Source organism: Notamacropus eugenii, chromosome 2 (assembly GCF_028372415.1).
Source record: "Notamacropus eugenii isolate mMacEug1 chromosome 2, mMacEug1.pri_v2, whole genome shotgun sequence".
Taxonomy (NCBI): domain Eukaryota; kingdom Metazoa; phylum Chordata; class Mammalia; order Diprotodontia; family Macropodidae; genus Notamacropus; species Notamacropus eugenii.
In genome coordinates, this window is record NC_092873.1 from 315,121,080 (window position 1) to 316,274,512 (window position 1,153,433).

At 36.7% G+C, this 1,153,433-nt stretch overlaps 3 protein-coding genes, 2 long non-coding RNA genes and 2 pseudogenes across 6 annotated transcripts; 4 read left to right on the forward strand and 3 right to left on the reverse strand.

Moving 5' to 3' along the window:
• Positions 1–16,716: 16,716 nt before the first annotated feature.
• SHISA6 (shisa family member 6) lies at positions 16,717–543,206 on the reverse strand. Its single transcript, XM_072645069.1, has 6 exons — positions 542,971–543,206; positions 541,432–542,440; positions 473,732–473,892; positions 253,287–253,382; positions 30,531–30,683; positions 16,717–23,289 (listed from the first exon to the last, which is right to left on the reverse strand). Exons 2-6 carry the CDS (start codon positions 542,061–542,063, stop codon positions 22,736–22,738), a joined length of 1,596 nt encoding a protein of 531 aa, XP_072501170.1. The 5' UTR covers positions 542,064–542,440; positions 542,971–543,206; the 3' UTR covers positions 16,717–22,735.
• Positions 543,207–566,094: 22,888 nt separating this feature from the next.
• On the forward strand, positions 566,095–566,673 carry LOC140523966 (high mobility group protein B3 pseudogene; annotated as a pseudogene).
• A 10,791-nt stretch (positions 566,674–577,464) lies between these two features.
• Positions 577,465–578,008, reverse strand: LOC140523967 (rRNA-processing protein FCF1 homolog pseudogene; annotated as a pseudogene).
• Positions 578,009–998,475: 420,467 nt separating this feature from the next.
• Positions 998,476–998,667, forward strand: LOC140523017 (large ribosomal subunit protein eL39-like). Its single transcript, XM_072638124.1, has one exon. It carries the CDS (start codon positions 998,476–998,478, stop codon positions 998,665–998,667), a length of 192 nt encoding a protein of 63 aa, XP_072494225.1.
• Positions 998,668–1,019,753: 21,086 nt separating this feature from the next.
• On the forward strand, positions 1,019,754–1,041,079 carry PIRT (phosphoinositide interacting regulator of transient receptor potential channels). 2 transcript variants are annotated; one of them, XM_072645070.1, is made up of 2 exons: positions 1,019,754–1,019,835; positions 1,040,519–1,041,079. In XM_072645070.1, exon 2 carries the CDS (start codon positions 1,040,535–1,040,537, stop codon positions 1,040,952–1,040,954), a length of 420 nt encoding a protein of 139 aa, XP_072501171.1. In that variant the 5' UTR covers positions 1,019,754–1,019,835; positions 1,040,519–1,040,534; the 3' UTR covers positions 1,040,955–1,041,079. The 2 variants fall into 2 exon arrangements, with proteins under 2 accessions (XP_072501171.1, XP_072501172.1); XM_072645071.1 differs by lacking the exon at positions 1,019,754–1,019,835 and adding an exon at positions 1,019,993–1,020,307.
• A 25,229-nt stretch (positions 1,041,080–1,066,308) lies between these two features.
• On the forward strand, positions 1,066,309–1,093,204 carry LOC140527838 (uncharacterized). Its single transcript, XR_011974943.1, has 3 exons — positions 1,066,309–1,066,476; positions 1,070,208–1,070,440; positions 1,079,932–1,093,204. It is a non-coding gene; the product is annotated as an uncharacterized lncRNA (long non-coding RNA).
• A 26,968-nt stretch (positions 1,093,205–1,120,172) lies between these two features.
• LOC140527839 (uncharacterized) lies at positions 1,120,173–1,132,892 on the reverse strand. The gene is made up of 3 exons (XR_011974944.1): positions 1,130,133–1,132,892; positions 1,122,130–1,122,452; positions 1,120,173–1,120,980 (listed from the first exon to the last, which is right to left on the reverse strand). It is a non-coding gene; the product is annotated as an uncharacterized lncRNA (long non-coding RNA).
• Between the last annotated feature and the right edge of the window lie 20,541 nt (positions 1,132,893–1,153,433).

Below are 1,153,433 nucleotides of genomic sequence, written 5' to 3' on the forward strand. Positions count from 1 at the left end.
CCAGAGAGACCTGAAAAACTGACGGGAAAGGTCCATCACGCACCAGACCTGGAGCGGAGCCCAGCCCTGCCTTGGCAGCTCAGCATGGAGAGGAACAGATCCGAGCAGGCTTCAGGGACGGAATCTCCAGCAGCTACACAGGTCCCTCCACCCACGGGTGCTAAAGGTCAGTGAAAGAGTCTTTTTGGCTAGCCGAGAGGAGAGTGGGGTGTCCCCATAACTCAGGCCCCCTCGGGAGGCAGCAGCAGAGGTGGGAGCAGATGGGCTCCCAAAGCAGGCAGGAGCTCGGATCCATTGTTGAAGGTCTCCTCATAAACCCCCTGAGGGAACTGAGCCCTGTGTGGCAGCCCTGCCCCCACCTGAGCAGCTGAACTTAATCTCACACTGAATAGTAGCCACACCCCCACCCAAAGCCCTGAGGCTGGGAAGCAGCATTTGAATCTCAGACCCCAAGAACTGGCTGGGTGGATCTGGAGGCTAGGTGAGTGTGGAGAGGACACTGAGAAGTCAAGTCACTGGCTGGGAAAATGCCCAGAAAAGGGGAAAAAAATAAGACCATAGAAGGTTACTTTCTTGGTGAACAGATATCTCCTCCCTTCCTTTCTGATGAGGAAAAACAATGCTTACCATCAGGGAAAGACACAGAAGTCAAGGCTTCTATATCCCAAACATCCAGAATAAATATTCAATGGGCTCAGGCCATGGAAGAGCTCAAAAAGGATTTTGAAAATCAAGTTATAGAGGTGGAGGAAAAACTGGGAAGAGAAATGAGAGAGATGCAAGAAAAGCATCAAAAGCAGGCCAACACCTTGCTAAAGGAGACCCCAAAAATGCTGAAGAAAATAACACCTTGAAAAATAGGCTAACTCAATTGGCAAAAGAGGTTCAAAAAGCCAATGAGGAGAAGAATGCTTTAAAAAGCAGAATTACCCAAATGGAAAAGAAGGTTCAAAAGCTCACTGAAGAAAATAGTTCTTTCAAAATTCGAATGGAACAGATGGAGGCTAATTACTTTATGAGAAACCAAGAAATCACAGAACAAAACCAAAAGAATGAAAAAAATGGGAGATAATGTGAAATATCTCATTGGAAAAACAACTGACCTGGAAAATAGATCCAGGAGAGACAATTTAAAAATTATGGGACTACCTGAAAACCATGATCAAAAAAAGAGCCTAGACATCATCTTTCATGAAATTATCAAGGAAAACTGCCCTGAGATTCTAGAACCAGAGGGCAAAATAAGTATTCAAGGAATCCACCAATCACCACCTGAAAGAGAGCCAAAAAGAGAAACTCCTAGGAATATTGTGGCCAAATTCCAGAGTTCCCCATCAAGGAGAAAATATTGCAAGCAGCTAGAAAGAAACAATTCAAGTACTGTGGAAACACAATCAGGATAACACAAGATCTAGCAGCTTCTACATTAAGGGATTGAAGGGCATAGAATAGGATATTCCAGAAGTCAAAGGAAGTAGGATTAAAACCAAGAATCACCTACCCAGCAAAACTGAGTATAATAATTCAGGGGGAAAAATGGTCTTTCAATGAAATTGGGGACTTTCAAGCATTCTTGATGAAAAGACCAGAGCTGAAAAGAAAATTTGACTTTCAAACACAAGAATGAAGAGAAGCATGAAAAGGTAAACAGCAAAGAGAAGTCATAAGGGACTTACTAAAGTTGAACTGTTTACATTCCTACATGGAAAGAAAATATTTGTAACTCTTGAAACTTTTCAGTATCTGGGTAGTGGGTAGGATTACACACACACACACACACACACACACACACACACACACACACATGCACACACACACAGAGACAGAGAGCACAGAGTGAATTGAATAGGATGGGATCATATCTTAAAAAAATGAAATCAAGCAGTGAGAGAGAAATATATTGGGAGGAGAAAGGGAGAAATGGAATGGGGCAAATTATCTCTCATAAAAGAGGCAAGCAAAAGACTTATTAGTGGAGGGATAAAGAGGGGAGGTGAGAGAAAAACATGAAGTTTACTCTCATCACATTCCACTAAAGGAAGGAATAAAATGCACACTCATTTTGGTATGATAATCTATCTTACAATATAGGAAAGTGGGGGTGAAGGGGATAAGCAGGGTGGGGGGATGATGGAAGGGAGGGCAATGGGAGGAGGGAGCAATTTGAAGTCAACACTCTTAGGGAGGGACAGGATCAAAAGAGAGAATAGAAGCAATGGGGGGCAGGATAGGATGGAATGAAATATAGTTAGTCTTACACAACATGACTATTATGGAAGTCATTTGCAAAACTATACAGATATGGCCTATATTGAATTGCTTGCCTTCCAAAGGGAATGGGTGGGGAGGGAGGGATGAAGAGAGGTTGGAACTCAAAGTTTTAGGATCAACTGTTGAGTACTGTTCTCTCTACTAGGAAATAAGAAATACAGGTAAAGGGGTATAGAAAGTTATCTGGTCCTACAGGATAAAAGAGAAGATGGGGACAAGGGAAGGGAGGGATGATAGAAGAGAGGGCAGATTGGTGAAAGTGGCAATTAGAATGCTCAGTGTTTTGGTGTGGGGGGAGGGGACAAATGGGGAGAAAATTTGGAACCCAAAATTTTGTGAAAATGAATGTTAAAAGTTAAATAAATAAACTGAAAAAAATAGATTTTCATTTTTTGCAATAAACAAAATCCTACTCTCTTTCCCACTCTACTGTCCCATTGAGAATAAAAGAAAAACAAAGTTTCTATTATAAATTTTGATAATCAAATAAAAAGAATTCTATGCAGTCCATGTCTAAAAATATGTCTTATTCTGTATTGAATCCTTTACTTCTTTATTAGGTAGGTATAATGTCTCATCTTTAATCCTCTGGAACTGTGGTTGATGATTACAATGATCAAGGATCCTAATTCTTTCAATTTTTTTGTCTTTATCACTTGTCATCAAGTAAATTACGTGCATGTGGCTAGAAAAATTACTTACTAGGATTTTTTCTTGGATTTCTCTATCAGATTTTGGTCTGGTGAATTTTCTAAATCCGTTTGGAGGATGCTATTTTGAGGAAGTGGGAGAGCTCACTGTACTGCTCCCTGCAACTTTACCTTCTTGACTGCTGTAGGAAACTTAGAGCTCCAGAAGTCTAGCAATAATTTATTCTGGCTATGTCTCAATGCCTGCAAAAGGCTCCACCCAGACTGGTCTTTATGAACAGACCAATGCAACCAAGATTAGAAGGGAAGCAATAATTTTCATAGTGTCTCTGATAAAGACTTCATTTCTAAAATATATTGAAAACTGAGTAAAATTTAGAATAAAAGTCATTTCCCAATTGATAAGCAAAGGATACAAGCAGGCAGTTTTCAGAGGAAGAAATTAAAGTTATTTATACTCCTATGAAAAAGTGCCCTAAATCATAGTTGATTAGACAGGTACAGATCAAAACAACTCTGATGTACCACCTCACACCTATCAGATTGTCTAACATGACAAAATGGAAAATGATAAATGTTGGAGAAGATGTGGGAAAATAGGGACATTAATGTATTGTGGGTGCAGTTATGAACTAATGCACCCATTTTGGAGAGCAACATGGAACTATGCTCAAAGGGCTATAAAATTGTGCAAACTCTTTGATGTGGCAAAACCACATCTAGGCCTGCATACCAAACAAATCATCAAAAATATTGATAGCAGCTTTTTTTGTGGTAACAAAGAATAGGAAATTGATGGGATACCATCAATTGGTGAACGGCTGAAGAAGTTATGGTATATGAATGTAATGGAATACTATTGTTCCATAAGAACAGGTTTTTAAAAATATATAATTTCTTTATTTTCAGTTCTTAACATTCACCTCCACAAGAATTTGAATTCAAAATTTTCTCCCCATCTCTCCCCACCCCTCACCTCAAGACAGCATGCATTCCATCTACCCCTTCTGTCTGTCCTCCCCTCTACTACCCACCCTTCTTCCATTCCTCTTCCCCTCCACCTTCATATAGGACAGAATAGACCTCTGTACTTCATTTCCTGTATAGCTCAATTTCCGATTGCATGCCAAAATAATTTCTAACATTCATTCTCACAGCTTTGAGTTCCATACTCTCTCCCTCCCTCTCCATCCACCCTCAATGAGACAACAAGCAATACAATATAGGTTATACATGTGTAACAATGTGAAGCACTTCCTTAATAATTATGTTGTAAAAGACTAACCACATTTCCCTCTGTCCTATCCTGCCCTTCATTTATTCCATTCTCTCCCTTGACCTGTACTACTACCACAATAGTGGTTGCTTCTGATTATCCTTTTCCCCAATTTTATGTCCCTTCTACTATCTTCCCTCTCCTATCTCCTTCACCCTTGCCTTCCTGCAGGGTAAAATAGATTTCCATATCCAATTGAGTGTGTGTTATTCCCTCCTTAACCCAAATTCCATGAGAGTAAAGCTCAATTATTTCCTTTCATCTCCCTCCTACTCCCCTTCATTGTTAAAGCTCTTTCTTCCCTCCTGTACATGAGATGATTTGCTACATTCTACCTCTCCCTTTCTCTTACTCTTAGTGCACTCCATTCAACAGTAAATTTTATCTTTTTCAGGTATTCTCCCTTCGTATTCAATTCACTTTGTGGTCTCTATATATCTATCTATGTATCTGTCTATGTATCTATGTATCTATCTATCTATAGATATATATACACACACATACACCCATGAATATATACATACCTACATATATAATATACATATGAGTATATACCTATACCCACCTATATATATATTCCCTCTAACTACCTTAATACACTAAAAGATCTCATGAGTTACAAATAATATCTTTCCATGTAGGAATGTAAACAGTTGAGGTTAATGAGTTACTTAATGCTTCTCTTTACTGTTTATCTTTTCATGTTTCTCTTGATTCTTGTATTTGAAAGTCAAATTTTCTGGTCTTTTCAATAAGAATGCTTGGAAGTCCTCTATTTCATTGAAATTCCATTTTCCCCTGAAGAATTATACTCAGTTTGGTTGTGTAGGTGATTCTTGGTTTGAATATTATCTCCTTTGACCTCTGGAATACCATATTACAAGCCTTCAGAACCCTTAGTGTAGGAGCTGTTAAATCTTATGTTGTCCTGATTGTATTTCCACAATAGTTGAATTGTTTTATTCTGGCTGCTTGTAATATTTTCTCCTTGACCTGGGAACTCTGAAATTTTGCTACAATATTCCAAGGAGTTTTCCTTTCAGGATCTCTTCCAGGAGGTGATCAGCGAATTCTTTCAATTTCTATTTTACACTCTGGTTCTAGAATATCAGGTCAGTTTTCCTTGATAATTTCTTGGAAGATGATGTCTAAGCTAATTTTTATCATAGTTTTCAGGTAGACCAATAATTTTTAAATTATCTCTCTTGGATCTATTTTCCAGGTCAGTTGTTTTTCTAATGAGATATTTCACATTGTCTTCTATTTTTTCATTCTTTTGGTTTTGTTTTGTAATTTCTTGGTTTCTAATAAAGTCATTTGCTTCCATATGTTCCATTCCAATTCTTAAAGAACTAGTTTTCTTCAGTGAGCTTTTGAACCTCCTTTTCCATTTGGCCCATTCTGCTTTTTAAAGCATTCTTTTCCTCATTTGCTTTTTGGACCTCTTTTGCCATTTGGGTGGGTCTATTTTTAAAGATGTCAATATCTTTAGCATGTTTTTGGGTCTCCTTTAACAAGCTGTTGACTTGCTTTTCATGATTTTCTTGCATTGCTCTCATTTCTCTTCCCAATTTTTCCTCCATCTCTCTTACTTAATTTTCCAAATCCTTTTTGAGTTCTTCCATGGCCTGAGACAATTATATATATTTTTTGGAGGTTTTGGATATAGAAACCTTGACTTTTATGTTTTCCTCTGATGATATACTTTGTTCTTCCTCATCTGAAAGGATGGAAGAAAATACCTGTTCATCAAGAAAGTAACCTTGTATAGTTTTATTTTTCCCCCTTTGGGGGGCATTTTTCCAGCCAGTTACTTGACTGTTAAGTCCTTTGTCAAGTGGAGGCTATACTCTAGGGACCTGTAAGTTCTTAGTTCCTCCAAGGTGGCACAACCAAGAGAGAGAGGAGTTTACTCCTCCAGTGCTCTGGGAGCAACCACAAGCACTCTTTTGTGCCCTGGAACTACTAGTAGGATTTCCTCTCCAGAGCCTCCACCAGCTCCACCACATCAGTGCTCCTCCTCACCCCAGTACTGCCACTCACAACTGAGACACAAATTAGCAGTTGATTCCCCCAGGGTCTTTAGGCTGAGGGCTTAAAAAATGGACACTGCTACCATGGTGGCGAAGGTTGCCCTAGGGTTAGGGCTGGGACCAGCCTGGTCTCCCTTCTCACCCAGGTGAAAGAGCTTTCTTACTGTCCTTTGAAGCCATCTTTGGCGTTTATGGGTTGAGAAATCTGGAAACCACAGCTACTACCCATGATTCCATGCCCTGAAGCCTGCTTGAGTCCTGTCCCTTCTGTGCCACATCTCAAAGCTAGGCTGCACTCCTCTTTGAGCCTGGTGTGATCAAACTTTCCTGTCAGCCTTCCAGGCTATCTTGGGTTGAAAATCTCTTTCACTCTGTTGTTTTGTGACTTCTGTTTAGAGTCACTTTTATAGGCATTTTATGGGCTCTGGGGGTAGAGCTAGAGCAGGTCCATCATTCTACTCCACCATCTTGGCTCTGCTCCCCCAAGAATAGATTTTTATACCCTATTTCCTGTATATCTTATTTCCCAGTTTTATGTAAAAACAATTTTTTTGACATTCCTGTTTTAAAATTTTGAGTTCCATATTCTCTCCTTTGCTTCCTCCCCACTCACCCTCATTGAGAAGGCAAACAATTAGATACAAAGTATACATGTGTAGTCATGTAAAACACTTCCACAACAATCATGTTGTGAAAGATTAACTATATTTCCCTCCATCCTATCCCATCATGCATTTATTCTATTCTCTCTTGACCCTTGTCCCTCCTCAAAAGTATTTTCTTCTGCTTACTCCTTCATCCCACTTGCTGTCACTTCTATCATCCATCCCCTTATATTATCCCCTTTCCCCCTACTTTCCTATAGGGTAAGATAGATTTCCATACTCAATTGAGGGTGTATGTTATTCCCTCCTTAAACTAAATCCAATTAGAATAAGGTTCACTCGTTCTCTCTCATCACCTCACTCTTTTCCTCCATTGTAAAACCTTTTTTTTTGGGTCTTTTAGGTGAGATAGTTTATACCCATTCTACCTCTACCTTTCTCCTTCTCCCAGTACATTCGTCTCTCACCCTTTAATTTTTCTTTTTAGATCTCATGCTTTCATATTCAACCCAATCTGTGCCCTTGTCTCTCTGTCTCTCTCTGTATACACACACACACACACACACACACACACACACAATTATGCAGATATACTTGTATATATATATATGTATATATATACATATATGTATATACACAGACACTTGTATGTGTATATGTAAGTATATGTGTATTTGTGTGTACATACATATACACACATACATATCTCTGTGTGTGTGTGTGTGTATATGTGTGTGTGTGTCTGTGTATGTTCCCTCCAACTAGTCCAATACTGAGAAAGGTCTCATCAGTGCCAAATATCATCTTTCCATATAGAAAAGTAAATAGTTCAACTTCAATAAGTCCTTTATGATTTCACCTTCCTGTTTATCTTTTCATACTTCTCTTGATTCTTGTATTTGAAATTCAAAATTTCTATTCAGCTCTGGTCTTTTCATCAAAATGTTTGAAAGTCCTCTATTTCATTGAATCCATTTTTTCCCCTGAAGGATTATATCAGTTTTTCTGGGTAGACGATTCTTGGTTTTAATCCTAGTTCCTTTGACCTTCATAATATCATATTCCAAGCTCTCCAATTACTTAATATAGAAGCAGCTAAATTTTATGCTATCCCGATTGTGTTTCCTCAGTACTTAAATTGTTTCTTTCTGGCTGTTTATACTATTTTCTCCTTGACCTGGGAACTCTGGAATTTGGCTACAATATTCCTAGGAGTCTTCCTTTTGGAATCTCATTCAGGAGGCAATCAGTGGATTTTTTTCATTTCTTTTTTCCCCTCTAATACTAAAATATTAGGGCTCAGGCTTGTCCCTTCTTTGACTCTGTCATCTTGGCTCCACTCCAATAAATAAATAAATAGATAGATAAAATATAATCCAGCAATATTTTGTTTGCTTATGAAGCACAGAGTCACACAGAGTTAAAATAAGAAGGTGGAGCAAAATCTTTTATGTTGTGAATTGACTCAAAAAAACAGGAGTAACAATAATAATTTCAAATAAAGAAATAGCAAAAATAGACTTGAACCGAAGAGATATTCAGAGAAATTTCATTATATATATTTTATTTCAGTTTATTTATTTTTAGCTTTCAAGATTCATTTCCACAAAATTTTGAATTTCAAATTTTCTCCCCATCTCCTCCCTCCCCCTACCTCAGGAGAGCATGTATCCTGATTACCCATTTTCTCCAATCTGTCCTCCTTTCTATCATCCCACCCCCCTTTTATGCCCTTCTATTTTCCTGTAGGGCAAGATAGATTTCTCTACCCCATTGCCTATATATCTTATTTCCAAGTGGCATGTAAAAACAATTTTAACATTCGTTTTTAAACCTTTGAGTTCCACCAGTTTAAAGAACCAGTTTAAAGTGGTGATGAAAGTCAATTGATTTTTAAACATTTACCAGAGATGATCCATACTCTCCCTAGGGTACTTCTCTTACACGTCATGATTCTCCTGGAAATTCCAGGTTCTCCACATGAGAAAGTTGTATCAGCCATACAAGCTGATATGGGCTGTGTAATTTCCTTGCTCCTATTACAAATATTTCCTTAGCAATCACATTGGAAAAGATGTGCAACATAATTCAACATGTCTCATTTCCTCCATGCCATAGAGAGAAACACTAGTCAGAGCCAAGTGTGGTGGCCCACATGACTGTATTACATCTTCCAAATCTGGAGGCTATGTCTCCATATGGATAGGGCTTTTTAAAATATAAAAGTATGCTCAGAGGTGACAAAAAATCCATGTCAGCATAGCCTGAGGCCACAAAGAAGCCCCTTCAGTGGTGAAATTGCTTCAGTACCTTAGGCTAATTAATTCCTGAAGAAAATTTCCTTACCTTTTGAGGAAAGTGGTAGACTATATGGCAGAGGATACTATGAAAGGGAGTATTGATCTTACCATAGGTCTTAAATTTTTATCTTATCTTTTATATAAGGAACCATTTCAAATATATAAAAAGAGCTACTTCGCAATAGATAAATGTCAAAGTCTATAACAGCCATTTCTCAAAGCAAGAAATCCAAGTCATTATTAGCCATATTTTTTAATGCTCTGAATCACTATTAATTAGAAAAGCATAAATTAAAATGGTATTGAAGTTCTATCTCACACCTGTTAAATTGACAAAGATGAGAAAAAAATGAAAATGCCAGTTGTAGGGACTATGAGAAGACAGATATGCTGGGTGCACTGTTGGTAGAGATAAGAATTGGTCCAGCCATTCTGGAAAGCAATTTGAAACTATGCCCCCAAAGTGACTAAATGCTATCCCAATGATAACACTACTAGATTGATTTCCTAAAGAGATCAAAGAAAGAAGAGATTCACATATAGCTCTTTATAGAACTGGAGACAAATGGTGTACCTATTAACTAGAGAATGGTTAACTAAATTATGGAATAAGAATGTAATGCTCTATTAGAGGCAGTTAAATTTCTCAATACATAGAATGCTGGACCTGGAGTCAAGAAAACTGCCAAGCATCATGTAAGTCTATATCTTGTGCTTCTGTAATAATGTATTCCTAGCTCTTCACTTCTGCATAATGGTATCTGCTAACTTGTAATACTGACAATGGCTCCTTGATACTCTAATTTCTTCTTTCTATTTGCTTGAACGTTTTTGGTTTTTTTCCCTCTTCTTTGACTTGGAAGCTCTAAATTTTGAATTTTGACTATAGTGCTCTTGGAATTTTGTAAGAGACCTGGGTGGTTTTCATTTGTGAAATAAGACATGGAGGATCCTATTTTTTTTCCTTTTTATATATGGATTTGAAGTAGTTCAATGATTCTTAAATACTCCCTCTTTGATTTCTTTTCTGGTCAGTTTTCTTTGAGACACTTGCATTTTCTTTTATTTTTTTCAGTTTTTTTACTTTATTTTACTATTTCTTGTTATCTCATTGAGTCATTAACTTCCATTTGGTCCATTCTTATTTTCAGGGAGTCTGTTGCTTGGGTAAGATTTTAATCTTCTTGTACTAAGATGATGATACAATTTCTCATTCTTTCTTGTATATCTCTAATTTCTTTGCCATTTTTTCCCTCCAGGACTCTCATTTAATTGACAAAAACACACAAATAAACATTTTTTTCCTCTCTAAAAAGATCTTGGTTCATCTGTTCAGAGAATTCTAGTTGACTTTGGGCCAAAGCAGCATTTTTCTTTATAGTTTTGCTTGTAGGTAGTTTGGAATCGTGCTCTTCTTCTGGTTTTGTGTATTGAGTATCCCTGTCACTATAATACATCCTATATAGTGAGATCCCTTTTTTGTTTGCTCATTATTTCAGCCTACTTCTTGCCTTAGGATTTTATATGAGTATTGTCCTCTTGGGTCTACTTAATTCTTGGGATATTGAATGTTGTGTTATTCTAGGATCTTAGGGAAAGCTAAAGTTAGGGAGCTGAAAGTTTTCAGTTATCCCAAAATAGTGTGATGCAGAGCATTATCTGATCATTGCTTTTCTGGTCTGTGTCCTACAGATTTCTGACCTTTGTTTGGGTTTAAACCATATATTTGTGGACTTGTCCCTGATTGGAGTTCCAATAGAAAGTTGTGGTACTCAGTCACAATCAGCTATCTGGAAAACTGCTGGTTTAGAGGGACAAAAGTGAAGTCTTTCTTTGTCCTGGATTCCTGCCATGGTTATTCCACAGTAGTTTCAAACTGAGATAGCATTTGGAACTGAGACCATGCAGTGCCACATAACTGATGCTTGCTTTTGAACTTGTTCATTGTTTGGAACCTAGTCTAGGGCCTAGGGCCACTCTTCTTCCTGGAATGTCATCTTTAGGTTCAGGTCCTCCATATGGAAGACTTTCTGGTCATCAGGACAGAGTAAGATGATTTGTATAGGTTTCAGAAATTCACCAAATTTGAAGGGCCTATATTTCATGTAGCTGGGACCTTTTATGCCCATAAATTACTAGGAAGATCTCAAGAAAAGTTTTGTCTTAAGCCTAACCCATTTTGTCTGTGTTTTGTGACAATGTTCTCCCTGGTTATCTTCCTACCTTTCTGACACCTCCTTCTAAGTCTCCTTTGCCAGGTTTTATCCTGATCATACATGTTAAAGAGAAGTGTTCCTCCAGGGCTTTGCTCTAGGCCCTCTTCTCCTCTCTTTTGATAACATCTCACTTGGTGATTTTATAGCTCTCATGTACTCAAATATCATTTCTGTGCTGATGATTTTCATATTTATTTATCCAGGCCCACCCTCCACTCTAATCTTCAGACTTGCATCTCCAACTGCATATTAGAAATTTCAAATTGGATGCCCCATAGACATCTTAAACTTAACATATCCAAAATTAAACTCATTATCTTTTCCCAAAACTTTTCTCCAAACTCTTCCTAACTTTTCTATTGAAGGCATCACCATCTTCTCAGGCACCTCACTTACTATGCTTTATCATCCTTGACTATTTACGCTTTTTCATTCCCCCCATAATCAATCTTTTGACAAGTCCTACACATTTTAACTTTGTAACCTCTTTTATATATGCTCCCTTCTTTCCTCTGACTCTTCCACACTTTGGAGCAGGCCTTCATCTCTTCAGCTCTGAACTGTTGCTTTCACCTATTGGATAGTTTCCCTGCTTCACGTGTCTCTCCACTCCAGTGCATCCCCTACTCAGTTGTCAAAATAATCTTCTCAAAACACAGATTGAACCATGTTAGTAGCTTACCCAATAACTGCAGGACCAAAAATAAAATCTTCTCTTTTTACATTTAAAGCCCTTCAAAAATTTTCCCCCTCTTACATTTCCAGTTTCGTTATTCCCTACTCAAGTCCATGTACCATATTCTGTGATCCAATGACACTAACCTCCTTGCTTTCCCTTATACATGAATTTTCTGAATCTCATCTTTTTTACTGGCTGTTCCCTAATCCTTGAATTCTTTTGCTCCTCTTCACCACCTTCTGGGTTCCCTGTTCCTTCAAGTACCAGATATAATCATATCCTCTGTAAGATCTTTTTGAAAGTCTAGTGCCTTCCCTTTGTTGATTATTTCCAATTTATCCTGTTTATATTTTGTTTGTACATAGTTGCTTTCACATTGTGTCCCTCATTTGAATGGGAAATTTTTGAGGGCAAGAGACTGTCTTTTGCCATTGTATCTCCAGTACTTGGCAAGATGCCTGGACAATATCAGGTGTTTAAGATATACTTGTTAATTGACTGAAGCATCAAAAGTAGGGACACTAAAGAGTCTGTTATTGATTTGGACTATGTAGGAAGAAGATTATCTCCATCCAAAATCTGTCCTGGATCTTAGGTTGTAATAAATTCCATTCTGTGTTCAGAAACCAGAGTGAAGTCCTTTCTCCACTTCCATTCCTTTATGAGTCTTAGATGTATATACTTGGGGGCTTTGTCTATCCAAATGGAAGATCAGAGAGGGGAAAAAGTAATAAAAGGAAGAGCTAGAAGTTATTTTCTTGCTACAGTAAAAGAAATTTGAACATTTTCCATTTCAATTTAATTTTAGTATGCTGCAAGTTTAAATCAATCAATGTCATAGGAGAGGAAAAGAGATGGGTCTCCGAAGGGGGAGAGGTGAGAGTCACATACCTATGGTAAGTTATTGCTTTAAATATTAATATTCTAACTTTTAGGACTCAGGAAATACAAAGGATGAAGCCATCTTTAACCAAATACAGAAACAGCAAGATGCCATTATAGGGATGGAAAATAGAGTCCTTGTTCAGTCTAGGAAGATTGTTTAGGTTGTGACTGTCCTTGAGGGATAGGGCAGTATGTTGGAAGATCGTTAGTGACACGTGTGTACACTTCATAGAGGAGAAATGCAAGTAAATAACCACATGGTACATACTCAGATACTGCATTCTTAACTACTCCAAACCCCTTGACTGGGTTTTAAAAAATCTACATGATAGGAAAAATTAGACAAAAATCAAATACCCATCTCACACACAGACGACCCAGTTTATATCTGCAAAATATGTTGCTATGGATAGTTTATATCCTATGTATTTTCTATATATTATGCTTTCTTGCTGTTATAACTTTTGCTGTATATACTAATATGCTAAGACTGTACCTGAATGATTGGTATAGATAACATGGATTATGTTTCTAAGTGTGACCTATGTTTTTGATTATTACATAAAATTGTCATGTGACATTATATCTTGTATGTATCTTATGTTCTTTATTGCATGTATAAAATACATTAATATGCATTTTTAGTCATATGCTATATACCATGTTGCTTTATGTGCTCATACTTGCTATATGCAGTTCACCTGTGAATACTGTGTCTGAATATATACTCTATAGTATAATTAGGATTCCTACTTGTGACTCATATGCTAAATTATTATGAATAGGTTATGTCAATATCAGTGTTTTCCATCTAATGTTCAAGGACTAATTTTTTTCTTTTTTTTCTTCTTTTTTTGGCCAGGAATGGATATAAAATAGTTGATGTGGGAGATTTGCATGCTTACCTTTTCTGGACTAAATCTTTCAGAAGTCCTTGGGTGGTGGATAGTAAAATAACAAGATAGAGCCCTTTGCAAATCTTAAAAGTACTATATAGCTAATTTGGGGGATAATGATGACAACATCCAAAGTTATTCTTTCCAATAACCTGTATGTTACATAAAGATATCTCTGGATTTTTGAAGGTGGAGAGAAGAGAAATGGTAGTAATGGAGAGAGTCTCTCTTCTTGCCTTGACTTGCTTGAAGAAATTTCCTGTCCCCTCCAACTAACAGGGAAACCAGTGGATGCAAGCACTGAAGTGACTGAGTTTTTGTTTTCTGGCAAATGATGAAGAACACTATCCCGCTAAGCCAATGAGAAGCAGCACACAGGGAAATGGATATAGGTTACTGGGTTAGAGATACAAGTGAAGGCTCCAGGTGGCAACAGTAGAAACTGAGTGACTCAAATCCACTCCATCCTTGTACTTGTAAAACAAAGGATTTGCTCAAGCACCTGATCTATCTTTATTTTACCCTGAATCAGAAATGAGATAATGCTCTTATGGAGATGGAGGGAATTGAGATGATTTTATCTTCAGAGACACATATGGTTGTCCTTTTACTGTTTTAATCTAATCCAGTTAAACTATTAACAAAGAGAATGATACTTTGCCTAGAGCTTCAGTATGAGCTGAATGATTTAGTTAGTCAACACACAAATACCTCTAAATATGCCCTCACAATTCATGTTAACTCAATAAAGATGATGGAGTCAGTAGGCAAGTGATTACTAGCTACTGAAATAATTGTGATTTAGAGCAATACCAACACCCCTCCCTCAACTCCTACTCAATTTTATGCTAATTACAAATCATTATTGCTCATTCATTAAATCAGATTTTCCAAAAATCTCTATTAGTCAACATTTTGTTAATGATCTATTGGAGTTACTTTATATACTTAGGAACACTTCATGTGTAATAGGATGATTTCATCAAGTTGGAACAGTGCAAAACCTCCTAGATGAGATGCAGAACACCCAAAAGTTTGGCTTAACAATTTACATTGAAAAAACTAAGGACATGATAAAGACTTGCTATTTTTCAGGCTAGGCTATGATATATTCTTGGTTGGATGATGTATAGCACTGATTCATTTGTATAAATGCCTTCTTACTATTCCTCATATGTGGCACGCTATTTCCCATCTTTTTGTCTATGCATTGCGTATTCCCTATTCCTAACATATACTTCCTTCTTACTTTCAGCTTAGAATTACTAGTTTACTTGAAGACTTAGTTCAAATTCCATATTTTTCATGAAGCCTTTCTTGCTATCTCTGGATTCTAATGCCTTTCTCTCCCCTTTCCTTTTGTATTTTTTTTGTATAAATGTAGATATAGTATATGTACATATGGTCTTTCCAGATAGAAATCTAAGTCCCTTGAGGGAAAGGACTATTTCACTTTTACCCCCAGAGCCCAACACAATGCCTAGCAAATAATAGATGATTAATAAATTCTTGGTGATTGATTTATTGATTGATAGACACTGGACATCTGGTCACCAAATTGAAGAGGAGGAAGAAAACAAAATGGATCATTTTGGGGACATAAAACAGAACTTGCAGTGACCTCAAATTTTTTCTTGAAACAAAAATCTATCTTTTTTTTAATATCAATGTGTTGTTGAGGCTAGAAAGCTGCAAACAATACATTCTCAAAGGAATCAGAAAGGCAGTGTGGCATCTGGAATACCTGAGTTCAAATTCAGCCTCAGACATCTACTAATTGTGTGACTGGGTAAGTCACTTAAACAGCTGTCTGCTTCAATTTCTTTCATAATGAGGAAAGTAATGCCTACCTCACAGGGTTGTTGTGAGGATAAAATGAGATAATACTTGTAAAACTCTCTGCAGCCTTTACAATGCTGTATAAGTGCTAGCTAACATTATTTTTATTATTGTGTATTCCAGTTGCCTCATTTTAATATGAAAAAACTGAAGGTCTAAAAAATTGTGAGTTGCCTAAAGGTACATTGATAGTAAGTAGTAAATGGAGGATTTGAACCCATAGCACATGTATATCAAGGGTAAATCTCCTGACTTTCAGTCTAACATTTAAACACATTTAGAGATATACTGCAGAGGCAGTGAAATGGCTCAGTGGATAGAACTCTGGACCTGGAGTCAGGAAGACTTGAGTTGAAATTCAGTCTCAGACACTGACTAGCAGTATTGATCTGGGCAAGTCATATAACTCTCTTTGCCTTGGTTTCCTCATCTGTAAAATGAACTGGAGAAGGAAGTGGCAAACCACTCCAGTATCTCTGCTAAGAAAACCTCATATGGGGTTGCAAAGAGTTGGACATGACTGAATGACAAGAGATGTGCTATAATTCAACTTTTTGCCTGTTTTAGATGAGGCCTGCCTCCAATTCATACACAATGAATCATACAAATGAGTCAGATGTTTGTTTCTTTCAGAGTCAATCGGGCTTGCTCAGGGTTACAAATCTAGTAAGTGTCTGAGGTCAGATTTGAACTCAGGTGCTCTTGACTCTAAGGCCTGTGCACTATCTGTTGTGTCACTTAGCTGTCCCAATGAGTCAGATTTTTGATAGTAGCTAGAGAATGGACCTTGAAGCCAGGTGACTTGGATTTAAGTCCTACCTCTAATAGATACTAGCAAATAGATGCAACTGGGTGTTCCAGACAACTCTTAAGACAATAAGTTGCAGAGAAGGTGCATTAACGAAAGAAGTTATTTCCTCTGAGAGTTTCCTATATCAATGAAATCGCAGGTCCAGGTCCTCTCCTTTTCTAGAGAGGTAAATTGTGCGTCTTCCTATCAATAAGGATCTGAAGAAAATTTTTAAATAAGTGGTATTTGCTACTTGTATAGTCACAGAGACAATGCTTTTGTTGAAACTGCTTTATTTTAAATTCATAAATATTTGTTACTGACAAAAGTGGAAAAATCCTTAAGACTCTAAATCTTACTAAACTGATATTTGTTTACAGTACATACAGAATGTGCTTTTACAGGTAAGTAGAACAATGAGAATTATACAGAGGAAACAGTAAGTGTACTGCTCATCTTGAAGCTTAACGATTAATCAAGAATCTGTGCAAAGTTACAGATATAAAGGTAATTTTTCATTGGTACCACCATATAATTAACATGAAATCCATAAATTGGGCTAATGCATAAAAATGTTCATTAATCCCTCTTAGGAAATAGTGTACCCAAATTAAAATGTTAAGGTAAGAATTGCTTTTATTAGAGAATTTCTTACTACAAAATGTCTAGTTTAGTTATAGAACTAAGGGTGTATCCACCATTAACAAAGGACATGAATGGGACAGCCCCATGGGGTGGCCCTTTGCAAGAGGAAATGGGTTTGAAGAGGGGAGGAATGACACAATTGAGAAGTGACAATTTCTCCTTATAAATGTTGACATTAAGGAGACACACAATGTTATTTTTGTCACTAGTAGAGGAATGATGGTGCATGTGAAGATTTACATGATGGTCTAGGTTATCTTTACTTTCATCCTGTCTTCTTGTCTCATCTCATAATCCTTTACTGGAGGGTCACCAGGAGGGATTAGAAAGGTACAAGGGCAGTAACAATTCCATATAATACACAGAGGCTCAGCTGTAACTTCTTCTTTCTCCAACTAGATTAGATTTAGTGTCCAGAGCTGTTTTCAAGGAGATGAATCTCATTGCTGTTTAGAAAAAAAACTTTTACAACACAAAAACTTGTTCTTTTCAATAAGCTGCTCATCAAGGGATTTTGAAATGCCTTAGAGTTACTCTTAAGAACAAGATTGTGGCCTCATGGAAAAAACCACCTCCCCTATTCTCAATATTCCCTCCTACTGCCAGCTGTCTCTTAAGTAAGATTTCCTTCTTCTAACAGCCTGGGCCACATTGAAAAAGGAAACAGAAATTCCTCAGGGGCAGAAGCCCTGTGTATTTTGGGTGTTTCTGATATAAGCAAGTTTCTATGAAAATCAACCTATTAAATCAAGCCTATTGAATGGTTAGATAGTTAAACATGCAGCTTCAAGGTCTTGGCCAAGTGGGCCAGGAATATTGAGCCAACCATACACCAGGTATGCCCTTGGTAGCTGAGAAATTCACTGTGGGTCAGACATAATGAGGCATGTACAGCTTAGAAAGGAGAAATCTGAACACCAGATGGAAATCAGAAGAGTTGCAAGGGCAAAGCAGGGTCAGAATGTAGATGAAAATCCAATGAGAGCCCAGAAAGATTTCTCTTACCTACTAATTTTCTAGCAAGACAATAGTCTGCTTATGAAAGTAGCATTTGAACATTGAAAAACACCTCACTAAAACATGAGCTCCCTTGAAATACTTTCAGGACAAGTTTTCAGGTTTAGTAGAAGATAAATAAATGATTTATTAATGTAGTCATGTGTATGTCAACGGCAGACTCTTAAGTAATTTCTTGGGTTTAAGTTCTCACTTGTGCTTGATATGAATAATTGTAGAGTTGACTTGGGAAATAGAATGGGAAATTATCTCCTTTCCTCCTATTTCTAGGAAATCAACTAAACTTTCAGTGTTTGGAGATAAATGGTAGATACCACCTGCAAACAGAAGATATCAAGTGAGATAATTTATGTAAATTGCTTTTGCTAACTCTTAAGTACTACTTAAATGTAAGGTATTATTATATTGTTATTAGTAAGAGCAAAAGAGGGAGACAGCAAGTGTGATTGAGAGATCCCTGAGGAGCTAACAGATGTGGCCAGAGCTGGGTATGACAGGAAAGAACCTGGAGCCTCAGGGACAGCATCCATCAAAAACCAGATCAGAGACAGGGCTGTGCTGACACCAATGACCCCTGGGTTCTAGCAGCCCCTCCCTTCTCCAAAAGGTAGTCAGAAAGAGATTCTGGGCTCCATGTGACAAGGAGCATTCATAGGGTGTGGTATTAGAAGAATACAAAATGAATGAAAACTAATGAGCAAATGAGATTCCTTTCTAGATTCCAATTCTATCATCTTCATCTAGATTTCTGGTTTTTAGAGCTAAAGGCAAGAGAAAGGCTAGAGACAAGGGACCAGTACTAGAGAAGAAATGGCAGCAGTAGACAACAGAGAAGAGTAAATGGAAAGACAAGTTTTTGCAGGGAGTAGAGGAGAAGAGAGAGCAGGGCTGGAAAATAGGGAAAAGAAAAGAATGGAATTAGGATGAGAGTAGAAGAGAAAGATATTTGGTAAGAAGATGAGGATATTGTAAGCTGGTACTTTGGAAGTTTGTTCTATCATCTAGTTGGCTAGTGAACACAGAGGTCCATCAATGGAAATATTCATATGCTTAAGGACTTCTTGCTAAAACTTTTGGGACCTGTAAGTTTATAGAATCAGGAACCATGGCAAAATTCAAGAGAACTCATTTTTAACAAGAGTCACATTCTTTTAAGATCTAGAAGGAAAGAGGCAATGTTAGGAGAAGAATAAAAAGAGATTTCAACTGCAGGCTCATGTCCCTGCCAATATTTAACACAGTGCCTTGCCTAATAAGTGCATAAAAATATTTGTTCAATTAAATTGCATCAAACTGAATCTACATCAGACTAATTTAGAGAGGAATAGAGACCAAAACCAGTCGGAAATTTTATTTTCATATATCCTCAAGAGAGAATGCCCGGCCAAAGATTAGGGAAATTTGCCAAGAGAATGTTCTACTGACTGACTTACTTGAGGGAATGAGAAAAGTGGATTGGTGCATTAGCTGTTGGTTATGAATGATTGTGGAAGTTCATGTATAGAAGACAGAGGAGAGCTTTTGGCAGGAAAGAAGTCCTCCCTTTCTCTTTTCACCAGTAAGTGGGTAAAGTTGGTTTGATTTGCTGGTATTGTGCTATAGGACTGTAACTAGCTTGTGACAGTGGTGCCCTGACTTCTAGTGTGGCCAGATGAATATTTTATGATCCTGTACTTGATCTGTAATAGGTATATTTGGTTTCATTGAGCCCAATTCTCCCACTTGTGGCTTAGAGAACAAACTCAGATAAACCTGTGGGGACCAGCCCTCAGAAGGTTTACATGCTTGGTGGGGAAGAGGGCAGAAAGAAAATCTGTCCTTGTGTTAGCTCTTTGGAGCCATGTCACTTCCCATGTAGGGAAGCTAAAGGAGCAAGTGCCCCATACCAATTATTTGAGGAGTCTCTGTCCACATTGGAATGAGACTGGCCTGAGCAGTGAATCAGAAAGGTGTGGGGGGGAGGTCACAGGATTATAAATTTAGAACTGGAAGGGACCTCAGAGGTCATGTACTAAAATCCACTCATTTGACAGAAGAGGAAACTGAGGCCCAGAGCAGGCAGTGTGGCTCTATGGTGAAGTAGAATTGGAGTCATTAGAAGACAGGAGTTCAAACCCCAGCTCTGCCACCTATTGACTTTGGGCAAGTCACATGGTGTTTTAGTGTTCAGTTGCCTTAACTGTAAAAATGAGAAAGTCAGACTCAATAGCCTGAAAGGTCATTTCCTGCTCTGTCTGTGGTCTGTGATCCAAATGATCTGTGTGAGGTCACATTGGTAATAAATGAAAGATTCAAGATTTGTAGCCAGAATCAACATGTTTTTCCCACTATTACCTTGCTGCTATTGATGGTAATTTTCCCAAAGTTCAGACAAAAATTAGAGCTTTGGAATTCTTCAAATAAGTTGATTAGACTGATTCATTTCAGTGTCATCTCTGAACTACTTTGATGGAAAGTTTACAAAGCTCTCATGGAATTCTCTGACCTCTGAAGGCACCACATCAATGTGGGAGATATTTTACCTCCATGATGAGAAAAAGATACCCTTTTTAAAGGTCATTTCATTTGGAGCCTAATTTTTTTTGATGGAGATAATAGGGTGGTTGTCTCTATAACATTAAGTTCTTACAGTGTACTCCAATAGGCTGGTAGAAATGCTAGAGTGACTGGAGCAGTGGGAACAATTAGGGTCACTAATTGAGAGTTTTCATTCAGGATACTCTTTTCTTAATAGCCTGGATATGAAGCTACTGGAACTGCAGTGGCACCACGGCCCTAAGTATGAGGGAGATGCCCTTCCCTACTAAAATGGAAATAGCCTGGCATGCCCTCATCTTAGTGGTCAGCCTTACATTAGGTAATTGCCTGTGCTCTTCAGAGGATGACTACCCAGTAGCTCATATGTGTGAGCTCTATTTACTTTCTCTGGCTGAGTCATGGCATAGCAGTAGATGGTATAGTAGCAACTCAGGGCAAAAATCTAAGGACTTAACTTCCATAGAAGTGCCTGCCTGTGATCAATTTATTTAGCTAGATGATCTGTTGGACTGTTTGTCTTTTCCCTCAACCCCACTCCCACAATACTTCTCATCTCTCTGACCTAAGAAGTAGGAAAAGGCTGCAAAGCAGCCTAGAATAACTGGTTTGGGAGAGGGGCCTGGATTAAAACATAAAATAAAATAAAATTCATTGTTAGGTTTAAAAAAGATCCTTTAGTCTCTTTAATCCAGACCAGAGATAAGTTCTAGAAGCTGTCAGTATGGGAATTGAGTGACTAGGTTTGGAGCTGACAGAATAGAGGTTGGAAGGCAAGTAGGGAAAAGAAGTCCTGAAAAGGACAAAAAGGTGGAGGATATTGAGAGACTGGTCTCTGGCCAAAAAAGAAGAATGGGGCTTACAAGGGAAAGACAGAAGGGCAGGTTGCTTTATGGGAGGGGCAGTGTTGTCTAAAGATAATTTTCTGCTTGGGGCCTGAGTTGCCCTCTCAGAGGGCTAAAACAGACTGCATCTGAAACAGTCCAGTCTGACATGAATAGGGTTTAGAAAAGGGGACCTTGAATGATGGGAATGGTAACTCCCCCTACAGATCATGGCCATCACAGTGGGTCCCCCCAGAGCCTGACAGGCATGGATAGGTAGTCAGGCTGGGTTCTGGGGAGAGGAAATAGGCCTGTATGGAGAGCTGTAGCCTGGGTTTAGGGCTCTAATCTTAGAAGACGTTGAGGCTATCTGGTTCTCTGGCACGAATTCTCTATATACCAAGGCCAAGGTTTCCTTCTTTATGGGGATTCACATCATCACCACTTCAGGAAAACTCTTGAGCTCCTGAGTTAGAGGACCATGAGAATTCAGGTTCACAGAGAATAGATCAGAAGGAAAAGGGTACCCAGGGGGTACAGAGTATGCTGGAATAAGGGAGGCGTGGCTAGGTAAGTTTCCCTAACTCAGAGTTTCTGTTAAGGAGCACAAGAAATGATGGATACCTCTCTGCTCTCAGGCTTAGGTGAGAGTAAGGTCTGGGAGCACTCTGATGAAGGGCAAGGAAGTTATCTTTGTGCTTATGGACACAGCAGCTCCACTGCTCAGGTGAGCAGGCAGTTTTTAGGCACTAGAAGATTTCCATGATGTAGTTCTAGTTAAATGAATGAGACCACATTGCCAAACTGACCAGCTAACTGACCACATACCCTGGTCAGCCCAGCCTAGGAAAGGAGGGTATTAGTGAGGAGAGCATCTCTAGTAGCTGAACCCCTATTGAGAGAGTATGTGGGAACAAGTTGGTGCTGCTGAGGAGGCTCAGAACTATCTCCTTTCCTCACAAATTCTTGATTCCACTTGAAAAAGTGAGAGAAATACTTTTAGATGTGTAAGACAGAGTGAGTCAATGCCAGGAGTCTTGGGCTGTACTTCTAGGGGGGGTATGGCTTTCTGTTGCAGAAGCAGCCCAACTGGCCCCCATCCCTCCCTTGAATATTTTCTATAATTATCCACTTGTGGATAAGGTAGGAGAGGGTGGAATTACAAGGGCCAGAAGATTCTCTGTCCTGCCCAGTCCCCAAGGCCCTTTTAGGGAAGACAATCAGGCTTCTATCCTAGCTACCTCCACCCAGCCTATTCCTGCCTCTGACCCTGGTCACACAGTCACTTCAGTTTTGCTGGCTGTGTGGTAGTGGGTGTGTTGTCCAGGGATGTAATGTAGCTGTTCCACCGTGTTGTGTTTCCGAGTTGCAAAGGCCTGGCGCTTGGCTGCGATCTGACTCTGGCCTAGGGTGTTGTAGGAGTTACTGGAGGCACTAGGATGGGAGTGCATCTTGGTCATGTGGTAGCGGTCCAGCACAGGTGTAGACACAAAGACATCCATGTTTGACATGGCACGAGACAGAGCCTGCTCTGGGAAGGCTGTCCTCTCTGGGGACAGCAGTGGGTCTTGGGAATGCAGACGTTCAGCTGACAACAGCTGCTCATCAGACAGGATCCTGTCATAGGACATGCTGAACTCGTCTGGCATCATTCTTTCAGGAGACAGAACTCTGTCTTGGGACATGGCTCGTAGTGGCCTGCGAGGCCGCTCACGTGGAGGGAGTTTCTGCTGTGACATCTGGATGACGTTGAGAGGGAGTGTGCCTCTGGCGGCCAGATCAGGGAGGTGACGCCTCCTCATGTAGTACTCATCAGCTTCCTTGTCAGCTGTAGGGGCAAGACAATGAAATAATGGGGGTGAGGGTTGCCATATCCATTTAGGAATAAGGGCCTAGGTAGAGAATAAGGTCCACAATAGCACAATAACACTTCAACCCCAATCCCTATAATAAAATCACTGATCATCAGAGCTAGAAGGGACTTTAGAGTTTCCTTAGTCTGATCACCCTCATTTTACAAGAAGAAACTGAAGTCTAGAGAAATGAGATTAGTTTAATGTTACATTGTTAGTACCAGAATTTGAACTGAGATTGAAGTCTCTTGATTCCCAATCTGATACAGTATTGTGGGCCTGAGATGCTCCTCCTTCTACCACCACCAAATAGCAATCAAGGACTTCATAACAAGTACATGAAACTTGGCAGATAGCTCAATTGTAGAACCAATTTTATAATGCCGAAATAAAACCAGACAACAATCCAACATTTTCTCTTAACATAGCCTATGACTACCCACCCAACACACACATTACTCATGCACATGCAATTTAAATAAATTCAATAAGCACTTAATAAGTCATCGATCACCACTACGTAAATGCATACGAGAATATACTCTATCATCAAATTGAGTCCTTGTGGTTAGGGGGGTCATCTCAATTCCCTCAACACCATTTAAAAAACAAAATCTCTCTAAACTCCTTCACCCAAAGCTGGAGGATATTACTACTTTCTTAAATTTCTCATTATATTTTTCCAGGACTTCCTTGGCTAGTCCTTAGCGCAGTATCTGGTATAGAGTAGGTACTTTATATGTGTTTGTTGACTGACTTCTTGACGTCTTTTCACTTTTCCTCTCAGTGGTATTCTAGTCATTTCTATCCATGATTTTCTATACCCAAATGCAGAAATTATATTGCAAAAAATAAAGTTGCAAACTCTTTAAGAATGAGGTATATATTATATGTATTATATATTATATTATATTGTATTATTGTATTGTATTATATTATATTATATATTATATTATGTTATATATATTATATTTTTTATATTGTATTATATTATATTATTATATTGTATTATATTATTTTATATATATTATATTGTATTATATTATTTATTTATTATTTGTATTTTATAGTATATTTCCCCCAAATACATGCAAAAACAATTTTTAACATTTGTTAAATTTTAACCTCCTTTCCCACCCACCCATTACCCACTTCACATTGAGAAGGGGAGCAATTTGACATTGGTTATACATATGTAGTAATGTTGTGAAAGAAAACACACAAAAAACCTAAGAAAATGAAAGTTAGAAAAGAAGTTTACTTCCACTGCATTCAGACTCTCCCGGTTCTTTCTCTGAATGTGAATTACATTTTTACTCATAGCTCCTTCAGAATTGTCTTGGATCCCTATGTTGCTGAGAGAATAGCTAAGTCATTCAGTTGATCATTATATAATATAGCTGTTACAATGTATAATAATCTAGTTCTGCTCATTTCACTTTGCATCATTTCATGTAAGTCTTCACAGGTTTTTTCTGAGAGCACCTTGCTTCTCATTTCTTGTTGTATGATAGTATTTCATTACAATCATATGTAATTCAGTCATTTAGCATCCCCTCAGTTTCCAATTCTTTGCCATCTATAAAAGAGCTGCTATAAATACTTTTGTGTGTGTGTATGTGTGTTTGTGTGTGTATGTGTGTGTGTATTCTTTTCCTTTTTAAAAAAATCTCTTTGGGATATAGACCTGGAAGTGGTATTGCTGGGTCAAAGGATGGTATGCATGGTTTTATAGCCCTTTGGGCATAGTTCCAAATTGTTATTTGGAATGGCTAAATCAATTCACAATTCCATTGATAATGCATTAGTGTCTCAATTTTACCATATTCCCTCCAACATTTGTCATTTTCCTTTTCTGTCATACTAGACAATCTGATAGGTATATGGTAGTACCTCAGAGCTGTTTTAATGTGCATTAAGATTTAAGCATTTTTTTTTTTAATATGACTACAAATAGCTTTAATGACTTCATCTGAAAACTGCCTGTTCATATCCTTTAACCATTTATCAATTGGGAAATAGCTCTTATTTTTATAAATTTGACTTGGTTCTTTATGTATTTGAAAAATGAGGTCTTTATCAGAAAAACTTGTAATTTTTTCACAGTTATTACTATTTATTTCTCTCCATCTTATCCCTCCTTTTCCCTCCCTCCTTCCCTCCCTCCCTCTCTCTCTCTTTTTCTGTCTCTCTCTCTCTGTCTCTCTTTCTCTCTCACTATTTACCATGTCCATCCTCAAAAATGTTTTGCTTCTGACTATTGCCTCCCTCAATCCACCCTCCCTTGTATTAGTGCCCCCCCATCCCCTTTGTCTCCTACTTTCTTGTAGAGTAAAATATATTTCTATACACAACTGAGTGTGTATGTTATTCCTCCTTTGAGCCAATTCTGGAGTTCCCCTATCCATTCCTCCATCTTCACTTCCACTGTAAAAGATCTTTATATCTCTTTTATGTGAGATAATTTACCCCAATCTATCTCTCCCTCTTTCTCATACCTTAATTTTATTTTTTAAGATATCATTCCATTATATTTAACTTCTACCCATCTCCTCTAACTATGTATACTCTTTCTAATTGCCTCAATACTGAGCAAATTCTTATGAGTTATAGGTATCATTTTCCCAGGTATGAATAAAAAAAGTTTAATGTTATTGAATCCTTTCTCTTTCCTGTTTAACTTTTTATGCTTCTTTTGAGTCTTCTGTTTGAATGACAAATTTTCTATTCAGCTCTGATCTTTTCATTGGGAATGCTTAAAAGTCCTGTGTTTCATTGAATATCATTTTTTTCCCCTGACAGAGTATATTTAGTTTTGCTGGATAGGTGACTCTTGGTTATAATCTTAGCTCTTTTGTCCTTCAGAATATTAAATTCCAAATCCTCCTATCTTTTAACATGAAAGGTACTAAATATTGTGCTATCCTGACTATGGCACCATAATATTTGAATTATTTTTTTCTGACTGGTTACAATATTTTCTTTCTTAACATGGCAGCTCTGGAATTTGGCTATGATATTCTTGAGAGTTTTGACTTTGGGATCTCTTTCAGGAGCTGATCAGTGAATTCTTTTAGTTTCTATTTTACCCTCTAGTTCTAGAATATCAGAGCAGTTTTCCTTGATAATTTTTTGAAAGATGATGTATAGAATCTTTTTTGATCATGGCTTTCAGGTAGACCAATAATTCTTAAATTACCTTTCCTCAATCTGTTTTCCAGATCAGTTGTTTTTCTAATGAGATATTTCACATTTTTCTTCTATTTTTTCATTCTTTTGATTTTGGTTGGTTGCTTTTTGGTATCTCATCAACTGCCCACTTATCCAGTTTTAATTTTTAAACAATTGTTTTCCTCAATGAACTTTTGTACATCCTTTTCCATTTGGCCAATTCTGTTTTTTAAGGAGATCTTTTTTTTAATTGAATTTTTATACTTTTTATCTATTTGAGTAATTCTGATTTTTAAGGAGTTTTCTTTAGTGAATTTTTTAGCCTTTTAAAATTAATTTATTACTATTTTATCATTTGAACTATTCCTTTTATTAGTATGTTATTTTCTTTATATTTTTTGTGCTTCCTTTACTAAGATATTGACTTTTTTTCATGATTTTCTTACATCATTGTAATTTCTTCTCCCAATTTTTCTTCTATTTCATTTTTTAAATTTTTAACCTCCTTTTTGAGTTCTTCCAGGAATTTTTTTTTGGCACAAGACCAATTCATCATTGGTCTCATTTTTCTCATTTGGTTACATTTTTCTTTGAGGCTTTGGATAAAGCAGTTTTGACATTAGTATTTTTTTCCTGAGTTTGTATTTTGATCATCCCTGTCACCATGTAACTTTCCATGGTCAGGTTCTTTTGTTGTTGTTTCCTCATTTTCCTAGCCAATTTCTTGACTTTTAATTTTATGTTAAAATGGGGCTCTGATCTTGGAGTGGAGGGAGCACTGTTTTAAATTTCAAGCTTTTTTTGCTGCTACTTTCAGAGCTAGTTCTGGGGAGTCTGTAAGTTTTCATTTCTTTCAAGGTGGTATGATCTAAAAAGAGGTGTGGTCATTGATCTCCTGGTCCATGATCTGGTCTGAGGGTGACCACAAGCACTCTTTTCTACCTTGGAACTATAACCAGGGTTCCCCTGCTACCTCACAGGTGCAAACTCTGGTATGCTAGTGCTTGTCCTCACTCAGGAATATGACCTGGATCTATGTATGGGTAATGGAACGTAGTTCTGTACCCAGTGCTAGCTAAAGGACCCCTGTAATATCCTTCTTACCAGTTGTCTGCCTTCCTTACTGTTGGTGGGCTGACAACTCCTACAGTTGCTGCTGTCACTGCGGATCCAGTTGCCTCCAAGGCTTGGTACTGATCTGCTGGGGCATGGCCTGTTCTGTCTCAACCTGTGTTAGAGTGTGCTCCATTCTCACTTCTGAGCAACAGACTTTTTCTGCTAAACTTCAAAGTTGTCTTAGGCTGGAAAATTGTTACACCCTGTCCTTTTGTGGATTCTGCAACTCCAGTATTCATTTCAAGGCATTATTTAAAGTTCTTTTGAAGAGAATTTGGGAGAGCTGAGGTGAGTCCCTTGCCTTTTCTCTGCTATTTTGTTTCTACCTCATGTGTTTTACATATATTTTTGTGAATAACAAAGTACCTTGTACTTAGTGGACATGTTTATTGAACATGATTAAATACTGCATACACAAATTATACACATGTAACAATACCTACACCCATCCATCCAATCTGCACATTCATATAAACACATATGAAAATTATATACTCTACCTTATCTTCCTTATAATCCTGGACACATATGCAATCTGTAATACATCCCAAATGTACCTATAGGGCTAGATGGTGTTTGATTTCCCTTATAGCTCTTGGTCTATGAGCTCAAAGAATCAATGATATAGTATAGTATGTATTTCATAAACTCACATACCCTATATTTCTCCCCTATATGCCAAGACATACAAATCTCCCATTCTACACATAAACCCCATATGACTACACATCTTATGTTCACAAATATCATATATCCATATTCTAAATCAATACTTAAGTAGAAATTCCATTTGTCTATGTGTCTATATATAAGCATTAATTATCTTTGAATTAATAGAAACTATAATAAAGAACTTTAAAATTATTATCTTACTTGATCATCATAACAACTTGGGAGGAAGGTACTATTATTTTCCTATTCTGGAGATGAAGAAATTGAGGTCAACAGAGTTTTAAGTAAATTGTCAAACATGACACAAGTAGTAGGTTAGGAAGTGTCTGAAGACACATTTGAGCTCAGATCTTCCTGACTTCAGGTCCAGGATTCTATCCATTAAGTTACATTGCTGCCGACAATCTATACAGACTCTACGGACTTACATATTTTACACCTATAGCTATGATGTATTCCAAGCATGCATTCTACAACAGGGTTTGTATACACCCAACATGCAAACATGTGTATATGTATACACACATATACCATATACAAATATACACATACATGCATATACATGAATATATATATACATACTTATACATATATATGTTTGTATGCACACATACAAATATACACCATTGAGCATGTAGAAACTTTACACATGATGTTCACATATTCTCCAAACAAACCAAAGCAATGTATATCCCTGGGAATGCACATATGTCCTATTCACACATAATCTCCAGAAACAAAGCTTCTCACAGACTTCATCTCTTAAATTTCTACACAGTACAAGTTCCCTCATTTCTGGTTTAGGGCAAGATGAATGATCCTGCCCCTCACTGTCTAACTGAGAATAAGTCAAAATTCCTTGAGATGGTCAGGCAAAAACATCCCTGGTTATGGCAATCAAACTTCCTACCATGAAAGACAGCTAGGAGTCTTAATGGTCCCTCTTTTTGTTTAATAAGGTCATTGTCAGTTTTGAGAAGATACTCAGTCCCTGTTCTCTACTTGGGGTTAAAATATCATAATGGAGCACTTTCAAGTATTTTTAAAGTGGGTTTTCTCCATGGCATTTCTTTGTCTTTTAGGTCTAACTCCTCTCAAAGACACCTTAGATTCAAATAACAATGATGGAGTTCATAGAGCCACTGGCATAGGAAGAGATTGATAAAACTGAAAGTAGGAGCAGGAGGTCACAATTGTTACACTATTAGTCAAGTTAACCTTAGCTCAAGGTTTCTGGGGAATGAAGGAGAAAGGTGGGAATGATAGGAAACTGCTTTATTGAACATCACCTCCTCAGTAAGCAATGTAGCCAGGGTAAAGGGATATGGTTTTGGCAATACTGGCTTTTACACTGGTCACAAGTCAGAAATGGTTGATAGACTTCTAGGGAGGACACTAGAATAATCTCAGATCATTCTGCTTTGGGATTTAGAGTAAAGTGGAGGAAAGGGCAGCATAGACTAACCCTCTGCAATGTGCAGGGTCTCTTCAAGCTTGAGAATGGAAGAGTAGTTGATACTGAATTCAGCAATGAGTCTATAAAAGGATATAGAAATTGTAGGATTTTTGAGTTGGAAGAGACCCAAGAGATCATCTAGCTTAATCTGCTTACTTTACAGATGAAGTAACTGGAATCTAGAAAAATTAGTAATTTCCCCAGTCACAGAACTAGTAACAGAAAGAGTTAGACCTCAGAACCAGGTCATTTGTTTCCAAATCTAACATAACTTCCATTAAAATGGGGATTTTTAACATTTTTTGTGCCATGGATTCATTCAGTCTATTAGGTGAATCTTATAGATGTCTTCTCATAATGATGTTTTTAAATGCAAGAGATATAATACAAAGAATTACAAAGGAATCAATTGTGTTGAAATAGATAAAGTTCACAGATCTAGGTTTAGAAAAAACAACACAAAACCATGTCTGTTAAACTAGAGATGTTAAACACATAGCTTCAACATTCCCAAGTGCAGCCCCAATCAAATTAAAATGCAATTGAGAAATAATTAACAAAATAAATAAATATATAACATTACATTTTAAAACTGTCAATATGCAACCCACAGAGATCCTTGTGTATTTGAGTTTGACATCTCTGTACTAAGCCATGCTGCCTTTCTTCTCCACCCTCATTCTTTTCCTTTCTGCTTGGGAGAAAGAGATGGGACAAGTTCCCATGTCCTGGTAAAGAAAAGGAAATCTAGCTGCAACTTGAAACTGAAGTGCAACCAAAAGCACAACCAAAAACACTTACTTAGCCTCTTCAAAGATGAGTATTTGCTGGGGTTGGTCTTAACTGCAGATTCATAGGATGGGGGGAGGTGAGCCAAGTTCTGGAAGGATCGAGAGAAAGAAAGGTCATAGGGCTCTGTGGCTGATGTCAGGATGTTGTTCATTCTTGGCTTTTCTGAAAGAAAGAAAGAAAGAAAGAAAGAAAGAAAGAAAGAAAGAAAGAAAGAAAGAAAGAAAGAAAGAAAGAAAGAAAGAAAGAAAGAAAGAAAGAAAGAAAGAAAGAAAGAAAGAAAGAAAGAAAGAAAGAAAGAAAGAAAGAAAGAAAGAAAGAAAGAAAGAAAGAAAGAAAGAAAGAAAGAAAGAAAGAAAGAAAGAAAGGAAGGAAGGAAGAAAGGAAGAAAAAGAAACAGAAACAAAGAAACAAAGAAAAAGAAAGACAAAGGAACCATTAAAACATTCCTGCTACTACTTTGGCAAGGATCTTTAAAGAACAAGAATCCCAGTTATCAATAATGTCAGGGTGCATTCCTTTCACTGTTTTGGGCCAAAAGGACACTGTAGCTGTTCAGAGAGGAAGGACTTCAACTTGAGTAACACTGGAATCTTGCCTAATCTACCCACCTCCCTCTCCCCACTCCCCCCAACCTGGAGATCCAAAGTCAACTCCTTATAATCTTTTTTCTAATAAAAGTGATAGAATGTCAGTGTTGGAAAGGAGTAATAGAGACCATTTAATGCTAGTCCAACAATCTTATTTTACAGATGAAGAAATGAAGGCTCAGAGAGGTACTGACTTGCTCAGTAGTTTTCCTTTAATACTTAATTTCTATACATTGGACAAATCACTTAACCTAACTGGACTTTCATATTTTCTCTTTATGAAATGAGGGGTTTGAACCGAATGACTCCTGAGGTCCTTCCAACTCTAGATGGATGCTTTTATACCGAGTTAAGGGCAAAGACAGAAATGGAACCCAGTTCTCTTGACTCCTAGTTTAGTCAATACTCTCATCATAGTTGCCTCTCGTGATTTTCTTTTCAATTACCTAAGAAAAGCAAACTTTTTAAAGTATATGTCAATAAGCAGTCACAGTGAAATACATCCTAAAGCAATTTTTTTTTTTTGCAACTACCTCATCCAAAACCACCTTTCATTTCTCTTAAACCCTTGGGGAGGGAATAGGGAAAGGGATAGGTGGGTGGTGGTGGTGTAGTGACCAAATAACACAAATATCCAATTGTTCTCACCAACTCAGTCTCCCAGGGTACAACTCTAAGATTCCCCAGGCCAAAAAGAGACAATGTTTTTCTGTATTCAGCTCTGAACCAGAGGTGATACTTGTCCAGGGGTGTTCTGGAGTAAGCTACAAAAAATGTTAATAATGGGAATTAAACTTAAAAGTGTGTTGCGTCTACATTTTCCCCAAAATGGCGGTTTTTAAACATTTACCACCATAGACCTGTATTTGTTCTTCTGAAATAACAGTAACTGGTACTGATATAATACTTTAAAATTGCACTTAAATGACTTAGTGGAGTTGATCATATTATGTGTACAAAAGCAACATGAAATATCATTTCATGAAAGAGACATTTGGATACTTTATCTTGCAGTGGTCATAAAGGGGAAAAAAGTAAAGAGATTTCAACAGTTCATTGTTTGGTCATATCAATGTAATAATGATGAGGAATAAGATGACAATGATGATGATGATGATGATGACAATGATAAAAATACAACAAAATTAATTTACCTATTCAGTGTCATACCAATTAAACATCTAAATGGTCACTTTAAAGAACAAGAAAAGAATAACACAATTCATCTAGGGAACAGAATGTCAAGATTCTCAAAGAAAATGAAAATGAGAAAGGAAGGGAATTAGAAGTATGAGATATTGATTGAACAAAGCAATAATCATTAAAACTATTTGGTATTGGTTAAAAAGCAGAAAAATGGAACTGATGTAGATTAATACAGTAAGACAATCTTTGATAAACTTAAAGGCCCTAAGTACAGTAGTAAGGACACACTATTAGGCAAAACTTGCTAGGAACACTGGAAACTAGTCTGGCAGATATTAACTTTAGATAATGATCTGATAGTATATACCACAATAAACTCCTAAAAAATACTAGATTTATGATTTCACTTCTTGGAGCCATGATGGCAAAGTAAGCAGTACATCATTATCCCTCTCCCTTAATCACCTCTGGAAAAAAAAAAACAGAAAACAGCACCCCAGGAAAAAACCCTGGAACAGTGGAGTCAGCAGAAAGTTTAGGTGAAGCAATCTTTTAACCAGGGAAACTTGGAGGATTGGTAAGAAAGGTCCATCTCACTCAGATAAAAAGGAAGTACATTTTAGGACAGGAAACATCTCAGCAAACTAGCGGGAGAAAGGATGACAGAGGAGGCAAATACCAACAACAGGACCACCTCATGTCTTAGTATACCTAGGGGAACTCATAGATTCCAGCTCAGATGCCTGCCACTATGATGTAACCCTGAATGGGCAGTCATCCTCCAGCAGCAGACCTCCTTGGGCTTCAGTGCAGCCCCAGGCAGGCAGATGTCCTCCAGCAGCCAGAACCCCACATGCTTCAGTGTAGCCCTGGGGAAATGCAGAAAAACCCCACCTGGCCGTAGCACATACAAGGCATCACAACTAGAACCCCAGATCAGTTCCAGGTAAGATACCAGACCCCTGAAGCTTCCATTTTCCAGCACCTGAGGCCCCAGCATACAAAGTCAGTGAATAGGCCCCTGGTCCTCAGCACAAGAGGCTTTGGATAGTGCCCCTTGTGTGCCAGAAGCAGAGGTCAGCTTTAAAAGCCAGGAAACAGGCAACCAAGATAAGCAAGAAGCAAAAACAAACTGACCACAGACTGTTTCTATGAGCACAGGGAAGATCAAAACACCAAATCATAAGAGGACAACATTGTCAATACACCTATATACAAAACCTCAAAGGTGAATTGGTCTCAAGCCCAAAAAGCCTTCTTGAAAAAGATCAAGAAGGATTTTCAAATTCAAATAAAAGAGATAGAAGAAAAATTGGGGAAAGAAATGAGAGGTATACAAGAGAGAGTCAACAGCTTGGAAAAGAAAGGACAAAAATTGACTGAAGAAAACAACTCCTTAAAAAAAAGAACAGGCCAAATGGAAAAAGAGGTTCAAAAGCTAACTGAAGAAAAAATTCCTTAAAAATGAGAATTGGGCAAGTAGAAGTGAATGACTTTATGAGACATCAAGAATAAGTCAAACAAAAACCAAAAGAATGACAAAATAGGAGAAAACATAAAATACCTTCTCAGAAAAAAAGTTAATTGACCTGGCAAATAGATCCAGGAGAGACAATTTAGGAATTATTGGTCCACTTGAAAGTCATAATCAAAAAAAGAACCTGAACAGCATTTTTCAAGAAATTATCAAAGAAAACTGCCTTGAGATCTGTAATGGGAGTTAAAAATCTTCCCTGCCCATTAATAGACCTCAGGTGTGACTGTTAAAGGAAGCTTGATTAGGGAAGGCTTGTTTTGTATGAAGGCCTACACCTTTTCTTAGTTGCTAATGAGGCAATGGGTCATGAGGGTCATGCCCTCTGACTCTGAACAGTGCGTGTATATATATACTCTAAGGTGAGGTTTTGTTTTGGGGCTCAAATCATTGGAAAAATGTTTATGTGATTAGGCCAGACAAGATTCTGAGTATCTGTTAAGGAGCCCCCCAGCTTTGAAAACCCAGATATCAGTGTTTCTCTCTTGGATAATGATGTGTGAATTGTCTATAGTCAGACAGGTGGAAACCCTATCTGTTGGTCTTTTTATTTGTAATTTCTGTTTGCATTTTCTCTGAAGTTCAGGGTGTTGACTTTCCCACCTTAACCAAGTGAATGATATACGTGCTAGATTAACGTCAGATTGTTTACTGCTTTTAAGGTTGCTTTCCTTAGAAAAACAGATATAAGAACCTGTGCAGCAGGCCCGCTTGTATATGCTGGGGTGCTTGCTGTTAAAAGATTCTAGAACTAAAGGGTAAACTAATCATTGAAAGAATCCACTGATCACCTCCTTAAAGAGATACCAAAATGAAGGCTCCAAGGAGTATTGTGTCCAAATTCCAGAATAATCAAGTCAAGGAGAAAATACTGCAGGCATCCAGAAAGAAACAATTTATACATCGTGGAACCACAGTTAGGATTATGCAGGACCTAACAGCTTCTACATTAAAAGGAGTACTTGGAATATGATATTTTGCAAAGCAAAAGGATCTTGGATTACAACCAAGAATTGACCACCCAGCAAAACTGAACACTTTTTTCAGGTGGTAGACATTCAATGAAATAGGGGACTTCCAAATTTTCTTGATGACAAAACCTGAGCTGAACAGAAAATTCAGTGTTCAAAAACAAGACTCAAGAGAAGCATAAAAGATTAAAAGAAAAGGAAAAGAAAACATGATACTCAATAAAGTTAAACTGTTTACATTCCTATATGGGAAAATGATACTTGTAACTCTTGAGAACTGTATCATTATTATGACATTTAGAAGGGGTGTACATAGATAGAGGGTGTAGATATGTCGAGTTTGATATGATAATAAAAATTAATTAAGAGGTAAAAAAGGGATTTTATTGGGAGAAACGGAAAGAAAGAGGTAAGAAAGGGCAAATTATATCACAGGAAGAGGTGCAAAGACATAGCACAGTAGAAGAGAAGAAGGGAGACAAGCATTGTTTGAACCTTACTCTCATGAGATTTGGCTCAGAGGGGGAATACCATACACACTATATTAGGTATAGAAATCTAAGTTACCCTAGAGGAAGTGGAGAGGAAAGGGAGGGAAGAAATAGTAGAGGAAAAGAGAAAGAAAAGGGAGGTGATAGAAGGGAGGGCAGAATGAGGGAGGTGGTGGTCAGAAGCAAAAAACTTGTGAGGAGGGAAAGGGAAAGTGGAGAGAGAAAAGCATAAATACTAGGGGAAATAGGATGGAAAGGCACAGTTAGGAATCATAACTGTGAATGTAAATGAGATGAAATCTCCCATAAAACAGAAGTGGATAGAGTTCATTAAAAACCATAATGCTAGAATATGCTGTTTACAAAAAACACATTTGAAACAGAAGAGATATACACAGAGTAGGGTAAAAGGCTGGATCTACATATGTTATGCGTCAGTTAAAGTAAAAAAAAAAAAAAAACAACATCACGGGTAGCAATCCTGATCTCAGACAAAGCAAAGATAGATCTAATTAAAAGACATAAGGAAGGAAACTACATCCTGCTAAAAGGTATCACAGACAATGTTAATACTGGACATATAGGTACCAAGTGTTATAGCATGCAGATTCTTAGAGGAGAAGTTAGGTGAGTTATAGGAAGAAAAAGACAGTGAAAGTATATTACTGGGGGACCTCAAACTTCTCCTCTCAAAACTAGATAAATCTAATCACAAAATAAATGAGAAAGAAGTTAAGGATGTGAATAAAATTTTTTGAAAACTTAGGTATGATAGACCCCTGGAGAAAAGTGAATGGGGATAAAAAGGAATATACCTTTTTTTTTTCTCAGCAGTACATGGGACCTACACAAAAACCGACCATTTATTAGGGCAAAAAAATATCACAATCCAATGTAGAAAGGTAGAAAGGTAGAATTTCTTTCAGATCATGATGCAAAAAATGTTACATGTAATAAAGGGCCATGGAAAGAGGAACTAAAAATTAATTAAAAACTAAATAATTTCATCCTAAAGAATGAGTAGGTCCAACAACAAATCACAGAAACAATGACTTCATCCAAGAGAATGACAATAATAAGATAACATATCAAAACTTATGGGATGCAGCCAAAGCAGTTCTTAGGGAAAATCATATCTCTAAATGCTTACAAGAATAAAATAGAGAAAGAGATCAATAAACTAGACATGCAGCTAAAAAAAATAGAAAAAAGAACAAATTAAAAATACCCAATTAAATACCAAATTAGAAATTCTGAAAAGAGAAATTAATAAAATTGAAATTAAGGAAATGATTAAACTGATAAATGAAACTAAGAGCTGGTTTTATGAGAAACCCAATAAAATAGATAAACCTTTGGCTAATTTGATTAAAACAACAAGGAAAAAAAATCAAATTACCAGTATCAACAACACAAAGGGTGAATCCACCACCAATGAAGAAGAAATTAAACCAATAATTAGGAGCTTTCTGCCCAACTGTATGCCAACAAATCTGACAATCTAAGTGAAATAGATGGGTATTTACAAAAAATACACATTTCCCAGATTGACAGAAGAGGAAATAAAATACTTAAATAATCCCATTTCAGAAAAAGAAGTTGAACAAGCCATCATTTACCTAAGAAAACATTTCCAAGGTCAGATGGGCTAACAAGTAAATTCTATTTGATTGCAGAAGATAGCAGATCATTTTCTTTTGTATTATGTTTTGGTTTCTTTTAGGATTTCTTCCATTCATTTCAACTCTCCTAAGGAACATGAATAAGGTGAAAATGTATTTAATAGGAATGTATGTTCAGAATCTATATAAAATTGTATGCAGACTCAGGGAGGGAAGAAAGAAAGAAGGGGAGGAGGGGGAAAAATCTTAAGTTATATGGAAGTGATTGTAGAACACTGAAAACAAATAAAACAGTAAAAAACCAAGTGAATTCTAACAAACATTTAAAAAACAATTAATTCCAATACTATATAAACTGTTTGGAAAAATAGGTAGAATCCTATCAAATTCTTTTTATGATACAAATATGGGTGCTGATATCTAAACCAGGAAGAGCAAAAACAAAAAAAAAAAGATAGTATAAAACAATTTTTCGTAATGAATATAGATGAAAAAATTTAAATAAAATATGAGGAAAGAGAAGATAGCAACTTATCTCAAGGATAATACACTAGGAAGAGGTGGGATGTGTGCAAAGAAGGCAGGGTTGGTTCAATATTAGGAAAACTATCAGCAAAATTGACCATATCAATAACAAAATTAACAGAAATCATATGATTCTCTAAATGGAGGCAGAAAAACTTTGAACAAAATACAATACCCATTCCTATTAAAAACACCAGAGAACATAGGAATAAATGGATTTTTCCTTTAAATGACATATAACGTCTATTTAAATCCATCAGCAAGTATTGTATGTAATGGGGATAAGCTAGAAGCATCCGCAGTAAGATGAGGGGTAAAACAAGGATGTCCATCATCACCACTGTTATTCAATATTGTACTAGAAATGGTAGCTTTAGCAATAAGAGAAGAAAAACAATTGAAGGAATTAAAATAGGCAATGAGGAAACAAAGCTATCATTCTTTGCAGATAATATGATAGATAGAGAATCCTAGAGAATCTACTAAAAACTACTTAAAATAATTAACAACTCTAGCAAAGTTGCTGGATATAAAATAAACCCACATAAATCATTGACATTTCTATATATTACTAACAAAACCCAGCAGCAAGAGATAGAAAGAGAAGTTCCATTTAAAGTAACTATAGACAATATAAAATATTTGGGAATCTACCTGCCAAGACAAATGCAGGAACTATATGAAAACAATTACAAAACACTTTTCACACAAATAAAGTCAGATTTAAATAATTGGGAAAATATCAGTTTCTCATGGTTAGGCTGAGCTAATATTATAAAAATGACAATTCTACTTAACCTGATTTACTTGTTTAGAGACATACCAATCAAACTACCAAAAATTATTTTGTAGAGCTAGGAAAAAATTCATCTGGCAGAACAAAAGGTCCAGAATATCAAGCGAATTAATGAAAAGAAATGCTAGGGAAAGTAGTCTAGCCATGCCAGATGTAAAACTGTATTATAAAGCAGCAATCGTCAAACTTTTTGGTACTGATTAAGAAACAGAGTGATGGATCAGTGGAACAGTTTAGGTAAACCACACATAATAGTTAATGACTATAGCAATCTATAGTCTTTTTTTTGATAAAGTCAAAGACTCTAACCTCTGGGATAAGAAGTCACCATTTGACAACAGTTACTGGGAAAACGAGAAAAGAATAGGGCAGAAACTAGGCATAGAAAAACATCTTTAATTGTATGTCAAGATAAGGTCAAAATGGGAACATGATTTAGACATGAAGGATGACACCATAAGCAAATTAAGAGAGAAAAGAATAGTTGACCTGTCAGGTTTTTAGAGAAAGGAAGAATTTATAACCAAAGAAGAGATAGAGAACATTATGAAATATGTAGAGAACTGAGTCAAACTTAGAGGAATATGAATCATTCTCCAATAGAGGAAAAAATTAAAGCTTTCTATAAGTATATGAAGAAATTCTCTAAATCATTATTGCTTAGAGAAATGTCAGTTAAAGTAGCCTCACACCTATCAGATTGACTAATCTGACAAAACAGGAAAATGATAAATGTTGGAGAAGATGTGGGAAAATTGGAACATTAATGCATTGTGGGTAGAGTTGTAAACTGATGCAACCATTCCAGAGAGTAACTTCCAACTCAAAAGGCTATAAAACTTTACATACTCTTTGATCCCATAATACCCCTTCTAGGACTGTATCTCAAAGACATCATAAAAATGAGAAAAAGAATCACATATACATAAATATTTATGGCAACTCTTTTTGTGGTAGCTAATAATTGAGGGGATTCCCATCAATTGGGGAATGACTGAACAAATTACGGTACATGAATGTAATGGAATACTATTGTGCTATAAGAAATGAGGAGCAGGTATATTTCAGAAAAACTTGGAAAGGCTTACATAGACTGATGCTGACTAAAGTGAGCATAAACAGGGGAACATTATACAGTCACAGCAATACTGCATGATGACCAACTTTGATTGACTTAGTTCTTCTCAGCAATGCAATGATTTAAGACAGTTCCAAAAGATTCATGATGAAAAATGCAATACATATCCAGAAAAAGAATTATGGAGTCTGAGTCCAGATTGAAGCATACTATTTCTCTCTCTCTCTCTCTGTCTTTCTTGTGACTATTTTTTGTTATGATTTTTGTTATGATTTTGTTATGATTCTTCTTTTCAATATGACTAATATGGAAGTATGTTGTTATGATTGCATATGTATAGCCTATATCAAATTGCACACCATCTTTGGGAGGGAGAAAAATTTAGACCTCAAAATCTTATAAAAGTGAATGTTGAAAATGAAAACTAAATAAATAAAAGGAAAAAAGTTGCTAAAGAAAAAAAAATATTAGAACTACATATATGAGCTTATATCATAAATAAAATAGAGGAGAAAGGAAGAAACTACCTTTAAGGATTATGATTAGGAGATGAAGTCATGATAAGATAAAGGATGAAAAGAATCACAGAGGATAAAGTGGATGATTCTGAAAAGATTCTGCACAAATAGAATCAATGCTATTTAAAACTAGAAGGGAAACACTTATATGGGTAAAGTGAGGTATTCAATAGGGAGATTCATGCTCAACAAAAATACTTTCCACTATGATATAAGATGTTCAGTACAAAGCACAATTTAAAGATAGAATTCCTATTGATGGTGAAGTCCTCCAGATAGTCCCATTTGTGAGTGATTAAATCAAGCTCCAAGATATTTCAGAGCCTCCTAAATAAGTGTTGAGAAAGAAAAAATTCAATTACTGAGGAACCACAATCAAGATCACAGAAGATATAGAAGCTATCACTATTCTGGACTGGACAGTATTGAATGCTTAATTCCAAAAGGCAAAAAATATAGGACTACAACCAAGATGTAAGAATAACTTACTCAGGAAAACTGAATATAGTCCTCCAAGACAAATAGGACTTTCCATTAATAGAGAAATTCCAAGCAATTCTGATAAAATGAGTAAAGGTGAATAGAAATTTTGGAATATAAACACAGGAGTTGAGAAAAACATAAAAAAGTTGAACAATCAGAATAGATAAGGATAAATTAAATGCATTCTAATAGGGAGACATGATACAAGGCTCCCTTCAGAACCACAGTATCATTAGGAGGCATAAAGGGAATCAAGTGAGACAGAGGTACTGAGTGGTTTTGCTGTGTTTTGATAATGTTGAAAGATGAAAGGAAAGGGGTGAGGGAAATGTAGTTCCTTGGGTAACGTAGGAGAAAAAGAGAGGTGTAGGACAGGGAAACATGCATCTTACATAATTATGGGGCACAAGTAGAAGTGTATACAAACATGAAATGGTTGGGGAGAGTGGGCATCATTTAGACTCACTTGAATCTGAACTGGTTGAAAGAGGATAGAATATGCAGAATACAATCACACATGCAAAAAGTTTGATTTAGAAATAAATTTTTAAAAAATGGAAAAAAGGAAGAGGGGGAAAGGGAATAAAGAAAAGAAGGCTGGTAGATTTGGGAAATTCTTAATTATGACAGAAATAAAGCTTAAGCTTGAATGAGAGATCATAAAGATGTGGTTAAAATGAAAGAAAGGGAAGATTGTGGGGTAAAAGCAGGGACTTCCTTGAGCTCTCCCCCCAAACCCCTCCTAATGCCTGTAAAAATGACTCTAAAGAAATTCTAGAGCTGTAGAATCCAAAAAATGAAGGAGTAAAACAAATCACCAACCCAAGACAGCCTGATAGGTTGACAGGAACATCTATTGTACCAGGCTGGGAGCGGAGTGGAACATGGTCTGTCATGGGCTGCACTAGCACAGACAGAGTAGGAGCAGGCTTCAGGGGGCTGAATAAATAGCAGCTGTGGCAGTTTCCAGACTTCTCAACACAGAAACACCAAAGATAGTATAGAAAGTCAGTGGGAAAATTCTGTGGAAACTGGTGTGGCCCCAGTCATGGGGCAGAGGAGGAAGCACCAGCCAGCAGTAGTAGCACCAGCAGTAGGATGGTGACTGAGCCAACTGTTTCCAGAGCTCTGGGCCCACAGATTGTGAAGGATTGAGTGGCTGATACAAGACACCTGAAGCCTGGGACAGTACACCTACCAACCCCAACCCCACTGGAAGAAGAGTCCTATTTTGACAAAGAAGTCGATTTCTGGCTGGGAACATGAGTGAACAGCATAAAAAACCTCAGACTATAGAATCTTACTTTGGTGACAAAGAAGATCATGATATATATACAGAAGACAACAAAGTAAAAGCTCCCATATCAAAAGCCTCCAAGAAAAATATGAATTGATCTCAGGCCATGGAAGAGCTCAAAAAGAATTATGATATTCCATAAGGCAATACAACCAAGGATCAATTACCCAGAAAAACTGAGCATAAAATTTCAGACAAGGAGATAGACATTCAACGAAATAAGGGATTTCCAGACCTTTCTGATGAAAAGGCCAGAGCTCAATAAAAAATTTGATCTTCAAACACAAGTGTCAACAGAAGCATAAAAAAGTAAACAGGGAGGAAAAAAACTTGTTATTCAATATGTGCAAACTGTTTGCATCCTTATAAGGGAGGATGATACTTGTTAATCTTGAGAACTGTATACTTATTATGATATTTAAAAAGGATGTACATAGATAGAGGGAGCGGGTACAAATTAAATGATATGGTGATAAAAACGTGATTTAAGGATGAGAAGGGATTCTAAAGGAAGATGTGAAAAGGAGGAGGCAGAAAAAGGTAAGTTACATCACATGAAAAGGCACAAAAACATGTTACAGCAGAGGGAAAGAGGGGAGGGAGATGAGTAATGTTTGAGATTTGCTCTCATTTGACTTGGTTCAGGGAGGGAACAATAAATTCAGTTATAGGAGGGGGAAAGAGAAAGAAAAGAGAGGGGAGGCAAAGAGGGAGGGAAGAAGTAGTAAGGGAAAAGGGGAGTAAAAGGGAGGGGGGAATGATAGTCAATGAAGTAATATCATTCCTAAACATATATAATCCAAGTGGCAGAGCATCCAAATTCTTAGAGGAAAAGTCAAGGGAGTTCCAAGAAGAAATAGACAGCAAAACTATACCATAGAGGGACCTCAACTTCCCCCTTTCTGAACTTGATAAATCTAACCTCAAAATAAGCAAGAAAGAATTTAAGGTCAGTAAAACTCTGGATAATGTAGATATAATAGATCTCTGGAGATAACTGAATGGGGATAGAAAGGAATAAGACTTTTTCTCATACAGTTTCCAGGGCATAAAATCTTAACAATCCAGTGCAGAAAGGCAGAGATAGTCAATGAATCCTTCTCAGATAATAATGCAATAAAAGTTACATGTAATTAAAGGCCATGGAAAGATAAACCAATTGGAAACTAAATAATCTAATCCTAAGTCATGAGTGGGTTAAACAACAAATCATAGAAACAATCAACAACTTCATTCAAGAGAATTTCAATAATGAGACAACCCACCAAATCTTATGAGATACTGCAAAAGCAGTTCTTAGGGGAAATTTTATATCTTTGAATGCCTACATGAATAAAATAGAGAAAGAGGAGATCAATGAATTGGGCACAAAGCTGATAAAGCTAGAAAAAGAACAAATTGAAAATGCCCAAGTAAATACAAAATTAAAAATACTTAAAACCAAAGGAGGGATTAATAAAATTGAAATTAAGAAAATGATTGAACTAATAAATAAAACTAAGAGTTGGTTTAATGAAAAAACCAATAATATTGATAAACTTTTGGTCAATTTGATTTTAAAAAGGAAAAAAGAAGACCAAATTACTCAAATTAAATATCAAAAATGAAAAGGGTGAACTAACCTCCAATAAGGAGGAAACTAAAACAATAATTAGAAATGACTTTGCCCAACAGTATGCCCATAAATTTGACGAACTAAATGAGTTGGATGGATATTTTTAAAAATATAAATTTTCCAGATTAACAGAAGAGGCATTTGAATACTTAAATTAACCCCATCTCAGAAAACTAAATTGAGCATGCTGTCAATAAACTCTCTAGGAAAAAATCTCCACGTCCAGATGGATTTACAAGTGAATTCTATCAAATGTTTAAAGAATAATTAATATCAATACTATGTGGACTATTTGGGAAAACTGGGTGAAGGAGTCCTACCAAATTCTTTTTATGATACAAATATGACTCTGATACCCAAACCAGGAAGAGACAAAACAGAGAAAGAAAATTATAGACCAATTTCTCTAATGAATATTTATGCAAAAAATTTAAATAAGATACTAGCAAATAGAATACAGCAACTAATCATGAGAATAATACATTACAATCAGGTAAGTTTTATACCAGGAATGCAGGGCTGGTTCAATATTATGAACAATATTATCAACAACAAAACTAACAGAAAACACATGATTATCTTAATAGATGCAGAAAAACTTTTGACAAAATACAACACCCACTCTTATTGAACGCAATGGAGAGCATAGGAATAAATGGAACTTTCTATAAAATAATATGCACTATTTACCTAAAACCATGAGCAAGCATTGCATGCAATGGGGATAAGCTAGATGCATTTCCAAAAAGATCAATGGTGAAACAAAGATGTCCATTATCACCACTGTTATTCAATAGAGTACTAGAAATATTAGCTTTAGTAATAAGAGAAGATAAAGAAATTGAAGGAATTAGAATAGACAAAGAAGAAACTAAGTTATCACTCTTTCCAGATGATATGATGATATACTTAGAGGATCCCAGAGAAACAAGTAAAAGAAAAAAAAAAACTACTTGAAATAATAAACAACTTTGGGAAAGTTGCAGGTTACAAAATAAACCCAGATAAATCATCTACCTTTCTATATATTACCAGCAAAGCCCAAGAGCAAAAGATACAAAGAGAAATCCCATTTAAAAGTACAGTAGACACCAAACTACCTGGGAGTCTACCTGCCAAGTCAAACCCAGGAACTGTATGAACACAATTACAAAACTCTTTTTGTGCAAATAAAGTCAGATCTAAGTAAGTGGAAAAACATCAGTTGCTTGTGGGTAGGCTGAGTTAATAGAATAAAAAATGACAATTCTACCTAAAGTAATCTACTTATTTGTTGTCATAACAATCAAACTACCAGATAATTATTTTCCAGAGCTAGAAAAAATAATATCAAAATTTATCTGGAAGAATAAAAGGTACAGAATATCAAAAAAAAAACTAATGAAAAGAAATACTAGAGAAGGTGGCCTCGACCTACCAGATCGCAAATTATATTATAAAGCAGCAATCATCAAAACCACTTGGTATTGGCTAAGAAATAGAGGAGTGGACCAGTGGAATAGGTTAGGTGCTCAAGACACAGTGAATACAGTACTCTACTGTTTGATAAACCCAAGGATCCCAGCTTCTGGCATAAGAACTCACTGTTTGACAAAAATTGTTGGGAAAACTGGATAACAGTGTGGCAGAAACTGGGCATAGACCAATGCCTGACATGATACACAAGAATAAAGTTCAAATGGAGACATAATCTGGGTATAAAGACTGATAGTATAAACAAACTAGGGGAGCAAGGAATAGTTCATACATTAGATTTATGGAGAATGGAAAAATTTTTGACCAAACAAGAGATAGAGAACATTATGAAGTGCAAAATGGATAATTTTGATTACATTAAATTGAAAAGGTTTTGCACAAACAAACCAAGTGCAACCAATATTACAAGGGAAGAAGAAAACTGGGAAAGAATTTTTGCAACTAGGGTCTGTGATAAAGGCCTCATTTCTAAAATATATAGAGAATTGAATCAAATGTACAAGAATACAAGTTATTCCCCAACTGATAAATGGTCAAAGGATATGAACAGGCAGTTTTCAGGGGAAGAAATTAAAGCTATCTACAATCATATGAATAAATGCTCTAAATCACTACTGATTAGAGAGATGCAAATCAAAACAACCCTGAGGTACCATATCACACCTATCAGAATGGCTAACATGACAAAACAGGAAGATGATAAGTGTTGGAGAAGATGTGGGAGAGTTGGAACACTAATTCATTGTTGGTGGAGCTGTGAGCTGATCCAACCATTCTGAAGAGCAATTTGGAAGTATGTCCAAAGGGCTACAAAAATATGCATACCCTTTGACCCAGCAATATTGCTTCTAGGAGTGTTTCCCAAAGAGATCATAAAAATGAGAAAGGGTCCTACATGTACAAAAGTATTTATAGCAGCTCTCTTTGTGGTAGATAAGAACCAAAAATCAAGGGGATGCCCATCAATTAGGGAATGGCTGAACAAGTTGTGGTATATGAATGTAATGGAATACTATTTGTACTATAAGAATTTATGAATGGGAAGACTTCAGAGAGGTCTGGAAGGACTTATATGAACTGATTCTGAGTGAAAGGAGCAGAACCAGGAGAACTTTGTACACAGCAACAATCACAGTGTGAGAGGAATTTTTCGGGTAGACTTAATACTTCACAGAAATGCAAGGACCTAAAAATTTCCCAATGGACTCGAGGCAAAATGCCTTCCACATCTAGAGAAAGAATTATGGAATTGGATCACAGAATGAAGCAGAGTATTTTCTCTTGTGTTATGTTTTGTTTTGTTTTATGGTTTCTCCCATTCTTTTTAATTAATAAATTAATTAATTAATAAATATATAAGTTTGCATGCCATCTCAGGGAGGGAGGGGGAAGGAAAGGGGAAGGAGAGGGAGAGAGGGGAAAAAAGTCTAAGATATGTAGAAGTGATTGTAGGAAACTGAAAACAAATAAATAATTTTAAAAATAAAATAACTATAGAATAAATAAAATAGTTGACTGTTTACCTTTCAAGATGTATAATGAAAACCATATAAAAACCAAAAAAATAGTATTTGTGGAAATAAAAACAGACTTAAATAATTGGATGAATATTAATTGCTCATATGTTAGCCTAATCCAGGGTTGAGGAACCACATGTAGCCCTCTAGGGCCTCAAGTCAAGTCAAGCCTTTGACTGAATCCACACTTCATGGAACAAATCCTCTGGGGCAAAACTTGAGCTCATTCAAAAGACCGTACCCAAGGATCACATGTGGCCTCAAGGCTACAGGTTCCCCATCCCAGGATTGACATAATAAAAAGGACAATGCTACCTAAATTGTTATTACTTATCAAGTGCCACATCAATAATATTACCAAAGAATTACTCTATAGCACTAGAGAAAAAAATAGCAATTCAAAAAATAACAAAACAAGATCAGTAGTCTCAAGGAAAATAATGAAATAAAAACGTGAGAAAGAAGTGGCTTTAACAGTGAATCCTAAATTGTGTTACAAAGTAGTAATCATCAAAATCTTTTGACACTGGTTAAAAAATAGAGAGATCAATCAGTGGAACAGGTTAAGCATGTAACATTCTGAAGCAAAAAATAAAATAAAATCTATGAGCCTAACATTTGATAAAGCCATAGACCTTAGCTACTGGGTTAAGGACTCATTATTTGACAAAACTTCCTGGAAATAATGGATAGCGATCTGACTGAAATTAAGTTTAGACTAACACCTTATACCATATACCAAGATATGAGCCAAAAGAAAAAGTGACCTATCTATAAAAGGTCAAAATATAAACAAATTAGAAGAATGATAAAGAAATTATCTTTCAGATCTATGGATAGAGGAGGAATTCATGACTAAATGAGGTAGAAAGGTTCACAGAAGATAAAACAAACACCTGGTTACACAAAATTTTAAAAAAAGTTTTTACACAAACAATAGATAAGATTAGAATGGGAACCATCAATTCTTAAACTGTGGATCATAATCCCATATGGGTCATGAAAAATTTGGCAACAATGAAAGGTTTCTGAAAGCACAATGATCAAAAATTAATTCAAAGTCAAACTCATAAGGACTCAGGTATTTCTAGAAGCTCTTGCCTGTGTTGCACGGTGCAACTTCATTGCACTCTTGGTTCTGAACACACCAAGCATTCACTTTGTACTGCACATACCCTCAGGCTATGCAATGTTAATGAAAAGTGTCAAAATGGGAAAAAGGTCTTTGGTGGAAAAAATTTAAAAAGTCTTGGAATGGTTAACTGGGGAAAAATTGTAGCAAGTTTCTCTGATAACATTCAGAAGATTTACAAGGAAATGATTCACATTTCTAAGAAGTGGAGTCATTTCAAAACTAACAATTGGTCAAAGCATATGAATAGGTCCTTCTCTAGGAAAAAAGAGCCAAGCTATCTAGAGCCGTAGGAAAAAGTACTCTAAATCTAAAATTTAAAAAAAAGCAAATTAAAGTAGTTCTGAGGTTACTTTTGTAAGATCCGATTTGCAAAGCTAACAAAAATCCTAAATGACAAATGTTGGAGGGGTAAAGAGGCACATTGATGCACTGTTGGTAGAACTGCAGTGGGAGAGTGAGTTTGAAGGGTAAAAATTACCCAGGGTCAGACAGTTTCTCGGTGGGTGAAGTTTTATTGCCGTAAAATCAAACAGAACCAAGTAGTGTCAGGTTTGGTGGAAGGGGAATGGTGACTACCTTATATCAGAGCTGAAGGGGGACTGACTTAAGGAAATTTGCTATGATATAATCTTTGTGCTATGCTAACAAAAGGATGACTTGCATTCGTGCTTACTGGGTCTTCCACGTGGCTATTGTGAAACAGCTGAACTTTCACCCTTGGGAGTCCCTTCATTATCATATTCATAAGATGTTAATGGAGGCTTTGATATCACATAAGTTACTATCAGGCAGTGAGAAGTCTCATTGTGTTAGCCAGGCTTGGAAAAGTCCCTAGACCACAAGGTCACTGGTGATAGGATGGCTAGAGTGGTGAGGTTGTCTGCTCAACATATGCAGAAAATGATAGGGACTCATAGCTCTGGGGGAAAGGTAGGACCTTGCAGCTCCTACTCCAGCACCATGAATTGGTTCAGGCTTTTTGGAAAGCAATTTAGTATTATGGCCAAAAGGTAATTAATAACCTTTGACTCAAAAATACCATTAATAGGTCTATACCTTGAAGAGATCAAAGAAAGTAAAAAATACTACAATATTCATAGAAAATCTTATTCTTATGGTAAAGAACTAGAACATTTGGATTACTCATCAATTGAGGGATGACTATATATGACAGTATAATCAATCCTCAACTTTTGTGGAGCACCATTCCTAGAAAACTACAGGAAAGTAAAACATATGAATATTGATACATTGACCCTATGGGAAATATGGGATTAGCTTCTCACAACTGCCAAAACCTGCAATCTTTTACTACAGATTGCTGACAATACACTTTTTCTGCATATAATTCTTTATAACAAAACATTAATTCTGATAATGTGCACTTTTCCTAACAGTAACCATGAACTGACCAATAAAGTTCAGGAGACAAGAGAAGCAGGAGCAGGGGCAGAAATTGAATAGCACTGAGTGTTCTAGTTGACTAAGGAAACTTAGTCATGTCCTGTGAGTCTCATCTATAAAATAAAAGATCTATTCAGAACCCAGATGTTTTGAGCATCTGGGGGAAACTCGGATCCAGCTAAACCCCCAGCTAACAAGGAAAGAGTGTTTTAACTAAACTCTCTGAGAAAGATTTCCTTGGGGTGAGAGAGACAAGATAACACTTCAACTTTGGTTTTCCTTCTGCCTCCTCCTTGGCTAGAATGGGATTTTGTTACACTGAAATGCTCCAGAGCATTGTTTTTCAAGACAGTAGTCACTGTAGTGACTTTGCCCTGGGAATCAAAGACAGACTGGATGAAATTCTACAAAGAGCCCAGCAAAGACTATATACATAAAGGGAACCTCTTAAGTATAGAGGAGAAAAAGACTTCCAGCCATCAAGAGCTTGACTACACTTTGCCATACATTCTGTCTAAGCTTGAGACCACTTTCCCCAGACTCTGTATGTATTACTTGGATAGGAGGTCACAGACTTTTGCAGGGATGTTTTGTACCAACCATTCTTAGGGTACCACCTTAAACATGCTCTTTTGTGAAAGCTACTTAAAGATAACTGACAAGATTAATTCTCAGCTGATGATAGGGAATCATAAACATTAAAAGATATTTCCCAATTCCATAGGGATATCCATAGAGCACTGAGGCACTGTGCTCTGGGGACCTATCTTATTAGTATGAATGGGAGTTGGCATAGTAGCTCCAGAGTATATTATATTGTCTCTCTTCTAACGCATACTAAAGCCCTCTAAAACTACCAGTTGCAGAGAAGGTGTAGACCTGCATTGGAACAGGAAGTTCCTTACTGGGAATTCCCCATACTTAAGAAATCACAAGCCTGGTTGAAATAACAACAACAAATAGAAAACAGACAAAGTTCTAACTACTTTCATTACACAGGGTGAGGTCTTTCAGAAGCTTAGAGGTTGCTAGGTTGCTATGTGCATTGGGAAACCCTTCAGAAGAAATAATAGGCAAATTATAGTGTTCTTTCAATAGCTAATTACAAGTCCTGTGGCTTCTGATACAGAGAAACCTGAGAGAAAATGGTTAGTGCTTGGACATGTTGTCAAGGATGTGCCTATCAGTGCATTGACACTGCCCTTCATTTTTAAGTGTAGGCCACAAAATTTATCACCTAATGACATATCACACACACACACACACACACACACACATACACACACACCCCACAAGAAACATTAACACAGCAGGGAAACCTGCTGGGAAGCCCAGGCAACCAGGATCCCCAGAGCTACATTCCTTGGCTGCAAAGAGTTCTCACTTCTGTTTTTGTTTGTTTTTGCCTTCCTTCATTGCAAAACACGTAGCTCAGCCACCATAGTATAACAGGCCAGCTTGAGGTTCTTGGCACATCGTATGACCTTGAACAAATTACTTTGTCCATCAGTTTCATTTTCCATGGTTGTCAGTAGAGACTGACATTCTTAAGCAGCCTTAGGCTGTGGGAGATTGTTGGGGGTGGGGGAACTACTAAAATGCTAAATTTGAGAGTGAAATGGGGTAGAAGAAGGAGAGATAATATCTGAGGTTAAGGGAAGTCTTATTGACCTCAAGGAATCAGAATCCTAGAGTATGTACATGTTGAGACACTGTTCACGTGCAGAAGCTAGCACAATTTCCTGTTTCGTTGGAACCTAACACCATGAAATCTGCATAACTATCAGAGCCCAGGGTTCTTTGCTCTGCTATCCAATGGGCTAGTTCTCCATCTTAGCTTTGCATCCTTTGCATTTTTGATGGATCTGCCACATGTCATTCTCTCATTAAAAATATTAATAGCATGATGCCAAACACAGATTAATGGGTCATTAAAAAATGAACTAACTTCTACATTGATATTGAATCATTAATAACTACTATTGGGTCCAGGTATTCAATCAGGTTACAAATTCAACTACCTTTATTATTGCCTTATTATTCCATTTCTCTATCTTATCCACAAGTATTAACGATTTTGTCAAATATGCTGCTCAAATCTAGATAAATAAACCAGTTCACCAACTTTATCAAAAAAGAAATGAAATTACTCAGATTTGTCATGTTACTGATAAATATCTTTACTATTTTTTAAAAATAATTTTATCTTTTGTATTGTATATCATCAGAATTTCTCCCAGTCTCTCTCTCTCTCTCTCTCTCTTCTCTTACCAGAGAACAACACAGCAATATAAGTATATTTTTTAAAGAAAAAAACAAAGGCAAAAGAGACAAATTATCAATATTGATCAGCCAATTAAAAAAACTGAAAATGAAAATATCTCTATTTCTGTATACCCCCCACAATTGTTCCTTATTTAAGAAGCATTTCATAAGTTATTTGTATGCTTTGATTAATTCCTCCATATACTTTATGTATTTGTAATTATATTAAATGGGATTTACCTTTTTGCGGATTTTTAAAATTTTATTATTTTATTGAAATGCTGTTGATTTTACTTGTGTCTTTTCAGAAACTATTAATTTTCTCATTTAGTAACTGTATATTCCCTAAGCTTTTCTGTGTAGATCATCACATAATCAGCAAATACAGCAAATAGATAGTTTTGTCTCCACTTTTTCTGTTCTTACGCCTTTAGTTTCTTTCTTTCCTTTTACTGTTATAGCTAGCATTTCCAGAACTACATCAAATAATAGTGTGGAGAGAAGGCATTTTTGCTTTACTCCTATATTTGACGGGAAAGGTTCTGCTGTGTCCCCATTTTATAAGATGCTTGCTTTTGGTTTTAGAAAGAAAAAATTTTATTATATTCAAAAATGTCCTCCCATGTCTATACTTTGTGGAATTTTAGCATGAATGAGTATCATATTTGTCAAAAGCTTTTCCTGCATTTATTGAGATAATTGTGTGATTTTGGATTTTTGAAAAATGTTTTATTGATTGTTTTCCTAATGTTGAAACATCACTTCATCCCTGTTATAAACTGAACTTCATTATAATGAATGGGTTTCCCTTTTTTTTTGTTTGATAAGTTGCCATAGTCTGACAAGGATTTAAAGTTTTTGAATTGATATTCAATAAAAATATTGGCCCTTAGTTTTCCTTTGCTGGCTTAGGTATTAGTGCCATATTTCTTTCATAGAAAGAGTCTAGGAAAATATTTTCTTTCTCAATTTTTGAAAATAATTTTGTACTATTGTTACTCTTGGTAGTGTTATAGTATTGTTTTTTTAAAGGATAAAATTTGCCTGTGAATTAATCAGAATCCATGCAAATCCAAAAGTCTCCTCCTCCCTTTCATTTGGTAGTTCATTTAAAGTTAGTTTGATATCCTTTTATAAGATTGGATTATTCAAGATCTCTATTTCATCAAGTAAAGTCAATAAGTATTTATCAAGCACCTACCATATACCAGGCATTTTGCTAAATAAAAGCAAATTCTGGTCCATGCTCTCAAGAAGTTCACAAACTAACGAGTACAAACAAGATTGTATCTTTGTGCAAATAAGAAAGATAGGATAAATTAGAGAAAATTAGAGATAAAAGGCACTAGAATAGAGGTAGATCAGTAAAGACTTCTTATTGAAGGAATTTTAGCTGAGAATTAGAGGAAGCCAGGGAAGCCAGGGAATGGAGATGAGAAGGGACAATATTCTAGGCATGTGGGACAGTCAGTGAAAATGCTTTGAGTCAAGTGATGGAGTTTCATGTGAAAAGAACAGAAAGGTTGGAGTAAGTATAAGGGAATAAGATGGAAGAAGTCTGAAGAGATGGGAAGGGAAAATATTATGAAGGGCCTTAAAAGTCAAACACATATTTGTTCCTGGAGTGTATTCAGTGGGGAAGAAGGGTGCAACATGATCAGACTTACATTAAGAAGGTCAATCTAACGGCTAAGCAGAGAAAGAACTGGGGTGGGGAAAGTCTTGAGGGAAACTAAATAACAGGACATTGTAATAGTCCACAGATGAGGAGATGAGGGCCTGAACAAGGATGGTGGCAGAGTCAGAGAAAAGAAGAGGAAGTATATGAGGGAGGTAATGTACGTAAAATGGATAGAACTGGAAAAGAGTTTGAATGAGAGAATAAGGAGTCAAGAATGACACTGTAGCCTGGGAGACTGGATGCCTGGGAAGATCATTGTGCCCTCAACAATAATAGGGAAATTAAAAAGAGGGAAAACTTTAAGGGGAAAGATCATGAGTTAAATTTTGAACAAGATGAGTTTAAAATGTTTTTAAGACATAAACAAATTCAGGATGTTCAGTAGCCAATTGGAGAAACAGGGCTAGAAATCAGAAGACAAGTTAGAGTATTAAAAAAAATGTAACTGACAGCATCAAAGATTGCAGAAAGGTCTAGAAAGAAGATTCAGAAAAAGCTATCATATTTGGCAGATAGGAGATCATTGGTGACCTTGGAGAGAGCAGTTTTGGTTGAATGATGAAATTATGCTTCAGAGACTGAAGACTTAGGAAGAGAGTGAGAGGAAGCGAAGTGGGAGTGAAGTGTTGTGAGGTTTAGTTCATGATATTTCAAGCTTGTTCTTCCATGATTACTTCTATTTGAGTTCTGCTTTCACTATTATCTCCTCAGGTACTTTAAAAAAGAAATATCTTAATGATCCATCTCTTATTATACCCCATAGATATATTTCTCTTTCAAGTTTTTTTTGGAGGGGGTAATTTATTTTATTATGTGTCTTCATTTGTTGCCTTTTACCCTTCTTGTGTGTGTTTTCTGGAATTATTGAAAAGCAAATGTTATCCTTACTTTTTTCTATGTAGGAATGCTTCAAATATCTCATTTATTTAGTATCCATATTGTTGGCTTTTTAAATTGATAATTATGATCAGGTTTGTAGTGTATGTCTCTGAATTGCATCTTCACTTTCCTTGCTCTTTGGAACACATTTTATTCTCTCCTGGTTTCTGGTGTGCGCAGAATAATCTTTTGTTATATTAATTCATTTGATTACACATGCATACACATGTACACATGCACATGCATACACACATGAACATGCCTACATACATATACATACACATGTGTGTATGTGGTGTGGGGGGGGCATGTGTGTGTGTGAAGGTCTTTCTCCTGGTAGCTTGCTGAAATTTCTTGTTTATCTTTGAACTTGCTCACTCTAATCACTATATATCTTGGAATTTGTAGCAGAGGTTATTTTTTTTCTAAAGGTGACCTGTGGAGTCTTTTGATTGGCATAGTATTTTTTGAGTTCAGGACTTGTAGGTAGTTTTGTTGTATTGTTTCTTACATTATGTTGCTCAGTTTTTTTTTTGATTTGTCATATTCGTTTGTGAGATCTACAGTCCTTAAGTTGCCTCTGCTCATCCTGCCTTCAAGATAATGTTTTGCTTGTCAAAAGACCATCTGATCTTTAAATGTTCCTACTTTTTGCTTCTCTTCTTTCAGATTATTGTTTATATATGTGTATAATATGTCTGTATTACCAATCATCTGTTCTTTCTTTTTTTGCTTCTGTGGATAGAGTTGCCACTTTGTATTAAAATTTTTCTTTAATTTTTAAAATTTTCTGTTTTGACAATGACTTCTTTGCAAGTCATGAATTCTGCTTTCACAATTCATATTTCTTTCTCAAATCATTCATGAACATCCTATTTTGGTTCTAAGTTCTTTTCTAAATCTGCTGGGTCCTCTGCCTCATTAGGGATTAGTTCAATTTTCTTTGCCTTGTTATACATCTTTAGAGATATTTGCACTAATTTTGATGCATTTTATATTGCCTCACCAAAACACTGTTTCAGCGAGGTGTAGTCACTTGTATAAAGTGTATAAAAATTAGAAGGTGGGAGACAGGTGACTCAAATTGAAACATTATTATTCTAGATCCAATGTTTTTTTTGTACTACATAGCTCTGCTCCTTGTGCTACCTAGGAGAGCCAGGATTTTCTTTAATTATGTCCATGAAACATACATTTTAGAGAAATACTTCTCTTTTTCCTTTGTTCTTTCCCTTACTCAATCTCAAACAGCAGTTCTTAAACTGTGGATCATGACCTCATGTTACCAAAAAATTGGCAATAGGAAGAGGTTTCTAAGGATGCAATGACCAAAAATTAATTCAAAATTAAATGTGTAACGAATCTGAGGCTTTTCTGGCAGTGTTTGCCTTTGTGGCATCATGCAACTTCACTGAAACCTTTGTTTTGAACACACCATATCCTCACTTTACACTGTGTATGCTGTTATGCCCATGCAGCAACAGCAAATGCTGCTGAGACCAAAAAAGTGTTTACAAGTGCAAAAAGTTTAAGAAACCCTGGTACAGAGGACAGGACAGCATACCTGGAGTTAAAGCAGTAAATATTACTATTTAGAGAATACCTAACTAGTTTTGATGAGTTCATGTAAACAGAACTAAAGTAACCATCTTCCAATGTACTGAAAGAACTTGCAGATGTAATCTTTTATTAAAACATGGATAATGGGAGAAGTCTTGCAGAACTGGAAAAGGTCAATGTTGTCTCAGTAAAAAAAGAAAAAAAGGAAAGAGAAAAAGAGTCAGCAAAATACAGTTAGTGAGGTAACCTTGACTTCTGGTAAAATTATAGGCATTATTAAAAGAACAGACATTTTCCCCAATCTTTTTTTGCATATGAGTTATTATAATAATTTATTGGAGAGGAAAGCCTTTGTTTTAGGGGGAAATTTACCCAAAGGCAATCTATCATTTTTCTTTCCATACTCCAGAGCTCAAGTTCATAATCTATCTGAGGCATATGTACTGATGGATAAAGTCTATGAGTTGTCTATTCAACTGCATATAATAAACTGGACAACAGGTATTCTTTATTCACATTCCCCCCCCCCCAAACTCTTGACTTATTATAGGTTTCATTTAAAAGGCTTTCCACTGTTCTTAGATTTGATGCAATCAGCATAATTTCATCCACAAGTGAGAACATCTGGAGAACCTCATTATCTACATGGAATCTTCAATTTAACATCAATATTTTCATGATCTGTGATTTCAAGCCATGGAATTCTACTATTTTTCCCTGTTGTTTAAATTCAATTTTATTTTATTTTCAGCAACAATTTTTCTCCTTCCCATTTCCCCCTCCCATACCCATTGAGGAAGCAAGAAAAACAAAACCTATAACAAATATGTACAGTCAAGCAAAACACATTTCCACATTAACTATGTTGAAAATGAAAGAAAGCAAAAACGTGCTCCAATCTGTACTCTTAAGTTTATCAGCTCCCTGGAAGTGGATAGCACACTGTAAATCCAAGCAAAGTGGGACTTTTTGCTGTTTTCTTTCTGGAGTTCAGTTTTCCAGGTTCATTGAGAACATCTGAAAGATCAATCTCCTTTGAGCCCTGATAATTCATAGTTGTGCTGAGTCAAGTAGGTTTTGTGCCTACTAGCCCGGAGTCAATCAGGGGCCAAGTCTTTATTACATATGCAGGGAGTTGGTATTTTGCTTTGGGGGTTCCCTTATAAGAAGGACCTTTTGATTCCCTGAACGGGACTCAGAGTAGCCATTTGGGAAGAGCCCCCCACCTATTCAGACATTGTTGGGTTTCCTCCCTTTGGTGGTGTATGTAGGTGGTTGTATTACTTTGTACAGACAGTTGGAGCCCCATCTCTTAATTTTTGCACTAATTTCTCTTTTGGTAGAAAATTACTGACAGATGGAAGAAATGTTAAGGGAACTAGATTTAAGCTACCACTAGTAATTATGAATCCTAAGCAAAGCACTGGATTTGTTTAGTTAAAAGGGGTGAACATTTTAAGGATTATTGATGGTTGGTTTCACATAAGGGTTCCATATGCTTGCATAATTTCCTGCCTCTCCATCTACCAGAATCCTTAGTTTTAGAATGAAATTATAAAGGGGCGAGGGAGGGAAACTGCAGAAATAGGATATCTAAATTATCTAAATTATAACCTGTGTGCCATTGCTTTAGTTTCTTTTCTCTAAAAGTTGGAGACTCACTAAATGGCCCTTCTGCTCCTTTCCAATTCTAAAACTATGTTCCTATGAATTTTATGTATGACCTTCAAGGTTACTTTCCAGTTCTAAAATCTATGAACTTGTGATCTGACCCTCTGCAACATCCCAAGATGTAGTCATCCAGCCTTGGCTTGAAGACATCTAACGAAGGGGAACTTGTTACCTTATGAAGCAACCAATTCTATTTAAGACTTGCTCTAATTGTTAGGAACCTTTTACTGAAATCAAAATTAAATTTGCCTCTTTGCAGCTTCCACACATTGCTGTTATCTGAAATAAAACCAGTCTGATCTTGCTTCTGATTGACAGCCTTTCACATTCTTGAAACTGCTTATTATATCCCTGCTGAATCTCTTCTCCAGGCTAAATATTCCAGTTCCTTAATCATTTTCATGAACAGCACCTTAGTTGCTGGTTTAATGTAAAATACATCCTGTAGAAATAGGCCTAGAGGCTGTATTATGACATCAAAGGGGGCACACCAATTTTCCAAATAGCAAGGTCACCCAAAGGCCAACAGGGAGGTGCATGAGAACAGCATATTACCAAATGAGTAATTGAATAGGAAAAACGAAGTAAAGCATATCAACAGACAGGTATATGACTGAAAAAGTAGATAGGTCAGTCAGATTGTGAAAGCAAATGATATCCAAACTCTTTGTGCTCCATTGGTATCCAAACAATTCCAAGAGATATGGAGCAAGGCCCTTAGGATATTGGGCAGCTATGTGAAGCATATATGGAAGGGGAAGGATGGATAATATTTGGTATGAGAAAGCTTATGTGAATCGAGACATGCAGTTTTAGGTGGGGAGACAGATATCCATTTTGTTTTCTCTAATAGAATACAAGTACCCTGAAGGCTGAGAATTTTTCATTCTATTTTTTATATCCCCAATATCTAGTACAGGATATGACATAAAAATGAACATTTCATCAATACTTTTTATTAATTGCATGACTGATGAGATCACAGATTCATTGAAGAATTACTCAGTTGTCTTTTCAAATCGATTTTACCAAATGTAGTGACTGCCTTTGAACTTCAGGCATTGTTAAACTTTCATCTTTCTACAATTTGAGATCCAATGACTGCCCATTTTATAAAAGAAATGTATAAAAGTTTGAGAGATAAAGTTTGAAAGATAGAGTGACAAGAATACAATTAAAACTGGGAAGTAGCTAAGCTTTGTTTCTTAGCCTTGATCATCTGTCTTTAGGGAACATATATATATTTGTGGAAAGATGTAAGGAGAATTTCTCTACAGGAAAATTGTAAAGTCAATTCACTCTCACTGCAAAAATGGAGATATGCTTCTTGGGGAGCATTTTTATGACAGTCATTGGACTATAAATCAGGAGATTAGTGCCTATTATTTGGGTAAAAGAGGGGGAGGAATATATTGGTAAATGTAGGTGATATAAAAATAAAATATGTTAATAAAATGTCTAAATAGGTGAACCAACTGATCTTATATAAAGTGAAGAGATGTAGAAAAGCACTGAAGTTAAAGAAATAAATGAAAAAATGCAAGAAACCTACTTATTGAAATTCCCATGAAGCATGCTTAACATTCTTAAATCATAGGTTTTAGAGTTATAAGGAACCTTAAAGACCATCTTGTAATTTCCACAAGGTAAGCACAATCACAACTCAAATCCAGGCCCATTACTCTAAATTCAATCCTTTTTATATTTTGCTGCACAGTATGGACAATTTCTATAAAGCAGTGGGTTTCTATCCAGATATAAGCATAATGAACTTAGTACTTTTAAAGAAAATGCTGAACCATCAAGTAGGGAGTATGGTAGGGAGTACGTAAAGGTGAATTGCATCTGTTTACAACTTTAATACTCAGTTGATACATCTGGGTCTTATACATTTCTTTAGTTGTCTAATGATTGATACTGTGGGGATTATTTATTTTGATATTCTTTTATGGGGATGGAAAATTAAGGAGGGAGAATGATCTGATTATATTTTAGAAGAGAGAGAGATGAGGAAAAGAAGAAAGAAAAATGAAACCTTAACTAAATTCTTCCAGTTCAGACCTGTTCTATTTCTAATTTATGGTATCTAACATGATCCATTTAGACATCCTATAATTTCTTCCTTGCTGACTTTCCATGGAAAACAGCTATTTCTTATTTTTTTCTTCACCATGAATATGACTCCTTTCATTCTACTTCTTTATCAGATGACCTTATTAATTGCTCTACTAAGATTTAGAATTATGTTTTTGTTCTTTACCAGCTACATGACCTTATATAAGCCACTTCATATAGGTCAATTTTACAAGTTCAAGATGGGGAGGCTGGATCTAAACAGTGGTATTGTTCTGAAAAAATCTGGAGGTTTTAGTGAATCAGATGAGTTCATTAAGGGAAAAAGGTACAGAGAGAAGAGGTCCTAAGATGTGGTCCTTGAGGCCATCCATCCTAAGGAAGTGAATTGAAACCTTAGGAAAGCCACTGAGAAGGAGCTATCAGAAAAGTGGAGAAGAATGATTACAAAAGTGAAGGTAGGAAGACTACTCAGAAAAAATGGAGAGGTTAGCAGTATTAAGAACTATACAAAGAGATCAAGGGTGGTGAAGTCTGTAAAAAGGTTATTAGATGTATTATTATAACCCTTGTATTATGAGGCACAATAATCTCAGAATGACAATACTGTTTATTTTAGGGAAATAGTATTTAATCAGGAAGCCCTTCTTACTCCCTGCCTTCAGAAAATTCATTGTCTGACATATTCTCTCTGTGTTGGTCAGTTCCCTTCAATAGTGAGTATTCCTAACTTTCCTATTACTGTCAAGGATACCACCATCTTCCTGACCACTTGAGTTTGGAACCTAGACACTATCACTGACTCCTTACTCTCTTACTCCTCATATCTAATCAGTTGTCAGGGCCTGACATTTCTACCTATACATCACTGGTATGTGTCCCCTTCTTTTTTCTGACACTGCCACTGCCTTGGTGCAGGCTCCTCCTCAACTCATCTCTAGATTTTTGGTTTGCCTGCCTCTCTAGTCTATTCTCCATTCAGTGTCAAACTGATCCTCCTGGAATGTAGGATCATATCATCCTCCCCCTTTGTAACCTGGCTGATTGCTATTCCTTAAACTTGACACTCTGTCTCCTTACTCCAAGCATTTTTACTGGCTGTATCTCAGGCAGGTAACTCTCTCTGTCCTTTTTTCTACCTGCTATCTTCCCTGGTTTCCCTCAAGCTTCAATGGAAGTGTCGCCTTTCTGTCTTCCTTAATCTTACTGTCTTTCCTGTACAGTTTATCCCGTATCTAGTTTGTATGTAATTGTTTGCATTTTGTCTCTAAGTTAACTTAACAACTTAAGTTAACTGCTCTTCCATTAGATTGTGAGCTCAGTAGAAGCAGGGATTTTTTTTTGCCTTTGTGTGCAGTGTTAGTTCTTAGTATAGCACTTGAAACATAGTAGGTGCTTCATAAATCCTAGCTGACTGAATATTTGTTACTTGTTTATATTCTATTTCATGCTCCTTGAAGAATAACACCATTTTAATATGTTAATCATAAACCATGTCATTATCGAGGAATGATAGAGACAGATAAACTCAAGACTCATCCAGGGCTCAGTTTGGACATCAGCCCCTGGGGCTAAGGCAGAATGGAGAAAAATGAGCCCCCTCTGAGAACTAATCCAGGCCACACTGCCAGTACCTACCAAGTTTTAAATTGGATCATGGTAATAAAAGGTAAATTGAGACCAGAGAAAATTGATGTAATTGAACCTGAATCACCCCTAAACAACCTATGAGCCCAGTTATTGTAAGCCCCAAAGTGAGACTAGAAAGAGGAATACAGGAGAGGAATTGAACTGCTGGACTTTCCCTGAGTTCCTTTGCCCTGACAGTCATTTTATTATGAGCCATTCAAACCTCACTTATCTCCCTTGCATCAGTTAAAAGGTTGTTGGTAACCTTGAGGAGATCAGTTTCAGTTCAATGACTAGGACAAAAGCCAAACTGCAAGGAGCTGAGTAGTTTTAATAATTGAGGAAACAGTGAAGTCAAAGAGCATTGATGTATTCTCCTAGAAGCATCTTACCCTAGAAGTGAGAGGGAGGGGATATTTGGGGAGTTAGCATGAGTACTAAGCAGAATCAAGTGATGCTTGTTTTTTTTTTGTTTGTTTGTTTGTTTGTTTTTTTTTTTTTAGCAATGGATTTAACATGAGACTATTTATAAGAAATGGGGAGTCAGTAGACAGGGAGAAACTGGAAATCCCCACCCACATAATGTGTTCTCCTCTATATCAATTGCAGGTTATAACTATAATCTCCTTTATATCATTGATTGACGCATTGAATAGTGCACTGATAATATTCAACCAATCAATATAAACTGCCTTTTACAGAGAGAAATTACCAAGAAGATATATCAAGAAGAGTAATTCAAACACATACTCCTGAACCAGGAGGGACCCTGAGAACACCAGGCTCAAACTTAGAATGTTTGCTACTAAACATTTGCTTCACCAATTTCACTTATAAGTGGGGCATGTCTTCTGAATTAGTCCCTCCTAGAATTGGGCTTTTATTGTCAGTTGTTGTTCAGTCAATTCAGTCATGTCTGACTCTAACCCCATTTCAGATTTTCTTGACAAAGATGTGTACTTTCTCCATTTCCTTCTCTAGCTCATTTTACAGATAAGGAAATTGAAGGGATAGGATAAAGTGATAAAGGATTAAAATAGGATAAAGTGACTTGTCTAGAATGACAAAGCTAGTGTCAAAGTCCAGATTTCAACTCAGGAAGATGAATTTTCCTGACTTCAGTCCCAGCACCCTATCCACTATGCCGTCTAGTTGCCTTATTGTCAGTTACTTATTTAAAAACTTACCACAGTGGTGGACCTCTGGAGAAAATGGAATGGGAATAGAAAGGAATATACATTTATCTCAGTGACACATGGCACATACATAAAAATTAATCATATATGAAGGCATAAAAACCTCTCAATCCTAAGTAGAAAGGGAGAAATATTAAATGCATCCTTTTCAGATCATGATGCAATAAAAATTATATGTAATAAAGGGCCATGTAAAGATAGACTAAAAATTAATTGGAACATAAATAATCTAATCCTAAAGAATGAATGAGTCAAACACCAAATCATAAGAACAATCAATAAATTCATTCAAGTGAATGACAATAATGAGATAACATACCAAAAATATGGGATGCAGTTAAAGCAGTTCTTAAGGGAAGATTTATATCTCTAAATGTTTACATGAGTAAAATAGAGAAAGAGGAGGTCAAAGAATTGGTCATGAAACTAAAAAAGTTAGAAAAAGAACAAATTAAAAATCCCCAAATAAATACCAAATTAGAAATTCTGAAAACTAAAGGAGAGATTAATAAAATTGAAATTAAGAAAACTATTGAACTAATAAATAAAACTAAGAACTGAATTTTTAAAAAAAACAATAAAATAGATTAACTTTTGGTAAATTTGATAAAAAAAAGAAAGAACTCAAATTAGCAGTATCAAAAAAGGTGAATTCACCATAAACGAAGAGGAAATTAAGACAATAATTAGGAAACATTTTGTCCAACTGTATGCCAATAAATTTGATAATCTTAGCAAAATGGATAAATATTTAGGAAAATATAAATTGCCCAGATTAGCAGAAAAAAAATTTATTTTTTTAAAATACTTAAATAACCTCATTTGAGAAAAAAAAAAACTGAACAAGTCATCAATGAACTCCCTAGGAAAAAATCTCCAAGCAAATTCTATCAAACATTTAAAGAACAATTAGTTCCAGTACTATATAGATTATTTGGGGGGAAAAAAGGAAAGGAGGCATCCTATCAAATTCTTTTTATGATACAAATATGGTACAGATACTCAAATAGGAAGATTCAAAACAGAAAAAAAAATCATAGACCAATTTCCCTAATGAATATAGATGCAAAAATTTTAAATAAAGTATTAGCAAAAAGATTACATCAATTTATCATGAAAACAGTACAGTATGATCAGGTAGCATTTATACTAGGAATGCAGGGCAGGTTCAATACTAGGAAAACTATCAGCATAATTGATCATATCAACAACAAACTAACAGAAACTGTATGTTTATCTCAATAGATGCAGATAAAGCTTTTGACAAACTGCAACATTAATTCCTATTAGAAACACTAGAAAGCATAGAAATCATGGAAGTCTTCCTTAAAATGATAGGTAGCATCTACCTAAAGCCATCAGCAAGCATTATACATAACGGGGATAAACTAGAAGCATTTCCAGTAAGATCAGGGATGAAGCAAGGATGTTGGTTATCACCACTGTTATTCAATTTGGTACTAGAAATGCTAACATTAGAAATAAGACAAGGAAAAGAAATTGAAGGAATTAGAATAGGCACAGAAGAAAATAAATCATCTCTCTTTGCAGATGATATGATGATATAGATATACTTAGAGAATCAAGAAAAAACTAGCAAATTTGCTGGATATAAAATAAGCCCACATAAATCATTGTCATTTCTATATAAGAAAGCCCAACAGCAAGAGATAAAGAAATTCCATTTAAAGTTACTGTAGACATTATAAAATATTTGGGAGTTGACCTGCCAAAACAAACCCCATATGAACACAATTTTGCACTTTTTGCACAAATATTGGATCTAAATCAGATCTAAATCTAAAAATCAGATATAAATAGTTGGAAAATATCAATTGCTCATGAGTAGGACAAGCTAATATAATCAAAACGACAATTTTACCTAAATTAATTTACTTATTCAGTGCCCTAACAATTAAGCTACCAAAAATTACTTTTTAGAGCTAGAAAAAACAGTAACAAAATTCATTTGGAAGATCAAAAGTTCCAGAACATCAAGGGAATTAATGAAAACAAATGCAAGGGAAGAGAAGCCTAGACATACCAGATCTTAAATTGTATTATAAGGCAGCAATCATCAAAACTACTTGGTACTAACTAAGAAATAGAGTGATGAGTTAATGAAACAGATTAGGTACACAAAACACTGTAATGAAGGACTATAGTAGTCTACTCTTTGATGAACCCAAGGATTCCAGATTCTGGGATGAGATCTCACTGTTTAACAAAACTGCTGGGAAAATTGGAAAATAGTATGGCAAAAACTGGGCATAAACCAACATCTCACACTGTATATCAACATAAAGTCAAAATGGATACAAGATCTAGATATCAAGGCTGATATTATAGGCAAACTGGGAGAGCAAGGAACAGTTTAACTATCAGATATATGTAGATGGAAGTATTTATGACCAAAAAAGTAATAGAGAACATTTTAAAATGCAAAATGGATAATTTTTATTACATTAAATTAAAAATGTTTTGCATAAACAAAGCCAATTGCAACAAAGATTAGGAGGGAAGCAGAAAACTGGGAAAGAATTTTTAAAACCAGTATCTCTGAAAAAGGTCTCATTTCTAAAATATATAGAGAAATATCAAAATTATAATAATGGAAACCATTCCCCAATTAATAAATGGTCAAAGGATATGAATAGGCACTTTTCAGAGGGAGAAATAAAAACTATCTATAGTCATATGAAAAAGTGCTCTAAATCACTATTGGTTAGAGAAATGCAAATCAAAACAACTCTGACATACTACATCACACCTATCAGACTGGCTAACATGACAAAACCAGAAAAATTATATATGCTGTAGTAGATGTGGGAAAATTGGAACACTAATGCATTGTTGTGGAGTTGTGAACTGATCCAGTCATTCTGGAGAACAATTTGGAACTATGCCCAAAGGTCTATAAAACTGTGCATACCCTTTAACCCAGCAATACCACTTCTAGAGTAACATCCCAAAGAGATCATAAAATGGGAAAATGATCCACATGTACAAAAATACTTATAGCAGCTCTTTTTGTGGTGGTCAAGAAGTAGAAACTGAGGGAATGTCCATCAGTAGGTTTACATTATGCTATTACATTTACATATGACAATATACAACACTGGGGAATGACTGAGCAAGTTGTGGTGTATGAATGTAATGGAATACTATTATGCTATAACAAATGATGAACAGGCTTCAGAAAAATTTGGAAAGACTCGTGAACTAATGCTGAGTGAAATGAGCAGAAATAGGAGGACATTATGCACAGTTACAGCCCCATTGTGTGATGACAACTTAGCTCCTCTCAGCAATGCAAGGATCTAAGACAACTTCAAAAGACTCATGATGGAAAATGCTAGCCACATCCAGAGAAAGAACTATGAAGTCTGAATGCAGATTGCAGCATGCTATTTGTTCTCTCTTTTTTCCTCCTTTTGTTTGCTTTTTTTTGTACTTTCTTTCACTCATTCTAATTCTTCTTTACAACATGACTAATGTGAAAAATATGTTTAATAAGAAGATATATATAGAGCCTTTAGCAGACTGCGTATTATCTTGGGGTGAACAATGGGAGAGAGGTGGGAAAAATTTAAAACAAAAACTTATAGAAGTGGATGTTGAAAATTAAAATTAAATAAATTAATTTAGAGAAGAAAAAAAAACAAACTTTGGTAAATCAGCCAGAGTGTGTTTTGAATATATTGTGCACATCTCTAATTCACAACAGCCCACTAGTATCCTGGGAAAACATAAGCATTTTATTTTCCCTTGCTTCCCCAGTGCCGCATAGAGAAGATTCTCAAAATAGTTAAGTGTGGCATAGATTTTATACAGTCCCACATGCATAGGAAAAAATCACAATTGCTCCCACAAGAGAGAGATAAATGGATTCAGAAACAAAAAACGGAACATCAGAACTCAATTAGAACATAAAAAACATTGGTCTTTGTCCTGGAAATGGTCTTTTCCAACTTAAAGAAAACAAAGAAAAGAAAAAGGAAATCAAGTTTTTTCTCTACAGATTATCCCAGCCCACACAGAAGTCTCCTGGAAGCGATTTAGGTCTAAAAGCATTTCCCTCAACTTGTGATTAGAAACTGAACTGTATTTCATAAAAATTATGTTCTGATTTCCTCATTTCATGGGACCACCTTAATTAGAATCCAGACAATATTTCCAGGTGTCCCTTCTCAAAGAACACAAAAACATCTTTTAGGGGTTTCTTATGTGATCCAGTTGAAGGTTCAGTGAAATTTCCTCTGGGTTTCTACACAAAAGCATACCCCAAATCTCCTTCAATGGGTCCCCACCACTAAAAGGAAAAAAAAATGAATTTGCAAACTCACCCAGCAATAGAATAAACAGGTTCAGTTTTAGATTAAAGTAAACAGAATCAGGTAAGCCAAAAATAAGTGTGAGGCTCCTGAGAAAAAAGGATTAAGCACTAAGAGTTGGTAATTTGAGATTTCTAGGCCAAGAAGCAAACTTTATGCTATGAATCTGTACTCGTAAAGATCTCACAATGAGGCATACAGCCTGTATCTATTTAGAAGCAGAAGAAAATTTGTAAACATTTATCAGCTAAGCATCAGCATTTTAGGGATGCAAAATTCATACCTCTCATATTAACTTTAATATCAATAGTTGTCAATGGTGCAGTAAGATAATAGGTATCAGTACTTAAATATTTAACTATGAAGAAGTTGTCTCAAAAGGAACTGATCTGACTTGTAAACACAATAGAGAAACTGACTTTCATAATCATAGCCTAAAATAAAAGAGTGAAAAACTACCTATTTTTAGCAATTCAAAACAAAATTCGCTTTGGTCATTTTAAAGGAGATGGTCATATTTAGCTTGCTTTTGGCCATCTTAATTAACTCCCTTCCACCAAATGCTTGTAACACAAAAAACGGTCTCAGAAAGTTAGCACATTTCTCCAAGCATATAGTAATAGAAACTGGGGAAATTATGCAGATTAGACTAGATGGTAGAATACACAGAGCTCTTTGACTGGAGTGGGATAGCACTTCAGCTCAACCAAGGAGAGAATGGCTTCCTGGATAATTCTGCTATAGCAGCCTCTACAGGTGCAGGTGCTGGGAATCAAGGGAAATATTGTGGGGTAGTGACTTCCTCACACATGTGTGGCTCTGAGTTTACAGCTTTTTCATCATTCGAAAGTTCATGCTTGCATTTCTCATGAACTACATCTCTATTTCTTCTCCAAAGTTCCTTTATGCTTATGCAGCACTACAAGCTCGATGTAGACAGCTGGTTGGTTGTTCTTCCTTTTCAAAGGACCAAACTGACATCACCATGATAAAGTGAAATTTCAGTGTGTCTAACTGTGGTTGATCAGACCACTATGAGCTCAGAATGCTCCACCTCATGTTAGGCACAGATAGCTTATAGAAGTGAATGTTGAAAATTAAAATAAATTGGATATCCCAAATTTGCACATCCTGTGTTTACTTTGTTCTGTCTTAATTCTGCTTTGCTCAAAGCACCCTTTCTGATGTTAGCACATCACGCTGAGTGGTCCTATGCCAGTGTCTCCCATGTTGCACAGTCAAATTCAAAGTTTTTGAGAGAAACCTTGAGAGTGTCCTTGTATCATTTCTTCTGGCCACCAGGTGTTCATCTGCCCCATGCAAGTTCTCCATAAAAAAGTTTTTTTGGCAAGCATACATTTTGCATTCGAACAACATGACCAGCCCATCGGAGTTGTGCTCTCTGAAGCATAGTTTGAATACTTGGCAGTTCAGCTCAAGCAAGAAGTTCAATGTCTGGTACCTTTTCTTGCCAGGTGATCTTCAGAATATTCCTAAGACAGGTCAAATGGAAGTGATTCAGTTTCTTGGCATGGCGGTGGCAGACTGTCCATGTTTCACAAGCATATAACAATGAGGTCAGTGAAACAGCTCTGTAGACCTACAATTGGGTAGTCAGTCTAATACCTCCTCTCCCAAACTTTTCTTTGGAGCCTCCTAAACACTGAGCTAGCTCTGGCAGTGCATGCATCAATCTCATTGTCAATGTGTACATCCCTGGAAAGTACACTACCAAGGTAAGTGAACTTATACACAGCTTTCAAAACTTCTCCATTTGTTGTAACCAATTGTTCCACGTATGGATGGTGTGATGGTGGCTGATGGAGCACCTGTGTTTTCTTGGTGTTGATTATTAGGTCAAAATTAGCATAGGTATCAGAGAATTGATCCATATTTCGTTGCATCTCAGCTTCAGAGGCTACATTGAGTGCACAATCATCTGCAAACAGAATATCGTGTACCAACACTACCTCTACTTTGGTCTTGGCTTGTAGCCTTTTCAAATTGAAGAACTTGCCATCAGTATGGTAGTTGACCTTGATGCCATGTTCATCCTTATTGAAAGTATTTGTTAACATGGCTGAAAACATCATGCTAAAAAGCATGAGAGCAAGCACACAGCCCTGTTTCACTTCATTGGTAACTGGAAAGGCATGAGAGCATTGTCCATTACCCAGAACCTGGGTAAACATGCCATCATGAAATTGACATACAATATTGATGAACTTCTCCAGGCAACCAAATCATCCCAACAGCTTCTAGGTGGGGATGTTGTATTTGATGACCTTCAAAGTCCTTTCAGGCTTTATATCTGTGATCCTTTGGTCTTATAAATATGCCAAGTTCTCCTCCTAGGCAAGTGCATTGGGGTATATGAAAGGAGTAAATAGCTTGAAATAGGTGGCCAGTTATGTAAGTTCTTCCAGAAAGAGCCAAGTTCCAATAAGTGGAAAAAAGATAAAATGAATATGAAGAGACAAAGAATGTGATGAAGTTGGTTGTGAACTAGTGAAGATTCCAAAAAAGGCACAAGGAAAAAAGAAGGGAGGGCAAAGAAGAAAAGGGACTGGAATAGGGTAATATTGGAATGATTGGCGATGATAGCATAGGAAAGGGTAATAAGGAAAGGGGAAATTTTGCCTGGAAAGATGAGAACCTTGAAATGCTATTGGGGAATCTGAGGGTATGATATTTGTAGAAAGAACTAGTTGTGTTTCTATATTCTAGTATCCTGTAATGATGGAGGGTGGTTTTGTTTTCCATCTCTAAATTCTGGCCCAGAATTCTAGATCCCTAAGGACCATGTTTCACCCATGGAAGCAGATCATCTCAAAATGACAGAGGATGAGGCATACCCAGAAGAAACTTTGTATGTAAAGTATGAATTTAACTATGTTACATCTGATGCTAGGGACCCCAGACCTTTCCTAATTCAATGGACTTTTGATAAAATTTCCAGGCAGAATAAGATTCTGCCTTTTTTCATGTGTTTTGGGGGCTGGGAGAGGAGTATGAGGGCATATGGAAGCATTAGATCCTCAGATCCAGCTGGAGACAGCTATCTCCAGGGTGATATATCCCATTGACTCGATATAAATAGCCAGCCCTGAGCAGCCTTTATCAGTGATTAGATGAAAATTATTTCCTTTGCATTTGAAATCACTGGTCTGTTTGGAGCCTGGGAAGGGATTGTTTTGAGCCAGAAATAGAGAGGTCTCAGACAAGTGGCTGAGCCTGTTATACCTCAAATCCTAGATTGCTCTAACCAACTGACTTTCTGTTTCTAGTATTCAGAAATGCCATGGAGGTAAGGAATATGAGGCTGAACCTCTCACTCCTCTATTACCCTATTATTCTTGTCTTGCCTTCTTCTGAGGCAATATTAGCTATTCCAAACACATTCCCTCCTAAAGGCCTTTTCTCTCCCATTGCTATGCTTGCCAGATAACTTTATCTCCCATTTCATTGAGAAAATAGTAGCAATCAGTCATAGACTCCATATTTCCTCCTCTCAATTCCAACAAATGTCAGATTCTTTCCTTTATTTCCTCTTCCTTTTTTTTTTCTTTCATAGGGAGAAGTGTCTCCCCTCATCTTCATTTTCCCCTGTAGTTTCATTCCTATTTTCCAACCTATTTCCTCTTGTAATTTGCTCTATAAATCATCTCCTCTCTAATATCATAGAACTCTCTCTCTCCAATGGTTTCTTGTCTAGTCACATACTCAGATCTTCCCCAGTGACCACATTTCCCAAAGGAAAATATGGAGGACAATCAGAATGAGGAAGGAACATAATCATGCCAAAGTAGGATCTCAGGATAACTTAAATACATGAAAAATGCACTGAATTTGATATCAGAGGACCTGATTTCATATCCTACCCCTGTGTCTTCTATGTCATGAGATAAACAAGATGAAAGACTAGATATTTTCTCTGATCCCCTAGACCTCCAAAATCTCTCCAAAACAGAAATTACGCACCAAGGATAAAGAAACTTAAACAGTCTCCATGATTTAGGACACTTAGATACAAAAAGAAGGCAAAAAGAAAATAAAATTCATTATCTGACTTCTAAATTGAGCTCTTTCAGGACTCCTTCCCCACACTCCCTGTTATGGTCAGCAAGGCTGACACACAGGCTTGCAACAAAACCCATCCCAAGACCCACCTTCCTTTCCTCTTTCCAGTGCCTTGGATATTGTACAGAATTCAACTTCAACCAAAATGTATAGCCCCTCACCTTGGAAGCACTCCACACTGTGGAAGCTCACTGGGGCCACACAGCTAGCAGTGCGACATTCTATGCTGTAAAAGATGTCTGCAGGACAGCCAGGAACAGAGGGAAAGGGACAGATTACATGGTTGGGTTTAAAATGGAGTTCACCCCCTATGTCACCCGCTCCTTCTACCCAGAGTCTCAGATACAAACTACAAAAATCAACCCCATAGCATCAGCATGACAGCCAATGCCAGGCCCAGCCAGAGAGCTGAGAAGCAGAGGGAAGAGGATAAGACTCTGGGAAGGGACACAGTGTGTACTTGGGGATGGGGAGGATTGCTGAGTAACACTCTACTACTAATCCTGAGGGAGACTACTTAGAACTCAGTTAAGGCCAGTTCTGTCCTTACAAAAGTTACTTGGTACAGACTTAGGTTGGAATACCACAAATTACCCAATGTTAAGGGAGGTCGAGATGCTTTGAAATTCAGCTTCTAAGGAAATTGCTATTAGAAGGAGAGAGACAGAGACTCAGAAAGTGAGTAATAAAGGAAAATAAGAGGAAAAAAATGATGGAAATTACTAAAGATTTCAGGAAAAAGAAAACTCAAAAACTCAAAAAACCTCAAAAACTCAAATGAGTCAACAGGGAAATCATTAACAGAAGAAAAGAAATATGGCTTCTAGATCTAGCAAACAAGAATAAGCATCTATGAATAAATGCTGCAAAAGAAAAGAAAAGAATTCAAAACTTCATGAGACAGAAGACTGTGGAATGTGAGAACATAAAATCACAACTTGCACTTCTTGAGTGGTTCAAAAGAGAAATGAGCATAATGAGTACAGAATTTATGTCCTACATAGCAAAAATAATGAATAAAAGAAATTGGAATCTACATTGGCAAGTCAAAAAAGAAGCAAAAGAAAGAAAAGTAGAGAAGAAATGCCAACATACAGAAAGGAAGGACAACCTAGAAGAGAAGCAAGAAAGAATAACACTGAAAGAAAATGTTTATTATGCAAGCAAAATATATGGATCTTGAAGACAGGATGCACAGAAGCAATCTAAGAATCATAGGCAGCCCAGAGGAACCTAATAAGACAAAAAAACCTTAATATCATAATGCAAGAAATAATCAAAGAGAAATGCCCAGAATTTCTGAACATAGAAAATAAAATATCATTTGAAAGACTTTATAGATAACCTCCAGAAAAACACAAGGTTGCAAACAATCAGTCACATGGTGGTTAAATTTAACAGTCCAATTCAGAAACAACAAGTTCTGTAAGTAATCAAGAGAAAGATCTTCAAATATAAGAGGAAGAAAATTCAAATAAAGCAAGACTATTCTGCACCCACCAGAAAATGTTGGCAAGAATGGAATAATGTATTCAAAAGAGCAGTGGAGCACAGGATATAGCCCAAGATGATCTCTCTTACAAATCTGGGTTTAGGTATATATGGGAAAAGATGCATTTTCAATAACAAAGGGTACTTGAAACATTTTTAGAAAAAAAACAGATCTGAAGATATTATTTGCTTTTCAAACTTTCCAAGCAATAGAAATTTAGGAAGAGTGGATAAAGGCTGCAAGCAAGGACAATAACAGTAACAGAATGATAGCAGAGAGATGAGTAAGACTTCTTTCTAAATAAACACAAAGAGGCAGGGATGAGGCAGAAGTCTAATTGATGTGATAGTGAAGAAATGGGCCTAGGACATTATGGATAGAACTGACAACCTCCTGCCTATGGATGAATCAATGGTTTTTGTGGATTATATTACAACATAGGAATATACATGAAAAAAGGAGAGAGGAAAAGGGGATAGAGAGTAATGTGTGATGTGCCTGAGTCAATTTGAGGGCTGGAAACAAAGAGAGGGTGACTATTGTAGACTCAGTAAGAAAAGACCCTGTAGAGGAGTGGGTGAGGAGAAGGTGGAGGGAAAATTACAAAAAAGGGGAAAAGAAGGGCACCTTACTTTTCTGGAGGGAGAGTGTTCTATTGATATATAGAACTATATAGAACACTTCTATAGTTGAAAAGAGATGGTTTGTGAAGGGAGATGAGGAGCAGACATTTGGTGGATTCTGGGGGATTTGGTGCTTGAAAAGTTCATCATGCTATCTTAGTAGAAGGGGAAGTTGAAACACCTGGGGGAAACTGACATTTACAGGAGCAGGAAGTCATAGGTCCAGGAGTGAGACTTTAATATGAATGAGGAAAGAGGTAACCAGGGGAGGGTATAGACTAGTGGTATACTACATAATCAGGGATGTGATGGAGGAGACAACCTATTAAGGGGTAGTGCCCTCTTTAACACCTGCAATATTTGCCATTGTTCTGGGAATGAGGCATAATGGAAAAGAAGAATCTATGGAATAAGTTATAAAAGAGAGAGGCAGAAACTTCTTAAAGGGTAGAGCCTAGAGTGGATACCTTGGAAGTTTTGAGTGCATGAGAAGTAAGTTTTGAATGCTATTCACTTTCCTTGGTAGTATACTTTCCAGGGATGTATATATTGATAATGAGGTTGATGCACACATTGCCAGAGTTAGCTTAATGTTTGGGAGGTTCTGAAGGAAAGTATGGGACAGAAGAAGTATTGGACTGATTATCAAACTGAAGGTCTACAAAGCTGTTATGCTGACCTCATTGTTGTATGCTTGTGAAACCTGGACAGTACACCAGTGCCATGCCAGGAAACTGAATTACTCCCATTTGAATTGTCTTAGGAAGATTCTGAAGATTACCTGGCAGTATAAGATATCAGACACTGAGGTCCTTACTTAAACTAAACTCTCAAACATTCAAACTCTACTTCAAAAAGCCCAACTCCAATGGGTCAGCCACATTGTTGGAATACAAAATGTGCATTTGTCAAAAAGACTTTTTTATGGATAACTCATATAGGGCAAGCATTCACATGGTGGTCAGAAGGGATACAAGGACATCCTTAAGGTCTCTCTTAAGAACTTTGGAAATGATTACATAACATGGGAGAGAATAGAAATACTAGATAATTATAGGGATCATGAATCAGAGGATGAAGGTCTAAAAGAGATAGAGAAAGACAGAATGGATGATGAAGTGAGAGAAATTCATTTTTAAAAGGGATGCAAAAGTGAAACAGAACTAGTGAACAGGACTAGTTGAAGGAGAGGAGAAGAAAACAAAATCTACTGGACTGAGAAGGGAAAAGGGAGGGATAATGGTAGGAAGAAGTGTATAATCAGATAAAAGCAGGAGAGAAAAAGAAAAAAAGAAAACTCGCAAAGAGAAAGGGGTAGCAAATGAGCAGAGAAGATTGGGGTGAGAAGAGAGGCAGTGGGAATAGGGCCACCTTAAAAATATTGATGCAAAGTAATTGAAGGAGCATAGAACAGTACTATGTTTTTACAGTGGAAGAGGGGAGAAAAATTATAACTTGAAAAGAACCCAACGAGGAGACAAATAGAGGAAAATATAAGCCTACTTCTCATAGCTTTGAATGTGATAGATTAAACAATTCAACAAAACAAAACAGTGACGGATTGAATAAAAAAATAAACTTCTATAATCTGTTGCTTACAAGAAAAACATTTAAAAAAGAGATACAAAATTGTGCACAAAATAAAACTAAGATGGGATTTTTTTTACTATATTATCCAGTGAATCCATGAGGAGTTGCAATCATGCTATCTGACAAATCAAAACCAAACATTCAAAAAATAAATGAAGATAAATAAGAAAACTACATTATGCTGAAAGCAGCCACAGTCAACTAACCAATATTAGTAATAAACCTATTCATCCCAAATGCCTTAGCATCGAAATTCATAAAGTACATTATCTGAGATAAAACATAGACAACAATATGACAAGGGTAGGATACCTTAACATTCCTCTCAGTTTTTGGATATTTCTAATAGAAAGGTAAGTAAAAAGATAACTAGAATGGAACTGAATAAATTGCTGAAGAAATTAGAGTTAAAAGTATTTTAAAACTGAAACTACAACAAAATGTATATACTTCTTGGCACCACATTTTTACAAAATTTTATACAAAAATTGACCATACACTAGAGCAAAGACATATTGCAAACAAATGTAAAAAGGCAGAAATAACCAATAATCCTTTACAGACCATAATGCAATAAAATTGAGATTGTTTCAGAGATGACAAACAAAAGATACAAACACAACTTGAGACTTAAAAAAATGACGTGGATAATAATTAGTGGATCAAAGAAAAATCATAGAAGCAATTAATAATTATGTAAAAATATGATAATAATGAATTAGCATACCAAAATTTCTGGGGTTCAGCTAATATAATCCTCCAAAGGAAAACCATATCTTAACAAACATACATTAAAAATATGAAAAAGGAGTATTAGTCAATTGAATATATACTTTTAAAAATTAGAAAGTCAACAAATGAACAAACTTAAAATAATCACAAAAGAAGAAATATTAAAAATTAGAGAAATAGGTAAACTTGAAAAAACCATAGAAATGATAAATAAAACTAGAAACTAGTTCTTTGAAAAGACTAATAGAATTGTTAACCCTTAGAAAATGTGATTAACATTGATTAAAGAGACGCAAATCAAAACAACTCTGAGGTACCACATCATACCTATCAGATTGGCTAACATGACAAAAGAGGAAGATGATAAATGTTGGAGATGTGAGAGAGTTGGAACATTAATTCATTGTTGGTGGAGCTGTGAGCTGATCTAACCATTCTGGAGAGCAATTTGGAACTTTGCCCAAAGGGCTACAAAAATGTGCATACTCTTTGACCCACCAACATTGCTTCTAGGACTGTCTCAAAGAGATCATAAAAATGGGAAAGGATCCCACATGTCCAAAATTATCTATATCATCTCTCTTTGTGGTGGCCAAAAAATGGAAATGAAAGGAATGCCCATCAATTGGGGAATGCTTGGACAATTTGTGGTATATGAATGTAATGGAATACTATTGTGCTATGAGAAATGTTGAACAGGAAGACTTCAGAGAGGCCTGGAAGGACTTATATGAACTGATGGTGAGTGAAAGGAGCAGAACCATGAGAACTTTGTACACAGTAACAACCACAGTATGCGAGGAACCCTTCACAGCAATGCAAGCACCTAAAAAATTTCCAGTGGACTCGAGTCAAAATGCCATCCACAAATAGAGGGAGAACTATAGAACTGGATCACAGAATGAAGCAGACTGTTTTCTTTTGTGTTTTGTTTTGTTTTGATTTTTCTCATGGTTTCTCCCACTCATTTTAATTCTTCAATGCAACATGACTAAGGAGAAAATGTATTTAGTAAGAATGTATGTATAGAACCCATATAAGATTGCATGCCATCTTGGGGAGGGAGGGGGACATAGGGGACAAGGAGGGGGAGAAAATCCAAGATTTATGGAAGTGACTGTAGAAAAGTGAAAACAAATAAATTAACTAAAAAAGAAAATCTGATTAAAAAGAAGAAAGCAAAAAATAAAATAAATAGAAATCAAATGAGCAAGGTAAAATTACAATAAAATCAGAAGGAACAAAAAGAATCATTATGTTGTATTATATACAGTAAGCTGTTAACAAAACTGAGAACACAAAACAAATAGAAGAACATATTTAAAAAATGTAAGATATTTAAACTATTCAGAAGATCATATGGAGACATTAAATATCTCAACCTCAGAAAAGGAAATAGATTTAGCTATAAAGAAACCACCAAAGGGGCAAGGGTGGGGGAAGGGAGATTGGTAAACTCCTGAGAATTCTATCAAACTTTTAAGGAAGAATTAGTACCCATACTTAACAAATTATTCTTAAAAATTAAGAAAGAAAGCCCCATACCAGAATCCTCTAATGAAATAAATGTAGTCATACCTAAACCAGGGAAACATAAAACACAGAAAGAAAACTATAGACTAATATCATTAATGAATGCTGATTCAAAAATTGTAAACAAAATTCCCTCAAAGTCTATAGCAATTTATCCAAGAAATCACTCAGCATGACCAAGTGGGATTTATATCAGAGATGAAGGATTGATTCAACAATCAACAAAATTAATCACATTAGAAACAAAAACATTCATAATCACATGTCCATGTCAATAGGCACATAAAAATCTTTGAGAAAAATGTTTATACTAAATGTACATATATGTGTATACACATCTATCTGTCTATCTATCTATCTATCTATCTATCTATCTATCTATCTATCTATCTATCTGTCTGTCTGTCTGTCTGTCTGTCTGTCTGTCTGTCTGTCTGTCTGTCTATCTGTCTATCTATCTGTCTATCTAATTATACTTATACCTTTATGCTAAAAACCCTAAAAAGTAAAGGCACAGAGGGACCCTTTTTAATATTGGGCTGGAAATTTATTTCACTTCATCTTTTGTGGGTTCTGCTGCTTTAGAACTTGTTTAGAGTCATTTTTTAAAGGTATTTGAAGGAGTTTGAGGGAGAGCTCAGGTGAGTCCCTGCCATTTGGCCTCCATCTGACCTTTTTTAATATTGCAAAAAGCATCTACTTAGGCTAAAAGCAACTATCATATACAATGGGGACACAGTAGGACCTTTACCTAATAAATATGGGAATGAGGCAAGGATTTCCCCTTTATTCCTATTATTTGATACAGATCTGGAAATGCTAGCAGCAGTGATAAGATGAGAAAGAAATGAAAGGGGCATGTAGATATAAAGAGTAGATATAACTATCCCTATTTCTGTTGATATGGTGGTATACTTGGAAAATCCTAGGCAATCAGCAAAGATATGGATTAAGAGAATTAATAGCTTCAACAAAATTATAGCTACAAATAAATCCTCAACAAATCGACAGAATTCTTATATAATGATAATGAAACAAAAGAAACAATAATAGAAAGAAAAATACCATTTCAAATAACTACAAAATAGATCAAGAATCTGGCAATCAACCTACCACAGCACAGAAGGATTTATATAGATTCAATTACAAAGTGCTCTTTAAACCAATCAAGACCAACTTAATAGCCCTAGGAACATTTAGTGCTCATGGTTAGGTTTTGCCAATGTAGTAAAAATGACATTACTTTCAATGCTATATCAAACAAAGGGATATTTTATAGAATATTATAAAATGAAATGATTTTATAAAATTTGTTACAATTTTATAAAATGATAAATTTATAATAAGATTTATTGAGAAAATATGATCTAGAATATCAAGTGATTTGATGAAACAAGTAAAAATGAAGAAGGGATAAGACCTCCACACCTCAAACTTTATTATAAAGCAGAAATCAACAAAGCCATCTGCTCTTGGTTAAAAATACAGAACTAGACTACAGAGAATTGCAAATGGTACAACTCAGTAGCCCCGTATTTGATAAAATTAAAAATATAAATTACCTAGGAGAAGCCTACCTGTTTCATAAAAACTGGTGGGAAAACTGAAAAGCAGTCAGGCAGAAATTAGGATTAGTCTTACGCCTTACACCAGATTCCACAATACTTTCTAAATGGATATGTGACTTCTATATCAAAGACCAAGGTGTTAAAATTAGAAGAGAAATAGATCACATACCTCTCACAGATAAAAGTAGAAGATGAATTATATACCAAACAAGAACTGCAGACAATTATAAACGATAAAATAGGCAACTTTGATTACATGTAATGTAATGCAATGCAATGCAATTCAATGCAATATAACATAATGTAATGTAACATAATGTAATGCAATGAAATGCAATGTAATTAATGTTTATAATGTAATTTTAATGTTAATGTTAATAATGTAATTAATATAATATAAGCAATATAATATAATATAATGTAACATAACGTAATGTAACATATGTAATGTAATGTAATGCAATGCTATAGAATTGAATAGAATAGAATATCTTTGAGCTGTAATTTGTGCATCTGTAAAATGGAGTTGGACCCAATAATCTCCTTCATCAATTTGCTACAATTTAAGTAAACTTATTTTCTTGCTGTTCCCTAAACATGACCTTCCTTCTCCAGTGATTGATGATCACTGATTGTCTCACATTCCTGAAATGCATTTCTTCTTTACCTCAGGCTCCTAGAATCCTTAGTTTTTTCCCCCAAAATAATGATGAGCAGTGTGATCTCAGAAAAACCTGGAAAGATTTGCATTGGCTAATGTAAAGTGAAATGTACTGTGTACAAAGGTTTGACAGTATTGTAAGATGATCAGTTGTGAATGAGTTAGCTATTCTCAGCAATAAAATAATCCAAGACAACTCTGAAGGACTTATAATGAGAAATCCTATCTATCTCCAGAAAAAGAACTGTTGGTGTCTGGATACAGAATCCATCACCCTTTTTTACTTTATTTTTCATGTTTTTAAAAATATCTTTTCTTTCACAAGATGACTATTATGGATATGTTTTGCATGCCTACACATGTATAACCTATATTGAATTGCCTGTCTTCTCAACAGGGGAGGGGTTGGGGAGGGAAGAAGGGAGAGAATTTGAAGCTCAAATTTTAAAAGTGAATGTTATGAATTGTTTTTACATCTAATTGGGGAAAATAAAATAATTAAAAAAAGAATGAGTGGGTCAAAAACTCATTGAAATAATCAAGAATTTCATCTAGGAGAATGACAAAAATGAGACAACATACCTAACTTTATGGGATGGAATCAAAGCAGTTCTTGTGGAAATTTTATATCTCTGGGAAATAGTATGGCAGAAAGCAGGCATAGACCAACATCTTATATGAATAAATACAGAAAAAGCAGATCAATGAATTTAGGCATGCAACTACAAAAGCTAGAGAAAGAACAAATTAAAATCTCCAATTAAATAGCAAGTTAGAAGCTCTGAAAATCAAAGGAGAGACTAATAACATTAAAATTAAGAAAACCATTGAACTAAGCAAAACTAAGAGCTGGTTTTATTAAAAATATAATAAAATATGTAAACTTTTGATTAATATGATTTATTTTAAAAAAGAATGAAAAACAAATTACCAATATCAAAAGTGAAAAGGATTAATTCATCACTAATAAAGAGAAAATTAAAAGAATAATTGAGAGCTATTTTGCCCAACTCTATGCCAATAAATCTGACAATTTAAGTGAAATGGATGAACGCTTACAAAAAAATAAATCACCCTGATTATCCAAAGAGAAAATAAAAATATTTAAATAATCCCATTTTAGAGAAAGAAATTGAGCAAGCCATCAAAGAGTTTCCTAGAAAATAAATCTCCAGGGCCAGCTGGATTTACAAATGAATTCTACCACATTTAAAGAATAATTAATTACACTATAATATAAACTATTTGAAAAAATAGGTGAAAGTAAAATTCCTTTCATGACATAAACATGGTGCTGATACCTAAATCAGGATGAAGCAAAATGGAGAAAGAAAATTATAGACCAACTTCTCTAATGAATATTGATGATGATGCAAAAAATTTCAATAAAATATTGGCAAATAGATTACAGTAATTTATCATGAGGACAACACACAATCAAGTGGGATTTATACCAGGAATGCAGGGCTGGTTCAGTATTAGGAAAACTGTCAGCATAATGGACCATGTCAATTAACAGAATGAACTGAAATCATATGATTATCTCAAAAGATGCAGAAAAAGTATTTGACAAAATACAGTACTCATTCCTATTAAAGACAGTAGAGAAGATAGGAATAAATGGATGTTATCCCTAAAAATCTAAAAACACCAGCAAGCACTATGTAATGGGGATAAATAGAACCTTTACTAATAAGATGAGGGGTGAAACAAGAATGACCACTATAACCACTATTCAATATTATTCAATATTATACTGGAAATGTTGATTTTAGCAGTTAGAGAAGAAAAAGAAATTGAAGGAACTAGAATAGGCAGTGATGAAACAGAACTATCACTCATTGCAGATGATATGCATAGAGAATCCTAGAGACTCAAGTAAAAAACTACTTGAAATAATAAACAACTTTGGCAAAATTGCAGGATATAAAATAAACCCACATAAATCATTGGCATTTCTATACATTAGCAATAAAAGTCAGCAGCAAGAAAAAGAGAAATTCCATTAAAAATAACTGTAGCATTGCTGAGGGCAGAGCCAAGATGGAGGAGTAGAAAGATGCACATACACTAGCTCTTCCCCCACAGTCCATAAAATACCTGTAAAGAAAGACTCTCAACAAATTCTAGAGCAGCAGAAGCCACAGAACAACAGAGTGGAGGAAATTTCCAACCCAGGGTGACTTGAAACGTCATTGGGAAAGGATTGTTGCACTGGACACGGAACAGAGCCCAGCCCAGGCCACCCTTGGCAGTGCAAGGCACAGCACCAGGAGGAGGACCTGAGCAGGCCTCGGGAGTGGAATCCCCCACAGGTGCCAAAGGTCAGTGAGAGGGTTTTTTCAGCTGGCCAGGAAGGGAGCAGGGTCTTCCCTCCCACAGCAGCCTGCATCCATTTTTGGATTGTAAAACCCCTGGGGGAACTGAGCAGCTGATCCTTACCTCAGCCCTGTATGGCAGCCCTGTCCCCACCTAATGCTCCTGGAGGAATTGAGCAACTTATCTGAATCTTAGCCCCCAACGCTGGCTTGGTGGAACTGGAGGCCAGGTAGTTGTGGACAGGAAACCCTACAACTCACAGATTCTAGGCACAAAAGTTTCTGGCTGCTCCTAGATCAGTGTACACACTTGATTGTGCCAACTTGGAGTAACTGAGATCTTACAGATTCCCAGAGTATACCCTACTCTTGCCAAAGGACCCAAAAGTCAAGTAACTAGTTGGGAAAATGCCCCAAAAAGGGAAAAAATATAAGACTATAGAAGGTTCCTTTCTAGGTGAACAGATATCTTCTCTCATCCTTTCAGATGAGGAAGAACAATGCTGACCATCGGGAAAAGACATAAAAGTCAAGGCTTCAGTATCCCAAAAATCCAAAATAAATATTCAGTGGTCTCTGATCATGGAAGAACTCAAAAAAGGATTTTGAAAATCAGGTAAGAGAGGTGGAGGAAAAATTGGGAAGAGAAATGAGAGAGATGCAAGAAAAGCATGAAAAGTGAGTCAACAACTTGCTAAAGGAGATAAAAAAAAATGCTGAAGAAAATAACATTTTTAAAATTAGGCAAATTCAAATGGCAAAAGAGGTTCAAAAAGCCAATGAGGAGAATGGTGCTTTAAAAAGCAGAATTAGCCAAATGGAAAAGGAGGTTCAAAAGCTCACTGAAAAAAATAGTTCTTTAAAAATTAGAATGAAACAGATGGAGGCTAACGACTTTGTGAGAAATCAAGAAATCACAAAACAAAACCAAAATAATGAAAAAATGTAAGATAATGTGAAATAACTAATTGGAAAAACAACTGACCTGGAAAATAGATCCAAGAGAGACAATTTAAAAATTATGGGACTATCTGAAAGCCATGACCAAAAAAGAGCCTAGACATCATCTTTCATGAACCAGAAGGCAAAATAAATATTGAAAGAATCCACCAGTCACCTCCTGAAAGAGATCCAAAAAGAGAAACTGCTAGGAACATTGTAGCCAAATTCCAGAGTTACCAGGTCAAGGAGAAAATACTGCAAGCAGCTAGAAAGAAACAATTTGAGTATTGTGGAATTACAATCAGGATAACACAGAAGTCAAAGGAACTAGGACTAAAACTAAGAATCACCTATCCAGTAAAACTGAGTATAATACTTCAGGGGAAAAAACGATCATTCAATGAAATAGAGGACTTTCAAGCATTCTTGATGAAAAGACTAGAGCTGAATAGAAAATTTGACTTTCAGACACAAGAATCAAGAGAAGCATGAAAAGGTAAACAGGAAAGAGAAATCATAAGGGACTTACTAAAGTTGAACTGTTTACATTACTATATGGAAAGACAATATTTGTAATTCTTGAAACTTTTTTCAGTATCTGGGTAGTTGGTGGGATTATACACACACACAGAGCACAGGGTGAGTTGAATAGAAAGGGATCATATCTAAAAAATGAAATTAAAAGGTGAGAGAGGAATTTATCAGAAGGTGAAAGGAAGAAATGGAATGGGGCAAATTATCTCTCATAAAAGAGGCAAGAAATACACTTTTCAATGGAGGGAAAAAGAGAGGAGATGAGAGGGAAAATGTGAAGCTTACTCTCCTCACATTTGACTCAAGGAAGGAATAAAATGCACACTCATTTTGGTATGAAAACCTATCTTACAATATAGGAATGTGGGGGAGAAGGGGATAGACAGGGTGGGGGGGATGATGGAAGGGAAGACAATGGGAGGAGGGAGCAATTAAAAGTCAGCACTCTTGAGGAGGGACAAGGTCAAAAGAGAGAATAGAAGAAATGGGGGGCAGGATAGGATGGAGAGAAATATAGTTAGTCTTACATAACATGACTATTATGGAAGTCATTTGCAAAATTACACATATATAGCCTATATTGAATTGCTTGCCTTCCCAATGGGGATGGGTGGGGAGAGAGGAAGGAGAAGAATTTGGAGCTCAAAGTTGTAGGAACAACTGTTGAGTATTGTTCTTACATACAACTGGGAAAAAAGAAATACAAGTAATGGGGTATAGAAATTTATCTTGCCCTACAGGACAAAAGAGAAGATGGGGATAAGGGAAGGGAGGGCAGTTTGGTGGTAGGGGTAATTAGAATGCTTGGCATTTTGGGGTGGGAGGAGAGGAGAGATGTGGAGAAAATTTGTGACTCAAAATTCTGTGGAAATGAATGTTGAAAACTTAAAATAAATAAATTAAAAAAAAATAACTGTAGACAATGTAAAATATTTGGTAGCCTACTGGTCAAGACAAACCCAGGAATTATGTGGACATAATTACAAAACACTATTCACACCAGCAAAATCAGATCTAAACAACTGGAAACATATCAATTGCTCATGGGTAGGCTGAACTAATATAATGAAAATGACAATTCTGCTTAAACTAATTTACTTATTCAGTGACAAATCAATTAAACTACCAAAAATTATTTTAAAGAGCTAGAAAAAATAATAACAAAATTTATCTGGAAGGAAAGGTCGAGAATATTAAGGAAATGAATGAAAAAAAAATGCAAGAGAAGGTGGCCTAGTCCTACCAGATCTAAAACTATTGTGAAGCAGCAGCATCAAAACTATTTGGTTCTGACTAAGAAATAAAGTGATGGATCAGTGGAATAGGTGAGGTACACAAGACACAGTAGTCAATGACTATAGTAATCTACTTTTTGATAAAGCCAAAGACTCAAGCTTCTGAGATAAGAACTCACTATCTGACAAAAATTGCTGGAAAAGTGTAACATATTATGGCAGAAATTAGGCATAGATCAACATCTCATACCCTATGCCAATATAAAAACAAAATGAATACATGATTTAGACATAAAGGATGACACTATAAACAAATTGAGAGAGTAAGGAATAGTTTACCTGTCAGATCTATGGAACTCAAAATCCTGTAAATATGAATGTTGAAAACTATCTTTATATGTAATTGGAAAAAAGGAAATAGTATTGTGGGAAAAATTATTCAACAGTTTAGAAATTAGCATCTTCATCTAAGGTATTTTTTAAGGTGGTGTTATTTTCAAGGGGTTAAAGGGAGAGTTAGGGGAGGACCCCAATTTTCATTCACATTCTCTATGCCTTCTCTTAAATTATAGTCATTTGGAATCTTAGCAACAGCTATGCAATAGGTACACAACAGTGTGTGTATATATTTATATGTATGCATTCACACCTATAGTGTGTGTGTGTTCACACTGTATAAATCACTCTCTTTTACTTAAGGAGGAAGTAATGGAGGAAGAGGAAGACATTAAGAGGACATTTTAGCATCTCAAGTATTTTTCCCAAGTACCTTTAATGTGAATCCATAAATTGGTTATGAAATTTGACTTGGAAGAATTTACTAGTTCATTCAGCTCCATACTTAAACTTTTAGAGTACCAGAATGTATCTGTATTCCATTCTTTCCACCAAGGGTCTGATTCAGCATCTGCCCACCCATTCAATGAGATTTCATATGCTGGTACACTTTTAGAGAGTGGATGTTCCAGGGATTCTGGGCCTTTAAAAACAGAACATTAACCATACCCAGCAATTTCTCTCAGCTCCAATAACATCTGGAAACACCCATGCAATTTAGAATAATTTCAGGTTACTTCTCAACCACCACTAGGGTCAAAACAGAAGGAAAACAGACAATTTTATTCATTTAATGTCAAACATTCCACAGTAAAAGCTGTAACACAGATAGCATAAATAAATACTGGGAGAGAGAGAGAGTGCTATAATGGATAGAGAACAATGACTCTACAGTCAGAAAACTCTGGTTTAAATCTCAGTATTGTTAATTGCTGTCTATGCGACTCTATTTAAATTACTTAACTTTTTGGGTCCTCAGTGTACTCTCTTGAAAAATGATGGCTCCAAGAGAGAGGATTAACAAGGAGGTATATACTCAGACCTCTTTGACACAATTCCTTCCCAAAGATTTGGAAAATATATAAGACCACCACTCTAGTGCAGGCCCTCATCAGCTCATGCTAGACTATTGCAATAGCCTGTGGTGGTTCTGCTTGCCTCATCTCTCCCCACTCTAATCCATCCTCTGATTCAATCATGAAAGTGATTTTTCTAAAGCTCTGGTCTAACTATATCACCCACCACCCATCCCCTGCTTCAAAGTCTAGTGGTTCCTCCAGATCAAATACAAAATATTCTGTTGCCTTCAAGATAAAATACAAAATGTTCTGTTTGGCATTCAAAGCACTTCATAACCTAACACACCTCTGCCTTTCTAGTTTTCTTATACCTTACTCTTCCTCCTTCCACATATTCTGTGTTTCAATGACACTGCCCTCCTTGTCATTCCTTATTCTATCTCCCAACTCTACATTTTTTCACAGACTGTTTGTCCCTCATGCCTGGAACTCTCTCCCTCTTCACCCCAATCTCCTGACTTCTCTGGTTTTCTTTCAAGGTTCAATTAAATCTCACTTTGTACAAGGATCTTTTGCAATCCTTCTTAATATTAATGCCTTGTCTCTAATTGTTAATGTCTTCACATAAATTGAAAATTGTTTCCAATTTGCCCTGTATATATCTAGCTTGCATTTAATTGTTTGCATGTTGTCTCTTCCCCCAATAAACTGTGAGTTCTTTGAGAAGCAGGATTGTTTTCACCCTTTTGCTTCAGCATTTAGCTCAGTGCTTGATGCTTGTTAATAACACAAGTCTTAGAGTTGCTTGGGAAAATGAGATGTTAAGTGACTTATCCAGGAGCACACAACCAGAAGATATCAAAGTCAGGACTTCTACCCTGGTATTTTTGGCTCTGAGGCTGGCTTTTTATCCTCTATTCCATGATGCTTCTCTAACACTTACATGAGCTCTAAAAAACGTTATACTTTAGTCTCATTTCATCCTCGAACAAACCTCAGAGGAAGGTACCACATATATTTATTTAGATAAGGGAACAAAGTCTCAAAGAATTTAAATGACTTTTCCATGGTCACTCAGTAAATTCAGAAATTAATCTAGCTTCTTTTGACACTAGATAAATGGCATTCTTGACACTAGTTCAACAAATATATATTATGCATGTATGCACGCGAGTGTGTGTATGTTTAATTGCTTTTCAGTCATGTCCAGCTCTTCATGACCCCATTTGGGGATTTCTTGGCAAAGATACTGGAGTCATTTGTCATTTCCTTTCCCAGGCCATTTTACAGGTGAGGAAATGGAGGCAAACAGTGTTAAGAGTTTTACCTAGGTCACACATCTAATGTCTGAGGACAGATTTGAACTCAGGACAATGAGTCTTCCTGACTCCAGGCCCAGCACTCTATCTACTGTACTATTTAGCTGCCCATAAATGTGTATACACACATGCATCTGTGTATATACATATACATATGCACACAGGCATATATTTGGATGTATTTAAATTAAGTATTATCACCTATTGGCCCTAGAAAAGTTACTTAGCCTCTCTGCCTCATTTGTAAAATTATGGAATTGGAGTAGATGGCCCATAAGGTCCCTTCCAGCTTGAGATCTATAATCCTATAGAGTATTGTGTAGCTCATACTCTTAGACCCAGGAAAACTGCATTTGTCCTTCAAGGTCTCCTGAGCATTTGAGGTATCTCTCTCCACTGCCACCAGCTTCAGCTCCCACTGGGCATGTTCTCCTCACTAATGGTTACCAATGATTAGTACTTCAGTTCCATTCAATCATTTAAAATCAGTTAGCTTTTTAAAAGCTATATTTAAAAGCAATATTAACTTTAAAGATACAGTAAGAACAAATAGATAAAACACTTGCCCTCAACACCTCAGGAAAACAATCTTAGCTTAGTTCCTGCGCAGCACTGACTTCACTAAGTTCATATACAGATGTAGCCAGATTACTCCGGATCATAATATTCTGGGTGTCTGATGCATGTACAGAGCAGCTGGAGTCGTGTCTTCCCATGTCAGTCACCACTGGAATGGGTCCAGAAGGCCCTGCCCAAAGGTCACTCTTTGCTCTTCAGAGCATCAGTGGTGCTCTGCCTGCAAGCACAGTCTCTGGAATGCTGGGACACCTAAGTATGTTCATGACCTTTTGAAACTCACAAGATTAGAGGTTCCAAATTCACCTAAAATGAAGAAGAAAAGGCCAAGGATTGAGACCTTTTCTCAAGGTCCCAAGGCTTCTCCTCTTACAGTATGTCTACTTATGGACGCTGGAAGGGACAGAGTCACTGAAATCCTCAAACAGAGTACCTATAAAACAAACAGGGTTAAATAACTTGCCCAAGGTCACACAGCTAGTTAAATGCCTGAGGTCACATTTGAACTCAGGTCCTCCTGACTTCAGGCCTGGCATTCTATCCACTGTACCATCTACCTGCCCTATCACATGTTGCTTGATATCTGATAATTCATATTGATATAGATATTTGTAGTTTACAAAATATTTTTCTTACTAAAATCTTGTGAGGGAGCTACAACAAGCATGATTATCTCTATTTTTCTGATGAGGAAACTAAGACTATTGACATGATTTGCAAAGATTACACTAAGTTAATGGCAGAGCTGTTACGCAAATGCAGTACCTCTGAGTTTAAATAAATCCATTGCTCTTTTACCATGCACAGAGTTAGACTGGTAAATAACAACTGGCTTTCTGAAAAAAATTAATGTACCAAGAATATGCTTAAGTTTAATTTGTATTAATATTTTCTTCATCAGTTTCTTAAGTCTAGATAGTCAGCAATATAATATAGCAGATCCTGATTGGTAGTAATTGTTGATTTCTAGAGTGTAAATGCTTACATTGAGAATTTAGCAATCAGTTGGTTTGAGCTGCCTCCAGCACACTCCTCTCTATATCACACTGTTTCCTTTGCCCCCTGGAAGAGTTCTGTCTAAGTTTGTTATCCTATGTTCTCCTCAGAGAGAAAGCTTTGTCTATGGAACATTCTGGTGTTATGGAGTCAAGGGAACTGGTTTCAAATACTGTCTCAGTTAATTACTTTTGTGTTTATAGGCAAGTCTTTGCCATCTGGGCCAAAGTCTCCTGGGAGAGTTGAATTATATTTCTTCCAGCTCTAGATTCAATGACCTCTGAATTCATCTTACAGAAACACTTGCCTTTCCTCTATGTTCTTTCCCTTATTCTGAGAAAAGGTAGTTCCCCAACAAGCCATAAGCTAGTGATTCTTTGTGAGAGAGTGGGCAAAAACCTTATCTGGAATGATTTTGCAGGTAGTTGTTTGTCCCCAAAAATCTTTGGCCACTTAGCTGGTGTGTAAAATTCCCTTGATAGGAATTCAGTTTTTTGTTTTTAGATTTTGATACTTGTCAAATGTCGAATAATACTGGGAAGGTAATTCTAATAACTTGTGCAAATACCTTTTAAATTAAGGGACTAAAAACAATTTTTTTTTAAAGTTGGGAAATGGGATTGAGAGCTTTGCCAAGAGGACTAGAACAATGGACTCTTGTTGGGGAATATAAATAATGTTGGAAAGAAAGTTGGAGCCAAACTTCTGGGTTTTTGAATGCCAATGTAGGAAGTGCATAAGAGGAATTTTTTGGGTGACTTGATAATTTTAAAGGGTGGGTGAGTCTTTGTTTAGGATGTTCATTGCACTTGGGCTATTGAGAATCATTTGGGAATAAATTGAGGGCTAATAGTTCTCTTTTTCATTTTGGGGAAAGAACAAGAGATAGCCAAGAACAGGTTAGAAATCAGAGACCTAAAATCATCTTTTGTTTCCTGGTGAGTTGCCAGCATGTTGGCATAGTCCCCAAAGCACTAAATGACCATCAACCCTTCACTTGCCCTTCAATCCCCAAAGATGGAAGCCCACAGGGGCAACTCGTCAAACAGAAGAATTTCTTGACTCCACATTCTAGGACCCAACCATAGAGAGCTGGGTTGCAGTATCACATATTCACAATCATTTAAGTCAACCAATTTATTTCCAATCAATGAGACTTAAAGTATCATTTATCTCAATGAAGTGTTACTTGGCATACCCCAAAGATGTCAGTGATTATGTCCATAGTTCTATCTATAAGAAGATACAATCAAAGTCTTTAACACAATTTGATCAAGTTGACCAGGGAGCTCACTTCATCACCCCCTCTACCCATAAGGCATATAAGTTTATAAGCAGTATAAGCTTTCTGGACATTTCCAAACCTGTAATCTGGCACTCTTCCTCCCTTCCATAAGATCTTGGACTCTATCTCTGGGACACTAAGCTCTGACAGGTAAACTCTGTCTTTATGCCTAATTCTGGCCATTTCCAATCCATGCCAACACTTGAATATCTTTATCCATCTATTTAATTCCAGTTCTTGCCCTTTTTTAAATGTAAGCTCCTTCTCAAGGTGGAAAATGAGATACTTTTTTGGATATGGCTAATGGAGAAATTTATTTTCCTTGATTATGGATATTTGTTACAAAGGTTTTGTTTTTAATTCCTTTTTTTCCCCCAATGAATGTGGGGAGGTGGAAGGTAGAGAAATAAATGTTTGCTAATAGAAAACAATTAAATACATTTTTAAAAGGATGTCTTCCTTAAAAGTATGAACTGTCTGGCTGCTTTATATATCTGTGTGTGTGTGCATGTGTGTGTGTGTGTGTGTGTGTGTGTGTGTGTATACATATCAGTGTTTCATAAAATGTAAGCACTTAATTCTTTTTTCATTCATTTGTCCATTCTGTGATAGGCAATGGGAAAAGGACACATTTTTCTCCAAGAGGGAAAGATGGAAGGGGAGGGAGAAGAGAATGAGCATATATATAGCACCTACTACATGCCAGGCACTGTGCTAAACATTTTATTAAAGGAATGGACTTTATTCTATTTTTTTCAAAAGAGAACATGAATTAACTACATTTGATAGCATATGCAACAATCCAAAATTATAGTCACCTGCCTCACCTTATGAAGAAAGGCAGATATGATTTTTCATCTTTTTCCCACTGGGTATCAAGTTTGATTGTTATAATTGTACAGCATTTAATTTTATTTTTCCTTGCTGACATCAAGTTATATCTAAAGTTGGAGTACTTATTTTTTCTTTTGAACAAATGAGTTAATTTTTAGTTTTTAATATTCACTTTTATAAGGTTTTGATTTCAAAATTTTTCCTCTTCCTTCCACTCTCCCCTCCCCAAGACACATGCAATCTGATATAGGCTATATATGTACAATCATATTAAAGATATTTTCACATTATACATGTTGTGAAAGAAGAATCAGAACAAAAGGAAGAAACCATGAGAAAGAAAAAACAAAAAATCTACAGAAAGAAAAGAAAATAGTATGCTTTGATGTGCATTCAGACTCCAGAGTTCTTTCTCTGGATGTGAATAGTGAGCCTTTTGGAATTATTGTAGATCAAAGGAACAGACTTTAAAAATATTAGGATACATAGGGTGGCTGAGGACACGGACAGCAAATATCATAAAATTTAGATAATTTGGTTTAAAGTTCTCATTTTACAAATAAGAAAACAGAAGCCTATAAGAAGTGATGTGTCTTACACAGGATTACATAGATAGTTAGTGTCAGAGATAGAATTGGAATCCAGATCCTCTGCTTCCAGGACCTACTATATGCACTGATCTTTGGATCTTCCTTAGAATATAGTACATAGCAGGAAAGATAAAAGGTATTAACAAATGATTGATGAATGAAATTTATTGAAGTAAAAACAATGTTATTATCAATTTTACTTCCAGACCTTTTCCTGGGACCAGGTGTGTATGACTTATTAAAACTGATATCATGTCACTCAGACTACTTATCAGTGGATTACATTATTACTTTGCTTCCTCTTACATTCCTATATTCCTTGAGTCCTCAAAACAGGAATGTACCTTGGCAAGATCCCCAGGGCCATCAGACCTGACAATGAGATTGGAGCTGGATATCATAGCAATTAATTAGGGCTCAAGACTTAACAATCAATATGTTACAATTCTGAGTTGGCAAAATGATCTCTCTCTAAATACCAGGGCTGCTGCAAGGGAGATAAGAGGCAAGGCTGGTCCTACTGAGTGTTGAAAGCCTAATCTGTCAAGTCACACAGAGCTATAATTACTCACAGGTTTGTTAAAATTAACAGTCTCATTCCTGGCAATGGTAATGAAAGTCAATGGAGCTGAAACTGTCTTTCTTCATTGTGGTGGTGACAGCTTGGGAGATCTTTCTAGGAAAAGCAATCAACACAAGCCTAGGATCACATCATATGGCACAAGGGCCATTTTTCTTCATGGTACCAAGTTACCTTGGGCTTGAGTTAGAGAAATGGTTCCTGGAATTCCTTGCTGTGAAATGAATAGTAAGTCTGAGGTTGGGTTGGTTCCCTGGTTAATGACCTGAAAGGAAGTCAAGGAGGCAAATTAATTCAATTCCGATCATGTGAATCAGAATTGAGAGTGGGTAATAAGTGAGAGCAGTGGAAAGAACACCGCAGAAGTGCTGGATCTGAGTTTCTTTTCTGGTTCTGACTTTTATTTCTTAGGCAACTTGCCAAATCAATGCCCCCTTCTAGAGTTCAAGTTTTTCATTTGTAATATGAGAGTATCTGTATGAACTGATTCAGAGTGAAGTGAGTAGAACCAGTAACCTAATGAGGAAGCATGATTCCCACTTCTTGGCAGAGAGGTCTATTGGTGCAGAATGAAACATATTTTCAGGCACAAACTATGTGTGAACTTGTTTTGTTTAACAATATTCAGCTTTTATAAGGGACAGTTTATTTGGGGAGTGAGGTGTGATATTGGGAATTTAGACAGTGATATGGTGGGGGGAAAGGAGAAGAAAAGAGTATCAATGAAACATTTAAAATATGTAAAAGATACTAGAAGGAGGTTTGGATGAGGTCACAAACAAGGCACTACTGGTACTACCATGATAAATTTAATGTATACCTAAAAAACTAGCTGTTTTAGTGATTTCTAATTTCACATACAAGCTTTTCATTCTCTTCTTCATTGTATATAAAAATATTCATTTTTGTTGATGTTGTTAAGTTCATAATAAAAAAGAAAAGGAAAATGAGGGGGTTGGACTGGATGATTGCTGATGTTTCTTCCCACTCTAAAATTCTGCTATTTTGTAATCATATCATTCATAAAAGGGCCTATGTAATGGTCTCTCAAAGTGCAATTACATGGAAATTGAAAAATGCAGTTTTCAATATCATTACTCTAAAACTCAACATTTCCAAAACAGAACTCTTTGAAACCCATCCTGATTTCTAAATGCCTTATTTACATCAAGGGCATCAATATCCTTCCATTTTTCAATCTTGGAGTCCTGGACTCTGCATTCTCCTTCACACCCACATGTCCAGATAGCTATATTTTTTAAAAATTAATTTTAATTCTACAATATCGCTCATATTTTTTCTTTTTTTCTACTCACAGAGCCAATGCCCTAATTCAAGTCCTTATCACTTCTCTTGTGTAATAACCTCTTCTCAATGGGTCTCCCTGCCTCCAGACTTTTCCCCTTTCTAGTATATCCATACAGAGCTCTCAAAAGAGGCTTCCTAAAGAACGGGTGCAACTGTATCATTACTCTGATGAAACAAAAGAAAAACAAAAACTGAACAATTTCAAGGTTTATTTCATTTGAATTCAACTAAATAAGAATTTATGAAGCGCCTGCTATGTGCTATGATACAAAGACACAGAAAATATCTGGCCTCAAGAAGCTTAAATTCTGCTGGGTTGAAATGTAGAGGTGGCAACATGTATATGGATAAGTTAAAACAGAACATATGCAAAATAATTTGCAGAGTCATATTAGTGGGAGAGGAAACATTAATATACAGTAGAAACAAAAAGTTTCCCCATAGAATATTATACTTGAGTGGAGCTTTCAAGGGATCTAAGCATTTTAAAGAGGTGGAAATGAACAATGAGAACATTCTGGAAATGAAGTACTCATGAGATCAAGGAGCAAGGGAGTAGAAATTTGACTGCAATGTAGAGTGTTAAATATAAGTCAACCTGGAATGATACATTGTCTTGGGTACAGAAATTCTGCCTATCTTGGGGTTTTGATCAGTCCATCTGGGTTTTTGCTTATACTTAAACAAAAATAACACCCTTTAAACCTCTACTCTTGAAATCCCTGACATGCAGATAAACTATAATTTTTTTAATCTCCTATATTAACTTAATGCATTATGGCCAGCCAAGAAAAGGAAAAGTTATTATAATGCTCATTACTAGGCACACTGGAAAAGGGGAGTAGTCACAGAATCCATGGCTCTGCTAGATAGGCAGAAATCAATGACATCCTTTTCCAGAGGGAGCTCTGAGCAAGGTTCCTGAAACATGGAGTTTGTAGGAAAGCAACTGATGGTTTGCATATGGGTTCTTGCAAAGTTATATAGGGAAATTCAGTACCAGGGCACCACTCTTCAGTCCCTTCTGTATCCTGTAAGTCTGAGGTATCCTCTAAAGCCCCTGTTCCATTTGGATCTTTCAGGGGAGGCATGATAAAAGACAAACATGGTAGACATTTAGTAGAAGAGATTAAAAAGAGGTAGCAAGAATTACAAAAGAACTATACAAGAAAGATCTTAACAACCTGATAACCATGATGGTGTGGTTAATGATCTACAGCCAGACATCCTGGAGAATAAAGTCAAGTGGGCCTTAACATTATTAACAATAAAGCTAGTGGAGGTGTGACGGGGGTCGGTCCTAGGCGCCTGGGTGGATAGGGGCCTCCCCGGGAGTGGCAGCCCACCAATCCGAGGGAGACACGGCTCCCATAGAGGAGTTGTGAGCCCACGGGATTGGTCGGGTGGGCTGGATCCAATCGGGTGGTAGGCCTCGCCCTCGGGGCGGGTTAGGATGGCAGCCCGGAAGAACCTCCCTATATAAGACAACGCCCTGAACTGCTTGTGGGACTCCTCCATGCAATAAAGCTATGAACCTCTTGCGCATTGCCTGACTATTGCCTGCCGCCGTGTCCCCCGGGGTAGGTCCGGAGATGTCCGAAGCGGTGCCCACCGAAGGGAGATTCTCACTCGAAGGTCCCGGGGACAGACCCGGGACAGCTGGCGCCTGAACAGGGACTGCAGCCCCCGCCGAGTGAGGTGAGTATAACCCTACCCAGTTAAGGGTAGAAGAGTCAGGCAACCTAGATAGTCGGGGCTATCTAGAGGAAACATGGGCTCTCAGATTTCCAAGGGAATGGAACCGGAGGATGCAGGAGTTCTCGCCTGCCAAGTGTACAAGATATGTAAGCAGGTGGGAATAAAAATACACATAAAGGATTGTAGACAGTGGGTGCAGAAAATTCTAACAGTCTCCCCGTGGTTGGCTCACACAGGCTTGGATCATGACTGGAACAGACAAGCGAAGATTTATGCAGAAGCCAATCACCCCAATGATGTAGAGAACACCATTAATCAGCTCACAGGGTTTGGAGACTATGCCAAGTTCCAACAGCAGTTAGCCCTCCCTGAACCTATAATTCGAGCTGTCCAGGAAGTAGCCATGAAGGCTCTAGATGCCCTTGCAGCGCGCACTCAAACCCTTATAAGTCACCTAAGGCAGAGACAGAGTGAGTCAGCATTGGAATTTATGACTAGGGTGCAGGAAGCGGTATGGAAAAGGTTTGAGAAGGGAGGTCCCTCATCGCAACTCATAGTTCAGCTGTTCAAGGAGGGACTCACTAAGTCAAGGGGAATACTCTCCACCCTGCCCGCAGACCCCTCTGTAGATAAAATAGTTGATAAGTGTCTGGATGAGGGCGGTGGAGCAGACCCAAAACTGGTGGCAACACTAACTTCTGCCTTCCAAGCCTTCCAATTGTCCACAAGCTCCAAAAAGGGACATTATGAGCCGCCTCGGGATGAAGCTATCAAATTTTTAGTAAGGGCCATTGCTGTTGTACTGGAGTCCCCACCCTTGAATTGGAAGTCAGACACCCCGATTTGGGTGGAGCAATGGTCTCTGACTTCAGAAAAACTCCAGGCATTACAACTATTGGTTAAGGAGCAATTAGCACCCTGGAATGCTCCTGTGTTTGTTATAAAGAAAAAATCTGGAAAAGTCAGGTTCCTTACAGATGTTAATGAAGCATTTGTAAGCACCTGGCAGCAGCTATACCTAAGTAAAGAGCCAGTATGCATTCTTATCAATCTTACCTTGAAGGCGATCCTCGCTAAACAAAGAAGGGGAAAAGGTCGCCTAATACAATCAGAGCTAAGATCAAGAGGCCTAATACAATCAGAGCTAAGATCAAGAGGCCTAATACAATCAGAGCTAAGATCAAGCGGCCTAATACAATCAGAGCTAAGATCAGGAGGCCTAATACAATCAGAGCTAAGATCAAGAGGCCTAATACAATCAGAGCTTGATACAGCTGTCTCAAAAAGCGCACATACTACTCCAGCTATGAGACATTTTGTGACTTTTCCAAGACAACTCCGCAAGGAAAGTAATACCCAGGCTGGATATAAAGACACATGGGCCATGGTAAAGGATATGGCCTCAGGGAAATGGAAAGGTCCGTATAAGATACTAATATGGGGTCCAGGGTATGTTTGTGTCTCCATAGGAAAAGGTCATGTGTGGATTCCCATTAGAAGGATCCGTAAGTGGGAACCGATGTCGGAGAGCCCGGAGACCCCGGAGAAGGATCATACACCACCTGAGCCTGCTGCTGACAGCTTTAACCTTGCTGCCCAGAGAGGAAGCAGCCCTCATCACAAGCGCAGACACTGCTGCTGACAGCTTCAATCTAGCTTTCTACCCAGTGGAAAGATCCCCTACTCCCCTCTACCCCCCTGCGTGCCTACACCCAATATGTTCATTGGTATGCAAGTTTGTTCCACAGGGCATGCAGTAATGGGACAGCAGTGGAACGACACCCAGCAGATCTACTTCATGGATGGAGCGCCAGGACCATATTATGCAGCTCCAGTGCCCCACGTCCTGGCGAGAAATGGGAGCGTAGTCATCCAAAGCCATCTCTGGAAAATGGCAGCGGCCTTTGGAAACATCACCCACATGACTGACAATAGTGGGCCGCTGACGGACAATGACACCATCCGCTCCCAATGGTGGGACCTCATCATGAAGAAAGGATTTACCTGCCACGAGGGTCAGGTCTCTGGACACTGCAATCGTTTCTCCCTTTCAGTCCAGACCCTGAAAAGGACTGATATGTTTCTAATCTGTAGGGAAGGGAACATTACTCAGACAGGGGGCAAAAATACAATGTATCCTGCTCCAATGGGACCCTCTCTAACACCTTGACGCCCAATGATGTACATTCCAATACCACCTTTGTCATACTTCTATCCATTTCCCCAGTTACCTTTCTCCCTGTTGGGTCCGATGAGGCATTTGCCGACTCTGATTTCCTTAGGGCTGTGATGGTCAGGGAGAAGAGGGGCTTGGAAATATCCTCCATAGATATGGTAGGGTTAGTGGCTAGCCTTTTAGAGCAGGTGGAAATCTCTGCCATGCAGCGGCAGGTCCACATGATGGCTGCCGACCTGTCAGATTTCATGGCAACGTCCGCTCGGGCATGGGCACTGCAACAGCAAATTAACAGGCGGGTAGCCCTAGAGCTCAGTGCGCTGACTGATGCTGTACAGGCGATCTCGACACTCCTCCGAGTAAACGCCATATTGGAGGGACTCCCATGTCACGTCGGGCTGGCACGGCCCCTGTGCATGACGGCGCTCAGACTGAACGCCAGCTAGGAGCTGGACGATGCGATCCGGCGATTGCAGGACCACAGAAATCTAGAGGTCTATATAGAGCACCTAGATGACATTGTAAGACAGATTAGGAATGTAACTGAGATATATAAGAGGGACTTGGAGAAACAACATGGGACATTTCCTGACTGGATTTCCAGATTAGATTTTACCACATTTCTGCATACCATTGGGGTTGCTGCTGGAATGGTTGTGATAGTAATACTCTTGTGTGTGCTGCTTCCCTGCCTTATTTCTTGCACGATAAAACTTTGGAAGAGGGTCCTAGAGCAGGTAAAGGCAGATGTCCTTATAATAAAACAAAAAGTGGAGTTGACGGGGGTCGGTCCTAGGCGCCTGGGTGGATAGGGGCCTCCCCGGGAGTGGCAGCCCACCAATCCGAGGGAGACACGGCTCCCATAGAGGAGTTGTGAGCCCACGGGATTGGTCGGGTGGGCTGGATCCAATCGGGTGGTAGGCCTCGCCCTCGGGGCGGGTTAGGATGGCAGCCCGGAAGAACCTCCCTGTATAAGACAACGCCCTGAACTGCTTGTGGGACTCCTCCATGCAATAAAGCTATGAACCTCCTGCGCATTGCCTGACTATTGCCTGCCGCCGTGTCCCCCGGGGTAGGTCCGGAGATGTCCGAAGCGGTGCCCACCGAAGGGAGATTCTCACTCGAAGGTCCCGGGGACAGACCCGGGACAGAGGTGATGGAATTCTAGCTGACCAATCAAAATTCCTAAAAGATGATGCTATTAAAGATACTCAATATGTCAGCAAATTTGGAAAACTTGGCAGTAACGATTGGACTGGAAAAGATTATATTATGTCCCAGTCCTAAAGAAGGACAATATTGTTGGAAACATGCCACTGTCATGAAAAGAACTCAAAGACCAAGTGGGCAGAGGAAGGTGGTTTATTTTACACATCTTGAGCTGTTCGCAGAGAATAGACACAGTACAAAAGCAAGCACAAGTTTAAATACTGTTAGTGTCACTTTGTTTCTCCTTTCAGAGCTGGGATTGGTCCCAGCTCTTCTGGGTTATAATATTTCTCATCTGCCCACTACATAACGCTCCTTGGTGTTTTTTCTCCTCCCAAGCATACTTCAACATAGATTCCATGATCAGAAAATGGAGGGATAATTTTATGTGGGATGTGTCAACACAGTTGAGGGAATACTGTGACCTGCTCTCCCCGCTTGGTTCGACACGTCTCCTGCTGAAGCAGGACCTTGAGATTTTTCTTCTCAGTACTCCCTCCCAATCACATAACTCCCAGATAGATGTTGCTTTCTGTTCAGGGCAAACTTTATCTTTTCCTAACCATGCCAAGGTTCAAATTACTGAACAACTGCATTCATTTCACGTCAGCAAGGTTATGCATGAGATTCTGTAAGCAATATGTGAACTGAGAATTATCAGAAGAGCAGGCTGTTTTTCAAAGAGGCAGAGGAACTAGAAACTATATTGCCAACATTTGCTGAATTTTGGAGAAAGCAAGGGAGTTCCAGAAAAAAGTATCCTTCTCCTTCATTGACTACTATGTTAGAGCCCTTAACTGTGTAGATCACAACAAAATGTGGCAAGCCCTCAAAGAGATGGGAGTACCAGAATATCTTACTTGTCTCTTGAGGAACCTGAATCCAGGCCAAGAAGCAACAATTAGAACTGAACATGGAACAACTGATAGTTAAAGACTGGAAAAAGAGTGAGACTAAAGCTGTATATTGTCACCTTATTAGTTAGATCTCAGATATGCACTCTATAACTTTTGTAAAGCAGCTGCTTGCTAGTTACTGGACCCTAGTTGCTACTGAAGAGATGATACAAGGTCATAAAATTACCCGTTGTCCAGAATTGCCTCTCATGGGTTGGGTGATGCAAGATGGGAAGAGTACAGAGGTTTTCCACTGTTAAATGAAAGCTGTATAATAAAAAAAAATCATGATTTTCCCAAGTACCCCTAGTGTCAGTACTCTTCTTAAAGAGTTGACAACTATGCCAAAGACAGAACTCTGCTCCTTTTGCTGCCCCAATGCCACCCTCTGTCCCCAAATAGACCTGGCTTCAAAGTAATGCTGCTTTGCTTGGTTTACCAATGGCACCATCCACTATAAGAAAGGAATATGAAACCAAACTTTAGTAGCCACTAATCCTACAATAACATATACTGTAAGGCAGCAATTATCCCACTTTTCAATCTCAGGATCCCAAGTGGTCCTCAACCTGTCCCTAACTGGCAAAACTGTACTCTCCAATCTTAGGACAAGAGATTTGTTCTTGCTACTCAACAGCTGAATTATCATGAACCTGACTGCACAGATATCAGGTCCTTGACAAACAAATGCCACCCTGGGAAGAAGAGATAATCTCTGGTTCAATTGTTTCTGGGATCTAGTATCCAAGAATACTTATCTAATAAGAATAAACTGGTTTTGGATGTAGTTTGAGATGATCTTCCCTTATTCTTTTCCCCAGCATAGAGATGCCTTGACCTTAAGGACATGGCCCTCTGAGAGGGCTTTGTACATTCTGAAAAAGCAGTGCAGGTCTATCTCAATTGGCAGGTTTCCTTTTCTCTGGGTTGATTGAGGGAAGACTTTTCCACTAAGGGGTTAGAGGATCACGGAATGACTGAATAAATTATGTTACACAAATATATTAGAATTATTTTATGCCATAAAATTATGAAATTGATATTTTCAGAGAAAGTTTCTATGAATTTGATGCAGAATGAAGTGAGCAGAATCAAGAGAGTTATTTATACACTGAATGCAACATTAAAAAAGAAAACAATTTAGGAAGACTTAAGAACTCTGATCAATGGAATGATTCCATATCATGATTCCAGAAGACTTATGATAAGCATGTCATTCACCTCTTCATGGAAAGGTGATAGACTGAAGGCGCAGAATGAGATACACATTTCTAGTAATTACCATTATAACAGAAGTGTGTTTTACTTGAAGAAAACACTCAAAATAATTGTTGAATTAAATATCTAGGCCATTGATATCTTTCTTATTGAGAATTCATCTCCTGTACTTTTCCATTAAGGCTCCCACTCAAGTACTGATCTACTGGTATACAATATACACTGATTTGGTGACCAGCTGATGTGACAGCTACCTAGTAAGTGTAATATTTTCCCCTGCTCCCAGTAAGGATTTCAATTTTACTTCCTCCAAAACGTAATTATATTTTACCTATATTTTATAATAATATATATGTGGGTAGTTATGTGATACCATGGACAGAACACTGGGCCTGGAGTCAGGAAAATCTGAGTTCAAATCCTGTCTCAGACACTTAATAGCAGTGTGACCCTGGCAAGTCACCTGTTTGCCTCAGTTCTGCATCTGTAAAATTAGCTGGAGAAGCAAATGGCAAACCACTCCAGTATCTTTGCCAAGAAAACCCAAAATGGGGCCATGGAGAGCTGGAGATGACTGAAACAATTCAACAATGTATTATATACATAGCAAAATAATGCCTTGTTTGGCCATATTTTCTGCTATTGGTGGTGGTGTTTGGGGGGGAGTTGTTGTTTCAATCCCATATACGTCATAAACTCATGTGAGGTCAAACTAAAAATAGAACTTTGTAACAGATGCTGACATCTGGAAAGGCAGTGCTTTTCCAATGTTTTTCAGATATTATTGCTTCAATGGCGCATGGCTCTCTCCTGTCTCAAGACCCCTGCAGGGATTAGAAGGAAGGAGAGGTCTATGAGAAGGTGAGTGAGGTCAGCAGACATTGTGGCCGGAGTAGAAAGGGCAGGGGTGTGCTGGTAAATGCTGTACAAGTGGGTCTCCAAAAAAAAAAAGCATGTTTGATACTTTAAAATTTAATCTACATAATTACATTTTTTTCCATCACTTTCTTAAGTCTAGAAATTAGCAAAACAGTAAATCAAGCTCTGATTTGTAGCATCTGAAATCAGAATCAGTTTGAGCCAGTTCCAGCATTTTGCAAGCTTCTTTCGCCTGTTATCCTTTCCCACATACTCATCCCTAACCAGTTCAGCCCTAGCCCTTCTCAGTTCCCTCTGAAACCCTCTTTCTTGTTAATAATTTCCCTTTCAATATGTTTAATATGAATGTATGTGTAGAACCTATATTAGATTGCATGCCATCTTGGGGAGGGAGGATTGGAAGAAGGGAAAGAAAACTTAAAACTCAAAATCTTGTGGAAGTGAATGTTGAAAACTAAAAATAAATAAATTATAAACAATAATTTCCCTTTCATTCTAGGCCACTTCCTTTCACTTTCCTTCCAGCTTTGGTGCTTAGTAAAATGTATTTTTCTTCTGAAGACATCACATCTTTTAACATCTCCAAGGCTCTTTGCTCTTTCATACTCTCTGATTCATGCTTTAGAAGATGGCATAGTTCTTCCCTCCCACTGCCACCCTCTGGGCCTCTCTCTGCCAACATCATTCAACAACCATAGTAACCTCTCCTCCTTTAAAGCTTATTCAATTCTGTCTATGAGTTCTTGTGTAACCAAAGGCATTTCCAGGTGCTATGGCGACCATTCGGGGAGAACAACCATCTCCTCTCCCCACTGAGCTCCCATTTAAGCACAGGAATGCAAAAGTATGTTGATGATTAGTTCCAGATTATTAGAAGAGATCCAAACAAGAAAGACAATCAAGACAAGCAAGACTTGTTCTCAGATAAATAAGTTGTCAAAAGACATGAACAAGACATTTCTGAGAGAAGATATGTAAAAAAGTGAATAGACACATGAAATATTACTTAAAATTGCTAATATGTATAAATTAAAATAACCATGAGGTTTCAAATCATACCTATCAGCTTGATAAATAAGATTTTTAAAAAGTAGATATGGGAGGGGCAGGGGGGGGAAGAAAATGGGCATATTAATGCTTTGCTAGAGTATTGTGAATTGAAACTGTGAACTGATCCAACCATTCTGGAAAATAACATGGAATTACAGAAGAAAAATCATTCAACTGCATATACTCAAGGATACAGCTACTAGATATATAACTCAAGGAGGTCAAAGAAAGAGAGAAAAGGCAGTACCGTAAAACCTCAGTTTATGACTAACCTGGTTTACATATGCTTTGCTGGACGAGAAAAAAATTTTCACAAAATCTGTCTTGCAGGATGAACAAAAATTCCCAATGCAAACATAATGTTTGGATTTGAATGGTTCGTGAAGGGATGGTGCTCAACTAGGGCAATGTTTTGGTTTTTTTTGAACTATATAAGATTGCATGTCACTTGGGGAGGGAGAAGGAGAAAATTTAAAACTTATGGAAGTGATTGTTGAAAACTGAAAACAAATTAATTTAAAAAACACCCAAAACAAGTGTCGATTCCTAGCCAGAAATGAATGTAAAGAACAAGTCAAAACATGAAAGTGATTCTAAAAAATGAAAAAATAAGTGAAGGCAATAGTGTTAGTCTTATTTTTAGTGAAAGCATAAGAGAGAACACTCTTGACGTTGAAATCCCCAACATTCTCATAGCAGGAGATTCTCCTTCCAAGCAATAACCTTTCTTCCTCCTCCTTCCTCTCCTCTCCCTCATGCCAGCCATGACTCTTCTCAAAAGTAAAGTGCAGGTTAATTTATTTTATTTTCGATATTGTGTACTAATCATTGCCATTGCATTTCAGGCTCATTAGAGACAAAAAAAAGCTTACTCAAAATTATAATTATTTTTATATGAATAGTTTTGGGAATGTGGTACTGATTATTCAACTTTACATTATTTCCTATGAGAAAATTTGTTTTGCAATACAAACAAATCGCATGACAAACAGAATCTTGGAACAAATTAAATTCATAAATTGAGGTTCTACTGTACTTTTTTGTGGTAATGGAGAATTAGAAGCAAAATAGTTACCTATTAATTGGGAAAGGGTTGAACAAATTGTCATATTTCGATGTAATAGAAAGAGGAAGAGAAGCCCTGGCAGAACATAATATGAGGGTAGTCTCAGTCCTATTGCCGGAAGCAGAGAAAAAGAAAATCTCAGTAGCAGGGCAGCCCTGGAACCATGGCCACAGCAGAAGGTTGCCCAAATAGCTCAAAGATATACTTGGTCCAATTTAGGATTCATGCAGCTTGATCCTGATTCATAATAGGAGATAAGTACATACCATTCATGCAAAAGTTCCTAATCATAGGCACCATACTCGAGACCAAGGATGGTTACCCACACCATTCATGACCATGGGAAAACAGATTGACGTAAACACAATTCCTCAGATCAAACACTGAGATTGGCAATAGGCAAAACAAAGAAAAGACCAAGTACAGTGAAGAAGCATTCTGGACTGATAGATACCCAAGGTGTGGCAATGATTAAAGAAAGAAAGAAAAAGATAGTATTAAAGCATTTATAGGACAGCAGTGTCAAACTCAACTTGAAATAGGTGCCTATGAAAGCATATTAACTTGGAAAACAAGTAAATATTATCTATGTTGTACTGTATTTTTTTTTATTTTGTTAAACATTTCCCACTTATATTTTAATTTGGCTATAGGTACATTGGGAAGTTTTCAAGTTTGACGCTTCTGCAGTAGGGCATAGACAGGCATTCCAAGTTATAAGGAAATATGAATGGGCTGTGATTTGCACTGTTGTAGGAAACATCCACATCTATGAGATCGCAAATCATCCAAATATCAAAGAATTAGTATCTCATCAATTGTATTGTTTTGAGGTAGAATCTGAATTGCTTTAAGTTTACATTTCTCTGATTGAATACTGTGCCTGAAAGTTGGTGGTAACTCATGCTTCTTATTTCAAGAACTGCTTGTTCATATCCTATAACCACTTACAGAGAAACAGCTGATATTGTGGCAAGAGTGCTGAGATGGAAGTCATACTCTCTCCAATAGTTATTGACTGTGTGAGCATGGGCAAGACATTTAATCTCTCTGGACCTCAGTTTCCTCACCTGTAAAATGGGGATAATAAATACCTAGAATATCTATATCATAGGGTTGTTATTAGGATCAGATGAGATAATTTATACATACTACTATGTAAATTTAAGTAATTAACTAGTGAAGAATAGCCTTTATCCTTGTATATTTTTAATAGTTTCTTATACATTTTGGATTTCAGACTTTTATCTGAAACAATTGATACAAAGACTTACTCCTAGTTTATTTCCTGCTTATTATTGATGCATTGCATTTTATTGCGCAACAGTTTTTAATAAGATAAGTTTTAATAATAAGATTAATAAGATAATATTATGCCTTATGTTTTCTTCTAAATCACAATTTCTAAAAATATTTCTCCTTTCCACATTTTGGAAAGGTATAAAATTTTATTGTCCTCTAGTTTTACTATGGTGCAATGTTTACAATATTGATACTTCTGAAATTTATTGTGGCTTTTGGTGTAATAAAATCTTCCACATAGTTCTGTTCCAATGAATGATTTTGGTATGATGGTCACCCTGGATTTTAGAAGAGTATATTAACAAAACATAACACCTGACAGGCTCTATCAAATTGTAAAGTCCAGAATAATGAGAAAAGACTGAGTCTATTTTCCAACTCTCTGTAAGTCGAAAGAAGTTTATTTTGTTTTGTTTTGTTTTCTGGTGTTCAGATGTGCTGGGCAGTTTTCTTGTAATATTTCTCACATTATAATGTTTAGGTTTTTTTAAATTTCTCATTTTTTTTGAGGGACATGATCCTTATGTTCTCTCTACCCACCCTCTCTTCAAGATCAATATGATTTGCTTGCATGAAAATCATCTTTTCTTTTAGCATCATTGCCCCTTGCTTCTCTGACTCACAATTGTCCTTCACTTTGGTGTATTTATAGTCTCAGCTTCCCTTTTGTTTCTTTGGGGAATGCACCACTATGTACTCCTTTTATATTTTGCCAAATGCTTCTGCTGTGCACACCATAAATTCTGCTTTCATGATTTTTATTTCTCTCTTGAACACCCTGTTGTGGGTCTGCTTTCTTTTGGTAATGTCCTCTGCCTCATTAGTTGTTGATTTATTCTCCTTGGCCTTTCAATATTCAATCAGAGATGTTTGGGTAGGCTGCATACAATATTACCTTCCGTTATTAGTATCTTTACTGATTATCTGAGTGTGTTCAAGGTTTTAAAGTGGGTTTTTTTCTCCTGAAATCTTTAGTAATTTTAGTCATTTTTACCTTATATTCCCTTGTCACTCACTTTCTGATTCCTTCCCCTTTAATAGAATATACCCTAGGACTTGACCTTAAAGTTGTCTCAGTTTCCTCCCAAGCTAGGGAATTTCCTTGTCTCTGACCTTAGGCCCTGACCAAAAGTGACCTGAGAGCAGAGAGTGGGTGGAGGTAGAACTGGCCACAGGTGGATGTCTGTCACCTTTCCTTCAGGTCTGATGCAATCCTGTTTCATTCACCCTCCTTCCTACCCCAGCAAGATCATATTTATACTTTTCATTACCTCCCTCTCCTCCACAAAGAGTTCTTTTGTTTACTGCCACATAATGATGGGGCAAGGGTAAGGGCAAGTGCTATAGATGGCAGCAGCAGCAGCAAAGAAATTGATGAATGGATACTAGAGCACAAACCTCTGCCAGAGTGTGGGGACAGGTGGGGAGAGGATGGTGAATGATCAAGTTAGGGATTGGGCATTAACTTTCTCTGCTAACTCATTGGGTTGTTATCTCATTCAAATTCTTGGTGTCTTAGCCTATGGAGGCAACTGCAATTGCTTTACCTTTTGGGCCCAATTTTTATTTAGAGAATTTTAAGAGGTTGTAAGGATTGGAAAAAAATGTCTTGTCCTCCATGTTCTTCATGCGATCGATAGGTCAACATTTCCCTCTTATTATGATACTACTTTAAAGTATTTGACAGATCAATTCCTTCATTTTCCCTTATTGTTATTTCGGCAACTAATTCTTCTTTGTGACTGAATTACCAGTTAAAAACAGCAAAAATGCTCATTGCCGCCTTCATTTTTAAAGTACAGTAAGTATATTCTGACTCAGTCTTCTAGATCCATCCTATTTCAGTGTTTAGGGAGTCTACTAAGGAGTTTGTACTTGTTTCTTCTATACCATTAAATCCAAATGTCACCATTTCTGTTCCTCTTCCTGTTCAGTACCACATTTCATTTAACCAATTATCATCAATTAGCTTTTAGAAAGGGATATTTACTTCAAAGACATTATTGTTTAGTTCTTTTTCAGTTGTGTTTGGCTCTTCATGAACTCATTTAGTATTTTCTTGGCAGAGATACTAAAGTGGTTTGCCATTTCCTTTTCTAGTTCATCTTACAGATGAGAAAACTGAGACAAACAAGGTTAAGTGACTTGCCCAGTGTCACAGTTAGCAAGTGTCTAAGGCCAGATTCAAACTAGGAAAGATGAGTCTTCCCAATTCCAGGCCCTTCACTCTATCTGCTGTGCCACCTAGCTGCTTCAAAGGCATAAGCAATAGCAAAGGTACCATCATCCACTACCACTGCCCCATTGAGACTTCCCTACCCCACCTCCTCCTGGGAAAACATTCTTCCCACCCTCCCCCCCACATACCTGGGAAAACACTCTCCTTAGGCGGTAACCTAAGTCTCTAGTCTCAGTCTTAACTAAGTTGCTACATAACATTGGTTCCACCAAATTCGTTTCTGGATGGGTCATGACTACCAGGTGAGTCTTCTTTTGAATTACTGCTGGGAAGGTTCCCAAAGGTCACTCCTAAAGGCCACATTTTGATCCTCAGGGAACTGATACTGAGCAGCCTCCAAACTTTGGATTCTGGGACACTGCTTTCCTCACAAGGTCAGAGTCTCCACTCTCTTCATTTCAAATACAATAGTAACCAACAAATGTGCAAAAGGCCTATTTCCATGGAACCACATATTGGCCGTACTAGGGGAAAGACCTCAAGTTTTTCCCTTTACAGCACTGTGTAATCAGCTATTTTCTGTGGAGTCAAACCAAGAATAAATAGGTAACCAGTAAAGAACAGCCAAGGTTCTGGTTGCTATTATTTTGAATGCTTGAATTGACAAAAAGTAAACTATTCACTCAATGGATTTGTTTTTTGGTTGCTATGCCACAATGTTGAATCACACTAGGCTTATATTCCACTAAAACAACAAGGCATTTTTCACACAAACATCCACTTTGTATTTATGCATTAGAGTTTTAAATCACAGATCAAAGGATTAAGCCTATTTAGCTCTATTAAATTTCATGTCATTAGATATGTCCCATAGTTCTAATCTCTGGAAACTTTTTTAGATCTTGATTCTGGCATTCAACAGTCCAGACTAATTGTCTTAGCTTTGTTTCATAAACAAATATGATACATAGATAATCTATGCATTCATTCTGATAACTGATAAAAAAAAGAATACTGTCCAAGACAAGTCCTAGGGCAATCCTTAATGATTTCCTTCTGTTCTGTGTTGACAATGATCACACTAATCATTACATTTTGGATCCATTCATTCAAAATGTTCTGAAGCCACATGACTAAAATATCACCTAGCATATATCTTTCCTTTGTCCAGAAAGAAACATGAGAAAAAAATAACAATGACAAAAAACAGGTTAAAGGGGAAGAGAGGAAAGTGAATTTTATTTCACTATTTAACTAAAAGAGATAAAAAGGAAAGAAAGATAAGTAAAGTAAGAAAGCAAAGAAGGAAGAAAAAGGAACGAATAATTTTGGTAAAAGTTCAAAACTAGGGGAAGAGTGACAAACATGAGGGGCTATGGGTATTGAGAATGTGGTAAAGTGCCTTTTGGAATAAAGTTACTCTAAAGTAGATTAAGCAAAAATGAATGAAGCGAAAAAGTCCTATCTCTCAGAAGAGGAACATAAAAATACTCTAATTAAGAATGTAACCTTTATCCCTTTTTCCAATCATGGAAATGTTCAATATTTTATCATATTTTCTTCCACGTTCCTCCCTCTATGTACTTTATGTATTCTGCTGATCAACTTTTAAAATTTTATTAGCCAGTACCTAATAATTTTTGGCAATTATTGCTTTCTAGTATAGTTGATATTTTGTACTACCAAGCTCCCTTACTTCTCACTTTTTTTCTAATATTTTTGCTTAAAATCTTGAACTTTGTTCCTCCAAATGAATTTCATTGTTGTTTTCTTTTCTAGCTCTTCAAAGTTATCTTTTGACAATTTTGTTGCTATGACACTGAATAAGTAAATTGATTTAAATAACATTTTTATTTTATTAGCATCGACTAACCACCAGAAATTGATATCTCTCTTATTTAGACCAGCTTCTACTTTCATAGCATTCTACAGTCATATCAATACAATTCTTATGTATTTTTATAGGGAACTCAAATAATTTTACATTCTTTAGCTATGTTGAATGGAATATTTTTTTCTTATCTCTTTCTTCTGGTTTTTGTTGGAGTATATAGAAAGGTTAATGATTTATGTGGCCTTATATTATATCCTGATACCTTGCCAATATTATAATTTCATCATTTTTTGTTTACTGCCTAGACTTCTCTATGAAGATTATTATGTTATCTGCAAAAAGTAATAATCTTACTCTTTTCATGGCTATATTTATTCCCTTAATGTCTTTTTCTCCTCTTATTGCCACAGTTATCATTTCCAATGATATATTAAACAATAGTGGCAAGAATGGACATCCTAATTTTATATCTGATCTTATTGGAAAAGTTTTTACTTTATTCTCATGACATATGTTGGCTCTTGGTTTTACATAGATTCTTTTTACTATATTAAGGAAATGTCAATTTATTCCTATGATTTTTGGTGTATTTAAGAGAAGGGGGTTTTAATCAAAATATTTTTTGCCTCTATTGGCATAGTCAGATGCTTTTGATTATTTTTGTGATTAAGTCTCTATTTTGCTTATAGTTGTCTCTATATTGAATCAATTTCCCAATCCTGGTATAAATTCTACTTAGTTAGAGTGCACTACAGTTTTTGAAGTTTCTGTAACTTCTTTGCTACTACTTTACTTACATTTCTGTTTTGATATGCATTAAGGATTGTGATATATAGTTTTCTTTGATTTGTCTCTCCCTAATTGGGAATCAAAACTATAATTATATTTTGACTGGACTTTGACCCTTTCTTTTTCTGTTTTTTACAGTTTATGCAACATTGGAATTAATTATTCTTTGAATGTTTGATAGAATTCACTTTTAGTTTCATCTAGTCATACTTTTTATACTCATTTGGGAATTAATTTATAGCCTGTTCAGCTTCTCTTTCCTGTGACTGAAATATTTAAATTCTCTCATTGTTATGTTAATTTGGATATTTTTTTTGTTTTGGTAGGTATTCATTAATTTCATTTAAACTGTCAGTTTCATTTGCATGTAACTAGGCAAATAGTTTTTAAAAATTGCTTCCTTTCTTTTTCTGATTGATCATTTAATATGTTTGAGAGTAGAAATATTATTTTCCACTTTATTTTTCTGTCTACTTTATCATTAAAACATTTCTAGCTTTATTTATTTTCAAATTTTTCTTCCAATTTTGTGAATCTTTTATTTTCAGAACTTCTATTTTGGTGGTTAGTTATGTTAAAAGATAGCTATCTGTAAGTTTCCTGATTTAAAAAAATATAAATATCCAGTTTATTAATCTGTTTTCCTTTCTTATTTTGTTGATGTAAGTGTTTAGAAATGTTATTTTCCATTCAGGACTGTTTTATCTGCCCGCCTTCGCTCAAAACAAAGTCAAGTGCAAATCATGTGATTATTTCTCTGATGGCATGGTCTTTGGCAATGAAGGATGAATACACCTGCATCCTTTAAGTTTTAATTGATGTAAGATTGCAGTCACTTTTTTCATGATATTTGCTGGTGGTTTTATGATTTGTTCTTTGTCCCACTACTTCTTTAAGATTAAATTACTTAGTGGCCAATTTATTTTATTTTTAATATTTTATTTATTTTAATTAACAAAATTCTACTTCTCACCCTCCCAGCCCCAAACCCCCACCTGAACTGGGAAACAAACAAAAATGGAAACCATTATGAGTATATATCTATGCACATATATATTTATATTCAATCAAAACAAATTTTCACATTGGTCATGTTAAAAAAATTCTCATCTGCTCCCTGAGTCCTTTATCTGTCTATCAGGAGGTAGTTAATATATCTGATTGTTGTTGCTGTTGAGTCATTTTCCAGCTGTTTCTGACTCTTTATGACCCCATTTAGGGTTTTACTGGCAAAGATTGTGAAGTAGTTTACCATTTCCTTTTCCTGTTGATTTTACAAATGAGAAAACTGAGGCAAATAGGGTTAACTGATCCACCTGGGGTCAGACAAGTAGTAAGTACCTGAGGCCAGATTTGAGCTCAGAAGGATGAATCTTGATACCAGATATTTCTTGATACCAGGCCTGGAATTCTACCCACTGTGTGACTTAACTGCCCTATTTGATCATTAGTCCTCTGGGATCATGATTGGTCATTACATTGATAAGAACTCTTAATTCATTCAAAGTTGTTTGTCTTTCTAACATTACTATTTATTGTGTAACCTCTTCTCCTGGTTCTGTTTGCTTCCCTTACCTTCAGTTCATACAAATTTTACCAAATTTCTCTTGATACCCTTTCCATTATTTTTAAAAGTACAAGAGTATTCCACTATATTTAAATACCACAATTCATTCATCTATTCCCCAATTTATAGGCACCCCTTCACATTCCTGCTCTTTGCCTTCTCAAAGAGAGTTATAAATATTTTTGCACATCTTTTAAGCTTATTTTACTTAGGACTAATTCCTTCCTTAATCTATCCTTCCTCTAACTTCCCCTTCTCCTTTTTCCAGACTTTTTTCCCTGTTGAGTGAAATATTTTTCTATATCCTGGTGTGTGTGCATATGTGTGTGTGTATTTTTTTGGCTTTGATAACTTCAGATGAGAGTGAGGTTCACATGTTTGTTCATCCTCTACTGCCTCTTCCTTGTTTGTATATATGTCTACTTCTGCATTCTAATTATATGAGATAATTTTCCCTTTCTTTTCATTCCCCCCATAATGAATTCCTTTTCCCCTCTCTTTTCATTTTTCTCTTAAAGATTATCAAGACCCAACAGAATCACTCCCAGACCTTGTCTAATTAGACTCCCTCTACGATGATAAGGTTGAAAGGAGATACATGTATCATCCTTCTATGTTTGAATGTAAGCAGTTTTTCCTTGTCTAGTACTTAATAATATTCATTCATGTTTACCTTCATATGTTATTATTTTCATTCTTCAGTTTGAACTTTACCACTTTTTGTGTAACTCTAGTCTTTTCATTTGGAATGCTTTGAAGTCCTCTTTCATAATGTTGTTCAGGCATATAACTTGTGTCTGATTCTTTGTGGCCCTATTTGGGGTTTTCTTGGCAAAGATACTGGTATGACTTGCCATTTTCTTCCTTCTCCAGCTCATTTTACAGATTAGAAAACTGAGGCAAAAGTACAGTGACTAACCCAGAGTCACAAAGCTACTAAGTGTCTGAGGCTGGAGTGGAATTTGGGTCAGCCAGAGTTTAGGCCAGGCACTCTATTCATTGTATCACCTAACTACTCATCTTTTATCAAAGCCCTATTTTTAGGGGATTCTGGGAAGATGGTGGAGCATGCCAAAAAATTCCAACCTTCCCCCACAAACATGATAAAATAGTACCTCAGGGTGAACATAGAGCAATAAAAATAAATAGGAGTCGGAGGAGAACAGTGGTCCTCCCGAGACAATCAGAGAAATCAGATTATCTGAAGAAAATTCCAGGACAAAGTTTGGTCCTAGTGAAGGCTAAACAGCTCCAGGTTATTTCCACTTAAACAACAAGCAGTGAGACTTGGGGTTAGCTGGGCTGGGAGGCAGCCTCCCAAGACAGTGAGGGTAGTTGGGCATCTGTGCCAGGGAAGATAGAGGAAACCTCCCCTGACATGGAACTTCAGACCTAGTTTTGCTGCAGAGACAAGGCCCTGAGTGAGAAGGAACCACCAAAGGCCAGCGAGTACGGAAGCAGTAGAGTGGGACATTGCTGGCTGTGGGAACTTACTGGAGGCCTTGGCTTCAGTTCCAGGCCAGAGTGACTTGAACATTGAAGGATCTGAGGCCAGAAGTGCCATCTCCCAAACCCTAGCGCTAAAGATGATAACAAAAAATAAGCTGCTACAAATGAAAAAAAAAATGAGCAGGCAAAAGAGAAAGAATTCAACCATAGAAAGTTACTATGAGAGTAGAGAAGACCAGGGTTCACCTTCAGAGGAAGATACTGAAGCAAAGAAATCCTCTTTTACTTCAAAGAGTAATGTCAAATGGTCATCTGCCAAAAAAATAATTTATAGAAAAACTTTTAAAAGACTTTAGCAATCAAATGAGAGAGACGGAGAAAAAAAGTAAATAACAAAGCAAAACAATGACAACAACAAAAACAATCCAAGAAAAGTAAGAAGGTTATGAAAAGAAAGTCAACGAACTGAAAAAGGAGATCTAGAATTTTCAGGCAGAAAATGCCTTGTTGAAAATCAGAATTGGGCAAGGGGAAACCAGTGAAGTCATAAGAGATCAAGAAATAGTAAAGTAAAACATTAAAAAATGAAAAAAATAGAAGAGAATGTGAAACATTTCATAAGAAAAATAACTGATCTGGAGAACAGATCAGGAAGACAAAACACAAGAATAATCAGACTACCTGAAAACTATGATCAAAAGACAATAATACAAGAAATAATTAAAGAAAATTGTCCTGAAGCATTAGAACGAAGGGGGAAAGCAGAAATGGAAAAAAATTCACTGATCACCATCTGAAAGAAATCCTATGAGGAAAATCCACAGTAATATCATAGTAAAATTCTGAAACCCCCAGTTCAAGGATAAAATATTATGAGCAATAAGGGGAAAAAAACTTAAATATGGTGGTGCCACAGTTAGACTCACACAAGATCTAGCAACTGTGACACTAAAAGACCACAGATCTTGGAACATTATGTATTGAAGAGCAAAAGAACAGGGGTTCTGGCTGAAAATATCATATTCAGCAAAACTAAGCATAATCCTGAACGTAAAAAACAATGGACATTTAATGAATTGTCAGACTTTCAGAATTTTGTTTAAAAAAAAAACAACCTGAACTTAATAGAAGATTTGACATACAAGAGCCACAAGAAATATAAAGTACATACTAAATACCAAAGACAAACATAAGAGACTCAATAACGACAGACTATTTAGACTTTTTTATGAGGAAATGCAAAACATATATCTAAGACTGTTGTTAGTAATTGGGTAGTTCTTAAAAAAGAATGCAGTTGACCTGAGTATGCTATGATTTTTAAAAAGTAAAACCATTCAGGAACAACTAAAAAGAGTAATTATCTTAAAAAAATGAGGTACAAGAGGAAGAACAGACACAGGGGAATTAGATGGGGCAGGAGGGCTGATAGTTGTGTAAACCCACTTTCATCAGGAATGAGTTGAAGAAGGAACAATACATATATATCCAGAAGAGTATAAAAGTCATTTAAATCAAGAAAGAAATAAAATGCTAAGGGGATGAGAAGGCAGGAGAGGATAAAAGAGGTAACTTTAGAGGGGAGGGTTAGGGAATAGGTTAAATGAGGGGCATAGAAGTGTGTTTAAATTAATGGAAATGGAAAGATCCTTGCAGACAGGTAGGTTAAGTAATAGCGGGACAAGATAGCTGGTTAGAAGTCAAGTAGAACAGTCAGAAGGGATAGGAAAAAAGAGATATGCACAAACAAAAAAGAAAGATCAAGAGTAGAATTTGTTAGGAAAAAAGGAGCAAGAGTGGCAATCATGATGTCAGAAGAAGTTAAGGCTAAAATAGATTTAATCAAAAGAGAAAAATAGGGCAATGATACTAAGTGTCAGCCATATTAATCAATGTAGTTTTGTACTATTTAAAACAACTCAATAGAATAAGCTTGAAATGTTGCTGTGGTGTAGAAAAAATATAAGTTGGTGGGCTTGGAAAAATATGGAAAGACTTGGATCTATGAAGAAGAGGTTATCTACTGTCAGAGAAATAGATGACAAATAATTATAGTTCAGTTTTAAATAGATGCATATGAATGTGTAAGTATATATATGAGTATAATTATAGATATCTAAGTATATTTTTGTGTAACTAAGTGTATGTTTGTATGTATGTATGGGTATTTGTATATCTGTGCGTATATGTCTATACATATGTATGTGTATGTGTATGTGTACATATATATGTGTGTATGAGTGGGTGCATATATGTGTATATATTTATGTGTATATCTTATAATCTATCTATATCTCTCTCATTCTCTCTCTTTATATATAAACTGTGCTTAATTGTAGCCTTCTAGGTGGGTGGGGGGAGAGAAAGGAGGGGAAAAAAAGCGCATAGCAGAGAACAAAAGAAAACTTATAAGTAAGCAAAGAAAAGATAGATAGCTCTCAATACAATGCATAGTACTATATAGGCTTTCTTGAAATGAAAATCCATTGCTGCATATTTTGAATCCTTTCAACATAGCAATGCTGTTTTTTCTTTTTCTTACTTTGTATTATTTTAGTTTTAGTATTTAAGTTTGTTTCTTTTATCTTTTCTTCTTTTGTATTTAAATTCAAAATAAAATATATGTTTTTTTAAAAAACTTTTTTTTAAATTCTGTAGACACGTTACTTTTGCTGAGTAATTTATTCTTGGCTTTAAGTCTATATATTTTTTCTTCTAAAATATTGTATTCCAAGCTCTCTGCTTGTTTACAGGGGTATCTGTTAAGTCATGTGTGATTCTGACTGTTACTTCAATGTATTTAAATTCATTCTGACTGCTTGTAATATTTTTTTATTTTGCCCTGGAAACTAGATTTGTCTGTAATTTTCTTGGGAGTTTTTATTTTGGGATTTCTTTCAGGAAGTGATTATGGATTCTTTGTATTTCCACTTTGTCTTCTGTTTCTAAGCAATATTGTCATTTTTCTTTTTAAGATTCCCTGAAACAAGATGTCTAGGCTCTTTTTTTCCTTTGGACACCATGTCCAAATGGTCTAATAATTCTTAAATTTTTATCCTCCTTCATTTGTTTTCCAGGTCAGTTGTTTTTACTTTAAGGTACCTTGTATTTTCTCCTATATTTTCAGCATTTTGACTATGTTTTAGTATTTCTTATTGGTTCTCGGAGTCATGTGTTCTACTTGGTCGCCAGCTTAAGAAGACCAACATCTCCCATTGCATCCTGGGCCTTCTCCAGTCATCTTGATGAATATCTGGTCATTGAACCCAGATGGCTCAGGAGAAGAAAGTGAGGTTGGTGACCTTGCACAACCTTCCCTCCCTCCAAACAAAGTCAAGTGCAAGTGATGTCATCATTTCTCTAATGTCATGGTCTTCTTTGAATATGAAGGACAAACACACAACAACAACAATCTACTTGGTCACTTCTAATTTCCAGGAAGTTTGTTTGGGCAAAGGGCCTTGTTGTTAATTATCCTTCCAGTTATTTCTTCCATAGTTCTAATTTCTTTCCATTTTTTTCTCTAGCACTCTCATTTAATTTATAAAAAAATTTAATTTTAATAAAAATCTCATGCTTCAATTCTTCCAAAAATTCTATTGAATTTTTGCATAAGTTGTATTTTTCTCTGAAGCTTTGTTTTTAGACGTTTTGGAGGCATTCTTTTCTCTGGGACTGTGATTTAGGCTTCCTTGCTACTTAATTATTATATTACTTATATATAGCTATTTATAATAGGAATCTATTTTTGTTTGTTCTTTTTGCCATCTACTTTCTGACTTTAGAATTGACATTGTGTTTGGGCTTTCCTGCCCTTTTGGAGGAATTATCTAGGGAAGTCTTGTTGCTGGTTTTTGGAGGTATTAAATAATGTGTTATTTCAGAATTTCGAGGACAGGGTGGTGACCTGCAAATGCTTTTAAAATGGTTTAATCCAGGGCAAAGTCTGATTGCTATTCTCCTGCTATGAACTCTATAATTATGGGTCTGGAACCATCTCTTTTTCTTGTATCTAACTTCTCACTGGGTGTGATAGTGTTCCCATCAAGATTAAGCCTGAAGAGGAGCTCAGCTGTACTACTTTTTACAACTCTGTTGTCAGTTTGGCTCTCCCTCTTCAATTAACATTAAACCACTTCTTTAAAAGTCCTTTTTTGAATATGCTTTTATTGCACTCTTATTGTAAAGGTTGTTTAATATTTTGTGGTATTTTGAACTTGTTTTTGAGGTTTTAATTTCTTACCAGATCATCATTTTTTGGGTAAAAGTTCTATATGTAGTTGAGAAATACATATACTTCTTTCTGCTCCCATTTGTCAATTAGTGATGACTTATCATAACCAACTTCTAACAAATTTTTTCAAGTCGTTAATTTACTTGTTTATTTTTAGATCTGACAGGGCAAACATTGAGATCCCTAGCTACTGTCTATTTATTTCTATAATTCTGCTACCTCTTCTTTGAAGTAATTTAGATACCATACCATTCAGTACATACATAATAAGTATTAACGTTATTTCTATTGTGCCTTTAACCACAATGAAGTTTATTTATCTATCTTTTTAATCGATCTATTTTACTGTTGTATGTTCTGAATATGATTGTTATCCCTGTTTGCTTTTCAGTTCAATTGAAATATAATAGATTTGCTTGCCGCTTCTTTGAACTCTATTTCAATCTTTCTGGTTCAAGTGTATTTCTTATACATAATTGTGATAGGGCTAATGTTGAATTTTGTTTTCTCATCCATTTTTCTAGACTCCAACTTATGGGTGAATTTATCCTATTTACACTTATAGTTGTTATAATTAATTGAGTCTTTCCCTCCATTTCATCCTTTTATATTTACCATTTCTTTGTAAAACATTAGCAATCTACATTTTATGCTATTTCTGTTCCACTCTTCCTCTTCTCTTACCTCTCCCAGTAAATGTTCTTACTCTTTCTTTACTTTTATCTACTCCTTCAGATTCCACCCACTAGCAATGGAGTTACTTTTGTTTATAAGTAATTGCTTCCTAATTCTATCTTCCCTCTTAAATCCCTTCTCTAATGCCTTCCTGATTCCCTGTTGAGTCTAATGTATTTCAATAAAAACAAAACAAAATTTGTGTGTGTGTGTGTGTGTGTGTGTGTGTGTGTGTGTGCGATCATCTGGTTCATAGAGAAATGATGGTCATATGCAACCCATTTCCGATCCCCTTCCTCCATTTTACAAGGATAATGTGAGGCATTAGGCACCATCCATTCCCTCCAACTTTCTTTCCTAGTGTATACTTTTTCCTTAGAGAAATAAAAAAAAAGTCATTCCCAGGCACTCCCTTTTTGACCCTTGATGACTTCATAGCTCTGAGAGAAACTTGTTTCTTTTCCCATTATTGGAATATAATTACTTCATTCTTGCTGCCAATTACTGAAATATATTTGCATTTCTATGATTATCTTGACTCTCATGCTTTCATTTCATGGTGTTCACTCAGCTCTGTTTTTTTGTTTTTGTTTTTTTTAAGAAATACCTGGAACTCCTCTATTTGATTAAAGGTTAATTTTTCCCCTTTGTAAAATTATACTCAACTTTGGCAGGTAGGTCATTGTTGATTGTTTGTCTTTATTTTTTGAATTATGTAACACACTATTTCAGAATTTCCTCTTCTTTATAGTGGTAGCTGCTGGGTCATTTGCTATCTTAACTGTGACTTCATGGTCCAGTAACTCTCTCTTTTTACCTGTAGTCCTTCTACCTTTTTTTTTTAATCCGGAATCTTTAGACTAGGGATGTGATATTCCTGAGAGTTTCATTTTGAGAGTTCTTTCAGGAGGTAGTCAGTCAATATATTTACTCTGCCATATGGTTATAAAGGATTTGGACAGTTTTTATTCCCACTTCTTTTTCTTTGTTAATATTGATGGGGGGCTTGGATGCATTTGCTCCAATTCTAATCACATTTTCTCTAAAACTCACATTTCTCCCTAGCCTCAAAACACTAGCCCAGGCAGTTTCTCCCTAGCCCAATGACACAGTCTGCCCCAACAACAACAATTATCTCTCTTCCTGATACAGTAACCAGTTGTACCTATAGAACTTATTAGTCAAACCAGCTGTGTACTGGCTGAATGGGCTGTGTACTGGGTCATCATGACATTTACTACTCACTGACCAATCATATATATCCTAGACTTAGAAATACAGATACTCCCTTATATTCATCTTGTCTAACAAGACATTGATGAGAGCAGCCTGGTATTCCATCAGTCCTGACCACTAGTTGACTTAGTGACATTTCAGCCCTAAAACCTACCCCTCCTTGGGGTTGCTATTTCCTAGCAACCCGTCCTTGGACTATTTCCCAATGAACTCTGGGTAAAATCCCTGTGCAGTGGATACCAAAAGTGTATGTTCCTTTAAGAACTAACCATTCCCTAATCCTGCCCTGAATCACCTGGTTGGCATATTTGACACATGTTTTACTATAGAATATCTTATATAAACTTTACCTACACCTCATTCAAATTGCAGGTTCCATAAGAACTCTTGCCCACTGAAAAGTGTAATAAATCTTTACCACCTTGACCTCAACAATGTTTGAGTCAGTAAATTCTTCTCCAGATGGCCCATGCAGGAAACTCCAGCTTTGGAGTTCCTGTACCCCATCTTTCCAGACCTCATCAATGTTATCTAAGACTATTTTAATGGTTGAGGTTTCAGGTAGTGCAGTCATTATTATATTGCTTCTCCTTTACAGTTGTTTTTGATAGAAGAGACTGTTGGGATTGGAAGCTCAATTCCGTGTGGACGGTCTCGGGCGGGTAAAAGTGGGACTTCTAAATCTTAGAGTCTTACGAGGCCCTCCGTGAACAGCAGGGATTCGAGAAGGTCAGACTGAGCTAGCTCGGCTAGCTCAGGTATTTCCGCCTCTCCCCGGGAGATACGTGATGGGTGGAGTCTCCCTGCCCTCGAGATTGTCCCGGATTGGAGCACACCTAGTTACCTAACAGCACGGTATTGAGATGCAAACTGTGCGGCTGAAGGTTAAGTAGGATTGAGGAAGCCTGAAAGCTCTCTTAGCACGTGTGGAGCCAAGAGGACAGTAGGCTCCGCTTCTCTCCTCTCCTCTCTCCCCTCCCCCTTTCTCCCCGCTTGTATTTCTACTTCCAATCCCTTAAGCTTAGCCTCCTTAGGAAATCTCCCCCTCTTCCTCCTAACGAAGATCCCCCTGCACTTGTAACTAGACCCTGAAATAAAGCTCAACCCTTGTTCGACTCTGGAACGTCCTTTCTCTCATATGAGCATCCGGTTTTGGCCAGCCGAAGACGTCGGAGGTGAGGTAAGAAAGACTCGGGTAGCCCACACAGGCCTCTAGGCCTGGCAAGAGACCTTATATTTTCTGATGTTTTTCAGTCTTTTGATTTGGTTCATGAATTTTTGTTGTGCCATGAAGTTACTGATCTGTTAGGTCCATTAGATCAAGGAATTTGTTACTTGAGGAAGGTTTTCCACTTCTTTTACTAAACTGTTTATTCTATTTCCAAGTCTTTTCTTTAGATTTTCATTTTTTTCTCATTATTTCCTCTAGAACTCTGATTTCACTTATATGACAATTTTTAAACTGTTGCTACACTTCCAGGAATTACCACAGAACATATAACAAATTTAGAATTTTCAATGAGACTTCAAAGGTAGATGGTGTGGAATTATTTTCTCCTACTCATTTTGTGTCTTGAACATCCCTGGGGTGCATAATATTTCTTTAGCAGCAGTATTTTCTTAGTTTTGTTAATTTTTCCAACATCATTTCCTGAATTGGGATTTGGTACCAGTCCCAAATTCTGTCTCCTCCAACATTCTTCAAAGGATAAATAGCAAAAGCAATTCTTTTCTGTTCTGGCCAGAAACTCTGAGTGTCTTCCCCTGGAAGACTGATATTTTTGTGATGGTAAATTAGGCCTCCTTTTGCCTCAATTCTTACCTAGCCCTTAGTCATTGAATGTACATTGCCTCAGACAAACAGAGACCTGAGAAAGACCTTAATTTAGAAAGGCCAAGGTGACCAATGCATCCCAGGACATCACCTGTTGTCTGGATTTCCATGACTCTGGACGAGAGAATGAAGCTGAGGACTTTGCTTAGCTCTGCCTCACTTAAAACCAATTTATCTGCAAGTCAAGACATCACCCTTGTGCTGTCATTGGTTCTCTTTGGGAACAAAGAATGAACCACAACTCAGGCTCTAATTAATCCTGACCCTGCTTTCCTGTGTTACTTCCACTGACTTCTGCTTATTGCGTCTGTGCTCAGAGCCCTGGAAGGCTTCAATGCTTCTTGTCAGAACTCTATTATTGGCAGTCTGTAATCATGGCCAGGCCATGGGGATCTACATTTTGTCTTTCCATTATAAAAAGAACAAGCTCATTAATGAGTGGACAGATGTATTTTGTAGAAAAAAAGGTACAGTGAATTTCCTGCTCTCCATAAAAAGCTCAAAAAATGTATAAAAAAACTAAGAAATTCTTTCCAAACATGTTAGAAACTGAATCCCTGAAGTCTTACATCAAAGAAGGCAAGGTTTGGAAGCTTATTTAAAGGTCACACAGTGGATAGAGAGCCACCCTGTAGTCCAGGGAACCTGAGTTCAAATGTGCCCTTAAAAACTTACTGTGTGACACTGGGCAACCCTGTTTGCCTCAGTTCCTCATCTCTAAAATGAGTTGGAGAAGAAAATGGCAAACTACTCCAGTATCCTTGCCAAGAAAACCCCAAATGGAGTCACTAAGAATTGGACATGACTGAAAAACAACCTGAACAACAACAAATCGAAGCATTAGGTAGTCTTCTGTTTCTCCAGTTTTCCTTCATCAGAGGCTTGGGTAGTTTGTCTTTGATCAGATTGTTGTGTGGTTTCTGTACTCCCTAGAGATCTAGTATTCAGAGTTCTGAGTAGTCTATGTCCCTCTTGCGGATTTGTTGATCAAGATGCTGGACAATTTCTGTCCATTCCTTCCTACCTCCCCTTTACCCTTCCTCCACATGGGTTTTCCTTAGTTAGTGTGCTGTGTGCTTTGTCATCTCTGAGATTTTCCTTATCTGGGGATTGGATGATCTTCTCTCCTCACTTTGTAATTACCCACCAGATCTATTTCTCCTGAGATTTCCCCAGTTGTGGTATAAATTGGTCTTTAATTTCCCTTCCTGTCCTTGATTTCCTTAGTTGGAGTATGGCTTCTTTGATCTCCTCTAGAACTTCTTTGCTCAGGGTCCTGTATGGATTTCTAATTCTTCTGTGACTACTTCATCAGGGTTTTGGGTGATCTTCATTCCCCATTAGGACAGGGTACCACTGCTTTCATTCCCTTCTTTCTGAAATTTCTCTTGGCAGAGTAAGTGCTTCACCTCTATACTCCCTATATCAGTTTCTCTTACCAGGATTCTGAGTGATTACCTGGGCCTTGCCTAGTAAATGTTGCACCTCAGACTTTGCCCATTGTGGAACTACCAAGGACTAGACTTTTTGGTAATTAATCAATCTGATCCTACTTTTATACCACTTTTAGAGTAAAAGTGAGAGAAAGGGGCTCCTATGTGACCTACCACATGGCTATCTCTCCAGTTCAGTAGTTCTTCAAGTGTGGTCTATGAACCCCTGGGAGGGGGGTCCTCAAGGTCAAAACTATTTTCATAACAACAAGACATTATTTGGATATTAAAATACTCCATTTTCCCAACTACCACAGCTGTGTGGGATCTGATTTTCTTCCTATACTTCAACGAAAACAATATATCAAGAAGGACCTTGTGCTGTTTTGTATTAAACCAGACATTAAGGAGGGTTTTAAAAATATGTAAAACAATATCACTAATTCTCACTTTTTGTTTTGGAAAATATAGTCATTTTAAAAATAAAATATTACTTCTATTAACATACAATGGATTTATTATTGTTATTTTAAAGTGAATTAAATACATTTTAAAATATCAAGTTTTAATTTCTAATATGATAAATATTGACAAATTAACTCCCATAAACAAAAACTTTCAGTGGTTCTCAATAATTTTTAAGGAGGTTGTCAGTTAGTCATTTCAGTTGTGACCAACTCTTCATGACCCCCTTTGGAGTTTTCTTGGTAAAGATACTGAAGTGGTTTCTCATTTCTTTTTCCAGCTCATTTTACTGATGAAAAAACTGAGGCAAACAGGGTTAAGTGACTTGCCTGTGGTCACATAGTAAGTATCCGAGGCCAGATTTGAACTCATATCTTTTAGACCCCATCCAGGTCTGGCATTCTAACCACTGTAACCCCTAACCGCTCCAAGGAGGACTTGAGACCAAAAAGTTCAAGAACCTTGATTCTCTTTGAACTTCTTTTTCTTTATTTCTATGTCCAATGCTAATACATACATAGTCTCTGTTTGGCTCAGTTTATGATCTTTCAATGAAAAATCAAATTTTAAAAGCACTATATAAGTTCTATCTGTCTAACATTATTGTTAGTGGTATTAATAGTATTACCAATTCTACCACTAATAAAATTGATATTTAATACTGAAAAAGGTCCACTGCCTTGTTCATCTTATTCATTAGTAAATATCCATACTATTCCATTCCCTCTGCATGAACTGTAAAATTCATATGAAGAGTCTTGTCCTGATGTTTTCCCTACAGTCTTTCTGGGCAATGAGAAGTTTTAGATTTAGGGTTTGCAAGAATGGCAAGGTAAGGCTGATTTAGACACAAGGCTTATATCTCAGTGCTTACATAGAAAATGGAGTTCATTACGGTCATAAACTTTTGGAACTTCTCACTCTGAGAGTTCATATAGACCTAACATCTTCACAAATTCAGGGATGATTTATATAAAGATGTTTACCAGATTCTGTGATTTTACTGGTACTAAAGATGAATCCCTGACCAAGGCAAATCATATATCATCTGCTATGTGTGTAGCCTAGGAGCACTAAAAGGGTAAGTAAATTGAGAGTGTGAGTCAGAGCTGGCACTTTAACTCAGTTTTCTCTGATTCTGAGACCAGCTCTACAGTTGTGTCTCTATAATGCACCTCTTAGCAAATTCCAAGGGGTTTTAGACATAGCTTACAAGTGAAAATAAATATGTCACTCTAAAATATGAGAACATGATCAACCCAAGCATGAGCAAAGGGTGGTATGATATCATGGAAAGAGTATTGCAATTAGAATCCTGATTCTAACACTTGTGAACTATGTAAACCAGACTAAGCCATTTCATCTCTTAATGACAAAATGTTTTTTTTTTGTAAGATGATAAAGTTCGATTAGAAGATCAGTATGGTCCCTTCCAGTTCTAACATATTATGATTCTAAATGCAAGAGAGGAAGAGGAAGAAGAGAGAGAGAATCAGAAGCACACATAGAAATAGAGACAGAGAGATATAGACGCAGAACTAAAGCAGAAAATGAGAGAGTTGGACTAAATGATGTCTAAAATCTATTACACACATTGCAATCTATGCATCATCAATCAACAAGTATTTATTAAGCCCCTATTATGTGTCTTATACTCCGTTAGTGGCAGGAGATAAAATTCAAAGAATGAAACTAGCCCTATTCATGAAGAGCTTACATTCTATGGGTGAGACAAATATATATATATACTACATATGTGTGCATGTATATATACAAATATATGTAAGTACATAAAGAACTAAAGCAAAAATAAATATAAAGTAGTTAAATGTAAGTGAAAATTAAGTAGTAAAAAGTAAATAAATTTTACAATTGCATTTTAACAAAAGGGTAAACTGAGACAGATCTCTGTACAACATAACATTTATTAGCAGAGGCATCCTATCTGTTGATGAATGGGTCAGTGACTTGCCTCCATTAATACCAAGGACCTCAAGGAAAAGGACAGTTCCCTTTTCATGGATTTTGGGGAGTACAGAACAAAGAACAGAGTTAGCTAAGAAAATATTACAGAATATGTCCAATTGTTTACCTTCTCAGTGGAGGGGGAGGATAGCAAGGGCAAGAATTTGGAAATTAGCATTTGCAAAAAGAATATTAAAATTATATTTACTTGAAATTGGGGGAAAGGAAATATTAAAAGAAGAAAAAATATATACAGTATCAATTTTAATCTCATTAGATGGTAGAGAAGAAGGGCATTTCTTTGAGAGAATCAGGAAAAGACTTCAAGTAGACAGTGGTGATTGATTTGAATTTTGAAATGGGTTTTTATGAATTGGAAGAAAGAAGGTAGTGAAATAAAAATATGGGAGCCTGCCTGGGCAAAACACAGAGAGAGGAGAAGAAATATCTTGTGTGAGGAACAGGGACAAAGGAAATAAAGTATTTTATGTGAGGGTAGTCCAATTTGTTGGGATTGGTGAGTACAGAAGGAGCCTAGAAAGACAGATTAGGATGAGGATATGAAGGTCTTTAAAAGCTAAATAGAGAAGTTTACATATTATACTACAGATAATAGGGAATCACTGAAGTTTATTGAGCAGGAAGAGTAACATGGTCAGTGCTTATAGAAAATCACTTAGGAGTCAGTGTAGAAAACAGATTGGAATGGAGAAGGCATTGAGGCAGGGAGAACAATTAGGGGGCCATTGCCCCTAATCCAGGTGAGAGGTAATGGGGATCTGAACCATTCTTTACTTAGAAGATGGTAGCAAAGGAGACTGAGAAGGAGCAGTGAACTAGAACACTGGGAGAGAGTAGTGTGATGTCCTCTCTACAAAGGGCGGAGTATCCAGGATAAAATGCAATAGATATGTAAAGAAGGATGAAGATGGAGAAAAGACAATCAGATTTGCTAATTAAAAAAGCACTGGTAACTTCTAAGATAGAAATTCCATTTGAGCGTTTAGGTCAAAAGCTACATTGCAAAGGGTTGAGGAATGATTCAGAAGATAGGAAGTGGTGACAATTAATGTAGATTATTTTGATGTTTGATTTTCAATGGTGATTTTGATGTTGATTTTTTCTCAAGGATTTTGACTGAGAAAAAGAGGAGTCATAAGATGATGATGGGTGGGTCTAAGGAAAGTTTTTATTTTTGTTCAAGATGGCATATATTTGAAGTGGTAGAGAAATGACTAGTTGCTAGGGAAAGGAAGATTCTAGAGAAAGGAGAGGGGGAATAAATGAGGAATCAGTCTTTTGGAGAAGATGAAAAGTAATGGGATCAAGGGCACTTGGAAAGGTCTTTAGTAAGGAGAGGGGTGTAGAGTGTGTTCAGGAAGGGAGGACAAGTACCTTTGGTGTTTTGGTTGCTGAGTCCTTTTCAGGGCTCTTTCCACCTTGGGTGTCCACCTGTTCCATCCAACTCTCATCTGTGGCTCCAAGAATCTGCAGCATGCACAACAGCCACACCCCAGCAAACCATTTCTGCAGATGGGCCAAACCAGGTTGAGGGTAACCAAGGGATCTCAAACTCATTGGTGAGTTCGGGAGGGTTGAATACCCCAAGCATGTGAAGACTTCCCCTGGTGGAATGGACAAATGAGAACAATTTGTTCCAATGGCCATGAAAGCAGCTGAAGTAGGTAATGTGGAGCACCTAGAGCTTGGTTAGACACCAAAGACGTCAAGGTCATCCACTGCATCCTGTGCCATTGCCAGCTGTCTCGACTCTGTTCTGCCATTGAACTATGATGATTCTGGAGGAGAGAGTGAGGCTGATGACTTCATGCAACTCTGCCTCACTTAAATCCAATTTAAGTATGAATCAAAAGACATCACCCATAACATTTTACTATTATACCTCAAAGTCCTGTGAAGACAGGCAAGTGATGAAGCAGCAGGTGAGGATACACTGGGGGTTATAGTCACAACCCTGAACACAGGTGGCCCAGGCCATAGGGTTGTTTCTCACTGGAAGTAACAGTGGGAATTGGTAGCTCCCTGAGTGACTGAGCAACCTTTTAAGGATTGCACTGCTCACCTCCTGGTGTAGGGAAGGGGACTAGAAAAAGTGCCCTAAAACTCATCTGCTTACCAACCTTAGCCTGAATACTGCAGCAGGTGGGGAATTCCACTCTTTGGCTGACACATAGAAAAATGTACAAAATGCACAAAAACATCTGCAAAGATTATCACACTCCCATTGGCACATGGAATGTGTGCACACTTATAGACAATGCAAAATCCAATAGACCTGAAAAACGAACTGCTCTTGTTGCAAGAGAACTCAACAGGTATTGCATCCAAATAGCAACCCTGAGTGAAACAAGACTGGCAAATGAAGGCCAGTTTACTGGAGCTGGGTACACATTTTTCTGGAGTGACCAGAGTGAAGGGGAGTGCCATGAAGCTGGCATAGGTTTTGCAATCAAAATTAATCTAGTCAGCAAGCTGGTATGCCTAATGAAAATGCGATTGCAACTTGCAGGAAAAGGCCATGCCACCATCATCAGTGACTATGCTTCCACCAAGACGAACCTTGATGAGTTCAAAGAAAAGTTTTATGAAGATCTAGAGACACTTATCATCAATGTGCCAAAAGAAGACAAGTTTATAATTCTGGGTGACTTTAATGCTAGAGTAGGCTCAGACTACCAGATTTGGTAGGGAGTCCTAGGAAGGAATGGAGTTGGAAACAACAGTGGTCATTTATTGCTAAAGACTTGTGCACCACATGACCTTCTCATCACCAACACAGTTTTCTGTTTACCTAAATGCAATAAAACTTCATGGATGTACCTTCACAGTAAACATTGTGGTACAGAGTGCTGGACTGATCAGAGACTTATCCTTTCTAAGCAAAATATTCACATTCATTAAAAGTGCCACCCTCAAGGCAAAATGACTACCAGAAGAATTAATGTCAACAAATTAGAGCTCTTCTCTGAGTGTGAACAGTTTGTGGCTAACTTAGAGGGAAAGTTGAGGCAACACACCATTGGCAGCAGTGGAGCAGGAAAGGACTGGCAAGCTTTCAGAGATTTGGTGTATAGCACTGCAATTGGTCATTTGGATTAGAACATTCACAAACAACAAGACTGGTTTGATGAAAACGATGGGGAAATTCAGAAACTGCTAAATGAAAAATGAGAACTCCACAAGATTTACCAGCAGGATGGTTCATCCATCTCTAAGAAGGCAGCATTTACTTCCATCAAAAGCAAAGTACAAGCAAAGCTTGGGAAGATACAAGATTCCTGGCTCAGTAAGAAGGCAGATGAAATTCAGTTTTATGCTGATAGTAACAATCCAAAAGTGCTTTTATGATTCTCTGAAACCTATTTACGAACCAAAAACCTATAGTGCATCACAACTACTCAGTGTTGATGGAGCCACATTGATTAGTGATAAGGACATGATCCTGGAGAGATGAGATGAACCCTTCCATAATGTTCTCCACAGACCAATGCTGAGGCCATTGACCAATAACCTCAGGTTGAAGTCAAATCCCTCCTTCCCTGAACTTCCAACTGAAGAAAAGGGCCATTAGTTTTGAGGGCCATTAGGCTCCTTTCATGTGGCAAAGCACCTGGGGCTGATTCTATTCCATCTGATATTTCCAAGTCTGGAGAACCATTGCTCATAGAAAAGCTAACTGAAATTTTCCAGGTTGTATGGCAAGAGGAAGTTACACCGTAGGAGTTCAAGGATGCCTCCCTTGTCGATCTCTATAAAGGTAAAGAGAATAGATTGACAGTCACAGGGGTGTCTCTCTCTTAGTCATTGCTGGCAAGATTCCTGTTAGAGTCCTCCTTAATAGGCTGATCCTTCACCTGGAAGATGGTCATATACCTGAGAGCCAGTGTGGCTTCTGAAAGGGTCAAGGAACAGTCAATATGGTATTTGCTGCCTGACAACTCCGGGAGAAATGCCAAGAGCAGAACAGAGGTCTGTATACAGCATCTGTAGATCTGACCAAGGCCTTTGACACTATTAGTCATGAGGGCTTATGGAAAATTTTGTCAAAATTTGGTTGCCCAGAGAAGTTCATCAGCATTGCACATCAATTTCATGATGACATGTTTGCTTGGGTTCTAGATAGTGGACAATGCTCTTGAGCCTTCCCAGTCACCAGTGGAGTGAAACAGGGCTGTGTGCTTGCTCCCATGCTTTTTAGCATGATATTTTAAGCCATGTTGTCAAATGCTTTCAGTGAGAATGAACATGGCATCAAGGTCAACTACTGTACTGATGATAAGTTCTTCAATTTGAAAAGGCTACAAGCCACATCAAACTGGAGTGAGTATTGGTGCATGATTTTCTATTTTGCAGATGACTGTGCACTCAATGCAGCCTCTGAAGCTAAGATGCAACAAAGTATAATAACATAAAGAAAACATAGGTGCTCTATCAGCCACCACCACATCATCCATACATGGAATCATCAGTTACAACAAATGGAGAAGTTTTGAATGTTATGGATAAGTTCACTTACCTTGTTAAGGTACTTTTCAGGGATGTACATATTGGCAATGAAGTTGACACATGCATTGATAGAGCTAGCTCAGTGTTTGGGAGGCTCTGAAGAAAAGTTTGGGAGAGAAGAGGTATTAGACTCACTACCAAACTAAAGGTCTACAGAGCCATTGTGCTGACATCATTGTTTTGCGCCTGCAAAACACGGACAGTCTACCAGCGCCATGCCGCAATACTGAATTGCTTCCATCTGTACTGTCTTAGGAAGATTCTGAAGATCACCTGGCAGGATAAGGTATCAGATACTGAGGTCCTTGCTCGAACTAAACCTCCAAGTATTCAAACTATGCTTCAGAGAGTGCAACTCCAATGGGCTGGCCACCTTGTTCAAATGCAAAATTTACACTTGCCAAAAAGATTATTTCATGGAGAACTGGCATGGGGCAGGTGATCACATGGTGGTCAGAAGAAGGAATAAAAGGACACTCTCAAGGTCTCTCTGAAGAACTTTGGATTTGATTGTGCCACCTGGAAGACACTGGCACAGGACTGTTCAGCATGTTATGGCCACATCAGAAAATGTGCTGTGCTCTATGAGCAAAGCAGAATTGAAACAGCAAAAAGGAAACACAGAATGCACAAATTTGGAGTAACCACCCCAAATGTTTATAAGGACTATCTGTGCCCAGTCTGTGGTAGAGCATTCCGATCTCATATTGGTCTGATCAGCCACAGTTGTACACATTGAAACTTCACTTTATCATGGTGATGTCATTTTGGTCCTTTTTGAGAATGAAAGACAACAACCAGTAATGAGAAATTCTACCTCATGGTCTGGGGTCAAGGAAAAGGAGGTAATGAGTGAGGGTGGGGAAAGGGCGGTGCTGATGCAAATGCATTTTATGATGAAGATGGGAAAAGAATAGCTCATGTTAAGTGTTCTCAATTTCTCTGTAAAATGGCAAAGTCTTTGGCTGAAAGGGTGGGGGAAAGGAGGTACAGAAGTTTTGGGAAGGGAAGGAAAAAGAAGATAAGAAATTTTTTAGGCAGGAACAAAAGGTTTGCATTGCTGTACAGAGGGCCCAGTTGAAGTTGAATAACATGAATTTATAATGTACCCAGTAAGTAGGGTTGTGTGACCTCCCCTGACTTCTTCAACGGCAGGAGAATTGGAGCAGAAGAGTTGAGTGATGGGAGTAAGGCAAGGATGACATTTGACAACAGATGAGCATTATAAGACAAGGGGAGTGGTGAAAGGTTGGAAAGCAGAATAGAATGCAGAGTGTTGAGTTGTATTGGCTAACTATAGGGTGGAGATTGGAAAGAAAGTTAAGTTTGAACTCAACTATTGGTTTAACAAAGTACTGAGGGCTAGAAAAGTGGGAGGCCATAATAAGGTCAAAGAATAAATGTAGAAAGGGTTAGTCACAGGGAGAAATGAAATGAGAAGTTACAGTTAGTATCTTCAGTTCAGAAACAGAACACTTGTGAGTAATGATGAGATCCAGGGTGTGACCATGCCTTGGGAGCAAGTACTATTCTGACTCTGTCTGTGAGACCAGTAAGTTGTGTTGAAAGGGGTTAAGTGAGTATGACAACTCATGTAGGTATCATAAGACGAAGTTACGCAGGTATGAAAGGATGCTGAAGGGAAAAGATTTGTATTGAAAAGACATGGATTCCAATCCTGGCTTTTGATCCTATCAATAGGATTTAAAAGGACCTATATGTCCTTGGTCAAATCACTGATTTTCTTTAGGCCCTAATTTTCTCAAATGATAAATGAGGGAATTGGACTAGAGGACCTCTAATCAAGGATATGCTGGAGCCAGCTTGAACTGGCTCAAAAGAGTCAATGGCTAAATTTTCATTGTAAGCATTTTGCACCCTAGAAATCAGCAAATGCTACAAAATCAGGTCTTGACTTATTATTTTGTTTATTTTCTAGACTTAGGAAGTGATGGAAAAAATGTTGATAATGCAGATTAAACTTAATAGTGTATGATGTGTGCATTTTCTGAGGTGAGAATCAATTGTGAAGTATACAGTAACATACTTCTGTCTCTAAGATCCCTTTCAGATCTAAATCTCATGGAATCATCTCTAGATTTTCTAAAATCTGAGGAAATTATAACGGAATATAATTTTTATTTTCTGACAAGAGAGGGCCTATCAAGTTATTTGTAGAAATATATTTTCTTGAAACTAAATACAAAGAAAAATGAATTATATGGTATATTGAGTAATGTAGTGGATTATGTCTTCAGCTTCAGTATTAAAAAAAAGACAAATACTTTTCAAGAGAATGACTTGTATCAATCCTCTATAAAGACAGAGGATATAATATAAGTCAATGCAGGTAATGCTGTATAGATGCATGAGATTCTATGGACAGAGACGACTTTTTTTTTTATCTATATAGGGATAGAATATTTTGAGACTGATGTCATGGAAGGGAGCTCCCATGTTATTTCATAAAACATCTTGATACCACTGTCAGAATCTGTTGTTTAGTCATTTGTCATGTACCACTCCTTGTGAGTCCATTTAGGGTTTTCTTGACAGAGATTCTTGAGTGGTTTGTTATTTCCTTCTCCAGTTCTTTTCACAGATGAGGAAACTGAGGCAAATAGGGCTAAATGACTTGCCCAGAGTCACATAGCTAATAAGCATCTGAGGCCAGATTTGAGGCTTCCTCAACTAGGGCCAACACTCTATCCACTATGCCATCTAGCTGCCCTATTTGTTAGATAGAATGGGATTCCAGAATTAGATCTGGAAGTGATTTTAGAGATCAGTTGGTCCAATCCCTTAGTTTTTTCAGTTGAGCAAAATGAGACTCAAAGAAATGATTTGCCTAAAGTACCAAAACATTCAAACATAGGACCTCTACCTCTAAAGCTCATGCTCTTGCCTGTAAATTTGACCTAATGGCAAATAGTAATGTGGCAATTTACACATACATATGTGCATGTATATGTATATGTACATATACATGTATACACACATGTGTGTGCATATGCATGTGTTTTGTGTAAACATGTATATGTGCATACATGTGTGTACATATATATGTAATATAAATATATCAAAAAAGTTGTCAAAATGAATTTCCAACTTTGGATACACCCAGAAACTTAGCAAAACTGAATGGCTTTTCCTGACTAGAGTATTTTCTCACCTGGAAGACATTCCTGGTAGGAATGGAAGCAGAGATGGAATGAAACTAGCTCAGACTGCTTTCTGAGGGACTTTTTCAGTGTGACCATTTACACATTGGAAATCAGCAAATGCTACAAATCAGGATTTAATTTATTATTTTGTTGATTATCTAGACTTAAGAAAGTGATGGAGAAAATGTCAAACTTAAAAGTATTTCCTGTATACATTTCTCTGTCTCCCTTTCCCAAAGTCAATAGTTAAACATGCATCAGCACATGACAAATGAGAAGCCATTTTTCTCCTCTGCCACCCTACATTCTGCAAGGGAGTTATACAGCTTCATTCACATTTAATTTTATTCATTCAATCAATGGGCTTTTAAGCGGAGACCAACTTCCTATGAAGTGGCCAACTACTTTAAGGCAGCAGGACATATTCCAGGACGCCAAGTTACTGTCTGGTATCTTTCCATTCCATTTTTCCCCAAGTTATATTTTCTATGTCTTTTCTTCTCCTTCAGCTGGGTGCTTAGTTTATTTACCCAATTAAAACATAATTACAGAACTTTCTTTCACACTAAGGCATAAACAACCAATAACAGTTCCGAAGGAGTTCTTTACTGTTGTGTTGTTACTGTTGTTGTATTTATCCTTCATTCTCAAAGAGATCAAGATGATGACATGACTTGCACTTGACTTTGATTTGAGTGAGGGAGGGATGTGCAAGGTCACCAGCATCACTTCTCCTCCTGAGCCATCTGAGTCCAGTGGCCAGATTGTTCATCAGGATGACTGCAGATGGCTGTGGGAGACCGTGGTCATTTTAGGTTGAGGTCTTATCACATTCTCACTTTGAGTGAGATACACCCATTCAATGAATAGGTCTCTTGGTATTTACTCAAGGGATGGCCCTTTAATAAAAAAAAAAATAAAATTGGGAGGGGAAGAACCTCAGGTTCCTGGATAAAAGAGAAACAGTTAACTATTTAATATTTACTAAAAATGCTAAATAGGAGTTCTGTATAAAACCAAAACAAAACATGAAAGCCTTGAAGTAAAGTGATAAATGAATCTATGACATATGGAGGGATAGATGTAGCTAGAGAGATGTATCTATATCTCTCTGTCTTTCATCTTTCTCTCTTTCCATACAGACAAATTAGACACTGGAGTTCCCTACCTTTGAAATCACATTGCCTTCTATAAAGGTAGTCTTTTCTCAGACTTCTTCCCCTCTATTTCACAATAGAAAAGTATGTGGATTTTCTACCTTTCTTCCTCACCTAATCCCTTCCTTCTTCTCTCCCCTCCCAAATCCTATGCTCTCTTTTCCTGGTCTGATACAATTTGGTTTTTTCTCCCTTTAGCTATTTCATCAACTGTGGGGAAGGACAGAATGTGGTAGGTCACCCTTCACTGTCCCCTCCAAAGTCATTAAGAGAAAGTACATGGGAGCTCTGATTTTTCTAATGAGCACAATTGGAAAAATGATCCTTGCTTCATTAGCTGAACTGGGTTTTACCATAGCCTTAACCACTGGTAATAGAAAAGGTCAGGTGATGATTAGAAGGGCCACTGGGGAAGTTTGGGTTGTTGCTGTTTTAATGATGTCTCTGTTCTTGGACCCATCTATGTCACTGTGAGTATGTGTATAGGTAATATAATCCACAAAGCTTGTTTTGGTCCCCATTTTCTGAGGGACTGTTACTGTGTAAGCCATTATTTTTACAATGACCTTCCACTGAGAGAGCTTGGATCCATGTATTTGCACACATGTAAAGATCTTTCTTAGTTTACAGATATTTTAATAGGCAAGAATTGGTTCATTAAGTCAAAATACTTCACTGAGTTTTTCAGAATGGCATTATTGTTGCTCAGGTCTGAAATTTTAGACCCAGATATTATTGTCTCTGCAAAACAGAAGAAATCTGTAGAGACATCTTTAATGCATTTTTTCACCAAATGAATGATTTGTTGAAATTTAACAAAATCTGCTAGCAAGAAAATCTCCAGAGATAAGTAACCAAATGCATGCAAAGTTAGGGCAGGTCTTTCCCCTCTCCCTTGGTTTCTGTTTTTTTCATGTCAGGAATAGGAAAGTAGAGCAACCACAAGTTTGTAAATTTACATACTCAAATTGGGGAGGGCATAGGATGTATAAACTCAGAGCTGTCCTTTGTTCTTAGTGAAGGCTAAAAAGACCTCTGACAAAGGAAAGATGCAGTAAAGACCTTTCCCTTAGAATTCAGAACCCTTCCTTGTGATAATCATTAGCCAGTGTCCTGAATTTTTCTCAGCAATGACAATATGAAATTCCACTCTGGAGAAATCCACAGGGACCCTTGGTTTCCTACGGAAACTTAGAAATTTACAGAAGTTGGGTCACTCATTAAATATCCAAGATTAAAGAGAGATGTTAAATGAGTGGAACCACTGTGATAGGATGATGTTTCTTATTAGGATGGTCCAGTAAAATCCCCAAATCCTCAAAACCATTTAAATGGTAGAAGGTCTGGATACTTATGATCTTGCACTAAGGGGTGGATAAAAGAATCACTATCAGTTTTTCCCCCCTGCCCTCCTCCATTTCCACAGTGTACATTAACATAGCTACTACCAGGAGTGAGAGGATTCTGGGAAGATGGCAGAGAAGGTCCCAAGATTCCAAGCTCTCAAGATTTCCCCCCACAAAAGAGTTAAAATAGCACCTTTGGGCAAATAAAGTGTGGGTGGAGATCATAAGAATAGGGGCACAATAGGGGTCTTTGCAGGACAATTTGAGAAGTGAGCAGAAAAATCTCAGGATAAAGTTTGGTCCCAGTGAAGAGTAAAAACCTCCAGGCTATAGTAGAATGAGCAATATGTTGATCACCAAAAAATATTATTCTAGTCCTAGCTTTATTATTGGGTGGTTGTGTGATCATAGGCAAGTTATTTTTTTTCTGAGCATTTGCTAATTGATCTGTAATATGAAAAAATTGGAACAGATGATATCTAAGCATCTCTTTCAGATCTAATGTGTCTTGATAATCTGAATTTTGTTTTTGAATCCAGTAGATTTTCTGTTTTTAGTGACACAAGAACATGGTTAGTTGTGTGTGTGTGTGTGTGTGTGTGTGAGAGAGAGAGAGACAGCATGTGTGACTAGTCCAGACCCCATGATTTCATCACTGTAGGAAGCACCTGAAAAGATCTTTTTCTAGGAATACAGATTAGCAACTTCTCTAAAACTTATAGTTCAGAGTTACCTGAAGTTAAGTGATTTACCCGAAGTCACAGCCAGTATGCATTATGGATATGACTTGAACTCGTCTTCCTGATTTTGAGGCCACCCTTTACTCTAGTACCAAATTGTTTTAATTATGAATACTTTTTATTACAATTGTTAATTCTACTAACAGGGACCTGAAAATATCTGTACCTACATTTGATTTTTTTTTTTTTGTAATGCCATGTTTTTTGAACTTGGTAGAATATTTTAAAATAATTTTTCCATAAAATTGTCATTTGCTTAAACATCTTTTCTTCTAGTGTCCCCCATCTTCTAAGACATTATTTTCCTGCCTAAGCAACAAAGCTATTAATGAGCCAGGCTGCTGAGCCCATCATATGAGCTGTCTCTCTGCCTTTTCTGTTGCCTTACCTGAACTGCAGTTATTCTCTCTGTCTCTCTCTGTCTCTCTGTCTCTCTCTCTCTCTGCCTCTTAAAATCTGTCTCTTTTTACATCTGTCTCTACCTTATTCTCTTCCTTTCTTCTTCTATCTCTTGTCCCTGAGGTTCCTTCTAATTTAGAGCTTCTCTCTCTCTACATCCTAGTTCTAGAAATTCAATTTCTTTTATTTGTTATTCAGTCTTTTCATTTGCTGTAGTCTTTCTGTTTTCACCTGGGCTTCTTTTTCTGTCTCTATCTCTTCCTTAAGATATTCTTTCTTCCCAGACTAAGGCCTTGCCCCCCTCCCTCTAGTGTGGTGGCCCTTGCTTACTTCTGAATCAAAGGATGCCCCTGAACCTGCTCTTGTGCAGCATGGGCACAAATTCTGAAACATTTATTAAGATTTTCTGTTACCCAAGACTCTGTACATTTTCAGAAATCAGGAGAATGATTTTTGTTCATCATATTGAAGTGGCTTGTGTGCTGATACGACTGCATTTATGCAAGGGAACATGATATATTTTTCCAGGGGTATTGTGTGACTGGGCCACAGAAAACCATAGTATCTAAAGATTAGAAGTTGCGAATTATCCAAAGAATGATGATGGATGGTAAGGTGAATGTAAGTAGGCTGTAACACATAACTAACCAAAAGAAGTAACACAATGTAATGTAAGTCATCTCATCAGAGAGATGTGTGACTGGAAAAGGAGGTGAGTTAGAGATGATTAAAGTGTAGTATAATGTTAAACGATTAAGAGGAAGGCCCCTAATACACTTCATCAACCCATGAGATAAATTTATGGGAGGATCAAAGATCTAAAGCCTGAAGTAATCTTAGAAGCTATCTAATTCAGTCCCCTTGTTCTCTAATTAAGGACAAGGAGGTCCAGGAGAACATGGATAAGCATAAGAAATGAAATTAGCACCCTTGCAACACTGTCTCTTGCATCACTGGGCTTTCTCCCATCCTGTATTGCCTCTAGAATTTTCCTAGATTTTAGCAAAGTACTCCATAAAGTCACATACTATTTTTATGAAAATGTTGGTAGCAGACAAATGTTCCACAGAAGGAGACAAGGATGGAGGACAATATGCACCGTTAGAGGGAAGATACAAAATAATGATCAGAAATTTATCCAAGTACGGAAATATTACTTGGACAAATGCCTCTGATAAATGCTCTGCCAACAAAACAAGATTCATCTCATTCTTCTAATCTAGGAGGGTTCTAGTAATTCCTTTCAGACAGCTTTGAAGGGCTTGGTTTAAGGCAAGTTCCCTGGTTAGAATACTGCTAGGAACCTTAGACAGAATTACTTCCAATTTCCTAATTTTATAGATAAGGAAAATGAGACCTAGAGAAGTGATCATTTAGATGGTAAATGACAGATTTAGGATACTTTCAGGGTTTAAGAAAGGAGCAATGACCTTAGATGTTTTTATATAAATTTACAAAATATGGATAATAAAGTGACCAAGTGGTTGAAGGATCTAGGAAAGTTTAACCTGAGGAAAAAAATGATATTTGAAGGGACATCATGTGAAAGAGAGATTAAAGTTATTCTATGTAGTGTTGCACATTAAGAAGGTATAATTATTATGTAAAGAAATCCAGGAACCAGAGTGTTGGTAGCAGGGTGAAAGGTGGTTGGGTAAGAATCAAAGAAGTTTGAAACAGAAACCAATGGACCTAGACAGACATGAGAAAATGGATCAAAAGTTTGAGAAACAGATCATGAGTCAGGGATGGAGGCAGTAAAGAGTAACTTCAAGTATCCAGTCATCTATGGAGTTCTTTTTCTGATGAAAGTGGGGCACATATTTATTTTCTTATATGAAGAATTTTAATGCTTCCCTTTCTTTAATGTATTCTGAACCTGATTTTCACCTGCGAGGAGGAGGCAGAACAGTTAGGAGCATTAGGAAAAAGTAGCCACTTCATCTTAGAATTTGTGGTAGAGAAAGGGAATAATTTGGGGAACAGTTTGAACCTTCCCCTAAATTTTGGGAGAGATGACTTCAAGGTATTCAGCAAGAGATAAGTATGATTACTTAATTAAAATTATACAAGGGAAACTTTTCCAGAAGTATTAGGAGGCTCTCAAGAATGAAGTTATGAATACACACACACACACACACACACACACACATACACACACAAATTCTCATGAAGAAGAAAAATATGAATTGTAGAGAGACCAGTACAGCTGCTGACTCAAACATCTATAGAAGATGGAAAGAAGGACAAAAAATGGAGAGTTTATACAAAACTGTGGCATACTAAAAGTATTGTGCCAGGAGCACTAAAACTCAGAATGAGGTGAGACTGCAGGGCTATTGTAAAGATAGCTATAAGAGCAACCTTTTTATTCTTGGTGTTTTTGTTTCTCAGTCCTTTTGGAGGAAAGAATAGGAGCAAAGAAAGGATAAGGATGCACTTAGCAGGGATGAAACAAAGATAATGGATGAAAAAGAGAAGAAAAAACTATTCAACTTTTATTTTGCTTATTTTCTCTGACAAAGAAAATGATCAGAAAAAATAAAACAGACATTATTAATGTGGAGTTTAAAACTAATATAAATAAGTTGATAATAAGACATCTAGTGTGCCTCAAGAGTTCAAGTCACTTGACACAGGCAAGTTGTAACCTGGAGCACCGAAAAAAATTAGAAGTTATGATTGCTAAGCCTCAGAAAACTTCAAAATACTTTTAAAGGAAGTGCATACATCATTAGTTATTGTTATCTTATGACCTAAATTGTTGTTGTTGTGTTCAACTTTTATTTTCAAAGAAGACCATGACATCAGAAAAATGATGACATGACATGCACTGGACTTTGTTTTGAGGGAGGGAGAGCTGTGCAGGTCACCAGCCTCACTTTCTCCTCCTGAGCCATCTGGATCCATCATCAGGATGACTAGAGATGGCCTAGGAAGCAGTGGGGGACCTTGGCCTTTTTGCCCATTGAATAAATAGGCCTCTTTAAGATGTAGTCAAGGATGGATCTTTTAAGGAACAAAAGAAAAACAACACCCAGGGAGGGAAAGAGAAAATGTTACTATTGATAATCACTCTAAGTCAGCCATTAAGTTTGGCCATGAAGAAAGGAAGGCCCAAAAGGTTGAGTCAAGGAGGAGGAACACAGAATCATAGAACCCCAGGGTTCTCTGAAGGGACTTCAGAAGTCCTTTATGTGCTTAAACTAGATTTATTCTAAAGGAACATAGGAGCAGAGAATAGGAGTATGTAAACAGACAGACTCTTCCAACCCTGCTGAAAGTGCCGTTCTCATCAGCAAAAGGACAGTTTGGAGAAGGCTATTTCAAAAATTGAGAGGGGGAAAAATCATCTCTCAGATAATCAGTGAAAGAGGTAATGTTATTTGACACAAACAGGAAGAACTACTTTAGAAAGCTAGTGTAAACATAAGAAACATTACATCCCCAGAGTTGGGCATATCTAAAGATATAAACAGATTCTCCAAGAATTTAGATAGGTATGTGTGTGTATATATATATACACACACATATATGTGTATATATACATATATATATGTATATATATACATATGAAGGAAACATTCCTCAAAGTACATGTGTGTATGTAGATAGATAGATAGATAGATAGATAGATAGATAGATAGATAGATAGATAGATAGATAGAAAGGAATGTTTCCTTTGCAACCATCCCATGAGTGAATTGGAACTTATCCCTGTTTTACAGATAAAGAAACTGAGCATGAGAGCTTCTAGGAGTTAGAGGTAGAAGGGACCTTAGAAACTGTCAGGTCCATCCTGCTCATTTGACAGAGGAGGAAAGTAAGGTCTATAAAAGAGAAGTAGCTTGGGCAAGGTCACACAGGTACTATGAGGCAGAGCCAGAATTCGAAAACAATTCTGACTTGAGCTTTTCCCACAGTGCCACAGTGTTTCTCCAGCTGCCAGTCCTGATTAATTCTCTTTTATAGTGCTGCCCTCTCAGATCAACTTGCTCCATGATCCACATCAGTTCCATTTCTCAATATTTTTCCCCTTCTTCTACTATTCTAAAGATCAGCATACACTGCATTACACTGATGGATGGGTAGGTTCTTGAATCTCATGGCTGCTATCTTTGGGGCTGTCTGGGTGATGGTTAACCACTTGTGTCAGAGAAACAGAGGAGCTGCTTGCTGTCATATCACATTCATTTCAGATGCTAGATCAGGCTTCAGGGCTATAGAGGGCAACCTAACTGGTAGTGAATTTGGATCAAGCAAGGCATGGATGGTGTAATGTAGGGAAGGAAGGGGAATAAATTAAGCACCTAGTATCCACCAGGTACTGTGCTAAATGTTTTACAAATATTATTTCATTTCTTCAGGGGACCACTGAAAGATCTAATAGGGATTAGGAATTGGATTGTGATTTTATTGGTACAGACAGGTGAGAAAACCTTCCCTGCCAATATAGGTCAGCACCTTTGCTGCAACTCATGATCTTAGAACATCACCTAGAGTACTGGGAAGTTAAATGGTTTACCTGGGTTCACATAGCTACATCAGAAGAGAGACTGGAACCCTTGTCTTCCTGACTAGCTCTCTATCTATTGAGCACTTGGTCTCTAAATAGTAATTCTATGATTCACATTGCCCTTTTAATTTAATCATATCTCCTATCTCATTTGATCCTCACAAGAGGCATTATTATTCCTGCTATGCAGATGAAGAAATCAAGGCTCAGAAAAGTTAGCAGTTTACCTGATATCACATAGTTAGTTGGAACTCTGAAAGCAAACCTCTTGGTTTTCAACCACAGGTTCCATTTACTATACCACACTGCTTTTAAAGATCACTGGCAAGGGAGAAATACAAAAAAAAGAGAGAGAGAGAAAAGAGAGAGAAGGAAGAGGGGAACAGAGAGAAGAAGAAGAAGAAGAAGAAGAAGAAGAAGAAGAAGAAGAAGGACAAGAAGAAGAAGGACAAGAAGAAGACGAAGAAGGACAAGAAGGAGACAGAGAGAGAGAGAGAGAGAGAGAGAGAGAGAGAGAGAGAGAGAGAGAGAGAGAGAGAGAGAGAGAGAGAGAGAGGAGAGAGAGAGGACTAGATGAAAGAAACAGAAAGAAATGGAGATGAAGACCAAAGACAAGAAGAAATAAAAAAGAGGTGTATATGAGGGGAAGGGGATCAATAAACTTTAACTCCTGGTTAACAGGCATAATCACTTAAAATAGAAAGCAGCCTTTCCATCCTTTGTCTAATTTATTATTTCCCTGCTGCCTGAGATTGGGGTGTTTCTTCACTGGGCAGTTTCCCTATTATACACTCCCTGGCTGAAGGAATCCTTTGGGTCTTAGGTAAGTGAAGGTTAAGATCCTTGTCCCAGGGTACAAAAATTCTTGGTTATGACTCTGGATTTAGGGAGCACCCATTAATTATTTGCTTAATAATCATTAATTTCTTGCTTGATCACAGTTACTTTTTAATTTTTTAAATTATATTTTATTTCACATAGTTACATGATGCAAGCTGTGTTTATCATAAACTGTGTTTCAGAACCTTTGCTCATGATGTTCCCTAATTTGGAATGTTCTTTTTCACATCCTGTACTATTGAAGTCCTACCCATCTTTTTAAGACCCTGGTGAAATGCCAAGTGAATGAAGGCTTCTCTGATGCCTCCAGGATCTTTCTTGGTTCTGCAAACTAGTTTCTATTTCTTTTATAGAATCATGAAATTGTGGAGGGTCAAAGCTATAAAAGACCTCAGAGATAATCTAGATATACTTCCTCATTTTACAGATGAAGAAACTGAAACTCAGGGAGGGGCAGTGACTTGTCTTAGGTCACATGGTTTGTAAATCTTAGAACTGGAACTTGAACCCAGGTTCTAAGATGAGTAACATTTTTTCACACTACACTATTTTATACTTAGGTTTTACTTTGTATCATAGTTTATATACACACATATGTATATAAACACATGTGGTATGTATGTGCATGTACATATCCATACATACAATACACATGTGTACACATGCACATGTATGTGTGCGCATGTGGGTATGTGTATGTTTATAAATTGTAATATGCTCTACTAGACAATAAATTCCTTGAGTACAAGGTCCATGTCTTATTTATCTTTTTAGCTCCCCTGGCTTTTAGTATAGTGCTTGGCACATAAATGTCTCTTGATTGAGTAAATCTAGATTGCCTATGCCTTCTGCCCGAGTTGTACCTCTGTGCTGGAGGATGTAACAAATTTAGAGGAAAGAAAGATTGCTAGCCATCAGAGCTTTGGCTGCTACTAGATTTGGGAATAGGGTTCTAGATGCTGGCTAGGAAGCATCTAGGCTGGTGAATTCAGAAAACTTAACTTTTATATTCTAGTTTAAAAAAAAATAACAAAACTTACAAAACACATTCCTCATAGTAATCCTGTGAATTCCTTCCATTTTACAGATGAAGAGACAAGGATTAGGGATGTTACATGGCTTGCCCAAGTTACTTCATAGATACTAAATGTCAAAACCATCACAGGGACCCAGCTATATCAGTTCTATGTTCTTTCCAGGTCGCCACAAGCAACCATATTAGTTTACTTTTGATGTTTTGGAGGGGGAGGGGGCTTACCCTTGAAAAGAAGTGACAAGACCTGGAGTAGATAGGGTATATTTTCAAGCAATGGACTTCAGAAGGGTCCTAAGTTTGAAAAATGCATCCATGTGTGAATGTCCCTGCTTTGATTATTTATAAGCTTAAAAACAAACCAATTCATTACCTTGTGCTGTCCAATATCTTTCCCCTTTTATCATTATACATTTAGCTAGGTGGTGCAGTGGATAAAGTGCCCAGTCTGGAGTCAGGAAAACTCATCTTCTTGAGTTCAACTCTGGCCTCAGATGCTTACTAGCTGCATGACCCTGGACAAGTCACTTAACCCTGTTTACCTGAGTTTTATCATCTGTAAAATAAACGGAAGAAAGAAATGGCAAACCATTCAAGTATCTCTGCCAAACAAACCCCAAATGGGGTCATGAAGAGTTGGACACAATTGAAAATGACTGAACAAGAGACTTCCCCTAACCCAGGAGCTCTTAATGGGTAGTTAGGTGGCTCAGTGGATACAATGCTGGGTCTAACATCAGCAAGACCTGAGTTCAAATCCAACCTCAGATACTAACTGTGTGACACTAGGTAAATCGCTTAACCCTGTTTGCCGTAGTTTCCTAATCTTTAAAATCAACTAAATCAGGAAATGGCAAACCACTCCAGGATCTTTGCCAAGAAAACCTCAAATGAGGACATGGAGAGTCAGAGATGACTGAACACCACTCCTTTTCTTTCCCCTTTTATCAATATAAACTTAGCTGGTTTGCATTGGAAACAATCTCATGAATTCTTTTTTTTTAAATCGAGACTGATTCCTGAAGTATTTATTGTCTTATTTTCTCTACCACACGTTTGTTACTTAACACAGGTGCTTTTATAATGTATTATTGGTACTTTCTAGTTGGCTCTCTAATTATAATGCGAGCTTATTGAGGAAGAAAGACCATGTCTTATTTCCCTTTGCATCTTCAGTGCTTTGCATACAGTAGGAACTTAATAATACTGTTGATGGTTACTTTACATGTAAAATACTTGGAACATACTAGGTCATTTTTCAGTCTTCCTTATTCTGGGCTGCATAGTTGACTCATTAACCCTATATTTACTAAATTCACCCTTTCTTGTGCTCCAAATTTCCACTGTTGTAATATTTCCTGGGATCAAAGGATAAGGAGTAGAACTGGACCTGTGACTTCATTAACAAGGAACTCCTGTGTAAGAAACTCCCTTTACCAATGAAGGTCAGTACCTTCTCTTATTAGTATCATTTTAGAGAATTGTCTAGAGCACTGAGAAGTTTAGTGACTGACCCATGGTCACAGCTAGTATATGTCAGGGATACGACTAAAATCTATGGCTTCTTGGCTCCAAGGCCATCCCATCCCTCTAGCCAATATGCTGTTGCAGTCTCTTAAGAATCTGAGCTTTAGAGGTGGAATAACCATCAAAGATCATTTTGTCCATATTCTTCGTGCTACAGATGGAGAAACTGAGACGCAGAAAGAATAAGTCTATGCCATGGCCACAGAAATAAGTGGCAAAGCCAGATCTCAAAGCTAGGTCCTCTGATTCTAGTCCCAGTATGATTTCCTTTCTTCTTGCTTGGGATAAAATTCTGAAATGATAGACTTTTAGGGCTAGAAGGAACCTTTGTGACAATGTAGACCAAACCCATTATTTTACAGGGAAGGAAGGTAAGGTCTGGAGAGGTATGTGCCCAGTGTACACTGGCAATATCTCACTTCCTTTATAAATGTTTCTTCAAGTTGATGGAGTCAGAACTTGAATACAAGTGTATTCACTACCAGGTTATCACTTTTTATACTATCATATATTGTCTCACAGAAGGATCAGTGTTATCAGAATGTATTTATAAACTAGGAACACATGTGATGGTTACAGGGATGGTTATTGCTGGCAGGAATATTGAAGGTTCCTTTAACTAAGGAATCATTTCCAGATAGTTAGGGGGCATGTACCCTGAAACCTGGGAAACAATGGGAATTTTGGGGGGTGGGAGTAGAGGATCAATAGAACAACGATAGGGGGAAGGGATAGGATTGATCTGGATACTCTGGAACTCTTTTGCTTTGGGGCCATCTTCCTACACTGAAGAAAGCTCACTTTTTGCATTTAACATGGACCTAAGCCCCTGGATTCATCCTTGAAATATTGCTAAGCAAACACAAATTTCAGGGATGACTTCAAACCACTTTATAAGGTATTTGGGACTTTGTCCTAGGGTGCTTTTAGGGATACTTATTATAGATACTTATTACAGATCAGGTTTAGGTCCTTATCAGCTTTGACTGAACTCCCCTTGTAGATATTTTTAGAGTTATGAACTTACCTGCATGACAGCATTCTCCTGTACCTGAAATGGTCCACTGGCAGGCACATAGGTGTAAAAGGCTAGGAGGACTACATAACTCTAGGGCAATGGGTGGTATTTCTCCTTTTAGGATATGCTCAAGGCTCTCTCTGAGAGGATCTATCTCCCCGGCCTCCTGACATTTCCAAACCGAGTATCTGAGTTTTGTTTGCCTTCCACGGGGAGGACAGGGCAGGAAAAATAGTGCGGTACCCTTGTGACCTGTTCTCACTGTTTGCCCTCTTCTCTGTACTATTTCTGCCACTACTGCCAACCTGAAACTTGCTAATGCACTTGGTTAGAGACTGGGGTATATGTGGTCTTAGTTTGATCTTATTTCCTCCCCCTCCATTCCTCATCTCTGCCTAGCACATCGTAAGCATTTAATAAATGCTGATTGTATTGGTCTTGGAAGAATTCCTATATTCTTGGGGGATGTGGGATGTGGTGCAGTGTTCCAAAGTGACTTGATAAGACTTTTCTCCCTCTCACGCCTTGCATCAGGACTCACTGATACTATACCCAGGTCAAATCCTTGAGACTACCATGGCCAAGCCAAAATCCTCAATAGTGAATTTCTTTGGCTTCTGACCATCCGATATTCAAAGGAAAACAAAGAGGCATATGGGACAGGGGTGGCTTCATGGCAGAAGGAGCAATATTTCTTACAGTGGAGAAAGTAGAGAGAGAACAAATGACTCATTTTTGCCAGTTCTTGATGTTTGGCATTTCTCCATATGGGGGAAATAAATCAATTAGCAGGCACTTGTTTCCTCATCTTCAATTCATATGAAGCAGATCATGCTATCGTTTCTCTTACCCACTTTGAAAAACGAGTGTTAGCATTTCTGTTTGTATATTTGAGTGTGTATGTGGTGTGTGTGTGTGTGTGTGTGTGTGTGTGTGTGTGTGTGTGTGTGTGTGTGTAAGAGAGCTTCTTCCATCCCAGGTGAGAGTACCTACTTACCTGCCTGAGGCAAAGTGAACAGAGGGTACCATGGACTCTGGATGAAACCTTAAAAGGTCTAATCCTTTACCTTTAAATAAGATCCAATTAATCCATATCAGATGTAGTAAAATCTCATCCATTTTTAAAGACTGAGAGGGGTGGGTTATTTTCGTTCTGTTTTATTTTGTAGTGAACATTTGTATACAAGGTTAAATACACATAGACAGACGAAGAAAAGTGCATAAACTATACATGTTAACATACTTGTACATACAAAGGGAATGAGTACATAGAGACTGACAAAGCATACAAGTACACATAAAATACAGACAAAAACCAAACGAAAGTTGTCTACATCCAGGATACATTCCTATATAAAACAAGGTATATGGTACACAAAGTAGACTCCATTAATCATTAAGAAAAATTCATTCATTTATGTTACATTTGAGAACCTACAAAGGGTCCACATTTTGTCCAAGAATCTTAACAGGCTTAATGAATCAATATGAATCAACAGTGTGATATAGCAGCCAAAATAATAAAATTGTAGACTTTGTTAAGATGGTCATAGTGAACAATAATAAAGTGACAGTCTTCCTGTGGCCACATCCTGGTCCGGCAATATCTGAAGTATTTTATTCAGTACCACCTTTTAGGAAAGATATTGATAAGTTGGAGGTCCTCCAGAGGAATGCAACCAGGATGGTGAATTGCCCTAAGTTTTTATCATAGAAACTTCAGTGGAAGGAACTGGGGGAGGTTTTGATTGGAGAAGAGAAGATTTAGTAGGGTCATGATCACTGTTTTTCATTAACTATCACATGAAAGAAACTTGTTCTACTTGAATCCAGTGCACAGCACCAAGAAGTTGTAAAGAGACAAATTTATTCTATGTGAGAGGTAAAACTTCCAGAAGTAAAATAGACTATTCTAGAAGGAATATTTTCTCTCCAAGCCTTTAAGGAAAGTCCAGATGACCATATGAAAACTATGGTATAGATGGGATTTTTATTTGGACATGGACTTCTTGGATCCTTTCCAACTCCTGAATCCATATTTCTGTATGTTTTCCCATCTCTGGAGATCAGAGAGTGAGAAGGGATTCTCAAAGCTGGAAGGGTCCTTAAAATCATCTTATCCAACTCCTGTGATTTTATAGCTCATGGTCTCATACTAGAACTGGAAAGGATCTCATTCCTTGACTATTATAGTAATCTTCTAGTTGGTTTCCCAGTCTCGTTTCTCCTCGTTCCCACTCATTCTTCACTTAGTTGTCAGTGATTTTCTTCTTTGTTCATGTTACTGATCACTAATTAATAAACTTTGATGGCTCTCTATTATATCCAAGATTAATATGCAGTTCTTTGTTTGGCACTTAAAGCTCTTTATAACATGGTTCCTCTTGTGCTTTGAGTTCCCTGAAAGTGTTAAATACTCCATCCCCTCATCCTCATATTTTTCCATTGACTGTCCTGCCTGCCTTGTAGGCTGTCACTCCTCACTTCCATTTTTTATTTTCCCATCTCCTTTCATGACTCAGCTTGAATCCTTCCTCCTGTAGGTCTTTCAGGGTCTCCTTTACTATTAGTGCCTTTTGAGATTATATTCCATTCTCTCTCTCTATAGATCTCATATCTACCATATTTACAAGTTAAGCTCCTTGAGGCAAGGGCTATTTAAAAATATATACATATATCCCAGGGACTCAGCATAGTGCCCAGGAAATTGTAAGCACGTAATAAATGTTTATTAATCAAATGACTGACAGGCTGTTAAATGAATGGAAGAGAATACGTTGATAGGAAATGCAGGAGTTGCCCAACTTCTTGCACAATTTTATCTTGAAATGACCTTATGTGAAAGCAGGTGAGGTTGCCCACGGACGATAATGCTGTCCTCTACATCTACTTTGTTAAATTTCGTTGCTCATTTTGAATCTGGTAATCTCCCATTCTGAGATATGGTCCTAAGGCCCTCTTCCCTCACCCTTCTTTTTTCTTGAGACTTTACTGTTGATTGTTAATTCCTATTACTAGTAAGAGAATCAGAGAATTTCAGAGTTGGAAAGGATCTCAGAAGCCATCTATTCCAACCTATACATAAACAAGAAATTCTGATACAGCACACCTGGAAAATGATCATCCATCTTTTGTTTAGAGAATCCCAATGAAAGGGAATCACTACCACCAAAGCAGCCCATGCTACTTTGAGAAAACTGTTAGGAAGTCTCTCCTTACTTTGAGCCTAAATTGACTTTTTACAACTTCTACCCAGTGATCCTGATTCTGCCCTCTGAGGTCAAACAGAACAAGCATAATCCCCCTGATGTATAATGGTCTTTCAAATATTTGAAGAGCTTTAGGGTTCATAGGTCCCTGCAGTCACTATTTTCCTGCCATTAACAAGATTCCTGAAAGCAATCATAAAAGGGGTACAGCCTAGCTGAATGCCCTCACTTTTGTGAACAGAGATAAATGGGCTTCTCTGTATTAGAGGGAGCACATGGAGAATTACTCATATGTATGAATGGACCAAATTTTCTTGTACTTCATTTAATAATTTCAGTCTCTTCTCCAGGCACCAAGCTGAGGGCAGATGGAGTTTTTGGTGATATGTTCAAGGCAGATTCTTAGTTCTGCCAATGCCACCAAAGATAACTTGCAACCCCACAGTTGCTCTGAAAGGAGAATTTACACACTTTTGTTTCTGAGATATGATAATCCTGCTTCCCTCTCCTGTGACTCTGTAACTAGGAATTCTTGTACTAAGGGCAAATCAGTTAATTTTGTGTCTGTGGGGGCAGAGGTCAGGGTGGAGAGGAGGGTGGCAGCACAGAGGACAGTATTCAGTATTTTAGCTCAGGAGAGTGGGCAGTCTATTTTCTAGAGTTTGACCTTTTCACTTAAGGGAATTGAAACTGGAGAGCAGAGGTGGGTCCTGGGAAAAGGATGCCAATGTGTTTGGACTTTGGGCGTAGTGGCCCAGTGGTGGTTATTGAGAATTGTCCTTTTAGGTGGAGGACCACAATGTGCAAGGATTCCCAATTGAAGAGAAAGCATACAACACCTTATTTCCAAGAAAATGATGGCCTAAGGTAAAGCCTCAATTGCTCCAAATTAGTTATTGCTTTGCTCAAGAAAATTTTGGAACTGACCTAATCTCCGTTGACCTGAATTTTCCCAGGAGTTTTTCTTGAGAAGTTAGATTATTCTCAGAATAGGAAACAAATAGGCATTTCCAACAAGAATCAGTCTAAGCAAAGTGACAAATGTGGTTTCCATTTGAGGGATAGAAAAAGACTGAGGGCTTTGCAGCAATATACTGTGTTATTTAGAAAAATCTCAAGTTAAGATCTTACATTCAAAATAAAATAAATTAAATTAAAAAATAAAACGAACAAAAAAAATCTTATTGGTCTCTGGGTGGTAGGGGTGGGGATTTAGTAATTAGTAAAAATCATGGTGTTTCAACAAGATTATTGGTTGGGGGCATCTAGAATTCTTAACAGAAGTTTCCAAAAGAAGAAAGGATTTATTTGTGATACACTGAACTTTCATTTCTGGGTCTCTTTTCCTTTCATGCTTGTCTGTTTTTTGCCCTTTTAGGTCCTCAGTGGTCTACCTTCTCTCCTATCAACACGTGCCTGGAGAAAAATGATTTAATATTTGATGTTTACATCTTACTATGAATTAAATATATGTGCTGTTTCTGCAATAGTGGTGATGGTGGTGACTTTGTACTTATCTCTTATTATGGAATGAAAATTTGTGCCCCCCAGTTAAAGTCATTTAAGACCTCATCCAAAAGGTGAGGAGGGATGGAGGGGAGGGAATAGAAGGGAAAGCAGTGAGACCCTCCCAGTAGCTCTGAATTCACATCAGGTTAGAGATTCCGCATATGACACAGCCAACTTTGTAGAACACTGCACTAGTAAGTTTTCCAAATGCTCTGTCTGTAGCCCTGTCTTAGCTGAACTGACAACTGAGACAGACAAGAAGTACTCAGAAGTCCCCTTTGGGAATTCTCTATTTCAGAGAGACAGTCTTAATTGTTGACACTTTTTTTTCTAGTCATCTAATTATGTAATTTTAAAGTCTGGCCTGCAGCCAAAACAACTTCACAAATTTCAAAGGTAAATTAACCTCCTGATGGATCAGCACTAAAGCATTTTCTGTTGTTGTTGCCTTCACCCTTGTTGCCAAAGAAGAAAGGTGAAGGAGGAGGAATGTAGGGGAAGTGGGAGTAGAAGGAGGAGGGTAGTAAGGTAAGGGAAATAGTCTTCTTGTCTTCACATGTATATTTCTGAAACTAAAAAAGGAATAGGGCCTACATGTTTGTCTCAGTAGCCTTGCTCTCTTTGAAGTCATTACACCAAGCAATAAGGGCAAAATTAGGGAAGAGGACATCAACATTAGGCATAGCCAAGATAGAAATTTTCCCAGTATGGTAGTTCTGCCCATTTGAATTCTGCCAGGTGGCAGAGAATAGGAAGGAGAAGCTAGCTGTGTGACCTTGACTAAGTCACCTTCCCAATCTGGGCTTCAGGTTTCTGCATCTGGAAAACTAATGGGGTGCCTAGGTAATCCTGAAGGTCCTTTATAGGTCTCACATGGTTATGTAACTATGTTGTGCAAATCCATGTGGACTTCCTGGTTCCACCACCTCTGATGAGTACGCTAGTGAGTACATCTCCTCGATTCCCTTTTTTAGTTTGTAAAATTTCCCTCAAATCCTCTGCTTTGTCTGGAACCTGTCTTTACTTGTTCTGGATGTTCTGGTTTGGTGACAGTCTGGGTCTGTGACCATAATAAACAAGAACAGAAGACCCCAACCTCATCTTTACCTTATGGAGGGACATTCTTTATAACACCAGGGAAGGTAAAGAGCAAAGAGGAAGCAGTTTTGAAGGCCCAGAGTCATGGTAAATAGGTCAGGAGTAATTGATGGTTTGAGGATTTGGTAGAGAGGTCAGGTAGAGGATGCAGGACCCTGAGAATGCCAGGATGGGGATGACAGAAAGAAGGGTAATGGGACAGAAACCAAGAAATAAGTTGTCCAGCACTGCAAATAGGTGGAATAGGTGTTGAGGCACCAGACCCCACCAGCTTAAAGATAGCTTACTAGCCTGTCATGCAGACTGAGTTTTTAGTTATCAAAGTCACTCTTCAATGTGGAAAAGTATAATAAACACTGAAGAACAAGTCAGAACATTGTGTTCTAGAGTCATTAACTAACTAGTTTTGTGACCTCCAGCAAAACACTTTATCTGAATCTCTAAATGAAGGGATTAGCCTAGATAATATCTAAAGTCTATAAATGTAGAAAATGTTCCCACCTAATTCATAAGATTATTATGATGACCAATTGAGATAATGTTCCAGTAAGGCATTTGTAAACTAAGTGTTACGTAAATATATTACTATTGTTATTATTCAGAAGTAAAACATTGTCTCATAAGGCCTCTGTTTAAAAAAATAAAAACACCCCTTCCCATACAAAAAGAAAATCAAACATTCTTCCTGAGGTGGGTGGTTCTCGCTAATACATTAACATCTATTAATAACTCAGGAAATTAACATTCATTAACAGATTAGTTGATTGGAGCTAGAAAAGTGGAGAATAGAAATCAGGGGAATAATCCACAAAACAGTTATGATTTAATGGAGGAAAAGAGGAAATGAATGGAGGAAAAAAATTAATATGCCCATGACATGCTTAAGACAGGTAAAGGAGGGACAGCTAGGCATCTGATGAAGCACAAAATGGGAAGACACCAGACATACATACTTCATAAATTTAACTAGGGTAGTTCTGCTTCTGAGTGGATAAGGGCCTTGGATTTGTGGAGGACAGGAGAGACAGCCGCACCAGCTGTACCAAATGTTCCCTAACAGCATGAATGAGAGCTTTCTCATGTGCAGAGGACCTAGTTTCATTTGCATTTCTCATAATTACTGAATCTAATAAGTGTCTATATGGTAAATCATTTTGGACCTATGCAAGAAATTAGTATACAGGAAAGACAAGTGAGAAAATTAGAGTAGTTGGAGAACTAAATTAAAGCTAAATAACAAAAATGATTTTAAAAAGACAATTTGGAAAAAACAGCATTTTGCACAGCTTCATACGCATGTGGATCCCCAAGAGGCAACAGGTCTGAGGAGTTCATGTTTTCTTTTTATTTTTTTAATGGACTTAATAAACCTCAATGTGAACATTTCAATATACAATGAACAGAAGCAGAGCCCAAATATGAAACTGAGAACTTATATTACATATAATTTTTAAAATGCTTATTAAACAAAGTTGCCTTGCTTATTTGTGTCCCCTTCTAAACTTTCTTCTCTTCTGTGTATTTTTAACTATTTCATAGATGCCGTTTCCTTTTGTTTTGTCTTTGCACAGCAACACTACTCACTCCCTTGGCTGCTATCTCTCTCTGCCCACTTGCAGAGAAGCTCTCTGTTGTAGGATCAAGGAATCCAAAGCTAAACATTTTCTGCATTTGAAAACATAAGCTTTTTTCTACTTTTTCCCCCAGTGGTCTCCATGTTTCCCATTGGTAAAAATTTGAGTATGTCTTCCCCAATAATTGTATTATTTTGATAACTTATATGTTACATATCTTGTATACATATATATTATATACATTTATTACTATACTTCCTTTCCTAGTAATTATATATAGCACTTATACAAATTAATGTAAATTTTTTTAAAAGGTGAATTTAAGATAAAATAATATTTGATTCTGGAGTCAAACTGATGTTTATTGATAGGGGAGTAACATGGTCAGAACTATATTTTATTCACTATGGCAGCTATATTGGGAAGTCACTGGAAAGGTCAGACACTTGAGGCTGGGAGACTAAGTAAGAGGATATTGCAATAGCCCAGGTGAGAGCTGATGAAGGTCTACACTTGGATGGTGACTGTGTGAGTAGATAAAAAGGGACAAATATCAGATATGTACAGGTAGGAAGGTGAAGATTTGGCACTGGACTGGAAATGTGGAATGAGAGAAGTGGGGAGTTGGAAATGACACTAAGTTCATGAAATCCAGGTGAATACTGGTGTTCTTGACAATAATTAAGAAGTGAGGAAGAGGGATAAGTTTAGTAGCAAAATCATGTAATGACATATGTGATACACATCATCATATATGATTTAACATATATTTATGTATTTAATTTATATTTTCCTCTATATTAATTAACCCATCCATGCTTGCTTATCCTGTGTGACTCAATGTATTCAACCCAAAATGAAAAAAGGAGAGGGGAGGCTTTTAATCATCAATTACTGTCACCCAAACACAGAATCTGCAGTCAGATGCCAGAATGTGATGGGGGGTAGGAGCACAGGTGGAATTTTCTCCATGGCATCTGTGTCACTACTGTTGTCAGTTCTTGGGAGTCCTAAAAACCCAATACCCAGCTAAGCACAGAGGAGGTTGGAGGAAGTTAGCAGAGGTGGGGAGTATGAGAGAATAGTGGTATATATGGTTGCATTGGAGACAAGCCCCATAGTGCACTATCACAAAGAGAGTGGGATGTGAACCATCTTTCCCCTTTCCCATTGGTTGATTACATAGCAGTCCATGAATCCTCAGGCGGTACCAGCTCCCACTTTATATATCACTGCTCTGGTCTATTACCTCTCTGACAAGAGTGGTGAAACATTTCATCATATTTGAAGTCTAGTAAGGTCACTGCTTTGATCAAAGTTCTTAAGTCTTTCAAGACTATTTTCTTTTTCTAACAGGGAACATGATCAGATTTGTCTGCCCTGGTGGATTATACAGAGCATGAACAGATTTTCCTTCCTGATTCCAATATTATTATAGTACTTGTTTAAATTATTCTCATTGTGCTCATTTCATGTTGTATCAGTTCAGAAAAGTCTTTATAATTCTGAGCAGTTTCCAAAAATTAGAGGTCATTACTACCCTGAGAAGGTACTTGGTAAAGTATTAGCAGGATGGGACCTTTAATATGAAATTTTGATACCACATCCTTCTGCAAGCCTTCCTACTTCTGTGGCCCTTCAGGGAAGAGGATAGATTCCCTAGAAAGGGAAGAAAATGAAGAGAAGCAGGGTAGCCGAAGTTCCTCAGTGTCACACATAGGTGTCAGTGAAAGACAGTTGTAAGTAATATCACTGACAGGTGGTGCCAGGAGCCCTATCAAGTCTCTGTTGTGATTGCCAACCTGTCTTTCTTTGTTACTGGATTACTTGCTAATGTCTAGAGTCTGCTGGAGGAAATGTGGGAGGGAGTAAGGGCCCTTGAGATATACCAAAATGAGTGAGGTTTTATTATAACAAGACACTTTTGACAGAAGGCAGAAATAGTGTTAGAGTGCCTACAAAACAGGTCTACCAAGGCACAATTGATAGAACCGTGAAATGGTCAAAAAAATTCCAGAAAAAAATGTGGAATTATGTCATAAAAGTAAACACCCAAATCCTTTAACCTAGAGATCCTATTGTTAGGTATATATCTAAGAAAGTCAAAGACAGAAAGAAAGGTCTCATATGTACCAAATATTCATAGTAATACTTTTTGTTATAACACAGAACTGGAAATACAGTGTGTGCCCATTTATTAGAGAACGGCTGAACAAATTGTAGTGTGTATTTGAATGTAACTGAGTATTATTACATCATAAGAAATGACAAAAATGGGCAATTCAGAACAACATGGAAAAACATGAATTGATAACAGAGTGAAGTAATTTGGATCAGGAAAACAATAATAATGTAAATGAAAGAAAACTAACACTACGTATTTATAATGACCAACGATTGCCCTGAGAAAAGATGAAGAAATACTTTTTCAGTGGAGATGTAAAGAACTTTGAGTATGGAATTTTTGACGTAACTAGGTGGGTTGCCATGTTAATTGGCTTTCTTAACCATTTTTCTTTGTTACAAATGAAAGGTTACTGTGGTGGGGGGTGGGGGTGGAGAGAGCTATATCCAGAAATGATTACAATGAAAATATAAAACCCATCAATAAAACTTTATGACAACATTTTCTCTATCCTCTAACTATCCCATAATATCAAGAAAATATTGTTACAGTTTTTTGAGTCAACACCCATGGGAATGAGTCTTTTAAGATCACAGGATCATAGGTGTAGATCTGGAAGGGTCTTAGAAGCCATCTAGTTCATCTTCCCTCATTTTACAGAACCATTAAAATACCTTCAAATTCTATTATTTTATAGAAATTCAGTCACTGAGTTCCAGGTGATCCAGCAAGCAAGTGGCTGAGTTAGTCCTGGAATCCAGGAATAAGACTGTTGTCCACAAATATCAATACAATGGATATTTATTAAGTCTATATTATGTATAGGGTGCTGTACTAAGCAGCGAGTGTGTGTGTGTGTGTGTGTGTGTGTGTGTGTGTGTGTGTGAAGTGGTGATATACAAAATTTATATAAGAAAATTCCTGCCCTTGTGGAGTTCACAATTTAGTTGAGGGATAGAATACATTGTTTTAGATTGTGTTCCGTCAAAATCATATACAACAACTTGTTCAGCCATTTCTCAACTGATGGCATCCCTGAAATTTCCACTTCTTTGCTACCACAAAAACAACTCCTATAAACATTTTAGAACATATAGGTTCTTTTCATTTTCCCCTAATCATCTTTGGAAATAGAACAAGCAGTGGTATTGCTGAGTCAAAAGGTATAAGCAGTTTAATAACTTTTGGGGCATAATTCCAGATTGTTCTCCAAAATGTTTGGATCATTTCACAATTTCACCAACTATAAATTAGTGTCCCAATTTTTCCACATCCCCTCCAACATTTGTCACTTTTCCCTTTTATCATTTTTGCCAATCTGGTAGGTATAAAATGATATTTCACGGTTGTTTTAATCTGCACTTCTCTAATCAATAATGACTTAGATCATTTCAAAAAATATAGCTATGAATTGTTTTGATTTCTTCATCAGAAAACTGCTTGTTCATATCTTTTGACCATTTATCAATTGGGGAATGACATATATTCTTACAGATTTGACTTAGTTTTTCATATATTTTAAGATATGAGACCTTCTGTGCTATGAGAAATGATGAGCTCAATGATTTTAGGAAAACATGGAAAGACTTACATCCAATTAATGAAGAGTGAAATTAGCAGAACCAAAAGAGCATACAGTAACAGCAATATTGTTTTAAGAACAACTTTGAATGAATAAGTTGTCTATTATAAATACCCAAATTAACTAAAAAGGACATATGAAAAAAGGTACTATTTGCATCCAGAGAAAGAACTGAAGAATAAAAATGTCTTAGAATAATTTTACGCACATACATATGTGTATATGTGTATATATGTGCTTATGTATGTATACACATGTATATGCATATACACACATGCATATACATACATATATTTATATGTATATATAGACATATGTATACATATATTTGTATACATATGTATATAAAATGGTAGTCATCTCATGGGCAGGGAGGAGGAAAAAAATTACATAGCTGTGTTGTATATTTGAAAGGAATAGTAAGTTGTGCATAATAGATTTGCAGTTTCATATATACTCAATTTTTTTTATTGTACTATGTTATGGAAAAGCTTGTTTTATTTCATAAATTAAAAAAATTGATTTTATTCTTGATCTGAACCTATAATTCATCAGTGTAGTGAGCTTTCTCTCTCTCTTTGTAGAAACTTATTTCATCAATGCCCATCAACAATTACTCAATTCTTTGAGGGGTGTCAGGGGCATTGAGAAGTTAAGTGACTTATCTATGGTCATAGGAAGCATGTCTCAGAAACAGGACTTGAACTCATCTTCCTAACACCAAAGTTTCATATCCCTTATGCTAGGCTGACTCTCAACATCGTTAACTAAAATAAATGGTATTATGATACTGCACTATATACATAGTTTAAAAACTTCTGTGTGATATGTGAGGGAAAGTCTTATGTGGGGTATAAGGGAAAGGATTGTTATAAAGAGAGGAAGGTACACAAAAACGAATGCTACTATGAGAAGATCAGCCTGCCATACATAGGCTACTCAACCTGGCCATTCAGCCTCTAGCTTGAGGGATTCTAAGAGTTTAGTTTAAAACACTCATTCCTCCAAGGATGATCTGGTTGAAGTACAATGCAATACATTTGCTACAATTCCTCCTAAGGAATCACCTTTGGCTGGGGCTGGAAAAGCCAAGTTGTCTATGTGGGGTACACAGGCATAAAAAGTCTGAAAGATGTACAGTTCTTGGAGTTAAGAAAGTGCCTTCTATGGGAAACTTCTCCTGATGTACTTACTTAATTGTGATTCTTCTTTCCCTCTTTGAATTATTTTGTATTGACTTATCCAGAGTGACTTGGGTTTGAGGCTTGATCTTTGAGCAAGAAATGTAGCCAATACACCCAAAGGAAAAATAGGCACCTGAAGCTCATAGACTGGACAACAAATCCCCACCCACCTTGCACAGAGTGGATTTAAATACTAATTGTTTCTCTTTTAGCCAGGAGCCCTGAGGGTCTCCTCTTTCCGGTTTGATTTTTTTTTTTTTATTAAAGGGGCCATCCCCTGAGCAACTACTTAAAGAAGCCTATTCATTGAATGAGTGTATCTCACTCAAAGTGAGAATGTGATAAGACCTTACCCTGAAAAGGGCCAGTGTCTCCCATTGCATCCTGGGCCGTCTCCAGCTATTTTAATGAATATTAGGCCACTGGATTCAGATGGCTCAGGAGAAGAAAGTGAGGTTGGTGACCTTGGACAGCCCTCGCTCACTCAGATCAAAGTCAACTGCAAGTCATGTCATCATCTTGATGTCATGGTCGTTTTTGAGAATGAAGGACAAACACAGCAATAATTGGCTTACCCACTGTTAAGAGTAAACCTGACTCAGGCTGGCATCTGATCAGTTCAGGTTTTGTGTCAGGGTAAAATGAAGCACTCAAAGATTATTGAACAAGTTTACAGAAAGAGGTTTTTCTTGGCTATAGCATAGAAAGGACATCCATAGTAAGACTTAGTTTAGACAGACACACCCCTTCACCTCCTTATGGAAACTCATCTGGTTAGCAGTGTGTGGTGACCTGTGGGATCTTGGGACATTCACTAAGGAATCCAGAATGTACAAGATTGGCCCTTTCTTTGCCCTTAGGTGATAACAAGATAATATCAAGTTAGCCAGAAGCTACAAAAGAAACTATATCAAAGGAGGTACAGGGGTTAATCAAGTCCTGGGGACATCTTATTCACCTTCTGCAGAAAAACTAGCCTAACATATGCTGTGGGGGTGGAGTAGAGGAAGGAGAGGGAGGAATCCTGGTAGATATTGGCTACCTTCATGTCACCTTCATAGTGGCAAGGTCCTGAGGATCTTCTGGGGCACCTTTCACCACTTAAGTGTTTTTAGGACTTTTCTTGGACAATCCTCCTGACATGGGCAATAAATTTAGAAAAAAGGGGGAAAAAGTTTTAACAGCCCCAATGAAGGAGTCACCATAAAGACAAAAAAAGGCAAAACAAAACACAGACTCTAAACAAAACAAAACAAAAAATCCAAAACCAAAACCCTGGAGTACAAAAGTCAAACATCCTAGGATTTTCCAGACCAAGTCTTAGGTCTCAGTGATCTGGTCTGTGGAATGAGTGATACCAAATCTTTGTACTTCACAATGGATTTGCTGATTCAAATGTGGTGAGGAAGAGCCAAAGCAGCACCAGGAACATCAGAGTCATAGAACCAATGAAGATAGCTTCTATATAATCAGATTCTTCTCCTAATATAAGGTGATGATGATAAGTAGGAGCAGTACCAGAAACATAAGGGTTGTAACACAGACTGTTCTGTTGTAGTCAACAATCTTCATCATGCATGGGAATCATTTGTAGTCAAGTGAGTAAGAGGTCATAAGTCTCTTGTATGAAACTTGTTCCAGGATCTAGGTTGATACTGAGCTTCTCCTTATATTGCTACCCAGTCAATATTCCTTGGCCCATTTCTCTCCTTTTTGGGAGAACCATTTGGGGCAGACTAAATTTTTGCCCCTTTAGTGATCTCTGCTTAAGTGTTGCCCCTTCTTCTCTAGAGGCCAAATAAAGATTGCCCTTCATATTCATCCAGGGATTCAAATTGTCACCAAGGTGGATGGGGGTGTAAATTTCTTCCATGTAAATTCACTGTCACCATAGTTTTTTGAAATAGTTTCACCTCCCTTCATGTCATTATAAAGCAAGTCACTTTCCAACAATTCCATCCCATAGCCCCCAAAGTAGTTATCTGAACCATTCTAGGGGCAAAAGTGAAATGCCAATTGAAGGGAAACTGAGCTTATTTCCTCAGAATACAGAACCCACCCCCCCCCACCCCCGAGGGAAGAGAACTTGAGGCCCAGTTGACTCCATGGAGGAAGTAGAAAAAGAAAGGTCCTGAGATGGTTCTTAACAAGAATTGTGTCTAATAGTAGCCGATGTTTATAAGGTAAATTTTCCTGTCCTGAGTTAGCATTGATTTCTTGAGGACATAGTATCTGAGAGGTGGGGGACCCAATCATGATAATCAGGGGCATGATATATTATTTCAAGAACATACTTCATCATTCAATAATACCAGCTGCCTAAAGAAGGCACAGTATGTGTAAAATGTAGTAAATGTGATAAGTTTCGGTCCTCCTTTGAATGTCCCCTAATCAGAAGCAATGGTGGAAGGGGGCCCAAAGGGAAGGAGGAAGTCTGTGAGACTTCCAAGGGTTGCCACTATCATAGTATATACGATTGGCACCGCAATGCCATAATCTGAATATATTACCAGCTACAGTAATGGCAAATCTCTTGCCCTGAGATGGCAAAAGGGGATCAATATAACCAATTTGCTAGTTGGAGACAAGTTGGGAATCAATGAGGGATCATGCCATATTGGTCTTTCAGAGATAAGCTCTATGGTTGGTATGAAGGTAGAAGCAGCTGTCTCTTCTTTTATCCCTTGGCCACCACAACATTTTATCATGAATCTCATGTTCATATTGATGATGGACCCACTCCCCAAAGGTACATCATGTCTTCTGATAATGATATGCCCCACAATTAATTGTATATGGTGGGAGACATCAGCAAAGTTTCCCCATTGGTTTTGACCTCAAAGAGAAAAGATTTTAATTGTTTAGTACTGTTCTTTCCAGGCTCCAAATAACCACTGCCCAATAATCAGTAAGTATAAAAATCATATCCTCCACATTCCTCAAGAACTTGTCAGATATCACCCCACAGCTCACCACCAAGAGGACTTTCCAGGAATTTCCATCAGACTATTGCCAGCGACCAGATTAATAGCTGCGGAAGTTGTTTAGGACACCTTCTTTTGTAACAGGCAGTGTGTTAGTAAATGTTGGTCTCGAAGATAAAGTGTTGGGCCTAGAGTCAGGAAGACCTGAGTCCAAATCCAGTCTCAGATATTTGCTATGTGATCTTGGTCAACCTATGTCCTTTATTTGTTTCACTTTCTTCAGCTGTAAAATGGGGAAAATAATAGTACCTATCCTTCAAGGCTGCTATGAGGACCAAACGAGATCTTATTTGTAAAGTACTTAGGACAGTATCTGGCATATATTAGGTGCTTTCTAGAAATACTAATTATTGTGATTATCATTATACTAGACAAAACAGCATTCATCAAGAGGCATGTCCCCATAGGTGAGGACACAGTAGTCTAGCAGAGTTTCAAGTTTTGTTCTGTAGCCCTTAGTCTCTGGCAGCGTTTCAACCTGTTAAGAAAGAGAACTAGGAGCTGAGGAGCCTAGTAAAGTTCTCCTTTGAATGTACCATTTTCATTTAACAATAGAGGCCTCCTGTGCCCTACCTGTCAAGGGCCCATCTTGAATCACCCAATTCAGCTGGTTGGAGAGTGATAGCATAACCTTGCATCATCTGATCAGTAGCAAGGAGGGCCCTATAGCAGGAGAACAATTGCTTTTCAAAAGTGGATGTTCAGCAATGTTGTTGGTGTTGTTTTTAAGGGAGCTGATAGTACTCTGACCTCCTTATTCCATTACTAGAAAGGAAGTAGTTTTCAACCACTCAGGGACTTTGTACTGTCTGGTATTAACCATATGTGATGGTTTGGGTAATTCCAAAGGTTGCCCTTTGGTTCTACCCACAATGACTAGAATAGGCCTGACTGAAAAGACACATAGAGGTACTGATTTCCAAGACTTTGCGATGTTTATTCCCACAACACACTCACTCTGATCAGTCGAAACAACTGTGATATATACTAGGATTTTTCCACCTAAGCAAGTTTGGTGGTTTATCCCCAAATCTCCCTATGGAAGCTGGAATAACATTATGTATCTATTTAGTTGCTCTGAATTGATAGCATACAGCATCCTCTTGTATATTTAGTATCTGCTTCTTCATATCACCACAACTAGTATATATGACCTCCGGTTCCTTTGATGTTTTGCAGCTATGATGATCTGAGCCTTAGGGGAGTTTTGGTTTTAGCCCTAGGAAACTTGTCCTCAAGGTCCTTCAATTCTGAATACAGAGATTTGAATAGTTTAGGATTGCTACTTGGCATGGAACTTTAGGGGCTGCCTTAATCTGAAGAATCCTTATTGCTTCTATCTCAGATATCCTCATATAGTTTCACCATCATAGGCTACTGATCAGTTGCTTTCTTTTCAATCTTATGTTTCAGAAGTCACAGCCAAAATTCACCGTGCGAAAAAGTTTTATTACCCTTCATCTACCTGTCAGGGCAATGGATATAGGGTGTTCTTTCATTACCCTCAGAGCACCCAATTATGCACAAGCCTGATAATCTCTGCTGTTCCAATCTCCCAGTTAAATTTCACTAGTTGAATTGTCCACACTTTTATGATTGTATAGCAGGGAAGACCCAGAACCAAAGTCTAAAGTGATTAGGGTGGGAATCTACTCAGAAAGCAGGCTTCAATTGGCCCTGAGGTTGGCCAAAGGATTTGGCAGACCATGGGGTGGGGGTGGGAACGACATATAGATCCAATCAATCAAACGCATTCTGTTTAAGAACTTTACATCCTCCCTTGAAGATGTTCATGGAGGAGCTGGCTACAGTGAGAATTCATCTCTATGAGAGCCCCAGTCTAAGTAATTCTTCATCTCAGCCACCTATAAAGGGACAAAGGGTAATCTCCATCTGCAATCTTTAATTGAATTAGTTGATTCTGAAGAAGTAAGTCTTCATAGAGTATATCAAACCTATTAAACTTCTCTTCCAACATTCCCAGTTCCTTGGAGGTGAAAGCTGGTCCATCACATGCTCCCTCAGTATAGGAAATCCCTCTCACATATAATAATAGAATAAGCCCAGGTCTGTCTTACCATTGATGTGAGTTCCCAAGTCTCCTCCTTAACTCTACTCTCATTTTCTTATCTTATGTGTCTGATTTCTATGGGATACAGTAAAATCTCTGGTTTGGATACCATACTTCCATCCCTAGGCTCTTGGGCTTCAGGCTTTGACCTATTCCTACCCACCCCCAACAGTAGGGCTCCCTTCACTTGTGTGGTCACCAGTTTCATTAATTATCTCTGCTTTCATCGCATAATCTTTCAAAAGTAAGCACTCTGTACGCAGTTGTTGAAAGCCCTGAATCTGTTTTCTTTCAGTTTTATTAGACTGCAGATCTAACTTTTGCAAGACAGTCAACAACAACCAGATATTGCTGGACTTGGCATGTTATTTACCCTCTTATCACACTCCTTCAGCTCACACTGAGTTAATTGTTCTATGTTAGTGGAGACTTGCTCCCCATTCCATTGAAAGAAATTCTGGGATTAATTGTAAACTTAACAGTTTGGTGTTACATTTATTGTTGAATTTCAGATTATAAAGACAGGACTCCAACATGGAGTCACTTAGGCTAACTGGTTCTAATGCCCATAGAAACATACAGGCAAAAGAGACCATTTCTACTGTTCCACTGTTTCTACTGTATCTGGCAGATAAGGCTTTCAGTTTTTGATGGGATAAACTCCTGACCTGCTGCAAGGGCCTTAAGTCATTCTCCTTCTACTGCCTTAGTTAATGGTAGACCCTCCTACCAATTTGTGGTCCCAATAATGAAACTTGCTCTACTGCAAGCTTCACTCAAGCCTGGGATCAATAAGAGAACCTGAAAACTTTCCCACAATATCTCAGTCTGGTTAGGAATGCCCCTCCTACATCTGACACTGATTACCTGTTCTCAACCACGTCTACTCTTAGGGTATATATTATCATCTGAATCTCATTTTTGAGCATGTTTCTTCCCTAATATGTATCTCTCACCCTCCAAGTGGGGTGATTGTTTCACTGTTTTACATGTGAGGACAAACCTCTATCGCTACATACTTTGTTTGCCGGTTTGCTGCATAGTAGGACTATAAAACTCATGACTGTTTTGTTTCCTGAATGTCAATTTTCTAGTAATCCCTAATACAGGTATTTGCTTTAACCCAAGTCCTATGAGGCCAAATAAAGCAACTCCCCATACAATAAAACAAGAGCCCTTCCTGTAGAATTCCATGGTGCCATGTTAGGTCATCTCCCATATTTGCAGAGTAATTCTTCCACTCCACCATGATGTGATGGCCATCTCATTCCAGTTGCTTACTATGCTAAATGTTAAGTGCTGGCTTGATCCAGACTGATATCCTATTATTTCAGGTATAATGTTCAGGTAAAATGACAAATTCATAGGTCATTGAACAGTTAACAAAAGGTTTATTTTGCTATGCAGTGTTATAGAAAGAATATTAACAGTAATAATAATGAGTAGCACTTAGCTAGGGTAGACAAGGAAATTTTTATGGAAATACCAGGTAAAGATGTGGTCATTTATGTTGACTTGGGATATTCACCAAGCTTGAGGAGCCGAGAGGATTCCACATGGGTTGACTTTTTAATGCCCTTCTGTGACCATAAAGCTACCTTAAGACAGCCAGGGGCTACCATAAAGCTACATCAAAGGAGGCATAGGGGCATACGATCTAACCCAGGTGGAAGGTGTGTTTATGGCATAACCTAGTACTTATATCACAGCTCTATAAAGTTGGATGTTTCTCCTTCTCTGCCCCCACCAGTAGAATGTGAACTCTGTGAGCTCAACTGAAGGCATTAATTTTGTCTTTGTATCCTAGCACTGCCTTGCACATAATAGGTACTTAATAACTTGATTAAGTGGAATGCTGGAGAATTTTTTGTTGATTGATGAAGACAGCAAATCCCAAATGTTCTTGCAAATGAAGAGTGCTCTCATAGACTTCCCAAGCCATATTTAACGACACCATGTACCTTTCAAGGGGAAAGATTAAATGACTGCAGCAAAGATTTGGCCATGGCTAGGTAGGAATACTTCCTCCTTTCCTATGTGGGCTTCAGCACTGAATATGTATCAGAAAGCATGTACTATATTGAATCTTTCCTGGGTGTGTGTAGTACAGCTTGTAAGCTTACAAATGTCACTGAATGTTAATAATGGAAACTGCTTCAATAGTTAATTAGTCTCACATTAAAATTAGATCACTGAAATCTCCAAAAAAAAGCCAGGAAGGTTCCAATTTGCACTTCTATGGCATGGAATCCTCTTCTCATATTATCTAAAAAAACAATCAAATGAATAGAATTTTGGCTTCCCTCCCTTAGTTTCCCTTTTTTTCTTTTTAAGTTTCTTCCTCTACCTTCTTTCTATTTTCCATTTGTTTTTATATCCTCCTCTTTCTCATTCCCTCTCTATTCTTTTCTCTTCATTCCTTCTCCCCTTTGACTTCCCTGTCCTTTCTCCCCTTTCCCGTTTTCTCTTCCATTCTTTCTGTTTGCTATTCCTCACATGAGCTTCCCAGGGGACTTCTTTCCTTCCTTCTTGTTATTCTCTTTCTTCATTTTCTCTGGAACCAAAAGGCCAAGGTACAAATTCAATGTCCAACTTACTAGAGGTCTGAGCTCTCTGAACTTCATTTTTCTTACTTATAAATTGGAAGTAATATCACACATTCTATTTTGCAAGGTTATTTTGATAGGCAAATAAGATTTTATATATATATATATATATGTATATACATATATAAAGATCTTTGTAACTGTAAAAATCTTATATTCATATGAACTAATAATAAAAATTCAAGATAGATTTTAAATGGCCTCTCAAAAGCCAGCCTAAGAAAGATGTAGGTTCAAATCTACCTCTGAAGAATACTGGCTATGTGATCATTGGAAGATCACTTAACCATTCAGTGCCTCGGGCAACTTTTTCGGAGTATAAGTTGCAGAACTGAGAATGATTTACATCGGTAGAAGTTTCCTCACTGGAGTTTCCTACATCAATGAAATCTCAAGCCTGTACATAAACAAAAACAGATACCCCACCTCCAATCTTTCTATGCTATATTACATTTGATATTTGTTGTTACAAACAAAAAATCATCAAAGTTTATTTACAAACTTTTATCACAAACTCTCTACCTCTTAGGTAGAGAGGCGAAAGCTGAGGCCAAGGAGTCAAGTGAGGTGGTTGCCTCAAATCCACATCCTTTGATTCTAGGGTCTGTTGTCTTTTCACTACATCATACTTCCCTTCTAGTTACTTTCATGCCTTGGATCTGGGGGGAAAAAAGAACTCTGAGGAAGAGGGGGAAATTTCAGATAAGCAGATTTCCAGCAGATGTAAAGAAAAAGTATCCAATAATTGTTCAGTCGTTAGATCACGTCTGACTCTTCATGACCCGATGAACCATATTGTCCAGGGGGTTTTCTTGGCAAAAGTACTAGGGTGGTTTTCTATTTCCTTCTCCAGCTGATTAAAGCAAATGGAGGTTAAGTGAATGACTAAGGGTCACACAGCTAGTAAGTATCTGAAGCTGGATTTGAACTCAGGTCTTCTTGATTAGAGGCTCTGCCCTCTATCCCCTGAGCCACTTAGCTGCATGATCTAATAATTGGTGCTGTCTAAAAGTAGAACGGGCTGCCTCAGGAAGCCTTGGGTTTTTCAATATTGGAAGCCTTCAAGTGCAGACTGTCTACTATTGATATTGTAAAATAATTCCTGTTAAGTGCAGATTGGACTAGATGTAAAAGAAATTTTGTAATTCTATGAGCATTTCTCTCCCTTCCTCTACCCCTTCTTTTCTCCTTTCCCTGTATTTTCTCTTGGTTCTTGATAGGCCTTTGTTGAAGACTGTCCCAAACTACCCATTAGGGAATATGGTTAAAGGTAAAAATCATAGTAATTCTTTGGTACACATGAGAACATTTATGAATGGCTAAATAGAAACATAGTAAGGATATCTAAGGTAGATGCTCAAATAGATCATAAAATCATGGATTTAGAGCTAAGGAAACCTTAGAGAGATTATACAGTTAAAGCACAACACCCTCCTTTTAGACAGGGAGAAATAAGCCCAGAGAGGTTCATATGAGTGTTAAAGGGCAGAGCTAGATACCAAACTAGGTCTTCTGACTCTAAATCCAACACTTTCCACTGCACCACACTGCCTCCCTGAGTTTCTCCTGGCCCCTGTTACTCAAGACATTATTCTAACTCTCATGAGACAGAGAAGAGAAATGATACTGCCTGGTTTAATTTATAGAGAATAAATTCAGAGGATATCCAAGGGAAAAAAAGAAAAGTCTCTGAAAACCTTTGCAACTTGTTACAATAAGCCACTAGTTCTTGCTTTTTGCAAGTCATGCTCTTTGCCATCATCCACACAGCCTACCTAATCTGAAAACAGAGTAGAGCTATATGCTAAGTGGAAAATGTGAAGCAAAAGATAGGTAATGCACAGGCGGGAAACTACAGAGATTAATTCAACTGAAGTGACTCTGACTCATTTCAGAATTTGTGAATAAGAGGAAAAAAGAAAGAAGATTGAGTGGTAGAAAGAATCCTATAAAAGCTGAAGCAATAATTTGGCTTGGACTCTCAGGAGAAATACCTTTCTGCTTGAAAGAGATATGGGGAACTAGGATAACAAAATGCAGAAAGTGTCCCCCAGAGAACCCAGTCAAAGTTAATGTCTTGTTAACCAGGTGAGATAATTGTTCTGACAGTGAAGATATCTCTCCTTAATTGGAAGTGAACTCTCCTTGCCCTGGGTCCTCATGGCTCCACTGTCATTGTATTAACAATGATTTATTGATTCATAGTTCATGCACCTTGGCTATACCCTTGTACTTGGCCTTTAAAAAGATAGAGATAAAGAGAGAGAAAGGGAAAGAGAGAGAGAAGAGAGAGAGAGAGAGAGAGAGAGAGAGAGAGAGAGAGAGAGAGAGAACTAAGAAACTCAGAGAAGAGCTACGGAAACTCTGATTGGGTTTCCTGGCAGGACTGGTATTCATCTGTTAGTGAACATTTGGGTGAAGATCCATGGAGGCAGAAATAAGACATATTGTCACTGCAGTATATTACAATCCATCTGGAAAAAAGGAAGAAATACATTATGCCAAAGATCAAAAGAGTTATATATATGAAGGAATAGTATAACAGTAATGGGAGCGGGTGTTAAATTTTCTAGAAATCTGTTGGATCTCTGTCTCTGTTTCTCTCTATCTCTGTCTGTGTCTCTGTGTGTCTCTCCCTGATTCCTTTCCCACCACCCACCAAAAGCAGAACATTTAATAATTTCTTGGCTTGACTTAATGAGAATTTCATTCTTCAAAAGGCAGAGGAACTAGGGGAATTACCATTTTGGATGCGATTCTCACCAACAAGGAGGAACTGATTGCTGAAGTCAAAATGAAAGAAAACTCAAAGAGAAGCAACCATTCATTTCATTTAAAATTTATGATATAGGAAAATAATGCCAGCAAGGTCCAGTATATATCCCAGACTTTAGGAAAACAAATTTCAGAGGGTTCAGGGACAAGCTAGGTAAGATCCCATGGTCTAAAGATGTAGAGGGGATTCATTCCAGGAGATACAGGAAGCATTGAAGAATGAAATTCTGAAGGCATAAAGATAAATTATTCTAGTAAGGAGGAAAGGAAGATGAATATGTCCATGAATACAAAGTCAAGACAAATCCTTCAAGAATAATGTCAGGAGCCCTAAGCTTGGGATGAAAAGTGCTAAATTAAGCAAAAGGTATTGGATTTTTCTGTTTGTTTTATTTGTAGATATATTAGGGGAAAGGGATACCTCAAGAAGTAGTAGTCCTCTACATAGAGATTTTTATTCAAAGCTTGGATTTCTGTTTAGGAAAGTGTGTGCCCAGTTGGTTTCTCTTTCTGTTCAGATTCTATGGTTCTCTTTTATGCTATGACCTCTTGGGAAGAGATAGTATTGGGGTGATGAGGAATAGAAAGTTAGTTGTTCAAGGATCTCTCTGGTGGTGGTATGTTAAGTAATAGGAGATTGACTGGAATACTAGGAATGTATTGTGGAAGCACAAGGAATCTCAACTTTGGCAAAGGTGGGGAATCAAATTCAAGATTTTTCACTTTTAACATACATTAGTGTCTTGGTGGACGGCCAGATGGTATTAGTAAAATTATAAAGTCATAGTGATCATAAACAATTGAGACTTAAAAAATAAATGAGTAAAATTATAGATAGAAAGATTTTCTTTTGTTATGTAGACTATTTCTATGTTTACATGGATTGCTTTCCATCATATTTAATCAGCATATAATATACATATATATATAATATACATATACATGACATAATGTGTGTGTATATGTGTGTGAGTTAGGTGGCATAATCAATATAACACCATACTTGAAGTTGGGAAGATCTGATTTCAAATCCTGCCTCAGCTATTTGTGTGAACTTGGGCAAGACATTTAACATCTGTCAGGCTCTGTTTCCTCATCTGTCAAATGGAACTGATAATAGCATATTAACTCAGATTTTTTATTATTTTGCAAACTGTAAAGTTACAAATGCTAGCTCTTATTATTTGTGTACTATGCAATCAAAAGTAAGAGAGATTTATTGAACACGTACTATACAGCTAGGTAGCTCAGTGGATAGAGCTCTGGGCATAGTCAGGAAGACCTGAGTTCAAATCTGGCCTCAGACACTTACTATCTGTGTGAGCCTGGCAAATCACTTAACCTCTATTTGCTTTAATCAACTGGAGAAGAAAGTAGCAAATTACTCCAGGATCTTTGTCAAAAAAACCCCACGGACAACATGGTCTATGGGGTCATGAAGAGCTGGACACAACTAAACAACTGAACAACAACAACTATATGCCTGTGCTGTGGAGGATATAAAGAATCAGAGGATAATATTCCTTGCCCTCAAGGAGTTTACAATTTCAATGGGGATATTAGGTAGCAGAGAAGATAATCAACATAAGATAGCATATAAATACTGAGAATGAGTGATAGAAATAGTAAGTGCTATTGGAGCTCAAAGGAGGAGGAAATCTGATGAGGTACAGCAAATGTAAGTTGAAATTTAATAAAGATATACATACCTACATGTAGGTACATATGTGTACATGTAATTTCATATTCTATTTTGCATATGAATAAATGTACTATATTTAATATGAATAAATGTAATATATTTAACATAAAACCTAATGATGAAAAAATTAGTAATCGAGTCTTTCTATCCAAAACATGTAGGCAGAGTGGAAAAAATATGGAAATAAAAGAATAAGGAGGTCTCTCATTTCAAACTTTTATTCAGAATGGCATTATACCCAAATATATCCCTAAAATATATGCACAAGTCCACATATGAGAACTCTGAGTAATTTTTCTTTTGAAAAGGAGGTGATAGGTCAAATAAATTTGGGAACCAAATAGAACCAATAAAACAGTAGTATAGTATTCAGTTAATCAAAGGACACCAGACTGAAATAAGGATTCTTTACTCCACAGAAACTGCTGAGGAAACTGCTAAGCAATTCGGCAGAAATTAAGCTTAGACCACATCTCACACCAAACACCACCATAAGTTCCAAATGAATATATGACATAGATATAAAAGGTTGTATCATTTAAAAAAAAGAAAAGAAAAGAGAAGGATATAGCATTCACAAATATGCATTGGATGGGGGTGAGTTCTTGGCCAATCAAAGGATAAAGATGATCACAAAATTTCAAAATGGACAATTCTGATAACATAAAATTAAAAAGTAAAATTAATGCAGCTAGAATTAAAAGAGAAACAATTAGGGGAAAATTCTTTTCAGTAAATTTCTCTGGCTACGGTCTGATATCCAAGGTATATAAGAAATTGATACAAATATATGAGAACAAGAATAATTCTCCAAAAGATAAATGGGCAAAAATATGAATAAGCAGCTTTCAAGAGAAGAAAACAAGTTATCAATAACCTTATAAAATAATGCTTCAAATTATTAATAAGAAGATAAATTGAAATTAAAATTATATATTGAATAAAAATAAATTGATATTAAAAACTCTGAGTTTTCATCTCACATCCATTTGATCAGAACTGTTTTATATCCTTTGACTCATTGATATTGGGCATATACCCACAAAAAGGTAAAAGACAGAAGGAAAATACCCACATACACAAAAGTATTCATAGAAGTATTTTTGCTGTAACAAAGAACCAGAAGCAAAGTCAGTTCCCATTAACTGGGAAATAGCTGAAGAAGTTATGTTATATGAAGGTATTGCAGTATTAATTGTGTCAAAAGGATAGAGTTAGAGGAACATGGTATGACTTGTCTGAACTGATATACTGATGCAAAATGAAATTTAAAAAAACCCAGAAGAACAATTTATGCAACAGCTACAATAACGTGAGAAATAATTCATTTGGACCCTACCTCTATTTCAATCAGTATTAATCAGTTTGATATTCTACATAAATCACATAGGGATAAATAGGTTCTTATAGTGGGTCTCAAACTTTTATGTAATGTTCACTACTTGTTTACCAAGTCATAAGACTCACTTGCACAACACAAGAATGCTGTCAAAGATATCTCCATCCCATTTTACTCAAATTTCATGTACAAACTCAGCATGGGTGGGATGTCTTGAAGCTTTGGAAAGTCTTCCACTTCATTTTTGTACCTCCAGACCATTTTCTCTTGTCCAACATAAGCAGGTGATCATTTTATGATCATTTTATGACCACTTAGTCAGTGAAAATGCCCCATGCTTCACCCAACCTATGACTGTCCTGCCAACTTGTCATTTTGGGTTTTCAAGAATAAGCTCTATTAACCAATGGGCTTCTATATTTTACCTTGCCTCTTTTGCATATTTAGGTATCAAGCTCTATTAAAAAAAACAAACAAACAAGATCCAGGAATAATGGAGCATCCCAGATTGTGATCCCCCTTCATTAGAGGGGACCATGGACTCTTTAATAACGTGCCATTGGCTCAGAGCTCTGCCTCAGTTTTTTTTTTTTATTGTAGATTGGATAATTTTAATCCCCACAATATACAGGAAAGCAACTTTGAAAGATTTAGAATCTCTCATCAATGAAAGAACCTGACATAACTTCCAATGATCTGTGCTTCCCAGAATATTTCTCATCTCTTGGCAAAGAAGTGATGAACTATAGGTATAGAATAAGACATATATTGTCATACATGGCCAATGAGTGAATTTTGTTACAAATTCAATTTTGAGAGAAGGGTAGGGGTAGTGATGGTGGGGAAGAAAGAAAAAGAAGAATGATAAGGGAAGAAGCAAAAGGAGAAGGAGGAGGAGAAAGAGGAGGAGAATAAGGAGAAAAGTTAATAAAACATTAAAAAATAGAAGTTCTAAAGGTGACATACGTGAGGAGAGCAAATTCTGTTACTGTCATATCCAATTTAAAATGTTTGTTGGAGTGTATCAAGTTCATAATAAAAAAGAAAATTTTAAATGAAAAAAAAATACAACATAGGAAAGGTGAGGCTAAGTAGAAGTTATGGAGGAGATTGCTGAATGAGTCATCAATGTGATACGGCACCCAAATATGGTTGTGAGATCTTAGCATGTATTGAGAGGATTAGTGTCAGGGACTAAGTTGGTCCCACTATACTCAGCTCCATTCAGACCACATTCACAATATTTTGTTAAGTTCTGGGTGACAAGAAAAAGCTTCCTGGAGTCTAGCTATGTCTTTAAGGAAGAATAGGATTTAGATCACTAAGTCCAATTAATTTTGTTGCAAGTTTTATTTGTATGTAAGACTTAAACTCTATCCTCAGCCATCATAGTTTATTGCTCTTGCAATCATTTGTGTTTATGAGAGAGAGAAACAGAGAGAGAATATTATTTTAGAAAGTGTAACACTATAATAAGGAAGCACTTGGTCACTCTTAAGATATGTTCGTGATTTACAAGTGAGAACAAAGAACCCCAGAAAAAAAGAACCCTGAGTCCTTGTTTAGAGGAAGGCAGAGAAGGCAGAGTTTGGCATGTTGTCACTTGAAGAAACTGGCAGAACTAATAAGATATTTACAAAATAAGTCCATTATCAGATCACTAAATTGAAACGTTTCATGTCTAAGCAAGAGTCCAAGGAATTAGTGCTCTCTGACTGTGGCTAATCCTATTAGGATAAACCACATCCACAAACTTCTTTGGTTCTTTTTCTAATCTCCAGAGAAGATTATGGAAGGAGGTGGAAGGAGGATGTACTTTCCAAAAATATCAGTTCTTCTTTCTGTTGCCTAATTGTGTGCAGATCCCACTCATCCCTTCTCCTCTCCCTCCACACCCTGTTTTGTTGATGGGTTGTTTTGCTAGATTGGATGAGTTTTTGACTGGGGAGCAAAAAAGAATGGGGAAGTGCCTTTAAGAGTAAAGAAGGACAGGTCAGCAACAGCCTAGGAAATACTTCAAAACGACTGATTCTTTTGGGGCTGGCTTCTGAGTATCCTGCTCCATGAGTAGTTACCTGAGACTAGAAGTGGTCATATGTTCCTGGGTAACTGAGAGACAGAAAGCATTAATCATCATGAGTTGCAGCTCCTATCAGATCCCAAATGCTAGGCCTTGAATTGAACTCAAGAGTTTTTGCTGTTTTCATCTAATGATTAGTCCTACTGTGAGTGTGAGTCAAAAATTCCATGGAAAATGTGTTGTGTCCCAACACATGTATAGAGTATAATTATGGAGAACAAAAGAACTCAAACTGCATTTCTTAAAATGCTCAAGAGCCCCTTTGGCACTGTTGGGAATGGGGGCAGTTCAGAGGGAGCATGGCTTTCAGTGACCCTCTGAGAATCATAGAAAACTCATGAAATACTCGATTTCCCCCAATAGAAACGTATGTAAACTGCTGGGATCAGAGGCCTACTCTCCCAGACCCAGATTATTTTGCTGAATAGAATTGGGTGAGTGGTTATTAATGCCATCTGGTGGTTAAATATGCAGTAGAACGGATTAGGTCAATTGCTTCAGACTATACCCCATTCCCATTTTTCTTTCCCATGCACTCCTTCTATCATCTGCCCCACTAAGGAGGTCCACCCCAGTGTCTGGTACTTTGGGGTTAATTAAAATGACTTTTCTATTCATTTTCCTAAATCATTTCTGACTATTGTTCGAAACATAATTGGAAACATTGTTCAGGGCCTGGATAGTCACCTTTTTCTCTGCATCATCCAATCAAACAGTCAGAAACAACCTTGTAACCCAGTGTACTCTGAAGCCCATAGACTGGACAACAGTGGGTCCCTGCCCAAGCTCCTAATGATTGGCTTAGAGTGATTATCAATAGTAACAGTTTCTGTTCCCTCCCCAGCTTGATTTAGCTATTTTTTTCCTTTGTCCATTAAAAAGGCCATTCCCTGACTACTTCTTAAGGAAGCCTATTCACTTAATGGATGTTACCTCTCTCTAAATGAATACCTGAAACAGCCAGCCTAAGAAGGTCAAGGTCTCCCATTGCATCCTGGGCCATCTCCAGTCATCCTGATGAATATCTGGTCACTGGACCCAGATGGCTCAGGAGGAGAAAGTGAGGTTAGTGACCTTGCACAGCCCTCCCTCACTCAAAACAAAGTCAAGTTCAAGTCATGTCATCATTTCTCTGATGTCATGATCTTCGAAAATGAAGGACAAGCACAATACAACAACAGAAACAACCTTGTAACAGAAATGAGTGACATATCTTTTGGTGGGATGATATTGTACTTAATTGGTATCTTCTGATTATGTGTACATATGTGAGAGCACATGTCTGTGCTCTTTAGACACCAATTTCAAATTTAGGAACTGAAATTCCTAAGTTTGCCAATGTCATTATGATAACAGTTCATCATTCTTGGATGGTTTCAATATATTATATGTAAGGTACATGGATAGATGAGGAAGAATGTTGTTGTTAGTATTTTTCTGTTTCATTCCCTATGCGCTTACCAAGTTATGTTTTGTATCACAATTAATTGTCTACATTTTATGTTTCCCTTATTAAATTAGACTTTCATAATTTTATAAATTATAATAAATTTATTTATAATTAGATTTTAATAAACTGATATAGAATGAAACTAGTAGAAGAGAATCATTTACACAATAATGATAATACTTCAAAGACAGCTTTGAAAGCTGCCAGAACTATGTTTAATAAAATGACTATTCACGATTCCAGAGGAATCTACCTACCTCCTGACAGAGAGGTAGCAGATTTATGGTGCAAAAAGACACACACACACATATTTGCCTGTATAAAGAAACATACATGGAATTTTTATATAAAGATATAAATATCTCTCTCTATATAAATACATAATAGTAATGTATGTATGTATATATAAAGACAGAAATATCTATATGTATATAGAAAGACATATGTCAAACATATATGTGTACATAGATTTGTCAATAAAGGAATCTGTTTTACTTGACTATCCGTATTTATTACAGGGAATTATTTTTCTTCTTCAATCATGTAGGAATGAGAAAAAGAGATAAGATTTCTGTTAATTAAAAAAACTTTAAAATAGGTTGAGGACTGAATATTGCATGCATTTTCATTGAAGTCCCTTTATTATTTTACAGAATAGGGATAATCTTGAATGTTAAAATTGTTAAAACAAAACATGTCAATAAATCTTTTAAAAAGTTAAGACCTGAAATGCATCCCTCCCACAATGAACTTTAAAGTACTTTGAAAAATTTACAAAATATGGGCACCTAGGTAGCATAGTGGATAGAGAGAACACCAGCCCTGCAGTCAGGAGGACCTGAATTCAAATACCATCTCAAATACTTTTTAGTTGTATGGACAAGTTGCTTAATTCAACTTCCTAAGAAAAAAAATTAATAACTCTTTGCAGTCTGTTACCTTTGCTAGTATCTGTAGATCCTTAACAGATAACAGAATTCAGCACAGGGTATGATATTTGAAGTAGTGCTGGTTGGGGGAGGGGAAGAAGAGGGAAGGATAAAGGATTCTTTGGCTGACTCCCACTTACCATTCTGGTTTTTTGTCTCCTAGCAGCAGTCATTGACCTAAGAGTTCAGAAACTAAGGTTTAGTCCTGTTGCTTTCCATTACCTTAGACAACTAACTTCCCCTATCTGTACCTCAAATTCTTTATCAGTAAAATGAGGATCTTGTCCTAGATAATGTCTAAGTTTCCTTTTGTTTCTGGCAGTTTACAGATATCACTTTCTCTCCATTCTTCAGTGTGGTCATAGTTGGTTGGGGCCTTCTTGAGTCTTGGCCTTCTCCTGTTCCTACCACTTCAAGTGCTCCACTGGAGTCCAGCTGCATAGAGGAGAGATTGTCCCAGTCAAGTAAGTGGTCAGCAGTTACAGGTACATCACCAATGGAAAGAAACTGCTCCCCACTATGTGATAAACCAACATAGAAAGTCCACATTTGGTCCCTCAGAAATAGGTCCCTGTGGTCTCACACATGGGTGTCTTCATCTTGGGTAATCTGGCCATGCCCCAAACCTTTATTACACAAGTAAACTCCAGCTGGGTATCTTATTTCTATCTTACATTCACCAAAATCTGCTTTTACTTTTCCTCCTCATTTATGAGCTTGTCAACATGCCTACGTGCCATCTGGTCCTGTTTATTGTTCAGTTTGGCAGATAATGAGATAAACAAAAAAACACCGTAAGAAATAAATGAGGGGAAGCCTATTCTCTTCTCTTTTTCCCTCCTCCTCTCTACCCCATAGGAGGTTTTTCATTTCTATATTTATGCACTGGAGGCCCCAGCCGCATTTCACTTTTAGAAGGGAGAGGCCTTTTATGAGACTCCTGAGATGTTTGTATAATCTCTCCTCTAGGCAGTTGGATTCCAGAGAAGCACATGAAGTAGGAGGGACAGGAGATGATAAAGACCCAGAAAGGCTCCAAGTAATCTTCAGCTAGATTATTGCAATAGTCTCCTAATTGATATCCTTGTTTCAAGTCTCTCCCCACTCCAGTCCGTCCTACTACAATTCTACTATGCTACTGCCAAAGTCATTATCCTTAAATGAAGATCTGACCTCATGACTTCCCTGCTTAGTCAGGACCAATGGCTTCCTATTAACTCTAAAATAAAACAGAAGCTCTTCTGTTTAGCTTTTAAAACCTTTTTAATCCAGCCCCAACCTATCTTTCCAGTATTCCTCTCTCTTGATCCAGTCAAACTAGCCTTCCTCTTATCCCTCACATATGACACTCCATCTCCCATCTCTATACTATCGCACTGGCCATTCCACATATGTGCAATGTACCCCCTTCTTATCATCATCTCACAGAGTCCTTTTCTTCCTTCAAGACCCAGCTCAAACCTCATCTTCTTCATGAAATCTAGTCTGTGTCCTCCTTCCCAAACAACCCTACATTTAACTGCTTTGTATATATTTATATTTATTTTCTTTATTTATATTTGTATATGTATTTGTTACATTAGAATGTAAGCTCCCTGCGGACAGAAATTGTTCTACTATATGTGTATTGCCAGGACCTAGCACAATGCTTAGTACATAGTAGGCAATTAATAAATAGTTGTTGGCTGACTGATTGAACACAGGGGCATTTTTCTAAGAATTTTGTATGATTTTAAGAAATGAATTGATGCTGCCTTATTGAAGAAGAACCTTTAAAGCAGTATTTTGCTCTATGTACAGAGTCATCCTGTATTCTTTGTGTCTTTCAGTTAATTGTGTGGCTACATACCTGGTCAGTTAGAAGACATTATATGTTTGTGAAATTTCACCTTGATCATGGGTGCTCACGATATGTATGGATATTATTCTAATAAAGATATTGTAGTATTGGGGAAATAGGCATATAGGTTGGGCAGTTTGAGACATTTTCTCAATCCTTTTTTCTTTCCATAATAATGCAGTCATTTTCCAAGTGTTTTATAGCCTCTTCCCTTTTAGCTATTCAATCTAATAAACGTTTATCAGCACCAACTTAATGCTAGTCATTGTGCCTGGCATAGGCGATGCAAAAACAAAAATTAAACAGACCCTGTTCATAGAAATTTACATTCTACTGGGGAAAGGAGAAATATATCTACACAGAGAAGTAATTACAAAAAATATCCAAAATAAGGTACAAGATATTTTCACATATGAGAAGAATACTAACAATTAGGAGGATTATAGGATCATAGGAAAGACCTCTTGTAAGAGATAATACTTCAACTAAACCTCAGAAGGAATTTAGGATTTCAGGAGGCAGATATAAGAGATGCAGAATTCTAGACATGACACAGACCGTGTACAATGGCATCTCCAAGGCTGAAATGTTGTGTGTGAAGAATATAAAGTAGGTTGGTTTGACTAGAATACAGAGTGGGTAGGGGGAAGTAATGTGAATCAGTCTGGAAAGTTAGTCTGGAGATAGACTGTAGACATTAAATGACAAAGAAGAGAACTTATATTCCATTATGGAAGAAATAATCCTTGTCCTGAAAAAGACAATATCTCAGTCTCACTGGTCCTTTCATACCTCTCTGTTCTCTCAACCTATCACTCTGAAACAATAATTTACTTGTTCAACTATATTCTCTCCTCTGCCCTTAATTCTCATGCACCCTTATCTGACCATCTCCACCATCCTGCCAGTCCTCAACTCAAAATCAATCTTTTTTTTTTTTTTTTAGTTCAGACTCTTGAATTGGTGAAGGTCACAAGAGCAACTCTTACAACCATGCTGACTCATTCAACTATTAATTCATGCTGTTTAATATGAGTCCTCACTGCTATACTAGAAAATGTTTTCTTCCTTGATTAATTCTCTATCCTACTACCCTCAGCTAATGTTCCAAACTTTCTCAATACCTCTTTCAATTATATTATGAGCTCTATCTTCTCCACCATTTCAAAATACATAAAAATTACTCTACGTCTTCACAGCCCTTTTCCTTCCTTCCTCTAATCTCTCAGGAAGAAGTGGGCATTTTCTTTGCTAAGGCAAGCTCTTCTATATGTGTCCTCAATCCCATATCCTCCCAATTCTAGCAGCTTCCACATAGATCATTCCCTTCATCTGCTCTCAGTTGAAATATGGAAGTTGGGTGGGTGTGAGATCATAAAGAAGTTTTGTTTGGGAAATGTGAGTTCACTCACTTCTAAACTCTTTGCAATCTGGTTTCCAATCCCACCACTCAAATGAAACTTGTTTCTCCAATGTATTACTAATGCTCTCTAAACTTGGAAATCATGTGATTTTTCTCAATCAATCCAAATTCTCCTTGAAGCCCTTGCATACCTTCACAATTCTCTTATTTCTTCTGTGTCCTTTCCTGTATCATCAATCATCTTTTGCCAGTATACTGTGAGTTTTCCTCAGGGCTCTATCCTGGGACTTCTTCTCTTTTCTATCAATAGATGTTCATGAGTTCAAGTGTATATAGATGATTCCCAGCTCTAATTTTTCTCTTAAACATCAGTCATATATCATCAACTGCCTGCTAGATATTTCTATTTGGATGTCTTATAGACATCTTAAATTGAACATGCTCCAAACAAAACTTCTTTATTACTTCAACTCCCTCCACCCCCCACCCCCCAACTTCCATATTTCTGTAAAGGGCAGCTCCATACTTGTAATTAAATAGGTTCATCACTTTGGAATCACCCTTGACTTTTCTCTCTCTCTCATTCTTCATACCCAATCAGTCACCAGTTTTTATTAATTCTGCTTTCACAACATCTCTCTAAGATGCCATTTGTTTTGTTTATTAAAATCTTTTTCATTCATATAATTAAATTTATTTGATTAATGTAATCAGATCTATCCCTTGCATGGTTCTGAAATGTTCCTTTCTACATGAAAGATAATGTATTTCTTATTACTTTAATTTGTTTTTGATATAATGCCTTATGTCTAAGTTATGTATTCATCAGGAGCTTATCTTAGTATACCCATTTCCAGCCCTTGTCATTCAACAGATGATATTTAGGCATAGAGATGTTAACTGATTTATCCAAAATCACACAAGTAGTAAATAATTATGAGGATCCAGATATTCTGATTTCAAATACAGTATGCTTCACATTATGCCATACCTTGGATCTTGGAAACCAAAGATAGAGCTAAAGAAATGAGGGGACTTTGGAACAAATGTGGATTCATAAAAGAAAGAATAAACTATAAAGTAGGATCAACTTGGGGGAACTGACAACAGAGATTATAGACTAAGAAAGTGGGAAAGTTTAGTTTAGCAATATTCTGTGAGTTGATCCCCACAGAAGATGATGTTATATTCTAGTGGCTGTGAAGAAAGTCAATTTTAATTAGGGTAAAGAGTATGACCATGGGAAGGAAACAGAAAGAATATTGCTTCCTGGATAAACAAGGGAGCTGAAAGAAATCACTCTAGCTTTAGGTTGGGATGAGAAAAAAATGCAACAAAAAGTAGGGTTAAAGTTGAACTTTTGTCCAACTAAATTGAGAAGAGACTATAGGTGGTACAGTGGATAGAATACTGGCTTGGGAGTCAGGAATATGAATCTGCCTGAATTCAGACACTTACTAGCCTCAGACACTTACTATCTGTGTGACCCTGGACAAGTCACTTTATCCTGTTTACTTCAGTTCCTCGTTTGTAAAATGAGCTAGAGAAAGAAATGGTAAACTACTCCAATATCTTTGCCAAGAAAACACCAAATGAAGTCATAAAGAGTCAAGCAAGACTGAAATGGCTTAACAACAACATAGCTCATCTAATTTGTAGATAGCTTACATATAGCTAGCTTTCAACTGAAATAAAATAGTACCTGCTTGTCTTAGGGAACAAAATTAGAGAAGAACCAGTGGGAGATTTGTACAAAAAGTCTGCAGCTGGAGGACAAACTCCTGATCCCCTGAGTGACAGTGACAAGGAGTTACATAAATGAAGATAAATCTGGCAGTGGAGGCTTTTGTTTGTGGGGTGCATCACAGTATAAGAGTGGAGGTCAATCAATTAAATCAAAGCTATCACCTTTACCTTATTTTACTTTTACAGAATATAAGGTGTCAAAATACCAACTCTGAGCTAACTATCAGGTCAGAATATGTCTTGACTGTTCACTAGGTGTGAATGAGGCCTGGACCCCTGCCTAGGTGAGACAAGAAGTCTGTTCAGATTGGATCATATCCTCTGAGGCCTGTGTAAAAACCTAGAGCTAGTTAGAGAAGTCAAAGTGCCTGTCAGTAGAGAGGAGTTCCAACTAAGGCCCTGACAGGGAGGTACAGAGTCATGGAACTCAGCTGCAGTCTCAGTCTCCACCTCTCTCCTTCCCCCATGTTGGCAAGAAGAGCCTTGTAAACTTTGCAGGGTCTGGAGGATTAAGACATTTTTCTTCTCCAGAATCCTGGCAGGGTTCCCAGCTCACCTTTAAAACCAAGGGACAGAGTAGACACAATAAGGAAAGCAAGCTCAAGGCTCTTCTAAGAACTTGGAAGAAAAGCTATATCACACAGAAACAAACCTTTTGAGGACTCCAGCAAAGGGATTTCTAGAATCTAGGAGTTGATATTTTGCCACATGTGTTGTCTAAGCTTAACCCACATTCTCCTATACTCTATATGTACTTGTGGGAGAGCACCACAGAATTGTAGGGGGAATGTTTATAACAACTGTACCAACAAAACCACCTTAGTAACTACTCCTTTCCAAAATTTAATTAGGTCTTGCTGACCTCACAGTAATTAGTGACAGTAATTAGTAATCACGGTGGAAAGCTTGGTGTGATCTTATGAGGTATAGCATTAGAATGATACCTTCCTCCTGCTCCCCTCCCATAACTTTAAAAGTCTAAAAACATGTAGTGGTCACACTCTAAGAGTGAGAGCTGGGGTAGTTACTTTAGAGAACACGCAGCCCCAGCACAGGACCCTAGTGAGTTCAGGTCCTTATTCTGGTTACATTTTTGTAGAATTAAGCTCTTGGGAGCAGTAAAGCTATGGACATAACAGAAATATGGAGACAAAGAAACTTCAACACTGGAGACAGATATATTTTTATTTAATGTTTGTTCACTGCTAGTAAATAACTCTAATTTTCTATCTCTATCTGTTTCTCCCCTGCTACCTACATTTATGTGTTATCCTTTAAAAACTCAATGAAAAGTAACTGTGGAATGTATATAGTATTTGAGTTTACCTAGCAATAAAAACAGTAGCTGTATGAATAAAACTATACAATGCTCTTTTCAGAAATAAAGATAAATTTAATAAATGGATAACTATTAGTTGATCATCATTTACATATGCCATATAATAAAAATGTCAGTATTACCTAAACTAATTTACTTACTTAGTGCCATACCAAACTATGAAAGAAATAGAAAAAAATAACAAAATTTAGTTGGAAGAACACAAAGTCAGAATTCCAAGGGGAAATAATTTTTAAAAATGAGAAGGAAGGAGACTAAACAGTACCATATTTCAAATTATTCTGCAATGGAATAATTGTCAAGATTATTTGGTACAGTCTAAAAACAGAAAAGTCAACCAGTAGAATAGGCTAGATACACAACACATAGAAGCAAATTAACATAATCTTTGATAGATCCAAAACATTAATTTTGGTAAGGACTCACTATTTAGACAAAAAAATTTCTGAGAAAATTGGAATGCAGTCTGGCAGACAGTAGATTCAGAACAATATCTCACATCATATGCCACAATAAGCTCTAAATGGATAAATGACCTAGATATTAAAGTTCACATTATAAACAAACTATAAGAGCAAGGGAAAAATTTCATTTACTGTTATAGCTAGGAGAAGAATTGATGACCAGACAAAGAATAGAGAAGATCTTATAAGATAAAAAGTACACTTAAAATGTGAAAAGTTTTTTCACATACATAAGTTATTGCCAATAAAATTAAATGGGCAACTGTTAACTTGGGGGAATATCTTTGCAGATATTTATAATAAACTCTTAAAAATGTTCATTGATTAAGTGACAAATTTTAATATGTTAAGATAATGGAATATTGTTGCTCCATAAGCAATAATGAAAAGAAAAGGCTTCAGAGAATCCTGGGAAGACTTTTAAAAGCTGATACATGGAGCAATGAGTAGAAGTAAAACAGTATGTATAGTAACAATATTGTAAAGAAAAAAAACTGAAAAATTTAAGATCTCTCTGATCAATGCCCAACAATGTCTCTGGAGGACTGATGAAGCATGCTGCCCATCTCTAAACAGTGTAGTAATGGATTCAGTGAATGAAATGACCATTTTTAGACATAACAAATGTATGGATTCATTTATCTTGATCAGTCAACAATTCAAGAAACATTTATTAAGCACCTACTCTATGCCCAATATAGTTTTAAGCATTAAGGATCCACAGAAAAACAGTTCTTGAACTCAAGGGCAATCTAATGGAGGTGGGAGAAGAATACAACACATACAATTAGGATATATACCAAATTAATTGGAGATAATCTTAAAGTAAGTGGGTCTTAGCTAACATTAAGTGAGATAGAGTAAAGCTTCTTGTATATGGAAGTATTTTAACTAAGACTTGAAGGAAGCCAGGGAAACCAAAGACAGACCTGAGGAAAGATAGGCAGAAGGAATAGCCATAAAAAAATACAGTCAGGAAATGCTTTGTTTGAGGCACAGCAAGGAGACTAGTTTCATTAAATCATACAGTGTATAAAAGGGTGTAAGGTGTAAGAAGACTGGAAAGGAAAGATGGGGTCATGTTATGAAGAACTTGAAAAAGACCAAAGAGAGGATTTTATATTTGATCTTAGTGGTAATAAGGAATCACTGGAGTTTATATAATAGGGAGGTAATGAGGTCTGACTTTAGTTTAGTAAGACCACATTCATAGCTGAGTAGAAGATAGACTGGAGAGGGAAGAGAATTGAGTCAGGGAGACCCACAGACTATTGCAATAGTTCAAGTATGAAGTGATAAGGTGGTAGCATGACATGCCAGGGTTGGTAGCATTATCAGAAGAGAGAGGGAGTGAATAAGAAAAATGTTGGAAAGGAAGAATCTCAAGGACTTGGCAACAGATCTGATATGGAGAGTGAGAATGAATAAGTGAGGAAGACCCTTAAGTTGTGAGCCTGGATGACTTGGAGAAGAGTGGTTTTTTGTTTGTTTGTTTGTTCTTTTTGTACCATAATAGGGAAATTAGAAAATGGGGAGAGTTTTGGAAGAATGATAATGAGTTCATTTTTGGACAAGTTTTTAAGTTATCTATTAGACCTCATTAGCTCCCTAAGGTAACACAATCTCTCTCTGTCTCTGTCTCTGAAAGGTGTTTATCTATGTACATATACACATATCCCTTCAATAGATTGCCAATTAGAGGCATTGAGTCAACAAACATTTACTAAGCAGCTACCATATTCCAGACCCTGTGCCAAGTGCTGGGGATAAAAAAAAGAAAACAAACAAGGAGATCACAGACAAATGGAGGAGACAATATGCAGCTAACTATGTCCAAATAAACTACATACAGAATAAATTGTAAATAGTCAACAGAGGGAAGGCATGAGAGTTAAGAGAGATTGGGAAAATCTTCCTATAGAAAGTAAGACTTTATCTGAAATTTGAAGGAAATCAGTGAAGCCAAGAGGCAGAGATGAGGAAGGAGAAAATTCCAGGCATGGGAGACAGCCAGTGGAAATGTCTGGAGCTTGGAGATAGAGTTTATTTTTCAGGACGCAGCAAGAGCCCAGTCAGTGGATCACAGAGTTTGTGGGAATAAGGGTGGGGTAAGGTGTAAGAAGACTAGAAAGGTGAGGAGGAGCAGAAGATGAAGGGCTTTGAAGGCCAGAGCATTTTATGTTTTGTGGTAGAGAAGATAGGGAGTCATTGAAGTTTATTGAGTGTGTTTGTGTGGGAGGTGACATGTTCAGAACTGGACTTTAGGAGGATCGTTTTTCATCTGACAAGAGGATACATTGGAATGTCGGGGAAAACTTGTGGCATGGACACCAACAAGCAGACTATTGCATAGTTCATGCATGAGGTGATGACAGCTTGTCCCAGGGTGGTTGGTAGCAGATCAGAGAAGAAAAAGGGATAGAAGTAAGAGATACAGAAAGGTAAAATCAACAGGCCTTGGGAAGAAATAGAATTTTGGGAGTAGAGTGAAAGAGAATGAAGAGTCAAGGTTGAAATCTCAACAGCAATAAGTGAAATTTGGAAGAGGGGAGAGGTTTTTTTTGGACATACTGAATTTAGTATGTCTACAGGACATCCAGTTCAAGAAGTCCATGGTTCAAAATCGTTCTCTGCATACAGCAGGCATTTAGATGTTCCCTCAATTAAATTAATAAGAGAGGTAGCCCAGCATAGCAGTTAGCTAAATTTTGAGGAAAGAAGACTTGGTTTGTCTTTGCTTTAGTTGTCACAAAGTCCCAGTGCCCCAAATATCTTTCCAAGATTGTCAGTTGCAGAATATTTTCTGAGCTATATCGGTGGAAGGAGATTTCATACAAGGAGTTCCACAGAGATGAAATTACAGGTTTGACTTCCCTTTCTTTCTTCCCCCAAAGTTATTTCTTCTGAAGAGAACAGAGAGAAAACATGAGTTAAGAAGACTTGTATAACTTAAGCCTAGTCATTCTGTCAGAAGAATCCTTGGTCTCAGAGAATTTGGGTTAGAGGGTCATAATGTTTGAGCCAGTCAGAAGAATGGAAGAACGACCTGTTTTTTTCAGGGACAAAGAGAATTTAGATGAGGAGCTTCAGGGAAGACAGGAGAAAAAGTAGAATAGAAAACAGATTTAGAGAGTAAGGTAGGGGGAAAAAATCAGAGTTATCTCTATTTCATTCCTTCTCCGAGGGATTCCATCTCTTCTTAAGACTAGCATCCCATGGAAGGGATACAAATGTCCTCTGGACAATAGGTGGAAATGTAAATGAGAGTAAGGGATTAGTTGCTGCCAATGGCTTTTTGTTCTAGTACAATGACCAGAAGTAAAATCTGAACAATTGGACATATTCAGTGCTGATTTTATTTTGAGTTGATATTTATTTAATGGTCTTTACCTTGCATTGTCTACAATTTGGAGGCAGATGTCTTGCCTCTGCTGCTTATCACCAATAGGATTTTTGACAAAATACTTCACCTTTCTAGACCTTTGTTTCCACATGAATCAGTCAACAGGCAATTATTAAATACTTAGAATGTGCTAGAAGCTATGTTAGATACTGAGAATGCAGAGATTAAAAAATGAAATAGTCTCTAACCTCAAGGAGCTTAGTAAAAACATGTTCACATATAAATAAGATGAGAAGGATGGAATTTTAAATTCCCTTCCACCTAAAAATCCTCTAATTATTACCATCAATCAATCTTTGCATGTGTAATAAAGTAGTTTGCTGCAGGCTATACAACTGATTGGAGTGTGATTTTGCAGATGACTCTCTGAATGGAAAGCATATGTCACAATGCAGCTCACATATATACACGTTTGTGTACATATAGATTCTTACACACACTCAGGTATTGGCAATCTGTGTCTCCCTACACAGGAGCAGCTAGGTGGCCAAGGGGATAGAGCACCAGGTCTAGATTGAGGAAAACTAATTTTCCTGAGTTCAAATCCGACCTTAGATGCTTTCTAGCCCTTAAATTACTTAACCTTTCTTGCCTCAGTTTCTTCATCTGAAAAACAGAGAAGGAAATGGTAAACTACTCCAATATTTCTGCCAAGAAAATTTGGAATGGGGTCACAAAAAGTCAGATATAACTGAAACAACCAAACATTTTCCTCATGGAAAACATAATAAGTATGCCAGGTGCTAGGGATAGAAAGACAAAACCTCCCTTGTCCTCAAAGAGATTGCGTTCTATTGTTGTTCTCATACATGGGTGAGAGAATTCATATTAGTTTTGTCCCAGTCTCCAGATGCTGCTTCTCCCACTAGGCTAAAGTTCAGGTGGAAACAAATTTCAGAACTTGCTTCTCTCTTTCTGCTAACTTTTATGCTACAGTTGGAATCAGTCACAATAACCCACTTTTGCTCAAGTCTTAGAATCCAGGCTGCTGCCCTGGAGAATGTCTCCTGATCAGATACAGTCACAGCCCATTTACTAAATTTGGGGTGTGTGGCTGGTGTGTCTGTATACGATCTGTCCCTCAATAACCCACTTAGGACAATTGGAACAGACAGACAGTACCACGAATGCATGTGAGTTGTGCCTCAGGAAAGTAAGAGTGCTGGTTAGAAAAAATGGTTAATGTTAGGTGCAGAAAAAGGAGAAAAGGAAACAAACCCACTTCTCCAAATCAGTTAAAACAGGAAATCAAAAAATGGAATTGCAATTTTAAAAGGTATCTTCTAACTCTAAAATTCTGTTATTCTATAAGAAAACTTTAAGGGGGAAGAGCAGGGGGAAAAGTAAGCACTAATATCAAGTAGATTTTGAAAACTTAAAAACTTTAAAGGTGAGATTTGATAGATTTGATCATACAAGGATGTTCACTGCATACATGAGATAGCTACTGAGAAAAGGGACTATCGTTTATTCACTATTACCTAAATATAGGTTGATTCAAAGCAAACCTGGAAGTTCAGTATTTATTTTACATCTACTCTGTCTCATTGACTTAATCTCTCTAAATGAGATTATTACTTTTTTTTTTAATAACTTTACTAGGATTTGGAAAAGAAGACATTTTAAATCAAAATGTTTTGCTTCCCTGTTACATTTTTTTGCATTAGGTAAGTTTTGAAAATTGTGTTCTCATGTGTATAACTGTTTGTCCACTGGGGGCTTTGAGCCTCCTTTCTTTGTAAAATTCTCAGTTTGATTCAACACAAACACTTAGATGCTGATAGTGTTATTTTAAAGTATTATACATTTGTTAAAAAAAAAAAAAAGCAATTTTAAAAAGGTCTCTTATTGCATCCCTTGTGCCCCAGGCAGCTTTTTACATTTCCTACCCCTTGTCTGAGCTCCACTCAATAGCATTTCAACCTCTCAGGAGATATGGAGTCCAGCAACTTTGTGAAAATAACTCTATTTTAGACCTAAGAGTCATGAGAAAGAAATCTTTTCTGGTTTGAAGCCCTAAAAAGTGATTAATATTGTAAGTATTGTGGCTCATTAGACTCAGATTTAGCTGGAAAAGCTCTACCCCTCAGCTCAACATCTTTTCTCATTCTTCTCTAATTTTTCTTTGCTTTTCCGTTGATAATGCAATTCTGACGTAACTGTCTTGCAACTCAGAAGTCAACCCAGATACAAAGTTCCGAGTAACCAGGGTCATATGGTGTTAAGACATCAGAGGGGCAGTCTCTCCTTTTTTATGCTCTTAAATGAAACTGAGAATCACCTAAAGGGCAATGAGAAGTGCATGGTAGATATAAGTGGGTTACAACTCACTTATACTACATTGTAAACAAGGAATTATGTAGAAATGGGGAAGTCATCAAAGAAATATAAGATCAAATGAGATAGGTACATCTGGCATGAGCAAGGGATAATTGGTAGAGAGTTGGGAAGCCCCTGGCATGTTGAGTGGTCCCTCAGGGTTGAATTTATGGAAGGATGTGGAAAAGAATTGCCTGAGATGGAAAGGTGTGAGTGGATAGATTCATGATATGCTTGGAGGAAATAACCCACATAGAATTACTGAAGCAGCTAGGTGGTAAAGTGGATAATGTGCTGGGCCTGGAGTCGGAAATCTCTGAGTTCAAATCTACCCTCAGATACTTGAAGCTGTGTCATCCTAGGCAAGTCATTTAACCTCTTCTGCCTCAAGTTCCTCAGCTGGAGATAATAATAGTATCTACCTCTCAGGGTTGTTGTGAAGATCAGATGAATGATATTTGTAAAGTACTTAGCACAGTGCCTAGCACATAGTAAGTGTTTCAAAAATGCTTATTTCTTTTCTTACTTCACATAAATGAACACAGATTCAAAGCAATGTTGGTAACTAATAGGGAGAGGGGAAACTATGATTTGATTCCATAATACAAACAAATATATATACATAACATATATAATATATAGATTATCTATTTATATGTTGATATATATATGAGTGTATATATATCTATATATGTGTATATGAGAGAAATGATTATTAAATAGCCAATTATTGGGGAGATCCAGGGTTTTTTCCCTTGCTATTTTCTTATTCTCTATTAGGTCAAGTCAGCCTCTGAAAGACATTGCTGATAATAAGATTAGATTAACCATCTCCTCAATCTTGGTCAGACTCCTTCCAACCAGGGAAGTCCATTGTGTTCTACTCAGGTTCGGGGTAGTTTGGGAGGAAAGTGATCAAGGTTACATTAAAATGGCTCCACATCTTATTATAATATTCATTCTTCAGGTTCACCCACTTTTTCAAGAGCTTATAAGTGTTGAATGAATTCCATGGTGGGACTTTGGCATTAGAGAGCACCAATTAGAGAGTACCCTTTCAATGAATTATTCAGAAACTATGTCTCTTGAGTTTTTATACATCGCATGTTAGATAGATATATGGATAGATAGATATACATGTATATGTGTATTAAGTTGGGAAAGGTGGTAGTAGTAGTATCTAGAAAACTGGCTTTGAGGCTGAGAAGATGTAGATTCAACTCCCTCCTCTTACATATACTGTCTGTGTGACTCTGGACAAGTCACTTAGCTTCTCACAGGTTCCAGGCAACTCTCTAAGACTGTAAGTTGCAAAGAAGATACTAGTCTGCACTGGTAGAGATAGTCTGAGTACCTGGGAGTTTTCTATATTAATGAATTCAAAGGTCCTATTCCTTTCCCTATTTTTTCTACATCCTATGTTGGGAGAAAAAGGGACTAAGATGAAGCAAATTTCTAGTTAATCAAAAATTCTGGTCAAGTTAAAATTAATTCAAGCACTCAATGGCCTTATTCTATGTTTCAATAACTCTAAGAGGATAATTGATTAGGTAAGAGGAGTGGTTCCTAGGTGATCTCAGTTGAAGTAATTAAGCAATTACTTCTCCTTTGTAGTTACCATCTTTTCTCCACTGAAACTATTTCCCCTTCCCTCAAACTCAAGGTGACTAAGGTCTTAGGAAAAGGCATTGACTTACTCATATAAATTTGACTGATCTCTGCTCTGGATTCAGAAAGACAAATAATGGACCAAAAAGCAGTTTTGAGTTGGAAGAGACATTAGGGATCATGTGCTTCAATTCTTAATTTTTTAGATGAGAAAACTGGGGTACAAAAAGCTGAAGTGACTATTAGACAGTAGGACCAGGTGCTCTACCTGACTCTGCTTTTTCATTGCTCACCTATGCACCAAGATTTCAAGCCTGATCTACCCTGAATTCTCAAATCAATCTAAATTGTATTAGACACAAATCTTATGTTGAGGTGCATAAAGAACATTATTTTCTAGAAATTTATCTCTTGTTATCAAAGTCTTTAATTTGTGGGGACAGAAAAATAAGCCTGGTTTGGTTGGCCCTTTAACACTGTCATCCCACACAATAACTCCTAGTACTCTGCTTCTTTTTTCTCAAAAGGTGACAAATCGCTCTTCAGAGTAAGTGTATGGTCAGATATAAGGTATCTTATCCAGCAGGGGCCTTTTCACATCCATTTTCATATCTGATAAGGTCATTGGAGGGAAAGTTGATTTGGGTGATCACTCCTACCGTCCTTTAAAGTACTGTCCAAATACTGCCGCCTTTAGAGGCAATGCGATACAATAAAAATGGCTCTGGCTCTGTAGTTAAAGGATCTAGATTAATAGCCTACTTGTGATGCATACTGCCTTTGTGACCATGGAGAAGTTTGTGTTTGTGTTAGAATAGATTTTAGCTGTCTCTCCTTACACTTCTCAAATTCTATATTAGTCTCTCTGGGTCCCAGTTTTTCAATAGGAAATGAAGGAGAACATGGTCCCTATGTCTTTTCCAGCTTTAGATCTATATCCTGTGATATCTTACATGTGACTTTGTATCTTACATGTGACTTTAATTATTTTATTTTTAATTCATGGAATAAAGCAAGGAATTCCATAATATAGCACAATGAAACTGCAAATCTACTACGCACAACTTATTATTCTTTTCAAATATACAAAAAAATTATCACCTAAATTTATTTTTTTCTCCCCTTACCCTAATATGTGGCTTTTTAAAATATACTTTTACTAAGTTATTTGTATTAATGTCTTCTCCCTTTATCTATGAGAATCAGGAAAAAGCAGTATCAAGAGAAGACAGAGCATATGCACAAGAATTTATTAAATGCCTAATATGCATTAAATGCCTACTATGCTAGATATTGGGGACACAGAGACAAACATGAACCTTTCTCACCCTCAAGAGCTTATGTTCTATCTTGGAAACTATATGAACACATGTAAGTAAAATTGGAGTAGGAGAATCCTAAGCTCTCTTCCAGTTCTAAATCTTACTTCCATGTAGTTTTCATACCTATAATAAAGTAGTTTTGTGCACATTAAAAATTGCTTGAGTGTGATTTTGCATCTGACTCAGTGAAAAGAAGTCATGTAACCCATAACACATATATTCACATATTGGTAAGCTCTTCCTCCCACCTCTCTCTAAGGAGAGAGAGATCAACACCGTTGAATTCTGCAAGGTCACAAGAAAATGAAAAAATGACAAAATGACATTAGATTTGGCAATTAAGAGATTGTTGCTAACTTCAGAGAGAACAGCTGAGTGATGTATTCAGAAACCAAATTCTAGAGGATGAGAACAAGAGGAGAAGTGGCAGTATCAGTGATAATGGCTTTTTAGAGCAATTGGGCTAAGAAAGGGAGAAGTGTAGGATAACTAACCAATATGGTAGACTCAAGGAAGAGGTTTTTAAGAGTAATGATGGGGTTGAAACTGCCTCACCCACTTTGGTGGAATACATCTTAATCAATCAATCCATTAATTAATCTCTCTTGTTATCAAAATCTTTAATTTATGGAAATAGAAAAAGGCCTTTGAAAGGCTTAGTGAATAACATCAGACAAAAGTTCTATTTCAACTGGTTACTGAATTTCATTACATACTGTGGGTCCTGTATAAAAGCATTAAGTTAGCTGGAATGAGAACTTATTTCAGAAATTAGAGCAAGTGTGGGTTTCCAAAACATTCTTTAGAAGGAACTTCTTGGGGAGAAGGAGAGGCCTAGCTTCACCCTTGACCAGGTCTCTACTGTCCATTTTGTCTTTTCTCAATGGCAACTTTTGTCAGAGAAGGCCTTTTCAAGCTTCCAAGAATCTGAGAGATTTTTAGCTTTCTGTCTTCTTGTTGGTGTCCTTGGATCAGTTAGTGGCAATAACTCCATTAGGAGCCAAGGACAAATGGACAAAGGCTTACTATGCTTAAAGAGAACTTCCTGAATAGCTCATGAATTGGAGAAAAGAACTTCAAGCAACCAGGAGATATATTACCCACTTTAAACACATATGTGCTCTAAACTTGAACCCACTTTGCCCTGGACTCTATATGAATTTGTGGGACAGTATGTGACTGGGTTTGGAAGGAATGTTTTGTAACAACTGTTCCTACTGTAGAATTTTTAAAAGCTGAGGGCTGACTTACGAAGTTGATTCTTTAACTGATAGACTTGGGAGAAAGCACATTGTTGAGGACTCAAGCTGATAGCATTAGAATATCACCCCTGACCCTGGAACCCTGAGTCATTTAAGCTCTGGGGACACAACTTATCTGTGAGAATAGGAGTTGGGATAAGGATGCCTCCAAGTTTACATTGGCCATGTCTATATGCATCAGTGAAGGACATGGTAGATTGAGTGAGACTGAAGATTAAATGGGAGAAGGGAGATAATAGTAGGGAAATTCTATTGGAGAAGACAGGAGGGTATAGGATAAATGGTATAAGTATAGAGGTTGGTTGACTTTACTTAGGACAAGAGCAACCTCTCCCTCACGCATTGGAAGAAAATGGGGGAGAGGAGAAAAAAAGAACACTAAAAACTGAATGACCTTGATTTTCTAGGTAAGGTATGAGGCATGGTACTCATCTATAATGATGAGGGAGAAGAGAGTTCTAGGATACCTGAAGTGAGAAGAGAAAGTTTTATTCTCAGAGTATGAAATGGTTTAATGTGTAATAATACTGGACAGGTAGTCTGGAGCCATATTGTGAAGGGATTTAAATGATAAACAGAGGAATTTATATTTTATCCTAGTGGTAATAGGGAACTACTTGAATTTTTTTTAAGCATATGAGTAGCTTAATCAGACCTGTGATTTAATAATATCATTTTGGCAGCTATGTGGAGGATAGCTATTCGGAAAGGGGGGGGGGGGGGTCAATTGTGGTCAATGGAATGGAAAATAACTTAGAGAGGAATAAAAATAATTGCCATACTGTTCTACTTGACCAATTATAAATTCATTTTATTCAATCCCAATTGAATCCATCAGTTGAGTTTGAGTGATATCAATTTATACTGTGCCCAATCAACATTATTGTGTGATTTCCTCCAATCCTATTTAAAAGCATGTGAGTAGCCTTGAAAAAGATGTATGGTGGGAGGAATCCAGGGTTGGGGTTTGACAAGGCAGAGTCAGGAAAAGGACAAAGTGGGAGCAGAGGCTACTTTAGAACTGAACTGGTTCACTAAGTGTTATATCTAGAGCAAGGATGATGAGCTAGCTAGAGGGATTGGAAGTTACATTGAGGAAAAAATAGGTTTAGGAGTGAAGCATAAAGAGAAATGGAGTGTTTGGAGCTGTTGATTGGATGAGTTGGTTTCTGAGTTTTTACCATGGAAATGGAACACTTTTGGGTGATAAAGAATACAATATTCATTGCGTGTAGCTGAGTAGGTGAATGGGACATGAGAGGTGAGTAGTTTGGGAAACTAGAAGTTAGGGTATCAATATCTGGATTCAGAACTAGAACCTAGTGTTCCTATCTTCCAGCCCAGTGCTCCTTTTTTTTTTTTAATACTATTCTGTATCACAGATAGTGTTAATTGCTTCTCTTATGTCCTCTGAACCATCTAAAACAATACTGGGTATATCATAGATGCACAAAAAATATACTGAATGTTTGGATGAGTGATTCTGGATCATACTTTGAAACATCGGGAAAGAAGAATTAGTTCTCCTTCACTATACTTCCCTATAGCAGAACATTTGTCAGTGGTAGTTGCTAAATAAGAGGAATGATTTGTAAATATTGTTTGTGCTTGCCATAATTTAATAAAATATGCAGTGCAGAATGATCTATGAGGATAGCACTGCCTATTTATGAGCCTTCTGTTTTCATAGGACATTTCTCCCAGGGAGCAGAAGGCAAGTAGACCTCATTTAAACTGATTCCTCAGGCAGGCTTCCTTGCCACAGCCTCTAAGATGCCCTTCTCAAGGGCACTGCAATGTGACCCATTTTGAATATATCTCGATACTAATGATGGAATAGGCAAGGGGGAAAGGAAAAGCATAGCTTCTCTGTCATAAGGCACTAGGCTAAAGAAGATTGGGAGGGATTTATGTGACACAAGTTGGAGGAGGCGGTTTGAGAGAAAGGATTGAGTTCAGGACTAGAAGAGTAATGGAACAGGACCCCATTGAGTCAGAGATCACCTTCTGGTGTCATAGGGGAAACTGGCTGACTAGAGGATATTATCCCATTATGTTTTTTTTCCCACCATCAAGCTCAGGGTTCACCTACTGGTGTCTGCTTCAAGATTAAATTCATTTCACTTCAAATTTTAAAAATGCTTTGGGTCTTTCTCACGTCTCTGTAAGGCAGGCAGTGTAAGTCCAGTTATCTCTTCCTCATTGCAACTTTCCTCATCATGGTTTTGATATATTGTGGATCGGTATAAAAACTTAAGTGGAAATTTTGGGGGAGTTTTGTGGAAGCTGCTGTTGACATGTGAAGGTCATCAGGTGACACAGAGACTATAACTAAATATTTAACCCAAATTTTACAACAAGGTACTGTAAATACACCATGAAAGAAAAAGAAAAAGGAAAAATTCAGACTGTTTCTCTAGTATGACAGCCAAAAAAATTTATGTAGATTTTCCAAACTGCAGGAGTGCAGTGTCCCCAACCCCTTTGATGTGGAAGGGATATCTGTATTAGTATCTCCAATCTAGTCAAGTCAGCAGATTTATTAATCACCTATTATGCGCCAGGCACTATGCTAAATGCTGGGGATACAAAGAAAGGAATCATAATCTAACAGGGCAGATAAAATGTAAACAACTTTGTACAAACAAGATACATACAGGGTAAACTAGAGATAGTCTCTAAGGGGAGAATTTCTTTCAGAAGATGAGATTTTAGCTTGGACCTGAAAGAAAGCAGGAGGGGAAACGATTCCAGACATCAGGGAAAGCCAGTAAAATGGTCAGTAAAATTATTGGGAGACAGCATGTCATGAGCAAAGAAAAGCAAGAAGGCTAGTGTCTTTGGACTGAAAGTTATGTGGAGGAGAGGAAGATCATGCAGTATAAGGATTAACTTAAGTATAAGGGTTGATTGTTGTCCTTCATTCTTGAGGAGGATCAAAATGACATTACCATGATAAACTCAAGTTTCAGTGTGTCTGACTGGGGGTGACCAGACCAATACGAGCTCAGACTGTTCTACAAAAGATTGGGCACAGATAGTCCTTGTGAACATTTGGGGTGGATACTTCAAATGTGCACATCCTACATTTCCTTTGTTCTGTTTCAATTCTGCTTTGCTCATAGAACACAGCACCATGGTCATGCCATGCTGAGCAATCCTGTACCACTATCTCCCACGTTGCACAATCAAATCCAAAGTTCTTGAGAGGGATCTTCAGAGTCCTTGTATTGCTTCTTCTGACTATCATGTGATCACGTTCCCCATGTCAGTTCTCCATAAAATAGTCTTTTTGGCAAGTGCCCATTTTGCATTCGAACAACATGGCCAGTCCATTGGACTTGTGCTCTCTGAAGAATAGTTTGAATGCTTGGCAGTTCAGCTCAAGGAAGGACTTCAGTGTCTGGAACCTTATCCTGCCAGTAATCTTCAGAATCTTCCTAAGACAGTTTAAATGGAAGTGATTGTTTCCTGGCATGACGCTGGGAGACGGTCCATATTTCACAGGCATACAACAATGAGGTCAGCACAACAACTTGGTAAACCTTGGTTTGAGGGTCAGTCTCATACCTCTTCTCTTCCAAACTTTTCTTCAGAGCCTCCCAAACACTGAACTAGCTTTGGCAATGCATGCATCAACCTCACTGTCAATGTGTACATCCCTGGAAAGTACACTACCAAAGTAAGTGAACTTATCCACAGCATTCAAAACTTCTCAATTTGTTGTAACTGATGGTTCCACATATGGGTGGCGTGCTGGTGGCTGATAGAGAACCTGTGTTTTCTTGGTGTTAATTATTAGGCCAAAATTAGCAGAGGTAGCAGAGAATTGATCCATACTTTGTGGCATCTTAGCTTCAGAGGCTGCATTGAGTACACAATCATCTGTAAACAGAAAATCATGCACTAACACTCCCTCCACTTTGGTCTTGGCTTTGTAGCCTTTTCAAATTGAAGAACTTACCATCAATACAGTAGTTGACCTTGATGTCATGTTCATCCTCATTGAAAGCATTTGACAACATGGCTGAAAACATCATGCTAAAAGGCGTGGGAACAAGCATACAACCCTGTTTCACTCCATTGGTAACTGGAAAGGCACAAGAGCATTGTCCACTATCCAAAACTCAGGCAAACATGCCATCATGAAATTGAAGTATAATGTTGATGCAACCAAATTTTGACATAATTTTCCATAAGTCCTCATGACTAACAGTGTCAAAGGCCTTGGTCAGATCTACAGTTGTTGCGTACAGACCTCTGTTCTGCTCCTGGCAGTTCTTCTGTAGTTGTCAGGCAGCAAATACCATATCGATTGTTCCTCGACCCTTTCAGAAGCCACACTGGCTCTCAGGTATATGACCATCTTCCAGGTGAAGGATCAGCCTATGAAGGAGGACTCTAGCAAGAATGTTGCCAGCAATGACTAAGAGAAAGACTCTCTTGTGATGTGTATTCAGAGAAGACCAGTACCTTTGGTGTGATGGCTGCCAAGCCATTTTCAGAAAAAATGTACAAAATGTACAAAAGTATCTGCAAAGATGATTCCACTCACCATCAGCACATGGACTGTGCACTCACAGAAAACACAAAATCCAGTTGACTTGAAAGACGACCTGCTCTTGTTGCAAGAGAACTCAACAGGTATCGTATCCAAATAGCAGCCCTGAGTGAAACAAGGCTGGCAAATGAAGGCCAGCTTACTGAAGTTGAAGCTAAATACACATTTTTTTTCTGGAGTGGCCGCAGAGAAGGGGAGTGCCATGAAGCTGGCATAGGTTTTGCAATCAAAACTATTCTAGTCAGCCAGCTGGTATGCCTGCCAAAAGGAGTGAATGACAGGCTCATGACAATACGATTGCCATTTGCAGGAAAATGCCATGTCACCATCAACAGTGCTTATGCTCCCATCATGATGAACCCTGATGAGGTCAAACAAAAATTTTATGAATACCTGAAGACTTTTATCATCAATTTGCCAAAAGAGGACAAGCTTATCATTCTAGGTGACTTTAATTCTTGAGTAGGCTCAGACTAACAGACTAGGCAGGTAGTCCTAGGGAGGAATGGAGTTGGAAACAGCAACAACAATGGTCATTTATTGGTGGAGACTTGTGCATCACATGATCTCATCACCAACATTATTTTCCATTTACCTAAATGCAACAAAACTTCATGGATGCACCCTCGCAGCAAACATGGGCATCTAATAGACTATGTGATTGTAAGGAGAAGAAACAGACAATATATGAAAGTGACAAAGGTAATGTGTGATGCAGAGTGCTGGACTGATCAGAGACTTGTCCTTTCTAAGCTAAATATTATCATTCATCAAAAATGCCACTCCCCAAGGTAAAATGACTACCAGAAGAATTAATGTCCACAAATTAGAGCTCTTCTCTGAGTGTAAACAGTTTGTTGCTAACTTGGAGGGAAAGTTGAGCCAACACACCATTGACAACAATGGAGCAAGAAAGGACTGGGCAGCTTTCAGAGATTTGGTGTATAGCACTGCATTTGCTCATCTGGGTCAGAACACTCACAAACACCAAGACTGGCTTGATGAAAATGATGGGGAAATTCAGCAGCTGCTAAATGAAAAATGAGAACTCCACAGGATTTACCAGCAGGATAGTTCATCCACCTCTAAAAAGGCAGCATTTAATTCCATCAAAAGCAAAGTATAAGCAAAGCTTAGAGAGATTCAAGATTCCTTCCTCAGTAAGAAGGCAGATGAAATTTAGTTTTATGCTGATAGTAACAATCTAAAGTGCTTTTATGATTCCCTGAAAGCTATTTGTGGACCAAAAACCTATGGTGTATCGCAACTACTCAGTGCTGATGGAGCCACATTGATTAGTGATAAGGTCATGATCCTAGAGAGATGGGCTGAACACTTCCATAGTGTTCTCAACAGACCATCATCAGTCAATGCTGAGACCATTGACCATTTACCTCAGGTTGAAGTCAATCCTTCCTTTGCTGAACTTCCAACTGAAGAAGAGGTTTTGAGGGCCATTAGGCTCCTTTCATGTGGCAAAGCACCTGGTGCTGATCCTATTCCATCTGAGATTTATAAGGTAGAAGGAGTATTGCTCACAAAAAAGCTGACTGAAATTTTCCAGGTTATATGACAAGAGGCAGTTATCCCCCAGGAGTTTAAGGATGCCTCCATTGTCCATCTCTATAAAGGTAAAGGTAATAGATTGTCCTGTGACAATCATAGAGGGGTCTCTCTTTTAAGGATTAGCTAAAGGATTTTAACAAAGAGAAGAAAGAATTGGGGAACATGATCAATTTCTTCAGGTATGTGAAGAAGAGTTCTACAGAAGAGGTGTCAACTTCTTCGGCTTGGCCCTTAGAGCAGAGCTCTAGGAGCATCACATGGAAGTTGCAAGGAGGTGAATGCTTGATATAAGGAAAAGCATCCTAACAGAAAGGGACTATAAATGTAAAGAAGTTAGGAAGGTCTATTCTTCTTCTCTCTCTCCTGCCTAAATTTCTTTTTTTTTCTTTTTCTGTCCTTTGCTGTTAAGTCTGTTCCAGATCAAGTGACATGAGATTGGCTGGCCAACATTATCCTTTATAGCCAGAGTTCAGTATGGTATATAGCATATAAGGAGGAACTTTCATCCAATACATGAGGAAACTCAGATTCATAGGAGTGAAATGACTGGTCAAAGTCAGAAAGTAATATGTGATAAAATTCAGGTCTCCAGTCTCTAGTAAGTCAATAAAGCTGTAATTGTGTGTAATATAAGAAGATGGGAACAACTGCTCAAATGACACTGAGTTGAGTTCTGGAATTCTCTTTCAAATTACTGTTCTGTTTAACAACTCTTCCCAGTTCACTCTATTCCCGAAAAGCCTGACGCAGATTGGTATTAAAACTGGAGTAATTTCACAAACCATTTTTGACCCAAAGCAATTCTCATTCCCTGTCTCCTATAAACTTTTCTTCTCTTTTTTCTCCTTTCATTTCTGTCAGGAATGAACGTACAACCTCTGTCCCAGCTCACACAACATTTTCCTCTAAGGAGTATATACACATATGAAGGGATTGTGAGGTGATGTGTTAGGGAATGACGGAAATAAAGAAGGAAGGGTAGATGTTCCCACTGGAGCAGATGGCTTCTTAGCAGAATTTCTCTTGGTAAAGACTTTGAAATCAACTCCATTATCTGAGGGACAAGGTATTTACCAGACAATGTCCATACTTTATCCCCTCCAGGCCTCTTTACAGAAGTGTTTCATGGATAGTTCCTCTTTTAATAGATAGGCGGTGGAACGTTCGGTGTAAAGAACTGTAATAGTCCAGCTTGGTTGGATTCAAAATCATGAAGAGGTGTAATATGCAATGATACTGAAAATGCAGGCTGGAGTCTTGAGTTAAACCTACAGTTAGGGTACAAAACAATGATGATCATCTGTCAGTCTCAAAATTTACAGATCTGGATCTAGCCTTCTTTTAAGAGAAAAGTGATTTCCTGAACTGCATGCCTAAGACCGGGAGGAGGACTGGAATAAATTTGTAATTAAACATCTACTATGTGCCAGGTATTGTACTAAATGCTTTGTTCATTTGATTCCAGGAGGTAGGTGTTACTATTATCTTCATTTTATGATTGAGGAAGCTGAGGAACAAAGAGATGGAGTGACTTGCAACAGGGTCACACAATTGTGTCTGAAGCCATATGTGAACATAATTTTTTTTTCTTAATTGTTACTTTTTATTTGTTGGTTTATCTGTCATGTTTTTTCACTCTAGGACAAGTGCTCAATCCACTGATCCACTTAGCTGACAAAACCCTTATAATTCTTCGGAAAATCTAGACATAAGCTGTATTTGGAGATTTTCTCACAGTAAATTGTAGGTGGGGGCAATAGGAATCAAAGAGTCAGTGGCTAAGGTCAGACTTGGTTCATATAATTCCAGAGATGGGAGATACTAGTCCATATACCCCACAAGATTAGTCTGGCGTGATCTATTCTGGATGAAGCCATGCTGGCATCTTATAATCATGGCTTTCTTATTTATATGTTGTCTAATTATTCCTTTAACATAATACATTTTATAATTTTGGCAGTAATTGAAATAAAACAAACTTGTTTATAGCTTGTAGACTCTGTAAGCTTTGCTTTGCTGAAAATTGCAACATCTGTCTTTCTTCAGTTCTGTGATACCCCTCTTGCTGTCCATGATCTTTAAGAGATCATTGATAGTGTCTCAGAAGTCATACCCACCAGTTTGTTTATTTTTTCTCTCAGTATTATGGCATATACTTCATCTGAACTTAGTGACTTTAAACTCATCAAAAATAGCGGTGTTCCAAATAAAGTCAGATCTGAATAATTGGTAAAATATCAGTTATTCATGGGTAGGCCAAGCTAACATACCAAAAATGACAAATTTACCTAAATTAATTTACTTATTCAGTGCCATACCAATCAAACTACCAAAAATTATTTTATAGAGCTAGAAAAAACAATAACAAAATTCATCTGGAAGAATAAAAGGTCTAGAATATCAAGGGAATTCATGAAAAGAAATGCAAAGGAAGGAGGCCTAGCCATACCAGATCTTAAATTCTTTTATAAAGCAGCAACTATCAAAACTACTTGGTACTGGCTAAGAAATACAGTGGTGGATCAGTGGAATAAGTTGGGAACACAAGACACAGTAGTCAGTGACTGTAGCAATTTACTGTTTGATAAGCCCAAAGACTCTAGTTTCTGGGATAAGAACTCAGTATTTGACAAAAACTGCTGGGAAAGCTAGAAAATAGTATGGCAAAAAACTGGCCATAGACATCTTAAGTTTCCATGAGGTTACCAGGTTAGAGATTAAGTATACTTCAAAGTAGAGTAGGAGATGTATTCATTACAATTCCATCTTAGGTTTCAAAAACCCTCTTATATGATAGATTAACTATGGTCTAAGGTCACAAGGGTAATTAAGAACAGAGCCAGAATTCCAGACCCAATTTCATTGCTTAAAATTCATAATTTTTTTCTAGTGTTTCATGCTTTTTCTTTCTCATCTGAACAGAAACTTCCTTGGTAGGAAAAAAATATAAGATAAATCTAAAACAAGTAAAATAGATGTTGAGCAGCTCTACATACTCCATTACTCATGATCATAATTCCATCTGCAGAGAGAAAAACAGTCTTTTCACTTTTATCCTCTTCTTTTCCCCAATACTGAAGAAAAAATCTCTTATTGTTTCATTTCTTGATACTGTATATTCTACAGTATAGGAGACCACATCCAGCAAAACTGTTTCCAATAATCTTGTTTATTTGTCTGCCTGTTGATTTAGCCTAAAAGTCAAGGGACACTGGTAAAATAAAAATCACCACCACAACAACTCTACCAGCAATGCAGTTAGCATTTAATTGCTGTCCTATTAGTAGCAACATTCTCTAGTAAGTAGATTCAGATGTGAGTTTTCTAGCCCAATTTGTGAGATGGGCAGAAGTGGGGCAAGCAGTAGGAAAACTATTTTGTCCAAAGAACCTAAGAATAGAAAGGGAATAGTTAACTGGGGAAAAAGCATATTTGCAACAAGTTTCTTTGATAAAAGTTTCATTTCTAAGATATGTAAGGCACTGATTCAAATTTATCAGAATAAGAGTTTTTCCAATTTACAAATGGTCAAATGATATGGAACTACCAGTTTTCTAAGGAAGAAATCCAAGCCTGTCAATAGCCAAGTCAAAAAAAAAAATACTCCCAACCATCATAAAAAAGAAATGCTAAAGAAAGCATCCCTGAGATTCCATCTAAACCTATCAGACTGGCAAAGTTAACAAAAAAGAAGAATGACTAATGTTGAAGAGGCTTGCAAGAAAACAAAAACATGGATGATCTTTTAATGGAGTTGTGAACTGGCCAGTCATTCTGGAAAGCAATTTTGAACTATCACCAAAAGTTATTAAAATGTGAATGCCTTTTGACCAAGAGATAAAACTGCTAGACCAATTCTCCAAAGAGACTAAAGGAAGAGTAAAAGGACCTATATGCACAAAAATGTCTATATCAACTCTTTTTGTAATAGCAAACAACTGAAAATGAAGGGGATATTGGGGAATGAATGAATGAATATATGAATATGTTGTACTATAAGAAATGAAAAAAAGGATGGTTTCAGAGACACCTGATAAGATTTATACGAAATGATGAAAAGTGAAGTGAGAAGAACCAGAAGTTTATACAGTAACAACATTGCAGAGAAAAGACAACCTTGAAATATTTAAGAGTTCTAGACAACACGATGACTAACTGTGAGATTCAAAATGACATATATGTTTTTGGACACTGCCAATAGAGGCATTTGTTTTGATTGGCTATGCATATTTATTAAAAAGGTTTTGTTTTGTTTTTTTCCCCATTGGAGAGGAGAAATGAATGCTTGATAATTTTTTTAAACTAAAACTTTTGTTTCGGTGAAGCATTATGGACTTCAAACTATTGAGACCCACTGGTGTAAAAAGGAGAAAGTTATAGTCAGGTAGTGGGCTGTCAATTTCTAGGAGAGCCACCAAATTTCAGCTATTGTGTCTCAAAGACGGCTCAACTTTCCAGAAAATGTCTGAAGTTCCTGGAGTACATGGGAAAGAGTCAGGCCCTGGTAACAGAGTGCTTAAGCTTGCATTTACCTTTATTAGGGAGAAGCTCAGAAATCAATTAATTTGACATGGTCCTAAGGTAGAGAACAAATTCTGTCACTCAGAAAACTTGCAACTCTCCAATTAACTCCCCATGCCTGTGTCATTCAGTTCTGTTTGATAAATATTAACAGAACTGTCTATTAAATCTCCCCAGGCAAATGCCTCTTGTGGCCTTCAGCAGTCAGTGATTGTCTATCTCTGGGGGAGACGTCAGGAATAAATTATTTTTGGTGTGAGGTCTTTGTATCCAGATCAGTAGATTTGCCCATTAGGAATGAAAATTGAGGCATAGGAGTCTATTGAGCTTGAGGAAATCTTGTTTTGAATATGTTAGTGCCAAGACAAATCGGATAGAGCAAAACAGCATGGGAGGCAGCAAGAAGCCTCTCATCATGGGACTGATCTTATGAATGCCATGCTAACTGCCAGGAATGACTCCCATAAATTGAAGTAAAAATAATAGCTAAAGAGCAAATGTGACATAGCAGGATGCTCCACAAAAGGAGTTTTATTGACTGCACAGGAGAGAAGGCCCCCCCTCCCGTTTAGCATTTCACCAGTTGGGTATGTGGTCTACCTATGAAACAGAAGCTATTCCCAGCTTATAGGGAGGTAGTATGGTAGAAAGGCCCAGTGCTGTGGAGTCAGGGATTCAAATTTTGCCTTTGATGTTTTCTTACTTGTATTACTTTGGGCAAGTCATTTAACCTCTTTTAACCTCAGTTTTCCTCTCTATGTAACAAGAGGGCTGGAGTAGATGGCCTTTGAGGTCCTTTCTAATTCTAGATCATTCATATTAATTTAGCTTCTTTTTACATGAATCTTGATAACCTATACTTCCACACCATCATGTCCATGGATACATCACAGTGCATTCTCAGATCTGCAAGGAACCATGCTAAGTGCTGGGACAGTCTTGGCCCTCACTGAGCTTATATCCTATTGGGAGAGACATTTAAATAGTATGAATAAATAGATAAATATTAGATATAATATATAATAGTGATAAATAGATAAATACAATATAACTTGAAATGGAAGATAGCACAAATAACTCAGGAAAAACTTCTCATAAAAAGTAGTGTCTAAGTCAGAGGAGGGGGAACCTGTAGCCTCCAGGTCACATGCGACTCTCTAGGTCCTCAAGCGTGGCCCTTTGACTAAATCCAAACTTCACAGAATAAATCACCTTAATAAAGGAATTTGTTCCATAAAACTTGGACTCAGTAAAAAGGCCACATTCAAGAACCTAGAAAGCCACATGTAGCCTCCAGGCCACAGGTTCTCCACTCCTGGTTTAAGTTAAGCCTTGAAGAAAGCTCAGAATCCCAAGAAAGAGGAAGTGAATTTCAGGCATATGTGCCTGTGTCAAGGTATGAAGATAAGAGATTAAATGCTTGTTCTGCTGAATGGCAACTAGATGAGCTTACCTAAAATAGAGTTATGAATGTGAGTAATATGACATAAGTGGGCATCCCTAAAGATTCTATCCTGAGGAAGTATCAGAAACTGATATGATGCATTACCATCTGTTTGCCCCTGAACAATAAGAACTAAATAGGGTCTTTCCATCTGACTTGCAGATGAAACCTTTAATGTTGTCTTTCCCATTAGAATGTGAGCTATTTGAGAGTAAGGATGATTACTTATCTATTTGTATCCTCAACACTTAGCACAATGCTTTGGCAGAGTGAATGCTAAATAAATATTTTCTCATTCATTCATTAATTCATTCATTTCTCCCTTGTCAATTTCAAACACTCCCATTATTTCAATGATCATACCTTTGCAAATGATTCCCAAAGGTCTAGTCTCTTTCCTAACCTCCAGTCCCGCAATGTCATCTGCCTTCTTGACATCTCCACCTGGATACTCTAAAGGCATCTTAAGCTCAATATGTCCAAAAAAAACCTAATCATCCTCTTTCTCCCAAAATCCATTCTTCCTCCAAATTTCAGTAGGGATGCTGGCCTGATAAAAAAAAATCAAGTAGAGAAAATGAAGACAATTTCAGGTGGCCTCTGGGCTGTAATTGCTTGCGTCTTCTTCCTACGTGGGTTTGTTTTGCCAAAGAGCTCCCTCATGGGAACTGTATGAAGTGATCTCATTGATTATAGTAGTGGGATGCCTGTTGCCAAAATCCATCCATCAGTTCCATGGAACCAATTTGCATACTGACTGATTTGTTTTTGGAAGTAGGGAATAAATCCCGAAGAGCAGGCTAAGTTTAAGGGAAAGGTATGGGGAAGAGTCATGATAGTACTAGGCACAGAACTAAAGCAACCTGGTACCAGCTCCTGAGGCTAGGAGATATGAGCAGGGGATACCAGTTACATCCTATACTTTCTGTGTCAGTCAGTCAGTAGGCATTTATGAAGTTCTTTTTAGACTCTATGCTAAATATTAGGGATACAAAGAAGGCAAGGCAAGACAAGAAACACTACTTAAGTGTATACTATGTGTCAGACACTATTTTAAGTACCAGGCATACAAATACAAGCAAGAAAAGAAAGGCAAAAAACACACTGTCTCCCCTTAAGGAGAGTACCTTCTAATGGAGAAGAGAATATGTAAATAACTAGGCACATTCAAGAGATTAACAAAGTGGATGGAAGAAAATATTAGGTAAGATGGTTTTAGCAATTAGGGAGACCAGAAATTCTTCCTGCAAAATGTGAGTTTTACCAGGAAAATTAATGCTTAGTCTTAGACCTCTTCTGCTTGATACAGGAACTCAGCAAGAACTCTTCTACTTTTCAGGATGTTTGAACCAGGTACTTGAAATTGTGTGGGAATATCATCCTAACATCCAGGAGGAATGCTCAAGGAACTCCTTTGCTGGCTGTTCCTCTCCAGGATCCCCTGGTTTTGCCATTTCTGCTCCACTACTGCTATCTCTTAAGTCCAAGGGATGACTGGAATGTTGTGCAGATGTGCAGGTTTTCCTTAGACTTGAGTCTGCTCTCTTTGTACTTCTATTTATTTTATTTCTCAGATTTGACCATGTGTCCTGGGGAGTATCTCCAAGTTCATGAATAGACATGATTCAATGAACATGTTTAAATGCCCTCACTAAACAGTGTCAGATATTAATGTGGATTTTTATGCCTTCTTTAAGGAAACACCTTCATGCTGGTACAAAGACCTTACTCTTTAACCTTATTAACCTCAACCAGATTGCTCCTGGGCATGACACATTTATTTTGTGTAGGGACAGGGAGTCTGAGAATGAATTAGTTGCTCATTTATTTTTTTGTGGGCTACTTTATTATTTATTCTTTCAATTCAAGACTTTATTCTGATTTCTGGCCCATGTAAGTCTAAGAACAGGGAGTGTGTACAGAAAAGGGGGGGAAGATTCAAGTCATATTTGCATTATTCTAAGTACCTAGATACCCTCACTAAATTCATGATAATTAGTGGTCCCAGGGAAAGAACTAGTTAGAGAAATATTTGTATTATATTTGATTATGTGGAAAGGATGCTGTCAAAAGCTGTAGCAGCTAGTCTTTGGATAAAAGCAGTCAGTTATATTTTGATCTCCAAGGTCCCTTACCATGTTCAAATGCAGATAAGAGAAATGAAATTGCATCTGGCTATACAAATAACATTTAGATGTGCTAACAGCCTCTGTGGAAGACAGAGGGAGCTAGTTAAACAAAAGTATAATTGCTGAGAGCAGAAATATCAGGACAGTTAAAAGCTATAAGCAACAACTTACTGACTGGGCTGTTGGATGTCTACAGGAATGTAATATCCTTCCAGTTTCACATATGATGAGTTCTTGGGAAATGAAAGTTCAGTTAATGAGAACCACAATGTAAGCATATGAGCTTTGCATGGAACTTGTGATATGTTACTACCACCTTCATCTCATTTCTAACAGTTATTGCCCATCCTCAGTTAAATTTCATAACATTTATTAAACATTTAGTATATGTAGAACTGGTTTTTTTTTCAGAAACCTCCAGTGAACAGACTGAACACAGCTAATGTAGCCCATGACCCCAGCTCTGAACACTTCTCAACCTAGGATTGATTCATGATAGATTCTCAACGGAATATGTCTTGAGCACTTTGCCCCATCCACTTAGAATATTTGGAACTTTTAGAGTTACCTCAAGTCTAGCTCACCAAACATCCAAATCAGGAGTGCTATTGAAACAACAAAAATTGAACCAGGACAGAGATGAATACTGTTAAGCAAAAAAAAAGAAAAAGAAAGCCATCTCAGAATCCATTCCCCAAATGAATACAATATTATCCCGCTAGTCTTAGAATAATTTGGAAAATGAGTTTCTCTGGACTCACAAAAAGGGAAAGGCATGGGCAAATTTTATCTCTGAAACTAGAGTGAGAGTATTGAAGCCTTCAATGAAGATATCTATGAGTCCTACTGTTTGAAAATGGCTTTGGTAGAGACTTGCTGCCTGCTACCCATCACTCCCTTAGAAACTCCCGGGTTTTATATAGCATGTAGCTAGACTCACCTCAGATACTATTCATGGCTTATTCATTAATCCTCCATTGCATTGCTATCCTCCTTCAGTCTCCCTAATGTAATCAATGAGAAGCTGTGAGCATATACATCCTTGGGAAATTGGGATCTATTCTTTCTGATATTTCAGTCCTTCCTCAGTCTGACCTCTTACCTGTCTTTTAAGCTTTGCTTCATCTTATTTATGTTTAATAACTTTACATCTACAATGGACTCCTAGCTGTTCCATAATTCTGACATTGTCTTTGTATTTGCACAAGCCATCAGTCATCAGATGAGAATAAATGACTTTTTTCAACTCTGTCTCTCAGAATTCTTGTCTTCCTTCAAGAGTCAGTTCCATTTATGACCTCTTCCATGATACCTTCTCTGCTCCCTTTAATTGTACTTCCTCTCTTCAAACTACCTTACTTCATGATTACTTGTGCATGTGGTATTTTTCTCCCTCTCCCTCAGTAGAATGTAAGCTTAATGGCAGCAAGAATTGCTTTGTTTTTGGTTTTATATTCCCAGAATTTTGCACATAATAGAGGCTTGATAAATGTTGGGTGAAAAAAAATAACAAGAGTGTTCTTCTTTTTGTTGAATCATAGACTCATAGACTTAGGATTGAAAGAAACCTTAAATGTCATTTAGTCCAACCCCCTTCATTTTATATTTGAAACAGAGGAATAGATAAGTGGTGTGATTTACTTGCTCAGAATCACATAAACGGTAAGTGGGATTTGAACTCAGCTCCTTTAACTCTAAATTAAGTACTCTTTACCCTGTACCATATTGTCTTCCAATAATCAAAACCATTCCTGTAGCATGTTGTCTTATTTCATTGTTTTTTTTTTCTGGCCTTGTTGAACAAAGACCATTTACTAGTAACTTTCTGTAGTCTTGCACTTTGTGATTTTCTCTTCTCATGGATAAATCAAACTGATTACTTCATCCTTTCCTCATAGGCCTTATTTTTCTGGTCTTTAATCATATTTGTTGCTTCATGTTGGGCAATTGACTTCATAGTCATTTATTTGAGATCTCTGTGACCAAAATGATCTCCTCCTCCTCCCAAATTTGCTTTTGTTCTGTAGGTTTGATGAGCAATCTTCCCCATCAGCAGGTTGGATATTAAACAGCTGGGGCTCTCTAATGTTATTTGAGGGACTTACACAGAAGACGGCAAAGTAATTTCAGAAACAAGAAGCAATTGCTTTGCAACCTCCAAAGACCTCCTTCAATGTGTTTTGCTGCTGCAGCAATTGGGGGGTGGCGGGGGAAAGCTTCTGAATTACCCAGAGAGGCTGTTTACCTATCCTGATTATTTTAGACTGGTATCATTTGACTCTCTCCATCTCTGTGACTAGAGGCCTGGCTCCAGTGCTGATGAAACACTGGACTGAGCAAAGCTTTCCTCTTGGGCTCGAATAACTGCAAACTCTTCCCATCACCACCTGTCCTACCTGCCGAATTTTGAACATAGCAGTATATGAATACAGGACCTTTCTCTTTAGGGAATGCAATGGTTCTTCCTACATGCCACCTAATCCATTCCTTTAGGAAACTATTTGCTAGGTTAAACAAGACAGCTATGGAAATGATCAGTGATCTGAAAAGGGCTATTCTGAGCATCAATGTCTGTTTTGAAGGGGTCATTTGGCTCCTTCACCATCCCATTCTTCTCTTTTCTTCTATCAGATGCAAAATGACCTACTTCTGAGGACTGAATGAGAATCCCAAAATATCAAGAGATATTAATATCTCACTGTGCCTTCTACACAGTAGGTGCTTTATTTATCAAAGCAGAGCAACCAGGACTGTCCCATGGCAACAGAATTCAGGGGTCATTGGTAGTACTTTATCATTCTTCTTCAACCCAAAAAGAGCTGAGCTTAATACCTGGTTAGAAAAATAATTAAAGTAGCAAGTTACTAAATGGAACAATTTCTCTCTCCCAGCTGAACTGCCCAAGCCAGCCTACCTTATTTTCCCTATCTTCTATGAGGTCCTAAAGTGTTGATCTGATTACATCACCCTCCCTACTCAATAAACTTAAGTAGCTTCTTGTAACCTCCAGGATCAAATATAAAATGCATTTAAAAGCCCTTCACAACCTGACCCCTTTGATCTTTCTAGTCCTCTTATACTTCTCATCTGGAGTATTTCATTTAGTTCTGGGTATCATGTACTTAAAAATGATGTTTACAATGTGGACAGTGTCCAGAGGAAGACAACCAGGATGGTGAAGGACATAAAAGGATCAGTTGGAGGAACAAGGAAATCTTTGGGGGAACATGATAGCTGTCTTTATGTACTTGAAGCACTATCATAGGGAAGAAGCACTAGACTTGTTATTCGTGGTCCCAGAAAGAAAAATCAGGAGCAAAAAGTAGAAGGTACAAATAAGTCAATTTAGGCCCAACAGTAAAAACAAAGCAAACAATAAGAAAACTTCTTAATAATTAGACATGTCCCAAAGTGCTTGCTTAGTGGCTTGCTTAGGGAGATACTGAGTTTTTCCTCCATGGAGGTCTTCAAGCAGTGGCTGGATGATCATTTTTAGAATAAGTTCTAATGGGGCTTCTTCTCATCCTCTCATTTATGGATGTAATATTATGAAAAAGACCTTGTGATTTTCTGATCAAGACTCTGAGTAGCTCTATGCTCAGATCTTCTGACTACTTAGATGTAAAGGCTCTCTTGATCCAGTGGTGTATGTAAAGTGTATAGCAATATTGCTTTGATTCAGGCAGTCAGAGCCCTGTCTATTGGTCTTTATGCTAATTTCTCTCCTTGTATTTTCTCTGCTTGTATTTTCTTAATGTCCAGGGTACTAACTTTTCTCTGAACTAGTGAATGTAATTGAAGAAGATTGTTGATCCCTTTAAGGTTGTTTTGTTTTAGAAAAGCAGATCAAAGAATGTGTCCTAGCAGCCTTCCTGGTGTGCTAGGGTGCTTGCTATTACAGTGGATTAGACTTGATGGCCACTGAGGTGCCTTCCAGCTCTCAAATTCTGTGATACTTTTGCAAAAGTATGCAATTCAATGCTTATTTTGTTTTTCTCTCTATATCTTCCATCTACTTTAATCAGGTAATAAAGTAATCCATAAATTGGGAACCAAGTCATGGAATAATAGAAACCTAGTATTGGGAGTATTATCCCGTCCAACCTTCCACCAAGTATATGAACCTACCCTCTCCAGCAAGAATCCCTGAGAAGTCTTCAACCTGTCACTGATTCAACATTTCCAGTGATGGAAAGAGACCAATGCCTTAAGAAATAGTCCATTACATTGTTGTACAGCTCTGAGTATTAGAATTTCACTCCAAAACTAAACTGAAATGTGTCCATCATGTTCTAACAATAATTTAAATCTATTGGTCCTAGTTTCACTCTGTCCTCTGGAGCAAGAGAAAATATATTTAATGAACTCTATTGCTCGAAAACAACAGAGAAAAAGTTTACTGCTTCTTCAGTGTTCGAGACAGTGATTATCTCCTTAAATTTTCTCACTTTAACTTCCTGGGGCAGAGCCACAATGTTGGAGTAGAGAAAGCTGTGCTCTCCCAACATTCCCCTCCAAAAAAACTTTAAATTTTGGAGTATCAGAGCCAACAAAATGGCAGAGTGAGAAATCCTTCCAGCCCAAGACAACATAAAAAATCAGAAAGAAAAATTAGTGATGGGGGCAAGAGGTTGGCCCAGAACCCATGCGGATGAAATACCAGTGATGGAATTAGGTGGTGGAGAAAGAAGCATTAGCAGCTTTGGGAGTCCTTGAGCCAGAGATGATAAGGGCAGCTGTCAGCTGGCAATTGGTCAGAAAGAGATTACAGGGTACCCTTGTGGCACTGGTGGCACGATCAGACACTGTTTGACAGCTCCATTGCCTATACCCATTTCTGAATCATAATTCAAGGGCAGAAAGGGAATACTTTTATTCAAGAGGGAGGAGAGATTCTGAGGGACACTAGTACTTCCAGTCTGAAGGGATCAGGAACCCTGAGACACAGTATAGTTTTTGGTCCTAAGGGAGGATGAGTCCTAAGTAATAGTATTGATTGCAATCCTAAGGGTTCAGGGGCCCTCTCTGGGTAAGGAGAAGAGTAAAGATCAAGAGAGCAGTGATGACATCTTTCCCCAGATCATACCACCCAGGAAGCACTAAAAATGTCCAAACTCCCAGAATTAGCACTTAAAACAGCAGTGCTAAAAAGCCTGAAACCTGAGACAGAGGCCCTCTCTCCCCATCCTGAGAACAGAGCCCACAATTAACATAAAATTCCAATTCAAGGATTGGGGTAGAATAACAAGCAAACAACAGTAATGAAAAAGAATCTGACCATAAAAAGCTACTGTGGTGACAGGGAAGATCAAGACACAAACTCAGAATAAGACAATGAAGTCAAAACAGCCACAAGAAAAGACTTAAAGAAAAAAGGTGAACTGGATGAAAGTCCAACAAAAATTCCTGGAAGAGCTAAAAAATCATTTTCAAAATGAGATAAGCATGGTAGAGGAAAAATTAGGTAAAGAAATGAGAGTAAAGGAAGAAAATTATAAAAGGACAATAAAATAGGCACAAAAAATACTGAAGAAAATAATACCTTAAAAAAACAAAATTGTCCAAGTGGAAAAAGAGGCACAAAAATTCACTTGTGTAATAACTCCTTAAAGGCAGTATAGGCCAAAGGGAAAAGATATATAAACTTCCTAAACAAAATAATTCCTTAAAAATTAAAATATGGCAACTGAAAATTAATGACTCCATGAAAGGCCAAGAAACAATCAAATAAAGTCAAAAGAATGAAAAAAATAGAAGAAAATATGTCATATCCATTGGAAAATCAACTGACCTGGAAAATAGTTTGAGGAGAGATAATTTAAGAATTATTGAATTATTTGAAAGTCATGATAAAAGAGAAAGCTTAGACATAATTTTTAAGAAGCGATCAAAGAAAATTATCTAATATTCTGGAAACAAAAGATGAAATAAAACTTTAAAGAATCCACTGACCAGCACCAGAGTTCCCAGATTTTATACCCCTGGAATATCATATCCAAATTCCAGAGCTCCAAGGTCAAAGAGAAAATACTTCAAGCATCAAAAAGAAAACATTCAAATACCATGAAGCTACAATCACAGCCATACAAGATTTAGCAGCTATCACATTAAAGGAGCAGCAGGGTTTGGAATATGATATTCTGAAAAGCAAAGGAGCTAGGATTATAACTAAGAATAACCTAGTTAGCAAAACTGAGTATAATCTCTTGAGGGAAAAGAATGAATATTCAGTGAAATAGAGGACTTTGAAGCATTCTGAATGAAAGGATCAGAGCTGAGTAGAACATCTGATTTCCAAATACAAGACTCAAGAGTTGCATAAAAAGGTAAACATAAAAAAAAATTATCAGGGGCTTATTAACATTAAACTATGATACATCTATTTTCTAAGAACCTTATCATTGGGGCAGTTGAAAGGATTCAACATATAGCAATGGTTCAGACGTGAACTGATTATGTTGGCATGATGTAAAAAAAATGGATAGGTAAGAAAGAGGGATGCCCTAGGAGAAGGAAAAAGAGAGAAGAAGAATGGGGGGAAATTATCTTATATTAAAGAGTCAAGTAAGGAAGAGCTTTTACAGTGGAGAAGAAAATTCTGGGGGCTGGGAATGATTAAATCTCACACCTAAATCATTCAAAGAGGGAAGAATATATCTATATACTAAACTGGTAATAGAAATCTACCTTATCTAATAGGGAAGCAGAGAGAAGGGGATAAGAGAAAAGGAGAATGAAAGAAGAGAGGACAGATAAAAGAAGACAGTGAGATGCAAAACAGATTTTAGGAGAGGGTCAGAATAAAAAGAAGGAAAGAAGGATAAACAAAAGAAAATAGGATGAAGGGAAATTCACAGTTGCTAATCATAACAGTGAACATAAATGAGATGAACTCACTCATAAAATGGAAGGAGAGAGCAACAATGTGTTGTTTACAAGAAACATACTTGTAACAGAGGAACACACACAGAGTTAAAATAAGGGCCTGGAGAATGTATGATGTTCCAGGTTAAATTAAAAAAAGAAAGGCAGGGGTAGCTATCATGATCTTAGACAAAGCAGAAGCAAAAATATGCCTAATAAAAGATAACCAGGGAAATGATATTGTGTGTTAAAAAGAACCAAAGAAAATGAAGTAAATGAATACCAAACATATATGCACAAATGGCATAGCATTCAGATTCTTGAAAAACAAAGTTAAGTGAATTTCAGAAAGGGACACTAAAACTCTATGAGTAGGGGACTTCAATTCTCTCTTTTCAGAAGTAAATAAATCTAACATGAAATAAATAAGAAAGAAGTCAAGCAGATGAATAGAATCTTAGAAAACTTAGATATGGTAGACTTTCAGATAAAACTGAATGGAACTAGAAAGGAATACACCTTTTTCTCAGCTATATATGATATCCATACAAAAACTGACCACATATTAGGGAATACAACCTCACAAGCAAATGCAGAATTATAAAATGCACCCTTTTCACACCATATTGCAATAGAAATTGCACTTGATAAAGGGCCATGGAAGCACTGATTCAAAAATAATTGGACATGGATTGAAAATGATGGAGTAAGATGGAGCCAAGATGGTGGAGTAAAGGCAGGGATTCACCTGAGTGCTCCTTCAAACCACTCCAAATATCTTTAAAAATGACTCCAAACACATTCTAAAGCAGCAGAATTCACAAAAGTATGGAGTGAGGAAAATTTCCAGCCCAATACAACTTGAATGAGCAGCAGGAAAGGTCTATTGTACCAGGGTGAGAGAGAAGAGCATAGTCCAGTGTAGGCTTCACCAGTACAGATCAGACCCCAGCAAAGCTAGAGGAGACTTCAGTGCAACTGAATCACTGACAGAAGTGGTGGTTACCAGACCTCTCAGCCCACAGATACCAAAGAAGAATGGACCGCATTTCACTGTAGGGCACTAGAACAGCTCCAGCCCCAGCAAACCAGGAGCAGGCCATGGGAGTGACTGGATCAGCAACAGCTGCAGTTGCTTCCATAGCTCTCAGGCACAGATGGTAAGGGGGTGAGAAGGAGATTACATGGGTCTTTATGCTAGCACGGAGGCAGGACTCTGTCATCTAGCCCATACATGGATCTGAGTTGCAGTCCTGGGTGGCAAATGGAAGCAGAGCTCTACTTTAACAAAGACTTAAAAGTTGAGTAATAGGATGGAAATGTGAACAAGCAATAGAAAACAAAATTATGACTAAAGGAAGCTACTATAGTGACCAATAAGACCAAAACACACACTCAGCAGAAGACAACAAAGTCAAACCGCTTAGATTCAAAGCCTCCAAGAAAAAATAAGAATTGGTCTCAGGTCAAGGAGAGCTAAAAAAGAATGTAGAAGATGAAGCAAGAGAAGTGGAGGAAAAATTGGGAAGAGAAATAAGAGTGATGCAAGAAAATCATGAAAAATGAGTCAAGAGCTTGGCATAATGAAGAAAATAATACCTTAAGAAAACATATTAGGCAAAATGGCAAAAAGAGGTCCAAAAAAATCAATAAAGAGAAGAATACTTTTAAAAAGTAGAATTGGTCAAATGGAAAAGGTGGTCCAAAAGCTCACTGATGAAAATAATTTCTTAAAAATTAGGATGGAACAAATGGAAGCTAATGGATTTATGAGAAATCAAAAAAAAAAAAAAACAACAACAATAAAACAAAACCAAAATAACAAAAGAAAATTAGGAAACAATGTGAAACATCTCATTTGGAAAACAACTGACCTGGAAAATCAGTCTGGGAGAGATAATTTTAAAACTACTGGACTTCCTGAAAACCATGATCAAAAAAGTGCCTAGATATCATTTTTTCAAGAAATTATCAAGGAAAACTGCTCCAATATTCTAGAACCAGAAGAAAAATAGAAATTTAAAAATTCCACCAATCACCTCCTAAAACACATCCCAAAATGAAAACTGCCAGGGATGTTACAACCAAATTCTAGTTCCCAGGTAAAGAAGAAAATATTCCCAACATCTAAAAAGAAGCAATTCAAATGTGGTAGAGTCACAGTCAGGATAATAACAAGGTCTAGCAGCTTTTCAATTAAAAGATCAGAGGGTTTGGAATATGATATTCTGGAGGGCAAAGGAGCTAGGATTACAAACAAGAATCACCTACCCAGCAAAACTGAGTATAATCCTTCAGGGGAAAAATGAACATTTAATTAGAGGACTTTCAATCACTCTTGATGAAAAGACCAGAACTAATAGAAATTATGACTTTCAAATACAAGACTCAAGAGAAGCATAAAAAGGTAAACAGGAAAGGGAGAGCATAAGGGGCTTACTAAGTTTAAACTGTACATTCTACAGGGTAAGGTGGTATTTGCAGCTCATAGGACCTTTCTCATTATTAGGGTAGTTATAAGGAGTATATATAGAAAGAGGATGTGAGTTGAATATGAAAGGATGATATCTTAAAAATAAAATTAAGGGGTTGGAGGAATATATTGGGAGGAATAGAAAGGAAGAGGTAAAATGGTATAAATTATCTCACATAAAAGAGGCAATAAAAAACTTTTACAGTGGAGGGGAAGAAGGGGGGTTGGGGGAGTGAGTGAAATTTGCTCTTATCAAATTGACTCAAAGAGGGAATAACGTAGGCACTCAATTGGGTATAGAAATCAATTTTACTTACTCTAAAGGAAAGTAGGAGGGGAAGGGGGTAAAAGAATGGAGGTGGTGTTGATAAAAGGGAGGGCAGATTGGGGGAGGGGGTAGTCAGAAGAAAAACAATTTTGAGGAAGGAGGTGGAAAGGAGAGAATAGAATAAATGGGGTAGGGGAATAGGATAGAGGGAAATACATTTAGCAATAATAACTGAAAACAAATATGAAGCAAGTTTCTCTGATAAAGACCTCAAATATATAAAGAACTGAGTTAACTTTATAAAAATAAGAGCCATTCCCAAGTTGATAAATGATAAAAATATATGATCCATTTTCAGATGAAATAATCAAAGCTATCTATAACCATTTGAAAGAATACTCTAACTCACTATTGAGAGATGCAAATTAAAAACATTCTGAGGTACTACCTCATATATATTAGATTGGCCAATAGGACAGAAAAGGAAAATGAAAACTTTTGGAAGAGATGTGAGAAAAATGAGACATTTGCTGATGAAGTTGTGTACTGATTACTGTACTGTACTGTACTGTAGAGCAATTTGAAACTATGTCCAAAGTGTTATAAAACCAGGTGTACCCTTTGACCAACAATACCACTACTAGGTCTGTATCTCAAAACAGATTAAAAAAGGGGCAAGGACCTATATGTACAAAAATATTTAGTAGCTCTTTTCTGAGGGCAAAGTATTAGAAAATGAGGGGACACCCATCAGTTGGGAATGACTTAGTTATTCTCAGAAATACAACACTTCAAGACAATTTTGAAGGACTTTTGATGAAAAATGCCATCCACCCCCAGAGAAAGAACTGATGGTGTCTGAACACAGACTAAAGCATACTTTTTTTAACTTTATTTTTTCTTGAGTTTTTTTCTTTAAGTTTTCTTTGACAATATGACATATATTCTTTGCATGATTACACATATGTAACCTATATATAAGTGTTTGCCTTTTCAATGGGAGCTGAGGGTGAGAAAGGAGGAAGAGAATTTGGAACTTAAAGTTTTAAAAACAAATGTTAAAAATTGTTTTTTACATGTAAGTGGAGAGAAATAGAATACTAAATAAAAGATAAAAAATAATTGGAAGCTAAATAATTTTAAAATAAAGAATGTGTGGGTCAGAGAATGAATCACACAAATTATCAATAAGTTTGTTAAAGTGAAAGAAAACAATGAGACAACATATCAAAATTTGTATCATGTAGCCAAGCGGTACTTAATGAAAAATTTATATCTCTTAGTGTGAACATAATAAAAGAGAAAAATCAGGTAGATGAATTGGGCATCCAACTTAAAAAAAAAAACTAGAAAAAGAAGAAATTTAAAATCCCCACTGAAACAACAAAATGGAAATCCTGGAAATCAAAGGAAAGATTAATAAAATTGATAAAAAATTATTTTAAAATTAACTAATAAATAAAACTAGGAGCTGGTTCTATGAAAAAAATAAATTAGATTAATCATTGGTTAACTTTATTTTTAAAAAGAGAAAAGAAAACCAAATTACTAGTATTAAAAATGAAAAGGGGGAATGAAGATGAAATTACAGTAATTGTTAGGAGTTATTTTGTCCAATTACATGGTACTAAAACTGAAATGGATGGGAATGGATGTGGAATGGATGAATAGTTACAAAAATATAAACTACCCAGATTAACAGATGAAGAAACAGAAGTCCTATCTTAGAAAAAGTAATAAATCAAGTCATCAATGAACCCCCTAAGAAAAAATCCCCAGGATCAGATGTATTCACAAATGAATTCTACCAAACAGATAAAGAGCAATTCATCTCCATACTATATATGCTAATTGAAAAAATGGGCAAAAAAGGAGTCCTACTAAATACCTTTTATGACACAAATATATTTTTGATTACTAAACCAAGGAGAGCAAAAACAAAGAATACTATAGACCAATTTCCTTAATAAATGTTGATGCAAAAATGTTAAATAAAATTCTAGCAAGGAGATCATAGTCATATTTCACAAAGATCACAAACTATGGCCAGTGGGACTTATACCAAGAATGTAAGGCTGGTTCAATATTAGGAAAACTATCAGCATTGCTGATCATATCAATGACAATAAGAAAAAAATGATCACGCCAAGAGATACAGGAAAAGTCAATGACAGAATACAACACCCATTCCTAGTAAAAATTCTAGAAACCACAGGAATCAGTGGAGCCTTTCCTAAAACAATAGGTAGTATCCACTAAAATCCAAGAGCAAACATTATTTGTACTGGTGATAAACTTAAACATTCCCATCACATTAGGAGTGAAGCACGGATGTCTATCATGACCATTTTTACTCAATATTGTTCTAGACTTGCTAGCTATATCAATAAGGCAAGATGAAGGAACTGAAAGAATAAAAATAGGCAATGAAGAAACAGAACTATCATTCTTTACAGGTGATATGATGGTATATTTAGAGAATCCTAACAGATAATCAACTAAAATATTAGTTGAAACAATTAACAACTTCATCAGATTTGTAGAATATAAAACAAACCTTCATATTTTTTACATACAGCCAGTAACACTCAGTAAGAAGAGATAAAGGAGAAATTCCATTCAAAACAAATGCAGAGAATACACAATACTTGGAAGTGTACTTTCCAAGACAAACCCAGGAATTATATGAACCCAATTACAAAACACTTTTCACACAAATAAAGATCTAAATTACTGGAAAAATATTAATTACGCATGGGTAGGTTGAGCCAATATAATAAAAATTTCAATTCCACCTGAATTAATTCACTCAGTATCACACCAATCAAACTAATAAGGAATTCTTTGATAGAACTAGAGAAAAATATTAATGAAATTCCTCTGGAAGTTCAAATAGTCAATAATATTAAGGGAATCAATGGAAAAAATGTTAAGGATGATAGTCTAGCAGTTCCTGATTTCTAGAGTAAGAAAGACTTCTCCTCCTGAATTCAAATCTGATCTCAGATATTAACTAGTTGTGTGACCCTCAGCAAGACACTCCTGCTTGCCTCAGTTTCCTCATCTGTAAAATGAGAAGGAAACAGCAAACCATTCCAGTATCTTTGCCAAGGAAACCTCAAATGGAGTCAGGAAAAGTCAGACATGACTGAAAGTGACTGAATAACTGTAGCAACAACAACAAACCATCAGAACAATCTGGTAGTAGCTAAGAAATAGTGTGGTAGATCAGTAGAATAGTTTAGGCACACAGTGCACCGTAGGAAGTGACCACAATAATCTAGTTCTTGATAAACCAAAAGATCCAAGCCTTGGATGTAAGAACTCAACATCTGACAAAAATTTCTGGGAAAATGGTAAAGAAGTTTGACAGAAACTTAACATCAAATCAACATCTCACACCAAGTTGAGGTTAAAATCGGTAAAAGATGACATAAGCAAATTCGGGAGCATAGGAGAATATATTTGTCAGATTTATGGATAAGGGAAGAATTTATGACCAAATAGGAGAAAAAAAGGATTAGGTGAAATAAAGTATTTTCCTTGTGATATTATGTGACAGTGAATTCCTGAACACTGTGATCTTTAAACAGTCAAATGGCTGAAAGAATGAGAAACATAGTTGGTGTAAAAAAAGGTTATGACACATTACCAGTGATGATTTGCTTATAAGAGGTAAAATAAAAAGAGACAAGGAAATGTCAGAAAGGAAATAAACCAGTCATGGAACAAGAATGTGGATTGGTTCCACAAATGTTAAAAGATCCAGAAAAGATACCCTACTATGTTATGTAGATAGTCTGTGTAGGATTTAAAGGGGGGAGACTAATGAATAAAATCACAAATGGATGAGATGATATGAATGTGCTGTGATTTTCACCCTTTACAAGATTTCCCCAGCTCTCCCCAACAACTCTGTAATTAAAATTATAGACTTGAAATCAATGTTTCATTCCTTTTTATTTTATTAAAATTTATATAACATTATTATAATTTCTCTAGGCAGACATTCTGGTTTAGAGAATAGAGAGCCAGGAAAGCAGTAATACATGGGTTTAAGTCATGCTTCTGACGCATGAAAGCTGTGAGACTCAGTAAATTATTTAACACCTTAATAGTAATGCAAAATCATTATTATGGTGCATTGTTAGAGGCATTTTTCCTACTCGGAGTGTCCCACAATCAATGAAATAAGGATCTCTTCCCTTATTTTTCTAATAAAAAAAGTTAAAATTTTAAGATTTTATGGGGATATTTCTGCAACAATGTGTTCAATTATTAATTTTTTTATTTGTTAGGTTATTAGGTTTGTAATAAATATATTTTAGAAAAAATACATGGAGGTGGAGCCAAGATGATGGAGTAGAAGGGTGAATTTGCTGTAGCTCCCCCTCCCCAAAGCTCATAAAATACCTAAACAAATTCTAGAGCAGCAGAAGTCATAAAATGAGAGACTGAAAGAGATTTTCAGCCCAAGGCAGCCTGGAAGGCTGACAGGAAAGGTCTATCACACCAGGCTCAAAGCAGAGCACTGCCCAGCCTTGGCCACGCACAGCATGGACAGGACTGGAGCAGGCTTCAGGGTGCAGAATCCCAGGTAGCAGCTGCAGTTCCCAGATCCCTCAATCCACAAACATCAGAGATAGCTTCAAAGGCCAATAAGAAAGCTCTTTCACCTGGGTGAGAAGGGAACACGGTCTGGCCTTGGGCCCAGGGTGGCAGTTGTGGCTGAGGCAGCAGCATATTTTAGGAGCCCTTAGTCTAAAGCCCCTGGGGGAATCAAGCAGGTGATCTGAATCTCAGCCCTGAGTGGCAATCCTTGGTTAAGGAGGAGCACTGACCTGGTGGAGCTGGGGGCAGTTGTGGAGAGGGAACCCCACTTGCAGATCCTGGACAGAAAAGTTTGTGGTTGCTCCCACACCACAGCACAGGCCAGGAGAGGAGTAAACTCCTCTCCCTTGATTGTGCCACCTTGGAGACACTGAGAACTTACAGGTCCCTAAAGTATACCCTCCACTTGACAAAGGACTCAAAAGTCAAGTAACTGACTGGGAAAATGCCAAAAGAACAGAAAAAAATAAGACTATAGATGCTTAATTTTTTTGGTGAACAGGTAGTTTCTTCCATCCTTTCAGATAAGGAAGAACAAAACATACCATTAGGGGAAGACACCAAAGTCAAGGTTTCTGCATTCAAAACCTCCAAAATAAATTTGCATTGGTCTCAGGCCATGGAAAAACACAAAAGAGATTTTGAAAATCAAGTGAGAGAAGTAGAGGAAAAATTGGGAAGAGAAATGAGAGCAATGCAAGAAAATCATGAAAACAGCTTGCTAAAGAAGACCCAAACAAATGCTGAAGAAAATAACACCTTTAAAAATAAACTAACCCAAATGACACAAGAGGTCCAAAAAGCCAATGAGGAGAACAATGCTTTAAAAAGAAGAATTAGCCAAATGGAAAAGGAGGTTCAAAAGCTCACTGAAGAAAATAGCTCTTTAAAAATTAAAATGGAACAGATGGAAGCTAATGACTTTATGAAAGACCAATAAATTACAAAACAAAACCAAAAGAATGAAAAAAATTAAAGACAATGTGAAATATCTCACTGGAAAAACAATCCAGGAGAGACAATTTAAAAATATGGGGCTACCTGAAAGCCATGATGAAGAAAAGAGCCTAGACATCATTTCATGAAATTATCAAGGAAATCTGCCCTGATATTCAAGAATCAAAGGGTAAAATAAATATTGAAAGAATCCACCAATCACCTCCTGAAAGAGATCTGAAAAGAAAAACTCTTAGGAATGTTGTAACCAGATTCCAGAGTTCCCAGGTCCAGGAGAAAATATTGCAAGCAGCCAGAAAGAAACAATTGAGTATTGTGGAAATATAATCAGGATAGCACAAAATCTAGCAGTTTCTACATTAAGGGATTGAAGGGCTTGGAAGATGATATTCCAGAAGTCAAAGGAACTAGGATTAAAACCAAGAATCAACTACCCAGGCAAAACTGAGTATAATACTTCAGGGAAAAAATGGTCATTCAGTGAAAGAGAGGACTTTCAAGCATTCTTGATGAAAAGACCAGAGCTGAATAGAAAATTTGACTTTCAAATACAAGAATCAAGAGAAGCATGAAAAGGTAAATAGGAAAGAGAAATCACAAGGGACTTACTAAAGTTGAACTGTTTACACTCCTACATGGAAAGATACTATTTGTAACTCTTGAGACTTTTCTCAGTATTTGTGGAGTTGGAGGGATTGTACACATATAGACAGAGGGCACAGGGTGACTTAAATAGGAAGGAATGATATCTAAAAAAATAAAATTAAGAGGTTAAAGAGGAATGTATTGGGAGGAGAAAGGGAGAAATGGAATGGGGCAAATTATCTCTCATAAAAGAGGCAAGAAAAAGCTTTTTCAATGGAGGGGGAAAGGGGGTACGTGAGAGGGAAAAAGTGAAGCTTACTTTCATCACATTTGGCTTAAGGAGGGAATAACATGCACACTCCATTTAGCATGAAAATCTATCTTACATTACAGGAAAGTAGGGGAGAAGGGGATAAGTGGGCTGTGGGAGAATGATACAAGTGAGGGCAAATGGGAGGAGCGAGTAATTAGAAGTAAATACTTTGGGGGATGGAAAAGGAAAAAAAAGAATAGAATAAATGGTGGACAGGATAGGATGGACATAAATATAGTTAGTCTTTCACAACATGACTATTACGGGAGTCTTCTGCATAACTACACATGCATAGCCTGCATTGAATTGCTTGCCTTCACAGTGGGGATGTGTGGGGAGGGAGGAAGGGCGAGAACTTGGAACTCAAAGATTTAGGAATGAATGTCGAGAATTGTTTTTGCATGCAACTGGGAAATAAGAAATACAGGTAATAGGGTATAGAAATCTATCTTGCCCTATAAAAAAAGAGAGAAGATGGGGATAAGGGAAGGGAGGGATGTGACAGAAGAGAGGGCAGATTGGAGGAAGGGACAATCAAAATGCACGGTATCTTGGGGTGAAGGGAGGGGAAAGATGGGGAGATAATTTGGAACTTAAAATTTTGTAGAAACGAATGCTGAAAGCTAAAAATAAATAAATACATTTTTAAAAAAGAAAAATACACACGCTATATGACTTTTTGATGATAATATGACAATCAATTCAGAGTGATTATGTGTACAGGAAATATGAAGAAGCTATACATTAAGGAGATTATGAAAAATCTTATGATTAAGCCTTTGAAATGTAATATTCCCAGTAAATCCATCCTCTAGGAGCATTAATAGGAATCTGGCAAATTGGTAAGCTTATTCTCTTTGGAGAATTACAAAACTCACACATCCTTCTAAAATGATTTGACTGGAAGGAGCTGGGTAAGCTCTTAATGAGTCTGGCATTAAAAGCTTTGCATTAACTTCTAAGAAGCAAATTTTCCGGCTACATTCCTGGCTTTCAAGGCAGTTGAAATCAACTCTGGTTGACTTTTCTAAGGTCAGTAGTAGATAAACCAAATTAGTTAATTAAACAGATCATTAAACAATTTGCCCAGAATTCTATAACCTCTACCCATTCCTTTCTGATATTTTCCAAATGGATATCAGAAGAATCAGGGTTAGGTGACCTCCCACCAGTAGGCTAGTTACACTAAGAATATCTAGGATCCTCAAACTTCTGGGTTTAGTGACCAAAAGATAGACTAGACATTTTTTTTCTAATACTCATGAGCTCCTAAACCTCTCAAAAACAGATTATTATGTGCCAAAAATAAAGCAACCTTAGATGTCTCCATGGTCTAGGAAACTAGGAAACAAGAAAAAGGCAAAAACTCCATGAACCAATGCCTAACTTATGATCATTCAGGACTCCCTCCTCTATTGTCCTCTATGCTCCTAGCAACAAGGCTACACTGGTCAATCCAACCCACTCATGGGATTATAACAAAATGCAATACCATACCTTGACTTTTCCTCACTCTTTACAGTGCCATGGTGATCAAAGCTCCAAACTGCAGAAATTAAATAAATTATGTCCAAAGGAGAGCAGAGGAAAAGAGCAAATGGGGCAGGATACAACCCCAACATCTTACCTCAGTCCTCCTTCCAAAGTCTCATTGATCCAAATTCCAAACAGCACATGATTTTCTAGGCTACAACAGTGTCAGTGTTGCAGCACTCTACTTCTAGGCCAGAGAACTGAGGAACAGAGTGAATAAAACAGGACACATGTTGGGGGTGGGGGAGAGAGAGAGAAGAAGGGCACTGTGGCATTCTACTCCTGAGGAAAAGAACCCAGCATCCAAATGGGAACAATTCTGTTCTTCCACTCACCTACCCACCCAAATTCAACTGGAGCAGAGACCTACAGTGGTGAACCATGAATTGGACAGTAGGGGAGGAGGCTGAAATGCTTTGAGATCTAGTCCATAGAATTCAGCATCTAATCTCTCCATCAAAGTGGAGGGAGTTGGAACATGAATAATAGGGGAAAATAAGAAGAAAAAGACTGAAATTAGCAAAGATCTCAGAAGGAAGAAAACTAAAAGACCTTGAGCTCAGAGAAAATAATGGAGAAGATATCAAAAACAGAAGAAAATATGACCTCCACATCTAGTAAATAAGTTCAGACACCTATGAATAAATACTGAAAAAGAAAGGAAAATGCTTCAGTATCTGACTCCATGGATTTTGAGAACAAGGAACCACAACATGCTTTTTCCTGAGTGATCTAAAAGAGAAATGAGAACTGTTAACAGCAGAATTTGTGGTCTGGCCAACAACAACAACGGTCAGAATAGAAAAACTTGAATTGGCAATGGTAAGTCTTATCAAAGAATAAAACAGATGGAACCATATTGGGAATAGATATATTATAGATATAAAGGGAGGCAAAAAGCCTCTCTTAAAAGAAATCAAAAGAAGACATGCTCTTTATTGAAGGAAAATATATTGATCTCAAAGAAAAGACGCATAGAGGTAAGGATTGCAGGTATCCCAGAAGAACACAAGTCAAAAAACCTATCATAATGCATAAAATAATACAAGAAAATTGCATAGGACTTCTGAACACAGCACATGAAATACCAATTGGAAAAATCAATACATTGCCTCAAAAAAAACTTTACCTCCAACAAACAAACCAACCCCAAATCAAGGCTGTAAATGCCAAAACCATAATTAATTCTAACAGTTTCATGGCGGGGAACACAGGGAACACCAGAAAACAAACACAGCGGGGATTGAACACCTTCCAGGGGTTAAAGTCAATGGTGCTCCTTTCTTCCTTAGAAAATTTATTGTTAAGGTCAGCACTTCCACAATTTAATGTGCCTGTCTTCATTTCATTTAGGGATCTAAACAGCCCTTCTAACTTGCAGTTAGTTCTGTGCCAGAACTGAAGTTCCCACACTAGAGAGAAGAACTTGGGATATCTAGAAATGTAGATTTGCACATAATAGTTCACATTAATTATGAAGGGCAAGGATAAGGTTTGCTCATCCATTTTGTGGCTTTCCTCTTTACTGTAGCAGAATCCTACTTCTTGCTTGGTCTAGAAATACCTCCAGTATTTTACCACTGTGGCTCCACTGCTGCTGACCATATCTTGTCATTTCTAATTTTTTTTTCCAGGAATACCTCTTGCCTCAGTATACTGTCATCCCTAAGGCTCCATGGTACCCTGAAAAACTGTGGTTTCTTGAAGGGACCATGTATTTTTTAGGACTTTCCTCTAGGTAACTGAAAGTTTGTTTAATTGATTTATTTCTATCTGATCTTCAGATTCTGACTCTGTTCTCTCTAGTCCTCCTTTTGGAAGCCAAGGGCATATTCCAGGTGTACTAATGTTGAATCAATGAAATATATTCAATATAGTGTTAAGTGGACAAAGTGAGTACCCAAGGCCAAGGAAATTTATAGCTAATATCATGAAGTGAAATTAACACTTCATTAAGGAGACTAAAGAGTGATTTCAGAAGTCTAACCATTCTCTTTTTTGGCAAATGCTCTACCTAAGTGTCTGGTTTCTGTGTATATATGCACATTGTTCATGGTTAGTCATGGGTGTGTTCAGAAGGAATCTTATCAAGGTTAGCTAGTTAAACAAAGTTTAAGGATGAAGCCTTCGTTGTAGCAGTGAGAATTTCTCCCTGTAAAAGATGTCAACACATCCATGATACCACTTTTGAGACATTTTTTTGTGCCATTGATAGGTTGTTAACTTTTCTTTGTCCTGAATGTTGACCTATTAAAGACGATTGATTCTTGGTCAGGTTAGAGTACTTAGGCTACAGCTTTGGACTAAGACTTTTAAAAGGAAAACTAGTCACAGACAAGGAGAGAACAAGAAGAACTGAGACTCCAGAGAGAAGCTAGTTGGTAGCACATAAATTGTAGATTCTGTGTAACACTTTTAATATATTTGTGTAGTCTTGTAATGCGTACATGTGCCCCACAATTTAGCCCCAGGATATTTGTTACATCTGATGGGGTTATATCTGATGAGGTGTAAATTTTTATACCACCAGTGACTCAATTTCTCACCTAGATTTGTAAACATACCATTTGTCTATGGATATGGCATGGTTTTGCAATTTGTTCCCACATTAACAGGTTTGAGTTCCCAGAGATAGACCATCACCACATGGTCAGAATCAAACTCTCTCAGGATCCTTGAGATAACACTACTGAGGAGAAATAGAGGTCTCATCCTAGCTGCTTTGGTTCTTAAACCCACCTCACCCCAGTGACATTCAACATATTTATTTTTTCTATATAAATAACCAGATACTTTCAATGAAGACACTTTTAGATCTTAAACATAACAATTTACTTAATAACAAGTTAAATAATATAATATGTAATGAAAATGTAGTAAATAATATACAATAAATAAAATATAATAAGTATTAAAGAAAATGCATAAGTAATAAAATTCATGACAATACGTATATAAGTCCAAATCTTACTCTCCCACCAATGCTCTTAATATCTCTGGTGAAGAGTAGGTACATTCTCATATTAATCTGACATGGAAACATATAAAGGAGGAAAGAAAGGATTGATAGCTAGAGAGTGATCAAAGGAAAGTAACCAGAGTTGTGATGGAGGCTTGAGATTGGACCAAATGAGGATCAGTAGAAGGAAAAGAGACATGTTAGCTTAGAAAAACAAGACTTAGGAAAGGTAGGATAGCTATCTTCAGGTATTTTAAATTCCATAATGTGGAAGTAGGATTAGATGGGTTATTTTTGGCTATAAAACGTAAATCTAGGAGCAAAGGAGTGAAGTTGCAGAGAAGCTTATGTAAGGAGAAGTTTATAAATAATACGAGCTATTCAGAACCGAAATGGGTTGCTTTCGGAAGAATTGCCTTTCACTACTACATCAAGACCTAAAACGAAACTCAGAAGCCTAAATCCCCTAGAGTTCAACCCCCTGATTTATACATCATAGAATGATACATTTATAATTGGAAGGGTCCCTAGAGGCCATTGGATTCAATCCCCTCATTTTATAGGTAAGGAGACAAGTACAGAAACTGACTTGCACAGCATCACATAGGTAATCATCATCAATAGGAGGTTTTGAAGCCAGGCCCTCTGATGTTAAAGGCAGAGCTCTTTCCACTATGTCCTTCTGCAAAAGCTAGAATACCATTTTGTTCATACCTACCAGGGCTTTTGTTCAAGTCATTTGGTCTTTTCCAACTCTTAAGAGTCTGTGATTTCTTAATTAGATAAACACAAGATCATAGATATTATTAGTTGGAAAGCAACTTAGAGTCTGGGTCAAATGGTCTCATTTCACAGATGAGGAAAATAAGGCCCATGGAGGTTAAGTGATTTGCCCAATGTCACACAAGTAGTAAGCATCAGTGGTGGGATCTGAACCCAAAGCACTCAACACCAGATCAGCGTTCTTTCTATTGTCTCATTCTATAAAGACTGGATGATTGTTTTTCAGTTATGTTCATACCCACTGGAATTTTTATTCATGTCTGAACTGGATTAGATTACCTTAAATGCCCCATCCTTTTGTCCTGACTGTTTGCTCATAGAAGGTGAATTATATGGAATTCAACAACTCTATACTCATCGATGAGTCCCTAACATCTACCCTGCAACTGAGTCCTAATATCCTCCAGGTTTTACCATCTGCCCATTCTGCAGTGTCCTGCAGTCCTCTGGCCCCATCATCTTAACTACTGAAGTAACCTACAACTTCTGGGACTTGCCACTCACCCCACTACTACACTGATAAGAATTCTGGGATTTTCTATTTGCCTTTTTTTGTATATCATCTTCCTCAATTAGCTTGTGGGCTTCTTGAGAGTGGAGACCATCTAGCATTTTCTATTGGTATCCCTAGCACTTAGACCAGAGTTTGGCACATAATAAGTGCTTAGCAAATGTTTTTTCATTTGTTCATTCATCCATCCATTCTAAGGTGTCCCTTTTAAGTTGTAAGAGTCTATGATTCTGCCATTCTAAAAATTACATTTGTAAAATACTGTACCTTTTGCTTTTCATATGTGATCATTTTGGTCATTTAAAGGGGTATGTTCTGAGTCAAGCTAGTTTCCTGGTGGTTTAGGTTGAATATTAGAAATAAAATTTAATATTACTCTTAAGTAATTCCAAAGTTAATAAAAATCTACTTAGGTGTAGTGGGATGGGGGAAGGATATTCAAGGTACACTTGAAGACAATGCAAGTTGATTTAGCTATCTTTTCATTAGGAATATTTCCAAGTCTTCTTTAATTTAAAAACATTTTTTTTCCCACTGTGGGATTATTCTGTTTTCCTAGGTAAGTTATTTTTTGTTGTAAGACTATGTCATTTTATAATCTAAGCTCTGAACACATGTAATTTTAACTGCTAAATCTTGTATGATCTGGAATGTAGTTCCTTAATATTTGAATCTTGTGTTTCTCAATTCTTGCATGATTTTTGCTTTGTCCTGAAAGTTTTGGACTTTTGGCAGTGATAGTCTGGGAGTTTTCATTATGGAGTTATAATACATGGTAAATGGATTCTTTCCATTTTCACTTTATCTCCTAATAAATGTAGGCAGTTTTCTTTCATGATATCTTGAAATACGATACTCAGGCTCTTTTATTTTCATAGCTTTCAAGCTGTCCAATGATTGTTTTTTATTAAAAAAGTTTTATTATTAGTCTGCAATCACCAGGCCTCCAGTTTGGTGATGACTTCATTCCTAAAATGATTTACTGAATTCCTACTAAGCTCAAGAAATAAATGTTTTACAACTAGATGCTACTTAAAAAGTGCATGCACATCTGGATTATTAAGTCAAGACAATAAAAAATCCCAATAAATCAAGATCTTATTTGTAATGATTTATGATTTCTGAGGTGAATGCTCACACTGAAAATTTAACATTAAGGTCTTGTAAGCTAGTCAGATCTGGCTCTAGCAATATCTGAATTCAACACTTACTTTATAATGCTTTAGTGTTTAATATTCTTTTAAAATATTATTTATTTTAAACATTCTTCTTTTTATTTTTGAATTCCAAATTCTCTCCCTCTCCCACTCACTGAGAAGGCAAGCAATTTAATTTTAATTATACATGTGAAATCATGCAAAACATATTTCTGCATCAGATATCTTGCAAAAAGTGAAACAAAAAAAAATGAAGTGAGACAATTATACTTCAGTTTTCACTCAGAGTTTATTAGTCTTCTCTCTGGAAGTGGATAGCATTTTTTCTCATGAGTTTTTGGAATTATCTTGGATCATTATATTGATCAGAGTAACCAAGTCTTTCACAGTTGATCATCATTAAAACATTATTGCTACTGTGCACAATGATCCCAGTTCTAACTTCACTTTGATTCACTTCTATAGGTCTTGCCATGTTTTTCCCTGTTAAAACCACCCTTCTCATCATTTCTTACAGCACAATAGTACTCCATTAGAATCATATGCCACAACATGTTCAGCCATTCCCAATTAATAATCATCCTCTCAATTTCTAATTCTTTGCAACCACAAAATATTTATATGTTTATATATACATATATATACATATATGCGCACATATATGTATATATATGTATATATACATATATGTGCATACATATGTATATATGTATATATACATATATACATGTATGCCAGGCCTAGAGGCCTGTGTGGGCTACCCGAGTCTTCTTACCTCACCTCCGAAGTCTTCGGTTGGCCAAAACCGGATGCTCATATGAGAGAAAGGACGTTCCAGAGTCGAACAAGGGTTGAGCTTTATTTCAGGGTCTCGGTTACAAGTGCAGGGAAGTCTTCCTTAGGAGGAAGAGGGGGAGATTTCCTAAGGAGGCTAAGATCTCAAGGGATTGGAAGTAGAAGTACAAGCGGGGAGAGAGGGGGAGGGGAGAGAGGAAAGAAGAGGAGCGGAGCCTACTGTCCTCTTGGCTCCTCACGTGCTAAGAGCGCTTTCAGGCTTCCTCAATCCTACTCAACCTTCACCCGCACAGTTTGCATCTGAATACCGTGCTGTTAGATAACAATAGTGTGCCCAGATCCGGGACAATCTCGAGGGCGGGGAGATCTCTCTCCCATCACGTTTCTCACGGGAAGAGGCGGAATTACTCGAGATAGCTCGGTTCACCTCGATTCCCTGCCGTTTCCTGGGGGGGTCTCGTGAGAGCTCTAAGATTTAGAAGCTCCCACCTTTACCCGCCCGAGACTGTCCACACGGAATTGAGCTTCCAATCCCAACACACACACACACACATATATATATATATATATATATATATATATATATATATATATATATATATATATATATATATATATATATATATATCTTTTTCCTTTTCCTTTGATCTCTTTTGGAAACTAACCTAGAAATGCTGTGTTCATCCTTCATTGCAAAGAAGACCATGCCATCAGAGAAATAATGACAGGACTTGCACTTGACTTTGTTTTGAGTGAGGGAAGGCTGTGCAGGTCACCAGCCTCATTTCTCCTCCAGAGCCATCTGAATCCAGTGACCGGATATTCATCAGGATGACTGGAGATGGCCCAGGATGAGGCAGTTGAGGTTAAGTGACTTGCTCAAGGTCACACAGCTAGTGAGTGCCAAGTGTCTGAGATCTGAACTCAGGTCCTCCTGACTCCTGCACTGATGCTCTATCCACTACACCAACTAACTGCGCCCCCTAGAAATGATATTGCTGGGTCAAAGGGTATGCATATCCTTATAGAACTTTGGGTAAAGTTCCAAATTGTTCTCCAGAATGACTGGATCAGTTCATTAGTCCACCAATAGCTCATTAGTATATCTGTGGATTTGTCATTTCTGATAGGTGTGAGGTGGTACCTCAAATTGTTTTAATTTGCCTTTCTCTCATCAAGTGATTTACAGGTCACATCCCACATTTTAAGAAGTGTTAATGGGGTTGTGAATGGAAAAAGTTTAAAAGATCTGATTCAGTGCATGTTTTCATATGACTGTAAATAGTTTTGATTTCTTCTGAAAACTGCCTATTTATATCCTTTGATGACTTATCAATTGGGGAATGGCTCTTATTTATCACAGAAATATTTGAGTTCTCCATATTTGAAAAATAAGGGCTTTATCAAAAAAAATGCTGTAAAATTTCTTGATATAACATCATTATTTATGGCACCTTTTAGCAAAATGTAGTTTCTCTGATTATCTTTTAATTTTTTTTTTTTTACTTTTGCTTTGTCTGAGATCATGATTGTTGTCCTTGCCATTTTTTTTTTTACTTCAGCTGAAGCATATTTAGTTCTTCTCCAGCCTATTATTTTAATTCTCTGTGTGTCTTTCTATTTCAAGCATCTATCTTATAAACAACATATTGTTGGATTACAGATTCTAATCCATTCCGTTGTCTGCTATCAATTTATGGGTGGGCTCATTTCATTCATATTCAAAGTTATGATTACTAACTGTGTATTTCCTTCTATTCCATTTTCTTCTGTTTATTCTTCTGTCTTTTTTTATTCTTTCCCTCATCAAAATTGTCTTTTGCTTCTAACCATTGCCTCCCTTAATCCATCCTTCCTTTTATCATTACCTCCTTTCTCTTTATCCATTCCCTTCCTATTTTCTTTTTATGTAAGATAAATTTCTAGACATAATTGTGTGTAAATATAATTTTTCCTCTTTGAACCAATTCTGATGAAAGTGAGGTTCAAGGAATGTTACCCCTCCCCCATTTCCCATCCACTATAAAAGTTTTTCCTTGCATGCCTATTTTATGTGAGAATTTTTTTCCTATTTTACTTTTTCCCTCTTTTTCCAAGTGCATCCCTCTTTATTGCCATTTCAATAGTTTTGGAAATCATTCTAACATAATTGACTCACACCCCTTCACCCTACCTAGGAAATTCCTTTTAACTGCCCTAATAATGATTAAGTTCTTATGAGTTGCATGTATCATTTTTCCATATAGGAATGTAAACAGTTTAGACTTATTGAGTCCCTTATGATTTTCTTTTCATGTTTACCTTTTTATGCTTCACCTGCATGTGAATTTTTGAATTTTTCAATGTGAAAATTTCTGTTCTGCTCTGGTCTTTTTATTGAGAATGCTTGAACATTCTTTATTTCATTAAATTTCCATTTTTCCCTTGAAGTATTATACTCACTTTTGCTGGGTAGATTATTCTTGTTTGTAGTCCTACCACCTTTCCCTGCCAGAATATCATATTCCAAACTCTCCATTCCTTTAATATGGAAGATACTAAATCTTGTGTGATCCTGACTGTGGCTCCACAATTTTTGAATTGTTTCTTTCTGGCTGCTTGAAAATATACTCTTTCAATCTTTTCAATTTTTATTTTACCCTTTGGATCTAAGATATCAGGGCAATTTTCCTCAATAATTTCTTGATGTCTAAGCTCTTGTTTTGCTCATAACTTTCTGGTAGTTCAGTAATTCTTAAATTATCTCTCCTCAATCTATTTTTCAGGTCACTTGTTTTTGCAATGAGATATTTCACATTTTCTTCTACTTTTTTAATTTTTTTGACTTTGAATATTTCTTGATTTCTTGTGGAGTCCTTAGCTTCTGCTTGCCAAATTCTAATTTTTAAGGAATTATTTCCTTTAGTGACTTTTTGTGCCTTCTTTTCTACTTGGCCAATTCTTCTTTTTAATGAATTCTTTTCTTCGGTGAATTTTTGTGCCTCTTTTTACCATTAAACCAATTCTGTTTTTAAGGTGTTATCTTTTCCAGTATTTTTTGTGTCTCTTTTACCTGGTAATTCTCTTTTAATAATTTTCTTATATCACTCTCATTTATTTTCCCAATTTTTTCTTTACCACTAATCACTTTCTTTAAGACTTCTAGGAATTCTTGTTGGATTGTGTCCAATTAGCATTTTTCTTTGAGGCTTTGTATGTAGTTGTTTTCAAAATGAGCATCTTTGGAATTTATGTCTTTCCCTTCCCTGCTACCATAGTAGCTATTTATGATCAAATTCTTCTGTTTGTTCAATTTCCCAGTCCATCTCTTACCTTTGAACTTTATATTTAACTTGGGCTCTGATCACCTGTCATGGGGATACACTGTCCCAAGATTCAATATTGTTCCTCCTGCTTTTTTCTGATCTAGTTCTGAGGGTCTGCAAGTTTTTAGCACTTCCAAGGCACTGTGTGATTTGAAAAGAGGTGTGGTCATTATTCTCCTGGTCTGTGTTTTGGTCTTTACCAGGAAGGGTCCCTGCTCCCCTACAACCTCAAGCATTAGCACTCCTCTTGGTTTTGTAACTATGACCAAGTACCTTGCTCTTGCCACCTTGCTAAGTGCACCTCTCTGCCTTGAAACTGCAACCAGGGCCCCTGCTCCCTTGTGACACACTGCAAGCATTTCTCTCTGCTGTGGAACTGTGTATGGGCAATAGAGTTGCCAATCAGTATAAGCTGCTCTTAGTGCCAGCAATAGGGCAACTATAATCTCTTCCTAATCTCTTTTGATCCCCTTACCATCTCTCCTGCTAAGGCTGCTATTGTTGCTGCTGTTGAGTGCATGCACTAGAAAGGTTTCCATTCTGGTGCCATTGACCTCTCCTACTGACCTCCTAAGTTTTCTTAGGCTGGAAAAAAACCTTGACCTTTTGTTGCCTCTACTATTCTAAAATTCAATTTTAGGTGCTTATTTTAAAATTATTTGGAGAGGCATATTAAGAGAGTTCAGGTAAGTTGCTACCTCTAACCCATCATAGTTCCCTCCACCCAATGATTCTTAAATTTTCTCTTCTTTATCTGTTTTCCATGTCAATTGTTTTTTTCATATGAGATACCTTATGTTTTCTTGTCTTTTTCAATCTTTTGACTTTGTTCTAGTGTTTCCTATTATTTCATGGAATCATTATTTTCTGTTTCTTGTTGTTCAGTCGTTTTCCAGTTGTGTCTGACTCTTCATGACCCCATTGAAGTTTCATGGTAAAGCCATTGGAGCGGTTGGTCATTTCCTTCTTCAGCTCATTTTACTATTGAGGAAACTGAGCCAAACAGGGTCAAGTGACTTGCCCAGGGTCATGTAACTAGTAAATGTCTTCCTAAGAAAATAAGTCTTTCTAAGTGCAGACCCAGTACTCTATCCACTGTACTACTTTGCTGCCCTAATTTCTGTTTAATCCATTCTAATTTTCAAGAAGTCTGCTGCTAAAATCTTACTCCTGTGGTAAGCTACTAATTCTCTTTCCTAGTCTTCCCTCTAAAACTCTTTTCTTTTTTAAGTCATGTCAAATAAGCAAGAACTTATTTAGTATATGCCAGGCAGTGCACCAAGTAATAGATATACAAAGAAGAGCAAACATCACATTCTTGTTTAAGGTATTCACATCTCCCTCTCTCACAGGGGGAGACAACACAGAAACAACTATGACAAACAAGACATTAAAAATTGCATATCATCAAAAGTTTTCTGGTCAGAAAGGCTTCCATTTTTCCATTTGATTCCCCTAGTGCATTCATTTCACTTGCACAATAATTTTTATCTCTTTTAATTTGTTCTAGCAAATTTGAACTGACATCCAACTTCTAGAGTTATTCACTTTCTGAGTATGTGTCTTGGACATCCCTGGAAGCATAACATTTCTTTCATCATTAGAGTCTGTTTTGCTTGTTTGTTCATTTGTCCAACATTTTCTCATAAATTTGGTTCTTCACATTTAAGTTCAAGATCTGAACACTTTTAGAAGGAATATCTATGTCTTGTTTCCTCTTTACTTGTATTTTTCACCCTTTTGATCCTTTTTCCAGGAATTAAGTTCTGAGTTCTTCAAGGATCTTAGAGGTGGCTCAGAACAGAAACCTGAAAGTTTTCTACACATCCCTGTCCTCCTAGTCTGAATTTTGCAATTTCTTGAGCTAGTTTGGGTCTAGGCAAAATAACTATAATCTTGCCACTAGTTGAAACTCCAGCAGACTTTTACTGGTCCCATTTCCCTGTCAGTTAGCTTGAAGGCTTTGTAGATTTTTATAGATTTTTTGTAGATTCCAAGGGACAGAACTATAGGGTTCCCTTTGGTCTGAGCTCCTGTCCTGGTTCCTCAACTGCAGACCCAGACAGGAGCTAAAGACACCATTCCAGAGTTAGAACTACACCACCACTGCTTTCTTCCCTTCCTGCTCTTCAGTACACAGCCATGTCAGGTCTATTCCATTGCATCTAGGATTGCTTCTTGCCCTAACACACTCCCACAGACCCTAGTATAGTCTCTGTGCTCAAAGGTGCATGTGGCCCCTTCTGGGCTAGACTCAATCCTTAGTGTACACATACATATCTCTTTCTCCCTATGCCGACCTGAACTGTAAAAATGATACATTTGTAGAGAACTGTTAAGACTTGTTTGAGGACTGAGGCTCATTGGTAGGTAACTTTAAGAACTTGAAAGATCAAAACTCAACAAAGTGATAAACCTGATAACATTTTGGAAACTATGAAATAATTAAGTTGGTTTCAGAACTAAAAGAAAAGGTAGATTTCGTGAGATTTACCACATATAGGAATGCTGAGTCACTGAGCTCTAGAAGGCTCTACTTTTAGTCACTGAGTGTGGTGAAGAACCCTGGAGAAACAGGAGCAGTTGAGAAGACAACACCTCTTGAGTTGAAAAGACAAGCAATGGAAATCATCTGAAAAAAAAAAAGCTTCAGAGGCCATTCATGTGGGTTCTGACACTGTAATAGTGTCTTAGTTTTAGCTGCCATCTAGGTAAAAGTAGAGTGGAAGAGGAATGTATTTGCCCAGTAAGAGACTGGTGAAGATCAAAAGAGAAACTGTTACCAAAGAAGCTTCTTTTCATGTTGTATAATATTAAGGGTTCAATAGCATAAAGGTCTATAGTCAAGAGCTGTGAGTGGCTCTGAGCATGTAGACTGTCCTTATTCATGTTGTTTCCCTAATAGGTTTCTGTAAGTGTGTTCCCACCTTCTTCCACATGACCTAGAATTATGGGTTAATTATGATTTGATTGTTCTTGTATGGTCTTATATGGAGTTACTGTGATAGGCTGATTATTATAGATTTTGCCTTTTCATTAAGTAAATGTTCATTATTTGAGACTTAAGGGTATCATCATTATGATTGACTGATTGTGTATGAATGCAAAGCACAATAGGGGAAGCTAAGGAACTATAGGGACAATTAGGGTGACTCTAATCTCCCACAATGGATTTGAGCTATAGCTACATGGTGGTCACAAGGTCCTTCACTGGAAACTTAGATCTGCCAGTGTCAGGGACTTTTGGAGGAGTGAATGTCAATCTGTCAGTCATGGTGAAGTTTGGACTGGAATACAGCTGTTCTGATTTCCATTTCCATCCTCTATTCATTTTTCTCATGGACAAAAGCACTAATAGGTATCAAGAACAGGAGTTGTTTTTGATAAGTTAGATACCACAGACTCAGACCAGTCTTTTGTGTCAACTGTGACCGACTTAAATGTCTTCAGGCAAAGAGGACAGGGGTGGGAGACAGAAAGACAAAGGAGAACTTCAAACTGACTTTTATAGCTTGCCCTCAATTTTAGACAAGATCGTCAAACTCCTTCACTAAAAGGGCTTTTTATCTTTCTGACTTTTTCCAACAAGAAGCAAAATAGAAAAATTTCTTCTTCATCTCTCCTCCCCCCCAGTCCTGCCTCTTTCAGTCTCTGATGCAAGTGCTAATGAGCAGTGAGTTGCCCACAATATAGGCAGTCTTAAAAAAGGAGAAGCAAAATATGGCCATAAGCTGGACACCCATGGCTAGGACAGTCAGTTCAGGGTGACTGCTGCATTGTGATTTGATGGATAAAGTTCTAGCTGTCTAGCAACAACAAAATTAGTCTTGGTATTTGTAAAGGCTTTGTTGCCTCTCAATGTCCCCCCAGCTGATCTGCTAGGGAGTCTGAAATCCTTACTATAGAATTCAAGAATATTTATAGTTTGCTTTCAGGAAGGACACATTTGAAGAAAAATATATTTCTCAGGAGGTGGAACCTCAGTGCTCATTAGCATATTTCTCCCCTTTTTTTGTTTCCTCAGCACTTAGCACAGTATCTGGTATATAATTAGTGCTTAATAAATACCTTTTGACTGACTGACTGACTATTGTGTCAGTGGTGCTCCTTTCAGAGAGTAGAGAAGAAGATGGCAGGCAGTGTCATTGAGACAGTAGGATGGGAAAGGGAAAGTACTGGAGCATGAAGTATTATCATACAGAGAGCACAGACCAGGTGAGATGGTAAGGAAGGAAGATCTGGGTAGTAGATACCTTGTAGGGTGAGGGTGGGATATAGAAGAGTTGTCCAACAGGAAGAGAAATGTGAAAAAGAAAATGAGATTGCCTATTCTTAAGGCTGAATTTGGTTCTGAAACTTTCATGATAAAGTTGTTGCAGATACTGATAAATTCCAGGCTCTTACTTGGCAGTATAGAATCTTATTTAGCAGAGAACACAATAGTTGCAACTTTTGCATTTTTATGAGGCTTAAGAATTTACAAAACTATTTATCTGCAGTGACCTGGTGTGGTAGGTAGCACAAGAATTATTCTCTCCACTTTATAGATGGAGGAACTGAGGCTCAGAGAGGTGAAGTGATTTACCCATAGTCAATGAGTATCAGTGAGAAATTAAGATGATAGGATTGTAGATTTAGAATTAAAAGGGTCTAGTCTAAGCCTTTCATTTTACAGAGGTGGAAAATAACAGGTGAAGTTAAATAATTAGCCCAAGGTCACAAAAGTAGTAAATAGCAGAGTAGGATTTGAACCCAGAACCTCTGACTTAAGATCCAGTGCTCTTTCCATTATACCTTGCTACCCATTTAACCTACATCTTTGCACTTTAAGACTAATGCCCTTTCTATTGTACTACATATACTATTTATTATTGTACTACATACACTATTTATAAATTGGCATATTGGTTATTTTTAAATTTAAATTTTTACCTTTATTCTCAATCTAATTGACACCACATATATATTGGGGATTTTGTATAAATAGCCCCACAGTGACCAAGGTTTGAAGCATTTTTAGAGGTTAGGCATGACATCAACCCAACCTGATATAAAATAGTGTTATGCCATGTATTATCCATAGCACTCCCTACAAATATGCCTACTCCAACACATTCATGGACCACTTTTTGTGAGGACTTTCATCTCTTAGTTTTGCTTTCTGGTTTTATTTTTCAAAACATTGTATTTTGCTTCATTGGGGATAGTGACCTTGGGGAAGATATGGAAAAAATAAAGTGTCTCAGCCAGCCACTTCAGTCTCTTTGAAAGGGAGAGGTACTGGAGGGTTCTGGGAGAGGAGAAGAAGGTGGGAGAACTTACTAAATATGTATGTGGCACAGGAGTATGCAATAAAATATCTGAGCAGGTCAGTCTATCAGGACAAGAGGAGCTCATAATGGGAGTTCTTAGATTTGTAGAACTTTAAGAATAAGAAAGGACTTTAGCTATTATTTGGTTCGATATTCTCATTTTACAAAAACAAAGTTTTGGCCGAGTTAGGACAGACTGTGGATTTACTGAATTGAATTTGCTTGAACTACATCAACCTCTTTCTATCCTAAGTGCTACTTTAATGAAAGGAACAAAATGGGAGTTGGGAAGGAGAGAAACAGAAAAAAAAGTCTCCACTTACTTTTCCCTCAAACAGCTGACAAGCGCATTTTCTTGTATAAGGGTAGGGTCAAATCATCTCACCTCATTTAATCTCACTACCTTAACTAGGTGAGAACACAGCCTAATCAAAAGACCTTAGCTCATGGACTCTTAACCTGGGGTCCTTGAACCTCTCTCTCTCTCTCTATAGACAAAGAGAGATGACTAATAACTGTATTTTAATATGTTTTCCTTTGTAATTCAGTATATTTCATTTTATGCAATTATAAACATTCTGAAAAGCATTTGTGACACATGAAAAGTTAGGAACCACTGCCTTACAATAAGTGCTAAAAGTCTTTGAAAGCCATTTGAAGTGAAACGATGCCAGACAAGAATTTCGTTCCACTATTTGGGGATTTTGTAATGCTCTCTTGGTCTTGTATTAAAAGCATTAAGGTAGTTGGAGACTATTTCAGAAACTGAAGTATGTGTGGTTTTCAAGTACAAATCCTGATGTGTAACGGCCTTGGGGGAAGATATCAGCTTTAGTCAGGTTTCCCCCACCTCCTCCACCCTCCTCCACCATTGTCAAGAGGAAATTCTTCCAGTAGCAAAGCATCCAGAAGATGTTGGATTTTCCATCTTACCATTAATGTTTTAAATGGCATCCCCAGATTATTGGTATTCAAGGGCAAACTGGACACATGGCTCTAGAACAAGCCCAGAAAAGAAACTGCATCATGTCTAAAGAGAATTTCTTGAGAACCTCACAAATGAGAAGAAGAGACTTCCAGCAACTGGGAAATGTGAGTTTCCCTTTGCCACAGGTTCTATCTAAGGTTAAATCCCCCTCCCTTGGATTCTGTATGTACTTGTGGTACAGTCAAAGAGCTGGGGTGGTGGTGGATTTTTTTAAATCAACTTCTTCTGGTAAATAGTAAATATCACCTTCTAAAAGTTACTTATGGTTCAGTGTCTAAATGGCTCAATTCATAATCTAGAGGGAAAGGGGAGAAGTACACCAGTGGGGGCACAAGCTAAGAACATTAGAGAATCACTCCTGTTTCTCTACCCCTAGAACTGATGGGGTTGTGGACAACCTGTCTCTGGATGCCTGACCTGTCTGTGAGAGTTGCTCATTTTTAAAGAGGACCAATGACATCATGGGGAGGCAGTTTGACTCATGTATGAACTGGATTTAAGTGAGGCAGAGTTGAATAAAGTTGTCAGCCTCATTCTCTCTTCCAGAGTCAAGAAATCCAGTAGCAACACAGAAGTCAGGATGACCAGTTATAGCCAAGGATGTAGTGGATGACCTTGGAATCTCTGATGCCTGACCAACCTCTAAGTATTCCACAGTACCCACTTCAGCACCGTTCTCATGGGGGAAGTCTTTACATGCTTGGGGTAGACATCCTCTTAACTCACAGATGGATTTGAGGCCCATCAGCTACACTCAACCTGGTTTAGCCCATCTGCCTGAGATGGTTTATGAAGGTGTAGCCTCTGCATACTATAGTTTCTTGGAGCCACAGATAAGAGTTGAGTGCCAGGTGGACACCAAAGGTGAATAAGCAGCCCCAAAAAGGGCTCAGCACACCCTCACACCAAAGATGCTCATCTGAGAGTAAAAGTTGGGGTAAGGATTCTTAAGACTTAAAAAGCCTGGCTTATTTCACACAACTGCAGAACAAAGGTAGACATCTGTGCTGACTTTCTCCAATGTTGCTAAGCATTTTTTCAAGGCTTCTTAATTTATATGGCTTTGGTACTAACTACCCAGGAAAATGACAGGAATCAAATCAAATCAAACATAATAAATTTAAAAAAACCTGTCCCATGAGAGATGGTGAAATGACTCCTCATTCAAGAAAACTGAGTTGGGTTAAAGGCCCTCTTGGGCAGCTGGGTGGTACAGTGGATAAAGTGCCAATCCTAGAGTCAGGAATGCTCATCTTCCTGAGTTCAAATCTGGCCTGAGACACTTACTAGCTGTGTGACCTTGGGCAAGTCACTTAATCCTGTTAACCTCAGTTTCCTCATCTGTAAAATGAGCTAGAGAAGGAAATGCCAAATCACTTCAACATTTTTGCCAAGAAAACCCCAAATGGGGTCACAAAATTTGGACATGACCGAAAAAACAAAATGATCCAAAAAAGCCCTCACTGCAGCTCCTCTATACAAAGCTCTCTACTCCTGGTGACAGAAGAATTAGATGAATAAAATTGGGAAGACGTGGAAACAGAGTTGCATTAAAGAATCACTTTGAAAATCAAATAGACTTAAAGAGACAAAGTCTTACTGGATAAGCTCTAGGCAACAGAGTGGGGTATCAAACTATCCAGAAGGTAAAGGGAAAGTTTTCCCAATACTACATGACTATGCTTTAAACCTGCTTACATCTCCTGTCCCTGCCCCTAGGGCTGATCCCGGATGCTTGTGCAGTAATAGTCCTAAAAGACTGTCAACAGTCTTATGCCACTGAATCCCTGAAGTATTAACCCATGAGATTATTTTATTCATTCTCCTGCTGGCACCAGACTAACCCTAAGGAGTTCTGACTACTTCCCTTGACAATCCAGGTAGGCTGTCAACTCTCCTTTGTTTAGTTCAACAAAGGCAAGAAGAAAAAAGCTTTACTAAGGAATTATGGGAAAGAGTAATTAAATGAAAGTATGCTACAAATCTCAAGATAGCTAAGTTTACCTGGGTATAGAGACATTTTTTCTTCTTAACTCTATCTGGTCCTGACTCTAGATTTTTATTTCAGACCTCCAAGTATTAAGATTCCTAGTAACAGTCTAGCATTTTCAAAATCACAGTTTCAAAGAGTAATCATGGGATTGAGTCTCCGTCCTGGTCAAGGAGCATCAAAAAGGGGGGAGTAATTTTATGGCTCTGATCCTGGAGCAAATCAGAACAAAAGGAAGCCTGAAGTTTCATTGCTCTGAACCTTCAGAGCCTACCAGGGAACTGACAGGGGAATGGGATCAGAAGTAGTCTACTCAAGCTCTAATCAAGAATAACCAACCACTCACACCAAACCCTGGTTAGGAGCTTGCAAAGATCAGACTTGAGAGGCAGCAATTAGATGTTGGCCTAAACAGCCTGTTTGGGGTGCACTAAAAGCTTGCAGGTTTTATAGAAGCTTGACCTGCTCCTGAGATCCTTGAGGAACACGGAACTTAATGCCAAGAGAAAGCAGCAGAAAACAAGAAAAAAAGACCTCTCCCCAAATCCCAGGTATTTCCACAAAAAGTGCACAGAGCCTGCCACTAATGCAAGTCCTCATTTTCAAAGTAACACAAGAACAACAATAAAAAAAATTCCCATTATGTCATTGGGACTATTACTGGGAACTATTCTTGTGACAAGGATGCCCAAGAACAAACTTAAAAGAAGAAAATGACTCCCAAATATCTATAAGGAAAGCATCAAATAAAAAAAAAACACAGCTTAGACTAGAATTCCTAGAGGAAATAAATCCAAAGTTTTAGAAAAGAATTAAAATTATTTTGCAAATGAAATAAGAAGACTAGGCAAAATAAGTCATGAAAAATAGAGGAGAGCTTTGGAGGAAAGATTTGGAAGGGGAACTTAACAGCTTGGCAGAAGAAGTACTAAACTTCACTGAAACTCCTTGAAAATTAGAAATGACCAAACAGAAGTTAATGACTTCATGAGACAATAAGAATTATCCAAACAAAGTGAGAATACCGAAAAAAGAAGAAAATGTAAAGTATCTCACGGAAAAAACAATTGCCCTCAAAAAAAGATCAAAGCCATCACAAAAAAAGTCTGGCTATCATATTTCAAGAAATCATGACAGAAAAATAACCAGATCTATTAGAATTGGAGGGCAAAGCAACAATTCAATTAACTGGTTACCTCCTGAAAGAAACTCCAAAATGAACATTGTCAGAAACATTATAGCCCAAAGCCTGAGCTTTCTGGTCAAAGAAAAAGTACTATAGGCAGGCAGAGAGAAAGCATTCAAGTATTTAAAAAACTGCAGTCAGAATCATACAAGATATACCAGCTACTACTATAAAGGAGTGGAGAGCCTAGAATATGATGTTTGAAACATCAAAAGATAGAGGCATACATACAAGAATAATCCAGGAAAAGAGGAATAGAACTCTGTAGGGGAAAACAGACCTTTAGTGAAATACTGATAAAAACACCAGAGCTGAGTAGAAATTCTGAAATACCAACACAAAAGTCAAGAGAAACAAAAAAGATAAATATAAGTGAGCACTTGGAAAGAACTAAACAGAGATACTGCACTTTCCAAAGTACCCCAGAATTTTTAAAGCCATTTTTTTTTCACCATGTTTAAAGCTACTAGAATCAGGAAGACTGAAGTTCAAATCCAGCATCAGATAGTTAACTATGTGACCCTGGGTAAGTCACTTAATCTGTTTGCCTCATTTTCCTCAACTGTAAACTTTACAAACTTTGCAAGTTTGCCATACTGATCAAATGAAATGATATTTTAAAAAGTACTTAATATAGTACCTGGCACATAGTAAGTATTGCACGTATGCTTATTCCCTTCCCCCATTCCCTAACTGATTTAGTTATTTCTGTGTAAAAATGTGTTTCTGTGTGTATGTGTGCACTATCTCCTCGACTAGATTGTAACTCTGAGAACTAAAATGTAATTTTTAATTTCATTTTTTAGAACTTTTTTTTTATTAACAAGCATTTATTTTCTCTCCCTCATACCTACTTGAAAATAAAAAAGAGAAAAAACTATTAACCAATATGCATAGTGAAGGAAAACAAATTCCCATATTGGTTCTGTCTCAAAATATACGTCTCCTTCTGCATCTTTCATCTTTCGTTCCTCTTCCCAAAGAAAGAATGCAGCTTTGATCATTGTGGGTAGATAATGATGACAAAGACATTTATACAACACTTCAAGGTTTACAAAATGCTTTCCTTACACCTATGGGTTAGTCTAAATAGTATTGTATCCATTTTACAGATGAGAAATTGAGACTCAGAGACATTAAGAGATTACTTACACAGCTCGTAAAGGGTGAAATCAAGATTTGAACCAGGTCTCCAGGTCAGCTGCTTTTCACACTATACTGCATTGCTTCTTTCTCATTCATTGTTGCTAAGTGACTATTGGTAATAGTGGCTGATGGCTCAGTGTGAGTTCATGCAGGCTAATAATACCTGTCCTTCCAAGTTGATTACACATTACTCCTTCTTGTTCACTCTGAACTCCATTCAGACTGGCGTGCCTCTTGATCTTGGAACAACTCATTTCTGTGCTTTTTTACATGCTCCCATGCCTATAATATGCTTATTGAATCTTCTGCTTCATTTCAAGGCTCAGCTAAGTGCTATCTCCTATAAGAAACTTTTCATGATTCCCTCAGTTGTTAGGATTCAATTAGCAAATTGCTTTTTATTTATTTCATATTTACTTATATGTATACATGTTTCCCTAAGAAAGCAATGAGGGATAATTAGAGGTAGGGATAGTATCATCTCTGTACCCCAAGTGCCTAGTATAGTCCCTGGCATACTAAATGTGTAAGAAATGTTTATTGAATTGAATTGAAAAAATGAATACTTTCCCAGGCTCCAACTTTGTGGTCAGTGAACAAACAATATCCTCCCCTAAGAGTCTTAATATAAATATTTGAAGATGATTTCATCATATTCATGATCCAAGCCAAAAATCAATGAATGAACATTTATTAAGTACCTACTTCATGTCAGGCACTGTGCTAAGCCATGAGCAGCTTAAATCTGTAGCTTGCAAGACAAGATATTCTTTCTCCCTCTACCTCTTTAGGGATTCAAACTTCCAAGACAAGAACGCAATTCTGAGTGGTTTTAGCTGCTGACTATAGGAATTATTACTAAGAAACAAAATCCACTTGCTAAGGAATGAAGGTATCAGTCATAGGCTCTTAATGTTTTATAAAATATTGTCCTGGCCTCAGCCCCCTTGACCTTGTTTTCTTATCTATCAATCTTTGATCTTGTGCTAAAATGTTACAAAGGTAGTCCAAAGTGTGCTGGGGAATATGCTGGAATACCTTTTAGTGGGAGTTAACAACTCGGTGCCTTACAGTGAGATGGGAGGAATGATGGATAATATGGCGTAAGGAAAGTAGGAGGAGCCTTTGAAAGGAAGTTGTCTAAATGGAATATGGAACACAAATCATTTCTATGAAACAGATTGACATAGCTGTTTCCTATACCTTTTTGAGTATGTAGATGGATATCAGATACCTGTGTAGCTCCAGTGCCATATTCTCAGACAGAGAGAATGTCACTGAGAGGAACAGTGAAGGGGTGTGTGTGTGTCTGTGTGTGTGTGTGTGTGTGTGTGTGTGTGTGTGTAATAAAAAAAAAATTGTGGAGTATATGACAGAAGCAAAAGAAGGTGGAAGCTCAGGTTCACAATTCCTAGAGGCAAACTCTCTTTATAAGGTATTGCCTAGAGATAAACTCTGCTTTGTAGGGTCTTTATTACTCAGGGGATGTCTAAAAGGTCACTAAATTTTAAAACATGGATAATGTCAACATTATTGCCCTGAGCAGTCTGGCATTTTTTAAATTTGAGAAAAATTGAAAATATGCATCATTATTAAACTGGAAAAGATTAACATAAGCATTAAATAGCATTTCCAATCTCTAAAAATGTCCTCTATGCCTTTGGTAATTTGTTAGCCCATTCCAACTAGTCATTGCAAGTGGTCTCCCTGGATAATGTCAAGAATGATTAACTTATATTAACTGGAACTTGGACTTCAGCCATAAATTACATGCACACAAAGTGGCAGAAAGATTCCTAAACCTAGTGGAGTCAATGTCCTGGACCCATTTGTATTTCAGAGCATACAGCATAACTGGCAAGAATCAGGAAATATTGTGCATTCCAATCATACTACTTCCTGGAAGGCAACTGGTTTGGAGAAAAGTTTTAGTACATGTATTCTGAAGGCTTTTAGTCTCTGAATGGATACTATCGTCTATGGGGGTGTATAGGGTGCTCAGGGAAGGCTAGCACTTTTGGTGTGAGGTCTTGCTGTGCCCTTTTCAGGGTTATTTATCCATCTTTGGTGTCTACCTTCACCCAACTCTCACCTGTGGCTCCAAGAAATATAGCATGCGCAGAGGCTACATCCCAGTAAACCATCTCAGCAGACAGGCTTTTCTTCTTATGTTTTGCCTTCCCTCATTAAACTGTGAGCTCTTTTAGAGCCAGGACTGTTTTACGCCTATCTTTTAATCCCTGATGCTTAATATAGTGTATGACATACAACAGGTGCTTAATAAATGTTTATTGACTTGATTGATAGCAAATAACAGAACCTGGCACATAAAAGGCAGTTAATAAATACTTATTCATTGACTGAACAGCTCTTCATGATTTATAAAGAATGATGTATATGTTATCGTTTTCAGCAACTCCTAGAAGTAGGTAATTCAAGTATGATTATCTTTATTTTACAAATGATAAAGCTGTAAATGAAATTAGTAACTGGCAGATCTGGGATTAGAATCCAGGTCTTCTAACTTTAAGCCTTGTGTTCTTTCTACTACAGTATGATTGAGTTCCTGCCTTATAATGGATCAGAGAATAGACTCCCAATTTAAGCCCCCAGGAATATATTTCTCCTTCTCAAGGGGCTTCTTTTAAGAATCCCTCTGGCAAAGGTATAGTAATGCTTGTATAATTTAGCCATTTCTCTGATCAGGAGCAAAGGGGTGCTCCCTCTATCAGTCCCCTTGATGCCTTTATTTAGTTACTTACAACCATCATTGAAGCTGTTTTCAGTCTTAATAGGAAGGTTTTTTTCTTTATAATTTGTTTTTCTTTGGTGAAAAGCATTATTTCTCTTCTGATACTGAAGTGGTTCGATCCCTACACTTTCCTATCCATAGCTCCCCAAACACCTGTACCCTTAGATTATGTAATGCACTAACTGGAGAGCAAGAGTAAGGATTAATAGTGAAGACAGGGGTAGGATTTGGCTTTGAGGTATCTGACAGAAAGCCAGCATGTGTTTGGCACAAATCAATTGTTTCTCAGAGGAGCTAGAACTAATGGGAGTGGCCAGTAGTTGATTGACAAGGAGCTCCTAATAATTATATTTAGACCTCCATCCCCTATACTTCCAATTAGAAAAAAGGGAGAGAAACACAGACTAACAGAGAGAGAGAGAGAGAGACAGACAGACAGACAGAGAAATTCTGAACATATGTAGCAATCATGTTCATTGTTGCTTTTTCAAAAAAATGTTTCCTGTAATTAAGTGCTATAGAAGTAGTCAACTATGGGAAGCCAAAACCAGTGCCATCCAGCTTTGTAAGAAAAAAGAGAAACCAGTAAGTCAAATCCAGGAAAGATGGCAGAGCTCCAGCTCTTGTCCTAATGACTCTTCCATCTACATCTACTCAGTGAACTGAGTCGTGAACATCAGCCAACCCTAGCTCTCCCTTATCCTTTAGTGTAGCTAGAAATTCTGGGACAAATTCCAGGAGGGCTTCTTACCTATAATACAGAAACCTCTGAGACCTTTAATGGACAGAATTTAGCTCTCTGAGAAGAGAAAAAGGCAGGTACAAGGAAGTCAGGCATTTCTCCAAGGTGAAACAAGTAGTATATAGTAGAACTAAAATTTGAACTCAGGGTTTCACCTTCAGATTCTGGCCATTTTCCTTCCACTATTCTATACTATTACCTCTTATGACTGAGAAGGCTACTTGGTGCTTCAGACAAATTACAGCCATGTTTAGGGGATGTGTGTGAGTCTCCAAATTTTTCAGGGCACCTAGGAAAATAGTTTCACTCCTGCTACTTCTCCTTATGATGTCCCAAAGCAGAAGATCTATTCTAACCCCATCAAGACTGACTGAAGAAAATTAATTGTATTAGAGCCAATATATTAGAATATTAGAGCCAGAAGTGACTTGAAAGACTGTGTAGTCTAATCACTTATTTTTACAGATGAGAGGACTGAGGAGTAGAGAGGGGGAGTAACTTTTCAAGGTTGTCAGAAGGATTGTGATGACAGTTCATGTCTCTGGACTCCTACCTGTCCAATGCCTTGATGAGTTTCATTTTCAATATCTATCATATGGGAGATCATAGGATAGATTTAAACCTGAAAGAGTCATTAGAGAACATTGAATCCCCTCCTCTTATTTTACAGATGAGGACACTGAGGCATAGAGTGAGGGTAAGTAATTTGCTCAGGTTCACACAGCCTTAACTAGTGAGTTTGAAGAATTTGAAGTGGGATTTGCATCCAGATCTTAATCTACTAGTAGAACTTATACCACTTCACAGGGTTATTGTGAGGAAAGCACTCTGTTAATTTCAACACGGTACAAAAATGTACCTATGTATGTGAATACATTGCCATACAACAAATATGTATATCTCATTACTTCATTGATCTATGGCCTCATTTATATGAAGACTCTTGCAATCTGTGTTACTCATAGCCTATTAATATCTTTTTGTCTTGTGTGATTCATGTCCAGTTTTGCAAATAAGCTATTTTAAGGTCTATAAAATTTATTAGGAATCTTCCTTTAGGCCAGAACTTACTAACCTAGCAACCATGGGCCACCAGGGATTTGTGGAGAGATTTTAAGGGTCTGTGAATTTAGTTGTGAGAAAAATATTACATCCTTGTTCTCACCACCACACTCCTCCCAAAATCTTATCTATAAAGATGACTTAGGTGTAGAAAATTGACTTAGATGTAGAAAGTGGATATTCTTAGACAGAAGAGATACTTTTAGAGATGAACCCTATCAGCCCATGCCAAGTGTAAAGTGAGCAGCTTAGTGGTGCAATAGATAAGAGTGCTGGACCTGGACTCAGGATTATCTAAGTTCAAATCCAGCCTCAGTCACAAGATAGTTTTGTGACCCTGGGCAAGTCATTTAAGTTTACTTTAGTTTCCACATCTGTAAAATGGGATGGAGAAGGTAATAGCAAACCGCATCAGGAACTTTGCCAAGAAAACCCCAAAATAGGGTTACAAAGAGTTAGACACAACTGAAATAATTCAGCAACAACAAATTCCTTGAATAGATTCTTCTTTTCCCATAGGTTGAGCCTCTTTCAACTTTGCGTCTATACCAATTCACATAAATGTGAGTGTACCCCAAAAGCTTGGTTGCCATGATCCAATTTCTACATTTTTATGGTATTTTGGCTTTTATATGAGGCTAGGTAGCATGCAGTAAATAGCAATTCCAGTGTAAGGGTACATTTGGGAGACAAAAATAAACACCCCCTTCCCCCCAGGAGAGTACAAGTTCTCACAAGAGCAACCACTTATCCTTTCAGTATGAAAACACAATGACTTGCTGTGAGATAGATGATTGCTACCAGAATCCAGTAGTTATTTGCTTCAAATAATGATGAGATCCCTGGTTCCTTGTTACCCGTCCCTTCATATTTATGCATAACTTATATATATATATATATATAATATAGATTGAACTGCATAAATCTGATTGTGCAGTATATTTAATCACATCTTGCCAGTAGCCTACAAATCTTTGATCTCTCTTATCCATGTCTTTCACTGGTGTACAAATTCATTCTGAAGGAGGGAACAGGAATGATAGATGGGGAGTCAAGAGACTGGCCTATTATTTTGCCTCTACTACCCACAAGCTGTGTGATCTTGGGTGAATCAAGCAGTGGAACAGCAGGGGTTAATTAACTTGCAGTCTATGGACCCTCACATGGATACATTTAAGTGTATTTGTGAACTTGAATAGGAAAAGAATTACATCTTTATTTTAACATAATTGTTTTTCTTTGCAAACTTATGCATTTTAAGCATTAGAGAAGTGATCCATAATCTTCACCAGACTGTCAAAGAGGTCCTTGACAAAAAAAAAAAAAAAAGTTAAAAAGTTCTGAGATAGAGGTACCAGAGGACTTAGCTTTGAGTTTTGTTCTTGGGGATTTCTATCTGTATGACCTTGGAAAGATCATTTTACATCTCTAAGGCTTCATTTATAAAATGAGGAAATTGGACTATGTGTTTCAGGATTTAACAACTCAGTTCCCTGCATTGACAGGAGTGTGGAGAGGGGTAGTTTGTGCCTTCCACTCTTGAGTAGAGCTCTCAGTTTAGGACTAATATTTTCATTAAGGCACTGTAAACAAATACTTATAGAATCATGGATTTAGAGTTACAAGGGACATTATAGATCATCTCATCCACTTGTTCCTTTTTATAGATGAGTTTTAACACAGAGAATATGAAATTTTCAGTCATTAATCCTCTTTTCTAGTTTTTAATTATGCTTTTAGGAATGTAATTAGGAATATAATTTTAATTATGCTTTTAGGAATATAATACAATAGCTGCATCCAAGAAGTTCTGACAGGTTGTTTTGTTATTATCATTGTCATTCACATACTTAATTGTTTCTATTATTTGTTCTTTTACTCATTTGTTACTATTTCATTACTAAGTCTACATTTACATTTAAGTCTACATCTGCTTTGCTTTTGTTCACTAAATCGCTATTTTGTTACATTGTAACCTGTAAAAAATATGGTTAGCATTTCTGACTTTTTACATGTATTGACAATTTCTCTGTGCCTAAATATATGCTCAATTACTGTAAAAGTTCCTTATGATGCTAAATAAATATGCATATTCTTTAGCGGTCACATTCAAAAGGCACCTCAAATCTTTCAGCTCTAAATTCTTCAATATGTTCAAACTACATTTTCCCTTTTTTCTTTCTATTAGATTTGTATTACTTTGAGGAAGAAACAGTAAAGTCTCCTACTATTACTGTGTTATTATATATGTCATAACACTTTAGTTAATTTTTCCTTCATGTAGTGAGATGTCATGCCACTTGGAGAGTATATATTTAATGTTAATATTGGCTTTTCACCTATGTGAATTTTTATTTTGGTTTTGTATAATAGAATGACAATTTCTGCTTTTACAAATTCACCTGATACATAGTAAATTTTATTTTAATTCTTCATTTTTATTCTATATATATTTTTGCTTTTTATTTGCATTTCTATTAATAGATTGCAAAGTTTTGTTTTCTTACACAGTCTGTCAATCTCTTTTGATTGTATTGTTCAATCTATTCCATTTAATGTCATATGAGTTAGGCTTATGTTTTCTTCCACTTTTGTCTCAGGTAATTTTTTTTGGTCCCCCTTTAGTACTTGTTATTGTTTTGTTAGTACTTTTGTCCCAATAATCAGCTTTGCTTAATCTACTATGATGCTACACTATTTTCACAGACTCTCTTCTCTCTCTCTCTTCATTCATTCATTCCTGTTAATCAACTTTTTCACTTGTTTTGGAGTTTTTCTTAACTCATTGATTTCTTTTTCATTCATTTAGTTAGTTATCTAATTCTTCCTCTCTTTCCCCCCTTACTTATGTCCCTCTTAGTTTAGCAGTTATTTCAAATTTCTCCTTCTCTGTTTCTATCCAACTTTTGTTTTATTTTGTTTTCCTCTTTCTATTTTCTAGTTGCTTTCAGAAAATACGTTTCCCTTTTTCTCTGAGACAAGATCTTGACCATGGACTCTTTCAGAAAAAGGGCTCTCCTTGCGCACAAAATTCCCTCAGATTAGAGCCATTATAAGATCACCATTTCCCATTATAGAGATATACATTATTCTTCATGGGAATACTCTTCTGTGGAACCCTTTCCTATCAACGCATTATGTCCTCCCCCTTTCACTACCCTTGATTTAATCTCTCCTTTTCGTTATCTCTCCCATTCTTCAGTTGTCCATCTTGTTTAGAGACTAGAGGAAATCATTAGTCATCCATGACCACTACCCTCTATCTTTTATCTTTCCTTATTTATATGCCCCTCATTTTGTAATTTAGTCATTCACATAGTTTTATTCCCCTGTGAGAGGACTGCAATGCCTGTTCTGCCACTGTCACTTCTCTTATCTTTAAATTCAGCTTTCATCTTATGTATATATAACCCCTAAGAAAGTCCTAGTGCAAAGCCCTGTGAGGAAAGACAAATAGATTTGAGAAAGATTGGCTCAGGTTTCATGTATACCAATATAAGTCACCTGCCTGACTTTCTCATTGAATGAACCACACTGGTCAGTTGATTTATGGTGCAATGTATACAGCCTCTGAGAAACATTAAAGGGGAATTAAGTTAATTCTGCCAAGAAAAGCTCAGTAGCTTTTCATGGTCATGTAAAAGCACCACAGGAGCTCTGCTTGGTCTTTGCTGCCAGTCACTTCTTTTGTGGTGTTCCTCCTGACTTAGTTCCAAGGAGATGTTTGTCCAATTGGAAAATCTGCCAGCTAAGATTATAGAGTTATTTAAAGTGGAGCTAATTTAAGGTAACTCTATTATCTTGTAATTTTTTAGAAATACCTAAGTCTCATCTAAATACAAATCAATATGAATACAAATGAAAACTAGCCCTCTACTATGTCCAAAATGAAAGAACAAGATTGTTCCTTCTCACTTCTAACTACATTATCACTCCTGTATATACTATAGGATTCCCTTTTTGACAGCTTCTAAGTCTTTGATGTTTATTTAAACCTTACTTCAAATATATAAATATCTGAGATGGAAAGACATGGAATATGACTTTTCCTGAGGGCACTGCCTCCAAAGTGTAGCCTTATTTATGAGTAGGGACTTGATGGGGCATGGCGTGGAGAGGGAAATCATCCTAGTTTGGGGCTGACACCCTCCTCATCTCAGAGGATCATTCATAGAGGTTAGTAATTCCCACATGACTCCTTGGTATGCCTAAGGCAAAGGAAATGGTGAAGGCAGAAAAAGATAAGAGAAAGAGAAGAAAAGGAAAATGCAAAACATTTAGTTATATACTTCCTGAGGATATGGTACTCTTGGCACTCCAAGAAGGTAGTGAAGTGGTACAATGGGGTGGTTGGTAGTTCAATACTGCCTGAGGGACTTACCATGCTAAAAAGTACCTGGATACCCCATTATTGTTAGCATGAAGCAAGACTAGAGGCTTCTGGGAGGAGAAGGAATCACACTAGTACATTTGCTCAATTGTGACTACATTTGTCCCAAATACTTAATGTTGAAATATTTTTCAAAAGAGATGAAAAATCAGCCTATGTCAGATTTATTTTGGGGCCTATCCACGGTAACATGAAAGCTCAGTGGACCTTGTGGCAACTTGGACTTAACCTCTAGGGAATTGCTGTAGAACATGAAGCTTGAATATAGTATTACAGTGAATCAACAACATATTTTTTGTTTATATAATCTTCTTTGGTACTAACAAAATGGTGGTTTTGAAAGATGGCACAAGTCTTCCAGAGTGATATCTCTATGCCATAAATAGCAAGGGACATCAGTGCTTGGTTTGTGGTTATCCTAATATGTTGAAGGATTTAATTTCATCATATAAATTGTAAGTCATTATAAGATATGGAGTGAGCAAATGGAGTTTAATTCTCCAACTGGAGTCAGCAACATCTTTGACCTTGAATGCCATAGCAGGGTTAAATGACATTCATGGATACTATGTATGGCACTGACAGGGGAGAAGAAAAAGAAATGGATTAAGAAAGGACAAAGAAGGAGAGTATATATGTATGTGTATATACATACACACACACATATATATACACATACACACACACATATATATTACATGAGAGGAGGGTGTAAGAAAAAGATTTATCAGATGGGAAATGATTTAATATTTGTGTCAAGTACCACTTAAATTGTTTATTCAAGGATGATCTACTTGTTGACATATTCTTTTCTACCTGCCATCCTCCAGAGCTAACCTCGCATTTTTTTAAAAAAGAAAGAAGAATTCAGCTTGGTACCAAGTTCTTTTTGACAACCCAGATCTGTGGCTCAGATTCATCAGCTGAAGGAGGATGTGTGGAACCAGAAGTCTGTATGTATAAGTAGGAATCAGGTCCTTCATACAGGCCTGTAACTCTCAGTACCCACAAGTATCACCTGTATCCTTGATAAACTTTATTTAGATACACAGACACAACAAAGAAAACATACATAGGTACATATTTTTTTTTCTTCTCTATAGAATTAACATTGCATAGAGAATTCTTTTTAGAAAGTGCATGGAATGTAAGAAATATTGCAAATTGTCTTTTTCACTCATGGAACAACAGACACATTTTCAACCAGAGACAGGGAAATATTTCTGCATATATTTCACATTGGTTCTACATATGTATACAGATTGGTAGAAAAGTAATCAGATAGATTTGGACCAGATTACTCCTGTAGTGAAGAATTCACACAACACCATTATGACTCTGTTAAAATAGAAAATGTAAACAAGCAGGATTCACATGTCCCTACACAGATGCTCAGCACGCCAACATCAGCTACATCACAGATAGGCTCAGTAGAGAAGCTCCATCTTGTAGCTTTAGGGACAGGTTAACATCTAGGTTTATGTCTATATTGTACAAGATATAGATATCTACACACACTGAATGCTGGACTGTCTACAGAATAAAACTCAACACATACAGAGTATAGAAATCAGTATAGAAAATGTTAGTTTAGAAAGGAAAAAAGAAAAAAAGAGAGATCTACTTTGGAAATACTACAGATTCCTTGTTACTCTATCCCCTCAGAGCTCCCTAATCAAAATGAACAGTGTGTGCCTGTCTTGCTCATCCTATCCCAACTCAGGTTTTATGTTCCCTAGTGTTACGCCTTCTGTCTCCTGGGAAGCTGTGCTAGAAGCATCCCAAATCACCAGGAATAATCAACAGATTCACTCTAATCATTCCTGTCCAGGACAATTGTCTGGCCTCCAAACCATCTTCAATGTTTCAGAGTGACTTTCCCTAGACAATCTTTGTATTTAGTAAAAAATGGTTTCCACTGTACCCTTCGTGTGTCCTCTTCCTAATGTGACAAATCCAGATGAGATGAAGTTATGGAGATCAGGGCCTCCACCTCGGTGAACTTCCTTCCCATAGATCCCTGTGGGAAAACAGATGATAAGGGAAAGGTTACATGAGATACCCATGACACTTGCCAATTATTTCTATCCTACCTTATATGAAATGTGCTGGACAATAAAATTCATGAAGGCAGGGACTATATTTCACAATCTAAATATTCCTAGGTGCATGGTATAATGGCATGGATATTTTAAGTATACTTGTTTGTTTTAAATTTATTCTTAATCTGAACCCCAAATAGAATAAGGATTTCCATATACATAGTAGAATAAAAAAAGATTTCACACACAACCACACACACAACATACACACATATATGTATGCATATACACATACATACATGCATATGATTTTACTGTTTGCATTTTTTTCTGACCTTTTGTTCTCTTTACATTTTTTAAAGCTTCATTGACTCTTTTCTTTCTTTCATTTTTTTTCTACTCTGTTCTTTTCTTCCATTTTCATGCTCTACCTCCCTTCCATCATTGGGGAAAAAATAATGCATGGTTGTTAACTAAGGCAATAAAAAGACACACCATAGCTAACATTAATATGGTACCTCAAAGTTTGCAAAGAGCTTTACAGATACTATCTAATTTGAGTCTTATAATAACCATGTGGTAGGAGATATTATCTCCATTTTATAGATAAGGAAACATTCTAAGAGAGATTGAACGACTTGACCAAGGTCATACAGTTAGGAAGTGTCTGAAGCAGAAATCAAACTCAGGTCTTTCTGACCCTCTGGCGTAGGTAATTCCCATTATATCAGGGGATGGCAAACATTTTTCAGTAAAGAGCAAAATAATAAATATTTTAGGATTTATAGAGCAAGAGACAAAAACAAGGATGCTATATGCTTTTGTCATAACAAGAGAGAAAGCAAATTGTCACACATTTTTATTAATGAAATTAAAAGTATAGTAATAATAATTAAGTACATTTTTTGGTCTTTTTGTTTTCTTTAAAATTGCTTACCATTAATCTATTTTTAAGTGCATAATAAAAAAGAAAAAGAAACATATTCTAAACTTAAATATTAAAAGAAATACAAATCCCCTCCAGGTATCCTTCCCTTATCCTCCCATTCTTGTTCATCTAAACATTTCTTACCTCCTTTTATTCTATTCCCTCGCTTTCCTCTCTAAAAATAACTCCCTTATCCTCTCCCCTCTTCCTATCTCCTTAGCCTTTTATTTCTTTCCGAATTTAGAAGGCTTTTATACATATACATATATATGTGTGTATATATATGTATATGTACACACATATGTGTGTAAATATATGTATGTACATATGGGTGTATGTATATATGCACTGTTCCCGATGAAAAAGGGTTCCAGAACTACCAGCTTTCCTCCCCCGTGTAATTCCTCTGTATTAGTTCATCCTCTTGCACCTCATTTGTATAAAATAATTACTCTTTTTACCTGTTCCTAAAAGCATTTGCTTTTTAAAATCATATCATACTCAGGTCTACCTTCATCTTTCTTACAAACTATCAAATTATTAATACCATCTTAGGCATACATTTTATATTTCTTCATATAAAAGGTAAATAGTCTTTACTGAATTCCCTGTAATTAATCTTTGATGTTTCTTTATGAATTATCTTTATATTTCTCTTGAATCTTATATGAGAAATCTATAAAGCTCAGGTTGTGGTTTTGTTTTAACAAAAACCTTAAAGTCTGACAATTCATTAAATATTCTTTTTTTCATTCAAGATTATGCTTAACTTTGCTGGGCATGATACTTTTGGCCACAACACCGGTTCTTCTGCTCTTTTTTTATTATTGATTTTAAGTAGTCTTATTATTCTTATGTTTTCTTGATCTACCTGTTTAACAAATCAGTTCTTTTACTTATGAGACAATTTTACATCATCTTCTGTTTTTTCATTCTTTATTTTTTGTTTTATCATTTCTTGGTCTCTTTTAACTTCACTGGCTTCCTCTTGCCTAATTCTGTTTTTCAAGGAGTTATTTTCTTCCTTACGATTCTAGATCTCCTTTTCTAATTGGTTAACGTTCTTTTCATAATATTCTTGTTTTTCTTGGATTGTTCTTTTTTTTAAAAAATTTTTCTTCAATCTCTAATTTGATTGTTAAAGTCTTTTAAAAGTTCTTGTATGAATTCTTTTGGGGCAGGTAATTTGACATTGCTGTTTAGAGTAAGAAAGACTTTTTGCTTCAGTATCTTCCTCTAAAGACAAACCCTGGTCTTCTCTATTCCCATAGTAACTTTCTATGGTTGGATTCTTTCCTCTTTGCCTGCTCATTTTTTTTTTTTATTTGTAGCAGTTTATTTTTTTGTAATCACCTCTAGTCTTGAGGTATATAGATGCTGCCTCTGGCCTCAGATTCTCCTTCAGTTCTCAAGTCTAGTTTGGAACCGAAACCAAAAACTCCACTCTCCTGTAAGTGCTCACAGTCAGCAGCATCCCTGCTCCACTGCTTCTGCGTGAACTGGGCATGTGCTAGTTTCTTCTTGCCCAGGGCTACACAGCTCGATCTGGTTTCCCTTATCAACAGGGATTCTCTCAACTGTCTACAGCTCAGACAGGTCTTCCCACAGGATCCATGAGGTGAAAGTTCCTGGGGCTGGGGTAAGGTTACCTCCCAACCTAGCTAACCCCAGGTCTCACTCACTGCTTGCAATTTCAGTGGAATTAACCTGGGGGTGTTTACTCTTCACCTGGACCAAACTTGGCCCTGGGATTTTTCTTCAGATCTTTTACCATTGTCCCAGGAGAACAACTATTACTCTCCAGCTCTTGTTTATTTTTGCCCAGAGGCACTATTTTATCTTGTTTGTGGAGGAAATCTAGAGAGCTTGGAATTTTCTGACCTACTCTGCCATATTCCCAGAATCCTCTCTATAAATTTTTTTTGAGTAACATAGATCCAGTAATGAGAATGAAATTATTTTGGGAAAATAACATTTAAATGAACTGGGGTTCAAAGTTAGAGTACCCTATCATCAAAATTGAGCATAAATGTTCATCTGTTAATGCTGATCAGATTTAATGTACTTCATCTTTGAAAATATATTTTCACATGATAAATATTGCCATTTACTGATATCAATTCATAAGCATGTGATTTTAATTGAGTATATTCATCTCTTGGAAGGCATTTATGGAATTGTATCAGAGTCGTCTCTTGATATTTGTTTTTTAGGATGTCATTACACTGTAGTTGAATCACTTCCAATTAAGATTAGCTGGAAGCTCATCAGTTTCATGGTTCAATGAAGTTGGAAATGTGGCTATTTCATTTGCATTTTCAGCACCTGTATTAAGGTCCAAAAAAACTATACAACTGGAGAAAATGTAAAAATTGTAAAAGAACTGTGGCTTTATTTGGAAAATATATCTGCTGCCAGTGTGTATAGGAAGGGAAACCTTGCTTTGTGTTTTAACTTCTGAAAGAACACACACCCACCTAACCTCCCATATATATGTATGTACATATATATCTGCACATGTATATGTGTATGTATGAATGCATATAAAACAATCTGTGTGTATATACATTCACACACACACACTTGACATGACTTGTGATTCAAACAATCTAGTTGCTGTTGAATTGACTTTATCACAGTATAAGTTTCGCATATAATTACTATTTTGCCTTGAAATTTTATGTTTAATTCATTAAGAAACATTATCAAGTATGCAGCAAAAATATTTTTAAAGTATTTGAAAAATATTATTCAAATCATAGCGATTGAAAGCAGTTTTTCCTCTTCAGAAAAATTTTAATCTTGGCCTTAACTAATGTTGTCAAAATGTTATCAAGTTATTATTGTGAACAACTATTTGAAATGATGAGAGTGCTACATTAACTACTCAGTTCTGCCACTGTCGGACCAAAATAGCCATAGATAACCTACAAATGAATGAACATCTCTGGGTTACAATAAGACTTTTCTTTATGGACAATGAAATTTGAATTTCATGTAATTTTCATGCATTGTGATACATTATTCTTCTTTTGATTTTTTTAAAACCATTAATAAAAGTAGAAATTATTCTTAGCTTGGGCTGTACAAAAACAAGTGGGTCAGATTTGGCCTGTGGGCAGGAGTTTGCTGAACTCTGCACCTAGCTGCCTCATGGAAGCAAATCCAAAAGAGCAACCCACAGAGAGATCAAGAAGCTCTGATCTAGTCTAGAAAATAATCATGTCACTGCAGTAAAGACAAAGTCCTTGATGCAAGAATCTCACTGGATCAAAAGGGGAATGAAAGGGAACAGAGTAATTTGTTGTCTTTTTTTTGCACATTATTAATTCCATTAAAAATTTTAGAATGTCTTTTCCTCCACCTTCTCCCATACCATTCCCTTCATAAAGTCTTCCCTTGTAACAAAGTAATACAGTTAAGTAAAAATGGTCATATTTGAAAATTTGTATCCTTCATTCTTTACCTATCATCCACCAATTGTAGGAGGCATTGGTTATAGTGATGACATCAGCTAACATTTATAAATGTTTCTTTCAACACTGAGAAAACCAAAACATCAGCTGCCAAAGAAGTAGCAGCATTGAAACAAGCCTCTTCTTCATTTGCTAAAACTCTCTGGCCCACAAAATGTGGGAGCCTCTGTGGTATAAAGGAAAATCCTAAAGATGAAATTTTAGGAGGCTTGGGTTCTAATCCTAGTTCTGCCACTTATTTAAGAATCTGATGTTCCTATTTCTTCATTTGTAAAGATAAGCTGAAGGGTGGTAAGACTATCTCAGATTACATCAGTTTCCTACTCAAAGACCTTCAGAGGCTCCCCATTCCAACTGAATTAAATATAAACTCATGATTGTGGCATTCAAAGATCTCCATTATCTGGCTCTAACTACCTCTACCATAGTATACATTATGTGAAGAGGAATAGTTAGAGAAGTTAGAACCAGATAATGGAAATCCTTGAATCCTCCAGTCTACGTATAGTATGTATCACACAAATTCTCCACCAGGGAAATGTCATCATCTTGCTCTCCACCATCTCCACAGCTTTTTCCCTAACAGTATCTCAGACCTTCAATGGATTCCTTCTCCTGTTTCAATTTCCTTACCTTTCTTCATAGCTCATGTCTGAAGCTTTCCTTGACTCGCTCAGATATGTGAACTCTAGCCTTCAAATTTTTCATAGTATTTTGCCTGGAATTTCAGAGACTTTTGTCTGAAGTCCATTATATTTTCCGTGCTTTTCTTGTATGTTGCAGTTTTTTGTCAATAGGTTTCCCTCCCCATTGTCCTCTAGAGGGGAAGTACCTTGAAAACAGGGTCTTTGTCATATCTTTATAAATCTAGTGACTATCACATAGTAGGTGTTTGATGTTTATTAAATTCAATTCCTAAGATCAGCTCCAACTCTATAAGTTTATATTGAACAGAAATCATGATTCTGAGAAATACATTCTGATATATAATACTGTGAAATCAGCAAATATCATATGACATTTGATCCTGGAAGTTCAGTATTAAAGAATACTGCTGGTATGAAACTGAATTTTAGTAAAATCTGTGTAGACTGAGCTGTTTCAATTTGGGGATAAATAATGGCTTATAAAATAATATAATTCAATAATAGATGATATATATAGTAAAAATAGTGATGAAAACAATTATATATGACAGATCAAATAGCTACTTGACTAAATTACTGATCATTTAATGGAACTGATCAGTAAATTTAGTCAAAAGGATTAATACAATACTCTTGGAATAAAGGTTCATGAATTTCAAGTTAAAAAGGACCATAGAGATCTCCTAATACCAAATTCTTATTTTGTAGGTAAGTTTAAAATGAGACTCAGAAAAGAAAATATGACTTACCTGATGTCACACAGATAGTGACTTAGTAGCAGATCCAAGACCAGAACTCAAATCTCCTAACTACCCATCCAGTGCTCTTTGCCCTAACTATGATGTTAATCAGTGGTGTACTGATAAACATTTAATAAACAACTCTCTAGGAAATAAAAACAGCCAAAAAAAATGTACAAAGAAGCTTAAACTGAATTATTAACATTTCTCCCATTAGTTCCTTAAGTCCATAAGTCCGCAAAATAGCAAATCAAGCCCTGATTTGTGTCATCTGCCTATTTCTGAGTGTAAATAGAGTAAAAAAAAAAAATAACAATTGGCTATCCCAAATTGGTACAAGCTGGCTCCAGTCTACATTGGAACTGTTATATGTGTAATTCTCACCAGGAGAATCACTGAAGGTTAGAACTAGAAGGGAGGTAGTAAAAACATTTCAGTGGTAAGTTTTTTTTTTGAGGTCAAGCAAACATTTAATCTTGTTTTTCTGTTGTTCTTTACCCAGGATATAGCTAAACAATTTTATATCTATATATATATATATTTCCATTCACGGGTCATAATTCTTAAACTCCTTGCTTTTGGCAAGTCTTACTTTGACCATGAGAACAAATGCACTGCCATAGTACAAAGATGAAAGCATAATTTGGGAGATAAAGAACCAGGAAAACAATGTGATTTCAATATTTTATAATTGTTACTACCACTGTTTTAATAGGGAAAATCAATGTTACTCCAGTTCTGGGGAAATATGATACTGGTTCCTGAGTCCTTTAGTTTCTCTCCAAATGTTGGGCAGCAGCATTCCACAAAATCCAATAACCTCTCTATTTGCAGAATGGGATAGATTATAGCACTGTATGTGTTGGGATAGAAAGCACTGATAGGCGCCCTTGTATTGAAGTATGGATTTTCAGGGTCATTCTCTCCAGGAAGTAAGCAGGTGAGTCTTTCTGGACTCATTGTGTGACTCCCATATCTCCAAAAACTGTTAATCTAGCCCAACAGACTTATTAGATCTGCAACCAGGCCAGGGCAACACCTTTGAGTTTTAAATATTATTAAATATTAAGATTCAACACCTATTTTACAAATGATTCCTATGGGAAATATGAACATTACGAATTCACATCCCTCTTCCACCTCTTCCTTAACACTCTCCAACCTCATATTTAGGGAAGAAAACCAGTGGAGTATGACTGGAACTGAGACCTTCAGCACCTCCAATAATATCCACTATTATCAGCAAAACATAGAAGTAGGATTCCAAGTGGGAATCCCATCAGAGGAAAAGTTTCACATTGGAAAGACCTGTGACTTGGATGTCAAAAAAAATGTTCTACTCTAGGCTCTATTGCAAACCTTAGAGATAACACTTTATCTTTCTGGTTTCCAACTTGTTCACTTATATAATGGAAAGGTTGGAATAAACAATCTTTAAGAATTCTTTTCAGTTCCAAGATCCTATGCTTTATTTTCTGGGAGCCGTATCTATACATCTATATGTCTACATCTATATAGATACAGATATTTTATATTTCAAAGCTAGCTATCCTCTGACAGCTTGTGTATATGTATATGTCTATATATACAGACATATGTGTATATAAACAAAAAACCCTGGTTCCTCAGGGTACCCAACTCCTCAGAAACTTTTTCCATTCCTCCAGGGGACTTGCTTGTTTAGGAGTCTAGAAAATGTAATGCTGAATTTCATAGAATAGAATTATTAGAGCTTCACTAAGATGCTTCTGCCCACCTCTCAAACCATGTTACTATTCTGGATTCAAGATTCTCGGGAATGGTAGAAACAATTCTTCCTAAAAGGCAAAAAAGGAAAGGAAAAGAAGAATGGCAGGAAGAACATAAATTTCAGACCTATGTATCAATAACTCATTTCAAAGCATGGAAATTACAGTCCGATGGACCAAAAATTCATGAACGTGTAATACTTCAATTAATTTATGCATATAAATACAGAATTTATGATAAGGCAAGCTGAGGCTACTTATCTTGTGTGTGAAAGAAAGAGCTGTTATGCTAAACAGTATTATTTATTGCGTATGTGGAAAGAACATGGGAAATTATAAACAAGAAATGTACTAACACAATCCTTTCACCTTTTTGTTAAGGCAGATTCCCTCAGGATAATATCTAGTAATAAGATGCTGATTGGTAACTTAGAGACAATTCAATTCTAGCCCTTCATTCTGCAGAGGAAATTAAACCAAAAGCAAACCTGAGGCAGAGAGCTGGGATGATTTGCCCAAGGTCACAGAACTGATACATAGCAAAGGAATTGTATTTGAACCAATCTACTGGTGCACTTTCAACTGTACTCTACTTCCTACTTTAGATCACTTTTTTGATCTTCCTTAAAGTGTTTAAGTGAAGAAATCTCTCCTATTCACAAATTTATCTGAAATCAAGGTTTCCCCTTTGTCTTGGAGCAATATTATTTAGATTATTGGTCTGATTGGAATATTTTATGAGAAAAGGACATTTTAAGCACTAGAGTTTGGAGATGAAAGGACATTAGGCCAGGAGATGTTAAGGCAATTTCCTTACTTCTTTCTAGACTTTCCACACACCATCCTAGTTCTAGTTCTAGGAACAACATGAAATGCTCCTTTCTACTTCTGCCAGTTGATAAATGGTTAAATTATCTATGAACAGAGAGTTCTCAGATGAAGAAATCAAAGCTATCTATAGGTAAATGAAGAAGTATTCTACATCACTTTTAATCAGACAAATTAAAACAAGCCCAAGATACCACCTCACACCTACTAGATTGGATAATATGGGAAAAAAGGAAAATGACAAATGCTGGAGAGGATGTGGGAGAATTGGGGCACTAAGGCACTGTTAGTGGAGTTATAATCTGATCCAGTCATTCTGGAGAGCAATTTGGAACTATGCTCAAAGCAGAAGCAAACCCTTTGATCTAGCAATATCACTACTAGATCTGTATCCCAAACACATCATGAAAAAGGGAAAAGGACTTACATGTGCAAAAATATTTATACAACTCTTTTTGTGGTAGCAAAATATTGGAAACTGAGATGTCCATCAATTGGGGAATGATCAAACAAACTGTCATACATGAATATAATGGAATACTATTGTGTAGTAAGAAATAATGAACAAGAAGATTTCAGAAAATCTTGGAAAGACTTGTATGAAGTGATGCAAAGTGAAATGGGCAGAATCAGGAAAACACTGTACACAGTATCAGAAATGTTGTGTGATGTTCAACTATGAGTGACTCAGCTCTTCTCAGCAACACAATGATCCAAAACAAGTACAAAGGACTCACAAAGGAAAATGCTCTCCTCCTCCAGATAAAGAACTGATGGGCTTTGAGGGCAGACTAAAGCATATTTTTCTCTTATTTTATTATTTTTTGTGTTTTTTCTTTTTGGTCTGTTTCTTCTTTCACAACTGTGACTAACAGGGAACTGTGTCTTACATGATAGCACATGGATAACCTATATCAAATTGCCTACCATTTTCAGAAGAGGCGATGGGAGGGAGGGAGGGAGAAAAATTCACAACTCAAAACCTTGTAAGATGAATAATAAAAATTGTTTTGACATGCAACTGGGAAAAAGTACTATTTAAAAAAAAACATGAAATATAACCTCATGTTTTTATGGCAACTAACCTTTCACCTCTAGAAAGAAAGGCAGACAAGTACTCAGTTATAAAGTAAAGTACAGAGAATCTATACATTGAAGATAGAGTTTTAGTAGAAAACATTCTCTTTTTTTTCCTCAAATGCATCAATATCCCACCTCCTCTTCCCGCCCCCCAGTCTCAGGGCAAACAAAACAATGCTGAGACAACAATCACATAGAATTCTGAGAAAATTTGAGGTTCCTGTTCTGTAATCAAAGCTGCCTGAACCAATGGGAAGTACATCTATTCCAAGTTAGGACATGGCATCACTCCTGTTGTACTAGGGCAATTGATACTCTAAATCTGATGCTGTCAAGGTAAGCTGGTAGTGGCTTTGGCATAATTACATCGTTGTTACTATTTACTTGTTTAAATTTATCTAAAGAGTAGATCTGGGTATGTTTTATTTTATTTTATACATCTAGCACTCTCTCACATCAGGCAACAAGGAGCCCTTTATCTAGAAGCAGTCAATATTCAGCCATCCCTACAAAGATTTCTCCTCCTAATATTATCCCTCAATTCTAGTCAGGAACAAACAAAGGAAGGGGTTGTGGAAAGGACTGCTTGCAAAACATTTTGGGAGGCTGATTTGAAAGCAATACACAAAAAACTCCAATTTAAACGCAAGGCTTTAAGTGATAGAGCAAATAGAATCCAAGGAAGGAAGGCAAGTAATGATTCTGGGACTGTGTATCCACTGGATACAGAAACCTGTACTAAAGATTTGAGGTGACAGAGAATAGAATTCATGGCCCCTGATATGGGGAGGTTAAAATCTGCAAATACATTGATGAAGGGAAAGGATGGGAGAGGAAAGAATATACCTGTATAAAGTAGTATTACATATTTTAAAAAGTCAATATATCATATGAAAATCAAGAAATGGATAAAGTAGGGAGCAGTTATTAATACTAAAATTACTAGTTTGAATTAAAATGTTTCCCTAATTCATTAAAAATTATTTGATAAAAAAAAGCAATTACTAAAGGCTTTGCAGGAAAAAATTCTATAAAATGAGATTATATGATATAATTTATGTTTATGAGAAAGGGAGCATGTCCTACCATAAAGAGAAGGGCCATGGAGCATAAGACATCTGGGTCCTACTACAGAGATGTTGTAGCTGACACAATAGCTACTCTAGCTAGCAATCTGGGATGAGCCACACTTGCCTGCAGAAGATGATCACAGTCACCACGAAGATTCCCTCTGATGACTTGGCATACTACTGCTCAGTCACAACTACTCAAACGAACTGGTCACAGTTGCTTACCCTGCCAACCTATAGGACCCAAGCACCAGGCAGACCTCAGAGTCCCTGGGGGGGGGGGGGGGTATAGGCCAGGGCCTTGAGGCTCCACAGTGGGGAAAGGTTGAGAATGGGGTCCTGAAGGCCCAAGGACAGAGAGTCAGGGAGGGCCAGAGGGCACATCTACCTCTAGCGGCTCCTCTAAAGCTTATTCAAGTCTATTTCTTTTGCCTTTTAGAATATCATATTATAAAGTCTTCAAGTACAGACACACACACACACAAATACATACATACATACACACACAAATGCATATATATATATATATATATATATGTATATCTCCACATATTGCATGATCTTGACTAGGATTTAATTGATAAAACTTTAGAGAAATATACCAGAGAAATATAATCATGTATCTACATCAGACTACATGTAGAAATATAGATCTATATCTATAAATCTACATATATTCATCTATCTATCCATCAATATGCAGAGATGCAGATAGATAGACAGATAATAGAGAGACAAAAAAATGTTTTGCTGCTCCTATTCAGTTTTTGAAAGATTGCCCTATGATATAGTAAAATATTTATGTAGCAAAAAGTAGAAGTTTCCTTATTTTACCTCATATGAGGCAATTCAGTGTTTTAGTAAATAGAGAACAGGACCTGGAGTTAGAAAGATTTTAGTTCAAATTCTGCCTCAGATACTTAGCTTTCTAGATGACCCTGGGAAAACCATTTGAATTTTTTTTCTTCCTCAGTTTTGTCATCTGAGAAATGGGAATACTAATAGCACCTACTTCTCCAGGTTGTTGTGAGGATAAAATCAGATAATATATGTAAAATACTTTCAAAGTCCTTAAACACTGTATTAATGGGATTATCATCATTACCATTTCTTTCATACATACCATTAACATTTCTTTAATTTGTTTATTGATTTGCTGGAGAAGACTCCTGAGAGTCCCTAGGACAGTAAACAGATCAAATTAGTCAATACTTAAAGAAATTAATTCAGACTACTCATTGGAAGGTCACACACTGAAGCTAAAATGTAAATACTTTGGCCATATAATGATAAGATGGGAAAAGACCCTGAAGTTGGGAAAGATTGAAGGCAAAAAGAAGAAGGACCAACAGAGGATAAGACGGAAAGATAGTATCATGGAAACAATGAACATGAACTTGTGCAGACTTAGAGAAATGGCAGAAGATAAAAAGAACTGGTGTACTATGGGTCCATGGGGTCATGAAGAGTTGAACGTGACTGAACAGCCTAACAACAATAATAGCAACTGTGGCAGCCGCAACAACTGATTGAAATGAAGAAGAGTAATAAAGAAAATCCTATTTCTGCAAAATCAACTAAGGAAATATATCTCAAATTTTTCTTCATTTTTTCTCAATGGGAAACAAATAATGTTGGTGGCTGTAATGATAGGAAGAACAGGGGGATTTTTCATGGGAATAGAAGCTAAAAGATTATCTATCAATCTTGTTGTTGGCAGGAATGCATAATAAAGTGATGAATGTAGAACTAAGGATCTGAGGCAATAAGGAAAGGCCACTGACAACTTCACTTAGTGCTTACATAATTAGTAAGCATCAGGGACAGGATTGGACAATACTCTTGCCACTGGTCCACACCTGCCACCAATGTACCTGGAATGATCTCCTTCCTTATCATAACCTGATGAAATCTTTTTTGCTCAAGAAACAGTTCAGATGTCACTTCGTCTATAAATCTTAGAGATTAAGTGAATTTCTGACTTCTTGTTAAGTTGCATATTATGGGAGAAGTGATGTGTTTAGACAAAACCAGTGCTAGAGATGACTAGATAATGGGACACAGGTTGAATCACAGTACAAAGATAACAATTAAGAACAATCAGTTGAGTATAAGTAATTGTGCTTGCCAGACTGTAGTGGGAAAGTGTGTGGAAAGCAATGCCAGCAGGTGGCATCTTATTAGATGTATTGCACAACCCTATCTTTCCTCCCTAGAGAACTTCCTGCATGAAGGAGGAGTTGAGGGTAGAAGTAATTCCCTGACTAATACATTCCTGAAAATGGACTGTGCAGTCAGGCACAAACAGTAACACACATTTTCTCAGGGAGAGACACAGAGGACATTTCCATAGCAAGCTCTGAAACGTTTAGAAAAAGTATGCTCCTTCACAATTTTGAGAATGATTCTCACTACAAATACCTCTATATCTCTTCTTTCATCTTCCTCATGTTCAAACTATTGAAGAAGTGAAGAGTTACAGATGCATTTTTTTTTAATGCACAGAAGAGAACTGGAAGAAGCAGAGTCACAAACAAGAAAGCCATATGCTCAGTTTATTATATACTTAAGAGTAAGATGCACATAATTGAGATTAACAATTTCATGTAAACATTTTTGTTGTTCTACTTTGGATGCAATAATGTTATTTAATTTATTTGGTATTTGTTAAATTCAGAATATAAAATAATACTTAAAAAGTTCCATAACACTCAGCTGTATTTTCATTTTTGTCACAATCATCGGACACGTCTTGTTTCTAGCTTTTTGTGATCCTAAATAATGTTTCCACGAATATTATTCTACATATAGTTATTTTCTTGTTCTCTAATTTCCTTTAGTATTAATATGAGTAATGGTAACCCCTATAAGAAATGTAAGAGTATTAATAACTTAGGAACTTCTCATTTAAATTTTAAATTGGTTTCTGAAATGCTTCAACCACTTTACCTTTCTACTAGCATACCCTGTCATCCCATGTTTTCTCTAATAATTAGTTTCATCATAATTTACCAACTTTGTCGATTTGATGGGTGTCAGATTGTTCAGAGTTGTTTTCATTTTAATTTCTCTGGTTATTCATGATTTTACATTTTTTCCAGATGGATTTTCAAATATTGTTTTCTTTTAAAAAGCGTCTGTCATTGCTCTGTGACCAGGATTTGTAGGGACAATTTAAGAATTGTGGGTCTCCCAGAAGAACACCACAAGCCAAAAAACCTGAACATGATAATACAAGAAATAATATCATAAAACTGCTCAGAAATTCTGAATACAGAGAACAAAGTACCAATCAAAAGAATTCATAGATCACCTCCAGAAAAAAAAAAAAAAACCAAGCAAATCTTGAGACTGCAAACTTTAAGAAACATAGTGGCTCAAATAAAACAATTCCATTGAGAAACAACAAATTCTGAAAATAACCAGGAGATAGATGTTCAAATACAAAGGAAACGAAATTTGAATAACATAAAACTATTCTTCACTCACAAGAAAATGTAGGAAGGAATGGAATAATGTGTTCTAAAGAGAAATGGAGTCGAAGATGTATTTCAAGATGGTCTATACTGAAAAAAATGAGCTTGACTGTAAGGGAAACAAAGCTGAATGTTACCTAACAAAGCGGTGATCAAAACTGTTTTGGAAAACCACACCCGAAGAAAGTATTTGTTTCTCAAGCACCCAGACGAGAGCTACACAAATATAACAAGCAAGGAAAATGACAACAGAATAAGAGTGACCATTAAAAAATTTATTTTAAACAAGGAAGAAAGGTAAAGTGGAAGTTAAATAGAAGTGATGATGGAGGAACAGACCTGAAATATCACTAATTAAACCTCACAACACCCTGTTTACAGGTGAATACAATCTTTGTGGAACTAAATTACAAAACAGGAAAGTACTTTGAAAGGGTGAACAGAGGGAGAAGATAGAGAGGATGTGCAATCTACTCTAATTAAATCTTAATCTAGCAATGAAGAAAGATCAACTGTAGTCTTTAGGGAAGAAAGGACTCACAGGAAAACGGGCAAGGAGATGGACTTTTTAAAATGGTGGATAGAAAGAAAACCTTGTTTCTGTGGTGGGAGAGGGGTACAGCTAGTGAATATTCCTATGGGTAAAGAGAGATATTTTCCAAAGAAAAATAGAGACCTTAAAATGAATATTACTTACAGAGTGCTTAGAGAGACCACTGATTCTGCTTCAGGAGAAGAGGAATCAAATTTGCTGGTATCAAGTGATACCCACAAGAGTGAACAACCCAGGAAAGAGATTTTGAGAAAAATAGGGAGAGGGAATGACCAAGGGGAAAACAAAACTCAGGAATGAGCTGTACAATTGGGGACATAAAAAGAATCCCATCATGGCCTATAGGCTTGCTGTCACCTACAGGAATTGGGATGCTCCCAAGAGTGAGGCAGGACATTAATAAAGGGGAGCAGGGAGCAAACTCTGCAAGGCAATGACCAATCTATTAAGAAGGGAGGACCCAAAATAGATACATCAAAAGTTTTAATAACATAAGGAACACAAACAGTAACAAAAGACTAAATAAGTATAATGAACCAAAGAATTAAAAATATTAGAGAAAAGGAATATAAATTATGAAAAGAGGGAAAAAAATCCTTTCCAGAAAAAAGTACCAAAAAAAAAAATTTAAAACTAGTGAACAGAACAAAATCAAGGAAAGGAGAGGGGTTCTACTTGACTAACTGAAAGGAAAAAAGAGAACAATTAAATAACCTAGCAAGAAACTAAGCAAATAAAAGCAAGAAAGCAAAAGAAAAACTTCAAAGGGAGAAGGATGCAGGTGTGGGGAGAATCAAAGATGAGTGGGAAAAAATCTGATGAGAATAGGGCCAACTTAAAAAAAATTAAGCTAAAATAACTGCAGATATAGTATTGTTTACAGTTGAAGAGGGGAAAATTATACCTTGAAAAAAAGCAATATTCAATACCAATGGGGGAAAATATAAACCTAGCTCTCATAACTTTGATCATGAATGGATTAAAGAATCGATAAAATGAAAAAGAGTGACAAATAGGATAAGAAAATAAAATTCCACTTTACATTGTTTATAAAAATATATTTTAAAAACAAAGACTCATATACAATAAAAATGAGATTGGAAAAATTTTGTAATGCATCAAGTGAATCCAAACAAGTGAGAATTGCAATCATAATATCAGATTATAACAATACACATTCAAATAATAAAAATGGCTAAACAAGGGAACCACATTATGTTGAAAGTAAACATAGACAACAAATCACTATCAATATTAAACTTACAAGCTTCAAATGCTTTAGTACCTAAATTCATAAAGCAAACAGCATCTGAAATGCAAGACTACATAGATAATAGTACAATACTTACAGGAGAAATCAATTTCTGTCTGTCTCCATTTTGAATTAGGTGGTGCAGTGATTAGAATGCCTAACCTGGAATCAGGAAAACTCATGTTCCTGAGTTCAAATCTGGCATTAAACCCTTACTAGCTATGTGACCCTGAGAAAATCACTTAACCCTATTTGCCTCAGTAAAATGAGCTGGAGAAGGAAATGGCAAACCACTCCAGCATCTTTGCCAAGAAAATTCCAAATGGGAGCACAAAGAGTCAGACATGCCTGAAACGACTAAATGACAAAAATTAAAGAAAGATAAATAAAAGGAAATATGGACCTGAACTAATTGTTGGAGAAACCAGAGCTAAAAGAGTTTTAGTGTCACCTAAATGAGACTAAATGGCAAAAGAACATTTTATACATACATACATACATACACACCTACATACATACACCCATATGTCTATATCTATAGACATATGGGTGTATGTGTATATGTATGTATATGTGTATATGTATACATGTATGTGTATATATACACACATATATAGATATGTAGATGTATATCTGTGTATATACACATACACACATATACACATATATATTGGTGTTATCTGTATTAAGGAACAGCGATATTGTAAACTAATGTAAAAAATCAGAGATAATAAATACATGCTTTACAGACAACAATGCAATAAAAATAATTGGTTAGGAGATCACAAATAAAATCCACGGATCCAAATGGAGACTTAACAATGGAATATTAAGTAATGAGTGAGGCAAAGAAAAAAGTCATAGAGATAATGCATAATTATAGGAAATAAATGATAAAGATGTAACAACATACCAAAATTTCTGGAGTACAAATAAACTAGTCTTCAGTGGAATAAATCATATTCCTACAAACATACCTTAATAAAATAGAAGAAAAAAAGAGAATGAACTTAATATGTATTTGCAAAATTTAGAAAGCCAACAAACAAATCTAATAGAAATACAGAAAAATAAAATTATAAGGGAAACAGATAAACTGGAAAAGTGGAAACTAAAAAGACCCATGTAAATGACATATAAAAGTAAAATATTGTTCTTTGAACAGAATAACAAAGTTCACATATCTTTAGCTAATCTTACTGAAGAGAGCACAAAATCAAATAGACAAAACAGGAAATAAGGAACTTGAAATCATAACAAAACCATAAGAAATAAAAAGAATAATCAGAACCTATCATGCATAGTCATATGTTAATAAAACTGAGAACATGAAAGAAGAAGAGCAATATCTTCAAAAATATGAAACACTCAGATTTACAGCAGACCAAAGAGAGAGTTTAAATAATATCAGAAAATGAAATAGAGCTATATGTAAAGGAACAATCGAAGAAAAAACTCTTGGTCCTGATCCATTCACAGGACAATTTTATTAAACTTCTTTCAAAGAATTAGTATTTTATTTTGAATTTATGGAATAAGACAAACATTTCTATAACACAGTACAATAAACAGATGATTCTTTAAAATTCAGAAAAGATTCCACCAGAATGCTTTTACAAGACAAATATAGTCCTAATACCTAAGCCAGGGAATGATGAAACAGAGAAGGAAAAGTATATGAAAATATCATTCATGAATATAAATTCAAAACAAATTATATACATACACATATGTATATATGTATACATAGATATACAAATTTAGTCTTTCTCCTGAACTCTATCACACATCATCAACTTCTAACTGAACAATTACACCTGGATGTGATATAGTCATCTCTAGTTTAACATGTCTAAAACAGAACCTATCTTTTCATCAAAATCTACCCCACTTTTCAATTTACCTATTTTTTTTGAGCACACTACCATCCTTTCACATAAGCCATGTTTATTGCCTTGGAGTAATTTTCATGTCTTTCTTTCCCTCAACACCTCATATACACTCAGTTACCTAGTCTCATTTTTTCTGCATCTTGCAGTATTTTCTTTTTGATCTGGGAGTTCCAGATTTTGGTTATAATATTTCTTTTTTAAAAATATCTTACTTTTTAAAAATTACATATAAAAACGAGTTTCAACATTTTAAAAAATATTTTGAGTTATAAGTTCTCTCCTTCCCTACCGCTTTTCTACCATCCCTAAGATGGCAAGAATTTGATATGGGTTATCCAAGTGCAGTCATGAAAAACATTTTCATGCTATAAAAGAAAACATAACATTCCCCTGCACCCTCAATAAGTAAAAAACAGTATGCTTCAATATGTATTCAGACTCCATCAGAGTGGAAATTGCTCTTTTTCATCACATTATTCAAAATTTTCTTGGTTCTTTGTATTGATGAGACTAGCTTAGTCTTTCCCGGTTGATCATATAATAAATCTGTTACTGTGTACAATATTCTCCTGCTTCTGTATTTTGTTTTATATCAATTTGTGTAAATATTCCCAGGGTTTTCTAGAAGCATCCTAATCATTTCTAACAGAACAAAAGTATTCCATCGTAATCATATACCACAACTTGTTCAAACATTCCCCTGTTGATGGGCATCCCTTCAATTTCCAATTATTTGCCACCACAAAAAGATTTGCTATAAATATTTTTATGCATATGGCTATTTTCTAGTTTTAAAAATCTCTTTGGAATATAGACCTAACAGTGATACTAGGTCAAAGGGTATACACAGTTTCACAACCCTTCAGGCAAAGTTCCAAATTGCTCGGCAGGATGGTTGGATCATTTCACAACTAACCTTCAACTCATTAGTGTCCCATACACCTCCAACATTTGTCAAACTTTACTGTCATTTTAGTCAATATAATAGGTGTGAAGAGATACCTCAGAGTTGTTTTAGTTTGCATTTCTCTAATCAATAGTGATTTAGAGTATTTTTATATGATTTTATATGTCTGATTACTTTGTCTGAAAAGTGCCCATTCATATCTTTTGACCATTTATCAATTGGGGAATGACTTTTATTATACATTTGACTTAGTTCTCTACGTGTTTAAGAAATGAGGTCTTCATCAGAAACATTTGCTGTAAAAATATCCCTCCGTTTTCTGCCTTCCTTTTGATCACATTGATTTTCTTTGTGTAAAACATTAAAAATTTAATATAATCAAAATTATCAATATTACATAATTTATTTATATTATCATCTTTTATGCATAAATCGCGTGCTCACTTTGACCTTATCTTGGTATATGGTGTTAGATATTGGTCCATAATTACTTTCTGTCAAATTGCTTTCCATTTTTTCCTAGCAGTTTTTATCAAATAGTAAATTCTTTTCTCAAAGGCTTGAATCTGTGTTTAACAAACATTATATTACTATAGTCATTGCCTACTATGTATTAAGAATCTAATCTTTTCCATTGATCCACCTATCTCTTAGATTGTACTCTATCTACCTCTTAGATAGTACTAGCTTGTTTTTGATGATTACCACTTTATACCTTTTCAGATCTGGTACACTTAGGTCATCTGCCTTCATATTTCTTTCTTCAAAGTTCTTGATATTCTTGAGTTTTTGTTATTTCAGATGGATTTTGTTATTTTTCTTAGCATTAAAAAAATGTTTGGTTCTTTGATGAATATGGCACTGAAATTAATTGAGGCAGCATTTTCATCTTTACTATGTTGGCTCAACCTACCCATGAGCAATTAGTATTTTTCCAACTGTTCAGATATGACTTTATTGATATGAAAAGTATTTTGTATTTGTGTTCATATTGTTCCTGGGCTTGTTTTGGCAGGCAGATCCCAAGCATTTTATATTGTCTAAAATTATTTTAAATGGGATTTCTCTATCTCATCCCCCTGGACCTTGTTGGTACTATATAGAAATGCCAATGATTTATGTGGGTTTATTTTGTATCCTGCAACTTTCTTAAAGTTGTTAATTATTTCAACAAGTTTTTGGTAGATTCTCTAGAATTTTCCAAGTATACCGTCATATCATCTGCAAAAAGTAATAGTTTTGTTTCCACATTACTTATTCTAATTCTTTCAATTTATTTTTCTTCTCTTATTGCTATAACTTGCATTTCTATACAATATTAAATAACAGAAGTGATTATCTGTGCTTCACCCCTTTTCTTATTGAGAAGGCTTATCCCCATTATAGATAATGCTTTCTGATGGCTTTAAATACATACTACTTATCATTTAAAGGAAAGCTTAATTTATTCCTGTTTTCTGGTGTTTTTAATAAGAATGAGTTTGTATTTTGTCAAAAGCTTTTTCTACATCTATTGAGATAATTATATTTTTGTCAGTTTTATTATTGATGTAGTTAAATATATTGACACTTCCTCTAATATTGAAGCAACTCTTCATTCCTGTTATAAATCCCACCTACTTATAGTGTATTATCTCTGAGCTATATTTCTATAATCTCCTTGCAAATATTTTATTTCAATTATTTTCATCAATGTTCATTAGGGAAATTGATCTATGATTTTCTTTCTCTGTTTTGGCTCTTCCTGGTTTAGGTATCAGCATCATATTTGTGTCATAAAAAGGATTTAGTAGAACTCCTTTTAGCTATAATATTCCTAAAAGTTTTCATTTGGGGATTTCTTTTAGGAAGTGACTGGTAGATTCTTTCAATTTTGTTTTGACCTGTGGTTCTAATATATCTGGGCAGTTTTAATTAATGATTTCTAGAAATATGACATCTAGGCTCCATTCAACTCAAGGCCTTCAAGAAGATAATGATTCTTAAATTATCTCTCCTTAATCTATTTTCCAGGTGAGTTGTTTTTTTCCATGAAATATTTCAATTTTCTTCTACTGTTTTCAGTCTTTTGACTATGTTTTATTATTTCTTGATGGCTCATAGTCATTAGTTTCTATTTGACCAATTCTGATTTTTAAGGAGTTATTTTCTCCATAACTTTTGCACCTCTTTTTATGAAGGAAGAACACAACCCTATGAGTAGAATCAGTTCTTCCTCTCCTGTCTGCCTCCCCCTCCCCTTTCTTCTCCTCCCCAAAGGAAGGTAAATTTGTTTGGATGGGCAAAACATGCCTAGTTGACTTGGGTTTTACTAGCTAGTTTCCTTCCCTTCCCTTCTCCTCCTGTACTTTCCTTTCCCAAAACCTTAAACCTACTGCACTTTGAAGCTGGGAAGCCAATGGGCCCCTGGAAAGGGCTCTTCTGGATCCTCCTACCTTTACAGTGATTATCAATAGTAATCGGTGCTGTTTCCCTCTCAGCCTGATGTCTTTCTTTTTCTTGGCCTCATTAAAGGGGCCAAGTCCTGGCTACTTCTTAAACAGTCCTATTCAATGAATCAGTCTTACCTCGCCCTAAGTGAGTACCTTCAAAGACCTTGGCCTAAAGGGCCCAAGGTTTCCCAGTGCATTCTGGATCATCTCCAGTCATCCTGAGGAATATGTAGTCACTGGATTCAGATGGCTCTCTGGAGGAGAAGTGAGGCTGGTGACCAGCACAGACCTCCTTCACTCAAAACAAAGTCAAGTACAAGTCATGTCATCATTTCTCTAATGGCATGGTCTTCTTCAGCAACGAAGGATGAATATAGTCCTTGAGTAAGTCACTTTACAACAACTATTAAGCACCTCTAATAGGAGCTGGGGAAGATACAAAGTTTAGATAACATGGTCGCTAGTTATGAATAACTAGAACACTAGTTTAGTCAAAATAACTAGTATTTGTAATATAGAATTTTTTAAAAAAGGTGCAAAGTGACATGTGGTTTGAGGAAATAACTGGAAGATTGAATGATAAACTTCTGGAATAGGGGGCAGTAAGTTGAAATTTAAAGGATGGATGGAGATTCAATAGGGAAAGAGTAAAGTAATTTGAGACTTACTGACAAGCATGAGCAAAGACTCACATGTAGCAAACAGCATGTGTGTAGGATGATATTAGTGTATTTTGTGTAGCTCATAGTTTGCAAAAGGGAGTAATGTGAGGTAAGGCTGGAAAAGGAGGATAGCTCTGGATTTCAGGTGAATGCCTGAGCCAGGAGTTTAAATTTTACTTGGTGAGTAATCAACAATCATTATATGGTTTGGAACGGTAAAGTGATGGGACCAGATCTATCTATGCAAAATGGAAAAAAGACAGCTACTATTAGACACAAATAGGTGTATTTTTGTAAAACTGTTTTGTACATACTTCTATTTATCAGTTCTTTCTCTGAATGTAGATGGCATTTTTTGTCCTTTATAATTAATCTGGGTAGTTACAATAGCCACACTAACTTATTTACTCAGTCATTCTTAAAACAATATGCTCTTCCTGTATGCAATATTCTCTGTGTACTGCTCATTGAACTCTTCCTTATTTTGGGCAAGTCTTTCCATATTTTTCTAAAATCATTGAGCTCATCATTTCTTACAGCACAGTAGTATTCCATCACAGACATATATTGTAACTTGCTCAGTCATTCCCCAGTTGATGGGTATCCCTGAAATTTCCAGTTTTTTGCCACCACAAAGAAAGATAATATATACATTTCAGAACATATAGATTCTTTTCCTTTTTTTCCTAATCAAAGTCATGGTGTATGAACACTGTTGCCTTCACTGTGCCAGATATAGTGACTGTGACTGAAACTCTGGTGAATGCTATGTTAGGGTAGACCTGGCCAAGGCTTTCTTTTCTACTTTCCTTAAGGGAGGAGGGTCAAATCCAATTTGTTTTTAACTTGACAGGGAATGTAGTATACTTTTATGGTTCTGCCTCAAGTATTTCTTAATAGCTCTACCATCTGCCACCAGTGGATCCAGTACAGTGGTCAGGCTCCAACTTGATTCTGATATTATAGTTCTCCAATTTATTGATGATATTGTAATAGATATGCAACTGAGGCAAAAAGGGACACCTCCCTGTCTCCCTTCTTAATTGGAAGAATATGGATGGACAGCTAACTCAGACAACATAAAAGAACCATCCCAACAGGTCAAGTTCTTGGGAACACTATGGGAAGGGGGTCCAAAGGGACACTCTTGAGAAAGAAATGTTTAGCCTTGAAGCCTCCAAGAACCAAGAAAGAGGTTCAGGTTCTGATTGGGTTATTTGGCTACTAGCAGCAGCATCTTCCACAGTTAGGGATCATTATAAAACCCCTTTAGATTGTGATTTGACATGCTACAGGATTTGAATGGGAACCATGGGAAACAAATTGCATTAAAAGCTGCTTGGTCTACTTATACCCCTATAACCACTAATGCCATGCAATTTCAGATATCTACAGAAGACAAGAGTCTATGACAGAAGGATGTAATCAGAACCCAAAGACTTTTTGGGTTTTGGACTGACATGTACATTTGTAGCAGCAATAGTCAATACCCCACTTTGAGAAGCAATTATTAGTTTTCTACTTGACCCTGACTAAGACGGAGGGACTGACTAGAGTTATCCCCATTATTTTGAGAAGAATCCTCTATGCCAATGGGTTTTGACTGAGACTAAGTTCCATAAGGCAGAATGAACATCAACTGAAAATCAATGAAGCATCAATTGTAAAATAAAGTGGGTACATTCAAACTTAGGGGTGAGTAAGCTGTATGTATTGGTAATCTATCATCCACAAGAGAAGACATGCTTGAAACTAGCCTTTTATCTACACCCCTAGTGACTTGGGGCCCATTTCTGTCTATCCTCCCAAAAGATGTAGAGACTTGGTTAAATAATGTAATACAGTGTATTAAAAATGGTCAGATCCTGTGGAGGACAAGAGATCAAGATACCTCAAGGCCCGGTTCACATCAATAGTCTGTTAGAAGAGTGGGCAGAGCTCAGTTCTCCCTGCCGTTGAAATGAAGAATCAAAAAGATATATTCCTTTCTACTGATTCTTGGGTGGTACCCAATGACCTAGCTATCTGGTTTCATCAATGGTAGAAAACTAATTAGAAAATCAAGTTAAACCCAGTATGGGAAGCATCCTTTTGGATCCACAGAGCAGCCAAACTAAAAACATTAAATGCCTCCATGGAGGCATGCAGTACTTCAGTAAGGCACTATACAATTTTTTAAGTAGTAAAAATTAAACTAATTGTCTTTGAAAAAAAAATAGATATTGTTTTCAAGTTTTGCTTACTTTACTTTGCATCATGTAGATTTCCTTTTTAAAAATTTCTTCTATTTGTTTTTTCCCCATAATACTATAAGCCATTATGTTTATACCACAGTTTGTCTAGTCCTTCCTAATCAATAGACATTCACTTGATTTAGAGGGTTTTTTGACTATCACAAAATGGGCAGCCATGATTTTTCTTTTTCTTCTCTACTATGGTATATGCTTGGCAATAGGATCTCTGGGCTAAAGGGTCTGAATTAATTTTAACCATGAGCAATTTAACAATTAGCAATTAATTTTATTCTTGCTAACAAGGCACTAGTCAGACTATGTGCCTATGCATAATGTCCAGTATGTTTTTTTTAAGAACTGCATTTTAAAGCTCACCAGGGTGGCACCAAGTTAAATTTAATGAGAAAATTCTAGAAGGAGATGATTTTGAACACTGACATTAGCTTGGACTCTTAATGAAGTTGGAGTGTGTCAGCTCATGTGGTGGAAGATACCAGTAGAAGATACTTCAAAGGAAAGTCACCTTGGCTGCCAGTAAACATCATTTTCATCTTTCCAGCTGGCTTTGCCCAAAGACACAGACATTTGTTCTGCTAATGAGCTTAGTTTAACTGATCTTCAATGCCTTCTAGTTTATAATTTGGTAGGCTTTTTATCCCAATGATTTAAAAGGAACATTTACTTCCCCTCCTCATGTTCAGAAAAAAAAATCAGGTCAAACTTAGACAAGTAGAGTTTCAAATCTCTAAATTTGTGAGGACTATATTTTACTGAAAACTACATTAGGTTCAGAACAAGTAAAACTAGTTGGATCAGAAACAGATCAAGAGGCTTATGATCTCTTAGCCACTTTACTGCATTTGCCACTGATGCATGATGAGCTACTGACTGTGCCAAAAGTGTCATGTGTGCTATGATGCTGAAATGGCTGATGCTCATCTTACTCCTCATCATCACCTTCCATCAAGAAAAAAAAATCTGTGATTGTGGTGGAGCTGGCATCCTATCTGTTGTGTCCATGAGACTCTTGATGTTGTTCTGACTCAAAAGCTAACCATCAACACTTTTAATTAGGAAATCCACTATGAACTGCACACGTATGGTATAATTCACCAGATGGACTAGAGCACTGCAATATGAAATTTGGATATTCTGAAGTAGAAAAAAAAGCCTAGGATTTCTGGTGTCTATTCTCTTCCATATCTTTTTTTTCTGCTTTTTCTTTTTGGTGATTCTTTTAGAAGGGGATGATGAGAGTTTTTTAAGTGAGTATGTGTGTATGTGTGTGTGTGTCTGTGTGTGTGTATGTGTGTGTGTAGATATGAATACATTTGCAGACAGGAGAGAAGCAGCCAGTAGACCAGGAGAGATTAAAGATTAGTGAAAGATGTATCATTAAAAAAAAGTGCATTAATGTACGATTGGTGGAGATATGATTTGGTTTAGGTGTTCTGGAAAGGAATTTAAATTATGTCCCCAAATTTCTAAATGATGCGGGCTCTGAACAAATAATACCACTGATAGGTTTATGCCTTAAAGTGATCAAAGAAAGAGGAAAAGGATTCATACATACAAAAGCATTTTTAACAGTTTTTTTTTTTTATGGTGGCAAAGGATTCAGAACTCTCCTGACTCAAGCAAATCTTTTCCATAGTTTTCCCTATTTCCATTCATTTATAATGGAAGTCTGTGCTGCTGTCACTCTGCTTAAGTTGATCTCAATCACCTGTCTTAGCTGATTCTAGATGAAGGACTTAGATGTCTTTCAAAATGGGGCAGCCATACACACACACACACACACACACACCCCCATGAGGTGGAGGGTTGCTTTGAGCTATTATGTAGCCCATATTATCTCTCCCATTTGATTGTAAGCTTCCACCATTAGATTGTAAACTCTTTGAGGGTAGGGACTGTCTTTTACCCCTTATATATTCCCAACATTTAACACAGTGCCTGACAAGTAGTAGATACTTAATAAATGCTAATTGATTGATTGATCAATTATACCAGAAGATGATCTACTCTTCTGAAACCATATCAAGAAGATGACAGGGACAATCATAAATTTTTGGTTCCTTACAAACTAGCAATAAACAAATATTATCATGGATTCTAAGACAGTTGGAAATATGCTCTGTGATAGCTCAAAGAAAAGTATTGCATGCTGATGAAAATGATGAAATGGAAATTCTTATTATACTTTTATTTTTGTTGTGTATGTTATTTTGGGTTTTATTCTGTTTCTTGGTATTATTTGTATGACGGTTTTATGTGCATGTGCTGTATTGTTTTGCCCATATAGGTTATGTGTGCCCACATGGGTCTCTCTAGATGTAGCTCGCAGAGATGCAAAAATCGACATCTTTGGATCTTTTCCCCCACGCTTCTCCAAGTTAGGAGAGGAGCATGAGGTTGGGGACACATTTATCAGGTACATGTTTAAATAAAACAGCTTTCTTCAAATCTTTACTGAAAAAAACTTCACAGTATCCTTTATGTAGTAAAAAAAACCTTTATTCTTTTATGTAGCGCTTTAATAAATGTACTTTGCAAACTTTGAATTTAGATGGTCTTCACAACAACCCTGTGAGGCTGCAATTATCTCCACGCTTCCTAGTTGTATGACATTAGGCACGTCACTTAACCTCTTTCAGTCTCAGTTTCTTCACCTATGAAATGGGGATGATAATTACACCTATCTCACAGGGCTGTTGTAATGATCAAATGAGATAAAGCTTGTAAAGCCCCTTGTACACCTTGCATACCTCATAGGTGTGTTTGTTGCAATGATTACAATTACATTAGTTCAATCATTGCACAAGTATTTATGTTTCTTCTATGTGCCTAGCACTATGCTAGGTGTTAAAGATACACACATGGGAACACTACAGGCCAGTGTGCTTTTTGTTTTCTGGCAGTGCTGGTAGGTGGCATAGTGAATAGGGGTTTAGACTTGGAGTCAGGAAGATCTAAATTCAAATCTCGCCTTAGATGCTTATTGCTGTATGACTTTCTTTAGACATAAAATAAAATCTTATGTAAATACTACTAGGTTTTTTTAAACCATACAAACTTAAAGGAAGGAATATAAATTATTGGAGTTTATGTTTCTTAGAGAACAATTACATTAAGCTCTTTTCCCTTAAGGTCTGATAAATGAGGTTTTTCTGATGATAGTAGACTTCCTCCACATTTTCCTCTCACTCAATCATTATTTAGTCAGTGTGGGAACTACTGCTTCATGAAGAGGAAACTAAAGGAAGAGGTTCAGGACTACCTCATAGCACAGTCTCTAGAGTTTGTTCAAAAGTGGTAGTATTAAATGTCTTAATCAGTTTAATTACTTCTAGGAGTCTCTCTTAGGCATCCAGTCTTGAGACATAAAGCTTTTTGCAGAAAGTACCCACTCTCTAGAACACACAGCAATGTTACAATTCAGTGATGACACAGAAAAACAAATACATAATGGTCTTCAGTTTGCTGTTGTCATTGGTTATATGTCTTCATTGTTCTCCTTAATTTGTTGGAAGATAAAGTCTAAGAAAACATCTACGAATGTATTTTTTAGAAACCAAAGCAAAGCAAAAAAATCAATTTTCTCCATGTCAAACAGCAGGCTAGTACTGCTTGTTTAAATTATCAGGGTAACTAAAATGAATCATTTTCCCTATAACTCATAAACTTCAAATTCCTCAGCATGACATTCAGTATCCACCATGATATGGTTCCAACCTACCTTTCCACTTTTCTCCTCTTCATAGACCTAAAAATTTAGGAAGGAACTTTAGGGACCACTATGTCCAAACTCCTCATTCTATAGATGAGAAGCTTGAAGCCCAAAGCTGATAAATCTAATCTGGGGGTGGGGAGGAGGAAGAGCAGAGATTCTAACTTCAGTGCTATTCTATTCTATTATACTATTTTAAATACACTCCAGGCTATTCCCTTTGCCATTTTCTCTCTGATAATAGCTTTCCTTAACACTTCTCCACGTGTCAAAATCCTGCCTTCCTTTTGATGTTACTTCCTCCTCCAAGGAAAACTTGCCTTAGCTAGAAGTCATCTCTTCCTTGTACATCTCTCATGCATATAGCATATAATCTGACTGGTATTATAGTTTTGTTTTCCCTACTAAATTGTAAACAATTAACAGACAAGAATTCTGCTTGTACATCTTCGTTGCTGTAGAGCTAGACATATTTGAATATGACACTTACTAGTTTGTATAATATTGGAGAAGTTGCTACTAAAGCCTCAGGTTCCTCCTTTGTAAAGTGGGAATGAAAGTACCTTTAGGAAATACAGTACATCCCAGTATCATTCTGAGGCTAAATGAGATAATATATGTAAAACCCTTTGCAAACTTTAAAGTTCCAGAAGCATTTCAGTCATCATCATCATCAATATGGTATCAACTACAATATTCTACTCATAGTAGAAGCTTTATAAATAGTTATTACACGAATGAGAAAATGCACCTCCATTAAATGCAGAAGTGGGAGATGTGGGTATGGTCATAGCATCAGACTTGATTGATATGTTGGTTAGTTTTGCTGAACTACTACTGTAGAAGAAAAAGATATATTGGAAAATTAAGCTAATGTAGAAAATATATCAAAAATATTTAAATAAATGTGATATTCAGTGTTCTTATTTTATAAAGGTAATGGTAAAGCAGAACAAGAAAGATTATATCTTGAAAGCAGAGGCTCAAAGTATAGAGTTAAACCATAGCAATCCTCAAGTACAACAACCCTTGTTATAGAGATAAGGGAACCGAAGTGTAGAGATGGCAATTGGCTTGCTTAGCATTGCATGGTTAGTAAGAAATTAGAGCTAGCATTTAAATTCATTTCCACTAACAAAATCATATCAGATTAGTATGCCCAAAGAACCATAAAACTATGCATACCCCTTGATCCATCAATACCATTGCTAGGTCTATGTCCCAAAGACATCCAAAAAAAGAGAAAAGGATGTATTTGTATAAAAATATTTATAGCAGTTCTTTTTGTGGTGACTAAGAATTGGAAATCAAAGGAATGTTCATCAATTGAGGAATGGTTAAACAGCTTGTGGTATATGATTGTAATGGAATATTATTGTGCTATAAGAAATGGTAAGCTAGATGATTTCAGAACAAAACTGGAAAGACTTACATGAAATGATGAATAATGAAGTGAACTAAATCAGGAGAACACTGTACACAGTAAGAGCCATATTGTTCCATGAAGAATTGTGAATGACTTAGCCTTTCTCAGCAATACAATGATCCAAGACAATTCCAAAGGACTAATGATGAAGTATACTCTCCACCTCCAGAGAAAGAGCTGATATTGATTTAATTATAGACTGAGGTATGGTATTTTTAAAATTTTCTTTCTCTTATTTTTTCTTTTATTCACGTCTTCTTGTACAAAATGACTAATATGGAAATATTTTACATAATTGCACATGGATAACATATCTGATTGTTTACTGTCTCAGAGAGGGAGATGGGGAAGGAAGAATAGAATTTAGAACTAAAAACTTTGAATAAAATGCTAAAGAAAAAACAAAGACCAAATCACCCTAATTTCTAATGCTGAACAATTTGACAGCAGAAAGGACTTTGGAGGCAAGAACTGTTGGGACTGGGCTGGTAGCAGGACCAGTGCTCTGGATGGGGGCATGGAGTGCTGCCTGGTTCCTGTGCCAATCTGCCTGCTGGTATTATTTGTGATGACGAAGAAGCAAGGTAGGCTCATGTATTTTTTTAATGCTGATTTTCCTGGTCACCAAAGGCAGCACTTCTGCCAGCCATCTAATTTAGGGACAGAAAAACAATACATCATCTTGCTTAACTTCCAATTGATAAACAGCTCCTAATTAGGAACTTATATAATACCCTTCTAGCAAATGGCTTAGAGTTCTCTAGGTTCAAGGATCTCTGGTTTCTCAATATTAAAACTTTTTTGCTCTCCTATAGAAATGAGGGAGAAGGGAAAGGGTTCAGAAACAAACACCAACTCCAGAATGCATGTTTTTTCTTTCTAAACTTTGAGCTGTCCTACTCTAGTTTTAATAATTCCCCAATCATTTCTTTGTACCATTTCTCCTCACTCCCACTTGCAACCCTCTCTTTGGGGAAACACAGGTTAAAAAAAAAGAAAGAAAGAAGGCTATTATTCCATGGTTGGAGAGATCCCTACTCATTCACTACTCACTTTAAGTGAAAAAAGCCATCTTACAATACATCAGACAGCATATCACCCACCAGTGGTTATGTTGTACTGTTTATCAGAGGATGTTGCCAGGGCTTGGTTCCAGAAGTCAGTGAATATGTATAGACATGTCCCAAGTTAAACAGAGAGATCAGACTATTTGCTGAAGTGCAAACTAACAATGAAATCCTGCACAGTGACAGCCTACCCCTTATACTGCTCTGTTGAGCAGCAGGAAAGCCAACAGGGAATGTGGAAATGAGGCCTGTTAGGTCATTCTCTCTCAGACAGCAACAAACAAACACAAATGGTTCTAATGTGAGGAGAGGCCTTCTGAATTAATAGCTTACTCTGCTGCTTTACTGAAAAGGAATTAGCCATTAGCCACCTCATCTCCTTGGGTGTGAACTTTAAATAAGCAGGCACACTGAAGTAGGGAGAGGAATGTGTTTGGGAGAATAATCGGTGCTTCTTCTAAATTAATGAGAGCTTGCCTCTTCTAAATGAATGCTCTGGGAACTGATTCCATACCTCATGAGACAGACAGACCAAAGAGTAACAGCTCTGGAAGCATCATTAGCTGAAGGCAACCTTCTTTGCATTAGAGCTGATCAACCTGCATGCTAGTTCTAACTTATGTTAGACTGAGTGGGTCATAACTTGATTGTGAAGGAGAGCAAAGAGGGTGGAGCCTGGCAAGGATGTGGGCAAAGTTGCATCCACTCTCCAAACTGTCAGTGGTCATGACCCTCACTTTCCAATGGGACAAGTCTTGCTCCACTATTTTAGTCAGAAGAGTGTTTACTATCTGGATAGGCTTGTCTAATTGTCTGGTAGATGAGTATAAAGCTGTTGATACAGTGGTGCCAGGCCCTCTGGGTACTGCAAAAGCACAACTGGAACCGGGACATTATGGGTCCATGGGCAGTTGTTCTGCTTTAGAAAACAACAGAGAATAGTGTTATCTGCCACTGATTGTGTCTCTCAGAGCTTCCATTCAATTCAACTTAAAAAAAAAATAAATTCCTACTGTATGTAGAAGATTTTGCTTTGCAACTGAGGAAATACAAGGTTATGGAGGACATCATCCTTACTCTCCTGGAGCATATTCGGTAGGTTTTAGTACATATACCTGCATATAACAAGTGCATTTTTTGTTGTTGTTCAGTTGTAGCTGACTCTTTGTGACTCCATTTAGGGTTTTCTTGGCAAAGATACTGAAGTGGTTTGCCATTTCCCCCTCTAGCTCATTTTACAGATGAGGCAAACAGGGTTAAGACTTGCCCAGGGTCACACACCTAGCAAGCATCTGAGGCCAGATTTGAAGTTTTCTTTACTCCAGGTCTGGCACTGTATACGTTGTGTCACCTAATTGCCCCAAGAAGTCAAAAGCTTAAATATAGTCCTCTGTGGGATTCTAAAAGTTCTGGGAAAGCTTTATGGAGGAAATGGGTTTTAAGTTGAGCTTTAGAATTGGATGCTTAAGGTGAGGAAAGATTTCAAAATTCAGAATGCTTTATTACTCAAAACAGCACATTGGGTCCCACTAGACAATCCCATTCTTAACTTCAAGTCTCCAGTGACACAGCACTCCCAATAAATTTCTTTCCCTTCCCATGTCCAGTAACCAAAGCAAGATGAAAGGAGTCAGGTAGTGAGTGGCATGACATGGGGACAAAACTCTGAAATAGGCTTAGTTTTGTCTTCATCAACTCTAACATTCCTTTTCATCTTCCTTCCTTCCTTGTTTTTTCACCTTTTTTACCTTTAGAACCACCTGGGTCATCTCATTCTTTTCTTCTTTCTACTTGGAAAAAGTGACTTTCAGGAAAGCATCTGAAACCAGTTATCTATACTTTAGCTGGAATTAAGGTGCAACTCCCTTCTCCCCAAGTATTTGTATTTTAGGTCTTATCTCTCATGCTGTACTGAAGATTTCATCCTCTGCTAAAGTAATTTCTTATTCAATTCTACTGTAGCATCTAGATCAGAACTGCTGTCCTAGGGAAAAGATGGGTTCTAGAACCAACCTGCTACTAACCAAATAGAATACCTTACATAGGCAAGCCAATTCATAAGACTTAATGGAATCAGTAGTGGGAAGAAGCTTAGTAATCATCCATTTCAAACCTTCTAGGAAACATATTCTTCTATTTACAGAGACCTAAAAACGCTTAATTTTAATTTCCTCCTCTATAAACTGAGATGATTAGACTAGATGATTTCTAAGAGCTCACATTTTATGAAATCAGTAAAAGGATGGTGTTTGAAAGGGTGATAGCACCAAGTGCCCTTCCCAGTGTTCCTGAAATCAGATCACCTAGGCAGTCCCTTATTACATCTGCTTATAGAGCAGACCTTCGCTATCACTAATATAACATGTGACCTCAGGTGCATAATTTTACTCCTTAATTTCTTCCCTGTCTAGTCTCATTTCCTGTTTTATCTCTTGCTTCATTTACTTTAGTATTTGCATAATTAGTATTCATGTAGTACTTCTAGAAAATCCATTTTTTCCTTGAATTTCTTTTTGTAGCTATCACACAGTTACTCTCTACTTTGGGGATCACTAGATCTACTATATATACATATATATATATATGCATGTGTGTGCATGTATGCATATATGTGTACGTATATATATATGTATATATATGTATATTTTGCACACACATACTAGTTGGGTTCTTCTTTCATTTCCTCATTGTTTTTGCTTTAATTCCTGAATTAAATCTTGTGGCCAGTCTGCGTTTTTCTTTAAAGCTCTGCTTGCAGGTGCTTTGATGTTACTATGAGATTTTATCTTGGATGTCCCTCACCTCATGCTAGCTTTTCGTTATAATTATTTTGTTGTTGTTTTTGTTACTGTTACTATTTACTCATTCTTCAAGTCTTCCCTTAATTGAAACTTTGTGTTAGGACCAGTTACCTGCATACTTTATTGTCACTACTTTATTTGGGGTCTTGCTGCTTCATTCTTCAGGTACTGATTTCTGTGTTCTTCAAAGATCATAGGGGAAAGAATGAACTAGATAGAGGTGCAAACTTCGTTGAGCCTTGTGTTTGTCCTTCATTTTCAAAGAGGATATGGCATCAGGAAAACTGATTTGAGTGAGGGAGGACTGTGCAAGGTCACCAACCTCACTTTCTCCTCCAGAGTCATCTGGGTCCAGTGGCCAGATATTCATGAGAACATCTAGTGATGGCTCAGGATGCGGTGGGAGACCCTGGCCCTTTTAGGATAAAGCTTTTTAGTTTCTCACTTTGAGTGAAGAGTGCTGTGTAAGTGCTTTGCTGACTCCAGACCTCAGTTAAAGCTGAGGAAGACTTGCATGTAAATAGTGTTCCAGCAGACAGTAATTGGCCCCAACCCCAGTCAGCTACCTGGAAGTCTCAGTAGTTTCAAAGCAACTCTGCTGCTATTTAAGCTTTGTTCTGGTCCTTGGGGCCAAATGCCTATTCTGCTGCAGAAGCACTGCTTTCCTAGCACTGTTCTGGGACCTGGTCCATGGGCTTCACAAAATGGAGAGATAATGCTGCTATCCCAATGATCTCTTAATTACCAAATTTGAAGATTTTTTTTCTCAGAATGATCTTTCTTAAACAATATGGTGTATTTGACACAACCCTTCCTCCCTGATCCTCTCTCCTTTCTGAAATTTTGTAGCTCTGTCCCTCCTGATCCTCCCTGTTTATTCTTTCTCCTTTACTGGCTCATTATCCCTGTTATGCTCTCTAACTCTGGGTATTCTCTAACGATTTGTCCTAAGCCCTCTACATTTCCCCCTCTGTACTCTCTTTCCTGACAACGTTACCAGCATCCATGGATTTAATTACCACCTCTATGCAAATAACTCCCGTAGCTACATATCCTGTCCCAGGCTTTCCCCTGACTTTCAGCATCGTATTACAAATTGCTTATTGAACATATCAAACCAGAACTCAAGCAGACATCTCAAACTGAACCTTTCTAAAACTGAACTCATTTTTTTACCCCTAAACTTTTTCTCCAAACTTCCCTCTTTCTGTGAGATACCCCATATTCCAGGCTTAGAACCTTGGCATTATTGATATTTCTTCTTTGGCCCATATATTTAACCACTGCAAAATCTCCACAATGCTTTTTATATTTGACCCTTTCTCTTAACTCATAGAACTACCACCTTAGTTCAGGCCCTCCTTACCTCTCACTGAGATTAATTCAATGTCTTCCCAATTGGTTTCCTGGACTCAAGTCTTTGCCTATTCCAGTCCATTTTACGCACATTTTACTGCCAAATTAATTTACCTTAAATACAGATTTCACCATGTAACTCCTCAAATCAGTTAATTCCAGTGGCCTCCCATGATGTTTATGATAAAATATAAACTTTTTTGTTTAGCTTTGAAAGCCCTCCTTAACATTGCCTCAGAGTCCATCTTTTCTTTTAAGATATAGCTCAAATATCATGTTAGCGACCTCCCTCCAGGGGTAGGCAGATATATGTTTAACAAGTGGCTCTTCAAAAATGTAAGATACATTTTAAAGTTTAATTTGAATTATTAATATTTTCTCAATCATTTTCTTAAGTCTAGACCACCAACAAAATAATAAATTAAGCCCTGATTTTTTTAATGTTTACTGATATCCTGAAAATCAGAATGGAAATTTAAAAATTGGATCTGTGAAGCTGGTAAAACTGACTCTAGCACACCCTTCCTCCCTCTCACACTCCCTTGAATTTAATTTTTGTATATATTTGCATTTATTAACTTTATATCTAAGCTGTATATATTGTAATGTTTTTGTCTACCTTATAAAAATGTAAGCTCTTTAAGAGCAAAAATTATTTCATTTTATGTAAAGAAGTAGCTAGCACAGTTCACAATGCATAACAGTTGCTTAATTAATATTTATTTTTTAAAATAAATTTTATTGATTTTCTTTCCTTTTATTTCACCTAAATTTCATCCACCTTATTTGTATAAACTGCTTTTCAGGATACTTGTACTAATTCACAGTTTTACCAACAATGAATTGATGCTGCCTTTCTACAATTTCTCCAATATTGACTATTTTCATCTTTGGTTTTCTCAGTTTTCTTAGTGTGTAGTGAAATCTCAGGGTTGTTTTGAGATGGACAATAGAGGGGAATGTGTGGTATACCTCAGTCATGTTCATGGTTAACAGCAAAAGGAAAATAAACTGTTGCCTCTTAGCAAGAAGGGCTACAAGAGAATTGTGAGGTGGCAAAGGAAAGCAATGGAACAGGGAAAGAAAGGCAATCAATGGGGGCCCATTTCTTTCCATCCTTTAATACTGTGGATTATTTAGTTCATATCTGCTGCTTATTACAGGTTCAGAAGAGAGTGGAATGACTATTCCTAGACAAATTTTGGCCATTTTGGGGCTCCTTAACTTAGGGGCTACTCCAAGCAGAAGGAAATCATGGTTTCCTCCCCATCTTATCCCTCTTCTCTGTATATAACTGGGCAGAGTTAAAGTCCACAGTTTGTTGCAATAGAATGCTCAGGGAAAGGCAAGCTGACATGGGCCAGCACAGACTGAAACATGAGGGAAATATCTGAGAGAGTTTCAGAGAAAAAGTTTGCAGGTTAGTTAGTTTGGTTTTTTTTTGACCTGACAGAGCACGGACGTTGGTTGGTGAGGGGACGGCCAAGTGTTAATTCCTAAGATCTTGCTGGGCTTTTTGCTTTCCTATCTTATAGAAATAAGTATAATTACTTTGCTTTGTTGTTGTTTTTTAATTTAATGAAGATGGGAGAAAATATTTAGTCCTCCCTCTTGTTAGTTTGAGCTGAAAGTCCCATAAATATTTACTGACTGATTGCTAGATGTGATCAAAAGAAAGAAATTACAGAGTAAATGCAATACTAGACACAACAGATAACATACATATATATGAAAATAACATGAAACATGAAAAATACATAAATGTAAAATATAAATACTATAAAATATATTTTAAAATATTAATATTAATATTATTAATATATTATATATTATATATATAATATATATATAATATATATAGTATATATTATATATATAATATTATTAATAATATTAATATTAATATTATTAAAATTAATATTTTAAAATATAATAAATATAATCTATTTCAATACATTAATTTTAAAATATGATAAATATGAAATATATATATAAAACATGAAAAAATATATGTGAAAATAATAATAGGACATATCAAGCATCTTGGGCTTATGGGATAATAAATTTAGAAGTAAAAGGGGTCTTGGAGATCATCTAAAGCAACTCCCTCATTTTATAGTTGAGGAAGCAGAAGAACAGAGAGGACAAATGTCTTATCTAAGGTCACACAGCAAGGGAGTTGGAGGATCACATGCCCCCACACATCATCTGGCAAATTTATGTCATGTTTTCCTCCCTCTTATCCCCACCTTCTTCAACAGGCTGTGTTGTGAATATCATCAGAGATGAGCTGACCTGACCTCAGCATCTTGTACTTCCCCAGCATAAATCCACCTATATATTCTCTTTCTTTAACTCAAGTTGGCAGAAGTGGCAAGCAAGGTTTTCAGTCCAGTCCTGTGTGTCTGTCCTCATAATAATTCATAATATTGCTCTTATCCACACTCTTCATGGTTTCACGAAATGTGAAAGTGTCCTTTGAATTCTTCCTCAAACAATGACCAGTTGTGTGACATTATGAAGTCACTTTGCCTCTTTGGGTTCAAGTCCCTTATCTATCAAATGGAGAGAACAATAACACCTAATTCATGGTTTGCAAGGATCTAATGTGATTATATGCATAAATCCTTTTGCTGTTGTTGTTGTTATTGTTGTTTGCCCTTTCAGAAGGGAAAAGCAATCCCCAAAATCCATCCCTCCCTTCTCAATTACCATTGTAATAATTTCACTTGCTATTTTTTGACCTGAGGCAGCTAGGTGGCATAATAGAAAATGTACTGTACTTGGAGTGAGGAAGATCTGATTTCAAATTCCACTCAAATACTTGCTTAACCACAATTTCATATGAGAATAGTAGCATAGGATCAATTAAGTGATGAATATTAAATGCCTATTATGTGCCAGGAATTATAGATTTGGAGACAGAAGGAACTTCAAAGCTTCATTTATAGATGTAGAAAATGGAGCCCAAAGGAGCTGTCCAAGATTAGATCTTACTATTAAGTATGAGAGCCAGGACTAAAATTCTGGTTTGAATCTGGTAGTCTTTCTACTGTACCATGCTGACTCCAAAAGGCTATCAACGGTCATGTTATAAAAAGCTGAGAGAGAGAGAGAGAGAGAGAGAGAGAGAGAGAGAGAGAGAGAGAGAGGAAGAGAGAGAGGAAGAGAGAGAGATAGGGAAAGAGAGAGAGAGAGAATAAGAGAGAGAGAGAGAATAGGAAGGGAAAACTCTGATCTGATTCATGGAGTTTGGAACAACACCTTTTACCAATCCCCATAATCACATTAATGAATACAGAGACAACACAATAGACTATTCTACTACCTGTGTGACCTTGGTGTTTACATAGATGTAGAAGGAGAGCAGAGAAGTAATTTCCTTTGCGGTGCACTAATTTCCTGTAAGATTAAAAGGTTGGCCTAGATGATCTATCTAAGATCTGTGGGACATGCTGATTCTTTTATCTATAGCTAGCAATTCTGAAAGGTTTAGAAATGGGGATAAAAGTACAGAAGTCCCAGATTTAGTACCGGTCATCAGAACCCACCAAATGATTATTTTTAAGTCAGATGCAATTCCCCTATACGATGGAGTTTTTTTTAAGACAAATATAGAAAAATTTGATTTTATCTCATTTTATCTTCTGGCCTCAGAAGGAGTGGATTGGCCAGTGGTTAAAACTAATTGTCAGATGTAGTAATGAGAATGCCAGTAAAGTTATTTCAAGGACTAGTTCTTTCAAGTGGAATTACTAGTTGTATAAATACATACACTTTTACTAAGCATGAAATATTTTAGCTTAAATATTCTTATAGGTTACTGTATCAACCTGCCCTTCAATTCATCAAGCCCCCAAAATCAGAACTCCCAAATATTGCTTGGATTTCAAAAGATTCACCCACAAAATGTTCATTTGACCATGATTTTTTTTTTTACTTGTGCCCCATAAATACGAAAAAAGTGAGATCTTGTTGCTTCATAAATTGTCTTAAAAGAGATGCCAGTGATCTTATCAATCATAGAGAGTCTATACTCCAGAATCATCAAGGAAAGTACTAAATCTGATGACTTTTTTTTTTTTTTAACATGAGCTAAGTTACAGGTGGGCAAATACAGGGCAATCCTTCATCACAGAAGATTTTTAGAAGCCACCTAGCCTAGCTCATACTTGAAGAAAAACCTTTTCTACAATATATTTGAAATGAGCTTATCCCTTTATTTCCTGAGGCAATCCATTCCACCTTTGTTTAGCTCTAATTGCTAGAGAGTGCTATTTATATCAGCCTCCAACCTACTACAACTTACATTCTTTGCTTTTATTCCTGCCCTCTGGAATTTAGAAGAAATCTACTTCCCTCTTTTACATGAGAGCCCTTCAGACTGTTGAAGACAGTTATCACAGCTTTCTCCATTCTTAAGCTGTCTCTTCTCCAAGGTAAATGTCACCAGCTCCTTCAACTGATTTTCATATGGCATGATCTCAGAGCTTTTCCCCATCCAGGACACTTACTAACTTATCTAGGTCTTTCCCAGTCCACTTTGCATCTGTGGCCCTGATTGGCTTAAATTACAAGGAACAAGATGCCCCTCCCAAGATAAGCTCACTACTTCTCAAATTATCATCATACTGCTAACTCAGTCCTTGGCTCACTCCACCTCCCTCAGTTTCCTTTCCTCACTGTTTGTAGAGCTGACAAATGGAGTACTAACTTCTTCCCAGTCCCTTCCCTTACAAAGTCCTCCCCTCCCCTTTTCTGAATCCTTTTATGTTATCTTCCCTTTAAGACTATAAGCTTGTTGAGGGCAAGATCTGTATTTTTATTGATTGTTTCCCAGCACATAGTGCTTGGGGAGTAGTTTCGTGTGGCATATTAGAGATCCTTAAAAAATGTTCAATGGATTGTAGTAGTCAGAATGAATACTTTAGATGTGACCTGATTAGAACAGAGTACAGCAGGACTATCCTCTCCCTAGTCTTGAATGCTATTTTGGGGAGGTCTAAAATGTGATTTTAGGGAACTATGTAAATTTCCTCCATCAATACAGATTGGCAACTCTCTGTAATTTATGATCTTTGAAAGCTTCCTGGAGCAATGCTGAATGCCAGTCAATGCTAACATTGCTAGTATGTGGCAGGATTTGAACCTGACCTACTATTCACTATGCTATAATAACTCTTTTTTTGTTGCATATTATGCCTTTCTAAATGCACTTAAAGAGATTTCCAGCCTTTCCTATTTGCCTACACCATCAAAAACCTGAAGTTCACACCAGCTTAAATAACAATTAAGAAATCTGATGATTCATCTGACCAGTCCTGAACCCACTAAATTATATTATTGTCTAGTCCACATTTCTCCATCTATTCCACAAGTACTGCCTGGCATACTTTATGAAATGTTTGCCTAAAATCTAAGCAATTACTTTCTTCTTTTAAAAATGTCCATAAATGTTCACTTTAATATGTTCTACAGTTTCACCATGAATTGCAGTCAAGTTTAAGCTTACTGGCTTGTTTATTGACTTCATCCCTTTCCTTCCTCTTGCTTTCCATATCCTCCTTACATTCCTCTTTTAGAAAATCAGGACATTCACGTTATCCCATATTTATAATAAAGAATGGTGTTAATACTAATGACAGTTTATTTTAAAGAGAGGGTAATGGTGTTGGTGTTGGTAGTGGCAATGGTGATAGTGATGTATTAATAGTATTTTACATGCTGAGAAAAACATTATAAATTTTTTTTCAACTTCTTGTCAATACAATTAGATGGAATTCACTGTACTTGCCTTGTGTTGATGATATATATTTAAATTGATGACTACTAAATCAAATTATATAATAGCACCTCACCACTCCCAGAAAAACACATGCCACACACCCTTCTTTATGAATCCCCATACCCTAGGTGGACTACTTGCTTACTAGCTGCACTAGTGCCTTTGTCCCTACTAAAGCAGAGAGATGAGAAAAAGGCTGAAGAGATGGAAGTAGATTTGGACACTGATAATATAGATAGCATAAACTTTGCCCAATATATTTAACTTGAAGTTTGTTATCTTTTAGTATGTTTTTATTTTTAATAGTCTTTGCATATTACTGTTTTGTCATGATGTGGTCAGACCAAGGGAAAACAAATGTGTGCTCCATTGCTATTGACAAAACCAAATTGATTGTGATTCCATCTTGTAATAGATTCTATTCTATATCATCCCCAATATGTTGTAAAATTGCTTAAGTTATGTTGCTTGTCTCTGAGTTAAGTTCAGAAGTTCAACTTTCCTCTCTAGGCTAAGCTGTTCCATTAATCACCTTAATTCAAAGGTAGCTTCTTGCTGTCTGTGTACAATTATGGGAGATTTATTATTTTGCTAACAATCTTTGAAAGATGCAGATGGCCACCAGGAAGCCTGTTATCTCTATAACTCTGGCTGTTCTTCAAGAAAGTCTAGACTGCCATATATGAAGGTGGACACCAACAATGAGCTTTCCATGGTAAAAAGATGGAAGGAGGGATTATTGCTAGTCCTGCATTCCTGACTTCAATCCAATCACATTGTTTTTCATCATCTATGGTACTTCAGACTTTGTAACCAATCCTATTTTTTATGCTTCCTGTTCTTTATTAGCTTGTACTTTCTAAAACTACATGAAGGCTAGTAACTCCTACCTCAGGGTCTTTTGACTGACTGGGGAGATGAGAACCTCTTTTATTCATATTTGCTAGTCTTTTCAATAAATCTAATGTGCTTAAAACTTTGTACCTCAATTTACTTTAATTTTCAAATGTAACACTATACATGCTTTCTGTTTTGAGACTGGCTTGAGTCACTTTAGGTCTGATATTAGACTGAAATCAGACACTCATAGTTCATTCAAAATGAAGAAAAGGAGATTTACTTAAGAAAAGGAGGGCTATGTAGCGAAGATATTGCAGGCTGATTTAGTTAAGCAAAGCTACCCTAACTCTGAGTTGTCTGTTATAATCTACCATATAATTATCAGAATAGTTGGAGCTTCTTGTGACTATTTATACTAAAAATAACAGGGAAGTAATGTCAATTTTCTGAGAAGTCCCTTGAGATTTTTGAGTCTCAAGGATGTTTTCAATACCTTTTAAAGAAAAACTAACTTAACTTGCATGGGAGTAGAGACAGGGGGCCAAGTTTTGTTTTATCAATGTATTGTTCCTTATACACATAAATACAATAAGTTGTTAAATTTAACACAATAAATGTTAAACTGTCTCTCCACAATATTTCTTATACTCATTCCCTTCTCTCTACTCTATGGCTATCACCTTCATTTAGACTTTCATTATCTCTTTCCTGCACTACTACAATGACCTCCTAATGTGTCTCCCTGGCTGAAGTCCCTTTTCCTTCTAATCCATCTTTTATATGGCTGCTAATATTCTTTTCTTTAAATATAGATCTGTACATGACTTTTTGTTATTTTATGTCATCCTATGCTCAATAAATACCAGTGGCTCCCTATTGCTTCTAGAATCAAATATAGACAATATTTGCCTTTAAAGCTCTCATAACTTGACTCCAATAAATTTCTCCAGTCTCATTTTACATTACTTCCAGGTTCAGTCTAACTGGCCTTTTCTCTGTTTCTCACACATTGTAATGCATCAACTGTCTCTGTGCCTATGTACTGGGTTTGTTCATGCCTGGAATACAGTCCTTCCTCATCTCTACCTCATAGAAGCCACCACTGTTCCTTCAACAATCAGCACCAGCACCTAGTCTTTCCTGATTCCAAGTATTGGTGATCTCCTTTCCCAACTACCTTGTATGTATATTGTTTTTGATCTGCATATATTTATTCTGTATGTATTTATATTTGTACATATTGTCTCCTCATTAGAATATAAGGTTCTTGAAAATAGGGATCATTTCTTTTTTTGTTTTTGTATCCCCATTGCCTAACAGAATGCCTGACACATTCTTCATGAATGCTTGTTGGGTAGTAGGCATTTTGTTCTTGGCTTTTAAAATCATAGATAATGCTATATTTTTAATGTAAAGTCTTTTTTTTGCTGTCATTAACCATCTTACAATTACTTATGCAGATCACAGAATCCTTGGAAGTTATCCATATTCCTCATTTTAACAAAGAGGAAACAGGTCGAGAGAGATTAAGTGACTAGCCTACCTCCTTTTACCCAGTAGAAGAATGAGCATGAATAATTTATTTAATTTTCTTTCTTAATTTCAATTTTTTTTTTCTGGAATGGTTAAATCAAACTGACAGCTTCACAAGCAATGATTTAATGTGCTGTTCTTCCCAGAATTCCCATAATATCGAGATTTTAGGAAGATTGGTCAAGAACAAATTAGTGAGGGGAAAAACTGAAGGCAGCAGGACCAGTTAGGGAACTATTGTAATTGTGCAGGGAGTATGGGGGTCTGACTATAGTTAATGATTGTGTGAGTGGAGAAAAGGGGGCAGATATTAGACATATTGTTCAGATAGCATCAACAGAAATTGGCAATGGATTGGATGTGTGGGGTGAGGTGAGGGGAAGGAGTTAGCAAAAGGAGTTGGTTTTAACAGGAAGATGAGGATTTCAGTTAAGCATATGCTGAATTTGAGAAGTATGTAACATAAATAGTTGAATACATCCAGTAGGCAGCTATTGAGTCCTACTGAGTCCAATTAAGAAAGGTGGCTCACTAGATAGAGTGCTGGGCCTAGCATCAGGAAGACCTAAATTTAAATCTCCTCTCAGACATTTACTGGTTGTGTGACCTTGGGCAATTCACTTAATCTCTGTTTGCTTTAATCACTGAAGAAGGAAATGGTAAACCACTCTAGAATCTTGGACAAGAAAACTCCATAAGGGGTCATGAACAATTAAACACAACTGAATGACAACAAAATATCCAATAGGTAATTAGGAATGTAGAACTGGACCTTAGAAGAGAGATGAGAATTGGTGATAGAGATTTGGAAGGCATATTCATAGAAGTTAAAGTTATGGAAAGGGATGAGAATATTGTAGATGTACAAGAATGTCAAAAGAGGAGCCAGCGAAGAAAAGAAATAATCAGTGGAGGGAGTAGTAGAGTCAAAGAAGAGTACTGTCATGGCAACAAAATAAAGAGATAATATCAGTAAGCAGGGCTGTGGTTAAGTGTCAAATCTGTATAAAGTTCAAGGAGAATGAAGAATGAAGTTCATTGGATAGAGGGCAGAGCTTGGAGAAAGGACACCTGGTTTCATATCCTTCTTACCTTTATGATCATAGGAGGTATTATATCATTGGGCAAGGGTTGAATGAATTGTGGTTTATGAATGTAATTAAATATTACTATGCTGTAAAGAGGCAAATATCTATGAACAACCATAAAAGACAATGAAAGGATAAACTATTTTCATTCTAATAGTGAGATAAGTTACAAGTGTCTCAGAAAGTTAACATCATCAAGACTTCTGAGAGCCAAGATGGCAGAGTAAGCAACAAATTGCTGTAGCTCTCCCATGTTGACTGCCATAAAACCATAAAATAGTGCCCTGGAACAAATACTGGAAATGTGAAACCAGCAGAATGATAGGATGGAGTAGTGTTTTAATCTGAGGAGACTTGAAATATCTACATCAAAGATCTATCTCGCAAATTACCTCCTGAAAGAGATTCCAAAATGAAAACTCCAAGGAATATTGTAACTAAATCCCAGAGCTTCCAGGTCAATGAGAAAAGGCTGCAAGCAACCAGAAAAATACAATTTAAATATCATGGAACCACAATCAAGATTGCTCAAGGACTTAACAGCTTCTACATCAAAGGATCTGAGGGCTTGGAATATGATATTCCAAAAGGTAAAGGAGCTAGGATTATAACTAAGAATCAACCACCCAGCAAAAGTGAGCATAATCTTACAGGGGAAAAGATGGATATTCAGTGAAATAGGGGACTTTCAATCGCTTGTGATGAAAAGACCAGAACTGAACAGAAAACTTGACCTTCAAATACAAGACTCAAGAGAAACATAAAGAGGTAAACAGGAAAGAAAATAAAATGGTACTCAATAAGGTGAAACTGTTTACATTCCTGCACAGGAAGATGATATTTGTAACTCTTGAGAACTTAGCATTTCTCTAAAACCATCAGCAAGCCTTATATGCAATGAGGATAAGCTGGAGGTTTTCCCAATAGGCCAAGAGGAGACATAATGATGTACATCACTGCCACTGTTATTCAGTATTGTACTAAAAATGTTAGCTTTAGCAATAAGAGAAGGAAAAGAAATCAAAAGAATTAGAATAAGCAATGAGGAAACAAAGTTATCACTCTTTGCAGATAGGATATACTTAGAGAATCCTAGAGAATCAACTAAAAATCTTTAGCAAAGTTGCAGGATATAAAATAAACCTACATAAATTATTGGCATTTCTATATATTACTAACAAAGTCCAGAAACAAGAGATAGAGAAATATCATTTAAAATAACTGTGGACTATTATATATATGTATATGTATATGTGTGTGTGTATATATATATATATATATATATATATATATATACATATATATATGTATATGTATATGTATATAAATATTTGGGAATCTGTCTCTTAAGACAAACCCAAGAACTATATGAACACTATAATTTTTACACGAATAAAGTCAGATCTAAATAATTGGAAAAATACCAGTTGCTCATGGGTAGGCTGAGCTAATATAATAAAAATGACAATTCTACCTAAATTAATTTACTTAATCAGTGTCATACCAATAGAGCTAGAAAAAATGACAACAAAATTTGTCTGGAAGAATTGAGGATATCAAGGGAATTAATGAAAAGAAATGCAAGAGAAGGTAACCTACCCTTACCAGATCTAAAACTGTATTATATAGCAGCAATTGTCAAAACTACTTGTTACTGGTCAAGAAATTGAGTAGTAGATCAGTGGAATATGTTAGGTACATAATACATATTAAGCAATAACTGAGACTCCAACTCCTGGGACAGGAACTCACTATTTGACAAAAACTTCTGAGAAAGCTGGGAAATAATATGACAGAAACTAGGCACAGACTAGCATCTTACACCTTTTAACAAGATAAGGTTAAAATAGGTACATGAATTATACATAAAGGGTGATACCATAAGCAAAATTCAGAAAATAAAGAGGAGTTTACCTGTCAAATCTATAGAGAAGGGAAGAATTTAGTATGAAACAAGATATAGAAAACATTATGAAATGCAAAATAGATCATTTTATTACATTAAATTAAAAGGTTTTGGTACAAGATAAGTCAATGCAATCAAGATTAGAAGGGAATCAGAATCTGGGAAACAATTTTTACAGCCAGTGTCTCTGATAAAGCCCTCATTTCTGAAATATATAGAGAAATTAAGTCAAATTTATAAGAATACAAGACATTGTCCAATTGATAATGATCAATGGACATGAACAGGCAGTTTTCAGATGAAGAAATTAAAGCTATCCATAGTCATAGGAAAAAATACTCTAAATCCTTATTGATTAGAGAAATGCAAATTAAAACAACTCTGAGCTACCACTTCCTATCCAATTGGCTAACATGACAAAACAGGAAAATGATACATGTTGGAGAAAATGTGGGAAAATTGGAACACTAATGCATTGTTGGTGAAGTTGTGAATGGATCCAACCATTCTGGAGAGCAATTTGGAACTATGCCCAAAAGGCTATTAAAAATTGCATACCCTTTAGTACAGCAATATCATTACTAGGTCTGTATCCCAAGAGATCATAAAAAAGAGAAAAGGAGCTACATGCACAAAAACATTTTTAGCAGCTATTTTTGTAATAACAAAGAATTGGAAATTGAATATATCAAGAGAGGAATGATAGAACAAGTTGTGGTATATGAATGTAATGGAATAAAAATATGTTATAAAAATGATGAGTAAGAGAATTTCAAAAAAACCTAGAAAGATTTACATGAACTGATCCTGACTGAAGTGAGATGAACCAAGAGAACATTGTATACAGTAACAGGAATACTGTGTGATAATCAAGTTTGACAGACAGCTCTTCTAGCAATGCAATGATCTTAGACAATTCTAAAAGACTCATGATGGAAAACGCTATCTACATATAGAGAAAGAACTATTGAGATGGAATGTAGATCAAAGAATACTATTTTCACTTTTTTTTGTTTTTTTTTTCTTTCTTATGTTTTATTCCCTTTTGTTCTGATTCTTCCTTCACAACATGACTAATGGGAAAAATATGTTTAATATGAGTGTAGATGTATGGCCTACATCAGATTGTTTGCTATCTTGGGGAGGGTGGAGGGAAGAGGAAGAAAAAAAAATTGAACTCAAGATCCTATAAAAGTGAATTTTGAAAACTATCATTACATGTAATTGGAAAAAATAAAATATTATTTAGTACAAAAATTTTAAAAATATAAATAAACAGACAAAACAAAAGCTAATATCTTCAAGCATCAAAAGGAAATTCAGACTTTGATTTGCATAAAAGATGAATGGAAAGGACAGGAAAAAGAAAAATCCTAGGGAAGAAAGAAAGAAGTATAGAGGAACTTATATTACTGGAGTTTGCAAGTAGATGACGATAGAAAAAGAAAGGGGTTAGTGGAGTAATCAGTACTTGAACTTCGCTTTCTTCTGAATGAGTCAAAGGAAGGTAGAATACCTACACAAAAAAGGTTGGCATAGAAACACGTTCAACTCAGTAGTGAAATAGGAGGGAAGAGGGGGAAGGAAGAAGGGAGTAATAAAAGTGAGGGCAAATGGGGGGGAATCATAAAGTAAAATTTTAAAAGTTTGGTCTGTTGCATAAGCAGAAGAGAAAAGGGCAAAGGAACAGGATTAGAAGGAATCAATTTCAGAGCACTGGTGCTGAGGATATTTATCCCTTACCACCCATGTTTTCCTTTTTACAAAGGAGGCATCAAAGATAGAAAAAAATATAATAGATAAAGATGAAGGGAAATGTGTAATTATGGATTGTAACTATCAATGTAAATAGAATGAATTCATCCACAAAATAAGAGAAAGAGCAGAAGGGACCAGAAAGCAGAATCCAAAAATAAGTTGCTTACAAGAAACACATTTGAAACATAATTTAAATAAAAATAGAATTAAAATTAAAGAGCTGGAACAAAATGTATTATGCTTTAGGTAAAGCAAAAAGGGGAGGGAAGATAGAAATCATGATTTCAGAAAAAGCAGGAGCAAAAAACCAAAAAACTTGAGTAAATGAGATAAACAGGGAAACTACATTTTGCTAACAGGTGACATAGATAATGAATTAATAGTAACAGTTTACAAACTTGCACCAGATACCACAGAATCTAAATACTTAGAAAAAAAAATAAGCTGCAGGAAGACGTAGATATCAAAATTATAATGGTGGGGGTATACAGTGTAATTCTTTCAGACCTAAACAAATCAAAAAACAAAACCAGAAAGAAGGAACTGAATCTTACATATGTTAGATCTTGGGTAATTACTGAAAGGGAATAAAGAGAAATATACAATTTCAGATGTGCAAGTCTCCTTTAAAAAACTGATGATATATTAATGTTTAAAAGCCTTAAAAGCAAGAGCAGAAAAGCAGAAGCACTGGTTACATCTTTTAAAAAACCATAGTGCAACAAAATTATATTTACTAAAGACCCACTGAAGAAGTTATTACAGGTAGCTGCTGGTGCAGTGGATAAAGTGCTGCATCTGGTATCAGAAAGTACTAAGTTCAAATCTGGCCTCAGACACTTACTAGATGTGTAATCCTAAGCAAAGCACTTGACTTCTGTTTGTCTCAGCTTCCTCAAGTGTAAAATAAGCATAATAATACCACCTGTGTAGGGGGGTTGAGAAGATAAAAAGAGATATTTGTAAAAAGTAGTTAGCACAGTGCCTAGCATGTACTAGGCAATAAATAAATGCTTATTTCCTCCCTCCCATTAAAGAAAACATTAAAGATCAAAGATATTAAGGACAACAAAAAAATGAAACAAAATGATGTTTTTTGGATGAAGGCAAAAGCAATCCTTAGGGAAGAACTTTAACCATTAAAGGTTTTGATTAACAAACAAACCGATCAGCAAAGTAATTGTGCAACTTTAAAATATTCTAGAAGACTAACAGATTAAAAAAAGTTATGGAAATCAATAGGAACCTAATGAAAATTAAAAGTAAAAAATACAACACTGAATTAATAAGTAAAATTAAAAGCATTCTTAAAGAAGCAAATCAAATTACCAGCATCAAAAAAGACAATTCACAATAAATGAAGAAAATAATTAAAATGTGACATTATTTTGCCCAACTATGTACCATAAAACTTCAACTGAATGAACGAATATTTTTTTTTAAATGACATGCCCAGGCTAACTGAATAAAAAAGAGAAAATTTAAACAATTTGATCTCAGAAAAAAAAATTAAAAGGCTGTAAATGAATGTCAAAAGAAAGCAACCCTAGAACAAGATGAATTTACAACCAAAATCTATCAAAGTTTCAAAAAAAATTAATCCAAATATCATACACATACCATATACAAAATTAGGAAAATAAGGGAGCCCAACAAACTCCTTCTACCATACAAATACAGTCTTCATATGTAAACTAGGGACAGTCAAAATAGGGAATGAAAATTATAGTTTAATATCACTACTAAACCTTGACTCAAAAATTATAAACAAAATATTAACTATAGCAATATGAGAAATGTGTCTGAAACCTTATGACCTAGTTAGACATACATTAGGAATTCAGGATTGGCCCCACTATAATCAATAACAAGAAAATAATTGTATGACAATATCAACGGGGGCAGAAAAAACTTTTGGCAAGATATAACATTCACTTCTGTCAAAATCACTAGAAAACATGGCAATAAATGAATTTTTCCTTAATAACATAATGACCATGTATATAAAACCAAGATTCAACATTATTTGGAAGTTGAATAATCTAGAAAACTTTCTCACAACATCAAGGGTAAAGTAAGGATGTCCATTCTTACCATTACTATTTGATAAATTGCTAAAAATTTTAGCTTTAGAAATGACAAAAGAAATTGAAGAAATGATCAGTAACAAAAAAGGAAAAAATTATCACTTTCTGCAGATCATGTGGTAGTTTGTTTAGAGGACCATAGCATCAATTTTAAAAAAAATTGAAACTAACATCAGGAAAATCACAGACTAAAAAAATAGTATTCCTGTATGTTGCCAAGAAAATCCAGTAGGAAGAGATAAAAAAGAGAAAGTCTGTCTAATATGACTACAAACTAAGAAAGTCTATACATACAGATAGTAGAATGTAAGGGGTAAGTAAGGACTGCTGTTTCACAAAAGAAAACTTTTCTTCTTTCCTTCATACCTAGACTTTCTAAAAATTAGAATTGTTTCCTACACTAGTTTTTTTTTTAATATTGAGATGTCTGTTTTGATTGTGAATATCACATTTGATTAATACTTTTGGAATTATAAAGTAAAGCTTAGAGAACAGCCTGTTCATGTTATTTGATCATTACATCTTTGAACCAGTTCCTTATATGCCATATATTGGAAATGAGACCTTTATCAGAGAAAACTGTGGCATTTTTTCTCAGCTGTTTCCTTCCTGATAATAGCTACATTGGATTTATTTATGTTTAAAAAAAAACCACTTAATTTTATGTACACAAAATTGCCCATTTTATCTTCTATGGTTCTATCTCTTTTTCAGTCACAGACTCTTGCTCTTTATGTATGGAAATGGAAAAAGTAATTTCTTCCTTAAGCTAATTTGTTTGTGATATAACTTTTTATGTGTAAATAATGTATCCATTTGAAGTTTATCTTGGCATATAATGTGAAGCAATGGTCTAAACATAATTTCTACTTGACAACTGACCAGTTTTCCCAGCAGTTTTTGTTACAGAGTAAGCCCTTCACCAGATGACTGGGACCTTTGTGTTTTTTCTTTTTTTAATCAAATGACTAGGCTACTAGGTTTTTGCTTCTGTATGTTGTATACCTAAGGTGTTCCATCATTTTTTGGTGATTTTATTGCAGATTTGAGTAGAAATTAAAGTCTTTAAAGAGATAGCTGCTTGGCCAGCAACATTTCCCCCACACCATACATACTGAATTTATTCCTGCCCATATAGTATGCACACAATACTGAGAAACAGTTTTTGGATCATTTTTGCACATTGATTTCTCTTCCCTTTCCCTCATCCTTTTCTCTTTTCTTTTTAAAAAATTATTAACTAATAAATTTTTTGTTTTCAACATTCACTTCCACAAGATTTTGAGTTCCAAATTTTCTTCTCATCTCTCTTCTCTGCCTACCCCAAGACAACTTGTATTCTGATTGCCCCTTACCCCAATCTGCCCTATTTTCTATCACCTCCCTCCTTTCTCTTATCCTCTTCCCCTCTATTTTCTTTTAGGGCAAGAGATTTCTATATCTCATTTTCTATATTTCAACAAAAAGCATTGAAGATAATGATTTGTGAAGTAATTTTATTAGTCCTATGTTCAGATATGCACATCATAAAGTCAACAGATGTTTTCAAAGTAAATGAAATTTGGAAAAGTCTAGCATATAACACTGTTTACTGTATTAAAATGGAAAAAAAATTGAGCCCCAAGACTCCTTAGGGGTCATCAGAGGAGTTATAGAAATATAAAGCACTTCACAATAATAAAAAAATATCTAGGTAATTGCAGAAATATTAATTGTTCAGATATAGACTAAATCAATATAATAATATTATTATAATAATATTATAATGGTAGCTAAATTAGTTTATTCAGTACCATGCAATCATCAAAGGATTACTTTATAAAGCTAGAAAAATGCAAAAGTGAAATTCATCTTTAGGGAAAAAAGACCAAAAATGTCATGAGAAATAATGGGAAAAAAGGAAAGTACGGGCTTAGCACTACCGAATCTCAATTATATATTATACACATATGTGTATATATGTATATATGTATGTGTACATATATATGCAAGGGCATGTGTGTATGTGTGTGTATGGATGTTCTTGACATGGATAATATGGCAATTTGCTTTGTTTGACTAAGCATGTTTGATAAAAACATTTTCCTCACCCATTCCCACCACTAGAGGGGTTAAGGTAGCAGGATGGGAAAAATAAATGCTTGTTAATTGAAAAAAAATAAGTTTTAATGAAGAATTCCTAGAAAAAGGAAAAAACAAATAAGAGGGTGATAGTGACAATGTACTTTGCTCATGTTGGATAGCATATGGAGTACTGTGTTCAATTTTGAGTATCATATTTTAGGAAGGATGCCAATAATCCTACAAGTTGTCCTTATGCTACAAGAACATAGCCAGTATAATAACAGGTCATATGTGTGTGTGTGTGTGTATGTATAGTGTGTATATGTATATATACACACATATATAGAGAGAAATTTATGACATGTTGCACTGAATATATGTATACACATTTATTATAATATTATGTATATATTGGAGTATACACATGTATACATACACACATGTATATGTAGGTTGTGTGCTTGCATGCACATGTGTGTGTGTGTGTGTGTGTGTGTGTGTGTGTGTGTGTGTACAGAAAGAGGAATTTTTTAGCCACAGAAGAGAGAATTTTTAGAGAGGAAAAAGTTTAGTTATGGGAATTCAAAAATTCCATATATCGTCAAGTTGAAGATGGATTGGATTTTTTTGGTTACCCCCATAGCTCACACAAAATTGGCCAAGTAAAAAAAAAAAATCAAGAGCAATAGGTGGTAGTTGCAAAGAAGCAATCTAGGACTTGAGTGATGAAACAAAAACCTTCCTAACAAGAAGAGAAGTCTCAGAGTGGCTGTCCTAGTTGATATGCACTGGAAACCTTTCCTTTTTTTACCTTTTAAATGCAAGGTGGGATTGAAACCATGCCATTTGACTCTGGCACCTTACTAAGTGAGATTTTTTTGTTTGTTTGATTGAAATAGTGCAAAAAAGGCCTACGTTCAGTCACTTTCCAGTCTTGTCTGACTCTTTATGACCCCTATTTGAAGTTTTATTGGCAAAGATATGCAAGGTTAATGTAAGGTTAATGGTGGGTGAGGGGAAGAGTCAGACACCTTGAGTTAATTTCTAATGAGGCACAGGGTCAGGAAGGCCCTCAAGCCCTGAAATGAGTCAATGTACTCTGAGGTGAGGTTTTGTTTAGGGGCTTGTATTTTGGAAGAAGTTTTCTATGCCAAATGAGACTCTAGGCAGCCATGTGCTTCTCTCTCTGGTAATGATGTACGTATTGTCTGTGGTCAGACAGTTGGAAGCTTTATTTCTCTGCATTTCTCTGAAGTTCAGGGTGTTGACTTTTTCCTCTGAGCTAAGTGAATAATATATGTACTTAAGTAAAGTAGATTGTTGACCCCTCAAAAGTTGCTTTTAGTTTAGAAAAGCAGATCTAAGTACCTACAGCGAGCCCTCCAGTATATGCCAGGATCCTACTGGAGTGATCTGCCATTTCCTTCTCCAGTTAATTTTGCAGATGAGGAAACTGAGGCAGAGTTAAATGACTTGCCCAGGGTCACAGAGCTATTATATATAAAGCCAGATTGGAACTCAGGAAGATGAATCTTCCTGATTCCAGGTCCAGCACCACTTAGCAGTACTGTAAAGGACCTGTCCACATCCTCATATGGATCAGAACCACTGCATAAGAAGTTGTTCACTTTAAGCAAGTAGAGAGAAAAAGAAGTTAACTTTAGGGTAAAAAAATATCTATGCAGCAAATCGTAAGACATATAATGGTTAAATTTGGCAGTTCCAATAACAAACAACACATTCTTGAAATATAAAAAGGAAGGAAATTTGAATAATATAAGATTATTCAGCATCTGCCAGAAACTATAGGCAAGAATAGAATGATCTGTTCCAAAGAGCAAGAAAGCTCAAACCCAAAATCAAATGCCCCGCAAACCTGAGTCTAATCTTGATGAAAAAGAGGGACATTCAATAAGAAGAAGCATTTGGCGTATTGTTATAAATAAAACTGGTCCATGGAAGACTGTTGGCTTTACAAGTAAGAGAAATAATAGAAAAGTAAACAAATACAGTTACAGAGGAAGACACAATTAACACAAAAAAGTACAACAGGGAAAAAATAGGGAGGGGACAACTAAAGGTAGAAAGAAATGTAAGGGGTTAACACTACTACCACCGCCACTAACAACAGAATCATGACAGAAACCATTAAGAGATTTCTTACTCACAAGGAAATACACAAGGAGCCAAAGATGAAATCTAAATCAGGCGGTATAGTAGATAGTGCGGGGGGCCTGAGTCAGTAAGACTCATCTTCCTGCGTTCAAACCAGGCCTCAGACACTTAGCAAATATGTGATCCTGGACTAGTCACTTAACTGTTTGCCTTAGTTTCCTCGTCTATAAAATGAACTGGAGAAGAAAATGGTAAATCACTCCAGTTTGTCTGCCAAGAAAATCCTAAATGGGGCTGTAAAGAGTGGGATATGATTGAATAATATCAAACAATTCAAATAGAGTAACGGTAGACAAACAGGCCTGAAACATCAGGGACTAAGCTTCACAATGTCTGTCACACAGGTGAATCAACATTTTTTTGTGGCACTAAATTGTCAAAAAAGAGAGTACGTAAAAGGAGAGTAAGAAGTAAGAAATCGGAGGGAAATATGAGATATATCCTAAAGAAGTGAAAGATTAATAATGAAGTGAAGATAACTCCTGCAGTCTTTCAGTAAGGAAAGCTCCTACAGTAGAGTGAGTGAGGAGGCAAAGGAAGGTATTGAAAAAGGAAGACAATAAGGAGTGCATCTCATTTCAGTGGTAGTGATTGGTCTCACTGAAGAAAGTTCTCATGAGGAAAACCAAATATTCTATAATGGGAGATGGGAACTTTAAAATAACTATAATCTGTAGATATTTGATGCATGAAGAGAGACCTTTCATCCTTCTTCAGGGGAAGGGAAATTAGAGCTTCTGCTAGCAATTAATACCCAGAAGATTGGGAGAGCATGGATCCAGAGAGAGTTTATGCAAATGGGAACAAATTCATCATGGGGGGGATAAGAGGAATTATTGAACTGCACAATTAGGGACAGGAAGCTCCATACCATGGGGCAATAATTCTATTACCTACAGTAATCAGTATGGCTAGAAACAGGACAAAACAGTTGAAAGCAATCATATAGAAACTGTTTAGAAAAGGGATGTTAAAATAGATACCTTAGGAACTCCATGAGGATTAAGAAACTAATGAAGGAAAAATTAAGAACAAAATCTAAGAATCCAATAATAAAATCAAGAATAAACAGAAAGAGAAGATAAATGAAGAGAATGAGGAAAACATTTTTTTAGCAAAAAAAGAAATGAAATAATAAACAAAAAGGCAGAGCAATATTACTCTACTACTTAATTGAGAGGGAAAAAAGAGAAGGGAAAAACTGAATAACTAGTGAGAGTAAGAAAGAAAAAGGAAATAATAAGTTTAGCAAAACATTAATAGTCAAACAGGCAACAAATGCATGTGGGGAGGTTTAGGGTGAAGGAAAGAGAATTATGAGAATAGGGTTATCTTAAAATTGATTAAACTAAAACAATCAAACAAAGTATCATTTTATAGTGCAAAAGGGAAATCTAAATGTCAATTCAGAAAAAAATTAAAAATAAGTGGAAACAGAAACCTAATTCTCAATGTAAATACATTAAACCATACAAAAACAAAATGAAAGACTGAAGGATTTAAAAGGAAAAAAAAATCACAACATTTTGCTTACTAAAAACATACCCCCCCCAAAAAAAGACAAAGGCACACACGGAATAAAAATGAAAGGCTAGAACAAATTTATTTTGTTGAATGGGGGAAATTAAAAAAAGTTATTTGCAGTCTTCTGATAAATTAAGAACAACTTATACATAAAAAGATAAGGAAATAATATACTGAAAAAGATGCCATTTGAATATCAATATTAAACTTATATGCTTTGAAATCTTTTAAATTTAAGTACATAAGGAAAAAAACTAAACTAAAAGAAATTAGAGACTAATAAAATAGAGAGAAGAGGTTTTAATGTCCTTCTTTCAGTTTTAGATAATTAACATAAAGATAAACAAAAAAGAATATATAAAAAACAAAATAAAAACTAAAAGGGATCGTACAAGCATATTTACACAGACTGCGGGAGAAATCAGAGCTAAAAGACTTAGTGGCTTCTCTTAAATGAAACTGCTAAAGAGTATACAAATTTCTTGGGTCCACGTGGAATTTTTACAGAAATTTATCATATATTAGGGTTCAGAGTTTTCACAACCAAATGTAAAAAAGCAGGAATAGCAAACACTTTTTTGATAAAGTGTAACACAATAAAAATAGTAATCAGATGTAAGAACACAAAGGACACAAATTCAAGTGACAGCTTAGTATAAGCATAAATGTGGATCAAAGAACAAATAATAAAAATAATTAATAATTATATGAAAGAAAATTATAATGATGAAAAAAATACTAATATTTCTGTGATGTACCTCAATGAGTGGTCAGGGGACAAAAGAGATGATTAATAAACTGAATATGCATTTAAAAATTAGAAACTCAACAAATAAACAAATCTTAACAAAGCCCAAAAGAGATGATATTGAAAATCAGAGAAATAGATAAGTCAGAAACAAAAAAAAATCTCAGCCCAATAGAATTCATTAAAAAAAAGGCTGCTAAATGAAAACTTTATAAAATAATACTTTAGTCAACCTGATTTTTAAAGCAGGACAGAAGAATCACATCAGCAAAATAACAAATTAACAATAAAAAAATGAAAAAATGAATAAATCGTTAAATGAAACAACAAGAAAATAAAAAATGCCTTTCTTGGGCCCTTCTTCAAAAAACGAAATTGTAGAAGGAATTTGTTGTTGGGAGAAGGAGACCATAAGAGTGGAAAGATGTTTTAAGATGGAAGTCACAGGTGCTGAAGGATCTTCCAGAGTAAAGTAATTTTTAATTTAATTCTTTCAATTTAATTTAATTCTTTTTAAAAATATCTTCTGTAATTCCTCTTCATCTCCTACAAGTTTAGTGGCCAAGCTGCATTATTAATTGAGGATTTAATTGTAGGTGTTTTGGAGTCATTCTCTTTGGGTTCTTTTTGGTGCTTGTTCATTCTTCCAGTCTAACTTCCTGGGTCCAAATTTCCATTACTATTATGCTTTGCACACTTCTGGAAGGTGTGATTGTGCTGTGCTTAATCCTGTTTTGTATCATCTTGGGTGTTGTTGCTGCTTTCTTGGGACATTGAGTGTTGTGTTATTCAAGAATCTCATGGACAGCTCAGACTGAAGATTGGTAAACTTTCAGTGAACTCAAAGTGCTATCTATGATTGAGGGAAAAATCTAAGTTGGTCCAGACAATGAAAGTTCCTGACCTGGGTTTACATCTGGGCAACAAAACTATACTCTTGGCCCTGGGAAGAGCTCCAATGTACTGCTGCTTTACTCAATACCTATTGACAAACTGGAAAACTCTGCAGATTCACTGTGGAAAAGCTATAGTATTTCATTTGGCCCAAACCCTCTGCTTTAGTTATTCCACTGAAGGTTTCAGAGTGAACTGAGGGATAGTTGTGAGACCCTTTTCCACTCCCAGAATTATTTCCATGGAGCTGCTGCTAATTGCAAGTCATGTCATTATTTCTGTGATGGCATGGTCTTCTTCGGCAATGAAGGAAGAACATAACTATATACCTCTATATGTCTCTAGCTTTTTCTGTTTCCATAACATTTCTGTTTCCTTCTCTTTACTCAAATAACTTTCACTCTACTTCTGGTCCTTATCACCTCCTCACCTAGACTGCTAATAGCAATGAATTCCTTAGTGAATTCTCTGCTGAAAGCCTCTTTCCATTCCAATCTACCTTTCATATAACTTCATATAACGAAATAATTTTTCTAAATCAGAAGTCTGATCATGTCACTGCCCTACCCAAGTAACTTAAGGGGCTCCCTGTTGACTCTAGGATTAAATGTTCTATATCTCATAATTTGTAAAATTTCTATTTTTGATCGTTGTATAATGTATGTCAACTACTAGCACAATAGCATATATATTACTTATAAATAAATATGTATGCATGTCACAGACATTTAGGTGCAGTTTAAAGCTTTAATAATTACTTCAAAAGCATAAATGCTACAAACTTCCTATCTTGAAATTTTAATTATTTAAATTTCTTTAACACACTTAGTTTTCTGAATGTTAAATAATAAGTTTTATAATTTTAATTTTAACAAGTTGGGGCAACTTGTCATTGTGTACTACATGTGTGACAGCTTCTAGATGACACTTTCTGAGACTGATAAATTGACAAAAGTGTTCCTCTTGCATGGCCACTTTGGTCACTTGATCAATCTTCATTAGACTTTTTCTTGTGAGGTCACATCAGAACTGTTGTATATTCATGAAAACCTCATTATCAGACGATCTTAAGGCTAGAACTGCAAAAGGAATTACTTCAGTCACTAAGCTAATGAAAGTTTTTTACAGTTTGAAAGTTGACTAGAATGATTTATACCACTAGATAAGTCATGTCAAATTTTAATAAGAAACATCATTTTAAAATATAAAAATATAAAAACTCTTAAAATGATGTTTTTGTAAATTTTTAGAATAGGAATACATGCTCAAAATATTTTAATGACAAGGCTGGGTGTCCAAAAATTTTGGAGATTACTGATCTATATTTCAAGGATAAAGGTCTATCCCTCCTAGAAAGGTAGGTGAAGGGACTTGAGGAATACCTTTACAAGCTCCAGATCATCAAGGATAATGAAGTGGTCTTTTATAAAAAGGAAGCAAGACAAGAGGAGAAAAGCGGTCTGAGGTGGCAGAGGGGAAACTGAACCATTGCCAACTGTTAATATAATGAAAATAGCACATAGTGGAGGCAAGACAAGGATAGGACAACCCTCCATTTGCAAATTTGTTTTTAATTTATTTTCCTGGAGAGAGCTGAATTCTCTAGAGAGGAAATAACTACATTTCCTCTTCATAATAATATGGGAAAGCCACAAGAGTGGCTTTATCAACCAACAAGTATTTGTTAATATTATATATTATAAAATTATATAAATTATAATTATATATATTATAAAATTACAACACAAAATACAGTAGACCTGAAAGAAGAACTGCTCATTGCAAGAGAACTCAACAGATATTACATCCAAATAGCAGCCCTGAGAGAAACCAGGTTGGCAAATGAAGGCCAGCTTACTGAAGTTGGATCTGGATACTCCTTCTTCAGGAGTGGGAGCAGTGAAGGAGAGTGCTGTGAAGCTGGTGTGGGTTTTGCAATCAAAACTAATCTAATCAGCAAGCTGGTATGCCTGCCAAAAGAAGTGAATGACAGGTTCATAAAAATGAGATTGCCACCCACGGAAAATGCCATGCCACCATCATCAGTGCCTATACTCCCACCATGAAAAACCCTGAGGAAATCAAAGAAAAATTTTATGAAGACCTAGAGACCCTTATCGTCAATGTGCCAAAAGAGGATAAGTTTATAATTCTGGGTGACTAATGCTAGAGTAGGCTCAGACTACCAGACTTGGCAGGGAGTCCTAGGGAGGAATGGAGTTGAAAACAGCAACAGCAATGGTCATTTACTGCTGAAGACTTGTGCATCACATGACCTCATCACCAACACTGTCTTCCATTTATCTAAATGCAATAAAACTTCATGGATGCACCCTCACAGCAAACACTGGCATCTAATAAATTATGTGATTGTAAGGAGAAGAGACAGACAAGAAGTGAGAGGGACAAAGGCAATGTGTGGTGCAGAGTGCTGGACTGATCATGGACTTATTCTTTCCAAGTTAAATATTCTCATTCATCAAAAGCACCACCCCCAAGGCAAAATGACTACCAGAAGAATTAATGTCCACAAATTAGAGCTCTTCTCTGAGTGGGAACAGCTTGCTGCTGACTTGGAGGAAAAGTTGAGCCAACATACAGTTGGCAACAGTGGAGCAGAAAAGGAGTGGGAAGCTCTGAGAGATTTGGTTACAGCACTGCATTTGCTCATCTGGGTCAGAATACTCACAAACACCAAGACTGGTTTGATGAAAATGATGGGGAAATTCAGAAGCTGCTAAATGAAAAACGTGAACTCCACAGGATTTACCAGCAGGATAGTTCATCCACCTCTAAGAAGGAAGCATTTAATTCTATTAAAAGCAAAGTACAAGCAAAACTTAGAGAGATGCAGGATTCTTGGCTCAGTAAGAAGGCAGATGAAATTCAGTTTTATGTTGATAGTAACAATCCAAAGCACTTTTATGATTCCCTGAAAGCTATTTAGGGTGCATTACAACTACTCAGTGTTGATGGAGTCACATTGATTAGTGATAAGGACATGGTCCTAAAGAGATGGGCTGAACACTTCCAGTGTTCTCAACAGACCATCCTCAATCAATGCTGAGGCTATTGACCGTTTACCTCAGGTTGAAGTCAATCCCTACTTAGCTGAACTTCCAGCTGAAGAAGAGATTTTGAGGGCCATTAAGCTTCTTTCATGTGGCAAAGCACCTGGTGTGGATTCCATTGCAGCTGAGATTTACAAGGTAGGAGGACCATTGCTCATACAAAAGCTGACTGAAATTTTCCAGATTATATGGCAAAAGGAGGCTATGCTCCAGGAGTTCAAGGATGCCTTCATTTTCCATCTCTGTAAGGGTAAAGGGAATAGATTGTCCTGCAACAATCACAGGGGGATCTCTCTCTTAGTTGCTGCTGACAAAATTCTTGCTAGAATCCCCCTTAATAGGCTGATCCTTCACCTGGAAGATGGGCATATACCTGAGAGTCAGTGTGGCTTCAGAAATGGCTCAGGAACAGTCGATAGGGTGTTTGTTGCCTGACAATTCCAGGAGAAATGTCAGGAGCAGAACAGAGGTCTGTACACAACGTTTGTGGATCTGATGAAGGCCTCTGACACTGTTAGTCATGAGGGCTTATGGAAAATTATGTCAAAATTTGGTTGCCCGGAGAAGCTCATCAATATTGTATGTCAATTTCATGATGGCACGTTTGCCCAGGTTCTGGATAATGGACAAAGGTTTCATGCCTTCCCAGTCACCAGTGGGGGGAAACAGGGCTGTGTGCTTGCTCTCATGCTTTTTAGCATGATGTTTTCAGCCATGTTGATAAATGCTTTCAATGAGGATGAACACAGCATCAAGGTCAACTACCGTACTGATGGTTAAGTTCTTCAATTTGAAAAGGTTACAAGCCAAGACCAGCGGAGGAAGTGTTGGTGTCTGCATCTGTTTGCAGATGATTGTGCACTCTATGAAGCCTCTGACACTGAGATGCAACAAAGTATGGATAAATTCTCTGCTGCCTGTGCTAATTTTGGTCTAATAATTAAGACCAAGAAAACACAAGTGCCCTATTAGCCACCACCACACCATCCGTACGTCAAACTATCAATTACAACAAATGGAGAAGTTTTGAATGCTGTGGATAAGTTCACTTGTCTTGGTAGTGTTCTTTCCAGGGATATACACATTGACAATGAGGTTGATGCACTCATTATCAGAGCTAGCTCAATGTCTGGGAGGCTCTGAAGAAAAGTTTGGGAGAGAAAAGGTATTAGACTGACTACCAAACTTAAGATCTACAGAGCTGTTGTGCTGACCTCATTGTTATACGCTTGTGAAACATGGACAGTCTACCAGAGCCATGCCAGGAAACTGAATCACTTCCACTTGAACTGTCTTAGGAAGACTCTGAAGATCACCTGGCGTGATAAGGTACCAGACACTGAAGTCCTTGCTTGAGCTGAACTGCCAAGTATTCAAACTATGCTTCAGAGAGTGCAACTCTGATGGACTGGCCATATTGTTCGAATGCAAAATGTACATTTGCCAAAAATAATATTTTATGGAAAACTTGCATGGGGCAGGTGATCACATGGTGGCCAGAAGAAACAATAGAAGGACACTTTCAAGGTCTCTCTCAAGAACTTTGGAATTAACTGTGCAACATGGGAGACACTGGCACAAGACCACTCAGCATAGCATACCCACATAAGAAAAGGTGCTGTGCTCTTTGATCAAAGCAGAATTGAGAAAGCACAAAGTAAATGCAGGATGTTCAAATTTGGGATATTTACCCCAAATATTCATATGGACTATCTGTGCCCAACCTGTGGTAGAGCATTCTGAGCTCATGTTGTTCTGATTAGCCACAGTTGGACACAATAAAATTTCACTTTCAATGGTGATGTCATTTTGGTCCTCTTCGAAGATGAAGGACAACAACCAACCATATTATAAAATATACATATATAAAATACATATTATTATGTATTATAAACTATTCTAAGTTATATTAATAGAATGATGAAAATGAAATGACACTCGTCCTCAAGAAACTTAAATTCTGTCGAGGGAGACAACATGTATAAATACATGCCAAATAGATATAAGATCGACAATTGCTGAGGCATAAGAAAAATATCATGTGGAAGGTATTGACTGAGTAGTTTTCAAAGAAATAAGGGATTGGGAAAGATGGAGGTGAGGTAGGAATGTATTCCTGGAATGGTAACTAGCCAGTGCAAAGACTCAAAGAAGGAAGATGGAGCATTGCATGTGAAGAACAGCAAGGACAATTTGGCAGGACTTATGGAGTGAGCTAAGGGGAATAACATATGTTAGAAAGCTAGTGTGCAGCTAGCATTGAAGGGCTTTCAAAACTAAAAAATCTTGTATTTGATTCTAAAAAAAGAAGCCATTGAGTGACATGATCAGATCTACACTTTAGGTGGCAAATCGCTTCTTGAAAAATTAGAAAATACTAAAATTTAAATACATAATAAGAAAAGAAAAAGGACTATTATGAACTTAAATATTACACTTAAGTATAAATTAAGAAAAGAAAAAATGTCATGTGCACAGCATAACATAAGAGAGGATTCAAAATATATAGCAATAGTTTATCAGTTCAAGAAAGCCTATATATTATTGTATGTTAAGTCGAAAGCTGTACATCTTTTCTTTGTTTCCTTGTATGTTTTCTTTTATTCTCTGCTGTACACTTTTTACTTTGTTCTTTTTTCCCTTCCTTCCCCCTACCATTGAGCATGGATATATTCCTATATAGATATTGATGTATGCAAACGCATATACATATGCACACATACACACATATATAAACATATACTTTTCCTAAGAGATTCTGCTCCTAATCTTTTTATGTTTGTGCATATCTCTTTTTTCCTATTTTCTAGTTCCTCTATTTTACTTGCTACCTTTTCTTCCTATTACCTAACCTACTCCCACTCCAGCAATCCCTCTCTTATCCTTTCCCCCAAATCTAAACTTCCTTTTGTATATTCCTTTGATCTATTCTGACCCTCTCCCCTCTAAAACTCCCTCCCATATCTTCCCCTAGATCTAAACACCCTTCTCTACCCCTTTTAACCTATTCCCTTACCCTCCCCTCTAAAGATCCCTCCTTTATTCTCTCTCTCCTTCCTATCTCCTGAAGAGTTTTATTTCTTGTTTTAAAATTAGAAGACTTTTACACAGTTCTAGACATATATGCATTTTCTCCTCTTAAACTCATTTCCAATGAAAGTTTCCAAAACTAACAGCCCTCCTCCCCATCTAGATCCTTTGTATTGGTTTTTACTCTTGCATCTCATTTGTATAAGATAATAACTCTTTCAGCTGTTCTTGAACAATTTTACTTTTTAAAGTTGTGTCATACTCGTCTACCCCAATCTTTCTTATAAGCTACCTAATTACTAATAACGATCTTAGACACAGGTTTTACATTTTCCATACATAAAAAGTAAATATTCTATCCTTATTTAGTCACTTGTAATTGATCATTGATATGTACCCTATATTTCTCTTGCAGATACTCACTTAGGGTGAGGCAACGCCAGGCCCAAGGTCTCCCATGGCATCCTGGGACATTTCCAGTCATCTTGAGGAATCACTGGATTCACATGGCTCTGGAGGAGAAGTGAAGCTGGTGACCTGCACAGCCCTCCCTCATTCAAAACAAAGTCAAATGCAAGTCGTCATCGTTTCTCTGATGGCATGGTCTTCTTTGGCAATGAAGGACGAACATGATATTTCTCTTGACTCTTATGTCAAATCTTCTATTGAGTTCAGGGTTTGTTTGTTTTTTAAACAGAATCCTAAAAGTCTGACAGTTGATCAAATGTCCATATTTTTCCATTTAAAATTATTCTTAACTTTGCTGGGTATGATATTTTCAGCCACAGGCCCCGTTGTTTTGCTCTTCAATATATAGCATTCCAAGACCTGTGATTATTTAGGGTCCCCAATGCTTGGTCTTCTGTGATTCTAATTGTGGTACCATCATATATAAATTGTTTTTTTTTCTTATTACTTGTAATATTTTGTCCTTGATCTGGGGGTTTGGGAATTTAACTATAATATTCCTCAGAGTATTCCTTGTAGGGTCACTCTTAGGTGATGATCAGTGGATTTTTTTGTTTCTACTTTCCCCCCTCCCCTTGTTCTAATGCTTCAGGACAATTTTATTTAATTACTTCTTTTTATTGTATCAAGATTCTTTTTTTTTAATCAGAAGTTTCAAATAGTCCAATTATGCTTGTTTTCTCTTCTTGATCTGTTCTCTATCTTGGTTGTTTTTCTTATGAGTTGTTTCACATTCTCTTCTATTTTTTCATTCTTTATATTTTGTTTTATTATTTCTTGGTCTCATAACTTCACTGTCTTTCCCTTTCCCAATTCTGATTTTGAAAGAGTCATTTTCTTCTTTAAGGTTCTTGAACTCCTTTTCTAATTGGTTGACTTCCTTCTATAATCTTGTTTTTCTTGTATTATTCTTATTTTTCTTTTTAACTTTTCCTCAATTTCTTAATTGATTTTTAAAATCTTTTTAAAGTTCTTCAATGAATTCTTTTTTGGCAGGTCACTATTTGACATTACTTTTTGTGGTAGAAGAGAGTTTCTTTGCTTCAGTATCTCCATCTGAAGTCAAACCCTGGTCTTCTCTATTCTCATAGTAGCTCTCTATGGTTGGATTCTTTCCCCTTTACCTGTGCATTTTTTTGTAATAATTTAGTTTTTATAATCATCTCTTGTCCTGGGGTTTGAGGGAAGGTGCCTCTGATCTTCAGTTCTCACTTTTGACCTTGAACTGAAACCAAGTCTTCCATCCTTCTCTAAGTGCCCATAGCCTGCAGCACCCCCATCCCACTGCTTCTGCACTCACCTGCCACGTGTTGGTTCCTTCTCATGCCCCCAGTCACTTTCCACAATACAGCTGGGTCTGGTGCTCCTGGTCAGCAGAGGTTCCCTCGATCTTCCCCAGGTCAGACTCCCAGTTCCCCTCACTATCCTGGGGTTTACCCTGTGACTGATGATGCAAGATCCCAACCCAGCTAACCCAATGTAGGGCTTGTTGCTTGTTTTTTTAGTAGCTTTCAGCTTGTTTTTCAAAGCAGACCCTAGCCTGGAGGTGTTTACTTTTCACAGGGAGGAAATCTGGTTCTGGGATTTTTCTTCATGTCTTCTCAGATTGTCCCAAGGGGACCCCTGTTCTACCCCTACTCTTATTTGTTTCACAGGTCTATATTCACCCACTGTGCTATTTTATCTATTTTGTGGAGGAAAATCTTGAGTTTGAGATTTTCTTACCTATTCCACCATCTTCCCAAAATCTTCTCCACAAATCCTTTCTTAAAGGATGAAGGGTAATAGTCATCTTGCTCAAGAAAACTAAGAGAGCTTCTTGTTGTTCTGATGACAATAGAGATGGCTGTTAGTCTTCCCAGAACATGTCTTTAGATATCTCAGACTTTCTAAAATATATGAATCTTGTCACATACCTAGTGGGTGCAAATGAAGGCAATCAGTAGAAATTGCCAATGATTTCAAAATGTTAGGTAAGAAACTGAGACTTATAGGAAAATAGGCTATAATTTTCTCATTGCTGCTCAATGAAGGGAAAGGATGTGGAAGAGAAAAATAGATTTGGGAAGTGAACAGCTAAACTTGTTAAGAAGATGTGGTCTGAGAATGGTATTTGGATTTATGGGCAGTAGCTTATAATATAGAAGAGAAAGTTTCCTATCTAGGGATGGAGAGAACTCAACAATGGATTCTAAGATAACATTTAACTGGTGGTATCTTACAAATTAAATCAAAAGTATTTATTTTAAATTCTGAATTTAATGAACATCAAGCAAGAGACAATTTTTATATACAAAGTAGAATGGAAAATGAAGGCTATGTGCAAAATTTTGGACATCTATTATGTATGTCTTTTTTTTAAAAAAACAATATAAAAAGGGTGGTGGAACAAGAAAACAGACAACAACAACTTAATGGTTTTAAAAATATATGTACATAAAATTGAGGTAAGTATAAAATGCACAGGAAATGATAGAGTAAGCATGTCTTAATGAAGTTAATATAAAATTATTTGGCCGAGATGAATTTTATGAGAGATGAAAAAGAAAAACAACAAGGGGTACCTGAAAGAACGTGGAGAATAGAAGTACCACAGGACTGGAAAAAAAGGAAATATTATCCCATTTTTTTTAAAGGGATATAGTCTTCAAATTGTAGGCCTGTATTCTTGACTGATTACTGTGATTGTTTTAGAATTAATCTTTTAAAGAATGGTTAATGAATATCTAGAAAGGGAAACGTTGATTTAAAAGAGTGAGTAGTGAGTAGCATTAGATTTGAACTCAGAGAACCTTACTTTAAATCCTAGCTCTGTCTCTTCTAATCTGTGTGATTTAATCTCTCTGAGCCTCAGTTTCTCTATTTAAAATGAGGGATTTGTATTAGGGTCTTAAGGTCCTTTCTAGCTCAAAATCTGTTATCCTTTGATCTTCTGCCTCAGTGCTTTTCAAAGTCTTCCCCACAAGCCTGAGAATTCCTCTTCCTCCATGATTCCCTGAAGCTTTCTACAGTATGGTGGAAAGTACTATGGAGTTGGAATCAGAGGAAATAGGTTCAAATCCCACCTTTGCCACTGTTTGTACAGATCTGGACCAGTCACTTCTCTAAGCATAAATGTAGGCATCAATAAATGGAAGAAATTGCCTATAAAATCCTTTCCAGCTTTAAATCAATGGTCCTGACGGAGTCTGCCCAAACCACCAATGCACTGAAAATGTTCTCTTCTTCCCTCAAATTTTCATACAGCATGTTGTCTAGATTGCTCCTATGGTCCTACTGTCACAGTATTTAGTACTATGCTTATTTCTGTGTGTCAAATTACCTCTATTTGATTATAAACTTTTTGAGAGCAGGGAATAATAATTTTTCATTCTTGTATAGCCTGGATCTATACAAGTACATTGTCCACAGTAGGTAATTAACAAGTATTTATTCTTGTTAGAGTCTCAGAAGGTCTCACCCTTAAATTTCACCTTTTGTATCTCAGAACTCTGGCCCAGTTGAAGTTGGAATCAACCTTCTTATGCCCAGAAATAAGGGTAGACTCCTTCCACATTACATGTTTCTTTCTGCCCATTATCTGCCTATTATGATAATAATCAGTGCTAGAAAGAAAGAAGGTCCTTTGAGTATTCAAATCATGGAGCATTTGGTCTTTTTTTCCTCATTTCTTTCCAATATTGTGTCCTTCCCTCCCCCATCCCCCACTGCTGCTTTTTCTTAATTCCCTCAGGTTTCCTGTCATTGCATTGATGGATAGCCCCTCTTTGCTTCTGCACTGAAGCTCTCCTCTTCAAGACTATTTTCGTTCTTGGAGATTTAATATTTATGTGGCTTCTGGACGCATCTTCATTTATTCCTTTCTGTTCTCAAACATGACACCAGTTGATCTAGGCCCAGGAATAGCCACAGACTCATGACATAACAGCCAAATGGTTTTAAAAACAAAACAAAACAAAATCCTATAAATATTAGAATGAACCTTAGCATCATCTTATTCAACACTTTATATTTCCTATATGAAGAAGTGAAGGTTTAGAAGGTTGCCAAAGATACGTATTTAGTAATAATAAGAAAGTATGTGTAGAACCCATATAAGACGCATGCTGTCTCGGGGAGGGAGGAGGGAGGAAGGGAAGAAAATTTAATACTTATGGAAGTGATTGTTGAAAAGTAAAAACAAATAAATTAATTAAGAAAAATAGAACCAGAACCCTGATTATCTGACTCAGGAGTCAATATTCTCTCTAATACTTTGTCATCAACAATAATTGACATTTACATAGTGTTTTCAGTTTACAATAAGTCTATGTATTTCATTCAATTCCACAAGTAAATACATGTAAAATGACAACAATGTGCTAAACATGATGCTTGATACTGGTGATGCAAGAAAGAAACAACCCCAGCTTTTGAGGAGTTTACATTCTATAGAGGGGAAAGAATACATAAATATAAAATTAAATCCAAAATACATGTAAAGTAACTTCTATAGAAAGGGCCCTAGCAACTGTGGAGATGAAAATGGGCTTCCTACAGGAGACAGCCCTTGAGATGGGCTTTGCAGAAAGTTAGAGGTCTCAAAAAGTGGTTGAAGAGTAGACTGATTCCAGACAATGGGGTCAACCCATGTAAAGATACAGAGATAGGAAATGGGATGCTATGTACAGGGAACAGAAGGTAGGTCAGTTCGATCATATCCTGGAATCCAGGAGGGAGATTGATGAAAATAAGCTTAGAAAGGTGGTCTGGAGCCAGACTGTGAAGGGCTTTAAGAGTAAAAAAAGAGCAACTTGCATTTTATACCAGAAACAAGAGGAAGCCACAGATGTGTCCTTGAGAAGATCAGTTTTGGTTGGATGTGGTTGAAACATTTCAGTAATTTTTGTCACTGGAGAGGATGAGGCTTGTATGGGGATTGCTAGAGTTTGGTAGTTCTGAATTGCTGTGAGATAAGGCAATAAGAGATAAGGGCATCCTTATTAAGTCCAGCATCAATAAGGGAACCTCCCATGAATTCAGGTCACCTGGCTTGCTTAAGCAAGGGCAAACTAGACCATGCTGGAAACAGAGTAGGCCAAGATTCCCATGTCAATTTATACCAGAATCAGTCTCATGAGGGAACACCGAACTTCTAGCTTGGGTAAGACAAAGAAACTTAATTTCAAAACAAAGAAAAAAGGAATAACAATTTGGAAGCTGTAGAGATGGATATATTAGACAGGGGAGACACTGGAATCAGGGAGGATAATTAGGAAGGTATTGCAATAATATGGGCTAAATTTGCTAAGGACTTGACCTAGGGTCATTGCCTAGTGAGTAGAAAGAAGGCAATGGATACAAGAATGGATAGGGATTTTTGATTGATTGGCTTTGAAGAATAAGAGAGAGAGAAGAGTCAAGGATGTTTCCAAGGTACTAAACTTGCACAACTAGGGAGAAGGTTGCATCCTCAATTGAAATAGAGTAATTGGGAAGAGGTAGTTCTGTTTTGAAAATGTTCAGTTTGAGGTAAAATAGTTATTTTAATGGTTCAGTATTAACATGCAAGGAAGTCTCTAGTGCAGTGTTCTAAGTACCTATGTATGGTCCTGCTCTATCTAATATTTTAATCAAGGACTTAGATAAAGAATCAGATAATATGTTCATCAAATTAGAAAATTACCTAAACCTGAGATCAACTAACATAGCAGATGATAGAGTCAGGATTAAAAAAAAGTCTTGACAGGATAGAGTATCAGACTGAAACTAATAAGCTGAAATTCAAAAGAGATACATGTAAAATCTTGCACCTGGGTTCAAAAAATGAACTTCATAGGACAGCAGTTGTTAAAAAAAAAAATCTGAGGGATACAACAATGTCGTGTGGCAACCAAAAATGAAAATATGATCTTCAACTGCATTAGAAGGGGAATAATGCTCAGAAGGGGTCATCCCTTCACTCACTTCTTAGAGGCCTGTTTACTGAATGGTTGTTGTCTCAATTAAGGTGAGAACTTGAAAAGACCTTAGCTTAAAGAGTCAAAAAAAGGCCACCTCTCCAGTCAACCTGCTCCATATGTGACCACTGGACCCAGGTGGCTCTGGAGGAAATAGTGAGGCTGGTGATTTTGGACATCACTCCCTCACTCAAATCCAGTTCAATTGCAAGTCATGTCATCATCCCCTGATGTCATAGTCCTCTGCGAGAACGAAGGACAAATCATAAGAAGAAAGAATCTCTATTCTAACTCTTTGATCTCATCAGCTTCTGTGGGTTAACATATACCATATCCATGCAGAAAACCCTCATGATTTGAGACTTAGAAGAGAAATTAGCAGCCATTTAGTTCAAACCATATATGGAAGAAACCCCCACACATGACAAATGGTTCCCTAGCTTCTTCTAAAGACCTTCAAGGAGGAGGAATTTACCACCTCTCAAGGCAGTCCATTTCATTTAGGGACAGCTCTAATTGTTAGGAAGTTTTTCTAGATATCAAACCTAAATTAACCTCTTTGAAACTTCTAGTCCTTGCTCCTGACTTTGACCTCTGGAGTCAAATGCAACCTATCTAATGCGTCCTTCACATGGCAGCCCTTCAAATATATGAATGATGTTATCAGATCTCTCCAGAGTCTTCTTCTCTTCTGTAGGCTAAAAGAAACATCTCTTCAACCAATTCTCATATAACATTGATTTAATGTCCTTTACCACTCTGGCTGTCCTCTTCTAGACATTATCCAGCATATTTGCTCTCTCTGTATCACTGTCTCTATTTTCCTCTCTCCGTCTCTACCTCTCTAAGTCTCTCTATCTCTGTTTCTATCTCTCTCTCTCTCTCTCTCTCTCTCTCTCTCTTACACACAAATCCACACCCATACCCCCAGACCATCCCTGCCACACACACACCAGGGATCATGATCCTGGAAAGGGTAGGTGAGATAGAACCATAAGAAAATAATATGAAAACTCAGATTAAGTACAATATTAAGTATTCAGCATATGATAATATTCAGTGTATAGGTATAATATTATTCAGGCATTCAATCTTCATAATAGTCTACTGTGCTGCAGTTCTTATTATCCTCATTTCATACATGAAGAAATTCAAATTCAGAAAGGTTAAATAACTTACTCAAGATCACGTACCTAGCAAATGAAAGAGATGGGAATTAGAGTCTTTCCTAACTCAGAGTCCAGAGTTCTTTGCACTATATTATCCTTGCTCATCCATCCATTCACTCATTTATTAGTCACCAAACATTTATTAAGGTCGTACCATGCACAGCCGTCAGCTAGATTTTAGGTGCTATTCTCCAATAATGAGACATGCTTTCTGTCCTAAAGGAACTTAAAACTGAAGAGTATAATGGGTGATAGAGCACTTGGGAATGGGAAATATAATGTGAACAGTGAATAATTGGGATACAAAAGAAAATTCAGCTCAGACAATAAAGTAGACAGGAGGAAATCAACCCATCTTAGTAGTGAAGTCCATTTGTCTATAAAAGCATCTCACAGCAAGAATACTGTGTATTGGAGAAATGTGAGGGCATCAAGGGATGCCTGTCATCCCTGTATGGAGAGCTTGGGGCATTCTGAAGCTTTGTGATAGCTCCTAATTTAGTGATCATTCCCAACATTTGTACAACATGCCTGATACTATTATGGAAGGTCTTTGATCACTTCTTACAGGGACTTACTTAATGATTTTCCTGAAAGCATTAGGCAGCATGAATACTATATAGCACATAGCAAGATTACTGACTTGGAATCCTTTTGCCCTGGGCCACTATAAACAGAAAAGACATATGGCAACCATCTGGCAGTTTAATTGCTCCTTGTTCCTTGAAGATGATAAAGTGAAAGTGGTGAACTATTGAAGAATATGTATTTTTTGTTACTTGTCATTCAGAAGAGGAGTTGCATAAAGGCTACCACTTGTATGGATTTTATAAGGCCTAGAGAATCTGAAGAACTCCAGCAGACCAACCAGGAAACCAGGCAGTGATAATTAAAGGTCTGCATTAGCCTTCTACATTAGCAAGTGAATGAATACTAAACAGAGTTTCATATCTGTTGTTTAAGAATTATATGACCTTGGATAAGTCACTGATCACTTTAGGACTCAATTACTTTATTTTTTTTAAATGAAAAATGACAGTATCTGTACTACCTACCTTTGCATCTCTGAACTACTGCTCATTCAGAAGGGGCTGATTTCTATGTCACTGACCTCTTCCACTAGCCCGAACCCTGTATAGCTATGGGCAAGATTGATTCTCCTAAGGACAAATACAATTTAAATTTTAAATTTAAAAAAAATACACACTATCAACAATGGTCTACACAACACAGGATGTCTCTACTGTTTTCTACTCTATTTTGGAGAAAGAGAGCTAGCAGTCTTACTACTCTCCAAATCACTGCCATCCTTACATCAAAGTTTTGTTTTGTTTTTGACAACAACAACTCCATCTACTGCAGAGACAAGAGAAATTTGAAAGAAATAGGGAATACTGGGTTTTGGAGAGGAGGACTTTCATCAACCATCTTGGTAGAAAGATGACAGAAATGAGGAAAAATAAGAAAATCATTAAAAAATACTAAGATAATCCCAAACTAAAACATCAGAGGAAGAAAATTTGGCTAATTAAAAGATCACCAAAAGTAGAATGAATAGGTTACAAGTATGTTGAAACCACATGAAATTCCTACTAAAAGAAATTAAAGGAAGAGCCAAAGAAAGGAGTAATGGGTCAAATTAGAATGCTAGCTAAAGAATTTAAAAGGAGAATAAACAGTTTAGAACAAAAGCTGGAAAACCTTAAAAAGGAATGCAGTCTGAAAAATAGACTGGAGGAAATAGAGCATTAAAAATGGCATGTAACAGCGAAAAATGATCAAAGTCAAAAGCTTTCAAAATGGGAGAATACATATCTACTGTCCGAAAGAACTGATCTATACAAGAGGACAAAAAGAAATAATGTAACAATTATTGAGCCATTATCTTGAAACAAACAAAAAATTTAGAAACCATACTTCAAAAGACTATACAAGAAAATTTCCAAGGACAATTAGACCCAGGTGGTGAACTGAAAATAGAAAGCATCCACAGGTAACCTTCTGAAAAGAAAAATCAAAATTATTCAACTTAGAAATGTTATTGTGAAACTAATTCTTTCAGGTCAAAGAAAAATACTGAAAATAGGTAGGAAGTGACAGGTCATATACCATGGAACCACAGTAAGAATCACATAGGAATATACAGCAAATACTAGAGAGAATATTAAAAGAAAAGAAAGAGACTGACACTTAGCAACAGCTTATCTTTAAAAACTGAGCTTAATCCCACAGAACAATGGATGGGAAAGTGAAAATATCACCAACCTCCTGCTTTTATGATTTGGGTAAGTGAAAATTTAAAAAAAAAAACCATATATATATATAAACATTCAAAACTAAAAGTAAGGAATTGTATGGGAAAGAGAATAAGAAGAAAGGATTAAGAGTGAAGAGACAGAGGTCATGTGGACAACAAGATAGAAGACTAGATATTTTCTCTGATCTTTATTACCTTTTGAAACTCTATGAAATAAGAATTATGAACAAGAGGTGAAGCAATTACAGTTGTCTCCACAGATTAAGACACCAAGAATGAATGAGGTAAGAACCTAAAGAATTCATAGAAAAGAAGGCCAGTTCCTAATCTGTAATATGTTCAATAAGCACCCTTTCCTTTACCATGCCATGCCCTAGCAGGGATACAAAACTGGTGCCACAGATTTCTGCTCTGTGATCCATTGTGTAATTCCTTTGTACTCACTACAGCTTCTGAAGCTTTAAGTGAGTATAATCAGTAGGCACTTGGTGCTTAAAGAAGTCAGTACAGTGTGGTACCAACATAAAAAAGCATCTTTTCTCAGGAGAAGAATCAGAGTTTCTGGGGGCAATTAACATCTAGAAGGATTGCACATATGGACCTAGAGAGAAAATTTCATTGCAAATGTGAAAAAAAATAATCATGGGGAGGACAGGAGTTAGTAGTGAGCCTCCCAATTAGGAACGCAAGAAAATTTCTACTATAGGGCAATACTTCTGTACTCGGTCTTCTACAGTTAATTCACACTTCCAAGAGTGAGACATAAAAGACAAAGAAAGGAATGAGGTCTTCAAGGTTTCTACAAGATCTATAAGGTAATAACATTGAAACAGTTTAGAAAATAGAAATCTGACTTCCAGAGCATGTAGCCAATATAGATGAAGGATGAAACATTTCTATCCTGACAAAATCTCAAAACTCTCCAAAATAGGAATTATGTGCAAGAATAAAATCACTGTAGCTATCTCAACAAGCTATGATTTCAAAGCTTTAATGAAGTAACAATCTGATGAATTAATAAAAATAAGTTGATTCCCTAATCTTTCAGCTACCCACTCAGAATCTTCTTCCCCTACCAGCCCACACACTCTGTCAAAGCTGCACAATGGGAACCATTGATCTTTAACTCTGAGGTGCACTCAGTAATTCCCTTGCTGCTACTGTAGTTTCTACAAGCACATCCATTGCCTCTGCATTCATCACTTCATCCCAAGATGCACAGAGACAATTTAAGGATACTAGTCCTCCAAGAAAAACATAATTTAGAAGATCTAAACACCACCAAGCAAGAAATAAAACCAGAAAACTGACCAGAATTTCTGAATATAGAAAACAAAGTACTACACAAAAGAACCCACAGATCAACCCCAAGACGCACGGTAATTAAGTTTAATAACTGTAAACCACAAATTCTACAACAGACCAGAAGATAAGTCTTCAAATATAAAGAAAAGGAAATTTAAATAACCCAAGACTGAGCCCCTCAGACTCAACAGAAGAAAAGGAAATAATGTGTTCCAAAGAGAAATGGAGCCCAAGATGGAATCCAAAGTGACTTACACTGCAAAGGAATCTAATCATCCTTTTGTTTTCTATAGCTACGAAGAGAGGCATTTGAAGCATTCCTAAAGGCAAAAGAAAACAAACAAAACATAGACATAAAGAAAATATTTGCTTTGAAAAAACTTCAGACAACAGAAATACAAGAAAGGTAAACAAATGCAGCAAAGAAGGTAGGTGCAGGTAATAAAATAAATTATCAAAGGGAAAAAAACTAGAAAGTCACCCTTAGGCTTAAAACAATGGCAGCAACATAAGCACCGAGGGACCATTAAGATATTTCTTTTCCAAAGGGTAAAAGGAGCACTGAAATAGAAGACATAATGGAGAAATAGGCCAGAAACAGTATGGTCTAAAACTTACAATACCTCCCCCCCATACCTATATGTGAAACCAATGTGTGTGTGTGTATATGTTTAAATATACTACAGAATGAGTGGGTACAGAATAAGGAGAAAATAAGACGGGTATGTGTGAAATATACCATTCAAGTTAATAGCATACAAGGAATGGAAAATAAATCCTATGGGTGCTCCGGAAGAAAGACTTCAGGACAAAATGTGGTAGTGAATGGAACAGACTGTAGTGGCAGAATGTAGTTAAAGAGCAGCAAAGAAAAGTAGAAAAATCAATTCACTGGTGGGAAGGAGCCCTGATAAAGAACACTGCACAACAGAAAGGCATATTCTGTCATGGGAGACTGGGACATTACAATGCATTTTCTCCATGGATTTGGTGCTTAGAGAATGTTGTACCTCCATGGACATCTTGGCTCAGGAGAAGAAAAGTACCTGAGGCAACTGACACTAAGAAGGTAGAGAGAACATTTACAGAGAGATGAAATTTCATGGCAACTGGGAAAATGATTACAATGGAAAGAGCAATGAGCCACCCAATGACAGAAACATAACCATTACTAGCATGACATAATAATTCTATTTCCTCTAGAAATTCATACTTTTAAGAGTCAAGAACAAAAGAAATAAAGGGATTGGACCAAGGATGACAAGACAATAACATAGAAACCCTTTAGGGGGGAAATCACAAAATAAGATTCCTAGAAACTTCAATTCCATGATGACCACGAGATTAAAAAATGACAAAGAATATTCAAAGATTAAAGTCTAGGACAAACAGAAAGAGAATTAATGAGAGAAAAATAGAGGGTAAATACCTTTTAGATTGTAGAAAGCGTAATTTTAAGTGCAAAAAATGGGAAAAAAATCTTAAGTAACAAAATGATTTTAAGGGGAGTAGAGGAAGAAGAATTTTATTTATCTTCTTAATGGAGAGAGAAAAAGGAAGAACTAGATAACTAGATAAAAGAAAAGAGAATTAATAAGTTATGTAAGATGCTGAACCTAGAGAAATGAATGACAATGAGAGGGGAAAGATTTAAGACTGACGGTAAGAGAACCAGTGGGAATAGGGTTGCCTCATGTTAGATTAAGCAAAAATAATTGAAGGGACAAAGTATTGTGTTCAAAGAGAAAGAGAACAACAATGATGACAATAAATATCTTAATTTGAGGGGAAAAGAAAGAGAGAAAAGAAAATATATCTAGCTCTTAGTTTAATGCTACACTTAATTAAACTAACAATCAATCAATAAGCATTTATTAAGGGCCTGCTCTGTGTCAGGTACTGTGTTATCAAAAAGATGCTTTACAAAACTCAATAGAGATATCAAAGATCTACAATATCAAGAAAAATAATGAAAAGAGTTATAAAAGAAAGGAGAACAGTACTTCTAGATGTCAAATTATATTATAAAGAGTCATCAAAACCATTTGGTATTACTGAAAAAAATGGAGTAGATCAACAGACAGAAGTGAGTCAAAAGTGATTGAACTCAAAAACCTACTGTTTCATAAACGAGTAAACATAAATTACTTGGGGATTAACTCCGTTTGTAATTAAAAAAAAAAAAAAACCTGCTGAGAGAACTGGAAATATCCTAGTAGAAATTAGTTCTTAGTTTACTACATTATACCACAATCTGTGATAGATTCAAAATGGATAAATAAACCTTAAAATTAAGTATCATTCCCTTAAAAATTACAAGAAAAGCAGATCACTGTTCTTTCTTTCCTATTGCTAAGAAATGTATTCGTAACTAAATAAAGGATAGAGGTAAATACAAAAATAATATGGATAATTTTGATTACAGGAAAATGGAAAGCATCTGCCCAAACAAAATTAATCAATGCACCAATAAAAGCGAAGTGGTTGAATGGGGGAAAAATCTTTGTATCGAATTCTTCTAATAAGGTTTTGGTATCCAAGATGTATAGACAATTAACAAAAGTTATTCACCAACAGATAAGAGGTCAAAGTATATAAACAAACAGTTCTCAAGAATCTTGCAATGTATTAACAATCACATGAAAGAATACTCTAAATCACTAATAAGAATATAAATGCAAACAAAATGACCATAAGTTTAAACTTACGTGTAGAAAATTGTAAAAGATGACAAAAGATCAGAATAGTCAATGTTGGAGGGATTGTGAAAGATAGGCATGCTAGTGCATCATTTGTGGAATTGTAAATCAATGCAATCATTATGGAAAGCATTTGGAAATTGTACAAAGTAACTAAATTTCTACACTCAGAGATTTCACTGATGAGAAGAAAACTCCCTTAAACAACAAATTGTGGTACATGAATGCAATCAAATATCGCTGTGCAACAAATATGAATACTGAAAAATCTGGAAAGATATACATGATCTCATAAAGAGTGTAGTAACCATTGGCAAGAAAAGAATATACATCCTGATGAAAGCAATATAAAGAGAACAAACATAAAATTATCCAAAGTGAATATTTAAAAAAATACAAAGAAGTATACTCGAAAGAAGAGATATAAGAAGACAACTCTACCCTACTGCTTTATACAAATGAGATGGCCACAGGTATGGAACATTCCATATATTTTCAGACTTTTTTGATGTTTGATGGGTTTTGCTGGCTTTTTTGTCCTTTCCTCACTTATTTTCTTAAAAAATATTATTTGTTATATAGGTTCTTTTTCTTTAAGGTGAAGGAAGAGGGATATGGGGAGAAATTTTGATAAACTGTTGGTTCATAGTGAAGCATAACTTCCTCTTCTCAGCACAGCACTGGTTGACTGAACTATCTATGTAAAATGAAGCTTAGATTGTCAAAGATGGACAATGCATTTATTTTTCTTGCCTAATGGTACTTTGTTGACAATTCTAGTGGGGATTGAAGTTATGATATAAAAAAAGCAAAAACTAAACTTTAATTTAAAAAAATTAAAAACAATTTGAAGCAATAAAAACAACAACAAAAGGAAATTAAGTCAAAGGATTAGGTTAGACCATTTGTTAAGTCAGAAGTTCCATGATCCTAATTATTCAACAAGTGATATTTATAGAGCACTATAGGAGATCTCTAAGACATTTTAAAACTTCATAAAGTTGCATTTATATTTATATACATATATATGTAATGTTTATTTTAAATGAATTCTCTAAACTTGCAAGAGTCTTCCCTCTTGTGGCTGAAGTTTAGTTATTCCGTTTCATAATAGTTAACTCTTCATTCTGCTTAGGAAAAGTATAAGGATCAATGAAAAATCAGACAGAACTGGTATCCAAGTAGAATCTTGGGAGTGATGGACTGGAAATCTGTTTATTTATAATTCTCAATGGATAGGAGACTCTTTCTGAAGTCTCTGCTTAGGGGTCCAGAACTTATCATTAACATGTATCTCTTTCTAAAAGAGTTAACAGGACCAGAATTAATTATCTCAATCAGAGGAATGGAATAAAATTAAATAGGAGCAGCAAACGTGAGTAGAATATAAAGATGACTCATTTAGTCATGGAAAAGTAAACACATCTTTTTTTTTCTCCTCTAACCTGAAGTTTGTGTCTATGTGTACCATGAGACTGTTAACATTTTAATTAAACAGCTTTCTTGTCTTCACTGAGCAAAATATATGTTCTTCTTCTGGAGCATTGTATTATCTAGGTAACTGAATATATAACTCCCAGAGTTGGAAGCACAGCAGAATAATTAAGAGGTGTTTGCATATGGGAATGATCACATTCACGAGAATGAAGGTCTGTGTATGAAAGTAGTGTTGTTCAGTCATTTCAGTAACATCCAACTTTTGATGACTCTATTTGGAATTTTCTTAGCAAAGATACTGGAGTAGTTTGTCATTTCCTTCTGTAGCTCATTTTACATATGAGAAAACTAAGGCAAAGAGGGCTAACTGACTTGCCCAAGGTCATACAGTTAGTAAATGTCTGAGGCTGAATTTGAATTCAGGTCTTCCTGACTCTAGGTCTAGAGCTCCATAAACTACATTACCTAGTTGTTTATGAAAGTAGTGGGAGGAAGGATGGATATCTGTGTGAAGAAATGGAAGAGGAAAAAGGGGAAAGAGAAAGAAGTAAAGACTAGAGATGGGCAAATGTCTCAATTATCTGAAGAGAAAAGAGGAGGAATTCTACAAACTACCAAGTAAAATTCTAGGACAGATTTTTTAAAAAGATGATTTGTGAGCAATTGGCATGAAGAATACAATGCCATATTAACCCCGTTTATATTTTTGACAGGATTACTACTGTAAATATCTCATTAGAACAAATTGTTCATTTTAATGAGGTCCATGTGGCTACATCTTTTGTGACTTTAGGGAGTTTCGATAAAAAGTTGGGAAAAGTAACATTGAAAGATACAACAATAGAGAAAACTGTTCAACAGCACTCCATTATTAGCAAGTAAGACATAAAAAAAAGGCAATAAGAAAGATGTTTGGAAGATGTCCAGTGTAGAGTCCAAGAAACTGACTCCCTTTAAAGTGATACAGTTCTCAATACAAACCAATTTGCAGATAACATTACACTGTTTACAAAAGCTCTAAAACTTTGCTGAGACTCCTAAATTTAGTTCATAATCAGGAACTTAGCCTATATATGGAAGAATAATTAATGGATGAAGAATGCATATTATCTAGAATTTGATAAGCAGAGGAGTGACCAACCCATATAGATGGTCTGTGATAAGACAGTAGTTTTCTGACACAGCTTCCCATATCCTGACACAGCTTTCTCTCCACACACAAGCTTCCTGCACAACTTCCTTTGGTCACAGCTTCCCTAGTGAGTTCCTTGCTAATGCTTCCTCCCTCCATGAAACCCGATTGGACCCAGCTTCTTTGACACAGCTTCCTGGCTTCGAGCCTGAAGCCCAAGCCAGATGGTATCTATGACGCTTAGACATAGTGGATGCTCAAGATCACATGAGTCACCATACCTTGATCTTAACTGACTAGACAAGTTTCTAGATGGAAATGTTGGGGGAAGAACATGTCTGGATAAATGCCACTGCGTCTTTGTTGCATATGCTTTCTGTGTTAAGGCAAATTAAACCTCTTCCTTTGTTCAATGTTCAGTGTTTTCCAAATGCTTAATATTGTTTCAACCTCGAACCTAAACTTACAGGGTATTGGTTTTAAAATCATATCTACAATATGGTTTATAAACCTTGGATTAGCACTAAAGATAATATAAGTACATATTTTATTACAAGGAAGAGAATAATATTATTACATTTAGATAATTGTGCAGCTCTTTTAATTACCCTCAGCTTGCCATTGAAATAATTTCATCAATGATATTATATGACTGCCAATCATGGAATACCATGATCTCTGATGAATTAAAGTTGTGGGCCCCCCCAAAGGACAATGAGAAGTACATGTAAAATATGAATATATTGCAGCATCAACAAAGGATTGTGTGCCAAATGCCATGAAAAAGATATCATCCAGGAGATTTATGACTCAATGAGACATTTAGCCAATCAGATAGCAAAAGCAAGGGATAAAGACACACAGCCCAAATCTTAAAATTGAATCCATGCAATATCAAGAGATTGGTGGGATTTTCCCACCCCCACAATGAAAGAATTTTTTTATAGGACAGAAATGAGTCATGCAGGGTGAGAAGGTAAGGATGAGTTGTAATCTGCATCATTAGAAGGAATGCTCACATACATGAGATCAAAGACCCATCAAAATAAGCAAACAGAGTTTGGGATATGAGTTTGATTGTATTCTGCCCTGAAAACCTAGATGTTTTGTGTTCCATTGCAGATACCATACATCTAGAGATGAGTAATGACAATAATAGTATCTCATACAATTAAAGTTTACAAAGTACTTTCCTCGCAGCATCCCTGTGATGGTAGTTAAGTCCTTAGAGGGGATCTGTTCCATACAGGTAAACTACAAGGGTGAATGGAAAACCAGGTAGAGTTGATGTCAATGTAAAACCCTGGTAGCAATGTACTGGAAATCTATTTATTTTTATGAAATCTTTCTGGAGGCTTTGCTTAGTGGACTAGATTTTATCATTAAGTACATCTCTTTTCAAAAGAGTAACCAGAACTAGAATTAATTATCTTAATCAGAGGAATGAAAGAAAATCAAATAGGAGCCAAGAAAATGTGAGTAGAATGCAAAGATGAATCATTTAGTCATGGAAAGGTAAATACATTATCTTATTTTTCCTTCCATATGAGGTAATCATTATAAATAGTTCCATCCTCATTTTACAGATGAAGAATCTAAGGCCAATTTGGGTTAAGGCATCTAATGTCTAAGTTACACAACTAGAAAAATATAAGAGTCAAGGTTCAAGTTCAGAATTCTCATGACAACAGCTACATTCCTCTTTTCAAAATACCACTCTGCCCTGATCAAAATGGTCAGGTATCTAGAATCCTATGGTCAGAAGAGTTACTGAAGCCAGGGGGTTTATTTCCTAAACCAGCTTTTTAATTGGGGAGAAACATTAGGTCTTGGTCCACAGGGCCAGGGAGCAGAATGAGAATATGTTCTCACACCATGGGTCTCTTTCAAGTTGATCATCCTAAAAACACCGAGAAAGTAATCACAATGACAGTGAATTGTGACATGCATGGCAGGTGCCACATATACACACATACATATATACATACATATATACGTATGTGTGTGTGTATATATATATATATATATATATATATATATATATATATATATATATATATATATATAGACAGAGAGAGAGAGAGAGAAAGAGACAGAGAGAGAGAGAGAGAGAGAGAGAGAGAGAGAGAGAGGGGGAGAGAGGGGGAGAGAGGGGGAGAGAGAGAGAGAGAGAGTCTTTCTGCTTTCCCCTCTATAACGTAAAGATTCTTTAAGATACCAGTCACTAGAGCATTGGCCTGACTGAATCTGTTCGTATTCATTCTGGAAACTTTATGAATTATAAATGTAAAGTCCAAGTCTATATGCTGCTTCTTTGGAACTGCTGTGTTCAGTTTCTAAAGATTTATTTCAAGCCTTCAGACTCATAGAGCTGTCCATTTCTCTCCTCTTCCATGCTATGGGGATGGGAACTAATTAGGTACAGAACCAAGTCTTTGGGAATGGGTTTTCTCTACTCCTCTCAGACCAGGAAGTACTTGGATCAGAGTTTATATGTGCCTAAGACTGGTGCTCAGATCTTGTGTTGGTTTGACTAGTTGAACTCTTCTCTCTAGAATTCTTATTTGATTTTTCTTGGCTGCTTCTTGATTTCTCATAAAGTCATTAGCTTCAATTTGCTCCATTCTAATTTTTAAGGACTTATTTCCTTCAGTGAGATTTTGAACCTCCTTTCCATTGATCAGTTCTGCTTTTTAAGGTGTTATTTTCTTCAGCACTTTTGTCTCTTTTTATTAAAATGTTTTTTCATGATTTGTGTGGCAAAATCCATGAAGAAGATATCATCTCAATGAGATAGTTTAGCCAATCAGATAGCAAAAGCAAGAGATAAAAATATACGTTACAATCATCATCATGAACCACTGCTTGACATCTTTTCCATTCTTCTTTTAATAAAATTATTAGGGTTTTAATTGTTTTCATTTTTGTTTACTCTGAACTTGGCAAACATAAGATAAAAAAAAATTTCCTTATATATTTGTAGAACAAAAAGAGAGTACGGTACATGAAAAAAACTGTGAATCTAGATTATATAGTTTGATTTTCTTTTTAAGTATAGAAGAAATCCAACAGATAACATTCAAAACTTCCATTTATCTTTTAATTTCTTCTGTTTTTTCTTCTGTTCTCATTTTATTTGGGTGAGTGGAGGAGGGAAAGCTATCCATATCATTATTTCTCCACTCTACCACATGACCCTAATTGGAAAAAAAAATTAAAAAGGAAAATAAAATCAAAACATTGCAATAAATAAGCATAATCAAGCAAAGCAAAGGCCAACATAAGCCATGTCTAAAAATGTATTACTTTGAGGAGAACAGAGCCAAGATGGTGAAGTAATTGCAGGGACTCACCTGAGCTCTCCCCCAAACCCCTCCAAATACCTATGAAAATGACTCAGTCTAAACAAATTCTAGAGCAGCAAAAACCACATAAAGATGGAGTGAAACAAATTTCTGGTCCAAGACAACTTAATAGGTCAGCAGGAGAGGTCTGTTGCATGAGGGTAAAATAAGAGTGTAGTCTAGCTCAGGCAACACCAGTGCAGACTGGGTCACATATGCAGAGCAGGCTTTGAGGCAATAGAATCACTAGCAGAAGTAGCGGTTTCCAGACCTCTCAGGCCACAGATGTCAAAGACAATTTAGAAGGTCAGCAGGAAAGGTCTGTCACACCTGGAGTGGAGGGCAATTGCATGCAGGCTATATCAGTACACCCCCAGCCTCAGCAAAGCACGACCAGGCCTTGGGAGTGAATGAATCAGCAGCGCCTGGGAATGTTTCCAGACCTCCCACAGATGGTAAAGAGGTTGAACAACTGGTCAAAGGAGATTACAGAGGTCTTTTGGCTGTCATTGGGCAGGACTGTTGCTTTGCATTTACTTGGATCTAGGTCACAGTCCTAGGTGTGAATCCCAGTGTAAGAAGGAACACTAGCATAGCAAAGCTTGTGACCATAATGAAGGATGACCCCTACTTCCAGTTTCAGTGCAGAAGAGAGTGTTTGTGTCTTCTCACAGAGCAGTTCATGGGCAAGAAGGTGAGTAAACACCTGTCCTTAGATCTTATCACCTTAAAAGAACTGAAAACTTAAAGGTCCCAAGAGGTATCTCTCAATACAACTGCAAAAAAAAAAAAAAAAAACCCTAATGCTTGAAATAGTGTGTTCTGCTTAGGCTGAGAAAAAGAATAAAAAACAGAAAAAATTCTGTGACTATAAAAAGTTATTACGTTGACAAGGAAGATCAAAATAGATACTCGGAAGACAACAACAAAGTCAAAGCTCCTATATCCAAAGCTTCCAAGAAAAATATGAATTGGTCTCATCCATGGAAGAGCTCCAAAAGGATTTAGAAAATCAAGTTAAGCGAAGTAAAGAAAAAATGAGAGAAATGAGAGTGATGCAAGAAAATCATGAGAAAAGAGTTAACAGTTTTGTAAAAAGAGACAAAAAAGTGCTGAAAAAAATAATATTTGAAAAGCAGAATTGACTCAATGGAAAAGGAAGTCCAAAAGCTCACTGAAGGAAATAATTCCTTAAGCATGAGAATGGAGCAAATTGAAGCTACTGACTTTATAAAACATCGAGCAGCAATAAAACAAAACCAAAGGAATGAAAAAATAGAAGACTGTGAAACTTCTCATTGAAAACCAACTGACCTAGAAAATAGATGGAGGAGACAGAATTTTTACACTATTGGACTACTTGAAAGTCATGATCAAAAAAATGAACCTAGTTATCATCTTTAAAGAAATTATCAAAGGAAACTGCAATGATATTCTAGAATCAAGGTTAAATAGAAATTGAAAGAATTCACTGATCACCTCCTGAAAGGTGCCAATAAGAAAACTGCCAGGAACATTATATATATGTATGTATATAATATATAAATTTTAATTAATTTATTTGTTTTCAGTTTTCTACAATCATTTGCATAAGTCTTAGATTTTCTCCCCCTCCCTCCTCCATCCCTCCCTGAGACCAGTTGGGATCTTGTATGAGTTCTACACATACATTCTTATTAACCACATTTCCACATTAGTCGTGTTGCAAGAGAAGAATTAAAATGAATGGGAGAAACCATGAGAAAAAACAAAACAAAACAAAGCATAACACAAGAGAATATACTCTACTTCATTCTGTGTTCTGATTCCATAGTTCTTTCTCTGGATGTGCATGGAATTTTGCCTCCAGAGTCCTTTGGGAATACTTTAGGTCCTTGCATTGTTGTGAAGGTCTAGGGCTACCACAAACAATCCTCACACACTGTGCTGAAACTGTGTATGGTGTTCTCCTGGTTCTTCTCATTTTACTCAGCATCAGTTCGTGTAAGTCCTGCCAGGCCTCTCTGAAGGTCTACTGTTCATAAGTTCTTACAGCACAATAGTATTCCATTACATTCATATACCACAACTTGTTCAGTCATTCCCCAGTTGATGGGCATCCCCTCGATTTCCAGTTCTTGGCCACCACAAAGAGAGCTGCTATAAATATTTTTGTACATGTGGGACCCTTTCCCATTTTTATGACCTCTTGGGGATACAGTCCTAGAAGCAATATTGCTGGGTCAAAAGGTATGCACATTTTTATAGCCCTTTAGGCATAGTTCCAAATTGCTTGCCAAAATGGTTAGATCAGTTCACAATTTCAACAACAATGAATTAGTGTCCCAACTCTCACATCTTCTCCAACATTTATCATCTTCTTCTTCTGTCATGTTAGTCAATCTGATAGGTATGATGTGGTACCTCAGAGTTGTTTTGATTTGCATCTCGCTAACCAATAGTGATTTAGAGCATTTTTTCATATGATTATAGATAGCTTTAATTTCTTCCTCTGAAAATTGCCTGTTCATATCCTTTGACCATTTATCAATTGGGGAATGACTTGTATGATTGTACATTTGGATCAGTTCTCTATATATTCTAGAAATGAGGCCTTTATCCCCGAGCTTAGCTGTAAAAATTCTTTCCCAATTTACTACATCCCTCCGGATTTTGGTTGCATTGGGTTTGGTTGTGCAAAAACTTCTCAGTTTAATGTAATCAAAGTTATCCATTTGGGACTTACGATGTTCTCTATCTCTTTTTTGGTTGTAGATTTCTCCATTCTTCATAAATCTGACAAATACACTATTCCTTATTCCCCTGATTTGTTTATAGTATCAGTCATTTCACCTAGATCATGTATCCATTTGGACTTTATTCTTGTGTACGGTGTCAGGCATTGGTCTATGCTCAGTTTCTGTCACACTATTATCCAGGTTTCCCAGCAGTTTTTGTTAAACAGTGAATTCTTATCCCAGAAGCTGGGTTCCTTGAGTTTATCAAACAGTAGACTGTTATATTCATTGACTACTGTACCTTGACTTTCTAATCTATTACCCTGGTCTACTCCTCTATTTCATAGCCATTACCAAGAGGTTTTGATGACTGCTGCTTTATAATACAATCTGAGATCTGGTAGGGCTAGGTCACCTTCCCTAGCATTTCTTTTCATTAATTCCCTTGATAGTCTGGACCTTTTGTTCTTCCAGATGAATTTTGATATTAATTTTTTGTAGCTCTAGAAAATAATTTTCTGGTAGTTTGATTGGTATGGCACTGAATGAGTAAATTAATTTAGGTAGAATTGTCATTTTTATCATATTAAATCGACCTACCCACAAGCAACTCATGTTTTTCTATTTACTTAGATCTGACATAATTTGTGTGATAAGTGTTTTGTAATTGCGTTCATATAGTCCCTAGGTTTGTTTTGGCAGATAGACTTCTAGATATTTTATAGTGTCTACTGTCTAGCTTTATCTTTCTATCTCTTGCTGTTGGCCCTTGTTATTAATCTATAGAAATGTAGATGATTTGTGTAGGTTTATTTTGTAACCCGAAACTTTATCAAAGTTGTTTATTATTTCAAGTAGTTTTTTACTTTATTCTCTAGGATTCTCTAAGTACATCTTCATAGCATCTGCATAGGTTCTTCTTTGTCTATTCTAATTCCTTCAATTTCTTTTTCTTCTCTTATTGCTAAATCTAACATTTCTAGTGCTATGTTGAACAGCAGTGGTGATAATGGACATCCTAGTTTCACCCCTGATCTTAGTGAAAATGCCTCTATCTTATCCCCATTGCCTATATTGCCTGCTGATGGTTTAGGCAGATGTTACTTATTATTTTAAGGAAGTCTCCATTTCTTCCTATGCTCTCCAATGTTTTCAATAAAAATGGGTGTTGTTGTCAGGAATATTATAGCCAAATTACAGAGTTCCCATGTCAAGGAGAAAATATTGCCAGCAGCCACAAAGAAATGATTCAAATATGGTGGAGCCACAGTCATCACAATAAAAGATTCAGCAGCTTCCACATCAAAGAATTGGAAGCCTTGGAATGTGATATTCCAGAGGGCAAAGCAGCAAGGATTACAATCAAGAATTACCTCCCTAGGAAAACTGAATATGACCCTTCAGAGAAAAAATGGAAATTCAATGAGATAGAGGACTTCCAAGCATTCTTGATGGAAAGGCCAGAACTGAATAGAAAATTTGACTTTCACATATGAGTCAAGAGAAGCATAAAAAGACAAACAAGAAAGGGAAATTATAAGAGCCTTACTAAGGTTAAACTATTTACATTCCTATGTGGGAAGATGATATTTGTAATTCATAAGATCTTTCTCATTATTAGGCTGGCTAGAAGAAATATGTATATATATATATATATATGTATATATATGTGTGTGTGTGTGTCTGTGTGTATATATGTGTATGTATGCATATATACACACACAAATACATATAGGTGTATGTATATATACACACACATATATGTACATGCACATACATACATACACACACAGAGGGCACAGGTGTAACTTTAATACAAAGGAATGGCCTCTAAAAACTAAATTTAAGGGTGAGAGGAATGTATTGGGAGAAAAGTAAAGAAGAGATAGAATAGGGTAAACTATCTCACCTAAAAGAGGTAAAGAATGCTTTTACAGTGGAGGGGAAGAAGAGAGAGGTTAGGGAGAGTGGTGTGAACCTTACTTTCATCATAACTGGCTCAAATAGGAAATAACATACACCCTAAATCGGATATAGAAATCTATCTTAGCCTACAGGAAATAGGAGGGGAAAGGGGATAACCAAAAGAGGTGGGTGATGGAAGGGAGAGCAGAATAGGAGAGGATGTACTCAAAAACAAAACGCTTTTGAGGAGGGATGGGGTGAAAGGAGAGAGAGAACAGAATAAATGGAGGTGAGGGGAATAGAATGGAGGGAAATACAGTTAGCAATACCAACTCTGAGAAAACATTTTGAAACAAGTTTCTCTGATAAAATCTTCATTTCTCAAACATACAGAGAACTGAGTCAAATTTATAAAAATAAAAGCCACTCCCCAAATGATAAATGATGAAAAGATGTAAACAATTTTCAGATGAAGTAATCAAAACTATCTATAGCCATATGAAACAATATTCTAACTCAGTATTGACTAGAGAAATGCAAATTAAAATAATTCTAAAGTTCTACTTCATACCTATTAAATTGGCTAAGAGAACAGAGAAGGAAAATGACAAATGTTGGAGGGGATGTCAGAAAAATGAGACAATGATGTACTGTTTGATGGAGTTGTGAAATGGTTCAACCATTCTGTAGAGAAATTTGGAACAGTGTCAAAAGCGATATAAAACCAGGCATACCCTTTGACTTATCAGTACCACTACTAGGTCTATATCCCCAAAGAGATTTTAAAACCAAAAGGAAAAGATATATATGTACAAAAATATTTATAGTAGCTCATTTCTAGGGGCAAAGAATTAGAAAATCGAGGGGATGCCCATGAATTGGGGAATGGCTGAACAAGTTGTGGTATGTGATTATGATGGAATACTATTGTAATATAAGAAATGATGAACAGGATGTTCTCAGAAAAATGTGGAAAGACTTGCATGGAATGATACAAAGTGAAATGTGCTGTCAATAAAGTAACAGTAATATTGTAAGATAATCAGCTGCAAATGATTTAGCTCTTGTCAGCAATACAACAATCCAAGACAACTCTGAAGGATTTAGAATGAAAAATGCTATCTATCCCTGGAGAAAGAACTGATGGTGTCTGAATACAGACTGAATTGTACTTTTTTAAAAAATCTTTTTTATATTTCTTTAGGTGGTATTTTTGTCTATGTTTTCTTTCATAACATGACTATAATGGACATGTTTTGCATGACTACTCATGCATAACCTCTATCAAACTGCTTGCTTGCCTTCTCTATGGGTTGAGGGTAGACTGGGAAGGGAGGAAGGGAGAGAATTTGAAACTCAAACTTTTAAAAATAAATGTTAATTTTTTTTTTACATATAACTAAAAACTAAATAAAACTAAATAAAAACTAAATAAAAAAGTGAGAGAAAATAAAGATTCATTTTTTCTCCTATAACCTGAGTCCATCACTCCTCTCTCAGGAGGTGGGTAGCAAGCTCATTATTGTCACTCTGAAATATGGTTGGTCACTAGATTGAATGAAGTTTTTAAGTCTTTCAAAGCTGTCTTTTTCTTAACATTTTTCTTGTTCTTGCATAAATTGTTCTGGTTCTGCTCACTCTCCATCAATTTGTACGTTTTCCCAAGTTTCTGTTTCTTCATTTTTTGCAGGACAATAATATTCCACTTGATTTATACACATTTTATAACTGATGGATACACCCTTAGCTTTCAATTCTTTGTCACTATGAAAAGAGCTGTTATAAATGAGTTTGTACATATGGGACATGTGTTTTGATATCTTATATTTACATGTATCTTTAATATCTTACAGTTAAAGGCTTGTTAGTGGCCTATCTAGACAATGCTTTTATTAAACATGGTAAATATGTCATCTTGTTTCCACCGATAGAATAACTTGTATCATAGCTCATGTAATTTAGCTGACTGTGTTGATCAAAGAACTAAACACATTAGTATACATCAAAAGCACAATCCTTTATATACTTTTCTATTCTACTTATAGATCAAAGAAACAATTCGTGGAAAAAACTAGTGAGGCATCATCCTAATTTTTTATTTGGGAGCATCATTATATAAAAAATGACAACAGATATACATTAAGCTAAACTAAGTCTTTTATTTTTAAGAATCAATGTAAAAAGCATAATTAATCATGAAATTTTAGAGCTAGAAGATACCTTAGCGATTTTCTAGTCCATCATCATTTTACAAAGAAGAAAACTGAAACCTACAAAATGGACAAGGACATGTCCAACATCACGCTGCTTCTCAATAGTAAGAGATGTGACTGTAATTCTGGTTCATCCATTTTCCTGAGGTGAAGGTGTTCTTTTTTCCCTTTTTTTGGTTCTTTTTAAAATTTTCCCCCAGTTACATATAAAAACAATTTTTTACACTCATTTTTAAAATTTCTGGGTTTCACATTCTCTCCCTCCTTCCCCAAACCTCCTCACTGAGAAAAAAAGTTTTAGATATACTATATGTGTATAGTCATGCAAAACATTTCCATAATAGTCATACTGTGAAAGAAAACATAGGTAGAAAAAAACTTTAAGAAAAATAAAGTAAAACATGTATGCTTGGATTTGTACTCAGTTGTCATTAATTCTTTCTCTGGGGATGGATAGCAATTTTTTTGTCAAAAGTCCTTTAGAGTTGTCTTGGATAAAACTGCTTAGTGATAGGTAAGTCATCCACAGCTTCTCATCTTACAATATTGGTGTACCCTTGTGCCTTTTCACTTTGCATCAGCCCATGCAAGTCTTTCAAGGTTTTTCTGAGAGCATCCTGCTCCTTGTTTCTTACAGTGCAACAGTATTTCATCATAATCACATACACAACTTGTTCAGTCATTCCCCAGTTCATGGGCATGCCCTCAGTTTCTAATTCTTTGCCCCAGAAATGAGCTGCTATAAATATTTTTCACATATAGGTCTTTTTCCTTTTTGTTTTTATCTCTCTTGGGATACAGACCTAGTATTGTTTGGTCAAAGAGTGTGCCTGGCTTTATATCACTTTTGACACAGCTCCAAATTTCTCTACAGAATGGTTGAATCAGTTCACAACTCCACCAAACAGTGTATTATAGTCTCATTTTTCCCACATCACCTCCAATATTTGTCATTTTCCTTCTCCATTCTATTAGCCAATCTAATAGGTACGAAGTAGTGCCTCAGAATTAATTTGCTTTTCTCCAGACAATAGTGAATTAGAATATTTTTTTCACATGACTACAGATAGCTTTGATTGCTTCATCTGATAACTGACGACATCTTTTTATCATTTATCATTTGGGGAGTAGCTCTTATTAAATTTGACCCAGTTCTCTGTATGTTTGAGAAATGAGACCTTTATTAGAGAAACTTGCTTCAAAATGTTTTTTCACAGTTGGTATTGCTAACTATTTCCCTCCGTCCTATTCCCCTACCCCCATTTATTCTATTCTCTCTCTCCTTTCACCCTGTCCCTCCTCAAAGTGTTTTGCCCTCCCTTCTATCATCAACCCCACTTCCCTTATCCTCTTTTCCCTCCTACTTGCCTGTAGTTAAGATAGATTTCTATATCCAATTTAGTGTGTATGTTATTCCTTCTTTGAGCCAGTACTGATGAGAGTAAGGTTCATTCACTCCCCCTAACCTCCTCCTTCTTCCCCTCCACTGTAAAAGTTTTTTCTTACCTCTTTCATGTGAGATAATTTACCCCATTCTAACTCTCCCTTTCTCACAATATGTTCCTCTCACCCCTTAATTTTATTTTTAAAAAATCATTTCTTCATATTCAAGTTACACCTGTGCTCTCTGTCTGTCTCTGTCTATATATACATACACATATGTATTTGTATGTATGCATATGTATATATTTACATATACATATATGTATGCATACATATATGTATACATACATGCATGCATACATATACTCACATACATATTCCTTCTAGCCAACTTAATAATGAGAAAGGTCCTTTTTATGTGAAAAGCAAATTTCCTATTCAGTTCTGATCTTTTCATCAAGAATGTTTGAAAGTCCTCTATCTCATTGAATGTCCATTTTTAAAAGTCAGTTTTGCTGGGTAAATATTTCTTGATTGTAATCCTAGCTCATTTAGCCTCTGGAATATTATATTCCAAGCCCTTCAATCCTTTAATGAGGAAGCTGCTGACTGTGGCTCCACCACACTTGAAGTGCTTCTTTCTGGCTGCTGGCAATATTTACTCCTTGACCTAGGAACTCTGGAATTTGGCTATAATATTCCTGGCAATTTTTTTGTTGGGAATCTCTTTCAGGAGGTGATCAGTGGATTCTTTCAATATCTATTTTACACTCTGGTTCTAGAATATCATTGCAATTTTCCTTGATAATTGGTTGAAAGATGATATCTACTGTCTTTTTGATCATGGCTTTCAAGTAGTCTAACAATTTAAAAATTCTCTCTCCTTGATTTATCTTCCAGTTCAGTTGTTTGTCCAATGAGATGTTTCATGGTCTTCTATTTCTTCATTCTTTTTGTTTTTGTTAGATTGCTTCTTGATTTCTCATAAAGTCATTAGTTTCCATTTGCTCCATTCTGATTTTTACAACATTATTTTCTTCAGTAAGCTTTTGAACTTCCTTTTCCATTGGACCAATTCTTCTGTTTAAGGCATTTTTGTCCTCATTGGATTTTTGGAGGGGGTTGGGGGAGAGTTAAAGGTGAGTCCCTGACTTTGCTATCTTGGCTCTCTCTCCTCTAGCGTTCTTTCTAGTATTTAAGCAAATCCTTCTAAGATTCTCAGATTAAATCTATAGATACACAGAAGCAGCAAATTATACTGGAAAGCAGATAAGGTTTGTGATTAAAGAATCAAGGTTCAAATCCCTACTAAGCCACTTACTACCTGCACTTAGTGATCTTATGTAGGTTACTTTATTTCACTGAGCCTGTTCATCTCTAAAGTACAAAAGTAGGTGTAGATCAGCAGTTCTTAAACTATTGTTAAAAACATTTGGCCTTAATGATCTTAAAGGCGCCCTTCAATTCTGTATTCCATAAGTGTGACTTAAGTGTGACTTTGCTGTTTTTCTTTGTTTTGCAGAACAAGATATTCCTTTTAACTTCAGAGAGCACTGGGTCTATTTATTTTTTTCTCTGACTGATTATTTTGATCTTACCGTTAAAGGTAATTTCAGTATCTTTTCTACTTAATCTTGACTTGGGTTTTAGCTGCAACATCCAAATAAGATGTTCTTTATAAATTCTCTTACCTCAGAATTTTCTATCCAGGCTTACATTTGGTGTATCATAGCTGTGAATTCTACGTAGAGATGCAAATTTTACACTGACCCTATGCATTAAAATTCTAGCACTCATACTGCGGGAATCCCTATACCTTTCCTCATCATCAGGATCTCCAGTGCTAACTCCCACCTCACAAGCAAGCTCCAGCTCTCCAATGCTCCATAATGGGTTGGTTATTTGCATGCCAGATACATTCTTCTAGACTGTAAGTTCTTTGAGGTCAGAGATGCACCCACATACACCTGGACATTCTTTTTGTTGACCATTTGACTTCTGTGCTATATGGTTGGTGATCAACAAGAGTTTGTTGAATAGAACAAATTCTCGCAAACCCCATTTCCTTTGCCCCTACCCATAGTAGCCATTTGTGAATTAAATATGAGGCATTTATATTTGTTTAGTGACACTATCCTTAGCAGTGGCATCACTAGAAATATGGAGCTCCAAGGAAAAGTACAAACCTCTATGAACTTCCATACAATGTAGACACTTTCTAAGCTATCCCTGAAAGGTCAAAGGATATAATGGAAGGAAAACTAGATTCCAAGTCATAAGACTTGAGTATAAATTCCACCTCTTTTACTTACTACCTATGTGACCTTTGACGTTTCATTTCATCCTCAGAATTCATAGTTTGTTCATCTATAAAATCAGAAATTTGAACTAATAATCTCTAAGGTCCCTTCTAGCTCTGAATCCTATGAAACTGATATCAGATGAGATTGCTAATATGAAAGACTTTTCTTCTGGTAAACGTAAGTCTGACCATCTCTGCTACCTCTAGGATTACATATAAAGATTAATATTTGGCATATAAAGCCCATCACCATATGGCTCCATCCTATCTTTTCAATCTTATTATACATTATCCCCTTCACTGACTGTACGGTTCAATCAAACTGGCCTTCCTGATACTCCTTAAACACAACGCTCCATAAACAGTGCCAACATTAGACTGCCTTCCATGACTGTAATGCGTTCCTTCCTCAGTCCTGCCCCTTATGATTACTAGTTCTCTCCATAGTTTAGTTTAAATGTCATATCCTGCATGAAAACTTTCCTGATTCCATCTCCCAGTACCTCCCTCCCTAACAAAATTACTTTGTATTTAATTTTTGTATATATTGTGTACACACTTATTTGTGTACGTGTTGTTTCTCTTGATAGAATTAAGTTCATTGTGGCTAAGAACTTTGTAATTCTTGTCTTTATTTTCCCAGTACACAACACACTGCCTTTCATAATGGTAGGCACCTATTAAAGACATGTTGCTTGATGAAATGATTATTTCTCTTATTTTAAGCTTCGAGTCTTACAACTCCTTCACAATCCTGATGCGTGATGACACATGGGACTGCTTGATGAGTTCTACCCAGCCCACTGAATCCATACAATTATCTCTCCTTGCCAACCGCTCTGTCCCCAACTACAACAAACCAAAAAGGAAAAATAAAATGTATTTGAAGATTACCTCTTTCAAATAGTCAAAAACCTTCCCTTCTCACCCCCTTCCCACATCTTCTTTGGTTTGGGACACATTTCCCATGACAAGAATTGGCACTGTTCCTTTCAGTCTCACAAAGCCAACATGGACTTGGACAGCATCTCTTAACCCTGCACCTGACTGGGGGAGGAATCTCAGATGGAGCTGGACAATAAGACGGGCATTTCTGGGTCACCCAGCTGCACAATGCCCTCTAGGTGACCGACTGCAGCAGTATGAAGCGAAATGTAACCCAGTTTGCCAGGAGTAATTTTGCAGATGTCCTACTTTGCTGCAGTCCCAGAAAAGTATTGACACTGCCTCATTCCTAGTGCTTTAGCTGTGACATAAGCTACATTTTTTCCTAGGTCTGACACCCTTCCTACTTACCCCAAAGATTCCCATTTTCCAGAAAGGTACACTCTGCTAATGCTTTCTAGTAATTACTTTTGGATATGAGATCTAGCTCCTAGAACTTTTCGTGTGTGTGTGTGTGTGTGTGTGTGTGTGTGTGTGTGTGTGTGTGTGTGTGTGTGTGTAGGGAGAGGCAGAACAGATATGAAGGGGAACAGAGGTGGCTATCATGTGAAATTCAGGAGTCTGTACAGCCTATACTTCAATATTGAAACTTTTCACAGAGGAAAGTTCCTGAAATGTTCTATACTAAATATAAAGTATTTGATAAAATATTTGAGGTGTTGATCAAGTTCATTTCTGACTTGATCAATTGCAACATGGTATATAAGAGCAGCTGGTGGCACAGTGGATAAGGTGAAGGGCCTGGAGTCAGAAAGACTCATCTTTCTGAGTTTAAATCTGACCTCAGATATTTACTAGCCGTATGACCCTGGACAAGTCACTTAACGCTATTTACCTCAATTTTCCTATCTGTAAAATTAGCTGGAAAAGAAAATGGTAATCTACTCTAGTACACTTACCTAGAAAATCCCAAATGGGGTCACCAAGAATCAGACACAACTGAAACAACTGGACAACAAACAGAAGCTTGGGATATGTAGGAAGGCAAAGTGATATAATGGAAAGAATGTTATTCTTAGCGTCAGGTGAATTTGAATCCCATTTCTCATAATTACTAGTTTTCTGACCATGGACAAATCATTTAAGCTCTCTCTCAGTTTACTTATTTGCAAAATGGTACTAATACACTATACACTTCACAAAGTTATGAGGGAAAAATTACTGTTATTCAAGGATTATTTTTATGCTTAATACCTCCTCAGGGCTCATTTATCTCCCATCACCACTGGCAAGTTTGTTCCTTAGTGGCTTTATTGTGCCCAAGGATCTAGGGCAAATTCTGTTGGTGGTGGTCCTCCTAAATGTGAGATCAAGAGCTTAAACCACTGTACTACCCACTTTAAAATCAGCCTAAGTAGACTCTTTAGCAAAAGCATTTCCTCGATTGACAGCAAGAACAACAAATATACCCAGAGTGGAGGAAAGAGGTGGGGAGGCTGAAGAGTATTCATAAAATTATGGGACTTATGGGAGAAATATCTCTTCTTTGAGTTCAAATAGTAGGTTACTGTTGTGGAATAAATCTATCACAATGCAGAATCTATAGAGGCAAAACAGGTTTTATTATGCTTAAGCACAGGTTTAGGAGGCAGAAAAATAACACTGAACAATGATTAGGAATCTAATGAGACTTTTTACAGACAAAAATTACATCAGAGAGACAGATACATAATTTTTGACATACAGGAATTTCACACATCCTCTTTGGCCATAAAAGTTAAACAAATGTAAATAGAATCATAATCTCATGCATCCCCTAAGGAAAGAGATCTAGATAAGCAGACTTTATAGGTATACTAAGTCAAGTAACAGATCAAACATTTAGAGGGTTCACAGTAGGCTGATTGAGAGGGGAGATTTACATGTCTCAAAGTCACTTACAGAGTCAGAGCCATTTGGAATCCTTCCTCAAATAAGGGAAGTCAAATTATTTCAGGAAGCCTGGAATCCCTTTTTGGCTTCTTCTCTGAGGTATGTTTGAGGCCTTAAGAAAAATTTCACATCCCATTGGACAGGTTTTAGCCAGTTCTGCCTCCTAACTCTCCCCCAATAATTAAAAAATATATATATAAAAGGAAATTTTAAAAGTAAAACTTCTCATAATAGTACTACAGCAGTGAGATACACTTAACAGGGAGCACACATGGCCAAGGCAACTCGCAACTAGAAATGCCAGGTTTTGATGTTTTGTCTCTCTTTGGAGGCCTCCGCTGGACTGACTCTTTGGATTGGCACAGATTGGCACTTAACTACAGGCTCAGCTGAACATGCTCCTCCCAAAGTGCTGAGTTAAGTCAAGCAGGTCATTACCTGAATATGTTGGCTTCTCACAAGGCTCTGCTGCAGTGGTTTTCTGGGCTGCTGAGCCTTTCTAGGAGTATAGCACCACTGTTGGATGGCTTAATCTGCCCTTCTCATGGGCCCAGTATACAATGGGGAACTGTAATCTTTTGCTGCCTTCATCTACTGATTGGCTGAGGTGCTACTGAGTTTTCAGTGTTATCATGCTCTTTTCAGCTATAGTATTTACTACAAAGATCTTTAAACTACATGAATGATGCTTGGTTTAGAATTTGCAAAAGTTTCTTACCTTTAAATTCCCTCAGATTATCAGCTCTGAGGTTGTTTATCATTTCCAGTCAAGAAATAATAGAAGGCTTGGCTCTCTAAAAAATAAAGTTTCCAAGATTCTAAAGCTCCTTCCTTCATTAAGTCACTCAACATTGCCTTAGGGTAATTAATTCAGTCATTTTATTACTGCTATACTCCCTTTGGGAATTTTATATAGATGAGTGGCTTAGGGCAAAGATATGACTACAGTTCATGCTTTGGAGGCAAGTTCATTGTCTAACTGTCCTGTTCATAACCAATTAAGTCATTCATGCCTCCCACAACATTTCTACAGCTGGAATATCTATTTTATGTCAGAAGGCTTTCCTCCTTACCTTTGAATGTCTCTGACTTTCAGCACCAACTATTGCTTTAATGGAATAGCAGCTAGATAGTACAGTGCATAGAGCACTGGGCTTAGAATCAGGAAGTTCAAATCTGGCCTCAAACACTTCCTACCTGTATGACTTTGGGCAAGTCACTTAATGCAGTTTGCTTCAGTTCCTCATCTGTAAAATGAGCTGGAGAAGGAAATTGCAAACCATTCTAACATCTTTTCTAAAAATTATTTATTTATTTTTAGTTTTTAGCATTCATTTCCATAAGATTTCGAGTTTAAAATTTTGTCCTCTCCCTCACTTCTGCCCTCCCCAAGACGGCATGCAATCTGATATAGGCTCTACATATACATTCATGTTAAGTATATTTTCATATCAGTCATATTGTAAAGAAGAATTAGAACCAATTGGGAGGAACCATGAAGAACCAAGAAGAAAGAAAACAAAACAACAACAACAAAAAGAGAGCAAATAGTATGTTTCCATCTGAACTTAGACTCCATAGTTCTTTTTCTAGATGTGGATAGCATTTTCCTTTATGAGTTTTTTGGAGCTGCCTTCAATCCTTGCATTTCTGAGAAGAGCTAAGTCTATCAAAGCTAGTCATCACAGAATGAGTTGTTACTGTGTACAATGTTCTCCTGGTTCTGCTCACTAAACTCAGCATAAGTTCATACAAGTTTTTCCAGGCTTTTCTGAAGTCTGCCTGTTCATCATTTCTTATAGCACAATATATTCCATTACATTCATATACCACAACTTGTTCAGCCGCTCCCAATTGATGAGCATTCCTTCAATTTCCAATTTTTGGCCACCACAAAAAGAGCTGATAAAAATATTTTGCACATGTGGGTCCATTTCCCATTTTTATGATCTCTTTGGCATACTGATCTAGAAGTAGTATTGCTATATCAGAGGGTATGCACAGTTTTATAACCCTTTGGGCATAGTTTCAAATGGCTCTCCAGAATGTTTAGATCAGTTCACAACTCCACCAACAATGCATTGGTATTTCAATTTTTCTACATCTTCTCAGGCATTTATCATTTTCCTGTTTTTTCATGTTAGCCAATCTGATAGGGGCGATGTGGTACCTCAGAATTGTTTTGATTTGCATCTCTATAATTAATAGTGATTTAGAGCATTTTTTCCCATGACTATAGATAGCTTTAATTCTTCATCTGAAAACTGCCTGTTCATGGATCCTTTGACCATTAATCAAGCAAGGAATGACTTATATTCTTATATATTTGACTCCGTTCTTTATACATATTTTAGAAATTGGGCCTTTTTTGGAGACATTGGTTGTAAAATTTGTTTCTCAGCTTTCTGCTTCCCTCCTAATCCATTCACTTAATTTGTACAAAAACTTTTCAATTTAATGTAATCAAATCATCCATTTTGCATTTCATAATGTTCTCTATCTCTTATTTCATCATAAATTTTTCCCCTCTCCATAAATCTGAGAGGTAAACTATTCCTAACTCTCCTACTTTGCTTATAGTGTCAGCCTTCATATCTAAACGGTGTACTCATTTTGACTTTATCTTGGTATATGGTGCAATATTTGGCCTATGCATAGTTTCTGCTATATTATTTTCCAGTTTTCCCAGTAGTTTTTGTTAAATAGTGAGTTCTTGTCCCAGAAGCTGGAGTCTTTGGGTTTATCAAAATATAGATTACTATAATCATTGACTATTGTGTCTTATGTACCTAACTTATTCCCCTAATCTACCACTCTATCTCTTAGGCAGAATCAAGTAGTTTTGATGATTGTTGCTTTATAATATAATTTAAGATCTGGTATGGGTAGATCACCTTACCTTGCATTTCTTTTCATTGATTCCCTTGATATACTAGACATTTTGTTCTTCCAGATGATTTTTTAATTATTTTCTCTGGTTCTAAAAAATAATTTTGGTAGTTTGATTGGATTGGCACTGTTTCAGTAAATTAATTTAGGTAGAATTGTCACTTTTATTATATTAACTTGGCCTACCAATGAATAACTGATATTTTTCCAAATATTTAGATCTGACTTTATTAGGGTGAAAAGTTTTTTTTAATTGTTTTCATATAGTTCCTGGGTTTGTTTTGGGAGGTAGACTCCCAAATATTTTATGTCTACAATAACTTTAAATGGAATTTCTCTTTCTTGCTGTTGGGCTTTGTAATTTATCAAAATTCTGATGATTTATGTGGATGTATTTTATGTCCTGCCACTATAATAAATTTGCTTATTATTTCAAGTAGTTGTTTACTTGATTCTCTAGTATTCTCTAAGTATACCATCACGTCATCTGTAAAGCCACTTCAATATTTCTGCCAAGATAACCTCAAATGGGGTCACAGAGAGTAGGACCCGACTGAAAAATGACTGAATAGCAACACAATTTTGATGAAGTCTCACTGAGGCACACTATTATGACATGCAAGAAGTCTACATTAATATAGTGAGCGAAAGGGGAGATTCATAGACTCAAAATCTGGGAACCAGAGATTTAGTCTTGACTCTATAAATTTACCCACTGTATGTGACTTTGTAGCTTAGTTTCTTAAGACTTCAGGTTATTAAACTATAATATTAAGGTATTCAGACTAAGGGAAGACTTCTGAGCCAGTAAATTAGGACTTATCTATCAGTAGAATTCCCCAGTTTATTTCTCAGATCTGCAAGCTCTGCTCAATACCCCTACAATACTGTTTTCTTTACTGCTTTCTTTCTTTCCTTCTTTCCTTCCTTCTCTCTTTCTTTCTTTCTTTCTTTCTTTCTTTCTTTCTTTCTTTCTTTCTTTCTTTCTTTCTTTCTTTCTTTCTTTCTTTCTTTCTTTCTTTTTTTCTTTCTTTCTTTCTTTCTACCTCTCTCTCTGTCTCTGTCTCTCTCTGTCTGTCTGTCTGTCTGTCTGTCTCTCTCTCTCTCTCTTCCTTTCTTTCCTTCATGAAGAAATCCAAATGACTTGCCCAGGGTCACATAGCTAGTAAGTGTCAAGGGTCTGAGGCTGGATGTGGACTCAGGGCCTCCTGACTTCAGGGCTGGTGCTCTATCGATTGCTCCATCTAACTGCCATCTAGCCCCCTTTTTTTCTTTTTCATACTTTGTTTTCAAAGTTTCCACCTTGTAGTCTGGGAGAAGGGTCACATAGCCAGCAGAAGTACTTACTATCAGTAATTTTACTGCTAGCAGAAAGATGGGCAAAGTCATTTTGCAGTATAAACTTGTTTTTGAAGTTACAGAGAAATATGGCATACTCCCTTTATGAAATAACAAGAATATTTAAGGAAAAATCATCACTATTTTAAAGACAGCTTGACCAGAGTCTCAACCATTCAAAGACATTCTGAGGGAATTTAAGGATGAAACTGGAAGGAGGAAAAAACAACAAAAAAATGGAATATGGAAAAAATCTGCAACAATTAAAAAAACCTCTTTTTGCTATCAACAGCAATGGAGCCACCACACAAGTTCCAGAACTATTTCAGATATGTGTATAGAGGATGTGGAAATGGCCTTTGAAAATAACAAATATGGAAAATCACCTACTATAATTGTAACAACAGCAATAACAATATTTTATAGATTTGCAAATGCACTTTATGTATGTTATATCATTTGACACTTACAACAACTCTGTAAAGTGGGTCCTATTATTATCCCTCATTTACACATAAGAAAACTGAGATATATAAAAACTAAGTTTCTTGCGAAGAGACAAATAAATTTCTAGTAAGCTAGTTAAACCTAGTAAATTTCTGAGGCAGGATTCAAATTCAGGTCTTCTGATTGCCAAGTCCTATGCTCTATCTATTGTGCCATTTAACTATACCTTCTGTGTGCAGAAGAGGTTCATGCTGGAGTCAAAAAAATTTTTTGACATTGAGCAATTGTTTTTCAATGAAAAAGAGGAAGACCAATGACAAAATCTTAGAACTGTTATCTAAAAAGTTGGCCAAGACAATATTAATTACTACTAATTCATATTTCTACTTTAACAACTTTTAAATGAGACCAGGCTATGCTTGCATATACATATATATAATATATGTGTGTGTATGCATGTATTTACTTGATAAAAGTATTAGAAAAGAATAGACAGAGACTATCTAAGCTGGATGGAATAAGTAGAATGGGAAGAAACAGAATAGTCCAGCTCTCTACCACAATTGCTACAACAAAGATTTAGGAAGAGTTCCAAATTTAACAGTGATCAAGAAATCCAAGAAGAAAACACAGAAAACATTTTTTTCCAGTCCAGGAAGCAGGATCAAGATCCAGCCAGCAACTCTATGTTGCTCTGGCCCCAGAGCTGGGCTGTCAATACAGTGTGAATTAATGAAGATATTTGTATATAGGTATAGCACTGATACTGTATGTTAAAGCAAGAATGTGCTGCAGATGCAATAGGGACTGGATCTGAACCTGTGTACCTAGCAGGGAAAAGGAAAAGGAACTAGCCATACCACTCTGATCTCTGAGCATGGCCTGAACAAGGGACCTACAGAAAGGCATGGGAATAACCTGTGGCTTTTTCTTGAGCAAGGAGCTATCAAAGATCTTGTAGGAAATGATTCTGACCCTGTGTATTTTGCAGTGAACAGGAAAAGGAGCTATCCAGTAGTTATTTGGCACTAATCTAGGCTTGTTTCATGAAAGTCAGTCTCCATGTTGTTTAGGTTTGATGTTCAAACAAAATGAAACATTTTTAGATCATTCAATAGTTAACAAAAAGAGATGTGCTTAGTCATAACTGGAGAAGGATAATTGGTAGGGATAAGCACTGAGGATGCCTCCAGTTGATTTAGATGACTGAAGTTCCCTTGCTTGTTAAAGAAAGAGAGAAGCTTATGCATGTATGGAGAGGCCTATCTGTGGGAAGGCCCACGTGTTTTGAGAGTTGTCCTTCTGTGACTCAAAAAAACCCATAAAAAACATCTCTAACTTCTTCCCTCCCCATTCTGCTTCAAGAGAGACTGATTCCTGGTGGGAGGGATAGCTGGAAGTTCAGGTCAGAGGCTACCACTCTGCTCTCCTCAGAGAGAAGAGGTACAAAACCAGAAGTGTATGTATCTGCTCCCTTAAATACAGAGGTTATGATCATGTTCTAACTTCTGGTTGATTTGTCAATTTTAGGGAGAAGGAGAATTCTAAGCTCTTTACCCAAGGCCTGACCACCTTCCCATCTGAAAGCAGTTCCACAATTTACACACATACTAAATAACAGAGAAAATCCATTTATCCAAATCAGTAGCAAGAAAAGGAATCAGAGAAGATATATATATATATATATATATACATATATATATATATATATACATATGTATATACATATATATATATATTTATGAGAGTCTATATCAGATAATACAGAGTGAAGGAGCTATCCCATTCAGATATTTTACTTATTTCAACCAAGAGAGACTATCCTTCATCTCACCCAAGAAGAAACTCCCCAAAGTCTTTAATATAACAAGCTAGGGTTAGAGACATGATGGAGATAAACTAGTTCCTCCCATGACTTCCCAGAGTTTTTTTCTGTTTGTTTGTTTTGGGATTTTTTGGTAGTTTTTTTTTTCTGGATTGGCTTCATCCATCTTCTCTCCCAAAGCTGGAAAGTAGAGGTGCACAAAGTAACTCACTACTTGAGGATTCTTGGAGCTTAACGAGTCCCACAGAGTGCTTGAAGAGTCCCCAAGATGACTGCTTTTGAAGAGTCCTCAAAGGAACTAGCCAAAGCTGGAGCTTTCTCTCTTTTCTTCAACTCTGCCCCACTCTTCATGCAGAACATTCATCTCCTTCATCTCCAAAAAGTAGAGAGCATCATATTAATGAGCTTTGGCACTAGGGTTACACCTGAATTACATATTGTGATCCAACTGCCAAGCACCAAAGATTCCCTGGAGCACCTCCTAGTCACTTTGTACTCAGACAACAAGGAAAGGACACTGACAGGCTGAACTTTTAGTCTCTTGACCAGGTCCTGAGGAAGGTCTAAATAACTTTTTAGGGAAAGAATTGACCTAACCTTCATAGGGGAAGGAGGTTAATATATTGATCATATCAAACTTCATGCCATGGGGATAAACTTCTTAAGGTTTTCTTAGTGGGCCTTTCATCGTTTAAATGACCTTAGGACTAGTCAGTCTCAATGTTCAATATTCAAGAAATATGTTAAAGCCAACACTAAAGTAGGATGAGAAAAACTAAAACAGAAACATAAGAAAAACAAATCAAACAGTGAAACAGTTACTTTAAAAAATTGACTTCTGAAAAAAAATCAAAGGAAAGACTAAGTCATAAGACTAAGGTTGATGTGGTGTGTTGCAAAATCTTTGATGTTCACAGGGCTGACCTTAATGAGAAGAAGAATCACCAGGTACATCAAGTTTACAGCAAGATGATAACAGTGTCTGGCTAACAGTAAGAGAGGTTGAGTCAAGATGGTGAAAAGAGACACAAGTTCCCTGAGCTCTCCCCCAGTTTGCCTCAAAAACAATGTAAAATTAAACCTCCAAACCGATTCTGGGGTGACAGAACTTATTAACTTACAGCATAAGATAATTTGGAAAGACTTCAGGAAAAGTCTCCCTCACTTGGGTAAGTGAGCACAGCCCAGTGCAGATGTCATATGGGCAAGCCATCAGGAAGCTCTTAGCCATTGCATAGATTAGCAACTGAGGCCTCTCAGTCTTGACTTAGCCAGTCAGTGGTATAGCAGGCCAGCTGTGAGGCCTCTAGCCTCAGCACAGATGGCAAGTTGTCAACCCCAGAAACCAGGCAACAACAAGTATGACTAGGCTGGGCCACCCTAATTAAGTAAGCAAGATGCGAGCACCTGAGACCCAAGTGCACAAAATCAGTGACCGGAACCCTACTACCCAGCAAAAGAAGTCTGAGACAGTGTCCTCTGTGCCCCAAGAGGAGAATTCAACTTTTAAAAAGCCTTTTTAGAAGAACTCAAAAAGGTTTTTAAAAGTCAAATAAGAGAAGCAGAAGAAAAATTGGGAAAAGAAATCAGAGGTATACAACACAGAGCCAACAGTTTGGAAAAGAAAGAATAAAACCTGACTGAAGAAAACAATTCCTCAAAAAATACAATTGGCTAAATGGGAAAAAAAAATCCACCAAAGAAAACAACTGCTTAAAAAGCAGAATTGGCCAAGTAGAAAAGGAGCAATAAAAGGCAACTGAAGAAAATAACTCTATAAACATCAGAATTGGGCAAGTGGAAGTTAATGATTCTAAGAGACATCAAGAATCAGTCAAAAATCAAAAAAAATGAAAAAATAGAAGAAAAATATAAAAGTCTCATTGGAAAAAAAAAAAACAACTGGCTTGGAAAATAGATACAGGACAGATAATTTAAGATTTATTGGGCTACCTGAAAGCCACAATTTTAAAAATAGAGCCTGGCCAACATCTTTCAAGAAATTCCCAAGGAAAATTGCCCTGATATTCTAGTACCGCAAGATAAAATAGTCATTGAAAGAATCCACCAATAATCTCCTGAGACAGATGCCTAACTGAAAATTCCAAGGAATATTGCAGTCAAATTCCAGAATTATAAAGTCAAGTAACCAAAAATAAACAATTCAAACATCAAAGAGTCACAGTCAGGATTACACAGGAGTTAGTAGCTTCTACATAAAAGAATCTGTGGGCTTGCAATATGATATTCTGGGAGAAAAAGAGCTTGGCTTACAACCAAGAATCAAGTATCCAACAAAAGTGAGCATAATCTTTGAAGCAAAAAGATAGAAATTCAGTGAAATAGAGGACTTTCAATTATTCCTGGTGAAAAGACCAGAGCTGAACAGAAAATTCAATCTTCAAGTCCAAAACTCAAGAGAGGCATAAAAAGATAAACAGGAAAGAAAAACAAACAAACATGCTATTCAATAAGGTTAAACTGTTTATATCCCTACACAGGAGGATATTTGTAACTCTTGAGAACTATATCTTCATTATGACAGTTAGAAGGGGTATACAGAGATAGAGGGTGTGGGTATAACTTACCTTTGATGTGATGATATAAAAAAGTTAAGGGGTGAAAAAAGAATTGTTCTGGGAGAAGAGGAAAGGGGGAGGCAAAATTGGATAAATTACATCAAATGAAGAGGCACAAAAGATCCATTAGAGTAGAAGGAAAGGGGGGGGGTTAGCATTGTTTGAACTTTACTCAGATAGGACTTGGCTCAAAGCAGGATTAACATACACATTCAGTTGGGCATAGAAATATATCTCACCCTATAGGGAAGCAGGAGGAGAAAGGGAAAAGAAAAGGGAGGGGGTGGATAGAAGACAGAGCAGAAGTAGTAGGAGAAAAGGAAAAGAAAAGAGAAGGTGACTGATAAAAGGGAAAGTTGATTTTCTTTCCTTTTTAAAAAAAAATTTATTTTAGATGCAAACCACAAAACACAAATAGAGAGTAGAAAAAAGAACCAAGAACTTATCATTAACTTAAATTCTGGAAAACAAATACAAAGTTTAAAAGAAAAAAACACATCATGGGCATAGCAGAACATAAGAGAAGATTTAAATTATGTAACAATAAATTTTCATTTCAAGAAAGTTTGTATGATAAATTATACTTGTGCTACATTGTTCATCTTTTTTTTTGCTTCCTTGTAAATTCTTTTGTTCTCTGCTGTACACTTTTGTTACCTTGTTCTTTTTTCCCCTTCCCCAACCCCCCCAGAAGGCTACAATAAGGTTTAGATGTTTCTCTATAGCTATAGATACATATGTAGACATATATGTATATACATACATACATACATACATATATATATATATATATATATATATATATATATACATAGACCTTCTTAAATATATTCTACTCCTAATCTTTCTTTTTGGTGTTTGTGCCTCCTCTACTTGACATCTAACCACTACCTTGCCCTCCTATTACTTACCTACTCCCCTCCAAGGATCCCTCCCCTAGCCTCTCACTCCCATAAATCTAAACAACCTTCTATACACCCCTTTTACCTATTCCCTGCCCTCTGCCTCTAAAGATCCCCTCTTGTCCTCTCTCCCCTCCCTACACCCCTACTGTTTTATTTCATCTGAATTTAGAAGACTTTTATATGCTTCTAAATATATGTGTATTGTTCCCTCTTAAACCCATTCCTGATGAAAGTAGGTTACCAGAACTACCAGCCCTCCTTCCCCATCTAATTCCTCTGTATAAGTTCTTCTTCTTGTACCTCATTTGTATAAGAAAATTATTCTTTTTAGCTGTTCCTAAACGGTTTTACTTTTTAAATTCACATCTTACTCAGTTTTTTCACAATCCTACTTATGAGTCACCCAATTATTGATAAGAATCTTAGACATACATTTTACATTCTGTATCTATCTATTTCTATATCTATCTATCTATCTATCACCTATTTAAGTAAAAAGTAAACAGTCTGTTCTTAGGAGTCCCTTTTAATTAGTCTTTGGTATGTACCTTATATTTCTCTGGGTTCTTGTATGTCAAATCTTCTATTAAGTTCAGGATTTTTTAAACAAATTCTTGGATGTCCAAGAGTTTATCAAATGTCAATTTTTTTTTTCATTCAGGATAATACTTAGCCTTGCAGGCTAAGTATGATATTTTCAACTGGAGTCCCAGTTTTTTGGATCTTTGATATATTATGTTCCAAGACCTGTGGTTCTTTAATGTCTCTGCTGCTAGGTCTTGTGTGAGTCTAATTGTGGCACAACCATTTTTAAATTGTTTTAATCTTTTTGCTTTTAATATTTTATCCTTGAGCTGAGGGTTTTAGAATTTGACTATGATATTCCTATGAGTTGTCCTCTTGGGGCTCTTTTAAGTGATGATCGATGTATTTTTTTCCATTTCTACTTTCCCTCCTTATTCTAATGCTTCAAGACAATTTTCTTTAATTATTTCTTGTATTATGCTGTCAACATTCTTTTTTAATCATAACTTTCAGTTAGTCTGATTATTTTTATATTTTCTCTTCTAGATCTATCCTCCAAATCTGTTGTTTTTATTATAAGATGTTTGTTTTTCTATTCTATTTTTTCATTAGTCATATTTTGGTTAACTATTTCTTGATCTCATCATTTCACTGGCTTTACTTTGACCCATTCTAATTTTCAGGGTGTCATTTTCTTCCTTAAGACTCTGGATTTCCTTTTTATTGGTTGATTTTCCTTTCACAACCTTCTTGGTTTTTTTTTATTATTATTCTAAACTTTTCTTTAGTTTTTCCTCCATTCTGTCATTTGGTTTTAAAATTCTGTTTAAAGATCTTCTAAGAATACTGTTTTGAAAAGTGACATTTAACATTACTCTTTGAGCATTTCTTTACTTCAGTATCCTCCTCTGAAGATGAACCTAGGTCACCTCTATTCCTGTAATAGCTTTCTATGGTTGGATTCTTTCTCCTTTGCCTGTACATTTTTTTTTGTGATAATAACTTAATTTTTTGTAATCACCTCTAGCCCTGGGTTATGGGAAATGGTGCCTCTTGGTCCAGATCTTCAGTTGTTCACTCCTGCCTGAAACCAAGACCAAAACTCCAACCTCCTGTAAGTGCTCAAAGCTAGGGGCTTTCTGCCCCAATGCTTCACTCATCAGACTGGTGTATGCTGAATCCTTCTCCCCCCATCACTCTTTGCAGCACAGTTGGGTCTAGTTCTCCTTATCAGCAGAGCTTCCCTCAATCTTCCTGGTCTCAAATGCCCAACTCCCCTCACTATCCCCCGGGGGTGAAAGTTCCTGTAGCTGTGGCCAAAGAGGCCTCTCAAATCAACTGATTCCAGGCCTTTCCACTTGTTTAAGATGCTTCCTGCTTGTGGTTAAAATGAACCCTAGCTTGTAGGTGTTTACTCTTCACAGGAACCAAAAATTATCCTGGGATTTTTCTTCTGAACTTCTCAAATTGCCCCAGGAAGACCATGGTTGTGCCCCAATTCTTATTTATCTCCACCCACACTTTGTTCACCCTAAAGCAATATTTTAACTCTTTTGCAGAGGGAAAATCTTGAGAGCTTAAAATTTTCTGACCTACTCTGTTATCATCCCAAAATTCTTTCCAAGGAAAGGTTTACTGAAGGAAGTGGTAGTCAGAAACAAAACACTGGTGAGGAAGGAAAGGGTCAAAGGAAAGAGAAAAGTATAAATAGGGTGGGCATTATAGGGATGGAAAGAAAGAGGAGTCACATCTGTGAATGTAAATGGGATGAACTGTCTCATAAAATGGAAGGGGATAGCAGAATGGGTTAAAATGAGAATCCTACAATATGTAGGTTATAGGAAACATATTTGAAACAGAGAGATAGACACAGAATGAAACTAAAAGGCAGGAGGAGGATATATTATGCTTCAGCTGAAGTAAAATAAGCAAGGGGGCAGTTCTCATTTCAGACAATGCAAAATCAAAAATACATCTAATTAAAAGAGATAAGGAAGAAAACCACATCTTACTAAAAGATATCATAGACAATAAAGTAATATCAATACTAAACATATGCATTAAATGGTATAGCATCCAAACTCTTAGAGGAGACATTAAGGGAGTTACAGGAAAAAATAGCAAAATTATGTTAGTGGGAGACCTTCAGCACTCCCTCAAGACTACATATAGCTAATCATAAAATAAATAAGAAAAAAGTTAAGGAGGTGAATAGAATTTTAGAAAAGTTACATATGATAGACTTCTGGAGAAAACTGAATGGGGACCAGAAGGAATATACATTTTACTCAGCAGTACATGGTATCTACAAAAAACTAACCATTTATTAAGGAATAAAAACCTCACAATTGAATGCAGAAAGGCAGAAATATTTAATGCATCCTTTTCAGATCACAATGCAATAAAAATCACTTGTAATAAAACACAGTGAAAATATGGATTAAAATTGATAGGAAACTAAATAATCTAATCTTAAAGGATGAGTGATTCAAACAACAAATCATAGAAACAATCAACAACTTTATCAAAGAGAATGAAAATAATGAGAAAACATACAAAAACTTATGGGATTCAGTCAACGCAGTTCTTAGGTGAACTTTTATATCCCTAAATGCCTACATGAAAGAAATAGTAAAAGAGGAGATCAATGAATTGGGCATGCAACTAAAAAAGTTAGAAAAAAATTAAAAATCTTTAACTAAATAACAAATTAGAAATTCTGAAAATCAAAAGAGAGATTAATAAAATTCAAATTAAGAAAACTATTCAACTAATAAAATTAAGAGCTGGTTTTATAAAAAAACAATAAAATATATAAAACTTTGTTTAATTTCATTTTAAAAAATGAAAGAAGAAAACTAAATTACTAGTATCAAAAATGAAAAGGGTGAATTCACCACTAATGAAGAGGATATTAACACAACAATTAGGAGCTATTTTGTCCAACTGCCTGCCAAAAAAAAATGACAATCTAAAGATGAATATTCGCAAAAATATAAATTTCACTGATTAAAAGAAGTGGAAATAAAATGCTTAAATAACCCCATTTCAGAAAAAGAAATTGAACAAGCCATTGATGAACTTCCTAAGAAAAAATCTTCAAGGCTAGATGAATTTACAAATGAATTCTACCAAATATTTAAATCAAAATTGATTCTAATACTACATACACTATTTGGAAAAATAAGCGAAGAAGTTCTACATAAATTATTTTTATTATACATATATGGTGTCAATTCCTAAATTGGGAAAAGCCAAAACAGGGAAAGAGACCTATAGATCAATTTCCCTAATGAATATTGATGCAAGAATTTAAATAAAATATTATCAAGGATATTACAGAAATTTATCACAAGGATAATATACTATGACCAGGTGGGATTTATACCAGAAAGCAGGACTGGTTCAATATGAGGAAAACTATCAGCATAACATGATCATATCAAAAAACATACCAATGACCAAAACTAACAGAAATCATACGATTATCTCAACAGATGCAGAAAAAGCAACACCTATTACAATACAACATCTATTCCTATTAAAAACACTAGAGAACATAGGAATAAATGGAGTTTTTCCTAAATAGCATAAATAGCATCTATCTAAAATCATCAGCAAGCATTATATGTAATGAAGATAAACTAGAAGTTCTCCCATTAAGATCAGAGGTGAAACAAGGATGCCCATTATCATCACTGTTATTCAATATTGTACTAGAAATGTTAGCTTTAGCAATAAGAGAAGAAAAAGAAATTGAAGGAATTAAAATAGGCAATGAAGAAACAAAGCTATCAGTCTTTGTAGATGATATGATGATATACTTAGAGAGTCCTGGAGAATCAACTAAAAACTATTTGAAATAATTAACAACTTTAGCAAAATTGCAGGATATAGAAAAACACACATAAATCACTGGCATTTCAATAAATTGCTAACAAAGCCCAGCACCAAGAGATAGAAAAAGAAATTCCATTTAAAATAACAGAAGATAATGTTTGGGAGTCTACCTGCCAAAACAAACCCAGGTATGATATGAACACAATTATAAAACACTCTTCACACAAATAAAGTCAGATCTAAATAACTGGAAAAATATCAATTGCTTGTGGGTAGTCTGAGCTAATGTAATAAAAATGACAATATTATCTAAATTAATTTACTTAATCAGTGTCACACCAATCAAACTACCAAAAATTATTTTATAAAGCTAGAAAAATGTCTGGAATATCAAGGGAATTAATGAAAAAAGCGCAAAGGAAGGGGGCCTAGCCATACAGATCTAAAACTATATTATAAAGCAGCAATTATTAAAACTATTTGGTACTGGCTAAGAAATACAGTAGTTGATCACTGGAATAAGTTGGCTACATAAGAAACAGTATTCAATCACTATTGTAATCTACAATTTGATAAACCCAAAGACATTAGCTTCTAGGATTAGAACTCACTATGAGACAAAAAATGCTGGGAAAATCGGAAAATAATAAGACAGAAAGTAGGCTCAGACCAACATCTCACTCGGTATGCCAAGATAAAGTCTAAAGGTCCATGATGTAGACATAAATGCTGATACCATAAGCAAATTAGGAGAGCAAGGAAGAGCTATCACATTTATGAAGAAAGGAAGACTTCATGACCAAACAAGAAGAGAATACTATGAAATGCAAAATGCAAAAATAAATACTTTTAAATGTAGTAAATTAAAAAGGTTTTGCACAAACAAAGCCAATGCAACCAGGATTAGAAGGAAAGAAGAAAACTGGGAAACAATTTTAATAATCAGTTCATCTCATTAAACATTTTTAAAACATATACAGAACTGAGATAAATTTATAAGAATATAAGTCATTCCCTAATTGATAAATGCTCAAAGAATTTTCAGATGAAGAAATTAAAGCTATCAATAATCATATGAAAAACAATTCTCTAAATCACTATTAATTAGAACAATGCAATTAAAGCAGCTCTGAGGTGCCACCTTACCCCTGATTGGCCAAAATTACAAAAAAGGAAAATTACAAATGCTGGAGAAGATGTAGAAAAAATGGAGTAACAATGCATTGTTGGTGGAGCTATGAACTAACACAATCATTCTGGAAAACAATTTGGAACTATACCCAAAGGACTATAAAACTGTGTATTTTTTCCCAGCAATACCACTAGTAGGTTTGTATCCCAAAGAGATTAACAAAAGGAGAAAAGGACCCACATGCACAAAAATATTTATAGTATCTTCTTTTTGTGATGGCAAAGAATTGGAAATCAAGGTGATGCTCATCAATTGAGGAATGGCTGAATAAGTTGTGACATATAAATGTAATGGAATACTACTGTGCTATAAAAAATAATGAGCAGATGGACTTCAGAAAAACCTAGAAATATTTACATGATCTGATGCTGAATGAAGTGGGCAGAACCAGGAGTACATAGCAACATGGTATAATGACCAACTTTGATAAACTTAGTTCTTCTCAGCAATACAATGATCTAAGACAATTTCAAAAGATGCATGATGAAAAATGCCATACACATCCAGAGAAAGGTCTTTGAAATTTGAATGCAAATGGAAGCACACTGTTTTCTCTTTATTTTCTTTCTCATGGTTTTTCACTTTTGTTCTGATTCTTCTTCCATAATGTGACTCGTGGAAATATGTCTGATATGATTGTACATGTATAGCCTATATCAGACTGCTTGCTATCTTATGAATAGGGGAGAAAAAATTTGGAACTTAAAATCTTATATAAGTGAATGTTGAAAACTATCTTTACATGTAATTGGAAAAAATGAAATGCTTGTAAGTTGGGAAAAAAATAAATTTCTTCTAAAAAAGAAGCACTGCCTGTCTATTTACCTCATTATAGATCAAGGAGAATCGCCTTGTACCCTCACCCATTAACTGTTGCCTGGCCCACCAGCCAGGGCCACCCCACCCTTGAGAACTCCTAGATGTGAAGGACGGGTGTTTTAATACAAAATCTTTACCCCATAATGGACCTCTGAGGGACTTCTGCCTTCTTCTTGGAGAGCTTGGTAAATACTTTCATCTCACCCTTATTGCCATTTTAAAGCAAGCTCCCTGCCAACAATCCCATACTTCTTTCTTAGGAGTTCTCCCTGGGAAGAAATTGTACAATAACCACCAGGGGTTGCGCTGGCAACAGTGAGGAAAGGTCAATCAATTTTAAATTAGAGTAAGCAATGCATGAGTTACAATGAGCCTGCCTTCTGCAAATATACATTCCTGTTCCCATTTTTCTGCCATTTGGGATACCACTGCTTCTAGGTGCCAATCCTGTCCACAGTCACTGGGTTTCATGCCCTCTGCTGTCTACTGCTACTAGCAACTGTATCTGTTCATTGGGATTCATATTTCGTTCTGCTGTCCACTGCTGCCAAGAGGAAAACACTTCTGTCTGTTACTGTGCTGCTCATGATGTGCTACTGAATCTATGCTGGCTGCCCACTGTCATCCACTGCCCTCGGGGATATGTATTAGTGTTGACACTGGAGCCCACACCTGTACTCACCTCTCACCCACCCCAACCAAAGCTACTGTGGTCCACATCTCTGCTGCAACTAGGGCTTATAACTGTGACCATTGCCCCCTGGCCAGTGCTACTAGGCCACATGTTTGGTCCCGCTGCCCTAGCCAGTGGTAGTGGGGACTGCATCTCTGTTTGTAGCCTGCTCTTGCAGGGTTAGGACATCTGCTACTACTAGGTCCTGGGCTCTTCTACCCTATCTTGAAGATAGGGTGGGGCCTGTAGGCCTGAGCACTAGCATCTGTATCCTTCTATGATAGGAAGGACTGCCTCACTATATTTTATGGTGGTTGTAGGGTCTACAACTCCTGGGGCCCAACTCCATCATCCCAGGCTAATGAAAAGACACAAAGTAAAAAACGCAGAGACTTCGTGTTTCTAAAACATATTCTGTTTCCCATGTGCAAGTGTAAGTAGCTGGATTTCTTGGTCTTACACAGGATATGCTCCTGTGCCCTGAGCACTACTCTTCAGGGCACCTCACTGGAAGCTCCCAGAGAGAGAGAGCTACAATTCATACTTTGGGTGTAAAGGTGGAAGTGTTTTTTAAAATAAATTTTTGTTGATGTTTTCTGTGTCCTACATACCAAGTATCCTTCCCCCTTTTCATCCCAGAGAACCATTTTATGTGACAAAGAGTACTTTGGGGGAATAAAAAGAAAGAAAAAAAGGCCAGCACAACTAATTGGTACTTAAAAAAAAAAAAAAAAAACCTAAAATGTGTAAATTGTAGGTCCTGGGGACCTCATACCTCCACAATGGGGTAAATTGGGGGCAATTTCTCTTATTTCTTCCTTTGAATCCCACTTGATAGATTGATGCAGACAGGGACAGTAGAGGCAAAATTGGACAGCAGAGATTGAGCCCAGGTCTGATACATGACTCTCCTCCACCTGATGTCATGGAACTTATTCAGATACAGAAACCACTATCAACATTGCCTCAGGTAAGAAAGGTACTCTTGAACTTAAGGGGTCAATTGGCTATGAAGAGCTCAACTCAGCATCAGCTTACCCCAGATGAGTGGGGCCAAGGAGGCAAAGCAAAATAGTAGTATCAGACACAAGCCCTGAGCCAATTCAGTGAGATAAGGAGCAGTGCTTAAATCTGTTTTCCTTGAAAAGAGAAAGGATCAAGGGATAGAGGACTCAAAGATCTGACACAAGAACACCTCTATCAGGTAATCACCAGAGCAACAAGCCCACCATCTGTTAAAATTGAGGTTCCAAGGGTCATACATATGTTAAATGTATGAGAGTAAGAAATTCAAAGTTGGTTGTACAAAAGATGCTGTCTTTTTCAACTTTGGGGAAGTGAAGTAGTTTTAGGGAAGGAGGTCACCCTGAACTCTGATGGCAGTCACGCTAACATCACCAGATATTTATGGGTCTATTCTACCTTTACCCATAAGACCTCATGTAGAAGTGATGGAAACAACTGGGAATGTGGACAGTGGAATGTTCTGGACAATGGATCTCAAACAACCATCATTTTCTAATTTTTTATCATATTTGAGAAAAAATAACTTTAAAAATTATGACAGGACTTGGACTTGGTAGTTTGAATGATAAAGACTATCCATTACCTAGGAAACATCAAGGGGAGCTTGAGATTTTTCAAGGAAGTTAGTGATGTTAACAGGAAAGTGGGCACTATGAGTCTGGTATGTGCAGATCCTCCAATACTCACTGGAATCTGAGAACTGATTGGACTAATTTTAGTTTCAGCTTTCTTTTTGTTATTAAATTCTATCAGTGAAATGAGAGCAATGAGCTGGGACAAATACTTATGCACTTTGACCATCCATGAACACTGTGCAGAGACTTACAAGTGGTGCCAATGAAGATCACAAGAGCCCTAATTGTTCAACCTCTGAAACAGATTGTGAGATACTTCATGGGGGATTCTCCAGTTCCAAAAGAGTACAGGTAGAAGCTAAAACTCAGAAAGAGTACAGAGATGTACTAATTTCATGAGTGAGATGTAGTATTTTCATGAGGTGCAACTCATAGAGTACAACTCACCAATTCCCAAGCATTTCAAAGAAAGATTTAATAGGATTCTCTGCCTTTTCATTGTGCTCCCATCTCAGAACCAGTCATTTATTTTGAGGAAAGGGAAAATAGCCATAAGTGCTCTACCTTGGGAGACAGGGAGAAAAGCTATTCCAGGACATGAAGTACCTAACTCCTTGAAAAACTTCCACTCTGACAGTAGACACCTAAGCATATTGATAACCCACCTGAATTAGTTGATAACCTATCAGCTCAATAGCCTACCTGAATTAAATTCCACTTGGACATACCCTCCCCATCCTAGTGATTCTGCATTCCCCATCTTAGTGATTCATTGAATGTCTTTCTGTTCCCCACTCCCAGTTCACTTATTTTCTTCCCTCTCAACACCTCTTGCCCCCCAATGTTCCATGCTGAAGCTACTCACTGTTTCCATTGTGCTCTCTACGATGTCTTCCTCATGGGTTACAAACTTGCTTTCCTAAATTTTTCCTTTAGCATTCATCCTCTTTTCTATCTCTCATGGAGAACGTGCTTCCGTCTGCTGGCATAGCCTCCTTAGCAACCCCTTCCTGCACTGATTGCACTTTTACCAATTCCTATTGACTCACTGAATGAGAAGAGGAAGGCAGTATCTTCCTTGTTCCCTATAGATATAGGCATTACCTCACTCTAAGTGAGTACCTGAAAAGGCCTTAGCCTAAAAAGGCCAAAGTCTCTCATTACATCCTGGGCCATCTCCAGTCATCTTGATGAATATCTGGTCTCTGGATCCAGATGGCTCAGAAGGAGAAAGTGAGGCTGGTGACCTTGCACAGCCCTCCCTCACTCAAAACAAAGTCAAGTGCAAGTCATGTCATTTCTCTGATGTCATGGTCTTTTTCAAAAATGAAGGATGAACATAACCTGTGAGTAGAGTGAGCTGTAACTCAGGTGATCCACTCCCTTCTGTATCCCTCTCCCCTTCCTTCTCCTCTCCAAAGAAGGTAAATTTGGATGGCCAGAGGCTGCCCAGTTAACTGGGGGTTTACTGGCTAGGTTTCCTTCCTTCCTTCCTTCCTTCCTTCCTTCCTTCCTTCCTTCCTTCCTTCCTTCCTTCCTTCCTTCCTTCCTTCCTTTGTTCCTTCCTTCCTACCTTCCTTCTTTCCCTTCCTTTCCCTTCCTTTCCCTTCCTTCCTTCCTTTCTTTCTTTTTTCTTTCTTTCTTTCTTCCTTCCTTCCTTCCTTCCTTCACTCCTTCCTTCCTTCCTTCCTTCCTTCCTTCCTTCCTTCCTTCCTTCCTTCCTTCCTTCCTTCCTTCCTTCCTTTCCTTCTTTCTTTCTTTTCTTTCCTAAAACCTTAAATCCAGTACAGAAGGACAAACACAATGTGTGATTGCTATCTCCGCAATCTCCCTCTGCTATATCACACAGAAACCTCTTTTACTTTGAGCTACATTCAGTCAGTATCTATCAGTCAATCAAAATTCTCATAGCTGTTGCCTAACAGCCTCTAGGACATTCCCCCATTTCCTCATTGAGTTAAGTGTCTGTAGCACAGTCTTTCTTTCCACCCCCATGACTGCCCTCAAATTGAGAGGGGCTTCAAATTACATATTTCCATCACAGTTCCTCAGAACAGAGATGGTCATATTTTTTATCTTGACATTACCAACAAATTGACCACTTGTTGATGAATTTGGAAATCCCCTTATGACAGCAATTGGTTGTCATTCTGCCTTTACCTCTACATTAAAACCTCCTAAACCTTTCTTTATTCTCAATAAACCCTCAGGTCTTTTCCAGACCATCATTCTTGCAATAGCTACAATCTGTTCCCTTCCCCATCTTGACCCCTTGGAAAACCAGTAGAATTCTGTACTATCTCATTCTCTCTTGAGTCTTTGGAGCCTTATTCTATTGAAAATCTTGCTCATCCAAACTTCAGCCCTGGGTTAGTAAACCATCTGCTTCCTTCACTCCAATAAATATGTTGTTGAACAAAGCTGAAGAAAACTGAACTAGCTAGGTCTATTACACATTTATATTGTATGATTTCAGCTGGGTCTTCACTATATAGCAAGGCAATATTTTTATACTTTCCTAATTGATTCACCAGGTCACTCAACAAATTTTTCAAACTTTTTCATCCCTCCTCAAAATATCTATGACTTCCTTGTCTTCCATCTCAGCTGAGGACTTTGTGTCATATTTCACATACACACAAACACACACACACAATTAGGGCATTCACTAAAAACTCTCTTTGGTCAAGTCCTCTTAATCTCATATCTCACAAGTGCCTTTGGACACTATCCCCTTTTTTACTCCAATTTTTACAAGAGGTAACCTTTCTTTAAATGTAAATTAATTTGTTTTCAGTTTTTGACAATCACTTCAATAAATTTAAAACTCCCCCCCCCCACCTGCCCCAAGATGGCATGTAATTTTATATGGGTTCTACACATGCACTGGCATTGAACACATTTTAACATTAGTCACGTTGCATAAAAAAATTAAAACAAATAGGAGAAACCATGACAAAATCCAAACCACAACTAAATGTAACATAAGAGAAAATAGTCTGCTTCATTCTGCATTCCAAATCCATAGTTCTTTCTGGATATGGATGACATTTTGCCTTAAGAATCCTTTGGGAATGTTTTGAGTCCTTGCACTGCTGTGAAGTGCTAGGGTTACCAGAAACAGTCCTTGCATACTGTGGCTGATACTGTGTGCAATGTTCTCCTGGTTCTGCTAACTTCACTCAGCTCAGTTCATATAAGTCCTGCCAGGCCTCTCTGAAGTTCTCTTGTTAATCAGTTCTTATAGCACAATAGCCTTCCATTACATTCATATACCATAACTTGTTCAGCCATTCCCGAATTGAGGAGCATCCCCTTGATTTCCAGTTCTTGGCCACCACAAAGAGAGCTGCTATAAATATTTTTGTACAAGTGGGACCTTTTCCCATTTTTGTGATCTCTTTTGGATACAGTCCTAGAAGCAATATTGCTGGGTCAAAGGATGTGCACATTTTTGTGGCTTTTTGGGCATAGTTCCAAATTGCTCTCCAAAATGGTTGGATCTGCTTGCAGCTCCACCAATAATGAATTAGTGTTCCAATTCTCCGACATCTTCTCCAACATTTATCATCTTCCTGTTTTGTCATGTTAGCCAATCTGATAGGTGTGATGTGGTACCTCAGAGTTGTTTTGATTTGCATCTTTCTAAGCAATAGTGATTTAGAGCATTTTTTCATATGACTAAAGATAGCTTTAGTTTTTTCCTCTGAAAACTGCCTGTTCATATCCTTTGGCCATTTATCAGTTGGAGGAGTGACTTGTACTCTTGTAAATTTGACTCAGTTCTCTATATATTTTACAAATGAGGTCTTTATCACAGACATATGCAAAAATTCTTTCCCAGTTTTCTGTTTCCCTTCTAATCTTGGTTGTACTGGCTTTGTTTGTGCAAAAACTTTTCAGTTTAATGTAATCAAAATTATCTATTTGGCATTTCATAATGTTCTCTATCTCTTGCTTGGTCATAAATTTCTCCACTCTCCACAAGTATAACAAACTGTTCATTGCTCCCCTAATTTGTTTATATTTAGATCATGTAAACATTTGGACTCTATTCTGGTATACAGTGTCAGGCATTGGTCTATGCCCAGCTTCTGCCACACTATTTTCCAGTTTCTCCAGTAGTTTTTGTCAAACAGTGAGTTCTTATCCCAGAAGCTGGGGTTCTTGGGTTTATGAAAACAGTAGACTTCTGTAATCATTGACTACTGTGTCTTGTGTACTTAACTTATTTTGCCAATCTACTCTTTTATTTCCTAGCCAATACCAAGTGGTTTTGATAACTGCTGCTTTATAATACAATTTGAGATCTGGTATAACTAATCCACCTTCCCCAGCATTTCTTTTAATTAATTCCCTTGATACTCTGGACCTTTTCTTCTTCCAGGTGAATTTTGATATTATATTTTATCACTCTAGATAATAATTATTGGTAGTTTGACTGGTATGGCACTGTATAAGTAAATTAATTTAGGCAGAATTGCAAGTTTTATTATATTAGTTTGGCCTAATCATGAATAACTGACTTTTTAAAAAACTATTTAGATCTGACTTTATTTGTGAAAGAAGTGTTTTGTAATTGTGTTCATATAGTACCTGAGTTTGTTTTGGCACGCAGACTCCCAAATATTTTATATTGTCTATAATTATTTTAAAATGAATTTCTCTTTTTATGCCTTGCTGCTGGGCTTTGTTCATAATATATAGGAATGCTCATGATTTATGTGGGTTTATTTTGAATCCTGTAACTTGGCTAAAATTGTTTATTATTTCAAGTAGTTTTTTACTTGATTCTCTAAGTATATCATTATATCACCTGCAAAGAGTGATAACTTAGTTTCTTCTTTGACTATTCTAATTCCTTCCATTTCTTTTTCTTCTCTTATTGCTAGAGCTAATATTTCTAGCACCATATTGAACAGCAGTGGTGATCATGGACATCCTTGTTTCTCCCCCAATCTTATTGGAAATGCATCTAGCTTATCCCCATTACATGTACTGCTTGCTGAAGCTTTTAGGTGGATAGTATCTATTATTTTAAGGAAGGCTCCATTTATTCCTATGCTTTCTAGGGTTTTCAATAGGATTGGGTGTTGTATTTTGTCAAAAGCTTTTTCCTCATCTCTTGAGATAATCATACGATTTTTGTTTGTTTTGTTGTTGATATGATTAATAATGCTGATAGTTTTCCTCATATTGAAGCAGCCCTGCCTTCCTAGTATAAATCCTATCTGATCATAGTATATTATTCTCATGACAAGTTGCTACAATCTTTTTGCTAATATCTTATTTAAAATTTTTGCATCTATATTCATTAGGGAAATTGGTCTATATATTTTCTTTCTCTGTTTTGGCTCTTCCCAGTTCAGGTATCAGAACCATAGTTGTATCATAAAAAGAATTTGGTAGGACTTCATCACCAATTTCCCCAAACAGTCTATATAGTATTGGAATTAACTGTTCTTTAAATGTTTGATAGAATTCACTTGTAAATCCATCTGTCCCTGGAGATTTTTTCCTAGGGAGTTCATTGATGGCTTGTTCAATTTCTATTTCTGAGATGGGGTTATTTAAGTATTTTTCTTCCTCTTCTGTATAATCTGGGAAATTTACATTTTTGTACATATTTAACTACTTCACTTAGATTGATTGTGAAATTTATGGGCATACAATTGGGCAAAGCAATTTCTAATTTTTGTTTTAATTTCCTCTTCATTGGAGGTGAGGTCACCCTTTCCTTTTTTGATACTGGTAATTTGGTTTTCTTATTTTTTTAAATCAAATTGACGAAAGATTTATCAATTTTATTGTTTTTTCATAAAACCAGTTCTTAGTTTTATTTATTAATTCAATAGTTTTCTTATTTTCAATTTTGATAATCTCTGCATCAGTTTTCAGTATTTCTAATTTGATATTTAATTAGGGATTTTCCATTTCTTCTTTTTCTAGCTTTTTCTTTTTCTGTTGCACGTCTAATTCGTTGATCTCCTCTTTATTTTATTCAGAGATAAAAAACTTCCCCTAAGAACTGCTTTCACTGTATCCCATAAATTTTGGTAGATTATCTAATTATTGTCATTCTCTTGAATGAAGTTATTGAGTGTTTCTATTGTTTTGTTGTTAGACCCACTCATTCTTTAGGATTAAATTATTTAGTTTCCAATTAATTTTTGGTCTATCTTCCCATGACCCTTTATTACATATAATTTTTATTGCATCATGATCTGAGAAGGATGCATTGACCTTTTCTGCTTTTCTGCAGTGGATTGTGAGTTTTTTATGCCCTAGTCCATGGTCAGTTTTTGTGTATTTGCCATATACTGCCGAGAAAAAGGTATATTCCTTTCTATCCCAACTCAGTTTTCTCCAGAGGTCTATCATATCTACTTCATCCAGAACTCTATTCACTTCCTTAACTTCTTTTTTGTTTATTTTGAGTTTAAATTTATCAAGTTCAGAGGGGGAGAGGTTGAGGTCCCCCACTAGTATGGTTTGGTTGTCTATTTTTTCCTATAACTCCCTTAAGTTTTCCTCTAAGAACTTGGATGCTATACAAGTTGGTGCATGTATGTTTAGTAATGATAGTATTTCATTTTCTATGGTGCCTTTTAGCAGGATATAGTTTCCTTCCTTACATCTTTTGATTAGATCTATTTTTGCTTTTGCTTTGTCTGAGATTAGGATTGCTAATCCTGCTTTTTTTACATCAGCTGAAACACAGTACATTCTGCTCCAAACTTTTACCTTTACCCTGTGTGTATCCCTCTGTTTCAAATGCGTTTCTTGTAAACAACATATTGTAGGGTTATGGTTTTTAATCCATTCTGCTATCTGACCCTGTTATGTGGGAGAGTTCATAGTTATGATTATCACAGTTATCTGTGTCTTTCTCTCCATCTTATTGTTCCCCCATTAGCATAAATGCTTTTGTTTCCCCCTTGTCCATTCCCCTCCTCAAGAGTGTTTTCTTTTGACCACCACCTCCCTCACTCTTCTCTCCCTTCTATCAGCCCCCCTCCCTTTTATTTGCCCTTTTCCCTCCTACAGTCTGTAGGGCAAGTTAGATTTCTATAATTAACTGAGTATACTACCTCCTTGAACCAAGTCATTTAAGAGTAAAGCTCAAACAATGCTCATCTCTCTCACTTCAACTCTACTACAATATCTTTTTGTTCCTCTTTCTGTCGTCTAATCTACCTTTTTCCTCCTTTCCTCTTCTGCTGTTACAATCCCTTTGTAACTTTTAATTGCATTTTTTATCATCACATCAGTTAATTTATACCCACAGTCTCCATCTGTATATATTCTTTTAAATGTCATAATAAGTATACAATTCTCAAGATTAACAAGTATCTTCCTCCCATATAGGGATGCAAACAGTTTGCCCTTATTGAATAACAAGTTTTTTTCCCTGTTTGTCTTTTTATGTCTCTCTTGAGGTTTGTATTTGAAGATCAAATTTTCTATTAAGCTCTCATCTTTTTATCAAAAAGGTCCACCTCTTTCTCTGAAAGATTATGCTCAGCTTTGCTGGGTAATTGATCTTTGGTTGTAGTCCAAGGTCCTTTGCCTTAAAGAATATCATCTTCCAGTCCCTCCAATCTTTTAATGTAGAAACTGTAAGATCCTGTGTGATCCTGAATGTAGTTCCTTGATATTTGAACTGTTTCTTTCTGGCTGCTTGCAGCATGTTTTCCTTGACCTAACAGTTCTGAAATTTGGCAACAATATTCCTTGGAGTTTCCAATTTGATATCTCTTTCGGGAGGTGATCAGTGAATATTTTTGATGAGTATTTTCCCCTCTGGATCCAGGATCTCAGGGAAGTTTTCCCTAAGGATTTCTTGGAAGATATTTTCCAGGCTCTTTTTTCATCATGGCTTTTTGGTAGACCAATAATTCTTATATTTTCTCTACTGGATCTCTTTTCCAGATCAGTTGTTTTTCCAAAGAGATATTCTATGTTTTCTTCTATTTCTTTATTCTTTAGATTTTGTTTGACTGAATTTTGATGTCTCATAGAGTCATTAGCTTCTACTTGTCCAGTTCTAATTTTTAACAAATTGTTTTCTTCAACTAGCTTTTGTGCCTACTTTTCCATTTGTTCAATTTTCCACTTAGATTTTATACCTCTTTATCCATTTGACCAATTTTACTTTCTTTTTTTTAAGAGCTGTTCTCTTAAGTGAATTCTTTTTTCATTTTGTCAGTTGTATTTTTAAAATCATTCTTTTACCTCTCTAATTTGGCTTTTAAAATACTTCTTGAGCTCTTCCAGGAATGCTTTCTGGGCTTGAGTCTACTTCATATTCCCTTTTGAAGTTTTAGTTGTGAATATACTGTCAGTGCTGTCCTCTTCTCAATTCATATTTTAATCTTCCTTTTCCCCTGTAGTAAGATTCTATGATCTTTGGTTTTCTGATTTGCTTCTTGCTCAGAACATTGTTTTTTTTCTGGCCTTTAAAGTGGATCTCTGCTTCTGGGAAATGGGTTTCTGTCTCACATTTCTTGTACTGTGAGTAGGCCTGTTTACTGGTTTTTTATGTTGTGATCTCTGTTTTTTTCAGCTAGAATCTATATAATGTTGTACCTTACCTGATGCTGAGCTGGCTGGTGTGTGCTAAGGCTGAGGCCAGGTGAAGTCTTTCTGAGTTTCCCTGGGGTTCCACTGAAGCTCAGTGTGTGAGTTGTGGGGGAGGAATAGTCTGGCTGCTGGAAATCTCCTTCTCTCCTAGGGTTGAGCTAGAGCATAGGCAGGCTTAGAGGCCGGTGAACCGCTGTCTGCACTGGTGTCTACCCAATTCCCCCTGCTGTGCTAAAGCACACCTGGGGTCCTGGTGTTGGTGCTTTTGTGTTCCCCCCCCTCCTCCCCCCCCCCCCCCCGGGGCTCAGGCTATCCTCCTGATCCACTGGGACACCTCTGGTCCTTCTCTGGTCCCCTTCAGCCATAGCAAGAGGTATTCTTCCCATCAATCTTCCTAGTCTCCCAAGCTGAAAGACTGCTGTATGCCTTCTGCTAGCTCCACTATTCCAGGATTTTTCCTGGGAAAATATTCTCTGAGTTTTTCAAAGACAACAAGAGGAGAGTGAGAGCACTTCCACTTTACTCTGCTGTCTTGGATTCTGGAAGTTCAAGTAGGTGACTTAGACTTTTAGTTTATGAGCTGATAGTCTCAGAAGTGACTGCTGCTACTACTGCAGGCCCTGAATTTATTTCTCACTCAGTTCTGCTGGACTCTTGTGCAATGCTGGGAGGTATGACAATCCACACTGATGTTTCTGATTCAGTATGCCTGGGGCCGTTCCTGCTCCACTATGGCTGAGTATGAACCTGTACAGCCAGCACTGGGCTGGAAATCTGCCTCACTCTGTCTCCTAGTGGATTTTGCCCCTCTTAAATTTGTTCAGATACACTTTTTAGAGGTATCTGAAGGAGTCTGTGAATGAGCTCAAGCTCATCCTTGCTTTCACTCTGCCATCATAGCTTCATCCCTGGTAATTCTTCCTCTTAAGGCAAACCCCTTTATATGCACAAATGATCCCACTCCATCTCATCTTCTCCAGAAACTTGACATTTATCATTCCCACTTTCTCATTCTTCTTTATTCATTTTATCTTCTATTGGCTCCTTCCCTACTACCTACAAATATTCCCATCTCCTGCATTCTCAAAAATCCTTGCTTTATCTGTCCATCCCTGTTAACTATTACCATATAGCTCCCCTTTTTGTGACTAAATTCTTTGTGAAGTCCATGTGCAATTGATATTTCCATTTCACTCTCTTCTTAACTCTTTATAATCTGGCTTCAAGTTTCATCATTCAACTGAAACTATTCTATCCAAAATTACCATTGATCGCTTAACTGACAAACCTAATAGCCTTTCCTCATACTCATCTTTTTTGACTTCCCTGAAGGCTTTAACACTTTAATCACCCTCTTCTCCTTGATACTCCCTTCTCTCTAGGTTTCTGTGACAGAGCAAAGAGACTGAAGGATGATAGGTAGATTTGAGAATTATTAGCATACAGATGGTAATTAAATCTGTGTAAGCTGATGAGCTCACCAAGTGAAGTAGTATAGAAGGAGAAGAGAAGAGACTTCAGGACAGAACCTGAAGGGACACCTATGGTTAGAGGGCATGATCTGGAGGAAGATCCACAAAAGGAGGGAGAGACGGAATAATCAGAGAGGTAGGAGGAAAATCAAGAGAGGGAGTGGTGTCCTGAAAACCTAGAGAAGAGTAATCAACAGTGTCAAAGGCTGCAGAGAAATCAAGGAGAATAAGTATGGAGAAAAGACCATTGGATTTGGCAACTAAGAGATTGGCAGTAACTTCAATAAGAGCAATTTTGATGGGTTGGTAAGTTTAGAAGCCATATTATAAGGGGTTAAGAAGAGAATGAGAGGAAGTCAAGGCACATATTGTAGATGGCCTTTCAAAGACTTGAGCTTCAAAGAGTAGAAGAGACATACGATGATAGCAAAGAGGGAAGAATCAAGTGCAGGTTTTTGTTTGCTGTTGTTGTTGCTCTTTTAGGATGGGAGTGACCTGGGCATGTTTGTAGACAATAGAAAATGAGTCATTAGAGAGGGAGAAGTTGAAAATAAGTAAAAGAGTGGAAATGACAGAGGGAGCAATCTATTGGAGAAGATCGGATGGAATGTGATCAAATGAACAAGCAGAAGGGTTAGCCTTGATAAGAAGTAAGACTTCTTCATCATGCGAGAAAGGAGTGAACGAGGAAAAAGTGGTAGATAACATCTGACAAAAGGTGAGGGAAGAAGAGGGAGTTCATGGCAAATCTCTTCAATTTTTAGTGTAAAATATGAGGCAAATTTCTCATCTGCCAGAGTCAGGAAAGGGAACAGTGGTGGATTACAAGAGGGATAATAAGATTTGGAAGAACTACTATGGAAAGTCGGATAGTGAGTTGATAAGGGAGGTATAGTAGCAACAGTAAGGGCCTAGTTGAGGTTATGAAATGTAAGTCTGCAGGGAACCCAACAGGTGCATGATTTTCTTCCCCTTTGTTCAACAGTATATGCATAGGCACAAAGGTGATGAATGATGGGAGAAATGTAAGTCTGAGGCTTCAGTGGGCATAACTGGCAATATAGTAAGGGGGCTAAGTATTCAAGAGAGGAAGACAGTGTAGAGTTGAATTGGTTCACCAAGGCATCAAGATGGGGAGAAGAGGAGAAAGTGGCTAGTGAAGGAGAGATAGACTGGGTGAAAATAAGGGTACAAGGGATTGGTATCATCACAAATTTCTTAAGAACTATACTACTGACCTCTCTCCTAACCTCCAGATTCATATTCCATTGGACTTTTTGAATCTGAACTGAATGCCTCATCATATCTTGAACATCTTAAAATTCAACATATCCAAAATTGAACTCATATTTTTTGCCCCAAACCCTCCCCACTATGTAGCAATTAGATGACCTTAACAATGCAAATATGATTGTAGAGACCCAGAACCAAAAAAGAAAGGCAGAATTGACAAAAACCTTCAAAGCTTTTTGCTTATAGATGAGCAGACAAATGTGAAAAAGTCTTCAAGGGCTTAATCAACTACCTTATTCATGCACCAGTATTGGCTCGTGCAAATGCAAGTAAACATTTTATGCTCAGATTGATTCCATCCTGGATGATTAGGGAGCTGTCTTGTACCACAAGAGTAATGGTCAGCAGAGGCCAATTATATTTTCCAGCAAAAGTCTGATTAATGGATTCTCATTATCCTGTGTACAAACTTGATTGATTGGCTTTGAACTTTAGAATATCACTGACACTATAAAAGATTATGTCTATGGAGTAAACATTCAAGTGGTAACTGAAAGTGCCAAGTTGAATGCTGTTTTCCAGATATGGGCACCAGGAGAAGTCAATTTTATTTTCAGCAAACATCTTAGACCTGGTAAGACTCATGTGGATTCATATACTTTATCCATAATGTCCCAGTATCCTATAGATACTGTGATACCAAAACAAGTCATGAAAGAAATCTTTAACACCCAATGAGCTGGAGTACTACTAAGTGGAAGTATAGAAGAGAGCTTGCCACTAGACAGCATGCCAAATTGGAATATAAAGCTTGTATCACTGAAATAATTTTCTTGCCACAGCTGTCTGTCAATAATTGACAGAAAGAACTGATATCTGATGAAGGACTAAGAAAAGTGACACAAGCCAAAAAGCAAGGTAATATTTCCAAATATCTTAAGTTCAAGCAGACACACCTTATTGATCAGACAATGACAGAAGTTGGAGCTGTGCAATGGAAAACTCTACCAGTCTATGACTGATACCACACAGTTTTTATTAAAAAAAAAGTCTTATTTCCAAGCTATATAAAGAATTGATTAAAATTTATATGTAAGAGAAATTTCCCAATTGGTAAATGGTCAAAGGACATGAAAAGGCATTTCTCAGGAGAAGAAACCCACACTATCAATTTCCATATACTAATAAATATTTCAAACCATTGTTAATTGAAGAAATGTAAATTAAAGCAACTCAGGTTCCATCTCACACTCATCAGATTGATGAAGCTCATGAAAAAAAAAAGGAAAATGACAAATGTCATTTGGAATTATGGCCCCAAAGTTACCAGACTGTACATTCTCTTTGACTCATTGATACTAACACCAAAAAGACATTTTAAAAAGAGAAAATAAATTAATATGTACAAAAATATTTATAGCAGCTCTTTTGGTGATAGCAAAGAACTGAAAACTAAAGAGATACTCATCAATTAGAGAATGGTTCATCCAATTATTTTATATTTATATCATCTTCATATATAATATATATTCATATATATAGATATATATATCATGGACATAAATATATGGATGCATACTGAACTGTAAGAATTGATGAAAGAGATAGTTTCAGAAAACACAGGAAAACATACAACCTGATGCGAAACAAAGTGAGCAAAGTGAGTAGAAAAATTTATACAATAACATTATAAAAATGAAAACAATATTAAATGTGTATTTGTTCTAAGAGGTTTGGTTTGGATTTTTCTTTTAAATGGAAGTGAACTTGAGGATGAGAAAATAAATATTTGTCAATTGGAAAAATAAAAGAAAATGTAAGAACAAAGCAGTATATCTAAAATAAGGTGGATATTTTTTTGAGAGAGAGAACTACAAAGGGGCTGAAATCTGCTAATTATCCTAATAGAAGCTTTTTTTTTTTTCACCAAACATGTACATGGGTGTGAGAAACACATTATTTTCATGAAAAGACCTCAAAAACAGAGTGGGCAGATGAAGGTAGTTTATTTCACACATTCCGGGACATGAGTGCTGTTGAAAAAGAACGTTCACACAATACAGAATCAAAAACAGGCCTAAATACTGTCAGCGTAGTCACCTGTCCTCAGAGTCAGGGTTGCTCCAGACTTCTCAGGGTTACAATCTTTCTGACATTCCCATTACATGCATGTCCATTCCCTCCAATCATGGTACCTGTGTTCCAAAAATGGAGGGATAATTTTTTGTGGGTTGTGTCAGTTAATATGCATGAAGTTTATTAGGCGTGCACAGATGCAAGAGCACTTGCCCCTTGTTTGAGCTCTCAGGTTTTGAGGGGTTGTCAGGTCCTAGCCTCTGTCTCTTGTTTCAGATAAGACATACCCTATCCACAAATTGCATAAGGGAAAGTCCAAGGCCCTGGTATTTTCTCCCCCATAATGCTGTGGAAGCAGAACAATGAAATCCCTTTCTCACAATGGGCATCATTTGTATCTTTCTATGTGGTTCCTTTGATGTCTTCGGATGGGCTTGGATGAAATAAGAGCAATAATAACCAGCATAGCAGCTACTATATTCCAGGTACTGTGTTAAGTGTTTTGTAATTATTATCTCAACAACCCTGGAAGGTAGCAGTTGTTATTATCCTCATTTTACAGTTGAGAAAACTGAGACACAGAGAGATTGACTGACTTGCCCAAGGTCATAGAGTTAGTATCAAAAGCCAAATTTGAACCCAGGTCTTTGTGATTCCAAGTACACTCCTTTATCCACTAGTCTATACTTTCTCCTAATGATGAAAGGAAGAAATCACCGTCATACTTAAATTGTATTCCTTTGCCAATATTTTCCCATAAATGTATTTAAACATTCAAGGAGATACATAAGAAGGGGTGGTGGAGAGCAAGTCATGCTTTTCTTTCTCGGAAATCACTTCTTTGTTTCCTAAGAAATCATAATCATGCTTAGCGACTAGTCAATCAATCAACTAGCAATGATTATGTATCTACTTTTGTAATAGGCACTGTGTCCAACATTGAGAAAGTGCCACTCCTCACACATTCTAATGAATATATAAATATATACAGCACAAATGTAAATGTAACAAATGCCCATGAAGTAGTTAAATGCAAGACAGAGTGGGAAGGTGGTAAGTAGTAGCTGGGAAGATAAGTGAAGGCTTTATGCTGAAGATGGTGCTTGAGTTGTGTATCAAAGGAAGATGGAGGAGAGAAGGGTACATTCCAGTTATGCAGAATAACCAGCAAGATGAGAGACAGAATATCATGTTTGAGGACAGAGAGATGTCTGGTTTGCCTTGATTGCAGAAGAGGAATGATATCTAATGAGACCAGAAAAATATATTGGGGACAGGTTATAAAAGTCTTTATGAGTCAAACAGAGGAGATTACATTTGATCCTAGAGGTAATAAGAAGCCAGAGGATTTGATAAAGTAAGTGAGTCACACAGTCATATCTGAAATTAAAGAAATTTATTTTGCCATTAGTGTGTAGGATGGACTGTAATGGTAAGAGACTTGAGACAGGGAGGCAAGAACAGTGATAATAATCTAGGCAATATGTGATGAAGTCTTGAACTAAGGTGGTGGCAGTGCTGAATGGAGAGAAAGAAGCAGATGGAAGAGAATAGGTGGTATTTGGCAACGGATTGGACATTTGGGTGAGGAGAGGGAGGAATTGAAGATAAGGCCAATGTGATGAACCTGAGAGGTTGGAAGGATGGTTATGTCTTTGGCAGACCTCCTGCTTTCCCTAGCCTCCTTCAAGACCTAAGTAAAATCCCATCTTTTACAGAAACACTTTTTACAACCCCTTTTAATTTCAGTATATTCTTTCTCTTGTTCATTTCCTATTTATATTTTGCATGGGGCAGCTAGGTGTTGCAGTGGATGGAGCACCAGTGCAAGAGTCAGGAGGACCTAAGTTCAAATCTCACCTCAGACACTTGACACTCCCTAGCTGTGTGACCTTGGGCAAGTTACTTAATCCCAATTACCTCATCCTGGGACATCTTCAGTCATCCTGATGAATATCTGGTCACTGGATTCTGATGGTTCTGGAGTAGAAGTGAGGCTGGTGACCTGCACAGCCCTCCCTCACTCAAAACAAAGTCAAGTGCAAATCATGTCATCATTTCTCTGATGGCATGGTCTTCTTTGGCGATGAACACACACATATATTTTGCATTGCTAATTAGTACATATCTCTTTGCTTGTTGTCTCCCCATTAGACTATGAGATTCTTGAGTACAAGGACTATCTTTTTCTTTGTACCCTAGAGTTTAGCACAGTGCTTGCCACAGAGAATTCATTTAATAAACGCCTACCAACTGACTTACTTGGAGCAGAGGCTGAGTGAATTGCCCATTTTGGGAGGATAAACAGCTTTAAAGTCCATTACCCAAGGAAATGACCATTAAAAAGGATGGAATCAGAAGGTGAGAAAAGTGGAATGCACAGCAAAAACTGGCATTACAAAGATCTCAGGAAGAAGGAAACTCAGTAAAAGACATTGAACACACTCAAGACAGAACAACAAGGAAAATATTATTAATAGAAGAGGAAATGACCTCCAGATCATCTAAATAAGCTCAGGAACCTATGAATAAATATTTTAAGATAAATAAATCATCAGAATAGGAAAAAAAACCACTTAAATCCATGGAGACAGTCCTCACCAAAGAAATAAGAGAGCAATTGATGGCACATGACAATACACAGAAGTGAAGGACAATCAAGAAGAGAAGCAAAAAGAAGTAACATTTAAAGAAAACATGATTTTCTTATAAATACAATATATTGATCTCAAAAATAGGATGCATAGAGACTATTTAAGGATTATAAGTTTCCCAGAAGAATTCAAATAAAAAGGAATCATCAATGTCTATTTTTAATATAAGAAATAATAAAAGAAAAATGTCCAGAAATACTGAACACAGAAATAAGATGTCAGTTGACAGAATTCACAGGCTGCCTCTGAGGTCAAGGGGGAAACTTGTGTTGCAAACTTCAAGATACATAGTAATTAAATTGAATACCTCTAATGAAAAACAACAAATTCTAAAAGAGACTAGGGGAAAGATTTTCAAATACAAGGGAAAAGGAACACAAAACCATTCGGCATCCACAGCAATTGAAGGAGAGAATGGAATGTGTTCAGAAAAGCAAAGGAGTCTAAGATGAAACACAAGATGACACACTCTAAAAACATTGGCATATCCATTAATAAAAAAATATGGATACTCAATAAAAAAGAGGAAGCAGTTTAACAAAGAAAATGAGATCAACTGAGATTATTTCCTTTTCAAACACCCTACACAGAAGAAATATAAGAAAGGACAATAAACATAGCAACCTAGCAACAAAAGCTAATAAAATAAATTATCTCAGAAAAAGAGAAAAAAATTTAAAGGAATACACCCATGAGATAATAATAACCACCACCACAACAACATAATAACAGAGAACATTTGGAGATGTCTTTCTAAAAGTAAACAGGGAGACAAGCAGTAACTTACAGTGGAGGAACATGGCTTAAAGATCATGGACAGAGCCAAGATGGCGGAGTGAAAGCAACAACTCACCTAAGCTCCTGGACAAACTCTTCTGGATATCTCTGAAAGGAGAATCTGACCAGACTTTGGAGGTGTGGAATCCAGTGGGTGACAGATGTTAACAGATTTGGAGCCCAGGTTGGACTGGAAGGTCCACGGGAAGGATCTGTTCCGCGGGGGTAAGCCCCCAGCGCACAGCGCAGCGTGGTCAGCACAGCAGGGCAGAAGGGACCTGAGAAACCCGAGAGTGGCGGGCGAAACCAGCGGAGCAGGAGACAAGCCAAACCGAGCCGGTGAGAGCCGCTGAGCGCCAGATATCAGCGCAGCAGCCCTTGAAACCTTCAGCCTGAAGACTAAACTTTGGTAAGTCACCTATTGGAACTTCCGGGAGCTAGGATGGCGGAGTGATCAGTAAATGCTCTCTCCTCCCCCCTGATGACCGTGAAAGAACCATAAAATTCTTCCCCAGATAAATCCTGGATCAGGGGGAACAGCAGAAGGGGGCAAATAGTCTCATAACACCAGAGGCTAGAAAAATAGCAAAGGGGGATTCTTCCTATTGTGATGGAGGCGATCTGGAAGGACAGAAGACCCAGGGCAGAGAAAATTCTCACTGAGACCCAGGCAAGCCTCAGCGCTGGGAGACGAGCCCCAGGAGGGGCGGGAACACGCATTAGCTTCTAGGAGTGCCCCAGCCCTCCACGGGAAAAGGGAAGACAATAGGGAAGCTGGGATCACCATCCCCTGACCTTGCCTTTGCCTCAGGTCAGCTGAGGAGATCTCCTGAGACCAGACCACCCCTCCCACACACCTAACAAGCTAACCCCAGGGTTGATCGGGGAAACAAAAAACAAAAGCCTGCTTTTAGCCTAGACACATCAGCTCAATTTAAAGATCTGTACCTTCTGACTGAAAGAACCAGAAGCTACAACACTCAGTCAACATCATGAATCGGAAAAAGCAGACGAAAAGTGAAAAAACCATAGAATCTTTCTATGGGGATAAGGACCAAAACACAAACACCAAAGAAGTCAGAGCTGAGACTGTACTTCCATCTGAAACCTCAGATGGGACTATGAATTTCTCGCAAGCACAACTAGATTACCTGGAACATCTGAAGAAGGATATAAAAGAAAAACTGGCCAATGATCTTAAAATTATAAAAAAAGAATTCACTGATGAGAACATCACTTTGAAAAGGAAAATTGAACAAATGGAAAAGGAAGTTCAAAAATTAACTGGAGAGAATAATTCCCTAAAAGAAAGAGTTAATCAAACGGAAAAGGAAACCCAAAACCTAATTGGGAAAATTGATCAGATGGAAAAGGAAACCCAAAACCTAACTGGGAAAATTGGTCCAATGGAAAAAGAAGTACAAAAATTAAATGGAGAAAATAGCTCCTTAAAGGGAAAAATTGGTCAGATGGAAAAGGAGATGCAAAAGCTAACTGAAGAAAACAATACGATGAAGATTAGAATTGGGCAAGTAGAAACTAATGACTCAATGAGGCAACAAGAATCAGTCAAACAAATTCTAAAGAATGAAAAGATAGAAGAAAATGTAAAATATTTAATTGGAAAAACAACTGACCTGGAAAATAGATCCAGGAGAGAAAATTTAAGAATTATTGGCCTGCCAGAAACCCATGATGAAGAAAAGAGTCTGGACAATATATTCCAGGAAATCATCAAGGAAAACTGCCCAGAAGTACTAGACTCAGAGGGCAAAATAGTCATCGAAAGAATCCACTGTTCCCCTCCCGAAAGGGATCCCAAACTCAAAACCCCAAGAAATATCGTTGCCAAATTCCAGAGCTATCAAGTGAAGGAGAAAATACTACAAGCAGCCAGAAAGAAACAATTCAAATATCAAGGACACACAGTCAGGATCACACAGGACCTTGCAGCTTCTACATTAAAAGATGGAAAGAATTGGAACCCAATATTCCGTAAGGCAAAGGAGTTGGGACTTCAACCAAGGATCAACTACCCAGCAAAGTTCAGCATAACATTTCAGGCAAGGAGAAAGTCATTCAACGAAATAAGGGATTTCCAGAGCTTCCTGACCAAAACACCAGAACTCAATAGACAATTTGATCTTCAAATGCAGGTCTCCAGAGAATCATAAAAAGGTAAACAGAGGGGAAAAAACAAAAACAAAAACTTGCTACTCAATTAGGGCAAACTGTTTACCTCCCTATAAGGGAAGATGAAACCTGGTAATCTTGAGAACTGTGCAGCTATTATGATAAAAGGGATATATGTAGAGGGAACGGGCATAAAGTAAATGATGTCATGTCAAAAATATGATTTAAGTATGAGAAGGGATTGTAATAGGAGGTGTGAAAACGGGGAAGTACAAAACTATAGTAGAGGGAAGGAGGGGAGGGAGATGAGCATTGTTTGAGAGGTACTCTCATCTGATTTGTTCAAAGGAGGGAACAATAATCTTAAGTAGATAATCCTAACTAGCTCTATAGGTAGTAGGAGGGGAAAGGGGAAGAAAGGGGAGGGTGGCTAAAAGGGAGGAAAGAAGCAATAAGAGTAAAGGGGAGTAAAAGGGAGGGGGGCTAAAAGAAGGAGGGGAAGGCTGCAGGAGGAGGGGGAGAAAAGTAAATACTATTGAGGAGGGGAAGGGAGACGGGAGAGCTAAAAGTACAAATGGTGGGAAAGAGGTTGGAGGGAAATACACAGATTGTAATCATAACTGTGAATGTGAATGGAATGAACTCTCCCATAAAACGGAGACGGATAGCAGAATGGATTAAAAGCCATAATCCAACAATATGCTGCTTACAAAAAACACATTTGAAATGGGGGGATACACATAGGACAAAGGTCAAAGGATGGAGCGAATATATTGTGCTTCAGCTCATGTAAGAAAGGCAGGAGTAGCAATCCTAATCTCAGACAAAGCAAAAGCAGAAATAGATCTAATCAAAAGGGATAAGGATGGAAACTATATCCTGCTAAAAGGCACCATAGACAATGAAGCAATATCTTTACTAAACATGTATGCTCCAAGTGGTATAGCATCCAGATTCTTAGAGAAGAGGTTGGGGGAGCTGAAGGAAGAAATTGATAGCAAAACTATACTAGTGGGGGACCTCAACCTCCCCCTCTCTGAACTCGATAAATCCAACCTCAAAATAAACAAGAAAGAGGTTAAGGAGGTAAATAAAACTCTGGATAAGGTAGATATGATAGATCTTTGGAGAAAATTAAATGGGAATAGAAAGGAATATACCTTTTTCTCAGCGGTACATGGAACATTTACAAAAATTGACCATGTACTAGGACATAAAAATCTCACAATCCAGTGCAGAAAAGTAGAGATAATCAATGCATCCTTTTCAGATCATAATGCATTAAAAATTACATGTAATAAAAGGCCATGGAAAGAGAAACCAAAAATCAAATGGAAACTAAATAATCTAATTCTAAAGAAGGGTTGGGTTAAAAAAGAAATCATAGAAACAATCAACAATTTCATTCAAGAGAATGACAATAGTGAGACAACATACCAAAACTTATGGGATACTGCAAAAGCAGTTATTAGGGGAAGTTTTATATCTTTGAATGCTTACATAAATTAAATAGAGAAAGAGGAGATCAATGACTTAGGCTTGCAGTTGAAAAAGCTAGAAAAAGAACAAATTGAAAATCCCCAAGTAAATACCAAATTAGAAATACTGAAAACCAAAGGAGAGATTAATAAAATTGAAATTAAGAAAACTATTGAATTAATAAATAAAACCAATAGTTGGTTTTATGAAAAAACTAATAGGATTGATAAACCTTTGGTCAATCTGATTAAAAAAAAAGAAAGAAGAAAATCAAATTACTAATATTAAAAATGAAAGGGGTGAACTCACCTCCAATGAGGAGGAAATTAAAACAATAATTAGAAACTACTTTGCCCAACTTTATGCCCACAAATTCGATAATCTAAACGAGATGGATGAATATTTTAAAAAATACAAATTGCCCAGATTAACAGAAGAGGAAGTTGAATACTTAAACAACCCCATCTCAGAAAAAGAAATTGAACAAGCCATCAATGAACTCCCTAGGAAAAAATCTCCAGGGCCAGATGGATTCACAAGTGAATTCTATCAAACATTTAAAGAACAGTTAATTCCAATACTACATACACTATTTTTGAAAATTGGGGAAGAAGGAGTCCTCCCAAATTCTTTCTATGATACAAATATGGTTTTGATACCCAAACCAGGAAGAGACAAAACAGAGAAAGAAAATTATAGACCAATTTCCCTAATGAATATAGATGCAAAAATTTTAAATAAGATTTTAGCAAAACGAATACAGCATCTTATCACGAGATTAATACATTATGATCAGGTAGGATTCATACCAGGACTACAGGGCTGGTTCAATATTAGGAAAACTATTAGCATTATCGATCACATCAACAACAAAGCTAACAAAAACCACATGATTATCTCAATAGATGCAGAAAAAGCTTTTGACAAAATACAACACCGATTCCTACTAAAAACACTGGAGAATGTAGGAATAAAGGGAACTTTCCATAAAATAATAAGCAGTATCTATCTAAAACCTTCAGCAAGCATTATATGCAATGGGGATAAGCTAGATGCATTCCCAATAAGATCAGGGGTGAAACAAGGTTGTCCATTATCACCACTATTATTCAATATGGTACTAGAAATGTTAGCTGTAGCAATTAGACAAGATAAAGATATTCAAGGAATAAGAATAGCCAAAGAAGTAAATAAGTTATCACTCTTTGCAGATGATATGATGATTTACCTAAAGAATCCCAGAGATTCAATTAAAAAATTACTTGAATTAATAAACAACTTTGGCAAAGTTGCAGGTTACAAAATAAACCCACACAAATCTTCTGCATTCCTATATATTAGCAACAAAGTCCAACAGCAAGAGATAGAAAGAGAAATCCCATCTAAAGCTAGGGTAGACAGTATAAAATACTTAGGAGTCTACCTGCCAAAACAAACCCAGGGATTATATGAACACAATTACAAGACACTTTTTGCACAAATAAAATCAGATTTAAGTAAGTGGAAAAACATTAGTTGCTCATGGGTAGGCCGTGCTAATATAATAAAAATGACAATTCTACCTAAATTAATATACTTATTTAGTGCCATACCAATTAAACTATCAGACAATTACTTTCTAGAGCTGGATAAAATAATTTCAAAATTCATTTGGAAAAACAAAAGGTCCAGAATATCAAAGGGACTAATGAAAAGAAATGCTTGGGAAGGTGGCCTAGCGCTATCAGACCTCAAACTGTACTATAAAGCAGCAATTATCAAAACCACTTGGTATTGGCTAAGAAACAGAGAGGTAGGCAAGTGGAATAGACTTGGCACTCAAGATGCAGTAGGCAAGGAATATAGCAACCTTCTGTTTGATAAACCCAAGGACCCCAGCTTCTGGGATAAGAACTCATTGTTTGACAAAAATTGCTGGGAAAACTAGATAACAGTGTGGAGGAAATTAGGCATAGACCCATACCTGACACCTACACAAGAATAAAGTCCAAATGGGTACATGATTTAGGTATAAAGATTGATACCAGGAATAAACTGGAGAAGCAAGGAATAGTGTATTTATCAGATCTATGGAGAAGGGAAGAATTCTTTACTAAAGGAGAGATAGAAAGCATTATGAAATGCAAAATGGATAACTTTGATTACATTAAACTGAGAAGTTTTTGCACAACCAAACCCAATGCAACCAAAATCCGGAGGGATGTAGTAAATTGGGAAAGAATTTTTACAGCTAAGCTCGGGGATAAAGGCCTCATTTCTAGAATATATAGAGAACTGACTCAAATGTATAATCATACAAGTCATTCCCCAATTGATAAATGGTCAAAGGATATGAACAGGCAATTTTCAGAGGAAGAAATTAAAGCTATCTATAATCATATGAAAAAATGCTCTAAATCACTATTGATTAGAGAGATGCAAATCAAAACAGCTCTGAGGTACCACATCACACCTATAAGATTGGCAAACATGACAGAACAAGAAAATGATAAATGCTGTAGAGGATGTGGGAGAGTTGGAACACTAATTCATTGTTGGTGGAGCTGCGAGCGCATCCAACCATTCTGGAGAGCAATTTGGAACTATGCCCAAAGGGCTACAAAAATGTGCATACCCTTTGACCCAGCAATATCGCTACTAGGACTATATCCCCAAGAGGTCATAAAAATGGGAAAGGGTCCCACATGTACAAAAATATTTATAGCAGCACTCTATGTAGTTGCCAAAAACTGGAAGTCAAGGGGATGTCCATCAATTGGGGAATGGCTGAATAAATTATGGTATATGAATGTAATGGAGTACTATTGTGCCATAAGAAATGATGAACAAGAAGACTTCAGAGAGTCCTGGAAGGACTTACATGACCTGATGCTGAGTGAAAGGAGCAGAACCAGGAGAACTTTGTGCACAGCAACGACCACAGTGTGCGAGAGTTTTTTCTGGTAGACTTGGATTTTTGTAGTAACGCAAGAACTTCTTATAAAAAAAAAAAAAAATCCCAATGGTGGTTCTCAAGGCAAAATGCCTTCCACACTCAGAGAAAGAAATATGGAAGCCATTCACAAAATGTAGAAGATCATGTTTGTGTATGTGTATGTGTTTGTGTATCATGTTTTGATTTGTTATATGATTTCTTTCATTTATTCTAGTCTGACTACATAGCATGACTATAGTGAAAATATACTCAATAGGAAAGTATATGTAGAATCTATACAGAATTGTATGCAGTCGTGGGGAGGGAGGGGGGTAATGGGGGGTAGGTGGGGGGGGATAAAATCTCAATTGTATGGCAGTGATTGTTAAACATTAAAGAAAAAAAAGAAAAAAAAAATAAAGTCCTTTGAGTAAAAAAAAAAAAAAAAACAACATCATGGACACGTGATCATAACAACCCAACTAGAAATGAAGTGTGTGTGTGTGTGTGTGTGTGTGTGTGTGTGTGTGTGTGTAGGACTAAACTGACAAATAGGAGATACATAAAAGAAAAGAAAAAAAGAAACAGATAATGGGGGATATGTAAGGTATCCAAATTAAGTCAATGGGTAAAAACACAGGGCATATAACTCCAATAGCCTCTCAGAAAGAAAAGGACATAATTAATGCTGCAAAGGAAGGTATTTCAATAGTGAGAAAGAAAAGAAGTATCCCATGGAAGAATGCAATATGGAGGTTGTAATGCCTTGAAAAGTCATTCATCCTACCTCCAAAGAAAGGGAATCAGACTCTTCAGGGCAACTGGAACCCAGAGCAGTGGGAGGTCATGGACTCTTAGAGTAATTTTGTGGAAAAGAAGGAAAATATGATCATGGTGAGGGCAAAGAGTAGTGATAAATTGTCGGGAAAAAAGAAAAGGAGAAAGAATCAAGATCTACATTCTAATAACAGAAAATGTTTAGAAGAGGAAACTCAAAATAAGTACCTTAGAAACTTTAATTACATGACAAATACTGAGACTAAGGAAGAAATAAATAAGCATAATGACCACGAATCACAGAACAAAAATCTGGAATTGACAGAATATGAAGAGAAATAATGCAAAGAAAAAAGGAAAATTCATTTTCAAAAAGGCACAGAAAATGAAATAGAAAGTGAATAAACAAACCATGGTGAACAGTAGGACAAAGAGGATAATTTTCTTTGACTACTGAAAGAAAGAAAATATGACTAGTTAGATATTTAATAAAATAGAGATAAAATAATAATAATTTAAGCAAAACTCCAAAAATTAGAAAAGGAGTGACAAATGAGAGATAAGGCAGAGCTTCAGGGTGAGGGGAATAAAGCCAGAAGGGATAAGATTGTCCTAACATTACTTAAGCTAAAATAAGTTGAAAGACTAAAGTATCATCCTTACATGAAAAAGTGGGGAAAATGCTAATTCAGGAAAGAAAAATGTTAAAGACAAACCAAGGAAAATATAAACTTAATTCTCATAACTCTAAATGTAAGTGAATTTAACAATTCAATAAAACATCAAAGTGACATCTTGGATAAGAAGACAAACCCCCACCATCTGTTGATTATAGGAAATATATGTAAAATGCAGGCGTAAAGAATAAAAATGAGAGGCTAGTAATAACATTTCCTTCACATTAGTTGAATTCCAAAAGGCCGGAGTGGTATTCATAGATTAATAAAAAATAAACGTTCACAATGTTTTTCTTTTAAAGCACCGGTCTGACAAGGGTGCCACCACACTCAATAAACTCTAGTGGCTCCCTACCCTCATAACATACCCTTCCCCCACTCCCAAGCTTTCCATTGTCCTTACACCTTACATCCTTGCAAAGCACTCTGTAATTCTATGACACTTTTGCTACCATCCTGGTTTTTGTCATTTTCTCAGATTATCCTGCATATCTGAAATGAATTCCCTTTTCATTATTACCTCCTGACTTCCTTCAAGTCTAGCTAAAATCTCACCTTCTACAGAAAGTCTTTCCCAACTCCTATCAATTTCAGTGCTTTGCCACATTCATTACTTCCTATTCAACCTGTGTATAGCTTGTTTGAACATATTCGATTGAATGTTGCTACCTGCATTATATTTTGAGTTCCTTGAGGGCAGGGACTTGCCTTTCTTTGTATTCCCAGAGATTAGCACTGTAATTGGTACATAGCAGGCACTTTAAAAATGCTTACTGACAACATAAACAGAAATTTTAAAAAGAAACTACATTATTCTGAAAGGAACCGCAGGGAAAAGCTAATATTAATATTAAACATATGTTACAGTCAAAAGGAAAAGAATTAGGTAAAGTGCAAGAGAAAACAGATTATCATACAATAGTGAGAGGACATTTTAATGTTCTTATCTCTGTTTTGGACAATCATAAGAGAAAGAAAACAAAAGAAAAAGATAAATAATTCAACAAATTCCTGGAGAAATCAGAATTCAAAGATTTGTGAAATCTTTGAAGTAGGACTACTAAAAAATATACATATTGAACAAAATAGAACTTTTACAAAAACTAGCATATGTTAGGGCACAGAGTTAGTGACTATAAACACATGTAAAAAAAAAGAAATAGTCAACACATGTAAGCCATAACTGTAGAAATTATTATGAAAAGGAAAATGAGAATGATGAAACAATACAGCAAAATTTATGGAATGTAGTTAAAGCATTCATTAGAGGAAAATTATATCCCTAAAACGATAGATTGGCAAAACAGAAAATGACAGGATTAATCAACATAATGGGTATTTTTAAAAATTACAAATACACAAAATAAGCAAACTGAAAATAAATACATAAAGGAGATATTAAAATAAGAGGAGAAATAGATAAAGTAGAAACATACACAAATAACAAATAAAATAAAAAACTGATTCTTTGAAAAAAAAAAACCTGATAATTTTTTAGCAAATTTGATTCAAAAAAAGAGCACAGAAAACCAATCCAACAAAATAATAAATGAGCAAGATGAAATCACAACAAAACCCAAAGTAATAAAAAGAAGTAGCAGAATTTACTGTATATAGTCATATGTTATCAATATTAGCAACTTAAAAAGAAATAGAGAAATACTTCAAAAATATGAACTATCCTAAGATAAGACCAGAATGCCTTAATGCACTGGAGAAAAAAATGGCAAACCACTTCAGAATCTTTGCCAAGAAAATACCATAATGAGGTCAAGAATAGTTAGATGCAACTGAAAAACAACAGTATAAGAGCAAATCATTCATTCAGTCACTTTTTATTTGTGTCTCTTTTCATATTTATTTGCAGTTTTCTTGGCAAATATACTGCCATTTCCTTTTTCTAGCTCATTTTACAGATGAGGTACTGAGGCAAACATGGTGTGACATGCCAAGATCACACAGCTGGTGTCTGAGGCCGAATTTGAACTGAGGTTTTCCTGACTCGAGGCTCAGGGCTCTATCCACTGCTGCCCATAAGAGCAAATAGAGATCTTAAATGATTCAATCTCAGAAAAGCAAAGGGAACTAACTGAAATGTGTCAACCCAAGAAAATACCTTCTAGTTCTAAGAGATTCACAAATATGACAGGTGTGATAATTGTATGAAACATTTAAGCAATAATTGTTACCAATATTACACAAATTATTTTCCAAAATTGAGACTACTAGACTCCTTTATGAGATAGAGTTCCAATGTCTAAGTCAAAGAAAAACAAGAACTATGTGACATTATATTAGTGAATAACAATATAAAAACTTTTCAAAAATTCTATCGGTTTATGTCAATTTATTCAAGAAATCATACATTATGACCATGGCAAGGATGACAGAATGGTTAAAAATAAGGAAAATATTTAACGAGGTTAATCACTTTAAAGCAAAATTATCAAAAATCACATATCTCAACAAATACAGGAAAAATACCTTTAATAAAATATGACATTCATTTATGCTAAAAAAGTGAACAAAGCATAGAGGGAACTATTTTCATATCATAAAAAGTAACTACCTAAAACAAAAAGCAAGCATCATATACAATAGGGATACACTATAAGATTTACCAACAAATATAAGAGTAAGCAAGGATGTCTACTCTCAAATAACTTTAAAGAGGACATAAGCATATCTGAATGAGAATTCCAAAGTGCCCCTTTCAAATAATAAAAACAATAATAGCTTTTAAATAGAACCTACTCTGTAGGCACTGTACTAAGCATTTTAAAAAATTTATTTACAAAAAATAGTAGAAAGGGATTTTTAAGTCATACATCTTAGATTATACTACAAAGCAAAAATTGCTAAAACTATTTGATACTCATTAGAAAACAGAGAGGTGGATCAGTGGAATAGATTAGGTACATAAAATATAAAAGCAAATGAGCATAATTACTTTGTGTTCAATAAATTAAAAGCCTTTTCATACTGAGATAAAAATGAGAAAAAATATTGTTTTGAAAACTGGAAAACTGCCTGGCATAAATTACATATACATCAATAGATCAAACCATATACCAAAATAAATATCACATTGATACATAAAATAGCTATTGAAAGGTCACATCATAAATAAATAAAGGTCACATCATAAATTTCCTTTTACTACTATTGATAGGGAAAGAGTTCTTATGCAAAAAAAATAAGATAAAATATATAATTTTCTTACATAAAGTTAAAAACTTTTTGCATAAACAAGATAAATTTAATTAAAATAGAAGATAAATAGCTAACGAAAAAATGGTTATTGAAAATTTCTCTGATAAAAGTCTCATATCCAAAATATATAAGGAACCAATACAACTTCATAAGAAGAGACATTTCCACAATTGTTAAATTATATGAAAAAGCAATTCCCAAGGGAAGAAATTCAAGTCATTACTAAGAATAAGAAAAATGAGCTTTAAATCACTGGTAATTAAAGAAACAAATTTAAATCAAAACAATGTTAAGGTTCTACTTCACACTTATCAGACTGGCAAATTACAAACTGGAAAATGGCAAGTACTGGTGAAACTGTGGGAAAATAGGTACATTAGTTCACTGTTGGTGGAACTGTGAATTGTTCCAGCCATAATGAGGGGGGCAATTTGGAGTCATTCTCCAAAAGCTATTAAATTGTACATATTCTTTCACCCAGCAATATCTAATAGGCTTATACTCCAAAGTGAGAATAAAATAGGAAAAGAAGCCATTAAGTACAAAAACATCTAGAACAATTCTCTTTGTCTTAGAAAAGCAATGGAACTTAAAAAGGTTCCCATCAATTGGGGAGTGAGTGAAAAGAATCTCAGGGAGTATTATTGGGCCACAAGAAATGAAGAACAAGTGACCTTGGGAAGATTTTATGAACTGACACCCATCAGAGTGAAAAGAAAAGGGATAATTTCTAAAACATTGTAGAGAAAAATCAACTTTTGAAGATTTAAGAACGGTAAGTAACGTAATGATGAACAGAAAACTTCCAGAGCAATGATGATAGAGGATATTACCTATTTCCTGAGAGAAATGATGGACTCATGATGTACAACAAGACAGATATTAGTACATGAGCATTACAAGTCTTTGTTTTGCTTAACAAGGCATATTTGCTATAAGGGTTTAATTCTTCTACATTTGCCCTCCAGTGAATGGTAGATGGAGGAGGTGAAGAGAGAGGAGATGGTGATATGGCGCTCCCTTCCCAACTCACCCACCATGGGAAGACAATAGAAGGAGTCACAGACAGAAAGTATAGCTTTGAAGTTTACATATTGAATTTATTACATATTTAATGGGCACCTTCCTGGTATTCCAAGATTGTCTAAATATGTGTGTGTGTGTGTGTGTGTGTTTGTGTGTGTGTGCCCTGTTTCTCTGCATCCCCTACCATTTGAGTAAGTCATTGAGCCTCTGATTCGCTTCATAGCTGGAAAGACTGTATATTTAAAACTGACCAGAGTGAGACAGTCTTTTTTCTTTTTTTTCTCCAAATTATTTCCTATTCATTTCTTCTTGTTGTGTTCAGAGGCTGAAGATCCCAGTCACCCAAAAGGCTGTTGTCATGAAGTGAACTGGAAGGGTGTGATACCTCCCCTATTTTCTTGATCCTTATTTTATCCTCCGTCCTTCCCAGTTCCAAGTTGAAAACCATATCATATCCTTAAACCCAGATAGTATGCCTACTTAATGAATCCTACAACTAAATTATCTTTTCTGACAGTCATATTACACTGGTGCCTCATGTTGAACTTTCAGTCCACAAAAGCACTTATAATTTTGTCACGTAAACGGCTGTCTAGGTACAGCTTTTCACATTTTATATATTTGAATTTTATTTTTGAACCTATTAGTTTATGTTTATCCATATTATATGTCATTTTGTTAGATATAGTTCAATGCTCTAGTCCAAGGGTGGAGCCCACATATGGGCCTCTAGGTCCTCAAGCGTGGCCCTTTGACTGAATCTAAACTTTACAGAACAAATCTCCTTAATAAAAAGATTTTTTTTCTGTAAAACTAGAGCCGAATCTATCAATAACTCTTTGAACCTTGACTGTTCGTGTTTACCTCTCCCTCTTAGCTTTATGTCATTTAAAAGTTTTATAAATGTCATTGCCTTTATCCAAGATTTTGATAAAAATATTAACCAGCACAGAAGTAAATATCCCTTAGGCACTCCACTGAAAACCTCCTTTCAAGCTGGCATTGAACTAATCAAGCATTCAACAAATATTTATTAAGTTCCCACCATGTGCCAGGATCTGTGCTACATGATTAGGATAAAAAATATAAAAAATAAAATATTCATACTCACAGAGAATTTGCATTCCAGTTGAATCATTGCTTTTGGGGCTTAGTCATTCAATTAGTTCTTGATCTACTTAATGATGTCGAGTGAGATAATGTATAAAATGACTTTTGTAAACATGAATATTTAAGACAAGCAGCATGGCATAGTGAATAGAGAGCCAACCCTTAAGGCAGGAATTCCTGGTTTTAAAATCCAACTTTAAAACCTAGTGACTGAGTCCCAGTATTTCAGACACGTCTCTAAGACTATAAGTTGCAGAGAGGATGTTATTTTCCAGTGGTAGAGATAGATCAAAAATAATTTAAAAATCAATATAATGAAAAATATCTGAATGAATGCTGTCCACTTCCCTTCAGTTCTCTTACTTCCGTAAACGTATTTCATTGATCTAGTTATTTTTCAAGGATGCTTTTAAAACTCCTCTTTGAGTTTTGAAACTCCCACCAATCAGATGAGGAATGGTTAAGCAAATTGTGACAAATTTTTGAATGTAATGAAATATTGCTATGCTATAGAATCAACAAATATGAATGAATGAAAAAAGCTTTGATTAGCTATATGATTTACTGTGTGAGCAAAAAATTTATGCATATGAAGAATATGGAGACAGATGTGAAGACTTTTATGTGAACTGATACACAGAGAACAGACACAGAAGATAACATACATAGTGACCACAACAATATAAATGGGAGAAAAAAACCAAGAAACTGAATGCCACAATTATGACTAAAAGCTTTAAGGCAGAAGAGATAATGAGAATACAATCCTCTCCCATTTTTGCAGATGTTGAAAGACTGGAAATATGGAACATGGATGTGGAACACTATATACCGTTAGATATGTTGGTTCTTCCCCCTTCAGCTCTTTCCTTTTTCCTCCTTAGTTGTACTTTGAGAAATGGAGGTGATTCAAAAGAAAAACATACCAGTCAAAATTTAAGGAAAAAAGAAAACTCTTTGAAAATTGCATTCTCCTACTCCATCCAATCTGTAAGATTTGCTTTATGCTACAACTTATCCCCAAAATACTCCCTTGTCCTCTTTTAAGAAGTTCAGCAAGCCCACTCATTTTCAAACACTGTAAAACTCTTATCAAGATGCCTGTTCCAGGCTGCAGTCGCAGACTAAAAAAAGGCCTAGAAAAGACCTAGCCACCCACTTTTTACCATTCTCCAACTACGCACGGATATCACCTTAAAGGCTGGGAAGCTTGGGAGAGGGAAATTCCATTCAACTTCCTCTTCTTTCTCTTCCTCCTCCTCTCTGGGCATATGTCCAATATGCTTGTGACAGTCTGACGGATGTTAACTTATGTGAAAGGCTCCTGGTACAAAATCTTTGTTACAGCCAGTATATGTTAAAATCTCATAGATTTGTGCTTTTTATGTTTAACTGCCTGCATGTCACCTACTCTGAAGGTGCTTATGGATTGGTTTTCTTACGCAAAATACCAATTATGAACTAAAAACATTATATTATGGTACTGTATACTATAAAATACCAAAAAAAAAAAGTATAAGCCATATTCCCAAACAGCAGTTCCCTGTGTGGTTCTCCCTTTTCTGTGTCACTCAAAGTACTGAACCTGTAATGAGGAGTCAAATAGAAACAAGGATCTAAGTAAGGTCTGGGTTGTAGTGGAAGCCATTCTTTCACATATATAACATGACTACAAAATGAAAAAAAAAACTGATATTTAACTAAATGTCAAGAATTTATACCAAATATACAATTTATACCAAGAATGCTATAACATGCGTTTTCTGGAACCTCTGAACTAATGTTCAAATCATGCCTCTGATAGTTATTGTTTGTACGACATTGTGGGTCACAGTGGGTCAGTCAAGTCACTGAAAATCCCAGGATTTTCTTTCAGCTGTAAAATGTGGAGGTTGGATTTGAAGATCTCAAGCATTCTTTCCAATCATAAGATTGGGTTTTGAAGAGCTTTAAATCTTAAAGTAAGGATTTACATTTGAACCTAGATATAACAGGGAATTTATCGATGAGAGAGTGTTAGTGATATGGTCAGAATTATGCTTTAGGAGGGCCAGCTATTTGGCATAGTAAATAAAGTGTCAGGTCTCAAGTCAGGAAGATTCATATTCCTGAGTTGAAAGTCTGGCATCAGACACTACTAGCTGTGCAATCCTGGGCAGGCCACTTAACTCTGTTTGCCTCAGTTTCCTCACCTGAAAAATAAGCTGGAAAAGGAGACGGCAAATCACTCCAGCGTCTTGGTCCAAAAAAAAAAACCCAAATGGGAACATGAAAAGTTGGACAAAACTGAAAAATGACTGAACAACAAAAAATACTTTTATCTCTCATTTTCTCAAATCTGTTCAACTCCCATGACCTACTCTTCATTCAGTTTATTGAGCTCCCATGACCTACTCCTCTACTCCATCTCAATTACACAGAGACAGTCATAACTTTGATTTTGCTATTACCCACAAATGTTTCACTCTTATGTTCATGAACTCTGAGATTCCTTTATCTGATCATAATTTTTCATTACCTAAATTATTCCTTTTGCCTTATCATCTGTCATGTCCTTGTTCTACATCATCACAATGAGCTCAAATTTTTTCTCCAATTTTTCATAGGATAGTATCCCTGTAATCTTTACACTGTCCTCCCTTTTAAATCTGAACCCTTTGTGCTAGTCAGTTAAATTCCACATTACCCTCTAATTCAAATCCCTAGTGTCTTTCTCCTATGACTGATGATGCATTGCCAAACCCCAAGCTTGTATTAATCCTACCATCTGCCTTCTGTGCTCTAATTCACATTCTGCTAAAGGGAACTAGGGGAAAAATTCATGAAACTATGTTTAGTGGATCAACAGCAAATTTTTGTTAAACAATCTCAAGTAGGCCCTTACTGCGAGGCAATCTTTTTATACTTCATTAATCAGTTTGCCCTCTTATTCACCATAGTAGTTGTTCCAAATATTCTTGTCTTTCCTTAATGTATCCCTATCCCACAATATTCGCTGCATTCGTTTCCTTTCAAATTTTTATTTATTTTTATTTTTCAACATTCACTTCCACAAAATTTCTAGTTCCAAATTTTCTCTCCATCTCTCCCCTCCCCTACCCCAAGACGGTGTGCATTCTGATTACCTCTCTCCCCAATCTACCCACCCATATTTCTCCACCCCCCTTTGGCAAGATAGATTTCTATACCTCATTGCCTAAATATCTTATTTTCCAGTTGCATAGAGCTAGTGACTGGGTTGCATAAACTGAACCATGGGCTTACAACAGAATTCATATATGCTCCTATTTCCCATGTTTCAAAAAACCAAAACCTGGAAGCTTCCCATACCTGTGATAGCAATGCAGTAGCTTGTTGTGCTGCAATGATGCTAAGCCATGCAACTGTTGTAGAACTCCATCAGACCAAAACCAAAGAGGCTTGGTGAATTTACTCTTTTTATTTTTGATACTGGAAATTTGGTTTTCTTCTTTCTTTTCTTAAATCAAGTTAACCAATGTTTATTTGTTTTATTGGTTTTTCACAGAATATAGTTTTATCTATTAGTTCCTAGTTTTATTTCAGTGGCTTTCTTACTTTTAATTTTATTAATATTTCTTTTGATTTTCAAGATTTGGTATTTGACATTTAATTGGGGATTTTAAATTTGTTCTTTTTCTAGATTTTTTAGTTGCATGCCCAATTCATTGATCTACTCTTTCTCTATTTCATTGATATAAGTGTTCAGAGATAAATTTTCTCCTAAGTACTGCTTTGGCTCCATCCCACAAATTTTGGTATGTTGGTATCATTGTTGCCATTCCCTTTCATAAACTCACTGATTGTTTCTATGATTTGTTTTTTGACTCACCCAATCTTTAGTATTAGATTATTTAGTTTTTATTTGATTTTTAATCTATGTTTCCATGGTTTTTCATTGAAAGTAATTTTTTATTTCATTATGATCTGGAAAAGATATATTTAATATTTCTGCTTTTTTGCATTTGAACATGAGGATTTTATGTCCTAATACATGGTCAATTTTTGTGTAGTTATCATGTACCACTAAGAATATATTACAATTTGCATTCAATTTTGTCCAGAGGTCTATCATATCTAACTTTTCTAAAATTCGATTTACCTCCTTAACTTCTTTCTTCTTTATTTTTGTTAGATTTAGATTAGATTAGATCCCCCACTAGTATAGTTTTACTATTTCCTTCTGTAACTCATTTAACTTTTTCTTTAAAGAATTTGGATGCTATAGCATATGGTATATATTTGTTTAATTACTTCATTTTTTATGGTACCTTTTAGAAAAATGTAGTTCCCCAGATTATCTCTTTTAGTTAGATCTATTTTTCCTTTTGCTTTATCTGAAATTATGATTTCTACCTCTGCTTTTTTTTTTTTTTACCTGCAGCATAATGTATCCTATCTTAGCCCCTTACCTTTACTCTGTGTGTACCTCTCTGCTTCAAGTATATTTCTTGTAAACAGCATTTAGAAGGATTCTGGTTTTTAATTTACTTTGCTATCTGCTTCCATTTTATGGGTAAGTGCGTATCATTTACATTCACAATTATAAATATTGTGTATTTCCCTCCATCTTATTTTTCCTTCCTGTTTATCTTTCTCTCTCTTTTCAACCTGTTCCTCCTCAAAAGTGTTTTGCTTCTGACCACTGCCTCCCCCAATGCACCCACTCTTTTATCAATCTCCCTTTCTATGATCCACCTACTTCCTACTTTCCTTTTGACCACTGCCTCCCTCATTCTTCCCTCCCTTCTATCAGTGCCCCTCCTTTTTCTTTCCCTTTTCCCTTACTACTTCTTCCCTTCCTTCTAACTACTCCCCCTTTTCTTTCCCCTTTCACCTCCTACTACTTGCAGCACAAATTAGATTTCTATATGTAACTGGGAATGTTTATTCCCTCCTTGAATCGAATCCAATGATAGTAAAACTCAAACAATGCTCCTCTCCCTCCCTTTTTTTCCCTCTACTATAATATGTTTTTGTGCCTCTTCATGTGATGTAATTTGCCCTTTTCTGCCTCCTTCATTCCCTTTGTACTCCTTAATTAGGTTTTTTTAATTACCACATCAATTAATTTATACCCTCACTAACTATGTATATCCCTTTTAAATGTTGTAATCAATATACAATTTTCAAGATTAATAAGTATCATGCTCCCATATAGGGATGTAAACAGTTTTCCCATATTGAATTATAAGGTTTTTTTTCTTTTTTTCCCATTTGCCTTTTTGTCTCTCTTGCTCTTGCATTTGAAGATCAAATTTTCTATTAAGCTCTGGCTTTTTCATCAGGAAAGTCTGAAATCCTTTATTTCACTGAATATCCATGTCCTTACCTCCAAGATTATGATCAATTTTGCTGCATAGTTGATCCTTGGTTGTAGTCCAAGCTCCTTTGCCTTATGGAATATCATATTCCAGTGCAAGAAGCTTCAAAGTCCTGTGCGATCATGACCATAATTCCTTGATATTTGTACTCTTTCTTTCTGACTGCTTGCAGTATTTTTGCCCTGACCTGACAGTTCTGGAATTTGGCAACAATATTCCTTGGAGTTTTCAATTTGAGATTTCTTTCAGGAGGTGATAGATGTATTCTTCTGATGACTATTTTGCCCACTGGTTCCAGGACCTCAGTGCAGTTTTCCTTAAAGATTTCTTGGAAGATACTGTCCAGGCTCTTTTTTTCATCATGGCTTTCTGGTAGACCAATAGTTCTTAGATTTTCTTTACTGGATCTCTTTTCCAGGTCAGTTGTTTTTCCAATGAGGTATTTTATATTTTCTTCTATTTTTTTATTCTTTAGATTTTATTTGACTGATTCTTGATGTCTTATAGAGTCATTAGTCTGTACTTGCCCAAATATAATTTTGAATAAATTGTTTTCTTCAGGTAGCTTTTGTACCTCCTTTTTTAAAGAGTTGTTTTCTCCAGTTAGATTTTGTATCTCCTTATCCATTTGACCAGTTTTACTTTTTAAGGAGTTGATTTTATTTTTTAAATCATTGGTCAATTTTTCTTCTATTTCTTTAATTTGGCTTTTAAAATCCTTCTTGTGCTCTTCTAAGAATATTTTTTGGGCTTGAGATCAGTTCATATTCCCTTTTGAGGTTTCAGATGTGGGTACAGTGCCAATGCTGCCCTCTTCTGAATTTGTATTTTGTTCTTTCTTGTCCCCATAATAAGATTCTATGGTCTTTGGTTTTCTAATTTGTTTCTTGCTCATGATGATTTCCCTTTTCCTGACTTTTAAAGTGGATCTCTGTTTCTGGGGCATAGGGGGCTATGTCCCATGTGTCTTGCTCTGGGAGCTAGGGTCCTGTTTACTGGATTTGTGTTCTGTGGCTTCTGGTTCTTCCAACTAGATGCTATATAATGCTGTAGTTTATCTGGTGCTGAGCTGGCTGGTCTGTGCCAAGACCTGTGCCAGGTGAAGTCTGAGTTTCCCCAGGGTTACACTTAAGCTCATGGTGGTCAGGTGGTGAGGGGGAGGAGTGGTCTGGGCATGGGAAGTCTCCTCCTTCCCTAGGACTGTACTAACTCCATTTGTGCTTTTGTCTGTCCAGTTCCCCTGTCTGTGCTAAGGCATGCCTGAGGTCCTGGTATTGGTACTTACCAGACCCACCTTCCTTGAGGTCAGGATCTCTTGCTGGTCCGCTCAGGTGGAGCTTGCTGCGATGCTTCCAGTATTACACTGGTCCCCTTCAGCCACAGCAAGATGAACCCTTCCCATTGATCTCTCTAGCTTCCCAAGTTAAAATACTCTTTACGTCTTCTGCTGACTCCACTATTTCCAAATTTTTCTTGGGGCAATATTCTCTGGGATTTTCAAGGTTAATCAGGGAGAGTGAGAGCACTTACAGTTTACTCTGCCATCTTGGCTCCCAGAACCTCAAGTAGGTGACTTTGAAACATTTAGTCTGTGGACTGATAGCCCTAGGAGCAGCTACTGCAGCTGTTATAAGCTTCTCTCTCAGCCAATTCTGCTGGACTCCTGTCCAGTGCTGAGCAGTTTGGAAATCACAACTGCCACTGGAGATTCTGCCTGCCCAGGGTCTTTCCTACTCCACTATGCCTGCTTCTGCTGTTTCTGGCCTCTTTACTCCAGATAATTCCCATTTAGTCCTGTTGGCCTAAGTCTAGGCCTCTAGCCTCTGTATTTGCCACAGGTCTCTCTCTCTCTCTCTCTCTCTCTCTCTCTCTCTCTCTCTCTCTCTCTCATCATGCCTTTCAGGTAGTCCAATAATTTTTAAATTATCTCTTCTGGATCTATTTTCCAGTTTCTTTCCCCCAATGTTCCATTGTTTATCCAATAAGAAATTTCACATTTTCTCCTTTTTTTTCTTCTTTTAACTTTTTCATTTCTTGATATCTCATGGAATCATTAGTCTCTACTTTCCCAATTTTAATTTTTAAACAGTTATTTTCTTCAGTGAGCTCTTATGCCTATATCTCCATTTGGCCAATTCTGTTTTTGCTTGTTTGTTTTTAAGTCATTTTCTTTGGTGAATTGTTATACATCTTTCCCCCCATTTTTGTGTGTTTCTTTACCAAGCTACTGACTCTTTTTTTCATAATTCTCTTGCATTGCTATAATATCTTTTCACATTTTTTTTCTTCTACTTCTCTTGTTGTTTGTCCTTTGTTCTCAGAAGAACATGACATTAGGAAGGAGATGTCATGAATTGCATGTGAATTGGATTGAAGTGAGGGAGGGTTGTGCAAAGTCATCAGCATCATTCTCTCCTTCTAAGCCATCTTGGTCCAGTGTTAAGATACAGATCAGGACTATTGGAGATGGCTGCCAACTACTCTGATTTGCTTTTTAAAGTCCCAAGATTTCTTTTTGGGCCTGAGACGAATTTATATTTTTTCTTTGAGGTTTTACATTAGTCATTTTGACACTTTTGCTGTCTTCTAAGTTTATTCCTTGATCCTCCCTATCACCATAGTAACTTTCTATACTCAAGTTTGAGCTGTTTTTTGGGGTTGTTTGGTTCACTTTTTTTTTTTTGCCTATTTTTTTACTTTGTACCATTATGTAAGAGCTGAGCTCTATTCCTGCACTATTCCAAACTTCTCATGCTAGGTCTCAGGGCCTTGATACTGGATTTCATTGGGCCTGCTGGCTGGCTCTGGCAGCAGATGCCTAGTATTGGTCAGCAATGGAGTCTTGTTGTATTGCTGGTCTACAAGGATTCCTGGCTTGCTTAAGGCTGCTGGGTTACAGGAGGTGGGGCAGGGCCTTCCTGGAGGCTGGTCCTGTGGGGTGGGGCCAGCTGCCACTACTTGGGCTCCTCTCCCACCTCAATGAGACAGATCCTGCCTTTGTGCTATTAAATTGCCTCTTTGCTCCTAAATTGGTTCTGAGGTATTTTTCAAGACTGTTTGGAGGAGAATTTGAGAGGGCTCCAGGGAGTTCCTTCCTTTCTCCACTATCCTGGAACTGGATGACTATTTGAAAAACTTTTTAAAACATACAAAAGCAAGGGTACCCACATTACTCTAACATTATTCATTATACTTCTGGAAATGCTAGGTCCAGCAAGAAGATAGGAAAAATAAAGGCATAAAGAGAAGTCAAAACAAGAGAAAACTATCCCTATTTGCTAATATAACGTGATGGTTTAGAATATCCCAAGAAATCAGCAAACATACTAACTGAGACAATAGCTTCATCACAGTGCAGGTCACAAAACAAATCCTCAAAAATCAAGTCTCTGCCATACCCTAATCCCTTCTCTACTTAGCTATCAAGGTGATTTTCCTAAAGTTCATGTCTGACCAAGTCATCTCCCAAGTCAATAAAATTTAGTGGCTCCCTATTAATTCCAGAATCAAACCAAAAATGCTGTTTCTTATTTGAAGTCCTTCATCTTTACCTGGAATTTGAAGGAGTTTACCTGAAGTCCTGGTCCCTTTCCACTTTTCCAGACTTCTTACAATTTATTCCCTTAAATATACTCTATGATCCAGCGACATAGTGTACTTGCTGCTCCTCACACAAAACACTCCATCATCTGAGTGCATGTCTTTTAACTAGCTTTTTGTTTTCCATACCTGGAATGTCTCCCTTTTTTCTCATGGCTTCCCAGGCATCCTTCAAGAAGAAATAAAAATCCTACATTTTGTAAAAGACCTTTTCCAACACAGTCCCTGCTGCCTAAACATTGTTAATGCCTTCCCTGTGATATTACTTTCCATTTATACTGTATATAGCCTGTGTTGTACAGTTTTTTCCAATGCTCTTTAGAATGAGAAATCCTGGAAAGCAGAAACTACATCTCTGAGTTTCTTTGTGTTGCATTAGACACAAAGGAAGCACTTAAAGCCTTGTTGAAAGAATGACTTACTGGTCTATTGAGTCTCACTATCTTATTTAACTCTTTTTCCTACTCAGGCTTTGCACATAGTCAACATTAGATGAGTATTTGTAGAAATAATGAAAAAAGAAATTTTGGGTTATCTTTTTACAGAAGCAACCTAAATTTTAAGAATAAGCTTTTTTTTCATTATTGTTTGTTTTTGTTTTTTAAGTACTTGACTTATCTATCAAGAATTCAATTATCTTAAGATTTTTAACTATCAAGAAGACAATAAACATTCCTTTGGATAAATGTGAGGAGGTTGTTGATGAGTCTTTTAAAGCTGAACTTCTTAGTCTTAAAAGTTCAGAATGTTGCGATTGCCTGTGAAAAACAAACAGGTGAGCATTAAAATGGACCTGGCCAGTACAAGCATTTTGCCATCTGCCCTGCTGCTAGATGGATGCTACACCTGGAAACCCCTCCTTTTATCCCTCTTATTCAGAGAATAATGAACAAATCAATATTATGATTATTATTGAACGAAGAAATATCAATCTGTTATCTAATTTGTGCCAGATACTGTGCTAAGTGCAGAGGATTCAGATAAAAACAAAATCACAACTTCTCTCCTCAAGGAGCTTTAATTTTAATAGGGCAGACAATATATAAACAATAATATGCATACAAAATATATAATATGGAAATGGGAAGTAATTTCAGAAGACCTAACCAGTTAGGGGATAGAGAACAACCTTTTGCAGAAGATGGGATTTGATCTGAGTTTTGAAGGAAATCAGGATACCCAGGAAATAAGGATGAGGAGGGAGACAATTTCATGCATGAGGAACAACAAGTGAAAATGACCAGCACAGTGAGAGGGAACATTCTGTGTAATGTCATTTCACTGACTTTCTTGCTGTTTTCCACATGAAACATTCCATCTCCCTACTCTGAGAATTTTCCTTGGCTATACCCCGTGCCTGAACTTCTCTCCCTCCACATCTCTGTCATGAAGGTAGAAATGACAAAACTCACAATCCCTATAACCACATAGACAAAATGTTTCTTCCCAGATACATACTCACAGTAAATATAATCTCTTTAAGGGTAAAAAAAAAATCTAAATTTTGTATTTTATCCATAGCACATAGCCTGGTACCTAATAGGTAGTTAATCAATGCATGTTGGAAAGCAGATGGATGGCCAAACATTGGTGAATATATTGGAATGTCATTTATCTATAAGAATTGATGTATATGAAGACTGTAGAAAAACACAGAAAGACTTTTAGGAATTGATAACAAAAAAAGAACCAGGAAAACAATATGTAGAATGACTTCCACTATGAAAATGAAAAGAACAAAAACTACAACAAAAACTGCACACTGGAATTATAATGACCAAGTCCAAGAAGTGATGAAGAAACCTACATCTAACCACATTTGAGACACTCTGACTCATTTACTATTTCTTAAAGAGAAAACAGAAGAAAGAAGAAAATGAAACATATACTTTCTATTACAATATAAACGGAAAAAAAAAAAAACCAAGACAAAACTGAACAGAGTAGTTATGATAACTGACGCATTGGACAACTTTGCTGAAATGTTTTTTTTTTTAATTTCCTTTTTAAAAAAATCCTTATTACAAGGTCTGACTTTCTGGTGAGAGAAGCATGATATATATATATATATATATATATATATATATATATATATATATATATATACATAAAATTTATCAATATTTTTTAAAAGATCATTGACTGACCATAAATTATTTAAGAGAAAAATTTCATTACACTATATTGTACCAGATAAATGATGACCTGGATATTCTTACCACAGAACAATTCTTTGAAAAGGTCAAGGAACATCTTTGCAAAGATATATTTGAGAAAATTGACAGTTCTGAGAACTGATTCTTAAGTAACAGGATAACTATCAAAAGGGCAGGCAATGGAAAACATGTGTTCTTAAATTTTCTAGTCTAAGAAAAGAAAATTACTGAGTACTTCTTTCCAAAGAGCTATCGTTTCTGTGTTTATATACGTAGATATTTACCATGTTAGAAATTAAAAATTTTAATATTATTATGAAAATAATTTTAACCTCATAGATGTTCATGAGGATCTCAGGGACACTTAGGGCTCCTGAGATCACATATTAAGAACTGATGAACAGATGGGGGGTGGGGGGAGACACAAGATGGCTGAGTAAAAGCAGGGACTCACTTGAGTCTCCGGCAGACAATTTCAAATACCTGTAAAAAAATTACTCTAAACAATTCTAGAGCACCAGAACAGACAAAGTGACAAGGTGAAACAAATTTCCAGCCCAAGACAACCTGGAAGGTCAAAAGGAAAGGTCTGTTGCATCAGGCTGAGAGAGGAGCACAATACAGCACAAAACACGTCCACAGAGACACGGTTCTAGTAAACCCAGAGCAGGCCTCAGGGGACTGAATCACTGGCAATTGTGAAAGTTTTCAGACTTCTCAACCCACAATCACTAAAAGGAACTTATGAGGTCAGTAGTAAAGTTTGGTCAGACATGGGTGAGAGATCCTCAACCCTGGGATGGCAGCGGCAGCTGCTTCCAGAGTTCCAGGTCCACACATGGTGGAGAAATCATGCAACTGATCAGAGCAGGGTTGCAAGAATCTCTTTGCTGTACTGAGGCAGGATTTTCTTGCTTTGTCTGGGTTGCAGACCTGTGACATGGAGGAGTGCTGGTGTGGCAGCAGTGGAGAGGGAATCCTTATAATTCCAAGGCAGAAAAGAGTGCTTGTGGTCACTCAAAGTCAAGAGCACAGGCCAGAAGAGGAGTAGCTAGCTCTCCTTTCACCTTGGAAGAACTGAAAATTTACATGTCCCTAGAAGTATCTCTGAAAACAGCTCCACAAAACCCCTAAAAATGGGAAGTATACTCTCTATACTGGAAGCAGAGACCTACTTTATCAAAGCCTCAAAAAGTGAAGTAACTGGTTGAGAAAATAAGCAAAGAGCAGGAAAAAAGCTCAAGATATAGAATCTTACTTTAGTGACAACGAAGATCAAAACATGCAACAATAGGAAGAGAACAAAGTCAAAGTTCCTATATCGAAAGCCTCCAAGAAAAATATGAATTGGTCTCAGGCCATGGAAGAGTTCAGAAGGATTTGGAAAATCAAATGTGAGAAGTAGAGGAAAAATTGGGAAGAGAAATGAGAGTGATGCAAGAAAATCATGAAAAATAAGTCAACTGCTTGCTAAAGGAGATCCAGAAAAATTTTGAAGAAAATAACACTTTAAAAAATAGACTAATGACAAACGACAAAAAAGATCCAAGAAGCCAATGGGGAGAAAAATTCCCTAAAAAGCAGAATTGGCCAGATGGAAAAAGAGGTACAAAAGCTCAATGAAGAAAATAATTCCTTAAAGATTAGAATGGAGCAGATGGAAACTAATAACTTTATGAAAAATCAAGAAATTATAAAACAAAATCAAATGAATGAAAATATAACAGACAATGTGAAATACCTCATTAGAAAAAACAACTGACCTGGAAAATGGATCCAGGAGAGCCAATTTAAAAATTATGGAACTACCTGAAATCTATGATCAAAAAAGAGCCTAGAAATCATCTTTCAAGAAATTATCAAGGAAAACTGCCCTGATATGCTAGAAGGAGAGGATAAAAAAAATACTGAAAGAACCCAATGATTGCCTCCTGAAAGAGATCCCAAAAGGAAAACTCCTAGGAATATTGTAGCCAAATTCCAGAGCTTCCATGTCAAGAAGAAAACATTGCAAGCACCCAGAAAGAAATAACTTGATTATTGTGGAAATACAATCAGGATAACACAAGATCTAGCAGCCTCTATATTAAGGGATCACAGGGCTTGGAATATGATATTCCAGAGGTCAAAGGAGCTAGGATTAAAACCAAGAATTACTCATCCAGCAAAGCTGAGTATAATATGCTTCAGGGGAAAAATTGGTCATTCAAAGACACAGAAGACTTTCAAGCATTCTTGATGAAAAGACCAGAGTTGAATAGAAAATTTGACTTTCAAACACAAGAATCAAGAGAAGCATGAAAAGGTAAACAGGAACGAGAAATCATAAGGGAATTATTAAAGTTGATCCCTACATGGAAGGATAATACTTGTAACTCTTGAGACTTTTGTCAGAATCTGGGTAGTTGAAGGGATTATATACATATAGACAGAGGGCACAGAATGAGTTGAATAGGAAGGGATGATACCTAAAATAATAAAATTAAGGGGTGAGAGAGGAATATATTGGGAGGAGAAAGGGAAAAATAGAATGGGGCAAAATATCTCTCTCATAAAAGAGTCAAGAAAAAGTTTTTTCAATGGAGGGAAAGAGGGGGGAGGTGAGAGGGAAAAAGTGAACCTTACTTTCATCAGATTTGGCTTAAGGAGGGAATAACATGCACACTCAATTTCTTATGAATATCTATCTTTCACTATAAGAAAGTAGGGGAGAAGGGGATAAGTGAGATGTGGGGGGATGATAGAAGGAATGATAAATGGGAGGAGGAGTTAATTAGAAGTAAATATTTTTGAGAAGGGAAAGGGTCAAAAGAGAATAGAATAAATGAGGAGCAGGACAGGATGCAGGGAAATAGAGTTAATCTTTCACAACATGACTTTCATGGAAGTCTTTTGCATAACTACATATATATAGCATATATTGCCTTCTCAATGGGAATGAGTGGAGAGGGAGCAAGGGAGAGAAGTTGGAACTCAAAGTTTTAAAAACGATGTTTTTACATGCAACAGAGAAATAAGATAGACAGTTAATGAAGAATAGAAATTCATCTTGCCCTATAAGAAAATAGAGGAGATGGGGACAAGGGAAGGGAGGGGTGTGGTAGAAGGGAGGCAGATTAGGGGAATGGAGTAATCAGAATGTATTCTGCCTTGGGGCAGGCAGAGAGGAGAGATGTAGAAAACTTGGAAGTCAAAACCTTGGAGAAATGATTTTTGAAAACTAAAAATAAATAAACAATTTTTTCAAAAGAAAGAAAAAAGAAAAAAATAACACCTGGAAAATAGATCTAGGAGAAATAATTTTAAAATTATTGGACTATCTAAAATTCATGATCAGAAAAAGAGCCTAGACTTCATCTTTCAAGAAATTATCAAGGAAAACTGCTCTGATATTCTAGAACCAAAGGGGAAAATAGAAATTGAAAGAATCTACCAATTATCTCCTGAAAGAGATACCATAAAGAAAACTCCTAGGAATATTGTAGCCAAATTCCAGAATTCCCAGGTAAAGAAGAAAATATTCCAAGCAACCAGAAAGAAACAATTCAAATACTGTTGAAATACAATCAGGATGACATTGGATTTAGTAGCATTAAAGGATTGGAAAGCTAAGAATATGATATTCTGGAGGTTAAAGGAGCTAGAATTAAAACCAAGAATCATCTACCCAGCAAAACTGAATATAATCCTTCAGGGAAAAATGGTTATTAAATGAAATAGAGGACTTACAGGCATTTTGATAAAAAGACCAGTGCTGAATAGAAAATTTGACTTTCAAATATAAGCCTCAAGAGAAGCAAGAAAAGGTAAAAGGAGGAAAGAGAAATCATAAGAGATTTATTAAAGCTGAATTGTTTACATTGCTACATGGAAAAATGGTATTTGTAACTCATGAGACTTTTCTCAGTATTAGGGTAGTTGGAGGTAATATATAGATACACACACATATACATACATACACAAATACATATATAAGAACATATATATGGGCATATGTGTATGTATATATACATATATATATATATATATATATATATATATATAGTCAGAGGGCACAGAGTGAGTTGAATATAAAGAGATGATATCTACAAATGAAATAAAATTAAGGGGAGTGTACTGGGAGGAGAAAAGGAGAGGTAAAATGGTGTAAATGATTTCACATAAAAGAGGCAGAAAAAAGTTTTTAAAGTGCAGGGGAAGAAGAGTGAGTTGAGCCTTACTCTTATCAGATTTGACTTAAGGAGGGAATAGTATACACTCTCAATTGGGTATGAAAATCTCTCTTACCCTACAGGACAGTAAGGGGAAAGGGCATAAGAGAAGGGGAAAATGATAGAAAGAAGGGCAGATTGGGGGAGGGGGCAATCAGAAGCTAACTCTTTTGAGGAGGTAAAGGGTAAAAGAAGAGCATAGACTAAAATGGGGGTGGGATAGAATGTAGGGAAGTATAGTTTCATAACATGATTATTCTGGAATTATTCTCCATGATGCCACCTATATAACCTATATTGAATTGCTTGCCTTCTCAAAGAGGTTGGGTGGGGAAGGAAGAAGAGAGAGAATTTGGAACTCAAAATTTTAAAAATCAATGCTAAAAATTGCTTTTACATACAACTGAGAAATAACATATACAGGCAATGGAGTATAGAAATCTATCTTACCCAACAGAAAAGGAGAAAAGGGACAAGACGGGGGAATAATAAAAGGGAGGACAGAAAGAGGGAGGAGGTAATCAGAATACACTCCCATCTTTGGGTGGGGGGAGGGGAGACATAGGGAGAAAATTTGGAACTCAAAATCTTATGGAAGGGAATGTTGAAATCTAAAATACAAATTTTTAGAATTGGTGAACAAATGGTTCTCATTCACCCATTCCACCAGGGGATAAGTTTTCACATGCTTGGGGCAGACATTCTCCTAACTTGCTCACAGGTTTAAGTCCCGTCCATTACTCTCAACTGGATTTTAGCCTGTTTGCTGTGATGATTTTACCTAAGTGCGGCCACTGCATATGCTACAGTTTTTTGGAGCCACAGATGAGAGTTGGTTGAGAAATGGATACTAAATGTCTATGAGAAGCCCTGAAAAGGATTTAGAAAGCCCCCATACCATTCAATGACCATGACGGTGACAAAAGCAGCTGCTACATAGTATTTAGAGCTTGGTTAGACATTGAAGATGCCAAGGTCATCCACTGCATCCTTGGCCACTGCCAGCAATCTTGACTTTTGTTCTACCACTGAATTTTGATGACTCTGGAAGGGAGAGTGAGGCTGATGATTTTGCATAAATTTGCCTCACTTAAGTCCAGTTTACACACAAGTCAAGATATCACCCATGATGTCATTGATCCTCTTCAACAACAAAGGGTAAAAAACAACAAAAATTGATGATTCAGTGAATTGCCAGCACCAATAACTGTATTAATATACTTTTTTGTGCTAAGCATATTTTGTGTTATTGCTCATATGTCCCAACCTCTGTCTAACATGCAATCTTTTCCTACTTTGAACTCCCAATAGAAAACCTGTGCTCCAAAGAAAAAAGAGTACATTTGTGGACAGAGCATCTGTAGGACAATCCTTTTGCATTATTAAGGCAAATTTAAAAAAAATAAAGCTGCTACATGAGTTTCTGCCTTATGAGAATTATTACAGATTATCCAGAAAAAAATGGACACCTCTTGGCTTTGCCCAAGGCTACTGATAGACTAAGCTTCACTGTTCCCTTTGTATCTTCACATAGGGCAAAACCTCACCCCTCACTAATTCAATAAGATGCAAATCCCTTTGAAGGATGTAATAGCTTGATTATCCAGCACCCTGGAGTCTGGCACTGTGAAGAACCCGAAGTAAGTGAACAATAAAACATGTTAAAGATTCATTTATGCCTATAGACAAAACTTAACAACTTTAATTATCTTTAGTAGTGAATCCCTAAAAGTCTATAAGATTGTGTTTCCTCTTTCAAAAAGTGTCATTAAAATTTGCATTGATACATATTTGTTTTTATACCAGTTTTATTCCCTAATGCAATTACCCCTTATAGCAAAGAATATAAAAAGGAAAGAAAAAAAGTACATTAACTAAATGACTCATCAGTTGAGTCTGACAGTACATGCAGAGTCCCATATCCATAATCCCTCATCTTTGCAGGGAGAGAGAGAGAGAGAGAGAGAGAGAGAGAGAGAGAGAGAGAGAGAGAGAGAGAGAGAGAGAGAGAGAGAGAGAGACAGAGACAGAGACAGAGAGAGAGAGAGAGAGACAGAGAGAGAGACAGAGAGAGAGATTTTTCTCCAGTGGACATATAAAAGTGAATGTCTCATAAATATTTTAAACTCAACATGTCTAAAAATGAACTCATTAAATTTTGTCTCAAACTGTCCCATCTTTGCAACATTCCTGTTACTGTAGGGGGCACTACCATTCTCTCACCCACTCAGGTCAATGTGTGAACCTCAACTCCTCAGTCTCTCTCACTCCCCATAACCAATCACTTATCAAGTCCTGCCATTTCTACAGTCAAAGCTAAAACTATAGCTGTGTATACAGATATGCATATATATATATATATATACACACACACATACATATACATATATACATATATACATATATGTCTATATATACACAAGTGTGCATGCACATATAGATATAGATCTATATCTACATATCCCATTCTCTCCTCTTACATAGCCACCATCCTGGTGCAGATCCTCATTACTTTACACCTGAATTATCACAATACCCTTCTGACTTCCTTGCCTCAATTCTTACTTCCTTTCAGGTCTCTATTCAGCTGTCAAAAATTTTATTTTCCTAAAATGCAACTCTGACCATGCTATCTACTCCTACATTCAGTAAATTCCAGTGGCCTCCTAACACTGACACGATCAAATGTAAAATATTGTCTTTTAAGGCTCCATGTACTCTGTGATATAATGACACTGGTGTCTTTGCTATTTTTCAACAAACAACACTCCATCTCCCAACTCCATGCCTTTCCACTGCTTGTCCTCCATGTCTGCAGTGCTCTTCCCCAACTCAGTCTTCATCTCTACTTCCCATATTCATTAGATTTCTTCAGGTCACAAAGTATCACCTTCAGCATGAAGTCTTTTCTAGTCTTCCTTAATCTTAATATCTTCCCTCTGAGGTTATCTCCAATTTTTCTAGTATATACAGAGTTGTTTTCATGTTATCTCCCCCATTATACTTTTTTGCTTTTCCTTATATCACCAGTGTTTAGCATAGTGACTGGTATGTAGTACATATCTGATACATGCATGCTGACTTTTTCTTTGGGGCCAAGCTTGGTCATCATAATTACAGAGAATTCAGTTTGCTTTTTGTTCTCATTCTTTCCATTTATGTTGTTGTAAAACTTGTGCATATTGTTTTTCTGATACTGGTCACTCTTTTTTCTTCAAGAAAAAGCAAATGAATGTGTTGAATTTGGCTAGAATCAAAAGAAACCAGCAAAGACAGGGAAGTTCATACCTGGACTAATGACAAGAAAAGAACTTATGAGAAAAGATGCCTCAATTTGTGATTCAATAATCTATTTTCCACAAAGATAGTCATGTCATACCGGCTGGTAACTTACATATGCTGTAAACCATATATTCTGCTTTTATTAGAAAGAGTTGAAATACAAATAAATTGGAATTATTTCAAAAAGGCAAATTCTAAAGATTATATTGTGTCCTAAGAATTTAGCTCCATATTCTAAACCATCTCAGTGGGAAAAAAATCAGACTGATTCACAGTAGAAATATTAGATGAAGCTATATACTCCACTAAGTCAGTAAATATGCTATATACTAAGTATATATGTCAGTATATATGTGCTATATACTGACTCCACTAAGTCAGTATATATATATATATATATATGTACAAATATATATGTAAGCTATATCTACTCTACTAAGTCAAAAAGTGTGAAATGCATTTTAGAAAAGTTTGCAACACAAAAAAGTCTGAAACAAAAAACAAGTTGTTTTTATATCTATATAAGATTCATTTAGGATGATTAATAAATCTCTGGAAAGTCATCTAATCTAAACCTGTGGTTTCATGTATTAGGAAACAGGAGTAGAGAGGTTAAATAATTGCTCCCAAAGTCTCATACTGTATTTTACTGTATAATCGTTGCAGATTTTAAGCCATTTTTTTAATGCAAAAAGTGGGGTGCAACCATTAAATGAAGCTTTAAAAAAATTGTGCCTGTATTACTTGTGTTTGGGTTTCCACCAGTCTTGCACTAACTTTGATCCACTGAAAACCATCTTCCTGCAACTGTTTCCATGCTGTTCAATGAACACAATCACTTTCAGCTTGAAGTCTGCAGAATAGTTTTTATATTTACCCATAATGAGAAAAAAATGCTTCACACATTAATGTATCGCTGGCAGACAAACTGTACAGTTTAGCTAGAGTGGCAAAGAAGCAAATCTTACCATATCATGTGATTTACTCATGGCAACTTTGCCTGCCTGCCTGTTCCCCTTGAAGCTATTGGGCTTCATTGGTTTGAGTGACAATACCATTAGTATTGCAGTACTCTAAACAAACCATGCAAGTTGGCTTGCAGAAATACATTAACAATGCACGTGAGTTTTTAATTCTAGGCTCACAACTCACAATGTGTGAGAAATAACTATGCCACTGGTGAATACGTTGCTGCTCTGTTTACCTTTTAAGCAGGATGACGAACCAAATTATGCAGTGCAACAATTATGAGATGAAATGTTACAAACCCATTTTTGGACTAGAAAAAAAGCAGAGTGTGGTGGTTATATGATGGCAGCAATTATGTGGTGAAATACAGGAGGCAAGAAACAGCTGAACTCAAACTCAAACTTAGGTCATCTGACTCCAAATCAAACAGTCTTTCCATTATACATAGTTGCCTATTATAGAAGATATCTAGAATATTTCATTGCTTAACAATGCAGTCCGTCTAAATCATTACTGTGTGTATGTATTTTATTTTGTCCAGATGACTGATAATTGAATCCAAATATGCAGATATGACCAAAGGCTATCGTCTCTACCATGAAGTTTATTGATACAATCACATATAATTCAGAAAATAAAATATTAGAGTTGAAAGGGAACATATAGGTGACTTAGTCCAACTACCTCATTTTCTAGAGTCCCACAACTACGTGCCCAAGGTCACATATCTAGCCAGAGACAGAGCTCAGACTTGCACCTAGGCTTACTGACTTCCAAGTACAGTGCTCTCTCCATTAGAGCATGCTTTGGTTTGAAGCTGCTGTTTGTAACTCTGAATCTTAATTAGGCTGGAGAATCCTCCTTCTCTCCCACACAGTATTTAATTGCTGCACACAAGGAGATAGATGGTCTCCCTGCTGCTGTTGTTTCCCCACATTTCTATGTACTTTATGTCTAAGGATAAAGGGAAGCAAAACCAGGACATAAACTCACTGTGAGTAGACATTATTTCATTCTCTGCATTCTTATCCTCAGCATCTCCCATATTGCTTAGCAAATAGCACTTAGTAAATACTTGTTCATTAACTAATTGAAGTAACACAATTTCTTATTTCTTACTTCTCTGCTATTGCTGTATTCCCATTCTACTTCACTATACATCAGTTTTGGGGGCATACTATTCTCATTCATTCTCACAGATAAACCTCAGTAAACTTGGATCACAAACAATCATCTTCAGGAATAGAAACCTGGTTACAACCTGACTAAGAAAATCATAGAATTGTGGCATTTCAGAAGAAGAAAGAATTTTAACTATTGTCTAGGTGGCATAGTGGGTCTGGAGTAAGAAAAATCTGAGTTCAAATAAAGCCTTAGATATTTCCTAGCTATATGACACTGAGCAAGTGATTTAATCTCTGTCTGTCTTAACTATAAAATATGCAGTGCAAATGTGATAATAGCAGTTATCTCCCATCAATGTTGTCAGAATCAATTGAGATTTGTAAAATGTTTAGCACAGTGCCTGATACATGGTAGGCACTTCACAAATGCTTATTCCTTTCCTTCCTCCCTTCCTTCCTTTCTTTGTTCCTTCTTCCCTTTCTTCTTTCCTTTCTTTTTTTCTTTTCTTCCTAGTACAATCTCCTTATTTTATAAAGGTGGTAACTGAAGCGCAGAGAGGAAAAACAACCTACTTCATATTAACTTAAATGAATGTGAAGGTATCTTGAACAGTTACCAAAATTATAGTCACAGTGCTTAGGAAAACATAAGAATCCTGGACTTCTGGGCGAGATACCTACCTAAACAAAGACAGGCTACCAGCTCCCACCCAGCTACTCTAGCAAAAATATGAAATTCACACTGGGCTACATAATGATCAAGAAATCCAATGAAAAATTATGGTAAGTGACAACTTTCGCCCTGGAACTTCACAAGAAATTGGAATGAGGGTTAGAATTGGGGAAAAAATATGATATTTTATATAAAAAACTGATTTTGAAAGTAGGTCAAAGAAAGACAATTTAAGAATAATTGAACTCCCTAAAATTATGAGTAAAAAATAACCTGAAATTTATATAAAAAATTAAAATTCTCCGGATCTAGAAAGAAAATGAAAGATAGTAATAATCTATCAATCTCCTTTTCAAAAAAGACCTCAAAACAAAAAGTCCCAAGAATGTCATAGTCAAAATCCAAACCTGTTAAATAAAAGGAAAAATGCTGTAAGCATCCACAAAGAAACAGTGCAAGAGCCTAAAATTAGATCTACATAAAACCTGGTAGCCTCTACATTAAATGAGATGGATCTTGGAAGCATAATTTCTTCAAAAGGAATTAAAGAAGTTGAATAAGAAAAGCAGAGGACTAGGGATGAGTGGGGAGTGATTTGGTTGTATTTTGAGGTTTTTTTTTAAAGGAGGAAGAGAAGAGAGGCTAAAAAGGGATATACTACATGCTATTTTTCATAACTGGAGTGTGTAAGAAGAAGAATATGCAAACATGGAGGCAAGGTTTGAGAAATAATCATTATATAAAACACACTCAAACATATACATATGGATAAGTATTTTGGTGTAGGAATAAATAAACTTGGGAAAATGTGGATAGGAAGACAAGGAAAGAGAGAAATGATGATAACAGACAGAGAATAGCTGACATCCAAACAATTTTCTGATCGTAAAGAGGAGATTAAAAGAAAAAAATGAAAGAACTGGAATCTTACTGGGGTATCTATCAGTTGAGTACCTGTTGAGTAAATTGAGGTATATAAACATAATGCAATTATTGTATAGGATCATGAGTAAAATGACCTAATGTACATCAAAGGGAGCACAACCATGTGAACAGTGAAGCACAACATAGTTAAACATAATCTTTAAAAGACTTAGAACTTTGAACAATCCACTGATCAACTGGGTATCCAAAAAACCCATAAGGTTTCCTACCTTCTGACAAAGATGTTATAGATTCAAGGTACATGCAAGATTTACAGTTTTTTGGATGTGATCATTCTGTGGATTAATTTTTTACTACTTGATTATGCTTATTTCTTATAAAGTTTTTTTCTTTGTTTCAATTGGGGAGAGAGAAGTTGGCAGGATGATGACCCCACCCCAAAGAGAGTCATTGAAACATTCTTTTAATAAATAAAAATGCATAGAAGAAAGCACAGAAAGGACATTTTTAACATAACTTATTGATTCAAAAAGTATTTAAAATGGAAATTCAGTTTCATATAAAAGTCTTTTTCTGTGTTCTGTTGATCATATGGAAATACTCTTTGGGGGGATGGTATGTTTAAGTTCAAAATAATTGTTTAAAATGCACAATAATTCAAATGAGATATTTATAAAGCACCTACTATAGTGCCTGGCACATAATAGGTACTTAATGTTTTTCTCCTTCCTCTCTATATCAAGAATCAATTAAACAAATATTTATTGCTTACTTTGTAAAGGGTCCTGTGCTAAGTAGTAAAAATATAGAACCGAATTACATACTCTTGACTTATTCTTCTTTCTTTCATTCTATTTTTCCATGCTTGTCATCTTTTATGTCAATTTCAGAAGTCATAGAATCATAGGCCCATAATATTTCAGAGTAGGAAGGTACTTTAGAAATTTAGCTCACCTACATAAATTTCATTTGTAGAAGATGCTGTCTTTCTATTAAACATTTGAATATAGCTCATCAGTAACTCATATGAAACTGATCACAAAGCCAGAGTTATTATACAAGTCAGGATCAGATCTCAGAGTTAAATAGGCTGAATATATTCAACAAGAAAGATTTACTAATTGCCTACTATGTGCAAGGCACTGTGCTAAATGCTGAGGATAGAAAAAGAGGCAGAAGACAACTTCTCCTCTTAAGTAGCTCACAATCTAACGGGGGAATACAACAAAAAAACAAGCTATGTTCAGGAAAAGCAGAGAATAATTTAAAGAGGGAAAGCACTAGATAATTAAGAAGAGTTAGGAAATGCTTTCTGGAGAACATGGGATTTTAGTTGGGAGTTCAAGCAACCTAGGGAAGCCAGTAGACAGAGATGAGGAAGAAAAGTATTCCAGGCAAGGAGGACAGTCAGAGAAAATGCTGATAATTGATAGACTATCTCGTTCCAGGAACAAAGAGGCTAGTGTGACTGGATCAAGACATTTTTGGTGGATAGTAAAATGAAAAAGACTAGAAAAGTGTTTTAAGGTAGACTTGGAACACCAAACAGAAGATTTTGCATTTACTCCTGAAGATGATGGAGTTTACTGAATACAGGCATGATATAGACATACCTGTGCTGTAGAAAAATCACTTTGGCATGTAAATGAAGGATGGATTGGAATTGGGAAGGAACATAAGGCAGGCAGAACCACCAGCAGGCTATTATAATAGTCCAAGTATTAGATAATGAAGGCCTACACCAGAGTGGTGGCTGTAGTATAGAGGGCATATTCAAGAGATACTGCAATGGTAAAATTAAAAGGTAATGAAAATATACTGGATATGAGGATCTAGAGATAGCAGTCAAGGATGATACATAGATGGCAAACCTGAAGGCTGAGGAAATGGCATTGCTTTTGACAATAACAGGGAAATCAGAAATGGAGGAGAGTTTAGGGGGGAAGTAATACGTTCACTTTTGCACATGCTGAGTTTCAGGTGTCTAAACTATCCAGTTTAAGATAAGTGAAAGGGAATTGAAGACACAAGATTGAAGGTTGGAAGAGACGTTACAGCAAGACAGATTTGAAAATCATCAGTATCAAGACAGTAAATTAAATCCATGAAAGCTGACGAGACCACTAAGTAAAATAGTATAAACAGAAAAGAGAAGAGGGCTCAGGAAGGAAGCTTGTGGAACATCTATGGTTAGAAGGTATCACCTTGATGAGGATCCAGCAAAGAACTAAGAATGAGTCATCTGATAGGAAGCGAACCAGGATAAAGTGATGTCCCAAAAAGCTAGAGAAAAGAGAGTGTCAAAGAGAAGAGCAAACAGGCATCACTGCATTACAGATCTTCATTTAATTTGGTGTTCCATCCATCCCAAAGGATGTGTCAGGTATAAATCATTCTCCATTCCCCAGTTATTGTTATATCAATATATTTTGAGCTAGATGCTCATGACAAAAATCTTAGTATCTACAGTCCACTTAGTTGACTATATAACTTTAGTCTGTCAAGATTACGAAAAGGGGGAGGGGGAAGGAGATACAGTATATGCCAAGATTGTATACAATATTCCATTGTATAGCTCTATGTTGATTCTGCAAATTAGCAAAAGTGTGTGTGTGTGTGTGTGTGTGTGTGTGTATGTGTTTCAGAAGCCTCGTATGAGCTCATGCTCATCTATATAGAGGAATAAATCTGAGATGTGAAAATGCTTCACAGCATGCTTTTACTGTGAAAGTCAAGGCCAAAAGTCAGGCATGGGTTGAGTTAGACTATTTTTGTTTTTCCTTTACCCTTTATCTCCTTTGTCCTGACAACCTGTTATAATACTCAAAGATTCCAAAGCATATATATCTTAGATATAAGGAAGTTACAAATAACATTTTGCTTCCCCTTTAATCATGACCCTAGAAGCCTAAAATATACCAAATGGGGAGAATGATACATAAAAAGGAAAACTGAGAAATCATCTTTGAAGCTGCTAAACCTCCCCTAATCTTCCAATGTTGTTATGAAACAAATCTGAATATTTTCCACTGTCATCAGTTGACTAAAAAGAATATCACTCAGTAAATTTCATTTAGATGTATAAGTTTTGTGCATGGGTTCTGAAAAGCAACTTTTCTCTTCCTAGCACAGATGATGCCTTACCACAAAATCAATCATCTGGAGAAGTATTTACAGTCAAATGTTGAATTTTAAAAGGGTAGAAGAATTTGATCAATTCTTTTCAATCTAAAAGAAAACAAATCCTAACAATTAGGAAAAAACACTACTTCATACCCAGAGTCCATCCCTCTTCATAACTTCCTTATTTCTATTGAGGTTCTGTCACCCTTCTAATCACCCAGGATTGCAAACTCAAAATCATCTTTGACTCAGCACTATCCTGTAGCCCCTTTGTTTAATAAGCGGCCAAGTCACGCTGCAGCACCTACATAGTGCTGCTATGGAGATGAGAGACTCAAATGCATCCAAGAGTTCACCAGTTGGCAATATATTTAAAATTTGATTTCTGAGATATTGCTTTGAAGAATTCTGGGAGAGAGAAGCTGGGAGAATAGAGTTTATTCTTCATCTTGAACCCATTGTCATGACATGATTGAGCAGTGGTCCCGAGTTGAATATTTCCAGCACTGGAGAAAATATTACAAGTCTGAGAAATTGGGAACTCCTGGAGTACAGGTACATGTGGCATGCAGGAAAAATGAGTGGTGCACCTAATCTCTCTGTGGATCTGTCTGAGACTTGTTGTGGGCTGGACAGAGTGACAACAGCTGAGGTGCCAGAGATTTAGACATAAAAGAGACTGATTCTGACTCCGCTTTCTTTCATGTCTCCGGAATGTGTATGATATGCAGGTCACTGTAGAATTCCTCACCCTACCCAGAGAAAATAAGTGTTGCTTGTATGTGGTTAAATAGAACATGGGATTGAAGAAGTGAGCTTAAGTCTGGGATTCTGGATTCTTTTTCTGCTTTATGTTTGTTTTATTTTTCTTTTTTGTCGGTTTTGTTTTTCTTTTGATCAAAGATGATTGAGCAGTGATCCTGAGATTGGCATTTCCAGTCTTTAAGGAAGTATTGCCAAGTTTGAGAAGTTGACAGCCCCTTGAGTACTCCTGAGACATTGCTATTTGAACTACAAGAGAAGCTCTTCACAACTACCACAGTGTTTTGGGGAGCAGAAGAGGACTACTGAGACAAGATAGAGTACCAGGCTTGCCAGAAGTCATGGGCTTTGGGAGAGGCCAATGTAGTATGAGGAAGAATGAGCTTCTCATAGGAAAGCAAAAGAGACAAAATTTGAAAAAGTTGAACAATTAGTATGAGCTACTCCCTCCAGAGAGAGGGTGAAGGCAACAATGTGCTGATAAATGTTTAACAGTCAGCTCTCCTGAAAAAGAAAATAATAGTACTCATGTCACAATTTTAAGTTTAATCTGCATCATTAACACTTTCTCCATCACTTTCTTAAATCTAGACAATCAAAAAAAACCCCATAAATTAAATCATAATTTATAGTATCTGCTAATTTCCAAAGGTAAATGTTCATGCAGAAAATTTAATAACAGCTCTGGCTCCAGCATATCCTTAGGTGAAGGAATGAGAGAGAAGGGAGATGTCTAAGTAAGGCATTTGCATTGTCTAACCCTATCTAACCATCACTCTTGGCTCTCAGAAGTCTCTCTGGAACCTCATTAGTTTGATCATTCTGTTCAGCAGTATCAACCCACCAAAATCTCAGATTTAGAGAGTGTAACAGGTTTCCAGAAAAAGGTTTTTCTTTTGAACCTGCCTATCTGTATGACTCCAAGAAGGAGACTAACTCCTTTCTTCTGGTTTCTCTCTAAAAATTCTCCAAAATATTCTCCCAGAAATGCGATTTCAAATATATCGCCATCTAATAAACTTTGGGATAGCCTCTACTTGAATTTCTTCTTCAAAGCAGTACTCATAACAAAGGTACATCTTTGGCATCCATCCTATTTTTTCCCACTTACATAGCAACTACTCAATTCCCAGTCTTCTATTGTGACATCACTCTTGCCTAGAATATTTCAATATTGTCCCAATGGTCTTTCTGTCTCCAGTCTCTCCCCTCTCCTCTAGATAGATATGAAATTGACATTCCTAAAGATCTAACCATGTCACTCCCCTCCTCAAAAAGCTCCTTATTGCCTCTTGGAAGAAATATAAACTCTTATTAGGTATCTAAAAGCTTCCACAATATGTCTCCAATCTACCTTTCTAAACTGATTTCATATTACTCCCTCTAGAGGATTCTTTGTTCCAATGAAAATAGTTAACTTGCTATTTTCTATTTATGTACCATGTTCCACCTCTTACCTTCATGCTTTGATATAGGTTTTCTCCCATATATGAAATTCTCTTTGGAATTTCTAGCTCTCTTCAAGGTGTTATTTTCTGAACAATTTTCCCCCTAAGTCCTCCTAGTTTAGACTTCCTTTGTAAATTTTGTATTTATTCATTTGTGTATATCTTTTTTTCCTGGAAACTAGATGACACAGTGAATAGAGAACTGGGCCTGGAGTCAGGAAGACCTGAATTCAAATCTACCTACTTACTTATGTGATTGATTTACTCTTATGATTTACTCTTTTCTCTGTCTCAGTTTCTTCAAGTGTAAAATGAGAATCAAAATAGCTCCTGCCTCCCAGGGTTGTTGTGAGGATCAAATGTGATACTATTTTAAAGTGATCAACACAGTAGGTATTAAATAAATGCATGTTCCCTTCCGCCTCCCCTCCCTAGTAGAATACAAAGGACTTGATGGTAGGGAACATTTAATTTTTGTCTTGCTATGCCTAGAGTTTGTCATAGTTCTTGGCACATGGTAGACACTAATAGAAGCTCAATGAATGAATAAAAATACCTTCATTTTAAAATATGGAGAAGAGTACTATGAAATAAAAATGATCCATAATGTGTATGGCAGAGAAAAGGGGCAGACAGTTTGCCAAATTAGTCAAATAAGTGATCCAAAAAAATCACAAGTGACAAAGTAAGAAACACCTATACACTTGACGTAATGAAGAACTAAACTAATTGACAAAGCATTCTATAACTTATTAGTGCTTAAAAGTCAGGGCACTTAACAGTCAGCCATAATTCAAAATGCTGTGTCTCACATACACACACACACACACACACACACACACACACACACACGCACGCACGCACGCACCAACAAACCAAATACCTGGAGGAAAATCAAAAAAGGAATTAGAAAATAAGGAAAAGTTGATAAAAAAAACAATTTTACTGATGACCACATAGGCAATTAGACATCACTCATTCTCCAGAAGACAAAGTGTAGTAGACAGTCAGTTATGTAGTATATTTGTAAATGTAGTAGGTGGGTAAGATGGATCCTTATCAGAATGCATGCTAGTCTATGCTGAGAAGCTTCTAGAAGAAATAATCATTTCTGAATGTTATAAAAACTGATTAACCACCAAGACAGACAAAGATTGAGCTCTATCTTATAACAGGGTAAGTAAAGTAATAACCCTTGCCTAAAGGTGGCTTCCACTAACAAGACCCAACTTTGGATTTAAAATATAGCGCCAAAACATGAAACTGATAACTTCATAACCTGACACATTCATCATTATGCCCACTCAAAGGAGTTGCTGGCTTCTCTCTATGTAATGAAGCACTTTCCTGGAGTATGGCTGTTGCCTACCATTCAACTCCAAAGAGAATCCCAAATGTACATTTACTGTACAAGAATATTGGCAGCATGCTGCACTCTGGGCAAAGATCAGCTTTTGTGATCACAGAGTTTCTTTATTAAAGAACAAATCATGCTGGACAGACTTGATTGCTTTTTGAAGCAGCTTGTAAAATAAGGGGGCTTGCTAAACAAAAGTGTGAAATGTAACTGGATTTTTAAATAAATCATTGAAGTGCCTTCATTTGAAATCACCCTTGGAAAACCTATTCTGTCTGACTTCAGAATGAAATCTAGCTAGAACTCATTAGTAGGCATCTCTATCAAAAAGAGGAAATACAATTTCTCTTCAGAAGATCAGCTGTACAAATGTAATGGGAATGGGAAAGTTGTATAGGAATGTGAGATGAATTTTTAAATATATTTTTATTTAAAATAATTTTATTTAAAATATTTTAGTATAATTCAGAAATATTTATTAAGTGCCTACTATGTACAAGACTTTGTGTTAGAATGCTGGGGATATAAACAAAAAAAATTTCCTCAAGAAGCTTATATTATTGAGGTGTAGGCAAATCTATAGATAATTTAAAATAGGAGACTTGTGGGAAAGGGATAGCACTAACGATTTGGAAGATCAGGGCATGCAATCACCTTCATGGAGTCCTAAGGGAAGTTAGGGATGCCAAAAGGAGAAAACGAGGGAGTACATTCCAAGCATGAGGGACAGCCTGTCCAAAAGCACAAAGATAGGAGATAGAATGTCAAGTTAGGAGAACAGAAATGTTCTAGTTTGGCTGGAACATAGAGTTTATGTAGGGGAGTAATAAGAAATATGTCTGGAAAGGTAGGTGGAAGCCAGATTGTGGAGGGCTTTAAATGCCACACTGAGGAGTCTGTAATTCATTCTAAAGACAACAGGGAGTTATTTGATCATGAGAGTGACATGGTCAGGTCTGTATTTTAAGAATATTAATTTTGCAACTCTTTTTGAAGATTTATTGGAGAGGGGAGAGACCAGAGGCAGGGAAATCAATTAGAACATTACTGGAATAGTTCAGAAGATAAATGATAAGCCTGAATTGAAACTGAGGACAGTGGCAAAAGATGGACCATGATTCAAAAGATAGGAATGATAGACAGCTATCCAGGGATGGAGTTCATCTAATTAAGAATGTTTAGAATATATTTGACAATTATTTTGCAAATCTGATTTAAAAAAAAAACTCAAAAAGGATGGGAGAGAGAAATATTTTTTTAAAAGAAATCCATAGTTTAGAAAGAAGAGTTGTTGAGACATTCAAAGCTAACAAGGTAACAAAATCCAGGAAATAATCAAAGATTCACACATAGAAAATGTGATACAATTTATTGCCGTATTCTCCTGGATATTACCAAGTTTCTATCCCCAAAGCTCCACCAGGGGACTATGCTCTTTCATCCTCCTTGGATACAAACCCCAATATGTATTGTCTCTTCCTATGAGAATGTGAACTCCTTGAAAGTAACAACTATCTCATTTTGAAATTGTATCTCAAATGCTCAGCACAGTGGCTGACACAGAGTAAGTGTTAAATAATTCTTCTTCATTCTTTCATTCATTCACAATGTTCAGACAATAAATGAAGTATTAGAGGTTTTAATATAAGGAAGGAAATTTAACATCATAGATATTATAGATCAGAGAGAGTATGGCAGTATGACTGACAGAGAGTTGGCTTCAAATTTAGGAAATCGTGGATTCATGTCATTTCCTGACCATATAACTCTGAGTAAGTCACTTAACCTTTCAGTGGCCCCAGGCAACTTCCTACAAGATGCAGAGAAGGTACTGGGCCACACTGGTAGAGACAGTTCCACACTGGGAATCTCCCAACACTGCTGAAACAACATATCCAATTTTTTTTAAAAAAAATGTTATCATTGAGAATTGTTGCAATGAGACCCATGGCTAAAATATGGTTCTAGATGGGTATGTTTTACTCAAAAGAAATCAGATGGGCAAAAAGCATTTGGGAAGCTGGAGAAGAAGACGATTAGCATTTTAGTGGTATACTTATATTAGGCACAAGAAACCTGGATATTATGATAGAAAACATTTGGGTAAAGATTGAAGAAAAAAGAAATAAATGAGACAGGGACATGTCAACCATCAAAAGGGAAGGAGTCAGAAATATGAGAGAATATAAAGAAAAAAAGACTAAAATCACTAAAGATTTGAAGAAGAGGAAAATTAAATTATAAACATAGGACACAAGCAAATAATAGAGAAGATACTAAAATTAGGATGATGTTTAATAAAACCTCAAAATGACTGTTACAAGAATTTTTTTCCAATGAAAGTGATAGGAGAGAGAAAATTTAACTGTTGTTAAAGAAAATTAAAATAAAAAAAAGATTTTGAGAACCAAAATCATGTCTACCTAATGATAATAATATCCAGGAGGCAAAAAAGAGAAAAGAAAGTGGCATTTAAAATAACTACAAAATGAATAAATTATTTGATAAGCAGCTTACCAAAACACATTTAATAGCTGTATAGATTCAATAACAAAATTCCCCTTAAAGAATTAAGAACAATTTAAATGGATGGAGGAATATGAAGTATTCATAGATGAGCTGTTTCAGTATAATAAAAATGACAATGCTATCAAAGTTAATTTTTAGATTTAGTTTTATACCTACCAAACTACCAAGGGGATATTTGCAGAACTAAATAAAAATAATAACAAACCTCATTTGGAGGAACTCAAAATCCAGATTATGAAGGCAATAATGGGTGTGTGTGGAAGATATGAATGACAGAGGAAGAACATTTCCAACCGAACACTATATCATAAGCAGTAACCATCAAAACCATTTGATTCTGATTAAAAAACTAAGTAGTAGATTGATAGAATAGCCTGGACAAGGTAAAATCACAAATAATGGCACATGATAAGTCAGTGTTCTATATATGCCCAAACACAAATCCAAAACAATAATAAGAAAAAGTTAAAGTTAAAAAAAAGCTGAGGTCTTACTTCACAATCAGAAAATTGGAAAAGATGACAGAAGATAGGAATAGGTCTGTTGTAAGGGTTGTCAAGAGAGTCATGATGGGTACAGCCGTGAATTGCTACAACCATTTGGGAAAACAATTTGGGATTACTCAAAGAAAGTGAATAAAATATACATTCCCTTTGGACCAAAGATTTCACTCCTAAGCATATGCTCTGAAGATTTCAGTGGTGAAAAAGAAAATCTCTATATACCCCAAAATATATGCAGCAACCCTTTCTTTGGTGGCACAGAACTAGAAACAAAGTAGATGCCAAAAGGGCTAACGACTTGTGGTATATAAATGTAATGGAGTACTATTCTGCTTTATGAAATGGTTGTTGCTGTTGTGTTCTCCCCTCCTTGCTGAAAAAGACCAGACCATCAGAGAAATGATGACCTGACTTGCACTTGAGTTTATTTTGAAGGAAGAAGGGCTGTGCAAGGTCACCAGCCTCACTTTCTCCTCCAGAACCATTTGGATCCAGTGACTGGACATTCATCAGGAAAACTGGAGATGGCCCAGCATGCAGTGGGAGACCTTGGTCCCTTTAGGCCAAGGCCTACTCAAGCACTCATTTAGGGTGAGGTAACACCATTCAGTGAATAAGGCTGTTTAAGAAGTAGTCAGAGGATGGCCCCTTTAATGAGGTAAAGAAAAATAACTAAACATGCATATTCATACTAGACACATTTCCACATTAGTCATGTTGATGAATATCATGACACAAAGAAAGACATATAACATGATACGAAGTGAAGTAAGCAGAGCCAGGAAAGCAAATACAGTGACAACCATATAATTCGGAAGGGAAACAAACAAGCAAAACTGATGGTTAAAAAATTATAAAGGCCAAGGTTGAACCTAAAGTAGAGATATGGGAAAAAAACACCTTCTGTAAATCACTTTTAGAGGTAAGAATACCTGGGGTATAAAACACTTCATGTGACAATAATAGAGAGATTTATCTTACTAGGGCAGATAACTGAGATACATCAAAGAATGCCCTAGGATTGATTAAAATGAATCACTACCCACTTCTGGTGATTAATGAATGCAGAAATGATAATGTCAGGAGGAACCCAGAAAGCATTGCCAAAGAGCCTCCAAAGTCTTAGGCAAGGGAATTTTGTAGGGAAAGAAAATGTGTTTTCATCATGGATATCTATCGAAGCTGACAGTTGCAGAAGAGGAAAAGTGACAGGATTTGGATAAAAGATGGCATCTGAGAGAGGTATTTAGATTTGGGAAACATGGGGTAAAATAGAGGAATGACAGAGTTCTGCCCATGAATAGTTCAGTTAACAAAGGTTAGTAGAAATGTACTAATATAGTATATTCAAAACCTAATGAAGTGAACTGATCCAACCATTTTGAAAACTAATCTGGAATTATGCCCAAAGAGTTATTAAACTGCCTATACCCTTTGGACCAGCAATGCCACTAGTTGTTCCCAAGATGATCACGGAAAAATGATAAAGAACCTATATGTTCTAAAATATTTATAGTAGTTCACTTTGTGGTGGCAAGAAAATGGAAATTGTGGGGATGCTCATCAACTGGGGAATGACTAAACAAGTTGTGGTGTATGATTGTGGTAAAATTCTACTGTGCTATAAGAAATTATGAGCTCAATGATCTTACAACATGGATAGACTTGCACAAAATAATGAAGAGCAAAATGAACAGAACCAGGAAACCATTGCATACAGCAATGGCCATATTGTTTTAAGAACACCTTTCAGTGAATAAGTCATTTTGATTATTACAAATACCCAAATTAACTCCAAAGGAAGATGCTGTCTGCATCGAGAGAAAGAACTGATAAATAGAAGTATGTATACGACTTTACATGCAAACACATATACATACATATTTGTATATGATGATACCCATCTCTAGGGAGGAGGGAGAAAGGAAGAAGAAAAAGGAAAACAAAGAAATTTATGTGATAACTTTATTTTATTATTGCAATTTCATGTGTCATCATCTTTTTTTATTCTACTATGCTATGGAAATGCTAGTTTTATCTCATAAATTAAAAATAAAATAAATATATTTTTAAAAATCTGATGAAATGTTTTAAAATAAACATAAGAGAGGATGGAGAACGCTTCACTTGTGTATTACTCATCCAAAACCACATAGTCACTGCACTGAAGAACTAATAGCAATTGAAACATAAAGAAATTCATAGAAAATGAAATCCAAGAAAGTATCATAAAAAAACATAAGCACAACTGACCATAATACTCTAGAGGAGTTCTCAATAGGGCAGTGCACAGTGCCTCAAATGGGCTCTTGCTGCTGTTAGGCAATGGTACTATACCTTCCTCATCAATTCATGATCCCACTTTCCACAACACCTCTTCCAAACTTTTATATGTCTCCTTAAATCTCCCATGGCTCACCCTCTCCCCATTCTCTCACCTGAGAACTTTACCTCATACTTTACCAAAAAAAAAAAAAAAAAAAAAAAATTGAGGCCACTCGCTGAAAGCTCCTTCTTTTTCCCTCTTCCTCATCTCATATTCATATGCCTTCTGCTACAATTTCCTCTTTCACCTCAGTTTCATAAGGTGAGAATTCTTACTCCTCACCAAGGCTAACCCTCTGCCTTCTCAAATGATCCCACTTGATCTTATTTCATCCAACAGATTGCTCCCTGTGTCATCCCTACACTCTCACTTACCTTCAATCTCTCTTTGTTAATTGGCTCATTCCTGTCTACAAATATGCCTGTCTCCACTATCCTTAAAAAAAATTCTCACTTGATCATTCCACCTCTACCAACTATCTATTTATATGTCTTCTTCTCTTCATCACTAAATCCTTAGGAAAGTCATCAACAACAGGTGCCTGCACTCTTTCTTCTCACTCCTTTTTTAGTCTCTTCACAGTCCTGCTTCTCATGTCATCATTCCACTGAAACTGTTCTAACCAAAGCTATCAATGGCTTTTTCTCAGTTCTCATTCTCCTTGACTTCTTTGCAATCTTTGAAACTGTTGATCACTATTTGCTGCTTTTCTCTCTAGATTTTTGGAACACCACTCTCTCCTGGTTCTCCTCCCACCTGTTTGACTGCTCCTTCTACATCTCCTTTGTTGGATCTTCATCCAGATCTTGCTTTTTAAGCATAATTGTCCTACTAGCTTCTGTCCTGAGTTCTCCTCTTCTCTCCCTATACTACTTCACTTGGTGATCTCTAAAGTTCCCAAGAATTTAATTAAAATGTCTATACTGATGATTCTCAAATCTACTTCTACTGCTATAACCTCTCTGCTGACCTCTAACCTCACATCTCCAAAAATGTTTCAGACTTGTTGAACTAGATGTCCAGTAGACATCTAGTAGACTCAAAATGTCCAAAACAGAACTAATTATCTTTACCCCTAAACCCTTCCCACTTTCTACCTTTCCTGTTACTGTAGCAGATAATCCTACCTTCCTTATCCCTCATGTCTGCAAGCTAAGTGTCATCCTTGACTAATTATTATCTCTTATTCCCCATAACCAATCTGTTGCCAAGACCTGTCAATTTCACTTTTGCAACATCTCTCAAATATGCTACCTTCTTTCCTCTGACCCTGCTACCACTCTGGAGCATAGTTCATGCCTATATTGTTGCAATAGTCTGCTGATAGGTCTGCCTGCTTCATCTCACCCCACACTGATCCATCCTCCATTCAGCCATCAAAGTGATTTTTCTTAAGCACATTGTCCACTCAAAAAAACAAAAAAACCAAAAAAAACAAAAACTCCATTGACTTTCTACTCCATCAAAGATAAAATGCAAAGCCTTTTGCTTGGTATTCAAAGCCATTAATAACCTAGCATCTTCCTACTTTTCCAGTTTTCTTATACCTTTCATCCCACTGTGTACTCTTCAGTTCAACAATGCTGACTTCTGACTTCCTTGCAGTCCCATGAACAAGACACTCCATCATTCAGCTCTGGGTATTTTCTCTGGCTGTCAACTACTCCTGGAATGATCTTATTCCTCATCTCTGCTTACTGGCTCCCCATTTTCCTTTGAGTCCCAATTATAATCTCATTTTCTAAAGGAAGCATTTCCCAACTCCACTTAATTCTTATGCTTTCCCAGTCTTATTTACTTCCTATTTACTCTGTATATAGTTTGTGTGTACACATTTGTTGCTTCTTGCCTCCCACATTAGATTTTAAACTGCTTAAGGGCAGATATTGTCTGTTGCTTATTTGTGTATGCCCAGCACTTACACAGTGCCTTGCACATAATAGGCACTTAATAGCTATTTATTACCTGATGACTGACTAAAAATGTCACTTTCCTATTCTTAGAAGCTATTTCCCTCTTCATGCAACTAAAAAGCTTTTTAGAATTGTCACATCATACTGCTGACTTTATTCAATTTACAATCCACTAGAACCTCCAAACTTTTTTTCAAAATATCTGCTGTTTATCAATGCCTCTCATATATTGATAAAACAGATTTTTGTACCCAAGTACAAGACTTTACACATCTCTAATTGAATTACATTTTCTATTAATTTTAATGTCTCACTTTTAATTCTTTGCAGTCTGGCTTCTACCCTCATCATTTAACAAACTGCTGTCTACAAAGTCACTAATGATGTCATAATTGCCAAATTTAATGGCCTTTTCTCAGTTCTTCTCCTTTTTGATCTCTCTGCAGCCTTTGAAACTGTTGATCACCCTCTTTCCCTTGATACTCTTTTCTCTCTAGGTTTTCAAACACTATTCTCTCCTACCTATCTTACTAGTCCTTTCCTTTATAATTTTCTGAATCTTCATCCAGTCACACACAACAACCACTGGTATCCCCTAAGATACTGTCCTGAGTCCTTGTCTCTCCCTCAAAACTAGTTCATTTCATGATCCTATCAGCTCCCATGGTTTCAATGATTATATCTATAGAGATGATGCTCAGATCTACTTGTGAGATGATGCTCAGATCTACTTGTGTAACCCTAACCTCTCTCCCAACTTCTAGTCTCATATGCCTATTAAGCATCTCATTTGAATTTTCCATTTTAAACTTGACATGTCCCAAACAGAACTTACTGTTTTTGAGTTTCCTTTCCTTTCTCATTAATCATATCAGACATATAAGCAAGAGTGTGGTATTTCTTGGTCAAAGTTTAGTGGCAGCTTAATGACATTTGAGGCATAGTTATAAATTGCTTTCCAGAATGTTAAGACTTGACAGTTTTATCAACAGTGCATTTGCAGCTGTTTTCCCACAGTCTCTCCAACAATTTCTATTTTCTTTCTTTCTTCAGGGTGGGGCATCTTTGCCAATTTGATATGGGAGGTAGAAACTCAAAGTTGTTTAATTTTCATTTCTCCAATTATTAGTTATTTGGAGTATTTTTCATATGATTGTTGATAAGATGGATTTCTTCCTATGAAAATTCACTCTTTATATACTTTATCCCTTTATCTCTGGGGAAGTGGCTTCTGCCCTTACAAACTCAAACCAGTGACTTAGAGATCATTGGATACAAAATGTTTAACAAAAAAACTTTATTCAAAGATTGTTTGTTCAAGTTAACAATTTCCTTTGGAACTTTAACTGCATTGGTTTTATTTGTGTAAAGCCTCTAACTTTATATAATCAAAATTGCTCATTTAATTTTCAGTACTCCTTTCTGTCCCTAATTTGGTAAACAATTCTTCTTCCATCCATAGTTCCGAAAAGTAATTTTGTCTTGTTGATCTAATTTAAGATTAATCACAGCTATCTATAGTGATATGAAAAAATGGTCTAAATCACTATTGATTAGAGAAATGCAAATTTAAAAAACTCTGAGGTACCACCTCACACCTATCAAATTGGCTAATATGACAAAAAAGGAAAATGATAAATGTTGGAGTGAATGTGAATCTCAGTGAAACTGAGATACTAATGCACTGTCAGTGGAGTTGTGAACTGATTCAGCCATTTTGGAGAACAATTTGGAACTATGCCTAAATGGCTGTAAAACTGTACATATCCTTTTATCCAGCCAACACCACCACTAGGTCTATATCCCAAGACACCAAAAAAGGGGAAAAGATCTATTTGTACAAAAATATTTATAGCAGCTCTTTATATGGTGACTAAGAATTGGATATCAAGAAGATGTAATTGTGATGGAATATTACTGTGTTACAAGAAATGACAAACAGATGATTTCAGAAAAACAGGGAAAGACTTACATGAACTGATACAATGTGAAGTGAGAAGAATGAGAAGAATATTCTACATGGTAATGGTTACATTGTACCATGAAGAACTTTAAATGATTTATTCTCAGAAATACAATGATCCAAAACAACCCCAAAGGATTAATGTTGAAACATGCTATTCATCTTAAGAGAAAGAACTGATACTATCTGAATACAGATTGAAACATGTCATTTTTCACCTTTTTATTTCATTTTTTTATTTGTCTTTTTGTACAAAATGACTTAATATGGAAATGTTTTGTATGGTTGCATGTGTATAAACTATATTGAATTGCTTCCAGTTTCAGAAAGGGGAAGAGGCAATGAAGGGAGGGAGAGATAGAATTTGGAACTCAAATCTTTTTATAAATATTAAAAATTATTTTAACATGTTATTGGCAAAAATGAAATATTATTTATTACATGTATTGTCTGGATTCATCTAGTTTTTATCTTGCTACATGGTGGAAGATGTTGGTATGTATTTAATTTCTGCAAGATTGCCTTCCAGTTTTTGAACAGTTTTTGTTGAATAGTGAATCTTTACCTAGGTACATAGGGTTTTCAGTTTATAGAACACTATGTTACCATGTTTCTTCATCATACTTTATCTTCTCCACTAATTGACCTCCCTATTATTTAATGAATACCAAATAATTTTGCTGATCACTGCACTGCAGTACAATTTGAGATATGTCACTACTAGTCCCCCTTCCTTCTTAGTTTTAAAAATTATTTTTCTTACGATTCTTGACTTTTTTGTTCCTTCAGATAAATTTTGTTACTATTTTTTAACTCTGTAAATTAATATTTTTGGTAATTTGATTGATACAGGGCTGAGAAAATAAAGCATTTTGTACAGTATTGTCATTTTTAATCATCTACCCACAAGCATTGAATATTTTAATTATGTCTGTCATTTTAAATAAGTATTTTGTTCATCTTACATTTTAGTCATATAGCATTTTATATTCACATAATTCTTGAATATGTCTTAATAGGTAGGGTACCACATGTTACACATTTTGTGTAGTTATTTTGAATAGAGTTTTTATCTTTCTCTTTCTGGTGTGTTTTATTGGTGACAAACAGAAATGCCAATGATACATGTTGATTAATTTTGCTTCCTAAAGTCTTCCTTAAATTATTACTTCAATTATTTTCTTAGTTGATAGTTTAGTAACTTGACTATCACAACATTTTCAAAAAATGGCAACTTTGGTTCCTCTTTGCCTATGCTTATTTCTTCTTTGCCTATATTTCCTCATTTTGTTTTCCTTATCTTTTCACTATAACTAGCATTTTGAGTACCATACCAAATAATGGTGATGATACTTTACCCTTGTTTTGCCCTTGATCTAATTGTGCAAGCTTCTGGTTTATTCCCATTGCATAAGACCCTGGCTCTTGAATTTAGATCAAATAAGACAATAATTGCAAAGTGCTTAGCACAATATCTGGTACAAGGCAGACACTTAATAAATGCTTGTTCCTGTCCCCTATGTTTAAATACTACTTACTAAATTAAGGGAATGTCCTTTTACACCTCTATTAATTAATTTGTTTGTTAATATACATGGACATTTTATTTTGTACTCCCCTGCATCTACTGATGTAATCATAAGCCTTTTGTTGTTCTTATTGTTAATATCTTATTATTGTTACAATTTTCATAATATTTTAACAACCCTGCATTCCTTGTCTAAGATCAACTTGGTCATACTATATTTTTTTATGTCACTGTAGCCTCTTTATAAATATTGTATTGATTTTAGCATCCCAATGTCCAATAACGATATTAAGTCTATATTTTTCTTTCTCTATTTTGATTCCTTCTTTCAGCTATCAAAACCACATCAAACAAGAAATTTTTAGTGTCCTTTTCCTATTTTTTTTCAAAAAGCTTATGCAATGTGGGAATTAATTATTCTCTAAATGTTTGTCATAATTTCCTTCTTAATCCGTCTAGTCTTAGGTTGGGGTTTTGTCCACCTTTGAGAGTTCATTTATGACTTGTTCTTTTCCTGAAATCTGATTAATCTCTGTCCTTTGTTCTGTTAATATGTACATTTTATATAATTGTAAAATTTTTGTATTCTATTTGAGTTTTTGCTTTTATTTGGCATATACTTGGGCAACATGACCTTTTAGTTATCTTTTTTTCTTTATTTTTATGAATTCTTTTTCTTTTTTGATATTCATAATTGTTTTTTCTCTTTATAAAAAAACTAAATATCTTATTCTTGCATTTAAAACATCTCCTACATTTATTTATTCATCTAATGTTTTCTTGTAATTTTATTGATCTATTTTTTCCCAAAATTTATTTTTCAGTGTTTAATTCAGATTTTGCCACTTAATGGTTTTCTAGTTTGTCTGTTGTATAGTTGTATGTGGAATTCATTGATCTATTCTTTCTCTCTTTGTTGATAAAAATAAATTTTCCTTTAAAAATATTGTGACTGCATCCCAAAAATGGAATATTGTCTCATAATTTTCTTTAATATTTTCTTTATTATTTTTATGACTTCTTTAAACCATCAGTTCACTAGATTTAAGTTATTTAGACCAATTAATTTCAATCCTTTCTTAGTGGTCGTTTATTAAATACAATATAAATATATTTCTTACCCTGTGCCAAGAAAATATATATTTAATAATTTTGATTTTCTATATTTGTTTGTGAGGTTTTTATGCCATAATAAATAATCTGTAATGGTGTCATGCATGGTTTAGAAATTTTCTCTCTCTCTCTCTCTTTCATATTCCCATTCAATAAGAACGAGAGCGCTATTCTGTTCAGATCTTGTTGATTGACCTTACAGTAGGTCTGATCTTAACAATATCTTATCAAAAAGAATATGTTTCTTTTGTTACATAACTAGGGAGGCATCTTGGGAATATTTAAATCTGGTTTGATGTCTTTCTTCACTCATCATCTTCACCTCTATTTTTTTTACCATCTATATCAACCTTGTATTATAGGGAGAATACCCTAACTTCTCATTCAAAGATGAATGCAATCTTAGATTTTTGTCAAACCTTTGATTACTTGGGTCCATTTTGCAATATTCTATGGGTACTCACTCCATTCTCTGAAGCAGAATTGAAGGTTAGTCAATAATGTGATATAAAGGCTCTCTGTACCCTTGGCTTTTCAAATTGTCCATTCAGCATCTGTGAACATTGGCATACTGTGAGCTCTTGTGATACACTGTCAAGGAGCTTGTGAGATCAAAATCAGATCCCCCAAGGGTCTCAATTTTTGTGTGTCTATGATTTTGTTATAGTAGGGAACTCTTGGTGTGGAAACTCACTCAATCAATGTATATTGGCAACTTATTTCATACTTATAGTCTTAGACAGCTGTCTACAGCACTTAGAGGTTATATGACTTGTCCAAGGTCATACTGTCCATATACAGCAAAAGCAGAACTTGAACCCAGATTTTTTTCTCTGAGTTCAGCTTTTTATATACTCTATCATCCTATCTTTCATTAGTTTTCCATATTGCCCTGTTTCAGTCTACATGACACTTCTACATTACATTAGTGATTTATCCTAATTAGGGTTCCTCTCAAATTGGACAGGGATGATGTCCTTCTCAACCCCACATCCCCAAGAATGAATGAATGAAACCTTGTCTTTCAGAAACCTAATCATCTCATTCTTTAGTATGTCTTTTTTTAAAAATACCTCAAACTCCCCTTAGTTGTCATCTATAAAGACCCTAAGATAGTTGCTATGAGGCTTAATCTTGTTCTGGAAAGTAATATTTTGGAAGTTTTATTAGAATGGCATTAAATAAATTTATTTAGATAGTATTATTGTTTTTACAATGTTGGCTAATCTTACCTGCAAGCAATTAATATGCTTCTATTTTTGTCTGTATTTCTGTAAATGTTTCTTTACAGTTATATTGATATGTTTCTTATATTTATTGTAAGGTAGACACCCAAGTATTTTATACATTCTGTAGTAAGCTCACACTAAAACTGAATTAACAACTGCTTCTGGACATACAGCCCAGAATGTCTGGTAAAAGGCAATAAGCAATGGTGTTGACTTCAGGTTGGCTGGACAGTTACAGTGGTAAAGTTTGGTAATCAGTGATAGAAGAAACATTGGGACATAGTAATAGCTGAGGAAACAGATCTTCAGTGACAGAAGATGAAGATGTGGCTTCCAGGACAGACTTATGACTATAGAGGTTGAGTCAGGTATGACTAATAGTTGGAGAGGCTGAGGTAAAGCAGCTAACAGCTAGGAGACAGAATTAAGCATGATTAAAAGTAGTGAATGTAGAACCTTGCTTAGTGACAGCTAAGGAGTTTAGAAGCTGCCTGTTGAGCTCAGTAGAGATTGGAAGCCACATTTTTCCAATACGTTCACAGTTTTGGGTTAGCAAGCAACACAACTGTTCAGAAAGCATGTCTTTAAGGAATTCCTTATTATTACTGAAATGAATGTGTTTCCTCTTATTATTGAATTGAATGTGTTTTTGTAGCTTTCCCTGGCCCCAAGTAGAGATTTGCTCCATCTTCTCCACTAGCACAACAGTCTATGGAAAGAATTATATTCCATTGACTTTATGATTAAGAACAACTTTATTGCATAAGTTTTCCTGTTCGTTGTATTTTCTTTATTTTTTTATCCCTCCACCAAAAACTTGAGCATGATATAAGAGATTCAAGGACAGAATTTGAGATACCCTATTACAACTCTGTGGAGTTCACTTATCCTTTTATTTGTATTCTGAGATTGTGGCCAGGGTTACTAACCACTGTAACCCTTGGCTTAAGGGTTAAAGGCCAAGAATATTTGCATAGGAATGTCTTTATTGGCAGAGATTAATTACTCAATGTTCTGAGCCTGCTTAAGGAGAGAGTTGGTGAAAGCTGGAGAGAAGATCCTGGTATTCTGGATTCCAGCTGAGAAGGTAGTCAAGCCTTGGATAGACAGCTTGAGGCACTTCTTCCCTTGTATTGGATAGTGATGAGGAATACAGCTTGAATCTACGAGTTAATTCACCTGAATTAAAAATATTTAAGGGAGTAGACAGATATAATTCCAGCCCATTACCCCTTTCTCTGAGAAGAAGAATGTGGCCAATTTCTGACCCTACCTTCCCTCCTGACTGGAAGCAAAATCTCCTCTGGAGAAGCGTGAGGAAAATAGACTCTAAAGATATTAATTTTTGCTTCCATGCAACACATCTTAGAAAGACCCTATATAGATACATATATCTTACAAAAAAAAAACAGAGTATATAATATATACTCTCTTACACGGGCATGAGTCAGGATGGATCTTTATTACATAATCTCCTTCCTTGACTGTAACTCCATGTTAGAAAGGATCTTTTTAATTACCTCTGTATGCCTTCAATATATGAAAGCATATGGTAGGCATTTCATAAATGACTGTAGAACAAATGCAAGAGATTGGTTTTAGAGATAAAATGCTGTCATAGAGAACTCTAAGGAATATGCAACATTTGTTTTGGAGAAGGAATTCTGTTAAAATCAGCACAGTGTTCATAAGGTCCCCTCTGTAGTGAGTTAGAAAGTGAAACGAAGCATTTTGAACTTAATAGAAGAAAGGTGGCAGTATACACTCTACCCCAAATGTTTCTTTTTTCTTGCTTCCTGCTTCTGTGTGTTCATATGCTATATGTACATATGCTGTTTAGTTTCATTCGAAACTTAATAATTCAGAACTTTGGCTTGATATATCATTTTAAGTTTTAGGTCACAGAATTATGAATAATGAGGAGTATCTCAGAGCTCCTCTAACTTAATTCTTTCATCTTATAGATGAGAAATTTCAAGCCCAAGAGGATGAGTGAAGTCGCTCGCCTATGGTTACCAACAACTCATTGGCAGAATGGCACTTGGAAGAACTTGTTCCAATTAAAGTGTCTAACCACTGCAGCACCCTGTCTATTGCATAGAATTTTGAATGAAGGTGGTTGGAATGTATGAGGTAAGAATAGCTAAGGAGAACTTAAGGGTAATTCCTGAACAAAAAAAATGTATATACTCTTACTCAAATCTTTGCTTTACTATAAACAAGACACAGTTAGGTGCTTCTTTTTGCCTATTGCATAACATTACTTGTATTGATTGCCCCTTGGAAAATTTTTCCACTCAATCAATACAGCCCGATATCTATGGGCTCTTTCATTGTCTATATCAGAAAACAAAATCTGAGAGGGGTGAAGCGGCTTGTCCCAGTTAGACAACGAGTTAATGGCATACCAAGAATTAGAATTCAGATCTTCTGACTCATCATCCAACATCTTCTTCTTAAAACTCAGTTCTCCACTTCTTTGTCTTTTTAAAACACTGTTCCTGCACCCTTCTGAGGGGATAATCATCCTTCCTGTCATTATGCCTTCTCTTGGTCAGGGTGTGTATATACACACTCAAATGGGTATACACTTATGTGTATACATACATTTACATGTATGCTTCTTGATAGAGTGCTAAAGAATTCTTTGGATTATTTCATAATTATTTTCACAAAATCAGATAAAGTCCAAGATATATTTCTCCATATTGTGTAACAAAATTGGCATTTTCTTTATTATTCCTTGAAATTCTGAGCTAATAGGATCTAAAATTGTGACTATTTCAATAATTATCTCTTTTGATTTTTCTGTCAGAATTTGGGAACTTCATTATTTTAATTCATTAAACATTTATTAAGCTTTGTGCTTTATTAAGTACAAAACACTGTGTTAAGGATTAAATGCTGACTGAAGCTTTTGAAAATGTTGATATTTTTTGTTTCTGTGTGCATTCAGGGTGGTGGGAGTAGATGTGGAACTGTGACTTTATCAGTGTAGAAAAATCTATAAGTGAAAGCTACCTTCACTCAGACAGATAGGCAACTCATTTGAAACTTGAAAGAACTGCCTAGGAACAATGAGAAGCTAAATGATTTTCATTTAATTACATGGCTAGTACTTGTCAAAAGTAGGACCTAAACCTAGGACTTCGCCATTACAATATAAGCTGTTTGAAGGCAAGAATATTTTCACTTTTGTCTCTGTATTTCTGGCCCTAGTGAAGATACACTAAATTATTTTTCCTAAAGAAATCATACGGTGAATAAGATTCTTGATGGGCATTGAAAAGTAAAGCCATAGTCATAGTTCCTTTTCTTTTCTAAATATTTACTGTTCTTGACCTCAATTGCCTCTCTTGTAAAGAGAGGAAAAGGCAGAGATGACAGGAAACACGGAGTAGACTGAGATAAGTTTTGAGAGGGTTTTTTTTTTTTAACTTGTTTCTTTTTGGAGATTGAGTCCCCCATCCCCCTGAAGCTGGACGTGAAATGGTCATTCATGGGCCTGATCTCAATAAAGATCAGCACAGAAGCTTTAATCTACTATATTTTTTCAAACTAGGCCAATTTGCTCTTTCCTTGGAAGTCTGATGTATCTCTTTTCCAAAAGGCTTACCATATTGGTGCCAGACCTAGTGAAAACATGTGACCAATTTTGGCCTCACTGAAGCTCAGAACTCCCAAACTTACACAAGCTACTAGATTTAGCCCCAGTGGCACTAAAGATGTGGCACCTTCACACCCAGTCAGACTTATAGATTAAGTGAAATGTTTCTCTAACAGATTCTTAGAGTCACTGTGAATCCTATGCCCTTTTCAAAGAATCACAAAAACTTTAAGTTAGAAGAAATTTCTCATTCTTGAAGAGGAATCTTCTTTGTAAAATCTCCAAAAAGTAATACTCTAGCTCTACCAAAAGATATTCAGTGAAAGGTATTGTGCCTCCCAAGGTCTTACATTTCAACTTTGGTGGGCTCTAGTTGCTAGGAAGTCAATCTGTGTATCAAGCTGGACTCTTCCACTCAACAATTGCCAACTAGTACTCCTCGTTCTGGCCTAGTTCTGTGGGCAAAAGAGACCAACTCTAATCCTCCTTCCATATGACAGCCTTTTAAATACTTGAAGAAAGCTCTTTGTATACACCTTACTCTCTCAGGCACTGTGTTAAAAACTGAGGATACAAAAACCAAAAGCATGACAGTCTCTTCCCTCAAGGTTCTGACAATCTAATGGAGTCAGACTATACATAAAAGGAACCTGAAAATGAGGGAAGTGGGGTAACCAGAGTAGGGGAATGATCAAGTCTTCCAGCAAAGGTGGGAAAACATTAGAGGAAGTTGAGAGTTTCAGAGTTGATTTTATCTTGCAGAATGATAATTGATTAAGTCCAGGAAAGCAGCTGAGTGGCAAATGAAGAGGAGAATTCCCCAAGTGACCTCCAAATGATGAAGGATAAGAGAGGAGCTTTATAATGTCCACCCAAACCCTCTCTCCAATCAGAGGGAGGAAGGGGCTGCAAGGACAAGGCTGTGGAGGTATGTGTTTTGGAGCTGAGTGTGTCTTGCAGAATAATGAAGTTTCAGAGATGATGAAGTCCAGGAAAACAGTCAGGTGGGAAATGGAGAGAGATTTGTGATTTTGGTTTATTTTTCTCTTCTTTCTGTGAAGAAGAATTCCTGCATGAAAGTCTCATTGTAAAATGGCTCAAAAATTCTCCACAGGGCCCTGCACCCCCATGAAATTAGGACCTTGCTGGATCCCCTGATTCCACCATATCATTCTAACCACCTATAGCTTTCCTCAACAGAGGTTCAATTTCCTTTACTTTAATTATTAAAGGGAACATAAGGCCACATTTATTAAAGTGCAGGTTTATCAATAGATCATCACAGATCTAAGCTGCAGTGATAAATCCCTAAGCTGAACACATACAATGGAAAATATGGGACCTGAATACAAATCAGAATAAAGGAGCCAGGAAGGGACAAGTATTGGCACTATTCCAGGAACTTGCTGAATTCCCTGCTTTTAAAGGGGCCTCTAACACAGGATGCCTACTCTTAAGCAGAAGGAGGTTAGTATTGTACCCCAGGGGAAGAAACATGGGATTTAAGTCATGTCCATAGAGAGAAATATTCCAAATAATTCAAGGAAAAAAATCCTCAGAATTTGATATTCATAGGGAAAAATATTACATATGTATTTGAATTTTTAAATTGAATGATCAAATTTACTGTCTAAATTGATCAAATAATTTAGATAAATGTTCCACTTTCCATCTCATGATGCTGTTAAAAGAGTAGGAGACAGTCCTATGGGCCCTGACACAGTATAATTGTTTGATATCAGGTGAGTTATTTTCCTTTTGGTGGACTCAGTTTTGATATACATAAACAGTGATGGGAGAGATAGACTAGATATTTTCTAAATCTGTCATTCTATGGTTCTATGATTTGTTTATCTCTGAGGACCAGGCTCAGACTAGCTTTTGCCACTGACTCCATGGGCATATTGTTTTCCTTCAGAAATTCTTCAATGTAATCTTTTGGCTCTATGTCAAGCTTGGTGAGTGTTGCCATAGAGATGTCAGACCCAGAAATGGTAGAACAGAATTTGTCCCAAAAATCATCTTTTTGGCAATGTTTTTCAACTTGTCATCAACACTTCTAGGAAGGAGAACCTAGAAAATAATTTCAGTAATGTGGAAGTAGAGATCTGAGACTAAGCCTTCCTATGTGCTGTCTCCCCCCAATTATAATCTGAAGTCAGGAATAATTTGAATTCAGGAATTGCCTATTATATTTGTACCTCCAGAACTTAACATAGTACTTGACTCAAAAGTGAATATTTAATAAATGCTTTTTTGAATAAAAGATTAAATCATTGGATATAGGGATCTATCTATCTCCCTCTCTTGACTGATAGCCAGAAGAAACCAATGTCAGGTAAGGAAACAGAAAAAAAAAAACTCAGATTTTTTTCTTTTTTTCATGAATAGGAAAAAAAATATTGAATCTGGAATTGTAAGATGTAGATTAAGACCAAAGAGGGAGGAAGATATTCCAATAATTATCTAGCACAATGTGAGTATGGTACATATAGTAAACACTTTCATGCACTGATATCAGTTTACATGAAACTTCAAAACTGAAACCAGGGAAACCATATGTTGAGAAGCAATCCCTAAATACGTTTGCTTGTTTGGAGCACACAAGTTGGCAGTGGTGAGATTAGAGTTAAAACAAACCCTAGAGCATAGAAAATCTGGATGATGAACCTGAGACCTATCATTTGGAATCACCTAGTTGCCTCCCCACTGTCCTTGCTCTTGATACACATTTTAAACTGATTTCACCTAGAGAGAATAATTTGAATAGAAGAAGAGTATACAACAACAGTGTCATGTTCTCACTTCCCTGCTTATGTACAGAATGTGTGTTGAAGGGAGTAGTTCATCAAAGTGGAATAAGAGTGACTAGGGTACTTTAAATGAAGAATTGATTAACAAATTATGGAATATATAAATGTGATGGAATACTGATATATTATAAGAAATGACAAAAAAAAATCAGGTTAAGAGAAACCTAGTAAAATTTGTATGAACTGATACGGAGTAAAGTGAGCAGAATGGGAACAATTCATAAAACTAAAGGTCAAGAAAATTGCACTGAAAGACAAAAACTCTTATCAATGCAGTAAGCAATCATACCTTTGGAGCACTGATGATGAAGCATGTTTAAGTATCTCTTGAAAGAGAGATGATAGACTAGAAGTGTAGAATAAGATACAGACACAGACAGTATGCCTATTTGTTATAATGGAAAGGTTTCTATTTGGGAGGAGGAGTTTAGGAAGTTGGTGGACACTTTAGTGGATAGTGAAGATAATTCCAAAAACAAGAAGAAAGAAAAGAGAATAATAAAAAATAAATACGCAGAAGTATACAGAAGGAAATTCAGAAGGGAATACAGATAAACAGAGTTTTATTACTATTGTGTTAAATTTAATATACATTTAAAAACAAATTATGTAATAGAAATTCACAGCTTCATATATAGACAAGGAAGGAAGGAAAGAAGGAAGGAAGCCTTCGATGTAAAAACAAAGAAGAAACGAATATGGATAGATAGAGGGCAACTGACCAGTATGAGAGTATTATAAGGTAGAAGAATGTAAAAGAGAGTAAAAGGGAAAGACAAGTGAAAAGTTTGAGATAGGAAACAAATGCAAACTCTTTTTCCCAGAATGGAAAGATCTAGACATTTTAAAGAAGGAGCACCTACTTTTCTGCAAGAAACAGTGTTACATATCCACAGGTACTATCAGGTATGAAATCATGCAGTAAGAGTTGGAAACAGAAGAGCTTAGTCCTGATTCTGGGCTAGTCCGTACTGAGGAACTTTGAAACAACTATTTATTTGTCTACCTGATGAGAGAGAGAGACCTGCTGTCTTCCTGGGACAGTTATCCAAGCCATGACAGAGAAGCTCTCAAGACTTATTAAACTAGATAACTACTACTTACTTGTGGTAGTAACATTTACATTAAGGTGCAAATGGTGCTGAAAGAAAGCACCACTAAAGATTATGAAGGGCAACATACTAATTTAGAGGAACAGATGCTTTTTTCAGGACTGTTGCCCATGAAGACAAGGGATTCAGAAGACAAAGACAGTCTTAGAAAGTCTGAGCAATTTGGTTTCTGGATTATGGCTTAAAACACAGAAATGACAGAACTCCTTGTCAGAGCCCAGGTGAACCTAAAAAAAAGTAAGTTGGTAACTATATATTTGTCAGAATTTTTGCAAATCTAATAAAAAGAGCTTTAAACTGGAAAGGATGGGGGAGAAAACTGCAACCAAGCTAGATACCATAAAGGGTAGGTGGTATACAGGAAAAATAGTAGCAGAGACACTAGGAAGGACACAATAAACAAAATCCAAGAAATAAATCAAGAGTAAATCCCATTGCCTTAGATGTCTATGAATCTAGTTTCCAATTAGTGTGAATTCCCTGAAGTGGTCCTATGTATCTGAATGTGCACTATTTCAAGGTAGAATTATGTAAAATATAACTGGTTCAGCCAAAAGGGATTATGCAGTACAAATTCAAGTAAGGCAACCACTTTAGAGGATTCATTATTCACACTAATCAGGAGCTAGCTGTACACAATTATATAGAATATGGGTGACAAGCAAGATGAACTAGAGATATCAACATAAAGAGGTAAATGTTGTCTCCTAGGTAGCACTGAGCTGTGATGTTACTATGCCAATGCATGAGATTGATGTCTAGAATATGAAAGAGGTAGAATCAATCAATAAGTCAATCAATAAGTATTGGTAGGAAGGGAGAAGGTTGCAAACAGCTTTAAAGGTTTGAATGTACCTTCTTCCAAAAAGAAATAGGATAGGTAAAAGGGGGCACATTATATAATACAAAGATATATCTGTGTATGGAAATCCAAGGAACCAGAAGGAAAAAGCATGGTAAAGACCATTAAGTTGAAGATCAGCAGAAACATTTGTAACTCAAAATTCTGATTTATTACAAGTCATCTGGACAGAAAGAGGAAATAGATATAAAGAAAATCAAACTACTAGCCGAGAGAAGCATCTTTCATGACACTGTTCTTATTTTACTACCACTTCTTCTCTGTCTCCTTCTCAAAATTTCAATTCATGTCATGCTCATTATCAGAGTTAGTTTTAATGCTAGCATTCTCTTAGTTCAGTTTCAATTGTGGGATGAAATAAGGCATGCATATGTAAATGAACATTTAACCCAAGGAGGTTTACTTTACCCTAATACAGCAAATATATGCAACAAGGATACTTCACTTTTCTAGATACAGCCCTCATCTCCATAAGGAAATGCATCTGATCACCAAGACAAGATAATATTACTTGAGTAGTCTTCAAAAAATCCAAGTCCAAAGAGCCTAGATTCCATGGGACTAGGACTTTTTATGACTTAAGGTGAACAGGAAACTGTACCAGGGAAGTAAAGGCTAATTAAATTTCAGGGATAATTGATTGGAGGGTAAGAAGATGGGCAGGGAAAGGAGTTGCATCAAGGATGCTGAGGCCAATAAAATAGGCCAATCAGGTCGCATGGGCAGCTTTATCTTCTTTTAGGTAACTTCTCCTTATTGTGAGTGAAAGCAATGAAGCTGAATCAGGGAAATACTTATTCTCTCACATCCATTACCTAGAGCTGTCTCCAGAGGCTCTGTCCTCAGTCCTTGTCTCTCTGTATTCTTTCCTAGTTACTTTATCACCCAGTGGGTTCAATTATTATATCACTGCAGAAGACTTCTATGTTTATATCAAGCCCAACTCACTCCTAAGCTATAGTTATGCATCACCAACTGCATTTTGAAAATTTCCGACGAGATTTCTCATAGCCATCTCAAACTCAAAATGTCCAAAACAGAACTCATTATCTTCCTCCCTCCACAATAACAAAAGAAACCCTTTTCGAAACATTTGTATTACTGTCAAGTGCACTATCTTCCATCCAGTCAGTCACCTATGTTCCCAATCTCTGTCATTGCTGACATCCCCTTTCACTTAGCTCACAAGTTGCCAAATCTTGTCTTGCCAAATCTCTATGATATCTTGTTCTATCTTCTCATACAGTCACCACTTTAGTTCAGACCCTTATCATCTCTCACCTAGTTTGATACAACAGTCTTCTAACTGGCCTCCCTACCTCTCTAACCACTCCAATCTATACTCCACATAGCTGCTAAAGTAATTTTCTAATGTGTAGGTCTAAGAATGCTACACACAGGCCAACCCTAACTCACTAAACCCCAGTGGTACATTATTACCACTGGGATTTAAGATAAACTCCCCTGATTAGCACTGAAAGCTCTTTACAATCTCTTCACAAACATCTCTATAAAACTGAGATAATTAATAGCACTGACCTCACAGAATTCTTCAGAGGATCAGATGATATGGCATAAATAAAACATTCTGCTTTATCTTAAAGCACTATAAATGCTAGATTAGTGCTATTTTCGTTACTATTATCATTATCATCTTCATTACCATTATCCAGATATCCAAGGACTTTTGGGGAATATGTGGATCCCAGATTAATGATCGTGCTCTAGATCATTCCACATAAGGACTAGTTGAAGGAATTATAGATGTTTACTCTGAAGAAAAGAAGGTCAGAGGATGAAGTAAGGGGATATGATAGTTTTCTTGAATATATGAAAGGCTGCCAAATGGGAAACAAATTAGACTTCTTTTTTAACCTAAAAGGAGAACTGGAAACAGTGGGTGGCAGTTTCAAAGAAGAAAATCTAAACTTGAGCTTTAAAAACATCCTTTATTAGCAATTAAAGTATCAAAAAACAGCGTAGATGACTTCAAGAGGTAGCCAATTCTTTCTTACTCTTGAAGAGACTTGATGACCACTTAGTTTGTGAAGGGTATTTTTTATCATGTGTGCTTTTGACTAGATGGAATTTTAGTTCTCTTCCTAATCTAAAATTCCGTGGTTGTCTGATTTTTTTTTTTAATCCATCACGATGACTCTGAGTCAAGAAGAAAAATTTAAATTATATCTGATAAGCTCAATTCAATAAGATCAGGAAAAAGAATGTGAATTACAGAAAAATTTACAACAAAATATTTTAAAATGAAGCTTTTTGCATTTAAAAGGGTGGCTTTCCATTAATTTGATTATACATTCATTAATTTTATTAGTTTGGAACATTTTATTCCCAGAAATTCCATGCAATTGGGGAGTTATTGTAAAAGTTTAACTGCGATGTGAACATTAATATCTATATTTTCTAAAAGTAGCATTTGACTTAGTAATCTCTTGCCTCCTTTAAGCTCAGAAACATACCACCTCCAATTGGTGAAAGATCATTCTTCCTTTGTTTCCCTTCAACATCCTTCCCCAGACATAGTGAAACATGGCCTTCCAAATCCTAGTACTATATTCATATTCTTGTATACAGAGTTCTTTTTTGGAAAAAATTGATATAGAGGCAGTACCATAGTGAGGACACTTGTGGGCAATTTCCTCAGAGGGAAATGAATGACATGTAGGAACAGAGACACACAAAGAAGCTTTAGAGAGAGCTTGAAATCTTGGCAGAAAATAACAACATTCACCTTTGGAAAATATAAATTAGAGTCTGTTTGGAGAATGTTCTGAAAAACAGATATTAGTTTAGGAAAAGAATTATTCCTCCCCGTGGTTTCACCTCATACCCAGCAAATTGGCAAAGAGACCAATAGAGAGATTATAGTAAATGTTGTAGGGGATGTGGAAAGATAGACACATTAAGGCATTGTTCATGGGACTGCAAATCAGTATAACCATTCTGGGAAGAAATTGGAATATATGAAAGGGATTAAAATGCCCATACCCTTTGACCCAGAGATTCCACTGCTAGGATTATATCTTAAGAGGGTCTATGTCAAAAAAGGAAGACCTCAAATACACCAAAATATTTATAGCAGCACCTTTCATTGTATCAAGAAATGGAAAATTAGATGCTCATCAACTGGAAAATGACTAATCAATTGTTAAACATGAGTGTATGTGATGGACTATTGCACTGTAATAAATGATGAACAAAATGGATAGAAACAAGCATGAAAAGATTTACATGAACTGATGCAAAGTGAAGTAATCAAAGTTAGAAAAGCTATCTATATACACACACACATATGCATATAAATGTATATTCATACATACATATATACATATATGCAACATTATACACACACAATAACTAAAAAATATACATTGAAGGAACAATAAACATAAAACAACTAAAGATGAATGGTATGAAATTATACAGAAAAAGGATGGCACCAAGTAAGAGATGTGACCAACTATCTTCCCCCACACACATATTCTTTTTCAGGTGCATGGGTTGCATGGTTTGAAACGCTGAACATAAGAAGATTATTTTGATGGATTGATTATTTTTGCTAAATTTTTTTCTCTTCTTACTCTTTAAAAAAATGTCTTTATTAAAAGGGCCAGGAAGAGATACAAGGAGAAATCTAAGTGATATAAAAACAAAAGATAATAACAAAAATCGGTCTTGCTTTGAATACTGTCCCAAATATGCTATTCCCTCTAATTAGTGAGAATTTTTTTTTGTCCCTTCAAAGGGAACACTGATGACTTAATGGGACAGTTCTCACTGTACTAATTTGAAAGTTGAAACAGTCTAAAGAGAAATATACTAGCAGCAAGGGGTTTAAGAACCGTCTAATTTCAAGTTACTATAGGAATTGCATAAAATTGGCTTCTAAGTCAAGTAGATCTGGGTTCCAGTCATGCCTCTGAGAGATATTGTCTGTGTGATCTCAGGGAAGTCACTTAACTTTTTAGTGCTCTAGGCAATTCTCTTAGATTGGAGAGAAGAAGCAAATTTGAATTGTTCTGAGGAATTTACTCATTCTGGAGTTTCTCATAAGAGAAAAAATTCAGAAGTCCAGTCACTATCCTTATCTATATAAGAAGCCTAATTCTCTTACCTGTGTGAATGGTAAGAAGATGCTTCTTCTGTAGCAGTAATAAAAGATAGAGGTACACATTGCTAATTGGTTCTGAAAAAAATTAAACTGGGGCATGCTGCTAAATTAAATGTATTCAATAGAACAATAATAAATGGGCAACTCAATGATGTTAGAGTTAAGTTCTAAAGCAGTGTTTAAATCAGTTTTGGGGATAAGACCAGAGATGAATGAAACAGCTAATAGCTAGAACAGATACCTTGAGCAAATCATTATAACTCCCTGAAAGTTAGTTTCCTTATCTGTACAATGGGGATAAAAGGGATGAACAATGAGAGTGGGTCTTCATAATGTTACAATAGATTTTCTTATAATATGTTAACATTAGTAATGTTACACATTAATCAGGGTAAAATAATAGGGAATACATATGTAGTAGGAAGGATGCCATAAAACAGAGACGAATCTTTTAAGAACTAGATACCAGGTATCACAAGGTATACTATTTCTGCAGTGCCATCATAACAGGCAGATAAGGAACAGAAATGAAAATGTTAATTAATATAAATATGAAAGAATTTTTGCCAAATTAGTCAACAATTACCAAGGACCTGGGATGTGCACAGCTCTTATAAAAAACATGATCTCTGCCAATTCAATTCAATAAATATTTAGAGAGTACCTACTGAATTCAAGGAATTATGCTAGGTGATAATGCAGGCAAAAATAAAACCATCTGGGGAGTTAGAGCAAAGATGGTGGAATAAAGGCAGGGCCTCACCTGAGCTCTTCCCTAAACTCCTCCAAATACATTTTAAAAATGACTCTAAACAAATTCCAGAGAAATAGGATTCACAAAAAGATGGAGTGAAACAAATTTCTAATTCAAGACATCTTGGAAGGTCAGCAGGAAAGGGCTGCTGTACCAGGGTGAGCAAGGAGCACTGTTCAGTTTGGGCCATAGCAGAGCAGACTGAGCCCCCTGAAACCTGAGCAATTAAATCATAGGCAAAAATGGTGGTTTCCAGACCTTTCAATCCATAGACATCAAAGACAACTTAGAAGGTCAACAGGAAAAGGTTGTCACACCTGGATCATAGTGCAGTGAAATTAGTGCAAGCTGCAACAATTCAACCACAGCCACAGCAAATCGGGAGCAGGCCTTCAGAATGACTGAATAGGCTAAGGCAGTGGCAGTGGCAGCAGCAGTGATTGCTTCTGGAGTTCTAAAAGACACAGATGGTAAGAAGGTCTAACAAATGGTCAGGAGGAGATTACAAGGATCTTTTTGCTAGCACTGGAGCAGGACTTAATTGTTTCAGATCTGGGTTTCATCTTGAGTATGAGTCCCAGGGTGATTAGGAGTTCTAGCATAATAAAGCTTGTAGCAACAGAGGACAGAGGACGCTCCTCACAATCACAGGGCAGAAAAAATGCTGATGGTCCCCTACAGACCAAACCACAGACCAAGAGTAGCAAACACCTCTCTTGGAAGAACTCAAAACTTACAGATCCCTAGAGGTATCTGTGAAAACAGATGAAGCTGGAGACAGTGAACCCTCCACCCTGGAAGAAGAGCACTGCTTTAACAAAGAGTTAAAAGTCAAATAATAGACTGTGAAAATGAGCAAAGAACAGAAAAAAAAACCCTCCAATTAAAGGAAGTTACTATGGTGACAAGGAAGATCAAAACACACACTTAGAAGACAACAAAGATAAAATTCCAATATTCCAAAGTCTCCAAGAAAAAATATGAACTGGTCTCAGGTCATGGAAGAACTCAAAAAGGATTTTGAAAATCAAGTTAGATAGGTAGAGGAAAAATTGGGAAGAGAAATGAGAGTGATGTAAGAAAATCATGAGAAAAGTCAATATCTTGGTAAAAAAATACACTAAAGAAAAATAACACCTCAAAACACAGAGTAGGACAAATATAACAGAGGTCCAAAAAGCCAATGAGGTGAAGAGTGCTTTAAAAAGCAGAATGAGTCAAATGGAAAAGGAGGTCTAAAAGCTCACTAAAGAAATAATTCCTTAAAAATTGGACTGGAACAAATGGAAGCTAATAACTTTATGAGAAACCAAGAAGCAATAAAACAAAACCAAAAGAATAAAAAATGCAAGACCATGAAATATCTCACTGGAAAAACAACTGACTTGGAAAATACATCCAGGAGAGAGAATTTAAACATTATTGGACTATTTGAAAGTTATGATCAAGAAAAGAGCCTAGACATCATCTTTCAAAATATTAGCAGGGAATACTGCCTAGAACCAGAAGGTAAAATAGAAATTCAAAGAATCCATCAATGTCCTCCAGAAAGCAATCCCAACATGAAAACTGCCAGGAATACTCTAGCAAAACTCCAAAGTTCCCAACTCAGGGGAAAATATTGCAAACGGACAGAAAGAAACAATTCAAGTGTCATGGAGCCACAGTCAGGATAGCATGAGATTTAGTAGCTTCTACATTAAAGGATCAGAGGGTCTGGGATATGATATTCCAGAGGTCAAGGTAAGTAGGATTACAACCAAGAATTACCTACCTTACAAAACTGAGTAAAATCCTCCAGAGGAAAAATAGGCATTCAATGAGATAGAGGACTTTCCAACATTCTTGATGAAAAGAACAGAGCTGAATAAGAAAGCTGGATTTTCAAATACAAGACTCAAGAGAAGCATAAAAAGGTAAACAGGAAAGGGAAATCATAAGGCTCTTACTAAAATTAAACTATTTATATTCCTACATGGGAAGATGATATTTGTAACTCCTAAGACCTTTCTTATTATTAGGTTAGTTAGAAGGAGTCTATATAGACAGAGGGCACAGGTGTGAGTTGAAAGGGGAGGGATCATATTTAAAAAATAAAATTAAGGGGTGAGAGGAATGTACTAGAAGAAAGAGAAAAGGAGAGAAGAATGGGGAGTGAATTACCTCTCATAAAAGAGGCAAGAAAAAGCTTTTATAATGGATGGGAAGAGGAGGGAAGTGATAGGGAGTGAGTGAACCTTACTCTCATCAGAACTGACTCAAAGACAGAATAACATACACAACTCAATTGGGTATAGAAATCTATCTTACTCTACAGGAAAATAGGAGGGGAAGGAGATAAGATAAGGGGGTGATTACAGAAGGAAGTACATATAGGGAGAGAGAATGGAGAGAGAATAGAATAAACAGGAGGAAAGGAATATAGTTAATTGCAACTGTGAAAAAAAATTTTGAAGCAAGTTTCTCTGATAAAGCCTCATGTCTCAAACATAGATACTAAGTCAAATTTGTAAAAATAGGAGCCATTCCCCAATTGATAAATGATCAAAAGATATAATCAGTTTTCAGATGAAGTAGTCAAAGCTATCTATAACCATATGAACATTATTTCACTATTGATTGGAGAAATGCAAATTAAAACAATTCTGAGTTACTGCCTCATACCTTTTAGATTGGCTAATAGATAGAGGTAAATGACAAATGTTGGAGAGGATGTGGGAAAAATGAGATATTAATGCACAGTTGGTGGAGTTGTGAACTGATTCAATCATTCTGTTAAGGAATTTGGAACTATATCCAAAGGGCTATAAAAAGACGCATAGCCTTTGACCAAGCAACACCACTACTAGGTCTGTATCCCTAAAAAGATACAAAACAAAAAGGAAAAGGACTTATATGTAGAAAAATATTTATCGTAGCTCATTTCTAGGGGTAAAGAATTAGAAATTGAGGGGTTGTCCATCAATTGGGGAATGGCTGAACATGTTGTGGTACATGATTATGACAGAATACGGCATACTCTAAAAAATGATGAGTAAGATGCTCTCAGAAAAACCTGGAAAGTCTTGCATGAGATGATGCAAATCGAAATGTACTGTATACAAAGTAACAGCAGTATTGTAAGATGATTAGCTATGAATAGTTATTCTCAGCAAAACAATCATCTAAGACAACTCTGAAGGACTTGTGATAAAAAAGGTTATCCATCCCTAAAGGAGAAAATGTTGGTGTCTGAATACAGATTGATGCATACTTTTTTTTTACTTTATTTTTTTTTGTCCATGTTTTCTTCTACAACATGAGTATTATGGCTATGTTTTGCACGATCACACATATATAACGTATGTTGAATTGCTTGCCTTCTCAATTGGAGAATGAGGAAGGGAGAGAATTTGAATCTCAAAGTTTCAAAAACAAATGTTAAAAATTATTATTATTTTTTTTTAATTACAAAGACAGCTTTATTTGGCAGCTCAAAGCAGTTTGATTTGACAGGTCAGCCTGAATGAACTGTTTCTGTGTATGGAGTATAATTTGTTATAAAGCTAAGGTCAAAATGCTTCATGTGTCCTATAAGAGAAATTGGGTAGGGTGTGTTTTTCCCTAGAAGTCTGAATGGTTTTGAACAGATTTGCTAGTATGGGAGCTGGGCTTGCACCCCTCTTCCCCTCCATTTTTCTTCTGGCCTCAGTCTTGACTCCTTGGACTTTCTCCTCCAGGTCACTTCAGCCTTTTCACCTGGAAATTTCACTTTGCCCTAGACCTTCTCATGCAGAAAGACTTTCTAGGTGGGTACCTTTTCTCACTACCCTCCCACCCCCCCCATTTACAGCTTCCTTTTTCTTGTTGTCTCTCTCTATTAGAATGTAAATTCCTTGAGGCAGAGATTGCCCCCCCCTTTTATTTATTTTTTATTTTTTTTAATTTAACTTTTAACATTCATTTTCACAAAATTTTGGGTTACAAATTTTCTCCTCTTTTCGCCCCTCCCCCCCCCCAAACACCAAGCATTCTAATTGCCCCTGTGACCAATCTACTCTCTCTTCTATCCTCCCTCTCTGCCCTTGTCTCTGTCTTCTCTTTTGTCCTGTAGGGCCAGATAGCTTTCTCTACCCCTTTACCTGTATTTCTTATTTCCTAGTGGTAAGAACATTACAGTTGATCCTAACACTTTGAGTTCCAACTTCTTTACCTCCCTCCCTCTCCACCCCTTCCCTTTGGAAGGCAAGCAATTCAATATAGGCCAAATCTGTGTAGTTTTGCAAATGACTTCCATAATAGTTGTGTTGTATAGGACTAACTATATTTCCCTCCATCCTATCCTGTCCCCCATTACTTCTATTCTCTTTTGATCCTATCCCTCCCCATGACTGTTGACCTCGAATTGCATTCTCCTCCCCATGCCCTCCCTTCTATCATCACCCCACCCTGCTTGTCCCCTTGTCCCCCACTTTCCTGTATTGTGAGATAGGTTTTCCTACCAAAATGAGTGTGCATTTTATTCTTTCCTTTAGTGGAATGTGATGAGAGTAGACTTCATGTTTTTCTCTCACCTCCCCTCTTTATCCCTCCAATAATGAGTCTTTTGCTTGCCTCTTTTATGAGAGATAATTTGCCCCATTCAATTTCTCAATTTCTCCTCCCAATATATTTCTCTCTCACTGCTTGATTTCATTTTTTTTTTTAAGATATGATCCCATCCTCTTCAATTCACTCTGTGCACTCTGCCTCTATGTATGTGTGCGTGTGTGCATGTGTGTGTGTGTACTCCCACCCAGTACCCAGATACTGAAATGTTTCAAGAGTTACAAATATTGTCTTTCCATGTAGGAATGTAAACAGTTCAACTTTAGTAAGTCCCTTATGACTTCTCTTTGCTGTTCACCTTTTCATGGTTCTCTTCATTCTTGTGTTAGAAAGTCAAATTTTCTTTTCAGCTCTGGTCTTTTCATCAAGAATGCTTGAAAATCCTCTGTTTCATTGAAAGACCATTTTTTCCCCTGAAGTATTATACTCAGTTTTGCTGGGTAGGTGATTCTTGGTTTTAGTCCTAGTTCCTTTGACTTCTGGAATATCCTATTCCATGCCTTTCGATCCCTTAATGTAGAGGCTGCTAGATCTTGTGTTATCCTGATTGTATTTCCACAATACTTGAATTGTTTCTTTCTAGCTGCTTGCAATATTTTCTCCTTGACCTGGGAACTCTGGAATTTGGCCACAGTGTTCCTAGGAGTTTCTCTTTTTGGATCTCTTTCAAGCGGTGTTCTGTGGATTCCTTGAATATTTATTTTGCCCTCTGGTTCTAGAATCTCAGGGCAGTTTTCCTTGATAATTTCATGGAAGATGATGTCTAGGCTCTTCTTTTGATCATGGTTTTCAGGTAGTCCCAAAATTTTTAAATTGTCTCTCCTGAATCTATTTTCCAGGTCAGTTGTTTTTCCAATGAGATATTTCACATTATCTTCCATTTTTCCATTCTTCTCTCTTTGTTCTGTGATATCTGTCTTTCTCACAAAGTCCTTAACCTCCATCTGTGCCATTCTAGTTTTGAAAGAACTATTTTCTTCAGTGAACTTTTGAATCTCCTTTTCCATTTGGCTAATTCTGCTTTTGAAAGCATTGTTCTCCTCATTGGCTTTTTGAGCCTCTTTTGCCAATTGAGTTAGGCTAGTTTTCAAGGTGTTAATTTCTTCAACATTTTTTTGGGTCTCCTTTAGCAGGGAGCTGATCTGCTTTTCATGCTTTTCTTTCATCTCTCTCATTTCTCTTCCCAGTTTTTCCTCCACCTCTCTAACTTGATTTCCAAAATTCTTTTTGAGCTCTTCCATGGCCTGAGCCCATTGGGTGGGCTGGGACACAGAAGCCTTGATTTCTGTGTCTTTGCCTGATGGTAAGCATTGTTCTTCCTCATCAGAAAGGAAGGGAGGAAATGCCTGTTCTCCAAGAAAGTAGCCGTCAATAGTCTTATTTCTTTTCCCTTTTCTGGGCATTGTCCCAGCCAGTGACTTGACCTCTGAGTATTCTCCTCACACCCACCTTGCCTCCTGATCCTCCCAGCCAGCGTTTGGGGACTGAGATTCAAATGCTGCTTCCAGCCTTAGGGCTTTTGGCAGGGGCAGGGCTGTTATTCAGTATGAGATTATGTTCAGGTGGTCAGGTCGGGGCAGGACCACCTCTCAGGCTCAGTTCCCTCAGGGGGTTTATGCACAGACCTTCCACAATGGATTCAGGTTCCCGCCCATTTGGGGAGCCCTGGTTTGCAGCCGCCTCTCAGCTTCTACCTCCCGGGGGGGGGGGCCGAATCATGGGGGCACCCCACTCCCCTCTCGACCCGCCAAAGAGACTCTCTCACCGACTCCCGTCACCTGTGGGCAGAGGGACTTGTGTGGCCGCTGGAGATTCCGTCCCTGAAGCCTGCTCGGGTCAGTTTCTCTTGGCGCTGTGGCCGCAGCAGGTCTGGGCTGGGCTGGGCTCTGCGTCTGCAGCGCAACGGACCTTTTGCGAGAGGTTTGCAGGTCCCTCTGTGGGTGGAGGGACCCACGTGGCCGCTGGAGATCCCGTCCCCGAAGCCTGCTCGGATCTTTTCCTCTCAGTGCCGTGGCCGCGGCAGGGCTGCCCTCAGCTCCCAGTCCCGGTGCCCAGTCCGCAGTGCGAAGGACCCCCCGCGAGAGGTTTGCAGGTCCCTCCGGAACAGAAATCTCCCTCGCTCCAATATTCCATGGCCTCTGGGTGCAGAATTCGCCGTGAGTTACTCCCCTGTAGCCGTTCTGTGGGTTGTGGGTTCGGAGCTATGTGTATGTGAGTCTTTCTACTCCGCCATCTTGGCCGCCCCCCCTTAAAAATTATTTTTGCATGTAACTGGGGAAACATAAAATACTAAATTAAAAAAAGTCTCCCACCAGCAAGTACAGAAAAGTTCATCTGAGGAAAGTTAACAATGTGAGTGAGGGATGCATTGTCAAAGAAGGAATGATAAAAAAGGTTGTACTGAGCCTCAATGGAAGAAAAAGTATTCTAAAAAGGCAAAGATAACAGGAAGAAGGGGTAGTTGTATTCCAGATGTAGGTTACTACCCTTTTAAGATGTAAGTATTTTGACTGCTAAAGTGAACAAAAAAAATACTACGGCATAAAAGAGAAAAATAAAACAACTTCAGAAAAATGTAAACTGTTTTCCTTTTCACAGGTGAATAGTTTGGTGGCTGAAATGGGCAAAAAAAGACCTTTTGTTTAATTAATAACTGCAAAAAATGCATTAATAAAAAAGATTTTTCATAATGGATATAAGTAGCTTAATTGCCAAAAGGGTTAGAGAACAGAATTTCACAAAAAAATAATAAGGTTTAAATATCATTTTAAAGCATTGAAGTAGTCTCTATTGTAGGTGGATAGTTTAATGATTGAAAAGTACAGAAAAAGAATTTCTAGTAAAAATTTATAAAACATAAATGTGAAGAAATAGCTTTCAAAAACAGAATATTATGGGGACTGATTTGAAGACTGAGCAAAGAGTAAGACCATAAGGCATTGCAGTTCCTCAGCTCATTGACATGAAACTATTTTTAAGTTTATTCATATAAAAAGATAAAGAAAATAACTGAAGACTAAGGAATGATTAGGTCATGACTTGGTTTTATAACTAAGAGATAAAGGAAATTCATTCAATTTTTTAACATCAGAAGGGAAAAGGGAGGCATTGATTTGAGAAAGTAAAATTGGTGGTGAAAAATTTGGCTGGAGTGGCTAAGCATGAGAAAGAAAGAAAAATTCTTCAAGGGGCAGACAAAAGTTAGCACTAATAGAGCTTTTGTGAAGTAACTGGTAGCTGGAGAGTTAGCTGACAAGGATTCAATTGCATATTCCTGATTGGCTGGAAAAATCTCAATCTTTTTGGAAGACAATGGAGCTGCCTTGTAACATCATTGTATGTTGTCAAAGAAGTGAAGATTCTCAGATGCATTAGAAGAAAAATCAGAAAGAAGGAATACAGGCTTTGCAGTTGATTTATTTTTGGGTCAGCTGAGTGAAAATTGATTGGACAAAATCCTGGTGAGTGAAAAGCCAGCTGAGATTGTCTCCATGTCCAGGAAGTGGCAGGCTAATGAGCTTTGCAATTTTCTGCCTAAAGGGAACTGTTAACCAATTCAATAGAGTAACATTTTCCAAGATGATTGTTGTGACTTATCCATGCCTCCTCAGTTCACCGGTAGAAGATAAAAAGATTTGTCCAGCATGAGAGATGTAAGAATCAGAATGAAAAAAGAATAAAAATAGATTCATGCGGCACATCTATTCTAACACCATCCTATAAATAAATAACATGATGTAGGAAGTTCAGAGTAGTAAGTTGTCCCAAACATATGTTGTTTTTTTTCCTTTTATGTGTTTCCTTGGCTAGTTTATGTATGTGATTACTCTCCCTTCAATAGTAACTGTATTTGGTGGGAATATGTGACCTGGGTTCATGTATAAACTGGCTATTCCTACATTTGCTTATTTTGAGTACCTGTGACACATTGATAATTATTGGTTTTGCCTTGTTAAATGCTTATATGTCCGTATTTTGAGGATCTAGTTTTATATAATAACAAGTAGGGGATTGAAACTGATACTGATAAATAAGAGGAGTGGTTTTGGGTCACAGTCCCTGGGGAGGAGGAGCATTAGCACATGAGAGTATTAAGCTTCACGGGAACAGGACCCTGGTTACAGTTGCAGGGAGGAAAAGAGTGCTTGTGGTCACTCACAGACCAGAGCACAGAGCAGGAGAGAACTTACCTCTTCTCTTCTTATTATCATACCACTTGGAAAAACTAAAAACTTACAAAATCCCAGAACTAGCTCTGAAAACAGAAACACAAAAAATATCTTGAAGTATGGGATAATGCCCCCTACACTCCAGGAGCAGAGCCCACCTTTAACATAAAATTCAAAATCAAGAAATAGACTAGAAAAATGAGCAAACAACAATAAAAACAACAGCACCTGATCATAGAGAATAACGATGGTAACAGGGAAGGTCAAAACACACTCAGAAGATGACAAAGTCAAAACAGCTACATGCAAAGTCACAAAGAAAAATGAATTGGCCTCAGGTCAAAAAAAGAAATATTAATTCCTAGAGGAGATCAAAACAGATTTTAAAAATCAAATAAGTGAGATAGAGAAAAACTGGGGAAAGAAATGACAGTAAAGCAAGAAAATCATAAAAAAAAAGTTGACAGCTTGATAAAGGAAGCACAGAAATCACTAAAATAAGAAGAAGGAAAAGAAGAACACCTAAAAAACCCAAATAAGTCAAATGGTAAAAGAGGCAGAAAAATTCATTGAAGAGAAGAATTCCGAAAAAAGTAGAATTGAGGAGTGGAGCCAAGATGGCCAAGTAGAAACACAAATATACTCTAGTGCTTCCCCCACAATCCACAAAACACCTGTAAAAAATGGCTCTCAACAAAGTCTAGAGCAGCAGAAGCCATAGAACAGAGCGAAAGAGGTTTCCAGCCAAAGTAATCTGGAAAGCTGATAGGAAAGGTCTATCTCACCAGAAACTGAGCAGAGTGGAGCCCAGCCCTGGCCACATGGCCCAGGAAGAACAGGACCAGAACGGGCCTCCAGGGCAGAATCCCCAGCAGGGAGAGTTGCAGATACCTCAACCCACAAGCTATAAAGAAAGCTCAAAAGGTCAGTGTGGGAGGGCTTTCTCAGCTGGGTGAGAGGGGTAGGGGTTCCTCCAGCAATAGCTGAAGGAAAGGACAGAGGCAGCAGGCAGCAGACTACAAGGAGCTACACTGCCTGGGAAACAACCTGGGTCCATTGTCCAGGCAGCTCATCTTAAAGCCTCGGGCAGTAGGGAGCAGCTGATCTAAATGGCCTGAGTGACAGCCCCACCCCCACCCAAAGCCCAGGGGAACCTAGCAGCTGAGTTGAATCTCTTCACAAAGGATTCAGATGTCAAGTAACTGGATGGGAAAATGGTCAAAAAAGGGAAAAAAAAATAAGACCATAGAAGGCTACTTTCTTGGTGAACAGGTGTCTCCTCCGATCCTTTCAGATGAGTAAGAACAAGGCTTACTGTCACAGGAAGTTAAGACCCCTGCCTCCAGGGCCTCCAAAGTGATCTTAAACTAGACTCAGGCAATGGAAGAGCTTGAAAAGTGAGTTAGCAGCTTGCTAAAGGAAAACCAAAAAAGTGTTGAGGAAAATAATACCTTTAAAAAGAAGCTAACTCAACTGGAAAAAGAGGTCTAAAAAGCCAATTAGGAGAAGAAGGCTTTAAAAAGAAGAATTAGCCAAATGGAGGAGAAGGTTCAAAAGCTCACTGAACAAAATAGTTCTTTGAAAGAGAGAATTGAGTTCAGGGAGATGAATGACTATAAGATAAACCAAGCAGTTAAAAAACAAAACCAAAAGTTCGAAAAGATAGAAGATAATGTAAAACATTCCATTGGAAAATCAACTGACCTGGAAAATAGATCCAGGAGGGACAATTTAAAAATTGTGGGACTACTTGAAAGCCAAGATCAACAAAAGAGCCTAGACATTACCTTCCATGAAATTATCAAGGAAAACTGTACAGATATTCTAGAACCAGAGGGCAAAATAAATATTGAAAGAATCCACCGATCACCTCCTGAAAGAGACCCAAAAAGAGAAACTCCTAGGAATATTGTGGCCAAATTTCAGAGTTTCCAGGTCAAGGAGAAAATACTGCAAGCAGCTAGAAAGAAACAATTCAAGTATTATGGAAATACAATCAGGAAAACACACGATCTGGCAGTTTCAACATTAAAGGATCAAGGGCTTGAAACAGGATATTCCAGAAGTCAAAGGAACTGGGATTAAAACCAAGAATCAACTACCCAGCAAAACTGAGTATAATACTTCAAGGGAATAAATGGTCATTCAATGATATAGAGGACTTCCAAGTATTCATGATGAAAAGACCAGAACTGAAGAGAAAAGTTGACTTTCAAACACAAGAATCAAGAGAAGCATGAAAAGGTAAACAGAAAATAGAAATCATAAAGGACTTTCTAAAGCTGAACTGTTTACATTCCTACATGGAAAGAAAATATTTATAGGGGGCGAAGCCAAGATGGTGGAGTGAAAGCAACGACTCACCTAAGCTCCTGGACAAACTCCTCTGGATATCTCTGAAAGAAGAATCTGACCAAACTTTGGAGGTGCGGAATCCAGTGGGTGACAGACTTTGACGGATTCGGAGCCCAGGTTAGACAGGAAGGTCCACAGGAAGGATCTGTTCCGCGGGGGTGAGCCCGCAGCACATAGCGCAGCGTGGTCAGCGCAGCAGGGCAGAAGGGACCTGAGAAGCCTGAGAGCGGCGGGCGGCGCCAGTGGAGCAGGAGACCAGCCAAACCGAGCTGGTGAGAGCCGCTGAGCGCCAGATATCAGCACAGCAGCCCTTGAAACCTTCAGCCTGAAGACTAAACTTTGGTAAGTCACCTACTTGAACTTCTGGGAGCCAGGATGGCAGAGTGATAAGTAAATGCTCTCTCCTCCCCCCTGATGTCCGTGAAAGAATCATAAAATATTTCCCCAGAAAAATCCTGGATCAGGGAGAACAGCAGAAGGGGGCAAATAGTCTCATAACACCAGAGGCTAGGAAAATAGCAAAGGGGGATTCTTCCTACTGTGGCGGAGGCAATCTGGAAGGACAGAGGACCCAGGGCAGAGAAAATTTGCACTGAGACCCAGGCAAGCCTCAGTGCTGGGAGACGAGCCCCAGGAGGGGTGGGAACACGCATTAGCATCTAGGCGTGCCTCAGCCCTCCAGGGGAAAAGGGAAGACAATAGAGAAGCTGGGATCACCATCCCCAGAGCTTGCCTTTGCCTCAGTACAGCTGAGGAGATCTCCTGTGACCAGACCACTCCTCCCACACACTTAACAAGCTAACCCCAGGGTTGATCTGGGAAACAATAAACAAAAACCTGCTTTTAGCTTTTTCATACATCAGCTCATCACAAAGTTCTGTACCTTCTGACTGAAAGAACCAGAAGCTACAACACTCAGCCAACATCATGAATAGGAAAAAGCAGACGAAAAGTGAAAAAACCATAGAATCTTTCTATGCGGATAAAGACCAAAACACAAACACCAAAGAGATCAGAGCTGAGACTGTACTTCCATCTGAAACTTCAGAAGGGACTATGAACCTCTCGCAAGCACAACTAGCTTTCCAGGAACAGCTGAAGAAGGAAATAGAAGAAAAACTGGCCAATGAATTTAAAATTATAAAAAAAAGAATTCACTGATGAGAACATCACTTTGAAAAGGAAAATTGAACAAATGGAAAAGGAAGTTCAAAAAAAAAAGAAAATATTTATAACTCTTGAGACTTTTCTCAGTATTTCGGTAGGTAGAGGGATTGTACATATATGTGTGCACACACACACATATAGACAGAGAGAACAGGCTGTGTTGAATCAGAAGAAATGATATCCACAAAAAATAATAAAATAAAAATTGAGGGATGAAGGAGGAAAATACTGGGAGGAGAAAGGGAGAAATGGAATGGGGCAGGCTTTAACTCATAAAAGAGATAAAGAAAAATCCTGTTCAATGGAGGAGAAAAGGGAGAAGGGGAGAGGGGAAAAGTGAAGCTACTCTCTCCACATAGGACTTAAGGAAGGAATAACATGTTCACTCAATTTGGTATGAAAGTCTATCCTATACTACAGGAGAGTAGGGGAGGAGGCAACAAGTGAGGTGAGGGGAATAATAGAAGGGAGGGCAAATGAGATAAGGGAGTAACTGGAAATAAACACTTTTGGAAAGGGACAAGGTCAAATGAGAGAATAAAAAAATAAGGGGGGATAGAGTAGGATAGAGGGCAATATAGTTAGTATTACACAATATGATTTAGTCTGTATTGAATTGCTTGCCTTCTCAGTGGGGATGGGTAGGGAGGGAGGGAGGGAAAGAAGTTGGAATTCAAAGTATTAGAAACAAATGTTGAGAACTATTATTGCATGTAACCGGGAAATAAGAAACACAGGTAATGGGGTATAGAAATTTATCTTGCCCTACAAGAAAAGAGAGAAGATGGGGATGAGGGAAGGGTGGCGTGTGATAGAAGGGAGGGCTCATTGAGGGAAAGGGCAATCAGAATGCAAGTTATCAGGGGATGGGGGAGGGGAGAGATGGGGAGAAAAATTGGATATATTAAGAAAGTGATGCAAAAGCAATTAGTACTAAAACAATTGACTGAATTAATTACTGAGACTAAATCACAGACATCTTTACTTTGGGAAAAAGAATTTTAGTCTAAATTTCCTAGAGGCAGGTAACTTCAGATAAAATTTGGCATTGATGGAAAAGTTAAAGTTTTAATGGTAAATTTGATTTTATGATTGTTATTTAAGCAAGAACTAGAAAAAGTATAGAAAAGCATGTATGTCACTTAAGACTTGCCTCAAAAGATGGTCCTTAGCCAATGTGAAATTATAGTCATATCTGAAACCTGGTTATTGGAACTTGCTATTTTAAAATGCTATGGAACTAGTAATTGACTGTTCTTTTGAGTCTAACTCCAAGTATTGACAGCAAGAAAAAATGGCAAAAGCCTCCAATCCAAGATGCCAGTAAGCCTGTGAGATGCTGGTATGAACTGAAAAAGGCAACCTCATGGGAAGGGTGGGAGAGCAGCTGTAAGCCTGGGCTGAGGTAGGATTCTCCTGACTCAATTTCCCCACTAACACCTGGAAGACTTTAATCCTGACTGAATGCAAGTTGACAATCTGCTCCTGCCTGGAATTGACATGAAGTTGGGGAGATATTGGTTCCCTGCAATGTCCCTACTCTTAGTGGCACTTTCCTATAGTCAAAATGTTTGTAAACTTAATACCGGATCTATTAAATTATAGATTGTTGGTAGGGAACATCCGAGGTTAAGTCTAAAATTAAGTTATTAGACTTAGGACTTCAGACCAACAACAATAAGTTAGGATCCTTTAATTCTTAGTAATAGTGTGAAGACAATTAGGTCAAGGGCTTGTGAAGTTAGCATGCGTAGTTATTATTTGTGTCTCAGTTGGTTAATGTTAAAAAAAAAAATTCATTTGTGGTCTATATTGTAAATGCTTTAAAAGAAGTACCTGACGAAAAGTTGGAATTGTTTTATGTGATATGAACTGTGTTAAAAATTAAAAATTAAAAAAAATAAAAAGTAGAATTAACCACATGGGAAAATATGTGCAAAAATTCACTGAAGGAAAGAACTCCTTATAAAGTAGAAATGGTCAAATGAAAAAGAAGATACAAAAGCTCATAGAAAACAATATTTCCTTAAAAATTAGAATTGGACAAGAGGAAGCTAAAGACATCGTGAGATATCAATAAATAGGAAACCAAAATGAAAGAAATAAAAAGAAACAGTACATGTGAAATATCTCATTAGAAAAAAAATGACCTGGAAAACAGATCCAGGAGAGTTAATTTAAGAACTATTAGACCACCTGAAACCCATGATCCAAAAAAAGAGCCTAAACACCATCTTTCAAAAATTATCAAGGAAAATTGCCCTGATATTTTTAGAACCAGAGAAAAAAATAGGAATAGAAGGATTCCACTGATCACCTTCTGAAAGAGACCTCAAAATGAAAACTCCCAACAATATTATAGTCAAATTCCAGACTTCCTAGGTCAAGAAGAAAATATTGCAAGTGGTCAGCAAAAAACAATTCATATATTGCAGAATTCCAGTCAGCATACACAAGATTTAGCATTTTCTATGTTAAGGGACTGGAGGTCTTCAGGTATGATATTTCAGACAGCAAATGAGCTGGGATTACATTCTATGTAGTAAAACCAAGTATAATCCTTTGGGGTAAGGGAAGAGGAATGGATATTTCATTTACTTCTGCGTATTGTATGTTTAATCTATTTCAGAGATCCTCTACTCTATTTCAGCCAGGACGAGATTATTTTCATGATTACCACTTTGTGATATGGTTTGAAATCAGGCATGGCTAAGTTGCCATCCTTCACATTTTTTTTTTTTATTGATTCCCTTGATTTTTTTTTTTTTACCTTTTATTCTTTCAGTGAAGGTAGAATTGATAGTTCAATTTAAGTAGAACTGTCATTGTTATTATATCGACTTGCCCCATTGATGAGCAGTTAATATGTCTTGTTTAGGTGTATCTTTACTTGTGTGAAAATTGTGTTGGAAATTGTGTTTTGTAATTGTGTTCATAAAGTCGCTGCGTTTGCCTCATCAGGTAAACTCTCAAGTATTTAATAATGCCTGCCATTATTTTAAATGGAAATTTTCTGTCTACTCCTGATGAGATTTGTTGGTAATACATGGAAATGCCAATGATTTATGTGAGTTTATTTTATATCCTTAAATTCTGCTGAAGTATTTAATCATTTCAACTAAATTTGTAGTTGATTCTCTAGGATTCTCTAAGTATACAAAAATATCATCTGCAAAGAATGATAGTGTTGTTTCCTCATTGTCTATTTTTATTCATTTAATTTCTTTTTCTTACCTTACTGAAATAGCTAGCATTTCTAACATAACATTGAATAGTATAAGTGATAATGGACATCCTTGCTTCACCCCTGATCTTATGGAGAAGGCTTCTGGTGTATCACCATTACTGATAATGATGGCTCTCAGTGTTAGATAGATACTACTTAACGTTTTTATAAAGGCTCCATTGATTCTTATACTTTCTACTGTTTTAATAGAAGTGAATATTGCATTTTGTCAAAAGCTCTTTGTGAATCTATTCAATCATATAACTTTTTTTGCTATTGATATGGTCAATTATGTTGAATTTCCCTAATGTTGAAGCAGGCCTGCATCCTTGGTATAATTTCCACCTGGTCATAGTATATAAGATCTTTGTGATATATTCTAGTAATACACTTGATAGTATTTTATTGAATTTTTTTTCAGTAATATTCATTTAGGGAAATTGACCTATAGTTTACTGTTTTTTGCTCTGTCTGGTTTAGGTATCAGTACCATGCTTGCATCATAGAAAGAATTTGGTAGGGCACTTTACTGATTTCTTCAAATAGTTTACATAGTATTGAGATTAATTCTTTCTTAAATATTTAGTGGAATTCATTGAGTAAATCCATCTGTTCCTTGAATTGTTTCTTTGGGAGCTCATTTACAACTTGTTCAATTTCCTTCTTCTATTATGGAATTATTTAGGCATTTTAATGTCTTCTATTAATCTGGGCAATTTATATTTTGACAAATATCCATAAATTTCTATTAGATAGTTAGTTTTACTGGGATGTAATTGGGCAAAATGACTCGTAATAATTGCTTTAATTTCATTTTTACTGGTGATGTTTTCACTCTTTTCATTTTTGATACTAATAATTTTGGGTTTTTTTTCCCTTCATTTTTTAAAATCAAATTAACCAATGGTTTGTCAGCTTCTACTTTTATTTATAAAATTCAATTCCTATTTTATTTTTAATTTTATTAATCTCTCCTTCAATTTTCAGAATTTCCAATTTGGTGTTTAATTGGAGATTTTTAATTGGTTCCTTTTCTAGGTTTTTTTAATTGCATGCCTAATTTATTGATCTACTCTTTTTCTTTTTTTATTGATGCCTGTGTTTAGAGATATGAAATTTCCTCTAAGTACTACTTTGGCTGCATCCCACAACTTTTGATTGTCCAACTCCTTCATTTTATAGATAAGGAAACAGAGGCCCAAAGTGACCTGCCTGAATATACAAAGCTAATTTGCAGCAGAACTGGGACTCTAACTCAGATTTTCTAACTGCTAATCCTCCTAATATACAATACTCCCACATAAACCAGAAACTTAATGAGACTATCCGGAAAGAAAAAAAAATGTAGCATGAAGCAACCTCAAGTTGACATTGAAATTACTTAAATGAAACTCATATTAGTAACTCAGAGAAATTCAGGTGAGTATGAAAACAAACTAGTTACTTCAGTGTCTCATAGATGGATTTTATTAACAAAGCTTGGGTAACTTCTTAATTATTCTGTTAAGCTCCTAGTAGCAAGAAGTTTCTAGCTGCTGAAGGAGGGTGAGTGTTAAATTGTACTCTGGAACATATCCCTGCTCTAGGATTGAACCATTTCCACATTTTCCCACCACCCAAGAACTTTCTACCACTCCTCTTCTAAAAGCACCAGTTTATTGAGATGATAATCATGACAATATCTATAAACTTTTATTTTGAAACTTTGTTTGTCTTCTTTCAAAAATAAAAATTCTGTCCTAAGGGACAGAAAATATTTTAAACTGGAGTTGTATTTTAGTGAGAGGGATAAAATGTGCAAAAAGGAACTATCATATTTAAATTCATTCACAGCCACTAGAAAAAATACCTGATAGGGGAGAAAAAAGTTTTTCCTTCTTCAAGAGGACAGTGGAAAATTACCTATTTGGGCTGTTTTTTTTCTTTATCCTACAATAAAGTTTTGGGTACAGGCTAACTCTGAAAGAACAGAAAGGACAAACAAACAGAAAGGTTACAAAGAGTCAGACAAGACTAAAAATAACTGATCCCTTTACGTAGCATAAGTGGACTAAGGAAAATAGTCTGTTAGTCAGTCAGTCAACATCTATTTATTACCTATTGGGCATTAGCCACTATGCTAACTAATCACTGGATACAAAGAGAAAAGGGCAGGCACTAAGTAGAAGGAAGAAAACAACTTACATATTGACCACAACAATGTAAATGGAAAAAACAACAAAAAAGGAAACTGAATGCCTTATAATTGCCACAACTAAGCTTGATCTAAAGAAGCATGCCAAAAGTATGCTGTGCTAAACACTGGGGATACAAAGAATGACAAAAAACAGTCCTTGCTCTGGCAAGCTCTCAATTTAATGGAGGAAATAACATGCAAACAAGTTATTCACAGAATAAATTGGAGATAATCTAAATGAAAGCTCTGACACTAAGGATAAGAGTGACATTTGCTAAGACTTGAGGGATGTCAGGAGGTGGAAATGAGGAGGGAGAAAAGTAGCATTAAAGGTATAGGGGACAATCAATGAAAAGGCTTGAACTCCCAAGATGGAATGATTTGGGGAGGAATATCAAGAAAGCCAGTATTAATAGATAATTGAGTTATTGTAAGAAAACTGGAAAAGTAAGAAAGGGACAACTTTAAAAGAACTTCAGATGCCAAAGAGAGGATTTTATATCATGAAGGTAACAGGAGGCTTGCTAGAATTTATTGAATGGGTATGTGTGACATGGTTAGACACGCATTTTAGGAAAATCAAATTGACAGCTGAGTGGAAGATGGACTGGAATGAGGAGAGACTTGAGACAGGGATACTGGACAGCAGGCTATTGCGATAGTCCAGGCATGAAGTGATTGGAGACTTAACTTCACTTGTCAGAGAAAAACACTTTCAGTGGCCAAAGCCTGACAACAGACTCAGACTTTTGATACCCAGCTTTCCTAAAGTCTGAGCCTTGAACAAGCTCTAGAAAAAGATCTAACTTCAAGATAAGGATTTAGAAAGAATTTTAAAGTATTCATGTCTAAGAATAAAACCATTATTAGGTTGAATAGTGATTTATATCTTATCTATACCACTTATATCTTATCTATACCATCTTATATCTATACCACTTTATATCTTATCTACATCACTATACCTTCTCTATACCACTACTGGAATAAAATGCAGGCTCCTCTATTTGTATTTTAAAACTCTTTACAACCCATCTCCAAACTATTTTTCCAAATTGACTTCATATTCAGTTATTCCACTGTTAGATAAATTGGCTTACTTGAATTTCTCCCACACAAGATTCACACCATCTTTATGGTTGTCCCCACCATGGTGCAAATACTCTCCTTCCTCACTTTTGCCCTTTGGAATCTCTAGTTACCTACAAGTCTCAGTTCAAATGTCTGCAAAAGGACTTTCTTGATTCCCCTTTTGTTAGCACCTCCATCCACTCCTGTAAACTGTTTTGTATTTATCTGTATTTTGTCTACATACGTGTTGTTTTTCCCCAGTAGAATGTAAAATCCCTGAAGGCTGGAACTGTTCTATTTTTGTCTTTATAACCCCAGTACTAGGCACAGTGCCTCTCATGTTTTAAGTGCTTAATACATGCTTGTTGTTAAATAACTGTCAAAGAATTTGGGGGAGTCATTTGTTCTCTCTTGCCCATATTTTTCTTATTTATAAATTAAGGATAGTTGTCTTACATATTCACAAAATCATTTAGTGATCAAATAACATCTGCATGTAAAGGTGATTGAAAACAGTGACGTATTACAAAAATATGAAGTATTATTATAATATGGGACATTGATTACTTTATATTTTTTCCTTAAACTTAGTACATAGTAATATGATTGACACAGATCTAGCTTTTTTTTTTCATTTTTAAAAGGGAAATCAAATATTCAAAATCTCAACTTATTTCATCTATTTCTTAGTACAAATCACCTCTCTTTCTTCTGGATGAGTTATACCTTAACTACTGATTCAGTTCACTTCTCTCATTCTCATGCATACCCAAGTTTAAATTGTTCACAGGATGCAGTTCACCATATCAAAAATAAGCTCTCTCTAAATAAAAGTCTCCAGGGTTGAGGTCACCACCATGTTCTCACACACTTATTGATAATACCTGAGCCATACTTAAGAGATTTTTTACTGCTCAGACATTCAGCAGTTTTCTCTCTGGGCCCACATTCTGAACTACCTAACAAGAGGCTCAAATATTTTTTAGCCATTCTCCAAGTTGTACCTGGGTGTCTGCAGGGCATTAGTGTATAGGCTCACAAAGAGAAACAGATCCCAGAGTTTACAATCTAACCTGCAGGTCATGACGCATTCCCCAAGTGACAAGACGTGCTGAATAGTCCATATAGACTGTAATAGTTTATTTTTCCTTTTTTTTCCTCACATTTCCAACAGCCAAGGTCAATATTTCAAACGCATAAATGAACATGTAATTGAGTATAGCCTTAAACAATGATTATGGTTACCTATAGTGGCTACTACAGGTTATTTCTTGTGATACACTTTCCGGTTGCTTGTTACAGTGTAATCACTAAACCACACTTTCTTCAGACTTGCAGAATTTGCCAAAGGCCATCTTGTCTACCTTTCTTCCTCTTATAAGGATTGTGTCTTGCCCAACTCAGAAACTGATGAAAATTTATTCTATTCTGAATCATCTCCAGGCAAAGCAACTCTCCAATCTTGTCATTCATCCCAACATCTGACAGTTTTGTCTGTCTAGAACATCTATCTTATGCCACATACAATGTCAAAATCACTCTCCTCTAGAAAGGCCTGGGAGATCACTTAACTAACCCATCATCCTCAGAGGAAAAGCTTAAAGATGAACTTACCTGTTGTAGGTTTAGCTGTGCGTACTGGGGTATAGTGGTTTTTTGAGGAAGATCTGACTGGTGTGTTCTCTTTGGGAGAGGTATCAATAGCTGAGATAGTCTCTCTTTCACAGTGTGCTATTGGGATTGGTCCCTGTTGCCTTAAGATATCAGCCAGAGCTCTGAAACAACAGATGGATCACACAATTAGATTTAAAAAGCAGAAGAATGTAATATGCTAGAATTTCTACTTTACTTTTCATTGATATGCTGATTAAATGAAGACAGACGCTGGATGCATAGTCTATTTCTTAGTATTCATTGCTTCATCCTATACAGGGATTGCTGTTGTGCAGTCATCTTTCAGCTGTGTTGGACTCTTCATGACCCCACTGGGGGTTTTCTGGGCAGATATACTGGAGTGGTGTGCCATTTCCTTCTCCAGTTCATTTTACCAATGAAGAAACTGAATTAAATAGGTTTTAAGTGACTTGTCCAAAGTCACATAGTAAGTAAGTGTCTGGGGTTAGATTTGAACTCAGGATGAACTTCCTGACTTGAGCCCTGGCATTCTATCCACTGTGCCACCAGCTGTCTTGTACAGGAATTGGCAAGGGGTAATGGTGTTAGTCTTAGCTGGGGAACATGAGAATGGAAAGGGCAGGGTTCCTGTAGACCTGATTTATTCATCTTTCATTTAACTTTAATATGCTCTACATATTCTTTACACTCTATGCCCATGCCAATATCTCATTTCTCCATCCTGAGTTACAACAGTTAGCCAGAGGAATGTCAGTGAGCTGAGACAGTAATGAAGCAATCAATCAAGAAGCACTGATTAAACTCCAAGTTCCACACACTATGGTAGGTGTCTGGGGAGATAAAGGCAAAAAAGAAAGAAAAAAGAAGAAAAAGTCCCTGCCCTCCAGGAGTTTACATTAATTCTATCAAGGAAAATAACAGGCATGTATATACAAAATATATATACGATTAAATGCAAGGCACTTAAGTGGGGCAGACACTAATAAATAAACTTTAAAATATTATAATAAGTCAGTTATTTATCTGAACTTGCTCATTCAATTACTTTCCTGGCAAAGGCCAGGCCATGGTCCTGATTGTAGCTCGTTTAGAGTTCTCGGTACTTAGCCTCTGTCTCAGACAACTCCTATTCTTGCCCATTTCCTTTAAAAGTGGTATATTTTACAACATCTGCCTTCTCATACTTTGCTTACTTACCTTTCCTTTCTTCTTTCGTCATCACTCTAGGGTTGTTCTCTTCCTTCATCCTCCTCCATCCCCCAACCTTCCCTCTGGACCACATTATCTTATAAAACCTCTTTCACGGTTTGTGACCAATATTCCTGCTGTATAAAATAGCTCATACCTTAACCCATTTCCTCTGGCATATCCAAATTAATTAGGTGAGAATGAAAAAGACCAGTTTAGAATTAACATAATATTTATTAAATGCCCTGGGGAATGGGGAATGAAAATGGAGAGAGACAGAAGAGAAAGGTTATGATGCTGGCAGATGATATTGCTATTTTTTTCCTATTTTCTTCAGAAATTTCTTATTTTCTTTAGAAAATCATGTAAAGCAATTGTTTTGACCACATAAGTGATTGGGTGTTAGGGACTCGTGAGCAAGACAAAAATTTCTGACATACTTTCTTATAGGTCTTTCTTTATTGAGGAGTAGGAGAAAGAAAATATACACAGTGACAAAGTGTATGTTCCTTGAGTGCCAGAAAGTCACCATAGTGACAAAGACTCTGAATCACAGTCTAGGTAACTATAGCCATAGGGCCACACCACTCTCTCTTTAATCAGTCAACTATCCAGTATAACTCAGCATCTTAGGACATTGGGATACTTTCTTAAAACTTGTCAGAAAACATTCAACACATCCCCTCCTTCCTATCATTACTGTCACTAAAACAGGCATGCCAGAAATAATCCTTTATGTCTCATTCTATAATTAAAATGCTATTTCTTATGGAAGTGGCCTAACTTTACCACAGAACCAGAGGGATAATGTAGGGACTTGGTGTTCTAAAAAAAAAAGATTTGAACCTTGGATGTATTATGCTTCAGAGTGATAGGATATAGAACTGGAAGGGACCTTAGAGGTTATCTAATTAAACTATTTTACAATGGATGAAACTAAGGCACAGGTCACACAGGCAGTACGTAGTATAATTAGGGTTTGAACCCAAGTCCTCTGGGTCCAAATCCAGGTTTTGGATTTTTTGTTTGTTTGTTTGTACTACAATATGCTAAGTCTATTTCCCTATTTTGGATAGCTTCCCTCATGCTATATATAGGTTTTTATGACTCTCCTAAAAAGATGTGAACTTCCTCAGAATGGTTAGATCCCTCCTCCCAATCCCCACCAAAAAGAAAAAAAATAACTAGGCCCAAATTATGCATTTCAGCTTTCTGTGTAGAGCTAATTAATTGAATGTTATTACATCTTTATTTCCTTCTGTATTGTATTGCTGTAGATTCATGTCATTAAAGTTAGCAAATGAAGCTCCCAACATTCTGAGTTTCTCTTAACATCAAAGAGGGACATCTCATTATAAATTCTGGAGAGAATATTAGAGTGAATGGAGATTGAATACTGGGGAATGGTGATTCATAGTCTTCATTTCAGGAAAGAATAAGATTTGACCATTCATATTGTCTTCAAGTTCTCAGTCTTTTAAAATTTAGTGATATTTTTTATTTAATTTCCTAGTGTCTCCATCCCTCTCCTCTGTCCAAGAGACCACCCCTTCTAACAAACAAAAAGAAAAGCAAGCAAACAAGAAACAGAACAAATATAAGTCAACAAAACTAAAAATCACATTGAATCTGAGAGTGTATGCAGTAGTCTACACCCATAATCCCCTTCTCATCTTCAGAGACAACCTTGGTAATTATAATTACATAGTATTCAATTTCATTGTATTTTTCCACTTAAATTTTGTAGTCATTTTGAAAATGGTTTTCCTGGTTCTGCTTTCTGCACTGTAATTCAGTTCATTTAAGTCTTTCTGTGCTTTTCTGAGTAATATTCTATTACATTTGTTGTATTGGTAAGTACTCCAACACACACAGGGGTTCTTAGATCTGCATACATAAAAGGAAAGACAACTTTTGAGAAGTTAACAATCACTGTAATCAAGCACATATATCAATCCTTTAGTCAAGCACATATATCATTCACCTAATTCAGGGAAGTCAGCACCCTGAATCCCAAAGTAATCAACAGACATGGCTTCCTCTGTCTGATCATAATTCAACAGAGAGGTACAGCTATCTGATCAGTTACCAGAGAGGGAAGCATGACATCTGAGTTCTCAAAGCTGGGGGGCTCTTTAGCAGCTTCCCAGAGTTCTCATCTGGCCCTCAAACCTTCTTACCAAAATTAAGCCCCAAAATAAAACTGCACCTCAGAGTCTTTATACACTTTTTAGAGCTAGAGGGCATTACATCCCTTAAGAGCCAGTGCCTCATTAACAAAAGGCATAGATCTTCTTCCTAGGACAGATGATAGATGGGAAAGACCCTCTTCAGTCACATTCAAATAGAGGCATTATACAGGATTGTACTAAAACAAAAACAACAAAAGATCCTACTTTATTTGCCATTACACTTGTGTGGCACACTTTGTTTAGTCACCTCCAAATTGATGAACATCTAGCACTTTCGAATGTAAAATGTACCCTTGGAAAAAATATTATTTTATGGAGAACTCACATGGGGCAGGCAATCACATGGTGGTAAGCAGAAGTGATACAAGGACACTCTCAAGGTCTGTCTCAACAACTTTGGATTTGATTATACAACATGGCAGACACTGGCATAGGACCTCTCAGCATGGCATGCCCACATCAGTAAAGGTGCTGTGCTTTATAAGCAAAGCAGAATTGAGACAGCACAAAGGAAACGTAGGATGTGCAAATTTGGAGTAAGCATCCCAAACATTCACATGGACTATCTGTGCCCAACCTGTGGTAGAGTATTCCAAGCTCATAATGATGTGATTAGCCACAGTTGTACACACTGAAACTTCACTTTATCATGGTGATATCATTTTGGTCCTCTTTGGGAATGAAGGATAACAACCACCAACTAAAAAAAGTAGTGATGTGAATATTTTGGTGTACGTAGGAACTTTGTTCACATCTTTGATCTTCTTTGGGCACACGGCATTCTATGTGGTCTCCAAGTCAGAATATAGTGATTTCAATCACTTTTCCAAATTCTAAACTGAATACTAGAAGGGGAAGTAGTTAGCAACTTCATCAAAAGTGTACTTCAGGGGGGCGGAGCCAAGATGGCGGAGTAGAAAGATGCACATACACATAGCTCCGAACCCACAACCCACAGAACGGCTAGAGGGGACCAACCCATGGTGAATTCTGCACCCAGAGGCCACGGAATATTGGAGAGAGGGAGATTTCTGTTCCGGAGAGACTTGCAAACCTCTCGCGGGGGGTCCTTCGCGCTGTGGACTGGGCGCTGGGACTGGGAGCTGAGTGCAGCCCTGCAGCGGCCACGACACCGTGAGGAAAAGATCCGAGCGGGCTACGGAGACGGAATCTCCAGCAGCCACGCGGGTCCCTCCACCCACAGAGGGACCTGCAAACCTCTCGCAAAAGGTCCATCGCGCTGCAGACGCGGAGCCCAGCCTGGACCTGCGGTGGCCGCGGCTCCGAGAGGTACAGATCTGAGCAGGCTTTAGGGACGGGATCTCCAGCGGCGGCACAAGCCCCCTCACCCACAGGTGACGAGGGTCGGTGAGAGAGTCTCTTTGGCGGGTCAAGAGGGGAGTGGGGCGCCCCCATGATTCGGGCCCCCCCGGGAGATAGAAGCTGAGAGGCGGCTGCAGACAGGGGCTCCCCAAGCGGGCAGGAGCCTGGATCCATTGTGGAAGGTCTGTGCATAAACCCCCTGAGGGAACTGGGCCTGAGAGGCAGCCCTGCCCCGACCTGACCATCTGAACTTAATTCTCACACTGAATAGCAGCCCTGCCCCCGCCAAAAGCCCTAAGGCGGGAAGCAGCATTTGAATCTCAGTCCCCAAACGCTGGCTGGGAGGACCAGGAGGCGAGGGGGGCGTGAGGAGAATATTCAGAGGTCAAGCCACTGGCTGGGGAGAATGCCCAGAAAAGGGAAAAGAAATAAAACTATTGAAGGGTACTTTCTCGGAGAAAAGACACCTCCTCCCTTCCTTTCTGATGAGGAAGAACAATGCTTACCATCAGGCAAAGACACAGAAATCAAAGATTCTGTGTCCCAGCCCACCCAATGGGCTCAGGCCATGGAAGAACTCAAAAAGAATTTTGAAAGTCAAGTTGGAGAGGTAGAGGAAAAACTGGGAAGAGAAATGAGAGGGATGAAAGAGTAGCATGAAAGGCAGATCAGCTCCCTGCTAAAGGAGAACCAAAAAAATGTTGAAGAAATTAACACCTTGAAAACTAGCCTAACTCAATTGGCCAAAGAGGTTCAAAAGGCCAATGAGGAGAAGAATGCTTTCAAAAGCAGAATTAGCCAAATGGAAAAGGAGATTCAAAAGCTCACTGAAGAAAATAGATCTTTCAAAACTGGAATGGTACAGATGGATGCTAAGGACTTTATGAGAAAGACAGATATCACAGAACATAGCGTGAAGATTCGAAAAATGGAAGATAATGTGAAATATCTTATTGGAAAAGCAACTGACCTGGAAAATAGAATCAGGAGAGACAATGTAAAAATTCTGGGACGACCTGAAAACCATGATCAAGAGAAGAGCCTAGACATCATCTTCCATGAAATTATCAAGGAAAACTGCCCTGAGATTCTAGAACCAGAGGGCAATATAAATATTCAAGGAATCTGCAGAACACCGCATGAAAGAGATCCAAAAAGAGAAACTCCTAGGAACATTGTGGCCAAATTCCAGAACTCCCAGGTGAAAGAGAAAATATTGCAAGCAGCTAGAAAGAAACAATTCAAGTATTGTGGAAATACAATCAGGATAACACAAGATCTAGCAGCCTCTACATTAAGGGATCGAAAGGAATGGAATAGGATATTCCAGAAGTCAAAGGAACTAGGACTAAAACCAAGAATCACCTACCCAGCAAAACTGAGTATAATACTTCAGGAGAAAAAATGGTCTTTCAATGAAATAGAGGATTTTCAAATTTTCTTGATGAAAAGACCAGAGCTGAAAAGAAAATTTGACTTTCTAACACAAGAATGAAGAGAACCATGAAAAGGTGAACAGCAAAGAGAAGTCATAAGGGACTTACTAAAGTTGAACTGTTTACATTCCTACATGGAAAGACAATATTTGTAACTCTTGAAACATTTCAGTATCTGGGTACTGGGTGGGAGTACACACACACACACACATGCACACACGCACACATACATAGAGACAGAGTGCACAGAGTGAATTGAAGAGGATGGGATCATATCTTAAAAAAAAAAAATGAAATCAAGCAGTGAGAGAGAAATATTGGGAGGAGAAAGGGAGAAGTTGAATGGGGCAAATTATCTCTCATAAAAGAGGCAAGCAAAAGACTTATTAGTGGAGGGATAAACAGGGGAGGCAAGAGAAAAACATGAGGTCTACTCTTATCACATTCCACTAAAGGAAAGAATAAAATGCACACTCATTTTGATAGGAAAACCTATCTCATAATACAGGAGAGTCGGGGACAGGGGCACAAGCAGGGTGGGGGGGAGGATGGAGGGGAGGGCATGGGGAGGAGAATGCAATCCAAGGTCGACACTCATGGGGAGGGAAAGGATCATAAGAGAATAGAAGTAATGGGGGTCAGGATAGGATGGAGGGAAATATAATTAGTCCTATACAACACAACTAGTACGGAAATCTTTTGCAAAACTACACAGATTTGGCCTATATTGAATTGCTTGCCTTCCAAAGGGAAGGGGTGGGGAGGGAGGGAGCTAAAAAAGTTGGAACTCAAAGTGTTAGGATCAAATGTAATGTTCTTACCACTGGGAAATAAGAAATACAGGTTAAGGGGTCAAGAAAGCTATCTGGCCCTACAGGACAAAAGAGAAGACGGAGACAAGGGCAGAGAGGGAGGATAGAAGAGAGAGCAGATTGGTCACAGGGGCAATTAGAATGCTTGGGTTTGGGGGGGGGAGGGGATAAAAGGGGAGAAAATTTGTAACCCAAAATGTTGTGAAAATAAATGTTAAAAGTTAAATAAAAAAAAATAAAAAATAAAAGTCAAAAGTGTACTTCACTGGCCTTTCTCATCAGACAGCAAGAGGAGTTGGTGACCCTCATGTTCAATCGAAGACAGAACCAAAGGGCATGAGAGCTGAAAGAACTCTTAGAGTTATTCTAGTCTAACACCCCCTTTTTTAAAGAGAAGCCTTGGAGACCCAGAGAGGGAAATGACTTGTCCACTATCACACATCAAGTTAGACGCAGAGCAGAATCCAGGACATTTTCTTTTATTCAAAAGTGACATTCAAATATTTTGCCTTTAATGCCAGTTCTACTCTGATTTGTTGTGGTAATTCAGTGAGATTTTAAGTATGCTTACATCAGGTATCTCTCCAGAGGTCAGATGGGACAGATATTTTGTGCAAGCTTCCTCTCTTACAGGGCCAAGAGAAAAATATGAAAATATGAAGTTGGTATATAAAGGTCACTAACTTATAAGACTGTTGGCCTAATTCTTTCCTCTTCAAAAGGTTCTGCACTTCACAAGCAGCTTAACAGGAAAAAAAAAAACCCAGCACTTAATTCTTATACCCATCTAGTCACTTGCTCAAAATACAGTCTATCTGTTTCCCTGAACTTGAGGCACACAATCTTGGTACCAGCACTGGCAATGGCCATCCAGAATGGGTACACAAAAGTGGAATGAGGCATTGAATCTGAGCAACATGTAAACAGTCAACCCTAAGGCCAAAAAGATATCCAGTTATGACCACAATGTCAACTGGTTATGGCAAGGTTACAGTTAAGTTGGCAGCTACTCAACAGCAACTCCTTATTAGGTACCTAGGTTATCATAAATTTGTCTTTCCAAGTAGGTTTCATTTCCTTAGGAATTAACCCAGGGTCTTTCCTTTCTTAACTCATTTCCCCATATTTCCTCTCTGTCTTGAATATCTAGCCATTTGCTGACACTCTCTCATCCCTGAACCCAAGATGGACAATGGGTCTCCTGATTTCTTCTTACATTACCCTGCCTCTCCCCTTAAGATACCTACTCCATTGATAACAGTGAGTGGTCTGCATGCTTCTTTTCCAATCTCTGAGCCATCTTCTTCCACCAATGGATAAGTAAGTACGCCAACCTATTCCTGCCTAGACTGCCAATGACACTCATTTGACACTTTTCAGATGTTGTCTTCTATCTTTTTTCATGCATATGTTCTATCCATTCATCTAAACTGTAAACCCCTGGAGGCTAAACATATGTATCATTCTATATCTCCCATGGATATAGCACAAAACCTAACCAGTCAATTCTCAGTAAATTCTTGGTGATTCTTTAGAGCTTATGTAAAATGTCTATTAAACTGCCATATGAAATATTTATATTCACCAATCTTTCACATGGATACCAAAATGATATTTTTAAAGCATAGGTTGGATGATGTCCAAGCACAAGAAGCTCCAGTGGCTAACTATTGCTTCTACAACCAAATACAATCTCCCCTGTTTACCCTTTAAAGACTTTCATGATCTGGTGCCAGCTTATACTTCCAGTCTTATTACACATAACCCCTCTTCCTATACTACATAGTCAGTTCAGTCAGGCTACCCTTCCTCCCATAGCACACTCAGTCTCCAATCTACTTTTTTTAGTTGGTGGTTGTTATCCTTCATTCCCAAAGAGGACCAAAATGATATCACTATGATAAAGTGAAGTTTCAGTGTGTACAACTGTGGCTAATCAGATCAGTACGAGCTTGGAATACTCTACCACAGGTTGGGCACAGATAGTCCATGTGAGTGTTTGGGATGGTTACTCCAAATTTGCACACCGCTCCCCATGCCAAGAATGGTTTTTCTCCTTTCTCTGCCTCTTAGAATCCATATCAAACTGAAGATCTACAGAGCTGTTGTGCTGACTTCATTGTTGTATGCTGTGAAACCTGGACAGTATGCCAGCACCATGCTAGGAAACTGAATCGCTTCCATTTCAATTATCTTAGGAAGATTCTGAAGATCACCTGGCAGGAGATACGAGACACTGAGGTCCTTACTTGAACTAAACTGCAAAGCATTCAAACTCTGCTTCAGAGAGCACAAATTCAATGGGTTGGCCACGTTGTCTGGATGCAAAACATACATTTCCCAAAAAGTGTATGGAAAACTAACAAAGGGCAAGTGTTCACATGGTGGTCAGAAGAAACAATACAAGGACACTCTCGAAGTCTCTCTCAAGAACTTTGGAATAGATTATGTGACTTGGGAGACACTGGCACAGGGATGTTCAGCATGGCATGCCCACCTCAGAGAAGGTGCTGTGTTCTATGGGCAAAGTAAACTGAAATAGCTCAAAGGAAATGCATAATGCACAAATTTAGAGTATCCTCCCCGAATATTCACATGGACTATTTGTGCTTGACCTGTGGTAGAGTATTTCAAGCTTGTATTGGTCTAATTAGCAACAGTCAGACCTATTGAAACTTGGTTCTAAACATAGTGATGTCATTTTGTTCCCCTTCAAGAACTAAGGACAATGAGGGGAAGAGCCAAGATGTCAGAGTAGAAAGACAGACCTGCTCTAGCTCTCCCCCATAACCCATAAAATACCTGTAAAAATGACTCTAAACAAATTCAAGAGCAGCAGAAGCCACAACAAGGCAGAGTGAAAGAGATTTCCAGCCCAAGATAGCCTGGAAGGTTGACAGGAAAGGTCTATCACATCAAGTTCAAAGAGGAGCACAGCCCAGCCTTGGCACGTAGCACAGCACGAACAGGATTGGAGCAGGCTTCAGGACATGGAAGCATGGGTAACAGCTGTATTTCCCAAATTTCTCAACCCACAAATGCCAAAGACAGCTTAAAAGGTCGATAAGAAAGTTCTTTCACCTGGATGAGAGGAGAGTGTGATCTGACCCCAGTCTTAGCGTGGCAACAGGGTGGCAACAGCTTCCACTTTTGGAGCCCTCTGCCTAAAGACTCTGGGGGAATCAAGAAGCTGATCTTGGTCTCAGTCTTGAGTGGTAGTCCTGCAGTGAGAAGGAGCGCTGGCATGGTAGAGCTAGTGATGGCAGTGGACAAGGAATCCTACTCACAGATCCTGGGCAGAAAAGGGTGCTTGTGGTTGCTCACAGACCTGAGCTCAGTCCAGGAGAGAAGTAAACTCCTCTTCCTTGATTGTGCCCCCTTGGAGGAACAGAGAACTTACAGTTCCCTAGAGTATATTCTCTACTTTACAAAGGATTTAAAAATTGGCTGGGAAAAGGCCCAAAAAAGGGGGAAAAATAGACTATAGAAGGTTACTTTCCTGGGGAAAAGGTATTTTCTTCCATCCTTTCAGATGAGGAAGAACAAAACATACCATCAGAGGAAGACAAGGCACCTACATCCAAAACCTCCAAAAAAATGTATAATGTTCTCAGGTCATGAAAGAACTCAAAAAGGATTTTGAAAATCAAGTAAGAGAGATGGAGGAAAAATTGAGAAGAGAAATGAGAGCAATGCAAGAAAATCATGAAAAGTGAGTCAACAGCTTGCTAAAGGAAAAGAAAATAATACCTTTAAAAATACATTAACCCAAATGGCAAAAGAGATCCAAAAAGCCAATGAGGAGAAGAATGCTTTAAAAAGCAGAATTAGCCAAAAGGAAAAGGAGGTTCAAAAGCTCACTGAAGAAAATAGTTCTTTAAAAATTAGAATGAAGCAAATGGAAGCTGATGACTTTATGAGAAACCAAGAAATTATAAAACAAAACAAAAAGAATGAAAAAATAGAAGACAATATGAAATATCTCATCGGAAAAATAACTGACCTAGAAAATAGATCCAGGGGAGATAATTTGAAAATTATTGGTCTACTTGAAAATCATGATAAAAAAAGAAAGCCTAAATGTCATCTTCCAAGAAATTATCAAGGAAAACTGCCCTGATATTCTAGAGCCAGAAGGTAAAATAGAAATGAAAAGAATTAACTGATCACTTTCTGAAAGAGATCCCAAAAGGAAAACTGCTAGGAATACTGTAGCCAAATTTCAAAGTTCCCAGGTCAAGTAGAAAATATTGCAACCTGCCAGAAAGAAGCAATTCAAGTATTGTGGAAAAACAATCAGGATAACACCAGATTTAGCATCTTCTACACTAAAGGATCAAAAGGCTTGGAATATTATAATCCAGAGGTCAAAGGAGATAGGATTAAAACCAAGAATCACCTTCCTAGCAATACTGAGTATAATACTCCAGGGGAAAAAATGGAATTTCAATGAAATAGAGGACTTCTAGCATTCTTGTTGAAAAGACTATAGGTGAATATAAAATTGGACTTTCAAACACAAGAATCAAGAGAAACATGAAAAGGTAAACAGGAAACAGAAGCCTTAAGGAACTCATTAAAGTTGAACTGTTTGAATTCCTACATGGAAAGCTATTATTTGTAACTTATGAGACCTTTTTCAGTATTAGGGTAGTTAGAGGGAATATATATATATATATATATATATATATATATATATATATATATATATATATATATATATATATATATATACATATGTATATACATACATATGTATATATATACATATATATGGGTAAGTTTGTATGTGTATATTGTATATGTGTAGGTATGCATATGTACATGGGTGTATGTGTGTAGATATATGCGCATATATACATACATACATACATATACAGAGGGCACAGGATGAGCTGAATATGAAGGAAGAATACCTAAAAAAATAAAATTTACTGTTGAGTGGAATGTACTAGGGGTAAGAGAAAGGGAAAGGTAAAATGCAGCAAATCATCTCACATAAAAGAGCGAAGAAAGATTTTACAATAGAGGGGAAAGGGGAGAGATGAAAGGAAATTATTAAGCCTTACTCTCATGGGATTTGACTTAAGGAGGAAATAACACACACTCAGTTGGATATGGAAATCTATTTTACTCTGCAATAAGGCAAGGGGAAAGGGGATAAGAGAGGGAAGATAATAGAAGGGACAGTAAATTGGGGTAAGGGATAATCAGAAGAAAACACTATGATGGTAGGACAGGTCAAGAGAGAGAATGGAATAAATGAAGGGCAGGATAGGACAGGGAAATGTGGTTAGTCTTTTACAACATAAATATTATGGAAGTGCTTTGCATTGTTACACATGTATGACTTACATTGAAGCTTGTTCTCTCAATGAGGGTGGGTGGGGAGGGAGGGAGAGAATATGGAACTCAAAACTTTAAGAATGAATGTTAAAAATTGTTTTAGCATACAACTGGAAATTAAACTACACAGGCAATGGAGTATAGAAATCTATTTTGCCCTACAGGAAAATAGAAGGGTAGGGGGATAGAAGAAGAGTGGGTAATAGAAGGGAGGACAGACTGGAGGAAGGAGTGGATGGGCTGCATGCTGCCCTGGGGTGGAGAGTGGAAAGAGATAGGGAGAAAAGTTTGAATTCAAATTCTTGTGGAAATAAATGTTAAGAATTGAAAAATAAATAAATTGCATATCAAATTTAAAAAGAAAAGAGGAAAGGACAACAACCACCATAAGAATCCATAGCTTCCTTCAAAGGTTAGTACCAGTGCCACCAATATATAAAATGTTTCTTAATGATCTCTTTACGTGCATTATATCTCATTTGCTCTTTACAATAGCACTATGAGGGTTGTTGCTTTTTGTCCTTCATTCTTGAAGAGAACTAAGGAGATGAAGCCACAATATGCAAATGTAACAGTTTTAAATAAGGGAGAACTGTACAAAGTCACCAGCCTCACTTTCTCCTCCAGAGTCATCTGGGTCCAGTGGTCAGATATAGATCAAGCTGACTGGAGATGGCTCTGGAAGCAGTGTGAGATCTTGGCCTTTTTAAGCTAAGGTTTTTAATCAGATTTCAGTTTGACTGAGTCAATGCCTATTCAGTGACTGTCTAGGTAAGAAAGAAGGAGGAGCATGGCATCTTTATCTAGTCCCCCCAAAATATATCAATCTGGGAAGTAAACATCCTCAGGGTTTCTCCAGATATGGAGGATAGTAAGTGCAAAGATACAAAGAAAAGAACTGGAGTGTGTGTGAGGAATAGTAAAAAGGCAGAGTATGAGAATGCATAACTTGGAACTAGGTTGTAAAGAGTTTTAATAGTCAAAGAGAGGAGTTTATATTTGATACTAAAGAGAACAAAAATCATTGGATTTTATTAAATAGTGGAATAACAATTTTAGATATAAGTTTTAGGAAAGACCAGTTAAAGGATATATTACAATTGCCCAACTCAGATCTGACAAGGCCCTGAGCTATGCTAATGGTTGTGAATATAAAGAGGAAGGAGGAGAAGGGAGAAGTAAAAGATGTCATAGAGTTTGAAACAAATAAAAATATCTGATAGGATGTGTGAGATGAAGAACAGTGAGCAGTTGAAGTTAATGCCAGGGTTGGGAACCTTGGAAAGATGGTGGTACACTCAAATTCAATGTGACCAATAAGATAAGCCACTTTCTTTGATCTTCTGACTCCTGAAATCTCTCCAAAATAGGGATTAGGTACAAGTGATAAAGCAATTTCAGCTGTTTCCATGGATATAAGGCAGAAAGAAACCTAAAAAGATAACAATGCATAGAACTAACACAGAGAAGGCTAGTCCCTAATCCCTAACATGCTCACTCAGCACCCCCTCCAACACAAGCCACCACATTCTATCAGGAAGGTACAAGCCAAGAGCAGAGCTATACCACCACCACTACAAATTCCCCCACCCTCTTCCCACACACGAACACTCAAATGCACTGCAGAAAAGCAAGAGCCAAAAGCTTGATCTGCTTGGGATAGCAGCATGAAAGTGATCTGTGCTGCCACATTGCTCAATCAGTGAATTAGGGAACACAGTGAACTAGGGCAAGACACCGGTATGTCTATGTCCATGCCAGGTCTGAAACAAAGGGTACTGAGTCAGCATTCAGCAATGGACAGTTCTGTCTCCCAACAAGTTACTCAGGGCAGAACTGAGCCTGGTAAAACATAAGTTGCCAGTGTGGGAAGATACCAAGAAAGATTTGAAGGGGAAAACTGAAATTAACAAAATTACTCAGGGGGAAAAAAGTGAAATTACCAAAGATCTTAGGAAGAAAAAAAACCAAGAAATGGGTAGATGATTGGATTCAGAGAGAAACTATTAATGGTTAATGGTGTCAACATGGCAGGAGACTTCAGTGAAATAACCTGTGGATCTCTAATTGGCTCTGTGTGGTTTAATATTGTTATCAATGACTTGGATGTAAGGTATAGAGATATAAAGATTAGAAGGATAACTAGTCCCCTAGATGAAAGAATAAGGATCCAAAAAAATCTTGATAAACTAGTCTAGAGCAGTGGTATCAAGCTCAAACAGAAAGGATCTCTACTCTCTGCATACTGACTTAGAAAACCACAAATTTAACATTATCTATCCTGTATTGTAATTTTACCTATTTTGTTAAATATTTATCAATTACATTTTAATCTCATTTGGGACAGTTGGAAGATTTGCTGGCAGTAGGGATCACAAGTTTGACATTATGGGTTAGATTACTGTGTCAAACTTAATAAAATGAAATTCAACATGGATAAATTTAAAATCTTGAACTTAGATACAGAATATCAATTCTACACACATGATATGGGGAAAACATGGATAGGTCACAGTTATTTTGAAAAGGATCTGGGGTTTTAGTCTACTACTAGTCCAAAAGCAGTTAGCAGTGTGATCTAATAACTAAAAATAATCATATAATTTGGGCTGAATTGTGAGGGACTTAGCTTCCAGGAAGAGGGAATGTCATATTCCCATTACACTTTGTCGGGGCGGAGCCAAGATGGCGGAGTAGAAACACACAAATATGCTACCTCAGAACCCAGAGCCCATGAAATATCCGTAGTAAAGAGCCGCCAATAAATTCGGGAGCAGGAGAAGCCACATAATAGTGGAGCAGATAAGATTTCTGTTCCAGAGGGACCTGCAAACCTCTTGCAAAAGGTCCGTCGTGCTGCGGACACGGAGCCCAGCCCAGCCCTGCACCGGCCCCGGCAACGAGAGGAACAGATCCAAGCAGACTTCAGGGACGGGATCTCCAGTGGCCGTGCGGGTCCCTCCACCCACAGGTGACGGGGGTCGGTGAGAAGGTCTCTTTGGTGGGTCGAGAGGGGAGTGGGGTGCCCCCATACTCAGGCCCCCTCGGAAGGCAACAGCGGAGGCAGGAGCAGACCGGGGCTCCCCAAGCAGGCAGGAGCCCAGATCTATTGTTGAAGGTCTCTGCATAAACCCCCTGAGGGAACTGAGCCCGTGAGGCGCCCTGCCCCCACCTGAGCACCTAAACTTAATTTCATACTGAACAGCAGCCCTGCCCCCACCCAAAGCACTGAGGCTGGGAAGCAGCATTTGATTCTCAGACCCCAAGCTCGGGCTGGGAGGATCCGGAAGCAAGGTGGGTGTGAGGAGAATATTCAGAGCTCAAGTCACTGGCTGGGAAAAAGCCCAGAAAAGGGAAAAAAACCAAGACTATTGAGGGTTACTTTCTGGGTGAGCAGGTTTCTCCTCCCCTCCCTTCTGATGAGGAAGAGCGGTGCTCACCATCAGGGGAAGACACGGAAGTCAGTGCTTCTACATCCCAGCCCACTCAATGGGATCAGTTCTGGGAAAAGGTCTTAAAGAGCCATTACACTTTGTCCATGTCAGACCTCATTTGGAATATTGTGTACAGTTCTGGACATTACAGTTTAAGAAGGATATTGAAAAGCTGTAAAGCAAACAAGAGGGTAATGGGACTTAAGCCCAAAGTATATGAGGTTATATTGATAGAATGGGGCATATTTAGCTTTCTTTTCAAAGACTCAAGGGATATAATGGCTATGCTTAAGTATTTGAAGGGCTATCAATGTGAAGGAAGGATTAGACTTGTTCTGTTTGGGCCCATAGATCAAAATCAGGAGCAATAGGTTAAAAAGAGGTCAATTTAATCTTGATATCAAGGAAAAAATATCATTAGATACGTTCAGAAGTAGAATGGGTTTTCTTGAGAGTTTGTAGGTTCTCCCTCCTTGGAAGGTTTCAATCTGAAGTTGGACAACCATTTGCCAGATATATTATTGTGTGAGGAATCCACATTCTTTTATGAGTTGGATTGGATGAATGCTGACATCCCTTACAACTAAAAATTCTCATTCTGAGGTTCACATTACATAAATTCATCTCAAAATTCACATCCCAGTGACTTTTATCTATCAAATTTTGGAGCAGTCTCCTTCCTTCCTCATTAAGTTCAGTGCATGGCTCACAGTCTCCCTCTTCTCTCTCCATACTAACAGACTTCAAAATATATAGTGATAATTCTCCAAGTACACAGATAACTGAATACTCTCATTCTCAGTTCCTCAGTCTACTTGATTCCTATACTTCACCTTAGTTATATACAAAAAAATCAAAACCTTGATCTTGCCATCACACAAGTATTCCATTCCCATCTTAACATCTTAACAAACTCTGAAATTCCTGTTTCTCATCCCAATCTTATTCCATCTTTTTCTGCACTGTATAAATTTTTCTTCACCCTTACCATAATCTCCATTTCCTCTAGCATTCATTTCTTCCACAGGCTATCACTCATGCACTGGCTGTACTCTCCTTCCTTTCCTATCTTGACCCTTTGGCTAACCAACTCAACTCTACTCTTGAACCTCTTATCTAGTGATTTTTAACACCAGTCACACCTTGCCAAACTACAATCCTAGCTTACTTTCATCATCTGCCTTTCTACTCATATGATACTGAATGAAGCTGGAAGAAATCATGAAAACATGTTAATTGGGTCTACCACAAATTTCTTTTATCTATTCTTAATTCAGCCCTCCCTGGATTAAGAAAAAATCTATTTTTTTTTCCTAAAAAAAATCCAACATCACACCATCCACATCATCTATTTAAAAACATTGATATCTCTCCTCGAGACTCTCTCCCTTCATCCTTTCAGGCAAAGACCTTATACTTCATCAAAAACTTAAGGCTATTCAGTGAAAAGTACCCTTTCTCCCATGCATATCTTACATATCTTCCTTCATTATCTCCTCTATCACTCTAGTCTCAGAAATAGAAATGGCACTTCTTACCATAGCTAACTCGTCTACAGGCAATCCTGATCCCATCCGCTCCTGACTTCTCCACACAGTGCCCCCACCATTCTCTCTCCCCTCTTTCACTCTCTTTCTCAATTGGTGTCTTCCCTGCTGCCTTCAAACATGCCTTTATCTCCTTCCCTTCCTTAGAGAAGCTCTCATTTCATCTCACCATTCCTTCTAGTGATCATCCTATCTCTCTCCTCCCTTTTAAGGCTAAACCTGAAAAAGCTATCTATACTGTGTGCCTCTACTTTATCTCCTATAACTCTCTTTCCAAGCCTGTAGAGTCATAGGGCAGTTAACTGATACATAGTACAGGGAATTAGTAAATTCATAAATCTTATTTATGTATACTTATATGAAAAAGGACAGGCATTTGTTCAAACTTTGTCATAATCAACCTTAAGTAAATTAAATATATTTCAATATCTTTATGTTTAAATTTCACTGTATCAAATTTCATCTAGAGGCAGCATGGTATAGTGGTATCACCAAAAGGCAGTGTGGTGCAGAGGATGGAAATCTAGTCTCAAAGCCAGAAACATCTTGGTTCAAGTCTTTCCTCTGACCCTTTAAAAGTTGCTTATTGAGGCAAAGGCAAGGTGGAAGAGTTAAGATTAAGTAAAGCCCAGCTTCATAAACATACCCCTTCCACAAAGATGTAGAAAATATATCAGACTATGCTCCAATCATGAAAATAAGTAAAAAAATAATCACACACACAACAGTCATTTCCACAGCCCAGATCTCAGTAGATGTTTGTGGCCAGTGGGGATGCATTTTGGCCAGAAGTGTGCAATACACAGAATTCTGTGATCCACCTACTGAAAAAAAGCTGAGGCTGTGCTAAAAGTCAAGAAGAGGTCACAAGCCCACTTGGCTGGAGCACTCAGATCCCACATAGGGGTCTGGAATAGTTGTCAACAGACAACTCTATCACTACTTAAGTCTGGGTCATAGAACAAGGAGAGGACCTGTACCTGGAGGTGGGGGTCGAGGTGTTCCAGGATAAGCAGAGGTCTAGGGCATTGGCCCTTGTGACTTGAGTGAGGACTAAGAGAAGAAGCCAATAGCAGCTGTGTTCTTCATAGCAAAACAACTGATTCAAAAAACAGAATGGGAAAAAAATAACTTAAGGATCATTGGGCTGCCTGAAAGTCATGACTAAAATAAGAATCAAAAATTCCATGTCAGGAAATCTTAAAGAGAATTCTCTTAAAGGGTAAAGTAAAAATAGAAAAAAATCTATCAGTCATCACCTAAAAGAAACCTGAAAATGAAAACTCCCATCAATATAATAGCTAAAATTCAGATGTTTCAGATCAAAGGAAGGTATCACGAGCCACCAGAAGGAAAGAATTGATATACCAAGGAACTATAGTCAAGATCACACAAGATTCATCAATTATGACTACAAGGGAGTAGAGAACTTAGAATGTGATATTGCAGAAAACTGAAGAGCTAGGCCTACAATAAAAAATAATGTGCACAACAAAACTGAGAATGACCCTATAGGGAGGAAAATTGACCTTTAAGAAATAGACGACTTCCAAGAATTCATAATGGAAAGACCAAAGCTAAGTAGAGAATGTGAAATACAAAAGTCAAGAGAAGATTAAAAGGAAAATATGAGTAAGTGATCAAAAGAGATTAAACAAGGAAAGAGAATAAGCATTTAGTAATTACCTACTATGTGCCAGGCACTGTGGTAAGTGCTTTTACAAATACTAGCTCATTTGATCCTCACAAGAACCCTGTGAGATAGATTCTATTATCATCCCCTTTTTACCTTGAGGATACTGAGGCTAAGTTTCTAAGGCTGATTTTAACTCAGGTCTTCTGATTACTGGCCTAGCATTCTATCTGCTGAGTTAATCAGCTAGTTATCAAAGAAAAATTGCTTTCATTCTAATATGAAGAGTTAATAAATTCATTCTCTCCTAACTCTATGATTAACAGAGGCCATAGAGGGAGTCTAATTAGATAAGGGCCTGAGAACTGTTTTGTTATGTTTTGATAATCTCAAAGGAAGAATGGATAAAGAGAAAAGAAAAATACACTATGGTGCTGGGGACATTAAAAGAAGGATGGGGAAGAATTACCTTACATAACTGGAGTACAAAGGTAAAAATCTATATAAACAAGGAGGAAGTGGATAGTGGTGAGTGGATGACTCTTGAACCTCCCATCTGAACAGGTTAAAGGAGGAAATCATACAGATGCATACACAGTTGAGTACAGAAATACATTTCCTCCAATGGGGAAACAGGAGAGAAGGAAAAGAAAAAAAAAGGCAAGAATAATAATAATACAAGGAATGGTAGGTTAAGGAAAAGATTAGTCTTAAAATGAATTATTAAGGAAAAGGTACAAAAAAGGAGAAATATGGAAATAAGATGAAGGGAGATATAACATTAACCATTATAACTGGGAAGGCAAATTAGATGAACTCACCCATAAAATGGAAGAGGAGAGCAGAATAAATTAGAAAGCAGAATTCAAACATACATTGTTTGAAAGAAATATACTCAAAGTATAAATATGTACATAGAGTTAAAATAAGAAACTAGAGCATAACAATTATGCTTCAGTTGAAATTAAAAAAAGGTAGAGGTAATAATCATGATCTTAGAAAAAACAACAGCAAAAAAGACTAGTTAGACTTCACAAACTACACAGTGAATTAATATCATTACTAAATGTACAAGCGCCAAATATGGAGCAATAAAGTCTTACGGAAATATTAAATGAGTTACAAGGAGATGATTAAATTGGAATAGAAACAAGTTTATCTAATTCTCTGCTGTGCATGGTACCTTCAAAAAACTGACCAAGTATTAGGAGAAAAAAATCCTTGCATAAATGCAGAAATGCTAAATATATTTAATAAAATTATATTCAATAAAGGGCCTTGGAAGCAAGGATTAAAAATTATTGCAGAATAAATAACAATACTAAAGAATGGATGAGTCAAATAATAGATTATAAAAACAATAATTTCATTAAAGATAATGACAATAATGATACAACATACTAAAGTTAGTACATAAAAGAAAATGCACCTAAACAATTTCATCAGTAAAAAAAGAGAAAAAAGCAGATCAACAAATTGGGGGTGCAACTAAAAAAGCTAGACTTCCAGCAAATTAAAACTCTCCAATTAAACACCAAAATAGAAAAAATCCTGAAACTCAAAGCATAAATTAACAAAACTGAAGGCAAAACAAAACAGTTGTTGTATAAAGAAATTTGAATGAATAAAACTAGGAATTTTCTTAAAATACCAATAAAATAGATAAATCATTAGCTAATTTGATTTAAGAAAAGAAATGACAAAAACCAAATTTCTAGTATTAAAAATGAAAAAATGTGAATTCACAACCAATGAAGAAGAAATAAAAATAACTGTTAGGAACTGTTTTTCCCAGTAAATTAATACATATTGACAAAGTTATAAAATATCCAAATTAACAAAAAAGAAATAGAGGACTTAAATAATATTAGAAAGAAAGTAAATAAGCCAAAATTAATTCCCAAAGGAAAAAAAAAATCAAGACGAGGTGAGTTTGCAAGTGAATTCCAGCAAACATTTTTAAAATAATTAATTCCAATATTCAATAAATTATTTTTTTAAATGGGGAAAGAAGAGGTCCTATAAAGTTCCTTCCATGATATAAATATGGTCTTGATAACTAAACCAGGAAGACTCAAAATAAAGGAAGAAAACTGTATCTCCAATGAAAATTGATGAAAAGAAATTAAATAAAATTTTAGCAAGGAGATTAGAGCAAACCTCACAAAGATTATGCACTATGATCAGGCTGGATTTATATCAGGAATGCAGGGTTGGTTTAACATTAGGAAAACTATCAATATAATTGACCATATTAATAGGAAAAACAAATTATGTGATTATATCAATAAATTAAGAAAAAAACTTTTTCATAATATACAAAACCAATTCATATTAACAATATGAGAGAAATCAGAGATACAAACGGTCTTTTCCTTAATATATTAGTTTATATCTAAAACCAAGAGCCAACATTATCTGTAATAGGGGTAAATTAGAGGTTTCCATTATCACTATTGTATTAAATATAATGTAAAAAAAATGCAAGCTATAAGCAATAAGACAAAAAGTTGAGGAAAAAGACATAAGAATAAAGGAAATAAAATTATCACATTTTACAGAAGATATAATGACTATCTAAACCATAAAGAGAAAACCAAAAAAACAAAAACAAAAACAAATAAACCCTAAGCATTTCAGCAAAATTTGCAAGATGTGCAATAAATCCACAAAATCATTAATATTTGCGTGTATTACCAACAATATCCAAAAGATATGGAAAGAGACATGCCATTTAAAATTGTTACAAAAAGTATAAAATACTTGGAAATCTACTTGTTAAGATACACACAGAAGCTATATGAGCATTCTTCACACAAATAACAGTAGATCTAAATAACTGGGAAAAAATTAATTGATCAAGGGTAGACTGAGCCAGTATTAAAAATAACAATACTGGATAAATTAATTTAATTATACAGTTCCATTCCAATCAAACTACAAAAGGAATACTTTGCAGAATTAAAAGATAATAAAATTCTTCTGGAGGAACAAAAATTAAGAATTTCAAGAGAATTAATGGAAAAAGTGGTAAGTAATGGGGATTAGCAGTATCATATGTCAAACTATATGACAAAGAGATAATATCGAAACAGTCTGGTACTGCATAAGAAATAGACTGATGAGTGCAACAAGTTAGGCATACAACAGGCAGAGGCAAATGAGTACAATGATCTAGTATTTAATAAACTCAGAGTTCCTAGCTATTGAGTAAAGAACTCACCATTTGATGAAACTTGTTAAGAAGACTGGATAGGAGTCTGAAAGAAACCTGGCATAGAATAACATTTTATATTCTATGCCAAAATAAATTTCAAATGGGTACACAACTTAAAAATAAAGGCTGATGTTACAAACACATTAGAAGATAAAAAAAAAAAAACAACTAAAAGAGTTTATGTAAAACTAAAGAGTTTATGACTGAGCAAAATATAGAGAGGATCCCCAAAAGTAAAATGAACAATTTTGATTACATAAAATTCAAAAAAAAAGTTTTTTGCACAAAAAATCAATGCAGCCAAAATTAGAAGAAAAAGCAGGTGAGGGGAAAAAAATGTTGCAGCAAGTTCTTCTTTTTATAAAGGTCTTATTTCTGAGACGCATAGGGAACTAATTTAAATTTATAAGAATAAGAGATATTTCCCAATTGATAAATGGGCAAAGGATATGTAGAGGCAGTTATTAGAGGAAAGAATCCGACCTGTCAAAAGCCACATGAAAAAATACTTTCAATCACTAATAATGAGAAAAATACAAATTAAGACTACTTTGCACTTAATACCCATCTGATTAGTAAAGTTGATCCCCCAAAATGGCAAATGGCAAATGCTGGAGTTTTTGTTGGGAAACAAGTACACTAATATACTCTTAGTAGTTGGACCACTGTAATGTGGTCCAATCATTCTGGAAAACAGTTTGGAGGTATGACAAAAAAAAAGCTATTAAATCAAAATACCCTTTGACCAAATGAGTACATGATTTAGACATAAAGAGTGATACCATAAGCAAATCAGGAGAGTAAGGAATTGTTTACCTGTCAGATCTATGGAGAAGGGAAGAATCTATGACTAACCAAGACATACAGAATATTATAAAAGGCAAAATGGATAATTTCAATTCATTAAATTAAAAAGAGTTTGCACACAGCCAGTGCAACCAGGATTAGAAGGAAACCAGAAAGCTGGTAAACAATTTTTATACCAGTATTGCTAGTAAAGGAATAATTTCTAAAAGAGAACTGAGTCAGATTTATAAGATTTATAAGAGTACAAGTCATTCTACAATTGGTAAATAAATGGTCAAAGGACAAACAGTTTTCAGATGAAGAGATTAAAGCTATCTATAATCATATGAAAAATGCTCTATATCATTATTGATTAGAGAAATACAAATTAAAACAACTCTGAGATACCACATCACACCTATCAGATTGGCTAACATGACAAAACAGGAAAATGATAAATGTTGAAGAAGATGTTGGAAAATTGGAATAGTAATGCATTGTTAGTGGAATTGTGAACCGATCCAACCACTCTGGAGAGCAATTTGGAACTATGCCTAAAGGGCTATAAAATTGTGCATACCTTTTGATCCAGCAATCTCACTACTAGGTCTGTATCTTAAAGAGATTATAGTAAAGGGGAAAGGATCCACATGTACAAAAATGTTTATAGTAGTTCTTCTTTGTTGTGCAAAGACTTGGAAACTGATAGGATGTTCATCAACTGGGGAATGCTTGAACAAGTTGTGGTATATGAATATGATGGAATACTATTGTGCTATATAAATGATGAGTAGGTGAATTTCAGAAAAAACCTGGAAGGAGTTATATGAACTGATGCTAAGTGAAGTGAGCTGAACCAGGAGAGTATTGTACAAAACAGCAGCATCATTTTGTGATGACCAACTTTGACAGATAGCTCTTCTCAGAAGCACAATGATCTCAGACAATTCCAAAAGACTAATCATGAAAAATGCTATCCACATCCAGAGAAATAACTATAAAGTTTGAATGCAGATCGAAGCATATTATTTTCTCTCTTTTTGTTAGTTTTTCTTTCTCGTGTTTTTTTTTTCCCTTTTGTTCTGATTCTTCTTTCATAACATGACTAATGTGGAAATATATTTAATATGATTGTACATGTATAGCTTATATCAGAATGCTTGCTACTATGGAGAGGGCAGATTAGAGGAAAGTAGAAAAAATCTGGAACTCAAAATTTTATAAAAGTGAATGTTGAAAACTATCTTTACATGTAATTGGAAAAAATAATATACTATTAAGTAAAAAAAAATACTCTTTGATCTAGAGATATCAGCACTAGATCTATACCTGAAAAAGGTTTTTAAAAAAGAGGAAAAGGGCTCATATGTACCAAAATATTTACAACAGCTCACGCTGTTTTAGCAAACAATTGGAAACTGAGAGGGTGACTATCAACTGGAAAATGGCTCAATATGACATTTTTATTATGGCTAGTCATGGAGTAATTAGAGTTAAAGGAGCTATGTTATAATCTGGGTTATGTTACATACTGTAGTAATTTAACTGCTTTGAGCCTCAATTTTTTCATCTATAAAATAAAGTTTAAACTAGACACCTATATAACCACTTAGGTTCTCTCTTGCTCCAAAGATATAATTATTTTTATCACACCTTTATCTCCAACTGATTTGCTCTATTCACCATATATATATATTTATATATGCACAATGTACATACGCACATATATATATATATATATATATGTACACACATGCATATATGCAGGCACTGATCAAGGGAAGCAGTTGAATTTCAATTCCTATTCATCATTCTGTCATGATACATTGAAAAAACACAATTGAGTGGGAACAAGTTTTTCTCACAAAGAATAGTTCAGAATATCTTAGGAGAACTCATGGACTGTATTAACAAAGCCCAAGAATATACATTTAGCTGTTAAGTAAGTCCAAGATGTCTAAAGCACAATCAGGATTCAAGAAAAGAAATCAAATCAATAAATCATTTTATTAATCATTTACTATATGTATGGCACTATGCTAAGTGCTGGGATAGTAATTCAAGAAAAAAGAGAAAACTTGCCCTCAAGAAATTTATATTCTAATGAAGAAAGACAATAAATGAAAGGAAGCTAAAAGTTGGGGGTTGGAGGGACTGTAGAAAAAGTCTAGTGGGTCAGGAGTACAGTCTGGAAAGGAATGAATATATGACTGACCTGGACATCCTACTTCAAAGAGAAGTTCTGGGAAGAACCAGACAACCAAAAGAGGCCACAGGGGTGGAAGTGACAAGGTTTAGGGAAGCTGTGGACCCCAAAATATCAACAAGCCAGGTCCTGCTAGAATGAATTCAACTCAAGCCTTCTTAAAGCCAAGGAAAGACAAAGTTTATTAAAGATTCGCCAAACTGGGTTGGCTCTTAAGGAGCCTAAGCATTTGTAAGGCTTGTATTCGAAAGCGGGCCAGGTAGAATCTCAGTTAGATAGAGTCTGTGCTAGATCCTAACTGAGCACCTTCATGGAGGCAAGATGGAACAGAAAAGACTATAGGAGGAATCTAGGAGTGGTCTGGTAGTCTAAGGTGATGGAAGAAGGGGTTTAGGGAGGGTCTGGAGGAGAAGTCCAAGGAGGGGTTGGAAATAGCTGGAGGCAATGAGAAGATATTGGACCATGGAGGGCTTGGGTCAGAACCAGGCAGGGCAATCCAGAGGTCTTGATAAGGGTGGTATGGGAATGACCATGACCATTGCTCTGGGGTGAATATAGATAGACTCTAGGGCAGATCTTGATGGGAGTGGTCAGCAGCATGGGGAGTGGTCAGCAGCCTAGGGAAAGAGGTTTTGATGGGATCAAGGGTGGGGAGTGCAACAGAGACCTGAGCACAGTGATAGTGAAGAGCCCATGGGATGCCTGAGACTGCCAGAACAAGTGGGAAGATTAGATTTGAGTAAGAAAGACCAGATTAAGTGGGAAGATTCAAGGGGAGCTCAAGGAGGCTCCCAGAGTCTGAACCCCATCAGGAGAAGCAGGGTTTCCAGCAAGAGATGAACAAGGGAACTACTTTTCCCTTCCAAGAGAGTCAGAAGTTCAGTCTGGAAAGAATAAATAATTTCTCTTGACAAATGAATGTTGTAGCAATAGTTGGGAAGTGACAATTGACCTGTATTTCATTATTACATAAAAATAACAAGAATATGAATATCAATTCTCTGGATTTTAATTCAGTAGTATTATCATGTAGATCCAGTAGAAAACAATTTTTTCCTATTTTTAAATATTTTCCAATTACATGTAAAAACTATTTTAATATATATTTCTTTCAAAAATTTGAGCTCCAAATTCTCTCCCTCCCTGCCTCCTCCCCTTTCCTTCTCACTGAGAAGGGAAGCAATTTGATATAGTTTATACATGTATAGCTATGCAAAACTTATTTCCATATTAGTCACGTTACGAAAGAAAACACAGATGACAAAACAGGAAGATGATAAATGTTGGAGAAGATGTGGGGGAGCTGGAACACTAATTCATTGTTGGCGGAGCTGTGAGCTGATCCAGAGAGCAATTTGGAACTGTGCCCGAAGGACTATAAAAATGTGCATACCTTTTGACCCAGCAATACCTGTCCTAGGGCTGTATGTCAAAATGATTATAAAAATGGGAAATGTACAAAATGTACAACAATATTATAGCAGCTCTTTCTGTGTTGGCCAATAACTGGAATGAGGGGATGCCCATCAATTGGGGAATGGCTGAACAAGTATTGCGCTATAAAAAATGATGAACAGGTGGACTACAGAAAAACCTGGAAAGGCTTATATAAACTGATGCTGAGTGAAATGGGCAGAACCAGGAGAACATTATACACAGTAACAGCCACTGTGTGAGAGGACTGTTTCTGATAGACTTAGCCCTTCACAGCAATGCAAAGACCTAAAACATTTCCAAAGGACTCATGATGCAAAATGTCATCTACATCCAGACAAAAACTACAGAGTCAAAATGCAGAATGAAGCAGACTATTTTCTCCTTAGTTATGTTTTGTTTCGGTTTTTCTCATGGTTTCTCCCATTCATTTTAATTCTTTCTATGGAACATGACAAATGTGAAAATGTGTTTAATAAGATTTATTTAATAATTTATTATTCTTATTTATCAATAATTTAATTTTATTTGTTTAATAATATGTGTAGAAGCCACATAGAATTGCATGCCATCATGGGAAGGGAAGGGAGAGGGGAGAAAAATTTAAAATTTTTGGAAGTGATTGTTGAAAACTAAAAACAAATAAATTAATTATTAACAACGACATAAAAAAGAAAATAAAGACCAAAAAACAATGACAGCAATAACACAAAAAAAATAAAGTAAAAAGCAGTACAATTTGATCTGTATTCAGACTCTGTTCGTTCTTTATTTGGAGATGGATGACATTTTTCATCATAACCTCTTTGGAATTGTCTTGTATCTCAGGTTTCTTCAGGGAAAGGATTATTTGTGTCTTTGTCTTTCTATCCTAACTATCTACTAGTGTTTGGCACATAGTAGGCATTTAATACACATTTGTTGAATGAATGAATGAATGAACAGTAGCTAAGTGAGAAAAAGTTTGGGATCCTAGGATTTAGAGCTAGATGGGGCCTTAGAAAAAAAGAAAAGATAAAACTTGCCCTCAAGGAATTTATATTCTAATAGGGAATGACAATTAATAAAAGAAAGCTAAAAGTTGAGGGTGGAATGGGCTGTAGGAAAATTCTAGAGAATTAGGAGTACAGTCTGGAAAGGAATATCTACTCAACCTTACTCTTAAAATTATGCAGGCCTGATCAGATCATCTTCCATTCAATAAAATCCAGTGACTCCCAGTTATCTCCAGGATCAAATATTAAATTCTCTATTTGGCATTCAAAGCCCTTTATAACCTGACTCCCTTCTACTTGTCCAGTCTTTTTACTCTGAGATCCAGTGACATCGGCTTCCTTGCTCTTATTCACTTTTGATGTTTCATCTCCCAGTTCCAAGTATTTTTACTGTCTGTTCCTCACACCTGGAATGCTTTCCCTTTTCATTTCTCTCTTATGTCCTCCCCATCATCTTTTAAATGCTGGATAAAATCTAGCCTTCTGCAAAAAAATTTTTCCCCATCCCCCTTAACACCTGTTCTTTCCCTCCAGGATACTCTTCAGTTTATACTGTATGTTTTTTCTTTGTACATAGATTTTGTTTGGGTTTTTTGCAGGTTGTCTCTTTTGTTAGACTCTATACTTTTTGAAAGAAACAATGGACTCATTTTTTGTTTGTTTTGGGATTTTTTTGTCTTTCTCTGCATACCACACGTTAATCATAGTGCAGGCACATAGTAAGTGTTTAATAAATACTTTATCACTTTACTTTTCTAGGTCATTTGTCTGTACCTCAAAGTCCTATGATTTCATCTGAGTGGTTCCTGAACACCTAATTTTTAGGTAAAGAAAGCAACATAGAATAGTGGAAAGAAAGTAGATTTGGAATCAGAAGACCTCAGGTGTGAATCCTGGGTCTGGTTTTGCCACTTATTGCTACAGGACTTTGGACAAGTGAGTTCACCACTCTGGCCCTCAGTTTCCAAACTTATATAATGAAGGGATTTGACAGACTTTTCACTAAGATCTCATCCAAGTTTAATGAACTTTGAGTTCTCTGACACGTAGTGAATCACTGCATCTCTATTCAAAACTTTTCTAACTTGGTAGGACCTTAGGGGTGTCCTCATTTTACCATGAAGCACTGGGGGTGGGATTTCAGTGGAAAAATTTGTCCATGTCTGGCTTATTTGGAAGCATTTACACTATCAATCTGTATACATTTCTGTTGCTAGAGGTACTAGCTTTGCCTTAACCATGATAAGGAAGGAACTCCTTTCCACTGGGACACAGGTGTTGGACTCAAAAATCCTGTTTCTTTATCTGGTCAGTAACTCATGGAGCTAAGGGACATAAGAAGAGAGGAAAGATGGAAAGAAATAGCATTTATTAAAGGCCTACTATGTTCCAAGCACTGGAAATTGCAAATTTCATCTCATTTGGTCCACAAAACAACCCTGTGAGATAGGTATTTGTTATCTCCATTTCATAAAGGGGCAAAATGAGTCACAGTGAGGTTAAGTTCCTTGCCCAGTGTCAAAATAGCTAGGAAGACTAGATTTGTACACAGGCTTTCCTGACTCCAGGACAAGCTCCTTATCCACTGTTCCACCTAGTTGCCCCTAGGAAAATTCCCTTTCACTGAGGCACAGGGTCCAAGTACTGGACTTTTGTGCTCTTCAGTGAAAACAAAAAGTCCTACCCATGAAAGTCTGACTTCTAGCTCCAGCCATAGTCAGTGACATGAACCAGAGGAGAAGTATCCTATGACGGGGCATGAGGTTCTAACTCTTAGCTCTTGCTGTCTTTGGTGAATATGAGTAGTAGTGCCTGTGAAGGTATGACTGCTAAGAATTCCAGGCTAAGCCCTGGTCAGAAATTCATGGATCTAGGAGAAAAGGGGCTCCCTACTGCTGAAGTATGAAGTTTAGTGACATGGCTCTTGCTTTCTCCAGAGGTGAACTGCACAAAAGGTGTCACAAAAAGTGACAACAAAGCTGTCTATCCTAACTTGTCCATTGTAATGCAACTACCAGTAAACTTAATCTCAGCTTTGGTTAGCAGCTTATGAGCCAAGAAAAGGTAACAGTAGTCCAGGTTCTGCATGATCCAGTTGGATTCTGACAGGAAAGAATGACTCCATGACAGGAGGCTTTATTAAGGATTCATTTATTACCAGGCACCACTGGTATATATGAACAGGATGTAGAGGCCAGCAGCATAATCATCAACACCTATAGGAAGGAATGTGGAAGGGAACAAAGCTGAAACACTCTATAGGAGGGGAGGTCCTATGCAAGGAATCAGGTAACACCTATGAGATGGAAGAGCTGATCTCTGGACATCAGCTGAGGGTGGGAGGCAACCATGCAGGCAAGAACCTGGTAGTGATTGCTCCATTGACTAGGGATTTGTTTCAGATTTCTATAGGTTTCTTTAAAAGATTGTTCCCTCTGATCAATTGGATGGTGGTGGGGCTTCTTTCCAGATTGTTTTAATCAAATAATTATTAATTTATTACTTTTTAAATTTATTTTTAGTTTTCCACATTCACTTTTATAAGTTCTTAATTCCAAAACTTTTCCCCTCCCTCTCCTCACCCCTCTCCAAGACAGCAAGCAATCTGATATAAAATTATATTATACATATTTTCACATTAGTCATGTTGTGAAAGAAGAATCAGAGCAAAACCATGAGAAAGAGGAAAAAAAAGAAAATAGTATGCTTCAATTCCAATCAGATTGCATAGTTCTTTCTCTGGATGTCTTTTGGAAGTGTCTTAGATCACTATTGCTGCGAAGAGCTAAATCTATCAAAGTTGATCCATTGTTGTTATTGTGTACAATGTTCTCCTGGTTCTGCTCACTTCACTCAGCATCAGTTCATGTAAGTTTTTGCATGATTTTTTCTGAAATCCATCTGCTCATCATTTCTTATAGAACAATAGTATTCCATTACATTCATATACCACAGCTTGTTCAGTCATTCCCTAACTGATGGGCCTCCCCTCAATTTCTAATTTGTTGTCATCACAAAAGAAGTTACTATAAATATTGTTGTACATGCGGGTTCTTTTCTCTTTATTATGATCTCTTTAGGATACAGACCTAGTAGTAGTATTGCTGGATCAAAGGGTATGGACAGTTTTATAGCTCTTTAAGTATAGTTCCAAATTGCTCTGTAGAATGGTTAGATCACTTCGTATCACCACCAACAATGCACTGGTTTTTCAATTTTCCCACATTTTCTCTAATATTAGTCATTTTCCTTTTTTGTCATCAGATTATTGCCTGTCCTTTGTTCTAGAAGAGGACCATGACATCAGTTAAGAAATGAAGGGGAATTGGATTTAAGTGAGGGAGAGCTGTGCAAAGTCACAAGCCTTACATTCTCCTCTGGATCCATTTGGGTCCAGTGGCAAGATATAGGTCAGGATGACTGGAGATGGTCCTGCTATCTTCAGTGCAGTGTTACAGTCTTGGGCTATTTTGACAGCAGTACACTTGTGACAAAAAACAAAATAAGAGATTTTTGCTTATCAGGACACATACACTTATGAGTTCAACAAATTCCATAGCAAATTAAAACCGTGTCACAAGTCACAGATACAAAATGGACCTCAGGTTACAAAATGGAGTCTCAGAAATATCAAATGATCACACAATGACATGCATTCCATTACAATATTAATATCTCAAGTACCTCTAATTTCATGAATATGAGAACTCCTTCCAACAAGACAGGAAAGCTAGGTGGAACAGTGGATTAGAGTATTGGGCCTGGAGTAGGGAAGACTTATCTTCCTGAGTACAAATCTGGCTTCAGACACTTACTAGCTATGTGACCCTGGGCAAGTCACTTAACTCTGTTTGCCTCAGTTTCCACATTTGTAAAATGAACTGGAAAGGGAAATGCCAAACCACTTCAACCTCTTTGCCAAGAAAACCCCAAATGAAGCCACAAGGGATTGGATACAATCAAAAAACAACTCAATAATTCCCACAAGACAGATCATAACCCATCTACAACTTCTTAGCACATATATGTTAATGAAGGAGTTATCCCATACAGATATTAGGTACCCAAGGTGAAAGTTGAACCAAACTCTTCCTGACTCCAAGCCCAACATTTTATCCCCCTACAAACATTATGTATTTCATGCATTTCAGAAATATTCATTAAATTCACTTGAGAATGTAAGTGGATACTTTTCAAGTGACTTTGCCATCTACAAATGAACAAAAACAATGTTGACAATATTTCATTAGCTTAGGCAAATCAGAATAGAAACTTGTCATCTACTTGTTTTTTTCCTATAGTGAATAGTTTGTATTCTTTTTAATAAGCTGTGCAACATTCTGAGATTTAATATGATTGGCACAATTAGGAGTACATTAAAGCATCAGGAGAACTTCACAATCTCTATCCGTAGGGATTCCTCTTTCTATTTGAATTGTGTACTAAGCATTCTTATGATAGTGGCAAACAAGTCTGGATATCATACATCTCCCTGTTTCATGTCTTGATTAATATTAATAATCAATCCTCAAACAAAAGTATCTCTGTTGTCACATCTTTCAAGATAATCTGTAAGATTTTAACAGCATGGGAGATATCTTGATGAAAGGGAGCTTTGTTGATTGAGTTAACATGTTAATTTGGGACAGATATTCTATGTAGAAAATGAGGTGGGCCCAGAACTGAGAAGGAAGACAGAAGGCTGGACTGCCTTTGGAAAATTGCAAAGAGGTACATATTTATTGAGCGATTCTGGGTAGGCCATTTAACTTCACACGATACCAGACAATTTTCAAAAACCAGAAATTACTGAAAAGTTCCCATTCTGCATTGATAGCATGAGTTTCGTCACCAGGAGTTCCCATACCAATGAAATTTTAGGTCTAGACAATCAAACTGTTTGGTAAATAAATGAACACTTTAAAGAGGAATTGTTTAGTGCCTTTTAATGATGCCCAAGTTTCTCTCCCAGAAACAAAGTCACATCTTTTAAATAATGTTCTTTCAAAGACCCACAGGAAATCACAGTCTCTAGAGAATTAAAATTCAGGATCACACAAAGAGCAACAGAGAGATGCATGATGAGTATGCATATGCTACAATAGATTATCAAAAGCAACTGTGTAAGGCAGGAGTTCTTACACTATAGTCTGTCAACTTATTTTTTTTAATACTTTGATAACTGTAATTTCAATAGAATTGATTTCCTATGTATTTTCTTCCATGAATTTAAAACATCATTCAGAGAATGGGTCCATAGGCTTTACCAATGGAGTCTATGACATAAAAAATGTTAAGAACACCTAGCGTACAATATTACAGAGAAAAACAATTGTTGATGATTAGAACTCTGATCAATGCAATATAAACTGTGAGACCAAAATAATGAAAATGAAACATTCCATTTGCCTCTTTACAATGCAAAAAAGAATCATATTTTTGAACTTGGCCAATGCAGGAATTTGTTTTGCTAGGCTGCATAGCTTTGTTTATTTGTTTGTTTGTTTATTTATCATTTTTTAAATTTATTCGATGGGTAACGGGGTATTAAGAAAGCTGAATTAATTTTTTAAACAAGATATTTGTGACACAATACAATACGTTTAAAAATAAATCTAAAAATGATAATGTGTAGAAAAAATTATTTTTATAAAAGAAAGAATCCCTGTTATGAGTGAGATGGTATCAAGGATATCATCAAAGAGGTATATGACTGAAGAAAAAGGTAAACTAATTCTGTGGTAAGAAAAAGAGAGAGATTATTCTGAGTGTTCCTTCGGTGTCCACACAATGCCACCAGAACTAGAGACACGCTGTTTCCAACATATTAGGTGAATGAATACCTTGTAAGTGTCACAATGTATCCATTGTGAGCAAGGGACTCTTATGGAATCCAGATGATTTGTGTTTAAATTCATCCTCAGACACTTGTGTTACCCTGTGCAAGTCACTCAATCTCATCTCCCTCAGTTTTCTAATATGCAAAATGGAGCTAATTACAGCGTCTACCTCTCAGAATTATGATGATAAAGTAAGAAAGCATTTGCAATGAATTTTGAAAAACTTTTTTTGACTTTTTTTTTTTAAACTAGAATACGGACAAGGCTTATATTGCATGAGATTGCACGGTTGGACTAAAATTTGCAGGGAGATTCTGAACAGTAAGAAAAAATTGGAACAGGTGTTTGTTTGTTTTTTACAACTTGAGTTGGGTATCCACATACAAATTCATAGGTAGAACAGAGTATTGGATTAGAGCAGACATAAGTATTTCAGTGGATTGGAATGTGAATGTGATTTCTTAGGGCATGAACACATAGAAAAGTCAACAAGAAAATAACAGAGATGAAGGGAATTTTTTAGTAGCTAGCTTTGATCAAAGAATGACCAAGTTCATTTTCCCAGTCAAGTATGAGGGATATGTTGAACTAAGTTGGCTCTACCTGAAGCTTCCTATGCAGTTGTGGCTACAGACATGGGGAGATATATAACCAAGTTATTGTCCTACAATATCAGCTGTAATCTACAAATTATCCTAGAACAAGTTTCATGAGCATAATAAAAATGCAGTTATTTAGCACTTCAATGTTTACAAAGCACCATCCTTATAACAGCACTATGGCAGAGGGAAATGTATGGCCCATAGTAAATAGAAATTGTTGAAGGTAGAATTAAAGTCTTGGTCTCTTGACTTTCACTCTTTCTACAACCTCAAGCTATGCTCAATAGTAGACTTGGATGAGCTCTTAGAAATTATCGAGGATAATTCCCTTATTTTATTTTTTTAGAGGGAAACAAATACAAGCAGGAATGAATTTGCCAAGATCACACAGTGTGTGGAAAGGACAAAACTAGAATATAGTTCTATCTCACTCTAGTGAATTATGTGGTTAAGTTCATGAAAAACTCTTGCATGGCTCCTAGGTAAACTACTCTGAAGAATTCCTGTTTTTTTGTGAGGATTGGAAGTTCAATTCCGTGTGGACGGTCTCGGGTGGGTAAAAGTGGGACTTCTAAATCTTAGAGTCTTACGAGGCCCTCCATGAACAGCGGGGATTCCAGAAGGTCAGACTGAGCTAGCTCGGCTAGCTCGGGTATTTCCGCCTCTTCCCGGGAGATACGTGATGGGTGGAGCCTCCCTGCTCTCGAGGTTGTCCCGGATTGGACACACCTGTTGTCTCCTAACAGGCTCGATATTGATATGTAAACTACGGGCAAAGGGCTTAAGTAGGTTCAGGAAAGCCTGAAAAAGTCCCTTGGGCTGAGGGGCCATGTGTGAGCTTACTAGGCTCCTCACTTTCCTCTCTCTTTCTCCCCCCTCCCCCTCTCTCCCCACTTACACTTTTATTCCTAAGCCCTTATTGTAAGATCTTTGCCTCCTTGGGAGATCCCTCTCTCTCTCCCTCCTAAGGAAGAATCCCCTGCACTTGTAACCGAGACCCTGAAATAAAGCTCAACCCTTGTTCGACTCTGGAACGTCCTTTCTCTCATATGAGCATCCGGTTTTGGCCAACCGAAGACCTCAGAGGTGAGGTAAGAAGACTCGGGTAGCCCACACAGGCCTCTAGGCCTGGCATTTTTTGTTTGTTTTAATTGTTTCACTAGCCTTTCAGAGTCCTGGAAGAAAAATGAATGATGTGCTATCTATAATGATGAGAAATAAAATTTTAAAAATATGTCTATTATGTCTGCAAATCTACATAACTTAAACACTTAGAATTGAGATGGGATCAGAACTAGCCAGCAGTCTTTTGAGAAGAGCATTCAAAGCTATGGTAATAACTTGATAGGGCAACATTTTACAAAAAAAAAAAAAAAAGTCCAAATTTTCAAGTATACTTGGACAAAAGAAGCATTTGGATCATCGTCTAGCTTAATATATTGAGAAAATAAAAGGGCTAGATATATACAAACAGTTCACCTTGTTCTTTCCTACTTAGCAGAAAACAAAGTTACTTGGTGATTCCATGACTTGGACTACTTCCCCAGGAAGTTATTGACAGCAATAAAAAGATCTTGACAAAAATGCTCAGGGCAATATTATTTCTAGTAATACTGATAAGTGGGAACAATGTAAATGCAAAGTTAAAATATGCAAAAAAGGCTATCCATGGTGAATAAATGTGTGCAGGACACACCCATATAAAAGTCCTACCCATAAAGTACTCATGGGGCTAGAGTACATACACGGAGGGAGTAATTCATACTTTCATTGCTGCAGAATTATTGATGCTGTCTGATGATGTCATGGTACTGCTCCTCTCAAGCCTGCTTCCCATTGTCTTCTTGTGAGGTGGTCTCTAGTAGGTATGTGATCTTTTCTCAGTGCATGGTCATGGCATGTAATCTCTACTGGGCATGCAGAAAATGAATGCAGTCTGTACCAAGTATTGCTCCCCACTGCTCTCACATGACCATTACTTTATGTTGCTACACTATTTCTGTGCTTGCTGATTTGTTCTATAAGGCATAGCTCTGCTGGACATAATATCATAGTGTTTCTCTCTGCCTCTAGCTTCTGGTTTCAGCTAGGGGTATTAACTCATCTTTACAGGAGAAGAAAGTTTGACCATTCATCTTTTTAGCTTAACGTCTCAAGGGCTTCCTGCTACAGTTTTTATGAAGTTCTTCATAAAAACTCAAATATACCCAGATAATGGAACAGGGGCAAAAAAAAAAAAAACAAAAAAAAACATCAGGTGCTTTCTCTGACAAGTTGGTTTTTCTATTTTTTCTGATACTTATCTGGAATAAGCTCTTTCCACCAGCAGATTCTTTGCCCCAGTCAAGTTCTTCAGAACATGGAGTCAAAACTACTTTCTCTAACTCATGTCCTCAGGTTTAAACCTGTATTTTCATCTATAAATTTCCTAGTAACTAAAGCAAGATGTCTCTCAGAGGATTCACTCGGAATTAAGGTTAAACATTCCTTATGGTTCCCTATTTAATTTTCAATGTTCAAGGGATGGTCAGTTGGGCAACTCATCTCCTCCTCTCTCCTCTCCTCCCCTCCCTTCCACCCCTCTCTTCTCTTTTCCTCTCCTTTCCCCTCCCTTACTTGACAGTATTCTACCCAAAGGAAGGGAAATTTTTGATGGTCAGAAATTATCTACTCAGCTTGGGCTTTACTGGCTAGATTTCTTTCTCAAAGACCAAATCTTAAAACCAATTCACTCTGTATCTCAGGGATTGGACAACAATAGGTCCCTGCCCCAGCACCACCTAATGGTTCCTTTTGGGACCCTCCTGGCTCAGAGTGAATGTAAATGGTAACTGTTTCTCTTCTGGTCAGCAACTTTGAGGGTCTTACCCTTCCAGTTTGATTTTTTTTTTTAATTAAAGGGGCTATCCCTTGACTCACTTCTTAAAGAAGCCTATTCACTGAATGGGTATCACCTCACCTGAACTTGAAAAGACCTTAGAAGGGCCAAGGTCTCCCACCTCATCCTGGGCTATCTTCAGTCGTCCTGATGAATATGATAGTTCTGGAGGAGAAAGTGAGGCTGGTGACTTTGCACAGCCCTCCCTTATTCAAATCAAAGTCAATTGCAATTCATGTCATCATCTCTCTGATGTCATGGTCCTCTTCAAAAATGAAGGACAAATCACACACAAAGACATGTGAACATATTTGCCTAGTTGTATCACCAAGACCCATAGGCTGTCAATGTGCTTTTAAAAATTAATTTTAATTACTACTACTTACAGAGAGAAAAAGACATTTAAGTTTATCCAATAGGAATATATTCCCAGTCTTATTTAGACAATGTCTACATTAACATGCTCTGTAAAATGAAAATTCCTGCTGGTGACAGCAGGAATATTTTGATATTTTCCTTACATTCTCCCACTTGTGTCTTTGCACAGGTCTGAAATTCTCTCCTTCATCAACTGCATCGTTTTTATCTCTTTTCAATATTGAATCAAGGTACACCCTCCCACTGAAGAACTACACAGTTTTCCCAGTTTTTTGTTCTGTCCACCCCCCGCAAAAATACTTTTATTGACATATATGTATATTTACACATCTAAATATACTCACATATATATGTATAATATAGACAATACACTTTCATGTAAATGTGCACAGACGTGCATGCATACATGTATGCATGTATGTATACACAAATAGTCTCATCTCAGTCACTCATCTACATGGGAGAATGGAATAGATTTCGATTTGGGAAACTGGGAAACTTCATTTGGCAAACTGTTTGGTAATGCTCAGACAAGTAGTCTGTACATAAATAATGACTAGTTTCCAAAAATTAAAATGTGGAGGCACTAGGGAATTCTTACCATAAGCTAGGGTCAGTTCTACAGCAGAGGAGTTCAAGACCTTTGTGCAATAGGTTTAATTCAAAGAAAAGACAAGCAAGCCTGAAGACACTAGCTATGTGGCTAGACGTACCTGTTCCTTGTTCTAAAGAGGTTATATCTGAAGCTAAGAATCTACTGCTGGAGTTAAGAGGCTTCAGCCTTAATGTCAAAATTCTGAAGGGAACAAGGTAGATCACTCTGTAAAGGAAAAAAAACGTATGGGAAAGGTTTTCGTCCTCGATGGCTAGGGTATCTGCTTTGCTAAGGAAAATATTAAAGTTTCTGGCTTTGAACTAAAAAAGTACTGCACTGTCTACTCTTCTCATGAAGAAGAAAAAGCACTACAAGCATAGATTTAAGCTCAAACTGGAAGCAGAGAAAACTTCTTCTGCGATATGTACAATGGGACTATGCACAGCAGTGTTTTATGCTGCGATTTGCAATGGAAACTCTTTTGGAGACATCATGTATAGGCAGGCCCACACAGAGCAATGTAATGACATCTCCAGAATGTATCTATTGCCTTCTCATGTTGGAGGTAGGACCTGCCCCTTCCACATGTAGATTCTGAACATATATGTTCCCTATATGTAGCTTAGTTATATGCATTTCTTACCTGTGTGCCATTACCTCTAACTCCAATCAACTTCTCAGGATTAGTCATATTTCATATCACTCCCCTCTACCTCAGTTCAACTGAATTTACCCCAGGATTCAGAATTCAAATCATAGCTCTGCCCACATTACAGTGGGATTTACATATAAGTACGCACACTTATATCAGTAATTCTTAGTTATTTGAACACTTCAAGAAGGTCAGAGATCAGTTTCTGTTAAACTAGTGCTTTTCTCAAAAATTCTACTATCATCACAGGATAATTTAGTCCCTGAAAGATTAAACAACTTCCATAAGGTCACATGGATCTTGTGAATCCTCACCACATACACATACACACACACACAATATCCCCTCTTCCTATTTATAATGTGTATTGGGAGATGCAGGTAGATAACAAACGCTGTGTAACTGACATGAGAATGTTTCCCAGGTCAATAACCTAAGGAACATACACTTTGGGTTATTTGATACAAAGAAGTGTTCCAAAGAATGTATAAGGGCTGCTGTACTCCTCCCCAGTATTTGGGAACTCCCTAGAGGTGATAGAAATTCATATATGATTCTATAATTATAGAAATTCAGATAGAAATTCCAGAATTCAGGCCACATCCTCCCAGGGCTACTGATTGTGCTTTTTCAGATAATGAAAGGCAAAGGGGAGCCTAGTTTAACGTGTATTTTTGGATTTCAGTAACCACAATCCTTTGGTTCAAATACTGTGGCTTCAAATAGTCCATTTGTACCGGATTAGAATGAATTTAGTTTTATTGATTTATTCTTAACCATGCTTTTATTAAGCACATTTGCTTCAAAATAATTTTGTCCTCTAGTTAACTATTAAAGATATACATATTAGTAGGGCCTCAGTACCATACTTTGAACCCAAAGTGCCTCATTTTTGGGAGACCTGCCTACAAGTTGGGAGTCTCTCCAGGTGCTGCACTGTGATCCCAGAATCTTACTCTCGTATTCTTTCCAATTTCTTGGCACTTTCTCCAATGTCATTTGCTCCTTCTCTAACATACCCTAACTCACAGGGCCAAGAGGAGGAGTACACATTTCCCACTGTCATTTTCGTACCCCCAAATTTCCACCATCACAAAAGCAATCCTTTCTTTTCCTTGAAAGTTCACCCCTAAATGATTCAGATTGCTCCTGCTATCATCTAGGGACTCTCACTTTCCGTCTTCAACAAGCTGTTTATTACTTGCCTGGCTCATAATTCTGTTCTCTTCCCCAGTGCTAGCTTATTTGGAATACATGGGCTTCCTAGATCTTCAGTCTCCTCAATGCTCCTTACCTCTGCCTCCTGTCTACTTCACAGGAGTGGTCATATTTTATTTTGTCTGTCCTCCACCTCAGTTCAATTGAATTTTTCTCAGGATTCAGAATTCCTAATAACTGCTCTGCCCACAATGCAATGAAATTCATACATAAGTACTTATGCTTATGACATCAATAATTCTCAACTTTTTGAGCACTTCAAGGTCAGAGATCAGTATCTGTGAAATTGGAACTTTCCTCAAAAATTCTACTATCCTCACATGGCAATCCATGTCCTGGAAGGGTAAATAATTTACAGAAGGTTACACAGATTATAATTGAAAAAGTGTAGAAATAGGACCTTTCCCTTCTCAGGTAAATATCTCATCAGATTGAAAAGCATATTTATTTCCAAAGGAGATAGAAGGTAGACTTGCAAATATGAGACATCACCATCTACCTCACAGGGTTTTCGGGAGGTAGATACCGAACAATTCCCTAAATGTGAATTACTGCCGCACCTCTGCAGTAAGCAAGAAGATGAAGAGAAAGTGTTTATTTTTTTCTGGTAGGAGACAGGAATCAGTAGAAAAGACTTAAGTATCCTCAACATAGACAATGCTTTCTCTAAATGGTGATTTATTACTCAGTGTCATTTTTTTTTTCTTTTCTTTTTAACTGGTTTTTTGGAAAGTTGCTGAGGAGAGAGGAATAATGAGTCAGAGGAGAGGTGAAATGAGATGCTGTGTCCTCCCAGATACACTCACAACAAGTTTAGCTAAAGTCTCTACCTAAGTGTTTGAAGGTCATTTATTCTGTAGCCTATCATACTTATTAGACCCTCTGAGAGTCTAAAGCAGAGAGCTTCACCTGAAGTTTGTGAATTTAAAAAAATGGATAACTGTATTTCAATATAATTGGCTTCCTTGGTAATTCTTTCTAATTTATTTTATCCATTTAAAAATATCATTCTGAAAAGAGGTTCATAAGAGCCACCACACTATCAAAGGGGTCCATAACATAAAAGATTAAGAACCTCAGATGATTAAAGGCTTAGGTCCATTACAGATCTAATATTATTTGATTCTTTAGGATGCATTCTGGGGCTGAAGATGGTGACACAATTTATCCTGGAATCCATAAACAAGAAAGGATTCTGGATTCAGAAAGGCTAGAAGAAAGAAAATACGTAGAGAGGAGAAAAAATAGCAGGGGCCCCTAGAGGGAAAGGTAATTAATAGCATAAGTAGAGTCAAGCCTCACTAAGTCAGTCTACCTGGGGGGTTGGGGAAGGAACACGGCAACCTAATCTCTATCATTGAAAGGTCTGAAATGATAAAATACTTTTAACAGAAAGCATTTTTATTACTTTTGAGGCCAAGTAGCAATTCAAATTAAGCTAAGGGAATATTGGTCCTTTGAGACCTGCTTTAATGAAAAGATATGAATCATTTATAATGGGTTTATCAATTGTGTGAAAATTTGTGCTTGAAAATAGTTTATTTGTACTTTTAGAAATCATTTACATACTACACATTTCACTAACATGTATGCATGTATGTATGCATGCATGTATGTTACTGATAGAGTTAGGAGGCAAATGAGTCAGTTTTGAAGCCAGGAAGACCTGAGTTCAAGTACTTCCTCTGACTTGCTGTGTGACCCCTTAAAATTTATTGACTTCTCAGTATTCCAGGTAACTATCTAAAACTATAACTTGCACAGAAGATGTCAACCTGCACTTTTCATCATCCAGGAATTCCATAATCAATGAAATCGTATGTCTAGTCCCCACCCTGAAAGATATAAAAACTCACTTAAGTCCTACTCTGAAGACTCATCATGCTGCAGCTGTTGCTTACAAACATATTTTGACTAAATTCTTAGCAATAAATTATATTGATTAAAAAAAGATTGCATTAGAACAGACTAGGCAAGCTCATCACTCAAGAAGGTTGGCCACAAAATGCCAATTTCTTTTGGTTGCAGTATTTTATGAAACCATATATGAAAATACAGAGTAGCTATCATCTCACACCCAGCAGACAGGCTAATGTAACAAAAAAGTAAAATGACAAAAGCTAGAGGGGATATGGAAAAAAATGGGATACCATTGCACTATCAGTGGAGTTGTGAACTGGTCCAACCACTCTGGAGAGCAATTTGGAACTACTACTAGGCCCATATATCAAAGAGATAAAGGAAAAGGAACTATATGTACAAAAGTTTTTATAGCAGCTCTTTCAACGGTGGCAAAGAATTAAAAATTGAGGGGATGTCCATCAATTGAGAATAGCTAAAGAAACTGTGGTATATGAATGTCATGAAATTCTATTGTGGCATAAGATATGACTAACGGAATAGTTTCAGAAAAACTTGGGAAGATTTATATGAACTGATGCAAAGTTAAATGAACAGAATTAAGAGAACAGTGCTGGTAATGGAAATCCACTATGAAAAACTTAGTTACTCTGATTAATACAATTATCCATGACAATGACAAATGACTCATGGTGAAAAATGCTATCTACCTCCAGAAATAGAATTGATGAGTGCAGACTGAAGCATGTTTTTTCACTTTATTTTTCTTGCTTTTTTTTTGCAACATTACGAAGATGGAAATATATTCTGCATGATGTCACATGTATAATGGATATCATATTGCTTCCTTTCCCACTTGATAGGATTAAAGTTAGAGGGAGGAAGATAATTTAGAACTCAAAATTTTTAAAAAAAGAGAATTTTTTCAAAATACAAAAAGATAATTTTTTTTAAAAAAGAAACTATAGCATGGGCTGTGCACTAGAGGAAGGAATAGAATAAGAATTGTAAAGTATAATTCTAGGTCATGTAACCAATAAGATGGAGGACTAAACATTTTTCTGGTCTTCATGACCTCTCAGACCTCTCCAAATAAAAATTATGCATCAGAGATAAAGTAATTTCAGCTGTCTCCATGGTTCAGGACATTAAGAATCCAAATAAGGTAAAAACTTGATGAACTAAGAGCAGAGAATCCAATATTCCCTAACCCCTATTGAGCACTCACTCAGCACTCCCTCTCCCATTGCCCACCATGCTTCTGGCAACAAAACTACACAAGCTGACCCACAGGCTTACAAGAAAATTCAGTTCCAAATCCCAACCCCCTCTCCCAGGTTTGCAATAGAATTCATTTCCACACTGCAACCCACTCCCCCTCCATCCAGTACTGTAGAGATGCCAATTCCAAATGGAATAAATTTGCTGCAACAGGGCTCTGCAGGAGTTCACAAGAAAAGAAGAAATGGGGGCAATGCACATGTGGACTTGTAACAGAAATTATCTACACCATGATCCCATTCCCCTTCTCCCAGTGTCCCAGAGACTCAAACTCTAAGTAGTAGAAATTTGCTTAGGCTACACTAGTAGCATGGAAATATTCTGTGCTACTGGGTTAGAAAAGTGAGAAAAAAAGAGATGTGTGTGTGAGTGTACTCTATAGTATTCCACTAAGCCAGGGTAAAGGAACTTAGCATCCAAGTGGTCAGTTCTGTCCCCCTAGAAGTCACATTATGCAGAGACCTGGGCTGGTGAATTATGAAATGACTAGGATGGGGAGAAGCTAAGACATTTTGAGATCTAGTTCAAGGTGAAACAATCATCAGACAGGAGGGAGTAAGAAAATGAGCAATAGGAGAAAATAAATAAAAAAGGACTGAATGTACCAAAGACCTCAGGAAGAAAACTCAAATTCCTTGAATATTAGCAGAAAAATCAGCAATGAAGATATTAACAGCAGAAAAATATATGGCCTTAAGAGCTAGTCAAAGAACTTGTGCATCTATGAATAAATACTGCAAAACAAAGAAAAAATGATTCAACACCTGATAAGGCAAAGAACCCTGTGGGTTTTGAGAACATAAAACTACAGCATGTCATTCCTAAATGCTTTAAGGGAAATAAGATTTGTAAGAACAGAATTGGTGGTCTTCACAACAGAGATAATTAGCAAAATAAAAAAAAAATGAATCTACAGCGACATCACCAAAAAAAATGAAAAAGAAGACAACTGATTAGAAATTCACCTATACAGAAGTGAAGGAAAATCTGAAATAAAAGAAGTGAAAAGGAATAACAGTTTCAAAAACTTACTCTCTATACAAGCAAGACATAATGATCTTGAAGAAAGGATGCATTGAAACAACTTAAAAAGTATTGCTTTCCCAAAAGAACACAAATAAAAATAGCTGAATAGTATAATGAAGAAGCAATAAAAGGAAACTGTCCAGAATTTCCAAAAATAGAAAACAAAATGCTTATTGAAAGAAACCAAATCCAAGACTACAGTATCCAAGACAAATAATGGTTAAATTTAACAATTACACAGAGAAACAATAAATTCTGCAAACAACCAGGAGAATACAAAGAATATACACCTTGAAATATAAAGGAAAAGAAATTCAGTAACAAGACTATTCTGGACCTAACAGAAATTGCAAGAGAGAATGAAAATAATGTATTTCAAAGAGCAATGGAATGCAGAATGAACCCCAGTGTGACCTACCTTAAAATTTGAGCTTAATGATAAATGAAAAAAGTTGGACATTCAATAATAAAGAGGCATTCAAAACATTCCTAGAAAGAAAACTAGGATTAAAAGAGTTTGCTTCTGAAGCACTTCAGATAACAAATACAAAAAGGATAAACAGCAACCAATGATAAAAGCAAAATAGCAACAGAGTGACTATTAAAAGACTTTATAAATGTAATATAAGGTAAAAGCAGAAGTCAAATAAATATCATGGTGGAGAAGTAGAATTGAAACCCCAAAGACTAATCCTCAGGAAACCCTGAATACAGGTGAGTCAACATCAAGTTAAAGGTTGACCATGACAGGAAAATAATTCCCGTAGTTTCCCAGAAGGAAGACAGCCTATAGGAGAATGGATGAGAAATAAAGGGAAGGATTTAAGAGGTGGGAAAGAAAAAGTTGAAGCTGTGTCTTAACAGTGGGAGGGGTACCACTGATGAATCCTGTGGGATACTCTGTAACAGGAGATGAGGATCTTATAATGGGTTTTATCTGTAGGGATTTGATGCTTACAAAGTCTATTCATCCTGCCTCAGGAGAAGTAAAATCAGAGCTCCTTCGGCAATTAACACCAAAAGAAGTGGGAGGGCGTACATCCATACATACATGAAAGAGATCTCAAGGCAAATAGGGGAAAAATGAGCAAGGAGAGCCAAAGGCAATAATAAACTGTACAATTAGGAACATAGGGAGAATTCTAGTCAATATCATTTCTACCACCTACAAAAAATGATATTTTTCTAAGAATGAGGTTAAAAAGAGGGTCAAGGGAGCAAGTTCTATGAGGCAACCAAAGAAATTACTTAGAAGAGAAAACCACAATAGATACCTCAAAAGTTTTAATTTCATGAACAATACAGATAATTTTTAAGAGACTAAATCATTATAAAGGTCATAATCCTGAGAATAAAAGTTTAGAATAAACAATAAGAAAAAATAAAAAAGAGAAGGGATAAAGAAATCTTTTCTAGAAAAAAATAACAGATTAAAAAAAGTTAATTTACAAAACAAATTGAAAGAAATGACAGTAAGGGGAATTATCGACAACTAAGAGAGAAAAAGAAAGTAAGAAATAAATAAAAAGAATTAAGAAAAAAGGAACTAATAAGCAAAACTGCAAACCAAAAAGAAGGGGTAACACATGGAGTGAAGAGAGGGCATTGAGAGTGAGGGGATGAGAGCCAGTAAGGACAGAACCACCTTAAAAAAGATTAAGCTAAAGTAATTGAAGAGATATAATATTGTGTTTACAGTGGAAGAGGCCAAAAAATCATAAATTGGAAAAAAAAAACTACTAGAGAGAGATTAAGGACAATTTTAAACTAACTCTTCTAACTTTAAATCTGAATGGATTAAACAATCCAATTAAATGAAAAAAAAAATGAAAGACTGGATCAAACAAAACCCCACAATGAAAAGAAGACCACAGATACAGATAGAATAAACATTTTTCATTTACTATGAATTAAATACAAAACAATTGAAGTTACAAACAAAGAAAAAAAAAACTTTTAAAGAATGAAAGTGGATTGATTTTCTTAATTTTGAATTATTTTGAAAGAAACCACAGGCCACAGAACCACAAAACCCTACCATATTAATACTGATTTTATATGCTCCAAATGTCTTGGAATCTAAATTCATAGAGGAAATATTAACTGAGCAACAAAAGAATAACCCAATAGTGACAGATTTCAAAGTCCTTATTTCAGTTTTGAATGAATCTAACATATGGAACTGAACAAATTTCTAAAGAAACCAGAGCTAAAAACTTATGGTGTCCTCTAAAAGGGACTACAAAGGAATTTACGAATTTCTCATTACCTCTTGGGACTTTTTACAAAAATCAGCCCTGTATTATAGCACAAAGATATGCTTTAAGCATGTAAAAAAGCACAAATAACAAATTTAGCCTTTATAAAAGAAAAAACATATAAGAAAAAAATGCACCTGCTCGCAATAGTAGGAAAGCTATAGGAACAAAATAGTTAACCTTAGACTGGGGATTGGCTAAAAAATCTGTGGCAAATAAATGTAAGGAAATGTTATTACTCTATAAGAATGGTGAACATAAAAGGGAATGGAAAGACAAAGGTGAAGTAGGTAAAATCAAGAAAACAATATACATGATACAAATAGAAAAACAACAGGAAAATGAAACTGAATGCTGTCAAATTATAGTGACCAAGCTTGTCCCCAAAGACATACAAGAAGGCACTTTGCTCCTTTCTGTGGGGAATGCAGTGATGGTGGTAGTTGTAGTAGAATACAGGTGTAGAATCTGCATAAAATTTCAAAATTGTGTGATTTGTTGGTTAGCATTTTTGGAACTGTCTCTTTTTCTCCACTTGCTTATTCTTTGTTGTAAGAGATAGCCGAGAGAGAGAGAGAGAGAGAGAGAGAGAGAGAGAGAGAGAGAGAGAGAGAGAGAGAGAGAGAGAGAGAGAGGAAGAGAGTTGAATTAGGATATTTAGGTAATGTAAAGACTAAACAGAGCAATAAACTTGTGTGTGAATATGTATGATTGTGTGTCTGTATGCGTGTGTGTGTCTATGTTTTAAGACAATGGGCCACTTTAACCACTGGAGCAAGCAGAGAAATGTAGAGCCAAGCTTTACGGTATGGTTATAAAGAGAGAGAAGGGTACGTATTGTCATGATGCTTCAGAACCCAGGAGCCTCAGCTGAATCCTGAGCCTCCACAATCAAACCGCTGGTTTTTATCAACTACCAGCTTTTACCATGTGATCAGGTTGTCCCAAGAGAATACCACAGGATCACATGAGGCAACATTCTTGAAATATAAACTTTTGTACCTGGACCATTTGTTGTGAATTCATAATCTGTCATTCTGTTATGAAGGGTATAGAGAGAGGTGAGAGGAAAAGGGGTGGGGAAGTAAAGAGGAGACTGTGAAGATCACATTAAAATCTTCTTGAAGGCTTGAGTACCAATTTTTGTTTGAGATCAGAATAATTCTATTTGATTCCCCCTTATTCATATGGCTTTTATGTCATAAATAAATGATTTGGCTATTGAATTTATGGCTTTTAGGGTTTGTAAACAAACAGCATTAGCCTGGTGAAGATATATAATGAGGCAGTGTGAAACTATGGAAAGCCTGAGTTTGAATTCAAGTTCTGGAATTTACTACCTGTGTGACATAACCTTCTTTGGCTATAAAATGAGAGATTTAGGCTAGGTGTGATCTAAGGTCCTTTTCCAGCTCTAAATCTATAATTCAACAATTTTCTAAAGTGATTACCCCTGGGAAAAATCGCAAGGGCCTCCAGAGATAGAGAGTTCTTAGAGAATTTAAAGGCCCAGTTATTATACACATACATACATACACACTCACACACACACAGACACACATCTTTCTGTCTCATCTAGAACAAAAATAAACTTTTGTTCATACCATATATACACATTGTCACAAACTCCAGATTAGTGAGTTCTGAATTAATACAGAAGGAGCTCAGGGAGAACTCCAAGAGGAGAAGAAAAGGAGGAGAAAAAACTCAACAAAAATAAATATGAATTAAAGCAAAGGTAAAGGGAAGAATACAGATAATAGAAGAAAAAAGGGAAATTAACAAGAAGAAAATTAAAACAGTTAAAAAAGAGGCAAATGATGAATTCTCAGTTTAAGTTATGATTCCCACTCAAATGACTGACTGTTTGGATGGGGTGATGGCGTAGTAGTGGGCTGGGCACAAAATCTAAGCCACTACCTCTACTGATTGTTAATCAGCTGAGAAAATAAAAGTTGCCTTATTCCCAGTGAGTAAATAACTATCTCCAAAATGCTGAAGAGTTATTCCTAGGGATAAATAAATGGTAAGTTTAGGCAAACTGGGTCAGGAATGTAAAGTGGGACTTATTTGGAGTCACAATGGAAGGCTGTGGATGTGAATTCTGACCCCAACTCAGTTATGTATTCAAAGTATATCTTTGAGGGATTCCTTTCTCCCTTAAAAATATAGTCAACTGAGAATAAATACATTCTGCTACAATTTCAGTGTCTCTGTGACCATAATCCCTCATTACTTTTGACTACAAATAAGGAAGATACCCTCTCTCAATGCACATTAATGAGAAAGAAGGGCAGTCCCAACCTGAAAATGTTTTTTTCACTGCTAATACCTAATAAGAGACCCAGACACTTCTCAAACCTGATCCCTGAGCTTCTTCAGCAAGACCAGTTTAAACAGCAGCAGTGATAGAATCAATGAAGGTACAAGGCCAGGTTGATATCAATTTGAAAGAAATTTGGACATTTTTTGTGGTATATGCATTTTTTTGGTTTGCTTCAACTGTGGGAGAAAAAGCAGAGAAGTTTGTAGTAGTTACTTAGAAGCCAATTCCACCAGTTTCCACATTCTAAATCTCTCCCCAGTATCCTGAAAAATGAGAATGTAATTAGCATAGAAGACAGGCCTGGCCCTCCAAATAAGCTTATAAGATGACTAAAGAATCTATATTATACAAATATATCAAGGATATTTTATTTCTTTAAGTGTGAGATAAGACTGAATGACTGACAATAAAATGTGTGGGAACGACTTCCACTAAAGAATTCAAACATCAGGAACATAGGAGATAATAGCTTGAGGATCAAGGAGGCTAAGATTTTTCCACAGTCTCAAATGTCAAATTGAGCATTTAAATTCAGGTCTTCCTAATTCTAAGCTCAATGTGATGTTTTGAAATCATATCTCTTAACATTATAATATATCAGCCCAAGGCAGCAACATGGGGTCCCCCACAGAGGCCAGAAGCTAGGACTCAGTATCCAGAACTCCTAGCTAGGCCAATAGCATGGGAACACCCAGTGCTGATTTCAGATTCACCCCAGCAAGAAATGGTAAACTACCCCAGAAACCAGATTACACAGAAAAGATTTTCAGAAGAATAAATAAACAAAAATTTAAAAAAGATAAAAGTGTTTTTGTAAGAGCAACAATGCTCAAGGCTTAACATCAGAAGAGGTGAATAACACTAGCAAACCTTCAAGAAAAGTTTCAAAGTAAAACATAATTTCTTCACTAGATCAATTACAATTACTGGAAAAAAATGCAAGTATGAGTTAAAAACAATACTATAAGTGAAATAAGAGTTTTTGAGGAAAATTTTGGAAAACAAATGAGAGTTAGAGAAAAGAGGCTTAGAACGAGAATCCATTGTATAGCACAAGAGGCAAAGCCTTATTCCAGTAACAGACTCTCTGAAAACCAAAATGGACCAAAGAGACACTATGAGACAACAAGAAATATTGAAACAAAGACAAAAGACTGAAGAAATAAAAGGAAATGTGAATTATCTCATATTAAAAAGCAACTGAGCTAGAAAACAAGTCCAAGTGAGACCATTTAATAGTGGTCTATCTGAAAGCTGTGACAAAAAAAAGGAGCTTAGACATCTTATTTTAAGAAATCATGAAAGAAAACTGCCTAGATCTTTTAAAACCACAAAATGGTATGAAAACAGAAAGAATCCACTGGTCATCTATTGAAAGGAACCCTAAAATTAAAAAAAGAAAAACTCTGAGGAACATCATAGCCAAAATATAGAATTTATAGGTCAAGGAAAAATACTTCAAGTTGCAAGAAAAAGTTCCAGTATTGAGAAAGCATAGTCGGGGTCACACAAAATTTATCAGCTGCCATAGAAAATCAGTGAAGAGCATGGAGTATGATATTCCAAAAGGCCAAAGCATCTAGACATATAACTAAGAACATTTTACCCAGATAAACTGAGTATAATGCTGCACTGGGGAGAGGTAGTGGACCTTAAATTGAGAACTTCTAAGTGTTCTTGGACAAAATACCAGAGCTAAATAGAAACTTTGAAATACAAACATAGGAGTAAAGAGAAACATAAAAAGGTAAACATAAGGGAGCAATTGGAAAAGTCTTTTTAAGGATGTAATGTTTGTATTCCAACGGAAAGATCTAGGATAGAGTAGGAATGCTACACACATTCCCAAAGAACCAAGATGACAACAAGGGTAACAAAGGAAGTCAAATTAGATGAAGGGCCTGGAAGTGATTTTTGTTATGTTATGATAATCTTAAGAGAAGGGAAGGGGAAATAGACTGGAAAGAAAAAGACAGCACAGGGAGTGCAAATAGAAGTGAATACAAATGAGAAAGAGGTAGAAAGGGCAAGTATCACTTGAACCACATTTTGAACTGATGCAGAGTGAAGTGAGCAGAACCAGGAGAATGATTTATAGTACAACAACATTGTAAAGATGAACAATTTTGGAAGACTTAAGAACTCTGATCAGCATGATAACGAACCCCATTTCCAAAGGACCAATGATTTAGAATTCTGCCTACCCAATGACAGAGAGGTTATGGTCTAGATATGCAAAGTGAGACACATTTTTGAACACTGTCAATGTGGAATGTATTTTGAATGACTGTATATTTGTTGCTGGAATTTTGCTTTGGCTTTTGTTGTCTTCCTTTCCCAGGGCAAGGGAAGATAAGCAGGGTGGGGAGAGAAGCTTATAAATGGGAAAAAATGAAATTTTTACTTAATAAAAACAAATAAGTTATAGAATGCTGAATATGTTTTAGTTTTGGTGAGGTGGAAAATTTCAGCAATTCAATTTATTGGACAGTCATTTTTTTCAGTCACGTCCAATTCTTCATGACCCTATTGGGGGTTTTCTTGGCAAAGATACTGAAGTGGTTTGCCACTTCCTTCTCTAGCTCATTTTACAGATGAGGAAACTGAAACAGACTTGCCCAGGGTCACACAGATAGTAAGTGTCTGAGGCCAGATTTGAACTTAGGAAGATGTCTTTCTGACTCCAGGCACAGTATGATGCCACCTACCTGCCCAACAATTCAATAAACAGAAGCACTTAAAAAGAAATGGATTAGTATTATTTTATTATAAAATAGCCTTTGTATAACAAAAATGCATTTAGAATTTTAGGAAATAACTGTATTGAAGGAAAATCTTTTTAATAAACACCTGATAAAAGTCTGACATTGAAAATCTATAAGGAATTGATACTGATTTATAAGAGTAAAACCAGTTCTTTAACATGTAAATGGTCAAAGGTTGTGGATGCACAATTAATCAGATGCTTACCCCAGATCCCCCCAAATAAGTAAATACTTCTATAACAACTTTAAGCAGACTCAAAGGGGAAAAATTGTCTTCAAACAAGAACTACATGAATAACTAGAAGACAGGGGAAAATGAACCTTCCACAAGGACTACATAAATACCAAGAAGAAATTAAGCTAGATTCTTTCAATGAACTAAAAGCTCTGGAGGAAAGAAATGAGTTGAGAATGGATTAGAAGAAAAAAGGAATACCTGAAAATGAGAATAAGCAGAAATCAATTTACTCTATAAAGCTCTATGAAATATGAGAACAAAATCAAAAGGTTGAAAAAAATGAAAGAAATTGAAAGTTATCCTATATCAAATACAACAGATCTAGAAAGCAGGTCAGAAACATAATTTGAGAAAGACTGGACTCTAGAAACCACGCTTTTTTTTTTAAAGTGTAGACATTATATTTCAAAATTCATATGTGAAATCTTCCCAGATCTAGTAGAACTATTGAGCAAAGTAAAGAAAAAATGAATTTACCAATTCACTCTTGAAAGAAATTTCCAAATCAAATGCCCCAGGAATATCATAAACAAAGCGTCCAGTCAAAGAAAAAATACTACAAACATCCAGAAAGGTGCTCAAAAACTGTAGACCGCACAAAGCACAAGACCTGGTAGCTTGTACTTTAAATGAGAGGAAATCTTGGAATACAAAATTCAAAAGACAAAAGAGAAAGACTTAAAACTAAAAATCATTTACTTTGCAAAGTTAAGTAAAATCCCATAGGAGAAAAATGGATCTTTCATGTAACAGAGGCTTTTCAAGCATTTTTAACAAAAATCAATCACTAAACATTTATTAAGCACCTACTATTTGTCAGACATATGCTAAGCACTGGGGATATGAAAAGAAGAAAAAGATGTGTGTATATATGTATACCCATGTGTATGTATAGATTTATAGATACAGATAGAGCAATCTGTAGACATGAAAAATAGGAGATAATTAACAAAGGCGAGGTGCAAGAAATACAAGTTAGAGGTTGGAGAAGGAAACACTGGAATTAAGATGTTAGGGACAACATCCTCTAGAAAATGGGATTTTAGTTGAGACTTAAGGAAGGCAGAGAAATAAATAATTAAGGCAGAGGAGGAAGAGTATTCAAGGCATGGAGGACAGCCAGAAAAAAATGCTCAGAACATAGATATGGGGTATCTTGTTCATGTAACAACCAGGAAGCCAGTATCACTGGATCAAAAATATGAGTCAGATAAGAAGATGTAAGGCTAGAAAGGTAGGAGGGCACTAGGTTATGAAGGACTTCAAATACCAAACAAAGCATTTTGTATTTGACTCCAGAGGCAATGGGAAGCTACAACAGTTTATTGAGTAGGGAGCTGACATGTTTGAATCTGCACTTTAGAAAAATCATTTTAGTGACTGACTGGAGGACAGACTAATAGGGAGAAACTTGAAATAGGCACACTCAATAGGAGACGGTTGCAATAAACCAGGTGTAAAGTGATGAGGACCTGTTCTAGAGCAGTGTCAGTGTCAGAAAAGATAAAAGGATACGAATGAGAGATGCTGCTAAAATTAATCAACAGGCCTTAGAAACAGATTGGATGGCGTAGGGGGAGAGACAGTGAGGAATCTGGGATGACTCCTAGGTTACAAGCCTGAGCAACTGGGAGGATGGTATCACTCTCTACAGAAATGGGGAAGGTGGGAGGTGGGGAAGAAATTAGCTCCATTTTGGACATATTGTGTTTAAGATGTCTATTGGACTTCCAGTTTGCAATATCTGAAAGGCAGTTGGAGGTCAGCAGAGATTGGGGAAGGAAAGATGGATTTGAGGATCATTGGCATAGAGAGGGTAATTAAATCCATAGGAGTTGATGAGATCACCAAGTGAAGTAATATAGAGGAGGAAGAGAACCCAGGATTGAATCCTTAAAATCAGAGGCCGTGGAGATGGCTGAGTAAAAGCAGGGACTTGCTAGAGCTCTCCCCCCAAACCCAGCCAAATACTTGTAAAAAATGACTCTAAACAAGTTTGGGAGCTGCAGAACCCACAGAATGACAGAGTGAAGCAAATCTCCAGCCCAAGACAGCATGGGAGGTCAACAGGAAGTGTCTATCATGCCACACTGGGAGCAGAGCCCAGTGCAGCATGGGCCGGCACAGACGGGACCTGAACAGGCCTCGGGGGACTGAATCTCTGGCACCGGTGGTGGAAGAGGGGGGAGGTGAGAAGGAGAGAGTAAATCTTACTCTCTTCACATCTGGCTTAAAGAGGGAATAACATGCACACTCAATTTGGTTTGAAAATCTATCTTTTACTACAGTAAAGTAGGAGGGAAAGGATAAACGGGTGGGAAGGGGATGATAGAAGGGAAGGCAAATGGGAGGAGGGGGATTAGAAGTAAACACTTTTGAGGAGGAGCAGGGTCAAAAGAGAGAAAAGAATAAATGGGCGGCAGGATAGGATGGAGGGAAAGATTGTTATGGAAGTGTTTTGCATGACTACACATGTATAACATATCAAATTGCTTGCCTTCTTAGTGGGGATGGGTGAGGAAGGAGGAATGGAGAGAAGCTAGAACTCAGAGTTTCAAAACTGAATGTTAAAAACTATTTTTACATGCAACTGAGAAATAAGACATACAGGCAACAGGGGATAGAAATCTATCTTGCTCTACAAGAAAATAGAGGGGATGGGGATGAGAGAAGGAAGGGGTGTGACAAAAGGAAGGACCAATTGGGGGAAGGGCTAATCAGAACGCACGCTGTCTTGGGGTGGGTAGAGGGAAGGGACGGGGAGAAATTTTGGAACTCAAAATATCATGGAAGTGAATGTAGAAAACTAAAAATTAATTAAATTAATAAAAAAAATTAGAGGCCATGATTTGGGAAAGGATCCAACAAAGGAGATAGAAAAGATGGCTTGAAAAGAGTAAAATTTAGTAGAAATTCTGAAGTTCAAAGACAAGCATAGATAAAAGAAAAAAATGAATTTATTTGAACAATTGGAAGAAGCTAGATGAAAAAAAAATAGTGTTAACCTTCTAGAAGAAGAAGAAACAAATACCCCCTCAGCATCTTAATATCTTCAAAGTGTAATGTGGGGATTAAATAAGCACAATAAAGGTTATGAGATTGGGGTGGTTTTGATTTGAGGGTCTGAAGAGAGAAAGGATAGTGAAAGGAATACACTAACGTCAAAAGAGGAAGGGGAACTGGTTAGTAAAAGTGATGCAAAAAAAAGGGTCATTGTAACTTTATTTTTTAAATGCGCAGATAGGAACAAAAAGAATTTCAGAAGGAAGCACAAACAAGCAGGACAGTTCTAAAATTAATATACATGATATTATAGATATATTTATAAAAATATATTTGTACATATATGTATAGGCATAGATAAACAAATACATATTATAGATAACATGTATGTGTGCATACAAACACATATGTAAGTAGTATGAAATGGAGAGTCATAGTTCCAAACACAGTCTTTATCTGGTATTCTGCTTTCTATAAAGAAATAGTCTGTTGAGGGGGAGGGTGTTTTGAGATCAATATAAAAATAAAAGTAAATAAAGGAAAACCATAAAACCTCTGAATTCAGATATTAAAAAAGAAGCAAATTTCTCAGTATAACATGATACATTCACAAAAAGTGCTAGGACATCAAGAAATCAAAAATAAAGGTAATATGGACAAAATAGTAAACACAAATGTTATATACTATTACACTATTAAAATAGTAATTAATGCAGGGTACATAAACAAATCATTAAGAACCAAGACAAGGCTATACGGTGATATCCAAAGAGAATAACAAGAATTAAGCAACAACAAATATAAAAAATTATGAAACATAGCTAAAGTGGTCTTCAGATGAAAATATTTGTTTCTTAATACAAATGTAAATGAAATAGAAAAAGAGAGATTACAAACTGGGTATTCAATTTTTTAAAACTAGAAAATCAACAAACTAAGAAACCCAAAATAATACAAATATTGAAAATTAGAGGGCAATTTAATAAAGTTGAAAATTTTAAAAATGATTTAACTATAAAACAGAACCGTTATTTAAAAAATGAAATCAACATACTATCTAATTTTTTAATGAGAGAAAGGAAAATCAAATTATAAAACCAAAAAGGAAGAATTCACAACACAGAGTAAACATAAGAGGATTATCAAAACACAAAAATAAGAGGCTTACACAATGAACGACCTATCAAAAAGGATGCATAAAGATGTGTCTACACCTCTAGGAGGTACAAATAAGTCTGTCAGTCAAACTATTGGGTAGTTTATCATTGGATGACTGAAGGATCAGCCACATTCCTGGTGGCATATAAAATGCAAGACTTCCACCTGTGGAGTCAATAGAGGCAGGAGGAGAACTGTCAGTCAAGGGAGTCATCTCTGGCAGTGAAAAATAGAGACAGCCAATGAAAGAAAAATCCAGCTCTTTAGAAGGAATCACTATTCCCACGTGACTTTCCTGTAGTTAAGTGGGTGTGAGAGAAGGGGGTTTCTTTCCATCTCCTCCCATTGATAACAATATCTTGCAGTTAAACAATTCACCAAGCAGAAGATACTGCACCTAGCAGAGGGTAAGCTCAGACAATGGATCTGAACAGTTGAGATGCAGAGAAAAGTAGTCCCAGGGAGTTCATCGGAGTGAATAGCCCATAAAAGACACTGCACCACAGGGGAGCAGCATAAGGACACCCCAGGAAAAGAAAGGAAATGAAGGACTCATCATATTAGAGGTGTGAGTTGTTTTGGTCATGTGAGTTCCCTACGTGTGTGCTTTTCCATTAATGTCCTCTGTATGTGTGCTTAACCATCCCACTGCCACTGTGTGTATTTATGCATAATTCACAGGTTTATGGGAGTAATGACTTTTTTCTACTCTTCATAGGTTCATTTATACTACATTACTTCTGTAAATGCCTTGTTTTGCTCTAATTGTGATAACTGGTTGCCTTTTAGAGGTGAATGCATCTATAAGAGTTCAGGATCTATAATTTTAAGAGTATGGGCCCAAAGATTAGCTTGAACTGTGGTAGCATTCTCCCGGGGGATCCAATCTGTGAGTAAAAGTCTTTTTTTCCAATATAGTCAAAGTACATACTTAAAAAAAAACCCTGATATTATTTGCAGTAGATAAATACTGGAAGCTTTTCAAGTCAATATAGGGAGGAAACAAGGTTATTCCGTCTCCCTATAATTATTTGACATATTTCTAGAAATTCTAGCTATATGAGAGAGAGAGAGAGAGAGAGAGAGAGAAAGAGAGAGAGAGAGGTCAAAAGATGCAAATAATTTTCAAACAAAAGAACTATTGGCAACCATTTGACAATAATAATATAATTAATAAGATAAATTGATGTGAAAATAAGTCTGAAGCTTCATTTTTCACTTATTAAATTGCCCAGGATGATAAAGGATGGAAGAAATCACTACTGTGGGAAAGAAAGGAATATTAATACCCTGTTGGTAAAGCTGTGAATTGGTTGAACTGTTCCAAAAAATGATTTAAGATTATGAGAAAATTATCACTAAATTGTTTACAGTCTTTGACCCAGTAATCACACGTATACCTTGTGGAGGTCAAGTACAAAAGAAAGACAAAAGAATTTCATATATACCAAACTACTCATATCAACACTTTTGTGGTAACAGAAACTGAAAATAGTTACCCTTTCACTAGTGAACATTTCAGACTAGAGGTCACATAAATATGGTAAACTCAACATAACCCAAACTGAACTCATTATCTTGTCCTCCAAACCCTACCCTACTCTAACTTTCGTGTTACTGTCAAGTGCACCACCATCCTCCAAGTCATTCTGGCTCACAACCTAGGTGTCATTTTTGACTCCTCACTGTCTCTCACTCCCTATATCCAATTAGTGGTGAATTCCTGTTGTTTCTTCTTTTGTAACATTTCTGAAATCAGTCCCTTCTCTCCTCTGACACTGAAACCACACTGGTTCAGATCTTCTTCATTTCATGCCTGAACTATTATAGTAGCCTTCTGGTTGGTCTCCTTGCCTCAAGTCTATCCCCACTCCAAACCATCTTCCACTCAGCTGTCAAAACGATTTTCCTAAATAACAGGTCTGATCATATCCCTTCCATTTCAGTATGGTTCCCCATTATCTCTTGAATGAAATGTAAAATTCTGTACGGCCTTCAAAGCCCTTCATAACAAGGTTCCTTATTTCATTTTAAGTATTCTTCCACATTATTTCTCTCCACATATTCTGTGATCCAGTGAGATTGGTCTCCATGATGGTTATCAGGCACAACGTTATATCTCACAACTCTGGGAGTTTTCACTGGCTGCCCCTCATGTCCAGAACACTCTCTGTCTTTATCTCTGCTTCCTGGCTTCCCTGGTTTCCTTGAAGTCTCAGCTAAAGTCCCAACTTTTACAAGAAGCCTTTCCCAGTTCACCTTAATCCTTAGTGCCTTCCTTCTGAAACAATTCCCAATTTATCATGTATATGAATATATGTAGTACATACTTGTTTCCCCCTTCAGATTGTGGGCTCCTTGAGGCCAGGAACTACTTTTTGCTTTTCTTTGTATCACCAGCATTTAGCATAGTGCCTGGCACACATTAGGAGATTAATTCATGTTAGTTGACTGACTGATTGACTTATTATTTGGCCATTAGAAATGATAAATATAAGAAGTTCATAAAAAATACTTGGAAGACTTGTACAAGAACATGAACAGAGGATAGTAAATACATAAGAAAGAAAACAGAACTAAAAGAGCAATAGACTCAATGACAAAAATAATGCACAAATGAAAACACTAGAAGGCATTTGATTTCATCACATGCAGTAGTCGATCTTGATTTCAGAGGAAAAATGATGAAGAAACATTTCCTTCCCATATTTAGGGAGATGGTGGACTAAAGGTTTGGAATGCTGCATACATTATCAGATGTGGCAACTCTTGGTTTTCCTTCACAGTTTTTCTTTTCTATTAGGGAATTCTCAGGAGGGTGGAGACATATACTGAGAATTTACTTTGATTAGGAAAAAAGCTATCAGTAAAATATTTAATGAATATTTCCATAAAATATGAAGTGATGGCAGAATGAGGGAAATCTAACAAAAATTATATATAACATGTGAGTGTATTACAAATTATGTAAATAAGAATGACAGTAACAGTGAAAATCTAGAAAATAAACAGGTGAGGTTGGTAAGGGACCATATAAACAAACAAGATAAGTTTGATATTACTTGGTTAAAGTTATTTTCTTTTTTGTTAAGCAAATTATTTAAGTTTTATGATTTTATGCATAAATTTTGGTTACTTTTGCATTTGAAGATATTGTTAAGGGTGGTCAAATTTATAAGTAAATATATTTAAAGAAAATTCAGAAAGGTACTGTTAGGAAGTAGAAAGTCAGAAAAGTCAAAGACTTCATGAGTTCAAATCCAGCCTCAGACACTAACTAGCTGTGTGACCCTGGACAAATCTCTTAATCCTGTTTTAGTTCTTCACCTGTAAAATGAGCTAAAGAAGGAAACGGCAAGCCACTACAGTATCTCTGTTCAAGAAGAATCAGATACAAGTAAAACAACTCAACAAAATCCAGAAAAGTTATCAACTCTGACTGTGACACTGTAGATATCATTCTATGATTCTCTCTCTGTATCTAGATTAAATATTGTAATAGAAGTGCACTTCCAAAAAAGCATGACTGAGTGAAATCTAACAGGTAAGATTTCCCTCAGAGCAAAAAAAAAAAAAGACAGAAAAAGTTTAAAATAAACCATAGTTTTGTGACAACCTCAGGATATCTCCAACTTTTCCAAATGATTTCATAAAATTTTAAAACAAAATCAACCTAAATTCACTGTAATATTAAAAATAAATATGTATTAATGTAGCATTTGGAATCTTTAAATTCATTGTAGGAGGTGTGAGTGTATAGAATAAGAAAGTAAAAAATGAATTGTTACAGTTCTGAAAAAGGTTGGGAATCATCATGGAAATCTATATTATCCATTTACAAATAGATATGGAGACAAAGTCACGACCTGAATAAAATTAGGCATTTTAAGTAGAAATCAGACTGTGTAGGTAAAAAATATAATGTCTTCTGCCTTCATAATACGAATACCCTCTCGCCAAACCCTGGACAATGTTCAGGGGATTCTGCCCTATATCTATAAGAGATGCTTTTGTTCAGCTCACATTTTTATGTTAACATTTTTTCAAGTGTTTCAACCACCAATGTCTGCATAATTGATTTGTGTTACCCATGAAATGTCATACAGTTATTAAAATAGCTGAAATAATAAGTTGGCTTTAAAAGTAAGAATGATATCTTCCCTGCCTTGATCTGCTTGAGAATTCAGGATATGTCAGCAGCAAGTTCCCTGGAAATATATGTAGAAGGTTTTGTTCTCTGAGTCTGGAGGGGTGAAAGGGTAGAGAGGGCCAGTGATAGATGCTTTTACTATCTAGACCTGGGGTGGCATGGAGGAGAGACAGATGGATAGTTAGAAATACGAATAAGGACAAAGGGAAGATTTTTTCAGTCCTGTGATTTTTTTAAAGTATGTGCAAGTCATCCTACTCTGTGAAGGTACAATCTTGTTCTAATGATGCTATTGGCTTGGGTGATGGTCAATAATAGTGATTTTATAAGTTCATAATATTTATTAAGAGAAATACTGTACACAGTATTACAGTAGTACAACAGGCTCTTGATAAATTTTTCCTGGATCAATCCATCACTTTGTCCTTAGTGACGTAACAGTTTGCTGTTGTCTAAATATTTTTGTCTTCGTCCTTCTTTCATCGTCTTTTTTTTTATTCCCTCTTCCCCAGATTTCTTTCCCTATCTCTCTCCTTTACTGTTTATAAGGTTCAACCTGTCACCCTAAATCCTATATTTCCCTCAAGGATTTGTTTTAAACACACACACATGCACACGCACGCACACACACACACACACACAAAAAAAACAAATAAAAAATAAAAACAATGAAAGTCTGCAATACCAAAATTGTTCATCAAAAGTGAATTATTTCACCCCTACCCCAATCAGTAAACAAGATAAAAAGTAAATTCACTCTCTGTGTACCAATTAATTATAATCATTCTTAAACGTTTGAAGAAGTATAATATTCAGGGATGATTTAAAAATTCATTGCCCAGAAAGGTAAAAAAGGGACTCTGCATTCTCGCTTTATCTACTGAACCTTTTCCTATGGCCTATAAATATGAGAATATCCCCCATCCTAAAGCAAAAGAAAACAAAAATCCTTCACTAGTCCCTCCTGTTCCTTCAAACTGTGTTCTCATATCACACATCCATTTTGCAACCAAATTCCTGAAAAAAAAAATAAAATGCCTACACTTAATGATCCTACTTTTTCACCTCACATTCATTTCTCGGGACCTTCCAATCTAGTTTCCATTCTCACCACTCAAATGAATCTGGTACCACTAATACTGGTACCACCTCCCTGGTACCACTGACCTCCTAACTACTAAATCAGACAGCCTTTGCTCATTCCTCATCCTTCTTGATCTTTGTAATGGGGCTTTGGAGTAAGCTCAGTTCACTTAAGATGTGGAGACTTGCTTCTGAGAGAAAGGAAAAGAGGTATGGACATTTTGCTGCTGGGAGCACCTTTTTCCATTGCCTGTATAGCCAGAAATAGTAATGCCTTTAAAACTTACCTGAACTACCAGAGTCTACCCATTTTTCTCTCATTTGTGTCTAAAGGTGAAGAACTACTTTTATTCACGGCAGGTAACAGCATGCGGGAAGACTTGAGGGCTGCCTCTTCTCCCTTCCCCCCCTCCCCCACTCCTTTTAGACCATGTGGCACTGAGATATAGACTTGGGGTTTGGGTCTTGTTTCATCTGTCTTTTTCAGTTTTAGGGGCATGGAGTACAGTTCCTGTCTGAGAAGACTGAGAGATACAGACTCAGTAATCCAAGCCAAACAGCAGTAAGGTACTGTCAGGCTTTGGATTTGAACTTGGTGAGACTAATGCTGTGAAGGGAATGAGTTAAATGTAAGACTAATCTCCCTTTCCCATGCCAAAATCAAGGTGATGTTTGTGTGTGGGAGGATATACGTGTTGGGGGGGGGTGGGTGGGAAGTGTCTAAATCCACAAGTGCTGAAGGAAATATTTGTACGTTTGTTCTTGTTACATCTTTGAAGTAAATGTTCCTTGATAAAAGCTAATCTGTTTTTAAGTGGTTAAATGGAACTGAAGTGTTAATTGCTGTACCCTTAAAGAGGACAGGGAGGGAAAGAGTTGATGGGAGTCTGAGCAGATTGCAGGAGAACAGAGATTTTCCAAATCCCTCAGGGTAATGAAGAACCTTGTGGGGATGGGAGAAATTTAAAAAACCAGGTCCTCAGAGTGTGTGGTCAAAACCAGACATGTAATACTTCTCTGTAGCTTTTGATACTAGTGACCTCTTTAAATATTTTCAGCCCCCTTAGTATTCTTGAGGTTATCTTCTGCTTTATCTCTTCCTATCTGTCTGATCACTTCATTCCAGCTGTCCTTGCCTATAAAATCATCCATGGCCCAAACCCTAACTCCTCAGATGTGGGCATATGTCTGAACTCTGCCCAGGATACTCTTCTTTTTCTGTTTCTCTATCTCTCTCTGTCTCTCTGTCTCTCTCTGTGTCTCTGTCTCTCTGTGTCTCTGTCTCTCTGTCTGTCTGCCTCTCTCTCTCTCTCTCTCTCTCTCATCTCATCTCATCTCATCTCATCTCATCTCATCTCATCTCATCTCATCTCATCTCATCTCATCTCATCATCTCCTGTGGGTTCAATGATCATCCATGCAGTTGACTTCTAAATCTACACAACAAGTCCTCATCTCCTGGGATCACCAAACTCTTCCAATGGTAATAATAATAATAATAGCTAATATTTTTATAGTACTTACTATGTGCCAGGCACTATGCTAAGCACTTTAAAATTATCTCATTTGATCCTCACAGCAACCTGGGAAGTAGATACTATCATTATTCCCATTTTCCAGAGGAGGAAACTGAAGCAAACACAGGTTAAATGCCTTGCCCAGGGTCACAAAGCTAGTAAATGCCTGAGACTGTATTTGAACTCAGATCTTCCAGACTCCAGGCCCAGAGTTTCATCCCCTGACCCATCTAGATTGATGTCCCACATATTATATACCTCAAATTCAAAATGGCCAAAATTGAATTTTATTTTGTTTTTTTTCAAACTGACCTCTCCTCCAAATTTCCCTATTTCTCTCAAGAGCACTACCATTCTTCCAATCCACCAGGCTTACAGTTTTGGAATAATTCTCAACTCTACTCTCTATCAGTTGCTAAATCCTGTTGATTTTTCCTACCCAACATCTTTCCAATCCTAGACACCACAGTAATTCAGGCCTAGATCACCTCCTGCAATGACTATTTCAAAAACCTCCTAATCTGTCTTCCTGCATCCAGCTTCTCCCTTCTCATCCTCCACACAGCAGTCAAATGGATATTTCTAAAGCACATGTCTGAGCATGGCAGTCTCCAGTTCAAGAAGCTTCAGTAGCTCCTAAGTTCCTCTAAGATCAAAGATACATAACACTCTCCACAATCTAATTTCAACTTTTTTCAGACTGATCACACATTTCTGTCTTTCACATAGTCTATATTCCACTAAAATTGGTCCGTAGATGCTCCATCTACAACTTCTATGGCTTTGTGAAAGTCGAACCCTCATGCCTTGAAGTTCTTCCTTTACACATTCACTTCCTAGAACCCCTATCTTCCTTCAAAGCACAGATTTTAAAAATGACCTATTGTAGAAAGCCTTTTCTGACCTTCAGGTTCTTAGTTACCCCCTCCAAAATGTTTTGCATGTATTTTATATACATTTCTCTACATATGTGTTGTTTTTCCACAAGAGACTATATAAGTCCCTTGAGGCAAGGGATTGTTTCACTTTTGTCTGTGTATCCATAGGGCTTAGCATGGTACCAGGCACACAGTAGGCATTCAATAAATGCTTATTCAATTGAATTTAAAATTGGCTCCTAATGTTGTTAGACTGCTGTCATGTGCTTTTTAAAAAGAAAACATAGATCTCCTAGTTTGCAATTAAATTCTGGATGGTTAAAGAAGCTTTCCTTTGATTTCCTATCGTAGTGCTCTTGTGCATGGAGAGAGGAAAGGAGAATTTAACTTCTAATCTTTTTTTCCTAATAAAAAAGGGAGCTCCACTCAGTTTTCCCCTCCCACAGTCTCTGGGCTCTGTGTTCCTTCACCCCCTCCTTGTGATTGGGAGTGGGAAGGCACAGGGCAGTCTCTCTCTGTGCTCTGACTTCACCAACTGTGTCTGGAGAATCTTAATAGCTCCCTGACCCATCTGTTAATTAGCCATAGAAAAAAGGAAGAAAGAAAAAAGAACCACACAGTTCTTCCTTCTGAGTGATTCTTGTCTCTAAGACACTAATGAATCAACTTAGAGTGTGAAGGAAGGAACAGGTTTGGAAAGGAGACAACTAGTATAGAATTTATTATCAGGCTGAAACCAGGGTCTCTGCTGCAGTTTCCTACAAATATCCTTGGACCCAGTCATTCCCTCCCCAACCCCCACCCCAACCATTGCTGGGACATGTTTTTCTGTCTCTGGGGCTGCTTTCTGAGGGGACACAGCAACTGTTCATGAATTGGTGAAAAGGAAACAGACCCATTAACCTGAGCCATTGGATACCCAAAAGAAAAATGTTAAGGCACAGAAGCAGAGTCAGAAAACAGAGCAGCCACCAAGAATGACTGTTCCTCTTTTAGAAAATTCAGACAGCAAGGGAGGAGAGCATTCTGTTTTGTTTTGTGTTTTCAGGGCCAGTGGATGAATTCTGGTTATCCTTCCAGAGGACCTGCCTCTTTCTCTTACCCCCTCAGGGCCAGATAACTGAACTTGAGTTTGTACTCATTGGTCAGAGCGTAGAGAGCTGACAATTTCCTCCTGGCTCAAATTGTTACCTACTCAGAAATACAGTCACAGAGCCTGGTCTATCTGTATACTAACCAATTTAGGAAAAACAAGTCTATTCTCTGGAAGATATCAATAGTGAGAGGAAGCGAGGCTAAAGGAATCTGTTGGGGCATTCTGATGGTTGTTTAACCTGGCAATATCCACATGAAAACTGCTCTCCTATCTAGGGGGCCATTTCCTTACCCTCAACCCTGCCAATATAATGCCAAATTTCCCTTTGAAATATTTCAGATCTGCTGCCCCAGAACTCAGAATAACTTGAATGCCTAGTGCCTAAAAGGCTATGCTCACAGTGGGAGAGGATATCCTCAGATTTCCTCTGCAAAAGTACGTCTTGATCTAATTTGAGTTCTATGTAAATTACAACATATCCTATTTTCTTCTTTGTCCTCTACAGGACGTGAATCCACTCTTCTGTCTGACCTTCCCTGGAGAAACCACACTGCCCATCACTTGCCAGCATGCTCTGTTTAAGATCTTGAAACTCATTTGCAATATCTGGTACAATTCGTGGCCAACCTAACCTTTCCAGTCTTATCTCCTATGCTTCCCTCCAGCTACTCTGTGCTCACCATCTCCTGTTATCTTCCTGCCTTCTCCCCACTTTAATCCTTGCTCACACCATCCCTCATACCTGGAACATATTCTTCCCACATCCCATCTCTGATGAATAATGCCCTTCCCTTCCTTCAAGGCTCAACCCAGTTACCTATTTTTCCTTGATGTCTTCCCACACTCCCCTTGCTGAAAGAGAAATATGAATACCTAATGTCAAAACTGGCCAAAGTTTAGTGGTCATGCAAAAAAATATCCTCATATTGCAGGTGAAGACAATGAGGTCCAGAGAAATCACATAGCTAATCAGTGTTAAATTTAGTCCCAATTCTTCTAACTTCACTACATCACAGCTGCCTTACCTCTCCCTTTTTAGACATCTCACAAAATCCAGACCTCTCCTATGCATTTATCACATTTCTTCTATCTATTATCTGTGTCCTTGTTTGTTAGAATGTAAGTTCCTTGATATAAAGATATGTGTCAGATTTACTTTCATATTCCCCAAACCCAGCACAGTGTTTTACACGTAGTCAGCACTTGAATATTTGTTTAATTGAACTGTCATTCTTGTGAATGACTATTGAGACTACAGATATTGAGTTATAGAATAATAACATCACAGAATGTTAGAAACGGAAAAAAAAAGCTTTGGAAAGCATCTAGTTCAACTTCCGCAAAAAACAAGTGAGGAAATTGAGGCCAAGAAAAGGGAGATGATTTTCCTAAAGCCACACTATTAGTTGAGACAACACAGCACAAAACCCTGCATTCCTGTGTCCTTGGCTAATGTTCTTTCCACTTCAATTTTCCAGTAGAAGTTAGCAAAAGAGAGATATGATCCCAAAATTGCAATAAACTTACTCAGCGAAAGGAATCAGACTTGGGAACACAAGTCAAAATAAGGACAAAGTTGAAATGAAGGGTTCTTCCCTTCTCTGTCATCCCCAAGGCAAAAGTAAGCTTGTTTTATGATTGAAAGGAAAATCAAATAAGCCAATCCAAGAAAGAACCCTTTTCATCCAGCAGAACACTGAATATCAGAGACACTGAGAATGGTCCTTAGACCTGGGTGTCTCTTTCACCTGCTTTTCCTCTCTCTCCCCCAACTTCACTCTTCAATAAAACTTAGCTCCTATTGGCCATTTCTGATAAATCTTCACAAAGTGCACAGTGCTAGACACATTACAGGTGATGTTTAAGTATGTTCAGGAAGGTAGGGGTGGGAAGTAGCTGTTTCTTAAGAAATGAGTTATTTTTCTGGGAGTATGCTATTTTTAATATTGGGGCTTTTCTCAGCACTGAAGCTCCCATAGTGTCAAACTACTTTAGGTGAAACATGTTAGGGGAATATTGTCTTTTCTCAGTTCCCATATTATCATCAGAAATAAACCAGTCATCCCTTTGCAGTGTACTGGGACTTGCCTCCTATCTCCTCATTAAGGTTTAGGTGATAAATTTTTAAATTATAGGATCAGACTTTCAGGAAGAATGGAGCAACAAACAGAGCCTTCAAGAGTATGGAGGTGGTATAATAGAATGAGCACTGGGTTTGAATTCTGACTGTGCTCTCTGCTGACCTTGAACATGACACTTTATTCTCCTCCCTGAGTCTCAATTTCCTCTCCAGGAAAATGAGGGGATTGAATCAGGCGACTTTTTAGATCCTTTAACAGCTCTATATTGTATATATGTATGTATGTATGTATGTATGCATGTTGATGTCAAATTAGATAAAAGGGAGGAGACAAGGGCCCAGAACAAGGCTGATCAAGGGACCCAAAGAAACAAGTTGAGGGGAATCTATGTTTATTTGGTCAGTGTTAACACAATGTGTGAGAAATCATGCAATTTTCTGATGGCTGTATCTGTGCCTTCAATGCACTCAACTAAGCAATATCCAACTACTTAGTTGAGACAGAACTAGAAAAAGACCTAACTTTTTGTCCAAAGGACTTCTGCTTTGACTTTTCAATAGGGATTGTTGAAAGTGATTTGGTTTCAAAGTGAGATATTCACCAGAAGGAGGCAGTTTCTTCAATTCTATGGGCTTTTAATCTATCTGGATGTGTTGGTTTAAAGAGCTGTGTTGGGTTTTTTAAATGAAATTCAAGTAGCCTACTTTATAAAATGGAATGGGGAGGGGAGAGAATTCATTTTTTGTCAAAATGTATTTGATAAATAATTTTGCTAACACCTCCCTTTCAAGTTTAAACTACCATTTCCAATAAGTCACCAGTTTGGGGGCAGTTTGCATTATAAAACAGTCTGTGGATTCACCATGCCCCCCCAAAATGTCATTAAAAGGAAACATGTTTAGATGCATTGAAAAGAGAACCCCAGGAGAATCAATCCAGATTATGTGGAAAATTCCTAGACTCTATATTCTCAACCAGAAAGGCTGTTCAAAGGTAGGTCAGTGACTGGAGACAAGGAAAGGAGCTGAAGGAAAACTACATTTATGTCTTTGGCGTATTTTGAACCAGAAAAGTGGTAGATTAGAAACCAGTCAAGCATATTGTGTGACACTGTAAAGAAGAGACAGCAGAGCAGAGTGTCTAAAGAGTCAAGACAGAAAGAAAACTGGGGAGTCAGGGTAGGAATAGAAGCAACCGTTGGAAGAACATCATGGAGAATATGGGACTTCCCTTTTCTCCCCTCTCACCTGTGGATGTTCATCTCCCTCGGGGGTCGGTGGGCCTTGTCATAGGAGACTTTGGCAAAGACCACAGCGATGATGACGAAGGCGATTACTCCGCAGGTGATGTAGACAGTGAAGTTGGTCTTGTCCTTCTCTGGGTCGTACTTGTTCTGGATATCCTGAGGAATCACCTGGGTGCTAGGAGTCTGGATCCACCCGGGGCTCACATAGTTCTTACACTGGTGCTGATCCAGTTTCTCTCCCCGCTTGTTGCAGCAGAAGCGGTAGAAGCAAGTACCACAGCAGTACAGGAAGCCGCTCTCGCTGTTGTTGCACTCAAACTCCTTGTCATACTGGCCGCTCACATCGTAGTAGCCCCAACACGTCTCGTGGGTGACCGTGACACTGGACGAAGGCCGGCCCCGGCGCCCCCCCTCTGGGACCGCCGGCTGGCGGGACGTCCCATTCAGTTCTCGGTTGCCCCTGACCATCGTCCCTCCAGCCCGTAGGCCCCCGACGGCTCCAGGGCCAGTGCTGTTATTCCGGTTCCCCCGGCCCCGGGGCCCCGCCTCAGCCGTAGGCACCAGCAAGTGCAGGGACTCCAGGGAGAGCAGCAGCAGCAGCGGCAGCGGCAGCAGGAAGCGCCGCAGCGCCATGGTAGGCGGCTGGGCTAGCAGGCTAGCGGCTGGGCAGACCAGACCGGGCGCTCAGCGCAGAGGCGGTCAAAGAAGAGCCCTGCCGGGGCTGCGCCGGGGGCTCTGGGTGGCAGAACCCACGGAGGCTGGCGAGTAGGCTCAGGAACTCAGGGCTCCAGCGCCATCGAGGCTCCGGAGGAGGCTGGAAGGCGAAGGTCCGGGCTGACCAGCGAGGGGATCAGACGGCGGTCCCGTTTCTACGCTTCCCAGCTGGGCTTGGTTTGGCTCCTGGGCAACCCCATCCCTAGGAGAAGACGACGGAGCGGCTCCTCGCTTCAAGCTGGACGAGGAGAGCTGATCCGGGAAGCGACAGCGGCGGCGTCCCGTCCGGGCGGGTCCTGCGGGACAAGACGGGGGAACTATTCACTAGGGGGGAGGAGGGGAGAAAAGAAGAGGGAAAGGGGGGAGGGAAGAGGAATTGGGGGGGACGAAGGCACACTAGCTTGAGGAGAAAGCAAAAGGGAGTAACCATCGGGGAGCTGTCTAGGGGGAGGTCTCTGTACGCTCGGGAAGGGGTCGTGCAGCCTGCTAAGGCCAAGGGCGGCCCCACCTCCGCCTTGTGTCCCCTGTAAACTGAACCTCTGCTTAGCTCCCGCCTGCCGCTCTGCAGCCCTAATCCCTCCACCTCTCCCTCCTCTCACCCCGCCCCAGGGTCACCGAGCCCCCAGTTCAGAGCATAGGGGATAAGAGAGAAGAGGAGGGATAATGTGGGAGACCAAAGCTGTGGATACCTCCCCTCTCGGCCCCATAGCTGGCTCCCGCCACCAGGTCTCCAGGAAACACCCCCTCCTTTTCTCCCTCTGGGAACCCCGGGTGCGGCTGCTAGGGGTACGGCGAGAGACACCAAGAGAAGGTAACCCCGACTCACCATCCTCGGGCTGTGACTGCAGAGGCGGCAGGAAGCCGGAGCAGCAAAGGCTGGAGAGAGGGAGAGCAGCCTCCTTGGCTGTTTGCCTACAGCCAGAGTATGAGAGAGGGAGACACGCGCACGCACACATACATACACATACGCACACACGCGCGCACTCTTACACACACACACACACACACACACACACACACACACACACACACACACACACACACACACACACAAAAAAAAAAAAAACCTGTGAGGGGAGGGGAGAGATTCTACACCGCCTACGTTCACTGTGCTGGGAATGGGGGAGGGTCTTTTTTTCCCCTCTCCCTTGGCTGGAGGATTCTCGCTGTCACTTAGAGCCCAAGACCCTAGTTAACTCGCCAAACCAAGTGAAGTGGGAGAAAAAATAAAACAGTGGAATCTCCCATTGATCTTATATATATCTTGTTTGTACAGTTGTTTCCAAGTTTTTTCCCCACATTAGATTGTGAGCTCCTTGAGAGCAGGGGAACTGGGAACGGGGTGTTTGTTTTTTTAGTCTGTTCCTCCCTCCCCCTTCTTTTGTATCCCCAACACTTAGTCCCGTGTCTTACACATAGTAGGCGCTTAATAAATGCTTTTTAACTTGACTTGGAACCTTTCCACTTCCGAGACTGTGCTGCTTCTGGGGTCCTCCTTGCCCGACGGTCCCCAACTGCCCAACAATGACTGGTTTCCTTTCCTCAGGTAGTTCCAGAGTTTGTAACACCTAGATGGTAGTTGAGTACACAAACACGTGTTTTTGGTTTGTTTTTGTTTTGTTTTGTTTTGCAGTTGGTAGCACTTCTCCCCAGCAATTACACTCACACTACAGGTTGACAATCAGATCAGATGACTTTCATGAGTCTGCTAAATGGGACCAAAGTTGGGACCAAACATCTATTTAACCTTCACTGTATGCACACATCAACTGCTTTGCTTCTCCTAGTTCAGAACAGCATTTCGATAAGACAGCTTCTACTCTGATTTATTTTTTTCTTCACTCCCAGTTTTAAGAAGGAGAGAGCTGGAAATTCAGGATCTAGAAGATAGCAGAGCCATGACAAATTTGTCTTAAAATTCTGGTTCTGAGATTTCTATCTAAGATTGTTGCTAATACTACTTTAATAATAAATATAGCCCCTTACACTGTTCTTGAGATGCTCCATGCCTATCGTTAATTCATGGTAGAGTACAAAGTACTATAGATAAGGGATATATTAGTTTCTCTTGTCTCCAATAGGAAAAATTGGATGGAAGCTGTGAAGACCAATTTAGGCTTGATGTAAGAAAAATATTGTTAAGATTATATATTCAAAGGTGGAATGGACTGTCTCAAAAAGCAGTAGGTTCCCTTCCACCGGAGGTCTTCAAACAAAGACAACAAATTCTACAAAATTGTCATATATTTCAGCTATACTGCAGAGGGTATTCTTGTTCAGTAATATGTTGGACTAGGTGGCTTCTAATATCCACTCTGAAATTTTGTGGCTTTCACAACTGAAATAAATTCATATCTGTGAGTCTAAGAGGGGAAGTGAGACAGCCATCTTTCTCAGTTCCCTTTTCCTCCTTATTATACTGCCCCTTGCCATCCTCTCTCTACACTACTGTGCATGCTGTCCTCTTATTACCTAGTCCCTTTCTTCCCACTACCTCATCTGACTCTTTTAATTCTCTTTTCTTCCATCTCCCCACGCCCCATACCACACACCTGTGATTTGTGGAGAAGAGGCTTGAGGCTGAGTTTCAGGGAGTTCAGAGAACTCTCTAATGTAGAATTTCCTTGGGGTTTTGTGGAGAATCTCATATTTTTTTTTACTTGTATATAATTTGATATGTGAAGGGAGGGATTTATGAAATGGAAAAAAAATAATAAATCATGACCTAGCACAACCCTGAAAATGCTGCCTGTTTCTGAATACCTGAGAGGTATTTGTCCTGCTTTGGTAAGATAGTTTCACACTGGTTGAAGTATATCTCCTTAGTTTTTCAGTACCTATTATCTAAAAATAAATTTTTTTGGTATTTTTAGCTTTTCCATCACCTCCATTTCCTACTATATCTCTCTTCCTCCCTCCTTCCAGTGCCACTCCTTAATATCTTTTTTCTAAAGAAAATGCAGTTCAGCAAAATTAACCATCATATTGAAAAAAATATGATATCATGTAGTTTTCAGTCACAAACCCATATTTGTGCAAGAAATAGTTACCTATAAGTCAAGCTCATTTATTGAAACTAAAAAACACTTCCAATTGTTGTTATTCTTTCCATTTATATTGCTATAATCATTCTAATTATCATTTTCTCAGTTTTGCTTACTTCATTTTGCAACACTTACTGTAAGTCTTTCCATGCTTCTCTAGTCATCATGTTCATTGTTTCTAATAGCAAAGACATTCCATTGCTTTGACATAATACAGTGTATTTCTCCACTCCTATTCAGTAGGTATCTACTTTGTTTACAATTCTTTTATATTACAAAAAATAAAAAAGGAAGAAAGCTGTCTGTGCTATAAATATTTTGGTTAATACAGAGTCTTTCTTTTTGTCATTGACCTCCTCAGGTTATATGCTTAGACGTGGAATCTCTGGGTTAAAGGGTATGCATATTTTAATCACTTTCTTTCTTTGTATAATTGCTTTCCAGAATGTTTGGACCAATTCGTAGCTACTCTCACAATGCACAATGAGTACCTGCCTTTCCACAACCCCTTCAATAATTACTGTTTCCATCTGTTGTCATCATTTCCAATTTGTTGTTTTTGAGGTAAAACTTTGAGAATGTTAATGTATATTTCTCTTGTTATTAGTTTTTTGGAACATTCTTTAATATAGTTGTTAATAGTTTTTGTTGCTTATTAGTAATTCTTTCCTTTGACTATGCCAAAATCAGTGGTTCCAAATTCTAAACATCAGAGAAAATAGGAATTTGGGGAGGGAACTGCAAAGTGTTCAAAGGGAATGGGATGAGGATTGAGGAGAAAGAAGTAGTTTTGAGTCCAGAAATTGAAAATTTTCATTGGAAATCTATTTCCAAGGATTTACAGCTGGTAAGAATTTTAAAGAACATCTTATTCAACATGCTTGGTATATTTCATTGCTCTAGTTTCAGAGAAAATAGGTTCAAATCCTAGTTCATCCTATTCTGATGTTGCCTTTGTTAGTTTAGACAAATAACTTCAATTCTGTGAGCCTCAATTTACTTTATAAAATGAGGCAATTGAACTAGATAGCTTTCAAGAGTCCTTTCCACTTTAAACCTATGATCCTTAATTTATAGATAAGGAAACAAACCAAGGGAGGCAAGATGACTTGTCCAAGGTAGTAAGTAGCAAACTGAAATTCTCTGAAATAGTCTTTTTTCAGTAACACCTAGAGATGTTACAGAATATTAACATTCATTCAGTGTACTTCTTCAGGTACTCATCTCTTTATTGGAGGGATCCTCCTTGCTTCTCAACTCTACAGTTTGGTTTCTGGCCTCATAATTTAACCAGAACTGTACTCTAAATTTACTGATGATTTCTTAATTGCCAAATTCAATAGACATTTACCACTCTTGATCCTTCTTGACCTCTCTTGACTCTGATACTGTCAAACACCTTCTTCTCGCTGATATTCTCTTCTTTTTAGATTTCTGTGATAATACACTCTCCTGGTTCTCCTCCTATTTATCTGACCACTCCTTGGTTTCTTTTGCCAATTCTTCCTCCAGATCTCATCCACTTACCACCAGTTTCCCACAATGGCTCTTCCCTAGGATATCTTTCCTTCTGCTCTATGCTATTTTATGGGATGATCTCATAAACTCCCTTGCAATCAATTGTCATCTCTCTCCTCCTCCTACCCCAAGTTGGCATGCATCCTGATTACCCTTTCTCCCAATCTGCCCTCCCTTCAATCACCCCTCCCTTCTCTTATCTCCTTCCTTTCTATTTTCTTATAAGACAAGATAGATTTCTATACCTCACTGCCTGTATATCTTATTTCCCTGTTGCATGTAAAAACAAATTTTAACATTGTTTTTTCAAACTTTGAGTTCCAAATTCTCACCTTTCCTCCCTCCCTTATTGAGAAGGTAAGCAATTTGATATAGGTTATACTTGTGTGGTGATGCAAAACACTTCCATAACAGTCATGTTGTGAAAGGCTAACTGTGTTTTCCTTGATGCTATCCTGCAGCTGATTTATTCTATTCCCTCCCTTGACCCTATCCTTCCTCAAAAGTATTTGCTTCTGATTACCCTCTTCTCCTATTTGCCCTCCCTTCTATCATTCCACCCTTCCCCCCTACTTTCTGGTAGGTTAAGATAGATTTCCATACCCAATTGAATGAGTATTTTATTCCCTTCTTAAGCCAAATCTGATAAGAGTAAGGTTCATTCATTTCCTCTCACCTTCCCCCCCACTTCTTGACCACTATAAAAGCTTTCTCTTGCCTCTTTTATATGAAATAATTTGCCCCATTCTGCCTCTCCCTTTCTCCTTCTCCCAATACATTTCTCTCTCACTCCAATAATTTCATATTTTAGATGTTATCCCTTCATATTCATCTCACACTGTGCTCTCTGTCTATACATACATTCATACATATGCACACACATACATATATGTATATGTGTGTGAGTGTATGATTCCTTCAACTACTAATACTGAGGAAGATCTCATGAGTTACAGATATCATCTTTGCGTGTAGGAATGTAAAGAATTTAACTTTAATAAATCCCTTATGATTTCTCTTTCCTATTTACCTTTTCATGCTTCTCATATGTGAAAATCAAATTTTCTATTCAGCCCTGGTCTTTTCATCAAGAATGCTTGAAAGTTCTCTATTTCACTGAATGTCTGCTTTTCCCCTGAAGGATTATACTCAGTTTTGCTGGGTAGGTGATTCTTGATTCTTAATCCTAGCTTCTTTGACCTCTGGAGTATAAATTCTAAGCTTTTTCATCCCTTAAGGTCAAAGCTGCTAAGTCTTGTATTATCTTGATTGTGTATCCTCAGTATTTGAACTGTTTTTTTCTAACTGTTTCTAGTATTTTCTCCTTGACCTGGGAACTCTGAAATTCAGCTATAATATTCCTAGGAGTCTTCCTTTTGGGATCTCTTTCCAGAGGTGAACAGTTGATTCTTTCAGTATCTATTTTCCTCTGACTCTAAAATGTCAGGGAAGTTTTCCTTGATAATTTATTGAAAGATGATGTCTAGGTTCTTTTCTTTTGATCATGGCTTTCAAGTAGTCAAATAAGTTGTAAATTATCAATCCTGGATAAGTTTTTCTGGTCAGTTGTTTTTCCAATGATATATTTTACATTGTCTTCTATTTTTCCATTGTTTTGGTTTTGTTTCGTAATTTCTTGATTTTGCATGATATCATTACCTTCCATCTGCTCCATTTTAATTTTAAAGAAATTTTTTTCTTCACTGAGCTTTTGGATGTCCTTTTCCATTTGGTCAATTCTGCCTTTTTTAAAATAAATTTATTTATTTTCAGTTTTCAACATTCACTTCCACAAAATTTTGAATTTCAAATTTTCTTTCTATCTCCCCCCATCCCCACACTAGAGTAGCATATATTCTAATTGCACTTTCCTCTGATCTACCCTCCCTTCTATCACCCCCTCCCCACTCATTCCCTTCCCTTCTGTTTTCCTCTAGGCTAAGATAGATTTCTATACACCATTGCCTACATATCTTATTTCCTAGTTGCATGTAAAAACAACCTCTAAAATTCATTTTTAAAGATTTGAGTTCCACATTCTCTCCCCTTTCCACTCCCCACCCACCCTCATTGATAAGGCAAGCAATTTGACATAGGTTACGTATGTGTGATCATGCTAAAGACCTCTATAATAGTCATGTTGTGAAAGACTAACTATATTTCCCTCTATCCTGTCCTGCCCTCCATTTATTCAATTCTACCCTTTGATCTGTCCCTCTGCAAAAGTATTTGCTTCTGATTATCCCTTGAGACAATCTGCCATCCCTTCTATTATTCCCCCCTCTCTTATCCCCTTTCCCCCTGCTTTCCTGTAGGGTAAGATAAACTTCCATACCCAATTAGTTGTGGATGTTACTCCCTTCTGAAGCCAATTTCAATGAAAGGAAGGCTCAATTATTCCCTCTCCCCTTTCCCTTCTTCCCCTCTATGAAAAAACTCTTTCTTACCTCTTTTAGATAAGATGACTAGCTACATTCTACCTCTCCCTTTCTCCTAGTACATACCTGTCAACCCTTAATTTTCTTTTTTAGATACCATCTCTTCATATTCAGCTGGCCCTGTGCCCTCTGTCTCTCTCTCTATACATACATACATGTACACACACATACACATATACAAATACACACATATACACACACACATATACATTCATATACATTTATGTATACATATATACACACATGCATAAGTACATATACATATATACACACATGCATATTTATATGTGTATATATGTATATATATGTATATATGTATATATATGTATATATATATATATATATGTACATATATATATATATTCCCTTCAACTATCCTCACACTGAGAAAGGTCTCATGAGTTACAAATATCATCTTTCCATGTAGGATTGTCAACAGTTCAACTTTAATAAGTCCCTTATTGTTTCTCTTTCTTGATTACCTTTTCATGCTTCTCTTGATTCTTGCAACTGAAAGTCAAATTTTCTATTCAGCTCTGGTCTTTTCAAAAAAATGCTTGGAAGACCTCTATTTCACTGAAGTTCCATCCAGAAACACTGATGCATTATGCTCAGTTTTGCTGGGTAGGTGATTCCTGATTTTAATCCTGTCTCCTTTGACCTCTGAAATATTACATTCCAAGCCCTCTGATTCATTATTGTAGAAGCTGCTAAATCCTGTGTTATCCTGATTGTGTTTCCACAGTACTTGAATTGCTTATTTCTGACTGCTTGTAATATTTTCTCCTTGACCTGGGAACCCAGGAATTTGGCTACAATATTCCTAGGAGTTTTCCTTTGGGAATCTCTTTCATTAGGTAATTGGTGGATTCTTTCCATTTCTATTTTACCCTTTGTTTCTAGGATATTAGGGCAGTTTTCCTTGATAATTTCTTGAAAGATGGTTTCTAGGCTCTTTTGTTGTTCATGGCTTTCAGGTAGTCCAAGAAATTTTTAATTATCTCTCCTGGATCTATTTTCCAGGTCAATTGTTTTTCCAATGAGATCGTTTACATTGCCTTCTAGTTTTTCATTCTTTAGGTTTTGTTGTATAATTTCTTGATTTCTCATGAAGTCATTAGCTTTCATTTATTTCATTCTAATTTTTAAAGAATTATTTTCTTCAGTGATCTTTTAGACCTCTTTTTCCATTTGGCTTATTCTGCTTTTTAAGGTATTCTTCTCCTTATTGGCTTTTTGGACTTCTTTTGCCATTTGGGTTAGTTTAATTTGAAAGGTATTATTTTCTTCATCATTTTTTGGGGTTTCCTTTAGCAAGCTGTTGACTCATTTTTCATGATTTTCTTGCATGATTCTCATTTCTCTTCCCAATTTTTCTTCTACTTCTCTTATTTGACCTTCAAAATCCTTTTTGAGCTCTTCCATGGCCTGAGGCCAATTCCAATTTTTCTTCAAGTCTTTGGATGTAGGAGCTTTGGCTTCGTTATCTTCTTCTGGCTGTATGTTTTGACCTTCCTCATCACTAATGATGTAAGAAAATACCTCTTCACCCAGAAAGTAAATACCTATAGTGAGTTTCTTTTGCCCCCATTTGTTTATTTTCCCAGCCAATTACTTGATTTTTGAGCTTGGTTAAGTGGAGGTCTCTAGAAACAGTCTCCACTTCAGCAGTGGCTACAGCTTCCCTGAAGCTGGGGCTGAGTCCAGGGGTAGAGCTGAGGCAGGACCAGGTTCCCTTCTCAGTTAGGTGAGAGGACCTTCCTACTGACCTTTGAATCTGTCTTTAGCATTTGTGCATCGAGAAGTGTTAAATACAGAGTAGCTGCCTATGATTCAGTCTCTTAAGTCCTGCTCCTGCTCTGTCCATATTGGCATGACATATGCCAAACTGAACTCTGCTTCCAGCTCGGTGCAACAGACCCTTCCTGTAAACTTTCCAGATTGTCATTGGCTAGAAGTTTGTTTCAGTTTGTCATTTTGTGGCTCATACGGTTCTGAAATTTGTTTAGAGTCATTTTTAACAGGTTTTTTTGAAGTCTTTGTGGGGAGAGGTCTAGCTGGTGCCTGCTTCTTCTCCACCATCTTGGTTCTGTTCCCCATTTCTCCTTTTTAAGGCATTCTTCTTCTCATTGGCTTTTGGGACCTCTTTTACCAGTTGGGCTATTCTATTTTTAAGGAATCATTTTCTTCAGCATTTTTGGGGTCTCTTTTAGCCCACTATTGACTCATTTTTCATAATTTTGTATGACTCTCATTTCTCTTCACAATTTTTCTTCTACTTCTTTTACTTCATTTTCAAAATCCATTTTGAGCTCTTCCACAGCCTGTGACTCATATTCACATTTTTCTTGGAGGCTTTAGATGTAGGAGCTTTAACTTTGTTGTCTTCTTCTGGTTGTATGTTTTGATCTTTCTTGTCACCAAAGTAAGATTCTATGGTCTGATTTTCTTTCCCACTGTTCACTCATTTTCTTAGCCAATTACTTGACTTTTTAGCTCTTTGTTAAAGTAGTTCTCTGCTTCCAGTGGGGAGGGTATACTGTACCAAGCTTCAGGGGTTTTGTGCAGTTGTTTTCAGAGGATATTTCTGAGGACCTGTAAATTTTCATTTCTTTCAAGGTTGTATGATGAAAGGAGAGGTGTGTACTCCTCTCCTGGTCTGTGAGTGACCACAAGCAATCTTTTCTGCATTAGAACTGTGAGGACAATGTCTTCTCCACTGCCACCACAACCTCCACCACACCAGCTCTCCTTCTCACCCCAGGATCACCACCCAGGACTGAGACTCAGATCCAAACATGGACAAAGGAAGAGAATCCTGCCTCAGTTGCACCAAAGATATCCTTGCAATCTACCTCTGATTAGCTGCTAGATCCCCTCACTATCTGTGGGACAAGAGCTCCACAAACACCCACTGCTGCTGCCACCACCAACACTACCCTGGAACTGAGACCCAGCAAGACCTTGCTCCTCTCTCACCCAGGTCCTACAGACCTTTCCTACTGATTTTCAGTTGCCTTTGGTATTTATGGCTTGAGAAGATTGGAAACTTCCATAACTGCCAGTTGTCCAGTGTCCTTCACCCTGTTCCAGGTTTGTTAGGGCCCCTATCTGCTCAGGCATGGCCTACCCTATACTGTACTCTTCTCTCAGACTGGTGCAACTGACCTTTTCTGTCAACCTTCTAGTTTGTCTTGGGCTGAAATTTGTTTCACTCTGTCATTTTATGGGTTCTGCTGCTCTAGAATTTGTTTAGAGTTATTTTAAGGTATTTTGAGGGATTTGGGGGAAAGCTTAGGAAAGTCCATCAAGAAAGATGTTTCTCCACCATCTTAGCTCTGGAGTTGCTTATATTTTAGCAAAACCTTTAGCAAAATCCCTTATTTTAGCTTTGTAATTCATGGCACAGCACACCTAAGTCCTGGGCTTATGCAGACCAATTTCTATCCTGGAATCTGCTCTAAAGATATCAATCTCTTGTTATTGACTCATGTCCCTATTCAGACTTTACTTGGGAAATCTCCAAATATATCTCTGTGTTCTCACAAACAACAGGAACCCTTATTCTTTCTTCTCCAGCTTCCTCTTTCTTCAAGATGAGAAATTCCCCTTTTCCAAGATATGCCTGATCTCTTACTTCACCAACTTGGGATTTAACAAGAGGTACTAGTGCTGCCCAATAAATTTCCTTCCTTTAACTAAAAGCAAGATCCTGAGATCTAAACCTCCTCTAACTGAGGTAGATTTTTAGGTATAAAATTGTCTACACTTCCATATTTGCGCTATATGAGTGAGAACTGGTAGATTCTACTTGCTTCTCCAGGATATTCTATCCCTGCCCTGACTAGTGTCATTTCTTGATTAATGAAAGCTCCCTTTCAGGGCTCTGGTATTTGAATCTATGCTCAGAAAATGGATAAAAGGCCAAAGTCATATAGGAATTTATCTTCTAGGCTGGGTGGGCTTGAGGGAGCACACAAATATCCCATGTACTTCTTCCACACAATTGTCATTGATAAGTCCTTTTGGAGATAAGGAAGGAGAGACAAATCCCTCTCCCACACCATCCAGGAGCTCTTCAGAAGAGAGGTAGAAGGTAAAAAATGAAAAGGAGTCCATTGTCCTTAAAGGAGATTCTTTTTACAGATCAGGACAGAGAAATGACTCTTCTGACAAAAATTCATTCTCCTGACCAAGTCAACCAAAAACATCTTTTAGGCTATTGAATTGTGGAATCTGTTTTTAAAAAAAATTCTGGCCTAATCTTTCTCTGTCCACTAGGCCGTCTGTTCCTTTTTCATGTGCCTCCTTACTCCTTCCTATTCTTCCTCTCCTATGGAAAAAATTAGTTTTCTCCTCTCTACCCATTGCTTTATCTGCAACCTTTACAAGGAAGAAAATTCAAATTTACTAGCTTATTAGTAACTCCTTTCTTTCTGACTTCAAAGCTTGGAAACTCATTAGAACTGTTTCTTCTTGATGCTAGAATAGAGGCAGCACACCAACCAAACTCTCTGAACATTCCCCTCTCTTCAAAATAACACTGCAAACAAATTCTGAAGCAGCAGTCAAGAAAAGGTGAGGTTGAGAATTTATTTTTCAGTCTAAGACAACTTAGAAAGTCAACAGTAGAGGTTTGAGACATCAAGGTCAGGGCCAGCACAGAGTGCAGAACCAGCAGGGGGCCTTTGTCGGCACTGGGTGCAGCTGGTGCTGTTTGGCAATTTCATTGCCCATTTGAAGTTATGGATTACAATTCCATGGTATAGAGGTACACTTATGATTAGTGACAAGGGAGCAGGGGCCTGGGTCACAGTTCTAAGGCAGAGAAGAAGGCTAGTGCTTGTGGTTATAGAACAGCAGGGGTCATTTCCAGGTAAAACACCAGAATATAGACCAGAAGAGCAGTGATCAAATCTCTGCCTGGGTCACACTACCTTGGAAACACCAAAAACTTGCAGATGCCCAGAACTAGCTCTGAAAACAACTGTAAGATAAAGCATAAAGTTTGGGATAGTGTCTCCCCACACTCAGATGAGCAGACCTCAGTTTTCACATAAGTTCAACTGGAAAAAAATGAACAAACAATCAAAAAAATAAAAGAAGTTGTCAGGGAAGACCAGGGCACAAACTCAGAAGAAGACAACTAGAAGCAAAGCCTCAAGGAAAAATGCAAATTTGACGGAACGCAACAAGAATCCCTGGAAGAGTTAAAAAGATAAGAGTTGTAAATGGGCAATTATGTGGTAAAGTAGGTAGAGCACAGGGCTTGGATTCAGGAAGACTCATCTTACTGAGCTCAAAACCAACCTCAGATATTTAATAGATGTGTGACCCTGGGCAAGTCACTCATGTCCCTATTTGCCTCAGCTCTTCATCTGTAAAATAAGCTGGGGGAAAAAATGGCAAGCTATTTCAGTATCTTTCTCAAAAGAAAAAACAAGCAAATGAGTTCACAAAGAGTCAGATATGACTGAAAAAAAAAAACTGAACAACAGCAACCACAAAGTTTGTAGAGGAAGAATTAAGAAAAAATGAAAGTGATACAAGAAAATTATGAAAAAAAAAATTACCAGCTTGGTAAAAACAGGTACAGAAAGTAGTGAAGAAAATAATGTCTTAAAAAACAGAATTGGCCTAATGGTAAAAGACACACAAAAATTCACTGAAGAAAAGAGCTCATTAAAAAGGAAAAAAGGACAAATGGAAAAAAGAGGTACAAAAATTCACTGAAGAAAATGATTCCTTAAAGATTAGGATTGAGCAACTGGAAGCTAAGAACTCCATGAGACATCAAGAAACAATAAAACAAATTAAAAAAAATTTAAGAAGAGACTTCTGGAAGCCAAGATGGAGAAGTAAGCAGTAAATCACCATAACTGTCCCACATTCACCTCCAAACAGCCATAAAATAACAGCCTCTCCCCCCAAAAATTTCCTAGAACAACAGAAATAAAAAAAAGATGGGGGGGGGGGGCGGTGTGTGACACCAGCTTTTGAATCCAAGTAACTTGAAATATCAGCAAGAAAGGTTTGTCTCACTCTGGTAAAAGAGGGTTCAGAACAGTAAGTGACCCAGAAAACTATCAACAAGCTGAGCCCCATTATGGTGAAACAGACAAATGCTGACAAAGGACCCCTCCCCACATGCCTCAGCATAGCCAGGGGAAGGGGAAGGTTCCAGCTCTGAGAACCACTATTTGCTTCAGCATAGCCCCAGGCAAAGAGGCAATCTCCAGCTGCTAGATCACCACCTGCTTTGGTGCATCCCTGGCAGACAGGCCAACCCATAAGTACCTAAACAAGCAGGAGTCCTATCAAATTCCTTTTATAATACAAATGTGATGCTGGTATCTAAACCTGGAAGAGCAAAACCAGAAGGAAAAATTATAGACCAATTTTCCTAATGAATATCTATGCAAAAATTTTGACCAAAATACTAGGTGATTACAGTAATATATCACAAAGATAATACACTATGACCAAATGGGAGTTATCTGAGGAATGCAGGGTTGATTCAATATCAGGAAAACTATCAACATAATTGGTTATGTCAATAACAAAACTAACAGAAATCATAAGATTATCTCAATAGAAACTGAAATAACTTTTGACAAAACACAGACTAGCTATAAAGGGAATGGCCATTATCTAAAACCATGAGCAAGAATTACCTGTAATGGGGATAAGCTAGAAGCCTTCCTAATAAGGTCAGGGAGGAAACAAGGATGCCTATTATCATCACCATTATTTAATATAGTACAAGAAATTTAAGGTATAGCTATGAGAAGGAAAAGAAACTGAAGAAATTAGAGTAAACAATGAGGAAAAAAACTATCACTCTTAGATGATACATGTGTGCTTGTCCTTCATTGCCGAAGAAGACCATGCCATCAGAGAAATGATGACATGACTTGCACTTGACTTTGTTTTGAGTGAGGGAGGGCTGTGCAGGTCACCAGCCTCACTTCTCCTCCAGAACCATCTGAATCCAGTGACCAGATATTCATCAGGATGGCTGGAGATGATCCAGGATGAGGCAATTGGGATTAAGTGACTTGTCCAAGGTCACACAGCTAGTGAGTGTCAAGTGTCAAAGTGAGATTTGAACTCAGGTCCTCCTGATGCCTGCACTGGTGCTGTATCCACTGCACCACCTAGCTGCCCCAGATGATATGATGGTATACTTAGAGAAGCCTAGAGAATCAACTAAAAAACTCCTTGAAATAATTAGCCACTTTAGTGAAGTTTCAGGACATAAGATAAACCCACATAAATCATCAATATTTCTTTATATGGCCAATGAAGCCCAGCAGCAGGAGATAGAAAAATTCTATTTAAAAATAGCTGTGTCCAATATAAAATATTTGGTAGTATACCTGCCAAGACAAATCCAGGAATTATATTAACACAATTGCATAACACTTTTCCCACAAATAAAAAAGCCAGGTCTAAATGACTGGGAAAATATCAATTGTCCATGGGTAGGCTGAGCCAGTGTAGTAAAAATGACAATTATGCTTAAACTTATTTACTTATTTAGCGACATACATATGAAACTACCAAAAATTATTTTATAGAGCTAGGAAAAGTAACAAAATTCATCTGGAAGAACAAGATGTCAAGAATATCAAGGGAATGAAAAAAATGCAAAGGAAGGAGACCTAGCACATCTCTAACTATCTTATAAAGCAGTAATGATCAAAACTATTTGGTCCTGGCTAAGAAATAGAGTGATGAATCAGTGGAATAAATTAGTTACAAAAGACATAGCAGCCAATGACCAGATTAACCTAGTGTCTGACAAACCCAAAGACACCAGCTTTTGGAATAAGAACTCACTATTTGATAAAAACTGCTGGGAAAACCAGAAAACAATAGACACAAACTATGTACAGATCAGCATTTCACACCATATACCAAGGGTGACAACATAAGCAAATTAGAAAAGCAAGAGATAGTCTATCTGGCTAATATGACAAAAAAGAAAAATGATGAATTTTGGAGAGTATGTAGGAAAATTGGGACACTAAAGCAATTGTTGGTGAAGTTGTGAACTGATCCAACCATTCTGGAGAGCAATTTGGAACTATACAGAAAGGGAAGCCAAATTGCGTGTATCCTTTGATTCAGCAATACCACTACTAGGTCTATATCCCAATAAGATCATAAAAAAGGAAAAAGGACCTTCATGTCCAAAATGATTCCTAGCCACCATTTTCATGGTGGCCAAATATTGAAAACTGAGGGGATGTCCTTCAGTTGAGAAATGGCTGAACAAGCTGTGGTATATGAATGCAATGGAGTACTATTGTGCAATAAGAAATGATGAACAGACAGATTTCTGAAAAACCTGGAAAGACTTTGATGAACTGATGCTGAGTGAAATGAGTAGGACCAGGAAAACATTGTGCACAGTATTAGCAACATTGCGTTATGATCCATTATGAAGTTTTCAGCTATTCTCAGCAACACAATGGTCTAACACAAGCACAATACATTCACAAGGGAAAATGCTGTCCACATCCAGATAAAGAACTGATAGACCATAAAGGTGAATCAATACACATTTTTTTAAAAACATACTTCACTCTATTATGTGTTTTTTTTTCCTTTGGATCTTTTTCTTCTTTCACAACTGTGACTAATATGAAAATATCTTTCACATGATAGCACATGTATAACCTTCATCAAATTGCCTTCCATTTTAGGAAGAAGGGAGGAGAGGAAGAAAGATTTGGAACTCAAAATCTTGAAAAAATGAATGCTAAAAAACATCTTGACATATAATTGTGGAAAATATTGTATACTATTTAAAAAGAATTTTAAAAATATCATCAAAAGAATGAAAAATAGAGGAAAATATGAAATATCTCATCAGAAAAACAATTGACCTGGAAAATAGATTGAGGAGAGATAATTTATAAATTATTAGATTGCCTGAAAGCCATGATAAAAAGAGCCTAAACATAATATTTCAAGAAATTATAAAGGAAAGCTGCCTCAGCATCTCAGAGCCAAAGGTTAAAATAATAATTGAAAGAATTCACCAACTTCCTAAAAGATCTCACAAAATGGAAACTCCCAGGAATCTGTTATAGTTGAACTCTAGAGCTCCCATGTGGGGGAGAAAATATTAAATGCAGTCAGAAACAAATCATTCAAATATTATGAAATGGTAGTCAGGATCAAAAACGGTTTAATATCTTCCAAGTTAAAGCAGCAGAGGGCTTGGAATATAATATTCTGGGAGGTAAAGGATCTAGGATTATAACCAAGCATAACCTACCCAGCAAAACTGAGTATAATTCTTCAAAGGAAAAAAAAATTAATGAAATTGAGGACTTTCAAGAATTCCTGATGAAAAGATCAGAACTGAATATAAAATTTGAAATTCAACTCAAGAGAAGCATATGAAGGTAAATATGAAAGAGAAATCATAAGGCACTCCATGAAGTTAAACTATTTATATTCCTTTAAAGGAAGGTGATACATATAACTACAAACAACCTTATCATTATTAAGGCATTCAGAAGGAACCAACACAGAAGGTACAGATCTGAATCACTTATGTTAGAATGAGCTCAAAAAATGTAAGGGGCTAAAAAGAGGGATGCACTGGGAACAAGGGTAGGGAACCTGGGGCCTTAAGGCCCTCTAGGTCCTTAAGTGTGGCCCTTTGAATGAATCCAAACTTCACCAAACAAATCCCCTTAATAGAGGGATTTGTTCTGTAAAAATTGAACTCAGTCAAAAGACTGTATCCAAGGACCTAGAAAGCCATATGTGACTTCGATGTCTCAGGTTCCTTACCCCTGAATGACTGGGAGAATGGGAAGGAAGGAGTAGAATAGAGAAAATTATCTCACAGAACAATAGGCACACAAGGAAGAGCTTTTATGATAGAGAGGGAAATGAAGACGTGGAGGGCAATGCCTGAAATTCACTTTCATTGGAATTGGTTCAAAGAGGCAAGAATATATATAAAACATATATACACACTCAATTGGGTAAACAAATCTGTGCTACCCAACAAATGAATAGAAGTAGATAAGTAAAGAGAGCAGGTGATAATAAAAGAGGGGGCAGATTAAGGGAGCTAATGGTCAGAAGCAAAACATAGGAGCGACAGGATGAAAGAAGAAAATGATAAACAGATAAAAATGGGTTGGAGGGAAATACACAGTTGGTAACCATAAAAAAAGAATCTAAATGGGATGAGCCAACCCATAAAAAGGAAGCACATAGCTCAATGAATTAGAAACCAGAATCCAAGTGTGTTTACATGACACACTTGATGCAAAAAGACACACATAAAGAGAGTTCAAATAAAGGGCCAGAACAGAATCTAATATGCTTAAGTAAAAAGAAAAATCAGGGGTAGTTATCATATCTCAGATGAAGCAAAAGCAAAAATAGACTTAATTAAAAGAGATAATCAGGGTAACTATATTTTGCTAAAACAGTACCATAGACAGTGAAGTAGTATAAAAAAAATTTAAAGAAAGTTTCTTAAATAAAAGCTTCATTTCTCAAACATGCAGTAAATAGAGTCAAATTTGTAAAAATAAGAACCATTCCCCAACTACAAATTATTAAGGGATATGAACAGATAGTTTTCAGAAAAAATCAAAGTTATCTATAGTCATATGAAAAAATGTTCTAAATCACTATTGATTAGACTCAGAGAAATGCAAATTAAAATAACTTTGAAGTATCACCTCATATCTATCAGAAATGACAAATACTAGAAGGGTTGAAAAAATACAATATATGGGCAATTTAAGTTTCCAAAGATTCTTAATTTGGTCTGAATCTATGATTTCAACTCTGTAAAAGAATGTTCATTAAGGAAACATCCTGTATCAATAGAAATTAACATATTCTCCACCTTATGGTCTTAAAAAGTTTCCTGATGTACTATAGCCAGTATGTTAGAAGTAACACTTGAATCCAGATATTCTTTATTTTAAAAACCAGTTTTGTACTCACTTAGCTATATTTCCCCTCTAAAGTTGTAATGTTCGTTAATTTACCTATCCATTTATATTTTTGTTGATAAGATGCAGATATGTAATCATAATATGGTTAGATTGACTCAGAGGTAGCTGAAAGGCTAGAAGCATTAAATCATTTTCTGTAAGGAAAGAGTTCTCTAGTTGAATGTCCCAGGGCTGTGTTCCTGACTTTTTACAGTTTACCATTTTTAGTAATGATGTGGATAATTGCATGCTTATCAAATTTGCAGGGGAAAAAATCTTGAAGTGATAGCTAATACACTGGGTGATGGAATGCAGACACAGAAAAAATAGACAACAAATAAAAATACTTGGTCAAATCTATTAATATGAATTTGATAGAAATATATGTAAAGTCTTATACTCTAGTTAATAAAAAAGGAAGAGCAAAAGATAGGGGAAGCATAGCTAAACAGCAATTAATCTGAAAAAGATCTGAGGATTTTAGTGGTCTATAAACTCAATATGATCCAACAGTATGCTATGTTAGCCAAGAAAGTTAACATAGTCTTGAGACCATTTATAGAGATAGTATATAGGACGTATATATACGGGAAGTATATATACGGGTATATATATATGGGAAGTTATAATCTTAATGTACTCCTTACATGTAGTTACTAGGTACTGGGTGGTGTATTTTATTACATTCCTGCACTCCAAATCATATCAAGAACATTGATAAGCTAGAGATCTTCTAGAGAGGGACGATAATCACAGTCAAGGACCTTGAGTTCATGCCATATCTAGGAATAGTTGAAGAATCTAGGGATGTTTCAGCATCAAAGAGAGAAGGTAGATATAACAGAGACATGACAGATGCCTTCAAGTAATGAAAGGGCTATCAGATGAAAAGAGGGATTATACTGCTTCTATTTGCCCTCAAAAGGCAATACCATCAACCAATCAACGAGCATTTAATGTATCTATTATATGTTAGGAGAATAGCTAGGTGGTTCAGTGGAGAGAACATTGGGGCTTGGAATCAGGAAGATTCATCTTCTTGAATTCACCTCTGGCCCTAGACACTTACTAGCTGTGTGACCCTGGACAAGTCACTTAATCCTAGTGGTCTCAGTTCCTCATCTGTAAAATGAGCTAGAGAAGGAAATGGCAAACCACTTTAGAATCTTTGCTAAGAAAACCCAAAATGGGATCATTAAGAGTCAGATGTGACTGAGCAGCAGCAATGACAACAGCAAATTATCTGCTAGGTTATACGTTCTAGTATGTACGTTGGGCGTATAGAGAAAAATAAAGGGAAAAAAGTTCCCAATCTTAAGGAACTTTAACTATATCCACTAAGATTCACATATGTGTTATATGCAGAATAAATACAAGTAGTTTTGAGAGAAAGGGCACTATCCCTGAGGGTAAAAGAAAAAAAAGGCTTTGTGTTGAAGATGGTACTTGAGGTGAATTTTGCAGGAAGTAAAGGATTCTAAGAGGCTAAGATAAAGAAGTGCATTCCAGGCACAAAATACAACCAATATAAAAGACCAAATGCTTTGAATGAATAAGTGCAAGAAGTTTATTTTGGCTAGACCATGTATGTATTAGGGGAGTACAGTGTAATATGATTGGAAATGGACTGAAAAGAATTTTCAAACATAAACGACTTGCTCTAGTGCCATTTAGCAGCATGTGATTAGAAACAGAAGAGGTAGACAATGCAAGTAATCCAGAGCTGGGCTTTGGCAAGGCCTAAGTGGAAGTAAAACAAGGGGGCAAGGAATACAAAAGTAGAGGACAATGTGAAGTTAATAAATTGTGCTTCATAAATTGTAAGATTGAAATTTGGGGACAGCTAAGTGACACAGCCCTGGAGTCCAGAGGACATGAGTTCAAATCCAGCCTCAGACATTTATTAGCAAGTGTGACCCTGGGCAAGTCACTTAACTCCAACTGCCTTCCCACGACCCCACCCCTAAAAGGTTAAATAAAGATTGTGAAGAGAATAAAGTGAAGTTAGAGGAGAAACAAAGTTTGAGAAAGTACGGAAGGGTAAAGGGTTGCATAATTGTAGATTTAGAAGGAGTACAGAATGGAGAGAAATGAAACCTCAAGAATTTATGATCTTATAGACCAACGTCAGATTTTTTTTTTTTATTTTGGAAGTGAAACATTTGTAGATGATAAAGAAGTCTAGTGTGTGAACACTTTTTGTTTGTGGGATGGTCATGAGATTGAATAAGGTTAAAAAATGGGTGGTTAGGGTGCTTAAGAAATCTTTTGTATATATTTTGAAGAGTCCTAGTATAAAGGTAGGAGAAAAGAAGAATATACAGTGAACCTTCTCTCATACTACTTGTCCTACAAGTTCTAGAAATGGAGTAAGAAAAGTTATAGTTTTCCATTGCCACTTCTAGATTCTCACTTCATTGCTGTCATTTACCAACATTACCTGACATGAAGTTCATTCCATCGAAGTTTGACACCCAGTTTGTATATCATGATAGGTGTTATCTACTGGATTCCTGTTCATTCAGTCTTATTTCTCAAGTTCAGGATCTGATTCATTATATATTCTTCTCCCTATCTCCTGCCCTTATACTACAAATGCACCATCATCTAAGGGAATCCATATGTTTGTGAGTTAGAAACCATGCAAAGAGAATGAGATGAAGATATCCTAAATGAGGGAAGTTTGGTTGTTGCAGAACAGGAATTCCAGAATACAAAATGGGAAGTCAAACTGCTGGAAGGGTGGGTTTAGGAGGGATAAAGGTGAGAAAATGGAAGATTGGAACTGGGAAGTGGGGTTTGCTCCTAGTATGTCAGTAATGAAGTAAAAGATGATTAGAGTTGGCTAGGTATTTGTAGGTAATAGTGGGTGGAAGCAGTTCTGCTGAAGCTGAACAATTAGGAGATTGGAATATTCATTATCTAAATAGCCATGGCTCAGGGGTCTTAGTTGCTCCCCTGGGGATCTTAGCAGGAGCACCATCAGTGTGGAGTGAGGCCCTATTCTCAGAGTTCCAGGCCAGCTTGTCATAGAGATCAGAATGACTTCTCTAGGTAATGTACAAGGGCAGCATATATTATGGGGAAACAAGTTCGGAATTTGATGTAAAGGAATACTTCCTAACATGAGAATTTCCCCAATGTAGAATGTTTTAGGCTGTTCCAAGGTGCTATTGTCATATGAGGTAATGGATTCTCCTTCACTGGAGATTTTTAAGCAAAGATTCTATAACTACTTGTCTTGCAGGTAATATGGAGGCTTTTTATTCTTGTACCGGATACATTAGAGATCTCTTAGGTCCCATTTTCTTTCGGATTTTAGATTCTGAGCAGTATGCTGTCAGAATGCTCATGTGTCACCCTTTGAAGTCACAAGGAATGATTGCAGGGGTCAGGATGGAATGGGAGAATACATGTCATCTGTCAAAATCAGCAGGAATGTAGAATTGGATTTTTAAATGTAGGGGATCTGGCCATCAAATTTCCCAAACTTCCAAGAGGATAAGTAAAAAATAAGAAGGTATGTTTGTATGGAGCTTTAAGGTTTGCAAAATGTTTTCCTCACAACAACTTTGTGAGGTAGACAGTATAAATATTATTATCCCTTTTTTTTGCAAGTAAGGAAATTGAAATCCTGAAAAGTTAGGTGACTTGCCCTTGGTCACACATCCAGTGAATACCTGTGGTAGAATTCAAATCCTGATTTCCTGCCAGCAATCTATCCACTACTCTGTCATGTTTCTCAGAGTTTTCTGAGGATGGCAGCAACAGAATGATTTGGAAATAACAAGTGGAGAGGGAGGAAAGAATGTGTATAGCCTTTCTCCAACAAGGAAAAGGGGATTAGCCTGAAGAAGGAAGGCTCTGTCACCATTAATGTTTATGCATTATAAAAACAGAAAATGACTGTAACTATTTTGCAACTAGGGGAAATTTAAGCCAGCCTTAGCTATTTCTCCTGAGGAAAGTTATGATAATTAAGAGCATGCTTAATAAATGCCAAGGATAATCATCCTACAGTCAACTTCCAGATATCCATGCGCAGATTATATTCATCACAGTTATGTTTTATCTTTGGCTGGGATTTACTGAGTTTCCAAAGAACTATGAACTAAACTGTAAGAGTAGTTGGCCTTCTTAAAGACACCATTCTTGTGATTATCACAAATAGAATGCATTTTTTTAAAAAAGTAGTATTGTGTGACCAATCTTCTGTGTCAGTGTAGTCTCTCTGTTTCCTGTCTTTATGTCTTCTCTCATTGGGTCACTTAAAATTCTGCTCTTGGTTTTCTATAATTTACGGGCACCCTTCACTTTCTTTGTGTGTGGCATTTCAAGGCTACATCCACTAGTTGAAAAATAAGTCATTGACCATTTTTCAAGTCAACAACTATTTGTTAGATACCTATGTATTTGTGTTGGCAGAGATAGTAGAGACTTCTGATTAACAGAGTTCCCCCACCAACTTAATGAAATTACAGCATGTATGGAGAACACTCTTGCATCTCATTGAATCCTACAAAAGCAGCTGCTCAGAGCTGGAAAAAGGTAAAAACCTATATTTTATTATCTCTTCATTTCCCCTAAAGGATTCATAAAATGTAAATACTTCTTATTTCCTCCTTTACACCAACAATGTGCAAAGACTGGTGATAAGATAACAAAATTAGAAGGGCCCCAATGCTTAAGTACTTTATATTCAAGTGGACATGAATAACAAAGTCAGGAGAACACATAGGGAATAGGCCAGGTCTATCACTCTGAGGTGAGTATGACCATTGACTTTGCTGCTTTGGAATTTCCCCTTCCCCTCAGGGAATGTTGCTATGTTTGCTCCAGAATCTACCAACACACCCAGGCCAAGTTCTAGGAATGTAGCAGGCACAAGTTCTTCAATAGAATATAATTTAACATATAAATACAATGTAATTTGTGACAGGAGAGACATTAACAACAGAACCTATCAGGGATGGCTTCAAGAAGGAGGTAGCACAATGGTTTATTATAAAGGAAAATAAAATTATGAGAAGGATATGTAATTAGAAGATGGAGTATGTCAAATGGCAGAAAACTTTACATTTCCCATATGTTGCAAGCAGATGAAAGACTGTCCAATTAAGACATTGCTTCTTTTTTTCTTATTAAATACATTTTCACCTTAGTCATGTTGCATAGAAGAGTTAAAATGAATGGGGAAAACAATAAAACAAAACAAAACATAGCAGAAGAGAAAATGGTCTGCTTTCATTCTGCGATCCAATTCCATAGTTCTGTCTCTGGATGTGGAAGGCATTTTGCCTCAAAGGTCCACTGGAAATTTTTTAGGTGCTTGCATTGCTGTGAAGGACTAAGTCTACCAGAGAAATTCCTCACACACTGTGGTTGTTGCTATGTACAAAGTTCTCCTGGTTCCTCTGCTTTCACTCAGTATCAGTTCACATAGGTCCTTCCAGGCCTCTGACGTCTTCCTAGGACCTTATTTCTAAGGAGAGAAGAGGAAGAAATCTTGAGAAGAAAAGGAAGACACCTTGGGTTACTATGGGCTAGCCATTTGGAGAAAAAAAAAGAAGAGCACAAGCTATGATATCTTGCGAGTCCTAATGTGCTGAGTAAACAGACTTCAACCTGAAGAAAGGAGTAGATTGCCTCTTGGAAAGTCTCCTGGGTATATTGCAGTAGGGCTATGATGAGTGCCACAATTGTAGGCTGGTTAGAGTGATGACTGAGACTTACAAGTGACAGGGCTCACAATTGTTAAGACGTTGATTTGTTTTTCTTAGATTTTTCACCAACAACCTAGCTAAAAGAAAGCTCCTTGCCATACATTGCTGGAGAAGATAAGTTTTGCACTTTTTTTGAAAATTTTAATTTTATTTTAGATTCAAATGAAGATCTACCTTCTCTCCTTCCCATTCCTTCCTCCATTGAGAAAGCAAGAGACTGCAAACAATACAGTTACACACAAGCTATGGCTAAAGGTGACCCAAAGAAACTAAAAGGTAAAATGTCTGCTATGCCTTCTTTGTACAAACATGCCATGAGGAATATAAAAAAAAAAAAATCCAGAAGTTCCTGTTAATTTTGCAGAATTTTCAAAGAAGTGTTCAGAAAGATGGAAGAATATGTCTGGAAAGGAAAAATCCAAGTTTGATGAAATGGCAAAGGCCGATAGGTTGCAGTATGACAGAGAAATGAAGGATTATGGACAGTTAAAGGAAGGAAAAAAAAAGGAAAGGATCCTAATGCTCCCAAATGACCCTCCTCTGGTTTCTTCCTATTCTGTCCAAAATTTTGCCCCAAGATAAAATCTACAAACTCTGGAATATCCATTGGGGATGTAGCAAAAAAACTTGGTGAGATGTGGAATAATCTGAGTGATAGTGAAAAGCAGCCATACAACAATAAGGCAGCAAAACTGAAGAAAAAGTATGAAAAGGATGTTGCTGATTATAAATCCAAAGAAAAAGGTGATACTATAAAGGGAACAGCTAAAACTTCCTGGAAAAAGGTAGAGGAGGAAGAAGATGAGGAAGATGATGATGAATAAAGCTATATTATTTGTCTTAAATACCATAGAGTTGGGGAAACACTAAAGCACCTTTACTGATACAGTGTCTACTATATTTGTACCATTTAACTTTTAAAATTGGAAACAGATGTTCTAGACATTTTACCTGGTTTATGTGTTATAAGTATAGGTGCTATAAGCACCTTTACATTGTATCAAAATTGTACATATTTCCAAACATTTTTAAAATAAAAAGGAAATTTAGTGTTAAAAAAAAAAAGAAAAAGCAGGAAAAAAATACACCTGTTACAAGCATGAACAGTCAAACAACACTAACTCCTGCATTAGTCATATTCCAAAATTAACTATATATCAATCTGCAACAGAGTCCATCACATTTCTATTAGGAAGTGGGCAGTATATTGTCATGAGTCCCATGTATTTGAGATTGGTCATTATGTTAATCAGAGTTCCCTTTCAAAGGTGCTTGTTTTCATAATATTGTTGTTTTGTATAATTTTTTCTTCTCTATCTTCCCACATCACTGATTTTTTCATTTTTCTTGTTGTAATAGATATTCATATACATAATTAACATATAAGCCAACCCAGATACTGGTATTCCTTTGCCAATTATTCTCTACCACAAAAATTCCCTCTATAGATATTATTGTGTATTCTTAATGCCTGTCTTTGTTATTTTTGAGGAATAAGTCTACTGGTGGTATTTTTTTGAGTATAGTTTCAAACTGCTCTCTAGAATGGCTGGACCATTTCATACCTTCCCTAGCAGTACATTAAGGCATACTTTCCAGCAATTATAATTTTCCTTTTTGTCATCTTTGCCCATCTGATAGATGTGAGGTGGAACCTCAGATTTGTTTAAATTGACATTTCAATTATTAGAGACTTGGTTAATAGATTGAATTTCTTTACCTGAGAAAGTTTAGTTTATATCCTTTGGTCACTTATGTATTGGATAGTGGCTCCTACTTTTATATATTTAGATCAATTCTTTCTTTATTTGATATCAGACCTTTATTTGAGAATCTTGCTACAAAGATTTTCCCATGAGTCAGATCAATTTAACTGTTTCCTTTCTAATTTTGCCTTGACTGGTTTTGTTTGTACAGAAGCTATTCAATTTCATGCCATCAAAAATATCCATATTATCTTCTGTCATCCTTTTTATTCCTTGTTTGTTCAGAAATGCTTCTGTTACTACAGTGGGCTAAGTCTAAAATTTGTTTAATCCAGTGGTTTGAAATGTTTTGTTTAAAATGCTACAGACTTCTCAGTTCATGTGACTAACAAAATGAGGACTAGATTTTTTTCATCAATCCTCATGACTTTTGAAACCTCTTGAAAATAGAAATTATGCAAAAGAGGTAAATCAATTTTCTTAGATCTTTGCCTTGATGAGAAGAACTCAGTCTATCAGAGTTATTATGTGCACTGTTTTCCTGGTTCTGCTCACTTCACTCTGCATCCCTTTATGCAATTCTTTCCAGGTTTTTTGAAGTCTGTTTGTTCATCATTTCTTATGGAATAATAGTGTTCCATTACATTCATAGACCATGACTTGTTCAGCCATTTCCCAATTGCAAACAACCTTAGTGAGTTAGCAACCTGATGAACTAATAGAGAAATCAACAATGAGCAGTTATTGACTTCCAGGACCCAAAATATCAGAGTAAGCAGTAAATCACTGTTGTTCTCCCATATTCACCCACAAACAACCATAAAATAGCACCCCAGAACAAATTCTATAACAGCAGAGTCACTGGACAGATGGGATGGTGAGATATTTTAGCCTGGGAGAGTTGGAGGATCAGCAAGACAGATTTGTGTTACTTGGATAAAAGGGCAGTGCATTCCAAGACAGGAAGCATTGCAGCAAGCCCCACCTCAGCAAACCAGTGGAAGATTCTGATCCTCAGTGTGGTGGAGCAGGCAAACACCAACACCAGTATCACTCCTCATGCATGTCTTGGCATAGCGAGGGGAACCAACAGACTCCAGCTCCAAAAACCACCTCATGCTTCACTGTTACCCCAAGTGAATAGCTGTACTCCAGCAGTTAGGTCTTCACTTGCTCCAGCACAGACCAGGGAAAACAAGCATCCTTTAGTGGCCAGACCTCCACAGGCTTTAGTATAGCCCTAGGAAATGCAGAAAAACCCCACAGGACCTAAGCACACTCCAAACACCCCACTAGGACCCAAGCTCAGCACCAGGTAAACTGTCAGAAATCTATGGCATCCAGCAGCACCAACCCAACACACACACACACACACACACACACACACACACACACACACATATACACAAACATACCACCTGAACATAGCACCAGATATAAGGGTGCCCTGTGAGCCTCAAGGCAATGTCAGTGTAGCACCAGGTAAACAGTCAGGGTCTGCAGTCACTAGTACAAGAAGCCTGAGACAGTGCCATTTCTACCTCAGAAGCAAAGATCAAATTTAAAAGAAAGGAAAAAGTCCAAAAATAAAAATGATGATGAAACAACAACAAAAAAGAATGTAACCATAGAAAGTTGTTAGGGTGACAGGGAAAACCAAGACACAAACTCAGAACAGAACAACAATATCAAAACTCCTTTGGGCAAAACCCCAAAGAAAAATGGGAAAAGGTCTCAAGTCCAGAAAAATCTTGTGGAAGAGCTCAAAAAGGATCTTAAAAACAGAGAAGCAGAAGAAAAATTGTGGTAATAAATGAGAATGAAGCAAGAGATTTATGGGGAAAAAAGAGTCAACATCTTGGAAAACTGTTTAAAAAGTAGAATTGGCCAGATGAAAAAGGAGAAACAAAAATCCACTGAAGAAAACAACTCTTTAAAGACTACAATTGGCCAAATAAAAAAAAGTACAAAAGCTGACTGAGGAAAGCAACCTAAAAGTTAGAATTGGGAAAATGAAAGCTAATCACTCTATGAGCTATCAAGAATCAATCAAACAAAACTGAAGGATGAAAAATGGAAGAAAATGTAAAGTTCCTCATGGGAAAAACAACTGACCTGGAAACTAGATCCCAGAGAGACAATATCAGAATCATTGGACTACCTGAAATTCATAATGAAAGTGGAGGACCTGGACAGCATCTTTCAAAAAAGTATCAAGAAAAACTGCCCTGATGTTCTGGAACCAGTGGGCAAAATAGGCATTGGAAGAAATCACCAACCACCTCAGCAAAGAGATCCCAAAACAAAAACTCCAAGGAATTTTATAGCCAAATTCCAGAACTATCATGTCAAGGAAAAATATTCTACAAATGATCACAAAGAAACAATTAAAATATCAGGAGGTCAGGATTACACAGGACTTGGTAGCTGTAAGATTAAAGGAGTTGAGGTCATGGAACATCAAATTTCAGAAGACAAAGAAGGTAAGATTACAATCAAGAATCATTTACCTGGTGAAATTAAGTGTAATACTACAAAAATTGTCATTCAATGAAATAGAGAGGTTTCAAGCTTCATAAGGAGACCAGACTTAAACCAAAAATTTGATTCACAAGAGAAACATAAACAGATAAAAAGGGAAAGGAAAACATAAGTGATTCAATAGAGCAAAACTATTTATATTCCTACTCAGGAAGGTGATACTTCTAATTCTCTTTTTAAAAAAATTATTTATTTTTAGTTTTCAACATTCAGTTCTTTCTCTGAATGTGGGTAGTATTTTCCATCATGAATCTTTTGGAATTTTCTTAGATCATTGCCTTGATGAGAAGAACTCAGTCTATCAAAGTTACTATGTACAATGTTTTCCTGGTTCTGCTCATTTCACTCAGCATCCTTTTATGCAATTCTTTCCAGGTTCTTTGAAGTCTGCTTGCTCATCATTTCTTACAGAATAATAGAGTTCCATTACATTCATAGACCACAACTTGTTCAGCCATTCCCAATTAATGAGTATTCCCTCATTTTCCAATTCTTTGTCCCCACAAAAAGAGCTCCCATAAGTGTTTTTGTACATATGCTTCCTTTTCACTTTTTAAAATGATCTTTTTGGAATACAGACCTAGAAGTGGTATTTCTGGGTCAATGAGTATACAGAGTTTTATAGCCCTTTGGGCACAGTTCCAAATTGCTCTCCAGAATGGTTGAATCAGTTCACAACTCCACCAACAATGCGTAAGTATTCTGATTTTCCCACTTCTCCAATATTTATCATTTTCTTGTTTTATCATGTTGGCCAATCTGACAGGTGTGATGTCATATCTCAGAGCTGTTTTATTTGAATTTCTCTAATAAATAATTTTTTTTCATATGACTATAGATAGCTTTCATCCCTTCCTCTGAAACTGCCTGTTCATATCCTTTGGTCATTTAATTATTGGGGAATAACTTGTATCCTTAAAAATTTGATTCATTTCTCTATGTATTTTAGAAACATCACAGACACTGGTTGTAAAAATTGTTTCCCAGATTTCTGCTTCCTTTTTAATCTTGGTTGCATTGGTTTTGTTTATGCAAAAACTTTTCAATTTTGAGCAATCAAAATTATACATTTTGCATTTCATAATGATTGCTGTCTCTTGTTTGGTCATAAATTCTTATGTTCTTCATAAATTTCAGGTAGACTATTCCTAGCTCTCCTACTTTGCTTATAGTGTCAGCCTTTATATGTAAGTTGTGTATCCATTTTGACTTTATCTTGGAATATGATATAAAATATTGTCCCATGTATAGTTTCTGCCATACTATTGTCCAGTTATCCCAGCAATTTTCGTTAAATACTGAGTTCTTATCCCAGAAGCTGAATATACTTTAGTCATTGGCTACTGTGTCTTGTGTATCTAACTTATTTCAGTGATTCACCTCTCAATTTCTTAGCCAGTACCACATAGTTTTGATGGTTGCTGCCTTATAATACAATTTAAGATCTGGTATGGCTAGACCACTTTCCTTTGAATTACATTTCGTTAATTCTCTTGGTATTTTGGACCTTTTGTTCTTCCAGATAAGTTTTGTTGTTATTTTTTTCTAGCTCTATAAAATAATTTTTGGTAGTTGATTGGTATGGCACTGAATAAACAAATTAATTTAGGTATGATTGTCATTTTTTTTTTAAATTTATTGTCAGTGTTCCACAATCACTACCATACAACCTAGGTTTTTCTTTCCCTCCTTCCCCCCACCTCTCACCTCCCTCCCTGAGATGGCATACAATTTTATATAAGTTCTACACATACATTCCTATTAAATACATTTTCACCACAATCATGTTGTATAGAAGAATTAAAATGAGTGGAAGAAATCATATAACAAACCAAAACATAATACAAAAGAAAATGATCTGGTACAATCTACGATTGAATTCTATAGTTCTTTCTCTGGATGTGGAAGATATTTTGCCTTAAAAGACCATTGGGAATTTTTTAAGTTCTTGCATTGAAATGAAGTTCTAAGTTTACCAGAAAAAGTCCTCACACACTGTGATTGTTGCTGTGTACAAAATTCTTCTGGTTCTTCTCCTTTTGCTCAGCATCAGATCATATAAGTCATTCCAGGCCTCTCTGAAGTCTTCCTGTTCATCATTTCTTATAGCACAATAGTATTCCATTACATTCATATACCACAACTTGTTCAGTCATTCCCCAATTGATGGGCATCCCCTTGATTTCCAGTTTTTGGCCACCACAAAGAGAGCTGCTATAAATATTTTTGTACATGTGGAACACTTTCCCATTTTTATGATCTCTTGGGATACAGTCCTAGAAGCAATATTGCTGGGTCAAAAAGTATGCACATTTTTGTAGTCCTTTGGGCATAGTTCCAAACTGCTCTCCAGAATGGTTGGATCAGCTCATAGCTCCACCAACAATGAATTAGTGTTTCAGCTCTCCCACATCTTCTCCAATGTCATTTTTATTATATTAACTTGGCCTATCTATGAGCATTTGATGTTTTTTCAATTATTTAGATCTGACTTTACTTGTGCAAAAAGTGTTCTATAATTGTGTTTATATAGTTCCTGGGTTTGTCTTGGCAGTTATACTCCCAAATACTTTATAAGGTTTATAGTAACTATAAATGACATTTCTCTTTCCATACTTTGTTGTTGGGCTTTGTTAGTAATATACAGAAATGTCAATGATTAATATGGGTTTATCTTAACTTTGATAAAGTTGTTTATTATTTCAAGTAGCATTTTTACTTGATTAAGCATATCATTATATCATCTGAAAAGAGTGATAGATTTAATTCTTTGTTGCCTATTCTAATTCCTCTAATTTTTTTCATGCCTTATCTCTAAAGCTAAAATTTCTAGTACAACATTGAATAACAGTAGTGATAACGGACATCCTTGTTTCACCTCTGCTCTCATTAGAAAAGTTTCTAGCTTGTCCCCTTTACATAGAACACTTGCCGATGGTTTTAAATAGATGCTACTTATCATTTTTAAAAAACTCCATTTATTCATATGCTCTCTATTATTTTTAAAAGGAATGAGTGTTGTATTTTGTCAAAAGCTTTTTCTATATCTATTGAGATAATTATATGATTTCTGTTAATTTTGTTGTTGAGATAGTCAATTATGTTGACAGTTTTCCTCATATTGAACTTGCCCTGAATTTATGGAATGAATCCTCCCTGGTCATAGTATATTATTCTCATGATAAGTTGCTGTAATCTCTTTGCAAATATTTTACTTAAAGTTTTTGCATTTATTTTCATTAGGGAGATTGGTGTATAGTTTTCTTTCTCTATTTTGGCTCTTCTGATTTATGTATCAGCACCATAATTGTATCAGAAACAGAATTTGGTAGGACTCCTTCTTTGCCTATTTTCCCAAATCATTTATATAATATTGGAATTAATTTTTCTTTAAATGTTTGATAGAATTTACTTGTAAATCACTCTGGCCCTGGAGATCTTTTCTTAGGGAGTTCATTGATGGCTTGTTCAATTAACCCTTATGAAATGGGGTTATTTCCTCTGTTAATATAGGCAATTTATATTTTTGTAAATAATCATCCATTTCACTAGATTATCAAATTTATTGGCATACAGTTGGGCAAAATAGGTCCTTCATTAGTGGCAAATTCATCCTTTTCATTTTTGATACAGGTAATTTGGTTCTCTTCTTTCTTCCTTTTAATCACATTAACCAAAGGTTTATCAATTTTATTGTTTTTGTTTAAAAAAAACAGGCTCTTAGATTTCTTTATTACTTAAATAGTTTTCTTAATTTCATTTTTATTAATCTCTTCTTTGGTTTTCAGCATTTCTAATTTGGAATTATTTGGGGATTTTTTAATTTGCTCTTTTTCTACCTTGATTAGTTGTGTGCCCAATTATTGATCTCCCCTTTCTCTATTTTATTCATGTAAGCATTTAGAGATATAAAACTTCCCCTAAGAACCACTTTTGCTGCATCCCATAAGTTTTGGTATGTTGTCTCATTATTGTCATTCTCTTGGATAAAGGTATTAATTCTTTCTTCATTTTGTTGTTTGACCCACTCATTCTTTAGGATTAGATTATTTAGTTTCCAATTATTTTTTGGTCTGTCTTCCCATGGTCCTGTATTAAATAGAATTTTTATTGCCTCATGATCTAAAAAGGATGTAGTTAGTATTTTTGCCTTTCTGTATTTAATTGTGGGGTTTTTATGCCCTAATACTTGGAAAATTTTTTTTCAGGTGCCATGTACCACTGGGGAAAAGGTATATTCCTTTTCATACCCAAGCAATTTTTTTTCCAGAGGTCTATCATATCTAAGTTTTCTTAAATTGTATTCACCTCTTTAACTTCTGTCTTGTTTATTTTGTGACTAGATTTATCTAATTCTTTTTTTAAATCTATTTAATTTAGATGAAAGAATTTCCAAAGAAATTTGCATTTCTTCAAAATTTCCATGATTACAATCCATAAAGATTAGCACACTTAATGTTATTGTATTATAAGACAGCATTAAAGTTTTTAGTTCACTTGTCAAATGTAACAACATCAGAACCTTACAATTTGAAACGCAGGAAAATAAAATACATCAGAACCCTGAAAACTGCATGGCCTCAAACAAAAAGAAAAATAAACATTGTTGGTGTCCCCAACACAACCATTACCAGCAATGAATTTTGCATTGAGAAAATCTGACTCCCAGGACCAAGTGATAGAAATCAACAGTTTGCTGGGATTATATAAATAAAATAAGACTGTGAAGACATATAATAAGTTCATTTAGATATTTTCTTGACTCCATAAATTTATGCTTGTTTACATGTGAAAATTATATTTACCTCAGGCTGCTTGCTTTTTGATGTTTATTTTATACACAATTATCTTTTTATAAAATGCATAGAAGTGATTACTAAAAACACAACCTTGTGGGAAAAATTAAGCTCCTTCATTTTCAGTGTATTACTTTGTGATTTAACACCATTGTTTTTGTTTAAAAATCAGTTTTAGGCACATTTATTTCACCTAGATAGTCATTAAATAAAACACTGCTTGTGTTAATGGAGTAAAGAAAAAATATTCCTTATTAGCTTAGTAAAAAGTTGGTGAGACAGGTGTACTAGTGATATGAAATTCATTCATTTAAAGACATGTTCTAATTTCAAAACATTTGGGGAGTTTTAAGCTCAAATGCTTTGTTTGTATTGTTTATTCCAGTAAATGCTCTAAAGACTGCATTATAGATTTTATTTCTTAAAAAGAAAGTTAAGTCAAGCCTGCAAGATACAGCTTCTCAAACGTCTACACAATGCCAGTATGAAAATGTAAAAATGACTGTTACATTGATATATCCCATTTATATGCAGAGATGAGTTCAAAAGTTAATGTTGACAAAATATGGATGCAAGTAACACACCCCAAATAACATAGGCAATCATCTTCCATCATTTACAATACAGTAGTTACAATGACACTCCAAACAAGAAAGCAAAGTATAAACCAAAATTTCCACTTCTATTTCATTCATTCAGACTTATGCAGAAATTAGAAAGCTAAATAAGAACTAGTCAATCATCTAATTTCACAGTTATCTGAAGGGGCAATCATTATATAACAGCTTATGTATGATACATTTAAGGTAAATTATATGATTTGCTACTTGCCCATATGCTAAAACATAGCCTCATTTTAATATCTTTCCCTAAATTCCAGCTCTAAACTATGACATACTTGAGGTCTACGCAACAAAGTAGCTGCCTTTTTATAGGAAATGGAAGATTAAGTCTTTGGTGCTGCAAAAGCAACTTCATTTGAACACAGCCACACATACACAGGAAGAAAAAAGAAACCCAAGACACACTTTGTTGGGGGGAAAAAGCACATAAAATGTCTTGTCCCTGATGGAATGAATTAAATAAGCACACAGCACCAACAGGCAAAAACAAACACCATTGTGTAAAATAGTTAAAAGCTCTCAAATGCATAAACGAAGATTTCATACAAAGGATTCGTATCTTTTCAAGCTTCAATAGTAAATATTCTGCTACTATTTATTAAACACTGCACTGTTTATTCAAGCTAAGATGAAACCACATTATGAATCAATAAGCAGTTTGTACTTCCTTTCCTTATCTAGTCCACATCATGCCTCCTGCACCTTTAAATGTTCTAGGAAATCCACTCAGACTGAACCCTTCCAAAATAAACTCCTTAGACAGTACTGCAGTTACACTAAGCAGTATAAAATGCTGAATTGAGAGTTTACTTATCACCTACCCATAAGATATTGAATCAGCTTTTCATAAGCATTACTGCTTTTCTTGAAGTTAGATCATTAAAAAAAAATCAGACAGCATTATTTGGTTATAGCAAAACATGCTACCCTCTTCATAAGGAAAAAAACACCCACTACCCAAAATTGTATCAGACAAAACCAACAATGAACATTACTCTATCAAAAAAAAAAAAATCAGATCTCAATTTTAAGTGCTGCAGTCCTCAACATTTAAATATATGTAGTAACATTAATAAACTCAAATATTTAAGGCACTATGTGTGGGAATGGTTTACAATGCAGCTGAAATTATTAGGAAAACATTTAAGAGCAATGTCTAGGCAATTCTCATTCTTCAGTCAAAATATTTCATTGATTATACTTTCCAAAGGGATTTGGGAAAGACTGAAACTTACAAGTTGATAAAGGGACCCTCTTTAGCATCCCTGCTCCCTTACCCTGACTCCATCAAACCGTAAGAATGTACCTCCCTTTTTTCTTTGCAGAGGTAGTAGATTACAGGTGTGAAACAGCTCCAGGGGTATTTGAATTTGTAGATGTGTTAGTTTTGTTGAATTCTTTTTCTTTTTTTGACTCATTTGGGTGGAGGAGTAATTATTAGGAATGAAGGCTGTGTAAGAGAGAAGGAAATTAAGACATTAACTTGTATAATTATCAATGGAGTGTTTCCTCATACTTCTAATACAAACTAGAAACTACTGCTTAGAAGTTTGAAATATATGTCCTAAGATATCTTCAAGAAATATTTCTTACATCTAGTGGCAGCTTCAATATTTTCCTCATTTATATGTTTATTCCCAATATAGTAAAGTTGTATATAGCAGCAAATTCTACAATAGGGACAGAGGCAAAGGAAGAAAGTCCATGGAAGTATTTAAAGCCCATTATCCAGCAGTGAAAAAGAATGAGACAATAAGAATAACTGAGTCTATAGAAATGTGCAATAAATCTGATTTGTGTATAAATTAATTGAGTTTTTCATTGATACAAAAATTATTTCAGAACAGGATAAAAAAGCAAATCTCTGTAACCCCAATATGACAAGTAATGGACCAGAATGGCATTTTGCAGACTGGAATCACAGGAAGTACAGTCTCTTGAAGTTACACTCAAGGTGCTCCATAATCATCTGGCATTCTCTTGATGTTATACCCATGGTTAGAAATGTACATGATGGGAACTCCCAGGATCTTCTGGATTCTTCACTTAAGGTCTCAATCAACTCTAGCCACAAAGTAACACGTGCTAAGTGACCCTCTGGACTAAGCAATCATCTGCATATGTTCTTTCGTGCGAGCATGGTAGTCGTTCAAATTGTGGGCCCTTGGCAATCCTCAGGGCTACTCAGTACTTCTGTCCCAGTTTTTCATTTTCAGCCATTACACAGTCAGTTATGCAGGGAATGCACTTGGCATACAGACAATCCATCATTGACTTCACTAAGTCCAACTTGGCTTTGATGGAGAAGTTGATAAAGTTGGTATCAACCAGGATGTAGTAAGGGGGTCCCAACTGTGTGTTTTATTGGAAGAACAAGCAGGATGGGTGCTGGGGAACTTCTCTTTCTTTGAGAGCAGTGGGATCTTTCTTCTCTTTCTTTTTTGGCTTTAATTGATCTTTTTCTTTTAATCTCTCATCTTGTAAACTAAGCATATTTCCTTGCTTCCTTTTGTTTCCCCATGTTACTAGATGCCTTCACAGTCCAATGTCTCAAATTTATCTAATTCTGAGAGGGGTAGGTTAAGGTCCCCCACTAATATAGTTTTCCTATGTATTTTTTCCTGTAACTTCCTTAACTTATCCTCTAAGAACTTGAATGCTATATCACTTCATTCATATATGTTGAGTAATGATATTATTTTATTGTCTGTGGTACATTTTAGTAGGTAGTAGTTTCTTTCCACATCTGTTTTAATCAGGTCTATTTTTCATTTTACTTTGTCTGAGGTCAGGATTGCTATCCATGCTTTTTTACTTCAGCTGAAGCATACTATTTACTACTCCAGTAAAAACCTTTACTCTATGTGCATCCCTCTGCTTCAAATGTGTTTCTTGTGTTAAACAACAGCGTACTGTAGGATTATGGTTTTTAATCCACTCTGTTACCAACTTCCATTTTATGAGAGAGTTCATCCCATTCACATTCACAATTATTGTTACTATCCATGTCTTTCTCTCCATCCTATTTTCCCCCTATTTATGCTTTTCTCTCTCCTTTTCCCTTTTGCTCCTCACTAGATATTTGCTTTTAACTACTACCTCCTTTAGTACTCCCTCCCTTTGTTTTCTCTTCTTCCCTACTACTTCCTACCTCCCTCCTATCCATCCCTCCCTTTTCTTTCCCCTTTCCCCTCACTCTCCTTATAGGGTAAGTTAGATTTCTATATCAAACTAAGTATGCTATTCCCTCTTTGAGTCAAATACAATGAAAGTAAGATTTAAACAATGCTGATCTCCCTTCCTTCTTTTCTTCTACTATAATAGGTATTTTCACCTCTTCATGTGATGTAATTTACCCTTTTCTGCCTCCTCCTTTCCTCTTCTTCCAATGCAATTCGTTTTCACCACTTAGATTTTTTTTATCATCACATCAAAGGCAGCTTACACCCACACACTTGGTCCATGTCTATCCCTTCTAAATGTCATAATAAAGATATAGTACTTAAGAATTATAAGTATCATCTTCCCATGTAACAATATAAACAGTTTACCCTTATTGAATAAGATTTTATTTCTTTACTGTTTACCTTTTAAGGTCTCTCTTGAGTCTTGTATTTAAAGATCAAATTTTCTGTTGATTCCTGGTCTTTTCATAAGAAAATGTTGGAAGTCCCTTATTTCATTGAATGTCCATTTCCTCTGCAGAAAGATTATGCTCAGTTTTGCTAAGTAGTTGATCCTTGGTTGTAAGTCATACTTCTTTGCCTCCTGGAATATCGTATTCCAAGCCCTCTGTTCTTTTTTTGTAGAAGCTATAAGGTCCTGTATGATCCTGACTGTGGTTGCATGATATTCCAGTTGTCTTTCTGGCTGCTTATAGCCTGACCTAATAACTCTGGAGTTTGGCTACAATATTCCTTGGAGCTTTCAATTTGTGATCTCTTTCAGGAGGTGATTGGTGGATTTTTTTAAATGACTCTTTTGTCCTCTGGTTCTAGGACTTCAGGGAAGTTTTCTTCAATGATTTTTTTGAATGATGCTGTCTAAGCTCTTTTTTGATCATGACTTTCAGGTAGATCAAAAATTCTTAAATTTTCTCTCCTGGATCTATTTTCCAGGTCAATTGTTTTTTTCAGTGAGGTATTTTATATTTTCGTCTATTTTTTCATTATTTTGATTTTGTTTAACTGATTCTTGACGTCTTGACTTCTCATAGACTTACTTTCCCTATTTTAATTTTCAACAAATTGTTTTCTTCAATCAGCTTTTGTACCACTTTTTCCATTTGCCAATTCTACTTTTCAAGGAGTTCTCTTCAGTGAGTTATTATGCCTCATTTTCTGTTTTGTCAATTCTACTTTTATGGTTTTGTTTTCTCTTTGTACTTCTCCAAATTTAGAAAATTTTATTTCTTAAGGACTTATTTGCTATAGTCAATTAATGTCTTTCCTTTTCCAAGCTGTTGACTCTCTCTTGCATACTTTTGCATACTCTTTTGAATTTCTTTTCCCAGTTTTTCTTCTCTCTCATTTGACTTTGAAAATCCTTCCTGAGCTCTTCTAAGAAGGCTTTTTGTGCTTGAGACCAGTTCATATTCCCTCTGAGATTTTAGATGTGATTATACTGGCAACGTCATCCTCTTCCAAATTTGTATTTTGATCTTCCTTATCACCATAATAATTGTTTTAGTGTTGCTGCTTTTTGCTCATGAGGTTTGCATTTTTCCTGACTTTTCAAGTTGATCTCTGCTTCTGGGCACAAGGGGTGCTGTCTCAAACTTCCTGGCTTTGTGTGCTGGATTCTCAGTTACTGGTAACTGGAGGCTGTAGGGAATCTGCTAGCTTGGTTGATGTTGAGCTGAAGCTGCCGGTTGTCACTAGTGTGTGCTGAGGCTAGGTGTGTTTTTTCTGTCTTTGCCTGGGGCTACACTAAAGCTCAGAAGGTGGGGTAGAGGGCTCTGACTATTGGAGGATCCCTGATCACCCAGAGCTGCCCCAAAGCACTGGGAGATTTAGCTGCCCACCTGGAGTTGCACTGAAGCACATGGAAATTCAGCTGCTGGAGGATGCCTACACACTGAAGTTCATCATTACTCTTGGAGCTGGAATCCACTGGTTCCTCTGGCTGTGCCAAGGCACATGGTGGGGTCCTGATATTGGTGCTTGCCTGCTCCACCATCTGGAGCTCAAGATCTCCCCCTGGTCTGCTGAGGTGGGACTTGTTTCTGGTTTGCTGGTATGCCTCCTGTTCATTACTGCACCCCTTCTAACAGATTAAGAGGGACCTTTCACAAGCCTTCTGGCTTAAAAGACTGCTACACTCCATTTTTCTACTGGCTCCATTATTCAAGGATTTTTCCTGGGACAACATTTTCTGGTTTGTTTGAGATCAATAAGAGAGGGTCAAAGTGAATTATTCTGACAACTTGGATCTTGGAAGAGCAAATATTTTCTCTAGTGTTTTTAATAGGAATGGTGTTGTATTTTGTCAAAAGCATTTTCTGTATCTATTGAGATAGTCATGATTTCTGTTAGTTTTATTATTGATATGGTCAATTATGCTGATAGTTTTCCTAATATTGAACCAGCCCCGCATTCTGGGTATGAATCTAATATGGTCTTAGGGTATTATCCTCATGATAAGCTGCTATAATCTCTTTGCTAATATTTTATTTAAAAATTTTTGCATCTATATTCATTAGGGAGAATTCTCTGTTTTGGCTTTTTCTGATTTAGGTATCAGCACCATATTTGTATCATAAATTTGTATCATGTATTTGGTAGGACTCCTTTTTCACCTATTTACCAAAGAGTTTGTATAGTATTGGTATTAATTGCTCTTTAAATGTTTGGTAGAATTCACTTATAAATCCATATGGCTTTGGAGTTTTTTTTCCTTAAGGAATTTATTGATGGTTTGTTCAATTTCTCTTTCTGAAATAGGGTTAATCTGCTAATTAATTCTATTAATCTGGGCAATTTATATTTTTATAACTATTCATCCAGTTCACTAGATTGTCAAATTTATTGGCATGCCATTTGGCAAAACAGGCCCTAATTCTTGTTTTAATTTCTCTTCAGTGGTGATAAATTCACCCTTCTCATTTTTGATACTGGTAATTTAGTTTTCTTCTTTCTTTTTTAAAATCAAATTAACCAAAGAATCAAGATCCTACAATGTGTAGTTTTAATAGCAGTAGTTTTTATTTATAAAACCAGCTCTTAGTTTTATTTATTAGTTCAATTGTTTTCTTAATTTCAATTTTATTAATCTCCTTGATTTTTAAAATTTTGAATTTGATATTTAATTGGGAGTTTTGAATTTGTTCTGTTTCTAGCTTTTTTAGTTGCATACCCAATTCATTGATCTCCTTTTTCTCTATTTTATTCATGTAAGCATTTAGAGATATAAAATTTCCCCTAGATACTTCTAATTCTTAAAAGTTGCATGAGAACTAGTAGATCTAGAAAGAACATACATAGACAGAGAGTATGGGTATAAGGTGAATTTGAGGGAATGATATTAAAAAAACTGAGGGATGAAAAAGAGGGTACAGAAGGAAAGGAGAGGTAGAATAGGGTAAATTATTTCACATGAAGAGGTGTTAAACACATATTACATTAGAGAGAAAGATTGGGCAATGGCTGATGAGTTTTACTTGATTCATACTCTCATCAATATTGGTTCAAAGATGGAACAATATGCATAATCAGTTGAAAATAGAGATCGACCTTACCTCACAGGGAAGTAGGAGGGGAGGAAATCAAATTGGGGGTGGTGGTGTAGGGACTGACAAAAAGGAGGGCAAATCAGGGGAGGGGGTAGACAGAAGTAAAACACTGGTGAGGAAGGAAAGGGTGAAAGGACAGAGGGGACAAACTGGAAAGAAGAATAGGGCGGAGGGAAATACACAGGTAGTAATCATAAATGTGAATGAATGGGATGAACTCTCCCCTCTAAAAGGAAGTAGATAGCAGAGTGGACCAAAAATCAAGATCCTACAATATATAGTTTTAATAGCAAGCAAAGTGGAACTTTTTTTTTTGTTTGTTTTTCTTCTTGTGATATTTAGTTTCCTAGCCTCAGTCCTATATATGTCTGTACTGACTCAGTCAGACATGTGCAAGTGAGCTCTAATTAATCAGATACATTCATGTGTACTCTAGCTAATCAGATATTGAGTAGAACTGTATATAAAGAGAAGCTGGGGATGAGAAATAAGACATTAAGAAGGCCAGCATTGAGAAGAGGACAATGCAAAGAGGAGACCTCCTAGACCTTAGAGGAGACCTCTGATGTCATAGACTTGCTGAAGGAGTCTCTGAACTTTGAAGATGAATAGAGCTGTAGGACAGAAACCTGTTCATGGGAAGGAAGCTTAGTGTAAGCGCCTTGTTTTGTTAAAGTGAGCTGAGCTATTATCACAGAGCCTCTGGATTTTGGAGGTGAATCAAGATGACAGTGCTGGTGGTGGGTGTCACTATTGTTTTTGCCCTGTTGAGCTTTGCTTTCTCAGGGGCAGAAGCTGTGGGCAGGAGCCCATGGAGCCTACTGTCAGGCAGTGAGAGCTTTTAGTGGAGCAGTCCCTGTGAACTGAGACACAGAGCAGGCGTGGAGAGCTGCCTACATGTAAATCCAAGTGAGAGCTGAGAGCAGTCAGCCCACAGAAGAAGAGCCATGGGACTTGGAAATCAACCTCAATTTAAGATAAAAGACACTGTACTTGGACAATTCGTATCTATTAAAGAGATTGTTCTTACCATGACATAGGGGTGGATGGTGTGGTACTTTCTGCTACCCCTTAAGGATGTGTTGAACTAAGAAAGACCCGAGCCTGTGACCCCTGATTGTATACAAGTATTTTGGAGAATGCTACTGAATGCAATGACACATGCTATGTGCCATATGATATACTGAGTGTTATGAGATGTGTGTGTGTGTAGAGTTAGATAGATAGATATGTTTTGCTTAAGAATATTGCTATAAATGTTATACAGTACTTTATTGAACAATGCATAGTTCTGAATAAATGGAGAGTTTGTTATACTATGCAATTAGACCCTTGAAATTATTCATAGCAGCAGTGCTGCTGTGATTGGCATTACAGTTGTTTGCAAGAAACACACATGAAGCAGACACATACATAGAAAAGGTATGGGGCTGGAGAAGAATCAATCAAGTTTAGCTGAAGCAAAAAGAGCAGGGGTAGCAATTCTAACCTTAGACAAAATAAAACAAAAATTGACCTAATTAAAAGAGATAAGGAAGGAAACTACATCTTGCTAAAAGGTACTGCAGACAATGAAGCAATATGAATACTAAACATATATGTACCAAGCAACATAGTGAAAAGAGAAGTTAAGTGAGTTACAGGAAGAAATAGACAGCAAAACTTTTGGGGGACCTCAATAGTCCCCTCTCAGAACTCAGTAAATCCAACCCAAAAATAAACAAGAAAGGAGCTAAATACAATATTAGAAAAATTAGATATGCAGATCTTTTAAAAAAAACTGAATGGTAACAGAAAGGAATATGCCTTTTTCTCAATAACACATGGTACAAACACCGAAAATGACTGTGTAATATGACTTAAAACCTCAAAATCAAATGTAAAAAAGCAACAATAGTTAAAAATATTTACCAAAAATTTACAAAATATATTTTCAATAATATATTTACAAAAAATATACTTAGATTAGCAGATCAGGGAGTAAAACACCTAAATAACTCCATCTTAGAAAAAGAAATTGAACAAGTCATTAATGAATTCCTGAGGGAAAAATCCCAAGCTCCAGATGGGTCTATGAGTGAATGCTACAAACATTTATGTTGTCTCAGGTCGGAGATTTATTTCACTCTGTCATTTCTGTAGCTCCAGAGTTTGTTTAGAGTCCTTTTTCACAGGTATTTGGAGGGTGTTAGGGGAGAGTTCAAGTAAGTCCATGCTTTTACTCTGCCATCTTGGCTCCACCTACTCCCAAACATTTAAAGAACAATTAATTCCAGTACTATGTAAATTATTTGCAAAAACTGGCAGAGTCCTACCAAACTCCTTTTATGGAACAAGCATGGTGCTGATACTTCAACCAGGAAGAATTAAAACAGAGAAAGAATATTATAGACCAGTTTTCCTAATGAATGTCTCTGTAAAAAAAAAAAATTGTGCAAAATACTAGCAAGGTGATTATAGTAATATATCACAATAATTAGACACTATAACCAGGTGACATTTATACCAGGAATGGAGGGCTGGTTCAATATTTGGAAAATTATCAATAAAATTGACTATAATAATAATAAAACCAACAGAAATCATATGATTATCTTAATAGATGCTCAAAAAGCTTTTGACACAACATAGTATACATTCCTATTAAAAACACTAGTCAACATAGGATAAGGGGAACACTCCTTGAAATGATAAGCAGTATCTATCTAACACCACCAGTAAGCATCATAAGTAATGGGTGAAGCTAAAAGTCTTCTTAATAAGATCAGGGGTGAAGCTATCATGCCTATTTTCACAACTATTATTCAATATAGTGCTACAAATGTTATCTATAGCAATAAGAGAAGAAAAAGAAATGGAAAGTATTAGACTAGGCAATGAAGAAACAAAACTATCACCCTTTGGAGATGATATGATAATATACTTAGAGAACCCTACAGTATCAGCCAAAAAAAATTACTTGAAATAATTAACAACTTTAGAGAAGTTGCAGGATGTAAGATAAAACCATATGACCAACAAAGTCTAGCAACTAGAGATAGAGAAATTCCATTTTAAATAACTGTAAATAATTTGGGAGTATACTTGCCAAGAAAAACCTAGGTACTATGTGAATACAATTACATAACACTTTTCACACAAATAAAGTCAGGTCTAAACAATTGGGACCGTATACCAAGATAAGTCCCAAATGGGCTCATGATTTAGATATTAAAGGTGACAACATAAGCAAGTTAAAAGAGCAAGAAATAATCTTCCTGCCAGATCTATGGTGAGAGGAAGAATTCATGACCAGACAAGAAAAGGAGAGCACCACAACATTTAAAATAGATAATTTGATTATATAAAATTTAAAAAATTTTGCACAAGCAAATTAAATGTATTCAAGATTAGAAGGTGTGCAGAAAGTTGGTGTCTCAGATAAAGGCCTTATTATCAAATATATAGAGAACTAAGTCAAATTTATAAAAATACAAGTCACTCCCCAATTAATAAATACTGAAAGGCAATTTTCAGATCAAGAAATAAAGGTTATATATACATGTGAAGAAATGTTTTAAATCACTTTTGATTAGAGAAATGCAAATCAAAACAACTCTGAGATGCCACACCTATCAGATTGGCTAATATGACAAAAAAGGAAAATGATAAATGTTGAAAAGGATGTGGGAAAATTGGGACACTGATATACTCTTGGTTGAGTTGTAAACTGATCCAACCATTCTGGAGAGCAATTGGGACCTAAAGTAAAACCGAACTGCATACCCTTTGATCCTACAATACCGTTAGTAGGTCTGTATCCCAAAGAGATCATATAAAAGTGAAAAGGACCTACATGTACAAAAATATTTCTAGTAGCCCTTTTTGTTGTGACAAAATATTAGAAATTGAGGGCATGCCCATTAATTGAGGAATGGTTGAATAACTTTGATACATGAATGTAATGGAATACTACTGTCATAAGAAATGACAAACAGGTGGATTACAGAAAACCCTGAAAACATTTGTATGAACTGATACAAAGTGAAATGAGCAGAACCAGGAAAACATTGCTTACAGTTTCAGCCACATTGTGTGATGATTAACTATGAATGACTCAGCTGTTCTCAGAAACACAGTCATCCAACAGAAGTACAAAGCATTCATGAAGGAAAATCCTATCTGATGAGGGATGGAAAGGGGCATATGATTGATACCCCCACAAAAACCAAAGTACCAAGGACAGGTCACCTGGAATGAATTCACGAACTCAAGAATTCTTGAGGTCAAGGTAAAGATTTATTATTATTTTCAATGTGCAAGAGTTCTTAGGGAAGCTACAACCTTAGAGGGGTACAAATACAGTTTATATAGGATATTCTATAATAAAACTTGTGGCAAATATGCTAACTAGGTGATTCAGGGTGGGATTAGGGAGTAGTTGAGGAGTAGTTCTTAAAGGAATATACACTTTTGGAGTCTATTGCAAGGGTATTTTACCCAGAGTTCATCTGGAAATAGCCCGAAGAGGGGCTACATGGAGGTGTTATTTTAGGCCTGAAACATCACTAAGTCAACTAACAGTCAGGTCTGCCTAAGGAATACCAGGCTTCTCTCATCAACGACTTGTTAGACAAGATAAATGTAAGGGAGGACATGCATGTCTAAGTCTAGAAAACATATGATAAAATAATATTTTAAAAAATTAATAGTTATTAAGTGAATTCTTCATTGTGTAAGGAAGTTGAGATAGTTTTGAGATCAGCCCCCAGGGAAATTGTCATCAAAAAAAGGAGTCAAAAAGTATGCTATAGAAGGATATAAAGGGAGAACACTGAAAGGGGTGGAGCTAAGATGGCAGAGTCGAAGCCTGGACCTGCCTGAGGTTTCACCCCACACCCTTAAAATTCCTGTAATGACTCTAAACAAATTCTAGAGCAGCAGAAGCCACAAAATGACAGAATGAAACAGATTTCCAGCCTTAGACAATCTGGAAGCCTTACAGGAAGAGTCTGTCACACTGGGCTCTGAGCAAAGTGCAGCACCAGCACAGACAGGAATGGAGCAGGCCTCAGGGCACTGAATCACTGGCAGCTATACTGGTTTCTATTCTTCTCAAGCCACAAACACCAAGGACATCTTCAAAGGTCAGTGAGAAAGCTCTCTCACTTGGGTGAGAGAGGAACATGGTCCAGCTCCAGTACTAGGGTGGCACTAGCCACTGCTGCTGCAGCAGCTGCTTCTGGAGCTCTCATCCTACAGAAGGTGGGGGAATCAAATGACTGATCTAGGTCTCAGTTCTGTTTGGTGGTCCAGGGGCAAAGAGGAGTGCTGGTGTGGCAGAACTGGTGATGGCTGTGGAGAGGAAATCCTACTTGCAGTTCCAGGGCAGAAAAGAGTGCTTTTGATTGCTCACAGATGAAAGTGCAGTCCAGAAAAGAACTAAACACTTCTCCTTTGAGCATACCACTTTCGAGGAGCTGAGAATTTATAGTTACCTAGAGATATCTCTGAAAAGAGACAAAACCCCTGAAACTTGGGGAAGCACACCCTCTACTTAAGAAAGAGCTCAAAAGTCAAGTCATTGGTTGAGAAAATGACCAAAAGGGGAAAAATAAGATTATATTAAATTACTTTCTTGGTGTAAAGGTGTTTTCTTAAGATGAAGATCAAAGATACCCCCTAAAAATGCTGAAGAAAATAGCACCTTTAAAAATAGACTAACTCAAATGGCAAAAGAGATTCAAAAAACACATGAGGAAAATAATGTCTTAGAAAGCAGAATTGGTCAGATGGAAAAGGTGTCCCAAAGGCTCATTGAAGAAAACAATTCCTTAAAAATGAGAATGGAGATAATAGAAGCTATTGACTTTTTGAGAAATCAGGAAATTGTAAAACAAAACCAAAAGAATGACAAAATAAAAGACAATGAAATATCTCATTGGTAAAACATTTGATCTAGAAAATAAATCCAGGAAAGATAATTCACCCCATTCTATTTCTCCCTTTCTCCTCCCAACATATTCTACTCTCACCCCTTAATTTTATTGTTTTAGATATCATCCCTTCATGTTCAATTTACCCTGTACCAATTTTCTATATGTATACAATCCCTCCAACTACCCTAATACTGAGAAATGTCTCAAGAGTTAAAAAACATTATCTTCTCATGTAGGGATGTAAACAATTCTGCTTTAGTAAGTCTCTTATGGTTTTCCTTTCCCGTTTACCTTTTCATGCTTCTCTTGACTCTTGTGTTTGAAAGTCAAATTTTCTATTCAGCTCTGGTCGCTTCATCAAGAAAGTCCTCTATTTAATTGAATGATCATTTTTTTCCCCTGAAGTATTATACTCAGATTTTCTAGATAGTTGATTCTTGGTTGTAATCCTAGCTTCTTTCACCTCCAGAACATCGTATTCCAAGTCCCCTGATTACTTAATGTAGAGTTGTTAGATTTTGTGTTATCCTGATTGTATTTCCATAATACTCAAATCGTGAATGTTGAAAACTGAAAATAAATACATTTTAAAAAATAAAGGGAAAACATTGAAATTACCAGAGACCTCAGGAAGAAGACATCTCACTTAAAGATCTTGAACACAAATGGGTAAACCAACTGTGAAGATACAAATAACCAGAAGAAATATGACTTTCAGACAATTAAAACTAGTCCAGACCCCTAAGAAATATCGTAAAACAGTGAAAAATTTATCAACAACTCATAAGGCAGAGAACCTCGTAGAATTTTAAGAGAGAATGAGAATGCCACAATGTGCAGCCTATGTAGCAGAAATAATTGGCAGAATAGAAAAATTTACATGAATAATGACAAATCTTACCAAAGAAACAAATTGAGCAATTGATGGGCAATGTAAATACACAGAAATAAAAGATATTTAATTGAAGATCAGACAAGGTAGCAGAGAAACAAGAAGAAATTTAATGGTGTCTCTTTTCCTAACTCCTCTACAATGAACTAGAAACATACCAGTCCATAGGCTAGGAAAACCAAGAAAAAAATGACAATGAACAATTTTTCCACTCATTTTGGAATAAGGAAACAGAGAGATATCTTTATTTTAGACAGACTCTAGGCAGGAATAGCTTACCTGAGCATTTCCTCATGGGACCATGATGCCAAACTCCAAACATGGTGGCTCTGTGTCATTGATAGAAAAGCTAGGTTGTTATGGAAATCTGGACAGGTGTTTTGCATTTTGATGCTTGTCAGATTCTTTCTAATTTCATCCTTAAATTTTGTCTTGATGACATAGCTTAGTAGAATTTCTTCACAAAGTTTTCTGTCAACTTAATTTTCCTCTGCCCTTTTCACTGATTTATGAGATTATATTGCTCACAATTTCCACCATGATTCTTTGCTGTTAGTGTGCATCCTATTAGTTTCATGATGGCTTGCATGGGCTCTGATATAATGAATGATGCTCTTATGCTTTCCCAGTCACCCTTTCCAGAGTAGAGAAGGGCCGTGTGCTTGCTTCAATGCTTTTTAGCATGATGTTTTCAGTGATGTTGTGGGATGCCTTCAGTGAGGATGAAAATGGCATCAGGGTCAGCTACCACACTGACAACAAATTATTTAGTTTTAAAAGGCTACAAGCCAAGACTAAAGTTGAGGAAGAACTGGCGCATGACTTTTTATTTTCAAATGACTATGCACTCAATGCATCATCTGAGGCTGAGATGCAACAAAAAGGTGGATCAATTCTCTGCTGCTTGGGCTAATTATGGCTTGACAATTAACACCAAGAAGACAGAGGTGCTCCACCAACCAGCACTATACCATCCATATGTAAAATCATTGGTTACAGAAAATGGAAGAATTTTGAACACTGTGAATAAGTTCACTTACCTTGGCAGTATACTTTCCAGGGATATACACATAAATGAGGCTGATGCACACATTGTTAGAACTAGTTCAGTGTTTGGGAAGTTCCAAAGCTGCTTACCAACCTGACAGTGTACAGATTTCTTGTGCTGACCTCATTGTTGTATGCCTGTGAAACCTGGGTAGTCTACCAGGACCATACCAGGAAGTTGAATTGTTATCATTTGAATTGTCTTAAGAAATATTCTAAAGATTGATGAGGTCCTTTCTCCAGCTGAGCTGTCAAGCATTCAAACTTGTGCAGAGAGTGAAACTCCAATGGGCTGACCACATTGTTTGAATGCCAAACGTAACATTTGCCTAAAAGACTATTTTAGGGAGAACTCACAGAAGACAACTGCTCATATGGAGGTCAGAATAAGTCACAAAAAGACACTCTCAGGGTCTCTCTGAAGAACTTTGGAATCAATTGTGACACATGGGAGAAACTGGCACAGGACAACCCAGCATGGCATGCCCACATCAAAGAAGGCACTGTGTTCTAAGAGCAAAGCAGAATTGCAATAGCTCCACAGAAATGTGAGATACAAAAACTTAGAGACTTCCCCATTCCAAATGTACACGTGGACTATTTGTTCCTTAATGGTAGAGCCTTTTTAGCTCAAAGTGATCTTCTCAGTCATAGTCTTATCATGACCACAACATAGAGATGTCATTTTTGTCTTCTTCACACACAGAATATGACCACCCCCACCATCCTATAATGTTTTATTAAAAAGTTAATATTCTAGCTCTAGGATGCCTTGGCCTTATATTTAGCAAGCAGGTGAAGTATATACTGATTAAGACAGTTTCTAGTACTTTTGGTTAGAGATTACATTCGTTATTGCTATTATTTTTTAGAAAATAATGATAGTCTTTATAGCTGTTTATTTTTTATCTATTTCTCTTTTTGTCTTGAATAGCATGCTGTTGAAGGTGAGGTTAGAACTTATTTAATTATACCTCATTTCTTCTCATTTTTAGTTTTGTTCTGTTATTTGAACATTGTTCTAGTAACTTGAGGATACACAGACAGATGAATCATTAACGACTCTCACATTAGTAACTAGTCATTTTCTGTCTGTTAAAATACAGCAAACTTTCTTTTATGATATGATTCCATGGTCAAATTTTTTCAATGCCTCCTTCATAAAGTTATTTATAACATACAGGTATGAAATTTCTTTGTTCTTTATAAACCTTTGGCTAAATTTTTCTTGATGTGGACCATATATTCAACATATTTCATCTCCTTTTTTTGAAGTCATGAAATATTATATTATATGATATGCTGATTTTATTTAGAGATTGTTTTTCATTGAATTTCTCTGCCTATGCATTCTTTACAAGGTGTTGGAATATAAACTGCAATTATCTTCACGTGTGAGAAAGGTAGCATTGTATAGAGGATAAAAAACCAGCCTTAAAGTCAAAGGAACATTGTCAACTTAAAAAAAGAGCTTTGACTTAAGTAGGAAGTTTTCTTCTTTGATTTATTGGCTGCTATGATCAGGTAGAATCCATTAATATCTCTAAGCTGCCCAGGCAGTTTTCTAAGACTACACATTTCAAAGCAGAGTCCACCTGATATTGGTAGCTTCCCCATCAGAAATTCCCTATATCAATTAAATCACAAGTCTGACTCCATCTTCATGATTGTATTTTTTTCTTTCAAAAGCTTATCTCATGCACAGAAATATGAGATTACCAGGCATCCCATGAAATTATTTTTCTTATTTCCTTTGGACATAGGGTAAAGCCAGTTCTGTTAATTTCATATGTCTCTCTAAGGAGCACCTGTGAGCCATTTCCCATTTACCCACAATGTATTTTTTGCCTTTTGGTCTCACACTATTATGACAACATCAACTTGATATGATTGTTTCTTCAATCATATGTAAACTCTTTCTCACTGAACAAAGATCTCACATTAAGATCACAAATAGTTAAGGTTTACTGACAATCACTACAGGATTTAGCACTTTTCCAATTTTACCGCCACTCTGCCCTATTTCATGATTGTTAAAGTTGAAAGAAGGGAGGATGACCAAGATTTAGTATTACTTTTTATTTTTCTTGTTTTCATATGTTACCTTGGCGAGAAAAAAAAGCATTACTTAGTGGCCATCCCACTGGTGATGAGTCACTCCACACTTAGCTAGAGAAGTTCTTTAAAAATCAAACAGTTAATTGCTAAGGTAGCACCATACTTTTTTTCATTTGCTACTTTCTATTGGCACAATGTTCAAACATCCAGTGTCATCTCATCTCCTTGATGAGGCTTTTGTATAGAGCCCCATTCTCATAAGTTTCTGAAATGAATCCTGTATGGAGCTGATTTTATTACTAGGTTCAGTATTGGTTATATCTATCTGAAGGAAGTAATTTCTAAATATCTCCCACCCTGGAAGAAAGTCTTTGACATAAATGAGAAATCATTTTTGGAGTCCAAAAGTCACGCAGAACAATGAGCACCAAGAAGAAAATGGAATGAACCTCTTGGCTGGCAGGGTTTCACTTCATTCTCAAGAGAATGACACCTTTTAATTGGCAAACAAAATAAATAAAGCAGTGATAGTTTTTGCTCCCAGCTTTTACCTTGCTGACACCCTAACTCAGCTCAGAAAAACAAGATGCCCTAATATTAAAAATTAGAAAAAAAATGTCAGATATAAAATATGAACTGGAATGGCCCATACAACTGATGATGCCTGAATTCATCAGAAAGCCATTTGGATGAATGTATAATTAAATGAACATAGCTTCATTAATTCAACATTTAGATAAAAATTTATCATGTAAACATGAAGAAAAGCAAAAAAGATGATGTTCTTAGCAATATGGCATTAGAGAGTTATAAACAGACTTTTTCACTCTAAATTTATTTTATCAGAAATATGCCAACTTCAGTTCTTCTTGCTTTAACTAGACACGCTACTCTATCCCTCTCTCTAGTTCTGACGCAAAAGCTAGAACAAATAGAAGCCATAGGATTAGCTGGTTTGTTTCTTACTTCTATACAAAATAATATGAAAAGACCAACTTACCTTTCTATTAGTTGTAAGTTACCAGTATTAAACTGTAAAAAAAATCATTATCAGAAAACTGCTTTTTCCTGTCCTAGGAAAAAGGAAGTGGAGAAAAGAGTGAAGGTATTTCTCAACTTAAAACAACCACCTTTTTAAAATTGGTCTTTTAAATCAATTTTTAAATGTATATTTTGATCAGCTCAGCTCTATATGATAAGTCTTCTATTGCTCTGAGACCACATGGACACCTGGCCCAAAAGTAATTTTGGGGTAACCCTGGAATGAAGCCCTATCCCAAGGAAATAAGGCTGAAAAGGTCAGTAAACTGAAAACACTGGTCACTGTAAAGAATTACCATACATCCAAAAAAAATGGCAAAAAATACAATATTAAAGGTAAGAATAGTGGCTGATATCAAACAGAGAAAAAAATGCATTTTCCATAAGGACTTTATGAGTACTTGGAAAAAAAGAAGCAAAAGCTGTGCTATTGTTGTTGTTTAATGAAGGCTCTTGAAGAAAGAATTCAAATATTCTAAGTAACTTAGAATAGACACTAGCAAATCTTAACCAAGTAATGGACAACTTGCAAATTTTAATTGAAGAGACAGAAATCAATGATTGTATGGAAGAAAAAATATTAAAACAAATTTAAAACTTTATCAAATACAAAAAACCTAAGATATAGATACATATACATATATATCTATGTCTATATCTAAATCTATATCTATATCTATATATATCTCCAACTAATCTTGAAAATAAAGGAGAGAGAGAGCACTTAAGAATCATTAGACCTCCTGAAAATAAAGATATATAAAAAAGGTTCACTATATTTCAGGAATTTATAAATTTAAAATTCCCAAGTATATTAGAACTAGAGGCAAAAATGAAGAGACAACCATGAAATCACCTCCTGAAAGAAACACCAAAAGAAAAAGTTGCAGGAATGTGAAAGTCAAATTTCAGAATTTCTCTATCAAAGAAAAGAATATTAGAAAGATACAGAAAGACTCAGTGAGTTCATGTACCAAGGAATCACCCTCACAATCACACAGTACTTATCAGATTGTACCACTATCAGTGAGAGGAGAGCTTGGAAAGGAAAATGATATGGGCTTACCATAAAGAATAACTTATTCTCTAAAGCTGAGTGTAATCCTATAGGACAAAATCAATCATTACTGAAATAGAACAGGGCTTCTTAAACTTCTTTTACTTGTAATCCCTTTTTGCCCAAGAAATTTTTTCATGACCCCAGGTATATAGGTATATAAAATAGGTATGCAAATCAAACATTTACTGATAATAAATCATAAAGAGATTTATTTAAAACAATTCTTTGATGCACATATTATTTTACCATTTATTGAAGACAAAAGCAAATTTGCATACTAATGAGATGAATGTGCTTGTTTATTTTTACATAAAGAATTAAATTTTGGTGGAATATTTGATACTGTAGGATACAGAGCATCTTTAATGTTTTTCAGAGTTGAATGATACTTTGATTTTGCATTTCTCAGTACTGAGAATGCTACTTTGCATAAATACATAGTACAAAATGGCAGAAGTATGGTTAGGACTATTTCAGGAATTGTTAGAAATTCTGTCCTAATCCCAAGCCAAAATTCATTTAATGACTTTTTTAGGAAACAAATTTTAAACCTGTGTCACTTGATAACTTGACAAATTCTTCTTGAACTTTTAAGGCAGGTTAGCGAATTTTTTTTTATTTCAATTGAATGTGGTTTATGAAACCAACTTAGTTTTTTGAATCAAAATTTGAAGGGAACTATTTCTGAAACTGTTTCTCCAGGTATTTCAGAGGATCAATTGTAACTTAATTTTACAAGTTAATTTAATTTTACAATTAAATCTTTGGGAAGGTTATTTTCAATTATACAATTATCTGTAGCTATAAACGTTTCTAAAGAACCATTTCCACCCTATTCTTACATATGCTAACTTTTAAAATAAAACTTTCCATTTTATCTTTTAACATAAATACGTTACAATTTTCCCCTTGAAGTGACATGTTAAAATCATTGAGTTTTTTGAAAATATCTGACAAATAATGGTTCTGAAAGCCATAAATCATTATAAAAAATGAAGAAAATTAGATTTCTGATCAGTCAAAAATATAACATCTTTCTGTTTCAATAATCTGTTTAAACTTCGCCATCTTGAAAGTCACTTCACCTCTGCATGTAGTAATAAACATTTGTAATCCATGTCCATGTCTTTCCAAAGGTTTGTAAACAAATGACTGTTAAGGGTGTGGTTTTAAATGAAGTTAATGATTTTGATAGCATTACCAAGCACAACATCTAACTCTGGTGATATATTTTTTTACTTACAAGTGCTTCCTAATGGATCATGCAGTGAGTGAGAGTGATACGTTCATTGCCACCAGCTTTAATTTTTGCTACAGATCCAACATTCTCACCCATCATTGCTCAAGCACCTTCTATACAGATTGCACTGTAAACCTTCATTTGTGAAAAATTCATTGACATATATGTATATGCACATATGTATGTATTGATAATATTTAATATCATTTTTGAATGTTAATAAGGGTTAGAGCTTGAATTAATCAGAAGAAGAGTCTGGACCTAACAGTCTCTTTGTTTTCTGAAGTAAACTCAGAGAATATCTCTTTCTATGTCAACAAGGCCAGATGGGGCTAACTTAGCATTCCTTATGAGACTCTGAACTCAAGCCACTATCTTGAATAATAGGATTTTTTTTCTTATCTTGTAGACATGTACTATATTACATTACGACATGCTAATGGTAAAGAAAACACAGATGTTATGAGTTGCAATTTCAGTTGACACCCTGTCAACTCTCTAATCTTATTGTATTGACAACCTATCCAATTAAGAAATCCCTTTCTTGTGGTATAGTTAATCACTCATGGAGACCAAAAATTTGAAGGACACAGACAACCTTGGACTGTCTTAAAACAGATTTAAGCTTGGTCATTCTTGTATCAGTCAGTAGTTTTTCTGGCTCCATGATCATGTAACCACTAGCTTTAAGGGAATAAACAATATGCATTTAGCCTGTTTGCCTTTTTTAACCAAGCTTTTAGGTTGACAGTATGTATGTATGTATATGGTATACATCTTTCCCTCTTGTGTGCCCTTCCAAAAGGCAACAAAACAATAATTCCTCATGTATCCTGCCTTCATGACCATATCTTACATAAAGTAATAAGTGTGCCACATTAGAAATATCAATTGTTTCATGTAACTGAATTGCAAACTTTAGGTTGCCCTTGAGCCTGGCAATAAGCTGCTAGAACTGGTCATTACTAATTTTAGAAATTCCTTTAGAAATCTGATAAAGGAATTTTGCAAATTTCATCCCCATACTTTTTCCCATGAACTATTTCTGACATTTTAATAGCAGCAGGTAGCACAAGATCTTCATCTATCTCATAGGGTTTTTCAATTTTGCAATTAAATAGGAAGTTTCATAAGATGCAATGGACAGTAACAAATATTTTTCATGGACAGTAACAAATATCTCACAACACTGTGTTTATTAATTTGAAGATTTTAAAAGTCATTCAAAATATTCCTTTGGTTTATTGCAGTATGTTTCATGCTTAGTATTAGGAGATCATTTTAGTTTGGCTGGCTTCATGCACTCTGAAGACAAAATTTCATTAGAAATTAAGTAAAGAGGTCTTTCCACATCATCATCATTTTTAGGAGTAAATCCATATTTCAAAAAATGATTTGACATATTTTCTTTTTCTTGTCAATTTAGGTGTACTGCAACCTGGTAATAAGGACTATGGCACATTGTCATCAGTATTTTTATCTCTTCTGTGTAAAATTACCCACTGAGCCATAAACAAAAATATTTTTGTCCTAAAATATAAATAAATATTGCTTGCAAAATGGATATTTTTGATTATGTTAAATTGAAAAGTGTTTACACAGAAGCAATGCAAGCAAGATTAGGAGGGAAGCAGAAAACTGGGAAAGAAATTTTACAACCAGTGTCTCTGATAAAGGCCTCTTTTCTAAAATATAGAGAGAACTGAGGTTGTAAGAATACAAATCCTTCACCTATTGATAAATGGTCAAAGGATATGAACAGGCAGCTTTCAGATGAAGAAATTAAAACTATGTAAGAAATTACAGCTATTTATATGAAAAAATGCTCTAAATCATTTCTGATTAGAGAAATACAAATCAAAACAGCTCTGAGGTACCACATAACACATATCAGATTGACTAACATGACAAAATGGGAAAATTATAAATGTTGGAGAAGATGTGGGAAAATTAGAAGACTAATGAATTATTGGTGATGTGAACTGACTGAACCATTCTGGAGAACAATTTGGAACTATGCCCAAAGATCTCTCTTAAGAACTTTGGAATTGGTTGTGTGACCTGTGAGACACTGGCACAGGACCACTCAGCATGGCTTGCCCTCGTCAGAGAAGGTAGTGTGCTTTGTGAAAAAATCAGAATTGAAGCAACTCAAAGAAAATGCAGGATGCACAAATTTAGAGAATTCATTCCAAACATTCACATGGACTATTTGTGGTAAAGCATTTTGAGCTCATATTTGTCTGATTAGTCAGTCAGACACACTCAAACTTGACTTTAGCATAGTAATGTCATTTTTGTCCTTTTTGAGGATGAAGGACAACAATCAACCAACCAACTAACACTTCTAGAATTATATCCCAAAGTGATAATATAAATAGAAAAAAGATCCACATGTACAAAATATTTATAGCAACTCTTTTTGTGGTGGCAAAAAATTGAAAATTGAGGGGTTGCCCATCAGCTGAGGAATGGCTGAACAAGTTGTGGTATGTGAATGTAACGGAACACTACTGTGCTATAAGAAATGATGAACAGATGAGCTTCAAAAACAAAAAACTGGAAACACTTAAATGAACTGATGCTGAGTGAAGTAAGCAGAACTAGGAGAACACTGTACACAGTAACAGTCACATTATGCAATGACTAACTTTGACAAACATCTTTTTTTTAAGCAAGGCAAAGATCTAAGACAAAAAACTAATGAAAAATGCTGTCCACATCCAGAAAAAAAAACCCAAAAAACTATGTAAACTGAACTCAGATTGAAGCATATTATTTTCTCTCTTTTTTCCCATTTCTTCTTTCTTCTGGTTTCTTCCTTTGGTTCTAATTCTTTACAAAATAACTAATATGAAGGTATTAATGTGAAGGTATGTGTACAGTCTATTGTACCCCATTTGTCTTGGGATGGGGTGAGTGGAGAAATGAGGAGAAAATTTGGAACTCAAAATCTTATGGAAGTGAATGTTGAAAAGTAAAAATTAATTAATCAGTTAAAAATAAATATTGCTAATAATTTCTCCTGTAAATGTTAACTTTAGTGTATGAAATTACATTTGATCATGAAGACATGATAACAAAAGGAAGGAAAAGGAAAGAATTAGATTTCAAGGGGATTTATCTCAGTTGGGGAATGGCTGAACAAGTTGCAGTATATATGAATGTAACAATATGATTGTGCTGTAAGAAATTGTGAAAGGTTCATTTCAGGCAATTCTGGGAATTATAAGTGAATGAAAAGTGAAGTAAGAAAAAACCCAGAAAATAATTTGTACAATGACAACATTGTAGAGCAAAACATCCCTGAAATATTTGCTCTAAACAATAGCCTTCCATACCTCTAGAGGACCAATGATGAAGCACATTACCTATAGTGCAAATAACATAATTATCACATATTATTTTCAAAATGTTACCTACCTCCTGACAGAGAGGTGAAAGACATTTATCTTTCTGGGCATGAACACTATGTAAATTTGTCTTGCTAAACTATGCTTGTTTCTTATAAAAGTTTTTTTTCCTCTATTTTTATTTCAGGGAGAAAGTTTGAGGCTTAGAAATAATTATGATAAAAAAGAGAACCATTAAAGCCATTTTTAAAATGCTCTGAAGGGAAGAGAAGGAAATTCAGAAGCAAACATCGACAACCAGGAAAATTTTGAAAATAATATGTGATATTTATCATATTATCTGCTTTAAAAAAAGCAAGCAGTGTGCAAAAGGCCTGTGTTTTCATATAAATTTCTCTCTTTGCAGTCTTCTATATATCTGGAAGTACTTGTATTTAAGTTTATGATGAAAAAGAAAATTAAAGTATTTTGAAGAGTGAAAGATACAGTTCCTTTAGAAAATAAGGGAAAATCTTTGACAAGAGCCCAAGTGAAAAAAAGAACTAGTAACTTCAAGGTACTCTGTATAAAAGATCTCTCATCATCAAAGTACTACAGTGTAAAAATCCCTACCCATGTTTGGCAAAACTTCTTGTAGATAAATCATCATAATTATTTGTGATGTGCAGGCCAGAGATTCTGATTTCATGATTCTTACTTCTTTCTTGAGCCATTCAGTAATATTTTGCCATGGTTTCATGCACTCTTAGGAATTCATAGGATCCTGTGACTTAATAGTTTTTGGCTCAGTTTCCATTGTTTTAAGATATTTGTTTGAAGTTGTTTCTATTCAAATTTCCAAGTAGTCATTTTTCCTGTCTGTTAATATATCCCTTGTTGATAAAACCTTGTCCTCAAGGTTTTAAACTGAATTTTCTTCCTCTTGATTTTATTATTTCAGTCATTTTTCTGTATAGTCCTCTACCATTGCTTTCTGTCTTCTCTTTTGATGGTTGATATCCAGGACTGGACTTTAATGCTGTCTTGGCTTTCTCCAACAATTAAGAATTCACTTTACATGGCACATAGTCCCTTATCCATCTGACTTCTAGGGGATATAACTGACCCCACCTGAATATAATTTTTTTTCCCTTGAGCACTGGCATACCCCCTCCCTTTCCACCTCTTTCCACTCCCCCCTCCACTTCCCCACATGCTGGTATCCTGCCCCAGTCCTCTTTTTTTAAGGGAAAATAATTTTTTAAAAGTTATTTGATATTTTATTTTCCCCCAATTATGTGTAAAATATTTACATTTGTTTCTTTTGAGTTCCAAATGCTCTGCCTCTCTCATTCTCCCCCCACCATTGAAAAGACACACAATTTTTATATAGGTTATACATGTGAAGTCATGAAAAACATGTTTCCACATTAGTAATGTTGGGAAAGAAAACAGACAAAAAATTCAAACAAGAAAAGTAAAGAAAGCTTTTTAAATGTGCTTCAATCTACATTCAGACACCATCGATTCTTTTTTGGAGATGGATAGCATTTTTTCATTATGAATCCTTTGCAATTGTCTTGGATTATGTATTGTTAAGAACGGCAGTGTCATTCACAATTTATCATCATACAATATTGTTGTTATTGTGTACAGTATTTTCCTGGTCCTGTTTATTTCACTTTGAATAAGTTCATGTAAGTCCTTCTAGGTTTTTCTGAAATCATCCTGCTCATCATTGCATTGATCCATCACTTATGATGCATCAATAGTAGTCCATCATAATCACATGCCATAGCTTGTTCAGTCATCGCTCAATTGATGGGCATCCTTTCAATTTCCAATTCTTGGCCACTATTAAATGAGCTGCTATAAATATTTGTATACATATTGGTCCTTTCCTCTTTTAAAAAAAATCTCTTTGGGATATAGACCTAGTAAATAGTATTGTTGGGTCAAAGGGTATATATGTTTTTATGGCCCTTTGGGCATAGCTCCAAATAGCTCCCCAGAATGGTTGGCTCAGTTTGCAAGTGCATCAACAGCATATTAGTGTCTCAATTTTCCCACATCATCCCCAAAATTTGTCATTTTCCTTGTCTGTCATATTTGCCAATTTGATATGTATAGGGTGGTACCTCAGAGCTGTTTACACATTTTTCCATTCTATAACTATTTAGAGCATTTTTATATGACTATAGATAGCTTTGATTTCTTTGTCTGAAAGCTTATCAATTGAGGAATAGTTCTTATTTTCATAAATTTGATGCAGTTATTTATCTGTATAGTTGAGAAATGAGGACTTTATTAGAGAAACTTGCTGTATTTATTTTTCAATTATGGTTACTGTGTATTTCTATCCATCCTATTTTTCTCTCTGTTTATCCAGATCTCTCCTTTTGCCCTGTTCATTCTCAAAGGTGTTTTGCTTCTGATTAACATTTTCCCCCATCCACTACCCCTATTATCAATTTTCCCTTTCTCTTTTCCCCTTCCTCTTCCACTTTTTTGTAAGGGGAGATAGATTTCCACACCTGAGTGTTTGTATTATTCCCTCTTTGAGTCAATTCTGATGAGATTAAGATTCACATGTTTCACTTCCTTCCCCATCTTTTACCATTGTAAAAGGTTTTTTGCATCTCTTTTATGTGAGATAATTTACTACATTATTCCTCTCCCTTTCCCCTTCTCTCAGTACATCCCTTTTTCTCACCCTTTAATTTTTTTAGATAATCATTCCATCCAATTCAAATCACACCTTTGCCCTCTGACTATGTATACTCCTTCTAACTGTACAAATATTGAGAAAGTTCTTATGAGATGCAAGTATCATCTGTCCATGTAGGAATGTAAAAAGTATAACCTTATTGAATCCTGTATGATTTCTCATTCCTGTTTACCTTTTTATCCTTCTCGCGTTAGAAAGACATTTGTTTTTTTTATTCGGCCTCTGGTCTTTTCATCAGCACTGCTTGAATGTCCTCTATTTCATTGAATACCCATTTTTTTCCCCTGAAGGATTATACTCACTTTTGCTGGGTAGGTGATTCTTAGTTGTAATTCTATCTCCATTGCCCTCTGAAATATCACATTCCAAGCTCCCTGATTGTTTAAGGTTTATGACGCTTAATCTAATGTTATCCTGACTGTGGCTCAATGACATTTGAATTCTTTCTTTCTGGCTGCTTGTAATATTGTCTCCTTCAGTGAAGAGCTCTGGAATTTTGCTATATTCCTTGGAGTTTTCATTTTGGCATCCTTTTCAGGAGGTGACTGGTAGATTCTTTCAATTTCTATTTTACTCTTGGATTCTTCTTGATGATTTCCTGAAAGATGATGTTCAGGTTTTTATTTTGATCATGGCTTTAAGGTAGTCCAGTATTTCTTAAATTATCTCTCTCGGATCTATTTTCTAGGTCAATTGCTTTTCCAATGAGGTATTTCACATTTTCTTCTTTTTTTTTCATTCTTTTCACTTTATCTGATGGCTTATTGATGTGTCATGGAGTCTTTAGTTTCCTCTCTGCCTGATCTAATTTTTAAGGAATTATTTTCTTCAGTGAGAGTTTGTACCTCCTCTTCCATTTGGTCAATTCTACTTTTTAAGGAGTTCTCTCAGTGAATTTTTGTATATCTTCTTCCATGGAGCCAAGTCTTCTTTTTTTAAGGCAGTCTTTTCTTCATTGGACTTTTGTGCTTCTTTTAGCATTTGACTTGTTCTATTCTTTAAGGTGTTTTTTCTTCGGTATTGTTGTGCCTCCTTTACCAAACTGTTGTCTTTTTTAATGATATTTTGCATCATTGTCATTTCTTTCTCCACCTTTTGAGTTCTTCCAGTTATTATTTTTGAGCCTGAGACCAATACACATTTGTCTTTGAGGCTTTGCATATAATACTTTCCACTTTGTTTTCTTCTTTTGAGTTTGTGTTTTGTTCTTTTGCGTCACCATAATAACTTTCTATGGTCAGAATCAGTATTTCTTTGCTTCCCATTTTTCCAATCTATTTCTTGACTTCTAATTTCATGTTAAAGTTAGGCTCTACTCCGTGGGTGGAGGGAGCACTGTTGCAATTTTCAGGAGGTTTTTGTGCAGCTGTTTTCAGAGCTAATTCTGGGGAACCACACGTTTTCAGTTCTTCCAAGGTAGTGTGATCTAAAGACAGATGTATTCACTACTCTCCTGGACTGTGATATGGTATATGAGCAACTACAAGCTCTCTTTTCCACCTTGGAACTGGGAACAGGATTTTCTGCTCCCCTGTGGTCTCAAGTTCTGCTAGGCTACTGCTTCCTCTTACCATGGAACTACAACTCAGATCCACATGCATACAATGCAGTAGAGTCTTGCACCTAATTCCAGCTAAAGGATTCTTGTAATCTTACCATTTGTTCACCCCCCTTACTGTTTGTGGGATGAGAGCTCCTAAAGCAGCTACTTCTACCACTGATTCAATCACCCCCAAAGTCTGCAACTTGCCCCCTGGGGCATGGCTTGCTCTGACTTCATCCTGTACTGGAGTGTCTTCCACTCTCACCTCAGTGGTACAGACTTTTCCTGATATTCCAAGCCGTCCTGGGGTAGAAAATTGTTTTACCCTGTTCTTTTGTGAGTCCTGCCACTCCTGAATTTGTTTTGAGGCATTATTTAAAGTTACTTGGACAGAATTTGGGAGAGCTCATGGTAATCTTTGCCTTTTTTCTGCTGCCTTGGTTCTGGCCCTCTAGTTATGTCTTTAACACTGAGTGTTGTTAATGACTCAGTGTGCTGCTACTGGAAGAACAGTAATGCTTTTGCTTTCCAGGACTTTCATCTCCTCTACATGGTATGAAGATAGGCACAGAGGGAGCAGAGTTGAGTTCTGTTGCTTGTCACAAAATGATGGGATGAAGGTGGGATCAAATATGATCTCAGACACCACAGCAGCAGCAGCTTCAGCTTCATCAGCATCAAGGAAATTGCTGAGTGGGTCCCAGAGCACATCCCCTGTTGTCCAGTTTTGTCTCTATGCTGGAGCATTTAAATCTGTGGGAGAAAGATGTTGAGTAAGTATACTTAGGGATAATAGGATTAGCTTTATGCATTGTTAATTCATCAGGCTATTAGCTCATGAGACGTTTTTGTGCCTTGATCTACTACTATACAGCCACAAACACTTTATCTCTGGTGCATAATTTTTATTTCGTGGAGTTCTGAGAGTTAGAGAAGATTGGATAAAATGTTTAGTCCTCCACCTTATTGGTTATATCACCCGGGAGCCTCCAAACTAGGAATCTTTATATAGTCAGTGTAATTGACTTTCTATTTTGGGAAAGTGCTGCTTAAGTGGATACTATTTATTGTAAATAAAACCTGACTCAGAATGATGGAGTGGACCAAGTTTGGCACAGGTACAAAATAAAACATTCATGGTTCCCCTAGCAGATTTTTGGAGGGGAGAAGCAAAGCAGCTGAAGTTAAGTGACTTGCTCAAAGTCACACTGCTAGTAACTGTCAAGTGTCTGAAGCTGGATTTGAACTCAGGTTCTCCTGACTCCAGAGCTGTTGCTTTCTTCACTTCACCACCTAGTTGCCCCTCCCCTAGAAGCTAAAAGAAGTTTTCCCAGCCATAGCATGGAAAGAGCATTCAGAAAATTAAAGCATTGATTCAGTTGCCCACAGTTCCCTTGCCTCTGTGTTGTCCGTGCTAGAGCTACGGTTTAATGCTTTTGTGTTACCTGAGGGAGGAGCTCCTGGATGTTGGTGCACTGGCTTTTTTCCTTAGGTCACTAGAAAGTTATGTCAATGGTTCAAATCTTTGTTCCCTTAATCAATTAAGCCTTGAGGATGGTATCAATGACTTCTAAGGAAAAACTAACCTCTTATACTTGGGAAATGACCCTAGGAAAAGCTACATCTATAACATTCCATCACCTTTGTGGTAAGAGTTTCTATATGATTTTCCACTATTTAAATGGCCTTAGACCTACTACTAGATAACCTTAATTTTAGAGGAATGAGAAGCATGTGAGGTGTCAAACATATGACCTGCCTACCGAATGCTGCCTACAAGATTCCCATTGCAACCCAAACTGGATTAAAAAGTAATTGGGATGTATGAAGCAAATTAAATAAAAAATAGTGTCAATCATAATAATATGTTGGGTTTTTTTCTTTTTATAATTTATTTAGTTTTAGTTTTCAACATTCACTTCCATAAGATTTGAGTTCCAAGTTTTCTCCCCATCTCTCCACTCCTGGCACTCAAAGCCAGCATGTAAATTGAAATAGGCTATACATATACATCCATATCAAACCTATTTTCACATTAGTCGTGTTGTAAAGGAGAATTGGAACCAATGGGAGAAATCATGAGGAAGAAGAAACAGAAAGAGAGGGGTGGAGGGAAGAGAGAGAGAGAGCAAATAATATGCTTCAATCTACATTCAGATTCCATAGTTTTGTTTTGTTTTTTTCTTTCTGAATGTGGACAGCATTTTCCATCATGAATCTTTTGGAGTTGCCTTAGTTCCTTGCATTGCTAAGAGATAAGTCTGTCAAAGTTAGTCATTGTACAATGTGGCTGTTACTATGGACAGTGTTCTCCATGTTCTGCTCATTTCACACAGCATCAGTTCATTTAAGTTTTCCAGGCTTTTCTGAATTCTGCCTGCTCATCATTTCTTATAGCCCAATAGTGTTCCATTACATTCATATACCACAGCTTGTTCAGCCATTCCCCAACTGATGAGCCTCCCCTCAATTTCCAATTCTTTATCACCACAAAAATAGCTGCTATAAACATTTTTGTACATTTAGGTCCTTTTCCTATTTCTATGATGGAATACAGATCTAAAAGTGGCATTGTTGGGCCAAAGGGTACGCGCAGTTTTATATTTCTTTGGGCATAGTTTCAAATTACTCTCCAGAATGGTTTGATCAGTTCATAACTGCACCAACAATGCATTAGTGTTCCAACTGTTCCACATCTCCTCCAGCATTTATTATTTTCCTGTTTTGTCATGTTACCCAATCTGATAGGTGTGATGTGATACCTCAGAATTGTTTGATTTGCATTTCTCCAATCAATAGTGATTTAGAGCAATTTTTCCTATGACTATGGATAGCTTTAATTTCTTATTCTGAAAGTTGCCTGTTCATATCCTTTGGCCATTTATTAATTGGGGAATGATTTGTATTTTTACAAATTTGACTCCATTCTCTCTGTGTTTTAGAAACAAGGCCTTTATCAGAGACACTGTTTGTAAAACTTCTTTCCCAGTTTTATGCTTCCCTCCTAATCTTAGTTGTATTGACTTTGTTTATGTAAAAAATTTCCAATTTAATGTAATCAAAATTAACCATTTTGCGTTTAACAATGTTCCCTGTCTTTTGTTTGATCATAAATTCTTCCCTTTTCCATAAATCTGACAGATAAACTATTGTTTGCTCTCCTAGTTTGCTTATAGTATCAATCATTATATCTAAATTATGCATCCATTTTGATTTTATTTTGGTATACAATGTAAGATGGTGATATATGCTTAGTTTCTCCCATACATTTTCCAGTTTTCCCAGCAGTTTTTGTTAAATAGTGAGTTCTTTTCCCAAAAGCTGGAGTCTTTGAGTTTGTCAAACAGTAGATTACTATAATCATTGACCACTGTGTCTTGTGTACCTAACCTATTCCATTCATCTATCACTTAATTTCTTAGCCAGTAGCAAGTAATTTTGATGACTGCTTTATAATACAGCTTAAGATCTGTTGTGCCTAGGCCACCTTCCCTTGCATTTTTTTTTATTAATTCCCTTGATATTCTAGAACTTTTGTTCTTCCAGATGAATTTTGTTATTATTTTTATAGCTCAATAAAATAATTTTTGTTAATTTTATTGGTATGTCACTGAATAAGTAAATTAACTTAGGTAGAATTGCTATTTCTATTATTTTGTTCAGCCTACCCATCAGCAGTGGATATTTTCCAAATATTTAGATCTGACTTTATTTGTGTGAAAATTATTTTGTAATTGTGTCTTATATATATTTTTCCACGGTAACAAAAAAAAAAACAACAAGAAAAATAAAAAGAAATTGTGTCCATAGAGTTCCTGGGTTTGTTTTGGCAGGTAGACTCCCAAATTTTTTTAATGCCTACAGCAATTTTAAATGGAATTTCTCTTTCTATCTCTTGCTGTTGGGATTTGTTAGTAACTTATAGAAATGCCAATGATATATGTGGGTTTATTTTATATCCTGCAACTTTGCTAAATTTGTTTATTATTTCAAGTATTTTTACTTTATTCTCTAGGATTTTCTAAGTATATCATCTGGAAAGAGCGATAACTTAGTTTCTTCTTTGCCTTTTCTAATTCCTTCATTTTTTTCTTCTTTTATTGATAAAGCCAACATTTCTAGTACAATATTGAATAACAGTAGTGAAAAACGGACAACCTTGTTTTATACCTGACCTTATTGGAAATGCTTTTAGCTTATCCCCATTGTACAAGATACTTGCTGATGGTTTTAGGTGGATGCTACTTACAATTTTAAAGAAGATTCCATTTATTCCTAAACTCTCTCACGCTTTTAATATGAATGGGTGTTGTATTTTGTCAAAAGCTTTTTCTGCATCTATTGAGATAATCATATATTTTTTTCCTTTTATTGTTTTTATGGTGAATTAAACTGATCATTTTCCTAACACTGAACCAGCTCTGTAATCCTGTTATGAATCCTACCTCATTGTATTGTATTATTCTTGTGATAAGCTGCTGTAATATTTTTGCTAATATTTTATTTAAAACTTTGGCATCTATATTCACTAGGGAAACTGGACTATAGTTTACTTTCTCTGTTTTGACTCTTCCCAGTTTAGGTATCAGTATTATATTTGTATCATAAAAAGAATTTGGTAGAACTCCTTCTTTGCTTATTTTCCCAAATAGTCTATATAGTATTTTAATTAATTGTTTTTAAATGTTTGACACAGTTTGCTTGTAAATCCATCTGGCTCTGCAGATTTTTTTCCTATGGATTTCATTGATGACTTTTTCAATTTATTTTTGTGAGATAGGGCTATTTAAGATTTTAATTTCCTCTTCTGCTAATACAGGCCATTTATATTTTTATAAATATTCATTCATTTCACTAAGATTGTCAAATTTGTGGGTATACAGTTTGGTAAAATAGGTGCTAATTATTGCTTTAATTTCGCCTTCATTGGTGGTGAATTCACCCTTTTCACTTTTGATACTGATAATTTTTTTAATCAAATTTATCAAAGATGTATCTTTTATTGTTTTTCTCCCTATAAAATCAGTTCTTAGTTTTATTTATTAGTTCAATAGTTTTATTAATTTCAATTTTATTCTCTCTTTGTGGTTTTTAGTATTTATCAATTTGGTACTTAATTGGGAATTTTAAATTTGTTCCTTTTCTAGCTTTTTTTTAATTGCATGCCCAATTCTTTGATCTCTTCTTTATTTTATTCATGTAAGTATTTGGAGACATAAACTTTGCCCTAAGAACTGCTTTCACTCTATTCCATAAATTTTGCCATGTTGAATCATTACTGTCATTCTCTTGTATGAAGTTAATGATTGTTTCCATGATTTGTTATTTGACCCATTCATTCTTTAGAATTAGATTATTTAGTTTCGAATTAATTTTTAGTCTATGTCTCCACAGCCCTTTATAACGTGTAATTTTTATTGCCTCATGATCTGAAAAGGATGCTTTTAATATTTCTGCCTTTCTGCATTGGATTGTGAGGTTTTTATGCCCTAGCACATGGTCAATTTTTGTGTATATACTATGTACCACTGAGAAAAGGGCATATTCCTTTCTACCCCCATTCAATTTTCTCCAGAAATTTACCTTATCTCTAACTTAACTCTAACATATCTAACTTCTCTAAAATTCTGTTTACCTCCTTAACTTCTTTCTTGTTTATTTTGTGTTTATATTTATTTAGTTCTGAGAGGGGGCCATTGAGGTCCCTCCACTACTGTAGTTTTGCTGTCTATTCTTTTCTGTAACTCTCTAAAGTTCTCCTCTAAATATCTGGATGCTATACCACTTGGTGCACATATTTTTAGTAATGATATTACTGCATTGTCTATGAGGCCTTTTAGCAGGACATGGTTTTCTTCTTTATCTATTTTAATTAAACCTACTTTTGCTTTTGCTTTTGCTTTTTCTGGGATCAGGATTGTTGTCCCTACTTTCTTCTTCTACATCTTAAGCATAATGTATTCTACTCCAGCCTTTTACCTTTATCCTCTGTGACCTTCTGTTTCAAATGTTTCTTGCAAATAACATGTTGTAGGATTATGGTTTTTAATCCATTCTGTTATTTGCTTGCATTTTGTGGGAAAGTTTCTCCCATTTACACTTATTGTTATTATTACTATTTGACTCTTTGTTTCCATTCTATTTCCCTCAATTCCATTTATGCTTTTCTTTCTTCTTTCTTCCTTTCCCTCCTCACTAGAATTTTGCTTTTGACCACCACCTCCTTCAATCTGCCCTCCCTTTTATAGGACCTTTCCCTTTTCTTTCCCCTTCCCTTACTACATCCTCCCCTCTTCTTATCCTCCCTCCTTTTTCTTTGTTTTTTTCCCCACCTACTGACTAAAGGGCAAGTTAGATTTATTTCTATACCTAACTACGTTATTCTGTCCTTGAGTCAAATCTGATGAGAGTAAAATTCAAACAATGCTCCCTCCCTTCTTTCTTTCTACTGTAATAGCATTTTGTTCCTCTTCATGTGATGTAATTTATCCTTCTCCCTTTACAATCCCTTTCACTACTTAATCATGTTTTTTTACCATCACATCAAAGTCAACTTAAATCCACTCCCTTTGTCTATATGTGTATGTGTATATTATATATATGTATGTATATACATATATATATCCCTTCTAAATGTTGTAATAAAGATACAGTACTCAAGAGTTATAAGAACCATGTCCCCATGTAAGTATGCAAACAATTTTCCCCTAGTGAATAACATCGTTATTGAATAACATGGTTATTTTTTTCTTTCCTGTTTACGTTTTTATACCTCTTTTGACTCTTGAATTTGAAGATCAAATTTTCTTTTGAGCTCTGGTCTTTTCATGAGGAAAGACTGGAAATCCTCAATTTCATTAAATGTTCATCTCCTCCCCTGAAAGATTATGCTCAATTTTGCTGTGTAGTTAATCCGTGGTTATAATCCAATATTCTTTGCCTTACAGAATACCATAATCCAAGCCTTGTAGACTTTTAATATAGATGCCACAAAGTCCTGCATAATTCTGACTTTGGTTCCACAATATGAAAATTGCTCATTTCTGGTTGCTTACAGCATTTTCTCCTTGATCTGATAATTCTGAAATTTGGCTACAATATTCCTTGTTTTTTTTTCAATTAAGGATCATTTTTAGGAAGTGATGGGTAAATTCTTTTGATGATTATTTTACCCTCTGTTTCTATGGCAACAGGGCAGTTTGCCTGAATTATTTCTTGAAAGATTCTTTCCAGGCTCTTTTTTTGTTCTTGGCTTTCAGGCAGACTAATAACTCTTTTGTTATCTCTCCTGGATCTATGTTCCAGGTCAGTTGCTTTTCCATTGAGGTATTTTGTATTTTCTTCTATTTTTTTCATTCAGCTGATTTTGTTTGAAGGATTCTTGATGTCTCATAAAGTCATTAGCTTCCAATTGCCCAATTCTAACTTTAACAAATTGTTTTCTTCAGTTAGTTTGTGCCTCCTTTTCTTTCTGGTCAATTATACATTTTAGGAAAGACATCTAGCCAGCAAGCCCCAAGTTAACTGGGCAGCCTTTGGCCATACAAATTTTCCTTCCTTTGGAGAGGAGAAGGAAAGGGAGAAGGAGACAGAAGAGAGAGAATGAGTTGAGTTACCCAACTAGCTGTGTCCCCACTCATACAGTTCGTTCTACTCACAGGTTGTGTTCATCCTTCATTTTTGAAGACCATGCCATCAGAAAAATGATGACATGACTTGCATTTGACTTTGTTTTGAGTGAAGGAGGGCTGTGCAAAGTCATCAGCCTCACTTTTTCCTCCTGAGCCATCTGGGGCTGTGATAGGTATCTTACAAAGAATGATCCTTATCTATGAGATAGATTTGTAAAATCTTCCCTTTTCTCATTTTGAATGGGAAAGAATACATCACAGAGGGTTCATATTGCATGAGTAGTTGGCAATATGCATAGAAGATTTTATTATATTTTCTTCTCCCTCCTCCCAAATCACCATTCCTTTCACACTTCTTCATTTCTGTACAGAGGAAGGTGTGGGTTGGAAGGGAATATTTATTAAGCTCTTGCAATGTGCCAGACACTGTAATAAATGCTTTATAAATACTACCTTCTTTGATCCTCACAATTCTGAGAAAGGTGGTACTATTTTTTTCACTTTATAGTTGAGGAAGCTGAGGCAGACAACAGTTAAATGACATACCCAGGATCATACAGTTCTAGTAAGTATTTGAGGCTGGATTTGAGCTCAGGTCTTCCTGACTCCAAGTTCAGCATTCCACTGAATTCTAGCTGCACAATACCATCCTTCAGTCAATCAGTTTAGGCTCATATTGATTCCTCATGCTGTACCCTTCATTTTCCTCATAGAGTCAGTCCCTAATAGTTCAAGTCCTCATCACCTCTCACCAGACTATGCTAAATAAATAGCCTTTAAATTAGTGCTCTTGCTCTGATTTCTCCCCTGTAAAGCCTCTTCTCCACACAACTGCCAGAGTGATTTTCCTAACATGCAAGCCTGATCATATCACTCCTTTGTTCAATGAATTCCAATGGTTCCCTATTTTCTCTAGGATCAATTATTTCATATCTATCTCAAATAATTTTACATTTCAATTTTGCATAAGTTTTATAGGGATAGGCATAAGGACTGAGACTATGATTTCATTATCATAAAGATTAGAACACAAGGAAATTTAGTGGATGGAATACTGGCTTCAGAGCAGGGAAGAACTGGGTTAAAATTCTACCTATGTGACTTTGGACAAGTGACTTAACCTCTTAGTGTTCTTAACTTCTTAGTGCTCTTGAGGTGCTAAATTTTGGGAGACTAACACTATCCGACAGTGAGTTTTATTATTTATATATTTGTTGGCATGGCAGTTCATATATAATTTATAAATAAAGTAAATTATATAAAGAGTGATCAAATAGTTTTCTGTTTTGTTTTGCAGAGAAGAGTATATACTCAAAACAAATTTGCAGGTTATTATTCAGATCTCTACTATATCACTAACCTGCTTGTGATTATGAGGTAAACCTATTAACATCTGAGCCTCTATCTCCTCATTTATAAAATTAGGAGAAAGTAAGTCTAGCCTTGATTATTAAGATTCATTCAAATACTTAGGATTTTAAGAGAATCTTGGGCCATTTACATATTTAACATTTCCAGGAAGGGAAATGATATAATTTAGATTTTCCTTTTAGATGTCTCCTGATCCTTTTTAAAATTAAATTGAATTCCAATTTTTACCCCTTTCTCTACTCCTTTCTATGCCCACTGAGAAGGCAAGAAATACAAAACCTATTACAAATATGAAGTCATGAAAAAACAAATTTCCACAGTAGATAGATTCTGGAAAAAATCAAGAAAGAGAAAGAAAGAGAAAATCATTCCATCAGTTTTTCTATCTGGAGGTGGATAATATCATTCATTCTGAGTCTTTGGAAATTGTGGTGAGCCATATTGATCAGAATTACTAAATCTTTCAAGTTGATTATATTTACAATATTTATCTCACACTGTAAATTGTTCTCCTGGTTCTGCCCACTTCACTTTGCACCAGTTCACATAAGTCTTCCCAGGTTTTTCTCAAATCATCCTGCTCATCATTTCTTAAAGAACAATAGTGTTCCTTCACATTTATATACCACAATTTGTTCAACCATCACCCAGTTTGTGAGCATCCTCTCAATTTCCAGTACTTTTTCACTACAAAAAGAACTGCTATAAATTTTCTTGGACATAAAGGTATTTTTATTGAATCTCTTTGGTATTCGGTCCAATGGTATATATAGCTTAATAACTTTTTGCTTTCCAGAATGGGTGGAATAGTTCATAACTCTACTAATGTTGTATTAGTATACCATGTCCCCTCTAGTGCTTGTCATTTTCCTGGTATGAGATAGTACCTCACAGATTTGTCAGTTCTGAGAAGAATAATCTTCATTCACTCCCACTGCAGAAGCTTTTTCATGCCTCTTTTATGTGAGATACTTTACCCCCATCCTCCCTCTCCATTTCTCTTTCTCCCAGTACATTTCTCTCTCATCCCTTAAATTTATTTTTAGATACCATTCCTTCATAATCAGCTCACACCTGTGCCCTCTGTCTATATATATATATATTCTTTCTAACTACCCTAATAATGAGAAAAGTCTTATGAATTACAAAAATTATCTTCCCATGTAGGAATATAAAAAGTTTAAAATTATTAGGTCCCTTATAATTTCTTTTTCTTGTTTACCTTCTTATGCTCATCTTGAATCTTCCATTTGAAAGTCAAATTTTCTATTCAATTTTGATCTTTTCATAAAAATGCTTGAAAGTCCTCCATCTCACTGAATGTTTATTTTTTCCCCTGAAGGATCTTATTCAACTTTGCTCCATAGGTGATTCTTGGTGGTAATCTTATCTCCTTTTTCCCTGTGGAATATCATTTCCCAGGCCCTTTGATCATTCAATATAGAAGCTGCTAAATCTTGTTTTATGCTGGTTGTAGCTCCACCGTACTTGAATTGTTTCTTTCTGGCTGTTTGCAATATTTTCTCCCTGACCAGGGAATTCTGGAGTTTGACTATAATACTCCTGGAAGTTTTCCTTTTGCGATCTCTTTTAGGAGGCAATTGGTGGATTCTTTCAATATCTAATCTACCCTTTGTTCTAGAATATCAGGGCAGTCTCCCTTATAATTTCTTGAAAAATTATGCCTAGGCTCTTTAATTGATCATGACTTTCAGGTAGTTCAATAATTTTTAAATTCTCCCTCCTGGATCTATTTTCCAGGTCAGTTGTTTTTCCAGTGAGATATTTCACATTGTTTCATATTATTTTCATTCTTTTGGTTTTGTTTTATTGCATCTTGATTTCTCATAACGTTATTACCTTTCATTTGCTCCATTCTAATTTTCAAGGAATTATTTTCATCAGTGAGCTTTAGTACCTTCTTTTCAATTTGACCAATTCTCTTTTTTAAGGCATTTTTCTCCTCATTGGTTTTTTGGACCATTTTTGCCATTTGGCCTAGTCTGTTTCTTTTGCTCTATTTTTGAAAATAGATGTTTATTACCATATTTTGTTATTATTCCCTCTCAGTCCCTAGATTCTTGGCTTTCTTTATATTCCCAATGTTTTGCACAGGGCTTGGCACATAGTAATAGATTAATACATTCTTGTTGACTAACTGACTCTCCCAGAGTGCCATCATTATAACAAAGATTTAAAAAAGAAAAAGAGGAAGATTAAAAAAAAAAAAGACTTAGCCAAATTAATCAATACATGAAAAAAATTTGACATTGTTAGCAATATCCCACAGTTGTGAACCACTTCTCATACTTCTGCAAAAGAAAAGTGATAGTTGGCTTCTCATATCTCTTCAAGGCCAAGTTTTTTTTTGTAAAGAAATTGGGGGGGAGGAGTCAGGATGATGGATTAGAAAGATGCATATACTCTAGTGTTTCCCCCACAGCCCACAAAATACCTGTAAAAAATGACTCTCAACAAATTCTAGAGCAGCAGAAGCCATAGAACAATAGAGTGAAAGAGGTTTCCAGCCAAGGGTAACCTGGAAGGCTGACAGGAAAGGTCTATCTCCCGGGATGCTGAGCAGAGCAGAGCCCAGCTCTGGGCAGGCAGCAGTGGGAGGAACAGGACCTGAACAGACTTCTGGGGCAGAATTCCCAGCAGGGAGGGTCCCAGATCCCTCAACCTACAAGTGACAAAGAAAGCTTGTCAGTGTGGGAGGGCTTTCCCAGCTGAGTGAGAAGTGAGTGGGTTCCCAGGCAGTGGCAGAGGTGGTGGTGGCAGCAGCAGCAGCAACAGCCAGTGGCTATGGTGGCCATGGAAGCAGTCTTGGTCCATTGTCAAGACAGCTCAGCTTAAAGCCTCTGGCAGAATTGAGCAGATGATCTGAACCTCAACCCTCAGTGGAGGCACTGCCCCCATCCAAAGCCCTGGGGAATTGAGCAGCTAACTTGAATCTCAGCCTTGCAGTGGGGAGAGGAGAGGCACTAGGATCCTCCTTTTGACAAAGGATTCAGAAGTCAAGTAACTGACTGGGAAAATGCCAGAAAAACAGAAAAAAAAATAAGATCATAGAAGGTTACTTTCTTGGTGAACAGGTGTCTCCTTCCATCCTTTCAGATGAGGAAGAACAAGGCCTACTGCCAGAGGAAGTCAAGGCCTCTGCCTCCAGTATCCCCAAAATGAATATAAAATGGGCTCAGGTCATAGAAGAGCTTGAAAAACATGTCAGCAGCCTGTTAAAGGAGAATCAAAAAAATGCTGAGGAAAATAACACCTTTAAAAAGAGGCTAACTCAATTGGGAAAAGAGGTCCCAAAAGCCAATGAGGAGAAGGAGGCTTTAAAAAGCAGAATTAGCCAAATGGAATACAAGTTTCAAAAGCTTACTGAACAAAATAGTTCTTTGAAAGAGAGAATCGAGTTCAGGAAAGCTAATGACTATGAGATAAACCAAGCAGTTAGAAAACAAAACCAAAAGATTGAAAAAATAGAAGATAATATGAAACATCTCATGGGAAAAACAACTGACCTGGATAATACATCCAGAAAAGACAATTTAAAAATTATGGAACTACCTGAAAGACATGATCAAAAAAAGAGCCTAGACATTATCTTCCATGAAATTATCAAGGAAAACTGCCCTGATATTTTAGAACCAGAGGGCAAAATAAATGTTGAAAGTATCCACTGATCACCTCCTGAAAGAGACCCAAAAAGAGAAACTCCTAGGAATATTGTGGCCAAATTTCAGAGTTCTCAGGTCAAGGAGAAAATACTGCGAGCAGTTAAAAAGAAACAATTGGAGTATTGTGGAAATACAATCAAGATAACACAGGATCTGGCAACTTCTACATTAAGGGATCAAAGGGCTTGGAATAGGATATTCCAGAAGTCAAAGGAACTAGGTTTAAAACCAAGAATCACCTACCCAGCAAAACTAAGTGTAATACTTCAAGGGAATAAATGGTCATTCAATGATATAGAGGACTTTCAAGCATTCATGATGAAAAGACCAGAACTGAACAGAAAATTTGACTTTCAAACAAGAATCAAGAGAACTATGAAAAGGTAAACAGGAAAGAGCAGTCATAAAAGACTTTCTAAAGCTCAACTGTTTATCTTCCTGGATGGAAAGACAATACTTGTAACTCTTGAGACTTTTCTCACTATTTGGGTAGGTGGATGGATTACACACACACACACACACACACACACACACACACACACACATACACACACACAGATAGAGAGTACTAATTGAGTTGAATCAGAAGAGATGATATCCATAAAAAATAATAAAATAAAAATTAAGGGGTGAATGAGGAAAATACTGGGAAGAGAAAGGCAGAAATGGAATGGGGCAGGCTATAACTCACAAAAGAGATAAGAAAAATCCTGTTCAATGGAGGAGAAAAGGGAGAAGATGAGAGGGAAAAAGTGAAGATTACTCTCTTCACATATGGCTTAAGGAGGGAATAACATGCTCACTAAATTTGGTATGAAAATCTATCTTACATGAGAGGAAAGCAGGGGAAGAGGGCTCAAATGGGGTGAGGGGGATGACAGAAGGGAGGGCAAATGGGATAAGGAAGTAACTAGAAGTAAACACTTTTGGGAAGGAACAAGGTGAAATGAGAGAATAAAAAAGTGGGGGAAAGGGTAGGATAGAGGGCAATATAGTTAGTATTACACAATGTGACTTTTAAGGAAGTCTTTTGCAAAACTATACATACATAGTCTGTATTGAATTGCTTGCTTTCTCAGTAGGGATGGGTAGGGAAGTAAGGAGGGAGAAAAGTTGGAATTCAAAGTATTAGAAACGAATGATGAGAATTATTATTTCATATAACTGGGAAATAAAAAATACAGGTAATGGAAAATAGAAATTTATCCTTCCCTACAAGAAAAGAGAGAAGATTGGGATAAGGGAAGGGTGGAGTGTGATAGAAGGGAGGAAAGGGGTAATCAGAATGCAAGGTATTATGGAGAGGGAAGAGGGGAGAGATATGGAGAAAAATTGGAACTCAAAACTTTGTGGAAATGAATGTTGGAATTTAAAAATAAATAAATAATTAAACTTAAAAAAAGAAATTGGCAAACTTTTTTTGCTGGAAGAAAGTCTATGGATTATTAGTCTATTTTTTAAGGTTTTATTTTATTTTACTTCAATTTATTCTTTTGATTGATTTCTTCTTGACCTGAGAATTCTCAATTTTGGCTACAACATATGTGGAAATTTTCACTGTTGAATTTCTTTCATGATGTGACCAATGGATTCTTTCAATTTCTGACATGCCTTTTGGTTCTAAGACATCCAGTCAGGTTTTTTAAATTATAATTTCTTAAACTATTACATCTAGGCTCTTTTTTCCTCCATAATTTGTAGGCAATGCAGGTAATATAGGTAACAATTATTAAATTATCTCTGTTGGATCTATTTTTACTTCCTTTTTTCTTTATATTTCACCACTCTTTTCTATTTTTTCAGTCTTTTGACTTTCTTTCATTGTTTATTGATGTCCCATGGAATCATTAGATTCCACATGACTACTTCTAATTTTAAGGAGTTATTTTCTTTAGAATTGCTTTGTACCTTTTTTGTCAAGCTATAAATCTTTTCACAATTTTCCTGTATAATTTTCATTTATTTTCTCAATTTTTCACCTATTGCTCTTTTTAAATTTTTAAATTATTTTTCTTCCTTTTTATCTTTTTCTTTAACTCTTCTAGGAATTGGGCTTATGTTCAATCTACAATTTTCTTTGAGTCTTTGTTTGTAGATATTTTAAAATCCTTTTCTTCTGTTGCATTTGTTTCTTGAGTTTTTATGTTGCCATAATAGCTCTTTACAATTTGTTGTTTGTTTGTTTATTTGCTCATTTTTTTCAGTCTACTTCTATACTTTAAACTTTATATTACTGTTTCACTTAACTGATTTCTGTAATGACTCATTTATGTGCTTCCACTGCTTTCACTGTTAATTGTGGGGCTTGTAAGTTTTTGGTGCTTCCAAAGTGTTTTGATCAAGGGTCAAGCCTGTTCACTGCCATCCTGGTTTGTACTCTGCAATTTTCTGACCCAGACTTTGGTCTCTTGTCTTTTGTGTAATTGAGTTTCTATAGACTGCCTCTTAGTCTCAGTTATTCTTCTGGAAGGTCCTTCAGGTTCAGCATGACTATACTGCTAGGAGACTCCTGGTTTATTCCACTGTAGTATTATTATGGAGCCAAAAGTCAGAACTACGTTTCCACTCTGCCTTTTAGCTTAGAACTAAAAATTTTAGCTTATATAGGTAGGGAGGGACCCTGTTCCCACAATCTGAAACTGTGACCTGGGACTTGGTAATGGGTGAGAAAGTAGCCAGATGGTATCTGATACTGTTCTTGGTGCAAGTACAGGAATCCTCTGGGATTTCTTTCAATGGAAATGTTTCCTGTCCTGGTATTTAAATACCTTACACTCCCTGGACCTTGGACAGCTCCCCTCCTCTGGTGTAATCACTGCTTTTGCTGCTGCTTACTGCTGCTTCTTTGCTGTTATTAGGTTCTCTTTTCTAATCCCTACTCTAGTGTCAACAGACATCTTTGTTTTTCTTTTTGAGAAAAACAGTGTCTTTTTCTTGACCTTCATAATTCAGAATCCAGTTTGTCATATGTTCTGTGTTACTGTGGAAGTTCTATAGGAGCTAAGGCAAAAATTTTATCTCTCTACCATCTTGATTCTGCTATCGAATACAATTCAATCTACCCCACCCTTGCTTTCTCCTCCTACTTGCCTTTTCAAGTGTCCTATGGAGCACATTCTAGCAACTGAATGTATCAACATAGGATTCCTGTAGGAGGAACTACTAGAATCAAGTTTTGAGGGAAGCTAGATATTCCTTGATACAGAGCAGAAGATGAAGTGTATCACAGGCAAGAGAGTCAACTTGTACAAAGTTTTAGGGATGAACTGTCCACTGAGGAAATAGCAAAAATGTCAATTTGGCTAGGATGCAGAATGTGCAAAGGAGAGTAAGTAATAGTAAGCTTAGGACCTGATTGTCAAGGACTTTGAAAGTAAACAGAGAGGTTTGTGCTTGATCAGGAATGCAAAAGAGTCACTGCAATTTTCTGAGCAGGGAAATTGCATGCTCAGAACTGTAGTACAGAAATATCAAATAGACTGCAGTGTTTAGGATGGATTGGGAAGGAAAAAGACTAGAGCTTGGTAAACAATCAGAGACTATTGCTAGTAGTTCAGGTGTAAGATGTTAAATTCTGAACTGGGGTGATGGCCATGTGAGAAAAGGAGATGGGTTTGATATATGTTGCTTAGGCAGAATTAATTAAATTTAGCAACTGCTAGATGTAAGGAAATAAGAAAGAGTGGATGATTTAGATTGCAAACCTTAGTAAATGGAAGGATGGTGGTGCCCTCAAGAGAAATAAGGAAGTTAGAGGAAGGAAAAACTTGGTGAAATTATAGGGAATTTTGTTTTAGAAATATTTAGCTTGAGATATCTCTGGGATTTTCATTTGGATATGTCTAATAAATAGGAAGCTAGTGATACAAGTGATACAAGACTGGATTTCAGGAGAGAAATTTATTTTAGTTATAGAGATTTTGTAGTTATTTGCATAGGGATGAGAGTAAAACCCATGAGAGCTGATGAGATCCCCAAGAAAACAGAAGCGCACCAAACATGAAGCTATGTCAAAAATCTATATAGGGTAGATTAGACAATGATGAATATCCAGCAAAGGAGATTAAGGAGTAGTCAAAGAGGTAGAAGAGAACGGTGTCAGAAAAATCTTGGAAGAAGAGAGTGGAGTATGTGTGGTTAACAATGTCAAATACTTCAGAGGTCAAGAAAAATTTTTTCTCTGTTTCTTTTCATTGGAAGACAATGACATCAATTAGAAATTGCCTTCTCTGAATCATTTCCACCACCATCTTCTCATCCGGTGTTCACCTTCCTAAATAAATTCAGGATATGGGGAATTTTTTTCTTTTTACGTAGACCTTTGTTATCATGTTCCTGAGTGGTGACATATGCTTCTGTCAGGATGTGGCCTATTGCTTGCCCATGCTTAATCATTTACCCTTGTTGTGACCTTGGTGATAAAGACATGAGGTAAGGTATATTTATAGACAAAGAGCCGAGTGCCTTTGTCAAGCAAATACCTCTGACAGTGTCACATAATTTTTGATACAAGATTGTTTATAAGAAATGAGGTAATGTCTAAAGTATTTTGGAAACCTTAAAGGTCCATTTGAATTCTAGTTATAAGTATAATTGCCATTGTATCAAGCTAATGTTTTCTCTCTGCAACTTACACTTCTGGTTCGAAGTTCTGCCCTTTGAGGACAAATTCCTCTTCCATATAAAAGACTTCTAAAAACTGAAACATTATTATGCTCTGAAATCCTAATATTTAAGTTTTCTCTGCTACAAACTAAACATATTCACTAACATAGATTGATTTTCAATTCTTTTACTACCTTGTTTATCCTCCTCCGCAAATAGCACTGTTCTTAAAATTCTAGTCTATTTTTACCTTCAAGATAGATTTTGTTATCCTCCTTAACTTCCCTTCTCTAGACTTGACCTGCCTGCCATCCCTTCTACCTCTATGTATCCATTGGATGTGATTTTGTCTCTTGCTATATGATGAATGAGAGAGAAGTAGAATGAAGGCAAGGGTGGGAGGAAGGAGAATCTTCTTGCATGGACAAATTTGGAGGCAGAAGAGAGAAACAGTGTATTTTTCACTTAGGGTAAAAGGACAGAACATTGTTAGGACTTCTCAGGTTCCCTTAAGAGCACTAAGGTAGATATGAGCTCACTCTGTCTTCTGTATAGTATATTATTCTTAGTTATTACTGCTGCCATGTTCTCACATTCCAAGCCAAATTAACGCAGTGAGAATACTGTTGGCATCTGTGGCAACAAATGGAGAGGAATCATAATTTAAGAGGGGGGTTGCATCTCCCCTATCTCATCCAATCTGGGCACACTTTGAAACAATTCACAGCTCACATGCAGATCATCTGAATGTGTCAAGTCTATAAGTTGAAAGTGAAGTGCTCTATCTAGGAAGCAGATTTTTTTCCCCATAATAGGAAGCCTTTCCTGCACTTTGTTATGCTGAGAGTCCTTGAAGAGGAATCCTTCCTGATAATTTTCCTAGTTACACATGTGGCCTGTTCAAGGGGCATACAAAAGAATGAATGAGCACTTTCCCATCTTGCTGCTTGCTTCTAGGCAACACAGGCTTTATTAAAATTTGTTCACTTTGCCCTTTCTTTACTGAGGGTCAGACAATTGCCTTGCAATCTAAAGGCATTACATCCCTCTCTCCTTAGTTATTCACCTCTGATCCTCAGATACTGCAGTCTCACTACTTAGTGACTCTATCCCCCTCTCTTCACTAATACTTTCTTTAGTCACATTGCTCACATTTAAGATCACAGAATTTCAGAAATTTAAATGCTCTCAAAACCATCTCATTCAACTCACCCCTGAGAAGGAATCTCCTTTCATTGTTCCTTCAGGTGACTTTGCAGTCTCTTGGAAGACAGCACATAACATTTTGGGCAGCTCTAATTAATTCTGGTGTTTTTCCTTATATTGGACTGAAATCTAGAAGTCTGTAACTTTCACCCATTGTTTGTAGTTGTGTCCCTGAAGCTAAGAAGCCTAATTCTCTATAAGATAAAAATTCAGATATTTGAAGACAGTTACTAATTCCTAATTCCTAATCCTAATTCCAATCCTAATCATCCTTAATTCCCCTCCTCAGAAAATCTTTCCTGGAAACTAAAAAATCTCCACTCACATGGCAGCTTCTCTAGTCTTCTCACCATTCTATTTATTGTCCTGAGGACATGATTCAGTTTGTTAGTGTCCTTCATAAAATATGATTCCAAAAATAGAATCCAGCTTTTCAGATATGGTCTTATCAGGGGAGATAGAGTACAGAAGGACAATCACCTCCCTTATTCTATGACTTTCTCTCTCTTTTTTGGAGGGGGGAAGCAAGGCAACTGAGGTTACATGACTTGCCCAAAGTCACACAGCTAATAAATGTCAAGTGTCTGAGCCTGGATTTGAACTCAGGTCCTCCTGACTCCAGGGCTAGTGCTCTGCTTACTGTGCTACTTAGTTGTCCCACTATGGCTCTCTAAATGCAGCCTAGATTGAAAAAAAAAAAACAAAAAAAAACTTTGTTTAAACTTTCAAATCACACTGGTGCTTCATTACATTTATAATCCACCAAAACACACAAGTTGTTTAAATATGATCAGTTTCTAGCCGCTTTCTTCCCATCTGGTGCAATTAGTTTTCCTGAACATAGAGTGACTCCTTTGTGTCTCCATTCTTGATCATTGGTCATTCTTTTCCTTATTGTTGGAAGTCCTTTGGAGTAAAACTTCTGGATGCTACACAGAAAGATTGTTGGCTTCATATTTATGTTGTTCCCAACCCACAGAATTGACATACTATCAGGGGTAAATAATAATTGCCCCAAATACTGAATGTAGAAGTCCTCATCAAGTTTGGAGTTTTGTGTGGGAACAGAGGAATGGCTGGTCCTTATTAGAGGACATAGGACATGGTAGTCTCAAAGAATAGTAAGAACAGCCGGCAAAAAGAATAACACAAAGAACAGACCCAAAGAAATTAGAACTCAGACAAAGCTGATAGAACTGGGTGAATTTAGACAAAAGATTGGTAACCATATAAAGTTTGTTTGGGCTTTCTTATGGACAGAGTCCATAGGGAACAACAAATGAACTGGTGAAACAGATGACTACAAAAAAAATACCAGTTTTGACATTTTTGTTTTGAGGTTGAAATAGGGTTTCCAAAGACCAAAAGTTGAAAGGAATATCTTGGCCTTGGAACATTGTACATGTCCTAATCTTTCCTTAACCTATAATATTAATTTTCTTAGTGTTCAATAACTGTATTCTAATCTTTGCCAGAGGACAAAATGATAAACCCTGGGCAGAAATTGCAGAGGCAAATTTAGCCATGATCCAATGCTAATAATTAGAGCTGAGAATGGGATGGGCTGGCTTAAGATGGTTTTCAAATTGACAAATATAGCTACTTATTACTCTATTGACAACCAGTCCAGCAACAACTCCCTGAGATATGTGTGTGTGCATGCATATACACAAGTATATGTAGATACTTATATATGTAAATAAATGTGTATGTATGCATATATTTTACATATAATACATATTTCTGCCTACTTATCACATAAGCTTTTTAAACTCAAGATGCCACAAACAGAAATCATAGTCTTCCTTACAACACATACCTTAAGCCAATCTTCCTAATTTTCATATTTCTGTACTATCACTATCCTTTTAGTCACCCAGGTTCATAGCCTCATACTCATTTCTTAGTATTCATTCTCTTCCCCTTCCTCCTTGTTCCCCTTTCACCCACCAGAACCTACAAGGTCTTGTTACTATGTCCTCAGCATCATTTACATACAGTCCTTTTCCTTTAGCCACACAGCTACTGCTCTAGTTCAGGACCTCTAAAGAACACTTTTCAATAATTTCTGCTAGATTTTTCCCCCTCTTTTCTCTCTGCTCTTCAATCCATTCTTCATATAACTGAGAAATTAATATTCTTATAGTAAAGTTTGAACCATCTAATTGACTTACTCAAGGAGCTTGCATATTTCCCTATTATTTCTAAGACAGATGTTCTTAATCTGAAGTACTTATATATATATATAAAATCTGTAGTTCAAGATCCATATATTTGGATAGGTTGTCAAAGGAGTCTATGATACATGAAACAGTTAAGAAGCAATATTTTAACTTGAAGTACACACTCCTTTGTTTGACATTTAATGTCTTTTATTGTCTGGCTCCAATTTTTCTTTCCAGACTGATTTTATATTATTGTACTTCATGAACTCACTTTTCCATCCCAACTTGCCTATGCATGACATTCCATTTTTCAACTCCATGCTTTGTACAGGTAGTACACCATACTTAGAATGCTCTCTCTCACCACATTCTCTTCCTGAAATCCCCAGAATGTAATAAGTAAACTCTGATCCTATTTTCTTAGAGAAAGTCCTGCTATGGCCCTCTATCAGAGCTCTAGAGCAGCCTTAGCAATTGAGGTGTCTCTTTTCTTTGCCATCATCTCAATCTTCCATTTCCTGTTTCTCCAAATCTGTTAGGGATCAGACACTATTACATCACTTCCATTTAACCACCTAAAATAGTGGCTTTTGCAACAAGATCTTTTCTTTAAGGACATAGCAAGGACTAATGTACAATCATTTCCTCCTGTATCTCCAGGTTATACTTTCCCTTGTACCATCTCAGTATCTGAAAGAGTAGGTTTAAAATTTTCTTCAGTTCTTGAGTGTTTCACCAAGTTTGTATCAGAAGGAACCATATGAGTTCTTCTTTCAGATTTCTCAGTCATGGGTCTAGGAGGTCACCTCAGAAATCAACCCTTATGCTCCTTGTGCTCTAGAATATCAGAGCACTTTTATGATAACTTTTCAGAATCATTGTGTTATGATTTCCCATTTCTTTCATCCAGGAAGGAGAAGAACAAAAAAAAAAAAAGCCAAGGACTGAGGCATATTTCTCAGGAGTTTCCTCAACTTTTCCATTTGTAGAGGTTATACCAACTGAGCAAACTAATGGGGTCCCCACATGTGCCAGAATGACATTTTACCAAACTGCCTTCCAAGCTTAACATAAGTTCTGTCTCTTGTGTGAGGTTTTGATTTATGCCCCATTCCAGTTCTTAGTATCCCCACCTTAACTAGAAATTATATTTATTTTTAATCTCTTTTGTATTTGTGTGATGACAGTTAGGGAATTGATGGGGGGGTCTCTATTCAATTAAGTCCTCAAATCAGTTGATGAAATCATTAGATTTAAAAAGCTGGTGTCAGAAACGATGAGATATAAGGTTGTCCCCTTGTTAGACATGTTGGATAAAATGTTGACAGCTTATAAAGCGTATACTCCTTTCCGGGTCTGATGTGGAACCATCTTGAACTGTTTCCTTAGAAAAATTATTAAATTTTCACCATGGGGATTTGCCCCTTGGAAATTGATAGTATAAAACAGGGCTTAGTTCATTATTTTTTTTTACTTCTAGACTTCAGAAAATAATGGAGAAAATGTTAATAATACAAATTAAAATTAAAGGTGTGTCCTGGGTATTTTTTTTTCCCAAAGAGGTACTTGTTAAATAACTATCATCATACTCTTCCCTCTTCCAGACTGTGATTGGCCACTCTGCTGATGAAAAATGAGGAAAACCTGATTAAAGGATCTTGGATCTGAGCAGAAAATGTGAGTTGGTGGAGTCAGGGGAAGAGATCTAACTATGGAGGAAGCACCAGAATCTTGAGTTTGCTCTTCACTTTTTCTCTTGAACATCTTTAGAGAGTGTAGCAAGACAGATTGGGGAGTCAAGAGGGATAAGAGTGATAGAGGAAGAATCCGAGCCTTCTCATCAGCAATGGAGACTTGTAGCAAAAACACATGGAAGCATACACTGGAGCTTATCCAGCTGTGGAGCCAAGTTGTTGGCCTGGGGCCCAGGCCAGCAGGCCCAAGCTGCTCAGCAGGCAACAGTCCTCACAACCAAGATACTGAGGGAATAAAAGAAGCAAGTGGCATTTGCTCCTCTTACAAATCTACTATCATTGCCAAACCGTAGTTGAGTTTCCTATTCCTTGACAAGTCAAAACAAGTCTTATCTTATTTTATTTAATTGTTTTGTGGTCTGTATTTGTCTATCTCTATTTAAGTAAAATTTATCAACAAAAAAAGAGAGTTAGATGGAGTCTATTTCTCAATGAAGAAAAATAGAGCATATCAATGAGTGGGGGATAAGGAAAATGAGAAAAGGAGAGCATGAAGAAATAAAAAAATTTTGTTTAATTCAGACAAATAAGATATCTATTTAATAAATTATGTTAGGAGTAAAAAAAGAGAAATGTACTCATTGTAGCACTGAATAAGAATTCAGTGAACTTTTAATGAAAATAAATAACAGATTGTATTTAAAAGAAGGAAAATAATAAAATATTATTTACGGATACGACATAAAAAAGATTTACATGGCTTTGAATTTAGAAGCTTGACTAAAATTGATCATGCTTTAGCACAATCATAAAAAGTGATAGAATAAATGACATTAGATGCAATTTAATTTAAACCAGAAAACACCATGAAAAAAAGGAACTGCGTCCTTTTTAATGAGGAAATTTTATGATTCTGTAGATTGGGAAGTGGGAGTGTGATGTACATGAAACATGAAGTCTATCTATAAAACATAAACTCTATTTCAAATATAAAGAATTATAAACTCCTATCAATATGGGTAGTGGTCATGAAGGTCTTGTTGAAGGTCTAGAGATGCTGGAAGCTGAATTATTATAAGACTTTTAGACAAAAGGCTTGCTATGTCATCTGTCACACCTTTGGATGAGGAGATTCAGTCAGGAAACATGGACCAGTAGCAAAGAAGAGAGTTCTAAAAATTAACCAGGAAGGCCTATTCAGAATGAGGGAGGTAGAATTATAAATGCCCTATCAGTAAGCTAGCTAGAGATTTTCAGCATTCAGTTCTAATTAGAATTGGCTACAGTAAAAATCTTAAGTGTACCTGAATTGTATAACAGGAAGTAGGATTAGGAGAGTAGGGCCATAGACTCCTCTTGGTTATTCATAATGGAAGAGAGAAAGGTACTTTTAAAGTTGAGAACATGAGGAAATGCCATGAAGAACGCCTGGTCTTGAAGAAGATGTCTCCTGAAATTTTTCTTTGGGGTATAACCAACTAAGCAGGAAATTGTCATGACAGCATAGTATTTTGAAGTCTCCTAGATTTGTTGCCTAGTGCATTAGCTTCTGATCCTAGCTTTACCACTAAACAGCTCTGTGACCATGTATGTGGAAGAGGCATCTTTGGGCCTCAGATTCTTCCTTTGGTAAATGAGAAGGTTGAAATAGATGATATCTAAAGTCCCTTCCAAGTTTAAAATTCTGTGACTCCCTGAAGTCATATCTTGGGACACATACAAGTTAACCAGGAAGCACTACAATCCCTTAGGTTTCCCAGAGATAGAAGGGAGCTCTTGTAGCCTGCATGAATGACTGATTAAATGAGGCAAACAAATCATGGTACAGAAATGGAAAAAGCACTGCTCTAGAGTCAGAACATCTGGATTATAAATCAACCTCTGTTGTTGTACCTATACCTGCATTACCTTGCATGAATCACTTATCCTTTCTGGCTATTGGTTTCCTTATCTGTAAACTGAAGTGGTGGGATTAATTAGCTTCTGACTTATCTTTGAGTCTTAGATCTATGATCTAGAATCATAAATCAGGAAGTTTAGATGGAAATTCATAAATTAATAGATTTTCAGAGCTGGAAGAGAACTGAGAGATTATCCCAATGCAATCATTTTTACAGAGGGATAAACTTGTCAAGTCTTTATGAGGTTAAGTGACTTTCCAAAGATCAAAAAGCAAGGTAGTGACAAAGTTGGAGCCTAAATCTAGATCCCTTGATTCCTAATCTAGTGAAGGGAACAAAGAGACTGAATCACCAGGCCAGTAAACAGGGAAGAAATAAGAGTTGTGACATAAGACAAGATGTGAGAAACTGAATAGGGTGACTGAACTGAGTATCAGATCCACAAAAATAGTTACATGCAAAGATGATCAAGAACCAATAACAGGCTAAGGTCAGAGACAATGCAGAGTACATCAGTTCGTTGAAAAGTACTTCACAGATTCACTATTAGTCCTGGGAGGTATCACAGAGAAGTTCTAACTTAGTCCCATGGGACTAAGTCTTGGGCCCTCTTCTCATCTTCTGTCTCATTATCTCTGATTCTCAAAGTTACTTATTCAATCTACCCTAACCTCTGCTGTCCTTCAGCTACATATTGGACATCTTGAACTGGATGTCCTGTGGACATCTTAAACTCAGCATCATCAGAACTGAATTCTATCTACCCCCCTCAACCTTCCTCTCTTTCTAACTTCTCTGTTACTGTTTGAAGGTACCATCAAGTCAGCTCACTTCATAATTTAGGTGTCAACTTCAATTCATTACTCTTTGTCTCTGTTTATCTTTCTGTCTCTGTCTGTCTCTCCATATCCAATCTTTGCCTAGTCTTGTTTATTTTACTTTTGAAACATTATCTTCCTTATGATAGGTCCCTTCTCTCTTTTGACAGCTCTGTCACCACCTTGATAAAGGCCCTCATCCCTTCACATCTGAAATGCTGCAATAGCCTACTGGTTGATCTGCCTACCACACATCTCTCCCCATTGTAGTCCACCCTTCACTCTGCTGTCACAGTGATCTCTCTAAAATTCAGGTATGATTATTTTCAAAAACATATGTGAATGTAAGGGTATATGTATGTATCTGTGTGTATGTCTATATGTATGTATCTTTATAAATATTTGTGCATGTATGTATATATGTGTGTATTTACATATATGTATATATGTATATATCTTCACTTAATTATAGCCTTTGGGAGTGGAGGAGGTGGGAAAGAACAAGGTAAAAAGTTCACAGAAGAGAACAAAAGAAAACTTATAAGGAAGCAAAGAAAAGATGGATAACTCTCAACACAATTGATAGTATTTTTTATATAGGTTTTCCTGAAATGGAAATTTATTGCTGAATATTTTGAATCCTGTCACATTCCACTGGGTAAATGACAATGCTTTTTTTTCTTTTTCTATTATGTATTTAAGTTAAAAATAAAAAATCCACAAGAGGAAACTGTTGTTCATCCTCCATTCCAAAGAGGACCAGTGACAAGCATGTCATGACTTGCTTATGAATTGGATTTAAGTGAGGCATAATTGCACAAAGTTGTCACCCTAACTTTATTCCAAAGTCATTAAAGTCCAGTGGCAAGACTTAGGTCAAGATGTGAGAGCCCTGGATATAGTAGATGAAGCTCCACAGTGTCTACCTTAGCTGCCTTCATGGCCATTGGAATAAATTGGGGAGCACAGGGTGTTCAGGGAGGACTACTCCTCTTTTGTGAGGGCTTGCTGAGCCCTTTCACCTTTCACCCAACTCACACCTGTGGCCCTAAGAAGCTATAACATACGCAGTTGCCACGACTCAGTAAAAACTATCATGGTAAACAGGCTATACCAGGTTGAAGGTAACCAAAAGGTCTCATAACTGTCAATGAGTCAGGAGGCTACCTGCCTGAAACCTGTGAAGACTAACCCAGAAGAAATGAGCAGATGAGAAGAAACTCAATGTTTTTTCTTAATTTTATAATGAAAGAAGTGCTCTTAAAGGTAAAAATGGGTATTACTTTTGCATTTTCTTGGTATACAGTGCTATAAAGACATAATTGCAATATTTCTCCATATATAATTTTGCGTAAAAATCACAGAACATATAGAAAGAAATTTTTGAGAATGTATAGGTTAATCCCCTGTTTTATAGATGAGAAAGACAAGCAAAGTGATTTACCCAACCAAGTCACATAGACAGCGATAGAGCCAGGGCTTGTACATAAATCTTCTGATTCCTTTTTTATTTTACTGCATTGTTTATAGTATTTAGAATTATTAAAAAGGAACAAAGTTCCAGAAGCAGTACATTAACAGATTATCTTAAATGTTTTATTCTTCATTCTAAAAAAGTTCTGTGTATTCTCAAATTTTCCATTTTCTAAGTATTTTAGAAAAAATAAAAAAAAAAAAACCTTGGAAAAAGTCTGTTGTCTCATTCTAACCTCCCCACCTGCTCCTTCTCTATTTTTCACCCTCTATGCTTTGATATCTTCAAGGTACCTTTATTCTAAGGATTTCCTTTGGGTGGGTTCCCCAATATTATACTATTATAACTGTCAGACAGCACTTAGCCTCATAGAATTTAGGATTGGAAGGGACCCATCTCATTGGGACTTTGGGTGAATGAATCACTTCACCTCCTTGTGCCTTAGTTTCTTCATTTGTAAAATGAGACAGGTAGATTGGTTGACCTGCTGATGCCCTTTTCTGCTCTATTGCTATGATTCTTTTAGAAAGATCATTCTGTTCAACCTCCTCATTTTACAGATGCAAAAATTGAGTTTCAGATACGTGCAACAACCAAGATGACACAGAGACAGAATTCAAGCCCAGATTACCTGTCTCAAAATGCAATACTACTGCTACTACACTATGATTAATTAATCACCTAGTTGGCCAAAAGCAACACAGTCATAACCCCTGCTCTTTGTAATCTTACAATTTTTGACATACAAAACATCTTTTGATGATGGAACCTATACTATGTTTGGAAGAAATCATCACTGTAGAAAGTCCTTTGGGTTGGATGCAAGCCCACAAAGACCCTTTTTCACAATGATTTTCAACTTATTAAACCTAAGTAAGTTTATTTTCTAAGATTTTATTTCAATAGCAGAGCTTTCTGATTAAGCAATAAATGGGGATTTGTAGGGGTAAGAATTACAAATTTGGAACTACAGTGCTGAACTGGTGGGAATGGTCTCAATAGGCTGTAGACAGTGCTGCATACAAAACTTGATTCCTGACAGAAATTATCTCCATTTAGCAAGAATTCAAATAATAGAAAGAAAAAACTTAGAAAATTCATGTAGATTATGTAGGTCTGAACTTTGGGGTGGAAGGGTGTTAGGGAACTAGTTATTTGAACATTTTAAATTCTTTTCTTCTACTAAGTGGAAACAAGTACAACCAGACAAGATTTCCACCCCTTGAGATATTTATTTGAGATAGCTCCCATTTTCTTCTTCCGTTTTCCACTAATATAGTCTTTTCTGCCTCTTCTCCCTTTCTTCCTGTCCCCTGACTACTGTCTCTTTATGCTGATTTGGACTGGACAAATGACTCATTGTTACTTTTATTTCCTGAATTTCTCTATCAGGTTTAAGTCTGGTGGATTATCTAGATCTTTTTGGAAGAGTTTTGGTGAGGACACTTTGTTGTACTGTTTACTGATACTCTGTCAACTTGATTTCACTTTTTCCACATTAAGATTTCATCCAAAAGTATGAATGAGTAAAGTTTCTTCTTGAGAACTTGTTTCAATAGTGAGAAAGTCAAGAATATGAAAACATCGGGCAGAGGATGGGGAAGAGTTACGTGGGGGAAGCAAAAGAGAAATAGTGAAGAAGAGGTTGGACCCCTTAAAGCCTTAATACACTCTTCACAATTGATTTTGTGCTATTTCAGTGATCACAAAACCAAGGTTAGCAATTAGAACTCTAGAAACTCAGGGTTCTTCTGTTCACATTATGTGATACAGAGTTTATTGGGGCTAGGAGTTGGGAAACATGGACCTCATTCTCCTACAAACTGTATCATCTTGGGCAAGTCACCTTTTCTCTCTTATTCTTAGTTACCTAATCAACAAAATAATTTTAACAACAATTTGCACTCATATGAGAATTATATTGACAAACCATAAAATGAGAGGCACTGTCTTAGATGGTTTCTGAGGTTCCTTCTAGCTTTGGAATTCTGCGGTTCTAAGTGATGAAAGGCAAATACAACTTACAGTGCTCAGTTTTAGACCTGAGATGTCGAAGCTTTATTCGGAGAGGATGAGTACCCAGTAGAAGTAAAGCACCAACAAACAATCTAGGAAAAAAAGATGGAAAGAAATTATTAGGAAAAAACCAACACTGGAGCGTATATACTTGCAAACAATTCATACGCAGTTGGAGACTCTCAGCTGGAAACCAGCATTTCATTTGCAGTTTCATTTGCAGCAGAAAATTTGTTATTTGCAATAATGTTAGCAACTCTTACGGCTGAAATTCAGCATCTCCTGGTGAGAGCCATCACCCTACAACCAATTTTTCCTTTTTAATTCTGAATGACCCCTCCAGCCTTTTGAGGGATTGGTGAAAGGAATGGGGAGGGAGAGGTATGGCTGCTTTGCAGGCTAAGTTTGAATCCTTGAGTTTACAACAATCTTCATTTGCTTACTTCTACATAAAGGGCTGTCTAGAAGCTTTTAGCATAACACATATGAAGCTTTCTGTGTTCATGGGAACGCTTTTGAGACTGCCTGTATTTCTCCCAGAATTCATCCCACAAATATTTCATTATTCAACATTTAAAACATTAAAAATTTAGAAGCTGGGGAGAGAAAGAAATAGCAAGAGGAAAGGTAAAAGAACAAATATGGAAAGAGAAAGAATCTGGGTGGAAAAGAGGAAGAAGAGTAAAAGAAAGATAGTAAGGTTGTAGAAGAGGCAGGAGAAGGAGAAGGAACAGATATTAGAGGAAGAGTACAAGAAAGAGAAGAGTGAAGAGAAAAAAGAAAAGGAGGAGGAGCAGACTACAATGCAGAAGAAGGACAGGATTAAAAAAATTTTTAAATTCACATCTGCTGAATATTTCCCTAAATATCCAATGATTCATTGTAATAACAATGATAAAATATTCTTTAAAAGAGAATTAAAATCAAATAGGGATTATTGCTGCAAAGAAGTAAATAATATTTTGTTCATAACTGCTAAATATAGTCTCCTCAAGATGTTACCGCAAGTACTAGCATCTCACATGACCTTTACTTTTTCATATAAAGGATTTCTATAGGAGAATAAGAAATGATTCCTGAGAAGAAAATGGAATGTAAGCCTGACCAAAAGGGCTTAGATTCTAATAGAGAAAGAAATGTGGATAAACTGAAAACTTGGTTCTGTAATACTATCCAGAGGACAAGTTAAGCAGTGACTGAAAATAATTAATAGATGGAAGGCAACAATCTCTGCAAACATTTTACATTTCTTGAGTAATGAAAACATATGATAAATTACAAAGGACTATATAAATGTGAATTGCATTACTATTAAAAATATTACTTCAAATGAGAAAATGTCCATAAAATACTTCAAAAACTATATTTTAAATATTATATAAAGGTAGGTTTTTATTTTTGTTGTTTTCACTGTTATCTTTTCCTTTGCATTTTTATGGAGTTTAGACAGAATTCTGGGACAAGTTTACTATACTGATAATATTTCTTCATGTTAACATTTTACAGACTTTTGTGCAGTTGGATGAAATTCCAGAAACAACATATACCTGCATGATTCAGGGTTCTTATGGTAGCTCTAAAGTTTGAAAGCATCATGAAAAGCTCAGAGATTATAAGCCCTTGGTATGGCAACATCTATTGAAAATGATGTTCTTTAAGTTGTATTCATCAATGTTATGGCCAGACAATTGTCAGTCAATCAGCATCCTGTAGGGAGAGGAGACATACCATTCTTTAGTACCATTCATTTTCCACTTTACTGAGAGGAGAAACCACTGGTCATTTACACAATATTTCTCCTTCCTTGCCCCCCACTTTTTAATGGAAGAGAGGAAACACATTAAACATCAGACTTCTCCCTGGAAGAAAAGAGGAGAAATACCATTCCATCAGTTCTCCAGTCTGGTCTAATGCTTAAGGAAAAGAGAATAAAATCATTTCTTCAGCTCCTAGTACTTGTTCCCTCCCCTAAAATACATAATGTCCAGAAAGAACTCCATCTTGAGGCCTAATTCCTATAGACATTGAAAATCTATCTAAAACCTTTATTGATTAACAAATTCCCACCCCAAGGAGAAAACAAAAATTAAGAATTATTTGCCCATCTGAATGCTATTACAAAAAGTGATCCTAGACAACATATTTCAAGAAAATGCAAAAGAAAGCCACCTATGTAGTAGAAATAGAAATAATCTACCAATCACCTCCTAAAAGAAACTCCAAAATGAAAACTACCAGAGGCATCATAGCCCCAAACCAGAACTTCTGCATCAAAGTAAAAATACTACAAGCAGTGAGAAAGAAAGAATTAAAGTACCAAGAAGCCACAGTGTGAATCACATATGATTTAGCAGCCACACAGCAACATAAATGAAAGAATTGAAATATGATATGACAGAAGACAAAATTTTTAAAAACTTGTAAGCCGTGTCTTACAGGCAATCATAATTTCCTCAGCAAAATGGACTATTTGGCAATACAAGAAAAACTGAACTTTTGATGAAATTTTATTCTTGCCAAAGCACTTAGCTCAGTGCCTGACACATAGGTCCTATTTAGATGATTATTCCCTTGCCCTTTCCATTACTAACAAAGAGTGCTATGTATATTGAAAATTGATCTAAAAACTTAATAATGAAGTTTTTGTTGGGCCCAGGTAACATAAACTTGTGGTGGAATGAATCATTATGGTACTGTGATTTTTCCCAACACCGCTGACAACAGTTCTCTCCAGGAAAATGATTTCATTCTGGTAGAGTTTATCAATTTCTCAAGAATATTTTAAAACATTTTGGTATTATGGAGATTTCTCATTAGTTTATGAAGTAGAAATCTTCTGATGAACTTTTGTTGTGGTCAATGGATCATATCTTTCTAGGGATTAAAGAATCAAGAAGGAATTTCTTTCTAAAAGCACCAATGTGACAAGAGTGAAAGTGGATATCATGCAGAAGAATGGCCTTAAATATAAAGGACTAAACTTTACAACATCTAGACTACAGATGAATCAATAAATTAAAAATAAAATTTTACTTCAGAATAAGAGGGCGCATAAAAGGGGAAAAGAAAAGAAGATGATAGAGGGTTATGTGCAATGTCCTTAAATCTAAGCAGTGGTAAACACTGAAGGAAAATAAGTTTTAGGAAGAGGCACTGTGGGAGAATGGGTAAGATGGTAGAGTGAGGGGGATTATAACAGGTAAAAAGAAAGGGAAAGAGGGTAGAACCAAGATGGCAGAGTAACAGCAGGGACTTTCTTGAGCTCTTCCCTAACATCCTCCAAGTACCTGTAAAAAATGAGTCTAAACAAATTCTAGAGCTACAGAACCCACAAAATGACAGATTGAAACAAACCCTCAGCCCAGGGAAACCTAGGAAGTCAACAGGAAAGGTCTGTCACAATAGGCAGGGAGAAGAGCACAGTTTGGCATGGGCCACACCATTGAAGATGAGCCAGAGCAGGCCTCGAGGGACTAAATCATTGGAAACTGTGGCAGTTTCCAGGCTTTTCAGCCCACTGAGGGTCAGTGGGGGAACTCTGTGAGACCTGAGTGAAGGAGGAGGGCATGATCTGGCCAGGTCCAGCCCCAGGTCCAGGGTGGTAGGGGTGATGGTGGCACTTCCTGGCCCTGGTGGTGGGAGCAGCACCACTAGCAGTGGCAGAGGCTGCTTCCAGAGCTCTGGGCCCACAGACAGTGGGGGATCAAGCTGCTGATACAAAATCCCAGAAGCATGAGACAACACATCCACCCACACCCTTCCCCTCTAGAAGCAGAGTCCTACTTTGAAAGAGTTAGAAACTCAAGTAATTGACTGAGAAAATGAGTAAACTTCATAAAAGAACTCAAGCAACAGAATCTTATTTTGGTGACAGGCAAAATCAGGGCATAAAACAGGAGGAGGACAGCAGAATGAAAGCTCCAACTTCAAAAACTTCCAAGGGGAATAAGAATTGGTTGCAGGCCATGGAGGAGCCCAAAAAGGATTTTGAAAATCAAGTTATAGAAGTTTAGGAAAAATTGGGAAGAGAAATGAGAGTGATACAAGACAATTATGAAAAATGAGTCAACAGCTTTATAAAGGAGGGCCCAAAAATACTGAAAAAAAAACCTTAAAAAAACGTCTAACACAAATGGCAAAAGAAGTTTAAAAAGCCAATGAAGAGAAGGATGCCTTAAAAAGCAGAACTGGCCAAATGGAAAAGGAGATCCAAAAGCTCACTGAAGAAAAAATTCCTTAAAAATTATAATGGAGGGGACAGAGCCAAGATAGCAGAGTAAAAGCAAGGACTTGATACAGCTGTTCCTCCAAGTCCAGCCAAATATCTGTAAAAAATGACTGTAATGGAATTCTGGAGCTGCAGAACCCAAAGAATGACTGAATGAAACAAATCTCCAGCCCAAGACATCTTGGAAGGTCACTGGGAAGTATCTATTGTGCTGTGCTGCAAAAATAGGCAGAGCATCATGTGACATGCTGGCACAGACAGGTCCTGAGCAGGCCTTGGGGGGATTGAATCTCAGGCACTTGTGGTGGTTTCCAGACTTCATGACCCCAAAATGCTGAGGACAAATTAGAAGGTCAGTGGAAAAAAAAGCTGTGGGACTTGAGTGAGAGTAAAGTGGTCCAACCCTGTGCCCAGGGTGGTGAAAGGGTCTGAAGGAGCCTACAGAATTCATAGCAAGGGCAGAAACAGTTGCTGTTTATGGAGCTCTAGGCTCACAGATAGTGGGAGGATTGAGTGACTGACAGTACACCCCCTACCCACACTTAAAGCAGAGAACAACCTTGACAAAAAGCTCAAAAGTCAAGTAAATGTCTGGGGAAATGAGCAAAAACAGAAAAACAAAGACTATAGTATCTTACTTTGGTGTCAAGGAAGGCCAGAATATATAAACAGAAGACAATAAAGTCAAAGCTCCTGCATCTAAAACCTCCAAGAAAAATATGCATTGGTCTCAAGCCATGGATGAGCTCAAAAAGGATTTTGAAAATCAAGTAAGAGAAATAGAGCAAAAATTGGGAAGAGAAATGAGAGTGATGCAAGAAAATCATGAAAAACAAATCAACTGCTTGGTAAAGGAGACCCCAAAAATGCTGAAGAAAATAATACTTTAAAAAAAATAGATTAATCCAAATGGTAAAAGAGCCAAAAAGTCAATGAGGAGAAAAATACCTCAAAAAACAAAAACAAAGGGAAAAGGAATTCCAAGAGTTCACCGAAGAAAATAATTCATTAAAGATTAGAATGGAGGGAATGGAAGCTAATAACTTCATGAAAAATCAAGAGATTTTAAAACAAAAACAAAACCATGAGAAAAATTTCAGACAATGTGAAATATTTCATTGGAAAAACAACTGACCTGGAAAATAGATCCTGGAGAGACAATTTAGAAATGATGGGACTACCTGAAAGCCATGATTTAAAAAAAGAGCCCAGACTTCATCTTTCAAGAAATTATCAAGGAAAACTGCCCTGAAATTCTAGAACCACAGGGCAAAATAGATACTGAAAGAATCAACCAATTACCTCCTGAAAGAGATTCCCAAAAGAAAAATTCCTAGGGAATATTGTAGCCAAATTCCAGAACTCCCAAGTGAAGGAGAAAATATTGCAGGCAGCCAGAAAGAAACAATTTGAGTATTATGGAAACACAATCAGGATAACGCAAAATCTAGCAGCTTCTACATTAACAGATCAGAGCCAAGAATCACCTACCTAGCAAAACTGAGCATAATACTTCAGGGGAAAAATGATCACTCAATGAAATAGAGGGTGTTCAAGAATTCTTGATGAAAAGAACATAGCTGAATAGAAAATTTGACTTTCAAACACAAGGATCAAGAAAAGCATGAAAAGTCAAACATGAAAGAGAAATTATGAAAAGGTAAACAAGAAAGAGAAATTATAAATAACTTACTAAAGTAGAACTGTTTACATTCCTATATGGAACAATAATATTTCTAACTCTTGAGACTTTTTTCAGTATTAGGGTAGTTGTAGGGATTATATATATAGACAGAGGGCACAGGGTGAATGGAACATAAAGGGATGATATCTAAAAAACTAAAATTAAGGGGTGAGAGAGGAATATATTGTGATGAGAAAGGGAGAACTATAATGGGGCTAATTATCTCTCATATAAAAGAGGCAAGAAAAAGCATTTTTAATGGAGGAGAAGAGGGGGGGAAGTGAGAGGGAAATAATGAACCTTATTATCATCACATTTGACTAAAGGAGGGAATAACATGAACACTTCTTTTGGTGTGAAAATCTATCTCACACTACAGAGAGTAGGGGGAAGGGGATAAGTAGAGTGTGAGGGGGATCATAGAGGGGAGAAAAAATGGGAGGAGGCATAATTAGAAGTAAACACTTTTGAGGAGGGACAAGATCAAAAGAGAGAATAGAATAAATGGGGGCCAGGATAGAAAGGAGGGAAATATAGTTAGTCTTTTACAATATGACTGTTATGGAAATGTTTTACCTAACTATGCATGAGTAACCTATATTGAACTGCTTGTCTCCTTGGTGGGGATGGGTGGGGAGGGAGAGAAGTTGGAACTTAAAGTTTTAAAAAATGAATGTTAAAAAATTGTTTTTGCATGCAACTGGGAAATAAGATATAGAGGCAATGGGGTATAGAAATCTACCTTGCCCTACAAAAAACCAGAGTGGATGGGGAAAAGAGAAGAAAGGCATGTGACAGAAAGGAAGGAAGATGAGGGGAGGGCAAAATCAGAATGCATGATTTTTGGGGGTGGGCAGAGGGGAGAAATGGCGAGAAAATTTGGAACTCAAAATCTTGTGGCAGTAAATATTGAAAACTAAAAATAATTAAATAATTTTTAAAAAGAAATAAATTAGAATGGAGCAAATGGAAGGTAATAACTTTATGAGAAATCAAGAAATTATAAAACAGAACCAGAAGAATGAAAAATAGAAGACAATGTGAAATATATCATTGTAAAAACCGCTGACCTGGAAAACAGATCTAGGAGAGATAATTTAAAATTTATTGGTCTACCTGAAAGCCATCATCAAAAAAGATAGCCTAGACATCACCTTTCAAGAAATTATCAAGGAAAACTGCCCTGTTTTTCTAGAACCAGAGTGTAAAATAGAAATTGAAAGAATCCAACAATGTCCTCTGGAAAGAGATCCTGAAAGCAAAATTCCTAGGAATATTGTAGCCAAATTCCAGAGTTCCCAGGTCAAGTAGAAACTATTGCAAGCAGCCAGAAAGAGAAAATTGAAGTATTGGGGAAATACAATCAGGATAACACAATATCTAGCAGCTTTTACGTTAAAGAATTGAAGGGCTTGGACTATGATATTCTGGGGGTCAGAGGAGCTAGGACTAAAACCAAGAATCACCTACCCAGCAAAACTGAAGACAATAAATACTTCAGGGGAAAAAATGGACATTCAATGAAATAGAGAAATTTCAAGCATTCTTGCTGAAAAACCAGAGTCAAATACAAAAAATTATTTCCCAATACAAGAATCAAGACAAGTATGAAAAGGTAAGCAGGAAAGAGAAATCATAAGAGACTTATTAAAGTTGAAATGTTTACATTCCTACATGGAAAGATAATATTTGTAGCTCATGAGATATATTTCAGGTTTAGAGTAGTTGGAGGAGATAGATGACAGACAGACAGGCAGGCAGGCAGGCAGGCAGTCAGGTAGATAGATAGATAGATAGATAGATAGATAGATAGATAGATAGATAGATAGATAGATAGATAGATAGATAGATAGATATTGATGGCTCAGGGCGAGTTAAATATGAAAGAATTATAACTAAAAAGAAAATTAAGGGATGAGAGAGGAATATATTGGGAGAAGAAGAAAGGGAGAGTTAGAATGGGGTAAAAGAATCAAGAAAAAAGAAAGCACAGTTTCCCAATGGAGGCAAAGAGGGGGGAGGCGAGAAGGAATGAGACAACTTTACTCTCATTGGATTTGGCTTGATGAGGGAATAACAAACTCAACTCAAAAACACTCAACTGGGTATCTTACCTTACAGGAAAGTATAGGGGAAGGGAATAAGATGGGGGTATGATAAAAGGGAAGATAGATTGGAGGAGGGGATAATCAGAATGCATGCAATCTCAGGTTGGGGATAGGGGAAAGATGGGAAGAAAATTTGGATTTCAAAATCTTGTGGAAATGAATGTTGAAAACTAAAAATAAAGAAATAAATTTAAATCTAAGAAAAAAGAAAGGGAGAAATATTAATGCAGGGAAGGGGGAGAGAGTCCACTGAAAAAATATTCCAAAGAAGGAGATATATTCTATAACAGGAGATAAAAATCTTTAATTGGTATAATCTACAGGAGTTTTTGGTGCTCAGAGAGACCACAATCAAGGAGAGAGTGTTGTACCTTCATAGACAACATCCTGCCTCAGAAGAAGGAGAATCAGAAGTCCTGAGGGGTCAACTCACATCCAGGGCAAGGAACCAGAGAAGAAATTTCGTGGAAATGGGAAAAATGATTTTCAGGAAGGAATAAAGTGATAATAATGAGCACAATCAGGGACACAGGAAAACTATTACCATGGGGCAGCCTTTCCATCTATCCTCTCTATCTCTTAGAGGAATCAGTATATCTAGGAGTGAGTCACAACAGGTAAAGGGGGATAGGTGGCAGAATAGGAGAATAACTTGAAAACTTTTTAGAAAAGGGAACTCAAAATAGGTACCTTAGAATGTTTGAATTGCATGAAAAATACAGAAAGTAATAGAAGAATTAATAAATATAAAGGCCATGGATCAAATAATTAAGATCTATAATAGGAAGGAGAATCAATCAATCAATCAATCAACACTACTGTGTGCCAGTCATTTGAGTGATATTCTTTTTTCAGAAAAAGGAGCAGAAAATAAAAAACTAATTAGCAAAAGAAGTTAAAGGAGGAAAGATATGGGATTTTACTTTACATAACTGAGAGAAAAAGGGGAAAGAATTGGATAGTTAGATGAAATGAAAAATGATAAGGGAATTAATGTTAATTACAACTCAAAAAGTAGGCAAAAAGGATGACAAATACAAAGAAGTGGTATTTGAGGGTAAGGGGAAGATGGATTATGAGAACAGGGTTGCTTTAAAGTAGATTAAGCTAAAATAACTGGATACAAAGTATTGTCTTTAAAGATGAAGAATTAACAAACAAAATTAGAAATATAGTTCTAATAATTATGAACATAAAGGGATTAAATTCTGCAACAAAATGAAAAAGTGATAGGAAAAAGTATCCATATATGGTTGATTAAAAGAAACTCACAAAAAACAATGACACTAATGGATTGGGTTTTTTTATATTTTTGCTTATTCATAAGAACTTCAATGGTAACAAAAGGATTTTTTTCTGAAAATATGCATATTCAAATATGAGAGCTGATGTTTATATAAAAGACTTTATAAATATTATATCATTTGAGCTTGAAAACATCTCTATGAAATACGTGATGTAGGTGTTATCTCTGTATTACAAGTGAAGAAATTGAGGTTTAGAAAGATCATTACAAAATCATAGAATTAGATTTGTTAGGGATCTCAGAGGTCATCTAGTCCAATTATCTAGGTTTATTTAACAAATAGATTACAGGATAAGAAATCGATTTGTCCAAGGACATATGGTTAGCAAAGAGTAGCAGAACTCAGTGTTTCCTGACCTTTGAATCCAAATCTAATGATCTTCCCATGAGGTCATAAGTCTTTTCAAGTTGAAGCTAGCTAAGCTGCAAACAAAAACCAAGTCTTGCAACACTATCCCATATCTAGGTCCAAGCAGACTTTTGGCTCCATAACTCTCTTGAATTCATTTTCAGTCAATTTTATTACGTATTCCACTGTAGATTAGAAAGCAAATATAAAATATCATGCAGCTAATTTAATTCCTGCAACCTTGAAGTAGCAGATAAGGCATATCAATCAGATAATTGCTTTTCAGAGTTTATATCTTTATTTCTCTCAAGATTTTACTTTCATGTAGGTTTGTTTGCCTTCTTGTATCAAATCCTATGTTAATGAACTCTCAAGTTTTGTTACATATGAACAGAGACAAAAAGAAACCTGAATGGCAGCATTTGTCATGTATAAATGATTGTCATCAAGAGAATATCCCAACAGACTACCTTGAGTCCCCAGGGATCACAAGCCCCTCTGGATGTACAGAACAATGCTATAAGCAGAGAAGAAGTCTGCATCATATTTTAGGTGATTATGTGCTAGAGCTTCTGCTAGGAAAGGCTAGGAGACAAATAAAATGGAGTCAATGATGGTGAGGGTATCTCAAGATGATATAGATAAGGGTTGTGAGGGGTATATGAAGCTAAGGTAGTACCATGGAAACAGCACTGGTTCTGGAGTAAGATTCAAATTTCATTTCAGATTATTGCAATTACGTAACTGGGAAAAATCACTCCTTCACACTGACACTCAGTTTTCTCATCAATAAAATTATAGGATAGCATTAGATGATCTCATAGATCCCTTCCAGCTCTAAATCTATGATCCTATGAAATACCATAAGCCAGGCAGACAGCAGGCAGGAAGTGCAATCTAAGTAGACAGGTGGTAGTCAGTCTCAAGCGATCATACAAACTAGGAGGAAAAAGGAGCAGACAATGAATGGGTTCTAGTCAGTAGAGTGAAAGGCAGTATCTTTGGTGTCAGTGTAGATGAGTAAGGAAAGTGGAAAACCCATAGGATTGGGAATCAGTGTTTCAGATCAACTTTGTCCACATGTGATTTTGAGCAAGTCACTCCCCCCTTCTGAGCCTTGGTTTCCTCCCCTGCAAAATGAAGAGAACCCTGGGAGCATTCTCACTGGCACTGAAAGGGACATTTATATCCAGCCCCCTTATTTTGCAGGTGAAGAAATTAATGACTAGATGGCTTAAGTAACTTGCCCAAAGTCTCACAGATGGTAAATAACATGGTTAAAATTCATACCCAGATTCTTTGGTCATATATTTGTTTCTCTACACCCCATTGCCTCCTTGCTCTTCTCCACAGAGCTCAAATTGCTATTTCTATCAAACATGGTCCCTTATCATTCATATTCTTTCCTAATTTGTCTGATCTTCTAGATGCTTGCCCCTGTTTATCTACTCAAGAAGTTACCTCTTGCCCATTCCTCTTTGTTTCATAGTAATGTCATGCTCCACGTTAGAGGGGCAAAAACCATTAACAAAATAACTACTAGCTCGATGAAAATGGCTAGCTACCCTTTGAATTGATTTTATTCGTTCTAATGTAACAGTTAGGTGGTGCAGTGGATAGAGCACCAGTGCAGGAGTCAGGAGGACCTGAGTTCAAATCTCACTTCAGACACTTGACACTCACTAGCTGTGTGACCTTGGGCAAGTCACTTAACCCAAACTGCCTCATCCTGGGTCATCTCCAGTCATCCTGATGAATATCCGATCTCTGGATTCAGATGGTTCTGGAGGAGAAGTGAGGCTGGTGACCTGCCCAATAGTCCCTCACTCAAAACAAAGTCAAGTGCAAGTCATGTCATTATTTCTCTGATGGCATGGTCTTCTTTGGCAACGAAGGATAAACACACACAAGATTCATTCTAACGCTGGTAGGCAGAGAAAGTTTGGCAGCAAAGGTGTGTTCATATCCAGAGAGAGACAAAAGTTAACCTTTTATCTTCCCAGGTGATTTTTGTAAACCAAATGTGGTGACAAGACATATTATAGGATTGGCTTACTGGCTCTGCCACTGCCACTCTGATTTTTTTTCTTTGTCTCCATATTCTTCTCCAGTCCTAATAGGCATAGGTATAGTTATGGAATGTTAGAGTTAGAAGCAACCTTACAGGTCATCTAATCCAAATCATTTTATAATTGAAAAAAAAACTAGAGATGAATTTCTGAGAGCCAACATGGTAGAGTAAGTAGTAAATTGTTGTAACTCTCCTGTATTAACCTCCACACAGGCATAAAATAGCACCCCAAAACAAATACTAGAACAGTAGAACAAGCAAAAAGACAGGATGAAACAATCTTTGTATCTAAAAAACTTGGACGATTGACAAGAAGGGTCTTTGTCATTCAGATAAAAGGGGAGCTCAATCCACGACAGGAAGCATCTCACCAAACCCCATGTCAGCAAACCACTGGAAGATCCTGAGCCCCAGGGCACTGGAGCAGGCAAACACCAAGGGAGTGGGCAGACTCCAGTTCTGAGAACCACCATGTAGTCAGTATAGTTTCAGACAAATGCCTATCCTTCAGTGGCCAGACCTCTATGTGCTTCAGCATAGCCCCGGGAAAGCAGGTAGATGCCAACCCTACAGATACCTAAGTAAACAGGCAAACTCTGGAGACCAGATTTTCATGTGCTTCAGTGCAGACCTAGGAAAATGCAGAAATACCCCATTCTCAGCATATGTCAGCATGAAGACCTCAGGTCAGCACAAGGTAAACTGCTAGAACCCTACAGCCTCCAGCAATGCCAGTCACTCCCCAGCCAACTCCCTCAGTGTAGCACCAGATACACAGGTCCCCTGTGGGCTTGTAAGCACAAGCAATATGGGATTTTTGCTGTTTTCTTTTTGGAGTTCAGTTTTCCAAGCTAAATTGTGAACATCTGAAGGACAGATCTCTTTTGAACCCTGATAATTCACAGCTATAAGGAGAGACATAGTTTTCGTGTCTACTGTCTCTGAGCCCATCAGGGATGGAATCTTTGTTATATATACTGGGAGGTTGGTATTTTGCTTTGGGGATTTGCTTATGAGATAGACCTTTTGATTCCCTGGACAGGACTCTGAGTAGCTGTTTGTTAAGAGGCCCCTCCTGTACTCAGAGTTTTGTGCTTTCCCATTTTGTGATATATGTAGATGGTTGTATTACTTTATTCAGAAAGTAGGAGCTCTGACTGTTGTTCTTTGTGCTAATTTCTCTGCTTATATTTTCCCTGTTTGCATTTTCTCCATGTTCAGGGTGATGATCTTTCCCTTGAACTAGTGAATGACTTATATATGTTTAATTAAAGGATTGTCAACCCCTTTGAAGCTGTCTTTTCTTTATAAATCAGATCAAAGAACCTGTGCTAGCAGGTCATCCTGGGTGTGCTAGGGTACTTGCTAATATAGGGTCTCAGGGAATCATCAGTGCAGCTGTAGGTGAAGAGTCAGTACCTACAGCCCCTGCCACAAGAAACCTAGGACAATGCCCCTTCCCCCACAAGAGCAGAGCTCAAATTTAAAAGAAAGTATAGAGGACAAAAAATATGAACAAAGAACAACAAAAAATAATCTGACTATGGAAAGCTGTTGTGGTGACAGGGAAGATCAAGACACAAACTCAGAGAGAACAACAATGTCAAAACACTTATGGATAAAATCCCAAAAGGGAAGTGATCTCAAGCCCAGAAGGAACTCATGGAAGAGCTCAAAAAAAGATCAAAAATTATATCAGAGAGGTAGAAGGAAAATTGGGAATCTTATGTGATGCAAGAGATATATGTAAAAAAGAGGCAAGTATTTGGGAAACGGAAATGACCACTTAAAAGTAGAATTGGCCAAATGGAAAAGGAGATACAGAAATCTACTGAATAAAACAGCTCCCTACAAAGCACAATTGGCCAGGTGGAAAAGAAAGTATGAAAGATAACTGAGGAAAACAAGTCTTTAAAATTTAGAATTGGGCAAGTGGAAGTTAATGAGACATCAAGATCAATCAAACATATTTTAAAAAATGAAAAATAGAAGAAAATGCAAAATACCTCATGGGAAAAACAACTGACCTAGAAAATAAATCCAGGAAAGACAGTATCAGAATCACTGAATTACCTGAAAGTCATAAGCAAAAGGAAACATTGGACAGCATTTTCCAAGAAATTATCAAGGAAAACTGCCCTGATATCCTGGAACCAAAGTGCTAGACAGGGATTGAAAGAATCCACTGATCACCTTAGGAAAGTAGTCTCAAAATAAAAAACTCCAAGGAACAATAAAGCCAAATTGCAGATCAGATAAAGGAAAAAAAATACTACAATTGGCCAGAAAGAAACAATTCAAATACCAGGGAGCCACAATTGGTATTGAACAGGACTTAGAAACTACAACATTAAAGGATAGGAGGTCATGGAACTTGATATTCCAGAAGGCAAAAGGAACTAGGACTACAACTAAAGATCACTTACCCAGTGAAATTAAGCATAATGCTCCAAGGGGGGAAATGGTCATTCAATGAAATAGAAGTATTTCCAGCTTTCTTAAGGAGAAAACCAAAACAGAACAAAAAATTTGATCTCCAATATTAAGGTCCAAGAGAAGCCTAAAAAGGTAAAAAGGGAAAAGAAAATATAGGGGATTCAATGGAGCTGGATTGTTTACATCCCTATATGGGAAGATGATGTTTGTAATTCTTAAAAATTGTAGTAATAGTAATCATAATTGTGAACTTGAATGGGATGAACTCTCCCAATAAACCAAAAGTAGATAGCAGAGTGGATCAAAAACCACCATCCTACAATAAGTTGTTTATGAGAAGCCTATAAGTAGAGACACACATACAGTAAAATTTCAGCTGAAATTTTAAGAAAAAAGGAAAAATAAAAATAGACCTACTTAAAAGAGACAAGGAAGAAAATCACATCTTGTTAAAAGATACCATAGATAATGAGACAACATCAATACTAAACCAAGAGGTATAGCCTCCATCTTAAAGGAGAAGTTAAGTGAGTTACAGGAAGAGTTAGGCAGTGCAAGTATATGAGTGGGGTACCTCAACTGCCTCCTATCAGAACTCAATAAATAAATCCAACCAAAATATGAATGCAATGGAATACTATTATGCAATAAGAAATAATAAACAGATAGATTTCAGAAAAATCTGGAAAGACTTGCATGAACTATTGCAAAGTGAAATGAGAACCATGAAATTATGTACACAGTATCAGCAACATTATGTGATGATCAACTATGAATTATTCAACTCTTTCCAGCAACACAATAATCTAAGACAAAAATAAAGGATTCACAAAGGAAACTGTTGTCTACGTACAGATAAAGAACTGGTGGACTCTGAATGCAGCCAGAAGCAAATTTTTTTTTCATTTACTTTATTCTTTATCGTGTTTTCCCCATTTTGATCTGTTTCTCCTTTCACAACTGTGACCAGTATGGAAGTATATTATAAATGATAGCACATGTATAACCTATATCAAATTGTCTACAATTTTAGTATGAGGGGAGGGGAGGGAGAAAAATTTTCAAAATCTTGTAAAAATGAATGCTAAAAATTTGTCAATATATAACTGGGGAAAAAATAAAATACTATTTTAAAAAAGAAAAAAACTAAGCACCCCATCATTAATTAACTATTATTTTGGGAAACCTTTTTCCTCTCTCTGAACTTTGGTTTGAACATAGGGTTCAAGTTATAAATTTCAAAATCTAGGGGTTTTGAGATGGTTGCTGCTTCCATCATTCTCTTCTAGAGTCTTCTGGGATTTCCAGAAAGGGATGTAATATAACCAGTAATGTGTCTTTTACCCTGCTGTCTTTGTGAACTGCCAGCATCTCAGCTGCCACTCAATGGTTATGGGTTATGAGGTAGTATCTGCTCAACATTATAGCTTACAGGCCCTTATTTTTGCTTTTTCTAGCTAAGTAGGTAACACATTATTTCAAGAGAAAAAACATTTTAATTGAACAATTTAGCCAGGAAGTGACAAGAAAAGATGCCCTCATTGTGTCCTCTTCCATCAATTACCACTCCAACAGTGAGTAAGGGGTAAACACAAAGACAACATATATGACAAGTGATTATGCATGGAAGACTCAAATCTGGAATATTTGTAGTCTGGGAACATGTGTGAAGGGAAACACATACCAGAAGCATGTGTAGTCAGGAAATGGAGGACTTATATAACCACCAAACTTCCAAAAAGTAAAGAACCAGTGAAGCTCCTTGTTTATGTCGCTATTCTGCTCACTGCTTTCTTTTATTAGTCCAAGTTCAGGCAGTGGGTCAACATTGCTGGTCATAGTGTCTGGTTATGGCTACTCTTCTGAGTAACTCTCCTGGTCTCATGGTCTATGCTGCTCTTTGCTACCATCTACTGTTCTTAAGTTTTTTAGGGCCATCATCTGATGGAGTCTAGCAGCTAATTAAATCTTTTATTTTTAAATAACAGTGGAGTGCCATAAGTTAGAGCTGGCTAGAGCTAGTAAAAATTTTCAAACTAAGATTAAATCAATTCTTTTGATGAAATTACTCCTGGTATAGACTTGAGATCACTGGACCCAGATAGCTACTAAAATTTGGCTTAGAAATCTTTTTTCATTACTGTTAGCTTTCTTCTTTTCATTATATGTCTCTAGGACCCTTTTTGATGACTCCAACAAAACTTCATACTAGCTATACAGGGGCTAGAGTGATGGAACTCCCTGAAAATTCATTTTGTTTCCTGTGTGGGCATGCATATTAGCTTATCAGCAAGAACACAAAGCTAAGTGAAATAAGCAGGACCATCTGCTTCCACCCCTGTTCTACATGTGAGATGTTATTGTGCATATCTCCCAGTGTTGTTTATGCTATATTTCATGCAACACAAAACTTACTGTCTTCCCTACAAATGAAAAGTATTCAGTCTTCAGCAAAAAGCTGAAAACCATTACCCTAGGAGAATAAATAGTCTAAAACATTTTTCAGCAAAATATACATTTGCAATTGTATTATTAACATATGGTCTTTAAAATAAACTCTATAGTGGCCTACACTTGGCAAAACTTTATTAATTTTCATTCTTCCTATCAAACTATATCTGAAATATACATTGTGATTTTCTGACTCTCTCTTTCTGCTCCCAGTTCTTATATGTAAAATAAACTTCCTCAACCCAATTTTCAGACGCTTTATGAATCCCTGCTCCTCCAGTTGATGAAATATTGCTGTTTCAGACCTCATATAGAATTTTGTTTTGTGATATGGTAATTACCTTTTCATATAATGATGAATATGATAACTATCTATGTTAATCAGTCAATAAACATTAAGCACCTATCACGCACAAGGTGCTGCCCTCAAGGAGGTCAGAGTCTATTGGAGGGAGACAAAAGTTGCAAACAAATGAATACAAATTTATCCTATATATAGGACAAAGAGAAATTACAGATGAAAGACATAGAATTAAGAGGGATTGAGAAAGGCTTCCTGTAAAAGATGACATTTTTAGTTGTGACTTAAACTAGGAAAGGCTATAGGAAGAGTTGTGGAGGCAGAGAATTCCAGGCATTGGGGATAGTCAGTTCCTAGAATTGAGAGATAGACTGTCTCATTTGTGAAAGAGCTTGGAGGCCAGTGTCATTGGACTGAAGAGTACCTAATGGGAAGTAAGAAATAAGAAGATTGGAAAGGTAGGAGGGGATAGTTAGAAAGGGCTTTCACTTCCAAGCAGAGGTCACAGTAAAACTTGCACTTTAGGAAAATCATATTAATTGTTGAATGAAGAATGAGTTGGTTGGAGGAGAGAATTGATGTAGGCAGACATACCAGCAGACTATTAGTTTTCTTTTGATGCCTAAGCCTTCTCTTTCTTAAATATCATCTTTGCAACATGTTTTGGAATCAGTATTTGGACTATAAAACGTATAGTATTGTAGGACTTCAGGATGGAAGGGATTTTGGTATCATAAATCATAATTTTATGAAAAGGAAAACTGCTTCTCCAATTCAAAGATGAAATGACTTGCTCAAGGTCTCCAAGTGAGTGCTGGAATCAGACTTTGAACCCAGATTCTCTGGCTTCAAGTCTGGTAATCTTTCCACTACTCCATTTTGCTTCTCTATATGTCATTTTCATCATTTGTAAAATTAGGAGGTTTGATTTTATCTTCAGATCTATTAATTTATTAAATTAAGATAATGATGCTGGCTATGAGGAATCCACTATTCATCGTGAAGAGGAATGAAAAACAACCTCTAAATCAATGATTTTCAGGTTTTCTGACAGATAGGATATATATTTCCTCAACTGTAAAAACTGTCAAAAGAGAGGTATTGGACTAGGTAGCCTCTGAGGACCATTTAGAAACATATTATTTTATAATTCTAAGACAGAAACCTACTTTGGAAAATACTTGTATAAAATGTGAAAGAATTAATTACATAAATATAATAAAATATGTACATACAAATTCAAATTAATAAACTTGAAACCTTAGCTTCTTAACTTTAGTAAATTAAGCATTTTTTAAAAAACGTTATTAGGCAAATGAGATGAAACTCAACTATAATGTTTTTGTTTTATTCTGGTGTTGAACAATATACATATTAAATGGGGATTTTTATTTTTCTGCAAAATGTTTCAAACATTATAATTTTGTAGTACCTTTGTTTGGTACTGATTTTTGTAGACCATGACCAAGGAGGGTGTAATGTTAATTAGGGAGTTAAAGACCTTCCTCACCCATTGATGTGCTTGCCTATTAAGGGAAGTTTTATTAGGGGAGGCCCATATCTCTTGCTAATTTCTAAAGAGACACTGGTTCTCAAGGGTTTTGATGCCTTCTGGCTCTGAAAAGTGTATATGTACTCTGAGGTGAGATTTTACTTTGGGTTTGCTTTTTGGAAGAAGGTTTGTATGCCAGACCCTGGGAACCACTAAGGAGCCCCCTGGCTTTGAAAACCCAGATGTTGGTGCTTCTCTCTCTGGCAAATATGTATGTATTATTTATGGTCAGATAGCTGGAAGCCCTGTCTGTTGATCTTTATTTCTCTGTATTTTCTCTGAAGTTCAGGGTGCTGAGTTTTTCCCCTAAACTAAGTGAATGATATATGTGCTTGATTAAAGTGATTACTGACTTCTCAAAAGTTGCTTTCCTTTTAGAAAAGCAGATCTAAGAACCTGTACAGCAGGCCTTCCTGTGCATGCCAGGGTCGTTGTTGATACAGAGGGTCATGGAGACAAAAATGAATGAAATGATAAATAAGGATAAGAACACAATGATTATTTATGAATTTGTAGGAAAGTCTTGTAGGAGGATGATATATTTAATTCTAAATAATATATCTTATTATAGTTATCAGGATGAGGAAGAGGAAGAAGAGAAGGAAGAGGAAGAGGAGGAGATGTACGAGAAGAAAGGAGGATGAGGAGGAAGCAAAAGAAGACAAAGAGGAAGGGGGAGGGAAACAGTTTTATAGAGAAGAAAAGTACTCCAAAACACAAACATGTAGAAGAAAATATAAGTAACTAAAACAAAAATGAGTAAATCAGAATACCAAGACCAGTAAAATATTATGGAAAAAAGAATCAATTTAATTTAAAAAGAATCAATTTAATTTACCAATAGTGGCAGAGATGGGAAATAAATTGTACAAATGTCCCCAAAATTTCTCCAACTTATCTTAAATAGTACAAATACAGTTAAAGAAATTCAACAAGAATTATCAATGTTAAAAAAAATCAAGAGAGCAAATAAAAGTCTTGAAAGGAAGCAAAAAAAATTACGTATTAAGGCAAATGACAACTAAAAAATACCAAAATCATGATAGCAAATAATTTAGAAGTCTCACTTCTCTGTTGAAACTCATTCCAAAATGGTTATGTACTTATTCCCTACTATTCTGTCCATTCTTATAATACTGAACTGTGGCTACCAAAGAGGACAAAAAAAATACTTCCTGTCTCAACTTTCTATCCCTTCAGTCCTCTCCTTCTCAATCCTACCTATTCTAGATTATGAGAAGCCTTCAATTGTGCTTTGTACAATTTAATCTTCCTAATTTACAAACTTTCTTTCATCTTAGAGCACTTTCTCCTTTTCTTCTTCCATCTTATGACATTTATTGAGACCTGAATCTTATTGATTATTTCATTCCTAACCACTTTCTGTTTTTGATCTTTAAAAAGCATATTGCTTGCTTCTGTCCTCTTGACTAACTGGTTATTGTAGAGGAGTCATAATGTTCATTGCTCCCCATTGCCTTTTTTTGTTGCTTCCTCTAATAATATCATCTAGCAATATTTCCTTTGTATATCATTGAATTTAAATTTTAACTAAAATACACGTTAGTTGTTGTTTACCAACCTTTATGACATTCCCCCTCTTCTCAATAAATTCAGTGGTTGTCTTTCACCATTCTATTTCTGCCTCTGCATTACTTATTTTAAACCTACTCTTCAGCCTCACGATGAACTCCAATCCTTCCATCCCTTGACTGTAATTCAGATTATCATCTTGTTCTTGCTTTTCTATCTTCCCTTCCAAATTTTAAAGCCTTTTTGAAACAATTTAATTTCAAATTATCGACACTCTCTGATCCACTGTTTCCTTTTCTTACCAAAAATGTTTTACCAAACTCCAAAACTGAATTATTCTCATCATATATTTCATTTTTTTCCTACTCAGATGCTATTGAATGAAACTGAAGGAAAAAAACAAAGCTATGATTACTCAATCTGCCATAAAGTTATGCTAATTAATCTTAATTGGTCCCTCGCTGCAGCTAGGAAATTATACTTTATTCTTCCCTGATTGATTCCCTGTCCCACTCACCACCATATCTGTTACAAAACCTTTCACTTCTCCTCAAACCACCTACATGATTTCCTCCCCACCATCCTCTCCTACAAGGACTTCACCAAAAACTTGCAACCATTCACCTGCAGCTATTTCTTTTCCCTTCTTACTCATCTCATATCCCTATGCCATTATCTTCCTACTACCATCTTTTTCTCTCCAGTATGTATTGATGAGATTGACCTTCTACTTATTAAAGCCAACTCTGCCTCCTGTACTCTGGAATCCATTTCTTTCTATCTTTCAGACCACCGTCACTAAAATTCTCTCTGTCTACTGGTTCCTTACCTTCTTTCTGCAAATATACTCAACTATACCTCATCCTTTAAAGACCCTTTCTAGATCCTATCATGTTCATCAGCCTGCCTCTATTCTCCTTTTCTCAGCTGAACTCCTTGAAAAAAACTACAATTTGATCCTAACTTATTCTCCTCTTATTCTCTTCTAAACCTTCTGCAATCTGACTTTTGACCTCACTCAATTGAAACTAATCTCCACAATTATCAATTATATTTTAATTGACAAATTTAATTTCCTCTTCTTAATACTCATTTTTTTAAACACTAATATTTGGCACTGTTAACCACCTATTTTTTCTGGAAATTCTCTCATATCTGAAGTTTTGGGATGCTGTATGCCTCCTAAAATCTGATAACTTTTTCTTCAGTCTCTTTTGAGGACACTATGATCTATATCATGCCCACTCATGTTCTATGTCCTCTTCTCTTTTCAATCTCCATGCTCACACTTGGTGATCTCATCAGTTTGTTGTCTCATCAGATAAATATCACACTTGGTGATCTACTCAGATAGTATCTCATCAGATAAATATATCTGTGAATCATATGCCTGGAGATGATAAGCATCTCTAGGGTTTGCTTATTATCTCCAGGCATATGATTCACAGATATATTTATCTAATACTAGTCTCTTTCCTTAACTTCCATAACTTAACATGACCAACTGCCTATGCATGACATGGACCTAGATGTTCTTTTTTTTTAAATGCTCGTAACAGTTTTTTTGTTTTTAATCAGAAGAGAAGTAGTGTATGTCATAGGTATGGGTAGAAGACTTTTTAAATGTTTATTTATTTATTTTTAGTTTTCAACATTCATTTCCACAAAATTTTGAGTTCCAAATTTTTACCCCATCTCTTCCCTCCCCCCACCCAATAATGCCTTGTATTCTAATTACCCCTTCCCTCAATATGTCCTTCCTTCTATCACACCCCTCCTTTCCCTTACCCCCTCTCTCTATTCTTGTAGGGCAAGATAGGTTTCTATATCCCATTACCTGTATTTCTTATTTCTCAGTTATATGCAAAAACAATTTTCAACTTTCATTCCTAATACTTTGAATTCCAACTTCTCTCCCTTCCTCCCTCCCCACTCATCCCCACTGAGAAGGCAGGCAATTCAATATAGGCTGTATATGTGTAGTTTTGCCAAAGATTTCTATAATAGTCATGTTGTGTAAGACTAACTATATTTCCCTCCATTCTACCCTGTTCCTCATTTACTCTATTCTCTCTTTTGACCTTGTCCCTGCCCAAAAGTGTTTACTTCTGATTACTCCCTTCTCCCATTTGCCCTCCCTTCTATCATCTCCCTCAATTGTCCCCTTCTCCCCTACCCTTCTGTAGTGTAAGATATACTTTCATACCAAACTAAGTGAGCATATCATTCCCTCAAGCCAAATGTGAAAAGAGTAAGCTTCCCTTTTTCCCTCTCACATCCTCCCATTTCTCCTCCATTGAAGATTTTTTTGCCTCCCTGATGAGTGATAATTTATCCCAATCCATTTCTCCCTTTCTCCTTCCAAGATATTCATCTCTCACACCTCAATTTTATTTTATTTTATTTATTTAGATATCATCCCTTCTTATTCAAATTATCCTGTGTTCTGTGTGTGTGTGTGTGTGTGTGCATGCATGTGTGTGTCTATAATCCTTCCAACTACCCAAATACTAAGAAAAGTCTCAAGAGTTACAAATGTCATCTTTCCATGTAGGAATAAAAACAGTTTAACTTTGGAAAGTCCTTTATGTTTTCTCTTTCCTGTTTACCTTTTCATGCTTCTCTTGATTCTTGTGTTTGAAAGTCAAATTTTCTATTCAGTTCTGGTCTTTTCATCAAGAATACTTGAAAGTTCTCTACTGCAGTAAATGACCATTTTTTACCCTGAAGCATTATACTTAGCTTTGCTGGGTAGGTGATTCTTGGTTTTAATCCCAGTTCCTTTGACTTTTGGAATATAATATTCCAAGCCCTTTGATCCCTTAATGTAGAAGCTGAAAGATCGTCTGTTATCCTGATTGTATTTCCACAATACTCAAACTGTTTCTTCTGGCTGCTTGCAATATTTTCTCCTTGACCTGGGAACTCTGGAATTTGCCTACAACATTCATAGCAGTCTCTCTTTTCAAATCTCTTTCAGGAGGTGATTGGTAGATTCTTTCAATATTTATTTTGCCTTCTCATTCTAGAATATCAGGGCAGTTTTCCTTGATAATTTCATGAAAGATGATGTCTAGGCTCTTTTTCTGATTATGGCTTTCAGGTAGTCCCATAATTTTTAAATTGTCTCTCCTGGATCTATTTTCCAGGTCAGTTGTTTTTCCAATGAGATATTTCACATTATCTTCCAATTTTTCATTCTTTTGGTTTTGTTTTGTAATTTCTTGGTTTCTCATAAAGCCATTAGCTTCCATTTGTTCCATTCTAATTTTTAAAGAACTATTTTCTTCAGTGAGCTTTTGAACCTCCTTTTCCATTTGGCTAATTCTGCTTTTTAAAGGATTCTTCTCCTCATTGGGTTTTTAGACCTCTTTTGCCAATTGAGTTAGCCTAATTTTAAAGGTGTTATTTTCTTCAGCATTTTTTTGGGTCTCCTTTAGGAAGCTGTTGACTTGCTTTTCATGATTTTCTTGCATTGCTCTCATTTTTATTCCCAATTTTTTCTCCACCTCTCTTACTTGGTTTTCAAAATCCTTTTTGAGCTCTTCCATGGCCTGAGACCATTGCATATTTATTGTAGAAATTTTGGATGCAGAAGTCTGGACTTGCTCTGATGTTATGCTTTGTTCTTCCTCATCTGAAAGGATGGAAGAAGATACCTGTTCACCAAGAACGTATCCTTCTACAGTCTTATTTTTTTCTCCCTTTTTTGGGCATTTTCTCAGCCAGTTACTTGACTTTTGAGACCTTTGTCTAGAGGAGGGTGTATTCTAGGAACTTGTAAGTTCTCAGTTCCACCAAGGTAGCACAACCAAGGGAGAGGTGTTTCCTCCTCTTCCTAACCTGCACACTGGTCTGAGAACAACCAAAACCTTTTCTGCCCAGAGTCTGCAATTGAATTCCCTCATCACAAGTGCCTCGAGCTCCACTGTCAGTGCTCCTCCTCACCCCATGGGTGGAGCTCAAGGCTGAGAATCAGATGAATGGCTCAATTCCCCCAGGGACTTTACATAGAGGTCTCCTAGGGCTGCCACTCAGGGTTGAGATTGGATCAGCCCTTCAATTCCCCCAGGGGTTCTAGGTGGAGGGCTCTGAAAATGGCAGTTGCCATTGCAGTACCTGCTGCCAGAGGTCCAGATCGTGCTCCCCTCTCCTGGGTGAAGGAACCCTTCCAATGACCTTTGAAACTGTCTATGGCATTTGTGGTTTGAGGAATCTGGGAATTGCTGCTGGTAACACCCTGAAGCCTGTTCTGGGTCTTGTCCCTGCTACTCTGCACTGGTCTGCACTCTGCATGCTGGTCTCGACCTAGATGCTCTGTACTCATTTCAAACTCAACATATCCAAAGTAGAACTCATTCATTTTCTTCCTATATCCCTATTTCTTATGACATTCCATACTGATTTTGAGGGCACAATCCTTTCAGTCACATAGGTTTAAAACTTTGATGTCATCTTCAACTCTTTTGTCTCTCTTACTTAATCATTTGCAAAATATTATATTTTCTTTCTGTATAGCATTTCTGACAAATACAGAACCTTTCCCCCTATTAACACAGCTACCATCTTTGTTCAGGCCCTCGTTGAACTTTACTTGGTATATTGAAATAATCTTTTAATTTTATTCTGTCTCTCATATCTTCCCACTCCAATGTATCCTCTACACAGCTGTCAAAAAGATTATCCTGAAGTATGGGACACACCATGCATTATTCTGCCCCTATTAGCCAAATTAGAGAATGTGTATATGTTGATAACTTAATCTCAAAATAACTAGAAATATGTTAAAAAATAAAAATAGTAATAACTGGAAGAGGGATAAGGAAAGAAAAAAAACAGACTGAGCAAACATACAACAAGAGAGTAAAGAAAATCTTTGGTGAAATGAAGAAACAATGATTTTAGATTATTCCAGGATAAAGCCCAAGAATAAAAGAATAATTGTAAAATAACTAAAATTAGTACCAGAGCAACAAGAATGGAATTGCCAGAAGGACTTCAAAATTGGTTAGAAGGTTCCACAAAAGATTTTAATGAATAGAAGGATAAAGAAGTTTAATGAAAAAGAAAAGACTAAAAATTTAAATGCTATAAGGAATGTTAATGCAAGGTGTGTATACTCACATGAGATATCTAATGTCTACATAGGTGGCTCCCAAGGATGCAGGGATTGATATTTCTGAAATCAAACCCTGTAACATTTTTGCCTTAAAGGGAGAAACAGAAGGAATCAAAAGATGGTTACTGTTCTCCTCTAAGAGAGAGAGATTTTAGACTAGAATTAGATCTACCTCATCCTCATGATTTTTAGGTTCAAAGCACTATCCTTGACACTATTTCTTAAAGTGAGAGGTTACCCCACATTTACACCTACCAGCAAATACTAATTACAAAAAAAAGAGCATCATCCATAAGGAAGAGTGAATAAACTGACTTATCCAAGCAGATAATAAACAGAAATTAGAGGAATTATGCACATTAAAATATTCCAGGAATACACAGAATTGAATGAGCTCCTTTGATGGGAGTGAATTAAAATTCAATATAGAGACCTTGATCTCACCCAAGGGGAAATTCTCTAAAGTCTCTGGGAAGGAAAGCTGGCCATCAGTGGCATGTTGAATTATTGGCTTCCCTAATATGTTTGCTAATTCCAAAGTCATATTATCTATTTCCTCCCTTTAGTTGTTGCAAAAGAGTATTAAAGTAGCCTTACTAAGAGTGGGCAAGGTAATGTAAACTTAAAAATTACAGTAATTTAGGGTACAATAAAGTAAATGAGACACTGAGCCAGAAAAGGGAAGCAGGGGAAAGGTATCTGAATTACAAGATAAGGTTGTAGAAGGAATTTCTTCAAGTTAAGAATTGCTTGGCAACACTCATTCCTATTAAAAATGCTAGAGAGCATAGAAATAAATGGAGTCTTTCTTAAAATGATAAGTGGCATCTACCTAAAACCATCAGCAAGCATGATATCTAATAGGGATAAGCTAGATGAATTTCCAATAAGATCAGGGGAGAAACATTATCACCACTGTTATTCAATATGTACTGGAAACATCAGCTTTAGCAATGAGAAGAAAAATTGAAAGAATTAGAACAGACAAAGAAGAAACAAACCTATCACTCTTTGCAGATGATATAATGGACATACTTAGAAAATCCTAGAGAATCAAGTAAAAAAAAACTACTTCAAGTAATTAACAACTTTAGCAAAATTGCAAGATATAAAATAAACCAACATATATCATCGCCATTTCTATATATTGCTAACAAAGTCCAACAGTAAGAGACAGAAAAATCCCATTTAATATTACTGTAGACATCATAAAATATTTTGGGAGTTTACCTTCCAAAACAAACCCAGGAAATATATGAACACAATTACAAATAAAGTCAGATCTAAATAACTGAAGAAACAGCAGTTCCTCGTGGTTAGGCTGAGCTAATAAAATGAAAATTTTACCTAAATTAATTTACTTCTTCCATGCCATTCCAAGCAATCTATCAAAAAATTATTTTATAGAGCTAGAAAAAATAGTATCAAATTTCATCCAGAAGAATAAATGGTCCAGAATATCAAGAGAAGTAATGGAGAGAAATAGTAGGTAAGGTGATCTAGCCACATCAGACCTTAAATTGCATCATGAAGCAGCAATCATCAAAACAATTTGGTATTGTTTAAGAAATGCAGGCATATATCAGTGGAATAGGTTAGGTCCAGCAAGACACAGTAGTCAATGGCTATAGCAGTTTAATGTTTGATAAACCCAAAGACCCTAGCTTCTGAGATAAGAACTCACTCTTTGACAAAACTGCTGGGAAAAGAAAACAATACGGCATAAATTTGGCATAGACTAAAGTCTGAAACAGTATACCTAAATAAATCCAAATAGGTATATAATTTAGATATGAAGGCTGATACTATAAACCAAGGAGGGGAGCAATTAATAGTTTATCTATCATATTTATGGAGAATGGAGGAATTTATGACCAAACAAGAGATAGAAAACAATATGAAATGAAAAATGAATAATTTTGATTACATTAAATTGATAAGGAGGGAAACAGAAAACTGGGAACAAATTTTCAAAATCAGGAGGAAGGGAAATTTCATTTAAGATAACAAAATATAATAAATATTTTAGAATTAACCCTATCAACACATAAGGCTTATATAAATATTATTGCAAACATTTTTTTATAGAAATAAGTGACAATCTAAGTATTTGATGATATATTTAACAGTGTTCATAACTAAACTTCATCAAGCCATAAATATAGTGATACAGTTCAAATCGCTTAACAGATTTAGTGCTACACTAATAAAAATATCAAAGGGATGCTTTGTAGAATTTGCCAGAATAATAACAAAATGCATTCGGAAGAATTTAAGGTCAAGGTAATTGAAATATATATGGGCAGTTGAGGAGGGTAATAGAAAAGATTGGAACTTGGTGCTACCAAGGCTTACATTATTCTGCAATATAATGCCTATCAAGATCCTCTGATATTAGGGGAAAATAGTAAATTAGATCAGTCTAGATAAACAACATCTGCAAAACAAATGGGGACATCAGTCTAGTACTTCATAAACCCCAAAATATAGACTAACAGGAAAGAGATTCTTCATTAGATATCTACTAGGACAACCGGAAAGTAATTTGGTTTTAAGTAAGCATCTATACCACTTAGCACAATAAATTCCCAGTGGAATTTGCAATTTACCAATATTAAATTCGTGTTCACCAATGTGAAAAGTCACACTACAAAAATATTAGAGAATAGGTTATATTTTTCAAAATCATGGATCGAATACAGTATATAACCTTATACTGAGTAGATGTCACATAATACAAAATATAAACTATTGATTAATATAAAATAAAAATATTGAAATAAAATCAATTGTGTAAAATGAGAAGAAAAGAGAAAAGAAAATGTTGGGGAAAAATCTTTGCTTGAAATTATTACATAGACCTATGACACTGCAAATCTGTGGGGAATTGACAGTAATATACAAGATTTATAGCCTTTCCTGACAGACAAGTGGCCAAAGCATGTGGACAAATAATTTTCAATAAAAGATGTATAAATTATAAAAAATCATTAAAATGCTCAAAATCAATAGTTATTAAATAAAATTTCACACAAATATAGCTAACAAAGATGACAAAATGATAAAATAAAATATTCTGGGTGTATATGAAGATATGTACATATTCAGTGGTCATGGAGCTGTACGTTGATTCAATCATTATGGAAGACAATTGAGAATTACATATATTTTTACAACGTAAATTTCATTGATATCTTTTGTTTTCTATCACCTACATTTCTCAGTGTATTCCTCTGCCCCCAACTCTATTGCATTTTTTAAAAGAAGAATTGCAAGGCATAAAAATATTCTTCAAATAAGTGATCATAAAAGAAATGCAAATCAAAATAACTCTGAAGTTTCACTTCAAGCCCTGTAGATTGTTTTTTGACGGTATTATTTGTCCTCGTGAGAAATATGAGAAAAAGGTCATAATTATCAGTTTTGAAAAACCTCTCCTTGAATTATTTTGGATAATACCTTTATCATCTTGTCAACAAATAGCTGTCTTTGTGATTCAAAAAAAAAGTAGTCAACTATCACTATAGGGCTTCTTCTTCAGACTTTTACAAGATTGGTAAAAAAAAAAATGTAATAGTCATGTTGGAGGGGTCAAGGAAAGGTGGGTAAAGCAAAGCACTGCTGAATTGTTAGGTGGTTCAATGATTCTGGAAAACATTTTGAAATTATGAAAAAACTGCCAAGAAGGAAGTAAGGAGGAAGGAAGGAAAAAAGGAAGGAAAAAGAAGAAAGGCTCCACATGCAGGGAAATATTGAAATATTTATAGTACCATTATTTTGCAGTTGTGAAGAGCTAGAAACAAAGTAGAAGCCAGGTATTGGGGAGGTTAAACAAATTTTGACACATGAATAAAATGGACTTTCACTGTGTGTAATGGTAATTTAAATGGAAAGATCTTTCCCATTCATTACTAGGCCCATGTGATCTGCTTAAATCACATGGAAGCATAAGTCACATGTAGTGGGAGGAGCTTACTGAATGGTTGGAACAGGAAGGGTGGAGCAGCGCTGAGAGGAAGTTGGTCAGGCTAGTCAGAGCTGTGGACATAGGCAAGTAGGCACAGCTAGGCTCATGAGTTTGTGGGAAGGCACCAGTGTGGGTGGGGGTGGGGTGAAGGCTTAGAAATGCCTTTGTCCCCAGCAGTGCTAATGTGTATTGACTTCTTGGCTACTATGATGGATCTGGCTTTCTGGTGTCTGAATGACTGTTTTTCTTCTGCCTCCTATATGGAGAGTCTGTTACACTTTGTGATTCAAAATTACACTGGCATATTCATAGTCACCATCAGTGCTGTGAATATTGTCTTTGTGATACATTTGGTGTCATCAACAGATTGCAGGGTATATATCTCTATTTGGAGGCAGAAAAGATTTAGAGGAAGAAATGAATATCTCAGGATGGGAGGACTTATGATATTCCTCCCTAGCAAGGAAATGGGCTAAAAGATCAGGACCTTGTGAAAGCTGGGAATTGAGGTTACAGGTGGGGGAACCTAGAGATTTGGAAAGGTGTTTTCAAAGAATACCAATAAGATGAGGGAAACAGCTAGCAGGGGTGTGTAAGAGAGACTGGATTTTATTAACAGGTTATCATATTATGTGTAAAAGCAGAGACAAGTTACTGCAGGAAAAAAATCGGTTTGCATGTGAATTCTCAGCATTTGGGCTCTCCTTTAAAAGAGAAATCTTCAGGTGGGAGAAAAGGCTGTTCATTTGGCTAAGAAGAAACAAAAGGCTGGCAAAAGAAGTGTGCTTACAACCTTTGTACAGACCCAGCCTAGTTGACATGATGACAACTACCAGGAGAATCCATGTGCAGAAAACATAACTAAACCAAAAGAGGAAAATGAAACAATGTTACAGAAGAAGACTTCTTAGGCAGAAGCTCACCTCATAGAAAGGCAAAAACAGGAGAACCAAGCAGGAAAAACAGTGTTTAGGGAGATAATTGAGGATTTTACTCAGCAGGAGGTCACAGATATTTTGAGTCAGTTCACCCAAAGGATGGGAGAATCATTAATGTGTTGGATGGTGAGGATCAGTGATAAAGGGGCCAGAGGACTATCTATAAATGGCATGGATTGTTTTAAATTTATAGTATCAGTCAGAATTCTTTTGTACAGCAAGTCTTTAGAGATTACAATATACAGTGAGGTAACAATATGACTAATCTGTTAGCTTTGGCTGCAGAAGGATGCAGCAAGCAGTATCTTACTGATTCTATGTAGCCTAGTTGAGACAGACCCTGTTATTCACTTAGGGACTGTATAAGAAAATTCAAGGAGGAGGTAATGAAGACTGCCAAAATGATCAGAAATGCAGATGTGCACATGATACCCCCTTAGCAGTTTGCCATAGGAATATAATAGTGAAGATGGATTCTCCTACTTACAAGCACCTAGTTTTAACCCTAATAATTGGGGAAATAGGGCACCCTGTTTCAGAGGTGCTGGACAAGTTTTCACAGTTAAATGACTTAGGAGAGTAGGGAAAAGATACATCTCCTTGAGAGAGGAGTAAATAGCCAGCCAGAACAGACTGACAAGGAAAGAATTCTTTACTGCACTATTGAGAGGAGTAGATTTTGGAAGCATAGAAACTACACAAAATGTACCAAGAAAAGGGGCTTGATACTACACAGAATAGAGATGTAAGAACTGCCCTACAGATCCTCCTGAATCCTTGTATCCAAGTTTGTCACACTTCAAGGAGAATAGGAAATTGGCTGAGTCCCAGATCAGATTAAAGACATACATAGACAGGATTAGAGATCCCATATCAATCTGACTGTATATTGGAAAAACAGATCAAATACTATAATTAGGGTATTAATAGATACTGGAGTGGCGGCCTCCTTAAGTATGTTGATTTGGGGAAAAGGGCCTAGTTATTTGAGTGGGTGAGTAGGTGGGGAAACCAGTGCTTAAAATCTAAGGAATGATGCTATAGACTTAGGTGTGGCATCAGATGAAAGAATATCTTCTAAAAGTCAGAGCAAGAACTATGCAGTAGTGGTAGTTGAATATTTTTTGTTCAGTCACCAAGGCAGCTATTTGGAGACAAGACTAAAGTTATTTTCCAAGAAAAGAACCAGAAATAAAATCTTTACACTTAGATTACTCTCCAAAATGGTTGGAACCCACATCCCCTCCAATATTTAACACTTTCCTTTTCTGTAATTTTGATCAATATCTTAGATATGAGGTGATATCTCAGAGTTGTTTTAATTTGTATTTTTCAAATCAATAATGATTTAGAGCATTTTTTCATATGAGTATAGATGACTTTGATTACTTTGAAAACTGCCCGTTCATATCCTTTGATCATGTATCTACTGGGAAATGGCTCTTACTTTTATAAATTTGACTCAGTTCTCTAAATATTTGAGAAATGAGGCATTCATCAAAGAAACTGTAAAAAATTTTTTTTCACAATTATGATGGCTAATTATTTATTTGCCTTCTATTCTATTTTCCCTCTGTTTATGCTACTTTCTCTCTCCTTTAACCCAGTCTATCCTCAAAAGTGTTTTGCTTCTAATCACCACCTCTCCCAATCTGCTCTCCCTTCCATCAATTCCTCCCCCCTCCCTCACTTCTCTTATCCCCTTCCTCTACTATTTTCCTGTAGGGTAAGATAAATTTCAACATGCAACTGGGTGAGTATGCTATTCCATCTTTGAGCCAATTCTGATGAGAGCAAGGTTCAATCTCCCCCATCTTTCCCTTTCTTATAAAGGCTCTTTCTCATTTGTTTTATGTGAGCTAATTTATCCCATTCTACTACTCCCTTTTCCCTTGTCCCAGGGTATTCCCCTTAATTTTATTTTTTAAGATATCATCTCATGGAAAGGGTCCCACATGTATAAAAATATTTATACCAGCACTCTTTGTGGTGGACAAAAACTGGAAATCAAGGGGATGTCTATCAATTGGGGAATGGTTGAATAAATTATGGTATACGAATGTAATGGAATACTATTGTGCTATAAGAAATGATGAACAGGAAGACTTCAGAGAGGCCTGGAAAGACTTATATGATCTGAGGCTGAGTGAAAGGAGCAGAACCAGGAGAACTTTGTGCACAGCAACGACCACAGTGTGAGAAAGTTTTTTCTAATTGACTTGGAACTTCATTGCAATGCAAGCACTAAAAAAAAATTCCAATGGCCTTCTAAGGCAAAGTGTCTTCCACATCCAGAGGAAGAACTATGGAATTCAATCACACAACGTAGCAGATCATGTGTGTGTGTGTGTGTGTGTGTGTGTGTGTGTGTGTTTTGGTTTGTTAGATGACTTCTCCCACTCATCTGAATTCTTCAACACAGCATGACTATAGTGACAATGTATTTAATAGGAATATATGTGTAGAACCTATACAAAATTGCATGCCATCTTGGGGAGGGAGGGGAAGGGAGGAGAAAATAATACTCTAAGTTATATGGTAGTTATTGTAGAACACTGAAAATAAATAAAATTAATTAATTAAAGAAAAAGATATCATCCCATCTAATTCAACTCACAGCAGTGCCCTCTGTCTATGTATACTCCTAACTGCCCTGATAAGGATAAAATAGTTAGGAGTTACAAGTATCATCTTCCCATGTAGGAATGTAATGAGTTTAACTTTTTGAATTCCATATGATTTCTCTTTCCTGATTATCTTCTTGTGCTTCTAATGAGTCTTGTAATGAAAAATCAAATTTTTTATTCCTTTCTAGTCTTTTCTAAAAAATATCCTTCCCCAGAAGGTTTATACTGAGAGTAATTTTGCTGAGTAGGTGATTCATGTTTGTAATCCTGGATCATTTGCCCTCTGGAATAACATATTCCAAGCCCTCTGATCCTTTAATGTAAAAATCACTAAATTTTGTATTATCGTGACTGTGGCTTCATGACATTTGAAATTGTTTCTTTCTGCTATTTGCAAAGTTTTCTCCCTTATCTGGGAACTGTGGAATTTGTCTATAACATTCTTGTGATTTTTGTTCTGGGATATCTTTTAGGGGATGACTGGTGAATTCTTTCAATTTCTTTTCCCCCTCTGGTTCTAGAATATCAGGGCAGTTTTTCGTGATAATTTCTTGAAATGTGATATCTAGGTTCTTTTTTTTATCATGACTTTCAGGAAATCTAATAATATTTAAATTATTTCTCCTCTATCTCTATGTTACATAGATCACTTTTTTTTTCCAAAGAGACATTTCCTTCTATTGTTTTTCATTCTTTTTTTTATTGCTTCTTTTCTTACAGAGTCTTTAGCTTTCACTTGCCCAATTCTAATTTTAAAGGTTTTTCTTCACTGAGCTTTTGTAAATACTTTTCCATTTCATCAATTCTACTTTTTAAGAAGGTCTCCTCACTGGATATTTTTTGCCTCTTTTGCCATTTGACCTATTTTTTTCTTTTAAGGTTTTATTTTCTTTGGACTTTTGCACTTGTTTTACCAAGCTGTTCTCTCTTTTCCATGATTTTCTTGCATTGCTAGTATTTTCTTTTCCTAATATTTTCACTATCTTTACTTTTTGATTTTTAAACTTTTTAAAGAACTTCCAGGAATTGTTTTTGAGTCTGAGACCAATTCACATTTTTTCTTTCAGCCTTTGAATGTAGCAATTTTAACTTTGTTGTCTTCTTCTAAGATAGTGCTTTGATCTTCCCTGTAACCATTGTTATTTTCTGTAGTCAGATTCTTTTGTTATTTGCTCATTTTCCCAGCGTATTTTTTGGTTTTGTGTTAAAGCTGGGCTCTGCTCTCAGGGTGAAGGGGGATGTTTCAAGTACCAGGATTTTGTGCAGCTGTTTTCAGAGCTAGTTCTGGGGATTTATAAGTTTTCAGTTCTTTCAAGATAGTATGATCTAAGTAAAAGTGCTTACTACTTTTCTGGCCTGTGCTCTGGTCTGTGAGTGACCACAAGCACTTTTTTCCTATTCTGAAATTGTGATCAGGTTCTTTGCTCCCCTGCAGATACAAGTTCTGGTGTTCTAGAGCCCTTTCTCTCCCTGGGACTGTGACCCAGGACTTTGACTCAGATCTGAATATGGGCAATGCAACAGTTGTACATCCACTGGCAGCAAAAAGATCCATACAATCTCCTTCTGACCAGTTGTCCAACCTCCTTAAATTCTTTGGGCTTAAAAATCTGGAAGCTACAGCCACTGTCACTGATTCAGTTGCCTCCAAGACTTGCTCCTGGTTTGCTTGGATTGAGCACACAGGGTTCACCCTGATGTGAACTGTGCTTCATTCTCACCTTCAGTATGACAGACATTTTCTACAGACCTTATAAATTGTGTTGGGCTGGAAAATTGTTTTTGCTCCATCCTTTTTTGATTTCTGCCACTGCAGAATTCATCTTTAGACATTATTTATTAAGTTGTTTAAAGGAGAATTTTGAAGAGCTCAGGCAAGCACCAGCTTCTTCTCTTCCATCTTGACTGTCTCTACTCCAGTATTTTAATTTCTGAAAAACACTTTCATGATTTCTCTCATTTAATCCTAGGATGTTGGATTAAGTGCTGCATTCCATAGTTTTATCATCATAATTAAAACAATTTTGTAGAAATAATAGGTATAGAAAATGGCTACACCCAGAGGGGAGGAGAGCCAAGATGGCAGAGTAAAAGCAGGGACTTCCCTGAGCTCTCCCACAAAGTCCTCCAAATAACTATAAAAACTGACTCTAAGCAAACACTAGAGATCCAGAACCCACAATATGATAGAGTGATATAAATCCTCATCCAAAGACAACCTGGAAAGTCCATTGGAAGGGTCTTCCACACCACACAGGGAGGGGCACAATATTTGGTATGGGTGATGCTGGCACAGAAATCAGAGACACAGTGACAGAGCAGGCTTTGGGGTATTGAATCATTGGCAGCTGTGATGGTTTCCAGACTTCTCAACCCACAAACACCAAAAAGGTCAGTGGGAAAACTCTGTGGGAACTGAATGAAAGAGGAATGTGGTCTGACTGGGTCTGACTCCAGCCCCAGGGCAGGGCAGGTAGTGGTAGTGGCAGCTGGCAGGAGTAGTAGTGGTGGCAGCCATAGCAAGAGCCTCAGAGGCTGCTTCCAGAGTTCTGAGTCCAGAGATGGTGGGGGAATCTAGCAGCTGATACAAAATCTCTGAAGCCTGGGACAGTACATCCACCCCAACTACAAATCCCAGTGGAAACAGAGTCCTTTGCTGACAAAGAGTTAGAAAATCTGGTGTCTGGCTAGGAAGATAAGTAAACATCATAAAAGAACTCAGACTGTAGAACTTTACTTTAGCAATAAGGAAAATCAGGGCATGCAACCACAGGACAGCAGAGTCAAAGCTCCTATATCATATGAATTGATCACAGGTCAAGGAGGAGTTTAAAAAGAATTTTGAAAACCAAGTAAGAAAAGTAAAGGAAAAATTGGTAAAAAGAAATGAGAGTGATGCAAGAAAATCATAAAAAACAAGTCAACTGTTTGCTAAAAGAGATCCCAAAAATACTGAAGAAAATAATACCTTAAAAAAAAAGTATAACCCAAAAGGCAAAAGAAGTCCAAAAAGTCAATGAGAAGAGGAATGCCTTAAAAAGCAGAATTGGTCAAATGGAAAAGGAGGTGCAAAAGCTCACTGAAGAAAATAATTCCTTCAAAATTAGAATGGAGCAAATGGAAGCTAATGACTTGATGAGAAATCAAGAAATTATAAAACAGAATCAAAAGAATGAAAAAAATAGAAGAAAATATGAAACATCTCATTGGAAAAACCACTAACCTGGAAAACAGATCTAGGAGAAACAATTTAAAAATTATTGGACTACATGAAAGCCACCATAAAAAAAAAAAAAAAAAGAACCTAGACATCACCTTTCAAGAAATTATTAAGAAAAACTGCCTTGATGTTCTAGAACCCAAAGGTAAAATAAAAATTGAAAGAATTCATCAACTGCCTACTGAAAGATATCCTAAAATGAAAACTCCCAGGAATATTACAGCCAAATTCCAGAGTTCTCAGGTCAAGGAGAAAATATATTACTATCCACCAGAAAGAAACAATTCAAGTATCGTGGAAATACAATCAGGATAACACAAGATCTAACAGTTTGTGTATTAAAGGATTAAAGAACTTGGGAGATGATATTCTGGAGGTCAAAGGAGCTAGGATTAAAACCAAGAATCACCTACCCAACAAAATTAAGTATAATACTTCAGGAGAAAAAATGGATATTCAATGAAATAGAGGACTTTCAAGCATTCTTGCTGAAAAGATCAGAGCTGAATAGAAAATTCATCTTTCCAATACAAGAATCAAGAGAAGTATTAAAAGGTAGATAGGAAAGAGAAATCATAAGAGACTTACTAAAGTTGAACTGTTTACATTCCTACATGGAAACATGATATTTGTAATTAATGAGATATTTCTCAGAATTAGAGTAGTTGGAGGAAATAGAAAGATAGACACAGAGAGGGTGCATGGTGAGTTGAATATGAAGGGATGATATCAAAAAATAATATTAATGGATGAGAGAGGAATATACTGGGAGAAGGAGAAAGGAAGCAATAGAATGGAGTAAATTATCTCACACAAAAGAGGGAAGAAAAGGTTTTTCAATGGAAGGGAAGAAGGGGGAGGTGAGAAGGAATGAGTGAACCTTACTCTCATTGGATTTGTCATGAGGAGGGAATAACATACACCCTAAGCTATGTATCTTATGCAACAGGAAAGTAGGGGGAAGGGGATAAGGGAGGACAGATTGTAGGAGGGGGTAACTTTAGAATCAAACACTTTAGAAAAGGAACAGAGTCAAAGGAGAAAATGAAAAAAATTGGGGGGCAGATAGGGTGGAAGGGAATATATTTCATCTTTCACAACATGACTATTGTGGAGGTATTTTGCATAACAGTACATGTATGACCTATGTTGAATTGCTTGACTTCTCAATGGGGGTGGGTGAGGAGGGAAAATGAGAGAGAATTTGGAACTCAAAGTTTTAAAAACAAATGTTAAAAATTTGTTTTTACATGCAATTTGGAAATAAGAAAAACAAGGTATAGAAATCTGTCTTGTCCTTCAAGAAAGAAAAGAGGAAGGGGATTAGAGGACAGGTGATTAAAGAGAGGGCAAACTTGGGGAGGGAGTAATCAGAATACATGCCATCTTGGGGCTGGGAGAAGGAAACGAGGGGAGAATATTTGGAATTCAAATCTTATGGAAATGAATATTGAAAACAAAAAATAAATAAATAAATTTAAATCTTAAAAAATAATAAAAAATTGAAAAGGACCCAAAATCAGAATTTAATGTGATGGAATAGTATTGTGCAGTTAAGAAATTACAATACAAGGAATTCAACAAAACATATATGAACTGACATAGTGTAAAAAAAAGCCTAAACAATTCAGGTTTTTTTTTACAACATAATTTGGTGGATTAAGAGGAGAGAATCTTGTATCCATTGTCACTTGAGTTCGTACTATTTGCTGGTATAATATTTTTGTCATAAGGGAAAGTAGATAGAGATGGAATATATACTTGTACTGGGAAAATCTATATCTAGGAATGATTGTAATGCAAAAACAAATATCATCAATAACACAAATAAAATATAAGTGTTTTTTTGTCAATTCTCTATAAAAAGTGATTATCCCCTCCAAAACTATGTGGTTACCAATGACTGTGTAAATTATAATAATGATTAATTAATGTCATTCTAACCATCACTCAGCTACTTATTATTGTGATGCTCTAGTAGTGTCCTTATCCTCTAACTTTAAATACATTTAATCATTTTAATCAGGATGAAAAATTACATGCTCTAAAAACTCAAATGACATAGTTGTGTGATATAGGAAAAGGGTGAAAATTATATACATCTCCTTCTCCCTTTCTCAGAGTTTCACCTGAAACTTTCAGTTTTCACTGAAACATGATTTTATTACAAAATCAATATACATATGCAATTTTATGACATTAAAATATTCGTTTATAAAGGTAATTTAAAATATATTCCTTGAATATTATCTTGGATGCTATCTTGCCTGCACTTACTTCCAAATCTTTCTGTATTTTAAGGTTTTCTTCTGTGGGTAACATTTGGGTGATATTCATACTCTGAGTATTACATAGGTTATAATCCTGTTTTAAAAAAGAGATATTTAGTACCACAAATAATAAGTGTATCCAAGATAAGTAAAGTTCAAAACCACTTTCTCTAACATATTTTCTTCTAGATATCAAATATGATATTGGATCACATTCATAAAAGAGGGAAAGAGGCATTGAAATTGAAGCCAAAAAATTAGAATGCTTTTAAATTAATTCACAGAGAACTATGTACCTAGAATTTAGTATATATTACCTAATCTCATTATTTAATACTGAGGCATTCAGTCAATCAATACTTATCAAGAACCTCTTTAGGTCAGGGAAACTCAATATTGTACTGCGGATACAGAGACAGAATCAAAACAGTCAGGGTTTGACCTCAATAATCATGCAGAAATCACGTTTTAGCAAAGTAATATATGGGGTGAAAGGAGAGGGTTAACCAGAAAGAAAAAGGGGTGGGGAGTCTTCTTGTAAGAACAGCACTTTGAAGGAGGCTATACATAAGATCCATGAACCAAGGTAAGCTGGATATGGTCAAACAGGAGATGGAAAGATTAAACATTGGCATCCTTTGAGTCAATAAACTTAAATGGATGACAATGGTTAAATTTAATTCAGGTGATCACTACCTATATTACTGTTGGCAAAACTCCCTTAAAAGTAATGGAGAAGCCCTCATAGTCAGCAAAAAGGGAAGAAAATTAGTACTGGGGGATAATCTCAAAAATGCCTGAATGATATCTATTTGAAAAGAAGGCAAACCATTCAACATTACAATAATACAAGCATATGCTCCAACCACTGACCCTGAAGAGGCCAAAGTTGATCAGTTCTACGAAGGTTCACAACATCTTCCAGAAATAACTTCAAAACAATGTGTCATTCAACTAAAGGGATTGGGATGCTAAATTAGGAAATCAAAAGTTAATTGGAATAACAGACAACTTTGGCCTTAGAGTACAAAATGAAGCAGGTCAAAGACTAATAGTTTGATCAAGATAACTTAATGGTCTTAGTGAACACTTTCCCCCCACTCTACCTCCCCAATAACATGGAAATCATCAGGTGGTTAATATAAAAATCCAATTGATTATATATCTTGCAGCCAAAGATGGAGAAATTCTATGTAGTCAGCTCAAACAAGACCTGGAGCTGACTGTGGTTCAGAGTATAAGCTTCTTGTTGCAAAATTCAGACTTAAATCAAAGAAAGGACAGAAAATCATCAGACCATATAGGTATGGCCTAAATTACATCCCTTATGAATATGAAATGAAAGCAAAGAATAGATTTGAGGGATTGGATATGTAGATAGAGTGCCTCAGGAAAAACTATGGACAGAGGTTTGCAACATTATACATGAAACAGCAACAAAAACATTTCAAAGAGCAAGAAAGTAAAATGACTGTGTGATGAGGCTTTACAAATAGCATAGGAAGGAAGCGGAGTGAAAGAGAAAGATATGCGAAACTGATCACAGAAATCCGGAGGATAGCAAGGAGAGATAAAAAGTTCTCTTAAATAAGCAATGAAAAGAAATAGACAAAAACAGTAGAACAGGAAAGACAAGAGATCTCTTCAAGAAAATTAGAGAATAGGAACATTTCATATAAAAGTAGACAAGATAAAAGACAAAAATCTTAAGGACTTAACAGAGGCAGAAGAGATTAAGAAAGGGTGCCAAGAAAACATAGAAGGACAATGCAAGAAAAATCTTAACATCACTGATAATGACAATGGTAAGATTATTGCTCAGAGCAAAACGTGCTGGAGAATGAAGTCAAGTGGGAATTAGGAAGTACTGCTAATAATAAGTCTAATGGAAGGGATGCAGTTCTAGCTGAGATACTTAAAGTCTTAAAAGATGATGTTGTTAAAGTGCTATTGTCAAAATGCCCCCAAATTTGGAAAATTCAACAGTGGCAAGGGACAGTTCAGTTCATGAAGAAACAGGCATCTTACCAGTATAAAAAGTAAGGAACAAGTTCCAGAACCATAGCTGGGTAGTTCTGGGTGCAAAAAGAGAGTGTGGATCCAGTTCTAACTTTTAGCCCTGCACACGTACTTGTAGTGGGATAAACCAGAGCAAGAGACCAAAACCAAAGTGGAACCAGCAGTTAAGTCTGAGCAGTGAAAGCAGTAAGACAAAAAAGGCAGAAATTCAGGTGAGACATCCTCCCATCCCTCAGAGGTAAGCAGAACCTAACATTACTATACAGTTCAAAGTCAAGAGGTAGGCTAGAAAAAATGAGCAAACACAAAAGTTTCTATGGTGAAAGTAAAGCCTAACATAAAGATGACATTGGCTTAAAAATATCTACAAGCTATGCCTCAAAGAAAAATTCAGATTGGACAAATTCCAGACAGAAATTCTTAGAAGATATAGAGAAATAGATAAAAAGAGAAAATAAATTTAAAAATCAGAGAGGTCAAGGATAAATTAGGGAAAGAAATGACAACTATGCAAACAAATTATGAAAAGAGAATTAACAATTGAGTAAAAGAGGTGCAAAAGTACTGGAGAAAATAACTCCTCAAAAATTACAATTGATCAAATAGAAGGTAATGGCCATGAGCCATAAAGAAACAATAAAACATAGTCAAAAGACTGAAAATAACGGAAGAAAATTGAAATATTTCATAGAAAAAAAAAACAACTGACCTAGAAAATAGATTAAGGAGAGATAATTTAAGAATCATTTACCTTGCCCAAAGGGCTACAAAAATGTGCATACCCTTTGACCCAGCAATATCGCTACTAGGACTGTATCCCCAAGAGATTGTAAAAATGGGAAAGGGTCCCACATGTACAAAAATATTTATAGCAGCGCTCTTTGTAGTTGCCAAAAACTGGAAGTCAAGGGGATGTCCATCAATTGGGGAATGGCTGAATAAATTATGGTATATGAATGTAATGGAGTACTATTGTGCCATAAGAAATGATGAACAAGAAGACTTCAGAGAGGCCTGGAAGGACTTATATGACCTGATGCTGAGTGAAAGGAGCAAAACCAGGAGAACTTTGTGCACAGCAACGACCACAGTGTGCGAGAGTTTTTTCTGGTAGACTTGGAATTTCATAATAATGCAAGAACTTATTTTAAAAAAAAAATCCCAATGGTGGTTTTCTAAGGCAAAATGCCTTCCACACTCAGAGAAAGAAATATGGAAGTCATTCGCAGAATGTAGCAGATCATGTTTGTGTGTGTATGTGTTTTTATGTATCATATTTTGATTTGTTATATGATTTCTTCCACTTATTTTAGTTCAACTACATAGCATGACTATAGTGAAAATGTACTCAAGAGGAAAGTATATGTAGAACCTATACAGAATTGTATGTGGTCATGGGGAGGGAGGGGGGTAGTGGGTGGATAGGTGTGGGGGGGATAAAATCTCAATTTTATGGCAGTGATTGTTAAACATTAAAAAATAATAATAATAAAATAAAATTTTAAAAAAAGAATCATTTACCTTCTTGAAAGCCATGAACAGAATGGAGCCTATATATCATATTTCCAGAAATCATTAATTAAAACTGCCCAGATATATTAGAACCACAGATCAAAACAAAATTGAAAGAATCTACCAGTTACCTCCTAAAAGAAATCACCAAATGAAAACTCTTAGGAATATTATAGCCAAAAAGGAGTTCCACTAAATTCTTTTTATGACACAAATATGATGCTGATACCTAAACCAGGAAGAGTCAAAACAGAGAAAGAAAATTATAGCTCAATTTTCTTAATGACATTGATGAAAATAATTTAAAGGAGATTATAGAAATATAGCTCAGAGATAATACACTATGAGTAGGTGGAATTTATAACAGAAACAAAGGGTTGCTTCAATATTAGAAAAAGTATCAGTCTAATTGACCATACCAATAATAAAATCAATAAAAATAATATGATTATCTCAATTGATGTAGGAAAACCTTTGACAAAATACAAACTCATTCTTATTAAAAACACCAGAAAGCATAAGAGTAAATTAAGCTTTCCTTTAAATGATAAATAGTGTTTATCTAAAGCCATCAGAAAGCATTATCTATAATGGGGATAAGCCTTCTCAATAAGATAAGGGGTGAAACACAGATACCATAATCACTTCTATTATTTAATATTGTATAGAAATGCAAGTAATAGCAATAAGAGAAGAAAAATAAATCGAAAGAATTAGAATAAGTAATGTGAAAACAAAACTATCACTTTTTGCAGATGATATGATGGTATTCTTGGAAAATCCTAGAGAATCTACCAAAAACTTGTTGAAATAATTAACAACTTTAGTAAAGTTGCAGGATACAAAATAAACCCACATAAATCTTTGGCATTTCTATATAGTACCAACAAGGTCCAGGGGGAAGAGATAGAGAAATTCCCCCTGGAATTTAAATTTAAAATTTAAAATAATTTTAGTCAACCTAAAACGCTTGGAATCTATCTGCCAAAACAAACCCAGGAACAATATGAACACAAATACAAAACACTTTTCACATTAATGAAGTCAGATCTTAACAATTGGAAAAATACTAATAGCTCATGGGTAGGTTGAGCCAGTATAGTAAAGATGACAATTCTGCCTAAATTAATTTCAGTGGCACACTAATCAAAGAAACAAAAATTATTGTATAAAGCTAGAAAAATAATAACAAAATTTATCTGGAACAACAAAAACTCAAGAATATCAAGAAATTTGAAGAAAAAAAATGTGAAGGAAGGTGACCTAGCCATACCAGATCTGAAAATGTATAAAGTGACAATCATCAAAAACAAGCTAGTACCATCTAAGAGATAGAGTGGTGGATCAATGGAAAAGATTGGATTCTTAATACATAGTAGGCAATGACCATAGTAATATAATGTTTGTTAAACACAGACTCAAGCCTTTGAGACAAGAACTCACTATTTGACAAGAACTGCTAGGAAAAAAGTGGAAAGCAATTGGATAGAAGCTAATTAAGGACCAACATCTCACACCATATACAAAGATAAGGTCAAAGTGGGCACATGATTTACACATAAAGGATGATATCATAAGCAAATTAGAAGAGCATGGAATAGTTTACATGTCATATTGATGGATAAGGAAAGAATTTATAACCCAACAAGAGATAGTAAGCAATATAAAGTGTAAAACAGATAATTTTAATTATATTAAATTTTAAAAGTTTTACACAAAGAAAATCAATGCGATCAAAAGGAAGGCAGAAAACTGGGGGAGGGGTAATTTTTACAGCAAATGTTTCTGAGGAAGACCTCATTTTTCAAAAACATAGAGAACAGAATCAAATGTATAATAAAAGTCATTCCTCAATTGATAAATGGTCAAAATATATGAATGGGTACTTTTCAGACAAAATAATCATATAAAAATGCTCTAAATCGCTATTGATTAGAGAAATGCAAATTAAAACAACTCTGAAGTATCTCTTCACACTTATTATATTGGCTGAAATGACAGTAAAGGTTGACAAACGTTGGAGGGGATATGGGAAAATTTAGACACTAATGCATTGAAGGTGAATTTTGAAATGATCCAACCAACCTGCAGAGCAGTTTGAAACTATGCCTGAAGCGTTGTAAAACTGTGTATAACCTTTGACCCAGTAATACCACTGTTAGGTCTATATTCCAAAGAGATTTTTAAAAATAGAAAAATAGCCACATGTACAAAAATATTTATAGCAGATCTTTTTGTGCTGACAAATAATTGGAAATTCAGGGAATATCCAACAACAGGGGAATGTTTGAACAAGTTCTGGTATATGATTAACGATGGAATACTTTTGTTCTATAAGCAATTATCAGGATGCTTTTAGAAAAACCTGGGAAGATTTACACAGATTGATATAAAACAAAATTCAAAACCAGGAGAATATCGTACACAGTAACAGATTTATTATATAATCAACTGGAAAAGACAATTATTCTCATCAAGACAAAGATTCAAGGCAATTTTGAATAACACGATGGAAAAGAGAAAATTCCACTCTGATGAAGTCTGAATACATATTGAAGCACGGTGTTTTTTACTTATTGGGGCTGGGGAGATGTTGTGTTTTCTTTCGTAGCATGAAAATGCTTTTCATGACTGCATATGGATAACCCATATCAAATTCTTGCTATCTTAGGGAGGGTAGAAAAGCAGTAGGGAAGGAGAGAATTTAGAACTCAAAATCATTTTTAAAATGTTAAAACTTGTTTTTACATGTAATTGGAAAAAATTGAAATATTTTAAAAAGAAATATTATAACCAAAATCTAAAACTCCCAGGTCAAAGAGATGCAAGATGCAGGAAAGATGAGACTAGGTAACTGAGTATATATCAGGTGTTGAGGGAAAGAAAGACATGAAAATTACTCTAAGGCAATAAACATAAGGATGATAGCGTGCTCAAAAAAAAAAAAAAAGATAAGTTGAAAAGTGGGGTAGATTTTGATGAAACGATGAGTTCTGTTTTGGACATGTTAAGTTAGAGATGACTACAGGACATTCAGGTGTAATTGTTCAATTAGAAGTTGATGATGTGTGATGGAGTTCAGGAGAGAGACTAAATTTGTGTATCTGTTTGCACATACATACATATATATGCATATAATTTGTTTTGAATTTATACTCATGAATGATATTTTCATATATTTTTCCTTCTCTTTTTTATCATTCCCTGGCTGAGGCATTAGGACTATATTTGTCTTGTAAAAGCATTCTGATAGAGTTCTTTATGAATTTTAAAGAATCATCTGTTTATTCTACTATGCTATGGAAATGCTTGTCTTATTCCGTAAATTAAAAATAAAATAGATATTTTAAAAAGTATAATTTTTTTAGTACAGGCACTAATTCTTTGGAAGAAGTTAATAGAATTCTCCTGTGAATGGATCAGGACCAAGAGTTTTTATTTTGATTTTTTCTTTACATATAGTTCTATTTCATTTTCTGATATTATTTAAACTCTCTCTTTGGTCTCCTGTAAATCTGAGTGTTTCATATTTTTGAAGATATTCCTCTACTTCTTTCATGTTCTCACTTTTATTAACATATGGCTATGAATGATAGGTTCTGATTATTCTTTTTATTTCTTGTGGTTTTGTTATGATTTCAACTTCCTTATTTCCTGTTTTGTCTATTTGATTTTCTGCTCTCTTCAGTGAGGTTAGTTAAAGATTTATGAACTTTGTTATTCTTTTTAAAGAACAATATTTTAGTTTTATATGTCATTTATATGGATATCTTTGGTTTCCACTTTTCCAGTTTATCTATTTCCCTTATAATTTTGTCTGTATTTCTATTAGATTTGTTTGTTAACTTTCTAAATTTTTAAAATACATATTAAGTTAATTCTCTTCTTTTCTTCTACTTTGTTAAGGTATGCTTGTAGGAATATGATTTTTTCCACTGAAGACTAGTTTACTTGTACCCCAGAAATTTTGGTATGTTGTTTCATCTTTATCATTTATTTCCTATAATTATGCATTATCTCTATGACTTTTTTCTTTGCCTCACTCATTACTTGGTATTCCATTGTTAAGTCTCCGTTTAGATCCGTGGATTTTGTTTGTGGTCTCCAAACCAATTACTTTTATTTCATTGTTGTCTGTAAAGCATGCATTTATTATTTCTGATTTTTTACATTAGTTTAAAATATCGTTAGTCCTTAATACATATAACACTAATATATGTGTGCATATGTATATACACAGATATACATCTATATATACCTATATATGTGTGTATATGTACACACACACACATATATATACATGTACACATATACATACATATACACATATATATCTATATATAGATATATATGTGTATGCATGTAGGTATGTATGGATGTGTGTATGTATAAAATGCTCTTTTGCCATTTAGTCCCATTTAGATGACATCAAAACTGATTTAACTCTAGTTTCTCCAACAATTAGTTCAGGTCCATATTTTCTTTTATTTCTCTTCCTTTTCTTGCTGTCATTTAGTCATTTCAGGCATGTCTGATTCTTTGTGATCCCATTTGGAATTTTCTCAGCAAAGATGCTGGAGTGGTTTGCCATTTCCTTCTCCAGCTCATTTTACTGAGGCAAACAGGGTTAAATGATTTTCCCAGGGTCACACAGCTAGTAAGGGTTTAATGGCAGATTTGAACTCAGGAAGATGAGTCTTCCTGATTACAGGTCAGGCACTCTAGCCACTGCACGACCTAGTTCAAAATGGAGACAGAGAAATTGATTTCTTCTGTAAGTATTGTACTATTATCTCTGTAGTCTTGCATTTCAGTTGGGGTTTGCCTTATGAATTTATGTAGAAAAGCATTTGAAGTTTGTAAGTTTAATATTGATATTGATTTGTGCTCTATGTTTACTTTCTACATAATGTGGTTCCCTTGTTTAGTCATCTTTATTATTTGAATGTTTGTTGCTATAATCTGATGTCATGATCTCAATTCTGACTTGTTTGGATTCACTTGATGCATACAACATTTTTCCAGTCTCATTTTTACTCTATATCAGTCTTTGTTTTTAAAATATATTTTTATAAACAGTGTAAAGTGGAATTTTGTTTTCTTATCCTATCTGCCACTCTTTTTCATTTTATTGGTTCTTAAGTCCCTTCATGACCAAAGTTACAAGAGGTAGGTTTTTATTTTCCCCCATTTGTATTGAATATTGACTTTTTTTTCCCCTCTTCAACTATAAACAATACCATATACCTGCAGTTATTTTTGTAAGTTGGCCCTACTCTTACCAGATTTTTTCCACTCATCTTTGAGTCTCCCCACAGCTGCATCCTTCTCCTTTTGAAGTTTTTCTTTTGCTTTCTTACTTTTAATATGCTCTCAGTTTCTCGCTTGGTTATTTAATTGGTTTCTTTTTTTTCCTTTCAGTTAGTCAAATAGAACCCCCCTCCTTTCCTTGATTTTGTTTTGTTCACTAGGTTTAAATTTTTTTTCTGTACTTTTTTCTGGAAAGGATTTTTTCCCCTCTTTTCTTTATTTATAGTCCTTTTCTGTCTATTCTAATATTTTTAATTCTTTGGTTCATTATACTTATTTAGTCTCTTATTATTGTTTGTATTCCTTATGTTGTTAAAACTTTTGATGTATCTATTTTGGGTCCTCCCTTCTTAATAGATTGATCATTGCCTTGCAGACTTTGCTCCCTGCTCCCCTTTATCAATGTCCTGCCTCACTCTTGGAAAAAGCCTATAGGCCTTGGTGGAATTCTTCTTATCTCCTCAATTGTACAGCTCATTATTGAATTTTGTTTTCTCCTTGGTCATTCTCTCTGCCCATTTTTTTCAAAATCTCTTTTCCTTGGTCATCTCACTCTTCTGGCTATCACTTGATACCAGAAAATTTGATTTCCCTTCTCCTGAAGCAGAATCAATGGTCTCTCTAAGCACTCTGTAAGTAATATTCATTTTAAGGTCTCTATTTTTCTTTACAAAATATCTCTCTTTACCCATAGGAATATTCATTAGCTGTACCCCCCTTTCACTACAGAAACAAGATTTTCTTTTTATCCACCATTTTAAAAAATCCCTGTCCTTGCCCATTTTCCTGTGACTTCTTTCTTCCTTAAAGACTACAGTTGATCTTTCTTCATTGCTAGATTAAGATTTAGAGTAGATTACACATCCTCTCTATCTTCTCCCTCTCTTTATCCTTTCAAAGTACTTTCATATTTTGCTATTTAGTTCCACAAAGATTATATTCAACTGTAAGCAGGGTGTTGTGAGGTTTAATTAGTGATATTTCAGGCCTGTTTCTCCATCATCACTTCTATTTAACTTCCACTTTACCTTTTTTCCTTGTTGAAATAAATTTCTTAATGGTCGCTCTTATTCCGTTGTTATTTTCCTTCGTTGTTGTATTTGTTTAGCTTTCATGTATTTCTCTTGTCTGGGTGTTTGAGAAACAAATAATTTCTTAAGGTTTAGTTTTCCAAAACAGTGTTGATCATCTCTTTGCTATTAAATATTCAACTTTGTTTCCCTTATGGTTAAGTTCATTTTTTCAAGATAGACCATCTTGAAATACATCTTGGACTACATTTCTCTTTAGAACACATTTCATTCTTTTCTACATTTTCTTGTGAGTGAAGAAAAGTTTTGTGTTATGCAAATTTCTTTCCCTTTGTATTTGAACATCTTTCTCTTGATTATTTGCAGAATTTGTTGTTTCTCAGTGGAATTGTTAAATGTTTGTTTTGTTTTGCTTTGTTTTTTTTTCTGGCGGTGATCTATGAATTCTTTTGATTGGTACTTTGTTTTCTGTATTCAGAATTTCTGAGCAGTTCTATTATATTATTTCTTGTATTATCATATTCAGGTTTTTTGGCTTGTGGTGTTCTTCTGGGAGACCCACAATTCTTAAATTGTCTCTACAAATCCTAGTCACAGAGCAATGACAAACACTTTATAAAAGTGAACAATATTTGAAAATCCATCTGGGAAAAATGTAAAATCATGAATAACCAGAGAAATTAAAATGAAAACATCTTTGAACAATCTGACACCCATCAAATCAACAAAGATGATAAACTTTGATGAAACTAATTAGAGAGAACATGAACTGACAGGGCATGCTAGTAGAAGTGTAAATTGGTTGAAGCATTTCACAAACCAATTTAAAATTTGAATGAAAAGTTCCTAAATTATTAATACTCTTACATTTCTTATAGGGGTTCCCATTACTCATATTAATACTAAAGGAAATTAGAGAACAAGAAAATAACTATATGTACAATAATATTCGTGGAAACATTATTTAGGATCACAAAAAGCTAGAAACAAGACGTGTCCGATGATTGTGACAAAACTGAAAATACAGCTGAATGTTGTAGAACTTTTTAAAAATTATTTTTTATTCTGAATTTAACAAATACCAAATAAATTAAATGACATTATTGCATCCAAAGTAGAACAACAAAAATGTTTACATGAAATTGTTAATCTCAATTACGTGCATCTTACTTTTAAATATATAATAAACTGAGCATATGGCTTTCTTGTTTGTGACTCTGCTTCCTCCAGTTCTCTTCTGTGCATTAAAAAATGCTTCAGTAGCTCTTTACTTCTTCAATAGTTTGAACATGAGGAAGATGAAAGATGTATAGAAGGGTACTGTAATGAGAATCATTCTCAAAATTGGGATGGAATATACTTTTTTCTAAACGTTTCAGAGTTTGCTAGGGAAATGTCCTCTGTGTCTCTCCCCGGGAAAATGCGTGTTACTGTTCGTGCCTGACTGCACAGTCCATTTTCAGAAATGTATTAGGTAGGGAATTACTTCTACTCCCAACTCCTCCTTCATGCAGGGAGTTCTCTGGGGAGGGAAAAATAGGGTTGTGCATTACATCTAATAAGATGCCACCTGCTGGCATTGCTTTCCACACACTTTCCCACTAGAGTCTGGCAAGCACAGTATCTTATACTCAGCTGATTGGTCTTAATTGTTATCTTTGTGCTGTGATTCAAACTGTGTCTCATTATCCAGTCATCTTTAGCACTTATTTTGTCTAAACACATCACTTCTTCAATAATATGCAACTTAACAGTAAGTCAGAAATTTACTTAATCTCTCTAAGATTTATAGATGAGATGACATCTGAACTGTTCCTTGAGCAAAAAGGATTTCAACAGTTTATGATGAGGAAGGAGGAAGGTAGGTTGGTGGTAGGTGTGGACCAGTGGCAAGAATATATTGTCCCTAGAGTCATTGGACCTGGGAACCAGTCCTGTCCCTGATGCTTACTAATTATGTAAGCACTAAGTGAAGTTGTCAGTGGCCATTCCTTCTTGCCTCAGATCCTTAGTTCTACATTCATCACTTTATTATGCATTCCTGCCAACAACAAGATCGATAGATAATCTTTTAGCTTTTATTCCCATGAAAAATCCCCCTGTTCTTCCTATCATTATAGCCACCAACATTATTTGTTTCCCATTGAGAGAAAAATGAAGAAAAATTTGAGATATATTTCCTTGGCTGATTTTGCAGAAATAGGATTTTCTTTATTATTCTTCTTTATTTCACTTAATTGTTGTTGCGGCTGCCATGGTTGTTGTTAGGCTGTTCAGTCACGTCCAACTCTTCATGACCCCATAGACCCATAGTACACCAGTTCTTTTTATCTTCCACTATTTCTCTAAGTCTGCACAAGTTCATGTTCATTGTTTCCATGATACTATCTTTTCATCTTATCCTCTGTTGTTCCTTTTTCTTTTTGCCTTCAATCTTTCCCAACTTCAGGGTCTTTTCCCATCTTATCATTATATGGCCAAAGTATTTACATTTTAGCTTCAGTGTGTGACCTTCCAGTGAGTAGCCTGAATTAATTTCTTTTAGTATTGACTAATTTGATCTACTTACTGTCCAAGAGACTCTCAGAAGTCTTCTCCAGCATCACAATTTGAAAGTGCTTTAATCCACAAACAAATTAATGAAATGGTAATGGTATGCATGAAAGAAGTGGCAATGATGATAATCACATTAATATAGAGCTTTAAGATTTTCAGATTATTTTATATGTATTATCTCATTTTATTCTCACAACAGCCTGGTGAAGTAGGTGCTATTAGTATTCCAATTTCTCAGATGACAAAACTGAGAAAAAGAGAAGTTAAAATTTACCCAGGGTCATCTAGATAGCTAAGTGTCTGAGTCAGAATTTGAACTAAAGTCTTCCTAACTCCAGGTCCAGTTCTCTATTTACTGAAACACTTAGCTGCCTCATGAGGGAAAATAAGGAAAGCTCTACTTTTTTGCTGCATAAATATTTTACTGTATCAGAGTGCAATCTTTTAAAAACTGAATAGGAGCAACAAAGCATTTTTCTGTCTATCTATTATCTGTCCATCTGTCTGCATCTCTGTCTGCATGCTGATAGATAGATGTATGTATATAGATTTATAGATATAGATCTATATATCTATATATAGTCTGATATAGATGCATGCTTATATTTCTTTAGTATATTTCTCTAAAATGTTATCAATTAAATCCTAGTCAAGATCATACAATATGTGGAGATATACATATATATGCATATAGACATAGATATATGTACATAGATATACGTACATACATATATATGTATGCATGTATGTATATGTGTGTGTGTATACCTGGAGACTTCATAATATTATACTCTAGAAGGCAAAAGAAATAGACTTGAATAAGCTTTCAAGATGCTGCTAGAGGCAGATGTACTCTCTGGCCCTTCCTGGCTCTCTGCCCTTGGGCCTTTGGGACCCCATTCTCACCCTCTCCCCACTGTGGCTGGGTCCCTCAAGTCCCTGGCTTATTCCCCTCCTCCCCAGGGCTCAGAGGTCTGCCTGGTGTGTTGGTCCCACAGGCTGGCAAGTTAAGCAGCTTCAATCAATTCATTTGACTAGTTGTGACTGAGCAGCATGCCAAGTCATTAAAGGGAATCTTCACGGTGACTGTGATCATCTCTTGCAGGTAACTGTAGAAATTCCAGCTTGGAGCCCCAAGACCACTAAAACATGAACCAAATCTACAAACTGCAAATATGTTTCAACTGTCTCATCCTGAAAGTCCCTTCTCAACCCTTCCCTCATGGAAGAAAGCATGACTCAAGCAATGGAGAATGGAGCCATTTATATGTCAATTCCTTGACCCCATCACTTCAGGTGTCAGATTTGGAAGGTCATCTATACGGAAAGCTTTTGAAGGAGACAGATTTGACTCAACTAAACCAATGGCCATCTGTCAGTGGCCAGGCCCTTCCTTCTATGAAAATCTCTAGCTCTTTCTCCATTAAGACTACGGGAATCTTGACCATTGATGATACTACTAGAGTTGGAAGAAGGTGGAAAAGTTAATTCTGATGGAGAATTGTTACTTTCTGAGTCCTCAAGGTCATACATTTTATGAAACATTTTTGTGTTCCTTTTGAGCCTGGACCTCACCTCCTGAGGAGAAAGCTGTCCTCGCTACAGACTGTAGAATAATAATGACCTCTGATGGTACTACTGAAGTTGAGAGAAGGTTGAAAGTGGTAGATGATTGGTACTGTATGGATCGTCATGACCAGGGCCATATTATAAACTATTCCTGTCTTCCCTTTGGGGCCTGGACGTCCCCTCCTGAGGAGAAAATCTATAGCAATAATGGCCCTTGCTGGTCCTACTAGGATTGGAAGAAGCTAGAAAACTTATTCTGTTGGATAATTGGTACTCTATGGGTCCTCAAGGCCAGGGACATTTTATAAACTATTCTTGCCTTCCCTTTGGGTCCCTCTGGACCTTCCCTCCTGAGGAGAAAGCTGCCCCAGGTACAGACTGCAGAACAATAATGCCCTTTGATGGTACTGTTGCAGTTGGGAGAAACTCAAAAACTTATCCTGGTGGAGAATTGGAACTCTCAGGGTCCTCAAGGCTGCATGTTTTATGAACTATTATTATTGTCTTTCCTTTGGACCCTGGAACCCACCCTCCCCAAGGAGAAAGTTATACCGGAGGCAGACTATACAATAGTGATGACTCACGGACTTGCAGCAACTGTGATGGTGGTCCCCATGATGTTTCTCTGTCATGACATTGGGAAAAAAGTCAACCTGGACCCTATGTCTCTGGCAGCCTGTCAGCTGGACCCAAGGCTTCTATGCTTTTATCTTCAGGCATTCCCAGACCTTGCAACTTTGTGTCCCAAGATGACTGAACTTCAGAGGAAGGTCTTCACCCCAGAAGACTCCTCTCTCAGTGTTTTCCCTATAGGATCAGGCTAGAAAATGCATTTTGGGGAAGCTTTTGGGATTTGATTTGCTTCCTCTCCCTGCACTCTCTGGTGGATAACTCTGCCTCAGAAATTCTGAGGTCACTTGTTAATCACCACTCTTAGTGGTCAGGTTTTAAAAAAGATCTTGCCATCTTCAGTCTTTAAGTCAGTAATAAAAGCAGGTAGTAGGGGGAAGACCAGGCCTTCATGTTACTACTAGCCCCAGAAGAACTCACATGGGGCAGGGGATCACATGGTGGTGATACAGGGATACTCTCAAGGTCTCTCTCAAGAACTTTGGATTTGACTGTGCAACATGGGAGGCACTGGTACAGAATGGCTCAGCATGGTGTGCCCACATCAGAACAGGTGCTGTGCTGTATGAGCAAAGCAGAATTGAGACAGCACAAAGTAAACATAGGATGTGCAAATTTGGAGTATCCACCCCAAAAATTCATTTGGACTATCTGTGCCTACCCTATGGTAGAGCATTCCAAGCTCATATGATTGTCTATGATCGTCTGATCAGCCACAGTTGGACACATTGAAACTTCACTTTATCATGGTGATGTCATTTGGATCCTCTTCCAACACGAAGGATAACAACCAAGACCTGGAACAAACTTCAGAGGAAAAAGGCCTGTCCCTCCCCCCCCATAATAAAACTTTGGTTTTACAAGGAAAAAAAAAAGAAATAGGCTTGAAATCAAGAATAACTTACTCTGAAAATCTGAGTATAATTCTATATGAGAAAAAATGGACAATTACTAGAATAAAAGATTTTCAGCTTGTCTTATGATCAAATCTGAGTAGGAACTTTGAAATAAAAACACAAGAATCCAGAAAACCTAGAAAACTAAATTTAATTGAGAAGATGGAAGGGGCTATATGATGGTATAGCACTCACCTTCTAACAGAGAGAAGAAACAAATGTCTTTTGAAAACCTTCATGTCTTCAAATGTATAACTTTACAGAATCATGAGTAATATCAACTAATGTGGAGTAAAGTGAGCAGAAGTAAGTGAGGAATTTATGTGAGGACAGGAATGCTGCAAAACAACTTTGAAGGACTCGAGAATTATGAGAAACCCATTGACCAACTTTGTCTTCAGAAGACCTATAATTGAAACAAACTACCCTACTCTTGATTTTTTAACATGTCCACTTCGTGGATCCATTTTGCTTGGATATGTTTATCTGTTACAAGGGATTTCATTTTTTTCATTTTCTTTCTCTCAGTTTTATATGAAAGAAGGCATTTAAGGAGAGGAGTTGACAATGGTTTTGCTGATAAAAGGGGGTATTATAACATATTTTAAAATGCATGAAAGAAAACAAAAGGAAGTTCACAAGAAAGGAAAGAGATAAGCATGACAACTTTGAGTATAATGTGTAGAGTTTATTACATACTTTTAAAAAACAATATGATACAGATTCTCAGTTTCACTTCAAATCCTCTTCATGTTCTGCTCTGTGAATGGAAATGCTCTTTCTTGGCATAAAAGTTCAAAATTTAAAAAAAAAGATTAATAGAACTGAGCATGTACAAAAACACTCAATTGTGTCTGTGTGCACACACATGCATAATATCTCTGTGCTTGAATAAACAAATCAAAGTGGATTTCCCTTCCTCTTCTGTCCTTCAAGGGGCAATAAGTGACTGACAAGCTTGAATTTAAGAACAATGAGTCCTCAGAGTCATTTTAAATGCTTATTTGTACTTTATCCAAGATATAGACCTATAGATTTCAAGAGGAAACCGACACTCAGGAAGGTTAATTGATTTATTCTAGGACATAAAAGTAAAATGTGGCAAAGTGAAAATTTGAACACAGAGTATTTGATTTAAAATTTAGTGCTTTTCCCACTATATCATGTTACTAAGCATTTTTAGAAATAGTGAATATTACTGCTTCCAGATTCAGGACTCTGTCCACAGAAAAAGCTCCCTGTCAAAGCCCTAGGCCAAAACCTTCCCCAGGCACTAGTGTATTTTGTCTCAGAGCATTGGAAGGTTAAGATTGACAACACTTCAAAATGATGATTCAGCTTAAAATTCCTGACTGAACTTCAGTCAGTTTCAATGCAACTAAAAGATGTGACATCTGCCAACCTATTCAAACACCTGCCTGGAAAGAGCTTTAAAGACTCCACTAATAAGTATGCCTCACTCATCTCTATGAGGAAGAAAGACTCTTCAGAACAAAGCCAGGAAGTAGAGAAATGTGTGTAAATTGATGAGATTTCATAACATCAAAGGAAGTGTAGTTTGGAACTATTTCTCAGGTTGAATCTAATTTTATCTGAACGATTTTCCCCAGGCTTTCATAATTACCCAGCATAATTATCAACTTCTTGTTATAAGTCTGGGAATATTAGGTTGCTGTCAGGGACAAATAGTGGACTTCAGCAGATGGGCTTTTGTCTGTTTAGCTTTGGAGTTTGTGCACTGACAGCCTGAAGTCTTTGAAAAGAGAAAGCTGGAAAACTATATTGGACTGGACATTAAGAGACCTGCGCTATAGTTCAGTGAACTGTTGTAGGCAAAGATGTGCTGGAGGATTGTTAAATTTTTACACCTTGGAAATTCCTAAATGTCAAGGTTTCATTTATTTTTTGTTGATTGTCTAGACTTAAGAAAGTGATACAGAAAATGTTAGTAATGCAGATTAAACTTAAAAGAATGTCACACATATTTTTTTTTTCTCCTGGAGAGCTAATTCTTAAACATCTACTGATATACTCCTAGTTGGAGGATGTTAGAATATCAGTTTCCTTAGGGTCATGGGGATTTGAAGGAAGAAACATTAGAAATCATCCAATCCAGGGCTTCTTAGAAGTTTTTGTATAATATACCCCTTTGTCTTCAGAAGACCTATAATTGAAACAAACTACCCTACTTCTGACTTTTTGATGTGTCCACTTTGCGGATCCATTTTGCTTGAATATATTTATCTGTTATAAGGGATTTCATTTTCTCACTTTCACAGGACTATGAACCTCTTCTGAGAAAAAGTTTTAAAATGCATGAAATAAATTATGTAAAATTACAAAGAGAATCAATTGTATTGAAATAAAGCTATTAAAATACTTTAAAAAGTTCATAGACTGTAAGATCAAGACTTTGATCTAGTCTGATCTAATCTGATCTATTTTCAATTTAATTTAATTTTTCTGATTAACACAAATCTAGTTTATCTCCCTAATACCTTGCTATTGGTGGGGGGAAAAGAATGGAAACAAAACGATTATAAAACTATACATAGTCAAGAAAAAAAAACAAATTCCCATATTGGCCATGTCTAAAATATGAATGTATTAAGCTGGACCCTGTGTCCATCATTTCTCTGACAAAAGGTGGATAGCAAGCTCTGTAATGGGCTCTCTGAAGTTATGATTGTTCATTACATTTTTTCCACAGTTCTTGAGCTTTTCAAAGTTGTTTGCCTTTATTATGTTTCTCTTATTACGCAAATTGTTACCCTGATTGTTCTTTCTTCGTTATGCATCAGTTCATACAAGTCTTTTGATCTTTCTCTGAAACCTTGACCCAACATTTTGCATGTATAAGCTGCATGAAAAACTATATAGAAAAACTATAAGCTCTGGAGTCAAAGGGCATAGGTTTGGATCTGGGTGTTATTTGTTGTTATTGAGCTGTTTAAGTGCTATCCACCTCTTTATGATCCCCATTTGTGGACTGGGGTTCCTTTTCTGGCTCACTTTACAGATGAGGAAACTGAGGCAAACAGGGTTAAGTAACAGGCTCAGGTTCACACTGCTAATAAGTATCTGAAACCAGAACACTCGAAGATGAGTTTTCTTGACTCCAGGCCCAGTACATTATCCACTGCATTACTTAGCTGCCCCAGAACTTACTTATTACTATTTAACTTTGGATAAATCACTTTACCTTTCTGGGTCCCAGTTTCCTCATTTGTAAGATGAGAGAGTTGAACTAGATAATTTCGAAAGTGCCTTCTAGCTTTAAGTCCCATAATCCTAAAGTAAATTGTCCAAATTCACACCCAGGCTCTAAGATTCCTGACAGCTCTAATCTAGGATTCTTTCAGTAGTTTGAAAGGATTTTGGAAGTTCTCCTCCCACACTTGTTCTTTCTTTAAGATATTCTCAGCTGTTCTTGCAAAGTAAGCATATTGCCTTTTCAGAATACATGGTAAAAGAGGTCAGGGGACAATTGGGGATTAAATGTAGTGTTACAACTTTTTTTTTTTTTTTGCTGAGAAGTTGGCATGGCAGGGAAAGTTCCATTTCCATATTAACTCAAATCAAATGGTGACTTCTCAAATAATCAAATGGATCTGTGACTTGAATGTTTCCCTCTTTCTCTCACATGAACAATTAATAAACTATTTGGAAGACCTTGTTTTTTTGCTGTTATTTTTGCTTTTTAATGAGACACAGATTATTCTTAAACATTGGTTTATCACCGGAGTGACTCTGTGCTGCCAGAGGTGTACTCAGGTCCTGGGATCACTGAAAGGAAATTTTGTGGTCTTACTGTAGAACTCTGGATATAACTGGAATTTTCTGACTGTGAATGGGAAAGGCCTGGATGATTCTTGTCCATTTCTCATTTTTTAAAAATAATTAATTATTTTATTTTTAATTTTCAACATTCCCCTCTTTTCTCCCTTCCCCAAGATGATGTGCAATCTGATATATTTTCTACTTATATATTCATATTAAATATATTTTCACATTAGTCATGATATAAGGAAGAATTATAACTAATGAAAGGAAATATGAGAAAGAAAAAGCAAAACAGTAAAAGAAAAGGAGAGGAAATAGTACGCTTTCATCTGTATTCAGACTCGAAAATTCTTTCTTTGGATGTGGATAGCGTTTTCCATCATGAGTCTTTTGGAATTATCTTAGATCCTTGCATTACAAAGAAGAGTTAAATCTATCAAGTCATTACACCATGTGGCTATTACTGCACACAATGTTCTCCCGGTTCTGCTCACTTCACTCAGCTTCAGCTCATATAAGTCTTTCCATATTTTTCTGAAGTCTACCTGAACATCATTTCTTATAGCACAATAGTATTCCATTATAATTCATATACCACAATTCGTTAAGGCATTCCCCAACTGATGGGCATCTCCTCAATTTTCAATTCTTCACCACCACAAACAGAGCTGCTATAAATACTTCTGTACATGTGGGTCCTTTTCTCACTTGTACGATCTCTTTGGGATACAGACCTAGAAGTGGTACTACTGGCTCAAGGTTATACACAGTTTTGTCGTCCTTCGGGCATAGTTCCAACTTGCTCTCCTGAATTGTTAGATAAATTAAAAACTCCACCAAAAATGCATGTGATCCAGTTTTCCCACATCCTCCAACATTTATAATTTTCCCATTTTATCATGTTATACAATCTGATAGGTATGATGTGGTACCTCAGAGTTGTTTTGATTTGCATCTCTCTAATCAATAGTGATTTAGAGTATTTTTAGATGACTATAGATAGTTTAAATTCTTCCTCTGAAAACTGCCTATTCATATCTTCTGACCAATTAGGGAATGACTTGTATTTTTGTAAATTTGACTCAATTCTCTCTTTATTTTAGAACCTTTATCAGAGACAATGGCTATAAAAAATTGTTTTCAAGTTGTCTGCTTCCCTTCTAATCTTGTTGGCATTGGCTTTGTGAAAAGTTTTTCAATATAATGTAATCAAAATCATGTATTTTGCATTTCATAATGTTCTCTATCTCTTGTTTCATCATAAATTGTTCTGTTCTCTATCAATTCCCTTTTGTTCTTCCAGATAAATTTTGTATTGATTTTTTCTCTATGAAAATCATTACAAGGAAAAACATTACATTACATCATTAGCTCAATGAAATAATTTTTGGTAGCTTGATTGGTGTGTCACTAAATGAGTAAATTAAATGAGGTAGAATTGTCATTTTGATTATATTAGCTCGGCCTAGCCAAGAGCAACTGATACTGTCCCAATTATTTAGAAATGACTTCATTTGTGTTAAAAGTTTTTTGTAATTGTGTTCATATAGTTCCTGGGTTTGTTTTGGCAGGTAGATTCCAAAATATTTTATAATATCTACAGTAACTTTAAGTGGAATTTCTCTATTTCTTGCTGTTGGGTTTTGTTAGTAATATATAGAGATGCCAATGATTTATGTGGGTTTATTTTATATCCTGCAACTTTTTTAAAGTTGTTAATTATTTTAAGTAATTTTTCACTTGATTCTCTAGGATTTTCTAAGTGTACCATCATATCGTCTACAAAGAATGATAACTGTTTCTTTTTTCTTATTCTAATTCCTTCAATTTCTTGTTCTTCTCTTACTGCTAAAGCTCATATTTCTAGTACTAGAATAACAGTGGTGATAATGGACATCCTTGTTTCTCCCCCAATCTTATTAGAAATGATTCTAGTTTATCTCCATTATATATAATGCTTGCTGATGCTTTTAGATAGATGCTACCTCTCACTTGAAGGAAGACTCTATTTATTCTTATTCTTGCTAGTATTTTTAATAGGAATGGGTGCTGGATTTTGTTGAAAGTGTTTTCTGCATCTATTGAGATAATCATATGGTTTCTATTAGTTTTGTTGTTGATGTGATCAATAATGATGATAGTTTTCCTGCATTTCTGGCATGAATCTTACCTGTCATAGTGTAGTATTCTTCTGAAAAGTCACAGTAATCGCTTTGTTAATATTTTATTTAAAATTTTTGCATTTATATTCATTAGGGAAATTGGTCTAAAATTTCTTTCTCTGTTTTGACTCTCCCCAGTTTAGGTATCAGTACCATATTCTTGTCATAAAAAAGAATTTGGTAGGACTCTTTAACTTATTTTCTCAAATAGTCTATATAGTATTGGAATTAATTTATCTTTAAATATTTGTTAGAATTCTTTTATAAATCCATCTGACCCTAGAGATCTTTTTCTAGAGAATTCATTGATGGCTTGTTCAATTTCTTTTTCTGAAACAGGGTTATTTAAGTATTCTACTTCCTCTTCTATTATCTGGGGAATTAATATTTTTGTAAATATTCATCCATTTCTCTAAGATTGTCAAATTTATTAACATACAGTTGGGCAAAATAGCTCCTAGTTATTGTTTTGATTTCCTCTTTATTGGTGGTGACTTCTCCCTTTCCATTTTTTATACTGGTGATTTGTTTTGTTTTGTTTTGTTTTATCATATTAACCAAATCTTTATCTATTATGTTGGGTTTTTTTTCATGGAACCAGTTCTTAGTTTTATTTATTAGTTCAATGATTTTCTTGATTTCAATTTTATTAATTTTTCCTTTGGTTTTCAGAATTTCTAATTTGGTATATAATTGGGGATTTTTAAGTTGTTCTTTTTCTAGCTTTTTTATTTGCAGGTCCAATTCATTGATCTCTTTCTGTACTTTGGCACATATATGTTAAGTAATTCATTGTCTATGGTCCTTTTAGTGAGATGTAATTTCCTTTCTTATCTCTTTTAATTAGACCTATTTTTTCCTTTTCTTTGTCTGAGATTGGTATTACTACCTTTGCTTTTTTTTTTATTTCAGGTGAAGAATAATGTGTTCTGTTCCATCGTTTTATCTTTACTCTGTGTGTATTCCTCTACTTCAAATGTGTTTCTTGTAAACAGCATACTTTAAGTTTTTCAATCTACTTTGCTATCCACTTCCATTTTATGTGAGAGTTCATTCCATTCACATTCACAGTTATGATTACAATCTGTGTCTTTCTCTCCATCCTATTTCCCCTCCCCTCCCATTTATAGTTTTGTCTATCCTTTCTCTTTTTCCCTCCTCAATAGAATTTTGTTTTAAACCACTGGATCCCTCAGTCTGCCCTCCCTTCTATCAGCTCTGCCCCTTTTCTTCCCCTTTAACCTTTCTATTTCTTCCCTCCCTTCTACCCAAACCCTCTTTTTTCTATTTTCTTTCCCCTCTTAGATTAAGTTAGATTTATAAACCTAAGTATGTTATTCCCAATTTGAGCCAAATCTAATGAGTGTAAGGTTCAAACAGTGCTCAACTCCCTCCCTTCTTTCCCTCTACTGCAAAAGATTTTTTGGGCTTTTTCATGTGATGTTTATTATCCTTGTCTGCCTCCTCCTTTCCTCTTCTCCCAGTACAATCCCCTTTCACCACTTAATTAGATTTTTATCATCACATCGAAGTCAAACTATACCTACACCCTCTGTCTATGTATACCCCCTTTAAAATGTTTTAATAGTAATACAATCCTCAGGAGTTACACATGTCATCTTCCCTTATATGGATGTAAACAGTTTGCTCTTATTGAATAATATGTACATTAATTTTCTTTTCTGTTTACATTTGTATGCTTCTCTTGAATCTTATTCTTGAAGATCAAATTTTCTATTGAGCTCTGGTCTTTTCATTAGGAAGGTTTAGGAATTCCCAAATGAAATATTGAATGTCCATCTCCTCCCCTGAAAGATTATGCTCAATTTTGCTGTGTAGTTGATCCTTGGTTGTAATTCAAGCTCTTTTGCCTTATGGAATATATTATTCTATACCTTCCAATCCTTTAATGTAGAGGCTGCAAGGTCTTATGTAATCTTGACTAAGGTTCCATGACATTGAAACTATTTCTTTCTAGCTGCTTGCAGTATTTTCTCTTCGACCTCATAATTTTGCAATTTGTCTGCAATAATCCTTGGCATTTTTAATTTAGTGTCTCTTTCAGAAGGTGATCACTGGATTCTTTCAATGACTGTTTTACCTTCTGGTTCTAGGGTAGTTTTCCTTTGATTATTTCTTGAAAGATAGGGTCCATATGGTAGGTTTCTGAGCTGATGTCTACTGGTTCCCATGCCTGTACTGAGGTCCATGGAGGAGGATGGGTAGGGGTCCTGGTGTTGGCACTTTCCTTCTCCACCACTCTGGGGCTCAAGATCTCTCCCTGGTTTGCTGAGGTGGGACTTCCTGCTATCTTGTTGGGACACCTCCTGTCCTGTACAGCTCCCCATCCCCTAGAGCAAGAGAGGCCTTTCCCTTTAATCCCCCAGACTCAGTAGGTTACAAGACTGCTGAATTCTTTCTTTCTGCTGGCTCAGCTGTTCCAGGATTTTTCCTGGGGTAATATTTTCTGAGCTTTCAGAGTTCAATAAGGGAGGTTGAGAGCTACTTATATCTTACTCCACTATCTTGGCTCCAAGAAGTAGAATTTCTCTTGCCCATTTTCTCCCAAGATTTGCCACCCAGAGGCCCACATATGCTGGGCATCATCTCCATGGTTTCCTGTTATTGCAAGGACACCACAGGAATACTACAGTTGCCCATCTGTTAGTCCTTGCTTTTAGCACCAGACCAGCTCATTTTTTTTCTCAAACTTCCCTGATGACCTTTTGGTATTTTGTTTTTCTTTTTAAACCCCAGTTCTTCTTTAAAATTCCTTTTTTTTATTATATTGCAGCCTACTCACACCCACATACATATTGATAGACAAAATTTATAGCTTTTCCATAAAAGTTCATGTCCTACTCTGAGCAATAATTATTAGTTTTTTTGTTTTCCCTGTTTGGATGGCTAGGCTAGACACTTTTCAGAGGTTATGGATCTTGTCAAGGACATCCTATAATGGTCTTCATGCAACCAGAATGATATAATTCACAAATAGGAATATGCATAGAGAATGCCTTTTTAACTTTAATTCTGCCCTGTATCTCATCCATCCTGGTGGTTAACTAAAAAAATATATGAATATTCTTGTTTTAGGTCTCATCTTTTATTATTTATGATTAGATAACAGTCAGGCTTACATCATCTGTTACATCTTTCAAGATATTTAAAATAATTTTGATGTATATATGGGAGATACTCTGTTGTAAGAGAGCCTTTAAAGCAACATTTTGCTTTGCCAAATAAAAAAAAAACAATGCGAATATTTTTTATCTATATCTTTCAGGCAATTATATAACAGTACAGATTTTCTTAGCTGGAAATATTATGTGTGAAATCTTTCCTGTTTCCTACTAATACCCCCATTAAGAATGCTCTCAGTGTATGTAGGTGATTCTCATAAAATTTTTATGTAGATGGCAATGTAGCTATATAGATCATATTAATATTTCTCCATTACCTATTTTTTGAGGGATATTAATAAGGTCAAGTTTTTATTTCTCCTTTGCTTGTGGTTTCTCCTTTTCCTTTAGTTATCTTATAAATTTATCCCTTAAGGCTCTTACAAATTTTATTGCATCCAACACAGATCTCTTCTTTGTTCATACACTTTGTTTATACCAGTGGATGCTTAAATTGTTGAGATTTTAGTGTCATTTCTATTTCTGTTCTAAGTATATTTAAAACCGTGATAGAGAACTCAAATATGTCTACTGTCCCTGTTGGAGAAAAATCTTTGCAAATTTTTCTTATTTCTTCACTTTCTTTGGTTTTCATTCTCAAACGCTCTCAGATGCTTTTGCTTAATTAGGGTTCTCACTGAGCTTTCTTAAACTGATTTTACCCTCTATTATTTAAACTGATTTTACCCTCTATTATTTCTCCATTGTCAGGTGATGCTGCTAATAAAATTTTCCATCATATTTCTTGCATAGATTTGACAGATAAGCTTTCAGTTTAAATCAGTATTGCCTTTGACTGAGATCTTTCTCTTCATAGCAAATAAATAGTGTTTATTCACTAAGGCACTCTTGCGTCTCTTTTAGCTTCCTTGCTATGGCACATGATTTATATCAATTAAACATATGTAAAAGTATAATAGTATTTATGCTCTTTCTTCTATCCATTACATATCTTTCTTTATCAATAATTTGTTTGAATAGGTCAAGATTGAATTATTTTAATTATGTTATCTCTTTTTCCTCTCCTTTTTTATTCTAGTTTTATATTAATTTTTACCTTGTTTCCAATAAATTGATTATTTTCCTTTGCATGAACTGTATTCAGATAACAGATTCAGGAATGACTCCCACATAGGAAACAAGTTATTTCTTGTCTATTAAAATGTAATCTGGGATTATCTTTTATAGGACAAGTAGTACAAAAGGACAAGAAAAATGAGTGTGGCCTAGATTTGAGCAGGAGGAATGATGTGCATTAGACTGCCTTCAGTAAATTACAAACTGCCAGAAGGAACCTAGTGACACCCTCATCTTTTCAGCCTTATCTCAGTGGATCAAAACCATTTGTTTCCACCTTGTGCTGAGTTGTCACCTATCCACAGAGATGATTTGAACTCCAGTGTCTTACAGTCAGTCATACTTGATAGTAAGTAGTCTGGAGAAGCAGACAGTAAGGACCCAGAAGCAGAAAAGAACATGTCAAGTGGAAATCAGGCCTACCAAAGTCATGAAAGAACTCTAGCATTTGGAATAAGTAGGCCAAAGTGAGTTGGGCAGGCAGTTGTTCTAACATCCTTCTCATTATTCTTGGATGCCTCAAACTCTTGTGGGATGTGCATTTTTTTACCTGCTGTCCTTATTGACAAGTTCACCTTGTTAAGAATTTGATATGAGCAGACACTGAGGTTTTGAAGCTGCGCTTGTCTTATTAAGACTCCCTTCTTCCTTTTTGCAGTGTAATTTAGTTTTCTTCCTTGAAAGAGATAAATCAGTTTAGGGAGACCAGGTTCCATAACCTAAGTAAGAGTATATTGATAAGGCTAGATGGGAAAGTCCAGGAGAGCACTGACTGCCTCATTGCTCTGATAGAGAAGGTTTACTTTATCAAGTGAAAAGGTTTATGTAATCACAGAATGTTATCAATAGGAGGGACATCAGAAGTCCATCTGCCCATCAGATATAAGAATTCGCTCAATAGTGTTTATAATAGATATGCGTCTAGACCCTGTTCAAGCAAGAAAAATACAAAATCATTTAAAGTTCTCATATACTTCCAGTGATGGGGAATTTCTTACCTCACAAGACAGGCTATCCAGTTTTGACATAGTTCTCATTATTAGAAAGTCCTTCCATAACCAAACTTTAATTTCTGATAATATTTCCTCTTTTTTCCCCTTCTATCCAGGGGGTAGAAGTGGAGGTGGGGTGAGGTGTTGCTTTATACATAAGCAGAGTTAGCTAACAGTGTATTTTAGAGGCATTAGGAGAAAAATCTACTAACTAAAGATTGATTAATTTGGGTAGAAAAACAATACCATGGGGAAAGCTGGGAGCAGTAGTCATTCATTCACCGTAGTGTGAATTTGTTTAATTAGATTGTTTTGTAATACCTACCTGAAATAAATGAAAAATAGAGTTTTTTTCTGGGAAGGAAAACCCAGAGACATTTTTGGAGCAGAGGACATAGAACAAGGAAGGATACTATCAAACAAAGTGACAAAGCAGAAGACTTTCAGTAGTTAAAGGACAATATGACAGGAATGAGCACCCAGAGAAGAAGAAAACAGAGATTGTCAGGAGAGAGGACAGAAGAAAAAAGAAGTTGGAAGAGCACTAAAGATACATAATCCACCTAAGTTTGTCTGGGCTCCGACTTTTCCTTCTACTCCTCCCAGAAACCAGAGGAGAAAGAGAACATTGGTTCTGCAGCCATATAAAATTAAATGTAAACTCCTAGGCTGGTAATATTCACTTTGTCTGACAGTCAGCACAGCACAGCACATAGGGGTAGGAAATGTACCTGTGATTTTACTAATACAGGAAATCCGAAGTGAGGAAGCACTCTCTACTGCTCCCCAAATCTACCTTTTGAACCAACTAGAAGAGTTCCCTCTTCCACCTTATCTACTAGAATGAAATTTCCTTAGTGATGCACAGAACCTAACTAGAGAGGACAAAAAACAGAAGGTATGTACAGGTGTTCCTTCATATGTTACATGAAAGTGAATATGCTGTAAGTGGGGAAAACAACGCACCACTTAGAGTTAGGAAACCCGGACTCATATCTGTACTCTGACACTTGCTAGCTCTTTGACCCTGTGGACACCTATGGTGACCTTTTGAACACCATTATTCATCAACTTTTTCTATTTTTTTATATAATACCCACTTTCAATCTATGTCAGGCATGCAAGGGTGGTTGTCACTTTGACCTCCCCACCTTCCCAGCTGTTAACTTCATGACTTTGAATGGAATTCCTCCCTCTCTGATGGCAGTCTCTAATACATCTCTGTTGTACTCCCTCACTCTTACTAAACCTCATCATGATGTACTTTCTCTTTCTCCCTTCCAATTCTTCTAGTCTTTCAATGTTTTCTTGCTTTATTTTCCTGTTCATACTAGATCATTTGGGGTCAGGGTGTTCTAAATACAGAACATGTATTGTCTGAACATCTCAGTCTTATCAATGAGGAAGGAGAATTTCCTGATCCTCCTTATAGTTGTTAGTGTTTCTCAAACTATCAAGTATGCACATTTATACATACTTAAGGGCATCTAGGTGGTACAGTGTATAGAATGTCAGGCCTGGAGTCAGGAAGGACTTAGTTCAAATTCAGACTCAGACACTTATTAGCTGTGTGACCCTAGGCAAGTTATTTAAACTCTCTCACAGTTTCCTCATTTGTAAAATGGGAAAAACAGTAGTACCTACCTCCCAGGGTATTTTTTAAGATCATATTATATAATAATTATAAAAGCACCTTACACAATGTCTACCACATAGTAAGTGATAAATAATATTAGCTATTGATTATTATTATTATATTTACATGATATCTTCAGTAGAATGTAAGCTCCTTGAGAGAAATGACTGTTTTGTAAAATATATCTTTAGTGCCCAAAACAATGCCTTGCATATGGCAAGCATTTAACTGGTGCTTCTTGGACTTAATTGGACTTCTTAACCTGGAGTCTGTGAACTTGCTTTTGCTTTTTAAATATATTTTGCTAAATATAACACATTTTTTGATAGTTCTCTTTTTAAAATAATTGGTTTCTTTGCAATCCGGTGCATTTTAGTTTATTCATTTAGAAACCTTATTCTGAGAAGGGATCCATAGGTTTCACCATACTGCCAAGGGAGTCCATGAACCTTATGCTTGATTCTACCATCGTTGTAGAGCTCATCTAATCATGTTTATGACAACCTCCATGGTCCATGAATCAGGATCTTTTCTTACACAGGCTTGACCTTTGGTAGGTCAGAATGGCTGCTCTCAAGTTTCTCCCAATCTTTTTAAAGTTAAATTCAGGACAGATTGTGGGACTTGGAAATGTGGGCAACTGCCCATCTAGCAGGGCATCCATTCATCTTCCTCAAGTCTACCTGCTTCCTACGGACATGGTCAAAGGTAAATTATTATATTTCTTCAAAAATAAATTGTAAATAATAGAAGCTCACAATTTCTTGTGCAATCATTTTTCTTGCTTTTTGTTTATAAGAATTTGTGTCTGCTAATGATTTCTAAGATTACAAAAAAGAAAGAAAATTTATTAAGAATATATTACAAAGAGGATAATGGAAAGGCTTATGGTGGGTGCTAGTATGCTCCAACCAGTACAGAAGTAAAATAAATTATCAAAGAAGAGAGAATGATATGAGAATAAGATGAACCAGAGTAGAAGAGAATGAGAGTGATCCATTGGGGCTCTAGTACTCTACTGTGTCAGGAGAAAGTAAGTAAAGTCTCCAGAAAGTTGGAGAATACTACTCTCTCTTCTCCCATCAATACTACTCTTTCCTTGTTCTCTCTTCCCTTCCCCCATGGCAAACTCATGGGAAGACTTACATGTCATATAGGATAAGCTAGTATGTATGGATTATGATATACAATGTTGGAAGGAATATTCAAGTCAGGAAGTCATCTTTTTGGTATAAGACAACATGTGCTAAGTGCCAAATGAAGGGACATATAATAAGTACTATATGAATTCAAAAGAGGGAGAGGTTACTGTGGGCCGAGGCAAAAAGAGAAGTCTAGATAGGGGCAATGATCTACGAAATGTCAAGGTTGGAAGGGACCTCAGAGATTATTTGGTCAACTCTCTTATGTTACAAAGTAGTAGAATTGGGCTTAGGTAGGGGAAATGACTTGACTAAGGTAGCCCAGCTAGAAGTCAGTGTTTAGAAAGGATTTGATGTATGTTTAAGATCTTAATAAGTAGAGAAGAGGAGGAAGTACATTCTATCCTGGGAGAAAAAATAGAAGCAAGAATATTTACATTGTGAAGTTAACAACACCCACCTACCTATTGTATTTGTAAAGTATAAAATTCTAGATTGTAGTTTTCTCAGGGCTAATGCCAAAGAGAGAATGCCAATTCAGAGAAGCAGGAGCCTGTGGTCTGGATGGAAGTAGGCAAAGAGCCCAATTTAGGTGTCATTGTCTTAGGCATCCCCATCTATCTCTTAATCAAAGTGTTTTCTCATGTTGAGGGTGGAGTTGAGAGGACGAGAGGTGGACAGTGTTAATGGTACTATTTAGGATTGGAAGTGATCTTAGATATTATCTACTCTAGCTCCTTCATTTTCTTTTCTAAAAAAATTAAATTGCTTCATATCATTTACACTTTCCGCTATGTTCCTTTCCCCACCCTTACCAGAGAATATCTTTTATACTGAATGATAGAGAGGAAGAATAAATACATTCATCAAATCTAACCAGCCTACAAATTTTTTTTTGACAGAATACATCTGGAGTGTTCCATACCCAATACCAGATTACTAAAGAGAAATGAGGAGAAATGACTTCTGCTATATCTTCTTCAGAGTAAAGTTTGATCACTATAATCATGACATACTCAGTTTCAACGTTTTGCTGATGCCATTGGGTCCCACCTCCCATTATAGTTATTATGTATATTGGTTTTTTTTTTGGTTCTGCTTACTTCACTTTCCATTTGTTCATACAAGTCTTGCCATGCTTTTCCTTACATTTATCATTTTTTAGGGGACAGCACAATTCCACCATATTTACATAGCACCATTTGTTTAGCCATTCCACAACTGATGAAAGACTTCCATGTTTCAGATAAAGATAATAGACAGAGGAAGTGATATATAGGTCACACAGGTACAAAAGCCAGATATGAAACCAAGTCTTCCAATTCCAGATCAAATACTTTTTCCACAGTGTGAGTTTGTCAATAAACACCTATTAAGTAAAAATGTGTAAAGATTGGGATGCAAAGATTGCTATATGACTTTGCTTTTACGGAATATACAATGGAGTGGAAGGAAGAACAAGTGTATGTCTAGAGGGTGGATTTGAGGAATAGCTGGAGGATATTTATACAAACCAGCCACTATTTCAAAACAACAGTGACAACAACAACACAAATGGTTGCCTCGCTGCACAACACCAACAAAAACCTAGAAGTAACTGGAAAAGTATGGATGGGTATTTAGGCAGGGGAAGGAGGGGAGTGTACATCCAAGAGGTATTGTTTATTTTCTTTTACTAGAGGATGAGGATGGTTTAGCTTGGCGATGACTGGAGGTGATTTTGAAAAATATCAGAGACAACCTGACCCCTCCCACCTCCTCCATGTTTTTTTTTCTCTCTCCTACTTTTCAGCAGGAGACACTTTGGTCAATACACTGATGGGGAAAGGTAAGGACACAGAAACTGCTCCCTTTATCAGTCAGAACCATAACTAGCATGTAGTAAACACGCTAGTTTTGTTCCCTGAGTATTCCCATACAGTGGAGGCTGTATTCTTCTCACTAGGACTGCCATCATCACACCTGAGCTAATAATGTCCCAAGCTTCCACCCACCAGGGCTTGCCACAATGCTCTCTCTCTCCCAGGATCTGATTTTCCCTATGACCACAGGGATAAGCGACTGGTAATGGGTAGCCTTTTATCCTTATATGATTGTATACGATGGATGGACTGTCCTCTTCATGAAGGACATCTAACCCCTTTTCTCCAACTGTTTTTGCCCCAGGAGGAAAGAAAATGACTAATTGCAGCTGTGCTAGCAGCCTGTTCCAAACTGCTCTTATTTTTCAGGGAACTAACTACCCCTTTCTAACACAGCCCTGGGAGTGCTTCCTAACCCAGGAAGCCAGCTGCAATTCTTGACTAAAGTAGAAAAAACATATCCCCAAGCCAAATCAAAGAGATAAGCAACTTGTTTCAGAAACGTGTGTTGTCTTGAGCAGGATTATAAGAAGCAAAGCTTTCTTTTTTTTTCTCAAAGAGAAGGTTAAGATTTTCTTAGGGAGAAAAATTCTGGCAAATCTGAAAGCTTGTAGTTTGTCTTAGATCAGTACCTGATCCATACATCTGATGTCAGTTTGAAAGGCAAAAGCATCAAAGCCTTGTCAACTTCTGCCATTGCTTGAAAAGTAATATCCAGATAATATTGTCTGATGCTTTCTAACCTCTCACCTCTTCCCAAACACATAGCTGTCTAAGTATTAAGAGACAGATTAAATCACCATTGCAAGACTATCACATCAAGGATGTTGTAGAAGAGATTTTAAGCATTCGGGCAGAGGAGGTTGGGTTCTATGACCTCCATTGTCTCTTTCAATTCTAACATTTAACAATTCACTGATAAATGTCATGTAATTTCTGTTCATGGCATTCATAGGGGCACAGTACACTCAGATATTATGGGCATAGTCATTCACTCTAGGATTTTAGTTTAAGACAGTAGCTCACATAAGCATAGGTCAGCATGGTTAACTATATGACAGTGACCATTTTTGCTGTCTGAGACTCAGTTTTCTACTTTGTAAAATGAGAGTGTTGGGCTACATGACTTCCAATAGCTCTTACTGTAATTGCATGAATATCATCCAAGGAGATTGCCCCTACCCCATCCCCGGCCAAAAATTACACTTGAAAAATTGTAAAATAAAGCTATCTGGAGACTCTTGTAATTCAGGGTCTCTTTATGTCATCAATCCATTTGTAATAAAAGATGAAGGAAGCATTTATTTGACCTAGTATGTTTTCCATTGTCTTTTGCTGTGCAGACTGTGAATATCTACAATATCCACATGCAGACTATGAATCCAGGAGGAAGTTACTCTTAATGAGTGAAAAACTATCCTTCACTAAATGGAAACTTTGCTGAAGTGGGAGTTAATCATAATATGTCACTTTAAGATTTACAAATCACTTTTCTCACCACAATCATAGGAGAGAGGTTATTATAACTTCCTAACAGATGAGAAAACTGAGGTTCAGGGAGATAATGACTCACTGGATGATAAAACTACTGGCAAGAAAAAGGGCCATGAGATGAAATCAGGTATACTGTCTCCAAGTTGAATGCTGTCTTGTGTGTGAATATTTTTATGGACCTGTGGAGGCTTTGATGATACTTTACAGTATAACTATTCCCTATTTAATGGAATCTGGGAATAGGAAGGGATTTTCATTACTTTGCTGCCATTCTTGAACATTTAGAATTGGTCCCTTAGGATCCTTTTAGTATCTAGATTCCAAAATCTTTTCAAAGATGTTTGGATTATTATTATTGATAATAATAATTAATAATAGCAATCATTTGCATAGTGCATACTACATTCCAGGCACTGTACTAAGCTCTTTAAAAATATTATCCCATTTCATCCTCATAGCAATTCTGTGAAGTAGTTGCTATTACAATTCCTATTTTACAGTTAAGGAAACTGAGGCATATAGATCAAGAGACTTATCCAAAATCACATAGCTAGTATGTGTCTGAATTCAGATTGATTTTGAGTCTTTTTGACTTCAAGCCACTTACTGAGCCTCCTAGATAGTTCCTAATGATGAGAAATAGCTACCATGATAAGAAAAAAAAATAAATACATGTTTATAATAGAAGATTGCAGAAAGTTGTTCAAATAAATAATTGCATGAAAAGCTAAATAGCATAATAGAAAGAATGCTGCACTTAAAAGTTAGAATGTAAAACTAAGTTGAAATCCCAACTTGTGCAAGACCTGAATTCAATAATAGCACCTCCTATTATAGGGTTAATGGGAGGACCCAATGAGACCGTGTGTGTAAAGTGCTTTGCAAAGATTAAAGGACTTTGCAAATGTCAAAGTGCTAGACAAGTGCTTCCTATTATTATTGGTGATAATTGTAACAACGATAAAGTTATCAGTAATAATCCTTGGGCACAGGTAAGTCATCAAGAGAAAGAATGTAGAGGGAAAGAAAATAGGGGGTATCTAACAGACTTTTAGAGAACTTCCACATGGAAGAGGCAGTGTCTGGATGATATGTGAGCAAAGTGAAATGCTCAATTATAATTAGCTTGGCTTAATCCAGGGACAGTAGGACAGTGCTTAAGGTCCACATTATTCCCTCCTCTATGGCTTAAGGGAATTTATTTTAGATAAAAAGTTATAAACACAATCAATATTGCTGCACCCACACAGTCGGGAAAGCTCCTAACATTTACGAAGAGGTTTAATTCTCTTTCTGAACTTATATTTATATCTGTCTTTAACCCCTGCCCTCTTTGTGGTTGAGATCAGTCAGATTTCCAGAAATATTTGGCTAATGCAGTAGCAGATAATATGAAAGTGTCTGTGGAAAGATTAGCACCAGAGAAGTGGGGGAAGCATTGACTTTTTTTTAATGGAACTCGTTCCCATCTTTGAGTAGATAGGTACAACAGGTGGATTAAACCAAGTCTTCTGCTCCAAGAACTTGTAGGGGCATGGCCCTCCTTGAGATTTCCTCTTTCTGCTATAGCTCAGTCCTACTTTCTCTTTTTTCCTTTTTCTGGGCTGTTGCTTTTTTCTGGTTCAAATGTCACTCCTTTCTCTCTGCTTCCATACCCTCAGAATCTCCCTCTGTTCTGAGATAACGCCTTTTTTTTTTTTTTAACTTCCTCAGGATGTGACCAAGTATCTAAAAAAAATGGTTATACTTGATTCAAGGAGATGTATGTACATTCCCTGTTCCCACTCAGTTCTAATTGATTGGTTTAATCAAGAAATATTTTTGCCTTTGTCAAAGCTGCCATTCATAACATCTTGCATAATCTGTCTTTATCTTGACACAAATAACCCAGGAGTGGAAGAGAGTCCATGGACCCTGCTTGGGATGATTTTGGCAAGATCTTTCTATCTCCTTAGGCTTCCAAATGCTTTTTACCATAATCTGTGAATTACAGACAGCATGGCATAGTAGAAGGAACACTAGCTCGGAGATACGAATTCTCTTTTTTGCTCTGCTACTGCATGACTCCACTCCCTGACTGCTAGTGTCTTCACCTACAAATTAAGAAGACTGAATTACATGGTCTCTAACTCCAGATTGAATATTCTATAATCTATGGGATTCTATTCTTATCTGTCACAATAACCTTTATCATTCCTCTCACTAGCAGTGTCCAGAAGAAAGGAACTTGCCTTACAAACCCTTGACTCTAACAAGAATCACCATTGTCTTCAGAATAGACTCTCCTGTATCTGATGTGTTTTGAGCCCCTCTCAGAATCTGACTGAGGATGTCTTAGGGGATTAGCAGAATATTACCAAGGAGCAACTGGGAGCAGATACAAGGGCAGCATGAATATGTACATTAATCATACAGCAGGTATTCGACATTTACGTACTAAACTGTTACTAGGTGTCAGGCACTGAGCAAAGTGCTGGGGATAAAAAGACAACATTAATAGATTCTATGTTCAAGGAGTTTCCATTCTATCTAAGGAAAATATATTTATATGTTTAAGTATAATTTATATATATATGTATATATACATATACACAAACAAGTAAAATTATACATATGCACACACACATACACACATGCACATACAGTCAATAAATACAAAATAATATTAAGCTGGGGAAGCACTAGTAACTTGAGAGAGTAGGAAAGGCCTTGCATAATACTTGAGCTGAACTTTGACAGAAACTAGAGATTCTAAGAAGCAAAGGTGAAAAGTGATACATTCCAGGAGTGGGGGCCAACTATGCAAAGACAGACGAGAAATGGAGTCCTGTATATAAAGAACAAAAAATAGAGTGACTTGACTGGACAGTAGAGTTTTTGAAGAAACGTAATATATAATACACTTGAAAAGGTAGGTTGAAATTATGTTGTGAAGGGCTTAAAAACTTAAATAGAGGAGTTTGCATTTGACTGTGGGAATTTATATTTGACTGTACAGGCAATAGGGGGACACTGGAGTTATGCTGAGTAAGGGGGTGATAGGGCGATATCTGCACTTTAAGAATATCACTTTGGCAGTTGTGTGGAGGATGGATCAGATGAAGATGGGAGAAGGAGTTGTATCAGAATCTGGTGTTTCCAGAAACTGGTGTTTTGCCATTACACGCAAGACCCAAACACACCAGAGAAAGCACATATCTCTGTTTAAGTAACTGTAAAATAAAGTATACACAGGGCCAATGAGGCCAGATGGAACATTCACATTGTTTATCTGGGGACTGTAGCACTGACTCAGTAGGCAATGTTTCCCAACTTTTCTTCATTCTGCAGCCAATTGGTAGATTTGCAAACGTGCCAGTATATACTGCAGGGGGTCCTCTCCAATTGATGAAAGCTCTCAGAGGGCACATATTGATGGAGATGGAGGAGAAAAGAGAGAAAGTAGGGGGAGGGGAGACAAGAGAAAGGAAAGAAAAAAGCTGAGGCATAATTGAAGGCTTCATGTTCACTACATTGCCACAAAATACAGTAATTGGGAAACGTTACCATATTGAGCAAAATAATGGAGAAGGTCAGGGAAATGCCTGACACTGCATGAAGTTTACTCTCACAGTCTTTAATTCTGATTTGTAAAGTGTAAGATCTGTGCTGTCATACCCCCAAAAAATTCTTTGTACCTCTTAACAGGAAAAGCAGTAGCTATTGTGTCTCACTGAAGAATACAAAGTGAGCATTGAACACGAATGTGGTTTTAACTGGCTCCACTGGAGAAACTCCATTTTAAAACAGGTCCATTGGAGGGATGCCATCATTAATAACAATAAATTAAAATTGTATAATGCTTCAAGAATTGCAGAACACATCACTTACATTATCTCATTTCATTCTCCCAGCTGTTACTGAACCTAATCATTTTCCCACATCTGTAGGAGACCAGCACTCTCAGGATCTTTTATATATTGGCCATGAGAGTGCCTGGAAGCTGAATCCAGCAAAGTAAAGATGTACGCTTGATAGAGTCAAAAATATTTAATAGAAATTACCAAGACATAGAAGAAATCCTTTAGTGATAAGCATATGAACACAGTTTAAGTTGAGCTCTATTAAACACATAAATTATGAAATAAAATTCCTAGTTCAGCATAAACAAACAAATAGAATCCTTAACACTAATCCTAAAAATACATAATTATTATACACAATTCTTTCTGAAATGAAGATAGCAATGGATTACCTCTCCTGAGGCCAAACAGGCCTACCTGGACAGAAGGCCATATATACGTCTCAATTCCTAACAGATAAAAAGGAAAACAGAAATGAAAATAAACACCTGCTACTGACTCCTCTCCTCACTAGGAAACTCAAAGCTATCTATCTGTACCCTTGGGCACATTGAGTAGCCATGATGTTCCCTAAAGATTTTTCCCTTCCAGAAAAGACAAAAAGGTAGAGCCAAAATCTTCTCTGGAGCCACAAAGTAGAAGAGAGAGTGAGAACAAATCCATTAGTCTGCTGCTCTTGAAAGCAACTAGAAGCAAAGAAGTAAAGTTAAAAAAGCAAAACACATGCCTTTGTTTTCCTGGGCAACCCAAGTAAAAGAGAAAAAAGTCATGAAAGCTCTCAGAAGATGTGTGTGTTGAATCTTTGCTTACTACTGTTAATCTCAGGTAATATTTTCCTGGTCATAGTCATAGTCATAGTCATAAGTTCCTCCTGTGAGGATAAGTTTATCTTCTCCATAATAATCTCTGAAATACCTGTGAAGGGCAGTGGAGGTTACCTCTTTCAAGAAGGAGATACTTTTGAATGAAAGGAATCTGCCCCATTAATAAACAAAAAGCTGCATTCTCAAATCAGTTCACGTATATAATAACTACTATAATTTTAAATCAAAGGACTCCTCCTCCATTCAAACTGCCTACTCAGTTTATGACATTAAGTCTTATCCCTGTCTGAGATGAGCCAGAGCTAAGTGAGGGCATGGGAAGGTTATTTTATGCTCCTGCCGCCTATCTCAAATAGCTAGAAAGGAGCTTGATGTCAGTTGTTAACTGTAATATTGCCAAGGATGACTTGAGTTGGTAGCCTTTTAGCATCATAAGCTTATAAAGTAGTTATTAATGGAATTATTACACTTGCAATATGAAGAAACTGGGGGATCAGATTTGAATACATATCTTTCTTAACCCCAAATCCAGTGTCTTTTCTGCTATAATATATATCCTCATCTTTAACTAGCCCCTCTGAGGGATTACATCTTTCACCTGCTCCACTATAGGGATGTCACTTTTAACCAGCTCTGTTTCTGTGAGTCTGAAGACAGAATTTGTATTCATCTATTGGGCCCATTCCAGTGGGGCTCAGTAGAAGAGCAGCTGCATATGTCCTGGCTTTGGGGAGCTGAAGAATACAATGAGAATGAATCACTGAAATCCTGGAAGTGAATACTAGAAAAATTTAACAGCTCAAATCCTTATGGCAACAATTTTATGTGCAGTTTGGGAATAAAAATTAAGTGCTGTACAACCCAGACATCTCTTACCACATTTCCTATATGATACAAATTCACAGTTGTGTCTCAATATGGGTAAAAATCCATTCTTTAAACATATATCATATATCACCATAGCTGCAAAGTAGCAATTCTTTGAAACAGAATGAAACCTATTCCGTACTAACCAAATTAATCTCCTTTTGTTTATACAGATTGGACACTTTTAAAAAAAATTCAACAGTGTAAGTCTTGTCCTAATTAAAGGGTGAATAGGACTCTGGCTCATTTCTGGTGTTGATTTGTTTTTGGAGAAGAGGTACAAAAGGCATCATTAAGCATATATATGCCCAGAAAAGGTGGTGGGTCAGTCAAACATCAAGACTGAAGGGGAACAAATGAACAACAAAACGATGAGGTAGCACAGTATCCTAGATGGGGCTGCCCTTAAAATTGATTATGGACCCTAAAATAGCCCTTCAACACTTTGAGTAGACTCTTTGTAAAAATATTATGGAAAATTATGGACCAAATCAAGCAGGACAAGAAAACTAATAACCTGAAATTCTTCAGAGTGAGAAGCATGTTCACTGATGAGATCAGGGATTCAGTAATGTATAAATTTTTATCTCTAACTTTAAATTCTAGTCAACTCATTGTACAAATATTAGTTTGAGCTATAGTGGGACAATGGGAATGTGCTCTCTTACAGTCCAAATTCAGAAGGCAGCTTTAAAGAAAGAGTTATCTTATTCCTCTGCCTTCTAATGGTAAAGCAAGGAGTACTATATGTATCTATGCTTACCTACATATATATATGTATATATACATATATACATGTATGTATACATATATATATATGTATATATACATATATACATGTATGTATGTATTTGTAGAGAATACACTAAGGTTTGCAAAGAGCACCTTTCTAAGGAAATTTCAGAAGCATCTTCCCAATCTACCCTTGAAGATATCCTGTTTCACAGGGCCTACAAGAGTAATGAGTCTGGAGTCAGGAAGACTCATCTTCCTGAGTTCAAATCTGGCCCCAGACACTAACTGTGTGATCTTGGGCAAATCACTTAACCCTGTTTACCTCAGTTTCCTCCTTTATAAAATGACATAAAGACAGAAATGGCAAATCATTCCAGTATCCTTGCCAAGAAAACTCTAAAAGGGGTCATGAAGAGTCAGACATGATTGAAATGACTGAACAGCAATCCAAACACTATAAGAGCAAATAAGACTGTAGCCATACCAATACTCCAAGTAGCTTTGAACTTTCAGTTTTTCCTGGAAAATATTTTGCCATCTTTTATTCTAGTCAGTTTGTAAGTATTTGGGGCATTCTGCCATTATTCATTTTGTCTGAATTTTTCTTTCTATTTTTGATTGTTTTCTATTTCATACCTTCCCTTTTTTTCTTTCAAAATTTCATGTATGAAAAAGGTCATTTGATCAAGACAAGTAAGTCTAAGCAACTGGAATTCTCATAAATCTTATCTCATACCATTTTTAGTTGGGAGGTATCATTCTTCTTTTGTTAAGTTTAAGCATTAATTTAGGGGTTAAAGCCAAGATGGTAGAGAAAAGGCAAGGAGTCCTCTGAGCTCTCCCAAATTCACCTCCAAACAACTTTAAATAAGGCCTCAAAACAAATTCTGAAGCAGCAGAACCCATGAAATGATGGGATGAAACAATTTTCCAGCCCAAGACAACTTAGAAGGTCAGTAGGAAACGTCTATCACACCATGGTGACAGTGAAATATATGCTGGCTCAGGCTGTGCCAATACAAACTGTGCCCCAACAAACCAGCAGCAGCTCATGGGAGTGATTCATTCAGAGGTGGCAACTTCTGGCACTCTCAATTGACAGAGAATGAGGGGGTAAGGGGTCCTTTTACTGGCACTGGGTGCAGGAGCGTAGTACATTGAGCATATGTGGATCTGAGTCAAAGTCCTGGGTTGCAGTTCTTGGGTCCCAATAAGGAACACTAGAACATAAAAGCTTGAATCCTCAGGGTAATGAAAAACCTCATGATAGTTACAGGACAGAAAAGAATGCTTGTGTTTGCTCAAAATGCAAAGTATAGGCCAGGAGAGTAGTAAACACAATTCTTTTTAGATCATACCCCTTGAAAGAACTGAAAATATATATACTCTCAAAAGCAGCACTGAAAACAGTTGCACAAAAAACTTGAAGCTTGGGACAGTTCCTCCTCCAAGCTGGAAACAGAACCTAACTTTAATACAAAACCAGGAAATGGGATGGTAAAAATAAGTAAAAAGCACACACACACACACACACACACACACACACACACAAGAACATAAGAAAGTTACTATGATGACAGGGAAGATCAAAACACAATGTCAGAAAAAGAAAACAAGTCAAAATTGCTACTTGCAAAACCTCAAAGAAAATTGAGAATTAGTCTCATGCTTAAAAAGAATTCCTGGAAGAAATCAAAAAGAATCTTTAAACTCAAATAAGAGAGGTAGAGGAAATGGGGGGAGAATGGAACACATGAACTTTACTCTCATCAGAACTTGTTTCAAAGGAGTAACATACACATTTACTTGGATATGGAAATCTATTTTATCCTACAGGAAAGTAGGAGGGAAAATAGATAAGGGGAGGGGGAGAGAGTTGATAGAAAGGAGAGCAGATTGGGGGAGGTGGTAGTTAGAAACAAAACAGTTTTGAGAATAGACAGGGCAAAAGGAGAGAGTAGGATAAACAAGAGGAAAGATATTATAGAGGAAAATACAGTTAGTAAGCACAACTATGAAAAATTTTATAGTATCTCTCATAAAGATCTCATTTTTCAAATATATAGAGAATCGAGGTAAATTTATAAAAAATAAGAGCCATTCTCCATTTGATAAATGGTCAAAGGATATTAGCAAGCAGTTTTCAAATAAAGTAATTGAAGTTATCTATAGTCATATGAAAAAATGGTCTGAATCACTATTGATTAGGGAAATGCATATTAAAACAACTCCAAGGTACCACCTCACACCTATCAGATTGGCTAATATGACAGAAAAGAAAATGGCAGATTTTGGAAGGGATTGGAAAAATTGACTCACTGGAGCTGATTCAACAGTTCTGGAAAGCAATTTGGAACTATGCTTAAAGGACTACAAAATCATACCCAACCTTTGACCCAATAATATTACTACTAGGTCTACGTCCCAAAGAGATTTTAAGAGAGACAAAGGATAAATATGTACAAAAATGAGCAGGATGCTCTCAGAAAAACCTGGAAAGACTTATGTAAACTGAGGCAAAATGAAATGAACAAAACCAGAAGAATAACAGCAATATTGTATAATGATCTACTGTGAATGACTTAACCATTCTCACCAATACAATGACTCAAGACAATTTCAAAATTTATGACGAAAAATGGTATCCTTCTCTAGAGAAAAAACTGATGCAATCTGAATGCATATCACACCAGATTTTTTTATTTTACTCTTTCTTTTTTTGTCTGTTTTCTTTTACAACATGACTAATATGGAAATATGTTTTGCATGACTGTACATGTACGACCTAAATCAAATTGTTTGCTTCCTCAATGAGGGGCTGGAGGTGGGAGGGAAGAAGGGGGATAATTTGGAACTCCAAATTTTAAAAAATAGAATGTTAAAAACTGCTTTCATATGTAAATGTAGAAAAATACAATATTAATAAAAATTTTAAATGTCAAATTATAATTTAAAATTATACTTTCAAATAATTGTTTTTGAATGTGTATATGGGCTATGAGTGAGATTGTTCATATTCTATGCATCCTTGTCCATGACTAGCCATATATATATATATATCAATGAGTTGTTACTACAGAAGATAAGAACTCTTATTCAGTTTTTATACAGCATTAGAACTTCACATAAATGCACTGTCCCCTCCAAAGTAGTCCCTGTGGGAGATTGTACACTTACGTTAGTGATTCTGTCACAGCTCACAATATTGCCACAGCTTCTCTTTAGGAACCACCTCCAGAGCCACTTTAGCAAACCTGTCCCATCATTTTATGGTCATAGATTATTTTGAATATAAGATGATATTCCTCAGCTTGTCATTTCCCATTTGACTAGACTCCAAATGACTTTTTGGATATTTCTAAAAATCAAACCCACTTTCAAAGCATATAGGTTTTGTACCACCAAGATGTCCAGAAGAATCCCAAAACAGAACTCCAATAATACTTTGAGTATTGGCTAAATTGTGACATGAGATATGTACTAATGTGCTTTCAAGTACTTATTTGTTGCATCAATTCTAGTAAATTTATTGACAGCACTCATGTGGATTTATAATTTCTAGTGCCCTCTTTAATCAGTCACATTACTCCATAGGCTCAGATAAAATGTGACTACATAAAAAGGTAAATGTGTTTATGCATCTGTTTATATGGGATCATATAATCATAGATTTAAATCTATAAGACACCAGAGGCCATTTAGTTCAGGGAGATAAATATTAGAGGTAGGCTTTCAAACCAACTCTTCTAATTCAGGGGGCAGGTCTTTTTTCACTGTAGCACACACACACACACACACACACACACACGTGTGTGTGTTTTCTATTTCTTAAGCTAAACTCAGGTAAAATTAGTTTGACATGCATGTTAATACTCCAATTTAGTCATCCACAAATATGAGCATTTACTCTATGTAAGGTTCTATTGTAGGCTCTGTGAGGAGTCAAAGAAACCTGAGACATTGTCCTTGTCCTCAAACAGCCTATAGATAGAGGAAAAATTAAATTATGGAAGATACAGATAGAAATTCAACATAACATTTTGAGATGTCACCAATCAATATATGATCAATCATCAAATGAATAGTATAGACAATAAGTGCTATAGTGCAAAGGAGTGAGAGATCACTGCAGGTTCAATTGGCTGGAAAAGCTTTATAAGGGATTTGAGCGGAACCATGAAGGATGAGTAGGATTCAGATAAACAGAGAAGAGGGGCAGAAGGTGAGGAAGCATTTTAGGCAAGAAGAACATTCTGAACCAAAACAACGAAAGGACAGGACATTCAAACCTCCATCTCTGCTTCAGTTTTTTCCATTCAAGAAAGGAGATGAAGAAGATCGGGGAGAATTAATTGAAAGTCTTTGTTCTTTACAGTCAGCTCTGGAAAAATACAAAGTTGAAATGTAAACTGCAGATGCCTGACAGACGCATATAAAGTCTCCATCCCTCTCCTGCAGCAAGGCCCTCATGTTTTTCTGCCTCCAAGTTGCTTTCTTGAGGACGGTCTCAGATTTAGTGCCACTAGAGGGAGTTGGTGCGCAGTCAATTATTAGATTGTGAAAGATGTAAAATTTAAGGAGAGTAGACTATCAGCCTTTTTTTTACTTCCTTCTTACCTTTTTGCTCTTAAACATTAGTCCTCAAGTTCCAGATCTTTCTTCTCCCATATTCCTTGTTCCCCCTACCCTTCTCTCTCTCTCTCTCTCTCTCTCTCTCTCTCTCTCTCTCTCTCTCTCTCTCTCTCTCTCCTCCCTCCCTCCCTCCCTCCCTCCCTCCCTCCCTCCCTCCCTCCCTCCCTCTCTCTCTCTCTCTCTCTCTCTCTCTCTCTCTCTCTCTCTCTCTCTCTCTCTCTCTCTCTCTCTCTCTCCCCCTCCCTCCCTCCCTCCCTCCCTTCTTCCTCAAACATTATCAGATATATTCATCATTTCCATGAGTATAGGCTTTTTACAACGTTTGTTTGGAACTTAAAACCTTTCACATCTTGACCATTTCTTATCTTTCCAATTCAGCAGCACTTGACTTTCTGACTGTCCCTTAAAACCCATACTCCTTGTTCCTGCTTCATGCCTTTCAAAGATCTGTCCCCTTCGACTAGAATATTATCCCTCCTCTTTAGCTTTAATTTCTTCCTCTGAAAACTGCCTGTTCACATCCCTTAACCATTTATCAATTGTGGAATGACTTGTATCCTTAGAAATTTGACTCATTTTTCTATATATTTTAGAAATGAGACCTTTATCAGAGACATTGGTTGTAAAAATTCTGTTTCTACTATAAATTTATTTATTTTCAGTTTTCAACATTCACTTCCATAACATTTTGAATTTCAAACTTTCTCCCCATCTCCTACATAGCCCCACCCCAGGACAGCTTGTATTCTGATTGCCCTTTCCTCCAATCTGCCCTCCTTCTATCACCCTCTACTCCCAATCTTATCCTCTTCCCATCTGTTTTCCTGTAGGGTACAATAGATTTCTATACCAACTGCCAATATATCTCATTTTTTAGTTGCATGTAAAAAAATAACCTCTAACATTCATTTTTGAAGCTTTAAGTTCCACATTCTCTCCCTTTCCCCATACCCACCCACCCTCATTGAGAAGACAAGCAAATTAATAAAGGTTATACATGTGTAGTCATACAAAACACCTCCATAAGAGTGATGCTGTGAAAGGCTGACTAAATTTCCCTCTGTCCTGGCCCATCTTCCATTTATTCAATTCTCTCCTTTGATCTGTCCCTCTATAAAAGTGTTTGCTTTCAATTACCCTTTCCCCCAATCTGTCATGCCTTCTATGCCATGACCCCTCCCTTATCCCCTCCCCCTGCTTTCCTGTAGGGTAAGATAAATTTCCATACCCAGTTGAATGTGTATGTTATTCCCTCCTGAAGTCAAATCCAATGAAAGAAAAGCTTATTTATTCCTGCTCACCTTCCCTTCTCCTCCATTGTAAAAGCTTTTTCTTGCCCCTTTTATGTGAGATGATTTACTACATTGTACCTCTTCCTTTCTTTTTCTCTTAGTATATTACTCTCAACCCTTAATCTTCTTTTTTAGATATCACCCCTTCATATTCATCTCACCCTGTACACTGTCTCTCTTTCTCTCTCTCTGTCTCTCTCTCAGTCTTCTTCTGTCTGTCTCTCTGTCTCTGTCTGTCTCTCTCTCTCTGTGTCTCTCTGTGTCTCTCTCTCTATATATATATGTATACATATGTGTTTATATATGTATATATATATATGTATATATATATATTCCCTCCAACTATCCTAATAGTGAGAAAGGTCTCATGAGTTACAAATATCATCTTTCCATTTAGGAATGTGAACAGTTCAACTTTAATAATTCCCTCATTCTTTCTCTTTCCTGTTTACCTTTTCATGCTTCCATTGATTGTTGTGTTTGAAAATCAAATTTCCTATTCAGCTCTGGTGTTTTCAACAAGAATGCTTGAAATACCTTTATTTCATTGAAGTTAAACTTTTTCCCCTGAAGTATTATACTCAGTTTTGCTGGGTAGGTGATTCTTAGTTTTAATCCTAGCTCCTTTGACTTCTGGAATATCATATTCTAAGCCCTCAGATCTCTTAGTGTAGAAGCTGCTAAGTGTCCTGATTGTGTTTCCACAATATTTGAATTATTTCTTTCTGGATGCTTGTAATATTTTCTCCTTGACCTAGGAACTTGGGAATTTGGCTACAATATTCCTAGGAGTTTTCCTTTTGGTATCTCTTTCAGGAGGGGATCAGTGGAGTCTTTCAATATCTATTCCCCCTTTGGTTCTAGAATATCAGGGCTTTTTTCCTTGAAAATTTCTTGAAAGATGATGTCTAGACTCCTTTTTTTTGATTATGGCTTGCAGGTAGTCTAAAAATTTTCAGATTCTCTCTCCTGGATCTATTTTCCAGGTCAGTTGTTTTTCTAATTACATACTTTACATTGTTCTCTGTTTTTCCCCCCCTTTTTTTTATAATTTCTTGATTTCTCATAAAGTCACTAGCTTCCAGTTTTTCATCCTAATTTTTAAAGAATTATTTTCTTCAGCGAACTTTTGGACCTCTTCCCAATTTTTCCTCCACCTCTCTTACTTGATTTTCAAAATCTGTTTTGAGGTCTTCCATGGCCTGAGACCAATTCATATTTTTCTTAGAGGCTTTTGATGCTTTGTTGTCTTTTTCGGGCTGTATGTTTTGATCTTCCTCATTACCAATGATGTAAGAAAATATCTCTTCACCAAGAAGGTAAGAATCAACAGTCTGTTTCTTTTTCCCCAGTTTACTTATTTTCCCAGGCAATTATTTGACTTTTCAGCTTTGTTAAGTGGAGGTCTCCAGAAGCAGCCTCCACTTCAGCAGTGGCTGCAGCCTCCCTGGGGATGGGGCAGGGGCCAGGGCTGGGATTGAGGCTTGAGCTAAGGCCAGATTACACTCCCCTCTCAGTCAGGTGAGAGATCTTTCGCACCGACCTTTGAAGCTGTCTTTATTGTTTGTGGGTTGAGGAATCTGGAATCCATAGCAGTTGCCAGAGATTCAGTTCCCTGAGGCCTGTTCCTGCTTAGTCTACAGGTGCACCTGAACTGCACTCTGCTCCCAGCCTAGTGTGATTGACCCTTGCTGGCAATTTGCTTCAATCTGACATTTCCTGGCTTCACTGCTCTAGATTTTTTTAGAGTCATTTTTTACAGTTTTTTTGAGAGGTTTGGGAGAAGACCTGTAGCAGGTCCCTGTTTCTACTCCACCATCTTGGCTCTGCTCTGGTTGTAATAAGTCTCTCCTAATTTTCTGTTTCCCTCCTAATCTTGGTTGCATTGATTGGCTTTGTTTGTGCAAAAATGTTTCTATTTAATGTAATCAAAATTATCCATTTTGTATTTCATATTGTTATCTATCTCTTGTTTGGTCATAAATTCTTCTGTTCTTCATAAATCTGACAGGTAAACTATTCCTTGCTCTCCCAGTTTACTTACAGTATCTAAATTGTGTACCTATTTTGATTTTATTTTGGTATATGGCATTGTTTAGTTGGTTGTTATCCTTTGTTTTCAAAGAGCACCAAAATGACATCACTATGCTAGAGCCAAATTTTAATGTGTCCTGTGGCTGATCAGAAATGCTTTATCACAGGCTGGCCACAAATCGTCCATGTGAACATTTGGGTGGGTACTCCAAATTTGTGCATTCTGTGTTTCCTTTGAGCTATTTCAATTCTGCTTTGCTCATAGAGCACAGCACCTTCTCTGATGTGGGCATGCCATGCTGAGTGGTCCTGTGCCAGTGTCTGCCATGTCACACAATTCCAAAGTTCTTAAGAGAGACTTTGAGAGTGTCTTTGTATCACTTCTTCTGACCACCATGTGAATGATTGCCCTGTATGAGTTCTACATAAAACTGTCTTTTTGAAAAGCATACATTTTGCATTTCAATGACATGGCCAGCTCATTGGAGTTGCATTCTCTGAAGCAGCGTTTGAATGCTGTAGGTAAGTTCACTTACCTTGGTAGCATATTTTTCAGGGATGTACACATTGATAATGAGGTTGATGTAAGCATTTCCAGAGCTAGCTCAGTATTTGGGAAGTTCTGAAGGAAAGTATGAGAGAGAAGAGGTATTAGACTATCACACTGAAGGTCTACAGAGTCGTTGTGCTGACCTCATTTTTGTATACCTGTGAAACCTGGATAGTATATCAGCACCATACCAGGAAACTGAATTTCTTCCATTTGAATTGTTTTAGGAAGATTCTGAAGGCTGCCTGACAGGATAAGGTAGCAGACACTGAGGTCCTTACTCAAACTAAACTACCAAGCATTCAAACTCAGTTGGTTTGTACCTTATTGTTTTCCAGTTTTCCCAGCAGTTTTCTCAAATAGTTAGTTCTCATCCTAGGATCTGGGGTCTTTGCATTTATTAAAGAGTAGATTGCTATAGTCATTGACTACTGTGTTTTGTGTACCTAACCTATTCCACTCATCCACCATTTTTTAGCCAGTACCAAGTGATTTTGATGATTGTTGCTTTATAATACAATTTAAGATCTGGTAAGGCTAGGCCACCTTCCTTTCCATTTCTTTTAATTATTTCCCTTGATATTCTGTACATTTTGTTCTTCCAGATAAATTTTGATATTATTTTTTCTAGCTCTTTGAAATAATGTTTTGGTAGCTTGATTGGTATGGCACTGAATAAGTAAATCAATTCAGGTAGAATTGTCATTTGTATTATATTAACTTGGCCTACCTATGAACAACTGATGTTTTTCCAATTATTTAGAACTGACTTTATTTGTGTCAAAAGTGTTTTGTGGCCACTGCCACCTCCCAGAGACCATTGAACCTCATGTCTGTCCATCTGCCCCCACTGCCACTCACTCCAGGCACAGAATGTTCAGTCACAGACAAAAATGAGCTGGTGTAGAAGGCCAAATTGACTGAGCAGACTGAGAGATATGATGACATGGCAGCCTGCATGAAGTTTGTAACTGAGCAAGGAGCTGAATTATCCAATGAGGAGAGGAATATTCACTCTGTTGCTTACAAAAATGTCATAGGGGCCCAAAGCACATTTTTGAGGGTTGTTTCAAGTATTGAGCAAAAGACGGAAGGTGCTGAGAAAAAACAGCAGATGGCCCAAGAGAAAATTGAGACTGAAGATATCTGCAAAGATGTACTGTCTCTTGGAAAAGTTCTTGTTCCTAATGCTTCACAAGCAGAAAGACTATTACCATTATTTGGCTGAGGTTGCTGCTGGTGATGACAAGAAAGGAACAGTGGATCAATCACAACAAGCATATCAAGAAGCATTTGAAATCAGCAAAAAAGAGATGCAACCAATGCATCCTATAAGATTGGGTCTGACTTTGAACTTCTCTGTGTTCTAGTATGAGATCCTGAACTCTCCAGAGAAAGCCTGATCCCTTGCAGATAGCTTTTGATGAAGCCATTGCTGAATTTGACCCATTAAGTGAAGAATCATACAAAGACAGCACACTAATAAGACAATTACTGAGAAACAACTTGACATTGTGAACATTGGACACCCAAGGATGAAGCTGAAGCAGGAGAAGGAGGGGTGAATTAACCAACCTCCCAATTTTTGTCTGCCTCATTCTAAAATTGACACAGTAGACTATGTGTCATCCATGCTGTCCCACAAATAGTTTTTGTTTATGATTTATGACAGGTTTATGTTACTTCTACTTCTACTATTTCTATATTTCCCACGTGGTTTTTATGTTTAATGTAGGGGAGTAGAGCCAGTTAACATTTGGGGAGTTATCTGTTTTCATTTGAGGTGTCAAGTATAGGGATATGGAATTTTTATACATGTTTTACATGTTTGGCATAGTACTTTTGGTACATCGTGATTTCACAAGGTCAGTGTTAAAACAGTTTCCATGCCTAAGCTTCCATATTGGTCTGTCATGATGGGGGGATAAAGGGATAATTGGTTCCAGCCATAGGTGTAGTTATTGTGGGTACTTTAGCATTGGAGCACTCATGGCTGTTGTAGAATCAGATGTCCCATAGATATTACATGTAATTCCACATGTATCTGTGAAATACACAATCTAAACATGTACACCATTATGACTGCAGTTGCAAAAGTGCTCCTTAAGACAAAGTTTTAACCCAGTCAATTTGCTCTGGAGAAGGGCAGAAACAGTTCACATTCCATTATTTGTAAAGTTACCTGCTGTTTGCATTCATTATTTTTGCTATACTCATTCTATTTGTATTTAAATGGTTTAGGCAACCTAAGAACAAATGTACAAGTAAAAATGCAGTAGAAATGAATTGCTTGATATTCATAAAGTCACTGTATATAAAGCACAACAGTAAAACAAAAAAAAAACACATGCATTTAACTTTTTTTTATGTTTTTTGCTTTTGTGATTTTTTTGATACTTGCCTAACATGCATGTGCTGTAAAAATAGTTAATAGGGAAATAACTTGAGATGATGACAAGCTTTGCTTAATGTCTTATAAAATTTTCATGAACAATCCAAGCATAATTGTTAAGAACATGAGTATTAATTTGATGTAAGTGGAATAAAAGTTTTATGAATGAAAAAAAATGTTTTGTAATTGTGTTTCTATAGTCCCTGGGTTTGTTTTGGCAGGTAGACACCTAAATATTTTGCAATGTCTAGAGTATCTTTCAGTGGAATGTCTTTCTATCTCTTGCTTTTGGACTTTCTTAGTAACATATAAAACTGTCAATCATTTATGCGGGTTTATTTTATATCCTGAAAATTTGCTAAAATTGTTTATTATTTCAAGCAGTTTTTTACTTGATTCTCTAGCATTCTTTAAGTATATAATAATATCACCTGCAAAGAGTAATAGTTTTGCTTCTTCTTTCCCTATTCTAATTCTTTCAATTCCTTTTTCTTCTCTTATTGCTAAAGCTAACATTTCTAGTACCATACTGAATAACAGAGGTTTTAATGGACATTCTTGTTTCACCACTGATCATAGTGGAAACATTTCTAGCTTATCCCCATTACATATAATGCTTGCTGATGATTTTAGGTTACTTATCACTTTAAGAGAAACTCTACTTTTTCCTATACTCTCTAGTGTGTTTAATAGGAATAGGTGTTGTATTTTGTCAAAAGCTTTTGAGATAATCACATGATTTCTGTTAGTTTTGTTGTTGATATGATCAATTATGCTGATAGTTTTCCTACTATTGAACCAGCCCTGAATTCTGGATATAAATTCTACCTGGTCATAGTGTATTATTCTTGTAATAAGTTGCTGTAATCTTTTTACTAACTTTTTATTTAAAAATTTCACATCGATATTCATTGGGAAATTGGTCTACAGTTTTCTTTGTTTTGACTCTCCATGGTTTAGGTATTAGTACCATATTTGTATAGTAAAAAGAATTTGGTAGGACTCTTTCTTCACCTATTTTCCAAAACAGTCTATCTAGTATTGGAATTAATTTTTCTTTAAGTGTTTGATAGAATTCACTTGTAAATTCATCTGGCCCTGAAGATTTTCTCCTAAGGAGTTCATTGATGGCATGTTCAATTTCTTTTTCTGAGATAAGGTTATTTAAATATTTTACTACCTCTTCTGTTAATCTGGGCAATTTAGATTTTTGTTTTCACCAATATTGTCATATTTATTGGCATACAGTTAGACAAAATAGCTCCTAATTATTGTTTTAATTTCCTCTTCATTGTTGGTGAATTCAGCCTTTTCATTTTTGATACTGGTAATCTGGTTTTCCTCTTTCTTTTTTAAATCAAATTAACTAAGGGTTTATCTAGTTTATTGTTTTTTTTCCAAAAAGTGAGCACTTAGTTTTATTTATTATTTCAATAGCTTTTTTAATTTCAATTTTATTAATCTGTCCTTTGGTTTTTTTCAACATTTTTAATTTGGTATTTAATTGGGGATTTTTAGGGTTTTTTTCTAGCTTTTTTAACTGCATGACTAATTCACTAATCTCCTCTCGATCTTTTTAATTCATATAAATTTAGAGATATAAAACTTCCCCTAAGAAACACTTTTGTTGCATCGCATAAGTGTTGGTGTGTTGTCTCACTATTGCCATTCTCTTGGATGAAGTTATAGATTGTTTCTCTGATTTGTTGTTTGACACAGTCATTCTTTAGGATAAGATTTTCTAGTTCCCTATTATTTTTTAATCTATCTTTTCTCGGTCCTTTATTTCATAAAAGTTTTATTGTATCATGATCCAAAAAGGATGTATTTGATATTTCCATCTTCCTGCATTGGATTGTGAGGTTTTTAATGCCTTAATACATAGTCAAATTTTTTTGTAGATGCCATGTACCACTGAGCAAAAGGTATATTCCTTTCTATCTCCATTCAGTTTTCTCCAAAGGTCAACTATATCTAAGTTTTCTAAAATTGTATTTACCTCCTTAACTTCTTTCTTGTTTATTTTGTGGTTAGACTTATCTAGTTCTGAGAGGAGGAAGAGGTCCCCTACTGGTGGAATTTTGCTGTCTATTTCTTCCTAAAACTCATTTAACTTCTCCTCTAAGAATTTGGATGCTATACCACTTGATGCATATATATTTAGAATGATATTACTTCATTGTTTATGGTATCTTTCAGGAGGACATAGTTTCCTTCCTTATCTATTTTTAATTAGATCTATTTTTGCTTTTGCTTGGTCTGAGGTCATTACTTCAGTTGAAACATAACATATTCGGTTCCAGCCTTTTACTTTTACTCTTTGTGTACCCCTGTTTCAAATGTGTTTCTTGGAGACAATGTATTGTAGGATTTTGATTTTTAATCCATTCAGTTACCCACTTCCATTTTATGGGAGAGTTCATCCCATTCACATTCATAGTTATGATTACTATCTGTGTCTTTCCCTATAACCTCTTCTCCCTCCCCCCTCCACTGAAACTTTAATTTATACGAGGAGGAGATGCAGGAAGTTGGGGTCACAGGTCACTGCTCTCCTCAGAGTGAGTAATAGAATAATATCTATATGCGCCCTTAAATATTATTATTCTATGGGACACGATCTGGTTCAATCTAACTTCTGATCACTGTTCCATTATTGGAGGAAGTTGGACCCTAACCTCTATATCCAAGGCCTAACCCCTTTACCACCAAACACAAGTTTCACAATGAACAGTACACATAATGAATAGCAAACAAACCCATTTTATCCACATTAGTAGCAAAACAGCAATCAGAAAATGTATGCATAGGAGAATAGAGAGCAAAGAAACTCTCCAACTGGGAGTGACATAACTAAGCTCAACCAAGAGAGAATATACTATATCCCACTCAAATGGAAATTTCTTGAAGTCTCTAGTGTAGGAAGCTGGAGAGTGAAACATGATGGAGACTGCTGGCTCTTCTCATGTTTTCAAAAGTTGATTTGTTTTTCCTTCAGCAACATGAAATGAGGTTGGCCCATCTCCATCTTCTGTCTTGAATCTGGAAGCCAGAAGAGTCCAAAGTAACTTGAAGTGTGAAAATTCCCAAATAAGACTGAAGAAAGATGCAGTTTCCATGCTCTCATCAACTCCACTCCACCCCTCACACAGGGTAGGTCATTCATCCCCACCAATAAAGGAGAAAGTTCTATATTTTGAGAGGTATTGTGAACAGAGGTTACATGCACATATGATCTCCACCTTCTACCCTTCCACATTCCCACCAGCCCTCTCTCAAGTCTGAAATGCACTATTTTCTCATCTCCATCTATCAGAATCCTTATCTACCTTTAAGTTTCATCTGAGACATTATATCCTTTATAAAGTCTTTGTTGATTCCTGTAATTGCTAGGGTACCTTCATCCCCATCAGTAAACTTTTAACTTTTTCAGGATAGGGAATGTGTTGCTTTTTTCTTTAATTGAATTAAATGTTCTTTTTTCCTAACTAAATTTTGAAAATAACAGTAGTTATGTCTTATGTATATTTGTATTCTCTTTGCACATGCTTTCTACAGAATACCTACTCAATATATGTCTTTTAGTGATGACTTATTTATGGCTAATGACAGGAAAAAAAGAATGATAGGGATTGTGGTGACATCATCTTTCCCTTAATGGCTTTATAGAATTTGGTTTTCAGACCTTCACAACAAGAAGTATCTTTTTAAGAAATATTGTTATCACACTTAAATTCCATAATAATTTAAAATTTGAATGGCTAAAGAAAATACATTAGCCCTTTTTTGTATATGAAAAAAATTGTTGGGATAACTTTCTCACCAGTAGGATTAATTAAAAGAAACCATGATTTCACCTCATATAAAGAGAAACTCCAAAAGGATACATCATCTAGATACAAAAAATCATATCATAAACAAATCAGAAGAACAAGGAAGAAATTACATTTAGTGTCTATGGATTGAAGAAAGTCTCATAACTAGATAAGCAATAGGATTAAACAAGATAAAATGGATAGTTTTGATGAGTGTAGTTAAAATTAGAAAGGAAACAGGTAAATGAGAAAAAAATATTTGCAGCAAGTTATTCTGGTAATGGTTGCCTATCCAAGATAGGCAAATAATCAATTTATAAGACTAAGAGTCACCCCCCAATATATAATAAATTATCAAGGGATATGAGCAGGCTGTTTTTAAATGAAGAACTCTAAGCCATGAATAGTCATTAAAAAGTCCTCCAAATCACAAATAACCAGATAATTTAAAATTAAAACAACTCTAAGGTTCCACTGCGTGCCCATTAGACTGGCAAAGGTGACAAAAGAGGAAACTGACAAATGTTGGAGAGGCTTGAGGAAAAACAGGCACACTAATGTCTTATTGGTGGAGCTGTGAACTAGTCCAGGCATTCTGGATAGAAATATGAAACTCTGGCCAAAAAATCTAAATTGTACATACACTTTAACTTAGCTTTATTACTATTAAGCCTATAAGCCAAAGCAAAAAAGAGGGGAAAGACATATATATATATGTATATGTATATGTATATGTATATATATGTATATACATATGTATGCAAAAAAAGAAAAATTATAGCAGCTTTTTTTTTCACTGTAGCTCAAAATTGGAAACTGAGGAGCTATCTTTCTATTGAGGAATGACTAAACCAAAAGTATGGGAAGGTAGCTGATGCAAAGGATAGAGCACTAGGTCTGATGTCAGGATACTTGAATTCAAATTCGACCTCAAACACTTACTAGCTTTGTGAGCCTGAGCCAGTCAGTTAACCCTGTTTGCCTCAGGTACCTCATTGGTAAAATAAACTGGAGAAGGAAAACGTGAACCACTACAGAATTTCTGCCAAGAAAACCCGAAAGGGGGTCACAAAGAGTCAGACATGGCTGAAATGATCAAACAACAAACAAAAGGATGATGTATGAATATAATGGAATGCTGTGTTATAAGAAATGCCAAAATGTACAGTTTCAAAGGAAACTGGGAAGACTTCTATGAAATGATGCAGAAGTAAGGGAACTAAATTGGAGAACAATTTACATGATAATGTTATGAAGGAAAACAACTTTAAAAGACTTTAGAAGTCTGATTAATACAATGATATCATGTAATTCCAGAAGACTAAAAATGCATCATTCTCTTGGAAGAGGAAAGAGAAAAAGAGAGGGGTGGGGAGGTAAGGAGGAAGGAACGAATTTTGAGCATATCTGATGTGGGAAATGGTTTTGCTGTAGTGTTCATATTTATGATGAGGATTTACTTTTCTTTTGCCATTGTTAGTGTTGAATGGAAGGGGGAGCTGGAGTAGCATATTATAAATTCATGTAAATATAAACATGTTTATTTCAAAAAAAAAAAAGAGAAGAAATTGTGATTATCCAAGTTGTGCATAAAGTTAGAGTAAGGAATAAACCGAAAGAAACTTATATTGCCCTGAAAGTCATTAATATTATGGATTGATAGCTGCATGTTTCTTCTCTGTAGCTTTATTCTTCTCTGATACTGATCTCAGCCATTCTTTTTTGCACCTCCTTTCACTTTGAGATTTTCTTGAAATCAATCACTCAGTGCTTTTAAAATATGTCAGCACTTGTACAGATATCTCTTGTCAGATATTGAAATTTTAGCATCCAGACATGGTGGCTCCATTAGATGAAAATAGATCATTTAAAAAAAACACCAACTGATCTCTCATGTTTTGTATTTGTTTGCTATTCTGCTGTTTTATATAAATGACCTCAGGATTATTTGGTTTCTATGGGATTGATGCCAAGTTTTCTACATTCCTCTTTTCCCTTTACTAATTTTCACTCTTTTATGAGGTTAATATTTATAATATTTTGCATATGAGATGTACTCTAATATGGTATCATCATTGGTTGCTCTACCCTCTATAGCCTTTCTTCTAATTTAGTGTTTACTGTAACCTTTGATCCAACAAGTCAGTGATCTAACTGTGGGAAACAGTTTATTTTGAAGTAACTATATGGGAAACTAGTCATTTGCTGGCTGTTGAGATAGAGTCAATTGAATTTTTTTTTTGGCTATAATTTTTGCTGTCAATCCTACTAGACAAGTTCAATAGTTTGTCCATCTAACTATATCTTAACCTGGGAAACATGTTCTTCAGTCATTTTTTAGTTTTTGCAGATAATTGGGTCAGATTCTTTAGAGCAGTTGGCAGCTGGATGGCACAATGAATAGAGTGAAGGGCCTGGAAACAGGAAGACCTGTGTTCAAATTCAGCCCCAGATACTTACTAGTTGTGTGACCTGGGGCAAATCACTTAACTTTATTTGCCTTAGTTTTCTTATCTGTAAAATGAGCTGGAGAAGAAAATGACAAACCACTGTAGTATCTTTACCAAGAAAATTCCAAATGGGGTCATAAAGAGTTAAACAGGACTGAACAACAACAATGTTATGGTAGTAACAGATCTCTTCTAGGAAGCACTATAGCTTTCTATAGCTTCACAATCAATAAGATATCGTCCATGAACAACATCTGGAGAACCTCATTATATATAGGAAATGCTAACCTTGGACTTTGTGCTGGATTTCTTCTATCAGTATGGTGAACAACTTTGATGAGCTTACCTCTTTCTGTTTTATGCCTTCCCTCATATTTATGACCATAGAGTTAAGAAACAAACTTATCTCTTCTAATTTAGTGTTTACTGTAACCTTTGATCCAACAAGTCAGTGATCTAACTGTGGGAAACAGTTTATTTTGAAGTAACTATATGGGAAACTAGTCATTTGCTGGCTGTTGAGATAGAGTCAATTGAATTTTTTTCAGGGAACATTGCATGATTGTGATGTATGAATGGGAAGCACCTTAACAGAAAAGAGCCTTTAAGGTAACATTTTGCTCTGTACCTTCAATTTATTTTTTTTATTCAATAAACAATAAGCATAGCAGTGTCTTGTATTCACTATACTTTCAATCAATTGTGTGTTAGTAAAAATGTGATCTGCTGTAGAAAATTATTTGCAATAGCCTAACTGTTCCCTACTAATGTCTTCATTGAGGATTCTCATAAAAATGCTATCTATCTAGATGTGAATATAGGTTGCTGTTGTGGAGGCTTTCGCAGCTGTCTTCCTTTGGCATTAATAAGGTATGAGACTACCCCATTCCTGTTCTCCATTGCTTTGATATCTTCCCTGTCTTCTAACAGATTGTACTCCTATGTCTCAGCACGTTCACAATTATATCTTTTCCATCTTCTCTCTATGTATACTTGGTCAACTTTAGCTATCTTTTCCATCTTTGTTCTCTGCATCATCTATTCTTCCTCTAAAAGCACAAATGGACAATGAATTGAGCCCAGAAGGAAAAGAGAAATGTGAGATAAATTGCTTTCAGGAAATTGTAAAGCTCTTTCAATGACCCCAAGCCTCTCCCTCAGACATCACTGTTGAATACTAATAGTATATTGATGTTGTATGGCTATGAGTCATGAAATGCTAAAGCCTTTCAGGTATAAAAATGACACACAGAAGGCAATGGAGAAATACATGATGAGTGTGAACAGCCTTTATTATATAACAAACGTACTTTTGAAGAAAAAATAGAGTAAAAGTTGTCATCAGGAAAACATATTAGGGAAAAAAATCATGTGAAAAAATGTATTAGTGAAAAAAAAGGCTGGTCATCTGGTGACTGTGAAGGAATAACAGGCTTATAAGCCAGGTGCTCCAATGGTATCTTTAAAATATCAGGAATAAGTAAGGAGTTCCCAGCATGCTGTAAGAACCCTCAAGACCTTCCAAGACAGGCAAGTGGAGATGGTTTGTAATCTGCATCATTGAAGAGAACATTCGAACTGATGAGATTACAGATCCATTTGACTATTTCACATGTGGATTGATGCCTACCACATCTGTGCCTTCTAGCTCTCTTCTTGAAGTGGGTAACTATAGTGCATAACCTATTATCTTCTGACAAGCTTTGGCCTCTTTCATTTCATAACCCTGAATTAAATTTTCAGATGCAGTTTTCACTAATCTCCAGTGTGCTTCATTTTGGGAAGGGATTGAGGCAGGTCATCCTTCATTTCCTTCCTTGTATGTTTCTGACTCTCCAAACTTCACCACCATGCCTTAGCTGCATTCTCATCATGAAACATCCCTCTCTATTCCAGTCTCCTTTATCCATTGGGGTGAGTACCTTCCAGGTCTTCCATTTTAGAGTGATGCAAACTGGTCATTTTTCATTCCCTCTCTGGATGTGCTTCTGATTCTATGGACCTCTAAAATGACCCCGAATGAGTTCCTGTCCTCTCTGCCCTGCCTCCGCTTTTCAGCTCTCCTTTTATTATCTCTTCCAATTAGAACCTAAGCTCTTTGAGGGCAGGGAAGGACTGAATGTCTTCCTTTTTGTCTGCATTTGTATTCCCAGTGCTTAGCAGTACCTGGTACATAGTAAGCACTTAAGAGATGTTTATTGCCTGCCCACTTTGCATTGTAATCACTTAGGGCCAAGATATATATTGATTTTGTTTGAAGAATCTCAACTTCTTTTTCCTGGATAATTCACTGAGCAGAAATTACAATAGAAGATGGAGCATGATGAATAGAGTGTTAGGTCTGGGAGAAGGCTGTCTAAATATATAAAAATGTTCATCCACCTAGAATTTGGGCCCTTCGGAATTGGTAAATGTTCCAATACTGTGTAAGGCACCACATTCTATCCTGCTAATCACGTGTCTCCATATCATGATGAGGGGGATCATTTTGATTGAACCTGAACCTGAACGTTGAAACTGAACTGAGAGAATCCTGACCTGAGCAATGTGCATTCCTAACAAAGATGATCCTCTTCTTCAAGAGCACAATGAATCAGGAAATCTTTATCTAGGAAATGAATAATCATTTTTGAGAACTCCTGAACACAGGAAGTTGAGGGTACCATTAAACAGCTTCCAAAAATGACACTGCTTAGGAAATACACCTTTTCTGGCCAAAAGGCTAGATTCTGTGAACATACTGCCTAGGGATCTCTACCCATGAGGTTGAGCTTTAGAAATTGTCTGTACTAATAACCAATCCCCAACAGGTAAGTAGTCAAAGAAAATGAATAAACAAAATATCCCTAAATCACTAAATATTAGAGAAGTACAAATTAAGCTTTCACCTCACACCCTGAAAATTGGCAAAAATGATTTTAAAAAATGATCATAGTCAATATTGGAAGGGTAGTACTAAGATAGGCATAGTAATACACTGTTGGGGGAGGAGGAAATGGTACGTTTTGGAAAGCAGTTTGGAATTATGCAGATAAAATGATTAAAATATCCATATTCATTGAACCAAAGATGTCATTACTGGGCTCATTCCCAAAGGAAGCCTTCAATAAGAGAAAAGTCCCCATATTCCAAAATATTTTTAGTAGTACTTTATACGATAGCCATGAATTGGAAACAAGGCAGACTCCCATCAACAGAGGAATGGCTAATCAAATTGTAGCATATCAAAGTAAGGGAATGTTATTGTCTTACAAGAAATTATGTGTGATGAATACAGAGAAGTATGGAAAGATCTGATATGAGCAGATGCAGAATGAAGTGAACAGAGCCAAGAAAGCAATATACACTGTAACTACAATGTAAATGAAAATAGCAATAGGATACCAAAAATCCAAAGTAAATGTAACAAAATTATAAATATCAAACAGGACTCAAATGAAGAGATATGAGAAGATAGCCCCTTGATAGAGGTGGAAAGTACGCAAGTGTTACACATTGTCGATGTTTTCAGACTTTTGCAATATATCAATCAGTTGGGCTGACTTTTTTCTTCTTTGAAAAATACTATTTGTTTTATGGGATGACTCACTGGGAGAGAGAACATAAGGAATACAAAGGATAGCTATGGTGATGTAAGAAACAGAAAATAGCAATAAAACCTTCATTAAAAATAAAAAAGAACTTTCTCAGACATGGTATTCTAACTTTTTAAATGATAGACTTAAAAATAGAGAGAGAAAATTTGAATTTTGGACCACAAGTGAGGAGTTTGTAGATGTTGGGTAAAGGTAGAGGAGATGATTAAAAAGGGGTTTTTGGATCCTGACGTTATAGCAAAACAAATGTTATTTCTTGTAAACACGAGCTCCAGTAGTAACAGAAAAGAAACCTGACTGGAGAAGTCCAGGGAAGCCCAGAGTCCATTTAGAAGACTTCCACTGTTTTATGTCAGGATTCTAGATTAAGAAAGCAAATTCTAGTATTCATCCTTATCTGGATTCTGAAAGAAAAGACAAGGCACAGGAAGATATTGGAAATTTCATGCTCATTTTAATGTTACATTCAGTCTGAGAGGAGACAGCCTTAGGAATAATTTAGTCTAAGCTCCTATCCAAAGAAAGGCTTTACTTTCAACTAGCCATCAAAATCCACTCCCATTCTCACAAAGGCTTATACTTTAAGATATTATCCTTACCAGGACTATAAGCAAAAAGAGATCTAGAAAGAACAATTGGAGTTTTGCTAAGAAGCATAAAAATTTCTTCATGGTACTCTTCAGTGCTCTTATAAAACCTCACCATTACTTTATGCGTGTATGTTCATCCTTTGTTGCTGAAGAAGACTATGCCATCAGAGACATGACATGACTTGCACTTGATTTTGTTTTTTTTGAGTGAGGGAGGGCTGTGCAGGTTACCGCCTCACTTCTCCTCCAGAGCCATCTGAATCCAGTGACCAGATATTTATCAGAATGACTGGAGATGACCCAGGATGAGGTAATTGGGATTAAGTGATTTGCCCAAGGTCACACAGTGTCAAGCGTCTGAGGTGAGATTTGAACTCAGGTCTTCCTGACTCCTGCACTGGTGCTCTATCCACTGCACCACCTAGCTATTACTTTATGTACACATATGTTGTATATACATATGTATTATTTGCAAATATATTAATGTAGGAACATAGATGCACATATATCAATTCAAATACACAAGTCCATAAAAAGTGTTTTGTGCATTTGTCTACTGTAGGATTCACCCTCAAATATCCTAACCACTCAGTTCCTCTACCTACTCACTTTCTATGAACTACTCCTCCACACTGCCTCAGTCACCCACAAGGATGGCCATAACTTTGATCCCATCATCATTCACAAATAAACCACCATATATGTTCAAGAATTGAGAAATCCTTTTATCTGATCACAATCTATTGGCTTTTGTCTCCCTTCTATCTACTCTTGCATAATCCTTCTCTTCATTTGCACTATGATCTTTAATCCCTTTCACTTCTCTCCCAAGCCATCTCCCCTAAACTAGCCACTCTCTCTGCTTCTTCCCATCTTGACTCCTTGGTGAACCAATATGACTCTACACTGTCCTCCTCATTTGAATCCCTAACTTCTTTATTGTATCTCCAATTACACCCAACTAAGTCTCAGTCTTGGATCTCTCCCTCCATTTATCACCCTCATTCCTACATATATGTTGCTGAATGAAGGTGGAGAAAAATCACAAAACATCCTGACTAGGTCAACTACAAATTTATGCTACTTAACTTCAACTGAGTCTTCATTGTTGCTAGATTATCCTTCTCTATCTTCCTTATCAGTTCTATCCCTCTCACTACATCAGTTCTTCCAAATCCTGAAACCTCCTATGGCTTCCCCTCCACCCACTCTCTCAGCTGAAAACCTTACCTTATATTCCACAGGAAAAAAAATGAGGTCATCCTCTGTGAACTCTCTCTTCCTTATCTCTTATCACTCAAGTGACTTTTGTCACTTTCTCCTCCTTCCCTTCTGTCTCATATGATGAAGTTGTCCTTGCTACTTCCCAAGGCTAATCCCTCTAACTGTTCAAGTGATCCTATAACATCTGCTCTCCTCCAACAGATTGTCTCCTCCATTATCTTCACTCCTTCACTCATTTTCAATCTCTTCCTTTCTATTAGCTCATTTCTTAATGTCTACATGCATATCTATGTCTACCCTATCATGAAAAAAGCATCTCAGAATAATCTCACCTTATGCTTTAATCCTTACTAGTTATTATCCTATCTCTCATCTTTTGTAGCCAAACTCCTTGGAAAGGTCCTTTATAGTAGGTAACTCCTCTTTCTTTGCTCTCATTCACTTCTTATACCCTTACAATCTGGCTTCTGATTTTCTGATTACACTCCATTTCACTGTCTTCATTAGAGAGAAAGTTACTCTCTAAAGTTACTAATGATTTTTTAGTTACCAAATACAACGAGCTTTTCTCAATTCTCTTTCTCCCTGACCTCTCTGAAGCCTTTGACATGGTTGATCCCTTTCTCCTCCTTGATATTCTCTTCTCTAAGTTTTTGGAACAGCAGTCTCTCCCTGTTTTCCTCTTACCTATCTGACCACTCCTTGCCTGTCTCCTTTGCAGGATCCTCCTACAAATCATGCCCTCTAAACATAAATGTCCCTCAGGGTTCTGTCCTGCTCCAACTTTACTTCATGATCTCTTCAGCTCTGATGGATTTAATTGCCAAGTCAAGGGCTATTGCTGGACATGATCAAGCCTATAATAACTGGAGGTAGATTCTCAAATCTATCTTTCCTTCCCCGATATCTCTTCTTCTTGTTATTGTTCAGTCATTTTAGTCATGTCTGACATTTGATGATGTCATTTAGGGTTTTCTTGGTAAAGATACTGGAATGGTTTGCCATTTCCTTCTCCAGAACATTGTACAGAGGAGGACAATGAAGCAAACAGTGACTTACCCAGGGTCACAGAATTTGTGTCTTAGGCCCAATTTGATCTCAGGTATTCCTAATTTTAGGCCCTTGCTCTACCCACTGCATCACTTAGGTGCCCCAATATCTCTACTGACCTCCAATCTCACATCTCTGACTGCCTTTCAGACATCTGGAAGTGGAAGTCCAGTGGACATTTCAAACTCAATATGTCCAAAACAGAACACCATTTTTCTCCCTAAATGTTCCCTCTCTGCTGCATTCCCTATTATTGTAGAGGGTAATCTCCCATTCTCCCTCTCCCTCAAATTTGCAACCTAGGAGTCATTCTGGACTCCACATTATATCTCACCCCCACCCCTGTTGTCAAAGTCTATTTGCAATATCTCTTGAATGATCCCCCTTCTCCCTCTTCCTGCCATCACTCTAGTGTAGACTTTCTCATGCTTTAATTATTGCACTTGCCTGTAGATGAGTCTGCCTGCTTCAAGTCTCTGCCCACTCCAACCTCTCTGGCTATCTCCCATCCCTGGAATACTCCATCTCATATGGATAGAAACAGTGCCCTAAAAGTTAAAAATAATATTGATTGACTTTGTGAAGCTGCTGGTTTATTTTTTAACCTGAAGGTGCCCTAAAGTCTCCCCTTACCAGAAAATTTCCCTTTGTCCTGGACCATAAAATCCCTTGTCCCCACCCCTCATCCTCAGGGGACTATAAAATTCCCTGTCCCCATCCCTCATTCTGGGGAATGGAATTTCCTTATTTGGTGTCATTCATAGTCCTCACCCTATACCTTTATTTTGCAAAACTTTATCTTCTAAGACTTACTCTAGATTTCTAACCCCCATAAGGAAACCCTAAAATCATCCTATATAAATCTGGTCCTTTTCCTGTATCACTGCCTTTATTTAGTTCCTTGCTAAATTTCAGGCCCACTGCTTTTGCGTCAATAAAGCTCCCAAAGGCTACAGAGAAAGTCTAAGTGAATTCATTCACGTTTTGTACCAGCTCTCCCACCTCTCTCTCTTCAGCATCCCTACCTATCTGACTGCTGGCCTCCCTGGCTTACTTTAAGTCCCAACTCAAATCCTACCTTCTAGTGGAAGCCTTCCTCACTCCCTCTTAATTCTAGTACCTTCTTTTTAAAAATTATTTCCTATTACTTTTTAAACTGTACACACTATATAAATGAATTATAAGTTGCCCAAACTTATATGGAAATATGTTGTACATGACTTCGCATACATAATTGATATCATATTTCCTGCCTTCTCAATGGAAAAGGATTGTAGTTTGCCCTTCATTTTTGAAGATTACTATGGCATCAGGAAGATGATGCCATGAATTGCAAGTGAATTGGTTTTAACTGAGAGAGGGTTATGCAAAGATACCACTTTTTCTTCAAGGGCCAAAAGGGAGATGTCAGAGAGAGGGAAAGAATTTGGAACTCAAATAACTTTTAAATAAATGCTAAAAAAAAATAAAAATTAAAATTAAAATCTGCCTAAAGAAGATAGGCGGTAGTGCTGTATTAGTGATTTTTGTTTTTTGTTTTTTGTTTTTTTAACAATGGATGGTTCAATACGGAGAAGGGCAGAAATAGAATATCTCCAGAAATTGCTGTGACATAAGGGGAAAAAAGATATCAATAAAATGACACATATGTGAATTGTCTGCATGTATATTTTGTGCACATATGCCCTATGCATTTATATTTTATCTAAAAACATTAATGTACTGTAAGAAATGCATGAACTAGAGAAATAACATTGGACACATTTTTTTAAAATCCTTTTTTAAAAATCCACATTAATTACACCTTCATCCACTAAAGTTTTACTTTTGCCTAGTCAAACTTTAATGTACTTACCAGGCCTACATTATACCTTACCTAATAAGAAACCTTAACTCCACCTCTAGCCTTGCTTTTTGGATTTGGATTTCAGAACAGCAGTGTTCAGTTTGATGTGAATACTTGCTACTTCAGACTTCTCCCCCAGCTTCTGTCATTAAATGTATGTCATGTATTGGCTATTCTCTTACCAAATCATAACATTATAAAAAAAGAAAGATATTTTAGAAATCATGGAATCAAATGCCTTTATTTTATAGAGAGGGGATTTGAAACAATTTGCTCCAAATTACATATTTTGAGTGTTCTAGAATAGAATCCATCTCTAAGTAAGTCCATATAAGGAGGCAGAGTGATAAATTGGAGTTGGATTTTGCACCAGAAGATTTAGGTTCATATCACAGCTCTGTTACTTACCACATGTGACCTTGAGCTACTTATTTAACTTCTTTGTTTCCTTACTGTAACTAGAGTGATTAGTGAGTGACTAGAATATCTACTAAGGTACCTAATAACTCTATTGTATAAATCTTTGATCACATAATTTATATGTGTTGCACAGCAGAGATCATTGTGGCTGACTCATGGTGTGGACCTCTTGAAGGCTCTATTCTCTGCTTCCCTTCTTTGTCCCCATCTTTCCAAAGAGTGGAGGAAAACTCAAAGGCTTCTATTGGGAAATTGTCTTTCTGCTTGGAAATAACAGTATTGGCTCACTGGTTGTAGTCTAGGGTGAAGATTCCAGGTCTAAGTAACTTCCAGTCTCTAAAAAGCTAGATAAACTTTAAAAAACAATTTGCAAGCAGAATTCACATAAAGGTCTAAGCTCCTAGGCAATCTATTGATAGCCAAATGCTCTCTCAGTCCGTTGAATTTGACACAATCAATTATCCTCAGGTTTTCTTTCCCTCTATTATACTTTTTATAGGAAAAAACCAAAAAGCAAAGATGCAATTGAATTTATTTTATCTTTATCTAGCAAACATTGTTAAAAATGCAAATAGTAAGCAAAACTTTAGAATAACAAATAAGCCCTTAGTAATTAACCTTGCTGCTGGGAAATAGAATAAGAGAGAGAACTAGAAAGTGAGGATATTCTGTTGTTCCAAAGGATTGTCTAAAAAAGAATCAGCACTTGTGTCATGGTGTCTGTCCAGAAGGACTTTACAGGACTCTGGGAGCCAAGGTGACATTTTAAGCAGTAAATTGTTCCCATCTTCCCTTATTGACCCTGAAAAACCCCAGAAAATATCATCCCAGGAAAAATTCTGGATCAACAAAGCCAACAGAAAGGCCCAGTGCAGCATCTTTTTAATCTTGGAAACTTGGGGAATTAATGGGAAAGGTCCCTCTTTATCTGGTGGAAAGGGAGCAGTCCAGGATGGAAGGTATCCCAGCAAGCTAGTGGCAAGCCCCACCTCAGCAAACTATCAAGGGATCTTGAGCCGCAGGGTGGTGGAGCTGGCACACACCAACACCAAGACCTCTGTATGCATAGTCAGGGGACCCAAACAGACTCCACCTCTGAGAACCACCATGTGTACCTATGAGCAGGCATCCTATAGCAGCTGAACCTACCCATTCTTCAGCACAATTCAAGGTGGGCAGGCAGACAGGCAGATAGGCATCCACCAGCAGCCAAATCCCCATCCCAATTCTGGGAACTTCAGCATAGCCCCAGGGAAACACAGAAAAAAAACACCACCTGGCCTCAGCACACACCAGCCATCACCACCAGCTCCAGGTCAGCAGCAGGTAATCTACCAGACCCCTACAGCCTCCTGTTGCCAGCACCTGAGGTCCCAGCATACAAAGCCAGTAACCAAGTCCCTGACCTCCAACTCAAAAAGCTTAGAAGAGTGCTCCCTGTGTCCCAGAAGAAGAGATCAACTTTAAAATCTAGGAAAGAGCAAACAATATGAGTAAAAAGTAACAACAACAAAACCCCACTAATCATAGGGAATTATTATGGAGACAGGGAAGAACAAAATACAAATTTAGAAGGGGAGAGCATTGTCAGTATACCCACATCTGAAATCTCAAAGAGGAATATGAACTGGTTTCAAGCCCAAAATGCCTTCTCGTAAGAACTTAAGAAGACTTTTAAAAGCCAAATAAGAAAGGTGGAAGAAAAATTGAGAAAATAAATAAGACATATGCAAGAGAATCAACAGCTTGGAAAAGGAAGGACAAAAATTGTAGAAAACAATTCTTTTAAAAAAAAAATTGGCCAAATTGGAGGGGGTGGAGGGAAGTACACTGAAGAAAACAACTCCTTAAAAATTAGAATTGGCCAAATGGAAAAGAAGGCACAAAAACTCATTGAAGAAAATAATTTCTTAAAAATTAAAATGGAGCAAGTGGTAGCTAATGACTCTGTGAGACAACAAGAATCACTCAAACAAAATCAAAAGAATGAAAAACTAGAAGAAAACATAAAATACCTCATTGGAAAAAGAAATGACCTGAAAAATAGATCCAGGAGAGATAACTTGAGAATTATTGGTCTAGGTGGGGCCAAGACAATGGAGCAGAAAGACATACCTACTCTAGCTCTCCCCCACAGCCCATAAAATACCTGTAAAAAACAATTCTAAACAAATTCTAGAGCAGCAGAAACCACAAAATGACAGAGTGAAAGAGATTTCCAACCCAAGTCAGCCAAGAAGGCTGACAGGAGAAGTCTATTGCATGGGGCACAGAGTACAGGGCAACCCAGGAAGGAATAGGACTGGAACAGGCCTCAGGGGGCAGAATCCCCTGCAGCAGCAGCAGTTCCCACATCCCTCAGCCCACAAACACCAAAGACAGCTTCAAAGGTCAGTGAGAAAGGTTTTTCACCTGGGTGAGAAGGAAGCAGGGTCTTCCCTTAGCCCCAGCCCCAGGAGGCAGCAACGGCAGCATCCATTTTTGGAGCCTTCTGCCTAAAGACCCCTGGTGGAATTGAGCTGCTGATTTGTGTCTCAGCCCTGAGAGGTGGTCCTCAGGTGAGGAATAGTGTTGGCATGGTGGAGCTGGTAGAGACTCTGGAAAGAGAATTCTACTTGCAGATCCTGGGAAGAAAAGCTTTGACAACCCCCACATGAGAGTGCAGGCCAGGAGAGGAGTAAACACCTCTCCCTTGATTGTACCACCTTGAAGGAACTGAAAACTTACAGGTCCTCAGAATATACCCTCCCCTTGACAAAAGACTTAAAAGTCAAGTAACTGGTGGAAAAATGTCCGAAAAAGGGGGAAAAAGTAAGACTATAGAAGGTTATTTTCTTGGTGAACAGGTATTTTCTTCCATCCTTTTGAATAAAGAAGAATAGTGCTTTCCATCAGAGGAAGACATAAGAGTCAATATTTCTGCATCCAAAACCTCCAAAATAAATATGCAATTATCTCAGTCCATGGAAAAACTCAAAAAGGATTTTGAAAATCCAGTATGAGAGGGGAGGAAAAATTGGAAAGAGAAATGAGAGCTACGCAAGAAAATCATGAAAAGTGAGTCAACAGCTTACTAAAGGAGACACAAAAAAATGCTGACAAAAACAACACCTTTAAAAATAAACTATCTCAGATGGCAAAAGAGGCCCAAAAAGCCAATGAAGGGAAAAATGTTTTAAAAAACAGAATTAGCCAAATGGAAAAGGAGATTCAAAAGTTCACTGAAGAAAATAGTTCTTTAAAAATTGGAATGGAACAGACAGAAGCTAATGACTTTATGAGAAATCAAGTAATCACAAATCTAAATGAAAAAATGGAAGACAATATGAAATGTCACATTGGAAAAACAACTGACCTGGAAAATAGATCCAAGAGAGACAATTTAAAAATAATGAGACTACCTGAAAGCCATGATCAAAAAAAGGAGTCTAGACATCAACTTTCATGAAATTATCAAGGAAAACTGCTCTGATATTCTAGAACTAGAGGGCAAAATAAATATTGAAAGAATCCACCAATCACCTCCTGAAAGAGATCCAAAAAGAAATATTCCTAGGAATATTGTGGACAAATTCCAGAGTTCCCAGGTCAAGGAGAAAATATTGCAAGCAGCCAGAAAGAAACAATTCAAGTATTGTGGAAATATAATCAGGATAACACAAGATCTAGCAGATTTCAAGAAATCATCAAGGAACCAGAAGGGAAAATTAGTCATCAAAAGAATCCACCAATAACTTCTTGAAAGATGTCCCAAATTAAAAACACCAAGGAATATTGGAGCCAAATTCCAGAATGATCAGATTAGGGAGAAAATACTGCAAGCAGCCAGAAACAACATAAATATTGTGGAACCACAGTCAGGATTATGCAAGGCCTTGCAGCTTCTACATTAAAAGATCAGAGGGCTTGGAATATGAAATTCTGTAAGGCAAATATCACCTACCCAGCAAAAAGTGAGTATAATACTTCAGGGGAAAAAATGGCCATTCAATGAAATACAGGACTTTCAAGCATTCTTGATAAAAAGACTAGAGCTGAATAGAAAATTTGACTTTCAGACACAAGAATCAAGAGAAGTATGAAATGGTAAACAGGAAAGAGAAATCATAAGCGACTTACTGAAGTTGAACTGTTTACATTATTGCAGGGAAAGATAATATTGTTACTCTAGAAACTTTTCTCAGTATTTGGGCAATTGGAGGGATTATACATATGTGTATGTGTATGTATGCATGTATATGTGTACATATATGTGTGTATGTGCATGCATGTATGCATGCATGTATGCATATATTTGTATGTGTGTATGTATACAAATACATGTATATGTATGTGTATGCGGCTCATTTCTATATGTGTATAAGAAACAGAGACAGTGCACAGGGTGAGTTGAATAGGAAGGGATCATATCTAAAAAAATAAAATTAAGGTATGAGAGAGGAGGGAGAAATAGAATGGGGCAAATTATCTCTCATAAAAGAGGCAAGAAAAAGCTTTTTCAATGGAGGGGAAAAGGGGGGAGGTGAGAGGGAAAAAGTAAAGCTTACTCTCATCACATTTGGCTTAAGGAGGGAATAACATGCACACTCAGTTTAGTATGGAAGTCTATCTTATACTACAGAAAAGTAGGGGAGAAGGGGACAAGTAGAGTGAGGGAGATAATGGAAGGGAGGGCAAATAGGAGGAGGGAACAATGAGAAGTAATCACTTTAGGGGAGGGATAAGGTCTAAAGAGAGAATAGAATAAATAGGGGGCAGGATAGGATGGAGGGAAATATAATTAGTCTTTTATAACATAACTATTATGGAAGTCTTTTGCAAAACTACACATATATAGCCTATATGGAGGAAGGGAGAGAAGTTGGAACTCAAAGTTTAAAGAATGAATGTTGAGAATTGTTTTTGTATGCAACTGTGGAAATAAGAAATACAGGTAATGGGGTATAGAAATCTATCTTGCCCCACAAGAAAAGATAGAAGATGGGGATAAGGGAAGGGAGGGGTGTGATAGAATGGAGAGCAGATGGAGGGAAGGGATAATCAGAATGCACTGTGTTTCAAGGTGCAAGAGAGATGGGAAGAAAATTTGGAATTCAAAATCTTGTACAAATGAATGTTGAAAACTAAAAATATATAAATAAATTTATTTAAAAAAGGAGTTATTGGTGTATTTGAAAGCCATGATCAAAAAAATAGAGCCTAGACAGCTTCTTTCAGGGCCAGATGGATTTACAAGTGAATTCTGTCAAACATTTTAAGAACAATCATTTACCATACTATATAAACTATATGGGAAAATAGGCAAGGAAGGAGTCCTACAAAATTCTTTTTTTAATCCAAATATGGTGCTGATAGCTAAACTGGGAAGAACCAAAACAGATAAAGAAAATTATAGACCAATTTCCCCAATGAATATAATTTTTAAATTTTCAATAAAATATTTGCAATAGATTAGAACAACTGATCATGAGGATAGTACACTATGATCAGTTAGAATTTATACTCAGAATGTAGGGCTGGTTCAAAATTAGGAAATCTGTCAGCATAATTGAAAACTACAACAACAAAACTAATAAAAAACATATGGGCCAAGATGGCAGAGTAAAAGTAGAGACTTCCCTGAGCTCTCCCCCAAAGCCTTCCAAATACCAAAAGAAATATCCAATCCAATACACCCTGGAAAGTTGACAGGAAGAGTCTTTCCCACTAGGCATGGAGAAAAGCAGAGTCCGATGTGGGCCACATTGTCACTGACTGGCTGGAGCAGGCCTTAGGAAACTGAGCCATTGGCAGCTGTGCCAGTTTCTAGACTTCTCAACCCCAAAACAGCAAAAGGTTCAGGGAGAATCAGGTTCTGTGGGACCTGAGTGAAAGTCTGGTCATGTCTGACCAGAGCCCTAAGGTGGTGGGGGTGGCAGTGGCAGCAGCAGCAATAGAAGCAGCAGCAGCAGAGGCTGTTTCCCAAGCTGTGGGGCCATAGACCTTGGGGAATGGAGCAGCTGATACAAAATCCCTGAAGTCTGGGACATTACACATATCCCGAACTTCAACTCTACCCCCACAGGAAACAGAGTTAGATATGGTAGACAAAGAGTTATATGCAGTAGACAAAGAGTTAGAAAGTCAAGTATTTGGCTGGGAAAATGAGTAAACATTGTAAAATAACTCAGACTATAGAACATTTTTTTGCTGATAAGGAAGATCAAGGCATAGAACTACAGGAGGGTTGTTGTTGTGTTCATCCTTCATTGCTGAAGAAGACCATGTCATCAGAGAAATGGTAACATGACTTGCACTTGACTTTGTTTTGAGCAAGGGAGGGCGGTGCAAGGTCACCAGCCTCACTTCTCCTCCAGAGTCATCTGAATCCAGTGACCTGATATTCCTCAGGGTGACTGGAGATGACCCAGGATGCACTGAGAGACCTTGGTCCCTTTAGGCAGAGTCAAAGCTCCTATATGAAAGGCCTCCAAGAGAAATATGAATTGGTCATAGGTCATGGAGGAGTTCAAATAGGATCTTGAAAACCAAGAAAGAGAAGTAGTTCAAAAATTGGGAAGAGAAATGAGAGAAATGAAAGAAAACCATGAAAAAAGAAAGGAGACCCCAAAAATAATACCTTTAAAATGGACTAACCCAAAAGGCAAAAGAAGCCCAAAAACCTAATGAGGAGAAGAACGTCTAAAAAGATAGAATTGACCAAATGGAAAAGGAGGCAAAAGCTCACTAAAGAAAACAATTCCTTCAAAATCAGAATGGAGCTGATGGAAGCTAACGACTTTATAAGAAATCAAGAAATTATAAAATAAAACCAAATGAATGAAAAGACAACATGAAATATCTCACTGGAAAAACCACTTACATGGAAAATAGATCCAGGAGAGAAAATTTAAAAATTATTGAACTATCTGAAAGCTACGATCAAGAAAAGAGCCTAGACATCATCTTTCATGAAATCATCAAGGAAAACAACCCTGATATTCTAGAAAGAGAGGGGAAAATAGAAAAGGAAAGAATCCACTGATCACCTCTGGAAAGAGATACTAAAAGGAAAATTCCTAGGAATATTGTACTCCAATTCCAGAGTTCCCAGGTCAAGGAGAAAATATTACAAGCAGACAGAAAGATACAATTATGCTATTATGGAAATATAATTAGGATAACACAAGATCTAGCAGCTTCCACCTCAAGGGATCAAAAGTCTTGCAATATGATATTCCAGAAGTCAGAGGAGCTAGGATTAAAACCAAGAATCACCTCCGTAGCAAAACTGAGTATAATCCTTTCAGGTGAAAAAGTAGATTATTTTCCATTCAATGAAACAGAGAATGTTCAAGTATTCTTGCTGAAAAGACCAGAGCTGAATAGAAAATTTGACTTTCAAATACAAGAATCAAGAGAAGCATGAAAAGGTAAACAGGAAAGAGAAATCACAAGAGACTTATGGAAGTCAAACTGTTTACATTCCTACATGGAAAGATGATATTGTAACTCATGAGACCTTTCTCAGTACTGGGGAAGTTGGAGGAGATAGATAGATGATAAATAGATAGATAGATAGATGGATGGATAGATAGATAGATAGATAGATAGATAGATAGATAGATAGATAGATAGATAGATAGATTTGGTGCTGGCTAAGAAAAAGAGCAGTGGATGAGTGGAATAGTTGGGTATATAAGACACAGTAGTCAATGATGGTAGTAATTTACTGTTTGATAAACCCAAGGACTCCAGATTCTGAGAGAAGTATGAAGTAACAAAAACTATTGGGAAAACTGGAAAACAGCATGACAGAAGCGAGGCATATACCAAAATCTTATACCATATACCAACATAATATCAAAATGGGTACATGATTTAGACATAAAGGCTGACACTATAAGCAAACTGGGAGAGCAAGGAATAGTTTACATGTCAGATTTGTGGAGAAGAGAAGAATGTATGATCAAACAAGAGACAGAGAACATTATGAAATGTAAAATGGATAATTTCATTAAATTGAAAAGGTTTTGCACAAGCAAAGCTAATGCAAGAAGATTAGAAGACATGCAAAAAGATGGGAAATATTTTTTACAATGAGTGTCTCTGGTAAAGTCCTCATTTCTAAAATATATAGAGAACTGAGTCAAATTTATAAGAATTTAATTTACTATAGCATATTATATTATAATTACATATATATGTCATTCCTCAATTGATAATGATCAAAGGATATGAACAAGCAGTTTTCAGATGAAAAAAGGAAAGCTATCTATAGTCATACAAAAAAAATCCCTAAATTACTATTGATTAGAGAAATGCAACCCAAACTACTCTGAGGTACCACCTCACAACCATCATGAAAAAAAAGGAAAAAACAGGAAAATGACAAATGGTGTAAAAGATGCAGGAAAAGTGGAACACTAATGCATTGTTGGTGGAGTTGTGAATTCATCTTTGATACGGAAAAGCCACTTCTGGCACTCTATCCTAAAGAGATTATAAAAATGGGAAAAGAACCTACACGTACAAAAATATTTGTAGCAGTTTTTTTGTGGTACCCAAGAATTGGAAATTGAGGGGATGCTCATCAATTAGTGAATGGCTAAACAAGTTGCAGTATATGAATGTATTGGAACACTATTGTTCCATAAGAAGTGATGAGCAGGCAGTCTTTATAAAAATCTGGCAAGACTTAACATGAATTGAAGCTGAATGAAGTGAGCAGATCTGGGAAAACATTGTACACAGTAATAGCAACATTGTGTGCTGACTAACTTTGATAGACTTACCTCTTCTTTGTAATGTAAGGATTTAAGACAACACCAAAAGACTCATGATGAAAAATGCTATCCACATCCAGAAAAAGAACTATGAAGTCTAAACGCAGATAGAAGCATACTATTTGCTCTCTCTCTGTCTCTGTCTCTGTCTGTCTCTGTCTGTCTCTCTGTCTCTCTGTCTCTCTGTCTCTGTCTCTCTCTCTCTCTCTCTCTCTCTGTCTCTCTCTCTCTGTGTGTGTGTGTGTGTGTGTGTGTGTGTGTGTGTGTGTGTGTGTGTAGGAAACTGTGCAAAAGATATTGTCAAATAAATATATGACCAGGAAAAAGAAAAGAATTCATTCAGACTGTCTCCAAGTTATATAAAGTCATTTATTAGGGTGACACACACAGCAGACTGCTCCTTATTGGACACCAGAGCACCCAATGGGGTTAGGTGTTTGGTCTATATACAGGTTGACAGGATAGGGGGGAGGGGAACAAGAGAAAGGGAGGAGGGAGAAAAGCACAGCTCTGGAATGTCAAGTAATCAAGAGTGTCATTGTGGATGTATACAGATAAGTAAGGAGAACAGGAAAGTAAAGGTAAGAGCTGTTCTGGCATGTAACATAGTTGGGAGTGCTTTGTGAAAGCAGATAAGTCCATGATGGGGGACTTCAATCTATAGCCTTCTTGAGCAATTTCTGGTTGGTTACATCCAGCATTTTATCTCATATTTCACATCTTGCATCCTGTTGGCTCCATCTGTCTCAAACACTTCCATCTACCTCATCAACTACAATATCCTTCAATTCTCCTCCCAAATCAGAGAGATTGTTAAAACTACCAATTTACCAGAAAACTTTCTACTGGGAAGTTGTATAATTCTTAGCATCTTTAGCAACTTAAGACCCCATGAAAAAGCCTCCAGTCCAAATCTTACCATAAGAATTGTTAAATAATTATGAACTTCACCACCAGAGACAAGTTGTAGCCAACTTATACAGGTTCGGGAGAGTTGGTGGTTAAATTTTCAGAGTGAGCATTTACGTCTTTAAAAATTGGTTTATGGTAGAAATTAGGACTTGATTTATTGTTCTGTTGATTGTCTCAACTTAAGAAAGTAATGGAAGACATATTAATAATGCAGATCAAATTTAATAAAAGTGTGTCCTGCTACAGTGCTTTTTCCTGAAAGCCACTTGTTAAACATTTACCAGCAGGTCTCTGTCACCACCCTGGCACTAAGACTTTCCATACCTCCTATACTAGTTGACCTTTTGCTTCACATGATTTCTCTCTCTCTCTGTCTCTGTCTCTGTCTCTGTTTCTGGCTCTCTCTCTCTCTCTCTCTCTCTCTTTCTCTCTCTCTCTCTCTCTCTCTCTCTCTCTCTGTCTGTCTGTCTCTTTGTGTGTGTGTGTCTCCAAGCTTCTGTGTATCCCATCACCAAAACAGAAAGAAATAAACATGGAATTATATAGGCAATAAGATTCCCTTAAAAAGACCTCCTTCCAAACAAGAAAATGTGCCCTTTAGAACCATGAGTTTATGACACATAGACTCCTCTTTTGACAATGCTTAATCTGTATTGAGTTAGTTTGTTTATAACTTATGCTTTATTTATTTTACAAACTATCTAATTCCAAACTATTTCTTAAAAGGGCAAAACTTTTTTTCCTTCTAGAAATTTCACGCATATTTGAACAAAATAGATACTGAATTTCTGTAGCTATTTCTTTGGAATGACTAGCAAATAAAACAGAATAGCATCTTACTGTATAACTAGCAATGTAAAGAAAATCCTGAGTGATGGACAGTTGTTCTTCCTTGTATGAAAAAGAATTTATGTTTATTCATGACACATATAGAGTGCCAAGATAACGGTTAATTTAAGCAAACTACCTCAGTGTATGTGGGAATAAACAATCAAATTTTTGTCATTCTATTAGCTATTAGACTTCAAATAACTACAGCAAGTAAAAATATATAACATCATTCTACTCAAGATTGAGAATAATCTCTTTGCTTTTTCCTGCTCATTTTTTCATTTTGCATATTTTTGAGTCAAGACTTCCAATTCATTTTTGACAACGAGAAGAAAAGTGAAAAAGTTAAATGAATTACTTGGTATCACACAAACAAAAAAGTTTTCATGAATTAATTCAGTCTTTGCCTTTGCTAAATTCAAACCACTTGAGACATATGTTATAATGGTGACAGATGACAATGAAAAAGCAGAACTATTCATTTCTATTTTTTATCAACTTCCTTAAAGAGAAAGATAGTCTATAAACTGTAGAAACTATGCGATTCAGAGAGGATTAAAGATGAAGATAAGGGAAGAGATAGCTAGAGAACTCATAGACCTTTAAATTAGGTGAAATTCCCACACTAAGAGATAAGATGATGAAGATACGACAGGATCTGTTGTTCTAATCTTTGAGAAAATGTGAAGAAGAGAAGCACTCAAAGACTGAGGTAAATAAACACTATTTCAATTTTCTAAAAGCTGGATTCTGAAATCTCCAAACTGGTAAGTTTGAATGGATGATTAAACATGGTTTAGATTATTTAGTGTCAGCAAAAGTTCACTGTAACTCACATCAATCCTCTGGGTTTCCAGTTCTTCGCTGGCAAAATGAAAATGTTGAATCATATGTGATTTTCACAAAGCAAACATTTAATAAATGTTTGTTGAACTGAATTCTGAACCCTAATTTCTTTTTAAATAAAAATATTTTATCTTTTCCAATTTCATTTAAAGACAAATTTTAACAATCATTTTTTAAAAATTGAGTTCCAAATTTTCTCTCTTCTCACCCACCCCAAAGATGGTAAGCAATTTAATATAGGTTATATATGTGCAGTCTTGTAAAACATATTACCATGTTAGTCTTGTTGTGAAAGAAGACACAGACCAAAAGAAAAAACAACCATGAAAAAAATAAAGAATAAAAATAGTATGCTTCAATTTGCATACACACCCTATCAGTTCTGTCTCTGGATTCGAATAGCATTATTCCTCATGAGTCCTTTGGAATTGTCTTGGATCATTGTATTGCTGAGAATAGCTAAATCATTCATAGGTGATGATAGTACAATGTTGCTAGTACTGTGTACAATGTTCTGGTTCTGCTTACTACACTTTGCACCACTTCATGTAAGTCTTTACCAGTTTTTTCTGAAATCTAGGAAAGTATTATGTTATATATACCACAACTTGTTCAGCCACTCACCAATTTATGAGCGAACCCTCAATTTCTTTTCTATATGCAAATCGCTATTATTCAAAATCTATGTGAAATTTATCTCACTTGCTTTTTTTGACAATGTTCCTATATGGAAAGATTTAGGGGAGATAGCTTAATTTCAACAACATATTTGTTAAGCTCTTGTCCTTGGGGCAATATGAAGAAACATAGAGTGCTGGTCGTTTTTTCAGTCAAACATGAAACTAGGTGAAAAATCAAAGGAAAAGATTAATTTGTCAATGTTAAATTAAATTTTAAACTCAGTTCTCATCCTTGATCTGTTCAACATTATAATCAATGCTTCAAATGTATACATAGAAATTATATTTATAAAATTTGCATCTGATTCAAAAAAAGATTTCAAAAGAGTGGAGCAATGAACTTAATTAAACAAACAAGATAAAATTTAAAAGACATGAATGGAAAGTACATTTTGGCTCAATTGAAAAAGTACAAGATATGGGAGATTTTGATTAACAACAGATCTTGTTAAAATGATTTAGGGATTTTTGTTGATTATAAATTCAATATTAAAGTAACACGTGATTGCTAATAAAGGAACTAATTGGGAACATTTATTTAGAAATAGTTCATGTACTTAGCACTGATCAGATCCTTTCTGGAGTACTATGTTCAGTTCTGAGTATGCCATTTAAAGTGGAACATTTACCTGTGTTCTTACTCCTTCTTCTCCTACTTCTTTTCTACTACTTTGTTCTAAATACAGATATACCTCATTTTATTGCTCTTTGCTTTATTGTATTTCATTTGAGTTTTTTACAGATTGAAAGTTTGTGGCAACCTCTCATTGAGCAAGCCTACTGGTGTCATTTTTCCAACAGCATATGCTCACATCATGTCTCTGTGTCACATTTTGGTAATTCTTACAATAGTTCAAACTCATCCCCTATTAATATATCTGTTGTGGTGATCCATGATCAGTGATCTTTGATGCTATTACTGTAATTGTTTTGGGGCACCGTAAAGTGGCCCCTTATAATATGGTGAACTTAATCAATAAATGTTGTACATGTTCTGATTAGCTGACATCCTCTCTTCAGGCCTCCCTGTTCCCTGAGACACAGCAATGTTGAAATTAGCTGATTAATAACCCTACAATGCCCTCTAAGTATTCAAGTGGAAAGAAGATTCAATCAATATGGCAAACTCCATTGTTGTGTTATTTTAAGAAATTGTCACAACCACCCCAGTCTTCAGCAACAACCACCCTGATCAGTCCGTAGCCTTCAATATAGAGACAAGACCCTCCACCAGCAAAATTGCGACTTGCTGAAAGCTCAGATGATAGCATTTTTTTTTTAGCAAGGAAGCATTTTTAATTAAGGTATATACAATGCTTTTTAGACATAATACTATTGCACACTAAACAGACTACAGAATAGTATAAACATAACTTTTATATGCACTGGGAAATCAAAAATAATTATGTGACTTGATTTATTGTGATATTTATTTTATTGCACTGGTCTAGAACCAAACACCATAATATCCCAGAGGTATGCTTGTATAGTAAGTCTTGGGTATTTTTCCCTTCTCTGTATCCTTTCTCTCAGTGTCCTCATCATATCCCTTCTCTATGCAGATGAGAACCAGATCCATATAACTAACCCTAAAATTTCTCCAGAATTCAAGTCCTAAGCCACTAACTACCTATTGGATAATTCCAAATGATGATCTCATAAACATCTGAAACTCACTATGGCCCAAACAGAAGTTATCTTTCTCCAAAAAACTCTCCCATATCCTTAACTTCTGTACATTTATTGAGGGCACATATTTCTAGACACCCAGATATAAAACCTCAGAGCCATTTTTAAACTCCAGTCTTCCTCACCATTCCTGCATCCTATCCAAACACTTGCCATATTTTTGTCAATTCTATCTATTTCTGGCATCTTCCCCCTTCTCTCCATCCACGTAACCACTATCCAAATTCATCACTCTTCACCTGAATTATTGCTATAGCCTCCAATTTAATCTTCTTACTGTAAGTGTCTTTTCTCTCATCCTATATACAGGTGCCAAATAGGCATGAAACGTATGTCTGACCATGTCGCTCATTTTCTCAGAAAGCTTCTGTAGGCATCAAGTACAAACTTCTCCATCTGCCATTTAAAGCCTTTCACAATCTGGCTTCGACCCAATTTTTCATACTCATTAAGCTCATCAATCTTTCATACCCTCTACAATCCAGTCAGACCGCCATACTTTCTCTTCCCAGTTCATAACATTTCATTTCCTGTATTTATGCCTCTGTAAGAGCTGTTCTTCTAGTCTTAAAAATGTGCCCCCAACTGGACTCTGCTTTATAGAAGATCTCTTTGAAGTTAAGCTTATTATCTCATATATTAATTCTTTCCTGATCCTTCCCCAAAGTACCTTGTCTTCATTTTCTATTACAAATGTACCTGCTATATCTCTATCTCCCTTCAGAGAACATAATTTAGGGTCAATATGAGAAAGAGAGGCACATTTTTAATATAAATAAGCATTCTAATCATATAAATATTCCAGAAATGGAATGTTCTGCTTCATGAGGTAATGATTCCATCGTCCTTGGAGAAGTTCAAACAAGGTTGTATGATGATCTGTCAGGAATTCTATGCAAGTTTTACTAAAAAAGCCCTAAAGTAGTTTGTTTTCCTTCAAATAAAAGGCATACCTCACCTGGAGCACATTAAGAAATAGATGAAATTGTTGGACATTTTCAAATAAATCCCATATAAATGTATCCACATTTTGAATCAAACAAAGTTTAAGTCAAAGTCAACAAAACCGAGACTAACATGATGAATTTCCTCCAAATAACAGTGAATGCAGTACAGTAATTATTTAATATGGTATGCATAAACAAGGTCAAATTTGAGTTGGTGCATGTCAAATCTTGATGTGGGTATGTCATGCCACTGTCATCGTTATTTAGCACAAGCTCATTACACAGATTAGTTTTGTCCTCATACTGTTTTCTGTATTTGAAGAGGAAATATGTAGGTTCAACTTCAGATATTCTTTGTGTGGAAATTTTTAAAAAATCATAATATGTTATATTTTCTGTTATCATTCACTTGTGCATATAATGTGGTTTTTGAAAAATGAATTCAATTTAAATAATTCCAGAATAGTTGAAGATAATTGTTTGAAATTTTCCACAATTAAATTTAAATTTGTTTCAGATGTTTAATTTTTTTTTCAAATTTTAAAAGATGAAATAATAAGTCTTACTGAGGTAAAAATACATGGTGAGTTTGAAGAGAAAAATCACTGGAGCAACCAAAAGTAGTATAATTAATGAGATAGTATAAGTAGCAGAAATATAGGGTAAAAAACCATAAATTCAGAAAATATAGATCACTATATTTATTACTGGGGTTGATGAGTAGTTATTAATGGAGAATTAGAGACCGAATGAGATGCTAGGCATAAGGGTGTCAAAAAAATAAAGGAAAAGGGAGAAAAAAAGGAAGGTAAGAATGTCAGTCAGTCAGTAGATAAACATTTATTAAGTACTTACTGCACACCAGGTGCTGTCCTAAGCATTAAGGAGATTTTTAAAAAGTCAAAAGACAGTCCTTGTCCTCAAAGAGACTACAATCTAATAAGAGAAGAGAAAAGCACAAAAGGAAGCAGGGACATAGGAGAGAGGGTACTCAGCATGGAGGCATAATGAAGTTCAGAGCAGTTCAAACTAGATAGGAGGTGTAGAGATGGCTGACTTGGGCTCCCTCCTTCAATGGCTATTCTATTTGAAGATCTCTCTACCCTCTAATCAGAGGGAAGGAGTCTTGAGGACAGATGGTATTTATGAAGTATGAATCATATTTTTTAAATGGTTAAAAGGAAAGAAAATAAAGGCTAGAAGGATTCATAGATAAGTAAGAGAGCTTTGAAAGTAACATACTGAAAAAGAAAAGCAAATTAGACATAAGGAAGACCTGAAGTTTCATGTATAACGCTCTCTTTCTGTTCTACTTTCTTTCTGTGTATATGGAATTACATCACCTCCACCAGCCATATAGTTAGCGATGCTTCCTAAAACCCTAAAGGATGATACTGTTAAAGTGCTACATTCAATATGCCAGAAAATTTGGAAAACTCAACAGTGACCACTGGATTATAAAAGATCACTTTACTTCCGAATCTGAAAGAAGGGCAATGCCAAGGAATATTCAAATTATCAAACAATTTTACTCATTTTAAATGCCAGCAAAGTTAAGGTTAAGACTCTACGAGCTAGGCTTCAGAAATATGTGAGCTGAGAATTACCAGAAGAGTAGGGTAGTTTTCCAAGAGGCAGAAGAACCAGAGATCAAATTGTAAATATTCACTGGATTGCAGAGAAAGTAATGGAGTTCCAGAAAACATTTACTTCTGCTTCATTGACTACACTAAAGTCTTTGACTGTGTGTATAACAAAATGTGGCAAGTCCTCAGAGATAGGAATACCAGATCATCTTATTTGTCACCTGAGGAACCTGTATGCAAACCAAGAAGCAACAGTTCAAACTGATCATGGAACAACATGGTTTAAGATTGGAAAAGGAGTGAGACAAGGCTTTATATTGTCACCTTATTTATTTAACTCACGTGCTGAGTATATCATGTGAAATGCCAGGTTAGATGAATCGAAAGCCAGAGAAGTAGCAACAATCATAGACATGCAGACAATATTCTGATGCCAGAAAATGAAGAATTAAGAAGCCTCTTGAGAAGGGTAAAAAAGGAAAGTGTAAAAGCTGGCTTGAAGTTTAACATAAAACAAAACTAAGATCCTTCTAATGGTCCTATCACTTCCTGGAAAACAGAGGGAGAAGAAAAGGAAGCAATGTCAGATTTTCTATTCTTGGGTTCAAAGATCATTGCAGACAGTGACTGCAGCCATGAATTTAAAAGATGCTTGCTCCTTGGAAAGAAAACTATGGCAAATCTGGACAGCATACCAAAAAGCAGAGACATTGCCTTGCCAGCAAAGTTAAAGCTATGGTTTTTCCTAGTAGCAATGTATTGCTGTGAAAGTTGGACTATAAAGAAAACTGAGTGATGTAGAATTGACACTTTTAAACTGTGGCGTTAGAGAGGACTTTTGAGACTTTGGACAGCAAGGAGGTCATATCAGTCAATATTTAAAGTAATGAGTTCAGGCTGGAATACTGAGGCTTAAGTTTAAGTATTTTGATCACAAAATGAGAAGACAGGACTTATTGAGAAGGACTCTGATGCTGGGACAGTTTGAAGCAAAAAGGAAGAGAGGGTGGCAGAAGATGAAATGGATGGATAGCATCATGGAAACAATGAACATGAACTTGGGAAGACTTTGAGAGATAGTGGAGGATAGAAAGACCTGTTGTGTTATGGTCTGAAGGGCCATGAAGACTTGGACATGAATGTACAATAACATGTATAAGTAATTTATTATTTTAGTTTGTTTGTTAAATTCATAACATAAAAATGTATGCAGTCTTTTCTTTATCCTTTTTCATAATATGATCTTGACTTTAACCTTTGTTCTAACTAGTTTATGGTTTAACTACTCAGTCAGCTCATTCTGATATGAATCCCACATCAGTAAGCCCTCTTTCTTTTCTATTAAGTCAGTTTCACCTTTTTATCACATTATTTGGTGCTCATCATGGATCCACTATTAATTTACAGTCCTTTTGTCATGTAGAAGTATGAATCAGAATGTGATAAATTCATTAAAATGAGCTCAAAGTGCTGTAAGATTAAAAGAAAAAGGTGAAATGCCCTCATGTTTCCTGTTAGAAACTTTTTTTGTTGTTATTCTCCCTGTTTCAGGTTTAGTATGAACTATGTATATGTTTTGAAATTAGAAGCCAATGCAAAAGGTTGAGTGACTGTGAGGCTAATATTCAACTTTTCCCTTTAATCGACTAGAGTGACAGAGTGTGAGGGAACAAACACCTCCCCTGTCCCTTCCCCTAAATATCATTTCTCTCTCTCTCTCTCTCTCTCTCTCTCTCTCTCTCTCTCTCTCATGCATGCACACACTTCACTAAAGCCTGATTAAGAGGTGTCAGGGACTTAACACATACAGAGATTTGAAACAGAGGGAACTCTAATGACCTAAAAGTCATCAAAGGAAATCCATATGTTCCCAAGCACATTAAAATGCCTCTTTATTTTTCACACTACCAATATCAGCTTTTATGTCTCATCTTCTTAGATATATTAAAATTGGAAACCAAAAGGAAGAAATCTCATCCCTCTGTGAGCTGTATAGATCCAAAGAGGAAGACCCTGGCTCAGGACTGTGTTACTCCCTGAAAGGGATGATTTATTTTGGAATTCAACATCATTCAACATCCAAAGTGCTGGAAACTCAGAGTCTTTTCCATATAGAGAATCAACATATTACTGTATCTCTATTTTCCAGATAAACCTGAGATATTTGTATGCTCTTACTTGAATGAAGAAAGATTTAACGCCAAACTAGTGAAAAAAATACCGAAAATAATGTGACTCTGTGTACCAAATTTCTTGGGAGACAGATATATACGGTTCTAAAGAGTCTTTGAAAGAGAATATTAGAGATATGTAAGACAAGCCTACTCCTTGACATGTACCTAATTTTTAGTTTGCCTCATTGCAGTCCATAAAAGGCACCAACTTGGGTAAGAACCGTCCCTCTTTTGCAATTGAAATTGAAATCTTGTCTTTCTCATGGTGAAAGAACTCATTCACTCTTTATACTTTTTGGCATAGTCTAATCTGTATAACTTCTCTAATTTTGATTTGTTATTTGGGTAAATAGGCTTACATACTGTTTGCTACTTGTGATGGTCTTTTGCGCGAACAGTGTTTGGTGGGAATGAGCTAAACCGGCAAATGTTAGCTGAGGGGTTACTCTCATATAAGAATCACTAGAGAGTCAGCTTTCCCACTAAATTCAGACTGATGTCCCTGGAAGAGACCTGAGATATTTGAGGGGTAGATTTAATTGCAGTCTAATATCCCTTTCAGAGATATTTGAAGGAAGAGGAAAGTACAGAATTATAGCCCTTCCCCTGCTCCCATAAAGGCAGATATAATAAAACATTTCATCTTCCCTAGAGAAGGAGAGGTTGGATGCTAGATATGCCTATCAATGAACCCCTCAAGTCAAGTCCAGAAATTTAGACAATTATTCTTTATCTATTTTGCATTCTGATGGCAAAGTTTCTAGACTGGGTTTCAATAGATTTCGATCCTAGCTCTGGTTCAACTAATAACTTAGGATCATAAGATTTAAACTGAAAAGAGCCTTACAAATTATCTTTTCCATTCCATTTATTTTCTTTTAATTTCCTGCTGGTTTTGTTTCATTTTTATACTACAGTTATTTTCCTAATAACAGAGTAACATTACTAAGCAAAAATCAATCCACAAAGTAGCTGCACTTAACAGCTTTTTTCACATTCTGCAGCCATAATCTGAATTCTTCATACTCGTCACTCCTGATGGAACAATATTTCGCTACATTTATATACCACATTGTGCTCTGCCATTTCCCTGGTAATCAGTACCTGCTTTGTTTCCAGTTTTATTAAGAGTGATGTGAGGAACTCAGTTTCTATATAGTATTAGTCTCATCAAATTCCATGTCCAAAGCCCACTTCAGTTTTTATTCAAGAAGCCTTGCTTCTCAAGACTTCCCTATAAACTGATTATAACATCTGCCTTAGAATCTGAGGTTTCTAGATAACTTTAATTTGAACTCTTCGGTCTGGGACTATATTCTCTGCAACTGGAACTGAAAAAGATTTTTTTTAAAACTTAAATATACAATAAGAAAGGAAAAAGAAAGATTTCATAAACTTAGATGTTAAAACTTATATACAAAATAAGACAAGAAAAAAATTGTCATGTGCACAATAGAATGTTAGAGGATTCAAAATATAGAGCAATAAATTTCCATTTCAAGAAAACCTGTGTAATAAGTACTATGCTTTGTGTTGACAATTATCCATCTTTTCTTTGCTACCTTGTAAGTTTTTTTTCCTCTGGTGTACACTTTTTAATATATTATTTTTTTATTTTCAGTTTTCAACATTCACTTCCGTAAGATTTTGAATTCCAAATTTTCTTCCCATATCTACCCTCTCCCAGTCCAGGACAGCATGCATCCCAACTACTCCTATTCCCAATCTGCTATTCTTTCTATCACCCCCCTTCTTCTATCCCTCTCCCCTCTATTTTCCTACAGGGCAAGATAGATTTCTATACACCATTGTACTACAACTTATTTCCCAGTTGCATGCAAAAACAATTTTTTAACATTCATTTTTAAGTGTTTGAGTTTCACATTCTCTCTCCTCCTTCCTCCTCACCCTCCCTCATTGAGAAAGCAAGCACTTCAATATAGGTCATACTTGTGTAGCCATGCAAAACACTTCCATAACAGTCATGTTGCAAAAGACTAACCATATTTCCCTCTATCCTGTCCTGCCCTCCGTTTATGCCATTCTCTCCCTTAACCTGTCTTTCCACAATAGTGTTTGCTTCTGATTACCCCTTCCTCCAATCTGCCATCACTTCTATTATCATCCCTCTCCTATCCCCATCTCCCCTGTCTTCCTTTATGATAAGATAGATTTCAATAGTCAATTGAATGTGTGTTATTTTCTCCTTAAACCAAATCCAATGACAATAAGGCTCACTTATTCCCTCTCCACTTTTGCCCTCCATGTAAAAGTTATACCTACACATATATAATATACCCATACATACACACACACACACACATATATATATGTGTGTGTGTGTGTGTATGTGTATCTATGTATGTATATTCCCTCTAACTATCCTAATACTGCAAAAGGTTTCATGAGTTTCAAATATCATCTTTCCATGTAGGAATGTAAACAATTCAACTTAAATGAGTCCCTTATGACTTCGCTTTCAAGTTTACCTTTGGATGTTTCTCTTGAAGTCTTGTATTTGAAAGCCAAATTTTTAACTCACTTCTGGTCTTTTCAACAAGAATACTTGGAAGTTATCTATTTCATTGAAATTTCATTATTTTTCTTCTGAAGTATTATACTCAGTTTTTCTGAGTAGATGATTCTTGGTTTTAATCCTAGCTCCCTTAACCTCTGGAATATCATAATCCAAGCCCTCAGATCCCTTAGAGTAGAAGCTGCTAAATCTTGTGTTATCCTGATTGTGTTTCCACAGCTCTTGAATTTTTTCTTTCTAGTTGTTTGCAATATTTCCTCCTTGACCTGGGAACTGTGGAATTTGGCTACAATATCCCTAGGAGGTTTCCTTTTGGGATCTCTTTCAGGAGATGATTGGTGGATTCTTTCCATTTCTATTTTAATGGTTCTAGGATATCAGGGCAGTTTTCCTTGATAATTTCTTGAAAGATGATGTCTAAGCTCTTTTTCTTGATCATGGCTTTCAGGTAGTCCAATAATTTTTAAATAATTTCTCCTGGATCCATTTTCCAGGTCAGCAGTTTTACAATTAGATCCTTTACATTGTCTTCTATTTTTTCATTCTTTTGGTTTTATTTTATAATTTCTTGATTTATCATAAAGTCATTTTCTCCATTCTAATTATGAAAGACTTATTTTCTTCAGTGAGCTTTTGGACCTCCTTTTCTATTTGGCCAATTCTGCTTTTTAAGGCATTCTTCTCCTCATTGTCTTTTTGGACCTCTTTTGCCATTTGGATTAGTCTATTTTTAAAGGTGTTATTTTCTTCAGCATTTTTGGGGTGTCCTTTAGCAATCTGTTGACTCATCTTTCATGATTTTCTTGCATTGCTCTTATTTCTCTTCCCAATTTTTCCTCTACTTCTCTTACCTGATTTTCAAAATCCTTTTTGACCTTTTCCATGGCCTGAGGCCAATTCATATTTTTCTTTGAGGCTTTGAATGTAGGAGCCTTGACCTTGCTGTCTTCCTATGGTTGTATGATTTTATCTTCCTTATCGTAAGAAAATACCTTTTCACCAAGAAAGTAATCTTCTATAGTCTTGTTTTTCCCCTTTTGGTCATTTTCTCAGCCAGCTGCTTGACCTCTGAGCTCCTTGTTAAGTGGAGAGTGTGCTGCCCCAAATTTCAAGGGCTCTGTGCAGCCAGCTTCAGAGATATCTCCAAGAACCTGTAAATTCTCAGCCGCTCTAAAGGGTTATGATGAAAGGAAAGTTAATTACTCCTCTCCTGGCCTGCATTCTGGTCTATGAGCAACTACCAGCATTTTTTTCTGCCCTGGATCTGTGAGTAGGATTCCCTCTCCACAGCTGCCACCAGTTTAGCCACACAAGTATTCCTCCTTACTCTAGGATTTCCATAGAGGACTGTCACTCAGATCACTTGCTTGATTCCCCCATCTTATGTAGACCAAGAGGTCCAGAAGCAGCTAGTCACTGAAGCAGTGACTGCCACCACCCTGGGGCTGGTGCTGGGTCTATGGCCACACTGTGTTCCTCTTTCACCCAGGTGAAAGAGCTTTCCCTCTGAGCTTTGAATCTGTCTTTGGCATTTGTGGGTTGAGAGGTCTGGAAACCACAGCACAGTGATTCAGTGCCCTGAGGCCTACTCCAGTCCCATCTGTGCCACCCCAGACCAAGCTGGGCTGCACTTTATTTCCAGCCTGGTGCAATAGACCCTTCCTGTTGGCTGTCCAGGTTATCTTGGGCTGAAAATCTGTTTCACCCTTTCATTTTATGGCTTCTGCTGTTATAGAATTTGTTCAGAGTAATTTTATAGGTATTTTAAGGAATTTGGGTAGAGAGCTCAATCAGGTCCCTGCTTCTACTCTGCCATCTTGGCTCCACCACCACCCCTGCACTTTTTGTTTTGTTCTGTTTTCTCCCTCTCCCTAGAAGGCTACTATTAAGTGTGAATATATTTAGATAAAGACATATACATACATATATACTTATATACACATGCAAATCTATAAACATACATACATAAACATTTTCCCTAATAAATTCTATTCCTGATCTTTGTGTGTATCTCTTATTTCCTATCCCTCTTGATTCCTCTACTTCACTTCTACCTTACCCTCCTATTACTTAACCTTCTCCCTCTCCAACGGTCCCTCCCTTATCCTCCCATTCCTGTAAATGAAAACATCCACTGGCCCTTTAACTTATTCCCTCACCCTCACCTCTAGCAGTCCCTCCCTTATCCTCTACCCTCTTCCTATTCCTTTTGCATTTAATTTCTTTCTGAATTTAGAAGACTTTTATATTCTTCTAGATATATAAGTATTGCTCCCTCTTGAACCCATTCCTGATGAAAGCAGGTTTCTAGAACTAAGAGCCCTCCTCCCCCATCTAATTCCTCTGCTTCAGTTCTTCCTCTTGCACTTCATTTGTATAAGATAATTACTCATTTCAACTGTTTCTAAACAGCTTTACTTTTTGAAGTCATATCATACCCTAGTCATTCTAATGACCTACCCAATTACTAATAGTGATCTTAGACATACATTTTACATACATAAAAGGTAAACAATGTCTTTATTGAGTCCCTTGTAATTAATCTTTGGTATATATCTTATTGGCTCTTGGCTTTTATATGTCAAATCTTCCATTTTTTAAAACAAAGTTCTGAAAGTCAAAAAATTCTTTAAGCATACTTTTTTCAGTCAGGATTATGCTTAACTCTGCTGGAGATAATATTTTTGGCTAGAAACCAACTTTGTTTGCTCTTTGACATATAGCATTCCAAGACCTGTTGCCTTTTAGTGTCACTGCAGCTAGGTCTAATGCAATTCTAATAGTGGCACTGCCATATTTAAATATTTTTATTATTATTCATAATATTTTATCCTTGAGCTGGGGTTTCAGAATTTGACTATAATATTCCTATGAGTTTTCCTCATAGGATCTCTTTCAGGTGGTGATTGGTGGGTTTGTTTCTATTTCTACTTTCTCATTTGTTCTAATGTTTCAGACAATTTTCTTTCATTATTTCTTGTATTATTGTATCAAGATTCTTTTTTTGATCATAACTTTCAAGTAGTCTCATTATTCTTGTGTTTTCTCATCTTGATTTGTTGTCCAGATCAATTGCTTTTCTTTTCAGATGTTTCACATTGTTTTCTTTTTTTCATTCATTATATTTTGTTTTTAACTCTCATTAATATAATTAACATTACAGATGTACATATTGCTTATGGTCAGACAGATCAATGAACCTGTAGAGTAGGTCCTCCTGTATATGCTGGGGCCCTTGCTGCTACATTTATGGCATAGTCAGTAGGATTTGCAAATTAAAAGGAAAGTACGGGGGCTGGGATAATTGTTCATTGTTTCTCAGTTGTGATGGCTGTGGTTCTGCAGAGCCCAGGAGCAGAGAGCTGCCTGGATGCACAGTCAAACAAGATCCAGGAGCTTGGAATTCAGCCCCAGAACAAGATAAAGACTGAGAGGCCAGACAGGAGAGCTAAGTGTGCTTTTTCCCCAGCATTCTCCTGGAATCGTTTGGGATCCAGGCAGATGTTGCCTATAGTGAGGGTGGAACTGTCATCTCCCCCAAGGCCCCACCCTGAGGTTTTGTTGTTCAAGCACCCCTCAGAGCTTGGAAGCCCGCAACAGCAGTGTGTGGAGAAGGACATACTCCCAAGAAGGACATTTTGTTTTGGATTGAGGAAAAAGGAGATGGTTGCTCACTCTCCAAAGATTGACCCTCAAAGAATGTTATGTTCTGTAAATGTGAAGACCATGATGTGTTTGTGGGAATCATGTTATATTTACTTAAGAAATGTTAATGCCTGTAGCCTTTGCAATGGACACAATCTTGGGACCCAATGTAATGTTAATGTAAGGTTAATGGTGGGTAAGGAGAAAAGTTGAAGATCTTCCCTGCCAGCTAATAGGTCTCAATACCTTTTGTTAATTTTTATTGAGGCACTGGGTCAGAGGGTCATGCATGCCCTTTGGCTCTGAAAAATGTATAAATACTCTGAGGTGAAGATTTACTTTGGGGCTTACTCATTGGAAGTATTTGTTTAGCCAAATGAGACTCTGGGAAGCTGCTAAGGAGCCTTCCAGCCTTGAAAACCCAGATGTTGGTGCTTCTCTCTCTGGTAACCATGCATGTATGTAATGGTCAGATAGTTGGATCTGCCTGTTGATCTGTGATGTATATATTGCTTATGGTCAGACAACTGGAAAACCTGTCTTCTGGTCTTTATTTCTCTGTTTATATTTTCTCTGAAGTTTAAGGTGCTGATTTTTTACCCTGAACTAAGTGAATGATATATGTGCTTGATTAAAGTAGATTGTTGACCTCTCAAAAATTGTTTTCCTTCTGGAAAAGCAGATCTAACAATCTGTACAACAGGCCCTTCTGTGTATGTTGGGGTCCTTGCTATTATATTCATTAAGAAAACAAGCAATTTATTATAGGTTATATATATGTAGTTGTGCAAAATATTTCCATAATAGTCATGTTGTGGAAGACTAACTATATTTCTCTCTATCATATCCTGCCACCTATTTATTCTATTCTCTCCTCTCACCCTTTCCCTGATCAAGAGTTTGCTTCTGATTATCCCTCCCCCATCTGCCCTCCCTTCTATCACTCCCCCTTCTCTTATCCCCTTGCACCCTATTTTCCTGTAGGGTAAGATAGATTTCTATACCCAATCGAGTGTGAATGTTATTCTCTCTTCAAGAGAGAGTAAGAGTCCCTCATTCCCTCTCATCTCCCCCTCTTTTCCTCCATTGTAAAAAGCTTTTTCTTGTCTCTTTTTTTGTGAGATAACTCACTCCATTCTACCTCTCCTTTTCTCTTTCTCTCAGTACGTTCCTCTCTCACCACTTACTTTCATCTTTTAGATATCATCCCTTTACATTGAACTCTCTCTGTGCCCTCCATCTATATATATTTCTTCTAACTACCCTAATAATTAGAAAATTCTTATGAGTTACAAACATCATCTTTCCATGTGGGAATATAAAATTTAATTTTAATAAGTCTGCTATGATTTCTTTTTCCTGTTAACCTTTTCAGGTTTCTCTTGAGTCTTGTATTTGAAAGTCAAATTTTTTATTTAGCTCTGGACTTTTCTCAAGAATGCATAAAATTCCTCTATTTCATTGAATGGCAATTTTTCCCCTCATGGATTGTACTGAATTTGGCTGGATAGGGTGATTCTTAGTTGTAATCCTCACTCTTTTGACCTCCAGAATGTCATATCCCAAGCCCTTTGATCCCTTAAGGCAGAAGCTGCCAAATCTTTCTGATTGTGGTTCCACAATACTTGAATTGTCTCTTCGTGGCTGCTTGCAGTATTTTCTCATTGACCTGGGAACTCTGTGATTTGGCTATAATATTCCTGGGGGTTTTTCTTTGGGATCTCTTTCAGGAGGTCATCAGTGGATTCTTTCCATTTCTATATTACCCTCTGGTTCTATTATATCAGGGCAGTTTTCCTTGATGATTTCTTGAAAGATGATGTCTAGGCTCTTTTTTTGATCCTGGCTTTTAGGTAGTTTGATAATTTTGAAATTCTCTCTCCTGCATCTATTTTCCAGGTCAGTTGTTTTTCCAATGAGATATTTCACATTTTCTTCTATTTTTTCAATTCTTTTGGTTTTATTTTGTTTTTTGATGTTTCATAGAGTCATTAGCTTCCATTTGCTCCATTCTAATTTTGAAGGAATTATTTTTTTCAGTGAGCTTTTGGACCTCCTTTTTCCTTTCGCCAATTCTGCTTTTTAAAACATTCTTGTCCTCATTGACTTTTTACTTTTTGGACTTCTTTTACATTTGGTCTAGTCTATTTTTAGCGTGTTATTTTCTTTTGTATTTTATGGGGTCTCCTTTAGCAAGCTGTTGACTTGTTTTTCATGATTTTTGCATCACTTTCATTTTTCTTTCCAATTTTTCTTCTACTCTTATTTGATTTTCAAAATCCTTTTTGAGCTCTTCCATGGCCTCCAACCAATTCATATTTTTCTTGGAGGCTGTGAATGTAGAAGCTTTGACTTTGCTGTCTTCTTCTGAATATATATTTTGATCTTCCTTGTCACAATATAAGTCTCTGTAGTCTGAGTTTTTTTTCTGCTGTTTGCTCATTTTCCCAGCCACTTACTTAACTTTTTTAACTCTTTGTTAAGGTAGGACTCTGCTTCCAGTGTGGAGGGCATACAAACTTCCAAGGTTTTGTGTAACTGTTTTCAGAGATACTTCTAGGGACCTAGGAACTCCTCTTCCAGCTTGTGAGTTACCACAAGCACTCTTTTCTGCCCTGGAACTGTGAAAAGCATCTCCTCTCCATTGCTGCTACAATCTCTGCTATGCTAGTGTTCCTCCTTGCCTCAGGACTGCCACCTAAGACTGTGACTCAGATCCAGATTTGGGCAAAGCAACAGAGTCCTGCTTCAGTGACAGCAAAGAGATCTTTATAATCTCCTTCTGACCAGTTGTTCAATCCCCTTACTGTCTGTGGTCTGAGAGTTCTGGAGGCAGCCACTGCTACTGCATTGCCACTTCTGCTTCTCATTGAATTACTCTCAAGGCTTGTTCCTGGTTTGCTGGGGCCTGGTCTCTGCTGGCATGGCCTGTAGTGGACTGTGCTCTTCTCTCAGCCTGGTGCAGCAGACCTTTCCTGTCAACCTTCCAGTTTTTCTTGGCCTTGAAATTTGTTTCACTCTGTCTTTTTGTGGATTCTGCTGCTCTAGAATTTGCTTAGAGTTGTTTTTGTCAGTATTTGGAGGGATTTGGGGAGAGCTCAGGTAAGTCTCTGCCTTTATTCCACCATCTTGCCTCTGCTTTTAAAAAGATTTTTAAAGCTCACAACTCCAAGTCAGTTTCTTATGGCCAGAGGGCCCAACAACAGGAGAAAGTACTGTTAGATCTCTCTGTTATTACTATATAGTGCACTCAGTAAGTGAATTAGTTCTTCTTTCCTAGATGCCATTGAAAGACACTGACTGTCCCTCAATCAGGTGGATTGAAAGATGAAGGTAGCTCCATATATACAGGGGAGGGGATTCTGCCACCTATGTAGTAGACCAGTATAGTAGGTCTTCTTGCTGAAGCATATTCAATATGGACTTTGCACTCAACATCCTTCCAACTTAAGTTGTCTAAACATGTGCCAAAACCCAGTAGACACTGTTAGTTCCAGAGACATTCTTGGATGTATCTCTATACATGGGTAATGGATATTCTGGGAGAGACAGATGTGGAAAGAAAAGGTGTAGACAAGTAGAGGAAGCCAGTTCCTCAATGTATCCTTGATGTCCAGTCTGCCTCACTAGAAACCATAGAGAGACTTGTCCCTTGGTTGAGATTGGGCCCTCTCTCTTGGTTTGAGCTAAGCTCTCATCTCATCCTAAGCTAAAGAGCTTATTCACACTTGTGCATTCTTTGGTATTTTCTAATATGTATAACTTCAATTTCTATTTGTTGTTCTGCCTGAATAAATGGGTTTCCTTGACATCCATTAATTGCTACTGTCTTTTGTGTAACTGGTTTTTGATGGGAAAGACTGAAATTGGTAAATAAAAGTCTACTGTACCCTACTGCACCTTATACCTGATCCAAAACTTATTTTTTTTTAATCTTAAATTATTGGCCTTGAAAGGAAGCCAAGTTAAACAATCAGTCAAAGGGTACATGCCTATTGTCTGCCGTGTTCTATGCTAGGTGCTAGGATACAAACAAAAGTGAAACAATTTCTGTCTCAAAACAAACTACTTATAGTCTCCATTATATTACACTCTTCCCTTTCATTTCTAGATCTATGAGTTAGACTCAGATTTGAATCCTGCCTCAGACACTTCACTACCTGTGTGACACAAGCAAGTCACTTGATCTCTTTTGAGAATCACCATCTATAAAATGAGGATAATCTTATTTCCATTCGCATACATATATGTGTATATACATATATGTGTCTATGTGTAAAGCTACCTCACCTGGTTACTGCATCAGATGAGATAAGACAAGGAAAGTGTTTGTAAACTCCCCCAACCTATACATTATTCAGAGGCTGACATCCTCAGAGAGTCAATACCACTTCGGTTTCTCTTCTTTTCGGTTAACAGGCAAGGAGAAGATGCTATTAACTTTGCATCCTTACCAAATTGCAGTATTCACAAGATTACTTTCTTGGACATATCCATTTCAAGGCTGTTTCTCAGCTACCTCTCTGGGACTACTGCTAACCATTTTTCTGATTATTGTCACCAGTTTCATTGGACTTCAGTCACTGGTAGGACCTCTGATAGGACCTCAGTATCTCCTGAATACATACTGTCTCCTGGGCACTTATCTCTCATAATACTTATTCACTCAAATTTGGAAAGAACACAAAGAAACAGTTAACATGTTCTCACAGACTCATAGTAGTAGACTGGGGGAAGAATGTGGCCAGCTGCCCATTCCTTTTTCCGTAGCTCAAAGCACTCTGACCTCATCCATCTCCATGAAAGAAAGAGAGTATGAGATAGTTTTTTTTTTTTTGCATTCATACTTAGTTGGAGCTCAGAAACTCATGAGTTACATAATTATGGACTTTTTTCATCATACCATACATAGTCCTGAATCACTCGTGGGCTGAAGTGTAGTGCCAATGCAATATTCGCAGCACCTAGAGTGGTCATGAATATGCCAGCACAGTTTTGAATCATGAAATACAACAGACTTTCCACATGGAAGACAGAACCAAAACATTTATTCAGATACCAGAAAGCCAAATCCATCACAGTTAAAAAGATACACAACAACAATGCAGAGGTTCCTTCTGTTAGACTTCCCACAAATCAGCTCCCTTAAACAAAATGCCCTTCTTTCACCCGCAGTCAGCTATGGGCTTGTCTGCATCCTTCAGTTTCTGACTACTCTCTCACTAATTTCCTCTCAGCTAGCTCTAGCTCTGCCTCTTCCTGTTCCACCCTTCCTGTGCCACCTGTTCAGCAAACTCCTTCCATCACAAGATCCGTGTGACTCAGACTTGATGTGACCCAGGCAGGTCACATGGGCCTATTAATGAATGGGATAGACTTTCCCTTTTACAAGAAGCCAGCTTCCCAAAGGTTCCATGTAAGATAGGAAAAAGGCAGGTGATATCTATGTGTTCTCTAAGGAGGACTTTGCCCTCATTGGTCAGCATTTCCTCCTATCTCCCACTGCACCCTTCTTATGTAAATAATACAGGCAGGATTCAAAGCCAAACCCTCAGACTTCAGATTCACACTGGCCATGATTTACCCCAAGTATGAGCTCCTGTAGAACTTTGTGTATGCAGTTTTTAAGGCATATATATTCTGCCTGGTATCATAATTATTTTTGTGACTATCTCATTTCCCTTACCTAACTGTGAATCACTTTACAGTAAGGACAGTGTCTCATTCCCCACCTGGAACATATTTCATGCTCAATAAATGTTGGTTGAATGAACTTCCATCTTCAGTCCTTAATATCTGTTGACCTCTCCTTTAGCTTGTTACTAGACTTGCAATGATCTCTATTCAAAGTTCACAGGTAAGGCCGAGGAAATAATAAATGTCAGCCACTGTGTTTTCCGTGATGAGCAGATCTGTCCCTTCTTTCAGCACCACTTTCCTCCTCCAACAATAACTGTATTTATGAGAGCGAATCTTTCCATCCTAATGGTGAAACAGATGTATTTCCATGGATCTGGGAGATAGCCAATTCTCAGTGGTTTGTTATACTTTTGGAGCCATACAGCACCAATTATTAAAAACCATTTTTCAGCAAAGTCTGGAGAAGTGAGCATGTGCAGTTCACTGGCAGGGTTTGCTACCCACAAAGCTTTCCCATTGGCAATAGAAAGAAAATGAGAAACATGGAAATTTAATATCTTCCCATTATGCATATCTGATTTAATCAGAGATGAGGCTGAAGTGCAATAAAAACCAAACTTTCATTAAGTTTATGACATTTCAACTGTATGTCAATTACACAGTTACCATGGTAACAGATAGCAAAAGCTTCCAAATGATTGTTTCCTCACTGAGAGGGGAGCCATGAAGTTGGACAGGATCATCCATTGCATGGCAAAGGGGAAAAGAAACTTCATAGAATTGTTTATGGAGATGGGCAAATCTTGAACTTCTAGTTGTAGGACCTGAATTTGAATGCTAGGCTTGCCATTTACTACCTGTGTGATCATAGGCAGATCACTGAACTTTGACAAATCCCCACTGACTTCTTTTCTATGTGTGCAATATAGGTGTAAGTTATATGATGTCTAAGGATGCTTTCAGGTCTAGCACTATGATCTAATATCCTCCTGATGGATCATGCTTCCTCCCCATAGAGGCTAGTCTAGCACTTCATGGTCATCCTTCCTACATGGTGCAGCTTTGTTCCCCAGCCTGGTCCCATGCTGACACCACAGAATCCTAACATCATGGTATGCTTTACCCCAGCTATTTTCCCATTATGCCATACTGACTTTGCTACTGAAACTTCTGCCCCAAAACTATACTATTCTGATTCTTGAAAGTCCACTCTGTCTGACTAGTACTAGTTCTCAGACAAGACTTAAACCTCTTCATCCTGCTTTTCATCTCTTCCTCTGGAAATAGTCAACATATTAAATCAGGTCTCCATAAACCCTCTTGTCCATTTCCAAATCATGCTTCTTACATCCCAGCTACTCTCCTCACCCCCTTTGTCTCTCTCCTACCAGAAGTCTGGATACTGAACCTGGAGCAACTGTGAGTTCCAATATACTATCTTCCCTAGGACCAATCCTCCATATAATTTTTGGACATTACCAAATTATATCACAGCATTTGTATAATCTGCTCCAACTTGTTAGCCTTTCTTTATATGTTGTCTTCCTCTATTAGAAGGTGGGCTTGTTGAGGACACCAACTATCTTGAGTTCTTTTATTCATATCCATAGTGCTTAGCATAATGTCTGACACATTGTAAGTACATGATAAAAATTTTTTCATCCATTCATTCATTTGCTACCTTTTTTTTGGAAAAGTAATGTCAATTGATTGCTCTACGGCTCTGTATCACCATTTTAGCCACCACTCTCCTATATATGTTGTCATCCCTTTTTAATATTTAAGTTCAATGAGGGCAAGCACTATTCGTTTTTTCTATCTGGACACCACTGGGCCCCTGCCTAAAGGCTCTTTTGGACCCTCCTGGCTTAAGAGTGATTATCAGTAGTAACTGTTGCTATTTCCTGTACAGCTTGATGTCTTTTCTTTTTCTTTGCCTCATTAAAGGGGCTGTACCCTGGCTACTTCTTAAATAGGCCTACCTCACCCTAAGTGAGTACCTGCATAGACCTTGGCTTAAAGAGGCCAAGGTCTTCCAGTTCATTCTGGGTCATCTCCAGTCATCTTGATGAATATCTGGTCACTGGATTCAGATGACTCTGGAGGAGAAGTGAGGCTGGTGACCTTGCATAGCCCTCCCTCACTCAAAATAAAGTCAAGTGTAAATGATGTCATCATTTCTCTGATGGCATGGTCTTCTTTGGCAATGAGGATGAACACAATCTATAACCCTAGAACTTAGCCTAGTGCCTGGCACATAATATGTACTTAAAAGCTTTTTATTCATTCAGTGAGTTGTTCAGTCAGTCATAGCACTCCTATCATAGAAACTGCTTCCAACCACCCACTTCCTGTCCCATTTCCTATTGGAGAAGGAGCCTGCACTTTCTGGGGATGAACCACTCCCTTTCCCAGTAAAATGGCATTCAAAATCTTAAGTCATAGATTTAAAGAAGAAGGATGCTGAGAAACCATGTATTGGCAGAGGCTCTAATGCCAGCACTCCCTTAATTCAGGATGGATTTTGGGAATAAATAAGAAATGTCCAAATCAAACAGTTAACAAAATGAGGTGTTAGTTGCCCTAATAAAGCAATCATATGCAACAGTATATAATGGCACTTAAATTCTCTGAATGGTCCCTTTCATCTCCATATGGAAATATAAGGATATAAAATATGACACAGTGACTCACGTGGCCTTCTGAAATTCATCAAGCTTGATGTGTCCTGAATGTATATAGATGGGACTTTTTATTCCCTTAGGTGACTAGGTCAAGAAAATGGGTCAATCAGGTCCCAGAATGTATTTCTTTCCCTTAAGGAAAAATTAGTCTCTGTCCTAGGAGTGAAGGAGGAAGTAAACATTGTTATGAGTACATGTAGGCATTAGCCTTATCATACACATACACGTATCTTTTTGTTTACGAACTGGACTATATGAGTTTCTTCCCAAGTCTCAAATTCTGTGCTTTTGTGCTCTAGTCAAAGGGCCTCATCATCTAGATAAGGAAACTAAAGCTCATAGAAAATGAGCTATTTGCTGTAAGTCACACAAGTAAAGAAATATATATTACGCACCTACTATGGGCTAGGCACTGTGTTAAGCAATGAGGATACAAAGAAATGCAAAAGACTGTGCTTTCTATCAATTCACAGTCTCATGGGGGAGACAACATGAGAACAGCCATGTAAATGAGAGATATGTGTGTGTGTATATGCATATGTATATATATGTATATGTGTATATTATATATCTGTGTGTGTCTGTGTGTCTGTGTGTGTGTATGTGTAAGGGAGGGAGAGAGAGAATTGGAGATAATTAACAATGACTGACACTAGTATTAACAGGGATCAGGAAAGGTGAAATTCTGTCTGTGACTTGAAGGGAGCCAGAGAAATCATGAGATAGAGACACAAGGAGGGAGAGAATTCCAGGCACAGAGCACAGCCAGTGAAAATGTAGGAATATTATATATGAGGAACAGTAAGATAGCCAGTGTCACTGGATCATAGACTATATTAAGGGAAGTAAAGTTAAAGAACACTGGAAAGGATAGAAAGTACCAAATGTTATAGGCTTTAAAAGGGAAAGAGAAGATTTTATATTTGACAGGAAGCCAAACAGTACTTGAATTCAGGCCCTCTCTGATTCCAAATTGAGTTCTTTATATTCTGTACTGGGGTATTATCCTTCCCCACTCAACTGTTTTTGTCCCAGGTAAAGAAATTTCTAGCTTTATCTCTGTATTTAATCCACAAGACATTCCAACTGTGTCTTTGACGACCTGCTTCCATCAGTACCTTCCTTAAAAAATTACTTTTTTTCAATTACAAGTAAAAACAATTGTTAATATTCTTATTAGTAACTTCCTTTATTCCTAACATGAATATGAAGTTATTAATGAAGTTATTTTTAAAAGTTGACTTGTAAATTCCAGTGAACTAGTGGAGAAGACTATTTTTTGACATTCATTTTTTTTTAAAATCTTGAGTTCAAAATCTCTCTTTTTTCTGATGCACATTCATTGAGAAACCAAGCAATGTATGAATAATAACTGTGAAGTCATGTGAAACATTCCACATTAGCGGTGTTGAAGAGAACAAAAAATAATAAAATGTAAGAAACAGAAAGTGAGTGAAGAAAGGAGGGTTCAATCTACACTCAGAGTTCATTTATTCTCTTTCCAGAGGAGGATAATATTTTTCATTATAGAGTACTTTGGAATTGTCTTGGATGATATTCTTAATCAGAATAACCAAATCATTCTCAGTTCATCATTCTTACAATATTGTTTTTACTATATATGATGTTGTCCTGGTTCTGCTCACTTCACTTTGCATCAGTTTATGTCTTCCCAGATTTTTCTGAAACTGTCTTGCTTGTCATTTCTTGCAGCACAGTAGTATTTCACCACAATCATGTATCACAAATTGTTCATCCATTGCCCAATTGATGGGAATTCTTCAATTTTCAAATCAATAGATAGATAGATAGATAGATAGATAGATAGATGTGTGTATGTGTGCATGTGCATGTGCATGTACATGTGTGTGTGTGTGTGTGTGTGTGTGTGTATTTGCCTTCCCCTCATTTCATTAATCTCTGGGATACAGACCTAGTACTGGCATTTTTAAGTCAAAGGGTTTGCCTAGTTTTATAGACCTTTGGACATAGTTCCAAATTGTTCTCTAGTATGATGGGTCTAGTTCATGGCTCCACTAACATTAAATTAGTATACCTATTTATCCATATCCTTTCCAGAATTTATCATTTTCCTTTCATTTCACATTAATTAATTTGATAGGCATGAAGTGGTACCTCAGAGATGCTTTAATTTGCATTTCTCTAATGAATAGTGATTTAGGGAACTTTTTCATGTAAGTATTGACAGTTTTAATTTCTTTTAAAAACTACCTGTTCATATCCTCTGATCATTTATCAATTGGGCTCTTATTTTTATGATTTAGGCTTATTTCTCTATGTATTTGAAAAATGAAGTCTTTGCTGAATAAAAATGCTGTAAAAATTTCCCCCCAGTGTCCTGCTTTCCTTCTAATTTTGGCTACATTGGTTTTATTTGTTAAAATCTTTTTTAATTTCATGTAATCAAAATTAATCATTTTACTTCCCATAATCCTCTGCATCTCTTAATTGGTCATAAACTCTTCCTTTGTCCACAGATCTGACGGGTAAAAGTTTCTATGGTGCCATAATGTACTTATGATATCACCTCTCATATCTATATCATTTATTGATTTTGATCTTATCTTCATATATGGTGTGAGATGTTGGTCTATGCCTAGTCTCTGTTAAACTGCTTTTCAGTTTTCCTAACAATTTTTTGTCAAATCTTTTCATTTATCAAACTATATTGTTATGATCATTTATGGTGTATTATATACCTAGTCTACCCCACTGATTCATCACTCTATTTCTTAGCCAGTACCAAATTATTTTCATAACTACCACATTGTGATATAATTTTAAATCTGGCAGGGCTAGGCTGTCTTTCTTTACATTTTTAAAATCAATTCCCTTGATATTCTTAGTCTTTTGTTCTTCCAGATGATTTTTTTTATGCTTTCTAGCTTAATAAAACAATTCTTTGGTAATTTTATTGGTATGGCACTTAATAATTAAATTAGTTTAGATAGAATTGTAATTTTTATTATACTCACTTGACCTACATATAAGCAATTTATATTTTTTCCAGTTGTTTACATATGTCTTTATTTTGGGTTTCCCTGGGTTTGTTTGGCAGATAGAATCCCAAGTTTTTTATAATGTCTTCAGCTATTTTAAATGTAATTTTTCTTTCTACCTTTTCTTGATGTGTTTTGTTGGCAATATATAGAAATGTTGAAGATTCATGTGGGTTTATTTTAAATCCTGTAACTTTAATAAAGTTGTTAGTAGTTTTTTAGTTGATTCCCTATGTATATTATCAAACCATCTACAAAAGTAATACTTACGTGTTCTCATTGACTATTCTTATTCCTTCAATTTCTTTTTCTTGTCATTGCTATAGCTAGCATTTCTAATACAATATTGAATAGTACTGCTCTCAATATTGAATAATAGCAGGTCTCATGGTGTAATGGTTAGCACTCTGGACTTTGAATCCAGAGGTTCGAATTCACATTTCAGTGCGACATCACTTACATTTGGGGTGTAGGGTGTGTTCAGGGAGGACTAGTACCTTTGGCGTGATGGCTGCTGAGCCCTTTTCAGGGCTGCTTTCTACCTTTAGTGTCTCCCTGTTCCATCCAGTTCTTATCTGTGGTTCCAAGAAACTGCAGCATGTGCAGTGGCCATACTCTAGTAAACCATTTGGCAAAGAGGCCAAACCAGGCTGAGGGTAACCAAGGGGTCTCAAACCCATTGCTGGATTAGCAGGGTGTCTACCTCAAGCATATGAAGACTTCCCCTGGTGGAATGGGTAGGTGACAACAGTTTGTTCTAATGGCCATGAAGGTAGCTGAAGCAGGTGATATGGAGTACTTAGAGCCTCGTTAAACAATGAAGATGCCAAGGTCATCCACTGAATCCTGAGTCATCACCAGCCATCTTGACTCTGTCCTGCTACTGGACTATGATGACTGTGGAGGAGAGAGTAAAGCTGATGACTTCATGCAACTCTGCTTCTCTTAAATCCAATTTACTCATGAATCAAAAGATATCACCCATACCATTTTATTATTATACCTCAAAGTCCTGTGGTGATAGGCAAGTGATGAAGCAGCAGATGCCAATAGACTTTAGTCAAAACCCTGCACACAGGCAGTCCAGGTCATAGAGTCATTTCTCACTGGAAGTAGCCATGGGATCTGGCAGCAACCTGGGAGTCTGAACAGCTTTTAAAGGATTGCACCGCTCACCTCCTGGTGTGGGGAAGGGACTACAAAAGATGCCTTAAAATTGCCTGCTTTTCCAACTCTGGCCCAATTACCATGGCAGGTGGGGAATCCCACTATGCCATCAAAATACAAAAAAACTGTACAAAAACATCTACAAAGATGATTCCACTAACTGTCAGTACCTGGAACATGTACACATTTACAGACAACACAAAATCCAGTAGACATGAAAGATGAACTGGTCTTGTTGTGAGAGAACTCACCAGGTATCATATCCAAATAGCAGCCCTGAGTGAAACAACACTGGCAAATGAAGGACTGCTTATGGAAGTTAGAGTTGAATACACATTTTTCTACAGTGGCTGCAGTGAAGAGGAGTGCCATGAAGCTGGCATAGGTTTTGCAATCAAAACTAACCTGATCAGCAAGATGGCATGCTTGCCAAAAGGAGGGAATGATAGGCTCATGACAAGGCAATTGCCACTTTCAGGAAAACATCTTGCCACCATCATCAGCGCCTATGCTCCCACCATGAGGAACCTTGATGATATCAAAGAAAAATTTTATGAAGACCTAGAGACCTTATCATCAATGCGCCGAAAGAGGACAAGCTTATTATTCTGTGTGACTTTAATGCTAGAGTAGCCTCAGACTACCAGACTTTGCAGGGAGCCCTAGGGAGGAATGGAGTTGGAAAGAGCAACAGCAATGGTCATTTACTGCTGAAGACATGTGCATCACATGACCTTCTCATGACCAACACAGTTTTCCATTTATCTAAATGCAACAAAACTTTATAGATGCACCCTCACAGCAAACATTGACATCTAATAGACTATGTGATTGTAAGGAGTAGAGACAGACAATATGTGAGAGGAATGACAGGAATGTGTGGTGCAGAGTGCTGGACTAATCATAGACTCATCCTTTCCAAGCTAAATATTCACATTCATCAAAAGTGCTGCCCCCAAAGCAAAATAACTACCAGAAAAATTAATGTCTTCTCTGAGCATGAACAGTTTGTTGCTAAATTGGAAGGAAAAATTGAGTCAACACACAGTTGGAAACTGGAGAAGAAAAGGAGTGGGAAGCTTTCAGGGATTTGGTGTACAGCACTGCATTTGCTCATCTGATGAGGTCAGAACACTCACAAATACCAAGATTGGTTTGATGAGAATGATGGAGAAATTAAGAAACTGCTAAATGAAAAACAAGAACTGCACAGGATTTACCAGCAGGATAGTCCACCTATCACTAGGAAGGTAGCATTTAATTCCATCAAAAGTAAAGTACAAACAAAGCCTGGAGAGAAGCATGATTCCTGGCTCAGTAATAAGGCAGATGAAATTCAGTTCTATGCTGAGAGTAACAATCCAAAGTGCTTTTATGATTTTCTGAAAGCTATTCACAGACAAAAAACTTGTGGTGCATCACAACTAGGCTTCTTTCATGTGGCAAAGCACCTGATGCTGATTCTATTCCAGCTGAGATTTACAAGGTAGGGGGACCATTGCTCATGCAAAAGCTGACTGAAATTTTCCGGGTTATATGGCAAGAGGAGGTTATCCCTCAGAAGTTCAAGGATGCCTCCATTTTCCATCTCTATAATGGTAAAGGAAATAGATTGTTCTGTGACAATCACAATGGGGTCTCTCTCTTAGTCACTGCTGGCAAGATTCTTGCTAGAGTTCTCTTTAATAGACTGATCCTTCACCTGGAATATGGTCATCTACCTGAGAGCCAGGGTGGCATCATAAATTGCCAAGTAACAGTTGATATGGAGTTTACTGACGAACAACTCCAGGAGAAATGCCAGCAACAAAACAGAGGTCTGTACACAGTGTTTATAGATCTGTCCAAGGTTTTTGACACTGTTAGTTGTGAGGGCTTATGGAAAATTATGTCAAAATTTGGTTGCCTGGAGAAGTTCATCAATATTGTACATCAAATTCATGATAGTATGTCTTCCTAGGTTCTGGTAAGTGGACAATGCTCTGTGCCTTCCCAGTCACCAACAGAGTGAAACAGGGCTGTGTGCTTGCTCCCATGCTTTTTAGCATGATGTTTTCAGCCATGTTGTCAAATGCTTTCAATGAGGATGAACATGGCATCAAGTTCAGCTACTGTACTGATGGTAAATTCTTCAATTTGAAAAGGCAACAAGCCAAGACCAAAGTGGAGGGAGTCTTGCTGCATGATTTTCTATTTGCAAATGATTGTGCACTCAATTCAGCCTCTGAAGCTGAGATGCAGCAAAGTATGGATCAATTCTCTGCTGACTGTGCTAATTTTGGCCTAATGATTAACACCAAGAAAACACAGGAGCTCTATCAGCCACCACCACACTATCCATATGTGGAACTATCAGTTACAACAAATGGAGAAGTTTGGAATGTTGTGGATAAATTCACTTACCTTGGTAGCATACTTTCCAGGGATGTACACATTGACAATGAGTTTGACACATGCATTGTCAGAACTATCTCAGTGTTTGGGAGGCTCTGAAGAAAAGTGTGGGAAAGGAGAGGTATTAGACTGACTACCAAACTGAAAGTTTACTGAGCTTTTGTGCTGACCTTATTGTTGCATGCCTGTGAAACATGGACAGTCTACCAGTGCCATTCCAGGAAACTGAATCAATTTCATTCAAACTGTATTAGGAAGATTCTGAAGATCACTGGCAGAATAAGGTTCCAGACACTGAAATCTTTCCTTGAGCTGAACTGTCAAGCATTCAAACTATGCTTCAGAAAGTGCAACTCCAATGGGCTGGCCATGTTTGAATACAAAATGTATGCTTGCCAAAAAGACTACTTCATGGAGAACTCACATGGGGCAGGTGATCACATGGTGGTCAGAAGAAGCAATAGAAGGACACTCTCAAGGTCTCTCTCAAGAACTTTGGATTTGATTGTATGACATAGGAGACAATGGCATGTCCACATCAGAAAGGGTGCTGTGCTCTATGAGCAAAGTAGAATTTAAACAGCACAAAGGAAAGGTAGGATGCATAAATTTGAAGTATCTACCCCAAATGTTCACAAGGACTATCTGTGCCCAATCTGTGGTAGAGCATTCCAAGCTCATATTGGTCTGATCAGCCACATTCATACACACTGAAACTTGACTTTACCATGGTGATGTTATTTTGGTCCTCTTTGAGAACAAAGGACAACAACCAACCAGCTATATCTAGCATTTCTAATATAATATTGAATAATACTGGTGATAATAGACATCCTTGCTTAACCCCTGATAATGGTGGGAAAATCTCTTGTTCATCTAGGTCATAATATTTGTTCTTGGTTTTAGATAGCTACTATTTATTATTTTTAAAATGCTCTATCCCTTTGCTTCCAATGTTTTTGACAGGAATGGGTGTTTTATTTTGTCAAAAACTTTTCTGCATCTGTTGAGATAATCATAGGATTTCTGCTGGTTTTGATATTGATAATGGGCAATTGTGTTTATAATTTTCCTAATTTTGAACCAGTCCTGCTTTTCTGGTATTACCACTTGGTAATAGTATATGATTCTTGTGATATAGTGCTATAACCTCCTTGTTAGTATTTTATTCAAAATTTTTGCATAAATACTCATCAGGGAACTTGGTATGTAGTTTTCTTTCTCTGTTTTAGTTCTTTCTGGTTTGGGTATCAGCATCATATTTGTGCCATGATATGAATTTGACAGGTGTAATGGCAAGCAAAGTAGGATCTTTTGCTGTTTTTGTTTTAGTATAATGAAGTGTCTCTGATTGAATACTGTGATTAAAGAACCTTTTCCCGACCTATTAATGGGCCTGGGAAGATCCTAGGAAGGCCCATACCTTTTATTAATGAGGCACCATTTCTCAAACATTATGATTCCCTTTGGTTCTAAAAAGTGTATAAAGATTCTGAGGTGAGGTTTTACTTGGGGACTTACTGTCTGGAAGTGTTTGTTTGGCCAGATAAGACTCTGGGCAGCCACTAAGGGGACCTTGGCTTTGAAAATCCAAATATTGGTGCTTCCCTCTCTTGTAACTATGTATGTATGTAATGGTCAGACAGTTGGATTGGTGTGTTGATCTATGATGTATATATTGCTTATGTCAGACAGCTGGAAGTATGTCTGCCGATTTTGATTTCTCTGTATTTTCTCTGAAGTTCGGGGAGCTGACTTTTTCCTCGCAGCTAAGTGAATGATACATGTGCTGAATTAAAGCGATTGTTGACCCCTCAAATGTTGCCTTTTCTTTTAGAAAAACAGATCAAAGAACCTGTGATTGTAGCCCCCCCACCCCGTGTATGTAGGGGTGCTTACTGTTACTAATAAGAGTCTTTCTTAACTTATTTTTTTCAAATTGTTTATATAGTTTGGGTATTAATTGCTCCTTAAATGTTTGGTAGAATTCACTTATAAATTGATCTGGCTCTGGAGATTTTTAGTTAGGGAGCTCATTTATAGCTTGTACAATATCTTTTTCTAAGATAGAGCTATTTATGTATTCTATTTCCTCTTCTGTTAATCTGGGCAATTTATTTTTGTTAATATTCATCCATTTCACTTAGGTTGTCAGTTTTAGTGTCATATAATTGGGCAAAATAATTCCCAATAATTGTTTGAATTTCATTCACCCTTTTCTTTTTTGATACTGATAATTTAGTTTTCTTTCTTTTCTTAAGCAATTAACCAAGAGCTTATTTCAATTTTTTTCATTAAACTAGGTCTTGGTTTTATTTATTAGTAAATTTTTTTTACTTTCAATTTTTTTCACCTCCCTTTGATTTTCAAGCATTCCATTTTGGTATTTAATTAGGAAATTTTAATATTTTTTGATGTGAGGTTGATGTAAGATTTCAAAGATATAATTTTTCTCCCAAGCATTTCTTTGGCTGTATCCCACAAATTTTGGTATGTTGTCTAATTGCTGTCATTCTCTTTAATAAAATTGTTGATCATTTTTTTAATTTCCTCTTTGATCCATTCATTCATCAGACAAATAAGGGAGTAAACAATTTAAAACAAAGGAGAATATCATTGAAATAAAAAAATAATAATTCAGAAATGAGGTAGTGGGGGAGATGGAAGAAAGAATAACACAGTAACTTTGAAAGAACATTTTTTACCTTAAAAGGTCAGGTTATGTAGAGTTAATTTTAGAAGGTGATGGGTATCCCAGTCTATAATGCCATTCCAATTAAAATATGTAACAAAATGCTATATCCTGATTCCTGAACCAGATAATAACAAATGCAACTGTAGAGAGGTTTTGAGATGTCAAGTAGAGGAAATAAGGTAACTCACAACAGATATTTTCAATATTCTCAGTAAAATAGGAACCATAGTAATCTACTGAAATAGGTAGGGGGTGAATTCATGATTCAACCAGAGAGGAAACATTTTTGAAGAGATGCTGTAGAGAGTGTATTACTGACTCAATAAATAAATAAAAATGCTATGTGCAAAGGGTGACACCCAAAGTAAAATCAGAGATATCTTTTCTCTAATGCTCTCTCAATTGAAGCAAAATATCATGAATTTATAGTGGATTCAATTAGCATGCTTCTGAGACTTCCTTCAGAAATACTTAAAAGCTCAAGGCTGCAGGATGAAGAGAAAGAATGATGGGAGTTACCTAACAATGAATATTCACATTGAATAGTTGAAGGACAATGATAGCAGGCCAAAAAAAAAATATAGTATCTTGTTGAACTATTTCTCCATAAGGTAAAGACATTGACAGGAAGAAAATAGATTAAGAGACAGGGGTGTGTGTTTGGAGTTGAGGGGGCAGAAGGGCAGCAAAAGCCAGATTGAGGAAAGCAGCTCTGAAATAAATGGAAGAAGAAGAGATTGTGACTAAAGAGGGGAAATACAGAATTCATATTCAGAGGTGGAACAGTTTTGGGTGACAGTGAATTCTTAGATATGACCGCACTACGAGTGGGTAAATTAGCAAGATAATGGGAGTTCTGGGAGTTGAGAATATGATGCATTGGAGGGCCAGGACTTGGAGGATCAGCATAAACATTGAATACAGAAAGGATAAGCAAAGGTACAGGTATTGAACTTGTTAGGAAAGAATTAAGAATACTATGCAAAGCAACATTTGTTGTCTTAGCAAAAAAAAATATTAGGAAGCAAAGTAGATGTCTATCACTTGGGATGTGGCAAAACAAATTTGTAGCATATTCACATTTAGAGAGCTGTTGGGTTTTGATATGCAATGCTAGGCTATGAGTGGCAAGGATTCAATATAACCATCCCTCAATCTGGTTCTGACTGGCTTCTCTCCTTACAATTTGTCTTTTACTATGTTCAAAAGTAAACAAGTCAGAATGCTTTGGAATTTTTCATAAATTACCAAAATTGCAGAAAAGTCTTTCTATATAGAGAGAAGTGAGTCTAATTTATAATAATAAAGTCATTGCCCAGGTGATGAATGGTATGGGGACATAAACAGGCACTATTCAGAGGAAGAAATTAAAACTATCTATAGTCATATGAAAGGTGCTCTGGGTCGCTATTGATTGGAGAAATACAAATTGAAACAAATCCAAGGTGCCACCTCACATCTCTCTGATTGACTAATATGACAAAGGGGGAAATTGATGAATGTTGGAAAAGATGTGGGAAAATTGGAACACTAATGCATTATTGGTGGAGATATGAGCTGATCCAGCCCTTCTGGAGAGTAGTTTGGAGCTATGCCCAAAGGGCTATAAAACTGTACATGTCCTTTGATCCATCAATGCCACTACTAGGTCTATATCCCAAGAACATCGTAAAGAATGGAAAAGGATCAGCATATACAAAAATGTTTATAGGCAGATCCTTTTGTGGCAACAAAGAGTTGGAAATTAAGAGGATGCTCATCAATTGGAGAATAGTTGAACAAGTTGTGGTATATGAATGCAATAGAATGCTTTTGTGTCGTTAGGAAATGATGAGTGGGTGGATTTCACAAAAACCCAGAAAGACTTATATGAACTGATGCTGGGTGAGGTGAGCAGAACCAGGGGAGCATTATACAGAGTAACAGTAATGTCGTGTAATGGTCAACTTTGATAGACTTGGCTCTTCTCAGCAATACAGTGATCTAGGACAGTTCCAAGGTACTTGTGATGGAAGGTGCCATCCACATCCAGAGAGAGAAACATGGAATCTGAGTACAGATTGAAGCATACTAGTTTCTTTTTTTTCTTTTCTCATTGTTTTTTTTTCTTTTGTTCTGATTCTTCTTTCACAACGTGCCTAATGTGGAAATATGTTTAATATGATTGTACATGTGTAGCCTATATCAGATTGCTTTCAATCTTGGGGAGGGATTGGAATTCAAAAACTTATAAAGGTGAATGCTGAAAACTAAAATAAATAATTATATGTGGGGGGGGGGGTAGAAAACGCTCTTTTTAATCAGTTCAGCCCTCAATCCAATCCAAAGTAAAATCAGGGAAATGTTTTTCCTAAGGTGTTAACTTCCCTGTCTCAATCTCACACTACAAACTTGAAGGCTCAGACAAAAATCATTGTTAATGACCATGTATTTAATTAGTGGTTATTAAATAACAGAAGGAGTGCCAGATCATCTTACTTGTCTCCTGAGGAATCCATATGAGGGCCAAGAAGCAATAGTTAGAACTAAAGATAAAAATGAATGATTGGTTTAAGATTGAAAAGGAGTATGACAAGGCTGTATATTGTTACCTTATATATTTTACTTATATGTTGAGTACATTATATGAAATGCCAGAATGGATGAATCAAAAGTCAGAAAGAATTAAGGTTGTGGGGAGAAATATCAACAATTTCATATATGCAGACAATACAATTCCGATGACAGAAAGTGAAGAGGAATTAAGAAACCTGTTGATGTCTCCCTTAAAAAAATAGAAAAGGGAAATATTCAAATATGAAAAGCAAACAGGTTCATGAAGAAGTAAGAAAGAGGAGAGTGTAAAAGCTGGCTTGAAGTTTAACATAAAAAAATGAAGATCTTGGCAACTGGTCCCATCATTTCCTGGCAAATGGAAGGAGAAGCAATAGAAGCAGTGTCAGATTTTCTATTCCTGGGCTCAATGGTCACTGCAGACAGCAACTGTAGCCATGAAATTAAAAGACATGCGCTCCTTGGAAAGAAAGCTGTAATAAATCTGGACAGCATACTAAAAAAGAGAGACATCACCTTGCTAAAAAAAGGTCTATACAGTCAAAGCTATAGTTTTTCCAGTAGCAATGTATGGCTGAGACAGTTGGACTATAAGGAAAGCCGAGTGAAGCAGAATTCCACACTTTCAAGTCTGTGGTGTTAGAGAAGACTTTTGGGAGTCCCTTGGACAGTAAGGAGGTAAAACCAGTAAATACTTGAAGAAATTAATTCATGCTATTCACTGGAAGGTCAAATTCTAAAGTGGAAGCTTAAATCTTTAACTCCATAATGAGAAAGCAGGACTCATTCAAAAAGACCCTGATGCTGGGAAAACTTGAAGACAAAAGGAGGAAGAGACTGCAGAGAATGCAGTATCAATGGTATCATGGAAACAAAGAGTGTAAATTTAGACTTTTAGAGATCATGAAGGATGCAAGGGCCCGGCATGCTATGATCCAGGGGGTCATGAAGAGTCAGAAACAACTGGATGACTGATCAACAACAATAACAACAAACAAACATAAGTACAGAAGAATATTAGAGTCACCTCTGTGATCTGAGAAATAGAGAAAAGAAATGCTCACTGGACTTTATTCTCAAGCCCAGTTTACTTATCTGCTACATGCCTGTTTTCTTTCTTCTTATTTTCTAGTTCACTTGTTTTGTCTTCATCTCCCTCTTGAATCTTTCATCTCCCTTATCCAATTCTCCAAAACTTTAAGAGAACATCAATGCATACTGTAACAGTAAGCACCCCAACATACACAGGGGTACTTGCTATCACAGTTTCTTAGATCTGCATTCATAAAAGGGAAGGCAACTTTTGAGGGATTAACAATCACTTTAATCAAGCATAGGTATCAGAGAAAATCAAAGTCAAAATTTCAGAGAAGTAAAAAAAAAAAAAAAATCAGGCAGTGCTTCCAAACTGCCTGACCACTAATATACATACATCTTTACCAGAGAGGGAAGCACCAACATTAGGGTTTTCAAAAAGATGTAGGGGAGAGGGGTGCTGCGGCTTCCCAGAGTTTCATTTGGCATGCAGACGTTCTTCAAGAACTAAGCTCCCAAAATAAAACCTCACCCTCAGATTATTTATATACTTTTTAGAGTCAGAGGGCATAACCCTCTGACCCAATGCCTCAATAGAAAAAACAAAAGCTACTTGGGACCCTCCTACAAAACAACTCCCCTAATCAAGCTTCCCACAGAGGGCAGGCCCATCAATGGGAGTGAAAGATCCTCCCCAATCATATTATTCAATCAGAGGCACTTTTAGTAAAACAAAAACAGCAAAAAAATCCTAATTTGATTGCCATTACAAACCCTCAAACTGAGCTTCTGAAAAAAACAACTTGTCTAAGAATGTCGGTTAACAGTTCAGCTTCAAGATTTTCTATCCACTTCAAAGTCTTCCTAAAGCCTATGTGATTCTATCAAAGCCACAGCATTGTTTTCTTACATCTCAGCAACTGTAAGCTATAAATATAATAGAATATTACTGTTTTATAAGAACTAACTAACATGATGAATTCAGAGGCTATAGGAAGACTTGAACTGATACAAAATGAAGTAAGTAGAAACAGAAAAACTATATTTAAACATACAAACATATGCATATGATAGTTAGAACAATTTAAGCAATAAGAAAAACAAAAAAGAAATCTGAACACCACGCAATTAGTAATCAAACAGCTCCAGAGAAGAGTAGATAAAATGTTCTTTCCTGTACCAAAGAGCTGGAGAAATGTGGATGTTATTTATGGTCAATATGCTGGTTAATTTTTTAAAAACTTTTTTGTCTCTTAAAACATATTTTTTACAATGAAAATTTGTTGGACAGAGAAGGATAAGCGATATATTCAAAAAGTAATGTGATGTAAAAAATTAAAATAATACAAAATGTTTTTTAAAAGAAAAAAGGAAAGAGAATATCTTCTGTGGAAAATGATCTTTTTTAGTAATCATTATCTTGGAAACTCAGAGTTGCCCCATCCTCCTTTTCGTCCAAAATTCAGTTCTTCAGAAGGACATTAAGATCTAATCCAAAGGGGTCTCTTCCTGCCCATTATGTTGCCAGCACAGGCCTGGAAAATGTTGATTCCTCCCTGTTGTCAAGACAGGTGATATGGAAATTGGTGTCTCTTTGATCAGGATTAAGTGTCCTAAGACAAGTACTCAAGACCTCATATTAATATTGCCCACTTCCCAACATGTCAACTAACCAGAGTTGATTGGCACCCCTTGGCAACACCTACTCTTCAAAGGGCATATAACCATGTACTCCCAAGCACCAACTGAGTCAGTTCTGAACTGGCCCCATTAAGGGGACCCAGTTTTGAACTGAACTCCCATCCAATGCAAGTCAAGGCAGCTTGAGAGAAATTAAACCAGGGACATGTGCACTCTAATTTCATTTGTTTCTTTCTTAGAACAGACTCTGTTTCAAATTGGGGTTCATGGCATTCCATAGGGTTCACATTTTGGAAGCCAATAGACAACAATAAGGCTCTGATCAGTCAACTAGATATATAGAGTGAAAAGAAATTCCCAAGTGATGATGCCCAAGGAACATTCTCTTAAGTGTTTTGAATGTTAGAAAGTATGCTGACTCCTCCACCTTGTTTTGAATGGATAGAAACACTGTCTCCTCACTCAGTCGTTTTTTATTGGCTGTTCCCTGTGCCTGAAACTCTCTCCCTCCTCATCTCACCTCCTGGCTTTGCTGAGTTCCTTCAAATCTCAGCTAAAGTCTAAATTTCTATAAGACTTTCCCATTTCCCCCAACCTCCTTAGTGCTAGTACCTTTGCTATCTCCAAAGTATTCCATTTTGTACTTAGTCACTTACATGTTTCTCTTCCATTTAACCATGAGCTCCTTGAAAGTAGGGACTGTCTTTTATGTTTTTTTGTATCACCTGTGCTTAACATAATACCTGGTACCTAAAAAATATTTATTGACTAATCTCTCTTTTTTTGAATAAATATTGAAAAAAGATAAAATTTACTCTAAAGATGATTTTAGCTGTATCTCCATTTCACTGCTATCATTCTCTTGAGAGGCAATGTGGCAGAGTGCATAGAGGGCTGACCTTAAACTATAGAAGGCCTGAGTTGAAGTTCTGCCTTTGACACATACTAGTTGTGTGAATCTGGGTAACTTAATCTCTGGTAATCTTAATCTCTGGGTGATCAAGGAAGCCACATACGACTATAAAATATAAAATAAATTGTTGAACTGCTACATAGAAGGGCATTTCCACACAAAGAGCAGTATCATACTACTACAGTCAATGGTCTGGACCTTTTCTTTTGCCTTTCTCCCCACTTCCCTGCAAAAACTAAAACAAAAAACAAAACATGCTTTTAAAATAATTATTTATTATTTCTATTGTGTTAGCCCACTTGCTATTTAGGATATTATTCAGTCTCCATCTCTTATTGCATTAGTTTCCATACAGCATAATTTTAAATTTTCTTATTTAGTACATTTCTTGATAAATTTTTATAATCAAATATTGTAAAGGTAACATATGACTCAGAAAATACATTTATTCTTTAAGATTACTATTCAAAAAGCTATCAAAGATCTATTAATCTATGTTTGCCAAACTCCTTTTCAGCTCATTTTTGTCTCTTTTTGTTAAATTTTTTGAATTCTGAAACAAATACAGTAACATTACCTATCATTTTTGCAGTTCTCTCAGGGTATGTTGGTATTTCTGTCTGTCTTTCATTAAAGTTGTGAGATGGAACATTTCCAGGAGCCAAGATGGTGAACAACGAGTTTCTGTAGCTCTTCCATGTTCACCTCCAGGAAATCATAAAATAGCACCCCAAGACAAATTCTTTAACAGCAGAGCCAGCAAAAATGGAGTAAAACATTCTTTTGGCCCAAGAAACTTAGTAGATTGGCCAAAAAAAATTCATCTCACTCAGTAAGGGGGGAGAGAATTCCAGGTCAGGAAGCATTCCAACAAGCCCCACCTCAACAAACCATCAGGAGATCCTGAGTCCCAATATGATGAAGCAGGCAAACAACAACACCAGGATCCCACCCACCCACCCATGAGACTTAGCATAGCCAGGTAAACTGGCAAGACTCCAGCTACAAGAACCACCATATGTTTCAGTGTAGCCCCAGGGAAACACAGACACACCCCATCAGGTCTCAGCATATAACAGATACCACAATTAGGATCCTACCTCAGCACCACATAAGCTACCAGACTCCTAGGGCATCTAGCACCACCAGTCTCCCACCACCACAAACCTCAGCACAACACCAGACATAAAGATCCCCCATGGGTTTCAGGACAACATCAACACAGCACCAGTCTGCAGCTCCTGGAACAAGAAGATTGAGACAGTACCACTTCTACCCCATGAGAGGGGCTCAAATTTAAAAGAAAGAAAAAGGTTAAAAAAAAAGATTAGCAAAAATCAACGAGAACAAAAAAGAATCTGACCATCAAAAGTTATTGTGGTGACAGGGAAGACCAAGACACAAACTCAGAAGAGGACAACAATGTCAAAACACCTATGACAAAGCCCCAAACAAAAATGGGAAGTGGTCTCAAGCCCAGAAAGAACTCACAGAAGAGCTCAAAAAGTAGTTTAAAATAACATAATGGAGGTAGATGAAAAATTGAAAAAAGAAATGAGAATGATGCAAGAGAATAATGAAAAAAATAGTCAAGAGCTTGGAAAACTATTTAAAAATTAGAATTGGTCAAATGAGAAGAAGATATAGCAATTCACTGAAGAGAACTCCTTACTTAAGGAGTACAATTGGCCAAATAGAAAAGAAAGCACAAAAGATAATTGAGGAAAACAATACCTTAAAAGTTAGAGGGGAAGTGAAAGCTAATGACTCTATTAAACATCAAGAATCAATCAAACAAATTCACAAGAATGAAAAAATGGAAGAAAAAGTAAAATATTTCATGAGAAAAATAACTGACCTGGAAAATAGATACAGGAGAAATGACATCAGAATCAATGGACTTCCAGAAAGCCTTAAATAATCAAAAGGAGGACCTGGACAGCATCTTCCAAAAATTATCAAGGAAAACTGCCCTGATGTCCCAGATCCAGAGGGCAAAACAGGCATTGAAAGAATCCACTGATCACCTCAGGAAAGCTACCCCAAAATAAAAATTTCAAGGAACATTATAGCCAAATTTCAGAACTACCAAATCAAGGAAAAAATATTACAAGTAGCTAGAAAGAAAAGATTAAAATATTGGGGAGTCACAATTAGGATTACATAGGCTTTGGTAGCTGCAACAGTAAGAGGAGTGTGACATTCTGAAAGGCAAAGGAACTAGTACTACAATGAAGAATCACTTACCTGGCAAAATTAAGCATAATAACTCAAGGGGAAAAATGTTCATTCAATTGAAATAGAGTGATTTCAAGCTTCATAAGGAGACCAGAAGGAACTAAACCAAAAATCTGACCTCCAACATCAAGACCCCAAAGAAGGATAAGCAGGTTAAAAGGGGAGAAAAACATAAGGAATTCAATACAACTAAGTTATTTACATCCTTACATGGGAAATTTTATTTTATTTATTTTAAGTTTTCAACATTCATTTCCACAACATTTTGAGTTCCAAATTTTCTCTCCATCTCTCCCCTCTCCTCACCCCAAAATGCCTTGCAGTCAGATTACCCCTTCCACCAATCTGCCCTCCCTTCTAAAACCCCTCCCTTCCCTTATCACCATCTTCTCTCTTGTCCTTCTCTCTTGTCCCTTGTAGGGCAACACAAATGTCTATATCCCATTACCTGTATTTCTTATTTCCCAGTTGTATGCAAAAACAATTCTCAACATTTGTTCCTAAAACTTTGAGTTCCAACTTCTCTTCCGTCCTCCCTTCCCACCCACTCCACTGAGAAGACAAGCAATTCAATATAGGCTATATATGTATAGTTTTGCAAATGACTTCCACAATAGTCATACTGTGTAAGATTATATTTCCCTCCATCCTATCCTGCCCCCATTACTTCTATTTTCTCTTTTGACCTTGTTCCTCCCCAAGTGTTCACTTCTAATTGCTCCCTCCTCCCATTTGCCCTCCTTTCCATCACCCCCCCCCCACCCTGCTTATTGCTTCTCCCCTACTTTCCTATAGTGTAAGATAGGTTTTCATACCAAATTGAGTGTGCATGTTATTCTTTCCTTGAATCAAATGTGATGAGAGTAAGCTTCGCTTTTTACCCCTTTCACCTCCCTGCTTTTCCCCCCATTGAAAAAAGCTTTCTCCTGCCTCTTTTATGAGAGATAATTTGCCCCATTCATTTCTTCCTTTCTCCTCCCAATATATTCCTCTTTCACTCCTTAATTTTATTGTTTTAGATATGATCCCTTCCTATTTAACACACCCTGTGCTGTCTCTCTGTTTCTCTCTCATTCTCTCTCTCTCTCCATATGTGTGTGTGTGTGTGTGTGTGTGTGTGTGTGTGTGTGTGTGTGTGTGTAATCCCTCCAACTACCTAAATACTGAGAAAAGTCTCGGTATTATGTTTCTATGTAAGAATGTAAACAATTCAACTTTAGTGAGCCCCTTGTGATTTCTCTCTCCTGTTTACCTTTTCATGCTTTTCTTGATTCTTGTGTTTGAAAATCAAATTTTCTTTTCAGCTCTGGTCTTTTCATCAAGAATGCTTGAAAGTCCTGTATTTCATTGAATGACCACTTTTTCCCCTGAAGTATTATACTCAGTTTTGCTGGGTAGGTGATTCTTAGTTTTAATCTTAGTTGCTTTAACTTCTGGAAAATCATATTCCATGTCTTTCTATCCCTTAATGTAGAAGATGCTAGATCTTGTGTTATTCTGATTGTATTTTCACAATACTTGAATTGTTTCTTTCTAGCTATTTGCAATATTTTCTCTTTGACCTGGGAACTCTGAAATTTGGCTACAATATTCCTAGGAGTTTCTCTTTATGAATCTCAGGAGATGATTGGTGGATTCTTTCAATATTTATTTTGCCCTCTGGTTCTAGAATCTCAGGGAAGTTTTCCTTGATAATTTCATGAAAGATGGTGTCTAGGATCTTTTCTTGATCATGGATTTCAGGTAATCCCATAATTTTTCAGTTGTCTCTCCTGGATCTATTTTTCAGGTCAGTTGTTCTTCCAATGAGATATTTCACATTATCTTCGATTTTTTCATTCTTTTGGTTTTGTTTTATAATTTCTTGGTTTCTCATGAAGTCATTAGCTTCTATCTGTCCCATTCTAATTTTGAAAGAACTATTTTCTTCAGTGAGCTTTTGAACTTCCTTTTCCATTTGGCTAATTCTGCTTTTCAAAGCATTCTTGTCCTCATTGGCTTTTTGGACCTCTTTTGCCAATTGAGTTAGCCTATTTTTAAAGGTGTTACTTTCTTCAGCATTTTTTGGGGGTCTCCTTTAGCAAGTTGTTGACTCACTTTTCATGATTTTCTTGCATCGCTGTCATTTTTCTTCCCAATTTTTCCTCCATCTCTATTACTTGATTATCAAACCATTTTTGAGTTCTTCCATGACCTGAGACCTTTGCATATTTATTTTGGATGTTTGAGATACAGAAACTTGACTTTTAAGTCTTCCCCTGATAGTAAGTATTGTTCTTACATGTGAAAGGATGGGAGAAAATACCTGTTCACCAAAAAGTAACCATCTTATTTTTTCCCCTTTTTTGGGCATTTCCCCAACCATTTACTTGACTTTTGGGACCTTTGTCAAGAGTAGGGTATACTCTGGGGACCTATAAGTTCCTCCAAGGTGACACAATCAAGAGAGAGAGGAGTTTACTCCTTAAGGACCTCCAGCTCTGCCACACCAGCACTCCTCCTTAACCCAGGACCATGCTCAGGGCTGAGATTCAGATCAGCTGCTCAATTCCTCCAGGAGCTTTAGGCAGAGAGCAGGGTGGCCATTCAGGGCCAAGGTTCATATCAGCTGCTCAGTTCCCTCAGGGTCTTTAAGCTGAGGGCTCCAACAATGGATGCTACTGCTGCCTGCCAAGGCCACTGCCACTGCAGCCACCAGCAGCAGCTGCTGCTGCTGCTTCTGCCTCCCCACCATCTGGCCCTGGGGCTAGGGAGGACCTGGCTCTCTTGTCACCGAGGTGAAAAAACTTTCTCACTGACCTTTGAAGCTGTCTTTGGCATTTGTGGGTTGAGAGATTTGAGACCTACGGCTGCTGCTAGGGATTCTGCCCCCAAGGCCTGCTCCAGTCTTGCTCCTCATGGTGTCATGCAGCCAAGGCTGGGCTGTGCTTCACTCCACCTCTGGTGCAACAGACCTTTCCCACTGGCCTTCCAGGTCACCCTGGGCTGGAAATCTCTTCCACTCTGTCATTCTGTGGCTTGTGTTACTCTAGAATTTGTTGAAAGTCATTCTTTCAAGTATTTTATGGGCTCTGGGGGAAGAGCTAGAGTATGTGCATCCTTCTACTCTGCCATCTTGGCTGAGCTTATGTGGGAAAATTTTACCTGTAATTCTCAAATTACAGGTGAATGATAGTATAGCTAGAAGCATAGACCAGGGGTATGGGTGTAAGGTGAATTTGAGGTAAAGATATAAAAAAATTAAGAGATGAGAAAGAGGAATACAATGGGTAGAGAAAGATGGGAGACACAGAATGGGGTAAATCATTTTGCATGAAGAGGCACAAAAGACCTAGTGTAGTGGAAGGGAAGATGGGAGGGTGGGCAATGAGCATTGCTTAAATCTCACTCTCATCAGTATTGGTTCAAAGAGATCATAATATGCACAATCAGTTGAATGTAAAAATCTACCTCAGACAGGGAAGTAGGACAAGAGGGGGAGGAGGTAGGGACTAAGAAAATGGAGGGCAGATCAAACACTGGTGAGGAGGGAAAGTGTAAAGAGAGAGGACAGACAGGAGGAAGAATAGGATGGAAGAAATACACAGGTAGTTATCATAACTGTGAATGTGAATGGGATGAACTCTCCCAGAAACTAGAAGTAGATAGCAGAATGGATCAAAAACCAGAATCCTTCAGTATATTGTTTCCAAGAAGCACATTTGAATCAGAGAGTCACACACAGAGTAAAGTCCAGGGACTAAAGCAGAATCTATAATGCTTCAACTGAAGTAAAAAAAAAAAATAGCAAGGGTAGCAATCCTGATCCCAGACAAAGTAAAAGCAAAAGTAGGCATAATTTTAAAAGATAAGTAAGCAAACAACATCTTGCTAAAAGGTACCATAGACAATGAAGCAATATTAATACTAAACTAAATGTATACACCGAGTGATATACCATCCAAATTTTTAAAGGAAAAGTTAAATATGTTACAGTAAGTAATACAGAGCAGAACTATACTAGTGGGGGACCTTAATTTCCCTCTCAAAACTGGATAAAATCAACCAAAAAATAAACAAGAAAGAAACTAAGGAGGTAAACAAAATATTAGAAAAGGTAGATATGACAGACCTATGGAGGAAACTGAATGAAAATAGAAAGAAATCAAATAGAACAGTCTACCTGTCAGACCTATGGGGAGGGGAAGCGTTCATGACCAAACAAGAGATAGAGAGCATTACAAAATGTAAAATAGATAATTTTGATTATATTAAATTAAAAATCTTTTGTACAAACAAAACCAATGCAACCAAGATGAGAAGGAAACAGAAAACTGGGAAACAAATTTTTACAGCAAGCGTCACTTGGAAAGGCCTCATTTCTCAAATATATAAAGAATGGAGTCAAACATAAGAATACAAGCCATTCCCCAATTTTTAAATGGTCAAATAATATGAACCGACAATTTTCAGATAAAGAAATCAAAGTTATTTATAGGCATATGAAGAAGTGTTCTATATCACTTTTGATTAGAAAAATGAAATGAAAATAACTCTGGAATGCCACCTCACATCTATCAGATTGGTTAATATGTGAAAAAAAGGGAAACAATAAATGTTAGAGAGGATGTGGGAAAATCAGGACATTAATGCGCCAATGGTAGAGTTGTGAATCGATCCAACCATTCTGGAGAGCAATTTGGAACTATGCACAAAGGACAACCAAACTATGCATACCCAATACCACTGTTGGGTCTGTATTCCAAAGAGAAAATTTAAAAAAGGGAAAAAAATAAAAATAAAAAATAAATAATAAAATAAAAAAGGGAACAAGACCTGAATGTTTAAAAATATTTCTAACAGCCCTTTCTCATTGCAGCAAAATGTTGGAAAATGAGGAGATACCCATCAATCAGGGAATGGCTAAAGAAGCTGTGGCATATGAATGTAATAGAATATTATTATGCAATAAAAAATGATGAACAGGTAGATTTCAGAAAAACCTGGAAAGACTTATACAAACTAATACAAAGTAAAATGAGCAGAACCAGGTAAAATTGTATTCAATATAAGCAACACTATATAATGATCAACTATGAATGACTCATCTCTTCTCAAGAACATAATGATCCAAGACAAGTACCCAAGACTAACAAAGGAAAATGCTATCCATATCCAGATAAAGAACTGATGGACTCTGAATTAAAGCATATTTTTTCATTTACTTTATTCTTTCTCATGCTTTTTTCCCCTTTTGATCTGTTTCTTCTTCCACGACTCTAATATAGGCATATTTCTTTACATGATAGCACTTGTATAAAAAAAAAATATATCAAACTGCCTACCATTTCCAGAACAGGAGAGGGAAGGAGGGAGAAAAAAATTGGAACTTTAAATCTTAAAACTTAAAATGAATGCTAAAAATTTTCTTGACATGTAACTAGGGAAAAAATAAAATACTACCAAACCTCAAAAAAATAGTTGTGAGATACTATTATATATGTGTGTTCTATGTGTGTGTCTATGTATATATATGTGTGTGTGTGTGTGTGTGTGTGTGTGTATGTATTGTAACTCTAGCAACCAAACTTTTAAGGGCATAAATAACTATGGGGGGGGGAATAAAGAAGGAACATGTTAATAAATTAACAAATGTGGAGATTCCTCTCTCAAAATATTTCTGATCTGTTTCATTCCAAGAAAGCACTGGAAATTTTAACTTATACATTCTCTTAAAAAAAAAAATCTCTTCACCAAAAGGTCTTCCAATATCCCTCAAAGCACAAAGGTTCAAAAGAACTTTTGAACAGCTTTTATTTATGCAACAATAACAATCACACTTTAAAAGGTTTATAGCCAAACCCACAATTAATCAATATCCCACCCCATCCCAGAGAAAGTGAGACAGAGAGACAGACTTCATATGCCTTACAGAAAAGAACTATATCTCTATTTTGCTGCTCAGGGACCCTTCCTTTGAACCTAATTATGAGACTTTCCCACCACAATAATATTCTTCTCCCACTGAGCACATTGTCTATACACTACCTCTTCAGTGTCTTCATCAGATTATGAATCAGGAGCATGAAGATGTAGATATCTCAAGATCAGAGTGGTATCCATTACACTGTCTCCTCTCTATCTTTTCCCTCCTAAATAGATATATCTTCCTTCTTCCACTTTCATATTGAGAATTCCCAATGCAAGAAGTAGAAGTCTTTACTTGACTCCTTTTGGTGTGTGTATACTTAATTCTAAACCCTATTTAAATATTTGCATTCTCTACAAACTATAACATAATGTGTATATGTACCATCTATAGATCCTGATTATATAGTCAATGGATTCAACAAACTTCTGATGAGAGTACTACCATCCTTCTATTCACCCTAGTTGGAATCTGGATGTCATCCTCAACTCCTCACCTTTACTCATTCCATATTATCAATCAGTTACCAAGTTATTTAATCATATAAATAAACAAAAAAAGACACCAAAAGATCATTTAAGTATATGCAGGAAACTTTTGACAAAATATTCATTTATGTATTCTTCGTGTTCATTTTAGCACTTTAAACACAATTACAGAATAGTCTGTTCCTATATTTTAATGGTTTCTTTTTTTAAGCTATTGGGATTTTGATTTATCTTCAAGAATACCTATAAAAATGCCCTTCCTTAATATCATAGAAGTTCTACATCTAAATCCAAGAGACAATATTTTTTCAAACAACCCACATTTCTGGGTTTTTAGGTACTAGATTCCATTCCAGGGTCTACCTCTCAAATCATATGTCTTTTTTGTTCACCCAGATTTCTTCCAGAAATCACAGAAATACAGCTCATGTCTGGATTTCCACAGAAGGGGGCAAAAGTGTACAAGCTCCTATACAAGTATTCAAGTTAACAATATGTAGTACTGGACACTCTGTATTTCATCCCACAAAAATTGCAAAACAATCCAAAGGACTCAGAGGAGTCTATAAACAATGCCAGAAAACACAAAGGACTCCTAGTAGACCAAAATAATAAAGACATCCCTTTCCTCTGTTGAGGGCCACTTTCCAAGTACTCTCCTAAAATGTTGATTTCCCCAGAAGATGAATTAAACTTGGGAATACTGAAAAACAAATGTCCTTCCCATACATTATATTATCTAAATAATATAGTCATATTAAAGAAGTCCAGGGTTTTGATCATTGTGGTTCAATCTCTTGCTAGTTTTCAAGTTCTGGGGATGCATGCCTTACTCTTCATCAAAGAAGTTTTTCAGGATTTGAGATGCCTCTCAGGTGTGTGATATAATGGATAAAAAGCTGGTCTCAATACCAGGACAATGTGAGTTCAAATTCTACCTCTAGCATATACTAGAAGACTGACTTTAACTTCTACATGCCTTGGATTTCTTATCTGTGAAGTGATGGGCTGCACTTGATAGCTTGAAAGATCCTGCTAATTCTCAGTTTTTATCCTATGAATTTTTTACATTAAAAAAAAAAAAACTGTGTTTCTAGGACTCTCATATATCTCTTCTAGAAGGCTGTTGCTTTAAAAACTCTTTCCACAAGATCACTAGACTTCTCTCTCCACAGTCACTCCTTTGCCTCAAATGGGTTCAGAAATTTAGGATTCAGGAACTTTGCAACTTAACCACTTTCGCTGCAAGCTGACACCTCTTGGGTTTAGAGACTTTGTCACTGCTGCCCTACGGCTACCATCTCTGGGACTGAGGTGGGGCAAAGTGGGGACAGAAGATTTGTTTTACAACCATATTTATATATAAAATCTCATTTGATCATCACAACATTCTTGTGAGGCAGGCACTTCAGATACTATGATGATTTTTTTTTTATTACTGAAATATGATACACAGTAAGAAAAGAAAAAGAAACATATTATAAACTTAAATATTGAAATTTACATATGAAATAAGAAAAGAAAAAAGCATACCATGTGCACAGCAGAAAGTAAGAGGGGATTCAAAATATCTAGCAATAACTTTCCATTTCAAGAAAGCCTATATAATAAAAACTACATTGTGTTGAGAGGTATCCATCTTTTCTTGGCTTCTTTGTTAGTTTTCTTTTGTTCTCTGCTGTGCACATTTTATTTCATTCTTTTTTCCACTTCCTTTCCCCCCACCCCTGAAGGTTATAATTAAGCATGGATATATTTATGTATAGATACAGATATATACATACACATAATCATACATACATACGTATAAGAACATATACTTTCTCTAAAATATTCTCCTTCTGATTTTTGTTTTAATGTTTGTGTGTATCTCATATTTCCTATCCCTTCTAACTCCTTTGCTTTACTTCTATTCACTCTTTTGCTCTCCTATTACTTAACCTACCCCCCCTCCAAGGATCTCCCGCTTGCAAATACCCTTCTATATCCCCCTTTGATTTATTCCCTCATACTCCTTTGAAGTCCCTCCCTTATCCTTGCTCCATTCCCTATCCCCTTAACCTTTAATTTCTTTCTGAATTTAGAAGACTTTTGTACTCTTCCAGATATATATATATATATATATATATATACACATACATATACATACATATATACATACATACACACATTCATACAACCCTCTTGAACTCATTTCTGATGAAAGTATGTTTCCAGAACTAACAGCCCTCCTTCCCCATCTAATTCCTCTGTATTGGTTCTTCGTCTTGCACCTAATTTGTATGAAATAATTACTCTTTTTAGTTGCTCCTAAATAGTTTTACTTTTCAAAGTCATGTCATACTGAGGTCTATTCCAATCTTTCTACCCATTTGCTAATAACTATCTTAGACATAAGTTTTTCATTTGACATACATAAAAAACAAACAGCCTGTCCTTATTGAGTCCCTTGTAATTAGTCTTTGTCATGTACCTTATATTCCTTGGCTCTTGTATGTAAAATCTTCTATTAAGTTCAGTTTTGTTTTTTGTAGTGCTGGGCACTTTGTATTTTGGTAAATGTCCTTTTTTTTTCCCATTCAGGATTGTGCTCAGCTTGATATTTTTGGGCAGAACCCCAGTTCTTTAGTTCATATATGTGTGAGTGTGTGTGTGTATACATATACATATGTCTATATATACATATATATAGCACCATATTTAAATTGTTTTTTTCTTGTTGCTTGTAATATTTTATCCTTGAGCCAGGAATTTCAGAATTTGACTATAATATTACTATGGGTTTTTCTCATAGGATCTCTTCTAGTGATTGGCACATTTTTTTCTACTATTCTCTCTTGTTATAATACTTCAGGACAAGTTTCTTTAATTAATTCTTATATTGTTGTATCAAGATTCCTTTTTTTTAATCATAGCCTTCAGTAGTCCAATTATTCTTATGTTTTCTCTTGCTGCTCTGTTCTCCAGATAGGTTATTTTTCTTAAGAGATGTTTTATATGCTTTTCTATTTTGCCACTCGTTATATTTTGTTTTACTATTTTTCGATATCTTAAAACCTGACTGCCTTCCCCTTGCCCAATTCTGATTTTCAGGGAGTCAGTTTCTTCCTTAAGATTTTCTAATTGATTGACTTTCATAATCTTGTTTTTCTTGGATTGTTCTGATATTTTTTTTAGTTTTTCCTCAGTCTCTATCATTTGATTTTTAAAATTTTTTTTAAGTTCTTCTACAAATTCCTTTTGATCAGGTGACCATGTGACATTACTCTTTAGGGTAGAATATGGTTTATTTCTTCAATATTCTCTGATGATGATGAACTCTAGTCTTCTCTATTCCCATAGTAACTCTCTATGGTTGGATTCTTTCTCCTTTGCCTGCTCATTTTTTAGATTAGTAGTAGCTTAATTTTTGCAGTCATCTCTAGTTTTGGGGCATGGAGGATGATGCCTCAGTCTCAGATCCTCCTTCAGTTCTCTTATCCAGGCTGGAACTGGAACCAAGACCTTCAGCATTCTGTAAGTACCCATAGCCAGCACCATCCTCACCCTACTGCCTCTGAACTCACTGGGTTTGAGCTGGTTCCTTCTTGTCCCCACCACTTCTCCACAGCACAGTTGGGTCAGTGTTCCTTGTCAGCAAAAGTTCCTTCAATCTTCCCCTCTTCAGACACCTAACACCCCTCACTGTCCCCAGGGTAAATGTTCCTGAGGTTGGGGCTAAGGCATTCTCCCAACACAACTAACCCCAAGACTTGCTGCTTGTTTCTTAAGCAGGCCTAGGACCTGGCCTGTAGGTGTTTACTCTTCACAGGATCCAAATGTCATCCTGGGATTTTTTTTCAGAACTCTGCTTGTTCCAGGAGGACCCCTGTTCTACCCATACTTTTACTTATTTTTACCCACTCTATGTTTATGAGGGGCTCTTTCATCTCTTTTGTGGTGTAAAATCTTGAGAGCTTGGAATTTTCTGACCTACTCTACCATTTTTCCAGAATCCTCTCCCAACGACATTTTTACAATGGGGAAACTGACACTCAGCAAGGTTAAATGATGACTTCATCTTTCAAACTCTGTTTCCAGTGCTCTACAGACAATTTTAAATGACTTTTCAGAGTACCTTGAATGTCAGGCTAAGGAATTTAGATTTTACTCACTGGGCAACCTGGCTTATTTACTATATAGTACATGTGTATAAGTATGCTGTAAACATTTTTCTAATTTCTTGAAAATTCCCAATATTTAGACCAAGTAATTTCATATAATAGCTTGAGGGAATACAACACAGTGCAATAAATATTCTATTTGGAATTATAATATCTGTACTTAAAAATCACAATTTGTATGATCATGAGAAAATTACTTAAATTCTATGAGATTCTATTTCTTCATATGAAAGATAAGGATAATAGTAACTGTGCTACTTATTCCTTCAAGGGGTCATTGAAATGAAAGAGTTTCATAAATTTTAATATATGATATATTTTCTTTTTCATTTTGGGAGGTAAGGAGGGGAGGTCCACAGGAAAAAAAATATTTCTTGGAAGACAGAGGAAGCAAAATACAGAACCCACATTATTCATAGCCTCAGGGATAATGAAAGAAAGATATTTCTGGTCATACCTAAGCTTGTCCCAGTAGACCAGTTTTGTATAGTTCTGTTTGTTTTTTTAGCTGATAATTGTTATGGGACATAAAAGAAAGATCTTTTCTTCCTTTTCTCCTTTTCACTGGGTGTACTAGAGCAGCTGGTTCTTTGTGAGTGCATTCCTTTCTTCTATCATGCTATTGAAGGTTCTTTACTTGGTGATTAATTCTTTTACTATGAGGGCTCTATAAGTGTTATAGTTTCCAAATATTCACTGAGGGGGAGGAAGGTAATGTTGATATTAACAGTGATAAGCTAATTCATGGGTTTGTGAACTCAAAGCTGCTTGTAGAAGGAAACAGGTCATCTAGTCCAAGTCTAATTCATTTTATCTTGGTGTTTTCCGGGTCTAACCAAGCTCAAAGAGCTCCATATCACCTGCTTCAGCTGCCTTCATGACCACTGGATCAAATTGTTCTCATCCATCCATTCCACCAGGGGAAGTCTTTACATGCCTGGGGTAAACACCCCCCAACTGCCCAATGGGTTTGGAACCTCTTGGCTACCCTCAACCTGCTTTGGCCTGTCTGCTGAAATGGTTTACTGGGGTGTGGCTGCTATGCATGCTGCAGCTTCTTGGAGCTGCAGCTTCTTGGAGATACAGGTGAAAGTTAGATGGAACAGGTGGACACCAGAGATAGAAAGCAGCACTGAAACAGGCTCCACAGCCATGACACCAAAGGTACTAGTAGTCCTCGCTGAACACATGACCCAAAGCTCTCTTCCTGTTTTCCATTATCTTGTGTTTGCATGGAATCAAGAAATGAAAGCAGCACCATCACTGGAAGAGTTTCCCTAGCAGGAGTGGCTGATGGGGGAAAATAAACCAAATAATGTGGTCCGAACAGGAACAAGAGCTTGACAAACCTGCAAACAGGTCTTGAGAAAGGAAGTGAGTAATGGTCCTTCTAATGTAAAAACTTTCCAAAGGATTGGCTCGATTCTTACCAAGGACCAGGCCTATGTCAGTTCTTAGAAAGCTGGAGGAGCAGGGATGGTCTCTTAAGAAGAGAGAATGGACTTAGCAAAGGGAGGAAAAGCTAGGCAGGAGGCCATTCATTGGTTTGGGAGGTGTTTTAATTTGTTCTGATAAGTCAAAGAAAAGAGAGGCATGGGGTGGGGGAGCAAGTGAAAGAGACCATTCCAAGTTTTCCCAGTGAAATAAGAAGAGCCAAGCACTCCTGAATGCCAGACCTGAGAGATCTTGGAGAGATGCCATGCCATCCAAATACAACCTGGATGGATGCTGAGCCATTGCCAGTCATCTTAACTCTGTCCAGCAACTGGATTATGATGACTCTGGAGGAGAGAGTGAGGCTGACAATTTAGTGCAACTCTGCCTCACTTGAATCCATTTTATGCACAAACAAAAGACATCACCCATACTATTTTACTATTACACCTCAAAGTCCTATGGCAACAGGCAAGTGATGAAGCAGCAGGTGAGGATACACTGGGAGCTGTAGTTAAAACCCTGCACAGAGGTGGCCCTGGCCATAGGGTCATTTCTCACTGGAAGCAGCAGTGGGACCCTGCAGCCCCCTGGGTGTCTGAGCAGCCTTTTAAAGATAACACCGCTCACCTCCTGATGTGAGGAAGGAGGCTGTCCTAAAAATTTCTTGCTTACTCAACCCTGGCCTGACTATTGTGACAGAGAGGGAATCCAACTCTGCAGTCTAAACACAAAAAAATGTACAAAATGTACAAAAACATCTTCAAAGATTATTCCATTCACCAACAGCACATGGAACGTGTACACACTTATAGGCAACAAAAAATCCAGTGGACATGAAAGATGAACTGGTCTTGTTGCAAGAGAACTCAACAGGTATCGCATCCAAACAGCAGCTTTGAGTGAAACACAGCTGGCAAATGAAGGCCAGTTTACTGAAGTTGGAGCTGACTACACATTTTTCTGGAATGGCCTCAGTGAAGGGGAGTGCCATGAAGCTGGCATAGGTTTTGTGATCAAAACTAATCTTGTCAGCTATCTGGAATTCCTGCCAAAATGAGTGAATGACAGGCTCAAGACAACACAATTGCCACTTGCAGAAAAATGTCATTCCATTATCATCAATGCCTGTGCTTCCACCATGAGAAACCCTAATGAGATGAAAGAAAAATTTTATGAAGACCAAGAGACCTTTATCATCAATTTGCCAAAAGAGGACAAGCTTATTATTCTGGGTGATTTTAAGACTTGAGTAGGCTCAGATAACCAGACTTGGCAGGGACTCATAGGGAGAAATGGAGTTGGAAAGCACAACAGCAATGGTCATTTACTGCTGAAGACTTGTGCATCACATGGCATCATCACCAACATTATTTTCCATTTACCTAAACAAATAAAACTTCACGGATACACCCTCGCAGCAAACATTGGAATAAAACAGACTATGAGATCGTAAGGAAAAGAGACAGCAAGATGTGAGAGTGACAAAGGCAATGTGTGGTGCAGAGTGCTGGACTGATCAGAGACTTATTCTTTAGAAGCTAAATATTTTCATACATCAAAAGTGCCACCCCCAAGGCAAAATTACTACCAGAAAAATTAATGTCAACAAATTAGAGCTCTTCTCTGAGAGTGAACAGTTTGTTGCTAAATTGGAGGGAAAAGTTGAGCCAACACACAATTTGCAACAGTGGAGCAGAAAAGGAGTGGGCAGCTCTCAGAGATTTGTTGTACAGCACTGCATTTGCTCATCTGGGTCAGAACACTTGCAAACACCAAGAAGGGTTTGATGAAAATGATGGGGAAATCCAGAAGCTGCTAAATGAAAAATGAAAACTCCATAGCATTTACCAGCAGGATAGTTCATCCACCTCTAAGAAGACAGCATTTAATTCCTTCAAAAGCAAGGTACAAGCAAATCTTAGGGAGATTCCTGACTCGGTAAGAAGGCAGATGTAATTCAGTTTTATGCAACAATCCAAACACTTTTATGATTCCATGAAAGTTATTTATAGACCAAAAACCAATGGTGCATCACAACTACTCAGTATTGATGGAACTACATTGATTAGTGATAAGGTAATGATCTTAGAGAGACCGGCTGAACACTTTCATAGAGTTCTAAACAGACCTTCATTAGTCAATGCTGAGGTCACTGACCTTTTACCTCAGGTTGAAGTCAATCCCTCCTTAGCTGAACTTCCAATTGAAGAAGAGGTTTTGAGAGTCATTAGACTCCTTTCATGTGGCAAAGCACCTGGTGTTGATTCTATTCCAGCTGAGATTTACAAGGCAGGGGGACCATTGCTCAAACCAAAACTGACTGAAATTTTCTAGATTATATGGCAAGACGAGGTTATGCCCCAGGAGTTCAAGGATGCCTCCATTTTCCATCTCTATAAAGGTAAAGGGAATAGATTGTCCTGTGACAATCACAATGGGGTCTCTCTCTTAGTCATTCCTAGCAAGATTCTTATTACAGTCCTCCTTAGTAGGCTGATCCTTCACCTAGAAGGATCATCTACCTGAGAGCCAGTGTGGCTGCAGAAAGGTCTGAGGAACAGTCAATATGGTGTTTGCTGCCCAGAAACTCCAGAAGAAATGCCAGGAAGAGAAGAGAGGTCTGTACACAACATTTGTAGATCTGACCAAGGCGTTTGACGCTATTAATCATGAGGACTTAGGGAAAATTATGTCAAAATTTGGTTGCCCAGAGAAGTTCAGCAGTATTGCACATCAATTTCATGATTGTCTCTTTTCTTTAGTTCTAGATAGTGGACAATGCTCTCGTGCCTTCCCAGTAACTAGTGGAGTAAAACAGGGCTATGTGCTTCCTCCCATGCTTTTTAGCATGATGTTTTCAGCCATGTTGTCAAATGTTTTTAATGAGGATGAACATGGCATCAAGGTCATCAACCTTACTGATGGTAAGTTCTTCAATTTGAAAAAGCTACAAGCCAAGTCCAAAGTGGAGGGAGTGTTGGTGCGTGATTTTCTGTTTTCAGGTGATTGTGCACTCAATGCAGCCTCTGAAGCTGAGATGCAACAAAGTATGGACCAATTCTCTGCTGCGTGTGCTAACTTTCACCTAATAATCAACACCAAGAAAACAGAGGTTCTCCATCAGTCACCACCACACCATCCATACGTAGAGTCATTGATTACAACAAATGAAGAAGTTTTAAATACTCTGGATAAGTTTACTTATCTTCATAGTGTACTTTCCAGGAATGTACACATTGGCAATGAGGTTGACACACGCATTGCCAAAGCTAGCTCAGTGTTTGGGAGGCTTCAAAGAAAAGTTTGAGAGAGAAGAAGTATTAGATTGACTACCGAACTGAAAGTTTACCAGCTGTTGTGCTGACCTCACTGTGTATGCCCATGAAACAAGTCTACCAGCACCATGTCAGGAAACAGAATCATTTTCATTTGAACTGTCTTAGGAAGATTCTGAAGATCACCTGACAGGAAAAGCTCCCAGACACTGAAGTCCTTGCCTGACCTGAACTGCCAAGCATTCAAACTCTGCTTCAGAGAGTGCAACTCCAATGGGTTGGTCACATTGCTTGAATGTAAAATGTATGCTTGCCAAAAAGACTATTTTATGGAGAACTCTCATGGGGCAGGTGGTCACATGGTGGTCAGAAGAAGGTGCATTGAGTGCACAATCACTTACAAACAGAAAATCATGCACCAACGCACCCTCCACTTTGGCCTGGCTTGTGGCCTTTTCAAATTGAAGAACTTACCATCAGTATGGTAGCTGACCTTGACTCTCTCAAGGTCTCTCTCAAGAACTTTGGATTTGATTGTGCCACATGGGAGACACTGGCACAGGACCACTCAGCATGGTGTGCCCATATCAGAAAGGTACTGTGCTCTATGAGTAAAGCAGAATTGAGACCGCACAAAGGAAAGGTAAGATGCATAAATTTGGAATATCCACCCCAAATGTTCATAAGGACTATCTGTGCCCAGTCTGTGGTAGAGCATTCCAAGCTCATATTGGTCTGATCAGCCACATTCGTACACACTGAAACTTGACTTTACCATGGTGGTGTCATTTTGGTCCTCTTTGAGAAGGAAGGACAACAACCAACCAACCAATCAACTTCATTTATAGATAAAACTAAAGCTCAGAGAAGGAGAGTGACTTATCTAAGGCCACACAGGTAGTAACCAGTAGGACCAGAATATGAACCTCAGTACTCTACTTCTCAATGAGTGCTCTTTCTACCAAAAACTGTGCTTTTAAATTTTCTTTCCAAAGTGCTCCCTTGTCCCATCCTTTTTCATTAGGACAGGTAGTTTCCATCACAGATGAAATTATGAAATAATAGAAGTTTGTTTTTGGTCTCCCTTTTATGACCATGAAGAAGATGTGCCTTTATTTCAGACTCATGGACCATAATGCAGCCTTGAATGATACTGACCAACTGATCCAAGAAACACTTGTAAGGTTCAAAAGGGAAGCCTGAGGGGACATGAATATTAAATATTGTCCAAATTCTAGACCCATAGAGTGTTCTGACATGGGAATACCTGACATGCCAGGAATTCTAGCTTGTCCTCTGAATGTTGGGATAGAAAAGACATCAGACTTAGGAGTCAGTCACTATGACCTAGTTTTCCATGAGTGGTTAAATCTATTTGGAAGCTTCTAGGAGCAGTGTGTTCCTGATCCCTGGGAGAACCCCATTATGTCTAGAGTTTACAGGACCATTAGTACACAGAAAGACTTCAGAAGGAATTCATATGACTTTAAACTGTGTTTTGATAAGTATTGATGAGTTTTGATTGGAATTTCAAAGTGCCCTTCTACTGTGTAGAGTTGTTTTCTAGGCATCTACCAGGAACTGTGAGAACCAAAGGTTGAACAAAGTGGGATTGATGCTACCTTCTGGAGATCTACAGACAGAATAATGATATATAGGACTGGGAAAGAATCCTGGAGGGAAACAGCAATGAGGATCACATCATCTGCTGGGAGTTATAAAAGCAAAAACTAAAAACAAAAACAAAAACAAAACTGAAGGAAGTAAAAAAAAAAAAATGGCTCCACAAGTGCTCTGAGGAATATGGAGTTGAATACCAATAAGCTGCACCACAAAAGTATCAGTTAGAGACATAGTAAGGAACCATGTTAGAGGCAGCAACCTCCAGGGACCTATTTAGGTTGTGACTAGGTACTAAGGATTTATAAGCTTCTGTGAAAAGTATTTGTAGATGAATAACAAAGCAAAAAGCTTATAGTTGAATGAATAATATATAGGTTATTCCCCCTGATCCCCATATGAGCCGTATTTTCTTTGACTTCTATATCAAGTATATATACATATATAACATACATGTATATATGTTATATATATACATTATATATTATATATAATATATGACATATTATATATAATCTGTAATCTATGATAATCTGTCAGTCTTGTGAACTATGTTTTTGCAGAAAGACAGTGAGGGATTATGCATTTGTTGATTTCTGATGGCAAAGTTTCCAGGTTTTCTGTGCAGTGTCAATGGGCCAAAGAAGTAACAAGTCCCCTCCTCCCAAAGCGTACTTGGGTCTGTTTTAAAATATGACAATGGCTATAACAACAAATCCCTAGGTATGTCACAGACTGACAAAGATTTAGGGATAAAAAAGTTGTTCTAGATGGTCAAGAGGGGACTACGACCCATAGCCTCTTATCTTTCCCCCAAAAAAACACCCATTTTCTGTGTATACCTCTTTTGTTGAGGGCATCTCCATTCTTCCAATTCCAAACTCAGCTCCTCACTGTCTCTTATTCCCATGTCCAGTAAATTACCAAGTTCTATTAATTCTACCTCCACATCTCTCATATCCATCTCATTCTCTCCACTCACATAACCACCACCACCACTAGCCCCTTATCAGTCCCTCCTTATCTCTGGCCTGAACTATTTAACCTACTAATTGTTCTTCCTGCCTCAAGTATCTACATATTATCAATTAATCCTTCAAATAGCTGGCTAAGTAATTTTCTTTAACTGTAGCTCTAACCACATTTCCTTTAACTGTAGCTCTAAATTCACCATTCAATAAACTCAAGTGGTTTTCCACTGCCTCTAGCATAAATTTCTTTGATTATCTTTTAAAGGTATTTACAGCCTAAGGGCCAAATATATTGCCTTTTTGTTGCTAACTTTCACACAGACACCTCACATCACCTTTCTCTGTCCCTTTGTAGTACCCAACACTTGGAACGCACTCCCATTCATCTCTTAGGATCCCTTATTTTCCTTCAGGTCTCAATACAAATCCCACTCACTACTTCAAGCCTTCTTTGATCCCACCTCCCCACTGCTAGTTTCACCAGTCCCTCAAAAAAAAAAAAAAAAAGACATTCAAATGCCAAGAAAAGGAAATTTGAATAAATCAAGATTATTTAGTACCCACAAGCAAATATAGGAGGGAATGGAATAATGTGTTCTGATGAGAAATAGAGCTCAGAATGCAGCCTAGGATATACTTATCCTGAAAATCTGATCTTAACTATACATGAAAAAAGATGGTCATTCATAATAAAGAGGTGTTTGAAACATTAAAAAAAAACCAAGAATTGAAGATATTATTTGCTTCCTAAAAATCCAAACAACAGAAATGCAAAGGGAGTGAATAATGCAGCAGTCAATAGAGTGACATCAGCAAGACCAATAAAAATTTTGTTTTTAAATGTATACAAGGAGACAGAAGTGAAGAGTGAAGTCTGATGAAGATAACAGTGAAGAGGTGGGCAAGGGACATTATGGACAGAACCTGGTAATACTGCCTTAAGGTGAATCAAAGATTTGTTGTTGTTTTTGTGAAAATTCATTACAATATGGGAAAGTATGTAAAAAAGAGGGAGAGGAATATATGATTTTCCCAAGTCAAAATGAGAGCTTACAATTAGGGGAACATAACCTCTGTGGTCTCAGTAAGAGAAGAACCTGTAAGGGAAAGGGTGAGGAGGAAGGACAGAGGAAGGAATCAGAATGGAAACTGAGGAGGAAGGTAGGCTTGCTTTGGTAGTAGGAAGGGATTCCACTAATGAATGTTCCTATTAATGAAGAGAGAATGTCTGTGAAGGTAGATGGTGACCTTGCTCTGAGTGTGGCCTGAGCAACGTGGTGCTTGAAAAGTCTACTCATACTATCTGAGGGCTGGGAGAGAGGTGGGGGGCAAAGCAGTTGGAACTCCTGGGGACAATTGAAACCTAAAATAGTGGAAAAGCATGAATCTAGGAAGAAGATTTTGATGCAAATGGGGAAAAGAAGGTAACCAGAAAAGGGTATAGATGAGTAGTGGACTTGATACTTAGAGAAATAATGGAGAAAGGGCCCTATAATGGTGCAATATATTCTCCAGCACATGCAAAAATTGGATTGTCCTGGGAGTGAGGAAAAATGGAAAAGGGGAAACCACAGATAAGTTCAACAAGGCAGTGGCAGAAACCAGTTAGAGAAGAGAGTCTAACATACATACCTTGGAAACTTAGATCGCATGAGAAAAAGAGATAAGGACTTCTGATAGGTGTCAAGAATCAGAGAATAAGGGTATAGAGTAGGCAGAAAGAGAAGATGGATAATGAAATGATTAAGAGAAATCTTTTTGAAAAAGGACATAAAAATGAAGTTGTTTAAAAAAATCTAATGAATAGGACTTGTTGATGGGTAGGAAAGAAAGATGAAATGTACTTGACTGAGATGGAAAAAGGGAGGAAAGGAAAGAATTACATGACCTGATAAAAGTAGGAAAGAAAAAAGGAACTAATATGCAAAACCCCAAAGGCAAAGGCATAACAAAAGAAAAGAGGGGATCAAGGGGGAGGGGGAGACTGCCATTGGGAATGTGATCTACATTTAAAAAGATTAAAGTATCTAAAGGAACCTATTACTGTATTTACAGAAGCAAAGGGGAAAAATCATAACAAAAAAATTAGAGACAAATGTAACTCATAACTTTAAATGTTAATGGATTAAACAATCCAATAAAATGAAAATGAGCAACAGATTGGGTAAGAAGACAAAAACCTGACAATCTGTTGCCTATGAGGAATATTTTTTAAAAAATAGATATAAGCAAAATAAAACTGAAAAGACAGAAAACATTTTTTTTTACTATGTACAGGAGTAATTCCAAAATAAAAGCAGCAGTTGCAATTATGCATTCTGACAAAGTAAAAAAAGCAAGCATTCAAAAAATAAAAAGTAATAAACCAGGAAACTCTATTATATATACTGAAAGGAACCACAAAAAATAAACCAATATCAATAATAAGCTTATACATCCTATGTGACTTAGCATCCAAATGCATAAAAGAAAAATAATCTCAGTTACAAAAAATAGACAGTAATACATTAATGAAAGGAGACATAAATATTCCTTTCTCAGCTTTAGATAAGTCTGACAGAAAGATAAGTAACAGGGAAAATGTGAAACTGAAGAAATCACTAGATAAACTAGAGTTAACGGTCTTAGAGTATTTTCTAAATTGGGCAGCAAAACAATATGCATATTTCTCAGCACCACATGGAACTTTTATAAAACTTGACCATGTAATAGAGAAAAGAAATATTGCAAACAAATATATAAAGGGAGAAATAACTAATATATCCTCTACAGACTGTAAAATAGTCTATACTATACTATAAAAAGAGCAATTGGTTCAGATATTACAAACAAAAGATAAACATCTAAATGGAGATTTAATAATTAAATCTTAATTAGTGGATCAAAAACAAATCTTAGAAATAATTAATAACAATTCAAAGAAATAATAATGATGAGAAAACATTAAAATTTCTATAATGCAACTAAAACAGGCTTTGGGGGAAATATGGTTACAAAATATATACTAATAAAAAAGAAAGGATTAAAAGAGAGGATTAATGAACTGAAAATGTATTTAAAAATTAGAAAGCCATAAATAAACAAAAATAAGCACAAAATAAGAAATATCAAATATTAGAAGGGAAATAGATCAATTAGAAACAAAAAAAAAATTCCACCACAGAAATGATAAATTAAATTAAAGGTTAGTTTTTTGAAAAGATTAATAGGGAGCCAAGACGGTAGAGCAGAAGCAAGGAGACACTTGAGCTCTCCCCCCAAATCCCACAAGAAAATCTGTAAAAAATGACTCTAAATAAATTCCAGAGCAACAGAAGCCACAAAATGACAGACTGAAGCAAATTTCCAGTCCAAGACAATCTGAAAGGTCAACAGAAAAGAGTCTATTGCACTGGGTTACAAGTGGAGCACAGTTTGGTGTGGGTTGTGTCAATGAGAATAGAGCTGGAACAGACCTTAAGGGACTGAATGGGAGGCAGCTGTGGCATTTTCCAGACTTCTCAACACACAAATGCCAAAGATGGCTTCAAAAGTCAGTGGGAAGGATCTTTCACCTGGCTGAGAGGGAAGTGTGGTCTGGCCTCAGCCCCAGCCCTGGCCCCAACCCTACTTTTGTAGTGGGACAGGTCAAGGGAGAGAACAGAATAAATAGAGGGTGGCACAGGATAGAGGAAAATATAGTTAGTCTCACACCATGACTATTATGGAAGTCTTTTACATGACTACACATGCATAACCTATATTGAATTGCTTGCCTTCTCAATGGGGGTAGATGGGGAAACAAGAAGAGAAAGAATATGGAACTTAAAGCTTTAAAAGTTAAAAATTGTGTTTACGTGCAACTAGGAAATGAGAAATATAGGCAATGGGGTATAGAAATCTATCTTATCCTACACGAAAATAGAAGGGAAGGAGAGAATAGGAATGGGTGATAGAAGGGAGGGCAAACTGGGGGAAAGAGTAATCAGTATGCATGCTGTCCCGGGGTGACGGGAGGGAGAGATAAGGAGAAAATTTGTAATTAAAAATGTTATGGAAATGAATATTGAAAACTGAAAATATATAAATTTTAAAAAAAGAAAATGAGCCAAGGCATCCTGCTGATATAATACTTACATAGTCTTTCTTGGGTTGTAAGGATATATTCATTAATCCAGTTCACTTTGGAATTAACCATTTTGAAATAATGTGATCTCAAGGGAAATTCTAATATGGAACAACATAAATAATTGCAATGAGCTCCAATGCCATATGAAAATCACATAACCCAGAGAAATAAAATATTACAAGGGAAACCTTAAAAAAAGACTAATAAAACTGATAAACACTTAGTTAATCTGATCAAAAAGGAGAGAGTAGAAAATCATATCAATAAAATACCAAATGACTAAGATGAAATCATAGCAAATCTGAAGAAATGAATAGAACAATCATAATGTATTGCGCACAAGTAAGTGCTAATAAAATGAAGAATACAAAAGAAATAGAGGGTTATCTTTAAAAATATAAAATATCTAAACTATCAAAAGACCAGATAAAAAAGCTCAATTTCTGAAGAAAAAGATTTAGCTATACAGGAACTACCAGAGAAAATTGCATCAAACTTTTAAAAAATAGTTGGCAGACCTATACTTCACAAATTATTCTTTAAGAAAAAATTGAAAAAGCATTATGCCAGAATGCTTTTATGAGAGAAATATAGTTCTAATGCCTAAAGCATATAAAGAAAACTATATGCCAACATCATTACTGAACATTGACTCAAAAATTTCAAACAAATCTTGTTCAACTCTCAATAGCAATTTATCCTAGAAATTATTCATTATAGGCAAAGAGGAGAGAAAACTATTCCCATTTGCTGATAATATAATGGTAAACTTAGAATATCATAGGTAAAGAGCAAGATATTTATTCTTTTCAAATTTATTAGTTTATTTATTTACAATTTTCAAAATTTCCTTCCAGAAGTTTGAAAATTTCTTCCCTTCCTTCCCCTCTCTCTACCCCAGACAGCATGTAATCTTACATAATCTCTACACATACATTCCTATTAAATACGTTTACCCACCAATCATGTTGCATACAAGAATTATAATGAATGGAAGAAACCATGAGAAAAACAAAATAAAATGAAACATAGCAAAAGAAGAAAATAGTCTGTTTCATTCTGCATTCCCACCTCATAGTTCTTTCTCTGGATGTGGATGGAATTTTGCATCATGAGTCCTTTGGAAAAGTATTAGGTGACTATATTGCTGATAAGGGCTGTCTATCAAAATCAGTCCTCACCCACTGTGGCTGTTACTGTATATAACATTCTCTGTTTTTGCTTACTTCACTCAGCATAAGTTCATATAAGTCTTTCCAAGTTTTCCTGAAGTCTACCAGCTCATCATTTTTTTACTAATCAATTAATTTTTAGTGTTCATCATTCACTTCCACAAAATTTTGAGTTACAAATTTTCTCTCCATCTCTTCCTTCTGCCAATCCGAAGACAACACAGATTCTGATTTCCCCTTACCCCTATATGTCCTCCTTTCTGTCACACCCTTTCCTGCTCTTATCCTTAATACCCTCTATTTTCTTGTAGGGTAAGATAAATTTCTATACCCTATTGTCTATATGTCTTATTTCCCAGATGCATGTAAAAACAATTTTTAACACTTGTTTTTAAAACTTTGAGTTTTAAAAACTCCCCCCCTCCCTCCCTACCTATCCCCATTGAAAAGATAAGCAATTTGATATAGGTTATACATGTGTAGTCATGAAAACCACTTTCCTAACAGTCATGAAAGACTAACTATATTTCCCTCCATCCATTCCTGCCCCCTGTTTATTCTTTTGACCCTGTCCCTCCTCAAAAGGATTTACTTCTAATTACCTCCTTCTCCCATTTGCCCTCCCTTCTAGCATCTCCCAATACCCCCACTTATCCCCTTTCCCCCTACTTTCCTGTAGTGTAAGATAGATTTTCATACAAAATTGAATATTCATGTTATTCCCTTGTTAAGCCAAATCTTACGAAAATAAGATTCACTCTCTCTCACTTCCCCTCTCTTCCCCTCCATTGAAAAAGCTTTTTCTTGCTTCTTTTATGTGAGAGATGATTTACCCCATTCTATTTCTCCCTTTCTCCTCCCAATATATTCTTCTCTAACCTCTCAATTTTGTTTTCTTAGATATAATCCCTTCATATTCAACTCACCCTGTGCCCTCTGTCTGTATGTATATAATCCCTCCAACTACCCTAATACTGATAAAAGGCTCAAGAGTTAAAAATATTATCTTTCCATGTAGAAATATAAACAGTTCAACCTCAGAAAGTCACTGATAATATCTCTTTCCTATTTACCTTTGCATACTTCTCTTAATTCTTGTGTTTGAAAGTCAAAATTTCTATTCAGCTTTGGTCTTTTCATCAAGAATGCTTGAAAGTTCTCTATTTCATTGAATGACCATTTTTTCCCCTGAAGTATTATACTGAGTTTTTCTGGGTAGGTGATTCTTGGTTTTAATCCTAGTTCTTTTGATCTCTGAAATATCATATTCCAAGTTCTCTGATACCTTAGCATGGAAGCTACTAGATCTTCTGTTATACTGATTATTTTTCCACAATTCTCTAATTGCTTCTTTCTGGCTGCTTACAATATTTTCTCCTTGACCTGGGAGCTTTGGAATTTGGCTATAATATTCCTTGAAGTTTTCCTTTGAGGATGTCTTTCAGGAGGCAATCTGTAGATTCTTTGAATGTCTAATTTACCCTCTGGTTCTAGAATATCAGGGCAGTTTTCCTGGATAATTTCTTGAAAGTTGGTGTCTAGGCTCTTTTTTTTTTTATTGTGGCTTTTAGGTAGTCCAATAATTTTTTAATTTTCTCTCCTGAATCTATCTTCCAGGTTAGTTGTTTTTCCAATGAGCTATTTCCCATTGTCTGCTACTTTTTTTCATTCCTTTGATTTTGTTTTATAATTTCTTGGTTTTTCATAAAGTCAGTAGTTTCCATGTGCTCCATTCTAGTCCTTAAGGAATTATTTTCTTCATTGAGTTTTTGACATCCTTTTTCATCTGACCAATTCTGCCATTCAAGGCATTCTTCTCCTCGTTGGCTTTTTGGATCTCTTTTGCCATTTGGGTTAGTCAATTTTTTTAAGATATTATTTTCTTCAGTATATTTTTGAGTCTCCTTTACCAAATAGTTTACTTGGCTTTCATCATTTTCTTGCATCACTCTCATTTCTTTCCCAATTTTGCTCTACTTCTCTTACTTGATTTTCAAAATCCTTTTTGAGCTTTTCCATGGTCTGAGAACAATTCGTATTTTTCTTGAAGGCTTTGGGTGTAGGAGCTTTGACTTTGTTGCCTTCTTTTTTCTTATTTTGATCTTCCTTGTCATCAAAGTAAGATTCTATAATCTGATTCTTTTTCCAATTTTTGCTCATATCCCCAGCCATTTATTTGACTTTTGAATTCTTTGTCAAGGTAGTTCTCTGCTTCCAATGGGAGGGGTAGACTGTCATCTGCTTGATTCCCCCACAATCTATGGAACTAGAGATCCAGAAACAGCCACTGCTGCTGCCCCTCTTGCTGCTGCTGCTATGTGCTCCTTCACCCCCTGCACCACCCTGGGGCTGTAGCCTCACCACTCTACTCCTTCACAAAGGTCTGACAAGTTTTTTCCACTGACCTTTCAATTTGTCCTCAGCTTTTGGGGATTATGAAGCCTGAAAAATGCCACAGGTGCCAGAGATTCAGTCCTCCTGAAGCCTGCTCAGATCCTGTCTGTTCCAGTGGGGTCCACACTGGACTGGGCTCTGCTCTCAGCATGGAACAATAGACATTTCCCATCAACCGTCCAGGCTGATTTGGACTGGAGATCTGCTTCACTCCCTCATTCTTTGGGTTCTGCAGCTCCAGAATTTGTTTTGAATCATTTTTGACAGGTATTTTTCTGGATTTAGGGAGAAAACTCCAGAAATTCCCTGCTTTTACTCTGCCATTTTGTTTCTGCCCCCCCAGCTCATCATTTCTAACAGCACAATAGTTACCATTATATTCATATACCACAGTATTTTCAGCCATTCTCCAATTGATGGGCATCCCCTTCATTTCCAGTTCTCAGCCATCACAAAAAGTATTGCTATACATATTTTTGTACATGTGTGTCCATTTCCCATCTTTATGATCTCTTTGGGATATAGCCCTAAAAGTAATATTGCTGAGTCAAAGGGTATGTACATTTTTATAGCCCTTTGGTCATAGTTCCAAATTGCTCTCCAGAATGGTTGCATAAGCTCACAGGTCCTCCAACAATGAATTAGTGTTCCAAATTTCCCCCAAGTTCTCCAACATCTATCATATTCCTGTTATGTTATATTAGCCAATCTGATAGGTGCGATGTGATACCTCGAGTTGTTTTGAATTGCATCTCTCTAATCAATAATGATTTAGAGCATTTTTATATGAATATAGATATCTTTAATTTATTCCTCTAAAAACTGCCTGTTCATATCCTTTAATCATTTATCAATTGGGGAATAACTTGCATTCTTGTAAATTTGACTCAGTTCTCTACATATTTTAGAAATGAGGCCTTTATCATGGACACTAATTGTAAAATTTCTTTCCTAATTTTCTGCTTCCGTCCTAATCTTGGTTGCATTGGTTTTGTTTGTGAAAACCTTTTCAACTTAATATATTCAGAATTATCCATTTTGCATTTCATATACAGTGTCACATATTGGTCTATGCCCAGTTTCTGCCACATTTTTTCCAGTTTTCCCAGCAGTTTTTGTCAAACTGTGAGGTCTTATCCCAGAAGCTGGGGTCCTTGGGTTTATCAAACAGTAGATTGCTATAATCATTGACTAATATGTCTTGTGCACCCAACCTATTCCATGGATCTACCCCTCTATTTCATAGACAGTACCAAGTACTTTTGATGATAGCTGCTTTATAATACAATTTAAAATCTGCTATGGTTAGGTCACATCCCTTAGCATTTCTTTTCATTAATTCCCTTGATATTCTGGACCTTTTTTCTTCCAGATGAATTTGGTTATTATTTTTCTAGTTCTAGAGAACAATGTTTTGGTCCTTTGACTGGTATGGAACTGAAAAAGCAAATTAATTTAGGTAGAATTGCCATTATTATTATATTAGCTCAGCGTACCCACAGGCAGCTGATATTTTTTCAGTTATTTAGATCTGACTTTATTTGTGTGAAAAGCATTTTATAGTTGTGTTCAGTTTGTTTTGGCAGGTAGACATTCAAATATTTTATAATGTCTACAGTAACTTTAAATGGAATTTCTCTTTCTATCTCCTGTTGTTGAGTTTTGTTAGTAATAAATAGAAATATAGATGATTTATATGGGTTCCTTTTATATCCTGCAACTTTGCTAAAGTTCTTTATTATTTCAGGTAGTTTTTTACTTGATTCTCTTGGATTCTCTAAGTATACCATTATATCATCTGCAAAGAGTGATAACTTAGTTTTTTCTTTGCCTGTTCTAATTTGTTCAATTTCTTTTTCCTCCCTTATTGTTAAAGTTAACATTTCTAACATCATATTGAATAACAGTGATGACAATGGAAATCCTTGTTTCATTCCTGATCTTATTGGAAATTCTATATTATCCTATTATATATAATGCTTGTAGACTGTTTTATCTAGATGCTACTTTTTAAAGAAAGCTCCATTTATTCCTAAAGTCTCTAGTGTTCTCAATAAGAATGGTGCTCTATTTTGTCAAAAGTTTATTCTGCATCTCCTGGGATAATCATATGGTTTCTGTTAGTTTTATTGTTAATATGATCAATTATGCTGATAGTTTTCTTAATATTGAACCAGCCCTGCATTCCTGGTATAAATCCTACCTGATCAAAGTGTATTGTTCTCCTGATAATTTGTTGTAATCTTTTTGATAATATCTTATTTAAAATTTTTGCCTCTATATTCATTAGGGAAATTGGTCTATAATTTTCTTTCCATGTTTTGGCTCTTCTCAGTTTAGGTATCAACACCATATTTGTATCATAACAAGAACTGAGTAGGACTTCTTTGCCTATCTTCCCAAATCATCAATGTAGTATTGGATTTAATTGTTCTTTAAATGTTTGATACAATTCATTTGTAAATCCATCTGGCCCTGGAGATTTCTTCCTAGGGAGTTCACTGATTGTTTGTTCAATATCTTTTTCTGAGATGGGGTTATTTAAGTATTTTACTTTCTCTTCTGTTAATGTGAGCAATTTATACTTTTATAAATCTTCATCCATTTCACTAAGATTGTCAAATTTATGAGTATACAATTAGCCAAAAATAGTTACTAATTATTGTTTTAATTTCCTCTTAATTGGATAGTTCTGAGAAACAATGGAACTCGCTAACCTTGCGTTTGATAAAGTAAAAAATATAAAAAGTGATAGTTTTGTTTCTTCTTATTCTAATTTCTCAACTTTTTTTCTTTTCTTATTGTTAAAGCTAATGTTTCTGGTACAATATTGAATAACAGGGGTGATAATGGATATTCTGGTTTTACCCCTGATATTACTGGAAATGCTTCTAGCTTATCCCCATTTCATGTAATATTTGCTGATGGTTTTAGGTAGTTGCTACTTAAGGAAGACTCCATTTGTTTCTGTACTCTCTAGTGTTTTTCAGGGGAATGAGTGTTGTATTTTGTCAAAAGTTTCTTCCACATCTCTTGAGATAATCATATGATTTCTGTTAGCTTTGTTGTTATGGTCAATTATGCCAATAGTTTTCCTAATATTGAACCAGCCCTACATTCCTGGTATAAATCCTACCTGGTCAAGAATGCTATCCTTGTAATAAGTTTCTGTAATCTCTTTGTTAATATTTTATTTACAATTTTTGCATCTATATTCATCAGAGAGATTGGTCTATAATTTTCTTTCTCTGTTTTGGCTCTTCTTATTTTACCTATGAGCACCACATGTATATCATAAAAAGAATTTTCTAGGACTCCTTCCTTGCCTATTTTCAAATAGTTAATATAGAATTGGAATCAATTATTCTTAAAAGCATATATTTCTCACAGCTATGGTTGAGATATATATTCTTAACCAAATAAGAGATAGAGGCACTTACAAAAGATAAAATAGATAATGTGCATTACAGAAACTGAGAAACTTCTGCACAGACAAAATTAATGTGCCTAGGATTAGAAGAGAAGTGCTTAAAAGGGAAAAAATCTTTGTATCAAATGCTTTGGTGTCTAAGATATAAAATATAATATAATACATATATATATATATGACTGATAACCATTCCCCAATAGATAAATGATCAAAGGGTATGAACAAACATTTCTCAAAAGAACTACAAAACATTCACAACCACATAAAATGCTCTGAATTACTACTAATAGGAGAAATACAAATCAAAAGAAACCCAAGGTTTCATCTCATACCCTGCAATTTGGCAAAAATGACAAAAGTGTCAGTATTCAAAGTTGCAGGGGTTATATGAGAGGCAGAGTAATACATGCTGTGGAAGCGTGAAATGGTACAATTACTTTAAAAAGCATTTGTAATTATAAATAAGGTGAATAAAATGTCCATATTCTTTGAGTCAGATATACTTTTACTGGGCTTATATCCCAAGGAAGCTATCAGTAAGAAAAAAAGACTTCATATATTCCAAAATATTTATAGTTGCACTTTTTATGATAGCAAAGTAAATACTCATCAATTGGGGAATGTCTAAACAAATTATGCTATATGTATGTATGTTTGTATATATGTATGTGTGTATGTATGTCATGGAATATTACTGTGATGTAAGAAATTATGTGTATGATGAATGCAGAGAAGTGTGGAAAGATCCGTATGAACTGTTGCAGAATGAAAAAAGAAGCAAGAAAACAGTATACACAACAGGGACAATAATATATTTGGGGAAAAATCAACTACACATAAAAAAACCTAGAGTAAATATAACAAAATTATAGAAATTAAATCATACTTGAATCAAGAGATATGAGAGACTTCCCCCACACGTAACTCACCACTTTGAGGATGTGGGAGGCCCACAGATGTTATACATTGCACAAGCTTTTAGACTTTTTCAATATATTGTAGTTGTTTTGATTTTTTTCCCTTTAAAAAATATTTGTTATATGGTATAGCTCTCTAGGAGAGGCAGGATAAAATGTATTTGAGATAACTGATAATGTAAGAAACAGAAGATACCAATTAAAACTTATAGAAAAAAGCAAGTGGGGAGAGGAGGGAGAGAGGGAGAAAGAGAGAAAGAAAGAGGGGAGTTAGGGAGGGGTCTGGAATACTCTATGCTCAGCATGCAGCTGAATTGATTCCTGCTAGTGACAACACAACAGCCCAGCAGGTTCGTCAGGGTTTTTGGAGGGATTTATAAGAGTCATGCAAACATTCCAAGCTCATTCTGCTGACTTGTGTAATGTAAAGCAAGCTGCACCCATTATTTTAACTGCTGATGTGGCTTCCTATCTAAACAATTTGGTGCTAATAAGCCCCATGTATAATAGTAAGCAATGGTTTGGCTGAATAATTGTCACTAAATGCCATTCAAGACTTTGTTGTTTCTTGTGTATATTGCTAATTATTCTGCAACTGAAATAACACCCAGAGAACCACTGAATGCTAGTAAATAGGGTTCTTCATATTCCAGAAGACTGAGGCAGGGTGTGATTAGGAATACCAAAGCTCTAATCCATCAACCAATGGCTTCCTTACAGTCTTCATTCCAGCAGAATCACAGCCTTTTGAAATTTGTGAAATAAAGTTCAGACAAATCCGTGTTTCCCTTGTCAGATCTGATTAGGGGAAGAAGTACAGGGAAAACATTAAATAGGATTGTCTGGGAGGACTTGTGAAGTGCACAGAGAGAGAAAATGAGAGAGGCAGATATATTGTAGGCCCATTTCTCTCCTTGAATCAAAGTTTTTCAGTCTATATCATAACAACTAAAAAGAAATCGAAAGTTGATCATTCAAAATATACAAGGTTATACATACATATATATATATATATATATATATATATATATATATATATATATACACATATGTGCTTAGATGTTCAATTCAGCAAGAAATGTAGTATGGTAGAATAGAAAGGAATACAGAATTCTGAGGTAGAAAGACTGGGTTCTAGTCTTGACATTAGCATTTACAGGCTATGTGACTTTTTTTTGCAAGTTGTTTAACCTCTCTGAGCATTAGTTTCCTGATTTATAAAATGAGGACAATAGTACTTGCTCCCACAGAGTCATTTTGATGATTAAATGAGATAAATTTTGTAAAGCCATTTGTAACTGTGTACTACAATTTAAATGTGAGGTGCTATTGCCAAACTTTTATTCCTCCCCTCATGAGAATACTGCAATTTCCAGATACTCACTTTGGCATCATAACTCAGCACTCTTTCCTTTGAAGTTAAATTTATTTAACTCTATACAAATCATAGCACCTACTATCTACTCTCCTTAAAGTCGTTCTCCCTCCTCTCTCAAGAAGTCTAGTAGACATGGCTCATAGTTTTCTTCTCTTCCCCAACTTATGCCCTTATATTAGAGAACTTCATCATTCATGTTGATACCCTATCAAACACCCTAATTTCTTAGTTCCTCAGTCCCCTCACACCCCAGGATTTATTCTTCCACCTCGTCCCAGCTAAAACACAATAAACGCTGAATCTCTGTGTTAGCCACAAGTGTTCCACTTCTCGGAACAAAAACTTTTATGTGAACATAACTGCCAATCATTTCATCACTTCCTATGCCTTACCTCTCCCATATCCATTCTTCAGTCTCATTATGATCTCACATCCCTCCCTCTCTTACTATTTTCTCAAGCCATTACATCGACTCTTACTATTCCTCCTTTCCTAATCTAAAGTTTCTTGAGCATCAGTTAAACTCTTTTACCCTCTAATCTCTTAGACATTTGCTTCTCTTCCTTTGTGTAAGATGAGGTGATTAATTTTACTCAACTCTACCTCTTTTAAAGTAAGTGATAAAATATCCAATTAATTTCATAGGCCTATGGAAAATATCCTTCAAAGTATAATGACATTTCAGCATTAGCCAGGAATAGTGGGTATAGGAAATACAGTTCTGCTTACAGACTGAGTCTGTCATTTAAGGACTAGTCCAGTTAAGTCTAGACTAATTTATTGTAACTAGATTGGCTATTGGGCAATGAATTCTTTTATCATGGAAACTGATGAAACAAAGGGGAAAATATAAATAAACCTTGCCAGTGTGCCCCCATTCTCTTACCATGGGGGTAGCAGTGAAGTAGCCAAAAATGAGGGAAGAAGATTCTGAGAAGACAGAAATTAGCAATATTAATAATAAGATTAAAGCAATGAGGTTGCCTAGGGTAGGGTAGGGTAGGGGACAGTTTTTTTTTTTAATATGAAAGTATCCATATCTTTCAAAATGAGAGAGTTAGACTTGACTAAGATTCTTTTCTGTTCTAATCTATCATCCTCTAACTTACTTATTTTGAATCAATGAATCAACTTGCTCTTAGAAAAACGAATCCACATCAATATTATGCCATTCTCATAAACAAAATCAGAGTATGAAATAGAAAGATGGCTCACAGGTTCTCCTTGAGAAAGCAAACAAAGGAGTTGGAGGAGTTGGCAGCCCAAAGCCATCGTTTCATGGGACACTTGGAAATTTCCTGTTGTATTACGTATGGTGAGCGTAAGCCAAGGAACAACATGAATATAATTACAGATTATATAATAACATCTGCTGCAGAAGATGCAAAGGAGAAAAATTCTAGGAATAACATGAAAAGATCCTCTAAAACAAGACAATTTATATATTGATAGAAGTAGCAAGCATGAAATATCACAAAAAAATAACATTGTTTATATTTTAGCAGTTAGGAAATTAGTTATTTGGGAGTCATAGTTTGTTCTCTGTACTCAGCCAGGATCAAAGATCAAAATCAATATCAAATTGGAAGAAAGGAGAGAGATTTATTTAAAAAGACACTGTAGGGGAAAGGCACGCATACTCAACAAGATGAAAGACCAGACATTTTCTTCTATCATCAAGAATTCTCAAAACTCCTCAAATTAAGAATTACATGCAAAAGATAAAGTAACTGCTGCTATCTCCACAGACCAAGATACCAAGAACCCTCATAAATTAATAGTCTGAAAAATTAATAACAGAGAAGGCTAATTCCTAATCCCTAGTAAGCTCATTTAGGACCCTCTCCCCAACTAGCCTCCTTATGCTGGCAGGAAAACACATGATGACCCACTGGCATGTGCTCTGTAATTCACTCAGCAATTTCTTTGCTGCTGTTGTAGTCTACACTAGGAACCCCTTCACCCATTCTCACAACACTATTCTGTGGCAATAAGTAGCAGAAGTCACCTCTGTCCACTCCCAGCTCCTTGTGTGGTAGATGTGAAGATATAGGGAAAGGAAATCATTATCTTCATGAGACAGAAGTTGCTGCACAACTGCAGGGTTTAGATAGAGATAAAGATCAGAGGGAATTGGGGCAGAGTACTAGTATGTGTGGAGGTCCACCATGACTGAAGGAAAGGGTACTGGTATCTCTTAGGGATCAATTCTGTCTCCCTAGAAGTCAACAGAGACAAGGACTAAGGACAACATGAAAAAAGGCTGAGAAAGTATTTAGATCCCTCAGCTGAGAACCCTGCCTCATATTTTACTGAAAATATTGAGACTATTCCCTGTTAGCTCCTTCTTCTCTTCTCTTCCTCATCTCCTATCATTCAGATGTTTCTTTCCATTCATTTCCTTCTTCACTTCTGTCTTACATAACGAAATGGCCTTAGAGGTAAGGAGTTAGCAAGGTTAACTCTTCTACTTGTTCAGGTGATACCATTTCATTTTGTTTCCTACAACAAATTGCACCCTCTGGCTTCCTCACTCTTTCACCTGTTTTCAATCTCTCTCTCTTTACTGGCTCATTTCCTACCAACATGCCCATATTTCCCCTATGGTAACTGCAATAGCAATATGTTAAAGTCTTCACATTCGGCACATGACAGAAAGCTTTTCCCAATTCCTCTTAATTACAGAGCCTTCCTGCCATTAATTATTTCCCATTTATCCTGTATGTACTTTATTTGTATGTATTGGTTTGCTTCTTGTCTCCCTCATTAGATTAGTGCCTCAAAATAGACCATCCTTTGCCTTTCTTTGCATCTCTAATACTTAGTACAGTGCCTGGTACATAATAGGTACTTAATAAAAGTTTATTGACTGACTGACAGTAATTAAATTTTATTTCACATTAAATGCAACTTGGAATCATTTTATAATTTTCACTCATCAAATTTCACATTATTCAAACTTGTACGAATTATGTCCTAATTCTATTTGCCAAGGCTTATACAAGGGCCAATGTAATCTGGACAGCCTATGGTTGGAGAGTTTTACAGTTGAAAGGAACCACAGGTAATAATTCAGGAATCTTTTTCTGAGGGATCCATAATGACTAATCATTTAGCCTTTGTATAAAAACCCTACAGTGATGGGGACCTCAAAAACTTCACAAAATTCTCCATTAAGGACTCTTTTAGGTATTAGAAAGTTAACTTTTAGATCAAAATGAAATCTATATCCCTGTTTGCTGGATGACCCATGAGGTCGTTTAATAAACTCAGAGATGCTGAGCTCCATTTCCTGTGTGCTTGAGTCATGTTGCTGTGCTATGGACTTTACATAAAACTCAGTGAAGAGAATGAGGAGTTTTTTCTCTCCATTAGCAGTCTCAACAACAGACCAAGACTACAAAAAAGAGTTACCAAGATGCGAATAGATAGAAACACCTGGCAACAATTTTTTTATTCCAATAACCTGCTCATAAAAGTTTATTAAATATCTGTTGTGTACGCAGCACTGTGTCAGAGACAATCAGTGAAACAAAAAAGGGAATTGCTTTTGGAGACTATATTTTTGGAATTTCTGTAGCCATCTGGAGAGAAAATTTGTCACTAGAGTATTTAATAGTACAAAGCTGAACATAGTAAGTATTTAATAACTGTTTCCAAAACTAAGTTATTGAATAGTGCATGGAGAGTCCTGGGTCAGATTTGGGGAGGGGTGTAGGAGCCTTATTATTCTGACCTGGATGCTGAGCTCAGCAAGACAGATGGTGGTGGTGGTGGTAGTAGTAGTAGTACTAGTACTAGTACTAGTAGTACTAGTAGTACTAGTAGTAGTAGTAGGTAGTAGTAGTAGTTGTTGTTGTTTTAATAATAGCAACAGCAGCAGCATTTGTATAGAGCTATTTAAAGTTAAAAAAGTGCTTTATGTTCATTATCCCAGTGAAGTTACTAAATAACTTTGCAAGGAACCATAATTATTATTTAAAAGGTAATCCATTTCCTGATTGATGACTGTCTACTAATACTACTATTGTAGGAGAGTTCCCAACTATGCTTCACTTCACTAATCATTAAACTCTGGGGACTTCTCCACAATGAAAGCCACTTTGCCCCCACAAATGGACCCTCCCACCCAACCACAGCTTTCTATCTCTCCTTAGTATATTGTCTTCTCTCATCAGAATATAAATATATTCTGATATATATAATATAAATATAAAATACATATAAAAATATAAAATATATATATAGAAAATATAAATATAAAATAATATATCCTTAAAGATAAGGATCATCTTCCTTACTTGCATTTATATCACCAGCACTTAACACAGTTCTCAGAATATAGCTCAAACCTCCATCTCATTGTTCTTCTGTCTCTATGTCTCTGCCTCTTCCTTGTACTTGGTAAGTTAATACTAAAAAGAAATTTAAGAGATTGAGGCTCATACCAGCTACTTTCATCAAGGCAATGCTATAGAACTATATTTTTTGCTATTCCTGTAGTCAGCTTTTTTCAGCAGTGAAAGAGTTGTAACCTCTTTGCTGACATGGAGGTTTCACATCCCCTGAGGTCACTTCCTCAACTCCCATTGGAATTGGCAGGCTAGGTCTTCAGAAGGCAGGTGTCTATTTTCCCCCTCCACATTCTAGAGATTGGGAGTTTTCTAGAATGATTGCTCATGAGCCCTCATTCATTGTGCTCTGCACTGATTGTCAATTAAACAGAATTAATTAGATTTTTAATAGGGAGATAGCTATTAAGAAAGTACAGCAGGGATAGATTTTACAAAAGCATCTGTATTTAATTGAGGTGGGAAAGACTTTCATACTTACACTCTCCTTGCCCCCATCCTTGCTCCAGCCCAGTTAAACGTGTTATCCTCAACATATCAACTGAATTTCATTTGGCAAAATCCACAGTCCTAAATTTCTAGTGAATTGGGGAGTTTCAACATTAACTCTTTGAATGCCTTCTCCAGTGACTTCTACTAAAGAGTCTCAGGATAATTCTATGTGCCTAATTTCATAAACAAATATGGAAATTCATGTTCTTTCTATATTTTAAATACATATAACACTGCCACTGGCCCTACTTCTCCAACTCCTACTAACATTGGCAAGTTGGGTCCCCACAGGACTGTCAGGTACTCTTAACCTAAACATTCTAGAGATTAACACCACAGGGTTGAGGGTTTTATAATACTATTACTTATGAGCCCCCATCCAGTATTAATATGAGCCCTCCATTGTGATTAATATAAATTAGTTAATAATAATACAAAGGAGTTTTACAAAGGGATGTTTATAAAGTGGGTATAGCAAGGATGAATGTTATAAAAAAAATTTTTCCAAACCTGGGGCACATTTTCCTACAATTGAACTTAGGGTTCATGAAGAAAGTGAGTGTGAATTAGGTGGCAAATAGGTAACTTATAGTTATGAGTTACTAGAAGTCAATTTCTCCCTTTGATGAGATCTCATGAAGTTGTCAGTAGGTATAGCACTCAGCTGGTCTGGTTTCTGAAGGTCATTTCCCTTATTGAGTTCTGAAGCTGCCTCTCCTTGGTGTGTCCAGTTTATTTTCATCATATCTTTCTTCTCTCCATGTAAACTCTACATTCAGCAAGAGAATGGCACAAAAGAAACGAATTGGAAGTCTAAATTTTTTGATCTTTTGAAGTTTACAGGTCATTTGTCATCCTATGGTACATGGGGATGACAATGATAGAGAATTTAATCCTTCACCACACAAGGGCAATTTCATCGACCACTATACTGGCTAGATACTGGAATGTTCCTGCTGAATTCCTCAACTCTGACATGGCTTACTATAATATGCATAGACCCAGAGGTGTGTATAATTCTTTTAAATAATCCTAATACATTTCCTGTGTGGTAAATTATCAAAGTACTTTACTCCTCGAAAATTGATTAAGTATGTATAGCTAGTGTACTCCTTGGATCAATTCACTGATTTAGAAGTCTAGGCCCTCTATGTCCATATTGACTAAAGTCAGGGGTTCCATCCCTAATCTTATATCTATAAATCACAGCACAGCCCAGTGATGGTGAACTTGGCTAAAAGTGCTGATTAACATTAACAGATTGACTGAAGTAGAGACATTTCACCCACAAGAGAGGAACAGGGATACCAAAAGGGGAACAGCTGAGAGTAATGCTTGGCAGGGAACCCATCTAGCAGAAAACAGCACGATGGCAGCAAGAGAACACTAGCAATTTTGTAGTATTGGAAGTTTGAAATTTTTCTCTATGGATGTACCTTATAGTTATATATCTTCACACAGTTGCCTTGGCCATGTTTTTTCCATGTGGGGATGACCCATGTGTGTATGCTTTAAAATTCCACTTTTCCTCTACAGTATTAATGTATTTGAGGAAGGATAAGCTAAAGTTTATGTGGTTAATTGTTGTTTTATGTTACTATTTAATTAAATATATTTGATATGAATTAAGAACACCTTAAGGCTAACTGGTAAAAGTAAAATACATCAGCAGAGGATCATTAATTTTGCTTAGGAAAGGTTGTGACCTAAAAAATATCCAGAAGCTGGGCTAGCTAACTGGTTGTCCAGAGTGATGTGGCTCAACACTCTATTTGTATAGAATCAATTACAGAAAAAAGACTTTTCCACTTTGACAATTCCCTGTCACTCTTGTTGCCCTAGCTACTGACCACTTCTTAACAATGTCCTAAGCTTGGTGATCAGAAATCTCTAAAGTTTATGCATTTTAATAAATTAGGCTGTGGCTCCTGAAAGACAGTCATGGTATCATCTAAATGACATTTACAGGGTTCGGAGCAAATAGTTTCATAAACACCTAAAGAACTGTGAGTGAGAGAAAATTTAGATAAGTTGTAGTAGCAATATAATAATGGTCACTATAAATGCCTCTTCCTCTCCAATGATGCTACTTCCTTTTTATATTCTATTTTTTCCTTTCACCCTCTTGCTAATGCTACAGTTTCCAAGTTAGCAGCGTTTGCTGAGTGCCATTTATGTCCCTTTGTCTTTAAAGATGTTCTGACCTTATTACTCAGTTTCCTAAAGACCTGACTACTATTTTAATTAGAAACCAAAACAACTCCCTTTCCAGGTTATGGGTCCTAACTGATTTTAACATTCCTTTTCAGGATCTGGTCATCTTTCATGTGGGAAATGTGGGCAATAAACAAAAGACAGAGAGAGAGAAAGACAGGGAGAAAGAAAGAGTTACTGATATCTCTATTAAAAAGTGTCATATTTGGCAGCCAAAAACAAAACATAGGCTACAGACAGAGTGACAAGACATCTGCTAATGGCTGAAGAGAATCTAGGTTAGAGAACAAAGGAAAACAGAGAGTGGAGGCTAAGTGTACTAAGAAGTGCAATGTTATTATCTTAGACTCAATAGGCAGGTGGAAAACAAAGTGAGAAATTACATTTGGATCAAATAGAACAAGTTGTCTGGGAAAGAGCTTTGAAAGAAGAATGATTCAACATAGAATCACAAAATGCCAGAAAAGGATGTGGCTTCAAACCAGCCCAATCCCTTGCATTCTGGCAGATAGTGCTAAAATCATTAAGATCAATCTCTTGTTTGTCCTTCATTTTCTAAGAGGACCAGTGACATCATAGAGTGATGTCTTGACTTCTGCATGAATTGGATTTAAGTGGGGCAGAGTTTATACAAAGTCATCAGCCTCATTCTCCTTTCCAAAGTCATCAAAATCCAGTGGCAGGACAAAAGAATAAGTGGTAATGGCCTGGGATGTAGTGGATGACCTTGGCATCTTCTTTGTCTCACCAAGCTCTAAACACTCCACAACACCTTCATGGCCATTGTGAAAAAATGTTCTCATCTATATATTCTGCCTGAGAGGAAGTCTTGGGGTAGACATCCCCCTAACTCACTGATGGATCTGAGGCTAGTTGGTTACCCTCAATCTGGTTTAGCCTGTCTGCTGAGATGCCTTTAGCAGGGTGTGACCACTGTGCATGCTACAAATTTGTGGAGTCACTGGTGAGAGTTGAGTGACAGGTGGCCTGGAAAGGCAGTTGAACAGCCCTAAAAAGGGCTCTCAACAAGCTCTCACACCAGAGGTACTAGTCCTCTCTGAACATCCCATGTACCATTTACTAAATATAATGCTTGTGTCTCAATACCTGTTATTAAAATATAAGTCTAGTGGCCATATCTTGTATAAACACATCTCATACCTGAAAAAACTAGCTTTTGACAGTTATTCAATGGAAACAAATTATGTTAAAATTCATTAATATTTTTAACACTTCTTTTCCTATTTGTTTCCTATATTGCTTCACCATTTATAAGCAGAGTTTCATTTACCTCACAAATGAAGTCCTTACTGCCTTGCTGCATGCTTCCTCAACCTATCTTAAATTGAATCCAAAAATCCATACTAAATACTAAGTTCATTTAATTCATATCTGTTGCCTAGAGAATAGTCTAGCTTAGAAAACCTCATTCCAGAGTAACAGAATTTCAGAATTAAAGGAGACCTCAGAGGTCTATACCTATACTTATACCTAACTTAAAATAGCCTTTACAACATCCTCACCAAATGGTCATCCAGCCATTGTTTGAAGACTGGTAGTGAAGGGGGAGCATACTAAGTTGCCAGGCAGAACATTTAACTTTTACATAGCTCTCCTTATGAAGAAGGTTTTCGGTTTGTTTTATTTCTTCACACAATCAAGCAGAAGTTTAGCTCTGAAACTTTTATACATTGTTATTACTTCCGCTTTCTGTGGCCAGATGGAATAAATCCAATCCCTCTTACACAAGAAAGCCTTTAAAATTCTTAAAGACAGTTCTTGTGTTTCCCCAAAATATTGTTTTCTCTCTCTTTTCTTTTTCTAAAAATCTCTAGTTCCTTCAAGTGAGACTCAACTGAGATTCAGCCATTTGTTTTCCAAGTTACTTTAATTTGTTAACTATTGAATGTCCTATTCTCTTTCAACATTGAACCTAAACTACCAGGGGACTGGCCTGGGGCAGCCACCAAACCAGAGCAAGCTGCTATGAATACTTTTGTACATGTAGTTCCTTTGCCTCTTTTTTTCTTTTGGTTTGTTTATTTAAATCTCTTTGGGGCATATGCTCCCTAGTGGTATCACTAGGTTAAATGGTATGGATAGTTTAATGACATTTTAGGAATACTTACAACTCACTTTCCAGAATGGCTGGATTAATTCATAGCTTCATCAACAATGTATTAGTGTACTTGTCCTTCTGTAGTCTTTCTTATAATTGTTATATTCCTCTAAAATATATTTTTTGTCAAACTGATAGGTAGTCCTCAAACATTTTAATTTGAATTTCTCTTATTTTAAGTAAAATGGGGCATTTTTTAGTGATTGAGAGTTCATATAATACAATGGAGGAAGACCTAGAGAGATAAAATGACCTGATATAATTTCATTTCCCCTGACTTTTAATCCAGTGGCCTTCCAACCACTAGGCCAAATGGTTATCATCTTTCTGGTCTGTCCCATTCTACTCTCTTCTCCTTCCAATCCATTTAGCCAGATTAATATTTCTAAAGTATATGGAATATATGGAAATCATTTTTGCATATGGGATCATAAGATGACAGATTTCAAACTGCAAATAAACTGAATTTCATGTCCAATCCAATATTTCTTACAGCTAAGGAAACTAAGGTTCAAAAAGAACTAGTAACATGATCAGAGTCACAGTAAATGACTGTGAGGTCAAGACCAACTTCACCTTAGAGTTTAAAGTAGACCTGTACAACTTGGCAGTAAGTATGGGCCAAAATTAAAATAGATTGAACTTCTTTAGACTGCAGATATGTTTTTAGTGGTTCACTTTCCAAGTAAAGATATAATTAATGATTAAACTATTTTGCAAATAAACCATATTTTTAAAAAGGGAAATTTCAATTAATATCAATTAATTACACTCATTATTTAAGATTCTTGTTTATCATGAAAGCACATTAATGTTTAAAAAATTACTTTGTTAAGCAAACTAGATGCAAATCAAAGAAACTGCAATCAGCAATCACTTTTTTAAAGAAATCACCTTCAGTAAAAGACTTTTCAGCAGCACCAATTTCTTTAAAAATATGAAAACTAATCTTAATAGCCACCTCATTTTCTGAATTTACTTTCTTGAAAAGCAATTGTTCTGGGAGGCAGAGCCAAGATGACAGAGGAAAAGGAGGGTCTTGCTTGAGCTCTCTCCCAACCCTGCCAAATACCTGTAAAAATGACTCGAAGTAAATTCTAGAGCAGTAGAACCCACAAAATGACAGAGTGAAACAAACTTCAAGTCCAAGACAACCTGGAAGGTTGACAGGAAAGGGCATTTGCATGGGACTGGGAGAAGAGCACAGTCCAGCTTGGGTCATGCTGCCACAGATGGGGCCTGAGCAGGTCTCAGGGCATTGAATCACTGGCAGGTGTGGCAGCTTCCAGACTTCTCAACCCCAAAATGTCAAGGACAACTTGAAAGGTCAGCAGGAAAAGCCTGTCGGACCTGTGTGAGAGAAGAGCATGGTCCAGTCCCCAGTCCCAGGGTGGTGGCAGTGTCATTGGTGGCAGCAGCAGCAGCAGCAACTCTTTCTGGAGCTTTTGGGTAAGCAGGTGGTAAGGAGATTAAGTGGATGATCATAAGGGGATTGCAGGGATCTCTTTGTCAGTGCTGAGGCAGGATTCCCTTCCTTTGCCCTGCTTAGATCTGGGTCACAGTTCTGAGTGATGGTGCTGGGGCAAGGCTGGTGTGATAGAGGTTGTGGTAGCAATGGAGAGGGAATCCTCCTCACAGGTCCAAGGCAGAAAAAACTGCTTGAGGTCACTCACAGAGCACAGCATAAACCAGAAGAGGAGTAAACACTTCTCCTTTGATCATACAACTTTGGAAGACCTCAAAATTTACAGGTTCCTAGAAATACCTCTGAAACCAGCTGCACAAAATCCTTGAAGCTTGGGGAAGTACACCATCTCTCCCATAACCCTCCCACTGGAAGCAGAGACCTACCTTGATAAAGAGCTAAAAAGTCAAGTGATTGGCTGGGAAAATGAGCAAATAGCAGAAAAAATCTATAGTATCTTACTTTGGTGACAAGGAAGACTAAAACATATAACCAGAAGGAGACCAAAAAGTCAAAGCTCCTATATCCAAAGCCATCAAGAAAAATATGAATTGGTCACAGGCTGTGGAAGAGCTCAAAAAGGATTTTGAAAATCAAGTAAGAGAAGTAGAGCAATAATTGGGAAGAGAATGAGAGTGATGCAAGAAAATCAAGAAAAATGAGTCAACAGTTTGTTAAAGGAGATCCAAAAATGATGAAGAAAATAACACCTTAAAAAAAAAAAGACTAAGCAAAATAGCAAAAGTGGTCTAAAATGCCAATGAGGAGATGAAAGCCTTAAAAAGCAGAACTGGCCAAACGGAAAAAGAGGTCCAAAAACTCACTGAAAAAAATAATTCCTTAAAGATTAGAATGGAGGAGATGGAAGTTAATGACTTTATGAGAAATCAAGTCATTACAAAACAGAACCAAAAGGATGAAAAAGTAGAAGATATATCTCATTGGAGAAACAATTGACCTAGAAAATAGGTCCAGGAGAGATCATCTAAAAATTATTGCACTACCTGAAAGCCATGATTAAAAAAGAGCCTAGACATTATCTTTCAAGAAATTATCAAGGAAAATTGTCCTGATATTCTAGAACCAGAGAGGAAAATAGATATTGAAAGAATCCAACGATTGCTTCCTGAAAGAGATCACAAAAGGAAAATTTCTAGGAATATTATAGTCAAATTCCAGAGTTCCCAGGTCAGGGAAAAAATATTGCAAACATCCAGAAAGAAACAATTTCAGTACTGTGGAAGCACAATCAGGATAACACAAGATCCAGCAGTTTCTACATTAAGGAATCAGAGGGCTTGGAATATGATATTCCAGAGGTCAAAGGAGCTAGGAGGAAAACCAAAATTCACCTATCCAGCAAAACTGAGTAAAATACTTCACAAGAATAAAATGGATATTCAATAAAATAGAGGACTGTCAAGCATTCCTGATGCAAAGACCAGAACTGAAAATTTGACTTTCAAATACAATCAAGAGAATCATGAAAAGATAAACAGGAAAGAGAAATCACAAGAGACTTGCTAATGTTAAACTATTTATATTCCTACATGGAAAGATAATATTTGTAACTCATGAGGCTTTTCTCAGTATCAGCGTAGCTGGAGGGAATATATACATATACATATATATATGTATATATATATATATATACATATATATGTAGAGAGAGAGAGAAAGAAAGAAAGAAAGAAAGAAAGAAAGAAAGAAAGAAAGGAAGAAAGAAAGAAAGAAAGAAAGAAAGAAAGAAAGAAAGAAAGAAAGAAAGAAAGAAAGAAAGAAAGAAAGAAAGAAAAAGAAAGGGAGGGCAAAGGATGAATTCAATATGAAGAGATTATATCTAAAAGTAAAATTAAGGGGTGAGAGAAGAATATATTGGGAGGAGCAGAAAGGGAGAAATAAAATGCGGTAAATTATCTTACAAAAAGAGGCAAGAAAAAGCATTTATGGTGGAGGGGAAGGGGAAAGGTGAAGGGGAGTGAGTGAACCTTACTCTCATCAGATTTGGCTTAAGGAGAGAATAATATACACATTCAATTGAGTATGAAAACTTATTTTGCACTAGAGGAAAGAAGGGGGTAATCAGATGCAAACACTTATGAGGAGGGACAGGGTCAAAGAAGAGAATAGAATAAATGGGGGGCAGGATAGGATGGAAGGAAATATAGTTAGTCTTTCCCAACATGACTTTTATGGAGGTGTTTTGCATGACTACACTTGTATAACCTACATCACATTGCTTGCCTTCTCAATGGGGATGATTGGGAAGGGAGGAAGTGAGAGAATTTGGAATTCAAAATTTTAAAAATGAATGTTAAAAATTGTTTTTACGTGAAACTGGGAAATAAAACATACAAGCAATGGGGTATAGAAATCTATCTTGCCCTACAAGAAAATAGAGGGGAAGGGAATAAGAGAAGAGGCAGTGACAGAAGGGAAGGTTGATTGAAGGAAGGGGTAATCAGAACGCATGCTGTCTTGGGGTAAGGGGAGGGGGGAGATGGGGAGAAAATTTGAAACTCGAACTCTTGTGGAAGTGAATGTTGAAAACTAAAAATAAATTAATTAAAAAACAAAAAAGAAAGAAAAACTGTTGTTCCTTACCAAGATTTTTCAACAATTTCAGCACTTTAATTGGTGTCCAATTTGCTTAAGTCAGGATGTTTTTATTCAAAATGATGGCAAAGATTATATTCCTTTGGAATGCCTATTACATCTTGGCAAACAAGGCACAATATTTTTTCTCTCATGTAAGTAAGCAAGTATCTATTTGTCCACACTGCATTAAACTCTCTATGTTCTGATTTGATATTTCATTTATTTTTATCACTCATTTTACAAAGTCACCCCCAAAACTTTAATGCTAGAACCTAAAAAAAAAAACTCCACAGCAACTGCTCACATACAAAGAAATACTAAACTGAGTCTGACCTTGAAGAGAGTGCCACACATTCATGTAACTTGGAGAGAGGCAGCACAGCAAAGAAGGGGAAGAAGCCCTCTAGTTGTTGCTACTCATCGCATAATTAGCATCAGCTGCATTGGGGTGTGGTGGCACTCACTTTTTCCCTGTTCAGCACCAATAATGATCAAAAACAGTCTGTTCCTCTCAGGCTAGAGACAGATTGACAATGGTATATGGTATGACAAACAGGAGAGGGACCATAGTGACAATCCACCTACAAGTTACATGACAGACACAATAGTGACTAGTGGAAGACTAGTTAAATAGGGCAAGGGCAAAGCACTCTTTATGTGTTACTTTCTTTTACATCCTCTACATTTTTCCAGATCACCTGAAATCCTTTAGCAGGGATAAGAGGCTCACAGGCAGTATGTTGTACACGCTTGGTTTAAAACTATCCACAATCTATTTCTCTTTTACACTTGCAACGTCAACTGCTACCATTCTCCATTCTACCAATGCAATCTTTTATCTTGTAAAATAGGCCTATTCATTGTATCTCACACAGGAAATATTTGTGTTCACTTCTTTTTTTCAACTTCATGGAAAGCAAGACATCTTATAGCAGTTAACCCTAGGAACAGACCTCCAGATAATTTCTCTGTCTTTCTGCCTTTGTCTCTTTTTCACTATATTTGAAGGATAACATTAATCAGTTATATGTTGCATACAAGATATCAACTAGCATTTATATCTATGCCTTGTGTCATTTAAAGAATCAAATTAAAAATTTTTAAATTACATTATTTTTTTTAAATCCCTTGACCATGAGTAGAAGGAAGAGTAATGTAGTACAGTAGAAAATGCACTGGAATAGCAGTCCAATGAGAATTAGGGGATTTGCATTCTAGCAATAATTCTACTATAATCAATAGATTGTGCAAATCATTCAGTCTCTGTTTCCTCATCTGAAAATTGGGGAATTTGGACTGGATGGCCCCTAACATTGGTTCCAGCTCTCACATTCTATTACAAGAAAGAAAGCAATTCTTCTTGTGAGCTGATTTTTAGCATAGAATTCCACTAGTTAGAAATAAAGGAATAAAACAAGAAAGGATAGGGTTTTGGTTTTTGTTATCATTGTTGTTTGGAGTATGTGTTTGTATGTTGGATGTTGGGAAGTCCAGATCAGACACATATGCTAATAGTAAAAGACTTGAAACAATCAGCCAGCTGATATACAAAAAGGGTTGTTTGTGTATGCCAGTCAAATATTTGACCTGTGAAAGTTTTGTCACCAACCTCAATCATGCTTTTTATCAGATCACATTTATTAAATATTTCAGAAGTCAAAGAAGCATTCTTTAGAAGGCAACAAATCAAAAGCAGAAATATAGCCAGACAGTCATGCTGACTACATCTATACACACAAAGTGATTTAAGCAGTTACCTGACTAACTCAGTTTAAAAATATCACAGTTATTGAAGACGTGACTTGAAGAAATAAGAGGCTGTCTGTATTGTCTGCATTTTTTAAACATAAACTTAAATACACAATAAGAAAAGGAAAAGAAACATTTTACAAACTTAAATATTTAAACTTAAGTACAAAATAAGAAAAGGGGGGAAGGTATATTATGTGCACAGCAGAATGAAAGAGAAGATTCAAAATAGATAGCAATATTTAAATAGAAAATTTCCTTTTCAAGAAAGCCTATATAATAAATACTATACATTGTGAGAGCTGTCCAACTTTACTTCCTTGTTACGTTTCTTTTGTTCTCTGCTGTACATTTTTTATTTTGTTTTTCCCGCTTCTTCCCCACCTCCTAGAAGGTTGCAATTAATTGCAGAAAAATTTAAATAGAGATATATATAGATCCATATATACACATACATACATATATGCCTATGTACACACATATATAGGTATATACTTTCCCTAACAAATTCTACTTTTGATATTTGTTTTTGTTTGTACATATCTTTTGTTTTCTATCTCACATAACTCCTCTACTTTACTTACTTCTACCTTCTACCTTGCCCTCCTATTACTTAACCTCCAAGGATTCCTTCCATTCCCATAAATCTAAACACTCTTCTATACCCCACTTTGACCTATTCCCTCACCCTTCCCTCTAGAGATTCCTCCCTTATCCTCTCTCCACTCCCTATCCCTTTTATTTCTTTCCGAATTTAGAAGACTTTTATACTCTTCTAAATATATATATATGTATATATATATATATATGTATATATGGGGGGTGTATACATATATATATTAAATATGTATGTATGTATGCATACATGGATGGATGCATTGTTCCCTCTTAAACCCATTCCTAATGAAAATAGCTTTCCAAAATTAGCAGCCCTCCCCCCCTCTTCTAATTCCTCTGTATTGGTTCTTCTCTCACACCTCATTTATATAAGATAATTACTCTTTTTAGTTGTTCCTAAATGGTTTTACTTTTCAAAGTCCTCCCAAGTCTACCCTAATCTTTCTTACAAACTACGCAATTATTAATAAAAATCTTAGACATATGTTTTACATTTTACAAGGATAAAAAGTAAGCAGTCTGTCTTTACTGAGTCACTTGTAGTCTTTGATATGTACCTTATTTTTATCTTGGTTCTTGTATGTCAAATCTTCTATTAAATTCAGTGTTTTGTGCTTTTTTAAAAAAACAAAGTCTTGAAAGTCTGATAGTTCATTAAATGTCCATTTAATATTTTCATCTCAAATCCCATTTCTTTTATTCTTTGATATATAGTGTTATAAGACCTGTGGTCTTTTAGTGTTACTACTGCTAAATCTTGTGTGATTCTAATCATGGCACCACTATATTTAAATTGTCTTGTTTCTTGTTGCTTGTAATATTTCATCCTTGAGCTGGAGGGTTCAGAATTTGACTATAGTATTCCTATAGGTTTACCTTATAAGATCTCTTTCAGGTGGTGATTGGTGGATTTTTGCTATCCCTTTTGTTCTAATCCTTCAGAACAATTTTATTTAATTATTTCTTGTATTATTGTATCAAGATTGTTTTTTTGATTATAGCTTTCAGATAGTCTGATTATTTTTATTTTCTCTTCTTGATCTGTTCTCTAAACAGTTGTTTTTCTTATGAGATGTTTCACATTCTTCCCTATTTTTTCATTCTTTATATTTTATTTTATTATTTTTTGATCTTTTATAACTTCACTGGCTTCCCCTTGACCAATTCTGATTTTCAAGGAGTCATTTTCTTCCTTAAGATTCTGGATCATTTTTTTTCTAATTGGTTGACATTTTTTCATAATCATCTTGTTCTTCTTGGACTGTTCTTTTTCCCCCTCAATGTCTCTCATTTAATTTTTAAAGTCTTTTTAAAGTTCTTCTCTAAATTCTTTTTGAGCAGGTGATCATTTGACATTACTCTTTGAGGTAAAAGAGAATTTCTTTGCTTCAGTATCCTTCTCTGAAGAGAAACATCAGCCTTCTCTATTCTCACAGTGACCCTCTAAAGTTAGATTCTTACTCTTTTGCCTGGGTATTTTTTTTCATTTGTAGTGGTTTAATTTTTATTATCACCTCTTGTCCTGGGGTATGGGGGATGGTGCTTCTGTCCTCTGATCCTCCTTCAGTTCTCCCCTCTGGACTGGAACTAGAACCTACAGCCTCCTGTAAGAGCCTACAGCCAACAGTGTTCCCATTCTACTGCTTCTGCACTCACAGAGCTTATGCTGGTTCCTTCTTGCCCTCAATACATCTCCCCAGCACAGCTGGGACTGATATTCCTTGTCAGTAGAGGTTCCTTAGATCTTCCCCTGCTCTGATGTCTAACACACCTCACTGCTCCCAGAGTAAAAGTTCCTGTTGCCAAGGCAGCCTCCCAACCCAGCTAATCCCAGGGTTTGATTCTTGTTGTTTAAGTAGACCTAGGACCTAGTCTCAATGTGTTTACTCTTCACAGGGACTAAACTTCATCCTGGGACTTTTCTTCAGATCTTCTCTGATTGTCCCAGGAGAACCCTTGTTCTGCTTCTATTATTTATGTGGGGAAAATCTTGAGAGCTTGAAATTTTCTGATCTATTCTGCCATCTTCCCAGAATCCTCTCTCTGCTTCTATCAGAAATCCTGAATTTCCTTCCTGGTATTAAGACTTAGGCCTTGCCTTTATCTTGCTGATGTTTCCATAGAGTTATTAGTGACATACTCTCAGTCCATTTTTCTTAAATAAGATAAAATTACTTGACTATATACATACAGATTCTCAAAGATATCGACTACATAAACAGATTTTAAACATATCCACAAAGTGTTTTTATCCCCCAATGACCATTACCATCGTAACTGTTTTTATTTATTTTAAAATAAGTTTTTATTAATGTCTTGTTTCTTAAATCATTATAGTTACCTCCTTTTTCTTCTCCTTTCTAGAGAATGAGCCTAGCTAACAAATAGTATTTTTAAAGAGGAAAAGAAGCAGCACAACTGATCAAAACATTGGAAAAGTCTGAAAACATATGTAATGTGGAACACCTGGGGGCTTTGCACTTACATGAAAGGGTGGGTTGAGAATGTTTTCTCATATCTCTTAATTTGATTCCTGTTTGATCTTTTGATGTGTGGTCTATTACATCCACTTTTGATTTTTCTTGATGTATGATGTTCTTTCCATTTACATTGTGGTGGTTATTTTGTATATATTTTTTCCTGGTTCTGCTTACTTCATTCTGCATTAGTTCACATAGCTCTTTCTATATTTCTCATCATCTTTTATGGTACAATATTATCCACTGTATTGTTTAGCCAACCCGCACTTGATGGGCATCTACTTTGTTTCCAAATCTTGGCTATCACAAAAAGTGCTACAATAAATATTTTCAAGAATATTGGAACTTTTTTATCAGTGGCTTCCTTAGGGTAAAAATCCAGAAATAACACCTCTGATTTGGAGCGTATGGACATTTTAATCACTTTATTTGCTTAATTTCAGACTGTTTTCCAAAATGGCTGTATCATTTTACAACTCCAACAACAATGTATTAGTGCATCTATAATTCCACAAACCTTGAAAACTATTGTCATTTTTGTCATCTTTGCTAATTTGTAGGGTATGAGGTGAAAACCCAGGGTTGTTTTGATTTATATTTCTTTTATTATTAGTGATATGTAACATTCTTTCATGTATTTAAGAATACTTTGCACTTCTTGTGGGAACAGTTTTGATCCTTTCTGTCTACTCATCATTTCCCTTAAAATTCCAAATATTTGTTTTCAAAGTTAATTTTGTTATTTTATCAAATTATATGAGGTATCCCTCCTCATGATTTGATTGACAGAGCAATAAAATTATAAATTAATTTGTTAGATTTGTGATTTTTATTATATTGACATCAGTACAAAGCATTCCTCTAATTATTTAAGTTATTCTATATTTCTTTAAGAAGTACTTTGTAAAATGAATCCAGAAGTCTTTTGGGAATGTTAGTATGTTGAGCCCCAGATATTTCTCTATTATTACTTCTTGCATTTTGTTATTTTTACATAGAAATGGTGTTGATTTTTCAAGGGTTTATTTTGTAGCCTTCAACTTTGCTAAAGCTGTTGTTTCAATTAGTATCTTTGCTGATTCCTTAGAATTTTCCAAGTATATCAAATGATATTGATAATCAGTGAAGTGATTTTCTCTTCTTTTTGTGAATCAGGAAAGAGTGAACATCTAATTCTATTCCAAAGTGCAGCCTCTTTCCTCTCTTCACCTTGAAACTTTCACTGAGGCAACCTCCAAATCTGCTTGTCTCTAATCAGTGAAATGACCTCCTTATCTAGCTGTAAAACAATAAACCAGTCATTCCAGGGCTGGGGGTGGGAGGGCAAAGTGATGGAAAGAACCTTACTATAATTTAGAAATGTGAAGGAACACAAAGAGATCAATGACTTTTTCCTTCAAAAGTTTCCAAGCCCTGTTCACACTCTCCATGTAAACAGATTAAGACTGTCTTTCTGCCCATGCTCCTCTCATTCCTACATGCTTTTATCAATCATATCTCAAATAAGCTTCATTTCACTCAAAATATTTTCTCTCTCTCCCCAGTCCACCCACTTCTTTGAGGCTACTGCCCTCAGGGAGGGAGAATCTTTCCCTATATTACTATCCCTCACTTTATTGCCTTCTGTCTGCATTGTTAGCTCCCTTAAACCTATCTTTTTTTTCCTTTACTTGGTGGTGGTTCCCCTTAAGGGCAAGGGAAAGGATCATCTCATGTCAGTCACCAGTCTTGTTCCCTTCCTTGGTGGTGGCTCTCCTCAATGGCATGGAAAAGGGCTGTTCCCACCTCTGCCACCAGCCTTGTTTCCCCTTCATTAGCTAGCCTCAACTCCCCCTTGGCATTCCTTCAATAACTTATCCAACTCTACTAATTGTAAGGTCCAGAATTCCCCCATCTAGGGAATCTTGACTCTCCCTCCCCAAACAGTAGGGTAGGTTTTATACCAAAGGAAGAGACCAAGGAGATCCTGATTGATTATAGGTAGTAGTTTAATCAAGATGATGGATCCCTGCCAAAAATAAATATTAATCATCCTTGGTCTGGGGCAGCAGCCAGACCAATCAGTGAATCCCTGCAAAGAACCCCCAAAATTTCCATGGTAATGATAGAATACAGAAAAAGGGAAGAGGAACTAGAAAGTGTATCACTGATAGGCATTTTTGGTTTTCTGCTTAGCAACGAGCTTGGGTATTAAACCAATGTTATGCCCAAACAGAATTTTGTGTATTGATCATGCACTGGTCATGATATTCTTATTATGGCTTTCAAAGGTCATAGTACCTTAAGTTATGACTCAGAGTATTCAGTATCTAAGTTATGATTTTTAATAGGTCACCGTGTTTGGGCTTCCACTTTTCAGAGATTTTAAATTTTATGGCATTTTACGTATCACTGTATTTTATGACTTTTCCCCAATTGGGACTCCACAAATGCAAATCAAAATAATTCTAAAGTCTTACCTCACACCCTGTAGATTGGCAAGAATGACCAGAAATATGATTTCCCTGATTTCCTTCAAGATTCAGATAAAATTTTATCTTCTACAAGAAGAGTTTCTTCATCCTACTTAATTCTAGTGCCTTCCTTCTGTTGAACTATCTCTAATAGTTCGTATATAGTCTGTTTACATCTTGTCTCCTCTATTAGACTTCTCCTTGAAACTAGGGATTGTCTTTTAGTGTTCTTTCTATGCTCAGCAATTAGTAAAATTTCATAACATAGTAGGTGATTAATCAATGTTTATTGACTGACTCAACTTAGAGAAATGAAGGTTGGTTGTTGTCCTTCCTTTTCAAAGGGGACCAAAATAACATCACCATGATAAAGTTAAGTTTCAGTATAAAGTTTGTATGCAGTTTCAGTCCAACTGTGGCTAATCAGACCAATGTGAGCTCAGAATGCTCTACCACAGGTTGGGCACAAATAGTCCTCATGAACATTTGGGGTGGATACTCCAAAATTGCACATCTTGCATTTACTTTGTGCTGTCTCAATTCTGCTTTGCTCACAGAGCACAGCACCTTTTATGATGTGGGCACTCTATGCTGAGTAGTCTTGTGCCAGTGTATCCCATGTTGCATAGTCAAATCCAAAGTTCTTGAGAGAAACCTTGAGAGTTGTCCTGGTATTGCTTCTTCTGACCACCATGTGATCGCCTGCCACATGCAAGTTCTCCATAAAATAGTCTTTTTGAGAAGCATACAGTTTTTATTTAAACAACATGGTCAGCCCATAGGAATTACACTCTCTGAAGCATAGTTTGAATGCTTGGCAGTTCAACTTGAACAAGGACTTCAGTGTCTGGTACCTTATCCTGCCCAGGTGATCCTCAAAATCTTCCTATGACAGTTCAAATGGAAGCGATTCAGTTTCCTGGCATGGGGCTGGTAGACTGTCCATGTTTCACAGGCATACAACAATGAGATCAGCGCAACAGTTCTGTAGACCTGCAGTTTGGTACTCAGTCTATTTCCTCACCTTTTCCAAACTTTTCTTCAGAGCCTCCCAAACTCTGGCAATGAGTGCATCAATCTCATTGTCAAGGTGTACATTCCTGGAAAATACACTACTAAAGTAAGTGAACTTACCCACAGCATCAAAACTTCTCCATTTGTTGTAAATGATGGTTCCATGTATGGATGGCATGGTGGTGGCTGATGGAGCACTTGTATTTTCTTGGTGTTAATTATTAGGCCAAAATTAGCACAGGCATCAGAGAATTTGATCTCTGTTGCATCTCAGCTTCAGAGGCTGCACTGAGTGCTCAATCATCTACAAACAGAAAATCATGTACCAACACTCCCTCTACTTTAGTCTTCACTTGTAGTCTTTTTAAATCGAAGAACTTACCATTAGTACAGTTGTTGACCTTGATGCCCTGTTCATCCTTATTGAAAGCATTTGACAGCATGGCTGAAAATACCATGCTAAAAATCATTGGACAAGCACACAACCCTGTTTCACTCCATTGGTGACAGGGAAGGCACGAGAACATTGTCCACTATCCAGAACCAGGAGAAACATGCCATCATAAAATTGACATACAATCCTGATGAACTTCTCTGGGCAACCAAGTTTTGACATAATTTTCCATAAGCCCTCACAACTAACACTGTCAAAGGCCTTGGTCAGATCTACAAAAGTTATGTACAGACCTCTCTTCTGCTCCTGGTATTTCTCCTGGATTTGTTGGGCAGTAAACACCATATCAACTGTTCCTCGACCCTTTCTGAAGCCACACTGGCTCTCAAGTGATGACTATCTTCCAGGTGAAGAATCAGCTTACTAAGGGGGATTGTAACAAGAATTTTGGCAGCAATGACTAAGAGAGAGACCCCCCCTGTGATTTTTGCAGAACAATCTATTCCTTTCACCTTTATAGAGATGGACAATGGAGGCATCCTTGAACTCCTGGGGGATAACTTCCTCTTGCCATGTAACCTGGAAAATTTCAGTCAGCTTTTGTAGGAGCAGTGATTCCCCTACTTTGCAAATCTCAACTGGAATAGAATCAGCACCAGGTGCTTTGCCACATGAAAGGAATCTAATAGCCCTCAAAACCTCTTCTTCAATTGGAAGTTCAGCTAAGGAGGGATTGACTTCAACCTGAGGTATATGGTCAATGGCCTCATCATTGATTGATGATGGTCTGTTGAGAACACTATGGAAGTGTTCAGCCCATCTCTCTAGGATCATGTCCTTATCACTAATAATGTGACTCCATCAGCACTGAGTAGTTGTGATGCACCATAGGTTTTTGGTCCATAATTAGCTTTCAGGGAATCATAAAAGTGCTTTGGATTGTTACTATCAGCATAAAACTGAATTTCATCTGCCTTCTTACTGAGTCAGGAATCCTGCATCTCTCTAAGAGAAATGAAAGTAATGGTATAGAAACAGGTCTGAAACCCCACAGACTAAATCAATCTCACAAATTCCACATACAGGCAATTATTGTATGTATGGATATGACTGTGTTTGTATGTGTGAGGGAGAAAGAGAGAGAGAGAGAGGGAGAGAGAGAGAGAGAGAGAGAGAGAGACTAAACTGCAGAATGAGATGGTACACAAAATGGGAGAGAGGAGGTAGAAGTAAAAGGACATTGTGGGCATTGTGTGATAAATCCTAATCAAGTCATTGGCAAATGATAAAGAGAAAATAACTCCTATAATTTTTCAAAAAGAGGAGGACCTAATGGAGGAGAAGTGGAAAAGGGAAGAAATGAAATAGAAGGAAAGAAACAGGATAATTTAAATTCAATATTGGGATAAGATCCCACCAAAGATGTCTAGCGTGGAGGGTGGGGAGAAATATATGCTGAAATAAGAGATGAGGAACTTATAATGTATATAATCAGCAAAGGTTTCACATTTATAGATCACCATCTCTGAGAGAGTGTTGTACCTTCATGAATAGCATCATGCTCAAAGAAAAGTGGGAACATAATTCCTGAGGGCAACTGCTATCCAGAAAGATGAAATGCATGGACTTAGTATATTTCTTCAGAAAAGGGAAAGAAAATGATCATAGTGTATGGTGGGTGAGTTGAAATGCACCATACAATTAGGGACAGAAGAAAATTTCTACTAAGAGTCAATACTCTGTCTCCTGCAAAGACCTATGCTAAGTGAGGCATGACAGAAAGGAAGGGAAAGAAGCAAGATCTGCAAAGCAATGACAGAAATTATTTAGAAGAAGCTCAAAATAAGCAATTTATAAGCTTTTATTCCATGAGGAATACAGAAACTCAAGAAAGAATAAATAAATGATAGGGACTATGAATCAGAAAAGTCTAGAAGAGAGAGAAAGGCAAGAGAACTGATGAAGATTAAGGGAGAAAGAGGGGGGGGCAGAACCAAGATGGTGGAGTACAAGTAGAGACGTGTTTGAGCTGATCCCCAAAACCCCTCCAAATACCTATAAAATTAACTCCAAACAAATTCTAGAGTAGCAGAACCCACAAAATGACAGAGTGAAACAAATTTCCAGCTGAAGACAGCCTAGAAGTTGACGGGAAGGATATATGGCTCCAGGCTGGGAGCAGAGTGCAGTCCAGCATGGGCCATGCCAACATAGATAAGGGCCAGAGCAGCTATGATGGTTTCCAGATTTTTTGACCCACAAACACCAAAGACAACATAGAAAGTCAGTGGGAAAACTCTGTCAGCCCTGAGTGAGAGAGGAGTGTGGTCTGGCCCCAGCCCCAGGACTGTAGAGGTGGTGGATATGGAATCTGTTTCCAGAACTCCCAGCCCACAGACTGTATGGGGATCAAGCAGCTGATCAGAGAGTGATTGTAAGGATCTCTGCTGGCACAGAGGCAGAATTCTCTTGCTTTTCCCTACTTGGATCTAAATTGCAGTCTTGTGTGACAGTCCTGGGGTGAAGAGGAGCACTATGTGGTAGAACTTGTGGTGCAATGGAGAGGGAATCTTCACAGTCCCAAGACAAAAAAGAGTTCTGGTTGCATATTGACAGACCATATGACAGGTCAGAAAAAAGAGTAAATTTGTTCATACCACTTTGGAAGAACTGAAAATTTACAGGCCCCTGGAAGTATCTCTGAAAACAGCTGCACAAAACCCCTGAATTTAGGGACAGTATGCCCACCACTGGAAGCAGAGTTCTACCTTGACAATGAGTTAGAAAGTCAAGTATTTGGATGGGAAGATGAGCAGTCAGTGTAAAAAAAATCAGACTGTACTTTGGTGACAAAGAAGATCAAAACATGCAACCAGAAGAAGACAAGAAAGTCAAAGCCCCTACATCTAAAGTCTCCAAGAAAAATATGAACTGGTTGCAGGACATGGAAGAACTGAAAAAGGATCGTGAAAATCAATTAAGAGAAGCAGAGGAAAAATTGTTTAGAGAAATAAGAGCAATGAAAGAAAATCACGAAAAATGAGTAAACTTCTTCCTAAAGGTGACCCAAAAAATTACTGAATAGAGGAAAAGAAATAGTTGGATTTTTTTTAGAAAAGGAAACACAAAAAGCTTACAAATAAAGTTGAAGGGGAAGGAGGATTTTAATCAATTGCTAACTGAGAGGGGAAAATAGAGTGGAAGAATTGGACAATTAAATAAAATGAAGAAGGAATCAATTAGCTAAATAAAACTCCAAAGCTAGGGAAAAGGGTGACAAATGGGTATGGGAGTGGGGGTTGAGGGAGAGGAAAAAGAGCTTGTAGAAAAGGGATTGCATTGAAGCAGATTAAACAAAAATAATTGAAGATACAAAGTATTGTCTTTGAAGAAAAAGAGAAACAATGAAATCCTGAAAAACAATAACCAATATTGGAGACTGATGGAAAAAACTATAACCTAACACTCAAAACTATAAACAATCCAATAAAATGAAAGAAATTGACATATTGGGTGAGAAAACAAACCCCCCAAATATGGTGCCTAAAAGAAATGCACCTAAAAGGCAAAGCCATAAACGGAACTAAAATGTGTTAAAACAAATTTTTTATGTTTTTTTAAAGCGCAACATACAATCATGCTGTTAGACCAAACAAAACCAAAAATGTACGACAGAGATGAATAAGAAAACTGCAATATGCTGAAATAAGCCATTACTGGGAGGAGGAGGGCTTATCATTATTAAACTTATATACTCTAAATGGTTTAGAATCTAAATTGACAAAGGGATTATAATAAAAAAGACAGAAATATAGCTAGAGACATGAATATCCCTATCTGAATTTTGGATGAAATGAGCAGAAAGATAAATAAAAGGGAAAATATAAAAATAAACAAATTACCAGAGAACTTAGACTTCAATGTTTTATTTCATCATTTAAATGGGATTACCAAAGAATATACATAATACTCAGCACCAAATTTTAATTTTACAAAAATTGATCTGTTGGGCCACAGAATTATTGCATATAAATATAAAAAGACAGAAATAGTAAGTACATCCTTTACAGACAACAAAACTACAAAAGCATTGCATAAAAGTAGTTCAGGAAGCAGAAACAAAATATATAGAACTAAATACAAACAACAAAAAAAAAAATTCTAAATGCAGTAGTTTGAAAAAAATTATAGAAACAATTAAGAATTATGCTAAATAAAATGACAATGTTAAACAACCTACTGATTTTTAAGGAGTGCTACTAAAATAATTATTGTAAATTGTATACCTGAAAATATATTAACAAAAGGAAAAGATGAAGATTAATGAGTGAAATACACATTTACAACTGAATTTATTTTGTTTTCAAGGCAGTGAAGCTCCAGAACTAAAAGGGACCTCAGAAACAATCTAATTTAATCCTTTCAGGAAACTGAGGCCCAGAGAAATTAACGGAATTGCCCAAGGTCATAAACATCAGGGACAGAATTTAAATCCAGTTCTGATTCTAGAGCCACTATTCTTTCTTCAATCTTCTGTTCTTCCTTCTTCCCTTCCTTCCTTCCTCCTCCCTTCCTTCTTTTCTTCTTCTCTCCCTCCCTCCTTCTTTCTTTACTTCTTCCTTTTTCTCTTTCATGTATTAGCAAACCAATTACATGAGAGCTTTCATAAACATGGTAGAGAAAAGAAACAAGATCATAGATGAAACTACACATCTCTACTATGTGAAACAGCAAGGAAAAAGTCACATTTCTCTTTCAAATAACTGTATTTTATTTTTAAGTATAAAAAATTCAATCCATAACTATCTTTTTTCTTCCTTTTAAAACATTTATATAGTATTTTATTTTTCTCCAATTACAGGTACAAACAATTTTTAACATTCATTTTTAAAACTTTGAGTTCCAAATTCTCTCCCTCCCCATTCCCATTCTCATTGAGAAAGAAAACAATTCCATATTATGTTATACATGTGTAGTCATGCAAAACATATTTCCATATAAACCATTTTGTGAAAGAAAACATAGACAAAAAAAAGCTCAAGAAAAATCAAGTAAAAAAAAGTATGCTTCAATCTGTGGTTAAGTACCTCAAGTTCTTTGTCTGGAGATAGATAGGATGTTTCATCATAAGTCCTTCAAAGTTGTCCTGGATCATCATATTGCTGAGAAGAGCTAAGTCATTCACAGCTGATCATATTACAATATTGCTGTTACTTTGTACACAGGACATTTCACTTTGCAACAGTTCATGTAAATCCTTCCAGAATTTTCTGGCAGTATCCTCCTCACCATTTCTGTCACAATCACATAGTGCAATTTTTTCAGTCATTCTCCCAACTGATGGACATCCTTCCAGTTTTCAACTCCCTACTATCAGAAACAAATTGCTATAAATATTTCTGTATGTATAGATCCTTTCCCTTTTTGCTTTTTATCTCTTTTGGAATAGAAACCTAGTAGTGGCACTGCTAGTTCAAAGGGTATGCACAGTTTTATAACTCTTTGGGCATAGTTCCAAATTGTTCAATGGTTGAGTCAGTTCACAACTCTACCAACAGTGCATTAATGTCTCATTTTCCCCACATCCACTTCAACATTTGTCATTCTACTTTTCTGTCTTAATAGCCAATCTAATAGGTATGAAAATAATAGGTACAACTGTACTTCAAAATTGTTTGAATTTGCATTCCTCCAATCAATAGAACACCTTCTTATATGACTAGAAATAGCTTTGATTAACCTCATCTGAAAACAGTTCCTATCTCTTGATCATTTATCAATTGGAGAATGGATCTTACTTTTATAAATTTGACCGAACTCTCTATATATTTGAGAAATGATGTCTTTATCAGAGAAAATTTCTTCATTTTTTTTTCACAGTTGCTATTGGTAACTCCTTTTCCTTCCATCCTATTCTCCATGGTTTATTCTATTCTCTCTACCCTTTCACCATGTCCCTCCACAGAAGTGTTTTGTTTCTAAGTATCCCCTCCCCCAATCTGCTCCCCCTTCTTTCAGATCCCCATTTTCTTATTCCCTTCCCCTCCTACTATCCTTAAGGGTAAGATAGATTTCTATATCCAACTGAGTGTGTATGTTATTCCCTCTCTGAGCCAATTCTGATGACAGTAAGGCTCATTCACTCCCTTCCCCCCTCCACTGCTGTAAAAGCTCTTCCTTGCCTCTTTGATGTACGAGATATTTACTCCATTCTATTTCTTCCCTTTCCCTTTCTCCCAGTTCATTCCTCTTTTTCAACCCTTAATTTTATTTTTTAAGATATCATCCCTTCATATTCAACTCACACCTATGCTCTCCATCTATAAATACTCTTAATTGCCCTAATAATGAGAACATTTTTCTGAGTTACAACTATCATCTTAGCTTGTAAGAATGTAAACAGTTTAACTATAATAAGCCCCTTATGATTTGTCTTTCCTATTTGCTTTTTTATGCTTCTTTTGAGTCATGTATTAGGAAGTCAAATTTCCTATTCACCTCTGGTCTTTTCATCAAAAATGCTTGAAAGTCCTCTGTCTCATTGAATGCTCTTTTTTTTTCCCTGAAAGATTATACTCAGTTTTGCTAGATAGGTGATTCTTGGTTGTAATCCTAGCTTGTTTGCCCTCTGAAAAATCATATTCAAAGTCCTCCAGTTCTTTAAGGCAGAAGTTGCTAAATCTTGTGTTATCTTGACTGTGGCTCGACACTTTAATTGTTTCTTTCTGACTGCTTGCAATATTCTCTCTTTAACCTGGGAGGTCTGCAATTTGGCTATGATATTCCTAGGTGTTTTTATTTTGGTTTCTCTTTCAGGAGTGATCGGTGGATTCTTTGAATTTCTATTTTACCCTCTGGTTCTAGAATATCAGGGCAGTTTTATTAGTTTTTTGAAAGATTATGTCTAGGATCTTTTTTTTATCTTGACTTTCAAGTAGTGCAATATTATTTTTCATTTGTCTCTTCTGAGTTTATTTTCCAGATCAGTTGTTTTTCCAATGAGATATTACACATTGTCTTCTATTTTTTTCATTCTTTTGGCTTTGTTTCATTGTTTCTTAACTTTTCATAAAGTCATTGGCTTCCATTTACTCAGTTGTAAGTTTTAAGGAGTTATTTTCCTTCAGTGAACTTTTCTACCTCCTTTTCCATTTGGCAAATTCTGCTTTTAAAGGAATGTCTTTCTTCAGTGAATTTTGTGCCTCTTTTTCCATTTGCCCAATTCTACTTTTCAAGGCATTTTCTCCTCTTTGTACCTCTTTTACCATTTGGTCTATTCTATTTTTAAGATGCTATTTTCTGCAGTATTTTTGAGTCTTCTTTACCAAGATCTTGACTCATTTTTCATGATTTTCTTGCATCACTTTCATTTCTCTTCCCAACTTTTCTTCTCTCTTACTAGATTTTCAAAATCTTTTTTGAGTTCTTCCATGGTCCGAGTTTGGGGAAATATTATGGTTTTTATTTCATTATGTTGGTACAACACCTAATATTTTTCCATTTATATCTATTTTTGTAAAGAGTATTTTGCACTTGTGTTGATATTTCTGCACATCTGTTGGTAGGCAGACTATCAAATATTTTCTTTATTCTGTTTTTATTTTTAATGGAATTTCATTTAAATTTCTTTCTCATTAAATTTAAGATTTATTCCAGTTAGTAGTATTTTATTTTCCAATTACATGTAAAGATAATTTTAAACATTCACTTTTATAAGATTTTGAATTCCAATTTTTTTTCTCTCCCACATCTTCCTTTCCCCATTCCCCAAGATGAACATGTTTCCACATTAGCCATGTTGTGAAAGAAGAATCAGAACAAACAGGAAAAAAACACAAAAAAGGAAGAAAGAAAAAGAAAATAGTATACTTTGATCTGCATTGTGACTCCATCAGTTATATCTCTGGATGTGGATAGCATTTTCCATCATGAATCTTTTGGAACTCTCTTGGATCATTATATTACTGAGAAGAGCAAATTCTGTCAAAATTGATCATTGCACACAATGTTGCAAATTACACACAGTACATGTTAAAGTGTACAATCTTTTTCTGGTTCTGCTCACTTCACTCAGCCTTAATTCATATAAGTATTTGCAGGTTTTTTTGAAATCTGCCTGCTCATCATTTCTTATAGCAAAATAGTATTTGATTACATTCATATACCACAACTTGGTCAGCCAATTCTCCAATTGATGGGCATCCCCTCAATTTTCAATTCTTAGACACCACAAAAGAACTGCTATAAATATTTTTGTACATGTGGGCCCTTTTCCCTGTTTTATGATCTCTTTGAGATACAGACCTAGTAATGGTATTGCTGGATCGAAGGACTTTCAGACATAATTCAAAATTACTCTCCAGAATGGTTATATCAGTTCACAATTCCACTAACATTTCATTAGTGTTCCAATTTTCCCACATGTTCTCCAACATTTATCATTTTCCTGTTTTGTCATATTAGCCAATCTGATAGGTGTGAGTTGTTATCTCAGAGTTTTTATAATTTGCATTTGTCTAATCAATAGTAATCTAGAACACTTCTTTATATGAGTATTGATAGCTTTAATTTCTTCCTCTGAAAACTGCTTATTCATATCCCTTCACCATTTATCAGTTGGGGAATGATTTGTATTCCCATAAATTTGACTTAATTCTCTCCTTTTATATTTAGAAAGGAGGGATTTATCAGAAATATTGGTGATAAAAATTGCTTCACAGCTTTCTGCTTTCCTTCTTATCTTTTTTATTTTTTATATTTCATTTACTTTGTTTAAGCAAAAACTTTTTAATTTAATAAAATCAAAATTATCCATTTTTCATTTCATAATGTTCTCTATGCCTTGTCATAAATTTTTCACTTCTCCATAGATCTGACAAGCAAACTATTCTGTGCTCTCCTAATTTGTTTATGGTACCAGCCTTTATGTCTAAATCATGTACCCATTTTGATCTTATCTTGGTAGATGGTATAAGATGTTGGTCTATACTTAGTTTCTGCCATACTATTTTCCAGTTTTCCCAGTGTCCTTATTGTCAAATAGTGAGTTCTTATCCCAGATGCTGGAATCTTGGGTTTATTAGACTATATATTACTATAGTCATTGGATACTATGTCTTATATAGCTAACCTTCTCCACTGATCCACCACTCTATTTCTTAGCACCACATCATTCTGATGATGGCTGCTTTAGATCAAAGATTCCTTTGACATTCTTAGCCTTTTGTTCTTCCAAAGGTTATTTTTTAAATATACAGAAATATTGTTGATTTTGTGGGTTTATTATATATCATGTAACTGTGCTGAAGTTTTATATTATTTCAATTAATATTTTATAAGATTGTAGCATTTCACAGAATCATGGAATTTAAGAACTGAAAAGGACTTCATTAGGCAGTACACAAAAGGAATATTCATCATAGCATACCTAGTAAATGGCTATTCAGGCTGTTTGAAGAATTCAAAGGAAAGGTAATTCATCATCACTCAAGACAAGACATTCCCATTTACAAAGTTCTTCTTGTTGGAATGGTTTTTTTTTCCTGCCTTGAGTCTGTGTCTCTGTAATGGCAAGTAAAATAGGATCTATTGCTGTTTTTGTTTTCGTATAATCAAGAAGTATAATGCCTCTATTTGAATATGATTAAGAAGGATCTTTCTTACGCATTGTCAGACCTGGGAAGATTTGTAGGAAGGTCCATGCCTTTTGTTAATGAGGTTCTGGTTCTCAAGGGATGTGATGCCTTCTGGCTCTAAAAAATGTATAAAGAGTCTGAGGTGCAGTTTTATTTTGGGGCTTAGTTTTTCTAAGAAGGTCTGAGTGCCATACAAGGACTCTGGGAAGCCACTTTAAGGAGACCCCTGGTTTTGAGAACTCAGATGTTGGTTCTTCTCTCTCTGGTAACTATGGTCAGACAATTGGACACATCTGTTGAATTGTGATATATGTATTGATTATGGTGAGGCAGAGGAAGCCCTGTCTGTTGACTTTTTGATTTCTCTGTATTTTCTTTGAAGTTCAGGGTGGTGAATCCCCTGAACTGGGTGAATGATATATGTGCTTGATTAAAGTGGTTGTTGTCACCTCAAAAATTGCTTTTCCTTTTATGAATGCAGATCTAAGAACCTATGATAGCAAACCCCAGTGTATATGTTGAGGTGCTACAGTCTCTTCTTACGGTCTGTTCCACCCATTGTGATTTCTTCTGTCTTCTGGGGCCAAACAGAAAAGTTTAGTGTTTCTTTCACATGTTATATTTTAGTTGACTCTTGGGAGTTCTTTAGGTAAACCATCTTCAAAAATTAGCAGTTTATTTTTTTCCCTCTCTGCTTTTGCATAATCCCTTGATTTATTTTTTCTTGTCTCATTAATATAACTACCATTTCTAGAATATCAAATAATAGTGGTGTTAACAGATATTTTCATTTAATCGTTTTTCTTTTTTTTGAAAGTTCTTTAGTTTTTCTCCACTATATAGAATATTAGTTATGGATTTTAGATACATACTACTTAGTATATATAAGGAAGAATTCACTTAATTCTGTTCTTTGAACTCTAAATATAAATGGTTATTGAATTTTGTCAAAAAAATTGTTTCAGCTTTGGTTAATATAATCATATGTTTTTATTATTTTTATCATTAATATGGTCAATTATATTTATAATTTTCTTTGCAATAAAACAATAATATTTGTTGGTTACATATTGTACAATTTTTTAATGGCTGTTGTATAGCTCTTTTGCCAGTATTTTATTTAATACTTCTGTGTCAACATTCATTTTACATGGATATAGTGTTCTGTGTACAGAAATAGCTATTCCCCTATGTAGGTCTATAATTTTTGTTCAATATTTTGTCTTTCTCTGGTTTAAAGGTCAAGAATAAATTTTTATCTTAGATTTTGGAAGAATTTCTTCATTCTCTATGGTTTTGTTAAAAATGTTATGGAATAATTTAATCAGTACCTCTTAGATATTTTGATGGAACTAACTTGTAAATCTATTATGATCTGGTTTGTTTTCCTTTTGAGAGCTGATTTATGGCTTGTTCATTTTATTTTTATAATATGGAATTATTCAAATAATATAACTTGTTCTATTAATTTGGATATTTTATTTTTTTGTGAAAAGTCATGTATTCAATCTGTTATCAGGTTTGTTGGCATATAATTGGTCAAACAATTTCTGATGATTTCCTTCATTTCATCTTCAATTGTTGTGAATTCTCCTTTTTTATCTTTAATACAAATTTTTCTCTCTAATTAAAAAAAAAAACTTCCTTCTTGTCTCCTCATTTTTTTAAAATCAGCTAGCTTCATTTTTGAGATATTTTTCATCTTGTTTTTGTGAGGCAATTAGGGTTAAGTGACTTGACCAGGGTCACACACACTTTGTCTGTATTAATGTGATAAATTCTAGACAACATAGTTTAAGGTCATTGATAAATTCAAGAGTGTAAAGAGGAGGACAACCAGAATAATGAAATGACTCTATATTATATGAGAATCAATTAGAGGAACTGAGCAAAGGACAAAGGGAAAACACCACAGATATGCCCAAGTATTTTAAGAACTGTAGTGTGAAAAAGGCACTAGACTTTTTCTGTGTGGCCTAAGAGGATGGAACTGGGGTAGAAGTTCCAAGGGAATGAAACTTAGACTCAATGCAGTATAAAAAAATCCTAACAATTAGAATGTCACAAAAGCAGAATGTCCTGCCTTTAGTGGTAAGTTACCCCTCCTTAGAAGACTTGAAGAAGAAGACCCCTTGCTAGGTATGTTATGATGAGTATTCCTTTTGTGTACATAGATGAAGCTGATGAGGTCTTTTCCAGTTCTTCAGTTCTATTATTCTGTGAAATACTAAAATCTTATTATCATGTTTTGTTTACCTTTGTATCCCTTACAGCACCTTTCTCAGTGTCCTGTTCATAGACACTCAATAAACACTTGCTAAGTGAATCACTGAATTCATCGTCCACATGTGAAAGATCTATCTACAGAAAATTGTCAAAAACTCCATTGCTACCATATGGTAAACAATCACAAGAGCTCTAGAACTGAATTTTCTCAACCCCACACCTAATCCCATCCAATCCCAACTGATCAGTTTTTGCAAAGTAATTACCAGACAAATCCATCTGGAAACACAAGTACAACTTCCTGCTACCCTCTTTGGAAACAGTTTTAGAAACATCTTTCTAGACACAGCTGTCTAGTGGAATGTGAAGGCATTGATAAACATGAATACATTAGTGTCAGAAATGGCTCCAGGGAGAGTGGTTTTATTTTCTATTCAATGTGCTTCAGTTAGTGAAATACATGGCTTGTCATTTCCAGTTTAAGGAACAATTGGAATGATTAATCCAGATGTGCAAAGTAAGAATCATAAACTCTCAGTGTTGAAATGGGCCTCCAAGGTCAAGTACAACCTATATCTGAAAAAAGAGTTTCCTCTCTAAGATCTCCAACTCATCTAACTTTTCCTGAAAGACTTACACTAAAAGGAAAAACACTGTCTCTCCAAGCAGCCCCTTCTACTTTTGAATAGCTCTAAAGGTTAGAAAATTTTCTCTGCTATCATCCAAAGGATATCCAAAAATTAATAAAATAAAATATCTAATAATATAACAGTAACAAGCATTTATTTAACTACCTCCTTTGTGCTAAGGTCCATGTACAAATGTTATGAAAGTGTGTACTCTAGCTTCTGACTGGTGTAATATCCCACAGAGTCACCACTAATGAAGAGAAGGGGAAAATATTTAGTAGAATTATGAAATATCAGTAGGGGCAGTATACAAAATCCTTGAAATTGCAAACAAAGTAGCATTTATGAACAAGAGAAGGTGGATAGGTTAAAACAGGGAACATTCAAGTTTAGGCATTACTCTCTAGGAACGAGTATGACCTCTTGCCCCTTGCTTTTGAAAAAACTGACCTAATCTAGACTTGAGTTACACAATGTGCTGTGACCAAGTTCTGTATATGGGTAGATGCTAGCACTTTTCTAAACTTTTATTTGTTGGTAACTTCCATCCATTGGTCCCAGCTAGATCCTCAAAAGAGAAATTTTTTTCTTGTTCTGGATAATCATCCCCATATGCTTCAAGCAATTGTCTTTTGTAAATAAACTCCAGTCCCTTGAACACTCTGATTTCCCTCCATTAGATATACCACAGTTTAAGAAGCACTGAAGAGGTCATGAATGGGAAAAGTTTAAAAATCGCTGTTCTAACATATCTAACCGGTTGTGTTGGACAAAAACTTCTGCTATTACACCAAAATTTATAAATATCCTTCTTAAAACATAGCCCTCAAAAATGAACATAATACTCTGTATGTGTTCTGACTAGAGAAGAGAACAATGAAACTATCTCCTCCTTTAGCCTGGAAGCATTGCTTCTCAATGCAGTAAGATTTTATTCACTTTCTTGTCTGCCTTATCACATAGATGAATCATATGGAGCTTACTGTCCAGTAAAATACCCAAAGAATTTTCAGTCAAACTGCTGTATCACCCACATCTTATACTTGTAATTTTTTTGAAGGCAAGAAAAAGATTTTCTATTTGCTTCTATCACATTCAATCTTATTAAGTTTGGCCCAATGTTCAAACCCGGCAAAATATTTCTTAATCTTAACTTTCCTCCATATTATTAGCTATCCAGATTAGTTTTGTTTTAACTAAAATTTTGATAAATGTGTCAATTTTGCCTTTATCCAAATTAATTATAAAGTTTAAAATGTTATAAGACCACTATGACATCCTTGGGATAGTCCACTATGAATCTTATACTTAAGTGACACTGTAGCATTAATGATTATTTTCAGGGTCAGGTATTCAATCAGTTATGAATCTTCCAAGTTGTACTGTCAACTAGTCTACATCTCTCCATCTTTTCTACCAGAAAGCTGAGAGACAGGGGTGGAGCCAAGATGGCAGAGTAAAAGGACGAACCTGTAGAAGCTCCCCCGCATAGCCTATAAAATACCAGTAAAAATGACTCTAAACAAATTCTAGAGCAGGAGAAGTCACAAAACAAAAGAGTGAAAGAGATTTCCAGTCCAAGGCAGCCTGGAAGGGCAACAGGAAAAGTCTATCATATCGGGTGTAGAGCAGAGTGCAGCCCACAGTGCACAGCCCAGCCTTGGCCAAGCCATAGCAAGGAGAGGACCAGAGCAGGCCTCAGGAGGTGGAATCCCAGGAAGCAGCCACAATTTCCAGATTTATCAACCTACATATGCCAAAGACAACTTCAAAGGTCAGTGAGAAAGCTCTTTCACCTGTGTGATAGGGGAATGCAGACTGGTTCTGCTGGCAGCAGCCACTGCAGCAGCAGCATCCATTTTTGGAGCCCTCGAGTTAAAGATCCTGGAGGAAATGAGTGGTTAATTTGGGTCTCAGCTGTGGGTGGCAGCTCTGGGGTGAGGAGAAGCACTGAATGGTATGGTGGAGCTGGTGGAGGCTCTGGATAGGGAATCCTATTCACAGAACCTGGGCAGAAAAGCTTATGGTAGCTCCCAGACCAGAGAACAGGCCAGGAGAGAAGTAGACTCCTCTCCCTTGATTGTGCCACCTAGGAGGAATTGAGAACTTGCAGGTGCCCAGAATATACCCTCCTCCTGACAAAGGACCCAAAAGTCAAGTAACTGACTGGCAAAATGCCTAAAAAAGGGGAAAAAATAAGACTATTGAAGGCTATTTTCTTGGTGAACAGGTATTTTCTCCTATTCTTTTGGATGAGAAAGAACAATGCATACCATCAAAGGAAGACCTTAAAGTCAAGGCTTCTGCATCCAAAACCTGCAAAATAAATAAGCAATGGTCTCAGGCCATGGAAAACCTCAAAAAGGATTTTAAAAATCAAGTAAGAGAGGTGGAAGAAAAATTGAGGAGAGAAATGAGAGCAACGTAAGAAAATCAAGAAAAGTGAGTCAACAGCTTGCTAAAGGAGACCCAAAACATGCTGAAGAAAATAACACCTTTAAAAATAGGCTAATTCAATTGGCAAAAGAGGTCCAAAAAGCCAATGAGGACAAGAATGGTTTAATAAGCAAAATTAGTCAAATAGAAAAGGAAGTTAAAAATCTCACTGAAGAAAATAGTTCTTTAAAAAGTAGAATAGACCAGACAGAAGCTAAGGACTTCATGAGAAACCAAGAAATTACAAAACAAAACCAAAAGAATGAAAAAATAGAAGATAATGTGAAATATCTCATTGGAAAAATAACTGACCTGGAAAATAGATCCAAGAGAGACAATTTGAAAATTATGGGACTACCTGAAAGCCATGATCAAAAAAAGAGCCTAGACATCATCTTTCATGAAATTTTCAAGGAAAACTGCCCTGATATTCTGGAACCACAGGGTAAAATAAATACTGAAAGAATCCACCTATCACCTCCTGAAAGAGATCCGAAAAGAGAAACTCCTAGGAATATTGTAGCCAAATTCCAGAGTTCCTAGGTCAAGGAGAAAATATTGCAAGCAGCTAGAAAGAAACAATTTGAGTATTGTGGAAATACAATCAGAATAACACAAGATCTAGCAGCTTCTACATTAAGGGATCAAAGGTCTTAGAATATAATATTCCATAAGTTAAAGAAACTAGGATTAAAACCAATAATCACCTACCCGGTAAAACTGAGGGGGAAAATGGTCATTCAATGAAATACAGGACTTTCAAGTATTTTTGATGAAGAGAAAATTTGACTTTCAAACTCAAGAATCAAGACAAGCATGAAAAGGGAAACAAGAAAGAGAAATCATAAGGAACTTACTATGGTTGAACCTTTTACATTCCCACATGGAAAAGATAATATTTGTAACTCTTGAAACTTTTCTCAGTATTTGGGTAATTGGAGAGATTATACACACACAGATAGACAGACAGACAGATAGGCAGGTAGACAGACAGACAGACAGATAGACAGATAGACAGACAGACAGACAGACAGAGATGATAGATAGATACAGAGGGTACAGGATGAGTTGAGTAGGAAGGGATGATATCTCAAAAATAAAATTAAGGGTTGAGAGAGGAATATATTGGGAGAAGAAAGGGAGAAATGGAATGGGGCAAATTATCTCTAATAAAAGAGGCAAGAAAAAGCTTTTTCAGTGGAGGGGAAAAGGGGAGAGATAAGAGGGGAAAAGTGAAGCTTACTCTCATCACATTTGACTTAAGAAGGAATAATATGCATTCTCAATTTGGTATGAAAATGTATCTTACATTACAGGAAAGTAGGGAGGAAGGGGATAAGTGAGGTGGGGGGAATGATAGAATGGAGGGCAAATAGAAGGAGGGAGTAATTAGGAGTAAAAAATTTGGGGGAGGGACAAGGTCAAAAGAGAGAATAGAACAAAAGGGGGTCATCATAGAATGGAGGGAAATATAGTTAGTCTTACATAACTTGACTATTATGGAAGTCTTTTGCAAAACAACACATATATAGCCTATATTGAGTTACTTGCCTTCTCAGTGGGGATGGGTGGGGAAGGAGGAAAGGCAGAAGTTGGAACTCAAAGTTTTAGGAATAAATATTGAGAATTGTTTTTACATGTAACTGGGAAATAAGAAATACAGGTCATGGAGGTATATAAATCTACCTTGCCCTACAAGAAAAGAGAGAAGATGGGGATAAGGGAAGGGAGGGGTGTGATACAAGGAAGGGCAGAGTGGGGTCAGGGGTAATCAGAATGCATGGTGTTTTTGGGTGGGGGGAGTGGAGAGATAGGAAGAAAATTTGGAACTCAAAATTTTGTGGAAATGAATGCTGAAAACTAAAAATAAATAATCAGTTAAAAAAGAAAATAAAAAAAACTGAGAGACTGTCAAGTGCTTTGCTAAAATCTAAATAAAATCTGGGTAAACCATATTTTCAACATTCTTCTGATCCTCAAGTTAGTAACCCCATCAAATAAGGTAAGATGCAACAGATGGATTAGCTTACAGATTATTAGAATGGAAAGAGACCTTAGAAACTACCTAGTGCATCCCCCTCTGTTAACACTAAGGAAACCAAAGGCCAAAGAGGTTATGTAGCTTACCCAGAATCATATAGCCAGGTTGTGTCTGAGGCAGGACTTGAAACCACCTCTTTCAAGGCTGAAATCTCTATCAATTATGCCATGTTGCACCTACTGATATTCCCTGATTCTACTAAATATTTTTCCCTTCTCTTCATTAGTGGTTACTCACATGCTACCATTGTGTAGTATTACACTAGTCAGAAGTTCGAGTACACACTTTCATAACATTTGTACATTGACCTTAGCACAAAGGAGGTAGTCAATAAATGCTTGTTATTATCATATTATCAGATATATTGTTATTAAATATTATACATCATAATTTGCAGAAATTTGAATTCTAAAATAAATCATTTCAAAGTCGGTAGCAAACAAGAAATCATATAATTCATTTTTCCTCCCCTTCTCCATTTTCTAGATAGAGGGGTTAAATGACTTCCTCATTGTCACAAAGTTAGTAAGTGGTAGATCAAGGATGCAAATACAAGTCTTTTGGCTCTGAGTTTAGTGATATTTTCACTATAGTACCCCACCCTTTGAAGGTAAATGCAACCTAGAAAGAGTATTATCTACAATCACACAGCTAGTAAGTAGTAAACAGGACTTGAGATGCAGCATATTAGTGAGAAGTGCTTAGGAGGAAACTCAATCACTCAATCAATCAACATCGATTATGTATCAGCTATGTGCTAGATATGCTAATAAGGGTTTGAGATACAAAAAGAGGCAAAAGGTAACCCCTGCCCTCAAGGAACTTACAATTTAATAAGGAGACAACATGCAAACAAATATATGTGTGTGCATGTCCATATATACATGCATATATGTAAATATATATGTGTATATATAATATATATGCATATATATTATATATACATATATATACATACATATATATGTATGTGTGTATATATATATATATATGTGCAAGAGGGGTTAGGAAAGGCTTCAAGTAAGAGACAACATTTTATTTGGGACTTAAAAAAAGCCAGGAAAGTCAGTCAGCAGAATTGGGGAGGGAGAACATTCCAGACATGGGGGGCAGCCAGAGACAATACCCAGAGCTAAGAATTAGAGTGTCTTCTTCATGGAACAGCCAGGAAGCCAGTGTCTATGGATCAGAGAATTTATCAGAGAGTAAGGTGTAAGAAGACTGGAAAAGTAGGAGGGGGTTATATATTAAAGAACTTTGAATGCCAAATAGAGCATTCTGTATTTGCTCATGGAGACAATAGGAAGTCACTGGAGTCTATTGGGTAGGGGAGTTACACAGCCAGACCTGTGTTCTGGGATAATCATTTTGGTGGCTAAATAGAGAAATGGATTAGAAGAGGGAAAAACTTGAGGCGGGAAGACTCAAGCAGTAGTGACTATACTAGGTGACAGTATCAGAGGAGAGAAGGAGCCATATATGAGATATTAAAGAAGTGAAATCCACATACCTTGGCAATAGCTTGGATATCGGTGATGAGAGATAGTGAGGGATAGAGGATAACTTCTAGGTTGTGAGCCTAAGGGACTGGGAGGATATTTCCCTCTAAAGTAATAGGGAAAGTAGTAGGAGGTTCTGTTTTGGACGTGTTTAGTTTAAGACGTCTATTGGAAATTCATTTTGAGATGTCTAAAAGGCAGTTGGAGATGTGAGATTGAGGTCAATAGAGAGGTTGGGGCATGAGAGGTGGATATGAAAATTGGCAGCATAGAAATGATCATTGAATTCACAGGAATCACCAAATAAAAAAGTGTAGAGACCCAGGACAAAATTCTGTGTCTTTCCTCCAACAATAACTGTAAAACCATGGGCAAGCCACTTAATGTCTCTAAGGCTCAGTTTCCTCATCTGTAAAATGAAAAAAGTAATTCTTGTGCTAACAACCTCACTGGGTTATGATAAATAAAACAATTTCTAAATCTTAAGGAGCTATAGAAATGTGTTATGATTGAGTCTTGGCCTTCCTGCTCTCCATATGCAATGTTTTTTCCACCAAACTCACTGCCCTCCCTTATATACCATTGGTAGACATTAATTTTTTTTTGATGTGTGCCTTCATCCGTCCATCCATCAACCTCTTCATACCACCAACCACTAATCAACTGACTAACCAACTAGTATTTATTGAGTACCAGCTATCATCAAGCAAGGAAATTCTCTTTATTGTTTCTCCTCACAAATTAGCAAAAAATGCAAAAGTGTTAATTCACTAGACAGGACTGAGTCAATATACAGAGAGTTATGAGCCAGGTAATAAAAAAAATTATCACCTAAGTAAAAAATCTAGAGATGGCAAAATTTAAAACATTCAAAGTCTTTGCAATCACAAAAAAGTCAGGGTCTTGGAAACAAAAGAAGGTCAAGGAAGAGAAGAGTGAGACTGATAGTGAAAAGATGTGAAATTTGACATTGGGAGTTGATCAAGTGCTGGACACTGGCCTTTCAACAAAATGACCAGTTCCAAGCAGGGTTTTATAATGTGCTGTGAGCTAAGTGGCCATTCTCTGGACTTTCTCTTACTTTATTCCCATATCTGAAGTGTTCATAATTTCCTTCAAATAAGAACCATTCTTCAAGGTTCAGTTCAAATAACATCTTCTTGATATAGCCTTTGCTGCAGGCCAACCTAAGCAGAAATATTCTTTTCCTCCTCTGAACACCCATAACAATTTGTTTATACCTATCCCAAATATATACCATATTTTATTTTGGGTTGTACTTTTTAAAGTGTGGGTCCTATCTCCACAGACAGATTATAAATTCCTTGAGGTGCTAGATTAGTTTCATTACCCCCAGATCAATAACTAGAATATAGAAAGCACTTCTGATTTTGTGTGTATGTGTGTACATGTATGTATGCATGTATGTGTATGAGAGAATAAATAATTCTACCAAACATGAGCATACCATTTCTTAGAGGATGCTTTTAAAATGTACACAAATAATGACAGACAAGGTGACTTTTATCTCAACAATTATTCTTTCCTCTAGTCCAAGGAGATAATAACTTTTTTTAAAAATTCTAGAAAAGTTTTTGCACAAACAAAGCCAATGTAACCAAGATTATGAGGAAAGATGAAACCTGGGAAAGAATTTTTACAACCAGTGTATATGAGAAAGGCCTCATTTCTAAAATATACAGAAAACTGAGTCAAATTTACAAGAATATAAGTCATTCCCCAATTGATAAATGGTCAAAGGAAATGAACAAACAGTTTTCAGAAGAAGAAATTAAAGCTATCTATAGTCATATGAAAAAATGCTCTAAATTACTATTGATTAGAGAGATGCAAATCAAAACAACTCTGAAGTACTGCATTGCACCTATCAGATTGGCTAACATGACAAAACAGGAAAATTATAAATGCTGGAGAAGATGTAGGAAAGTTGGAACACTAATTCATTGTTGGTGGAGCTGTGAACTGATCCAACCATTCTGGAGAAAAATTAGGAACTTCTCCCAAAAGGCTATAAAAAGGTACATACCTGGGGGTGGAGCCAAGATAGTGAAGTAGAAGCATAGACTTCTAAGCCCAGCCAAATATCTGTAAAAAATGACTAAACAAATTCTGGAGCTGCAGAACCCCCAGAATGATGGAGTGAACCAATCACCAGCCCAAGACAGGCTGGAAGGCCACTGGGAAGTATCTATCATTGTGCTAGAAGCAGAATACAGTCCAGCATAAGCCACACTGGCACAGGCAGAATGTGAGCAGGACTTAGGGTGACTGAATCTCCAACAACTGTGGCAGTTTCAAGACTTCACAAGCCCAGAACACTGAGGACAAATTGGAAGGTCAGTGGAAAAACCTGTTGGACCTGTGTGAAAGAGTATAATAGTCCTGCCTTAGCCCCACAGTGGTAGAAGGGGTGGAGGCACCTGCTGTAACCTGCAGAGGCAAAGGCAGGGGCTGTTTATGGAGCTCGAGGCCCATAGACTGTGGGGGGATTGAAGGACTGACAGTACACTTCTCTGCCCCCACTGGAAGCAGAGAACTACCTTGACAAAGAGCTCAAAAGTCAAGTCAATGACTAGCGAAATGAGCACAAACAGGAAAAACAGACTATAGAATCTTACTTTGGTGACAAAGAAGAGCAAAATATACAAACAGAAGAAGACAACAGATTCAAAGCTCCTACATTCAACTCCTCCAAGAAAAATATTAATTGGTCTCAGGCCATGGAAGAGCTCAAAAAGGATTTTGAAAATCAAGTAAGAGAAGCAGAGTAAAAATTGGGAAGAGAAATGAGAGTGATGCAAGAAAATCGTGAAAAACAAGTCAATTCCTTAGTAAAGGGGACCCAAAAATTGCTGAAGAAAATAATACCTTAAAAAAATAAACTAACTCAAATGGTGAAAGAGATCTAAAAAACCAATGAGGGGAAGAATTACTTAAAAAACAGAATTGATCAGATGGAAAAGAATGTCCAAAAGTTCACTGAAGAAAATAATTCCTTAAGGATTAGAATGGATCAGATGGAAGCTAATGACCTTTTGAAAAATCAAGAAATTACAAAACAAAACAAAAGGAGTGGAAAAAATACCTGACAATGTGAAATATCTCATTGGAAAAACAACTGACCTGGAAAATAGATCCAGGGAGACCATTTAAAAATTATTGGACTACATGAAAACCATGATAAAAAAAAAAGAGACTACTCTGCTCTGCCATCAACTCTTCAACTTTGTCCCTCTCCCCTTGTGAATGTTTGCTTGGGCCAAGTTTATCTCTACCCCTGCCCTTGTGAGGAGCAGTTCTCAATTGCTGAGTAGACCATTATCTGCAATGGTGCTAAAATGGCTAGAGGTTCAGACATATGAAAACCTCAGCATTTTGTCAGCATCAGGTCACTTGACCTCATTTGTCCCCAGATGTTGACTCTAAACTACCATCATCTCAAGAGACATTGACACAGCAGCCAAGTTTGTTGGGGCTGGGGCTGCCACTGTAGGGGTGGCTGGTTTTGGAGCTAGTGTTGGGACTATGTTTAGAAGTCTCAACATTGGTTATACAAGGAACCCCTCCTTGAAGCAGCATGTCTTTTCCTCTGCCATCCTGGGCTTTGCCCTGTCTGAGGCCATGGGGCTCTTTAGCCTGATGGTGGCCTTCTTCATCCTCTTTGCCATGTGATGGAGCCATTTCAGTCTCCCAATGTTCTGAATGTTCCTCCTCATCCTCCTGGTCCTTCCATGTCTCTTGCAGCCTGTAAATAAATACATCTTCCTCTATCTTACCAGGTGACCCTGGGGAAAGCCATGGACTCGGGGTTTCACAGAGGGGAGACAAATAAATACTATATTAATAAGCTGAAAAAAAGAGCCTAGACATCATCTTTCAAGAAATTATCAAGGAAAACAGCTCTAATATTCTAGGAGAGGATAAAATAAATATTGAAAGAATCCAATGATCACCTCCTGAAAGAGATCCCAAAAGGAAAACTCTTAGGAATATTGTAGCCAAATTCCAGAGCTCCCAGGTCAAGGAGAAAATATTGCAAGCAGCCAGAAAGTAACAATTCAAGTATTGTGTAAACACAATCAGATAACACAAGATCTAATACCTTTTACAGTAAGGAATCAGAAGGCATGGAATATGATATTCCAGAGGTCAAAGGAGCTAGGACTAAAACCAAGAATCACCTACCGAGCAAAACTGAGCATAATACTTCAGGGGAAAAATTGGTCATTCAATGAAATAGAGGAATTTCAAGTATCCTCGATGAAAAGATCAAAGCTGAATAGAAAATTTGACTTTCAAACACAAGAATCAAGAGGAGCATGAAAAGGTAAACAGGAAAAAAAAACCATAAGGGACTTACTAAAATTGAACTGTTTACATTCCTACATAGAAAATACACTTTATAACTCTTGAGACTCTTCTCAGTGTTAGGGTAGTTGGAGGGATTATACACAGATAGACAGTGGGCATGGGGTGAGTTGAATATGAAGGGATGATATTTTAAAAAATAAAATTTAAGGGGTAAGAGAGGAATATATTGGAAGGAGAAAGGGAAAAATAGAATGGGGTAATTTATCTCTCACATAAAAGAGGCAAGAAAAAGCTTTTTCAGTGAAGGGGAAAATGGGGGAGGTGAGAGGGAAATAGTGAACCTTACTCTCATTAGGTTTGGCTTAAGGAGGGAATAACAAGCACATTCAATTTGGTACGAAAATCTATCTTATGCTACCAGAAAGTAGGGGGAAAGGATAAGTGGGGAAATGGTAGAGGGAATGGTAGAAGAGAGAGCAGATGGGAAGAGGGGGTAATTAAAAGTAAATACTTTTGAGGAAGGACAGGGTCAAAAGAGAGAATAGAATAAATGGGGGAGAGGATAGGATGGAGGGAAATATAGTTAGTCTTTGACAGCATGACTGATATGGAAGTGTTTTGCATCACTACACATGTATAACCTATATTGAATTGCTAGCCTTCTCAGCAGGGAGAGGTGGGGAGGAAGGAAGGGAGAGTAGTTGTAACTCAAAGTTTTAAAAACAAATGTTAAAAATTGTTTTTACGTACAACTGGGAAATAAGATATATAGGCAATGGAGTTTAGAAATGTATCTTGCCCTATAAGAAAATAGAAAAGGGTATGAGAGAAGAGAGAGGTGTGATAGAAGGGAGTGCAGATTGGGGGAAGAACTAATCGGAGTGAACGATCTCTTGGGGCAGGTGGAGGGGAGAGATGGGGAAAAAATTTGGAACTCAAAATCCTATGGAAGTGAATGTTGAAAACTAAAAAGAAATAAATTCTTGTTTTTTAAATGTTGCATACCCTTTTACCCAGCAATACTGCTTTGAGGGCTGTATCCCAAAAAGATCATAAAAATGGGAAAAGTACCCACATCTACAAAAATATTTATAGCAGCTCTTTTTGTGGTGGCCAAGAACTGGAAATTGAGGGAATGCCCATCAATTGGGGAATGACTGAACAAGTTGTGGTATATAAATGCAATAGGATACTACTTTGCCATAAGAAATGACAAACATGTGGACTTCAGAAAAACCTGGAAAGACTTACATGAACTGATGCTGAGTGAAATGAGCAGAACCAGGGGAACATTTTACACAGTAACAGCCACAGTGTGTGAGGACTGTTTCTAATAGACTTACCCCTTCTCAGCAATGCAAGGACCTAAAACATTTCCAAAGGACTAGTTGCGAAATGCCATACACATCTAGAGAAAGAATTATAGAGTAGAACTCAGAATGAAGCAGACTATTTTCTATTTTGTTATATTTTGTTTTGGTTTGGTTTTTCTCATGGTTTCTCGCATTCATTTTAATTCTTCTGTGCAGCAAGACTAATGTGAAAATGTGCTTTAATGGTAATGTATGTGTAGAACCCATATAAGATTGCATGCTGTCATGGGAAGATGGGGGGAGAGGGGAAGAAAAATTAAAATTTATGAGAGTGATTGTTGAAAACTGAAAACAAATAAATTGAAAAGTTATGACCATAATTACTCATTGGCTCCTAAAATGGGGACTATAGAATAAAATGGAAGAACACCCCAAATAAATTTCCAAACTTTGCAAATATCAACTAAAATGATTTGTGAGCAAGGTAGCAGTCATATCACTAGCTCCTCTTTCTATTTCTCCCAATTCATCCTCTCAAATAGTTGAAGAAATAAATAAGAAAAGAAAATCCTTGTAATAAATATACATGGTTAAGAAAAACAAAGCTAACACCGAATTCTTTGTTTCATCTTGTGTATTATTAGAAGAATTCTAGATTTTCTCCATTACTTATACTAACTTTTGATTCAAGATAAATATCATCTAATATATTAAGGAACAGGCCCACTTATTCCTATTCTATACTATTATAAAATGTGGGAGAAAAGAGGTACTAGACTGCCTACCAAACTGAGCCATTGTGCTAAACTCATTGTTGTATTCCTGTGAAACCTGGACAGTCTACCAGTGCCATGCCAGCAAGCTGAATCTCTTCCATTTGAATTGTCCTAGAAATATTCTGAAGATTACCTGGCAAGGTAAGGTACCAGATACTAAGGTCCTTCGTGGAGCTGAAAGGCCAAATGTATGTTTACCTAAAAGACTATTTTAAGGAGAATTCCCACAAGGCAAGTGCTCACATGGAGATTAGAAGAAGCAATGCAAGGATATTCTCAAGGTCTCTCTGAAGAACTTCGACATCAGTTGTGAGACACTGGCATAGGAACTGTCCAGCATGCTGTGCCTGCATCAAAAAAGACTCTGTGCTCTATGAGCAAAGCAGAATTACAGCACCACAAAAGAAATGTGAGATGAACAAATATGATGACATATCTGTCCCAAATGTTCATGTAAGCTATTGGTGCCCAATAGGTGGTAGAAGCCTTCCAAACTCATATTAGTCTGACCAGCTGCACAGTCAGACATACAGTATTTTGACTCCAACATAGTGATGTCATTTTGGTCCTCTTAGAGAATGGACAACAACCAACCAATCACTATGCTATTATGGGGTAAAAAATGGGTATTGCAGTTTTCAAAAGCTTTTTCAATATCAATAAGATTTGCAGCTTTTATTATTTTTCTTATTGATATGATCTGTTATTTTTATGTCATAACTTCATTCTGCAGTATACTCTAATAAGTTAATAGAGTTATCAAGACTAAATTTTACCATGTGAATATAGGAAGTTTCTTTCTTTTTCCTCTTTTTACAAACAGTTTATGAAATGTTGAATTAACTGTTCCTTACATGTTTGATAGAAATTGTTACCAAGTCCATGAGGTTCTCTTTTTTTCCACTTTGGGAATTCTTTTATTACTTACTCAATTTCTTTTTTCTGAAATTAGGCTATTCATATGAGACATATGTGGTAGCTAAGCAAGATATGATATGATATAATGAGATCTGGCTCACGTTTGGAGACAGTAAGAGGAGGGGAACTGACTACACTAAAGAGAAGATACATTCTCTCTCTCTCTCTCTCTCTCTCTCTCTCTCTCTCTCTCTCTCTCTCTCTCTCTCTCTCTCTCTCTCTCTCTCTCTCTCCCTCCCTCCCTCTGCTCCTTCCTTTTCTCCCTCCCTCTCTGTCTCTGTCTCTCTCTGTCTCTCTGTCTCAGTCTCTGTTTCTTGGTCTCTATCTCTCTCTCTGTCTCTCTCTGTCTCTGTCTCTCTCTTTGTCTTTCTCTCCCTCCCTCCCTCCCTCCCTCTCTCTCCCTCTCTCTCCCTGTCCCTCCTCCGTTCTTCCTAATGATCTATACAAAGATCCTTTCTTAAAAAATCCCTACATCTAAATTAAATATATTGTGTAGGTGTATAGCCTTTGTCAATACTTTCTCAGTCAAAATATAATTAGGTTCCTTACTACATATACAGCATGCAGTAAAAAAAAAAAAAAAAGTTCACTGCCCGTACTTTTGTCTGAGTGGGAATTGGTACTGCACTCCAATTATCTCTTTCATGTTCTGCTAATCTGTGTACTTTACATTTCTCTAAATATTCATCTATTTGTTATCAGCTTTCTTGACATATTTGAGCAAAACAGTTTCTTATAGTTTCCTTTATTTCATTTTGAATTGTTTTGAATTACCCTTTTTCATTTGAACTACCCCTTTTCATGATGATAATTTCATTGTTCTCTCTTTTGTTTTTAATCAGATTATTAATTTTCCCTCAAAAAAGAACAGCCCCTAGCTTTATTCATCATTTTTCTTTGCTTTCAGTTCTATTAATCCTTATTATACTATTCAAAAGTTCTAATTTGATATTTGAGGTATTTTTTTTTTTATCTTGCTAGGGTTTTTTTGTTGAATACATAATTCACTGATCAGTTCTTTTTTTCTCTTTTGCTGATGAAAGCATTTAGAAATGTGAAATTCCCCCCAAAAGGATCATTTTAGCTTCATCTTAAATGTTTTTATATGTTGTCTCCCTGTTGAAATCATCTAGTTTTTCTGTGATTTGTCTTTTAATTCACTCATTCTTTAGGAATAAATTATTTATACTCCAATCAATTTTAAACCTCTCCTCAAAGGATGTAATCTATCTATCTCTCTATCTCTCTATCTATCTATATGTGTAAAGAGAAAAAGTCAAAAAAAAGGACGTTTAGTAGTTCATTTCTGCCTTTGTCTATCACATTTTTAATGCACATGGAAAATAATTTATAGGGGCACAACTGTTATGAAATCATTCCTAGAAATATGTATAATCTTTTCATTTTCTGCTTAATAACCTCCAAAGATATTCATATCTAGCTTCTCTAAAATTTTATTTAGTCACTGAACTTATTTTTTCTTTATCATTTTGTTGATGTCAATGTACTCTGAAAGAAGTATATTGAGTTCCATTTTGGGGACTCAATACTACAGTATTGGGGACTTAAACTTTCCCCCTTCTAAGCTGTCTGTACACAACCCAGATCATAAAACACTTTTTCATAGTGCTTCTTCATGAGGAAAATTTTAAAAAATATATGCTAATTCAAAAATAATGATGGTCAAAGTTTTTTTGATTCATTATTGATTGCTTTTGTTTCATATCACATAATATTTTACTTGAATCTCTTCTTTTCTCCCATCCCAGAGAGCCTTCTCGTGTAACAAAAATTATTTTCAAGGGAAAAAAAGAGGAAGAAGTAAAATATATCCATAAAATTTCATTTAGTAAAAACCTGAAAACATGAGAAATGTTTGACTGTGATCTTCTCAAGCCTGCAGAGGAGGTAGGGGAGATCTTTTCTCATAACTCTTCTGAGGGATTGTAATGTTAAGGGAATTTGAAGATCTTCCTTGCCCCTTAAAATAGGCCCATGTGACTTGCTTTGAGCTTTGGCCCAGCCTAAATCCTGAATCACATGAAGCCCATGGTGGAAGGAGTTTGTCGAATGGGTGTACCAGGAAGAGAGAGTCAGGTGGAACTGAGAGAAAGTCAGCAGGAAGAGCAGTGGAGAGTAGTTATCCTGGGTGAGAGAGGAGCATTTTGACTAAGGAAGCTTGTTTGTGCTGAGACCTGATGGAGGGAAAGCTTGGGGATGATAGTGTTCCCTTTATTGGCAATGTGTACAAACTTCCTTGTTACCATGATGGAATTGGCTTTCTGGTATCTCAATAGATATTTTGGTTTCATCTTTGACAAAGAGAATTTATAGTTTGCAAATTTACCCTGGAAATATGCCTGCATATTCATGGTGGCTGCTATGAGTATCACGTTGGCTTTACAGGAATAAAAATTATTCTGTGTAATTTTGCTTTTCTTATAATGTTTTTGATATGATCTTTAAAATTAAGTTCACTTATTCATTTTGGATTTATTGTGGAATAGGACATAAAATATTGATTTAAGGCTATTTTTTTTTCCAGATTGCTTTCCAGTTTTTCTGGCACTTTTTTTTTTTTTTTTACTTAGGGAGATCTTTTCTATGTAATTTATGTTTTCTAGTTTTCCGAACACTGTGTTATTGAATTCCATTTTTCCAGTTTTCCCTTGTCAACTCTGCCTCATTGATCTATTTCTCCATTTTAAAATCAATATCAAGTAATTTTGGTGACTTTTTTTAATATTGTTTCAGGTCAAGAAGTGACCTTTTCATTCCTCTGTCTTCCCCCTCTCTATTTCCTTGTTGTAGATCTCTTGTACCTTGAAATGAAGTTTGTTATTACTTTATCACACTAAGTAAAGTATCCCTTAATAGTTTGATTGGCATAGCACTAAACTGTAACTTAAATTTGGCAGTATTTTCATTTTTATTATATTGGCACAGTCAGACTATAAAAATGGAATATCCCTCTAAGTTGCCCTTTATTACTTTAAGAAGCAGTTAGTGGGGGGCGGGGGGATCTAAGCAAGGATTTTGTGTACATTAGTAGATTGATCATAAAATATATTATGCATTTTGTAGCTATTTGGAAAGGAATTTCCATTTCTAGTATTACTTCTTTGATTTTGTTGTTCTTATAAGTGTTATTGAATTTAATGGGTTTATTTTGTAGCCTGAAAATTTGCTGAAGCTACTAGCTATCTCAGTATCTTTGATAATTTCCTAGGATTTTCTAAATAAAATATCTTGTCACTGATCATCATTTTCTATTACTAGTGTTGCCAGAATTATATCAATTAGCAATAGGGAGAGGGGCTATCCTTGTTTTACTACTGTATTTAGTGGGAAAGTATCTTGTGTATTCCTATTGCACAGATACTTACTTTTTACTTTAGACAGAGACTTTCTTTGATACTCAAAAAAGTCCATTTATATATTTATTTGTTAGCGCAAATTAGTGTTGGATTTTGACAAAGATTTTTTAATGTGTCTCTTGAAATAATCATGTGTTTTGGGGATATTTTTGTTTTTAATGTGATTAATTACATTTATTGTTTTCCACATGTGAACCATTCTTACATCCCTGATATAAATCCAACTTGAAATGATTCCTGGATAAATTATTTTAGTGTGTTTCAGGATTTTTAATTTAAAAAATTTTTAAATCAATCATGACTAATGATATTAACATATAGTTTTCTTCTTTTACTTTTTCCACTGATTATTTGTAACATAAAAAGAGTCTGATAGACTGTTTTCTCAATTTTAATGAATAATTTCAGTGTCAGTGTTGTGTTCTGGAAAACTTGATGGAATCCTCTAGGACCATTAGTTTTTTTTTTCTTTACTAGCAACTTAACAGCTCATTCTATTTCCTTTTCTGAGATTGAATTATTTAAGATTTCTATTTGATCTTTTGTTGGTTTGGGTTATTTCATATTTTTGAAGATATTCCTTTGTTTTTTTGCATTCTCGTTTTCTTAGTATATAAATCTGTATGATACATTCTAATAATTGAATTTGTTCTAGTTTTGTTGTGATTTCACTTTTTTATCTGATTTGTTGCCTTCTTTTTAATCATATTGCCTTAAACAGACAATCAGATAAACTTCCTAAAAGTTTATAAATTTTATTTGTCATTTCAAAGAACTAGAGATTGATTTTAACATCTCCATGGTGTTTTGTTTTTATTTAAGGACCCTGGCAAGGATCTTGGCAACAGTGACTGAGAGGGAGATACCTCTGTGATTGTCACCGAACAATCCATATCCTTTACCTTTATAGAGATGGACAATGGAGGCATCTTTGAACTCCTAGGAGATAACCTCCTCTTGCCAAATAACTTAGAAAATTTCAGACAACTTTTATATGAGCAATGGACCCCTCACCTTATAAATCTCAATTGGTATAGAAACAATAGCAGGTGTTTTGCTACACAAAATTACTCTAATGGTATCCAAAACCTCTTCTTCTGTTGGAACTTTATCTAAGGAGGGATTGACTTCAACCTGAGATAAATGGCCAATGACTTCAGCATTCATTGATAATGGTGTGTTAAGAGCACTATGGAAGTATTCAATCTATCACTCTAGGATCATTCTTGCTGGAGTCCTCCTTAGTAGGCTGATCTTTCACCTAGAAGATGGTCATTTACCTGAGAGCTAGAGTGGTTTCAGAAAGGGCCGAGGAATGATCATTGTGGTATTTTCTGCTCAACAACCCTAGGAAAAATGCCAAGAGCAGAACAGAATTATGTACACAACATTTGTAGATCTGATAAAGGTGTTTGATAGTTAGTCATGAGGTTTTATGGAAAATTATGTCAAAATTTGGTTGCCCAGAGAAGTTCAACAGTATTGCATGCCTATGTTTGCCTGGGTTCTGGATAACGGATGATGCTCTCATGCTTTCCCAGGCACCAATAGAGTGAAAGAGGACTGGGTGTCTGTTCCCACGCTTTTTAGCATGATGTTTTCAGCCAGGTTGTCAAACAAGGAAAAATATCATCAAGGATGGTAAATTCTTCAACTTGAAAATACTTCAAGCCAAGACTAAAGTGGAGGAAGTATTGGTACATGATTTTTTGTTTGCAGATGATTGTGCACTCAATGCTGCCTTTGAAGCTGAGATAAAATAAAGTATGGATCATTTCTCCGCTGCTTGTGCTAATTTTGATCTAACAATACCAAGAAAACACAGTCAGTCCCATGACACCCATATTTGGAACCACTGGTTACAGCAAATGGAAAGTTTTGAATGCTGTGGATAAGTTAACTTACTTTTTGTTAATCAGTTTTTTCTCTACTTTTCAGTATCTCTGCTTTTGAATTTATTTTGAGTTTGTTAGCTTTCTAATTTCTGGTGCAAATTTAGCTAATTAATCCTCTTTGTATTTTGTTTATATATCTTACATACATTACATATTTTCCACCAGGGACATCTTTAGATATATCCTTGCAATTTCAGTATGTTTTCCAACATTATAATTTTCTTTCACATAATTATCGATTGTCTCTATGAATTGTTCTTTGAATACTGCATTAATTATTTAATTGTTAAATCTTCTTTCGGATCTGTATCTTTTATTTATAGTCCTTAAATAAATTGCTATTTTTATTGGGTTTCATTTTGTAAAGTGTCTGCCTTTTTCCATTTACTTACAATATTTCTGTGCCCTAAAATATAGGTATTTTAAAGTTGCCTTTAATGTTAGAAAATACATAAATTCTTTAGCAGTTCCACTTAGAAGTTGCCAGTTTTTCCTTTTTGTTTATCATTCTGTGAAATTTGTCCAGAATTGACAGAGACATAGAAGTCTCCTGTTAGTGTTGTAATGCTGTCTGCATCTTCTTGTATATTGGTTAATTTTTCCTTTATGATTTTAGATGATAAATGATTTGGAGCATATAAGTTTAGCAGAGATGATGATTTAGTATCTATAGCTCTTATCTTGTCAGTTAGAGTGATCAGAAAGGAGAATAGGTTACTTTTCTTCCCTGCATGACCATATATTGGGGACATTGTAAGGAGGACTTGTATTCACAAATGGTTTGGACTAGATGGCTTTGAGAGTCTATAATTCCTGAAGCAGCAGCTCTGCAAATGAAGAGCTCTCTCCTCTCTTGTTTCCCCTGAATCTGGGGAGGACAGGGACCCAGAGCTGTGAAAATTACAATTAAACTGTCACTACAGGTGTGGAAACAGAACATGGAAACTGATTTGTAAGTGGAAAGTTGGAGTCACTGGAGAGCTTCTTGGATAAAGACAAGAGACTGAGTTTTATTTATTTATATTTATAAAGTGTGAAAACCAGAGGGAACAAGATGCTTTTCCTGAGTGATTAGGTTCTTATCTTCTTACCAGGAATGCAGTAGTGGCTCTGATAAATATGAGGCAAGTCACACTAACTATTCCCAGTCCTATTCATTGGAGGAGCAGTTGGAGAATTAAGTATCAAAGAGAAAATGGCTTTTGGGGGAAGAGAACAATTTGTCCTGAATTTTTGAGAGTTATTTGATGTAAGGCAATTAGTCTGACATTTCTCATTATATTCCATATGCTCTAGGACCCTAGAATCAGTGTTAGAGCTTCAGGCAACCTCAGGAATCTTCTAGTCTCATTTTATAGGAAACTAAAGACCAGAGAGAAAATAGGATTAGCCCAATGTTGTAAACTTCAAATTAGCTGAAGAACTAAGATCCAGGTCTCATGAATACTAGTCTAATAATTTTTCTTTCTAATTTGTCATTACCTTTTGCATTTTTGTAGAGTCTTTTTCTCTTTACCTTCTCCAGAGATAAAACAAAGTGACAGGTGAAGGTCTTTGTTGGTGGCAGTATATCTGCCACTATACTAAAGATAGGAATATGGGAGGAGCCTTTGTCCTCACTTTATTTTTTTTCCTCTTCAACTTTAATGGCATTCTAATTAAAGATCTTCAGAATGACTGGTGTATAGGGAAGGGAAAGAGGATAAGCATGTATATCACATCTACTGTGTGTCAGACACGGTGCCAAGCACTTTTTTTATGAATATTATCTCATTTGACCTCCTGAAAGTGTAGTGATGAACTTAAAATCCAGAAAAAGGCACTCCTTTTCCAACTAATCAGGGAATTATTTGGCCAGATTATGTAGATATACGTAGAAGGATTTGCTTCATTTTTTTACAACTTGCTCAGTGAGAGGGGAGAAGTAGGAGGATAGATTAATTTAAAAATAAATTGAAAAAATAAAAAAGGAAGAGGGAGGAATAAAAAAAAAAATCAATCACCTTTTTTTGCATGCCACTATTGTTTCATATTGAGCTTATAAAACCTAATAAAACTCTTTCAAGAATGTTGTCTGACCATGTCTCCCCTATCCTGTATTCAAGTAGATTTTTTGAACCAAAATATGACTTCATACTTATCCCTATTGAATATCATACTATTAGATAAAGCTCAGTACATTAGCCTATAAATTTTTTTGTGACTTATTATTGTCATTCAGCATGTAAGCTATCCTTCCTACCTTTATTTTATCCAAAAATTTGATAAACACAAAAATTTGATAAACATGTCATCTATGCCTTTATCCAAGACACTGACAAAAATCTTACCGTTGACTACCTACCAAGTTGACATCGATGCATTGACACATCTTTAAGACTCTTTCAGTCTGGCCATTTAACAAGAGCCAGAACCATCTAATTGCATTCCTTTTCAGTTCACATACATTCCTCAGTCTTTTCCATGAGAATATTCGATTCTTGGTACATTGCTAAAATCTCAGTAAACTCTATCAGTGGCAGTCCCCTGGTTTTCTATTTTAGTAACTGTCAAAGAAGGAAAGAAATTAGTCTTGCATGGCCTATTCTTGGTGATGCCAGGCTAGTTGTTAGCAACCAGTGCTTTCCTTCCTATTTTTATTACCAGTTATTTATTAATCATATCTTTTGCATGAGCAAAATGAATGAAACTTAGATAAGAAAGGAGGTAGTCAACTGAGGGAAATTTTTTTTTTGAATATCTCTGATTCATTCTGGAATTTTTCCAGTAATAGAAATGCAGTTCACTGGATTATAGCTACCATACTCTTTAGTCTCCCTTCTTTTAAAAATGAAGACCCTTGTTTAGGATTGTGGCTCCATTCCCCTTCTCCACAAATCTTTCTTATTTAAAAAAAAAATTTGATGTCTTTTTATACATCATCAGAATGTTCACCAGTATTGTTAGCTAGCCTCTTTCCCAGTGAGCAATCCCATCTAACAAATAATATTTTACAAATAAAAAACAAAAAGGAAGAGAAAAAAATCAGTGGAACAATCAATACATTGAAAAAATTAAAAATATGTGCAATGCATCACATCCACTGACCTCTTACCTCTGAAATGTAGTGGGGGGGGGAGTGGATTCTCATATTTCTTCTTTAGAGTCATATTTGTTCTTTGTAATCTTGTAACTGAATTTTTCATTTATCTTAGTTTTCTATCCATTTACATTTTCACATGTTATGTGAATTACATATATAGTTTTCTTCACTCTTCTTACTTTATTCTGCATCAGTTGATGTAGATCTTTCCATAGTTCTCTGTATTCATCATATTTGTCATTTTCAACAGCATTATAGTATTCCATTATATTTGATTGCAATTCCCCAATCAATGGGCACATCAACTTGGTTTCCAATTCTTTGCTTTCACAAAAAGTATTGCTATAAATATTTTGGCACATATGTAATCTTTCTTCTTCTCAGTGGTTTCTGGGTCAATGAGTATGGACATTTTAGTTATTTTATTTGCATAATTCCAAATTGCTTTCCAAAATTGCTAAATTCCTCCAACCTTGACTAGTTGTACCTTTTGTCATCTTTGCCAATTTACAGGATGTGAAGAAAAATCTGATGGTTGTTTTGATTTGCATTTCTCTTATTAGTAATTTGGAGCATTCTTTCACATAGGTTTTTTAATAATTTGCAATTCTTTTAACAACTGTTCACATACATTGACCACTTATCTAATTGGGGAATCAGTTGTGGTGATGTAGATATGTGTATAAATAGAGATATATGCATTAATTGTTTATACACCTTAATTACCAAATCCATCTCAGAAAAATTTGAAACAAATGTTTTGGGTTTGTTTTTGTTTCTCCCCATTACACCACTTCCCTGTCCTCTCTCTTTGGTTTCTTTGGGATTATAGGCTTAGAAATGCCTATTATTTCTTAATGGCTAAATCTAAAGACCTTTTCTCAGTCTTCCTTTCTCTTGAATTCTCCACAGCTTTCGACACTGTTATGCCCCCAATCCTCCTATGAGGTATTCTCTTTTCTCAGTTTTCATGTCATTACTTTCTCTCCTTATTCTCCTATTTCTTGTCTCACCACTTCTCAGTCTCCCTTGTTGGGTCATTATTTTATGTGAATTTATCATAAGAGTATCTTCCTATCTCTCCTGAGGTCAAGGACAAGATTCATCTCCCAGAAACTTTCTGAATACACTAGCTCTAAGAATAAAAACACCTAAAGATTGTACTTAAAGTTAAGGATATGAGTTGCTTGTATATTACAAGGGCTAATTTTGGACAGTACTTGCATTATCTTCATTTAAATTACAAGTCTGCATACCTAATTGTTTATAGAAACCCTCACCAATATGATTAACATTTTTTTAAAAACATGATAATTAAGTCTGATTGCTTCAGTGTGTGTTAATGATGAGCCTTGGAAACTTGCCAGCACTAATTGCCCTGAGATGCTTCCACATCATTAATTGCAAATGGTCACTGAAAAGTCCTTGAAATTAATTCCAGGCTCTTTTCCAGCATGAGTGTGGAAAAGAAATTTGGTATTGTGAAGGAGGTTGGAGCCATAGAATAGGGCTAACCATTAGGAATCTCTACAGGTGTACAAAAATTCAGCTGTTCTACTCTTAGTTCAATAGAGAAGATAAGGAGCTGAAAAGCCTCTGGAAGATCCAGAGATGTCAAAAAACCAGGAAGCATAGGACACATGGGACTTGAGCATTAGGAGAAAATTAAAGGGCCACACTTCTTGACTGAATGCCAATACTAGGATTCTGTATGTATGACCTGACGAGTTTGATATTGCTATTGAGATATTAGTCTGACCTTGGGAGAGTTATTTCCTTCCCTAGGCTTTAATTTAGTTATCTATGTAATGAAGAGATTGGATAGATAATCACTAGGTCCATTCTAACTCAAAAATTTTATGACCCTATTATCCTAAATGCATATATTTGCATTTGTGTACTTCAGACTCAGCAACCAAACAATTAACAAGCATTTTATTAAAGTGCCTGCTATCCCTGGGACTGTGTTAGTCTGGCGATAAAATGATAAAAATCAGATTCTCTCCTCAATAAGATTATATTCTATAGAGTTAATATGTGCACTTTTTATACATGAAATAAGTGCACACAAAATATGTACAAGGTAATTCTGGGGACAAGGTACTAATAGCTGGGGGTTGGGGGAGTCAGGACTATCTTTGATATGCTATGCACCTTAAACCCACAGCATATTTTTGGGGAGTGGGTGAAGAATTCTTTGTCAATTCTGCTACAGCACTTATATACACTTTTACTTCTGACCCTCACCCTCACTCCTCTCAAAGGGACTGGCTTCCCTCTGAGCAGAGGTCATCAAGTAGAGGAACCTCAGGGATTGCTGACCCAACTCACACCACTACTAGCAATGTGTCTCTTCACAGGAGTGGCTCCTAATAATTTCAGGGTCCTAGAGGTAAGTCTGTGGGTGTCTAATCTGAACACTACCTCACAAAATCCTGCTGATATGGAGATTTGTTTTGGTAAGAAATAAGAAGATGAAGTTCCATGTGTAGTTGGTATGTGGAGATATGGATATGGGAATGGAATGGGTTAGGAGGTAATTAAGAGGCAATATCTCTTCTTTATATCAACAAAAAATGCTGTTTCCTTATGCTCCAGAAATATCCCTAAGGAAAGTTGTGAAGACTGATCAAGTCACACTGTGCCTTCTTCCTTCAATATTTCTACACAGAGTGAAGCTGGTGACTTTGCACAGCCCTGCCTCACAGGCAAGTCTAATTCACTGGCAAGTCATGAAATCACCTTTCTGGGTGTCACTGGTCCTCTTCAAGAATGAAGGACAAACAACGATCTGTGAGTGATAGTAGTTGCCCCAATGAGGATACACCTGGTCAGTACTAGTTGGGCAACACAGTTCTTTCCTTTCTTCCTCCTTCACTCCCTTCCTCCCTCCCTCCCTCTCTTCCTTCCTCCCTTCCTCCCTCCCTTCCTTCTTTCCTTCCTTCCTTCCTTGCTTTCTTCCTTGCTTCCTTCCTTCCTTCTTTCCCTCCTTCCTTCCCCTCACTCATCTCCCTCTTCTCCCTCTGTCTACATAGGTAATCATAACCTCGCTTGTGGGTACTTTGCCCAAAGGAATATAAATTTTGAGTGGTGAAACCTCCCAAGATATCTGGGGGTTCATGGGTTGGATTTTCTTTTTTTAAGGATCATGTTTAAACTCAAATCATTCTGGCTGTCACTGATTGACCAACAATAGATCCTAGCCCAAGTCTTACTTGGTCATTGTTTGGGTTCTGATGGCTCAGAGTGAGTATAAATAACAATTATTTCTGTTTTGGCCAGAAACCCTAATCGTCTTCCCCTCCCAGATTGAGGGGTTTTTTTGAATAATTAAAAAAGGCCATATTTTGCCTCAAATCTTACCTAGACTTAATTACTGACTAGGCATTGCTTTAGACAAAATGAGGCTTAGTATAGATAATAGCTTAAAAAGGCCAAGGCCTCCCACTGAATTCTGGATCATCTTCAGTTGTTCTGATCTAAATCTTGCCACTGGACCCAGATGACGCTAGGAGAGTGTGGCTGGTGCCTTTGCACAGCCCTGACTCACTTAAATCCAATTCATTTGCAAGTCATGACATCACCTTCTTGTTATCACTGGTCCTCTTCTAGAACAAAGGACAAACAACAGTTGGCGAATTCAGATTAAAATAAGAATAAAACGTAGCTGGAAATTTCAGCCTGGGAGAAAGGCTCACCCAGCCTGCCTTTATGATGGTACAGGATATAATAAACTGATATATATATATATGTATATATGTATATATATATGTATAAACACACACACATACTGTAGTTTTTTTTAATATATCAACTGTTAGTATCTCCAGGAATCTTTACTGAACAAGGTCCTTAACTTTGCATTAAATGCTTCTAAGAGCAATATCCTAAAATACCTTTGGATGGCAGAATCCATAAATGTCTCCACAGTTAAGGACATGAGTCTAAATCTAGAACGATGAAATTCAACAGTGATAAATGGGAAGTTTGACCCTGGTCTCAAAAAATTATTTCACAAACCCAAGCTTATATGATTGTTTGATTTAGATAAAAGAATCCTTAGAAGCCTTCTAGACCAACCTTAATTTTTATGGATGATGGGAAAGACAAGGCCAAACAGTAGTTCATCTAAAACAAAAATCCTAGAAATTTTAGCACGTCACAACTCAGTAAGAATCAATAGTGATATATGCAGAAAAGGTGATACACATTCTAGTCTGAATTAAAAGGGCATAGTGTCAAAAATAAGGGAGATGACAGTCCTGCTGTACTCTGCCTTGGTCAGACTATACCTGGCATATTCTCTTTAGTTCTGCATATGACATGTTAGGAAAACATTGACCAGTGTCTACAGGAGGATAACTAGGATGGTGAAGGACTTTGACATTATGCTATGTAAGGACTACTTGACAAAAAAGAAAAAAAAAGAGGATACATAACCTAGAGACAATGAGAATTTTGCATACATGTCTGTGAAGGATTGCAGGGATGTACTTAATAGGCGTCTTCAAGTAGTTGGAAGAGGGATTTTGTTTGTTCTTCTTGGCCACAGAAGTCTGAACTAGGAACAATATTACACAGACACAAATTTAGACTTTATACAAGGAAAACCAATTAGAGGTAGCATAAAATAAGAGCTGCTTTAAGACAAATAGAGGGAAAGTCTAGCCCCACTGTTCATTCTTCATCACTTTTGCACTGGCTACCCTCTCCTCTGGAATGTGCTGCCTTGACACAGGCTGCCTAACTCAATGGGGATCATGATATGCATGAACTCATTCCTCAGTGATTAGCATATTCTCATACTCACAGTGATTCTGACCCTTTAGCTAACATTGCACATACCCTATATATCCCTGGCTGTCCACTCCTTTATTCTCATCTTACTCAACCTAACCTCCCCAATAATGTCCCACTCCAGATTTACCTATCCCTTTCACTGTACTCTACAATTCCTGCTTCAATGATAATAAAGTTGCTTTTATCTTAAACTTTTTTCTTGATTACTCTTCCCATATTCCTGCACTCACAAAGACCTGGCTCTTTCCTAATGATGTGACCTCCTTGGCCACCCTTTCTACGACTGGTTGCACTTTCACTAATATCCTTTGAGTCACTATTTGTGAAGGGGGAAGTAGAACACTCCTGATTCCACATTCCCATTTCCAGACTTTTCCTCTACCACTATGACTCAGCTTTTCCTCTTCTTAAGTTCATTAAATCCACATTTATCAGCCAGTCAAGATCCTGGTAGCTGCTACTTGCCAACCTCTAGGATACTTTCCCTTATCAGTTAGTTCTGGGTTCACAGTCTTTCTTCCTTAACTGCTGTCTTCATATTAGTGGACATAGACAGATAGATAGATAGATAGATAGATAGATAGATAGATAGATAGATAGATAGATAGACAGACAGACAGACAGACAGACAGACAGACAGACAGACAGATAGATAGATAGATAGATAGATAGATAGATAGATAGATAGATAGATAGATAGATAGATAGACAGATAGATAGATAGATACTCTATTGAATACCCTAATTTCTCAATTTTTCAATTTCCTCATTTTACATTTTACATATTTTACATATTTCATCCAACCTTACTACATACAGAGATGGACATACTCTTGGACATCACCCACACATGTTTCACTTCTATGTTCATAAACTCTGAAATTATTTAATCTGAACATAGATTTTTGTCATTTCATATTTTTTTTTCTACTTTTTGTTGTAGAGGCCATCCACAGCATGACCTCCAATACCTCTTGTCTATATTCAGTTATGTCTGACTCTTTGTGACCCCATTTGGGGTTTTCTTGGCAAAGACACTAGAATAGTTTGCCATTGCCTTCTTCAGCTCATTTACAGATAAGGAAACTGAAGTAAATAGGGTTAAGTGACTTGTCCAGGGTCACACAGCCAGTAAATGTCTGAGGTCAGTTTTGAATTCAGGATGTTGAGTCTTCCTGATTCCAAGTTCAGTGCTCTATCCATTACACCACCTACTGCCCCAATCCCTCTGCCTCTCAGATTTTTTCCTGGCTATCACTTCTGCACTGGCTATACTCTGCATCCTTCCCAGTCTTAATCCTTTGGTGAACCAGTTTACAATCTACACAATCTTCTGTTCTCAATCCTCTTGACCTCTTACTTATCACTGATTTTTCCATGTTAATCTCTATCCTTGTTACTTCTATCATTAAACATCTTCACTTCTATTTATGTTGTTGAATTATGTTGGAGAAAGTGAATTGATGGAGTCCACTATAAATTTATGTGAAATAATCTCAACTGGACCTGGAACAATTCAATTTCCCACTAATCACAGCAACTGTTTAAACCCTTTCTTCTCTCCTTGAACCTCTGGCTCCCCTTCTTCTACCCCCTCAAATTTTTCACATTATTTCACTGAAAAAATTGAGGCCCTTCACAGAATATTCCTTCTTCTACCCTCCTCTTCATATTTCACCACTTAGATGCCTTCACTCCTACCTCACATTAAGAGGGACTCTGGAGCTGGATAAGTCCCCACCCACCTAGCACAGAGTGAATGTAATTACTAAATAATAATTGTTTCTCTTTTACCCCGGAACCCTGAGGGTCTTTCCCTCCCAGTTTGATTTTTTTAATTAAAGAGACCATCCTTCCAGAAACTACTTAAAGAAACCTATTCATTGAATGGGTGTATCTCACTCAAAGTGAGAACCTGATAAGACCTTAGTCTAAAAGGGCCAGGGTCTCCCATTGCATCCTGGACCATCTCCAGCCATCCTGATGAATATTAGGCCACTGGATCTAGATGGTTCAGGAGAAGAAAGCAAGGTTGGTGACTTTGCACAGCCCTCCCTCACTCAGATCAAAGCCAAATGCAAGTAATGTCATCATCTCAATGTCATGTTGCCCTTTGAAAATGAAGGACTAACAACAACAACAACACAGTATTAAGAGGTGGCCCTTCACCTTTCCAAAGAAAATTCATCTATATTCCCCATTGATCCCACTCCATCCTCTCTTCTTAGGAAGTTTGCCTCCTCCATCATCCCTACTCTCTTACTTTTGTGTCTGAGGCCAGATTTGAACTGAGATCTTCCTCACTCCAGATCTGGTGTCTATCCACCACACCACCAGGCTGCCATCTTTCTCTCTGGTTTAAAACAGACCAAAAAACCCTTCACTTGATTTACTTATCTCTTTTAACTATCTTTCTTCCATTTGATGGATAAACTGCTAGAAAAAGCTGTCTACAATAAAACTTCCATTTCCTTTTCTCTCATTCCTTCTTAACTTTCTGACCTCTTCATTCAACTGAATTTGCTCTGTCCAGTTGTATTAATTTCCAAATCGAACAGTCTTTTCTCAATCCTCGTCTTTCTTGGCCTCTTCACTGACACTGCTGATTGATTGCCTTCTCCCTGATATTCTCTTTTTTCTAGGTTTTCATGACATTGTTTCATCCTGGTTCTCCTCTTACCTATGTGACCACTCCTTCTACATTTCCTTGGTTGAATCATTGTCCAGGACATGCTTGCTAACCACAGATGTTTCCCAGTGCTCTGTCCTGGACCTTCTTCTCTTTTCCTTCCTTATTATTTTCTCTTGATGATCTCATAAATTCTGATGAATTCAATTATCATCTCTATTAAGATGATTCTCAGATCAATTTATCCAAACCTAATCTCCTTCCTGCCCTCCACTCTCACATTCTCAATTTCCTAGAAAAACATGGAAAGACTTGCATGGAATAATTAAAAGTGAAATGAGCAGAACCAGTAAAACACGTATACAGTAACAGCAATGTTGTTTTAAAAATGACTTTAAATGAATAAGTAATTTTGACTATTTTAAATACCCAAATTAACTAAAAAGGACCTATGAAAGATGCTATCTGCATCCAGAGGAAGAAATGATGAATAGAAGGATGTATAAAATAATCTTACATATTTATACCTATTTGAGTCTAATCCATCTCTGGATTGGGAGAAGGAAAGGAATAAAAGGGGAAAAATAAATCAACATGATAACTGTTGTATATTTAGAGGGAATAGAGAGTTGTACATAGTGGATTTGCAGTTTCATGGTGCAATCATTTTTTTATTATACTATGTTATGGGAATAATTATTTTATTCCATAAATTCATTGTTTTTAACGAGAGGAATGGACTTAGCATCAGTGCTCTGGTTTTGTTACAATTACATTCTACTCCTTTCCCTCTCTTCTCTTTCCCTTTACACAGCCCAATCACATGTTCTTACCCTTTCTTTACTTTATCCTTTCTTATCCCTCCTTCATGATATTAATACTGTCAATTTATTAACACTAATTCCTCCATTAATCTACCTTCCTCTTCTTCTTTCCTTTCTTTTCTCCTCTTTCCCTCCTATTTATTGTTGACCAAAATGTATTTCTGCACTCATCCTTAGCAAAAAGCCAGATTCAAGTGTTGCCATAGCCCCCATTCATTCTTTTCTGTTTATACAGTTTTTCTTGCACACCTACTTATTTGAGATTTTCCCTACCTTTCTCCTGAGTACCTTTTCCCACTCCTTTTTTTTGCTTCTTTAAAGATTATTAAAACTATAAGGTCCCTAAGAGTTTTTATTTTGGGGTTCCCCCTTCAAGAAATAATTGGTAGATTCTTTTTATTATCACTCTGATTTCTGAACCTAAGATCTGGTCAGTCTTCTTTTACCATTTTTTGAAACATGAAGTCTTTCTTTTTTTCTTTTCTTTCTTTCTTCCTTTTTTTTTTTTTGGTTATGATTTTCCAATAATTCTTAAAATTCTTGATCTGTTTTCTATTCAGTTATTTTTTTTTGCTAAGAGATACTTTATATTTTCTTGTACTCTAAGCATGCAAAAACTTCCCTCCAGCAGAATGGGTGGATGAGAACAATTTGAAGGTGGCTGAAGCAGGTGCTGAGAGCACTTAGAACTTGGTCAGACATCAAAGACACCAACATCATCAACTGTATCCCAGGCCTTTGGCAGTCCTCTTGACTTTTGTCTTGCCACTGGACTTTAATGGAAGAGAGAGTGAGGCTAACAACTTTGTGAATGCAGTTCATAAAGAGTCAAGATATCACCTGTGATGTCACTTGTCCTCTTCAAAAATGAAGAACAAAACAATTTATCTTCTCAAAGTCATTAAGTATTACTTGGTCCATTCTAATTTTCAGGAGGGACAGCTAAGTGGTGCGGTGGATAGAGCACTGGGCTTGGAATTGGGAAGACTTATCTTCATGAGTTCAAATATAGCTTCAAACACACAGTATCTATGTGACCCTGGGCAAGTCACTTAGCCCTGTTTGCCACAGTTCTTTATCTATAAAATAGATTGGAGAAGGAACTTGCAAACCATTCTAGTATCCTTGCCAAGAAAACCCCAAATAGGGTCATGAAGATTTGGACTTGACTGAAAATGACACAACAACAACAAATTTTCAGAAAGCTTATTGCTTGGACAAGGTTTTGGATTGTCTTTCCAGTTCTTTCTTCAAGAAGTATTTTTTTTCTTTTTCAAAAAAAAAAAATTTTTTTTAAGTATTTCTTTTTCCTTTCCTTACTCTCTCATACTCAAATAATCCATACACTGTATTTTTAAACTCTTTTTAAACCCATTTTTTCTCCTCTTCCAGAAATTCTAGTTAAAAGTATACCCACTTTGTGTTTTGCTTTGAGGCTTTGCTTATAGATACTTAAGCTAGTCTCTTCTGGTTTTGTGTCCTGAGCATTCTTGTCACTATAATAATTCCTTATGGTAGATTCTTTCTTCCCCCTCATTCTTTCACTCCTTATTTCTCATTCTGGTTCTAGTCTACCTTTTCAGACATATTAAACATTATTTTCCTTTAAATAATTCATGTGTCAGATAAGCTGGCCTACTCATTGATTTCTGTACAAAACATTCATTCTCTTATCTCTATGCCTTTGTCCAGGCTATTTTCTCATGTGTAGCATTCTTTCCCTCCTCATCTTTGCCTTTTAAATATCCCAACTTCCTTTAAGAATTCATTCAAGTGCCAGGGTTTAAAAAGGCATCATCTGCCTCCCCTAGTTATTACTATACCTCTTTCCTTAAATTATTTTATTTTACATTTTTATATTTACTTTTCATTTACTATTTATTTTATATTTTATTTATCTATGTAAGCATTATTTTCTCTAAGGAGAATATAAATTCCTTGACAACAGTGACTGTTTCATTTAGATTTTGTACATCCAGCACCTAACACACTGTCTAGCACTAGTAGATGCTTAATAGATTCTTCTTAAATGCATAATTGTATCCATTCCTGCTCTGTAGGATCTCAGAGGAATCTGATTTTCTGTATGTTCATTAATCACTGTTATAAGTTCAATTCAAACCACCCCTTTTACATAAATCTCACCCCATTCTACAAGTGCATAGTCAGTATATATGTCCATGGGAAATGGAGTCCCAATAATTTCTTCAAAGAATAGTCACAACCTGGAGCTAAGTGTTTTGTGTAATGTAGTCCTACTTCTTTGTACCTTTCAAACTAAGACAAATATAGCACCTATTAGTTTGACAGATGGTTCAAAGTTAGAAGGGATATCCAGTGTTTTTGATGATAGAGTCTGGTTTCAAAAAAACTTTAATGAATTAGAATATGTGGCAGAATCTAGTAAGGTGAAAATTAAAAAGTATAATCATCAAATCTTATATTTAGATTTTTAAAAATCAACTTTCCAAGGAGTTGGAGAAGACATGGTTAAAAAGTAGTTTGTCTAAAAAATGATCTGGCAATTGTAATGTATTGCAAACTCAGTCTGAGTCAACAGCAAAATATGGCAGAAAAGCTAATGCAAGTTTAGATTGAATTAAGAAAGACATAGTATCAAGAAGAGAGGAATCAGGATGGGGAAAGACTTTGAGTACATATCATGTAAGGAATGTTAAAAAGAATGGAGGTTGTTTAGTCTAGTCCTATGTTCCTATGTTTCCTCACTTCACTATCACAATTTTCATTAAAAAGTTAAAAGATTTGGGGGAGAGTGGTGTAGTGATAGTCTAATTTTAAAAAAAGAATTCAAGGATTTCCAGACTTCAAGGCTGGTTTGAGAGAGCACAAATTTTTCTTTTGCCTAGACTACACCTCTTTCTGTCTCTTTAAATCCTCATCATTCTTCAAGACTCACCTAAGCATTGCCTACTCCATGAACCCTTTACAGACTACTCAAACCCTGACTTGATTTTTTTCTTCTTTGAAGTATTAAAGTACCTAATGTCACAGGACCTGTGCAGAGCACAGAACTTAACAGTTATAGTCTAAGGTCTTACCTCTTCTTCCAAACCAGGGTATGAATGTTCTCTAACCAATGGGATTGTGAGCTCACTGAAGGCAGGGATCTTGTTCTCTAATGTTTTGTATTTCCCATGTCTGTCCATGTGAGGCTAGAACTGAAGTATGTGGATGGACAAAAAGGCCTAAGGGTAAGTGAACTTGGAGTGAGTCATTTCAAAGGTAGTTTTAAAAAAATCCTTCTAAGATAGAAGCAAGATTAGATCTAAATTAAAATAACTAATTAAATCCTCATAGGCAAATGTGCAGAGAACAGATAATTAACTCCAGTATTTTTCTTAGGCCTTGGTCTTGCTAAGCTTCAATACCATCTAGAGAGGGGAAGAGGTAAGTAAATAAAAAGCAGCAGCAGGCGCCATCTACCTAATTAGGTCCCAGGGTACCGGAAGAATGTGGCCATTACCAATAGCTTCGCTGCAGGCCCTTCTGAAGTGCAGAAGACTAAAAAGTCTCACATGATTGGGGAGTAAAGGTTCAGGAAATGAGAAGAGGAGGATGAAGGCAGGGGAAATAGTTATCAGGAAGTCCTACAACTGTGGAACAGTATTCTCTGGACCACAATAATCTCTACAAGGCAGAAAACCAATGTTCTTGAGGACATCAAATAACTACCTATCTTCAAAAAGCCTGACTAGCTAAAAGTTTACAATGTCAAAGCTGGAAGGGATGTCAAAGGTCATTTCAACCAACTCGCTCACTGTACAGGTGAAAAAACCAAGATCTATGGATGAGATACAACTCACTCAAGGTCACACATCTAGTAGGTAGCAAAGTTAAAAAGAGAACTGAAATACTTTGGTCCTTATCTCCAGGGACAGGCCCATCACTTTGCTGGCCAACAAAGATTGTACTAAAAAATATTCTAGAGCAAGAAAAAAAAGGAATGAGAGGAATATGGTGGGAGGATGTGCTTGCTAGGCTCACCGGTACACCTTCCTGCATCTCAGTTCTATTTGCTTCCCCTTCTCTCTATCACAGGGGTAGCACCCAGTCCTCTCTATTATCTATCTCTACCCAAGTTTCTCAGTGAAAGGAAACTCATTCCCAGGTCAATACCCCCAGAAATTTGGGGGACGTATAAGTAAAATTTACATTAGCCCTTGTGTAGTTTCCATGGAAGTATCTCTGGAGGATAAAGCTTACACTTTGCTTTATTTTTTATACAGTCTATGTTTTTTAAAATATAAGCTATGTATATATATATACTGTATATATACAATGTGTGTGTGTGTTTGTGTGTGTGTGTATTGTTTCCTCCACAGAAGAAAAAGTTCCTTGGGATAGTAAATGCTTAGTCTCTCTTGGTGATTTCCTTAGCTCCCATAGGTATGTACAATTATCATCTTTATATAGAAGATTACCAGATCCTATACATCAAGCCCAAACCTCTTTCCTTTGAGCTCTGATCTCACATCAACAATTATCTTTTGGACACCTCAAACTGGATATCCTAAGGCAACCCACACTCAACATGTCAAAACGAGATCTTGTTACCTCCCTGCTCCAACCAACAAAATGAAAAAACTTTCCCCCTTCCAAACTTCCCTATTACTGTTGAGGGTACTACCATTCTACAAAGCATCTAGTCTCACAACTTCAATGTCATCCTAACTTTCTAACTACACTAATTTTGAATCTCCAGTCTGTTGCCAGATCTTGTCTTTTCTACCTCCCTTTTCTACCTGACACCCCTCACATGGGTCTCCTTGTTTATTCACACAGCCACCAGCAAAGTATAGGTTCTCATTACCTCTACTATTTCAATATCCTTCCAATTGGTCTCCTGACCTCAAATCTCTCCTCACCCCAATTCATTTTCCTATGATCTCCCCAAGTGATTTTCCTAACTTCTCCTTTGCCAATTTGGTAAAAATCCAGTGACTCTCTATTACTTACAGGGTCAGATACAAAATCTTCTGTTTGAAATTTAAAGCACTTCATACCCTACACCCTTCTTACCTTTCCAGTCTTCATAAATCTTTCTCCCCTCCATAAACACTATAATCCAGTCATGTTGACTTATAGCCCAACCAAGGACACTAAAAGCTGTTGAGGTTTAAATTCTGGGATGCCAAAACCTGTTGGGGTTTCATGATGTGTTGTGGTAGAACTGTCTCAAAGAATTCAAAATCAGACCACCTCTAATCCAAGTATAGGCATTTATTGAGATTGATGCCTCTCATGAAATGGGCTAAGTTCCAAGAAAAATCAGCAACTTCAGAGAAAGGAATAGAGGGCTTGGCATATGATAATCAGAAGGGCAAAGGAGCTTGTATAATTCTTCAGGGGAAAATGGATATTTTGATTAAACAGAGGACTTTCAAGCATCTGTAATAAAAAAAACACCTAGTAATATTATGGTATCAATAGTAAATTTTAGTTTCAAATGTAAAGCTCAAGAGAAAGATAAAAAGGTAAACATGAAAGGGAAATCATAAGGAACTTAATGCAGGTAACTTGTAAGAACTTATCATTGTTAGGGCAGTTAGATGGACTCTACTTAGAGGACACAAGAGTGAGTTGATTATTTTGAGATACCTAAAAAAAAAGGATGGGTGAAAAAGAGGGATGCCCTGACAGAAAGGTGATGAGAGAGGAAAAATGGGGAAACATCTCAGTTAAGGAAGGTGTTCAAGGAAGAGCTTTTTACTACAGAGGGTGGAGTGGGCAATGCTTGAACTTCACTCTCATCAAAATTGGTTCAAATGGGGAAGATTATATCTATATACTAAGCTGGGTATAGAAATCTATCTTACCCACCAGGGAAGTAGAAAAGGAAAGGGGTAAGAGGAAGGGTAAGGTATAATAAAAGAAAAGGTGAATTGGGAGGGGGAGTGGTCAGAAGCAAAACAGATTTTTGAGAAGGAATACGGTAAAAAAGAGAGAAGGATAAACAAAAGAAAATAGAATGGAGGAAAATACACAGTAATCATAACTATGAGTGTGAATGGAATGAATATACTCACAGATTGGAAAGGAATAGCAGAAGTGGTTTAGAACTCATAACCCAATAATCTGTTGGTTAAAACAAACACTTGAAAGAGAGACATACAGAATTAAAATAAGTGGCTGGAACAGAATGTATTATGCTTCTGCTGAAGCAAAAAAAAAAAAAAAGGCAGGGTTACTAATTATGATCTCAGACAAAACAAAAGCAAATATAAAGCTAGTTAAAAGAGATAAATAGGACATAATAGACAATGAAATAATATTAATACTAAACACATGTAGCATAGCATTTAAAATTCTTAAAGAAATAGTTAAATGAATTATGGGGGAAATAGAAAGTAAAACTATACTAGTAGGGGACTTAACTTTCTCCTTTTAGAACTAGATAAATCTAACCAAAAAATAAACAAGAAAGAAGTTAAGGAGATGAAGAGAATTTAAAATAGATATCATAGACTTCTGGAGAAATTTGAATGGAATAGATTCTCAGCTGTACATGGCACCCTCACAAAAATTGACCATGTATTAAGGCATAAAAACCTCACAAATGTAGAGAAGCAGAAATATTAAATACACTCTTTTCAAACCCCAATGCAATAACAATTACATCCAGCAGAGAACCATTGAGGCATAGATTAAAAATTAATTGCAAATTAAATAATCTTAAAGAATGAGTGGGTCAAAGAAGAAATCATACAATCAATAATTTCATTAAAGATAATGAAAACAATGATAAACATATCATAATTTGTGCTATATAAATCAAACTACCAAAGAATTATTTTATAAAGCTAGAAAAAAATAATAATAAAATTCACCTGAAAGTACAGAAAGTCAAGAATATCAAGGAAATCAATGAAAAAAATGTGAAGGCAATCTTCCAGCACCAGATTTCAAACTATATTACAAAATAGTAATCATGAAAACAATAGAGTGGTGTGTCAGTGGAATAGACTAAGTCCACAATACATAGTAAGTAAATGACTGTACTAATCTAACGTCTGATAAATCTGAAGATCCAAGCTTTGAGAGTAAGAAGTCATCATTTGAAAAAAAAAAAAAAGAAATTGCTAGGAAAACTGGAAAGCAGTTTGGAAGAAACTAGGCACAGACCAACACCTAACACCATACATGAAGATAAAGTCAAAATAGATTAATGGTTTAAATACAAAGGGTGATATCATAAGTAAATTAAGGGAAAATAGAAAAAGTGCACTTTCCAGATCTATAGATAAGGAAAGGGTTTATGACTAAAGAAGAAATAGAGAAGATCATGGGAAGTGAAATGGATAGTTTAGATGACATAAAACTAAAAAGTTTTTGCACAAATGAAACCAATCCAGTCAAAATTGAAAGGAAAGCAGAAAACTGGGGGAAAATGTTTTACCACAAGTTTCTCTGATGAAGACCTCACTTTCCAAAAATATGGGAAACTGAACCAAATTTATAAAAATATGAGTTGCTTCCCAGTTGATAAATGGTCAAAGGATATGAAAAGGTAGTTTTCAGAAGAAATAAAAACTATCAATAGTCACACAAAAAAATACTCTAAATCACTATTGATTGAAGAAATGCACATTAAAAATCTTTGAGATATCACCTCACACCTATCAGATTGGCTAACATGAAAGAAAAGGAAAATAACAAATGTTGAAGGGGATGTAGGAAAATTGGGTACTAATGCACTATCAGTGAAGTTGTGAACTAGTTTAACCATTTGAGAGAACAGTTTGCCCAAAGAGCTTTAAAACTGCTCATACCTTTTGACCCAGCAGTACCACTACTGGGTCTGTATCCCAAAGATCAAAGAAAAAGCAAATGGAACTATATATACAAAAATATTTATATCAGCTCTTTTTGTGGTGGCAAAGAATTGGAAGTTGAGGTGATGCCTATCAATTTAGGAATGGCTGAATAAGATGTAGTATGTGATTATGATGGAATACTACTGTGCTGTAAGAAATGCCAAGGAGGGTTTCAGAAAAACCCAGGAAGGCTTATATGAATTGATGCAAAGTAAGTAAACCAAGACAACTTTATACATAATAACAGCAATATTGTGAGGATGATCAACTGTGAAAGACTTGGCTAGTTTGATCAAGACAATGATCTAAGATGGTTCTAAAGGACTCATGATGAAAAATACTGTCCACATCCAGAGAGAAAACTAATGAATTCTGAGTGCAGACTGAAGCCTTCTCTCCCACCTTATTTTTTGCTGCATGACTAATATGAAAATATGTTTTGCATAACTTCACATGCATAATTAACATATCCCTTCTTTCTCAAGGGGTGTGTGAGAGGTGCAAGAGAGAGTGACAATTAAATATTCAAAATTTTCAAAACAATGAATGTTAAAAATAAGTAAATTTTTAAAAGACTAAGATCAAACTCCATCTTCTGTGGAAACCCCAATCCTCTGTATTACTGGTGCTTTACCTCTATTTACCTTCCATTCATACAGTATATACCTTGTATGTACAGTTATTTGCACATTGTCTCCTCTATTCAAATGGGAGCTCACTGAGGGCAGAGACTATGTTTTGACCTTTCTTTGTATTCAAAGTCCTTAATACAGTGCCTTGCCTTTACTAAGAGCATAATAAATGCTTGCTGACTGATAGCAAACATTTAAGTACCTGCTTTGTACCATATTCTGGGGGGTACGAAAGCAAAAATGTAATATAATCCCTGACCTCAGGGAGCTTACACACGCACACACACACACACACACACACACACACACACACACACACACACACACTTGTTTATTCACTTCTTATACATGGACCTTTTCCCTCTTTCTTGGGTATCTTTAGGACATAGATCTAATACCTTCATACTATCAATTTAAATTGATTTATCCTCAGTATTGATGAACCAATTTACATCAGAGAGGAGTGCACATTAAAAATATCAGAATATTTGGATCATCATTAATTCAGATACATTACTCAACCCTTTCATGGTACAGAGTTCTGTTTACAATGCACAATGCTTTATCTACCCAAAGAGGTGTCCTAGATAAGGTGACTTATCTATTTCTGAGACTTTTTCAGTCAATAATAATTTATTTTTAAAATCAGTAAATATAGTCAAAATATTTATTTTTAATTTAATGTTTTCTCTAATTATATGTAAAAAAGTTAACATTTATTTTTTAAAAATATTTGATTTCTAAATCCTCTCTTCCTCCCTTTTTTCCCTTATTGAGAAGGCAAGTAACTTGATATAGGTCATACATGTGCAGTCATGCAAAATATTTCCATATTAAAAAATATGCTTTGATCTGCATTCATACTCCATCAGTTCTTTTTCTAGAGATGGATAGCATTTTTTTGGAATTATCTTGGATTTCAATAAGCATTTATTAAGTGCTAGTTAGTATGTATGTGCCATGCTAGTGCATATGTGCCATGCACTGTGCTAAATTTTGGAAGGTACAAAGAAGGAAAAAAGACAGACCCTTCTCTCACAGAGCTTAGTGTCGAACAGAGAAGACAACATGCAATCAACTATGTACAGCAATCTATATATAGAATTGGAAACAATCAAAAGAAGGATGGTACTAGAATTAAGGGGGATGGGAAAAGGCTTTCTGTACGTAGAAGTTAGGAATTTATTTTGGACTTGAAAGAAACCAGGAAAGCCAAGGTATAGAGAAGAAGAGGAAGAACATTCCTGATATGGAGGACCCTTAATGAAATTCGTCCACAGCTTTTATCTTCCCCATAGCTCCAGCTCTTGCCTTGATACAATCATGGTCCCACTGGTGGTCTAAAACTCATATTTGCAGTATTTGGGAGATAAAAGGGAAGGGGAACAGATACCTAAAGAAAGGAGTGTGTTTCTCTGGTCTTCTATCTTTTCTTTAATAAACATTTGTATTCTGTGTTCAGAACACTGTGCTGGTGCTAGAAGAGATTCAAAGACAACTCAAAATTCATAGAAATCAGTCTAGTAGGGTATATAAAACGTCCAAACTTTCTGATCTCACCAATTTGGCTATCTCTTCTACCAATGTGAATTTTGAACCATACACACACTTTAATCCTATATAATCGTTATCCACGTTCTTTGATAAATCCTGCATAGATGTCTTACCTAGTTATGCTGAGGGCTTTTTTCTAGACTTTTAAATATTTCATTGATATAGTGAAGCCCTAACTATGCCTTCGACAGTAACATTTAACATGATCAATTCACTTCTTTCTTTTTCTGATCATATTTTCCATGATAATATGTCTTTCTGATTTTTTGTACTTAAGTCATCACTGGTAATATGCTATATATGGCTTACTTATATTAACCATACACTTCTATGTCAACCTTTCATGTCCCAAGCAACACATACATCTAAATTTTGTGTCATAAAATTATAAAATCTCTTGAGTACTTTACAGATTGCTCACTTCTTTGGTTCACTGCCCCTGTCCAGGTGATATGGGAATTTCAGTATCTGACACTCCCAGAAGGGTACAGCAACCCTGACAAACATACAGACTCACAAGATGTAAAGAACAAATGTCTTTATTTATTTGCACAGCTGTTGTGAAAGCATACAGATGTTATGCAGTACCTCTTGGGTGCATTCACATAAACATACTTCTACTACTCTCCATAACTGGCTTACCTCATTATTATTCTCTTCTTGAAAGAAAAAAAAATCCCTAATATTAACAAAACTTCAGAAATTCTCTCTATAATCAGTTCACATACCACTTCAACCAAAACTTTGGAAACTTCATCTCCCATCAGGTAGTTTTCCCTCTCTCAATCTCAAATCACCAGCACACTGGTTTAGACAAAATCATGGTTATTGGATATGCAATTTATTAGCTGTATTAAATAATAAAAATGTTCCCCAGGTGGTAATGATCTTGCTGCCAGCACTATCCTCCACAGAACTTGCTTCCTGTAGCTCAGTTCTCATTCTATTTGGCCCTGACTACTATCTTTTGTAGATCAGTAGGTCTACTTTCCAACAGCCCACAACATCTATCACCCTATGCTATCTGGTACTCAGTTATCACTTTGGTGTTTTATCTCTAATAAGTTTTTATTCCAGCAAATTACACTTATCATTGTGCCAATCATTTCAGTTAGATTTGTATCTGGTTTAGAGGCATATGAAATAACAATAAAGAGATATTTATAGATGTGATTATAAGAAAAATGTCTTATAAGAATATAAAAGATCAGAAGGTAACCTTATGAGCAATGTATCCCCAAATCCTTGGGGATATTATAATTAATCATAATATATATAATATAAATAATTACAACGAAATATAATTATAAAATGTTTAATTAAGATATTAAATATAAATAAATAATTTAATTATTATTTGATTAAAAATTCTGCCAACTACCAACCAGGAGTGGCTTAGCAATTGTCAGAAAAATGTCAAGGCATTGAATAATCCACCTCTATTTGAGCCAATAAGAGGAGGGAACATAATAAATTACCAGCAGCATTTTCACGGAGATTTAATCATTGTTTTATATGATAATATTATCACTGGGAAGGTTTTATGTAGGATATCTTCAGGAAGAAAGTAGACACCAAGGGCACCCCCATATGAGATGTCTGGGAATGGGAATAAAGACAAAAACTAAGAATAAGTGATATGTAACAAGCAAGCCAGTGGTTATGGAGGCAGTATATAACTTATATTCTCTAAATCACTTGGCAGACTGCTAATTTACTGCTGTCCTATACACTCACCCTCTGTTTTCAGCCATTCTTTGAACTCTGCTCTTACTGTTCTTTTAAGGCATAAGTTCAATTCTTCTCTACAGGATGTCATCTATCCCATTTTCCAGGGGACTAGTTCTCTTATTGAGCCTCTATAGGGTCAAGTCTCTGAACATACTTTTTTCTTTCTTTTCAAAATAGATTTTTCTTGCTATTTTTTAAGTTAACCAGAATTTCTTCCTCAACTATCTCAAAAAAGTATCCAATGTAAAATATTGTTTAAAAAGAAATGGGAAAGGAAGAAGGAAAGAAAAAGAGCAAAATTGATTATTATATCAAAAAAGTCCAAAAATATTCACGGTTCTGATGTCTTCTTATGTCTCTTCTTTGGGATGATGATTATTCTGTGCAATTATGCAACATTCACTTTGATTGTTTCGTAATTGTTATTTTCATCTAATATTATTATAATAGTATCAGTTCATGTAAGTCTTTTCCATGGGTCTCTGTATTCATTATATTCAAAATGTTTTACAGCACAGTAATATTATATTCATGTGCACAATTTGCTTAGTCATTTTCAGATTAATAGGAGTCTACTTTATTTTTGGTTCTTTGCTATTCACAAAAAGTGCTTCTCTTTCCTCTTCTCAATATCTCTAAACATAAAAGTGTATGTGTATATATACGTACTCAAGATCTTGGTTTGGTTGATCACTGAATGGTAACTGCTACTACAACCCCCTACAAATGGCCATTTTCACAAGGACTGTGGATGTAGAGAAATGCTGCTGCCATGTCCTATATACTATAGTTCAAGAATTTCAGCTGAGGAAACCACAGACACAGTTGATAATAGCTCCCATTATTGCAGCACTTTATGGTCTCCAAAGCCTTTTTTTTGAAAACCATAATTTAAGGTAGGTTGTGTAAACTATCATTTCCATTTTTCAGATAAAGAAATACAGACTGAGAGAGAGTAAGTGACTTTCTCAAAGTAAATAACTAGGAAAAAGTAAATAATTTAGGACATCAGAACCAGGTCTGCAAGCCAAGCCACCTTCCTCCCAATCCAGTATATTTTCCATTTCACAACATACCTTCTCTTTGTACCTTGATGGTCTCAAGATTTTAAGGCCATAAAATAATGTTCTTTCCCACAAGAAGCTTAGAGATCCCTATTCTTAGGATCCTTTTTCTCTCTTTCTCTCCTCCCTTCCCTGGCAATTAATTGCACTTTCCATCTGAGAAAGAATTATTTTCTTTTAAATCAATCCTCCCTTTGAATGTGATAAGATGTATAGAAGCCAACATTGCCATTTATAGCAGGCCCAGCAGATGGGCTGAACTTTAAATCCCCTCTGAAACAATACAAGCTCTCTCTAGCTTCATCCTGGAAGCTGCAGTTTTAATTAAAAGCAGAACAACATCCTCTCTCTCATGTTGATCACTTTTTGAATGTCTCATGATTGTTTCTTCCCCTTTAAAGCTAAACAATTATCTATTTCCCTTTCCCCAACCCCAAACTCAGCTTATTAAATTTATCTGGGAATATCTGCTCATTTCCCCCCATTATCATATATACTCCAGCTGCACAAAACACCAATTTATCCAGAAACTACGGGATAATGAGCCCATAGCCTAGATTTTTTCTCTATGAAGTAGAGTAGGATCATTAGGATCTGAGGATTTAGAGATAGAAAGGACCATAGCGATCATTCAATACAATGGTTCTCAACTTTTTCAAGTAAGTAAACTCCTTCATTGTCAAAAATTTCACAGATCTCAACACAATAATTATGCAGTTAATATCTGTTTATTGAGAAAACACAATTAAAAATATGAATCAACAACTTTAAAATGAATGTTTTCTAAATCAGCATTTCTATATTTTAAAAGAGTAAAACATATATATGTGGTATATGTATGTAGACACACACAACAGATTTATTTCATCTATAGAAGATATTTTTGCTTACCCAAAGATTTGTGGATCCCTTGTAGTAACTCTGGTACCCATAGACACTCCAACTCTCAAGTTAGAAACTGATCTACTCCAATATCCTCATTTTCCAGAAGAGGAAACTGAACTCTGAAGAAATGAAATGGTTTACCTAAGGTTATACAGCTGGTAATAGGGCACCATGCCACTCACACCTAGACTCTATGAATCTAAACCCAATGTTTTCATTATACCATGCTCAGAAAATCCTTGTTAACTGTGATGATCTCAAACAATGTTGGGTTCACAAAACCTTCTGTATATTGTAGATAAGATTCTTACTTAGACTGGAGTTTTTGAAAGTCCCATTCAGCTCTGAGATTCCATGATTCATCAAGAAGAGAACAAAAGGGAGAGGAGCCAAGATGGTGGAGTAGAACGACAGACTTGTAGAAACTTTTGCCCCCAGCCCATAAAATACTTGTAAAAAATGACTCTAAACAAATTCTAGAGCTGCAGAAGCCAAAAACTGAAGGAGTGAAACAGCTTTCCAACCCAAGACAGCCTGAAAGGCACACAGGAAAGGTATATCACACCGGGCTTGGAGTGGAGTGCAGCCAAATGTGAGCTGTGAGGCACCAACAGGACTGGAGCAGTCTTCAGGATGCAGAATCATGGGAAACAGTTGTGGTTCCCAGGTTTCTCAACCCACAAACACCAAAGACAGCTTCAAAGGTCAGTAAGAAAGTTCTTTCACCTGGATAAGAAGGGACTGTGGTCTGGCCCCAGCCCTGGCCCTAGGGCAGTGGCAACCACTGAGGCAGAAGCATTCACTTTTTGGAACCCTTGGCCTAAAGAACATGAGAGAATCGAGCAGTTGACCTGGGTCTCAGTCCTAAATGGCAGTCCTAAACTCACTGATCACCTCCTGAAAGAGATCCCAAAAGGAAAACTCCTAGGAATATTGTAGCCAAATTTCAGAGTTCCTTGGTCAAGGAGAAAATATTACAAGCAGCCAGAAAGAATCTATTCAAGTATTGTGGAAATATAATCAGGGTAACACAGGATTTGGAAGCTTCTACACAAAGGGACTAAAGGGCTTGGAATATTATATTTCAGCAGTCAGAAGAGATAGAATTCAAACCAAGAATCACTCACCCAGAAAAACTGAGTATAATACTTCAGGGGAAAAAATGGAATTTTAATGAAGTAAAGGACTTGGAAGTATTCTTGTTGAAATGACCAGAGCTAAATAGAAAATTTGACTTTCAAATACAAGAATCAAGAGAAACATGAAAAGGTAAACAGGAAAGAGAAAGCCTTAAAGAATTCATTGAAGTTGAAGTGTTCGCATTTCTACATGGAAAGATGTTATTTTTAACTCATGAGATGTTTTTCAGTTTTAAGGTCATTAGAGGGAATGCATACATGTCTGTATGTGTGTGTATATACATATATATGTATATACACACACATTATACATATATAGGTGTATATGGGTAGGTATGTATGTGTACATTATTAATGTGTAGGTATGTATATGTACATGGTTGTATGTATGTAAGTATGTATGTGTGTACACACACACACACACACACACACACACACATAGACAGAGGGCACAGGCTGACCTGAACATGAAGAGAAAATGCCTTAAAAAAATAAAATTTACTCTTGAGTGAAATGTACTAGGAGTAAGAGAAAGGGAGAGATAGAAGGTAGGAAATCATCTCACATAAAAGAGGGAAGAGAAAGCTTTTACAATGGAGGGGAAGAGGAGGAAGATGAAAGGAAATACATGAGCCTTACTCTCATGGGATTTGGTTTAAGGAGGGAATAACACACACTCAATTGGATATAGAAATCTATTTTACCCTGCACGAAGACAAGGGGGAAGGGGATACAAGAGGGAAGATAATAGAAGAGATAGCAAATTGAGGAAAGGGATAATGAGAAGCAAACACTATTGTGGGAGTACAGGTAAAAGAAGAGAATGGAATAAATGAAGGGCAGTATAGGACAGAGGGAAATGTTGTTAATCTTTTACAACATGACTATTATGGAAGTGCTTTGCATTGTTATATATGTATGACCTATATTGAATTACTTGTTTTCTCAATGAGGGTGGGTGAGGAGGGAGGAAGGGAGAGAATATGAAACTCAAACCTTTAATAATGAATGTCAAAAATTGTTTTAGCTTGCAACTGGAAATTAAGATATACAGTCAGTGGAGCACAGACATCTATTTTGCCATGCAGGAAAATAGGGGGGAAGGGGGATGGAAGAAGGGTGGGTAATAGAAGGGAGAACAGACTTGAGAAAGGGGTGGATGGGGTGCATGCTGTCCTGAAGCAGGGTTTAGGGAGAGATGGGGAGAAAATTTTGAATTCAAATTCTTGTGGAAGTGAATGCTGAGAACTGAAAATAAATAAATTTTATAAAATTAAAAAAATAAAAAGAAGAGAAGAGTGGATCCGATGGACAATATAATAATAATCTAATGGACAGAATAAAGGAACTCCAGGTTGTACAAGTGTCCAGACAGGAACTGTTATTTTGTATCAGATACTTGATAGATATCACAGGACCAATTGGCAAGTATCCCATTAAGAATCAGAAGGGCTGATTTTAGGGGACTTTTGCAATTGTTTGATGCAATCAAGGAATCCCTAAGCCTATAGTAGAAAGCTCAGCATTTTGAATGTCCTCAGGAGGTCCTATAAGCAGTGGACTGGACTTGGTGAATCTCTAAGATTCTGCCCAACATTAAATCCCAGGAACCACAAGTTTCTGTTCTGTTCTGTGTTGAAACCTCATCTGTAACCCAGATTTCTCTGTTAAAATCTTCTACCCTCTCAGCTCTGATAAAACCCATTGACTTCTCAATTACCATCAGTGACTTTGTTAATCTCTATGAAATTGGTTTCCCTCCAATTATGACATTTAGGCATAAGATATGAAGTGAAATTCACACCTTTCAAGTGTGGAGAAAGCCACAAAAGTTTCCAATAGATCGCTCTTTATATTTTAAGTATAAGCTGCTCTCTCTCCTAAAAGAGGTAAAGGGACTAAGGCATATCTCTCCACATTTCAGGCTATGAGAAACATCAGTGGAGTTTTTTTTAATGGAATAGGGTTTCTGTGGAAAGAAAATGGGTTCTCCAAGAAGTATTAGAGTATTTAATAAAAGGTATTTATTGTAGAGTTATGGGCAAAATTCCAGAGGTATCTATTCATGTCTTTCTATGAACCACATTTGTACAAATTCATGGGGAGTTTATGTCTATAAAGACTGTGTGTGTGTGTGTGTGTGTGTGTGTGTGTGTGTATACATAACCTATAAAGTCATACTTTATAGAAAAATTTAATTAAATAGTAAAATATAGCCAAATAACAGCAAATACATTAAAAATAGAAGAATGAGCACTAAAACCTCAAAAATTTAAAAAAATTTCCTTAAATAAATATTGCAAGATGAATAAAATTGAACCAATACTAATGAAACACAGAACCCTATGAAATCCCAAGCAGTCATAGAACCACAACAGGATATTCTGAAATAGTTCAAAAGAGAAGTAGAAACCATAGAAAAAGTAAGGAGTGATAAAAATTCAAAATTAGTGACCTGCACAGAAGAAAAAAAATTAGCAGAACAGAACATCTTGGATCTTTAGTGAAATAAAAAAGAAAAGAAAAACAGATTTGAAATACAAATATATTGACAAAGGATAATCTGGGGGAACATAAGCAAAAAACAATAACACTAAAACATTGCTATGCAAGAAAAACATATTGACCTTGAAGAGAAGGTGTGTAGAGGTGATTTAAATATACAGATATCTAAGAAAAAATATGACAAAACAAAAATCTAAACATTGTGATTCAAGAAATAATATAAGGAAGCTGCCCAAAATTTCTGAAAACAGAGACCAAAAGCCAATAGAAAAAATTCACAGATCATCTGCATTAAAAACAAAACAAAAATAGTGCTTCAAATTCCAAGAAACATAATGGTTAAATATAACATTCCCAATGACAAACAGAATATTCTGCAAACAACCAAGAGAAAGACTTTAAATAAAAAGGAAAAGCAATTTGAGCAACACAAGAATATTCTGCAGAAGGGAATGGAATAATACATTCTAAAAAACAAAAAATTCTCCAAATGAAACCCAAAATATAACATAAGTTGAAAACCTGAATGAAAAAAGATGGAGATTCAATAAAAGGGAAGCATTTGAAGTATTCCTCCCAAAAATGTTAAAACAAAACAAAAAATCTGGTCATGTTGCTTGACTTGCAAAAAATTGCAAGCAACAAAAACACAAGAAAGAGAATTATCAACACCAAGGAAATACAATAATTAAGTACAGAACGTGAAACACTGGCCTACCAGGTTTAAAGCCAAAAGATTTTTTTTCAATGCATAATTTTGTTCTTCATCTTTTCTTCTTCAAGAGGATTGGTGAGATCATGAAGGTGATGGCTTGACTTGTGAGGGAATTGATTTAAGCAAAGCAGAGCTTCACAAAGTTGTCAGTTTCATTCTCTCCTCCAGAGTCATCAAAGTCCAGTGGCAAGAGAAAAATCAAGATAACTAGTGATGGCACCAGATGCAGTAGATGACCTTCACTGTTCTAAATTAAGGTCTTTCCCAGGCTTCAATTTATTTGAGGTAGTGCCCATTCAATGATTAAGGGTTAGGTAAGGATTGAGATAAAAGATGGCCTCATTTACCATCTCAAAAATAACCGTCAAGGAGGGAAAGACCTTCAAAGTTTCTGGCCAGAATAGAAAACTGTTGCTATTTATACTCATTCTAAGCCATCAAAAACCCGGTTTTCTTGTTAGGTCAAAATTAGGATAAGCAGCGGAAAATTGATCCATATTTTGTTTCATCTCAGGCTCAGAGGTTGTCTTGAGTGCACGGTCATCTGTGAACAAAAAAGTCATGTACCAACTATCCTTCCACTTTAGTCTTGACTTGTAGCCTTTTCAAGTAAAATAATTTACAGCGAGGTACCTGACTTGATGCTGTTTTCCTCATCATTGAATGCATCTGACAACTTTAATGAAAACATCATGCTAAAACACAGAGGGGCAAGTGCACCATCTTGCTTTCCTCCATTGACGACTAAGAAAGTGCAAGAACATCATCCATTATCCATACCTTGGGCAAGTACATGCTGTGAAAGAGTATGGTTGTATGTAGCTGCAAGGGAGGCAGAATAGGCATCACTAAACATGTTCTACCACCCTTTCCCAAGAGAGATTTTCATTCCTGCCAGGTACCTTTTTTCAGAGCTAGCTCTGGGACTCAGCAAAACCCTAAGTTTTCCCAAAGTGGCATGATCCAAGGAGAAGGGTGGTCACTGCCCTCCTGACCTGTGCTCTGGTTTGTGGGTGATCACAAGCACTCTTCTCTGCCCTGGCTTCATGACCATGGTCCTTGTACACCATCTATAAAATGCAAATAATAAAGAAATGAAGACTTCATAGTCAGTCTTCCTCTGAGGTTGTTATGCCTAGATAGCATTATGCTTTAGAAGAAAAGAAATAAGAGTTATTGCAAGTAGCCTGCACCCAGAAATATAGGAGTGCAAGGACTCAGTGATAAGAATACATAGCAAATGGGAATGAGAAAGATCATGGTTAGGTAGACTTCCAAATTAGGGATACAGTGTAATTTCTACCATAGGACAATATTTTTTTCCTCTTAATTTACCTCAAGAATTGATACTTTGCATGATTTGAGATGCAACAGGAGGAAAAAAGAATAATGGGATAAAATCTACAAAGCTAGAAACTGGTTAGTGGAGAGAACTAAAACTTGTTACTTCAGAAATTTTAAATCCCATGAGGAATACAATGAAATTTTAAAAAGAACAAATGAGTATAAAGACCAAGAAACAAGTAATAAAAATTTAAAACTGAAAGAAATGGAAGAATACTACAAGCTGATAAGTGGTCAGAAGAAATTAATAGGGAGTTTTTAGAGAAAGAAATTCAATTTATAAATAAATCACTAATGTGCAAATTAAAACAATTCTCAGGTACCACCTCACACCTATCAGATTGAAAAGATGACAGAAAAGGAAAATGACAAATGCTGGATAGAGTGTGGGAAAACAGATACATTAACACATTGTTGGTAGAGCTGTGAAATAGTTCAGTCATCATAGAAAGCAATTTGAAACTACAATACAAAAAGTTATTAAGCTGTGCCACTAATGAGATACATACCCCAAAGAGATCAAAGAAAGAGGTAAAGAGCCCATATGTTCAAAATAACTCATTTTTGTGTAGGCAAAGAAGTGAAGTTGAAGGGTTGCCCAGTGATGAAGAAAAAGTTGAACAAGTTATGGTACATAAATGTGATGAAATATTGTTGTGCTCTAAGAAATAATAAAAGAGATCAGAAAAGCCTAGAAAGGCTTGAATGAAGTAATGGAAAGTAAAGTTCTTAGAACCAGAAGACCAATTTATATAATAATAATAAAATTGTAAAGATAATGAACTTGGAAAAAAGACTTACTAATTTTGATTAACACAATAACCAACCACAATTCCAAAGAGCTCAGGAGAACATGCCATCTACCTCCTATAGAGAACTGACAGACTTAGAATACAAATTATGATACATGAACATAAGGAAACATTCTTATTTTGGAAGAAACTCAAGTTTGCTCAATATAGAAAAGCAGGTAAAGACTCCAATCAAGTGACATAAAATGAAGTAAGCAGTGCCAAGAAAACAATATATTCAATAACGATGTAAATAAAAAAGCTACCACAAAACAATTGAAGCTGAATATTGAGAAATTATAAAAAAAAAATTTGTCACACACACACACACATACACAAATGCATGCATGCACTTACCTGGGGACATGCAGATTTGCAAGAGTTCCACACAAAGGGTCTAACAGAAATGTTGTGAGGCTCAAATGAGAAAATGGATGTAAAACACTTTGCAAATCTTAAACACAATATAAATGCCAGTTATTATTTTTAACCTACAGTCACCAGGCCTCCATTATAGCGATGGTTTCATTATCAAAGTTTCCTACAGAACCCCTGATGAGCTCAAGCTATGTTTATGGAACAATGCAGAGGCACATTCATTAATGTTTAACAGCCAAGGTCTACTCCCCTAAAAATAATATGCACACATACCCCTTCATAATTAGTCTACATTGTGAACCCTTTCTTAAGTCTAGAAAATCACATTACATCAATTCCTAATTTGTAGGAATTGACAATTTCCAAGGTAAAAATGCTCATCTTGAAAATTTAACATTCAGCACTTTCAAGCTCATTAGAACTGAATCCAATACATACCTAGGTCCATAGATATGAAATATTGTCTGTAACACAGATTTTTGGTATGTTAATTAGATTAGCTATTTTTTCTATTGTTTCTTTTTTATAAGTCTTTATTTGTGATGACTCTGAGAGTAGAAAGAGAAAAGACATAAGGGATTTCTTTATTTTATATAAGGGGTTATTTGAGAGATGTAAAATCAAAAAAGTCAATAAAAATATTTTTAAAGGCTGGAGTAAGAAGAAAATTGCTTATGTATAGTCACCAAACTAGAGTGGCTACAATGAAAAAAGGACATAATTTTATACATTCAGTTCACCTAAGACAAAATGCATGTCCCTGGATACCAATGTATAATTTTTCCACTATTTGAGATAGTCCTAGAAAAGGCAATAATACAATAAGCAACAATAATATAAGAGAAGTAAATTAAAGGCATAAACTTGGATAAAAAGATGAAAAATATATTTCAATTTACTGATGGCATGATGACATAACTAAAAGAAAAACAGATTCAGCAAAATTATTAATAGAGACAATAACTCTACTAAGGTAGAGTATGGTGGAAGCAATATCATAAAACAAACTAGCCTATTTTTTTTCTTGAAAACCATTAAAACTGTCCTTGAGATTTAATTGGAGCAGAGGACTAAGGCTTCAGCCACTTACAGCTCTTCCAGTTTGCTCAAATATATAAACAACCAAGACACAGGGGACTTTGGCTTGCAGACTAGCAGCATGACCAATAATAACTTAGGAAAGCTTTGCATTGCATTGTACCAGTCAGTCTATAAGCATTTATTAAGTGCCTGCTACATGCTAGGAACTGTGTTAAATGCTGGGAATACAAAAAAGACAGTCCCAGTGCTCAAGTTGCTTATGGTGAAATGGAGGAGGAAATGTGAAAACCACTATGTACAAACAAGATATGTACAGGATCAATAAGAGATAATCAGCATCAGGAAAGCACTAGCAGTAAAGAGGATTAACTTCATGTAGAAGGTAGAATTTTAACTGGAATTTGAGAAAAGTCAGAGAAGCCAAAAAGCAGGACAATCTGGACATTTCACAATCTGGGGATCCAGTGTCACTGAACCACAGAGTAAAGGAGTAAAGAATAAGAAGACTGGAAAAGTAGGAAGGGGCCAGGTTATAAAGGGTTTTGAATGTCAAACAGACAATTTTTTATTTGATCTTTCAGGTTGAAGTTTATTGCATTGAAGAGTGACGTGGTCAAAACTGCACTTCAGTAAGTTCAATTTGACAAATGATACTAGGGTAATGGCCATGTCAGAAAGAGAAGGCATATAGCAGAGTTTTTTTTCTGACTATAAATTCAACAAGTAAATTCTACAAGACTTGGCAATAGATTGGATAAGGGGAAGGAAATGGAAAGTGAAAAGAAAATTCCTGGGTTTCCAGCCTTAGGACTAGGAAGATAGTGGTTCTCTTGATGGTGATTGGAGATGCTGGATTTAAGATGTCTATAGTATATCCAAATGTCCAAAGACAGTTAGAGTTGTGAGACTAGAGGTTAGTAGCAAATAGAGATGGTTGAATGAGATTTGAGTATCATCAGCAAAGAAAAGATCATTGCATCTATGGAAACTGATGAGATCACCAAGTGAAGTAGTATAGAGGAAGAAAAGAAGAGGGACCAGAAAGGAGTCCTGGAGGACACTATAGTTAAGGGGAATGACCTGGATTAAGAAACAGGAGTCCTACCACTAAAACATATAAAATAAAGTATCAAGGAGAAGAGAGTGATTACATGATCAGAAGCTACAGGGAGTTCAGGAATTATGAAGATTGAGAAAGGGCATTAGAACAATTAAGAAATTGTTCCAGTGGAGCCAAGATGGCTGAGTAAAGGCAGAGACTTACCTGAGCTTTTCCCCAAATCCCTTCAAATACCTTTAAAAATGACTCTGAACAAATTCTAGAGCAGCAAGACACACAAACATATGGAATGAAAAGAATTTACAGCCCAAAACAACTTGGAAGATCTGAAGGAAAGTTCTGTTGCACCAGAGTAAGAGAAGCGGGTGCTACACCAGAACAACCCAGCCCTAGCAAACCCAGAGGAAGACTTCAGAGTGACTGAATCAGTAGTAGCTGCTTCTAGAATTCTCAGCCCACCAATGGCAAGGATATTGAACAGCTTGTGAGAAGAAGATTACAGGGGTCTTTTTGCTAGAATCAAAGCAGGACTCTGTTGCTTTGCCCATACTTGGATCCAGTTCACAGTTCTGGGTGTCTGTACCAGGGTGAAGAGGAGCACTAGCATAGCAGAGCTTGCAGCCACAGTGGAGGGGTGGGGGACTCTCTTCACAGTTCCAGGACAGAAAAGAGTGCTTGTGGTCACTCACACACCAGAGAACAGGGCAGGGGTGTAGTAAATATCTCTCCTTAAATCATATAACCTTAAAAGAAGTGAAAACTTACAGGTCCCTAGAAATATCTCTAAAAACAGCTACACAAGACCATGGAAGCTTGAGATAGTGTACTCTCCAATCTGGAAGTAGAGCCCTACTTTAACAAAGAGTAAAAAGTTAAGCAATAGGGTGAAAAAATGAGCAAACAGTGGAAAAAACTCTGACTACAGAAAATTATTATTATGACAATGAAGATCAAAGCACACACTCAGAAGACAACAAAATCAAAGCACCTACATCCAAAGCTTCCAAGAAAAATATGAATTGGTCTCAGGTCATAGAGGAACTCAAAGGGGATTTTGAAAATCAAGTAAGAGAAACAGAGGAAAAAATTGGGAAGAGAAATGAAAATGAAGAAAGAAAATCATGAAAAATGATTCAACAACTTGGTTAAGGAGACACACATACACAAAAATACTGATGAGAACAACACCTTTAAAAAGAATAGGACAAATGGTTATAAAGGTGCAAGAAACCAATGAGAAGAAGAATACCTTAAAAAGCATATTAAGCCAAATGGAAAAAGAGGTCCAAAGGTTCACTGCAGAAAATAATTCCTTAAGAATTAGAATGGATCAAATAGAAGCTAATGACTTTATGAGAAAACAAAAAACAATAAAACAAAACCAAAAGAATGAAAAAATAGAAGATAATGTGAAATATCTCATTGGAAAAATGAGTGACCTGGGAAATAGATGCAGGGGAAATAATTTTAAAATTATTGGACTACCTGAAAACTATGATCAATAAAAAGAGCCTACACATCATCTTTCAAGAAATTATCAAGGAAAACTCTCCTGCTATTTTAGAACCAGAGAGTAAAATACATATTGAAAAAATCCACCTATCACCTCCTGAAAGAGATCCCAAAATAAAAACTCCCAGGAATATTGTAGCCAAATTCCAGAGTTGCCAGGTCAAGGAAAAAATATTGCAAGCAGCCAGAAAGAAACAATTCAAGTATTGTGGAGGCACTGTCAGGATAACATGAGATTTAGCAGCTTTAGGGCTTGGAATGTGATATTCCAGAGGGCAAAGGAGCTAGGATTACAACCAAGAATCACCTACTCAGCAAAACTGAGTATATATCTTTCAGAGGAAAAAATGAACATTCAATGAGATCGAGGACTTTTAAGCATTCTTGATGAAAAGACTAGAACTGAATAAGTATTTTTACTTTCAAACATAAGACTCAAGAGAAGCTAAAAAAAAAGATAAATAGGAAAGGGAAACCTTAAGGGACTTAATAAGGTTAAACTGTTTACCTTCCTACATGGAAAAAAAGATAAGTATCTCATAAGACCTTTTTTAGTATTAGGGTAGTTAGGAGTATATATAGACAGAGGGTACAGGTATGAGTTGAATATGAAGGGTGGATATCTAAAAAGATAAAATTAAGAGGTGAGAGAGGAATGTATTGGGAGAAAGAGGAGGAGAAGTAGAATGGGGTAAGCTATCTCAAAAGAGGCAAGAAACAGCTTTTACAGTGTTGGGGAAGGGGGAGAGGTGAGGGTAAGTGAGTGAACCTTATTTTTATCAGAGTTGGCTCAAAGAGGGAATAACATAAGCTCTCAATTGGGTATAGAAATTTATCTTATCCTTTAGGCAAGTAGAAGGGGAAGAGGAAAAGAGAAGGGGTGGTGGTGATAGAAGAGAAGACAAATCAGAGGAAGGGATAGTCACAAGTAAAACTTTTTTGAGGAGGGACAGGGTGAAGGGAGAGAGAGAATAGAATAAAAGTGGGGGATAAGGTAGAGAGATATACAGTTAGCAATAGTAACTGTGAAAAAAATTGAAGCAAGTTTCTCTGATAAAGGCTCCATTTCTCAAACATATAGAGAAAGGAGTCAAATTTATAAAAATTAGAACTATTCTCCAATTGATAAATGATCAAAACATATGATCTGTTTTCAGAAGAAGTAATCAAAGCTATCTATAGCCAGATGAAAATACTCTAACTCACTATTAATATGAGAAGTGCAAATTAAAATAATTCTGAGTTACTATCTCATACCTATTAGATTGGCTAATAGGACAGAAAAAATGAATGACAAATGTTGGAAGGGATGTTGGAAAAATGAGACATTAATGTACTGTTAGAATTTTGAATTAATTCAACCATTCTGTAAAGTAATTTGGAACTATTTCCAAAGGACTATAAAACTGCATATCCTTTGACCTAGTAATACCACTACTAGGTCTATATCTCAAAAGAGATTAAAAAAACAAATAGGAAAAGGACAAAATGTATGAAAATATTAATAGTAGCTCTTTGCTGGGAGCAAAGAATTAGAAATTGAGGGATGCCCATCAATTGGAAAATGGCTGAACAAGTTGTGGAATATGATTATGATGGAATACTATTGTAATGTAAGAAATGATAAGCAGGATGATCTGAGAAAAACCTGAAAAGACTTGCACGGGTTGATGCAAAGTGAAATGTACTATGTACCAAGTAACAACAGTGATGTAGGATGATCAGCTGTGAATGATTTAGCTATTCTCAGTAATACAACAATCCAAGACAACTCTGAAGGGTTTATGATGAAAAATGCTTCCCCCCTCCCCCCAGAGAAAGAACTGATGGTGTCAGGATGCAAATTGAAGTATCATTTTTTTACTTTTTTTATTTTTCTTGAGTTTTTTGTCTGTTTTCTTTCACAACATGACTATTATGGATGTTTTGCATGACTACACATACATAACCTATGTAGAATTGCTTGTCTTCTCAAAGAGAGGGCAAAGGAAAGGAGGAAAGGGACAGTTGGGAGCTCAACATTTTAAAAATAAATGTTGAAAATTGTTTTTACGTGTTACTGGGGGAAAATAAAAATAAAATCCTTTTTTTAAAAAAAAGAAATTGTTGCTAACTTTGGTGAGAGCAGTTTCAATTGAATGATGAGGACAGAAGCCAGACTATAGAGAATTAAGACTGTAGAGAATTAAGAGAGTGAAAGCAAAGGAAGCCAAGGTACCTATTATAAATGTCTTTCTCAAGGAGTTTAGCCACAAAATGGAGGAGAAATATAGGACAGTAAATACTGGGAAGGGATAAATCAAGAAAGGATTCTTTGAATGTGAGGGATATAGGGGCATATGTTTAGGTAATAAGGAAGCAGCCAATAGACAGGGTAAGACTGAAAATAAGTAACAGATTGAAGATGATAGAGAGGGAAATCTACTGGAAAAGAGGAGATGTAATGCAATTACTTGTATATTTAGAGAAAGGATAAGAGATAGCTATCTGAGACAGTTATAAAGATGCAGATAGTGGTAGAGGTTATCCAAGAGATGTGAGGAGAGTAGGGGAGAAGAAGAGAAGAAGAAATTCTGCCTTATTTTTTCAGTGAAATATGAGGTAAGATTCTCATCTGAGAGAGTGTGGGGAAGGGAATCTATTGGACATTTGAGGGTGGAATAAAAGGTTTGGAACAATTTCTGTACAGAGTGGAATAAGGAGTCCATTAGGGAGTTGTGAAAGGATTGGCTTGTTGCATTGAGGACCCATTTTAGATGATACACCATAAATTTGTAGTGGATCCAGTCAACAGTTTCATGATTTTCTCTAGATTCCCTTGGCAGCAAGTGAGTAGAAGCAAAAGCAGTGGATAGTGGGAGTAATCTAGGACTGTGGCTTTAGCAGGGCAAGATCAGCAATAGAATATGGGAGCTAGAGATTCAAGAGAAGATGGACAATGTAGAATGGAACTGGTTCACTAAGGGGTCAAAATGGGGAAGGGAGGAGAATATATCATATGCACAAGTCATAACCTGGGATAGAACTAAGGGGTTGAGGAACTTGAGGTCAGGGTGAGGATGAAGAAGCAGGTTAGAGATTGTAAGGCTGAGGGACAGATGGAATGAGAACAGATTATAATTAGGTAAGAGAATTTCAGAGTTCATCTCTGATATGAAAATGGAATGGAACATTTGTGCATGGTGGCAAGATCAAGGAAGTGACCTGAAGCAAAATGGAGGAGTATATTAGTAGAAATCAGCAAGTTGATGAGGGAGGTTAGAGCTGGGAGGTTAGAGCATTTGAAGAAGTATTGGTATAAATTAAATTCCCTAATATAAGAACAGAGATTGGGGAGGAGAGAAAGACTGTGTCCCAGCCATTGAACTGATTGATTAAGAAAGGTCATGTCCTAGGGACTGGTAGATAAACCAGAATTTTGACTAGGTGTCATAGATGGATTGAGTGAACCTCAAAGAAAGAGAGGTTACTCAGTGATGAAGGCTGGAGAGTCAAGAAGTAGCAATGGAGAGAAGGGAGTATTCCAAATGTCCCACCATAGTCGAGGAGAATGGGTGAAAGTACAACCAGTTCTCGAAGAGGTAGCAGGGAGGCTGTGTTATCAGACAGGCGCCTTGTCTCAGTAAAAGTTAGAAGATGAATAGGAAAGAAAAAGATGAATGCAGAGTCATTACCTAGGAAGCAAGTATTTCAGAGAGCATAGTGGAAGGGGTTGGTACCTTTGCTGTTACATTCAGGGTTTCAGGTTAAGAGGGATAAAAATAATAGTGGCGGTGGAAGATGGAGAACTGGATTTGGATGACAGTAGAGAATTCAGGACCACTGGGATGGAAAATGTATAACTGGTAGGAGTTAACCATAGACAAATGAGTTCATTTGAGTTATTAACATAATTTGGGGTTCAGCCTCACAGTGGACCCCTGTCACAGTGTTAGGCAGCTCAGGTAAAGGATTCAGTGGGGAGAGTTAATGGAATGGCTTTTCTCTCTGTTAAACAGCTAGGTGGTACAGTAGATAGAGTGCCTACGTTTTTTATTTTGTTAATAAAAACCTCCAAATTCTTCTAAAGCAAGAGTTCTTAACTTGGAGTTCATATACACCCAAAATTTTTCTTAGAAGAGACCCATAGGCTTTTTGCCAAGTGAAGTTTGTTACAGAAAAAAAATGTTAAGAACCCCTATTCTAAGGAAAGAAGTTAGTTTGCCTTCAAACCACCAGAGAGGGATTATTTTTTTTTAATGGAAAATCTCTCTCATACCTCAGCAGCAAAAATCAAATACAGAAGAATTAGACCCTGATCCCTTGCTGCGACCAAATGAATTTGTATTGATTGCCCTTCCAGAGTAAAAGCCTTCTGAATGTGAAAGCTGTTCCAAGCTTTAAAGGAATTATCCGTAATGTAAATTGACCCCACAGTATCTTAGTAGTTTAAAAGGAATAGTTTTTGTTTAACTGTGAAATTTGTGCATGAAAGAATGAGGAAAGAACTGTTTGACTTTGGAGAGAAAAAAACTGTGCTGAAGGAACTACTTGAGGCTTTTTGTGGGGTCTGGGAGACACCCCACTGGGGGCTATGCCTTGTGGATTTATTGGGGTTCTCTGATACAAGACATTGAGGACATACTTGAGAAGTGCTCATTCTTTTCAGAAATGCTGGGACCTTTAGAGATATGGATGAATGCATCCCACAAAGAGGAGGAATGCATCAGTTTCAAAAGTTTAAAAAGAGACAGCTTTTTCCCTCACTTGAGATCTGCTCCCCCTCGCTCCTTCCTCCTACCCCTTTCTCTCTCCTTTTCCCTCTCCCTCTCCCTTTCCACCCTCTTTCTCTCCTTCTCATCCCTCACCCTCTCCCCATAAGCAGTGAGTGAGAGGTCTCTTTGGATCTGGCAGAATTAATGAAGATTTGCTCATGGCAGATAGAGAACATGTATTGATCTAAAGGAACCTCTGTCCACCTCCTTGGCTTTGTGCTTTCCTAAGCTTTGGTGAGGGATATTGAGCTGGACATTTCCAGTCTTAGTGGCAGCCTTTTGCACTTAAGATGTCAGGAGTTCCTGGGTCCCTATATTGGGACTGACTGGCAGCAAGAATAATTTCCTGCATTGGAGAAAATGGGAGAAACCCATCATCTGACTTGGTTGGTCAGAATCTCTTGACATTTCCTAGACCATCCCATGGGGCCATTCTTGACATCATCGATGAAATGGACCAAACAGAGGCAGTGACATTCTGGCTTGTGACATCAGCAGTGTCACCATCAGTGGTATAACCTTGGTACAGGAAGGACAGCACCTAATCCAGCACAAGTCATCACTGAACCTGAGCCCAGTTGGGCAGTCATGCCCCAGTAGTTTTTGCCCCAGCACAGAAGAACAGTGTCAGGGTGGCATCCTTTAACCCTGTGGTAGCACTATGCCACAGTATAGGGAGACATATTTAGGTCCTGACATGGGAAGGTAGCATAAGCTTCAGTGGCAGTCAGCAGTTGACCCTGATTGGTATCTAATTCTGGTGCAATGAGTCACTCAGGCCTGAGGGTTCAAGGAGTCATTTTACTAAAAACATGTTTCAAAACTAAATTCACAAGGCAAAAAAAAATGTTCAGAAACATTAAATCCCCCAACAAAACTAAAAACATTTAGCAAGAATTTTCTCTGGACACTCCTGAACTCAGGACAAAGTCTGAAAATTTTCTTTAATATTCTTCTTTCCCAAAGAGTTACAGTTGGATATAATTATCGGTTTGCCTGGGGAAAAGTTGACCCAAACTGCCCAAGGTCCATACCACAACTTCCTTGATTGTAACACTCGTAGTTAGTGTTGAAGGAGTGTATGTGTGTGTATTGTGTGTGTGTGTGTGAGTGTGTGTGTGTTTGAGGGGAAAGGAGGGACAGCAGTAAGTCATAACTTAATTCCACCAATATCATAGCCCACAATGGTAGTTCAGGGAATAGGAGCTCAGACCCCCAAAGCAAAGAAAGTGTGGTCAGTCAATAAGCTTTTATAAGTATCCCCTCTGTGACAGGCACTGTGATAAGCTAAGTCAATGGAGCACTTGGACTTGGAGTCAGAAAGACTTTATTTCAATCTGACCTCAGACGCTTATTAGCCCTGTGGCCCTGGGAAAGTCACAACCTCAGTCTGCCTCAGTTTTCTTAACTGTTTCCTTAATTCAGTTTCCATCATAATGCACCTATCTCATAGGGTTTTTGTGAGGATCAAATGAGATAATATTTGTGAAACACTTTACACAATGTCTGGAATATAAAGGTATGTAATAAATCTTTCCTTCCTTATCGCTGAGCAGAGACGTGCCTTAGCAAAGTAAGCACTCTCAAGGGATGTGACAAAGGCAGACCCAGTAGTGCCATTTGCTTATTGGAATCTAGAGCTTATATCCCTCCACACTGTTAGCAGTACAGTACCCAGAGGTCACTGTACAATGCTTGTAACATCGGTGTCCAACACACAGCCTGTGGACTGCATGCAGGAGCAACACTTCTGAGTATAACTTAAAGCAGATTAAAATGCAATTGGGAAATATTTAACAAAATAAATGAAAATACAATTAAAAATAGATAATATTATATTTTAAAGCTGTCAATATGTGGAGAGCAAAGATCCTTGTACATGGATTAGTAGTTCCTCATCTATGGATTAGTGTTTTTCTATTTGAGTTTGACACTACTGGTTTAAGAGGACCAAGGGAGTAGTGTTTTCAGGAGGTAGCTGACTTTCTTAAGATTGAGAAGTGAGGGATCAAATGACCTATCAAGTCCCATGGAAAAAAAGAAAGTATTCTCTCTGAAGCATCTCTAATGGGGCAAAGATCTGGTATTTCTAGCCCCCTCCCAATTTGGTATTTCCAGACTCCTCCCAATTTCAGTCTCCTTGGAGAGAAGGGTCTTGTGTAATGGTCTAGAAAATACTAAGTGAGTGACTCTAGGACATGACAAAAGGTTAATGAAGAGGACCAGTGGCACCATAGGTGATGTCTTGACTTGTCCGTGAATGTAAATTGGATTTAAGTGAGGCAGAGCTGCACAAAGTCATCATCATCACTTTCTTCTCGAATCATCAAAGTTCAGTGGTAAGACAAAAGCCTTACCATAGATGACCCTGACTCATAATGAATTTTGATGAATGGGCAGGATGTAACCTCCTGTGTGCTATAACCCCCATGTTCTCGATGCTGCTCCTGCTCAACAGTACTTTACATTGAGAAAATGGCTAGAAACTGCAAAGATGTAGAATTGCACAACATAAAGATCAAATCTTACTTATAATGGAAGAAGGTGGAGTCTGAGATTTCCTGGTCTTTTTTCTCCCAGATTAAGTCCCTCCTTGAGTGGACTGTAATATTGCTTATTGTCTTCTACTTTTTTTTAAACTAATATCTTTCTGTTTTCATTTTATTTTTTTTTCCTCTTCCAGTGCTACCTATGTCAGGCTTTTTGTATTCCCAAGGTCATAGTTGTCTAGGAATAGTTCTAATCCATTTAAGTGTTGAAAGATCCTCTAAAAACCTTTATGATCTTGGCACCAAAGGGGGAGGCATAGTAGAGCAATATTGGGTTAGCCTAGGGTTTTTTCCCTTGAAATACACTGAAATAGTTCTCATCCTCAAGATGTAACTGATTCAGAAGACTAAGTAAGGACTGTTATCATAGTTTCCTGGCTCCCCAAGTACAGAAATAGCCAGACATGTCGACTATTTCTGTATAATCAACAGCAGCCCAGGTAAGCTACACTCAGATGAATCAACTATGCCTTTAATGAACACCTCTGAATGCTTTGAATGCCCTTTCCACACTATGGCTAAGAAAACCTCATTTTGTTAGGTGAACTACAAACATTTCATTTCATTTTGAATCCAGATTTGAGGTACCCATCCAACTTCCTCAGACCTGAACTGACTTGGTCGGCTCTGGCCAACAGCAAGCAGGATACAAGATAAGCCTACAAAAGCAGTCAGAATTTCTGCACAGAAATAATAAAATCCAAAAGAACATAATAGAAAGGTAATTTCCATTTAAAGTAACTACAAAATACATAAATAATCTGGGAGTCAATCTACTAAGACACATGTAAGATTTGTATAAATAGAATTTTAAATCATTTCTCAAAGAAATAAAGACTAAAATAATAGGAAGGATGTTCAGTGCTCATGGAGGGGCCAGGCTAATATAATAAAAATGATAACATTAGCTAAATTTGGTATTATTCCTTTGAGAATAGCAAAGGAATACTTTATAGAGCTAGGGGGGAAGTAACATTTATTTGGAGGAACAAAAGTCTATAATCTCAAAAAAATAGAAAAAAAGTCAGAATAAAAAAATGAATTGAACTTCCAATCCCCAAATTATACTGTAAAAAATAATCATCAAAACTGTTTGGTAATGGCTATAAAAAATGCAAAAGTAGAACACTAGCGCAGACTAGATAAAGAAGAATCAGGTAAAAAATTAATAACAAGCTTCAATGAACCTGTGAACAAGGAATACTTGGGAAAATTGGAAAGCAGTCTGGCAGAAATTATGTTTGGACCAAGTCTTATGCTATGGGCTATGGCTACTACTTCCCCACTGTTAGGTCACCCTATACCCCAAAGAGGGGTTACAGGAGGGTGCCAGTAGGATGTCATTTCCTTCTCCCCTCAGAACTCATGCTGAAATTTCTTGCCAATGATCCTTATTCCTTTTCTCTTCATATGCTGGACTCTACCTCCCTGTCACCATTTATGACAGAGGTATCTCTGAATCCCCTCTCCATAATAACTCTTAGGCTCACTTTCTCTTCCCAGTGTTATGGGATCATTCCCTCATGGATACATCCCATTCCTTGCCATCTACCCTTAGGACAACCCTGGGTTCTCTGAATCTTCCTAAAATGGTAAATTCTTTTAATATCAATGCCACATGTTTCCCATCAGGCATAGGATACTTGGGATAGCCCTTATAGACTCATCTTCTCCACAGTGAGTAATCCCTGCTATATGTAAAAAAGAAAAAAAAGAAAAGAAAAAAGTTTCTTAATTTTTTAAAAGTTCTACCACTTTTCCTCATCATTATTACCTCTCTAGATAATTGGTACCCTAAAAGAAATAGCTGCTCTGAGATAGGGAAATAATGGACTTCCAGGGGGAAAAAAAAATGGTTATTTTTTTTTTTACCCCTTGTTCTTGGGAGGACAGGGAAAGTTCAATGAAGGGAGTGAATAGGTAGCTTGTGTAGGGGCAGGGGGAAGATTTGCATTGTATTAGAGAGGGGTTTAGATTGATCTTGACCCAGCTTCAGCTTGGCCAATTACCTGCTGTGACATCCTTGGCTAAGTCATTCTTTTTCTGTGTTTCAATTTCCTCATTTTCTTTTTTTTCAATTTCCTCATTTTCAAAATGAGAGGTTAGTGCAAGATGATCTCTAAAGCATTTTCTAACAATAAACTTATGATCCTAGAGGACTGTGAAAGTGTCAGCTCTGGAGTCTACTCAGTAATCTAGGTTCAAATTCCATCTCAGTCTTTTAGCATGGGTATAACATTGGGAGAGTAATTTAAGTTAATTTTCTGGGTCTCAATTTCCTCATCTACAAAAGGAGGGTATTGGCCAGGGTGACCTCTATTGTCCCTTTCAGAGCTACTGTTCTGCAATTTTCTACCATCTAGTTTCCAAGCAGATTCTGCATTTTTGCCACTCTGGCTCCCTAATCTAAGGTATTGTACGTGAAAAATGGGCTCAGAGGGGTATTTGTGTTTTATCCTTCCCAATTCTGAGTCTGCCAGGTTTGCATGTTTCTGACAGACTGTCTATCTTTATTTGCTGGTTTGAAAGGCAGTTACTCAGAAACCCCTTGTCATCAGCAAAGCTTGGAACTGCCAGGGATCTGTCAGCCCAGCCTGGAGAAGAAATCCACACCAGGCTGAGCTTTGGACATCTATGTTCCCTGCAGTTTAGGGATTTGGGGGTGGAGGGAAGTGGAAGGGGAGAGTGATGGGAAACCTTGGAGAGAAAGGATTAGACTTTGGCATCTGACTAGATTTCAATAACAAAGAGACAGTGGTAAAAGAAAGGGGAAGGAAAAGGAAGAAACAGTGCTGAATGCAGAGTGCAAAACTACAATAATCAGGACATCACTGAGTTGTTACGTAATAATGACTTTACGTAGGTTCTCTCCTTTGATCCTTAAAGCCACCTTATGAATTAGGCAGGGTTGGTTTTGTTACTGGCACTTTATAGATGGGAGACCTAAGGATCAGGGACCTTACGTGATTTGCCCAAGGTCACACAGCTAGAAAGTGATGAAGCTGGGACTGAAACTGATCTTCTCAGTCCAAAGCAAAGCATTCACCACTGCACTGCAATGACTTTCCAGCCAGAAAGTTCACAAGGGATCACCAGAATGTTGGAATTTCCAAATGATATGCTGATTGCGACCCGGAACAAATCAACCTCGTCTTTTTATTTTTATTTATTTGTTTGTTTGTTTGTTTATTCATTCATTTTCAGTGCTCCACTATCACTACCATATAACCTAGAATTTTTCTTTCTCTCCCTCCCCCTCCTTCTTCCCCACCTATCCCCTCCCTCCCTGAGACAATATACAATTGTTTATAGGTTCTACACATACATTTCTATTAAATACACTTTCACCATAGTCATGTTGTATAGAAAAATTAAAATGAATCACCCTCATCTTTTTAAAACTTAGTTTTCACATTTATAAAAGGGGGAGAGGAAGTTGTGATAGCACCTAAGTCAAAAGCTAAAGTTAGAGGAAGTTAAAAGATCAAGTGAGATAATGCATATAGAATACTTTGTGAACCTTAAAATGCTTGTTTTTGTGATTATTATTATGAAAAATTCCCATAGTAATATATAACTATAATTCATTCTTTAATCTATTTCTCCTTCCTGGATATCTCTTTTCTCTATCAATTCAAATCTTACATTTCTTACACGATTTGGCTTGCTTCACCTCCAATAAGTTACCTTAGAAGCCATCTAGTCTGCCTCTTTCATTTTATTTAAAAGAAATCTGAGACCCAGAGAGATTACAACTAGGGTCACACAGGAAAGTGTCAGAGAAGGAATTTGAACTCAGTTCCTCTAACTTTCAGAGCATTTTTTCCACTGCACTGTACAATCTCAAATCAATCCCATACTTTGCTATTATTATTAACAGCTCATACTTATACAGTTCTTTAAGGTTACAAATGACTTTTCTCTCTGTGAGGCAGGGAGCTGGTTTGTTTGTTTGTTTTACCCATACTTCTTGCAGTCTATTAAGATAGAAAGCTCCAAGAATGGAAATTCCCTCCATTCTTGAATTTGCACAACTTGTCTGTGACTTCAAATCTTATACAGTTGCCTGGTGCACAGAGAGATTAATCAATTTGCCCATTGTCACACAGTTAGTATGTGTTAGAGGCAGCACTGCATTCAGGCCTTTCTGAATGCAAAGCCATCCCCTCTATACATTGTACTCTATTGCTTCTCTGAAGGTAGGGAGTGCCTGATCCCCAATTAGAGGCAGGGACATTATGTTTTAGAGATGTTCCACTATTTGCCTATGATCGTACAGTCAATAAGTATCATCTCTAGAACTCAAATTCAAGTCTGCTGATTCTAAGTCTACTGCTGTTTCTAACCTATTTTTTTGCCTTCCCTCATTATATATTCTTTCAGTACTTTATATACCACTTGGACTGCATTTTCTTAGTACGCCTTCCTGTCACAGTTACCTATGGTTCAAAGTGTGACATTTTTTAGAAGTATCTTATGGCTAGCGGCCCAAGATTTCATCCATGAACATGAAAAATGTACCCAACAGACAGTCCATTAGGTTGGCACCCATTTCCATACTTACAGACACAGTTTGCTAAAAGAAAAATGTATTTACCTGAAAGAAAACCAACAACTATAATACATCATGTGAATGGCAAATCACTGTAGTCTGAAGTTCCATAAGGTCTTGAGCTAAGTCTACAGTAAAGAAAGGAAATGATTTGTTCAGCCCACAGCAGGAGTAAAACTAGGAACCAGGTCTCACAACTTGTACAGGTATGCATCAATCAGCAGCTATCTAAGCATCAATGAAGATTAAAATTAGCTCAAGAAAAGCTGAGAAATTCATGGTAAAGAAGAATGAGCCTTGTTGAGATATTTTATGGAGTTTGGTTTAACCAGTTAAATGGATCATCTATAAGATTCTAGATCTGAGACAGAGGAAATCAAGTTCTTTGCAATTCAGAAGAAAGGTATTTGTCTTTAATATAGGAAGGAAGGGAGAAAGGAAGGAAGGAAGGAAGGAAGGAAGGAAGGAAGGAAGGGAGGGAGGGAGAGAGGAAGGGAGGGAGGAACAAATCTAATTTCTAGTCATTTAAAATGTGTGAGTCAGAGAGGCAGACAATATGTGTTTGTTTCTCAAACTCAGCTATTTCAGTGTAATGCCTTCACACAGTGGCATACTTGGCATTTCCTCCAAGTGCAATTTTTAAGACATAAAAGTTTTATAAGCAACTTTGGATTTCATTCTGATTACATTTTACTTCTTATTGCTTAGGGGCTACCAACAATTTCCATGCTCAGAATGAGTTGATAAGGAAACATTAAGTGATTCTTCTATCTCATCCCTAACTGAGTGAAGCACATATAGTAATCAATCAACAAGCATTTCTTAATGCCTGATACTAGTGCCTGCTAGATACTAGTGATAAAAAGGCAAAAGTGAAATAGTCTATCCCCTCAATGAGTTTACATCCTATTGAGGGAGATAACATGTACATAAATGGATGATCTGAAGCTAGGGGTCAGTAGTAGCTAAGGTGTGGGGTTAGGAAAGGTTTTCTATATAACTGGCACATGAGCTGAGTCTTAAAGGAAACTGTGGATTTTGAGAGACAGAAGTGAGGGAGTATGGTATTACAGGCATGGAAGTCATGGGAAAAAGCACAAAGATAGAAAATGGACCACCATTTTTGAAGAACTGTAAGAAGCCTTTTTGACTAGTTTGATCTGGTTTGACAAGATCATGAAATATATGAAGGGAAATAATGTATATAATAAGGCTAGGGAACATAGGTTGGGGCTAGTCTTTGAAGGTCTTTAAATGTCAAAGAGAATTAGAGGGAGTCATTCAAATCAACTGAATAAGGGAATAATGTGATTGGATCCATGTTTTAGGAAAACCACTTTACCAGCTATATAGAGGATGAATTGTATAAGAGAGGAACTTGAGGCAGGAAGACCAATTAAGAGCTTATTGAGTCATTCAGGTGAGAGAATTGTGTTGGGTATGTATACAGAGAGAAGGGGACTTGTGTGAGAGATTGATGTAGAAAGAACAAGATTTGGAAATTGATTAGATAAATGAGTGAGGACACAAGGATGATATCAGGGTTAAAGACTTAAGTGATTGGAAAGATGGTGCTATCTTCAATAAAAAATACGAAAGTTCAAAAGAGAGGTAGGTCTGCAAAGAAATACAATGTATAATGTTTTGAACATGTATTTGAAGTGTCTATGAAATTTAAGATATCTAGTAGGTAGTTGATGAGCTTGTACTGTCACTTGACAGAAAGACTAGGACTGATTTTATAGTCCTAGAAGTAATCTACATAGGGAAAGTAATTAAGTCCTCGAGAACTGATGAAGTCAGTGAGAGGTTTTAGAGAAGGAAGAGAAAAAGACTTGGGTTACATTAATAGATGATTGCTGAATGAATGAAAGGGTGTGTGAATGAATAATAATTCTAATAGCTATTATTACATAGTGCTTTAAGGTTATCTCATTTGGTTCCCCACAAAAACTCTATGATGTGTATACCATTATTATCCTTATTTTATGGATTAGGAAACTGAGGCACGGAGAGGTTAAGTGACTTGTCAGGGTCACACAGCCAGGAAGTATCTGAGGCAGGATTTAGACTCACATCTTTCAGGCATCAAGTCTAGCACTCTTTCCACTATACCATATAGCTACTGAATGGATGAATAAGTTGTTTCTGTTCAGTTGTTCAGTTATGTCTACCTTTTTGAGACCCTGTGGACCATAGCATGCCAATATAGGTAATGGGGTTTTCTTAGCAAGGATACTAGAGTAATTTTCCATTTTCTTCTCCAGTGGATTAAGGCAAATAGAGATCACGTGACTTGCCCAGGGTCACACAACTAGTGTCTGAAGTTAGATTTGAACTCAGGTCTTTCTGATCCTAAATCCAGCTATCTATCCACTGAGCTACCCAAGTGAATAAGTAAATGAATAAATAAGTAAAATAAAATAAACCAACCAGTTATAGCTATGACTTTAAAAAGAAGTCATGTGTGACAAGCCAGGGTATAACTACAATGGAGCATTTAGGTGTGCTGGTGTTACAAAGATAACAGATAAAGCCATAATCTGACTGTTCAGCAGAATCTCATGTTGGTCTGGTGTCTCCATAGGAACAGCATATACTTTTCATCCTTAGAATGCTCTCCAGGACTTTCTTATGCTGAGTCACCAGACACATGCAACAGCCTCCGTTATTCCTGCATGCCTTGTTTAACCGAGTGGATAACTATCAATTAAAGTCATCACTGGCTAGTCTAATCCTGATTGACAGTTCAATCAGCCAGTAGCTTTTATGAACAAATGATATCTTCCCCCTCTCCCCTCACATTTTTATAAGTTCCATAATTATTTTTAATACCCCTTTAATATAAAATTCTAGTCTATAACTATGGTTACAAACTGACAGCTAGAAGAGTATATACACATACACAGAAACATATATATACATTTTATAAACAAACACATACATACATATGCATGCATATATATAGACATATGCAGCCTATATAATGTATGTATGTGTGTGTATGCTCCCTGGGCTGTGAGTCAGCTATAACTACATGTATTAACAAACATCTCAGTTCCCTGAGCACAATACAAGGTAAAGAACAGAGGATTTGTAGTCAGAAGACATGAATTTATGTTCCAGCTCTACCACTGACCAGTTTCATGATGGTAGAGAAGTTACTTAATCTCTCAGCCTCAGTTTCCTTCAATTATAAAACGGGAATAAAAATACTATCACTTCCTACTTAAAAGGATTTTTTTTTTTTTGGTGAGTGTCTTGTAAACCATAAAGCACCATACAAATACATAGGCTGTAATTGTTACTTAATGAAGACTGTTGAAGCTGGCCTGGAGTCAGGAAGACCTGAGTATAAATCCAGCCTCAGATACTTAATAGTTACAAGATCCTAGGTGATTCACATAACTCTGTTTGCCTCAGTTTCCTAGACTGTAAAATGAGAATAATAATAGTACTTCACTTCATAGGGCTATTGTGACCATCATTGTTGAAGCAAAGGCATTTATGACCTTACCATTACTCAGGTACTCCCTGTGGCAGCTGCCACTGGGATAATTCACTAACTTAGCTTTCACCTTTCCCACCCTCATATCACTTTGTAGATGTAGCAGGAGTCCTTCAGAGGCAGGTTCTGCTCTCTGGAATAGTGCCCAGTGAGTAAGAACCTCATCTATTCCCTTTTTGTTTTTGGTGGGACTGAGCAAGTCCTATAGGGTGAGAGGGTGTGGATGGATTGTGATCTGTATCATTGATTTTATTGCATAATCTGAACCCCAAATCTATACCTCTTCCAAACTTTCCCTACTATCAAGGGCACCACCATTCTTCTAATCGCTGACGTTTATAAACTTGGTGTCATTTTTGATTTCTCATTCTTCCAAATATCACTTATCCAATGAGTTACAGATATGATTATCTCACATCTGTCCCTTTCCACGGCTGCCTTTCTAATTCAGGTCCTCCCCATTTCTTCCTTGCCCTGTCTTGATAGCCTCCCAATTGGTTTTCTTGCCTCATGACTCACCTCCTCCAAACCATCATCTACATAGTAGCCAAAGTGATTTTTTGAAAGAGCAGGTCTGACATTGTCACAATAAACTGTTGTGATTCCCCGGTGACTCTAGGATCAAATATTATTTCATCTCTATCTCCCATTAAAATGTCTTTTTTATATGTTTTACAGTATTCATATATTCATACATGTATATGATATATAAATTAGTAAGCATATATACATATATATATTAGGGGATGCATCCTCTTTTTTTTTTACTGATGGAGTGCACAATAAAAAAGATTTAGTGACTGCTGTTCTAAGGAAAGTTAAGTGAATCACCCAGGATCATACAGCTACTAAGTATTTAAGGCTGGATTTAAACTTCCTGACTCCAGGCCCAGTGCTGTATCCACTTCAGGTAGAGTGGGGATGTTTGGGGAGATAAGGCATGTCAGAGACAAACCCCACCATTGACTATTGAGGGTAGAGTGTATTGTGACAGATCTTTCTACCCTCTGATTGAGGTGCATTGATCATATGCCCTCTGGGCTAAGAACATGGTCTCTGGGAAATCACAGCTTCCATTTTGGAAACCTCAGTCCTAAAGGGTTGACTGTTGATCACTTTTGTTTCCTCTTTCACAAGCAGAACTTTGTCACTTTATCAGAGAACTGTGTGATCATTTGGCCACGTTGCATCCTTTACCTTCTGACATTTCACTAAACCTGCTCAACCCTCATTACACCCAGTTATGCTGAGAGCAACCTCATTGATCTCTGGGCTGCACCAGGCCATAGGTCTGATATATGCCTGGAATCACAGTTCCAAAGAAATCTCTCTCCCTTTTGAGACATATCTTAGACCTGACAGGGATGGGATAAAAAGCAGAGGTAAAATTCTGGCTTTAAAGTCCCTGAATCAAGTTAGAGGATGGGGAATAACATTGTCAGTTGAGCTCCTCTTTCCAAAAGGAATCCCAGAAAATTGCGTGGCAATGAGATATTTTTCAACCAGTGTGGAAAAGTCTTCTAGATATGGTTTTGAGATCTACCAGTATAATCTTGCTCTTTTTTTTTAAACCATACCTGTGATTTCATTGACACTGAGAATTCCTGATGAGGTACGTCCTCTATCCACACAGACTGATATCTTCTTTGCAATTTATAGAGTTGCTTGTGGACTCTGAGTGAGCCTTGCCCAGGATCACACAGTCAGTTGTCAGAGGTAGAATCTGAACCCAAGTCTCCCTAACTCTAAGGGCTCCTCTCCCCTGAATCACAGTAAATTGTTCAACCTTTCTGGTCCCTCAGTTTCCTCCTTGGTTAAATTAATGAATTAGCCTAGATAATCCCTATGATCTATTCCTATTTTAAGATTCTAAGTGTCCAACTCAGTCCCCAGATGGTTTAGTATTTTTATGATCCTTGGATTCGTACTCTCATTTTTAAGAAAAAAAAGAAAGAGCACACATCTTATGAAGCTAATCTCCTTCCACACACCTGCACAAGGAACATCTCTTTAATATTTATGATGGTCATAGAAAAGTCCAGCGACCTTCAAACAAACAAAAGACAATGTCATATCCACTCCCACCCAAGATCCTTAAAGCTTTCCTGCCAACCTTTAAATTTCCTACCCAAAACACAATGTTCTCCTGGCGTGTTTTTCATTTTTTAAATACTCACCAGGAAAACAGACAAGAGAGCAGTTTGGAAGACTGTACTAATACAGTCTGTTCTTCACACTCTGCTGTGTGATCTCTGGAGGGAATCTTGAGCTCAAGGAGACAGATTTTTAATTTACCCTTTAAAAGTGGCATTTGGCAGAAGCAGGAAAAAGTCAAGGTTCAGAGTCATAGAAAAGAAGCAGAGCCCAAACCACTTGAGGGTGGGGAGCAGGCTGTGTGAAAAAGACTATGGACTTTGAATCATCTTTGGGGAGTGATGCCATGTTCTTGTTTGATTTTCTGATCCTTCTATGTCTCATGCATGCTATATAGCATGTTGCATTTTTAAAAAGTTAAAATGAATTTCATTTTGTTTTGAAAATTTAACAGCAAATGATCTGTAAACATTTCTTGGGTATCTACTATGTGCATGGACTATGATGGGAACTGAAGAATATGGAGGTGCATAAGATATGGTCCCATCCTTTAAGTGATTTAATGTCTAATTAGAGATGAAGTTTATGTATGAAAAGGTAACTAACAATGAAAGCCTAAGTGTAAGTAGTCTAAATGAGTAATACTACAGGGAGTGCTCCAAGGGCTCAGAAAAGAAAGATCATTGTGGACTAGGGTTTTGGAGTAATGCATGGGGAATGGGATCAGACTCCAAAGGATGCATAAGATTTAGACAAGTGCATTTAGACAAAGCATTTCTGGTCATTGTTGGGGAGTGGATAATGTGAGCAAATGCTGGGTGACTAGAACACGTATGGTATGTCTGACAAACAAGAAGCAATCTAGGTTGTTTAAAGCGGAGGGTTTGTATCCTGGAGTACTAGGAAAACATATAGGCTGGAACTAGACTGTGGAAAGCCTTGAAAAACAAACTAAAAAGTTTGGAAATCAACCTATAAGTAGTAGAAAGCCACTGAAAATTTTTGAATACTAAAAAATGCTTATTGAACATTTAACGAGAAGAAAGGAAACATTATGTCCAAGAAGATAATCTAAGGGTAGTAACAGAAAAAGGAAAGAAAACATTCTCCTGTGAGACAAATTCCAAAGGGAAAAATTACAAGACTTCATAGCTGATTGAATGTGGGGAAAAGTCCAAGAAGGCATTCCTTGAACTTAATTGCTGATATTATTGAGTGCCAATGAACCCTAGTTGAGGATATTTGTCACAAACTGTCCAAGTCCTGAAGGATTTACCTCATAGAGTATCAGCTTGTACTAGGCATTACCTCAATTAAGGAGGAAGAGCAGTTGATGTTTGGGAGAGATAGACTGGAGTAGCTGTCAATATCCTTAATGAGTTCAGCAGCCTCTCTCCCACTCTTAGGCTGCCTGAAGTTAGCATACAAAATTAGGGATAGTCCAAGCCTTTGTCTTATTATTTCTAAATTATATAATATGTATTTCTAAATTATATAATAGATATTATAATAGCTCTCTAGTTATTATAGAATTTAGAAATATATTAGGTGTAATGTGTTATATTACAGTATGTATTTTATATTATATTAAATATATAACAATTATATTAACCATATAATAAATATATTGTTTGTATTACATATAAGTATATAAATATATCATATTAAATATATTAGCTATCATATATTTCTCAATTATATAATAGCTAGAGATCTAATTGAGTTGACATTAAGGAAAACAAAAGAACAAAGTGAAATCTCTTTGTGGCAAATTAATGCAGTTATGGGGAGTCTAGGTATCTGGATGGCTTTGCCAGTGTGTTTGTGCTTGTGTGTCCCTGTGTTACATGCATGCCTGTCAGTTTCAGGTGTCAAGCTCTGTGGCAAGTTGATGGAGGTTTGTGGCTCAGAATCCATTGAAAGTTTTAGGTAAATATAAGTCTGTCACAAGGTGAGTTTCATTTTTTGTTTCTATATTTCCAGAATCTAGCATTATCTCTAGCATAAGCTGTCTCGTACTTAATAAACGCTTATTGTCTGATGGTGAGTTATAGCTGAATCATTACCAAACACTAAAGGTAAAAAAACCCTTTTAGACCTATCCCCACATTTTACAAGTAAAGAAACCCAGAAAATGACATGATTCTTATAAAAGAGACAAACTTTATCTCTGACACTAAATGCAACCTTCTTTCCACTACACCATGAACAATCTTCAAGTATATGAATGGCAGAGGTTACATTCATGTAACACTTTTCTGTCCATTTCCCAGCTAAAACCATCACTTCAAATCTCCCACCATTACTTTCTGGAAATGATGCCTAGGCAATAAGGTAGGAACTAGGAACAATGGTCTGACTGCTTGGCAACAGTTCTTGGCAAAGGAAGATAGAAACTTACCCCTCATTCAGGACCATATTGTGGCAAATAAACAGGACTGGTTGTATAAACAGTGAGAGCAGAGAGATACCAACATGACATGATTTCAGGGAAGGGGAAACACAAAAGAAAAAGGAAGGGAATAAGTCTTTATTAAAGACCAACTATGTTCCTGGTACTTAAGCACTTTACACGTATTACCTAATTTGATCCTCACAATGACCCTGTGAGGTAGGGTCAGTATTCCCATTTTACAGTTGAGAAAATTGAGGCAGATAGAGGGTAAGTGATTTTTCTCAGTCACACAGCTAGTAAGTGACCTCAGGTCTTCCTGACTACAGGGCTAGTGTGCTAACCACTGAACAAACCATTTGCCTCTATGTCAGGTGGTGACATAAAGGTCATTGTTTCCCCCTGGAAAAGTCTTGTCCCTTATCTGCTGACTGATTATGAAATTCCTTTTATAAAAGATCAGGTCTTTCATTCCCTAATCCCTTGGAAAAAGGAATACTCTGATTTAAATTCACTGTAAGTTATGTGCACCTGAGGGCAAGGTATAATAAGGAAAGAGAGGGGTGTTATACATATAAAATATCCAAATAATGCAGTTTTTAGTTTTCGTAATGAATCTCCAAACTTTCAAAGGCTTTTCCCATAATTTTCTTTTAAAATGATTCCTTTGTTGCAAATTCTTACAATGAGTTAGAATTACGAATTCTATATTAAGAAAACGTGGTTGTGTTTATATGGTTTAAATGACTAAAGAAATTTTGTCAAAGATAAATCCATACAAAGGCTTTCTCATTTCTGCTGATTCAGCATCATGGTGGCAGGCTTTTTCCCACCTCAGGTTGGATAAATGAATACACCCAAAGGCTTTGACAGGGAGGGTGAGGGGGAAACCTTTCTAACCTCAATATTCAGCAAACATTTACTAGGCAACTACTCTGACAGGCACTGAGATAGAGATTAAGAAAAATAAGATACAGTCCCTTCCCTCAATAGATGTAGAATACATAAGAAATGTAGAGGAAATTATAAACTCAGCTAGAGCTAGAAGGGACCCTTGATACTATCCAGTCCAGCCCCCTCATTTTACTATTCAATTTTTATCTTAGTTTTATTTGTGTCTTTTGTTGTAAAATCACATTCATCTCTGAATATGTCTCTTCCACCTCTTCTACTTGCCAATTCAGCCTTTGTAACAAAGATTAAAAAAAAAAGAAAGAAAAGGCAGTTTACATAAAACTAACACATATTAACCATGTCTAATAGCTCATGCTTTGCTTCATGTCCATATTCCCCCACCTTGACAATAAAGAAAGGGAGGTATGTTTTTTTCAACCCTCCTCGTACAGTCCCCTATTTTAGAGATGAGAAAGCTGAGGCCCAGAGAGGTGAGACTAAGTTGGGTTTGGAGGGTAACTTGGAAATCAGATTTTCCTTGAGTAAGTGAGGGGTACTAGAAAATGTGTTAGGATGTGTCAGGAAAATCTAAAGGTGTAATTTGTGACAGTTATTCATGGATTGTGGATTAAGAGCTAGAATATTCAATGATTATTGCCATATACTCACTAACAGCGAGTCAAAATGGTAGAGAGGGGTCTAATTCCAGCACTTTCTTTGTTCAGGTTCAGGTTCAATTATGAAATGAAAGACTTGCAAGCCCTTGGACAGTTAACAAAAAGTTTACTTTGCCTTAACACAGCAAGGATATTCAAGGAGGATAGAGGAACATTTAGGTGCTCTGTATATAAATGCATCTGAACAGCATGGCAAGGGATGGTGATTCATATAATTTCTCCAACTCTAATGTAGATGCCACTCTTTATGTTCTTAGGTAACCACGAAACTTCATGAAGGGAAACGGGCAAATCAAGCCAGAGATAATATTTTTGCTTTTAGAGAAAATAATTTTTTATTTTAGGTAAATTGGGGAAACCTGATCCTATCAAATAACACCCCTATGGTGGCACAGTTCTAAGGTTCTTCTGGGACTTTTTACCATTCATATGTTTTCAAGGGCTTTTATTGAACAATTCTCTTGTCATTAGCAGTACTAAGAAGAAAAGAAAAAGAAGGGAAATAACAGTCCATCAATCCAAAGTCACCAAAAGGAAAAAGAAGAAAACAATGTGGAGGAAGACAAAGGCTAGAATTGGATATTTTCTCCTCACTTTGAAACATCCATGCCTCAGATCTCAATCATCTCACTCATGTGGAAGGTTTTGCCAAATTTTTGTGATTCACAGTGGCTCTCCTAATGCAAGGTGGTGGTGATAACCTAAAAAGCTAGAACAGCATGAGATGTATCAGGAATATACAACAGATGATAACACCAAAGCATAGTCACAAATCCTTCTCTTGTTGTAATGGAATGAAAATAAACAGAAGCAGCACCAGGAAATGAGGACCCCACACCAATGATGACACTTCTGGCACAGTCAACAATTCTCCATCATGTCTCAGGGTCATCTGTAGTGAAATGGTTAAAAGTTCATAAGACTCTTACATACCTTGGAATTCTCCCAATAATGTCACCCACTCAGTATTCTCAGGCTCACTCATCAAAAGCACCTCTTCCCTGAAAGTCACTTCACAGGAATGATCCAAAACTTTTGCCTCCTTAGAGAACTATGTAAATGGGTTTCCATCTTCTTCCATGGGAGCTAAATAAGGATTCTCTCTCACCCCAACCAATAACTTAGAATTGCCACCAAGTTAGCTATAGGACCCCCCTTTCTTCCAAGTAAATTTACATCTACTATAATCATATAGAAACAGTTTTATATCTCTAATAATATTAGAAAGCAAGTCATCTCCCAATAATATTAGCCCTTTGCCCCCCAGTTTCTTTCTGAGAAAGAGTTGTTTGAACTATCCCAGAGATAGGAAGACTATCTATTGAGAGGAACCTAAGCAATGTTTTCAAGATATATGGAGATCACTGAGAGGAGTAAGGACCATGAGGTCAAGGCAACTCTGTACCGAGGAAGGAATAAGGAAGGACAATACACAGTAAACAAGAACTATATCCAAAAATAGTTCGTTCTTATCAGGAAAGTCTGTTTTTAATACAATTTATTTATTTTCAGTTTTCAACATTCACTTCCACAAAATTTTGAATTTCAAATTTTCTCCCCTCCCCTTCACTCCCCTCCTTGCAGGACAGCATACACCCCAGCCACCATTTCCCTCAATCTGCCCTCCCTCCTATCACCACTTCCTTCTTCCATCCCCCTCCCCTCAATTTTCCAGTAGGGCAAGATGGATTTCTATTTCCCATTGCCTGTACAACTTATTTCTCAGTTGCATGAAAAAACAATTTTTAACATTCATTTTTAAAGCTTTAAATTCCACATTCTCTTCCTTTCTTCCTCCACACCCACCCTCATTGGGAAAGCAAGCAATTTGATAAAGGTCATAGATGTGTAGCCATGCAAAACGCTTCCATAACATTTAGGTCATGAAAGACTAATCACATTTCCCTCTACCCTGTCCTGTCTTCTATTTATTCCATTCTTTCCCTTGACCTGTCCCCCCACCAAAAGCATTTGCTTCTGATGACCCCTTCCCACAATTTGCCACCCCTTCTATATACCCCCTCCTATCCCTTTCCCCCCTGCATTCCTGCAGGGTAAAATAGACTCCCACACCCAATTAAGCCAAATCTGATGAGAATAAGGGTCACTTATTCTTACCTTACCTTACTCTTACCTCCTCCCCCTTCCTCTCCTCACTTTGAAACATCCAAGCCTCGGATTTCAATAATCTCACCCATGTGCTGGGTGCTTCCAAATCTTTATGATTCACAATGGCTCTCCTAATGAAAGGTGGTGATGATAAGCTAAAAAGCTAGAACAGCGTGAGAAGTATCAGAGGTATACAGATGATAACACCAAAGCATAGTTACAGATTCTTCTCTTGTTGTAATGGTATGACAATAAATAGAAGCAGCACCAGGACATCAGGTCCACACAACTTGCTTCTTTTATGTAAGATGATTTACTGCATTCTACCTCTGCCTTTCTCTTTCTCCCAATATATTCCTCTCAATACTTAATTCTATTTTTTAGGTATCCTCCCTTCATACTCAGCTCATCCTGTGCCTTCTGTCTATACATATATGTGTGTGTATGTGTGTATAATAATTATGTAATTCTGCACAAATCACTAGACCTATGTCTGCCTTGATATGTATATATACACACACATATATACACACATACACACATGTATCTACACACATGTAATATACACATACATACATACACATAAGCACACAAATATACACACACATATATTCCCTCTAACTACTCTAATATTGAGAAAGGTCTCATGAGTTACAAATAACATCTTTCCATGTAGGAATGTAAACATTTCAACTTTAATGAGTCTTTTATGGTTTCTCTCTCCTGATTATCTTTTCATATTTCTCTTGATTCTTGCATTTGAAAGTCAAATTTTCTTTTGAACACTGGTCTTTTCAACAAGAATGCTTGGAAGCCCTCTATTTCATTGAAAATTCATTTTTCCCCTGAGGGATTATACTCAGTTTTACTGGGTAGATGATTCTTGGTTTTAATCCTAGAACCTTTGACCTCTGGAAAATTATATTCTAAGCCCTTTGATCGCTTACTGCAGAAGCTGCTAAATCTTGTGCTATCCTGATAGTGTTTCCACAATACTTGAATTGCTTTTTTTCTGGCTGCTTGCAACATTTTTTCCCTTGACCTGGGAACTCTAGAATTTGATTACAATATTCCTAGGAGTTTTCCTTTAGGGATCTCTTTCAGCAGGTGATCAGTGGATTCTTTCAATATCTATTTTACTCTCTGGTTCTAAAATATCAGGATTTTCCTTGATAATTTCTTGCAAGATGATGTTTAGGCTCTTTTTTTGATCATGGTTTTCAGGTAGACCAATAATTTTTAAATCATCTCTCCTGGACTTATTTTTCAGGTCAGTTGTTTTTCCAGCGTGATATTTCACACTGACTTCTATTTTTCTATTTTTTTTGGTTTTGCTTTATAATTTCTTGATTTTTTATAAAGTCATTGGCTTCCATTTGCTCCATTCTAATTTTGAAGGAATTATTTTCTTCAGTGAGCTTTTGGACCTCCTTTTCCATTTGATCAGTTGGGCTTTTTAAGGCATTCTTCTCCTCATTGTCTTTTTGAACCTCTTTTGCCGTTTGAGTTAGTCTATTTTTAAAGGTGTTATTTTCTTCACCATTTTTGTGGTATCCTTTAGCAAACTGCTGACTTGTTTTTCATGATTTTTTAGAATCATTCTCATTTCTCTTTTCAAGTTTCCCTCTAATTCTCTTACTTGATTTTCAAAATCTGTTTTTGAGCTCTTCCATGGAGGCTTTGAGTGTAGGAAGCTTGGCCTTGCTGTCTTCCTTTGGTTGTATCCTTTGATCTTCCTCCAGTAGTATGCTTTGATCTTCCATGTTGAAAGAAAATACCTTTTCACCAAAAGAGTAATCTTCTAAAGTCTTATTTTTCCCTCTTTTTGGTCATTTTTCCAGCCAATTAGTTGACTTTTGAGTTCTTTGTTAAGTGGAGGTTGTATTGCCCCAAGTTTCAAGGGTTTTGTGCAGTTGTTTTCAGAGATATCTCCAGAGAACTGTAAATTCTCAGTTCCTCCAATGTGGTAGTATCAAAGGAGAGGTGTTACTCTTCTCCTGGCCTGCACTCTGGTCTGTGAGCAACCACAAGCACTCTTTTCTGCCCTGGAACTGTTGGTAGGATTCCTTCTCCACAACTGCCACCAGCTCTGTCATGAAAGTGATCCTCCTTGCCCCAAGACTACCATCCAGGACTGCAACCCAGATCAGCTACTTGATTCTCCCACTGTCTGTAGGTTGGGAGTTCCAGAAGCAGTTGTGGCTGTGGCAGTAGCTGCTGCAAGCTTGTGGCTGAGAGAGCTTTCCCACTAACCTTTGAAACTGTCTTTGTCATTTGTGAGTTGAGAAGTCTGGAAACCTCTACAGCTGCCAATGATTCAGTGTCCTCAGGCCTGCGAGGCCCATGTTGGGCTGTGATCCATTCTGAACCTGGTGAAATAAACCCTTCCTGTTTCCCTTCCAGATTGTCATGAGCTGGATATCTGTTTCAATCTGTCATTCTGTGGCTTCTGTTGCTCTAGAATTTGTTTAGAGTCACATTTTACAAGTGTTTTGAAGGGTTTCGAGGGAGAGCTCAAGTAGGTCCCTGCTTCCACTCTGCTATTCTGGTTCCATCCCCACATCAGGAAAGTTTTCTTGAAGATTGGATCCAAGAAACCACTGGATTAGAGAGCCCTTTTCCTTTCTAGAGTTGTTGTTTGTCATTTGTTCTCAAAGAGGACCATCACATCAAGAAGGTGATGCCATGTTTTGTAAGTGAGCTGGATTTAAATGAGGGATAGCTGTGCAAAGTCACCAGTCTCACTTTTTCATCCAGAGCCATATTGATCCGGTAGCAAGATATAGATCAAAACAATTGGAGATGGCCCCAGTGCAGTGAGAGACCTTGACCTTTTTAAGCTAAGGTCTTTCTCAGGTCTCAGTTTGACTGAGGCAATGCCCATTCAGTGATCTGGGAGGGGAAGACTGACTCTGGTTTCCGACCAAAACAGAAACAATTGCTGTTTACATTTGCTCAGAGCAATCAGGGCCCAAATAATAACCAAGCTGGCTTGGGCTGGGACCTTTCTAGGGTAGTACTAATATGACAGATATGGTTTCTTGGAGGTTGGACACATAACCTAGGAAGTTAGATGCATAATAATGAAGCTTTTGATTAGCAGAGGCAAGTTTTGAGCACTGAAAACTGGAGAATGCCATTTTGCCAGTGGGGGCCATTTGGGTCAGATGGGTGCTCTGATGGACACAAGGATTCCAGCTAGGCAGGAATAGCCACCTTGTCTTTGATCAGAGGATAATATAGTCCTATGCTCAGTACAACAAGAAAGTAGCCCTAATGTCCATATTGGCATTGAGTCCACTCTTCAATTTCTGTTAGTTTTTTCCTTAGGCCCAAACCTACTCATTTAACTTGTAATGTTTCTTATGATTGATAACATCCTACAAACAACTAAATACAGTGAGAGGTATCAGCAAAACTCCTCCATTTGCCCCAATTCCAAAGGGGAGAGCTTTTGATTGTCCATTCTTGAGTTTTCCAGACCTTACTGACTGGAATTAATATAAGTGAAGATCTTCTCTACCCTTTCCCTCACATGTTAGTCATGCAGCCTGGAGTTCAGCCCACTGGAAGGATTTGCCAATATCCCCATTCCTTAGGGTATTCCCTTGCTACTGGATGAGTGACTGCTGAAGTCTAATTGTGCGTGCCATCCATAGCAGATGGAGTCATTGTTCAACCCAGAAAAATGACATCACTCAGGAGCCAGTTCCTTATAGATTGAGAGGAAAGGAGGGAGAAATTGTGTCAACAGAAGAGTCAGTTCCAAGAATTGTACTGGAGGCTTCATTCTCTTTCGTAGTGATCACATGTTTCTGAAGGGCACCAACACTGGAGGGACCCAGGCAAATGTGATTTTTAATGTGCCCTTTCCATTTAATAATAGGAACTTCCTATGCTTTGCTTATCTTGTTGGAGGGACCATGTTATATCATCTATAATAGGCAACTCTGGACAAAGGTGATGGTATAAACTTGTGTCATCAGTTCAGTTTCATCTAGGGCCCACTAACAGGCAAGGAACTGTAGTTTGTTTGTTTTTTCAAAAGTGGTATATATAGTTAATAGATGCTCCAGAGAACTTGGAGCTCCAAAAGCCCAAATATGGCTTATAGTGGCCATCACTTGGTGCCTGACAAAGGCTCTACTCAGCCTGGTTTTTATGGATAGAAACATTCAGAAGAATGAAACTTTTAGAGTCATAAGGGCCCAAAAGGAGAGAATTCTGGATAGCTTTTTTCAGATTGGGCCCCTCTTGAAAGAGACAGACTTGGAGGTCATCAAGATACCCAGGTATGAAATGTGGGTTCTCCAAAACCTAAAGAGTTCAATAAGTGTCTGGGCTTCCTTCTTAGATCATAGGGAAGCGAGTGTCAACTTATTCTGGACTGTTTCTGAAATCCTCTTTATTTTCCCTTCCCAATGTATTCCCCAAAATTTGACTGAATAAGCTGAATCCTTGATTTTTCTTAAGGTACCTCATGTGAGCCACAATCCAATCTTCCATTATGTCCTCATCTGACCCAATTAACATTATGTCATAGTGTAGTGCTTTATATCAAAGTTCTCAGGAAGAGAGGTTTTTTTCACATAGCCATGGGAAAGGAAGATGAAGATGTATTGGACTTCTCACCAGGTGAAAGCAAACTGTACTTGACCAATCTCAAATCCAGGAACAGAGAAATAAGCACTGGCAAGACTGACTAACCCATATCATTCTCCCTGGGTCTGGACTAATTGACCTACAATATTGACAAGATCAGGCACAACTCTCATGATGCTCATGATTTTCAATTCACCTTTGCCAGGTGCCATCTGCCTTCCTCAGACATAACACAGAATTTTTGTAAGAGGAATGAACATAATGAATTACTCTGACTTCTTTCATTTCCTTTCATCTCATTTTTCATCAATCCCATGGTTTAGAAGTCAGACTCAAGGCTCTCTCAAGGAGAAGGGTAGTAGTAGAGGGGGAATCATTGCCTTCTATATACCTAGCAGGGCATCAGGTTCTGTGACTCTTCTCTCATTTTCCATACTGCGTATTCACAGTGACAGATGTATTTGCCCAACCTTCCAACCTCCTTTCATTCACTGATCAGAGCACAGAGTATATTTGTGTGGTGAAGGAAACTGATAGCTAAAACCTGAATCTAATTGGTCTATTGTCTGGTTAGTAATAGAAAGTACCCTAATGGGGGCCCATGAGCTACAGTACTAGGATTACCCACGGAATTGTCCCTAGAAGCCTACCATGTAAGGACTCATCTTGGTTCTTTTTCTACGGACTTTTTTTTCTTAGTCTATTTTTGTTGGTGTATCATCCATAATATGCTCTCTCATTCTATGTGTAGCCCAAGAATCTATTCTGGATCCTCTTCTCTTTTCTATTTTCTCTCTCTTACTAACCTCATCAACTCATATGCATTTAATTATTTCTATGTTACATGACTCAGATTTCTATCCAGCCCAGATCTTTCTCCTAGGCTCTATTCCCATATAATTAGCCTCCCATGAAATATTTCAAAGTGAATATCCCTGACATTTTAAAATCAATATGGCCAAAAGAAAACCTATTTTTCTCTCCAAACTCACCACTTTTCTGACATTCCTTATTTCTGGAGTGTTCTGTTTTTATGTTTTATGGTGTCATTAGTTTCCACTTGACCAATTCTAATTTTTAAGGATTCATTTTCTTTAGTGAGGTTTTGTATCTCTTTTGCCATTTAGCCAATTCTGATTTTTAAGCTTTTTTATTTATTATTTTTTGCACTTCTCTTATCTATTAATTCACTTTTCATACTTTTCTTGTATTGCTCTCATTTTTCCCCAAATTTTCCCTCTAGTACTCCTACTTAATTTGAAATCTTTTCAACTATTATAGGAATTCTTATTAGGCCTGTGTTTAATCTGCATGTTTCTTTGAGGCTTTGTTTATAGATGTTTTCAAATAATTTTCTTCTTTGAATTTTGTGTCTTGAACTTCCCTGTCACCACAGTAGCTTTTTATGGTTAGATCTGCTTCCATAGTTCTTGAATCCAACCCTTTCTCTCTACACATAGAGCCACCACTGTAATTTTGACAATCATCCATTGTCTGAACTATGGTATAACTTCCTATTTGACATCCCAACTTGAAGTCTTCTACTCTATGGTGCATCCAATATAGAACTGCCATAGACTTCAGTTTCCAGCTCCTGACCTTAGGTCCTGCTTGTACTCTCCATGACTACAGCTCAACTGAGATCCATCATACTGCCTACTGTTCCCCAACTATCTTTACATCATTTCATCACACACATTCCTCTCTACCTCTTCCCCTCCTTGTCACCTGTACATCTTGGAATGACAGTCAAAAGAAATGACCATTTTTGAAGGATCATATTAGTCAAATGCTCTAGGGCTCCCCTTACCATCCCAGTGACTTCCTAGCCCAAATCATCCTTCCTAGCCATTGCTTCCTTATATGTATTGTCTTCCTTTATTAGAATGTAAGCTCCTTTAAGGAAAGGACTGTTTTTTATATTTGTACTTCTAGCATGTAGTATAGTTCTGTACAACACATAGCAAGTGTTTATGAAATGCCTTTTCATTTAGTCATCTAGACTGATCTTGTTGTTGTTGTTCAGTCATTTGAGTTGTGTCCTACTCTTCATGACCCCATCTGGAGTTCCCTTGGCAAGAATACTGGAATGGTTTGCCATTCCTTCTCCAGCTCATTTTATAGATGAAGAAATGAAGCCGACAGAGTTGAGTAACTTGCCCCAGGTCACCTGACTAGTAAGTGTCTGAGATTGGATTTGAAATCAGGAAGAAGAGTCTTCCTTGATAAACTATCGTGATTCACTACAGGATCAAACACAAACTTCTCCGTTTGGTATTGAAAGTTACTAAAATCTAATCTCAACTTACCTTTTTCAGTATTATTGGATGTTATTTTCCATTATATACTCCACTATCCAGAAAAATTGTCTTTTTTAATATTCCTTTTACATGGAGCAGTGTCTTTTTTCTATGTCTTTTCAAAGCTTTCCTTCCTTGACTCTTTGTCTCAAGATTCCTAGATTTCTCAGCTCAACCATTACTTTCCAGTAAGGCCTTTCCTGATTCCTGCCAACTCCTCCCCATCCCCTACTTGCCCACAAATATACTTGTGTCTTTTTTTGTATAAGCTTATAGAGATATTTTGTCTTACCTGATTTAACTATGCATTCCTTGAGGAAGGGATTGTTGTTGTTTTTATCTCTGTATCTTGGGTACCTAATACCATGCCTGGCACAAAGAAATTATCTAATAAGTACTGGTGGACTGACTGTGAAAAACAAAACACAAGAGAATAGTGTGAATACTTAAAACTGAGTAATAGATCTTAGCTATTCCCATAGAGAACATAATTGGGACTTCTTGGGAGAAAATAGCTGCTTCACACTCCAATAAATAATATTGTAGATCTTCCTGCCATGAGAAAGATTATATATTTAGGATCAGAAGAAAAAAATATGAGTAGTAGTGGTTAGTGACTTCTTATTGAGGCACTCTGGGTCAAAGGTATGGTATCTTTCCAGAGCATTTGTCAAGAAATAACAGTTTCCCAAGAGTAGTCAAATCTGGCAAATACTACCCATTTCTTGTGATTCAAACAAGTGCAAACAATGCTACCAGAGGGGATCTAAAAATTATTGTTAGGAATTGTGATGTCCTGGATAAGAAAGTGAAGTGCTTAGAGTCAGAAGGTCATCATTATTGTTGACTGAATGCAAGAGATTTGGAAGAGATGACAAAAAAGATTGGGTCTGAGAACAAAATTTTGGATTTAAGGAACAGGATTGAAGATATGAGAATGATAAACTCCTAGTCAAGAATACACAACATAAAGGTTGAAACGTTCATAAAAAATGTATTTGCCTGGAGTCCTGCAAATCTAATGGAAAGAGCTTCAAACAATTAAAATACGGTCAAGAACACTGACTTTGTATAGATACCCAACAAAAGACTACAGAGAATACATCCAATACAATAAGAATAGCATAAAGATGGCAATTTTATTACAGAAGACAAATTCCAAGAAAGGAACTAGCAATAAAACCAGTAACCTCAGATATCTACTCTCAAATGCACAAAGTAATGTGAGGAGGAAAATTTGATATCACCTCTATCACCAAGAGTTGAAAGGATGGGACATGTGAATATGGCTCTGGAAAGATACATCTTATTCAAAGGGTTAACGATAGATAAAAGGGCTCGGTAAGTATCAGTTGTATATTAAAGTATATCGATGTGAGTAAATCCAAAAAACAGGGGAGAGAATTATGGTCAAGAGCATTTGGCTAGAGATCAAGAGAAAGAGAAATAAAATGACATTGTTATCCAGCTATATGACAAATCTATGGGGAGAGAAAGAAAAAAATAGAATAGGAGTTCAGAAAACAGATGACAAACCTTGAAATGCAAGCATGATATAATAGTGAAAGAAATTTTCCATTATCCAGACATCACCAGAGCCATATCTCTTCCAAAAGTAGAAAATATCTTGACTTGAGACAAGCATGCTATAGTATAGAGAATGCTGGACTTGGAATCAGGAGAGAGAGGAGTATTCAAATATTAGCTCTGATATTTTCTTGTTGATGTTCAGTTGTTTCAGTCATGTCCAACTTTTCATGACCCTGTTTGGGATTTTTTTGGCATAGATACTGGCATGGTTTGCCATTTCCTTCTTCAGTTCATTTTATTGATAAGGAAACTGAAGCAAAAAAGGGTTAAGTGACTTGTCCAGTATTATACAGCTAGTAAAAGTCTGAGATCACATTTGAACTCATTAAATATGAGTCTTCCTGACTCCAAGCCTGGCACTCTATCCACTGTGCCACCTAGCTCCCCCCAGTTCTGATATTTACGAGTTGTGTTACCATGAGCAAGTCACTTAGCTTCTCTAAGAACTACTTTCCTCCTCTACAAAGTGGGAATTATAACAGTATTTACCTTACCTGAGGATCAAATGAGATAATATGTGTAAAGTACTTTGAAAATCTTTAAGCACTACATAAATGCCAGCAAAATATTATTACTATTATTTTTTGTTTTTACTTCATTCTTCAAATGATTAGAAAAGTGATGAGAAGAACTTTTATCCTGGAATAGATTCTTATCAACAAAGAACTGGTCATTGAAGTAGAAATGATGGGAACTTTGGGGGAAGAGTGCACTCCATCTTAGAGTTTATGATGGAGGAGAGGAAAAACAGACATAGAAAGGCATGCTAGAGTTGGGAAAGACTGATTTTAAATGGCTCAGAGAAAGGATGAATAAGAGCCAATTACATAAAATTCAACAGGAGTAGACCCCAGATGGAGGAAAAACTTTCAAGAAAGAAATTTTGAAAGCACACAAAGAAATAATTCCAATAAGGAACAAAAGAAAGTGTTGACTTAAGGGGATAATGTCAATTCTTATGTAAATCTTTGACTAATTTTTATTTTTAAAAGCTATATAATTTATAATGGGCTTCATTTTTCTTGCTGGAGGCAGGAGGGAAATGAATCAGAATTTAAAATAAAATTTAATTTATAATTAAAAGTAAAATAATTCATTGCAAATATACGTATATATATTTATTTAAAAAAATATTTATAAAGGACAAGTAACAGAGTATGAGTATTCAGTGTGACATAGTTCTGTAAGAATTGTGCCATTACTAATTCCCAGCTTGTATTGAAGCTGGTGTGGACAAGAATAATTCAAAGAGTGCTAGTATTTGGACATGTAACTTGGCTTTTCTCAATGCCTGGTAAAATTTTGCATGCTGAGGACAAGTAGAAAGATATAACTTAGAGAGAATGCAGAATATAATAATACATATCTGCTATAATGAACTGATCTGGTTTCAGAAATTTTTTGTGAAAAAAAAGGAGCTTTAGGAAGTATTAAAAAGAAAAAGACAGAGTGGTAGACTAGAGCCTTCTAAGCTATGGCCGTGTATGTCACTCAAGCCGCATTAAATCCCTGACCTCCAGAGATTGCAATTCCATAGACTGGAGAGAGCGGACCTCTTGAAAGAGAGATTATTCTCTCTCTCCTTATTGGAGTTTAAATCTTAATTTGCTCCATACCGAAGGGCTCATTTAATTTTGTATATTCTAGCATGTTCTTAATCTGTAGTTTCAATTTCTGCTTTTTTCTTTACTTGGCTAAGTGGGTTTGCTCACTGTGATATGTGATGGTCTTTTTTGTATAATCAACATTTGGAGAGGGACAAAGTGATGAATGTAAAATAAAGGCTGCTCTCTCTCTCGGGTGATCAGATAAATGACCCTCTTTTTAAGCCTATGACTCATGCCCGCAGACCAGAGGAATCTGAGAGGCTGCAGATGATTTAATTTTAAGCTAATATTCCTCTTGCAGACTGAAAAAGAACCTGCCCAGTCTCAGGAATGTTAAATTGTGCCTGTCTCCTCTATAGCTTGTGTGCTGGTGGTAAAGACATAGCCTTCCTCCTACTCTCTGAAGACATAGGACAGACCCCAGACTGTATCTATCCATGCCATACATGAGCTGCATCTATCAATTTAGATAACCATTAAATGAAATCTAATATTATAAATATGTTGGGGAAAGATCTTACATCTTAGAGCTGGGAGGGATCATAGAGGCAATGTAGTTCTTTTCTTTTATTGACTCTGAGAGAGGTTAAATTACTTGGCCAGAGTAACACAGTCACTATGTATCTGAGATAAGATTTGAACCCTGGTCTTTTCCAACTCTGAGGCCAGAAGTTTATCCATTATAAAACAGATGCTTTGAAGAGGAGCATCAGAGAAAGGATGTGGCCACGGTTTAAAATATATGTGATAGATAACAAAAAGACAGAACTTCTTAACTTTTGCTTCCACTTTCTCCGCCAAGCTGAATAATCTTCACACTTGAAAAAAGAGAAGAAAAAAAAGTCAACAAGGAGTTGAAAGTTAAGAAAAGTAATGTGATAACCTACTACAACCATTAAAATCCCTTCCAACTTATGTAATTCTGTGAACTAATTAAAATTAAAGAACATATCTTGAAAGTGTGACTTTAAAAAACAAAACTTTTGTTTTACAGCAAGACAACAATAATTACAACAACCTGGGAATGGCCTAAATGTCTACAATAGGAGAATGATCAAATAAATTTGGTGCATTGGTGTAATGAAATATAATATTGCAATTAAGACCGAGAAGTATAAGGAAATCCAAGAAATCTAAGACTTTTAGGAAATGATACAGAATGAAAAATTCAGAATAATAGGAAGAGAGAACATAGTGTCTATGAATATACGAAAAAAAGTAAATGATATTCTCAGGTCACATGACTCAATTTGAAGGATTAGAAATTTTCTACAACCCTTGTAAATTCTCAGAGTTCCCCACAATAAGAATTACATGCAAGAGATAAAGTAGTTATTATTGTCTCCACAGGCTAAGACATCAAGAAGTCTAATGAGATGACAACCTGATGAATTAATGGCAGGGAAGGCTAGTCCTTAATCTGCAACATGATCTCTCATAAACCACACCCCCAACACCCTCCACTCTCTACCAGGGTAGAATAACACGATCAAAAGTTTGTGCTCTGATGTACACTCAGCAACTTCCTTACTGTTGATGTAGTGCCTGCTAGCATGTTTTGCCCCTAGTATCTCCCCACCATTCTGGGGCGATAAGTAAGCAAAACTCAATTCTGCCCTCAATTCACTTCTGTTCTGAGGAAGAATAGGGAGACAGAAGTGTACTCTGCCTGGGGTTACAGCAGCACTAAGCCAAAGAATTAAACAACAGAGGGAACTTGGGCAGGGTGGGAGGTGAGGGTGAAGGGTTCCTACAAAAGACCAGAAGGAAAGGGGATTGGTATCCATCTGGGCGAAGTTCTGCCTCCAGAAGTCACATGGAGCACAGACCAAAGACCACGAAAAGTAAACTCCACAGTGTTGGTAGAAGTTGAGTTAACTTTGAGATTCAACCTCTTGTCATCAAAGGGGAAGGAGTCAGAAAGTAAATGATGAGTGAATGTGAGGGGAAAAGACGAAAATTGCCAAAGATCTCAGGATGAAGAAAGCAGACAAATCAACAGAGAAGATGTTAAAATGGAAGGGAAGATGGCTACCAGGAAATCTAAATATCTCTTTAAAAATATTTCAAGACAAAGGGAATTGAATAAGACCTAATGAGACAGAGAACCCTGAAGATTTCTAAGAAAGCAATGAAACACAACAGGGTTTTCCCAAATGATTCAAGAAAGAAATAACAATCCTGAAAGTAAAATTTATGGCCTGCACTGCAAAAATAATAGGTAAAATAGAAAATCATGAATTCGTGGTGGTAAACCTCACCAAAAAACAAATATACAAAAAAAAGAAAGATCAATTGATTGGAAATATAAATATACAGAAATTCAGAATGTTCTAGAAGAAAAGCAAAATGCAATAGTGTTAAAGGAACACATGTTTTCTACACAAGCAAAATGTCAACCTCAAAAAAACAGATTAAGTAGAGACAACTTAAGGTCTCTCAGAGCAACATAAAATAATAGAAGACATTTGTAAGTGGGGATTCATATCCACCTCCTCTTTCCCTGTCTGAAGTTCTCTGAAGATTATCCAGGTGCTAGGATAATTCAGCAAGCTTCATTCCCAAGAGATCTATGGAGACTATCATGTCATCAGACAATGCCTGAAGATTAACAAAATAGCTTTCTGGAAATACCTTTTCAATGAGGTAAATCATGATTTTCAGTGCATCCTCTTCAATGCCTTCTATCACTGCTAGGATAAGTACAACCAGGTTGTTAAAGCTCTGGCAATACCCAACAGATTTGTTCCATCTGGTCAGCAGAGCTCTTTTTAATACCACTCTGTCTTGCTCTGCCTCCTGCCCACAGTAAGAACTGGAGTTTGTTTGGTGAAGATTCCTTATTATTTGATAACATCTACCTGACAGTATATATAATAGCTATAGTCACAGAGATATATACTATATAATTATAGATGTAATATGGTAAATCAAATACTTAAATAAAAATACACCACAATATACACATAAACACAAATCACCCTTCCATTGATGTATTCAATAGCTATGTGAAGAGTAAACACATACAGGCGTCTTACATGGAAACACATATAGGAGGAAATTGTAAGTGTTTAGGGTAACTGTGGGCTTCAGTGTTATTGGTCCATTCTGAATACCACAGGAAACTGCTTCTGTTCTCTGCTTGACCATTCACTTCTTTGCTTGAACATAGCTTTTATAAGCTCTTTCAATGAACTATCACTTTTTAAAGGGTGTTTAGAAAGCTTTATGTTAGCAACAATTATCTTTCAGTCAGAAAATTGCAAAGTTCATCAAATTGGCTTTCTCTGGGCTATACAGACCAGACCAGCCATTTAGTCACTGGGTGAACAGCCCTGAAAAAGAACTTAAAAAGCTCTGACACCAGAGGTGCTAGTCTTCCCTGAACACCCCATAGATCCTCTATGCACAGTTTAATGATTATCTATAGTTCCAATTGCTTTCCAGAATAGTTGGACCAAATAAGCTTTGCCAACAATTTATTAGTATGCTTCTCAATTTTCTCTCCAACAACTGTCTTTATTTGTTGAGGAATTGTTCATTGTTAATTGATAAGAATCAATTTCCCCAATATCTTGGATATCAGATCTTTATGAGAGATATTTGTTGCAGAGATTTTCCTTCTAACTGTATGTATTTTGTTTGAGTAAAAACCTTTCTATTTCTATAAACAAAATTGTCCATTTTTTCAAATCTTCCCTATTCCTTGTTTAAGGGCAGCTTGGTGGCACAGTGAATATGGAATCAGGAAGACTCATCTTCATGAGTTCAAACCTGGTCTCAGATACTTACTGGCTTTGAACCCTGCTTGCCTCAGTTCCTCATCTGTAAAATGAGCTGGAGAAGAAAATGGCAAAACACTCCAGTATCTCTGCCAAGTAGCCCCCAGATGGGGTCATGAAGAATCAGACACGATGGAAAAATGTCTTAACAACAAAAATTCGCTATTTGGTCAAGAACTCTTCCCTTACCCATTGTTGTGGAATATATCTCCTTCCCTACTACTCTATTTTGTATATAACTTCTTGTTTCTAGGTCATATGTTCAATTGGAGAGTATTGTGATATATAATATGAAATGTTTCCTTTCCTTTCCTTTCCTCTCCTCTCCTCGCTTTCCCTGCCCACCCCTCCCTTTCTTTCTTTCTTGTCTCTCCTAAAGCCTTGGACCTCATGCACTGGGAAGCCCATGGATTAAACAGTGAAGGGTCACTGTCCAACCTCCACTCTATGGATGATTTTGGACCCTCCTGGCTTAGAGTGAACATTAATAGTGTGATTTATCTATTTTCTTTTCTATTAAAGGGGACATCCCCCTGACTATCCTTTAAAAAGGCCTATTCACTGAATGGGCATTACCTCATTTTAAGTGAGTACCTGAAAAGGCCTTAGCCTAAAAGACCAAGGTCTCCCATTGCATCTTGGGCAATCTCCAGTCATCCTGATGACTATCTGGTCACTGGATTCAGATGGCTCTGGAGGAGAAGTGAGGCTGGTGACCTGCACAGCCCTCCCTCATTCAAAACAAAGTCAAGTCCAAGTCATGTCATCATTTCTCTGATGGCATGGTCCTCTCTGAAAACAAAGGACGAACAGAACAACAACACTTAGATGTGGTGTTTTTCAATCACAATGGAGTTCACAACAACGCACTTCAGGGTTACTCTTTAAGTCTCTCTTTACCCTTTTTTTTCTTTCATGAGTTAGAAGTAGCAAGAGAGCTACAAATCCTTAAGAAAAAATTCATCCTTCCCCTCTAGATGGCGTTGGAGGGCAATAGGTGTCCATGGAGCTTTTGGCCAGTGACGTCAATTGTCTGACCAGTCAGGAATCACTCCCCTGAAGATCTCTGTCAGACAGCTGCTAACTGTCCCATAGCTATAATGGAGCAGATTTATAGCTTGCTTCTGTGTTTTCAACCCTTCTCTAATTCTACATTTATCTTCTGGCTATGTCTTCTCTTGCTTTAATGAGAACTTCCAGATCCGTCTTTTACTTAAAAAGTTACAATGGCACAAATTTCTCTAGTCAAATTGATAGTCTTTTTTTAAAAATCATACTTCAGTCTCCAAATGTTTACTACTTCTGATTTTCTTAATTTTATGTTCTTAAGTCATAAAACATGAACACACAAATTAAATGAGATACCTATTGTGCCTTAGTCCTGAATTTTTCTATTCAGATTTTATGTATATATATACACATGTATGTATGTATTTCTGTTCATTTATAACAGTAGGCATGTCTTATTTCCTTTGATCAGGATAAACAATAAACATTTGTTAATTGTGTACTATTGGTCAGGGAATGTGCTAAGGACTGGAAATATAATGAAAGGCAAAAGACAGTCCCTGCCCTCAAGGAATTCACTCTCTAATAGGTAAGACAACATATAAGTAATTATATACAAACAAGATATATGCAGTACAAAGAGGAAATAATCAATAGAAGGAAGGCATCAAAATCTCTTCCTTTATAAAAAATAGCATTTTTTGCCCTTTTCATCATTGACTACTCTTGAGAAAAGGGACATAAAGAGATGGTATACCTTACCTCTAGATCAAAGCTTTTCTAGAATGATAGAACTTGACAGCACCTACTCTCCCCTAGCATATCCTTCAATACTTAAGGGTATTTACATACAGCCGCAATTGGACAGAAATAGGAAAGAGGGGGAAACTTTGGGAAACAGGTCATAAAACTGGCTCAGAGGCATAACATAGTATAGATGGGGTCTTCAATTATGTCTATTGCTGGAAAGTTCTCCCTCCCTCCCTTTCTCTCTCTCTCTCTTTCTCTCTATCTCTCTGTCTCTCTGTCTCTCTGTCTGTCTCTGTCTCTCTCTCTGTCTGTCTGTCTGTCTGTCTGTCTGTCTGTCTCTCTCTCTCTCTCTCTCTCTCTCTCTCTCTCTCTCTCTCTCTCTCTCTCTCTCTCTCTTCTCTTTCTCTCTCCCTCCCTCTCCCTAAAACACAGACTCTAATAATTTCTTGAATTTCCTTAGTGAAAGCTCAAGTCAATTCAAGATCTGTCTTACACCAATCAATGAAAATATGTTCATTAAGAGCCTACAATGTGCCATACTAAGTGCTGAGGATATGATAAACAGTAACCAAAGTCCCTGACCTCAAAGAGCTTACATTTTAATGGGCAAGAAAATATACTTAAATTAGAACATAGATATGTTGCATATATAATAAACTCTGTGCTATCTCCCAACTCCCACAACACATTGGATGCTCATAGGGAGGTCATTATTTCCCATCAAGGCTCTAAGGGTAGTCCTAAGGGTTTGGGTGAAGTTATCTAATGCTATTTGCTTGAGCCTCCATCCCATTGCACTCTCCCTAATATTATTAGCTGATATTGAGTAATCAGAAAAACTCAACTATCTTTTGTAAAAGGGTATTTACTAAGGTGCTATGGTAAAATCAGTAATTATAAAAACACTTTCCTCTCCTCCAAAAAGAAGTCTGTGACATATTCTCCCACTGGTACCTATAGAGTGTAGGGGAGAGTGGGCTCAAGTTTAGAGAGGACCTGTACCAAAGGGGTAACTCACATCTCCTGATTGCTGGAAGTCCCTTTCTCCCCTTCATGCGGTGCTCAAAAAGTTCCCTTGGGCATGGTGTAGCTTCTTTGCTAAGTTCTTTTTTGGGTAATGAATCTACATCCAGTGTGCTCTTGGTTCCCAATGCAGACACTGGCATCAGCTATTCCAGAATCACTGCTAAAATGCTAATAGAAAGCTTGGAAGTCCTCTGGACCTTCAAAGTTCTCTAAGGTCTTCCTATGGCCAAGGTAGGGAGGAGGGAGGCTGACATTGAGATGCTTTCCTCCCCAGCCTCAAGTGATTTACTGTCACAGGCAGTTCTCTCTCTTTATACTCTCTCTAGACTCTGAATCTTTCTCAAACCTGAACTGGCTTGATTATTTCAAAAATTCAAAAACTAATCCATCGCCAAATTTCCTCAGCCACTCTGAACAGTCTTACTGTATAGGGATTCCAAAAGTTAAAAGCTGAGTAATAAAATATTGTCAAGCAAAGGAATATTGTCAGTGCAAAAGTCTCAAGGTGGGAGATAACATGTGATGTGCAAGGATCAACAAACAAACAAGTATGGCTGGATCAGAGAGTGTATTAATTGAGAGTACTGAAGTGGAGGGGAGTAAAATGTAAGAAAATTAAAAAGGTAAGAAGGCGACAGGTCACAAAGAGTTTTATATTACAGAAGAATTTACATTTGAGCCTGAAGGTAATTGGAAGTCATTAGAATTTAGCTTCTCTTGAGAAACTGGTTTGGAGCAGAAACGATGGCATCCCTTAGATGAATTGACTATTTCATCCTAGACTTTTTAATAGAAGAGAGGAAAATAGAACAAAATCTGATATGCATGTTAGGTTTGAGGAAAGCAGATTTCAAAGGGTTCAAGAGTAAAGAAAAGGAGGAGTACATGAAGTCATCCCAGTAAAGATGCTGAAGAAAAAATTTCTGAAAATACAAAGGGAAACAATAACAATGAGGAAAAATGGTATATATCTGAAGAAATCAATGTAGAAGCACAGAAATTCACCAATTACTTTATATTTTAAAAAGAAATATAAAAAAGATGGAAGCAAAACTAGGTAACAACGAATGACTATTAGGGAAGCAGGGTACTATAAAATAATGTTAAAAATACTAAGCAAGCTCAGAATTAACTGAAGCTGGTAAAGAAAGATGTGAACAACAAAAAGGGTTGTTTCTGTTGCTTTCTTTCTTGGTTGTAGTGGCAGAAAAAGGAGGATCAAAGAAGGGACATCATTCCTATCTCTGCCCCAGTGGAACCTTGGACTCTGCCTTTAGGACACTGAGGGCGAGTAGTTGAACTTTAAGCTTCCTTCACTTGTAGTGGGTGGTTTGATTATAACTGACGAAAGGAAGACAAAGCTGCTCAATTATTATTTTGCTTCTCTGTCCTCTGCAAAGCCCAGTGACCTTTCCACTGGAACTGACAGAACAAAAATTACTAACAGGAATTGATACTCAAGAGAAGTAAGGCAATATACACATAGCTGCCCTCGATGAGTCCAAGTGGACCCAAATGAACTGCAGCCTTATGTCCCAAAAGAACTGGCAAGTGTGATTGCTGAACCAGTTAGTGACATTTGAAAAATCATGGAAAAATAGAAGGTACCAAAAATTAGAGAAGGGCAAATGTAGCTCTGAAAATTCTAGAATGGCTCATTAAAAAGATAGTTGGGCAACCCTTATAGGTGATATTCAAAGAGTAGTCATTCAAAGACAATCAAGCTAAATTCCTTAGGGAAAAAAGGAATTCTAGAATCCTCAGGCTCAAAGGGAGCAGATGAGATTTCCTCCTTTTCAAAGTTCCCCCTCCCACTTCCGATAAAGGAAATTGTATAATCTCTCCTAGAAACATCTCTCTCCCTTCTTTACAGAGCTAGGGGACTACGAGTATAGAATATTGCATGTACTGCCAGACTCAGCTGATATATTAGTTGACTTTTCTGAATTGCTTTTTTCCCCTTCTCTTTTCATCTTTTTACAAGGAAAGGATGGCTCACAGGATATGAGAGGAAGAGATATAGTTAGAAATAAAGGTGATGTTTAAAAAAGGGATCAATGAATTTTAATTGTAGACAAATTAAAAAGCAAGTCATGCCAGGCTAATCTAATTTTTTTTTTGACATAATTACTGAAATAGTAGATGAAGGTGATTTTATGGATACAGTTTATATTGATTTTAGCAAAACTTTTAATAAAACATTCCCTACTGTTCTTATGGAGATGTCAAGAGATGGATTAGATAATATAATCAGATGTATTAAGAACTAGCTGGATGGCCAGACTCAAACAGTAGTTGTTAATAGTCCAATGTCAATGTGGCAAGGTGTTTCCAGAGAAGTAGCCCATGTTCTATGCTTGGCAGAAAGTGAAAGCTGTGTTCAAGGTTTTTGATGGTGTTGGGTTGTTTTTCAGTTGTCTGCCTCTTCATGATCCCATTTGGGGTTTTCTTAGCAAAAATACTGGAGAGCTTTGCTATTTTCTTTTCCAGCTCATTTTACAGATAAAGAAATTGAGGCAAACTGGGTTAAGTGACTTGCCCGGTGAACACATAGCTAGGAAGTGTCTGAGGCCAGATTTGAAAATGAATCTTGCTGCTTCTAAGTCCAGTGCTCTATCCACTATACCACATAGCTGCCCTCAAGGTTTTTAAGGTCTGTCATATCACAGGAGAGATTAGATTTATTCTATTTTATCCAAAAGGGCAGAAAGCGGAACAATGGGTAGGAGCTGCAAAAAGACCAATTTACACTGTACTTTAGGGAGAATTATCTAAAAATAGGTATAATATAGATGTGGAATGGGAATGTGCTGCCTTGAAAAGTGGTAACTTCTCCTTCCTTGGGAGTCTTCAAGCAGAAGATTAATGCACCTGTAGAGTATGGTACAGTGGGAATTCCTTTTGGTTATGGATTGGACTACATGTCCACCGAAATTCGTTTTAAGTTTCAAATTCTGTAATTCAAGATCACCTTCACCCCTTGTTGAGGCATCCTGGTTATAATCATCCTACTTTGTAGGACTTCATTCATGGTGAGCACTTAATGCTTAATTGGATTTACTTAATGAGCTGCCCCACAGCGAATTTTCCAGGTAATTCAAGTATACCCTAAAAAATAAAACTTTTTTGAAACTCCATTATTTTCATAATTTTTGATAAAAATATTTCTAAAATGTATTGCATACTTCCTTGTCTTCTTAAACAGGGTATCCAGAATGCAATTTAACTGCTCATTGTCTTCACTATGAGTTCCCGTTACTGAATTATTCTGTACTACAGGGACATCTTTTCTCATGACTCATTGAGAGATGTAGGGACCATCTCAATGGTCCCAGCCTACTCTGCTTTTTCAATCTTTAAATCCATTCAGTTCAATAAACATTATTAAACATCTACTGCACAAGACACTACGGATGCGAAGATGAAAATAATTCTTTTCCTCAAGCAGTTTATAGTCTGCTGGGAAGATGCAACATGTGTGAAGTAAAGAAATGCAAATTATATACAAAGTAATTGGAAGCAATTTCAGGAAGAAGAGAGTGGTAATAGCTGGGGCTATCAGGTAAGCCTTGGCCTCATGAAGGAAGCCATGGATTCCATGAAGCAAAGGCAAGGAAGAAGAACATTGTAAGTATAGGGGACTACTTGTGCGGGAAATTAAATATCACATATAGGGAAGACATAGCAATCCAGTTTGACTAGAGAGGAAAATAGTAATATAAAATGACTGGGAAAGGTATGCAGTAGTCAAATTATGATATGCTTTAAATGCCATGTTAAGATTTTGTATTTCACAATAGATGCAGTATGGAATTCTTGTGTCTAACAGAAATGGGGAAGGAGAGGTGAGAGATACAGAAAAAAATTATAAAACACCTACCTGACTATCACTTTCTGACTCAATGATTCCAGTGACTTTCTATGACCTCAACGATCCAATAGCCATTCCTCTGTTGGGTATTTAAAGCTCTTTTGAATCTTTCCAAACTCCAAATCCGTTTTTCCCTTCCAGGTACAGTCAGTCCATCCCTACTGGACCGCTTGCTCTTACTCATATATGACTTTCCACAACCCATATCTGGGCTTCTGTGCTGGTTATTTTCATTCCTAAAATGGTCTTTCTCCTTACTTCTGATCTTGGAATCTCATTTCCTTCAGGACTCAGTTAGATGTAAGACCTTCTGCATAAGGTCTTTCCTGGTCCTCCTAGGGACCTTCTTCTCCAAGGTAATGTTGTGTATGCTTTATATGTATGTGCTTTGTAGAGACCTATAAGTGTGCTTTTCTATGTATTTGTCTGTACATGTGGTCTCCTCTGTTAGAATGTAAGCTCTTTGAAAACACTTCTTTTCTTTCCTTTTTTCTTTGTGTCTTTCCTAGCAACTAGCAGTATGTGATGCATAGGCTATTGATAAAGACTTAATTAACTGATTGATTGATAAAAAGGAACCAGCCAACAATAATTCCTCTCTGTCAGAAGTCAGTGAGTCTCTTCTACGAGTAATATTTTTTAATTTAATTTAAATTTTTCACAGTTGCAAGTATAATTTTAACATTCTTTTTTTTCAAAACTTGAGTTCCAAATTCTCCTGCACACTCTCTAACCCCTCCCCAATTGAGAAGGCAAGCAACTTGACATAATTTATACATATGTAATGATGCAAAACACATTTCCATGTAATTCATGATGTGTAAAAAAACAGACCAAAAGAAAAAACAATAAAAATTTTAAAAAAGTATGCTTCAATCTGCATTCAAACTCTGCCAGTTCTTTCACTGGAAATAGTACTTTTCATCATAGAGCCTTCAGACTTGTCTGTATTGCTGAGAATAACTAAGTTATTCACAGTTGTTATTCATACAATATTGTTGTTATTGTGTACAATGTTCTCATTTCACTTTGTATCAGTTTATATAATTCTTCGCAGATTTTTCTGAGAGCATCCTACTCATCATTTTTTATAGAACAAGAGTATTCCATCACAATCATATATACCAACTTATTCAGATATGAATAACATTTATGACCATTTTGGGTCATGAACTTCCTATCTTTTTTGATTACTCAGAGGTCTCTTTTGCTTTATTTTGAATTTTCAGTGGTAATACTGGATAGTGATGGTTGTTGGATCTGTGGATAAGAATATGTGTCTGTGCTTGAAAATTCAGATAGAATTATTTTTAAAAATGGTTATTTTACATGAAGAGGTAGTTCTTGTCAACTATCAAAATGATTCGTTAAAGGTATGTCAGTACTACAGTCAAGAACTATTGAGGGATGGGCTAGCAGTATTGCAAGAATAGAATAGATGAGATGGGAGGAAGATATGGAAATATCTCTCTAATTAAGAGAATTGTTAATAAGAGTTAAGGTCTAGTCAAAGCCTTACCAAATGTCGGAATTATAGGCTTCTACCAGGTTGCAAGCCATGATTTGCAGATGGATCTTCTGAGCAACTAATCCTGTGATTACTCCTGGGGGTAGCTATAGAGCAGGGAGATTTGATGGAAAAAGTCAGTTCATTAAACATTCAAAAATCGAGGCCCTGAATGATTTAGGAGGTGATAAGAACAGACTCAAGATGAATTCTTAGGATAAGCTTCCCCTATTAAGCCCCCAAAACATACAAAGTTCTTATTCCCAAGGGACCTTGGGGTACCATCTTCCAATGTGATACTATAATATGCACGTTGAAGACATTGCTTATTGATTTCCTATTTATATTAATGGGCTTTTACTATAAAAAATCTAAAAATTACATGTTTCAGACCTCTGGTCATCTCAAAGGACAAATGAAGGTGCTCTTTAGAAGGATCAGATTCACTTAATCCACTCCTACTCCCACTTCTCTCCTAGAAAAGGCAGTCTGCGTCTTCACTAAAGATTCAAGTAGAAATGGCAAGCTTTGGTACTTTCTGTCTGAATTCAGAAGAATGGAGACTTCTCACTGTATCCAAATTTGAATTTTTTGTTTAGCTAGCCTGTTGTCACAATCTGAGGAAAATCAAGCTGAATGAAATGAACAAAACCTTCAACAGAATATCTAATGAAATGCCTTTGAACATTTCTGGGATTCTTTTTTTTTTTTTTTTTTATCTTTAAAATTTTTTTTTATTATTTTTTTTTTATTTTGTAATGTTTAACAATCACTGCCATACAATTGCGATTTTATCCCTCCCCACCTACTCCCCACTACCCCCCTCCCTCCCCACGACTGCATACAATTCTGTATAGATTCTACATATACTTTCCTATTGAGTATATTTTCACTATAGTCATGCTATGTAGTCAGACTAAAATAAATGAAAGAAATCATATAACAAATCAGAACATGATACACAAACACATACACATACACAAACATGATCTGCTACAATATGTGAGTGACTTCCATATTTCTCTCTCTGAGCGTGGCAGGCATTTTGCCTTGAGATCCTCCATTGGGATTTTTTTTTTTTTTTTTTGGTAAGAAGTTCTTGTGTTATTACAAAAATCTAAGTCTACCAGAAAAAACTCTCACACACTGTGGTTGTTGCTGTGCATAAAGTTCTCCTGGTTCTGCTCCTTTCACTCAGCATCAGGTCATATAAGTCCTTCCAGGCCTCTCTGAAGTCTTCTTGTTCATCATTTCTTATGGCACAATAGTACTCCATTACATTCATATACCATAATTTATTCAGCCATTCCCCAATTGATGGACATCCCCTTGACTTCCAGTTTTTGGCAACTACATAGAGTGCTGCTATAAATATTTTTGTACATGTGGGACCCTTTCCCATTTTTATGATCTCTTGGGGATATAGTCCTAGTAGCGATATTGCTGGGTCAAAGGGTATGCACATTTTTGTAGCCCTTTGGGCATAGTTCCAAATTGCTCTCCAGAATGGTTGGATGCGCTCCCAGCTCCACCAACAATGAATTAGTGTTCCAACTTTCCCACATCCTCTCCAGCATTTATCATTTTCTTGTTCTGTCATGTTTGCCAATCTTATAGGTGTGATGTGGTACCTCAGAGTTGTTTTGATTTGCATCTCTCTAACCAATAGTGATTTAGAGCATTTTTTCATATGATTATAGATAGCCTTAACCTCTTCCTCTGAAAATTGCCTGTTCATATCCTTTGACCATTTATCAATTGGGGAATGACTTGTATGATTATACATTTGGATCAGTTCTCTATATATTCTAGATATGAGGCCTTTATCCCCGAGCTTAGCTATAAAAATTCTTTCCCAATCTACTACATCCCTCCGGATTTTGGTTGCATTGGGTTTGGTTGTGCAAAAACTTCGCAGTTTAATGTAATCAAAGTTATCCATTTTGCATTTCATAATGCATTCTATCTCTCCTTTAGTAAAGAATTCTTCCCTTCTCCATAGATCTGATAAATACACTATTCCTTGCTTCTCCAGTTTATTCATGGTATCAATCTTTATACCTAAATCATGTACCCATTTGGACTTTATTCTTGTGTACGGTGTCAGGTATGGGTCTATGCCTAATTTCCGCCACACTGTTATCCAGTTTTCCCAGCAATTTTTGTCAAACAATGAGTTCTTATCCCAGAAGGTGGGGTCCTTGGGTTTATCAAACAGAAGTTTGCTATATTCCTTGCCTACTGCATCTTGAGTGCCAAGTCTATTCCACTTGTCTACCTCTCTGTTTCTTAGCCAATACCAAGTGGTTTTGATAATTGCTGCTTTATAGTACAGTTTGAGGTCTGGTAGCGCTAGGCAACCTTCCCAAGCATTTCTTTTCATTAGTCCCTTTGATATTCTGGACCTTTTGTTTTTCCAAATGAATTTTGATATTATTTTGTCCAGCTCTAGAAAGTAATTGTCTGATAGTTTAATTGGTATGGCACTAAATAAGTATATTAATTTGGGTAGAATTGTCATTTTTATTATATTAGCACGGCCTACCCATGAGCAACTAATGTTTTTCCACTTACTTAAATCTGACTTTATTTGTGCAAAAAGTGTCTTGTAATTGTGTTCATATAATCCCTGGGTTTGTTTTGTCAGGTAGACTCCTAAGTATTTTATACTGTCTACCCTAACTTTAAATGGGATTTCTCTTTCTATCTCTTGCTGTTGGACTTTGTTGCTAATATATAGGAATGCAGAAGATTTGTGTGGGTTTATTTTGTAACCTGCAACTTTGCCAAAGTTGTTTATTAATTCTAGTAATTTTTTACTTGAATCTCTGGGATTCTCTAGGTAAATCATCATATCATCTGCAAAGAGTGATAACTTAGTTTCTTCTTTGGCTATTTTAATTCCTTGGATATCTTTATCTTGTCTAATTGCTACAGCTAACATTTCTAGTACCATATTAAATAATAGTGGTGATAATGGACAACCTTGTTTCACCCCTGATCTTATTGGGAATGCATCTAGCTTATCCCCATTGCATATAATGCTTGCTGAAGGTTTTAGATAGATACTGCTTATTATTTTATGGAAAGTTCCCTTTATTCTTACATTCTCCAATGTTTTTAGTAGGAATGGATGTTGTATTTTGTCAAAAGCTTTTTCTGCATCTATTGAGATAATCATGTGGTTTTTGTTAGCTTTGTTGTTGATGTGATCGATAATGCTAATAGTTTTCCTAAGATTGAACCAGCCCTGTAGTCCTGGTATGAATCCTACCTGATCATAATGTATTAATCTCGTGATAAGATGCTGTATTCGTTTTGCTAGAATCTTATTTAAAATTTTTGCATCTATATTCATTAGGGAAATTGGTCTATAATTTTCTTTCTCTGTTTTGTCTCTTCCTGGTTTGGGTATCAAAACCATATTTGTATCATAGAAAGAATTTGGGAGGACTCCTTCTTCCCCAATTTTCAAGAATAGTGTATGTAGTATTGGAATTAACTGTTCTTTAAATGTTTGATAGAATTCACTTGTGAATCCATCTGGCCCTGGAGATTTTTTCCTAGGGAGTTCATTGATGGCTTGCTCAATTTCTTTTTCTGAGATGGGGTTGTTTAAGTATTCAACTTCCTCTTCTGTTAATCTGGGCAATTTGTATTTTTTAAAATATTCATCCATCTCGTTTAGATTTTCGAATTTGTGGGCATAAAGTTGGGCAAAGTAGTTTCTAATTATTGTTTTAATTTCCTCCTCATTGGAGGTGAGTTCACCCCTTTCATTTTTAATATTAGTAATTTGGTTTTCTTCTTTCTTTTTTTTAATCAGATTGACCAAAGGTTTATCAATTTTATTAGTTTTTTCATAAAACCAACTATTGGTTTTATTTATTAATTCAATAGTTTTCTTAATTTCAATTTTATTAATCTCTCCTTTGGTTTTCAGTACTTCTAATTTGGTATTAACTTGGGGATTTTCAATTTGTTCTTTTTCTAGCTTTTTCAACTGCAAGCCTAAGTCATTGATCTCCTCTTTCTCTATTTTATTTATGTAAGCATTCAGAGATATAAAACTTCCCCTAATAACTGCTTTTGCAGTATCCCATAGGTTTTGGTATGTTGTCTCACTATTGTCATTCTCTCGAATGAAATTGTTGATTGTTTCTATGATTTCTTCTTTAACCCAACCCTTCTTTAGAATTAGATTATTTAGTTTCCAATTGATTTTTGGTTTCTCTTTCCATGGCCTTTTATTACATGTAATTTTTAATGCATTATGATCTGAAAAGGATGCATTGATTATCTCTACCTTTCTGCACTGGATTGTGAGATTTTTATGTCCTAGTACATGGTCAATTTTTGTAAATGTTCCATGTACCGCTGAGAAAAAAGTATATTCCTTTCTATTCCCATTTAATTTTCTCCAAAGATCTATCATATCTACCTTATCCAGAGTTTTATTTACCTCCTTAACCTCTTTCTTGTTTATTTTGAGGTTGGATTTATCGAGTTCAGTGAGGGGGAGGTTGAGGTCCCCCACTAGTATAGTTTTGCTATCAATTTCTTCCTTCAACTCCCCCAACCTCTCCTCTAAGTATCTGGATGCTATACCACTTGGAGCATACATGTTTAGTAATGATATTGCTTCATTGTCTATGGTGCCTTTTAGCAGGATATAGTTTCCATCCTTATCCCTTTTGATTAGATCTATTTCTGCTTTTGCTTTGTCTGAGATTAGGATTGCTACTCCTGCCTTTCTTACATGAGCTGAAGCACAATATATTCTGCTCCATCCTTTGACCTTTATCCTATGTGTATCCCCCCGTTTCAAATGTGTTTCTTGTAAGCAGCATATTGTTGGATTATGGCTTTTAATCCATTCTGCTATCCGTCTCCGTTTTATGGGAGAGTTCATTCCATTCACATTCACAGTTATGATTACAATCTGTGTATTTCCCTCCAACCTCTTTCCCACCATTTGTGCTTTTAGCTCTCCCGTCTCCCTTCCCCTCCTCAATAGTATTCACTTTTCTCCCCCTCCTCCTGCAGCCTTCCCCTCCTTCTTTTGACCCCCCTCCCTTTTAGTCCCCTTTACTCTTATTGCTTCTTTCCTCCCTTTTAGCCACCCTCCCCTTTCTTCCCCCTTCCCCTCCTACTACCTATAGAGCTAGTTAGGCTTATCTACTTAAGATTATTGTTCCCTCCTTTGAACAAATCAGATGAGAGTACCTCTCAAACAATGCTCATCTCCCTCCCCTCCTTCCCTCTACTATAGTTTTGTACTTCTTCCTGTGATATAATTTGCCATTTTCTGCTTCCCCCTTTCCACACCTCCTATTACATTCCCTTCTCATACTTAAATCATATTTTTGACATGACATCATTTACTTTATGCCCGTTCCCTCTACATATATCCCTTTTATCATAATAGCTGCACAGTTCTCAAGATTAACAGGTATCATCTTCCCTTATAGGGAGGTAAACAGTTTGCCCTAATTGAGTAGCAAGTTTTTGTTTTTGTTTTTTCCCCTCTGTTTACCTTTTTATGATTCTCTGGAGACCTGCATTTGAAGATCAAATTGTCTATTGAGTTCTGGTGTTTTGGTCAGGAAGCTCTGGAAATCCCTTCTTTCGTTGAATGACTTTCTCCTTGCCTGAAATGTTATGCTGAACTTTGCTGGGTAGTTGATCCTTGGTTGAAGTCCCAACTCCTTTGCCTTATGGAATATTGGGTTCCAATTCTTTCGATCTTTTAATGTAGAAGCTGCAAGGTCCTGTGTGATCCTGACTGTGTGTCCTTGATATTTGAATTGTTTCTTTCTGGCTGCTTGTAGTATTTTCTCCTTCACTTGATAGCTCTGGAATTTGGCAACTATATTTCTTGGAGTTTTGAGTTTGGGATCCCTTTCGGGAGGGGAACGGTGGATTCTTTCGATGACTATTTTGCCCTCTGAGTCTAGTACTTCTGGACAGTTTTCCTTGATGATTTCCTGGAAGATATTGTCCAGACTCTTTTCTTCATCATGGGTTTCTGGCAGGCCAATAATTCTTAGATTTTCTCTCCTGGATCTATTTTCCAGGTCAGTTGTTTTTCCAATTAAATATTTTACATTTTCTTCTATCTTTTCATTCTTTAGATTTTGTTTGACTGATTCTTGTTGCCTCATTGAGTCATTAGTTTCTACTTGCCCAATTCTAATCTTCATTGTAGTGTTTTCTTCAGTTAGCTTTTCCATCTCATTTTCCATCTGACCAATTTTTCCCTTTAAGGAGCTATTTTCTCCATTTAATTTTTGTACTTCTTTTTCCATTCGACCAATTTTCCCAGTTAGGTTTTGGGTTTCCTTTTCCATCTGATCAATTTTCCCAATTAGGTTTTTGGTTTCCTTTTCCGTTTGATTAGCTCTTCCTTTTAGGGAATTATTCTCTCCAGTTAATTTTTGAACTTCCTTTTCCATTTCTTCAATTTTCTTTTTCAGGGTGATGTTCTCATCAGTGAATTCTTTTTTTATAGTTTTAAAATCATTGGCCAGTTTTTCTTTTATATCCTTCTTCAGACGTTCCAGGTAATCTAGTTGTGCTTGCGAGAAATTCATAGTCCCATCTGAGGTTTCAGATGGAAGTACAGTCTCAGCTCTAACCTCTTTGGTGTTTGTGTTTTGGTCCTTATCCCCATAGAAAGATTCTATGGTTTTTTCACTTTTCGTCTGCTTTTTCCGATTCATGATGTTGGCTGAGTGTTGTAGCTTTTGGTTCTTTCATTCAGAAGGTACAGATCTTTAAATTGCCATTTCTGGGATTCTTGAGCAAGAAAGTCAAAACTGAAATACTGCCAACATTTTAGAAAATGACCATAGCCTATCAGGAACCAGCCATCAAATTTAGTATCATCCCCATTGATTTTTTAACTTTCTTCAGGCAAACTAGAGTTATATGAATAATTGAGTTAAGGAATTCTTAAACATTTTTGTGACAGGGACCCCTTCAAAAGTTTGGTGAAGCCCATGAATCCCTTCTCAGAATAATGTTTTTAAATACATAAAATAAAATGATTACAAAAGAAAACAATTACATTGAAATCTACTTATCCAAAAAAATTGAATTCACAGAACCTAGATTAAGAACTCCTGGCTTGTAGGGTCTAATTTTGTAGCATTTTGGAAATATTCCATAGGGAGAAGTAATATGGCATAAAGAAAAAATGCTGGGATTAGAGGCAGGAGACCTGGGGAAATCTGAGTGAATTCTGGTTCCAATGTCTACTAGCTGTGTGACTATAGGCAAGCAGCTTAACCTCTCTGAGTCTTGTTTTCTCATCTTTAAAATAGAGATGATAATGATATTGATGATGAGCATTTACATAGCACATACTGTGTGCCAAGCACAGTGCTAAGTACTTCACAACTACCTCATTTGATCCTCAACACAACTCTGAGAGGTAGGTACTGTTATTATCTCTGTTTTATAGTTGAGGAAATTGATATAAACAGATTAAATAACTTACCCAGAGTCACACAGCTAGTAAGTGCCAGCAGGCAGATTTGATCTCAGATCTTTCTAACTTCAGATCCAGCACACCATCGATTGTGCTATTAATAATTTGAAGAACTGTCATGTAGAAAAGGGATTCGACTTTTAGACTTAATTTTATTTTTTTAATTAACAAAAATCTGTTTTGATTTCTCTCCTACACCTCCCCCAATTGGTTAAAAAAAAATTGCAACAAATACATATAGTCAAGTAAAACAAATTCTTACATGCGCCATGTCAATATATACATACATATACATATTTACATACATGCATGTCCACAGATGATACATAGAATATGTATGCATGTGTGTATGTGTCTCATCCTGCACTCAGAGTATATTACTTCTCCATCAGGAGGTGCATAACATCTTTCATCATTCCTCCTCTGGAAACATGATTGGTCATTGTTTTGACCAGAGTTCTTATATCTTTCAAAATTGCTTGTCTTTACAATGTAAAGATAATTTTTATTTTTTAATGTTTATCTTATGAATTATTCTTCAAGTTCTCATTTCATTCTGCATCATTGCATACAAATCTTCCCAAGTTTCTCTGAAATTGTCCCTTTCATCATTTCTTACAGTGAAATTGTATTTCAATATATTTATATATCATAATTCCTTCAGTCATTCTTCAATTGATAAATACCTCCTTAATTTCCAATTCTTTGCCAAAACAGAGGTGTAATAGATTTGTCTGTAAACAGGAGTCCTTTATTCCTCTTCCTTGGGACTAGTAGTGGGACCAATGGATCAAAGAATATGTTGTTTAATAATTATTATTTAATAATAATAATTTGGGGTGGGGTTCCCAGAACAACTGGACCAATTCACAGCTTCAGTATCAATGCGCCAATGTTCTTGTTTTTCAACAGGAAATGTCCTCCAACATTTGTCAACATTTGACCATTTTTTATGGTCATTTTTGTCAGTCTAATAGGTGAGAGGTAGAACATCAGAGTTTCTTTAAGTACATTCATCTAATTATTAGTGATTTTAAAATATGTCAATAGATTTAATTTCTTCCTTAGGCAATCTTCTGTTCATATTCTTTGATAAGTTTTAATTTGAGGAATGGCAAGAGAGATGAGACTTAATCTTTTTGACCCTAGGGTACTAGGAGTTGAGGTTATATTTTATCTACAGGAATATTTAGGTTTGATACAAGGAAATCTTCCCAGTAATTAGAGCCATAAAAAAATCTAGAGCTGGTTTCCCTGCAAGACAGTGATTTCTCCCTTATTGGAGGTCTTCAAGTACAAGTGGAGTGATCATTTAGGCATGTTGTAGAAGAAATTCTTTGATAGGTATGAGTCTAGGACATGAAATTCCTTTCCAAGTCTTAGATTGTATGATTCTCTGAATACCTCAAAGGGCTAATGTGATTTTAAAAATCGACAAACCATAAAGTGCTATATAAGAATGAATTATTTCATATTAAATTACCAGAAACTGTTGGGGTAGGTCACTGCCCCTGCAACTTATAAATTGTCACTTTCAGACAATAGTCTAAGGCCATTTTCTGCCTCTTTTCTCCCATGTATCATAAGGGAGTACTTGGAAAATGTCACTGTCTATGGTGCTTCTGACATTGCCTATTTATATTTATCTTATGTGGCAGATGGTACAATGGATAGAGTATTGATCTCAGAGTAAGGAAGACCTGGCTTCACATCCTACTATAGACTCTTACTTGTCAGGTTACTATGGATCAATAACATCACCTCTCTGGGCCTTAGCCTCTAGAAAATGTGGGAGTTGGGTCTAGATCAGGGATTCTGAACTTTTTCTATTTCACTGGAACCTTTTGGCAAAATGGCATATATTATTCCTTAGAATATCAATTAAATGGCACAATGGATAGGGCACTAAGTATAGAGCCAGGAAGTCCTAAGTTCAAATCTGACCTTAGTTACTAGCTGTGTGACCCTAGTTAAGTCGCTTAACCCTGTTTGCCTCAGTTTCCCCATCTATAAAATGAGCTGGAGAAATAAATGGCAAAGTACTCCAGTATCTTTGCCAAGAAAATCTCAAATGAGGTCATGGAGAGTCAGACACAACTGAAAGGAATGAACAATGTTTTCAGAATAATATTTTAAAACTCATAAAATAAAATATAGAGGATTTCTTTTATTATAAAGTAAATGCTTTATATGATGGTTCATTTGATCAAACTAGCTTGAGATCATTCTATCTCATCAAAAATTTAACCTTTTCAAATTGTTTATTTTTTAAATTGTATGTATTTATTATACATATACATATACATATGTATGTACATATATGTATGTACATGTGTCAGAGGGAGAGACAGATATACAGACAGCATCATGTAATGGACAGAGAGCTGGCTTTTGAGTTAAAAAGACTTAGTCCTGCAACTTACACATACTAACTGTGTGATCACAGGCAAGTCACTTAACTTCTCAGGACTCTAAGAAGTGTTTTTTCCCCTCCTTCGCTTCCCCACTCACCAAGAGGAAATGCAATCTGATATAGGCTATCCATGTACAATCACATTAAACATCTTTCCACATTAGTCATGTTGTGAAAAAAGAATCAGAACAAAAGGAAAAAACCATGAGAAAGAAAAAATAGTATACTTCAATCTATATTCAGACTTGATAGTTCTTTCTCTGAATGTGGATAGCATTTTCCATCATGAGTCTTTTGGAATTGTTGTAGATCATTGCTTTGCTAAGAACAACCAAGTCTATCAGAACTGGTCACTGCACAATGTTGTTACTGTGTACAGTCTTCTCCTGGTTCTGCTCATTTCACTGAGGATTAATTCATGTAAGTCTTTCCAGCTTTTTCTGAAATATGCCTGTTTATATTTTCTTATGGAACAATAGTATTCCATTACATTTAGCCATTCCAATTGATGAGACTCCCTCAATTTCTAATTCTCTGCCACCACAAAAAGAGCTGCTTTTAAAAATATACAGCATTTCAAAGGAAATCAAAAGTCAGTGAAAATAAAAAAATGTATTTTTGCCACCTAAGTTCATGGACCCCCTGAAATTTATCCTTTGGCCTCCAAAGGGTGGGTGGATCCTTGGCTAAGGTCTCTGTACTAGGGAATCTGTAAGCAACCACTGTAGTGGTACAATGCTATATCCTTATAATCTTCTGTAACTATCTGGTTTGGCAATTCGGTGAAGCATCTACTCCTGAATGTGATCATCAGGGTTGAGGCTGTCCCAAAACCTTGGATCTTTGTGTAGATCTGAACAGGGTATCATCTCTTCTCTGAAGTTGCCCACAGCTCTGTCAGGTTAAGTGTAGGGAAAATCAGAAATTATTTAAATGACAACAATTACTTGTAAGGTTCTATATGATTACAGGTTCTGGTAAGTGGAAGGAACTGTCCATCTGGGTAATGGAAAGAAATACATTCATTGAAATCCACATGGTTATAGCTATATTTTTGTCCCAGGTATCTGTAAAGCTGAACCAGAAGAAAATAATAAACACTGAGCAATAATTCTACTCTACAGATCTTCGGTTTAATGCTCTCCTGGCAAGCAAGCTATCTGTCTTTTAATTCAGGAAACAATTATTAAATGTCTACCATGCAAAACGTACTGAGCAGGGGACACATGGATGAATGAGACACAGCTCCAGGTCTCCTGTTGTTTCTCAATGTTATGTTTTTGCAGTTTCTGTGTCAGGACCTTAGGGAGCTAATGAGTGCTCTTAGATTTCTCTCTCATAAAAAAAGCTTTGCTCAAAGAGTTTCAGGAGCTCTCTTTTGCTTTTTGTCTCTTATTTTAGTCTGTATTTTGAAATTCTGAACTTTGATCACTAAGCAAATTTACTATGAGTTACTAGTACAGCCTGGGATGGATGGATATATGGGAGATGCCTCCAAAGAAGGAGACTTATGAGCTACCTGGCCCAAGAAACTCATGCCCAATGCAGACCAACAGAGGCTTACCCACAAAAGTAAAAAAGAATGATAAAGCATTTTGATGCTAGAGAGAAAAGGAAGCTTCTCAAAGATCATGTTAAGAATATGTTACATATTCTTAAGCAAAAGCACTATGTAGATGATGGAACTGCCTCTGTAGCCTCCAAACTAAATACCTTATATTTATTTTGTCATTTTTCCTGTGCATATTATATGTGTGTATGTATATGCACACACATACACATACACATCTGGACAAGGTAGCGTAGTGGATAGGGTTGGACTTGGAATCATGAAGATCTGAGTTCAAATTCTGCCTGAGATTAGCAATGTAATTTCAAGTCACTTAACCTCTGTCTGCATCAGTTTCTTCATCTATATAAGGAAGACTATCTCATAATGTTGTTGTGAGGTTCAGATAAATTAATGTTTGTAAAGTGCTTTGCAAACCTTAAATCATTGTGTAAATGTTAGCTATTATTACTTGTATATACCACTGCCTCAACCTAGCCATAAGCACATTAGTATTTGTTGGATTTGATTTTTGCATAAGGGTCCAAAAGACAAGCATCTTTAAGTAAGAATATAGTTTCTAAATTGAATATAACATTTCCTAATGTTACATACTAAGGCAAAACAGGAATTCTCCATTGAGAAGTTATACACCAACTTCCACTGAAAACAACTGCAAAGAACATGTCAACATTTTCATCTTCTCTGAGCCCAGTCTCCATTGAAAATTAAAGTGTACATAGGAATTGCACTTACATCTCACCAAAAAATACATCCCAATGTCAGAGTCACTAGCTTCTTTCTGAGAATGGACAAGAAATTCCACATTTGCCTAGAACTTTCAAAATATAGGTGACACATGCTACCCGTCTGAATTTTTCATGATGAGGAGATTGAAAAAAATTTTTAAATCATTTACATGAAGACAAAGCAGGAAATTTCATGCTGGACTGAATACAGAATAACACAAATCAATGTGTGGAAAAATAAGCTTGGGTATCATGGCTGTTCACTCAGAAATTGCACCCTCCTGCTCCAAAGGGGCAATGCTTCTCTGTGATCACCATGATGCAGTGCACAGAGCATTGAACTGGTGGGTCAAAGGACCTGGGTCCAAATTACTTCTTACTATCTCTGTGAATCATTTAACATCTCTGGGCCTTATTCCCTTCAATTTTACAAAAAGAGGGAATTATACCTAAGATTGGGGGAGGGAAGACACATTTCAAGAGAACAGATGTTCTGTTTCATCCTTTAGTCATTTTAAGTCTATCTCTTCTCCCAATATACAACACATTTTGAGTGACAGTTCCTCCCAAGTTTCCTTCTTTCCTTTGGTCCTTCCTTCCTTCCTTTTTCCCTTTCTCATCCTTTCCTCTCTTCTTTCCTTCCTTCCTCCTTTTTTCCCTCCCTCTCCCCCTTCCTTCCTTTTTCTCTTTTCCTCTTTTCCCCCTTTCCTTCTATAACCCATTGTCCAGGAAGGGGACACCCTATCCTATAAAAGGCCCAACTCTGGACTCACACAGAACTTAGACTGAGTCTTGAGGAGAACCTAAATCCAAAAAGAGGTGGCATGAACTTTTCTTGCACTCTCTGATTCTTTATGTCCCAACTCCAAGACCGTGGGAAGAATAGTTTGAGTAAAGTTTAAATATGGTTCTAGGGTGTCCTTAAAATAGACGAATGGAATCTTTTCTAGAAAAGTTATTCAATGTACAAAGTAGTATGAAAGAAATGCTAAAAACACAAAAGACTCTCAAATAAGCATGAACACACACTGATAACATAACTCCTTCCTTTTACATAGGAAAGATTCCTGGGGGATCAATAGGACTGAAAAGATTTCACTTTCCTTTCAGTCTACACTGTCTTAACAGTAACCAAAGGTCCAGATCTTCTGGTGAGCCACATGTGCATGGCTTATCCTCCTGGCAGCAGTCATTTTCTCCTCAGAGAAGGGTATATAATTTGAGGGAATTCTTAAAATATTGATTTCACAAGGCATCTGTTTAGAAACATCCATCATAGGATCAATATTTTGCCACCTGTGCTCACCCCTAAAACATAAGTAGAAGTTGGGGACTTGAGATAGAGTTTCAGGCTCACTTCGTCAAGCACATATATTCACTGATATGTGTGTTTGGCTGCCATAGCTGCTGCTGAGAAGGTGAAAGAAATCTCTTACCCACTGATGGGAAATCCAAGGCAAAATTGTCAGGACTCCCAAGCCACACATTTTACAGAGGGAAAGAGAGAACAAGAGCAAGTTATTTCCATTTTTAATGACTACATGGACAGCTTTTCTAGCCTAGTCACCAATCATCTTCAACACAGACTCCAGTGATGGGACAAAGTAGGAAAATTTGCTTGTTCATGAAATTTAGAAAGTACCTGGGAACCTCTGGAAAGGGTAGGGATATTGGGTTGGCTCTATGAGAAATTTTCCAGTTCGACAAATCTGATTAACACCCTTACCTTTTCTTCCTATGCTTCTGCTCCTTCACCTCTCTTCTTTTTTCTTTCCTTCTTCTCCTGTCCTTCCTCCCTTCTTTCCTTCCTCTTTATGTCCTTGACATAAACAAAATTCCTTGTAACTTTCCCCTAATTTCATGGGTTCTTCTCCAGAGACTACAACATTTAAACTACAACATTGGGTCTTAACTTCTCCATCATGACTCAAAACTTCCCAAGTCTCAGCCTAAATAGCAATTTGCACAGACAGGTCCCAGAATCTCATTTAATCCCATATTCATTGAGAAAAGCCTCTTTATCCCAGCACTCCTTATCCAACTATTTTAGGAAATACAAAATGATCCTTACATAAGCCACACTTTTCACTGGTCTCTGACCCCTAGAACCTTTAAAGAAAACACAACTATAAGACACTGACATGGACTCACTGATTTTGATGTCCTTTGCTGAATCAGTAGAAGCTTCTTATTAAAATTGTTTACTTTTTCATTTGTCCTTTCCAGTTATAGAACCTTGGAGCCACAAGAAGCCATAGAGATCATAGAGCCCAACATCTTTACTTTTTATTTACTTGTTTCTTTGTTCATTTATTTATTTATTCATTCATTCATTTACGGTGGTCACTGATTTCTTTATGGGGGCAGCTAGGTGGCACAGGGGTTAGAGTAGTGGACTTGGAATCAGGAAGACTCATCTTTCTAAATTCAAATCTGACCAAGTGCAACCCTGGGCAAGTCACTTAATCTTATTTACCTCAGTTTCCACATCTATAAAATGAGTTGAAGAAGGAAATGGCAAATACCTCCAGTATCTCTGCCAAGAAAATCCTAAGTGGGGTCAGAAGGAGTAGGACCCAACTAAAAAAAATGACTGAACCACAAATTTCTCTATATACTATTAGGAAGTTGGTAGATAAGGAAAAAGCAAAGAACTGTTTGCTCTAACTACTCCTTGTCTCAGAGAGGTCAGGGCATCTATTTTTTCACTCAGCGAGTCAAAGAAAGGGATATTGGAGTCATCTCTTCAAACCTGGTTTAATCAGCAGTGCACATAGTCTCTTTTGAATCCACATAGACTTCATTGTTAACTAAAACAGCAGTGTCAGCAGCAAGTAGGGGCAATACCTTTCAAAAGCTTTAAATGAAAGATCAGAGAAGCCAAACCAAGAGCTCTGGCCTGATTCTGAGAAGTCCATGGTGCAAAGTTTTGGCATATGGTGCCAAGATGGATAACAGACTTCAGAAATCTGTCTCTCCTTCTGGTTTCTCCCTTTTCTGGCATCTTTCTCCCAGAATTCTTCATAAAACAGTCTTAGAATTTCCCATTTTCACAACACTCGTGCTGTCACATTTAGGGAAAGTGTTCCATCTCCATGGCAATTCTGATTCAGGGATACATTCCTCCCTTGAGGCCGTAAATTTTGCAGTCCCTTGCAAAAAATCAACTGGAGTATATTTGTAATCTATAAGCAGACAGCAGGAGACACTGCTAACTGCAGCAGAGAGCTGTTTACTCTAAATTATACTTTGTCATGGAGAGAAGTTGGGGCAGCTGCTTCTTTCTTTGAGACTTGTGTCATGGAAGAATGATATTATCTCTAAGGAGCTGGTAGGGTCTTCTGAAATGTGGTCTGGTCAGCACCGCACACACTAATCATAGTGCAAGTCTCTCTCAGCCCAATATCAACTGCATTGTTATCTGAAGCAGAGGCCTCAACAGTAGCAAGAACAACACCTTTCAGAGTCTATAGGAAGGAGCAGAGACACGTAAACCCAGAGCCCTGACTCCAATTCTGAGAAGTATACATGATGCAAAGATTCAGCAGATGCTGAATCCCTATCTCTTTATATATCTTCTCTCTTTATTAGTATCTTTTTCCCCCTACCTTTACAGAAGCATAAATGGGGAGCTCAGACATGGGAAATGAATTACCCAAGGTCACACAATGAGTTATCAACACAGAAAGGACTAGAGCTCAGGTCTCCTGACAGCAGCACAATCCTTTCCAACCCCAGATGTATGGCATTTGACATAAAGATTTCTACTTCATAGTTGTGAGCCTAGAAGGACACAGAACCTGTCAGTCCTTTCTCACCCTGACTCCTAAGGGAAGGGACCAGATGACATCTGTCTGGTTCTAGGTTTCTATTCTATGCCTAAAACTGGGAGTTCTTTCTCAGAATTTTGGACCACTAACCCTGCAAGTAGGTTGAGGTGAAAAAAGGGAAAACATGCTTCCTTGTTCTGGGAAATGGCATCACCTTGATATGGGATAGCCCCATTTGCAACCAAGATCTCCTCAATACTTCCAAGGTCAATGAATATTAATAAGGCAGATTTTATCAGGGCAGCTAGGTGGCAGTTAGTGGATAGATTACTCTCCTTGTAATCAGGGAGCCCTGGATTTAAATCCTGTCTCAGATACTTATTAATTGTGTGACTCTGAGCAACTCTGAGACTCAATTTACTCTTCTGTAAAATGGGGATAATAATAACACCTATCTCATAGGGTCAAAGATGTGCAAAGACCTTTGTAAACCTCAAAACACCTTATAAATGCTAGCTATTATTATCATTATCTTAAAGTAAAGGAGAACTTTGTAGGAACCAACATTGCATAACAGTGGAAAAGGTTGCCTCAGAGAGTACAAAGCATTAAAGTAGAATAGGGTGATCATTTGTCAAAGAAACAGAACACTGGAGTTTCACCTTCGAATGCTGGATTGAGAGTTCGAATGTGGTTCCACATCATAGCTTTGTTATTTACTAATTGTTTGACCTTTAGAAAATAAGTTATCAATACTTTGAAAAAGCCTAAAATTATGAGTACTATGCACCACTTATGGTCCTCCCACCTCTGCAAACGGATTGTGAGTTGCGAGTAGATTTGATCATATTTCTTCTTTCAAGCCATTGTAAGCTTTGTCATTTTGCATCATTCACTTCTGATGTATGTGTGTGTGTGTGTGTATGGGTGTGGTTGTGTTATTCTCTCCATATACATTGTTGTCACAGTTGTATATATTGTTTTCTTGGCTCTTCTTGCTTCACTCTACATCAATTCACAAAGATTTTTCCATACTTCTCTGTGTTCATCACACATCATTTTTTACAACAAGATTAGTATTCCATTATATTCATGTACCATAATTTGGTTAGCCCTTCACCAATTGAAGGCCATCTACTTTGTTTCCAAGTCTTTGCTAACACACAAAAAGTGCTGCCATAAACATTTTAGGATATTTGGAGACTTTCTTCTCATCACTGGCCTTGTTGGGACACAAATCTAAGGGTATGGATATTTTAGCCACTTGATTTGTATAGTTACTAGTTACCTTACAAAAGGGTTGCATTGGGAGTTTTCCAGTCCAAACATCTGACCATTTCAGGAATCTCTTCTACACGTTCTTACATAAAAGACAATATGGCATAGCAGAAACGGTAGTGGATTGAGGATCAAGAACCCATATTCAACTCCAAGTTCCAATATTTCCTAGCTCTGTGACCCTAAACAAGTCTCAGAGCCTCAATTTCTTCATCTACAAAATGGGGGAAATGCTGCTTACCTTGAAGAATTTTTGTAAGGAGAGTACTTTATAAATCTTAAGGTGCTATATGAAGGAACTCTTAAAAATGAATAGGACTAGAATGATGCAATCAGCCAAGATGATCAATAAGCAATTATTAAGCACCATCCACTTGCCTTCCAGCACTGTCCTAACAGGTAGGGATACAAAGAAAAGCAAAAACAGTCCCTACTTTCAAGTTACTCACAGTCTAATTGGGGAGACAACATGCCAATAACTATGGACAAACTAGCAATATATATGATAAACTGGAGATAATCAGCAAAGGGAAGGCACTTGAATTAGGGTGTTCAAGAAAGGCTTCCTGCTGAAAGTGAGATTTTATCTGGGACCAGAAGGAAGCCAGAGAAGTCGAGAGGTAGAGTGAAGGAATAAGGGTATTCCATGCATGAGGGGGAGCCATTGAAAATGCCAAGTCTGAAGATGGAATACTATGATGTGAGCAAGGTGTCCAGTGTCACTGGATCACAGAATAAGTGGAAGGGGAAGGCAAGGTAAGGTGTGAGACAATTGAAAAAATAGAGGAAGCAGGTTATAAAGGTCTTTAAATACAAAAAGTTTTCATATTGTGAACCTGAAGGTGATGAGCGAAGTAACATGGTCAGACCTGAGCTTTAAGAACATCACTTTGGCAGTCAAGTAGAGAAAAGACCAGAATGGAGAGAGACTTGAGGCAGGCAGACCCATCAGCAAGCTATTGCATTAATGTAGATGTGAGGTGATGAAGATTTGCACAACAGTTGGTACTGGCATCAGTGGAGAGAAAGGGGTGTTTTTGAGAATTGTTACAAAGGTAGAAACAATAGGCCTTGGCAAGAGATTGGCTTGACCTTGGCAAGAGATTGGCTGTGGGGATGAAAGGTAGTAAGAAGTCAAGTATGAATTAGATTTCTAGTCTGGGTGACTAGGAGGGTGGTGGTACCCTCAACAGAAGTACACAAACTATAAAGAAGCTTGGGTTTGAGGAGAAATATAATGAGTTCAGTTTTGGACTTTTTGAGTTTAATATGTCTATGAGAGGTGCAGTTTGTGATGGTTGATAGTCATTTGGACAGATCAGCAGAAAGGTTAGGTCTGAATAATTAGATTTGAGAATCAGTCATTGAATCCATGGAAACTAATGAGATCACCAAGGGAAATAGTGTAGAAGGAGAAGAGAAGAGGGACCAGAGTCCTGGGGGAACAAAGATTAGCAACCATGACTGGATGACGATCCAGCAAAGGAAACTGAGAAGGAGCAGTCAGATAAATAGGACAGCCAGGAGAAAATACTATCACCAAAGCCTAGAGACAATACAATATGAAGAGAAGTAGGGTGATGAACAGCTGAAAAATGCAGAAAGTTAAGGGTGAGCTTTAGAAACAGTATGATCTTTGACAAGGTATTCAACAGCTCTGGGCTTCAGTTTCCTAATGTAAAATGACAGGATTGGACTACAAAACTTTTTTGGTGCCTTCCAGTTCTAAATTAACTATCCTAGTTCAAATAATAGAGCTCAAGGTCATCAGAGAAGAGAGCAGCCTATTAAACTCCAGCATAACTAGTTGCCTTCTCTCATCAAGTCAAGTTCTTACCTTAGTACATTTAATCTCTGAAAGGGGTAGGCCTATCAAAAACTGGATTTTTGGCAGATGGAAACGATGATAATGTGCTTTCTACATTTCTAGGTTTTGTCACTTAACAAAAATCTCTAGCAGAAGTCTCCATAATTTTGCCCTTTATATTACACTCCGTTGCTCCTTCAATGCTGTCAAATAATGACCTATGTTCTACTTAGAATAATAGGATCATAGGATTTAGAGCTGGAAGGACCATAGGGATCATTTAATTCAATCCCCTCATTTTACAAATGAGCCAAGTAAAGCCTAGGGAGATTAAGTGACTTGCCTAACATGATACAGGTAATAGTTGTCAGAGCTGCAAGTAACTTCTCAAGCTTTCTTCCTACTTTTCCTCCAGTTTCCACCAGTTCCCAAACAGATAAAGGTCACAGCTCATTCACAGATGGAATTTAACATTACTCTGATATGTCTTGAACTATAGTCTCATTTAAAAGTGAGGGCTACTCTATTGGTGACTGGGCCTGAATATAATGGCCCAATAGGAACCCAGAAAGCCATGGAGAAAATTTAGCAAAGTCTTCTGGGGAAGTGGTTGAAATGCCAAGCACAGGATGAAGAGACAGAAAATTGTCCATACATCTCTTCTTATTCAGAAAAACATGAGCCAAGAGCATGAAGCCCAGTACTTATTGTTGGAAACAGCAGGGAGCATTAGGGGCTATGTGCATAGAATGTATTCAGAGCTTGTTATATTGTGAAGAACAGCAAATTTGGCTTCATGAAAGTAAGATGGCAAATTTACTTAAATTTACTTAAATTCTTGGAGTGCATTACTGAATCAAACAGAATTTCTCTGTATATCACCAAAAAGAGAAAAAAGGACTAAACAACCTCTCTGAAGAGTTATTTGCCTAGAAGAAAATCCAAAGGAAAAGTAGGGCTGAATATGATGAAATCCTAAGGAGAAAAAATGCTTCAAAGGCAGAAAAGTGGTGGCTTATGAGGGCAACGTAGGCTTAATATGGGGCAGGAAAGAGGGATGCTCTCACAGCTTTTTCTGCAAAGTAGTTTGAGGTATTCTTGCCAACTCTCTTGTCTAGGAAAAAGGATGTGGAGGAAATTTCTTTTGGAAAAGACTTTCTGTGTTACATATGTGCTCAATTTCCCATATTCCTCTCCTCCTTTGTACCCCTCTATCAGTCAGTCAGTCAACAAGCATTTATTAAGCACTTACTCTGTACCTATAGTAAGGGATTGGGATACACAGAAGGGCAAAAAGCACTCTCCTTGCCCTCAAAATCACATTGTAATAGGGGAAACAATATACAATTAACTATGAATATATAAGACATATACAGAATAAATGGAATGAAACGTGGGTCCAGGAACCCTGAAAGTCTCCTGCAGAAGGTGAGATTTGAGTCATTTTGAAGGAAGGTAGTAAGGAAACAGAACATGTGAAGTAATTTACAAAACCTAAAGCATTATATAGATGCTAGATATTAATATTATTATTTATTATTATTCCAGGCATGGGAGACAGTAAGAGGCATAGAGTTGGATGGAATTTCCTATACAAGGAGCAATCAGTAAGCCAGTGACTAGATCCTAGAGTACAGAGAGGAGAGATCCTCATGAACAATGAAACATCGTCTCCACATAGACAGGACGGTGGTAAAGAACTTATCTTTTGTCCTCTCGGTTCCACAACCTGGTTAACTGGACCATCCATGGGTCATAAGCAAGGAGAAGTATGCAGATATGATATTGTAATGAAGTGGTCTGCTGCCTAAATTAGATTTGAAGAGCCCTCCCAACTCTGATAGCAAAGCATAATTCTCCATCTGAGAAGCAAAGTCTATAAGAGGGACAAGCAGAAATCAGGAAAGACTGAAAAAATGAATCCAATGGATTGGTTCCCTAAGGGACTTTTAGTGGTATGCATGTGAATAAATGAGTTTCTTAGTGCCTTAGAAAATGCAGAGGATTTCATCAGATACTGATGAATGCGTGGTATTCTAAGGGGAAGAAAGATCCTTGCCAGAAATGTTTAAGGACACTGAGGCAGCCTGTGTATGCCAACTGTATGAATGAGAGGCAGGAGGTGATCAATCTCTGCAAACATAGCTTGTGACACGAGTGAAGAGAGTCTTAAATACCAGAGTGGGCAGGAATTGAATGCCATGATGTGAGTTTCAATGAATGGGAAGCCAGAATGTGGTCTGAGTAATAAAAAGTTCAGATTGGGGAAGGCTTGAATCCTATGATTTTAATTTCCTTTAATCATCACTGTAACCTCTTCCTTCCTTTATCCTTCCCCAAATTCTGCGTAAGACTGGAAGAAATTGGAAACAGCCACCATGGAAGGATTTTGTGGAGTAGATGAAGGGGCATGGGTAGAAATTGTGCTTAGGTTCAAAATTCTCAGTCTTTTCACCTCTCATTTCCTAGGGCACACTGTGGATCTCCTCTGGAGCTAGAGGAAGAAATTCTGATTTGCTAATTAATCATGTAATTAATGCCACTGTAAGTTTTGTTCCTTTTAGAGCAATGAACTGGATAACTCCCTTGGAAAGAACTGACTCTACTCTGCATTCTTATTAAAGCAGTATTAAGGGGGAAAGCAGTTCTATTCATCTCTGCCAGCTTTGGCTTCATGGGGCTAAAGATACCCTTGGAGACAAGTACCCATTGCAACAATCACAGAGAGGGTACTTCAAAGCACATATCATGGTTCTATTCGATGTGACAGAATGTCAATGGATCTGGTTTTTCTCCCTTCTTTAAACCATAATCAAAGGCGCAATATTATGTTAACTAAAACCTTAAAAATCTCGTTTTCCTTAAATTATGCATTTATTCTTTAAGAGATTCTTTCCTTTTCAGAAATGGAAATGAATTTTCTGCTTCAGCTGAACCTACCAAATACAAAAACTACTTCTCTGTTGTTGGTGGATGGTAAGGGGAGAGTATGGAGGGGTACTTAAAAACACAGAATATTGTAACTGATAACTTTAGAAATCATCTAGTTCCATCCCTTTGTTTTATAGAAAAAGAAACTGAGATACAGAAGTAATTTTTTCAAACCTAGGTCTCCTGATTTCCTACTTCAGTGATTTTCCTTCATACTGTGCTTCCTCTTTAGGGTTCATTCAAAAGGAAATTGATTAATTGAACAACATTAGAGGGAAAATTCTCAGCAATATTCTGATAACCCCATTCTGTGTTGTGGGAAAGTATTATCTTGAAGAATAAAAATCAAACTGAAATTATTTTTTGTTTTCTTGCCTCAATGCCTCAGATATCTTAAGTCTATGTTCTTCTAGGACCCCAACACTTCTTAACATCATTTGAATGCCAAAGTCAACTTCCCAAAGGTTGAGGCATAATGATAAAAGACATTTGATCTGCCATCAGAAGATCTCTTGGCTTTGCCATTTACTACCTGTGAATGACCAAATTGAAGCTTTCAGCCAAACTTCTCTCAGCTTTGGTTGCAGTTTGTGATTAATTAGCAAATCAGAATTTTTTCCTCCAGCTCCAGAGGGGATCTATGATGTACCCTGGGAAATGAGAGGTGAAAAGACTGAGAATTTTGAGCTTAAGCACAATTTCTATCCATGCTCCTACATCTTCTCCAAGTGTTTGAGTTTCAGTTCCCTCATCTGTATTACAAGCATATTGGACTTGTCATTCAGTCATTTTTCAGCTGCATCTGATTCTTCACGACCCCATTTGGAGTTTTCTTGGCAAAGATACTGGAGTGGTATGTCATTTCCTTCTCCAGTTCATTTTACAGATGGGGAAACTGAGGCAAATAGGGTTTAAATTACTTGCCCAGGGTCACACACAGATTTGAACTCAGGAAGATGAGTCTTCCTGACTTCAGGCCTGACACTCTATCCACAGCACTACTTAGCTGCCCTAGTATTGGGCTAGGTGATCTCTAATGTATCACACAGCTAAAAATGCTATGGTTTTATGATCTGTCATTTAAGATTACCATAGTTTGTAGGATTTAAAATCTCATGTTAATGACATGTAATCAACCATATCTGGGGAAACTGTGCTGTGTATATAACTGTGACTGACAGGAAATGTGCCCACAAAATATAATGAGCTCATTTTACTAAAGCTGAATTACAAGAGCAACTGAGCCAATATTTCAGGTCTCAGTTGCATAATCCAGCTCACAAAACCAATTTTATTCTTCTGTTATCATATTGTAACAATAGGGAACAACAGGATCATGAGTCTGGAGCTTAAAGTTTTCTTAGAAACCATTAAGTCCAATCCTTTCATCTTACAGGAAAGGAAACTGAGGCACAAAGGGTACCAAGACAACAAATTGCATAGACAGAGTAAAACAATTCACGGTCAGAACTCAAGCAAGAGAGAAACATGCTTCTAGGCACCAGAGTAGAGTACAAAAAAATTGGATCAGGAGTCCGAAAACCTGGTTTCAAGGTGACACTAACAGAAAACAAAGCATCCTATAAATGGAAGCCATGACTGTTACTCTAGAGCACCACCAATTTGCTTCACTAAAGTAACTGGAGGAGCGGTTGTTTTTTAATCCAAGGAGCTCTGAGCTGAATCCCTGCTCCATATTAGCTTAATATGCAGGTGCTGTGTTGCTACCTGAGGCACAGATTCACTCCATTATTCTTCTAATAGGAGGCAACTGCATGATAGCCATCAGCAGATAATTTTCTCATAGTGTCCTCATCAGCTATGTGGAAACAACCCTACTAGGTCACTCAGACACTGCCCAAGGTGTCTAGGTGTTTCAGATCACTCGTACAAAATGACAAAATGCCAAAATGCAACCAAAGCTGAGGGAAATTTGGTTGAAAGCTTCAATTTGGTCATTCAGACTGAGTAAATGTACCACCTTAGTACCATTCTCTAATGGACAGCTAGATGACACAATGGGCCTGGAGTCAGGAAGACTCATCTTCCTGAGTTCAAATCCTACCTCACACACTTTAGTAAGTTTAATAATTAATATTCAATGCTGTGAGACCATGGCCAAGTCAATTAACCTATTTGCCTAATTTCCTCATCTGGAAAATGAATTGGAGAAAGGAATGGCAGTATATAGATCGTCAGACACTGAGAACCAGTCTTTCTGTCCTGAATAGTTGAGTAGTTCTCAACTCAGTCTACAGAGCTGTTGTACTGACTATGGACACTCTAGTACCTTTGCCAACGCCAAATGGGGTCATGAACAGTCAGTCATGGCTAAAATGACTCAGTAACAATAATAACAACCATCCTACAGAGTTGCATCTACTCAACAGGGGTACTGTTAGGGCAATTGAAGTTTTCGTGATCTCCAGAAACTCAGAATTCTGCAAGATTAAATCACATCTCTTCAGCACCACCTGCCTCTGAGGCCCGTCCTCCATTTAGAGAAAGTTGAACATCTGAGAGCTCCTCCTTGATCCTCCACCATTTAAAAAGGGCCACTCAGGGAATTAGCCTTATCGTTCCCCACCCAGCTGACCTGGATCTCATGATCTCCAGAAACTCATAATTTTGCTAAATGAAATCAACTGGGAAATTCAGCCCCACTCAGCTAATATACCAACCTTGGATGCAAGACTTCATCTGCTCCCCAACCAGGGTACTTCCCCTCTTTCAACTTTTTTTTTAATGTCTAGTCTTCCCCCATTAGACTATGAGATCCTTGAGGACAGGAAGTATCTTATACCTTTCTTTGTATTTCCAGTGCTTAACACATTGTTTAGCATATAGTAGATGCTTCATAATTGTTTATTAACTATTGATTATATTGATATTTGAGAACTTGGTGGTTGTTCTTCATTCTCAAAGAGGACCAAAATGACATCACTGTGCTAGAGTAAAGTAACAGTGTGTCCCACTGTAGTTGATCAGACCAATACAAACTCGGAATGTTTTACCACATGTCGGGCATTAATAGTCCATGTGAGCATTTGGGGTGGACTCTACAAATTTTTGCATCTCACATTTCTTTTGAGCTATTTCAATTCTGCTTTGCTCATAGAGTTTCTCTGACAGGGGCACTCCATGTTGAGCAGTCTTGTGCCAATGTCTCCCATGTCACACAATCAATTCCAAAGTTCTTAAGAGAGACCTTGAGAGTGTCCTTGTATCACTTCTTCTGACTACCATAGAAATGGTTGCCCTGTGTGAGTCCTCCACAAAATAGGGGGTTTTTTTGGCAAGTGTACTTTTTGCATTCAAACCACATGGCCAGCCCATCAGAGTTGCATTCTCTGAAGGAGAATTTGAATGCTCGGTAGTTTAATTGGAGAAAGAACCTCCTCCGTCTCTGATATCTTATCCTACCAGATGATCTTCAGAGTATTCCCAAGACAATTCAAATGGAAGCAATTCAGTTTCCTGGCATTGCGCTGCTAGATTGTCCAGGTTCCACAGGTATACACAATAACTCTGCAGACTGAGTTGAAAACTGCTCAATTACTCAGCACAGAAAGGCTGGTTTTCAGTGTCTGATTACCTACATACTCACCTAAGTGCTATAGACTGAGTTTCAGGACCCCAGGACTTAGGACTCTCCTCTTTCTGGTCACTTATACTTTACAGGAGTCACAGACTATGAAGAAACAAGTCAGATTTAGCCAAGGGAAGGTCAACAAGGGTGGATGTGTTGAGTTTGAGATAACAGTAGAATAATCAAATGGTAATAACTGTGAGGCAGGATCGCTTTAGGCAAAGTATAGATTGTTTCTACAATATTCTATAAATGGTTAATTTTTTCTTTAAATGATTCATATCTTTTGTCTGTGCATCACCTTTTTCAAACATATCTCTCCCTCTTCTCTACCCACTAAGCAATCTCAAGGATTGGGAATAAAAAGGAAAAAAAAAGATCAGCTCAGCAAAGCAAACAAATATATCAAGTCTTATGGTATATGCAGTGTTCTACATCCACAGTCTCAAATATTAATTGTTCCTCATCCGCAGTCTTCTTCAAAGAAGAAAGGGAGGTACATGTTCTCAATTCTTCTTTATGCCCTTACTTATTTGGTCACTATAATTACACATCTGAAATCACCAAGGGTTGTTTTTTATTTTGTTTTGTTTTAGAGGGGGGATATACTCATGATCTTATTGGAATAAGGAATTCCCAGGCAGCAGTCTTTTCTGGTGCCATGGAGAAGGAGGGTGAAAACTTGAGCAAATCACACTAAGTGCCCAATCTCTTCTTGCCCTGGCACTCCAAATGTGTATTTGGGGGTGAAATTAGATTAAATAAATGTCAATGGCACTTTGATGAGGAAAACAGATGAAAGTATAACTAGAAAAGTAGTTACTTTAACCTCTCTGAGACAGTTTCCTCTTGTAAAACAAGACTATTGACTAGATGAGATCTATGGTCCCTTCTAACTGCTTTAGTCACATCAATCTCAAGTTTAGGCACTATAATTGGACCCCCCAGCTGTGAGTTTTGTAGATCTAAACTGTAGTATAATTGATATTTCTACTAAGTCTCTTCCCTCCCTTCCTCCTTTCTTTCATCTCTTTTTTCCTTTTTCCCTTTGTTCCTCCCTCTCTCCCTTCATTTCTCCCTATTTTCTGGCTGACTGTTAAATCTGCTTTCCAATAAACAAACTTTCAAGTGCAAGACCCTAGGTATCCCACAGGTAAGGGACAGTTTCAGCTGATGACCCTTATACTCCTTAGCAATTTGCACCCTGATTATCAGGAATCTTGCCCTTCTTATTCCTAAGAGATTAGCTGAGCCAGGTCTCCTGTTATTTGTTTTTCTCTGTTCCGAAAATGTCACTGCAAATCTTCCTACAAGCTCCTCATTAGGAAAGTGGCCCATTAGAGGTGCTAATTGTCAAAAGTGCCAACTTTGTTCTCTCTTTGCCTCCTTTGCAAGGCAGGCAGCCAATTTGGTTAGCTTTCCTGCCATCCACATCAGGTAAGCACCCCTGGAGCACCAAGGGTATAGAGAGGAGTCACTCATTAAAACATATAGCCCTGGGAGAGGAAAGAGGAAGAAAGAGAATACAAATATACCCTGGATCTGCGGTTTTACCCTTTTTTTTGTCTCACAGACCCCTTTGGCAGTCAGGTGAAGCCTATGGACCCCCTCTCAGAATAATGTTTTTAAATGCATAAAATAAAATGCAATTATATAGAAATGCAGTTATCAAAATGCTTTTTCTTAAAGTCCTGGACTCCAGATTAAGAACCCCAGCAAGATCATAAATCACTGAAAGTTATACAATGGAGATTGGATAGTCCAACATCCACTTTTTACTAAATAAATCTATCATCTAGTTGGGGGGCAAGGAAGGTAAGACATATACACAACTATAAACCAGGACTGACACACTGATTGAATTAACTTTCTTTAATAGCTGTTCTGTGGGTTCTACCATGTGTTGATTTTTTTTGGAGGGGGGAGAGAGGAAGGTGGTATTGAGAGAGACGGAATTTCTAGTCCCTTTAAGAAGCATCTGGTCAAAAGCTTCAGAGGATTAGCAGGAGCCAGGCTGTAAGAAGGAAATGAACCAGCTGTCCTGAGGAAAAGGCATGTGGTTAGAGGGAGGTCTTGTTACTAGATACACTGAGTCCTCCATTTTGTCAATTTCAGTTTCTCTAGACAGGCAGGCAGGGATAACACAGAGGCTCTGAGCACGCTCAGATAGGTATCCTAAGCAGGGGCTTTGCTGGAGAAATTGAACCAGGTCTATTCAAGGGCAAGGGAGATTGAGTTGAGAACATAAGAGATTAGAGAGAGGAGGGAGAGAAGCAATTAACATTTCCCCTCTGATAAACATCTGAATTGCTGAGAATAGAATAGACTGAAGTGGGCTAAAGCGGCCAGGAACTCTGAATCCTAGGGCTATCCAACAGATCAGACAAAGTGAGTGTTCAGATAAGCAGTCCAGATGATATCTGAGTCAAATGAGGAGGTATTTCTATTATTATAAGCCTAACTCTAACTTAGAACTATATAATGATGTGCATTGTTGCCACAGGGAGATCCTAGCTCAATTACAGATTCTGAAGGACTGACACCATCAGAGAGGACCTAGGACTGCCACCTCCAGTCTGGTGGAAGTCAGGTTCCCTCTCTCCTATTTGATCTTAGACACTGAAAATGCTTGTTGGCACTAATCCACAAAAGGCTTTTGGCAGCATCTGTCCCTGTGTCAAGGGTATAGAGCAGCACCCAGGACATGGAAAAGAATGTAGGTCATTGGAGATTCAAACTTTACCTCTAGGAACAGCTGTAGCCCCTCAAGGTCTGTTATGATTTGCTTTTGGTTTCCTGTTAACAAATTCCATTTAGTCTAATTGCTGAATGAATAAATTTTGGTCTTTGGGACTACATTGAGAAGGGACTTAAGAGTAGGGAGCCCAGTTGGGTGAGGGCAGGAACCATTGTGATAATGTGAACACTTTTAAGGAAAGAGTATGCTTTGGTTTTGCTTTTTGTGTGCCTCTTTTTTTATACTCAATGTCTGAAATATCGTGGACACTCAGTAAATCCTTGTTGAATGAATGACTTATAATTTGGGAGGAAATTAATTCATACTCCTAAATTTTTTATGAAAACCTAGAAAACTAGGAAATATTGAGGCATGAAGGAAGAAGTACATATACTAATACATAGCTTGCCCTGGCTTTGTGTACCAAAGGACTGAACATCAACTTTGTTGCTTGCCCAGTGTAACAGCTGCTCTAAGTCATACTTATAGGGGAGAAATATCCTGCAAGTTTTCATGTGGTCCAAGAATGTATTACCTAAACCTAAGTGTTTCATGTAAAATATTCATAATTATGTTCCTCTTATGGGACCATAATTGCTAGGCCTACATACTCTCAAACATGTACCACTATTCATTTTGTGGCAATAATCCCAAGTACAATCATTTGGCCTAGGGGAAGATAGTTTCTCTAAGTAGGTCTTACTGTGCCCTAATTTTTAAATGATGCCAAACCTCATGTAGTATGTGTTTCAACTATCATTTTTCATTTATGCCAAGACTGGAGGGGACCCCCAAGCACTAGAGAATTGATAGGACCTATTACTTAAGGTTCTAAAGCCCTTCATTTCCTCTTCCATTGGTCTTGAAAGTCACTTCTACTTGGGCACTGTTTGAGTAGAACTAATAGAGTGAAACTGAGGTTCCTGCTCAACATATAGAAAGAAGTCAATGGACTTTGGGAATCAGGCCCCTGACCTAATGGAGCCCACAGCTCATTCCTCTACCTGTTGGGACTAGGACTGGCAGCAGGAGAGATAAAAATAGTCCAGGAATGGGAGTTGGGGGGTAGAAGGGGGAGAAATACTAATAAAGTACAGACCTTGGAGCAGAAGTGAATTTGATATCAGAAAATCTCAACTTTCAAAACATCATCAGAAAAAAGGCTAGCCCATTCCTATCTCATTTCCTTTGCTTTTCATCTAGTATGAATCCCTATTCCTGAGGGGAGTCATAGACTCTCTTTCCTCTAAATCTTCAAAGTAAAGAGATGTCAACAAGCATTTATGAAGTATTTACTATATGCCAGGCATTTTGTAGGTTCTGGGGATGCAAAGAAAGACAAAAGATAGTCCTGGCCTCAAGGAGTTCACATTCTAATGAGAGAAGAAAAAAAATGAAAACAATTTTATATATATATATATATATATATATATATATATATATATACACACACACACATAAGACACATGGAGTAGATCAAAGGTAATTTCAAAAAACTGGGACAACTGGTAGAAGGACATTTCAATTTGGGGAAGTTGGATGCAGTTGAAGATGTAGAATGAAAAATCAGCATCACAGAGAAAAAGATTTAATGCAGGATAAAGATGGCAGCAGTATCCTGTTTCCCAGCATCTAATTTGCATATGACTGACATGAGAACTTTGAAGTTGATAGATGGGAGACCTTTAGTTCCTAAAACTATTTGGTGACTGTGGGACATGTGGTTAGGGCATATATAGCAACTATGTATATTTCAGTTTAGTTCCATAAGATAGAGATGAGTGATCTCATTGAAGAAATCCTCCTTTAGAAATTAGGGTAAAAGCTAAGTTGATATCTGGGCTCACAAAACAGTTCAAAACAGAATTGAGAACTGTTCTCAGGAAAGACTCCTGAAAAAAGACCTCAGAGTTTGGAAAAGCTGTTTGTGGGGAAAAGGGGAAGGGGAGATAAAAGTTTCCCTTTCTCTTTCCTTGCACTGCCACCTACTGATCAAGAAGGATACACTCAATACTATTCATTGTTCCTAAGCCCCCAACAGTGCTTCCTATTAACAAATCAGCACAGATAAGAAACACACAAGGAAAAGCTTTTTTTTAAGGGAGAGGTAAGACCAAGCTTGTAGACAGTGAATGGAAGGGTAAATCCAAATTGAAGACACAAAAGATAGGAAATCAATTTATAACGATAGAACAATTATTACTTCTATGTAGATAAACTCCCAGATCCAGGGTCGACCTTCACTTGAGCTCTAGATCCTGCTAGACATTTCTCAGTGTCCTGGGTGTCCCCCTGAGTACTTCAAACTTATTTCCAAAATTCAATTCATTATCTACTCTCTCTTCCACTGCCCAAAAGAAAACTTTCCTCTCTTTCCAACTTCCCTTTTTCTTTTGAAGATACTACTCCCCAGAGACATCTTTGACCCTTCCTCACTTTCTAAATCATAGCCCATCCTTCCACTTCTGCCTCCACAATGCATTTTACATCCTATATTCCTTTTTTTTTCCAATAGTACTGCCAGCACCCTCATCACAGTCCACCTGGATTGCATTAGTTTCCTTGCTGATCTTTTCCCTCTTTTCCCCTATGCCCCTGTAAGGGCAATCAAATTAGGATCTTTTGATGTTTTTATTTTTAAAATGCCTCTGATTGAATAATGTGATTGGGGAGGATCTCTCCCACCCATTGATGAGAAGCCTGATTAGGGGAGTTGTTTTATAGGAGGGTCCCAAGTTTTGTTTTGTTTTTTCTATTTAGGCCCTGGGTCAGAGGGTTATGCCCTCTGGCTCTAAAAAGTATATAAATAATCTGAGGGTGAAGTTTTACTTTGTGGCTTACTGACTGAAAGCATTTCTTTGGCCAGAGAGACTTTGGGAAGCCGCTAAGGACACCGCCCTCCAGCCCTGCCCCAGCTAAAACCCAGAAGTTAATGCTTCCTTCTCTGGTAACTGTGTATGTATGCAGTAGTCAGAGATTTATATGCATGTAATGGTCAGGCAGTTTGGAAGCACTGTCTGTTGATTTATTTTGATTTTCTCTGATATCTGTGCTTGACTAAAGTGATTGTTAACCCCTTGAAAGTTGCTTTCCTTTTATGAATGTAGCTGTTGTAGTGGACCCCCCCGTGTATGTTGGAGTGCTTATTGATACAGCCCCCAAAATTTAAATAGCTTCCAATTACTTAAAAGATACAGGTCCCCACAATTTTTTTCTATTCTACCTTTATAGACTAAAGTGCAGGTTTAATTATGTCATTGCCTTACCCTCATCCCAACACCCACTCAACTTCAGTGACTCCCTATCACTTATTTTCAGTAGCTTTCCTCAGTGCCTAGAATCCTCTTCCTCCCCGTTCCTGGTCTCCCAGGCTTTCCTCAAGTCCCAGCTAAAATCCCACCTTCTACAGAAAGTCTTTTCCAATCCTTCTTAAGTATAACACCTTCCCTTGGTTGATCATTTCCAATTTTTATATCTGGTATATGGCTTATTGGTATATAGTTGTATGCATGTTGTCTCCATTAGACTAGGAGCTGCTTAAAAGCATGGACTGTCCTTTGCCTTTCTGTGTAACTCCAGCAATTAGCACAATCTTGGGCACTTAATCAATGTTTATTGACTGTCTAATGAATTTCTCCCCTTCATACTTCTATATTCTAACCAAGTTGGCCAGTCATTTCCTAGTTCTGTCCGCAAGCCCATGCCTGAAAGATTTCCTTCCATTCTCTGAGTTTGGAAACTCTTCTCCTATCCCCCAAGTGAAAGTAATCAAACTCCTCCCAAAAACCCCATAGAAAGTTGCTATATATCACATTCTGCCTTGTATCATACTTATCTGCATCCTTAAGGGTTGTATCATTCTTCATCTTTATCCATAGAACTTATCAAGGCAATGCAGTTCATCAAGTTAACTGAATCTAATTTCTAAATTTATGGAATCAAAGGCATTGGTAGAAGGGATTAGCCTCACAAAGCTGAGAACTGCTTCTTCTGAGGAAAAAGAAAAGGATAGACAATAGGGTAAAATTTTGTTGTGGAGAAAAAGGGAAAAGATGAACCTCCTTACCAAGACTAGATGAATTTAGTCTACTAACTCTCTGACTCATCTTCTTGTGATGGCCCAGTCTTGTTTAAGCTGATATTCTAGGTTTAAGTTTGCTGCCTTAAGAAGGTTTTTAGGCTGTAGATGTTTATGCAAATTTGCTTTTTAGGGCAGGCAACAAATTTCGCACTAACAAGTCACTCTAAAAGGGTGGCAGGTGGCAATCTGCTGATGAAAGTGCAAGACATTAAGAGCAACTGAAAGGAAACTGTCAGATATTATATAAGCCATCCAGGAATTTATATTTTAAAAAAAAAATCTAACCTTTATATAAACAAAACTTAAGCAGATAGGCATTACTTTCACAAAAATGTCCCTACATCATAGAGAAGCATGAAAAACAGAGAAAACTTCTTTTAAAAAAAATACAAATATAGTAGAGATACTTGAATACACTTATATTTCAACTCAACACTTTTCATTGAGGCTCCAGTGAATCACAATGGCTCATTCCCATTCTCTAATGGTCTCAGGAAGAGACTAAGACAAACAACAGCTGCTCAGTCTGTCTACTTTGAATACTTTCGTTCTCCTCCCTCAGCATCTGCTAAAGGACAGATTGAGGAAAATTACTATATTGGCCCAAATATAAAATGACCTGCAATTAAGGACATTTTACCTTTATTCTATAAAATTTATAACTTGTTTCTAGATATCTTTTGATTTTATTTCACATCCATTTCTGAGTATGTCCCTTTTCTCTCTGTGGCCCACAAAACCAAACATTCTAGTAAAATATTTAAAAATAAGATAAAAAAGTATTTTGGCAAAATTAACAAACATTGACCATGTCTGCAAGTATGTGCAGCATCCCATATCCATAGCCCTCCCATCTCTGAAATGTAGTAAAAGAGGTATATTTTTCCTCTCTGTGGACCAGTTTTTTTTTCAGTATAATTACAGTGTTCAGTTTGGGGTTTTGTTCTTTCAATTTACATTGTTGATGTCATTGTGCGTATTGTTTTCCTGTTTCTCCTTACTTCCTTCTGTATAAGTTCATATGATATGATTTTCTGAATTTTTCATAGGGACTAGACCTCAGATATTTTTGGTATAGGGAAATCCCAGAGGAAGAAACTCCCTCTACCAATACAGGTCAGCACCTTCTTTGCATCTTATAGTCAGTGAGTTTGCTTGAGCACTTACTGAGAGGTTAAATGGCTTGTCTGGAGTGACAGTCAATACATGTCAAAGCCAGGACTTTAACACAGGACTTAATGGCTCCAAGACTGAATCTCTCTCCATTATACTATGCTACCTCTAGTAGCAGCTAGGTGACACAGTGAATCGAGGTCTGGGACCCTAGTTAAATCTACTCTCAGACACTTACTACTTATGTGACCCTGGTTAAGTCAATTAAATCTGTGCTTCATTTCATCATCTGTAAAATGGGGATAATCAGGCAGCTAGGTGGTGCAGTGGATAGAGCACCAGTGCAAGAGTCAAGAGGACCTGAGTTCAAATCTCACCTCAGACACTTGGCACTCCCTAGCTGTGTGACCTTGGGCAAATCACTTAACCCCAATTGCTTCATCCTGGGTCATCCCCAGTCATCCTGATGAATATCTGGTCACTGGATTCAGATGGCTCTGGAGGAGAAGTGAGGCTGGTGACCTGCACAGCCCTCCCTCACTCAAAACAAGGTCAAGGGCAAGTCATGTCATCATGTCTCTGGTGGCATGGTCTTGTTCGACAGCGAAGGACAAACACACACACACACACACACACACACACAATCGGGATAATAATAGCACCTACCTCCTAGGGTTGTCTCAAGATTCAAGTAAAATAATAATTGTAAAGCACTTAGCACAGTGCCTGGCACATATTAAGTGCTATATAAATGTTAGCTATTATGATTCATCATCTTTATAGTGTAAGGATATTCCATTATATTTATTTAGCTATTTCTTAATTAAGGGGAACCTGCTTTGTTTCCAAATCTTTGTTACCACAAAAAAGTCAAACAAAACAAAGAACAAAGTAAATGATTCTTTAAGTAAATCTCTTGGTATCTACGAGAACTTTCTGTTTTTTAATCTGCCTGAGGTGTATTCCCAGTTGTGGAATCCCTGGGCCAAAAGGGTACACAGTGGACATTTTAGTCACTGTTTTTGAATATAATCCCAAATTCTTTTTCAGAATGGTTTACCAATTTATAGCTCAACCAAGTGTTTCATACACTTTCTGAAATTTGTTATTCATATATTTTATCTTTGTCATTTTGCAGTGTGTGAGATAAAAATCTTATTTTTTTTTATTTGCATTTCTCTTATTACTACTGATCTGGAGCAATCTTTTATACAGATGTTAATAGTTGTGACTCTTTTGAAAACTGCCTGCTTATATTATTTGCTTATATTATTATTATTATCTATTGGGGAATGACTCTTAGTCTTATATATTTGTGTTAATTCTGTATATCTGGATATCTGACCCTCTGTGGAGATATTTGTTGCATAATGTCTCATTCTAATCAATGAGGAAACTTTCTTTTATTTTTTAAAATATAATTTTTTGAGTTGACAAAAGTCTATTTTCTCTTCCTCTCATGCCTCTCTTGCACCCCAGTCTAATCCAATGCAAGAAAAAAATAAATAATTAAACCCTTTGTAACAAATGTGTTCAGTCAGGCAAAACAAATTCTCACGTTGGCCATGTCTAAATATATATATCTCCATCTTTATCCTGAGTTCATTGCCTTTCTGTTAGGAATCATGTTTTCTTATAAATAGTAACTGATTTATTATATCAGTGATTACTATTGTAAATAATCACTGATTAGTGTTCTTAAGTGTTTCAAAGTTATTTGTCTTTGTAATGTTGTTGTTATTGTATAAATTGTTCTGGTTCTGCTCACTTCACACTGTATCAGTTTATAGAAGTCTTCCTAGATTTCTCTTAAATCCATCCCCATCATTTCTTATAATACAATAGTATTTTTTTTTAATTCTGATGCTGGTAATTTGGTTTTCTTCTTTTAAAAAATTAGTAATGGTTTATCTGTCTTATTTTTTAAGTTAATAATTTTATTTATTAATTCAATTTAATAAAACTGATGAATTAAGTGAAATGGATGAATATTTACAAAAATGTAAAATGCTCAAATTATCAGAATAGGAAGTAGATAACCCAATCTTAAAAAAAGAAACTAACAAAGCAATAAATGAGCTATCCTCTCCAAAACATACAGTAACTAATGGGTTTATAAGTGATTTCTAGAAATCAATTAAAGAACAAATCATTTGATTACTACATAAGGTATTTGGAAAGATTGAAAATTAAGAGGTCCTATCAAATTCCTTCTATAATACAAATATGGCCTTGATAACTAAATAAGGGAAAAATCAAAACAGAGAAAGAAAACCATAGACCAGTTTTCCTAATGAATATTTATGCAAAAAAATTTAGCAAGGAAAAAATAGCAACATATCATGAAAATCATGCTTTCTCTGGGTTGGATTTATATCACAAATGCTAGGTTGGTTCAATATTAGAAAAATTATTAATTTAACAAGCCATAATAATAATTAAAACAACAAATACCATCAGATTATACTAATAGATTTAGAACAGTCTTTTGAAGAGCTCCAATATCCATTCATGTTTAGGAAAAAAAAACTAAAAAACTTGGGGGAAATGGATCTTTCCTTAATGTGACAAATAGTATCTATCTAAAAACAAGAGTCAGAATTATGTATAATTGGGATAAACTAGAGCCTTTTGGGTAAGATCAAGGTAAAGCAAATATGTCCATTATTACTGTTATTATTTGGTACAGTGCTACAAGTTCCAACCATAGCAATAAGACATGAAAAAGAAATTTAGAGAATAAGCCCAGCCAAAGAAGAAATGAAATGGTCACTTTTTGCGGATGATACGATGGTTTATTTAAATAAACAAAGAGAGTTCACTAAAAATTAATTGAAATAATAACTTTAGCAAAGTTGCAGGATAGAAAATAAATCCACATAAGTCATCAGCATTACTGTATATTACAAATATAATCCAGGAGGAAAGGATGAAAAGAAAAATTCCACTTACAATAACTACCAAATGTATCAAAGTTGGACCAAGACAGAGAAATTATATGAATACAGCTAAAAAACACTCTATATGCAAATAAAAGCAAACCTATACATTGAAGAAACATTAATTGCACATGGGCAGGCCAAAACAATATATAATAAAAATGACAACACTACCTAAATTGATTTACTTATTCAGTGCTGTATGAATCAAACTACTTTATAGACCTAGGGGAAAAAAACAACAATATTAATCTGAAAGAGCAAAAAGTCAAGAATCTCAAGGAAAATAATGAAAAAAAATGAGAAGAAAAGAGGCCTAGCACTACTGGGTATTGAAATATACCACAGAGTAGCAATCATTAAAATTAATTGTACTGATAAAGAAATCAATGACCTGAATAGATTAAGAACACTGTATATACATAAACAAGCAGTAAAATAATGTTTAAAAACTCCAAGAATCCCAGCTATGGGAACTCACTGTTCAACAAGAACTGCTGAGAAAATGAAAACAACCTGGTAGAAACTAGGCATAGACCAATATTTCACTCTATAAACCAAAATACTCTCCAAATGGGTCTATGGATTGGCCGTAAAAAAGTGACAATATAAACAAATTAGAAAAGCAAAGAAGAAATTACCTTTCAGACCAATGACCAGAGCAAAAATTCATAACCAAATAAGAATAGAGAAGATCTCAAAAGACAGAAAAAACAATTTTATTTGCATAAAATGAAAAGGGTGTTGCAGAAATAAGATCAATGCAGCTTAAATTAAAAGGGAAAAAAGTATCTGAGGGTAAATTGTTGCATCAAATTTTCTTATAAAGGTCACATTTCCAAGATCTATAAAGAACTTATTTCAATTTATAAAAAAATAAAATCCATTCCCAGATTGATAATTGGTCAATGTATATCACCAGGCAATTTTCAAAGGAAGTTATTCAAGTCATCAAGAGCCACATAAAAAATGCTCCATATCACTCACTATTAATTCAAGAAATATATATTAAAACAACTCTGAAGTTCCACTTCATACTCTTTAATTTGAAAAAGTTAACAAAAATTGCCTGGTCTTTCCATTCAGGAAAGTAGCTTGAAATTATGCCAAAAATGTTGATATATTGTTCATTCTTTCTGATTCAGTGAAATCACTATTAGATCTATACCCCTAAAGACATGTATGAAAGAAGAAAAGGACCCAAATTCACAATAAAACAGTCTTTATTTTGGTGGCAAAGAACTGGAAACTCAGGGGATACCCATCATTTGGGGGAATGGCTACATAGGTTATGGTTTATGAACATGAGGGAATACTATTGTACTGTAAGAGATGATAAAGGAGACAATTTCCAAGATACCTGGTATGATAGAATCTTAGTGTGATAGAGATTAGCTTTCCCTAAAAGGTATCAAAACTGTTCTTGAATCTTGATTGACCTTTCCATTCTAGGTTACCTAAGGACATTAAAAAGTCCCCCTCATGGGAGTTGGGACTCCTTAAACTTGGTGAATTTCTAAAGACTATAGGGGGTCACCAGACGCTACCTTGTTAATCAGATGCATTTCCATAGAGACATGGGGAAAGGGAGGAATGAGAGGCATCCAGAGAAGCTAAGTGCCACTGTATCCATATTGCACATCCTTACTTGATTAGAACAAAGTAAACCTTTTTGTTAACTGTGCAGGGATTTCTGAGCACCTCATTTCATGCCAAGATGGAATGTGAATTACTGGCATTTGCTGCTCTCTCTTCTCCTATCTCCCAACAGCTGGGAATATATAAAGTGTATGGACTGATGAGGAGTGAACTGAAAACAGCAAGGGCAATTCATACAGTAACAACAACATTGTGAAGAGGAGTTTGAAAGACTTAAGAACTCTAATCAATGTAATGACTAACCACGATTCCAGGGGACTCATGATGAAACATCCTACCCATCTCCTAAAAGGTGATAGGTTCAGGGTGCAGGTTAAGAGATACATATCTGTGTGTATGTACATACACACATATACACACACGCATACATATATACATACATACACACATATATGCGTACATGCATGCATACCTACACATACTTGGAGATGACCAGTTCAGGAAATTGTTTAATTGACTGTATACATATTTGTTACAAAGGTTTGGTTTTCTTTCTCTTTCATTTAGGGGTGGGGTGCGTGAGAGTGAGTAAGTGGATTCTTTGTTCATTGAAAAATTAAATTAAAAATAAATGTATATACATGTATATATTCAGAAAATAATTATCAGAATATATGCTGATAAAAAAATCAAGCTTTTTCTTTCTTTATAGTGGTGGTGCCAAATTTTATGGGATCCTGACTATTTCTCCTGGTTACTTGAATTTTTCCTTTCTGGGTGCTTGCATTACTTTTTTTTTTGACCTGGAAGTTCTGGGTTTGAGATTTGATATTCCTAGCAGTTTTCATTTTAGGGTTCTTGAGGGAGGGCCCAGCATGGGGACATCAAGAGCTGAGCTATAGAAAATTGATGACATGGGACAACTGGTAGAAGGAGAAAAAGAACGTAGGACTGAGAAGGGAGAAGTTAATGAAGGTCATTGACCTTCTAAACATCTCAGAGATGAAGACTCAGGCTGACTTCACTAATTGGACCCTTCTCCTAAAGATATGAGGAAGTTCAAAAGAAAGGTCTGCTATTTTTCTACTTCCCCTCCTACTTTCTATCTGTTCATAGTCACAGATTCTGTAAAATGTTTCTAATTACCTGCATTTTAATTCAAACACAAAGTGTTCAGGGATTAGCAATATATACATACACATATATGTATACGTATATATGTGTGTGTATATATATATATATAGATGTGTGTGTGCATATACTTAAATTAAGGTAGAGAATTAAACCTCTGCTGGTTAGAGATTTTTATTAGAAGCTTAGAGCCATTATGGTGGCATTCGTAACTTTTATTTTAATATGGACTCTCTAAAGCATCAGATAGAGGAACCACATGGACCTGAGAGGCCATTATATTACATGTAGGCTTAAAAAGCTAATTTTTTTTTAAAGGATGTTACACATGTAAATTTCTAATTGTGATTTTTTAAAAATCTCCAACCTCCAGCCAATGCCTTCCTTCCTGATTTTGTCTCTCACCACAGCCAACTGGATGCACTCCTCCCATTCTACAACCTTCCTTTTTTCAAAGCTCTCCTTACATCAAACTGCCTCATTACATCATACTGCTTCAATACAAATGCTACCTAAATATGTGTCATCCCTAGGGACCTGTTTCTATGTAAATGAAATAGGTTAAAATGAAATTCAAGGGCATCCTTGAAGGGATAAAGTCAAGAAAGAGCAGTCCAAGGGTACTTGGAAAGGCAGAGGGGCAGCCACTTTAATTACTTTGGTGCTGGCAGAGAATTTATATGCTGATTGCATATATGAATAGAAGACTCATAGAATAAGAGAAGAGACCTTAGAGGTCATCTGGTTTAACCCTCTCATTTTATGGTTGAAGGAATTGAGGATTAGGGAATGAGGAAGGTACACACACACAGGACATTCAGAAAAGCAAGTAATATTTTCAAAGAGTATAGCTTCAAGAGCAAGTGATAGCAGATAAATAGTACTCATTTTTTTTCCAACAGGGTCACTAAGCTTAATGTGGTAACTATTGTTTATCTAGACTTTAGAAAGTGTTTGATAAAATATCTTGTGTTATGGGAAAAGACAGAGAGATGTAGAATAAATGAGAAGACAGATTCAAAATTGGTTGAAGAGGCATTAATTAAGGGTTGAATGTGAACTCAGAAGGAGGTCTCCAGGGATTTAGCTGTACCAAGGATCTGTGCTTCTTAGCATTTTTTTAAACAATAATTTGGATTAAAGTATAGATGGCATCTTTATGAAGTTTGCAAATGCCCAAAAGCTGGAATGTCCTTTGGAATGGAAAGACTAGAACAAAAATGACTAATAGAGATTTGATACCCCAAGATAAATGGAGTCAAAAAGACCTGAGTTTGAATCCTGCCTCAGACTTGTACTAGCTACATGACCCAGGAAAGGTACTTAAACTTCTCTGAGTCTCAGTCTCTTCATCTGTAAAATGGGGATAAAATTGCATTTATTGCAGTGTTGTTACAAGGATTAAATGAATTACAATCTGATGTAATTTACAAACACTTTGCATCCCTACATAAATACTAGTTATTCTATTCTGAATCATAGCCTACGGTATTTGCTGCAGCAGAATTTTATTCCCTCATTCTTCTGACACATGTAGAATCCCCTCCCCTCAAACTGACCACAGTTCTTAGAAAAGGGAGAACAGGGAAAGCATTTGGCAAATTCTGTAACTCACTGAGATTTTTGTGGAAGTAAGGGTGAGAAGACAGTGGAGTTGGTGCCTTTTGGTCTTACTCTGCCTATAGTTCATGGACCAACCAGTACCAACTATACCAGATCTGATGTAGTTAGTCCAACTTTCACTCCGCCTGTTCTCATTGGCTCTAGACATACAGACAGAGATTCTAACTCTCTACAAGGCCCTCTACATCGTTCCAGGAATATCTCAGCTCTCACTTCACTCAACTCTGCCTAGCCTCAGAGGCAAGAAAAGCAAAATTTCCAATCCTCTCAAGTTGCTCAAAAGGCCAACCCAAAATGGAGTGCAAGTAAACATGTTTTCTGCCTGAAGCGTGTAAAACTACAGCAAACAGCTTCTTCAGGGCCGAAGAAAAAATGAAATCTTGGCTACATAACTTTCCTCTTTATGTCTTTCCCCCTTTAAAGACTCCAGGCATTTTTGGTATGCCTTAGAAATACCTGATAAATATAGTTTGTCTAGATTTTAGCCAGACTTGTGATAAAATATCTTGTGCTATTTTTGTGGAAAAGATGGAGATGCTGCTCATAGGAAAGTACTGTCATTGTTGTTTTCAAATATTTATTGATGATATTTGAAATGCATGGGGGTATATTTATCAGAATTGCAGATGACAGAAAGGTAGCATGACCTTTGGTTTGGAAGAAACTGAACAAAAAATGACTCTTACAGAGCTGCTACCCAAGATAAATCAAGCCGCAGTTCTTAAAAACCTCCTATGAGCTAAGCAATGGGCACTGGGAGAAAAGAGGCAAAAGACAGTCCCTGCCTTCAAGGATCCTGCAAAATAATGAAGATAGAAGCACGCAAGGATGATATATACAGGACAAATTGGAGACAATCTCCGAGGGAAGCCACTAGCCTAAGGGGGCTGGGAAAGGTTTCTTCCAGAACGTGGAATTTCAACTGAGACTTGAACCTAGGAAATGCAGGAGGGGAAAATGGAGAGGGGGAGCATTTCAGGCTTGAGAGACAGCCAGGTGAAATGTAATTAGGAGATGGAATGCTTTGTGTGAGGAGCAGTACAGAGGTCCATGTCACTGGATTTTAGAGTGTGGGGAAGGGAGTAAAGTATAAGAAAAAGTAGGAACAGGTCAATTTAGGAAGAGATTTAAAAGACACACAGAGCATTTTATATTTGACCCTGGAAATAGGCATGTATTCAATCAGTCTCAGTTGACTGACTAGGGGTGTAACATGGTCAAACTTATGTTCTAAGAAAATCAATTTGACAGCCAAGTGGAGAATGGCTTAGAGTGGGGAGATACTTGAAGGAGGGAGATCAACCTAAGGCTATTGCAATAGGCCTGGGATGAGGTGATGGAAACCTAGTGGCAGTGTCAGAAGAGAGAAGGGGGAATATACAAGACGTTATAATGGTAGAATCAAAAAGATTTGACAGCAGATTGGATGGGGTGGAGGTATTGAGGGTGACAGTGGGGGTTGGGGAGTTACGTATGGCCACTAGGTTGTGAGCCTGGGTTGCAGGTATTTAGGTGGCACAGTGGATAGAGCACTATAGCTGGAGTCAGGAAGACCTGCATTTGAATCCAATCTCAGATACTTGCTAGTATAACTATGGGCAAAGTCACTTGCCTCAATTTCCTCAACTGTAAAATAGTACCTACCTTGCAGGGCTGTTGTGAGGATTAAATTACATAATATCTGTAAAGGGTTTAGGACAGTGCCTGGCACATAATCAGTACTTAATAAGTATTTGTTCCCTTTCTCTGTAGCAATTCAGGAAAAGAATGTGATTAAGAGTGAGATATTCTAGTCTAGTTCCAGTGTCTACTCTAGTTCTAGTTTCAGCTCTACTCCTTAGTATCTGTAATCAATGCAAGTCATTTCTCCAGTCAGGGCCTCAGTTTCCTTACCTATAAAATAAGGTAGTTGGATTCTCCTGAAGTAGGAAGAAAACTAGAAGATAAAAAAGAAATAATTTTGCATTTGGGACTTCCACTTAGGAAAGTTAACAAGACTACCAACCTTCTACCATGTCACAAATTTTAGGAGAAAAAAGAATGTGTTTTGCAGTCACATGGAGGAGGCTTGCCCTAACTGTAATGTCCTGCTCTAACTTGTAATTCTTTGCTCCTATGTGAGAAAAGTCATAATTAGGGTAGAGATGCAAAAGGGATGCTTTCTTCTTTATGTAGTACCTTGAGTTCCACATGGACTTCAGTAAAGAGGGGATAAGTAGGCTCTGTTCCATGAAATGGTCATCACAAATGTGTGCAGGGCAAAGAAAAAAATCTGGTGCCCAGTCTTCTAGTGATGAGCTGCTCCAGGTTGGTCCTAGGAAGATGGTTAATCATCCCTGACCTCAAAGGGTGATATTTAAAATTTAAAAATATATAGTAATCTCTAAACTATGAGGACTTGTTGAAGGGAAAAGCGTAGTGTAAGAATGTTTGTTGGTTGTGTCATTCCAGTCACGTCTGACTCTCTGTGACCCCATTTGCAGTTTTCTTGGCAAAGATACTAGAATCGTTTGCCATTTCCCTCTCCAGATCATTTTATACATGAGAAACTGAGGCAAGCATGGTTAAGTGACTTGCTCAGGGTCATACCCCTACTAGGTGTCTGAGGTTAAATTTGAGCTCAGGTCTTTCTGACTCCAGGCCTAGCCTGCTAACTGTTTTACTATCTGGCTGCCCATAAGAATGTTTAAATGATGCATAATCAATTAACAAATCCATTACCCATCTTTGTGTTCAGGAGAGGGGGCAAAGAATATCTCATACTTTTTCATAGTCAGTATAATTTACAATCATTTTTACTCCATGATCTCTTTATTTCCCCACATACTAAGCACACACAGCACAGAGATCAGTGGGGATTCAGAACCCCCAGAATCCAGAGCCCTTGAAATACATAGCTGGAGATAGAGAACAGAATACTTATTTCATAGTGGTGTAGAATTTTGCAGCTGAAACATGTCTTCTAGTCCAGCACCCATATTGTACAGATGCAGATGGAAAGTGGCATGCCCAAAGTCACACACCTAATTAAGAGATTTAGTTTTCCTGACTTCCAATCCTTTCTCTCCCTACCACAGCATGCTGCCCTCTAGAGTCCTCTTCCCCTCTGATTTCCTCTGTCCTCATTTGGAGAGGCTTTTGCTATGCTTCCATCTGTGTAGGGATCCTTCTGGCTATATTTCAGATACTTTTAACAGCTAAGCAAAGTTGCTGGAGGCTGCTAGCTAGTTATTTTTTTCCTCCTTTTCTCTGAGGTAGGATGCAAGTCTGGGAAAAATGAAGCAGTTCAAAGGAACCACATTTTCTATCCATTCCTGGTAAATAAACCTTCTCAGCAAAGAAGGGTGAACTGAGCAGCATCCAGGAGCATCCTTGACCTCTTCCACACTACTGCTTGTCTGGTAGTTAGGGACTGTCAAAATTCACCAGACACACACAGCATTTATCTTATGAGCTGTGCGGGAGAAGATGCTGTTTGCTTTCTCACTGGAGGTGCAATTATTTTCAGACATGCTGTTGCTCAGGGAAAGATTGCACATTTTAATCAAAACACCAAAGACAGGGATGTTTCATCCAGTCAAGATCACCTTACAGAAAGCATTTAAGCTCAAATTTTTACAGCAACGTCTGCATATCAGATAATTAAATGAAAAGGGAAGTAACATCCCACAGGATATAAACAAAAATAAGATAGTCACACTACAGTGTTGTGCTGAATGAGCAAAATAAGATTTCTAAGTGAAATGAAACATAGGGCTGCTTCTTCCAGTTACAATTCCTGCTTCCTGGGCACGAGTTGTTATAGGCAGAGCTGTGGATCCAACGGAGCTCCCTCCCTACCTGTGCCTGCAAGGCCACAGAGAAGCTGTCCAGTAGTAATAGAGTTGCCTTGGAACATCAGGACCAAAGAGGATCTTACAGGTCATTTAGCCCAATCAACTTATTTCATAGATGTGGAAATGGATGTGATTTGCCCAAGGTCATACAATTAGTTATTGGCAGAAATCAGAATGTGAACTGGTACTTCCTGATTCCTGATGGTGACATAAAAAGAGCACTGGAGAAAGAAACCTGAGACCTGTCTTCTAGTGTGAGCTCAGATGCTAACTGAGTGACCTCAGCCCAGTCATTTCACATCTCTGATCCTCAAGTTCCTCATCTGTAAAATGAGGGTCTAAACCAGAGGTGTCAAATGTGAGGCCCACAAGTCTTATAAAGTCTGCAAAACTCCTGAATGTAGTTCAAACCATATTAAAATGTAATTGGGAAATAGTTAACAAAATAAATAAAAATCTAATAAATTATAGGTAATATTACATTTTCAAACTAGGTCAATATGCAGCCCACAGGGGTAGCATCTCCCATTTCTATTTTGAGTTTGACAACTCTGGTCTAAATGACCTAAAAGCTCACTCTCAGTCATAGTATTCTATAGATCTTTCTATTATATGAAGATGACTTCACATAAAGAATAACTCCCTTTTCTATAGTGCTTTAAAGTTTGGAACACAGATTTTTCACAAATATGAGAGTATTTTTCAGTTGTTTTTCAGTCACTTCCAGCTCTTTGTTACCCCTTTGGGGTTTTCTTGGCAAAGATACTGGAATAGTTTGCCATTTCCTTTTCTAGCTCATTTTACAGATGAGGAACTAAAACAAACACAGTTAAGTGAGTGTCCCAAGGTCACATAGCTGTAAATGTATGAGGCTGGATTTTGAGCCAGGTCTCCCTAACTCTAAACAGGGTATTCTATGCACCATGCTACCCAGCTGCCCCCATGAGAGAATTAGCTAGGGAATCAAAGCCTCCAGCTTATGGGATAAGAACCCAGTATTTGACAAAAACTGGGAAAACTAGAAAATAGCATGACAGAAACGAGGCATAGACCAACATCTTACACTGTATACCAAGATAAGGTCAACATGGGTACATGATTTAGACATATAGAGTGATACCAAAAGCAAATTAGGAGAGCAAGGAATAGTTTACCTCTCAGATCTATGGAGAAAGAAAGAATTTGGGACCAAATAGGAGATAGAGAACATTATAAAACGCAAAACAGATAATTTTGATTACATTAAAATTAAAAAGTTTATGCACAAACAATACTAATAAACTGGGAAATATTTTTTACTATAGGTGTCTCTGATAAAGGCCTTATTTCTAAAATATATAGAAAACTGAGTCAATTTTATAAGAATCCAAGTCATTCCTCAATTGAGAAACAAAGGATATGAACAGATAGCTTTCAGATGAAGAAAATAAAGCTATCTATAAATACATGAAAAAATGATTTCAATCACTTTTGATTAGAGAAATGCAAATAGAAATAACTCTGAGGTATCATCTCACAACTATCTTATTGGCTAACTTGAGAAGAAAAGAAAATGATAGCTATCGGAGATGTGGGAAAATTGGATGACTAAATGCATCATTGATGGAGTTGCAAACTGATCCAACCATTCTGGAGAACAATTTGGAACTATGTCCAAAGGACTATAAAACTAACCTTTGATCTAGCAAGCAATACAACTACTAGGTCTGTATATCAAAGGGATCATAAAAAAGGGAAAATGACCCATATGTATAAAAATATTTATGGCAGCTCTTTTTTGTGGTGGCAAAGAATTAGAAATTGAGGGGATGTCCATCAAGTGGGGAATGACAGAACAAGTTGTAGTATATGAATGTAATGGAATATTATAAGAAATGATGAGCAGACAGATTTCAGAAAAATCTGGAAAGACTTACATGAACTGATGCTAAGTGAAGTGAGTGGAACCAGGAGAATATTGCACACAGTAACAGCAACATTATGCCATGACCAATTCTGATAGACTTAGCTCTTTCAGCAGGTCAGTGATCTAAGACAATTCCAAAAGACTGCAGCTGTAATATGCTATCCACATCCAGAAAAAAAGCTATGGAGTCTGAATGCAGATTGAAGCACACTCTTTTTCCCTTTTTTTTCTTTTTCATGGTTTTCCCTTTTGTTCTGATTTTTCTTTTACAACATGACTAATGTGGAAATATGTTATTAAAAAAAGAATCAGCTAGGGCATATATTATTATCTCCATTTATAAGTGAGAAGTATTCACTAGGATTTTCCCAAAATCTATTATCCAATCCCCAAGTATATTTACATATCATTTATAAATCATTTCTATGTGTCTATAGACACTGTGTCAAATCTTATCAAGGAAATTCTAGTTAAAATGTCTATCTCTCAAAATCTTAAGTTCATCTCTATTATTTCTTACTTACTCATTATCATTGTCCCAGTTTTCTATAAATGTTGGGTAAGTGGGTCAAGAGGAGAGACCCAGTGAAAGAAAGGGAACATAGATATAATAAGTAGAAGCAGACCTCATCTATCACCTAGTTAAACCTTCCCTTCCTATCCTCCACCCCATAAATTACAGATAAGACTAAAACTTAGAAACTTCCTTTTTCCTGGGTAAGACAGGATGTAGCAGAGCCAGGACCTGAACCCAGTGTTCAGACACAAAATCCTAGTGACCTTTCTTCTACACCAAGCTGCTTCCTGAAGGGCAAGATCCTGTTTGCCTTGACTGAGGCCAAAGTTTGAGGTGAATGTTGTGACCAATAAAATACATACATTTACTAGTCCTCCACACCAGATCCAAGACCTCAAGATGAGCCAAGTACTATCTATTCTAAGCACTCCTCCCCTAGAAAGGTCCTCACATCACAAAGGTACAAATGAAGGTGGGGAGAAGGTTGGAAATGAGCTCCTGCCTATGCTAGTGACCTAACTATCTAATAAATAAAGGTATCTGTCACTGCCCTTTTTCAGTTGGTCCAGCCATTGTGGTACTACCAGAGCAACGACTTCCTTAACATGTCTTCCCACAAGACTTTTAGTGTCAAGAGGTTTTTTGCAAGGAAGCAGAAACAAAATGGTGCTGCTCCGCAGTGGATTCATATTAAAACTAGAAATAAGATTAAATATAACTCAAAGAGGAAGGGTTGGAGGAGTGAACTGAGCTTACAAAGAACTGCCAGCATGATGACATACTTATTCTTTATCTAAATCCAAACACTTTATAATGCCACCACTCTTATAGAAAGTAAATGTCACTACACTCTAATTTCAAAAATGGTCTGATAAGGTGAAGAAGACATAAACAAACTTGTGGAAGAGACTGTTCTTGTTCTTTTATTTTGATACATTGTGTTGACTGATTCTGTAAAATATGCATGTGATATTTTTTAAAAATCTGTCTCTGAGTTTGAAGATTATGAATTCTTGTAATTAGCACCAAGCCTTAAGACATCTCTTCTCTCTTTTGCATAACTTGAGGCATAATAATTTTTCACATTGTAAGTTTGCAATACATATTTGTTGAAATGAAATTTGAATTGCAAGTGGATGATACTTCAATAAGGCCAAATGCCCAAGTGGGGAAGCCAACCCCGACAACATTTCCCTTTCATACTAACACTGCAAACCTTTCTCAACCTGCCCTATATTTCACAACAAAATTATGGAAGGCATCAAAAATTGTAGCTGAATCCTGCTAATTCAAGTGTAAGGAGCTAGCCATCACTGTAACTAAAGATGGGGTGGCAGTGTCACCTAGTGGCCGATTTTTGCACTCTTCAAAGGGAGGAAAAATGGTATCCAACTGTTTAATCAAAAGTTTAATCTTTTCTAAAACTATACCCCTCCATGAAAGTGAGGGAACAACTTGATATTTCTTAAAATAATTTTAATCTATGGGAAAATAAGAAATATTAAGCTCCTCCATCTTTCCCCCCAAACTTGCCCTCTTCAAAACCTTCTTCCACATCAACAATCTCTCAGTAACTTAGACAACAACAAAAAAAAGGCATCTTTGACTATGAAGCCGTCATCATCCTTAGGTAAATGTCTTTTAACAACAACAACAGTATTAACTGGCATTTATATAGAGCTGTAAAGTTTGCAAAGCACTTTGCATACAGTTTTTCATTCGATCATTATAACTAACCAGCAGAAGGTTCTATTATTATTCCAGTTTTCTAGATGAGGAAGCTGAGACTTTAGAGATTTTAAATGACTTATCCAGGGTGACATTGCTAATAGATGTCTGAGGTAAGATTCAAAAGTCGTTCTTCCTGACCAATATTCTTTTTACTTGTTGCCTACTCTTATCTACAGATGCTTCCTCTGGTGAAGGTTACTACCACTCCAATGGCCACTGCTAATAGAGGAGAGAGAGAAACTCTCCAAGTTATTTCCAAGGGAAAAACAAAAGATTCCTTCCCAGGGATTTGGCCAGTACTCCTCCTCTGGTGGACTGGTCTGCTCCTGGAATTTGTGGTTCTAAACTGGCTTCTGATGATATATTTGGGCCAAAGGCTTTAATCTGATTCTTTCAACTAATCACAAGATATTTCCTGTGTGATGTCATCTGACTCTATCCAGTGATCAAAACACTATCTTTCTATCAAATTAATCCAGGATTTTTCATATGTGCTTTATACTTGACTGAATGATTGATCATATCCAGCTGTCTGAGCCTTCTGTGATTGTAATCGCAAATATGGAGGTTCTGTGTAGCATGGATTTTATACCTTTACCTTCCACCTCCACCTCCCCTTCAGCTTAGAGATTTCTGGCCTCATCAAATCAATTGAAGTTGTCAAAGTCCATGGTCCTGAATCTTTCTTCATTCCCTAGTAACTTGCCTTTATGACAAACTACCTGTGTGACCTTTATCAAATTACTTAACCTTTTGGAGGTCTGTTTTTTAATATATAAAATTAGGAGGTTGAACTAGATAGTTTCTAAGGCCTCTTTCAGGCCTCTTCTACTATGATCTTGTGATCTCTACCTAGTACCTTGTATTAAAGAGTCCTAAGAAAAATCTACAGAATATAGTTCACAACAATATACAAATTTCTATTGGGTTATGAAATATCTTGGTGCTTTCTAAGCCTTCCCTAACCTAAAGGCAATAAGAAGAAGTAAAAAGAAAAGAAAATCAAGCCTATTCCATTGACAGGAAAGAGTGGTCCTCACAGGGTTCCCAGAAAATCTGGGTCTCTCCTCATGGGAACTAGGAACCTGAAGTTGATTGGAAGTCAGCCACTCACTCTTAAGTGAAAAAACAAGTTGTCTTGGGTTAAAAAAAATCCTCTGTGCTTTTCTTCATCACAACAGGCCATTCAACTGAAGGTCTGGATGAAACAGTTCCAGCTTTTCCTTTCCAGATCACACCAAGATGTCTCCAGAGATCCCTTTCACACATACACAAAGATCTCACTGGAGGTCCAGACATAAATTTTCCTCTAGTTTTCTTCACCATAAGCGCATGAAATTTCCCCAAAGGATCACTGCAATTATATAAGAGAACCCAAGTAGAGTTTCTAACTGACTTCTCACTAGGATAAATATAGGTAAATTAAAAAGGAAAATATTCAGAAACATCCCCTAAAAGGTGTGGGACCCCTACAGAGATTGAGAAATTTGAATCAATTCTTCAGGGCTTTTAGGCTACCAAGTAGAGCTTATCTGAGAGACCTGCAGCCCATGAGACTCTCAGAAAAGCTATCTAGACGCATGTCACAATAAGGCAAGCAGTATAGGTCTGTTTAAGAATAAAAAATGGGGGGGAAAACCATTTATTTGTTATCAGAGGGTGCTCTAGGTAACTTGCTAAGCAGCAATATTTAGAAATTTAATTTAGGAATTCAAAATCCATTCTACCCATAGCCTCAATACTTGTAAAGCATTTAGTAATATAATAGATATTAGTTCTTAAATATTAGAATGAGCAAAAGTTATATCAGAGATATTAGTCTAATTTATTAAGGAAACACACCAGAAAATGGACAATTATAATCTAAAATAAGAGACCCAAAATGCTTATTTTCCTCTACTGAATCTCTGCACTAAGCTTTCCTAAGTTTTCCTTTTCCTACCAGAACCATGGATAGAGACTCTCTCCAGTGGGTCTTTGGAAATGTGAAAGACGCCCAAATTATTCCCACATGTAGCTCCCATCTAGGTTCCTCTCCCAACTTGCATTCAAAGGCTTGGGACCTCAGAGAGTTAATGGCTATTTCTCTTTCTATCCTCATTTCATTTTAATTTGGTCTTATGTATAGGTCCCTGCATGTAAATGTGTTGGTTCATATAGGGTTTGATTCTCACACACCTATCTGCTAACAAATAAAACATATTTTATGTTTAATTGATGAAGTTGGGGAGAAATGATCCCCTATGTTTCAGTTCTGGATTTTTCATTGGGAACCCTTAATGCATCCCTAGGCAATAGCACCTACATCAGGAACCAAGGATAGAGTGGAATCAGACTCAAGGCTCACAAAGAATGCAGCAGAAATGAACGGTGTATTTAAGATTCCATAGAAGGCCTTCCAGGAGCTTTGTTACCATTTTTCCACATGTGCACTCTGAAACTGCTTTCTCCCTGGTGGGAAAATATGTCATAGACTTTTGAGGAGATATTTTATACAAATTTTCCTTGTTATGGTTAATACCCCCTTTCTGACTGATGATGATCCACCAATAATCATGGCAAGATATACACCACTGGGGACTTTTTGCAGGCCATAATCTCAAAAGATTACCCTTAGAGCCTTAAAGGGATATAGTAGTGATGATCTTAGAACCTAGCTCCTCAGTGTTAGTGGAAATTGAGATATTAGCTCAGAGTCCACATGTGCTACATTTTATTTGCATTTAGCTAAAACTAAACAAGAACATGAATGTGGGCTTGGAGAATTTTATCAATTTGTTATTTGATTTTACCTTTTTAAAAATGTCACACATCTTCTGAAAGATGAGAAGTCAAAGAAAGTACTAATAGGCTAAAGAATTTAAGACATTGGGAAAAATCAGGAGAGAAGGAGGAAGGAATGAATTGATATTTCTTCCCATCATTAATAAACCAATATTATAGGTGTTAGGACAACACAAAACATTGCCTCTCAGGGAAAGCGGTGTGAAACACTGTAACCCCTGAGAGAAGAGGTAATTAAGGGGGAAAAGGGTTTTGAAAACAGCTAGAGGAAAACAAACTATTCAGGAGATCAAATTCTGTAAGATGGAATAATGCCCCTGTATGCTAGCTCCTCCTAGCCAATAAGGAAATAGCTAGGCATCTGGGAAAGCACAGCTCTGAAAGGAGAGAAAGGGGATTCATAGGTTCAAAGGCAAGATGACAAAATCAAAGTGGATAAACAATAAGGGTTTTTCCCTTGTATCTTTTGATACCAAACTGAAGTAGTCATCCTGGACTAAGGTTATAGAATACTTCCCACTACATATCGGTACCTCTATCTAGAATTAGCATTCTTAGGAATAGATTCTAGAGAATCCTAGAAGAGGTAAAACTTAAGAAAGAGGATGAAAAGACCACAACTCTTCTTGTAAATGGGTATTAAAAATTCATATCCCTTAGAGGTTGAGGGGAGAATTAGGCACCACACTTTTATTGAACAGGGAAAAGAAACAATTAAACCATACAGGAGAAAGAGAATAATAAAAGTAAATCCATGGAGTTTGACAAGGAAATAAGATGATGAAAGTTGTGTGCAGAGAAGGAAGCTATTCTGATATTAGTCTATGTGAGACAAACAGACACAGAGAATGCAAAAGGTCTTAATCTGGGGAATTTAAATTTCTTGTCCCATAGGCATTTGGGTTAAATTAACATTTAAGTTTTCTACTCAGTGTTACTGCTATATATTCATGTAAATTTCCAGTGCTTTTCACAAATCTTCAATAGGTTTCTCAATTTATTGCTGCTATGATGGTGTATGACCCCTAACTTTAGGAGTGTTCCTTGATAATTTTACCTCTCCTGCCATGATTCTTACTGTTGTGACAACCACCATGTACATGTCCTAAATATGGCTTTTTACTTTCTGTCAAAGACTACAGGAGAGTGCATTCATTCATATGGTTATACCAGATACCAGCTTTTTGTCCATTTGTAGTGTCTAAGCTGTAGGTATTTAGCTAATCTTACATATCTTAATCACTAGGCCTCTTTTTCAGACTTCCCAGACACTATCACTGGATGTAAGGTCATCTTGGGTAGAGGAGTAGTCCTCTCAGTTCACAAAGATACCAGCCCAAGGATTTGTGAAAAACCAAGGTCAAGGTCAGTTTAGCCAGTCTATTTTAGCAAATCCCTGCTAGGAACACCTGATCCATAGTTCCAAAACCTGGGGAAAACTATTAGAAATATTGTAGCTTATGTGACAGGAGGATTGTTCTGTACAGATGGAAAGATCTTTCCTTTTGAGATGATTTCTTTCTTTATAGGTTTATGTCTCAGATGTTGGCCCTTAATCACCTGTGAACTCAAAAATAGGCCCAAGTCTAGAAATTCTCTCAGGCCTAATGGACCGTTACACCCAAACGTAAATGCCTGAGCCCCTATTTCAGCAGTCATGGTTGTGTATCTTTAGATAAAACCAAGCATCATCCAACTACACCTCAAAATTTCTTCCTAATAAATTTGTCTTCAGAAACTTAAGTTTTTGTATGTGAATTAATTTTTCTGGTGTAATCACTTGGTTACCATAAAAGTCATCCATTTAAGTTTAAAGAGTCAGGAAACTGGACAGCAGAATTGGATCACCCATTTATTAGCATTCCCCCAAACATTCTAACTTTATGTAAAACTGTGAGAACAATCAGAAGCTTTTCTCTTATATGACTCTGTGTGAGATTGTGTGATAAGACTCTGAACTAGAGTGGCAGCTGGTTGATTAGAAAAACGAAGACAGAGGAGAGAGATGTTAGAGTAGAATCAATAAAATTTGACATGGATAGAGGAAGTGAGAAAGAACTTAGAATCAAGGATGACTTCTAAATTACAAACCTGGGCAACTTGAAGCTTGTCTCAATAGAAGAAAGGCATAAGGGAAGCAGAGCGATTTGAGGGAGGAAATAATAAATTCTGTTTTGAATATGCCCAGTAGGCAGTTGGTGATTCAGGAACTCAGAAGAGAGATTAAAGCTGTATTTGTGAGTTACTTCTATAGAGATCATAACTGAATCAGCAGGAGCTGATGAGATAACCAAGAGAAAGAAGAGAGAGAGAAAGAGAGGAAAAAAGAGGTAAGGACGAAGCTTTGGGAGATGCCCACGGTTAGAGTCAGGACACAGATGATGATCTAGTGAAGAAGGTCAGGAAGGAATATTCAGTCAGGAGACAGTTAGTTAGTCATAGGAGAGGAGAGAATATGAATGAGGGAGAAAAAAGGTTTAGACCTAAGTAAAACAAAAAGTAAACAAACCAAAGCATTATAGAGAAACAATCCCTGATCCTGCCTCCTTAGCCTGCCCAGGCTTCCCTTATAATTAATCCCACAGGGAAGGACAGCTCCATTTGGAGACTACTTCCCATATGCTTGCCATATGGCTTTTCACATTAAATGTGTAGCATAATCATTGACAACAAGGCAATTATTCAGTCACAGATTGATGCTATAAAGTACTGAGGAACCAAGAGCTATAAAAGAGAGTTACTGGCAAATTTTCTGCAAAATGAGCAGAGGAAATGGAAACGCTGTACAGTTAAAGAAGAATTTGAATTAAACTGTGTGTTTGTCTTCTAGGTCTGTATCCCAAAGAGAACATTAAAAATGGGAAGAGGACTCAAATGTGCAAAAATATTTATAGCAGCTCTTTTTGTGGTGGCAAAGAATTGGAAATTGAAGGAATGTCCATCAGCTGGGGAATGGCTGAACAAGTTGTGGTGTATGAATGTAATGAAATAATATTGTTTCATAAGAAATGAGGAGCAAGTGGACTTCAGAAAAACCTGGAAACATTTGCATGAACTGATGCTGAGTGAAATGAGCAGAACGAGGAAAACACTGTATACAGTGACAGCTACATTGTGTGATGACTGACTTTGATAGATTTAATTCTCAGCAATGCAAGGATCTAAGACAACTCCAAAAGACTAATGGTGGTAAATGCTATCCACATCCAGAGAAAGAACTCTGGAGTCTGAGTGTAGATGGAAGTATACTATGTGTTCTCTTTTTGTTGTTGTTGTTTTATTTGGTTTCTTCTTTCTCATGGTTCCTCCCATTAGTTCTAATTCTTCTTTACATTATGACTAATGTGAAAATATGTTTAATATGAATGTAGAAGTAGAGCCTGTATAAGATTGCATGTCATCTTGGGGAAGGGGGAAGAGAGGGAGGAGGAGAAAATTTGGAACTCAAAATCTTGTGGAAGTGAATGTTGAAAACCAAATATAAAATTATTTAAAATAAATTATTTTTTAAAAAGAAATTGGAAAAGAAACAAACAAACAAAAACTCCCTGAATTGGAGTCAGGCCTTTGTCACTAACTAGCTCTGTGATGATCAGGGAGAGGGGTAAAGGGGTAGGCAGGAGATAATTCATTGAGGTGGTCTCCTGGAACCCCTCCAATTCTGGCATTCTCTGCTCTCTAATATGGTCCCTTTCAGCTGTGACATTTTCTGTCCTCAGGTCCCTACCAGCTTTTAAAATGCTACTTTTATCAACAGCTCAGGCTAGAAGAGATCATGACAAGTCTTTCCATAAATAAAATCTATCAGTGAAAATCAAAAAAAACCCTGTATGTATGTATACATATATATATATATATATATATACACAAACATACATATATACATACACATATATGTCTGTGTGAAAAATATGGACATAAAAATCTAAGGACAAAGACACTCACATAAAAGTATTTGGCCACAGCAACCCTTAAAAAGTGTACTTTCTCCAGTACTGTCATTTATGCCTATCCTATGAGACTCTTGTTCAGGTCCTCTTAAAACTCTAGAGTCTACTCAATGTGCTTAAGGTCTTTTCTTAACACTGCATAGATACTAGTGAAGCATGCCAGCTGTCCCTCAGTTATGGTTTCCTAGGTAACCAGATTATCTTTTTTCATAGATTTTTCTGATAACATCTTTTAACCTATTTCTTGTTCATTTCAAAATTGAAATTTATTGCAGCCTCTTCATAGGTGATGCAGTGGATATAGCACCTGGCCTGGAGTCAGAAGACCTAAGTTGAAATCTGCCTCAGGCACTTACTAGCTGTGTAACCCTGTTTGTCTCAATTTCCTCATCTGTAAAATGATCCAGAGAAGGAAGTGGCAAACAACTCCAGTGTCTTTGCCAAGAAAATACCAAATGGAGTCACGAAGAGTTGGACACAATGACAAAAATTCATGCTCACCAAAAGCTTCTTCCATTGCTCATTGGATGATCTTTAACTTCAGTTCTTAAGCCTCTGTGGTATGCTATGCCTCACTTGTGTGGGAACACATTGGTTTCATAAAAAAGGCAAAAATAAGTAAATAAATAAATAGAAAAGGCTTTTTTTAATTATTAAAAACTAGAGAAATGTGATTGTAAAGAAACATAGTTTCAAGGCCACTCAACAAACATGCAACCTTGTTAGAAGCTTTAGAAGGAAGGCATGATGAATTGCATGTGCGTGTTTTATGAATAAAGATGATAAAACTAAGAAAATCAAGTCATGTAAACAGTTATGTACTGATTTGTCATTTTAATAGGGCTGTCAGTTTGACAGAATAACATTTGGGTTAGTTGAGACTTTTTAAATGAAAGATGATTCACTAGAGTCGGGAGGCTCTCATTTCATCCATTAAGCATGCATCAGAACATCTAGAGAGGAAGAGACACCTAAGAAAAAGAGATGAAGACCCAACAGTGGATTGGAAAGCTTCTCAGCCAGAGCTGAGGAGGTTAGAAGCAGACAGCTGAGAGAAAACTTCAGCTGAATTATTTCTAAATGTTGTTCGGTTATTTCAGACTCTTTGTGACTCCATTTGGGGTTTTCTTTGCAAAGATATTGGAGTGGTTTACCATTTCCTTCTCCAACTCAGTTTATAAATGAGGAAACTGAGGCAAAGAGGGTTAAGTGACTTGCCCAGGGCCACATAACTAGTAAGTGTCTGAGGCTGGATTTGAGCCCACGAAGAGGAATCTTCCTGACGTTAAACCTGGCACTCTATCCACTGTGCCACCTATCTGTCCTTATTCGTAGGTAATCAGAGAGAATTGATTTCATTGGTCAAGAGCTCCAGAGACAGCTAGAATGCAGGAATAGATCTGTTTACACATTTTATTTAAGCCTAAACTTTGGGGTGGGTCAGCTAGGTGGCACAGTAGTTAGTGCACCAGGCTTGGAATAAAGAAGACTCATCTTCATATGACCTTAGATATTTCCTAGCTATGTGACCCTGTGCAAGTCACTTAACCACGTTCACCTCATTTTACAGATGAGGAAACTGAGGCAAATAAAGTTAAATGAGCTGGAGAAGGAAATAGCAAACTGCTCCAATATCGTTTCCAACCCCCAAATGGGGTCATGCAGAGTCAGGCATAATTGAACACCATGACCAAAACTTTGGTGTTGTTGAAATGACATTGAAGTTATTTCCCAGAATTTCTATACAAATGTAAGTTTCTTATCAATAAGATGATAAGCATGAGGGCCATGTTTAATTCTCCATAACTTATTTAATTTAGCCATCATAATTTAGCCCTGAAAGCTTTTCAGAAGAGCTTTTATTCTCTGGCTAAAGAACAAAAATCAGAGGGGTTTTGCAGAGGCTTTGATATCCTCATCAGGGGAGCAGTGTTTCTGGGAGCTCTATTCTGATTCAAGAGTGTAGCATCAATTAAAATATCAAAGTAGATTTGAGAGAGAATTACTGCCTAAGCTGGTCTATATATACCAGAGATAGCCAGTTCAATGAACTTGACAGTTGTCTGGCTTAAAGACAATAGCTATTCATGTTAAAAACTATCATTTTCTAAACACCCTTTTAAGGGTAACGGTTAATTGAAAGAACTTGAAAGGCTATGTTTGAGTAGAAAGGCAAAGAAAATTTCCCCTGAATAAAGAATGGTAAGAATCAGCTGTCAAGTATCAAGGAGTGAACAGAGAAACGGTCTTGAGCGTTGCAGATGTCCCTGAATGGACTAATAAAATTGAAACTACACTCTAAATTTTTGAGTTACCTTAAGCACATGAGCTTTCCTCCCTTATGTGTTTCCATGCAAGATTTTTTTTTCTTTTTCTTTCTTTCTTTATTTATTTAACTTTTAACATTTATTTTCACAAAATTTTGGGTTCCAAATTTTCTCCCCTTTTGTCCCCTCCCCCCACCCCAAAACACCGAGCATTCTAATTGCCCCTATCACCAATCTGCTCTCTCTCCTATCATCCCTCTCTGCCCTTGTCTCCATCTTCTCTTTTGTCCTGTAGGGCCAAATAACTTTCTATACCCCTTTACCTGTATTTCTTATTTCCTAGTGGCAAGAACAGTACTGGACAGTTGTTCCTAAAACTTTGAGTTCCAACTTCTTTTCCTCCCTCCCTCCCCACCCCTTCCCTTTGGAAGGCAAGCAATTCAATATAGGCCAAATCTGTGTAGTTTTGCAAATGACTTCCATAATAGTAGTGTTGTGTAAGAACTAATTATATTTCCCTCCATCCTATCCTGTCCCCCATTACTTCTGTTCTCTCTTTTGATCCTGTCCCTCCCCATGAGTGTTGACCTCAAATTGCTCCCTCCTCCCCATGCTCTCCTTTCCATCATCCCCCCCACCCTGCTTATCCCCTTATCCCCCACTTTCCTGTATTGTAAGATAGGTTTTCATACCAAAATGAGTGTGCATTTCATTCCTTCCTTTAGTGGAATGTGATGAGAGTAAACTTCATGTTTTTCTCTCACCTCCCCTCTTTATCCCTCCACTAATAAATCTTTTGCTTGCCTCTTTTATGAGAGATAATTTGCCCCATTCCATTTCTCCCTTTCTCCTCCCAATATATTTCTCTCTCACTGCTTGATTTCATTTTTTTAAGATATGACCCCATCCTCTTCAATTCACTCTGTGCACTCTGTCTCTATGTGTGTGTGCATGTGCGTGTGCATGTGTGTGTGTGTGCGTGTGCATGTGTATGTGTGTAATCCCACCCAGTGCCCAGATATTGAATAGTTTCAAGAGTTACAAATATTGTCTTTCCCTGTAGGAATGTAAACAGTTCAACTTTAGTAAAGTCCCTTATGACTTCTCTTTGCTGTTTACCTTTTCATGCTTCTCTTCATTCTTGTGTTTGAAAGTCAAATTTCCTTTTCAGCTCTTGTCTTTTCATCAAGAATGCTTGAAAGTCCTCTATTTCATTGAAAGACCATTTTTTCCCCTGAAGTATTATACTCAGTTTTGCTGGGTAGGTGATTCTTGGTTTTAGTCCTACTTCCTTTGACTTCTGGAATATCCTATTCCATACCCTTCGATCCCTTAATGTAGAAGCTGCTAGATCTTGTGTTATCCTGATTGTATTTCCACAATACTTGAATTGTTTCTTTCTAGCTGCTTGCAATATTTTCTCCTTGACCTGGGAACTCTGGAATTTGGCCACAATGTTCCTAGGAGTTTCTCTTTTTGGATCTCTTTCAGGAGGTGATTGGTGGATTCCTTGAATACTTATTTTGCCCTCTGGTTCTAGAATCTCAGGGCAGTTTTCCTTGATAATTTCATGAAAGATGATGTCTAGGCTCTTTTTTTGATCATGGTTTTCAGGTAGGCCCATAATTTTTAAATTGTCTCTCCTGGATCTATTCTCCAGGTCAGTTGTTTTGCCAATGAGATATTTCACATTATCTTCCATTTTTTCATTCTTTTGGTTTTGTTTTGTGATTTCTTGGTTTCTCATAAAGAATTTAGCCTCCATCTGTTCCACTCTAATTTTGAAAGAACTATTTTCTTCAGTGAGCTTTTGAATCTCCTTTTCCATTTGGCTAATTCTGCTTTTGAAAGCATTCTTCTCCTCATTGGCTTTTTGAACCTCTTTTGCCAATTGAGTTAGCCTATTTTTCAAGGTGTTATTTTCTTCAGCATTTTTTGGGGTCTCCTTTAGCAGGGTGTTTACTTGTTTTTCATGCTTTGCTTGCATGTCTCTCATTTCTCCTCCCAGTTTTTCCTCCACCTCTCTAACTTGATTTTCAAAATCCTTTTTGAGCTCTTCCATGCCCTGAGCCCACTGAGTGCACTGGAATACAGAAGCCTTAACTTCTGTGTCTTTCCCTGATGGTAAGCATTTTTCTTCCTCATCAGAAAGGAAGGGAGGAAATACCTGTTCACCAAGAAAGTAACCGTCTATAGTCTTATTTTTTTTCCCTTTTCTGGGCATTTTCCCAGCCAGTGACTTGACTTCTGAATATTCTCTTCACACCCACTTGGCCTCCAGATCTGCCCAGCCAGCACTTGGGGTCTGAGATTCAAATGCTGCTTCCCAGCCTCAGGGCTTTGGGAGGGGGCAGTGCTGCTATTCAGTGTGAGATTAGGTTCAGGTGCTCAGGTCAGGGCAGGGCTGCCTCACGGGCTCAGTTCCCTCAGGGGGTTTATGAGGAGACCTTCAACAATGGATCCAGGCTCCTGCCTGCTTGGGGAGCCCCAGTCTGCTCCCACCTCCACTGCTGCCTCCCGAGGGGGCCTGAGTTATGGGGTCACCCCACTCCCTTCTCGACCCACCAAAGAGACCCTTTCACCAACCTTTGGGGCCTGTGGGTGGAGGAACCCGCGCGGCTGCTGGAGATTCCATCCCTGAAGCCTGCTTGGATCTGCTCCTCTCAGTGCCGCGTGGCCAAGGCAGGTCTGGGCTCGGCTCCGGGTCCAGGGTGTGAAGGACCTTTTGCGAAAGGTTTGCAGGGCTCTCTGGAACAAAATCTCGTCCACTCCATTGTTCTGTGCCTTCTGCTGCTCCAGAATTTGTTGGGAGTTCCTTACAGGTATTTTATGGGCTGTGGGTTCAGAGCTAACGTATGTGTGTCTTTCTACTCCGCCATCTTGGCTCCGCCTCCATGCAAGATTCTTAGAAACGTGTGCCCCCTTTCACCACACCTACCTCTTGCATTGGTGGGAAAGTGGGATCTAGGTTTATATGTGTGTTGTTACATATTTTAATATTTATGTACTTGCTTTGGCAACAAAGGAAGAACACAACAACTTGCTTTAATATGTTAGTATTATTTTATATTATATATATTTTATATAATATAATATTATTTCTTTTGCTTTATTATTGAGTAAATGATAAAGTATCATTACTGTAAAAATGATTGTGCAGATAGAAAATACATTGGATGGAGGCTCAAGAGGTAAAGTGGTAAGAATGGGAAGTATATGTCCCTCAAAAAGGTTACCTCTTTGAACCTTGAGAATATTTGAATGTAACTATTTTGGTGGTTTATCTCTGGGAACTTAGACCTTCTAAAGTGAGAGTAGTTTCAGGGAGCAAGCCAAATCAATAGAAAAAGATGTATGACACACCTAGATAAGAGGGGTGAGACCCCAAATGTGACATTGGGGTGGTGTTTATATGCCACTTTGAAAGTCCAAGTGTAAATATTATCCAAGATACATTTGAGGGAAATCAGATGAGACAGCACACCCTACCCCCCTCCAGTCTATGATTCGTAGAACCTTTTCTTCAAGGTACAACTGAAGTCCCACCTTTTATATGAAGCGTTTCCTAATTCCTTGACTACTAGTGCTCTCTGTCCCAAATTACTTTGTATTTATCTGTTTTATGTTTTTTGTATGTATTGTCTTCATACAGTGGTATGCTCTATGGCTTTTGAGAATTTGAGTTAGATATGCAAAATATATGCAAAATTTGTAGCTCTTAGAGAACACATTTCAATGAGTTAGAGATTCTGTAGCATCTATTGGAGTGGGGAAGTGAAGCATTTCAAGAATCATTTAAAGCTGCAATGAAGCAAGAAAACAAAGCACAAATAAAACTTGCAGTTGAAAATGAAAATGCCAAGGATTAGCAAGTAACTGCTATAAAACAGTGCTTAATTAATTTTCAGAAAGCAAGGAATGACCTTCATAGGAACCTAGCATCTGGAGAGGTTGTGATTGATTTCTCTAGCAATAAGAAATGGGAACCAAAGAACACAGAGTTTGGATTAGGAGTGAAGCTGTACAACGAAGAGAAGTTTGTTATGAAGATGATGTACTTGGCATGGACCTTCTCATACTTGAACCTGAAAGACCCAACAAAACGGTCAATACCCTTGCTAATTTGCTATAAAAATATGAACAAGATGGAAATTGCTTGGTGAATAATATAATATTTAGCTATCACAATAAGCTTCTTGAAGTTAGAAGAAGAGGGATATCAGGTTTTTTAAAAAAGTACTAACTATTGATATGAAGGGAAAAAATGCTTATCATAAGCCAGACAAAACAAAGACTGGAAAATAGAAGTAATTTTTACTGATAAGACTCACTTTTTCATTTGAGGTAATGCTTATGCTAAAAGTAATGTCTAGAAAAGTCCAGGTGAGTCAATAAGATTTGGTCATTTTCATCAAATTGCAAAATATCCACCCCTAAATGTTTATAGAGTTTATACTTACAGTGTCTCCACTCAGGAAATGATGAATACTGATAAATAAATTGATATACTAAGAAGCAGATACATGCTGGAATAAAAAAATTCCCAAATGGGGACATAGTACTCCACCATGACATGCCATCAAAGGTTAAGAAATTTATGCAAGAACTAGAGATCAACATATTTCAATGGCCTGGAAATTTGTTGGATATATGAACTATAATCTAGGCCAGATTTGAACTGGACAAAGTTATCTTTAATATCCAATGTGATGAGAGCAAGAATTAAAGAATACAAATCATTATCTTGTAAATCATGAAAAATAAGAGAGAAGCAAATGGAGGTCATGTTGCATGTGAATAAATTATAAGCTTGTAATAAGTTAAAAGCAATGGGATAAAGTAGAAGGAATACTGGATCTGAACACTAGAGGGCATAGTCCTAGATAATGTACAATGTGTTCATCCTTGGTTGCTGAAGAAGACCATGCCATCAGAGAAATGATGACATGACTTGCACTTGACTTTGTTTTGAGTAAGGGAGGGCTGTGCAGGTCACCAGCCTTACTTCTCCAGAGCCATCTGAATCCAGTGACCTGATATTCATCAGAATGACTGGAGATGACCCAAGATGAGGCAATTGGAGTTAAGTGACTTGCCCAAGGTCACACAGCTAGTGAGTGTCAAGTGTCTGAGGTGAGATTTGAACTTAGGTCCTCCTGACTCCTGCACTGGTGCTCTATCCACTGCATCACCTAGCTGCCCCCCTACATAATAGATTTAGAGCTAAAAGGGACTTTAGAAGGAATCTAGTCCAGCACTTCATAAAATATTTGGCAACAGTAAAAGGTTTCTGAACATGCGCTTTACACTGCATATGCCATCACGTCCATGCAGTGCCAATGAGCAGTGCTAACCAAAATGAAAAAAAAGGGGTTGCAAGTGGAAAAAATTTAAGAAGCCCTGGTCCAAATCCTAAATTTTACAAATAGGGAGACTGAGGCCCATAAAAGTTAAGTAACTTGTGCAAGGTCATAAAGGTATAGCAGGGAGAGGTGGAGTAGAGATTTGAGTCTAACTTCTCAGATTCCAAATCCAGAGCTCTTTATAATGCACCACATCCCAATCCTGACTTTACTATTTACTGCAGTATGGCTTTAGATAAGTCACTTAACAAACCTCTCTGGGCCCCAGTTTCTTCAACTATAAAATGAAGAGTTAGGGAGGTTACCTCTTCTAACATTAAATCTATGAGGTTAAATTCTCATTTAGTAGACATAGGGAGTGAAATCAGGGATAGGGAATGTGCAGCCTCAAGGCCACATGTGGCCTTCTTGGTCCTCAAGTGCAGCTCTTTGATTGAATCAAACTTCATAAAAAAACTTGGACTCAGTTAAAAAGTTGAACCCAAGAACCTAGAAGGGCCACATGTGGCCTCCGGGTTGCAGGTTCGCCATCCCTGGACTGGACTTTGATTTCATTGGTATATGAAATTTACTCTGCCAATACCTTCTCTGCCATGAATGGTAACCTAGAGTACTGGGGAGTTAAATGAGATTCCCAGGGTCAAATTGCCAAAATGTGCTAAAGACAAGACTTAAACCCATGTTTTACTTGCTTTGGGGCCATTTCTCTATCTACCACCTGATGCTGCCTCTTATTAAATATTACCCTCAAACAAAAATGTCTGTTTGACCAGGCAAGCATCTTTTCACCTACTTGCTTAATAAGACCCCCAGGGATATTGACTAGGTAGGGGAAAGGAGAAAGAAGAAAGGGCTACTGGTCATCTAAAGATCTCTTCCCAGTGCAGTAATATTAATGCTTTCAGTCTGCCGCTGTGCTACCTTGCCAGTCTTTTTTCATTCTTTCCCCTCCCTGCCACCACTACATTCTTGATTTGTTAATGTCATTCCTTGTATCTGAAATGTACTCAGATTTTAGCAATTTACATTCTGCCTTTCCTCTGAGGACCTGTGTTTCACACTTCATCAATGCTCTCTTCACATACTGTTATTATTATAGAGGTAATTCAATGTGTTATACCCTCTACTCGACTGTAAACTCCAAGAAGGCAGGAATCTCCTCTTATCCAAATTTTGTGTCTTCTCCTAGTGTCTTCCACAGAGCTCTGCACTTGGAAGGCACTTAATAAGTATTTGATGAAATTAACTTAACAAAATGTCCCACAAAGCTCTATCCTGAAACCTCTCCTTTTCTCCATATGTCCTATCTCCCTTGGTGATCATCTATGAGTTTAGTTATCATTTCTATGCAAATGATTCCCAGATTTATTTGTTCAGTTCCATTCTTTCTTCAGGACAAAGATCCTGCATCTCCTTATCAGACTTTTAAAACTGGATATCTTATCATCATGGCCCCTTTTAAATCTTTCCTCTTCTGAACTTTCCAGACTCTGTTGAGGGTTGCGCCTCCTTCCCATTCCCCAGGTTCACAAATGTCAATATTCCTTGACTCTTTATAGTCACTGACCCCACATATCCAATCTGTTGCCAAATCTCATTTTTACCTTCAAAACATCTTTCACTTAAATCCCTTTCTCTCCCCTCACATAGTTCCCTCCTCAATTCAGGTACTCATCACTTCTCAACTGGAATATTTCAATAACCCTCTAATTAGTCTCCCTGTCTCATCTCTCCCCCTCACTCTGATCTATCTTCCACTTAGTTATCAAAGTGATTTTGACCTACTTAGTAAATTCCAGTGGCTCCCTATCATATCTAGGATCAAATCTCAAGTTCTTTGGTTGACATTCATAGTTCTTTATGTCCTTGCTCCTTCCTGTCTCTCCATTCCTCTCACACTTTACTCCCCTCCATGAATTCCACAGACAGTGATTGAAGCTTACTTACTACTTCTCCTCTACGATACTCCATGTCATCACACCATCTTTGTACCTTTGAACTGCTTGTGTATGACACATGCCTTGAATGTTCTCCACCCTTCCTAGTTTCCTACAAGGTTCAAATCAAGATCCATTTCAAACAATTTTGTGTCTTCCACTAGCACTCTGCACTTGGGAGGCATTTATAAGTATCTGATGAAATTAACTTAACAAAATGTCCCACAAAGCTCTATCCTGAAACCTCTCCTTTTCTCTATATGTCTTCCTTCAAGACTCAGCTCAAATGCTACTTCCTGTAGATGGCCTTTCTGGCATCTGTATTCGAGTTTTCTCCTCTAAGATTACTTTTCTCTATGTATCTTCTTTTTTACTATTTATTTATACATCTCCTCCAATAGAATGGGATTTCCTTGAGGAGAGAGACCATTTTTGTGGTTTTTCCTTTCTTTATATCCTCAGATCTGAGCATAGTACTTGAGCCATAGTAAATGCTTAATCAATGCCTTTTAATTTATTGCTTGATCTTTAACTTTTATCATGCTAGGCCCATGTTAAAGAATTATCTGATGACTTGGGTACAGGTATTACAGACCAACATTTCAGGGCTTTTATTCACTGACCTCATCTTAGCTATGGACTCCAAACTACATCAACAGAAATGTGTTACATATTTACTCTGTCTGGAACCATTCGATCCTATTTCTCAATACTTCCTCCACTCATCTCTACTACCTTAAAGTATTGTGGTGAAGAAAGTGCTTTGCAGACCTCAAAGTCCTATAATCAATATCATTTTATTGATCACACTTTTAGATATCCTGAAAAATTAGCGTTACTCTGTGAAGTACCCACTAGATGGCAGTCAGTTCCCAGGAGTGACCAACACCTCCCTTTAGGGTTGAGTTCCTATGTGTTCTACCAGCTCTCATTACTATTCTCTCCATCTGCTTTCTCTAGCCCTGGTGGCCCTGGTTCTTCATTCAATTATTAGGTTCCCATGGCTATAAGCCTACCCTGCCACCCTGTGAAATATTCTATATATACAGATAGATAGGCAGATAGGCCTGGGGTGAAGGAAGGGCAACCTATCAGTTGACAGACCCAAATAGGACACCAAAAGAATTAGGGACGGGGCTGAAAGCCTTGCTCCTCCTCCTCCCTCCACTTCCTTTGCCTGTGTACAACACTCCATAACCTCTATAACATCCTACAAATCGCATTCTGAATAAAGAGGTAAACAAACATATGTGGGGATAGGGTGGGGCCCTGACATCCTCTGGAGGAATTCTGCCAAATTAAAATACATTAGTGACCTCCTAGGGAGGTTTAGGTCCAGGAAAAAGTATATGTGAGAGCTCTGGGGTGATCAAGTCACATTTCACCAGAAAGATGCCCTTGAAGAGAACTTGGGCAAGCAAGCACTGTGGTAGCAGCTGCAGAGAAGTCTGGAGGGAGCTCTTCCTCCTGGGGCTACTACAGCTCATTTCTACTCCACTCTGATTTGAGTAATTACTTTGCATGGTTTCCCAGGGCATAGGGTAGGGAACACAGCTCCCCTGCAGCCTTAAACCAAGAGCCAATGTCTCTTTTCATGAATCTTCTCCTGCAATCCTGCATCTGCACCCAGGAACAGAAAAAAGCTTCTCATGTTTTTGTTTTTGTTTTTTCCTGAGTTTGGCTGTTGTCTGAAGTCTGGTAAAGAGAAATCCAGGTCTGGATAGTAGAGTCTATCCAACAATTCAGGATAGATGCCCTGGGAAAGGTCTTCTCTAAAAAGGAGCATAAGAATTCTGGAGTCCCAGGCTGAGAAGTTTCTATAGCTAAATATCACCAGATATGAGCTAAAATAAAGCTCAGTTAAGAGGTTGGGGCAGAGAGATTATCCACAGTGCCATAAAGAGGAAGAAGGGACTTATTCCAAATCCCAAAGAGGGTAAGTATAAAGATGGTGACTGCCCCATCCCATTCAACTAGAAGAATACATTCCAAAACCCTAAAGTGACTCCAAATTCTAAATACCCATCAAAATTTCCATTGCTATCTATGGTAAGAGAATTGATCTTACAAAACAATTGATAATGATTAAGCAAATATCCTAGGAGGGCTCCCTCTTCATCTCTTTATCCCCCCTCTCTCTTCTCTTATCTTCCTTTCTTACCTCCTCGCGCTCCCTCCTTTTCCTTCTTACCCTCCTTCCTTTCTCTCTACTTCCTACCTCCCTTTACCCCTCTTCTGGGTAGAGACAGGTTAATAGACACACCCCTCTGCTGCCAGAATCCTTTCTTATTCACTAGTCTTTGCTGAACATTTCACTCTTGTGAACTTAAATTCTAGGTTGCTGTTTTCTTCTCATTGTATAGATGATGAAATAGAGGCGCTAAATGTGCAATCATTCAACAAACATTTTCAAGTGTTCACTATGTGTCAGACGCTGTGCTAAATACTGGAATACAAGAAAGGCAAAACTAACCTCCTCTTCCAACTCCCACCCTTACACACTTTCTTCTCAACCATAGATGAGGTATAGGTATCCTATGCATAAAAAAAAAAGGAAGAAACCTACTACCCTTTTTTCCTTTAGGTAATTAACTACTCCCTCCAAAGGGATATCCCAGTATATTCATGGTACCAAAAAGATGGGCATTTGGGCTACTTGTAAAAGGAATTCCACCAGCAAGAGGTATGTGTGTCAATCCAAATGCTTCCTTGAACTCCCTCTAAGCTATTGTCCATTCCCATCCTCCTGCATCACATACAGCCCTCCACTGTAACCTTTTCTCCCTTCCCTTCACACATCATTCTCACTTCCTTTCTTTTCAATAGCTGCTATTGTACAACAGGGGTTCTTAACCTGGGGTCCATGGACCCCTAAAGGCCCAAGGATGGATTTCATGATGTCTCTGAACCTGGATGGGAAAAATATTGCATCTATATTAACCTCTTAATGAAGTTTAGTATTTTCTTTAATTGCATCTAAAAAAATATTCTGAGAAGGGATCCATGTGCTTCCCTACATATTACATGATATATAACACATATTATATATACCAAAGGGTCCATGACATACACAGAAAAAATCCCATACTCTAGAAAGATAGATGTTCAAAAGCAAAAAAGTCAAGATGAATACCCTGCCTTTTCAGCAACCACAGCTCCCAGCACTACTTCTCAATAAGGTAGATAATTTCTCCCCAATCTGTACTCTAGGTAATAAATGGTAATAAGAAAAAGATAATTTGTAAATTTTTTTTTCTTCCTTATTTCCCTTGCTATTTCTTAGGGCTCCTGTATCAAGCTTAGGGCAGAGGCAACTGATTCCTTAGAATCCCTCAGATACCTGAAACCCTAAATGTGATTTTCTCCTCTTCACTCGAACTTAATTCTTTGCTGCCCTGGCCTGCTCCTTACTCCCCTCATCCTTTAAGCTCCCATACTAGTTGCCCTCCTATATCTGTCAAAATCCCCTTTGAATTTAGCAAGCTCTTCTGCCCTTTCTTCATGTTCTTCGGCAACTCAGTACTTGTACATCATAGATTTTCCCTAAAAACCAATGTCTCCAAACCAACAACACTTCTCTACTAGCTCCCTAAATGTATGTTCTCCAGAGCTGTATTTGAGAAATCAGGCCTGCCTAGGTAGGAAGCTAATATGCTGCCCCAATGAATCTTAGATACAAATTTTGTAGAGATGTCTCATCCATATTTTAGGAGCTCTGTTAGTCAGTGGGGAATTGGTCTGAGATCCATTAAGAAGGTTTGTCCCACCACCCTGGAGAAAAGCTAACAAAGGGTTAATCCATTAGACAATATCCTGGTGAGCTCATCTTTGTTGGAGCCTGCTCAGTAAGTGGCCAGGAGTACCTACATACTGACTTCTTGTGAAGCTTCTCGGATCGTGGATATAGTCAGAAGATCCCTGGGAGAAGAGAAAGTAAGTTTCCTGTTTTTCATGTCTCCTGGGTTTTTGAATGCAGTTTAAAAAAAAAAAGGAGTGGCTCCTTCATTCCTCTCTCATCCTTCCTTTTCCCCTGGAGATATAGGGTGATTTTAACTTTCCTTTAGTTGAAAATACTGTGTTCCCTGAAGCTGGAGGCTCATTTGCCCCAAGCTGGTCCCCAGAGGCAGGAGAGGCATGCAGAGGGAGTATAGGAAACTGCACAAATCAGACAACCTGCACCATTAAGAGTGGCTGCTACCAGCCTGCCAGCTGCCAACAAGAGAGGGCTTCCCAGTGGAATCCCTGGCAGAGAGTGAGATCAACCAGCCAGTTCCCTACTTTTGCCATGTACCAGAAAGAAGGGCAGAGGCATGTGAAGAAGAATGCTTCATCATCTGCAGTGGGTGCCCACTGTAATTCAGCAGCCAGTGTGGTTTCAGAGACTTCTTTCTAACTCCTGGAAGAGGTAGGAGTATAAGGTCAGAGGGGACTGGCAATGGGGATGGGAATGGATGGGTCAGACCACAGTTGGGGGTAAAGGAACTCGTTTGATGAAAAGTCGGTAATTGGACCTCAGTTGTTATCTTCCAGGACCAGCCCTGGTGCTGGGTTTCTGTGGACATCCTAGATTAACTTTAATCCATTTCTCAGTTGATCCCTCCAATTCCTTTCTGTTCAGGAAGTCACTCCAAAAGGCGTGGCAGACACGCTGTTAAGGCTACAGCCAAGCAAAGTATAGAGATCTGCCTCTCACATTCTGGATAAAGAAAATAAGAAGTTACCACACACCAACAAGAACAGGGATGGAAGCCAGGTCCAGTGACATCCTGAGTGCAAGTATCTCATACATGGGAAAATGGCTATCATGTTGTGCACAGTAAGGCATTATTCCAGGCCACAAAGCTTTTCCATTACACTTCAGGACAGTACACTGGGGCGCGAAGGTATATATAGTTTTAGAAAAGAGAGCAATAACAGGTTTCTTCAGGTTAGACACTGACTTCCAGAAACATCCTCATAGTAATATAAGCAGGAGACAGGCTAAGCTGTGGAGACAGAAACTCACTGAGATAGGGCTCACACTCTACATTTTATCTGCTTAAGTTCTGCTTTTCTTATCCAAAGAATGGTGTGCCACTGAGCTCTTTGTTTGGGACTTCAGAAGGACTGCGTATGATGTGGGGGGGGAGGGGGGGAATAGATATTTCCTTGGAAAAGAGATTACTTAACTAAATCTGGTGTAGAAAAAAAGAGTAGTAAAGTGTAAAGGGGGTTAGGGGTGGAGATAACGAGTAATTGTCTGCTTCTTTGAAGTGCAGAAAAAACAATACAGAATTCTCTCTGAGGCTTCACCTATTTTAGTACTACTGCCCAATTTATCTATTTTTTTCTCCTTTTCATTTCTTGCACCCACTTTCTGTCCCTTCTCTTCGACTTCCCCCTAGCCTGGCCTCCTCTCCTGGGAGCAATATCTTTCCTATCTCTTCTGCCTGGAAAAAATGATGTGCTTTGAATTCTTGTAACTCTCAGAATAGCCCTATCAGAAATCAGAGGCTGAGCTGTATATAGGACTGGGGGTAGTACATAGGATAAAGGAAAGAAAGGGGACCAGACAATTTCAATCCTAAACACTACAGGTGTATCTTGCTCTACAGTGATCACATGTCAGAATGGCCTTTGTGGGATAGATGGAACCTCCAATAAAGATGTATTGTAGAAGAGTGGAGGCTCAAATGATAATAAGAATGAGAAAAGAGTACCTTTTTTACCATCCAGGCCTCCAGCTATTAGATTGGAAGAACCATTGATAGATAACTTTGCCAAGTTAGCTGAGTAGCTCCTATCTTTATATTTTTCTTCTCCCAAACTCCTCTCACTCAGTCTTCATTAAAAAATTCTAACACTACCCATAAGGCCAAATCACTTAAATTCCCCAGGCCTCGGTTTCTTCATCTGTAAAGCAAGGTTAAAGGAAATCAAATCTTCCAACTCTGAATCTATGAATCCTACTCAAGCTGCTTTAGGAACATAGTGTAATTAATCAGAACATGCTTTCCTTCCAATCAGGTCAAGCAAAAGACAAAACTAAAGGTTCTAAAACTGTTTGCAACTGACTGGGAAAAGCAGAGAATAAGGGAGCATTTCTTCCACTACTGATTCTTGCCTTTTCCTCCTTAGATCTAGAATCTGCTCAGGATCAAAGTGTATTTTAACTTGAGGAGAAGCTAATATAGTAAGTTAGTGATGCAGCCCCTCTGTGGGTTCTCCTTCCCTTGGACTAAAGGTCCAAGTCTGAAACTTGAAAAGAAAGGAAATACCCAAAATAAATACTGGCATCCACCACCTAATGTCAATGTTGTGAAGGATATCTATTTTCACAGAAACGATGCCATTTTCTGTATGCTATTTCCATGTCTTGAACAGACTTTGTCTAAAACATAGAGACTCTATTTACACTTGAATTCCTCCCCTTCTTTGTAGGTTCAACTCAGAGACTGTTGTTGTTCAATCATTTTCCAGTCATGTCCGACTCTTTGTGACCTCATTTAGGTAAGCCTGGAGAGGTTTGCCATTTCCTTCTCTAGCCCATTTTACAGATGAGGAAACTGAGGCAAACAGGGTTAAGTGACTTCTCCAGGGTCCTCTGAGGCCAGATTTGGACTCAGGAAGATGCATCTTCCTGACTCCAAGTCTGGCACTGTATCCACTGCACCACCTAGTTGCTTCTAATTAAGAGGCTACCTCCCTTGACAAAGTTTTCTTTAATCCTTGACTCTGACCTCCACCCATCTTCATTTCTCTCTGTTTGATTTCACCTATGAATTTATGAATTCTTCTTTTTCTTGTACTTATTTGTATACATTCCTTCTTTTATCCTAATTCCTTCAACAATATTGGTAAGAGCAAATTGAAAATATTATTATGAAAATATTGTGTGCTATGTAAAGTTTTCTGGAGTATGCCTTGTTCCCGTCAAATTCCAACCCCTATTCTTCAGTCATTTAAGACTTTCCATCTAAGGTTTCCTTATTTCTCTATGTGTATTTTATATGACCCTGTTTATCTATAGGTTACTTCCCTAATTAGAATGTAAGACTGTTGAGATTTTCCTTTCTTCATATCCTGAATGAATAGCATGATGTTAAGTACATAGTAATCACCTGATTAAATTTTGTTGATTGATTTCAACCAACTTTCAAATTGCTTTGACCTCTCATCCATTTATAAGTTCAGAAATATTTGCTATATGCCTCCACTATGCTAAAGCACTGTCGGGAATACAAACGCAAATATGATATAATCCTTTCCCTTAAGAAGTTTAAAATCTAACAAGCATTCTGATATATAGGCACATACACACGTATTTGGGCACACATACACACCTTCAAGTATAGTCAGTTTTGCTATAATGTGTGTTTCAAAAAAACAAATTTATTTCAATGGGGTTAATATATTAAGAAACATTTTGAGTATACCTTGAATTTTGAGTTGGTTCTAAGAGATTTCTTCATCGAGAAACTGTAAGAGAACTCAGAAAACTTCACCACTTCCCAATAATTCACAAGCTGCAGTCCTTCTGAACTCACTTCCACAAGCAAACTTCAGGTCTTTGTCAAGTGAAAGTGACACATTTATTATATAGCTTCTGGTGCAGTGGGAGCTATGCGCAGAAGAATTGTGTCACATTACCCTCACTCCCTTCTATGGACTGTAGTCCCAAGACCTGGAGTTTCTAGTGACCCCCTGGCCACAAGCTTAGCAGCAGTTGGAGGCCACAGATACCGCCACTATCCATTGTAGTGTGTATTAACCATTTGACATGTATAAAACTGTTATTATTTTTTTATTGGCATCCTATCTTTTTTTTTAACGTGCCACTGGTGAAGCTTTTGAATGTTGCACTGTGTTTTCCCCACAAGTTCTGTGGTTTTTGTTGCACAGCTTTCCATAGTGCAATGGTTTTTTGAGAACTCATGTTGAAATACAACAGAACTAACCATACCATCTCCATTTTAGAGCAGTTCACTCTCAGTGTACATTTTTTTTAAATGTAATGAATTGTTACGAGAGGGAGAAATATTAACTAAATCAAGATTCCACTTAACTTTATCTAACTCGGTAGATCACTAGTTAAAAGGAATCATAATTTCAGAAAAGATTGCTGACAGATAGCAGAGGCCAGATATAGGTATTTGAATATAATTCTACCCCTCCTAGTCCATTTTGTTTTATAGTGTTTTTTAAAGTCCCATCAGTGCCTTTGTATCAGTCATTTTCAGAAATAAATGTAAATTTGTGTAATTAAATATATATATATGTTCATGTGTTATGTGGATATATGTAATACATATACTATAACTATATATATTATATATACATATATGTGTGTGTATATATATGTATATATTATATACATATATGTATATATATGTATATATTATATACATATATATATAGTGTATGCACTGGGAATACAAAGAAAAGCAAATGTCAATCTCAGTCTCCTTAACTCTGCTTAGAATAGTGCCTGGCACATAGTAGGCATTTAATAAATGCTAGGTGACTGGGCAGCTAGGCAGCACAGTGGATAGAGCACTGAACTTGGAATCAGGAAGACTCGTCTTTGCCTATAGATGTTCTTCATCTATAAAATGTGCTAGAAAAGGAAATAGCAAACTACCCCAGTACCCTTGCCAAGAAACTCAAAAAAGGGGTCACCAAGAGTCAGATACCATTGAAAGTGACTAAATAACAAGTTGACTGACTGATACATGTGCCTCAAAAAGCTAAACCAAATTGGCTGACATTCACACCCTACATGCTCCACTTCTGCAAGAAGAGATTCTTATTTCTTTTGGAAGGCTACAGCGGAGCAAGATTGATCACTACCATCACAACACCATTTTGGTGTTCTTTTCATTTCACTATTTTACTCATTGTGCATGTTGTTGTCCTGGTTCTACTTTTCACTATGCATCAATTCATACGACTTTCCATATTTCCCTGAATTCTTCATATTTGCTGTAACCTGAAGTGCAATAATTATCTATCAGAGACAGGTGGGTGGCTCAGTAGATATAGTGCTGGGCAGGATAGAGTGTAGAAATACCTGAGTTTAAATACAGCCTCAGACGCTGGCTGTGTGACCTTGGGAAAATCATTTAACCTCTGCTTGCCTCAATTCCCTCAATTATAAAATAGAAATGATAATAACTACACCTACCTTGAAGGCTTGTTTTGAGGCTCAGATGAGGTGTTTGTAAAGCATTTAACCTGCCCCATAGTAAGCACTATACAAATGTTAGCTATTATTATTGTTAGGTAACATTATTGTTAGATAACATATTGTTCCATCATTCCCCAATTAGGTGGCATACATTATTTCCAGTTCTATATTTTTGGGTTTTTTGTTCCCACGAAGTGTTGTTATAAATATTTTGATATTTATAGAATCTTTCTTTTTTCTGCCTTTGTTTTCCTTGGACTATATACTTAGCCTTGTGATCTCTGGAAAAAAGTGCTTAAACATTTATTGACTACATAATTCCAAACTACTAACACTGATCATTTCTATTTTTTAAAAAATCATATTTGTCAATTTGCTGAATGAGAAAACTTCACCATTGTTTTATTTTATTTTTGTAAATTTTTATTCATTTAAAATTTAAATACAAAATGAGAAAAGAAAATAAAAATGAATATTTCCATATATGCAGCAGAATATAAGATTCAATATAAAATAATAAATTTTCATTTCAAGAAAATCTATATGATAAATACTATACATTATTTTCAAAGCTACTCAGCTTTTCTTTACCTCCTTGTAGGTTTTTTTTTGGTTCTCTGCTGTGCATTTTTTACTTCATTTTTCTTTCCCTTCCCCCCATCCCTACACTAAAAAAGGCTACAAGTTTTGTACATACAGAAACACACACATATACATATACATATACATAGATATCTATACACATATAAGCTCATACATATATCTGAAAGACTATACTATGCATATTTCCACTTGTCATCTCTTTCTCTGAAAGTGGATACTATCTTCCTTCATGGGTCTAAGTCGTTCTATATCTTCTAAATCAACCAGTTCATCATGTCCCACATCATAGCAGTATTACAACACAATCACAATTCTATCTAAGAGATTGTCCATGAAAGTTTTTCCCAATTTCCTTTCTTACTTTTTCCTTAGCTACACTGGTTATTATTTATACAAGAATTTTAATTTAAAATAATGTAAATTATCCATTTTCACTTCAACAATGCTCTCGCTTTATAATATACTTAAAAATTTGGTATTGCTAAATCTCCTTCCTTTACCTATTTTTTCCCCTAGTTTCTTTGCAATTCCTGACCCTTTGTTCTTCCAAATGAACTTGTTTCTCTCATTGATCATTTGGAGCTATTTTTTTACTATGGTTTAATCAATCAACAAGTATTACCTGTATCATTTCAAACATCATGCTAGATAGTAAAACTCAAGGACAAAGAAATGAAATCATTCTTGCAAGCCACGTGAAGGCTGCATTCTATCTGGAAAGACAATATATACATAAACAAATGTATACAAAATATATAGTTTTTTGTATGAAAGTACATACAAAATATGAAGATAGGGACTGGATTGTAATTTTATTAGTATAAAAAACTCTTTTATAAGGAGACTCCCTATACCAGGGCAAGCCAACTCTATCTTGGCAATTTCCAGTGTTAGAGAAATTAGAGCACTGAGTAATTACCTACTTGCCCAGGTCATACAACTGGGCTAAGTGTCAGAAGTGGGATGTGCACTAAGGTCTTGCTTCAAGGCCGGGTTTCTACTGACAATGTCATGACGCCTCTCTCCCAAACAACATACATACAAGATAATGAGAGGGGGGTGGGAGAGAGAAGCCAGCAACTGGGGAGATTAGGAAAGGCTTCATGTTACTGTTTTCAATTTCTTCAAAACTTTTTGGCTACTTATCTATTCTACCCTTCCCTCAACCATTTAAAAATGAAAATCTCAGAAGAAAGGGGGCTAAACTATTTCTATAAATATAGCAAATATTGGTTTTCTGGCCAACTCTCCAGTACTCTCATCTTAGAGTCAGCAATGTGGGAACCTGGAGAGAGCACTATTCAGAAAATCTAGGCTCTAGTCCTGGTTCTACCACTACTCCGCTGCATTCAACTGCACAAGCAGTTCTTATGTATAAGCAAGGTGCTATGGACACAAGGACAAAACACTAAATTCCTTTCTCTTAGCTGCCCATAGAACCACAAAAGCAAACAAGTGAGACGGTATTTCCTGCTTATTTACAATATCTGTTAATCTGTATTTTAATAGCTATCTTTTTTTAATGTCACCTTTATTTCTGAATTGTCCCTTTTAACAGTGAATAAAAAAGAAAGGAATAGGAAAGCAGATAAGACAAACTAACCAATGTATCAACCAAATTTGATAATATAATTATTGTTCCATATGCATAGTCCCTAACTTCTTCAAAGAAGAGAAGAAACGTTTTCTCATCCCCTTTTTAGAGTCAAGCTCAGCCATTTTATAGTTTTCTTGTCATTTTCAGTTGTGTCTAGTTCTTTGTGACCCTATTTGGGATTTTCCTAGCAAATATACTGGAGTGGTTGGTCATTTCCTTCTCTAGCTCGTTTTACATATGAGCAAACTGAGGCAGGCAGAATTAAGTGACTTGCCCAGGCTCATACCACTACTAAATGTCTGAGGCTGGATTTTAATTCAGGCCCCCCTGACTCCAGGCCCTGCACTTTCTTGACTATGCCTCCGAGCTGACCCTACAGTGTTCAGTTTTAGTTTTTTATTGTTCTTTATATTTATATTATTGTAGTCATTGGTACTTAATTTTCATGATTCTGTTTATCTCATTTTATATCAGTTCCTACAGGTTTTCCTTTGCTTCTCTGACATTCATTATATTCATCATTTCTTATGGTGCAGTAATATTCCATTACATTCATGTGGTCCAATTTGTTTAGCTATTTCCCAATTATTGGACATCTGTTTTGTTTCTAGTTCCTTGACATGGTAACCTAATTTTATAGAGCTACTGGATACCACTTATGAGATCTCTGTGCAAAACTGTAGAAAAATACAAAAGAAGTAGAAAGCTAGAGGTAGATGTGTAAATGTGTAAGTGGAATGGGAAAAGTAGATCAAAGAGTCTGGCTTTAACAAGTTGAAGAGACAAGCTAGTTGGGTAACTTCAACTCTAGATACTTCCCTCTTCCCAGCCATCTATCACTACCTATTGTCAATCTTCTCTGGGAATTTATTTTTCTTCTAGTTATATTTTTTTTTATTTTAATATTTAGGAAACATTTTCCTCACGACTTTCCCCATAAGGGAAGTCGCACAATACTATCTCCATTTTAGAGATGCGGAAACAAGCTCATAAAGATGAAGCTGCTTGCTCATAATCACACATTCATTTAGTGTTGTACCACCAGAATTTGAATACAGGATTCATGATCACAAGCCTGTATTTTTTCTTTTATAGAAAATTCTTTTGAAAATGGAATGGTATAGTACAATGATCACTGACCTTAGGAGCAAGTCCTAACTGCCACTTTCCAACAATAATGATCTCAGGTATGATCTAGATCTAAATTCCCTTGGCTACAAAGTGTGGGAAATAGTTCTTACACTAGGACTTCCAGACCATGTGACCAACAAGATGGAAGACTAGACATTTCTCCAACCTTGGATAACTCTCAAAAGATCCCTTCAAAAGAGGAATTATGAGCTACAAGTAATTATAGTTATCTATCTCTGCAAGCTAAGACACCAAGAACAGTCAGTAAGCATTTATTAAGCCTCTGCAGTGTTTTAAGGCATTGTTTTAAGGCAAAGGAGATATGAATAAGAAAAAGATAGTTCCTGCCCTTAAGGATATTACAAGTTAACGAGTGAAGACAATACATAAAAGGAAACTGAAAAGGAGAAAGTGGGTAGTATAGTAAATGAAGTAAGTTGGATAAGTCTGAGCCCTTGATAAACGAAGGTTCTGGGAGAAGTTTAATGCTCTAGGATGTTGAGATTTCTGGCAATGAGCTTATTATCCCAGGAGAGGCATCATGTTCCTGGAGTCAAAATCAGATAGAGGAACTGGAGGAAAGTGAAAAAAAAAGGAGTAACAGACATAAATTAAGAGCAAAGAGGACTAATCCCTAACATGCACACTGAGAAGTCCCTTCTTCTCTACTCCCCCAACCCCCCGTACTGTCAGAGCCCGTGACACTGGCTTGTGGTCTTGGAACTGTCCTCTCCACCCGATTGTTTCCTCTGCATCCCTAATACCCTCATTTATCTTCAATCTCTCACCATCTACTTGCTGCTTTCCTACTGCCTACAAACATATCCAAGTCTCCCCCACCTTCAAAAAACCCTTGCTGATTACTGTCCCCTATTTCTCCTTTTTGTAACTAAACTCCTTGAGAAAGGCCATCTACAAAAGGTTTCTCCACCTCTTTTATTCTGACCTCATCTTTCAACTGAAAAAGTTCTCTCCAGAGTTACTGACAGATTTCATAATTGCCAAATCTAATAGCCTTTTTTCAGTCCTCATCCTTGTTGCCCTTTGTGCAGCCTTTGACACTGAAAACTGCTCTCTTCTTGATATTTTCTTCTCTCTAGGTTTTTGTGACACTACTCTCTTCTGTTTCTTCGTTGTTCAGTTGTCTCCAATTCTTTGTGACTTTATTTGGGGGGTTTTCCTGGTAAGATACTGGAGTGGTTTGCCATTTCCTTCTCTATTTCTTTTTACAGATGAGGAAACTGAGGCAAGCAGAGTTAAGTGACTTACCCAGGGCCCAGTTAACTGACTAAGGATACCAGGTTGCTCCTATCATTGTCTCGTTAGACAAAATAAATGTAAGGGAGTGTGGGTATGTCTAAGTCAAGGATACATATGATTGGTCAGTGAGTAGTAAATGTCGTTATGACCCAGTACACAGCCAGTTCAGTACACAGCTGGGTCAAACTAATGAGTTCTATAGGCGCAGCTGGCTACTGTAACAGGAGGGGAGATAATGGATTTTGTTTTGGGGCTGTGGAGAAATTGCCTGGGATAGAGTTTTGAAGCCAGGGAGAAATGTGATTTTTAGAGAGAAATGTGAAATAAGGATTGAGGTCCAAGCACATGCACTCAAGCACCCCATCAATCTCTATGCTCATGCAACACAGTAGTAGTTTACAAGGAGGACTATTTACTTCAAAAGATGATCACAAATATGCAAACTCACTCTCCCCAACAGCAGAGACATAATCCCACTCCCCCCTGTACCTCCTGTCTCTGGGGAGGGAAGGGAATTAAGTTCATAGTTTAGCTCAGTTCTTGTAGAGTGGTTTCAAGTCCAAAACACTCTCAGGCTCGTCTCAGGCACCCTGACTTCTTAGGGCTTCCATGGTAGGGAGAATGGCTGTACCACCTTAACTGAAATCCTAGCTCCACAGTCTCCATATCTCTTACTCCCAGTTTCTTAGGAGTAAGAAACCTGACACAGGACAAGTAATACAAAGCATGAAAAAACACTCTCAGCCCCATTTCTCAGAGCTGAGGCAAAAGAAGGAGAGCATAGGAAAAGAAAGATTTCCTGCCTCTCATTGGCTCAGTTCATGGCATCCAAGCTAGGCACCACATCCAAAGGATGGAAGGAGAAGAAAGACAACTTTGTCTCATCAATTTTAAAGATAGGCAGTCAATCAAAGGAGGTTATATCACTCACTTGGTCAAGGACATTTGTCAGGCAAACTGAACGTGGTCAAAACTGGGTAAAACTGATGATTCTCAGTTCTACTTATCCAGCCCTAACCTCTCTGCTGTTCTCCAGTCTCAAGTTTCCAATTGCCAACTGAACATCTCAAACTGGATGTCCCATACTTATCATAAACTTGACCTGTCCAAACCTGAACTCATTATCTTTTTTTCTCTTCTAAACTTCGCTATTATTGTTGAGGGTCCTACCATCCTCTCAATCACCCAGGTTTGCAACCTAAGTATAATACTAGACTTCTCATTCTTTTTAACCCTCCATATCCAATCTGTTGCTAAGGCCTGTTGATTTTTTCTTTATAACATTTCTTTCATTCTCTTCCTTCTGTTCTCTGACACCACCACCCTGGTACAGACCCTTATCTGCTCACATCTAGACTATTGCAATAGAATACTGGATTGTTTCTCTGCCACAAGCCTCTCCCCACTCCAAAGGATCCTCCATTCAACTGTCAAATCACAGGTCTGACCATGTCACCTCCTTTCCCTTTCTCTCTTTTTTTTCTGTTTAAGTATATTCACTTTTTTTAACATTCATTTTTTTAAGTTCCAAATTTTCCCCCTCACTCTAGATCCTCCCCTACCCATTATGAAGGCAAGTAATATGATACTCATTATCATGTGAAGTTATACAAAACATATTTCTATATTAGTCATGTTGCAGAAGAAAAATAAGAAGAATGAGAAGGAGGAGCTGAAGAAACAAAATAAGGAGGAGAAGGATGGGGAGGAGGAGGAGAAGAAGAAGAAGGAAAAGAAGGAGGAGGAAAAGGAAAAGAGAAGAAGAAGAAGAAGAAGAGGAGGAGGAGGAGGAGGAGGAAGAGGAATAAAAGAAGGAGGAGGAGAAACAGCAAGAAAAATAAAGAAAGTGAAAAACAATAAATATGCTTTAGTCTTGCACTTGGAGTTCATCTATTCTCTCTCTGCATGTGGATAAGCATTTTTCATCATAAGTTCTTTGGAACTGTTGTAGATCAAGATATTGATTAGAGTAGCTAAATCTTTAACAGTTGATCATCATTACAATATTACTGTTACTATGTACAATGTTTTCTGGTTCTCCTCACCTCACTCTGGACCAGTTCATTTAAGTTTTCCCAGGTTTTTCCAAAACTGTCCTACTTGTCATTTCTTGAAGTACAATAGTATTCAATCACAATTATAATTCAATCACAACTTGTTCAGCCATTCCCCAATCAATGGACATAATTTCAATTTTCAATTGTTTGCAAACACAAAAAGATCTTCAATTATTTTTGTACATATAGCCAATTTTCCTTTTTCTTGGATTTCTTTGGAATACAGACCCTAGTAGCGGTATTGCTAGGTCAAAGAGTATTAAGCACAGTTTTATTACCCTTTTTATAAAAGGTGTGTGTGTGTGTGTGTGTGTGTGTGTATACCAAACTTTTCTCTAGAACAATTGGACCAGTTCACAACTCTAACAAAAGTGAATTAGTGTACCAATTTTTCCACATCCTCTCCAGTATTTGTCATTTTCCTGTTGTATTAGCTAATCTGATAGATATGAAGTGGTACCTCAAATTTGTTTTAATTTGCAATTTTCTAATCAGTAGTGACTAAGAGCATTTTATATGACTTTTGATAGTTTGATTTCTTTTGAAAACTTCATGTTCATATCCTTTTACCACTCATCACCTGAGGAATAGATCTTATTTTTATAATTTGACTCAGTTCCCTATATAGTTGAGAAATGAGATCTTTATCAGAGCAACTTGCTATAAAAAAATTTTCCCCGGTTTCCCACCTTCCTTCTAATTTTGGGTGTGTTGGTCTTGTTTATACAAAACTTAAAATTTAATATAGTTAAAATTATTCATTTTACCTCCTGTGATCCTTTCAATCTCTTGTTTGGTCATAAACTCTTCCCTTATTCATAAATCTGATAGGTAAATTTTTCCATATTCCTATAATTTACTTATGATATCAACTTTTATGTTAAAATTGTATACCCATTTCAATCTTCTCTTGGCATATGATATGAGATGTTAGTCTGTGTTTAGTTTCTACTAGACTGCTTTCCAGTTTTCTCAGAAGTTTTTGTCAAATAATGAATTCTTGCCCCCAAAGTTTGGATCTTTGGACTTATCAAACGTTAGACGATGATGGTCATTTAATACCATTTATTGGGTGCCTAATCTAGTCCATTAATTCACAATTCCATTTCTTAGCCAATACCATATTGTTTTGATAATTACCCCCATTTGTAATATAGTCTTAAATCTAGTACTGCTAGACTACCTTCCTTCACATTTTTTTCACCGATTCCCTTAATATTCTTGACTTTTTGTTCTTCCAGGTGAATTCTATTATTATTTTTTCTAGCTCTATGAAATCATTCTTTGGTAGTTTCATTGGTGTGTAGGAGAATACACCAAGCCTGAAGCAAAAAGGAGTAGATTTCATGTGGGAATAACCCTGTCCCTCCAGAAGCCTTTTGGAGCAAAGACTGGAGTGAAAAGTGAATTCTCTAATGTAGGATAAGGATTTAAGATTCTATCTCTAAGGAACTTAATATCAAAGGAGAGTTAGGAGACTATGAATATAAGAAAGAGAGATTAAAATTACCAAAGACCTCAAGAATGAAAAGGTATTTAGAAACCTAGAGGACTAACAGATAAATCAACAAGGAAGATATTAAAATAGAAGAGAAGCTGACCACCAAGGTATACAAACCATTGCAAATATTTCTAAGTATTCAAAACAAAGGAAATTGAAGCAATAACCGATTGTAAAGAGGACACCGTGGATTCCTAAGGGAGCATAGAGCTGCATCACAGTATTCCTAAATGGTTCAATAAACAAATTAGAATCTTGAAGAGACTCAAAAGGGAAGAAATAGTAGAATTTATGCCTCCTGAGGAACATAAAGGGCTTTAATAACAACCTGTTGGAGGCATAGTGGAGAGAGTGGGGTCAAGAAGATCTAAGTTCAAATCCTTCCTTGGACACATATGTGTTACATCATTTAATCTCTATAAATCTCAATTTCATCATGTGTAAAACGGAGACAACTATAATACCTACCACAAAGGGTTATAGCACGGATTAGATAAAACAATATATGTAAAGTTCTATCTATGTATCAGCTATTAGATATAGCAGCCCAATTAACAAGTATGGCACTGGTACAAAGCACTGGTTGCTGCTCTACTGAGGTCTCCAATTGTTTAAAATGACCCTACATGTGCCAAAGCAAGAGGAAACTGCTGACCATATAAGGTTCAAAAGTTAGGGTAAGTGGTAGCAACCCTAACCTGTGTTTGGAGAAGAAATATATTTTCACCATCTACGGTTTCCATATTGACACCAGGCTATAAAGGAAGACAATAATGTTATCTTTGTGTATCTCCTCTGTATTACACGAACAATATCTGATAATCTATGCTGTTTCATCACAAAAAGGGAAAGCATATTGGGAAACATAGGTTGATCCAGTCTTTATTTAGAAGACTAATAGAATATTAATGCTTAATGGTTTGAAAGAAGGATTTGCCAAATGCTCTTTGCTCCTGGGCATATAAAATGCGGGCTGACTCAGACTCTACAGATTCTTCAGACAACTAAAGTTTTAGGAATGGCCCAGATAAGCCATACTAACTTCTCTAAAAGCACCAGAACCTTGCATCTGAGGCAATTGGAATCTGCCCCTATAATAGGATGCATTCTTACCCTCCCCATATTTCTCTTTTATTCACTGCTAATGTCATTCCTCCCATCCCATGAGGAAATCGTTTAACCTCCTTTTTTTAAGTGGCCCCTAAATTCCCTTCCATCTCTAGGTTTATGACCTTATGGTATCCTTCTTCCTTTTTTCTCCTCCTCTGAAACTATTTGACCTCCACTGCCATTCATATGTTTCTCTATCCTCTCTCTCCTGCCCTTGCTCCCCTGTCTCTTCTTTCCTGCTTTTTCTTGCTTCTTCTTCTACCTGTTATTATTACTAGTGACAATAATAAAATATAGCATTAATATAGCACTATAAGGTTTTTAAAGTGTGTTTAAAAATAACTCATTTTATCTTTACAACAACTCTGGATTGTAGGTGCTATTTTTACAGAAGAGGAAACTTACAGATAGTTAACTGACTTGCCCAGAGTCACACAGCTAGTAAGAAACTAAGGCTACATTTGAATTCAGATCTTTCTGACTTCAAACCCAATCTACTGCTGGGTCATCACCCATATTACACTCCCTAACTATGTGTATAACTCAAGACTCTGACATGGACCCTCTTTCTTTCTCTCATATAGTGACCTTATCAACTCTTATGAGTTTAATTTAAGCAAATGATTTCTGGGTGTATATATCCAGTCCTAGTCTCTGTTCTCAAGTCCAGTCCTGCCTTTTAGATATTCTGAAATACCATAGGTATATCAAACTCAACATGTCCAAAAAAGGTCTTTCCAAATCCACTCATCTTCTAAACTTGCCCTTTTCTACTGAAAAGGGCTAGGCCACTGCTATCAACCCAAGTTCACAATCATGGCATTATTCTCAATTTCTCACTCTCATTTATCTTGCCTATTCAGTCGTTTGTCAGGTCTTGTCAATTCTACCTCCAAAGAATCTGTCAAATCTCTCTATTTACTGACTATCATTCCAGAGTAGGCAATCATCACTTCTTGCCTAGACTACTACAATAGCCTTCTAATTGGTATCTCTTCCTCTGGTTACTTACTTCTTTAATACATTTGTCTACATACTTCCTAAAAAAGATTTTCTTAAGGTGTAGGTCTGACTGGACTGTTCCCTTAGCCAAGAAACTTTTATGTTTCCCCACCAACTCTAGGAACAAATATAATTTCCTTTATTTGTCATTTAAAGCCCTTCACAACTTAGTTCCAACCACCTTTCCAACTTTATTACACATTCCTCCCCTTCACATACTATATGGTCCAGCCAAACTGGCTTTTTTTCATGTTCCTCAGCCTCAGTTCCATTTCCTGTCTCTCTGACTTTGCACTACCTGTCCCCCGTGTATTCTCTCCTTGTGTCTTAAGAGTTGTTGTTTCCTGAAAACTCAAGTGCCACCTTCTAGCTGAAACCTTTCCTGATTCTTTCATTTATTAGTGCCTTCCCTCCAACTGTCTTCCATTTATTTGTATAAAATTACATACATACATGTTATCTTCTCAAAAAGAAGGTAAGCTCCTGGAGGGCAGGGACTTTTTCATTTTTATCTTTGTATTGCCAGATCCTAGCAGAGTGCCTAGTGCTTAATAGGGGTTTAATAATGCTTATTGATTGATTTCAATAACCCCTTTATGCCTTGCTCTTCTAAGTGACACTTAAATCATGCCTAAAACTCCTTATACTTCTCTTTGGGATCATATCTTAAAGTAAGAGCGTATAGTACAGGATCAGGAATCAGTGAGACCTGGATTCAAATCCTAGCTTTGGTACTCCTTAAGCATGTGACATTGAGCAACTCCTATAACCTCTTTAAGCCTCAATTTCTTATCTGTAACCTGGAGCAAACAATGATACTTTCTCTCAAAGTCATTATGAGGAACAGGACAATCATTAATCAACAATTATTAAATACCTATTGTATGCCAGGTAACGTGCTAGGTTCTGGGGATATAAGTCCAAAATGAAATGGTTCCCATTCTCAAGGAGCTTACCTTCCATCTGGAGAGACAACATTGACAGAAATTAGTATACTCAAAATAAATCCAAGATAATTTGGGGGAAAGTTGCTAGCAGCTAGGGGGACTCAAACAATACTTGAGTTAAGTACTGAAAGAAGCCAGTCATAATGTCTAGGGAGCACTTTGTAAAATATCAGTTTTTGATATAATATGTAACACAAATCTTTCTTAGGCAGTCACATCCCTCCTCATAAAAAGTAAGATTTGCCTGTATTCCCCTTTCCATAGCCTCCAATTTGTTTATTGTTTGGAAGTGCAAATCACTCCACCAGAAAGGCCAAAATGACCTATAATTATAATAGCCCAAATCTCCTTAACTCATATTCATTTGACACATTTGAAATATGGATTATTCTACCTTGACTGTCATGTATTTCTGTTTGAGCCAGGATGAAAATGTTTGTTAAGCAAATTAAGAATGCGAACAGTCAGGGAAGATAGTTCTTATAACCTCCTTATCATACAAAGTAACCCTTCCAGTGCCTTTGGTCAGCCTTGTCTCCTCTTTAGCCTTTAGTTTCCTTGAGTAAAATGATGTGATTGAACTAGATGATCTCCAAAGCCCTATTCTGGTTTAGAATTCTATGACCTATATCAGTTAACGGACTTCCATTCAATTCTTTGTGTGCAAATATCTGCTAATCCAATAGAACTGTAGCGTGGAAGAAGGAGTAGGCTAGAAACTAGGAGGCCTGAATTCTAGTCTTAGTGATAACTCTGTGACTTATGAAAGGCATTTAAATTCTCTGGACCTCAGTTTCCTCACATGTAAAATAAGAAATTAGATAAGTAGCCACTGCCCCCTTTTCCTCCATTCTCCACTAGAATATTTCCCTTTTTGGTTATATGGTCCTTGATTAATTTTTCTATCAATTAATGGTTCTTGATACTTCTTTCATGTAACATTTACTAACTCTGGCTATATGATTTCTTACTTCAGTGGTTCAGTGGATAAAATGGTGGGCCTGGAGTCAGGAAGACCTCATTTCCAGCCGTGTGACCCTGGGCAACTCACTTAACTTCTATCTGATTCAGTTTCCCCATTTCTAAGATGAGAATTATAATTGCACTTATCTCCCAGAGCTGTGAGGATAAAATGAGATGTTTGTAAGGTACTTTGCAGAATTTAAATAATTATATAAATGTCATTATTATTATTTAGTGATCAATTAGCTTCTCTATACTGATGAATCTCAGATTTATATCTGATCCTCTGGTCCTTCTCTCTCTGTGTGTTTCTCTATCTCTGTCTCTATCTGTCTCTCTGCCACTCTCTCATCTTATATTACCAACTACCAGTTGGACATTCCCACAATCATCTCAAACTCAAACTCAATACATCCAAAATAGAACTCATTATCTCCATTTTTCCCCTTCTCCAAAACCCCATCTACTGAATTTCTTTATTTTTATCAAAGGTACAAACATCCTTCCAGTCACTCAGCTTTAAAACTTTGGTATCATTCTTTCTGCTCTTTTATATCCAATCACTTGTATTTTCTGCCTCCAAAAAAATCTCTTACGATATGTCCTCTACTCTGTACTCATCATCCTAAGAACTTTAGCAAAGTTGCAAGATATAAAATAAGTCCACATAAATCATTCACATTTCTACATATTACTAACAACACCCAGAAGAAAGAGATAGAAAGAGAAATGTCATTTAAAATAACTGTAAACAGTATAAAATATTTGGGACCCTACCTGCCAAGCCAAACCCAGGAACTATATGAATACAACTACAAAACACTTTCCACACAAATAAAGACAGATCTAAAGAGTTGGAAAATTGATGGTTGCTCATGTATATGCCACACCAATGTAAGTAAACGAAAATTCTATCTAAATTAATTTATTTAGTCAATGTCATATCAATCAAATTATCAAAGAAAATTATTTATTGAGCTAGAAAAAATAATAACAAAATTCATCTGAAAGAACAAAATTCATCTGAAAGAACAAAATGTCAAGAATATCAAGGAAATCAATGAAAAAAGTGAAGGAAAGCAACGTAGCAGTATCAGATTTCAAACTGTAATTAAAAAGTAGTAATCACGAAAACAACCTGGTATTGGCTAAGAAACAGAGTGATGGCTCAGTGGAATAAATTAGGTACACAATACATAGTTGTAAATAATCATAGTAATTTAGTATTTGATAAGCTCAAAGATCTAAGTTATTGGGACAAAAATTTGCTACTTGACAAAAATTGTTGGGAAAATTGGAAAACAGTTTGGCAAAAACTAGGTATAGACCAACATCTCATATCATATGCCAAGATAAGGTCAAAATGGGCATATGATTTAAACATAAAGGGTGATATCATAAGTGAATTATGGGAACATGAGAAAATTTACCGATTAGACATATGGGTAAGGGAAAAGTTTTTTGGTCAACTAAAAGATACAGAGGACCATAGGAAGTAAAAAGGATAATTTTGATTTTTTACACAAACAAAACCCAATGCAGCCAAGATAAGAAGAAAAGCTGGAAAGTTGGGCAGGGTGGGGAGGGAGGGGAGGAGCTTATATCAAGTTTCTCTGATAAAGGTCTCATTTCTTAAATAGATAAAGAACTGAGCCAAATTCATAAAAACACAATTCATTCCCCAATTGATAAGTGGCCAAAGGATATGAATAGACAGTTTTCAGAAGAAGAAATCAAAGCTATTTATAGTCATATAAAAATGCTCTAAATCACTATTGATCAGAGAAATGTAAATTAAAATAATTTTGAGATACCACCTTACACCTATCAGATATCCTGACAGAAAAGGAAAGTCACAAATGCTAAAAGGCATGTGGAAAAAACAGGGCACTAATTCACTGTTGTTGGAATTGTGAACTTGTCCAGTCATTCTGAAGAAAAATTTGGAACTATGCCCAGAGGGCATTAAAACTGTATATATTCTTTGATTCAGCAATACTGCTACTAATTGAGGGGGTAGTCATCAATTGAGGCATGGCTGAACAAATTGTGGTATATGATTGTGATGGAATACTAGTGTGCTGCAAAATATGATGAGCAGGATGGTTTCAGAAAAACCTGGGAAGACTTACATGAACTGATACAGTGAGGTGAGCAAAACCAAGAGAACATTGTACGCAGTAATATCAGTTTTGTATGATGATCAACCGTGAGTCACTTGACTGTTCTGATCAATATAAAGATCTATGACTATTCCAAAGGACCCATGATGAAAAATGCTGTCCACCTCCAGAGAGAGAACTGATGGAGTCTGAGTGCACATGGAAGAATGTTTTTTTTCACTTTCTTTAATTTTCTTGCTTTTTTGGTTTGGGGATTTATTTATTTATTTTTTCAAAATGGCTAATATGGAAAAATTTTGCATGTATGATGGTTATCACATTTCTTGCCTTTTCAACGGGTGCGAGAGGGGAGAGAATTCAGAACTCAAAAAAAATTTTAATGAATATATAAATGAAATCTATTACAAAAAAGTACACTCTAGTTCAGATACCTACAAAAATCTCCTAATTAGGCCCCCCACCTCAATTCTCTGCCCACTACAATCCATCCTTCACACAGTCACCAATGTCAATTATCCCAAAACATCGATCTGACTGTGTGATCCTCCCATATTCTACAAACTCCCATTTACTCCCTACCTTGAAGATCAGATATAAACTCCTGTCATTTAAAGCTCTTCACAACCCAATCTCATCTTACCTTTCCAGCTGCATTATACATTCCTTTCCTCCATGAATGTCATAATTAGGCCATACTGTCTTATTTCCATTCTCCAAACACAACACTTCACCTCCCATCTCCATGCATTTATACTGACTGTGCCCAGTGCCTTAAATGCTCTGCTTCCTTAACTCACTTCCACATCTCGAAATCTCTGATTTCCTTCAAGACTTAGAGTAAATGCCACCATATGCATGAGGCTTTCCTGGGTCACCTACCAACTTACTAGTTCTTTTTCCCTCACTAAAGTTATCTATATTTACATGTTGCCTCTGTTGTTAAATTGAAACTTGAAGACAGCGGCTGTTTTGTTTTTGTCTTTGTCTCCCAGGAACTAGCCCAGGATCTGAAATGCAATAGGTGATTAATAAAGGTTTTTAATTTAATTGATTATTCTAGTAGTGCACTGGAGCTCAGTTTTTATGTAAATTGGTTTATCAGAAGATCTGGGTTTTGTTGCCATTCACTTAGCACCTTTGTTTTTAACCCTTATAGGTACTAAACACAGTCTATGGCAATGGAAACTCTCCCTAGTGCTCTAAATGCAGATGAGAAATCTCCAGAGTCTAAGGACTTATTGCCCAGTCAGACAGCCAGCTCTCTCTGCATTAGCTCCCGGAGTGAATCAGTCTGGACAGCTGGAAGCAAGAATAATTGGGAAATTTTCCGCAAGCCCATCATCATCATGTCTACAGGTGGGGCTATCTTCCTCTTCGGTGTGGTTATCACTTGCTTGTCATACACTCTGGATTTTTCTTCAAACTCAAGCGTCAGTTTTGGTTATCAGATGAGTGGGCCGGCCTTCCTTTCACTGGGACTCATGCTTCTGGTATGTGGACTGGTATGGGTCCCCATAATTAAAAAAAAACTGAAGCAGCGACAAAAGTCAGTTTTCTTTCAAAGTCTCAAGTCCTTTTTCCTGAATCGCTGATGATAGGCTCATCTTCACCTTGGTTGGGAGAATGTAGTCTACTGACCAGCATCCAATGCTTCCATCTGCATGGTGAGATGGGTAAAGAAAACAGTTCCAGTAAAAGTTTTCTTATCACTTTTATGGGGACGATAAGATTTTCATTCCTTCACGAGACTTCCAGTTTGGAACCACGTAGATAAAGAAGCTGAGCTTTGCTGGATTATACCCCAAGTATCATCTATTTAGTCTTTCTCCTATCACTGATGCTTGAAACACTTCCTATCAGCAAGCACCACTTCTTATCACCTTCATCCCTTGCCCCTTTTGTGTATTTCATCTCAATAACCTTCTCCTTCATGAGCCATATGCTAGGGCAAACTGAACTTCAAGAGGAAGCTCCTTTTTACATAACTGATTGCCAGAGTGGGATAGATAGAGCCCCAGTCTAGGTCTTTGAACTTGGACTTCCAGATGGAGGAGGGCAGCACATCTTTTAGACTTGGAGTTTGACATCTAGTCCTAGAATTGAAGAATTGAGACATTGAGTTTACTTCCAGTAGACCAGACTAGTCTTGTTACCAGTGACATCTTCAAACATTCCAAAGATTAAAAGGGGAAAGGGGAGAATGGGTGCACAAATATATAGGTAAATTCATGAGATAAATAGGTCACTGCATAAGAATAGTTTATATAGGGCAAATACCCACAGACCTCACAGTATTTGTGCTGAGGTCACCAGTTCTTTCTTGACTACCTGACTTTTCTTTTCATTTCCTTCGGCATTCAATGAGCAAATATTCTGTAATCTACCAATAAACACTAACACTCCAAACCATTCTAGTATGAGAACCAGTTCCCAGACCTGAGGTAGGCATTTGTGATATCAATTTTCTTTGCACCTCTTTCAAAAGTAAGAAAACAAATGATGAAATGCCATATGAGATGAGTCTGCAAATTCATAGAAAGCAGTAATCCACCTCCTAAAGTTTTATCAATATTTGCATCTATCTGAGATGAGAAATTCTCAGCCACAAGGGGCCTGAAAGCTATTTGTGGCAGCTTTGGCTCAGAAGTCAATAGAACTAGGCCCTCCATAGTGTCACATGCACATCTTTCCTTCAGCACCCAGTTCAAGCCTTTCCTCCAAAAATGTCCTAGTAGCCTTTCTCCACAGGGCCTTTAATATATGTCTGCTTGCCATGATTAGTTCTCCAAGTGCCTTATACCTTTTTCCTGGGGACTCAGGATGACAACCCCCAGAATGCTGATAAAGGATTCTCCAAATTCTTTATAGAGGTCTGGGGGTAGAATATTATTCTAGATACACTTTTCATCCTCCTCAATTAAAGAGCCCTGGAAAAGGGTCACCCACAAGGGCTTGGACTTCTCTCTTGACTTCCTAAGCACCACAGAGGCTTGATAAATAGAAGCCAAGGTTAACCTATGAGAGCAAGGTTTGTACTATACTGCCAATGGTTCTCTCTGGATATTTTCTTTCTCCTGAGAGAAATTTAGCGATTAGGTAGGGCAAGAGGTACCCATGGACTTACAGAATATTAGAGCTAAGCCAGCTCCCTAATTTTAAAGATGAAGACCAGAAAAGGAAATAAGTTGCCCAAGGTCACCAGAACATAGTAATGATTCTTGCCTGTCAGTCTTGGATGGCAACTAGCTCCGTTAGATTTTTTCAGTATCTGAGCTCTATCAAGATATGATCTTATTATCTTTAAAAATTCCTGTCCCAGTCCTAAACAATTTCTCTTTAACTAGTTTCAGCATGCCAGAATGGTACAGTAGCACTCAAGTAAATCAGAGGGTCTAAGTTCAAAAGTTGCCTCTACCTTCTTGCAACCTGTATGATCTTAAGCTTATTACTTAACTTATCTGCAAAATGAGGGTATTTGATTGCTTAAGTCCCTTCCAGTTCATACGATCCCGACCCTTTCTTTACTCTATTTGCAGCATCAAATGCAAAGGCACTGTTTGCATTTGCAAATGCAAATGCCAGCTCCACTCTGGGCCCCTCCAAGAGACATAAGGATGGGAAGGAATTCCATGCCATAGGGGAAGGGCTACTGTCCTCTGTCACTGACAAGCCTCTGCTGATATTCTGTGATCTGGTGACCCTGTGTGACCTTCTGGTCTGGTGCAACTTCTATCCACTTAAATGGATAGTAATACAGATAATTCTCTCTGAACAATTTGATTTATGTGTCCCAAGGTCTCTAGCTATCCAGTCTTCCATTCTTTTTGATTTTAAATTGTACCGTCTCACTTCATATGTGAGGACAAAGGTAGAAGGGCATGTGACTGAAAACCATGGGGTCTGTAGGTACACTCCGAGGGAGAATAGCCTAGTGACTGCTGGCCAAGGATCTCAGCCTATTAAATGATGAACAGTGAATTTCTGAAAAATAAGAAGCAACTGAAATATAGTGTTACGTTTAAGAAAGAAAAAAATCCACCTACAATTCACCTCCTTTGTATTCTTGAAGGGAGGGGGCAGGATTAGCATCAGTGTTCTACTCTATTATATCAGCTTTTATAATATACTATTGCTGTGTTTGGGGAAAACTGATTTCATCTGTGACCTATTTGAATCTGTATAATAATGAGCCATGTTATAACAAGGTTTGCTGTATTTTCATTTCATTGTATTAATAATCCTGCTGCCTGATGCCAAATTCCCTTTCCCAACACATCATCTCCTTTTCCTCACCTTTCCCCTTCTTGCCAAATCAAATCTTCTCCACAGTCTTTACCAAGAATATCTTTTTAACTCAAGAATGTGTTTGCAGAAGGCAGATCCTGAATCTGGTGCATAGATTCTTGGGCGCCTCTGTAGGGGATTCATTCAAGTTCAACTTTTACATGATACAAATGTCCCTTCCACAGAATTCTTAATTTTGCTAGTCAGTCTATGGATAAAGAGCTCTAATAATGGGGAACTCAAGGTTTCAAGACAACCTAGATAATTAGGTTAGATAATCAGAGAATTCCAATTTTTAGAAAGTTCTTCTACTGAGCTAAACTTGACCACTTTTATAACTTCTACACATTGATTCTAGTTTTGCCCTTAAGAACTTCACTAGAATAAATCTGACTCTTCTATGGTTCTGACCCCTAGTTATATCCTTCTACTTCCTTGTTACCACCTACAGAACAACAGAGAGTTAAGCTTTGACCTAGATTTGATTTTCATCTCTTCTACTAAATAAACTGTGTAATATTTGACAGATCACTTAACTCTGAACCTTAGTTACTTCATCTCTAATTATGGTGATTAGAAGGAGATGGGCCTTACTACAATTAGAAGGCCTGTGGTTTGAGACCCCTGTACCTTCAGACCTAACACAATGAAATTGTAATTTTAGAATCATCCCTTTCGTAATAATGTTATTGTCCCTGGGTAAAATGAAAATTTCTTGAAAGAATAATAGATGAAGCTATTTTCAATCACTTATACTTTACTCTGGATTAGTTTACTTGCTCCTTTCCAAAAGAGAACCCTCTGAGAGCTAATTTTGAGAAAGCTAAAAGAGAGTTCAGAGGAAGGAGCACTGTGCAAGGAAGAACAGATTAGAGTGTGAGACCTAGAGCAACAGAACAAGAAAGTACTCAAGGAGCGAAAGTGCCCTAGGCAGTGAGGAAAGAGTGCTCTTTGACAATTTTGCTTTGATTGGTCAAGGTCCCTTAGACTTATACATCAGAACTTCATAAACAACCCTGACACTACTATCCAAGAATAAGAGGCTAACCATACCCTTTTTAAATGACAATATCAGTCAATTAATTAATCAACAAATATTTATATTATGATCAACATTGTACCCTGTGAAGAAACTCTAATTACCAAATATCCTGGGTACTTCCTGAACTTGTTGTTGGGTTTTTCTTGACACTGTTTAGAGTACAAATTAGGGAACACATTACTATTAGTGTTGAATGTAGGGTTAGATGGTATCAGTATCATCAAGGAATTATTATCTACTACATGCCAGGCATGGTACTAAGCAATGAGGCTATAAAGAAAAGTAAAATTGCAGTGTCTGCCTTCAAAATGCTCACATTCCAATGACTCAGATAGTATCCATGTCAAAGTTTGTTTGTATTTGGGTTGGGTTTGGGGTATAGAATCGTGGGATACTTAGAACTGTAAGAATCTATACAATTCTTTATTTTTTCCAACAAACTCCTTTTAAATTACTACTCTTCACACACAAAAAATTTTGACAAGGTATGCTCCCTTGTGGAGCTCACTGTCTAGTAAAAAGATAAGATGTAAACATAGATAAGTATATTACATCATGTATGAATGCAAAAATTCATTAGAAAAGCACTTATTAGTGCTTATTTTGTGCCAAGCACTGTGCCAGGTCCTGTAGATACAGAGACAAAAATGAAATAGTCCCTAGAATTCTACATACTATGGGGAGGACATGACATGAATTGAAAACAAAGAAATTCAAAAGGAAGGCATGGTGCTAGCAACTGGAGACCTAAATATTGGCCTGCTATCGCGGTGGCACTTGAGCTGACATTCATAAAGGACATTCATAAAGGCAAAGGTAAGAAGAGAATGCATTCCAGGCACGGAAAATAGGAGATGGATTGTTACACAAATGACATGAAGTTTCCCTTAGGCAGTCCCATATGACCTGAAGATTTTCAGGAAAAGAGCAAACCAAGTGTTTGAATGACATACCATCACTAATGGAATAAAGAGTCCCTCCCTTTATTGAAGTATATGTGACCATATGCACATGAATATGCTAATAATTAAAATTGGGTATGGTAAGCAAACAGGAGAGACTGGATGATACTAGTTGAACCCTGGGTAAAGAGAATCGACTGCAGACTTTGAGAGTCTAGGGATTTGATAACCACGACAGAAAGACTGATATTTTTACCTTTAATGTTTGCCGGGGGCTTAGAAACAATCTGGTTTAGGAGCAAGTTCACACATGAACAAGTTATGCCCTTGGCTACACTTGAAGCAGATGAACAACAGGGAGAAAAATGAAGATAACGATGGAGTCCAAATTCTGAATATCTTTTCCTATGTGTTTCATGTGACATCACAACCAATGAATTTGCTGTCCCCTTCCCCCTCTTACCCCATACTTCCCTAGCCACACAATTGGCATCCTTTTCTCTTGCCTTTTAAAATAAAGTGAGTAGGTATTATGGAATCTACATTTTTCCCCCTAACCAGCAATGGGAAGCTATCCAAAAGAGATAGGGACAGGGGAACAATCATGTGGTAGGAGACTCAGAGGAGTCCATGGTAGATCTTCTCCAAAGGCTCCTCAAAAGGCATTTCCATGTTACCTGAACTGGCCATGACCAGACAAACTCTGGTTACACATAGAACTTCTGAAATCTATGAAGACTCTGGATCTGGAGTCTCTTGCCATTTTTGCCTAGATTCAGGTTGATTGTTTTAGGTAATAAACTATGGCAAATCACGACCTGAGCTCCTCCTTAGTATCATATTCTGTCATTCAACCATCTGAGAGACACCAGTAGCAAAATTATGTAATTGAGATCAAAAGCAAGGTAAATAACAAAGAAGGGAATCTAAAAGTAGGGTCATTTTCTTATATATGGGTATAACATTGAATTCATCCTCATATGAGTTTGGAGATTGAAACCTCTTGGAGAAATTTTACCATCCATTACCTGTTGTCAATTACCTTCTCATCCCCATTCTTATTCAGAGAATGGCCAGTGTAGAGATCTACTAATCTCTCAGTGCAAAAAGAAACTGATGACTCCTCCTAATTTGACTCTGGGGTCATAAGAATTTAATTGAGAACCCCTCCCTTCTGTTTAATGTGCAGATTCTCTCTCTCTCTCTCTCTCTCTCTTCCTCTTTCTCCACCCCCACTATGAAAACATACTTCACAGGCCCCTACTCCCTTATATGTGTGTTCTGTTCTCCTATTGTTTTGTGTTTGTATCCCCTAGCCTTAATAAATATTAAATACTTAATCAATGTTTTTCACTCATTTATTGATCTAACCTAGAGAAAAATCTGAGTAGAGGGAGGGTAGTGAAGAAAGGAAGACAATACTGACAAAAAAAGAAATCCCTACCTCATCACTGAGATGGCTGCCCCTAGTGGTATAAAGGGAGATAGGATGGAGAATGGAGAAGAGAGTAGAAAGATTCTATAGGTCTGTGAACTTGGATGGTGGAAAATATTGCATTTTCATTTTCACTAAGCTATAACTGAAATTTAGCAATTGCTTCAATCATTTAAAAACATTCTGAGAAAAACTTCACCATAGGCTTCACTGGACTGTCAAAAGTTCCATCTCCCTCTCTTTCTCTGTTTCTCTCTCTCTCTTTTTCTCTGTCTGTCACGCGCGCGCACACACACACACACACAGAACCCATGATCTAGGCAGAAGGGAAAGGAAACACTTCCTGTATGTAAATATGAGCCCCTTTCTGTGTTTCAAAGACAGTGTCCTGTCACATGTTAATTTATCCATAGGCTTCTTTAGCTGGCTATTTGGTCATTTTTCTTATAACAGTGCTCACAGTAAGAATTTACCAAAAAGTAGACTTAGAACTTCATTGCAATTCAAAGACTTAAAAAATTCCTAATGATCTTTTAAGTTAAAATGCCTTCCACATCCAGAGAAAGAACTATGGAATTCAATCACAAAATGTAGCAGATCATTTTCTTTTGTATTATGTTTTGGGTTGTTTTATGATTTCTCCCATTCATTTTAATTCTTCTATGCAGCATAACTAAGGTAAAAATGTATTTAATAGGAATGTATGTGTAGAACCTACATAAAATTGTATGCCATCTCAGGGAGGGAAGAGGGAGGGAGGAGGGAGGGAGGAGGAAAGAAGAGGGAGGGAGGGAAAAAAATCTAAGTTATATGGAAGTGATTGCAGAACACTGAAAATAAATAAAATAATAATAATAATAATAAAAGAATATACTAAAAAATACAATGAAAATAATTGGGGCTTATACCCCATTTCCTGTTTTGGATAATGAGGAGGTAGAGAAACTCTTTGAGGAACTTCACAATACCCTCCAAATTAAATTAAATTTATTTTACTTCATGGGTTGCTATTATCACAAAATTCATCATCAAGTTGCCAGAAAACTAGAAACAGTTTTCTTTGTACATAACTATGTCATCAGAAAAACAGATTCCATAGAGCGCATGTTTATTTTCACACAATTTATAGAAAGATGCATATAATACAAAATTCCAAAGTGCTTATCATTTGTAGGTTACACAAGGTTTACTCAAAGGTTTACTACAGCAAATCATCCCCTTACAGTTTTTGTTCTAAGAAAATGCATAACAACAAATAACTTTGTTCAAGGGCTCTGATCATTAATATCAAGCAGATAATAAAACCGGCAGACATACTGTATGCCTGGCCTGGGCATTAAGCACTGTTGTGGTAGAGGTCCAAGACAGGGTGCAAACTGAAGAGATATTCCCTATAGGTAGTGAGATTCTTCTCATGTTCTTATTTGTGAATGACACTGGGCTTATTACATCAAGGCCTCTGACATTGCAGAGCCTCCTGGATTTGATACATAAGAATTCAAATGATTTCAATTTAATTATCTGTATAGTAAAAGCCAAGTGGGTAAAGATTTCCTATTGTTCTGACTATACTGTATAGCTACATGGATAACTCATAGTGCTTGTCTATTACATACATTGGACAGCCAAGTCTATTGACATGTCTGTCAAATAGACATTTATCCATTTGAAGAATAGACAGAAAGTTGGAGTTAGAAGGAAGAGATTGCTTTGGGGAAACTACAAAGCTCTTTTAATGACCCCCAAACTTCTCTCTGAAACACAGGCTTCCCTTTTGAATGCCAATATTCTATCAGTATAGTATGGTTGTAAGTCAGAAAACAAAGAACCAAGTTTAGCTCTGAGTTTCTTAGCCACACATTGAAAGAGTACTTCTAATTTGCTTCCAGTTTTCTATTTCAATTTCAGGAGGTAATTCACTCCCCCACCAAATCCTACCTTTTGAAGAGAAGTTCTTAGGTCCATAGATCCCAACTCTCAACAAAGCCATTCTTTTTATATTCTATTCAGGAAAGTCTTTGCCTTTAAGACAAGTGAGAAAAGTTTATCTCTCTTCACCAAGTGGTCATTTGGAGCCTGGGCCTTTCCTATACAGGAGCCCCTTTTCCATGACCAGTTAGTAAACTGATATTCCTAAAGAAGAGGTCTGATCACGTCACTCCCCTACTCAATAAATTTCTATAGTTCTTGTTAACTCTAGTATAAAATACACACTCCTCTGTTTGACATTTAAAGTCCTTCACCACCTGGTTCTCACCTATCTTTTTCAAGTTTGATGATACTTTAGTCTCTTTCAGATCCAAGCCATCCTAATAAACTGTCTTCCATGCTATGACTCAGACAGAACATTCTTTCTCCCATTTCTGTGTCTTTGCAGTCTGTTTCCCATGCTTGGAATGTACTCCCTCCTGACTCCCATGTCTTAGAAGCCCTGGTTAACTTCAAGACAGCTCACAAGCTCACAGGCTCACGGAATTAGAGTTGCAAGGACCCTCAGAGGCCACCTAGTATTATTTTGTGTGTGTTTTGAATACACTTATACAAGTTCATGATGTCTGCCCTAAAAGAACGGAAATTTCTTGAAAGCAGAGACTATTTCATTTTTGTATTTGTATTGCTACACCATGATAAAGTCCTGCACTAAAGCTTCATTATGGTGTAGAGGTGACCCTGGCTTCTTGAAGGCTTTGCCAGTAGAATGTCAGTTCTGACAGATTCTATCATTCTGAAAAGACTTTGATGTATAGCCCCAGTAACTGACTCAACAACAACACAGGTCAATTTATTTCTTGAGGACCAATGAAACCGATTAAGGGAAGCATACCACCACTAGTCTGGCTATAACATGACAAACTTTTTTGGTCAAAAAAATTATGAAGAAAATTTTTAAATGCCCTTCATTTTTGTATGTCCTTCCATTTCTACAATTCTAGCTGAGCAGTGAGAAACTTGGCAGAGTATGCCAAAAATCACACAGTTTTAGACCATCAGTAAACTTTGGCTATTGGAACTTTAAACATTAGTTCTATTTTCCATGAGTAGACATTGCTTATGGAGCTGAATCATATCAGTCTTAACATTTTTAAGATCAAGGAAGGAAATACTCATAACAACTTTGGATATGGGAATAGTTCATGACAAAATAAGGGATAGAGAGAAATACAGGTGATAAAAGGAGAATTTTGATTATATAAAATTGAAAAAAGTTGTGAACAAATTATTAATGGAGCTGAAATTAGGAAGGAAAAAATTTTTCAACAACTTTCTTTAGTAAAAGTGTGATATTCAAGATGTAAAAAGGAATTGACTCAAACATATAAGAAGAGCCAATCTTTACTTAATAAATCATTAAAGAGGCTGAATAGGTGGTTTTCAAAGAAAAAAAAACAAGCTATCAAATAGTCATATGAAAAATTGCTCCAAATCACATGTATTTAAAGAAATGCAAATTAAAAAAACTATGAAGGGAGAGAGGGAAAGAATAAGCATTCATTAAGTACCTGCTATGTGCCAGACACTATACTAAGTGCTTTACACTCAGTTGTATACTTTATGCTCAATTGATCCTCACAACTATCCTGAAGGGTATGTTCTAATACTATTCCCATTTTATAATTCAGAAAATTGAGGCAAATAGAGGTTAAGTGACTTTCCCACTTACACAGTCATTAAGTGTATGAGGCTCTGCATGAACTCAGTCTTCCTTACTCTAGGCCAATTGTGCCCTCAGCAGTCTGAAAAAAATGGTGCTAATATTATCTCTATTTTACACAGAAAAGAAACTGAGATAGAGATTAAGTGACTTGTCCAAGGTCATAAAACTAGTAAGTATTTGAACTCAAGTTCTCTGGACTCCAGGTCCTATAGTCAATCCACTAAGCCACTTAGCTGCCTCTGAGGTTCTAATTTACAACCATCAAACCAACAAAGGCAACAAAAAAAGAAAACAACAATTATTGAAGAAGCTATATGAAAATAGGGATATTAAAACATTGTTAGTAGAACTACGAATTGGTCTAGCCATTCTGGAAAGCATTCTGGAAATATACTCAAAAAGTCACTATACTGTGTGTACCCTTTGATTAAGCAATGCTGCTATTAGGCCGATATACCAAAGAGATACAAAGAAAAAGAGAAGAAAAGGAGTTATATGAATGAAAGTATTTCTAGCAGTTGTTTTTTTTTTCATCAACCAATAACTTGAAACTAAAGTAGTGCCCATCAGTTGTGAAATGACTGAAATTATGTTATATGAATGTTATGGGATAATATTGCTCCGTAAGAAATAATAAAAGAGATGGTTTCAGACAAACCTGTGGAAACTTACATGAAATGTAGACTAAAGTTAGTACAACCTGCAGAATGACTTATACAATAACAACAAAAATAAAAAAAAACAAAATAACCTTAAAAGACTTAAAAACTCTGATCAATTCAGTGCCCAACCTTGATTTCAAAGCTTTGGCATTGAAACAACTATCCATATCTTTACAAAAAGGTGTATGAGACATACATTTTTGCCTACTGCCAATGTGGGGATTTGTTTTGCAAGATTATGCATAGCTAATTTTAAAAAAGGTTTTATTTTACTTTCATTTTTTTAAGGCAGGTGGGGAAAGGGGTAAAGGAAGGCTAGCAAGAAGATTACCAAAATAAAAAAAAGAAAAAAGAAAAAATAGTAATTGGAGAACTTTTAAAAATACAAAGAAAACAGGGGAGAAAGCCAAGATGGTGAATAGAGGATGTACTACAACCTAGTTCTCCCAATATTGTTCTCCAAACAATTTTAAAATAGCACCTCAAATTGATTTCTGAGCAGCACAGCTAACAAAAGGTTGGGATGAGACATTTTTCCACCCCAAGACAATTTTGGAGGTCAGAAGAAGACATTTATAGCATTGGGGCCAGGGTTGGTCTACTTCAGAGCATAATCTGCACTAGCAGGGGGCCTTAGAGGTAGTAACAATAGCAGGAGCAGTAGCAGCAACAGCAGGAACTTTCAACCCAGAGATGGTAAGGAGATCCACAAAGCACCCTTGTGCTAGTGGATGCTGTTTGACAACTCTGTTGCCTATATGCAGTTCTAAGTCACATTTTCAAGGTAGAGAGAAACCATTGTCATCTCAAGGGAGCGTAGACCAAGAGAACAGTGACCATACCTCTTCCAGGATCATATCACCTTGGAAGAACCAAAACTTTACAGACTCCCAGAACTAGTTGTGAAAATAGCAGGATGAAAAAACCTGAAGCTTGAGACAGTGCCCTCCATCATCTCCCCACAAGTAAGCAGAACCCAACTTCAACCTAAAGTTCAAAGTCAAAAAACAGGCTAGAAAATCAGCAAACAATAAAAAAAAATCCAGTCTCATCATGAATCCAACAACTTAAAGGCAGTTTGAGTGAGTGAGAGAAGAGAAAGAGAAGAATGGGAGTTTGAATGCCATGTGTACTATGTCTATATTTACATCAGCTCAAATGAAGTGGTTTACATATCAACTAATTCTGAGATTTATATAACATATTTCCAAATTCTGATCAGAGGTAAGAAAACTAAATGTTTTAATCTAATATGAGGTATCCCATGTATCCCATCTATCTAGAATTACTTCAAAATTGAAAAATGGAAAACCAAAACAACACATACATACATCTAAGATGGAACCTTTTCCATATTAAAAAAAGTAGAACTGAAGATGGTGGAGAAGAGGCAGCAACTCAGCTGAACTTTCCCAACATTTTCCTCTAACAACTTTAACATAATGTCTCAAATCAAATATTAGAGGGGCAGAGCCAAAAAAGATTGAAGTGAGACATTTTTCCCAAGACAAATTAGGAAGTCAGCAGAAAAGATCTGTGACAATGGGGTGGGGGGCTGGTCTAGAGCAGCCCAGCAATGCTACCTGAAGGCCTTAGAGTTCACTGTGACAGAGGTAGCAGCAGATTTAAGATATCCCAGGCCAGAGACAGTAAAGGGGTCAGAAAACTGGTGAGAAAGAGATTACAGGGGGCCCCTCTATTGTGTTGTGATATGCAATTGCAAATCACAGTTCTAGGGACAAGAAGAGTGATAATACCTATGGCTGCAAGGGAGCAAGGTCTCTTTCTGGGTTAACACAAGAGCACAGGCCAAGAGAACAGTGACCACACACCTCCTTGGATCATACCACCTTGGCAGCACCAAAAATCTGTAGGCTCTCAGAATTAGTTCTGAAAGCAGCAGCACAAAAATATCTGAAGCTTGGGACATTGCCCTCCCCAACCCCAGGTAAGCAAAGCCCAACTTTAATATAAAGTTAAAGTCAAGAAATAGTAGGGGGAAATGAGTAAACAACAACAACAAAAGAATCTGACCATTAAAAAACTACTATGGTGACAGAGAATATCAAAACACAAACTCAGAAAAAAAACAACTCTGTCAAAACAGTCACAAGCAAAACCTCAAAGAAAAAATTGAATTGAATAAAAGCCCAACAAGAATTCCAAGCAGAGCTTAAAAATCAAATAAGAGAGGCAGAGGAAAAATTGGAAAATATAAACAAGATTAATGCAAGAACATTATGAAAAGAGAATCAAGGGGCAGAGTCAAGATAGTGGAGTAACAGCATGGACTCGCTACCACTCTTCCCCCAAACACAGTCAAATACCTGTAAAAAATGACTAAAAAAATTCTGGAGCTGCAGAACTCACAGAATGATGGAGTGAACCAAATCTCCAGCCCAAGACAGTCTGGAAAGTTGATGTGAAGCACCTATCACACCGCACGTTGGAAGCACAGCACAGTCCAGTGTGGGCCATATTGGCACAGACTGGACCTAAGCAGGCCTTGGGGGGGACTGAATCTTGGGCACCTGTGGCAGTTTCCAGACTTCACAACCCCAAAACGCCAAGGACAAATTGGAAGGTCAGTGGAAAAAACCTGTGGGACCTGTGTGAGAGAGTGGAAAGTGGTGGGGTCCCAGCCCCAGGGCAGCAGAGGGGGTGGAGGAGCCCATGGAAGAGTTCGCAGAGGAGACTGTGGCAGCAGCAGTGGGGGCAGCTGCAGTGACTGTTCCTAGAGCTCTAGGCCCACAGATTGTGGGGGAATCAAGTAGTTGAGAGTACACTCCCACCCCCACTGGAAGCAGAGAACTACTTTGACAAAGAGCTCAAAAGTCAAGTAAATAGTGGGAGAAATGAGCAAAAACAGGAAAGAAAGAATCAGACTATAGAATCTTACTTTGGTGACAAGGAAGACCAAAATATACAAACAGAAGAAGACAACAAAGTCAAAGCTGCTATATCCAAAACCTCCAAAAAAATATTAATTGGTCTCAGGCCATGGAAGAGCTGAAAGGGATTTTGAAAATCAAGTAAGAGAAGTAGAGCAAAAATTGGGAAGAGAAATGAAAGTGATGCAAAAGAAATAATGAAAATGAGTCAACTGCTTGCTAACAGAGACCCAAAGAAATATGGAAGAAAATACCTTAAAAATAGACTAACCCAAATGACAAAAGAGATCCAAAAAGCTAATGAAGAGAAGAATGCCTTAAAAAGCAGAGTTGATCAAATGGAAAAGGAGTTCTAAAAACTCACTGAAGAAAATAATTCCCTAAAGATTAGAATGAAGTAGATGAAAGCTAATGACTTTATGAAAAATCAAGAAATTAGAAAACAAAGCCAAAGGAATGAAAAAAATAGCAATGTAAAATATCTCATTGGGAAAACAACCTGGAAAATAGATCCAGGAAAGAAAATTTAAAAATTATTGGACTACCTAAAAACCATGATCAAAAAAAGAGCCTAGATATCATCTTTCAACAAATTATCAAGGAAAACTGACCTGATATTCTAGAACCAGAGGGCAAAATATATATTGAAAGAATTGACCAATTGCTTCCTGAAAGAGATCTCAAAAGGAAAACTCTTAGGAATATTGTAGTCAAATTCCAGAGTTCTCAAGTTAAGGAGAAAAATATTACAAGCAGCCAGAAAGAAGCAATTCAAGTACTATGGAAACACAATCAGGATAACACAGGATTTAGCAGCTTCTACACTAAGGAATCAGAGGGCTTGGAATATGATATTCCAGAGGTCAAAGGAGCTAGAAGTAAAACCAAGAATCACCTACCCAGCAAAACTGAGGATAATACTTCAGGGGAAAAAATGGTCATTCAATGAAATAGAGGACTTTTAAGCATTTTTGATAAAACAACCAGAGCTGAACAGAAAAAATCTGACTTTCAAACACAAGAATCAAGAGAAGCATGAAAAGGTAAACAGGAAAGACAAATCATAAAGGACTTACTAAAGTTGAACTGTTTACATTCCCACATGGAAAGACCATATTTGTAACTCTTGAGACTTTTCTCAGTATTAGGGTAGTTGGAGGGATTATACACATATAGACAGTGGGCACTGGATGAGTTGAATAGAAAGGGAAGATATCAAAAAAATAAAATTAAGGAATGAGAGAGGAATATATTGGGAGAAGAAAGGAAGAAATAGAATGGGGCAAATTATCTCACATAAAAGAGGCAAGAAAAAGCTTTTTCAATGGAAGGGAAGAGTGGGGAGGTGAGAGGTAAAGAATGTACCTTAGTCTCATCACATTTACCTTAAGGAGGGAATAACATGCACACTCAATTTGGTGTGGAAATCTATCTTATACTACAGGAAAGTAGGGGGAAAAGGGATAAGTGGGATTGGAGGAGATGATAGAAGGGAGGGCAAATGGGAGAAAGGGGCAATTAGAAGTAATATTTTTGAGAAGGGATAAGGTCAAAAGAAAGAATAGAATAAATGAGGGACAGGATAAGATGGAGGGAAATATAGTTAGTCTTTCACAATATGACTGTTATGGATATGTTTTGCAAAGCCACACATGTACAAACTATATTGAGTTGCTTGCCTTGTCAGTAAAGATGGGTGGGAAGAGAGGAAGGGAAAGAACTCAAAGTTTTAAAAAAGAATGGTAAAAATTGTTTTTACATGTAACTGGGAAATAAGCTGCACAGGCAATGGGGTATAGAAATCTATCTTGCCTTACAAGAAAATAGAGAGGATGGGGATAAGAAAAGGGAGGAATGTGATAGAAGGGAGGGCAGATTGGGAGAAATAGTAATCAGAATGTACCCTGTCTTGAGGGGAGAGATGGAAAGAAAATTTGGAACTGAAAATCTTGTGGAAGTGAATGTTAAAAACTAAAAATAAATAAATAAATTTAAAAAAAAAAGAAAAGAGAGTCAACAGATTGATAAAATAGGTACAAAAATACACAAGAAAGTAATATCTTTAAAAACTAAATGGCAAGACATGCACAAAACCTTGCTGAAGAAAATGATTTCTTAAAAATTAGAATTGGGCAAAAGGAAGTTAATGACTCCCTGAGACTTCTAGAAACAGTACAAAAGAGTCAAAAGAACGGAAAAATACAAGGAAAGGTTGAAAATCTCATCTGAAAACCACTGACCTAGAAAATATATTGAAGAGAGGTAATTTGAGACTTACTGGATTATAAGAAAGACATCAGAAAAAAGAGTCTAGACATTACGTTCCAAGAAATTATCAATGAAAACTGCCCTGATATCTTCTATGCAAAGGGTAAGATAGAAAAAGAAAGAATTCACTGATCATCTCCTAGAAAAAAGCCCAAAATGAAAACCAGGAAGGTTATCCAAATTCCAGATGTCCCAGGTCAAAAAGAAAATACTTCAAATAATTAGAAAGAAACCATTCAAACACAGCCAGTTCTCACTTAAGGTAAGTGGATTGTTTCACATGGCCCCAACTCCTGCACAGCTCAGAGGCCCTCACAGCTGGAGTAGCTTCAGTGCCTAGGACTGCCCCCACAAAGCCTGCTACCACCTATGCCACTGCCTATCAGGAGTCAAAGCTGGATCCCCAAACAGGTGAGGAATCTCCAGGGAGTAGAATTTACATAATTTGAGAACTGTTTGCACCCTGAAGCCATAGTCAGGATCAAACAAGATTTAATAAATAAACACTTACATACCAGTTGGGTATAGAAATCTATCTTATCTTACCCAAAAGGGAAGTAGTAGGGGAAAGAGGATAAGAAAGGGAGGTGATAAGAGGGAGAGCAAATTAAGGGAGGCAATGGTCGGAAGCAAAACAAACTTTTGAGGAAGGACCAGGTTAAAAAGAGAGAAAGAAGGATAAATAGAGGAAAATAGGACATAGGCTTCTCCCATAAATCAAGATCATGCAAGATTTCTTGGAAGATATAACAGAAATAGCATTATTCAATGACCATTTGATAATATCATTCAGTGAGGAAACAAAGAAGAATGTTAGCCAAAGATATTCATCACAGTGATAGAGAAAATTCAACAAAGAGTCTAGACCAAAGATGGAGTCTCTATTAATGATGAGGTCCTCCAGATGTTCCTGTTTGGGTATGACATGTTGATGATTTCAACAAGCCCCAGAATATTACAGAGCCTCCTGGAAAAGATCTATAATCACTCAAAAGCTTTTATTCTGTCCATCCACATAGGAAAAGATCAAGTGCCTGAAAAATCCCTATTGCCCAGATTTCAACACACATTTGGTTGGACACCCTATAGAATCTGTCCAGCAATGCATTGGAATAGGCAGTATCTGAACAATGAGATGGACTCAAAGTTGAACAGCAGGAGGAAAGCAGGCTCACTGACTTTCAGGAAATTCTATAGCTCTTTTGCTAACCCTAAGCTTTTCATGAAAACAAAAGACCATCTTTTCAAAAATAACATTTTGTCACTGTTTCTCTATGGCAGTGAGATGTAGAAGGAATATCACATGATACAAAGAACTAATAATTAATATCACCCAGAAAGCAATGGGAAGTCAAATAGTGGGTGTGAGAAGATTACTAAATATAATAATGAGGTACTCTGGAATTAAAGGGCATCATCAGAACTATATGATAAGAAGAGAAGACGGGCTGATCACATGACAGCCTTGAGGGATGACACTTAGACAACTAGAGTTTTCTACTGGTGCTCTTATGATGTCAGAAGAAATCAAAGAAAGCTTCAACACATTGGTATACCTCATGTGGTGAACTTTTGGGAGACTGTGGAAAAGAATCACGCAGAATGGGAAGGAATGGTTGGGTTTAAAATTGTATCATTAAAGGGTCTCCCAAATGGATGTGACTACAGGTGCAGCTGAGTATTTGAATATACCCAGCAACTGGCATAAGACCTAGCTTATTTTTTTGGGACGGGACTTTCTATTTTACCAGAGTAGGAAGCTACGATGAGGAACTTCCTCTACCCTTGCAGATGACACCTTCTCTGTACCTTATAAACCTTCAAGAATTGCTTAGAGCACTGAAAGGTTAAGTCTACATGGCTTCTGATACACATAACCAGTTCGGATAATAGATGGGACTTGAATCCAAGTACTATTGACTCCTAAGCCAACTTTTGATTCACATGCCAGGCTGCATCTCCTCCGGCAGAGTGAGAATAATAGGAAGAATAAATAGTTAGCAAGAATAAATTCTTGCTAATTGATTAGTAAACATTGTCCATAAACAGCCCAAAGACCCCAAAGGCCCATTCCAAAAAGACATCTCAATGAGTTGTAGATTGAAATGGGAAAAGGAAGGATGGAATCACATCCCTCATTTTCTTTTTTAGATGAGAGTAAAATTAATGTACTGTTTTCTGCCTATGGGAAAGAAGGGAACAAGCATTTATTAAACACCTACCATGTGTCTGGCACCATGTGAAGTGCTTTACAATAATCTCATTTGATCCTCACAACAACCCTCTGATGTAGGTGCTAATATTATCTCCATCCATTTTACAGAGGAGAAAACTGAAGCAGATAGAAATTAAGGAACTTACTTGGTATACAGGGCTGCACCTGAACTCAGATTTTCCTGACTCCAGGCCCAATGGTCTATTCACTGTACCAGCTAGCCGTCTTTATGGGCACCAATCCTTGCAAATGCCCACTTTCTAGCAGAAACTCTATTGTTGCTTTAATTAACATTTGCAGAAGCTGTTGTAGATCTTTCACTCCCCATTCCACACAGCCAGAAAGAATACTGCATATTTCTGAGAATTAAAGGTGGGGAGGGTTTCAAGGTCACCTGAACCACCATTAACATTTAGTTGTCCTCCTCCGTATCCACAGAGGTGTCCAAGACTCATCCAAACTCCAACAGAGATACTCAACTGGGAGTTACCTAGCTTGTAAATGAAACACACAGCCTAGAGCCACTTGGCTAAGTCAATTGAACTATCAGGCCTGGCCCAGAAACCAAACCAAAATAGCTCTGAGGAAATGATTTCAAAGTATTTCTTTACTCAGAAACATGGCTCAAACTCCCCACAAGCTCCATGAGAAGTTTCTTGTTGTTTGGAGAAAAAAAAGCATATAGTGCAGGCTACACCCATGCCACTCCATGATTCTACAAATCCTTATCAGCATACTTCACATATCTTATAAAAAATAAACTTCTACCTCCAGATCTGTAAATTCCTGTGATTGAGTTACCATTTGCAAAGGAAAAACTTTAACCCCCTAGTACCATTCCCCATGCTCTCCTCAATATCTTTCCCTTATTCCTACCCAATTCTTATTCTCCTCTGCTTTCCCCTTCCATATTCCCTCTGTAACCTCTGTCTTTTGTCCATGGTCTCTTTAATTCTTTCCATCTTTTTTTTTTTAATTTTCAGAAATCTGACACTCTTCTGAAGATATCACCACTCTCAGCAGAACCTACAACACTCTTTGAACTCCAGGTGGTGCAGTAGATAGAGCACCAGTGCAGGAGTCAGGAGGACCTGAGTTCAAATCTCACCTCAGACACTTGACACTCACTAGCTGTGTGACCTTGGGCAAGTCATTTACCCCCAATTGCCTCATCCTGGTGAATATCTGGTCACTGGATTCAGATGGCTCTGAAGAAGAAGTGAGACTGGTGACCTGCACAGACCTCCCTCACTCAAAACAAAGTCAAGTACAAGTCATGTCATTATTTCTCTGATGGCATGGTCTTCTTTGGCAACGAAGGACAAACACACATACTTCCAGACCTTTCTGCTGCCTTTTGTCACTCTGAAATCTTTTCTCCATTGAGGTTTGCTCTCTATTACTAGCAACTGGTACAGATCTTTGTTCCTGTATTCCACTGGTCTTTACATCTGTTTCCCTCCTTTCTCAAGGAGTTTAATAACTGGCTTAAAGTTTCTTTTGTATACCAAATTTCGCTGTCCTACTTAGAGACTTCAATATATGAATTAATGTCCTCTTGAATTCTTCACCTCCTGGATACATCAAACTTGTCAGTGCCATTGACCTTCATCTCTAATACACCTCTCAAGAATCTGGAGATCATTTTCTAGCTCACCATCAGGCTAAATTCTACCACTTCTGTGACCTCAAGGTTTGAAATTGCCCTCTGATTATAATCTTATCACATCTCTCTTATTTCACTCTTCCTAAACTTATTATTCCTCCTCACTATAACTTTCAGTTTCTTCATTTCCCAACCCCATTCTCCAATTTCTTCCCTTCCTTCACAGTCTTGACCCTATAGCTAACTATTTCATTGCACTGTCTACCACCCTATCTACCACCTTAAACTATTTATGCCCAGTCAATTCCTAACCTTGGGTCATCCACATCAGTTACTTTTCCCACTTCCACTCCCATGCTACTGAATGCAAGAAAGTCATTAGACTGGGGACTAGACATTAGACTTGAGAAAGTCTTGCACCCATGTAGGCTAAACACACTACAAATTCATGTTACCTAATGTTAACTGGGTCCTCCTGCTTCACAGCATTTCTTTATTCTTCTCTGACTGAATCTTTATGATACTCCAGTAGCATTTGGTTCAAACTTTCTTTCATTCTCCTTAAGCCTTCAATGTCACCCTCATTCTTCTCTCTGAAGGAAATAAACTTTTCTATTACTTGACCAAGAAAAATCTATAGTTTTCTATCTTGAACTCTCTTCCCCTACTCCCCAGTCTCACACATCATCTACAGTTTCTCTTGTCCTTTCCTTCTTTGCTGCAGTCTCTGAGTACTGCTGCTCTGAAGCTGTATTATTTTGGATATCTCTGACTTCTCCACCATGTCCCAGGAGGTTCATTATTGGGAAAATCTCATCATCTTGCAAGATTCTAAAAACCTTGATATTCTACCTCATCAGTAAACTCTGTCCCTCTGATTGAAGGGTGAAGCCATGAACTCTAAAACCTCCATTTAAGGAAGCTCATTTCCCATCTGACTGTATGACTCTGGGACATTTCTCATTTCTTCACCCCTTCCCCCTGTCAGGTGCCTTTCCCTCCTTTCAGCTTCCTTTAGTATGTTGTTTCTTCCTTACCCCTTCCATTAGATTATAAGCTTCTTGAGGGTGAGAACTATCTTAGCTCAATATCTGGCATATGGTATATGTTTAATAAATGCTTATTGACTATGATTATGAAGAAAAGATGGTCCTTCTCCTTGTCAAGAATAACTCTATCAGGCCCCTTTATCTCATCTCTTTACTCCTCAAAGACCTTTCCCATTAATCATTCTTACCCCTCCTCATTTTCAAACTCTTCTATTAGCTCCTTCCCTTCTCCCTACAAATATAATCAGGCCTATCTCTCCCCCTGACCCTATTCCTTAAAAAGAAAATCCTTCAATTAACCAGACTTTACTATATATCAAGCTACATCCTATATTTCTCCTCCTGATCTATCTCTTAATGCATATGACTCCAAAATGTAACTATTTAGCAAAAAATACCTCTCCTGAACTTATGTCACATTTCTAATTATCTGCTTGAAAATCTTCATGCAGGTCCCACAGGCAACTAAAACTTAATAGAACTTATCTTACCTTTAAACATGCTCTTCCTCCAAATTTTGTCATTTCTGTTGAGGTTATCACAGTTATCCTAGTCATCCAGTTTTTGGTCAGTCAACAAACATTTATTAAGCGTCTGCTATACGCCAGGCTAAATGTGGTGACACAAGTGGTGACACAAAGAAAGGCAAAAGACACTATCTGCCCTCAAAGAACTCATGATCGAATGGGAGAAGATAATACATAAAAATAACCAAAAGGAGTGGAGGGGAACAAAGAAAAAGAGTATCTGGTAAGACAAAGTCCTTCAGTCAGTGGACTGAAATGATGGGATGGCAATTCTAATTGCTATTGAGTCATTTTTCAGCTGTTTCTGACTCTTTGCGACTCCATTTGAGGTTTTCTTGGCAAAAGTACTGGAGTGGTTTGCCATTTCCTTCTCTAGCTCATATTTTTGTTTTCACATTTAAGCTAATTTTATGCATGCTTGCTTTAGGATGGGAAATAGATCATTCAATAAAAATGTACAGTAAAACAAAATAGGTTTTGCTACATGCAACTTTTAACATACAATAATGATGTATCTTAATTATGTCCAAGCCCACAAGTGTAACATTACAATTAAAAAAACACACGATAAAGGCTTCTAGGAGCATTTATGATAAAATAATTCCTAATTTTTCTTTGTAGATAGATTAAGCACCTCAAAATACAAATTCTTCTACACAGTAAGCATTTTACTTAAAAAGTAAATTGAGTATGTGGACAGCCTCAGAACAAGCTGACATTATAGTGTTCAGCTAAATAGGCAACAAATCATAGTGCCAAATGGAAAAACTTGTTTTGCAAATAAACTGCAAAAAACTAAATTAATTTTCTATAATTAAATGCAGAAAATATGCTGATTTGCTAAAATAAATAAAATGTGATACATTTACACTTCAGTATATAGAATACAGATGTAGTGAATGATTCTACAGATGAGGAAACCAAGACAAACAGGATAAGTGACTTGCCCAGGATCACACAGCTAATTTAAGGCCAGATCTGAACTCAGGTCTTCCTGAGTCTAGGCCAGGCACTCTATTCATTGTGTCACCTAGCTGCTCTGGACCAATTCCTAAGACGGAGAATTGGGAAGGAGTTCTCTACTGTTCACCCTCCACCCTCTCCAATGCTCTTTGGAAAAGACTACTAGGGTGGTCTAGGGCCCATCTGGGAGAGTGGCTTCTCTTTCTAGCCTTCTCTTTCACCCTATCTAGCCCTGATATATTAAATTGTAAATTCTAAGAAATATGAGATGGCAGAAAATGCAAAAGCAGATAGACAGGCTCAGCTTGTGATCCAGATCTCAGAGACCTGACGCAGAGGATTTATAAAAGTGCTAGTCATACAGGATATGACTGAGAAATGTCACTCCCCAAGTCAGTTGACATCTCACTCAGTTGCCTCAGGCTGGTCTATCTCCCTTTTTGGTTTTCCCTTTAGGATCCAGAGCATAGTAAAGATGAAATACCTGTGACATCATCAGAGGACACAAGGTCATGGTAACTTTGACAAGCTCAGGGACAGTAAGCTAATTAGGCTACAATGACAAAACAGAGGTGATGAGGCAACAGGAAAAATGGAAAACAAAGATGTAGCTACTACTCCAACTCCCATGAGATGTAGAGACCAAAAGGCAAAAGAGTTTCAGGACTCCAAACCTGAATGTTAATGTTAAGGCATAGTATGGTTGTAGCTTTTAATTCATACTCAGATTCCGGTAATTCAATAGGATACACAGACACACAGACACACACACACACACACACATGCTCACATACTCTCACACTCACACACACACACATACACACATGCTCACATACTCCCACATTCACACATACATACACATATGCTCACATACTCCCACACTCACACACATGCTCACATACTCCCACACTCACACACACATATGCATATGCCCACATACTCACACACACATACACACATGCTCACATACTCTCACACTCACACACACACACTCACATACTCCCACACTCACATACACACACACACTTACATACTCCCATACTCGCACACACGCACAAACACAATACTGTTTGCTGTTCTCTGAAGTCAACAATGTCAATCCTTGCCTTTGTGCATTTACACAAGCTATTCCTCATGTTCTTTCCTGGTTTCTGTCTCCCAGAATTCTTACCTTCTTTCAAGATTCATTTCACATGGCATTCAGTATACACACACTTGTATATGTATGTACAGGTATATATACATATATGTATATTTATGCATATATGGTGGTATAAGAGGCCTTGAAGACTTCATAAAATACCATATTTTCAACTAAATACTATAAACTTACAGATGATTTCAAATTGCTGAAGCGGGTTTGTCATCTTGAGGAAGGTTGATTACGACAGACTGAGCACTATATTTGGAGTCAGGGAGACTTGAATTTAAATCCTGCTGTATGACTTTATGTGAGTCACTTAACTTCTCTAGAACTCACTTTGCTCATCTGTAGGATGAATGGGTTTGACTTCATAACCTCTAAAGTTCTGCCCAGCTCTAAATCTATAATCCTGTAATTATTCATGTCTTTAGCATGCATAAAGAAAATGAAAATGGCAGTAGAGAGTGAGTTAAAGACAGAGCAAAGGAAATGGTCCTTTACCATCTTCATCCTATGCCTTTCTCTATCCATGTGAATATCATCCAATTTGTCTCTAAATGTCAGTTACTAGAGGTCTGATCATCATGCAGATAGGATTAAGAATAACTGGATTGTCAGAGGTGGATAAGACTTCAGAGATCATCTTTCTTGATTATATAGTGATAATGTTTAATAGAAAATTTTGGAATAATCTCTTTGTTCTCTCTGAAGCAAACTCAGAGAGTGCCTCTTCCTATGTCAGCAAAAGCCAGCCAAAGCTGACTCTGCATTCCTTGGAGACCTTTAACCTATGACATATCTTGAATAATGGGTCTTTCCTTTGTATCTTATTATCTATAGACACATACTATGTTATGACATATCTTGAATAATGGTAAAGAAAATATAGACATCTTAGGTCATAATTTCTATTGAACATTGTTTGCCCTTTCCTGCATCAGTTATCGTTTGGGGCAGGAAGCCTGCCACTTACTAGTGGTGGGATTTCCTTACCACCTGGGACATATGTTTACCCAGCTTGGAATCTCAAGACTTGACTGACATTGCTTTGTTAATTGTCCTGTCTTACTGAATTTATGATTTGTTCAACTAAGAGAGTTCCTTTCTCACGGCAAAATGTATATAAGCCAGAAGATTTCTGCACTGGGTAGCCAGAACATTTCTGGCTCCATAATGCATTATGTAACTGTTTTCTTTATGGGGAATTGATCAATTAATTAATTAAATCATAAAATGTATGCATTTAGCCATGTTGCCTTTCTTCAACAAGTTTTCAGGTCAACAATAGAGACAGAATTGGAGGTCCAAAGATATTAATGACTTTCCTGGGGTTACTTACAAAGGTAGCAAATAGTAAGAGTTAAAATTTGCACCCAATTGGACTCCAGATTTATATAGCTCACTCTGCTAGATTTTCTCTTCTGAGCCTGGAATCATAGAAAAGAATACCAGTGCTGAAAGGCAAAATGGAAATAGCGCTCTGCTTTCAAGCTGTTTACATTTTTACTAGGGTGGGGGACCACGGTAGGACACAGTAAAGACAACACAATATGTTCACACGTGAATATAAAATGTATTTAAAATATATGAAAATAAGCATAGAGTTATTTCAGAAACAGGATACTAATAACTGGAGGAATCAGGAAAGGTCTTACTAAAGGCATGTGGCTTTTGAGCTGACCCTTGAAGAGAGCTTAGGATTCCAACAGGCTGAGTTGAAGAGAGAAGCCTAAGAAAAGACACAGATATATATGGGAAATGGAATGCTGTGTAGAGTTTGGCTGGATAATAAAGTATACTGGGGAGAGAAATATGCTATGAATGTGGAAAGATATAAACTGGAGTCATATTTAAATGGAAAACAGAGGTGTTTTTATATTCTCCCAGAGGCAATAAGGCATCTACCTGCCATGTTTCCACGCCCTATCATTGATGTTTTTGCTCTATCCCAAGAGAACTTTCAGGGACCATGCCCTGGAGAAGCTCATCTACTCATGTTCCACACTCCTGCTTAGAGGCTATGTTCTGCTAATCGATCAGACCACTAAATGTAGCTACCCCAGACCCATGAAAGTCCTTTTTTCCACCTATCTTCCTGCTATATTTCTCTCTCTTACCTATTAAAGTCCTATTGTCTTCTGAAAAGAGAATGCAAATTTGCTGCCCTCTAGCTCCGTTCGTCATTATTGTGATTTCTCAGACCAAAATACCCTTCCTCAGCCACCTCTCCCATATGGTTAATTGTTAAGGGGAACCCACTAGACTGAAAATTCCTTCAGGGCAGAGACTGTCTCTTTGTATTTGAACCTTCAAGCTTATCATAGTATCTGAAACACAGTAAATCATTAACAAATGTTTTTTCATCCATTCATGGTGCAAGTGAGAGGAAAAACAGCTAAGCTAATGGTTGTGCAATGGAGAGAAGGCTATGGAAAAGAGAGAAGTTGCAGGGATAGAATCAAGAAAACTTGGTAAGTGATTGGATATAGGGGGAGAGGAATAATTCAGGAAGACCATGAATTTGGGAACCTGGATTATTAGAGAAATGAAGGTCAGAAATAGGGAAGTTAGAATGAGGGATGAGTTTTTTGGGGGGGAAGATAGAGGGCTTTTCTATTTTTGGACATGTTGAGCCTAACATCGAGAGGTTTCAGGTTAATGCTATATGTACCTAAATGTGAATTTATAAATGGTGTACATCTACTAATATATATTTATAAATAGAATATAAGTAAATCATATTCATATACAAATGCATATCAATATAAACTAAGGAATACATATTTAAAATAAATATATGCCTCTGTTTATGTTTACTTTTTACAGGCAGCTAGCAGAGCCACCTCCTCTTCTGGCGGCTTCCCTAGTCATAAGTACCAGAACAGTTTGCTTTACCTTGATTTGCAATATCAGAATTGTATGTCCTGAGGCTAATATTAATACTAGGGAGTCCTTAGGAAACAGAAAACAACTGCACTTTCAGCAGCAGGAGAATAGGTGAAACTAGCCAGCAATCATAAGTTCTGTGTTGGAAAAACACTGGAACCCAAAAATATTTCAGGACTCAGGATACCTCCCATAACCTTTCCCCTCAGACTTCACAGAGTACTTTGTACCTTTCTAATGCACTTATCATGTATTATTGTATATTTTACTTACCTGCATTTGTCTTATTCCCCTCCTTATTCATAAGCCCCAAGAGGTAAAAGCATTTTTCATTTAAACATGTATCTTCCTCTAACATCTATCTAGCTCAGATCTGTGGGCCCATGGGACACTTAATAAAAGTTTATTGAAATAAAAAGTTAAATGATATAATAGACTTTTTTCATTTTTTGTCTTTATCTTTATATCCCTTCATATCCCTACTGCTTAACTCTATCCCTGAAGCTTAACATGGTTATTGATTGAATTAACTATCACCTCTCTGTAATATTCAATTATGACATCTATACAGATGATTCTCAGATTCATACATCCATCCCTAACCTCTCTTTTGACCTCTAGTCTCTCATCTCATCTCCAGTTGCCTAGTGAACATCTTGAACTGTCCAACAGAAATATTAAACTCAATATGTCCAAAACTGAACTCATAATCTTTCCTTCCAAACTGTCCCCCAGTTACCCTGGCTCATGGCGTAGACATCATCCCTGACTCTTCACTCTCTTTCACCTCCTGCATCCAACCAGTTGTCAAATCCTGTTGTTTCTCCCCTCACAAGTCTCTCCTCTATACCCCCTTCCCTTCTCTGACAACTCACATCTGGACTTTCACAATAGCAGTCTGTTGGTATCTCCCACCTCCACTCCATCCTCTACTCAGATACCAAATTCATCTTCCCAAAGCACAGGGGTTCCCATTTTATTCAATAAACTCCAGTGGCCTCCTATTACCTCTAATATAAAATATAAAATCCTTTCTTTGGCTTTCAAAGCTCTTTGTAACCTGGCCCCTGCCTACCTCTCCAGTCATCTTACACTTTACTCCCAAAAAATACTCTTCAGTCCAATGACACTGACCTCTAAGTCATTCCATGAACAAGGCAATTCAGTCTCTAAGCTCTGGGCATTTTCTTTGACTATGTCCCATGCCTGGAATGCTCTCCCTTCTCCACTTTGACTATTGACATCCTTGGTTTCCTTTAAATCCCAATTAAATTTCTTTCTACAGGAAGCCTTCCCAACTCTTTTTAATTCTAGCATCTTCCCTCTGTTAATTATTTCCTATTTATCCTATAAATCATTAGCTTTGTAAATATTTGCTTGCATATTGTCTTTCCCATTAGATTGTAAGCTCCTTGAGGACAGGGATAATCCTTTGCCTCTAATTGTATCCCAACACTTAGCACAGTGCCTGGCACACAATAGGTGTTCAATAAATATTTATTGATTTATTGATACAGAACACTGTCCAACTCCTTGATTTATTCATGTCTTCCTCTTCCTTCCTGTGCCTAAAATTTCTCTGAGCCTAGCACAGCTCTTCACTTGAGGTGTTCCCTTGGACAAGTCCCTTCACTTCATCAAACCCCAGGTTCTTTCTAAGGGTGTTGAACTAGTTGTTCTTTAAGATATATTTTCACTCCAGATTTCTATGATCTTCTATTTACTGTTCTTTTCACTCTAATTCCTGGCTTTTCATCTGTCCATTCAACTGTCAGAGTTAGTCTCTTCTTGGCAATGTCTCCTATAAATCTTCACTATGTCACAAATCAGCATATTTAAGTAGAACATCCATGTCAGTACAAAGAATATCGTAAAATCATGGGCCTAGAGCTAGAAGAGATCTCGGGACAGTCAGTTCAACCACATCATTTTAAACAGGAGAAAATTGAAGTTTAAGGACACTAAATGACTTGTTTAATGCCACATAAGCAGTGTAAGTAGGATTTTAAATCTTCTCCTCTAATACCAGAGCTACTTGTGTTTCCACTGTACCATCCTAACATCAGGAAAAGTAAACTCAAACATGCAAATAGGGAAACTATTGGGATGGGGAAGGACCTGGCAAATCATTTCTATAGTCCAGGGCTTCTTAATTCCAAGGAGTCTGTGGATGTATTTCAGGGCAGGGAAAGGGGAGTCCATGAACTTGCATGTTTATGTATCATGCACTGTGATCATTTATTCACCTTTGCCCTCAGTCAAAGAGGAAGAAAAAGAGACTATTCACCCTATCTTGGAAGATGGAAAAATTAAAGCCTAAAAAGGACAGCTCTTATTCAGTCACATAACGAATTTGAGACAGAGATTAGAGAACCCAGAATAGTCTGACTCCCAGGCAACTGTTTTAATCATTCTCCAATACTGACTCTTCCAAAGGTAGCACAGGGGACTTGGAGATGAGTCTGGATTTGAATACTGGATCTGACACTTATTAGCTGTGTGACCTTCAGCTGCCTCATCTAAAGATGAGAGGAATAAAAAATAATTGTAGTACTTGCCTCACAAGATTAATGCTATGATCTAATGAATTAATAAAAAGGCTGTATTTTCTAAGCATAATGTATTATATAAATCTGAGTTATTGTTATCATTATTAACTATTCCAAAATCCAAGAAGACTTCCTGGAACTAAAGTTCATTCTCAAAGCTTTTACAGCTCCTGAAAACAAACATTCCTTGGAATTTGATTCCTCATTTTCAAAATAGGAATAAAAATAATTGTCTTGCCTACCTCACAGAGTAATTTGTTCATATATACATTAAGTGTAACTTGACTCCATTTCTTCCTCATTAATTTGAGCAACTAAAGATCCAATTCAGTGTGACTTGAAAGTTGGGTATTTGTGTCTATCATTCCAGAGTCATGAAACAGTTAAAAAAAAACCAGTCACCTTGTCTGACTCCTCTTAAAAGATGTGTATAGTACGTGTGTACTTCCTTATGGCTCACAGAGGTTAATTCACAATCTCCAGGCACAGAAAGAGGCAGGGAGGGAAAGAGAAACAGTCATACTCTCATGCAAATTGCCACCACCAAGTCCCAGCCAGTTGTGTTCTTTCTAGACCAGAGTAAGTTTGTAGCCAATGCTGCTTGCGTGGCCCTGGGGAAGATGCGGTCTTGGGCGCTGTATCCCAATCTTTCTGTTGGCTGTCCTGTTCGATGTTGTTGGGCTCATCCTTTTGCTTCTGGGGATCTTGGCTCCTCTAAATTACTGGGACTTCTTGGTCTACACGGGGTCTTTATTCTTTGCCTTCAGCCTGGTCTTCTGGATCTTCTGGTATACATTCAGCCTCGAGGTGTGCCCTGAGAAGTTGGACTTATAGTCTTAAGGCTCCACAGGAGTGGATCCCAGTTCCTGGGTAGTGGGAAGAAAACAGATACAATTACTGAAGAAACCCAGCACTTCACCGAGGCACCCTTCACGAGGGTAGCCGAAGACAGAAGATTGGCTTCCACAAAAGTTCAGAGCCAACGCCATTCAGTCACAAGGTGGGTGAGAGTTATTCTAAATGGTAACAATGATGACAATTATTCTGAAAAGTGATAAAAGTATCCAAAAAACTAGTGGCAATCCCAAAAACATGAAAGTCCAAAATAGGCAGGCTCAGAATGGTGGATATATGGATCAGTACTTGTCTGTTAGTCTGGAGGTATGGGTTCTTCAAGCCTCTATTTCCTCATCTAAAATGAAAAGGTTGTATAGTTATAGCCATTAAGCTCCATTACCATTTAAAGAAAATTATGTTGAGAACTGAATTCTAATGAAAATTTAAGATGAGCATTGAGTTTTGTATCATAAGAAAAGTAACTCTCCAAAGTGGCTATATTGTGTGCCTTTAGTGTACTGAGTGTAGTACATAGATTGTTGAATGGGATGGATGTTATTAGTGTATTATACGCATGGAAAGCCCACCAAACAACTGCTTACAGCACATGCATGGGTTATGAAAGAACTACAAGTCAGGGGTAATTCAGTCCTCTCATCAAATATGCACAAACTATACTTGGCACAACAGTGAGGGGTTCCTGCTTTTACCAGAGAAACTCTTTATCCCCCTGAATGCATTATAGAATCATGGGTGTGGGTCAAAATAGTATCCAAAAGTTATGCATGTCATTCTCATATGCAGTTTTTCTCTTCTTTCTATAGTTCATTTCTAAGTCATAAAATCATAGAGTAGAAAGAGATACCTTGTTAGGAGTTTTTTATTTAAAGGTTACAATATTTGCAATATCTACTTCACAGCATCATTGTGAGGAAAGTGTTTTGTAATGTGCTATATGATCATGAGTTGTAAATTCTATTCTGATGGCTGATTGTGGCACAGAGATGATTCTGGGCTCTCAATGTCTATACCAAAGAAGTGCAATCTCTTGCACCTTCCACAATGCTGGAAAGGCTTCCATTAGAGACACGGTCTATTTGTTGTATGAAGACAAGCTAGTTTTAAAGAAGCTGGTGATCAGGTTGACTTTGGAAACTCCTGAAGGGATGGGATGTGATCAGAGGGACTACCCACAATAACACAGTAATAGAACCGTGCAGTATTATAATCATTCTTCTTTTTACCTCAGTCATCTCATTTTTTTTTTTGCAATAGTGTTTAGATGAAAATTGTCCTAGGATAAATCACTATCCTACTATCATTCTTCTATATTTAATACCGTATATACTACTACACAGGTGGATAAAAATGTTTTATTGTTAGAAGAATATTACCTACTATATAAGCTTATCCTCAGTATAACTCTAATAGCAGGGAGAAAAACATGGAAACCACATGTTGCTCCATGATTTTGATCTCTTCTTTTAGGTTTCACAATTTGAAAGACTTTTTTTCTAAATAGTTTTGATATTATGTATATTTGGTAAAGAGATGTCAATTTAAAATTTCATTCTTACATTTTCATGAATTAATGTCATGTCTGAGGGACTGTGGGAAATGATTACATCTATGATAATACTCTACTTCTAATATAATTCCAAGAATTATTAATTTAGAGCTAGAAAGGACCTAAGAGGCTATTGAATCTAACCCCTTGATTTTAGAGATGAGGAAACTGAGATTCAGAGAGACTAAGTGAAGTACACAGGATCACCCAGGTAGTGTTTGAGGTAAAGTCTGAAACTGGGCCTTCCTAAAGCCAAGTCTCACACTCTATCCATTTTCCCATGCTGCTTCTTTGAGCTATCCAAGATATTTTGAGATCTATATTTGTAATATGAGAAGTAGTCTGTCAATGTATGAAAGATTATTTATTATTATTACAAAATGCCAGAGTTGGAAGAAATTTGAGATCATAAGGTTGTGAATTCACAGTAGGAAGGAACTCTTGAAATCATTTCCTTTAAATTCTTTACATTATAGATGAGAAAACTGAGTTCCTTTCCTTTCAATGACTCTTACACATGGTTTTAAGATATCCTCTCTGTCTCTCTTTTGTCTCTCTGTGTTTATGTCTGTCACACACATACACAACTGATTGCACACACTTTTATGTACACATGTGCATTTACTGAGACAATCAGCTGGGTCAATCATTAGTCCTGAGCTATGTGTTTAATCAAAATACCTGTATTTAGGAACATACCAATTTAATTTTTTTTTCAAAGAAAAAGACAAGCATGGCAAGATTTTAAAACTGGAAAATTTTTTAAAGTCAAAGTCATATCAACTTGTAACTTTCCAAAAGTGAGATCAGGTTGAAGCTGGAATAGGAAAAGGACTGAAACATGCTTCCTGATTGGAATGTTAGCTTTTCAGCCTTTCTCTGGAAGTTAATCTCACTTTGTAGGATAGACACAGCTTTACTGTTCTCACTTTACTGCTGGTAGAAGAGCAGAGGTCACAGAGCAAGGTGGAAAGAAGGAAATGCTAATTGCTGGTGTGCTCTGTGATCATTCCTGCCACTCAAAACTCAACGTGAAGACAGCAATTTCCTGAGGAAAAAGAGCTACAAACAAAGTAAACCTCGAAGGAATAATATATGAACATTTACTTGAACCTTATTTTGGCATCATGCTATACCTGAAATGTTATAATACAAGAGTTAACTCACAACAGCACTGAACTGAGATTTAGGAGAGCTGGGTTCAAATCCTATCTCCAAAACCTACCAGCTGTATGACCATAAGCAAATTACTTAACTTCAATGAGCCTCACTTTCCTTGTTTGTGAAATGGGCACAATACTCACACTTACAGGGCTGCTGTGAAGAAAGAACTTTGCAAATCTTAAAGTACCATAAATAATTATGTGTGATTATTATCTTCATAGTCATAGAATCATTGATATTATTATTATTTCAACTGCACCCCATCCCCTGACACCTTTTAAAGATAAGGTAACTGAGAGTGTCCATAACAAATATAGCTCCAAGGCTCATAAGAAAATAGTGGAATACATAAGTAGAATGCTTTTGAAAAGAAGAGAGCTTGAACAGGTCCGTACGTGCACTATATACTCTGATCCTTGCTGACTTTATCCATTTTCTAGATGCTAATTCATTCCCTGATCAATGATTTTGAAATGCTCTTTGAACAGTGGTGAACTTTCCTATCTTACTTTGATTTATTGACTTTCCTGGTCAAAGACTGCTGTTCTGAACCTTGCTGTGCTGCCTGCTCTGCCAAGTTTCTCTGGTCCCCATGATAAGAAATCTGTCCTGGCTGCAACAGGTTATGTGTCCTAGGGCTGGGCCATAGAGTAGGTTAGAGAGCACAACAGGATCTATAACCCAGCTGTTCTGACTCCCAGTTCATTGATCTTTCCTCTACCAAATTTTCTTAACCTTTCTTAACCTTTTCTTAACCTTTCTAACATCTGATAGACTGGTGAAGCCCATAGGCCCCCTCTTAGAATAATGGTTTGTAGCCTACATTCAGAATTTAAAAAAAAAAATTTAATGTCAGGGGTAAATGAAAATAAAAATGCAATATTTCCCTTAATAGTATTTTTTCCAATTATATGTAAAAATAGTTTTCATCATTCACTTTTATAAGATTTTTAGTTCCAAATTCTTTTCTCCTTCCTTCCTTTTCCCCTTCCCCAAGATGACAAACATTCGGATATAGTAGAGAGCTGGGAAACAATTTTGACTACCAGTGTTTCTGATAAAAACCTGATTTCTAAAATATATAGAGAACTGAATCAAATTTTATAAGAACACAAGTCATTTTCCCAGTTGATAAATGTTCAAAGGATATGAATAAGAAGTTTTCACATGAAGAAATTAAAGCTATCTATAGTCATATGAATTGACTATTGATTAGAGAAATGCAAATTAAAACAACTCTGAGGTACCACCTTATACCTGTCAGATTGGCTAATATGACAAAAAAGGAAAATGATAAATGTTGGAAAAGATGTGGTAAAATTAGAACACTAATGCATTGTTGATGGAGTTGTGAACTGATTCAACCATTCTGGAGAGCAATTTGGAACTATGCTCAAAGGGCTGTAAAACTGTGCATACCCTTTGATCCATCAATACCACTACTAGGTCTATATCCCAAAGAGATCACAAAAAATGGAAAAGGAAAAAATGTATAAAGATTTTGTAGCAGCTCTTTTTGTGGTGGTCGAGAATTAGAAATTGAGAGGATGCCCATCAATTGGGGAATGGCTGAACAAGTTGTGGTATATGAATGTAATTGAATACTATTGTGCTAGAAGAAATGATGAGTGGGCAGATATCAGAAAAACATGGAAAAACTTACATGAACTGATGTTGAATGAAGTGAGCAGAACCAGGAGAACATTGTACACAGTAACAGCAATATTGTGTGATGATCAACTTGGAAAGATTTAGCTCTTTTCAGCAACACAATGGTCTAAGACAATTCCAAAAGACTTGTGATGGAAAATGCTATCCACATCCAGAGGAAGAACTATGGAGTCTGAATACAGATGGAAGCATGCTATTTTCTCTCTTTTTTTGCTTGTTTTTTTCTCTTGTGATTTTTCCTTTTTGTTCTGATTTCTTCTTTCACAACATGACTAATGTGGAAATATGTCTAATACGATTGTACAAAAATGTAAATTTCTCCCTATTTGTATAGTTCATGGACTCTCTGAAATCTATCTAAAGATCCCTGGGGAAGGGAGGAAGGGCATGGACTCCAACTGCTCTATACCATAATGAGGGCAAAGAAGAAAATTGGGAAAGTATGCCTTTCCCTGGTCTCAGATGAACATGCCATCATACCTATTACCAGGTCAGGTATAAACAAGTAATATGACCATCTCCTAACCTCTCAATGAGAAAGAGATATGTTCAATTAATGGTGTTCCCAAGATTTCCCCTCTCCATCAAGATCTCTTGGATGGAATAATCCTGGGTGGATCATCCCAGACCCAGGTAACCCCAGTCCTGAGTAATTTTGACTGATCACAATGGTTCTAGCCCCTCACCTCATTAAGGTGGGCATAGGGTCACTATGGGATGGGTCTGTGGTGACCCCCAGACAAAACTGAATCTGGTATTCAGTGACTCAATACCTTAGCAAAAGAATCATTGTTACCATACTGAGAATTTGGACACTTGCCCTTTGCCCTAAGCAGAGCAGTAAAAGAAGAGAGTAATGGGGTGGGGTAAGAAAGAAAGGAGGAGCAGTTTATAAAAGAGAAGAAGATAGCTCAGACTGTATTAGCAGATATTAAAAAAATGCCTAACACTCAAATACATTCAACTCTTACTGCCGTATATTATGATAAGGACTAAGGAGTAAAGTAGTCCAGGGTCCTGGCTTAACTTTGGGCAAATCACTTTACTTCTCTCAGACTCAGTTTCTTTATGATTTGATTATGTTTACGTGTATTATCACAATGATTAGATGATTGTAAATGTAGATGTAGATGTAGATGCAGATGTAATTAGATGATTATAAATGCAGACGTAGCAATATAATAGTCACTAAAGTCCATTTGGCTCCGTTCTCTTTAGCTTAAATGAGCTTATTTTAGATGACTAGCGATCTAGCAATTACTCCAAGCTTCCAGTTAGGAAAAATTTCTGTTCCCTTAGTAGAAGATGGGCTCTATGCCCAATGTTATGTGTAAACCTATCTCTAATTAATCCCTGGCCTCTTTGCATTTGGGGCAAAATTCAGTTTACTGGAAAAATTTGGGTAACAAGATAATAGATTTCATTATAGTGTCTATGGATAGACAGGTGGGGATATTGGAGACTCAGCTTTTGGGGGGGCATTCTCCTAACCTGGATACTCTTCTCTGAGTAAGCCTATAGAATAAGGTTCTTTTGGAATTTCCATTCTCTATCACTGCTCACATCTCCCTTTGTTCCATACTTGCTTGATCTTCTTTCAGTTCTGAGATAGCTTCTCCCTTTTATACAAACTGCTGAGGGGATGACCAAGTTCCTAATACAATAGTTTGGCTCAAGGAAGTGCACAGGTACTCAATTCTGATTGTTTGATTCAATCAGAAAATGCTTCACCTGTCAAAACACTTGGAGTCAAGTACAGTAATTTTAACCTCACTCATAATTAAATAACTTATAATGGTCCTTCCAGTTCTGAAATTATATGATTCTGTGATGACTACTCCCATTTTCAACAACCCAACTCCATTTCTCACCCCACCCCCAAAAATCAGAACATCCTTTTGTGGATTTACTTTTTCAAGTAGCCTTATCTCATCTTTATATTTGGATTTAAAAAAAAAAAAAAGAATGCCTTCAACATCCAGAGAAAAAATTATGGAACTGGATCACATAATGAAGTAGACCATTTTCTCTTGTGTTCTGTTTTGTTTTGTTTTATGGTTTCTTCCACTCATTTTAATTCTTCTGTGCAACATGACTAAGGTGAAAATGTGTTTAATAAGAATGTATATGTAGAACCTGTATAAGATTGCATGCCATCTCGGGGAGAGAGTGGGGAGGAAGGGGGAAGGAGAAGGAAGGGAAAAAAAATCTAAGATATATGGAAGTGATTGTAGAAAACTGAAAACAAATAAAATAATTTTAAAAAACAAGCAGTATTAAGCCTTAGAAAATAAAAAAAGGATTTTTGAAAGCCTTGAGACTTTATGATTAACATATATAGAACTGAGACTCCAAGAAGAATGGTGACTTGCTCCGGGTCCCAGGGGTAACGAATAAGGTAGAGATCAGAATACAGGTTTCTAATATCAAAGAGTTGGAGATCTAGTAATAGAAAAAAGCTCCCAAGAGTACCAAGACCAATCTTCACATTTTTTAGCAGACAGGAAATTGAGATGTAAAGTTTAAACGGTTTGCCCAAGATTACAGAGGTAAGTTTTAGAGGCAGGATCTGAACATGGATAATTTTACTCCAGAGCTAGCTCTCTTTCCACTACACCATGTTGTCTCCTATGTGACTTTATCCCACAATAAAAACCTATGTCCTAAGGGGAACAGAATTTTCTAGCATTAAACCTATACATTACTATATATTAAAACTATTTTAAAAAAGTAATATCAAGACATTTTCCTTATTGTGTGCCACTGCATGTTCCACTCTATTTTATCAATCCTTAGGCCCAGTTCTGGTATCAAGGATTGCTTCTCCTGCTTTGAGAGGGATACTTTAGCAACATGAACAGAAGTTTGCAGAGAGCGGATGAGGGTCCTATGGGATCATGTAATCCTAAATCACACCTGAAGTGAAGTTTTAGAAATCCAGATCTTGGACAAGTTAACTCCCCTCTCAAAGCTTCCATTTCTTCATCTGCAAAATATAAAGGTTAGATTTTCTGACCTGCAGGTTTTTTGCTAGTCCTAACATCTTAAGATTCCGTGATCACTTCTTTGAATACATCAAGGATCCCTAGAACTATGGACCTGTACTAAGCATTGACTACATGTTACTAAGCTAAAAGAGATTGCACTTACTTGTGTCCTTCTATCAGTCAATAAACATTTATTAAGCACCTACTATGCTCCAAGCACTGTGCTAGGTATTGGTGATAACAAAAGAATCAAAAGACAACCTCAAGTAGATCACAATCTAATGGCAGAGACAACAAGGAAACAAATATGTAAAAACAAGATATATTCGGGGGAACAAAAAGATTATAAAATCATTTTAAAATTATAAAAATTTATAAAATTATAAAAAAATAATTATAAATAGAAGGATGGCAGTAAAACTAAGAAGAATTAAGAAAGCCTTCCTGTAGAATATGGGACTTTAGTTGGGACTTAAAGGAAACTAGGGAAGCCAATAGGTGGAGATGAGAGGGGAGAGTATTCTACGCATGGGAGACAGTCAGTGAAAATTCCAGGGGCAGAGATGGAGTGTCTTGTTCCAGGAACAACAAGGAGGTTTTCTCCCCTCCTCTCTCAGAGTACTGATGAGGGCTCTCTGGCTATAGATTTTGCTTACCTGTAGCAGCAGTGACTTTTGTCCCAGTATTAGCTGAAGGAAGTTAGCTCTTTCCAGTCATACTCTAAGGGTCCCTTTTATCTACTATGCATATCTCTCTGTTATGAACTTTATTACTCAGTCTATATGACTTTTAAGGAAGTTTTGTTTGCCCTGTTTTAGTGTAGGAATTTACCTTAGATATAGATAAACTTCTGAGATAAGCCAGAAGAAGGAAGGAGTCTTACATTTATAAAAGGGTGAGTTTATGGACCTGAACCCTTCCCCCACCTCCCTCCCACCACCTGCTCCAACTGGACTGGGTTAGCCAGAAACAAGGGACCTCAAAGAAACACTAAGAGCAGGGTGGCTGGGTTGCAAAGGCTACCACAATTTCAAGTTCTGAAAGGGGAAACTTTGTCTTCAACAATATCTCATGCAGACAGATGTGAACTACCTTTAAGTATCTGAAGGGCTTTCATATGGAAGGATTAGACCTGTTCACTTGCCTCCAAAGGACATAACCAGGCTCAATAGGTGGAAGTTGTGGAGAAGTAGATTTTTGTCTTAATATGAAAGAAACCTACATATCAATTAGAATTATTCAAAAACAGAATTGGTTGCCCTGAGAAATGCTAAACTCACAAGTTATTGTAGGTCTTTAAATTGAACTTAGATGACAGTTGTAGGGGATTTCCTTAGATGACTTATGATTCTGAGACTTTGATTCTGTGAATTACATCCTCAGACAATCTTTAATGCTTTGAAAGAACTGATCAATACAGTGACCAGCCCCAGTTCTAGAGCACTATGGATGTTTCCTGCCTCCTGAGAGAGAGGTGATAGACTCAAGATGAAGAACAAGGCACACGTTTTTGAACATGATCCATGTGGAAATTTGTTTTGCTTCACTCTATATATTTGTTCCATGGGATTTGTCTCTCTTTTTTTCTCCAGTAGGAAAAAGAGGTGGGAAGGGTAAAAAATAAACACCTGTTGACTGAAAAAAATTCAAAATAATCTTATGGAATCAGAATTCTCACATGTTGAGGAGTAGCTAGTTAAAATTCAGACAGTCAAAGAGATTATTTTACTTAACTAAAATTTTCTTTACTGTTTGTTTTTCAATGATTCAGTTAAAAATCAAAACAAGTTATTTGGCCTTTTTCTTAAAATTTTATACTTTAAGACATTAACTGAACTCATTACCTACGATACCATATCATTTTACATATATATGTGTGTATATATATATATATATATATGTACATATAGTGCTTTCCTCATATGAATCAAATAATACATTGGCAGGCAGCAGCGGGGCAGTGGGAATTCACTTGTTGGAAAAGTTTCACCCACAATACAGATTAACAATTCACTCATAACTTATTACCCTAAAAAGCTATCTGAAGCAATCAGAAATTAAATTAGTATAGGACAAAAGCATCAAGATTTAGAATAGGTTTTAGAATGGGTTCAGAATGATTAATTTTAATTTCATGAGAAGAGTAATGGGGTGGGGTAAGAAAGAAAGGAGAAACAGATTATAAAAGAGGAGATAGCTCAGACTGTACTAGCAGATATTAAAAAAAAAACCCTAACATTTCATTTCTCCTTTTGCACTCCATAGGCGAAAGTCACATTCAGAACATATCCTCATATGAAACACAACCCTTAAAAGTCCCCAGTAGGAAGCCAGAGTTGTCATGGGGTGAAGTCTGGAGACCTTTGGAGGACCCACACTGATATCTTACTGGTGACCATAGATGGTGATCTTACTGCAGCTCTCAGGCCTTGCCACAGCTAAAGGATTCATCAGGAAAATGAAACAATGGCACAGACATCAGGAGCAGATTTTCTCAGAGGAAAATCAAAAGCCAAGGCCAAAGAGGACATTGACTCCTACCATCAGGCATGTGTAAAATGAAAGCAGTAGTAGTAATAGCATTTGAGGCTGCACATTGTAAAAAGAGGCCTAACTTTGCGATTGCTTTAAGTCTTACACTAGGCATTTATTAGATCAAGTGGAAGTCACTGAGGCCATTTCTCTACCAAAGGTGATAAGATTTTCCAAACCAAAATTTAGGATTCCATGCTTAGGAGAGCCAAAACTAGGATATGAGACAATCATAGGATTGTTTTTCTGAGACCATCAAAATGCAGAAAATACAAAAATTTAACATATGTACCCCTTCAGCAATCTATATATCCCTATAATATTGTACCTTTATAATACTAGCTCCCCACTTCTACTCAGCTGAATTTGTCATAAATGAAAATTCAATAGTGAATTGCAACTTGGTATAAGGGTAGAATTGTGCTGCATGTTTCAGGTGCCCAAACTAATAATGGCTGTAGCTATGATGGTAAACTTTGCCTTCCTTCTACAATTGCAAAGATTTTTATATTAGCACACTCAAGCGTAGGATGTTCTTCACTTTATGATTACAAACATTGTAACCAATTGTTACATCACATATATATGTGTGTGTCTATATATACACACATACACATACATATATGAATATATACACATGTATATCATATACCGCATACATATATATTTACATATATATGTATATATTCAACCAGTGAGTAATCTTATATTAACGACCCCTTTGACCAGCGGAAGTTGACAGCTTTACTACAAATTAGTCTTTGAAGCTGCCTAGGGCACTAAGAGGTGTCGTCACACAGCCAATATGTACCAAAGCTGGGACTTGAGTGTAGATCTTTCTGGATTGGAAGCCAGCTCTCTGTGCACTGTGCCATACTTACCTCTCTAGGCAGTAGAGTAGACCTAGCAAGACAAAAGTAAGATGGTCTCTGCAGTCAATGAGCTTAAAATCTACTATGCCACAGATGATAAAGGCTCTGGATGAGTACTGAATGATAAATTTGACTGAGCTCCAGAGTCAAAGGGTTTATCCAGCTGCCAATTGGAGCTATGTTCAGAGAGAGGTATTTAGGGCTAGTAATGACAGCTGACAATTCCCCCTGGCAATTCTATGGAAGAGATGGGCAACAGAGAGATGGGGGTGACTCCAAGGAAAAAAAACTAAGATGCAAGTGACTTTTTTCCAGACAGGCTCTACCAATTCTCAGGAAGCCGGACCACATTTTTCTGAGTTTTATATCAGCCTATAAAGCCTAGTTGGTGTTCTCATGCTTTACAACTAGAAACGTCATAGTTATTCAACACGATGACCGTAAAGCCAACCCCACCCTCAACACACACACACACACACACACACACACACACACACACACACACACACACACACCTCGTATGCTTACTCATATCAGGTATATAAGCATTTGGAACTATGGAGAGTAAGAGCATGCCTTCATGAATCATTATAATGTTTCTTCAGCCTGCGATTCTTCCTGTCTTATAGCTGAATTTTTTTGTGATGAGTATTCTTATTGTCAAGCTTACTCACATGATTCATGCAGTTACTATTTGCTGAAACGGTGGAATTTTTAGGAAATTTCAAAGACTTATGTAAACATGACAGAGTACTGGAAATCAGAACTACTGTGTATTTTCCAGGTACAAATACCTTAGTCTGTACTGTCATCTCCCTCCTCTTCCATAATGTATCAATACTAAATTCTAAGTTTAACGTCATGGGTAAAACCAATGAATTTTTGCTCTTTAGAGTCATTTTGCAATGTTACCTGTCAATTTCTTGATTGCTCTTTCCAATTTTCAAAGGACATTTATACAATAGCCTTCCTTGATTTCCCTGTTTTCTCCTTACAGGGCCCAAAATAGTGCCACCAGCAAGGGAACTTTGTATACGTTAAGTTAAAACTTGTCTTGATACCTCTCTCCACTCTGTGATTATATTCATGCCAGTGTTAATGATACCATTTTTCATAATCAAAGAGTTAAAAAGAATAAGGACATCTTCAGCAGATGTGTAAGGTTGCCTGAAATTGGAAACCCCAATAAGAAGCATTTAAGAGCTGCTTGGAAAGGGACTGGTATATGAAATTCCCCTTTTCATGAAGTCTTCTTAGAATCATCTCACCTTGAAACCCCCTTCCCCACTCCCCAATTCTAAATATCTTCAGCAGTTTGTTTATATATATGTAAATACATACATACATATATATATATATATATATATATATATATATATATATATATATATATATATATATATATATATATATTCACAGAATCTCTATCCAACTATCATTTGCTTGTTAACTATTCTTTGTCTGAGGCAGCTAGGTGTCGCAGCAGATAGAATGCTGGATCTGGAGTCAGGAGGATTCATCTTCCTGAGTTCAAATCTGGCCCCATGTACTTCCTACCCGTGTGAATCTGGGCAAGTCACTTAATCCTGTCTGCCTCAGTTTCCTCATCTGTATAATGAAATGGAGAAGGAAATGGTAAATCAGTGTTTTTTGCCAAGAAAACCCCAAATGGGGTCACAAAGAGCCAGACACAACTGAAAATGACTGAATAACAAAAAATTTATTGTCTACTCATTTATAAATGCATGTGTCTTCAACTCCATCTATGTCCCTGTAAAATGGACTATAAGCTTCTTGAAGTTGGGGATTGATCTGGTTTTTGTTACTTTTTTATTACTATCTCTGCCTACCATTAAGTGCTAAGTACTTTCCAGATAAATTGAATTAGATTTTTATTATAGAGTTTGAGTGTGAATTTTGATTTTTTTACTTAATAGTTGTGTGACCCTTAGCAAGTCATTTAATACCTCTGAATCTGCATTTTCTCATTGTAAAATGGATATACTCACACTCCTTACTTTAAGGTCCTGAGAAAGAAGTGTAGAGTGAACAGAGAAGTCTTGGAAATTCATTACTGTCCTTGATCATCTGAGAAGACAGGTAGAGGAAATTTGAACAGTTCCATCTCTTTAAGACCTTTGTCAGAAACCAGGATACATGACTCAAACACCCAAACTCTCTTTAGGAAACTGTTTTCCAAGAAATCAAATTAGTATCTGCTTGAGGAACACAGACATGGTTGAACATCAGATGTAGTACTGCCCATAACACTTTTGGCATTAAATCATCACACTGCTACACACCAAGATGATGTCATCACCTGACCTTTATTCCTTGATGTATCATCAGTTTAGATGAGAAAGATGTGAATTATGGACATATGATTGCCCATGGGTATGGCAAATGAGTAAAGCCAGGAAATAAGACCAGATGACTAGTTGAAAACAGTACAGGGTAGGATAGTAGAAAATAATGAGAATGGGGCTCCTTAATTATTACTCTTCATTTAAGGACTCCATGGAGTTTAGGGATGGAAAATGGAACTTGAGGAACACTCAGACCTTTATTGTAACCATAATAGGGACATGGAATCTGTCCCCAGACCACATATTTCCTACAGGGCTCTGACTAATAAGAAAATCTTTGCTCACTTCATTTTGGTAATTGTAGCAAAGCAGTAGTTCTCTGATGATTTTTTAAAGTTGTTTTTAGATCCTGCAATTCCTATGAATCCCTGAATAATATCATTTTGCCCCTTGTTCCTTGAAACACTGTTGTGACACTATATTACTGGGAATCCCTATTACTCTGGGGCCCCTAGGGTAAAGAAGCAGAGCAAAGAATCTTATCCTTATAATTCCATAAACCCCAAGTCCCATACTTCAAAACTGAGTCTGGCAGTCCATGGCTAGGATCTCTCCCTGCAAACCCCTCTAGACCACCGGACATATTCGAATACCTTCCCTAGGGATTACATTTCCAGGTTATGAGCAGCTACAGAAAGCAATGACCAACAACAAAAGCCAGACAGTCATAAAATCTAGAGAAAGGGAAACAAGTAACTCTCCATCTTATCCTGTTTTCCCTGAACCCAGTCCACTGCCTGCTCCTCCTGTGTACTAAATTATGGATAGTAGAAAGAGTTCTAGATGGGTGATTGTAATTCTAACATAAGCCATACAACACATCTCAGAAACGCCAGCCCAGAGGCTCAGACTTCCCTTGTTTTTTATACACTGTCTATAAGCAGCTTTCAAGGTGGAAATAAGGTCAATCTTCTCACTGAGGCTATTGACAGCTAAGGTTGCCTTCCTCTTCTCACAGTTTATCTGACCTAGCTCACTGATTGTGCTAATAAGAATGAGCTGGTCTTGCCAAGATATTCACCCAAAAAGCCAGTAAAATAGATCCTTGGGATGGCTACTGCTCTGCTTGTTCCCTACAGGTGACCATACTGCCATTACCCATCTATTGTCTCTTCCTTCTTTACCCTCTATGACAATACTTCCCTGGTTATACACAAACAGAGGACATCAAGCACTCACAGCTAGTAACTTTGCTGTTATTGTCTAAGAGAATTGGGGTAGGTCAATTACCCAATCAATAAATATTTATTAAGCACCTACTACATGCTGAGTTTCTTTGGGTATGTCAAAAGTACTGCTGAGACTGCACTTATTCAGCTTGTTGTGTATAGAGATACGATCCAGCTATATCCAATTGAGAGCTAAATTCTCTGACTCCAAATTCATAACAAAGCAACTGAAGCACTTTTCTTGTTTCAAAAACTAGAACCTTCCCTCACGACAGTGGTGTCAAATTTGGGGCCCAGGGAGCTATTCTATTTGAATTTGATAACTGCCTTAGAGAGCATTGATTGGCCTAAAGCATGATTATACTGTTTGTTCTAAGCAGTTCTGAAGTCTGAGTCAGCTTTCTTATAAGGGCTTATTCCTGGATCTTGCGCATTTCCAATTCAGAGAAGTCAAATTCTTTGTTGGAAAGGAGGAATAGATGATGATTCAGGGAAAACTGAGGAAGGTTGCAGATAAGGAAATCAGTCTGAGGAAGGGGGCTAGAGAGACTGTGTGACAGAGAAAAAGTGATAAGTGAGGCAATCAAAGCAAACAAAAGAGTCTGGAAGGGGCATATTGAGAGAGTGAAAAGATAGGGGAGTGGAGAGGAGGGTGATTGGGAAAATTGTACGGCAGCTAGGTGGTGCAGTGGATAGAGCACCAGTGCAGGAGTCAGGAGGACCTGAGTTCAAATCTCACCTCAGACACTTGACATTCACTAGCTGTGTGACCTTGGACAAGTCACTTAACCCCAACTGTCTCATCCTGCGTCATCTCCAGTCATCCTAAGGAATATCAGGTCACTGGATTCAGATGGCTCTGGAGGAGAAGTGAGGGTGTGACCTGCACAGCCCTCCCTCACTCAAAACAATCTCAAGTGCAAGTCATGTCATCATTTCTCTGATGGCATGGTCTTCAGCAACAAAGGACGAACACACCTTATACCTTGGGGAAATTGTAGACCAAAGAAAAAAACTATTGGAGGGCTAGTAGTGAGAAAATGGGAAAAGGGGGACATATCCCATCAAGAATGGGGATTTTCTCCTTTGAAACCTGATAGAAGAGATGCTGAAAGGAGGAAAGGATATATTAAATATGGAGACAGAGATGGGTTGAAGCTAAACATCACAGTCTGGCTTGTCATTATTAATGATATCATATTTGAAAGGGTTGGATAAGAAAAAATGATTATATTTAAAATACACATATATTCTTAAAGAAGTAACAATATGTGGTCAATGCAATACAATGAAAAGCACAATGGAAATTTGGCTTCCAATTCAGTCAGAACCCACTACTACTAATTTACTCTGAGACCACAGACAGGTCACTTTCCCTCTCTGGTATTTTGGCAGTTTTTCAATCTGTAAAATAAAGGCAATGACTCTATAAAGTCTCTTCCAGTTATAAATTCTATTGCCTTGTCTCTTCTCAAATATTACCTACTGTCCTTTTCTAGTGTTTCAGAATCTCCTTTACTGGCAAACAGGCTTAGGTCCTCCTCATACAGAAAAGGAAAAAAGTTTGTCTACCCACAGGGACAACAGAGCTATTGGGACTATCCTGGTATGACACTTAGCCATCAGTTTGTTTTGTTGTCCTAGTGAAGCTGTGTCTTCCTAAGTGAGTCTGCAGAGAACTGGGCCCAAAGTAATCCTCACTAACACCATCCATCATTCTATGGAGCAAAGCAGGTTATATGCTTAGCTTTGAAAAATTTAGGATCACCTCCTAGATATGAAGACTTTAGTGGAGGATTTTTAACTTACCAATACTATGCATAGTTTGCACTCTGAAATTATATCACTCTGTAGTAAGAAGAAAAAGACATGCCCTTGAGAACCTTGTGCTGTATTGTAGTGGATGGAGCAAGAAAGGGTTAACTCTAGAGATGTAAAATGGAACAGAAAGTGAATTCCAAAGGCACTGTCTTTGGAGGAAAGATAAGAGATTCTCCCCTTTCTCCAACACACATACACACACCACAACACACCACACCATACCACAACACACCACACAAGCAACTATTCAGATGGTGAGAGCAGAGTAGAAAATTACCTAAGAGAGAGTGGTGAAAAGAACCTAGTGGGAAATATTTGCTATGTGTTCCAGACCAATGAAGCATAATCTCAAATACCTCCATGCCTGGCTTTTTTGTTGTCTGCAGGCAGAAGGCTAGGCCCTCTGCAAAATTATAAAGTGGGTAAATTATGTCTTTAGACCATTGGCTTTCTCTTTTTCTTTGCCAACTGTGGTGAAGACACTCTCCCCAGATAGTGAGTTCAAGTGACTCCAAGGATCCGTATTCACCTATAGTGGGAAAGAGGAAGGGAATCAGTCAGTCCTCGGACCTCCCTGATAAGTTAGTGGAGACAAAAAAAACACTTCAAAGAGAACTGATGAGGTTTGAAAATGTGCAGCCATAGAGCAGAAGCAATTCTAATAGAGATAGGTATGTGTACATGCTCAGATAATTCTTTTCTCAAGTCTGTTTTATTCTGGCTGTGTCCCATATAGATAGTCAGTTTCTGTACAAAGAGCAAAGTATTTGAGATTAATTCAATTCAACAAGCATTTATTAAGTACCTACTATATGTGAGGTATAATGCTAGGATAAAGGAAAGATGGGATGCTCATTAAATATACAGGTGACACAAAACTGAGGGAAATAGCTAATATGTTGGAAGATAGCATCCAGATCTAAAGGGATCTTGATAGATTCATTGGGTTGAATCTAATAAGATGAAATTCAAAGGATACATATAAAGTCTTATACTTATATAAAATAAATGACTCCATAAGGAAGGCAAGGATAAATCACTATTGTTCTGAAAAAGATCTAGAGATTTTGGTGGCTTACAAATTCAATGTGAGTCAGTGGTATAATAAGGCAACCAGAAAATCTAATAGAATCTTGAGTTGCATTAAGAAGGGCAATGCTTCCAAGAACAAGGTAAGAGTACAATTACATTTTGCCCTTATCAAGACTTGAATTAGAATATTGCATTTAATCCTGGTGCCACAGTTAAAGATGGATGGTGATAAGATAGAGAGTATCCAGATGAGGTCAACCAAGGTAGCAAAGAGCTTAGAGTCCATGTCACGTGAAGATCAGTTGAAGGAAATGGGCATGTGTAGGCTAGAGAAGAGAAGGCTCTGGGCAGTCATAGTACTTGTAATCAAGTATTGGAAAGGTTGTCATGTGGAGGAAGAGCCAGATTTGTTCTATTTAGCCCCAGGGGGTAGAACCAGGAACACTGAGTAATTTCCTGACAAAGCTGTTCAAATGTGGAATGTGATATCCGCAGAAGTTATCAGTTTCTCTTGCTGGAACCTTTCAAGCAGAGGCTAGATCACAGATTCTTGGATTTGTTAGTGGGAATTCTTTTTTTAGGTATGAACTGGACTAGATGTGGCTACTAAGGTCACCTTCAACTCTGACATTCTGTGATTCTGCCTTAGGGATTTATTTCCTAGGACCAAATTTTGGCTCTACCACTTGTTAATTTGTCTATCTGTGAGACCTTGAGAAAGTCATTTAATAAATTATTTTCCTCATTTTTTCAAATGCCTCCCTTCCCACCTCCAAGTTCTCTACTAACTCTAGATCTAAGATGATCCTTTAGAGACTGAATAGGCATAGGGAGGAGTTGCTTTCAGTCATTTGTGCTTGGGGGAAATTATAATAAACAAGGATAAAACCATGGAATGTGAGAGAGTTTAATCATTTAGGCCAGTATATCAAATTGAAATGCCTAGAAAACAAGGGCCAGTAAACTATATTTGATAATCCCCAAGGACTCCATATTGACTTAGAAAACCACATATTAACATTACCTATATTTCATAATATTCTTATTTATTTTGCTAAATATTTCATAATTACATTTTAATCAAGTTCTGGTCACACTCTGGAGTGTTGTGGGCTACATGGATTTCATGTTTGATACCTCTATCTAGGCTACCATTTCCCCATCATTTTACAGATGTGAAAATGAAGACCTGCACAGGTGAAATGACTTACCTAAATTGCACAGCTAGTTAGTCACAGAATCTAAAAGAGAATTGATTGACAAGCTAGAGAACATCAGAAGTCTGTTATCAGGATGATGAGGGGACTAGAAACCATGCCATAGGAGGTAAGAGAATATTTACTCAAAGAAGAGAAAATCTGGGAGACAAGAGAAGAAGGGAGGGGCTAGGTTTGGATATGACAACTGCCTTAAGAATTTGAAGGCTTGCCATATGGAAGAATGATTTGTGTTTGATTCCAGCCAGACTCTTTCCATTCTAGCCACTGAAGACATGAGCAAACAGAATAAACTCATAATAAAATGAAGAAATATGATGAGGTTAAAAAAATCTGGAATAAAATTCCAAAAAAAGAAAACAATTCCACTGTAATCTCAGGTAGAACCTAAGGAGAAAAAAAAAGGATGGAATGACTACCATGACTCCAATGATGAATTAAAGATTTATAAAAAGAAATAATTAAAAATGAAATTGGAGATCTTGACGAAACACTTGGAAAGAGAATAAACAGTTTAAAAGCAAAGCTGGAAAGCTTACAAAAACTTACATACTGAAAAAACAGAATAAAGCAAACAAAACTCAAGTATTCAATTATATAACAAGGTATACGAGAAGGAAATCAAAAGACAGAAAAGGGAATACAAGGTGGTTGTTTTTTAGTTGCATTTAACTCTTCATTACCCCAGGGATGCAGAACCTCAGGCCTTTCTATCCTCCACTGTCTTCCAAAATCTGTCCAAACTCATGTTCATTGCTTCCAAGACACTATCTATCTATCTCATCCTCTGCTATTCTCTTTTTCTTTTGCCTTCAATCTTTCTCAACCTCAGGATCTTTTCCAATGAATCCTATTTTCTTATTATTTGGCCAAAGTACTTAAGCTTCAGCTTTCTTATTTGATTGGGGAATAATATGAATTAATTTCTTTAAGTATTGATTGATTTGTTCCCCTGCTGTCCAAGGGACTCTCCAAAGTCTTACTATCAAAACAACTAATCTGGGGAAATAATCATTTAAGAATCATTAGACTCCTTGAAAATATTACTAAAAACACTTGATACTACACAATCAAGAAATCATAAAATAAAACCATCCAAATCTATGGAACTGGAGGGCAAAGTAAAAATACTCAGAATCCACAGTTCAACCCTTGAAAGAAATCTCAAACCCCAGAGATTCCAGTCTAATGAAAACAAAAAAACCTACATCAAGCATCCAGGAAAAGAAGGAAAAGAAGACTTCAAGAGGCAAGAACCCTCAATCAAGATCTCACAAGGTTATGCAACAAGTCTTAGAAAGGGAAGGAAATCTTGGGGTACAACAAAAAGGAAATTTTCAATGCCTAAAACTAAGAATTATTTATTCTGCAAAATTGAACAAAATCCTTCAGAAAGAACTTTAAAAAAAATCAATAACATCCAAGCACTGCAGTTAAGAAAATGAGAATCGGGTAGAAAATGCAAATGTAGGAGAAAAGAAAAAAACTAAAAAGATTAAAAAAAAAAAAACATTTGGATGACCTGAAATGGCTAAGTTATAGTCACACACCTACAACAAAATAGAGGATGAAGACACCGTTATCCTTTCCAAACTCCACCACCTTCAAGAATAAAGAAAAAACAAAGAAAGAACAACTTAAGGCATTAAATTTGCTTCAACAGATGCCATGGCAGACAACCTCTTGGCACTAGCACTCTAAACCTCTGAAGTGCCAGTGCCAGGCCAGAGAACTGAGGAATTAGAGACTTCTATCTAAATGTACACACGGTGACAAGATCAAACGGGAAGTCTTGGGGACGTAACAGTAAAAAGTCAAGCCTGGGACATTATGGATGGGACTTGGCAACACTAAGCCTATAGGTGAATCAATGGTTTTTGTGGGACTGCATCACAACGTAGATGAAAGGGAGGAAAGAATAAGGAAGATGGGGAGGAGTGCGTGATGCTCTAGGGTCAAATTTAATGACTAGCAATGAGCAGATCATCCTTGTACACTCAGAAAGGAAAGAGGCTACAGAAGAGTGGGCGAAGAGGAGAGAGAGAAGGATTGAAAAGCGGGGAATGAGGAAAGAGGCTTTACTTTGATGGCAGGAGGGAGTTCTACTCATGAACGTTCCTATGAGTGAAATGTTCTGTTAAAGGAGATGGGAACCTTACATTCAATATGCTCTGGGAGACTCGGTGCTTGAAAAGTCCACTTGTCCTACATAGCGAGGGGTGTGGGGGTAGAGAATGTTATAACTTCATGAGGTAACTGAAACCAGAGGAAGAAGGAGGGCACAGGCCCAAGGAGAAGTTTTTGAGGTAAATGGAAAAAGGTAACTAGGAGAGGGTATAAACATTGGCGGACTGCATTATCAGGGATATGATGGGGGGTGGGGGTCCCAACATAGGGTGGTGTCCTCTCTGACTCCTACAAGTATTAGCATCATCCTAAGAGTGAGGCTCATCAAATTTGCAGGAATTTGCAAATCCACAAAACTGGAAGAAATAACTAATATGCTGGAAGAAAGGTTCCATATCTAAAAGGACCTTGACAGACTAGAACATTGGGTTGAATTTATAAGATGAAAGAAAAATGGGATACATGTAAAGTCTTGCACTTGGGTCCAAAAAAAAATGACTTAGTAAGTATAAGATGAGAATTTCTTTCATTATCCATCCTCTCTTTCTGTCTCCTCTACACCTTCATCCTCTGGTTCATCATTTATAATTTAGTCTCTTTTTTCTGTATTTTTAATGCCTGCCTTGTAGAGTTTGCCCTGATCATTCCCTCTTTTTTCTGCAACATGGCTAATATGAAAATATGTTTTGCATAACTATGTCTATGAAGATATCACATATTTCTTGCCTTCTCAGTAAGTGGGGGAGGGGATAGAGGGAGGAAGGGAATTTGAAACTGAAAATATATTTTAATAAAACTTTAAAAAAGAAACTTATTATGCTAGACATACTTTCTTCTCAGTAGTTAACCTGTACCTGGGAAATAAAGGTTATTCTCTGACACTAAGGAAAAAGGAAGGATTATGAAATGTCACAGGACCATTAGCCTGACTTGTGAAGAATATTTGTGTACAGAAGAATTGCTGCTTATTTTGGTCAATATCCTGGAAAATATTAGATTAACATTTGTCATTGTGTGTAATATTTGTCACTGTATGTGTATCAGAAACATATGACTAAGGGTAGGCTGATAATATGAAATCTTCAGGCCATCAAAATAGGTGTATCCTCTTACCAACAATGCTGAATTTAACCTGGAATATTTGTTCTCTAACAAGTGACAAACATGAATGGATACAAGAAAACAAAATTTTATCTGAGAGTCAATTTATCTTGAACATGGTTAAGCCATGATGCCTTATTCCTTCTATCATAAAGTCAACAAGCATTAATTAATTGTCTACTATGTGCCACATGTTGTGTCAAGCTCTAAGGATACAAAGAAAGGGTGGAAAAATATAGTCCTTTCTCACTAGGAACTCTCTATTTAATGAGGGAGATGCCATACAAAAAACTATATGACTGATTGATATATATGCATATGTGTGTGTGTGTGTGTATAATCACATCTATATATATATATATATATATATACGTATATAATAAATTGAAGCTAAATTTAGAGGAAAGACACTAGTATTAAGGTGGAATCAGGAAAGGCTTTGCAGAAGGTAGAATTTTAGCTAGTATCCAAAGAAGGAGATAAGTAGGGAGAGAATTACAGGCAAGGGGGACAGTCAGTGAAAATGCACCGAATCAGGAAATGGATGTTCATGGGTGCAAAAAGCAGCAAGAAAGCCAATATCATTGGATCACAGAGTATATGGAAGGGGGTAAGTTGTAAGAAGAATGGGAAATAAGGAAAGAGCCAGGTTACAAAAGCCAAACAGAGGAGTTTATTTATAATCCTTGAAATAATAGAGAGAAACTAGAATTATTGGATGAGGGATATAATCATTTTAGATACTTTAGGAAAATTAATTTGATACCTGAAGGACTGGAGTTGGGAGGACTTGAGGAAAGAAGACCAACAAGCAGGAAAGCTATTCCAATAATGCAAACGTGAGGTGATGAGGACCTCCATTAGAGTTAGAGGAGAGAAGGGAATGAATGGGAGAGATGTTGTGAAGATGGAATCAAAAGAACTTGGCAGCTGACTGAATATGGGAAAGTGGTAAAAGAGTAAGAAGTTGAGGGTCACATCTAAGTTGTGAGCCTGGGTGACTGGAAAGATGGTGGTGAACTTGGCAGACAAGTTAAGAAAGGGAAGGGTTTGTAGGAAATAATTATGAACTGAATTTTGGACATATCAACTCTAGGACAACCTGTGCTGCAAACATATTGTTGTTCTATGATAAATTAAAGATAAATACTGGCCCAGTGCAATGGTATTTCAAGAGATATTGCAGGAAACCAATTCATTTGATGATTATAACAATATAAATGGAAAGAATGAAAAGGGAAACTGAATGCTGTGTAATTATAATGACCAATAAACTTGGCCCTGGATAAGAGTTGAGAAAATGCATCTTCTTTCCTTCTTTGGTGAAGTGGGGCACGTTAAGTGTGGAATATTGCATATGCTTTCAGATTTGGTAAACGTGTTGGCTGGTTTTGCTGAATTGCTTTTTCCTGTTTTTTTTTTCTTCTTTGTTACAAAGGATGTCTCATTGATATGGAGGAAGAATATATTTGGAAATGGAGACTAAATTTTAAAAAAAAGGTCAATTGAAAATACTTTTCAAGATATTCCAGGTACTGTTTGAGTGAGCAACAGAAAGAGTCTCATAACTCAAATAACTCCCCTCCGGGTAATATTACAAGAGACAGAGACAGACACCTAGAAAGAGAGGAAAAGAGAGAGAGAGAGAGAGAGAGAAAGAGAGAGTCTGCAACATAGGATCAAAATTTCAAAAGCAGGAAATTGTGTACATATGCAGAAACAGAACACCTGTTATCTGAACTTTTAGAAGTGGACATGGAAAAATACTCCCTAAGTGGAAGTCTATCAAACCTTGTGACTCAGAGGCAACTGCCTGGCCAGGACATGAGAGAAAAAATAAATACATGTTTAAACACAAAGTTGATAATCAGTTTCAAAAAGCAAAACTGATCATTTTTTCTTACTTAATAATACACTTTACCAGATTATAAAAGTAATGAAAAAACTGACCTGACAAACAACTACTGACTTAATCAAAGATGGAGAATGTAATCAGTTTAACCAATTTGAACCAGGAATTGGCAACATGTTGTTATGCCATAATTCAAATAGATTAGTCAGTAGAGCAGCCTAATTGCTTATTTGTTCTATCACCAGTACTAGGAAAGTTTTAAAAAATCCCAACCTCCAAATATCAAACCACTGTCAAGATAAGCTAGTAGTTCTTTAGGAATTGTATTTACCTAATTCATAGCAAACCATGCTGGATTTCACTTCATCAATGAATAGGCTTTGCATATAAGGCATACATATGGATAAGCAGTTCAGATACCATGTTCAGGAATAGAAATAATCTGAATATACCTGTAAGTATAAATTTTGAGTGTCAGTTTACCCTCAAGAGTTTTGATAACAGTTACGTTGCTGGCTATAATGCAAAATCAGGTATCTCCTCTACTTAAAAAAAAAAAAAAATACTTCAAGTGCTGTGCCCTTAAATATACTCACTGATTTTCATCTCTCTCCGAGTAAATCTTTAATTATCTATTTTGTCCCCTGGATGAAGCAACACAAAACATGACATCAAATCAATTTCTTAGGAGTTCTCAATTTGAGGATAGGAGGCTTTAGATCACAGAGAAAAAGTCTGTGATATCAACCTATATGGTCAGAGACCTTGGAACACAACAGAAACCATTGTTGCAAAGGCTACCACCTCAGTGGGGGAAAGTTAGAGTGAAAAGAAGCTCACCTTAGGTGGATAGCTACTGGACGGGGTAGGGGCAGTGCACCACCCAGTAACAACTTTTTATTGTCAAGTGCTAAAGAGGCAACAATAATATAAAATCCTGCTGTGGATGGAAGCTCAATTCCATGTGGACAGTCTCGGGCGGGTAAAGGTGGGAACTTCTAAATCTTAGAGTTCTCACGAGGCCCCCCAGGAAACGACTGGGAATCGAGGTGAACCGAGCTATCTCGTGTATTTCCGCCTCTTCCCGTGAGAAACGTGATGGGAGAGAGCTCTCCCCGCTCTCGAGATTGTCCCGGATCTGGGCACACCTATTGTTATCTAACAGCACGGTATTCAGGTGCAAACTATGCGGCTGGAGAGCTTAATTAGGATCAGGAAAGCCTGAAAGTGCTCTTAGGTGGGAGGGGCGCGGAGCGGACAGGACAGAAGGCTCCGTTTTTCCTCTTTCCTTTCTTCTCTCCCCTCCCCCTCTCTCCCCACTTACACTTCTATTTCCAATCTCTTATTGTAAGATCTTTGCCTCCTTGGGAGATTCTTCGCTCCCTCCTAAGGAAGAATTCCCCCTGCACTTGTAACCAGAACCCTGAATAAAGCTCAACCCTTGTTCGACTCTGATAGGTCTCTTCTCTCATACGAGTATCCAGTTTGGCCAGCCGAAGACCTCCGATAGAGGTAAGGTAAGACTCGGGTAGCCCACAGGCCTCTAGGCCTGGCAAAATCCCTTCTGGCTGTCAAGTCTGTGATTCTGTAACAGACAGACAACCTCAGAGCCAGCAAGAACTAGGTTCGAGCCCACCTATGGCACATAAGAATTTTGTGACGCTGGACAGGGGCTTAACCTCTCAATGTCCTGGCAACTACCTAAAACTAAATGTTGCCTAGTAGATGCTAAACTGGTGGAGAAAACTTCCTCATCTGAAATTCCCTGTACAAAAGAAAGCACAGAGACAGTTAAAAAACAAAAGAAAACAAAGTGAAATACAACTAGAAACAATGCAGCATTCAGCTGTTTCTATACAACTAAAAGCGTGCTAAGGTTCTCTAAATCTCCGTGGCCTGGGACAAAGCCCTAATTATAGTCCTACTCTTGGAAAGCAGCATCAAAAGCTCTCTTAACTTTTCTCCACAGCAACCATTTTAGCTACCTTCAACTTTTGGCCCTCTGAGGCCAGGAGAATAGGGTTCTGGAAAAGGTCCAGGCAGTCTAGATCAGTCTTGATCTGCTCTATGAGCAGTTTTTCCTAACCAGACTGTACTAGGGAGCTGAAGCTGTCCTGAGAAGTTTCAGTAGTAATTGTTACAGCTTTAAATGGCTACAGCAGCAGAAGTAATATAAAGAATTCATGTACATCACTATTAACATACAATTAAAAAGTAAAATGAAGAGAGGTACACCACCCATTTCAAAATTCTGCATCCTTCAGGGCTTCTTTTCTTCTTTTTTTAAAAAATAGAACATTGATTAAAGAGTTTTTCAGATTTTTTTCTTGCTTTTATTATTTGAGGGAGTCTGAGAGTATTTTACATTGCTAAGATTAGGGTAGACATAACATATGAAGAGTTTTTAATTAAAGTTAAATAAAAAATTAAATTTAAAAGAAAACCAGGACTTCTATCTGACAAAATGGAGGTAGTTTTATTAAATCATAGCCATTTAAACAACTATTATACTCTGCATTTTTTCATAAAGTATGATTAAAAAGAATAATTCAAAGAAGAAAAATTATAAAATATGATTAAATTAGAGCAGAAAGTCAGAGCCCTCAATGAAAAACATAAAAATACAAGTAGTAGGACAGAAAAAACAAAGACACTATGGAAAATTTCTCTGAAAAAAAAAGTAGAAGGTTTAAAAAAAAGGATGACAAATGTGAAACACAAAAATATCGAAACTGAAGACAATTTAGCAAAAGAGAAGCAAAAGGCAGCAACATTCAAACGACACATCTACAAGGCAAAGAGACTAACTCCAAAGACGGGATGTGAAAAGAACACCAAGGCAATTAGTGATTTCAATAAGAAACACCTTTCGCAATCACGTAGGAAACAATTTCACAGAACTCAGAATTATCCCACGTCACTAGAAATTGGAGAAAGAAATGGAATGCCATATTTCCAAAAGCAGGGAGCTCAAGTTACAATCTGCTAACTTATCCTGAAAAGATGAGCTTAGTCATCAATGAAAACAAATTGAAATCTCAACAAAAGAGAGGCATTTGAGGCACTCCTTCTTAGGACTTAATGGTTAGAATAATATGTAAATTGCAAATCTGCTGAACAAGAGAAACTTGAAGAAAGGTAAGTAAGTACAATTATTAATAAAAGATGAATACTAGTAATTCTACTTGTAAGGTTGAAGTTGAAATTGACCCATTTGGCTTTGGAGCCTTGACTAGGTTAAAGAACACAATTTGATTGTATCAAACAATCAGAATTAACTGTGAATAGGGGCTCTTCCTTGAATCAATCATAACCATTCTGTAAGAAACTGGATCAGCTCTCAGCAATTTGTATAAGAGAGAAGCTACCTCAGAATAGAGAAAAGAGATTCTGATGGTCTGGGTTAGAGGGTTGGAGAAAAGGAAGAATTGAGTTGTGGCAGACAAGATATCAAGAAGAGTTATCAGCTCTATGATCATCTTGGAGAGGAGGACTCAAGCCAAAGAAAGCCTCAAGAAATCATCACTTCTTTCGCCAACTTCCCCTCCCAATGTTTATAGTTGGCACAATGGTCCTGGAGCCAAGATAGAACTGAGTTCAAATCCGTCCTCAAACCTGTGTAACCTTAGGTATATCACTTAGCTGCTGTTTGCCTCAGTTTCCTCATCTGTAAAATGGGCTTACTTCCCAATGAAGTTGTGAGAAAATAATTGTAATGCAAAATGAGTTAATAATTGTAATACAAAGTGCTTAGCATATAGCAACATGTGCTATTCACACTAATAGCACATAGCAACATACCTGGCATACAGAAGTGCCATATAAATATTAGCTATTACTATAAAATGTTTGCTGTTATTGGGAAAGACACCATAAAATAATCTACTGTTTTATGACCCAAATATTTATTCAAAATACTCAAGCAGATTTGGAATTCAGTCATATCTCACTGATATGATTGTTCCCTCTAGCATGCAGATCACAATGTTCACCATTCTTTGCAACTTTTGTCTGTCTTCTCATCAGTTTGCCCCAGGAATTTCACTCAGAGGGCTACTGGCTTCTTGACTTTCTTGTGATATCTCTTGGATGCTATAAGAACACTTAGTTTGTCCACCTGTCATTCTTCACCCTTGGCACATAACCTACCAATCTTCTTTTTCTAGCATACATTTCCCTGATGACTCCTTTTATTATAGGTCTTTCTGGAAGTTCATCATTGGCTGTATATTGCACCCTACTCATACCAACCATTGTGACCAATTTTCGTTTTCCAAGTTATAAGAAAAGTTTTCAATTCTTCAGAGGCTATCATGTTCTATGTGTTACAGTCAGAGAGCAACACTGGTAAAATATTGATATTAAAAAGAATGACCTTGGTTTCTAAGAGGTTTTAAGTCATTAAAGGAGACTGCAGTGCCCTGAAGGTAAGGAGTATTGCCTCTTCTTCATGTTGAATTTTGGGCTCAATTCATTTTTGCTGTCTGTCCCAGATATGGATACTAATTAACAAAATCCATCAGCTATTTTTCAGGTTCTTGGTGTCATCTTTCTATAGCCAAAAACTGCTTTATTGTGCCCTGCCTTGATCTCTTGTGTCAGATAGCTATGGCATCCAGAATAATCCAAGGACAACCAGCTCAGACAAGTCCAGGAATCTGCTACATCATAATCCTTTTCTCTGTGTGTTGTGTGCCCTGAAGGAAACTGTGAGGCAACAGCATTTCCTAAACTGCTAGCTGTACTTGCTCCACTCTTGTAAAGTTTATTTTCCTTAAGGGTTAAGGTTAGGGTTCATGTCAAGTTTATAGACACTAGCTGCCTTCACCAGATACTTTAACCATACTTCCAACTGAGCTCCCATGGGCTGATCAGAACTCTGAACTTGGAGTGGAAGTGGAGTTTATGGGGAGAGAGGAAGTGACTGCAGTTTTTGGCCCTGACTCAGCAAAGCAAGCTGCTTCCCTAAAATCTCTGGTATAACGTAGCAATCCTTTTAGTCTTGAGCAATGCTCAGGTACAGAAAAGAGGGAAATAAAGAGAGAGAAGATAGGAAGCAGTATTGGAGAGACATAAGCAAAAAGCAAAAGAAATAATAGAAGAAAAAAATAAAGATCCATCTTGGGTAAGGAGAGGATCATAGAAAACTACTTAGTGAATTATACGCTTTCTTGCTGAAGTTAGGGATTGACCCAACAAGATGACTCTTGTAGAAAAGACCAATATTGTCTTTATCTAGCCGTATGATTCTCTGATCCTGGGGCTCTCTATTCAGGTTCTCTATCTGGAATGGATCTGGGAATTTGCAGTGGACCCTGAATGAATGCCCTGAAGCTTAAACAGAGCTTCTGTACAACTACTGGGCAGAAGGGATTGACTGCTGAGAAGAATTCTGAGGGTTCCTAGAATTTTGTGTTCTCTAATGATGGGAGAAGGGAGAGTAGTTGGAACTGGGGAAAAGTATGTCCAAAAAGGCAGAGTGCTTACAGAGACAGACACAAATAGAAACTGAATGAGAAACAATTAAGACCAATGTTCCAACAGGGTCTTCTCTAGGCACTCATTTCTCCCTCTCCACCCATTTTGAAGGATGAGGGCAAGGGAGAATTTGAGAGACCCATAGAATATAGAGTAAGAAAGAATCTTATGTCACCTAATTCATTACAGATGAGAAAAATAAGTCCAGAGAGGTGAAGGACTTGACAAAATCATGCACATTACTATAATGACAAGATTTAAACTCATGTCCTCTGATTCCAATTCAAGCATACATTTTACTACAGTATCTTTTTCACCAAAAATAGTCAGGGCCTAAAATATTCCTGCCATCATCCTGAGTCATATTGTCTGATGTGATAGTTGGAAGTACTTGAACTATGGTCATTGCTCTGGGCAGGATCCAGATGCTGACAATGTGCCATATTGTCTGGTCAGGTCAGACACAAAAAACAGACTGTTGCTGTTTATTTGAGAGTTGTGGCTTTTTATTAAAATATAATCCAGTGATCTGGACCAATGCAAAGGAGCTTTGGAATGAAAAAATGGAAAGCCACAGGCAATCTTCTTAACTGGGTCAAGTGTACATTCCCAGTGGAATAGGGCTGTAGTTTAGATGTTATTATATAAGTTTGGAGCAGAAAGCCCCAGGCCCCAGAAGCAGGAATAGCCCTAGACCTCTTGCCAATCATCACTCATCAAGTAAACCAAGCCCTTCTGTCCTCAGTCAAAACACAGGAATTATCTCCAGTTGCTTGTTTTGTATTTATTGTCTCTGCTCCAGTCGTATAACCTCTGAAAATTTTTAAGATGGTCATTGCCTACTTAGAGACTTTCCAGAGAAGGATGACCAGAATGAGGTAACTGCTGCATAATGAAAGAAAATAGGAATATTTAGCCTCAAGAAGAGAAGACTTAGAAGAGACATGATCTTCACATATTTTTAAGGAGGAGGACATAATGTTTACTCTAGTAGTTTATTCTAGCTCTAATAGGCAGAGGTAGCAAAGCACCAGCAAGAGTGGGGAATCGTAAGGAGATAAATTTTGAGCCACCATAAGAAAGAATTTTCTAACCATAAGCACTAAGGATAATAGATGCTCTTTAAGTAGATTTTTATGTACATTAGATAATTTCATCTTCACAATAACCCTTCAAGGCTAGTACTAGAGATTTTATTACCCTAACTTTGCAGATGAGGAAAAACAAGTTAAAAAACATTAACTGACTTGCCTGTGTTCACACGGCCAGTGAGTGGTTCAAAAACCCAGATATTTTCTAATTTTTGGTCCATATCTTTTTCCATTGCAGAAAAATGCTTCACATGAGGTAGGTCATGAAGAAGTTCATGAGGTAGTGAGATACTTGTCACAAAACATATTTGAGCACACATCCGACAACCATTGGGCAAGGATTCTGTAGAGGGAATTATTGTAGAAGTGACTAGAAAGTTGTATTAGATCCGGGGTGTGCTAGTAAACGTTTAATAACTGGCTCTCAAGGGCAGGCAGGGGGAGAGGAATAGTCACAGGACACACTCTAACTTTAATCTGTATCATTAACATTTTCTCCTTTTTAAAGCCTAGAAATCAGTAAGACAATAAATCAAGCCCTAATTTGAAGTATTTTCCAATTTCTGAAGTATAAATATGCACACTGAAAATTTAACAATTGGGTCTCTAGAGTTGATAGGAACTGGATCTAAAACACCCCTGCTTCAATCCCTTCCAGCTCAAAAGTTCTATTTTTTATGCTTCCTAGTGTCCTAGTTCAGTAGAAGTTGTTCAGGTTTCAACTCCTATAGAGGACTTATATATATATATATATATGTTTGTATATGTGCATATGTATATGTATACACACATATACATATACATATATACACATACCACCAATTGGTTTCTAGGAAGATTGGGGGCCTGGATGCTGAAGAAACCCCAAGAGACTCAGTATGCAATCATGATAAGACATTTATGTCTCTCCATAGATGCAAGGTAGCCCTTGCCCTGCAGAAGGGGTAGGGATCTGCTTATTCTGTAAATAACAGTGGATTTCTTTTCAAAAGTTTCTGCTTGGTGGCGTAGAACTTCTACCTATATTATTGGCATGCACTTCTAATTTTTCTAAAAGAGTTAATGTATTGTGAGAATGTATCTGCCCTAATAGAGAGCTGGACACACTGTTATTTAGATTTCTCTTCTTGATTAGATCTGTGATTTCATTGTTGTAGAGAACTGACTAAGGGCACTGAGAGGGTAAATGACTTGACCAGGGTTACTTAGATAGAATGTACCAGAAGCTGAACTTGAATCCAGGTCTCTTTTTGGTTCTTGAATCCAAAACCAACTCTATGCACTATGCCTGGCTGCCTCTTAGGTAAATTCAATAAATTCTTATTAAGTTATTTAAGAATAACCAACTTTGGTACTTCAGTTATGAATGAGCACCTTTCCTATACTGAGGCAATTGTCTTGATTGTGCCATCAAATATATGGAGGAATCATTTGCTCCATTCAGAATCTTAAAATTTTATAACTGGAGAAAAGAAAGGCCTAGAAATTATTTAGTCCAATCTCATGTCCAATATATTTATCCCTTTACAACTTCCTCAAAAAAGTTTTTCAGTATCTATTTGAATATTTCCAGTGGTGAGACTCTCACTCTCTTCACTATACTATGCTACAACAGAAAGCAGCCTATTCCAATGTTGGAAAGCTCTAATTGCTAGATAATTCTTCCTTATATTGAGCTAATGTCTACTTCCCTTTGACTTTCATCTATCGATTTCAGTTCTTCCCCTTCGTATGATAGCACTCCAGTCAAATTCTCTCCAGGCAAATTCTCTCTAGCCCCTTCTCCCGTTGATAAGTTCCTCCCAGAACCTCCACTGTGAGGAAGGACTCAGAGCAGACTTCTTTCATTTTCTGGACTTCACCACCAATGTCCAACCTTCCTTCCCGCCATTCCACCAACCCCACCACTCTTCAGCTCTTTTTCATTTGTTGTTTTGTCCCATTCAAATTTAAGCTCCATCAGTTATTCTGAGGTTTCCCCCTTATTTCTCTCTTTCTTGTTATACAGTATGACCATCTGAAAAGGAAAAGGAGAATACTGGAAGAAACTGATGATATTAAAGTAAAGATAAACATAAACTTATTTTTTAAAGAATGTATACACTTGAGGACATGAGTTGTCTTTTTTTTTGCTTGTATTTGTCTCTCTAGTGCTTAGTACAGTTCCTTGAATGTAGAAAGTGTTTAATAAATGCTTGTTGACTTGATTTGGCTTGACTTGCAGAGGTCCCCCTTTACAGAGAGTGTGAAGATAGAAGGGAAGATGAAGTTAAAAGGTAATTACTTAAAAGAGCTATTTTTTATTAATTCCTTTTGCTCGGGGTACTTTGAGGTCAGGGCCCCAGCCTCCTGGATCCCCCAGACCAACAGGTCTCTGACCAGCAGAGCCTGTTGTCGGTGAGCGAGCTGTGAGTATGAATGAGGAAGGAGGCAGGATTGATAAGCAACTCCGTTTATTCAGCTGAGATACAGGGTTTATAAAGGCTGTAACCACCAATCACATACAGGCTGAACTCATCCCCTTACTTCAGCATCTCATGACCATTACTTCATCACCTCATGACTGTCCCATGGTTGTACACCCGCAGCAAGTAATGAAGCTTATCTTGTTCCTGAAGCTAGTTCCTGGGTTCCCAGGCTCACTTGTAACTTTACTGTATGGAATATCAGTATCTGCAGGAACATCAGGTTCCAGGGTCATACAGAGCTTCTGCCAGGGTTTGAGTAAGCACAAGTCCCACAGGAACAGGCTTTGCCTCTGCTATAGCCTTGGTCACAGGACTTGCACCCCCCTGGGCCCCTAACAACCTTTGGTTTTCACAAAACATTCATTTGCGAATATGCCCTTCTCCCCTACCCAGCAAGGCTTCTCTTGTAACTAATAGTGACTGCTCCAGCCACCACTACCTGAAGGTTAGGTGTGCTACATTCACTTAAGGGTAGAAAGCCCCAGAGTTCTCTAGTACTTTTAAGGGATTTGGGAAAGAGGTATCTAGCCTCTGGCATTGACTTTAGCCTCCACTGATTGTGTACCCTCAATTTTAGAGCTTCTTAAGGTTTCCTTGCTGGACTGATATCAACATCTGGCCTAGAACTGAGGCTCCAAGATCAGCATTTCTTGAACTCCTGAATGTGGGGCTCCACCCCCTGTGCCTAGAACTGAAAAGGACAAATGGAACAAACCAAAACTTCAAGGCCTTTGGACCTAAGAGGAAAGTGAAAAATGGCCTTTCTCCCTACCTAGTAAAGTGCATGATACCCTTGCTATGGGTGAATAAGACCACCTTTGCATGCCACTGGAAGGACAGTGGCTTTACCTCTATCAGACTCTCAGCTAGTTCTGTCCACATAGCCCATGGAAAGAGGTGGCTTCCATCCATGTGGTAGAGGAACTCAAGCTATTGTGAATCAGAAGTAGGTCCCTGCTGTCTACCACATGGGTACTTATATCTCAGATTATTTGGTCATCCATCAAAGCTCAGTTATATAACAAAGACTAAAAAGAAAAAGAAATCCAGCAGAACCAACCAACCTATCATATATCTGAAAGCATATGAAATTTCCTCACTGTCCCCCACCTTGTAGTGCTGTTTGCTTTTGTTGCTATTGTCTCTAAAGCTACATGATCTTTTTGTTCTTTCCCATAGTATTATCTTGTCTATTACCCTTTATATAATAAAAGAACTTAGTGGCCACTAACCCTTGGTGTGTAATCAATGCAAGCGCTGTAGACAGAGGGAGAGGAAAGCAGTCAGTCTTTAAAAAGCTAAAGGCTGGAGTCCTGAATTTTTTTTTTTTTTTGTGATATGGACCCTTTTGGCAGCTGAGTAAAGTATATGGACCCTTTCTAAGAATATTTTTATACACATAAAATAGAATTCGTAAGATTAGCCAAAAACAGTTATGAATTTTTTAAAGTTCACTTTTGTGAACTTCATTGTTTTCCAAATGGTTTTCCTGATTTAAGCCTCCCCCATCTTCATTCTATCTTCCAAATATCTGCCAAGGTGTTTTTCCTAAAGTGGGGGATCCAACTATGTCATTATACTACTGGATCATCTCTAGAAGCTCATTGTTAGGTCTTGAACCATTAGTATATAAAAGACTTCATAACCTGGCTTCAACCTACCTTTTCAGGTATATCATTTGCCTTCATTATAGCTCTTTAACTATGGACCCTAAATTAAAAAAAAAAAAGCCCTGCATCTAGAGAAAAGCATGCATAGAGGGGGCAGAGTAATGATACACACACACACACACACACACACACACACACACACACATACATACACACACCACAACTACAAACCATTTTAGTTACTCTGTGATCATATTCATCAGCCAGTTTAAATTTCAATTAAGGAGACTATAAACAAAGAAATGTTAATAACCTAAAACAAATAAAACATTCTTGAAACATGAAAATATAAGCTGCTTGGGTCCAGAACGAAGGGAGGAAATCAGACTGCTGTTTGGTTGTGCCATGCTAATACTTTTTAAAATTCCTTGATTGGCGTGCGTGTTGCTGCTCTCCCACAACTACCTCCCTCTCAGAAGCTTACCAGTAATGCAGTAGGAAATACAAAGTATTAGGAACTCTTCTCAGCTCTCCCTTTATCATCATCCTATTCACATCTCTACATCAACATCTCCTTACACATCTCATTCGTATATTATGTAAAGAAAATAAAAATTCAGTCCTGTGTAAGTTAGGTCAGAAGAATATATTGGTAGTATTACCTTGGTGTTGCAGAGCTAAATTCTACTGGTAACTAATCATTTGACTGTTTGGTTTTAACACAGTATTAATGTGTTAAGACAAGAGGGAAAACATTAGGAAATGTAAATGTAACTGGACTTGTGTCTAAGGTTTATTTATGCAATAGTGCCCAAATTCATAATGATACTGTACTTAAAAAAGTAGTTATGAAATGGCTATGCTTATGCCTCTAGGGAGCAAAATTCTCTAACAATGGGCAAGAGATGAAACTCCAAGTCTTGATTAGGAAAAATTCCTCTCTTCTTCCTGGTGTTCTCATGCTGCAAACAAAGGGATATCCACCAATATATGGACAGGTTTCACTAAAGTTGAGAAATAATATCAAATCTGGCGAATGTATTATTTAATAGAATAAATTTTAAAAAAATATAAATGGAAGCATGGCCTGACCACTGTTCTTCTCTCAGATGACTTGCTTCTCTCTGAGAAATGGGGCATGTGCATGGGGGATGATCTTCCACGATAAAACACATAGCCACACACAACTCCTAGCTTGTCCATTAGATGAGAATCATCCTCCCATGGTTTTACAGGAAGGCACCAGCTGCTGCCCTAGTCACTGTACTACATGGGACAATTACCACTTCTCCCTTTTCCTTTCCTTATTCTCTTTGAGACATCCCTGCAAAAACAAAACAAAACAACTTCTCCTGCAGTCAAAACCTCTGCCTCACCTCCTCACCCCCCTCACTTTCCGCTCCCCATTTGAGGGCTAATCCAGCATTAGTTTTCTCTCCTCACAAACTGGGAATCCAAATCCCAGAAGGTTTTGTGGCTGCCCTGGCAACAGGTGTTTACATAAATAAAAAATGTATTTTTAAAGTTTAAATAAAATTATCAGAAGTAAAATAAAACATGGCCAATCTCTAAATCAGTCATTATTTACCAAGAATCTACTGCGCTCCATTGTGATAGCCTGGAAAATCTTCCCCATCCTCAAAGAAATGATGGGTTTGAGCCCTCCAACAACTTGTTGAACAAAGACATGGAATCATAACAAGGAAGTAAACCCTGGTTATAGTCATTGTCTAGTTTCACCACTGAACTCTGCTCCAGCTGCTGAGTCTGCACTGACTCAATCACTCCCAAAGGAACAATATATTCTTCCTGTGCAAAGGTCCTACAAGGATCCCAAGACAGCTTCAACATGCCTTTAACCCTAGAAACCACTGCAGCTGAGCTATACGATCTGATCTTTGAGATAATGCTAATAAAATTATGTCTGGATGGTCTGACTGTTCTTCTAAACTTTTGCATTTTTCAAGAGGTGATTAAGGCCCATTAAATGCTGCATTCTGGCTCATTACAACTTAATTGAATCACCTTCCGGATAACAGTAATTGTTTATGGTCCTAATGGACATTGCCTTGCCTTCACTGCAGAAAAACATCATTTTCCCTGGGATGAAAACTGACATTCAAACTGTGACAGAATTTCCATTGCATACCATCCCTTGGCTGTTCCAACTGTTGAAGCCAGCCAGACGTCCAGTAACTGCTTCAGATCACAGAAAGCAACTCCTAAAATACAGTCACTGCAATACCAAAGTGTTGTCCCATTTGTAACCCTGAATTCAGTTCTTCTAGAGGGCAAGGAAGGAGAGAACTACTGAATGACAAGATGGCCTTCACTATGAATGATCCCAAGGGGTTTCTGCCTTTGAACAGGGCCATCAATCAGATTTAAGGGAAGAGAAGAGGGGTTTAGACAGCAGGTGATTTTCAACTTCAAGTATGTCCATTCTAGGAGACTGAGGAATGTAATGGGAAGGGAAAAAGTGTTGTTCCTTTACTCTGGGGAAGGCATAAGTTGTGCATTTTAACATCAGGACTTCCCAGATGCAAGGTATAAGATATAGGCCTCAGATACAGCCACAAGGTAGAACAGTGATATTGTGGATAGCCAGCTCTTCCGCCCATTCTAGGAGCCAGAAGTCTCTTTGAGATTGTAGGCTTCCAGTGAATTTTGGAGAACTGACAAGGAGGAAGGGGAAAGTGGGAATTGTCAGAGAAGAAGATTATAAGACATGGGGTTTATGAACTCAGACCTGAAAGACAGCCCTGCTTTTTCAGAAAATAGCAATTTCAAGGAAAATCTCTGTCAAAGGAGTCTTCCTTCAATAACTGCCATCATAGGATTCCACTGTAGTGCAAATTCATTTGCACAATGACTTGACATTTTTCTAAGGACAATGGCAACAGGGAGGTGAAACCATAATTTGCAAGTGAATTGGATTTGAGTCAGGGAGGTCTGTACAAAGTCAACAGTTTCACTTTCCCCTCCAAAGACATCTGGATGCTGTGGCAAGATATAGATTAGGACAACTGGAGATGGCCCCTGATTGCAGTGGGAGATCTTGGCTTTTTAAAACTAAGGTCTTTCCCAAGTCTCAGTATGACTGAGGCAACACCCATTCAGTGACTTAGGCTAGGTAAAAAATGAGGTAAAAAATGGCCTCTTTTACCTAATTTAAAAAAAAAAAAAAATCTGGGAGAAGACCCTCAGAGTTTCTGGCCAAAATAGAACCAGTTGCTATTTACATTCACTCTGAGCCATCTGGGCCCAAACAATAACCAGGTGGGACCTAGACTGGGACCTATCATTGGTCAGTCAGTGACAGCCAGTCTCAGCCCAAGTACTTGCTAAATAAATCTTAGAGTGATGATTGGTCCTCAGAGGACTACATTAGATATCTTTGGGTGGGAACTGCGGAGGAAAAAATTGTGAAGTAGGACATCTCCTGGCCAAGCAATAATAACATCAACAAAAAGAAAAAGAAATGATTAAGAGAACCTAGGGTATTAAACCTAAAAATAAATAACGAAAAAGTCACAGAGATTATGCAACCACTGTTAACTCTAAAAATATCAGAATTCACACAGGTCATCACAACCACAGTTAACTCTAAGAAATAAAATGAAATATAAACAAAATTTAAAAAATAAGCCAATAGTTTTATAAGCAAAAAGCTTTTTTTTCTTCCATTGGAGGAGGGAAACTAGACATATGTGCCAAGGCCTCCTCTAGGAGGAGAACAGCTTTAGTATGGTACATATCAATACATATAGCAATGACGATGGGGTACAGACTCTGGGAACCCCCTTGAACTCCCCATGAATCTTCCCACTTGATCTGGCATTTGCCTGAGACCCTAAGCCTTTCATTATTACTTTGTCTAACTGACTATGACTGCTTCCCATTCTTGATTCTGATGGAATCCTAATAGAGCTGCCCCCAACCCCAATAGTCTAACTTCATTACAGGCCCACTGTACCTACCTAACCCCCCTTCTTCTTATATGCCTCACTGCTCACTAAAACAACAGGTGTGTCCCTGAAACTCATAGTTCTCACAGAAACAATAGGCACAGGAACCCAGCCATTGCCTTTACCTAGCTACTGCCCCCAGATCCATTCCCACATATTTGAACAAGTGTGTTCTTGTATTCAATCACAATAACATCCATCTAGCCCAAGACAGGACCACAATACCTAACTATCTCTCTTGACCAGACAGGACCACAATAGCTAGCCTATTGGAGGGTATCATGACCAGAGTGTTTAACTACTACCATATATGGGACTCCTTATCTACTACCTAATCCCTTAACAAACTCCTCCTGCCTTTTTAATATTAATCATATTCCTATATTCTATGTAAATTTCTGTTATGTAATTGCATTTTTACCCTATAAAAATCCATCTTGCTTTCTCTGAAGTTGCAGGTTCCTCTTGGAACTTAGCCTGCTTCATTAGAGGTATCAATCTCAATAAATGTCTACATTTGGATTAGAGGTGGTCTGACTCAGTTCTTTGAGACTGTTCCACCACAATACATCATGAAACTTCAACAGTTTTGGGTGTCCCTGGGTTTAAACTCCAAAAGTTTTTAGCGTCCCTGGGTAGGCTCGAGTCTCGGTCTTTGACTTCCCCCTCCAAGTGGAGCAGAGTCTCTGAATCAGACCTGCTCTAGTTCAAAGGTAAGCCTATCTTTTTCCCTTCTTTTAGCTGGGAGGTCCTTCAAGTACCTACGAAGATGTGACTGCATCTGGATCTATTGGGCCTTAATGCCCAAGGTCCTCTGGTCAGCAAGTTCCCTCTAGACAGAAGACTGTGTCTGGGAATTTTGCATTTTTTTTCTCTTCATCCTTCAGTGGGACTCCACAGAGATGAAAGTGGCTATAGTGTGGATTTCCTTAGGCTTATTGGCATTCAGTCCCAACTCCCATCCTATGGCACTACCAAACTGTAATAGATCCTGCTCTCTGTATAATCTGGAAGACCAAGAAAAGTTATCATTATCTGTGCTTTCTGTTTCTATTTGTCTGCTCTGTGTCTGTATAAAAATTTCTGATTCTGCCACCTTGTAAGATTCAAAATGCAGCCTGCCAGAAAAGAAAAAAAAGTGTATCTGTACTAGAAAGATTAATGATCTCTTAACTCTCTCTCTCCTTCCTTAGACTCTAGCCAAGGTCTGGAGGTGGGAAAAGACAGTAAAAAAAGAGGAAGAGGAAACTTTCCCCCTAAGATCTAAGATAACAACCTTGTGAGGTTAGGTGTCATTATTATCCCCATTTTACAGCTGAGGGAACTAAAGCTGACAGAGGTTAAGTGACTGAAAGACAGATAAACAGAGCACACAGGATGGCTGCTAGGATAGGTTCACTCTTGATTTGGTCAGACAGGAAAGACACTAAGAAGGGGTTAATAATCTGACTTTATTCTAGTCTAGTTTTCTCAGAAGAGAATTGCTGATAACAAGAACACAAACTCCTACAGCATTCCCTAATCACCCTTCTTACAATGGCCTGTGAGAAGAGGAGGCAACTGCCCCTACATCTCAATGAGGTCAATTGAGACAGGTAGAACTTGTGCTTCCCCTAAATCCTCTCAGATCTTGATGGGGGCTGGTCAAGGTCTGCATAGCACTTGTGCGTTCAACCCTAAGGTTCCCCCCAAGCCTCAATGGGAGTCAGTTGAGGCACACACAGCATTTGTGCATTCAACCCTAAGGGTACCCCATTCACTGTCAAATGACCACCTGTTTTATAGTCCAACAGACAAAGAAGGTATATTGCCAGCAATAGACTCACAAGTTTACATCATCTCACCCCTGTATCTCACTGTGCAGCTGCAGGGGATGTTTATATAATTTATCATTATATAATGCTGTGCAAGTATGGTGGAGATGTTTTGAACCATAACTATGGGAACTCATATCTAATACTTGAGAAAAGGAGTTTGTTATGGCTATGGATTCTGAGAAACTGAACTTTAAGAAATAATAACAAAAATTCACTTTACACATACTAAAATCCACCTTACTTATACTAAAATTCACCTTACACACAGTGACTTACCCAGGGACATCATAGCCATTAAATGTCTCAAGTTAGATCTGAACGCAGTTCTCCCTGACTCCCGGAACCAGCAGTAGATCCACTGAACCACCTAGCTGCCTATGTAAAGGTATGTGATTCTAACCAGTGTACCCCATATTCCATACCATACTGCCTACTCAAGCAGCACATTTAACACTAAGACCTGTTCTGATCTCCACAGGTGCTACTACTTTCCTAGAAAAATTGTGTGTATCTATTTTGCATTTATATTGTTTCCTTGCTAGAAAGTAAACTCCTTGAGGGCAGAAACTGTTTCACTTTTTTCTTTGTAAACCCATAACCTAACACTTGATATAAAGGAGGCATTTAATAAATACTTGTTAACTGACTGGAAAATCAGATATCAGATGATCTGGGCACTTAGGGAGTTATGCATAAAGGAATTCTAGTTTGGACTATGGGCAGAAGCAACTGAAGCAAAGGAAGAACTAAGAGAAGCAGAAAGTCAGGTCTAAGACTGAGTTGAGACTAAATGGAAATGACTGCGACAGAGAAGCCAACTGACAAGAAGGTTTCAGCTGGTAATACCTAATTGCTTGGATAAGCTCATTTTTTTTGCTCTTTTTTGTTCATTTACATTGTCGTAGTCATTGCGTATATTGTTTTCTTCCTTCTACTTACTTCACTCTGTATCAGTTCATACAAGCCTAAAATACATCATATTTGTCATTTCTTGGAAACATTTCATTACATTCATATACTACCATTTGTTTAGCCTTTCCCCAATCAATGGGTATTGACTTTGTCTCCAGTTCTCTGCTATCACAAAAAGCAATTCTATGAATATATTGGAGTATGAAGGACTTTTATTTCTGTCTTTGATCTCCTTGAGGTAAATGTCTAAAAGTGGGGTCAAAGGGTATGGGTATTTTAGTCATTTTTTAGCATGCATCCAAATGCATTCCCAAATGGCAGTACCAAGTCAGTTCCAGCAGTAGTGCCTGTCTGCCCACAAAAACTTCCAACATTGATTATTTCCATCTTTTTTCATCTCTGATAGTTTGTAGCTAGATGAGACCATAAGAATTTATCTTGTTTAACTCCTCATACAACGCAAGGAACCTCTTTGCAATATCTGTAGCATGTGGCTCTTCCTGAGGCTGGATAATGTCATAAGCACATCTCAGCAACTTAGTCCATAGTTACTTGACAAAGAATAATCACATAAAATCTAACATTCTATAAAACAGTGTGGACAATGAGCATATTAGCTAAGTTTTGTAGATTTCAAGAGGTCTTGCAAACCTGCTGAGAGTTAATTGGTCCTTATATAGGCTGGCCTCCCCACCAAAATGATATTTATTTGAAAATAATAAAATATATTGGCATATTCTAAGAAACACAACATTACTTTGGTATCCATAAAGTTCATGAGAATCAAAGAAACTCAGAGTTGGAAGGGACCTCAGAAGATAGCAATCCATCCACTCCTCATTCCATCTAATTCTTGTCAATATCTTTGCACATACAAGATATATGAAGACCAGATAAGAAATAAATTTATAGGAAGGACAGAAAGTGGATCAGGCAAGGTCTTCTGCAGAAAGTGGGATTTAAGAAGAATCTTGAAGAAAGTCAGGGAAGTTAAGAAACAGAGGTTAGAAGGAAGAACATTCTAGGCATGGAGGACAGCTCGTGCAAAGACCGAAAATGGAGACATGAAAGTAGGAGGAAAAGCAAGCAAACTAGCGTAGAAGAAGCACAGAGTTTAAAGGAAGTTAGTAAGTGTAAGCTGACTGGAAAGGTAGGAAAGGGCCAGTTTGTAAAGGGCTTTAAATGCCAAAGAGAGTTTATATTTGATCTTCAAAAGGAAACCACTGGAGTTTATTGAGTAGGGGAGTGACACGGGGATGATAGTGAAAACAATCTGCTAGAGAAGGCAGAATCGAGTGGACTCAATGGTGCATTTAGAGGAGCTAGTTTTGGCAAAAATGGCTACCTCTTCATCAGAAACAGCATATCAGGGATATAGTGGGAGAAGATGTTTGAGTAACATGAAATGTGAAAGAGGCGACAAAAGGGAACTCTTGGTCAATTGACTTAATTTATTCAGTGAAGTATGAAGAGAAATCCTTAGTTGAGAGGGCTGGGGATGGAGGTAGTGGGAGGTCTGAGGAGGGATGAAAAGGTTTGGAATAGCTATTGTGGATAGTGAGCTAGCAAATTGATAAAAGAATTACATCATGGTTAGCCTTCTACTGATGAACATCTCCAAACTTGACTGAGGGAATGAATGACAGTCTGGTAGCAAAATTCCTTCCTCTCACTCTATATACCAATTAGTAGCCAAATGTTGTTATTTCTACCTCCACACAATCTTTCACATCTGTCTTCTCTATACTCACACACCCACCAACTTTATTCAGACCTTTATTACCACCTAACTGGTGGTAATAAAAAAGCACCTTAATTGGTCTCCTTGCCTCTAGTCTCTTTCCACTTCAATTCCTTGTCCCCTCAGCTGTCAAAATAATTTTTGCTAAAACACAGATCTGACCATATCACTTTCCTATTGAATAAATTCCATTGACTCCCTATTAATTTCAGGGTCAAATACAAATTCCTTTGGTAGGTATATAAAGCTCTTCCCAATGCAACTCCAACCTATCTCTCAAACTCTGTTTCATATTACTTCCCTTCATGCACTTCATGGTCTTGTCAAACTGGTCTTTTTGCTATCCCCCATGCATAACACTATATCTCTTATCTCTGTGCCTTTGCATTGGCTGAATCCAATGTCTAGAATTTACTTCTACACTATATCTGCTTCTTAGAATCTCTGGTTTTCTTCAAGACTCAGCTCTGTTACTTAATGTTTGTGTGACCTTGGGAAGTCCTTTAAACTCCCCCAAGTTTTCCCATCTATAAAATGAGAGAATTGGATTAGATAGCCTCTGAGATCCCTCCCAACTTTAGATCTATAATCCCATTAAGTCACCTAACTTCCCCAAGTCTTCTTTTCTCTTTTGTAAAATGAGAACAATAAAATTTGTGTGATATGTTCAGAGAGTAGTCATAAAGATAAATAGGATAACACTGAAACTCTAAATCATCATGAGGAATGATTATTGTCATCAACAAATATCTTCTTGGTTCTTTATTTAGGTTTCTGATGTCAAAAAGTAATGAGTTGATTCATGTTCAGATCCCTGAAATATTTATTAGAGATTTGAAAAAATATATGTGTTGAGGTTACTCATAGAAATGAAAAAATGAAAAAAATATTGCTCTCTCCCTTCAGTACAGAGGGGGCAAACAGTGGAATATTGCATCGACTGTCAGACTTATTCTGTTGGTTGGTTTTGCTGAACTGTCTTTTTTCTCTTTCTTTTTTTAATCTTTGCTATAAGATATGATTTGAGAGTAAGAAAGCAGAAGGCAATGTATGCTGAAATGAATGTGGTTGCAGAAACAAAAAGCATCAATAAAAATAAGAAAGTTCATAGGATGTACTTTCACATCTGACAGAGTGGCCTGTTGGATGATCCTCAACTGGGATTGCTGCAATAATTTTTGAATTCTAGTCTGCCTCTCTCTATATGCACAATCAGTTTGGGATTGGTTGGATTTCAAGACCAGGGATCAAACTAACCAACATCACCAACTAAAAGGCTTCATTGGTAGCAAAATTCAATGCCATGAACAGCATGACTGCAGCAGGGGTGACTGCCATGGGAGCAGCCCTGAGTCCTAGGGGCATGAATGCCATGGGAGCTCCACAGGCTGCCTCCATGAATGGACTGGGTCCCTACATTGGGTCTATGAACCCCTGCATGAGCCCTATGGCATATGCACCTTCCAACCTGAGCCACAGCAGAGGGGACACCAAAACCTTCAAGCGAAGCTACCCTAATGCCAAGCTCCCCTGGGGCTTGAACAAAATTCAGCTGAAATCCATGTAAGGACCAGATATGTTCTTTCAAATATAGTGTCCCACCCAGTTACTGATAAAGCTTATGCCATGATTGTAGAATATCTTTATTAGGACTGGCTGATACAGTTGGATTATTTTCTAGTAATAGACCTTTGCTAATCAAACATCGAGGAAAATACCTAAGTTGGGGTCCCACATTGGCTCAGAATATATTAGATAAGCACTGAGCATTACAAGCTTCATTAGGCTAGCTAACCAATATACCTCTAATAAATGCTTGTTATGCTAATAGTCCTAGGAGTAGCTAGATGGCACAGTGGATAGACCACTGGGCTTAGAGTTAGAAAGAGTCATTTTCACGAATTCAAATCTAGCTTCAGACATTTAATAGCTATGTGATCTTGGGCAAGTCACTTAACCCTGCTTGCTTCAGTTTCCTCATCTGTGAAATGAGCTGGAGAAGGAAATGGCAAACCACTCCAACATCTTTGCCAAGAAAATCCCAAATGGAATCATGAAGAGTCAAAAATGACTCAACAACTGTTTCCTAATCTTCCAGTTTGGATTTTTTTCATCTCTTTTTATGGGTAGATCACCAAGTCTTATTCACTAATCTCAGCCCAACTTATTTGAAATTTTTGTGTCTGGCATGACAAAGATGAAGAAAGTTGAGGAAAGGAAAATATGTTTCTCTAAAATGGTCCCTGCCTCCAGAGAACAATATGATACATTCTGATCATTCAACCAAAGTCAAAGAATGCTCTAATTTCTGCTTTTCTCCTTTTGCTTTGGACTGCTGAAAGCCTAAATACATTATCTTCTCCCTCCCTCACCTCTAATGTAGGCTGCTTGGAGTGTCACACCCTTAACCACAACCATTACGAGGGCTCCAGGCCAAGTATATCATTCCAGAGGGGGTGAAAAAGTCCTATTTCTGCTAATATCATCCTGAGTAGAGACCAAAAGACAGGAGTTGGGGCCTGAGAACAGAAAGATAAAAGCTTAGGAAGGGAATAGGGGATAAAAGTGGAGGAAAAGCTGAAATGGGGGTTAGGGGTCAAGATGTGATAGCTCCAGCTCCAACCTTTCTGCTTAATGAGGGAGAAGTTCCAAGAGATTTTTTTAAGTACTTTCTAATTTATCACTAATTTCTAACATGCAATTAGAAGTACTAAGGGTTCTGAATTTTCTAGTCCCTGAGACTGTTTTGACTCCCTAGCTGAATCTGAACCCTACTTACCTATGCTCACTTTTACTACGGCATTCTAGCAGATCATTCACTTCATCTTTTCCTGCTTATCCCTGTCTGCCACACACACTAGAGCATGAAAGTAGATTTTCTAGGGTTCATTTATGAGTGAAAAAAAAACAACTTTAGTAATGTCAGAGTAATTTAAAGGTATTCTATCCAGAGTAAGAAATCCATAAGTATAAATAAACCAACCCAATCTCAGACTGAATGGTGCCTGTGCAATCTAACTTAATATTTCTCTAAAGTTCCCTGGTGACTTTCTCTAGACCTGGATCACTCATAGCCTCAAATGGTCTCTTAAATCAAAAACTTTTTGAGGATTATGGGAAAATTGTAAATTGTCTGTTGGTGTTATACCTAAAAGAACTGTTGATCTTGGGTTTATTTTTTCAACTCAAGTTAAAGATGGGTCACTATGCATAAGGATGTCTTCGTTTGAAGAATTAAAAACCAAAGGAGACCAGATGACAACACAGAGATCAGAAAAATGAGAGAGCAACCACAGTAAACTAACAACAGGTAAAGGAGCAGAGCTAAGAAAGTTCTCTGATACTTGAAAGAAATAAAGTGGAAGAGGATCACAAGTTTGAGCAGCTGCTTCAGGCTCTTCTGAGAGCTGGTTTGACTGAAGCTGAGCTCTGTAGCTGTTGGGAGTTGGAAGAAAGCAGAATCCTGCTATGTGAAGAGCTGGCTGGGTTTGGTTGCATTGCCCAGAGATAAAATTTGAAGAACTTTTCACTTCTGTGTTTTAAGAAAAAAGTTTGTTACTGACCTAACTTGACACTGTTTCAGCAATAACACAAGGGAGCAGGCCCAAAATGTTGCTGATCCTAGAACTGGGTCTGATGTTCCACTGTAAAAGTGTAATATGACTGCTTGATGAAAAGAACTTAACATTGCTTCAGTGGCCCAAGAACAGCAGAGAGGTGTATCCAAGTGTATTCAAAAGAATACAAGCATACCTCTCTTCATTTTGTTTTACTTTATTGTGCTTCTCAACACAATTTACATCTATATCTATATCTATATCTATATCTATCTATCTATCATCTATCTATCTATCTATATATATATATATTTTACAAATTGAAGGTTTGTGGCAATCTTACTTCAAAAAAGTCTATTAGTACCATTTTCCTAATACCATGTGCTGACATAGTATATGTCACATTGTGGTAATTCTTACAATAACTTCGAACTTTTTCATTATTATTATATTTACCATGGTGATCTGTGGTTAGTGATCTTTGATATTACTATTATAATTGTTTTGGGGTGCCATGAACAGAGTCCACATAATACAGTGAACTTAATCAATAAATGTTGTGTGTGTTGTGACTGCTCCAATAATCTGCCATTCTGTCCCTCTCCTTGGGTCTCTCTATTCCTTGAGACACAACAACATTGAATTAGGGTAATTAATAACTCTAGAATGGCCTCTAAGTATTCAAATAAAAGAAGCAGTCAATCAATGCAGCAAACTTCATTGTTGTCTTATTTTAAGAAAGTCACAGCCATCCCAACCTTGAGCAACCACCACCTTGATTAGTCAGTAGCTATCAACAGGGTATTCATTATCACCATCACTCTTCAGTATAGTGTTAGAAATGCTAGCAATAGTAATAACATGAGAAAAATAAAGATATAGACAAAGAAAACATAAAATTATTACTTTTTGCAGATCACATGATGGTTTTCAGAGAACCTCTGAGAGCTAACAACTTCAACAAATATGCAGAATATAAAATAAACCCATAAAAATCATTAGTATTTCTCTATATTGCCAACAAAAGCCAGTAGGAAGAAATAGAGAAATTCTAATTAAAATAACTAGATAAAATTTGAAACACTTATGAGTATACCTGCTAAGACATAGACAGGAACTATATTAACACAATTATAAACTCTTAACACAAGTAAAAACAGATCTAAATAAATGTGTAACTATCCATTGCTCATGAGTAAGCCAAACCAATGAATGTAATGAAAATGACAACAGTACCTAAATTAATTCATTTTTCCAGTGCCATACCAATCAAATTACCAAAGGATTATTTTATAGAGTGAGAAAAACTAATAAAAGATGCATGTGACAGAACAAAAGGTAAATAATATCAAGTGTATTAATGGGGAAAAAAGTGGGAAGGAATGGAACCTAGTAGTACCAGATCTCAAACTATACTAGAAGTCAATAATTATTAAAAATCTGGGTAAAAATAAAAAAAATAGAGATGTTGATTAGTGGAACAAAATTGTACACAGTAAAGAAGAAGTAAATGAGTAATTTAAATCAATATTTGATCAATTAAAGTATACCAGCTACTGGATAAGAAGTCCCTATTTGATAAAAATTGTTGGGAAAATTGGAAAGCAATCTGGAGCAAGCGATATAGAACACCATCTTACATCAAGATAAACTTAAAATAGGTTGATGACTTTGACAAAAAGGGAGACATTATAAACAAGTTAGAAAGCTAGAAATTATCTGTCAGATACATGGATAAGAGAAGGGTTTATGACCAAACATGAAGTAGAGAAGGTTAAAGAAGGTAAAGTGGTCATTTTGATTATACACAATTTAAAAATTTTTGCACAAACAAACCACTTGAGGTTCTCTTTCATACCTATCAGATTGGCAGTGTTGACAAAAAAAAAAAAGAAAAAAAGAAAATGGCAAGTTTTGGAGGAGATGTGGGAAAACCAGTACATTATATTAATGTAATATGTTAATGGAACTGTGAATTGTCCTAGATATTCTAAAAAGCAATTTGGATCTGTGCCCAAAAAGCCATTAAACTGTACATACCCTTTGATCTAGCAATACCACCACTAGGTCTGTACCACAAAGTAACCAATAAATGAGAAAAGGACTATATGTACAAAGATATTGTGGCAGTTCAGTTTGTAAGGCAAAGAACTAGAAACTAATGGGGTGTCCATCAAACAGGAAATGGCTGAATAAGTTATGATATATGAATGTAATGGAATACTTTTGTGCTACCAGAAATTATGAAGGGAATGGTTTCTGAGAAACCAGGAAAGGCTTGTATGAAATGATGCAGAATAAGGTAAACAGAAGCAGAATGATTTCTGCGACAACAGCAATATTATAAGGACAAACATTTTTTAAAGACTTGGGAGTTCTGATAAACTCAATAACCAGTCACATTTCCAGAGACCTCAGGATGAAACATGCTGCTCACTTCCTGATAGAGAAAGTGATGGTCTCAGAGTACAGATTGGAACATAACTCTTTTGGACATGGTCAATGTGGGAATTTGTTTTTCTTGACTATTTATATTTGCATAAGAAATGCTTTTCTTTGCTTTTTTAGGGGAAGAAATGGGGGGGGGGGAAGGCAGATATTCATTTAAAAATAAAAAAATTAATTAAAAAATAGAAAAAATGAAGGAAATGGTTTCAGAGAAAATCAGGAAGTCTTGTATACATTGATGCTGAGTGAATCAGGCAGAAGAAGGAGAACAATTTATATAATAATAACAATATCATAAAGACAATTAACTCTGGAATCTTAGGAACTCTGGTCAACACAATGAACTACCATAATTCCAGATGTTTCATGATGAAATGGGATACCCAACTCTGGATATAAAGGAGATGCATTTAGAGTATACGTGTGGGTGTGTATGTGTGTATGTATATGGATATGGCCTATGTTTGTAACACGGAATTTTATTTTTCTTGCTTTCTCAGTGGAGGCAAGGGTAGGTGAGAGGGAGGATGCAGATCTTCATTTGAAAAAAAATTTAAAGGAGAAACTAAAATGAGTCAAGTGATGAAATGTCAGTTTCAGGGAATATTAATTAGTCTAGTTTGGCTAGACCAGACTTCCTGAGTCTCCCAGATTCTAAGTTCCATATTATCCACATTTTATTCAAATATACTTAATCAACCCTAAAAGAAGTAAACTTTTTCAGTCAAGTTTCTATTTCCTGACAACTACATATCAATCAGGTCAGAGGATGGCAGGAATCAGTGTTTGTTTATAACCCTCATGGCTTCTAGTAAAACAAGCATAAGTTAACTCACAGCTGGTTTAGAGTGCTGTAAACATTCTAGGAATGCATGGGGTTTTTTAATTAATTTATTTTCAGCTTACAATATTCAGTTCCACAAGCTTTTGAGTTTTAAATTTTCTCTCCCTCCCTCCCCACACCCCTCCCCAAGATGGCATGAAATCTGGTATAGGCTCTACATATACATTCATATTAAATATATTTTCACATTGCTCATGTTGTAAAGAAGAATTACAGTCAATGGAATGAGCCACTCAGAAAGAGGAAACAAAGCAAAACAAAAGAGAGAGAGAGAGTAAATAATATGCTTCAATATGGATTCAGACTCTATAATTCTTTCTCTGGATGTGGATAGCATTTTCCATCACGAGTCTTTTGGAATTATCTTAGAACCTTGCATTGCTCGCAAAAGCCTATGTCACCAAAGCAATATTCACAGCACTGAGGGCCACTATGAATATGTTGGCATAGTTCTGAATCGCAAAGTATAACAGACTTTCTAAATAGAAGGCAGAAGAAAAACATTTATTCAAACACCAGAAAGCCAAACCCACCACAGTAACAAAGAAATCTATACACAATAACAATGCAGAGGGCAACACCATCCCCAAGCCTTCTATCTGTTAAGCTTCCCACAAACCAACTCCCTTAAACAAATCACAAACAGGCTCCCTTAAACAAAATCACAGACAAGCTCTCCCACTCACACTAGTTGCTGCCTGCTCTTTCCCAGCTCTGACCAGTCTGACCACCTTCCTCTCAGCTCTGCTCCAGCTCCGCCTCTTCCTGTTCTACCCACTCAGCAAGCTCCTCCCACCACATGTGACTTCAGCTTCAGTGTGATTTAAGCAGGTCATACGGGTCTATTAATGGATGGGAACTATCTTCCAAATAAGCAAAAAAAATGCATTAGCAATACATTTGGCCCCAAGATCTTTCTTATCCATTGTATTGGTCAATAGGGCAATCGATGTCAACAGAACTTTACAGCAATATAAACAGGGATCACACAAAATAAGAACATAAAACAATATTTTAGGGTGAAGCTTGAGCACAAGTACCCTATCTTTCCCCCCTTGAAGGAATGGGGCCCAAAATCTTGGGTAAGGGTCAAAGATTTCTTCCACAGCTACTTCCCGTTGAAATTCAATGTAGAGCTGTCCCTGCCCCAAGAGGTTCCATTTGAGGGGTCAGTTCCTCAACAGGCATCCAGAGCTTGGAGAATGCCAGGTCCAGGGATGATACAGCACATTGGACAGGGGGTAACATCCAGCTCAAGTGATCAGGCATCTACAGATGGAAGATATTAAGCCTGCAGAAAACAAGTAGGACAAACAAGGCAAACAGACAAAAAGTCAAAAAGAAATAAGGAGAAAATAACCAGAAATAGGGTAGATATAGGGTCAGCCATGCTTCTGGAGTCTATGAACCCACTATCAGCCTTCTTCACTGTTGTTTACTGTTTTCTAATTTGCAGTTTTGAGGTCATCATCCTGGCTAGAGGTATGTTTTTCTTAATCTGATCTGGGGCCTAGTCAATTTCCTATTGTCCCTGCAGGTGTGACAAACTTGGAAACAATGTTTCAGGAGGATCTGTAGGACAAGTCTTATTACTCTGTTCAATCTAATATCAAGCCCTTTTTCTCAATGTATTTTGTATAGTTCATTACCTAGAATGCCATCTATTCTTCTAAAATCTACCCCTGCTCTCAACAGAGCAATAAACAATTTTTGTTGTTGTTGTCAGTCTATTCTGATTTTGAATGCTCTGGCTATTTACTCTTCTCTCTCAATCTTGACTGATTCTCACCATCTAAGGTACCAAAAATTCTCCCATCCTTTGGGTAAACCAACTCAAAATATCTGCTGCCTGCTCTTTCCCAGCTCTGATTAGTCTGACTTCCTCTCAGCTCTGCTCCAATTCTGCTTCTCCCTGTTCTACCTTTCCTGCTGTACCTCTTCCTGTTCCACCTGTTCAGCAAGCTCCTCCTACCACATGTGACTTCAGCTTCCATGTGATTTAAGCAGGTCACATGGGCCTATTAATGGATGGGAAAGATCTTCAAATTAAGCCAAAAAAAAAAATACATTAACAATACAGAGCCATGTCTATCAAAGTTAGTCATCTCACAATGTGGCTGCTACTGTGTACAATGTTCTCCTTGTTCTGCTCCACTCACTCAGCATCAGTTCATACAAGTCTTTCCAGATTTTTCTGAAGTCCGCCTGCTCATCATTTCTTCCAGCACAATAGTATTCCATTACATTTATATACCACAACTTGTTCAGCCATTCCTAAATTGATGGGCATCCCCTCAATTTCCAATTCTTTGCCACCACAAAAGGAGCTGCTATAAATATTTTTGTATATATAGGTCCTTTTTCCATTCTTATGATCTCTTTAGGATATAGTCCTAGAGGGGGGAGGAGCCAAGATGGCGGAGTGAGAGCAACAACTCACCTACGCTCTTGGACAGACTCCTTCAGATACCTCTGAAAGGAGAATCTGACCAAATTTTGGAGGTGTGTAATCCAGTGGGAGACAGACTGTGATGGATTTGGAGCCCAGGTTAGACTGGAAGGTCCATGGGAAGGATCTGTTCTGTGGGAGTGAGCCCCCAGTGCACAACACAGCACGTCCAGCGCAGCAGAGCAGAAGGGGCCAGGAAACCTGAGCGGGCAGAACTAGCAGAGCAGTACCCAAGGGCTGGAGACAAGCCTAGCCGAGCCAGTGAGAGCCATTGACCGCCAGATATCAGTGCAGCAGCTCCTGAGACTTTCAGCCTGAAGATTAAACATCAGTAAATCACCTACTTGAACTTCTGGGAGCCAGGATGGCAGAGTGATCAGTAAATGCTCTCTTCTTCCCCCTTAATGACCATGAAAGAACCATAAAATATTTCCCCAGAAAAATCCTGGATCAGCAGGAAGAGCAGAAGGGGCCAAAAGTCTCATAACACCTGAGGCTAGGAAAATAGCTAAGGGGGATTCCTCCTACTATGGTGGAGGCAAACCAGAAGGACAGAGGACCCAGGGCAGAGAAAACTCACACTAGGACCCAGGCAAGCCTCAGTGCCAGGAGAGGAACCCCAGGAGGGGTGGGAACACGCATTAGCATCTAGGCATGCCTCAGCACTCCAGGGGAAACGGAAAGACAATAGGGCAGCTGGGATCACCATCCCCTGAGCTTGCCTTTGCCTCAGTTCAGCTGAGGAGATCTCCTGTGACCAGACCACTCCTCCCACACACTTAACAAACTAACCCCAGGGTTGATCAGGGCAACAAAAAAACAAAAACCTGCTTTTAGCTTTTTCACACATCAGCTCAACACAAAGTTCTGTAGCTTCTGATTGAAAGAACCAGAAGCCACAACACTCAGTCAACATCATGAACAAGAAAAAGCAGATGAAGGGTGAAAAAACCATAGAATCTTTCTATGGAGATAAGGACCAAAACACAAACACCAAAGAGGTCAGAGCTGAGACTGTACTTCCATCTGAAACTTCAGAAGGGACTATGAACTGCTCGCAAGCACAAGCAGCTCTCCTGGAGCAGCTGAAGAAGGAAATAGAAGAAAAACTGGCCAATGATTTTAAAATTATAAAAAAAAGAATTCACTGATGAGAACATCTCTTTGAAAAGGAAAATTGAACAAATGGAAAAGGAAGTTCAAAAAGTAACTGGAGAAAATAGCTCCTTAAAAGGAAAAATTGGACAGATGGAAAAGTTAACTGAAGAAAACAATTTGATAAAGATTAGAATTGGGCAAGTAGAAACTAATGACTCAATGAGACAGCAAGAATCAATCAAACAAAACCTAAAGAATGAAAAGACAGAAGAAAATGTAAAAATGTCTAATTGGGATACAGTCCTAGAAATGGAATCATTGGCACATTTTTATAGCCCTTTGATCATAGTTCCAAACTGCTCTCCAAAATGATTGGATTAGTTCACAAAGGAGTGCATGTTTTAAAAATCCTCTAAATCATGACTATTGAGGGAAAGGTAAATTAAAGGAATTCTGAGGTTCTACCTCACACCTATCATATTAATAAGGTGACACATTAATAAGGTGACAAAAGAGGACAATAAGAAATGTCGGAGAGATTATGAGAAAACAGGCACATCACTGCACTGACGGTGGAGCTGTGAATGAATCCAGGCATTCCAGAAAGCAATTTGTTACAAAGTTACTAAATTTTGAATATTCTTTGGCCCAGTTGTACTATTACTACTAAGAAAGTGAGGGAGTGAAGGAGGGAAGGAAGGAAGGAAGAAGGAAGGAAAGAAAGAAGAAAGAAATGCATGTTATTCTTTTTATAATAGCAAAAACTGGAAACTAGGGGGTTGGGAGGTGTCCTCCAACTGAGAACAAATTATGGCATATGAAGGTGATAGTATATTATTGTGCCATAAGAAATGACACATTGGACAGTTCCAGGAAAACCTAAGAAGAACTGATATAGGGTGAAATGAGCAGAATGAGAAGAATAATTTATACTATAACCTTAACATTGTAAAAAAAAAAAAAACAATTTTGAAAGACTTAAGAACTCTGATCTATGCGATGATAAATCATGCATGCAGAGGACTGAAGATACCACCCACCTCCTGTCTGAGAGGTGATGGATTTAAAGTGAAAAAAATCTAAAGTGAGGATTTGTTTTGCTGGACTCTGAATATATGTTATGAGAATTTTATTTTTTGAGGTTTTTTTTTTTTTTGCAGAGGAAATTTTTGTTATTGTTCAATTAGAGGGGACAGTGGAAGAGAGAGATAAATGTTGATAAAAATTAAATTCAAAAAAACTTGGGGTGTCTCTTCTGGTTTCAATTACAAGACCAGACAGGATACCACAGGAACCCCTGGCAACTGTGATATAGGTCTCAACTTCTATGCCCCCATAACTTTTTTCTTCCATGCTTGAGATGGAGTAAGGGTGGTAGAAGGGAGCAATCTGATGGAGAAGATGGGATGGGAGCATGTAGAAAGACTTACACTGACAAAAAGGACAACCTCTTCAGGTGAAACAAGGGTAAAGGAGGAGATGGTGGGGAGGCAGAGCCAAAATACTGGAGTAAAGTAAAGGAATTACTTGAGTTCTCCCCCAAATCTCTCCAAATACCTTTTAATAATGACTCTAAACAAATTCTAGATTGGCAAAACCCACAAAGAGACAGAGTGAAACAATTTTCTAACCCAGGACAACTTAGAAGTTCAGAAGTTGCACCAGGGTAAGAAAAGAGCCCAGACTGGGCCCCAGAAAATCAGAAGTAGGCCTTTGGGCAGCAATGGTGACCAGACCTCTCAGCCACACATGGTAAGGGGATCAGACAATGAGTCAAAAGGAGATTTACAGAGATCCCTTTGCTGGCACCAGGGGCAGGACTCTGTTGCATTGCCTATACTGGGATCTGGGTTGCAATCCTGAGCCTTAGTCTCAGTGTGAGGACAAGCACTAGCACAGCAGAGCTTGTGGTTACAGGGGAGCAGGGACTCTGGTCACAGTTCCAGTTTTGAAAAGAGTGCTTGTGCACAGTAGAGGAGAGGAGTAAACACACCTCTCTCTAGTTCATACTACCTTGGAAGAGCCAAAAAACTTACAAATCCCCAGCATTATCTCTGAAAACAGCTGAACAAAAAACCTGAAACTTAGGATAATGCTCCCTTCACTTGAAAAGCAGAGTCCCACTTTAGGATAGAGTTAAAAGTCAAGAAATGAGCTGGAAAACAACAAACAACAGGAAAAAAATTCAGACCATAGAAAGTTATTATGGTGACAAGAAGATCAAAACACATACTCAGAAGAAAACAGTCAAAATTCCTATAGCCAAAGTCTAAAGGAAAAATACAAATTCATCTTGGCACATGTAAGAGCTCAAAAAGAATTTTAAAAATCAAGGAAGAGAAATGAGAGTGATGCAAGAAAATCATGAAAAAAAAATTGTCAACAGGTTGGTAAAGAAGGCATAAAAAATACTGAAGAAAATAACACTTTTGAAAACATAATAGGCCAAATGATAGAAGAAGCACAAAAATCCAGTGAAGAGAGGAATACCTTGAAAAGCAGAACTGGCCAAACAGAATAAAGATATACAAAAATTCACTGAACAGAACTCCTTAAAAAGTATAATTGGCCAAATGGAAAAGGAGGTACAAAAGTTCACTGAAGAAAATAAATCGTTAAAAGTTAGAATTGGGCAGGCAGAAAATAATGACTTTAAGAAACATCAAGAAACAGTGAAACAAATTAAAAGAATGAAAAAATAGAAGAAAATATGAAATATCTCATTGGAAAAAACAACTGAACTGGAAAATAGATGTAGGATGGGTAATTCAAGAATTATTGGATTACCTGAAGGTCATGATTAAAAAAACAGCCTAGACTTCATCTTTCAAGAAATTATCAAGGAAAGCTACCCTGATATTCTAGAATCAAAAGAATAAACTAGAAATTGAAAGATTCTACTGATCATCTCCTGAAAGAGATCCCAAAATGAAAACCCCCAGTTAATTCCAAATTCCAGTCCTCCAGATCAAAGAGAAAATACTACAAGTAGCTAAAAGTAAACAATTCAAATATCATGGAGACACAGTCATCAGGATAACACAAGCTTTAGAAGCTTCCACATTAAAGAATCTGAGGGCTGGGAATATGATATTCCAGAGGGCAAAAGAGCTAGGATTACAATCAAGAATCACCTACTGAGGTGATAATCTGAGGATAATCCTTCGGGGGGAAAATGGGCATTCAATAAAATTCCTGATGAAAAGACCAGAGCTGAATAGAAAATCTGAATTTCAAACACAAGAAGGAAAAGACGTATAAAAAGATAACTATGAAAGAGAAATCACAAGGGACTTGATAAGGTTAAACTGTTTATATTCCTACATGGGAAAATGGTATTTATAACTACTAAAAATTTTCTCATTATTAGGATAGTTAGAAGGAGTATACATAGACAGAAAGCAGAGGTATGAGTTGAATGTGATAGTATGATTATCTAAAAAAAAAATTAAATTATGGGATGACAAAGAAGATTGCATTGGGAGAAGGGGAAAGGGAGAGACAGAATGGGATGAATTATCTGACATAAAAGAGATTTTATAGTGGAGAGGAAAAAGAGGAAAGTGGGGAGGGGAACATATGAACCTTACTCTCATCCGAATTGGCTCAAGGAGGGAATAATATACACACTCAGTTGGGTATAGAAATCTATCTTCCCATACAGAAAAGTAGAAAGGGAAGGGGATAGAAGAAGGGGGTTGGGAGCTGATAGGAAGGAGGACAGTTTGGGGGAGGTAAAAATCAGAAGCAAAACATTTTTGAAAATGGACATGATAAAAGGAGAGAGACAGAGACAGAGAGACAGAGAGGAAGAGTAGGATAAACAGGGGAAATAGGATGGATACATATGGATACACAGTTGGTAATCATTACTGTGAAAAAAATTTTACAGTGAGTTTCTCTGATACAAGCTTCATTTCTCAAACATAGAAAACTGAGTCAAATTTATAGAAATAAAAGCCATTCCTCAATTGATAGTCAAAGGATATGAACAGGCAGTTTTCAGATGAAGTAACCAAAGCTATCTATAGTCATATAAAAAAATGCTCTAAATCACTATTGATGAGAGAAATGCCAATTAAAACAACTCCTCACTACTACCTCACAATTGCCAGATTGTCTAATATGACAGAAAAGGAAAATACAAATGTTGGAGGGGATGTAGAAAAATTGGAACACTATTATACCACAAAAAATGGAGATAGTGCAGAAGTTCCAGAGTTCAAAATACAGAGGCCCCAGATCTTCCTGCTACTGACTGCTTCCCTATTGCCTTCAAACTCACCCATGTCTCTTCCATCTTAAAAAAACAAAAACAAGCAAACAAAATCCCATACCTGATCTCTCCATCCTCTCTAGCTTTTGTCTTATCCCTCCTCCTTTTTGTGGCTAAACTCCTTGAGAAAGCTCTCAGTACTAGGTATCTCCAGTGCCTGTTCTCTCAATCACTTCTTAACTCTAGAGTTTGACTTTGAACCGAATTAATGAACTAAAACTGTTTTCTCTGAAGCTACTAATAATCTCTAAATGGTCAAATCCAATGGACTTTTCTCAGTCTTTAGGCTTCTTGATCTCTCTGCAGCTTTCAACACCGATGATCATTCTCTTCTTGATATTTTCATCTGTTTAGGTTTTATTCTGACTGCTTCTTCTCAGAACCCTTTGCTGGATTCAGGTCACACCCACTAACCAGGGGAATCCCCCAATGCTCTGTTTGGGTCATCTTCTCCCTCTAAACTATTCCACTTAGTCATCTCATCCATTCCTATAGTTTCAATAATCATCTCTATGAAGATGACTCTTAGATCTGCTTACCCAGTTCTAACTTGTCTCCTGACCTCCAGTCTCATATCTCCAGCTGACTGTTAGATGTCTCAGAATGGATATTCCGTAGACATCTTAAACTAAGCATGTCCAAGACTAAATTCATTGTCTTTCTCCTCAAACCCTTTCCTCTCTCTAACTTTCCTATCACTTATTTGAATACCACTGTCCTTCCAGTAACCAAGTTGGCAACCTACTCAGATCTTGATTCCTAATTCTCACTCTCCATTTCCAATCAGTTGTCAAGTCTTGTCATTTCTACCTTTGCAACATCTCTTGTATATGTCCTCTTCTCTCTTTTGATACTGTCACCACTCTGGGGCAAGCCCTCATTACCTCACACCTGAATTATTACAATAGCCTGCTGGTGGGTGTTCTTGCCCCAAATCTCTCCACATTCCAATCTATCCTCCACTCAGCTGTCAAACTGATCTTCCTAAAGTGAAGTTCTGATCATATTACCCTAGTCCATTAAATCATCTCCAGTTGCTCCCTATTTTGTGCAGAATCAAATTATAAGATCCTGTTTGCTTTTAAAGCCCTTCATAGTCTGACTCCTTCCTATCTTTCCAGGCTTCTTATACTTTACTCCTCTCCATGTATCCTATAATCTAGCATCCTGGCTGTTCCTCACACATGATGCTTCATTTTGTAATTCCACACATTTTCATTGATTGTGCTCCACATCTGGGACATTCTTCCTCACCTTTCTCTTGGCTTCCTTCAAGTCTCAGCTAAAGCTCCTGCAAGAAGCCTTTCTCAATCCTCCTTAATCTTAGTGCTTTCCCTTTGAAATTACCCTCTATTTTATATAAAAATCTTCTTTATGTGTAGTTATGTACATGCTCCCCCCCCCATTAGCCTGTGAGTTCCTTGAGAGCAGAGATTGTTTTTTTGCCTTTCTTTATATCCCCAGCAATTAATGAACCTACACATAGTAGGTGCTTAATAAATGCTAGCTGACTGACTACTGGGATCCTATTGAAAGATGTTGCTTCCTCCTTTTTTTCATTCATGTTGTCCTTCACTTCACTAGATTTTTATTCCCCATCTGTTGTTCTGTTTTTCATTTCTTTGGAGAGACTCAGATTTGTCTATTCTGCCAATTATTTCTGCTGCATAGGCCAAAAATTATGTGATCATGATTCTTATTTCTCTTTGAACCATTAATCTTTCTTTGGAATCTACAGGGTCTTATGCCTCATCAGGTATTAATTCATTTTCCTTTGTTTTGCAACATTTATTCAGAAATGCTTAGCTCTATTTAGATGCTTCAGAGTCATCATCTTCCCTTCTGATATTTATTTATCTGCTTGTACTCAGGTTTTTATCTTTCTTTCTCTTGATATCTTTTTTTAATTTCTGTCTTTTTTTTTCTTGTATCTCTTTATTACTCACTTTCTAATTCCTCCTTTCATGGAAGCTGGCCCAGCGTTTATACCTCAAACAAAGCTATCTCAGATTCCTCCTACGTTGGGGAATTCACTTTTAACCAAACCCATCCTTGCTTCAAATGACTTCCACAAGGATAGACCTGGGTCCACCTGGATGGCAGCCCCCTTTCTTTGAGGTCTGACAGAGCTCTAGGCACATACTGGGACTCAATGGCTTAGGTCCTTTTGTTCTCCAGCCTAGCTCTGAAGCAATACAGTGTTGTACATTCTGCCCTAGGATGAGGATACTGCTTTCATACACTTCTACAGTGATTGTGCTGTCAAGAGATTGCAGTAGCAGTAAAGGAAACAATTGTGGAGTGGGTCCCAGAGCACCAAGCCCATGGTACTGTAGTGTAGTTGTGCCAGAGTTTAGGAACTAGTGAGGGAAGTTGGTGCTAAATGAGCATATTAGGGATTAGAGATTAGCCTTCTCTGATGTTAGCTCATCAATACTTTCTAGGTTCCTTGGTGTTTTAGCCTGTGGAGACAACTATAATTACTTTACCTCTTGCATATGATTGTTATTTTGGAGAGTTTTGAGAGGTTATAATCGTCTGTGAAAATGCCTAGTCCTCCTTCTTGCTGGTCCTGTGACACCCCGCCTCTTTGTTAAATGCTAATTACTCCACTACTCACCATCAATTATCTCTCTCCTTTGAGGCCCAGATCATTCCCTTTTCCTCCAAGAAGTCTTCTCAGGCCATTGAATCATATAGGGATCACACCCTTGAATCTTGCAGCTACAATTGTCTGCACTACTATTCTGACACTAAATATAGAATAATTGTGACACCTATATATTGCTTCACATTATTATTTGTAACCTTTATATAAACTGGGGCCCTTATTCCATCTCCTATTTGCACTGACAAACTGGGTTCCCAGAACAAAGCTATTTATTAACTTCCTCACTTATGAGGGTTTCAGTTACCTTGCTAAAGCCGTCACCTTAAGCCCCCATTTCAGTGCATTCTCCCAATAACTATCACCAGTTATAGTTTTATATCCCCTGCAAAGATTAGCAACCTTTAACCAATGAACATTCATTAGATTTTACAAAAGGATGTTTATTGAGAAGATATACAAAAAAAAAACCAAAGTACAAATCATTCCCCTAGGCCAAGGAACAGTCTCCCTTTAATACACAGTCTAGAATAGGGCAGTGGGGAGGTCAATTCTCAAACCTAACAGAAGTTACAAAGCATTTCTCCCAAACTAAAGACACATCTCAGACTCTGAGAAGAATGGTCTCCACCTTAAAGCAATTGCTACAAAGCATTCACCTCACACAATGTTCAATTCTGAATGATGATGGATGAGTCACAGTCACTGTCACTGTCACTCCTGAGCTGGCTTAGTCATTTCTAGGCTGGGTCAAGCAGGTGGGTCTGGACTTTGCTACTCACTGGGCTCAGTTGTCTGTAAAATCTGGCATGGACTCCAACTTGCAGACATCTGGCAGCTTGTTTTCCTGACCTTTTGAAGCTCACAAAGTCACAGCCTTTTCTTTCACAACAGGTCTTCCTCATTTGAACCAGTCAGCAAGGAAAGAGAGCTGAATTTCCCTCTTCAGTCTTTGGGATCTAAAACTGGTTCTGGCTCAGCAGCCAATCATAAAAGGATGTGGCAAGCTGTCTAGAAAAATCACAGAATTACTACACGTGCTCTGAAATGAAGAGCCAGGACCCTCAATTCTATATTATTAGACATTTTCAGAAATAGGCTCACCAAGCATGCATATTTCCAGGACTTGCTGGCCAGGCTTTTATTACATATTTAACTTGATATATTGTATTACAGATAACTAAGAAATGGCTAGAGTATGGACTTGGAACCAGAAGACCTGAGTCTTCTAGACAAATAATTTAATCTCCATCTGTTGGGGGTGGAAGCTCAATTCCATGTGGACAGTCTCGGGCGGGTAAAGGTGGGAACTTCTAAATCTTAGAGTTCTCATGAGGCCCCCCATGAAACACCAGGGAATCGAGGAGTGAGACCGAGCTATCTCGTGTATTTCTGCCTCTTCCCGTGAGAAACGTGATGGGAGGAGCATCCCCGCCCTCGAGACTGTCCCAGATCTGGGCACACCTATTGTTATCTAACAGGCACGGTATTCAGGTGCAAACTACACGGCCGGAGAGCTTAATTAGGGTCAGGAAAGCCTGAAGGCGCTCTTAGCGCGGAGGGGCCCTGACAGGACAGAAGGCTCCGTTTTTCCTCTCTTCGCTCTCCTCTCCCCCTCTCTCCCCACTTACACTTCTACTTCCAATCTCTTACCGTAAGATCTTGCCTCCTTGGGAGATTTCTCTCGCCCTCCTAAGGAAGAGCTCCCCCTGCACATGTAACCAGGACCCTGAATAAAGCCTAACCCTTGTTCGACTCCGGAAAGTCTCTTCTCTCATACGTTTATCCGGTTTGGCCAACCGAAGACCTGGGACAGGTAAGGTAAGACTCGGGTAGCCCTCAGGCCTCTAGGCCTGGCATCCATCTCAGTTTCCTCAGATGTAAAATGGTGATAAAAATAACACCTAACTCTTAGGATTATTGTGAAGATAGATATTTCTAAAGTGCTTTACAAACCTTAAAATAATTTCTTTGAGGTCAGGGGCTGTATCTTATATTTCTTATCTTGCCATCACCTTATCTTGCCAACACAGGAGGCAGTAGGCTCTTAATAACTATTTGTTCAATGAATGGAGATTTTTAGTGCCTTTTCATTAATGGTATCTCCATTCTAGACTTCAGAGCAGACTCAGGTTATTCCTTTCCCAAAGCCCCTTCCCCACATATACAATGGCACTTGGGGACTTCTTTTCAAAGCAAAAACATGTTTTCTATTCACCAAACCACGATACAAGAATTGCAGAAATGACACAGTACATACACATACACACACACACACACACACACACACACACTCAATATCTGATTGTACATAAGAAAAGGCTTTAGTTAGAAAAGCCCTTGGTCTGAGCTCTATTCTTCCAAAAGGGTTTTGTGTTGTCGCTAGTCAACTACGTTGATGAATAAAAAGAAAAGGGGTCAATAGTGGTCTCTTTGCTGTCCCACCTATGTAAATGTATAGATGCTGGGTTCCTACTCTCCTAATCTGAATCCTTGTGCCTATACCCCATTCACTGCCTATAAACTGATTGTAACAAGATGGAGTCTACTGTTTGAGGAATCATATGACTCTTCTATAGGAGCTGATTTCTCTTTGGTTTAGGGTTTTGATTCAATTTAGCAAATACTTATTAATCATCTACTTTTTTCAAGGTGTATTTCAGCAATGTAAATCAAATGTAAGACTTAGAGTTAGGAAGAGTTGAGTTTAAACCTTACTTATGGTCTTTACTAGTTATATGAGCCTGGGCAAGCCACTAAATATCTCTGAATCACAGGCACCTCTGTCAGATTAGAAATTATATTAGAAGCTCCTGGGGGGGGGGGGCATGCAGGGAGGGCAGAAAAGGGATTATTACTCCAAGGAAACCAGAAATAGTTGATGCACTGAAGTATGTGACCAGCAAAGCCCTGTTGGGGAGTGGGGAGGCAAAGCAGCCCATACATTTAAGGAGTTAAGGTTGAGAACAGCCATGTAATGAAATATGGAAGATATTCAAGGTAATGAGAGTTTACAAAAGGTTAAAGTAGATGAACTCTAAGGATCTTTCCAATCTTGACCTTCTAATTGATTTGACCATTAAGTCAGGTTAGCAAAGGCAGAAAAGTACAAATTCAGAGATATCAGAAAGTTTATATTGAGGCACACAGCAGATGCTGCAAGAGGGCTTGGAGGAGAAATAAAGAGACATCCAGAGAAGAGGGGAAAAACTACAAAAAACAAAACTGAATACTAGGTAATCAGATTCAAAGGCAAACTTGTTTGATTCTGAATTGGTTAAAATGGTTACTTGAAAATTCACAGAATAGCCCAATTGACCCAAACACATGCTAGCAAAGATCTAAAATGGGCACAAAATTGATGCATGCAAGATTGAAGAATGTAAAATTAGGATTTTACAAACATGGAAGAAGGGGAAGGGGAGCAGGAATCCCATGGACTTACTCTTATCTGAACTGAACTAAGGAGGGTAGGGTTGAACACCAATGCAAGCACAAAGCATATGATATAGAAATACAATATCTTGTTAGAGAAAATGTGAACACTAATGCATTGTTGGTAGAGTTGTGAACTGATTCAACCATTCTGGATTTGAAACTATGCCCAAAAGGCTACAAAACTGTGCATATCCTTTGACCCATCAATACCACTTATAGGTCTGTATCCCAAAGAGATCAAAAAAATGAGAAAATGACCCACATGTACAAAAATATAAAAATAGCAGTTCTTTTATGGTGGCAAAGAATTGGGCATTGAGGAAGTGTCCATCAATTGGGAATAGTTGAACAAGTTGTGGTATATAAATGTAATATTATGTAATACTTTTGTGTTAGAAGAAATGATGAGCAGGCAACTTCAGAAAAACCTGAAAAGATTTATATGAACTGATGCTGAGTGAAGTGAGCAGAACCAGGAGAACATTGTACACAGTAACAGACACACTGTGCAATGACTAACATTGATAGACTTAGCTCTTCTCAGCAATTCAAGGACCTAAGACAATTCCAAAAGACTTATGATGGAAAATGCCATCCACATCCACAGAAAGAACTTTGGTGTCTAATTGCAGATGGAGGCATACTATTTGTTCCCTTTCTTGTTGTTTTGTTTTATTTCTTCTTTCTAGTGGTTCCTCCCATTGGTTCTAATTCTTCTTTACAACATGACTAATGTGAAAATATGTTTAATATAAATGTATATGTAGAGCTTATATCAATCAGATTGCATGCCATCTCGGGGAGGCAGAAGGGAAGGGAGGGAGAGAAAGTTCAAAACTCAGAGTCTAATGGAAGTGAATGTTGAAAACTAAAGTCAGATAGATAGATAGATAGATAGATAGATAGATAGATAGATAGATAGATAGATAGATAGAAAGAAAGAAAGAAAGAAAGAAAGAAAGATAGATAGATAGATAGATAGATAGATAGATAGATAGATAGATAGATAGATAGATAGATAGATAGATAGACAGACAGAAAGATAGATAGATAGATAGATAGATAGATAGATAGATAGATAGATAGATAGATAGATAGATATACATGTATATGTATATGTGTGTATGTATAAAGAAATATATTATCCTTGACAGTGAGAGCTGAGGAGAAGGAGAGTGGAGGGTAGTTTAAGAATGAAAGTAGAGTAAAGTAGGGAATAGGCACAAGTAAAACAAACTTCAATTTTAGGCTTCCTTCAAGTACCAGCTAAAATCCCACCTTCTTTAAATAGCCTTTCTCAGGTCTCCAACTGCCTTCCCTCTATTGATGATCTCCAGTTTATATTGTATATATCTTGTTTGTACATAGTTGTTTACATGTTGTCTCCCTTATTAGAAAATGAACTTTTTGCCTTTCTTGATATTCCTTATACTTACTTAGTATAGTCTCTGGTGTGTAGTAGAAGCTTAGTAAATGGTTGTTGAATAATATATAAGAAAAAGTGATCAGGGTGTAGGTAAGGGAAAGAAAGGAGAGCCACAGGTGAGAAAGAAGATCCATTTTCATTATAGATCAGTGGTCCTGGTTATACTCCACTTTGACCACATTCTTCTTTGTTAAGAGATGAGCAAATAGTAAACAGAGGAAAAAAGTAAAAGGATATGACAGAGAAAAATACACAATAATCGTACCTGTGAACATCAATGGTAGGAACTCATTGAATAAAACAGAAGAAATAGCAAAATAGATTAAAAAACAGAATCTTACAATGTGTTGTCTACTAGAAACAAACAAAACAGAAAAACTCACTCATCTAAAGTGAGGGAATGACCAGAATTTATTTTGCTTCAGTGGAAATACAAAAGAAAAGGGTAGAAATCATGATCTTAGAAGAGGCAACAGTAAAATTGGACATGGTTAAGATAAACAAGGAAATCATAGTATGATTAAATACAATGAAATAATATCTTAATATGTGAGGAGTAAATGGCATAGTATCTAAGTACTTAAAGAAAAAGTGAATCAATGTGTAGGTAAAAGCAGAAAGCAAAAGTATTATAGCTGAAAACTTCAATGTATACCTTTCAGACCTAGATTAAGTCTAGTTTAAAATGAAAAAGGAAACAAGAAAGAAGTTGGGAATCTGAACAAAATATTAGGAAAAAATAGAGATGATAGATTTCTAGTGATTACTGAATATTTAAAGATGACAGCATACGTAATTCAAGCTGTACATGGCATCTTTTTAAAAACTAGCCATTGCTATGACATAAAAACTTCATGAACAAATGTAAAAAAGCAGAAATTTTAAGCATATCCTTTTCTGACCACAGTTCAATAAAAATTATAATCAATAAAAGTCCCTTGAAGAAAAAGATTCAAGACTAAGTAATTTAATGCTAAAGAATCGGTTAGTCAAAGGACAAATAATAGAAATAACACTATTTCATCAAAGAAAATTATAATATTGAGGTACCTACTGAAACTTTTGGGAGCAATGAAAGCATTCCTTAGTAGAAAATTTATATCTTTAAATTGGGGATTCAACTAAAAAACTAGAAAAACATCAAATAAAAAATGAACACCAAAATAGAAATCTAACCATCAAATATGAGCATTGATTGTAATTTATCAAAAAAAATAGAAATAGAAAAAATAATTGAAACCTACTTTCTAAGTCTCTCACAGAGGATTAGAGGGTACTGCACAAGGTTAAAATTATGTTACTTAATGAGGTACTACACATAGATAAAATATTAGACTTTGAAAGAAAAACCTATTTGTGGTTTCGGTTGATAATAGATTTTCCCACTACATACCAAATCAAACCATAGATATGGGTTAGGACTTTTCTCAGGAATGGACACAAGTTCCCTCTAGGAGGAAAAATGAGATGTCTGGGTTAGAAACATATTCATAGTAGAAAAAATAAAGAGGTGAATTTCTAGCTCATTTTAAAGGAGCAGTCTTTGGAATCATCTAGAGTCTGAAGAATGATCAATCTTAAACTATCTTGCATGAATAAAAGACTAGTAAGATAATAGACCAGATTTCAATGAACATTAAACTTTTGCAAGAAATTACATCTAATATGCAACATATATCTAGGCAACATATATTTGCAACACATTTATGAAACAAAACTATGAATCAAGGTTTCTGAGCTACTACCTCATCAACTGCATCAGCTATATGCAAATTAGACACTAGGAAACAGAACACTTTACCCATCTTTACTCTGAATAAAAAAATTTTCTCATAGGGACAGCTTTTTTTTTTTTTTTACAGTGCATAAAATAAGGGCACCTGATAGCCTCTATCCTCCGCTCTTGATTGCTAAGTCACTGTCTTCACGGATTGTAGGATGCTGTCTGTCCCTGGCACCTCTTGTTGAGAACCCTCACTCCTTCCCTAGGCTCTCCAGGTTTGTCTGATCTTTTGTATGCTGACTTCAACCCATTGACTATGAATTCTCTGTTGATCCGAGTTTGTCTGTTCTTTTGGATGTTAATCCTTAGCCTGTCTATTTGGAACCTGTTCCCTCCTGGCTGCAGGATACTCATATGCACCTTTGCTATAATAAATTATCCCAGGCATGACTTGTATCATCCATATGTCTACCCACAATACTCACCTGCCTGTTCTTGTCCTTGCTTAATCAGACTTGATTTGCAGTTCTACAATGGGCAAGAAGATTATGGTTCATGGTTATGAGATCCATTGTAGTTTAGAGGAGGCTATGCTTACCGTGTCTCATCCTCTCTTGAAGCTCCAGTTCCTTCTTGTAGGTGAAAGATCTAGGACTCTCATTATATTTGCCTAATTTCTTCTTACTTCAGTTCTGTATAATCTTAACACAGAAGCACTTTTCTCTGCACCTCTCTCCCCCTCCCTTCTATTTTCCATTTCCTTCCTCTTGTCAGTTTCATTTGCTTTTCTCTGAGCTCTAAACAAATGTCAACTTTAATAATAATGTGATTTTATTAGTAATTAGACCTTAACTCAGACTGTCATTAGGAAAAGGTTATGTGTAACCAATTTTGTTCTCAAGCTGCATTAGCATCAGAGGCACAGAAAGAATATTTTTCTGGGCTCCAGACATTACTATCATGGCAGTGATCTGGGAGTGTTGGAGGTGGCAGTGGGAAAGGCCATTGGCATTACTTTATCACTCTTCTTTTTCCAACCAAAATGGGCACTACTCAGATTGGGACCCTGAAACTTTTTGTTTCGTTTACTGGTCCTTTTCCCTAAGATGCCAAAATCTATAGAGGGCAGAGAGTGTCCGTGCTTCTCAGGTGGTCAAGGCTTTCCCACAGTGCCTGGTCTCATCTGAGGAAAGCTGCTGCTACACAGAGAAACATCAGTAAAATGGGAAGTACACTAGATTTTGAATCAGATGACCTGCTTTCAAATTCTTCCCTCTCTGGACTTCTGTTTCCTCATCTGTAAAATGAGAGAGTTAAAAGAGATGATCTCCAAGGTCTTGCGGCCTTAAATTCCCTCACATTTGAACCTTACCCTTTAAAACACTGGAAGACAGAAGCTGGAGAGCATGGCTTAATAGTAATAAAGCAACTCATCTAACTCTCCACAACAATTCAATTATAGTCAAATAATGGAGAGAATGGCAGCTCTTCCAAAAGCCACAGAAAGCAATTCCTAGGAAGTGGTACCTTTCTTTTCTTAAAGGAGACAAATCATTGTATCCAGAATCACCACACTTAGTCCCTCCTCTGGGATTACTGCAAAAACATGTTCATCAGACCTCTATCTTCTGTTTTGTTGTCCCTCCAAAAAGTCATATACACCATTAACCCTGTAAGCCTAACTCTCTTAAAATGCTATCTTCCTTACACTATTCTTTCTCTGCATGGCATTAAAGTTCTCTATTATGTGGCCATACCCTACATATTAACCTTATCTCCTCAACATGAACTCTTCAGTTAGCACAGATTTCTCACTGTTCCCCAACATGACAGGTTCACTATTCTCCAACTCCCCCAATGCTCTCCTCCTTTGCCCCCTTTCAAACTTCTACCCCTCTCAAGATCTAAATTACTTGGGGCAGCCAGGTGGTACAATTGACAGTGCACTGGAGTCAGGAGGACAGTGGTTCGAATTCCAACCTCAGACACTTACTAGCTGTGTGACCCTGGGTGAGTTACTTAATCCTGACTGCCTCAAAAAAAAAAATCCAAATTAATTCCTACCTCTTCCATTACTAGTTACTCTAAAGCACAGTCATCTCTAAATTCATTTGCATTTTCCATCTGTTCCATTCAATTGATTGTACTTGTATTATTCTATGATTATTTTATAAAGGCAGCTAGATGACTCAGAGGATAGTGTTACTGGGCCTGGAATTAGGAAGATCTGAGTTCAAATTTAGTCTCAGACACTTATTAGCTGTGTGTCTCTGGGCAAGTCACTTAACTTCTATTTGCCTTAATTCACTGGAAAAGGAAATGACAAACAACTCCAGTATTTTTGCCAGGAAAATTCCATGCCCAATATTGTCATGTTATGGTCCATGGGGTCAAGAAGAGTTGGACACAACTGACCAACAACAAATAATTGTTTCACATGAATATATATGTCATGTCACCCCAGGTAATCTGGAAACTTTTTAAGAACAGAAGCTACATTTTCTACTCACACATGATACATAACAGAGACTGTGAGACATAGCTGACATGGTTCATTTTGATAAACATTTTTCTCTATTTAAAAAAAAATTATATGGGATAGTTCTGTGGGTAAGAAAGAAAAAAGAGATTTACTTTCAAATGAATGTGACATAAAAATAACATATCAATAAAAATATACATAACAAGCTTGTCTGAATACATAATAGGTACTCAGTTTACTCTACCGATTGCTGCAAAGGTCTCCAGGACATCCCTACTTGAAAAAGAGTAAGGTCTTGTGCTTCTAAGTATGAATAGTCAGGAGAAGAGCTGAGCAGGATTCCACACTGTTAAGAGGGAACCTCTTATGCCTATATAAAGTTTTTAAAGTTTTTTTTACAAAAGGATATTTATGGGAAAGAATTTTTACAGCTAAGCTCGGGGATAAAGGCCTTATTTCTAGAATATATAGAGAACTGATCCAAATGTATAATCATACAAGTCATTCCCCAATTGATAAATGGTCAAAGGATATGAACAGGCAATTTTCAGAGGAAGAAATTAAAGCTATCTATAATCATATGAAAAAATGCTCTAAATCACTATTGGTTAGAGAGATGCAAATCAAAACAACTCTGAGGTACCACATCACACCTATAAGATTGGCAAACATGACAGAACAAGAAAATGATAAATGCTGGAGAGGATGTGGGAAAGTTGGAACACTAATTCATTGTTGGTGGAGCTGCGAGCGCATCCAACCATTCTGGAGAGCAATTTGGAACTATGCCCAAAGGGCTACAAAAATGTGCATACCCTTTGACCCAGCAATATCGCTACTAGGACTATATCCCCAAGAGATCATAAAAATGGGAAAGGGTCCCACATGTACAAAAATATTTATAGCAGCACTCTATGTAGTTGCCAAAAACTGGAAGTCAAGGGGATGTCCATCAATAGGGGAATGGCTGAATAAATTATGGTATATGAATGTAATGGAGTACTATTGTGCCATAAGAAATGATGAACAAGAAGACTTCAGAGAGGCCTGGAAGGACTTATATGACCTGATGCTGAGTGAAAGGAGCAGAACCAGGAGAACTTTATGCACAGCAACAACCACAGTTTGTGAGAGTTTTTTCTGGTAGACTTAGATTTTTGTAATAACACAAGAACTTCTTACCAAAAAAAAAAAAAATCCCAATGGAGGATCTCAAGGCAAAATGCCTGCCACACTCAGAGAGAGAAATATGGAAGTCACTCACATATTGTAGCAGATCATGTTTGTGTATGTGTATGTGTTTGTGTATCATGTTCTGATTTGTTATACGATTTCTTTCATTTATCTTAGTCTGACTACATAGCATGACTATAGTGAAAATATACTCAATAGGAAAGTATACGTAGAATCTATACAGAATTGTATGCAGTCGTGGGGAGGGAGGGGGGTAGTGGGGAGTAGGTGGGGAGGGATAAAATCGCAATTGTATGGTAGTGATTGTTAAACATTACAAAATAAAAAAAAAAAACAAAAGGATATTTATGATAATGACAAAACAAGAATACAAGTACAAACATTTCCATCCACATACCTCCTGGGTACACTCTCTTCTACACCTTCTCAGTCTCTGGGAGAATAAACTCACTGTTAGTACGATACCTATATGATACTGACCTCACAAAGTTTATATCCAGATGCAACATGACTGCTTGATGAACCCTGCCTCAGTACCCCAGCCTGGGTCCTGAAGGCTACTACTGAGGCTCTATAGATGCTGCTCTGGCTGCAAAACCCAGCACAGCGTCCAACTTCTGGATTCTGTGGTTCCCTGTCCTAATCTCCACATTAATACTTTTTCATCTGAAACATTAAAGAACAAATGCTGAGGCCATAGTCAAAGGTACTTTCACAGAACCACATGGCCTAAAGAAAAAAAAGTCTCCCAAGTGAGTACTATCTCTCACCAGACCTGTGAGTGGAGACACACCATGAACAGACAATCCAAGAGGACTGACATGTGAGAGTGCTTGCCCAGAGATTTCTAGTTGCTTTCAGATATATTATCTTAGTTTATAATAACTCTATGGGACAGGTAGAGCAGATTTTTACTGGTAAAAATATTAAGAGAGCCAAAACAAAAAAGTGTACAAAGGAAATGAACAGGTAGATCTCAAAAGAAGAAACACATTATCAATGATCAACTAAAATTGTGAAAATCCAAGTGAAAAATATAAGTAAAATACAAATTAAAACAAGGCTGAGATATCATATTTTCTCCCTAAACCTATAGTTTCACCAGAATAGAGAGTTCTCCTTGAGGACACATCCTTTACCAATGCAGATCTGAACCTTCTCTGCAATTTAGTCTTGGAGACTTGCCTGGCACATGGAGAGGCTGTGGCTTACCCAGGGTCACAATTCAGTATGTACCAGAGGCAGAATCTGAAACAAGGTCTTAATGGACTCAAAGGCCCATTCTGTATCCATTATGCCATACTGCCTCTCATTATAATCATTACTTTGGTGAAAATAGTTTTAAAAATTGAAATTCATTAGGAGCCTGGCTATAGAGAAATAGGCACATTATACCATTGTAAATTGGCATAGCTTTTCTAGAAGGCCAAGTAGCCAGATAGCATATAAATATGAGTTACAGAAGTATTTATAATCTTTGCCTTGATGATCTTACTAGAACTACAGTCCTCTTGGACATACCAAATTCTTTCTGGTAGCATTATTTGCAATAGCAAAAAGCCAGAAACCACCTGTGTGTCCAACAATTAAGAAAGAAACAAATTGTAGTACAGTAGAACCTTGGTTTATAAATCTAATTCATTCAAAGATTCTGTTCATCATGTGATTTGTTCATATTCCTAACCAAACTTTCTCATAGGAAATAATGTACAGCCAGATGATCAGTATCACGTTCCCAAAAATATTCACATAAAATGATTATTTGTAAGTTTAAGTAAGATATTTGTCCCTAATGTACATGAAATATAATAGCAAAGATTAGTACACAATATAAACTGAAAATAAAATAAATTAACCTGCACTTTATCTTTGAGAAAAGTCATGTCTAGCATGAGGCAGATGAGAAGGAGTAGGAGGAGGAAGGGGTTATTGCTTGGAAGGGGAATCTCCTATGAGAACATTGGGGATTTCAATGTTAAGAACATTCTCTCTTATGCTACTTTCACTAAAAGTAAGACGAACATTACTTCTTTCACTTATTCTTCGTTTTTTAGAATCACTTTCATGTTTTGACTCACTGATTTTTTTTTAAGTTTGCTTCTGACTAGGAATCTATCTAACAATACTTGTTCTTGACATTTTTGCAGAATGTCACACAAATGTGACATTGCATTATCATTAAAAAATATTCATGGCTCTCATTGCTACAACCTTATTTGAGTGATGTTTTTCAACAAAATTTTGCACTTTTTTCCACATCTGATAAACCTCCCAATCTCACTGATGTGAGGGATTCCTCTGACCTCTCAACCTCCTCCTCAGATGAGATACCCTCTGCAACCTCTCATTGTTACTCCTCATGCACATTCATCAGTTTATTTGTCATCAGCTCCTGGGTATGTTCCTCTACCAGCTCTTGAATGTCTTCAGCATCTATTTCCACTCCCAATGACTTGCCCAAAGACAACACTGGAAAGAGGTGGTATTCCTTGTCTTATATGTTTGTCTGATGGGCCAGGTCTAAGTCTTCCATATGGTAAACATAAGTATTTTAAAAATAAACTATATATAATTGCATTTATCATTTCATGATGATTCTTTATCAAAAACATTTTTTGCTTGAATAGCACAGGATGTAGAATGGCCCCCATTTTCATTCACTGACTTGGCTCACTCATCCAATATGCTGTCATGCTGACAAGTCTGGGCTTCTCAGAGAAGAGCCACACCACAACTCAGCTTTCTTAGAATTCTAGAGGTAACCTTTGCTAGGGGATAGAATAAGGTGTCACTCTGCTACTGAATCAAACAAACTCATCATGGCACAATGATGCTTAAACTCTATACATAAACTATTTATTTAATGAGAAGGCAAAACCAATAATCACATCACAGTCAATTTATACAACACAAATAGAGAAAACTTAACATCACAATCCAGCCATAAACATAGTTCACATACTCCCACCAATGTACACATCTATGGGGGGAGAGTGGGCACATGCTTATAGAAACCTAGGAGGGAGGCACATGAGTGGTGGGAGTTGCTCAGAGTAACTCACAAGTCTGGATAGTGAACCTTAATATCCATGGTCCTTCAGAAACAATCTGCAAACATGAAGCCAAGTCTCTGCTAACTGTTGCCCTTTTGGTCCCACTAAAAAAAAAAAATGATACACAAGCATAATAGTCCCCTAACACCTCAGGGAGAATTGCAAAGCTCCTCAGTAGAATCTCTTAACATGTAGACCAATCCATCCAACTCCTTAAAAGAAAAGATTCTTTTTTGTCCAATAACTTTTTAGCATGTTATAGTAATGGGGTGCTTGGGTGCATGTGCTTGGGCCCCAATTCTAAAATCACATTTGTCTTGAAATCACATTTCTTCCTAGCCTCAAAATACTATCCTAGGCAGTTTCTCTCCAGCCCAAGAACACAATCTGCCCAGCAACAACCATTATCTCCTTTCCTGATACAGCAGCCAGTTGTACCTATAGAACTTATTCATCTGAACCAGCTGTGTACTGGCTGAACTGGCGGTGCACTGGGTCATAACAACATTTTCTACTTGCTGACCAATCATGTATCCTAGACATTCATATACTCCCTTACATTTATCTTATCTAACAAGACATAACAAATGCCAGGGAGCAGCCTGGTATTTAGGAGCCAATCCTGACTGTTAGTTGACTTAGTGACAGTTCAGGCCTAAAATCACATCTCCATGTAGTGCCCCCTTGGACTATTTCCCAATGAACTCCGTGTAAATGGGCAGCTAGGTGGTGCAGTGGATAGAGCACCAATGCAGGAGTCAGGAGGACCTGAGTTCAAATCTCACCTCAGACATTTGACACTCACCAGCTGTGTGACTTTGGGCAAGTCACTTAACCCCAACTGCCTCATCCTGGGTCATTTCCAATCATCCTGATGAATATCTGGTCACTGGATTCAGATGGCTCTGGAGGAGAAGTGAGGTTGGTGACCTGCACAGCCCTCCCTCTCTCAAAACAAAGTCAAATGCAAGTCATGTCATTATTTCTCTGATGGCATGATCTTCTTCAGCAACGAAGGATGAACACACTTGTAAAATACTTGCATTGTAGATACCAAAAGTGCGTGTTCCTTTAAGAACTGATCACTCCCTAATCCCACCCCAAAACACCTAGTTAGCATATTTGGTACATTTTTCCTATAGAATATCCTATATAAACTTTACCTGTAACCTTGTAAGGTTGCAGCTTCCCTAAGAACTCTTGCCCGCTGAAAAGCATAATAAATCTTTACCTAGACCTCAACAATGCTGGAGTCCACGAATTCCTTCCAGGTGACCTACCCCTGGTATCCTGGTCTTTGTAGAGGTCTCAGACCCACAGTTCTCATCAATAGAAAATCAGAGTTCACAGAAAAACTCCTCATGTTGGATGTCTAGATGATATAGAGAAGACAAACCAATCCTTCATTCAATAGGATTTTGCTTTAACCATCTTCTTACAACAAAGCAGTTACAAAGCCTGTCTTTTCCCCTATTTTCCCCTTTCTTTGGCAAGTATATGGCCAATTTTTATTTGTTTGTTTATTTGTTTCTTCCTTTTTTTTCTTTGCTACTTTCAGTGCCTCAAATCAGAAACTCAATGATCAATCACTCAGCTTTTCTATATGAGGTAAAGCTCATGAAATCTACCCTTTTTAAAATTATATTATTTTAAAGTTTTTTTTTTATTTTTCTCATGGTCCCCAAATGGTTATTTGATTTAATACCGTCAGCTCCATAAAAGTCACATGCAAAAGAACTAATATATCTCAATGCCCTGCAGCCTTCATCATTTCTCTCCCCTCAAACAGGTCCTCTCAGTCTATTAATTTGAGGGGCAGCTCATTATCATTATCCAGCCTTTCTAAACAGTCTGACTTTCCTTCCTTTCATACTTTATCAGAAGAGTTATGTTTCTTGGTACATAGATTTTACCAGTTTTTCATACACAAAATTTCTTTTTCTGCACCTTTTGGCAACTAAACTGTTCACAAAAGATAATACCTTATACTTTTATATCTGAAGGTTTGTTTTTATTACTAGTTACTCAACATAGAGAGGCAGACATTTAACCTCTCAGTGTCTCCGGGCAACTGTCTGGTTGAAAGCTCCCAAATAGCTGCTAATCTACATTGATAAAGAGGGCTTCTTGCACAGGTTCAGATAAAAAAATAAACCAAGTTTATAACAAATGCAAAATATAAAAATTGAGGTGGAGTAACAATGAGATGAAGCGATTTAAATTACAATTCAAAAGTGGCATTAGATTGTTTGGTTCCAAATCAAGTGGTCTTTCCACTATACCACACTTCCTTTCATAAGGGTATCTGCCTCAATCGTCATTAATGTAGGAAATGGAAGATGAATCAGAGACTCAGCTGCTGTCTTTCCTTAATAGGACATTAAGGCTCTTTCCAAACAATTAGAGTATTTGCTAATGCTTTCCTTCTGGAGTGCTCTGGAGCCCAGGGAGGAAGGAGTCATCTTACTTCACATAATTAGCTCCCCACACACTAAGCCACATAAGTGAGCAGGAGAAAATGTTCTTCAATTAGACTAAAAGAGAGTTTGTGTCAAGAGTGGGTGACAGCTGATGTTGTGGAACTTCTCAAGGGTATATCTCCTCTAGCTTTCTTAGTATAAAAGTGATATTGGTACAGTCTATGTAGTCAGGGTATATAGCCAAAAAAACCACACTGTCTGATAAGTAAGCAAAGATATTAGAGAAAGAAGTGGATACTCCTGAAGAGAAAGTTATATTGGAATTCAATAACTTCATGAGGAAGAGGATGATTTTATAAGACTGTGAGATAGTTTGAGTTAAGAGGGGATGAGATCTTTGGGGGACTGTAAAGAATTTGGGGTTTACTAAGAGATGGGCAAACTAAAGAGACAGTGACTGTCCCAGAAAGACCAGATGTGCACTGGAGGCAGACAGGCACCAGACGTCAACCAAGTGTGTGCAGAATCCTGAATGAACTATAAACTAAAGCATAGGATTTTTCCCCATTGGCTACATAGAAGAGGCTAAGGCGGAACTTTTTTATCTAGTCTCCCCTCTCTTCCTTTCTCTTCAGATTGGTGATAGGTGAATTAACTAGCCTCCCATTGTATATCCTCCTGACTGAGCCATACTGAGAAACTAGAACTAATGTAAATGAAAGATTGCTATCAAGTTGCAAATGGGGGTAGGGTGCTGGGAAAGAACCTTGAAGTTCCATTTAACTTCTGTCCTTGGAACAATAGCTATGAAACATATAGGATTAAATGGTTCATAAAGTATACCTACAGATGTTTTTATTCACCACTAAATCAAGAATGAAATCCTAGTTTTCACCTATTCTGTGAAGTATAAAACCTCTTCATGCAGCTTCCACAGTCATACTGCACAAATGTGTGGGGGACAGAGAAAGCTCACTTCAGCTAACTATGCTGCTTCTTGGTGACCTCAAAATTGCTTGTGGCCCCAGATCTCCTCTCCTCTCCACCCAAATCTTCACCATGCCAAAATAAAACAACTCCTTCAAGAATCCATCAAACTCCTTCCTTGCAGCATATGGGTAGGGCCCCAGGGCCAGCGATCTGTCTAACCAAATCACATCAGTTTGGTTTCTCACTTGAGAGTGAGGGAGTATTTGCCAATTTTCCCTAGGTTTAAACCCTTTCAGTGACAGTTCCATCTTGTCTGGGAAGCCCTGCAGTGACCAGATATTCTATGACTGTTTCCAATCTTCTTACTGCATTGCCTTTCTGAATGGCTGCTGAGCCAGAATTGGGCTTATACACAAAAAAACTTCCAGAAGGGCAACTCAATCTCTTTCCTACCTGGCTCCATCTGAGAGAGAAGTCAATCATTTCTGTAAGCCTCTGGAAAGAAAGAGAATTGGTAGCTCATCTTCCTCACCTGGGTTGGTATGAAGCCATGCACAGCTGGCCTGCTGTGTGCAGCCCCTGTGGTATCTATTCTTTCCTGCCTTAAGTAAGGGAGTATTTGACATGGAATGGATTAGGCGATGACACTTTAAGCTCCAAAAGGGCAAGGGAATGCCAGGGTTCGAGGAATGGAGTCCATGACAGATTTTGAAAGCCATTAGACTTAGTGAGGAGTGAAGCCTATCTGAACCCACCCAGGAGATAACTTCTTTATCAGCTATGCCACATTCAGAAATTAATTTGGTGTGTGATGAATACTTCAAAGAGATCACTTTAAATCTGAGTCCACCCTTCCCAGGGACCAAGTAGCATAGGGGAAAATGTTGTCCCTGCTTCAGGAGTCGAATATATACTTCTGTTCTTGCTATATATTCTTAGTAAATATATTGTAAAAACTAATTAATGTTAACTGGTTAAATGAAAATGGAATGCTAATCAATATAAGGAAGGTACGTTAACTAGCAGCAGTTAGAGGATATTGAAGAGATAACTAGCAACTGCTGTGGGGTTGGGGAGTTGTAAGAATGGGAGCTCAAGCAAATAGCTTTAAGAAGTCACCCATCAGGGATTTTATTAGAACCCTGAGAAGAAAATTGCTAGCCAATAGCCCTGGAGGATACCACTCATTGTTGCCAATACTAATTAAGATAAGAATCCCTGAAATCTATATGAGGTATATAAACCTTAATCAATAACTCTTTTTGATGTTTATTTATTGATTTAAGTTTTCAACATTCATTTCCATAAAATTTTGAGTTCCAAATTTTCTCCCCATCTCTCCCCTCCCCCACCCCAAAACACCATGCATTCTGATTACCCCTTCCCCCAAACTGCCCTCCCTTCTATCACACCCCTCCCTTCCCTTATCCCCATCTTCTCTCTTGTCTTGTAGGGCAAGATAAATCTCTATACCTCATTACCTGTATTTTTTATTGTATGCAAAAACAATTCTCAACATTCATTTCAAAAACTTTGAGTTCCAACTTCTCTCTCTCTTCCTCCCTCCCCACCCATCCCCAATGAGAAGGCAGGCAATTCGATATAGGCTATATATGTGTGGTTTTGCAAACAACTTCCATAATAGTCATATTGTGTAAGACTAACTATATTTCCCTCCATCCTATCCTGCCCCTCATTCTATTATCTCTTTTGACCTTGTCCCTCCCCAAAAGTGTTTACTTGTAATTGCTCCTTCCTCTCATTTGCCCTCCCTTCTATCACTGCCGCCATCCCACTTATCCCCTTCTCCCCTACTTTCCTGTAGTGTGAGATAGATTTTCAAACCAAATTTGAGTGTGCATGTTGTTCCCTCCTTAAGCCAAATGTGATGAGAATAAGATTCACTTTTTCCCTCTCACCTCCCCCCTTCTATTGAAAAAGCTTTTTTCTTGCCTCTTTTATGAGAGATAATTTGCCCCATTGCATTTCTCCCTTTCTTCTCCCAATATATTCCTCTCTCATCCCTTAATTTTATTTTTTTTTAGATATCACCTCTTTCTATTCAACTTATCCTGTGCTCTTGGTATATACGTATGTGTGTGTGTGTGTGTGTTTGTGTGTGTGTGTGTGTGCGTGTGTATGTGCGTGTGTATAATCCTTCCAACTACCCAAATACTGAGAAAAGTTTCAAGGGTTACAAATATTATCTTTCCATATAGGAATGTAAACAGTTCAACTTTAGTAAGTCCCTTATGATTTCTCTTTCCCATTTACCTTTTCATACTTTTCTTGATTCTTGTGTTTGAAAGTCAAATTTTCTATTCAGCTCTGATCTTTTCAACAAGAATGTTTGAAAGTCCTCTATTTCACTGAATAATCATTTTTCCCCCTGAAATATTATACTCAGTTTTGCTGGGTAGGTGATTCTTGGTTTTAATCCTAGTTCCTTTGACTTCTGGAATATCATATTCCAAGCCCTTTGATCCCTTAATGTAGAAGCTACTAGATCTTGTGTTATGCTGATTGTATTTCCACAATGCTCGAATTGTTTCTTTCTCTTTGCTTAGAATATTTTCTCCTTGATCTGGGAACTCTGGAATTTGGCTACAATATTCCTAGGAGTTGTTCTTTTTGGATTGTTTTAAATTATCTCTCCTGGAACTATTTTCCATGTCAGTTGTTTTTCCAATGAGATATTTCACATTACCTTCTATTTTTTCATTCTTTTGGTTTTGTTTTGTAATGTCTTGGTTTCTCATAAAGTCATTAGCTTCCATCTGCTCCATTCTAATTTTTAAAGACTATTTTCTTCAGTGAGCTTTTGAACCTCCTTTTCCATTTGACTAATTCTGCTTTTCAAAGCATTCTTCTCCTCATTGGCTTTTTGGATCTCTTTTACCAATTGAGTTAGCCCATTTTTAAAGGTGTTATTTTCTTCAGCATTTTTTGGGGTCTCCTTTAGCAAGCTGCTGACTCACTTTTCATGATTTTCTTGCATTGCTCCCATTTCTCTTCCCAAGTTTTCTTCCACCTCTCTTACTTGATTTTCAAAATCCTTTTTGAGTTCTTCCATGGCCTGAAACTATTGCATATTTATTTTGGAGATTTTGAATGCAGAAACTTTGACTTTTAGGTCTTCCTCTGATGAGATGCATTGTTCTTCCTCATCCAAAAGGATAGAATAAAATACCTGTTCACCAAGAAAGTAGTCTTCTATAGTCTTATTTTTTTTTTCCCTTTTTTGGGCATTTTCCCAGCTAGTTACTTGACTTTTGAGTCCTTTGTCAAGAGGAGGCTATACTCTGGGGACCTGTAAGTTCCCAGTTCCTTAGGTGACACAATCAAGGGAGAGGAGTTTTCTCCTCTCCTGAACTGTATTCTTGTCTGTGAGCAACCATAAGCACTCTGTCCTGCCCAGGATCTGCCAGTAGTGTTCTCTCTTCAGAGCCTCCACCAGCTCTACTGCCAGCACTCTTTCTCACCCCAGGGATGCCACGCAGGGCTGAGATTCAGATCAGTGGTTCAATTCCCCCAGAGTCTTTAGGCCAAGGGCTCCAAAAATGGGCACTGCCACTGCAGTTGCTACAGCTACTGAAGTGGCTGCTGCCAGAGAGGTCAGACTGTGTTCTCTTCTCACCCAAGTGAGAGAGGTTTCTCACTGACCTGTGAAGTTGTCTTTGGTGTTTGTGGGTTGAGCAATCTGGGAACCTCAGCTGTTGCTGGGTATTCTGCCCCCGAGGCCTGCTCCAGTCCTGTTCCTACTGGTGCTGTGCAGACAAAGCTGGGCTGCACTCTGCTCTGTGCCTGGGTGTGATAGACCTTTCCTGTGGACCTTCTAGGCTGCCTTGGGCTGGAAATCTCTTTCTCTCTGTTGTTTTGTGGCTTCTGCTGCTCTAGGATTTGTTTAGAGTAATTTTTGTAGGTATTTTATGGGCTATGTGTGGGGGGGGGACTTCTATAGGTCCATCTTTCTACTCCACCATCTTGGGTCCACCACCCCCCCCCTTAGTCTCTATCTTAATCAATAATTCTTAACCATTAACCATACAGACTTCAATTAGCTAGGTTTTTCTTTACCTCCTAGATTTAAGCACAGAACACTTTTTTCAAACTTACCTTGAATCCTGAGAAGCAGCATCGTGTGGCAGAATAGGAAGCAAAAGAGTTGGGTTTGGAACTCAGGTTCCTGTAACAACCTTTTAGACCTCCACCCACCCACATCCACCTCAGTCTGTGAAATGCAAGGATCCCTAAAGTCCCTGTCACCTTTGAAAATGATTTCATTATTTACCTTACAGTTAGAGCTAATGTACTTCAAAGAGCTGGAATTTTTTCCAGATCAAAAGTCCTTTAAGCAGTCTGTCCTCAATTTTTTTGTCTGCTCATAGATTCTCCTCAAGTAACTAGAGACTATTTCAAAATTTTGGTTTTATATTTATAGTGTCCAAAATGAATAAGGCATTGGATATACATGTAGCTACAGGAAGTGGTTCTGAACTCTGATTCTGTAATCTGGATGGCCCCACTGTCAAGCTGTACCAGCTGGGAGACCCACATTTTGTATTTCTCAAGTAGTTCTAAGAAACCTCTTTGATGATCTCAATGGAAGAAATAGACTATGAAAATCAAGAGCAAACTACTTTCAGAGTTTCCATCAGAGGGCACATAGTGTGCACTCAGTTCATGTTAGTTGAATGAATAAATGAATAATTAATTGACCAACAGATAAGGATAGGGTGGCAGAGCTTCTTTCCATCTTTTCCCATCCCTGACTCATTCTATTGTTTTGAAATGAAGCTGATACAGCTCATATTCAGATTATAAGCACTGCTCAGTGGCAGTCAGAATAAAACTTAAGAGCTGGAAGGGACTTGAGAGACTATTTAGTCCAAATTCCCATCTTACAGATAAGGAAACTGAGGTCTAAAGAGATTAAGTGACTGGTCTAAGGGTTCATAGAGAGCTAGTGGTAGAGCTGGGACAGCAATTTAGGTGATCTGGCTTTCAATTAGTGTTCTTTGTTCTCTGATCTTCTTTTTGAGACTCAGCAGAAAAGGTCCTGAGCATTTTGGATGAGGGGTAAGGAAATAGCACTCATTTGAGACTGTGAAGGTTCTTCTAGGGATGCTGAGGTACACCTTGTGCTCACAAGGTCACACAGACAATGTCTGTGCAAAGCAGGACTTGAACCCAGTTCTTCCTGGCTTTAAGGTCCCCATTATACAATATTGCTTCTCTCTGAGAAAAGCATAAACAAATTGTCACCAGGAGTAGTTAGTGTCATAGAAATAATTTCATAAATGTCTGATGGACTGAATACTATAACACTTTTAGATTTTGAGAAGTGATCTTAGGTAGGGCAATGTTATAGAAAGTATTTCTGTAGATTTATATTAAGATGGTATGGTAGAAAGAGAAACTTGAGCTCTAGTCTAATTACTAATTAGCTGTGTGACCAGGTGAGACTTGACCATGTTACAAGAGTGATACTCTAACTATACCTCTGGTTAATTTAAGCCTTAAGGTCCTTTTCATCTCTAATAATCCATTTATGGCAGCCTAGTATAGTGGATAGAGTGCTGGGCCTGAACACAAGAAGACTCAGGTTTGAGTACTATTGTAGACACTAATTATATATCTCTAGGGAAGACACAGGATCATAGATTCATTTAAATTCTAAGCCTCAGTTTTCATATCTGCAAAACAGTAATAATCATAACCCTTATCTCAAAGGGCAGAGGTTAGAATCAAATGAGATAACATATGTAATGAGCTTTGCAAACTTTATAGTATTATACAAATGTCAGCTATTATTATCATGATTCTAACACTTTGTCTCAATGAGGTCACACTTAGAATTTATGTATCATTGGAAAAGGAGGTTATTTATCACTATATCTTCTCAAAACAACATACCCAAGGACATAACTGAGGATATAGGTACTCGGTCGTTTAGTTCCCTCAGGGAATGGAGGTAAGATGCTGTAACAGTAAGCCCAACATACATGGGGGGGCCTGCTATCACAGGTTCTTTGATCTGCTTTTCTAAAAGGAAAGGAAACTTTTGAGGGGTCAACAATCTCCTTTAATCAAGTATATACATCATTCGCTTAGTTCAGGAAATCAACAGACAGTGCTTCCAAACTGTTTGACACAAGCAATACATATATCACAAATCAACAGACAGGTCTAACTGTCTGACCATAGTGGCCAGAGAGAGAAGCATCAGCATTTGGGTTTTCAAAGCCAAGGGGCTCCTTAGCAGCTTCCCAGAGTCTCATCTGGAACACAAATCTTCTTTCAAAAACTAAGTTCCAACTAAAATCTCACCCTCAGAGTATTTATACCTTTTTTAGAGCCAGATAGCATCCCAACTCTTGAGAACCAGTGCCTCATTAACAAAAGGTGTGGGCCTTCTACAAATCTTCCCTAATGGACAGACCCATTAATGGGTGGGGAAGATCTTTAATTACATTAACAATACAAATACATATACCATTTCCAGTTAAAGAAACTCTTGTTTCTGTGCTTTACTCCTAGTAAAGGCTCTTGGTTGATTAAGGAAAGATTCAGAGGCATTTGATTATACTAAAACAAAAATAGCAAAAGATCCCACTTTGTTTGCCATCACAGATGTGAGATGAGGG

Coding starts and splice junctions, on each gene's coding strand:
- LOC140523017 (XM_072638124.1), top strand. CDS start 998,476: ATGTCTTCCCACAAGACTTTTAGTGTCAAGAGGTTTTTTGCAAGGAAG.
- PIRT (XM_072645070.1), top strand. CDS start 1,040,535: ATGGCAATGGAAACTCTCCCTAGTGCTCTAAATGCAGATGAGAAATCT.
- SHISA6 (XM_072645069.1), bottom strand. CDS start 542,063: ATGGCGCTGCGGCGCTTCCTGCTGCCGCTGCCGCTGCTGCTGCTGCTC. Junction 30,684..253,286: donor AGGAAGAGGACACACGAAGG/GTACAGTGGAAA, acceptor TCTTTCTTTCAG/AAAAGCCAAGAATGAACAAC. Junction 23,290..30,530: donor CTCATCTTTGAAGAGGCTAA/GTAAGTGTTTTT, acceptor TTGCCCCTACAG/CTGACAAGGAAGCTGATGAG.